The sequence below is a fragment of the Polypterus senegalus genome, chromosome 13 (assembly GCF_016835505.1).
Source record: "Polypterus senegalus isolate Bchr_013 chromosome 13, ASM1683550v1, whole genome shotgun sequence".
Lineage (NCBI taxonomy): Eukaryota > Metazoa > Chordata > Cladistia > Polypteriformes > Polypteridae > Polypterus > Polypterus senegalus.
The window spans coordinates 85773067-86861981 of record NC_053166.1 but is presented as its reverse complement, the minus strand read 5'-3'; the positions used below and the strand labels follow the sequence as shown (position 1 = coordinate 86861981).

The following is a 1088915-nucleotide window of genomic DNA, read 5'->3' as shown; positions in this document are numbered from 1 at the left end:
AAAAGAAAGTGAAAATGTAATATCACTGCAACACTAAAATTTAATGAGATGGTGGAGACTTTTTCATACTTTGAAGAGTTGCTATACAATTTCTTGGTGGCAAAAGCTGTGGCCAAAAAAAGGAAAAAGTTAGTGTTTCTGACCATAATTGGGTCTAAGAACCCAAAAAGATATAACAGTGTCAAAAACCACAAAAGAAATGAGCTTACTTTTCACCACTTTAAAGGAATGTTTTAAACCAAAGTGTGATGTAGAGGCTGAACTTTATATGTTTTGCAGCAGAAAACAGCAAGTAATGGTTTATGTGTCACAATATGCAGTGATTCTAAAGCAACTGGCAGAACATTGTCAGTTTGGAAATAACTTAGGGAAACAGTTGAGAGACCAGCTAATTTGTGGGTTGGCTAATGTGGAGCCACAGTTTGTTTGCTAAAGGCTGCTTAAGGAAAATAGTTAACCTGGAACAAGATGGTAGATGTCTGCAAAAGGTATGAAGGTACCGCTGTGAGCATTACACAGTTCCATCCTGTTAAATGGGTTAGTACCAGCAGCATGGTTATCGAGCCAATGTTGAAGGAAAACTGCTTTTGTTGTTTTGGGATTGACCTTGAGCAGAATATGTGCTATTTTAAGTATAACAACTATAGGTAAGTGGAACATTTGTAAAAGTATGGCAGGGAACAAGTACCATTGATGCTGAAAGTTTGTGGGAAGACTTTGCATGTTGCTAGAACAAAGCTGGATCGACTGCATTGTTTTGGGATGCCAGAATTTCTTTCAAGGATTTCTAGGATGTAAACAACAAGGCAGCAGCTGCAATAGGTGGTTTACCTAAGACTAATTACAAATTGAGAGTATGTACTGTGTCAGCATAAAACAGTAATGTTAAGAGTGTAATCACTTCTAAGATCCCTTGCTTCACAACAGACAACAATTTTTCCCATACCCTCCGACAGAGGTAAATAAGACATGCCTTCCTAGTAATAAGAACTTTAAGAAATGTATACATAATGTATGTAAAGGTCAGTTGCCTCTTACGTATGAACATTTTATGATGTATAGTGAGTATATAAAGTCACATAATATAGTGTTCTGTTGGATGTTAACGTTGTAAAAATCAAAATGTAAATTGATACCAGTGCTGCAATGTCTATAATTGCAGACAAATTGTACTATAGTATGTTTAAGACTTTTCTGTTGTGCCCAACAGATATTGTTTTTAAAAAAGTGTACATCCGACAATATAAGAATTCTTTATAAATTATTTGTGAAAGTAGAAAATGAGGGTCAGCAGTGTTTGGTAAATTTTAGGTTAGTGGTCAAACTGAGGCATTGCTACAGAAGTATGCTTTTATTTTTTGATTGGAAAATATGGTATGTAAAGGGTACCCAGTGAAAACTGTATTCACCTGAAAACAACAATATTTATTTATATAGCACATTTTCATACAAATAATGTAGCTCAAAGTGCTTTACATGATGAAGAAAAGAGAAATAAAAGACAAAGTAAGAATTAAAATAAGACAACACTAATTAACATAGAATAAGAGTAAGGTCCGATTGCCTGGGAGGACAGAAAAAAAAAACTCCAGACGGCTGGAGAGAAAAAAATTAATTCTGCAGGGGTTCCAGACCATGAGACTGCCCAGCCCCCTCTGGGCATTCTGCCTAACATAAATGAAACAGTCCTCTCTGTACTTAGGGTTCTCATGGAAGGACTTGATGATGATGGTCATGTAGACATCTGGCTTTTAATCCATCAATGTAGGAACATCATGGTGCTTTGATTAGGTGGTGGTGGCACAGGTCGCCACCACAGAAAACCGGGAAAAGAAACAGAAGAGAGAGCAGGGATTAGTATGGATTTTAGAGCCACCAAGAATAGTTATGATAATAAGTTAAATATACAGAGTATCAGGATTAAATTAAAATGAAGTTATGAGAAGGCCATGTTAAAGTTATAAGTTTTTAGCAGTTTTGTTAAAGTGCTCTACTTTATTAGCCTGGCGAATTCTTATTGGCAGGCTGTTCCAGATTTTAGGTGCATAACAGCAGGAGGCTGCCTCGCCACTTCTTTTAATGCTATGCCAAAATTTTGTAAAGGAAGGGCTTTGCCCTATTCCATCAAAGAAGCAGTAGAAAAACAGTTGGACTTGTTAGTACAACAGAGTGAATTGAAACCAAAATCTAACGCAGATCAAGCAGCCCCAATTGTATGTATTCCTAAGGCAGATGGGAGTGTACAGATTTGATACTCTATACTAACAGCTCAAGATTTTCTTTGCAAGACTGGCTAACTGATCCATGTGGAACAGTTAAGGAATATGGAAGTTGTGTTAAATAGACTCAGGCAATATCGATTTAAGGCTAATTTGGGAATATGTTAATTCTTTCAGAATCAACTGAAGTATTTAGGACATAAACATCATTGGAGGAATAAAGCATGTGAAAGAAAACATTAGCAATAGTGAGGACACCCATTCACCAGAATGCTATCAGAACTGAGGTAATTTCTTAATTATTGTGAAACTTGTTTCCCAACCTTAACACACTTATTAGGCCTATTACAGAGAAACTGCAGAAGGAGTAAAAATGGCTATGATCAGATCGTTCAATTTGGGTTTTGAGAAAAGTATGCACCAACTTTGTTCAGAAATGTTATGAGTTCATTTTCATCTGGGTTTACTCTTTTATTTAGCATGTGACACTTCACGGTATGGAGGGAACTTTGTTTTCACACAAGTACTCCTAGGGTATAAAAAAGCATAAGCCTTCCACACACTCAGTAAGGCAGAGCAAAGCTATCTGCAGATTGAAAAGGAAACACTTGCTACTGTTTTTGGTTTCTTAAAATTTCATGAGTTTCTGCATAGAAAATATTTTTTTAGTCACTGATCACTACCCACTAACATTTACATTTACAGTTATATGCTTAGAAGACATTTTTATCCAAAACGACTTTTAAAAAAGGTAAACAATTGAGTAATATTAGGCTAGGGCCTGTTTGTTCAGCAAGTGTAATAGGATAGGTAACAAAACTAACTTCATGGCCACAAGTGAAAAGACATAATAACATACATTTACAATCATAAGATTGCAATCACTAAAGCAGTTAAACTTAAACTTAAAAAATTAACCAAGAATATAAAAATATCGCAAAGTTGTTTTTTTTTTCATCATTTAGATATTCACAGAGCAGATGGTTCTTTGATTGCTCCTTAAATACATTGAAGGAGTCAGCAGTTCGGATGGAGGTGGGTAGTCCATTCCACCAATTAAAAACTACACAGGAAAAGAGTCTGGATTGAGACTCGATGCCAGGAAGAGGTGGCATCACCAGACACTGTTCCTCGGAAGACCTAAGTGTGCTAGAATGAGTTTACACTTCACCAGTGTCTCCATATACTCAGATGCTGACCCGTTGACTATACTGTAGGCAAGCAACAGGGATTTGAACTTAATGCATGCTGCTACGTGGAGCCAATGTAGCGACCTGAAGAGAGACATGGTTCCTGTCTTGGCTGGTTAGATACAAATATTAAGGCAAATATTACAGCAGACAAATAGGCTAATATTAAGGTACAAAACAGAAATTCCCACTTTACCTGCAGTGACACTACAATGATGGCTATTAAAACTGGCAACATATCAATATAAAATATTTACTTAAAAGGTCTGTTGAGAATGCAAATGCTGGTGCATTATTATGATTGTTGTTCAAAGAGACTAGTCCAACAAGTTTGGAATTCAGACTCTCTGTCTTAGATGCACTTCTAGTTTTCAGTATCAGATTGCTAAAACAAAATGTATTTACTGACTGGCCAGCATATATAAATGTTGATGATTTTTCAGAGGAGCTCTGAGCTCACAGTAGTGAGTGACAGTGTACATTGGAGGCTGATAGTTGTATTGCCATCTTCATTACAGAAGTACTTTGCTGGACAGGTTACTCATTAATATTGAACATGAAAGTGATAGCTCTGAGTTATTTTTGGTGGCCAAAATTTGATAGGTAGATAGAAGAGTGGGTGGCTGTATGCATATTCTGCCAGGAAAACAGGAATCATCCAGAGAAAGTGCCTGTACATTCATGGGAGTTGAGCTGAAAGGCCCTGGCAGAGGCTTTGCTTGGATTTTTGTGAAAAAATGGATGTTCTTGGTTTTAGTGGATTAGGTTTTGAGAAAACTATTTGCTGCCTAAGACCTCCCTGAAGACAGAAGATAGAACACAATTCATATTGGCTGTATTTGCCCAGTTCCTTAAACTAAATTCAGAGAGGCACAAGACTTCAGCAGCCTATTCTCCACGAAGGAATAGAACTGCGGAAAGAACGCTGCAACCATTCAAATTTGAAAAACAAGTCTGTTTCAGGAGGTCATGCAAAAGGTGGAATATTTCTTGTTTTCCTATCGTACAACGCCTAATGCCACAACACTGAAAGTTCCTGTTAATTTGTTCTAAATAGGTAGGTAAGTTTTGAAGCAACCTTTTTACAAAATTATGAGAAAGAAACAAAAGGAGACTGAAAGCCGTGGACAGCTAGAAAATGTTTGCCTCACCAGAGTGTGTTAGTCAGAATTCACTGATTCTTAAGTTGAGTGCCAGTTATAATTCTAAAAAATATATGTGATATCATGTTCTTGGTACAGATAAAAGAAAAGGTGATAAAAGTCATGTTAACTAGTTATCAACTAATAGTTTAGAACCTGAACCAGAAGTTGAAACCGAAATTGGGTTAGCTGAATGAAAAATATTCATACCAGTTACAAAAAATGTTCCAGAAACAGAAGCTACAAGTTCTGAGTAAGATGGCAATGATAGGAACGTAAGTAATACAGGGCAAGTGTTCACACTTCCTAAAGAAGATAATGATAATAATTATTTACATTTATATAGTGTTTTTCTCAGTACTGAATGCACTTCAGTGAGCTGGGAGCCACTTCAACCACCACTAATGTGTAGAATCCAATGCGGGACGACAGCCTTTTTTGGGCCAGTATGCTCACTACACAACTACACATTAGCTATTAGGTGGTGAATTAGTGAGAGAGATAGCCAATTAGAGACAGTGTGTGATTAGGGGGCCAGAATGACTAGAGTCTTAGAGCTCTTCACAGGATTGCTTTAAATTAAGGCTGATGCAAAGGTTTAGTCTCTCTGCCATTTTCCATCCTAGGAAGACCAACTCTCTAAAGGCATCCATATTCAGAAAGGCCATGCTGTCTGGTCCTATGCAGATACTGAGATGACTGAGAAGAGAATCGAGTGTAAGTACATGTTTATATGCCATCTGAAACTACACATCTAGCACTTTCAGGTCATATGTTTTGCAATGCCATATTCTATTTGTTATTGTAATGGCACTAGTTATAATATTTGAAGATTAAAACATATTATCTATAATGCATGAATAAATGTGCAACTTTTCTCTTGCCTATTCTGGTACTCCATGTATTTGCCTGGGGTTACAGATATAAAAGGAAGGGGAAAAATTAAAGTACAGGAACAGATAATCCTGAGTATGGGATTTAGGAGCTTTTCTGTTAGGGTCTATAGTAAATGATAAAGTGTATACATGAGAGAATAACATCACCCTAGGACCCTACTATGACAAAACCGACTCTTTAAATGTGTTTTACATTTAAGTGTCCTTTTCTCAGGTGTTTATGAGATTATCTATCTTGTCTTGAGAAATTCCCTGGTACTGGTTTACATAAAGCACATTGCATTGGCAGGCTAGTTAGTTAGGGTTCAGTTTCAGGGACTAATAATTATTTTGCTTGCAGCTGAGTAACATACTTCTTGATTTTCTTTTGTATCGTGCTTTATCTCAAAATAAAGCCATTCATTTCGGAAACTGTCTGGCATCTTTTCTTGTGAGTACTGCACCACATAGATGTTTCTTGTTACTTTATCTGTTTCAACATCATTATCATACTAGTAAAGGCAATTTGAAAATTATGTGATAACCGTAACAGACAAAAGTTGATGCAATACAATACATACCCAATGGCTTATGGGTAGTTCGAAGGTGCAGCACTCTCCTATTAGTCTAGTTGAAGCTGAAGTCAAATGAGCCTGGTCATGGAATCTCTGTGTTGAGATTTCTTTGGGCAGAGGGAGTGAAACCTGCTGAAATACAACAAAGGATGTTGGCTCAGTACGGAGGTGTAAACATTATAACTCAATAGAAAGGTGATGAATGAATAGAAAGGTTTAAAGTGAGAAGTGTAACAGAAGACGTTCAATATGGCTGACCATCAAAAGCGCACATACAAACCCACATCGACATGGCAAATCCCTTCATCAGTGAAGACCAATGAATTACCTTGTTCACCATTGCTGCACTTTTGGATATCAGCTATGGATCTGCATTTGCCATAGTCCATGATAACTTCGAGTACTTTAAAGGTGGCACAAGATGGGTACCCAAACAGATTACTAATCTGTACAAGCAACAATGCATCAGGGCTGCAACCCAGTTCCTGAAATGTTATAAAAAAGATCTAAGTGTTTTGGAGACGATTGTCACTGGAGATGATACATGGATTCATTACAGTAAGCTGAAAAGCAAGAGATAAAGCATCAAATGGAAACACTGTCTTCTCCTGTAGAGAAGAAATTCAAATAATATGAAAATCATGATGACCGTCTTTTGGGAAATTAAGGATCATATTCTGGAACATTTTTAGGAACATGGACAACCAGTAATGCAGATATGGGGAGAACATGCAAAATCCACACTAGGAGGATCAAGGATGTGAACCCTGGTCTCATTATTGCAAGGCAGTATATCTTTTTTAATGTTCCCGTTATTCAAGCCATTGTCTATATAATAAAAGCCCAGTGCGGTGTCCGTGTCCGGGTCCGCGTTCCTTTTGGCTGTATAGCCGCCCCGTAGAAAAGCCCCAGTCCGTCCCCTCTCAGAATTCCTGCTTACCCCCCTCCGTTCTTTCCCCTTTGCTTTTATTTTTCCTGTTCCCGAAAATCTTTTCAAAACAAAAGTAAACAAATAGACACAGCGTCACATTAACGTCTTCTCCCCTCTGTCTATTAAATAATCAATAAAATGAAATAAAAAAATCACGAAAGAAACAGAAACCACAATCTACCCTTACAGTGTCCACCGCGCTTCTGGCGTTACAGCCAAACACGTGGTGTATGCAGGTTATGAGGTGTGACGCTAATTAACGCCCGTACTACAACAGATTATATTGTTAATATACTATTAGCTATTTACGGGGATCAACTCATTTGGGGAAGTTTATAACAACAAAAAAAAATTAAATTATAAATAACATGTGCACTTGAGTATTTCGAGCCCCGCGTCTGAGTCGAATGGTTCCGCTGGTCACCAATTCGTGTGTTTCACTATGCCCATTATCCCTTTCCGTCTTCAGCTACCCATGTGCACTTGTACGGAGGAGACCTTACGGAACAATGCCGAAACGAAACGCAACTAAACCTGCTGCTCCGAGAGAGGACACATTACAGTGTGATCACGAAGCAAAGAGGCAAAGGCATGACAGTCACTCGCAAGAAACGGAGACTCAGCATTCACACAGATTAGCTCAAAGACGCGTCTCTGCCGCTGGCACTGAAACCCCAACAGAGAGAGAAAACAGATTACGCCGTGATCGCGAAAGAAAGAGGCAAAAGCGTGCCAATGAGACACCCGACGACAGGTCCTTACGATTGAGTCCTTCAACTGTGGTCATCCAACGTGCAGCGTAGCGCGCGCCAAGTTGCTAGTTTACTAGTGATTGAAGAAGTTTGTTGACACTAAAACAGCTACAATCCTTTAGCATTTGGTGCTGTTTGCCCTAGCCTTTGCAATGTTCATTATTGTTTGCCAGTATTTGGATACACTTAAGAGTGCAAATATCATGGAAAAGGTGAACTAAAAAGAAAATGACATAGTTAAGTGTTTGAAGATATAGCAAAAATTCAAATAGTTACTACACTTTTCTGAAAACAAAATAAGAAAGAGAAAAGGTATCCAAAATAAACAATGAGATCAATTAAAGATAAAAACAACTCACAGGTCCTGCACTATCTGGTTAACGCTATTTGATTGTAAGTGATACTAATAATACTGTAGTGGGACAGTCCCCCAATGACCCCTGACTCTGTCCGATATTTGTGCATCTGTGTAATCCTCTTTGTCTGCTTTGTAGATGCTGCACACTACTAAACCCTGACAAAATCTAAGAATATGTCAGAGTTTAACAAAGTTAGGATATAGTCTTAACTAAATGTCTGGTCTCTGCATGCTAAACTCAACTCCAGACGTCTAAAAGTTGGTGTTTTGTAAAATAAAACATGCAACAGATCACTGGTTAAATTAGACTATAGAAAATAACATCAAAATCTATTGACTATGATATTGTCTTTTTTAACACCTGATGTTTACATAATATTCTTTAACTTTCACCTTACTACAACCCAATTTGAAGTACTGATTAATAAATAATTTCCAGTTTCCTTAATTTTTAGGCTCACAAAAATGGTCTTGCCTTTAACAGAATCTATATAAAGTATAGAATCTACAGAGTCTACATAATCAGTTAAACTAAACTAGTTTCTGAGCTGACCAATTCTACACTTTGAGGTCAGTGTAGTTTTTTGCTTTCAGAAAGTCTAAACAAATTGCTAATTTTCTTACACTTTGTTGTCTATGTAGAAAGAAGAAAACAAAGTATTTTAAAGAGGTGGGGCACCACAGGGGGCACTGAATAACTGGTGAAGAAAGGCAAAAAAGTTTGTTGATCATCTTTACAGACATGAGTCTTTTAACTGATTAACTCCAGATGGTCCAGTAAGAACAGGTCCAGTAAATTGGAAAGCAGAAATGACAACAGTGGCCTTAAGCTGTTACTCTTCCACTCTGCAGAGGCAGCAGAAGAGCTGCAGTTAGATACAGTGCCACCCTGCGAATCAAAGTACAATTTCCATTAAATGAGCTCTGACGCTGTCCCCCAAGTGCACTTGTGTAACACCTCTTACTTTTTTCTTTACTTTTTCAGTGGCCCACTAGGAATTGTCCCAGTAGTCACTATAGCCATTTCTTTTTTGAGAATGCCTAAAATGTTTAAATCAGTGGAAAGATTTTGTGATAGCATGCCACATAACTCTGGGAAGGCAAATTCCTTACAATAAGGTCAAGGTTTTAAATCTACACAGGCCCTAGGCCTACACTGTACTAGAGAGGGGAACTATAAAACCCCAGAACAAAATATATAAAGAAAATTCCAAAATAAACCAAAAGTAACAAAGTAAAATATAAAATACTAAGCAAGCTAAAAAAGAAAAATTAATAAATAATCAAAGCTGAAAAGATCAGTTGAAAATTGTCAAGAGACCAACAAAACTCTAAAATAGGGAAGGAAAGGGCAAAAGGTGATTCAAACAACACAAGCCTGGAAATGCTAATGCCTTAGTACTGCAGCAAGTCCAGCAGATGGTCTAGGTAGGCGTGGTTAGGTCATACCTGAAGGTTCTAAATATAGGGAAAGGAAGCAGGACAAAATTGTAAGCAATAAAAACAACATGAATAAAGGAAAACAAGGGAGTTGGGGGAAAATGAAAAAATTCACAAGAAATTAAAAATGCTGTAAAACAAAGAGACAATCATAACAGATACTGTATATTTACATCTCTCTCTCTTTCCATCTATAGGGCTCTGTAATAGTGTCTATATGGCTTTCAGGATAATGGCAATTTATATCTAGTTCATTTTTTACATTTTATTTATAAAATGAACAAGTTCTTCAACAGATCTGATTCATTCTTGTCAATCCAGCCCCCTGAACTCTCACTCCCCCACCACAACTAGCCTACTTGTGCAGGCAGAGAAGGTTTCCAAATCCAAACTATCACCTCTACTTGCATTACATTCCCCCGCAATAACATCCCATCTGTTGTCTCCAGTCGCCTGCCACTTCCTGGAATGTCTGTTTCTGCTCATCAAGTGGGAAGAGAGCTAGAGAAATTCTGCATGAACAAGGCTGCAGGGCTGGATGGAATCAGCTGTCTGTGTGGCACTTTAGCATCTCTTCTCCCTTTCCCTGAGTTTGCAGAGGTTTTTCCAGCTGTTGAAAATATCCTGTCTGGTCACAGTGCCAAACAAAGGGCATTGCAGACAACCCCAGGACTTCAGACCAGTTGTTCTTACTTCATACACCATGAAGACTTTTGAGAGGCTTACCCTGAAACAGCTCCAACCCCTATTTTCATAACATCTTCATCTTCTTTAGTTTGCCATCCCTATCAGGTACATATAGTGTAGGTGTAAAGGATGCTCTGATCCACATGCTACACACAGCCACTTGGACAAAACCAGTACTACAACCAAAATAATGTTCTTTGATTTCTCCAGTGCATTTTCTGTTTTGTTGACTGTGGAAAAGGTTTAAGGCTATGCATCTTGATGCATAATATAATCTGCTAGATCATGGACTACCTAAACAACAGGCAGCAGGTTGTGAGGCTCAGAAACTGTGTCGGAAATGTTGCTTTGTAATACTAGATAACATCAGGGAACAGTTCTGTCTCCCTTCCTGTTCACCCTCTACACAAGAAACCTCTACTACAATGAAATTGCTTGCCGTCTAAGGAAATGCTCTGATGACTCCTTCATTAGGCTGTATTAATAATGGAGACGAATTGGAGTACATGAGGCTTGTGGAGGACTTCACATTGTGGTGCAGGGAGTACCACCTATGGCTCAGTATAAGCAACACAAAAGAGTTGTTGGTGGACTTTTGGTTTACCAAGGAACCTCTGAGACACCATTCTGACACTCACATGCCCATTGTATAGGCCTTCAGTGGCAGACAGATGTTAGCAATGGCACTCTGACCGGACTGTGGCTATTTGTGTTATTCAGCAGTTTGTGCTATAGCACCTCTTCTGTGGGATTGGACCAGATAGGCTAGACTGTGCTCCCCACAACAGTAAGCCTGGGACACCCAGTACCCTTTCACCAATTCATCAGTTGTCCAGTTCTGGTGCTTATGTGCCTGTTGTAGGCATTTGTGACTGTGGCCAGAGGGTAGCATATGTAATTGGAACAGTCTGAACTACACAGCAAGCTGTAATGCACTGTGTGTTATGACACTTTTCCCTCTTGGCCAACATTAAGCTTTTCAGCAATTTGTGCTGCAGTAGGTCATCTGTGGGATCGGATCACCTTCGCTACCCATGCACATTAACCAGCCTTGGGTGTCCATGACCACGTTGCCGGTTCGTCTGTTGTCCTTTCTTGGACCACTTTTGTTAGGTACTAAGCACTGCATACCAGGAACACCACACAACCTTCTGTTTTGGAAATGCTCTAACCCAGCCATTTAACCATCACAATTTGGCCCATGTCAAAGTCATTCAGATCCTTGCACTTGCCCACTTTACCTGGTTCAAACACACAACCTTCAAGAAATCACTGATCATTTGCTGCATACCCACACCTTGATATGTGCCATTGTAATGAGATAATCAATGTTATTCACTTCACCTGTCAGTAATCATAATATTCTTTTAGATAGGCTGGATAAATTAGTAGTCGTTGGTGATCAAGTTCTTGATTGATTTAGATATTTTTGAAGGACAAGATTCAGTTTGTTTATTTTAGGATCAAAGCTCAGTATGGTGTTCCTCAAGGGTTATTAGGAATTCTTCTTTTTCTCTTTGATTAAAGTTTTAACACTAAACCTACAATCCTTGCATTTTGTGTGCTGTTTGCGTACATTTTATGTTATTGTATGCAATTTGATACACAAGATAAAATCTGGAAAGTTAAGAAAAACATAGTTAAGTGTTTGCAAAGTAAAAATTCAATACTACACTTTGAAACAAAATAAAAAAATATCCATAACTAAACAATGGGGCAATTAAGTAAAACAACTCACCCACTTCGACCCTTTTGATTGTAATGATACTACTTAATAGTGGTATGTCGAGTACCCTGACTGACTTAGATATTTGTTGCCATGTTTTTTATCTAGCTCTTATGGATTACTAAACCTGATAGAAATTAATTGTCAAGTTTAACTGTTAGATATAGTCTTAAACAAAGTGCAGTTTTATAAAAACAAATCCAAAAATTTGGTGTATTTGAAATAAAATGCTAAGATCACTGATTAAATTACATAAAATACATCAAAATCTTAATATATTTTTTTTAAAATTGTTTAAAAAATATTCTTTAACTTTACCTATACAAAATTAGTCTTTAATAAATTTTTTACCTTTTTTGAACTAAGATGGTCTTTTTAAAGATCTATAAATTAGAATCTACAAGTCTATAAATTTAGTAATAATGTTTCTGTCCCAAATTTCCCTTTTGAGTCTGTAGTTTTGTTTGAAAATAAAACAAATTGCAATTCTTCATTTGTATAACAAAAGAAGAACAAAATTTAAGTAGTCACGGGGCACAATAATCTTGAAGAAATAAACAAAATTTTATCCTCTTCAGCATGAATCTTAATGATTAACTCAGATGATAGAACAGGTCAGTAATTGAAAAGAGAAATGAAAAGGCCTTAATGTATTTTTCCAACTCTAGGGAGAAGGGCATTATACAGTGCCAACTGAGAAAAAGTAAATTTCTTAAAGTGGGAATACAAATTAAGTCAAATTTCCTTTCTTTTAAAATTTTAGTGCCAAAGGAATTGTCCCAGTAGTCACTATAGCCTTTCTTTTGAGAATGCCTAAATGTTTAAATCAGTGGAAAGATTTTTTGATCATGCCCTACTCGGAAGCAAATTCCTTACAATAAGGTAAAGGTTTAAATCTCACAGGCCTACAAAACTTACTAGAGAAACCTTAAAACCCAGAAAAAAATATATAAGAAAATTCAAAATAAACAAAAGTAACAAAGTAAAATATAAAATCTAAGCAAGCAAAAAGAAAAATTAATAAATAATCAAAGCTGAAAGATCATTGAAAATTCAAGTTCAAAATTAAAATAGGAGGAAAGGGCAAGGTATTCAAACACACAAGCCTGGAATGCTATGCCTTAGTACTGGAGGTAACAGATGGTCTAGGAGGGTGTAAGTGCCTATGAAGGTTCTAAATATAGGAAGGGAAGAGGACAAATAAAATAAGGAATTAAATGAATAAGGAATTATGGGTTGGGAATAACAAATTCACAGTACAGGAACACAATGTGTGACAATCTAACAATTCTCATGACACTGTAGTTAGGATATAGCGGGCTGGATAATGGATGGATGGATGCTTTCTATTTACATCAGTAAATTCATTCTCTGAAGGCTTTATAGTGTAGTGTTGACACTGAGCGCTGGATAGATTCTGTGCTCTTTACATGGCTCTATTAGGTGACTAACTATCTTTAAAAGGTCTGCTTGCCTTTTGTTCCCACTAGTTGGAAAAAAGATGCGTACGACAGTGCAGAGTTGCCACTTTTACAGGCGCGCCTGCTATGGATGATGTAATGCCAGCCCATTCTTTAGGCGATTCATCCCTGCTGATGTAACTTGTCCAGAGCAGTATTAATGTGCGTGCAGTTGACCGCTCTGATTACATTTAGAAAAATGGATGTTACTGCAAATTGTACTTTGATGTTTCCCAGTTCAACCACAGTGTAAGGAAATCTTATAAATCTGGATGGCAAGTGGATAAAAACATCCTATACATGTGGCATGGTGCGACTCAGTGATGATAATGAAATACCCTATTGGTCAGCAATTTGACATTAAAAAGCTCCAGTGGTTAAAAGCCAGAGAGTAAACACAACTTGCAAAGAAGCAGATAGAGCACAATTCTTCAAAGTCTGCCATTGTAAAGCTGGCACTAATTCAGCACACACAATCAAGAGGGATAGCTCTTGGTAATCAAAATTGACTTATGTAATAAGTGGAGACCAGAGACGCGGAAAGGTTTGGGGCAGCCACCCTAGTGCCAGCATTCGCTTGATTTCCAGTTCCACTTCTACTTTCTTTGCCTCCGGGAGTCTGTAGGGTCGCTCACGGACGATCACCCCCGGGTCAGTCAATATGTCATGCGCAATCAGAGAGGTCCGACCGGGTTTTTCACTTACCACCTCGGGGACAGAGCGGATAGCTGCTTCGAGCTCTTGTTTCTGCCTGGGGGATAGCTGCTCGCCGAAATTAAGGGAACTTACTTCGCAAGAGAGAGCAGGGCTGTCCGGAGGAGGGATCGGGACCCTCTCCTTCCACGGTTTCAGCAGGTTTACATGATATATTCGCTCAGCTGGTCGGCGATTGGGCTGTTTCACCAAATAGTCAACCAATCCCTTCCTTTCCTTAATTTCAGTAGGGGCCTAGCCAATGGGCGAGCAGTTTAGAGTGAGAAGTTGGTACCAATACCATGACGCGATCCCCCGGTTGGAACTCCCGGAGAGTCGTGCCACGGTCATAAAGGCGGGCCTGTGCTGATTGCGCCTCTTCTATATGACTTTTTAGAATCGGTCTTATTGCATCAAATCTACCGCGCAATTGGGATATATTCCAAAATATTAGTGGAGGGCTGTGCCTCCCCTTCCCAGCCCTCTTTTAAAATATCCAATAAACCCCGGGGTTGTCTTCCGTACAGTAATTCAAATGGAGAGAACCCGTAGAGGCTTGAGGAACTTCCCGATATGCAAAGAGGACAAGGGGGAGGAGTTGGTCCCAATCCCTCCCATCCTTGCTGACTACCTTACGTAGCATTTGCTTGAGAGTTTGATTAAATCTCTCCACTAGGCCATCGGTTTGAGGATGATACACGAGGTCTTTAAATGCTTTATTTTCAGTAACTTGGCAGTCTCCTTGAACGTTTCCGAGGTAAAAGGCGTTCCTTGGTCCGTCAGGACTTCTCTAGGAATGCCTACTGCGAAAAGACTCCTACTAGTTCCGTGCAATATTTTTTGTGGTAGCCGAGCGCAACGGAACGGCTTCAGGGAATCGGGTAGCATAATCCACGAGGACGAGTATATATTTATATCCTCGGGCTGAGGGTTCTAGGGGTCCTACTATGTCAACCCCAATCCTATCAAAGGGAACGTCAATAAGGGGAAGGGGAACCAGAGGAGCACGGTCCCTCCTAGGAATTTGCCGCAGTTGACATTCCGGACAGGAAACGCAAAGCGCGAACCTCCTCATTAATCCCGGCCAGAAAAAACGGAGCTTAATTCGCTCTAATGTTTTATCGGGCCGAGATGGCCTCCAAGAAGGTGGGAGTGTGCTAACTTCGCAAACCTGCCGCCGGTAGGTCAGCGGGATTAGCAACAACTTCCGGACCTTCCCCTCATGTTCAGCGACCCGATACAACAAATCATTATCAACGACAAAGTGAGGTCCCTGTGGCATGGGCAAATGCGTGCGTTGGCCGTTAACGAGAACCACTGCATTCTTTATGTGTTTCAGAGAGTCGTCATTCCACTGTTCTCTCTTGAAAGAAGCCGGCGTCGCTCTAAACTGAAAGTGCAACTCAGAGAGCGGGTCGGTCTGACCTCAAGGGGCGGAGATTCCTCCTCGCTGCGGGCGCTAGTGGATGGCGTAGTAGCCAGCGACGGTCCGGGAGTGTCTTCGTCACTCTCTTGGCCTACCGCCCCACTCCCTGTCGGCTGATTACGGTGTGGAAGCAACTTGAGATGAATCGTTGTCATCTATAACGAGGCCATAAGTTTTTCGGGAATGCTTACTAAACTACGCCGTTACTATCAGACCAGTCGCCCGAGGATTACGGGAAGCGGAGGATCCGGATGCACCGCCACGGTAAGCTGTCGAAGGGTTCCTCCGAGACATACGTAACACCGGGCGGTATTGTATGTGCGGATATCTCCGTGTATACATTTTAGACTGGTCTTCTTTTTAATCCACTGTTGCGGTAGAATAAAGCGGCGAGCAACGACAGACACGCTACTGCCGGAATCGAACAGCGCTGTTATCTTATGTCCATTAATAAGAAGCTCCCCGTATGTTTATCCGCCAGGGATTGCTAAGGGCACACAAACACCCCCGCCATTGTCCCCTACGGTCCGCCTTGTTCCCCGACAGGTCGCAAGCCAGACGGCCCGGCGACTTCGGAACAAGCTCTGGAATGCGTGGAAGGGACTGCTTTAGTGGGTCGTAGCTCCGGGTAGTCCACAGAGCGGCTGTTCTGCCCTCCCAGGTTTCACAGCCGGCCTCTGGGTTTGCAAGAGCTGCAGCAGCTCGTCCATAGAATGGAATTCGCCCCAGGCCGGCTGGGCAAATTCCTGGGGTAGTCTTTTCAGCAGCAGAAAACAGGCCACTTGCTGCACTATTTGTAAGGGGGTTAACTCGAATGGCGTAGCCACTCACCCACCTGTTGCCAGAGAGCCATAGCCTGCTCTGACAGCCCTTTGCTTGGGTTAAACTCCCAGTTTATGATTTCCTTCACCTGCCGGCCTGGGGACAACCCATCGTTAACTGGGACCTTGGTCCCGATGGGCAGCTCGGCTTTCCTGCCAAGGAGAGCATACTGAGCCACTCGTGTGTGTTCCCCAGAAGCCAGCCCACGCCTGTGGGTCCCCTCTACGTTCTCCACGAGATGGGTGGTCCCCACCGAGTTATGCTCATGGAGCAGAGCCTGCACGCGCCCTTCCTGACCCTCTGGCGCCCTCCCCGCCCTGAAACTCGGCCCTGGTACTCACCCACCTGGTTCCGTGATAGTTCGTGTCCCGGGTTCATCGGGGACACCATCCTGCCGGCTACGCCACTGTAATAAGTGGAGACCAGAGACGGGAAAGGTTTGGGGCAGCCACCCGTTTATTACGGTTTCCCGGCTGCAAAAGTCTTTGAGGCATTGTAATAGTTGTTTACACAACAGAGTCCAAAACAGAACTGCCTGCCTAAGCCAAGGCAGTGAGCTTAATAGCACAGAGGGCGGAAATGATGTCGTCCTCTGGGCCGGAACTGGAAGTGACATCATCCTTGGGGCCGGAACCGGAAGTGACCTCATTCTTGGGGCCGGAACCGGAAGTGATGTGTCCTTCCTGGAAATGGCGGCTCCTGGTGGGATTTCCCGGGTAAGACCTGCAGAGAACTCAGAAAGAGCGTCAGTGCACCCCGCCCCCCCCTGGGCAGATGTATAAACAGTATTTCCTAAGCCCTTCAGCTGCTTCCCATGCACACGTGTGTGACACTTAGAAGCCAGTCGTTATCATCTATAAATATGCGCTCTTCAAAATCTTTGATTAGTGATGTCTTCTAACAACACTAAAACAGCTATGGTATTCGGAATAGTTTGACCATTCTGTGCACCATTGTATAGTTACAGAATAATTACAATCAAGTGTATTAAATTTTTATACGATATGCAATTAATTTCGGGGTATTTGATGAATCCCATGTCATGGATGTGAATATGAAAAAGAAGGGAACAACACACAAACAGTAGCACTGCTTTGACGCTAGGTGCTGCCAGTTTTCAAAACCAAGCAGAAACGTACATACGTACGGTGGAAATATGTGTGGCTTTGCACAAAGTTTAGTTTTAATACATCTCGAAGTATGGAAGCGAGAATATGCAACATTTTTGTGCATACCCACCGTTTATACACAAGGCCCCTATTTTGTTTCGCTAATTTTATCTGTAATGCTGCCTTGAACGACATTAGTTAAAGAAGATGCTATATAAATAAAGTTCACTTGCCTTGGAATGCGTTGCACAAAATTTTACCTGGTCAAGTTTACACTGTTTTAAGAAATGACACAGTAGTATTTTGAGCAAACACAACACTTTTATAAATAGTTTTCTAGTGGCAAAAATATGAATTTCATAAGAAAACCTTTAGAAAATAAGTAGTACCAGTCTTGACTTTGGTTGAAGTATTCATTATAACATGATGCAGTGTATACAAACAGACAGATGAAAAGGATGATGGGATATATACAAATGTAAAAGCAAATACTAATATAGTACCATAATTAGTAAATTGTACTGGGGGCTTTGCTCTCCAGCCCACCTGGCCTGTGCTACATGCCTGCCACTTCACGTCTCTGCCGCTCACATATGTGGATTTCACTTTCACCAAACAACAAATCTTTTAATTCTCGCAAATACACTTCTTCATTGGGAAGAAACACTACTTTTCCCTGATGGCAACATGAATTAGACGATCTACAAGTCTCCGACTTAAAGTTTAAATCCGAACAATATATTTAACCTCTTTTTGCAGTTATGTTAATTCACCGAGTAATAATTTCCATTTGTTTGCACTAATGCGATCTTTACTATCATTTTTTTGACTTTAAAATTTAGTACTTTCATTATCTCTAACTTGCTCTGCATGTGTATTGCGGCAACATTTTTGAACCTCTTTATGACATTCTACATTGTCATCTACTCTTTGTCTTTTATTTCCAGACCAGGGCGTGGTTAAATCTCTTGGCACAAAGTCTCGTCTCGCAGAACATGAAAGTATCTCTTTGAAAAAGTCACATCTAGTCCCAGGCTAAAAAATCTCGTCCCATCACAGGATTTTTTTATTATAATAGAGAGACAAGCTTTAAGGTCAGATAAAATAACCAGTGTGTATTAGCTTGTAAGAAGCTGTGAAATAAGTGCTTGTGACCTTTTAGTCAACTTGTTATTGAACTACATTGGTAATGATAAGAGTGGCTTCACTGACAAGTAACAAGACCATTGACAACTTATCAGTTGTCTGATTTCAGCTGATGCAACTTTTAGTCTCTTTTCTGGTACTATCCTAAAAGGATTATCTCATCAATGGGTACTGTATTAAAGAAAAAGGTTCAAGAGCACTTGATGACACACTGTTTGATATGAGAGCTTAAGAGATACGCAAGGAACAGTGTTGAATATTTGAGGGAGACAGTGTTGAAGACTAAAGGAAACATCATGCTGTCAGGGGATGAAAGGAATAGAATTTATAAGATAAAAACCTACAAAATTATAATGCACTCATACTAATACAGTACATGTTTAAAAGGAAAAAGACACTTCAATGGCTTGCATCTTAAAGGAACATCTTAGCAGGATAAAGAAGAAAAGACTCTCCATGTCCACGGACATCTGCACTGATTTAAGAAAGGACAACAAACTCTGAAACTCCTCAAGGCAGACCATCTACTGTATCGATGATGATTTAAATCTTTCAGCTTGTATGTTTTCATACATTTTAACTTTGAGTATTTCATATGCCTGGTTTTTCTGCAAATAAACATAGGTTTATATAAAATAAAATTTGCTTTTATCTCACTGAAACTACCTTGTGGTTTACTGACACTAGCAATCATCAAAGGATTAGGGGATGCTCCTGTCTAAACCAGGTCTCGCAGGAAAACTGGGAGCAAACTCTGATTCCCAGCACGATACCACCTGCCTATTCTGATTATTCCAGGTGTTGAGAGATGCACATGTAAAACAAGGCTAATAAGATAAACTATAATATTGAGGCATTTCTTTTTTTTCACCAAAATAAAGAACCTAGCAGGTTAGTGTAGTGCCTTTCGCAAGCAGTTTTCAGAATAAAACATGCAGGTTTTTAATATTGCAGGTTTGGTTTTAGTGGTAATGAAGAAGATGCAATCACTAAGAGTTGTCTCATAGATTAAGAATGTGTTTTACCTGAGATAGTGATTTTCAAAAACATTATTTATTTATTTATTTATAAAGCACTTTAAAAACAACATCAAGGCTGACCAAAGTGCTGTACAATAAAAAAAGAAAACCCAACATATCAGACACACAAAACCAAAGGGTAAATGAAACAGAAACACTTAAACACATAAGAACTGAAGAGATTCTTAATAAAAAGTATACAGATCGCCAACATATCATACTGGGTTAAAAGCCAGAGAGTAAAAATGTTTTTTAAATAGGATTTAAAGACAGCTAGCGAAGGAGCCTACCTAACGTGCAATGGCAAATTGTTGTAGAGTTTTGGGGCTGCAACTGAAAAAGCTTGGTCACCTCGGAGTTCGCATCGTGCCTTGGGAACACGTAAAAGCATCTGGTCTGCTGACCTGAGAGAGCGAGACGGTATGTAAGGGTGTAGCAGCGCCACAAATAAAGTGGGGCACAACCATTAAAAGATTTAAAAACAAATACAAGGATCTTAAAATGGATTTGAAAATGAATTGGAAACCAGTAAAGGGAAGCCAAAATCGGGGTAACATGCTCATGCTTTCTTGGGCCAGTGTCTTTCTTATTTTAGAATAATAGTCCCTAAACTGTTAATTTCTAGCATGCTACTTGGTAGCTTATTCTAAGTGTCTATGGTTCTCTGTGTAAAAAAAAAAAAAACTTGTTTGCAATTTACCCTTAACAAGTTTCCAGCTGTGTCCCCATGTTCTTGATGAACTCATTTTAAAACAACAGATTCGATCCACTGTACTAATTTCCTTCATAATTTTAAACACTTCAATCATGTCTCTTAATCTTCATTTGATTAAACTAAAAAGAGAACTATGTCTTTTTGGAAAGAATATTAGTGCAGACAGAGCACTAGTAAAAGTATACTGTAACAAGTCTTCTTGGGAGAAGTTTGATGGAAAAAAAACATATGTGAATGCATTGCTGAGGTCAGTCAGTTTCTTGTACTAAACTTGGCACAGCAGTTAACAATAGCAAGATGAAACTGGGCTATCGACAAAGCTTTTGAGTACATCATCTTAAAAGATGCAAAACTTGCAACCATCCTAAAAACAATTTGTAATAATGCACAATACACATAGAATGTCTTTTAACATGAAATCGAAATCCTCGTGAAATTGGTCCAATCAAAATCAGAGTAATGTATGAACATGCGGTCCCACATGAATTCTCCATGAAAAATGATGCCTGTAATATGAAAATTTGTAAGTTTTGATCAGATTTGTCTGCAGTTCTTTTCTAGAAAAAGAAGAAAGTTGTTTACTTGTTGTGAGTCAGCATGATGCCCGATGTCTTTGTAACAAAATTCTGAAACATCTAACTTATAACCACCAACCGTACTTAGCAGACACAAAATCACAGACAAGGATAGTTTCTAAAAGGTCATCTGCTCTCTCCTTAAAGGTTAATAGAGTTTTTCTGGACCAACCAAAACCAAAACAAATATACTGTGACAAGGTGCATTATTAAAAATGATTTCATTATGAGTGTTTTATTTGAAGTATCAAAGAATGACAATGGTCCTATGGATATCTGCAGATAAACATCTAGTGTTTTGGCCAGGTGAAGTGGCAGATTTTCTTTGAAACTGCAGATTTGATTCTGCAGTCACAATCTGTAGATACAGTATGTAAACTGTTGACTTTGCTTGAGGCTTTGAAAGAGATGGGCAGTGATGCTCTCTGGGAGGAGTATTTCTAGTTTGTGTGGTGGAAAAATCTGGTAAAAGTGTAAGAAGTGAGAGAAACTAGTTTGATAAAGGTGTTGTTCTCTCTACTGTTGGCCACAGTGATTCTGATAGCCGTACTGTCACAGTTTCTGAAAAAGTCTCTGTTTAATATCCTGAGTGGCCACTATTGAAACAGAATGCAGACTTTTTTCAAACGAAATGTGGATCTGAAGAAAGCTGCATCATATCTCCTGCCACTGAAACCACTTCAGTGCTTGCTAGCACACCACAGAATATTGTGAGACTGTAAATAAAAAATAATTTCAGCATAATTAATAGTATGCAAGAAACTGGCCAGTAATGTAGATCTTTCTACAGCATGTACTTTCAAGAACCTTGAGTTTATTCCACATGTGAATTTCAGATGCTACAAAGACAAATCTGGAGATTCCAGCACATAAAGAAAAAGATCACACAAATTCAGACAAGGATCAATTTGTTTCACAGTTTGCCAAAGATTAACCTAGTAATTTAATTAGTAATGTAATTCCATTGAGGATTTATTTCTGTACATCAAAGTTTTTAAAACTCAGTCCCACATCTACAGTGACAAGGCTTTTTGTCTTACTTTCAAATTTCTGTTCTAATGGCCCTGTTGCATTAAATTACTTTTCAAGTGATTTTCAGTACTAGCTTTTGTTTATATAACCTTAGAAATTTAGAGGTAAACAGTAGCACATTCTCGTAAAGGCCAGTCTGACATACCCAGCAATAACTCCAGCCAATCTGCAACTCTTCCCAGCAAAACCATATATGTTTGTCTTTAGTTGTAGGGGCAGGCTCTCTGTTCATGAGAGCTGACAACCACTGAATACTCATTTGGAAATGCATTGCATATAATGTGGTGAGAAATAATGTGTGAGGGTGTTTAGGACCTAACTAACAAAACAGAAGCTTGTCTGTCTGAGGTTTTGTGTTTTACATACCACAACAGAATGGAAAAAAGATTTTAAAAAGTGGCAAAGCTGAAGCTGAACTCAACATTCCTATTAACCCTTTCTAAAGCATTGGATCTGTAAAGTAGCACATTTTTACCTGTCAATGAAAACGGGCAGTACACTTTCTTACTTGAAAGTTTTAATCAACATGCAACATTTTTCCACTCTCCAGTCCTATAATTAATGATGATGACTATCTTATCTTGAAACCTACATTTTCTGTACTAGTAAAAATCTCAGAACATATTTGTCATTGATAGATTCATATTTTGCCCTGTCCTCATATCATACAGTGGTGTGAAAAACTATTTGCCCCCTTCCTGATTTCTTATTCTTTTGCATGTTTGTCACACAAAATGTTTCTGATCATCAAACACATTTAACCATTAGTCAAATATAACACAAGTAAACACAAAATGCAGTTTTTAAATGATGGTTTTTATTATTTAGGGAGAAAAAAAAATCCAAACCTACATGGCCCTGTGTGAAAAAGTAATTGCCCCCTGAACCTAATAACTGGTTGGGCCACCCTTAGCAGCAACTGCAATCAAGCGTTTGCGATAACTTGCAATGAGTCTTTTACAGCGCTCTGGAGAAATTTTGGCCCACTCATCTTTGCAGAATTGTTGTAATTCAGCTTTATTTGAGGGTTTTCTAGCATGAACCGCCTTTTAAGGTCATGCCATAGCATCTCAATTGGATTCAGGTCAGGACTTTGACTAGGCCACTCCAAAGTCTTCATATTGTTTTTCTTCAGCCATTCAGAGGTGGACTTGCTGGTGTGTTTTGGGTCATTGTCCTGTTGCAGCACCCAAGATCGCTTCAGCTTGAGTTGACGAACAGATGGCCGGACATTCTCCTTCAGGATTTTTGGTAGACAGTAGAATTCATGGTTACATCTATCACAGCAAGCCTTCCAGGTCCTGAAGCAGCAAAACAACCCCAGACCATCACACTACCACCACCATATTTTACTGTTGGTATGATGTTCTTTTTCTGAAATGCTGTGTTCCTTTTACGCCAGATGTAACGGGACATTTGCCTTCCAAAAATTTCAACTTTTGTCTCATCAGTCCACAAGGTATTTCCCAAAAGTCTTGGCAATCATTGAGATGTTTCTTAGCAAAATTGAGACGAGCCCTAATGTTCTTTTTGCTTAACAGTGGTTTGTGTCTTGGAAATCTGCCATGCAGGCCGTTTTTGCCCAGTCTCTTTCTTATGGTGGAGTTGTGAACACTGACCTTAATTGAGGCAAGTGAGGCCTGCAGTTCTTTAGACGTTGTCCTGGAGTCTTTTGTGACCTCTCGGATGAGTCATCTCTGCGCTCTTGGGGTAATTTTGGTCGGCCGGCTACTCCTGGGAAAGTTCACCACTATTCCATGTTTTTGCCATTTGTGGATAATGGCTCTCACTGTGGTTCGCTGGAGTCCCAAAGCTTTAGAAATGGCTTTATAACCTTTACCAGACTGATAGATCTCAATTACTTCTGTTCTCATTTGTTCCTGAATTTCTTTGGATCTTGGCATGATGTCTAGCTTTTGAGGTGCTTTTGGTCTACTTCTCTGTGTCAGGCAGCTATTTAAGTGATTTCTTGATTGAAACAGGTGTGGCAGTAATCAGGCCTGGGGGTGGCTACGGAAATTGAACTCAGGTGTGATGCACCACAGTTAGGTTATTTTTTAACAAGGGGGCAATTACTTTTTCACACAGGGCCATGTAGGTTTGGATTTTTTTTCTCCCTAAATAATAAAAACCATCATTTAAAAACTGCATTTTGTATTTACTTGTCTTATATTTGACTAATAGTTAAATGTGTTTGATGATCAGAAACATTTTGTGTGACAAACATGCAAAAGAATAAGAAATCAGGAAGGGGCAAATAGTTTTTCACACCACTGTAAATATACCTCCTCAATGTTAGGTTCCTCTTTCACCCCACAGAATTGAACTCTAATCCATGTTCATATTACATTTTTTTTTGGTTTTTTGAAAGTGTCCCAAAAGAAAATTTTAATTCATGTTGCATATTATTGCCTCACCAGTCTTGTGAATGGGATATTATTTTGCAGTAACTTTGTCAGTACTATGCTCTGTATCCTATACTTTGGTAAATGTGTTACTTAATTTTCTATGAGGTAATTTACTCTACGTTCTGCAAAGAGTTTCTGAGTATTGTGCTTTATTTCTTAGGTAAAAGAATTAAGTATGTACTGTAGAAGCTCCTGCCTTAAATCTCGTCTGCAGTGACTTTCTTTCAATTTTAGAGCTGACATTATAGCACCCTCTCCTGGGAAAAAGTTGACGCAGTGCATGGTAATGTCACAAATTGTATAAAGTCACATAAATACATTGCTGCAATTTCTATTGTGTGTGAACACATTTTACATTTTAGTGTAACATTTTGCTATGTTACCAATGCTCCTTGTTGTAGAGGCAGACAGAAAGGTTTTGGCATTACTACTGACTTCTTTTCATATTGAATTTAGTCCACCCAATAAATTCAAATGCCTGTCCAAAGATAACATCCTAGTAAAAACACTACAACATCTATTCATCCTTACAATAATTCTTTAAAAGTTATCCAGTTTAACTTAAATTAATTTTTCTATAAAAAGACATAGTACATTACATAGATAGATTGATTGATTAGAGGGCACAAAATAGATCTTCACTTGTATCCACAGCAAACAATTGTACTCTTCTATGCTTAGTCAAACTGGAGATTTTGAAGAAGAAAAAAAAACACAAAAAGGAAAATTTAAATTTATTCTTTGTTTAATTTTAAAGTACTATATCACCACGAGAACAAGAAGCTCAGATCTACTTTGGTGAAGAAATGAAACAGGGGGCACACACCTCTTTATCTATACACTCAATATTACTGATTTTTTTTCAGCTCAACCCGGGTGGCTGGCTTCTATAAAGATCCAATTACTTGGTCTGTCAGACTTGAATGTGGTGAATATTTTATAGCTATTTTTAAAATGTTCATCCAATTAAAAATGTTCACATACTTCAATCAATAGCCAGTAACAAGTAAATAAATGGTGTGTTACTTTACTATTAATACTGTTTATTATATTGATGAAATTAAAAGGGTCTCATAGATATTTATTTTAAGTTTAACAAATTTTGGGACAGTCTCTGTTGGTATGAAAAGATACCAAATGATGTTGTCATCCGTAGTTTGGGTGCTCCATATGTGGTGGCTATCATAACTCCAAACAAAGTACATATAGGTATATTGAATATCACACTTGACACAAACCTAGGCATATTATAGAAAACACAGAAAATGTATGTCTCAACACTCTGATAAATAACTCACCATACACTCTCAATAATTTCTTTCAGGTAAGGACAAGGTACAGTAGATCCAAAATATTAATTGGTTAATATGATGTAAAATGTGAAATCTGTTAAAAATCATGTTTGGAAGAAGATAGACCTAAAAGTTTAAACGGTGCAAAGTTAAGTACAGTACATACAGGAGTGACATATTCAGTAATTAGCCAGCATACTTACAACATACTCTGGCTACCAAATAAAGGCCAACTCTCACTAAAAACACAGTCATGAATTACAAGAAGCATGTCAGTCAATTGCAATTACTTGTAGTGGAACTAAAGATGATCCATTGTAATGGAAAAAGACAGCTGCATGTCCAATTTTCAAAAGAAAATATGGAAGAAAGCTCATCAGCAAACAAGGTCATCAGTGATCCCAGCAAACTCTCTGTGAAAAAAAAAATTGATGAATTTTGTGAATCAATATTAATCAGTATATGGGGTGGGGGCTGTTTTTCCATATGTAATATCTATAATGCCAGACAGCTCAGAAAGACCAGTTCATTTTGATTCCCATACTACAGCTCCTTATTCTTTGAGAAAAGATCTGGCTATTACTTTTAGGGTGGACATTTTTGCTTTGCGCCCTCCTCCACCATAACATTGCCTATGGGGAAGAAGTGAAAGCTTTAGATTTGCCAAAAATTTCTATCTACAGTTTTCAAAGGATCTCGATGTCTTAAGGTCCTCTGATACTGAAAACATCAATATCTCAGTGATGGGTGTATGTCTGCCTGGGTGTTACAGTTTCCTGAGGACAGTCTAGAGTTAATATGGGTAGACAGAAAAATACCAAACTGGAAACTTAAACCTGTTATGAGATGATGATGTGCTGATTAGTTTTTGAGCAGGCAAGAGAAAATAGGCACTCTAGAGGAACCTGCAAATACCATAATTCTGCAATTATTTATGAATTCTTCTCATTGCAATGACCTATTTTATGATCAGGGTAGTAAATAATTACTGAAATGTTATAGAATAGATCGGGTGACTTGGTTCCTAGGGAGCAAAGCCTACTGACATTAATGTCTGGAGTTTTTTACTAATAAATTTTAAATTGAAAATGGTGCTATTTGCACAAATTACAAATATAATTTATGATTGCTACATAAAAGTAAAGAATACCAACCATGGCATCAGACAAAGTTCAAGGTAAGCCTCTTATTTTGGAGAATTTTAAATGTACAATCAGGTAAACAAAGGAGACCTACATGAGAATGTTGATGCATTAAGCAATAGTGATGGAAAGCAACAAACTACAATTACTTTCATTACTTGAATAAATTATATAGGGAATTATACTACTTACGGTAAATTATTTACAAATGCAAATACAGTTTAATCTTCTAGGTTTATTTATTAAGTAACAATCATGCATCATTACAATTTCAATACAGGTCACTTCAAAGTACAGTTAATTGTCTATGTTCAAAATCTGGTTTCCAATGGCCAATTACAGTAAAGCAACTATACAGGCAAAAATTTTTAGGATCATAAGTCATGATCTGTAAGTGCAAAGTATTTTAGTAAAGTACATAATGTCTGTGCAGTTACTTATTTTCTCCGGCTCTATAAGTAGATGCATCTCATGATATCACTGTGTACTGGCCAAGAATTGAGTATGTACTGTAGAAGCTCCTGCCTTAAATCTCATCTGCAGTAACTTTCTGTTCTGCTGCACATGAAGATATCGATCCAATGGAAGATGCAGCTGAAAGATCTCAGTGTACTGACAGCAGCAATAGTCTTTATAAAATGTTCTTTTTGCATACAAGAACATTTCCTCAAATTTACAAACAAAACATGGAAGTTAATTGATTTTTTAAATAGTGGGGTGTTACAAATATAGAAATGATAAAAAATAATTAATTATACTGAAATATAATACAGTAAATTTATGATAACCACTTATTGGTGCAAACAAAGCAGTGTACGGTTGTCCAAAAAAATAAAGTAAGATAGGAAGTACTATTTTTAAAACAATCATCTCCTTCAATGCATAATATATGTTTGACTTGCATTTAGCATATACGAGGTGTGGCAGAAAAGTAATGAGACTGGCAACACTGCAAGCGATCTGGCAATACTGCGCTGTTGTCCTTGATAGAGCACGTGTATCAGTACCCTCCCATAGCTCAGTGCGAGTTTCAACTCCTTCCGTTAACTACATGATTTTTGTGACTGCTATTAGCGAAGTTGTGTTTTTGGTTGTGCGTCATGCAAAATGGAACAGCGGAATTTGGAGCAACGTTGTGCCATTAAATTTTGTGTTAAGCTTGGATAATCGGCAAGTGTGACGTTTGAAAAGTTAAAACAGGCCTATGGGGAACATTCTTTATCCCGAGCTCACGTTTTTCGCTGGCACAAATCATTTTTAGAAGGCAGAAAACACGTTGAAGATGAACACTGTTCAGGGAGGCCTTCAACTTCGAAAACCAATGAAAACATCGAACATGTAAACACTCTTGTGAGATCAGACCGTTGTTTAACATTAAGAATGTTGAGTGAACAATTAAATTTGAACAGAAAAAGGGTCATTCGCGTGAGACCAGACATTGCAGAAAAAATGGATGCTCCATCTCTCCATAACAGAATTTCTGACCTCAAAAGGCATTCCTGTGGTTCCCCAGCCCCCTTATTCACCTGACCTCAGTCCATGTGACTTTTTCCTTTTTCCTAAACTGAAAAATGTCCTCAAAGGACGTCATTTCGGGACTTTAGAAAACATCCAAAAGAGTGTAACGGACATGCTGAAGACCATACCGGTTGAAGACTTCCAATGCTGCTACCAACAGTGGGAACAACGTCTCCATCGGTGTGTAGCTGCCCAAGGGAACTACTTTATAAAAAATAAAAACTTTGGTAAATAAAAAATCAGTCTCATTACTTTTCTGCCACACCTCGTACATCATTTCATATACAGTACATGTGTTTTGTGAATTATTAAGGCTGTAATGTTTTGCAGTAATTTTCTGTGTAAGAATATGGGCACTTACAAAATTTTTGGTTTGACCATTTGAGCAAGATATGACCAAAAAGTGCCCCATTGAGGAATGTGATGACAAGTCAATAGTGTTTGCCTTTCATAGTGCTTACAACACCTAACACACGAAGAGCATAGCAAACCTGAGTATATTTACAACATTCATGCTGTAAGTGTCCAAGCACATATTTCAACTAAGCAATGATCGACAAAACATAAGTAGTTTTGCTTATCTCCTAATGATTTCTGCAACAATTGTCTACATGTTGTTTCCTTTTACAACAATCATGTATCAAAAGGTATATAACACAATTACAAGAATTTTAGTTGTGCATAAGTATTCTGTTTTGATATTTACAGGTAACATATTAACAGTGGTTTGAGTTCTTAAAATGTACTTCTTTGTAATGGCCCTATGTAGATTGCACTGTCAACATGATTAAAATCCTTTTGTCTGCTAATGCACTTTATTCGCAAAACTATAAGCTTTTCTCACCATAGAATTTTTACTGGATCAAAATATACTTTATAATGATAACTCCAAACTACACTGCACTGCATATTTACAGATGAGTCTAAAGACGTATTTACCATGCATGCATTGCCATGATGACATTTTTTGCATGTCTTAGTATTTGAAATAAAATGATGTACAATATTAGTGAATTAGGCTGGGATGAACAGGGTCAATAACTTAATATAACAGCCTTATTATCGATTACTAATTATAATTAGTATTGCCTAGTAAAATATGTTGTTTTAATAAATTAAAGTTTTATTATGGGGAGAGAGATTATGAGTCACTTTGTAGTACATAAAGTGCCCAATTTGCTTGAAGTTCACAATAATAATTACAGCTTCTTAGCTGTTAATTTGGATTTTGGTTTGAAAGTAAAAATGTTTTCATATGTTGAAATATACTGTAGTAGAATACTGCAAACAAAGTGATTACACTGGATCATTCTGTCATATTTGTTTTCTGTTCGGAATTTTTACATTTAATCAGTTTAATCAGTCAATTCTTATAGAGAATATAAAACAGTGACAGTTTTGGATGTAAGGTTTTCTACTATGTTCATGCACATAAAAACTATTTTCTCAATAAAATGTAAATAAAGAACAATGCAGCCTTATTGAATGTACAGTGGGTACGGAAAGTATTCAGACCCCCTTCAATTTTTCACTCTTTGTTATATTGCAGCCATTTGCTAAAATCATTTAAACTATTTTTTTTCCTCATTAATGTACACACATCACCCCATATTGACAGACAAAAAAAATAATTTTTGAAATTGTTGCAGATTTATTAAAAAAGAAAAACTGAAATATCACATGGTCCTAAGTATTCTGACCCTTTGCTGTGACACTCATATATTTAACTCAGGTGCTTTCCATTTCTTCTGATCATCCTTGATCACCTTCATTTGAGTCCAGCTGTGTTTGATTATACTGATTGGACTTGGTTAGGAAAGCCACACACCTGTCTATATAAGACCTTACAGCACACAATGCATGTCAGAGCAAATGAGAATCATAAGGTCAAAGGAACTGCCTGAAGAGCTCAGAGACAGAATTGTGGCAAGGCACAGATCTGGCCAAGGTTACAAAACAATTTCTGCTGCACTTAAGGTTCCCAAGAGCACAGTGGCCTCCATAATCCTTAAATGGAAGACGTTTGGGATGACCAGAACCCTTCCTAGAGCTGACCGTCCGGCCAAGCTGAGCTACCAGGGGAGAAGAGCCTTGAAGAGAGAGGTAAAGAAGAACCTAAAGATCACTTTGGCTGAGCTCTAGAGTTGCAGTCAGGAGATGGGAGAAAGTTGTAGAAAGTCAACCATCACTGCAGCCCTCCACCAGTCAGGGCTTTATGGCAGAGTGGCCTGTTGGAAGCCTCTCCTCAGTGCAAGACACATGATAGCCTGCATGGAGTTTGCTAAAAGACACCTGAAGATTCTCTGGTCTGATGAGACCAAGATAGAACTTTTTGGCCTTAATTCTAAGCAGTATGTGTGGAAACCACCAGGCACTGCTCATCACTTGTCTAATACAGTCCCCACAGTGAAGCATGGCGGTAGCATCATCATGCTGTGGGGGTTTGTGCAGGGACAGGACGACTGGTTGCAATTGAGGGAAAGATGAATGCGGCCAAGTACAGGGATATCCTGGACAAAACCTTCTTCAGAGTGCTAAGGAGCTCAGACTGGGCCGAAGGTTTACCTTCCAACAAGACAATGACCCTAAGCACACAGCTAAAATAACGGAGTGGCTTCACAACAACTCTGTTACTGTTCTTGAATGGCCCAGCCACAGCCCTGACTTAAACCCAATTGAGCATCTCTGGAGAGACCTAAAAATGGCTGTCCACCAACGTTTACCATCCAACCTGACAGAACTGGAGAGGATCTGCAAGGAAGAATGGCAGAGGATCCCCAAATCCAGGTGTGAAAAACTTGTTGCATCTTTCACAAGAAGACTCATGGCTGTATTAGCTCAAAAGGGTGCTTCTACTAAATACTGAGCAAAGGGTCTGAATACTTAGGACCATGTGATATTTCAGTTTTTCTTTTTTAATAAATCTGCAACAATTTCAAAAATTCTTTTTTTGTCTGTCATTATGGGGTGCTGTGTGTACATTAATGAGGAAAAAAATTAAATAATTTTAGCAAATGGCTGCAATATAACAAAGAGTGAAAAATTAAAGGGGGTCTGAATACTTTCCGTAACCAGTGTATATTTGGAACTTTCAGGATATTTACTAATTCATTTTTTAAGTAACTAAATTAAATTTTTAATTACATTTTTTTCCAAGCTTGCTTTTTTTACTTTTACTTGAGTAGTTTCCACATAGGGTACTTTTATTCAATTATTATCTATGTGGCAATACATCTTCTTGAGTAATTTTAGTACTTTAATCCGGAAGTGGCAAAAATTCAGATTCCTGGGAAAACAGTCTTTCTTTTAGAGGCCATGGAAATATTCACAGTGAAAAATTGTGATATTCAGTCATGGGCAGTAGAGATTCTATGCTGTCAAAATTTCTGTCATTTTTTTTTAATTTTATTATTGGTTGACTGGAGACTATGCAAATCAATGGCCTAAAACATTTTGCCTATGAAGAAATAAATAGAGTGTTTACTTTGGCTGCTTTTAGCCAGGAGCACCTGCTTTCTGTAAAATAGGTTCTTTAATCTTGTAGACTTTGCTAATTGCCTATTCATTCCCATGGAGGCACTGCAAAACAGGCAACAGCGGAAAAAAAACACTTCAATATTAGAGAAAGATTGTTTTTAGCTCAACTTTTAATATTGATATAACTTCTTGAAACAGTTACAGCATAATGAAACACAGCATATTATTAGAGCTAGATTACAATGGGATCATTTGCAAGTAGTCTGTTTACTGCTAAGGATCAGTCCTGTCAGCTGTGTCTAGGTGCTTTGGTTTGGTAAAAAGGTCCAAAGACTGAATGACCTAATAAGTTCTAAAACAGACTTAAAGAAAGAGAACAGAAAAGAAAAAAAATAAAGTAGACCAAGGTGTAATTATATTAAAATATAGCATTTATCTTAATAAGCAGCATGAAGTGTTAAGCAAGCATATTAGAAAACCAGATGGTGTGAGAGCTACAGGGAGATAGGATGTTCTTGGTGATGATGAAACAAAGTGGCAAGTGCAAAATTTGATAGTTGCTACATACAAAGAATGTAGCAGAATGAGACTTTTATTTAGGTGTATAAGAGGTGTTTAAACTAATGAACCAAACAGAGTAAAGGTTAGAGTAAGCATTAATTCTGAACTGTTATGTAAAGTCAATTGTTTATAAAATTGGACTGTAACTTTGCTTTGTTACCATTCTGTGGCATCTCTACTCAGGGAACATTTCCTGAAAAGAAATTAAAGACACATGAACAAGCTTCCTCCTGCATGGTTGTCTGGGATGATTATTTATTTATATTTATTATTTAAATATATTTTTCCACACCCTGTTGGAAAAACATTCATTTTTGGGATATTTAAAGATTAAGCAATCTTATTTCAATATGTTACAAATCTCAAGATGCTAAAACTTTATAGATAGCTAGATGATAAAAATAACACGCATGAGAAACATAAAGATGTACAAAACAGTCTGTTGGTTAAATGCGAACAGTACATGTTTAAAAAAAGATTTACATGACTAAACTGTTTGAGAGTGCATGGACAAAGTTCATGCGAGATCATTTCAAACCAATTCAGCAATAGTAAAGTAACATGATGCATACCTTATTTTTTTCCATTTCTAAAGTTTTCTATCTCTTATACAGCTCTAAAACCAGTCTATACCAAGGTTTACTGAATATATAGTCCCAAGTTCAGCTATTTCTTTTTCATTTCACTTAAACAATCATCCACTATGTCAAAGGTTATTTCAATTTTAGTACGTTAGAAAGCATCAACTACGTTGCGAATCCACCGTTGTAAATTACTTTAGTAATGCGCGCTAAATCCCGGATGTTGCCTCTACGTCACCTTCAAACTGACGTAAGCAGATGTAAAAATTCTTGCAAAAAAAAAATCAATGATTTACCTAACCCCTTTTATCCCGGATGTTACCCCCTCCCGTACCCCCTCCATTTTGCCCATATTAAAGGTGTCGGACGTAGTTTTCCCTTTGCTTCGTATGAGGAATACCCGGATATTAGATCACCGTTTGGTGTCCCGGATGTACCTTCATTTTACCCGTGGAGCCAAGATGGCTACTTGTTTAGGGATTTAGTTAAGAAGGAGGTAAAACGTTAGAAAACATTAAAATAGTACGAAAGGAAAGGGAGCACTATCAACAGTCTGTTAAACGGCAAGAAAAGCAGGCATCAGAGAGTGAAAACGAGTAAACAATTACCCACTATAAGAAAGCGGATTAAGTCGCCAAGCGCACTGAAGAGGAAATGCGCTAGTAATTTTTCTTTTAAATTGAACGCCAAGACACTCGTAAAAATTAGAAGATGGCCATGGACAATAAGTTAAGCGTTCAGTGTTCGGGTTTAAATTGATGCGTTGCTGGCATTGTAAGTATCGTTTTATTATGTATGTTTATATTTTAATGTACCCAGTTCATTATTTGGATTTGAACGTAGAAAAGCGAACACCAGGTACGACCAAGTACATTTGTCTTTTTCTGTTAACACAAGTGAAAATTGGATGCGCTAAAGCATACTCCGTTAATGCGTTAGGTCACGGCTTTTTTTATTTCTTACAGCTCAATATGGTGAGGTACACTGTATTCAGTAAGCGTCGAGGCATTTGAAGATTTGTATTTTGTGCATTTGGTATTTTGCGCTTTCCATTCGTATGTCTTTGTGTTACACACTACTTAATTCTCACTTTCGCAAGATGACTGTTCTAAAACGAAACTTTGTGTTGTGTTTTTGTGTAAAGATGACAACCAGAGGCAATGGTTTGACATCCCGGTGCGAGTGTCGACATGATGAGCTCCCGGCTGTAGTCGCGACATATTGCTAAGCAGTGATTAAGGCCAATAGAGGGCCTTGTTGGTTAAAACCGGAGTTTGTAGCCATATGTCTTTTACTGATAATACTAAATGCGTTTAAAATATTAAAGTGCATTATTATGTAGTCGGCAGAATTGAGTGACAAGTATATGTGGGCAAAAAAATATGTCGGTGTGAACAACACGTCAGATCAGCTCCCTCAAGCAATTGAGTGTTGCCTTTTCTTTAATGAAACAATTCTGTTCGTGGGGGCTGTATGAACTAACATTGGGCTGGTGGTGTTGGTAAAATTGACCTGGAGCCGTCACCCCTGTATTTGACTGATGTTGACTGATCGTGGTAAATAGCAAAGCTTCATTATGCCAGGGCAGGTTTGCTCCACCAATTTTTGATCATAATTGTATTTTGGCCATTCCGTTTATCTAAATTATCTTTGTAGCAGGCTCTTGTAAACTACCTAATTCCAGAACGATGAGGCCTCTCTCATGATGATTTCTCTCTCTTGTCCCAGTGGGTGACCCCATACATTCTCGGTTCACCTGTTTTCAGGAGAAGTTGTAATAGAAGGGTGGTCCTACAAATAAATATAACCTATGCATTAACGGTAGAAGTCGACTGTACAAAGTAACCCACATGAGAGACTGGCAGCAGTATATTCAGCAATAATAGAGTAAGTTACATTGCTCCAGAAAGTACTATTTTTTTTTTCTCCTGTTCATCATCAATGTTGATATACCTATCCTCTTATTTAATAATTTAAGAAAAATCCAGGTTTGCTAGAAATTTAATTTTTTGTGGTGGCTTTGTATTTGGATTATTTAGTCATTAGTTTTCCTTGCTATTGCTGTTGACATGGTAGATTGCTGCAATACTTCCAACTCAAGCTGCATTTAGCACACTTCATTTTTGCTAAAAGACTTATTTCGCTTTCGGATTTTTAATAATTTGGCTTGTTGGTGAAGTGAAAAACATCTTTCAAAGTAAGTCTGTGTCAGTGTTGCAATGCATCAAAGCAATTACATTTTCCATAACAAATTTCAGTTAAGCATATAATTGATAAAGTGTAGAAATCTTAAACCTTGATGTAAGCAAATCAGACCACGTCTCTTTGGAAACACTGTTTCTCGGCTGAACTTTCACATCAGGGTACCGAAGGTCAATTCAGATGAATAGAAACCTTGTATACAGTGGGTATGCAGTAAATACTAGAGGGCCTTGCCCCCTGCTCACTTTGCTCGCCAACATCCAGGCCAGCGCTACGCGCTAGCCACTTCGTGGTTCAGCTGCTCGCATGTGGGGATGCAGATGTACCATTTAAACAGATTGTTGTTTTAATGGGAATTGTTACATGTGCATAATATAACTATTTTATATTACAAGTAATTAACCATATTAAAAAATAGTAAAACATAATAATTTGAAAGTAATTTATTTCATGTTGCATTAGTTTGTTGCGTTATATGATTTTTGGATTTGAAATTAACACGCAAATACTTTTTGAACTTTTCCTGTCAAACTTAAGTAAAAACTTTTTTTTAAATTAAATTTTCGTCTATCACATTGAATTTTGATTCTGTGTTTGGACTTACATTGTGACAATGCAACATATAACTTCCCGTGAGTGAATTTCGTTTCCTTCTCTCTAATTAATAAACCGACTTTTTCGATTGTTTGTCTCTGCCATTTGTTAATTTTCTTTGCAAAAGCTATTCTTAACGGGAAACTGTTAACGTTTTAATGCAAATGGCATATCAAGATCTCCGTTAGCGTCTAATTGTGCTGGGCGGTATACTGGTTCATACCGAAAACCATTTTTTATTTTTGTTATGATATGGATTTTTCTTATACCGCAACACCGGTTTAAATTGCCTAAGCGCGTTGAGCGTGGCGCAGCGGGAAACTGTTCAAGTGGGGACCTTTTTCACTGCTACACTGCTAATCACAGAGGTGTTGCCCGGGGGCTCTCTTTCACTGTTACACCGCTAAATAGGTAGTGGTAGTGTAGGTATTGCATGGTGAAAATTGACAGAGAACATTCTTAAACTGAAGCTGTAGCTGACGATAAAGTTGAACATGATGACACAGAAGAACTTTTGCCGAAAAAAAGGAGTCACGTCCGTTGCCTGGAGATACTCTGGGTTTAAAAGGTCGGATGTGGACCATTATGTTCAAATGTGTAAATACTGTTTCTATACTACTGGATAATACTGCAAGCCAAGTTGTACTTGTTTTATTTGTTTTCAATACAGTGTAATGTACCTGGTTACTTTGTAATACTGTGATGACATGTTGACTTTATTCTTGCCGTTTATGTCAAGATTAAAGTCGAAATGTTGACTTTATTCTCGTAATTTGTCATTAAAGTAGAATATTGTAAACTAAACTTCATCGTAAAATGAATATTTAATTTACTAGATTTTCTCAAACCCCGTCATAAGTTATATAGCACATTAAGTGCTTTGTGTTAATTGCTCCCCGAGCCATTTTAATTGCTATGTGCTTCTTAAACACAGAATACATTCACGTCATGATGTTCCTGTTCTTTGAACACTTACAAGGCTAAGATAAATACTTGATATAATTTTCATGATTAAATGCATTAAAGCATGTATTAATCATGTGGGGGCACAGCGGCGTGGAGGTTGCACTGCTGCCTCGTAGCAAGGGTCTCTTTGATGTTCCCTGCCTTGAATTTGCATGTTTTTCTGGTGGGTTTACTCGGCATGCTTCAGTTTCCTTTCAAAGTCATGTAGGAAGTGGGGTTTTGTTATGCTATATTGACCCTGCTAGTGTATGTTTTGCTCGTATTTACCCTGCGATGTCCTGGCGACTCGTTCAGGATTTGCTCCTGCCTCGCACACAATGCTTGCTGGGATGGGCGCAACCCTGAATGGATGGCATAATTAAACATGTATAACGAAGATATTTTTAAAGTTCTGAACACTCTGTGGGCTAAATGTATAACTACAGTGGAACCCTCGGTTTATGAGTAACTTGGTTTACAAGTGTTTTGCAAGACGAGCAAAATTTTTTAATAAATTTTGACTTGATAAATGAGTGATGTCTTGTAATACGAGTAGTATGGATACACTTTGTCTGCTGTGCGTCATGTGATCACAACTGAGCTGATGGTTCTTCTCTCTTGCGCGTCTCTCTCTCCTTAGCGCGCTCGCTTGCACGCGCATCTCTCTCTCCTTATCTCTCTCGCTTATGTGCAGCTTGTTTCTCTCTCTTTCCTTTTCTCTCTCGTTCGCCCGCTGTCTCTCTCTCCTTATCTCGCTCACGTCTCTCTCTCTCTCTCTCTCTCGGGCAATCGTATCCTATTCTCCGTCTGAGTCTGTGTGCCTCACTCATATAGTCAACATCCGTACAAGTATATACTGTTTACTATAGCATTGTGACTGTGTGTGCTCGTGCGCAAGTGTGTGCTGTGAAGTGCGAGTCCCCATCTTGTACCCCAAAACACGAAGCTGAGTCTCAGTACTTTAACAACACCAGATTTATTCAGCTTGAAACAGCAACAGCGCTGTTATTTATTGTAGCGGGATCTTTATAATTTTCTTTGTATCACCCATGCTTATAGCATGTCTGCGATCTTTTTGGATGCGCGAACTGCTACAGCGCTGGGAGACTGCGATTGCTTTGGGACACACTTCCGCGTGTCGTCCCCTTGGGTGGAATCCCACATGAGTTTAGAAACTCGCTCACACCAGCCATGATTCTTTTTAAAGGTAAAGTGCAGGTTAATTTGTTTTATGTGCTTTTACTTTATATTTTGTATTAATCATTTTTATATGAATAGTTTTGGGTTGTGGAACGAATCATCTGGGTTTCCATTATTTCTTATGGGGAAATTCGCTTTGATATACGAGTGCTTTGGATTGCGAGCATGTTTCCGGAACTAATTATGCTCGCAAACCGAGGTTCCACTGTAGTTTTAATTTCACAAAGACATTTATCGTGTGGTGATTGGTTTTGTGAAGAAAAAGGAAGGATAGGAACTGGGGTTTTGGTACGACAGACAGCACGCATGCAATAAAGAAAGCCCGCTCAGAAGAACATCCATTGAATTCTGTGTTCGTTTCTCTGACCACCAGATCACAAACCCAACGTTTGCACAATATTTTAAGTTAAACCTTTGCGATACCCATTCATACATCCAGTTTTATGGAGCCTCGTCACACCTGCCCTAAAGTTCTCTACACTGAACATACACCTGGGGACCCCTTACTGAGAGGGAGCAGCACTACCGCCTCACTACCGTGCATGTTTAATACCTGCTTTAACGCAGTTCATCATGAAAATGATATCAAGTATTTATCTTAGCATTCTAAATTTTCAGAGAGCAGGAATATCATGAAGTGAATGGATTCTGTGCGGCAATCGCTGCCAGGGCCGCCTCTTAGTGCAGAGGAAGTCAGTTTAAGAAGCGTAGCGATTAACAACTGGGTCGGGGAACACTTAACACAAAGCATTTAATGTGCTGCATTACCTTATGATGGGGTTATAGAAAATCTAGTAAACATTGATTTTAGGATGAAGTTTAGTTTACGACATTCTACTTTAATCTATACTAATAAAAGGCAAAGCCCTCACTGACTCATTCATTCACTCACTCACTCACTCATCACTAATTCTCCAACTTCCCGTGTAGGTAGAAGGCTGAAATTTGGCAGGCTCATTCCTTACAATTTACTTACAAAAGTTAGGCAGGTTTAATTTTGAAATTCTATGCGTAACAGTCATAACTGGAATCTACTTATGTACATATATACCGGCCATATCCTGCAGCTCGGTCGCCGTGTGAGGCGGAGTTGCGTCTCTCATTGTCACGCCTCCCACGTAATTGGTTACCTGCCCATATAAGGCCGGCCGTCAGCAGCATTCCAATAGAAACACTGAACCGCTAAATATTTGCGGGTTTAGGGCTGTGCTTATGGAAACGAAGATGAGATGGTCCGGGTGGTGGTTGGCACAAACTCAGCGAAACTGCGAGAGAAACGTTTAAGTGCTAGTCTTAGCTAACATTAAATAAAGCCGTGGACATCGCACGAGATGGCACAAGCACAGCTCTGAGCCTTCGATGCATGTAGTCCGAGCGGCTCACGTGAACTGACTGTGAACGCATTACGCAGACAAAAAGCAAGAGCTCCAAAGAACGCTGAACAAAAAAGCATTACACAATTGAGAAGGCAGCAAAAGAATATGAAGCGAGTGACGCATACAAGCATATTCATAAGTGCAGCTACTGCGGAAACAAAGCACACGGTGGAAAAAGTCAATGTCCAGCTAAAGGAAGACATTGTAAAAATAACCCGTGCATGCAGTGTGTGATGTCTCAAATAAAGTGGAAGACGAGCTGTTTATTGATGCAGTATGAAAGGAATCAATGAATGAAACCTGATATCTTTACAACGGTTGACAAACACGGAATGTAACTTGAACACAACACATCCTCCAAATACGAACCTGATTGAAAGAAATAATGATCATCAAATCCTTGATGACAGCAACACTCATAACACTCACAAAACAATTACATTGAAAATCATGTTATGTTATGTTATTTTTAAAATGTTCCCTTTTCTTTTTCATAACTTCTTTAACACACTACTTCTCCGCTGCGAAGCGCGGGTATTTTGCTAGTTATAAAATAAACTATGAGAATAAAGTGGAAATGTCGAGTTTAATCTTGACATAAACAGCGAGAATAATGTGGAAATGTCGACTTTATTCTCGACATATAGTTTTGTTTTTTTTCTTCCGTGTCTGTATTTTTTTTTTCTTCTTCATCATGGCCCTAATACGATTCCGTAGGGCTATACCACAAATAGCATTATAAATGCTAAGTTGCAGTTTTATTATTTATGTGTATAGCTTAGCTTGAAGCAAAGTCCATATTAATGCAGTTTGCCTAAATGATGGTTCAGTTGGTAAAGATGTCGTTACCAAGTTGCACTTGTTTTATTTTAATTTGGTGACTACTGTGTAATGCACCTTTGCTTGAAGTATAGTGCAGCTATCAGTAATCATACTGTTATTTATTTTATTGTTATTATTTATTAGTTTAAATATTATACAGTTTAATGATGGTAAAGTTGTTTAAAAAGTCACTTCAACGTGTCTGGATAAAGATTGTTAACATTAACAGAAAGTATAGTTGGTTTACAAAAAATATTTTCTATTCCTTTTCTAAGACATGTTCAGTGCAATACAACTTTTGACAAACACCTCTGGATATTTTACTAAGTCTAAATGCCTCGTTGGATGGTTGAAAATATGTGGTCAAAATTATAGTTTGTTTTTGCAAAATTTTTTCAATAAAAAAGGTTCTATAATTTGATTGCATCTGTCATGCAATGTGATTCCTTCAGTTCATTAGTGCCACCCCCTTGAAAACTATCACTTTATGGGGCCATGTAAACCTGTATTAATACTTATGTGCACATTAATTTTTTTTTTTTGTACAATGCTCATGACAGTGGAATAGGTTATTCTTAGCCAGTCTACTGCAGTAATTGCAGTGGAAAATGTAGTTAACATCTGCTCATGCATGGGGAAAAAAATACCGTTGAATACTGTGAAACTGGGATAATTTGGAAAAATACCGTGATATAGAATTTTGGTCATACCGCCCACCCCTAGTGTCTAATGTTATCCGCGGAAGATGTGCTACATTTCTTTTCTTGGATACATCCTTCTTTCATCAGTAATTCGGGCGGTGGAAGACAGGACATTAACGGTTGTAGATATTCTTCGGGAAGCTGATGTTTTCATCTTCCGCATGATCACCACCAACTGTTTCAGCATAATATATTGATACACGTTTAACCAATTTGCAGTGTAACTGATTGACAATTTTCGCGTTAATTCGTTTAACTTTGTTTCTTAGTGCTAGGATTGCCTGTGTACTCATTTCTTCTGTTGATAACCCTTCTGGATGACATTCTTCAATAAAATTTGGACGTAAGTCTTCTTTTATTGGGTACTTAAAGTGAGGAAAACACAAAAATGTATAAGAGCTAAGAGAGCAGGAACTGTGTTTGTCAAAAGCTTTCACATGAATGAGAGGTGAGTGGGCCGTGTGCGTGGTTGAATATGTTTAAGAGGAGGCCAAAGTCTCGTCTCGCGGGACTTGAAATTATCTCTTTAAAAAAATCATCTCAGTATTTCTTTTTATAACAGAGAGATATTTCCAGGGACACTATTTACGTGAATTTTCACCAGACATTGGTATTAACTCAAATTCATCCATCCATCCATTTTCTAACCCGCTGAATCCAAATACAGGGTCACGGGGGTCTGCCGGAGCCAATCCCAGCCAACACAGGGCACAAATTCACAAATATCAATTCACAAATATTAAATAATTCATAACATTAAAGGCCATAATTAAAGGAATGGTAATAAAGTGCAATGACACAGGGAAAAGCATTAAAGCACTAATGTAATATTTAGTGGAAAAGCCTTTGTAACGACAGTTTCAAGACACTTCCTATATGAAGAAAACAATCATCTGCAGTGCTCAGGTGTGTTTCTTTTTTTTTTTTGTTTTTGACCCATTCTTGTAAAGTGATTGTCTTTAAATCTTGAAGATACTTTACCTTGGGAATCCTGTTTTTTGGTTTCTTCCAGAACTGTTAAATTGGATTTAAGTTAGGAGATTGACTTGGCCAATCTAACAGCTTTATTTTTTTCTTCTCTGAAACAAATTGAGAGTTTTCTTTGCTTTACATTTTGCATCGTTGTTCTCCTGGAACGTCCACTCATGTCTCATTATCCTGGTGGATGACAGGAGATTCATTTCAAGAATCTTTCGGTACATGGCCCCATTCATCATTCCTTCAATTACATGAAGTCTGCCAGTACCATGAGATGAGAAACAGCCCCTGTTTTATTACGGGAAAATGGTTCAAGGGATTAGAACATAAGTAGGCAAAGAATCAGAGAGAAGAGGTCCAATACTTCTATTTTGTTTACTTAATCAATTATAACATTTAAATACATATGAATGGGTTATAGAAATAAAGAGACAAACTTATACTTACAATAACATACATACATACAGTAACATACATCAAAAGACCCAGAGCCATCATCCCAGACCAGTAGACTGAGGGGGCCCGCTTGTCAGTCTTGTCAAAGGATCAACCCTTTTAGCCTTTCATTTACCGGGCGGTGCGCGCTGTCCCCACGGTTGAGCCTCCAAAGAAACTGAGGGGAACCTTCCCTTATATACTAATTGAGCGTCCCTTGCCCAAAGCGCTTACGTGTAAGCAGTGTATACAGAAGTGATTAGTTTCAGCACACACACCTTTCCACGGGACGCGGTGGTGTTTTGCACTTGGTCCTGATGATGACGACACCTGGTACCAGGAGGCACACAAAAATAAGAATTGCATAGTGAAGCCCCTTGAAGTGAAAAACAAGTCAGCATGACCCTCTGGCCATATTCCCAGTACTTTTCCTTCTTGAAGCTGGTTTTTGCGCTGAGCGACCAACGCCCATCTGCTCTCTTGATCCCCCTCTTTAGAAAAATCCTTCCATTACAGCCCCCCACCTTGATGCGTCCACCTCCAAACTTCAGTGTTGGTATAGTGTTTTTTGGGTGATCTGCAGTGCCATTTCTCCTCCAAACAAGTTGTGTAGTATGACAGCCAAAACGTTTATCTTTGGTCTCACCTGACCAGACAACATTGTCCCAGTATTTCATAGGCTTGTCCATATATTGTGTGGCAGACTTCAAACAAGACTCAGCATGGTTTTTCATCAGTAATGGAGTCCACAGTGCTTACTGGAAGATTCGGAAGTTTTGAAATACAGTAATCGTCGCTATATCGCGCTTCGACTTTCGCGGATTTTATATGAAAGCATAACTAAATATATAATGCGAATTTTTCGCTGCTTCGCGGGTTCTGCGGACAATGTGTCTTTTTACTTCCTGTACATCCTTCTTCAGTTGGTTTGCCCAGTTGATTTCATACAAGGGGCGCTATTGGCGGATGACTGAGAAGCTAACCAATCAGAGCACGCAGTTAAGTTCCTGCGTGCTGAATGCAGTGTTAACCAGGAAGTCTCGTCTCGCTCATTCAGCATCAACGTGTTTCGCTGTGTAAAGAGTTGTGCTCTTTTGTGTTTATCTTTGTGCATAGTCAAGCCCTTCATTATGGCTCCAAAACGATTTGCTACTGCTTCAGGGGCCGTGCCTAAGCGCAAACAGAAGATGTTAACGATTGCTGAATAGGTACACGTTTTGGATTTGTTGAAGGCTACGATTCCTTTTATTTAAAAAGTAGGAAAGCAATATAAGATCTACGGCCGCAGTGTCCTTTTAACCAGGGTGCAAAACGAGTTGTAAGTGGATGTAATAAGACAGTAGTCTGGATGGAATCTGCTTTAGGGATTTGGATTGAAGACTGCCAGAAGAAGAACAACAGCAGTGCTACACAATCGCCTGAAGTGGCTCCTTTGGAAGAGCTGTAACGCTCTCCTTTGTTGTGCAGTAAAATTAAACTCATTGTTTTCGGACAAGTCATCGTGTCATTGTTGGTGAGTAACCATAATTAATTTTCTAAACAGTGTGGGGGAGTTTATAAGGGCTTAAAATATATAAAAATAACCATACAAACATATGGTTTCTACTTCACGGATTTTCACCTATCGCGGGGGGGTCTGGAACGCAACCCCGCAATCGAGGAGGGATTACTGTATGTCGATAACCAGTTCCATTGATATGGTTTGCAACAGTCAGGTTGCAACAGTCTTGGGAGAGCTCTTTGCTTTTACCCATCATAAGATGTTTCTTGTGTGACACTTTTGGTAGCATGACACCATATTATAGACCATCAATATGTACTAACCCAGTTAATATCAGTTTGCACAGATAGGAGGTGGAATTACTTTCTAACTACTTGATGGATTTTAGCTGTTTGCTTGCCTTGTTGTACTGTTTGTTGTGTTCAGTAATTGTTCCCTGTATCATTCTTCTTTATTACACATGCCTTTATTTATGGCCTTTAATGTTCTCAGTTTTTTTATATTTTGACTTAATACCAATGTCTGGTGAGAATTTCATGTGAATAGCCTCATTGAAAATATATTTGCTGAAAAAAAAAAAGTGAGAACGGTCAATACTTATTCCCCCCACTGTAAGTATTTTTAAACTACATAACCTCAAGGATTGATTGTGTCCAGTTTGAAAAATTATATGTAACTGAATATGTGAAGGCTTTTTTACCAACATTAAAGGAATACTGTCTTTTAAGAAAAAATGAGCCTGCTCTGGCCTTTCTAATATATTTCCTCTGTGTTCCCGACCATTCCAACTGGTCATTGATGTGGACCACCTTTACTTCCACTCATCATATAGTGCTGGGACATATAGACTCTGTGTGGTGAAAGTCAGTAACCAGTTCCTTTGGTTTTGCTGATGAGATGCAAACCATTCTTTCTGTTCCAATAAACAAGTAAACAACCTGACTCCTCTATTCTGTATCATCCCCAATATTGTTACACCCGATAAGTTTAGAATTAGGGATGCACCGAAATGAAATTCTTGGCCGAAGCCGAATAATAATGAAATGCTTGGCCGAAGGCCGAATACCGAACGCGGTGTTTCGCATTTTTTCCATTTATTTTGCCAATTCTTTCACCATTACAATAATTAAATAGTAAAAATTTGCTTTTTACTATTTTGTGTTGCTTTTCAGAGAAATAAATCAAATAACAAAAATACAATTTCAAAATATTTATTTAACACTGAACATTTTTTTTTAACATTCCAGCAGATATTATACAAACAAAGCACAATATAACTTAAAATAAATAAATTAGTAAAATAAAAAAATATTTTTATTTGGCCATCTTTGAAGCCCCCCTTCTTGAATAGCCTATGTTAGGCCTATAACTGACTGCTGAAAGAATGTAACCCTGTATATCTACAACAACAAATGTGCATTGAATAGTGCAAAAAATGTGGATGAACCCACAACAAATAACTGTCCTAGACATAAGCCTACTTAGCCTACTTCTTCAGGAAAAGTGGCAGGTTCTTCTTTATGAAAAGTAGCTTCTCTGCTTTCTCACATGAAAGTCGGTTCCTCTTCTCATCGATGACATGCGATGCAGCACTAAACAGTCTCTCGCTGTCGGTGCTTGTGCATGGAGCAGACAAGTACCTGCAGAATAGTTGAAATTTTTATTGCAGTTTTCTGACAGTTGCTCATTTAAAAACGAACAATGTCTTCAAGATAATGAAATGGTTGAAACCCAGTGTAGGCCTACTATTTTACTACACTGAAAATAGTTACATTTTCACAAAATACATAATATAAAATATAGGTAGTAACACTTTTTAAAATGTTTCCTTTTGTTAACATTATTGCATTAACTAACAATGAGCAATACATTTGTTATGGTATTTATTAATCTTCGTTAATGTAAGATAATAAAAAATATTTAGTTCATGTTAGTATAAGTGCATTAACAATTTTAACAAATAGGCCTACCACTTTTGATACTTTTTAATTCAAAAATTACTGTAAATAATACTGTATTAGTAAATGTTAACATTAAGATTAATAAATGCTTTTAATAAGGGTTTTCATTTTTAGTTAATGTTAAAAATAGAAACTACTTATAAAGTGTTACCATAATCCAAAATATAAATAAAATCTTAAATGAATTTCCAATAGCCTACCTGCGTGCCATCTGCCAGGTCGGAAAGCGCCTTGATTGGTCCTCCAAAATTGAGAGGGTTATTGCTCCTGGGGATGGGGACTTCTGAGAGATAACCATCTAACTGTTGAGCGGTTGAGCTTGTCCTCTGTCTTGCAAATGGGTTATTCTCTTGGAGGATCTCATCGAACATGTCAGACAGCGAGACTGTGCGCTCATCTGTAGTATGAGCCCGTTTACTCTCTGCGCTGTTTTCATCTCCTGCGCTGTGCATCACCTGACCGTCTCCATCACCTAGCGGCTTTCCCAAATCCAACTCGGCCTGGATCATTTCTGTAGCGCAGCTTTTTCCCCACATCCAAGTAATGATCTTTATATCGTGGATCAAGCACAGTCGCGATGCAGTACAGGGGTTCTGAGTCCGCCTGACTAAATCGTGTGCTGACAGCTTCCAAGAGCGCACTTTTAGTTGTTTTAACTCCGTGATCTGTTTGAGCCTCTTTGTTTAAAAGACGTTTTAGTGCTGCAAGTAAAGGTATGACGTCTGCCACAGATGCATCAGATGAGCTTATCTCTTTGTTATCTGCTCAAAGGGGCGAAGAGAGAGAACGTTCTCGATTAACACCCACTGGTATGCTGTGAATGTCGCGGGCAGGTCATGATCTGCTATGTATGTAGCTAAGACTCGCTTTTGCGCAAAAAGACTTTCCAGCATATAATATGTACTGTTCCACCTTGTACTCACATCTTGCTGGAAACGCGATTTTGTGGCGTTCCGAACTGTTCTTGGATAGATTGTAGGCGCATAGGCAAGCGGTGAATGTTTAAAATGGCCAACAATTTTCCTGCCTATCGCTATCACATCTGCTATACTGCGCTGACTCAACAATCCCTCGTTGACCGCCAGTTGAATTGTGTGTGCCATACACGTATGCCTTTCAGATCACTATCTTCCATAGCTTTAGCCATATTTCTTGCATTGTCACTGACTACCGCATGCACTTTAGATCGGTCGATCGCCAAGTGTCAAACATGTTGGCGAACGCCGGATATGGCTACAGCTGTATGGGACCCTCTAAACTCTTGTGAGTGAAGCACAATCTTTTGTAGCTTGAAATCTGTGTCGATCCACTGCGCAGTTAAACTCAGCATACTGGTGGGGCTCACATCCGAGCTCCAAATATCAGTCGTGAAGCTGAGGGCTGCAATATCTGTAGCCAAGAGCTCATGGACGTGAGTTGAAACGACGTTATACATCTCAGGTAAGCACACGTCTGAGAAATGCCGTCTACTAGGCATGGTGTAACGGGGCTCAATATGGTCTATAAGCCTGCGGAATCCAATATCCTCTACAACAGAGAATGGTTGATCATCCATTGCGATGAATTCAATTATCCTTTTAGTAATACCTTTAGCTTTGGCACTGTCATTGGCAAACTGTTTTGCCTTTTCTAAGAAGTCAGCCACAGATGGAGTGGGTGTCTTAGGACTGGGAGTAGCTACTTTCCTTTTCGCTGTTGCCGTAGCCGCCGCCGTGTCTTTCTCGTACTCTGCATGATGTTCGGGGTGTCTTGATTTTAAGTGATAAATTAAACTTGAAGTGCTGTACGTTTTTGCAGATGTACCCCCTCTGGACAATTCAGCAGAACAGTGTCTGCAAACGGCCGTTCTTGCCTCTTTCTCTGACGCTTTAAAGTGCTTCCACACTGCTGACATTTTTGCTGCATAAAGCGCGCCTCTCACTCTACGCGGGTTACTATTTGATCGCGTCATTAAAACGTCATTGTTCGCAAAATGTATTCGCCTTTTACTTATTCGGCCGAACACCGAAAGTGCTTTTTTTGGCTATTTTCGGCCGCCGAACATTCGGTGCATCCCTATTTAGAATCAACTGAGAAGTTTTGCAAGTGACATGACCTGTTGTCATAATTATAGTACGAAGTGTATAGAGTAAAGAGAAAAGGGAACTAGACTGTTCCTTGTAGTTCCCTTGTGTTGCTTACATTCATATCAGAGATGCAGCCCTGGAGCATCATAAACTATGGTCTGCTGGACAGAATTCATTATCCAGGACAATATAGGTCCATCCAGCTGCATATTTTTTTAGCTTACCCCTTAACAGGGATGACTGGATGGTATTGAAAGCACTGGAGAAATCAAAAAACGTAATCCTCACAGTACTGCCAGCTTTGTTCAGGTGAGAATAAGCCTTGTGGAGCAGATAGTTCAGCTCCATAAATCCCAATCAGTGTGAAAAGTAACACATGTGCACTTGCCTGCTGTCCCACCCAGAATCCTCACATAATTTTGCATATTTTATTATGATCGAGTGATGGAGAAACGTGGAAGTTTAAGTTCAGAAAGTCTTACAGGGCCTGAAATAAAAAATAAGTAGTCAAATATCAAAGTCGCTGTGAAAAGGCGAGTCATAGCCCTATGTGTCAGTGTCTTACGGTAGGTAGCATATTAGGGTACAGAGAAAAGAAAAAATAGGGACTCATTGGGGAAGAAAAAGGTTGAAATGTCCACTTTAGTCTTATTTATTTTGTCAGTAAAGTAGAACCTTGCAAACTTCATCTTAAAATCAGTGTGAAATTTACTAGAATTTCTCAGATCCCATCGTAACTAAAGTAGCATGTTAAATGCTTCATAGTGTATGTGTTCTATGTGCTCTGTGTGTGAATCCCTACGTGCTTCTTAAATGGGCTTTCTCCTATGCCCAAACGTTACACAGAATTAATTATATTCATGATATTACAACTCTCTGAACAATTTAAATTCTAAAATATATAATTGATATCATTTTCATGATGAGTTAAAGCATGCATTAAACATGGAGGCATGGTGGCGCCCGTACAGAGATTGTTTCTGCCTCCCACAAGATATTTGCTGGGACGTGCGCGACCCTTGAAGAAATAATTTAATACAGCAGTACTGTTTCTTTCAAACATAGACCCCCAATTCCTTTCCTTCCTTTTCTATCTCCATGTAACCAAATGCCACACAATAAACTCTTTAATAAATGTCAGACCATCTGTAATATTAGAACGCAGATTCTTCAGAACTTTTAAGGAACATTGAAATATCTTTGTAGTACATGTTTAATTATTCCATCTATCTGTCCATCCAGTCCCATCGCGAGGCAGGACTAATCATTGGACAGGGCACCAGCTCATTGCTACCGCTATGCCACCATGCCCACACGTTTAATTATTAACTGTATAGGTTGGAAGCATTTACTGATTACAGCGCGTTGCCACACCCACCACACAATGAACCACCTGGATTGGGATCAGAGTGCTGCCGCGCAACGAGTGTATACATTATTTAAATGAAATTTTAAAATTTATTTGTATAATGTTATAGACATACTTTAATGCATTTCATCTTAAAAATCATATCAAGAGCTCCAAGACTTCGTAATCTCAATTGACTTGGAAGCCAGTCGTCATCAACTGTAAATACATGCTTTCTTCTATTGAATTGAATTCCTATAATATTATTATTATTATTATTATTGTTGTATGGTATAGAGATGCACGATATATCGGGAACTGTATTGTTATCGGCCAATGTTCTTTAAAAATGACATAGAAATCGGTCAGATGTGTACAATTTAACCAATACAGCCGACCAATATAATTCGGGCTTGTCAACATTGTCAGTTCACTAAATAATTAAGTGTTGCTTTCATTGTTCAGTGAAGCAGACATTAAGCTGCAGAAAAACATGCATGTAAGTTAGGGCTGCAATGATTAGTCGACGTAATCGACAACATTGACTACAAAAAATCGCAGACGTAGATTTTTTTATTGTCGACTAATCATAAACAGAACCTTCAATGGAGGCTCCTCTCACAAAAAGCCATGTTGGTTTTTATGACTGCAATGCACTACATGAACGTCTGGAGGCAGTATCATTTGTTATTGGTTTTCAAGACTGCACACAGTCCTACCAACGAAGAAGAATGTAGAGGAAAATAAACGTGGTTGCAATGGCAAGTCGGATGGAGGAGGGGGAAGGAGATGGAAAAAAAAATTGAGACAAACTTTCTAAAGGAAGCATTTCACCGAAAAAGAAAAAAAGTTGAATACAGATTATGCAAAGCGGAGGTTTGTTTTCACAGCAGCACCTCCGCGATGCACGGAGCATCTGAAATGCAAGCATCTTGGAGCTGTAATGCCGCCGTCTCTCGAGACGTATGTTTTAGCGAGTAAAGTTGGCGTCACATGTTAACGTTGATGTTTGTACTATAATGTGTATATCAAGGTTTCGACAATGATAGTTAACCCTTAAATAAATGTTACAATTCACAAAGAAAATGTGAAATTCTAATGGAAAACATATTTTTGTGTCATGCAAAGAGCATCACAATTACTTCCAACACTGATTATTTTACACACTGCAAATGAACTGTAAAAGCTATAAAAAAAAAAAACTACTGCAACAATCTATTACAGTAATCCCTCCTCGATTACAGGGGTTGCATTCCAGACCCCCCCGCGATAGGTGAAAATCTGCGAAGTAGAAACCATATGTTTGTATGGTTATTTTTATATATTTTAAGCCCTTATAAACTCTCCCACACTGTTCACATTATTAGAGCCCTCTAGACATGAAATAACACCCTTTAGTCAAAAGTTTAAACTGTGCTCCATGACAAGACAGAGATGGCAGTTCTTTCTCACAATTAAAAGAATGCAAAAATATCTTCTCTTCAAAGGAGCGCTGTCAGGAGCAGAGAATGTCAAAGAGAGCGAACGCGAGATAAGAAAAGCAAAAAATCAAAAAATCAATACGTGCTTTTAAGTAGCCTATGCCGAAGCACCACAATAAAGCGGCATTTTGTAGAGGAGCATCCGTGTCGTCTGTGCAAACGGCCTCTGTGCAAACAGCCCCTCCGTCAGGCGCAGAGAATGTCAGAGAGGGTGAGAGACAAAGAAAAGCAAATAATCAAGCACCACGTGGGAAGAATATCATTGAGGAGTTTTAGTTAATATGTAATACATGCTCTGATTGGGTAGCTTCTAAGCCGTCTGCCAATAGCGTCACTTGTATGAAATCAACTGGGCAAACAAACTGAGGAAGCATGCACCATAAATTAAAAGACCCATTGTCTGCGGAAATCCGCGAACCAGCGAAAAATCTGTGATATATATTTAGATATGCTTACATTTAAAATCCGCAATAGAGTGAAGCCGTGAAAGTCGAAGAGCGATATAGTGAGGAATTACTGTATTATATGTTCAAGGTGCAACTGAAGTCATTTATGAAATTCAGTAAATCACCGAGCCAACTGTGATTGAACTGGCTGCACACAAACACATAGAGGTAAACACTGATGATTGCAGGCTCATCTAGTGCAGCGGCTCAATCCCAGAGACAGTGGTGCTGCATGCAGTTCTGCCGGGGCCGGCAGTGCTACTGAGCTGGCTGCTCAATGAACATATGGCACTGACTGATCAGCTCTGGCGTGCTGCCAAATTACTCTGTGAAGCAAATATAGCCATTTGCGGGGTTCACTGAATGTACGTCGCTGAATATACTCGGCCCCTCCATGCTGGCAAATTGCACTGAGATACGACTACAGCCGCTTGCAGCATTCAATGAATATACATCGCCGAATATACTCGGCTCCGGTGTTAGCCAGTTGTGGAGTTCAATGAATGTACGTCGCCGCATATACTTGGCTTCGGTGTGCTTCCAAATTGCACTGGAAACCGACTCTAGCTAGTTGTGGCGGTTTAAGGGTTAAGTGAATATGATTTCAGTTATGTTTGCTAACATGTTTGGAGCTATACTGTAGTAAACGATTGAGCCATTAGTCGACTACCAAAATAATCATTAGTTGCAGCCCTAATGCAAGTATAGCTCCTTGTGCTCACAAAAAGAACACTGGGTTTCCTAGTTTTGCTGACAGGAACAACTGTGTGGTCATTTTTTTTCTGTAAACTAGGGGGCTTCGCTCGCCCACCCCCGTGTTTGGTTTACCGGATATACAATACAATACAATTTATTTTTTGCATAGCCCAAAATCACACAAGAAGTGCCACAATGGGCTTTAACAGGCCCTGCCATCTGACTGCCTCCCAGCCTTGAACCTCTAAGAAGACCAGAAAAAACTCCCAAAAAAAACCCTTGTAGGGAAAAAAAATCAAAGAAACCTTGGGAAAAGCAGTTCAAAGAGAGACCCCTTTCCAGGTAGGTTCGGCGTGCAGTGGGTGTCAAAAAGAAGGGGTCAATACAATACAGTACAATTCATTTAGAATTGTTTTAAGTCCTAGAGACCTCATTCATCAAGCTGCCTCCCCCATTTTGCCATTCCACATCTGCGCTAATCCGATGAAAGAACCCATCTTTCCCACGATTCCTGCGATCCTCCATCAGGGATGACTTTACCTTAGGTAGGCAATATACAATTTAAACAGATTATTTTCTTAGGAATTGTTACATATGCATTATTTTCACTTTTACTTTAAAAACTTTTGTAAAAAAAATACTTGTCCTTTATTTGCGGCCCCAGGTGTGGTTAAATTCTTTCTTGCAGGACATATAATGCTGCTCGCGTTTGGGGGGGGGGAAGATGCAGTCGCGCTGCCCTTCGATCTTTTTAAAGCCTGTACAGCCGCTGTCCTTTTTGCTACTTTGTGTCTCTGCTGCTCGTGTTGTGATCATAAATATACACCTGACCGAATTGTGTTTTCTTTGAAATTAAACTTGTCTTTGCTCTAACTGTCGCGGGTTCACAGATTGCCTTAGTGTATGTTCCATTATTGTGTAAATCTACATTTTGTGCATTGAATGATGCGAATATGAACATATTTTGTATTCTGCTCTTTTCCTTTTATTTCTGACCTGGCTTTGTCCTGCTATTTTTTTCAATTACACCTGGTCCTGATGATTAATTTCCTTTGCCCATTCTCTTTCATCTTGCGGTTCTCAAATTTAATTACCTATTTGAACAATCCACAATAACGAATTTTTAGCAACTAATGCTACCAAAATGAAAGTTAAATTAGACGCTACCAGGCTCACTAGCGGTAGCCTCATACAACAAACCCTTCAAAACATGAAGGCGTTTCCTCAAGACTGCACCAGAGCTAAAGGCAAAATAATGGAAATGATCACACTTGATGACCAAACTTTTTCCCTAGCTCAGGACCAGATAATTCGTCGGTTACTACATCATTTAGAACCTCGGTACATTTTTCCAAGGCAGCAATATTTTGCAGATGTCTCACTGCCTGCTTTATATGCTGTGATTGCTACACATATCCACAGGCTTTTAAGAAACAATGTCACCAGCATTAGTTTCACTACAGATATGTGGAGCTCAGAGGTCAGCCCCATGGGTATGTTAAGTCTAATGACACCCTGGATTGATGAAAATTTTGAGGCAAAAAGAGTGGTCTTGCATAATAATTTCTAAGGTTCTCATTCTGCAACTTTCATTGCACAAGCTTTCGATTCCATATTAACAAAGTGAAACATTTTAAAAAGCAATGTGCACGTTGTGCTTCACGACAACTCTCACAATATGGCAAAAGCTATGGAAGAAAGTAGTATTAAAAGTTTAAGCTGCATTGCTCACACTTTGCAGCTTGCTGTAAACGAAGGCTTATTGAGCCCGAGAAGCATCTCCGACTGTTTTGCCATTGGGAGGCGTATAAGTTACTCATTTTATGCATTTGCTGTTTCGTGGCTGAGAGAAATACAAACAGACCTTGGTACCCCAACAAGAATGCTTCAGCAGGATGTGTCGATTCGTCAGAACAGCACTTATGCTGAAAAGTCTGGTTCATCAGAAGCACATTCTTGCGGAGTATGGTGCTGAATACAAGCTTCCAACCTCTCTCACGGTGCATCAGTGGGGGTTTGTGGAAAACGTGATTACTCTACTCAAACCATTCAAGCAACTTACTAAAGACATAAGCGCAAATGCACCTACAATTGCAGACATGATTCCGTCTGTTTAAGAGCTTAAAAGTCTGCTTAGCAAGTGTGACAAGACAGATTCTGGAGTTCATATGGCAAAAATCATACTTTTGGAAGCTGTCACATAACACTTCAGTGATGCATTCTCTGAGCCACTATCCTCTCTGTCTACTGTCCTTGATCAACTGTACAAAGTTCGATTCTGTGACCGAAATACCAAAAACGCGTGCAAGAAGCACTTGAGAAACAACTGGTCGAGATGTCAGCTGGTGAAGGAGATGCAGAGCAACATCGGACCACAAGAGAAAAAGATTTGAGCTCGGAGAGATGTTGCTGCTTCATTACTGGAGATGTAGGAAGAAATTCTTGAAGAAAATTTGCATGCGGCTATAAAACCACATTCAATTGCCGCCGAGTTAAAATAAAAGAATCATGAAATGTTTAACAATAATCGTACTAATTAGGAAGACCAGACATCCCGAATTAATAATAATAATAAAAAAAACAAACTTTTGTTACGGATTTAATTTAAAAAAAGCCATACACTGCAGCTTCCTAATATATAATCAGTATCATTGTGGATTTCCCAAAAACTTGCAGTTGGCATGGCTGGTTGCTGGGACCGTGCATAACTTATGAGTATGGGGCAAACTGCTCCGCAAACATTAGCCGAGAAGAAAAAGAACATGTTAATGGCATCACCTCACCTTTTGCGTCTGGTGTTTACAATTTATGTTTGCCAGATGACCTACAAAACTGTTACTGCAGTGGTGCAGTTTGTGGGTTTTTCCATTTTAGACAGTCGAGTTGCTATGGAAAAATATTGGAGGAATTTAATTTAGTGGGTACTTAGCAAAAAGGAGGAACAGGTTCGCCTGCATGGTAGAATGCAGCTTGTGAAATCTGTGTCTCCTGTGTCTAAACTGTAAAAGATTTTAAGACAAGATCTACTCCAGTTTTAATGCAAGCATTACTTTAAAACAAAATCACTCTAAAATACACAGCAGTCTCTCAATATTTCAAGCCACACCTGTGTTTCATTGTGGAGCAGCTTGTGCTGTACAGTAATCCCTCTGTATATCGCGCTTCGACATTTGCGGCTTCACTCTATCGCAGATTTTATATGTAAGCATATCAAAATATATAACAGATTTTTCGCTGCTTCGCGGGTTTCTGTGGACAATGGGTCTTTTTACTTCTGGTACATGCTTCCTCAGTTGGTTTGCCCAGTTGATTTCATACAAGGGACGCTATTGGCGGATGGCTGAGAAGCTACCCAATCAGAGCACGCTGATTGGCTCAGCGACGGAGCGGCAAATTCAATTCTGCTGCGTTAACCAGAAAGTCTTGTCTCGCTCATTCAGCATTAACGTGCTTTGCTGTGTAAAGAGTTAACTTTTGTGCTCTTTTGTGTTTATCTTTGTGCATAGTCAAGCCCTTCGTTATGGCTCCAAAACAATCTGCTTCTACTACTGCTTCAGTGGCCATGCCCAAGCACAAATGGAAGATGCTAACGATTGCCGAAAAGGTAAAAGTTTTGGATATGTTGAAGGAAGATAACAACTACACCGCTGTGGGTCGCTATTACGTCATCAATGAGTCCACGATTCTTTTTATTTAAAAAGGAGGAAAAGAATATAAGATCTACGGCCGCAGTGTCCTTTAGCCAGGGTGCAAAACGAATTGTAAGTGGACTTAATAAGGCTGTAGTGGAATCTGCTTTAGGGATTTGGATTGAAGACTGCTGGAAGAACAACAACGGCGGTGCTACACAGTTACTTGAAGAGGCTCCTTTAGAAGAGCTGTAACGCTCTCCTTTGTTATACAGTAAAATTAAACTCATCGTCGTGTCATTGTTGGTGATTAACCATAATTTTCTACGTACAGTACTTAGTACATGTATGTATGTTTAGTGTCACTGTACACACATTTTACTGTATACAATTTTTCTTGCATTGTACATATTTATTGCTGGTGGCCTGTCTATCGTAATGGCTGTAACATATGTGATATCGGAGACGCTCGATATGTTTAAAATAATATTTAGGTTTTATTGTATGTATACAATGTGTTTACATACATAATTTCAACGAATCTTACCTAATATCTAAGAAAATACAAAGGGTTTATGCTGTATAACTGTGTGCGAAATGTTTATAAGAGTGTGGGAGTGTTTATAAGGGCTTAAAATATATAAAAATAACCATATGAACATATGGTTTTTACTTTGCATGTTTTCACCTTTCGCGGGGGGTTTTGGAATGCAACCCCCGCGATCGAGGAGGGATCACTGTATCTCTTAAAAGTCCATCTACATCACACTTTATAGAATGCCATTTATATGACCCAAATCATTTACATGTCAAGCTTTCAGTGTCACAAATTTTTATTAATGGCGGTGGTTGGTATAGGCAGTTATCTCACTTTTCTTTACCACACATCTTGTCAAACAAATAATAATTTGTCTTTTATTATAATACTAGCAAAATACCTGCGCTTCGCAGCGGCGAAGTACTACCTTAAAATTTTTAAGAAGAAAATTAAACCTTTTAAAACTGAGGGAAAATATACCAATAATTATTTGTTAAGGATCTCTTTGTATACCACATTGTGAGTTCGGCCCTCCAGTTGTAATATGACCAAGCTGTGCGCTGAGCTTACTCTTAAGCATGCAACGTACAGTTCGCCATGTGAACAGTAATCTTGTTTCAAATATCACAGCTTGGATTGCTGCTGTCATAATTGGTTTGAGTTTCATGGTTTGTTTCAATTACGACAGTATTTGTAGGACTTGTGTTGAAGAGACATTCGGCATCTGTCAAGCGTACAACCAGTTTCATCGATAACTTCACATCCAGCTTTTGAGAGTTTAAACATTCATAAACATCAAAAGTGTCCACTACTGAAATCGTCACCTGTGAATCTAAGATGTTTAAGAGGCATTAGCGGTTGTGCAAAGGTGTAAAATATTTGGCCGTTTCAGTACACTTGAAAGTGATAACCGAACAATTCGGTGGCAGCCATCCACTCACATGCAGATGCATAGGTGAAGGGCTTAAGCATTTCACTCTTATAGTGCTTCTATGTAGTATAATCTCCTGTACCATCAGTCCACACCTTGAACCTGTCCCAGTCATTCAATACATAAGACACAATGTTCCTCCGGATATCAAGAAGGAGCCTGATATGGCCGTGCAATATATAGCAAAGAGAATGGAAAAGGTAGGTGCCATCTCCGGGCATGGAAACCACTCGGTAAGTGACAGTTGTTTGATCGATGGTGATCACCTCGATAGACATGTTAATGCGGGTACGGTTGGAATGATAAAGGAAATGGGTATCTGAACAATGTAAAGTAAGTCTAAAATACCTACACAATAACTATAATCGTAATAAATTAACAGTAAAACAGTGGAGAAGCCGTGGATTAAATAAAAAGGCTGTAGTTATCAGCAGGGAGACGTGAATCCTGTGGTGAAGCAAGGAAGGGAATGTAGAGACTGGAGTGACGGACATCCTTATATAAGAAGGCAGCCAACAACGTGGGAGGCGTTGGGATGGGAGACCCAACGTCGCCTCGCACGGTGACCGAGCTGCAGGCTATGGACGTATATATGTACGTAAGTAGGATTCAGTTAGCGTTGGGAACCCGCGTTTCAAATTTCTTGAAGATGGGCCCATAAGTAACAAAGACTGTTGAAAAGTTCAATATGGCGGCCGACAGTGGCATTATACCACTGAAATAAGTACGTACATTGGTTTCGGTTAGCGCAGGGAAGCTGCATACCAAATTTCGTGAAGATGGGGCCATGAATAAGAAAGTTCAACATGGCGGACGTTGTTGACCGTTATGACCGTTACGCACTGAATTTTGAAATGAAACCTGCTTAACTGTTGTAAGTAAGCTGTAAGGAATGAGCCTGCCAAATTTCAGCCTTCTACCTACACGGGAAGTTGCAGAATTAGTGACATTAGCAACTTCAATATGGCGGCCGACAGTGGCATCATACCACTGAAATAAGTACATACGTTGGTTTTAGTTAAAGCAGGGAAGCCACCTACCAAATTTCGTTAAGATGGGCCAGCCTTCTACCTACACGGGAAGTTGGAAAATTAGTGATGTTGGAAAGTTCAATATGGTGGCTGACAGTGGCGTCATACCATCGAAATAAGTATGTACATCGGTTTCGGTTAGCGCAGGGAAGCCGCCTACCAAATTTCGTGAAGATGGGGCCATAAATAAGAAAGTTCAACATGGCGGGCGTTGTCGATCGTTATCGACCGTTATGACCGTTTACGTGTAGAATTTCGAAATGAAACCTGCTTAACTTTTGTAAGTAAGCTGTAAGGAATAAGCCTGCCAAATGTCAGCCTTCTACCTACACGGGAAATTGGAGAATTAGTGATGAGTCAGTCAGTCAGTGAGGGCTTTGCCTTTTATTAGTATAGATTAGTTTAAGTAAAACTAAAATAAAAGGTACAATGAGGCCAGTAACCCTGGTCATAAGCTAACTTCTTTAAAAAGCACAAATAGTAGTTTTTTCTTAACAAAAATAAGCTTAGTCATATTACAACCAGAGTGCTGAACTGACAACGTGATATATAAAGAGAACTATATTAATCGTAATAAACGAACAATAAAAAAGCGGATAACCCGTGGATTAAATAAAAAGGCAGCATCCATCGTAAAGGTAGGATAAAGAATGGCTTTATATGTCGTTCGTTTATAAAACAGCGGAGAAGCTGTGTAAAGGCTGCTTCACAAAAAACCAGCGGAGCGCCTTATATGGGCAGGCAGTCAGCTAAAGAAGGGAATCGATAAATATCTATAATCGTAATAAACAAACAAAAAATAGTGTACAAGCCGCCGATTAAATAAAGGAAATGGGTTCCTGAACAGTAAAGTAAGTCTCGAATAGCTACACAATAACTATAACAATCGTAATAAACGAACAATAAAACAGTACAGAACCGCGAGGCAAGGAGAAACGACGGCCTTATATGGTGTTCGTTTATAAAGCAGCGGAGAAGCTGTGTTGAAGGCAGCTACACAAAAACACAGCAGAACGCCACACTCTTAATGTATCCCTCGCATCACCGTTATACCCTCTGATCTCCCATTTCAATTCAAATGTCTCAAATTTCCAGTAAGGGTCTGCTTCACGATGACAATTTTCTGGCACCCCCAGCAACAGCTGCTGAGAGACAGAGAGGCAGACTGGTCATTGCCCCTCTCACTGCCACCTACTTCCAATCTATTAAAAAATTGGTTCAGGGCTTTAGCTTTGTCTACATCTCCTTCAGTTTAGTTGCATCATTGGTCAACATGCTAGGTTTGCGCAAATGCAATAGTGTGAGTCAGATGTTATGTATTGTTTATGAACAGTTGTTCCTGAACTGTTCCAAACCTTGTTCATGTGTTTTATTGTCGCTAGAGCAGTATGGTATCCTGAAACAACCCTTATATTTAACAATTCTTAATATTTTAATCTTTTTGTATACAAAGATTTATATTGTATGTTGTTTTCCAATCGCATACAATGTGTTTTGGAGTCTGTCCCAACACTAATTATTTTAAAAATTACAAAAGACATTGCGAAAGAAACCCAAGTAAAGTGTTTTAACGAAACACTTATAACGAAAAATATGTACAAGCAGGACACATTTTCAGTTGTTTAATATAGAGTTGCCAAAATTAATCTCTGCTTTAACACTAGAATTACCAGAGCCTACGAAAAAACTCGTAGATCCGGCCCACCTTAAATCCCATTACACCAATCCGCCAGCGTCCTTTGTCCTGCAAATGTGCCGATAAAGACAAGCTACAAGTAGCCGGCTATTCCATCCCCCCACCGACTTAGAACGTGCATGACTTCTCCCAGTTCATGCCTTGATTGATTATCTGGGAGTTAAGTGGAGTTTTAGAGTGAAAATAATAGATCGTTATTTGGAACACACACATTTCATGTGTGTTCTGTTTCTACAGTAATCCTTGTAAACACATTGTTAAAACAAACTTTTTCATAGTTTAGTAATGTTACAAAATGTAAGCATACACTATAGAATGTGTGAAGCATGAAGTCCAAACATCAAATAAACACTTTCATAAAAGGGTCAAGAACGATGCAATAGCTTCTGTGGCTTAGCGTTAAGATTTGCTGACTCAGAGGGCAGTAGGCTTGCCGTAGGTCTCCTCCTGGTTGGACTTGCCCATAACACCTTCCCAGGGAGCCATCCAGGTGGCTTCTTAATCGGATGCCTGAACCACCTCAACTAGTTCCTTTCCATGTAGAACAGCAGTGTCTCTACTTTGAATGTCTGAGCTATGGCTGAGCTCACACATCCTGCAAAAATTACGAATTTCTTTTGCTTGCATCCATGATACAATACAATTTATTTTTGTATAGCTCAAAATCACATAAAAAGTGAGGCAATGGGCTTTAACAGGCCCTGCCTCTTGACAGCCCCCAGCCTTGACTCTCCAAGAAGACAAGGAAAAAGTCCCAAAAAACCCTTATAGGGAAAAAAATGGAAGAAACCTTGGGAAAGGCAGTTCAAAGAGAGACCCCTTTCCAGGTAGGATGGGCGTGCAGTGGGTGTCAAAAAGAAGGGGGTCAATACAATACAGTATAAAAATAAAAATTTAAGAAGTACGGTGTAGAATTTAACAGTAGATGATATCACATAATATGATTTGGACTTGTTTGGAGTCCTGGAGACCTTATTCATCAAGCTGCTGATCTAGTCCTTTCGGTCACTACCTACAGCTCATGACCATAGGTGAGGGCAGAAATGCAGATCAGCCAGTAATTCAAGACCTTCACGTTGGCTCCTTCAACACAACTGACCAATACAGCATCCACATGTTCGTGGGTGCTGCTCCAATCTGCATGTCAATGTCCAGTTCCTTTCTTTCCCAACTCATTAACAAGATCCTGAGATGCTTACTCTTCTACTTGAGACAGCACCTCATCCCCAGTCAAGGAAAGGGCACTTAACCCTTTTCCAGCTGAAAACCATGACCTTGGATTTGGAGACACTGAACCTCATCCCTGTTGTTTTTTTTTTCTTTTTTACACCAGGATGCAAACTTCTCCAGTGCATATAGAAGGTCACAGCTCAATGAAGCCTGTGGGACCACTTCATCCTCGGAAAGCAGAAATGCAATCCAGATGCCACTGAACTGACACCATCCACTCCTAGGCTGCACCTAGAAATTCTGTCCATAAAAATTATGAATAGAATAGGTGACAAAGGGCAGCCTTAGCGGAGTCCCACACCCACCCAGACTAAGTCTCACTTTCTGCCTGTAGTGCAAATCAAGGTTTTGCTCTGGTTGTTCAGGGCCAGGATAGTTCACAACAGCAGACCCAGTACCCCAAAATCTCGAGCCACCCCCCACAAGACACAACTGCACACAACGCCTTTCCCAATCACCAGAATCCTTGTGAGGGTAAAAATCAGGTCCAGTGTTCTGTGCCTGGGCAAAATCAACGTTTCTTTTGAATCTGATGCTCAACCAACAGTCCTCCTTTCCCGAACCGTGGCATAGATCTTCCCAGGGAGGCTGAGTAGTGTTAAATTTTATTTTTTTTTTTTTGTTGGCCAGCCATTGTGTTTTTGAAAACCTTCAAATTACATGTAAGCTTGGAAAGAACCATTCATGTGGCCAACAATGCATCTTTCTATAGCCACTTCATCACAAATGACATTGCTTTTGTTGCAACCTTTACATGTGCTAGTCTTAATTTTCTTTGGTGTGTTGATTTTTTTCAGATGCCTAATAAAGTTTGTCATTGTTGAAAGTTTTCATGGAGATTCCTCCAAGAGAGATCTCTTTTGCACATACATTTACAGTTAGACTGGCAAACATGATAATGTCAGATTTGGCTTAGATATTTTGCATCATCCAAAAATCGTTTTGGCCAATTTACTGATCATGTCATTTAGAGTGAGAATTGAATAATTTTGATTGTTGACCAGTTGATTGGAGCATCCCTTTATTGGAATGATCAACTCAGCTGGAAATTATGTCTTACAAATGAGAGCGGCTATGATAAATGTTTGTTCAATAATCAGAGGAACCTTTTAATTTTAGGCTAAACTGTTTATATGTAGCCCGATCTATGTAATGCTATGACAAGGAGAGCTGCTGGGAGTTAATTTTTGAAGGAGCCCTTTTTTATTTCTGGCATTGACAATCTTCATCCTTCATTTTCAAATGGGTGGGGTCATGTGGTGTTTTGCAGCTATGAAACATTTCTGATTGTTCAGAATTTTTTTTCTAATGATTTGTGTAAATTTAGTGTGTGTGGTTCATTTTAGATTTATCTAATGTACATAGCACAGTGACATTCCTATTTGTCCACAAGCCAGGGCATCAGTCAAAATTTATGTACTGGAATTCCATTATGCAAATAACCAGGTTCAGAAGACTCTTATAAAGGGGCAAACCAGTGAGCTATTTAAAAGCAAGTATAGAGTGAGAAACAATAGTTACTTGGTGCCTGCAATCATGGTAGCGATGATTGTTGCACCTCACACCTGTGACCCTCCCATTCAATGTGTGTGTAGTGCGCTCATCAGACTGCCTTCCATCCTCTACAGTCATAGCACAGGAATCTCGCATGTCTCCTGTTGGGAATACTGTTTATGTGCCTGACGGCTTTCTTGTGATGTACGCAAGGTTAAAAAAAAAAATAGTGACAGCTGCAGTGCAGCAATTTGTGGACATTTCTGTAGTTTGGAGCCATTTGATGATTTGTGGCCAGCCACTCGACTATTTATGTTGTCATTGATCGTCGCCTCTGCTGGGCAGTATATATTGTAGTGTTAAATGAACATGTACTCAAAGGCTTTGTATAAATGTGGATATTGTACATTGCATTTTTGTGGTTTTTAGTCTTTCTAAATTTTACATTTTTTTAGCAACAAAGACTAGCTTGTCAACGTGATGTTCTGTGATACAGTGAAGTGCCTTTGTTGAGCTTCAGATGAGCTTTGACATCCTAAAAGCACAACTAGAAGTATAAGCACATGGAGGTGTAGACCAGTGTTTATGGGACAGAGTACAGAAAGGTTATAGTGTCTTATATTGTATAGTAAATGTGATAAAGTAGAAATGTAATGCTACTCTTTATAAAAGAAAGTAATGTGATATGGCAGCTGACTTTGTGGCGAGAGGTAAAAAAAAAAAAATCAGGTGAGCAACAGAGTCCCTATTGTCCAAATTGCCTCTGAATAAACAGCACAAAATTGGCCCGCAGTTTAAAATAATTGCAGATTCTTGTCTTAATATACTAAGTGTTTAACTCGCTACAACAAATTTTAATGTAATCATCCCTACTACAAACACAATAGGGATGCTCAATCAGGGATTTTAGAGCAGATACCGATCAGATTCTATATCAGAATTAGGATCAACTGATCACTATGCAGGTACTGATACAGATGTTTTTAAAATTAATAACTTCGCGTCTCTGCTGCACGCGTATGTTGATTTCACTTTCACCAAACAACAAATCTTTTTTTAATTCTCGCAGATACACCTCTTCTGGGAAGAAACACTACTTTTTCCTGGTGGCAACATGAATTAGATGATCTACAAGTCTCCAACTTAAAGTTTAAATCCGAACAATATCTACATACTTCTGTCATATCACCCATGTTCATATACTGTTTGATCTCTTTTCACTGTTCCATTATTTCACCGAGTAATTTCTGTTTTTTTGCGCTATTGCGATCTTTACTATCATTTTTTTTGAGACTTTTGAATTTTGGTACTTTCATTATCTGTATACACACTGAACATTTGCCCATATGCATGCATAATGGAACAAAAACCAGCTAAAACAAAATGAAAGGCTTGTTTTAATAATACCTCGAATTTTTAATAAAATGTTCAATTAGATATTTAACAAGACAGCAGACTAGTACAGCAAGAAGAAAACAAGATAGATTTATTGATCGCTCTAGCCTGTTTTTTTTTTATTAAGCTGTTCTTTATTAGGGTTTTATTTAAGAATATAACCATCTCTGCCTTTTTTGAAGACAGTCTGATCCTTTGGTCTTCCACAGTGTGTTCTGCTGTAAAAACAGACACTTCGTGTTGACACTTATGCAAGGTGTCTGATTTATACTTGATGTATCTGCTCTGGACTACAGCAAGATCTAGTTGGATGCAAGGGCTACGCAGTGATAATTGTCACACTTGAAGATGCGTGGGCAAATACTCCCAAATAGTGAATTTCGAGAAGAGGCTAGTTGTGCTTTTGCCAAAATGATAAACAAAGGGATGAATATGACACCAAAAACATTTTAAATACATCTAACCATCCTGTAGGTCCTCTGTTACGAAGATATCTGTACCCTGTGTAGTTTAGTGTCACTTCTATATCTTAGTCTACCTGCACCTAATCAAATCTCCTTATGTTTGTGCATAATTGTGATTTTTATCTTTTGATTTAACGCATCCTACGGATAAGATACCATCCTATCCGTCAGTAAACCTGCACACTCAGCCACCAGCCTGTTTCCATAATGTACAGTAATGTAATGAAATCTGTGTTTTAAAGTTGCAGGTTTATTACACATTTATTGTTGTTTAACTGGTGTGTTCAGTAATTGACTTCGGTCAGTAAACTTTATTGATGAGCTCTCATTGAATCATTTATTGGTAACCGAACATATAGTCGTCTAACAAGTGGCATTTTAACAAAGAAATGAGGAAAAAAATAGAGTAAAATATTAACAGTAATAAATAGAATTAATGATTCATGACTTGACACCCGAGAACTCTGTACAAAGGAATTTAAAAGAGAAATCATTAAGATAAATGTACTAATCCATTTTCATGCCATACGTGATTCCTTGTTCTTAAACTTTGGACTCCGGTAGTATTCCACGGAAAAAGTCTTTGTTGTGGAACTCAAATTTAGTGCACCAGGATAATACACAGATCTCAGACAGGCAGACTGAAAACTAAAAAGTGGGGAAAGTTGGTTAGTAGCATAAATACAAACATTGCCTTTCAGAATATCCTACTCAAAGGCACAGGTCTCACCGTTTTTAGAGATGACCTATTACGTGTTGAGAAAACAGCCAGTCAGACTGGAAAGCTGGTTCGAAAATATAAGGGGTTATACAAAGAGAGGGAATGATTTTATATATTCCAACACAGACTTTATATATTCAGGAATGACTTTAAATATTCCGAAAATCATTGTAATTGCCTGTTTGGCACCCCATAGGGCACTGTATAATCTATACTAATAAAAGGCAAAGCCCTCACTGACTGACTGACTCATCACTTATTCTCCAACTTCCCGTGTAGGTAGAAGGCTGAAATTTGGCGGGCTCATTCCTTATAGGTTACTTACAAAAGTTAAGCAGGTTTCATTTTGAAATTCTAGCGTAACGGAAATAACTGAATCCTACTTGCATACATATATATGTCCATAGCCTGCAGCTCGGTCGCCATGTGAGGTGGAGTTGCATCCCCCATCACCACGCCTCCCACGTAGTTAGCTGCCTGCCTCCCCATTCCCACACCTCCCACGTTATTGACTGCATTCCCATATTAAGCCGTCCATCAGCAGCAATCCAAGCTGTGAGAAAACAGTAAAAAGGAGGCGTGTCAGACGTTGTGGTACATTTTCTGATGCAGTTAGATGGAAACAACTTTGTGACGCTGCCGCAAAATACTCGCAGGAATAACCACAAGTTAATAAACACACTGTCGCTAAATACAGAAAAATCCACAACTTAGAGACGCTGCCGCTAAATATTTGTAGGCAAGTCCACAAGTTAATACCGGGAATGCCTGTTAAACATCTTAGATTCACGAGTAGCGATTTGGATAGTGAACACTTCGATGAATGAAACCTGTTATCTTTACAATGGTTGACAAACACAGAATGTAACTTGAACACAACACTGGATTCAAAACGATTCCGTATTGTAAAGGACGGGTGGCAACCCTAAGTACAAATGCCTCACCGCGTAGTAAATATCAGGGGAGATGGTGCTTGCTTATTCTCATCTATAGCTTATTTAGTGCATGAAACTCCGTCTTTAGCGGTACAGATTCAGGCTGACATTGTACGACTTTGGACAGGCACTTGATAAACAAAAAAACTTAGGTTTTCGGGAGATGTTATGAATGGGCACTTTGTTGTCATTCTCTACACTTACATGCCTGATGTACACATGGAGCGCACAAAAATTGAGGATAAAAGTTGGTCGCCTTAAAAGGCGAGTGCGCCTAGTAATATGATATTTGTAACGTCTAAGATGTCCTATTTTCTCTTATTTTGTCTAATATATTGGGTAATACAGGTGTAATGGTGACTAAAGGGTATTATTTCATGTTTAGAGGGCTCTAATGTTAAAAAAACATTGTTTTAATTTGGGAAAATGGTTCAAGAGATTAAAGAGTAAGTAGGCAAGAATCAGAGAGAGGAGGTCCGATATTTTAGTAAAACTTATTCAATTATAGCAACATTCAAATACATATAATGCAGTGACAATGGACATACAGAAACAAGATTATGCTTACAATAATATCAAAAGACCCAGAGCCATCATCCTAGACCAGTAGACTGAGGGAGCCCACTTGTCAGTCTCGTCAGAGGATCAACTCGTTAGCCTAGTCAAAGTACCGGACGGTGTGCACATTCCCCACGGTTGAGCTTCCAAAGAAACTGAGGGTGGAACCTTCCCTTATATACTAATTGAGTGTCCTTGCCCCAAAAGCGGCTTACGTGCAAGCAGTGTATACAGAAGTGATCAGTTTCAGTACACACCCTTCCACGGGACGCGGTGTTGTTTTTCCTCTACTTGGCCTTGACCAATACGGTGCCTAGTACCAGAAGACACAATGAAGCCCCATGAAGTGAAAAACAACTACTTACATAGCCTTGGCTGTGTCTTTAGAACATTCCCAGCTGTTTTTCCCAAAACATTAGTCTTTGCAGCTGGCTTTGCACTGAAGCGACCAACGCCCATCTGCTCTCCTGATTCCCTTCCTCTCTTTATTTTACCTTTGCTTTTTACAGAAAAAAATCCTTCCATTACAAACGTATTTAGAAGGTCGTAAACAGGTTTTCTATACTCTAACTGCGAAAATATTTGATTTATAAATAAAGAATCCTACTTCGCGAAAATTCATTTATCATGGTAGAGTCTGGAATGGATTAACCGTGATAAACGAGGGTTCACTGTGTATGTGATTTCTCAATTTTTTTATTTTTAATAAATTTGCAAAAACCTCAAGTAAACTTTCTTCACGTTGTCATTATGGGGTGTTGTGTGTAGAATTTTGAGGAAAAAAATTAATTTAATCCATTTTGTAATAAGGCCTGTAACATAACAAAATGTGGAAAAAGTGATGCGCTGTGAATACTTTCCGGATGCACTGTAGATATCATTTATTTACTTACTTCCTACAGCGTAAAGTCACAAGTGCAGTGCTTCCCATGTACATATACAAAGTACATCGATGGCAAAGTGCATTCTTGATCCGATGTAGAACAGTCATCATGATTTGAGTTTGCCTTTGTTATAGCACGTCTGAGAAAACAGCAGTGTCAAATGCGGGGGGTATGGGGGGGGTTTGAGTTGGGATCGTGAACGCGGCTGAGAGAATAACAGAATAAAAAAAAAAGTTAACCTTTTACAAGTATCATAAATTACACCGGCTGTCACAAACTGGAATCAAATGTATGTTTTTATTTTAAAATAGTAAGAATGCGTGCAGCTCACTTTTTAAAACTGACTCATCTGGAATCGAACCAGTGAAGTTCAGACTACCAGTCAAGAGCTGATACCATTGTGCCACCACAGCGCTCTTTGCAAATGCATGTCAATATCGCACTCTAGCGCGGGTTGTTTTTCTGTAGTTATATTTTTGAATAAAAGCGTACTTGTTCTATTATATTTGTACTTTTTGTGAAACTGTTTCTTTGATATTTGGACTTCAGGCTTCACACATTATAAACTTCATGTCTACATTTTGTCAATTATGACTAAAACATGAAAAACGTTTCTTTTTTAACGATGTGTGTACATAGATCTATGTAGACACGGAACACACATGAAATGCAAGTGTTCCAAATAATGATATAATAATTATAAAAGGTGTAATTTTGCTTGACTTCTCACTCTATACAACTCCAAGTAACTGACATGCAGGTATACAGACTTGAGCTGAGAAAACTGTGCGCCTGTGGGGAATGTGATAATAGGCTGCTTGCTGTTTGCTTCTTAGCCACAAATTTAGAAGACAAAAGACGTGACGGAGAGGTGTGAAGCGTTTTAAGGTGGGACGGATCTACGAGTTTTTTCGTAGGCTCTGGCAATCCTAGTGTTAAGCTGCGAAAACAGAAAGAACCCATCCGAGAAATTGCTACAATATTACGAGTGGCAAAATCTACAGTTTAGTACATCCTGAGAAAGAAAGCAAGCACTAGTGAACTCTGCAACGCATAAAGACCTGGACGTCTACGGAAGACAACAGTGGTGGATGATCGCTGAATCATTTCCATGGTGAAGAGAAACCCCTTCAACATCCAACCTAGTGAACAATACTCTCCAAGGGGTAGGCGTATCGATATCCATAAAGAGAAGACTGTATGAAAGTAAATACAAAGGGTGCACTGCAAGGTGCAAGCCACTCATAAGCCTCAAGAATAGAAAGGCTAGATTGGACTTGCTAAAGAACATCTAAAAAAAAAAAAACGGCACAGTTCTGGAAAAACAGTCTTTAGACAGATGAAACCAAGATCAACCTCTACCAGAATGATGACAAGAAAAAAGTATGGAGAGGGCGTGGAACAGCTCATTATCCAAAGCATACCACATCATCTGTAAACCACGGTGGAGGCAGTGTGATGGCTTGGGCGTGCATGACTGCCAGTGGCACTGGGACACTAGTTTTTATTGATGATGTGACACAGGACAGAAGCAGCCGCATGAATTCTGAGGTGTTCAGAGACATACTGTCTGCTCATATCCAGCTAAATGCAGTCAAATTGATTGGGCGGCGTTTCATGATACCAATGGACATTGACCCAAAACATACAGCCAAAGCAACCCAGGAGTTTATTAAAGCAAAGAAGTGGAAAATTCTTGAATTACCAAGTCAGTCACCTGATTTTAACCCAATTGAGCATGCATTTCACTTGTTGAAGACTAAACTTCAGACAGAAAGGCCCACAAACAAACAGCAACTGAAAGCCGCTGCAGTAAAGGCCTGGCAGAGCATTAAAAAGGAGGAAACTCAGCATCTGGTGATGTCCATGAGTTCAAGACTTTAGGCTCTCATTGCCAGCAAAGGGTTTTCAACCAAGTATTAGGAATGAACATTTTATTTCCAGTTATTTAATTTGTCCAATTACTTTTGAGCCCCTGAAATGAAGGGATTGTGTTAAAAAAAAAAGCTTTAGTTGTCTCATATTTTTATGCAATCTTTTTGTTCAACCCACTGAATTAAATCTGAAAGTCTGCACTTCAACTGCATCTGAGTTGTTTCATTTAAAATTCATTGTGTTAATGTACAGAACCAAAATTAGAAAAGTTGTCTCTGCCCAAATATTTATGGACCTAACTGTATATCGGTCTGTCTGATCAGTCTTACTGACAAATGAGCCTTATAGCACAGATTTCCACAATATTCTACATCTTGTTGAGATTATGCTTGTTCTGTCTGTTCTGCAGCTCAGTGTGAACGTCGCTTTTCAGCACAATACAGAATAAAATGAAAAGTGTGAAACTCGCACAATGTAGAATTTAGTCCGGATCAGCACAGATGGCCCTTCACTTGAGCAGTTTTATAATGCACCCTTTTTCAAACACTGACTCACTTCAAACAAGAAGAAAATGACCAAATTACACTTGAATGGCCCTTTGACACTGACATTATGGTCTCCGACTCCGAGCCCAAGCAGTATACTAGTATTTTATCCAGGTCTACAACTTCATTAACTATGCTTGTAATGTTCTGCCCAGCAAGCAAATGAAATGGTTGATTACAAATTATAACTACAGGTAAAATTCTGTTACAATGAACTCTCAAGAGACCTAAAAAATATTTTGTAACAAAAATTTCATTGTAATGAGATTCTGTATTTGTTACTGTAGTGCTTTCTTTAACTTGCACCCAGGCATTTGCAATCATTTCAGTAGCTTCTTTCGCATTAATTTTAATATCCTCCTGCCTACAAGTTATGCTGAGGAGAATTTTTCTCAGCATTTCCTTGCCATAATAAACGTTCAGGGTGTAAATGATGCCCAAATCCAATGGCTGAGGCACTGCTGTGCAGTTGGGTGGGAGGAATTCAACGCGGACATTATCTAAATGTGGAAGCATGTTGTGGGCAGCACAGTTATCAATCCGGAGATCAGATCAGTGATCAAGTTATCCTGTTATCTGCATTTACAATGTACCTTTCATCACCCACTGATATCTTTTCTGTTTGCTTTGGCGGAGAGATGCAGCATAGGTGAGACACGAAATATAGCATTGAGCCCGCTGTTGCCCCGGCAACAGAAACAGTCTTCCAGAGATGTGGAGATTGGACTTCGGGATGCTCTTTGGTATCTTGTTTAGTTGGGGGAGGTCCCAAGAGAGTTTACAAACCTCACATTTTCTTGAATGAGTGCCGCATTAATAGGAATGTTTCTTGAACGAGCTTCACTGACCCATATAAGCTGCTTTTTTGACGTCTTCAAATGCAGCAGTTCACACATGTTTGCAACCCAAGATTTTTTTTTTTTTTTTGGCTCAGTCTTTTAAGAAAGTGGACAGCGTCAATGGCAAAATTCTGAATTCACTGGCAATGTCTTTTTTTTCTTTTTGCCGCAATCAAGAGCTGCAAAAATGTAAATTTTTTCTAATTTGAACTGCTGTCGTTTTTTCGTGTCTGCCGTTTCTATAGGAGGGTGACAGTGAGTTAAATTCCAATTGATGTTTTTCAAATGTCGCCGAGCAGTAAGCAAAAGGTATCACTGAAAACCGCCGGAAACATAAGGAAAAAAAAAAAACAGTACGAGGAAAGTTTGAAGAAAGAAAAATAAATTAGTGTTTCTTTTTGGGGATCGTTGTGCACAACTGAGCTGTGGCCACAAAAGTAGCTGCTTTGTGGATGATTCAGTCATTTCAAGGTCTTTTGGGCACTTCATTGTAATGAAAGTATCTGCTGAATGTTCCTTTATAGTAACGAGATTTCTATAGACTCGCGTCATATGGGGAAACTGTCAGGACCATAAAAATACTTCATCGTTATGAAAATTTCATTGTAAAGATATTTGTTGTAACGGAATTTTACCTGTATATAAACATGGGCGATATGGCCTAAAATCAATATCACGATAAATTGAGCAGTTAACCTCGATAACGATAAATGGACGATAACCACCCCAAGTGCCAAAAAAACAAACTTTTTTTTTTTTCATTTGATGGGGCTGTGGCAGGCAGCATAGTTCCTCCAGTTATTTTGATAATATTATTCCCCCTAGACCTATTCATTGCAATTATATTATTACCACTTTAAAGGACTGTAAAATGTCACTGAAAATAAATGAAGACAATAGTAGTAAGTACTTTTAGTGGTTAAGATTTATTAACTGAACAAAATAAAAAGTGTAGGATACAATATGTAACCATGCTCTCTAAAAAATGTGTATCCCTTGTAAACAAAATAGTTTAATAATAAATATGTTTCACATTGGCTATTCACAAAGTAAACAATGATTGTGCAAATGTAATGCCATCATGGACAAAGGCCTATCTCTGCTAAGGCCTTGAGGTAGCATATCTATCCAAATCTTCACACCCAACATCACCCCAATTCATGGTCTAATTCTCAAATAAAGCAAGCAAAATAAAGTAAGAATTAAATAAGACCTCTCAGACCATATTTACAAAATTAAAAGGGTTGGCACAGTAATAAAACATTTTAAAAATCATGTATGTTGCTACATTTCACAGCACAACATGATCAACACTGGCTCACAATAAGTCTTCTGTAAAAACTTTCTGGATACACTGCTGCTCAGCAGTCTTAAGTATTTTTATGCCTATATAAACATTATTCAAACATTAATACTTTCAATTTTGAATATGACACACAGAATTAAAGTCACTTTAAAACACACCAGATGTCACCACCCAAATATATTAAGATGTACACACTTACCGACTGCCAGGTGCAGCCTGTGCCCAAAACATTGCACCCGTGTCCATTTATTGAGCTTGACAGCTTTCACAATATTTGGGCCGTTGTCAGTTGTTATAGCAACAAGGTCCTCTTCACTGATGTCCCATGCAGACCGCATCGCTCTCAACCCCTGTCCAACCATCTCCCCCGTGTGATCAGATGGAAAATAGGCCGTCTCGAGCACTCTGGTACGCAGCTCCCATTTGTTGTCGATGTAATGAACTGTGAGACTAATATACGGCTCCATTGTGCGGCTGGACCAGAGATCGGATGTGGCTGCAACGTGCTTAACGTATCTCAATTCAGCAGCAACCTTTTTCCTCTCTGTGCTGTACATGCTGGGAATGATAGGTTTTGAAAAATATTTTCGTGATGGGAGTTCGTATCTCTTGTCAATTATTTTCATGAAGTGTCTGAACCCGTTGCGTTCCACTGTAGCAATAGGAGCCATGTCTTTTGCTATGTGGTAGCCTATAGCATTTGTGATTTCTTGCCATCTTTTTGAAGTTCGCTCATATAGTTGAGTACTAGCAAATGCTTCGGTTATTGACCGCTGCCTGGTGGAGGAAGACGTTTTTGCTGGTCCTCCTAATCTCTTCTCGCTTTGAGCTTTTTTTATGTCTTCGAATTGAATCACATGGTTGTGCTGCAGGTGGTGGAAGAGGTTGGTTGTGTTACCTTGACTTGACGCAACAGTCTTTTTGCAGAGTTTACATTTAACAATTTTTTGATCAATATCATCCTTGTTGAATCCAAAATGTTGCCAAACGATTGATGATGCATTTTTTTTGTTAATAAGCGTCTCCTCTTCCTCCTCCACCAGCTCTACCTTCGTCGCTGCTGCTTCAACATTTAAATCGTCCTCCATTTGTTCACCCGTGTCTCTTCTTGTTACAGGTAGTAGAGTCATGTGACTCCACCCCGTCAAGTCTGTAACGTAGCACAGCGTCTTAAAGGGACATGAACATCGCCAACCTGCACATGCCTTTTCTTTTTTTTAAAAATACCGAATTTACCGACATGGGCAAAATGACGTCGATGAGAGTCATAAATTTCGGTAACGATACATTTTTGATATATCGCCCAGCCCTGTATATATATGTACTATCCTGACAAATCCCAGCATTATTTTTATTCCTTTTCTTCCATCTATCTACACGTTCACTGAAATTGTAGTGAAAGACACTAGTCCGAACATTTTAGGCATGGTTACTACTTATAAAAATTAAATGGTCAACAAACACTAATACTGTATGTAACTGTAAATCTAAATATCAAGGACACAATTAAAACAGGCAGCTGTTCCACAACAAAAGTAGATTTGGTTTCCTGTGTATCATAATTCTTTGCATTTACTATCTTAGGTCTTTTAGGGCTAATTATTTTGTTTTTCCTTTTGTCCCAAGGCTGGTTCCAAAAAACTGTTTTCTTAAAAGCACACAAAGCAATAGTTCCACACATAAGTCAACATGAAATTTATGACAAATTTCACTCTGTTTTATGTTCCACTAGCAGAATACCCGCGCTTCGCAGCGGAGAAGTAGTGTGTTAAAGAAGTTATGAAAAAGAAAAGCAAACATTTTAAAAATAACGTAAGATGATTGTTAATGTAATTGTTTTGTCATTGATATGAGTGTTGTTGTCATATATATATATATCTATATATATATATATATATATATATATATATATATATATATATATATATATATATATATATATATATATATATATATATATATAATATAGCTATATTGGCAGCGAGAAGTAAAAAAAAAACGGAAACATTTTAATAATAACGTAACATGATTGACAATGTAATTGTTTTGTAATTGTCATGAGTGTTGCTGGCATATATATATATATATATATATATATATATATATATACACACATATATATACAGTTATATATATATATATACACATATACACACATATACATATACATATACATATATATACACATACATATATATACATATACATATATATACACATACTGTATAACATACTGTATATACAACATATACATATCTACATATATACTGTATATACACATATATATACAAATCTACATATATATATCTACATATATATATATTAGGGGTGGGACTCGATTAAAAAAATTAATCCAATTAATTAGAGGCTGTGTAAGAATTAATCTTGATTAATCGTATGTAATCGCGACACGTAATTTGCCCCAAATCGCAAATGTTTTTTTTTATTTAAAACGGTTTTAGTGGGCTTACAGAATCAAATAATAGACATGGACATGAATATTGTAAACTGAAGCTGTTTTAATTTCTGAAAAAAAGCTTTTAAACTGCATTTGAATTCAAAACAGAAACAAAAATATCATCCCTGGTTAAAATTGGGCAGACTTAAAAATAAAGTGGTAGTTTAAGTACTTTAAGTACATTTTCAGAATAGTATTGTCTTTAAATAATAATAACCAAAATTTCACCATAAAGTGCAGTTTTTCTTCTTAAAAAAATAAGTCAGAAACATAAAAGGTAATTTGACCAGCTTACTCTTTAAACTCTGAGTAACATTAGCCAAAATTATTTTGTACATTAGGCTAAAACAGTGTGATCATTGAACATTTTGTAATTAGATGTATTTAGAATTACTAACGGTCACGGAAGTCCAATGATCCCCAGTAAGAGCCACAAAGTCCGCTTTCTGTAATGCATCTAATTTTGCTTGCTTTTCAGTGTGCACAAAACCATGCTTTTATCAAGGCTTCACTCGGGTAGTCGAAATGATCAGTCGTAGGAACGCGCTTTATTCCGACTCTAACATTTTTGTAGCTGTGATGTGTGCATCAGTGTAATGGATGTACCAGGAAATCATGCATTGACAAAAGTTCCGTTTGCTTGGAATTGAAAGTGTGATTAAATCGCTTATTTTTAACGCTATGGAGTACATGCATCAAGCTTCTCAACTGTGCTTGTGCTAAGAAAGGGAAAATTTAAAAAATAACGTAACATGATTCTGCGTTAACCTAATATTTTTTCATACGTCCCAAACCAAGGAGATGGGAAGGTAAAATGAATCGGGTAGCGGGCGTACATAGTCAGTACATCCCCTCTCGGGAATCGAACCTCGAATGTCGGCGTAGAGGTGAAGACTCTACAATTGCGCCACCGCTTGTCTATAGGATATCGCGCATGAGTCGAGGTACGGCTGCAATTCTTGAGAGACGACCTACCAAAAATTACTGCAGGGACGCGAGTTCGAATCCCGCTCAAGGCACATTGCCGAATGGAAAAAAACTTTCTCTTCAACGAACGGTGCTTTGAATCCTACATTGCAGGTGTAGTTTGTTTATTTTTCTTTTTTCATTAAACGAAAACTGTTTAGTGTATGATTTGTCAAGGAACACACAGACAACAAGCAAAGTTAAAAATCACACTTAAACAAACTGCCTGCCCATTCTATTAAATCATAATTATAACAAATAATAATGCATTTCACTTCCTTATAAAGTGCCTTTACTATCGTCTGAGACGGCTGCACAGCATAATCAAGAAGGATAAAATAAATAATAGTGCACAGCTTTGTGTTTGTATATATTTATAACATTTGGGAAGTAATATATTCTAGTTGATGCTGACAATTAATTTGAAGTAGGTAAAATAAATATTTGGAAATATTGCAAAGTAAACAGTAAACAGCACTTATATATATATATATAGCATTATATATATAGCATTGTCTGAGTATTAAAGGTGTAGGTCTACTTTATAAGCATAATTTATAACATCAATGTTAATATAGAGTATTATTATTATTCTATATTGGCCTTGATATGAACGATTTGTGAAATTAGTGTTAAGTATTAAAAAAGCATACCGGTCTCTTGTTTTACAGGTACATATATACACAGTATATATATAATTTTACTGCAGTAATTCATTGGTCTTTATATACCAGAAAGACTTTCCAAGAGTCTTTTTTAGGAAATATGTACACATAGTTGATTTATCATTTTCAGATAAAAATGAACTCGCCCAAACAATTCAGTTTAAAGTTTTTAAATTGGCAAAGATAAAGTCAAGAAAAAAAGCTTTTCACTTTCTATGATTTGTATTTTTATAATTATAGAGCACTTCATATTATTTTTAAAGCTCACTATGTAAAATTGAACTGATTATACAATTCAATGTTTATTATATTTATAGATTATTATACATGTCTTTACACTTGTTGCATAAATATTTAATAAATGTAATAAACTTAACCAAGAATGTTTAAAAAATCATTCAAAAAATGTGCAGGTAAATGTAATTATATCTGCACAAACTGACATTCTTGAAGTAGGTAAAAATAAATATTTGGAAATATTGCAGAGGGAAATGTTTATATACTTAAAAAAATAAAATAAAATAGCTATATGTGTTCTAGTAAACAAGCATAATTAACTATATATATATATATATATATATATATATATATATAAATATATATTCTATTCTACTGCATGATATATCTATCTATCTATATATATATCTATATATCTCTATATATATATCTATATATCTCTATATATATATCTATATATATATCTATATCTATATCTATATATATCTATATCTATATATATCTATATCTATATATAAGATATATATCTATATCTATAGATAGATAGATAGATAGATATACACTCAGCAAAAAAGAAACGTCCTCTGACTTTCAACTGTTTTACTTTCAGTAAACTTAATATGTAAATATTTGTATGAACACTAAAAGAGTCAACACCATAAGACATAAACTAAAAATGTTTCACAATGTGTCCCTGAATGAAGGGAGGCTCAAAATCAAAAGTACCAGTCAGTATGTGGTGTGGCCACCAGCTGCTTGAAGTACTGCAGTGCATCTCCTCCTCATGGACTGGACCAGATTTGTCAGTTCTTGTGAGATGTTACCCCACTCTTCCACCAAGGCACCTGCAAGTTCCTGGACATTTCTGGGGGGAGTGGCCCTAGCGCTCACCCTGCGATCCAACAGGTCCCAGGCGTGCTCAATGGGATTGAGATCCGGGCTCTTCCACTGCGAGGATGATCAGCTGTCCTTCCTGTCTCCCTGTAGCACTGTCTTAGGCGTCTCACAGTGCGGACATGGCAATTTATTGCCCTAGCCACATCAGCAGTCCTCATGCCTCCCTGCAGCATGCCTAATGCACGTTCACGCAGATGAGCAGGGACCCTGGGCCTCTTTCTTTGGGTGTTTTTCACAGTCAGTAGACAAGTCTCTTTAGTGTCCTGCGTTTTTAGAACTGTCACCTTAAATGCCTACTTTCTGTAAGCTGTTAAGGTCTTAACGACATTCCACAGGTGCATGTTAATTAATTGATTATGGTTAATTGAACATGCATGGAAAACATTGTTTAAACCCTTTACAATGAAGATCTGTAAAATTATTTGGATTTTTAGAACATTATTGTTGAAATACACAGTCCTGAAAAGGGACGTTTCTTTTTGCTGAGTATATATATATATATATATATATATATATATATATATATATATATATATATATATATATATATATATATATATATATATATATATATATATATATATATATATATATAATATATATATATATATATATATATGTATATAATTAACTATATATATCTATAATATGCATGCTATTTTACAGCATGTATATCTATAATATATATGCAATTCTACAGCATGAGTAGAATCATCTGAGTATTAAAGGTGTAGGTCTGCTTTATAAGAATAATTTAGTGTTAAGTATTAAAAAAAGCATACCAATCTTTTGTTTTTACAGGTACATATATATACATATATATTTATATACCAGAAAGACTTCCCAAGGGTCTTTTGTAGGAAATATGTACACATAGTTGATTTTCTCTATGATTTGTATTTTTATAATTAATGAGCACTTCATATTAGTATTTTTAAAGCTCACTCTGTAAAATGAAACTATGATTATACAATTCAATGTTTATTATACCGTATTTATACATTATTATATCTGTCTTTACACGTGTTGCACAAATATTTAGTAAATGTAAATAAACGTAACCAAGAATGTTTAAAAAAATCATTCAGAACATGTGTAGGTGAACGTAAATATATCTGCACAAACCGACACTAGTGAGTAACATTTTTAGACAGTTCAAAAAGCAACGCAAATCGCAAAGCGTCTCTGTGTGCCGACTCGAAGAAGCTTTTGCAGAATACATTAACTGACAAGAGGTTGGCCCGCCCTCTCCGAGTTTTGGTAGTCGTGATTCGTCAATTCTTGGTAGCAGAGCGAGCCGTCATTAGCCAATTCTTGGTAGCCGAAACCGGGCGCGATTGGTCAATTCTTGGTAGCCGATACGGGCCGCGATTGGCCCGTGCTTTCAATTCTTGGTAGAATCTTGGTAGCGGAGAGCGATCCGATTGGTTCTCGCTACCAAGAATTACCTCGACTCACGGCTGCTGGGAGGCGCCATGCTAAAGTATGTATTGTAGATCGGGCTATAGATATACATTTATATATATATACCCGTGTATCGTAGTGGAGAAGTAGAAGTTATGAAAAAGAAAAGGGAACATTTTAAAAATAACGTAACATGATTGTCAATATACAGTAATTGTTTTGTGAGTGTTATTGAATGTTGCTGTCATCAAGGATTTGATTATCATTATTTCTTTCAATCAGGCTCGTATTTGTACGATGTGTTCAAGTTACATTCCGTGTTTGTCAATCGTTCTAAAGATAAGAGGTTTCATTCATCGATTAGTTCCTTACTGCATCAATAAACAGCTCGTCTTCCTTTTTATCTGTGATGTGACAAACTGCATGCACGGGTTTTTTTACGCTGTCTTCCTTTAGCGGGACATTGACTTTTTCCACTGTGTGCTTTGTTTCCACAGTAGCTGCATTTATGAATATGCTTATCTGACGCTTCATATTTTTTGCTGCCTTTTCAACTGTGTAATTCGGTTTTGTTCAGCTCTTTGGAACTGTTGCTTTTTATCTGTGCACTGCATCAGTTCACGTGAGCCACTCGGTGTACTTGCATCGAAGGTTCCCAGCTGTGCTGGTGCCATCTCGTGCTATGTCCATAGCTTTATTTAATGTTACCTTAGTCCTGGCACTTAAAACTTTCTCTCGCAGTTTCGCTGAGTTTGTGTCAAACACCACCCTGACCATCTCATCTTCCTCTCCATAAGCACAGTCCTTCACCCGTGAATATTTACCCGTGGCAGTTTGCTATTGGATTGCCGCTAACGGATGGCCTTATATGGGCAGGCACTAAATTACAAACGCCAGCGGCAGCCTGTCTATGAACTTAATTTAAAGTGTAGGTTTACATCGTGCTTTGTTTCCGAAGTAGCAGAACTCGCTTCTTATTGTTTCGCTGCCTTCTCAATTATATAATGCATGTTTTCTTGAGCGCTTTTTTGAGGTCTTCCTGGTTTTCTATGTACTGCGCGATTACGTGGGAGGCGTGATGATGTCACACGAAACTCCGCCCCCACGGCGTTGAAGCTCATCTCCATTACAGTAAATGGAGAAAAACTGCTTCCAGTTATGACCATTACGCGTAGAATTTCGATATAAAACCTGTCCAACTTTTGTAAGGAAGCTGTAAGGAATCAACCTGCCAAATTTCAGCCTTCCACCCACACGGGAAGTTGGAGAATTAGTGATGAGTGAGTGAGTGAGTGAGTGAGGGCTTTGCCTTTTATTAGTATAGATTAGCCCCCACAGTATGTAAATTCACATTCTTATTACATACCTGTTTGTCTCTTCACTCATAAGCTGAAGGCAATTTCTGGAAAAAAAAAAACAGCTTGAAGTAGTCAAATGGCTGGTAATCCATAGTGTCCACTAACATGCCGTGTTTTTTTGAAACCCAGTTGCCGGTTTGCCTAACACAGATCTCTTGTCTGTGTAGTCCTCCCAGGGCAAATGATACCATAGGTTTGTCTGCTTTATGAGCATGTTCAAAGCTACAATCAACCAGCAACCCATCTGCTGATGTAGGTACCTGTCTTTCGTTTTTGATTTCCATATCGTTTACATCAAAGTTGGAGTTCAGTAAAGGTCTTTGCAGTCCTCCCAGGCGAATGTTGCCATAGGCATGTCAGCTGCACGATCAACTGATGCAGGTACCTGAACTTTTGCTTTCGATCTGCAGATCACTTGTATTAAAATCTGTGTTTAGTCAGTCCGATTCAGCAATAATATGCAAAAAATAATGTGCACAGAGTATTTTGCTTTGCAAATTTGCTTCACTCTCTCACCTGATATTAATTCCATTCTAGATGATGTTTACTCTTTGCTACTCATGCATACGCAAGGATTTGACATCAAGTCAATGAGTCAAACAGTCCTCTTAGTAAAGAGGGTCTAGCTCTAACGCAATGATGGGTTTTATCGATGTTTACAGCTTTTTTTTTTCTTTCATTCTGCCCCTAGATATTGACCCCTTCTGTCAACAAAAGTCAAAATCCACCCTAAAAGAGTTAAAACTCAAAAAAGCAGAGCCTCAAAGGTAATAAATCCTAACTAGTGACAATATTACATTCACTGTTAAAGACTGAAACTTCTTTTGACTTACCTTGGATTGAGTGTCACGGCCACTACATAGAGAGACTCAGATTCTGTGTTGCTGAAACTTGTTGAACTGCTTTGTAAAGGGTGTGTTTTGACATTCTAGAGGCCTGATGGACATAATGACATCTGCAGCAAAGTTGACAAGCAAAGCTCTCTTGTTCTCTCTTGAAAAGGTGCAAAGAGGGAGACTATATTTTCTACTAATTTACACTTTCTAGAAGTTTGTGATGTTAAATAGTTGGCTGCATAGGCCAGCAATACCTGTTTTTGCTCTAGAAGAGAGTGTAACATGTAATATGTACTGTTCCAACTTGCGTTGACATTATGCTGTAACCTTTTTGTGAATAGCCAAGTTTTTGAATAAGTAAATAAGAGAGAGCAAGTTAGGGGAAAATGCGTGATGTGGCCAGTTAGGCATTGTCCTATAGCCACTGCCAGTTGAAGTTGGCTGGTTAAGTTGGTGCATCTCATGTCCTTTGTAATATTCTTAGCATTATTGTGCAGTATGATGCGCACTTTCTCTTTTGTAATTTTCATGAAGCAACTAAAGCTTCAGCTGTATGCAAGCTTGTGAATTCTTGGCAGTGGAGAGTTACTCTTTTCAGTTGTTTTTTGTATGCACATTGCACAGTTAAGACTCTGCATTGACACAGGAGACATGAAGTTCAAATATTAGTTGTAAAATTCAGTTTGGTGACCTTAAGAAATAGGCTGTAGATCAATTTGTGATGTGTCTCTCTCTCTCTATATAGATATAGATATAGATATAGATATAGATAGATAGAGATATAGAGATAGATATATAGATGTGAATTTTAAGGTTTCTGGAGTTTTTACCCTTCATTTTTACAGGGCACAACTTATCCTCATTGTTACAATCTTGACGGAGATTTTAGCATGGAGTTTATATCTTCATAGACTACCTTATTTATCTTCCCATGTGCACATTGTAAATTTATTTTCTGAAAATTTTCTTTCCAATAACTGAAATGTACTGTTTTCAATAATACAAATATGAGAATTTGTGACTGATGCCAATATCCAATAATGTCTTTGTACCTCTCTGCTGATGTCGATGTACATATTTATAAAATACAGAGAAAAATTAGACTAGATCAATTTCAATAAGAAACACAGATAACTGTAACATTTATTTGTACAGTGTAACCCTTCACATTTGTATACAATTGTTAAAAATAACATCTGCCACATTTATTTGGCTAAAAATTGGTTTCATGGGAAATGCTTTGGAGGCTGTTGCTGTGGTGTCCTTAGCATTGTTTTTTTTTTTTCTTGAAACAACATGTAAAAAACATTGCATTTTTTTGCTTGAAAAATTTACATATTTGATCTTCTGTAAAACATGCAAAACACTAAAAGTACAAAGTCAGAAGTATAGACGGTATAATGATACTACTGCTAACAATAATGAATAATAAAAATAATACTCATATAACATATGTACTGTCAAAATGTGTGTCTTGTTTAGTATATCTTGAAGCACAGTGGAATATACAATCCATTGTCACATTTGGGACAACAGTAGCGTGATTCCTTGTGGATTTCTTTCCAGACTGATCAACTTTTGAACACACTGCCAATTGATGTGAGTGTCACATTCGGATTCATCAGAATCACTTTTGATTTCACTGTCCATTTCAATTTCGCTGCCTGAAAATAGATTCACCTCGTCATCACTGCTCGTATCGCTGGCAAAAGCGTGCAACACCTGGGCTGCTGAAAATATTTCTTACAAGATGCCATTATGAGTCTAGGAGAAGACATGTTGGCACCATTGCCTGAGTAGCACTCGGGCCTGTCTCTTACGCAAGACGCACCTAAATCATTTCCTAAGCAACACTCCACACTAACGCTGTTGGCACTTTTACTGCCCTAAAAATCCTGGAGTCTAACGCTTACGTGAGACATGTAAATACAGTTCCCCGAGTGATGCTCTGGACTAGCACTTTTACCACTGGTTTTACAATCTGAGTGGTCTATTGGTAAGGAGGTTAAATGCCACCTTGGAAAAAAAATTTAATTGAAAGAGTAAAATGATACAATGAGAAAGGAATAAGTAAAAATCACTTAACTACAAGTCATTTACAATTATTAAAATAAATGGCATCTGCTGAACCACATTTAGCTGGCTATGCTTGCTATCTGATTGTTGGTTTTACACACTGTAATGTTAAATACTACCTTTTTTTTTTTTTGTTGGACAGAATAAACTTGGTGGTAATTGTTTTTTTATTCCTTGAAAGTGGTATTTCTGACAAAACTCCCTACTTGTGCTGGATATTTAAACATGCGTATCGTACAGCATTATATTCAGTGCCATCATTCATATCTATTTTGCTTTTACCAAATGCTGTCCAATTTAGATTTGAACCTTCATATTAAAAACAAGTTCTAACATAGGTTGAATGCTTAGGGTGCTTGAATGAACATCTTTACTGTGTTTTTTAAAATGTTTTATTATTTTTACTTTTTTCATTGAAAAGAATGAAGTGTAGGCCATAGTTGGCTTAGTTGCTAAATGAAAAGTAGTTGCCTTTAAAAAGGGGGTTTAACACTGAGAATGCCTACTACTTTACTAATAACAATACACATTGACAATTAGAAATAAATATTGGCTGATACTAAAAGTTACATGCAAAAACTGGTCTATAAACTCCCACTGTAGTGCACAATATGTCTTAAGTAACACAATGATGACAGTGTGAGATAAAACTAGCAACTGCTCTTAGACTTCTGAATTTTTTGGCCATCAAGGATTATTATTTTTTTTTAATACATTTACAGTTATGCTAAAATAGTTTTATTCAATCTGGAAGAGCTGGTTATTGCTTATGATAATGATTTAAAGAGTGTCTGTATTTTTATACTTGTTTCTGCTTTCCAGAATTATCTGTTTGTTCTCTTCAAGAATTTTGTTGTACAGTCCCGATCAAAAGTTTAAGACCACTTGAAAAATGGCAAAAAATCATATTTTGCATGGTTGGATCTTAACAAGATTCCAAGTAGAACTTCAACATGCAACAAGAAGAAATGGGAGTGAGAGAACATTTTTGAGCATGCAATTTAATGAAAACAACGATTAAACTGAAACAGGCTGCTTTACAGCTGATCAAAAGTTTAGGACCACACCTCCAAAAAAACCCGTAAACCCCCCCAAAACAGAAATCAAACTTCCAAACATGAACTCAGTACTGAGTAGCTCCACCGTTATTGTTGATCACTTCAAAGATTAGTTGTGGCATGCTTGATGCAAGTGTTTCCTTGAGGTGAATGGGAACATTTCTCCAAGTGGTGAAGACGGCCGCACGAAGGGCATCTACTGTCTGCAACTGTTGTCCATTTTTGTAAACTTCCCTTGCCTTCCCCAAATCTTCTCAATTGAATTTAGATCAGGGGAACAAGCAGGATGGGCCAAAAGAGTGATGCTATTCTCCTGTAAGAAGTCCCTTGTCCTGCGGGCATTGTGTACTGTAGCGTTGTCCTGTTGAAAAACCCAGTCGTTACCACACAGACGAGGGCCCTCAGTCATGAGGAATGCTCTCTGCAACATCTGGACATAGCCAGCGGCCGTTTGATGCTCCTGCACTTCCTGAAGCTCCATTGTTCCACTGAAGGAAAAAGCACCCCAGACCATTATGGCGCCCCCTCCACTGTGGCGCGTATAAAATATCTCGGGTGGGATCTGCTTGTCATGCCAGTAACGTTGGAAACCATCCGGATCATCAAGGTTACATTTTTTTCTCATCAGAGAATAAAATGTTCTTCCACCTTTGAATGTCCCATGTTTGGTGCTCTCTTGCAAAGTCCAAACGAGCAGTTCTGTGGCGTTCAAGTAGACAAGGTCTTTGAAGACGTTTTTTGTTTTTGAAGCCCTTCAGTCTCAGATGCCATCTGCTGGTTATGGGGCTGCAGTCAGCACCAGTAACGGCCTTAATTTGGGTCGAGGATCATCCAGTGTCTTGACGGACAGCCAATTGGATCCTCCGGCTCAGTGCTGGTGAAATTTTTTTGGGTCTTCCACTTGACTTTTTTGTTCCATAACCCTCAGGATCATTTAAGAAATTCCAAATGACTGTCTTACTGCGTCCCACCTCAGCAGCGATGGTGCGCTGTGAGAGACCCTGCTTATGCAGTTCAACAACCCGACCACGTTCAAAAAGGGAGAGTTTTTTTGCCTTTGCCATCAGAACGTGTGACTACCTGACAGAAAATGACAATGAATCCACATCTTTGCACAGATTTGGCCTTTTAAAGGCATGTGGTCCTAAAATTTTGATCAGCTGTAAAATAGCCTGTTTCAATTTAATTGTTTTTTTTAATTAATTGAATGCTCAACAAATGTTTTGTCTCACTCCCATTTCTTCTTGTTGCATGTTGAAGCTCTACTTGGAACCTTGTTAAGATCCAACCATGCAAAATATGATTTTTTTGCCGTTTTTCAAGTGGTCTTAAACTTTTGATCGGGACTGTATAAATCAAAGAATGTTCACAACAGCTCATCAGTTACCTTAGCCCTTTTCTGCTGTGGACAATCTGATTGAGAGTTACTACTTTGCTCTGTTTGATGCTGATTCCATCTGAACTTGTAACTATTTGAGTGCCAGTGATTTTTTTTTTTTCCCCCTGGGCATCAAAATAAGTCTTTGTGTCTTGGTTCTACTGTAGTGGCAACACGGTACATGGGCTCTGTGTAAATCTCACTGAAACAATTGTTTACAGCCTCCAAGATAGTGCTTTTACTGGTTTTTGACTACACGTTCCATAGGTGTGTGTTTAATTAATAGTCATTTTAAGACATTAATTAAGGGAATCCCAATGGAAACCAAGGCTTAATATTTGCCAGTTTTTTTTGTCAATTGTTCAAGTGGGTCTGTGTGTGTGATTATGTTCTCGATCAAGCACCGCTGATTAGAAGTTTCAGGCAACTCAAAATTAGCGGCATATTCCCGAGAGCTCTCTACTGCTCCAGTAGTCTTTGCATCATATAGAATGGTCTGTTCCATCTAGTAGCAACGTCTTGCTGAAGAATTTTGGTTACATAACTACTTCTGTTTATGTATTCTTGAGACAGGGGTTAGCTGTGGCGAATGCTTAAAATGGCCAACTATCTTTTTGCCGATCACTGTACTGTATTTTAAGAATATTTTATTATTTTGTGGTCATTGAACAATAATCGTACAGAATTTCATTTTGTTAATAAAAAATGAACAGTTAAACACCTGTGGTCTAGTTTAACTATAAAAATATATTTTAATAAGGTGCATAAGACTTCTGCGTGTGTGGTAATGCAGGAGATTAGTATAAAACGTTTTTTAAAGGGATAATGACAAAAAAAAAATCCGAATCTGCTGATCAATTAACTTGAAATCAATGATCAGTATTGTCCTTTTATTTATTTATATATATATATATATATATATATATATATATATATATATATATATATATATATATATATATATATACATACATACATATGCCGGTCATAAAATTAGAATATCATGACAAAGTTGATTTATTTCAGTAATTCCGTTCAAAAAGTGAAACTTGTATATTAGATTCATTCAATACACACAGACTAGTGTATTTCAGATGTTTATTTCTTTTAATTTTGATGATTATAACTGACAACTAATGAAAGTCCCAAATTCAGTATCTCGGAAAATTAGAATATAAATTAAGACCAATGCAAAAAAAGGATTTTTAGAAATGTTGGCCAACTGGAAGGTATGAACATGAAAAGTATAAGCATGTACAGCACTCAATATTTAGTTGGGGCTTCTTTGGCCTGGATTACTGCAGCAATGCGGCGTGGCATGGAGTCGATCAGTCTGTTGCACTGCTCAGGTGTTATGAGAGCCCATGTTGCTCTGATAGTGGCCTTCAGCTCTTCTGAATTGTTGGGTCTGGCGTATTGCATCTTCCTCTTCACAATACCCCATAGATTTTCTATTGGGTTAAGGTCAGGCGAGTTTGCTGGCCAATCAAGAACAGGGATACCATGGTCCTTAAACCAGGTACTGCTAGTTTTGGCACTTTTTGCAGGTGCCAGGTCCTGTTGGAAAATGAAATCTGCATATCCATAAAGTTCGTCAGCAGCAGGAAGCATGAAGTCCTCTAAAACTTCCTGGTAGACGGCTTTGTTGACCTTGGACCTCAGAAAACACAATGGACCAATACCAGCAGATGACATGGCACCCCAAACCATCATTGACTGTGGAAACTTTACGCTGGACCTCAAGCAACGTGGATTCTGTGCCTCTCCTCTCTTCCTCCAGACTCTGGGACCTTGATTTCCAAAGGAAATGGAAAATCTACTTTCATCAGAAAGCATAACTTTGGACCACTCGGCAGCAGTCCAGTCGAGACGCTTCTGACGCTGTCTCTTGTTCAAGAGTGGATTGACACAAGGAATGCGACAGCTGAAACCCATGTCTTGCATACGTCTGTGCGTGGTGGTTCTTGAAGCACTGACTCCAACTGCAGTCCACTCTTTGTGAATCTCCCCCACAGTTTTGAATGGGTTTTGTTTCACAATCCTCTCCAGAGTGAGGTTATCCCTATTGCTTGTACACTTTTTTCTACCACATCTTGTCCTTCCCTTCGCCTCTCTATTAATGTGCTTGGACACAGAGCTCTGTGAACAGCCAGCCTCTTTAGCAATGACCTTTTGTGTCTTGCCCTCCTTGTACAAGGTGTCAATGGTCGTCTTTTGGACAACTGTCAAGTCAGCAGTCTTCCCCATGATTGTGTAGCCTACAGAACTAGACTGAGAGACCATTTAAAGGCTTTTGCAGGTGTTTTGAGTTAATTAGCTGATTAGAGTGTGGCACCAGATGTCTTCAATATTGAACCTTTTCACAATATTCTAATTTTCCAAGATACCTGTATGTGTGTGTGTGTATGTATATGTATATATGTGTAAAAACCTAATTCTTGCAATCGTGGGCTGAAATTCTTCTGCCTCAAAAACAATGCATTTCCAGTCATGACATCTGCTGTTTCTTTACAACATGTATTAATGTGGTTCATATGGACTGATGATGTTTAATGTGTGTGTGTTGATGTTCACCCTGCAGTGGACCTGTCCAAGTATTGCTTCTTCCTCTGCCCATTGTATCCCCGCTCTGGATACACAAGTCTAGAAAATGAATCGGCGGGTGGATGGATCATCTCCATTGATAGCCATTTTCATATTATTGTGCCTTTCAAAGTAATTTGTGTACATAAAATCACCTGTGAGTGCAGTGCCGAGTTTCAGTTGGTACTAATGATACTGTTTAAAAAAGAAAAAAAAAAAATAAATTTCAGAATTTTGATATTGTCTTGATACCAAAGTACCAAAGACATCCCTAGTCTGAACAGAATCTTTTAAAATGCATGCTGCCAATTATTCAGAAACCTGTTTTTACCTGAATTTTTATATTAACCTTTATTCAAATTGATCAGTCATGTATTAGTCTACTGTTTGAATGCCTTTAAAATATAGTTAGGTTCAAAAATCCAGCACCTGGTTATCTATCTGTGCAAAGTTCACATTTTCTTTATTGTTTTTTATTTTTTTTCTCTTTCTCTAATTATTTGCTTTGAAATTACCATGAACTGTTTTCAAAATCAAATGGCATTTCAGGAAGACCTTTAAAGCAAAATGGAATTAATGGCATCCTAAAGTCCAGCATAAAAAAAAAAAAAATAAATAAATAAAAATCAGGACTGTCATCCTTCAGCTTGAGAGGTGGCGGGCATCTACAAAAGATTTTTTTTTATAATGCTTAAGTTATCCTTGAGCATTTTTTGTAATATGTGTGTCACTGATTATTTTTTAGATTAAGGTTTAAAGGCAGTTAGCCCACTATAAACATGTTAAAGAAGTGAAGTTTTTGTTTCTTTAACCTCAACGTTAGACACAAGCATCACTTGGGGTTTAAAAACAGTGCTATAAGCATTAGCCTGAGTAATGACAACGGTATAGATGCGTCTTGCATAAGACTCGAGGATTACTCAGACTGTAAAAGCACCAACAACATTAGTCGTGAATGTTACTTGTGCAGTGGTATAGGTGTGTCTTGTGTAAGCATCTGGCCTGAGTGTTACCCAGGCAGCAGAGTAGCTGCATCTGCTCCTAGCCTCGTAATGGTGTGTTGTAAGAAATCTCTTACAAGCAGTGATGACAAGGTTAATCTGTCTTCAGGCATTGAAACTGAAATGGTCAGTGAAACAAAGTGATTATGGTGAATCCGAAAGTGATGTCACTTGCACATGTGCAGTTCATATTATTTTTATAATTATTTTTATTATCACTATCGCTATTATTTGTGTCATTATACTTTCTACACTTCTGACTTTGTACTTTTACTGTGTTCCATGTATTACAGTAGCAGTAAGATATTTAATAAAAATATAATTTTCCAAGCTCAAAAATGTAATGCTTTCTACATGTTTTTTTGAGAAAAACATGTAATGCTAAGAAGGTTAAATTTCTAAACACAGACAAGAATTGACAGCTGTCAGTTTGTCTAATAAAGAAATGAATCTGAATGTGAATTCATTAAGTAATCTGGGACATAAAAATATACTTAAGCCTGTTTTTAACCCTAAGTTAAGTTTGAGTCTTGTTTGGATGGGATTAGTTTTACCCTTGTAGGTGGGGTATTTATTACCGGAGGAACTCTGTAATTTTAGTCTTGTCTGACTGACTGTCTAAAAATTTTAATGGAATGCATGTTCATGTAAAATTACACAGACTTTTTACCTTTTATGAAAAGTATGTAAAAAGTAACCCAAAGTTAAACTAGTCCTGTGCAAATTGGCATGTCAGCAAATCTGTCATTTGGGCTATTTGATTGGGACTAAAACTACAGAGATCCTCCAGTAATAATTTCCTTTCCCAGCGGGTGAATTTTGGTGGGTTAGAACGTTCATTGTACTCATTTTTGTGTTATATCCCATCTGAGGCCCAAAGGCACCTTGGTATACACAAGTTACTTAAACAGGGTGGGCGTGGTGCTCTTCACATTGGAGGTGCGAATGAAAATATTCGCCTTACAATTGATGTTACGTATACATTAACCATCAGGAACTGCCTATGTGTCACTACCCCATTTCAACAACTGACTTTACACCGCCACCTGGTGTAAAAAATCATACAGTTCAATGGCCCAAATTATAAAAGGAAGCTTAAACAAAGGTGTCACAAGCCCTGTCTCCTCGATTTTCTGCAGCACATTTGTGCAACTTCACTAAACGGTTGGTTGATTGTTGTATTCCACAACTGAGTGTTCTGGTCAAGAGAAATGGCATCGGGAAGTTGTTGTCTTATGCATATGGCCTTAACAAAATGTAAACAGTTTAAAAAAAAGAATCAATTGTTTAGTGACAAATTTGATATGATTGGAAAATGATTGGAAAAGAAAAGATGTCTCTTCTTGTAATAAGCAATGAAAGAGTGCTTACCAAGCAGATACATAGGTACACCAATTTCTGCATTAAAAATCAGAATTTGTGTGAATCCTGGGCTGAATTTCTTGTGCTGTGAATAAATGTTTATAAAAGGCTTTCCGCAATCTCTTCAAATTTTTATTTCAAACGATTTCTAATTAATTAATTAATTTTCTTGATGTGTCACATTCATTGGTCTACAACTCCAACCGCAAACTTACTGGTACTTCTTTTGAGGCACTGATGAGGATTAAACACCCATAAATAGCACTTCTGCAATTTATAAACTCCAAACCCCCCACCCCCCATTCCCGTTTCCTTTTGTAGCCTCCCACAAATTCAGAGTTGCGTTCCTTGTGGAAATCTGATCTCCTGCAGTGCTGATCTTGGAGCTCAACACACTTATCAGGTGCACTTTGTTACTGAAAGTTTGCACATTCTAAGAATGTTGTATAAGGTGTTAAAACCAGCACCAGTGGCATGATAACATAGCAAAAGTGTAACATGCTTTTTGAGGGATATACTCTTTTCACAAATGTAGAAACATGTGAGGTGACACATTCAGAGACTTTGTAGTTGCAATCATTGAACAATCCCACAAATCTTCACTCTATTCATGTATCCAGACTGATCACAGCACTCTTGAAGCTTTGACAAAAGCTGCAAAGATCTCCTCAGTGGGCCTTTAATTATAAAGTGTAGAAAAATCCTGTACATGCACCTTGTTGAACAGGGCTAATTTGCAAGTGGAAAATGTGTACTGATTTATATCTGCTAAAGATGCCTTTAAAGTTACTAGGGTAAAGGCAGTGCCCTTATAGCTTATTTGTATTCAATTCGGGTACAAATATTCAATCGCATAGTTCAGAATTTTGGCAAAGTAGTGTCAATTGAAGATGTAAATAATCGTTTTGCCAATGCATCCGTCAGTGTAAGACTAATGCAGTCCATCCAGACAATGCTTTACTTCAGACATGATATTGTAAGAAAACTTTATCTGCAAGAGTAATGATCACGAGTATATACTGTATAGCAGCTTTGCTGTATATGTCCTGTGTAACCACTAAGCATTAATGACAGATTTAGACTGACAGGTTCAGAGATTTTTTTTTTTTTTTTTAAATAATGTTTTCATGTCTGTTTAACTACAGATGTTTTCTGTGCGTAATGTTTATGCGTTTATCTTAACAGGAACTGCAGTGGCAAACATTTCATCTTTTTAATTAGAAAATTTGGTTGCCACCTGTTCTTGCATAATTTATATAGCATATATTTGTAAATCTAACGGCACAACCTATAAGTATGTAGCATAATCTTTCGGTGTATTTTATTTAATGAGAACAAAGTATTTATTGTAGTATACTGTAAGTTAAAACACCAAGTTCAGTCGTTGGCTGGAATTCTTTTGTCTGGTTCATGCAATAAGTAGAAAATTTATATGGATTTTCTTATCATGTCTCACTATATATTTTTTTTTAAACCTCTCTTTGACAGATCCTTGCAAAGAAGACTGAAGAAAAGAATTTTGTGCCTCCACAGAATTGCACTTTTTTTTTTTTGTTTTTTTTTTCTTCTTTTTTTAACTCAAGATTTAAGGTGACAGATTTTGAGTGGTCCATACAAAGTGATGATATCTCAAGCAGCAAGAAACCAAAGTAATCATGAGGACCACATGAACAATTCACAAAATTGGTTGATTACAAGGAACTTATCTCCCAATACCAATCAACTTAACCCTCCCCGAAACTCTAACTATTACACATCTCTGAACACTACGTTTGCCTCTTCTACAATGGGAGGTGTGGCTTCAGCAACAAATTCAAATAATGGGTGCAGTCAGTTCTCAAGGAGAACACAAAGCTCTAGATTTGAACCCTGGCCAGAGGAAGCAGTTGACAAAGCTCATGGATTGTATTCTTTACATCGAATGTTTGAAATAGTAGGAGCGCAGCTGACACATCGGGATGTGAGGGTGCTGTCATTCCTGTTTGTTGACGTAATTGACGAGTATGAACGTGGAGGTATAAGAAATGGGAGAGACTTCTTTTTAGCCCTGGAACGCCAAGGCAGGTGTGATGAGACCAATTTCAGACATGTACTGCAGTTGCTTAGGATTATCACACGGCATGACCTTTTGCCATATGTGACTCTGAGACGAAGACAAGCTGGTAAGTATTTTTTGTTGGTCTTTTGCATTGTGAGACTTCAAAGGTAATGTCTTGTTAATAATGTTAATTTTTTTTTGTGTAGGACAAAGGGGACTTCATACTAAAACCCATACCTTTTTCCCTCCCTATCTCTCAGCCCCAACAATTCAGTTCACACACATACACTTTCAGTGTCGTAGACCAGTTGGAAATGTAGCTACTCTGAAATAAACTTTAAGTAATATGTATATTACTCTGTGACTGAATTAAGTTTCTGTGCTGCGTCTGCTTGGTCTGTTGGTGCCTTTGAATTGTGTGTGCTGCTTTTTTGGAGAATATCAACACAAAATTGTATTGAAGAGAATCACTGCAAAGCATTCACCTTCTTCTTGCTAGTAGACAGAATGATAATGTAACCAAACAGGACTTCAGCCTCCTACTTTCTGCATGGTATAACATGAAAAGGTTTTTGTGTGGGTTTTTTTTTTTTTTTTCTTTCTCTCTACTTCAGATGGAAGTGAAAACAGTTTGGTAAATGGTGTGAGGCTTTCTTAAATATTTAAGCAACATTTTCAAACACTGATTCACTGTAAAGATCCTAGTTAAAGAATGGAGAACATTTTCACATTTTAAGAATTACAACAAACAGAATTCCCATAAAGTGTTTTTTCTGATCTCATTTTATTAACCTAATAACATTAACCTCTTTAAAACCTAATGAATTGGTACAGTAACATTCTGATGTAAAAATTGAGGAAATGGAAAATCTATAGTGTATGGCAGGGGTCGGGAACCTTTTTGGCTGAGAGAGCCATGAACGCCACATATTTTAAAATGTAATTCCATGAGAGCCATACAATATGTTTAAAACTAAATACAAGTAAATGTGTGCATTTTATGTAAGACCAACACTTTTAAAGTACAATAAGTCTCTGAATTCTTTTTAATAACGTTGTTATGCTGTTGCTAACCCATGATGAATAAAGTACTTCTTACCATTAATGCGACTTCTGGTGCTGCATGGTTTTGCTGATGGCTTTGTAGTCTGGTTGATACGTGGTGAGGTTAAGCTTTATGCAGGCGTTGAGACTTCCATCCGTTAAATGTGATTGTGGGTTGGTCTTAATGTTCTTTAGATGTGAGAGAGACTGCTCACATGCATACGTAGAGCCAAACATTGTCAGTACAGCAATACCCACACGCTGCAGTGTGTGGTATGTGATGGGAAGCGCATTCCAAGTTTTGACAATCAGCTGGTCCGCGGGTTGAAGTTTTTTCATTTCTCCCCAACTCTGCTTGCTGTCGTGCAAGTCTTTCCAAATCTTCATTCAGTGACTTGAACTTATTCACCCACATGTCTGAGGCCTTCAGATCAGCAGCTTGTAGCTGAAAATCTCTGACGGAGACAGCGGGGATGTAACTCAGTTCGGCGCTGCCCACTGCACACTCGTGTGGATGGGTGATGAACTTAAAAAGACGAGTGCGCTCACGAAATTCTCCAAAGCGCGCTTTGAATGACTGCAGGAGATTAGATGTGTAGCCCGCTAGCTGCTGAAGATCAAGATGTTGAGCAGGGTCACTTGCTGTGCATGCATCTTTAAACTCTCCCAGTTTTTCAAAGTGTAGTAGAGGACCTCTTTCAATGTCGGCGATGAAGAGTTCTAGCTTGTTTTCAAATGCAAAAACTGCTTGTTGAAGGGATAAGACTGTATTTCCAACGCCTTGCATTTTCACATTGAGCTGGTTCAGTTGTTCAGTCATGTCCACGAGATAGTAGCAGTTCAGGAGCCGCTCAGTGTTAGCTAACTCAGGATGCTCAACGTTTTTCATTTCAAAAAAAGTCCGGATTTCGCTCAGACAAGCCGTGAAACGGCTGAGCACCTTCCCTCTTGACAACCAATGCACATTGCTGTGCAGAAGCAGACCAGGATAATTATTCCCAACTTCATCCAGTAGTGTTTTAAACTGGCGATCATTTAAAGCTCGGGCAACAATACAGTTGACCACCTGAATGACCAGCGACATCACCTCACCAAGCTGCTCGGCACACATCCGAGCACAAAGCGCCTCCTGATGTAGGATGCAGTGAAAACTTAGGATAGGTCTCTTTTCATGTTCACGAAGAAGCGCTACGAATCCTCTTTTTCCCCACCATGCACAGAGCACCATCAGTACACACAGAAATAAGTTTATCCATCTGTAGATTTTTTTTCTTTAGCGAGCTCGGTGAAAGACTTGAATAAATCCTCCCCTCTTGTTGTCCCTTTCATAGGCAAAACAGCAAGACTTTCCTCACATAGTGTGTCACCGACAGCATACCTTGCAATACCACGCTGAACTGGGATAAATGGCTTACGTCTGTTGACTCATCCAAAGCGAGAGAAAAGAATGGTGCTGCATTTATGTCCTTCACTTGTGTTGCCTCAATTTGATTTGCCATCATGATGGTACGATCGTGAACAGTTCTTGCCGACAGAGGCATGTCTTTTATTCGTTTGATTATCTTGTCTTTATCCGAAAAGTCGTCAAAAAGTTCATTTGCAACATCAAGCATGAATGTTTTGGCATAGTCCCCATCTGTGAATGGCTTTCCGTTTCTCACAATCGCTAAAGCACCAGCAAAGCTAGCCGAATTCCAGTCACCTTGTTGGGTCCAAACACGGAGTTGCTGCTGACTAGCTTGCACTCTGCATAGTAGCTCTTTTCATGCTTTCTTCCTGCTGTCCCCCGCAGGATATTTCGATGCAAATGTAGTATGGCGTGTGTCGAAGTGCCGCTTTATATTTGACCGTTTCATCGATGCAATTTTATCATTGCATATTAGACACACTGCAGAACCTGCTCTTTCCACAAAGGCGAATTCCTCTGTCCATTCCTGCTGAAAGTACGATACTCCTCATCTTTTTTTCTTTTAGCCATCTTCTTCGATAAAAGGTTTTCTGCAATTAGCTAGCTGACTACTTGATTAAAAGGAGGGAAGTTTACTTCCTGACCTCACAACGACCCATGTACGTTATGCATTATCCAATAAAAATTTGGTGTTGTCCCGGAGGACAGCTGTGATTGGCTCCAGCTACCCGCAACCATGAACATGAGCAGTAGGAAATGAATGGATTAAAATACATAAGAATGTTTTATATTTTTAACGTTATTATTTTTATATAAAAGATTTGTGTGCGAGCCAGATGCAGCCATCAAAAGAGCCACATCTGGCCCCCTGGTGTATGGTAAAGTTCATGACCTTAATGTGGTGCAATAAATACCATGTAGCATGAAAAGCATTTAATACGCTACCAGAGATATGTATTATATACCTAAAAACTTGTAGTTTAAATTCAAAGACAATACAAAATCTGTTTTGTTCTGAAAAGTATTGTTCCATATCCAGTTAAGTTACATTTTGGCACAAAAATATTTGTATTACACATTTTCATACATGAACGTGGCAAGTGCATTGCACTAATGATAGCTGAAGATGGTTACAGAAGTATAGTAAAAACTCTAGAGCAGTTACTTATAACAGTCGAGAATCTTAATGTCAAAATTTACAAGCTATATTCATGTGGCAAGGGTTATTTGTTTAAATCGACCCATATTATGGGGTCAAGTATCCACTCAAGATACAAGTGTCACCACAGAAAACAAAAAGCTTATGGGAAACGTATTTTTTTTTTGTTTTGTTTTTGTTATGATAAAAAAAATACTGCAGTTGAAAAGTAGTGTAAGATAGAAATATGAAAGTATTTACTATGCTAAAATGTTCCATTAATGTAAATAAAGGAGTATTACCTAGTATTAAGAGGCAGATCATTCGGTAACTTATAGATGAAGGCTCTACCTGCATTGAGCATTTTGTTTTGTTGTAACTTTTTTTTTTTTTTTTTTTTATAACTTTCTATCCGACTAAAATAGTTTTAATGTGATTTTAAATTCTGTGTCCTGAGCAAGAGTATTGCAGTATGCCTATGCCAGTGCTGCAATTTCACCTGTGAATTTGAGTAGCAGAGCATGAATTTTGGTGCAGGGTTACAAGTATCCCACTTATTAAATTAATTTGATGGATTTTTAAGTAGTAAAGTGGGCAAAATACCACAACATTTTCAATGCAAAAGACTTTTCTAATTGTCACTTTTATGTTGTTACAATATCAGATAATAAATATACAGTTTCTGTGTGCTAATAAGTGCACTTATGCATGCTGTTGATTCTTAAAAATAGTAGAACAATTATGACAAGAACAGGCTGTTCAGCCCAGCAAGCTTATCCATCCTGTTCACCAAGATTGCCCAAAATATCATTAAAGGTTTGAAGGTCTCTGAAGTACTACTTTCCACCACTCTACTTGTTCATTTATTCCACGTGTCTACAGTTCTTTGTGTTAAAAAAAAAACCAAAACTTTTTAGCATTTTTGCAAAATCTGTAATAAGCAGATTTCCAATAATACCCCTGTGGTCGTCTTAAAGAACTCACTTTAAAATAAAGACTGAGATCCAAAGGAACTAATTCCTTTCAGAATTTTAAACACTTCGATCATTTCATCTCTCAATCTCGGTTTAAGTAAACTGAAAAAGTTCACTTCCTTTTATCTTTCTACGTGGCTCATCCCTCTAATTTCTAGAATATTCCCCAACACTCTACTTTCTCCATTATTACTCTGTCTTTATTTGTAATATGGAAATCGGAACCGTACTCGGTGCTACAGATAAGGCTTTACTAATTCATTATACAACTTAATTATAGCCTCCCTTTACCTGTAATTCCCATATTGTGTTATTTAACCTGTCATCCTTTTAGCCGCCTTGATTGCTTCAGTGCATTTTTTTGATATAGATTGATTAATCTACTGAGTCCTAGATCCTTCTCATTAATGTGTACTTTTAAGTTATAATCGTCTTCATTTAATTCCACATGAAGCCTAAACACCATGAGGACTGTTTTAGATAATTTGTGTTAGGTAGAATGCCCAGTTATAGGCTTATCAGTTTCGTGGCCTCAGAATGCCTGCAGATTTCTTTCTCCAGCCCTCTGGAGTTTTTTGTTTTTCTGTCCTCCTGGCCAATGGACCTTACTTTATTCTTTGTTACTTAGTGTTGCCTAATCCTATTTTTTTTATTTTTTAATAAACTTTTCTTTCTTCATCTTGTAAAAGCACTATGAGCTACATAATTTATATAAAAATGTGCTGTATAAATAAATGTTGTTATAAACCTAACATTGTGTATTCAAATCTATCATTTCTAACCTTACATTTTACTTGCCAAGCCTGTAGGTAGTCCAAGTCCATCTGTAACAGCAATGATCTGATCAGGTTTTTTAAAGGCCAAAACGGATCACTGATTTCAATGTTAGTATAACTGGCTGGTTTTGGTTTGTTTATTTTACACTTGTTTTTGTTACACTAAGCTCTGACAGTACCAGGCATATAGTAGTAGTATTTTCTATGTTAAAGTGGTATTTTTGCATTTAACCTGAAGATTGCAGGTTTTACCTGTTCAATTTTTTTATTAAGAAAATGAAATTCTGTAGACATACTGTTCCGTGATTATGAAAAATATAATCCCCTTAAACATACTTTTTCAAACTAATAAAAAGTGTAAAACATGTTTATCAAGGAGATCTAATATTTGTCTCAAGGTAAAAAGCCTATTGTTTGTTAAGCATCGACTGCAGATTTTTTTTTGTGTTCTATTTCTAATTTAAAAAAAATACTCTCATTCGTCGTTCAAGTGTCCTGTTTTCAATTCGTAAAGTCCAATGAGGCTTTAGTTTTTCATATTTTGATGTGCACTGATCATTCCCAAAGTTATTAACAATATTTAAAGAAAAAATCTTGTTTTGAAATTTTGATCTTATGACTGATGTGGATTATGCAGCATGAGTAACTTAAGGTTTTTTTTTTTCCTTTCTGTCTCTCCTTCTGTGGACTTTTTCATATCGTTTGCTGTTGTATGTCTTTGCTTACTGTTGGCTTCTATTATGTCAAACTTTAACTCTAAAATCTGCGTGAAAAATTATTCAAAGACATCACTACTAGTAAATGGAATAAGTGACTTATAAAAAAAACATCAAATTATTTTTGGGTTGAGTTTTCCTTTAAAAATGTAACCCACTGTAGTGAACACAGTTATCTCACCATTTGTACTCAGACCATGATTGTCCCTTTTTAATTTAAGGACTAAACAAAAAGGTTCATTAAGAGTTTCACTTAATATTTTTACCAGACGTTGTGTCTCTTTCCTTCCGCTCCACATACAGTGGTGTGAAAAACTATTTGCCCCCTTCCTGATTTCTTATTCTTTTGCATGTTTGTCACACAAAATGTTTCTGATCATCAAACACATTTAACCATTAGTCAAATATAACACAAGTAAACACAAAATGCAGTTTTTAAATGATGGTTTTTATACTTTAGGGAGAAAAAAAAAATCCAAACCTACATGGCCCTGTGTGAAAAAGTAATTGCCCCTTGTTAAAAATAACCTAACTGTGGTGTATCACACCTGAGTTCAATTTCCGTAGCCACCCCCAGGCCTGATTACTGTTTCAATCAAGAAATCACTTAAATAGGAGCTGCCAGACACAGAAGTAGACCAAAAGCACCTCAAAAGCTAGACATCATGCCAAGATCCAAAGAAATTCAGGAACAAATGAGAACAGAAGTAATTGAGATCTATCACTCTGGTAAAGGTTATAAAGCCATTTCAAAAGCTTTGGGACTCCAGCAAACCACAGTGAGAGCCATTATCCACAAATGGCAAAAACATGGAACAGTGGTGAACCTTCCCAGGAGTGGCCGGCCGACCAAAATTACCCCAAGAGCGCAGAGACGACTCATCCGAGAGGTCACAAAAGACCCCAGGACAACGTCTAAAGAACTGCAGGCCTCAGTTGCCTCAATTATGGTCAGTGTTCACGACTCCACTATAAGAAAGAGACTGGGCAAAAACGGCCTGCATGGCAGATTTCCAAGACGCAAACCACTGTTAAGCAAGAAGAACATTAGGGCTCGTCTCAATTTTGCTAAGAAACATCTCAATGATTGCCAAGACTTTTGGGAAAATACCTTGTGGACTGATGAGACAAAAGTTGAACTTTTTGGAAGGCAAATGTCCCCGTTAAATCTGGCGTAAAAGGAACACAGCATTTCAGAAAAAGAACATAATACCAACAGTAAAATATGGTGGTGGTAGTGTGATGGTCTGGGGTTGTTTTGCTGCATCAGGACCTGGAAGGCTTGCTGTGATAGATGGAACCATGAATTCTACTGTCTACCAAAAAATCCTGAAGGAGAATTTCCGGCCATCTGTTCGTCAACTCAAGCTGAAGCGATCTTGGGTGCTGCAACAGGACAATGACCCAAAACACACCAGCAAATCCACCTCTGAATTGCTGAAGAAAAACAAAATGAAGACTTTGGAGTGGCCTAGTCAAAGTCCTGACCTGAATCCAATTGAGATGCTATGGCTTGACCTTAAAAAGGCGGTTCATGCTAGAAAACCCTCAAATAAAGCTGAATTACAACAATTCTGCAAAGATGAGTGGGCCAAAATTCCTCCAGAGTGCTGTAAAAGACTCATTGCAAGTTATTGCAAACGCTTGATTGCAGTTATTGCTGCTAAGGGTGGCCCAACCAGTTATTAGGTTCAGGGGGCAATTACTTTTTCACACAGGGCCATGTAGGTTTGGATTTTTTTCTCCCTAAATTATAAAAACCATCATTTAAAAACTGCATTTTGTGTTTACTTGTGTTATATTTGACTAATGGTTAAATGTGTTTGATGATCAGAAACATTTTGTGTGACAAACATGCAAAAGAATAAGAAATCAGGAAGGGGGCAAATAGTTTTTCACACCACTGTATATGCACTGGGCAACTCGTCAGATTCCTTTTTCTCAGTTTAGTACTCTGCTTTCTTTAATGTAAAAGCCAGTCTTCCTGTCTTCACTCTCCCCTAAAATTTGACTGTCCACTCTTTTTACATGGAGTTCCGACAGCAAAATGATGAATGTACTTCAAGTATGATAACTTTGCATAAAGGAACGCTCTACAATGAAATTACTGTAAAGTTTAGAAAAGCTAATTCCCTATAAAAATATTATTAGATCAGCCATTTTACAAATCGCAGGTAAAATCATTTGGGGTGAAAATTGGCCAATTTTAGATCAGTGGCCAATCAATCAAAACATCATTTTATTACAATTTAGCTGATTCTACATTTTCTGTCCTTCTATCTCTTAATCAGCTTAAAGATTATGTTCTTGTTGAGATTATAGAAAGAGCAGTGACCCCAGCACTGATCACTGAAAGACAGTTTTTAAAATCAACCAATTATAAAAAAAAAAACAAAATGTACCCCACCATCGAGACCTGACCCAATTTTGTACCCTCCTAATCACTGTGCCTTGTATTACCACTTACCACTAACTTTATTATGTGCTTTTGTTGTGTCGTCATTGTATTCCAGCACATTCATGAGACTTGACCTTTCATGTCTGAACCCACTTTGACTATTTGCAAATACACTTGTAGACCTGTTCAGCTCAATATATTGTTTAATAATTGCGTCAATTAATTTACTTGTGAAGTACATTAAGTTTACTGACAGTTACTTGGATTAACCTTGATCACCCCCCTTTTTTCCCCTCTATGGGGCAATATTTGCTAGTCTCCTCTGTCCTTAGGAATTTCCCTTGTGCACGTATTTTTTTCTGAAAAGCATTTGCCAAGGTTTGTATATGTACAGTAGTCTGTAACTTCCTTAAGCACTTGAAGATAACTGATTTGTTAGATTTCAGCCTGTTTAATCAAAGCAGTACTTCTTCTTCTACAATTTCCAAATCAGTAAGTACCATTTCTTCACATGTATCATGTTCAACAAAGGGAGGAGGAAGGTATCTATTTAACTGTCTGTATATTGTAAGTCATTTTTACCGTACCTACTATTCTTTTCCTTTTTTACAACAAAAATATTGATTCTCTTTGGGTCATCCTTTACTTTTTCAACAATATTTCTTTCTAGCTGCTTTTTAGCCTTCCTAATACACATTTTAACTGTTGATCTCTTGAAGTGCTGGATTCTGAAGTGTTTCTTGCAGATGTTTTTTCCTTGTAACTTCCATTTTAGTGCCTTATGTTTCCACCACAGAGTTTATTTCCTGCTGCTGGTAAATGTCGGGAAGAACTTGTCCTTAATAAATTTTAAAACGCTTTTAAACCTGACCCATGTCTACTCAGCTGTCTCCACACTTAAGTTTATCCTATTTTTTTTTTTCCTGAAGCTTTGCTACAACTGCTTACTTTTCCTAATAAAATGTAAATGTTTCTAAATGTGCAACAACTATATGAAATGTATTATGGTCACTAGTAGGGCTGGGCGATTTGGTCTAAAATCAAAATCTCTATTAATTGAACATTTTAACTCAATTACGATTAATGAGTGATTATTTTATTTATTTTTATTTTTTTGCCCTAATAGTTCACTGACAAGTTTTGTACAGTAAATATGCTCACATATTACAAGTGAGAGATTTTTTGAATGAAAGGTGCACTACTTGATTTTAAAATAATTGAAGGAAACACACTATCTACTATCTGTAATTATTTATTAAACATCAGTGTTGAGCAACTGAAATTAAAGCACACATTGCCTAAAACAAACAGTCACTTTGTTATTATAAAAAAAGTAAAAATAAATAACTTTCACTTTTGGAAACAAAATAAATTATTTTCAATGTTTTTCTTATTAAAAGTAGAAAATAATCAGTATCTCTTCTAAATAAAATAACTCTTACAAATCCTGTAAATAATATTTTAAACCGTGCATTTCTTGCATCTTCTGTAAACAAATATTTTAATGTGCATTGTATCAATTTAAACAACAGATTGTTGTAATGAAAATAGTACTCTCTAAACACTGTTGCATGAGGTGATCTTAACATGTCACTATATGAACATGAATTTATTCTAAGTTCTTACTAAGAAACACGAACATGTTAACCTTTTCAGTTTTCAGGCAGGACCTGAGGCAAGTAACAATGTTTTTGCCCGAACTGAAAACCCGCTCTGATGGGGAGCTAGTAGCTAGTATGCAGAGATACTTTTTTGCCTCCTTACTTAGAGTGGGAAAGTGTACATGATGCTTCCTCCACAGTCCAGTGGATTTACTTCACTATCCAGCACGGGGGACACCAAATAGCTGCTCATCTCTGCACCGTTATCTGTCATAATGGCTTAAAGTTTTTCTTCTGCGAGGTCCCATTCAGAAAGCATATCTTTCAGACCTTGCACAATCATATCTGCCGTGTGATCGGCTGGAAAATATGCCGTTTCAAGGCATCTCTGGCGCAGGTTCCAATCATCGTCAATGTAGTGCAAAGTAAGGCTTAAGAATGGGTCCATCGTCCTACTTGACCAGAGATCAGATGTGGCTGCAAAGTGTTGAACATTTTTCAGTTCAGCAGCTACATTTTTACAACATGTCTTGTACGTTTCTGGCAGCGCAGTTTTAGAAAAATGTGATTGGGATGGCACAGTGTATCTTCTGTCGAGAGTTTTAACGAACAAGCTGCTCTTGTTGCTCAGTTGTGTCAGTGTTTAAGCTCTCCATGCTCGACATGTCGGCGGAATAACGTAACGTATCGGAGCGGGGTCACGTGACTCCACACGCAGTAGTGTTTTTAAAGGGAAAGTAATCGAAATAATCGACCTGGAAAAATTTGATCGATTATAGGTTCTGAATGTCAATTTCGATTATTTTTCGATTAAACGCCCAGCCCAAGTCACTAGATCCTATTAGTTTCGACTCATCTAGCCCCTGAATCCTATATGGATTGTTCTAGAATACCAAATACAGATAGATTCCTTCCTTGTTGGGGGTTTTAACACAATGGGTTTAAACCCTTACAGGTAGGCACTAAAGTATGCACCTATATGCATCACACACATTTTTGCATTATTGCACCTACATTACCCAAAAACTGCTATTATTCCTTCATTGTAATAAAGGATCTGCAAATGTCTGAAGGGTAGGAATTACAACACCAGTTTTTTTAAAGTAATTGTATGATTAAAAACCTTTGTTTACATCAATATTATCTAAATTTTTGTGCATATTGTTTGTGACAACAGGTCATTTCACTGGCAAACATCTCTGTACAACAATAAATGTCACATAATATTGCATTTTAAAGGACATATTGTGCATTGTTTCAACAATTATTTTGTGCAAATTTTTATTTTTGTCCACCTCAATCCATAGATTTTTAAAAGTTAAACTTCATCATATAATAGTAATATAATGTTGGGCCACAGTGTTATAACAACCGATTGATACTGTCTTATCACTTTCAGTTTTACAGTTTTCATCATTTTCGACCGTGCATTGTAAGGAACTAACGCCAAACGTTGAATGATATGTTTCAAAACAGTTTTTAGTGCCAAAAGCAATGCCCAAGAATACTTCACATGATTTTCACTGTGTCCTGTCCACTGGGGGCAGTGAAACCAGCACCAGGTACAGTGACAGGTGGGTAGTTTGATCAGGGTGGTACACCTATCACACTGTATTGCAGATGTCCTAAGGTAAGTCCAGGGAGGAAAGAAACCACCTATGGGAAAAAAAAGGGCAAAAGCTCTCTTTGCCTGCTTGTGCGTCTCTTGTGCACACTAACCATCTGTTTTGTGTTGCTCTCATGCTAAAGCATAACTGAAATCCATTCCATTTTTTTCTTGAAACTTATTGGAAAAACAAAACTGTCCTGCATCTTTAAAAAAAAAAAATTAACTATAACTTGAAGAGATAACGAAATTGTATTGTATGTGTGTTGGCTAATATAGAGATGGCCATAATTCCAGCTGGTTGGGTTTTGATGGCAGAGAGGTGAGGCGGCCTTTCCAGAATATGCCTCTATGGCTGCGGACGTCAAGATTTAGAGACTAAAGTGGCATAACACATATTGTACAGGCTGTTATTCAGGTCAGCAGGGTTATGATGATAGGCGGGTCATTATACCAGCCTTTCAGATATATCCTGACATGCCACTGGCACTAAAACTTGCCTGCTAGGTTCCTAAGGGTTAAAAATGAAAATTGTGTGACAATGTATACTCAGTGTACGCAATATACAGGGAGTGCAGAATTATTAGGCAAGTTGTATTTTTGAGGATTAATTTTAATATGGAACAAACACAGTGCTATCAGTCAATCCAAAATGTTGTTAAACCTGAAACCTGAATGTTTCACAACGGAAATGTGAGTGTGAACATCATCAGGGGAATACATATGTGCGCACAATTATTAGGCAACTATTAGTGTGCAGATTTATTATGCAACTAAAGGAAAAATGAAAATTTTCCCATCTCACTTGTTTATTTTCATCTGTTATAGTGAGAATAATAAACAAACACCTCAAAATTTACAAATAAACATCTCTGACATTTCAAAAAAAATAAATCAATCAATCAATGACCAATATAGCCACCCTTCTTTCCAATAACAGTCATAAGCCTTTCCATTCATGGAGTCTGTCAGTTTCTTGATCTGTTGACGATCAGCTTTTTGTGGAGCAGTGACTACAGCCTCCCAGACACTCTTCAGAGAGGTGTATTGTTTTTCTCCCCCGTAAATCTAGCGTTTAAGAAGTGCCCACAAGTTCTCGATAGGGTTTAGGTCGGATGAGGAAGGGGGGGCCATGTCATTATTCCTTCATCTTTAAGGCCTTTACTGGCTGGCCACGCAGTGGAGAACTTCGATGCAAGTGATGGAGCATTGGCCTGCATAAAAATCATGGTCTTTTCCTGTATCACTGTTTGAAGAAAGTGTCTTCGAAAAACTGGCAGTAGGTTTGGGAGTTGATTTTGAGTTCATCTTCAATGCAAAAGGTCCAACTAGCTCATCTTTAAAAATACCAGCTCATACCAGTACCCCACCTCCACGTTGGAGTGGAGCTCTGTGCCCATTACTGATCCACAGGTCCATCCATCTGGTCCATCAAGAGTCACTCTCATCTCATCGGTCCATAATACCTTTGAAAAAAATCTGTCTTCAGATATTTCTTGGCCCAGTTTTGACGTTTCAACTTATGTTTCTTGTTCAGTGGTGGTTGGGTTTCAGCCCTCCTTACCTTGGCCATGTCTTTGAGCACTGAACACCTTGTACTTCTGGGCACTCCAGGTAGGTTGCAGCTCTGGAATATGAAAGTACTGGAGGATAATGGGTTCCTGGTAGCTTCACGTTTGATTCTTCTCAAATCTTTGGCAGCTAATTTGCGTCTTTTGTTCTCAACACGTTTCTTGCGACCCTGTTGACTATTTGCAACAAAATGTTTGATGGTTCTGTGATCACACACCAATATCTTAGCAATTCCAAAAGTGCTGCATCCCTCTGAAAGACTTTTTACAATTTTTGACTTTTCAGAGTCCGTTAAATCTCTTTTTTGGCCCATTTTGCCTGAGGAAAACTAGCTGCCTAATAATTCTGCACACCTTGATATAGGGTGTTGATCTCCTTAGGCTACACCCTCTCTCATTACACAAATACACATCACCTGACGTGCTTAAATCCAATAAACATTCAAGTTAATACAGCTTGGAGTTGGAATATACGCATTAAAAATGATGATATGGTCAAAATACTCACTTGCCTAATAATTGTGCTCACAGTGTAGTCATTTACTACATCCCATGTTGAACAAGTCATAATGTATCTAGTGTATTTGATATATCCCTCAGCCCAACTCTGAAGCAACAAGTAAACGACTTGTAAATATGTATAATCATGTGCACATCCAAACCTTTATTTTCAGACTTGTAAATATTATGTATAATTATGTGCACATCCAAACCTTTACTTTAAATTTTTTTTTCTTGGAATGCCATTGGTGAAAAAGTTGGGGTTGAAGCAAGCACAGTTAGAAATGGGATAAAGAATACTGCACAATGCTGTCGGCCCCTTCTGTGGGGGGTCTACATGTGAAAGTTCAAGAGGCACCAGTACAGCATAACAACTACCCATTGCTATGCTAAAAAGCACTGCCTGTACTTGAAGCTGAAATTGAAAGAGCTCTGGTCAGAGAACTTACATATGGAGAATGTGCAGCAGACAGCCTCAGGGTATGGTAATTGAACCCATGATACTTGAACTGTAATACTGCATGCTGAGACGCTTCAAAGACATATTAAGCATTACTTACAAATTAAGTTTAGCCATGAGTCCGTCATCAAATATGTGGTTCTCAATTAAAACAAAAAATCTGCTTAGAATCTGACACAGGCTTTGTGCGTAACAATGCATAATGATGCGTAAAGATGAGTTTACATAGGAATTTATCATATACACACAGCCATGATATATAATATATATATAATTGACCAGTCATAGACAACTATATATCATTAGAATGCTCTGAACCTCGGCTATCCAGTGGTAATGAGCATTACACTGTATGCAGTGCGTGCCTTTTTCATAGTTTTAGTAGATGTAAATTGAAACTGTTGTCTTCATTTGTGAACATGGCTTCCCATAATGCTGTCTAGTCAAATCCAAACATCCTCTTTAAGCAGTGGTTCACCATCTAATTTAAGAAGACATTCATTTAAGTTTGGCTTTACATAAATGGCATCTCTTCCACCTTTTTAGTTTTGCCTAGAGGTGGGTAGTATAATGGCCATGATCAGAATTTTGCAGTATTGTTGATACTAAGAGTGAAAATGAAAGGTTAACTTTTGAGTTCAGATATTGCATGACCCTGCTTAAACAGAAATCCACCATGAATGCTAATAATGTACTGAAAAATTGGAGAGTACAATTAAATTTACAGAAAATGAATAATAAAACATCAGTGAAATGTTAAAGCAAGATTGGTAAACACAAGTCATTTTACAAACTTTTATTCAGCAGCAGCCATCTCTCTCAGTCCCAAACATGCACAACTCAAAGAGCTAATTACATCTATATAACGTCTTAAGAAGCAGCAACAAGATGTCCAGTTAATTTTATGTTGCTGGAATGTATGAATAAGGGAAGGCACCAGCAACAACAGCGAGTGGTGTAATGTCGAACAGTTAAACAACTTTACTGAGTCTGTGTCTTGCTTCAGTGGTTTTGCATCCTAGAAAATCCACAGTTGCTTATTCCTTATTCTTCAGTTATTCATGACCCTAAACCAGAATTCACCAGTCAGTGTTGTTCTGCTAATGAATTCAAATGAGAAGCCTTTCCTGATTATCAATTTCTTACTGTCTCCATTTTTAATTGCATTGCTTCCTGTTTTCAGTCTTACACCTCATGCCTTCCTGTCTCATTTACCATACTATCTCTTTCCTGCACATTAGAATAAAGCTTAAAACACTAGGGGTAGTTGAACAAACTTTATATTTGCGTTTGGGTTTATGGAGTCATGCAAGGTTTGCAAATCTCATTACTTAAACTGAATTATCAAAAATAGATTCTAAAGTTAACTGATTGACATGCTTTTCTTCTTTCGGCTGCTTCCGTTAGGGGTTGTCACAGCGGACCATCTTCTTCCATATCATTCTGTTCTGCATTTTGTTCGGTTATGCTCATCACCTGCATGTCATCTCTCACCACATCAATAAACCTTCTCTTGGGCCTTCCTCTTTTTCTTTTGCCTGGCAGCTCTATCCTCAGCATCCTTCTTCCAATATACTCCGCATCTCTCCTCTGCACATGTCCAAACCAAAGCAATCTCACCTCTCTGACTTTGTCTCCCAACCGTCCAACTTGAGCTGACCCTCTAATGTACTCAATTCTAATCCTGTCCATCCTCGTCACCCCCAGTGCAAATCTTAGCATCTTTAACTCTGCCACCTCTAGCTCTGTCTCCTGCTTTCTGGTCAGTGCCACCATCTCCAACCTATATAACAAAGCTGGTCTCGCTACCGTCCTTTAGACCTTCCCTTTCACTCTTGCTGATAACCGTCTGTCACAAATCACTCCTGATATTCTTCTCTTCCTATTCCACCCTGCCAGCACTCTGTTTTTCACCTTTCTTCCACAATCCCCATTATTTTGTACTGTTAATCCCAAGTACTTAAACTCGTCCACCTTTGCTGACTCTACTTCTTGCATCCTCACCATTCCACTGACCTCCCTCTCATTTACACACACGTATTCTTTTCTTGTTCCTACTAACCTTCATTCCTCTCCTCTTGAGCATATCTCCACCTCCAGGGTCTCCTCACCCTGCTCACTACTATCGCTACAGATCACAATGTCATCAGCAAACATCATAGTCCGCGCAGTTCCATCACCTACGCTGCCACCGTGTTTCTCTCTCGAGATTATTAAAAGGCACAGACTCGCGCTTCCAGTTTGTCTGTTTATTTCACAGTAGTTAAAGCCAGAACAAACTCGGTTCAAGTTAGCCACTCGGATTACATGCATCAAAGCTTCTCAGCTGTGCTTGTGCTATCTAGTGCGATCTATCTCGCAAATATCGTATTCGTCTTAGGCATGACAAATGCCAGCAGCAGCGTGTCTATGAACCTAATTTAAAGTTAAGCTTTACACCCTGCTTTCCTATTCGTTTGCATAAGCACAGTCCTTCACCAGCAATTTTAACTCCGTTACAGCAATCGTAACTCTGCTACAAAGTGATCAAAAGTTTCATTTATACTCTGCGTCTTCTCATTAAACTTGTATCTCACAAATGTCGTATTCGTCGTAGGCATGTCAAACGCCAGCAGCAGCCTGTCTATGAACTTAATTTAAACTTAAGGTTTACACCGTGCTTTGTTTCCGAAGTAGCTGCACTTATGAATATGCTTGTATGCGTCACTCGCTTCATATTCTTTTGCTGCCTTCTCAATTGTGCAATACGTTTTTTGAACAGGTTTCATTCATTGAAGTGATCGCTACCCAAATCTGTACTCGTGAATCTGAGATGTTTAACAGGCATTCCCGGTATTAAGTTGTGGATTTGCCTGCGAATATTTAGCGGCAGCATGTCTATAAACGTAATTTTAAACCTAAGCTTTACACCTTGCTTTCCTATTTATGTGTTCAAAAGGCTTGTTCACCGTCCGAGGGTTGTTATATTACACACTGCATGCACTCTGTTTACCTTTCCCAGTCCTGCATATTCAGTTCACGTGAGCCGCTCAGAGTACGTGCATTGAAGCACAACCACAGCTGAAAACCTATGTCGTGCGATCTTGCGATGTCCACGGCTTTATTTAATGTTAGCTAAGAACTGGCACTTAAAAGTTTCTCTCGCACTTTCGCTGAGTTTGTGCCTGACCATCTCATCTTCGTTTGCATAACCACAGTCCTTCACCCGCGAATATTTCGCGGCAGCGTGTCTATTGGATAGCTGCTGACGGACGGCCTTATATGGGCAGGCACAACTCCGCCTTACACGGCAACCAAGCTGCAGGCTGTAGCCGTATATATGGACGAAAGTAGGTTCCAGTTATGACTGTTACGCGTACAATTTCGAAATGAAACCTGCCTAACTTTTGTAAGTAAGCTGTAAGGAATGAGCCTGCCAAATTTCAGCCTTCCACCTACACGGGAAGTTGGAGAATTAGTAATGAGTCAGTCAGTCAGTGAGGGCTTTGCCTTTTATTAGTATAGATATAGGTATGTGTGTGTATATATACACATACATACACACACATATATATACGAGGTGTGACAGAAAAGTAATGAGACTGGCAACACTGCAAGCGATCTGGCAACGCTGCGCTGTAGTCCTTGATAGAGCACGTGTATCAGTACCCTCCCATAGCTCAGTGCGAGTTTCAACTCCTTCCGTTAACTACGTGATTTTTGTGACTGCTATTAGCGAAGGCGTGTTTTTGGTTGTGCGTCACGCAAAAAGGAACAGCGGAATTTGGAGCAACGTTGTGCCATTAAATTTTGTGTTAAGCTTGGAGAATCGGCAAGTGTGGCGTTTGAAAAGTTAAAACAGGCCTATGGGGAACATTCTTTATCCCGAGCTCACGTTTTTCAGGAGGCCTTCAACTTCGAAAACCAATGAAAACATCGAACGTGTGAACACCCTTGTGAGATCAGACCGTCGTTTAACATTAAGAATGTTGAGTGAACAATTAAATTTGAACAGATTTACCGTTCATCAAATTTTGACTGAACATTTGCACATGCGAAAGGTCTGTGCCAAAATGGTGCCGAAAAACCTCACAATTGAGCAGAAGAACAATCTAAAAAATGCATTCCTGTGGTTCCCCAGCCCCCTTATTCACCTGACCTCAGGCCGTGTGACTTTTTCCTAAACTGAAAAATGTCCTCAAAGGACGTAATTTCGGGACTTTAGAAAACATCCAAAAGAGTGTAACGGACATGCTGAAGACCATACTGGTTGAAGACTTCCAGCGCTGCTACCAACAGTGGTAACAACGTCTCCATCGGTGTGTAGCTGCCCAAGGGAACTACTTTGAAGGGGATAACATTGATGTTTGAAAAAAATAAAAACTTTGGTAAATAAAAAATCTCTCATTACGTTTTTGCCACACCTCGTGTGTGTGTGTGTATGTATGTATATACACACGTGGACAAAATTGTTGGTACCCTTCAGTCAATGAAAGAAAAACTCAAAATGGTCACAGAAATAACTTTAATCTGACAAAAGTAATAATAAATAAAAATTCTATGAAATTTAACCAATGAAAGTCAGACATTGATTTTCAACAATGCTTCAACAGAATTATTTAAAAAAATAAACTCATGAAACAGGCCTGGACAAAAATGATGGTACCCCTAACTTAATATTTTGTTGCACAACCTTTTGAGGCAATCACTGCAATCAAACGATTCCTGTAACTGTCAATGAGACTTCTGCACTTCTCAGCAGGTATTTTGGCCCACTCCTCATTAGCAAACTGCTCCAGTTGTCTCAGGTTTGAAGGGTGCCTTTTCCAAACGGCATGTTTCAGCTCTTTCCAAAGATGCTCAATAGGACTGAGGTCAGGGCTCATAGAAGGCCACTTTAGAATAGTCCAATGTTTTCCTCTTAGCCATTCTTGGGTGTTTTTAGCTGTGTGTTTTGGGTCATTGTCCTGTTGCAAGACCCATGACCTGCGACTGAGACCAAGCTTTCTGACACTGGCCAGCACATTTCTCTCTAGAATCCCTTGATAGTCTTGAGATTTCATTGTACCCTGCACAGATTCAAGACACCCTGTGCCAGATGCAGCAAAGCAGCCCCAGAACATAACAGAGCCTCCTCCATGTTTCACAGAAGGGACAGTGTTCTTTTCTTGATATGCTTCATTTTTCCGTCTGTGAACATAGAGCTGATGTGCCTTGGCAAAAAGTTCAATTTTTGTCTCATCTGTCCATAGGACATTCTCCCAGAATCTTTGTGGCTTGTCCACATGTAGTTTGGCAAATTCCAGTCTGGCTTTTTTATGATTTGTTTTCAACAATGGTGTCCTCCTTGGTCGTCTCCCATGAAGTCCACTTTGGCTCAAACAACGACGGATGGTGCGATCTGACACTGATGTTCCTTGAGCTTGAAGTTCACCTTGGATCTCTTTAGAAGTTTTTCTGGGCTCTTTTGTTACCATTCGTATTATCCGTCTCTTTGATTTGTCATCAATTTTCCTCCTGCGGCCACGTCCAGGGAGGTTGGCTACAGTCCCATGGATCTTAAATTTCTGAATAATAAAACTGTAGTCACAGGAACATCAAGCTGCTTCGAGATGGTCTTATAGCCTTTACCTTTGACATGCTTGTCTATAATTTTCTTTCTAATCTCCTGAGACAACTCTTTCCTTCGCTTCCTCTGGTCCATGTTGAGTGTGGTACACACCATGTCACCAAACAACACAGTGACTACCTGGAGCCCTATATATAGGTCCACTGACTGATTACAAGATTGTAGACACCTGTGATGCTAATTAGTGGACACACCTTGGATTAACATGTCCCTTTGGTCACATTATTTTCAGTCTTTTCTAGGGTACCATCATTTTTGTCCAGGCCTGTTTCATGAGTTTTTTTTTATTAATTCTGTTGAAGCATGGTTGAAAATCAATGTCTGACTTTTATTAGTTAAATTTCATAGAATTTTTATTTATTATTACTTTTGTCAGATTAAAGTTATTTCTGTGATCATTTTGAGTTTTTCTTTCATTGACTGAAGGGTACCAACAATTTTGTCCACGTGTATATGTGTATCTATATATCTATATATATATATATCTATATATATATATATATATATCTGCCAAATACTTTAGACCTCGTAGTAATCATTATGGTAAAATAGTTTAAGTTTCTGAAAGACTCAAAAGTGCCACAGTCTGTATAAAACAGGAAAGGATCCTTACTGTGTCGTGTCACTGAGAGAAGTTAAATTGAATTGGATAGATGCACTGGCAGTTACCTAGGTCCTAGCTCTACCAGTTTGAAAAAGAGAATTATTGCCTAGTCCCCTCCCCTGCTCATCCCCATTGGGGACAACTAGCAGAGTAAGAAATATAGTGCAAAGTATATGGTTCACAACTTTGGTTTTCATCACCTAACTTTCTACATATGGAGAATTTTTAAAATTCATTTCAGGAAAGAAAGAATATGTTCTGTTAATTGGAGTAGAGACTCTTTCATAGATGGTAGTAGGTTGTTCATTGAAGTAATGTGCAAATAAAATATTAGTGAAAAAATTTTGTGGTGGTTGGGCAATGTTCTCCTTTCTATTAAAATGAATGCTAAAGAATAAATGTTTAATATTAATAATGTATATTATGTAGCATATATGGTAAGCAACTAAATTAATTGACAAATATTAATAATACATTTTGAAGTAATATTTGCATTCTTTGTTTGATTCCTTTAGTTTGTCCAGATCCAGTAGATCAGTATTTGGAGGAAACATCAGTCCGATATGTTTCACCTAGAGGCAATGGTGAGAACAATGGGACCACACAACAACGAAGAACAGGTATGAATCAGTTCAAGCTATTGTACATTGTATATACATTAAAAGTTTCATGTTATTTTTAGTATATTATGGGTAATATTTGAAAATCTAGAAATTATAGTACATGATTTTGTAGTGATCCTGTTGTTACCTGCTGTTTTGGGTTTTTTTTTTTTTTTTTGTGTTTTTTTTTTCTGTTTTTGGATCACCAGTTCCACACAAATATTTCAACACCCTTAGCCAAATTACATATTTAGTTGATATTTATACAAAATACTAAATGCAACTTAGACAGAAAAAAAAAAAAAACTTGCAAAAGTTTTGGGTACTAATTTTGGTTGTAAAGCCTTGGAACTTTTTAACTCATTAGTTTGATCTTGCTTAGTTTGTTTGTAGCTGTCGGGGGCTAATTTTAAAATTTTTTTTATTTTAACTTTTCAAAAATTGTGTTACACTCAACTAGTGCTGGGCGGTATACTGGTTCATACCGAAAACCGTTTTTTATTTTTGTTATGATATGGGTTTTTCTTATACCGCAACACCAGTTTAAATTGCCTAAATGACGTTCGGAACGTGGCACAGCGGGAAACTGTTCAAGTAGGGACCTTCACTGCTACATCGCTAATCACAGAGATGTTACGCGGGGGCTCTTTTTCACTGTTACACCGCTAAATAGGTAGTGGTAGTATAGGGATGGCGCGGTGAAAATGGACAGAGAACATTCTGAAACTGAAGCTGATGATAACGTTGAACATGATAACACAGAAGAACTTTTGCTGAAAAAAAAGGAGTCCTGTCCGTTGCCTGGAGATGCTTTTGTTTTAAAAGGTCGGATGTGGACCTTTATGTTCAAATGTGTAAATACTGTTTCTATACTACTGCAGGCCAAGTTGTACTTGTTTTCAATACAGTGTAATGTACCTGGGTACTGTGTAATACTGTGATGACGTGTTGACTTTATTCTCGACATTTCCACTTTAATCTTGACGCTTATGACGAGAATAAAGTCGACATTTCTACTTTATTCTCGCCTTTTATGTCAAGACTAGGCTGTCCCGCCTTTTAAGGCGACCGACTTTTAAGTTGACCACTTCTTAAGGCAATTCAATATGTAGATCAATTTGATATTTTATACAAACTCATTAATTTGGTTTTTTTGCATTTGAGCAGTATTACTTTAATACTCGTAGTTTCTGTTATTTTTGTGTTGAAATTTAAACTTTTTTTCTATATTGAGGTCGCCCTTTTGAACCCTCCTGATATTTACTACGCGGTGAGGCATTTGTACTCCAACATTAATTATTTCTAGAGACATAATTGTCTATTTTTCTAGCGCATCGCGCACAAAAGCAAGGGAACGATGGGAGCACCAGAACTCTGCTCACATCATGTTGCTTCATACCGCAAGCTGCAAGTAGTAAGTCTGTGATAAGCGGAATACCGCTACGCTTTCCACTCACGGGACGGAAGGACAATCCCGACCGATTTTATATAGTAAGAAAGAAGAAGATATCGCACAGTCTGGAGTAGAAAATCATCTTTTACCTGGAAAAACAAAACTACAAATCCCATCGCATTGCAAAATGGGCGTGTGTGAAACTTCGCGCCTGCGTAGCACTCACGGGACGGAAGGACAATCCCGACCGCTTTTATATAGAAGGTTTAAACTTGACATGTTGACTTTATTCTCTTAATTTTTCATTAATTTAGAACATCGTAAAATGAATATTTAATTTACTAGATTTTCAGGATTTTCAGGATTTGCTCCTGCCTCGCACACACTGCTGGGATGGGCGCAACCCTGAATGGATGGCATAATTAAACATGTATAACGAGGATATTTTTAAAGTTCTGAACACTCTGTGGGCTAAGTTTTATAATTAGTTTTAATTTCACAAAGACGTTTATCGTGATTGGATATGTGGAGAATCTGCCATAAGCAGTTCTTTTGAATTCTGTTCTATGCACATCACACTACTAAAATTAAACTTATGCAGCCGGGAAAACAATATATGGGTGGCTGCCCCAAATTTTTATGATGTCTTTGTCTAATTATTATTACAAGGTACATTGAGCAGGATGGAGATTAACAGGATCGATTTTCAGACTTTTAGAATCTATAGCGAATCGTTTGAAGGGAAAACATGATTAATTGGAAAATCTGTATTTTTCTCAAAACCTAGTGTTAAATTGGACTGGCACAAAAAATAAATTTGAAAATAAAGGTTTAGATGAGTAATTTTTAGTTACAAATAGTTTACTTGATCCAGAGTGGCATATAGTATGTGTGTGTATCTGTCTATTTGTTTTTTTTCTGATAAAAATAAAGTATCACTGCACCTGCAATATTTTTTTGATGGATTGTTTAGGTGCATGTAACTTTTCCAAGAAAGGGGAACACCTTGTGACAAATAGTATAACTTTGCATATTATGGGATAAGACATCTGAACTTGTTACAATGATGGCTGACAGATTGTGCCACCAAAGGAGATTGATTCCAGGATTGTGCATCATAAAATGTCTTGGTTATGTACTGTAGAATCCAATTTTTCTCAGAGAAATCCTTAAAGCTGCAAATTGTTTTGTGTTTGATATTGGTGTAAATAAGGGTTTTTATTAATGTAATTACTTTTGAAAATTTGAAGTGGTGCAGCTCCTTTAATACATAAGCAGAGTAATAGCCGTTTAGTTTTGGATAGGTTCAGTGGCGGTTCTACATTAAATTGCTCCCCGGGCGAGACTCCCTCCGCCCCCCTCCGCAAAAAAACATGACAAAACTACACATTTTGTACACACCACACGTTTTATTGTAGTAATTCCGTCATTCCGTAACAGACCGATTTTTGCAAAAAATAAATAAACTGCTCATAACTTAATTATACTCTGTACAAACCAATATTATTTAAGAAAAAATATTTTAAATTATTAAGAATAATATACAAATAAATATAGAATAAATTACACTAAAGAAAATTAAATTATTTCACTGCAGAAGAGAAAACACAAACTGAAACTAAAATCTGACATTTCTGGCCTTTCTAGATGCAAAGTCAATAATGGCATCATATGAGATATGCTCCCCTACTGAATGATTAATGCTTATGACAGCAAGGCCAGTGAGCCGTTCCTGAGACATGGTTGACCTCAGGTATGTCTTGATTAACTTCAGTTTGGAAAAGCTTCTCTCTGCTTGAGCCACAGTCACTGGCAGGGTAAGTGCAATCCTGAGAGCAGTCCAAAAGTTGGGGTAGATCTCAGATAGATCCTTATCGTGCATGAAAGTGATAAGCTCAAGGAGGCTCATGGTTTTTGATGGCAGGTGAGGGAAGTTCTTGATTTCCTGCAAAAGCTCTCTACTGTCCAAATCAGAATGCCCTTCGAAGTGCAGTGTGGTACCTAGTGCATTGCACTGCTCTGCCAGCTCCTCATCTGCAAGACTAGGGAAATTTGTCAAAACCCCAAATTTGTTTTCCACATTTTCCAATGTGGTCAATCTCTCCGCGATGGCTGACAGGGCTGCATCAAGAACAACATTGAAGAATCCAATCTCCAACTTCCTAAGGGCATCACTGAAAGGCTCATCATGTGATTCATATGAGAAGTGGCGCTTTGTGGACCTCAAGCCTTTTTTGTTTCAAAACATCTTCCACATTCATTAGTAGGTGGCTCATCTTGACAAGTGGCAGAGGATGCTCCAAAATATTTTAGAAGTGCCCCTAAAACAGGACACAGTTGAAATTGACATCAAAAGACTGTTGGCTACAATATTACTCTTAAAAATTGCAAATTTAAATAAACATGCCCTAACATGTATACAATATAATCTAATCTAAGGGAGGAACAATTAGCTCCTTGGTTAATTTACTGCCTCAAATGATATGCTTTGTCACGTAACAGAGTTATAGCAAATGGAAAATGTTTGTCTTTTACACTATCTACACATATGTAAATTACACTGGCTATTTACAGTAGCCAACACAAACAATGGAAATAAATAATAACTGTACTTGCAACAGTTTTGTTGCAAAGCATAATTTTGTGGTTAAATTTAATTAGATCTCGTGTTGTATACACTGCTGAAAAACAATAGAACCCTGCCCAAAAATAACAGAAAATGTAATGGATTTAATGGTTATAATGGGAATTGTATTGGTTTTAATGGTAAGTATAACAGTGTCTGCTGGTATATGATGGATTCTATGGGTTGGATGGTAAATCCTATTGGAAAAGTGCCCAAAACACACTACAATAAGGAATTTTGTAATAGTTTCACTGGAAAAAGGTTAATGGTTCACAATGGTATTTAATAGAAACCATTAGAATTTCTGTGATGGTTTGTATATTAGGCTTTTACTGTGTTTTTTTTTAGCAAGGTAAGCATAGCATGCATCATAAGCAAGAAGGCTAACAAAGTAAGAGTTAACGTTATACCACTAATTAACACAATGACATGAATACCTTAATCATACAGAGAGAATATTGTTGCATACCTTTATCTTTTGCCCGTTTCTCCTCATCTTTTCTTTTTTTCCTAAATTGGGCACCTGACAGCTTTGGCCTTTTTCTCTCAATCGCTGTGTTTACTAAGTAATCGGCAATCAACAGATTTCCCATCATCCCCCAACGCTGTCACTCACGACCAGAAGTCAAGATTAAACCAATTCACCTCCACATCATAATCGTTTTTTATTGCCTATTTTTATTAGCCATTTTACACAATTAAATAAATAAATAAAAATGAGCCAATTATTGGTCTGTGTTTAAAATATTTTGAATGAAATGTGCGTTATTTGTAAGAAAGTCAGGTGTCACTGACATAGTTTAGCCCCCCCCCCTCCTCCTTGTCCGCTTCATTTGGGAGAGGTGAACTGTACTCTGCGCCTACACCCCCCCCAACCACCCACCGCCCCTCATCCCTCTCCTCCTCCGCTCAGCTTCTGTGCGGCTCCTTCAGCAGCAGGGGCGGCGCAGGTATCATAGATAATAGAAAACCGCTTAGCGGCACAGTTGATTTTTTTTTTTTTTCCTCCAAGTTCGTGTGCCGCCCCCCACGTGTCATGAAAAAAATGCCGCCCCGGGCGGCTGCCCCGTTCGCCCATGCCTAAAACCGCCACTGGATAGGTTATATAGGTACAATATTGCCAAAGTACCCAAGCACAGATGTCTGATGCGTGTCTCTCTCTTTTTCAAGTGTAGACTGTAGATGTTGTGAGCACAAGTTTCTGATTATCTTCATAAGAATCAATGTATTATAACCTATGTTGATTTAAATCTAAACAATAAACTTCACTGACAATAAAGTTGTTGGATTAAGCACTCTCCTGATGATTACATGATGCAAGAAATTTAACAGATGAATTAATAAAGAAGTCTATGCACACATACATATCCTGAGAATGTGAATGTATTAAGCAAAATAAACTGAGAGCTATCTATCATCCTGTTTCTTCATATAATCATAGTATTTAATGAACATTTTTACTGTTACACAGCCAGGAGTGCGTGTGCCATAGACTTAACCGGATACTAGTTTGATTTGCACATATTATGAGTTCTGAAAGAGAGTACCTGATTAGTAGACCTGATAGCCTTCTGGAAAGTAAAAATTTGCATCTTCCTCTTGTCAAGGTACTGACACTAACTTCTCATAGCTGGAAGGAAAATAAGCTAAGACAGTAAAACAAGATGAGTGACTGTTGCAAATATAGTAGCATAAGAATGCATTTTAATATATCGTCATAAAATTGGAAAATTGTTGTGAAATTTAAAAAACATACTTGTCCTAAATAAAAATCTGTTTATGAGCCAACACATCTTCCTTTTCCTCCTGAGCTGAGCCAAATGACTTGATTCACTGAAAAGACACGGAATGCAAATCGATATGGGGAGTCGCATGATTCAGTGGACAGCTTTTCTCGTAGTTTATACAGTGCCTGTGAGGAACATCTAAAACACAAAGGATGTGACAATAGAAAAAAAACAAACTGTGAGACATTTTATTACAGCTCTGAGTAAAACATCACTCCTTTGTAAAGATGTGTTACTTGTGAAGATTTCTTTGACCTACACAATGAAATGCAGTTTGTTTTAAAAGTCCAAATAAATTCGCAGCCAGTTCAGAAAGGCTTTAGAAAGCTGCTTATGTGCATAAAAATGATTCATTTCTTCCAGAGTAACATGTAAGGAATCTTTTGAAAAGATCCAAGGATTTCAGTTTCCTGGTGTGAGAAACAGCTAAGAGTTTAAAAAACAAAGTTTGAAGTTTATAGCAAAGGTTAATGTGTTTACTGACAGATGGCCTTATTGTGCAATCAATGCAACTTAGATAGGTAGATACTTTATTAATCCCAAGGGGAAATTCACATAATCCAGCAGCAGTATACTGATACAAAAAATATTAAAGAGTAATAAAAATGCATGTAAAAACAAACAATAACTTTGAACTTATAGGCAATTGTATAGGCTTTAGAAAGCGAATGCACTGATCTTTTGAATGCTGGCAAATGGGAGTTTCAGGATTAAACCAAATCATGACCCTGCATATCACTTTGATAAGAAAAAAGGCACTTGAATAAGGTAAATGCTCATAGTATAAGTGTTCTCTACCAAGAGGCAAGCGCATAACTATTTAAAAGCAAAACTTCAGCTTTTTTAATATAAATAAACGAGATAAACAAAGGACCTTTTGAAACCACAGCAATCTTTTTTACAGAGTGAACACCTTAAGCACGCTTGAAGGAACCTGTGCAGTGGCCAATTTGAAAGGCTTTGAAGACAGTGTGGAGACACAGAATACAGCACCTTAACAGAAAAATTGTGAACTTAAATTGTTACAGTAATTAAACTATGACTTTATGCATTCTCTGTAAAATATTGTCTTATTGTCTGTTGTGGGGACAATGAATGCAAATAGTTTAGTTTTGAAGCCCCTGGAATTAAGCATATATGCTCATTTTGTTACCATCATTGAGCATATCAGTCAAGGGGGCTTTTCAAACTGAGGACTTTTATACTAGAAAAATAACTTATATGCTTCAGAGAGTTTCACCATCATTCTGTCAATGAGGTTCAATTGATACATATGTAGAGACCAAATTTAGCCCTTATATATTGGTGCCTGATATTATCGGTTGGTCCCTTGTCATTGTACATATGAAAACCTCTACTCTGTTTCTTTTGCCATGAGAAAAAAAAGTTTTTTCACTGTACTTATGAGATAAAGTTAGTAATAGCTTGCGGCAGTGCCCCATATGTGCTTTTTGTGTCTGAATTGCTATTTTGTGGTCCTCATAAGTCACAAAGTTAGTGCTATGATCTCCGGAAGATACTAATTACTTAAAGTTGACATAGATGGCTAAATAATATGTTGATTTTTCAAAAGGTTTTAATCTAAATGAAAGGTTATTGAGAACTTTTTTTTTCTTTAATAAATAAATTCTTTTTGTAAAGGGTAAACATTGTGTTTTTATATTAAATTCTATACCCCTATAGATGGAGTTTTCAATGTATTATTTGTACTTCATTCATGTACTGTATTTGTTTTATATTGTGTATGTATAAGGCAAGTTATCAACTATAATCACCGTGGTTTTTTTTTTTCAGTAGACCAGGAGGAAGTTTTAATATATGTATGATTTACTGCTGTTGAATTCTTTTAAAAAGAAGGTACATTTCAGTTCATTCTCTGCCTAAGACCTGATTGTAACAATTTCCTTGTGTGTTTCTATTTTTGTGTCAGGTCCACAGCCACTGATATGTTGTTCTCCAACGGGACCCCAAGTTTGTTCAGGCAGGGTGAAGCAGATTCCTAGTGCACCTAGTCGGAAAAGAAAAAGAACGCATAATACATCTGACAGCAAGGAAAAACAGACTTGTGGTATGAAGTTACTTGTATTTGGTTAATTGTAGTGATTTTCCTCTGGTCAAGCAAAAAAAATAACCTGTTAGTTGGAATTTGTAACGGTATATACCTTTTTATTAGATGATGTGGAAATCTGAACCATAGAAGAAAAAGTAAAGGTGGACAGCATTGTCTGATTCTTGTCTTTGGTGCTGATCTTCATGGTCTTATTTAGTGAATTTAATTTCTCCCCAAACAACCCAGAAAACAGAATAAATAAAACAACAAAATGTCCTCTGTCTGTGTCCAGGCATAATGTCCAGAGGAGGACAGGAATGCTAAATGAACAGAAGAAAAAATAAAGAAATACAGATGTAAGGGATATAATATCTGTTGAACAAAGGCAGCATGATACACAAAGAAATGTAATCGAAACAGACGGACTTGCTGTTGTGTCATTGTGCCAGTTTTACTAAACAGGCATTTTACTGTGTATCAAATATTTTTGAAAAAGTACATTCTTCTTTGAGAGATAACTGTTAAAAAAAAAATCTTTGAAGTCTGACAAGCTGTGGGAGGAGTTCTATCTATATGGTAACCTTTATATGTTTTGTAAAGAAATTAAACAACCCCAATATGTATGCTTATTATGCAAAAACTAGTAACTGTTTAGACTTGGAAGGGCTGATTCTTCAAGTCTAATTATAATAATTTGAGTCTGAGACAGCATAAAAAAATAGATAGCCTAATTGTAGTGAAAGAGATGAGAGACACAACCATAGCCATCTCGGTTACCATATATGTTTCTGAGCACTGCCCTTGACCCATAATTATTCCCTCATTTTGATGAAAACAATGCTAGAAAAGAAGGGAAACTAATAGTTTACAGAGTAATGGATGTTTTAAACCGGTTTTGAAAAGGACAAAAAAACATACAAGTGTAAAATATTTTTATATACTTTTTATATACTTATTCCCACCCCCCACCCACCCCAATAAAGAATATGGCTCAGTACAGGATAGTGAAGTACTGAAAATGCTGAATGAAAGACGTTACTAAATGTTCAAAATCATTTCATGCAGTGAAGCACTGTACAGTTATCTATTGAAAAAGTTTTTGTAATTTGTAAGTTGAAGCTTCTAAAGAAAAAAGAAAATCATGCATATAACCGATCGATTGGTCACTGATCTATATTGGATGATATTTGCTGCAAAAGACTTGGTAAATTGGCACAGAGAAAAAAAATAGTACCTGGTTTTTCAAAGCTTTATAGTAATTTAGTTGCAGTGTTACCTTATGTTGCGATTAGGCTAGATGATTGCAATATTAGCCTTTACATTAAAGAAAGTGGAGTAATAAACAGAGAAAAATGAATTGAAGGAGTCATCCTGTACAATCCGAGTATTTTATTGTTGCTGACCATGTCCATCATTTTATGGCCACATTGTACCCTTCTTCTTATGGCTATTTCCAGCAGGATAACACAATGTCACAAAGCTCAAATAATCTCCCAACTCGTTTCTTGAGCATGACAATGAGTTCAGTATACTGAAATGGCCTCCACAGTCAGCAGATCTCAATCCAATAGTGCACCATTGCGATGTGATGGAACGCAAGATTTGTGTTATGGATGTACAGCCAACATCTGCAACAACTACATGATTCTGTAGTGTCAACATGGGTTAAAATAACTGAGGAATGTTTCTAGCACTTTCCTGAATTATGCCATGATGAATTATTGCAGTTCTGAAGGCAAAAGGGGACCCAGTCCAGTACTAGCAAGGTGTACCACTTTATTCCAGGCCACTTCTTCCAGCTCTTCCGTGAAAATCCCAAGGCGTTCCCAGGCCAGCCGGGACACACAGTCCCTCCAGCGTGTCCTGGGTCTTCCCTGGGGCCGCCTCCCGGTTGGACGTGCCTGGAACACTTCACCAGGGAGGCCTCCAGGAGGCATCCTGATCAGATGCCTGAGCCACCTCATCTGACTCCTCTCGATGCGGAGGAGTAGTAGCTCTACTCTGAGCCACTCCCGGATGACTGAGCTTCTCACCCTGTCTTTAAGGGAAAGCCCAGACACCCTGCGGAAGAAACTCATTTCAGCCGCTTGTATTCGCGATCTCGTTCTTTCGGTCACTACCCAGAGCTCATGACCATAGGTGAGGGTAGGAATGTAGATCGACTGGTAAATTGAGAGCTTTGCCTTACTGCTCAGCTCTTTTTTCACCACGACAGCCCGATGCAGAGCCTGCATCACTGCGGATGCCGCAGCGATCCACCTGTCGATCTCATGGTCCATTCTTCCCTCACTCGTGAACAAGACCCCGAGATACTTGAACTCCTCCACTTGGGGCAGGATCTCTCCCCAACCCTGAGAGGGCACTCCACTCTTTTCCGGCTGAGGACCATGGTCTCGGACTTGGAGGTACATCCTGGCCTTTATTTATTATCATAGTTTGGATCATACCTTAAATATAAAAACTGTTTTGTATCTATCATTTGAAGCAAATTTTGTTTTGGAATGACGAACGCTTCTCTTCTGTAAAAGTAAGGAATTCAGGGATCAGAAAAGTACAACCGGTGTTTGAGGGATTCTGTATTACAGAGCTGGCACTTTGATAATTTTGTGTTTTTAATGCTTTACTGCTGATCTAAGGAACTTCAGAACCAATTCATTTTGTATTATGAGAATACCACAATGTTGCAAAATGCTATTTAAAAAGGTGTTCTCTGACAGTGTTTAGACCCGCCCATCCTTCTTAATAGCAGGTGCATGCTTCCAACCAGATGGTGTGACTTAGAAAAGGAGAATGTGGAACTTGAAAGAAGTGCCAGGAATGCTTAATCTATGAGGAGGTGCTAGCTACAGGAAGCATGTTTTAATGCAGTTATTTCCATATGCTTATTAAAATATTCTAAGTTGAATATCAGACTAGAGCAGTTTGAGAAGTGTCTTATGTAGAACAGAAACCTGCAAATTGTATTTTATACAAGCAATATCTAACCATGTAACAATCATTGTTTATTTTAGACAGTCATGTACCAGAACTAACTATCTATATATATATATATATATATATATATATATATATATATATATATATATATATATATATATATATATATATATATATGAGAAAGTGTAGCCTTTTGATAACATTTGAAACATTTTGAATGTATGAAGCCTTTGTAAATTGTATGTCTTGATTTCCCAAAAAGCATTTTAACTGTTTTGCAAATATTTCTGGCAATTTGCAAACAAGTCAGGAAGTGCCTTACAACTTTTCGAAGTTATGTTCATTGCTACAATACGTTACGTCTCCCACCTCCATTTTTGAAAAAGATTTGCACCTCCTCTACAGCTGTTGAAATAAGCCCCTCTACCAACCCATCTCAATCTTGTTCTAGAGGTTATTGCAGGAAGGTGGAAATAAATGCATCATTACTGAGAAATATGTACCACATTTTACCTGCTGCAGCATTTGCAGCTTTTCTGGTTTTACTTTTTATATTGAATGTCAGAATACCTTTTTTCTTAGCAGTACTGTGTGTGAAGAAATAGTAGTTTAATCAGTGGATTCCTAATTAATCCTTTGGTACTCCTCAGCATCTCCCCCTCAAGTACAAGTGGAAGTGATGTAGCCTGCAATGTCTTGATTGGTGGTAGAACAGCATTGCTAGTCATTGGAAGAAGTAGTATTTGGTCCATTTCTTCAGGTGTTTTGAGCCACTGTGTATGTTTGTGGTTTGAAATCTCAGGAATGAATACAGCACATGAATTCCCCTGTTTATGAAATAATGTAGAACAGTGGTTCCCAAACTGTGTGCCTACAGACTGGCCTACAGGGGCACTGTGAAATATTCCAATATTGGACATCTTTTACAAACGTAACATCAAAAAATAATTGAAAATATATAGAAATACTGTAATACTAATTTCCGACCCTTTTTTCTAAGTTAAATGTTTCCCCAGTGCTGTGATCGGTTTATTCATAATAAAAGATGTGCCTCTGAGGAGACCAAACAGTATCATTTTGAGAACGGACCCGAATGAAGTCATCCAGATGTCAGGCAACAATCGTAGATGCTTATGGATTTGAATTTAATTCTGCAAAAGAAGAAAATCTTATTGAGCTGCCTTGTGACAATATCAGTAAAAGATGAATATCTGCTGCTAAGTAGTAAAGCTCATCAAATCTTAATTCCTTTGCGACATCATACAGGGGGTCCAGATCTAATTATGCAGATCCAGATCGTCTGGATGACTTTGATATATGTGGGGACGATTCCAGTTCAGTGCAAAGATGATTCTTCATGTTGTCAGTTCGCACACTTCTCAATGGTCCAGGATTTTTCAGGTGATTTTCAATGTAGTAAACTTAAGTTATAGTGTAATAAAAACTGCATAATTAGATCTGGACCACCATATGTTTATGTGAAGCTGGGTTTTTGGCGGTTGCTGTAATAAAAAGAAAATGCTGTGCAAAAATCAACATAGATCAGGAAATGATGGTGACTGTATCCAGTATGATTCCAAAATTTAAAAACACATGTAGGAACAACAGGTTCGTCCATCTTACTAATTATTCCCATCAATAAACTGATTTTTGTGATGTTTGTTTTTGAATCTTTTCAAATAAAAGATTATTGCTGGTTTTTAAGAATTATATTAAGTGTAAAAATAATTAGTTTGAATAAATTACAACATACAAAAACATCAATATTTAATTTGAAACAATGAGTCATCCTAGTCAGCTACACACCACAACTGTCAGGTATGTATTGTAGAACTGTAAACTATTCTATGGTTTAACTCGGGGTGCTGTGAAAAAATCTTGAAACATTAAGTGTGCCGTGAACAGAAAATATTAGGGAACCGCAGATGAATGTTTTACAATTTCATCCCCTTTATCTGTTGTGTGTAATATTATACAGTAGCTGTTGTTCACGATCATATCTGACAATTTTTACTGTTTCTCATTTCAGATATTCGTTTGCGGGTACGTGCTGAATACTGCCAGCATGAGTCAGCCCTGCAAGGAAATGTGTTTTCCAATAAGCAAGAGGCCTTGGAAAGACAGTTTGAGAGATTTAACCAAGCCAACACCATCTTGAAATCACGTGACCTTGGCTCTATCATCTGTGATATAAAGTTTTCTGAGTTGACCTATTTAGATGCATTTTGGAGGGATTACATCAATGGTTCATTGCTAGAAGCTCTTAAAGGTGTTTTCATAACAGATTCTTTAAAACAAGCTGTGGGCCATGAAGCTATTAAACTGCTAGTAAATGTTGATGAAGAAGATTATCAGGCAGGGCGAAGAAAGTTGCTACGTAATTTAATCATTGGTGGTTCGGGAATTAAGGACCTGGCATAAGATTTGTTTAATAAACAGAATTTCAAGTCTATTGAATAATAAAAGAAAAAGCCCATTTTCTCTGAGTGAGGTTGAGAACGTTCAACACGGTATTGTGCTCTGTTTGAATAGATGAACTTTTATACTCCGTGGAGTATATAAAAAGTAAACAGCAAGTTCTTTTTAAAACTGTTTCAAGAAACAAAGATAAATGAGATTAAACAAACCAAGAGACTTTATCTTCAGTTCACAGAGACTTTTATGAACCTCATCGGTGCACCTTGATTTCTGTTTGGGGTGGGAGGGGGCTATCCATAAAAATTACCTCTTGCCACAGAATCAGCCTTCTCTGCTGCTTCTTTTATCAATACATTTGCCATGTGAACTAGAGTTGAAACCAAGTCTTTTGATTTTTGTTTTGTTTGTTTTTCCCTCCTTCAGCCTATACTGACAAAGTTTAAACTTGAGAATGGTTTCTCTCTGACATGTACAGTGCAATGAGTTTCAATAATGGTTACTTTGTTTTGAGAGGCACAGTATTCAGAAAACAGTAAATCTGGGAAATCAAATGGGGGGAGGGGAACGTCTCTTCCCAAGTGATTGGAATGAGCCATCTTATTATTTAAGGGTATTGCTCTATTATGAAATTATATTAATTTGGTTGTTTGAGATGGTAAAACAGCGGAAGATAAAATGGTTAATACCTTAATTAGGTATTTTAAAACCTATAGAACTTTATTCATTTTACTGTTTGAGTTGCATTGTAATGACAATTGAAAATAAAACTGCACTTGAAAACCCCTATGTATTAATTATAGTTGGCACACACTCGAATTGTAAATGTTCATACTTTGTGTGTATGTGTGCTTTTTTTGTCTGTTTTCCTGCAGCACCTTTCAAATTTCAACCCCAGCAAGTCTTTTAATTCATGCAAGTTGATTATAAAAATCAGTATCCTCCTGTGGGAATGATTGATTGCCTTGCCTTTTTTTTTCTTCATTTTTCTGTACCTTAGCTGTCATTGGTCGACAAGTATCCTTTAAATTATATTCTGTTGCAGGCATACTACAGTTATGATATACCCATTTAATCCACAAAAAATTATGTGAATATTGGCAGTTCAAACAAGTTCTAAAATGTTTTCCTCCATCCTTTAAAAAATACTTTTTTTCTTCTTCTCGTGCATATTTTTTCCTCTTCAGACCAGTGGGTAACACAGGGCTCATCCACACTGAAGGAATTCTGACATAAATGAACACTTCCATAGCACAGCTGTGCTTTTTCCAGAACTTTTTTTTGTATTGTGTATTACTGGCTGGATGTAAACTCAGTAATCAGTTAGTCTGTATACAGTTGGTGATAATTTTGTTTAATTGCCAAGACATATGGTATCCTTTCAAAGGAGTAATAAAAATTTAATAAAGTTTATTTTTTCTGTTGTGCAGAAAAGGTGATTTTATTTACAGACTTTATCACCATTTTAGAAAAATGTGGGGTATCCTGGTCATCATTCCATTCATTATAAAACCCTTAAACCTAAAATTGCCCCCAAACCTATGGAAACGTTAGTATGTTAAGAGTTTTGCCTTATTGTTCTCATTATATCTCCCTATTAAATTGCGCTATGGAATTTATATGACATTTAATAAAAGCTGAAACATTTCTATCTATCCTTCCCTCTGTTATAGTGTTCTCAACTACTGTAATTAGTTGCCTTAAGTTTCGCAGCATGTTAACTGACCCCTGCAGTTATCTTGCAAGTGTTCAGGGTAAGGATGAACACTAGACAGGACACACTAGATTGGAGGTCTTTGGATATAAATGGCACTAGGGTCCCCCATAGTGCACTTAGTGTTAAAGGAATGACTGTCTAACTTGAAACTGAACAGCCATGAAAAATACAAGTTGCGTTAAAAAGAACAGGAATCTGTAGGTTCATATGAAGTAAAGTGAACTTTATTATTTTTACATGAACTCATAAAAAATTCATTGAAACAATTGCAGACCATAGAATATATCTAATTAGCATTATATTTGACATATAGTGACATTACAAAGTCGTGAGTATTTTTTTTTTTTTTTTTACAAATGTGTACACAGTCTAAATATACCTCTAAGGAAGGTTATTAATGCTTGAAAGTCTGTCTCAGTACATTAGTATTTAGGTATCTATAGAGAATGGATAACAGCATAAACTTTTAAAATATTAGAATATACACTGAAAACATTCTGCATTTCCAAAAGGGAGCATATGGTGTGGAGAAGACCTATTTCTCATAACATTTCTAATAAAGATGTACATTATTACCATTTCAGTTGGCAGAGTTCAAGTGTGATGGCTGTGCAGATGGTGTCTTTAGCTCCAAGTTTGGCTGAGGGTTGAGGTCCATTTTGTTTGCATCCGGCAGCACAGATGAAGCTTGTGGCTGTTGGCTTTCAGTCTTCATGGGTGTTCTCTAAATAAAGAGCAAGCACAAAGTGATTATTAGATCTGCTTCGTTTTGCACTTAACTGATATAGATATAGATATATATATATATATATATATATATATATATATATATAGATATATATATATATATATATATATATATAGATATATATATATATATATATATATATATATATATATATAGATATGTACTGCTCAAAATTAAAGGAACACTTTTAAATCGGAGTATAACATCAAGTCAATGAAATGTCTGGGCTATTGATCTGGTCTGTTAAGTAGCAGAGGGGTTTGTAATGAAATTAGCAACAGGTGCACTAGAGGGGCAGCAATAAGATGAGCCCCAAAACAGGAATGGTTTAACAGGTGGGGATCACTGCCATTTTTCCCCTCCACATCTTTTCAGACTTTTTTCCACTAGCTTTACATTTGGCTGCAGTCAGTTTCTACTACTCGTAGCAGGAGGCGATACCTGGATCCTACAGAGGTTGCACAGGTAGTCCAACTTCTCCAGGATGGCACATCAATACGTGCCATTGCCAGAAGGTTTGCTGTGTCTCCCACCACAGTCTCAAGGACATGGAGGAGATTCCAGGAGACCGGCAGTTACTCTAGGAGAGTTGGACAGGGCCAAAGAAGGTCCTTAACCCATCAGCAGGACCTGTGACTGCTCCTTTGGGCAAGGAGGAACAGGATTAGCACTGCCGGAGCCCTACAAAATGACCACTGGTTTGAATGTCTCTGAACAAATAATCAGAAACATACTTCATGAGGATGGCCTGATGGTCCACCATCTTCTAGTCGGCCCTGTGCTCCCTGCCTGGCATTGTGGAGCTCGATTGGCATTTGCCATAGAATTCCAGAATTGGCAGGTCCAGCACTGGTGCTTTGTGCTTTTCACAGATGAGAGCAGGTTCACCCTGAGCACACATGACAAATGTGAAAGGGTCTAGAGAAGCCGTGGAGAATGTTATGCTGTCTCTAACATCGTTCAACATGACCGGTTTGGTGGTGGGTCGATGATGGTCTGGGAAGTCCTATACATGTAGGGACACACAGACTTCTACAGGCTAGACAACAGCACCTTGACTGCCATTAGGCATTGGGATGAAATCCTTGGACCCCCTGTCAGACCCTATGCTGGTGTTGTGGGTCCTGGGTTGCTCCTGGTGCACAGCAATGCCTGGCCTTATGTGGTGAGAGTATGTAGGCAGTTTCTGGAGGATGAAGGAATTGATACCATTGACTGGCCCCCACACTCGCCTGACCTAAATCCAATAGAACATCTCTGGGACATTGTTTCAGCCCATCTGATGCCACCAGGATCCACCTCCGACTGTCCAGGAGCTCAGTGATGTCCTGGTCCAGATCTGGGAGGAGATCCCCCAGGCAGGCATGCTTACAAGCACGCAGGAGAAATACAAACTACTGAGTATGATTTTTGAGTTGCTGCAATAAAATTTCAGCAAAATGGACAAGCCTGCTATATCTTTTTTGACTTTGATTTATAATAATTTTATTTCCATCAAACGATGTGGCATCCTTTCGATCCTAACACATTACCCAGTCCATATCAATATAGATCTCCAGCATGATTTTTTTATCCCATTGAGTTCTAATGTGTTTTCAAAGTGTTCTTTTAATTTTTTGAGCAGTTTATTTTTGTCTGAAATGTAACATTCTGCAGTAGCAATTCTGTAAGTGATTTATTCCAAAATCCCCACTGGCCACTGTCCTGCATAAAAGATGTGACTGTTGGGCTGCATTGGAAACTAAGTTAGCTCATATTATGTGAGTGTTCCCTGTTTTTGGAAGATTTTAACCTTTTTAATCAGACTATATTTGTTTCAGGTTGAAACTGGATTGCTTGACAAAGTTCTCTTGTGTGAAGGTGGAATATCACAGTAAACTCCATTACTCTCAATTTTCTAAACCTTCCCAACAACCAGTCCTTCCTTATGATGATTATGTAGAGCTGGAGCCAATCCCAGCAATAGTGGACACATTGAGTCAATGTTGGTCTAAAAGCACACCGAATAATAATAATAAATATGTTATATATACAGTTCCTACCGGACTTCTCTTCACTCCACTGTGTCCATTCCTTTTGCAGATCAGTGTGTTTTCTTCAATTCTTTTTTTCAGCTTGATGATTGCATCCTCTGATCGGGCTGTGTAATTGATGTGGGAAGGTGGGATACAACAAGGCATATCCCATGTGCCTGAAAACGAGCCCCAAGCTGTACTCTGTAAATGGTATGGGGGATTGTTGGAGTGTGAGAGAGAGACAAGCAGTTGTTCAACAAGTATCTGAGATCAGTCAATGGTAAATTTATGATCATCCTAAAATCTAATGCTACTTTTACTGCGTACTTCTTTGAGTGCCTTTTGATTGTTCTTGCTGGAAAGAGTAATATAAAGTAAAAACTTCAGAAATGTTTTATAGATCCTATACAAGGTTTTGGGAGGAAGATAAATTTAATTGAAATTATTGGGCAGTTCATGACTCAATCTGCCATTTATAAGAATGTCATTATTGTTGTAGATTTTACACCATCTACAGCAGTTAACTACAGTTTGTAATATTAAAAAATAAAGTTTTAAAATATATTCTTTGATTATGCCCATATTTGTGAATATCATGTCTTTCAGGCTTCCCAGTCCTACACTCTTTTTGTACATTTGAGTGGCAAAGAAGTTGTTTTCACTTTCTAATGTTATACTTTCTAGAGATCAGAACTTCATCTACAAAGTATTGAGAACGCTATAGCCCAGGGGTGGGCAATGTCGGTCCTGGAGAGCCACAGTGGCTGCAGGTTTTTGTTCCAACCCAGTTTCTTTATGAGAAGTCAATTATGGCTGATGAAGCACTTATTGCTTAAGTGACATTTTGATGGTTCATTTTAGTGATCCCTTAATTGTTTATTTCAAAGAGCTAAATCCACTGTTTAATGTCTCCTTATTAGCAATAAGATTAGAAGGCTTAACGCATGGCTCAAATCTTGGTGCAGGGTAGAAGGGAATAGATTTATGGGGCATTGGGACTCCTTTTGGAATAGATGGGACCTGTTCCGCTGTGACAGGTTACATCTGAACTGGAGGGGCACCAATGTATTGGGGAGGGGTGTATGTAGGCTAGTCGAGGATTGTTTAAACTAGGGAATGGGGGTAGGGGTTTAAGACAGGCCAGATTTAGATCTATATATGGAAGAACAAACAATGGTGTAGAAATAAAAATGCATAGTAATGTAAATTCAAAGGCAACATTTAAATGTAGAAGGAGTAACACATTAAAAATAGCTTGCCTTATTGCTAGAAGTATCAAAAATAAGGTAAGTGAGTTGGAGTTGTATGTAGCAGAGCATAATTATGATATTATAGCAATAACGGAAACCTGGCTAAATAACAAAGATGGGAATGAGTGTAACATAGAGGGATACACATTTTTTAGGAAGGATAGACAGAACAGAAAAGGAGGTGGGGTTGCTGTTTGTGCCAAACAGGGTTTAAATGTAAGACCTCTTCAGTTGGATGATGAGCCCCATCTTAGAGAGGACATGTGGCTTCGCCTGGAAAATATTAGGAAAAGAGGTCTTATTTTAGGAGTGTGTTATAGACCACTCAATTCAGACAGTAATTTCAACACACATCTTTTTAGTAATATCAAAAAGGCTACAGGCAGATATTATAGTCATTGGGGACATTAATTATCCAAATATTAACTGGGATAACCTTGCAGATGGAGGAGCACAAGAGCAGGAGTTTTTAGAAGTAATCAGCGACTGTTTTTTAACACAGCATTTTAAAGCACCAACACGGGGTGAAGCCTGTCTGGATTTAGTATTCTGTAATAATCAGGATAGAATTGATAGAGGTGATTGAACCACTAGGGTCAAGTGACCATAATGTAATACAATTCTCAGTATTTTGTAAGAGTGCAGATGCAAAGACTAAAATTGTTAAGTTGAACTTTGGTAGGAGTATGTTTGAGCAGATGCGACAAAGTCTAAGTGTTACATGTAATGCAGGATAGGTACATACCTAAATTTGGAATTAATAGGAAACTAAAAAAACTCCATGGTGGATTAATAAAGATTTAAAAAAGAAGTTGCAAAGGAAAAAACTGCTGTATAAGGCATATAAGACTAATGACTGCAAAGTGAATCGTAGAGCATATGAGAACATGAGGGCAACCATTAAGAAGGATATCAGGGAGGCTAAAAGACAGTTGGAGAGGAATATAGCAGATAAGGCAAAAGACATTTTAATAGTAAAAGAACAGTTAAGGAGCAGGTCAAGTTCATCAGGAATAATTAAGGAGAATTAAAAGATACAGTGAAATAGCAGATACCCTAAACTTCCATTTTTCTGAGGTGTTTACAAGTGAGCAAGTGGATAACCTCCCAGAGGTAAACACGACTACTAAGGAGGTACTGAGGGATTTGGAAATTGTAGGGGGAGAAGTGCTGCTCAGATTAAATGAGATGAAATCAAACAAATCACCAGGACCCAGATAATATTTATCCTTGTGTACTTAAGGAGGCTAGTAAGTACATATACTGTATAAACCCTTGACACATTTGTAGGAAATCACTGCGCACTGGAGAGATTCAGAAAGACTGGAAAATGGCAAATATCATCCCATTATATAAAAAGGGTGACAGGGCAGATCCAAGCAACTATAGGCCAGTAAGCTTAACAAGCATCACAGGAAAATTAATGGAAGGAATTATTAAGGATAAGATTGAGCAACACATGGCAAGGACAGGAGTTATTCTGAACAGTCAGCATGGGTTCAGAAGAGGGAGGTCATGTTTTACTAACATGTTGGAATTCTATGAGGAGGCAACAAAAGGATACGATCAAAGTGGAGCTTATGATATTATTTATCTGGACTTTCAGAAAACATTTGATAAGGTGCCACATGAGAGGTTGAGCATCAAGTTAAAAGAAGTGGGTGTTCAGGGTGATGTTTTTAGATGGGTGCAGAATTGGCTCAGACCCAGGAAGCAGAGGGTGATAGTGTGAGGAACCTCATCAGAACTGGCCGATGTTAAGAGTGGTGTTCCACAGGGGTCAGTGCTAGGGTCGCTGCTATTTTTAATATATATAAATGATTTAGATAGGAATATAAGTAACAAGCTGGTTAAGTTTGCAGATGATACCAAGATAGGTGGATTAGCAGATAATTTGGAATCCGTTATATCATTACAGAAGGACTTGGATAGCATACAGGCTTGGGCAGATTTGTGGCAGATGAAATTTAATGTCAGTAAATGTAAAGTATTACACATAGGAAGTAAAAATCTGAGGTTTAAATACACAATAGGCGGTCGGAAAATCGAGAGTACACTTTATGAGAGGGATTTAGGAGTCATAGTGGACTCTAAGCTATCAACTTCCCGACAGTCTTCAAATGCCATTCAGAAGGCTAACAGAATGTTAGGATATTTAGCACGATGTGTGGAGTTAAGTCCAAGGAGGTTAGGCTCAACCTTTATAATGCACTGGTGAGACCTCATCTTGAGTGCTGTGTGCAATTTTGGTCTCCAGGCTACAAAAAGGACATCGCAGCGCTAGAAAAGGTCCAGAGAAGAGCGACTAGGCTGATTCCAGGTCTACAGGGGTTGAATTATGAGGAAAGATTAAAAGAGCTGAGCCTTTACAGTTTAAGCAAAAGAAGATTAAGAGATGACATGATTGAAGTGTTTGAAATTATGAAGGGAATTAGTACAGTGGATCAAGACTTGTATTTTAAAATGAGTTCATCAAGAACACGGGGACACAGTTGAAAACTTGTTAAGAGTAAATTTCGCACAAACATTAGGAAGTTTTTCTTTACACAAAGAACGACAGACACTTGGAATAAGCTACCAAGTAGTGTGGTAGACAGAAAAACTCTATGTTTTCTTGGAGGAAATAAGTGGATAGGACTGGCGAGCTTTGTTGGGCTGAATGGCCTGTTCTCGTCTAGAGTGTTCTAAAGATGTAAATGACAAAGCAGCCAGCAGTTCTCCATCTAACTTGTTTCCATTTACATCTCTGTGGGTTCATTATGCACTGTTTGATTTAATAAAACACTTAATAGAAAAATGTGACTGACTGAAAATCAAACGTTTTAGGCTTCAAATCATTTGGATGACATCCTTACAAAGGAAAAAATCTATGATATAAGAACCTCACATTGCAGATAAGCAAGCCATAAAATGAAATAAAGTCTGAGATTGGCAAGCATTGGTTGCTAATTAGGCAATGGGTTGGAATGAAAACCTGTAGGCACTGTGGCTCTCCAATACCGACCTTGCCCACCCCTGCTCTAGACTTTGACAAAGAAAACTTCAATATTTCTGGAAGGCACTATTTTTGGGTTATATCCCAAAATACACCATCTAAGCCACATAAACATTATCTTATATTACAAACTGTATTTTATATCAGAAGTTTTTCCTCAGAAGTAACTACAACACATAGCTTTGGCTCCATAGATAAACCAAAATTAGATTTCTCAGATCATCCAGTTGGAATGCCTACATAAACAATAATTCACTTTTAAGTGTGCAACATATAGAAGTAATTCCTTCACATTAAAACATCAGTTTATTAGGAAATAAAATATTTATGGTTAATTACTGTTTAGTTGCCAAGAGCAACAATGCATCTATTTTCTTTCTGAAATGTAGTTAAGGCTTCACCTGAAAGCTTGCCCTTTTTCCATAAACTCCACATTACAGATTAAGAAAGCACACATTCAATGATGCATCAAAAATGACATTTAACCTCCTTAGTCTGTGTTTACCCCTGGAAAAACATTGTATGTAACAAACACATCAATACCAAAAAGTCACTGTTCCTTCTCTATTTATTTATATACAGTGTATACGAAAAGTATTCATAGCACATCACATTTTCCACATTTTATGTTACAGCCTTATTTCAAAATGGATTAAATTAAATTTTTCCTCAGAATTCTACACACAACACCCCCATAATGACAACGTGAAAAAATTTTACTTGAGATTTTTGCAAATTTATTAAAAATAAAAAAAGTGAGAAAGCACATATACATAAGTATTCACAGCCTTTGCCATGAAGCTCAAAACTGAGCTCAGGTGCATCCTGTTTCCCCTGATCATCCTTGAGACGTTTCTGCAGCTTAACTGGAGTCCACCTGTGGTAAATTCAGTTGATTGGACATGATTTGGAAAGGCACACACCTGTCTATATAAGGTCCCACAGTTGACAGTTCATGTCAGAGCACAAACCAAGCATGAAGTCAAAGGAATTGTCTGTAGACCTCCGAGACAGGATTGTCTCGAGGCACAAATCTGGGGAAGGTTACAGAAAATTTCTGCTGCTTTGAAGGTCCCAATGAGCACAGTGGCCTCCATCATCCGTAAGTGGAAGAAGTTTGAAACCACCAGGACTCTTCCTAGAGCTCGCCGGCCATCTAAATTGAGCAATCGGAGGAGAAGGGCCTTAGTCAGGGAGGTGACCAAGAACCCGATGGTCACTCTTGTCAGAATTCCAGAGGTCCTCTGTGGAGTGAGAAGAACCTCCCAGAAGGACAACCATCTCTGCAGCAATCCACTAATCAGGCCTGTATGGTAGAGTGGCCAGACGGAAGCCACTGATTAGTAATAAGGCACATGGCAGCCCGCCTGGAGTTTGCCAAAAGGCACCTGAAGGAATCTCGGACCATGAGAAACAAAATTCTCTGGTCTGATTAAACAAAGATTGAACTCTTTGAAAAGACAAAGATTGAACACATTTGGAGGAAACCAGGCACCGCTCATCACCAGACCAATACCATCCCTACAGTGAAGCATGGTGGTGGCAGCATCATGCTGTGGGGATGTTTTTCCGCGGCAGGAACTGAGAGACTAGTCAGGATAAATGGAAAGATGACTGCAGCAATGTACAGAGACATCCTGGATGAAAACCTGCTCCAAAGCGCTCTTGACCTCAGACTGGGGTGACAGTTCATCTTTCAGCAGGACAACAACCCTAAGCACACAGCCAAGATATCAAAGGAGTGGCTTCAGGACAACTCTGTGAATGTCCTTGAGTGGCCCAGCCAGAGCCCAGACTTGAATCCAATTGAACATCCCTGGCGAGATCTTAAAAAGGCTGTGCACCGACACTTCCCATCCAACCTGATGGAACTTGAGAGGTGCTGCAACTAGGAATGGGTGAAACTGGCCAAGGATAGGTGTGCCAAGCTTGTGCCATCATATCCAAAAAGACTTGAGGCTGTAATTGCTGCCAAAGGTGCATCAACAAAGTATTGAGCAAAGGCTGTGAATACTTATGTACATGTGATTTCTCAGTTTTTTTTATTTTTAATAAATTTGCAAAAACCTCAAGTAAACGTTTTTCACGTTGTCATTATGTGGTGTTGTGTGTAGAATTCTAAGAAAAAAAATGAATTTAATCCATTTTGGAATAAGGCTGTAACATAACAAAATGTGGAAAAAGTGATGCGCTGTGAATACTTTCCGGATGCACTGTATGTAATGTCTAGTATCCACTGCTTCACTCATGCAGGTTTGGTATACTTGCATGTTTTGAAACAACACACAGCCCCATGTCACAATTGTGACAGCAGAATCAGGTTTCTTTGCACACTTTTCTTATATTTTTCCTCTTGCTTATGCATGAGAAGGTGGAATGTCAGTGTCTGATCCATATGACTAACATGCCCCTTGTGGTGTTGTAGGCTGTCATCACGTAAGGCTTAGTGTCTTCCTCATTTCTCCCAACGCAAACATTGACAGTTGCTGCATTGTGGACAGTGTTTAGGGGGCCAGCATCTTTCTTGTCCTTCCACTTGATTTCAGTCATTGTGGCATTTTGCCATGCACCTACTTGTGCCACGATGAAACTTCAGGTAACTGAACTTCTCAGGCATATCTTGGTGGTTCGGTCGTATAAATGTCAGATGACCAATTCACATTGATGTCACTGTTGCTTGATTCAACTAATGGTTAAGCTTCAGTTTTACATCTATGTGTTTACATGCCATTTTGTTTTGGCTGAAACATACACCAAATCTTGAATATTGGTGAGTTACCTTAGGGTGGCAAAACACAAATTTGATTTTGTTTTGCAGCATAATGTTATTTTAGCCACTACATGGAAGCAGAATTCTGTCCCAAGCATGATTTGGGCTTAACACTGTATATTGGATCATAGCAGATATATTCCGAGAGCCTGAGAGAAGCTCAGGGTTAATGCAATGGAGCTTAAGTATCTAAAGAAAGTTTAGATGATGTGACTTCTTTTGAGATCTTAGAATTTGCAACATAAACAACAATAATTAAACTATTTAAGTGTTATGTTTGAAAGAGCTGTAATAGATGATATAGTAGTTTTCACAGTTGCCTTCATTATTCATATACACCTGCTAATGGACATTTATGGCAGATGGTATCTAGCTTGGTTTGAGTGGCAGTAGAACTGAACACTTCAGTGCCATACTGGTTTATTTAATTAAGTGACCTAGAGATTAGAGCTGCTGACCTACAACTTCCTGGACCTGGGTTTAGTTTCTGGTCCAATCATTAATATTATTACTTTTTTTTTCTACCAGACACCTATATTCAAGCAGATTTACCAAAAAAGAGAGAAAATGGTGCCATTATGATGCAAAAATAACTCATTTATAAATACACATGTATTATGTAAACATGTCCCCCGATTGACAAAAAGTTGTTGCAGTTTACAATAATGGAATTCTCAAGTTCAGGATCATCCAACTTCACTAAAAAGTTAACCATGAGGGAAATAAAACAGCAGAAAATCACAGGATGTTTTACATTTAATAGGCAGGAGGACGATTTTAGTGCCAGTCTATGACATTTTGTACAATACTAGTCGGTAACATGTCTGACTGCAAGTTTGCAGCATCCTGTTTTGACTTCCTTTTTTTATCTTCATTTTATTTGGTTCATATACAAAAATCTGTGCAATAAAGAATGAATATTCAATACAACTTTCAAAAACCAAAAAATGACTATAAAACTGTTTCATCACACAAAACGTATGGTCTCACATTGTTCTAAAAATGTAAATATTCACACAATTCTCTTTTTCATCTTTTGTATTTAAATGGTCACGTATTTTATTTATAAATTCTTTACATTTATATAGTCCTTTTCCTAATAGAACTGGTTTGCTTTACTGCACCCATATTAACATCTTTTGATGTGTGATGAATTTTCCCCTGGCTTTCTGTTTTATTCTGTCATTTGAACAGTTTACATTATCAGTTTTGCTTCAGAAGTCAGCACGATCGACTCTTGTTCATTGTTTGTTCGCGTGTCTTGCTTGCTCATGCGTAATTAGTTAGCTTTGAATTTAAAAATATCAGTTGTAGATCCACATATGGATACACCATCAACCATTGAGGTCTAGCCATTACTGCTTTATATAGTACTTAGTAAAAGTATTTTCCAAGCCAAAATCTTTAGCAAGGACTTTACATCTAAGACCAACAGCTGGCCAAGTTCCTTTTCTTCTTTTACCAGGCATCATCTAATGCTGCATTCCATTTGAAGTGGTAAGTCGGAATTTCTAATTTCCTAGTCTGAATGTTCAACTGAAACACCCTTTTAAGTCCGATTTTTCAAATTCAGAGACTCCGAGCTGGTCTGTCAAACTTGAGTTTGTCCAACTTCAGATCATGACATCAATTCAAAATGGAGACGTACGCCATGTACTTCAGTGAAGGCTGCAGTATTATACTGTCTATTAGCACTTCTGTCAGTTTGTGTTAATTAAATCAGTCGTTCACACAATGCTGTCCAACTTCTATCTGTGGACATGTTGCTGCTGTGTTTAGATATGCAAATTTATTCCAATGGAATAAACAGCGAATGTTTTCATGGCCGTGTCCAAATTGTTTTTTTTAATGATTTACTGAAATCCAATGAACTCAAGTGTGATGTCATTCCCAAATCCAACATTCACCATCCAAAGTAAATTGAACACAGCATAACACACCATAGAGAGTCATTTATCCTCCTCCTAAACCTGCCCAATGGGTTCATCCCAGTAATAAAAGTGTTTGGGAAATATCACTTACGCACAATAAAGTTCAGATTGGAGAAGATAATTATTGTAAACAGTCTAAGGGCTCTTAACTGAATACAGTCCAATAATTGCAACAACCAGTACTCCCACATATTTGATAACTGTAAAGTATCACTGATCATAAACCTCTAAAGAGTTTTCTTATCTGCTTTTCATGATTGATGCCAGATGAGCTTTAATAAAGTAAGCCTTATCTTGCATTTCTTTATGACTGCTTAAACACACATTAATATAACAGCTTGGTGAGACGAATTATAATTCAAATTCATATCACTGAGCAATTATTATAATGTGTGTTAACATGACAAACATATTAAACCTCTAAAGTGTTGAATAGGACACATTTTAAGATGGCCAATGGTGTGCATTTTCACTGAAGAACTGTTGTTTTTCTATCAGTTTATATTGGCTACCTGCTGTCACTTCTCAGGGAACTGGCTGACAGGTCAGCATTATCTCAGCCAAGCAGCATTACATCTTGAACTGACTGAGGAGGTGCTACATTCAGTTTTTGTATGGTGTAAGTGCACAAACAGTAAGGCATATTTTTGCCAACATGAAAAAGCAAGTTGCAGTGGTGTCTGGTTTTCCTAATAGAACTGGTTTGCTTTACTGCACCCATATTGCAGTAAGGGCATCAAGCAAGAATGAGGCTGCTTTTGTTTATTTGTAAACTGTTACAATACTTTGTATTAATACACAAGTAATGTGATGCCAAGATGAGACTCGCACACATCACATTGCTGTGGCCCAGCAAACTAGCCCTGGCAGACCTCAGTTTTTCATATGAGCTGTACTATTTGTTGCATCAGCAATTGTGCCATTACACGTAGCAGGTAAAAGTGGCTACCTGCTCAGAAGCTGGCATCATAAGCCTTTCCTGGACCCCCAGAACACAGAGGAGAGGTGCTATAATGATGTGCGTGATCTTGCATGCTTATGTTGCAGAGCATAGGCAGATGCTCTTGAATGCAGGTGGTGGGGTTTCGACACGTCAGGAGGAAGGCTTCCCTATTAGATTAATGGATGTCTGCACCATCATGATTGCAGATATAGGAGGCTGATTAACATCAAGGCACATTTATGAGGTGAGTGTGGTTTAAATGGGGTAAGTTCTGCAGAAACGTCTGTTTGCCAGTTTCTATAAACCTGATTTGTTTTTTGGTGTGCACATATTTTCATGTTTAAATCCATACAGTTTTATAAATGAGGCCCCTGGTGATTTATTTTTCCCCTACCCTAACTGTTTTCTTTAATTCCAATGTGTAGAAGTTATATTTATTAAACTTGTACTTCCTGAAATCTCTCCTTAAGGTTTTATTACTATTTACAAGTTATTAAATATACATGTCAACCAGTTGTCTACATGTTACCCTATTCATAGTTCCTACTTTATGACTCCTAGGAGGGGGTGTCATTATTTTGCCCATTTAACTAATGTTTCTGTCTTATATCCTAAATCTTTCTATTCTAGAAATTATTCTAGAGTAATAATAATTAGTCTGCCATCTGCCTTTATCCTGTCTCAGTCTTATCGCCTTCATCAGTCCATTGTGGGACCATTTTTCCTCTACATTATTTCATTTTAACTGCAAATGACACCGCAGCATTTCTCATCAAAGCACAAATAATAATTCAATTAACCTTCTCAATACTTCATTATAACTTTTTTCTCCTTGAGAATATAACTCAACAAGTAAGATTAACATAATAAACACAACACCATGCCACAAATAATCAAAAATTAAAAAAAAAAAAGAACTCTTCATTCAGCCTGTACCCAGAATACTTTTTACCTATCCAAACCTTTACTGAAATGTAGAGAGATGCAGGATGCACAACTAAATAAAATATTGGAGTAGAGTAGAACAGCTAAAGTGTAACGTTTATTGGATGAGGATGCTTGAAAATAAACTGAGAAGAGGAGTGTGAACCGAACAGTGAATGCCAGGGATGAGAAGAAAAAGAGGCCACCTGCCCCCCGATTAATTGCATCACAAACCTTTAGCAATGTTAAGGCTAGAAGACCCCTTAATCCTTGCTGAGGACTGTTTGAGGAGAATGAGACTGAATATAGAAGCCTTCCAGACAGGAAAAGGGTTAGGGTAAATATTACAAATGTGTGTGATGTGCAATGCATTCATATAATCTGTTATATTCAGTTTGATAGGGGATTTGTAAAAACCCATGTTAATATTTGTGATATGCTATCTGTTGGGATGACAGAGACACTTGTCCTTTTATTAAGGTGGACAAGAAACTTCATTATTTAGGAACGGTATCATTTGTAACGCAGTAAAACAATGTGATTCATCTGGGTTGGATTACATGACATCAAATGAAAGTTTATAATAAATAGAATTCGGAACTTTGTATAAAATGAAAATAGCTGATGGAATGTCTTCTTCAAATTTTTATTTTATTTTGAGTTGTGTCGATTTTCTCCTTAAATACAGCATTCACTTCAACAATACAGTATTAGAAATCAAGTTGGTAAATTACTGCGGTGGATTGGCGCCATGCCCCGGGTTTGTTTCCTGCCTTGCCCCCTGTGTTGGCAGGATTGGCTGCAGCAGACCCCCCGTGACTCTGTAGTTAGGATATAGCGGGTTGGATAATGAATGGATGGAAGTTGGTAAATTATCAAAAGCAGACTCTTTGACATGATCTGTCATCAGTAGACAATTTAATTCTGCACAATTGTATGTTATAGAATAACCAATTTACAACTTATACAAACAACTCTTTTTTTAAAAAAAAATTGTTGATTAGTCAATTATTGCCAGAAGATGGTCAATTAGTGGGTAATGAGGATTAAAAATATTGATGCTTGTGTAAAGAGCTTCAAATTATTGTAAAATCTATTTCTCAAATTAAAAAGCTGTTAAGGGGGTGCTAGTTACCCTGTGAATATTGTTTGTTTTCTAATATGTTATTACCATGCAATTTCCCAATACATTTATGACAAAGTAATAATAAATTAAGGAATTTACTTAATAGCACCACCATTCATCTGCCAAACTATTGTAGTCTTAGGTTGTTTCTGGTAAATAAAGAAAACTAAAGGAAAGGTTTATGACATCCTACATGCAGTGTATCTGGAAATAACCAATACTTAGGTGAAAATTGTCAGACTGTTATGCATTAAGGAGAAACTGTACTACATTAACAGTGGATGATGTAGTGTTTTATTGTGTGCATGAAGCAATAGACAAGGGATTTCAAATATATGCTAGATAATAAACCTTTCAGGGAAATTTTATATCCCTAAAAGGAAGAGGTTAAACAGTACGTGTAATTTTCATGTGTATCGAATTGAACTTGGAAAATATTTTCAGGGTATAAAATGTTTAAAAACAAGGAAAGCTGACTAGTATTTGATTAATTTTCATTTATTGTTAGAATAAGTATTACCCTTTCTTTTTACATAGAGTATAGAAAATTGTACATGTTTTTTCATGTACTGCATATTTGTCATTCTTTTCTTAATAATGCTATACTCTTAAACTTTCTTACACTTTCACCTTTAAGGTCACCCAAGCCAAGAAGCCATTTGTAAGCTTCAGGAAGAAGAAAGTAGACCACACTGCTGTCCACCTCCAAGGGGGTACTGCGCAGAGCAGGGCTACTCGATTACAAATTCAGCTGGGGCCACATTTTCTAACCAAGAACTTTATCTGGGCCAGACATGTTCAGCAGCCTGGAAACTGCAGGTAATAACAAATTTTAAAGCCACACAAATGGATATATTTAAAAACAAATAATGTTTATTCATTGTTTCCCTTTTAAATTTGGTCACATTGGACACAGACACATCAAAAAAAAAAAAAGCTATAACTGAATAGAATCTGAGGTAGTAGTAAATAGGTAGTAGACCTTTTTCCACTTTTGAAATATAAAAATAAACATTTTGCTCACATCTGTCCCAGGCACATCTCAAAGTGCATTAAAAAAAAAGAAAGAGTTCACAATATTAGCAATAACATGTGTTTCCCTTTTGTAATAGAAGATCCTCTCCCAATTTAAAAGGGTAGTCCTGACAGGCAAGGGATTTTTTTTTCTTCATAGAACTTAAACTATTTCATTCACACGGTTTTAATCACTCATATGACACAGATTAAATTTGAGTTCCACAATAACACCTTTCCCATGGATTTCCGCCGCCCCCACACTCCCGAGAAAAAAACTACCTGAGTAAATGTTTAAGAGTATAGTGGCAAGTATGACATGAAAGTGGATTAGTACATTTATTTTAAAATGTCTTTGTTTAGAGTTCTTCAGTGTCAAGTAATGAGTTAATTATAATTATTATTGTTATTTTAGCTAAATCATCTTCCATGTTTCTTTGTTGATTAGCTCCAATTGAAGAATTTATTGGTAACAGAACATTTTGTGTGCACACCAAAACGACTGAACAACTAACAAAGTGGCATTTTTTCTATAACATTTTAACAAAGTTTACTGTCCGCTGTCAATCATAGAGCAGTCCAGTAAAGCAACAGGAATACATCTTCAACCTTAAAATGCAGACTTCGTCACATCGCTGTGTATGACAAAACAGCGGGCAACATTATCCAAAACTGATCATTTTTCATTTGTTATTGATATTTCCTCTGTCTCCCCTTCCCCACAGGTTAAGAGTCTGGGTGTCATCCTTGACAGTACTTTATCCTTTCAGTCTCACATCAATAACATCTCCCGGTCTGCATATTTCCACTTGCGTAACATTAATCGTATTCGCCCCTCCCTCACTCCCCATGTCACTGCTGTCCTTGTTCATAGCCTTGTCACTTCTCGTCTGGATTATTGCAGTTCTCTTTTCTTTGGTCTTTCTCGCAAATCTCTTTATAAGCTTCAACTGGTCCAAATCTTCAGCTGCCTGCATCAGTACTAGAACCCCCTCTATTCACCATATCACTCCTGTTTTGCAGAAGCTTCATTGGTTTCCAGTTAGTTCCGAATTCAATTCAAAATTCTCCTACTAACTTTTAAGGCTATCCACAACCTTGCCCTCCATATCTGTCCGACCTCCTCCATGTTTCCATTCCCTCCCGTACCTTTAGATCCTCTTCCTCCGTCCACTTGACTGTCCCCTTCGTCCGTCTTACCACTATGGGGAGCAGAGCATTCAGTTGCTCCGCTCCCCAGCTTTGGAACTCACTACCAGCTGAGCTTAGAAATACTGAATCATTTTCACTTTTTAAATCTAAACTTAAAACTCATTTGTTTAAGACTGCTTTTTCTTTTGATTACAATTGTTCTGTCTGATTTTAACTTTTGTATTTTACTTTTGTTTATAATCTGTGTTGTGTCTATTGTTCGGTGTCCTTGAGTGTTTAGAAAAGCGGATACAAATAAATAAAATGTATTATTATTATTTTGTATTGTATTCAGTAGTGAACAGGGAGCCAGTGAAATTGAGAAAGGATAGGTGTAATATGTTCAGTGAATTTAGAACAGGTTATTATCCTGGCAGCAGAATTTTGAAGAAGTTGTAAGCCATGGATACGTTTTTGTGGGATGCCAGACAGAATAACACTACAATAATCTATACTTGAGGTGACTCGGGCATTAACCAATACTTCAGTACTGTGTTGCGCAAGAACAGGACGAAGTCTAGAAATGTTTTGGAGATGGAAGAAGGCAGTCCGAGAAATGTTACTTATATGGGAGGAATTATTTAATAATTAATAGTGTATAAATGGATAGAAATAATTGCATTTAAACGGTTCACCAAAATCTGTTGTATGTAAACAATACTGTTTTAAACGTTATTGTTTTTTCATCAGAAAACCCGGTTTCCACGTCTACCTGTATTAGTTTAAATGGCACTTTTGCCACTTGCAATAGGACGGACGCGCAGACGTATCGTTTCGACTGGGCAACACAGTGAATGCGACGTCTATCTATATATGTCTATGGTAACCAGTATCTCATTGAAATTCACGGCCGTCCCCTCAGGAGTGCCGTGTGCTCAGAAATATTTTCTGCGCATGCCTCCAACCTCCGACGTCTTTGTTGCCGCTACTCCCTCTCGCCCAGCTCAGGATATAAACCTGGCTTTATGCGGTTATGTGTCTAAAGTTTCAACCATTGCATTTGCCTCTGGCAAACTAAGTAGAAATGATAATCGCCAAACCAATTTTTAGGCGGGACCATAGCCTGAACACTCAGAGTTTGCATCTGGGACGCCTGTGGACCGCCATTTGAATAGGCCTGGCATGAAAGGCCAACAGCAATTCATATCTTACAAGGACACCATCGTCAACGTACACCTTTTGTCTCTTGTCAAAAAGGCTCACCAGCAGTTCCTCAAACAGCTGAGGACAGTTCACATTTCTGCATCTGTTCTCGTAAAGTTTTCCAGGTGCACAGTAGAGTCCATCCTCACTGGCTGCATCACATCTACTATGGCTTCAAGAGCATAAAGCACTTCAGAGGGTAGTGAAGGCAGCACTGAATATAATGAACAGCCAGCTACCTTCTGTTCTGGACATAAAAACCACTCACTGTCTTATAAAAAGCTAACATGGTAATGAAAGACCTCCGACATCCTCCATAGTTACTTTTCTCACTCCACCTAGCAAATGGAACAGGGCCATTGACACTCACACCAGTAAATTAAGGGACAGTTTAAGTCTGTAGATCATCAGGTTACTGATAATAACAAATACTGTACACACACACACACACACACACACACACACACACACACATACATACATACAGTATATACACTGCATATTCACACATGTACATAATAATAATGGTTATTTAATGGCATTTTATGTTTTTTTACTGGGTTTTGTGGTTCCTCGTAGAACCACTGCTTCACAAAACACCATCTCATTATGGAGAGATTTCTTTGCACATGGAGTTTGTTCTTCTTGCTTTGAAAAACTTTCTAATATGTAGGAAAAAAAATCTTTAAATGTGTGGTGGGCTACCCAGCAGGACAATAAAAGCTTAAGAAAACCTGAATTTAGCATGTGTTACTGTACATATGCTGCAAGAGTCTTTTTAAATTCAGAGACCCACTGGGATTTCACAAATCTGTTACCATCTGTTGATGGCCATTGGAGCCTATTATGGATCCCAATAAACTGATGTTTTGTTTCCTGCAATCTATTGCATCGCAATGAAAAAACACTCTGCCACATTTTTTTTAAGAGTTGTATATAACGTATGCGTGTATATATATTTGTTACATTCTTTTGTGTGTATTTTTGTTTGTATTCCATCTCTGTCACTATTAAAGTAAAAGTTGTATTACATGCAATAAACTTGATCTAATAACAGTAATACTGTACAGTGATTGCTGGAAAAAATTCCTGCTCCCCGACCCCCTATTGAGTAATATTAAAAGAACCGGCACTGACCTTTCCTCTTAAGCCTGGCAACAAATGACCACGGTCATCGGCAATGAACTGGGTGTGCCCATCCAGAGTGGCCGGGTTCTAGGCGAGAAAATCAGGAAGAGTTCAGACACTGAGGCAAACAATAGGAAAAATATACCTTACAGACGGTTGATGCATGCTTAATTAAATTGGACAGTTTCAGTAATGAGCTATTAATCTCAAAAGGTGCAGAATACATAAATCGCCGAAAGCTGGCTGCATAGTGCACATGCGCAGATCGAGATCCGCGTTGTGCCCAGTACCTTTACCTCCTTGTGACGCCTCGGTATTGTCCAGTTCTGGAGTTTCCGGGGACTGAAGGCTTGTTCAAACTGGAAATAAGCAAAACCCATGTTAACGTAATGTACAGGAATTCGAGTGGAATTCTAAATGCATGCTTTTCTGTTGTTTGCAAACACTAAATTACCCACGATGGGTTTGGGTGCTCGAATAGACCTTAGTGCGGCACCGAGCCAAACTGAACACAGCTATTAGAAAATTAATAGACAGATGGGCTCAAGTGGTGTTGCTAATGTTTCTTAACTGTCAGTGATCAAACTGGACAGCAGTGCCAAAATGCAAAATCCCCCAGTCAAAGTCGAAATGAGGTTTATTTGTCCATCATTTTCTGAAATCGTAGTAACGACGCGCCATCCACAGGGGACAGGCATGAACATATCCACGGGAGTGACCAAAAGTAACAGTTAAAATGTACACAATCTGTCCATGAATCACAGCGTCGAATCACTGATCTGCCGTTCCGCTCTGAATAAAAAATAACGATTCATAAGCCCAAGAGACACAAGGTGCAGATCTACTTCACACACAGGCTGTGCAGTTGCTTTGCAGAACTGCAACGCAGAAACGGGTTGCTAATTGTATTCCGTTTAAATAATAAACCTCACTGTAACGTTCAACAACCCCAATATATTTACATGTCTTAAATCATGACAGATGAAAGCGATCACAATTAAACCCGTATTATATTACACACCTGGTTCGCGTTAAAACTGACGGCCATGCTGCTCCCCACTTCGTTCTGTTTACACTCAGTCTCTCGGGTAACCGGGGCGTGGTCTTGGCTCACCGTTCTCGGATTTGATGCTTTCCTGTGCCTGCATTCGTCGTATCGATTTCTTGTGCGTAAAGCAAAATATTTATTTTAAATAAACTAAACAGACAAGCTTGTCAAGCTGTTATTGTAAATAAATTAGACAATAAGCGTGAATGTCATTGCTTATTTATCATATTTTCCATCAAAAAAGTTGCCAATATAAGCGAATGACATTCTGCATTCAGCCGCTCCAAACGCTCTTCACGTCGCTTTAGCTACATACAGGACCACCGCCAGGGAAATATCTGCATTGGGGCGTCTGACATTCGGAGGCAGCAGAGATATTTGGGGTTAATACCGTGCTGTTGCGACCCTCGAGTGCAACTTTACTTACCCATTCATTTCCAGTAAATAGCGAAGTTAACAAGGAATTCTCACTGCTAAAAAATGGTATTGTAAAATGAGTCAAAATGTTCTTAATTAATGGATAATTCATTATTTTTGTTAATCAGTGGCTTTACTGCTTTAAGAGCATTGGGGCACAGCCCTGCCAGATGTTATGCAAATTAATTAATACGCTTCCCTCATTACATTATAATGTTTTTGTAACCCTCAGCTTTGTCATCTTGATAATTTTTTTTTCTCCAATTTTCCATCATATACTCTCATCTAGAAAAATATTACCTTTTGTAGTACAGTATGTGAAATTGTCTTTGAGGGGGGTGGTAGTGGCGGAGGAACCTCTTTTAACCCTGCATTGTTCCAACCTGCGCCAGAAGGGTGGGTCCAAATTTGTCACGAGAGGGCCTAATGTTATTTTTTTTTTATGCTAAATATACATTCATTAAAAATCTCACGTCTAGTTTAATTTTTTTTTAAAGCACCAATTTAAAACCACTTAAAACGGTGACGATAAATTGACTCTGCCTACCTTTTGTTAATAGGTAATAGGACATACCTTCGCTTGTCGCAAATGTCTAAATAGCATGCGTTATCATTTTGATCAATATAGTATTATATAACAACACACAGTCCGTTTGCCATTCCTTATAGTTAGTGTGCGCGCGTCTGTGACATGCGTTTCCAGTCACCGAGTAAATCTGTCCTCAACTAGATTATTGCAAAAATACCAAAATCGCATCTTTTGATGTCCTCTATTCCTGCCACGCACTGTTGTATCGATGAGCTGCAAAGCTGCGCACCTTACTTGCTGTAACAGAAGTTGAAAACTTTAATACCGATTGTTGGTCATGGATATCCGACAAATCTGTGACCTGGCCGATCTTTCTGCGTTTGGTGGCGGGTGGTTTTTAAATTTTACCAGTAATAGATTTGAATAGTAATAGAGTTGAAAGCACACCGCACGCTAAACAGAACAAAGCTGGTCGGAGGGATTTTCACTCGTAGTTGGGGCATCACTGAAACACAATAACCTCAATACCGATGTCAGACACAGGCATTGCCTGCACTGATGTTTGTTTCCTTTCGCTAGTAAGACCTAAAACAGATGTTAGTCGAAACACCGTTCGCTTGTCCATCCAACAAGACAGCCGAAAAGTAGTGATGGGAGATTTTCAGTGAATATTGTGTAGAACTCAACCTGAGTGCTAAAGTAACTCCACAAAGTTGTTACTCATATTTAGGTTTAGTTAGCTTCAGATTTAGTTAGCTTCAGATACCATTTAAGGCTGGTCGGCTTTCCTCTGATATGTTCAGACTTCGTGTAAAAAGCAGGAGAGGATCTGAAGACTTATGTGAAAGGGAAATATAAGATGAAGACATATTACCATTGAACTGTTGACTGAATTCATCCACGGTATTGCCTATAGGGGTTGCATCATCTTGTTGGTGTTTATTTTTAAACTCAGCAACAGAAATGATTCACTCTGTTATCAAGACACTGACGATGAGTCCAGTGGCATAGCTATCTTGCTGAAGGCCCCTGTGCAGCACCCTGAGGTGGGCCATCCTGTATAGCATAATTGTTATAATGTATTTGCAACTAGATCCCAGCGGTCAGCTGGGCATTGGTGTCACGTTGGTGACAAACAAACCATCTCTCTAAATGTAATTTGTAAAAACTTTTTAATATAGCCACTGTAACTTAGCAAAAATAAAATAAATTGTAAGAATGTGATGTGGGATGTGTGGGTAGTAGTACTAGTAGACAAATATATGTAAAATGTGGACCCGCTTACTTTTCCAAGACAACTTTGTGAAAGAAGATGATTAAAAAGCAACGTAAGAAAAAAAAGTAGAAACTGTTCCGTGCTATAAAATGAACCAATTTCAATTTGTAACAAATTAAAGTGACAACACCAGCTGACAGGATACTACTACACAATCGACCCGTTTTACACAAGTTCTGAGAAAATGGACATCATAAAGTGGTGACACACACAAATCCTCAGAGCAGTGGCACTAATGCACAGTAGGCCATACTAAAGTACACAATAAAACAGATTACAGATATGTTAAACTGTTAAAGGTTATAAAAATGGAACTGATTGACAAGTCACAAATCATATTACTTATAATATCATTTCTTTTTTCGGCTGCTCTCATTAGGGGTTGCCCCAGTGGGTACCTTAAAATACTTGCTTGCATGCCTTCTGTTGCACAAAAGTCTCAACAATGTTTGACACATCAAGTTGTCTGGCAAACTCTTTTTCGATTGAGAGTACAGCCAAGCCGCTAAAGGTATGTGGTGCTTCTTAGGTCAATTTTGATGAGTTTTAACTTGGAAAATGATCATTCATACGCAGCAACAGTCACTGGTATAGTCAGAAGTAACATGTAAGCAAACGTCACTGGAAGTAGACGACAGTGCACAGTGATCTATCAGCAACAGTTCAGCTACTTCAAAAACAGTTTACTTGTTTGACAGTATGGATTGAAAACATGCAATGAAATAACAACAATTGAGCAGAAAACACCAGTGAAATGTCAGTGTTACAGTGCTCAACAAGAAGATCAGCTTTAGCAAACAATTTGTCATCAGCCACAACAAGGTCAGAGTTGATGGTAACAAGACATTGAACGTTGAAGCCACTGCATCGAGACTGTGAAACCACTGTTTTAGTTAAGTAATTAAAATTAAAAATAAAAAATCCATACAGCCCCAAGTGGGCCCCCCAAGCTCATAGCTCCTTGTACTTTGCACAATCTGCACAATCTATGCCAGTGGACAAGTCAATCGGAACAAACTTCTAAGGGTATGTGTCTTTTGTGGAGAAAACAAGCTGGACGTGCTGTAATGTTAATGCTTTCAAATGTACATCTGGACAGGTCTGACCACCTTTCTGCCACCTACAAGCCTGTTATTGACTACAAAAGCTTTCCAGTGTCCAGGCCAGACGTTCTTATATGTTTGGGGGTTTATACATGTCAAATCATACAAAGAGTACACAACACGTGTTTCGGTGAGTACACACAAAAATGTTATGTGCACCCATTTCCACGCTCACCTTGAGATTTATAAGAATTAAACTTGGCACAAAACCACGCACATTTTCATAACAGCCTCACACCATGCATACTCAAGTTTCTGCTCAGTTTTGCAGTATAGGATGGTATTATCCACTTGTCAATTTATGATCCAGATATACTATTTCCTTACACTATGGTTATGACAAACAAAACACAATATTTTACATATGTCTGTAACATTGCCCAAGGCCACTATCATCATTATTTTTCCTTCTGAGCATTAAACCAGATGCTAAGGAACACAAGTGTGTTCACATTTTCAGATGTCAGAGTAGATCTCTTTTTGTGTACAATATGAAAACGTAAAAAAAAACAGCTGTACAATGCAGCATAGAGCAAGAGCATCAAAGACTGATTTTGAAATTCTTGCAAGAATAACAAACCACCTGAATCACAATGTCCCAAGTCTATTGTCAGATTGATTGCAAATAATTTGGCTTGTTTGTATATATTAATATTTAGTTTCTATTTTATGCAATAAATAACATTACTTAGCACAGCATTGAATTGCTTCTGTGATTACTTGTCATAAATATTTTGAATGCTTATAGTTGCAGGGGCCGTAGAATGCCTACTAAAATAATGCCCCTTGTTATCAAGGCAACTGTTGTTACATTACAGGTTTAGGAGCCACAGTCATTCTCAGTCTTTTTAATGCATAGTTTAGAGAAGTGATCACTTACATAAAATAACTCTAAAAGTGGCATTACCATCTCAGGAATTTAAAAATCTCAGTTACTGGTCTCTTTGCATATAATACACACACAAAGACCTGGGGCCTCATGTATAAACGGTGCATATGAACAAAAATGTCATGTACGCCCGTTTCCACGCTCATATCGCAATGTATAAAAACTAAACTTGGCATAAAGCCACGCTCATTTTCACACTAGCTCAATCCCTGGAGTATGCAAGTTCTCCGCTCGGTTTTGAATACTGGCAGCACCCAGCGTTAAAGCAGTGCTTTTGTTCCAGTGTGGTTTCTCTTTCTTTTTTAGATCCACATCCCTGACGCGACTTTATCATATACTGTACACTGAAATTAACCGCATATTGTTTATTAGTTTAAGGCATCTGCTCTATATTGTTAATAATTAAACATGTGAGGACACGGTGTCGCAGCGCTGGCAAGGAGCTGTTCCTGCCTTGCACTGTATTCTTGCTTGGGCTGACATGACAGTGAAAGGATAGATGGATAGAATAATTAAACATATACTGCGAAGATATTTCAATGTTCCTTAAATGTTTTGAAGAATCGGCGTTCTAAGCTTACAGATGGCTTAACATCTATTACAAAGATGATTGTGTGGCAACTGGGTACTTGGAGAAAGAAAAGGAAGGACAGGAATTGTGGGTTAGTACGCTTGAAACAGACAGTACTGCTGCAATAAATTATTTCATCGAAGGTCGCACACGATGCAGGTAGCATCTTGCGTGAGGCAGGAACAATCTCTGGATGGGGTGCCAGTTTGTCACTATCACTGCGCCACCGTCTTCCCATGTTTAATACATGCTTTAATTCCTATCATGATGAAAATGATATCAAGCATACATCTCAGTATTTAAATTATTCAGAAAGCTGTAATATCATGAATGTGATGGATTCTGTGTCCTGTCGGAGGAAGAGAAAGCCCGTTTAAGAAGCACATAGTGGTTCACACACACAGAGCACATAGAAGAACACATTCAAAACAACGCATTTAACATGCTACTTTAATTACGATGGTATTTGAGAAACTAGTAAATTAAACTATTTTAAGATGAAGTTTATGATGTTCTACTTTAATGACAAAATAAACTACGTGATTAAAGTGGAAATTTCGAGATTAAAGTTGACATTTTGTGCTTTTTTCCCCACTGTGTCCCTATATTTTTTTCTTTTCTCTTTACCCTAATAAGCTTTCATATGACATTCAGACGCTGGGCTATGACCCACCCTTTCACGGCAACTTTGATATCTGACAACTTCGTTTTTGTTTCGGGCACTGTGCGACTTTGTGAACTTGAGCTTTCGAGTTTCTCCGACACTCTCTGTCACTCGATCAACTTCCTTTTGTTGTTTATATCACTGTTTAAGCCAAAAAATAGTAAGTTTTTCTTTGCCTCCACTTGGTATTCACTGAAATTCTTCCATTTTCCCTCGTGTTTTTGCCTTTGCCTTTTCACAGAACACTGAGCTTAAGGGCTATTTATATTGATTTGCATATTCAAAGAGGCGTAATTCTGGGAGGAACTGGGGTGGGGCAGCAGGCACGTGCACGAGTTTTACTTTTCACCCTGACTGGGATTTATGTAGTGGAAGAATGTGGAGGTTGGCATATGCATAGATTTATGCATCTGGATTGTTTTGTGCATACACACATTTCCACTTTTGTCATATTTTAGTGTGAATTCTATGCACGCCATTATGCATGAGGCCCCTGCACTTTCTGTATTCATAGTTCACTTGCCATTTGTTATAACACAAGCTGGAAAAAAGTCCATGTGTAAAGTCATCCTTGACCACTTGCCTTCTACTGTATTCTTAAGTCTGGTTGCTCTGGTCCAAGGTCTTTTATCTTCTTTTTGTGTTCAAGTGAACGATTTATGAAGAGATGTTTTATTAAAGAAATAACCAACTTTTCTTTCATTTCTGAAGTTCCATTTGAAGCTGCCATCTTCTTAAAGATGCTTTCACTCAGCTGTAGTTATGTAACTTTAGGAGTGGGTGTGAACTGTGAATCATTGACATCAACATGACACAGTGCATTGATGACTGTCCAATTACATTACATTAGAAAAATCTAAAACAACACTAATTCACTGTCAATAAATGTGGGAGTGTCCAGGGTGCAGAGAGCTGTGTCCCCAGAAAAATCTGAAAGCAACCAATTAAAGGGCAGCCTCCAGTCACCTGCTTGCCAAACGATCAAGGACTTATATAGACTCTCATTCGGCTGGCATCCTTAACTCCAGAATTTATTTTTCTTTTTTTTATTCACACAGAAATTAAACAAATACAAATCAGAATCAATTTTTAATGGATGTTGATATGCTCTGACGCTAGGTACAATGTGCAAATAAATTTATTTCACGATTATTTCACATTACCTAATTAATTTAAGTAGTTTTTAAAAATTTCAGGGTTGGGTGCGCCCCAGTGCCCCACATTACAAACCAGCACTGTATATATGCATATCTATATAGTGGCCTGCGGGGGGGCACCATCTCTCCAAACCCAACACAGATTGACGCACACACAAGTTCTTCAACACAGTAAACAACAAGTAAATTTACACTTTGTCTCTTCTCTTCCTCTGTCTGCCTATACTCCTCCCCCAGCAAGCTTTGTCCTCCATCTCTCAACTCTGTCACACTTTCCCCTTGGAAACTCCTATCTATCTATCTATCTATCTATCTATCTATCCATCTATCCATCTATCCATCTATCCATCTATCCATCTATCCATCTATCTATCTATCTATCTATCTATCTATCTATCTATCTATCTATCTATCTATCTATCTATCTATCTATCTATCTATCCTCTTAAAAGTAATGAGGAAAGTGAAGAGGCAGCTATAAGTATCCAAATCACTGGTACCTCAGACATGTGCTTAGTGTGTTAATCAGAGTATCTTCTAATGAACAAGGGCAGAAGTAATCGATTGAGTATTACAAAAATTAGACAAAGAATAGAGCAATGATATAACATCACTTACTAAAGTGCTAATAATGTCAAACAAAAGTGCCAGAAAAGGTAAGAAAACCACAAGAATTCTGAAGAATACTAAAATTATATGCAGATACAGAAAACAGAAAAAAAAATGTGTATATTATTTGAAGATTATATTAGTATGTTAATCCTTGAGCCAAACAGTAAGTGCATCTCAGGGGAAACAGATCAGCATAAATGGAACAGTTATTAGACATGTAACTTCAGGAAAGGCAGTTAACAGAGGGGGAAGTTTGATCTTGAAAGCAAATGGCCAGGTTGCTCAAGAAGAAGGATAGAGAAGCAACAGTGACAGAGGAGCGGAGGCGGACAGAGGAGGATGGAGTTTTACTGGAGAGAGGATAGTTTTTTCAGTCTTAACATGAATACAGTATGCATGATATTTCATGAATAAAGCAAACTATTAGCAAGCAATCTAATGTGACTACATGGATCAAGAAAAGGAATGGAACTCAATAAAGGTAAAACAACTGGGAAAGTATGAATAATCACTTAGCAACTTAGAGAATTCCAAGATACATAAAATAAAAATAAAAGTATGTGCATTATTTTGAACCTTTTAAATGGAGTGCTACACTAGTCAAATAAATTATGGAAGAAGTATACAATAATCAATATACCATTAAGCGAATGCACAGCTATTGATTTGTAAGCTTTGACAAAATAAAGTTAAACACACAAGATTACTGCTTTCTCTGTTTTAACAATGCAGCATTAGTGCCCAAGAACTATGTAAGAAGTGGCATTTCCTTATAAGCAACTGCATGATGAGCTCATTTAGTGATAATTTGAGTGAGACAGTAAGTGGCCTTCTGTGACAAATATTATTCTCTCTTTAATCCTGCATTTTTAAAACTGATTTGTTATAAGGGTTGCAAGACAAAAGTTAATTTTAAACATTATAAATCTAGTAATTATGAAATATTTGGTGTTTTATAATTACTTTTGCACCAAACAGCACCATTAGATTTCCATGCCATAAATTTATGGAAATGAAAAAAGGCATGAAAAGCAGGTTGGATAGCAGAGATGTCTTTTGAATTTACTGATAAAGATCCGTGGATAGATAGCAATGGATGGGGAAAAACATGCATGGAGATGGTTGGAAAAGGTCAAGTTCCCAATGACACTGTAATGGGAAAACAGAATAAAGAAAACAGATGAGTGAACGTGTGAATCTATGGTATGAATCAGTGTTACTTTGAAAAGACATTCATCAACAACAAAAATTTTTGCTTTGCCCCTGATGGTAACAGTAGAGGTTGTGGGTTCTTGAAGTACTGCAATAAGATTAGCAGCTTCATAAAATTAATAAGTGAATAGGTACAAAAAGAAACTCCACCTCCATTTCAGAGCCAGTCCGATTGGAGAGGGATGATGTCTGGAAAAGCATCCAGCTGTAAAAATCACACCAAAACCTCTACTGAAATAGTCTGGGCAAAAAAATAACAAAATAAAAAGTGAAATTTAAAAATGGGAAAAGCAACGAAAGAAGAAGAATAGACACAAGGACAAATTTCACTAGGTCAGAACAAAGAAAGTGCAGATTTCATAACATGTTTTAAATAAATATATGTAAGCCGCCATGATGAAAGACACATTTCTGGGAATTTCAGTGACAACAAAGATTTGAGATAGCTGATCAGGCAGCTAACTAACTCATGTAAAATCCAGTACTTTTGGAACCTGCCATTTTTCATTTAATTAGAAAAGGTAATAGTGGCATGAAAATAAAACCTAGTATCAATAATATTGCTCCATGCACTTAAGTTTATTGCTCTTAAAAGGCATAATTCTGCTCTGCTGTGGTTAATCTATAAGAGAAAAAGGGGCAGTAGGATGTAAATTCCTTGTCCTGGACAGGATGGCCCCAGCACCAATATTCAAGGAATCTACATGTAATTCAATTTGCAGACTAATAGCTGGGTGCCGTATAACTGGAGCATAAATAAATGCTGACTTTAATTCCTGAATTTCCCCCTGAATTACTTCCACCCAAATTGGAGATTCATAGGCGGTAATAGGAGTAATAATAGTGCTGAACCTCTTAATGAATTGTTTGTAGTAATTTGGCGTGTAGTGGACATCAAATCCTGATGTTGTGGGTTCAAATCCCACCACTGACACTGAGTGACCATGAGCATGTCACTTGTCCTACCTGTGCTCCAAATGGAAAACCAAATTGTATCATAAATGTTGTAAGTCACCATGGATAAAGGCATCAACTGAATAAGTAAATGTAAATTTGAAAACCCCACACAGTTATTTGATAGAATCTGGTTCTTTTCAGTTCAAAAATAGCTTTAATCTTCAATTAATCCATACTTAGACCTTTTCTGTAAATTTAATAGCCAAGAAATAATACAAGAGATTGATGAAATTCACATTTTTCTAATTCTGCAAGTGGATTATTTGCACATAATCCAGAAAACACATCCTTTACATGTTAATATATAAGACTCAAAATCATTTGAAAAAATCCAAACATCATAGATGTATATAAGCATATAGATCCCCAAAGCTTCTCTAAGAATATTGTTAAAGAGAAAGAGCATCAGCATTGGCGTGAAGAGTGCCCCGATGATGAATGAGCAAAAACTTGTATGGCTGGAGGTCAAGAAACCACCTGGTGACCCGTGGATTCAACTCCTTGTGCAGGGCCATCCGCTGTAAAGGTGCATGGTCCGTGACAGGGGTGAATTCCCGGCCCAACAGATAGTACCTCAGCTGAGTAATTGCCCATTTAATCGCCAAACAGTTTTTGGCTCAGGAACATGATGGGGTGTTCCACACCATTAACGCTTTGGCTCAGCACAGCCCCCAGGCCTGTGTCTGAAGCATCTGTCTGGAGGATGAAAGGTAAAGAAAAGTGAGGTGCTTTCAAAACAGGTGCAGACATAAGGGCCTGCTTCAAATCACTAAATGCAGCACCTGTCTTTTCAGTCCATTCCACAATGTTTGGGGCCCTCTTCTTTGTCAAATCAGGCAAGGGTGCCACTCTCTCCAAGAACCGGGGCACAAACCGGCGGTAGTACCCCACTAACCCGAGAAAGGCTTGGACCTGCTGCTTGGTTTGCGGATGGGGCCATTTCAAAATGGCATCTACTTTGGAGCACTGTGGCGTCACGGTACTCTGACCCACCAGGTAGCCTAAATACTTGGCTTCGCTCAATTCAAAGAAACATTTCTTGGAATTAATCTGAAGCCCGGCCTCACCAAGTGTCTGCAATACCACTTTAACCTGCTGTATGTGTTCCATCCATGTGCTGGAATAGATGACCACGTCATCCAGGTAGGCAGCACTGTATGAGTTATGAGGTCTGAGAACTTTGTCCACCAGACACTGGAAGGTTGCTGGATTCCCCGTGTAACCCAAACTGAAGGACACAATACTGCCAGTGTCCGCTAGGAGGTGCTAAATGCGGTCTTAACCTTCGCGGAGTCCGTTAAAGGAACCTGCCAGTACCCCTTTGTCATGTCCACTGTGGTCAAATATTGAGCCTGTCCAAGCCTCTCGAGGAGGTCATCCACTCGTGGCATTGGATAAGCATCAAATTGGGAGACTTGAGTAAGTCGACGGAAGTTGTGGCAAAACCTTCAACTCCCATCAGGCTTAGCGACCAATACAATGGGACTGGACCAGGGACTATGACTTTCCTCAATTACACCAAGTACCAGCATGTGCTTGATATCAAGTTCCACTTCAGCTCTTTTTGCCTCGGGAAGACGATACAGACATTCTCGGACTATAACCCCAGGCTCTGTCAAAATGACGTGCTTAATCAGAGAGGTCCTTCCGGGGTTTTCACTCACTACCTCCATATCAGACAGGATAACTGTTTCCAGCTCCCATCATTCTCTAGGACTTAAATCCACACTGAAGTTAAGGCTAGACGTGTGAGCAAAAAGTGAATGGGGTTGACAGAGGAGGGGTTGGGATCCCTGTCCTTCCATGGTTGCAGCAGATTTACATTATAAACCCACTCCCTCGGCCAACAATTGGGTTGACTCACCAAATAGTCGACGAGTCCTTTCCTCTCCTATTCTTATGGACCTTGACAATGGGCAAGCAACTTAGAGTGGGAGGTAGGTACCAGGACCATGACCTGATCTCCCGGGTGGAACTCCCAGAGAGACGTGCTACGGTCGTAATATCAGACCTGTGCTGCTTGTGCCTCTTCCATGTAACTTTTAAGGAGGGGCCGAATCTTACCAAATCTATTGCGTAATTGCGCGATATACTCCAGTATGTTTGTAGAGGGAAGAACCTCTTCTTCCCATCCTTCTTTTAGGATATCTAATATGACCCGGGGTTGTCGCCCATACAATAATTCAAAAGGGGAGAACCCTGTGGAGGCTTGTGGGACTTCCTGGTAGGCAAAAAGGACGAGGGGGAGGAGCTGATCCCAGTTCCTTCCATCTTTGTTGACCACCTTACGAAGCATTTGTATGAGAGTCTGATTGAACCTCTCTACCAAACCGTCGGTTTGAGGATGATATACCGCGGTCTTTAGATGCTTTATTTTAAGTAACTTGGCAGTCTCCTTGAACGTCTCCAAGATAAAGGGCATCCCTTGGTCCGTCAGGACTTTCTTAGGAATGCCAACACGTGCAAAGACCCCTACCAAATCCTGTGCAATGGCTTTAGAAGCAGCTGAGTGCAACAGAACAGCTTTGGGGTATTTGGTAGCATAATCCACGAGGACTAAAATGTACTTGTATCCTCGGGCTGAGGGCTCTAGAGGTCTGACTGAATCAACCCCTATTCTGTGGAAGGGAACATCAATCAGTAGAACAGGAATGATAGGAGCATGGTCCTTCCTAGGAATTTGCCGCAATTGACACTCCGGGCATGAAGTGCAAAAGCATCAAACCTCCTCATTGATTCCTGGCCAATAGAAGCAGAGCTTGATCTGCTCTAGGGTTTTCTCAGTGCCCAAATGGCCACCTAGGAGGTAGGCATGTGCTAACTCACAGACCTCCTGCCGGAAGGTCCGCGGGATTAGCAGTAGCCTTCTCTCCTGCCCATCATGCTCTGCTACGCGATACAGAAGGTCTTTTCTAACACAAAGTGAGGACCCTGTGGCATTGACTGGTTAGTGCACTGACCATTGGCCAGGACCACTGTATTTTTGGCAAACTTCTGGGAATCGTCATTTCACTGCTCCCTTTTAAAAGAAGCTGCCATTTCTCTAAATTGAAGCTGCAACAGGGAGAAACGGGTCCAGGCCGACCTTAAGGGGCGTAGTTTCCTCCCGTTCCGTCTCGACACTGGTGGATGATGTATTGGCCCACGACAGTCTGGGAGCTGCCACATCACTCAAAGAGGCTGTTTCGTCTCTCTCTGCCGGCTGGTTACACAGCGTGGAGGCAGCTTGAGACTGCTCATCTCCATCTATAACTAGGCCTAACTTTAACCCAGGAGTGGTATGTGTCTCACCGCTTTTAATTTTAGACCAGTGCAGCCCTAGTATCACTGGATGTGGTGGATTCGGAAGGACGGCGACAGTTAGTTTCCAAACTGATCCTCCGTAACTGACGATACATGTGGCGGACCTGTACCAGCAGATTTTTCCATGGACACAGGCTATACTGGCCTTAATCCTTAACCACTGTAGCAGCAGCACAAACTGGCGGACAACAATGGTAATGTTCCTACCGGAATTGAATAAGGCTGTGGTCTTATACCCATTTACAATCACCACATCTGTGAGTGGGACCGCTGATAGGTTAGTCAGAGCACATCAACCCCCTCCTCCCCCTCCACCTGCATCCCTCTTCACTTCCAAGCGGTTTGTGCGGCCATGATTCCGGGGATGCCGGCACAAGCTCCGGGTTGTACGGGGGGTGTGGGGGGAGTTTGGGGTATCTAGGTTTTGGGACATACTCCAGCTGAGTTCGACAAAGGGACAGCTCTGCTCCCTCAGATTGTGAGGCCATCCTTTGTGTCTCCAGAAGCTCTGTGAGCTCTGTCGTTTTCTTAAACTGCTTACTCCAGACTGGTTGGGTGAAGCCACGGGGAAGTGCTTTTAGGAGCATATAGCAGGCTTCCTGCTCTATTATTTGGTAGGGCTTGTTCTCATATGGCCATAACAACTGCCCTACCATTGCCCAGAAGGACCAGGCTTGTTTGTGTGTCAGCCACTCTGGGTCCAACCTCTAGTTTCTTATTCTACTCACCTGCCAGTCTGGGTCACCCCTAGGTGTTAACTTTTCCATCCTACTGACTACGCCACTGTCACAAAAGCCACAAAGAGCCATGGCAAGGTTTGGGGAAACCACCCGTATTTTTGGTTTCTTGGCTGCAAATTGAAGTTGCAATGATAGCACTGCTGTGCACAAAACTACAGTATATCCAAAACAGAACTGAGGGAATAGGGAAAAGGTGGAGGCTTTTAAAGGGGAAGACAGGAAGTGAGATCAAAGGGGTCGGGCTCATGAAGGTCTTCAGCCATAGGCTTGAGCCTGGACGTGACATCACAGGAGCCAAAGCCAGCAATGTCTTCTTCCATAGGCTCGGTCCTTGGAGTGACGTCAAGAGGGCCAGGTGGACTCTCCTGTGAATGGTCTGCAGGAAAGGGAGAAAAAGAGTCAGTGTACTCTGCCACATTCCGGTATGACTCAGAACTGCCCTTACTCAAGCCCTTTAGCTGCCTCCCATGTGCATGTGTGTGACGCACTTTAGATTAGGTGTCCCTAATTATGCTGTATATTTACAGAGTAACTAGGTGTTACTACCTTGTGTTTACTGTGTAACACAATGTAATGCTGTGGTTAAGCACTCAATTGTATTTGTTATTCCACAATTTTCATACATATGTACTTATAAAAATTGTGGAATAATAATTACAATTCACTATTATAGTGTTATACAATATTACACAGTAAGTACAAGGTAATAACACTTAGTTACTGTACTCTGTAATTATGCTGGTAATTGCATAGTAAGTACAGCGCATTAGGGACACAATCTAAAGTGATACCGATATTTGAGAGAATCATACTCCTTTTCCATAGGATAAAAGGCTCCAATAGAACATTTAAGCAGTCTAAGAAATCTGTTAGTAAGATTTTTCTTTATATAATGTAAAATTGTCTTTAATTGTGAGATAAGGCATAAACTTTTCCTTTAGGTAAAGCAGCACCAGGAGGCAATTCTATAGCCCAATTATACTCCCTGTGAGGCGGGAGGTCAAATGACTTTTGTTTACTAAGTATATCCTGATAATCCTCATGTTTCGGATGCAACATTCTGCAGAAAAACACCAGGGTGTTATTGAGTCTATTAGACGAGTGATGGATCCACGATACATAGAACTGAGTCTTAATTTACACTTGCTAGGTATTTCTTAAAAGTGAATTTTTGATAGGGGACTAATTAACTTCTCTGCAGACTCTTATTATTCCACTAAAGCAGAAATTTTATAAGTTTTATTTGTGATCACTGCTGGCATGGAAAATGTACTTTTAAATTGTTAACACTAAGGCTGCTTAGCCCAATACATACTTGCCTGAATCATACTGATATTCTTACCTCTTAATTGATGGTATTTATTCAAAAATTCCTACAATATAGGCAATATTTCTCTGAAGAGTTCCTGCTTCTTTAATTGGTATTTTTTATTTATCACAGTCTCTTATTTCTTTGGCTCTTTGTTTGGGACTGAAAATAATTTTAGTTTATTTTCAAAGATAATTTGACTATTTCTCCATAAACTTGCACATAATAGTTAAAAATGCCTCTCAGCTTCCTGAGTTAGGGAAACATAATTTTGTTTCTGCATCTCTAGATCAGACCAGATCAGATCATCACAGGGTCTTCCAGTTTACTTGTTCATACTTTTATTGTAACCACATCAACATTTAGTTAACTTCTCAATGAATATAAGGAGTTTAGAACAGAAGTGGGCAAGACAAATGTAGGCTTAACTAAAAGAAGAGTCAAGGAAGCAGGAATTGGTCAAAATATACTAAGAAATAATGTTAAATGAAAGATGGAAGTAATAATCATAGAAGGAAAAAGGATCCTAACCATAAGTAAACAGTACTTTTCTTAGATATCAAAATCTCACTTGTTCACATTGGAGTTTTTGGTTTTCATTCCAAAAGCTTGAATGCCTCCATCTTATATAGAGAGGAGTGATGACTTAACATGTCCCATGACCAACATGTCACATGAATGTCAACAGTTACAAACTGGTAGCTTCCATTAAAAAAAAAAACAAAAAAAACTAGTACACAAAATAGCATTTTGATGTGGCATCACTTAAAAAAATAATCAAAATGGTTTTTAAACATAAAAATTTTATCTAATGTTGTGCAAAAATAATCATTTAGAATGAATGAATTATAACAAAAATGTGAAGGTAACTGAGGTAAAACATAAGCAATTTATAATCTAAGCGAAAAAAAAATCATATAATATGTGAATATATCATGAAAATGCATGCAATAAAATATGTCTGTTGAAAAGGGCAGAGACATTAGTCTCACATTAACTTTATAACCCTGAGATAAAATGGAAAAGAAAGTAAAACTAGAAAAGTCTTGATCCAACTGAAACATACTGTAAGTTGCATGTGACAATGGAAATAACTATGAGAGTATTTAAAAAGGGGGAACAGGCTGTGCCTATAGAACAAGCAAAAAAAAAAAAACATTCACAGGTAAATTCTGAAGAAGAAATTATGGGCGAACAAGGAGGTGACAGGGTGTGAAGGTGTTTAGTAATTTAACGTCACAAGTCAAGTATAGAATTTGCACTTTGGATCAGTGAACCTCAAAATAGACTACGGATATGCTCTACTAAAAAGGTAATCTGATCAGAGAAAAAGTAAAAGACCAAAGAAAAAGACAGCTGAGGTGTTGTTGTCGGTGAATGGATTATTTGTACAGATATAAAAAAGATATAAAAATGACAATGACATTGTATTGCGAGCCTAAATACTTCAAACAAATAGAAACAACTCAATATGTAGGGGGGCAATGCCAACAGAATATCCATTAATATTCAATATGGCCAGAACTGTACCTGAATATATTAAGATGTATTATTTATTATCTATTACTGTATATAATAAAATGCTACTGTGTGTGTGGTGTAAGGGGGGTGTGTATGTGTGAGTACAGTCCTTCTGAGAAATCTGATTGGCCAGGTTGTCTTTGGTGGCTCAGTGGTAGGGTCGATGACATTATACGTCAAGGATGCGAAGTTCAGTTCCTGATTGTAACAATGTTTTTTTTTCCCCATTTATATTCAAAAGGAGTTAAAATGGAGAATTTCAACTAAAACAAAATCAATACAAAGTGATGTTGGACTACTAAATAATGATGAGGCACAACCTGGCTAAGACAGGAAGTATTCACAGGAATATGAATGATTGTTGATGATAGTCAAACAGTAGACAAGAGGCAAGCAAGGTGTCTCAAAATTAAAAAGTCTTAGAAGCAGGCTTTAGGGGAAAGAGATCAAGAGAAGACGTGCAGGGTAAGGGAGGTTCAGACACACAAGTATACCGAAGGAAGGCATAAGAGGAACACTGAGCATCGCCTTTAAAGCCGGGAAGTATTCACAGCAGTGTGAATGATGTTTCCACAGCAGGTGATGGGGCCTGACTACCACTGGCTGTGGTCAAAAAATGGAGAGGAGGTGAGCAAGGTGCCTCATAAAGACAGAGACTTAGTGGCAGGCTTTACAAAAGCAAGAAAAAATATTTTAAAATGTATTCTATTACCTGTGTTAATGGTAATGTGACTAACAGAAATTTGAAATGAAGGTACCCAGAAAGGTGAAGAAGATTCTAAAAAAACCTTTGACAAGACTAAAAAAAGGCAGATTAAAAAAAAACCTTTAGGAACATGATTTCTCAAGAGACTGTACTATTAGAACCATCAGAAATTGATTTTTATTGTTTGTAAATTCAGGTCAGAAGAGTTTTGTAGTAGTTTATTGGTCTAGTCATTTGTAATATATTTGAATGTTGTTAAATAAAATGAAATATTTTCAGTTGCACACCTCCTGACCACACCTTCAAAGCTGTTTGAACTCCTGTTGTGCTCTCCATCTATGCCTTCCCAGGATGTAAGGATTTGAAATGAGGCAGCACAGTGTTGAGCTTCTCAGGCTCCATTAGCAAGCCGCAACACAGTCAAAAGAGTAATCAAAAAAGGGAAAAATGACAAAACTGTCTAGTAGTTCTAGAGGGATTCTTCTAGAAGCTTACAAAAAGGCACTATTGTACAATGTCGAAAAAATAGAGGTGGGAGGCACTGAAGCATTACACCAGAAAACCTTAACTGTGAGGCATTCCCAGAACAAGTGTAGGTAGGTATCTAGTGACTTAGAAAAGTGTTTCTCAACCTTTTGGTGTTGTGACTCACTTTTCCCAAATAAGTGTCTCCGTGACCCTTATGGTGGATCGAGTGCAGCTCACTTCCATTGTAAATAATAACAACTCGTGATCCACCAGCGGCAGAATGCAACACACTTTTGGGAACCCATTGATTGAGAAACACTGAGAGGAACAGTGGGAATACAAGGATTCAGGTGATAATTTCCATAGAAAAGCATCTGTCGGGTATTAAATATAGGATGAGTACAAATTCAAACTGAGTATGCTGACAATTGATGTTTCAATTGTAATATTCTTAAGAATCATACTCCAATCAACAATAGTGACAGAGGAAAAGTCAAGGTCCCAATCCAGCTTAACCAGCAATATTTTTCATGATGCTGTATATAATACAGAGACAATCTTTGTTTTAGATGACAAAGATAAGAAAGGATGAGGTGACAAAGGAGATGACAGACAAATATTGTGAGATTTAAGTATAAACATAATCTGAAGATAGAAGAAAAAGGAACAGAGGAACAGAATGGAAAACGACAGTAGAGATTTGAACATTCATAGCCCTCAGCCATACAAAATGTTTCCAAAGGTGGTGATCGTGCACTGCCTCCGGAACAGAAAAAAATAGGGGTTGCCCAGATAAGCAAGACCAGATTAAAGAAAATGGGAGTGAGGAAATGTTAACTTGGGCAGGAGCCTAAATGTTTCTCTACCTCATGTCATACAGTATGAGAATATGCAATTAGTGTGCCCAATTTTAGGGAAAGCTGTTTCAATCCCAGAGAAGTATAAGGGATGAGATAGACAGTGATCTGAAATGATCTGGATTCAACTGGGAGCCAGGATGGAGAAATATTGGGAAGTTACTTCTAGAACCAAATCTCTCTGTTTCTTCCTGATGTCTTTACTGGCTGCAGCACAGATTACACAGGGCTTGTGATGTGGTGTTGTTACTATTGGCATGCATGCACATCCGGTAGATTTATGGGTGCCATTGTATATTAAATGAAGCGTCAGGAAGAGCTTCCTTGTCCTGTTTTTCATAGTACTAACAGGAGATTGTTTTGGCAAGTTTTGTAACCTAAAGAAGAGTATGCAGTAATTAACAACAATATGGCTTTACCAACAAATACCTTTTATGCTTAATAGAATTATACTTAATTGTGTCCCTTGTCATGCACGTGCACATAGGGGACAGCTGAAGGGCTCTGGTGATTGTAATTACCTAGCTAGCCATGACATTGGGGACATTTTGGAGAAGTCCATTCAACTATCTTTAAAACCAGGCACTTGGATAGCCAAGAGTAAGATGCAGGAAATATCCATCTGAACCGTTTTCACCATTCATCGAGACATGCAATCCCAAACAAGTGAGCAAATCATGTAAATGCAGTTTGGCAAAGGAAAGGGTTTAAGGATGGAGAATGTGTTCTTTAATTGTGTGGGATCTGGACTTTTTAAACATTGCTTTTCTCTAGCTTTTCACTTTATGTCTCAGAAAGCTTCCCTTTGACAGGACCCTGGAGTATATTTTCTGCAGGACAAATCTTTAGTCTTTAGTCGGCTTAAAACCCAGACCTCCAACCTACTTCACAGTTGTGGTTGGCCTTATTTTCAGATTTGATGTTTAAAAAAAATCCTAACAAGAAATTGTGGATAACAAATGACATATGAGATTTAATGAAGTCAAACAGCAATGCATTTCAGGTTGTCAATATACAACAAACACGGGTACAAGTGCCAAAATAGTACTTAAATTTGCTAATCATAAATACAAGGATAAGCATTGTGATAGAATAAAGCAGCAGTTGTGGTTCACGTAAAATGTGATATGGTTTACAGATGCTTATTGATGTCAAAGTAAAACCTAATAAAGTTTCATTCACATTTTCTCTCCATAGTTTTTTTCTGAACTTGAAGCTTTCTATGTCCACACAGTTTACAGGGACAAAATGCCTCCCATTAAATTGCCTGATTTGCCTTATGATTCATTGTTCTTTATTTCTTTGTCTGATGAAAGAATTTTAAATGAGTCCATGCTTACAAGGCATCTCATCCACATGGAATTTTCATGCATTCTAAAAACTTGTAGGAACCAATTATGTGGCATTTTTAATAACATCTTTAATAGGCCTGAAAATCTGTGGTCCCCAAATGCTTTAAATGACATCAGTTATTCCTGTAGGAAAGAAACCAAAAGTGGACTGTCACAATAACTGCATGCCGATCACTTACATTAGTATGAAATGTTTTGAGAGACTGTCGCTAGGACACAGAATATTTTAGATAGATTAGACAACATCTATTTGCATATCGCCACAACTGGTCAAGAGGATGCACTTTGTATCAGCCTGGGACGTAGAATACTGATCACCAGATTCTTCACCTTGAGACTTAGTGCCACCCTCTGCACATGGATTTCAGACTTTACTGGCATGTTTGGATTGGCAGCAGCACTACCTCCATGCGCATCCTCAGCACAGGCTCTGCACAGTGTAGCACACTAAAATCCTATCAGCACTACTTATTCAGCTATGGCTGTGTGATCAAATGCATTTCTAGCTCCATTAAACTATTACATGACTTATAAATGACACCACTATAATATCGTGCTTAAGGCCAAGTCACAATAGACGTGTTTTCCAGTGATTTTCAATAGAAGCCTTCATTTACATAATCTTAACTAGTCAATGACATGCTCCCATAAAGGCTAGCCACATAATATCCAACAACTCACTCCAGTTCATGACTTTTTGTAACAAAATCAAACAAGCTGAGTTTGTCTTTAGTCATAGGGACGGTCTCTGTGTGCATGAGAGCTGACAACCAATGAGGGCTCATGCAGAAATGCAATATATATAATGCTGCACCGAGGAATACGGAATGCAGGTGTTTTGGACCTCACAAACAGAACAGAAGCTCATCTGTCTAATGTCTTGTGTTTTAAGTACTATAACAGAACAGAAAAAAGAATAAAAGGGCCGTGATTGCTGCTGAACTTGGCATACATGTTAACTGTTGATGCAGCACTGGCTTGATCATTGACTGTCAGAAATAAGGGGTGATGAACATAGCTGTGCTGGAAAGTCGGCCTGCGATTGCTAAATTAGACATGCCTAACAATTTTCAATCATGTGTATGGACATGATGAGATCAGCAACTGCAGTTGGCAAGTATTTCCTACAACTAGAAGCCACATAATGTGACATCAGCTTTACTGAGAACAGATTTTGGAATGACCCAGGAAGACAAAAAGGGAAAACGTAATGGAATAGGGAATAGCAGGGACAAGCAGAGAAAGAACAAAAAGAGTCGTCTACAAACAGGTGAAGTTCAAAACAGACAGAGGCAAATATCTAGAAACAAAACTCAAAATAAGAGGCAAAAATCTTAGTCAAAATAAAAGTCTTTTCCCTAATGACTCAGTAATAAAGCACTATGTGCTATCCTAGCGTGTTGTGTTTACCATGCTGCCATCTTAAATAGTGTGAGTACATTGACTCCACGTGTCAAGACTTCTGTTGACCACAAGGCAGTTAGTTATAGCATATTTTTTATTTTCTTTTGAGGTTGTTTTTTTATGCATATTTTGTTATTCTATCCTTACTATTTGTTTTTTTAGGAATTCACTTTTATCATTTGTCTGGTCATTTAGGTGTTTTTATTAAAAGTTAAATAATTTAACATTAACAGTTTCTTGGATCAAATGCCTTGGCGGTATCAGCCCAAAGATGAGGTGGCCACTACATATAATGATGGTGCTACAGTCATATGAAAAAGTTTGGGAACCCCTCTTAATTATTTGGATTTTTGTTTATCATTGGCTGAGCTTTCAAAGTAGCAACTTCCTTTTAATATATGACATGCCTTATGGAAACAGAAGTATTTCAGCAGTGACATTAAGTTTTTTGGATTAACAGAAAATATGCAATATGCATCATAACAAAATTAGACAGGTGCATAAATGTGAGCACCCCAACAGAGATATTAAATCAATACTTAGTTGAGCCTTCTTTTGCAAATATAACAGTTTCTAGACGCCTCCTATAGCCTTTGATGAGTGTCTGGATTCTGGATGGAGGTATTTTTGACCATTCTTTCATACAAAATCTCTCCAGTTCAGTTAAATTTGATGGCAGCCGAGCATGGACAGCCTGCATCAAATCATCCCATAGATTTTCGATGATATTTAAGTCAGGGGACTGTGATAGCCATTCCATAACATTGTATTTCTCCCTCTGCATGAATGCCTTTGTGGATTTCGAACTGTGTTTTGGGTCATTGTCTTGTTGGAATATCCAACCCCTGCCTAACTTCAACTTTGTGACTGATGCTTGAACATTATCCTGAAGAATTTGTTGATATTGGGTTGCATTCATCTGACCCTCGACTTTAACAAGGGCACCAGTCCCTGAACTAGCCACACAGCCCCAGAGCATGATGGAACATCCACCAAATTTGACAGTAGGTAGCATGTGTTTTTTCTTGGAATGTGGTGTTCTTCTTCTGCCATGCAAATCTCTTTTTGTCATGACCAAATAACTACATTTTTGTCTCATCAGTCCAAAGCACTTTGTTCCAAAATGAATCTGGCTTGTCTAAATGAGCATTTGGATACAACAAGCGACTCTGTTTGTGGCGTGAGTGCAAAAACTGCTTCTTTCTCATCACCCTGCCATACCGATGTTCTTTGTGCAAATTGCACTGAATTGTAGAACGATGTACAGATCCAACATCTGCAGCAAGATGTTCTTGCAGGTCTTTGGAGGTGATCTGTAGGTTGTTTGTAACCATTCTCACAATCCTGGGCATATGCCGCTCCTATATTTTTCTTGGCCTGCCAGACCTGGGTTTAACAGCAACTCTGCCTGTAGTCTTCCATTTCCTGATTACATTCCTTACAATAGAAACTGACAGTTTAAAACTCTAGCTTTTTGTAGCCTTCCCCTAAACCATGATACTGAACAATCTTTGTTTTCAGATCTTTTGAGAGTTACTTTGAGGATCCCATGCTGTCACTCTTCAAGGGAGAGTCAAAGGGAAGCACAACTTGCAATTGACCACCTTAAATACCTTTTCTCATGATTGGACACACGTGTCTATGAATTTCAAGGCTTACCGAGCTAATCCAACCAATTTGGTGTTGCACGTAATCAGTATTGAGCAGTTACATGCATTCAAATCAGCAAAATTACCCAAATTTTTGCATAGCCAGTTTTTCACATTTGATTTAATTTCATACAACTAAATACCGCTTCACTAAAAATCTTTCTTCAGAAAACATCCCAGTACTCAGATGTTCCTAGGAAATGAAAGACATACCACTGTTATCTTTTTTTGTTAAAAGTAAATTATACAGGCTGAGAGGGGTTCCCAAACTTTTTCACTGTATTTTACCCAGAAGCTATCTCAAGTGAATAAATATCAAAACACTCTTTGCATTCCTAGTACTTCATTCAAATAATAAAGTAGTGAGGTTTCTTCCACTTTGGCTTTGGTTTACCCTAACTATTCTTTCTTATTATCAGCTTTAACTTGTCCTTATGGTATGTTTAAATATGTGTTTTTATGTCCTGGTCCTTTTAACATCTTAAAATAATACTGTTGTACATTCAACAGTAACAGAAGATCATGGACACAATGCAACCAAAAAGATGATACAATGCCAAAGTTTGTTTGCTTCTTCATCTCCAATTGATAAGAAGGTAATAAATGGTGTAGAAGGAAGAGTATTATTGCTCAGAGGGCATAATGGTTGCCTCCTCCTAGTTACTAATAACATATGCTGAACTAGAAAGGTGGTTTTATAAGTTCAAAGTGCTGCAGTTCATAAATCACAAAGCAAATTTGCATTTATTAAGTGGAGCTAACATGCTTCACTAGGAAAGCTTGAAGACCATAAGACTGACAGGTCAAACTGACATGCTTTGTAAACATTGTCTACTTTGGTGATGACTCAGTTTTCTATCAGCAATCTAAAATTAGCCACTAAGTTGTTATTATCTTAGGAAGATGTTTTCTGGATTCTTTGTTTTGTATTAGGTTTTCCGTTTGGATTCTGTCCAATATTTAATGAATATAATAACGTGTTGTGGGTCTTGTTGTTACAAATGTACATGCAAATACACACCCACACAATTTTACAGTCTGCAACTATTTAAATAGTGAAAGCAAAGATAAATTATTGTTTTTGTTTTGTTTAATAAAAAGTAATGTTGGGTTTGTTTCGCTTATCTAAAAATTAACCAACAAACCACAACAGTTGTTTTTCTGGCAAAGCCTTTTCCTTGAGGCTCTGTCTGACAATTTGTTATTATTTTAACACAGAAGCTAGAACTCTAGGGGCTCTATTTGTACATTTAAGCCATCAGTCTATTCTTTTACCTGCATTTTTTTCTCCTTGAAATCATTTTATGTTTGTTCCTGCAGTACCCATTCAGTTTTTCAGTCTCAGGCTGTGCCTGAATGACGGTGATCCATTTCTTTCTGATCACTGATCTGAGATGTCTAATGGCAGCTCTTTTGTTACTGGTTAGTCTCTCAGCAGCTAGGCAGTAAAAGTAGACATAAATGTAAAATGTTCTGCACCTTATCCTGCCCTCATTCTTGCCTTATCTGTGCAGCTGACTGAAACCCACCTAAGCAGTAGCTGCCTTGAGTATTGCCCGTTTGCGTATCCTGTCTATTCTGCCTGGTGGCAGCAGCTTTGCTTGTGTGTCCAGTCTGCTGTCCTTTAAAGTTTGTGATTGTTGGTCCAGGTTTCTAACCTTATCTTAGCAACTGTGAAGGAAACCCTTAATGATTTCCCCAAATTTTTGTCATCTTTTAAATACAACATTGTGGCCATGCTGTCCGACATTGTTTAAGTTACGAAGCAATTGCGCATACAATTTGTGCTCCAATCGAAATATTCAGCAAGAAAGAAACAATGAATGAGATTCATGGACACAGTACAAAATGAGACCCTGCCTCAAGGTAGGTCAGAAGGAAATAATGATTAATTGCCATGAGACAAGCCTTTTGTATGGGCAATAGTTAATTCTGTTACTTATCGACATTAACATCATTTTATGTATAAGTTATACATGTGACTTTCTCTTAATTTACCATCGGAGTTCATACATTTTAACAAATTTAAATATACTGTATGTTTGATCCCAGGTTGGCAACCAGTGACAGAGTTGTGATTAGTCACTTCAAGATACAAAAAAGTGTTGGTCTTGTCTGATATTCTGCTCTTACTGAATTCTTTAAACAAAAATATTGTGGAGCCAAGATATGTTTGGGTAGCATACGAGGTAGTATTGTTTTTTCAAAACCTCAGGAGTTAGATAAGGGTCAAGAATTCTCCTTAATATGTAGGTTTGGTTCCTGCCTTGCACCTCATGCTGTTGCAGTTGTCTACAGTCATGAAGTGAATTCATCATTCTTTTGTGTTTTGTGTTCTTGTTTTGTTTTCTATTTCTTTCTTTTATAGTATATGATTATTCAATTAATTGTTCTTCTTCTGACACTTATTAACCTAATTTACTATCTCTTGTTCTTTTTATATTGAACCCAAGGTGTCAGGGCCCCGTGACATTACAGTTTACAATACAATAAAGTTTATTTTGTATAGCCCAAAATCACATAGGAAGTGCCGCAATGGGCTTTAACAGACCCTGCCTCTTGACAGCCCCCCAGCCTTGATTCTCTGAGAAGACAAGGAAAAACTCCCAACAAAAACCTTGTAGGGAAAAATGGAAGAAACCTTGGGAAAGGCAGTTCAAAGAGAGAATCCCTTTCCAGGTAGGTTGGGCGTGCAGTGGGTGTCAAAAGAAGGGAGTCAATACAATACAATACACAGAACAGAACAAATCCTTAATAGAGCATAATAATAAAGATTTAGGAGTACGGAGCTGAATTTTTTTTTTTTTTTATTATTTTAATTAATTTTATTACAATCCATACAAAGCAATCAAGATTTTACAAAAAGAGAAATTGAGTTAAGAACAGATCTATCCCCACCCCTGAGAGAGAGAGCAAGCCCGGAGCTGAATTTAACAGTAGATGATATCACATAATAAGATTTGGATATTTTTAGAGTCCTGGAGACCTCATCCATCAAGCTGCCTCCCCATTTGGCCATTCCACGGCTGAAACGTTGCTCGGCCAGCCAATCCAATGAAAGGACCCCTTTTCCCATGATTCCTGTGATCCTCCATCAGGGATGACTTTACCATAGGCAGGCAAGCAACTTGGCAGGTGGGCCGTGGCACCAATTGCCACATTTGAGTACCGAGAACAGAAACAGAATAGGTGAGGGTTAGTAACAAATTATAACAATCATGTTACTTATGTTTTAGTGCTAATGACTAACAACAGAGATGCAGTATGTACAGTTAATAAGCAGCTTTAGTCAGGATATGCTAAACTGAAGTAGTGAGTCTTCAGTCGCGATTTAAAGGCTGAGACGAAGGGGCATCTCTTATAGAAGCAGGAAGACCATTCCACAGTTTAGGGGCCCTGTAACTAAAAGCTCGACCTCCCACTGTTATTTTATTAATCCTTGGAATCATAAGCAGACCGGCATCTTGAGATCTTAATGTGCTCAGGTTTGTAAGTCATGATAAGTTCAGACAAGTAAGCCGGACCTTGGCCATTTAATGCTTTATATGTTAAAAGGAGGATTTTGAAATCTGCCCTAAATTTAACTGGGAGCCAGTGTAAGGATTTAAGAACTGTAGTTATGTGTTCATATTTTCTTGTTCTTGTAATAATTCTTGCAGCGCATTTTGGATTAACTGGAGGCTGTAAAGAACAGTTTGAACAGCCAGTGAACACCGCATTGCAGTAGTCAATCCTACTAGAGATAAATGCATGAATTAATTTCTCAGAATCCTGTTTATTTAGAAAGCGCCTTAATTTCCTAACATTTTTAAGATGGAAGAAACATGTTTTGGACAACTTTGTAATATATGCTTTAAATGACATGCTAGAATCAAAGATAACTCCTAGATTGCGGGCTGATTCAGTAAAATTAATTGGGATTCCAACTGAGTTAAATGATGACAAAATATTGCTGTGATCAGCGTCATTCCCTCCAACAATTAACATCTCTGTTTTATCTGTATTTAAAGACAAGTAGTTCTCATTCATCCATTCCTTTAATTCACTAACACAACTAATTAAAGACAACATCGGAGAAACTTCATTTGATTTAAATGAAAGGTATAACTGGGTGTCATCTGCATACGAGTGAAAATTAACATTATGTTTCCTAATGAGAGATCCCAGTGGAAGCATGTAAAGTGAAAACAGTAAAGGTCCCAGTACTGAGCCCTGCGAGACACCATATTGAACTTCTGTGTATAATGATGGAGTACTGTCAGCACATTTCTGTACATATTGGAATCGATTTGATAAATAAGAACTAAACCAAGCGAGCATGGGCCCTGTAAGCCCAACGTCGTTTTCTAGCCTGTGCAGTAAAATAGAATGGTCAATGGTGTCAAATGCTGCACTTAAGTCCAACAACATAATTACAGTGGAGTTTCCTTCATCAGAGGATATCAGAATGTCATTTACAACCCGTGTTAGTGCAGTTTCTGTACTATGACCAGTGTGAAAACCAGACTGGAATTTCTCAAATAAATTGTAATGCGTAAGGTGTGACTGAAGCTGACTGGCGACTACTTTTTCTAGTATTTTAGAGAGAAATGGTAAATTTGAAATAGGCCTATAATTATTTAGTATGTGTGGGTCTAGGTCTGACTTTTTAAGTAAAGGTTTAATGACTGACACTTTTAGTGCATCAGGTACGGTGCCATGCAGTAATAAACTATTGATAATGGCACTTTTTACTAGTTTTGTTGGCACTGGATCTAGGGAACAAGTAGTGGGCTTCATTTTAGTAATTAAAGTTAAGACTTCCTGCTCAGTTACAGGATTAAAATTACTAAAGTGCTGAATGCAATGTGCAGTAGGGTCTGCTAAGCTAGTATTTGGTTTGTACTGTGATGCTGAGATCTGGGATCTTATATTTTTAATTTTCTCATTGAAGAAGTTCATAAAGTCTGTACTGCTAATATCTGTTGGTATTTTGCACTGTTGATCTGAATTCCCATTTGTTAATTTAGCCACTGTTCTAAACAGTACCCGAGGATTTTTATTATTGCTATCTATTAATGTAGAATAGTATTCTGAGCAAGCTTTAAAGAGGGCTTTTTTATATTTATTAACACTCTCTGTCCATGCAATTTGAAAGACATGTAGCTTTGTTGTTCTCCATCTGCGCTCCAGTTTTCGACACTCTAATTTAAGAGCTCGAGTATTTTCATTAAACCAGGGAGAGTTTCTATGTGCTTTGATCACTTTTGTTTTAAGGGGAGCCACTGTGTCCAGAGCATCTCTCAAGTTCATATTATAATGTGATGTTAGCTGATCTAAATTGTTTTCCACGTTTACATTTGATGTTAACTGATCTAAATGGTTTTCCACAATTACACTCGACATTACAGCTCTATATAAGACCTGAAACACATCAATCATGTGATGAGACATTTGGTGGTTTTGGATATTTTATTTCTTAAGTGCTCTTTTGATTCTCTACTTTTTTTCCTTACTCTCATTACTGGTCTTGTAAGCTCCTTAGTTTCCCTTTTGTAGCAACTAGAAACTAATTACTAAATACGGTGCTAGTACACATAAAGACACAGTTTTGTTAAAACCCAAAAAGAAGCCAACAATATCTGTCCATTAATTAATTGATGAACTATGACCAGTTGACAATGGAGGAGATGAAGATTTTAAGAGAAGCTCAAAGACAAAGTCAAACACAATCCTTATTCTCATAGTGCATGCTGCTGCCATCTCTTCCCCAGGTAAACAATACACACACACAACCAGCCGTCCACATGACCTGAAAGAAAAATTGATTTATCAGACCAGACCGCCTTCTTCCATTGCTCTGTGGTCCAGTTCTGACACTTATGTGCCCATTGTCGGGATTTTCACCATTGTACAGTTGTCAGCATGGGCACTCTGAATGGTCTGTGATGATGTAGCCCCGTACATAGCAAGCTTCAACCCACTGTGTGTTTTGACACCCTTCTCTCAGGGTCAGAATATAAGTTTTTCAACAAATTGTGCTACAGTAGCTCTATAGGATTGGACCAGAAGGACTTGCCATCATTGCCCATGTACATCAATGAGCTTTGGACACCCATGACACTGTCACCGGTTCACAGATGGTCCTTCCTTAGATAGATAGATTATACTTTATTTGTCCCCTGGTAGCTACTAATTACTGCATTCCAGCAATGTCCCACAAGACATGCTGTTTCAGACCCAGTCATCTTGCCACCACAATTTTGCCCTTGTCAAAGTCACTCATATCCTTGCACTTGCCCATTTTTCCTGCTTCCAGCAGATCAACTTTAAGAACTGACTGCTCACTTGCTGTCTAATAAATCCCACCACTTGACAGGTGCCATTTTAACAAGATAATCAATGTTATACTCTTTATCTGTCAGAGGTTTTAATGTTGTGGCTGTTTGGGGAATTTTGCTTTTGCTTTCTTCTTTGAACATTCTGTAGAAAAACCTTTAATTATTTAGAATTTTTGTTTTTGTTATTTTGGACCAGGGCTTTCACAGAACCACTTTTCTCCATTTTTAAGTTCATAGGCTTTGGCTCCATTTGGGCTATGCCGACTGCAAGGCCTGTGGTATGAGATTTCTATTTTGATAATTTTTTGCTCCTTTAATTGGGCAAAATTATGTTAATGGTAACTCTTTATTAGGGTTTTTTTTCCGTTTTTTGTTATCAGATTCATGGTACAGTGTTTACTTTAGATTTTGTAATTTTACTTTGAACTGTTTTCACCACCATTTTGTATATCGAGGGTATTGCTGTTTTGTATTCTGTTGCTGTTAATGCCATTGGAGTTGATGGGTATGGTGAAAGTCATAACCTTAAGTTTAAATCATGCCAGTTTAAAAGGTTTCCAATAGCAGCACTTCCCTATCCAAATTCATGAACAAATCTACATGTGTATTGTGCTAAAATTATTTTTATGGTGCTTCTGGCTTTGACTTAGATCTTTGATTTGTTAATTTTAATTTTTGCTTAATTTCTCAGTTTTGTTACCTATTTTAACAGTCTTCTAGTTTCTGACCTATCATTACTCGTATGTTGTTTCTCTTGATCAGCTTCATTAAATCTGCTCTGCTTACAAAAGCCTGCTTACTGCATCTATGACAGCCAGGATTACTATGAGGCCTACCTTATGTTGTGTGTTTTTGATATACTTTATTAATCCCTGAGGGGAAATTGTCTTTTCACAAGACCTTCGGAGGTCAAAGCACAGGGCATTGTACAGCACCTCTGGAGCAATTTTAAGGTTAAGGGTCTTGCTCAAGGGCCCAACGGAGCAGTTTTTTAGTCCTTGTAAGAGCACAGAGCTGGTTTTTGAGTTTCACGAGGCAAATATAATAACAGATACTTTTTAAGATATAATAAAAAGTAAACTGGTTAAAAAATAGTACACATTCAGTTTGCTTTGTATTAAACCTTTTAGGTTTTTTTGGAAATATGAAAGTTTTATGGTGTGTATCATGAACAGTGATACCACTTCAGTAAAGGTCATCCACCTGAAGCAGAGTATGTTCAGGCCTGGCCAGTAATTTAATTGGATACCAACTAAGAAAAGCTTAGGTTGCTGCTGGAAGAGGCATTGGCGAGGCCTGTGGTCTGAATGTAGATCTCAATGCCCCAGTTCAGATTAATTGGAAAACCAAGGTCTTGACTCTGTGTGGTCACAAAAGATCCCTGGGCACCCTTTGTAATGAATAGGATGTATCCTGATGTCTTGGCTTAATTGCCCACCTCAACCTAGTCATTTTGGCCCCCTAATCATTGACATCAACAGTCATGAAATGTCTTGAGAGGCTTATTGCCCAGCACATTAAGGCCAGTTTCCCTCACACCTTCGACCTGCACCAGTTTGCTTATAGATCAAATACTGTAGATGCACAGAAGACGCCATCAGTACAGTCCTCCATAAAGTGATAAGCTACCCAAAACACTCAGGGACCTATGTAAGGGTGCTGTTTGTAAATTATGGACTGCATTTAATACAATCATCCCTTGTATACTGATCAATAAGCAGCATAACATTTTCTTTCAACTTTTCTCCTCTCCTTTTATGCTTGGTTAAAGGATCTCCTCACTGCCTGCCCACAAACTGTTAGAATTGGCCCCCACAGCTCCTCCACCCTCACACTTAGCACTGGCTCCCCTCAGGGCTGTGTACTGAGCCCATTTCTCCATGCCCTCTATACTTATGACTGTATATCTAATTACTTCAGCAACACTATCATTAAGTTCCCTGATGACACCACACTAGTCGGTCTCATAACCAGTGACAGTCAGCATAAAGGAAACTAATTGCAGAAGCTGTCAGTGTGGTGCTCCAGGAACAATTTCTCATCCAACAGCAGTACAGTGCCCAATGCCTCAGCAGAGCTAGGAAAAACTTTAAACACCCTTCCCATCCTGGCTACTCTTTGTTCACAATACTGTCCTGCAGCAGGTGGTCAAGAGCATTAAAAGTAGAAAAAAAAGATTTACAGATAGTTTTTATCCTTAGGCCATCAGAATTTTAAATTATAAGAACTCATAGAACTGTTAATTTTTTTTACCAGTATGTACGACGATTACTTTAATGGATAATAATTTCCATCTCTTATTTATTTATGTATGGTATTTATTTGTTATAGTATGCGTGCTTTTTATATTATTTATTTGTCGTTGTTTGTTGTACTTGCACCATTTACACATGAAGCTTTTACAATTTCATTGTGCTGGTACAATGACAGTAAAGGCTTCTTAATTCGTAATCATCCCATGTCTCTAACTGGCTAACTGTCTCTCACCCCTTCACCTGCTAATGTGTGGTGACTGTACTGGTGCAGAAATGGCTGCTGTTGCATCAACCTGGTCGATGCTACACATTAGAGGTGGTTGAAATTGCCCCGACTCACTATGTAAAACGCTCTGAGTAGTTAGAAAAGGACTATATAAGTGTATAGAATTATTATTATTACTATTATTTATTCTGACAGGTGTTCCTTTATTGTTTACTGTGCTAGGTAATTTGTCATAGTATGTAATTGTCTAGCAAATTCTCTTAAACAAACCTTAAAAGTTAATAATTCACAAATATCAACATTATAATTATTTTACATTATACAAGCTTTACAGTGTTATATTCAAACTGGACAGAGCGAAGTTCATTTGGGCAGGAAGTTGATATTTTGTAAGAGCAATGTTTTTCTTGGAGGATCTAACAGAAGAATTGACAATATTAAAGCTCTGGCATCTTTGAGTTTGGAGTCAAAATGGAACACAAATTCATAACCATAAAGTGTTTTTTAAAGTATTTAATTAGGTGGATCACTACTGTCTTGTGAGTCATCAAAATAAAGTGATCTTAAAATACAGACACTTGCATCTTCAACCTGAGCCTGGAATAGGGGAGCATCCCGAGGCTTTGGAAAACATCTTGCATCACCCCAGTCCCAAAGGTATCACGTCCTAGTGAGCTGAATGACTTCCGGCCTGTCACTCTGACATTACATGTGATGAAGACCATGGAGTGACTGCTGCTTCACCACCTGAGGCCACAGGTCCGCCATGCCCTCGACCCTCTGCAGTTCGCATACCAGGAGAAGGTGGGAGCGGAGGATGCCATCATCTATATGCTACACCGATCCCTCTCCCACTTGGACAGAGGCAGTGGTGCTGTAAGAATTATGTTTCTGGACTTCTCTAGCACCTTCAATACCATCCAATCTCTGCTCCTTAGGGACAAGCTGACAGAGATGGGAGTAGATTCATACCTGGTGGCATGGATCGTGGACTGTCTTACAAACAGACCTCAGTATGTGAGTCTCGGGAACTGCAGGCCTGACATTGTGGTCAGCAACACAGGGGCACCACAGGGGACTGTACTTTCTCCGTTACTGTTCAGCCTGTATACATCGGACTTCCAATACAACTCTGAGTCCTGCCACGTGCAAAAGTTCGCTGACGACATTGCTATCGTGGGCTGCATTAGGAGTGGGCAGGAGGAGGAGTATAGGAAGCTAATCAAGAAGTTTGTTAAATGATGCAACTCAAACCACCTACAACTGAACACCAGCAAAACCAAGGAGATGGTAGTGGATTTTAGGAGGCCCAGGCCCCTCATGGACCCCGTGGTCATCAGAGGTGACTGTGTGCAGAGGGTGCAGACCTATAAATACCTGGGAGTGCAGCTGGATGATAAACTGGACTGGACTGCCAATACTGATGCTCTGTGCAAGAGAAGACAGAGCCGACTATACTTCCTTAGAAGACTAGCATCCTTCAACATCTGCAATAAGATGCTGCAGAAGTTCTATCAAACGATTGTAGCGAGTGCCCTCTTCTACGCGGTGGTGTGCTGGGGAGGCAGCATAAAGAAGGACGCTTCATGCCTGGGCAAACTGGTGAAGAAGGCTCTTTTGTAGGCATGGAGCTGGACAGTTTGACATCCATGGCAGAGCGATGGGTGCTGAGCAGGCTCCTGTCAATCATGGAGAATCCACTGCATCCACTGAACAGTATCATCTCCAGACAGAGGAGCAGCTTCAGCGACAGACTGCTGTCACTGTCCTGCTCCACTGACAGACTGAGGAGATCGTTCCTCCCCCACATTATGCGACTCTTCAATTCCACCCAATGGGGGTAAACATTAACATTATACAAAGTTATTGTCTGTTTTACCTGCATTTTTATCACTCTTTAATTTAATATTGTTTTTTATCAGTATGCTGCTTCTGGATTATGTGAATTTCCCCTTGGGATTAATAAAGTATCTATCTATCTATCTATCTATCTATCTATCTATCTATCTATCTATCTATCTATCTATCTATCTATCTATCTATCTATCTATCTATCTATCTATCTATCTATCTATCTAATACAGACAGCCATTTTATATACCACAGCTGGCAAATGTCAAGATTCACATGGTGTTTGCATCACAAGCTGGCTGTCAAACAGCACTATAGGAGACACACTCAATTGCCCAGTTCTAGAAATCTATATAATACAAAATGATGGAGCCCATGACAAAACAAATACCAATGCAATGGCATTACCAATTGGGAAAAAATTAAACAAAAACAGCAAAAAAAAATAAAAAATAAAGAACTAATAATGCATGCAAGTATAAGAAAATCTAATAAACAAATTGAAAATGCATTCCTGGCACCAAAACTACTAGTATGTTCAGTAAAAATTATAAATGCTATTGATATATAATTGAGCTAATGCCAATATCTGCAGTACTACTATGATCACCTGGAGAGAGGCCGGTGCTCGGAGGAAAGATGGACGGAAAGAAAAAAAAGTAGGAGACAGAAAACAAATGAATAGAGGTGGATGAAGTCATTGGAACATTAATAAAGGCATAAAAAGAAGTCAAGAGACCAAAAAAAAAAAACTTCATGAGCGTTAAAATCAAAAATAATGTTGGAATGTATCCTTAAACTAGCACTGTTGTTATTTGGTTTTTAGAAGTGAATCAAAATTGATGGCTGCCAGAAGCTGTGCAAAGCCATAGGTAAGACAAAGTGTTACCGACAATGGGTGTAGCAACTGCAAACAATATGGCTGCAACTACATAAACATCAAAACAAAATGGTGGCAACCACTTACAAATAAGAAACAAAGCAGCATTGCCAATATAGAAATAAGTCTATAAAGTAACAAAAAAAAAATGAAATGAACTGAATTTTAGGATGCCAAAACCCAGATTCATTTCAAGCAGCTGCTTAAATTTTGAGTGAGCTCATGCTATTTGAGAAGGCTGATGTAATTTGCACAGCATTTGTTTTTATACAGACTGAAAAGTTATGGCTGTCCCTAAATCACTAATCTGGTCATATTGTAGAATATGACATATGAATATAAGGAATTCTTACAACTTGCAGCATAAATAAAACTACTAAAACTACTGTAAGATGCAGAACTACAGTATATGGTGCCCCATCCCTGGAATAATCTACCTACCAATATATAAGATGTCTTTTAGATCTAATTTTTTACTATTGTGTGTTAATAATTGTGACAATTACAGAAAGAGCACTTTATTAATTAGTTGTTCTAATTTCTCCTGTTGCTTTCAGAATGAAACGCTCTGTGTCACTGCCACATAAACATTAAGTATGAATTTGTTCACCTATATACACAGTGTCAAAATTACAGTGTATGTACATAGGTGTGTTTGAGCACACAAATATTTCTTTGTTTGCTTTATGTTTTACTGTTATTTTAATTAAATTATATGTTAACAATGTGAAAAGGAAAAGAAAAGAAAGATCAAGATCTGAAGGAAGAATTCTTGTGCTTATAAATTCCAAAAAAAGGATGGTCACCCTTTTTTTGTTATAGTACCTTTTAAAATAATTGTCAAGGTTAATTATTTTATTAAGCTTTTGTAATGAATAGCGATTCCCATACATCTCTGACCTATATTAGCGGAAGCAGGTAGTAACAATTAATGATAGCTACATCCATTCATATTAAAAAAATGGTAAATGAAGAAAAAGGACTAAACAGATAAGGAAATCCCACTTTTCATGGTTAGGATATTAATTGATTTTTTTCTTAGAAAAGGTGAAATCTCTTTGAAACATGCACTATTGGCCAACTGGATAGTACTGCTGTCTCATGGATTATGCATTCAGAGTTCAAATGCCAAGCCTGTTCACTGTCTGAGTTTGCACATTTTCTCAGCGTCTGTGTTTTTTTGTCTTTTTTTAAATTTAATCCAGGTAATTCATGTTCCACTGAGGTGTTAGGATAATTGATATTTTAAAGATGGCCACATGTGAGCATGTTTGAATGGGCTCAATGAACTGGTGTCATATTTATAGTTGGTTCCTATATTGACATGCTACCATACACCCCAGCTCCTCTGACCCTGAACTGGATTGGGTAAGTTTATGATTATGATTTTATGTTAAGTTAGTTTTGTGATATATTTAGCTTTACATGATGCATAAAATATCATAAAAATGCCATTAAAAATGAAACACAAAACAGCATTAGCCAATTTGAAAGGCATGACCAGATATTGCTAATGCTCAGTAGTTATTTTGAATTGTTCTATTTATACACATCATGTAGTTTAAGTTATAAACACTTCTTATATGTAAAACTCAATTAATACTCTTGATTGACATAATAACTAAATGATGGTGCAATAAATGGAAGAGGATAACTATTCCTTAAAGTTATTATCTTAAATGAATGCATGAATAAAATATATAGTATATAGTATATATGTATAAATAAATTAAATAAATAGATCAAATCAGGTGAAGAATACATTTACGAAAAACAATTAACACTCTGTAGCATATTGTGAATATATTGTTCCATAGACTTAGTTTCAGGATTTTCCTGTGCATAAGATCAGCAAAACCGACATCTGAAAGAGTGAAGTTTTCAAATCAATAAATAAGATTACTGTTAGTCAGTGGAAGAGGCTCAGTAATCAACATGCCTAACAAATCTTTTAACAAATTTCAAATCAAGGCCTTTTACAAGCAGATCTGTATATAAAACACTAGTATTCATTGACATAAAAGTCATAATTGGAGGAGGACTCTGATTTAAATCAATATTTCTTTCAAAAACTGAGATCCAAAGCTGTTTAATGATGACAGTGGAAGTCATACAACCAAAGGTAGGTTCCTCACAATGCTCAACTGAGCCTTTATCATGCAGCAGACAACATTTTCCTACCCTGATATTACTCAGGTGCCTGGTTTCCTCCAAACGTGACGCCTGGCATTCACACCAAAGAGTTCAATCTTTGTCTCATCAGACCAGAGAATTTTATTTCTCATTGTCTGAGAGTCCTTCAGGTGCCTTTAGGCAAACTCCAGGCGGGCTACCATGTGCCTTTTACTAAGGAGTGGCTTCCATCTGGCCATTCTACCATACACGCCTGATCGGTGGATTGCTGCAGAGATGTTTGTCCTTCTGGAAGGTTCTCCTCTCTCCACAGAGGACCTCTGGAGCTCTGACAGAGTGACCATCTGGTTCTTGGTCACCTCCCTGACTAAGGCTCTTCTCACCCGATCGCTTAGTTTAGATAGCTGGCAAGCTCTAGGAAGAGTCCTGGTGGTTTCGAACTTCTTCCACTTATGGATGATGGAGGCCACTGTGCTCATTGAGACCTTTAAAGCAACAGAAAATTTTCTGCAACCTTCCCCAGATTTGTGCCTTGAGACAATCCTGTCTCGGATGCCTACAGACAATTCCTTTGACTTCATGCTTGGTTTGTGCTCTGACATGAACTGTCAACTGTGGGACCGTATATAGACAGATGTGTGCCTTTCCAAATCATGTCCAATCAACTGAATTTACCACAGGTGGACTCCAATTAAGCTGCAGAAACATCTCAAGGATGATCAGGGGAAACAGGATGCACCTGAGCTCAATTTTGAGGTTCATGGCAAAGGCTGTGAAAACTTATGTACATGTGCTTTCTCAATTTTTTTATATTTAATGAATTTGCAAAAATGTCAAGTAAACTTTTTTCATGTTGTCATTATGGGGTGTTGTGTGTAGAATTCTGAGGAAAAAAATGAATTTAATCCATTTTGGAATAAGGCTGTAACATAACAAAATGTGGAAAAAGTGATGCACTATGAATACTTTCTGGATGCACTGTATATCCTTTCACATATTCCCATATATTATCCCATATAATATAAAAATAGAGCATACAATTGTAAGGAACAATTTAGCTGCACAATTTAACTTTTGTACTTATTTATTGAATTGTTAAATGAAAACTGGGATATGTGGAACAATTTGCAAACTTATTTAGAAGTATGCATCGTTAATGGTGGAAAGTTATTATAAAAATGCTATTTAAGACAATGTAAATAAACTATATTAATTAATTATTATTGACTATTTTATTCCTTATCTGGTTCCATGACATAAGTGACTAATTTAAGAGCCCATACATAAAATCCCTACAAAAATCATATCCTCTTGCCACATCAGTTATAAAGAAAAAAATATTTCTCACAACTTTGTTAAAGCTTACACAACGCATTTACTTCTTCCCTGTTCTAAATGATAATTATTAACAATGTCATCCATGAGTTCAAAAAGAGTATACAATTGCCATGCACTTGACTAGTTATTCAATGTTTTAGCACCAACACAACTAACCCCACATCTGCAGATTGCATGGGGTACATTTATATTTAAACCATTTAGTAGAAGTAGAAAATTAATAAAGGCCATTAGTAGGATGAGCTTGAAGTTGGTTTGAAAATTAGCATACCAATAAACCTATTACACAATGTAAGCTGTGTAATGGGATATGTCTTTTTAGTTATAACCCTTTGCAAAATGTGATTAAGGTGCCCACTATTCATACTATGTAATTAGTATGAATTACTATGTAAGAAGCACCACAATTTTCTTAGCATCTGCTATTTCAGGACTACATTTTCAGAATTATCATTGACTTACACTCAACCATTTTCTTCCAACCATATTCAATACTCAAGGGTAAGAATTAGAATTGAAATGTTAACTGAACCTTTAGCATCACTAAAACTTTTGTTTACTAGGACTTATTACACTAAAATGTGTGAACAAATACTTAGCATATGACCCACAATTTAGACATGTTTCACCTAATTTAAATAGTAAAATAATGTAAAGTTCATAATAAGGTACAGTTTTAACTTTGAACACATTACACCTATGTTGACAATGTTTCTATGGTGCAAAAATAAAATGTGAAAATGGCAGAGTAATATATTTTTAAAAATTATTTCTAATTACTTTTTTAAAATAGTATCTACATACAGAATGCATCTAACTGATTCATGGAATGGATACCTCAACTGGGTGGACAATAAAAGCAAAATGAAGAGCACTATGTTCCACATGTCAACTACCAGTTAACTCAAATTTTAAATAGCAAAATGTATTTAATTAGTACATTAAAATAACTACCCTGATATTACATTGGCTACCTATTGTCACTGTGGCAGCCAATGTGTTAGCCATCAGAACTAACCACCACACAAAGACCTGGAGCCTCATGTATAAACGGTGCGTACGCACAAAAATGTTGCGTACTCCCGTTTCCACGCTCAAATTGCGATGTATAAAACCTAAACTTCGCGTAAAGCCATGCACATTTTTACACCAGCTAAATACTTGGCGTAAAGATACGCACATTTTCATGCCAGCTAAATGCTTGGCGTACGCAAGTTCTCCGCTCGGTTTTGCAAACTGCTGGCACCCAGTGTCAAAGCAGTGCTTTTGTTCCAGTGTGGTTTCCCTTTCTTTTTAGATCCACATCCTTGACACAGCTTTATTAAATACACTGAAATTAACCGCATATTGTTTATTAGTTTAAGGCATCTGATTCTAATTAACCTGTAACAATATAATGGTTCACAGAATGGCCTAACTATTCCAAATACCATAGCTGCTTTAGTTTTGTTACTCTCAAGTTTTTATCCCACTTTACCTGAGTGTGGAATCACAGCTCCACTGCAGCTGATCAGAAAGAGAATTATCGGTATACAGCATCAAGCACACACTGCCTCAGCCATGTGCTATTTGAACTGCTCTCATATGACAAACGCTTCAGAGCCTTTCCTGTATGGACCTCGTGGATCAGAACAGTTTCATCCCAAGAACTATAAGCGAACTCAATCAGTCCATCAACTGCTCCTTGTAGAACTGTTTGTACTTATTATTACAATCACCTCACTGTAAACTTGTGATACAGTTATGGTATTGCACAACCGGACTGTATTCTTGCTGGGGCTGGCACAACACTGGAAAGATGGATAGAATAATTAAACATGTACTACGAAGATATTTTAATGTTCCTTAAAAGTTTTGAAGAATCGGTGTTCTAAGCTTACAGATGGCTTAACATCTATTATAGAGCTGATTATGTGGTGGTTGGTTACTTGAAGAAAGAAAAGGAAAGACAGGAATTATGGGTTAGTACTTTTGAAAGTGACAGTACTGCAGCAATAAATTATTTCATCAAAGGTTGCACATGGTGCAGCAAGCATCTTGCGGGAGGCAGGAACAATCTCTGGACAATCACTGTGCTACCGTATTCCCATGTTTAATAACATGCTTTAACTCCCATCATCATGAAAATAATATCAAGTATACATCTCAGTATTTTAATTATTCAGAGAGCTGTAATATCACAAATGTAATGGATTCTGTGTTCTGTCAGCGGAGGAAAAAGCCCATTTAAGAAGCATGTAGTGATTCACACACAAGGAGCACATAAAAGAACACATACAAAACAAAGCATTTAACATGCTACTTTAGTTATGATGGTATTTGACAAACTAGTAAATTAAACAATTTAAAGATGAAGTTTATGATGTTCTACTTTAATGACAAAATAAACTACATGATTAAAGTGGAAATTTTGAGATTAAAGTTGACATTTCGAACTTTTTTCTCCAGTGTGTGCCTATTTTTTAAGTCTTTGCTCTGTACCCTAATAAGCTTTCATTTGACACTCAGACGGTGGGCTACGACTCACCTTTTCATGGCGACTTTGATATCTGACAACTTCATTTTTATTTCGGGCACTGTGTGACTTTGTGAACTTGAGCTTTCGAGTTTCTCCGACACTCTCTGTCACTCGATCAGCTTCCTTTCGTTGTTAATACCATTGTTTAAACCAAAAAAATAGTACGTTTTTCCTTGCTTTCACTTGGTATTTTCCCCCGTGCTTTTGCCATTGCAGTTTCACAGAATGCTAAGGTTAAGGGCTATTTATATTGATTTGCATATTCAAAGAGGCGTAATTTTGGGAGGATTTGGGGAGTGGCAGCAGGCGCGTGCACGTGCGTTACTTTTCACACTGACTGGGATTTGTGAAGTGGAAGAACGTGGAAGTTGACGTTCACACAGATTTATGCATCTGGATATTTTTGTGCATACGCACATTTCCACTTTTGTCCATACGCCATGTTTTAGTGTGAATTCTATGCACGGCGTTATGCATGAGACTCCTGGGGCATCATGCATAACACCGTGCGTAGAATTACGCTTCTTTAAATATTTAAATCAATATAAATCACCCTTAAGCTTAGCCTTCTGTGAAAAAACAATGGGAAAAGCACGGGGGAAAATATAAGAATTTCAGCGAAAACCAAGTGGAGGCAAAGGAAAAACATACTATTTGTTCAAATAAACCGTGGTATAATCAACAAAATGAAGTTGATCGAGTGACATAGCGTGTTGGAGAAACTTGAAAGCTCACATTCACAAAGTCACACAATGCCGGAAATAAAAAAGAACTTGTCAGATATCAAAGTCGCCGTGAAAAGGCGAGTCGTAGCCCACTGTCTGAGTGTCATATAAAAGCTTATTAGGGTACAGAGAAAAAAAAAGGCACACAGTGGGAAAAAGCACGAAATGTCAACTTCAGTCTCGAAATTTCCACTTCATGTAGTTTATTTTGTCATTAAAGTAGAACATCATAAACTTCATCTTAAATTTGTTTAATTAACCAGTTTCTCAAATCACGTCATAATTAAAGTAGCACGTCAAATGCTTTGTTTTGTATGTGATCTTCTACAGTATGTGCTCTATGTGTGTGAATCACTACTTGCTTCTTAAACCGGCTCTCTTACTCCAACTGGACACAGAATCCGTTACATTCGTGATATTACAGCTCTGAATAACTAAAATACTGAGATGTATACTTGATATAATTTTCATGATAATAGGAGTTATTAAACATGGGTTTCACAGCGCAGTGATTGTGCGTGACCTTTGATGAAATAATTTATTGCAGCAGTACTCAGGGGCGGCTCTAGGCTTGTGGCGGCCCTGGGCAGAGAAAGAATCGGTGGCCCCTTCGCCTGCCAATGTCAATATGGTATCTTACGCACGGTGGATGGCCATGTCCATTGCGGACACTGCATAGCCGCCTCATGCTCATGACACAAGTGTTTAACTTTAGTCGAAATTTGCCGCTGCGTTTTTAGCTGTGTCGTTATTTTCTCTTTCTGGTTTATATTCAATATATATTGGCGTGGTCACCCTTGCAGTCCTTGCTTTTTTTTCTCCAAGTAACCGATCACCACACAATCAGCTCTGTAATAGATGTTAAGCCATCTGTATGCTTAGAGCGTGGATTCTTCAAAACGTTTAAGGAACGTTGAAATATCTTTGTAGTACATGTTTAATTATTCTATCCTTCACGCCAGTCCCAGTGAAGAATATAGATTATTTAAATGAAGTTAAAATTTTATCTGTATAATATAATAAACATATTTTGCTACATTTCATCTTAAAAATGATATCGCCATCATATGTAAATACACGCTTTATAAAGTGGCTCAGGTTGTGTAATATTATAACTGTAGTGCAAGTTTACAGTGGGGTGATTGTACTTATAAGTACAAACAGTTCTACAAGGTGCAATTGATTGAGTACATTTAAAGTTCTTGGAATGAAACTGTTTCTGAACCGCGTGGTCCGTACAGGAAAGGCTTTGAAAGGTTTTGCTGTGGCTGAGACAGTGTGTGCTTGATACTGTATACCGATAATTCTCTTTCCGATCAGCTACTGCTGTGATTCCCCACTCATATACAGTGATATAAATACTCCAAGTGCTGTAGTGAGAGAATTATGGAAAAAGATGATCCGCTGTGGCAACTCCTAATGGGAGCAGCTGAAAGAAGAAGAAGAAGGTGCAGTAAGAGTAACAACGCTAAAGCAGTTGTGGTATTTGGAATACTATGGCTATTCCCTGGACCATTATATTGTTACAAGTTAATTACAATCAGATGCATTACACTAATAAACAATATGTGGTTAGTTTCAGTGTATTTATAAAGCCACGTAAGGAAAATAAAGAGTAACCACATAGGAACAGTAGCACTGCTTTGACGCCTGGTGCCGCCAGTCTGGAGAACTTGCGTACGACAAGGTATGAGGTACCGTGGAAAAATGCGTGGCTTTACGCCAAGTGTAGGTTTTATACATCGCGATTTAAACGTGGAAAAGTTCTTACGCAACATTTCTGTGCGTACATACCGTTTATACATGAGGCCCCAGGTGATGTACAAAACAGGAGCTATAAAATCACTCAAACTGGAAAGAGCTGAAGATAAAATTAAGCTTTCTACTGAGTGGCTGTACTGTAAGTACTTTTTCAATTCTTTTATATGCAATTCCTAATTTACAAGTTAATTTTAATAATCTTACAATTTATAATCCCAGGAAATTTTAATTTGTATTAGTGGAAACAATAATAATCAAACTATTGAGCAAGCTTTTCATTCAGTACACCTCCAAAGACAAAACGTTCTCATATACACAGAAATTATACACAGAAATTATTATACACAGAAAACATACTATGACTCATATATTTTCTCATCCCCACTGAAATTAATTCCTGACTACATTGCATCATCTTAAAAACATTGTAGCTGCATTTTTGTATACGGAGGATCTTATTTCACTGAAGTAAATATTCAGTTGCAAAAATAGATCTACCAGTATCCAATATGGTCAAATTTGTTTTGCTATTATCATTACCAAATGAGAATGGCAGCACGGTTCCACAGTGGTAGCATTGCTGCCTCACAGTAAGGAGACCAGGGTTTGTATCCTGGGTCCTCCCTACGTGGAGTTTTCTTGTTTTCCCTGCATCTGCTTGGGTTTCCTCTGGGTGCTACCAGTTTCCTCCCACAGTCCAAAGATATGCGGGTTAGGTAAACTGGCGACACTAAATTGGCCATAGTGAGTGTCTGAAGTGTGTGTTCACCCTGTGACGTAAAGACACCCTGTCCAGGAATTGTTACTGAATTTAGTACTATGCTAGCTAGGATATGCTCCAGCAGACCCCCACAACCCTGTCCAGGACTAAGTAGAAAATGATTGACTGACATTACCAAATGAAACACTAGTTTTAATATATAATTTCAACCTCTTGTATGCATTTCTGACACCTAATGAAATTGTATACCTGTCACTGTAGATTCTCTAATGCAGAAAATAATTTGGCAAGTAAGATGCAAACAAAAAATATAGTCAGACATGCTAAGATCATTATTAAGTTATGCTATACGATAGTATGGTCAGTGCTATCAAAGGCAGTGCATGCATACATATAATAAGTGAATGGAACATTACATCTTAAACAGCTTTAATTCAGGCTGTGTTTCTGGTATATATGGGGAAGACTGGATGTCCTTTTTTTAATTACATTGCAATTGAAGTTGTAATCCTATGGTTTCCTGTTTTATTACTCAATTAAAATTATTTTGCAATAGCCTGTGGTTTTGAAAAATATTAATCTACATAGGTTATGCTCCAAGGACTAATTTGGTGTTGTTCTACATCATTTTATTGTACTCTTGAATATGTTATTATTGAAATTATTTTATTATTATTTATTTCTTTGGCTATAGTTGTGATGTCACCACAGTTTCCTTAACACGTGTCACCTTTTTCGGAGATGTCATTATGAGTGCTGTCATATTGATGCTGACATCGATATCTGTTGCTAGTCATGGTTGTGGAGGTATTTTGCAAAGGAATGAAAAGTATGTTAGGTAAGATGGGTTTTAATTCTTTAAGAGAACAAGATTAGTGGTTTGCCTAGCGATGATAATTTTTGAGTATCTACCAAAAGACCATGCTTATGATACAGTAAGACTAAATGAAATAGAGTAAGTAAATAGTCCAATATTTATTCTGATGTAAGTAACTGATCAAATGGAGAGTGTAGTTAAATGCCGGATACTCAGGTCTGACCTCTCATGTAATGGCTTCAGGACCGTCAGTCAGTTCAAATTCTCCAATAAAACACTACGCATTTGCTGACTTTTCTCATAATTTATTGTCCTCTTAAGATGGCAGTTTTATGTATTTCCTAGTAATAAATGTTAGTGTCTCTTCTATCATGTTTTATGAGGATGCATACATTTCATAGAAGTCTTTACTACTCCATTTTTCACACCATCATCACAAGTAACAATGTACTGCAAATCCAAAATGTCTAATCAGTTTAGATCTGATGGAAAAGTCATGTGATCTAAAACATCTCTCAAGGAATCTGCTAAATTCCCTCAAACAGATAATTGGTTTGATTCAGTCTGCCTAGGCTTAAAGCCATTCTGGATTTATCAATACATCCTTCACTGAAAGGCCTGCACAAGCAGCACCCAATTCTTTAAAGCACAACTCCTAAATTTCAGTGAAATGAGATGCAATAAATCAAAAGTCTGGTACACCATTCACTAATTAGGGCCCAGAATAGGTTTTCAATAAATGGCATACTGTGGTGGATTTATTGGTGTGGAATGTTAGCATTCCTCACTATTTCAACAAAGCAGGTTTTACAAAATGCTTTTCAGTTTTGATCCTGAGGCTCAATTGTTTTTTTTTTTATTAATGGATTATGGGAGCCATCCATTGAAGGTGCTGGTGACTACTGCTTGGGTTGTGTTTTGTCTCATTTATTATACTGTTGGTTTTAATCCATATCTTTGTCAAAATGCAATTGATGTTTAAAATTTTGCAGAAAAATAAAAATGTATGTTAGACAGTTTGTGATTATGCATCTTACCAAAAAATGTTGCTATATTTATTTCAAACACATTACTAATAAATGTCATTATATTGAAACGCTGGTGACTAAAGAAGGGGTGCTGTGATATTTTGTGCAAATCGCATTTGATTTCCTACGCTGTATTGGCTAAATCCAAACTGACTGAAATGGACTTCTGTTTATAAATTAATCTGTGTAGATGCATTTGCTCCAGCTTTCAGCCCATTCAAAACTTTATGGTGCTTTCGGTTAGTTTATTTTCGACTCACACTATTAATTAAGAAGTGTTATGAATTATGAGCAAATGAAAAATGCAGGCTGAATGAAGGTGATCCCTTCTGGTCAGTAGGTGGAGACAGTTTACATGAACAAATTTCATTAAAACATGTTTCACAGTCTTGAGGACTCAAAAATATATCTGTGGCTGGCTTCCATTTCTTCACGCCAAGTGGAATTCTTCTGTCCATTTATGATGTGATCACAAAAATTACAATAAAACCAAATTATGCAGAATATCACATAAAAGCTGATATCTTAGCTTTTATAAGTTCTTTCAGTTAAAACAATATTTTAGATTTAAATATATATTTAATTAATGACTTCTAGGACTGGTGTGCGCTGAATCCTGTCTTAAACACCGTTCATATATTTTGTGAGATGAATTTGAAAGTTGGGGTATTATTGTGAAACCATTTTTTAGCACACTTCACTGACCTGCGCATTATTGGAATTGCATGATGCATGCTTAATTTTTAGTGAAATACTGCATAATTTTTGTTCTGAATATACACACTCAAATATAAATAAAAAATGAATATTTAATGTATGTTTTTGGTATATAACGAAATACATATTTTGCAGTTATCAGCTGGAGCAGCAGGGAGGTGCATAGCTGCTTCTTTACATGTCCCCCCATGTTCCTCCTACACCCCAAAAATGTAACCGATAAGTCCAACGTGTGCATGACAGAGTCCTATGTTAGGCTGGCACCACCTCAAGGGTTGAATTCTATGTTGTGCCCAGGATTTACCAGATTTGGAGGTGTTGTTATGTGTAAAAGATTAGACTCAATACACTTAAAAAGGTTTGGGGCAGCCACCCGTATGTTATCCCTGGCTGCAATGGGTTGATTTGGTAGACAGAAGTGTCTTGATTGGAGTCCAGATATGAACAGAGTTAGGTTTGGGAAGATGGCAGATTTAAGGAGAAAAATCAGAAGTGACGTAGGAGAACTGGAAGGATGGGACAGACAGGTTTTCCTATGGCTGGTCTGCTAAGACAACAGAAGAAGGTTTAGTGCACCCTGCCACCCCCGGCCTGGCGTGAAATTACCTTCACTTGGTCCAAACAACGTCCTCCTACTCGCACATGCTTGACATATATTATGTTGTAACTAATACCATATATTCTCTCTTCATGTAGTTTTAAACATGCTTTCATGTTTGGACAAATCGTTTGCATTACTTGTAGGTATTTAAGGAGTACCTCACCTTATTTGCCCAAAATCAAAACAGAAAATCCAAATTTACTTGTGTGCCAAAATGGTGACACAGTGATAATTGTAGTCTACAGAGTCACTAAACATCTATTTGCAGGTCTGACATACAAGAGAACAGCAAGTCTTGAAACATGATGATGATGATTTAATCAGCTAGCATTGTATTAAAGCATATTTTTTTTACTTAATCTCAGAACTGTCTAATAGTCATTTACAATTCCACTAAAAACCACTGTAGGATGTCCTCAAATGATGTGACTCTCCCTGCAAAGAAAGATGAAGGAAACCCATTGCCTCTTGCACCCTGACTCATTCACTTCTTCCCTCTCAGCTTCTCTGGGTATTCAGATATGACTTGCAGTAATGCAATTTCTTGTTTAGGTACTGGGCAAAGAAGAGCATTTTTCAGGTGACTAAATGGTCGCGTGTATGTGGCTATAGGTGGGCAGCATTCCTGCTCTTTTTGAACTTTTTTTTTGTTTCCTTCTCAGCCATATGTTTAAAAGGTGAAACATTTTCTTGAATCAGCACTTCTATTACTTTAAAGGTGAATGTGGCTGTATGACTTCCATGATGAAGTGAGACAGGCAATCAACAGAGGACTGCCTCAACCACTATGGAATGGCAATGTGTGCCATGGAAAGTGATCATGTCAAGTCAAACCTCTGCATAGCAAGTCTGTGTTTATAATGATTACAAAAGGCAAATTATTATTTATTCCAATCTCTCATTTGTAAAAACAGTGCACTGGGCTAAATTAATGATATAATTTCTCTAATATAGAAGGCAAGTATTTAAAGAGATCGGAGGTACACATGAATGCATGACAGTGTGTATCAGGTTAGAGATCTCTATAGAAGCATCTTTTTGAGCAAGGAACCCTTGGGACAGGTACCCCAGGTGACTCTGAGACTGTAAAGCAGCTGATTCTGACTCTCAGAATGATTCCTGAGATGAAAGCGACCCACCTCAAAGACAAAGCTGTGGGCAAAGTCAAGAGGACATTTTAGAGTAGGCACCTGATTGGCAAGAGGACAGAAGCCAGAGTAGACAGAGAGGCAGGGAGAAAGGAGGTTAGACAAGGGATTATAATAAATGTGTGTGTTAATTCAGCTTTCTTGGTTTAATAAACGTCTCAATTTTGTATTTTTGTCTTCCTTGGCTTCATCTTAGGTTCGAGGTCACTTTGGGAACACCACCTCTTGTACACACAGACTTTTAACCACTTTAATTAATGGTGGCTATAATGTAATACCACAAAACACCTTCAAGGAGTTAAAAAGTTATAGAAGAGAAAGTGAAACAAAGAGAAAAGAACAGCTATGAAAGCAAGCAGGTTTGTGTATAGGTCCATAATGACAAAGCTATTGTAGGTGGTAGGGCCTTTAATTTCAGAGTACCTTACTTTGCATTATCTGCATTAATGGTTGTCTACCTTTGCAACTGTTGACAGCCTTTTGTTTGTTGGTGCCTACCTGCCAGTTGTATATTATATATGCATCATTGTAATTATACCTGTTATGGTGTTAGCTTTAACTAAATGTAAATAACATTATGAGGAGGAACAACAATTCTGCTGACTTTTAAGGTGGTTTCCACTCATTCTTCTTAGTTGACTTGCTCTTTTAATTTGTTTTGGAATTGAGCATGGGCTGCGGATTTCACATTATGCCACAGTTTCTCCACAGTGATTTGGAGATCAGGGGCCTCGTGTATAAACGGTGTGTACGCACTGAAATGTTGCGTAAGAACTTTTCCACGTTCAAAGCGATGTATAAAACCTACACCTGGCATAAAGCCGCGCACTTTTCCACGGTACCTTGTCGTATCCGCTCGGTTTTGCAGACTGGCGGCACCCAGCATCAAAGCAGTGCTACTGTTCCTGTGTGGTTACCCTTTCTTTTTTAGATCCACATTCCTGACGCAGCTTTATAAATACACTGAAACTAACCGCATATTGTTTATTAGTGTAATGCATCTGATTGTAATTAACTTGTAACAATATAATGGTCCAGGGAATAGCCATAGTATTCCAAATACCATAACTGCTTTATGTTGTTACTCTCACTGCACCTTCTTCTTCTTCTTTCAGCTGCTCCTGTTAGGAGTTGCCACAGCGGATCATCTTTTTCCATATTACTCTTCCTGCACCACTCGGAGTATTTATATCACTGTATCTGAGTGGGGAATCACAGCAGCAGCTGATTGTAAAGAGAATTATCGGTATACAGCATCAGGTACACGCTGCCAAAGCCACAGTAAAACGTTTCAAAGCCTTTCCTGTATGGACCTCGCAGTTCAGAAACAGTTTCATCCCAAGAACTTTAAACGCGCTTAATCAATTGCTCCTTGTAGAACTGTTTGTACTTATAAGTACAATCACCCCACTGTAAACTTGCACTACAGTTATAATATTACACAACCTGAGCCACTTTATAAAGCGTGTATTTACATGAAATGCAGCAAAATATATTTATTATATTAGACAGATAAAACTTTAACATCATTTAAATAATCTATATTCTTCACTGGAACTGGCGTGAAGGATAGAATAATTAAACATATACTACGAAGATATTTCAATGTTCCTTAAACGTTTTGAAGAATCGGCACTGCAAGCATACAGATGGCTTAACGACTATTACAGAACTGATCGTGTGGCGATCGGTTACTTGGAGAAAGAAAAGCAAGGATTGCAGGGGCGGCCACGCCAATATGTATTGAATATAAAACAGAAAGAGAAAATAACAACACAGCTAAAAATGCAGCGGCAAATTTCGACAAAAGTTAAACGCTTGTGTCATGAGCATGAGGCGGCTATGCAGTGTCCGCAACGGACGTGGCCATCCACCGTGCGTAAGATACCATATTGACATTGGCAGGCGAAGGGGCCACCGATTCTTATCACGTATGATATCACGTATACCTGTACATCTCAGTATTTTAGTTATTCAGAGCTGTCATATCACGAATGTAATGGATTCTGTGTCCAGTCGGAGGAAGAGAGCAGGTTTAAAAAGCAAGTAGTGATTCACACACATAGAGCACATAGAAGATCACATACAAAACAAAGCATTTAACGTGCTACTTTAATTACGATGTGATTTGAGAAACTGGTTAATTAAACAATTTTAAGATGAAGTTTATGATGTTCTACTTTAATGACAAAATAAACTACATGATTAAAGTGGAAATTTCGAGATTGAAGTTGACATTTCGTGCTTTTTCCCACTGTGTGCCTTTTTATTCTCTGTACCCTAATAAGCTTTCATATGACACTCAGACAATGGGCTACGACTCGCCTTTTCACAGCGACTTTGATATCTGACAACTTCTTTTTTATTTCCGGCACTGTGCGACTTTGTGAACTTGAGCTTTCAAGTTTCTCCAACACACTATGTCACTAGATGAACTTCCTTGTGTTGATTATACCACGGTTTATTTGAACAAATAGTATGTTTTTCCTTTGCCTCCAATTGGTATTCGCTGAAATTCTTATATTTTCCCCGTGCTTTTCCCATTGTCTTTTCACAGAAGGCTGAGCTTAAGGGCGATTTATATTGATTTGCATATTCAAAGAGGCGTAATTCTGGGAGGAGTTGGGGCGGGACAGAAGGCGTGTGCACGTGCGTTAGTTTTCAAGCTGATTGGGATTTATGTAGCGGAAGAACGCGGAAGTTGGAGTACGCACAGATTCCTGCATCTGGATTTTTCTGTGCATAAGCACATTTCGGCTTTTGTGCCATGTTTTAGTGCGAGTTCTACGCATGCCGTTATACATGAGGCCCCAGGACTTTAAGTCAGTCACTGACAGAGATCTGCTTTTCATTCCAGATATTCCTTGTCTTCTTAGAGAGTCAAAGTTGGGGGCTGTCAAATGGCAATACAAAAAATGATCTGTATTGTATTCTTGAGCAACTCCATTATAGCTTTAGAGAAACATTACCATACTATCATACAGAAGTCACCACAATTCCATTGTTGTTTGAATGATGGGCAGTTTTAGGCACATTATATTAATACAACCCTCAGAATTTTGAAGTAATTAAGTTTTTTCAGAATAGAAAGGAAAATGAAGGCACCAGTGTAGAGATGCAGATGCTGTAAGAATCCCTGTACTTTTCAACAGGACAATAATGGAAAGCACATGGGTCATTGGCTGCAAGAAAATCTTGTTAATGTGTGACTATTTTTGCCCCTAAAAACAGACTAATCAAATAAGCTAGGTATAAATGAGTAATCAATTTATCTAGAACAAAAAGTGACTATACAGTTTGTAATTCAGCAACATCTGAAAACCGAGGACTTTGTGATGCATTGTATAGCAATATCAGGAAAATAATTGCCATGAACTTAGAGTATATTGTTAATGCATACAGATCGAACCCCCTCATTAGTTTCCTGTGCAGTAGAGGTTTTCCGGATGCCAGAGTTTATCCTGGAAGATCTGGACACAGAACATATTTTAATCATGGATGGGAATTTGATCCATTGCAGGGCACACTAGTGCATACTACCACATCCCACACCAGACCAAAGTTGCCAATCAATGTATTGGAAACAGAATCCGCAACCTATGCAATAACAGAGAGAACAGATACACAGCATGCACAAGGCATCAGGGCAAAAATCAATCCAAGATTTAAGTGTTTTCAATACTTCTATCTGTCTCCAGTTCTAATCATATGCCAGACATGATTCTGATTGCAAGAAGTACCTTTCACATATAACAATTATAATGATCACCAGTTCTAGAGTATTATCCCTGAGCATATACCCTTCGACCAATATGGAGCTGGCTAAATACTCCAGCAAATCTACCATGCTGGTTCCCTTTTCAATCCAGCTAAAGTAAAACCTCCCAACTTTAAATCACTTAGTCTTATATGCACTGCAGATTTAGTGGAACATTTAGAAACATTTTGGCACAATTTACCCCTGTCCTTTATATTGGTAGCAGCCCCAACTTTTTTCAGCCATGGACTGATCAAGGCTTTGAGATGCTTGGTTACGTTTAAAATAAATATGGACTCAGAGTGTTAAAAGTTACTCAGGTCCTAATATCCTCTGTATTGCCTTTCCACCTCCTATATATATTTTCTTGCTTATTATCTCCAACTTTTAAGCTAGCATCATCTTTAGTTTCTGTCTGGCAATATGACCTCCTTTCATACGCTCCCATCTTGTGGAAGAATGTATTTAACAATATTTCAACATCCTCCAAAAACCCCAACTATCAACATACACAACTGAAATTTGAACATCACTTGGATGACATTCCTTGGAAACTTAACAGTATGCATTTGACTGCTGATCCCATCTGCCACCTGTGGGCTTTAAATGCCCCTGGCACTTTTCGCTACATTTTGGGACTGCCCTTCAATTTATACTTTTTGGACAAATGTTTCCAACTGTCAATCTAATCATTTTCTTTCAATATTCCCCTTTTAACTCATACTGTACACAGTATTTCTTCCCCTGGATCTCCCTTCTCTTACCTTGACTTCAGTCCAGTGAAGGAGATTCTATCTGGGAACCATCTCTGCTAAGATCATTTACCCTCTCTCTGGAAATCTCCAGTTTCACTCCCTGTAAACTTCTGGAAATCCTCTTTCCTTAATCTAACCCTTCTTGAACCAATATAGAAAAGTGGAAATCTGCTGCACACTTGGTTCACACCCCACTGGTGAAGGATCTATGTCATTACACTAATCTTAATCCTTGTTTCCCCCTTCTCTTACTTGTTTTTCTTTGCTGGGGCTCACTGCGGCTGTCTTGCCTCTCTCAATGGTCTTTGTGGGCATCAGTAGTTTTTAATTCAATATGGAACCCTTTTCACATGGTAATTTAAGGAGGGTGGATGGGGATCAAGAGCCATGGAGGGGTTATTGCTGACAATTTGTTCCTCTTTCAACAGTTCCTAAATGTGTTTTTTGTGACTACTGAACTTAAAATTAAAAATAATAATAATAATTCATCAATCCATTTTCCTAATCTGCTAAACCAGGGCTTGATAGTGGGATAATAATAATAATAATAATAATAATAATAATAATAATAATAATAATAATTTGAAATACAGTTTAGGGACACAGACATTGGCTAAATGACAGGAACCAATCTAGAAAGTTTTGCAGGTATCACTGATTCACACACCAACTCATAATGTGCCAACTTTGGACCATTAATTAAACTAGTGTCCTTGGTATATGGGAGGAACAGCTGAGATTTTTAAAAGGCAGAGAATGATTTTTACAAGATAATAGTAATAATAATAATAATAATAATAATAATAATAATAATAATTATTATTATTATTATTCATTGAATTCAAATGGCAGATTATGGCACATGCAAAATATTAGACTTGTTAAGTCATGTCTTGTATGATACCATCAAATTTGTTATATAGTGACCCTCTTAAAATTTTGCATTATTGATTATTTTCTTTCCTACTGCTTTAAAACACATTTGCAGTTGTAAATTCTTTATGTGGTGTAAAATAAATGAGTAAAATGAAAGAATTAATAGTTCAGTGTCATTGTGTCATTTCATTTTTTTATCCTGATACAGGCTCAATAGGCTAAAGTTGCCTGAAGACAGCAATCACAACCGTTTTCTTTATTGATAAAGAAAGCTTCTTTCTTTCTTTCTTTCTTTCTTTCTTTCTTTCTTTCTTTCTTTCTTTCTTTCGACAGGAGCTGGAATGCTGCATTCTCCTCTTACCTGCAATGAGCCGCCTCTTTCCAACAGCAGGGGCCGCTGTGTGTATGAAATTGACAGCTTTTCAATTCCACTCAAAAGACACAATTGCTTCAACACCGCTTATTTACAATTGATGTATAAAATATTGGCCTTATTTGACATATCAAGTATCGTATTTAAAGTCACCACTTCCTATCATAAAATAGCAATTTGTTATGGTTAATACCACTGCAGATATTACACGCAAGTCTGCAACAATACGTACATACGCATTTGAATATTAGCGTGGCAATTCTGAACTGCTGTATGCGTGTACGTAATTGTCCGTATTTATACAGTTAATTGTAACTGATGCTTACGAATCGTCATTCTGGATTACTGCGGCCCAATGAAACTGAGCGTCTATATGTTCAATACTACCGATCTAATGCAGCATTGACGTGTTGGTATCTGTTTAGTGAGGCCACAGCACTGGATGTGACCGGAATGTAATTTATGATACAGTAAGAGAATTAATAAATTGGGAGCCATAAATTACGACATATTTCAAGAAACGGCTCGGTATTGCATTTTAAGTTATTCCTGCCTATTTTTCATGCTTGGATCGATGCAATTCTTGGACTGAAAATCTCAGTAATGCAATATTCCCTTCGATGTCTAAGGTCTGCAAAATAAAATCAGGAATCCCTTTGCCTGTGATAAGTTGCGGACGGACGAAACTGCGCGCAGACAGCTGGTCTCGCTCTTTACGGCTCTGTGGGTACGTGCTTTTATGAAGGGACAATAAATAGACAGTTTTGCAGTGATGTTGTTTGCCGGGTAGGTAGTCCTCTCGCAACGATGCTACACGTAAAAGGACATATTTTGCAGCTTTCCTCCGCAACGGATCTGCGAGACATGCCCTGTCAGATCTGTAGCGCCTGTGGCTCTGGATAGGCTGGTGAATTTCTGCGTGTGAACAGAAGGAGGACGGCGACTGCGAAAGCCGGGGGGTATTGCAGGTGATTCTTCAATAAATAATACATACGCAAATGTATATTTTTTTGCAATCTGCATTTTCAAATAACTTTCGAGAAGAATGCTTCACGGGGTTTTAATCCACTAGCATTACGCCGTTTCCGGTTCCTAGCTGGTGTTTCCCCGTTGCAAACTATTGGAAAAGCAGCATATCCAAATGGCATGGACACTTACGCAAGGTCTGTTGCTCAGCCGTGTTACCGGAGCCTATTTGCAGTCTCTTACTTCAACTCAGCTCCATCATCATCAACCAACAACAACGAGAGCACTGCAGCAGCAACAGCGACCACAAAGCCAGAGCAGACGGCATGAGGCTTGATCCAGTTCATTTCTCCATGCTGGTCATCGGGGTCTCCTTCGCCTGTTACTCCCCGAGTTTAAATTCTTTGCAGGATCAGGCTTTCAGATCGGCGGTGGTCATTGAAGGCAAGGTGCAGTCAGTGGCTAGTAATGTCACCAAGGAGCCCCACAGTGTGAATGTGAAAGTGCTGGACGTGTGGCCCCTCAACAGCGGGGGTCTCCAGAGAAACCAGCTAGTGACCATCGGGGATTTTGGTTCAGAGGCTCCGTGCGTCAAAGTAAAAAAGAACCACAAATACATTTTTTTCATGGCCCCAACTGATGAGCACTTAGTATTCAAGGCATCGTTTGCTCCTGTAGACACCAGCGGGAAGAATCTAAAAAAAGATGTTGGGAGGATCTTGTGCGAGGACTGCGGTAAGTTTATTCTTTCCTAAGCCTTGTGTAGCGCTGTCATCTAACGCATAACGGTTCAAATCGTGGCCAGCACCTGCCTAAACGCATCTCTCGGCTTAGTGAATGTGCTGTCTTGTGTACTGCTTAAAGAGATTACAGTGTGACAATTTAAGTGAAAGACGTGTGCTTGACTGGGCGTCGTAGCCAGCTTCTCTGCGGTACTTGTTGGGCTGTGTGTGAAAATTTCTGAAGCGTTTGCCTTTGAGTGGCTCACATTAACGCATTGCTGAACACGCTCGGGTGGTTTGACTTTTTTTTTTAATGTGCATTATATACGTTTCCGTTTTCGTAAGCCGATGGGAGCTAAGTTGGTGTGCTGGGGTGCTGTCGATGTGAATATGTATGCGGGTGCGCAGTTCACATGTGTGGCTCAATAGCTTTGTACGGCGAAAAGCTAAAGTTGACTGCTTGCAAAGCCGTGTAAATGCAAATTAGTATCTGCTGAGTGTTTTGTAGCAAGGTGGGTTATTCCGAGCAAGGTGTCGTGAAACGCAGAAGCAGGCAGGGTACGCCTCTGTGCAGCAAGACATGAAATGAAAACACATCCACGATGTTCTACGTGTACTATTCATGCATCTCTCTTTTCTCGTGGACGGCATCTGCGTGACTATTATTTTCTGCTGCAGGAAAAACAGTACATTCGTGTTTCTGTTGAGGATTTAGACATGAATGACATAAAGGGGCCATTTCCAGAATGTTCTGTATGTCGGCTAATAGCGTCTTTCACAGACGAGCATCTCTTGGCGGAGTCTATTCTGAATTGTTTCTCTCGCACGCGTATATTGGTCCACTGCCTTTTCCGAGCGCATCACCTCCGCGTGTGGATGAAGCAGCTCGGCGCAGCATCCACTGCCCCTTTTCTTCAGCATCCGCACTAATGCAAAACTTCAGCGTGAGGTTCATTAGCTGCTCTCACCCTAGGTTGGGGATTGGTGCTTTTCACCATGAATTTCCATCGCCAATGCAGATAGATTTAGACAGCTCAGTCACTTACATTACGGCTGAGATGAGGTTAAGAGGCATGTAGCAAAGAAGAGTGAAATGGGGAGTGCTGGGCACTGAAATGTCTTTGCCATCCCAGGGATAATAATGCGCACATACGCAGCCTGGCACTGCCGCTTGTCGCGGTCAATAAGCGACCGAATGTGAAGGGAGGCAATCGGCGGCGCATACTTGGATCAAACCAAGTTTTGTGTATATCAATAGAGCGTCTAGGAACCAATTCACTGGCGCTTTATAGCAAAAAAGTAACTTGCAAAATATGGCCTCTTCGTGCCAGCATATTGCAGTGTTCATGATACAATATTGCGTATTGTCTCAATTTGGAAAGGCATTGTGGATTTCCCTTTGGAATATACAGCAGTTTGTGATGCATCACAATGATATTACAGAATCCTTTACTGATTACTACAGTGATATTAAAGCTTTTGTGAGCCTATCATTGTACGAAAGTATTTTTGTTTCAATTTTTTTTTCAAATACTGTACACGTTTTTATCCAATTTCTGAAAAGAGGGGTATAATGCCATCTGACTTGTGCTGTATTTTTTAATTTATGGCAGTTTGTTTAGCTTTGAAGTTCTGAGACTGTCCAGCGTAATTAATGTTATTAATGTTCATTTTTTTAAGCTTTTTTTCTGTTACCTCACAGTAGGTGCACGGTGGTTTAGATTGATTGTTCAGCATCACAATTTTAGCAGAATTCTAGTATTGCTTTTGTGCTGGAGACATACAAATGAAAGAAGACACAAAAGCGAGTCAGTGATATTTTTATCAGTCACATCTGAAGAAGTTGTAATGTTAGCTCTGATTTGTATAAGTTCCTGTCGTATAGATAGATATTAAAAAACATCATGCTCGATCAATCAGCAAATTGATAGTATTGGTGCTATCAATACTAAGGCTAACTGCAGAAAAGTTATGAAAAAAAAGTTATGAATTGTTTCAAAACAGGATTTCTGTAGTTGGCATATTTGATTATTTTTGCCATTTATGTTCTGAATTGAAAACTGCTGTTTTTATTGCTTTTGAGACTCATCACATATTCTACAATCCTCTGTTCCCTACAAATAATAATACTTAAATACAAGTTTCATGTTGTGGCGAGCGGCTGGGGGTGGTACCCAGCCGGGATGCCCGGAAGGACCAAAGGAGGGATTATGCCTCCTCCAGACCACTAGGGGGCGACTGCCCTGGTGGCTATGGGGAACACGGGAATGGAGCATGGAAGCTCAACCCTATAGGGGCCCATGGTCACTGCCAGGGGGCGCCCGAATGCCTGGAGAGCCCTGGTCCTCCGCACTTCTGCCACACCCGGAAGTGCTGGGGGGACGAAGACCAGGGACACCCGGAGTGCTTCTGGGTGCACAGCCGGCACTTCCGCTACACCAGGGAGTGCCGGCAGAAGCTCATTGGGAGGCACCTGGAGCACGTCCGGTTGAAGATAAAAGGGGCCACCTCCCTCTATTCGATAGCTGGAGTTGGGTGGAAGAGGACGAAGCCTGGAGCAGAGGAGTGAAGGCGGTGAAGAGTAAAGGCATTTTGAGAGGCCAGGACTTGACAGGTGATTGGTGCAGGGGCACTGGGTTATGTGTTTTGGATACAGTACTTGTATATAGAATATGAATAAACGTGTGTTGGTTGTTGAACCATCGGTGTCCATCTGTCTATGTCCGGGCCAGTCTCCACAATGTTTAATGTGGTGTTGGTGGTGTCTGTTTCTAGTCCACATTGTGTGAACACTTCAAGTCCGGCAGAACGTCATTAAAGTAAGAGCATATATAGAGAACAGAATGTTAAATGCAGATCCTACACGTTTAGTAACATACTCTAGATTAATAATGGCACATGCTTTTGGAAATAAAAATAAAGTTAATCAAGGAGGTTTCTGAAAATAGAAAAGGTGAAAGAAGCAGCAAGTACTATATTTGCATGGATTAACTGTGATAGTTGGGTAATATTCAGAACAAAAAATTAAAGTAGCGTATCACCCTGTAATGTATACATTGGACTTTTGTTCATTTATTTGTGCCATTAGGAACATTGATGAGGTTTGCAATGTGGGCTTGCTTATTACAGATGAATATCCTATTCTTTAATATCTGTTGAAGTTGGTTCTAACTTTCACACCACAAAATAGTGACCTCTGTGTTTTTGTTCATGTTATCACATTTTCCTTACTGTAAAGATTTTATCATCTATAACTTCAGTTCCCTTTGCTCTGTGGTAACGTTTTACTCTTAAACCTGGCATTTTTTTAAATGACGCTAATACTTAACATGTGTCACCTGAACATGTCTTCTCAATTCCCCTGATACTTCCCATTGAATTTTGCTGCATGGTGAGTTTGGGGTCTCATAATAAAGTAACATTTGGCATAAAAACCATACTGTATATGCAAAATCACTAATTCTGTCAATTGAGATTTATAGTCAGTTCATGGGGAGGTCATGCAAGCCACTAGAAACATCAACATCCTACCACAGTATGTAATTCAATGATTCTTACAACTCTATTATTTGCATGCAGACAAACTCTTAAAGTTTCTTCCTGGATTGGGTAACTCCAGATTATTCCTCAACTGTAACACATCAGTTAACTCAGTCTTTGTTGGAAAATTGCATTGTTCTTAATTATTGCATATTTAATCATTTTAATAACATATTTGTTTCTAACGTTTAACTAGTGTAATAGTTTAAGAGTAAACCAATTTCACGTAATACATAAAGGGAAATAGCTTATTAAGGCAGATTTTTGTTACTTTACATTTCTTAATAAGAAATTCAGTGGCACAAAAATCACACTTCAAGAATCAGTCATTGTGGGCACAAAGAATTGCTTAAGAAGTAATTGTACTGCACAGGTATTTTTCATGGCACTATAAAAAAAGACAATACCAACTAGTATGAAAATGAAATAATCAAGAAAAGAAGCAGAACAAAAACAACTGAAAAGAGCAGTCGCTTCTCTTCCATAACAGCACTTATTCTGTATTGTGTTCTTTGCCTCACTCCTCTTGGTGTATAAATTGGCAGCCATCAGTGTCAGTTACAGCTTACACCCACCTATTCACATAAAAGGCGATCATCTGTAAATCAGACACGATGGCAGAATCATGGCCAGTATGTGAGGCAATTCTGATAGATTATAGAGATTAAAAGTCATATATATAAGGGGACCACTTGGTATACATGTGTAAAATATGGCTGTATATCAGTGCAACTATTTTATAGAACATTAATCTGTTTAGAGCATGGCTTCCTAAAGTAATCCCTGGGGATGTTAATGGTTTGAAATTTATATCCTTTTCAGCTGTGATTTACATTTCCACTATTTGTTTAAGCCTTGTTTTTCGGTTCTCATTGTAAAACATATAAAATATTTAAAAATGAATTGTAAATTTTATATTCATCTCTGTGCAATGATCAGAAATATATATAACCATATACAAGTTTTTACCCTGTAAATGTGTATGCGTTAATCAGCAGTGTTTTCTTTAAAGTTATATTTAAAAAGAAAAATAAGAGAGCAAAAATTCTAATTAGAAGTCACAAGCTGCTTTGATTCTTCCGAGTCAATGATCATGCCGAACGCTTAAAGCAATGTGGCAGACTTAGTTGTTTCATTTGCAGTAGGAATTGTAAATTACAGTAAGTTGTCAAGATTTTAATATGAGAACGCCACCTTGGTCTAGATGTGCTATAATTATTGAAATGGTTAAAAACTCCCTCAGACCCCGGGGGATAGTGAGAATCATATAACTAATGCTGTCAGAGATTCGCACAGGGTTTGGCCGTAACTGTTTGCTCATTGTCAAAAATAATGACAATGTGAAGATGAGGAAAAGCAAGTTAGAGAGTCTAGTAGATCACCCACTACTATGAGAAGAAGTGTGGAATGGAATTTGACAGCCCTTAGGAGAAGTTTTTCTTATAGAGGAAGGAATGAAAAAAAAAATAAGGATATCATGATGATCTGGTTTGTCCAGTAAACCCTTATTAAAGGAGACTGTGCCTGTAGGGTTTGTGAATATGGAGGAGGGTTATTACAAAAGAAGGAAACGAACCGAAGATAAAGTAACATTCAACTTAAATAGCTGAAGTTTAATGGAATGATTGACTGATTAAAGCATCGCAATCCTACTAGAACTTTAAAAGGAACCAAAGCTATATGCAGAGAATCTGACATACCCATAATGAAAGAAAACCTGTAGATGTTTAAAGGGCAAATGATGGATTTGATTCGGATAAAAAAGTATTTGCAATGCTTTGAGTACTACGTTAATGTTATTTTATACATGAATACAATTAAGAAATAATTACTAATAAAGCTTAAAAAGTTTCTACAATATTAATGGAGTATCATACCATGTGAAACATACAGTAATTGTGCACTCGGTTGTTCAGATTCATGTACGCTGTTATACATAAGATCTATCATTCTGTATGCAAATGAAGGAAAGTGTTTTGGTTTGTTATTTATATGCAACAAATTCAATAACAGTAGCATAAAACCAGACATTACAATTTACAAATGGTGTGCGGACATCACCCCAACATTATATGAGCCAACTGAAAATGAAGATGCTGCACACATTACATGTTAACAAGCATTCATAAACCAATTTAATATGCATTTCAATTGTGCTATTCTATTTATGTGCAAGGGAGAGGGTTGTTCTAGGAAGCTTTTTGGGAGAGAGCGGTTTGTCAAATCATTTGAGTGACTACAAAAGAGAAGACATATTCGGGTGGGCAGCGGTTGAGTGACCTTTAATGTTTTCTGATTTGTAATAACTGAACTCGGTGGTAACATAAGCAAGTTTTGTCTTTTATTACAATTTCTGAGTGTTTCTTGACCCAAGGTGTGCATAGAACCTATCCAGTAGATTGCATTCTGCTATCCAGTAGTTTGGATTCTGAGTGAATGGATCCATTGTCAGACCAAACTGTCATGGAGGATACTTCCTTTAAATGCTTTATAAAAATGAGCCAGCCCTGACTGGGAAAGAATAAACTGTATAAGATGATTTTTTTTCATTTCAACACAAGTTGTATTTAATGAGTGAGCCCCAGAATTTAAATGATTTCACTCTACTGACAGTGATATCATAACTAAGGGATCAGCAGAGAGACGGCCTATTAAAGTGCATAACCATTGCGCACATTTTCATACCTGGCAGCTTCAGACAGCCGAGGGCACACCGACTGAAGAGCTGTTCCACCTTCATCTCATGGCATGATGCCAGTTATTGTGGTATCATCAGCAAACTGTAGCAGTTTCATGGATTTGCAACTGAAAGTGGAATCATTGATGTAGAGAGAAAGAGAAAAGAAGCAGAAGGAGGAAAGGCCCATGAGGTGACTGTATTCTTTGGGTCAAGAGGTATAACTGATGGCTGCTATAATATTTGTAAAGTGTTTGAGGTAGCATTTAGTTAAAGGCATGCATTCCTTTGTGATTTTTGCAATAGTTGTAATGAAACAACAAAGCTGACCTGGCTTTAAAGATGTCAACTTGGGATAGATAATTTAATGTACTTGTACTTCACCGCTGTTTCTGGGATGAAAAGCATAATGTAACATTTCTATTTACAATAAAACTGTTTTAACTTCTATAATTCATTCGCATAATAAAAATAACAGCTAGTTGTTGACATAACACAGCTTCACAAATTCAGTCCTAATCTAAGTGAATGTTGCTTGACTGTATGCCAGGTATGATGCATTTCACTGGCCTATGGGTTTCTGCTATTCATAAATTTCATACAGTGCCCAGTGCCTCTGAAGAAGAGCTTGCATCTTTTTTTTTTTTTTTAAATCTATTTAACTCTACGTAGGGTCATGAGGTGTCAGAGCTTTGGACACAAGCAATGCTCATATTTTATCTTATACAGACACAACCCCCTGTGATGAATAAAGTGCATGCTATACATAGGCAAAAGTTCAGACTGGAGTAGACATTTTCAAAATGCACACCAAGCTTTGTAGTCTTAGGCCAGAGTTATACTTCACGCTCCAGCTACGTAAGCGTTGTACTGTTTATACTTGCGCGTGTACTTTACGTAAATCTGGAGGAATCCACCAGGTGGCAGTGCAAGATATTATCACGGTGAGAACATGTTCGGCTTCTCTGTGTTGTGAATTGCCTAGAGCACTCATTAAATTCTGATGACACCTTACCACAATATCTCTGAAAATTATGTTTATTGATTAAATCCATCAATCCAGGGATGTGTCCATTCCAGCAAGCATTGGGCACGAGTGAGAAACTATCCCTGGACGAGGCCTCAGCTCATCGCAAGGTGAATACAAGCACACACATACACTAGCGTCATTTTAGCGGCACCAAATCCCCAAATCTGCATATCTTTGGAAGGAAACCAGAGCACAGTGTGGAAGACAAGCAGGAAATACCAGCAACATAATTCCCTGCGAGACAGCAGTGCTATTGCTCCGTCACCGTGTCACCCCCATGTGCGTAATTATTCCCCCATGTGTGTAATTATTAACAGTATTCATTACTTAAACAAAATTATATGTAAAATGTAACATATACAATTTAATGCATTTCATCATGAAAGTGGTATCAAGTACAAATCTAAAGATTCTAAATGTGCAGAGAGTTGGAATATCATACATTTAATTTGTTCTGTGTGGCGATCTAATACTGCTTGCCGCTGCTGTCAGGTCCAAGAAGCTCATAGCAATTAAAAACTGGGATGACGTTTACGATGGTTGGCATTAATGATAAAGTAAACTACGAAGTTAAAGTGGACATTTCGAGATTAAAGCTGAAATTTCCACTTTAATCACAAAATACACGTTTTCACTGTGTCCTTTATTTTTTTCTCAGTGGCTCAAATACAGCGCTATACATTATAATTAAAAAAAAAAGACGGCACAAAAGATGGTATGTGAGACTTTTAAAATGTATCATGTCATTACGATCGGGAATATGCGACGCTTAAATATAAAAGCACCACAAATGCATCTGTATGTCGGCATTTTGCTTCACCACATCGAAGCATTCATCCCGTAGGATCTGTTTGGAGGCTTGCTGTCACATGTAGATAGTAAACAGAGACTCTGACGTCACGTTCCGACTTTTAGCACACTGCGCCTGACTTTTGCTGGTACTGCAACTCGCGCACGCGTCGCGCTAATTTCTGAGGACCTGCTCAGAGGACGCGTGAAATGAACGCTGGGAACGCATGGCAGCCATGATGCGGGCACATACACGTTCTGAGCGTGAAGTATAAATCGGCCCTAACTGGTGCCTGTTTACACATTTTAATTATTGCAGAACATTAAATATTCAAAAGGCTTTGCATCACACATGCTGCAGGTCACTGCTCTCTAAAACTTGAACTTCCCAGCTTGCATTGGTTTTTCTGGCAATGAACTGAAAAAAAAGCAAAATTTAGCCTATTGGTCGGAAGTAGGGAACTATGGTTATCCCACAATTCTGTGTAACAGGTGCGCCCCTTAATTGAATCATGTCATGTCTCAGCCAAGGTTTCTCCCCTGGCTGGAATTCAAATTCTTGTTTTATGTCTCTTTTGTTCACTTTTGATTCTTTAGTTTATGTTGGTTATGTGCATCATTCTTTATTTTTCATGTTGTTGTTGTATATAAGCTGCCTTTGTTACGTTTTCTGTGTTTTGTGGGTGGTCCCTCAAGAGGGGGGGGCTAGCTGCCAATCACTGAAAGCAACTGCCCTCTGTCCTTGGGCATCATTGTGAACGCACGCTGGAGGCTTGACCTCATGAGCTTTTGTACATTTTACACACCTTGTGATTTTTCTGCTTTGCGTTTTGTTCTTGGTATTTGAATTTGTATTGGGACTTGTTCGACTTCACCAGCCCACCGCAGACATATGGAGTAAATAACAGATAAATATATATAAGTATTTACTTTCAGAGTGGAGTATTCCTTTAATGAGATCTTGCCGCTGACGTGTTGGACTTTGAACCACCAAGTTACAGGTTCAGTTCTGAGTGAGTCACATTCCGTATTGAGTCTTCAGCTTTAAAACTACAATAGATTCTGCTGTATATGTTTGATCTTGAAGTCACATTTGTTAAGCTACCAGCTAAATAAATAAATGTAATGAAAATAATGCAAATCATCAGTTTGGTATTTCAGTTCAGACGTATACTCAGAACTTAAAAGGTAAAATGTATTAAATTATGACAAAATTGTTTGTTTTTTATACCTTTCAAATTAAAAGAAAAATAAGAAATAATTTGTAATGAGCAATTATAACAGATGCTGTTATCTGTTTCACAATTGTTTGCCAGCAATTGTAGAAATTGATGATACTAAAGAGTAAAAATAATCTTGAAGACTAAATCACAATACAGGGTGTAGTCTTATTGCAGGTAAGCCACCGTTACAAATATTCATTAGTTATACCTAAGCTTGCATGCATTTTCTGTCTTCTGAATCAGATAGAGAAGAGGTCAGCAGTCGGGAAGAAATGACTACAGTATTAACATCAGACATGCTGGGAAATAGACTTCTATTTGGGGGCCATAGAGTGTGACTGTACGAAAAAGTGCTATTGCCAGTTTATAGTTTATCTTGGTTATACTTAGCCATGGCATGTAAAGCAGGTAGCAAAAAAGAGAAAGGCTGCTCCTTTACATTCCATTAATCCCTTTAATGTTGTTGGTCTTGGTGGTACCAGCGACTTTATTACCTTGAGTAGGTGCAATTGCCTGGTTACAGGCTTGTTCAGGTTTATGCTAATGGGTCCTTGCATGCCTGTCATGGATAAGGCTATGTTTTTAAGAAGATTTCCATTAATTAGATACATTATGAGCTTGGCACAGTTTTCAATTGTAATTTTTAAGGACATTGCCTAGTACTGTTTTGAATTATATTCTTATAAATATATTCTGACACTTTGTATGGCCAGTTATTCCTTCCTCACTCTTTAAAGAAATCAGGTTATATCATTCACAAGTGCGAGTTCCTTGAAAATAATAGGGAGTAGCACAAATCTTCCCACATCCATAATGTTTAGTCAAGTGTCCAACCAAAGAAGATTCAAGGACAGCTCTCTAGTCTAAATGGGATCTCTCAGGGCAACCACAAGTATAAAATAATGCTTTCCATAAGTCTTACAGTATATAGCAATATGTGCAGTCTGACCATTATGGAAAATTGCTCAAGTATAATAGGATAACAAGAACACTGTAACTAGCAGAGAGAGAAAAATGTATTCATAGAAAAAGGCAATATTTTCTATATTCACTAGACAGAACATCACCATCTCTTTTAATGGGCTGCTCACCTCTGTTGACCTTGCATTTAAACACTTCAAAGTTATTCCAGTACTTCAGATTGATTGTCATTATAAAACAGAAATAGCACTGGTGCAAAACTATCTACAGTTTCATAGGATTATTTCATTATAGCAGATCATCTAAATATCCTGAGCATGTTTGTGTGGGGAAAATAACAAAGAAGAAAAAAAAACAGTGGTGTCTAACTAATTGCGCTGCTAATAAGTAAGATAACCCATTTGCATTTACATAAGCTGATTTAATAACTTGTCAAAGTCTGTTAGTTTCGGCCACCTACAGCACTTCTTCTTTGTTGCTCCGTTAGACTGTGTCAAGACAGCCATGGTACATCGACTACATTGCCAAAATACCATTGCCAAAGAGAAAACAGCATTTCAGTGGCCAGCATGACTGGAATACTTTTGGGAAAATACCCATGGTACAACATGAGTGGCATGTTTAAAAAGTTCAATTCCAAAGGCCTAGATACAGTTATGGTGAAGGAAAAATAAAACAGATACACATACGACTATATATAGTGAGGAAACACAAAATGGTAAAATGGTTACAACTCCAGGAGAAATATGTGTTGAAAACAGAGCAACAGGAAACATGGGTGTAAGTCTAGAAACTGTCCTTATGGTGCTATAGGATTCAACTAAAGATAGCAATTGAACCACAACTCAAACAGAACAGAAACAGACAAAAACTGTGAGGTCTGTTCCTAATCAGCACCATCAACACTATGTTAACTTGTGATCAGATTTTAATGGAACCAAGACCAAATATGGGTTTGTACTCTTATTCCATATCCATATGATTGATTAGGGGGAAAAGGAAATGATAGGAGTAGAACAAAATGAAATTAATCGTTAAATGTTTAAGATTAAGGCAAGAGTAAAAAATATTCTTTAGTGGAACAGTGGGACCATATCATCTTTCTAGCTTCTTAATGTTGTTAATTAAAAACAGATTACTTCAACATGGATGAATAATAAACTGTAGTGAAATAAGCAATCAATCTGTGAAGAGCTTGGAATATAATTTATAAGCACAATATCCATTTATCCATTATTGATGCCACTTCGTTAAATTCCCGGTTGTACGAGGCTGAAGTGGAAATCATCAGGCGAGAACCAACCATAGGCCCGGTGAGAGTCCATCACAGGGGACGCTCAAACATGCACCCTCACTCACTGACAGGACGATTTAAGGTCGACAGCTAAATTCTAGACATGGGAAGAGTGCTTAAATTCTAAACAGACGTTGAGCTTAGCATAGTGTCACCATCCTTGAATACAGTATATTGTAAAATTCATTTTAATACAAACATAGGTCATTATCTTTAGAAAATATACATACATTTTGTGTATACATGTAAACAATGATCTGTAATGGTATGTGGAGTGTCAGTCTACTTGAGAGTCAAATCTAGCATATGCAAATGGTACATAAGGCAACATTCCTTTTATGACCAATCCACAGTTTTTAAATTTTGCAAAATATATTGTATACTGCATATATTATAAAAACAAAATCTTAATAAACATATCAGTGCTTAAACTGGAAGTCACTAGCTTTGCTTATGTATAAACATAACACTCTAAGTGTCTTTTAACATGTCATTTTATTTGAAAAAAAATCTAAATCTAGTGCTCACTGTTGAATGTGTTTGAATTAGAGATGTGTAAAATGATGAATCAGTTTAATTTTTTAGTGTTTATCTTGTATTGTAGGCATTAAGGGAACATTCAGAAAGAAAAGATAAACTTCTGGAAAGAAGCTTCAGTCTAAATCAGCAGCAGACAAAAGTTTCATCCTCCATCAACCACCAGCTCATAATCTGTTATGACTTGCTGCCTCCATCTGTCGGGCAGAGAGTTTCCTTCTAGCATCTGATTACCTCAAAGAATATAAACTTTTAGATACTGCATTTAGTGCTCAACAAGAAGTCTTTATAGATGCTTTCAGCAGATTTAATGGTAGGGTAGTAAACTATTCTGATTGACTTCCATAAATATGGCTTGGTGAATTATCTTATATGTCTAAATTAACATGTGCGTCGTCATAACAATGTGACAATAGAAAGACCCAAATTCAAAGAGTAGCATGAGAAATAAATAACCCGCATAAAATACTCTTTACGCAGTTTAGTAACAGAAACAGATGTACAGCTTAACTCTAATGTTACTCTACTCTTAATGCACAGTTATTAGAACAATGCTTACAATAATATGATTCTTTACACTTGTGGATCTGTCGTGGACCTTCAGATTTCATGCAGCTCATTTTAAGGAGCTATTGCTCCAACTTTGCAAACACATAAAGTCAGAACCACACTTTGAATGCAGGAGGAGGCTGACAAAAGTTGGCCCTGTTAGGTTGTTTGTGTTAGAGCCATTTTATAATCTTAGTACAAAACATAAAGGAGTATCACATTGTTAATCCACTGATTTATAATGCTTATGCTGCATTCAGTTTACCTCAGTAGTCAGATGCCGGAGCAGGGAATGAAATCACACCTGAGTTGACTGTGTTCCAGTAAAACCTTCAGAATAAGAACGCCTCCAAGAAAACTCTTGTTTTGCTTGCTTTGAACAACTACTGAACTATGCATTATGTGGCATTTTGTGTATCCAAACATCATAGCATCATGCCCACAGACAGAGATTGGACAATATACTGTGTGTACAACTGATACAAATAGTCAGAAGTGCTAATAAAGAGTATAATACTACAGCTTTCATGAAAGTTTGAGGTGTACATCGTCATTTTGGGTTGACATCATAATTTGAAGTCGGGCAAAATTGGACTTGACAGACTAGCCCCGGGTTTCTGAGTAGGAAATCTGACTTGTGGGGGCTTCCAGTTGAAAATTCTGACTAGGAACTCGGAATTTCCAACTTCCCAGTTCAAACTGAATGCACCTTTAGTATGGGTACTGTCAAGGGAAGCTTCATTTCCCTGCAAACTATGTATACAAATAAAAATAAAAAGTCTGAAAATATAAATTCTTAACATAATCACTTCCCACATTCTGTATTACAGGCAAGCTCAATTGTTGCTCTACATTTTTTCCAGCTAATAATAGTACAGAAAATTAAGTACATCAAGTATTCATTTTACCATTTTATGTGATATTTACATCAGTGCCTCTTGATAAAAAAGAAAAATGCAAAGAATGTGCAGAGATGGATAGGAAATTCCATGAAAAATGTTTAACCTTATTGATGTGCTTCTGATATATGCATATTGTAAAGTGTAAGATAACAAAGACATGTAGGACTTTTTAGAGAGCCAACAGGTATCTTAATTTAACATCCATTGGTAGGGCTAGGGCTTAACATAATAAATATTATTGTAGAAAAATACTGTCGAGAGTCCTAACCAAGGCTGCAGGTCCAAAATGAACAATGACTTTCTGTTGGGATGGAAGGGGTAGAGTCAAAAGTGTGGCTGGAGGCATTACAATTATTTGTCTTCTATGCTCTTATCTTTAATTCTGCAGGCCAAAAGTCGATTTTCACAATCACTAAAGAAAATGGTTTAGCAGAACAGAGTGAAGATTGTATTGGTACTGACAGAAGGGAGCAAGCTTTGTAATTCTGGCATTGGCTGAGTTAGTAGTATGGTTAGCTTTTTGACCTACTTATAGCTTTAGAGCACAAGTATTACTGATGAGCCTTTTAGGTAACATCTGAATAAAGAATCCTTTCCATCAAATATCAAATTAGGGACTTAAGGACACTAGTGGAATTTAAGGGGGCATTCATTAAGGATTAATTCCAGGAAGCATGTCTTTACACAATGGGCTGTTTGAATCAGGAACAAACTACAGAGTCGTGAAGTTGAAATGGAGACCATGCAGCATTTTGAATGTGTTTGAATAAGAGATTGTAGCAATACAGCTGTTGGTTAACCAACAATCTTGAAGACTACATTCCTTTCTTTCAGTTATCAAACATCCTATGTTCTTAAGAATGCAAATTTCAGGTTAAGGGCCTTGCACAAGGTCCCAACAGGATTTGAACCAGCAACCTTCCAGATACCAGGGCAGATCCGTAGCCACAGAGCCACCACTCCAACCAAAACCTCCTTCTTAGTTCTGTTATCAGTGTGAATACTGAAGAGAAGATGTGCCATATTTATTGGAAGAACAATTTTTAATGGTGCTCCTTTAAATTGTCACGTTAGGCATTTGAGAAACAATATCCGGGTGCTCCAGGGAAATGCAAAATCATTCAATGGGTGAAAAACAGAGACCCTACTGGTTCTATGAGCAATTCACTGAAACAAATAAACCCTTCTGTCTGTACCCCAGAAGTCATTGTGGATTGTATGGAAAGCCAAGGTGATTATCACAACAGATCTGTGTTACGATGGTGTGCACACCATGAGATGTAGGCTACTTTTTGTGTGCCACCCACTATTTGCCTTTTCAGAAAAGTCTTTAAAAGCAAATGTTAAATATTAGAAGTTAGTCTTGTAGTTTAGTCCTAATCTGAACTTTCATAGTGGCAAAATACAGAAATTGATAAGGTAAGGATGTGGGAAATGGATGCTGTTATGCCAGCTATCTTTTTTTTTTTTTAGCAAATTTTGTAAACTAATATAGCATTACCCTTTGGCTTTTAAGTCTTGGTCCTTAAAATGTAAAACAGAGGCTGTTTTCATTTAATGAGAAATACTTTTATTTAATTGATTTCTTTGTGTGTGCCACACATAGTGTGTTTGATTTGTCAAAAGTTGCTGGTACAGAAAACTCTTGAACCAACAAGTATAAAATTTTCCTTGTCAACTTGAATTGAAAAAAAATTTCAAGTCAATTGAAAATAACTGCACAACTGTCAAATTATTGAGTTAGCTAGACAAGAATTGCTGCATGATCCCCTCAGCATTGGCATTATCCCAAAAAATCTAGATCATGTTGTCGATGAGCACTTTGAAAGGCTTTCTTTATATTTCTGTCTGCTAAGCAATAATGTTAGCAACAGGGGGACAGTGTGGGAGGTGATAAAAAAGAAAAACTGAAATTTAATCCTTAACTGCTGTGTTCAAAAAGATTTACATTAAGTCATTATATCAACAGAAAGCATCAGCATCATGAGACAGATATTATTTTACATTTTTTTTTATCTGAACAAGTATTCTCAAAAACTCTGCTTCCTTGCATCATATTATTTTGAATCCAATCATGTTTATCTTCATTTAAATTTAGCTGAACATGGAAAGGGGAATGTTCTTTACATTTGTCTGCTTCCTTTTCAGGAATATTAGTTCTCGGTAGCTCTTTTAATTAATTGCTGTTATGCTTCTGACATAGTTCATGCTCCAGATATAACAACCTGAAAGAAATAAAGGACAGAAGGGATTTTGCATTAGCACATTTTTTCAGTTTTTCAAATAACCTCAGAACATTTTGAAATTATAAAACAGCCAGGAAGCTCTTTTGGTACTTTTTTGACTTTAAACATCATTGCATAAATGGATGCAGATAATCTTTTCATGTTTCTGATATTGAAGAGGTCTAGTTCTACATAGAAAAGTGATTTTTTGCTTCATTTATTTTATTTATGTGTTATGGCTTATTGAAAAAAAAATGTGCTGTTTTTGGAACTATTGTTTTTGAATTTTATCATTATGACAGTGACGTTACCATGGTGCCATGTTAGATGGGGTTCTACGGCAATCACCACCATTTTGTGCTGCTTTCTGATGGTCGCATGTTGTTTGTTGCAATGCCATCCATAATGAGTCACATGACTTGGAAGCCACATATGCCTTCATCACATCTATTTAAGATGATGGTATTTAGCAGAGAACATTACTACAGTTGTATCACATTGAAATAAAAATGTATACTTGTCAGTAGTGCTGGTTAGGTACTCTGGTTTGAAAATTCCCTGGTTTATTCCTTTGTTTTGTTGTTTTGGTTTTTGTTTGATCTCCTGCTTTTTGAACTTCTTGGCCACCCTCTCAACTACAATGCAAGCTTGATTCCCCCCTTTGGTGCTTTCCATCCCCTGATTTTTCTCTAGTGCTCAAAATAACAATTCTGAACATTTGTTTCTTCATCTGTGTTCATGAAAAACTGCATTATACTTGTATGCAGTATGTCTTCTTCTTCAGATTATCTCCCTTGTATATATTTAATAGTATTTCTCTTTTCTAGGCTTCTACTCTTGGATAAACTAATGTGAAAGCATAGGTTTCAGTGCTGTGTTTTATAGGTCAAGACATATACCCACTAAAGTCACTTACCCATATTTATATCTTATATTTTAAAGTGAATTTACCTCCTCATTTATGTTTCAGCCCTAAATCTCAGATTCAACTGTCTATCTCAGTCCTGTTGCTTGGGGTACATTCCTGACAAACACCTGAACTTCATACTTCATCTCATCTTCAGCTACAGTAAAGCCTTTAGTTTATCATAACATACGTTTATCCAATGACATTTATACAGAATGGACTAATAGACCAATCATGTTTGTAAATGCATGTAGTATGCAGCAGGGGTATTCAACTCTAATCCTGGAGGTTCACAGTGGCTTATGGCTTTTGCTTTAACCATATTTTAATCAGAACCCATTTATATTTACTACTAAAGCAATATATTTTGGGCTTAGTTTTAGTTACCATTTTTGTTATTTTTCAGACTACTTAATTATCTACTGTTGCATTAAGGTTTTAATTATTGCCTGTTTTTTTTTTAACCAGCCATCAGTTAGTAATGAAATGACAAAGGAACCACCAGCTCCCTAGCTAACATGCTTCAGTTTAAAACTGTGTATATGCATCATGATATATCTATGTTAATACAATGTTTTGAAATAAATAAACAAGAAGGGGAGGGTCTAGAGGTACAAATCTGTTCTGGACCACAAAACATATGAATAACATTCTCAGCAAGCGAAAAATTCACAATGTGATAAAGATTTGTCCTGGAAGAATGGATGAAGATTGTTTCATATCTTTCCCACAAAAATAAATTCAAAACCAAGAAGGCGTCAGAGTTAATTAGCAAATGACCAGAATACACCAAGAATATGCAAGGTCTCCAAATGACGCACTTTATAGGAAAAGATGGGTTTTTCAATCAGAATTGAATCTCTTGAGAACAAAAGAAACAGAACAGCTCATCTTTAATTCATGACACCATCACTATGAACATGGAGAAAAGGCTCATAAGATCGTAGCTCAACAAACCCACAAGTAGGATGTTCGCAATGCAATAACAGAAATTACCAACACAGGTGGAGATAAAATCATTGACCATAAAAGCACAATGCACACATAAGTCCTATATTCTACCCACTTTAAAGATAAGACACAATCTAATGAGTTTTTTGATGCATCACAAATACCACAGCTAGATACACTTAATGCAAAAGAACTGGATAAACCTCTGACGCTCTCTGAATTACTAGATGCTACAAACTCACTCCAGTGTGGGAAAGCAGCAGGCCCTAATGGCTACCCAGTGGAATTTTATAAAATATTTTCAAATAAGTTAGCTCCACTACTGTTAGAAATGTTTATAGAAACTAGAGACAACAAAATTCTACCTCAAACTTTTCGGCAAACATTAATTACTGTCTTCCCAAAGTAAAATAAGGACTTGTTACAATGCCCATCATATAGACCAATTTCAATTCTGAATAATGACATTAATATACTCTCCAAAGTCCTAGCTAGAAGGACTAAGAAAGTGCTTCCTGCGGTAATATCACAAGACCAAACTGAATTTATTAAAGGCAGACACTTAGCTTAGAATCTTAGATGTTTGTTTAATTATAAAATTCTGACCCATAAAATCTAACTAACCAGAGCTCTTATTATCATTGGACGCAGAAAAAGCATTTAACATGGTTGAATGGGACTACCTATTCAAAACATGGCAAAATTTGTGTTTGGCCCAGGCATATGCACATGGATAAAACTACTCGACAAGGATGCCCTCAATCACCATTGCTCTTTGCAATCGCTATTGAGCCACTGGCCATTCACTTTTGAAATATATCAGAGATAAAGGGGATTACCAGAGAAGTACTTGAACAGAAAATATCACTATATGCAGATGATATGGTACTGCATACATATAAGTCACACAAACGTCTGTACCAGCAGCCTTTAATGCAGTAGCAGAATATCAGAATGTATATGGACTTAAAATTAATTTGAACAAAACTGTGTTTTTTTCAGTGAACTCTCTAGCAACCAATATTAGACTGAACACCTTCCCATTTATTGTAGCAGATCAGTTCAAATACATAGGGGTAAATAAAATTAAACAAGATGTGAAAAGAAAGATGGACGTCTTTCCCAAGCTTCTTTCTCTACTTCAGAGCATCCCCATATAAAATAACAAATTGTTCTTTGCGAAATTAGACTCAGTTATAACCTCATTTATTTGGAATTCAAAACATCCATGCATACAAAGAGCAACTGTACAACAACCTAAAGCAGAAGGTGGCATGGCACTACATAACTTTCAATTTTATTACTGAGTGGCAAATATACAAGTTATAAAGACCTTAACATTGATACATAATGATGTTCAGTAGAAATAAAATCTTGTTTTACAGTATATGCCCTGCTTTATGCCCCAGTAAATACAAATTACTGTCAACATACTAATAATCTAATTGTCAATCAGTCACTCAGAATATGAAAACAAATCAGGAATAACTTTAAGACAGAGAAGCATTTATCTTTTGCTCCTCTACATGATAATCACCCTTTTCTACCCTCTCAAACCTAATGCTAATAATTTAATGCTTGGAAAACGTCTGGGATTAAAACAATTGGGGATTTGTTTATAGATAATGTCTTTGCATCCTAGAAACAATTAAGCCTGAAATTTAATTTCTTATCAACACAATGTTTCCACTACTTTCATATCATAAACTTTGTTAAAAGGAACCTAACCAATTTTCCTCACCTCCCACACATTTTTATTCCTGAAGAAACAACAACAACAACAACATTTATTTATATAGCACATTTTCATACAAAAACACTGATCAGTCTTGAAGACTCAGACAGTATCTCGATAATATATAAAAAACATTTACTCAGAAAAGGAGTGGAAGGCAGCCATGCACAGAATACACTCTAGTTCCATATGTACAAAGCATTCAATCATAAACTTAAAATCTTTTAATCGAGCACATTAATCTAATTTAAAATTGTCCAAAATATATCCAGGGCAAGATTCAACCTGCGAGTGTTGGAAACGAGCTCCAGCCTCACTGGGCCACATGTTTTGGGGATTCACCAAATTAACATAATTCTAGACCAAAATCTTTGAATGCCTATCAGAGAGTCTAAATGTCACAATCACTCCCAACCCATTAACAGCTGTTTTCGGTGTACTCCCAGATTGATTGTAATTGCCTTTACCACATGACTAGCACGTAGAGTTATCTTGCTCAGCTAAAAGAATTCCAGCCCACCAGTTATAAACCAGTGGGTAACTGATGCCAGTGGAGAAAAAAATACATTCTCACTTAGAGGATCTGTTCAAAACTTTTTTTTAAAATACTGTAAGATCTAATTCAACAAATAGAATAGGCATTCATATCAGGGAAAAGGACATTTTCCTTTCTTTGTTGCTTTTTAAAGATTAGCTGTACTTTTGGCTTTCCTCTCTTTCTGTCAGGCAGGGGTTGAATTCTGGTTGGTTGAGTTTGACATGATAGCATGGAATGTTGTTTTCTTTAAATAAAATCAATACAATAATAAAAAAAGAAGAATTGATGCACTATTAAGATATAAAATTAAATACCAAGAATGATTGTATGCTAGGCCTGGCTTCTAATTGCGAAACTGGTTGGAATGAAAATCTGAAGCTAGTGGAGCCCTCCAGGACTGAATATGAGTACTTTTGACATACAGTACAGCAGACCTAACTACTGTAACACTCTACATTTAAAAAGTACAAATCATTCTCTCTACTACCCCATAGCTAAAAAGTACGTCTGAAAAGCATATTGCAAAAAACAGATTTTTTCAAATGTCTATTTAAACCTTTTTCTTAATTCTGTAATCCTTATTTGCTTCTCCGTTTCACTGTTGCCAAGCCTATCCTACTGGGAACAAGTGTGTGACAGGAGCAATTTCTGGTTGGAACAGTATTTAATTACAGAGGAGACAACTACAGTGCATAGTCAAGCTAAAATCTCATCTCAACCTAAGAAATTATGTTGTGAAACTTATCTGACTTTGATAGTACTAGGGTGTTGTACTGTGTTAGCCATTATGAATGCAGTGAGAAATCAAGCAAAATGACACCTTTTATTGGCTAACTAAAAAGATTACAATATGCAAGCTTCTGAGGCAACTCAGGCCCCTTCTTCAGGCAAACATTGTCTTCCACCAAGTAGTGTGATAGACAGGAGGACTTTAGGGACTTTCAAAACTAGACTTAAGAATTAAGTGGATAGGACTGGCGAGCTTTGTTTGGCTGAATTCATAAATAAACAAACACTTGGGTTTTCCTACCACTACTCAAAGATACATGTCTTAGACTGAGCCTAAATCGGCCCTGTATAAGTGAGCGTGCCCTGCTATAGAGTTACTACCTGCCCCAATTTTGGGCAATTTTGTTCCTGCCTTGTGACTTGCTGTGATATTCAATTAGATTGTTCAGGTTTAGACAATGGATGAGTGAGTAAACAGAAGGATGAAAAACATATTTCTTGGATCATTTAGTATTTCTTTTGGAATAAAAGATAGAGAGGTCCAATAGTTCTTTCTTAATGTGTTTCAGTAAGGCAGCTCATTACAAGAATTACGTGCAATGTGTAATCTACTGAAGCTAATAGATGCTGCCATGCTTTAGCAGATTTTTCAGGCACCTCTAGAATATCCATAATAGTCTGATGAAATGAGAAATCTGTCATTGGAACTCAGCTTTGATATAGCAACCCAAAATTTAGGTCAAGGAGCACCGTATTTTCCTTATCTATTTTAAAACGACAGCCAAAAATATTATTCCTTTCAGAATGTTCTACTTTCCAGGTTTAACAACAAGGATAATTATAAGTATTAGCAAATTTCTTGCCAGTTGGCCGTTCACTTCTGTTGTCAGGGACGTGTTACAGTAATTGAAAATCAGGCTTATGATCTCACTAATGTTAAAGTTGCCTTCAATGCCTTGCTTGAAGAGCTAATGGGTCGAAATTCAGGCTTATGATCTTACTAATGTTAAAGTTGCCTTCACTCCCTTGCTTGAAGAGCTAATGGGTCGTCTTGTCTTTTTAAAGTAGGACATCATTGTTCTAATGACACCTGAAAGGTGGAAAACTCAAGTCGGTATGATATGCCTGGTGAAATAACATTTTATTAATGTAGACACAATATTTGCATACATCTGTTTGCATTGGTCCATAGGGCTTGTTTAAGAATAATTTTGAAGATTTTATGGTCCTATCCAACTTCCCCCAATAAATTCAAGCAGAGATTTAGAAAAGTCTGAATTCTTCTACGTATACTGTATATGTAACTCTTCAGCTACCAGTTATATTTAGAGGTAATCACAATTACAGATGTTAATTAATAAGGAAAAAAAAATTACTTATCATTACTTATCTTCCTAAACATGGATATCGATAGTGCTGACTATGAAGTTTATGTAAATTTTTCATCTCTCGCTAAAATGTTATTCTTCCACAATTTTTGTCTTCTTCCAGTGTACAATAATCCCCAACTTATGATGCAGCTACGTTCTAAATGTTAATGTTGGTTGATATTACTTACATGCAGAGGTGGACAGAGTAACAAACAATTGTACTCAAGTAAGAGTAGCGTTACTTCACAATAATATTACTCAAGTAGAAGTAAAAAGTAGTCATCCAAAAAATTACTCAAGTAAGAGTGAAAAAGTATTTGGTGAAAAGACTACTCAAGTACTGAATAACAGTTTGATCATAATAAATAATTTATTTTTTAGAAATGTAATAAGACAGACAAAAATATAAAATACTGCGCAAATTCTGCTATTTCCAAATAATAAAATAAAAAATGAGTAAAAATAAATAACATCTTTACAAAATAAAGATGCACAAATAACACAAAGTTCCAAATCTCAGTTTTTCACAACAAAGCTTTTGAAGAAAATACCTACAGTAGGTAACGTATGTCTAAACAGTGCAAACTACTTATAGTGACAAGATATACTGTACACTGACAGTATAATACTGCATATTCATTTGCCCTCCAAATAGCACCGCTGATAGAAAATAACATTAGAACAAGGCAGCTTGTGCACGTACAAGAAGTCTCATTTTACCTTGACTGTCTGTGCATGTTTGGTTAAAACTTGCTTGTTCTTCACTTAGTGAAGTGATTGTTAAGCTTCAGCAGGAGTTGGCGCTGAAGGTTCCTGCAATGAAGCTGTGACCGTTTAGCAGTGAACAGGAGCCCTGCATGACTAAAAAGTCTTTCACAGGCTGCAGACGCAGGAAGTTTGTGTGTGGTCATGTGGATAAGCCTGATTGGTGAAACGGAGTCATGTGATTATTGTTGGTACAGTAGATTCACTGGCGTCTTCTCTCTGGCAAAAATATAGCGTATCTAATGTGTAAATGGGAAAAAAGTAACGAGCTGAGTGTTGCCCAATTTAGCTGAGTAAGTGTAGCGTTTCTTCTTCACAAATGTACTCAAGTAAAAGTAAAAAGTATGGTGCAGTAAAACTACTCTTAGAAGTAAAATTTAAAAAAAAAACTTATTCAAGTAGATGTAACAGAGTAAATGTAACGGAATAAATGTAATTCGTTACTGCCCACCTCTGCTTAAATGCTGGTGTTGACCTCTGTTTCAAACTTAGCTATCCTTTCATCCAAAGAATGTACCCACTATTGTGCCCCGTCATTTCCCAGACTTCATAGCTTTACCTTTTAGGATAAGGATACCCATTATCATTAAGTGTTTGTTTACATGTTTGCTGCCATTCTGAGTTTCTGGATTTAATTGATGTCATGATTTATGTTATGATTGTAATGTCTTCCACAACAAAATAAGGTGAGGCTTCCAAAAGAATCCAGGAAGCATTCCAGAACCTTACTTGGTCTTCCTAGCAGAGGCAACCTTAACTTCAGCCAGCCCCTAAGGCAAACTGCAGGCTTCATTTAGAGCAGGCACCAAAATGAGTAACTGGCAAAACAGTATCAAAATACATAAATAAAAAACCTACAACCAGAGGGGAAATGTAAATCTTGGTTTGAGCAAAGAATCTTTATAAAAATTAGGTTTATTGTCAATGATACCATGAAAGCCTTAAAAGTGGCAACAAAGGAGTTGCTTAAAAGGCTGTCATAATGTAAATACGGTCCCAAAATACAATCCAGAAATCAGAATCATTCAAAACAGAGCAGAATGATCTAAAATCGAGAAAATCCAACCATGAACAGTAAGCTCACAGTTCACAATAGCAAGTGATTCCCATTGAACAGCCTGTATCGACAGCCATTATCTGATTTGGGACAATTCCTAAATGAGATGGACATGTGGCCCAGCCTTTTGGGGATTCCTCTCATAAAGAACATGGAACATACTTACATTTAAAGAGAGAGTACACCAGTATATAATCACATATAAAACCAATAAAAATAACATATGGACATGAAAAACAATATAACTTAAAATAAACAAGAACAAGAATAACACATAAAACGCAAATGACTATATGCATACATGACAATTTGGCTTTTGTTTTTAATTTCTTGCTGCTATTTCTTGGTCTCTAAAAATATCAGAAATATTCTTTTTGGAGTTTTGAATGCAAATAACCCAGTGGTAAAGCTTATGTCTTGTTTCAACGTTTTTAATTTGTGTTCTCCTGTGGCATCTTGTTTTTCTTAATGGGTGCTACCATTTTGGGACCTTTCTGTTGACTGTTACTAAGCTGTTGTTAGTCATCTGGAAGTTGTTAGGCATGTGACATCACTGGGTGAAGAGCATAATGATCAGGATCATGTACGTCCTGGTTGTCCAAGTTTGTGGAAAATTCTTGCATTATTTCTGACTGTTATTATTATATTTCTGGTTTCGAATTTGTTTATGTTCTTTGACTACAACTTCTACCCTTGCATTTTGGCTCTGTTTATATAGTTTATTTGGTCATTGAGTTTTGTTTACTATATGTTGTTCTTTCCGATATCAACCCTTTACCTGTTTTATTGGCATTAATTTGTCTCCTGATTTCCTTTCTAATTAAAAACCTGCTGACATCCTGGTGTACAGTACAGTTGGTGCCTCTAATTTTGTGCGTTTGGTCACTGTTATGCAGTGTGCCAGTTAGGCTTATAGCATCATGACAGTCATAATATAGGTCTACAAGATTAGTGCTTATACTGCGCATTTAGTTAAAAGAAAAACCTTGTGAGACACTTGCACTCAAGGAATCAACAAAGTTCTGATTTTGACTTTTTTTTCCAAGTACGACTTTGATTTTATCCTTAAACATTTTGGCCAGCAAATTACCTAAAGTAGTGCAATAAAGTTCCTTAGTTTTCTGCTGGTCTCTAAATAAAATTTTTCTGAAAGTTCACTCAAGGCGTTATATGTGAACAACTTTCTCTCAGGGATATCTGAATTATCTTTAGGTCAATGCACGATGCTTTGTAGTGGGTCACTTTGTGCTGTTGCAAAGTTCAAAAGCACAGCTCTTCCTTTTGAAACGTTCAGCGGAACGACATGTCAATTGCTATGCTGAATATTGGCTGCTTAGCATTATGTTTATGTTTTGTTTTATTTTTTTGTAAGAGGTTCTTAACTATTTAAAGCATTGAGGTCTGAATTAATAAACCCTTACCTAATAGATAAGGCTATAGTTTTACATATGAGTACTGTTTATCTAAAAAGCTGTAGTAATTTAAAAACTATATGAAGCCTATATGTATTTTTCAAAGTACTGTAAGATGGAAAACACAAGATTAAATTTTAAATTCTCAGGTCAGAGCCAAAACTCATATAACATTTATATACAGTAGTTATGAGCTCTTAAAAAAGACTGGATCTGTTAAAAAGTGATGGTATGAATCTCAAAATCCTTGGAGTTCCTTAACTTACATCTGCCAGATGGTTTCTGAAAACTGTTCAGATCTCTTTATTTTTAGCAGAGTGTCCTTCAAAAAGGCAAGCTGCAGCACACTTTACAATGTAAGGTGTACAGAAAAAAGTAGCACGCAATCCAAAAAGAAAAAAAATTACACAGTCAAGAAATGAGATATAAAAAGCAAAATAGAGTCTGATCAGAAGAAATAGAATGGAAAATCAAACTTGTGGAATCCTTGAAACATTTACTCTGTTCAGCTTCTATACTAACTAAGGCAGAGAAGAAGAGAGATTTCCATACGAGTGCCCTTGGCTTTGTCCAGTCCTTGGTTCTTTCTGAAATTACGCTAAAATGGCTCCTTCTGACCTTGTGTTGATTACTCATAAAGTGGGAGGATGGCAAGAAAGGGCACATAAAGCAAGGACAATGGCAACACACATGAAACACACACAGTGATACACACACACACATGTGAAAGGTGTTTGTCTCCCATTTAAGAAAATAAAATTCAATAGAAATGGTTTTGATTGAAAATATATCACACAGCATGAATTACAATGGATGCTAGAAATCCAGAGTTGCATCATTTCATACTCTCAAGATAATGAGCATATTTAAAATCGAGTGCATCATTATACAATACAATACATTTTATTTTTGTATAGCCCAAAATCACACAAGAAGTGCCGCAATGGGCTTTAACAGTCCCTGCCTCTTGGCAGCCCCCCAGCCTTGACTCTCTAAGAAGACGAGGAAAAACTCCCAAAAAACCCTTGCAGGGAAAAAATGGAAGAAACCTTGGGAAAGGCGGTTCAAAAAGAGACCCCTTTCCAGGTAGGCTGGGCGTTAAGTGGGTGCCAAAAAGAAGGGGGTCAATAAAATACAATACACAGAACAAATCCTCAATACAGTATAAAAATAAAAATTTTACAAGTACAGAGCAGAATTTAACAGTAGCTGATATCACATTATATGATTTGGATTTGTTTAGAGTCCTGGAGACCTCAGCCATCAAGCTTCCACCCCCATTTGGCCATTCCACAGCTGAAACAGCTTGGGCCAGCCAATCTGATGAAAGGACCCCTCTACCCCATGATTCCTGTGATCCTCCATCAGGGATGACTTTACCTTAGGCAGGCAAAACAACTTGGCAGGTTGGCTGTGACACCAAGTGCTACATTTGAGTACAGAGAAGAGACACAGAATAGGTAAGGATTAATAACAAATTACAACTATCATGTTACTGATGTTTTAGCGCTAATGACTAACAACAGAGATGCAGTTTGTACAGTTAATCAGCAGCTCTAGTCAGGATATTCTAAACTGTGACTCTTCAGCCAGAATTTAAAAGCTGAGACCGAAGAGGCATCTCTTATAGTCGCAGGCAGTCCATTCCACAGTTGAGGGGCCCTATAACTAAAAGCTTAACCTCCCACTCCCACTCATTGGGTTTATGTATTTTATTTTTGTTACGTCACATGTGGTAGAAAGGTGAGAAACCACTGTTGGGTCTCAGTAAAGGCTCTTTTGATTGTTCTATTCAGAAGAAGCTGTTAAAACATCATAAAAACCAGGGCATAATTTTAGTATATTAATACATATTGTCTGCAGTGGGCTGGCGCCCTGCCCGGGGTTTGTTTCCTGCCTTGCGCCCTGTGTTGGTTGGAATTGGTTGCAGCAGACCCCCGTAACCCTGTAGTTAGGATATAGCGGGTTGGATAATGGATGGATGGATGGATGGATGGATAATACATGGCTCCAAGCCCCAAACACAACTCAGCTGATCAGAGATTCAAGGTTAAATAAAGAGTTATTTATTTTACAAAATCACCTTCAGAGGGTTAAAACCAGTCCAGCATCATGTAAAATACTAAATATCACTGCCATCTCCTTCTATCCGTCTTTCGCAACCATTGTCCACTGCCTCCTGACCCTGACTCTCTGATACAGGGGAGGCAGCTTCTTTTATGCCAGAATGAGGATTACTTCAGTTGCCTCAGTACTGTACGTCTGAAGCACTTCAGGGCCGGACGGAACACCCCCATAGTAGCAGTAGTGCTTTCCTGCAGCTCCCCCTGGTGGCACCTGAGTAGCCCAACAAGGCTGTCCAGCAGGACTACAACTTCCAATACACCCTGTTGGTGTACAAATGGGAATTCCACCAAAGAAATGCTGCCACCCTGTGTAAAGGGGGGATATTTGAAAGCAGTGTCCCTCTGTCTTTCCTTTATGGCCTCCCAGCCGAGAAAGGGGCCAACAGCCAACCTGGTCAGGGTGCATGTCCATCCACCTCCTTCCATTATGGAATCCCGTCCAGGCAAGGAATCGCTATACCTCTCTGCCGAGATGCCAGTCCCTCTATTATGGCTTTTACAGTATACATATAGTGGGTTCTAGGGGCCACTTGGCGAGCTAATTACACATATTTTAATAATTCTTGTTTTAGCAGAGCATTTAACAGAATGGGACTCTTGCCGCCATTCCTCATTAGCAGAGCTGGTTCTCTTATAACATGTTACTTGGAGCTGTCCCTCGGACTGAATGTCTTTTTGCCTGAAAACCACAGATGAACTCACCTTCCTCATTTGCCACCCCCTTGTCTTATTCACTCAACTGGAAGTTAAAGTTCAATCTTTTTCATTTTGTTATTCCTGCTGATTTTTCTCAGACATTTTCTAAGATATTTAATGCAATTCCAGAAAAAAATGAAAATGTGGATTAGTCCTCCTCTGTCTTCTTTCACTGGTTTTGGAGAGTGGAGGCGCTGCATTTCTAGCTTTGTGACCATTGTTTGGGGTCTTGGTGACCTATATAATTGTAAATAGTGTGTGAATAAACGTGTGGTGGTGTCTTTCACATGGGGTGTCTGAGTGAACTGTGACAATATAAAATACATACATCTATATAGAAATTGATGTATGCCTACATAGAAATATATAAAGCCAAACAAATGTGTGTACATTTTTAGTTCTAATATTGTGGGTGGCATTTTTGTATTAAATGAAGAAAGACTACACATTAGGATTCCTGAGAAGAGCATATTACAATAATTGATTCTTCTGGTGATGAATGCCCTTAAAATTTATCTATATCTTACAAGCTGTGAGAAGCTGCCTCAGCTGAAAAATATTTCTAAGCTGTAGAGAGCACATTTTGGATACAGTCAGTGTTAAATGAAAGATCTATGGAAAAAAAACCACCTACATTATTTGTGCCAGTGATGTAGACATAAAGGTCTGGTGCACAGAAAAGGTATCAGCAATATATTAGCAACATGATTTGAACCAATACTGAATTTTCATCTCTCTTTTTTCAGTGGTTAAGAAAAGTTTGCTGTCATCTGTTTTTGAATCTCATTGATACAGTATATAGTGGTAATATTTTATAGAAACAGGCATCCTTAATGTAATTGACAGTTAATGCCATATATTATCTACTCTATCTAACTCTACCATTTTCCTATCCATAATGTCTCTAGCAACAATATTTATAAGAAAAAGAAATTGGTGAAATGTAGAGCACTCTTTTTTATTCTTCCTAAAACTTATTACATTAATTAATGTTCAGCATATATATTTCTTAAACTGAAGACAAATCAAATAATCATATGTCTAGATACATACTCTAACAATTTATAACATTTAGTCAATTTGAATTGTACCACTTCCACACTAGGTAACCAACTACACATTAAGGATTTCCATTTTGTCCACATATTAGGAACCTTTTCAAAGCCCAAAGAGCCAATTTCATATACAAGAGCCCATCCCAGAATGAAATGGTTCTTTGTCAAGCAATGGCTGGCTAAGGAGCCTCAGAAGCTAGTAAAATGCCATTAAAGAAAAGAGTGCACATGCATTCTTAACCCATCTAAATGCACATTTGGGTTCCTGAGACAATCCTCGACAGTATAACACATATGTACAGTAACATCCAGCTCCAGTAAGGATACTACTCATGCATACACATATATTCACACAGACCAGAAATAAAAGCAAAGGGAGAAAAAATATCTCCAGAGAAAAATCCTTGCAGCCATGTTAAGAACATACTAAATCCACCTTAGTTACTTCTGGTTCTGGTTTGAACAGTTTCTATACTATAACCAGGCAAAACCCAAAATAAGAATTTTCACATGTTTTGTATTTAATTAAACATAACTAGAGTTTGGATGAAACTATCCTGCCTACTTTTTTGGAGCTAGGAGGATGAAATAATATTTGATAATAATAATGTAAATTGATAGGGGGATGTGTTTATCATTGTACTCTTGAGAATAAAATGTTACGTTGTAAGATATTTTGATCCCCATCATTTACTCACAATGGGACCATAATCAAACAGATAGACTTGTTAAGTGTTCAATCAATTGTATTTTTCACATAGAATGTGGTGGGATTGTGTTCACCATGGAAAGGCAATAAAGTTTATCTTGGTGATTGATTGAAGTTTTTCCAAGTCTTATGCACATACAGTACTATAAATTAGTATAATTTCCAAATGAATTGTTGCAAGCAGTGTTTAGGGTAGAGAAGTAATTGAGTAGTTCAAGCTGTTGTCTGTGTTGGTAACTTTTCTTTTTCCTCTTTGCTGTACCTCTGATTGTCTCATTTCTTATTCTGACATTTAACTCCACACAAACATCTGAACATATTAATTTTTGCCACATCTAACATCTCCTGTGCTACCATCACTGCTCATGTCTCAGCTTCATATATTATTGCTGGTCTTAAGACTGTATTAGAAACCTTATCTTTAACTTTTATCTTCATTCTTTGATTATACAATACTCATTATGCCTTCTTCTAATTGTTCCATCCACACTAGCTTTCCATCTCAGGCTACCACTGATCTTAGACACTTACATGTATCCACACTTTTCAATAGCTCTCCCAGCAAGCTAACCTTTTAACCCTGACCATCATTAAATCTCATTTATTCTGTCTCCTTCCTATTTATCTTTAGCCTTCTATCTTCCATAGCCTATCTTCTTTCTCCTTCCTCCATCCACTTCCTCTTTTTTTCTGAAGCTTATTGGATTGATTCCATCATTAAGATTTGGCTAGGTTTTACTGCAGGATACCCTTCCTGACCCCATCATTCTCTATATATCTGGGCTTGGAACTGGCATCAAGTTGGGCTCATTTGATCCTCTAGTGGCTGTGTTGGTAACTCTATGTTGCCAAATTTGTTGCTTAAAACATTCAGAACTGTTGAATCTAAATTTGAGTTCTGATCAGTAAAGATGGTTATGGTTTTAAAGAATATGAATAGATTATTGTTGTAGTTATTTATTTCATTCCCGTAATAAGGTTGTGAGTCTGTGTTCCATAAATTCTTTAACATGCCATGTTGCTCTATCTTTCGATGCAGATTAAAGGTTGGATTTTATCTAATCTGTATTCAACACTCTAATTTCTGGTAATAACATAAAAGTCCAGATTCCCAGGTCAGGTTTTCTAACTGTCTGTTGAAAGATCATGTGGGTCTGTTGATGACTGCAAAAGAGAGATGTGCATGAATGTAACATGACATTCTCTGAAGTGCCTAATTTAATTCAAAATCGCTGGGAGTAGGTGTCTACTCCAGCATCATCAGGCGGGAACCATACTTTGTCAGGGTGTCAGTCCATGTTAGGACCCACTCTTTTGCTGATCCACACTAACCAGTTAAGAATCTCCAGTTAATCACGTATACACACACATAGACATCTTTGGGAATGTGGCACAAACAAACATACAAACACTGGGAACATGTTCAAACTGTAAATGGACAATAGTTGCAGGATTCAAAACATTCTGGATCTGTGAGGCATCAGAGCTAACTACTACAGCACCATATAATTACACGCTATTAGCAGATGGTTCCTGGACTGAGTGATATAAGTGATAAAGAGATTAAGAAGCTGTTACGGCTAAAACATTTAAATTAGGGAAACAACACAGAGTACAAACAAAAATCCCAATTATCCAGGCCTTCCACATATTTCTATTCCACTGGCAGTACAAAGCAGTGTTGAAAACTCAGACAGCATCTCAACAATATATATAAACGTCTCCAAGAATCTTCCCCTCAACAGCCCTAGAGTATGGTGGGAAATGGACCTTTCAATCAACATCTCAGAAATGGAGTGGAAGTCAGCCAATGCACAGAATACACTCTAGCTATATATGTGCCAAGCACTCTGTAATTCAGCTGTATCCAGGACACGATTCAACCTGTGAACTTTACAATGTAGCTGCAGCCTCACTGGGCCACATGTTTTGTTCTTGCACCAAATAACATCATTCTGAACCAAAATCTTTGAATGCCCATCAGACAGCCTTGGTGTCACAATCACTCCTACCACATTACCAGCTGTGTTTTTGGTGTACTACTGGATGGGCTTAAAGTGCAGATGGACAAACAAACTTTAATTGCTTATATGGTACCACACTACTATCACATAGACGTATCTTGCACAACTAAAAGAATCCCATTTCACCTGTTAAAACTCAGTGGGTAACTGATGTTCTATACTGTTTGAAATTGGAAAAAAACTATTTCTCGCATGAAGGATCTGTTCAAAACTTTTTTTAAAACACTGTAAGACTTAATTGAAAAAAAAAAAAAGATTACAATAAGCATTCATATCTGGGGAAGGTTGTTTTCCTTTTTTTTTTATCTGCTCTTGGCTCTCCTCTCCTCTTGGGTAGGTATTGAATTTTTCTTTTGTTAGGTTTACGTTTTTTTTCTGTTTTCTTTATAATTGTCATTTTTTCTCTAGATTGATTTTGAAGTTATTTGTTTAAGAACTGTACACTTGAACATCTGATTGATTGTACTTTCTTGAAATAACATTATTTAAATAAAAAAGTCAAGATAAGTCTACATTGTTTGATGTGCTTTTTATTTGACAGTTAAAAAAACTGAAGCATAGTTATGACACTAACTTATAGATCTCCTGGGCCAGAGTCATTGTTCTTGACTGAATTTGGCAGCTATTGATGTGACCTATCTATATATTATTATCATGTAGTATTAATAACTGATTTTAATATTCACAAAGATATGCAAACAGACACTTTTACCAGATGTCTTACTCAACTACTAAACATAGTAGGCTTTTGCCAACTTGTTAAAGGTCCAATTCATTGTTACAATCATACATGGGATCTAATTATTATTAATGGTGATAAGATTCAAAAATTATATATTACTCCACTAGATTAAACTATATTTGATCACTATTTTATTATGTTTGCCTTGTTCTTGCCCTCTCTGGTACAATCACAAATTAAACAGTGTTACATCTACAGCATCCTGTGATTATACTATATATCCTGAATTAACATTGTGGCTTTCATGAAACCTCCACTTTTCATTTTTTGAGCTTTCGAGTTTTATTTATTATTTTATTGTTATTATGGTAATGTATCCACTGTGACATTTTGTGTTATGGTTAAGTAGAGAGTTGTTGTTATTTTGTGACCATTGTCAACATAGCAACTGTTTTGTTTATAGTTGATATGCCTGTTGCCATTTATGTGATGCAAAGGTGATGTTACATTTTCAGTTATCAGTCCTATATAAATTGGTAAGGAGTATTTTCTGTTATTGTAGTTTTGGATCAAAGATTCAAAGAACACTCTACACAAAAATGATATTTCTTTATATGAAACTTGCCCAAGCCATTTATAATGGTGGTCGAGAAAAAAAATTAAGTTTCACATTTTCATGCAAAATGGGGAGAAAGAAGTTTATAACATAACATAATTCAGTGGTGGCCACTGCTGTACAATAGCAAACAATGTGAAAAAGGTCCATGGGAAAGAAAAATAAATATATGTTACTTACAGTATGTTGCATAATCCTGCCTGTATAATAATGCATGTGATCCAGTTGTTTGCTCAAAATGCATGCTTGTAATTGCTAAAATATTGTTAAATAGTTACTTCTGGAATGATCAATGCGTACCTAAACAGGAAAACCAAAGACTCATGGGAAAGGGTTTCTGACTTGAAAACCCATCTTTACCAGCCATTTGTTGGTCAAGAGTCCTGTCTTCCATTCAAAAATTCCTTTGAAAAGTCCTTTCCTCATGTTTTGGCCTCGGTTTCTCTGATAACCTGGTTTATCAACTCATGCTTGTCCACTTAAAATAACTTTCCTTTTAACTTTGGCACCTACTGTTCCCAATATCACCAACTATTTCAAATGAAGGTCTTTTTCTTTTAAAACACATAGTGCCTCTAGGCAGTGCCAGCTACTTTGAGAAACTTAGAGCTGATAATGGATAATAATATATATAATGTGTCTCTGAGAGATACCTTAGAGTAATCTTAATAAAAAAACAAAAGTAATTAGAGTATAATGAAACTGAAAAGCTGAGTTACTAAGTTAACACGTGGGAAATGTAAACTGGCATGAAAAATATCTTTACAAGCAATTGCTACCCAAATTTTATGAACTTCACTAATGATACAAGTGATCACTAAATATCCCATATTTCATGTCTCTCAAATGTAGTATTGTAGTACCAACCCTATCTGTCATTGTGCACACTGCCTTAGAAATTTTAAGACCACAACTTTAATTTATAATATGGAACCTACTTTCTGTTCTTTGGACCTTATCCCAACAAAACTACTGCAAAACTTAATTACTGTTCTGGCAGCACCCATTCTTAACATTATATAGATTGTTATTACCTGGCATGGTTCCTAATGCACTAAATGTGTAAGTTCTTAGAACATTACTGGAAAAATCAAAGTTAGTCCCAAATATACTTAATAATTATAAACTTATTTCAAATTAACCTTTATTTCTCAAAAATACTGGAAAACATAGTTGCCACATAGCTTTAGTCTTATCTTATTCATTTCACTTTACTTGAGGAGTAAAGCAGCATTAACTAATTTTGTAAACAATGATATGTAATGAAAAAGGAAGCAATAAGCACTATTATGTTGTTAGAGTTAAGCAGAGCCTTTGACACCATTGACCCCTGTATTCTGTTAACTAGACTTGTAAATTAGATTGGGCTTTCAGGAATAGTCCTTGAGTGGTTTAGTTTATACTTATCAAACACATTTCAAAATGTACAGAAGCTAAACATCTGATTTTAGATATGGTACCCCTTAGGTCTCAGGGAGTGCTCCAGCCATTTTTATTTTCATTTTACTTGACTGCTATTGGACATATAGCTCTAGTATTTCCTTTCACTTGTATACAGATGATACTTAGCTACAATATGTTTCCTTCAGACCAAATGATGTTTGTGTCCATAATTTTATAAACAAGTTACAGATTTTAATAAATGATAACTAACTGTCTTATAATACATAAAAATACATAATGTTATTAATTGCTTGGAATGATGCAGGTTATAGCAAGATCCTATCACTTTTTAACTCATTAGCCCTAAACATTAGTTTTACTGAATACACACAATGTAGGTGTTAACTTTGCCACTAGTCTAGATTTTACCATGTACATCACAGAACCATCTAAAACCTGAGTTTTTTCACCAAAAGCACATGGGAAAGGAAACCATTTTCTAAACATGCAGGAGACAGAGACATTCCCTGACTATTGTGATGTCCTAATCACCGACATGGCTCTAGGATTTTTGCTGCCCTAGGCAAAGTAGTAAATGATGCCCTGCTACCCTCTTTGATTTGAGAGGAATCATCACTGCCAGACCTGTACATTAACAACTCGAGGCAGGACTGGGGACGTATTTAGGATCTAGAATTTACAATCTGAGAATGTCGGGGTATAGCAACATCTGTTTGCAAGACTGTCTCAGAAAAATATGCTCTAGAGGGGTGCCATTTCAGAAAATAAATAGGAATTGGGCTGTATTTGTAGTCTTTATTTGTTACTTTTAAAGTTTTTCTAAAGAAAATAATAGCTTAAATATTTACTTACTTACATTTGTTTTCTATAGTTCTCAATTTAAACATCCTGTGCCTTTTGATGATGGTGACAGTCTAGATGTAATATATATCTACAGTATATATATATTTTTTTAAACTAAGACAGCACCGTAACATATACATATCGTTTAAATAAATAAATTGAAAACTTATTATAATAACAACATTCAATGAAATTGAGAACATAATAATTCTCTTTAAATAGGACTCTTTATCCTATTTACCAAATGCTAGTGTATACAAATTATGCAATCTGCCTATCTAATCAATGCACAAGCCTTTCAGCGAGAGCTGGAATATGCACAACAGCTTTAGCGAGCCCAGAGCAAATCTCGCAAATGGTGGTGAGCAACAGAGGTTGATATTTGCTGAGTTTTAACACAGGTCTTAATGTATGTGCATTTGGGAGGCTAACATAGTTTGGGTTAAATCAGCTTATAGCTTTCACTCAAGACCTACAGTCGTGTTGCTGTTTTGATCTTTTAATTTTATTTCGTCATGTGTGTTTCTTTTATGCTACAGTTTGAGGATTATTATTATTGACATCATAATCATCATCATCGTTGTTGTTTTTGTTTGTGTTATTGTTGGGTTGCTTAGGTTGTCAAGCGTTAAGACCGAACATCATTAGTATGCGAAAATAATATAAAACAATATAATCAGACATTTGCTTTGACTCCAAGAGTTCATAGGTCTGCATGTCATGTCGCCCAGGGGAAGATTGTACTGCGCATAGTGCAGACAGTGAAGGCACTGCTGAGGTGCACAACATAAACATTTCTCTGTGTTCCAATCTGGTCCAGACAATTTGTTCTAAACAAAATCAAGGTATGAATTTCTGCATTAGGGTGCAATAATGTGCCTGAACCACTACAGGGCACCTTAGGCATTTGCCTTGACAGCCTATGCTAATAAATGTCCCCGGCTATTTAAAGGCTGTTCAAATCATTCTACTTGTAGAATTCAGCTAATAAAAAAATTGTTCTGCAACCATAACCACTTGACTCCTGTTATAAAATCTTTACACTGGCTTCCATTTAAGTCTAGTATTGATTTCAAAAATCATCCTTCTTACATATACTGTACATTTTTAAATGGCCTAGGCCCTACTCATTTAAACTTATGAATACATGGATTCCTAGGATTAGTAAAACAACAGCTGGTGGTGCAACCTTTAGCATGTGTATGGGATGTTCTTGGGATCTGAGCAGGACCCATTACTTTAGTCTAGCATACTCTTATTAGAGCTTCTGACTAACTGTTCATGTTGCATTTCTGTTTATTGGTTTTTATACAATTATACAAGAGTGAAAATTATTATGAACTGTTACTGACCCAATTCTATTCATTTTCTCTGATTTGCATCTTATTGTGGCACAATGTATCATAGGCTACATTTAAGTTAGTTTAAATTACTGTTAATTTAAATTATTCCCAGAAGGAGGTGTTTCATCTCGCAGGGCACCCTGGATATCATCGAGAGGAGTTGCAGCGCACAACTCAATGGCAACTCTGGTCTGTACCAGGAACTGAGAAGGACGGCAACAAGGGCTCTGAGGGCAGATAAAGAGGCGTTTGTTAGAGGAATCTGTGAGCAAGTGACACACCATCTGATGGTCTAGTGATCCACATCCTGCTTACAGATGAATCGAAGCATTACGCACATCTGAATCTGTTCCTCGGTGAGTCGCAGTCAGGGCAGCTGATGGAGCAGTCCTTACAGATGACACTGCAGTTGTGGCCTGCTGGGCTGGCTACTTTGAGCAGCTATACAAAGCTGATCCTCCATCTGGGATGTTGGATATCTCTAGGTCCACGGTTCTTGAGGTTAATCCTCCAATTAGCTGTGAACCACCCAATCTCACTGAGATTGCACAGGTGGTGAACCAGCTGATGGGGGGAAAAGCTGCAGGGATCTGTGGTATCCGGGGTGAACTTCTCCAGGCTGGTGGTAAGGATGTCTTCCTGGCATTGCAAGCAATCTTTGCTTCCATTTCAGACTGGCATCATCCCAACTGACTGGAAAATGGGACTTGTCGTCCCTATCTGGAAAGGGAAGTGTGAGCGCCTGGATTGCAGCAACTACAGGGAGATAACACTGATCTCAGTGCTGGGTAAGGTCCTTGCTAGGGTCATCCTCAATAGGATACGTGATCACTTGCTCACCTACCAGCAACCGGAACAGTCTGGTGTTACGCCGAAGAAGTCTACCATTGACCGCATCCTGGCACTGAGGGTTCTCATGGAGCGCAAACGCAAATATCAGCAGAGTTTCTTTGCAGCCTTTGTCGATTTTCGTAAAGCGTTTGATCGAGCTGTCCTGTGGGACACCCTGAGGATTCGCGGGATCCCCTCGAGGTTGCTGGATATCATGGCCAGCCTATACACTGGTACTGTGTGTGCTGTGCACAGTGGAGGCAGGACCACTGCGTTTTTCCCAGTTGATTTTGAGGTTCGTCAGGATTTGTGTTCTTGCTCCTACTCTGTTCAATGCTTGTATGAATTGGGTGTTGGGCAAGGTCGTGGGGTCCAGTGGCTGTGGGGCATCTTTTGGTGAAGAAAGATTTACGGATCCTGACTTTGCTGACAATGCTGTGATCTTCACAGAGTCAATGGAGGCTCTGATCGGAGTGTCCTGGATAAAAACCAAGAATCAGGCCTTTAATGACCTCTTGGGCACAGCCATCAGCAGTGTGTCTGTTTGCAGAGAGAGTATTGACCTTGTTGAAAGGTTTACTTACCTTGGCAGTGACATTCATGTCTCTGGTGACTCTTCCTGTGAAGTCAGTAGATGGATTGGGAGAGCATGGGTGGTCATGAGATCGCTGGAAAGGAGTGTGTGGCGCTTCCGATATCTATGCAAAAGGACAAAGGTCCAAGTCTTTAGAGTCCTGGTGCTTCCTGTCTTGCTATATGGTTGCGAGACATGGACGCTATCCAGCGACCTGAGACGAAGACTGGACTCCATTGGTACTGTGTCTCTCCGGAAAATCCTTGGGTACCGTTGGTTTGACTTTGTGCCGAATGACCGGTTGCTCATGGAGTCCCAAATGAAGCACATTACCTGCATTGTGAGGGAGCGTCAGTTACGGCACTACGGCCATGTGGCGCGTTTCCCCAAGGGTGATCCGGCTCGTAAGATTCTCATTGTTGGGGACCTGAGTGGCTGGACCAGGTCAAGGGGTCGCCCATTTGAGGGTTATAGAGTGTCATTTCCAGAGGGTGGGACTGAACCACGTGTCTGCCTGGGGGGTTGCTAACCAGGATCCCAAGTTGCTTTGCCGTGTGGTGGGTGCGGGAACACACTATACCAGTGCATGTTTCCCAACTTGACTTGACTTGACTTAAATTATGGGAAGTGACACAGAGAGCATTGGAATCCAAGAATGCAAGGATTTACATTATGGAATGTATGAGGAGGGTGGGGGGTCTGACCAATTGGTCTCTGTCACTAAAAGTCTGACTTTGTCAGCGTTTAACTGTGACATTATTAACAAGAGGTTTTGTCCCGCTTTCCTTCGGTGTCGAACTGGCATTATCTCAATTATGAGTTTAATGAATTTATAAAGTCATAATGGTATGCTAACCAGACTTGCTGTATTTTTTTGTGTGTTCATATATATATATACCTGTATATAGGTTGTATGGATTAAGTTTTGTCATTGATTTATAGCTAGAAACTTTTGAAAGTGCTGTGAGCCTGTAGTCAGAGAGGTTATACAAAAATAAATTGAACTGAAATTTAATTGCAGTGGTAAATGTTGAGCAGACCAGATTTGTTTATCCTCAGTCTCTCCTGTAATTCTCCAGTGCCCATAGGCCTGACACAAATGAGGATGGACTAGGGCAAGTGACGAGACATGTTTTCAGTTGCGAACAGTGCATGTTGATTAAAATCAACAGTGTCCAGGTGCACAAGTAAATAAATAATTCTAAAAACATAGTGCTGAGTAATAATAATAATAAGCAACTCTTCATGAATCCTTTCCAACACCAGTTATCCAATGTAATCCTCCAGCACTCAGTTCCACAAGGGGCAACCCCTTCACTACATCATCTTCTTCCAGACTATATCGCTAACGACATAATATTTGCTCTGTTTGCTTCATTCTTATGTGGCAACAGCATTGGATGCGCTGACGGCACTTCCTAATTGTTCTGCACCCCACTTGTCACCTCTGCTCCACTTGTTTGAATCAGCAGACCTGACGCCACTCATCTCCAAACTTGGCCGCGCTACCAGCTCCAGTCCTGCCACATTAGTCAGTCCCCGCTGAGCTGTCACAGGGCCCTCTGTATCCTCTGCTCCTTCTGACACTTAGAAAGTTAGACCCTCCTTCAATAGAATGCACAACCCACTGCCAGGAGATTTATCCAGACTTGTCCCATTCCTTGATCTTCTTTCTCTGTTTTCTCTACAAACTTTGAACTCTACCCTCTGCCACTATTTAAACAATTTATCCATCTGGAGTAGGTGCTTCCTGAATTGCCACATGGAACTGTCAATGCAGGGCTGCAGCAATAATCACTCAATTTCATTTGCATATTAAATTACCCAAACCCTGCATTAATGCTCCATTTGAGCACATTACTTGATTATCCCTTGCTATACCTAATACTCGTTGGTCTGAGTATCATCTAATTAAACTCTGCACTTGCTGTTTTGTGACAGCCATGTGACATGGAGTGTCACATCCCCCTCTTGGGGATTGTCCAGGTGTTTGTAACCTAAATGAGTATGGAATTCCTGAATCACAGTTAGATGATCTGATATCACCCTAATTGGCTGTACTCAGTACAAATTTTGCATGCAGTGCCTCAAGGGTATCTTCCTAAGATGTCCAAACTGCCTGAAGAAGAGCATGAACAGTCTGCATGTGTCATATGCAAAAAGATTGGCGAATGGAAACTGGATCTAAAGGTATAGAAACTGGCTTTGGAGCATGGAATGTTCAAAACGGAAAATCATGTTAGCAAAATAGGAACAAGAATAATACTGTTTCCTACTGATTTTAATTTATTCATTCATTTATTTGTTATCCAGCTTTTATAATCCATAATTAGAGTAAATGAAGATTTGTCTGTACTGGACAAATTTCAGTAAAACATGCTACAGAATATTTATAAGAATGTAACTGCATCAAATGAAGTCCAGAGACGAGCAACAAGACGTACGCCAGGAAGCAGGGGTATGACTATCAAGAAAGACTGAAGCAGATGGCTGTAGTAGATTCAGTTCAAGCGAATTCAGATTATGAGTGACCTGACAGAAGTGTTGAAAATTATGAAGGGAATTAGTACAGTGTATTCCATTATTAATTTAAAGTAAGGTCCTCAGCTTGAACACAGGACCACAGGTTGATCTGATTTTAAGTAAATTATGTGCAGAAAGCCACACATGCATAGAATAAGTTACACAATAGTGTGGGAGATAGTAGTACTTTGAGGACCTTCAAATTTCAACTTTATGAAATTTATTTTGCACATTTCAATGGTGAACATTGTACTGCATCTACAATTACAAAGTGATTATCTTGATCTAGATTGCATAGCAAGAATTGCATCACTAACCATATAGCCCAGACCTTTAGAATCAATTATTTTTGCTTAAGCATATTAAGGTGAGATGTGTTCAGTAGCTCTCCTAATTTGTGTGCGACCTGTTCCTCTTTTGAAGCTTATTTGGCTTTCAAACTGAAAATGGAAGAGCTGACTACTGTAGATCCTTATACTTCACTGTGCAAGTGATTGCTGCATTAATATAATGTTTAAGACTTGTGAGTCTTGATCCAAAAATGTATTAATTAAAAGTACAAGGAAATTTAAAATTTATTACACGCATAAGTTCTCTTTGTGAAAGCCAAAACTAAAAATCCTTGGTACTCTCTTTTCCCTGAAGGGTGCATTCCACTAAATCTCAAGTACAAGGTATATTTTAGACTAATTAACATTATCAGACAGTCATATACTAGAGCACAGGTTTGAATCAAAAGAAGGCTTTGTAAAAGTTGTTTTACAATAGTATAAAAAAGGAAAAAAGGGTTCTTTTTAGAATGAAGCAGGGAATATAAGGGTGAGAAATTAATTTTGATTATATTTTCCAACTAACCAGAAGCAGTAACTGTAGAGACCCATGGGCACAGAGTAGTATGACTTTCCGAACAAATCATCTCCTATATGTACCCACTTACAGGTCGAACTGGACATACTTCACTTTGCTACAAACAGTAAATTCTCTTTTGCTGGTGTTTAGCAGTTAATAGTAATCCATGAAAACCCTACTACAGGAGGCCATGGCCTAAGTACTCATAATCTTAAATAAATCCCAAAACCCAGACACAGTAAAACCAAACACAATTACAGGTTCAAATAAATTATTTTATTTGTTATAAACATCTTCTATTCCAGAACACCAGCAAAAATAGATAAACACACAAATCTTCCTCCTCCAAGAGAGCCTTGCCCACTGCCTCCTGGCTCTGATTCATTTAGTGAGACAGTGGGCTCTCTTTTAAAGTAAACCTGGGAAGTGCTTCCAGTCTCCTGTCGAAATCGTCCAGAGCACTTTTGGGTCGTGCAGAAAACAGGGCAGTCCTCCACCAGCAGAGCCCCTTGGCGGTCTCCAAAGACCCCAACAGGGCTGCATTTCTGGACTCCAACTTTAATGCCACCTGACGGATGTTCTAATCAGGTTTAGCCCTGAGGAGATCTGCCACCTGTTGCGTGGCGAAATGACCTGCTCCTGGTAAGCACGGTAGCTCGCTTCTTCCATTATGGCATCCTGGCTGGCATGAAAGAAAATTTAATTGCTTTCAAGCTACTAAGGATTAAAAGCTGTTTTATTATAACAGCAGGTTATTCATACAGGCGTCTGTCATAAGACAAGGTGAAGCTGGGTAGCTTCCTTTTTTATTAACACGTCTGTTAGACACAGGAAAGATGACCTTTCCTTCTTTGGGGGCCCCTCTTGACACGTACACAACAAAGAAACTGTTGGCCGAATTGATGAAATGCTTAGATGCTGTTTCATAAGTAAGGGAGAGGGAGGAAAATGAATATTAAAAGCCGATTGAAACCAGAAAACTTTGCTCTTCTGCTTTGCAAAGCATGAATCCATGTACTCATCTGTGACTGAATATTGACTGAATAACTGAACTGTCGATTGGTGAACTAATAAGTTTTGCCAAACAGGTACTACCCAATTAAAATATAGTAAGAAGTTTATAGGTTCTTAGTATGGATCACTGGTGCTGTCATCTCACAGGTTTAATGACCCTTTTATGGTTCCTCATTATTTTGACAGAGTGACAGTCAAGCAGTTTAGACAACACGGTCATTACTCTCAGTGCAATTAAGGAAATTTAGAAATATTTATGTGAAAAATGCAACCATTAATTTTTTCTACATTCATTCTTTTTCCAAATTAATAATGTCAAAACTTGGTTGTCACTGAGTGCAGTGTGTCCAAGCAGTTTTGGACACAATAAAAGAATCACCCATATCCAGAACTCCTTTTCATTGTTGGACAAACTCTGTCATCAGTCCATAGCAGTCCATGTTTAAAGAAAATGGAGCACTGTCGCCTCATCTCTCATGCTGCTGTGCAAAAATAAGTAGTAAACTGACCACAGTATGTATTCTTAAAATATTTATTTCAAACTCAGCTTAGTAGTCATAATCAATTTTTGCAGTTTGGATATATATATATATATATTTTTTTTTTTTGCCATGCCTGTTTCAGGGATGCTTGGGCAGTGTTTTTGTCATACTTTTGCTCAGGTGTACACATATGCAGCTCAAACTCTCCAGTTCTGCCTTGAGGCTCAAAGGTTAATAAAGCCCTTTTATGTGACCCATGGCTTGATTTTTTTTGTAATGCAATTAACTGTAAGGCATGAGTGATCTTGTATATCCCCCAGCTTTGGAGTAGTTGTTATCATAATTCACATTAAATACTTATGTAAAACACAATTTAGCCCAGTGAACAAAAAAATATACATTTTTGAATATTCATTTGCATTTCTGCTTTTGGTGTTGAATATTTGATGTTGATGTTGAGATATCTTTTGATACAGTCATTTGGTGGTTATCATAGATGACAAAACAATATGCACATGTGGGATTTTTAAGGTATTATCTGGCTGCTATGTTATCATCATTGGTGCAGGTAGCCTAATACACTGTACAACGCTGTCTTTTCCTTGCTCCTTCAACATGACCAACCTTACATGGTTTCTTCCATATGTTTCCAATTATCTTTTTCTGCCACGTCCCCTTCTTGCATATTCATGCTACCAGCTCAGCCTCACACTGCTACTTGGGGGTAAGAAGCAAAACCATCTGCACTCACTTTACCTGATTATGTGAGTTGAGGCGATTCAAGCCAGGACTCTTCCCAGGATTGCCGATGGGCACATTCCAAGGCCAATGGATTTAAGCAAAGTTGTGGGTTGCGTACATTCTGCCTTTTAAGTGCTTGATCGTCTCATTATCCCTCTCTCTTACTTACAGACACACTAACACACTTCTAACTCTAACTCTTCTACCCCAGGTTCCCCCAGGTTCCCCTGACCTTCAATAATTTTCATACTAAAATTGCCACTGATCTGTAAGCACCTACATCACCAATTGACCTATCCTGCTCAGCTTTGGAAGAAGGGAGAAACCCATATGGGCACTGGAAGAAAGGACAATGGCTAAGAAAAACAGGTTTTAAATACTGGAAGGGTATGTTAAAAATATTGTGAAACATGTCATAGATTCAAAAGCGGCATCCATGTCACTTTCAAGTAAACTCTCCTTTATATATGAAGCATTGACAATAGTGTGAAGCAAATAGCACACATACTGGGAGGATACTAGGAAGTGCACAGCATAAAGCATAAAAGATAACATAAATCCCACACCCCCAGGAGGCCTGCCAAGAAGAGCTGTAGCAGATCCCTGCCTGTCTAATAAGAACAACATTTTTATGGATTCCTTCTAACCCTTTTTCATCTCCACTGGGCATCTTGATGTCACTCAAAAAAGTGACTAGTTGTTGTATTATTGTATTTCTTCAGATTTTGATGACCAGGTGGATAATAGCTCAGTAGGCTTTTCTGTCACGTCTTGAAGTTACATTAAGCGTCTTAAATGATGGTATCCATCCATCTTGTTTCCTGTCTGCCTCCTCGTCTTTTACCTTCAACTTTTCCCAGCATCAGTGCTTTCTCTAATGTGTCTTCACAATGTTACTGAAATGTTTTATCTGCAGATTGACTACACATACTTCCATTGTGTAATCAGGTTTGATCTGATTTGTCCATCTTACAGCCCTGGGGATGTGCATTAATCTTCTCCAGCACAACAGTTCAGAAACATCAATTCTGTTTTTCTCTGCTTTATTGATGGAACTGGTTTTCACTACCATGTATTTCTACAGAAAAGACTTACTTTCAGTATTTAGATTTCTGTTGTGAATTTAGTATCGTTGATTCCGTTGGCCTGTCCAGAGTTGTTGCAGTACGTCTTCGTCTAGGAGACATCTTCTTATTTCACAGCTGAAGTTTCCATCCATGTGGATCTTTCAGCCTAAGAATTTAAAATCTTTTAACAACCACTACTTTTTCACTGTCAGTCAGTTTGTGAATTTAGTTGACATAATATTGATTTTTATGCTGACATCATGCCAGCGATTGCTCTTAAAGTCAAATTGATTACAATGTCCAAGCGTAGACTCTTCCTTTTGGCTAATGAAGGTGTATACATATTTTAAATGTGTCTACTCACCTCTAACTGCAAGTTCCCCAGATATCCATTTTTTAAAATGCACATTCTTTTGGTCAATGTGTTCCTTACGTGATCCATGACAATCACAGTTTGATTCTTCAGTTGTCAGAATTTCACAGTACCTTAAGCATCTACTTGAAGGAACAGGCATCAAATAACCCTTGAGGCAGTTGTCTTAAATCTAACTAAGCTGCATATTTCTTTATTATTAAGAAATGGCTTCTAATGAATAGGCTGGATAAAAAAACCTGCAGCCTCTACAGCACCCTTGTTGTTTTTTGACTGTGATAGCTTCATCTTGAAATTGCAGTCACAAATATGCTACACATAAACAGCACAACTTGGCATTTTGTAGGATACAGCAAGCACAGCTCCGTGTGGATTAGAGGCAATGCAAACCTGAGGCTTCTGGTTTTCATTACAAATAACTTCTTAATTAGAAGGCAGGTCATGACTGGATAACTCACATGTGGAATTTATTCTTTGTGGTACAGTTCATCTTTTTATTTTATGCTATAATGAGTAACAGAGTTTATTTTAGTTATCTAAATAATCTATATGTGTGCCTTACAGTGTAATTGATTAGTTATCCTACATTTTTCCTCTCATTTTTTTTTAAATGTTCCATTACAAACCATGCAACAAACTAAAATTCCTTAAAAATTATCTAAGCTGTTTCCTATCAAGGAAATGCCAATATAAAAATTGTAATCCTTGTTCTTCCGGTGGTTTCAATTAGAAAGGTCAATATATAAAATGACAACATTTCAAAAATAACATTCTTTGTAAATACTAAACATACATCAATGCATATGTTCAATTGCAAATCCACTTAATTCAGTTCAGGGTGCCAAGGCCTGGAGCTCATTGCAGCAAATCTAGTGGGACTGGAGCAAGGTGGGAAACAATCTTGAACAAATCTATCACAGTCCATCGCAGGCACACACATTCACTCACACAGGCCAATTTAGGATCGGCAACTAATCTAAAAAGCAAGTTTATGGGGATGTGGCAGCAAAACTGAAGCCCATACCAACACGAGAAAGAATGTGCAAACTCCATGGTAATAATAACATGGCACAGGATTTAATCTCAGAGTCTGTGGAGCAGAAAATGTAAGCACTGCACCATTGTGCCACACTTAAATACTGAGCATGTTTGCTACAATATACTGTACCAAAAAGGCAATTTTCAGATCATAGCAGATAACGATGCAATGATCATATTCATTTTGTTGGATAGCTTTGTTTCTGCCAAAGTGCATCATTTAGTGTAAGTCTACAGTGACAAGGTTCCTTATATTTTTCTCAAATATATGGTAAAAATTTTTTGACAAAATTAATTCATTAAATAAATAAATATGCAAATAATAGACATATTGTGAAATGTGACAGTCTTCTATATAATAACTGCTAAGGTCACTCACTGTCTGTGTCCAATTCTTCTGAGCAATCTGATGAGTACGTTTGGCTTTGGTGTAATTAGTCAAATTGGCTTGGATGATGCAACTGAAAGAGGAAGTGCGAGTGTGAGACACACAAAGAGGAATAAAAGCTTAGGAGGCACACTGAGAGTCACCTTTAGTGACAGAATGTGTAAAAGTAGCCAGAAGGCAAGCAACACAATTTGAAATAACAGAGTATGAGAAACAGGCTTAATGGGAATGAACTCAAGAGAAGAACCACCGGTCAGGAGAGATTCGGTTACACAAGGTTAAGGAGGAAAGGCACTGAAGGTACACATAGGGCAAGAGATATCAAATGTTTTTCTGTCTTGGACAGGTAACCTGGTTAGTATATAAGTAAAGACACAATGGTGTGTGAGCATGAATAATTTAATTTATAATGAGATTATTTTCTAATTTCTTTACTTCAGTGATACAGCTTGAAATGAAAACTCATTTTCACCCATCAAAGTTGAAAGGGTGGGCTCCAGTGAGTACTGTGATTCGACTGGTGAATTGTCGGTAGAGGGGTCACACACAGTCATAATCTTTGTACAAGCCTATGAGGCACAGGATTCTCAAGGCAAGCAAAGTGCATGCTTTGTGATAAAGTATGAGTGCAAAAAAAAAGGTTGTTCAGAATTTCTACAAGAAGCAGCTACTTTAATTCAAGAAATTGTAAATTCATCTTCAGGAGTCTGCATCTGAAGTACCTACTGTAAATGTGGCACTTTTTGGCCAATGATTTATGTGGACACTACCCTACAATTCACCAATCAAAATATCATATTTCAGGTTGGGTGTATTAAAATTAATTTAGATTAGATAGATCTTTATTTGCCCCCTGGGGAAATGTGGCTTTTTACAGAAGCTCTTAAAGTAAATAAATACATGAATAGACAAATACTGTAAATATTTATAATGCATACGCACACACTATGGTCTGAACAAACACCAGAATGACTAAAAAGGAAGAAAACTTCTGAGTTGGCATTGATAGTGTTATTGAGGCATTATGAAGATGTATTGCTGTTGGTATAAAAGAGCTCCTGTAGAGTTTCCTGACCCACTTTTGCTTTGTTTTGGCTGAAAGTCCTCAGTGTTAGTGTGTCAGAGAGAGAATGGGCCCCATTGTTCATAATGGCACTCAGTGTTGTTTCAAAATCTCTCCCTCGCTACTACCTCTAGGGGGTCCAGAGTACATCCCATAACTAAATATGCCCTTTTAATTAGCTTGTTGATTTGGTGAGCCTCTCTTGCAGTGGTGTTACTGGCCAAGCACACCACGGCATAAAAAATTGAAGATGTCTCTGAAATAAACAAATGAAGAAATAACTAAATACATACATAAAAAACAATGATACATTTAATTATTTATGCTCAGATATCAATGTGTTTTATTCATATACTAGGCTGACCCGCTTTTTAAGGCGACCGACTTTTAAGTTGACCACTTCTTAAGGCAATTCAATATGTAGATCAATTTGATATTTTATACAAACTCATTAATTTGGTTATATTGCATTTGTGCGGTATTACTTTAATACTCGTAGTTTCTGTTATTTTTGTGATAATATTTTAACTTTTTTTCTATATTGAGGTCGCCCTTTTGAACCCCCCTGATATTTACTACGCGGTGAGGCATTTGTACTCCATCAACATTACTTATTTCCAGAGACATAATTTTGTCTATTTTTCCAGCGCATCGCGCACAAAAGCAAGGGAACAATGGGAGCACCAGAACTCTGCTCACATCATGTCGCTTCGTACTGCAAGCTGCAAGTAGTAAGTCTGTGATAAGCGGAATACCGCTCGCTTTCCATTCACGGTATGGAAGGACAATCCGACCGCTTTTATATAGTAAGAAAGAAGAAGAAGATATCGCACAGTCTGGAGTAGAAAATCATCTTTTACCTGGAAAAACGAAACTACAAATCCCATCGTGCATTGCAAAATGGACGGGGTGTGTGTGAAACTCCACGCCTGCGTAGCACTCACGGGACGGAAGGACAATCCCGACCGCTTTTATATAGAAGGATTGTGACATTTCACAATGCATTTTGCATATTTACTTCTTTATTTTTTTGATTTTGTCCAAAATATTCCTTTGTACAAATATTATCCCCGCTTTAGATATATTGGCCCAATGTTAATAAAATCTTTATTTGTCCCATATTTTAGACAAATTTGTCCAGAAAATGTAAATTCTGAAATGGTGCTCAATATGCTGCACATAAAAAGAAGAATGTTACCACGTGGAATGGTGGTCATTTGTGTAAATGGTTTCATTTGTTTTAGTACCATGCAGGTATATTTTAAATGATGTTCTACATGGTGCGTCTGACTCCTTCATTAGCCTTTCCTGCACTCATTACAGTTAAAGTAGCCTCAGATCCCTCAGCCTACAGGAGGGGTCATAATCCTGTTGGCACAATCAGTGTCTATGACGATACTGAAGAACTGAGCTTCATTTTTGTTAAAAAGTTCATCAAGTTTGCGGAAACCATTTTGGCTAGTGTGAGAATTCAAATCAGCATTTTAATTTACCATCTTACTAAATAAGCAAAACCATTATACCTGGCAAGTTACTTTTTAGTATACATATTGAAATAAGTGTGTTTTTGATATTGCAATATAATGTAAATGACTTGTTTGAACTGCTCTGTTAAGTTCAAAACCTAGAGATTTCAAACATTGCAGATTTTAGTGTGTGATTTCCGCATTACACAAATTGAACTACGCTTCAGAACTATGCATATATCTGACCCTAAAAACTGTTTCTTTCTCACTTAATAACTGCATTGGTGAATGTGTTACTTCATCCAGAGATGTTGAGAGGGTACCCTGCATTTGACATAGTCATGCACATTGTTTAGTGACAATACTCAATGAACCATTCTGATAAATACTATCATCAGCCAGTTCCAACAAGGATACTGTGATATGAATCAAATGGGCACAAGTGTAACTATTTATTTTTCTGCTCAGAGCCATGTATGATATTTTTCACACATTTTGTGGTAAAGTGAATCTAATAAATGAATATACATAAAATAGAGTAGTTATATTATATGTATGTGGCCCTGTATAGATTTTAGCGGTCTTCCATATACTGTACATACCCAATGAATACCTCAAAATTGGAGATGAAATTCTAACTACAGTATATTATAACTACAGTATAACTACAGGTATTGCTAACCAGCTTAGACTAACTGGAAATGTGCATTACAGGCATACACCTTTAAGGCATTTCTCATGTGGCATGGTCCTGCTTCCACTTTCTTTCATATTCTAGCCTTCAGCTATATTTTCTTTCCTTGCTTAGGCTGGCAGCTCGCTCTGACCAAAGCATCTTTCTTTTTTTACTGCCCTGTGAACTCAGAAAGCCTTACATATCTTAGAGTCGCAAAGGACTTGAAGCCCATGGATATTGGCCTTACCTGTGCCTTTGTTGACTGAGGCTAATCTGACATTCAGCATGGACGCACTCACAAAACAATGGAAATGAAATGCTGTTTTGAGGGCAAAGGCACTTTAGTTACTATTGAGACACATTGCTTCCAGAAAGACTGTTGATGAAAAGTATAAATCTTCAGCCATATGCAATAATGCCTTCAAAAAAAAGTGTAAGTAGGATCTTGATAAAACCTATTAAAAATGACAACAGATACATGCCTGCACTGTATGTTTCACTGGGGTCTATAAAATGGACCTGGCAACCAATGATGAGATAAATGCACATAAATTACTTGGAACTGTTTTCTCCATAGTGAGTGCTGTGTCATTTTGGCAGGCGGCTATAGAAAAAAAAAAAAACAAATACAGATAAAAACAGAAACCTCCACCCTAGGGAGATATGTAAGTCACCCTTATGTCTACTCACGCTACACATGTGGTCCTGGTGCATAGACTGTCACCTCCATTGAACCACCATGTAACTGCCTGGAACCAGAACAATTTTCTAAAAGAGTAAAGCAGGAATTCACTGCCATATTAACAGACACTAAATGAGAGGAAATATTTCAAAAAATGCAGATGAGAAGAGAACCACACAGGCTCACTGAAGACATTCCCACACATGACAAGAACTGCGAATACTTCTGACTGATGACATGCCTGCTAGAAAATTACAAGTTATTCCACAAAAATTCAGTGAGGGACTCTTGCATGTTTGCTCAGCTTTGGGAATAGCTTCTAAACACAGAGATTAGATGCAGGCCTACTGGTGGATTGTACATGATATCACAATTGTTGACATTCATCATGGGAAGGAGTTAGCATAGCTTCACACCTGACGATAAAAAGATTAATAAAAAAAGAAAAAAAAATGCTATGAATACAGGAGCTTCAGGTAGCTCAACCCTGCAAAGTTGAGGCAGAAGTTGCCTGAAGTATCTTGAGTGAAATTCTGAGCATGTCTCCAATATATAAAGTTGGCCATTCAAATTTTAATATTCAAATGCAGAAATTAAAGCAACATAAAAAGGGATCCCTGTTTTGTTACAGTATGTATACAATATATTTTTAGATATTTCCATGACTGGCAAGTGTATCTTTATAGTTTATGAGAAAAGTGCAGAGTCACCCATGACCCTCATTGTGCCCTCATTTTTATTTCTTTTGAGAAACAATAATGTCATAAAGAACACAACGGTCCATTCTCGATAAACTGAGCATTCAGTCTCTGCACTATTAACATTACACCAGTAAATGTTTATCACACTAGATCTCCTGGCATTATTTTAGCAGTTGTTGACTTGGCTAATTGTTTTAGAGCATCAGAGAAACAGACTGATGTTACAATAAGCTCAATCTGCACTGATCTACTGGTTCATATTATTAGCCATATAACAGTGAGATAGAGAGGGGATGGAGTGCTAACTGTGAATTGAAAAAGGGTCTTCATTTTTTTCTGAAAAGTAGTGGAATAATGCAAAAACAAATAACCATGCATGAAAATATTTTTGGATCAAAAATCTTGAAGCACTACAGTTGTCTCAAAAAAGGGTCATTGAGATCACATAGATAATAGCAAAACAATGATGTTCCACTCAGAAATACTCAAAATTAACACTAATTTGCCTCAAAAAATTAATTGTCATTCAGACTTGCCTTACATCTCAGCAGCCTACCTTTTTTTGTTTTGTAGCCCCACCTCCAGTATGAAGACCCACGTCACACACAATGCCTTGAGGGGTGAGCTTGTCTTCATTTCACAGTATATAATTTACAGCCCCTTATCAGAGCGATGTAAAGTAGTTACTGTGCTCCATCAAGAAACCCATGAACTAGTTTAAACACAGCATGTGTCCTTGAAACACGATGTTCGAAACAGCCTTTTTGGGAGCTATAATGTGTATAACAATATTTTGTTCATAAGAATTACTTACAGTATTAACACTTTGAAATCACTTCTGGTTTTTTTTTTTGTCCTGTGCCTCCTAAATTATCAGAGAAAAATCCCATATATGATAAACTATTGGACTTGTCTTGATGTCTACTTATGCAAGATGTCGAGCCAAAAAGACCATTATTGGACTATATTTTGTATAGGAAATTACACCCTTATGATAAAAAGTAAACCAATAGCTGTCAAAAAATGATCAGAAGGTCTTAAAGTTGTGCATGTCACATCAGCTGACTCAGGGGGTTCATCCCCTTAATGGGAAAATTGCAGACAAAGTTACTAGATTGGTAATATAGACATGTCAAATATATATATATGTCAAATATGTTCTTTCGAGGTTGCTGATCATTAATATAATAATATTTTTGGTTGTCCTCGCCGCCTAAAAGCCACTACCAGAAGGTTAATAATGAGAAATTTCAAACATAAATATGTTGGGTATTGTTTTAGACTATTTCAAGGTTAGTGATTGCGAATAGGATGTTATTTTTGTTACTTGTTAGTGATCTTGCCCCCATTGACATCTATCAGCTGGTGAAAGATGACAAATTCTATTACAATTGAGAATATTTAGACTTGAACTGAAGTACCCATTTTAATATTTCAAAAATATGACGCAACTATACTTGTTTATTATATACTTCTACCTTATGAAGTAGATTATTACATTTCTTTTGAACATCCAAAATTATGGCGGCTTATGCTAATTTAGACTTTTTAGAATTACCAATTACATAGTTCTTCAAATACAAGGTTAAATTTTGGTGGAATTCATAAATAACTAGCCATGTGCACCCAACTACGTTGCGTGTGTTAAAGTTGTCTGTGAAGGGCTCCCTGTTTAAACGCGGCTGCCTGTCATGAACTGGGCCCTTTGTCGCACAGCATTATGATTTTTTATAAGGGAAACAAAATTACAAAAGAAAACACTTGGATATTGATTCGATAGGAACGGCCTACTCGGAATCACTGTCAGAATCGTAATTATGTTGTGGTGTAGGAGCATTTCTGCTTCTGTCCGTTCACAGTCCGTCTCGCTTTCACGATGCTATCGTTTCCTCTCACGATGTCTTCTCAACCTTTCTCCAATCTCGCAGGTTGCTTTGTTGCAATCCAAAGAGTAAGGCAATATATACGGAGCAATGGTTATAAAAGAGGGACACATCCAGGCTCTTTAAAGCAAAAATAGGAATCACTTTCACTGACATGTGAGCAAGCCACGGTACAACTGTGAGACGCGTAGCACTCGTCGGCTACAGTGTAACAATAATTTCCGGAACGTGCTGTTACGTTGTCATTCATTTTACCCACTGTCTTTCTTTTATTCATCTGTTATGTAGGCACGTACCTTTTATCTTCGGCAATCTCATTCTCTAACCAGGCCTCAGGAGCTAACCAGTGTAACACTGTCCACCACCCCTTTCGTTATTCTGGCACATTGTTGACATCTGTGAGTAACAACAACGTACTAAACTGAAAGGTGGTCTACACATGCGTGGAATGCGGGGACAAACAAAGATCAAGATCTAAATGAAGATCTCTTTAGTTAATTTAATGCACAACAGTTTGTTTAGTTTGAAAGTCTGTGTTTTGAGGTGTGACTGGAGTACTACAGTCTTCAGTAGTTTAAGCCTAGAGGAGATTCTTAATGCAATACCTATGTTTTAGCTGTCTCTCTACTGCCATCTAGTGCTTCTTCTAATTCATTCGCGGACAAACAAAGATCAAGATCCAAATGAAGATTATATATAGAGATTACTCACCCGCTATTTTTTCTTTTCACCACTGCATACCTCAAAAGAGTAGGGAGGAAATTCTAACTAGATGAATGAAAAGCTCTTCACTCCTAACTTGACTGCATTTCCGGAAGAAACTTTGTCTCCATAGTGTCAGGAACATGAGGTGCACCAGTATGCAAAACCACAATCTCCAAATGGATGATTATGATATGAATTTATAAAACGGATGGTGCAAGGGCGGTATAAACAAAACACCCCAAATGCAATTGCTACACCATCTGCATGCCTAGCACACATCCAAATAATGCAAAGTATACAATACAGCAACCTGCAATGTCCCCTTCCTAGTAACATGAGACTTACTACAGCCTGGAACTGACATAACATTACAACTGAGAAACACTTGTAATGGTCCCAGTCTGTTCGGAGGCAGGCCACACAACAGTCGTCAGAATATCTCAAGTCGTTTTTATTTTTCAGGGCTCTTCATCCTTCTGTGCTGTAAGGACTATCTCCCTCCCATGATTAGTGATAAGAAAGACATCCAGATCTAAATGTTTTCTAAACATATCAGTTTTCAGCAAATAAATCATACATTGTTGTGACTATTGATAACAAAGTACTCAATATAATGAGCCTTTGTCTCAAACACCACAAAGCCTACAGTATATAAAGCTTCAGTAAAAATTGACCACATTCCATTGTTCTCATGTAAAAAAATGAAACTTCTTAAGTAACCTTAGTGTTCCTCATTATTCTGTAAACAAGACAGATGAGGTTTGCAGACACCGTCATATCTTGGTACACAAACAACCTCCCATGTAGACACTTATCAAAGCCAATATACGCTCTGATAGATCCACGCAGTTCAACCACATTTCCAAAACTCCCTTTTCACAATGGGAATAGCCCTCTGCATTCTTTCTTAATCCGTGGGGCAACACAATCTTCTCATTAGGCAGAAGCCCACCCTGATATATTATACTCTCAATCAATGTCTTAATATGTGGGCAACCTGCCACATATTTCAGTTTTCTTTTAAAAATAAGAAACTCTTGCCCCAAGGATTATTTTTCTATATTGTGTGATTGATGGAAGATTATATCTAAAATGTTACAAATGGCAGACTTATTAACCTGTAATGAACATCACATTATGTTCTAAAAAAAAAAGTTTATCTTGAACCTTTCCATTTTTATGAATAAGAGAATTATTTTTATAATTTTATTTTATATTTTCATTATTAATCACAAATTGAGATACTTTAGCAGAATCCTACTATGAGTCTTTTTGATGTTCGTGAAAAGAAAGTTGAATGTAAAAGCTTCAGAATGAAACTGTTCATAGTTTACATGCAGACATATCTTGTGTGCATGTCATCTTTTTAATCCAAACTGTCATGATCTGACATTCCATTCTCTCTCTATATATATATTTTTTGCATATTTTTCCTTGACCTCAAAAAATTATTTGGTTTAGCAGTTTTAGATGGCAAGTAATCCTGCAGTCACATTGTTTCTGAATTTGAAGCATTTTTATAAAATCGCTATGTTTAAATCACGTTTTTCTGCAGTGCCATCTTGAAGCAGTTGACCAGAAAGCAGGAGACAGAGCTGGAGGTGGCAGAGTTAAAGATGCTGAGATTTGCATTGTGTATGTCGAGGATGGACACGATTAGAAATTAGTACATTAGAGGGTCAAGTTGGACTGTTGGGAGACAAAGTCAGAGAGGCGAGATTGTGTTGGTTTGGATATGTGCAGAGGAGAGATACTGGATATATTGGGAGAAGGATGCTAAGGATAGTGCTGCTAGATAAGAGGAAAAGAGGAAGGCCTAAGCAAAGGTTTATGGATGTGTTGAGAGAGGACATGCAGGTGATGGGTGTGACAGAGCAAGATGCAAAGGACAGAAAAATATTTAAAAAGATGATCCGCTGTGGCAACCCCTAATGGGAGCAGCCAGAAGAAGAAGAAGTTTAGACAGTTGCTTGCAATTTTTTTACAAGATGGCCAGGAATGTGCAATGTGTGACTTCATTACCAGGCTGGTATACAAGCTCAGTGCCTTGCACTTCTTGCTTTGTCCGTTTGTTTGGATTCACCTTAAAAAGTCTCTAGCGTTATTGTTTAGTGCATCAATTTGATCTCTGATTAAGAAATCATTTCTTTGTTTTTGACCACATCTTTTGGCTATACATTTGGCTCAATTTATGTGCATATCCTGTTTTTTTGAATTTTTTGCTATCCCCTTCTGACAATGATTTTGGTCTTGAGTAAGCTTGTTTTCTAGTTTCTCAATCGCTTTGTAGATAACTTTGGCTAGCTTACACTTTTTCCTTTTATCATGTTTCCATTTTCTTGTACAGTCAGTACACAAACTTATTTTGTGGGGTAAAGAGATTACAATAAAACATTGGAAAAACATAGATTATTATTTAAGGTAAATAATTGGTTTCTTTTACCATCACTAGTAACTTCCTTGCCTGGCAATATTCTTTATTTTACACTTTCTTGGGCTTAGCCACAACTCCCAAAAAGGGTTTAGATATATGTGGAAGCCATGCTCAACTTCTGTCTTAAAATATACTGCTAAGATGTGCTACAATAATATATGTTCTCCTTGGAGCCAACTTTCTGTTTCTTGGATTACTGTGTTATGTTTATTTGGGATGTTTGTCCTGAGTCTGCCTGTTTTCTACACTCAGCTGGCCATGTCCAGTACGCCCCTAGTAGAGGACATCTAGGGTCCTACATTGATGGTTTGAAGGCCAGAGGTCCACATGACCATCATCATCAAGTTCTCCCATGTGAACCCTGAAGACCATGAGGACTGATGGAGATCTTTTATGTTAGGTAGAATGCCTAGTGAGGCCTGGGTGGTCTCATCGCCTGGGACTCCTGCAGATTTAGTTTTTTCTTCTCCAGCCGTCTGGATTTTTATTTTTTGTTTTGTTTTTTCTGTCCTCCCTGACCATCGGACCTTACTTTTATACTATGTGAATTAGTATTGCCTAATTTTATTTTAAAATGTTGTCTTTTTTCTCTTTCTTCATCCTGTAAAGCACTTTGAGCTACATCATTTGTATGAAAATGTGCTATTTAAATAAATATTGTTGTTCTTATTGTTGTTTTTCAAATAGCCAGAATATTTAATCCACCTGCCTTGTGTCGAGGTCTTGGAGCTAACTTCCAAAATAAGCACACTCTACTTGCTGTATGTACAGTATAGCCCTCAAAAGAGCAAGAGACCCATCTTCATGATTTGACTTCTGCTAGCTTCTGCTTCTTCCTCACTGTTTTCCTGCCACTGAGAGTTGGCTACCTTGATGATTTTTGTTCAACATTGCTGACCCTCCTTGATCTCCTCCCTCAACTCCCTCTTCACAAACCCCCAACCTCACTTTGGCTCTTGCTGGATGTTTTTCTTAAATATCAGAATGTAACATGACAAAACAAAATATGCTGAAAGTTCTTGAGGTGCCAGATCTTATCTGGGTTACATCAGACAAAGCAAAAAAAAACCAAATCCTAGGTGGGAGACCGGTTTATTACAGAGAACACACACAAATCCACACCCCTACACTTGCCTATAGAGTTGAAGAGTAATTTATAAGCACCAAAAACACGGGAAACTGGAGGAAGGAAACTGTAATCTCCAGGTTAATCTCATATGAATGCACAAATACTGACCAGGCAGAAAAACAATCACCGATTTCTAAAACTGCCAACTGGTGATGACCATCACATCTCCCTGTCATCCTCTGCACAAATTTATGAAAGAACCTGCCCAAAAATCATGTTCTTTTTAATGAAATCTACCACCCTCCATGGAGTAGACAAAAAGTTTTCTAAAGGTGGATGAGAGCCATCTGTTGTATGTCAGTTGAAAAGATGCCAGCTCTGCTACTGCCTTTGTGCAGCTGTTTTTGAGGAATGATCCTCCTCACTGAAAAGGCCTGTAAGGCCAATTAGTCATACAATCATATGACTAACTGTGAAAAGCATGCACACACAAAAAAAGAAAATCAGATTTATTAAACCTGGTGTATACACAAAAAATTTCTATGCAAATTACCCTTTATACATCACAATTGCCTTGTAGAGCTCCGCCCTGAAACATTCATATATGGAGTATGCTAATAAGCCTCATACATATGCAGTCATTTTGCAAATCTTCATTGGCTGTTAGAGCAGACTCCAACCTGACGCATCAACATACTGCCACCTACATTCAAGAATGACTAGATAGATAAAACTCTTTTTGTCCCCAGACGGAAATTTTGCTTGTTATAGAAGCTCTTTAAATAAATAAACACATAAAAAGGTAGGTAATTAAATAAATATACACACATACTTTGGTCTGAATACACGCCAGAATGACTATAAAGCAATAAAATTAAAAAGGAAATAAACTTCTGACTTAGCTGTAACAGTCACAGTGACGCATTATGCCCCATTAAGCCTGAGTACCATCTTTTGACACACTTCTGCTGAATACTTCGTTGTCTGAAAGTCTTCATTATTAGTGGGTCAGAGAGAGGATGTGTAGCATTGTTCAAAATAGCAGTTTTGTTTTAATTCTCTCCCTCCTCCAGAGGGTCCAGAGTGTGTCCCATAGCTGAGCCTGTCCTTTTAATCAGCTTAGGGCCGAATTTTTACTTCATGCTCAGAACGCGTACGTGCCCGTTCCCAGCGTTCATTTCACATGTCCTCTGAGCAGGTCCTTAGAAATTAACGCGACGCGTGCGCGAGTTGCAGTACCAACAAAAAGTCGAGGGGTGCAGTGTGCTAAAAGTCGAAACGTGACGTCAGTGTCTCTGGTTACTATCTACATGTGACAGAAAGCCTCTATGCAGATCCTACGGGATGAATGCTTCGATGTGATGAAGCAAAATGCCGACATGCAGATGCAACAGTGGTGCTTTTATATTCAAGCGTCGCATATTCGCAAACGTAATGATACGATACATTTTAAAAGTCTCATATACCATCTTTTGTGCCGTCTTTTTATTTTTTTATGTTTGCAACACAGAGAAGCCGAACATGTTCTCACCGTGATAATATTTCGCACTGCCACCTGGTGGATTCCTCCAGATTTATGTAAAGTACGCGCGCAAGTATGAACACTACAACGCTTGCGTAGCAGGAGCGTCCGCTGCAGCATGCGTTGCGTCGTGTGAAGTATAACTCCAGCCTAACTCCGGCCTTATTGATTTGGTGGGCCTCTCCTGAAGCGACGTTACAAAAAGCCCATTACATTACAGTGTAGAAAATTGCACTAGCCGTCACAGAGTTATAGAAGATGTGAAGGATGTCTCCATTTGTACAGCTCAAGTAATACGTGAAGATGCAATCAACAAGAAGTGCATTTCATTCCTATAATTACAGATGAGATTAGACAGGAGTCCCCATTGACTATGATGTTTGCTGATGACATTGTGATCTGTAGCGATACTAGGGAGCAGGTTGAGGAGACCCTGGAGAGGTGGAGATATGCTCTGGAGAGGAAAGAAATGAAAGTCAGTAAGAACAAGACAGAATACATATGTGTAAATGAGAGGGAGGTCAGTGGAATGATGAGGATGCAGGGAGTAGAGTTGACGAAGATGGATGAGTTTAAATATTTGGGATCAACAGTGCAGAGTAACAGGGATTGTGGAAGACAGGTGAAAAGGAGAGTGCAAGCAGGGTGGAATGGGTGGAGAAGAGTGTCAGGAGTAATTTGTGACAGATGGGTATCAGCAAGAGTGAAAGGGAAGGTCTACAGGATGGTAGTGAGACCAGTTATGTTATATGGGTTGGAGACGGTGGCACTGACTAGAAAGCAGGACACAGAGCTGGAGATAGCAGAGTTAAAGATGCTAAGATTTGCACTGTATGTGACGAGGATGGACAGGATTAGAAATAAATACATTACAGTGTCAGCTCAGGTTAGACGGTTGGGAGGCAAAGTCAGAGAGGCAATATTGCATTGGTTTGGACATGTACAGAGGAGAGATGCTGGGTATATTGGGAGAAGGATGCTAAGGATAGAGCTGCCAGGTAAGAGGAAAAGAGGAAGGCCTAAGAGAAGATTTATGGATATGGTTAGAGAGTACATGCAGGAGATGGGTGTGACAGAGCAAGATGCAGAGGACAGAAAGATATGGAAGAAAATGATCAGCTGTGGCAACCCGTAACGGGAGTTGCCGAAAGAAGAAGAAGAAGCTCACTACAAGTAATAATGATACAGCTAGACCCTCAGGCAACATGGATACCCAGGAGTTCAGTGATGTAAAACATGTCAAACATGTAAGATTTATCTTTATGTTAAGGTTGCTTCGATAAAACTGATGTATGCTGCAGCAATACCAGCAATCTGGCCTCACTGCCTTTACACTAGTGGTTCTCAAAAAGAAATTAGTTTACATTAGATAAACTTCATTAATCCCAAGGGGAAATTTAGTTATAGACCCCCAGTATCCAAAAGGACATTCAAAATTATAGAAATTCTGTAAATTCTATAAATGTCATTAAATTAATCTGGATCTCCTACATTAATGCACCATATTGGTTCTGCTTAGCTGAATTTACAAAGCGTCTTAACCTATGTTGACTCTCTCTTTCAGACATAACCATGGCCACCTATTTATTCAATCTGCATATCAATCAATTTAAAACAATCCAAACAAAATGTGAGTGGCTTGATTCATAGCCCTGTGACAGGAGCCAATAAGTTTGAATTTGACAGAGCTCTGCAAAATAACTGCAGCTATGTGTTGACCAGCCAGTTGTTTTTTCAAAATGTGTGTGGCTAATTTTCCAAAACAATAATAGCTGGACCTGCTTATTTCATGCACAAGCAAGCTTACAAGAGATTTGGTAGAGTGCCACGTAAAGCACGAGAAATTAATAAAATATGATGAACTGAATTGTTTTCGGGTTTATTGAAAGCGATAATAGGAGACTGAAGTATCTTCTGTGCTAGCACTAGAATTTTTAAGCCTGCTAACCTGAAAAGGTGCTTCACAACAAAACATACAGGCCATATTTCCAGCATTTGAGAGATAACTGCAACAAACTTTGATGCCCTGTGCCCACAGCCGAGATGGACCAGGAAGAAGTGAGGAAAAAAGGCAAGATTTTTAGTTCAAAAGTATAAGCAGAAATGTATTCAACATTAAAGAGTTAAACTGCCAAAGTGCAACACTGCACCAATAAATAAGTCTCCTTAAAATTGTGCCCATAAAAGCAGTGTCTTTGGGAGAGCTCTATAAATGTCCAATAAATAAATAAATAACAACTTTTAAAATTCAAGTCATCCTTCATGCTATATTTCTTTTCCCCTCGTTGGGCCATTATAGTGAATCCCTGTTGTGCAGCCTGCTGTATCTTGATTTGCCACTTTGGTTGGTGCTCCACAGACCAAATATAGCTGGTTTTTAAATCAAACATTTTTAGTTTAGAAAATTACATTAACTTTCTGTGATTAAAAAGCAAACAAACAAAGAGGTGTGGCTAATATCCCCAATTTTTTGCAGATAGAATCCATTATAACGCATTGCAATGTGTCATCCTATTACAGAAGATAACAGCAATGCTATGAGACCAAGTCATAGAGGATCAGCCAGTTAGAGAGCTTGCATGTCAGTCTGTAGCAGGGCAGTGAGCATAATGGCCTAGATCACATCCCAAGCGAAGCATGAGCCCTACAAATGCGAACCTGACCTCAGTTACAGTGGCCTCCGAGGCAGAAAGTCTTTTGATGAGGATTGCAAATTTAAGGAAGCTGAAGAAAGTGTAACAGTGTGTTACCTGAATGAATATAAGGGCATCTGTTTACAAGTGTCATTGTAGTGGCAATAGTAACATACCTGTTTTAATTAATCAATCAATCAATGTTTTATCCCCTGTGTTTATTCCTTACATAATATGGAAACTATTCGTCAATGAATTAACTGATACTTTCTAGAAAATCATCAGAGTGATCAATACCACAAAGAATGGCAGTAGAAAGAGGAAGATAGGTTATTGGTCTGTCATTAGCCGGTGAATGCAGCCAGTGAAATGGTGACCTCCTGTCTCTAAATGTCATGATCTGGTTTCCTCACTTATTTATTTTGTTTGCCATGTTTGCCCACTTTCTTCTTTGCATTTCTTGGAAGAGTTGCATGCTCTGATTGTTCAAGTAAACATTTTTGCTAAAGGTGTTAAGATTTCTTCATTGTAGTTTCAGACTAGCTGAATTTTAGATAGTATCAATTTTGTGAACACTTCCAAGTATCTCATGTGTAAATTCTAAGAATTACTGACATCTTAAACTTTACAACTTCTTATTTGGCTTATGTTTGTTGATTAAAAATGGAATAATGAAATCTGTTATGTATTGTTTGATGCCTCAGGTAAAATTTTCTAATTTGAGGACTTGGTGAGGACTACATGATTTTTAGTAATATGATTTGCAATTTTCCTGCCATTTTGGCAGATGTTGGTCAGGTTGGAACCCGTGTTTCCTACATATTAAAATTTTGATATGCCTATGTTTCCATTTCTCTGTGTAACACATACAGTCAGCAAATCCCTACTTGTATAAAATTGTTCAGTGTAAAAACAAATTGTAACAAGTCCCTATTTCCTTTGTTGTATATGATAATGCATCACAAAAACACATTACTGGACTATGACAAGGCCTTACATATTCAGGCTGACAGCGTATTGCCTTTAGCCCATTGCTGAAGGGACCTTGTACAGTTGCTTCATGTGCAGCTGGTGTTGTTTTAGCACGCTGTCAGCTGTTGACAGGCTCACAGACCTGTTGTTGTGAGACATGGCTTCGTCATGTACAATTGCACTTTGAATTCCCTAAGGAGAATGGCACTGTTTGCAAGGCCCATATCAGTAATGGCCATCTCCTAGTGGAGTGTGAAAATCTTTTTGCAGTCACCAGCATGTGGTATTTGTTCAGTTGTATAAATGAGTTCAGAATGTATTGATGATGAGCAAAGTCAATATAGTGTATACAGCGAAAGTGCAGGCTTTACAGAAATGATCTTGAACACCATAATTGTTTACAATTTAATGTAAGTCCACTTACAGCTTATGTATTAACAATTCTAAAAATGCATGCAATTGCTTATATCCTGGATAAGCTAGTATTTGGCTTGTGGTTAAGTGAAAGGAATGCAAGACCTAGGATTAAATGTTAGGGAGTCAACCTGGTCAGCCCCATTTAATCCAACAAAGGAAAATAAAGAAAACATGGCCGCTAAGAGTATCAAGGCAACATAAAAGTTAGCCGTAAGGCTAAGTATTTTAGTGTTCTCAGATCACCAGAATGGAGTTCTATCTTGTGTTGCATTCTGCTCAAAAAGCTACAGCTCTTTTCATTGGCTGCAGGGGGACCAGAAGGAGCAGAGTCAGTTGCCCTCACTGGGCATCTTCTCAGTGCTGCAGAGGAAACAAAAGTGGAGAAGGTTAGTGCCAGCACCCTCGAGATGGTAATACATACGTCAGATGAGAATGATCCACAGATGCACACACTCACCCACCCTCTAATATACACACCTCTGAGATGTTGGGTATTTAGAGGAAACCCACAATAACAAGAAGACATTTTCTCTCAGCAATATTCCTGAAGACGAGTCACTGTGAGCCCATAGATCTCTTCCCCAGCTACCTCCATGTCTTTGAGAGAAGGGAGTGAGCCAGTTGGGTTGTCAGCCTCTGTGACTCCACCTACAAATGTGATTGAAGATTGACAGGCCGCTCCCACTTCATACCCTCTTCCTACTGTTTGTCATTTGGAGTTTTTCAGCGACCATCATGACTTGTAAAAAATTCCTTGTTCCCGTTTTGGAGTCAAAGGTTTGAGACATCTTAATCTTTCATACTTGCAGTTTTTATTTTTCCCCCTTTTCCTTTTTTAAGACTTGTAAGAACATATAAACAATCTACAAGAGAACAGGACATTCAGGACTCTCCAGTAGTAAGGGCTACTACCAAATGATGAACAATTTCTCAGCTTGTTCATTTGGTGGCAAATTAGTAGCACTAACCAGCTATGAATCTTATATATAAAGCAGACTGTAACAATCTTGTGGTGTTACAGTATATGTATTTTATCATCCAGTTGATGCTCGGAACGTTTATTGAAGCGCTGCCATCTGTCGGCTGATTAGGTACTTGACATGTAGCTTTATATATATACAGTATATATATATATATATAAATATATATACAGTATATATATAATCCTATGTCTGTCTGTCCGCTTTTCACGAGAGAACTGCTTAATTGATTTAGATCAAGTTTTTTCTATTATTTGCTTGAACTTTCCGGTTGATTTTACAACTTCTCTCATTGCAGTAAGTATCATAGTTTGTTTGCGATTTCGATTTTTGTGCCCAAATCCACGAATGATGCACCGGGCTGAGGGGAGCGGGGCAGGGACCTCCTCACTCATGCGAGAGCCTCAGGGTATATACCTTACCACCGCTTAGCTAGCGAACAAGAGAACTACTTAACAGATTTAAATCTGTTTTTTTTTCTATAATTTGCTTGAACATTCCAGTTGATTTTGCAACTTCTGTCATCGCGCTAAGAATCATAGTTCGGTTGCAGAAGTGATATATTTGCGCTAATCCGAGGGGGAGGGGGAAGCGTGACATCAGGAGTGGTGAGCCGGGCAGGGTCCTCACTCATGTGGCATCCTCTGTTTGAGTCAGTCTACCCTCTGTGTTTTGGAGTGTTCCTTGACTCCACTTAGCTATTGATACCTGTTTGTTTATTGATTTTTAAAGTTTGTCCTGTTTCACTACTACACAGACTGGCCTGTGGGCGCTGGCTAGTAAAATATATTGTAAAATAAACACAGAGAGTGACCCCACACAAGTGACCCCATTTAATACCCAGTGTTAAAAAAACATTGAAAATATATATTCCATCATTAGTGGCCTTTTTCCCTTTTCAGGCTGGTAAAGCGATGTCCTTTTTGGACAACTCTGCTCCAGTAAGCCATCTGGTCTTGAATGATCTTGAACTTCCTGTGGAGGTGTTATTTGTGGTGAGGAAGGTAGAAGGGGAGGAGCTGAAGATGTGAGACAGGAAGTGACATCAATTGTGCTCTTGTGAGACCTGCTTCACTCTAGTGCAAACAGAAATTGCATTAAATGGTGTTTCACATTTTCATCATCATCATCTTTCCCCGTAACTATTTTAGATGGTCCCAAAACTGAGTGAAATGCCCCAGTCTTACATGCCTTACAATATGTAATTAAAAATTATTCTGTTAGGAATAGCTTCTGATGTGGCACATATTCTTGACTTTTATTGTGTTTTTGTAATATTCTTTAATGCTGCTGGAGAATATGTATCCATTTTGTCTTCATACTTCTGACATCAAGTGAATAACTGTTCACACTATACTTGCACTAAGAAAGAATATTTTCACCTTAGCAGTTTTTCCACTTTGATGGTATTATCAGGGGCATCACGGTGGCGCAATGGGTAGCGCAGCTATCTCGCAGTTAGGAGACCTGGGTTTGCTTCCCAGGTCCTCCCTGCGTGGAGTTTGCATGTTCTCCCCGTGTCTGCATGGGTTTTCTCCACGTACTCCAGTTTCCTCCCACAGTCCAAATACATGCATGTTAGGCGCATTGGTGATTCTAAATTGTCCCCAATGTGTGCTTGGTGTGTGTGTGTGTGTGTGTGTGCATGCCCTGCGGTGGGCTGGCGTCCTGCCCGGGGTTTGTTTCCTGCCTTGTGCCCTGTGTTGGCTGGGATTGGCTCCAGCAGACCCCCGTGACCCTGTAGTTAGGATATAGCGGGTTGGATAATGGATGGATGGTATTGTCATATGTTGAGCTGAAAATTATCACTTGACCATGATTTCAGTACAAATGTGTAAAAATCACTGCCCTGTACAAGTCTTGGTGTTCCAACAGGTAAAAACAGTAAGAAAGATTTCTTTGATGGGGGAATTACAAGTGAATGTAAGACTTGGCAAAGCATCCCATGCACAAGCTTCCAAACTTATGATATCACAGACATTCCTATTTTCCTTCACCCAACTTATGATATCACAGGCATTCCTATTTTAGATGAAGAAGTTTAAAGGGCTCACCACCAACCTAACTTTTATACTCTCTATTTTAGGAATACAAAATCAAGCTTGTATTTATTTCCCAAAATTAGTACGAGGAATACTGTCTCTCTGTGTGATATGTAGTGACATTTGATTAGGAGCTTTTTAAGGTGGCTTTAGGAGACTTTTGGTCTATGTCACCCAGAAGAAGGGCACCATGAAAATTAGCTCCCCACAATCAGCGAGCAGACAATGTGCGTCTTCACCCTGCGTCACTGGAAATTAGAAAGCAATGTTTTATCTGCTTTCCCCATTATCTATCTGTTTAATACTGCAATAATTATACAATTCTAAAATATATATATATATATATATATGTTTTTCAAATTACCTTATTATGTGAATAGCTGTTTAGTTCAAATATCAGCTGCAAGCTGTATTACAGTAAAGTGCCAAATGTTACTGGTGTTCCACTTTATCGCATAAAATATAAAAGCTTTTTTTTTTCCTCCCACTGGAGTTCCTCTGTTAATCATATCAGAAATAATCAGATTGTACTGCACAATGTCAAAGCTTTTTGCTGCTTTCCCTCTGCCTTAAAGCTTTTCTTTATTTGCCTTTTCATCTTTTTTAGGGCTTATTCCATAACTTTGCCATATAATATGAGAAAATTTTAGATTATTAACATTTGCAAATCTCTAAGATAAAAATCAGAATACAATACAGATGCAGCCAAGGCATGGGCAGTCAGTAAGACCTTTTAATGGAATATCAATATACTACACTCCTAAAATAATGGTTCTTTACATGGCATTTTGTGGTTCTCGAATGGGTTCTGTGGTTCCTTGTAGAACCTTTGTTTGACACAGTAACATTTCATTATGGCAAAGGTTCTTTGCTATTGAAGTTGGTTCTTTGTGCTTTGAAAAGGTCCTAAAATGTAGGAAAACAAACTAAAATCTTTAGTTTGTGGTAGGCTACCTAGCAGGACAGTAACAAATTATGAAGCCTGTTTGATTATGTGCAATGAGAATTCTTTTAAAATCATAACCCATTGGTATTTCACATACTGTATTTGATATCATCTCATAGTTATTTACTGTATGGAACTTGTTACAGATCTAAATAAATAAAGGGTCTTTCAGGAACCTTCATGTGGATGAGTCTTTTAGGAACCAAAAATGGTTCCTCTATGGAATCATTCTGAAGAACCAGTCTGACACCTTTATTTTTAAGAGTGTAGCTGTGCTACCTATCTTAGATGGGTTGAAATCTAAATAATCATAATCAGCGTACACCTTAGTTATATTGTTGTATTGTCTCAGTTATATGCCATTTGATATGGGATTCAAAAAAGTAGTGTTAATATTTTTGATGCACCATCTACTGGAATGACAAATGCAATGTATTTTATTACTAAAAATGTTTGAGATTTGCCATATTTTGGAATGACAGAGACATGTCAGCTGGACAGACACACAGACAAATGCATAGGCACCTATCTTTTTATTAAGATGGATGTGTTAATTTAATAATCTTGTGTGGAACTATGACTTTGATTACTGTCCTGACTGACAAATGTACTGCATATGTCTCCGTTATATGCCATTTGGTATGGGATTTGTAGAAGTAGTGTTAATATTTTTGATGCACCATCTATTGGAATGACAAATGCAATGTATTTTATTACTAAAAATGTTTAAGATGTGCCACCTTTTGGAATGACAGAGAAATGTGAGCCGGACGGACACACAGATAGATCCATAGACACCGATCGTTTTATTAAGGTGGAAGTGTTATTTTAATAGTCTTGCATGGAACTATGACTTTGATTACCATCCCAGTAATTTCTAAATCCCTCAGTACCTCCTTAGTAGTCCCGTTTAACTCTGGGAGGTTATCCACTTGCTCACTTGTGAAGACCTCGGAAAAATCTAAGTTTAGGGCATCCGCTATTTCATTGTTTGTATCTTTTAATTCCCGTTTACTATTCCTGATGCACTTGACCTCCACCTTGTCAAGCACCAACAACATGGAGAAATGCAATCTCGTTGATGTTTATTTGGTTCATTCAAGTTTGCTGTTGTAACTTGTTCATATTTGCATGGCCATTATATTTGCAGTGTCTTGGCTGTTCAGCATCGAGAGAGAGACATAAGAGAGAAGATTTTATGGACTAATTTTAATTTAATTTCCCTGTACATCATAAGTATAAAAGAATAATTACTCACACTCATTCACTCATGTTATTACTTTAATTACAAAAAAGCAAAACATGGGAGCACAAATGCACAGTTCACACAATGTCCATTAATATATAAAGAATAGAAAAAAAAAACTAAATAAAAAAATACTACACAAATTCTACTAAAATAAACCTATTCAGACATGTTGCTCTTCTTCCCTGTCTGGTGTTGACATTGCAACTGCAGGTCGTTGGAGATTTATGACTCATTAAACCTCCATCGATTTATAGTGGGCAGACGGTGAATATCAGGGATCCGTAGGAGCCCACTGCCTTGACTGATGACGTTTGGGAAGTGACTCACGGGAAGCTGAAATGGCTCACTGACTCAGCCAAAGACTATTTGGGCACAGCCCTCAAGGACAGCAACTTTCACCTCAGCATGTGCAGTTCTGGCACCTTTCCATTCATCTTTGTTCATTCAACATCCCAGCCATAAATGTGGCATCACTGGTCAGCAACCACATCTAAATGACACAGATATTTGTGATTTCAGGACAGGGTCTTCACTGGGGATTCAAAATCTTGCAATTCTGTCTCCTCCACAGACATTTGAAGGGCTGGTATGTCACTTTAGCTAGCTGCAATTTTTGGTCATTAATTACAAGAACAAGGCACAAAATGAAACATAAGCAAGTCAACAGCAAGGGAGGCAGGCACATGACGTCAGCTTGCATGCTGTGATCCAATGCAAATACCACCATTCAATAACCATTTTGTAGTACTGCATTGTCTGTTTTCATTTTAGTAGGAGGCCTGTTGTGTTATTTCACCTGACAGTGAATGAATTCACTTGATACTCAGGGAAAGGGCAGTGGTTTATGAGAAGCTATAAAGAAGCTATCTATTTATCCCTGAATGCAAAAAAAAAAAAAAAACTCTACTGTAAAATGCATTGCAAACCTAAATGGAAAATGACTATAGTAAAATTGAAAATGATCATGTATAAAAATAAGACTAATTTGCCCATTAGGCGGCTGAATAATCTGTTCTGATACATTGCATGGTTTACTGTATATGATGGTGCCTCACCTTGTTCATGCAAAGAGCAGAAGTGGAATTTTTACATTGGAGCCCCTTGTACTTTTGATATTTTTCTCCATAACAGACTACAGGCAACATGTTGTGGTCTTCAACATCACAAAGCAGATGCCCCTTCTGTTTGTTATGCAGTGGTACTAATCTTCATTTGCAGGTAAAAAAATAAAACTTTCCATCCATCCATCCATTTTCCAACCTGCTGAATCCGAACACAGGGGTCTGTTGGAGCCAATCCCAGCCAACACAGGGCAGGAACCAATCCCAGGCAGGGTGCCAACCCACACACACCAAGGCCAACTTAGAATTGCCAATCCACCTAACCTGCATGTCTTTGGACTGTGGGAGGAAACCAGAGCGCCCGGAGCAAACCCACACGGACACGGGGAGAACATGCAAACTCCACGCAGGGAGGACCCGGGAAGTGAACCCAGGTCTCCTAACTACGAGGCAGCAGCGCTACCACTGCACCACCATGCCGCCCCTAACTTTCCAAATGTGTTAATGACAAAAAAAAGATACAGTACACTAATTATTTGTTTTTATTTATTTCATTTAGTGTAAATACAAGCAGTGAGAGGGTCAAAGGATCCTAACACAAATTAATGAGCTGGATTTATGGAATGCAGAGTGGCAAAACAGTTAAAAGCTTATAACAGTTAAAAAAAACAACAACTAAAAACGTAATGGAAGTTGTTTCAAATTTGGACTCTTGGAGAAAAATGGCAGATGGCTTTGGTGTATGTTGTGCTTTTAACAAACTAGGCCAACAAATTTGAAAAGATTTCCTACAATGTGATCATTTTAAGCATGCTAATAAAAAATAAAAAAATTATTTTACAAGAGTGGAGAGTGCAAATGGCTAATTCAAATGATTTGCCATGGAACAATGGAGGAATCATTTTTGAAATGCAAAGAGAGAAAGAAGAAATGAAAAAAAAAAACACAATCCAACTCCTATCTGATTTAGAAATATGTGCTTGGAATAAAAGCTGTGAATAAGTTGAAAACTTTAGTCTTATTGCACCAGACAGGAAGCTCAAGGGTTTAAGAATTGACGTAACACTATGGATGACCTGTTATTTTAATTCTTTAAGCAGTGTTCCCATAAAGCCCTGTTCATTGTGATAGAAACTAATACAACTCATCTTGTTCTACTGCATTAGTAATGCAAGACATTAACACCCAGGTGTCTGACTGTAAGCTGTATGGAATAGTGTGTAATTCATGGCAACATGGTGGTGCATGACTTATGGATCTCCATCCTGGCTATCAAGCCTGTGCTCGGTAGTTGTCTGTATGGAGATGGCGCTTTCTGCTCATGTCTGTTTTGGTTTTCCTTCCAATCCTCAAAAACACCCAGGTTAGGTTAATTCCTGAGTTAGTCAGACAGTTTGGGCTGTATGTAGCAGAGCATAATTATAATATTATAGCAATAACCGAAACCTGGTTGAATAACAAAGATGAGGATGAGTGTAACATAGAGGGATACACATTTTTTAGGAAGGTTAGACAGAACAGAAAAGGAGGTGGGGTTGCTGTTTATGCCAAACAGAATTTAAATGTAAGTCCTCTTCAGCTGGATGATGAGCTCCATCTTAGTGAGGACATGTGACTTGACCTGGAAAGCATTAAGGAAAGAAGTCTTATTTTAAGAGTGTGTTATAGACCACCCAATTCAGGCAGTAATTTCAACACACATCTTTTTAGTAATATCAAAAAGGCAAGTTTACAGGGAGATATTATAGTCATGGGGGACTTTAATTATCCAAATATTAACTGGGATAACATTGCAGATGGAGGAGCACAAGAGCAGGAGTTTTTAGAAGTAATCAGTGACTGTTTTTTAACACAGCATTTTAAAGCACCAACACGGGGTGAAGCCTGTCTGGAGTTAGTATTTTGTAATAATCAGGATAGAATTGAGGGTGTAGAGGTGATTGAACCACTAGGGTCAAGTGACCATAATATAATACAATTCTCAGTGTTTTGTAACAGTGTGGATGCAAAGACTAAAATCGTTAAGTTTAACTTTGGTAGGGCAAATTTTGAGCAGATCTGACAAAGTCTTAGGAGGATACACTGGGATAAGCTTTTAAGTGTGGAGACAGTCGAGAAGCAGTGGGACAGGTTTAAAAATATTTTACATGTAATGCAGGACTGGTACATACCTAAATTTGTAATTAACAGGAAATAAAAAAAAACTCTGCAGTGGATTAATACAGATTTAAAAAAGAAGCTGCAAAGGAAAAAAAAAACCAGCTGTATAAGACATTTAAGATTAATAACCACAAAATGAAACGTAAGGCGTATGAGAACATAAGGGCAACCATTAAGAAGGATATCAGGGAGGCTAAAAGACAGTTGGAGAAGAATATAGCAGACAAGGCATAAGAAGACCCTAAGAGATTCTTTCAGTATTTTAGTAGTAAAAGAACAGTTAAGGAGGAGGTGAAATGCAACAGGAATAGTAAAGGGGAATTAAAAGATACAAACAATGAAATAGCAGATGCCCTAAACTTACATTTTTCTGAGGTGTTTACAAGTGAGCAAGTGGATAACCTCCCAGAGTTAAACGGGACTACTAAGGAGGTACTGAGGGATTTGGAAATTGTAGGAGGAGAAGTGCTGCTCAGATTAAATAAGATGAAATCAAACAAATCACCAGGACCAGATAATATTTATCCTCGTGTTCTTAAGGAGGCTAGTGAGTACATATATAAACCCATGACACATATTTTTAGGAAGTCACTGTGCACTGGAGAGATTCCGAAGGACTGGAAAATGGCAAATGTTATTCTGTAATATAAAAAGGGTGACCAGGCAGATTCAAGCAACTATAGGCCACTAAGCTTAAAATGCATCACAGGAAAATTAATGGAAGTAATTATTAAAGGTACAATTGAGCAACACCTAAACAGTCAGCATGGGTTTAGAAGAGGGAGGTTGTGTTTTACTAAAATGTTGGAATTCTATGAGGAGGCAACAAAAGGATACAATCAAAGTGGAGCATGTGGTATTATTTATCTTGACTAGAAAGCATTTCATAAAGTGCCACATGAGAGGTTGGGCAGCAAACTAAAATAAGTGGGAGTTCAGGGTGATGTTTTTAGATGGGTGCAGAATTGGCTCAGACACAGGAAGCAGAGGGTGATGGTGCGAGGAACCTCATCAGAACTGGCTGATGTTAAGAGTGGTGTTCCACAGGGGTCAGTGCTAGGGCCACTGCTATTTTTAACATATATAAATGATTTAGATAGGAATATAAATAACAAGCTGGTTAAGTTTGTAAATGATACCAAGAAAGGAGGATTGGCAGATAATTTGAAATCCGTTAAATCATTACAGAAGGACTTGGACGGCATACAGGCTTGGGCAGATTTGTGGCAGATGAAATTTAATGTCAGTAAATGTAAAGTATTACTCACTGGAAGTAAAAATCTGAGGTTAGAATGGCGTTTGAATTTGAGTACATCTTATGAGAAGGATTTAGAAGTCATAGTGGACTCTACGCTATCAACATCAAGACAGTGTTCAGAAGTCATTAAGAAAGCAAATAGAATGTTAGGTTATATAGCATGATCTGTGGAGTACAAGTCCAGGGAGGTTATGCTCAACCTTTATAATGCACTGGTGAGGCCTCATCTTGAGCACTGTGTGCAGTTTTGGTCCACAGGCTACAAAAAAAGACATAGCAATGCTAGAAAACGTCCAGAGAAGAGCGACTAGGCTGATTCCAGGACTACAGGGGTTGAATTATGAGGAAAGATTAAAAGAGCTGAGCCTATACAGTTTAAGCAAAAGAAGATTAAGAGGAGACATGAATGAAGTGTTTGAAATTATGAAGGGAATTAGTACAGTGGATCCAGACTTATTTTAAAATGAGTTCATGGAGAACATGGGGACACAGTTGGAAACTTGTTAAGGGTAAAGTAGTTTGGTAGACAGTGAAACTTTAGGGACTTTCTAAACTATGCTAGGCTTATTTCCTGCAAGTGTTGCTGTGACCCCAAATTAAGCAGGTTTGGTAATGTATGTACATTATGTATTCCTGTAGTATGTAATTTGAATCCCTGGGCCATAATAAATGGCCATGTAGATCTACTATTTCTTCTACCCCAATGGGCTTAGAGTGAGGTGTAACCTAGCCTGATGATCTGAGTGTAGTTATATAGTTTTGTTTGAGTGTAAAATTCTATAGAAACTCATAATGAGCACACTTTTTAATATAAACATTCAATCAAAAAACTTTTCTCTTGGTGAGGGTCATAAGGAACTGGAGTCAGCAGCAAAATAAGTGTGGTGATCTTCAGGAAAGCATGTAAAACAAAGATAGTTGCCAAGCCAGATGCTTCCATTGTAAATGAACTCTCTGCATTATTATGGTTTTCCTATAGTACTAGGGTGTTGTACCATGTTAGCCATTATGAATGTAGTGAGAAGTCAAGCAAAATGACACCTTTTATTGGCTAACTAAAAAGATTACAATATGCAAGCTTTCAAGGCAACTCATGCTAAAATTTAACACATTACAACATGGTTTAAATAGAGACAGATATGAGGATTGTTTGCATCTCTTGGACTGACACAGACAACCTGTCTACAGCCCCACATTATATTGAAAAACTCATTGGAAACTTCAAAAGACTTTGTTGGACAGTTATCTTATCCAAAGATATTGACCATACATTGTTCTCCTCTCTTGCTAAATGAATCTTAGCTTGAAGAGGTCTATTAATTTTTTACACCAAAGATGTCTCACTTAAAGGTTTTCCAATATTGTATCTGTCCTAGTGTGTATATAAACATAGGGAACTCCAGTTTCTGTATTACATCTCACCTGAAAGAAGGTGCCTGAGTTGCCTCGAAAGCTTGCATATTGTAATCTTTTTAGTTAGCAAATAAAAGGTGTCATTTTGCTTGACTTCTCACTAAGGTTTTCCTGGGAATTCTTGTACAGAATCATTTTCTGTGCATCTTTTCTAAATACCTACTTGCACTATCATCTTGTTATATAAAATAAAAATTGGATGATGGACAGATAAAAACATTACAATGCCTGCATTCTTCATACAAAGTGACATACAAATCGTAAGTGCAGGAAGATAATTGTGTCCACAATATTTCTCCAGTTGATGTGCTAGGAGGTTTAAGTGATTTGCTCAAGGTCACTCTGGAGATTCAGGGATGGGAATTGAGGGAGCAGCCTTGTGGTTAACAATCCAATGCATTATCCGCTAGGTCAAGCTGCCCACACCACATAAAGCCTGCCATAAAATAACATTCATAGCCCTTCATGTCACTTTTCCTAAATGGCACAGAAGAAGCATAAGCAGTTATAATACTAGTTATTGCTCTTGTGACATAAATTTTAATGTTATGTTTGTCATAACATGTCACAAAATGATCTGCCAGTTTTTTTTTTTTAAACTTTCAGATGACACTATTACTCTGTCAAGGCGTATAGTCTATTACATTTCAAATATTATAATAAATATGTCTCATTTGTCATAACATCACAAAAATATTTCCACAAGATTTATTAAAAATGAGGTTAAGGTGACATTGCATTTATGAATGCGTGCAGAATGAGGGCAATGGGAAGATGGCGCATGATTGTGCCTTACACAAAAAAGTTCATAATATACGGTAAAACAACATTTAATAACCGTACATTCTACATTGATGTCTTCATTTGAATTTTAAATTACTTTTTTTTCAATTGTGTTTTCAGTGATTGCAAAGCATGCCTGCCTTTTTATCTGTAATTATTGACATTACTAGTATTTTATTACTCATTTTATGTAATTGGAAGTAAGTGACCTTCCAGGTTAAAATAATTTAAAATGTGCATAACAATCACTTTGTTAATTTGCTTCTGTCTTACCAAATTATGCAATATATTACAATGTTTAGAAAGCATTTTCAAGACTTCCAAATAAACAATATTTTTTCTGTGCCTTATAAGATTTCGGTGGGACACTGGTTAGCAGTGTTGCATTAAAAGGGACAGCTTAGCTTTTAGCTAAGCAAGCAAGCTTGATTGACTGAATGGTCTCCTCTTGTTTTACAAATTTATTCTGCTCTCATGTTCAAACGATGCAGAGTCCTGGGTTTGATTGCCGACTCGGACACTGTCAATACGAAGTTTATAGGTTTGTCCTATGCCTGTTTGTTTTCCTGGAAAAATCGTGTTCTTTTTGTCACATAACTAAGATGTGCTGATTAGTCACTGAAAACTTGCTTGTGAGAGAGACTGGCACCCCATCAGTGGGTGACTCCTGCATTGTTTCTGATGCTGCCAGGGTAAATGTGGGCATTCCAGCAGCGCTTTTTTGAAGTAAGCAGGGGCCTCATGTATTAACGGTGCATACGCACAGAAATGTTGCATAAGAACGTTTCCACGTTCAAATCGCGATGTATAAAACCTAAACTTGCCGTAAAGCCACGCACATTTCCACGGTACCTCATACCATGTTGTACGTAAGTTCTCCACTCGGTTTTGCAGACGCAGCTTTATAAATACACTGAAACTAACTGCATATTGTTTATTAGTGTAATGCATCTGATTGTAATTAACCTGTAACAATATAATGGTCCAGGGAATAGCCATAATATTCCAAATACCATAACTGCTTTAGCGTTGTTACTCTCACTGCACCTTCTTTTTCTGCTTTCAGCTGCTCCCTTTAGGAGTTGCCACAGCAGATCATCTTTTTCCATATTACTCTCACTGCACCACTTGGAGTATTTATATCACTGTATCTGAGTGGTGAATCACAGCAGCAGCTGATCGGAAAGAGAATTATCAGGATACAGCATCAAGCACACGCTGCCTCAGCCACAGTAAAACGTTTCAGAGTCTTTCCTGTATGGACCTCGCGGTTCAGGAACAGTTTCATCCCAAGAACTTTAAACGCACTCAATCAGTCCATCAAGTGCTCCTTGTAGAACTGCTTGTACTTATAAGTACAATTACCTCACTGTAAACTTGCACTTCAGTTATAATATTGCACAACCTGCACCACTTTATAAAGCACGTATTTACATATGATGACGATATAATTTTTAAGACGAAATGCAGCAAAATATGTTGATTATATTATACAGAAAAAACTAACTTGATTTAAATAATCTGTATTGTTAATAATTAAACATGTGAGGACACGGTGACACAGCGCTAGCTAGTTCACAGATTGATCCTGATTGATTGCTGTATGCTGGAAGGATAGATGGATAGAATAATTAAACACGTACTACGAAGATATTTCAGTGTTCCTTAAAATGTTCCTTAAAAGTTTTGAAGAATCGTCGTTGTAAGCTTACAGATGGCTTAACGTCCATTACAATGCTGATTGTGTGGCGATTGGGTATTTGGAGAAAGAAAGTAAGGACAGGAATTGGGGGTTAGTACATTTGAAAGAGACAGTACCGCCACCATGTTCCCATGTTTAATAACATGCTTTCATTCCTATCATCATGAAAAAGACATCACGTATACATCTCAGTATTTTAATTATTCAGATAGCTGTAATATCACGAATGTAATGGATTCTGTGTCCTGTCAGAGGAAGAGAAAGCTGGTTTAAGAACCACGTAGTGATTCACACATAGAGCACAAAGAAGATCAAATACAAAACAAAGCATTTAACGTGTTACTTTAGCTACAATGGGATTTGAGGAACTAGTAAATTAATCGATTTTAAGATGAAGTTTATGATGTTCTACTTTAATGACAAAATAAACTACGTGATTAAAGTGGAAGTTTCAAGATTAAAGTTGATATTTTGTGCTTTTTTCCCCACTATGTGCCTTTTTTTTCTCTGTACTCTAATAAGCTTTCATACGACACTCAGACATTGGGTTACGACTCGCCTTTTCACGGCGACTTGGATATGTGACAATTTTTATTTTGGATACTGTGCGACTTGGTGGACTTGAGCTTTCGAGTTTCTCCGACACTGTCACTCGATCAACTTCCTTTTGTTGATTATACCACTGTTTAAATCAACAAATAGTAAGTTTTTCCTTTGCCTCCACTTGGTATTCGCTGAAATTCTTATATCTTCCCCCGTGCTTTTCCCATTGTCTTTTCACAGAAGGCTGAGCTTAAGGGCTATTTATATTGATTTGCATATTCAAAGAGGTGTAATTCTGGGAGGAGTTGGGGCGTTACATAATGCGCGTGCACGAGTGTTACTTTTCACGTTGTCCGAGATTTATGTAGCAGAAGAACGTGGAAGTTGGAGTACGCACAGATTTCTGCATCTAGATTTTTCGGTGCGTAAGCACATTTTGGCTTTTGTGCTTACGTCATGTTATAGTGCGAATTCTACGCACGGCGTTATGCGTGAGGCCCCTGGTCTGGAAAATGAATGGATGATAATACCATTTATATTTCCATTTCAGGAGGCATAAAGTGCCACAGAGGCTTTAAAATTTTAGGGAGGAGAGTTGGTATATTATTATTTTATATAATAGGCATAATGACCTAATCATTTGTCATTATGTGTTTCACAGGCTGTTTAGAACAAATACAGTACTGTTACACATTCCATTGTTGAAATAAAATCCTTGTTTAGAGTGTCAGAACTTAAAGCTAATTATTAAGGTACCTGTTTGTGTTATACCTTGATAAAGTGTAAAATGAAAGGTTGACGTTCATCTATCCATCTATCCATACATACATACATTTTTCAGTCTATTTCCTCCAGGCTAGTGTCACAGGCAGATAGTACATGTCTCAATAGAACTGGGAACAACGTACAAAGCAACCATGCTAGCTAATCTCAGGGCAGTGTGACACAGGCATCCATAATAGGTCAACTTAGAGTTGACGACTACCTTAACAAGCATAGCTTTAAAAACAGTTAAATAAAAATTGGATAAAATTGGATAGTTGGATAAAATTACGTAAGGACAAGGAGACAATGTGCAAGCTCGACACTGACAGTGATTTGGCCTAGGGAAAGAGATGTCTAATTTAATAAATCTCAGTCACAGAAAAATACATAATAAATAAGATGTAAAAAGACTGAAGCAATCAACCATTTTCTTGATGCTGACAATGGATGATGGGTTTTGAGTTTGGAATAGACATTCACTGAAGTAAGAGAAATAATTTTCCTATTTGTACATTCCATGATATGTGTGCCTATGCATTGGACAAATTCTGCACACAGAAAAAGAATGAAATGCTGACATACACTAAAGAGCACATGAAGCATTTTTCCAAGATATTGTTTTTTATGAAATAATAGGAATATGTACAAGCAAAATGCTTATCTCTACCCCATGCAGTGTTCTGCTGCCTTTGACTGTCATGTATGTTCCCTGGCTTCGGTTTTATTAATTTAGGTGTCAGAATTAGACATGCATGAGTGTTTCCTCAGAAAAGTACTACATAGAGTAACAAGTCTGCAAAAAAACATTTTTTTTCTTCTAGGAAGCTATTCAAATCCACAAGGAGACTCTCTTTTTAAAATTCACTCAAGATACAAAAATGAGTGCAATCTCAACAGTGATTACATTTAATAGTCCATTCATCATTTATTTAACTTGCTTTCTCCTGTAAAGTGTACATAAGCAGCCTGAGCCTATCCTGACAGCAGTGGATCTAAGGAAGGAACAAACCTAAGATGGGATCCTAGTTCTCTGAAGTACAGTTATAATCTTTCCTACTCAGTAATAATAGACATTAATAATTAATTTCACAAAATAATTGTTCATTTTGTATTTAGAGATACATTTTCTTTTCAGAAGAATTATAGAGAGTTTCATCATTTGTATTTTAAAAGTTGGAGGCTATTTGTTTGTATCACTTTTAAATTAATAAAGAGCTGAAAACCTAATTTGGGTAGCAACACCCTTTTTGTTCCACAATGGATGCTACCACCCTAATAGGAGATATCCTATTAGTGAGTTTATGATTCTCCAGGCTAGCACAGGGAAATGTGTTCCAGACTCACAAGCATACAGCTAATCTGTTCTTGTCCAGGATACCTTTACACTTCAGGGAACCTGCAGTAACACCTGGTGTTTGCTAGGGGGAGTTCTACCAAATCAAGACCGTGGTTTAATAGTACGGTGGCCCCTGGAAGTGCAACTGGCAATATTAGAGGCCACGACTTAAAAGGCCTTCCTTTCCTTGGTCTAAAGCTTGACTTGGTAAGTAGCACTTGGACCATTTGGCTGTACTAATGAAAAGAAGCCCAGAAGTTAGAAAAAGGAAAGATTACAGTGGTGGGTAAGTGGATCAGCCACTCCACAGATCAGTTAGGGTCCTTCTTTTTTGTCGATAGGCCTGGACGACTGTCTTTTATTATTTTACCCTCTTATTTGAGTAACTTTTTTTGTCCAGCCTGTATTTGTTCCTTTTCCTTCTTAATACAGCCTTTCATTTTATTGTTACTTTAAGGTTCTCTAGTCATTACTTGGGACTGTGAAGAGCTGTAGAGTACCTCTCAAAGTCCATGTGACATTAATGTTACTGTACAAAAATTTGGAAATCATTATGATGGAAAAATAAAAAGCAATAAATAATATAAGCAGTAGTATATATATTTTATTTGCATGTATAGGTTTTTGGGAGCATTATATGAGCAATGGGGGCATTGAGGAGCATTAGAGCTATAGACACTGCATACACTTCTGTGCAGTCTTTACAGGACCAAGGGGATTTATAAACTAATTAGTAAATCTATTTGGTAGTGCTAAATATGGATGGTGTTCTATAAAGTAAAAAATGGCTGTCTGATTAATTCAAAAAAGGTTCTGATGATTTGGAGCCTGTCCTTGGAGGCATAGAGTCAGGCTGCACTATGGCAAGTCAAATTCAGAGTCAAGTCAGAGGGGACTGGGCGGTCTCTTGGTCTGGAACCCCTACAGATTTTATTTTTTTCTCCAGCCTTTGGAGTTTTTTTTTGTTTTTTCTGTCCACCCTGGCCATCGGACCTTACTCTTATTCTATGTTAATGTTGACTTATGTTTATTTTTTATTGTGTCTTCTATTTCTCTATTCATTTTGTAAAGCACTTTGAGCTACATTTTTTTGTATGAATATGTGCTATATAAATAAATGTTGATTGATTGATTGATTGATTGAAATTAACATTTGAGGATGCCTCAAAATATATTTCCAGATGTTTCAAAGTGCATAATAAGATATCTAAAATATTGTGTGATAGATATGTGAAATATACTGTATATGTCAAGACATTTGAGTATATATTTGCCAGTAAAGATAAAATTAGTGGAAGGAGATGTTTATTTTTATTGTAATGTTGTTCATTTCTTGGTGATCAGTACAGGGTCTCAGAAAACCAAAAAAAAAAAAAACATCCCCATTGGGACTATTGTGAGGTCACTAAGTTCCCCTTTCTTTACTGCTCAAAAAATTAAGGGAACACTTAATCTTCAGAGTCTATCACCACAAGCCATGTCAGACCTTACACTGGTGTAGTAAGCCCTGCAGGACAGTGCCCAGTATCATGTGGCCAGAGTGTATAAGCAGTTCCTGGATCACAAAGGCATTGATGTAATTGACTTGCCCACATGTTCCCCAGACCTGAATCCAACTGAGAACTTCTGGGATGTTGTATATCAGTGCATTGGATGCTGCCAAGTAATACCACAGACTGTCCAGGAGTGCGCTGATGCCCTTTTCCATGTCTGTGTGGAGATCACCCAGGATACCGTCTTATCAGGAACATGCCCAGATGTTGTTGGGAATGCATACAGACACGTGTGGGCCATGCACACTATTGTATCACATGATGAAATTCATGCAAGTTGGGTCAGCATGTAATTTCAATTTTTGACTTTGATTTCTGGTGTGATGTTGAATCAGCCCTCATTGGGTTGGTGATTTTGGCTTCCATTAACTGTTGTTACATCAGTTTGTTCTCAACAAATTAAATAGTAAAGATTTTCAACTTGAAGGTTTTGTTTATCGAGATCTAATGTGTGATTTAAATGTGTTCCCTTAATTTTATGAGCAGTGTAATTTGTTCTTAGGTAAAGGGTCCCTTTGAAAAATCAACAGCACATTCATAATGGAGGTTTGCTGGTAGTATTGACTTTGTTAAAGGTAAACTATATAGCTGAAATGAGCATACTATATGGTGTATTAATTGTTTAAGAACAGCTTATAAGACAATGTGAACTTCTGCTCGTCAGTCCACTCACAAACCAGTTAAAACCAGGGAATCTGTATTTTAAACTATGGATATCCTTATATTACCTTTTGAATTAGAGGCAGGGCTACTAAAAATTTATTTTTTGTTGTGATGTGAAGCTCACAATGTCATGGTTAAGAGTCACCGATTCGAAAATTTCATAAGTCTGTTTTGAATCAGTTATGCCTTGTTTGGTTTGTTCACCAAAATAGAATCGATTAAATTTTCAGCAGCTCCACTGTCCACAGAGGTTTCTATACATGTACATCTCATTTCTTTTAAAGTTACTGGCAATTGAAGGTTGTTGTTATTTAACACTAGAATTACCAGAGCCAATGAAAAACTTGTAATTCCAGCCCACCTTAAATCCCTTCACACCTCTCCGTCAGCCTCTTTTGTCTTCTAAATGTGTCAATAAACCCAAGCAGCAAGCAGCCTGCTATACCATCCCCCCCACCGCCTCAGAACGAGCAAGGTTCTCCCAGTTCCTACCTTGATTGCTTATCTGGGAGTGAGCTACCAAGAATTGTAAGGGCAAATAATTTGATTTGTGTTTTGTGTCTACAACAATCAATGTAAACACATCGTTAAAACAGAAACTTTTTCATGTTTTAGAAATAAATAACAAAATGTAGACATGAACTGTATAATGTGTGAAGGCTGATGGCCAAATATCAAATAAACTCATTCACAAAAGGTGTAAGTACGATACGACAGCTTCTGTGGTGCTGTGGTTAGAACTGTTATATTTTGATATATATACTAAAACATGAAAAATGTTTCTGTTGTACAATGTGTTTACACAGATTGTTATAGACACAAAACACACATCAAATTATTTCCCCTTACAATTCTGGGTAGCTCAGATAATCAATTAAGACAGGAACCGGGAGAACTTATTGCCCATTCTGAGGTGGTGGGAGGGATGGTATAGCTGGCTGCTTGCTGCTTGGATTTATCGACACATTTAGAAGAAAAAAGAGGCTGACAGAAAGGTGTGAAGGGATTTAAGGTGGGCCGGAGTTTTTTCATTGGCTCTGGTAATTCTAGTTTAAAGGTCTAATTACACCATTCACCACTTTGATCCTCTCCAGCCCTTTAGTTTTTCTATAATATTTGGAGAAGAGAAAACCTCACAAAAAGGGGGCATAAACCCTTCTAGATATTTCGGCTGGGCTCTTTTAAATGAACTACAGACTTTGCTTTTTCTATCGGAATATTAGATTACTTTACATTAGCAGATTGTTTTACTTTAAATACCCTCTGTATCTATTCCTCTTCTCAACATCCTGTTACATCAAAACTCGGCAATTATACTGTATAAACACAAGTTTTTCCTAATAGTTGTACATCTCTTATCTGAGAGTCACTGGACTAAGGTCAGTGTTAAGTCTACTGTGTTCGTAAAGCAAACAAAACTTGCATGCACAAGCCAGTTCAAGTTATTTGAAAAAAGAAAAGTCAAAATAATGGAAAAATTAAAAGCTATAATGCGGTGAATGGCTTCTGAAATGAATTAACAGTTCAGTCCTACCAGTAATAAAGCATGTGATGATTATGGCACTAGGCAAACCCATGTGGCCTTTTCACAATGAGATATTTACTCCTGATTTCTTACAGCTTTAACTGTGTTACTTCATCAGCAATCTGATGTAGATGACACTAAAAGCGTTTTTCTTTAGATACATCACTTTTCAGTTAAATAAAGATATTTGCAGATGAACTTCCGGCTACTTGATTCTCATATATGGCCCCATTTCAACATTATATTAACCATTCTAAGGCACATACACATAACCAAAAGTTAACTGCAGTGACAATTTATAACAGTGACATACAGTACATGTACAACCCTAGAAAAGAAATCACACTCTCTGCTGCCACTGCACTGTAATTATAGTACCAAGTTTGAGTGCTAAACTGATTACTTCCTTTAGGGAATCACCAACATGTTGGTGAGCCATTTCATTCTTCCAGCCATATGCAAGACCATTTTTAAAAACATAAATCACTGCATCTGAAGTCTGCAGAAACTATACAGATTTGTCTCTGTTTCAAATTTAGTAAATAATCAGAAGATACTGCTTTCCACTCAAACATTACTTAACATTCTTTTAAAAACCTGTCCAAATTATTTCAACATAGATTCCCATCATCTATACTACATGTAGCTGTTGCTCATTCTATTGGTTTTCCTTCTAATAAAGTAGTCAAGACAATAAGACAGAATAGAATTGTCAAGAACAGTAGAAATAATATAAACAATCTACTTTATTAGAGCCAAATTTATCTTGTTTTAAATTAAAACAAGTCAATATTGATTTAAAAACCCACCAACATTATAGTATTTGGGTTCCTTGAATATTTCTCTGGATATGGAATCTGAGGATCTTTTACCAAGATTATAGGAGCTACTGCCGGTACTACATATCTGCCGTAATCATCCAGTTCCTCTAATATTTGCTGAACTGTAGTGTCTACAGCTGAAACCTTGAAAATTAATCTTTGTGTCTCTGGATCACTCATGTTAAATGGTCTTCCAATTAGCTGCGGTCATTTAGACAATTTCATGAACAAATTGTAATATTACATAATGAATAACAGAGATTTCCGCTAATGGCAGAAGCAAAGTCTGGTTGGATTGTGATCCGAGAAGCATTGTATCTAAATGGGACAAAACAAATCATAAGACAATAAGCCGTCACATTATGAGACAATAAGAAACCATAAGACAAAGGACTTGTCAGGACCCTTAATTCTCTTAATTAAAGTTACTCAAATTACTTATTTAGCAAGGAAGACTTGACTTTACATTTAAATCAAAATATAATACAATTTATCTGAACATAGCTGCCATGCCCTTACAAGTTTGTTGTCACAGCAGTAAAAGAACAGATTTAAAAAACAGGTAATGTCATAATGTCAAATTAAAATAGAAAATTAATGATGAAAATGTACTTTCCTGCAAAAAAGGAATAAAATGATCTCAAAACAGTATTAATGGTATTCCGATCCTTACAAGCAGCCACGGCAGTTTATGTTAAAATATTATTTACTGCAAGAAGAGAGACAGCAGGTAGCTTTGCATGCCCACAATGAATATAAAATGTACTGTATATTACAGTATATGTGAAATAGTTAGGTGTGCATTTTTGGTAAATCTTTACTATGTACCCTTTAGTTTTTGTTATAATGATATGATTCACTGCCTAAATTGTTTGGGAAAATACTGTTTTTTTATCATCTGCTAAGGAAACATATGCAGTAGATGAAGTTGATAGCAATGCTGAAAAATTTTCATGATGCTTTATTATAGTACTTATTGTTATTTTTCAAATGACCATTATCTGGAAAAGTTGCTTACTTGTGACATTCTGCTCATCTGCAGCTCCTTTCTATTTATGTTAAAATGAATATATTTGCAAATGATGTTGAATAATGTCAATGTACAGTGTAGAAAGAAAATTAGCAGAATGTTAGTCAGATATTTGAAAATTTCATTCCATGTACCACAGAAAAATGATTACCTTTGCTAAATAATTTCTGTCCATCTCTCAGAAGGTCATTTGAATGATTAGCAAACCTTAAGTGACAGTCTTCTAAGGGAATCCTAATATGGGCACTTAGCCCCCTGTTGTAAAATCAATTACTTTCCTCTCCTATTTCTTGTTTATGCAAATAAAGTTTGGTCCTAAATTATCCAGGTGAGAATTGTAGAAAACATGTTTTACCAGTATTCCCAGAATTATTTTCATAATAAATCTGATCCCTTTCTCTTAAAGAATCTGAAGGTTAACTAATAAAATGGATTTAACCTCTAGTCAACCAGTATGATGCTGAAGGATAACATGAATGGAGAGTGGATATTTATTAGTTGTAGGCTAGACTTTGATGTTAATTCTTCAAAAGGACTATGAAACACCCAAGGGTCGCTGATAACTGGAGTTTTTGCTGTCCTCTCCTCTACATCTTACAGTATATTCCTGGCATTGCTGACCATATCTTATATTACTTGGATTTCAGTTTTAGCAAACAGAGTGAGCCATCCATCTACCCATCTATTTTCTAACCCTTTTATCCTGTTCAGTGTCACAGGGAACAAGTATCTTTTTTTCCAACATGAGGTTCAAGGTGAAAAGCCACCAGGAAGGAAGGTATTCATCACATGGCACACTCATACATACCCACATTTACTTGTATGGAGCCAATTTTGCAACACCAAGTAGCCTAATTCTCAAATCTTTACAATGTGGGTAAATTTTTATTCTTCCTTCTTAGACCAGTCAAGACAAAGTCATCGTTTCATACTTGATTGTTTGATCCTGTCTTCATCAATGACATCTAAGCACTTCTAAGTTAATAGCAGACAGTAATGAAGGTGTACTATTAACTGACTTGTACACATTTTGAGAATAATTAAAATAACGTAAACTGTCTACACACCATGTTAGTCAGTCCAACATAATTTACAAGGCTGTGCAATAAAATGGTGTGATCAAACGTTTTTACATTAAGTCAGTTTATAACACATTAGAACATCTGAGTCTAAATATGATTTCTTTATTAAAGGTCTGACAACAGCCATATGAAGCAATACACACATTGTGCTTGTCAGAAAATATTTGTTAAATTAAGTTTTAGTTGTGTAAAAAAAGGTCATTTATTTTTACATCACTTTAGCATGATTGGGATGCTAGGGTTGGTTTTAGGTTTAATATTTGAAGTCTGGTAGAATTCCCGGCTTTGTCATCAACTTAATTGAAAAGGTGTTATGAGTATATAAGTTTGATGGGGCAACGCTAAGTCTACAAGCTGAATGCACAGTATGTAATCTTATCCTGTCTAATGCATTATTGAATAAATCCATCAAATCGTTGCTACTAAAGTACTGAGAAACTGTACTGAACAGTTCTGATTACTGTTAGGTTTGCAGTTGCTATAAATGAAAGGTGAAGTCTAAATTTTCCATGTACTAATTTGCGACAGTGTAAGGCACAGACTACGTGGATTGCTTTCTTATACTGTCTAATATTCATATATCATGGAGATTGGTAAAATTGCAGTTTTGTTGTCATTCATCTAAGGACTAGTTTTTTGAATTTTAATTTTAGAAAGACTGCATTTAAATTAAACTATGGCGAATGCATTTACACCATAGCTTCCCTTTATTACTTGAGATGTCATCAACAGCCTGCTTTAGTTAAAAAGCGTAGTTATTTGTTAGATTATCGTCATTGGTCTCAAAGCTAAACGTTGACATTTTTAGAATGTCAGCGAATATTGAGTTAATCTTATTTTTATAGGTGTCACTTTGTTCTTAGCTGCATATTTGTTAGTAAGGGCAACAATATAATAATATAATGATCTAAAATGATTTAATTTATAGGAGGGAATATTATGTATCAAGTGTCCATGGTGGTCTACATAGTAGGGTGCTAACTTTACAAGTATGGGTTGATATAACAAAATATCAAAAATACCTGAAAATAGAGCAGCAACTTGTTTAACAAACTATGAGTTGTTTTAAATAATCTTTCTATGAGACCACACATGGTATGGCCTTAATTATACATGCATGAAACTTGAATAATAGTACTAAAAATATTGTTCTTATTCTATGGTGGCTGCTTACATTGTAACCTTATGAGCTGTAGTCCCGAATAATATGAATTTCTTGGTATAGACTAACTAATACTCCTTGATACAGATTGACTGATTCATTGGTTCACTGTCACTAGTTCCAGATACTGTATATCAAATTTACTAAAATCCATAGTCACCAAACCACACATGAAATGTGACAGAAAATTAAGTAGAAAATGGCAATTATTTTGAGCCTCCTGAGTATTTATTTGTCTGTTCGTTCAGTCATTATGGTAATTGATAGGGTATGGAATCAATTTGCAATCTTTGTATTCCCAAACAAAATCAAACCATTTTAAATTTGCCTTCATCTTTCTAATTATAACTTTATGATTTACCAATGAGCTTCATTATAACACTCTGTCTTGGTTTGGTTCTAACTGTTGTTGAATTTTTGATTCATTATGATTATTAATCACACATGATTATACGTGCATCTCATTTGCAGTCTGAAGACCTGGGTTTGATCACTGACCTGATCATTGTTTGCATGTAGTTTTTACATTCTTATCTTATCTTATATCCCAGTGACATTCATGCATGTTCATTATCATTTTCATTTGAAATGAGAAAGTATACCAAGGGCTGGTTTCAGTCTAATGCTCAATGTTTTTGGAATGGCTCAATCCCCAGTGACCCTTTAATTGAAAGGGTTTATCAGAACATTAGAACATTAAAAGTTGTGATGAGAACAGGCCATCAAGCTTGTCCATCCTTTTCATGTAGATTGCCTAAAATGACATCAAGTCGAGGCTTTAAGGTCCCTAAAGTGTTTCTCTCCTTTGGTTAACTTTTGAGTTTAGTTTTTGATGTCATTTTAGTATTGGTGATATTGAGTTCCTGGTAACAAATCCCTGCAAGTGATTTTGAGCTTTCCTTTGCTTTTGGACCTTAGTTCTGTCCCTCTTTTACCTTTCTGCTCATTTTGCAGCAAGTATTTTCCCCTTAGAGGGTGCAATAGATAAGGCACTGAGCATTTCGGCATTCAGTGTTATTTGCCAGAGCGTCTGTTTTGCTCACTAGTCATTATTAGGATGCATAAGGAAGCAAACTCCTTAGTTAAAGACAAATTAATAAGAAAATGACAAAAGACAGCTAATCATTTAGAGCTATGATAAAAATAGAAATATGTCTAAATTACTTAAAAGATTAAATCTAACATTACTGTGCTTTTACAAATGCAGACAGAGAAGGAAAAACACCTAATTAAAAAATGTTATCAATTCAGGATAAAGTGACTCACAGATCATGAAGCCGATTAGAACCACATTGGACCGTAAGGATTGAACTCACTAATTATCAGTCTAAACCCAGTTTTAGCCTCCAAAATGAAATAAAAAAAAAAACAACTGGCCCAGGACACACGTCACAGAATTAATTAGGAGGTTCATAAATTGCAGGGCTACATTCCTGTGACCCTTCAATAAAGGGGCATGACTGAGTTAAACGAGAACAGGAATGGTTGATTTATAGAATGGAGGATCCAACTTCATTCCTGACATGAACTAAATAGATGATTAGTCTGGACTGGGCTAATTGAGGTTACAGAAAATAGGTTTTAATTAGCTTAGTGAAAGCAAGGCCATGGCATTCAAAACAAAGCAGGGGGAATTAAATATTTTTACAGATTCAGTATCAGTTGCTAACATTTTGGCAACTGATTCTAATGAATTATCAATCTGACTAGGAATGTGACAGTAATTAAAGATGAGAAACCAAACGATGGATTTTAGTGGCTAGACATTTAAAAAGCATTTCTGCTGTGTGCCTAGTTTCAGGGTTGTTGCCATTTAGCTTCTAAATTCTATTATGAACATTTTCAAGTTTGTGATTATTTATTTCAAATTTAATGAGTTAAATGCTTTTTCTTTTATTTATCATATCACATATCATCTCAAATATCTTGGTCACCAGGGGCTTCTCAGAAGAATTTCTGAGGCATCTGAGGTCCAGTAAATAAATGGAGCAGACAATAACTTGCACAATTTAACACTGCACCCTGTTAGAACATGCAGAAATGATCCAGGGAATCATTAATTACTGAGCCTGAAAGCCTCAAATTAAAGAGATAAAAATATTCTCCCTAAAGGCTCAGCCTAGACTGAAAATGTTTAAAAATGTGCTGTATTGTCCCCAAAATTAAATGAGGTGTTTGTGCCTCAAGAATGTGATCCACAGACATAAACAGTTAGGTCGAGTTCATCACTCAAATGGCTGAGCCCTTATATAAAATTGTATAAATCAAACTACCTTTCTGAAGTAATACATTATTCCTTGTAACATTTTACTTTTTTGATTTACTAAACAGAAGCCGTATAATTTAGTAAATCAATTGTATCATTTTAACTTAAAACAGGTGTGTAATTGAATGCATTAAAAGATTTGAGACATGTATTGATGATATTTGATGTAGAGCTTATGGCTGACCTTTTAAGCAATTATTCCCTAATGCACAAAGTTCCATTAATAAATACCCTAAAAGCAGAGAGTAGTAATAGCAAATAATATTGACCTATTGGAAACTACAGAAAGGATTCCAGTATATCTGAATGGCTGGCAGTAAATTATAGGACTATAGTAGCTAGTAGTGATTGGCAATTTGATTAATTATAATTACCCTGTCCATTTGTCTAATTTGAGGTCAGGAAATTGATTCAAAGCAATTGTGTCTCTGAGTCAAAAAATATCCGGAAAAAAGGGCAACTTCTATTTTTTAGCAAAGGTCTACTGATAAATTTGACATCAGTGATATAACAAATACAAAGATGACAGTAGATATTTCTTGCTGATACATTCCTTGAATTAGCATCCATCCGTCCACTTTTTATATTACTCAGTTGCAGGAAACTGAGCTCCGTTCCAATGCAAGTACCTGCCTGGACACCTTCTTACTCACACCGTCTTACTTACCAGCTGGCCAGAGTGCAAATCTTTGGGATGCAGAGGGAATACAGAATTTCGAATGCACATGCAACCCTATGATTCCTGCATATACAATATGATAAGTGAAAGGAAATTTCTAAAAATGATCAAGTGTTAGATCAAAAACGAAAAAGCTCATGAAGGTTTGGGGGCACTGAAGTGATCATCATATATACCTAGAAGATGTCAAAGCAAAATACAAAACAGAAAATAAGTGTGAGTAGTCTTCTTCAGATGCGATTTGACTGACTGAAGATGGAAGAGTAGCTGGTTTGAAGGGTTGGGAAGCGGAAAAGGCTGGTTCAGGTGTCCATATACTGGGAGTGACATCATCGGTGAAAGGTTTGTCAATCATCCTTTCTGTATTTGGAGAAAGAGAAGAGGTATTAAGTGACAGCGCCAACACCTGTTTCGGAGTGTAATTACAGTTAGCCAAGCCCTAAAGTTGTCCTCGTTTCGTACTTGTGTGACACAAGACAATTTATGCATGACGTACCATTCAGGTGAGTTTGTCGAATTTCATTTCTGTTTACTAAATAGTTTTGTAACAATGAGTCATATTCAAAATTAATAGCAGTAATAAAAAGTATTGACAGGTGTTAGTAGTCTACATTAAATCCATGCCTTTTAACAGCACTTTACTGTACAATGGGTTTAAAAACAGAGCACATTTAGACTTGTGATGGCTCAATAGCTTTCAGCAGAGTCCAGCTCAAATAATGTGAAAGAAACATTGATTCGTGTGTGTGAACGCTGAAGGGTCTGTGACTGACTGTTGTTCAATTTTCTTAAGCACAGCATTTTTGAAAATATACCCAACAAAGTAGTGTCCAATAATTAATAATTGAAAAAATCTGTTAATGAAAAATTATCAATGCTATCATAAAATCAATATCAATATTATCTTGAAATGAAATGAGAAAAGGAACTAAACTACATTTACTTTCTAACTATTAATATAAGTTAAAACACAGTCTTTCATTAAAATCATATAAATGGGTAAGAACGTGGAAAGGAACTGATTTATTGTATAACATGAATATGAAAGGTACACGATGGGCAAGAAGCTCAGAAGCTTTCCGTGAGTGTTTGTATATATTTGGGACAGAAAGATCAGGGGCTTAAGCCGCTGAGGCCTCCCACCTTTAGATTCCACTGTCCATTTTTAAACCTGTCCTAAGTTTATATCAGTTAGGGCAACTGCACCTTTCCTATTTTATTAATCACTTCAAACACCATTTAGCTACAGGTTGTTAGCTTCGCGTCTTTACAATAATAGTCTGCAGATAATATTTTTCAATCAAGTCAGTCTTATGTATGCTTAAATAATTGCCTTTCCCTTTCATTTCACTCCAGACAAGTGACTTTTTTTGTACTCTATTAGTTAACTTACCTAAAGCAGAAGGAGTAGGGGGCTGATATGTGAGCTGTTTCTGCGTGTGCACTCTGCCCAGTGTTTGACTCACTTATATTGGTCATCTGAGCTGCTAAAAAGAAAGGAGTAAATGAGGAGACTATACAAAATATTGAAGCTCAAGCAACTGCTCTCAAGGTGAAATTGAAGCAATAAACTAATTCCTAGTTGAAGTTTCACTGAGTGTTAAGATAGATGTGTTCGCAAATTCGCCAATGCTTTGCAATGGGAAATTAAAACATTTTAAAACTGTACAGCACAATCTATTTGAGACTTCTGGATGAAATTTGAACTGCCTTGACAAATTTATTTAAAGAATAAGTGTGCCACATCTCAAAGAAATTGGTTCACGGGAGGCAGAGTTGTTTCATGAGGACACATAGACATAGACATAGATTCTTTTGTTTATTTGGTACTGGTTATTTTCTTTGTTCTGTATTAATTGTGAGTGTTTTGTGTTATTTAATTTTATGTGCCTATTCTTGTTCTGTTATGTTCTGTTTGTCTTTTGGTTGGTTCTCTAGCAGCAGAGCCATCTGTCTGTTAACATCAAGGAACTGCCGTCAGCCCTATAAAGGCTGAGCAAACAAGCCATCCCTTGCTGTTCATTGAAAACAAACTGGCATTGGTGAGTTTCTATTGTGATTATTCTGTGCTTTTGAGAAATTACTGGATTTTTGACCTTGTGCTCCGTTTGTGACTTTGCCTTTTAGATTTGTGTATTGGGACTTGATTGCCTGGGATTTGCAATCTGAGTGTGCTCTTTAGAGGGTCACTCTTTCCAGAGCATTTTGTGAGATAATACATTTTTTATTTATACAGATACATTTTTCCTTTTAGTGACTAGCCAGGGTTTGATGATTTTACCCCCCTCTAGTGGGAATTTTGAGTCATTTTTCTGCTTAGGAACTCTATAGTTTGTAACATTATGGTGACTGTTATTTTTATGTATTTTATTATGTTTTATTACTTGTGCACCATTATTGACTGTGATTTGTTATGTCAATGACATCACCAGTTGCTCCGATATAAATGTATTTGGATGAACAACAGATCTCTAGGCTAAGTGAGTTTATTTAGGTTTTTTGATCCTGACTTTGACTTTGGTTTTTGTTTCTATTCCAGTGCTTTGTTTGCGTACTTTATTTTGATCTCCTGGTTTTTACTGTCTTTGCCCTACTCTGACTGTTACTCTATTTAACGCTATTATTTCCTGGTCTTTTCAGTCTATGACAATAATTCCAGAGACTCTGTCTCACATTAACATCTCTATCCCTTGGGCGCTTTTGTCAGTTTCCCTTCTGGCACATCCAGTATAGTAATAAAGCTTAGAATGAACTGCCAGTGTCATTTCTTCATCACTGGCATGACAACTTGCATCGTCACTACCAGAGCAAGCATCTCTGTCTCTTAAAGGTCTTGCTAGGACCTGCCCCTACTCTGTATCACCAAGCCATTTTAACAGGGCATATATCACAAATACCAACACCAAGAGAAAAAAAAAAACCAAACAAATGTAGTCACCTATTTCACTGGAGGGGTCAGCACCCGTTTGTAAAAGTCAAATTAGTCCCTAACCTAATGCAAATCTTTTTGTCTTTCCTTTCATCGGTTAATACTATCCAGAGATCCAATCTCAGCCTTTAAATTGACAGAACATTGGCTGGTTGACTTCAACAATATTTAGAGCTCTTCTTACACCCAGCTGACTTTTCTTAACTAACAAAGAACTCCTTAGTAAACAGTGAATAGTCCAGCAGGGGATATTGTGAGCCTTGTGAACTTAGCTCTAATTGTATATTTTGATAAAGCAATAAGACGTCCAGCATCCATGCCCAAGTGTAATGTCATCCAGTACCCACAAGCGGGCATGAAAGTCTGATAAACAAAGGCTGGGATAAAATAGTAAACTGTTCAGTGTATGTCCTTGTATCTGGACATCACATCATCCAGCATCCTCAACAATGTTAGAATGTCCAATGAAGAGAGGTAACAAAAAGCACAAAGAAAGAGGGATATACTAACATAACATTACTTTTTAAGATCACTTATTTAAATTACTATATACCTTACAAACTTATCTGTCATACAGTTTACAAATAACCAAAACAGAGCAGTGATGGAAGTTGGGGTCTTGTGATGGATAGACACATAAATGGCAGTTTTCAAGTAAGGATAAGATGCAAGAAGATACCACTGCTGTTGCCTGTTACACAGCACTAGTGATAAGAAAAATCTTTCTATTGTCAGTCATGAGAGACAACCGATGACTGATGAGGCAAAAATTTTAAATGGAACCAGTGATGAAAATGGCAGTAGGTAGAGAGTTGGGCAGGTCCAGCTGGTGGGGCACAGTTTTTACAGGTTTTGGAGACGTGAAGAAAGTAGACAGACCCATTTCTCTGACCCTTTGCAAAAGTCTGTCATGTCTTCTCTTTGGTTTAGTCCCGATGAATTTCAAAGGATAATCATGACCACTTAATATTTTGTATGTTTGAATAACTGTCTTCGCTGACTGATCATTATTAAATATCATGAAATATGGTTTTTAATTTATATTTCTTTCTTTTGGTTTTTTGTTGTGTATTTAGATCAGATTTCAAGTTTGGTTTCAATTTTTTTATTCATCAAATATTAAGGTTGGGCGGTATCCAAATTTTGATACCGTCAAACCTCCTCCCTATTTTACCTTGGTATACGGTATTACCGCGAATAATAAAAAAATGATGACGTAAGGCTCAGACAGCGTCACCAAACTGTTGGCTTGTGCCTAAACCGTTCAGAAACTGAATATCAAACACTAATACTGAAACAATAACAAAATAACATGCAGAACAATATTAACAACTTTTATTAGCAACAAATAGCAGTTTATAAAAAAGTACAAATACAACAGTCAAACAGAATTAAATTAACATAAACATCCAAAACAGTTTTTGCGCGGAGACACGCACACAAATCAATTAAATTAAATCACACCGCCTGAACAACTTTTAATAACAAAGAAGAGCAGCTTATAAAAAAGTACAAATAGACCCACAACAGTCAACCAGAGTTGAATTAACATAAACATCATCCATATTATAAAAAGTATTGCAAAGCAATTGTCCTAAACAAAAACTTCTTTCCAGTCTTCTTTCCAATATTGTTTTTAATGTAAACCAAATAAAAATACCTGAATCAATTAAATAAATAAAAATACAGTGCGAATAGGAATGAATGGCAAGTGGCATCAATCTAGTCAAGATTTTTCGCTAGAAAAACCAGCATGTTTACTTTGTCCAGCTTTAACAGGGCACGTTGTGGACCGACAATTTTACCTGCGGTGCTGAAAACCCGCTCTGATTGTGTGCTTGTGACACAGACGCACAGGTACTTTCGTGCCACTCGCGACATCTGAGGAAAACGCCCGGCAGCATTTTTCCACCAGAGAAGTGTATCCTCATCTTCTTGAGTAACTGGCTCCAAACAGTAGGCTGTTATTTCAGCTCCGATTCGGTCCTCTAAGGTGCCAATGCTGACGGGACCTGCCATTGCATCAGATTTTTTTTTGCAGCATACTTCTCAGAGTCATCTTTTTTCGTGAGGGTGCAGGTTGCGCCTCTCCCTCTCCCACTCTGATGGCCACTGGACCTGCTGCCTCTAAGCTCACGATCTCAGCCTGTAATTCAGCCTTGGTCTCAACCATGCGTTGTCATTCATCTCATATCCTCCACAGTAACGAGGGTCGAGGAAAGTGCATTTTCGCAATATTTTGCACACTGAATTGGATTCATACTTGGCCTCCAGCTTTGTTAGAATTCCAGTTTTGATTGACTTTGTTAGCTGGAGGTCATTTTCTGACGCAGCCATCACATTGTCCCTGCAGATCTGTAGTATGGGGAGGATACAGGAACTGGTCACATAATTTTCTCCTGACAAAATATCAGTGAAGTCACTGACTGGTTTCAGTGCTTCGTGAACAGCTTTCAAGACGTCCATGTCCTGCCAGGTCAGTGACAGGCTGCTCCTTCTGTCATCAGACAGGACATGTCTGATCGCTTGGGCCTGCTCGAGGATGCGCTCCACCATTGCCAGTTTGGAGCCCCAGCGAGTTGCACAGTCCTGCCAACGGATGGATGGATGAATTAATTAATGATGAATAAACGATTAAATGAATGAATAGGCCTAAATAAACAAATGAATGAATAAATAGGCATAAATAAATGAATGAATGAAAAATAGGCCTAAATGAATGAATGAAATAGGCCTAAATAAACTAATGAATGAATTCATAGGCCTGAATGATAAATAGGCCTAATGAATGCATAAATAAATAATCCATTAATGTATATTATTCCATTTGGTCAAATTTGTATGCACATTTATTTTAGGCTAAATAAGTCCCTTATGCGCATCAAGCCTGCATTTATTTGTTAAAAAATACAGGAAAAAAAAAACCAGAACTTTTCTATTTTAATATAGCCTACTTTTCAATATAATTTATTTATGTGATGCAAAGCATATATACAGTATATATATATATATATATATATATATATATATATATATATATATATATATGCCCCTTTTTTTATATTTGAGCCCCTGTCCTTGAGGAACTCTCTGCATGTTTTATGCTTACCGTTATGAGACTATATTTTGGGAGTCCCAAGTCCACTTGCTTCTTGTGGAATTCATGCTTACGTTGCCAGATGTGTGAAAAGGCCCCGACAATATTACGACATAGTCCAAGGGCGCGCTCGGTTTTTTGCCTTTGGTCATGCAATCCATTTGTGACAGCCAAGTTTAGATTGTGACCGAAGCAGTTTAGCCACGGCCAATGCAGGGACCTGATTGCGGCATGAATGTTGGCAGCGTTGTCATTGGTTATTTTCTCGTCAAGTTGCCATTCCTGAAGTGCAGCTCTGAGCGCAGCAGCAAGATTGTCCGCTGTATGACTCTTAGGAAAATACGTAGTTTGGAGGCATTTGGATTCAAGTTTCCAGTCAGGTGTAATAGTATGGACAGTCAGAGACATATATGGTGTCATGTTAACTGACGACCACATGTCAGTTGTTAAGGAATAACTGTCTGCCGCTGACAGCAGCACTTGAACATTGTCTCTAACTTTACTATATAAATGTGGGACGGCTGTTTGTGAGAAATATTTCCGTCCAGGCAGCTTGTACTGGGCATCTAGGACCTTTACCATGTCCATAAAGGACTTTTTTTCCACTGTGTGGAAAGAGACCATTTCCTTCGCCAAGTATTTTGTCACTGCATCAGTACAAGTTTTCTAACGGACACTGTTCCTTTTGTACTTTGTTGCTTTCCCGAAGGCCCCCATTATCGTCGGCTGCGTACTGGCGGTGGACCTAGATGTTGTTGGTCCTGCATCGGGAGGCGTTGAAACTGTTGCACTGAGTGAACTCGGGTCTATCCTCGCAGCAGTGAGTAGATGGTGGTTTCGTATATGGGACCTTAGGTTTGAGGTATTTCCATCTCTCGCGGTCACCTTTTTATTGCACAATTTGCAAATTGCCTCGTCCGTATTTACCGCCTCTCCCTTCTCGTTCGGTTGAAACCCGAAATACTGACAAACTGCAGAAGTTGTGTTCTTTTTCGAGACCAGGTCAGTTGGTGCGCGACTTGCCATCTTTCCCCACCTCTCTCTTTCTCCTCCACGCTGTCACGTGATGACAACCACGCATACGCATTTTTAGGCATTAAATAAATTATATTTAATATTTAATCCTTGTCTCCTATATAAGTGCATTGTTTTTATGACGGTATAACGGTATTGAAACTGATACTGTTGTTATTTTTAGATCCCGCGGGATACCATATTACCGCCCAAGCCTATCAAATATATATATTCAGTTTATTTCAATAATATTTATTGTATTTGTCATTTAATTTCCTGCTTTTTCATGTTCTTTCTGAGTGTCAAAATTTTGACTTTTTTCACACCTTTTTTGCTGTTATTATTTATTTCTTTTCTTAAAACTAAGGGGCTCTGCCCCCTGCTCGCTTCGCTCGCCCACCCCCGGGTTTGGTTTACCGAATATACAATTTAAAGAGATTATTTTCATGGGAATTGTTACATACATTTGCTTTACTGGGCGTGGTTAATTCTCTTTCTTACAGGACGTGTAACGCTGCTCGCGTTGTGAAGGAGGGGTGGCTGAATTGTTGCTGCTGGCTTGCTGTGTCTTCAGATTGTCGCGCTGCATGTCAATCATTTAAAAGCCTGTACAGCAGCTGTCCTTTAGCCACTTCACGTGTCTGCCGCTCGCGTTGTGAATGGAGGGGAGGGGCTGAACGTATGCTAAGGAGAAGCGGTTGGATCATCTGCTGGATTCCTGCTGCTGGCGTATTCTGCTTTTCGCTTGCCATTGTTTTAAGAGCTGTGAGCACATGATGTCTGCCTGCCAAAAGCATTCCAACAACTGCTAGCTTAGATGTCCCTGAACTTGTTTTAAATGTCTCACTGCCTTGTCTCGCATGACATTAAAGTGGCTCTCACAGGACATCAAATTGCAATCTCTTGGCATCAAGTCTCATGTTTAAGGTCCCCGTGAAACGATCCGTGGCCAATCTCTTTCATCACGCGGGTCTTTTAAGTGTTTTCTGAGTAGATCACATCTTGTCTCCCCAGTCTCCCTTCCACCAAGATTTTTTTTTAATAATAGAGAGATAATGTTTTTCATCATTTCATGTTATGTCTTTGTCTATTTGTACCTAATTCTTCTTAACTTAATCAAATATTTATTTCATATTATTTCTTAGCTTTCTTAATCATTTCCTGCATATTCTCTTAAATATATATAATGTAAGAAGGCTTCTTTTTAAAATCAGGATTTTATTGCATCACTCCCTATACACCTTACTGCTTAACACGGTTTCAGATTTTCTGCGATTAGCATAAAATTATGTTTATGTTTAAGCATAAAAGATGCAAACAAAATTAATGCAAAAACATATACATACATACACACATATTGTCAAGCTTAGGTCACAAAGTTGCACAGGAGAGTACAGAAGTTTTTCCAAGGAGTAGAAACTTTATTGCTGTTTTCGCAGATACAAACACAAGTCTCTTACAAAGGCTTCACAAGGAATAGCTGTCAAATTGGACTCATCAGCCCTGACTCCCACTCAAAAGAACACAAAATCTTCTTCATCAAGGGGGTACAGAGCCTCGGAAGCAGCGGCCAGAGATGAGGGAGTCTGGAGGAAGAGAGACAGAAGAGTGAGACCTCAGGATGGCTACGGCTCGGTCCTTTAAATGTTTGAAGCCCCATGCGAGGAGAAAGCCAGCAAGCTTGCAGCTGATCCTGCAAAGAGGATCTGTAAGAGTGTGTTTGTTTCCCATTGAAAAACTGTTTAAAAGGGTGTTTCTGAAGGGCTGCTATATCTCCCTGCAGCAGTGGTCACAATATACATAAACATACTCCTGCAATTGAGTCTGTTTTCATTTTACAACATGTTTAATTTGAAAGCATTAGTAGTATGCATAGCTGTATATTATGAACATATTGCATATTTTTTTGAAAATTACGCTATTGTAATTTACCTCAGGTTCCAGATATGCTAGTGCCATTATGGATGCTTTTTGTTCTGAGCAACAGTTGGACCACCTCAGGCTTACAGTGCAGTGCAGTGAGACTAGAATGAAGATGAAGAGTGCTGTCAGGTATTTGAGTCTACATAAGACAAACTCCAAAAGCTAAATAACTGAAAATAAGCACAAAAACAAAATGAAGATTTGGAGTCCGTGGAGGAAAATATTCAGAATTTTGCTCCTAATTGCCCACACTCCTCTCCCTCCAGGATCTACAGAATGCTTCTTGTTCTTACGAGTATCACTTGTAAAGGCGAACAGTATCCTGTTGTATGTGAAAATTCTTCAGCCAAGTCAGCAACTTATGGGCAGTGCCAGAAGCAGACATACTTCTTACTCCTCTGGTTTTATATAATGCCCCTCTATGTGTTCCTTCATTTATTTTTTGCCATTGTTATGGCCACAGAAAGGAAGACTCTTAACAACTTATAAAAAGCTCTTCAAAAGCTGGTTAGAACACCATAACCTCAACATTGATTAAAAACAATGGTTGATACAGCTCAGATAAACTTCGAATCATGTCCAACAACGAAAAACATAGACCCACTTCTTCATAGAAGATCAGCAGCACACACTACCAGCTGTGAGTCTGGCTTCAGCTGCAATTAGGGCAGCCCTCGAAGTTGTTTTTCTTTTGCTGAATTTAAGTGTTCATTAAGTACTGGGACATGCTGAGCTACTGATATGCCTATTTCTCTAATCAAACCTTTCCTTCCAAATTGTAATCTCAAATGAGAAAGTCTACATGCAATGTCTAGTCTAAGCAGTGAGGCCGAGAGCTGATGTTGTCTTATCTTATTTAGTTCTCAGTAAACATTCCTGGGCTTTATGGTGAAAGCCCTGAATAGCTGCAATTTTTAAAATGTCATTTAAACATGACTTCATGCTGACGCTCATCCTGCAGACATTCTAACTGAAATGTGCTTTACGTTTCAGTTACAATTTCAGCCAAAAATGTGAACCATATTGGCAAAGCTGTATGGTCCAAATGTTGCCCTCACATCAGGATTTTATATGTGTTTACGTCAGGCGTGATAAGAAGAGTGGCTTATATATCTTGTGGAAAATAGTCATGCTTTAATTAACTGTTCATTAGCTATAGGAAACATTTGCTCTGCATAGAAGAGAAAAATGAGCACTCCTTATTCCATGACCAATTAAGCTAATTTGTAATTTCTGTATTTCATTTTTTATAGTACCTAAATGATCTAAGTTGTAAATGATGTGTTATTTTCTTCATGCAGCATCTGCTCTTAGAATTCTGGTTCTTGAAACTTTAAAATAGTATATATTCTTTCATTCTACTGTATTAAGCACAGAGTTCTTTTTAACTACATTGTACACAGGAAGTGTAAAAACATATTGTGAAGTTTGGACCCTGCTTATGTTAAAGATTTTAAGGTGGGCATTTGAACCCACTTACAGTGGGATGCAAAAGTTTGGGCAACCTTGTTAATAGTCATTATTTTCCTGTATAAATCGTTGGTTGTTACGATAAAAAATGTCAGTTAAATATATCATATAGGAAACACACACAGTGATATTTGAGCAGTGAAATGAAGTTTATTGGATTTACAGAAATTGTGCAATAATTGTTCAAACAAAATCAGGCAGGTGCATAAATTTGGGCACCACAAAAAAGAAATGAAATCAATATTTAGTAGATCCGCCTTTTGCAGAAATTACAGCCTCTAAACACTTCCTGTAGGTTCCAATGAGAGTCTGGATTGTGGTTGAAGGTATTTTGGACCATTCCTCTTTACAAAACATCTCTAGTTCATTCAGGTTTGATGGCTTCCGAGCATGGACAGCTCTCTTTAACTCACACCACATTTTTTCAATTATATTCAGGTCTGGGGACTGAGATGGCCATTCCAGAATGTTGTACTTGTTCATCTGCATGAACGCCTTAGTGGATTTTGAGCAGTGTTTCGGGTCGTTGTCTTGTTGAAAGATCCAGCCCCGGCACAGCTTCAGCTTTGTCACTAATTCCTGGACATTGGTCTCCAGAATCTGCTGATACTGAGTGGAATCCATGCGTCCCTTAACTTTGACGAGATTCCCAGTCCCTGCACTGGCCACACAGCGCATGATGGAACCACCACCATATTTTACTGTAGGTAGCAGGTGTTTTCTTGGAATGCTGTGTTCTTTTTCCTCCATGCATAACGCCCCTTGTTATGCCCAAATAACTCAATTTTAGTTTCATCAGTCCACAGCACCTTATTCCAAAATGAAGCTGGCTTGTCCAAATGTGCTTGAGCATACCTCAAGCAGCTCTGTTTGTGCTGTGGGCAGAGAAAAGGCTTCCTCTGCATCACTCTGCATACAGCATCTCCTTGTGTAAAGTCGCGAATGGTTGAGCGATGCACAGTGACTCCATCTGCTGCAAGATGATGTTGTAGGTCTTTGGTGCTGGTCTGTGGGTTGACTCTGACTGTTCTCACCATTCGTCGCTTCTGTCTATCCGAAATCTTTCTTGGTCTGCCACTTAACTTGAACTGAGCCTGTGGTCTTCCATTTCCTCAATATGTTCCTAACTGTGGAAACAGACAGCTTAAATCTCTGGGACAGCTTTTTGTATCCTTCCCCTAAACCATGATGGTGAACAATCTTTGTCTTCAGGTCATTTGAGAGTTGTTTTGTGACCCCCATGTTGCTACTCTTCAGAGAAAATTAAAGGAGGAGGGAAACTTACAATTGACCCCCTTAAATACTCTTTCTCATTATAGGATTCACCTGTGTATGTAGGTCAGGGGTCACTGAGCTTACCAAGCCAATTTGAGTTCCAATAATTAGTTCTAAAAATTTTGGAATCAATAAAATGACAACGGTGCCCAAATTTATGCACCTGCCTGATTTTGTTTGAACAATTATTGCACACTTTCTGTAAATCCAATAAACTTCATTTCACTTCTCAAATATCACTGTGTGTGTCTCCTATATGATATATTTATCTGACATTTTTTATCGTAACATCCAACGAATTATACAGGAAAATAATGACTATTAACAAGCTTTGCATCCCACTGTAAATACCCTAGGTAGGAGACGTCTCTCTCTGTACTTCTTATGCATGTTGCCAGTTAGAGTCCATCCATCCATTCATTCATCTTCTGCATCTGATTTTTCTACTGTGAGGTCCTTGACTGCCATCACAGCACATAGGAAAATTTTACTGATCAAAGGTTACTCTCTGAGGCCTCATGAGACATTAAAGAAGTTATCATTTACGTTTTACTTCAGAATCAACTTTGTCCTTAAAATTACTTCGGAATAAATAGCTTTAGACAAAAAGAAGACATGAGAGACAACTGAGCTAAAAGGAATCAAAATTGAGAATGTGGTTTGAACAGAATGCTGTACTTTGTAAGATCTCTTTCTACTTTTGTTTTAATCTCCTTCAAGACTTCTTATTGGACTGATGCCTTGATCCAAGCTATCTTACAACATTTGAGATTCCAATTGGAGCAGAAGCAGATTAGGTGACTTTCTTGTGGTCACACAGAGTAGCAGAACGTGAACCTCAGGTATTGAAGATGAAAGTCCTAACCACCGTGCCACATTACCTGGCATTTCTTCTAGATGGAATTTGATTTAACTGGAGCACAGCAATATAAATTAGAGACACTTATAGTATTATTCAGAAGTGAGGACTGTAGTTTTGTAATCATAATAAAGTGTTTTATTACCACAAACAACTAACTATTCATTTCACCATTCATCACTGACCACACAATGCAGATACTTAGAAACTGCAAATAAATACATAAAAGTATTAATTATGTACTTAATTGATTGATTGATTGATTGATTAATAATAATACATAATCAAAATATAAAAATGTCAAGAAATCTGGGCCCATTGTGTGGCTTTGCAGAGATCTCTGCTGAAACTCAAGAGGAGACACTGAAGAGTATTTTGTCTCAGGAGAAAAATCAGAGAAGCACGAAATAAAAGAAAATGTCTCCATTTTATTTCTTTCTGATCTCATTGTTGTCTAGGAGAAACCAAAAATATTAAGGAGAACACTTTTTTAAATTTTTCATTCCAAGTGGAGGGTACACATTGCTCCAGAACTCACTTATACCATGCCAATGTAGGGTCACTAATTTAACCAACATACAGTACATTTCTTTTCTAATGTGGTTGGAAACTACTCTGGGAACCAGACCCAGATCTTGGAGGAGTGAGACAGCAGCACTAACCTCCGGAGCACTGTGTTCTCAACTGCTCACAGTCATTACAACCTAATCCTGTTTATTTATGTAATAAATACAAATTTTTAACTGTATACAACACATTGGCATCCTTATAAATATATGCTTTATTAGTCAACAGTCTTAAAAGGAGCATGACAGAAAACTAACCTTCATTAAAATCAGAAAAATAGGCAATTCATCCTGCTGGTTGTGTGTCACTAGAAAGTTTTCTTTACTTTTTTATAAACTTAATTATTACAAACTCATTGCAGCATGGGAGCACAGTGGTTAGTTCTACAGCCTTACTGATACTGAGCCCCATTTCTAGCTCCCATCTGTATTGATTTTTTCTTTTACTTCTCCATCTTCACCATTTTGTCTCTAGATACTTGGGATTCTCTTCCACATTTTCAAAAACAAAAAAGTACAAGGCAGAATGATTGGTGATTGTTAATTATCCAATTATTCCCTTGTGTGTGTGAGAGTGGAATTTGTAATGGACTGGTGTTTCATCCAAGCTTAGTTCTAGAGCAAGAGTAGGCTTCAGAACTCTGCAATTCAAAATGAGATTAAGTGCCTTAGTGGAGAGACTACAGGAAGCCAGGGAGGATGTTGGGGTCCTGGAGCCACATGTTTTTTATGGTGTTTGGGATGAAAAGGGTAGAGTCAACTCCAGGCTAGGTGTCTTCCTTGGGGTCCTTCTCAGAATTGCAGGTGAAAAGATAGGATACAGTTAGTGACAGTGGCCCCCTCTTGTCCCAGAGTGGTACTGCTTACCTCAGCAGAGCCAGGAATGTGGTCCCAATGTGCACATGCATGACACATGTTATTTATAACTTGTGTTAAAAGCTTGTAAGACTCCTAAGCCATATCTGTTCAAAGTGACTCTGATACTGTCACAGTCTGATGGACAATATAAAGAGCATATAGAGACATCAAAAAAATGTAGAGCAGCTCTTAGGCATTTAACTGTTTGGTTCATTACACAGCAGTAACATTTAACTTGGCCATTTGGCTCTTGACTATAAACCCATAAATATACAAATATTAATTAAGGCTTCAGATCTGCAAGCCATTTCATTTTTATCCTGAAATGAATAACATTGTTATCATAATGGAACAGAGAAATTTATAGTATACTAAGACGTACTTATGAAGTGGAATGAACATTTTAAACCCACAGCAAAACAGTGATGTCAGAGAAAGTCAGATATGTGAACTAAAGAACAAACCAGAATAGACAGAGAAGGTGACAGGTCTGATTTCGTAAGGGACATTAGCAATGTAATCAGTTTAAACTACACCATGATGCAGTCTATGGAAGTAAAAAGATGTTGTGATTCCAGATAATAAAATAACTTTAATGTACAGCTTGATATGTACAAAACAATTAAGTTATTGTGGAAATACTATTGAACATTAAACTTCAGCATATTGTGTGTTTTTTGGGAAAGTATAATTATTTACAATTTATTTACAATTTTCTAATTAGTTGCACAAAGTTCAATGCCATTTTTATCAAAGATGTTTTAGTGAATGCATAATTGTAATAGAAAATTGCTGGAAATGCACATAGTTCCTAAAATGTAAACTTGTTCTGTTCTTGCCTGGCCTAAATTGAGCAACAAATTGATGGAATGTAAACAGAGGACATAATGGGTATTGGAATAGATTTTAACATCTATTTGTTTCTGCATGTTAAAGCAGGGTGGGCTGGAACCCTGCCTGGGATTTGTTTCCTGCCTTGCGCCCTGTGTTGGCTGGGATTGGCTCCAGCAGACCCCCATGACCCTGTAGTTAGGATATAGCGGGTTGGATGGATGGATGGATGGATATTAAAGCAGAGTGAAGTCGTACTGGGGAGGTACTGACCAATGGATTACAGAGCCATTGTATATCACTCTCTCAGATGGTTTCCTGAGCTTGTCGGAAAGAAATTTATTTGAAACTGTAACATCCGAAGAACTATAATATGTGTTCCCCAAAATCAAACAAGCTCTCTAGACTACTAATATACAGATTATCTCTTAGTAACATTTTCTCCCTTTTCCACAACTGCATGCTGTGTGTGGCATTTTGCTGGAATGAAAGTGTTTGTAAATAAATTTTGGTTTGAATTTTCATGGGGATTGCCAAGGCACTATCCCAAGACAAAGCCTAATGTGACTCCCAGGAATTTATCAACTAAGTATTTTTTTAGAACAAAAACCAAGGAGTGCTGGATGCTATTATTATGACAGGCTGACATTAACGTTTAGTGAACCTATCACAAATAAATAGTTTCCTTCCCTGGGGATCTAAACAATGCCCATTAATTAGACAAACTCTGAAATAAGAGAGTTAGCTAAATCATGGACGAGGTTCTACTGTAAAGTTCGGTTATAATTAGACATCTCCTTTCTTCACAGCCTCTTCTTTGTTAGTAAATGTTTTCCACCAGAACTGTGAGTAATCAGCTCAAAAGGCTAGTGAAACAGACAGCACAGCGCTAATCCAGTGAAAACGGCACTTTGTGAACAGAACAAGGTCTGGCTCCTTGTTGTTTCTGATTTGCCTTTGCTATGTACAATTTGCTCACTCATAGATGATCAGATTTTTAGAATGTATGTTTATGATTTCTTTTCGTTTAGATTGTGCAAAAATATATATTGTCTTACAAACAGCAGGAACAGATCAAACATAAAACCTTACCAATGCTACTCAGTGCTTCTCACCATCTATTTTTCTTTTAGACAAAAACAAAAAGAAATTCTTGTAATATTTTATAATATTTTAAAGATGACACACACTCCCTGAAAAATTAGTTATTTTATTTTGTAGCCTATTGCTACTCCAAAACAAAAAAATTCTCATACCTTAGAGCAAGCGACAAAGAGCAAAACACTGAAACATTACAGTGGTGGAGTCATTAATGCTTAGGAAAGCTGCATATCATCATCAGAATCTCTGACACGGCAGGAAGAGAGGCAGGCTGCGTGTTGGTGGTGGGTGACTCTTCAGCAGTGTTTTGATGTCCAAAGGATGGGTGACTTGATGGACTGAAAATAGGTCACTCAGATGTTAAAATATTATCGTAAATAGACAACGAGCAAGCAAACAAACTCACAAGCAGCACAAAGTGGTTATAACTCTCATTTAACATCTTTTTATTTTATTGTAGAATTAACTCTTGGCAGTGCCCAGCAGGGCAGCTATGTACGGGCGCCATTCTCATTCCCTACCACCTCAGCCATCACTTCCCCTACCTCTTCATATCTTAAATCATTCTTGAGGCAGATTGAAGACTTAAGTGCCAGCTTAAGTGAAAAATTAAAGAAAACGTACTAAGTAATTGCAACACAAAAACTGACTTAATCGGTTTTAACGTGAAAACATGCAGACGAAAGAAGAGAAGCAGCGGGCCGCTAGGATGGAGAAAAGAAGAACTGCTTAGGAAGCAGCAAGCATATCAACCTCTGAGCAAACAAATGGTAAACAGAGACAAAGATGAAAACTGTGAATGCTCAAGTCAAGTGTATTCCCTGCACGCTTTCACGCAGTGCACTGTTACTGGTTTTGATATAATTTACCAAAAATAGTTCTGTTAACTATACAATTTTACATACACCCGTTCTCTCACTTTCCCTCTGTAACTCTAACATTCTGGTAAGTTCTTGGTTATATAAAAGATTCTCTTTTTGAACTTAAGCTGTGTCAAGTTTCAAGGTTTGCCTCTGGATGTCTGCTTTTGAAAGGGGTCTTGTCTCACAGCTCCTATAATGTCTAGTTTTCCTAGCAGAGTCTCAAACACTTTTGTATTGTGATGTATGGTGCCGAAAATACTGCACTGTCTTTTTCTACCCAAAGTCTAGTTTCATTGAAAACACACTTTCAAACAAACACTAGTCAGAGAGAAGCAGAATCTGCTATGTGCTTACTCCCATAATGTGCAATCCTCATGTCACGGAAATGAAAGTCTTTAAAAGTACTTGTTTAAGTAATGCAATTGGCTTTCTGCTGTGGCGTCCATGCCCCTCTGTAGCAGAGCACCTCCGAGAAGATGCTATTGAATTTTGTTAAGTCTGAGAACATTGTAATGGAGTTGAGTTTTATTGACGATTATTTGCTTTTTTTTCCTGTTTTATTTGTTACTAAAAGACTAAATCTGTTTCTGCTACCTCATGAATAAAACGTGCTTTTAAAAAGGACTGTTTATTAATTTCATTTGTTCAACTTAAGGCCCAGAACATGACAATACATTTGAGTAAATGCAAGTCAACAGGTACAAAATATGCAAATTTAGAAATTGAAACATAATATATGCCAGCATAGCCCTTAATTTTTAAATCAGAATGATGTACTAATTATGGATTAGATTTTCTGTGACTTCCAGGATGTCTACCCAAGAATGCTGCTGGTAGACCTAGAATACTATCAGGCTACTCCATTAACATTCAGTGAATTGACATGTGCTTTAATAATCCATCTATTTACAGAAACACTGTTTCTAAAATGCTATATGAACCCTTAATTCCAGTTCCAGAAATTGGGATATTTGTCTCTGAGTAACCAGGTTAGCACATATAGATTTCTCTGCAAATGACAAAGTGTTTTAGGGTGAATGAGAAAGTAGAGTGAATCTCCAAATAGTTGGGGTTCCAACCAGGCAAACCTACTTTAATTAAATAATAAAAAAAAAAACTAACTTAACAGGCACACAATGGTGCTATCTATATAATACAGGCAATGGCCTTTAATCATCCTCTAACAGTGTTCTCTGATGTTAAAGGTTTAGACTCGTTACAAATGAGACACCACACTTCAGGGGAAGTCACTTTTTTAAATCTTTTATATCGGCTGGACCAGAAGGGACAGGGCTTCTCTGTCTCCATTCAAGGGGCGGTTTTCTCAGTGCTGTGAGGAAAAAAGCAGACAAGACTGTTAGCAACAGCACTCCCTCTCATCCTGAAGGGGTACCACATACATTAAGTAAGCCTAGAATAGTTTGACACCAACTATTTGGCCATGCAAACCATTAACCTGGATACAGTTAAGGTTTTTGTAGACTGCACAGGTCCACAGCCACCAATATTTTTTCAAACACACATCTTGAATCCACAAAGAATCATGCTCAGACAATCACATTATTACTACTTCTGGTTGAGTTATTCTGTCTCATGTTTCAGAAATCGCTAAATTAATGTTGATGAGCTTAAGGTATAGTGTTAGGCTCTGCAGCCCAATCTCAGGAGCAGTGTTGAGGTCAAAGTGTAAGAAGTAGTATGCATTGCATAATCAAATTATTTTTTATAGTAATGAGTAGCCTAATGCAGTACTTATTTTACTGAAGTAAAAATACCTGTGTTATTATTATCCCAGTAGTCCTTGGTATAAGACAACAAGCACACATACCTGTATGTCGCTCCTTAGCAGAGCCAAATGCACAGCCAAGCAGGAAAAGGATGCTCTTCTGAATGCAGTAAAAGAAATCTATAAATAAAGTGTTAGTTTAATTTAAATCCAGCTGTTTGCTATACATATGCTGAAGCAGTGTGGTCAGGGGGTGCAGCAACCAGTATCCATATGTCGAATCTTCATGGGCTAAGGTCAGGGATGTTAAAAGGAGATAGTTATTATTTACTTTAAAGCACATGAAGAACTAAATATATTTATAAACACATTCCTGGTGGTGAAATGAGGATGTACAGGAGAGTATACAGAGGAAGAGGATGGCAAAGAAGAAGTAGGATTGTCAAATTAAAATGATCACATTTTACTTTGTTTCTAGTCAGTTTCACAAAGTTTCATGTGCAGACTTATGACTTAATAACAAATGCTGACCATTCAAAAGTTTTTTGTACAAAAGAAAAAAAAATGACACAATAGTAACACATAGTGTTGATTTTATTGTAGTGAGTCGCAAACTAGTTGGAGTGAATTGCTGAATATGTCACATTAAGTGACTGCAATTACACTTTATAGTAAGCAACTATGCAACAAGTGAGATTGCCTACACTATTTGAGAGACTCAGGCTCCAGGCTTGTTTTCGGACTCCCTCCCACTTTTTTTTGTTTGCTTTTAGCAAATCTTTAGCATATCAGAAAAGAGAACTCCATAAGTGAACTCACAGATGTAAACTGAGGTTTTTTTAAAAACTAGGTGTTGTGTACACTTTTATGTAAAAAAGATAAAGGACAACATGCTAAATTTGTGGTTAAAAGGTACTGTAGATTACGGTTATTAACAAAAACAAACCAAGTATCTGTCGTCAGAACCCAAAACAAAGAATAAAGTTGAGTAGTTGAAAAGGCTTTAGCTGAACTGACAAGAACAATTCCCTAATCAAACCAAAACTCAGTATGTAAGCATGCAAAACACAATACAGTGAGGCACTGAGAAATTTGCACAAAATCTGTATCAAAATAATGATAAAGTTGGATGTGCGGTGGATGAGAAAGAAGATTTCTGGAGTGATGAACAGTGTACCCAAGGGATAGACAGTGGTGATTGGAGTGGATTTCAATGGACATGTTGGTGAAGGGAACAGAGGAGATGAGGAGGTGATGGGTAGGTATGGTGTCAAGGAGAGGAATGAAGAATGTCAGATAATAGTGGATTTAGTGAAAAGGATTGGCATGGCTGTGGTGAATACGTATTTTAAGAAGAGGGAGGAACATAGGGTTATGTACGCAGATAGATTATACCCTGTGCAGGTGGGTCAACCTGAAGGAGACTGAAGACTGCAGAGTGGTGGCGGGGAAAGTGTAGTTAGGTAGCACAGAATGGTGGTCTGTAGGATGACTTTGGAGATCAAGAAGAGGAGGAGAGTGAGGGCAGAGCCAAGGATCAAATGGTGGAAGTTGAAAAAGGAAGACTGCAAGGTTGAGTTCAGGGAGGAGGTAAAACAGGCACTGGGTGGCAGTGAAGAGCTACCAGACAGCTGGTCAACTACAGCAGAAGTAGTAAGGGTGACAGCAAAAAGGGTGCTTGGTGTGACATCTGGACAGAGGAAGGAGGACAAGGAGTGGAGAATAAGTATATTGATACCGATTTGTAAGAATAAGGGGTATGTGCAGAGCTGTAGTATCTACAGGGAGATAAAATCGATGAGCCACAGCATGAAGTTATGGGAAAGAGTAGTGGAAGCTAGGTAAGAAGTGAGGTGATGATTAGTGAGCACCAGTATTGTTTCACAGAAAGAGCAACACAGATGTGATGTTTGCTCTGAGAGTGTTGATGGAGAAGTATAGAGAAGGCCTGGGGAAAGCATATGACAGTGTGCCTCGAGTGGAGTTTTGGTACTGTATGAAGGTGAGGTCTGCAGTAGGTGTGACTGATGCATTCAATGTGGAGGTTCAGTTACATCAGGGATTGGCTCTGAGCCCTTTCTTATTTGCAATAATGATGGACAGGTTGACGAGATTAGACAGGAGTCCCCATGAACTATGATGTCTGCTGATGACATTGTGATCTGCAGTGAGAGTAAGGGAACATGTTGAAGAGACCCTGGAGAGGTGGAGATATGCTCTAGAGAGGTGAGGAATGAAGGTCAGAAGGAAGAAGACAGAATACATGTGTGTAAATGAGAGGTAGGTCAGTGGACTGGTGAGGATACTGGGAGTAGAGTTGGCGAAGGTGGATGAGTTTTAATACTTGGGATCAACAGTACAGAGTAACAGGGATTGTGGAAGAGAAGTGAAAAAGAGAGTGTAGGCAGGGTGGAATGGGTGGAGAAGAGTGTCAGATGGGTATCAGCAAGAGTGAAAGGGAAGTTTTACAGGAAGGTAGTGAGACCAGCTATATTATATGGGTTTGAGACGGTGGCACTCAGCAGAAAGCAGGAGACAGAGATGGAGGTGACAGAGTTAAAGATGCTTAGATTTGCATTGGGTGAAGCGAGGATGGATAGGATTAGGAACAAGTACATTAGAGGGTCAGCTTAGGGTTGACGGTTTATAAACAAAGTCAGAGAGGTAGGATTGTGTTGATTTGGACATGTGCAGAGGAGAGATGTTGGGTATATTGGGAAAAGGAAACTAAGAATATAGATGCCAGGCAAGAGGAAAAGAGGATGGCCTAAGAAGTGGTTTATGGATGTGGTGAAGGAGGACATGCAGATGGTGGGTGTGACAGAGGAAGATGCAGATGACAGGAAGATATGGATAAAGTTGATCAGCTGTGGCAACCCCTAACGGGAACCACCAAAAGAAGAAGAAGAAGATCAAAATAATGATAAAGTTAAATAACTAACAGAAAAACTAAATATTTTATACAAAAATGACCAAAAATGAATCATAACATTAAAAAAGCAAGAATCTCTATACTATGTAATTTTAATCAATGCATATTTAGAAAATATTCATTCACTGTGGCACTTTTATAATTTAACCAGTAAGTGAAGATGAAAAATTTGTGTTCTGGATGTGTGCATCTGTGTAATATCCATAAATATTTTATCTTAATCGCAGAACACATGCCCTCATACATGGATGGACAAACATTTTATTACTAAATGCACAGTAATGAATGAAAAAGCCAGACGGGAATTCAAATGTGCTCATAGTGAAAAGGAAGCATTAGAAACATATTTGCTGCATGGCGCGTCTTCAAGTACTCTGTTGAGTTTGCTGATGTAGTATGTGAGGTAAGAGCCAAAGTCAAGGAATAGACTGGATACAGTGGTATCATAATGAAAACACGCTTTATATAATACACCCACTGTTCCTTCTTTTAGACATAATGCATTTGGAATATGATTGTTGTTTCTTTGCAAAATCAGAGAGATTGCATTTAAATATATAAATGTTGTATGGCATGAATTAACAATAGGAAATATTATTTACATTCTGAAGGTCCTTGTTCCTATTTAAAGTAGTGAGTACGTGGTCAGTCATATTTCTAAAATACAAGCAAGCAAAAAACACATTTTAGAGACCCACCTCAACAAAGAAAGTACCTGTTGTAAAAGATTTCCATCTAGCATGATATTTTCAGATGTGAAATGAGCATCAAAATGACAACAAGGTATGGACCAAGTATGGCCTGAGAGAGATAAGGGAACATCAACATTGTCAATGGTAGATATCAATACTTTCCATTTTGGGAAGGCAAGTGCTAGTGGATTGGTAAGGCCTGCATATGTAATTAGTGCCTTGAGAGAAATTTACCTCAGGGGCACCAGATAAAGAGAGAGAGAGTGAGAGGCCATGGATTCTTGGCAAGAAATCAGAATGCCTCCTGGCTGATAAGAAACAGAATGTGGTATTCATTTCCAGCAATGTTTATGTTGATCTTTTAAATGTGATATCTTAGACAGGTGGAAATAATTACTTTCTTACCTTGAATATGAAAGGTAACAGCCTAAAAGACCTGGCCCATTCAGGGCTGTACAGGGTTTGAAAATGCAGAGATATCAAAGACTGCTGCAAAGAATTCCAGCCTGATATAAAGCAAAAGTTGCCTATGACTCCAGAATTGATTCGGGGACTTAGACAGAATCAGGACTGGGTTTTAAGTTGTCCCATGATAAGTACCTATTTGAATCAGTGAGTCCACAGAGAGATGTAATGTGAAAAGAGAGTGATGAGTCTCTCCAGCAGGTGTACAGTCCTGTTTAGCATGGCCGTAGAGAGGCAGCAGCCTTTTTACTGCTCTCTCTATGGGGGTTTTACTAGTTTAATACAAATACCATTTTTTTTCTGTACAAGGATGCAGGGTATGTATGTCCTTCTCTTTAGAATGTTTTGCAACAACTACATCTCCTCATATTAGAGCATTAGAAAAATCTAAATGAGAATAGGCCTTTCAGAAAAACTAAACACATCAATTCTGTCCAGTTAATTCCACCAAAATAACATTGTCTATTTTTGAAGTTCCCTAAAGTCCTACTATCCACCCAACTACTTGGTAACTTATTCTATGAGTCTATGGTTGTCCTAATGTTTCTAATAAATTTGCCCTTAACTGTGAGTCTTGCTGACTCATTTTAAAGTCTCGATCCACTGTACTAATTCCCTCAGATAATTTTTATACACTCCAGTCATGTCTCCTCTTAATCTTCTTTTGCTTAAACGGAAAAGGCTCAGCTCTTTTAATCTCCTGCAGTCCTGGAATGAGCCTAGTTGTTCTTCTCTGAATGTCTTCTAATGCTGCTGTGTCCATGTTGTAGACTGGAGACCAAAACTGCCCCCAGGACTCCAGATGAGGCCTCACTAGTGCATTACAAAGCTTGAGCATAACTTCCTTGGACTTGCACTATACATATGAGGGCAATATATGACCTGACATTCTGTTAACCTTCTTAATGACATGCACAAAATGAAACAGTCTTTATCCAATTGATCCAGCATATGTCAATTGGAAAGATCCAGATCCAGCCTGCATTGCATTTGTCGTTTTGTCATATGGTACAGATGCAGTGCTAGAATATTACAGGTTTAGCTTACACTGTCTTTAAAATTGTGTATGTGTTCTCAAACAGCGTGGTTTCATCAAAGTTGCCTGCAACGTCTACTACTGTATGTACTGCTAGATTTAGTTTCAGTGACTCCAACCATTTCTTTAAATTTAAAATTCAGAGATGATTATTGTAGACTAAGACGTGAGAGGTTGCTTTTATATGCTGAATGAAAAAAAATAACTTGCCTCGGGTATTTCTGTGATACAGTTTTTATTGACTTCTGCCAGTTTATATTTGGGCTAATTAAAGTCACCCACTTCTTTGACAAGTTAATTGGCCTTAATGGTATTCTAATTAAGTTGTTTATTGACATTAGTTCTGCTCTGTATTACAGTATTGTCCTTTTGTTATACTATTTTAACCGTGATATCTTTTCTAACAGGATGTATATGTCCTATACCTTTGAAGGAAATTTATATTAAAATTCAGACTTATGTTAAAGGCCATCTCTCCACCTTTTTCATCTTGCCTGACTTTTTTTAAACAATGTACATGCATATACATAACCATCCCCATCCCTTTCATTTATCCAATGTTTTAATATTTATACAAAATCTACTGCTCTAACTTGCACATTTTATTATTTTAATTCTTCTAGCTTTCAAACGAGCAACGATTTTAACATTATTTCTATTTCATTTCTTAATTATGTTTTACTGCCTGAGGGTATTTTACCTAATACATTTTATTTTGTTTCCAAATTTATGTTGTATTTTCTAACATTCATTACAATATTCCTGTTTGGTGCTGGAATGTATGTTGAAGGACATTTTCTTAGCATTCAGAATCTTGTGGGAAATCAAAATCCTCTAGTAGAAATTAATAATTGTCAATTTTTTGGCTATAAATCCTCCCAATGATAAATATAGCACTAACTTAAAGACTATTCTGACATATCCATGTCAAGCTTTAGTTTGCTAAATTAAAAAAAAAAAATAAAGGTAGCATTTCATAATGGTGTGTATACCCGAAACATGCTTGTTTTAAGCGAAGCCAGTTTAGGTAAAGCCTACGTTGCATTACATGACTTTTCCAACGCTTTACCCAACCTTCATTTACCTGTTCTTATAGAATGAAAGGGAGCTGGTTGCGCTCCCCTTGAGTTCAGTCGGCGGCGCTCCCATGAAAGCAGTTGTTTAATGTAACATATTAAGCAATTCACTCCAACTAGTTTGTGACTCACTACGATAAAATCAAATAGGTTTGATTTTGCTTTTAGTCATCGGGGTGGGCTCTTTGTGCAGGATACCTAACAACCAATGGGTGCTCATCCGTAAGTACAGTGCAAATAATGTAGTAATGAAGAATAAGGAACTTAAGGGTTGTGGGCCTTAAAAATAGAAGAAAAGTGTATCAATCTGATGTGTTGTGTTTTATATACCATAACAGAATGGAAAAAAGAAATAAAGTGCAGACATTGCTACTGAACATACTGCAGCTTTTAAGAAAATGAGCTTCTTTTTTAAACACTTTTGATGATGATCTCATCAAACCTTCTTCAAATCCAAAGAATCTTGGTATAAATTTTCATTTTTCACCCATATAAACCACATTAAGAAATGTTCTTACTTCCACCTCTGTAACGTATCCCGTGTTCATTCATCTCTCTCCTTTTCTAATGCTGAGAAACTTATCCACATCCCGTATCAATTATTGTAACTCCCCCCTGGCAGATGCCACTTCAAATCTTCTATCACATCTCCAGCTAATTCAAAACTCAGCTTGTCCTTACACAAACCAGCAACAGGTAGCACATCACACCCATTCTGCTACACCTTCACTGGCTCCCTGTGTCTTACAGGATTGAATATAAAATTATATTAATAACCTACAAAGCTTTAACTGACCTTGCAAAGGACTACATCAGTGTCTTTCTCCATTGCTATGCTCCTGTTCACCTACTAAGGTCCTCTGATCCTACCTGCACTCTGCAGGCGACAAGTCCTTCAGCTATATAGTGGCCAGACTTTGGAGTGACCTCCCAAATTTAATTAGATCAGCCGACTCCATTCAATCTTTTCAAAAAACAACTTAAAACTCATCTATTCAGGAAGGCCTTTAACCTAACCTAACATTCTCCCCCTTCTTTCAGTTTATATCTCCAGATGCTGAGGATAATTGTGTGTGTGTGTGTTATATCACAAATGATGTTATTTGTTCAGGAATTTCTTTTAGAATTGAATTTAGTAATTTATCCTGGTTTATTGTCTTTCCATCCTTTATTGTCTTTTATTCTATTTAATACTTCATATATCCTGTTATCTGTTTTAGTGTTCTATGGAAAACATATTTGTATCCAATGTTACATATACCCTGCTGTTCTTTCTGAGATTCTGTGAAGCACCTTGAGCATGGGAAAGATGCTATGTAAATAAAATATATTATTGTTGTTGTTGTTACTATTATTATTATTATTAGAAATTGCTGTTGAACCGCTGCAGCTGTTAACACTTTGTAAAGCACAGGTCCGACAGGACGCTATTGGCTGTCAGAAAGAGGGGTGAGTACACCTACGCTGGGTAATTGGTGCTCGGTCAGAAATTTTTAGTTGTGTAATTCGACAGGGTGCAGTGACGAGATAGTGACTTCTGTCAGCAAATCTGACATGCCCCACGACAAATAGCCACCTAATGTGACATCTGCTTAAATTGTGAGTTAATCTGAAATATTTTCTCTCATAATGCTACTTTTTCTACAGAATTTTGATAAAAGCAGAAGAGCCTACACTACTATGCAATCTCTTTAACTTTACTTTGCCATTCATCTGTGACAGTCAATTCACAAATTTAAAAAGTCCACAGTTAGGAAGAGATCAATGTTTCCAGTGATCATTTGATTCTGTCACTGTTTGTAGAATAAATCATATTATACAATTATATAATACATATCTAAATCTTAAATTGACTTTTCAAACTCAGGAAATTGATCCAAGAAATTTGCCAATTATATTTTTAACTTAAGATTTATATATCCAAGACTTGCACTGTACTTTTGTACATACAAATAAATGTAGTTATCATTATAAATATCAGCAAACTAGTCATAAGAATATGAGAAATGTATTTTGGGAACTGAGAGACCCTTTAGTGTATCAAGCTCATCTGGTTAGCTAATAGGCCACCGCAGTCTCCTGGGGAAGCAATCTGAGCTCAAAAGATGCACAAAGCCTGAACAAACTTATCAGGAAATCCTGCTCCATTACCGGGCGAACTCTGGACATAGTGAAGCTGTTCTGGAAAAGATGGTAAAATTGGATGCCATTATGAAAAATCCCCTCCTTCACCTCCAGGAGGTGTTCTCTTGGAGCACTTTTAGCCAGAGGCTCATTCCACCACAGTGTGCTAAGAATCACCTCTTGGGGGTCTTTTCTGCCCACTGCTACCAGGCAATTCAATGCTTCCACCCGATGTACTCGTTAAGTTTATTTTTTTTTTATTGATTGATTAATTGATTGGCTGTACCGTTTGTCCTGTGAGTCTGTATCCTTGTTTTTTATGTTTCTGTAGCTGTATGCATCTGAATTTCCCTGTGGCATTAATAAAGTTTATCTAATCTAATCTAAAATAATTTGTTAAGGTTTGCCCTTCAACTGTGTGACTCAGCAATTTATTCCAAATTTCTTTTTGAGTTTTGAAGACCTGGGTTATTTATCCAAAAACCATCATCTGGTTAAGACTAAAGAATTGTAATTTCCTCAGACTTTCAGATCCCACAATGATTTTTTGTCCTGGGATTCACTTACTTGTGTTTCTCTGCACAGCTTCTAGACTATTCTGTGTTTTTCCTAAGATGCTGACCATAACTGCGTGTGGTTCTCCCTAGTACATTATACAGTCTGAACATGATGTTCATTTTTACAATCTACTCTATCATAATGCTTGACTTATTAACTGTTGCTACACACTGCCTAGATCTTGGTTCCTTATGTATAGTCTTGGAGGGCTGCAATGACTGTGGTTTTTTTAAATAACTCATTTTCTTAATTTTTTGCTGACAACGGAACTTGTTATTTAAATCTGTAGCTAGTTACAGTAGTAATTTTAGTCTACCTCATCAGTACATTCTTATATTGTGATTTTTCCTTTTCTGAGAATATCATCCAAATGATTTAAGGACCAGAGCAGATTAATAATTCTCAGCATTTCACTTTTTTATCTTCCATTTGTTTCCAAATATTTTATTCAACCAAATACCTCAAGAAAACCATATGGGAGCAGATTATGTTATGAACTGCTGGTCCCTTTGTTATTTACATTGCATTCTTAATTGGAAGTTGGGTAAGAAAACAAGAAGCAATTAAAAAGAGTTTGCAGGTGTTTAAGACTAAAAGAAGGAATTCAAAGTTTGGAATCTTTACTAGCAAGTTAGCTAAAACAAAACCGATAAACACAGAAATGCCTAGCTTCTAATTAAGACATTGGGTTGCAACAAAAACCTGAGGGTCTCTAGACTACATAAATTGGGGATGTCACCATGCAAGAATTTTTTTTTTGATACCATAGGGCTTATATCTTGTTATCATGATTTGCCAACCTGATTTAGCTTACTATGTGTACATTCAAGTTTTATTCTCTGACATTTCCTCTCCTGTAACTGAAATATACTATCTAAAATCTATTCTAAAAATAATAATTCAAATATCATTTTGTCTGTGCCGTTGAATCAGTGAGTGAAGATAATTCAGGATATTTTCATTTAACAAACTCTTTAAAGTTATTTTTGTAACAGCAAGCTTTTAAAATATGTTTTTTTTTCCAGAGAATTTTTCTGCTAGTTTTGTAATATTTACAGCTCAAAAATTAAATTTGTACCATTAGCTGGTTCAAAAACGTATAAAGGCTAATATTTAATAGATTATCAAAATGATTCAAATGCTAATTTGATTTTCTTAATCCTTTTTCATATTTGTCGCAACCTTAAGGCTTTCTTTCTGAAATCAAACTTGCCAGTTTTATGTGAGTCCATTATTTCAGAACTCTTGCAAAACAGCTTTTATTGCTCTATTATTAAAATATCTTACATATATGATCAGACTGTTTTTGTCTAGCATGTTTAAAAATCCAAAACTAGAAAATTAATGCTTATATGTGGTTTGCCTTTTTTTTTAATTTTTAAATGATAAGCATGATTCCAGCAATTCTCCTGTCTCGAACACAAAGCATTTGCTGATTTTCTTTTTGAGGATGTGTTAATGCTAAGCCTTTTTCATGTGTATTTTTTACTCAATTTTTATTGCGCTTTTCATAGTAAAATGTCCTCATCAGTGTGGTACCGACTCCCACTCGATACTGTAAAAAGAAGCTGGTACCATAACGTTTTCAGCATTTTGGCATTGACTTGGTACCAAGCTATCGGTTCTTGTGACATCCATAACAAAAATCCTTAAATCTTTTTAGAAGTTGCTTCCCATAAAATAATGTTGCCTATTTTGTAATTGAAACTAATGTTTCCTTGGAATGCATAAAGCATGTTGCATTTCTTTACATTAAACAATTAACTTATTTTAAGAAAGTGAAAAACCATTTGGAAAGGCCTCAGCTGCAAAGATCATAATAATATCAACAACTGTAACAGGTTTTTGTTTATTAAATGTACAAATATTTAGGAATAGATAGGAGCTCAGGCAGTTGTCAAATTCTGGTAGGTTGTGTGAGGATCACACTTGAAGTTTAACATCAAATAAGGTTACTGTTATAATCAAAGTCACAAATATGAAATGTAAACAGGAATGTTGTTTGCAAATAAGGACTGATTTAACATTTACTTACTTTAAAACAAGACATGCATATGCATAATTATGTCCTGTACTTTGTCCTTAAGTGTTCCTTCAGAGATTCAAGGAAACAGTTATCATCAGCAATGCAGTTTGATTAATCTATCAAACATAAAAAGGAACATGTTCAGTGAGAAAAATAAATTATAATGATTATCAATCTAAGCTCTTAATGTGGCTACAGTCAGTTTATGATATGCTATGTGTTGATTTACTGTACAAGTATGTGGATATTTCTTGACTATTATGTTTCCATTGATAACAGCTACTTTGCTGCAAATGGTTCCTTTGCTAAGTTATCTTACCAAAATTTCTGTCATACTTTGAAAGGCCGCAGCTTCCTCACGGCAGGATGCAAATATATATTATTGCAAATATAATCCTACCCCCTCAATCTGTCCAGCCCTACAGCAGGTACCATCTTTGATATGTGTAGGTGTCTGCATTCAACTTCATAGTCCCTCGTTTAAGGCCCCATATCTTATACTGCACTTTGAGAAGCATTTTAGTTCATCAACAAGCCTCATCACAGAAGGGCTTGGTAAAAACAGTGGATACTTTACAGTTTATGACTTAAGTTTTTGGTGGCACGGTGGCGCAGTGGGTAGCGCTGCTGACTCACAGGTAGGAGACCCGGGTTCGCTTCCCAGGTCCTCTCTGTATGGAGTTTGCATGTTCTCCCCGTGTCTGCGTGGGTTTCTTCCCACAGTCCAAAGACATGCAGGTTAGGTGGATTGGCGATTCTAAGTTGTCCCTAGTGTGTGCATGCCCTGCCCAGGGTCTGTTTCCTGCCTTGCATCCTGTGTTGGCTGGGATTGGCTCCAGCAGACCCCTGGGTTGGATAATGGATGGATGGGTTGGGCTTAAGTTTTTAAAATACATACCTGATGCTTGTGCTAACTATTTTGAGATATTTTATCTTGAAAAATGATATTTTCTTCCATTTCCTCTGTGAGGAAATTCTTTACTCTTTTGCTTGATATTGTAATCTTAACAGCTTCTAGGGTCTTTGGATTGTACCATAGTTACATTTTGAATGCAATTTCCAAAGGTTTAACATGTATGTATTTATATTTTTCCATGCAAAGGCAATACCTAAATATTATGTTATTAATTCATAAATATTTTTTCTGTAGCATTAAAGGATCAAAAAAAAAAATGGATGTCCAGTGTGCAGAACTGCTGTCCCTTGCCTTTCTAGATGGCTTTGCATTGTTGTTTGACAAGTTATTTTATTTCAGAATTTTTAGGAATTTGGTGGCTGTTAATTCTTTTCAGTAAAATTCTTGCAAGGAGGTTGGCCGAGACGCAATTTAATTATAAACATAATGGTTTGATTATTTGGTATGAGTTGCATCTTTCCTGTTGTACGACTATACTTTAATGCAGTGTTCACAGGTTTGAACAGATGGCAGATGGTTTGTGTTTCTTTTCTTGATTTAGACAGGTTTGAATAATTGACACATAACATTAACATAATCTGCTGGAGATGAGAAAAAATCAGAGACTAAATTATCTCTCAAACTGCTCTTATTCTCTTGTGCAGCTCTGCACCTGAACCTTCTGCTTCTTTTTCTTTCCTGGTTAGATTCAGTTTGACATCTTCTCCCAGACAGAAGTGGACACATTTGAATGAAATCTTCAGTTTTTGGCCAATCGGTGTCACATGCAATAACCTTTATATTGGAAAGTAATAATATGGACTGACACATTTTTTTTTAGAAAACTGGCTCATTTAGCCCTTTATGAATGTAGTTCTGAACTTTGGGAGTGCCAGTACTTTGTAACCCAAGGAAAGACAATTTACTTCCCTGATTTAACAGAATAACAGGTTTCATATGTTTCAAAGGTTTCTCTTATTACCGATTAGCTTTTAAAAATGATTAATTAAGGAAGAGTTAAGAGAGTTTACCCATAGAACACTTGATTAATAGCTACTAACAATGGAGCTTTGCAGTTATTAGTGAAAAATAAATTATGAATTAGTAATTTTAAGCACTAATAGCCATTTGTAAAATTAGCAATGTCTATATTTTGTATAAATGTAATAGTAGAAATGATTCATTTCTCTATCTATCTATCTATCTGTCTATCTATCTGTCTATCTATCTATCTATCTATCTATCTATCTATCTATCTATCTATCTATCTATCAAAAACATGAACATTCCTGGATGATTCCAAACGTTTAAACACTAGGGTCTATATAAGTATATCTTACCATTGTATCTTAATTCTTGAAGGCATATTGCAGTTGTTTCATTTCAACATTTGGTTTTCTGTATTTTTTTGTTGCATGTCATTTCTATGTGAATTAATCTGTACTGCATTTGCAATTAGAATTCAGTTTACTGTGCTTAGAAGTGTGTTTCATAACAAAAAAAAAAAACTGAAATTAACTGTCAAAATGATGGTGCCATCACTGAGCTTCAGTATGCTAGTGGTGCTCTTGTTTCATATTCTCTTACCCTGTCTGTTGCTGATCATGAGACTGTGATGAGGTGTCTCAAAGAATATGGACATAGGAATACTGATGTCAAGTAGCAGGATTAAGGACCACTTGCACAAAATTAGGAGGCAGACTGAAGAAATGCAAGTTAAACAGTCAGGTTTTATTGTTGACGCCTTGTTGTTAATCTCCTAGTCAGTAAGTGACAGTGTTTGGTCAGTGTCACATGTCTATACAGTAAATGCCATAGCAGATGAAGTGAGACTGTGCTGTTGGATGAAGAGTTACGCCTGCTATTACTGACTTTAAGAGGAGAAAAAAGGAGAAGGTGGAGTTTGAGACCCATTAACCAACACCAGTAAAGGGAAGGGTGAGTATAACATTCTCATGAGTGGAGCAACATACATTAATAGATGCACTTCAAATGTTTTTGCACCTTGAAGATGTGTTGCATCTCATTTAGCCCTTCACTGATCATTGTAGCACCCACATAACCAGCCTCTCTTGTAAATTCACCACTTTGGATACACGGCGCAACATCCATATAGCTACTTAATTAGATCACCAAAGGGGCGCCTCTCCACATCCAACGCCATTTTCCTTGTGTGGCCCTTGCACCCAGCATGGATGCATCCATGTATTAGCCAGACAGAATAGAGAGTACTGCGTACCTAAGGATGCAATTTGCTAAGCTTCTTTAAACTTCACCAAACTTCGCTCATAGTAACTTCCTTCATTTATATAAAGCAGCAGTATCATTTCTCTGGGCGATTCCTTCTCTTCCTTCTTGGTGCTCAGTTGAAAAAAGGACACACTAAGAATAATCCCTACAAATATCGACAAACAAAAAAACATGTGGTGGCTAATTTTTTTTTCCTACAACCTCACTATGTTTCAATCAATCAAAGCATTTTTGCAATTTTGAGGTATGTAGTTTTCCTATGGGGGGATACCCCTAAATGTTGATAAATCTGTCCTTTTTTAGCAGTTACCTTGTGCTATAGATGTACCACCCTGCCAAATTTAGTCTTTTTAAATAAACCGGAAATAATGTTTTTTTTTTTTGAAGAGTGAGTGAGTGAGTCAGTCAGTCAATTTTATATTATATATACAGATATGCTAAAATGCTTCTACAGCCTATCTAAGACCACCATCTTGCTTTCTGTAATGTTTCAGTGCCATCACAATGATTGTTAGGAATGTAGCAATGAATATTTTATTTATTTTTTCACCAAGTTCTTTGGTAATGTTTTTCTCAGTGTAATCAAAAAATGTTTAATTAATGATCGTGGGACTGGAATACATCAAGATGGTGGTATATTTTTATTTTATTTTTTTACATAAGGAAAAATATCACAAAGAATGCTCACTTTTAGGTTTGGAAATCTGACACCATGTTAATCTATAAAGGGATGAATTTTTTAGAAGTAAACAATGCAACTTATATTTAAAGTTTATAACCCGCTCTTTTGCTTCAGACTGAATTTTAAGTTTCAATTCTATGTCATAGTAATGGATGAAACGTTTCTCAGCAGATCTGAGGGGTTAGGTGAGGAAAATTTAGGGAGAATGTCATTGCCTGTGTAGTGATATTCTTAAACTTAAAAAAACATACTTTCTATTTTATTTCAGCTGATTGAGTGCATGCTATAAATTAAAATCAAGCAAGTTGGATCATCACAGCAGGTTTGGTTTCTTGTTAATATGTCTGAAACATGGCGCTAGTGAGACTCTTAAAGACACCTTGATTTTTTTATACTAATACATTTTATTGACCTTAAAAATCATTTAACAATGAGTAAAACCCAATCTGTTCATTTACATTTACATTTATTTGCATAGCAGATATAATCGAGTAAACATCAGTCTGGGGGAACTGTTGGGGACAAGTGTTGTTACAAGACAGGGTTACAAAACTGACCACCACAAGTGAAGAGCTCTGAACAAAATACAAGCTGTTACAATCCCTAGCCTGCAAAAGTTTAACAGCTAACATCAGTTAGACAGAAATTCACCAAACAAGAGAGTCTTTAAAAGCTCCTTAAACACATTGAGGGAGTTGGAAGTTTGAATGGACGTGGACAACTCATTCCACCAGCTAGGAGCTACACATGAAAAGAGACTGGATTGAGATATGATATCACGCAAAGGTGACATCACCAGAGATGGTGTAACATCAGTAAACCTGATTGTCAAGAAGAGCATAACACCTAATAAGTGTCTCCTTATACGTATATATATATAGGTGCTGACTTGTTGACTATCCTATAGGCAAGCACCAAGGATTTGAACTTAATATGAGAAGCTACAGGGAGCTAATGTAGGGATCTGAAAAGTGGAGCGACATGTGCCTGTTTTGGCTGATTAAACACCAGACATGTTGCAGCATTTTGAATCATCTACAGTGGCTTGGTGACACATGCTGGTACTCCTGCCAGCAGAGAATAGCAGTAGTCCAGACGTTGACAAGACCAAAGCCTGGACCAGGAGTGCTGGATACTCTGTCAGGTACAGTCTGATCTTGCAGAAGTTGTATTGAGTGAATCTGCAAGACAGAGAGATCATAGTAATTTGGTCCTTGAAACTACAGTTGGTCATCAATCACCATCCCAAGGTTATGTACAGACTTGGCAAGTATTAGTAATAAAGAAGCAAGCTGAACAGAGATGGAGTACTGAATAAACAAATGAGCTAGGATAACAAGCAGATCCATCTTAGTGAGGTTGAGCTGGAGATGGCGTTCCTTCATGCAGACTACAATATTAGTGAGACATGCAGAGATTCTAGCTGATACAGTATGGTCCTCTGGAGGGAACAACAGGTACAAAATAACATACAGTATAATTATATACAAATAATATTCAAAAATACAATCAACAACTTTTCCAAAAGAGGGTTAAAATGACTAAATCATAATAAACAAATAAAGACTCAACCTTAGCCCATTCAGACAGCCATGAAAGCAAAAGGCCGTTTATTAAATTGTTATTCACAGAGATATTAAAACATCCAAAAGAAGACAGAGGACTGGCTAGCCTCATTTAGAATAGCATTACAAAATTCTTGTCAAGTTCTGCAAAAGATTTACACTGTTCTCTCCAAACAAAATGTAATATTTTCTGATTCAGATATTATAATACACTAGGCTCACCCGCCTTTTAAGGCGACCGACTTTTAAGTTGACCACTTCTTAAGGCAATTCAATATGTAGATCAATTTGATATTTTATACAAACTTATTAATTTGGTTATATTGCATTTGAGTGGTATTACTTTAATACTCGTAGTTTCTGTTATTTTTGTGATGAAATTTAAACTTTTTCTATATTGAGGTCGCCCTTTTGAACCCCCCTGATATTTACTACGCGGTGAGGCATTTGTACTCCATCAACATTAATTATTTCCAGAGACATAATTTTGTCTATTTTTCCAACACATTGCGCACAAAAGCGAGGGAGCAATGGGAGCACCAGAACTCTGCTCACATCATGTTGCTTCGTACCGCAAGCTGCAAGTAGTAAGTCTGTGATAAGCGGAATACCGCTACGCTTTCCACTCACGGGATGGAAGGACAATCCCGACTGCTTTTATATAGTAAGAAAGAAGAAGATATCGCACAGTCTGGAGTAGAAAATCATCTTTTACCTGGAAAAACGAAACTACAAATCCCATCGTGCATTGCAAAATGGCCGCACCTCCGTAGCCCTCACGGGACGGAAGGACAATCCCGACCGCTTTTATATAGAAGGATTGTTTTCCCATTAAATTACAGAGGGTTAGTTGGAATTCTTCCTATTAAGTCAAATAAGTCAACACACAAGAAATGTATTGTAAGAAATCACAATAAATCTAGTATTAAATTTAGTTAGGAAACATCTATTAACAAAGGTTCTTACTTGAAAATAGAAAAACTGGTGACCTGCTGGAATTCCATGTTTAAGGTGTTGATCAGAGTGCTATAACTTAATGGTATAACAGAAGATATTTAGAAACACTAGGGCTCCAATCCGAAGATGCCATTTCATCTTGGAAAGGGGGTTTGGGGGAATAGGGGAAGTGGTCGATATGGGCACAAAAGAGAGAAGGCTGTCTTCTTCAGTTAATAAAGTCAACCGCATGGAGAGCGTGCTGCACTGTGGTGCATCAGCCAGTAAAATTACACTATTGACCAGGAGTGCAGCACTTTTATTTATAAGCAAGGAGGAAGTGATGTCAGCACTTTTCCAGCTGGTTGGACTCCATTCTATTGAGGGAAACGGAGACTGAATGAATGGCCATTCCACTCCCCTCTAACATCATTTTTGCACCCTTTTATCTGCCCCTGAAGGAGGCTCATCATGCTTTTGTGGGCTACGGCTCATTAAAAAATGTCATGTAAGTTCATAGGCCTTTAACAGTATAGATACATAATGACTTCCTTTAGTTATATACAATATAGGTTACAGAGGGTTAGTATATTTAATTAACGTGCACTGGAGCAGCAGAGAATAACATTTCTGCCTTAAGGTGTCTCCTACACTGGTTCCATATTACAAATGTGTGTGACATACAACTGAACTGCTAGTAAAATGACAATTATTGATAACTAGATTGCAAAGCAAGACTTGTAGAGTGGAGTTTAATCAGATTTTGCTTTCCAAAGCTAACAAAGCAGGGTTTTCCTTCACATTACCTTCTAACTCTTTCCATAATCTCAAAATATGACTATTCATAATGCAGTAATAAAACTAGAAATTAAGTAGTGCCTTGTTCTGTTTTAGATCTTTGCAGTGTAGTTCTTTTAAACATTGCCCTGTTTACAATTCAGACTAACAAAATTATATTTGAATTTATTTAGCTTTTTGAACAAAAATTCATTAAAAAACTCTGAAAATGAAATTTAAGCTTTGGAAGGCAATTCAGTTTCAAAACATTGATTCTCCCAGCTGAAGCGAGCTGATGAGTTTGTCACCTACCAATGCTTACCATAACTTAACAAAAGGTAACTTTTATCCATCCATTATCCAACCCGCTATATCCTAACTACAGGGTCACAGGAATCTGCTGGAGCCAATCCCAGCTAACAGAGGGCGCAAGGCAGGAAACAAACCCCAGTCAGGGCGTCAGCCCACCACAGAGGTAACTTTAAATAAATATTTAAATTTCCTTATGACTAAAAGTCACAGATATTCAAAGCGGAAAAAAAAATAATAGAAATTGCTCTAATCTAAAATTGTGGGCGTGCAAGTTAAATAAAAAATAAATAAATATAAATTTGTTTACATTTCTTCCTTTTTAATTTCTTTTACCACTGACTCTTTACAAGGACAAATATTCAAAGGTTCAATATCAGTTGCAAAAAACATTGGCTCAAACAGACAACCTGTCAAGTTCTGTATTCAACCTCTCAGATTTAAATAAAATGGCATCTGATAAGCTGTAAACTGAAACGTGCTAACCGCGATGCAGTGGGAAACATTCCTTAATAATTAAAAGCAAAGGAAATACAGAGTGTCACCATCATCTAAGCAATAGATAGTAGGAAGCAACAAATGATGTTAATTTTCAAGCATACGAAACATGGGAAAGGGGAACAAAAAGTGTATCCTGCAGATGTTATTGACCACTAAACTTTGTCAGGTCTGCCTTTCAAGTAATTTCATCCCCCTAAAATGTACCTGTGATTACATGTCCTCATGTATGGACTTCCTCGCCTCCTCCTCCTTATCATAGAATTGCTGAATCATCATCCTGCTTACCTGGAAAACCGTCTAGTTTGCATGGAGCAATTAAAGATTAAGAGCATTGCTCAAGGGTCCAACAGAGTAGGATCTCTTTTGGCAGTGACAGGGATTTGAACCGTCAGCCTTTGGGATACCAGCGCAGATCCTTAGCCTCCTCTTTCCTAAACAGTAGGTTTTATTTGAATAAATGCCACATGTTCTGAACACTCAGTAGGACTCCAGGAATAATAAGCTGATGGACTCCACCAATCTGTCTACAACTGATTATCACTGGCTTTGAGACCACCCTGTCTCTCATAGACTGCCAGTTGTCCAGTTTTGCTTTGCTAAGGTGGGGTTCATTGAGCTAAATATATTTATGTATCTCTCTATATTTCAGCTGTGTACAATTTACAGTTTTTGATTATAACACTATGAACCAATCAGGTTTTATTATGAATGAGCCATGTTACCAGTCGAAGACAGTTAATTGAATAATTAAGAAATATTTGCTATATGCTGCCTTACGTGCACCTTCAGCGCCTTTCATCTGTTTTTCAATTGTGTCTGAACCTCTCTTGACTGGTGCTCCTTCTTTCGAGCGCTTTCCCATAAAGCCTACTTTTTAGACTCTGTCATTATTTTCAAGGCTCATGTTCTACCACCTGTCCAGTTTTATACTTCTGGCAGCTCTCTCAGCGTGCCTCCTACACCTTTACTCTTCATGTGTCTCTCACACTCGCACTTAGTTTTTTGGTCAAAATTGCAACGCCAAACTGTACAATCACACGAAAGCGAAAAGCGAAACTGACTAATCCAATTGCTCAAAGGGACTGGACACACACACACACACACAGACTTAGCGTTTTATTACATAGAAAGTAAGCGCTCAAACTGGGATTTATTGAAACTGTACTTTCACTAAATGCTTGATATTACAGTGAATAGATTAGAGTTGGCCCTCTATATCCGTGGAGAATTTCTTTCAGGAACCCCCATGGATACCAAAATCCTTTGATTCTCAAGTCCCTTATATAAAATGGTGTAGTATTTGCATGTAACCTAAACAAATCCTCCAGTATACTTTAAATCTTTTCAAGATTACTTATAATGCCTAAAACAATGTAAAATGTATATAAATAGTAGTTATACTAAATTGTATAGGGAATAATGACATTGGCAAGAGACATGCCACTTTTCAAAACATCGACGATTTTTATGTTCTCATTGAAAGATACCACTTTACGTTCCCTCCTAGCCTTTGAGAAGTTGCTTTGATTACTTAATTGCTGTTTAGGAGCCATTTTTTCATAGAAACAAAGGCTTCACACAATGTGACGCTAAAGGCCTAATGGATTGCTGACTGAGCGGCCTTTGTTTAAAGAAACACAGGGCAGCACTGGCCGATGTGCACGTATGTATACCTGTCAATAATAACAATTTGATCGGTTGAAAGTTTAGTGTTTAACTCTTTGAGGGCTGAATATTTTTTCCAAAAAAATGCAGTTTTATGAAAAGCACACAATGCAATGGTTTCACACATAGATCAACATTAAACATCTGTTATGGGGTGCTGTGGCTGCCAGTTTGCCATCTGTTTTGGCTCAAGACACTCTTGGGCGGCAAGGAATGCACAGCAGAATGGCTTCTAGGCGCAATGCAATGCAATTGGGTTTGAATCTCTTGTCATTGTAAGTGGCCGTCCTCCCAGGCGAACACAAACATGTTCAGCACCCCGATCAGCTGATGCTGGTACCGCACCTTCATTTTCAAGCTCAATCTCCAGATCCAATGCATAAACATTCAAGTTTGACAAGTCAGAGTCCAAAAACAAAGCAAAACATCGTCAATGGAGTATTTTGCTTTGTGCATTTGCTTTAGTCTCTCACCAGATGTCGATGCCATTTTTGACATTGTTTGCTCTTCACTGCTCACTCGAGTGCAGGGAATCTCGAGTCAAACCAACAAAACTAACTTTAATTCTAGCAAAGTGAGTCGAAACTAAAACGTAAGAGGCAGGTTTTGTCATCGTTTACAAGTTGACTACCACTCTCAATCCCTGTGGTTGACAAAAGTTGACATTGGCCCTGAAAGAGTTAATTTGCAGTGCACTGATTACCTACAGGTAGTCTCTGTATGTCCAAGCCGTTTCTAGCCTGCACAGCTTTTTGGATGTGTGCGAATATAATTTAGAAAACCTTACCTAAGTTTAAAGCCAGTGCACTGGCTAGGTGTCAGAGAGCTAATGGATGGATTCACTTTGATTGGCTTGGAGGGAACTATGGTTTAAGGAAGCCCAATTTCAGTTTAACTTTTTGGTTAGATTGTTTAGTCTTCAAATGAGTTTATTTTCTGGAATACATGTATATCTCGTGTTTTGTTTTAAAGCTGCAGTACAATGGAAAGTGTAAAGATGAGAACCAATTCCTACCTTGGTGATTGGTAGCACTCAGAAGCTGAGGTAGGATAGGCAAGTGAGAAAGTACCTTCTTTTCATAATGAAGAATGGGGTTGATTGATCTACAGAGTAGTGCAGAGGTGATGGCCAACTGAAGAGCAGTGTAGTGGCTGAGCAATTGGCTGCCATACAGAAGATACCATTTTACTCCTATTAGCCACTGTATTCAACTCCTACTGCAGGGTGTGCCTACAGGTCACTTCATTCTCATGGATTCAGCAATGTGTTCTACACGTGACAAATTCTGGTTTTGCTTTTGGAATTTGTTGGATTTTTTTCCCAATATTTTTAATATGAAGGTGATTGGTTCCTGACTATACTTTTGATAAAAAACATAACACTTTATTTGTCCCTAATGTAAAATTTAGACTTTTGCAGAAGCTTAAGAAATATTAGAACAAACAACAATTGCAAAAATTGCAAAAAAAGAAGAAGAAAAAAGGTCTGATTTGGCTAATGATAAGAGAACAGCCACAGTAAGGCATCACAAAGGTGTAGTCCTGCAGATATAATGCAGTCCCAGTAGTGTTTCTTGACACACTTCTGCTGAATGGTTTGCTGGGTGAGAGCACTCAGTGCTGGTGTGTGTCAGTGAGAGGATGTGCAGTATTAGTCATAATGGTAGTCCATTTTGTCTTCATTCTTTTTGCCAGTACTATCTTCAGTAGGTCAAGAGTTCATCTCAAAACTCAACCTGCCACCTTGTGGGCCTCCATTGAAGTGACATTTCTTCATAATATTGTCACGCTGGCTATCTATGGAATATGTAAATGATGTCACTGCCCACATTGAAGGAGCGTAAACTCCTAAGAAGAGTGAGTTTGCTCTACTCTTTCTTAAACAGTTCCTCTTTATTAATGGAACAGTCCATAATGTCATTGATGTGGACCCACTAGTACTCATAGCAGCGCACCACCTCCACTCCAAGATTGGTAACCGGGCATGGAGTCTCTTTGGTTCAGCAAAAGTCAGTAATGACTACCCTGGTTTTGCTGATGTTGATTTGCAGACACTGCGGTGGGCTGGCACCCTGCCCGGGATTTGTTTCTTGCCTTGCACCCTGTGTTGGCTGGGATTGACTCCAGCACACCCCCGTGACCCTGTAGTTAGGATATAGTGGGTTGGATAATGGATGGATGGATTTGAAGACAATTCTTTTTGCACCAAGAAACAGTGCTGCTCATTTTAGCTAAAAATGTGTTTAAAACAATAATTAATTTCTTTCTTAATTTTGAGTTTCAGTCTCATACTAGGATCTTTTTGTTTCTGAGGATTTTATATGGCAGTTATTTTAACCACCTCAGATATATTTTTTTAATTTTTCAAGAAAAGAAAAACAAACATAAAATGAAAGTAAACCATATTTACATTTAGTAAAACATGTTTAAAATTAAATATTGCTTTTTCCCTGTGAAAGAGCAGAGCATGCAGCTGCATTACACAAGAAAACTGAAGGATGTAGAGCCTTTAGTTAGAAGGCCCCTAGATTATTGAATGACCGACTTGTCAATATACGAGATGGGCCATCTATTTCAGCCTTTAAATCTACACTGAAGATTAATGTTTAATTCAATTAAAGCATCTGTTGCTGCTGGACATACTGATTTGTAGCACTGCTGCTTTTGTTTTCTTCATTGCTTTTTATTTTCTAGGCACCTTGCTCTCTTCCCATTTCAGTTAAAAATTACCATTACGTCAATTTAACAGAATCTGCTTAAGACAAATAAACTGCACAGCTCCCACAGGACAGACAACCTATTTAAGATGTCTATTCTGAGTCGCTTTTTTTTCTTTTCCTTCTGGTTCCTATGGTCAGAGTAGAGTCATGTAGGCTGCTTAGTGTTGAGGGTGACCTTAATTGTCCTAATTGCCACAATTAGGTGGCATGTGGGCCTAATTAAGGTCATAAGATGTTCACATAGGCAAGCAGAAGAAAAGAAAAGGTGCTGGAAATGTGACTTTAGGGTCCCAAATAAGGAAACCAGTATGATAGAACGCACAACCTGAGCAGCGTAAGTGTAGATGGGGGGCAAGATGAGTCCATTTACTATAAAAGAAGGGGTGATGCAGAAAAGGGCTAGCCAAGTGAATTTTCCATTGCCATTCCTTTTCTTGGAATGCTTAGATAAACCTCTGGGGCCTCATGTATAACGCCGTGCGTAGAACTCGCACTATAACATGGCGTAAGCACAAAAGCCGAAATGTGCTTACGCACAGAAAAATCCAGATGCAGGAATCTGTGCGTACTCCAACTTCCACGTTCTTCCACTACATAAATCCCGATCAGCGTGAAAAGTAACGCTCGTGCACGCGCATTTTGTAACGCCCCAAATCCTCCCAGAATTACGCCTATTTGAATATGCAAATCAATATAAATCGCCCTTAAGCACAGCCTTCTGTGAAAAGACAATGGGAAAAGCACGGGGAAAATATAAGAATTTCAGCGAATACCAAGTGGAGGCAAAGGAAAAACATACTATTTGTTCAAATAAACCGTGGTATAATCAACAAAATGAAGTTGATCGAGTGACATAGCGTGTTGGAGAAACTTGAAAGCTCACATTCACAAAATCGCACAGTGCGGAAATAAAAAGAAGTCACATATCAAAGTTGCCGTGAAAAGAAGAGTTGTAAGCCCACTGTCTGAGTTTCATATGAAATTTATTAGGGTACAGAGAAAAAAGGCACACGGTGGGGGAAAAGCACGAAATGTCAACTTCAATCTCGACATTTCCACTTTAATCACGTAGTTTATTTTGTCATTTAGTAGAACATTATAAACTTCATCTTAAAATCGTTTAATTAACCAGTTTCTCAAATCACATCGTAATTAAAGTAGCACGTTAAATGCTTTGTTTTGTATTTGATCTTCTACTCGTATGTGCTCTATGTGTGTGAATCACTACTTGCTTCTTAAACTGGCTCTCTTCCTCCAACTGGACACAGAATCCATTACATTCGTGATATTACAGCTCTCTGAATAACTAAAATACTGAGATGTATACGTGATGTCATTTTCATGATGATAGGAGTTAAAGCACATTATTAAACATGTGTTTCACTTCGATGAAATAATTTATTGTCGAAATTTGTCGCTGCTTTTTAGCTGTGTTGTTATTTTCTCTTTCTGTTTTATATTCAATATATATTGGCGTAGCCGTCACTGCAGTCAGTGCTTTTCTTTCCCCAAGTAACCGATCACCACACAATCAGCTCTGTAATAGACGTTAAGCCATCTGTAAGCTTAGCGCCGATTCTTCAAAACCGTTAAAGAATATTGAAATATCTTCGTAGTACATGTTTAATTATTCTATCCTTCATGACACTCCCAGTGAAGAATATAGATTATTTAAATGAAGTTAAAGTTTTATGTGTATAATTTAACAAACATATTTTGCTGCATTTCACCTTAACAATGATATCGTCATCATATGTAAATATGCGCTTTATAAAGTGGCTCAGGTTGTGAGATATTATAACTGTAGTGCAAGTTTACAGTGGGGTGATTGTACTTATAAGTACAAACAGTTCTACAAGGAGCAATTGATTGAGTGCATTTAAAGTTCTTGGGATGAAACTGTTTCTGAACCGCGAGGTCTGTACAGGAAAGGCTTTAAAACGTTTTGCAGTGGCTGAGACAGCGTCCTTAAAGCTGTATACCGATAATTCTCTTTCCGATCAGCTGCTGCTGTGATTCACACTCAGATACAGTGATATAAATACTCCAAGTGGTGCAGTGAGAGTAATATGGAAAAAGATGATCCGCTGTGGCAACTCCTAACGGGAGGAGCTGAAAGAAAAAGAAGAAGAAGAAGAAGGTGCAGTGAGAGTAACAATACTAAAGCAGTTATGGTATTTGGAATACTATGGTTGTTCCCTGAACCATTATATTGTTACGAGTTAATTACAATCAGATGCATTACACTAATAAACAATATGCGGTTAGTTTCTGTGTATTTATAAAGCCGCGTCATGAAAATAATGAGTAATCACACAAGAACAGTAGCATTGCTTTGACGCTGGGTGCCGCCAGTTTGCAAAACCGAGCGGAGAACTTGCATACGACAAGGCATGAGGTACCGTGGAAAAGTGCGTGGCTTTACGCCAAGTGTAGGTTTTATACATCACGATTTGAACGTGGAAAAGTTCTTACGCAACATTTCTGTGCGTACGCACTGTTTATACATGAGGCCCCTGGTCTTTACATGCATGCCACAGTTGATACCACTTCTTATGTTAGTGTGCAGCCTTGAACCCTGTTGCTGCTAGAACATTTATTATCTAAAAGCCACAAGAAAATGGTCTGCTTTCACAGCTTGTTCTAGCCAGTTCTTGCAGCTTCTTAGTATAGAAGCATGACTGTTGTTCAACCTCTCAAGCCTTATGTGTGTGTTTTTTTCTGTTTAGTCTCTACAGCCCCACAAATCTGATTTTTTTTTCTATGCCAGTGGTGTCCAGTCATGGTCCTGGAAGCTGGCCTGTAACATGTATTGAGCTCTGAGTAAATTACTTTTATTTACAGGCCTGTGCACCTCCTAGCTGGATGGAAAATGACCCTAACTGGGTGTTCGACTTCTCTACAAGTACAGTACAAAGAACACAAGCCATTCTGTCCACAGAACTTGAAGGACCATTATAGCCTTTAAATGTTTTCTGAAAATGAATTCATGTCACGGAACTGCTGCGACTATCAATCGCTGTTTCTGTCCTGAAGAGGAGCCAAATTCATTAAAGGCCACAACTGAGGTTATTCATTTAGAGTTGCCTGCTTTTTAAAAGCTATTTTGGTAAAAATCATAAATCAGTATTAAAGAAGTAGACTGGATTACAGATACTGATCTATACCATCAAAAAAATGTGCATATCACTAATATGATAAATTGTGCATCTATAATCTGAAACGTGTAGTCTCAGAGTTTAGCTTAAGGTAGGATTGATTAAAAAACTCATTCCAATGAAATACAGCAGTGAGCATGGCTGTCCAGAACAAAAGCGAAAACCCCTAATGCAGAAAGTGCAGAAACTAATGAATCAGAAATTAATTAACAATGGAGTTCAAAAAAATAAAATAAAAAAAACACAAATCACCCTCAAGAGTAAGAGGTTGGCTAAATGGGTGAGACGACAAATGAGCTTGCTGCTTATTTCCAATATTTTATACTCCCGAACCAGCAGCAGTTGATACTGACATATGGTTGGATGCCACATTAAGACTTTTCACAAGAGATTGCACATTTTGTGGCACTATAAATTGCATAGCACAATTGCTGTTTAATGTGCGTGAATTGGGGACGTTCCTTCATTTGTGTCTGGTGTTTCTCTGTGTGTTATATGTTTTGTGTGGCAGTCATTTTTACAGTACAGTAACCTTTTACTAGCTGTGCACATTTGTTGCTCTGCGCATTTTTTCACCTCCTATTCATTGCAGCTCACTATTGTGAGACTGAGAATGGTCTGTAAGGGATTGAGAGAGACAATTTGTGCATCTTGCCGCCCCATTGTCAAGCATGGAATTACTATTTATTAGGCCCTTTAGTTGTTTCCTAATCGCATGTGTGTGACAGACTGAACAGTACGTATGCTCAAGATATCTGTGGTCTTTAACCTGCTTGATGGCAAGATTAACTTCAGTAATTTAAAGGTAGATGTTATAGAAGCACAGTGTTAAAGACACTCATCATAAAGAATTTGGTACAAACCTTTAAAACTTTTTGAGAATGATGCTCAAGTACAGTCTAAATTCTTTCTATTTAAGGAATTTTGTTTAGATTTTACCACCTTTGTCGATGCTATCGCCATTCAGTCCATTTGAGTACCCTTTGCAATGCCACATATGCGTTATTACAGTGGCCAGCAAAAATCAGATCAGTTTACGTATTGTTTAATGTCTGCTCTAAGTTTCTTCAAAGTTAAGATTCCACAGTAAATTAGATCTTCTTTAAATATTCTAGTTTGTTGAATTCATACCTGTTTAATGAATGACAACTTGTTTAGCTGTTTGGTTTTGTTTAAATTGTTCTGTTACTGAAACTGGCCTGCCTGTTTTGGGTCTCACTCAACAATTAAATGCCTGATAAGGAAAATTTCCCTACCTCGTTCTTGTTTGGCAGAAAGTTTTACTGTAGTATTTTTATTACAAATACACATGATCAAGAAGGAATATTTTGCCCTATCCATCCATCTGTAAACACCCTGCTTAATGCCGTTTCAGGTTGTGGAGTCTGAGCCTTTTCTGGTCACATCAGTTACAAGTCAGGAACCAGCTGAGGAAAGGGTTAGAACAATTTTTAAAACAGAATAGATATTTTTTAGCAGATATAATGTCTGAAATATGCTTCATGCATTAGTGTTCAGGTAGCTTTAAATTTTCACTCATGAAATAAATTATCCTAATGAGGATATAATTGCCATCACATTGACCTCTGCTAGTGCACCACTGTCAGATTTTCCTGATACAATCTCTGGCTTATTTAGGAATCATTAGTCACACTGAAAATCTGAAGAAAAGGCATGAAAATAAAGACTAAAGAATATTTTAAGAAAGTCTGGGATAAAGAGATTAAAAAAATGTATGAATAGTACACAACATGATAGTGAAGTTTTTGCATCTGTTTTGAACTGTTGGCTGTCATAATCAAGCGATCAAGAAATGGACGCTGCATCATACTAGAAAAGGCTATCTGTGACAACTAAATACATAAGCTGACACTTGTGAGGAAAGCCAACGGTCACCTTGAAAGACCTGCAGAGTTCAGTTATCTGAGAGTGGAGAAAAAGCCCAACCATCAGCCTCATAGAGGGCTTGTCACAACAATTGTCTGTATAGATGAGTGGCCAGTAAGGCACTTGAAAAGAATCATCTTGAGGCCTGTCTGAAATTAACCAGAAAGCTCAACAGTGAACCTGCAACTCTGTTTTAGGAAATGTTTGTGCGATCAAATTGAACAGTGGTTTCTGGCCCATTTTATAGCACTTTGAATTCCATGCCTTTAATGAAGCATGCTGGGGCAGCAGTAATTTACTACGGGGATGTTTCGTATCAGCAGGGGGCTGGGAAGCCTGTTAGAGATGAAGGGAAATGAAAAGAAATTATTAAAGGAGCTTGTTTCAGCCTTACAAAAAGATCCACACTTTTGGACAATGATCCTCAAGTACAGAGACAAAGCACCAGGGAAATGACTTTCCATTTCCATGCAGAAAATTTGCAGCACATTCAGCTTGCTGTTATGCAGCTCAGTCATCTCTGAACATAGTACTGACTCCAAAATATACAGTGCCAACAGGCAGGCCTCAGATCAGCACCGATGCTGTCATCTGCAGTACTCTGTAGGTGAACCATCATGTTCTCTGGCAGCAGAGTGCATTTTCATGTTGGCTTGGTCAAGATACACATGCTGCACTCATTTATGACTCATCATATTATAGAGACACCCATGGCCAGAAAAAAAAACTAAGCAGTGTACATGTAACACTTCCTCTGCAGCAGTGTTTTTGGGGCTGTCAGTTGCCCATCACTCACTGTAAGGATTACACCATGCTCCATGTTTTCTCTCATGCTGAGTTTAAATTCCATACCCTATGGCATTTGCCCATTTTGAACTCATGGGATCAGAGAACAGCACACAAGAAACCTTCCTTTCTTGGGAGCTGTTAACACATGCTGCCAACTGATTAGTCAGCCACTTCTGCAAGTGGTAACTGCCATCATCCACATTAGAGTTCTACACCTTCAGGTGTCTAAACCAGTTCTGCAGAAATTTCTGACTTTCAGGAGTTCTGCAGCCCTTCTTCAGCAGTTACATTTAACCCTAACACTAAGCCTAAGCCTCACCCTCAGAAACCAATGGAATTGATGATGCGATGGCAGCCATTATTGCGCTAGTATGTTCACCACATATTAGCTATTAGGTGGTGAAAGAGTGAGGGAGATAGTAAATTATAGACAGGGCATGATTAGGGGCCAGAATAGACAAGGCTGTAATGGACACTTTAGCAAGGACCTCAGGATAAGCCCTATTCCTTTCAAAAGATGCCCAAGAATCTTTAATGACCACAACGAGTCAGGGCCTCGGTTTTACATCCCATTCATAAGACAGTGCCATATTTACAGCACTTTGTCTCCATTACTGCACTGGGGCATTGAGATCCACATTTAGACCACATAATAAGTTCCTCTTGCTGGCCTCAGCAACACCTCTACCAGCAACAACCCAAACTTTTCCTAGATGGTCTCCCATCCAAGTACTGGCTGGGCCCAAACATGCTTAACTTTAGGTGGATCACCTGTTCTGAAGTGCACATGGTAGGACTGCCTTGTATCAGAGACGAAAACAGAGAGCTTTTCATATAATGTTCATTGGTGCATGTTTTGTGAAATCCAGCCTTGTCAGTTATATTTATTGATAGAATTTATTTCTGTGTTGATACAACTGAATTGATACTCTATTCTGCCCACTCCTATAATGGAGTACAGTAATCCCTCGTTTATCACAGGAGATAGGTTCCAAGGCTGGCCGCAATAACTGAATTTCCGCAAAGTAGGGACACCATATTTATTTAATAATTTAACATGCATTTGGACATTTTTAAACCATTCCTGTACTGTTTACAACCCACCCTTTACTCTATTAATAACAGGGACAACTGTTAAGCAATATGAAATCGGTAGATAAGTTTACAGTTACTGTATAGTGAAGTACACGTACCTATATATATAAAGAGACCTACATTAGCAAAGAGAGAGCAATCTGGAATACAAGTGTGAGAAAACAGGTTATGCTAAGATGGTGGAAACCATATCAGTCCTGGCAACCCAGACAGGCAATAGTCAGGATCACCTGTTCTGAAGTGCACATGGTAGGACTGCCTTGTATCAGAGACCAAAACAGAGAGCTTTTCATATAATGTTCATTGGTGCATGTTTTGTGACCGCCATGGAGGTGCTTGGCAAGCTAGTAGAGGAGTCTAGGGGATAATATGGAAATCCAGCCTTGTCAGTTATATTTATTGATAGAATTTATTTCTGTGTTGATACAACTGAATTGATACTCTATTCTGCCCACTCCTATAATGGAGTACAGTAATCCCTCGTTTATCACGGGAGATAGGTTCCAAGGCTGGCCGCAATAACTGAATTTCCGCAAAGTAGGGAAACCATATTTATTTAATAATTTAACGTGCATTTGGACATTTTTAAACCATCCCTGTACTGTTTACAACCCACCCTTTACTCTATTAATAACAGGGACAACTGTTAAGCAATATGAAATCGGTAGATAAGTTTACAGTTACTGTATAGTGAAGTACACGTACCTATATATGACGTGATGATGGTGATGAATATGCTGTGCAGTAAAAATTATGACGATGAAGGTGATGATGACTTTTACTGCGCAGCCGATGACTGTATTTTACATCTCTTCAGACGGCGGTGCCATTTCCTGGGGCACCTCTTCCACGGTTTCCGAAAGTGTAGCCGTAGTAGTTGTAGGCTAGGCTGCAAAAACATTGTGATCAGCAGCTGCTTCCGCTGCTTCTTTTTCCGGTCGAAGAGCAGCTTGTAGGCGGTCATGACGCTGTCGACCTTGTTGCAAAATTGGACTAATTGAACCATATCGTCGTCCCATTCCTGTGACCGCTCTTGCAGATCCTTAGCCAGTCTGCAGCCACAGCCGCGAACGTTCTCCCTTCCTTCAACATATCCAGAAGTTTCGCCTTCTCAGCGATCGTCATAATTCTTTTTTGGGCGTTAAGGCTCAGCACCAGCCTTGGAAGAAGGAGCACGTTTGGGAGCCATTGCAGGGGGTGAAAATTGAAGCGAAGTTCAACACAAAGAAACCACAAAAAAATCACACACAGTACAGTGTAAAGTAAACCGCTCAGCGAGAGACAAGGGGAAGTGCGGTGGAATCTGGGCATCAGTGAAAGCACCAATCACGGGCCCAATTAGAAAGCGGGAAGCTGTGATTTGTCGTCTCCATCCCATGTACCAATCACAGCCCGTGTTACAACGCACTTAGTCACAGAACTTGTTTTGTTGTTCTTAGACTAGGAAATACTACTACTATATTTAAAAACCTCAGAAGTCGTGAATCCGCGAAAAGTGAACCGCGAAGTAGTGAGGGATTACTGTATTATTATTATTTTTTTTAGATTCAGTACCAACCTGCCGGTTTTGCTCTGTTCAGGAGAGGTGCCTGGTAAATCATCTTGGGAGGGGTGGATCTCCTTGGATATCCAGTTGTGCCTTTTGCATCCAGCTTTTTCCTTAAAATAGAGATGAACAGACTCTGAGGGATATTTAAAACTCTTGTCAGTGTTTTTTTACTGTACAGCAAACTGTGGCAAGAATATACATAAATGCTGGGATAGGCTCCATGCCAAATTGGGCAAACTGGCGGCAGAAAATGTAGGTATACAAATACAGATTGAGTAAAAGAGTCTCCCAAGAAAGAACTAAAGAGACCTACATTAGCAAAGAGAGAGCAATCTGGAATACAAGTGTGAGAAAACAGGTTATGCTAGGATGGTGGAAACTATATCAGTCCTGGCAACCCAGACAGGCAATAGTCAGTAGCACAAATGCAGGAAGTGGTCAGCTGTGCCAAAGATGGAAACATGGTTTTCCTTCAGGACAAAGGAGGGTAGATGACTGAGCAGGTGTCTGTGATGCCTGATCCCCTGCATCGAGTGATGGTAGGGTAGGCAAAAAGCTGTAAGACCTCTTAACATCTGCATGGCATAACTATCTAGCAAGAGATCAAATCAGATCTTGAATGCAGGTAGAGTAAATGTGGGAGTGCAGTCCAATTGAAAGAGTGATCGTTCAAGAGGTACAGAGGAAAGCACTAGAATGAGTCCTATCCTGACAGCAAAATTAGACCCACATGTGACCCTGAACATGACTTTGGAGCTTGTCATAATCTTGATGTGTAGCTATTAGCAGATCCTAATTATTGTCACAATCTTTAATGTTCATATAAAATCTTTTAGGGTGAGCACCGTACTAGAAGTCTTTTGAGGAATAGTTTACAGTATATTTCTCTAGTTAACCTACAGATAAGTAAAGTACAGTCCAATGCCTAAGCCACACACCACCATGATAGCTCATCAGTTTTGAAACCATCCCAGCTGAAAGCCAGTTTAGGGTTACAGGGACAATAGCCTTGAAAAGCATCCTGCGATTGTAATAGATGTGGAAGAGAAAGTGTTCTGGATAGCTGGAGCCTAGCTGTCCGTGGTACTATATAAAGTAAAAACTGATTGAGATTTCTGGCTTTCTGTTCAACTTTAGCATGTCATATTGCTGCTGTGTAGGAAAATCCCCTCTGTTTTTAAAGCCAGCCATATTCAGTGGAGCTATCCCAGGCCGTCTCAAGGCAATAGTGGCATCTAGTGGTAATGAGGGAAATTTCATGTCTAAGCACATGCAGTAGAATTTTTTTTTACCTGCAGTAACAACATTATGTGAAGAAGATACGCATCATTGGTTATGCCTGCTGAAATGTAAGACAAGATGTTAATGAAATATTTGAATATAGATAAAAACAGTCAATTTTAGACAAACTATTATTTGTTAACTTTGTTCAGTGGGTTTGAAGGTGCCCAACAATAAACTAGTGCACCCATCCATAAATGGTTCTGCGCCCCCATATTGGATTAAGTGTGTTGGGCATGTAGATTATATAGATTGCTTTAGCTGTATTTATACAATCTAGTTTCAAAATAACTTTCTTTTCATCACCACAGGGATGTGCAAAACATTGTACAAGCAGTACATTTTGACAATACGAATTTCCAGTAATATACCAGCTAACTGTCTTGATTGTATCGTGTAGTACTTATCGTGCACTGTTTTGGGCTAGGTGGTGTGGCTTTGTAGCTCAAGTGCTGGACTTTAAACCAAAGGGATGCTGGTTGATTTCTTACTCCTGTCCCTTGCTGGATTCTGAGTAAGTCATATACAAATATATAAATCCATCTCAGTTTTGTCCTCATAAGGTGTCCTAGACTGGTGTACACATTATAAATAAAAGATATTGAGGCAGTTGGTGCATACAATCAAAATTCACTGTCGTATGACTGACTTATTTTGCAAGTTCACATCTTAAACAAACTTTATGAAGTGTGGGACAGATGGTCCAATTTAAAATGATAGCAGCTTTTGCCATCGGTTCATTGCCTCAAGCATAATGCCACATTGTATTTTGTTCAATTACAGCACGCTAAACTGATTAGACTTCCACACAAAAGAGTCTGAAGAAATGGGAATGCAGTGCTGATGGGCAAGACTGGTTAAACTGCTCTATGACACTAAAGTTTTATTATGTAGTAATGCAAAGTTTTAAGGACAGTTGTGAAGCTACTGAATGTAAAACAGACCCCCATTATGTTTAAAGTCTGCTTTCCCCCTGGTCAGCATTGTGAGAATCCTAAACTTATACCAATGACAATGCCACAGAGAAAACAATCCTCAAAAGGATGGCACAATCATGTGCACCAACCAGTGTGGGCAACAAACTCTCATCTCTTCAGGCAAGAACTGGAGATCATGGAGGAGACCGACTAGAAGCATTTAAACACCATTAATGGCGTCTAGTAGGCGACCATGCCTACCAAGTAAAGCCACTTAAGTGTAAAATCATTTTTGCCGTAAATATTCTTAACATGACCAGCATGGTTGCTTATCACTGCTACATCACAGCTCCAGAGGTCCAGGGTATCATGAGCGATATATGCAGCTGTATTTATTTATTTTTACTTTTTTGTTTTGGCTTTTAAATGCTTTACCAGTTTAATTTGCGCATATTAAGATTGCGGAAAGAAAGAATACCTGCTTATTGGACTTGACTGTCTACTGGAACCTTTCAATCTGCATTTCTTCCAGACTCCCACTTGTCATGAGATGGACACTAATCTCCCACATTAGCAGATTCTGAAGACAATTGCTAAAGTGCAAGGAGGGGAATAAGCTAAGACAGTAGGACAGAGAACAAATTGAGCAACTATTGCAAAAAGAAGTAGCATTTAAATGCATTTTAACAACATACAGTATGGGCACCAGTCATAAGTCATAATGTTGGAGTGTTTTATTAACATTTAAAAATAGTACCTTGCTTTGAATAAACAGCTGTTTGGTAGACTATAGATCTGGATTTGGTCCACAAGTTGAGGCAAATGACTTGATTCACTATAAAACATCGACATGCCCTTTGAAAGTCTAAGCTTTTTTTTTTTTTATTTCTGCAGTTGTCTTCTTATATTAACTTTATTAATAGTGACACATTCAGCTAGGAGAGTCACATAACTGGCTTAACAGCTTTTCTCACAGCATATACAGGGCCAGTAAAGACCGCATAATACACAAACAGTATGACCAAAAAATAAATAAATAAATAAAACACATTTTTATTACACCTCTGTGTAAAGGTAAAGATCTCAGTTTTGTAAGGATGTGTGATATATGAAGATTTCTCTGATGCACATGAATAATTAACTGCTTGTTTGACCTGTGCAAATAAATTAAAAGACAGCAAGACATTTTGGAAAAGCTGCTTATTCGCATTAAAAAATGTGATTCACTCCATAGAGCAAAGGATTTCAGTTAAACTTTGGAGAAAGAACTGACAGTTTGAAACCACGCTACTGAGCAGACTACGCACACATCAGGTTGGTGTGTATTTGTTGACAAATAAGTTGTCTTATCAAGCAATCGCTGCAGTTTATGGGGGCAAGTCTACATGTCTTAGAAAACGAAACATCTGCTCTGGTGAAAGACTGGAATTTTCAAGAAATTTAGACTGAATAACAACCTACATGTCACTTTGATAAGAAAACAGATGCTGGAATACGGGAGAATGCTTATCTGCAAATTCTCACAATGTAAGTGCTATAGCAAGCAAACATATAATCATTTGAAAGTGAAACTTGCATTGTTTTTTTACTGGATAAATGCCTGACCATTGAAGCAAAGATGATCTCAGGTACTAAGAAAAAACTTCACACACACTTATAGTAAGGAGGGCAGCAGCCATATTAGCTGGGGTGAAGACAATGGGGAAACAAAGAAAAACATGGAGTTCAGCATTTTACCAGGAAAATTGTGAGCGTCAAGTGTAACAGCATGTGAACAAATCATTTTATGCATCCCCTGTAAAAATATGACTTAGTGTCAGTCTCAGGGATGATAAATGTGGGTGAAGTCTTGAGCAATAATTCAGTCTTTCCATCTTGGTTCTTGTTACAATATAATACTTAATGTTTTTGTGAAGTGGCTACAATTATGTGCAGCTTAGCGTGATATCTTACCTTATTACGCTTTCCTTCTTCTTCTTCTTCTTCTTCTCCACTTTCATTTTATTTTAATATTATTATTGTTGTTATATTTGTGGTAAAATGTCATCATGATTTCCAAGGAAACTACAAAATGCCTTGATGAGTGCCATTTTGCCACTCAGGGTGTCGTAAAATTGTGGCAGCATTCATTCTCAAATATGAGCTTGTACTCCTAGCTGGGAGTAGGTATAAGACTCTTCATAAATAGTTCTCATGTCCTACTCTGAGCTAGGACAAATTCTTATCCTACTTGTAGTTCAGTTCCTAGGAGTAATTCTAAGATGCCTGATAAAGACAGCTACAGGTCTCCAGTACTGTGTTTCTCCTGTGCAATATCAGCAAGATAGCCTTCAAATCTAACTGAGCATTCAGTTTAGCAAAGTATAGATTTGCATCAAGATGATGCCAGATAAAATCCCTTTAATATGTGAAGTTGCAAGTTTTAAGTATAGGTATTGCCATGTTCCCAGTGTCTGCGTGGGTTTCTTCCGGGTGCTTGGTTTCCTCCCACAGTCCAAAGTGTAATGTAGGTTAGGTGTATTGGCAATCCTAAATTGTCCCTAGTGTGTGCTTGGTGTGTGGGTGTTTGTGTGTGAGTGCCCTGCAGTGGGCTGGCACCCTGCCTGGGGATTTGTTCCTGCCTTGCGCCCTGTGTTGGCTCCAGCAGACCCCTATGACCCTGTAGCTAGGATATAGCAGGTTGGATAATGACTGACTGACTGACTGACTATTGCCATGTTTGAGCTGGGGTGTTGTTAATAAGAGCAGAACGTAAGACCAGAAAGCAGAAGCCTGGAGACATGTGGACTACAGAATAGAGAGGACACATGAAGTTGGAGTAGTAGGTTAGTATCTGTTCATGGGCTTTGTTTTGAGAGCTACAGTATGAAAAGCTTCAGTATGGCCAAAGAAAACACTGTCTAGCGTATCTCCTTTAGGCAATCAATAAGCATTCCATTTTCTTCTTCATGTTAGTCCACTTCATTTTCAAATAGCAAGTCTCGCTCCTTAATCTTCAGGAGTGTTCTGAGGCTGATCTTTCAATCAGTGTGTGGTAAGTGCTATGAAATCACCCGCAGAGAAAGGCCTAAACTACATCAATAAAACTATTAAAAAAAGTGCACACTGCTCATTTTATTTGTTTAAGCATGCAAGTAAATTTAATATAGGTATAATTTTAAGGTTTCAATTTTTGACAGAAATACAATAATACAGCACTGCTTGAGAACTAGCACAGACATTGCAAATTGGTGGTTAAGTCTAAAGACTATTTATTTTATTAAGGAAACGTTAAATTTACTGAATTCCCAAGAGTAGGCCATACATCAAAACAAAAGACAATGTAATTTAAAAAGGTGAAATAAAATTCACTGAATTCACTAGGTTGGCCACATATGAAAAGAAAATAAATTACATTAAAAGCCTTATGACCTGGTGTTGTATTGGATGGACTTCATAATTTTATGTTTAGGCAGATAATTAAAATATTTTTTACATCAAACACCAACTCCAAAATACTATATAATTTTAAGCCAGACTTGCCAGTTACATTCCTTCGTCCTTTTCCTATGCGTGCTTCTTCATGCGTGACATATGGCTACACAATGGTTAGCGCTGCTTCTTCACAGTTCCAGGGACCTGATCAGTGTTTAAATTCGACACATTCTACCAGTGTCCACATTTGTTTTCTTCAGCATTCCTGTGTCTTAGTGAGTGCCGCCTGGAGACAGTCTGATTCTCCACAGCTCTTTAACTGATAAAATGAACTCAAAAATGGATTGAAAGATGGCTCTTTTACTGGTTAGATTTACTGGTCAGAAATTAAACATATTCCTATCGCTGTTGGATGCAAAGTAGGAGCCAGCCCTAGACAGGATACCCTTTCATCAGAAGGTACCCTCACATGAACACACACAGAGCCTGTAGGTCCGTTAGCATGTGTTTGCGGCAAAACTAATATTGATGTTTTCTTCTAAAGACAGAGAGAACATACTTAAACAACATACTAAGTGTACACAGAGGCCATCTTTAATTATACATTGCAGAGATTCTTCTAGTTTGCCAGTCAACATATGAGCACAGCTCAAATTTCACACTTTTCAGTTGTGAAACTGTTCCAATAAGAATTGGAAAATTTATTTTTCATGCTCTCACCATGTATGAAAGTAATAAACTGAATATGTCACACACTGAATCATGATTATTTTTAAATCACAGGCATTTTTTGAATTCTAATGATAGATAGATAGATAGATAGATAGATAGATAGATAGATAGATAGATAGATAGATAGATAGATAGATAGATAGATAGATAGATAGATAGATAGATAGATAGATACTTTATTAATCCCCAGGGGAAATTCACATACTCCATCAGCAGCATCAGTGGAGCAGGACAGTAACTGCAGTCTTTCGCTGAAGCTGCTCCTCTGTCTGGAGATGATACTGTTCAGTGGATGCAGTGGATTCTCCATGATTGACAGGAGCCTGCTCAGCACCCATCGCTCTGCCATGGATGTCAAACTGTCCAGCTCCGTGCCTACAATACAGCCTGCTTTCTTCACCAGTTTCTCCAGGCATGAGGTGTCCCAGATGTTGAAGGACGCAAGCCTTCTAAGAAAGTATAGTTGTCCTATTTTGTACAGAGCATCAGTATTGGCAGTCCAGTCCAATTTATCATCATGTCGTCAGCGAACATTTGCACGTGGCAGGACTCTGAGTTGTATTGGAAGTCTGATGTATAAAGGCTGAACAGGACCAGAGAAAGCACAGTCCCCTGTGGCGCTCCTGTGCTGCTGACCACAATGTCAGACCTGCAGTTCCCGAGACGCACATACTGAGGTCTGTCAGTAAGATAGTCCACGATCCATGCCACCAGGTGTGAATCAACTCCAATCTCTGTCAGCTTGTCCCTAAGGAGCAGAGGTTGTATGGTGTTGAAGGCACTAGAGAAGTCCAGAAACATAATTCTTACTGAACCACAGCATCTGTCCAAGTTGGAGAAGGATAGGTATAGCATACACATGATGGCATCCTCCGCTCCCACCTTCTCCTGGTATGTGAACTGCAGAGGGTCGAGGGCATGGCGGACCTGTGGCCTCAGGTGGTGAAGCAGCAGCCGCTCCATGGTTTTCATCACATGTGACGTCAAAGCGACAGGCTGGAAGTCATTCAGGTCACCAGGACGTGATACCTTTGGGACCGGGGTGATGCAAGATGTTTTCCAAAGCCTCGGGACTCTCCCCTGTTCCAGGCTCAGGTTGAAAATGCGCTGTAGAGGACTCCCCAGCTCCAACACACAGGCCTTCAGCATTTGTGAATGTATTAGTCAGTTAAATTCTTTCCTAAATAACAACTTTACATTGTTGCTTATGTTCACAATAAAACTTCAGACATGTATGAGCCAAATATAAATACCAACTTTAACTGCCTCTTGTTTATTACTTTACTAGCTGAAATACCCAGCGTTGCCCAGGTGTTAATTTCACCATACAGTATTTTTAGTCAACCAATGAGAAACGTGTACCAAGTTTCATGGAAATCACTCTAGCTGTTCGGAAGTCATGCTGGATCATACATACATACACATACATTGACTTTTATATATATAGATTATTGACACAGAGCGCATTTGTCTGATAGGCAAACAATGACAAAGATAACTCTAAATCACGGTGTGATGTGTAAGGCATGCATTTTAAAGTTGTGGGGACTGATGGCATGGAAGCAGATGGATGTTGTTGCTGTAGGCGGCTGTGGTTGATGGGGAGTGAAGGAGGTTTAGTGTGTTTACAACTGTGAAGCATCAGGAAAGAGTTGCTGTTGGGGATTTTGTGGTGAACCTCAATGGGCTATGAATCAAACCCATTAAAGACATGGTTCAATTCATTGGCCATCTCCAGGCTTTCCACTGTAACATCACACAACAAACTAAACCATCACCCAATCATCTGCAGCCAGTGATTTCTCTCGTACTTCTACACGTATCCCTCTCTTTTATTTATTCATCCTGTACAAATCATTGCCTTCTCTTAAGTTCCACTTTAGTTACTTTTGTTCACACTTACCCTTCTCTCTGCCCTCCTTCCATAAAGGCTCTCATCTTACTACTGCCTTTAATTCACTTGTGATCCAGTGTTCAGTAAAGCCATTAGGCTTGAGTAAAGGTATAAGGAGAGCATCATCACTGTGATAGTGGTTTTCAACATTAGTTACTGCGTTTAACTATTTATAATTCTAGAAACACATTGTAAATAGTTAAGAATGTACTTACCTGTAGAAACCCGGATGGTGCATTGAGTCACACTCCATTGAAAGCAACTCCATAATGGTATGAGGGAATGCTTCAGCAAAGGTTTCCCTGAGGCGTTTGTGAGGCCTGGAGGCCTACAATTCCACACATCCCTTGGCGTAAAACGGGACTGTTGTCCCAACAATAGTCTGCCATTATAAAGGATGAAGTGGTAATTGTTATAGGGCACATTGAGAAAGGGTCCCCAGGAGTAGCTGAGAAAGCCACTTAGACAAGGAGAAGACCACATTCATGCCAGCATGATTTTTTACTAGAATGAGACACTTGGTGTAGCCAGTGTCACTATGTGCATTGCAATTGGATGAACCCAGAGAGAGTCTGTGGGGACTGGTTGGGAAAATCCTGCTGTAGCATAAAACAACTGCACAGATGCTTAGGGGTTGTCTTTTGGCCATTTGCCTGCTAATCATTTGGTAGCAGTGAAGAGAGTGGAACGTGCTTATCAGATACTGCCTTTGAATGAATAGGAGTAGTGGAGGTGATTTTTAGGAGAAGAGGTGGCGAGCCAATCGCTTGTTTGATTCTTTTGTTTTTTTTGGAGAATAACTTCCTGGACGTTTTCTTATTGCTTTTGGATGAAGAAAACCATGTGTTTTGGCTTCCTTTTATTACTGCATAGTATCTGAAGTGCAATTGTAGATATTGTAAACAGTCAGGGTTTCCTTCCTGCCACTTTCTTAATCAGTGACTAATTTCTGCTATTAATGGACTTTTTAATTGCCTTGTTTTTTGATAATCAGTTCTCTGAATTGCTTCTTTTTTCCTTAAATTGCATCCAAACAAAAATGAGACATGAAGCGAGCCAATAGATGACCAGCTTAGTCGGGACCTTAAACTCTCAGCAAGTTCACTCCAACCAAGTTTGTAATTAGGTTTCAATTCTTGTTGTTTATTTAACCTGTTATTTAATTCTATGACTTAGTGCTACTCTCATTCTGCCACAGCAAGCAGTTCCAAAACTGTTGACTTTCATTTTTCTAAGAACAGCATCAAAATGTTTTGTGGACCTGAGGAGATCAACATTACGGAGACCTTCACCTTTATTTATGTTCAGATATTTTATGATGGACAGAGGTTAGCTGGTCAGTTGTTGGCTTGTTTTACTGTATATATCAAAGAAACAATTAATATTAAGGCACAAGAAGTTAATTAGCATCAAAAACTGGCCAATTAAGAAAAGGGTGAGAAGGAAAACCTGCAGCCAATGCAGCCCTCCAGAATTGGTGTAATGTATATAATAACAGGGATGACACATGTAAACATACACAGCTAATACTACAAGTGCAATCTGAATGTCCAAGGTATAAAATGCTCCTAAACATGAATATATCCAGGATTATACCCTCTGTTGCTAACAAACACTACAATTCCCACCTCATATTCACTTATGACCCTCATTGGTATTTCTGCACTGTCTGGAATTCTCTGCATTGTCTGGAAGCCACCTACAGGACCATTTAGTCCTGAGTATGCTCCTGCAACCATATCTTAGTAAAACACAGGATACTGAATGCTCTGTTGTTTCTCTGACATCTTACCATTCTTCCCAGCTGGACCATCTTATTTGCTAGGGACCTCACTTTTTCTATAATAATTGCTTGAAATTAACGCTTATATCTTCTGCCTTTGTGTAGTGCTGACATTGCAGCCTCAATGTTTCAATCTTGGCTCCTCCAGGACTGTAGGCTTCTCTCCAATGAGCATAACTGAACCTGCTATCACAATCAGTTGGTCACACATGTAAAGAATGCCTTGGGAATTATCAACAGCAACCCAATCGAATAACAAAACGTGCAAAAAAAAAAAAGTATCTCAGCTACTTCATTTTAATCACAATATTGCTGATAAACAGGTCTCCTTCAGAAGTCAATAGAAAGCACAAATACTAAATAATGCACAAGAGAAACACGAAAACACAAAGCTGCCATTGCTAACTGCTGCTCTTCACTAATTCACTAATTGACCTTTAACTCAATAAAATTTTCTTAGGCCTTCAACAAAGGTTTAGAAGAACTCAATGATTTTCAATTAATTTTTTGGATGTTAATATAATTAATTATTGTTTTAAGATGTAACTAGTTTTGAATTGGTATGTGTTCTACATTTAAAATGTCATACATCATGCCCTCTAAGTTAGACACAGTGTTCTCAGTATTTATTATTAGTAGCATTTTTAAAAACCCCTCACAAAGCACAGATTTGCAAATATAACATAGTATTTGTATGCAGGTGACGTGATGGCACAGGGGTTATCGCCGCTGAATGTCAAAATCCACAGACAGTTCAAATTCATTACACTACATTTTATTCCTTAAGTTGAATTTATCGATTATTCCTGTTGTTTGGTTGTTTCTGAATTAAAAAGAGCATTGTGTGCTTCACGTCCAATGACAGCTTCTCTTTGCAGCTTTTTGCTTTCAAGACAGATGCTGGTTATTTAAAACCCAAAGATCAGTAAGGTGGCATTTGTACTTTACCTCAAAAACGAAGGAAAGACTGTCCTCAAAAAGAATGAAAAAGTAAGGCTTCATTGTTTAAGAATTACAGGTTTTCAACAAAGCAACATTGACTACAATTTTCGATTTGCCCCCTTTAAGAAAGTTTTGCTTAATCATATGACCACATATTCTGTTTAGCATTCACAAATCTTGTCCACGTGACAAGGTTGAATTGTAGATATCTTTTGTTTTTGACATGGAAAGGAGCTGTTGCTGGTCACCGCATTTCATGGGTCCCTAGATTTAAAAATTACAATGGAGTTTTTTTTTTCTTTTATACATTTTGGTTTTCCTCTTAAACAGCAAAGGCATGTACTGTATGTTAGGTGGATCAGTGATTTTAAATTCACACTGTGTGTGCGAGTGGGCCTTATGATTAAGTGGCATTCTGTTCATGGTTGGCTGCTGGCATGTCTTCTGTGCTGCTCCAAACTCAGGATTAGCTACATTTAAGAATGTGATTTGTTTACACGTTGGTACAAAAAAGAATGTTATCTTTTCATTATGTTTTTTCCACAAAATGAAAAATAAGGAGAGCCATTTTGTGTTTCTGTATGTCAGTAAGGAAAACAAAAGCAATGGTGTACAGAGGTTGAAGAGAAAATAACCGTTCAGTGGCCTCAACTCTTTGGCATAGTTTAAGAAAGGCAGATGTAGACCAAATGGGCACCTAGACCTTCCGTGTTTTCTGTTCTGTAATAAGTAACGATTACACTATTATACAGAATTGTGGTTATATGGAATGGTGGAATGATACTGTTTCTGACACCACTGATATCATTGGAAAGGTACTGTATAAATACATCCATCCATCCATTACCCAACCTGCTATATCCTAACTACAGGGTCACAGGGGTCTGCTGAAGCCAATCCCAGCCAACACAGGGCGCAAGGCGGGAAAGAAACCCCGGGTGGGGCCAGCCCACCGAAGGACGCAGGACTCACACACACACCAAGCACACACTAGGGACAATTTAGAATCAGCAATGCACCTAACCTGCATGTCTTTGGACTGTGGGAGGAAACCGAAGCACCAGAGGAAACCCACGCAGACACGGGGAGAACATGCAAACTCCACGCAGGGAGGACCCAGGAAGTGAACCCACTGTGCCACCCCTATATAAATACAATTTATTATTATTATTATTATTATTATTATTATTATTATTATTATTGTTAGCCACCATCCACGGAGATATCCTGTTCCATAGGAGTAGGAGTAACTAGCTTTATTTAGGAATGGTGGGATAACAGAATACAGAGAAGCAAGAGAAAATGGAATATATTAATGGTCAGTTCTCATTTTAATAGTTGCTAAAATTTTTAATTCAAGACCTACAATATTCTATACTAATTTCATGAGACTCTAGTCTTCATTTAAATAATAAAAACAATGAAATATGTAATAAATTAAAATGAATTAACAGTATTTTGATAAAATATATGAAACATATTTATTAAGGGTCTGTAAAAATACTTTATCCATCAAAATTTTGAAAAATATTCAGTGCAGTCATCCCAGAACTTTTACAAAATCTGCAAACTTTGGGCTTAATAAACACAATATTGTTGTTGTTATTTAATGTGAGGTGGACGGCAACAGAAGTCTGAGAAGGCAGAATAGCAGGACCAAAATAGCCAAATCAGATGGATTTATGACTTTTACTAGTCTCGAGGGGCCAAACGTGATTCTCAAATGCGAATACACGTTTGGGGACAACTCATTAAAAAGTGTGAACTGAACAGCGGAGGAATGCACCACTGCAAAGACTCCACCCACAGGGCTTCCTCCTAAAACTCTGCCCCTCAGTTCCTCCAGTAAAAAGCAAAAATTGCTATTATCAATTATCTCTAGACTTGATGTTATTTTGGCAGAATTAAGTGGATTGAACTGGTGAGCTTTGTTGGGCTGAATGGCCTGTTCTCATCCAGATTGAAGCTTAATATTTAATTTGTGCATCATAATAAGTGCTGTGACATGAGATAGACACACACACAAACACAAGTTCACTGCCACTACTTGGCTTCATGTGCTTCTATATATATATATATATATCTATATATATATTTTTTTTTGACTATTGCATCACCTTAACAACAGCAAATAGACTAGCATTGTGGTCTGTATATCTTACTTGTTAAAATGCTGCAGCTGTATTCTGACATTGCATGTGTGCATTTCCAATTAGCCAGTAATGTTATTTTACTTTAGTTATTTGTTTAGATGTGCAGTAAAACGTTTGGTGAAGTGAGGCCTCATCCGTGGTTCTTTAGGAGTCGTGTGAATGCTGTTAGGCACATTTATTGTTTAGAGTGTTTAGAGTAATGAAATCTCCATCTCCTGTGGCTCTTTGTTATCAGCTCTCTTAACGGTAGTCCTTTTGACAGAGTGTGATACATTTCTTAATTCACATGCATATTTTGCAATTCTTATTTTCACAAACTTAGCTGCCAATTCTTTCAAAAACAACGACTCTTATTTCAGTTGCATATCTTCTTACAGAGGATGTAGTTCAAAGATGTCAAAGAAGTAGTTACAAAAAGGTTAAATTAAGAAAGAATAATAATAAGTAGTAAAAAATAAATCAGTATGAGCTTTCATAACATAAATATATACTGTATACAGTAGAGAAGTACAGTCTTTATATAATGTATAATATTGTATTCTATGTCTCTAAAGATGAGTACAATGATAACATCTGATGGCCAGGAAGATAGAAAAAACAAAAGAAAACTCCAGTAAAGCTAGAGGAAAAAAAACAAAATCTGCAGGGGTTCCAAAGCCAAAAAAACCACCCAGCCCCATTGGCCATTCTACCTAACTTAAATATCTTTCAACATTACATCACCTCTTATACCATTGCCATAACTGAACAACAGAGTGTACACAAAGCACCTACGGCAATGTATCATACTCTTTTACCACTAGTCCATTGACCATCTTCGAAAGCCAATGTTTAATCTGATTTTACTTAAAGGTTTTTCCCATGGGCGGCACAACGGCGCAGTAGTGGTGCTGCTGCCTCACAGTAAAGAGACCTGGGTTCGCTTCCTGGGTTCTCCCTGCATGGAGTTTGCATGTTCTCTCCGTGTCTGTGTTGGTGTCCTCTGGGTACTCCGGTTTCCTCCCACAGTCCAAAGACATGCAGGTTAGGTGGATTGGCGATTCTAAATTGCCCCTGGTGTGTGCTTAGTGTGTGTGTGTGCGCCCTGCCCAGGGTTTGTTTCCTGCCTTGCAACCTGTGTTGGCTGGGATTAGCTCCAGCAGTGAACCCTGTGGTTGGAATATAGCGGGTTGGATAATGGATGGATGGATGTTTTTTCCCATGGAATGGTCCTTGCAATGCACACTCCATACATGCGTCACACATTTATATGTTTAATAGGGGTCTTTTAGGAGGGTCTTCAGCAGTAGACAATTGATCATACTCAAAAGTTCGCCCACCTTTGTTCTTTCCAGTTTCAACATCCCCACCCCTACTTTGAAGTGCTGGATTGGTTTGGAGATGTGACAATCAGTGAGACGTCTAATTGTTCGCAGTTTTATGCAAACTTCACCCATTGATCCTATGTCTGGCTCAGTGAGACTACGACTTTACTGATGCTTACTGGTATGCTGCCTCTGCCACCTAGTGCTCATTTTGTTTAATTGTAGGAAAAGCAGAAAAAACAGCAGCTTTTTTTAAAATAGTTGATAATTAATACATACTGTTACAAATTATATTAACTTAAATTATCATTTATAAAAGGAACACCTTAGAAACAAATAAACTTAAAATGTATACTTTAACACTGTTGAGCATGTTGTTTTGGTTGTTTTCCTGTCCAAATGTGAAGTAAATCTTTCACTACTTCCCCAAGGATTTTGCAATGCTGTTTAAAAAAATATTGTATGAGAAAAGGCAAATAACTAAAATCCTTTACAAATTCTCCCCAGTTGTCAGAAAGCACAAAGTGTCCCCTTGCACTGGTCATAAAGCAAAACTAAACAGGCTTTCATGGAATGACGCAACACTGTAAAATCGTGACACTTTCCTCTTCTAAATTATTAAGCAGGCTTTTAAGGCTTACAAACTGTGCCATGCTGGCTATTGTATTTAAAGCTGAAGAAACTGACAAGTGAGATAAATGTTGAATGAAAAGTGCAGATACAGGCGATGGAGAGAAAACAAATACATGTGAAGTCACCTGAGATGAAAAGAAAATCTAAAAATTAAAAAGCCACTGTACAAACTATGTAAGCAAAGTTTTGGCTAAAAGGAGTAGTCCTTGATGTGACACTGGCCATTATACCAAGTAGTCTGTCATATTTTCCTTCAGACAGGTTAGATGAGATCAGATGGATTGTGTATGAACAACATTCAAGAACCTTTGCCCTAAACTCCTACAAACTATTGTACTTATTAGAGATAGAAGATTTTGTCAAATAAAGAAGTATGATTACGTAATGTTATATTTCATAAATAATATGAGGCCTGCACATATCAATAATCAGTCATCAATGTTTAATGATTTTTCATTAAGAGGTCAGTATGTTATGGGCTGGAAACCATTACTTGGTAGTAGAAGAAAAATCAAGTTAAACATAAATAAATGTGACATCTAATGAAACTAATGAAATCAATAGTCATCCTTTCCATATAAATGCAGCTGCACCAATGGATACATCTTTACAGACTAACAAGAAAACAGAATCTTCATCAGATGCCTTAAAAGTGAGAAGCCATTTCAAAACCATTAATGTACTGCAGTGAGTCTATATAGAAAGTGGTAAAGAGGCATAGTGGTTAGTGGTTAACATTCTTCTCATGTCTGCTTGGGTTACCTCCAGCATCATAAAGACGTGTATTTTAGGTTTATTGGTGACTTAATAGGACCTGTGGTGGTTTGTGTGAGTAGACCCTGCAATGTGGGCTGATGCCCAGACCATTGTTAGCTCCTGACCTGTCTAGTGCTGTCAGGGTATATACACAATGTACGCTTTATTCATATACACATTTAGATGACTACAACACCATCCTTGCCACTTATATTGAATCTAATTTTTGTTTGGTTTGCAGTTAGTCTGAAATTGTACATTTTATACTTACTGAACTGCAGATGATCATATCATGAAATAATCAATTATGTACTGTGTACATGCTACAGAAAGTAAAAACAGAGAACAGTGTCAAAGTAGGGTTAATGTCCTTTATGTAAATCAAGAATGTAATGACTTTTTTGAAATATACAATTTAACTTTGTCTTCAAAAAACATGTAAAGGCATTGAAACAAACCAAGGCGAAAGTGGAGACTGCAGCAAGTTGGATGAAATACGGACTAGCAAGGCTATGAAATGACATGATTGAATGGCAAAGCCTGAGCAGCAGCAAGATTTATAGTGACACATACCAAGCTGAAAAAACAGGCAGATCCTTACACATAACTGCTGAGATTTTTTTTTCTTGGTACTATGTCACAAGATGAAACATGCAAAAAAAAAACCTGAGTTTTTGTTATATTTTTTCCAATTAATATGTAAAGCTTTGTCACAAAATGAAGTACAGTGTATAGGCTAGATTCCACAATGCATTGTGGACAGAAGAAACTGAATTGAAACACCGGTTTTCACTTCCAACCGCTTCACAAAGATGTCATTACTCTTGCACATTAGCCATTCCTTGGGAGCATCCTTCAGAAGAAATGCCTCTGTGATGAAGAATCACGCATTTGTGTTGGGGTTTAACCTTTTAATAAAGAACTGTGATTGCTTCATCCGTTCTGAGAACAATAGGAGTGCAAACCACCACACATCAATTGTCCGAGCTGTGCTCCTTATGGCTGACCACAGTAGCTCTTTATGTTTATTGGGGATTGCAACCTTACCTGAATGTGGTCTATTCCATGGAAAATAGTTCAAACTTGTATTAATTAATATGCTGTAGCAGTTTCCATTTAGGCACCTGTACTGAAAATCTTTCTATTGCTGCATGACTTTGCCCTTCTTGTAATTCTTAGGAAGTGGGTCGCAACACCAGAAAGTCTGAGAAACACTGGTATATAGCACATCGCACTACGTATTGTTCTTCAACACAAGATGATTTAAAGAACACTGAGTGAAGGTGAAACATACAACTTTAGCACTGTTTACCAATAATAATAAATATAGATGAGATGGTACTGTATGCTATAAAGTATTTAATTAAATGACAATACAGTGTGTGTATGTTAACAGAAGGCACTGAGCCAAAAGAGGCTTGGGGAACCAGCAGGCCCCTATTTAATCCAGAGTGAAAATGAGGGGAAATTGGCCAAAATAAATAGCAGCTGATGGTGCTAAAATAAGAAAAGAAAGTTGTTCATTCTGTCTCAGTCCCTAGTAGTCATCAAACTTTCTGTCTCTTTCCAGTCCCAGGTGGTTTTGTAGTGCTGACTCCAGGAAGAGGAGGGTCCTAATGACATGGACATGGAAGTGACATCACCTCCCTTCCGTTTGAGGTTTCCGTGAACTATGGATGGAAAGAGAGATTGTGTTAACAAGAGCGCGCGCCCTTTTGACCTGGGGTGGTAATGCTCACCTGTGTCGATCCTTGAGGATACTTCCTAATTGTACATGCCTGAGAACTGTGATAATATGTCTGCTAATTTCTTTATTCTATTATCAGTTTCAGCAGTGAATAACACAATGAATAATACAAGAAAATGCAGTAATCTGATATTTTTTTCATTAGAATCAAATTTTAAACAACATCAAATATACTTCAAGAATCATTTTGTAGGGCTGTAAACTAAAATACACATCATGATTTATCATTTAATTTGGCTGCAATACAAATCACAGATTAGTTCAGAGAAGTATATGAATTAATGTTAGGTTAAGCAAAATGTTCAAATCAGTAAATTAAGAATGCCATTTATTTTTTTATTTTTTGTAGACACATGAATAAGGATTAATTCATATCTCTGTTTGAAGCAAGCATCCTGGATATTTCTAAATCAGTGGCACAATTAGACTATTAACATAACATAATGTTCTCAAACCTGCTTAATCCAGTTCAGGGTCACAGGATTCAAAGCCTGTCCTGGCAGCCTGGGGTGCAAAGCAGACAGCCCTGGGAAAACTACCTCAAGATATATATGGCGTCACCATGTCCGATGAAGTCTGTCTTTCTCAGGAATAATAGAAATAATAATTACATTTGCTTAGCAAACACTTTTATCAAAAGTGACTTATAGAAGAGGTAGACGTCAATATGGGGGACTGTTTGGAAGTAAATGTTACAGAGCAAGGCAGCAGAATTGATTATTACAAGTAAATCGCTCAGAACAAAATACAAGCGAGTTACAATTCCTATGTTACAAAACCTAATTGCTAACCTCAGTTCAACAGAAATTCACCAAATAAGAGACTCTTCAAACACTTCTTAAACACATTGAGGGAGTCAGAATTTCAAATGATGGTAGGAAGGTAGTTCCACCAGCTAGGAGCTATACATGCTCCATTGCCTGGCCAAGAGGCATTGATAAAAAAAGGTCAGCAAGGGAGTTGCAGCAGCTACACCAGAAGCCACGAAAGGACACACCAGATGGGTTTGGGAGCCTGGAAGGACAGGACAGTGACTGACTGCCTGCTATGGGCAGAGTGTTCCGCCCATACTCTGGGTGGCAGCTGCCTGAATGGCATACCCCAGTATTAATGTCCACAGGACAGCATGGAAGTTGTAGTCCCATGAGGCTGCTCTGTTGAGTTATGTGGGGGCCACCAGGGGGAGCTGTGTGACCCAGAAGTGCTTTCTGGGGGCAATAGATTGAGCATTGGAAGCACTCACATGTCAGGCTTTAAAAGGCACTTGCCTGGAAAGACTGGAGGAAAAAAGAAAAAGATTGGAAAGGACTGACTTGTGTACTACTGAGGTACTGTTTGCCAATATAAATAACCTTTGTTTGATCACAGGACTGTGCTGATGTAGTTGTGTCTGGGGTTTGGGGTGCTGATCTGCCCTCTAGCGGCCACAGAGCATAGGACTTATAATATAATATTATTGTGCTGAGTTAGGTTCTCAGAAAGTTAAACTGCCAAAAAAGTTAACCTCTCAAGTGCAGAAAGATGGACACTTGCAGGATATGTAACAGTTCAAGATCAACCTCCGTCATCCTGGCACCCTGATTTATCTGATTTACACACACAAATCCTGTCAGCAGCACAACACAGGCAGGACCTTGCACACGCCCAGACCAAGAGAACAAAGGATGGGTGCAGTGCAGTCATCTTAAATTAGAAAGACTTGTAGCAAGTAGTGATATGTACTGTCAATTCAGAATTTCTTACAGTGATCCTGTGAATAAATTGTTAGATATCCATCCATCCATTTTCCAACCCGTTGAATCCAAACACAGGGTCATGGGGGTCTGCTGGAGCCAATCCCAGCCAACACAGGGCACAAGGCAGGAACCAATCCCAGGCAGGGCACCAACCCACTGCAGTTCACATACCCACACCAAGCACACACTAGGGACAATTTAGAATCGCCAATCCACCTAGCCTGCATGTCTTTGGACTGTGGGAGGACATGCAAACTCCACGCAGGGAGGACCCGGGAAGCGAACACAGGTCTCCTAACTGCAAGGCAGCAGCGCTACCACTGCACCACCGTGCCGCCTATTGTTAGATATGTCACTTGTAAATATGAAAGGATTATACTTGGTGGTGAACAGAAAGTAATAACAGCAGACCCTTTATTTACAGAGCTCAGTTAAATCGTGAGCATCTCGGCTTCAAATGGTTAGCGCACAAGCAGGGCTACATCTGACTGCTTACGTAGGCTTGTGCGCTACCAGCATCTTCAGTTCACATACACATATAAAACAGCAGCAACAGTGCAGGATATAATAAAAAATAAATAAATAAATAAACCTACCACTTACTTATGGGACTCTCCCTTGGGAACGAATGTTGTGCTGTCTACCGTGAAAGTGTGCACGCAGAGATAAAATTCTATTTTACTTTAACGCTGTGACCCCTGACACCAATAAACCATGCTAGATGAGGTCCTTGAGTATAGTGGCATTCACGCAGGGGGATTTCCTCTGATTTACTATAAAAACCATAATATAACAAAAAAGCTGAAAATAGATTTTGCAATTTATTTTGAACACAATCTTTTCTTGTGTTGGATGACGCATGGCTTATTCATGAACTCATCCTTTCAATTTTATATTTAACTAATGTACTGCTTATAGAGAGAAACTGTTAACTGATCAAGCAGGTCTCTACTAAGCAGACCTCTGAATGCTCAGACTACAATAGATGGGATTCAGAAGAATAAAATTCAAAGAAAAAAGACCACATACTAGTTAGTATGTTTTAAAATTCTATTGGCCAAAAAGTAGCATTTTCTAATGCCATAATAACAGTGTAAACTGAAAATAAATGCAATAATGACAATTCTGATAAGACATTAAATTCAGGAAACATGGAAAAGACTCGGGTATATTAAGCAAAATTGGTGCCATGCAGCTGGAGATTTGAAGGAAGAACGCTATAAGATGGTTGGGTCTCTCCCTTCATGTCATTAAAAATACATGTTTTTTTCTAATACATTCACTTTGCCAAAACAGTCACTCATGCATATAGATGCACATCATGTGTAAAATACAAAGTGAAGATAATGAAAGGTTTATGGTCACTAAGTGGATTGCAGAAAAAAAAAGAGTGTAAAAAAATATTTAAAACATATACTCTCTGAATCAGAGGCTCTTATCTACAAACAGTATAGTACTCACTCACTCTTCAACAAAAACACCATTTTCCATTTAGTTAAAAAGCTCATTTTTGTCCAAATTTTAAATGCAAGCCAGTAGGTATCTGCTACGAAAGGTCACTTTAATATAACAATATTTAGGGGTAAAAAACGTCTACAATGGAAAAACTAAATATCCTAAAACAATGCTTTGATGGTTTTCATTAAATTTTGGTGAAGTTACAGAAAAAAGAAAATTAGCTATCCCTTGTTTTTTCATTTGTCAGTATTTGTTGATAATAATACAGTAGTGGGTAGGAAATGATAAGGCTGAGCACTGAGAAGAAATTGTGCGGAGAAAAGGGGGCTGGCCTATTTATGCAAATTAAGGCAGCCAGCAGAAGCAAAGTGGAAGGACAGAGATAGGACCGACTTCTTCTTGCATCTCGTAATATGGTATAAAATACTCATAGATTCAGCCAAGGGAGGATTTGTCCTTCTTCGATTGTCACCAAACACAATAATTTACATAGTTTGAGAGTGAGAATGTGTGTAAAATACATCCAGTATTGTGAAGAACTTGAGTGTTTCCTTTGAGGTCATATTGCTATGTATTGCTACACTCTGGTTCACAAAGCAGAAACAGGAAAGTGCTATTATAGCCTACAGGTTCACTTCAAGCCCTGAGTACAACTCAAGTCATGAAAAACAGCATGCCTTTGGCACTTGAAATGCTTGCTCAGCTCAGTAAAGGGTTCCCCCAGACAGAACATAGCAGAGGTGGACAAAGTACATAATTCATAATATTATTTCTTACATCTGTTCTTTTCTGTACAGTGCTTAAAACATTCAATACATTGCATGGGCCACATAAATGTTCAGTCTGCAAACATCAATGCTGTATGTAATTTATTAATTTAAACCACAATTCAGTGTATATTACATTTGATCTAAATCCTCAGCAACAGTGCAAGACTACAAATCAGATTGATACATTATGCTCTGATCGAAGCTACCATTTTTAGATAGATAGAACTTTATTTTTCCAAAGAGGGAAATTTAGCTCTTTAAATAATAATATATATTTTAATAAATAATATATATACAGTACACACACCAGGATGACTAAACAGGAAGACAAATTTTAAAAGAAAGAAAAGAGCATTTCTGACTTGACAGTCACAGTCTCAGTGAGGCATTATAAAGGTGTATTGCTTGTATTGCATTATAAAGGAGCTCCCATAGCATTTCTTGACACACTTCTGCAAAGTAATTTGTTGGCTGAAAGTCCTCAGTGTTAGTGTGTCAAAGAGATAATATGCAGCTTTGTTCATAATGGCACTTAGTTTTGTTTTAATTCTCTCTTTAGAGAATTAGCTTGTTGATTCGGATTTTCTCCTGAAGTGATGTTACCAGCCCAGCACACCACAGTGCTGGAAATTAATTCCAAAGTTACTGTTATTTCTACAAATTATTTCTTTGAATGCAAAAGAATACACTTTCCTGTCAAATTGTGTTTTCCAATAATCATCAAAAAAAATCCATGGTCGTTCACTAGCAGGAATTCATCTATGGCACAAATGTTTTACTGATGGACAATTGTAGGTAGCATTTTCAAGAGTGTATTGGACACTGAGGGAAAAACTAAAAACAAAATAAATATTGTGTATAGAGTACATACATCCAATTAACTGACATAACTACTGTATAACCAAGGCCTATTGTCTTAAGAAATTTTGTCGGATAACACAGCTAGTTGAGTATATGAAAATTACAGACTGTGGTCTCCCATCCTTTGAGTTTGGAGCAGTGCTTCTTTCTATATAGAATTTTACAAAGGTGTTTCACATACCACCCTGGGATGAGAAGGTGTGCTGTTGCTAATGGTATTATCCCTTTCTGTTCTTAAAGCACAGAGAAGATGCCCATTGCCTTCCAGTCAGAAAACTATATATTTGAAGTGCTCCTGGAAGGTGGCGTCTTATTGTGGGCTAACGCTTGACAGAGATGACACTCTACTGCAGACCTGAGAAGATTAAGAAAGCATAGCAGCCCTTTAGTTTGATTTATATGTGCCATCGCATGCTGTGTTTGTTGCGCTCTTCTTTGTTAATTAAGCAGGTGACCTAACATTTATTTTGGATCCCATGTCTTACATTGCACGACCACAGGTGCTATATACAGTGTGGGTGTTTCTATCTTTGCTACGGTGCATATAGTTGATACAACTGCAGGGGTTCATGATGTACTGATTCATGCTTATGTGATAAAATCTCTAATAACATCCATTCTTTTCCTAATTCCTATCATTTTAAGTGAGGATCATGGGGTCCTTACCTATTTCAGTGTCAAGTGCAAGGTAAGGACCATCTGTTGGCACCCTGGCGCTGGCAGTCGATCCAACACTGAAATGACATACTGTGTCTCTAGTTTTGCTCTCTTTAGTTTCAGAGGAAACTAAAAGGTGTCTCCAAGAAGGACTTAGAGTTAGAGGAGTTTTCAGCTTTTTTCTCATGACTTTGTTTTGGATTTTGTTGATCAGTCCTTTTTTTAACCTCCTGCTCATTTCTAGATGAAAATGTAGCCTTTTCTCACTTGTGCTTTCTTCTCCTCATCTTTCAAAAATAGTTTTGTTAGTAACCATTTAATGACTGATAATAACTTGTTTTTATTTTTAGTTGTTTATTTATTTATTTATTGTTTTTACAGCCTTCCCCTTGGCCTCTCTTAATTATGGAGGTATACATTTTTAGAGGGCAAGGAATTTAATGGTCTGGTCTAATTTTTGATTTAAAATGTTTTTGAAGATGTTCATTTTGAGGTGTCATCCCGATGTGCCATTTTGTTGCACCACAATTGTCTGTTGTTTGTAATGCACGATTGTTGATAGAGTGTGTGACGCATGACATGATTACCGTGATGGTATAAAGGTCAGCATTGTACACACTCTTACCATCCAAGCTTGTGATTTGTGTAATTCAGTACTTGAAATTCTAGCATCATTGTTTTAAAGATATCTCTGGCTTTTTCTTATTGGTTTCTGTTCTTCGACTTTATGTCTTTATATCTTGTATTTTGGCTTAGGCTATGTGTGAAATTCTGGTACTTGACTTTCTCGACTGACGATTTTGTCACACACCCAGGCCATTGTTTATTTGTATCAGGTCCTTCAAGCTTTGACCTTGACTTACTATTACTATCTCCTGATTACATCCTACTTAAAATTGTTGCCACCCTGTGCAGTCATTTCAGAATGTGACATGTACACACTCAGTAGACTGTGGATTGATAGCTCAGTTTGGTCAGAGTCAAATATGAACCCTTTTTGTATATGATGAAAAATGTGTACAGAATTATATCAGACTTTTTATTTTTGCACAATATTCCCTTCATGTTCATACTGTTTTTTGCACTTCCTCTATAATAAACTGTAATAATAGTTTTGATTGGCAATTACCTCCTATTTCAATTTCCTTCCTATTATTGGCATCCATGGTAGCACTTGCTCTGCCTTGGAGAGGAGGTATTGTCATAGACGATTGATTTATTTTCTAATGTTTTCAATACAACCAAATTTGTCACCAGCTTACAGTCAGGATCAATTTCAGAATCCATTGTCTGAGGACAACAGGATCCTGGACAGTATATATTTATATTTATGTATATTTCCTTGTATATAGTGCCTTTTGTTATTTGATTTTGTTTCTACATTGTGTGCATGTCTTTAAGATATACTATAGAATAGAACTTGCTGGGCTCTTAAGTACTCTATAAATGTACTTAATAAAAATAAATTTAAACTGAAATATTGTACCAAAGACCATTTGCATAATAATAATTCTCAATTATAGTACAAGTCTATAACAACACATTCAGTCACAAAGAATGCCAAAGGCTAAATAAAAAATTGGATAATTAGAATGGCATAACACATGTACATAATGATGTATATTTCTGATTACATCACTTCTAAATTATACACATTCATATAAACAATTAAATGTTGATATAAATATTTGCTGCCCCAAAATTTCCCAAAAGGCATTCAAACTCATAGTAAGTCTTTCCCTGAAATCCAAATCAGGACTGTACCCTGCATGATCAAAACAGGCCTAAATCCCAAAGCGAGAAGCAAACCATAGAAAAATCTTAGTCCAAAGAACAAAAGTAATATTTCTTAATACATTAAAGTTTATTACCAAAATCAAAAAAGCCGAAAGTGCAGAATACAAGGACTACTTTCACAAAAAATCAATAAAAATGATGTACAAAAGAGGCAACCTAAAAGCAAACAAATCCACAAGCATAAAGGCAATAATCAAATCCAAAAAACATGAGTAAAAAGGCTAAAAGTTAAGCAATAAAAGCAAAGTTTATAAAATTATCAAAAGGGAAATTAACTAGGGGGATGGACAACACAAGCAGGAGCCAATGATTCAGCCCTAATGTGAGGGATCACTGGCCTTTAAAAAGGTCTGGACAAGCAGCCATGGGTGCAATTTGCTCCCACAATCCCAAGCCATGCAGGTTTGGTTTATTGCCAACTCTGACCTGGTCTTATATAAATGACTTTGAGGTTCATCATGAGATTACCCAGGGACAGACTGTGTTTGTCCCTTCCTTGTGTTATGTACTGGCGAGCAGGTGCCTGTTCTTAAAAAACAAAATGAGCAGTTTCAGAAAAACAGTGGCTACTTTGGTAGACACATTGTCATTTACCTCACAGGTTTGTAAGGCTCACACATTTCTCCTAAAATGCAGACAGTCACAAAAATGTTTAATTAAACACACCATAGTGGGGGATGAAGAACCAGCCAGTTAATCACAGCACCAACAATGTACTAATAGTAAATAAAGAGAAACAATAGCATCAAATATCTGAGCAAAGACAAATAAACAACGAAAAATGTACTGGCTACCAACTGTCATTAGGATAAGCGGAGTGAAAATTAATTAATTAATAATATTTTTTGGACATGATATTTGGTAAAGCAAATTTGTTCATGTTATAGTAAGGACTTCCAGACAATTATTGATAAACTTTGTAAAATATTCCGACAATCAGTGGACTCCATAAAATGATTTTGGAATGACAAATAATACTTACATATATGTTTTCTTCAACTAACTGTCTTAAAGGTGTATCATGCCACTGTCTTGGTCACGCCTTTTGCAAATCAATCTTCATGCAGCATGACTTTGGCCATGTCATAATGTGCAGTTTGTCCTTGGTGTAACCACTTACTCTGAGCTGCCTTTTAACATTAATAATGGGACGAGCACAAGATTGTATGTAAATGCGTTTCTCCATTGTGTTTCTTCTATCTTCCTACTCTTTGGCAGAGAGTGCTGCTTTTGCTGTATGTTGCTATATGTCTTTGACACCTGCTTCTGTAGTTCTTAACTAACAATCCTGTCAAAAGATTTTGGCACTGACAGCTTAATTCTGATTCTGATATTCAGCTTGGCTTTTTTTTCTCTGAATCGGTGCCTGTTTTGTTAATCAGTTTGTTTGGCTGTTGAAGATTTTGGCTGCTGACCCCTGCTTCTGTTTTTCATCATAGCTCCTGATTCAGCAGCTACAAGATTCACGTCATTGAACTATATTCAATTTTGTTTATTCTTGTATAGCAGTTTGTACTGGGTACAGGCTCAAACAAAGTACAAACAAATTGGAAATAAATTATTTTTAATGGCTGAAAACAATCATGGCAACATAACAGCTGAGATTTGGAAAGTTGCCAGTGTAGGAGAAGAAAAGAAAAACTGCATTTCAGGAAAAATAAACCCCTGGGTGGTCTACGATCATTTATAACAGGCAAAGACATAGCTTCGATGACCTAGGCTAACTGACTGCTTTCCCAATCCTGGCTATGTAGGAAAATTAGAAGCATAACCTTCTAACTTTTCTGTTAGCTGTTCCCACCTATTCAAGTATTATTAAGTCCTCCACCTTCACTGCCTTAAGAAAATAAATATTTAAACAGAGCCAAAAATGTGAAAGTAGAAATCAGGGTCAAAAAGGATGTAGCTAGAGAATCGACAGCCTGAAAAGTGATTAATTCATTAGCCAAAATGAGAGACAAGAATCAGAGTTAGGAAACAAGAGAGTCAAAACCAAATAATGAAACTGATATGATAAGCTGCTCACAAAGTCCTTTGAAGATATTTTATCTGTTTACTCAGATGATTTGAAATGCACAATGCTGACCTTTATCGTGTCATAGGGATGGCATCACACAACCTGCAGCTCCAGTTGTTAAGTCTTGCCACAATCTAGCAGCTGCACAACAAAAATGGTGCTGTTTATACTAAAGCATTATGGCATTGGAAAGAAGGAATTCAAAAAGGAAGTATTTATAAAATACATCAAAACAGAAAAATGAATACAACCATTGGATTTCTTGTCCTCATAATCATCTTAAACAATAGCTTAACAATTTTTGAGGGCAAAAAATGACTACAAAAAATTTAAATAAAGTCAAATAATGTTAATAGCTAGCTAGAGTCATTCTATCTACATACTACTCTGTGAAGTGAACAAAGCCAGAACAACATTGTGTTGCTTAATACACCTTAACTCCATCCATCCATTTTCCAACCCGCTGAATCCGAACACAGGGTCACAGGGGTCTGTTGGAGCCAATCCCAGCCAACACAGGGCACAAGGCAGGAACCAATCCCAAGCAGGGTGCCAACCCACCACAGGACACACACAAACACACACTAGGGTCAATTTAGAATCGCCAATCCACCTAACCTGCATGTCTTTGGACTGTGGGAGGAAACCGGAGCGCCGGAGGAAACCCACACAGACACGGGGAGAACATGCAAACTCCATGCAGGGAGGACCCGGGAAGTGAACCCAGGTCTCTTTACTGTGAGGCAGCAGTGCTACCCACTGTGCCACCGTGCCGCCCACACCTTAACTCATTCTGTGATTTTCTGGATTGACTGTGTTTTTGATGTGACTCATTTTTCATCTTTTCTTGTATTATAGCTCTGTAAAGCATACTGTATATCTGGAAATAAAACAAAATCATTGAAAAGAAAAAACAATTAACTACCTAATTCAAGTTAAAGTGATTTGTACCTATACCTGTACCTACAGTACATAACCTTCATAACCTTATGTGTAGTTCTCAAACCCACTTAATCCTTTTAAGGGTAATGGAGGCCAGAATGTATCCCAGAGAAACTGTGCACAATGCAAGATTCAACTAAGATACTGCAGGTAAATTAAAACTGATTCATAAAATACCTTACTGGTTTTAATAACAATAATGTGCTATTCGTGATAAATCTTTATTTGATTTCTGCTTTCTCTTGAGTTTGCTTATCTGAAATGATTTCTTGTTTTGAAAATTTACACCTCTACATGCTGATTTCTTCTCCTACCACATACCAAGTGCCTGATATCAAAGTTTTTTAGCTAGCAAAGCAAACACACACTTTATTTAATCTTAACCCTGTTCTCCTAATCAGACAACATCAAGAAAAAGAGGTTTACTTCTCAAATTATTTAAGACAGCAAATGTCTGTATGTTTTAGACATGAGAAATCTAAAAAGTGAACAATTTATTCAAAGAACATAACATCACAAGAGATTAAAGAACATAAATGTATTTCTGGAGAAGGAAGAAAACACGTACAGTTGGTATCACTGCAGATGACTTGACAGGGCAAAGCTTTTGAAATCATTAGTTTGATTAATATACACGGTAATGTTCATGTCATAAAGGCAGTTACATTGCATCTAAAGACTTCCCAAGAGATTAAACATTTTATTTCAGATTTGTTCAGATTTCACCAGCAGTGCTGTCTTTTAGATTTATGTTGGTTTTTCTCCATCTATATGTTTTTTCTCTACTTATTTAATTTTTCCTCCCCATACTTCAAAGGGAACTCTTCATGTATCAGGTTATGAACACTTTTTTAAAAAATGCTTAAAATTCTATGTAAGGGTTGGGCCAGAGCCTGTATTCCAAAATGCAGAGTAATATACTGTATAATAATCTAAGGAGCAAGAGAGGTAAGGACATTCAGTAGTCTGATTTCTGATATAGAAAGAGCAAGGTAGATTTTTCCCTGGTTGTGAAGCATATTTCTTTTTCCTTGCATGGATATTTATGTGGGCATATTGTATGAGTAAAGTGATCCCTTTTCCACTTCTTTTGCTAATTTGGTTATTTCATTTATTATAAGAATTATTTTAAGTGTGTTCTGATGTAAGTGTTAATAAATTCTACAAAGTAAAGAGGACCAATTTTATTCATTGTTTGGTTGCTTTCTGAAATACTTGGAATTTGATGAAACGAGCTTGTATGTTAGAAACATTTATCAATATCAGATATATTTTGTCACAGTTAAGTAATATTAGTCATATTATTAATAGTTTAAGATGTTATGGTTCAAGCTTGGAAGATCAAATAGGCCAGAAATTGACCAAAAACCAAGGAAAGAGTTTTTCCCCAAGTGTAACCCATTAATTATTTAAAGCCTTTAATATATAGATTTGCAGCAGCTCTTGAGTACTGAATGAAATAGCTGGTTAATTATAATTAGAATTAACAAATTTAAGTAGTATCGTAATTTGGCAACTTATGGACCAGCACACATTCAGAAACCCAAAAGCAACCTAGAAAATTCAGATGGTGAATTCACAATAAAACTGAAGCCACTATACCAGAAATGTTCAGTTTGTGAATTTTTTTTTCTCATAGAAATAGTCAAAATGTCACATTTGTACCAGATTCATTATCCAGTAATAGCTGTATATTGGCAGGCTCACCTCCACCAGAGTGTGTTTCTAGGGTGCACATTACATCCCCCATGAGCTCCTTAATCTTACAGCAGGTTTTAAAGATTCTGATGAGCTGACTTTGAAATTCCTCATAAAGGCTGAAAATAGGCAGACTTTGCATTAAGAACTGTTTCTTCAAACTGTTTACTTCCCTCATCTTGAATCGTGTCAATTTATTCAATCGTTGATTGCATAGCATGGACCCGGAACAAATAAACTTTGTGAAATCCTCCTTATTACAGTTATTTTCCTTCATCATGACAGCTGAAAGAAATGCTCTGTCCACTGTGGAAGTTGGCCCGGACACAGACAGATGGACACCCATGGTTCAAGCACCTACACACGTTTATTGTACATTATTATTTACAGTGCACACACACAACCCAGTACTCCTGCCTCTTTCTCTTCTGACCGCCTCCACTCCTCTCATCCAAGCTTTGTCCTTATTCCACCCGACTCCAGCTATCGAATGGAGGGAGGCAGCCCCTTTTATCTCCACCCAGATGTGCTCCAGGTCTTCATCCCCCCAGCACTTCTGGGTGTGGCGGAAGTGCTGAGGACCAGGGCTCTTCAGGCATCTGGGCGCCTCCTGGCGGTGACCACGGCCCCCTATAGGGTTGAGCTTCCATGCTCCTTTCCTGCGGTCTCCATAACCACCAGGGCGGTCATCCTCTCATGGTCCGGAGGAGGTGTAATCCCTCCTTCAGTCCTTCCGGGCGTCCTGGCTGGGTACCGCCCCCAGCCGCTTGCAACAACCACATATAACTTTCTGTTGTCTTATTGTGAGTATTACAAGTTGAGCGTATTAACTCTGGCAAAGAGCTATGGAGTACATATCCGCAAAAGAAGTGACAAGTTTTGGAAAAGAAACTTGGTCAAACGTGCAGTAAAAATCTGTGGATTTGCCTTTGACACAAATGCTGACTGATGTTTTGATCTGTTTAGTGATTTTAGGCAAGTCAGATGTTTTTTGCCAATTTCTTTGCCCTTTTTAACCAGTAAGTAATAAATACACTGCAAAAAATTTAATCTAAGCAAGTGAAAGTGAAAAGTATTTATATCATGACATTAAATCTTATTTTTCTTATTGTAAGAATTATTGACTTATCAAAAAATGTTTATTTGATTGTTTAGCTTACTTAAATTTTGCTTACACCACTGACAGATTTGTTTGCTGAATAAAAGCAAAACATTTCACATTTAAAGTTTTTTTTGTCAAGTTTTTGCATATACATTTTTTCCAGTGTAGAACTTAATTTTGGGTGATCCACATTCACAAGAGCATTATTTATACTGATCAATGTTTTAGCTAAATCTTAAATTCCCAGTTCTCTTTCCCTGTTACATTTTTGGCTGATTGTTTTTTATATCTGTGTAATTTTAAAATGGCACTTTATTATTATCTGGGTATCATTCCAAGAATAGAAGATCAGTTAAATTTTGCATTATTCACTATAACATTAACACAGAGGATTACTCTGTGTCAGCAGATGAGTGTTGCACTACATACACTAAAAAACCTGAGAAGTTCTGACAATTTTGCTGTAGACACCTTGTAATTAGTCACTGATTTTGTAATTTGTCATATGCCTCTGCCAGTAATCGAATGACTGCTGAATATGCCTACATGAACACTCTGAGAAAAGCTGCTTACATTGAGTTATCAAATCTCATGTCAAATTATCATGATGTATCACCTTAGAAAGAGTCAGACCTCATGGCGGTGCACTGTTTAGTGCTGCTGCATCGCAGATCCAAAATCCTGGCTTGGAATTTCTATGTGGAGGCCTCTATATATATCTGTATTGGTTTTTCTGTAGGTGCTTTGGTTTTCTTATGTATTAAGCAAACTGTGACATATAAGTTGTCCCCATATGAATGATTGTGTGGGTGTACGTACAAGTGTGCCCTAAAATGGACTAGTAGCCTGGCTAGGGTAGGTTCCTAAATCATACCGAATGCTGCTGTGTTAGGTACCAGCTCCCATAACCCTGTACTGGAAAAGTGGGTCTGAAAATGGATAGATGGATGATAAATGAGATTTAGCCTCTCCATAACATCTTGCCGTTCATGGCATGCACTTGCAAATTGGCCGGGTGCCTTGTGAGGTCTCAGAAATGACATTTCACCATATGGTGGATTCATAATTAAAGATTGATCACCTTTTCTAAGATATATTACACTTGGCATGTATACAGTATTGCTAATGCTATTTTTATCATTGGTGTGTGCAAAATCATTACTATTCAGTCAAGTCATTCATTCACTTAAAATAATAATTATTCTATTATAAAATACAGTTTTTAACATTGAATGTGAGAGGATATTTTACTGTTGCATCACAGTTACTAAGTTTATGTTGTGTTTGTTTGTGTCCAGGAATAAGGGGGATGATCCCAAAGCTTTGCATCTAAGCTGAGGAGTGACTTATCACAACAACAAATGAAAAAAGAAATTTTTGATTTAAAATCTAACAGATGCAGAGTAAAGTATGCAAAATGAACTATTCCACCCTGCTGCAGAAAATGGCAGTTTTGTGAATAGCTGCCTTTAGGCATCTAGAAAAATAATCATCAGTTTTACCACTCACCTTAAATCCTTCATGCGTCTGTCGTTCTCCTGTCTTTCTGATTTTTCATACATTAGTTATAAAGGAGCGACTCCCCGAGGTGAACACGCACATACACTGTGATCTAATTTGTGCCGAATGTATCTCATGATTGCAGTGTTGGATGAACAGAAATGTATACACTGTATAGTTGCAGCAAACTGACACATCATTTCATTAAATTTTACTCTAGATCTTTTTGGAATGTTAAAAGAGATGCTTCAATTAGACAGGGAGATTAGCCTAATGGCTACAATTCTGGACTTTGAATTACTACGTTACTGGTTTTCCTTTCTCACCTATAGAGATTATGCAGTGCAACATAGCCTCCTCACCAGATAGTCCGGCACTTCTGCTAATGCAACCTCTGCTAAAATGGCTGAGGCTTCTGTTAATAATAATAAAGCCCTGCACATCTTGTCTTCACTTGAGACAGAATCCGCTAGAAATCTGGATTAAAAGTTACGATTGGAAGCAAAGTTGTAGATTACCCCAAAATTATAGAGCTACAACATATCATGAAAAACAAAAGCTTCATCACACTTTTCCTTGTATTTTAGATTGCCTTGATGCTGTGTCGGTATTTCTTATCTCTATGGGTTGCACAAGTGGGCGGCCACCAGAGAACCTGAGACTTATTCCAATATATATAGTATGTCCCGGGTAGTGTAAAGAAAGTAGCCTGCAAATTATGGAGTACCTGCTAATAACCATCTGCTGTGATAATCCGTGCATCAACATTTGATCTGAAATGCCTATGATAACCTGTGGGTTAAAGACGTAAGTGTTCCTTGGTTTCAGTGTTGCTCACAGACTCAGCAGTACTTCACATTTTTGCTGAACTGTGGGTTTCGCAATGGGATATTGTTCCACAAATCCATCACACGTAAAGTTGAAAGAACCTCTACAAACATCTCCACAATTCAAATCTAGTATTTTAGTAAATATGTCATGTCTTATTGACAGTATGCATACAGATAGTCTTTTTTTATTATAATTTTTTTTTAGTTTTAATCTTCACTTGAATACATTTGTTGCTGCTAAATCCAAGACAGAACTCTTGACCATGTTCAGGGCTAATATTTTGTGCTCCACATAGTATATATTACACTGATACATCTAGAACTGATCCCATGAAAGGCATTAAAGTTACCTCAAACCAGAAGATAAATGAGCTGGGCTGGTTACTCAAAGAATATAAAAATTACAAATTACTGTTCTGATTACTTCTGATGTGGATGTGAGCAACACTGGAGCACCACAAGGAACAATCCTGTCTCCTTCTCTCTTCACTCTGTACACCTCTGACTAGAAATATAACACCAGGCAATGTCACTTGCAGAAATTCTCAGATGATTCTGCACTTATGGGGTGTATCGATAAGGGGTATGAGACAGAGTATAGGAGTCAGGTGGAGAAGTTTGTTTCTTGGTGCAAAAAGAATTGTCTGCAACTTTACATCAATAAAACTAAGGAACTGGTCATTGACTTTTACTAACCAAAGAGCCTCTATGTCCAGTCACTATTCAAGGAATGGATGTAGATGTGGTCTACTCCTAGAAGAACTTGATGATCCTCATTAATGACATGTTGGACTGGTCTCAGAACACAGAAGAACTATATAAGAAAGGGCTTTAGCAGGCTTTTTTTCTTAGGAGACCGTGATCCTTTAATGTGGAAAGTGACATCCTTATCATCTTGTACAACACTGTGATGATCAATGTGATTTTCTACGCTGTGGTGTGCTGGGCTGGTAATATCATTTCAAGAGAGGCTCACTGAATCAACAAGCTAATTAAAAGGGCAGGCTTAGTTATGGGGTGCACTCTGTACCCTTGGAGGTCATAGCGAATGTGAGAATGAAAACAAAACTGAGTGCCGTTATGAACAATGCTGCACATCTTCTCCATGACATACTACCACTGAAGACTTTCAGCCAATAAATGTATTCAGCAAGAATGTGTCAAGAAATACTACTGGGGCTCTTTTATACCAAATGTAATATGACTGCATAATGCCTCACTGTCACTGTGACTGGCAAGTCAGAAGGTTTTCTTTTCTTTCTTTTTAAAATTCTGGTGTGTATTCAGACCATACTGTGTGTGTACTGTCACACACGTGCGCATGGGAGGCAGCTAAAGGGCTTGAGTGAAGGCAGTTCGGAGGCATGCCGGGGTGTGGCAGAGTGCACTGACTCTTTTTCTCCCTTGCCTGTAGACCATCCCCGGGGGATTTCACCTGGCTCTCCTGACATCACTTCCGGGACTGAGCCAATGGAAGTCGGCCACACCAGCTCCAGTCCCTCTGATGTCACGTCCGGCTATGAACCAATGGTGGAAGACCACGTGCCGGATCCATATGACCTCACTTCCTGTCTCCCCCTTTAAAACCTGCCCCTTTTCCTTTGTTTCCCCAGTCTTGTTCTGGACTCAGTTGAATGCACTTCAGTGCTGATTATTTGATAAAACGACCTTTTGCAGCCAGGATACCACATTATACGGGTGGCTGCCCCAACCCTTTATCTGTCCATGTCTCGTTCTTGTGACAGTACATATATTGATTAATCTTTCTCATTATGTATTTATTTATTTAAAGAGATTCTTTAAAAAAACAAATTTCCATCCATCCATTATCCAACCCGCTATATCCTAGCTACAGGGTCATGGGAGTCTGCCGGAGCTAATTCCAGCCAACACAGGCCGCAAGGCAGGAAACAAACCCCGGGCAGGGCTCTAGGCCACCATAGAAGCTAGATTTCTCCTGCGGACAAATACAGTCCTATCTGACTAAGATCATTTCTTGTATAATTACCAACAAGCGAAAGTATTTATTGATTTGGTGGACCAGCTACTGTACCTGCAATATTTATGTGTTGCACTATAAATATGTCCATGTCTCTTTGTATTTCCTGTCTCTGTGCACTTTATACTATTAGAAAATGTACATGGCTAGCAAAAAGAAAGCATTTACATTTTGTGATTAACTATCTTACATTCACTAACAATTAAGGTGAAGATATAGTTAGCTTATTTGTACGCAGACTATTCCGCTCTTGTGGAAACGATAACAGATGTGATGAAAAATTTTAAATGCATGTCAAAATAAAGCACTACATTTTATGACACATGATGCTCATCGAAAACTTTTTTTGCCTCTATAAATCTAATTCCTTATGAGCTCTATGAGCAAGAGACTGCATACCATAAGGAACAAAAATATGAATGTTTAATTATAAACACTGGGGTTCACTTAACTCTGTCATCCTTAAACTAGAAGTAAATTATCTGTGTTATTCATTTTTAAGTGTGTTTAAAACTGAAAAGTTGTATTTAAAAACAAAACAACTCAAAATCTTGATTTCATAATAAAGGCAAAGTTTACGTCAAATTATTTCAGAATTAAAACAAACTCTTGTGTAATGTCTTAAAATGACCCCCACATTTCCAGTACACATCAGGCAGCCTTCCAAAATGCAATGTGCTCTATGCCTACATGAAGATACGGCACATGTGCATTGCAGATCAGGCTAAGGTGCTTAGACTTTGGACATCAAACCTGAGGTTTGTGGGTTCAATCTGCCTGTGGTCCAATTGGAAGAACAAAATAAATGTAACCAATTACATCAAAAATGTTGCAAATCTCCATCGTCAGTCAAAGAAGTAAATGTAACGTGATCAGAAGAATTTACACTGTAATGTATTATGCTAATTCATTCCTTGGAAATATAATATAATTTGACTACATTACTGTTATCTCTGTCTCTGACTTGGAGGCTGGAGGAGCGTTTGGAGCAAAGGCTCAATGTCTGGAGGAAGAGGATAAGATGATTAGGGAACAATAGGATGCAAGAATGCAGGTTAGCCACTTCTCCAAATGAGTGAGGAATAGCCCATTAAGGAAGGAGCAGTGGGACGGTAGGTTCAGTATTTTATCTGATTCACTTTTGTGTTCAACTTTTCTTGTGTTCAAAAAATAAGCCAACCCACTTTGATATATAGCAGTTTTCCTGACATCAACCTTAGTGTATATAGACACCAGGAAAGTGCTCTCCTATTGCTTTTTAACTTTAGGTTGTTTTTATTCTTATCAGCACCAGTCTCCTGCAGCTCTGAATAGGATTTAAGTGGATTTGAGTTATGTTATGTTATGTTAAGTGCTGAAGTTCATTTCTGTTCACTGTATGTCACAAATGTAATGGAAATCTTAGTTGCCTGAGCATTTTCAATTTAAAAAAGCAAGCAGCATGAAATAAAAAAACAGTGTAAACAGAATACTGCACAGTACAGTCAACAATACGAGATAAAAGACAAGATACATTTAAGTCTGTGTGGAGCTCTGCTAATTCACAGGTCCAGAAGCCTGGAGTTTAATTTGCACCTCAGTCACTATCTGTCTGGAGTTTTCATATTTTCACATGTCTGTGTGGGGTTTTTTTTTCCATTTTCCTTCCACTTCCTAAAAACATGCAGTATACTGTAGTGTCGTGTGGCAATGTGACGTGCGGCCCATCCAGTGTTGGTTCCTGGCTTGAATCTCTTTCTGCCAGGGTCAGCTTGTGGTACCACAAACTTGATTAAGTGAAAATGAATGGACATTTATCTCCATTTGTGGTACGAGTTCTGAGCAGCTGACAAGCAAATGCTGCGACACAGCCTCAGATAACCTATGAATTTATGACAACATATTTTCACTTACATTAAAGACCACAAAATAGAATGCAGTTGCAAAATGACAAAATTACAGGTATGGCAGTCTGTATTAACTGCCGGCATTGTACAGTAAAGAAAAGGAGTTGATGCTACTTAACGTCTTCATTTTAATTCTGAGAGTTGCTTTTATGATCTTTCAAGACAGGAAATTTGACATCTAATGTACACAACACATTTATTCACCCTATTCCAACCAAATTGGTAACTTCTTGGCTGTATGGTTCTGTTCAAGGGTAGTTGCAATATTCTAGTTTGTTGTGCTTTATTTGTATGCTTTTATAAACAATTTTAACATGTTTTTAAATGATGATTTCCTGATAAATATGTGCTTTGCAGTTAAAGCAATAATAGGCAAAGCATTACATCGCATTTTTCTGATTGTATCTGCCAGAGAGTCAGGATTGTATTTATTTATCAATGCTGTGGCTCTTTGCAATCTAAAGAGTCAGAAAGCAATTTGCTTAATGTACAATATTTTCGAAACACATTTCCAGATTTGTCAATGGAAGGCGAAGCGTGTGAAAAGCCTGAGAGAGAGAAAAAAAAGCAGTGGGTCTAAGACTGCAAAGGCATCAGGGACCATGTACAAGTGGAGTGGTGTGAGTTTATTTGTTGTGTTTTCTGTTTGGCAGCTAATGACCATTTTCATCACTGCCATACAGAAAACACCACTGCTTATGAATTTTATTGATGTCATTCTTGTTTTTGCTGATTTTCAGCCCCACCAGCTTCCTCACATCTTAGGGCTTCTCTTGTGTATTGTCACATTGTTTTTAGAAGTGTAGATTGAAGTGCTGGATGGTATTACTCTTTTGATAAACCTGTTATTTTCTATTTGATGATGTGTACAATAGTATTATCTATTCTGAAAAAAGAGCTATTTTTTCTTGCGGTATGCTACTCAATATTATTATTCAGTATAATAAATACAAAATGAAAGGAGAATGAAATCTGCCTTCAAGGTAGCCACGAGGATGTTGTTTGGTTACATTTACAATATGCCCACTTTAAATTCCTGCTATTGAGCGGTGCTGTGTGGCTGCTCAGTTGAAGCATTCTGCTTAAGTAAGACTGCCGTTAATTTATTGAGTTTTATGTGAAGTAGTTTGTTTATCCCAGGCTTTAGAAAAGCACTGCAACCTTTCCTGCTACTTAAGGAAACAGGTTTAATGAGGCCACTTCAGGCCAGAACGAATGATTCACATGAAGTGTGTGCTCAGGCTTTTAAACGAATGACAAAAATGTTAAAATATGGCTATGTTATGGATCAAACGTAGGCAAGCAGTAGTTTGAAAAATGCATCAGTCTTAACTTGGTATTAGGCGTGGTTATAAATCTAGAGTTTAAATTTTGTATTTGAGCACTGGGCTGTGGAATGAGAAAAGTGACAAATATTTTGAGACCTCCAACAAGATTATTTTTGTAAATAGGACTGAGGTAGTGTGAAGTGGTCATGTAGTGAAACAGAATGAAGTTATTAAAACATAGTGGCATGAGTAAACAGAATGTAAATACTTATCCTTACATTGTAGTAATACATTATGTTTTATTAAAGACAATGTATTTTATGCACTATTAATAATTAATGTCAGAAGGAAACATGGAAACAGAAGCTAGAAAAACAACAAAAGATGCAGCCAGTAGACACCGTTAAGCACTTCTGTCATAATTATCCATTCTTATTTACAGTATATAGAAGGAAAGAACGTTTGAATTCTGACACCCTCAAAAAACAACTTGCGACGATACAAGACTTTTTCCCAGGGACGAGATGTGATCTTTTGAAGAGAGATCTTTTGAGGAGAGACAGAGAAACACTTTCACTTCCCGTGAGATGCACAAGTCACGTCATACAGTACTTACAACCTTCAGACGCAAGTCTCGTGATACCCATGCAAAGCAGGTTAGAGATAATGGAAGTAGGAAAATTCGAAAGTCTCAAAAAATGAAGGTAAAGATCGCATTAGCGCAAACAAACTGAAAATATTACTCTGGTAAATAACGGAGCAGCGAAACTGTTCAGTTGCTGTACAGGCTTTTAAGCATTTGAAGCGCTACACAAAATGCAGATGATGTGGCAGAAGCAGCAGCAAGCCAACAGCTTCTCGAGCAAAGAGGAGGTGAAAAAAACACCTGTTACTTGTTTCCTAATGTATCGCCGTTTAAGAGGGGTTTCGGAGGAGTGGCCGTGTCTCTTTTGGGTGCGTTCAGCCCCCCTCTTCACAACGGCGCCTACTATTGGCGGGGGGATGGGAAGGCAAGCGAAATGCAGATCATGCGTGACGGCAGCAGCAGCACGCCAACAGCTGCTCGAGCAAAGAGGAATTTAAAAAAAAATGTATTTGTATCCCATTGTATGACCGTTTAAAAGTGGTTTCGGAAAACCGGCCTCTGGCAGGGGGGGAAAGGGGTTGGCGTGCAAAGCAAGCAGGGGGCAAAACCCCCTAGTATGTATTAATATTCCAATAGTTACTAATTATGCAGATAGTAGAGGATTGCTTCTAGTAACCATGTTGACATTGACATTATTGCCTTTTTATTATATTTTAAATTTTTTTAAATAATATTCTATTTTAACTGACACATTGACATAAGTATTGGCAAAGTAATAGATCTGAGATTTGTATTGGAAAGTCCCATAATAAAACTTAACCAGATTTTAACTGCGTTTGTTGAGGGTTTTCAAGTAGTTCAAAATAATTCAAATGCAATTACCAGAAAACCTTTCCAGCAACAGTATTGCTCATACAAGAAAATCTCCACGTCCAAGTATTTTCATTTAAAAGAGTTTAATGAAATTCAAAGCAAATGTTTCATGTATAATAAGAAAAAAAGTTGATAATGCACGCAAAAAAGGGAAAAAAGGAAACTTCTTGTCTATGGTATTCTGCTTGAGGCTTAAGTATCTGGGTTATATTTAAGTTTTCTATCTGTTATCACATACTGTACACTGAGACCTACATATGACCTGCGTATATATAACAGTTAATAAACTATTTGTCTTAAATGTCTTTCTGTCTAACATTTCATGTTTCTTTCTAGCTGTCTTACTTCAATCTAAAAGCGGTACTGTTGCCAACATTAACAACATTCCATTACTTTTTAGCTTATAGGGGGTTAAACTGAATCTTTCATTATACCTATGCATTAAATTTAAACTAACCAAAAAACTAAGGTAAATTTGCCACTAACATTAACTTAAAGGATTTGCCTTTTACACTGATAGTACAGTATAATGAAGCATAACTGCACATTCTTTGCTGAATATATATCCAACAAACCAGATTTCTTTGTCGTGTCTGCCACACTGGCCTGCTATCATACCAATTTGTGGTTACAGTAGAGCTGGAATCAAATGCCCCCTTTGTTGATTATCTTTAGCATGAGAAGTTATGATGATCATTTTTTTAAAAGTCTACCCCCATAGGACTAAGGGCTTGTTTTTCTCATCAATGAGGATGGATCATTAACTGGGAGACCCATGCACTAAAGAACCCCAACAGTTCCAAAAAATCACTTCCAATAATGCCCACCGGGGAGATTTACCATCGTAACCCTGGCTACATATGAGTGCAACTGAAGGATCTTTACAAAACGCTCTGTTGCACTGAAAAGCCATGTTGAGCGTGGAAAACAGCAAAGGCAATCAAAGGTGAACAAAATCCCAAAACAAGAAACCAAAGGGTGGTCAAAATACAGGTTGGAAATCCAATAAATCACAATAAGCACAATAGCACTACAGTAACTCACCAAAATCTTCCAAGCGTGTTCCAAATGAACTACCATGAACTGTGGAAGACACTTCTGATGTAAAGGGTTTAAGACAGCTCCTGGCAGGACCACCCACAAAACACATGGAACATAACACAGGCAACCAAAATACAACAGATACTTCAAAAACGTAACATTAACATAAAGAAATGGCTCAACAAAGAACAAAAAACAACATAAAGCAAGACTTTGAACCCCAGCGGAGATATAACACTATGCAGTTTTAGAGGTTCTGTTTTTTTCCCCTTCATTAGCTCAGAAACAACTTACTACCATTAATACTCTCCCTTCCTTCATGTACCTGACAAAGCTCAATTCTATGGTGACTCCAATCATGTAACCATTTTTTAGGATGCCTTAGCGCTCTATGAAGTGTTAGTTTCCAAATGTTGTTGTGGGTTTCAAATTTGATCCTGGTAAACAACAAATCCAGTAGTCTAAGTATCTCTGATGAACTTCAACCAGCTAATAAGATTTTATAAGATCAGTTTGAGCTAAATTTACCACCAAAAACCTCTTACAATGATCATTTGACACAAGAGAACTCTAAACAACCTGTTTTATTATTATTTTTACAACAGGGATTTTTTAGCTCATCTAAAGACAGGGTCTCTTAGCAAGTGATCAGAACTCATAGCAAACAAGGCATAATTTTAAATTTGTCTTAATTTTTTTTTTTTTACAAACCTGAACAAACACTACAATAATTTGTTTTTGTTCAAAACACTAAAGTTTTGTGAGCCTCGTCCTTTATTATGGCAGACTTCTGATATGAGTGGAAGCTTGTTCATCCTCTTTTATAGGGGCCATGCAATGACATCTTACAGTAGATCTGGAATCACATGACTAGCAATGGGCCAATTGCCGGAAACAATGATAGTGAAGCCTGTATAAAGTACAGCACAAAATGGGGGTGCAAATAGAACACCAAACAAAACTGCAGCTCAATGAACTTGCAAAAATATGATAAAACATATTAACACTCCAAATAAAAGTGATAACAGTTCAAACAAATGTGAACAATACCTCATTTCCAAAGTTGAAACATAACTTATGTATGAAATACAATGGAGTCTTATGTTACAATACAAAATCTTTTGACCTCTATACCTCTCCAATCTGCTTTGTTTTTTTAATTAATATTTATTAAGCTTAAAGATCACATTGCAATGTGTAAAACACAATCCGATCAAAAATGTAATGATTACAGCGTTTCCATAGAGTTCAAATATATTAAATCATAATCAGTTAAAAGCCCTATCTATACACAGTTCAGAGAGTTATATAAACAAAAGGCCCATTATAAAATAGTTACTTGTATATATTCAAAAATAAAAAGATAAACAGATCAAAGGTAGAGGCCCAGCAGGCTTGTTTAAGAACAACATTAATAAATTCTTGCCTAATTCTTAAAAAGCTTTTCATCATTCCTCACAAAAGAAATGTATTTTTTTCCAGTTTCAGATAATACAAGAAATTGCTTTCCCATTGAACTATGGAGGGTAGCTTAGGATACTTCCAGCCGAGAAACAGATAACTCGACACGCAAGCAATTAGTGTAGGAATTTGGACAATAACATTAAACAATTGACAGTATCTGAAAAGTAGGCCAAAACCAGTAGCAATATGATCTACTAAGACTGGTGCTTAATTGCATGCATGCAATATTTAAGAACATCTACAACATTGTAGTCTGCATATTGGATGCCAGGACTCCTGCCAGCTGTCTTAATCTTGTTTGCCCTGCTATTGCCTGCTATTGCCAACTGCAACCCTAACCCTAAGCCTAACCCTACCCTTAATGTTAGATAAAGGTCAGTAAAGTTTTGGAAGCTAGAGACTGGAGGAACAACTTGTCCCTGTGTCTTATTAATTGCTCAATAGCATAGCACAAACAACAGATTTTTTTGTCCCAGTTTCACAACAGATCATACTTGCCACACATTCGTGTGGCTCTTTGCCACTCATAAACAAATTACAAATGTCCCTGAAGGGTAACACCTGGCACATTATCCTTTGATGAAGATTATAAGTGACACTAATGTTGACAGACATAGTTTTTTCTGTAGTTTTGATGCAGCAACATCAGAACAATGCATCAAAGTATAGACTTAACGTTCATACTTAGCAGCGGTCCTAACTACTGTATTACTGGCTTACCTTAAACTACCTGTGACACAGCCTTGTTTATTTAAATTTCATTTAACCCTTGTCATTGTGGTTTAGAAAATAAAGACTTAATGACTGTGTTAATGATCTACATTTGGTTTTAAAAATATTTAGTCATCCTTAAGCAAAATAAATATGAAATCTAATGTAACTATAGCAACATAAGATAAAACCTTAAGTATTTGTAATATAATGCAAAATATTTTTAACAAAATATTGAGTCAATATATGACATGCTCAGCTCCAGGGGGTCATTTAGTTGGGCTAAGCCCCTCTATATATCAAAAATATATTATGTCATGCCTCCCCCTTCAATACTGTCAGGTATACTCAAACTTGTTGGATTTTTGGAGTATCACGCACCCCAATCCCAATATTTTTAAATGCCTCCCTTACCATTTTGGTCTGGAGTCAGTGGCTGATATATGACTTTTGTATACAATCCCATAAAAATCACTTATTGCCATAAACTAAAATAGCTTTAAATATAATCTATACTAATAAAAGGCAAAGCCCTCACTGACTTACTGACTGACTGACTCACTCATCACTAATTCTCCAACTTCCCATGTAGGTAGAAGGCTGAAATTTGGCAGGCTCATTCCTTACAGCTTACTTACAAAAGTTAAGCAGGTTTCATTTCGAAATTCTACGCGTAATGGTCATAACTGAATCCTACTTACGTACATATATACGGCCATAGCCTGCAGCTCGGTCGCCGTGTGAGGCGGAGTTGCGTCCCCCATCACCATGCCTCCCACGTAGTTGGCTGCCTGCCTATGTTGCGTCCCCCATACCCACGCCTCCCACGTACTTGAGTGCATGCCCATATAAGGCCGTCTGTCAGCAGCAATCCAATAGACACGCTGCCGCTAAATATCCGCAGGCAAATCAAAAAGTTAATACCGGGAATGCCTGTTAAACATCTTAGATTTACGAGTAGTGATTTGGGTGGTAAGATTATGACCATTTTGAGGCGTTTGTCATGCCTAAGATGAATACGATATTTGCGAGATACAAGTTTAATGAGAAGACGCGGGTATAAACGAGATTTTTGATCACTTTGTAACGGTGTTAAAATTGCTGGTGAAGGACTGTGCTTATGCAAACGAAGATGAGATAGTCAGGGATAGACTAGTGTTTCGCACAAACTCAGCGAAAGTGCAAGTGAAACTTTTAGGTGCCGGGTTTTAGCTAACATTAAACATCTAAACATATGCACTGTGGAAGCAGGATTGTTTTCAAAATTAAAAAATAGAAAACTATTTTTTAGTGTCCACACTATGTCCATCTGCTCAACAGCCTTTCTCCCTTCAAATACATCCATTTATTTCCCAAAGTTATTTGTTGTGCTACAGGAATGTAAAGGGCAGCAGACAGTCTTGGAACAATCCTGGATTGGTCATAAGTATCATCAATGGCATATTTACCACCCAAACATCAACCATGTTGGAGTAAAATGACTCCAGAGTGGCATATCAGAATGCCTATAGTATGATTGGCAGATGCTAATCCCATTTCCATTGATAGTTAGCTGTGAGGATGGACACATGAGTGATCAGGGTTTGTAAGAATCACTGCACGAGGCCCTCTCTTTTGGAGTGCAGAAGAGTGATTTGGGTTTTGTGGACCTAGAGGTGCCTGTAGTCCTTCTTCATCATCTCAGATTAGAAATAATGGCTACCATATGAAGCTTCTTTACTGCTCTAAACTGATAAACTATCTCCTCCACTAGTATTGCTCTGATCAGCAACCACACACTCTATGCAACTTGCGGAGTGTTGATCTGAAACCTAGGAAGTGGTTCAACAGGGTTCACTGGTGACCCTGCCCACAGTTGTTTAGATGAGCATGCGATGTGTGAGTTGGACCTTTGCAGGCAGTGCACAGGTCATTGTAATGGATGTATAGGTCTACATCAGTCATCTTATGCCTCCATGAAAAATACTGTCAGCTCCCCTGGAGATCTGATAATAGTCCATTACCAAAAAAAATGGCTAACTAGAGACATCGCTTCCGTAATGAAATCATTTTATAATGCAACATAATGTATTGTAGTAATTTGTATCGGCAAAACTAAACTGACAGTTGTGATGATTAATTCTTTGATCAGTTAATTTAGCAGCTTAATTTTAACATCTGATTATACTAACTTCACTGTGGTTCCCATATTTTTGTACTTTTTTGTCTATGTACCAATTTTGTTTTCTTTTCCAAGTGTTAATTCCTGTAAATATTGGATACAATTTTTTAATATCAAACTTGATTAACTGAGGATTTCATAATAAAGTTACATTTAAATAAATTCTTTTTCTGGTTAACCTTCCATGATACTGTAGTTATTCAGCTTGAATTGTACAGCTGATGTTTTGACTATTAAAGGCAATAAAATCTTTTAAGGTTTATATTGAAGGAAATGCAAATGACACCCAAAAATATTATATTTAGTCACAAAAAATTATTTTATGACATAGGATTGATACTCTTAATTAAATATCTAACAAACTTTAAAATGCACTTAAAAAATTAATTAAAATCCACTTTTTTATTTGACCCAAATGAATCATTAAGCATTTTAACAGTCCAGCTTTGATTTGCAGTACTACCAACCTGTCATCCTGAAAGACTTTCTTCTTGCACCTACTCGCCTAATCTGCAGTGATTATTAAAAAAGACATCTCATGCAGATAATAATCAAGAAATGAAAGCGGCACAGCTTAGTCAGACAAGAGTTAGGGTGCATAATGAATGACAAAACAGAAAAGTGTCAGCTTCTGATTGCTCAGTGACTGAAGACACCTCTGGTAGTGGATGGTTTTGGTACAAAATGTGTAATAACTCTTAAAAGAACTGATGTTTAACGTAAATGCATGAATAATTAAAAGGACACATTAGGCAGTGATACTCGACTCTTTGATGTTCTAGTTTGCTAAAATGTAGATCTTCTTTCAGAGATCTGATTTCCGTTCTCAGTGCTTAACGTGCCCTTACTTCCAGATACCATACACATTAAACTGAATTTATTTCAATTTAGTGTTTGGCAGGCTCCATTGACCAGTATAATAAAATTAATAAAAAATAATCAGCTAACCTGCGGTGGGCTGGCGCCCTGCCCAGGGTTGTTCCTGCCTTGTGCCCTTTGTTGCCTGGGACTGGCTCCAGCAGACCCCTGTGACCCTGTGTTAGGATATAGTGGGTTGGAAAATTACTGACTGATAATCAGCTAACTTAAAAATAAATGTTATTCATAGAAATATTAAATGTTTACATATTCATGTGATGTGCAACTGAACAAATTATATTTTGAAAAAAAATCCATTGCATATGGAAAATGTTGGTTAAAAAAAAGCCTCTAAGTGTCCACAGTCATTATAATACATCAAAAAAGTGGCACACTGAATGGACAACATTAATGTAAAGTATGAAATGGGGCTGAAATGGCTCAGTATAGTGCTAGACTCTGCAACTGAGATGGCAGGTAATGAGGAGTGCCATGTGAATATAATTCTAACTCTGTAGTGCACATTGTTCTGTTTATTTTGATGTTAACATAAGCACGCCAGCCTTTAAAGTACATACAGTATTTCTATAGCTTGTATTGTGCCTCCTTGAATATGAAAATAGCTACATATATCATCATAGCCTGTTTAAATCTTCCACAGTGGTTCTCTGCCCTATGTAAAACCCACTGCATTCCTCATTGAATGTATCCTGCATTTTACAAAGGACAAAATGGGGAAATGACTTGGAGGTAATTTCATGGAACCTATTGTTAGAATGAAAGACCAATTAAAGTTAATTGCAGCATGTTTTAATCCTCTTAATCCTTGGTGTTCTAGATTAGATTAGATTACATTAGGTTACATTATATTAGATGAGATTAGATTAGATTACATTAGATCACATTAGATTAGATTAGATTAGATTAAGGTTATTAGTACATAGGGGAAATTTAGATGCACAAAACAGAAGAATTATAAATAAGACAAGGATACAGACACATAAGACAAATAATACAATCATTCAATAAATAAATTAACAAATCAAGTATATTGTGTAGAAATTGCAAAATATACTTAAAATTGTAAAAAGAGTCTTTAAATGAACTTCCCTCCCATATAATGAAAGACACGTGTTAAAAAAAAAAAGATACAAAAAGCCAAATGTGCAACTTATTCACACATTCTCCCAGTACTGTATGAGTTTTTTCATCTTTTAATTTCAAATTTGTTTCATCTTAAATTGGTGGGTCTTGCACCAGCTCTGGCCTTTTATTCTTTTCATCTCCTTCGGCTTCCCCTTATTCCAGAATTGGATCACAGAGAGACAGAGCCTGCTGTGGGAGTGATGGCATAGTAGAAATCAACTCAGAACACCAGTCCATCACCGGGCACTGTCAAGAATGTGATCATATTGCTACCATTTGTGCACCTCAATCCTGTTTCTCCTTCCCTTCCTAAATATTGATCTCCTGTAGTGGAAGAGACTTGCATATCTGCCATCTCATCTTGAGGCACTGAATGCTGACTGACAGAAGCTTGTTCTAAGACATAGACAGGTGTCTCGTGGCTTTGATTGTAAGGAGATAGAGGTTGGAAACCCCACTTATTATCCTCCTGATTACGTTTGAGTGGCAATTTAATGTTGGGAATGATGGAGCATCAGGTATTTGAAGGAACAGGGAATTTGGCAGTGAACTGCCACAGATTTCAGATCAGGATAATGTCCTGATTGATTCTGCTTCTGTTCTCATGCATTTTCTTTCATTTTTTATTTCTTTCTTTTGATTTTCCAGTCTACTAGCCATAATAGATTTTCATGTCTGTCATCCAATGTTCTTTTCCAAGCATTACAGTATATGCTTTTTCTTTGTGTAATCATTTTTATATCTTTTAAATTAGACATTCTGTCACAGTTAAAACTATTTTTTACTGGCCACTGTGTCAGCCCTGTTTTCATTTGGTGTCCTTTCTTTTTTGTTTCTTAAGTCTGTATTGAAGTTCAATAAGAAAGAATAGTCTTGTGAGGATCACAAACATACCAGATACAAAAGCAAATCCCCCACAACACCTACCGATCCCACCCATGACTGACTTATGAAAGAGAACCTAGAAAACATGAAAGATAAAGGTATCCATATAAACCGAGGGGAGTGTGAGGCACAACAGAAACAGAGGCCCAAAGGCAGAGAGGAGAAATGGAAAGAGAAAGAATTAAGGATAAGGGTTAGGAACCCAGAACAGATCACCATTCAACCAAACTCTCATCAAATGCACAGCAGCTTGCCACTTCTCTAAATTGGAGCCAGATGATCTGTTCACCCATTCCACCGAAAGTTCAAGTAAGTCTAGATTAAAGAAGATTTCCATTAGTTTATGCAGAGAGAATTAGGGGATTTCCAGCAAGAAGCTAAGATTTCTTTTATAATGATCACACCCAGACAGAATAACTCCTGGTGGGTAAAGGTTTGGTTCCATTTCTTATTGATGACATCTGGTTCTTATTTGCTGACCATTTAGCCATCAAAGTATGGATGCTATTTTGAACTGTTGCTTGTTTAAGACCAAAGTTTGGTATTTAATGCCAGTATTCTTCTATGGTTCTATTCTAATAAGCAACTACTTTCTGAGAAGTGGACTGCTAAGCATTTTAATGGTATGACAATTAATACATTAGAGTTTTATCTGTGCTGTTATCGACTACTCTACTTCTGACATTTATTTAGTGTTAAAACTCTATATAAACCACTTGAGATTTGATTAACACATGCAAGAAACAAACTCTACTGTGTACCCATGACAATAATCACCCTGTAAACCTGCGTAGAAGAGAACCACCTCTTACACTATCAACGCCCCTCCTTGACACCATTATGTGTGTATGTAGGCACAAGAGAACTGCTCCTTACACCCTCAAGAGCTCTCAAAAGCATATTACAGCAAAATTCATATTGATATTTATAGACTTTGAGCGTGACACACCTTAGCCTACATTACTTTACTTTGCTTTGTAAGCAGCTCAAAAGGACCCAATAGCTGGATGCTGATCAGATGTAAAACTCACATCCTGCTTTCCTGTGTTTTAACAACATTAAGCCCTTACATCACCATCTTATAGGAAGGCAGTTTTTTTATTTCACACAGAAAATTTGTTTTTAAGTATTCTGCAGAGTTTAATAAAATTCACAATAAATACAAAGTAATAGTATGAATTATGGTAATGTCCACACATTGCAGGAAATATGTCTAATAGAAATAGAAACAGAAATTGGTAGATCTTTGTATGGGAAGGATAATAGTTTTGTCTTTGTTATATGTAAAAATGGTGTCCCACCCAGAAAAGATAAAGATTTTATTTTTTTTTTAATCTTTATTGAATTTATTTAAAGAATGTAACATTCCATTCAAAGATTTTAATTTTGACCAGACTCCACTAAACATTGTAATGATAAAACTTTTTCCTGAAAAAACTACACCAGCCTGATAAGACTAGGGACAGACAGTGCAAAAGAGAAAGAGGGAAAGGAAGACACTGAAGAAAGATCACCTAGAAGAATTGTCAAACATAACGTGACTATGGCTATTAGTAGTTCACATGAGCGCTCTACTCTATGCACTTCATCAAAAAGCAGGGAACCAACCTGGTTTGTATTACAAAACCTCCCAGTTGTTTCTGCCGGTTATTTCTCTTGACACTCACAAAAACAATCATCACTAATAATCCTAAAGTGACAATCTTTAAAATGTAGCATAAAATTAAACATCTTGGACAGCACCTGCACACTTGTGTAAATTCTGCTGACAGGCGACAGGCTAAAATGGAGTTCATGTCCCTGAGCTATATGGCACCTCCGTGCCACATTCAAATTAGACAGAGAACGAAAGCAAAAATGAAAATGTGAACATCTGATCTATAAAATATAAAATCAAAAAATATTAAAATAATTTAAAATCACTTTCTTGTTTGTATATCAGAATCCTACTGAATGGGCAAACCGTGATTAAAAAAATTGTGGGATGTGGATGATGAGGAATTTACTAAGTGTCTATGCAACTTACAATTAAAAATGCACACATTATGAATAAGCAAGTTGACACCTTTTCATAGCGAAATAGGTATATTTTAAATATCACTGTAATGGATAATTCGTGCAATACTGTTTCTGTAGATTTACCTAGAAGGAAAACCAGCAGATAACTCAACCTACAAGTTATAAGACTAGGGTCTGATCGCAATACAAATCACATGTTAAAGACTTTGTATGACACAACATGCTGGCAAAGTGTTAAAGTGATTGGGTCTGTTGTGCAGTAAGAAAGCAATATTCTGAATGAGATTTTGACGACTTTATAAAGCCAGTGTCAAAAATGTAATTTGTGTTCTAGCATTCAAACTAAAGTATCATAATTGTTGTAATGTCATTTCATATTTTACAGTTTCTTGATATTGTAAGTGAGTATTTCTTGACGTTCTTTCACCCATTGGGCTTTCTGATTATGGAGATTTTGTTTTCTGCATTTAATTTTCATTTTGACACTTGCTGAAGCTGTTTAAAATTTATTTGCACAGCAATTATTGTTATTCATGGGTCTTGGTTATGACCCAGACTTCCTTGGCGCTTGACAGGTCATAAGGTTGCTCTTGTTGACCTTTCTTTAATCAAGATTGTGGATATACATTTCTAAAAAATGTTTTCATTTTGTTCTCCTGGTTAATAATTTTATGACATTAGTTTGACTTGCTTGTTTATAGACTTTAATACTGTACATATATTTTTGATCTCCAAGTCTCGTTTTCTCAGCTGCATCTTTTCTCCTGGTTTCTTTTGACTTGTTGCTTCTTTTCACTCTTAGCACACTCTGGTTTGATACCTAATGTAATATAATATGTAAATCATGTCTTCTATGATAAAGAATTCACAAAACAGATTTGACTTATCCAGGTTTACACAAGGTTTTGTTAGAAAACATCAGACAATATAACCACTGTTTGAATTAAATTCTAAACATTTGCTTATCCTGATCAGCAACAACAACATTTATTTATATAATACATTTTCATATAACAAAGTAGCTCAAAGTACTTTACAAGGTGACAAAAAAAGAGTTACAAGAAAAGGAAACAATTAAGACGATGCAATAATATTAAAGAATAAGTAACAACAAAATCTGCAAGGGTTCCAAGGTCAGAAGACGACCCAGCCTCCACTGGGCATTCTACCTGACATAAATGTTCCTAAATCAGTCCTCTTTGTTTTCATGTTTCACATGATAGGATTCTGAAGAGTTTGTCTTGTGGACAGATGAGACACTCGTCTTCATTCCATCATCTCAGGGGGCTGCATGGTGCCTTGATCAGGTGGTGGTGGCAAGGATTGCCAGCAGAGAATAGTGGGGATTAGTACAGATTGCAGATCCCTGAAGAATATGATAATTCTATACCCATACTGTACAGTCCATTAGGAATACAACTGAAATGTAGCTGCAAAATAGCCATATTAAGATAATGGGATTATAGCAGTTTTTTTGATGTTCCACAGTATTAATCTGGTGAACTTCTTTGGGTAAAGTATTCCAGATTTTAGGTGCACAATAGCAAAAGGCCACCTTCATCAATTCTTTTAAATCTGGCTTTTGGAATTATAAGCAGACCTCCAATCAAAGATCTAATGTTACGACTTGGAGTGTAGTTGGACAGGCATTCTAAAATATAGGATGGAGCGAGATTATTTAAGGCTTTATAAACCTTTACTTTAAAGTCAGTTCTGAGTGACACGGGTAACCAATGTAATGATGCTAAAAGTGGTGAGATGTGCTCAGATTTTCTTTTTCTAGTTCTTTTTCTCCCTGCTGTATTCTGCACTAATTGCAAACAATGAATGTCAGATCAAAGTACAGTTGCTTTTTAAGACAGTTCCTTTGTGTTGGCTCTCTTCATTCATTCCCTTCACCTACTTTTTCCACGTCAGGTTCACTGGTATGTCGATCCTTTCTCACTGGGCAGCTTACAGAAAGTGTAAAGTAACTCCGGACAAGATGACAGTTTATTACAGGGTATAATTATTAGACATTTCTTTTTTATTTTGTGTTAAGAATAGTATACATTTAGAGGCAAGGACTCAACAAAGTGTCAATAGTCCAGCAAAGAGATTCTGGGCCATGCTAAAATAAGTTACATTTACAAAGTGTTAAGGATGGGTGTCCCGACCAGTGTGGAGCAAGGTTCTTTACCTGGAAGCGAGGCCAGTCTTTCTGAGGCACAAGAAGGAAGGTGAGGATCGCCCTGCATTGGCCAGGAGACAGGCAGGAGATGTCTGTGCAAAACTGAGTACTCTGGCAGGGCTGGAGCAAGGAATAATACCCAGCTGGGAGGCCAATGTGATTAAAGGACAGGGGAGACACCTTATCAAGGCTACATGATCCCCTGACACATTAGGTTTCAGCATCCCTGACACTCACAGGGCACACTGAGAGCTGTAGTCCCTTCAGACAACCTTGTTGGGTCCCGTGGTTGCCACAGGGATCCATGATCTGGTAATGTTTGCAATGAGCCATGCCCTAGCACTGAAAGTGCCTCCAGGCCTAAGGTAATAGAAGCCGCTCGACCTCATCTTAGAGAGTTGAACTTGGGTGGAAAAGGACATAGCTCATCCGGATCAGTGGAAGGAGAACAAAAAAGTAAAGAAGATAGTTGTTCTTGTGTATCTTATTATGAGGAAGCCTTTTGTTGAGGCATTTTATTATAATGAACCTTTTATTTGAACCCAGGACTTGTGTCATTTTGGTTGTGTCTGGGGTTTGGGGTGCTGCAACGGTCCCTACTGGTCACAACAGAAAGACATTTCTCCTTTCTGTAAAACCTTAAACAGCATGTGAGCACTGCATTAGTAGAAGAAATCTATAGACAAGGTTTGAAAGGGAAAATAACAAATAAAATAAATGCCAAAATGTTTTTCTTCAGCCATCGTCTGGTGCTGTTTCTGTAAATGTGTTTAGTGTGCTAACATCATTATTTTAAGTAGTAAATGAAGAAAGAAAAGTTTGAAATAAAAATATTGTAAGCCAAAATGTGTGTGCCTAGTTCCTTTTTATCATGTAAAGAAGCTCTTTTTTACTCTTTTAAAGTTGTTTAGCTTTTAATCTACGGTATGCATAAAAAATGCATCATATTTAAAAATAAAATGAGCACTTATAATAAAAATTGGGCCCTCAGCTATCTTTAATGCAATGATTTGCTTTATATTTTATAGTCTATTGAATTGCATTATAGTGCACATAAAACCACAGCTGCAGAGCTTTCTTAGTTATTTCAAGGAGGAAAGGCACAGCTTTTCATTTTCTAATGTAGCTCAAAAAGGTGCCCTTTGTAGTTTGTTGCCCATGACTGTTATGCATTTCCTCCAACGTGCAGTCATTCATTGAGGCATCAATAGGACACTCTCAGTTGCCTTCGTTTCACCTCCCGAGTGCTCTTCCTGACACCTCAGCATCTTTAAAACTCTTATCATCATCTGGAAATCGGCGATTTTATGTTTACACATAAACACATCTCCTGAGACCACTTACATTTCATGGGGAATCATGCTTAATGGCATAAAACGCTTTAAGGGACAACCATGAATTTATGCCTAGTTCAAGCTCTCATCTCAAATCGCTACTTGATAATATCATGGTCTAAAAGTATTCTCCATTTGCAGTGTACAGAAACACACACCGCTGCCAAAATTGGAAACAGATAAATGAAAGTGAGTAAGCAATAATGGCTAAGGATTTTTATAATATGGTCCTTCTACTACTCAGTGACCAATTGATGCTAGAGAATAAAATATTTGCTTGATTAGTTCAATTCCTCTTACTGGTGACTAACTTATGCAGGTCATTTCAAAATTCAGATGCTCAATTAACAGTGGGGGTTTTTCGTGCAACAATAGCAGGTCCATAAGTTTGTCTACTATGCTTACTGTATTTCTTGATACAATTGTCCATCTATTTTCCATTTAAACAGAGAGTTTGATATCAAAGACCCCTTTATGCCCACTCTAGCACATTTCATCTTTAAAGACATGCAATAATAAACACCCAGGAAAGGAAAATTGCAAAGGCTAACTCATTTTCATGCTCAGTTTGTACCTTCTTTTGACACTTCATAAAATACAAATCTTTTGATTTTATCCTTTATAATTTCAAACAGCTTTCTTTTTCACTTACATTCACTTTCAAACATTTTATTCTGCCTTCTTGAGCTTTGTTACTGAAGCTTTTCCCACCACTCTCTATAAATGCATTCCTTAATTCACCTCTGTGGGGAATATGTAGTGAAGACATATAAGAGCTGAGGCATTTCATTTTCATCTTTCTTTCAGTCTTACTTGTGATACTCTCCATCCCCTCATCCAATTTCCCAAACCTGCTTAAACCAGTTATTGTGTAATTCTAATAGTAGTAGTAGCAGTCATATTGTCACATACATATTGTGACTAAAATGCAAAACTTCGCCACTCTCCAGCACCATGATAAACAGGAATGTATTCAAACAAATGAAATTCATTTTATTTAACAGTGTAGCAGTGTTACATAAGGGGTTTCTAATAATGCATTAGCTGTGTAATGAATAACACTCATAGTCACTGTCTGTGCAGATTTCCAATTTAGTGCAAAACAGGAGTCTGCCTTTAAACAGACTGTACCACATAATAGCAATCTGGGTTCTTCCGAGGAGATTTATTCTACTGTGGTTGTTGATTTGCATTTGATTATTTAACAAAAAACTATGTGATGTTAAAAAGGCCTAAAGAACAGTACTACTGGCAAAGTAGAGCAGGGCTGGAGATCTTTACATTTACATCAATCTGTATGGTATGGTAGCAAAGGGTTTGGCTTGAAAAAGCAGCGTGGAGGATTAGTCTTCCAAGAGAAAAAGAGGCAGAATCCTGAAAACGCAATTTGGCCAAATGCTTCAGGTACTGAAAAAAATATTAACCGTTTATTCCGTTTGGAACGTTGTTTATAAGTGTGTCATGGTCCAAACATCTTTACCTGAAAATCAACACAGAACATTTACCTCAAGTACAACAGCATTGTTTAGACTATCATATATGTTGCAAATAGTGTTTTTTGTGGTGTTCATAATGTTGCTGTATATCAGTATTTTATGCTCTGTGTTTTTTGCATTTTTTCATTATAATACATTTTTATTTTCTTTATAATCTGTGACGGGAGAATTGTTGGTAATAGGTTGTTCGTGTTGGCCATAGTTGACAATTGGGTTAGGCGTTAGGGTTAGGTTATGAATTTTTATGGGTTCACTAGTTTAGTGTTACACAGCCAGAGCAGAAACAACTGGTGCAAGGCAGAAACCTACATATTGTTGGGCACATTACTACAACACCTTGACTCCTTCATGACCAAATAATTTACAGTTGTCATCATTGGGATATGAGAGGAAAACTCTCTGAAAAACAAACCGGTATTGGCCTGGGATACAACCACCTTCAAAAGCAGAAGCCAAAAGCCATCTCCAATTATACTGTATATTATTAAATAAAAAGTACGCATACAACAGTTTAAAATTAATTACTTTTTATATTATCAGTATCAAGAATGTGTTCCATATGAAATAGACACCAACAACCAAAATGCATTTTAAACATTTTTCCATAGTTGAGTCAAATTAGTTTTATTTAACAGTAAACATTAAAATGACAGCTACTCCAAGCTAACATATATACAGTACTGATGAACCACTAAACTGATCAGATATGGACGTTGTCAGGATTTACAGTTTGAATGTGTTTGCCAATCAGCTAATAAGTGGCCAACATTTTTCTAATTTCAAAAGACAAGAAAGCAAGCCTTTTTGCTGCTCATACCCCCAATGTTTGAATTTGGCAAGGCTTTACCCTTTAAGAATGAGGGATTTTTGGTGGTTTGAAATTTAGTTTCAGTTTTACAGTGGACTTAATTATGTCTTTTTGCATATCCAGCATTTACTTTGTAGTAATGGAAGAGTGTGGGTAAATGAATGCTCCTTCTGAGAGACAAACAGTTTAAATGTATGCACATTGTAATCATATGGAGGAGATGATGAAGCAAACGGTTTGTCAGGACTTGATAAATTATGAAGTAGTTTAAATGAAGCAGATAACTCATGGAAAGCTATTTGTTATCTACGTGGGACCTTCTCTGGGATTTATTTTAATCAGTTTGCTTTCATTTAATACTGCATAGTACATCCTCAAAAATAACTCTTAATAAAATAATAATAATAATAATGTTGTTGCATGCTGATTAGCATATGCAAGTAAAATTTCACTGTACTCTGTATAAAAGACAATAACTTCTCCATAAGCCCTGCAAAGACAATCATGGATGAGAATTCCTCAAAGATGTACACATTGCAAGGTTGTCGTCTGTGCATCACTCTACCCTAACAATACTGACAGCTGCATCATGGTGTTTTAAAGATGTTATCCTGTGCTAATATATTTGCTTCTCTCCTTTCTAAGTGGATTTAAGAAGTAGTAGGAGATTGACACCAATGCACATATGAAAATATACAAAGAGTACATATAATTGTGTGACAAGAAATGTTAATATTTGTTGCTACATTATTCTTTGTACGCATCATTGATTTGCAGTTGGTGGGACATTTGCATTGTATTCAATATCTTTCTTTAATGCAACTAGCCTCTACATCCTAATGATATGTAAAAACCTCAGACATCCACCTTTCCACATCATTATAATCACAGCACTTACAGGATACTTAGTTTTGTCGCTTTGTAGCAGCAGAAGTTTCCTTTGAATATTAGCAAAGTTAAATCCAAAAATAAAAAAAAAACATTAAAGCAAAAAATTAAATCATCAAACACAGCAGGGGTCAAACTGGGCACAAATCCTCATGACCTGGGAAGAGATGTGGAAAGCTGTAGCTGTTTCAGTTAGATGTCTAAAAATGAACAAAACAAACTTCCAACCATACTTGGAGGCAAATTCATGAATGGGAATACCTAAGCTTTACAATTGACAAATGTGGTTCAAATATTAATGATAGTATACAATGCATTCAGCTGAACTCGATGAATGTGTTTTGGAAAGGTCCAAACACTGTGCCCACTGCTATCAGTATGCACGCCAGGGAGCCTTCTTGAATCAGATGAATGGAATATTGCTATTTCCAATTGGTTGCTGTAGGACTGTGCAAAAGTTTTAATGTGTTTAAATTCTGCATAAAATGGTGAGTTTCACTGATGCTATGTTGATGTGAATTGTCCATGAGACACTTGAGACAAGTGATTTCAGAATAATCTAATTGCCTGCACAGGTAAATCAGAGACTGGAATTGTCCATAAAATCATAATTTCTGCAACTCTTATATAAAGTTGTGCAATTCACATGATACTATTTCCTAATTTATTTTCAAATGTAATAATTTATCTTTTCTCCTGACTCAGTCTTTTATTTTATATACAGTAGCACTTTTCACAAGGAGTATTACTAAGTAAAGCTTGACATTACACTACTACAGAAACTATTGTATATATTGCATCCATCCATTTTCCAACCCGCTGAATCCTGGGCAGGGTGCCAACCCACCGCAGGACACACACAAACACATGTAACAGTAAATGGTACAGAAAAATTCAGCATGGTCCAGCACTAAAAAGAGGTGAATAAATGATAAAAAGCATTGACACGTGTTAAATGAAGGAATAGTATTTATAAAATATCCATAAGGAAAATTGACGCATTGGTCTCAAATAGAAAGTTATCAGTATAAAGTGATAATTGCTTAGGCAGCACGGCACTGTAGCCCCATAGCTCCATTCATCTTCATGTTAGATCCTGAACCAACTCTTGTCTTTGTGTTATTTGTATGTCACTCCTTTGTTTAATTTTCTTTACATTTTAAACACATGCATGTTAAGTTGTTAAAGCTCTAAATTCCTTTAGTATGAGTGAATGTGTGTCTTGTAATGTATCGATGTCCCTTTTTGGTTCCTGTCTGGCATTTAATAATGCTGATGTGGGTACCTTTGCTTAGGAACGAGGACATTAGAGGGTCAGTTCAGGTTGGACAATTTGGATACAAAGTCAGAGAGGCAAGATTGTGTTGGTTTGGACATGTATGGAGGAGAGATGCTGGGTATATTGGGAGAAGGATGCTAACGATAGAGCTACAGGAAAAGAGGAAGGCCTAAGCGAACTGTTTATGGATGTGGCGAGAGAGGACATGCAGGTGATGGGTGTAGCAGAACAAGATGCAGAGGACAGAAAGATATGGAAGAAGATGATCTGCTGTGGTGATCCCTAAGCTGAAAGAAGAAGAAGATGTGGGCACCTTTGTGACCCTGTAACAGAAAAATTAGATTCAGAACACAGATGAATGCATAAATGCATAAACTACATAATACTAAATAATAATAATACAAACTGCATAATACATCATTATTTTTATTTTACATAATGGCAACAAAAGCCAATTCTGATCTATAAAACCTTATACTGATAAAGACACCTCTGTTGCATTATAGGTGCCCAGAAAATTTTTAGTTATGACAGCGTTTCTCAATCTTTAAGTATTTGCGTTAAAACTGTTAAAACGTCATAACAGTTTTAATCGTGCCCCCTAACATTTTCTTGAAACCCCAATAAAATGTATTCCTATATTTTTTGCTGCTGATACACCGCTACAAGTTTTATTATACCTACTTAACTTTTATCAACATTTATCTAACTCTATATTTATTTTTCTAGTATCAGAATGTAGTTTAAGTTAATTTGTTTTTGTTTCAATAGATGTATTTTTCATAATTTTTGTCACATCTTCGCGCCCCCTTTTTGTTACTTCGGGGGGCGCGCCCCACAGGTTGAGTTATGATGTTGAAATTGGAAGCGCCTGTCCACATGTAAAAAGTGCAAACTCATGCTTACACAGGAAACGTCAGGTTTGTCCCTGCAATGTGAAAGTGTAAGAAAGTGATCAACCCAGATTGAGAGCATTGATCAGAACATATTAAAGGTAAACTCCATAAACATAGTCTGAGATTCTGCTATCTGTGCACTGGCTTTGCAGATGATGGAGAAATGCAATGGATCAAATTGTTTTCGTCTACACTATAGGAAGACACATAAGTAAAAGTAGTGTAGTATGTATACAAAACACTTTTAGGAGGTATCATTGGTGAGAAAAAGTGCAGCTCCAGGATTCAACTCCCTGAATAGTCACTGTCTGAGATGAGTTTGTATGTGTTTCCTAAATTTGCATGGACTTTATCTACTACCTGTTGTTTCATAACACAGGTCAGTTGGCTCCAAATCAAAGACAGATGAATTTTGTGAAATATTTACATAATTTTACTCCCAGAAGCAGTAATATGCAGTAAATGCTTAATCTCAGCAGGAATATATTTTTGTAAATTAACCAAAAAAGATCAGTTCATAGTGCTATATTTTACATTACTAATTATACAATGTATCCATGGCATTAACATTGAATTTGCATTGTAGAAAAATAAGTCCTCCATTCACCTGTTCATCCTTTTCTTACTTACTCCATTATAGATGGAGTCAATCTCTGGAGCATCAGGCCTAAGGAAGGAATGAACTGTAAAGGTTGCACTCGTTTACATTTACATATAACTGGATAATGACACAGTCTGTGGCAATAAAATATATCTGTAACTGAAATCATATTTTACACTCAGCACTTTATTATTATTTTCAAAGAAGTACTAGTAATAAGCATGAAATGCTTTTAACTTGGGATGTTAGTCATAACAAGTCCAACATTGTTTCATTCCTGTATTTTGTGTCATAATGTTCACTGAGGAGACTGTGATTTAGATTTTTTTCTTGCTCAATACACTTTTCTTGTTATTGGACTATTTGTTTTATTCCTTGTTTCATGTAGGTTTTAGTTTCATTTTAATTTTGTGGAACGTAGTTTGAAAGTAATTTTTATTATGTATCATTTAACTTGTTTATTATGACGTTACCAATTCTGTGCCTAACAACACATCCCCGTTGCTATTATATGATGTCAGAAAGTGCCGCATTATAATATCAGGTAGCCAACACTCTCCTCCTGGCATCCAAGATTCTGCATTGTTAAACAGATCTTTTGTGGTGCTAGGTAGCATTTTCTCAAAGGTTTCAGGGTTACAATTCTTTGTTTTTGTCTAAGAATCTTGACTATGGGTTTGGTTAACATTTTTCTGCTTTCAAATTCTGTTTCATTTCTTGACTTCAGACCTTTTCATTTTAAAAGAATTGTTATTCAGTCCTTCAACTTTTTGTAAAAAAATATTTCTTCTGTATATTGTTAGTAATAGCAAGTATTGGCTGGGGTCCCAACCAGGATGGGGCATGATTCTTTTCCTAGCCGGGAGGCTAATGTAGTTAAGGAATGGGGGAGACATTGCATTTGTTCCTTAATGACATCGTGCCCCGACCCGCTTGGGAAGCCAGCACATGCCTGTCATCTCTTACAATATATACTGCTTTTCCTTTACTGTAGCACATTTTGATTACCGTATACTGCAGTTCATAAACATGTTTATCTATTATTTTGGAAGTGTATATTATTTCCCAGATATTGTCACTCCCGTACTGGCAGTGTTAAAATTTTGGTTTGGGATTGATTCAAACAAACTCATTCTCCTTTGCATGTTAATCTGGGTAGGTAATATAAAATTCCTTCTATTCTCATTTTACTTTTTCTTTTTGATTTGCTTTTTTGTTTTTTTTTCCACAACAGTTAGTAGGTAAGCTTTTTATCTAGCATGAAAATGAGTTCATTTAGTATCTGTTTTTATGTTGCTTTTATTACATGAGGATCTCCCTTTGGTATAATTTACATCTGAGTCAGCATTTAGCTTTCACTAACTTATTTATTAGGACTATGGATATTTCAAAAGCTTTAACCTTGACAATCGAACAGCATATATGAATGAGAAAAACAAGTTATAAGCATACCGAAAGGTAAGTTGACAGACCTGCATACATAGTTATTTTGTTACACATTTTCATTTTTGCTACAGAAAATTCCAATCCAAATGCATCTAAATTGCTTTAGACGTAATTTACAAGTTTCTCTCTTCATGACAGTGCCAAGGTTTTAAAACAGACTTGTGATAGACAGATAACTTGTTCAGGTTTGATTCTTGCCTCACAGGCACTAACTGTCCACAAACCTATATTAGAAAAAGTACATTCAGAAAGTGTGCAAATATATGATGTGAATGAACGTGTAAAGTGACAAAAAATATTTATGAATATGTTGAATATTTACGGCATTTAAGAATTCATATGTCTTCTGGAGCTCATTAAGTGTGAGCTTAAAGGCAAATTTAACCCTTTTTGATATATGATATGGGCTTGCTAGAAAACTTTAATTACCTTAAGCAACCTTCACTTACTGTAGAAATCAATTTAATGTCAGGCTAATTTTTTTATTTGCAAATCTTAGAGGTATACTTTTATACTTATTAATGATAAATCTGAGATAGAACAGAATGCATTTCTTTCTTTAAGGGCACCTGCCATTAGGGGTTTTCAACCACAGATTCTACTATTGTTATTTCATCTGTCTTTTCACTATTTTTAGATTTTAATTCTTGTACCTACTCCCTGTCTGTTTTTTTCTTCTTCTGATTTGTCTGGTTTCACCAAAAAAAGACTCTACACATGTTTTTCCAATTATATTGTGGTGGCTTGTTTCCTTCTCATACGGGAAAAAGTGCACTGTATTGTCCAATGTTGTAGATTCCATTTTACATTCGGTACAGTTGATCCCTTTTAACTGTAGGGACAGTGAACTATCACAATGATGATTAGCATCTGTTTTGTGATCTGTTAGTTAAAGACTTAGACTAATTATGGGGTGTGGAAAGGGAGACAGTGAATAGCTAATTAATAACAATGTCTCAGCACCTTCCACATTTCTTATATTCTTTTCTTAAGTTGCAGCATTGTTGACTTCTGTAAAGTGAAAGAAATTTACTGAATGCTTTCAACCAGTAAGTAAAATGGATTCTCCTGTAGGGGATGAGAACGCCTGAACAAGAAAAACAAGTAACATCTCACATATACAAAAGTCCAGCTCTGTTTTCGCAGCCACTTGAAATTTTTGTTACTTCAGTATGTTTTGGAAATTTCTGAAGATTTTCCAAATTTTTTAAATAATTAGAAGTCATAAATTTAGATACAAAGATTGTTTGACCTGTGGCTCCCAACTAATCATCTCATCACTGATTATCCATCCATCACTTCTTCTTCTTCTTCTTTTGGCTGATCCCGTTGGGGGATGCCACAGCGGATCATCTTCTTCCATATCTTTCTGTCCTCTGCATCTTGTTCTGTTACACCCATCACCTGCATGTTTATTATGTGGATTATCCATCCATCACTGAATCCACTTAATCCAGTTTAGGGTCGTAGAATTCAGGTGTGACCAGTAGGGGACACTACAGCCTCCCAAACCTCAGACACACAAGACCCAACACCACTCTGGTTCAATAAAAAGAATTTTATTCCACACAGCACTTAATGACCTTTAATGACATCTTGGGCACAGCCATCAGCAGTGTGTTTGTTTGCGGAGAGAGTGTTGACCTTGTCGAGAAGTGTACTTACCTTAGCAGTGACTTTCATGACTCTTCCTATGAAGTCAGTAGATGGATTGGGAGAGCATGGGGGGTCATGAGGTCGCTGGAAAGGGGTATGTGGCGATCCCGATATCTATGCAAAAGGACGAAGGTCTAAGTCTTTAGAGTCCTGGTGCTTCCTGTCTTGCTACATGGTTGCGAGACATGGACGCTATCCAGTGACCTGAGATAAAGATTGGACTCCTTAGGTACTTTGTCTCTCCGGAAAATCCTTGGGTACCATTGGTTTGACTTTGTGTCAAATGAGAGGTTGCTCATAGAGTCCTGGACTCCATTACCTGCATTGTGAGGGAGCATCAGTTATGGCACAACAGCCATGTGGCGCGTTTCACAGAAGGTGATCCAGTTATTAAGATCCTCATTGTTGGGGACCCTATTGGCTGGAAAGGCCAAGGGGTCGCCCACGTAACACCTGGCTGGGGCAGATAGAGGGTCATTTCTGGAGGGTGGGACTGGACCGCATGTCTGCCTGGGGGGTTGCCAACCGTGATCCTGAGCTGTTTCGTTGTGTAGAGGGTGCGGCAATGCCTGTACCAGTGCATGCCCCCCCAAATTAACTTGACTTGACGGCACTTAAGAGGACAGTTAACACGGCCAATACAGAATATAAATTCTTGTCCTTCAGTCTCTTTCTCTCTCTCTCTCCCTCCATCCACCTCCTACGAGTATTGCCTTCCTTCCACTCACCTCTGACAGGGCAGGACAGGTTCCTTTTATCTCAGTATTTCCGATGCCAGGACATAGCTCATTGGGGTCACTTCTTGGTCTATTAGAAGTCCGACAAAGTAAGGATTGTTAACCCCTTCAGCTCCACCTGGTAGCCCCCATGGAACCCAACAGGGTTGCTTTATGGCACTACAACTCCTTGCATGTCCTTTGGGGATCGTGAGCCAAGGAGGCTGCCACCTATTGTATGGGGGAAAATAATCTTGAACAAATTGCCATTCTGTTCAATCCCACTCTCTGCATGCCATCTGTTACACAGGATTAATGACAGCAATATCAGGCTCAAAGCCAGAGCTAACCCTGGGTGGAAGGCCAGTCCTAACTACTGTTCCACCCATGATTAATTAATCTCCTCTCGTGTCTGTTGACTATGCAGCTCTTAACCATCTTGCAGTCTAGCTGGACATATTACTGCTGATGTATGAACCTTATAGCTTTGGAAGACATCTGTTTGGACTTGAATGCTTTAGTTAAAACTTGTAGTATACATTTTTTGTGTTTTTTATTGATGCTTTCGCATGTTCAACAAATATATGTTTTGTCTACTTTTATTTTTTTCATATCAGTAATTTAATTTGTTTCTAATAAGATGTTGTATTTTTTATACTGCATATTGGTCAGGCCTATTGGCCAACAATTGCTCAGATCTTGTAGTTAGCAGGTGTCTCTTATATCATTAAGGTGAAACTAAAGAATGGTTGTTAAAAGTTTTGAAATACAGGGTGTCCCAAAAGTCATTATACTGTACACTTTTAAAAAATTCATAAAAATTACACAAGAAACTGAGTTTATGAATATTTCTAGCTTCAACAAAGCAGTTGTTGAAGTTTTTCTTGCAAGGCTTTCCATCACGTTCCAACACTTTGAAGACTAGATGTAGAGCTCCTCCATTTTCAACAACTTTCAGCCACTTTCAGACACAAGCCTCATCAATTTTTTGTACAATCTCTTCCCCAACCTCGCTGCAGGCCGTACGGATTCTTTCCTCAAGCTGTGACAGATTACGCGGCTTAGTGGCATACACCTTGCTTTTGATATAGCCCCACAAAAAAAAGTCACAAGGTGTAAGGTCAGGGGAGTGCAGAGGCCATTCAAGGGGACCACTTTGACCGATCCATTGGTCAGGAAACTTGATGTTCAGGAAATCTCTGACTAACCTGGCAAAGTGGTGAGGGGAGCCATTGTTAAAGGAATGATACGCTACAAAAACTGCAAAGCCTAAATTGCCATATGCTGATGGCTTAAGTCTCTCTGAATGATACCTGGAACAAAATAGAAAAAAGGAAGTGTATAGTGACTTTTGGGACACCCTATACATCCATCCTCTAACCTTCTTATCTGACAGAGTCACAGAAGGCATTTGTTCAATGCTCGTAGCAAAAAAAAAACCAAAACAAAACAAGCCCAGGAGCTCTGCTTTTAATAATGTATCCATTATGCCACCAATTCTTTTTTTTTACAGTTCATTCTGAATAAGGCTTTAAATGTGAATATGCACTAACAGGAATTTCTTTGATTGACAATGGAGTAGCCCATTTTAAAGACTTTTCATAGAACAGCAAAATAATTAAAGCTATCTTGAATTTGTCTGTAGCATAAGTATTTGGCTGTAAGTTAAAAACTAAATGTTACTGACCTAAGAATCCTTCATAATCATTAGGGCCTCCTGAGTAAAGCTCTTATTGAGTACATATTTGTACTGGTGCTGTCACCTCATCAGGGTGCTGTAATTCTTCTACACCCATCAGCAGCCACTGTTCTGTTTCTGCAAAACCATTAACTAATATTAGCAGAATTCTAACATTGCTTGCCAGGAAGCAACCTTGATAGAAAGTTTTCCATCTCAAAATCACTCTTTTTAAACAGAAGGAGCATTTAAAAAACAATGTTTATTGTATACTTTTCTGAGTCTCTTAAGTTGAATATGTAAACCAAAAATCAAAATCATAAAAATTTAATGATGGAACAAAACAAGAATCTTGGTTAAGTGAATGTTTTAATCTGAAACATGAAATTCTTAATGAAACCAAACCTTTAAATCTTTCATGAGAGTCTTTCCTTAATTTTTAAGCAAAGTTCAAACAAATAGTTACTGAAAGTACTGAGTAAAATTGATGCATAGGAACCATGAATTGATGACACAACAGACTACTAAGGATTGGTTTGAAAACAAAGGATGGAGCAGGGTTTTATCAATAAAGGTAAAGGTTCATAACACTGCTCTCTAAGAATACAAAAGAAGAATACTGTACAGAAGAATAGTTAACCTGCCTGAGGGGCTGCTGTAAGCACCCCAGAGAATGTTCCTAGAGGACAGAACACATCAGTGGGTCAAAACATGTTGAATAAGTGCTTATATAAAATGTCCAGAGTGTTTGTTCTCAAAAATGTCCTGTGGATTTAAGTCTGTTGGTTTACTCAGTGTTCCCTGGTGGTCACAGCCTCTGTAGGCTATCCAGTCACGAGATGTGATCTTGTTCCGTGAAAGATGACAGCTGAACTATGTACCACTCACTAAATTGCCTCAGCAAGCGCAGCTATTTATAATCCATTTGACCTTATTTCTGCTGCCAGGGTACACCTCCACATGGGAATGGACAATAAAAAACAAAAAACATACATATTCCTGAAAACATCTAGCACATTGCACCTCTCACCCATGCCTGCAATGAGAAATGTCACAAACATCAAAAAGTAAGGAAAAAAGTCACCTGAACTTTCGCCCCACCCTACCATATAGTGTTGCCACCATGCTATCCTATGCCTATCATATTTAAAATGCAACTCTGATTGGTACCAGCATGTCACTAAGTTGCTGTAGATGGTTCAAAATGCAGCAACACTTCTGGTGTTCAATCAACAAAGGCAGGCGCATGTCACTCCTCTTTTCCCATCACTACATTGGTTTCCTGTAGCGGGACATACACAGTTGCCTACAGAGTAGTCAATAAGTCAGTACTTGTGAGGGCCTGTGCTACTTCTTGACAACTCAGATCTGTGAATGAACAATGTCTACTGATGCTACCTACAAGCTACTCACCACAATTTGAAATTCTGACTCCCTCAGTGTGTTTAAGAAGTGTTTGGAATCCTCTGGTTTGGTGAGGTTTTGTCTATATGATATTAGCCATTAGGTTTTGTATCCTACGAATTGTACCTAGCTTATATTTTGTTATGAGCTCTTCACTTGCTCTCAAACTGTCCCCTATCCCCCAGTTGATTTTTGCTCAACTGTATTGACCTCTTTTGTAAGTTGCACTGGATAAAAATATCTTTTAAGCAAATAAATAAGAATGGAAGTGGAAAATGTGTGTGACCTGGAAGTTGTTCCAAGGATGGCTGTCCTATCCCTAGCACTCCTTTTGTAAGCATATTTCCTCTAGCTAACAGGACATAAAGCAAACATCCTTCTCTTTGCATGTTGCAGTCACTTCCAGATGTCCACAGAGTCAAGCAGGGCAATGATATATACATTCCTCCCTGGGCTCTTCTTGAACCGTGTTTGAATATCTCTAGTGTACGTGACTCAGGTTAAACATGTGACATTTAAACTTTACAGCCAAGAAATGCATACTGGTAGCAGCCCCTTACTTAAGCCAGTATTTACTTTCCTGAAACCATCTTGTGTTACCCCTGTGTATTTTTCCCTCCATCTGATTGCAAAAGTAAGAGCTATTCACATCTATGGGTTGGATTACCCGGTGGCATTTTTTGAAAACAGATAGTGAACTGCTACAGTCATTACAGTCATTAATATTGTTACATCACAACCTGGGTTTAAATCCTACCCTGCATTCAAAAATGGGTTCAGGCCACCAAAAAGGCACAAAAAGACGAACCTGCCTTTTTTAAAGGTCTGTACATCCACCATTGGACTTTCTCCACAGTAGCCTCAACTTGAAAAGCAACCTCATCTAGCCTACCCGGGCCATGTCTCTAATGCTTTTAAAATGTAAATACAGTATCACAAAAAATAATATGGTCATTCGGGAAAAAACATGAAAAAACATCTGCCCCAAGAAAACAAAACAATTGTTTTAATGTTTATTAAGAACAATTCAAGAAAAGAACACAAAAATGCAGGGAAGCAAAAAAAAAGCAAACAAAGCCAATAACACTTTCCAAAAACAATACCTTAGTTATAACAAAGGTCAAAAATCAGAGTATCCTCACACAATTTGAATAACAACATCAAGGATTAGAAAGCCACAAACAGCAATGTCTCCTTTTATACTGTTATGATCAGGTGGCCCTACCCCCTTTGGTTCCACATAGAAGAGACAGAGAAAATGACAACAATGAGTATATATAAATTTAATATAATGCAGAATGATACAATAATTAGTAAACAACAGCATAGCAATATAAATCATAATATTACATAAATATAAGAAGGGCAGAACAAGACCAAAAACCAAGCTAGTAATTCAATATTTAAACAATAAACAAAAGACTAAAGAAACAAATAAACCTGCCAACAGCCCTGATTGCACCATAACAGACACAACGTCCTTATTTCTGTGTGGATATATTATAATGTGTGTGTGGATATATTATAATGTGTCTTGCAGGACCATTGTAAAGCAAAATACTTTGGAATTCAAACTTCTATGTAAAGCAAAGCAAATGTATATAATTTTATTTTCATTTCAGTTATGTAAAAATATTTATTAAAGTAGGTTGATAGAAATGTAATGTATTCCTTTATTCAATTTCCCACAAAAACAAATATATACTATTTACCTTTGTAATGTATTGCAAGACACATAGCTTTGTGAGTTTATTTAACCTCTAGTGGGTTATCTTAGGAGAGGCTGACTAAAATGCTTTAGCCAAAAGAAAAAATGAATAATTAGGAATGTAACCACGATACCATGATTGTTTAGTGAATTGCTGTTACAGTTGAACTAGGTCTGTGTCAGTGGTCTCTGATTTCTTTGTTTTGGTTTGTTTATTTTATTTTATTTATTTATTTTTTTTTCTCGATTTATATTTCATTTATTATTTTCATATAGTGAGATTTGGGTTTCCAATTATTGTGTTATTGTTAAGTATGGGTAATATGTAACATGCAGCTATAGTGACCACCCTCAGCCTTTAAAAGACCTGGGGCCTCATGCATAATGCCGTGCATAGAATTCACACTATAACATGGTGTGCGGACAAAAGAGGAAATGTGCTTATGCACAAAAAAATCCAGATGCATAAATCTGTGCGTTCGCCAACTTCCACATTCTTCCACTCCATAAATCCTGGTCAGCGTGAAAAGTAACGCACGTGCATGCGCCTGCTGTCCCGCTCCTTCTCCTCCCAGAATTACGCCTCTTTGAATATGCAAATCAATATAAATAGCCCTTAAGCTCAGCGTTCTGTGAAAAGACAATGGCAAAAGCATGAGGGAAAATAGAAGAATTTCAGCGAATACCAAGTGGAGGCAAGGAAAAACTATTTGTTGGTTTAAACAGTGGTATAAACAACAAAATAAATTTGATTGAGTGACATAGTGTGTCAGAGAAATTCGAAAGCTCAAGTTCAAAGTCGCACAGAGGCAGCGTGTGCTAGATGGTGTATACCGATAATTCTCTTTCTGATCAGCTGCTGCACAGCTGTGATTCCCCACTCAGATACAGTGATATAAATATTCCGAGTGGTGCAGTGAAAGTAATATGGAAAAAGATGATCTGCAGTGGCAACCCCTAACGGGAGCAGCTGAAAGAAGAAGACGAAGAAGGTGCAGTGATATTAACAACGCTAAAGCAGCTATTGTATTTAGAATAGCTTGACCATTCTGTGGTTTATTGGTATATTGTTATCAGATGCATTAAACTAATAAACAATATGCAGCTAATTTCAGTGTATTTATAAAGCCGCGTCAGGGATGTGGATCTAAAAAAAGAAAGGGTAACCACACAGGAACAGTAGCACTGCTTTGACGCTGGGTGCCGCCAGTCTGCAAAACCGGCGCAGAACTTGCGTACAACAGGGAATAAGCTACCGTGGAAATGTGTGTGGCTTTACACCAAGTTTAGATTTTATACATTGCAATTTGAACGTGGAAACGTTCTTACTCAACATTTTTGAGCATACACACCGTTTATACACGAGGCCCCTGGACTGGGATTAGCTACAGTAAATATGTCTGGTCTGAGTGTTCTAGCTGCTTTTTTAAGTATTTTATATTTTGATTGTCTGGATTTTAAATCCTTTGCTTTAGTTTCTGATTTTGGATTTTTAGGTCATTGACATAGTTTACCAGCTTTTTAATTTGCCTTTCTTAGCTAATCATTTTTTAGAATTCTTTTGTCCTAATTTTTATTTGAAACATTTTGTTAATAAACTCTTTAATTGGTAAAGAATATTGTTTTGTCATTTGGGTCAGATGTGTTAATGATTCTCCCTTCATTTTTTAACTTTACAGACTAGTCTAATGTGGCCTCTGTCTCGATTTTAGGACCAAACATATTTTGTGTCTATGCCTCACTGAAATCCATTAAGTGATCCCTTTTATGTTTTGTGAACTGGCAAATCAGAAATACAATATAAAATACTCAATATTCAGTGAAAAATGTATGATTGGAAATTTGGGTAAATGGCCAAAATTTGTTTGCGACTTTACAGCATTTTCAGTGTTTTATTGTACTCTGGAAAAGGAAACCCCTGCTACTTCATGGTGGCCAAGGCAACACTTTAATGTTGGAAATAGGGTTGTCACAGTGTGAAAATTTCAAACTTCGATACGATACTAAGCAAAGTATTGAAATTCAGTACCATTTTTGGTACCTAACACAATATATAATGTAACTCAATAAAAATGTATTTTAAAATATAATTATATATATATATTAAAATCATTACATTGATGAAAACAAATAATAGAAATTTTAGTCAAATATCTGTCTTCATGTGCTAAACACTTGACTGAACGTGCATTCATAGTGTACGCTTATAGAATTGATTACTTAAGAAATGAGTATTGAAACCATTTTAAAAATTGATATTTTTGATAACCCTAGTTGGAACCATTATGACTTCAAATTTCTAACACAAAATTTTAAATAAAAAAATTAATTTACTTAATTGGCAGTATTTGGCTGGATGCAACTCAAAACCCTTTCAATATCAATATATTAATAACATACTTTTAAATTTATTTTCCTTTGAGAACACCTTTTGTCCAGCATGTCTATTTGCTCATGGAGTTAGAGAAAACTAGAATATGTGATGAATAAGAGATCCTCTTGACTCAGTGTACTGTAAATCCTTTACCATGATAATTATCTGACTTTTACATTATCATATGCTCCATTACTAATTATACTGAAGAACTAGCCATCTAGGGCTTTTGGAAAGAGGTGACATTTGGTATTTTGGAATTGGATCTGCTTGCCTGTACTACTTACCTTTCTATACATTATGTCCTTTCAGATGTCACACTTATTTAATAAAAGCTCTCGGCCTTAATTCTGCTTTGAATATTTCACCACACAACCTTTTGCCACCTCTGTTTGTTCAACCCCTCTTTTAATGCAAATATAATAACAAGCCTTAGAATTCAGTGGGATCAATGCATGATCTTCAAAGTGTATTGAAAATACAATTTTCTCAAATACTAAATAAATGGCTTTTCTTTTTAGGAATGGAAGAAAGAATTGCACTTTTGTTGTTTAGCGTTACTGATTAGGTTCTGATAAGCACGGGTACTTCACCTCACATTTTTTAGTAGTTTGTTCCAAACAGCTTGCATTGAATTTTAGGTTTTCTCCACTGTTGGTCTCATATGTCAACTCACAAAGTGAACATAAATAATATTTCAAGATCTTTCTTAATATAAAAGTTTCTTTACACATTAAAAATTAAGAATATATAGACAATCTTCAAATGTGCTTGGATTTGAAAAACAATTATTTTTTGAAGCCAAACTGCAAAGAGTTGTTTCCTCATATAATGTATTGCATAAACATACAATTCACTGCTATTAAAATGTTTTGAGGTGAGGTGAATTCAGGTTTTCAGATTGTTTTGTCCAAAAAAAAAACCAAAAGACACTATTCATTAATTTTTAAAGGCAGCATGAAGCCCAACTTGTAATTGACAGCAAGCCTATCCGAAGGACAGTCTCAGAGTAACAATATTGAAACACTGCACAAACAGAGAAAGAGATAATTTATCATTATAGTTTTATTTCATTTTAATTGTTTCCTTGTGTCGCAGTTTACTTCATAGCCCGAAGTTCTTCATATGCTCATAACTCATGGTTACTATCTTGTTTCAAAAGAATCACACACTTAGAACAGAAGATACACTTTGAACTCCTCGCAAAACACAAATATATTGTGGATTTCACTTTCCTATGCAATGACTGATAAAGCAAGCAGCTCTCTCTGTAGTAGTGCAAAATAAATTACAATTAAGATTTCAGTAGGCAAGGGTATTAATTTGATATCAAGTATGACAGAAATGTGATAATAGGGAGTATACTGCAAAAACAATGGGCATGATACAAAAATACAGTATAGATTTAAATGAAATAACCTAAGAAAAGCCTTGATGCGAACAGGCCATTTAGCCCAACATAGCTCCCCAGTCACTATTCAACTACAGCCCATGTCACATTATGCAAAATTTCCAGCTGTAGCCTTTATTTACATAATTTTAGCGAGCCCAAGGCAGTCGGCAGTGCACCCAACAAAGCCAGTCACAGGTAGTTTGGGAGTTGCATCCCAACAAATCAAACAGGTTTGTTTTTGTCTTTAGTCGCAGGGACAGGCTTCTCAGACATGAGAGCTGACAATCAATGAATGTTCATTTTGGAATGTAATGCAACTAGAAATTAAAAATGTGGGTGTTCTGGTTCTCAGACACAAAAGAGAAGCTTGTCTGTCTGGACGCTCATGTTTTACATATCACGACAGAATGGAAAAAAGAAAAAAAGAGCTGAGATTTCAATTGAACGCTCCATACCTGTTAACTTTTCTGTCAAGCAGCACATTACTGGCAATCAAAAAAAAGGGATGACCCTGACTATTCCGGAAGGTAGGCATGCAGTTAGAAAATGACACATGCCCAGCAATTCTTAGTAATTTAAATTGAATGGTCCAGCGACAAAATCAGCAACTGAGCCTGACATACTCCAAAGACTATATAGAAGAAATATGACATTAATTAATAAAACCACCATAAAGTCATGATGTGATTGGCCCCAATGTATTAAATTCTGCCACACCATCTGACAATTTAAATGTGTTGTATAAGATAGCATTTGGCAATGAAAGCACTGATTTGGTTAACCTACTGACTTTCTAATAGTCAGATATCTGGCACATACACTTAAAAACAGAGTAAAGTGATGCTTGTCATTATTTGAAGAATGAGACCTGCAGACAAATGAGGTTTACAACCTAATCACTGTAAACTTTTGTCAACAATTTTTAAAAATGTCAAAATTTCAATACAAATACTTTATGTGTTATATTGTTATAACTAAATATACAGGAACAAACCATCCACCTATCACCAAACTCAATGTAGTTCAGGGTAATGAGGGCCAGAGCCCAAGTGCAAAGCATGAACAAACCCTGGGTGATGCACTAGACCATCTCTATACATACTACGGTATACAGGCTGAAGTTGGGGTCATCAGTTGACTGAACAAAAATAACAACTAAAGAGAGCATGCAAATACCCCACAGGCAGAGCCCAGGTCTGTAATATGAACCCTGCATCCTGGAGCCATGAGTCAGTACTGCACTACTATGACACTTCATGCAAAAATAGCACCATAAATCAAAGCATACACAAAAATATCAGAACCACTATGCAATATGTTGCTTCCTATGGACAACATAACAAGCCGCAGGACCATTTTCAAGGCAGGGATCTTTTTTTCAAAAAACAAAACATATACAAGTAAAACATTTAAAGGTCAGGATACGATTAAATTAGATTAGAATATCTTAGATTAGATATACTTACTAATCCAAAATGGAAATTAAGGTGCATAAAGCAGGAGAAACATAAAAAACAAAGATCCAGGAGTCTCTGTGGTAATAAGGATGACCTTCTTGTGAGGCTGGAGTTTTATCACAAGACTTATAAAGGCTTGTCTGAAGAAGAGGAAGAGGAGGTCAATATATTGTGGAATAGGAAGGCCACAAGTTGGAAAAGAGTGCTTTGATTCTGTATACTAGCAGTGTGTTTGATTAAGTTAAGTAAGTCCCAGAGGGGTATAGCATTTATAATGTCAGTAACCTGCTTTATTTTGCTTATACCTTCTATTTATTCTCCTTTGCATTTTGAGTTCAATAAATTATCCTTCTTAACCCTTCTATGAATTACATTCATGTCTTCCTGGTCACAGGTTCTGCTCAGAGTGCTCTCACTTTTGCCACAGTAGCTACCTACAAATAGCATAAATTGAATATAAAGCAAAGCTTGTTGACTTTCTTCCTTTCTTCTGGCAGCTGTCACCAAATTTGATTTTAAGAGGCTTCATTTCTGATGTGGTTAGCTCTGCCCTTTATATACTCTGAAGCTGTACAAAAACCAATAAGAGTTAAGAGGGATGGTTGGAACGTACATTTGTGTTCCTTGTACATTTTAAATAGATTTAGTTAGCACATGTTATTTGCTTTTCAAATGATTCAAGTTATGATTTTTAAAAAGAGATACAAACAAAAAAATGCCAGGGATGTGTCTGCCAGCTTCAATGGCACTTATGTGCATAAAGTGTGACTCTTTTTTTAATGAATTGCAGTACATTATCTGTGAATCGTGAGTCAGCTCCCTAAGGGTTGAACTAAATGGTACTATATGAATACACAAACCATTTACTCAGGGCTGAAGGACTGCATATATTTTGCTGCTGCTCTTGAGTTCTTCTCCTTTTATTTTTATTTGAAAAGCCTCTGCTCTCATTTCCTCACATGCATTACCTTGTACTTACCTGCAATTCGCACTGTTCGTATAACTCCCCATAGTATTTCTCTGCTCAAAATTCATTCTTAAAACCTAACTAAATCATTTTATTTATAAAGTGCTTCTACCTAAAGATGCATATAATAAACTGAAAGATGAGAGTATAAAATGCTACATTTTAAAATACTAAACCAAAACTACACAACACATGTACAGCAATCATTTCTAAGGTAGGATTTTAAAGTCTGGGGGAATGCATGCCTGAGGAGGTTCAATCCCCAATGCAATATACTTTTTAAGGATTTTCGCATCTTTAAAATTTGAAGACTTTGGCTGTCTACCAGGTTTAAGATTATGGAAGATAAAACAGGTAGGAATGACAAGCAGTCCCATTCATGCACTTTGCTCCTCTCTTTTGAACTTCATTAAAATTCAGTTTAAATATTTCTCTCTTCAGTGATATCTCAAACACACTGTATCTTGTGCCAGATAAAAAAATAAACTTTCAATGCATCCGTTACTGGGCCTTCAGTTGCTCAGTGAAGGTGAAGGTGCTATTCAAGTCTTTGGCCTTGAGCAGAATCCATTTAAAGCTGACATTTCCTGCCTTGCATCTCACACACTGAATGATCATTAAAAACATGATGAAGTGGGTTCTGTTTGCTGAAATCCCAAGTGAAATTCTTAGAAAGGACGCTGTTAACTGGTACTTTTTACTTTTCTGTCCTTCATTGTTCACCAGCTGTATGTTTTGTTAGCCTGACATCTGACAAGGCTGAAGTTAGTGAATTTATCAGAACTGCTTATTCATACAGGTATGCGGTTACATGACAGTCCAACATTTTAAGAACTATACACTGGTGTGTTTCATTAAACCTGATCCAAAAAAAATAAATTCAATATTTAAATTTAATTTGACTTGCACCTTTCTCAGTGCTAGAACACTTGTCAAATTCACTAGCAAATCTGGCACACTGTGACATCTGTTTAACTGCAAGGGATGAACTACGACATTTAAAGGCCAATTTAAAGGGTACAGTTGCCTTGGACCAGTTTTATTTTTAAAAGTCTTTGGAAAGAAGGAACTTCTGTATTTTGTTCTTAAGATTTACTTCTGAATGCTTTCAAATCATTTCCGTTTTTTTTCCTGACTCACCCATTTAATAAAACCCCCACATATGACATACCATTTGACTTGTCTTGATGTGTAGTTATGCAAGACATTAAAGTTTTTGGGGTTCCCTCCTATTTTTGGCCCCCTGATTTTAGCCCATTTTGGACCATATTTTGTAAATATTACACTGTTATGATAAACATTAAACCAATAGGTGTCTTTAGTAAAAATGATCAGAAGGACTTAAAGTTATGCATGCCGAATCAACCTACCCCTAATGGAATACGAGGGGTCAAAGTTACTACAGTTTCACTAAACTTTGAAAAATGGGGATCAGTTATACAGACATGTGGAGTGTCAATTTATGTTATTTTGAGGTTCCTGGTCAAAATTTGACTCTTTAAAGGTGGTCCTAGCCTTTTAAGAGTCACTACCAGAATGTTAAAAATAACAAATTTCAAATACAGGCAAGACTGTTTCAAGGTCACTGATTATAAATATGATCCATCCTAACTACAGGGTCACAGGGGTCTGCTGGAGTCAATCCCAGAGCACAAGGCAGGAAACAAACCCTGGGCAGGGCACCAGTCCACACACACCCACTAGGGACAATTACTCTGAATTGTGGGAGGAAACTGGAGTACCCAGAGAGAACCCCACGCAGACGCTGAGAGAACATGCAAACTCCACGCAGGGTGGACCTGGGAAGAACCTGGGCCTCCTTGCTGCAAGGCAGCAGCACTACCCACTGCCACCATGCCGCCTTATAAATAGGATGTTATTTTTTATTTCTTTCTATTACAATTGAGAATACTTAGACTTTAAACATTCAAATTTAAGCACATATTTTAAGATTTCAAATATTTGCTGCAGCTGTCCTTGTTGATTATGTAGTTCATGCCTCATGATGTAAATCATTACATTTCTTACAAACACCCTGAATTACGGCAGCTCATGCTAATTCAGGATTTTTAAAATTGTTTTAAGAACAACAGAGAGATTGAATGGATTTCCTATATCTTCATTTCAAAGGAACTGGCAGTTAATTTTAGAGTATGAAGATTTAATATGAAAATCTGAGGTGGTTGTTGCAAATAAACCACATATTTCTATGAATAATACCGATATTCTTAATGACTCACAATGTGCTAACAGGATTTAATCATCTACTGTTTTTAATGGCTAATATTATTGATTAATAATATGTTAAGTTGTGTAAGCCCATGCTGTAAAAAGCCCAGGGTCCTAGAAACTATTGAAATTGTCAGAAAAAACTGAAATGTAGAGATGTCAGATAATTGAAAGGAACTACTCTGGGCATCTGTCTTCTAGGAAGTTTTGTTTTGCCAATGTGCTTGTGTTGCTTATGTATTAGTGGCTAAGAGACTTTGTCTTTCTTTGAAGGTTTTGTTTTGCCAATGTGCTCACCTCTTTTGTGTATTAGCAGCAGGAGGAAAAGTAAAAAGGATATCTTTTTGCCGATGTGCTCGCCTTGCTTCTGTATTAGCAGCTAAGCGAGTGACTTTCTTCGGAGGTTTTGTTTTGCCGACATGTTGGTCTCGCTTGCATATCCTTGGAGCTGGAGCCCTTACCCCAACTCCACCTCTCACTTCCAGGCCGGACAGACACACACACTTCCACGCATAGACGTTTATATATAAGATTCAGTATATACTCACATACATAATGTTTACTACTAATGTTACATGAATGGGTTATATGGAATTTAGTCCTGATCCATCTATTGCAAGGTATGCTTACTCATACTGGGGCCAACTAAAGTCACAATCTACACTAATGTGCAGATCTTTGGCATGTGCAAAGTAACTGGAGCAAACCCACAGCAACAATGTACAAATATACTGATAGTAATAGTACCAGGTTTCAAACCCAGTTCTCTGAAACTGTCAGGCAGCCGTGTTAACCTCTGTGCTATCTGAATGTTACATATTACTGAGTGCAGTTTTGTTCAAATTTGTAGTGTTTCCTTTGTAAGCTGGTCATTAACAATATATCTGGTACCTTCAGGAGTACAGCCAAAGCATTTAAGAATTTTGTTTTGTGTAAAGTTATTTAGGTGATGATATTAGGAGGTTAAGATGTCTTTTAAGTAGACAATGAGTTCATAGGGAGCAACATCTATACTAATAAAAGGCAAAGCCCTCACTGACTGACTTGACTGACTGACTGACTGACTGACTGACTCACTCACTCACTCACTGACTCATCACTAATTCTCCAACTTCCTGTGTAGGTAGAAGGCTGAAATTTGGCAGGCTCATTCCTTACAGCTTACTTAGAAAAGTTAAGCAGGTTTCATTTTGAAATTCTACGTGTAACGGTCATAACGGTCGACAACATCCGCCATGTTAAACTTTCTTATTTATGGCCCCATCTTCACGAAATTCGGTAGGCAGCTTCCGTGTGCTAACCGAAACCGATGTACGTACTTATTTCGGTGGTATGACGCCACTGTCGGCCGCCATATTGAACTTTCCAACAGTCTTTGTTACTTATGGGCCCATCTTCAAGAAATTTGGTATGCAGGTTCCCAACGCTAACTGAATCCTACTTACGTACATATATATGTCCATAGCCTGCAGCTCGGTCACCATGTGAGGTCGCATTGGGTCCCCCATCCCAACGCCTCCCACGTTGTTGGCTGCCTGCCTATATAAGGCCATCCGTTGCTCCGGTCTCTTCATCCCCTTCTTTGCTTCGCCACAGAATTCACGTCTCCCTGCTGATAACTGCAGCCTTTTTATTTAATCCACAGCTTCTCCACTGTTTTATTGTTTGTTTATTCCGATTATAGTTATTGTGAAGGTATTTTAGACTTACTTTACATTGTTCAGGTACCCATTTCCTTTATCGTTCCAACCGTACCCCCATTAACATGTCTATCAAGGTGATCACCATCGATCAAAGAACTGTCACTTACCGAGTGGTTTCCATGCCCGGAGATGACACCTGCCTTTTCCATTCTCTGTGTTACATATTGCACAGCCACATCAGGCTCACTCTTGATATCCGGAGGAACATTGTGTGTTATGTATTGAATGATTGGGACAGGTTCAAGGTGTGGACTGATGATGGTACAGGAGATAATTATACTACACAGGAGCACTATAAGAGTGAAATGCTTAAGCCCTTCACCTATGGTTCTGCATGTGAGTTGATGGCTGCCGCTGAATTGTTCGGTTGTCGCTTTCAAGTGTACCGAAATGGCCAAATATTTTACACCTTTCGACAATTGCCAATGCCTCTTAAACATCTTAGATTCACAGGTGACGATTTCAGTAGTGGACACTTTGATGTTTATGAATGTTTAAACTCTCAAAAGCTGGATGCGAAGTTATCGATGAAACCGGTTGTATGCTTACAACGCTTGACAGATGCTGAATGTCACTTCAACACAACAAGTCCTGCAAATTTTGTCGTAATTGAAACAACACATGAAACTCAAACCGATTATGACAGCAGCAATCCAAGCTGTGAGATTTGAGACAAGATTACTTTTCACATGGCCAACTGTACGTTGCATGCTCAAGAGTAAGCTCAGCGCACAGCTTGGTCATATTACAACCGGAGGGCTGAACTGACAACGTGGTATACAAAGAGATCCTTAACAAATAATTATTGGTATATTTTCCCTCATTTTACAAAGGTTTACTTTCCTTCTTAATGAAAATTTCAAGGCAGTACTTCGCTGCTGCGAAGTGCGGGTATTTTGCTAGTTATTATATATACATTAATGGTTGCTTGCAGCTCCTTTATATTACAATGCATAATAACAGTGTCAGGATCTTCACCACGCTCTTCCTCAATATTGCTAAATAGTATTGCATAATTGAGCTCTGCACATCTAATACATGCCTTTTTAATGGAGATTTTTTCCTTTATGTTAAACATACTTTGCTTTATCATTAGATTTTCCTTTTTAAGAGGCCTAATTTCCCTATAAAAAATTCTAGCCTTTCATTCAAATAAAAAGAATGCTAAATAAGGCTGATACCCTTAATAAATGGGTTTTAGGTTTTTCAATATGTAAATGTGTGGAATTTTCATTTTCTGTCAGAACAAGAGTACAATGAGTAGGATATGCTACAATAGTTTAGCTATCAGACAAAGTCATGAAAAATTCCTTAAACCAGAAAAGCATTTAATATCAAGCATATCTCAAAAGGCTAGATGGAAAACTAAGTGTAAAAACACACTTATTGTGGTTTTGTACATAATGTAGTGAGACAAAGCCTCTGTTACTAAAACAAAGAAAATGATAATTTAACAACAAAACTCTAAGGATATATGGTTATTTACTCGTTATTTTGTATATATGCTGTTAGGTTTTATTTTGAATTATATGAGTAAGTCAAACAGTACCTGTAATGTTGTTTTATCTTTGCTTTACTGTTTTGCTGCGGCACTTCTGTTTGTGTGTGTTAGATTTCTAGGTAATCTGACATGGTTACTGTGACAAGAAAAAAGAAAAGTTCAAAGAATGAGCATAAAAAAGAGAAAAATGAGCAAGTAACACTACACAAATTTCTTCTGGATTTGAATGCAAAACTTTGTTGGGTATATTTAATGCAATCAATGGACAAGTTAACATTCTTTTTTTACATATTTTGCTTTATTTATCACTATCTACATCAATAATATTTTAGGCTCCGTTTCTGTACTGTTAGGTTATGACAAATATGTTCTGAGATTTTTCAGGTAAGTTTCATGGCATTGTAATTCTGCTAACTAATCATGGTGCTGGAAAGTGGCAATATTTGCATGTTGATTAGTACTTGAAATAAGAATTTCATTGTGCTTTTTACATGTGGAAATAATGACCCTATAAAACTGTTTTACCATGTAGGTGTCCACAAAAGGCAGTTTAGCACCCAAGCATTCTTTTTTATTGGTAGGAAATGCTGTTCCCTAGTTTACTAACCTTGCTTTACATGTATAATACACTCTGCAATACTTACTCTTGGAATTCTTGTCAAAGCACACTACTTCACTCCCAGCACCACAGGTCACAGCCTGCTCTCAGTTTTACACCCCTGAAAGGATTTAACACCTAAGCTCAGAATACCTTAGTAATGTCAGGCCATCTTGCTGCTGGGACAACAGATCACAGCATGCCTTCAGTTTACCACCACTGCAAGGACTGAACCCAAACCAAGAATCTCCCTCTTCTAGTACTTGACCTGAAAGACCTCAATCTCAATCTCAATCCGCCATCTTACAGAACCTACTGACCTCTTATGAATTTGGTTAGGTTCTTGAAGGAGCTGGATAAGTATCTCAGTCCTTCATCCTATAGAACCTCCTACCCCTTGGTGAATTCTACTGCCAGTAAACAACAAGGCTGTTTCAGTGCAATAATAACAAACTTTGTTAACTACTAAACCCACATATTATTTGAAGATATCAAACGCTAGAAGTTAAAACAAAAGAAAACATACAAGAATAATTATAACCAAAGTCTATACAGTAAGGTTTGCATCAAATAGTTCATTGGCTTTTTTGCTATTACAGTATTTTTCTCTTAAAGTGCGAACCATTACATAGTATTCTTTTAGGCCAGTTGTGATGCTTGTCAGCCATGGGGTGCTATTGCAGGTGGCTAGCCAGACAATAATGTAAAAATGCTTTGAAATCCTCTTTTTATAGAGTGCCTTGGTGGCTGATCACCCAAGAATTTCAAAAACAAAGAAAGACTTGTATCATACTGAAATCAGACAATTTGTCACTGGACTTGTTACTTGCCAGTGAAGCTATTTTTATCATCACCATGTAGCAAAATATGATATGTTAAATAACAACCAAAAAGTCCCAAGTACTTATTTCATATCTTTTTGCAAGCACACACACTGACTATTTTATCTGAGTTTAAAGCTTGTACAATCTAATAGTCAGACACTTTAATAGTACTTGCTTGTACATTTGCATATCTCCCATCAGCCATCTTGACTATTCATTAATAAGCACATTGAATATACCTTCTGTCAATAAAAGCACTTGCCTGTTTAAATACACACTATCAAAAAAAATGCTAGTCTTCTTGTATGAGCTCTACACACTTGTTTGTACAGCATTATTCACTTAACAACTACATTTTATTTAAATAATCCTATATTACACATCACAAAAATATTGTGAATCTTATTATGCAAAACTGTAAAATGTACTTTTTTCACATCAATACAAAGCCTGTAAGGCCCTATTGTGTGTTTCTGCAGAAGTGAGACACTTCCATATTAATAGATGTAATTGTGTAAAAGTTTATAGATCATTCTATACACTAAGATTTAAAATTGGAAACTGTAAATTTGTTTGTTGATGTTACTACCGACTGGAAACACAATTTCAAGATACTATTCTACAGTAATGTACAATGTAATTTTTTGTCTGGTATTTCTAATATCAGTCTTAAGAGAACTTATCCATAGAGGTTTTCTGTCCATGTTACGCCACCAATAAGACACTGTGTTGCTCCTAGTAACCTAGTTCAAAGGAATATGTATGCAAAATTTGAGTTAAAAATATCATTCAGTCAGAAATTTAATGTAGTACAACAATAACCAAATGTTTTTTTTCCCTCAATTTATAAACTCCAAGGGTGCATCTTTGGACATGTTTATTTTAAGCCTGAAATATTTTTTTTGAGCTAACCAACCTGTGGAAGCATTTTAAATTAAAAAAAAAGACAGACGCACAGAGACACAAATCAGCCAAATACTGTATGTAAGCTAATTTCTTTTCTAATGGGTTCTTGAGGCAAAATGGTTATACCGTTGCTAATTCTAGAACTCAACAATTATTATGCTCTTCATAACTATATAGTGCAGTGTTTGGTGTCACTTCTTTGTATCACTTGTTTAAACTTGTCTGACTATATTAAGCGATTCTCCTGTGCATCCATAAATTTGCTCCACTGGATCAAAAGCAAGTTTTGAGGATATCTGGTTATGATTACTATAGCTTCCATTGTCCCATCTTAGGAGAGACCCTGTTTTGAACATGTTTTAGCAAAGCAAGGCCTGTGAGATTTTTGAAACTGCATTTGATTGTTTTATAGTTAAATGCATAGAAAATGTAAATCTAAAATAATCTCCATGTCAGACCTTGTTTGTATTTATAATGATGGGCAATATTCAGTAGCATGATGCATACAGGGAATGTCCAGGGAGAGGCTACATGATAAGCGGCCAGTGTCAGATAGTCTATGATTTGCTATTTAAGAACCGTAGATCCCAAAAGTTTATTTTGTCTGCACTTAGTGGAGTTGGATACAATGAGAAGAGAATGCTCTGAGCATAGGAATTTGTGAAGCAGTGCTGATTTTTGCAGTACACCATCTGTGAAATTAGGAAAATTGCATTCAAATGCACCTTAACAACCAAAGGCATCTCTTACACATTTCCACTGATGGCATTAAACAGAACTGTTACACAGATTTCTATGTCAAATTCTCTGTCTGTAAATAAGTAAGGCTTCTGGAGCTGTTTTAGTTTTCACAGTATATATACCAAGAAGAGCTTACTTTAAAATATGAAATTTGTAAGCGTTGTCATATTAACTAGGACTGTTCTACCAGACTTCAGATGACAACATTTAAAGGCTGATATAAAGTGAATTTACTGTGTGTTGCGTAAGCGTAAGCAGCAAAGCACGAAACATCAGCTAACTTCACTGCACCTGGAGACTGTTCTGACTGGGATGAAAAAAGGAAGAGACAGTTTTGCAAAACAGGGAGATGAATGATCCAAAAAAACTTAACGGAGCTCTTTACTGAAGACAACCAAATATAAAGAGAACAAAGCCTAAAATGTTAACCAAAATCATGTCAAAAAGAATATGTAAAAATAGTCTATTGACTTTAATCAAATGAGGTAAACATTTTTTGTTGTAATTTATCCAGATTTTTGACAAGAGGAAATGTGGCAACAGTGATCTTCATACCATCAGGACAGTGACGTCGTGTGTCGCTGTCTCCTGGCTGTCATATACTAGGAAAAGGCTTGCAATGGAACACCAAAACTAATGAAACCAGTATGGAACCTTGTCAATATGTGAAATATTTCTAAGAGAGATAAAATGATCTCAAAACAGAAAATAATGACAATGATTCTTCTGGTCTCAAACCTCCTAATGAGAAAAAAAATCATAAAAATGCACAAGCTAGAACCGAAACTAAATTATAAAGAGCACAAAATTATAACAGACATACTAATTTACTGCATGTGAGATGCAAGAATTTCTCCAAGTAAAACAAAAGAAGGCTAATGTTTTTAAAATAAAAGGTAAGGGAATATGGATGCATCACAGTATTTTTTCCCCAAAGTCTAATAATTTATTTGTTAAAATGGCATTTTAATGCTCTACATGATCTTCTTGATGGGTTACACATTTTAAATGCACATTTGTATATACTCAAATAATATTTTGAATATGAAATATTTTATATAGCTCTTTGACCATGTTGAGCTCTTTCTTTTTGGAGCCGTGACTCCTTTGCTTCTGGTGTTTCAGAAGCACGTTGTAGGTGCATTTGTTCATTGTTTTTATTATTGAGGGCTCATTTTTGTGTTTCCAATCATTGAGCTCTTTCTTTGTTTTTTTTATCCATGCAGTCTCGTTTTTGTTTTTCTGTGGCTGTGTCATTAGTTAGAAGTCGTTTGGTGTTAGGAATCATAATTTAACTTACTTTTAACACGGAATTACCCTAATGTGATTCACATAAGCCACACTGACAGCTGCCACACTGACTGCTGGCACTTTGGAGTGGAGAACACTGATTGCTGACACTGTGGAGTGGAGTACTGCTGGCACTGTGGAGTGGAGTACTGGTGGCACTGTTGAGGCACTCTGACTGCTGGTACTGTGGAGTAGCTGACTGGTGGCACTGTCAGTAGTCACCACTTAGTCAAGTTTAAATATGTCACCATGGCAACTTGTTGTCATGCACGGTTTACCTCAAGTTTACTTTACAGGTTGTGCTGTGTGGTTTGGGCGCCACCTATTGACTCTGGGAAGCCGCTGGGTTTGACTCTGGGAAACCCCTGGGTTTGACTGAGGGGCGCGTTCGCTTTCAGCATGGCTTGCATCTGGCCTCTGGCATCCATACATATATACAACCTTCGTTTAGTGATATACATTATACAGTATGTGTTCCTGCCTGATGCACATCTGAGTCACCTGCTAGAAATGGAAGAAGGGTCGCAAACTTTTGCCTGGCTGCACCTACATTTCCCAATTCGTTCTATGTACCCATTTAATTATAATAAACTCTGTAGGGTAACTTTGCACATATTCATGTTTATGGTTCTTTCTTTTTCTAATTAGAATATCTATATTTGTGTTACAGTCCCCAAAGAACTAAGGCCATCTCTCAATGCTGATAGAAATTCCAGAATTTAGAGGCATTATAACTAAAACCTCTGTCTCTCTCTGTGTTTTTTATTTTTTCGTTGGTATTTTAGGCAGGCCTACATTTTGACATCATTATGTATGTTCTTTAGTATAGAGTTTATTATGATCTGTTGTACTGCATATGAGACTGAATGTCTCCAACAATGAATTGGTATAATTTCCAGGGTTGATTCACTCCTTTCACACAAATCTGCCACAATATTTTTTTCCTGATTCCAATAATCCCATAATGGAAAAAACGGGTTTCATAAAACAGATTGGTTAAATAATATTAATATCAACTGGCAAAGGCTTCACATATTTCCCACAAAATCAGTCTTGGTCAAGTCTGAATTTGAGGGCAAATATCTAGTTTATAAGTAATACTTTATTCTGTTTTGGGGAGAGGAGATGTTAGGATTCTGCAGAAAGCTATCCAGTAATTTTGTTGAAGAGGTGACCCTCCAGAAAAAAAGTATTTTTTCCTACAAATTTTATACTAAAAATACATATACTGTTTATGCTTTAGTTTAATTGTGACTGATTTCTGTTTCACCTCTTTAACATGTTAGGTCCTATATAAATACCTGCTAACTGGTCAAACGCTCAGGAGGAGGTGGACAACCAGTTGAGATCAATGGAGTTCATGAAATATGTAGTTACAGTTGGCATAACTGACTCTTACTTTTTCCAAGAATGCTGTTTAGTGGAGTACTGCTTTTTTCCTACATTGTTAACTGATCATATCTTAATCATTAGGAAGGTTGACATATTGTGCGTGCAAGAGACTAAATGGAAGGGGAGTAAGGTCAGGTGGATCGGAGGTGGATTCAAATTGTTCTATCATGGTGTGGATGGGAGAAGAAATGGAGTAGGGGTTATTCTGAAGGAACAGTAGGTCAAGAGTGTTTTGGTGGTGAAAAGAGTGTCAGACAGAGTAATGATTATGAAGCTGGAAATTGGAGGTGTGATGATGAATGTTGTTAGTGCATATGCCCCACAAGTTGGGTGTGCAATGGATAAGAAAAAAGATTTTTGGAGTGAGTTTGATGAAGTGATGAACAATGTTCCCAAGGGACAGAAAGTGGTGATTGGAGTGGATTTCAATGGACATGTTGGTGTAGGGAACAGAGGAGACAAGGAGGTTATGGGTAGGTATGGTGTCAAGGAGAGGAATGAAGAAGGTCAGAGGATAGTGGATTTTGACAAAAAGATGGACATGGCTGGGGTGAATAAATATTTTAAGAAGAGGGAGGAACATAGGGTGACGTACAAGAGTTAAGGAAGATACACACAGGTAGATTACATCCTATGCAGAAGAGTCAATCTGAAGAACATTGAAGACTGCAAAGTGGTGGCAGGGGAAAGTGTAATTAAGCAGCATAGGAAGGTGGTCTGTAGGATGACATTCGAGATCAAGAAGCGGAAGAGTGTGAGGGAAGACCCAAGGATCAAATGGTGGAAGTTGAAAAGGGAAGACTGCAAGGCTGAGTTTAGGGAGAAGGTGAGACAGGCACTGGGTGGTAGAGAAGAATTACCAAACAGTTGGGAAACTACAGCAGATGTAGTAAGGGTGACAGCAAGAAGGGTGCTTGGCGTGACATCTGAACAGAGGAAGGAGGAAAATGAAACCTGGTGGTGGAATGGGAAAGTACAGGAGAGTATACAGAGGAAGAGGATGGCAAAGAAGAAGTAGGATAGTCAGAGAGATGCAAAAAGTAGACAAGAGTACAAGAAGATAAGGCACAAGGTGAAGAGAGAGGTGATGAAGGCTAAAGAAAAGGCATACAATGAGTTGAATGAGAGGTTGAACACTAAGGAGGGAGAAAAGGACCTGTACCGATTGGCTAGACAGAGGGACCGACCTGGGAGCTGCAGCAGGTTAGGGTAATAAAGGATACAGATTGAAACATACTCACAAGCGAGAAGAGTGTGTTGAGCAGATGGAAAGAGTACTTTGAGAGGTTGATGAATGAAGAGAACAAGAGAGAGAAGAAGTTGGATGATGTGGACATAGTGAATCAAGAAGTGCAATGGATTAGCAAGGAGGAAGTAAGGACCGCTATGAAGAGGATGAAGAATGGATAAGCTGTTGGTCTAGATGACATACCTGTGGAAGCATGGAGGTGTTTAGGAGACATGGCATTGGAGTTTTTAATCAGATTGTTTAATGGAATCTTTGAAAGTGAGAGGATGCCTGAGGAGTGGAGAAGAAGTGTACTGGTGCCGATATTTCAGAATAAGGGGGATTTGCAGGACAGCATTGACTACAGGGGAATAAAATTGATGAGCCACAGCATGAAGTTATAGGAAAGAGTAGTGGAAGCTAGGTTAAGAAGTGAGGTGATGATTAGTGAGCAGCAGTATGGTTTCATGCCAAGAAAGAGCACCACAGATGCAATGTTTGCTCTGAGGATGTTGATGGAGAAGTTTAGAGACCAGAAGGAGCTGCATTGCGTCATTGTGGACCTGGAGAAAACATATGACAGGGTACCTCGAGAGGAGTTGTGGTATTGTTTGTTGAGGAAGTCAGGAGTGGAAGAGAAGCATGTAAGAGTTATACAGGATATGTATGAGGGAAGTGTGACCGTGGGGAGGTCTGCGGTAGGAGTGATGGATGCATTCAAGGTGGAGGTGGGATTACATCAAGGATCGGTTCTGATCCCTTTCTTATTTGCAATGGTGATGGACAGGTTGACAGACGAGATTAGACAGGAGTCCCCATGGACTATAATGTTTGCTGATGACATTGTGATCTTTAGTGATAGTAGGGAGCAGGCTGAGGAGACCCTGGGGAGGTGGAGATATGCTCTAGAGAGGAGAGAACTGAATGTCAGAAGGAACAAGACAGAATACATGTGTGTACATGAGAGGGAGGTCAGTGGAATGGTGAGGATGCAAGGAGTAGAGTTGGTGAAGGTGGATGATTTTAAATACTTAGGATCAACAGTACAGAGTAATGGGGATTGTGGAAGAGAGGTGAAATAAAGAGTGCAGTCAGGGTGGAATGGGTGGACAAGAGTGTCAGGAGTGATTTGTGACAGACGGATATCCACAAGAGTGAAAGGGAAGGTCTACAGAACGGTAGTGAGACCAGCTATGTTATATGGGTTGGAGACGGTGGCACTGACCAGAAAGCAGAAGACAGAGCTGGAGGTGGCAGAGTTAAAGATGCTAAGATTTGCATTGGGTGTGACAAGGATGGACAGGATTAGAAATGAGTACATTAGAGGGTCAGCTCAAGTTTGATGGTTGGAAGACAAAGTCAGGGAGGTGAGATTGCTTTGGTTTGGACATGTGCAGAGGAGAGATGCTGAGTATTTTGGGAGAAGGATGCTAAGGATAGAGCTACCAGGCAAGAGAAAAAGAGGAAGGCCTAAGATAAGGTTTATGGATGTGGTGAGAGAGGACATGTATGTGATGGGTGTAACAGAACAAGATGCAGAGGATAGAGAGATATGGAAGAAGATGATCTGCTGTGGCATCTCCTAACGGGAGAAGCCTAAAGAAGAAGAAGTTTGCACAATGTCCTCAAAGCTTTTCCTCCCACAGTCCCAAAGACATGCATGTAAGGATACTACCAGGGTAGCCGGCAGCTCCACAGCACTGAATTGGATTAATCAGGTTTTAGAATGTTGTAAATGTTTTACTCTTTTGCAATTTATTGTTATTTTATTACACTTGGAAATGTGTTTAAATGCTGTGTTTCTATATTCAGTGAGGAGTAATAAACTGAACCGAGATAAATTAACTACAGCATTAGCAAGGCATTGTTAATATATAATTACTATTTTTTTAGTATTCTGTACTATATACATTATAAGTAAATATAGAATCATGTCTGGCACAAATATTATAATTGTGCACTTAAAGATACTGCCTTTTCATTACTCATTATTATCAGTAATTTTTTTCATTAATCATTTAGTAATCATTATACCAAGTACACTGGGCATAATTATTCCATACTAAGATTCTTTGTATTTTACACGCTTCAAGTTCAATTTTATTGCTGTATGTACAACAGAACAGCAAGGTTCTTATTTGTAAAGAATTAAAAGCCAATTTATATTTAAAAACACACACCAGGTATACTCCCGCCATAGCAAGCATGAATGTCTGTTTAATAGCTTTATGTCCTGTCCCTGAATCTGGAAGCATCAGTGCTAATGGTTCTGTAATCTGAGCCAGAACAGATGAAGTGAAAACAGTCACTGTTCAGGATGGCCAAAGTCTTTAATAATGCATTTCTGCCTTTCAGCCTGTTTTATTCAATGTATGTCCTAAACAGAAGGGAGCTGGGTGCTTGTAATATTCTGAGTCAATTTCACTTGTCTGTAGTGTTTTATGGTTTTGAGTTGAACAAGTGCCACACCAAAAACACATACAGCCAGTCTGGGCAGACCCTACAGTGTACCTATAGAGAAAAAAGTGCATAGATGAAGAAGTGTTGAGCCCAGTGGAGGTCATCACTGATAGTCAATCCATGAATTTTAAAGTTGCAGGCCCTCTTCATCACATCCCCAGCCTGTTGTCTCTGTTTGCTGAAGTATATCATCAGCTCCTTGGTTTTTGTTGACATTAAGGTAGAGACTGTTATACTGGTGCCATTCTTTCATAAAGCAACTCTCATATCTGGTATGTTGGTGATTTAACCAGCAAATTTAATGATGGCGTTTGAGCTATACAGTCATAAGCAAAAATGAAGTACAGCGTGCGGCTCAGCACATCATCCTGTGAGGTGTTTGTGCTGAGGATCAGCCATGGAGGTAGTGATGCCATCAGTTCACAAGTGCTGGGATGTGGGAAGTATTAAATAATAAACTCTTATTTATATACATTATCACAGCAGATGTTATTATGTTGGTGTGCCTAGATGGTATAAAATGCAAGGGAGATGGCATCCTCTGCAGACTCATTGAGATAAAATGCAAAATGAAGGTGATCCAATCTATTTGTAATATTCTGTTTAATGTGGACCATCACCAAAATCTCAAAAATATTTAAACATAATTAGAATGAGTGCCACTGGTGGGTAATCATTGCAATGGTCCTCTTTTATATTCAGTGGCATGAGGCTAATGGTGGTCTTTTTGGCATAGATCCAGTATTCTAATAATTTCTTATAATTAGATAAGATCTTCAAGTGTAGATGTAGATTTTCAATCTAGGGTCAAAGGAGTCTGAATCAAGCAGCAGTGAGCTCAAGGTGGCATCCAGCTCTGGATGAGATGCTCAAAGTGTAGGAGAGCTGACTTTGAGATAAATACTCAAACTTTTCATTTCAAGAATTCTTGCAATTTCTCACACTTACATTTACCTGGTAGGTCAGGCATAAAGGTACATGTAACACAATAGGAATTGTTTAGTAGATAAATGCATGAAAATAAAAAATACATACAGACGAGGCAGGGTGACACCTAAAAGGAAAGACTACACTCCCACTCACCATAATTAAAATGTGGCGTTCAGGTAGAACCACGTATACAGTAATCCCTCGCTATATCGCGCTTCGACTTTCGCGGCTTCACTCTATGGCGGATTTTAAATGTAAGCACATCTAAATATATATCATGGATTTTTCGCTGGTTCGCCGCTTTCTGCGGACAATGGGTCTTTTAATTTAGGTTACATGCTTCCTCAGTTTGATTGCCCAGTTGATTTCATACAAGGGACGCTATTGGCGGATGGCTTAAAAGCTACCCAATCAGAGCATGTATTACATATTAACTAAAACTCCTCAATGATATAAGATATGCTTCCCGCGCGGTGCTTGTTTGCTTCTCTCTATCTTTCTCACTCTGTCTGCCTGACGGAAGGGGTGTGAGCAGAGGGGCTGTTTGCACAGAGGACACGGAGGCTCCTCTACAAAATGCCGCTTTATCGCAGTGCTTCTGTATACTTAAAAGCACGTATTGATTTTTTGTTTGTTTGCTTTTCTTAGCGAGCGCTCTCTCTGACATTCTCTGCTCCTGATGGCGCTTCTTTGAAGATAAGATATGTTTGCATTCTTTTAATTGTGAGAAAGAACTGTCATCTCTGTCTTGTCATGGAGCACAGTTTAAACGTTTGACTAAAGGGTGTTATTTCATGTCTAGAGGGCTCTAATAATGTTAACAGGGTGGGAGAGTTTATAAGGGCTTAAAATATATAAAAATAACCATACAAACATATGGTTTCTACTTTGCGGATTTTCACCTATCGCGGGGGGGTCTGAAACGCAACCCTCGCGATCGAGGAGGGATTACTGTATATCTCTCTAATTTGATTGGCACCTTATTTTACTCAACATACATTATGTGGATCTTTTTTAAGAAAAAAAGTTAATTAAATTCTAGGCCTCACTTTATGTAGGGGTTTCACCTGCACGCTCCTTAATAACACATTGTATAAAAATATTTAAAATCTATGGTAAGACATTTTCTTACTTGGCAAACACCTTTAAGAGGTAAATTCTGTTACAAATGCCCAGTACCTAACATGCTTCTGGCATGATCTTAAGCAAACATTAACAAAAAGCATAGCGGTACCATAGGTAATATTTAAAGCATTTCAGGCACTTTTGGTAAGTACAGTAGCTGTATCAAATATTTTTGCTGTTTCTCAAGGTGGAATGCATTGAGCTTTACTGCATGTAGCTTCATTTGCTTTTTTATATGCGGGATGTCTGGGTGATGTAAAGAAACATATTTGACATTCCATTCTTTTTCTACTGTTCTTACCAAGGTGCCTCTGTTTAAGACAACGAAAACATAAACCTTTAGTTTTTAAAAAGTCAATTTTATCTTTATGTGGCAGGTCCTTTGATTTTACTACATTCAGCAAAAGAATGCTGGCCACTGCAAAATGCACAAGGCTTTTTAAAGCAGGTACAGGTTAAAATGTATACTATGTCCGAAATACATTATGGATTTTTTTTAACTAAACATCAACATCAATATCAATCAATTTTCATCTTTCATAGTGAACTCTATTACAAAACACAGTAGAAAGTAATTAACATTATTGTACCAGATTAATCAAGAAATGCATTGCATGCAAGTAAATACAGACATTAAATTCAACAGGACAGAACATCAATGATGGCAAGGACTGGACAAAGGGAGAAAATAAAGTATTACAGCTTAAAGAATATTTTTTTTTAGGATCTGGTATTTGCAAACTGCCAGAATGGCTTTCCCGAGTGAAAAAAAAAAACATTTTGTAAAAAGGAATGACGGAACCTGAAGCAGGAAAAGAGCAAGAGGTGGGTAAGGCAGAAGATAAGATGGGTACTGTCAAAGCTTATGAAACAAAAAATAGATAAGTCATTTTGATTATGCAGGGGAATAAAAAAACAGTACAGTGGCCTCTGGAATGTAGTATTCCTATGAAATAACACCCAAAAAGAAATGAAATGTAGTTAAATTAGTAAATTATAAAGAACATGCCTTTCATTTTACATAACTCAAAGATAAGAGGTAAACTCAATTTGGGAATAACTAGAATAAGACAAGCAATAGCTTTAAAAATAATACAATAAACTGAGGATGAGCCAATGTGCTTGGTGGATTTTGTCATGAAATGATGGAAAAATGAAACAGAAATTCTAAAACAGGAATAGAATAGGCAGCAGTGGCTCATTATTATATGTCTGACTGAAACTGGCCTAAAGAACTGAGCAACTGAATAAGGTGAGGATGTTTGCCTTCACCATTACTTTTGTAAATATACTTAGATATGATAACAACTGGAGTTGTTAATGAAAGAGTATAAGAAAAAGAGGAAGATGTGCTACTGATATTTGCAGATGACCTAGACATTGTGGTGCAGTCAGAGGAAGGATTGCAAAAACTGATTAAGAAGGTAAGTGCTTAAGGCAACAAGCAGAATGGATCAATATAAAGAAACCAAAAGCAATTATTGTTTGTAGAGAGAAAAAAAATGGGAGGAAATGAGCTAAGTGCTAGAGTAAATGGAGTGAAGGTCAAACAAGAAAGTAGTTTTCTTACTAAGACTCACTTATTCAAGACAACACAATGTGCAAAAAAGAGATTAAGGGCATAATCCCAAAGGAAATGCACGTGTTAAAGAAAAAGTGAGATGTATTAACTATGGATAAGTATAGGACATCAAAATGATCATAAACATTATGCACATGTTAATTTATTAAGATAGAGAACACATCTATATTGCAAGCCTAGGTTTTAGGGTGTTGTCTTTAACTAGGCAAAAACTGGGTAAAAACAGCAGTGATTTCTGTTCCTAACCGACAGTAGAATTTATAAAGAAAACCAAATGTAAAATAATTTTTTTACAACAAAGTAAAAGCATCTTATATTATATACATTGCATTATAGATTCACACACTAGCTGAGGGGAGCACGGTGGTGCAGTGGTAGCGCTGCTGCCTCGCAGTAAGGAGATCTGGGTTTGCTTCCCGGCTCCTCACTGCGTGGAGTTTGCATGTTCACCCCGTGTCTGCGTGGGTTTCCTCTGGGTACTTTGGTTTCCTCCCATAGTCCAAAGACATGCAGGTTAGGTGCATTGATGATCCTAAATTGTTCCTAGTGTGTGCTTGGTGTGTGTGTGTGCCCTGCAGTGGGCTGGCACCCTGCCTTGGGATTTGTTCCTGCCTTGCGTCCTGTGTTGGCTAGGATTGGTTCCAGCAGACCCCTGTGACCCTCTGTTATGATATAGAGGGTTGGATAATGACTGACTGACACTAGCTGAAGAAGCACCACATCTAAATTGAGCTTGAAGATGGGTATTTTGAGGGGAAAAAAATTACACCATTGCATGTGCACTTCCTGTTTGGTAACAAAGGCTGTTAAAAGTAGTAGTGACTTAAAGTATCAGTCATCCCAGGGAAAGATAAGGTATCATGTAGCTGTTTCAGGGAAAAAAAATAGCAGTTGCACAACCTTCTAACCAGTCACAGTCAACACCTAGTGTTTTGATGTATATTTACAATATGTAGTTTATAAAAGAATATTATAATATACCCATTGTTCACTGTAAAGAGTAATTGCTCCCTTGAGAGGATTTGTCTAATATCACACAGCAAGAGCATGTTCCTACTTACTTCCTTTTCCAAGTAAGTATCTATTTTTCTTTATTCCTTCCTCCAAGGAAAAAAATAAACAAAAATTAATTGCAGCAATACACTGTCACTGATCCCAATTAGCCCCAACTGTTAGGGCCCACCTTTAAAGCAAGTACCCAGCTTTCCAACAAAACAAAACTTTTTTCTTCCATTCATTCCTCAGAACAAAAAATACTCTAGTGAGCATTGTCTTCCTTTCACAGACAGAAACAAAGCTTTGACATTGTGCTCTTTTGCCACATGGTTTATATAAGATCACATGTCAGTGAGTGTGATGCACAGGCCAATGATGCAAGTCACTCAACAAAGCACGATCCACAGTACACTTGATGATGCGTAATGCAGAGTGGACCAAATTGAAAAACAAAAGAAAGGAAACAAGCAAACAAACTCAAATGCAACAAATGAAAGTTCATATCAGCAGCCCTCCATTCTGAGAGCTGTGCCATCTTAAGCGGTAATAGTGCCTATTTATTGTAGTCATTGGTCAGTCTGTCTCACCCCTTTGTAGGAAGTTTGACATATCCCTCTTTTCAGAAATGTTTCAACACTGTAGCACTCTTTGTCTCAGGTCAAGTCACAAAATCTCAATGGGTTTAGGTCTGGACTTCAGCAAAGCCAAAATTGGACTTGTTTTTGTGTTTTGAATTATTGTCTTTCTGTATTACTCAGCTGCTCTTCAGCCTAAATTTATGGACAGAGAGTAAAATTCATAGTTCTTTTAGTTCCTCAAAATATACCCAGTTCACACAACTACCACTATCCTACTTGATTAATTTTGAAAGGTTGCTGCCTGGAGCTCTCCTCCAGACTAAACTGGGTCCATGACAGCTAAAAATAGTCCAATCGCAAGTTTCCTCATCTGTTCGTAGAAACATTTCCGGAAGTCTTCAGAATGTGAGGTGAATAGTCTTATTGTAGCCAGTTGTTCTGCAGTGCATCCCATTTAGGCCTAGCATTTTTCTAATGATAGAAGCATGAGAACTGAACTTAACCAGAATGATATATGAGAGGTGTTTCTTTTGAGCTTGTGAATTATTTGTGATTTTGTCTGGAAGATCCCCATGTACCAGACCTCCTTTTAGATATGCCTCTGACTATGGTGGGGTGAAACCACAGAGCCTTACAGATGAAAATTAAATATTTTATCCCAATGGCTTCAGGAATTGATTTTGATCATGGAATAATATTTTCCTGGACCCTGGTTGCAAATATCTTTACTCTGATGAGATTTACTTAAATATATTGTGATAATAATACGCCAAAGACATCATAAAGGTTTGGGGCAGCCACCCGTATATTGTTTTTCCCAACTGCAAAAGTTTGTTTTTGAAGCATGATGTGCATAGAACAGAGTCCACAGCAGAACTGGCTATAGTAGCCCAAGATGGAGGTTTTAAAAGTCTGGAGAGGAACTGATGTCAGCAAAGGGGCCGGAACCAGAAGTGGCGTCATCAAAGGGACTGGCTTCAGAAGTGACGTCTTCTGAGGCACCGGAACCTTGCAGGATTTCCCGGGAAAGGTCTGTAGGGACTTGAGAAAGACAGTCAGCGTACTCTGCCGCACCTGGTCAGATGTTTTATTACACTTACTCAGACCCTTTATCTGCCTCCTACTCGCACGTGTGTGACAATATATACTAGATGTAATTGTCAAAGTATATGAAGAGCTGATCCTAGTTTTGTCTTTAATTGTCTTGAGTTCTCTCAGAGGACAAAAATTAATCTACACCTAAATAATAATAATAATAATAGTAAATGACTGCTTTATCTAACCATCAACATGTCCTATAATACTGTAAAGGATCCAGATGGGCAGCTGTCAATTTATATTTTCTATTTGTAAAAAATTATTTTTTAACAGCCCACTGTTGTAATGTGCTGTATTGCAAAGCATGAAATCCAGTATTCCTGTAATAAGGTAAACTTTTATTTCTTTGTGATTGTTCTCCACAGGATAACTTCTGAGAAGCACCAACTGGTTATATACTGTATATTTTTTCAGGATACACACTTTCCTAAACTTTTTTTGGCACCCATCAGTAAACATGTAAAATGTGTGTAAATATGTAATATGTGTAAACATGTAAAATAATAAATACATATTTATCTGTATGGAGTAAGAAGTAATGCACCAGAGGTTCGCTTGGAGTCCCTATCTTCTACATTGAGCTTGAATCATGTCTAAGTCTTCAGCTGTTTGTCCAGATCTGCACAACTAGTTTGGGGAATGCAGCCAGTCATGCTTTACGTGACAGCATATTGCACTGCCATCCTTCAGGTTATTTATTGCCTAATAGTAAACAGCTCCATTTTCTTTGTCTTACCTGTGCTGTGCAGTCTGAAGGATGTAACTAATTGAAGAAATAGCAGCCAGAACTTAAACATAGCCAGGCAAAGGTCTAAACCAAAACAAACTCACTATGCTAGTACTCAGGGTAAAAATCAAAGTAATCTATTCATTAAGGCACAAGCTCAGGAAATGGATTTGTTTTAGTTATTATCCACAAACTCTGATTGTTAAAAAGTACACAATGCTGATCTTTTAAACTGTTGTATACTAGACATCACTCCCCACGCACACTCTGTTCATTCCTGGGTAGAAAAACACTGACAACCATAAATAAAAATGTTGACAGCCAGAGTAAACAATAACGCAGTTAAGGTCAAATGTTTACCTAATTTAAACATTCATAAACACAGTTCAGATGAATGTATAAACAAAAGAAATAAATTTGTAATGAGTAAGAACTCATAATGGGAGACGTTTTAAGTTGAAAAACACTGAAAGAGACCCAAAAAAATGACACTGCATAAGCAATGATTGGACTGAAAAGCAACTCCCAAACCTACTGCCGGTTTCTGGAAGATACTTTCTTCAAGCACTGGCACTGGAAGAAATAAGTGACATTCAAGAAGGCCATGAACTTTATGTAGGACAATGCTTTTTTACATGCATACAATTTATCCACTTTTTGGCTTTTCAGCAAAGGCCTCAAAGGTGATAAAATTGATAACCCGTTCTTAAATATGAGATTTACAATGAGGGAAGGCAATGCACCTTCTTTGAATAACATTAAGTAGGATGAGGTTGCTGTTTCAGCAAAATTTCATTGTGAACAGGTCAAGAAACTGACGGGCTCAATGGAAGGGAGACTCATGGCAGTTATTGAAAAGAAGGGTGGTTGTATTAGTCATTGAAAGACCAAAAATGTTAATTGTTATATGTCATTTTATGTTACTTATTTATTGCATTTACTGAAGAACATAGGTGTAAACAAGCAAGTGGGGAAAATGATTTACTGTATAATTTCACACATTTACATTTCTCCCTGAGAAAGACAAAACAAACATTTATTTTTATTAAACATTCAAGTATGATGTAAAATACAATTTTGAATTGATGGAGAGCATTGTATTTGTTCAACAATACAATTAATCCTGAGTAATACCATTTGCCTGATAATAGTGAGAAGAGTTTAAAAATAATCCCAGATCATAGCGTCTGTGCAGTTTACTAGCCTTCAGCCAATCAGCAGCTGCAGTCTTCTGTGCTTCTAAGCAGCTGTCCAATCTCCATCTTTGCATCCTTCCTCTGTGCTGTCTGCTGGCCCTCAGCCAAGCTGTAACTGCTTTGTCCAATTCATCTGAATAACCTATTCACTCCTTTGGCATCAGATGCCTCATTTCTTATTTCAGTCTGCATGCACCCTTTTACATGTATTCACTCAATTAATGTAATAGTGTCTATTGATTTTTTACTCAGTCTGCTGTAATGTTTGATGATGTCAATTGTCTTAGTATCACTAAGAATTCCTGAACCTGACCTTGCTGTTCCTAATTAAGATTTTGGTTTTCTCAATCACTAAAACATCTTGTACTGTTCAGAATTTCTGGTTTTGAGCTTGGCAAGGTCTTAGCGTACCTTTGTGTATTATTTTCTCAATTAAGATACCTTTTTAATTTGTGCTTATTTCAGGGATGACCCATGATTACCACTATTTTTTCTTTCCTTTAAATAATACTGTATTCAAATGAAAGATATTTTGCTTATGAATACTGTTCTTGATTCTGGCAAGGATCCTGTCTGACATTTAGATGAATATTGCCAGTTTTTTTAAAGACTAGCTGGGTGTAATCCCATGTGTCATGGTCTTACTTTCAATCAAAATTATGTCTAGTACTTTATTTGGGTACTTTAGATCTGGTATTTAAAAATATATTTTAAGAAGGTGCTTCTTTCTTGTTTATTCACTGAATTATGGCAGTAAATATAACTCCCATAAACAAGTAAAGGAGTTATACTGTTGTGTGTACATATTTCTTCTCTTTCTATCTTACAGTGTATGCCAGGAGGCTCTGCTGCTTTCATTCAGAAGATTGCTATGTTGAACTGGTTTGTTCATTTTCCACTTTTGTACTTGATAAAACTACTTTCAGTGTGTGTGGGGTGTAATTTAAATGAAAATGATGAAGGCTGCCGCAGTCACACAATGTTTAGCAGTGATGTTTCATAGCTCCAAAGCCCTGTTCTCAGTTCATGGCCTGACATGCATGTTCCTACAATACGTTTTCGGTTCACAGCCTGCAATAATAATTAATAACTTAATTATTAAATATAAAATGACCTAGGATAAGTGACTGAGGATGTGAAATGATTGTTCCCTGCAATGTAGTGGTATCTTTTCCAGAGTTGTTTCCAGGTTTAACTGGAATTCGGACAGGGAAGGTTTCCGCACCTGCAAACCATGCAATTGAAAAATTGAGCTCAGAAGATGGGTGAATAAAGAAAATGATTGTTTAATTAATTGGTAATTATTGACAAGCATATCTTACCTCAGATAATCATGGAAAGAATTAAGAGAAAGTATATCTTATCACGTACAATTTTTATATTTATCTGAGAAGTCTGAACAAAGATACTTGCAATTTTGCATAAAAAAACCCTAAGTGTAGTTCCACACCAAACATTATTTAAGTTATGAACCCATAACCAATCAGTGTTTCTAAATCCTTCATAACTGTACAACACTGCAGCAGTTCCGGATGTGTCCACAGAGTGGAGTAATGAACACACACATTATCAGTAACCCAAGCAATGGAATTTTATGTTATAATTTTAAGAAACAGAAAAATGACAAGGTACACTTTTATTAAAATTAAAATAAAATCAATTTTTTACATTAACATGTATTTAATAAATACATATAATATGAAGATTATTGAATTATTTCCAATGCAGATTTTTGAATATTCAATTACAAATTACATAAAATATGTCTATTATAATATATTTAATTGTATTTATTTTATTCAGGCAGCCTTAATAAATGCTTTCAAGTTATTGCCATCTAATTTCAGAACCAGTACATTATTCTGAATGGTGGAAGTTCAAAAACAAAAATCGCAACTGATATAAAGGTCAATTTAATAATTGTCTGCTGCTGAGTGTTTATCGAATAGTGTTTGATCTATTTGTAGAACAAATGATGCAGCAAATCTGAAGGCATTGAAAAAACAGTTTGATCCACTTTAACTCTATCAAAGGATGTATATAATTAACAGTAATAAACTGGGACCTTAATTTACATGGGAAATTGGGTGAAGAGGTCAAAGTATAACATTAACCTTGTGACCTTTGGCTATTATTTTTAATCCTGCTCCCAGGGGTTCCACTATAATAGTTTTTTCTTACCCGTAAAGTGATTACGAATGGCTTATTCAGTACTAGGGGCATGCTCAGGCCTCATGGAGCTATTTAAAATATCATATGACCACTTGTGTGTAGGTCTACTGATTTGATTTTGGAATTTTGTTTACACTAGATTCTATTTCTGAGATATGAAAGACACCTTAAATTTTGTGGTGGAAATGAATCTTTAAAATCAATGCTAATATGGCAGTGGTGTTTTGACACTCAGACCCCAAGTGACTTATTAACTCATTCATTCATTTTCCAAATGACGTCTTCCATTAGAGCATTGTGAATGTCCAGACCCTGTTTGAGCAACCTCTGACATATGAGAGGAAACAATATTGGACAGGGAGATAGTCCATCACAGGACACACTCATACACAGAAGCAGTTTGTAGGCACTAATAAACCTAACATGCATATAAGAAGGAACTCTGAAAAAAAGCAACAAAAGTCTACTGACCGTAGACTACATGGAATCAGTATCTTGGCCAGACACTCACAGCTTTGGAACAGCAGAGTCAATAAGAGTTTTCATAATGGCATACATTTATTTCCATTATTAGAATAAGAATTATTTATAAATAAATAAATACAAAAAGTTTCACCCTAAGTGGTTTACCCTGGAGGTCTGTGGGGCACCAGAGAAAGCGAAAAAGAAATCTTAAAGCTTACAGAGTACTTTCACTTCAAAGCAGCAAAAGGGCCACGCTTGTATCTTAAACATAGGAGAAACAGATGTCTGCCAAAATAAGTTCATCCCTAAAGCTTTATGTATTTCACTCCAATTTGTAAGAGTAGTGAAGCCAGAAACTTAGCTTTAACTTATTGAATGAAGCGGGAACAGCAACATATTGTTAAACAATAAATACACAATTTAAATCAGATGTGCATATATTACATAGTGTGGTGGCAGACAATCTCATTCCCTAAAATGACAGAAATAGACCAAAGTGTTTATTATATGTGAATATGCAGGGGTGGGCAAAAATAGGTTCACAGTTTTGCATACACAAGGCCCGCAATTTGAGCACTTACTAGATGGTACCTAAGTGCACAGGGCCATTGTGACATTCTTTTGAGTTAATAAAGTTAATCAAGATATTGAGTAAATAAAGCTATTGTAACAATCATAACCTGCATGTCTTTCTCCATACCACTAACTGTAAACCTACTTTTTCCCACCCCTATATTAAACTATTGGGTGAACTTTTGAAATTAGGCAAAACAAGAATAACTGTCAAGAGTGCTTAATTTTCAAGTCAGAAAAGCTTAACATGAAGTACTTTTAACAAAAATGTGGGTCTTTATTTTTGGCATAAATTAAGAAGAATTCTCCCTTCTCACCCTCACACTTAGATAAGATAGCGTGTAATGCATTTACAAATGATGCATGGGTTAGAGGCAATGCTGCAATTTCCTTAAAGCATACTTAGAAACAAAATGCAATGAAAAATAAATAATAACATCTTAAATACAGTTACAGAAATCTAGGTAAACAATACGTAATATTAAATTTAAAGAAAACAGAACTTGAGATGCATAAAAAAAAATCATCTCAAATTATTTTATCTTATGTAGAATTCTGAGGGTTGCCCACTCTTCAAAACACTGTGCCATAAGCACCTTCCCTTTTACTTCCCTTGTACACCTCTCATTTGCCTTCTTCTGACCACACTACCTCCCTACCAGCTTAAGTCCTTGTCAAACTCACCCCCTGTGTATAGGCTTAAATGGCCTATAAGCATGGGTGGATTAATTTTCCTGGTACTGGTTGGAGAATAGAGCTAAAGCTGCCCAGCACATTTACTTTGAAGTATCACCTAACAGTGTGAGGGAACACTCCTGACCATCTGCCCATCCCCATGACCGTTCCGTTAAAGAAGTGCATGCTTGGTAATAATTTCTAGTGTACTCTATAATCTTCTTGGATGCACAGCCATCTTGTTGCTGCCCACCCACAGTGTAGATTCTCTTCCCACAATACTTGGAGTAAGACATATTATATTACTAAAAACCCAAGTTATCATCATATCTGTTTGAGGCATGCAGTACCCTGTTGGCTATTAACCCACACTGAAATTGGAGAGGTTTTCCTGTCATCACTGCAGGTTCTATGTTTCCTGTAAGGTTTTGGTCAGTCTTCTGTTAAATCCTTTTCTTATGTTGTCATTTTCCCTGGCTTTGTCTTTCTAGCCATGTTACAGTATATATGAAGCCATTTATGCAATGGCTTAAAAGAAATATATTTATTCCAGTTTCTAGGACATGACCATTAGGTCTTAGAAATCTCAGAGTATTATGTAATGTGATCCAAGCTATTTTAATCTATTGCTTATGTATATTTTTTATTTTTGGAAGTTGTAATCAATTTCTATAAAGTTCTATAATCTGTACCTTTGTAAGCTCCTAATTTTCTTACACCATTTTAGAAAAGCATTCACCAGAATTATGTGGGTGCATTGTTTAAGCAAAAGGACATTATTTCAAGAGATCACTTAATGTTCAGTTTGAACTGGCCTTTTGCTTTTGTCTACTTCTTCAAATTCTTCAAACTTTAAAACTGTGAATCTGATGAATCTAGTTATCCTATCAACCAAGGCATTTTTTCATTTGAACATGCGAGGTTTCTTAGCTTATCTCAGGCCATATTTGGGTTTTACCCTGAGTTGGGTTAGTAGTGTGTTGTAAAGAGTCCATTCCTAGATACTTGTTAACCTCCTCCTGAATAGCCTACCCAATTACAAATTATGAATGACCCCTGTACTGCTTTGGTGAACCTCACTGTGGGTGCACTGTTGATGCGTAATTTAAGTATACTCATTTGAAGGTTACAGCAGCCCATTTCTCAATGGCACACCCTGGAGGTGTATGTCTGTTTCCTCCTCTAGTCAGGGGGCAAATGTGTATCTACTTTCTAAATCCTGGGACCACACGCTCATCTCTCTCTGTCTTTCGGGACCTAATTATCTTTCTTCTTCCAGTTTCTGAGACAAGTGACATGTCCCCAGTACAGTATTTTGAAAGAGGTGTAAGTAAAAAGCTAAATGTAGGTTTACACAGATCAATCTCAAGCAACACTCCACTTTGTGCTGTATTAACAGTATTAATCTATCACATTATGAAAAAGATAACATATATTTTAGTTTTTCTATACATGCATTTTGAAGTAAATGAAATTTTGAAAAACGAAAAGTGATCAAAATTTATGTATTAGTTACGAAATGGCAAACAAGTAAACATAATAATATTGATCAGTATTCTTTTACTTGGCTTTAAAATTCACAGCAGCTTTTGTTGAGGTACACTGAACGTTGCAGCATTCAGGTATGAAATTGAAGCAAGTGTCGCTTTCCTTTAAAAGTTATTAGACATTGTGTAAAACAACACACATAAGAGTGATCAGCCAATATTCTCTTTATACATAAAGCTACTTTACAAAGTTTATTTATCAAGTAATTTCTTTGTCAGCTTTAAATGCGTCTTTTTTTGTCATCAAGTATGATCTGCCTGAAGCACATTTAATCTCTCTAGATGAAATCATTGTTTGGGTGGCCAGGTTCTCCCAGATCTGATATGGGATAGAAAACCTGGGTTAGTGCTGGTTTCAATCCAAGTCTAAACCTGTATTTCACTGTGCACTGGGCAGAGTGAACACATCATCACCGAAGTAAAACTTAACTGTATCATGTTGTTCTAAGCTAATATCATTGTTAGTGGGTAAATAACATGATGCCTAGTAAATTCTGCTTTACAGTAAGATGATGAGCCATCTTCTAAGGATCAAACGGAGATGACTTTTTGAATGCCTGGCAGCCAGAATCCTTTCATTCCTGTGGTAATTTCTCTGACGTCTTCTGCTTAAAAACTACAAAAACAAAAAGATTGTGATATCCTGCTTAATCATTTTGTAGTAAACAATAATAAGATAAAAAAAAAAACAGCTTTGTTCTCATAATGTTCAGAAAGCCTTGCACACCTGTGTTTAAGGTGTGAGGCGTAGACTTCACTCAAACTCCCCACCTGCCACCATCCCCAGGAAAGGTCACACCCATATGGACACCTCAAAGCTAAAAAAGAGCTGCTGGGAACCTCCTTCTCCTGCCTCATCAAGTGTGCAAAAAATGATAATGAGTCATATGTATAATTACATTATTTCATCGCTTTAAATTGTCTGCTTTAATACCATTATTAATCACCAGTTTTAACACTTCTCACACATACAGCAACTCCACAGAAGTAGGAGAACGCCCCACATAGCCATTTTAATCATATATGCTGTTATCACTGCACACATTACCTGCATTAAAACAACAAGGACACCAAGAAAGGAAAAGGAAGCAAACCATGAATGCCTAAAATATTTTAACCACTTGCCAATGCTTCTAACATTAGTCCATTATACGGAAGATGTCTCTGTAATTAACACATACAGAATTTTGTAATGTTCTCTCTTAGTTGGGTGCAGAGTTACTCTTTTTCTATCTGAATGGGGGATCTGACTGGAAAAAGTTTTTTGACGGAATGTGAGCTTTCTAGCAGGCAAACTGGTCGGTCATTTCTCATTTTTTTTTAAATAGAAGTGATTTGATTGGCTATTGAACGTAGATCACAAAATGCAATGCCCTGTTCACGAAAAAGTGTGCAGTGCAATGTCTATGCAACTTACTGCAATGAGAACTTAACTAAAACATGGGACAAATAAATATTTTTAAGAATAAATCAGTACACCTGTGTTGGAGTTAGTATACAGGACTGTGTGATGCTTGTTGCCCAACAAATAAAACGATGGCAAAACAGACCCCTAATTTGGGCATCTATTTCTTGTCATATACTGAAACCAATGAAACAAGATGGCTGAATAGTGTATTCTCAATGAAGATTTTAAAACATGTTACATCTTCGCCAAACAGCATCTGAAATATAAATGACACAAGTGAGTCTTGATAAGACAGGACAGACTGAAAATATCTTTATTACTATTAGTACAATGCACAATATTGTAGCAGGTGGCCGGCACCCTTGCCAGGCCAGGACACCACCGAAATGGAAGGGCCCGGGGAGAGAGAGTGCTCAGAACATTAACTCACCAGCATCACTAGGCGGCAGCCTCCCTGGATTGCTACGGCACCTCAGATTCCTAAAGAACATACTAAGAAATGGAGTTTGGTGGCTCAGCCCTCTTTGGTTCTGTGGGTGTAGCTGGGGGTGCTGCAGGATCTCCTGAACCCTATTCCATTGGGATCCCACCTTATTTGGAAGTACTACCAGATCAATCCTACGGGACATCGGAAGTACTCCCGGGGTTTGCACAAAAGGAGCCAGCTACCAGTGCTCCGAAACCTGAATCGGGAGGAAGGTGATGAAGCTGCTGGACGAAGGTGGACGTAGAGAGAGAGAGACAGAGAGAGAGAGAGAAAGACAAGAGGTTTGTGTATTTCTGTGCTCTCTACTATACTTGTGTGGGAAACACTTTGGGGAGCATTTCCCACAACTAAATAAAGCTGTGCGTGTTGCTGGACTTATGTCTACATCTGTGTGTTATATTTCAAGACCTGCAGTGCCCCCTGCAGGCCACAACAACAATTTAATCATTATTCTTGTTAGTCCACATCTGATCGTGGTGTGATGGGTTGTCTGTGGTTTCAATTATGTTGAAGTCTTCTCAGTTCTTTCATTAATTTCCTACTGATATCAAGCTTGGTAACAAGCTGGGTGACTTTAATGGGAGAGCAGAAGGGGGGCATATATTGGTAAATAATGAGTTAGCCTCAACAATCTATTTCACCAGCAAAAAAAATTTCTCAGTGATGTAGACCACATTGATATCAAATCAAGTAACTTCAAAAGTAATGAATAATGCAGTAAAAACTGTTATACACGTTCAAGAGTATTTAAAAAACTGGTTTAAGGTTGAAATATATAAAAACTGCAAAGCAAGTAAACTAGATGTAGTTTTGTTTAACATTCTTGAAATGTTTCAAGATCATCCAAATCCTACATACAAGAATATTTTCGACCTCTCACTGTCCTCATCTGTCTTACATGTGTGCTTACAGAAAACCACCAAGATGCCAACGGCAAGGAAAATCAGAGGAACAAGCTTGAATTACTACCATTCAGTTATAATCAGTTTGGTTCCCCTTTTGGAAGGGCTATCAATGGCTGACATGAATAGCTATTGGCTGAACTACTTGAATGGACTGAAATTTGTATATCAAACTAGCAGGTTGGTAGATGAAGTCATTTGTCTAGACTTGCACATTACCCTTGATTTTCCTAGATTGTTATTTATAGATTATTTATAGGCCTTCTGCACCCTTTTACACATTTAAATTGGTTAAAAAACTAAACATCTCTACCTCTATAAATACAGCATATTGGAGCCTAATGGGAAGGTCACAGGTGTACACAAAGCCAAAAAGACCATGTCTGTGCAGATTTTAAATACTTGGGTCCTGGAAAACTGTATTAACTGTATATTTAAATAAATCTGAAATCACTTCATCCAGTTTGCTTATGACAGTATAGTGAATCAGGTTATCAGCAACAATGGAGGGACTGCCTATAGAAGTGAAGAAGAAGAACTTACAAAACCATGCAGCAACAATAACAACATGGCACTTAACATCACCAAAACAAAAGAACTCGATATGAATTTCGAGGGATAAATCATGAGGGAGAGCTGCCATTTTGCTTCAGAGTCCTTGAATCATGTATACTGTAACTAAAGACCTGATTTTAACTCACAAAGTGGTCATATTAGAAAAGCACAACAGTCTTCCACTTTCTGTGTAACACAAGGCAATACAAGACAGCAAAACATATTATAATATTCTGAAACCCACTTATTCCAATTCTGGGTCGTGATGACTATCCTAGCAGTATTAGGTACAAGGTAGCCCTGGATTAAAACACCACATAACAGGGCCCACACACATGGCATCAGTTTAAAATCATCCAATTACGTAAAGCAAAAATATAAGAAAATGAAGGCATTCTTTAACTATTAACAGTGCATCAGCGGAAGTGCCCTGAAGGGTGTCAGCACAAATTGGTATGGTAACACCAACAGAGAAGATCACTCAAGGCAACTGAAAGTGTTATGATATCTAAAACCTACCATAAGCCAGAGAAATAAAAAAGCAAACACAAAGCTTGTGCCATTATAAAGGATTTCACCCCTACAATTAGGCAAATGATGACATAGCATCACAACTGAGACTAGTGGGCTTATAAAAGGTTTTATTCCAAAGAAGTATATTTTGTACAGAGCTGAAGCATTGATATTCTTTAAGCAGCATTCTTTTTTAGCTGTATGTTGCACACATTACTACTTGTTATGGTGCCTTTTCTTTTATCTGCACCCTATTTAACATACATACTGTATGTGAAGTTACATTGAGGTTTGTTTCCTTTTAGCGATTTACTTTCCATAGTATTACTAAAAAAAAAAAAATGAGTAGGAATTCCTATGTGGTGGTTACATATGGCAAATAAAAGCTGGCCTTAAACTTGATGAAAAAAAGTCACTTTAGACAAATCATGTGTGCTATGCTATTCAATATCTAAAGTGAAAATGAATCCAGCTGTGCTTATAAGTATGACTTATAAAATATTGTAAAAAGATATTGTAGATCTAAAACTTCAGACAGATATTGATTAGCAGGTCATGTGGATAGAAACCTAAGTGGCTGCAATTTATGTTAGTTGTTGAACAACATTTTTCCTGAAATATAAATACAGTATAACAATTGTGCTTTTAATAATCATGACAAATAAATTGCTTAAAAATACAGAAACGTGGTTGGATAAGTGGAGGAAAATGAACGAATGGAAAGATCATGGCAGCGGATTATATTTGTTTTTTGTAGTAAAATTTACCTGATATTATACCTAAGATGAATGATTGACATATCCAAAAGAACTGGTAAAGAATAATGGACTGGAAGATTAAAGGTTAGGAGGACTAGGCAAAATAACTGTCATAAAACGGTTGAGAGTTCATAATTCAAAAATTAAGATATCATGTTGTCAGACAGTGGCAATATGTTCAGTATTAATTACACATAAAAGTAAGACTTTCACTATAATTAGTAATGTATTACGAGACTTAATCTAAAATACAAAAATGCCAGAAATAACCAAAACAAGAGGCAACTGTCAAAACAACAGATAAAAGTTCTGACCTTAACTAGGTAAACCTTTTGTTTCATGTGTTCTATCCTAAATAACATCAGGAAGATGACGTTATTTTTCATGTAAAGAAAGTTACATGAAAGATAGATAGTATAATCACCAGGGGGGCATTGCAGCACCCTAAACCCCAGACACAACCTCACAGACACAAGTCTGAATATGAATGAAAGGTTTATTTTTATATATACCTTGTACAAAGGTTTAAACAGGGCATAAACAAACCATAAAACACTTCTTTTCTTCTCTCTCTTTCTCCACACCTCCCAGGCAAGCTTTGTCCTTCTTCCTCCTGACTCCCAATCACCTGAATGAGGTTGAGTGATCTCTGTTATCTTGGATCTGATAGTACTTTTGGTGTTAGGGCATAGCCTGATCGAAGTAATTCTGGGCCAATTGATGTCCCACAAAGAAGGGCTTGTAATTCCTGTCAGCTCCCCGTGGCAGGCCCCACAGAACCCTACAGGGCTGTATCATGGGCCTCCTAAACCAGGGTGGCTGCCACCTAGCTTTTTAGGGGAGAAATGTCCAGAATAAATTGTTTTTTTTTTATTATAATGAAAGTCCTATTTAATTGTTGTAGTCATGAGAAATATCTGATCAAAAAGCATTGAACAAAACCTCTGACGTCCTCATCCCTACACTCTAAATCTGAAAAACAGGTATATTGCTTCCTTAAGTTAGCCAGAGGTTACTGATGTTTCATTCCATATTTAATGGCATTTGCCTCTCCTTGTTTAATGCAAGTAAAGGCTCTTTTGCATTACAATATTTTTCCATTAAGTTTCATTTGCATACATTTACAAAAATCTTAGTGTGATGGGAGAAGTTGCAGCATGCTCCTGTTGCCCACAGTCATGTAGCTTGAAAACCCCAGTGACTCAGTTCGTCCACTATGAGACTTACCCTGACAAACCTGTTTGAATTTGACTGAAGTTGTAAGGGAAAGTTTCACATGTACAGAAGAGCTGACAACCAATGCTAATCTGGAAATATAATGCAGATAATGCAGCTATAAGGAATTAGGTATGCAGGTGTTTTGGGCCTTGCAAGCAGAGGCTTATCTGTTGGATGTGTTGTGTTTTAAAAACTATAACAAAGTGGAAAAAAGAAAAATAACAGCAGAGATTGTGGCTGAACTCACGTTACCTGGAAAACATTTGTACAGTACTGGCTCTGGCATGCATAACATTATTGGCTGTCAGCAAAGGAGGTAAGCTTGCAATATTTGGGAAGTGTATGTCTGTACTGGAATGTTATCACGTAATAATCTTGTTTGTCCTCCTCTGCAGATTTAGTCATATAGGCTCACATCCTCAGACAATGAGATCAGCAAATGCACTCATTAAGTTTCACATCCGCTCCAGGGGGCCAAATACTAAGGAACTCCAGTATATGAATCTCAATCAATATTGTTGCATTCTACGGTTTCTAGTAGGCTCTTTCTCACACCTGAGCTTAAAACAGAGGGGTATATGTTGACATATTTTCATCAACTAAGCAATGTATAGAAACAATTAAAACGGTAAATAAAATTTTATAATTATAAAAGGTAATAATAAAAGGTTATATCATAAAAACTGTTGAATTTAAATCAAAGGTTCAAACTATATAATGTATTATTAAGACCACATCTGGAGTATTTTTTGCATTTCTGGTCACAACGGTATAAGAAAGACATAGCAGCAGTTGAAGCTGTGCAGAGGAGAACAACCAAGTGCATATCAGGACTTAAGGACAAGTCCTACTGTGACAGATTCAGAGAATTAAACCTTTTTAGTCTCAAGCAGAAGAGACTGTGTGGGGACCTGATCTAGTTATTTACAATCCTCAGAGGCATTGATAAAGTAGATACATCAGAAATCTTTCAGCTCCAGGGTGAATCACATGCTCAATGACATTAGTGGAAATTAAGGAGAAATGCATTATGAATTCAAGCTAGGGAGCACTACTTTTCGCAAAGAGTTGTGGGAACCTGGAATAAACTACAGAGACATGGAGCTGAACCCGAAACCTTGACCACCTTTAAGATGTATCTGGATAAGTTATTGGATCATCTTAGCTATTAGCTAAGCAGACAAGCTTGCTGGACTGAATGACCTCCTCTCATTTGTCAAATTTCTTCTGTTTCTAAATGATGTGTTGGTACCACTACAATGAACTTCTAGAGTTGAAGGGGTGAATCCAATCATGTACATAAACAAGAAAATACTTCCCTGAAAATATATATTCATCTACAGAAAGAGAGTTTAGCAGTTATAACAAATAAGACAGTGCTGTGTTTGCTTAGCACTTATGTTAAGAGAAATTCAGACTTAAGACAGAGCAGTGGATCCACAAGATTAATGATGCAAATTCACATCTCACAAAATTTCCCTGCAACCATACTTCTTTCAAGCTTAGAATTTAGCAAGGCGACAACATGTCAAATAAATGTCTTGTCTTGTTCAGGCTAAACCTACAAAAATTAACAAAAAAGGAAGCCTTTCTCAACAGTAGCAGTTTTAGTCATATCTGGCAAGCACATGGTAGAGCTGATGATAAATGAGGTTTACTAAAAGTGTGAGAGAAGATAATGTCTGCTGGCAGAAATCTAACCTAATCATACAGATTGTGTCAAAAATATCTGTCTGAAGAAACACCCAGGTATTCTTATCTGTGTTATGTTAGCATAGGTGCAAGTTTCCTTGTCTTTTTCACATTAGGGCAAGGACACTGCATCAAAAAGGTACCAGATGGTAAAATATAACTGAAATGCAAGTGAATACGTACAACTTGAACCTCAAAAGCATGCACAGTTTCATTGACTGGCATTTAATTGGCCCAGGCAAGCTCAATATGGTGTTACCAAATGTAGCAACCATATTGACTCGGCACAGGGATTACACAATGGTGTAAAACAATAAAAAAAAAAGAATATTTATATGCTGTCACAATACCAAATCCATTAGCAGTGTTGTTCATGTTTTATTAAATTGTCACTTGGCTTTCTTTAATTAAAATGTCTTTCGAAATATTTAACAGATTAGATAGATGCAATTAAGAAATAGATTATTCTCATAGTATAGGAGTAGCCAAACTATAATTGAATTAAAGGTGCTGCATTGTCTGATAAGACATTGAATAGAAACTCTTTGACACCGTGGAGTCAAACAATTTCAACATTGTGATTAACATTTAGGCCCATGTACTCAGTCATCAACAAGAGGAAACTGTGTCCTTTTGAAATAATGACGCTCAGTAATTCAGGGAAAACATTTTGCTTTATATAAGAAATGCACAGTGCAATTTGCTAAACCAGTTAAATCATAAAATTATAATTAAAAAATATAGAAAAAAACAATACCTTGAAAAGTTCTTTTTTACAGATTGCTTATAATGATTGTGGCCATTTTTATATCAACTTCTTTTTCAGATTGCTTAATGGTGGAATGCAGGAGCAGCATATGGTAATCAGTCATTGATTTGAATTATTATCATCATTCTACATAAAACGTCTATCTATTATAATTGTAATTGGTCTTATAATGTCTATCTATTATAATTGTAATTGGTCTTATAATTGATGTTCATTTGAAGTAAAGCACAAGTCAAATGTGAGTTCCAAAATAAAATACTAGGCATTGCATACATATTTCTATATACATTCCCACTTAATTCCAGTCCACAAAGGGAAGACTTGCCACATATGTGTGTGTGCTCAGAAAACTTCTGTACTTAGTTATTCTATTTAAATTAAAAGGAAGGAAAAAAAACTTAATGTTGTTATGATTTTGCAATGAGCTGGCAGGTGTTGTCCCTTCCTTGCACCCTATGATTACTGGGATAGGCTCCAGCTGCTCTAGATAAATTTTAAGAAAGTGAAGGAATGTTGTCATGTTTCAGGAAATAAAATCTTACTTCTTTTTATGTGGTATTTAATTTTACTATTCATTTTGGTCATAATCTATGACATTTTCTGGAGCAAGTCACTATGACACAGTATGTTATCTTATTTAAGGTCAGGCTGCTTCTTTATTTTATTTTATTTTTTTTTGTTTTTTAGCAATTTAATAGATTAGCCTTTTGAAGGAACTATTGTAGGATAGTGATGAGTATGTCTTATTTTTTTTTAATTTACAAATTATGGCATGATTAATCTGTATTACCTGCAAAAAAAAATCGCGCTGGGTAAAAGGAGCTAATAATCCATTCATACTGAGCATAAAACTATCATATCTTAGAAAAACCAGTTACACCCCAAACACCAAAGAAAACATTTTTTAACCTGTTTTATTTCTCAAATTTTATACAATCGAGATGACAAGAACACTAAAACAGATGTCCTGTCATGCGAAGTTTGGCAATTGAGTAAATGAGAATGAGCAGAGGAAAGTTTTGTAGCTCAAGGAACATGTTAAAGAGTTCATTCCTAAAGGAGTCCCTGAGGGAGTAATGCGTATTACCATGAAAGTCTGCACAAATGTTCTTAACTGAGATCATAATTTACAGATTGCCAGACACCTGAAAATCTCAAGATTATCGGTGCACATTGGAAGACATGTCTGGCGATCTGCAGTGAATCAAAAGTGAAACCTAAAGCAAAGTGAAAAGCAAGGTGGTGATCAAATTTGTGAAAAACAAATAAAGTCTAAGAATTATCTTCCTGCTAAATCAAGCGGTATAGTAGTAATAAAAGGGCAAAATCTTAAACCTAATAAAATGTGTACCTCACAAAAATACAAGATCTTGAAATAAAACCAGAGATGAACATGATTAAAAGTAAAAAAAAAAAAGGAAAAAGGAAACAATGGTACCAACCATCAGATTATATTAAATAGTTAATAATGGAAAATAAATATTTAAAATGTGTATATAAAAATTTATTTATAAAAAAAATAAAACATTAAAAGTCAGTAAATACTTGAAAATGGGATGTATTCACTGCATGTGTCAGGAAGTGATGAATCACTGGCTCATCAAAGCTTCAGGGATAAAGGAAAATATATTGTTATAGATAGTCACCTTGGGTATGGTTGAAATATTTAAAGATTTGTGAAACTTAAATCAGAAATTGTATTGACATATTACTACTAGGTGACAGGAACCACATATTTTAAACTTGAGCATATTATTATTACTAATTGGCTGACACCTTTGTCCAAATTTGAGATATAATTGGTTACACTTTTTTTTTGGTTTCTGATTGGAGCACAGGCAGGTGAAGTGACTTGCTCATAGTCACACAGTGTCAGTAGCACGATTTCAACTCATGACCATTTGAAGTCCATAAACGTACCACTCCACCACACTGCCTGCTTTCTACTGGTCTTATTTTCCCTTATTTTTATATCTAACTGCCCAAACATCTTGTCTATATAAAGAAGGTGGTAAGGAAATAATAACATGCAGTAGATGTAACCACTTTCAATTCTTAAATCTTATCTGTGCAGAATGAAATTCCACCCTTGAGCGTAAAGCCATCAGTCTCCCGCATGCACACTGGTGAAACACAGGGCAGTTTCTGACCTATTTGGTGCCCCCGGCAAGAAAATCTGCCCCCACCCCCTTTTACACTACCATACACAGAAACAGACACGCACACACACACAATATACACAGGGTAATTATTTGTTTAATTAAAAATAAATACCTGTATATGTAAGTAGAATAATAAAATAATAATATGACAATAGGAACTCTTATATATGTAAATAACAAAACAGAAAAATGTATATAAAACAGAAAAATAATAAAATAGAACCGCTTTGCATGTAAATACCTTTTTTAACCAAATTTATATGGAAAAAGGAAGTACAACAAATAAATAATATTAGAAACACATCTTGTGACATTGTAGACCTCAAGTAAATTTTTTATGAGCTTCACTTTTGAGAAGCCTCTCCCTGCAGAAACTACACTTATTGGAGTGGTGGTTGAAATTCTGAGTGCTATGGCAGTGATCCTGTCTAAAAGGCCACATCTCCTCAGGCTCTCTCTCTCACCTTAGTACCGCCCGACTTGAGGAACAAGCAAAGCAGGCTGCAGCAATGACAGGAGGAAGTTGCCTGGACTCAGTCACTCACTGGAGTATGGACTGCACCCGGGTCAACCGTCACTCACCCTGTGGCTCAACGCATGAAGAGGAGAAGGAGGGGAAGGAAGGGGGTCATGTGGGAAGATGAAGCAGTGAGTCCTGACTTCTGGTCCTGGCAGTGGCTAACAGCCAAAGCTGTAGCGGCTCTGCCTCACTGTTGCATGCACAGCACACAGATAGCAAGGAGGCCGCATGTCACACAAGATGCCTCATATGCTGCCTGGACTAATGTGGGCAACAGCGCACAGATTGTGCTGTGCATAGTGCCACACAACATAAACATTTCCTTGTGCTCCAATCTGGTCTGGACAAATTTTTCTAAAGAAAACAAATACAGAATTCGCTACAGAGGGTTGCAGTAATGGCCACTAGAGGGCATTCTAGACCCTTGCCTGGACAGCCTATGCCCAGAAATGACCCTGGTGAAGCACCTATAGTATAAACATTGATAACAATCACATTTCAAACTGCCATCAACTACAATGAACTGTCATCATGGTCGTCCTAGTGGGGTGAGTAGGAGTAGGAGTGAGGGGCCACTGAGTAGGGGGGTCCTTGAAGCCTGGAATAAAAAGTTTGTTTCAGAGAAGTAGGGGCTCTCAGAGACTTATTATGTATACGGTCCAGAGTTCGAGTGTGATTTAGACCACATAATGTCCAATTGTTTAGCCTCAGAGAAAAACTAACAAAAGTAGGTGCTTAAGGGTTAGGATAGGAAAATGTCTTAATGGCTGCTAATCTAAATCTGTTCACATGTTTAAAATAACAAGAACGATCCACATGTTTATTACTTTTTATGTTATGTAACTAAATTCTCCTAGTTGGAATGTGCCTCTGAGGATCACTGTTAGGGTCCATCAGAGATATGTAATACCACTATCTCAAGAGGTGGCTCTGTTGATGAAATTATTGCCTCATTCTTCGTGCTAAGCTCCAAGAAGAGGCCCAGTGAATGCAACTGACTCTGGCTGTTCTTAGCTAACTCGTGTAAAGCTGGACATTCTTACTTTGGTATTAGCCAGACCAGAAGATGGAGCTTCTCAAGGCCAGACCTGCTCAACTGAGCAATAATTACAAGTTAAAAGAAGATGATAGTCTGTATTTTAGTTTTCAGCCTTTTCTTTGAATTAAACAGGATGGCCTGGTTGGTGTACCAACACTTTTTTTGCACTTGGTCTTCATTCCCACCCATCACAATAGTTATTGTTTTTTTTATTGCTTTATTGTTGCACTTACAGTTATAGCCTCTACCTTAAAAATATTGTTTCTTATCTTTTGGAAATTTTATGAAATTGAGATGATCAGAACATAAAGAAGAAAAACCTGACAAACTGGCAAAATGTAAATTGATGACATAATCCAAAGCCAGTAATAAGATAATATAATTTGTAGCAAAATACTATAACAGATGTCCTATGTAGTGAAATCAATTATTGTTAATGGAAACCACAATATTCAGAATGGTAGTATGGGCAATATTATACTTAAGTATGACTGAAAATCTGAACTGATATTGATTTAGAAATGTTGTCCCAATATTCTTATGGCATGGCATGTGTTCAGCGTAAAATAAGTTATTTTATCATACTGCACTGTTAAGTCATTTGCCAGTTCTAAGACCACTACAGATACATCTTTGTATGCATTTCTTTTTATTTTTTTTCCGTTTCAATGTATTTATTGTGATTTTATGTGTTGTGCGCAGATTTGTAGAGGTTGCTTATTTTGTACACCTTAAGCATTTCTCATAGCTTACAATTCAGAGAACAACTGGCATCACTGGCATCTTTTATGTCAAACGAGCAAAATACGGAGAAGTAGTGTGTTAAAGAAGTTATGAAAAAGAAAAGGAAACATTTTAAAAATAACGTAACATGATTGTCAATGTAATTGTTTTGTGACTGTTATGAGTGTTGCTGTCATCAAGGATTTGATTATCATTATTTCTTTCAATCAGGTTCGTATTTGGAGGATGTGTTGTGTTCAAATTATATTCCGTGTTTGTCAACCGTTGTAAAAATAACAGGTTTCATTCATCGAAGTGTTCACTACCCAAATCGCTACTCGTGAATCTAAGATGTTTAACAGGTATTCCCAGTATTAAGTTGTGGATTTGCCTGCGAATATTTAGCGGCAGTGTGTCTATGAACTTAATTGAAACTTAAGCTTTACACATTGCTTTCCTATTGATATGTCTACAAAGGCTTGTTCAGATTTAGAGGGTTGTTCCTTTCTTACTGAATCAATAAACAGCTCATCTTCCTCTTTATCTGAGACATCACACACAGCATGCACCTTTCCCAGTCCTGCAAAGTCAGTTCACGCGAGCCGCTCGGAGTGCATGCATCGAAGGTTCTCAGCTGTGCTTGTGCTATCTCATGCAATGTTGCGATGTCCACGGCTTTATTTAATGTTAGCTCAGACCTGGCACTTAAAAGTTTCTCTTGCACTTTCTCTGAGTTTGTGCCAAACACTAGTCTATCCCTGACTATCTCATCTTCGTTTGCATAAGCACAGTCCTTCACCCGCGAATATTTAGCGGCAGCGTGTCTATTGGATTGCTGCTGACAGACGTCCTTTTATGGGCAGGCACTCAATTACGTGGGAGGCGTGACGACGAGGGACACAACTCTGCCTCACACGGTGACCGAGCTGCAGCCTATGGCCGTATATATGTACATAAGTAGGTTCCAGTTATGACCATTACGCGTAGAATTTCTAAATGAAACCTGCCTAACTTTTGTAAGTAAGCTGTAAGGAATGAGCCTGCCAAATTTCAGCCTTCTACCTACACGGGAAGTTGGAGAATTAGTGATGAGTCAGTGAGTCAGTGAGGGCTTTGCCTTTTATTAGTATAGATAAAGAGTGCCAGCTCATTGCCCAGTATTGAAAAAGCATTTTGTGTCATGATGATCAAATTGTTTTAGTGGGTTTTTTGTTTACTAATAATAAAATGAATGATTTTACTAGATTGCCATCTCACCAGTACAGTATGGCTTGAAGAAACACCTGAAGCACTCCTTCCATGCCAATTTGTTAGAATCTATCAAGTACTACTGTATAATTTTAAAAATAAAAATTTCTCAGTTTTTGTACTTTATCGAATCATAATGTTGATTCATATTCTGTTATGATCAGTAAACTACATTGAAGAAACTATTACTAGTCAAAGTTAACTTTTATTTTATTTCGGTTACATTAGATGACCAGATGTTTATTTCTCTGTAAGTAGAAAGTTAAACAATGGTGTGCCAGGAAGCATAGCAAAATGGCTTTTAAAAATCATTAAAACTATGATTACTTCTTTAGTTTCCAGGGAAAAAATGGTCTGTTAGAAATATGTTCGACAATTACAAGGCCGAGTATGTCATACCTATCAGTAAGGTTTTAATATTGCATTACATTGCTGTAAATAATAGTTTGAAATTTCTACCAATGTATTTGTAGGTTTTCCTACTACAGTATATCCTTCAAGATTTGCAGGCCAGGTTGGTCCTGTGTGCGTGTGTTGTGTCTGTCTGGGCCCTGCAATGGACTTTCATTCTGTCCTATCTTGCACCTCATTCTGTTGGGTTAAGCATTGGCTACACAAAACAGTGAAACTGGTAATTAGGTTTCATAATGTTGTTATGTTGAACATAGTGGAAGCGCAACTACAGTAATTGGAGTATGTGCTAACTTTCTTCCATCCATTTTCTGAAGTGGCTTTTTGCAATTCAGGGATGCAGTCAGAGTCTATCTTGGCAGCATTAGGGGCTATACAGGAAACAGCCCAGAACAAGACACAAGTCCATTGCAGGACACACTCGTGTTTACTCACTCAGCCAACCAACCATGCATTTCGTTAAAAATGTAAAAGGAAAAACAGAGAAAAATACAAACCGATGTTGGGAGGATGTGCAAAATCTCTACAAAGGCAGTAGCCTGGGCAGGAATTAAGCATAGCTTTACCTGCAACTTGAAAGTCCTAATAAAGGAATGTCCTAATAAATACATTAAAATGTCTGAGCATATTTTAGAATCATAAATAAAAGTTTTTTGGGTTTTTTTGCATAGTCACTCCAGCACAAAATTTAACAATCATTAGAAGTAAAAGCTTCTGCCTGTGCAAAATGACACAGATACACAGTCTCAAATGACTAATGGCTTAACACGGCTTTCTGAATACATATATGTTGGTCACAATATTTTGATTTTTATTGGGAGTATCTGTCTGCAACTATTCTGCCATCAAGCACTCTCACATTCAGCCTTCAGGGAGCTTCAAGGTTTGAATGTTGTCGGATTTTAGTATAGTCTGAAGTTCTATGAGGGCTAGCATTGTTTTCAAGCAAAATAACAGGTGTTGAAAAAACTCCTACACCAAACAATTATCAACACCTATTCAACCAGCATCCAGATATCTGTTCCCTGTTTCCGGTTGAAAAGCTAAACAATTTTGGACATGTGCAGCAAATACTCAGATTTAAATAACTGGTGCTTATGTAGCAGTCCAAGGTCATTTGTATGCTTAATGACAGCAAACAAAAAGGCAACCATGCAGTAACTTAAGTGCATAACCTTCATGTGGTGATTCAGCAGGAGAGATCACCGGAGAGTTTTTTTGAGAAAGGGAGATGCGGGACGTTGTGCATTGCTAAAATACTATTCTGTTAACTACAACCCCAACTTAGAAAAAGTTAGGATGGTATGAAAAATGTACATAAAAACAGAAAGCAATGATTAGTAAATGATAGTAAATGATCTTTGACCTAAAAACAATATAACAGCCCCATAATTTGATGTTACAACAAATTAATTTTATTGATTTTTTCAACAATACATTTTTTTAATTTGGTACTTTCGACATATATTCCAAAAATGTTTAGGCAGTAAAGAATTTACCACTTTATAATGCTGCCTTTCCTTCTCTCCACACTAAACATTTAGGTACTGAATTCACCAAGTTATCAAGTATTTCAAGAGTAAGTTTGTCCCATTCTTCTTTCAAACAAGTCTTAAGGTGTGCCTCAGTATGGTGTCTTAGTTGTTACATTTTGCCTTTAAAAATGCTTCACACATTCTTAGTTGGGGACAGGTAAGAACTATAAGCAGGCCAGTCGTGCACCTGCATCCTCTTCCTGTGCAGCCATGCCTTTGTAAACATTTTGCGTTGTTGCTCTGAAATATGTAAGGGAAATATGTCCATGGAAGAAATGCCACTCTGAACTCCATATGTACTTTTTTGCATTAATGGTGCCTTCACAGAAGTTATCCTTGCTCACTGCACTGACACAGCCCCATATCACAGACGCTGTCTTCTGGCCTTGTAGCTAATAACAGTCTATTCTTCTTTAGTCCCAAGGAAACAACATCTATTTCTTACAAAAAACACCTGAAATGTTGATTTGTCCAACCATAATACATGTTTCAACTATATGATGGTCCCTCCCAGATGCCCCCAAGCCCAGAGAAGTCAATGTCGCTCCTGGACACAGTTAACATATTAACTGGCATATTAGTTGGTGAAAGTGCTGTGAAGAAACTGTCTGTTGCTATGGTCCTGCCTTTGTCCAGTCTGATAGCAGTCACGGGACTTTGTATCTTTGGTTGCAGGTACAACAATCAGTTCTGAGCAGGCATCAGCTACAGCGCTGCTCTTGTGAAAAGAATGGAGATAAATGCTATCAACTCAAAGAGGAAGAGGCAAGTTCGTTTTACCACGTGAATGTTACTGAGAGAATAAAACTGAATAATAAAAAAACAAGTGCTAACTTTTAAAAGCAGCCAAAATTTACACACTCAAATCAAATGTATGTTTTTATTATATTGTAGAAATAATAATATATAATAATGATAATAATAGTAATAGCAGCTCACTACTCAAAACAAAGAGCGCCCAGTGTCGAACCCGGGTCCTTCAGCTAATAAGGCAGCAGTTCTTACTTCTACACCATGCAAGAATACGTGTAAACTACCTGTTGATTGACATTTGAGCTTGAGTTTTTAACTCATTGACAGCCACATGTAAATCGAATGCTTTTTTTTTTTTCTTTGGTTATATTCTTGAATAAAAGCCCATGTTTTTATTTGATATTTGGACTAACGTCTTCACACATTATACATTTCTCGCCATTATTAGTATAACATGGAAAAAGTTTCTGCTTTAGCTATGTGTTCAGCATTTCTTGCATTTCTCGCGTTTCCTTTCACCCTATACTTACCCAGATCTTTGTAGACATGGAACACACATGAAATGCATGTATTCCAAATGACAATATACTATATTATTTACCCTATACAACTCCAGGCACCCCACACACAGATAAGGAGCCTTGGCTTGATCTAGGAGACTTTTTTGCTCGTGAGCTGAGCTCCGTCAAGGTGGGGGATGGGACAACAGGCTGTTTGCGCTGATCGACGCATTTACAAAACAAAAGATGCTGATGGTAGAGGTGCGAAGGGATTTAAAGTGGGCTGGGATTGCAAGTTTATTCGTAGGCTTCAGGAATTCTAGTGTTAAAGTATAATCTTTACTTCCAATTTTATTACATATCATGGTGCCTTCCAAAGTAATATGTTCACTTGCAGTCTGTCATCAGTGTGGTAGTGACTTTCACTCTGTACTACCAAAACTTTAAAAAATCTAGTGCTGTTATGTTTGTTGGCATTTTGGTATAGACTTGCTGTTGGAGTATCGGCTCTTGTGATATCCGTAGTCCACTTAATCAAAAATAGAGTAGAATGTACAATTTCTACAGTAGTGTTTAATATCCTTTTCATCTTACTTTTCCGGCGCCGCATCCGAGTGGCAGCCTTTCCAACAGCTCCGTATATGACTTTATCTTTTTACCTTTAATGTCCTTATTATTACCTTTTTATCTCTATTTTTCTCTATCTCACTGATCACTTCTACCACTTTCTTTTATGTGGAATTGCTCCCTGGACACTTTTTACACTTTTTACACATTTTTACTATTTTACTATTTGACATGGATTGTTACACTACGAGAATCGCCTATTCAAGAAGTCAGCTTAAAGCACTGAGAAGAAATGCTTATGCCGGTGTGGTTCCTTATTTACCTGACGAGGTAAGAAGACGATATCGGGGCAGCCGAGCCGGCGCAAAGATAAAAAATAAGATTAAATCGATAAACCGTCGGTGCCTTCTGTGATCCTGGGAAATGTAAACTCACTACAAAATAAGATCGACGAACTGGCTGTGCTGGTGAAAAATGTCAGAACCTACAGAGAATGCAGCTTGCTGTGTTTTAGTGAAACATGGCTAACGTCTATCATCCCAGATGCTAACGTGGAGCTACCCGGGTTTAGCACAGTTAGAGCGGACAGAGACGCAAGTACCTGTAGAAAGAAAAAGGGAGGAGGACTCGCTCTCTATGTCAATACAAAGTGGTGCAACTCAGGACATGTAAACGTTAAAATCTCCACTTGCTGCAGGGACATCGAACTGTTGGCCGTAAGTCTGCGCCCCTATTACTTGCCCAGAGAGTTTGGACACGTGATTGTTGTTATTGTTTACATCCCCCCTCAAGCGAACGCGGAGATAGCGTGTGACATCATCCATTCCGCAGTTGCTAAGTTACAAACGCAGCACCCTGAGGCACTTGTGCTAATCGCTGGAGACTTTAACCATGTAACGCTGGATAAAACATTACCTGCCTTCTCCCAGTATGTGGATTGTAAACTCGGGAAACAGGACTATTGACCTACTATATGCAAGCGTTAAAGACGCATACAGCGCCACCCCACTGCCTGCGCTTGGGAAAGCAGATCATAACCTGGTTCTGCTTCAGTCTCAATACAAACCAAGAGTGAGGGCGCTACCTACAACCACACGCTCATTCAGGAAGTGGTCCCCTGAGGCAGAGCAGGCTCTGAGAGACTGCTTTGGAACTACAGACTGGGATATATTGCTGAGATCACATAGTGAGAACATTGAAGAGGCTGTTGAATGCACAACTGATTACATCAACTTCTGTATGGACATTGTAGTTCCAGTAAGAACAGTATGCTGCTATGCTAACAACAAGCCATGGATTACAAGTGACATCAAGGGCCTTTTGAACCAGAAGAAAAGGGCTTTTAAAGGTGGTGATAAGCATGAGCTGAAGTGCGTGCAGAAGGAACTCGAGTCCAGCTCAGGGCGAAAGAGCAGTACAGGAGAAAGCTGGAGCAGAAGTTGCAGAACAACAGTATGAAGGAAGTGTGGGATGGGATGAAGATTATCACTGGCTGCAGCTCAAGCGGGTGCCGCATCGAGACAGGCGTGGAGAGAGCAAACCAAATGAACAACTTCTTTAATAGGTTTGATCACAGTAACCCACTCTCACCTCGAGTACTGCATCCTCCAACCATCCTTCTGCTGATACCAGCATAGGTGAGACATCCCCACCCACAATTACAGCAGCCCAGGTGAGCAGAGAGCTGAAAAGACTTTGTGCCAGCAAAGCAGCGGGTCCAGATGGTGTATCGCCACGATTGCTGAAGGCCTGTGCGTTGGAACTGGGGAGTCCTCTACAGCATCTTCAACCTGAGCCTGGAACAGGGAGAGTCCCAGGCTTTGGAAAACATCTTGTATCACTCCTGTCCCAAAGGTATCACGTCCTAGTGAGCTGAATGACTTCCGGCCTGTTGCTCTGACGTCACATCTGATGAAGACCATGGAGCGGCTGCTGCTTCACCACCTGAGGCCACAGGTCCGTCACGCCCTCGACCCTCTGCAGTTCGCATACCAGGAGAAGGTGGGAGCGGAGGATGCCATCATCTATATGCTTCATCGATCCCTCTCCCACCTGGACAGAGGCAGTGGTGCTGTAAGAATTATGTTTTGGACTTCTCTAGCCCTTCAACACCATCCAACCTCTGCTCCTTAGGGATAAGCTGACTGAGATGGGAGTAGATTCACACCTTGTGGCATGGATTGTGGACTATCTTACAGACAGACCTCAATATGTGCGTCTTGGGAACTGCAGGTCTGACATTGTGTGCAGCAATACAGGGCGCCGAGGGGACTGTACTTTCTCCGGTCCTGTTCAATCTATATACATCAGACTTCCAATATGACTCGAGTCCTGGCACGTGCAAAAGTTCGCTGATGACACTGCTATTGTGGGCTGCATCAGGAGTGGGCAGGAGGAGGAGTACAGAAAGTTAATCAAAGACTTTGTTAAATGGTGCGACTCAAACCACTTACACCTTAACACCAGCAAGACCAAGGAGCTGGTGGTGGATTTTAGGAGGCCCAGGCCCCTCATGGACCCTGTGATCATCAGAGGTGACTGTGTGCAGAGGGTGCAGACCTATAAATATCTGGGAGTGCAGCTGGATGACAAATTGGACTGGACTGCCAATACTGATGCTCTATGTAAGAAAGCTCAGAGCAGACTATACTTTCTGAGAAGGTTGGCATCCTTCAACATCTGCAGTAAGATGCTGCAGATGTTCTACCAGACGGTTGTGGCGAGTGCCCTCTTCTACGCGGTGGTGTGCTGGGGTGGCAGCATAAAGATGAAAGACGCCTCACGCCTGGACAAACTTGTTAAGAAGGCAGGCTCCATTGTAGGATTAAAGTTGGACAGTTTAACATCTGTGGCAGAGTGACGGGCACTAAGCAAACTCCTGTCAATTATGAAGAATCCACTGCATCCACTTAACAGTGTCATCTCCAGACAGAGGAGTAGCTTCAGTGACAGACTTTTGTCACTGTCCTGCTCCACTGACAGACTGAAGAGATCGTTCCTCCCCACACTATGCGACTCTTCAATTCCACCGGGAGTAAATGCTAACATTAATTTTATTTTAATTCTTTTCATTTTTATTACTATTTAATTTAATATTGTTTCTTTGTATCAGTATACTGCTGCTGGATTATGTGAATTTCCCCTTGGGATTAATAAAGTATCTATCTATCTATCTATCTATCTATCTATCTATCTATCTATCTATCTATCTATCTATCTATCTACAGGAAAGCAGCATAAGTATTGATATTAAACCAAACTTACTGACTGGGTATTTTCAGATAATCAATAATCAGATAATCAATAATCTCAACAAGTCAGCTCAGATCTATGGACAAACTTCAGAGTAGTCATGGTATAGATCACCATGTAAGTATTTATCTTTGCAAACAGTGAAAATGTGATCCTGATTATGGGAAAAAGCTATATAATCTGATTCAGAGAACTAATTCAAGGAGACAAAAAAGTGATTACAAAAATACTTTCCTGTGACATATATTCGCAACAATACCACATTATTTTAAACGTTATGAGGAAATGCATACTCCACACTAGCACAACGCATGTGCCACATAAACAACTAGATTGAACATATCGATGCAGCAGAACTATTGTGGACACAATAAAGAGTTAAAAAATAGGTGAAGAATAAACATGAAAGATTTATTCCAGTTCATGTAAGTGAAGACAGATTATGCCATTTGTAAAAAGTTTGTAATATGTAGCGTAATTGTTTACAAAAAACTCCACACTGAGAAATGTAGTGACAAGTGCATTAGTGCCAGAATTCCACAGAACATGGAATATGTAAGAAAGGAAAAAAAAAAGAAAACCTTTGACATTATATTGACGACACACATTCTGTATTCATTTAAGCATATGTTTTAAGTGAGTAACAACTGACAAAATCGCTGCCCAGTAGCGGTGCAGTACACTTTTACTGTAACCTATTCATTCTATTTAGAGGCAATTTATTAACTGTTGCTTGAGTTTTAGAATTTGCTTCTACAGTATATCCTGGTTCTATGCAGATTATACTTGCCTAACGTCATCAGGATTCAAAAGCATTTTGTCTCCTACTACACTTTTTTTGTAAAACTATAAGGTTTTTTCTCCACTGAAGTCTTTGCTGTCTCAAATTATACTTCATAATGATAACTACAGCATATATTGTAAGCTGGTATTTAGAGATGATTTTAAATACTTGCTCATCATGCATTTGTTTGTCATGAGGTTATTTTTTGCATGCTTTATTATTTGACAGATACAGGTTCCTTCAATGATGTGCAATAGACTAAGATGAGAGTGATCAACATATTTTAATGACAATATAAATAATACGGCTGGTTTATTATTGATTCAAATTGTGAACTATTATAGTGCAAGTCAAGTAATAAAAATATGTTGACTTTTCATCAATGTAAATCTCATTAAAGAGAGTGTGAGGTACTTTGCAGTTGATGAAGGGCCCAGTTTAGTAGAAGCACATGATAAAAATGGCTGTTGTGCTGTTTCTTTAGATTTTAGTTTGAAAATGAAAATGTTTTCATGTGTTGAAATGTAGTGATGACACTGGATCCTTCTGTCATATTTGTTTTATATTTGGAATTTTGGCATTTAGCAATTCAATGTTTAATATTTAATAGCAAAATTAACTGAGAAAATAACTTGAAAGAAAGGAGACAAAAATGACATCCATACAAATGATTAAGTACACTAATATGACAGATTAAATACTGGTAATTGATAACATATGGTATCATATCCATAATGTAATGTAAAATATAGTTTATATCAACATTACACTGGGAAATTACCTACTGTGATTGAAGCCCCAAATTTAAAGGCAGAGTGTGAAACTTCCACTATGTGTTTTGGCTTGCAATTTTTTGTACAATATTGTCTCAGTTAAAATGTTAATTTTTTTTAAAGATTACCTTAAATATTTACATTATTTTGAAAGCTTTCACAAATGTTTAAACCTTCTTCTTCCTCAGCATTTACAAATAAACAAGATCGACTCTGATGTGAAGCGTGAATGAATGGATCGGATATTCATTTTCTCACAAACTAAGCTCTTAGTCTTTTTTAGTTAAACAGTATGTATCTAGCAATGCTTTTTTTAAAAAAAAACTGATTACTGTTTTAAGTTGCGCAGTGGCACATTGCTTAGTGGTACTGCCTGGGATCATTGAGTATCTGCTGACATGTTTTCCAGCGTTTTTTTTTTTCTTTTTTTTTAGGAAACTCACACATTCCTAACACATGTAGGTTTAGTGTAACTAGTGACTTTACATTGGCCTGGTGTGAATGAGCAGTGGTGTGTGATTCTCCAAATCTGATTTGTGTCTCTGTCCAAGAATGCTTTCTGTCTTGGGCCCCATGCTACTGAAACAGGCATGTCTTCTTGTGCTCTTGTAATGAAATAAACTAATTTGAAAAGCGAATGTATGCACATACTGACCGAATTGGTACTTAAGATGAGCAGATTGGGGTAAATGTGTTAAATTTAAGATATTTATTGGGATGTACTGCGTATTTTAATACAATTAAGCACAAAAGCATTTAAAAAACAGATGTAGAGGCATCTAATATTTTCTCCTACGTTCTCATTGAATAAAACAATAACTTTTAGTGATCAACATTCGTTCTTTTACAACTTGATACATACTATGCACACAGTCTGAGACAGTAGCAAATAAACATAGAGGGTATATACAGTAGGAGTATAAAAAAACTGCTTGTCGTGCCTTTATGTATGCATTAGTGGACACAGAGTTGCTGTTTTGCAAAACAAACTGAATGTGTTGTATTGAATGCTTATGAACACTGCACCTTTTTCATAAAAAAAAAAGTTTTGCTAACGTGATATAGAAATACCATTTTAATATATCTATGTCTGAAGATTGATAAGTCACTTTTTATGAGAATAAGACATTTAATTCCAGTGAAAAATAAATAAAACCAGATGTACTGTAGACATTGGGCTGGAGGCATTGTGAGGCTGTTTGCTGATTATTTGGCTCAATGTACAATAGTGGATGTGTTTTAAAATTGTTGATTGTGAGGATCCATCTTCAGCAGATGTATGTAGCTTGCAGCATCCCAGCGCCATGTGTCACTAGTGAAGTTATTCAGAACATTTTCATCTGATAACTTTTTCCTCATGTTTGGCCGCATTACATATTATTGTCTTTAGCACTCCTTTTGCAGGTGATTTAATTATTTTCATCTCTACTTTGTATGGCACGGGTTTATAGTCACAGTGATGAGCAAAACCCTATTCACAAATAACTGTGTCCCCTGTGAGCATGTAACTTGAAAATCTTCTCCCTGCAGAATGGATACAGGTTGGAAAAGTGCAGGTATTGTGGCAGCATAAAGCCTACATAGAAATAGAACAGGAAAGTGGGTTGATTGTGCCTGACAATGATGTCACTTCAGTTGCTTTACAGATTTTTCACTTTTTGTTCTAATGGTAACTTTGCGCACTTGCATATTCTAGCAGTCAATTAGGCAGTAAAGTCATCTACTGGTGTCTTCAGAATCTAGTAAAACTGGGCACACTGTGCAATTCTGGCAAGGTTTTCAGCTCCATTTGCAGTCGCCAATGGCATTTATTAGGTGGACTGAATTTCATCTTTGTTAGCTATCATTTCATGTGCAGTATGAGAGTGGTTGCAATACCCCATGGCATCTTACAATTTGGCTATCCTACAATTGTTAGAATTTCTGCTCATTTTCACCTTTTTGATTTCAAAAAGCTAACTATAATATAACAATACACATACAACTAAATGGCCAATAACTAAATTATCTTAGGAAGCATTTACTGGAAGAACATGAAATATACACAATGGTAATTCACTTAGATAACACACCTCCAATTCTCGCTGTAAAATAAACATTGTTGTCTGCATCTTCCCAACTATCTGTGTGTCCAGTTGTGCTTTTAACATTTTTTTGTATCTTCAGATTGCAGAACAGCAACCGTAAGCAATACAGCTCTTTTCCTTGTTAACATTATGATCCTGTGACCACATTGTTTTTTGAATGAGTAAAGCATTATTGCAAAATGTCATTGAGTTAAACTGTCTGTCATTTCCACGTGCGTGTATAGTCTGAGTGCCCATGTCATGTCATGTCAATTGGACTGAATGTGCTTGCACAGCTTGAGCACAAATTTGAGCGGCAACACTATTGTGTAATATGAGTACTGTAGTTATTTGACTATGATTTCTAAAAATTGCACAGTGTCAGACAAAAGACAGATTTACCCAATTACTTTAGACAGGAAAAATAAAAACTAATCTACCTATTATGATTGCTCATATTATTGTTTTTAGAGAGGATATTATTGAATATTTAACAGCCATGCGGCAGCAAAAGCTACAGCAGCTGATGCAGTCCAAAGCTAGGTTTGCCAATCCTATTCAAACTAAAATGGCTGCAGATCTTTTGTGTCAGAGTCTGGGGGCAATTGGGTGCATTTCTGTTTAGCCTAGTCAATCTATTTTTTCATTGATTTTGTCTGTTTCCATCTAGGTGTTCATGAGTTGGTACTGATTTCACGTCATTAGGTTACCTAATGAAGCAAATCTGGTTTTCTTAATATTTTGAAGGCTGGGTTTGTTTTGAACTTTATCTGTTAACCTCATTTTGTTTTTCTGTCTGACAGAGTGTCAAGATGACAGGCTAATTAACATGCTATTAAATGAATAATCAGTTGCTGAGTCCAGAGGGTGTGAAAAAAAAAAATTAAGACTGAGTTTAGTTAATACAGTTGTCTTTGTTAAATGAAAACAAACAGAGAAATTAATGGGACAACAGTCAGTAAAGTATCAATTTACCTATTTGCAGAGTTATGATTTTTTAACAGTCCACAAATTTTTTTATCACATGCAAGCTAATAGTCTGGAAAAGAATTTTGTCAAACATTGAACCTGATGCGTATAGTACATACACTATGTACAGAGGCACATCATGTGTTTAATATTTTTATTGAAAATTTTTGCTTGCATTTTAAAGTGTGTTCCTCATTGTGTATCGATGTGTTTGTTGCTGTAGGACACACTGAACTCTCATCATCTGTTAATACACGCTTGTACAGGTGCATCTTGGAAGGGAAGTCCCAAACATTGAGGCAACCATGTATACAGTGGTTCAAATGTGTCAGATCTGTTATGCTGCATTTGAACTTAGAAAATAATTCCTGAAATAGAAAACAAGCCTTAAAAAAATATGGGGCACCCTAAAATACTAAAATATTTTAGAACAAAACACATCAGTAAAACTTTAGAATGGGGCTTTAAAAGCTTTCCAAAATGTATCTACTTGTCCTTTATTGCTACATGATACAGAGCCTTTATTAACGTCTTTACATAGCAGTAGTATGTAAATAGTAAATATTGCTATACATGCCCTGTAAGTGACCTATTGTAAAGTGTCAGGGATGCTTTGCATGTATTATTAAAACAAGATAAAAAATGTTTAATATTTTATTATATTGTAGTAAATGACTAATAATTTGCCAAGTTAGCCCCTCTTCTGGAGTATTACCAGGTGTTGTACCATGTTAGCCATTACAGATGTAATGAGAAGTCAAGTAAAATGTCATCTTTTATTGGCAGCTGAACCAATTACAATATGCAAGCTTGCGAGATAACTGAGACCCCTTTACCTGAATTTGCCTCAAAAGCTTGCATATTGTAATGGTTTCAGTTAGCCAATAAAAGGTGTCATTTTGCTTGACTTCTTATTGCAGCACTTTTATAGAAAATGTTTTGATACATCTTGTTTATAGTGCTTATGACATTGCATGTTATTCTTAAACATTCTAAAACATTCTTAAACCAGTTGTCTACATTGCTTTATCATGGTTCTACAATAATACTGTATACTGAGACAATAGAAGCATTTATTTTAGGCCTTACAGGCGTTGCATGTAGGGTACAAGATACATAATATCCTCCTGAGACTTCCCCTAGGAGAGATTTTTGAGCTGGTCTTTAAATCCTGTCATAGCAACATCCAAGAACAACAGATCTAGGTCCTTCTGCAGTTAATTTAGCATATTAAACATATTTTTCTAATTTGAGGCTTTTTGGAGAACTGTCAATAAAGAACAATAATGTCTTTTTTTTTGGAAGTACATTTTATCACTTTGTACTGTTAAGAAAAGGGGGTTTACTATACAAAAATAGACAATTAACTCACTTAGAATAACATGAAAGATATTTGGACTGGAATGGACTTGGCATATTTACTGAACTCAGGCAATCTATGGCTCATACACTAGAAGGGAACCTAAACAAAGCTAATGCTCTCAACTAACTTTTTAATAGATTTTCCCCTTCCAGCAAAATGTCTTTCAATTTCCATTTCCAACAAGTCTTCTCTACTGCATCAACAATTCCCTGTACATATTTTTCTCCTACCATTTCAATTGGTATGGCCAGTAATGAGACCACTTCTGATAGGTCAACATGACCTGTCCATAACTGACAACCAAGTGAGGAGGCAATCTAGGAGGCTACAGACAGGAAAAGCTGGGGACTGGATAAAGTTCGTCCTTGAGTACTTAAGGACTATGCTGACCAGGTTGGTGGTGTCTTCTATTCCACGTTTGTTCTGTCACTAAGGCTCCAGAAAGTACCACTTCTGTTACGTACTTCTCTGCCACTCCCGACTTCCTCATACAATACCACAGCTCCTCTCGAGGCACCCTGTTATATGCTTTCTCCAGGTCCACAAAGACGCAATGCAACTTCTTCTGGACTTCTCTAAACTTCACCATCAACCTCCTCAGAGCAAACATTGCATCTGTGGTGCTCTTTCTTGGCATGAAACCATACTGCTGCTCACTAATCATCACCTCACTTCTTAACCTAACTTCCACTACTCTTTCTCATAACTTCATGCTGTGGCTCATCAATTTCATTCCCCTGTAGTTACTGCAGTCCTGCACATCTTCCTTATTTTTAAATATCAGCACCAGTACACTTCTTCTCCACTCCTCAGGCATCCTCTCACGTTCCATTAAACAATCTGGTTTTAAACTCCACTGCCATCTCTCCTAAACACCTCCAAGCTTCCATAGGTAATGTCATCTGGACCAATGGCCTTTCCATTTTTTCATCCTCTTCATAGCTGTCCTTACTTCCTCCTTGCTAATCCGTAGCACTTCCTGATTCACTATCTCCACATCATCCAACCTCTTCTCTCTCTCGTTCTCTTCATTCATCAGCCTCTCAAAGTACTCTTTCCATCTGCTCAACACACTCTCCTCCCTTGTGGGTACGTTTCCGTCTTTATTATTTATCACCCTAACCTGCTGCACATATTTCCCAGTGCAGTCCCTCTGGCTAGCCAATCGGTACAGTCCTTTTCTCCCTCCTTAGTGTCCAACCTGTAATACAACTCATCATAAGCCTTTTCTTTAGCCTTTACCACCTCTCTCTTCACCTTGCGCCTTATCTCCTTGTACTCTTGTCTACTTTCTGCATCTTTCTGACTATCCCACTTCTTCTTTGCCATCATCTTCCTCTGTATACTCTCCTGTTTTTCCTCACTCCACCACCAGGTTTCCTTTTCCTCCTTCCTCTTTCCAGATGTCGCACCAAGCACCCTTCTTGCTGTCACCCTTACTACATCTGCTGTAGTTTCCCAGCTGTCTGGTAACTCTTCACTGCCAACCAGTGCCTGTCTCACCTCCTCCCTAAACTCAACCTTGCAGTCTTCCTTTTTCAACTTCCACCATTTGATCCTTGGCTCTGCCCTCACTCTCTTCCTCTTCTTGATCTCCAATGTAATCCTACAGACCACCTTCCTATGCTGCTTAACTACACTTTCCCCTGCCACCACGTTGCAGTCTTCAAACTCCTTCAGATCAACTCTTCTGCATAGGATGTAATCTACCTGTGTGTATCTTCCTCCACTCTTGTATGTAACCCTATGTTCCTCCCTCTTCTTAAAATACGTATTCACCACAGCCATGTCCAGCCTTTTGGCAAAATCCACTATCCTCTGACCTTATTCATTCCTCTCTTTGACACCATATCTACCCATCACCTCCTCGACTCCACTGTTCCCTTCACCAACATGCCCATTGAAATCTGTTCCAATCACCACTTTCTGTCCCTTGGGTACACTGTTCATCACTTATCCAACTCACTCCCAAAATCTTCTTTCTCATCCATTGCACACCTAACTTGCGGAACATATGCACTAACAACATTCATCATCACACCTCCAATTTCCAACTTCATAATCATTACTCTGTCTGACACTCTTTTCACCTCCAAAACACTCTTGACATACTGTTCCTTCAGAATAACCCCTACTCCATTTCTCCTCCCATCCACACCATGATAGAACAATTTGAATCTACCTCCGATCCAACTGGCCTTATTCCCCTTCCATTTAGTCTCTTGCACGCACAATATATCAACCTTCCTTCTCTCCATCATATCTGCTAACTCTCTCCCCTTACCAGTCATACTGCTAATATTGAAAGTTCCTACCCTTAGTTCTACTCTCTTTACTTTCCTCCTCTCCTCCTGCCACCAGACACGTCTCTTCCCTCTTCTTCTCCTTCTTCGGCCAACAGTAGCCCAATTTCTGCCTGCACCCAGTTGGCTAACATTACTGGTGGCGGTTATTGTTAATCCGGGGTTTGACTGCTCCAGTATGGAAATTTGTATTGTTGTCAGCATATAAATATAACTATGTAATCTATTAAAAATATTTAATGAGAATACCATGATAGTGCGAAATGCAATGCAGTGTCATGTGGAAATTAGCTGGGCCTTTTTTAGAAAAGTACCCAAATTGCAAGTATGGTCTGAGTCTTGATATGCAGGATGTCATAGTCATAACTCATGTTAATGTCATGTCAGCTAGTTATTATTAGTGATACATGTTTTGGTGCATTAATATTTGGACATGTTTATGGCCTACAGATAAAATGTGAGTTTCAGTGTTTCGTCAGGAAGTGTGAAATTAACGTAGAGGTATCATCATGAAATCTCTTACCGGTTTCCAGGTTCAGAGACAAAAATCCACTTTTCTTTCCTTCAGATTGGAAAAGTCATTGATGACATCTTCGCAGTCTAATCTGGATGCAATGTATTTTTCTACAGATAGGATCGCCAGACAAGAACATGCATCAAGCCAGTCTTTGAGGACACTCATAGCAGCATCCAAGCATAACTGACTTTTGTCCTCCTGTAATTAGTTTTTGAAATAAAACACATTTTTCAAATCTGTTTACAGTATAATAAGTAAACATATCAACCATTATTCATATCAACCATAATCAAAGGATAGCAATTTCTAATTAGTCCACTATCTATGCTTCATATAGCCGCTTTCATGTCCCCAGTTTTTGGCTTATGGAGTCTTATACCTCCCTGCAGTCCCTTCAGTCAGTGAATTTGGACTTTGTTGTTTCTTTCTGTAGACTGAAATGCCCATCAGTGAGACTGCACCTTCTGCTTTAACCAGCTTTAAGCTTTAGCCACATATAATGTATCTTTATTATGTTGTTTGCGAAAGGAAAACAAGAGTTTACATGGTGAAACTGCATAAATGACTAAGTTCTGCTATATTTTTTTTCCAATAAATCAACAGTATTTATGGGAACAGAGAGATTTATTACCATATTAACTATATTATTTTGCTAAAACTGACTTAACTTTAACCACTTTTTACAGACATACAACTGATTTGAATAATTGACTACAAACCTTTCTTCACCCTTTTTTCTGATTCTGTCTGGAGAGTACATAACAGTAAGAATAGCCCACTTTGCAGAGAAAAAAAATCATTTAGGCACTATGGAGCCTCAGGATCTCTTTGCTTAATTATTAGTCTTTGTTCTGTGAAGTTTAATGAAAGAACCATCTTCATTATAGTATCGATGGCTTGTTATGGGTTCAGTGGCCTTTGACCTAGGGCGCTATCAGGGCAGTGTATGCCATTTATTTCAGAACAAATTTGAGGACTACTGTAGATATAGTCATTCACTCTATAAAATAACCAAGAGCCCCCTTGAGCCTAACCCCGCATTCATGTTTTTAAGGCAGGAATGAACATTGGATTTGCTGCTTGTCTTTGCAGGGCACACCTACATACATTCGTGCAGAGCAAATTTAAAGTTGCCATACAACTTAAAATGTATGCCATTTAAATTAGGGAGAAAATCTGCACAATATGGGCTCAAAAATTAAGAGTAACACTTTGGAGACAGTAATTTATAAAATAATAATAATTCCAGTTAATGTATATGTTAAACCAAACAGACAGTGTTCTTGACTTGCTACACTATCTTCAAAGGATTAAGATCAGTTTTGATTTAGACAAACAAAAAACGATGTGTATGGCAAGATAAGTGTTAGTCAAGATGCCTGCAGATTAAAGAAAGCTAATCGGCCACCCTGGTCATCTGAGTAATGTTGCATGAAATGGTATAATTTAATAAATCCGTGACAAGCACTACTTCTGAATTGCTAATTGCACCTTAAAGTAGAAACTGCACTGCATGAGACTGTATGCTGCCTGTGTGATCCGTCACCTTTCTACCACATGGCACGGCATATTATTTATCAGGGTAAAACCAAAAGGTTTCTGACATTCCATACTGAGTACTTGCTGGCAAGTACAAATCAGCTCTGTGCCTGTCACGAGAAACCATTCTTATCCATGAGCTTTCATTTAAATATTTTCTTCCAAATGATGTTTAGACTTGCTTGTCCGTGACAGCAAGAAGGTGTGTCGACAAAAAAAAAAAAGACTATATGGTGTTGACTGGTGTTTACTTCATCATGTGGCAGCTTGTCTGGGGCCCAGCAGGCGGGTTGATTTAAATAATAATATTAATAGTAATAATATTTTTTTTCTAGATAGACTAGGATTGTAGGCTTCACATAGAAAGGATTTCCTCCAAACCATATTATTCAGGCTTTATGGATATAGGAACTTGATTTTGTTCATTCACTTTCAGTAATCTCTACATTTTATATTTTCTTTTGTGCATGTGTTAATATCCCTTTTTGTCTCAGTTACATCACACCAACTGTAGTACATGAAATACTGCTTGGGTTTAATATGAAATGCAAAACACTTTTGTAGACAATAAAACAGGAGAACTCAGTCAGAATAGTAGGACAATTGTTAATGAATGCTGAATTTCAGTAATAAGTAGAAAGTAAATTTTGGTTACTTTAATACAAATAAGCAAGTGATGAGAAAAACACACATTACATTAAAAACTGAGATGACTAGGATTTAGCAAACATTGTTCTATTATATAAAAATGAAGTTTGTACCAGCCCTAGTAATTATACTTCAATTAGCTTAAACTGTGTCCTAGGTAAATGAATGCAAGTATTTATAAAAGGCAACACCATTTTCTCTGGTATCCCTAATAAATGCTTTCATCGGCTGCAGCTCATACAGAATTCTGCAGCTAGAATAATTGCATTTTTTAAGCCCACTGACCACAGCTCACCACTACCCTGTCAACTTCACTGGCTTCCTGTGTCTTAATAAATACATTTTAAAATATTACTTTTAACATTTAAAGTTCTACACAATCTTGCCCCTTCCTACTGACCTTGTGAAGACCTCTAATCCCTGCTGTCCCTCCAATCCTCAGCAGGTTTTCTTTCTGTTTCAGACATTAACTTCCCCACCATGGGTGCCAGAGCCTTCACCCACACTGCACCTATTCTTTGGAACCATCTTCCCAATCACATCCACCAAATGGACTCTATAAGACAATTTAAAACTGATATTAAAACTCATCTCTTTAGATTGGCATTCTGTCTTTGAGTACTTATACTGGAAAGTTCATGATTTGTTTTATTATTGTGTTTGATTTAAATGGTGTCATTGTGTTTGCTGTTTTTATTTATTTTTATTGTTTGTTTGTTTTTTGAGGTGATCTTGAGTGTCTTATAATGTGGTGTAGCTGTGACTTTTCCAGGTTCCCAAAATCGAGCAGCTACTGAATTGGCAAGGCGGGATATTGCATAAATCAAACAAAAGAAAATTCTGAGTTCAATAAAGTACATTTTTAAAATGTTTTAGAGAAAATTTTAAAAGGGAACATATCAGAAAAGTTCTCTGTTTCATTTCAATCTTGCAATTTCTAATTTTACTCTTCAGTAACCTGCATCCAGCCCTGCAAACTGGTCCTCCAACTTGCAAGGAAAACATGGGGATTGGTGGCAGGATTGGCATAACAGCCTCCATAAAAAAACCCTCACACTGCTCCAGTGTGGCGCTAAGGTGTCACCCGCTGCCCTCGAGTCCCAAGCCAGGTGATTCGCCGTGTGGAGGGTGTGGCAACTCGTTATCTGCACATACTCTCAGCCTTACTTTTTATGCTTAAAGTCACGTTATTTCTCTATGGCAAACTTAAACAGGCTTCATTTTAGTCCATTTAGTATGTTCTGTATGTATAGTATGTACAGTTTGAAACTGTTTGCCCTCCATGTCTTACCATCTGCATGACAAATCGTAAATTGAACTAGTCTGTTGTCAGAATAAAATTAAATAATTAGAATATTCTGTTTATAAATTAGCTTGTGGGAGTTATAATAAAACCTCCAATTCACTAGGCACTAATATATTGACAAAACCTCTAAAATAACTAAGGGAATACTTTATCAATTTAACATAAACTAACTAACAAATATCTCTTACATGTGCCTTTAAATAAAATGTTTATTGTTTATTATTATTATTATTAAGATATGACACTAAAGCAAATATTCAGCACAGATATTTTAGCATACAGTTAAAAAATGTGTTTAATTAATATCATGGATTTGTACATACAAGTAATGAAAACTTTTCATAGCAGCAAAGTTTTCATGTAAAATATTATTTACCATTTTGTCTCATTCTCAAACACAACAGAGTCCAATTCAGGTTAGCAGTGGAGAGGAAAGCAAACTGAAAAGTTCAGCTGTTCAACACACAGCCCACTTACACACAAACACGCTCACACTTCAGGGGCAATTTATAATTGTCAGTTATCCTAACCGACATTTGTTTGGGAATGTGGGATGAAAATAAGAGTACCCAGATGAAAACACATGAAGACATGAACAGAATGTGCAAACTCATAATAGATAACAGCTAGGTAAAGGAATTCAACCCCAGGATTCTGAATCTGTGAAGTGGCAGTGCCTCCCACTGTGTCACAGTGCCATTCTGTTATTTACCATGCCTTTCCAAATGCTTTAGATGTTGTACTTTACTAATCACCAAATAAGTGTGACATGCTGATGAGCACAGAATTAACAGAAAACAAGCAAGCAAGTTTTTTAACATTAAATGTCACAAAAAAAGGTCCCACTTGGATCAATGTTGCTGCGACTGCTTATGTAAATGTATGTAAACGATTAAAATAAAAATGTAATAAATATGTTGGTAAATGTTTGAACTAACACGAGTTGAAATGGCAGGGCTGGTCCTGGCATAAACAATTTGAGCAGTCTAAGCAGTCTCCAGATGCATAAATAGCCAGAGGTGCCTAACCGACTGATTACTGCAGTTAGCTGTGGTGCACTAATCACCATGAGCGTTTTGACACTGAAATGAAAGAGGAAGTGTGCTACCCCAGGATGAAGTGGTAGGAAATTCCATGTTTAGTGGTAGACTGATACATAAGACAACATTGTTTTTCACAATAACATCCCACAGGCTTATGAAGAAATTTGGCAAATGACTTATATTATAAACAAATGTAAATAGTTGTACCTAGGATGTAATAGTATTCAATGTAAATGATAAATTGAAAATTTGCACAATGAGAAACATTTGGCTGTCCTCATGAACTCATTCATTATTACCTTTTATATAGTGTTTTTCTGACCTGATCAAAGTGCTTTACATAGACAGTGGGGTATCAGTTCAACCATCACCAGTGTGTAGCATCCACCCAGATAATACAACAGCAGCCATTCTTGCACCAGTAGGATCACAACACATTAGCTATTATTTAATGAAAGGGAGAGGGGGATACTTACCAAATTAAAAACAGGGGATGATTACGGGGCCAGAATGGACAAGGGAAATTTAGCCAATACATTAGGAATCATATTACTCCTTTCAAAAGATGCCTAGGGACCCTTATGACCACAGAGAGCCTGGACCTTGGTTATATGTTATTTTTACAGTACAGTGTCCCGTGTCACTGCACTGTAGTATTGGAATCCACACACAGACCACAGGATTAGGACCTCTTAATGGCCTCACCAACACCTCTTACAGCAGCAACCAAAGCTTTTCCTAAATTGTCTCCCATTCAAGTACTGTCTGAGCTCAAACATGCTTGGTGTCAGGTGGATTACATATTCTGAAATGCAGGTCGTATAGTTGATTTCTGCATTGCTATTGACTGAAAAGCAATGTAGATAACAACATCAAAAGTGTTGTGCCTTATACAGAACTGTATTTGAGTAAAATTCAAGAGAGTTTATGGTTAAGTTGCATGGTGTTTTGGCTAGTATACTCACGTTTAGAGAAGAGTTAATAAACAATGTGTTCTTAACCTTCTAGCTCCAATTAGGCTGTTTATTTATCACAGGATGTTCATTTCAAAAGAATGCATTTCATGTTAGTTCTATGTGGCTCCCTTTAAAGGAATACCCCACCAAAAAATGTTACCTGCCCCATGGAGTTTGTAGTTGAGAGTGAAAAAAATGTTATTCTCATGGTTTCATGCAAAACAAGAGAAAGACGTTTATGAGGTAATGGAACATAATTGTGACCAGTTCTGTCCAGCAGCAAACAATGTGAAAATGTCCATGGAAAAATGAAAAATAATTCTCATGTAACTTGTGTCGCATAGTCTGGATATCCACTCATATGCTCAAAACCTGCAAAATGGATGCATTTTTTTTTTTTTTGCTAAAATATTATTAATTGTTATATCTGTAGAAGATAAAGAAAGAAAGGCATATTCCCAGACTACTGTGGATTTGAATTGAAGATTCACATCTCTGGGAAGTATTCTGAGAATGTGTCTTTCCTGTTTATTTTTTATACTGAGTTTTCTAGAAATAAGTGTCTATATATATAATTCACTAAGGGCACGCAAGACAGTGAGCGCAAGCCAGACAGACAGCCACGCCCGCCAATTTAAAGACCATGGGATACGCACAACAGAGCCATGCATGCCAACTGTAACCGTCTTCCCGCGTCCAGCGTTGCTCTCGAAGCATGTGCACTGCCAACTCATGTGCCCGCACGCAACAACTCACCAAACACAGCCTCAGTCACTTTTGTCTGTGCAAAGGTCTACATGCACCTCTGAGCCACGTTGACTTTTCACCGCATGTAAGACAGAGAGCCCCGCCTGCCAACTCTAACAGAGCCCACCCCATGGGTTAATGGCACTAGACTTTCAGTTACCAGCATTCACCAACAATGTACTGGAGTGTAAGACTATCACATCTGCTACCTCACAAACTGTCCTTATTCCCCAGATTTCCCTGACCCCATCAGATTCTAATTTGCCTTTTACTTTTACACGCAGACAATTTCCTGTTAGATTGGCATTTGCAATGACTACTAATAAGGCACAAGGACAAACTTTCAAAAAAATATGCCTGTATCTGCCAAAACCTGTTTTCACTCACGGACAATTGTATGCTGCTCTCTCCAGAGTTCTATCTTTTCATTCACTGGCAGTTGTATCCTCAAACCCTCCCCATTTGGACAACTGTGTCTTTCAGGAAGTGTTCACTCATCAATGAATAATTATATTCGGTGTATGCTACGCCGCGGGTTGGCTAGTTAATAATATTTTATCAGACAATGCAGGCATTTTCCAGGTTTTTAGCCTTAAAACTGATAACCGATGTGGTTTATGCAACATGAGTTACGTGAGAATTTTTTTTCTTTTTTCCATGAACATTTTTCACAACATTTGCCATTGGACATAACTGCCTACTATGATGTTCTATTGCAACATATGCTGTTTTCTCTTACTCTGAAAGAAAATATGAGATTAAAAATATTTCTCAGCCACCAATATAAACAAGGGGTAAGTAACTTATAAAAATATAATTTTTGCCTGGAACATTCCTTTAAAAATTAACAATCATTGTCCACTAGATGTTTTTAAATATGCACACCCATTTCTTCTACTTCATCAATACAAGCTGATCAGCATTTGCAATGTCAAACAAAAACATTCATTTGCAGACAGGAAAAGGATGTAAAAGTCTTAGTAATTTTTACAGCTTCACTGTATCATTTTTAAGTCAAGCAGTTAATTTTTGCATTTCGAAACACAGAAGCTTGATTACGGAAGGGATTTTAACAGCAACTTAGGAACAGTTTAAAATGTGACTCCTCCCAATACAACCCTAGGTTACTACTAGCATAATTACACAAATTATATCAGCTTAAGCATGTGGAAACATAAAAAACAGGACCTGTTTGAAATGATGGCTGAAATAACCAAGATGGATTCCAGCTGCTTTGAAATACATTTAAAAAAAAGGCAATGTTGAACAGATCAAAGCTGTCTATGGGTAAATTTCACATAAATATTCAAATGTATTTCTTCCTGATAAGAACTGTCCATACATGTTGTAACTTACAAAGAGTTATAAATAAAGAGCCACATTAGAGATGTTCACAAGTCAAGATGACATTTCTTTGGACACATTTTATAAACACAAATTGACAAGCTACATTCCATTGAGCGATGGCACGCAGATAGTCCTTAAGATCACGCCCTGCATATGTAGGAAGAATTGCAGCAAGGGCGTCCCACTCTCTTGGCCTCTCTCGCGATTTTGTCTGCGCGCATTTGTCGAAAACCAGTTAGCGGGTTTGTCGGCGCTCATTTGTCGGGGCACATATGTCTATCGCGCTTTTGTCGGTGAACCATGAAGGTTTTATATACTTGAAAGTTATTTTTAATAAATCTGTTCTTTCAAAATGCAACTAGATATGAACATAACTTGTCTATCTTTATATCATAAAGACATCTAATCTTCTGTAACCACACTGTCAATACTGCCTAACATGTGCTATCCAGGTAAATGCATGTCTATTGCCAAGTATACCTAAAGATTATGATTTGGATTATTTTAAGATTTCAAGATGGCACTAAGCTATCTGAAGTAATATGTAGATAAAATGTTATACATGATTAAAATACTGCAAACTCACATGGAAAATATCTAAGCTGAAGCAACAAATACACCCTGTGAATGTAAGGCTTAGTGCTGCTGCTTCACAGACCTAGTGCCCCGAATCAGAATTCTAGACCCGGTTATTATCCATATGGTGTAAGCTTATTCTCACTGTGTTTATGTGGGTTTTTGTCAGAGTACTCTAGTTTTGCTCCCAAATTCCCAAAGATTTTTAGGTTACATTATTTGGTGAGTGGGTTAATACATCTGTGACCTCCTCCACCCATTTGTGGCAATAATATCATTGAGGTCATCAGGACAACTGCTCCTTGTAGTTCCAAGATCTCAGGTGAAGTCAAGGGGAGACATAGATTTCTCATTTATTGCTCCTAGGCTTTAGAATGACTTGCCTTTTCACAGCAGGTCTTCCTCCTCTATCGAGGATGTTAGCTTAAGACCTAATTGTTTTCTTTCGCCCTTCACTATGTATAATGGGATTGTGGTGGATGTTATAATTGGTTGTTTTATTAATCTGCTTTGGCATGATTGTTTGCTTTGTGTTTATTTAAATGCTTCTTTATACAGCACTTTGGTACAACCTCTGTTGTTTCAAATGTACTTTTATAAATAAATAATCAAATCTAATCTAATTTCAGTGATATCATAATAGGCTCTGTGGCACTGAATTGGATTAACACAGTTTGAATGGTATAGTCTGGTATATACAACTTGTTTAAGGATTATATTAAAATAAGTCATCCACTGTGCCCAAAGGGTACTTTGGGTAATTCCAAACAGTTGTGGTATCAGTACTATCACATCTCTGTGATCATACTGAAATGTTTTGTCACAGTACATGAAGATGATTGCCTTCACAGATGGTTGTTCTTTTTATTTGTCAAATGCATGCGATTACATTCCTTTTCTGCAGAATATTAAAAGATACAAACCATCTTCACAAACAGCAGTTGTTATCATTTGCTATCATTTTTGCAAATATTTAATTGAATCTGAAAATGACATAAAATGCTGGACTGCTTAATTATGTTCCAGTCTGTTGGTGGTCAACTTTCCACATTTGCATGTGAAATACAGATCACTTGAATAGATTTTCAACCACAAATCAAATGATTTAAACCCTGTATAAAGTCTTTTAAAACTGATATAACAAAACAATCACGTTATTTATACAAACAACAGTTTATTAATTTTGACATACAAAATAAAAATTCATAACTACTCATTACCTGAGTACAAAACCTCACAACCAGATCTGATAAACAGTCAGTGAACATCCTTCATTTATCTAAACATAGCTCCACAAACAGAAGTGTTTATCTGCTGCTGCAATCTGTTTTTGTTAGCAAAATGGCTTGAACTGGATATGGAACTCTTACTGTCACCTTTGTTTAGAATATTGTCTTCAGCCTTATTTACAATACAGTAAAATAAATAATCAGTATTGGTTAAAGTTGTAATATTTATGTAAGTATAAGCCAGAGTAACATGTAAACTGTTAGTTTTCTTTTTGTGCTGTTGCTGCATTCTAAGAAAGTTAAACTTTTAAAACATACTGTAAAGGACTGGATTTTGTTAGCAGTGATTAAAATTTTCCACTAAATAGACACAATTATGGCGCTACTCTTTTCTTAGTGTTACTTTTGTGCACACATCAAGCACTCCGATCCCAAAACATACATTTTCTGTTACAGTAAAACATATTGAAGTTGTAATATTTCTGGAAATTAAATAAATTAATATTGCTTTTTAAGTGGTCATTTAGTAACTTTCTAAGGATCAAGGATCCCACCATCATGATTCAGACTGTTATTTTTGTGAGCGGAAGCAGGACTGGCAAGAATTTACCAATACTGAAGTAAGAAAATAACTGTCACTGTGAGACAACAAGGACCACTGTTAGCTTAAAGACTTTGTCAAGCATTCTACAGAGATGTGAAATATCAAGAAGCACCAAAGTAGCACACAAATATAGGTAATATAGCTGAAAGACACTTGAAGTAGGGGATGTAATGGCACAAGTTTCCTGCTGATTCCCACAAATGTGAGGAAAGCATATGGCAGAAATTATGAATTACATGAGCTGAACAAAATAATGAACTTGCCATATTTCATTGTAAGTGTGCAGTGCAGTGTGGAAATATAGTCAATGTTGTCACGCCTTCAGTTTTTTTTCTAAAGCCCACCTTGCCTTGGATGCTCCATTTATGGCTTGTTTTAACCATCCTGGTCACTAATTAATGGGAGTTCAACTGTCCATAATAGATATAATGTAGATGCAGTCTTTGAGTTCAGAAGTAAGTCATCACATCTAATCTTGAAATAAAGGACATGTCCTCGACAGACAGGTTAAGACATATCAAAGTAAAATAGACTTTTGTGCCTGCTTAATGGAATACTTAACCCAAAAATATTTTTTTTTCTATTTGTTACATACCCCATGTGGATTATATTTGTGGACAAAAAGCATTTTCAGTCTTGTTTTTAGGCAGAAAGGAGAGAATAAAGTTTAATATATAATAGAAGCCAATTGTGACCACTACTCTACAATTGGCAAATTATTTGAAAAATGTCCATAGACAAAGACGTAAATATGTCTTGTTGCACTCATCACACAATCCACATCTATCTATAGTTATCCAGCTGTATATGCAAAACATAAGGTTTTTTTTTTCTAAGATAATGTTAAATATATCAGGTCAGGTTAGGTTGGGAAGCATGCACTGGCACAGTGCATTGCTGCAAGCACCACACAATGAAACAGCTCAGAATCCTAGTTGACAACCCCAGAGGCAGACACACAGTCCAGTTCCATCCCCTGGAAATGACCATCTATCTGCTGCAGCCAGGTGTTATATAGGCATCCCCTTGGCCTGGTCCAGGTTTTCGGATCCTTAACAATGAGGATCACAGATCACATTTGGGGAATCACATCACGTGGCCGTAGTGCCATAACTGACACTTCCTCACAATACAGGTAATGTGCCTCATTCGGGATTCCATGAGCAAAGTCAAACCAGCAGTACCCAAGGATTCTCTGAAGAGACACAATACAGTAGTTGTCCAGTCTTTGTCTTAGATCACTGGATAGGGCCAATGACTTGCAACAATATAACAAAACAGGAAGCACCAGGACACTAAAGACTTTTGTCATTTTGCAGAGATATCATGAGTGCCACACTTCCCGTTCCAGCAACCTCATGACCTCTCCATGCTCTTCCAATCCATCTACTGACTTCATAGGAAGAGTCACCAGAGGCGTGAATGTCGCTGACAAGGTAAATAAATCTCTTGATGAGGTTGACATTCTCTTTGCAGATAGACACACTGCTGATGGCTGTGCCCAAGATGTCATTAAAGACTTGGATCATAGTTTTTATCCAGGACACTCACAAGCCCATACTCCTCGCTCAGTCTCTCGGGAGCCCCGATCAGAGCTTCCACTGACTCCATGAAGATCACAGCATCATTGGCAAAGATCAGTGAATCTTTCTTCACTAACAGATGCCCCACAGTCACTGGACCTCACAACCCTACCCAACATCCAGTCTGTGCAAGCACTTAACAGAGTAGGTGCAAGACCACACCACTGAAGAACCACAGAGTCAATTGGGAAAAACACAGAGGTTCTGCCTCCATTCTGCACAGCACTCACAGTACTAGTGTATAGGCCAGCCATGTTATCCAGCAACTTTGTGCAGATCCTGCAATGTCTCAGAATGTTCCACAGGGCAGCTTGACCAACTGAATCAAATGCTGTGCAAAAATTGAGTGCAAAATCATGGAGCGCAAATGCGAATATAAGCACAGTTTCTTTGCAGCCTTTCTTAAACATATACTACCAGAAAAATCAGTACACATCATAAAGGTAAAGCCTCCTGGGAATGACATTTTGATTTGAAGAGGCAGGTTTTCATTTCAAAAAGTCATTACCATAAGGCTTTAGTTTCTTGTTTATAATGTGTTTTGCAAGTTTTGAGCATATAACTGGACAACTATGGATAAATGTGCATTATGTGATCGCAAGTAATGTGATATTTTTTAGTCTTTTTCCATGGGCATTTTTCATATCAATTTCCATTGTATGTCATTGGCCACTATTAGCTTCTATTACATCATAAACTTTTTTCTCTGCCACTGCCACAAGTAAGGTAAGTAACATTAAAAAACATCATTTTTGGGTGGAGCACTCCTTTAATCTAATTGTTCCAAATTTTCAGACATATAAACTAATGCTGTCATACTGATTCTTTTGATCTAAATTGAGAAACAAACATTTCAGGCTTCTGGAACTGAATGGAATTGACTTTTGGGGAAAACCTAATTTATATTCTTAGAGTAGACACCCTTCCTTCTTTTAATTCAGACACTGACACTCAGAATGGGCTCTTTATAATACAAAACTTCATCCTTGTTATGACTATTGTTTGGGTTTTTAAGAATTTGATTTTTTTTATTCTTCTTAGCTTTTGACTTTTATACTCAAAGGGTAAGATGTACGGAGGTAGAATGTAGTCATATTATTCATCTTCAAAATATGACATAAAAAACCAGTTCTGATTATATGTTTACAATGAAAGTCATGCCTTAATATTTTGTCACTTTTTGCATTTTAAAATGTAAAATATTATTTGATTTCAAAAAATTAAACATTCAAAGAGAAAAACTATTACAACACTATAGTTCCAGGGATTATTACAGCCCTGTAAAGTGACGGCTTATGTTTTTAAGGTGTAACGACATTAAATGCAGGAACTGTACTTTAAAATTGTTAAAGTATATCATTTTCTACAAGCAACAAATATTAAAATAGTTTGACGTTTTAACATCTTTGGTATTTTTCATGTCAAAATAATTTTTTCACAATCATGGTATATATTAGCTGCATGAAATTACATCCCAAATGGTAGCATTATTATAAAGTTTTAAAAAGAACTAGCCTACTCTTGTATTGTATAATTTTTTGATAGCTGGGTCCCATTTTGAAAATAATTTAATTTCCTACTTGTGCTTCTGCTATTCTGTTTTATATGTGGGTGTGTGTTGCCATAGCTTGTAATGACAGACAGATGTGCATTCAGATCATATAATTACTGTTTTCTAAACAGCGTCTACTTTTCACCTATTACATTCTGTGTTGTTATTTTACATAGCCTGCAAGTGAGATTAACAACATGTGGGGGCATAGTGAAAAGTGTACATATGGGATTAATTGTAATTTGTACAAATAAAAATAAATCTGAAATGAACTTATTACATTGCATTGCATTTTTAATAGAAGTCTTAGATTTGTGAAAGAGCTAAGCCACCTGCACATCACATTTCTGGTGAAGACTGAAGCACCACAAACTAATTATCTAATGAGTTACTTTTTCTCAGGATATGGTAATAAAAGATCTGAGGGCAACATTTTTGAGTGAGTAAACTCACTGACAATTACCAATCAATCCGTAAACATGGGGAGAACGTGCAAATGCCACGCAGAACCAGGTGTAGTGAGGAAGGAAACATAATCTTGATTATGGGTTTGTGTTCAGTCCTGTGATGGACTCATGCCCTATGCCTAGCCTTGCATCCAATGCTTTCTGGAGTATGCTCCAGCTACCCTGTGATCCTACCCTGCATAATTGGGTTATGAAGATGGATGGATGGTTGGAGGTATGCCTGTAGCGTCTGTTCAGTTTATTTCACTTGATTGCATACTATGTACATACTCAATATTCTGTCTAACTAAAGCACATACATGCATTATCAGTGAGGAGGTAGCAGGAAATACCTTTGCGAAATAATGAAATAAGCGTTTGTATAGTGTAAGAAAATAAGCAATTGTGTGTTTTTTTCAGCTACTATTGTCTAGTTGTCTACACACCAGAGACAGGAATTCACATCTGGTCATCAATAGTCAAAGTCAATAACTTTCTAAGTTTCTACGCCTCTGGTCCTGAAGGGTGCGGCAGAGGAAGATAAGCGGTGAAGTGAAGTGCACAGCTGGTGTCCTTTTAAAATGGCTGAATCCCACAATGTTTTGCTTTTTGCCTTTCTTAAAATTACATGAATATGCTATTTTACAACATGTGTGTAATCTCAAGATGCAGATTAATGCTCGATACAATTTTTTACTTGAAAACTGGATATCTCGGTAGATTTCAAGACTTTTTTTATTTGCGATGGAATTCCAGTGACCATAAGCTCCATTATAAAATGTAATACCGGGCTATTTGTTTTTTCAAATTTATAAAATATGCTTTTGAACATAATTTCAGAGGACAAGGTAATATATACCATGATTCTGAATAACCTTACACTTGAAAAATACCGATCTTATTCTTTAAATGTTATAATAAGTTCATATATCAAAGAACAGAAACATTTTAATAGACAATTCCATGAGATGCCTCGATATGTTAGTAACTCATATGTAATTGATGGAGTAAGAGGTCCTGTATTTGTATCATCAGTTCAGTTCCTTTAAGGTTTCATATGTAGTTTTTAATCCAGGTAGACACTATAAGATGTAAAATTTGTACGCAAATGGCGTCAACACTATATGATTATTAGAGAAGCTGCAAATAATTTCAAACACACTGAAACTATACAGTAATGACTTTTACTAGCGTTGTTTTTTATCTGTTAAAGGGGGTAAGTGCTTAAAGAATGCTGTTTATTTCCCAAAGATAGCTCTGTTAAGCAGATTTTTCAACACGCAGATGTTCTCTGTGTGTATACCATGGAGCATGCAGCTAGATAAGGTTTTTGTCTGAACATTCCTGTGCTATTTTTGTAACATATAATTATTTCTGTAATGGTCCTTTTTCCTTTGAAAAGAGCCATCTCAGGTTAAAAGCAGTGCACGAAAGATTGGCCCCACAGGTATGGCTTCATATCTCTACTTTTCAGATGGAAATAAATGTGAGAATAAAAAGGAATGCATATTTATTTATTTATATTTTATTTCAGCTTGCAGGTTTCAAATGCAATGCATCATATCTTGATTTCTAAAGTGTTGATTAGTATCATTCACCTAAAATCCCTCTTGGGCATGAATTGGAAACAATTAACAACAGGAATATTCTTAAAATTCTTTGTTCAATTATGTTTTTTTCCTTTTCTTTAAAATATTTCAGCGTTTCTTTATAGTAAACCAAATTATTAGTTTTGCACTAGATAAATTATTTTCTGAACATGAAACACATACATTTCTGCAACTTTGTTGGTATATCAAATTGTTTGAAGGAACTTAGTCACTGCTCATTCAAACTAAAGGTTGTAAATTCAATGAGCTATATATATATATATGCAAGAAGGACCATGTTGCCTCACCAGAATGCAATTTGTTTGAGGCAAGTATCTAAACATATATGAGGTAACTTCCAGGGCATACATAATTTTTCATTGCTGCTTCCAAAGTTAGTTGTCTGTTTTTTGTGAGAGATAAACAAAACTTAAACTGAAGATATTGGACGGCATTGTCACACAGGGGTTAGTGCTGCTACTTCATGGATCCAGCATCTTGTGCGTGAATTTTTCACCTAGCTGCTGTGTAGAGTTTGTATATTCTCCCCATGTCTGTATGTTTTTTTCCTTATATAATTTAACTTCCTCCCTCATCCTAAAGACTTAAATGTTAAATAAGTGCTAATTAGAAGTTGGCCCAATGCATATTTGTGTTGTAGTGAGCCCTGTGATTGACTGGTTCTACAGGTTTGCTTCCTGCCTTGTTCCATATGCTGCTCATTCCATCTGACCCTCAGTTGGATTAAATGTGTGACCATCTTAAACATGAGTTATTAACTATGATGTTCTAGTGGCAGACATAGGAAAAATATGTCAAAATCAGTAACCAGAATGCAGACAATAATGGAACAACCTCGTAAGCTTTTTTGGGAGCTTAAAGACAGGATTAAGGAGTTCATCATGTAAATTGACCTATATTAAATAAAACTAATTTATGCATCTTAATTATCATTTGTTTATCATGGCACCAGAGAGTGGTAAGAATTTTACTGTAGTCTGTTCATGTGGCAATATGACTATTACTACTGCTGCTTTCTTAATGAGGAAAACAAGAATAAAGTTATGAGTGGGAAAAAGTCAGAAGCTTAAAATTCTTCATTTCTTTTACAAATTCTTGAGTAAGAATGAGTCTTTCCTTTTTTGTTCTAAAATAAAAGTGTTTTGACGTAAAAAAAAAGCTCTGAGAGGAGTCTCACCAACAGAGAGAGAACAGGGGACAGGTTGGGGAGTCCTATGATAAGAAAACTAACAATTCTTGATATGAAGGTTGATGTGCATTTTTCAGAGTGACACTAGAATCACTGACTGCTTACAAGACCTGGTTTATAGTACTAGGGTATTGTACTGTGTTAGCCATTATGGATGTAGTGAGAAGTTAAGCAAAATGACACCTTTTATTGGCTGACTAGAAAGATTACAATATGTAAACTTCCGAGGCAACTCAGGCATCTTCTTCAGGCAAGACGTAATACAGAAACTGGAGTTCCCTGTGTTTATATACACACCTGGATAGATACAACATTGGGAAACCTTTAAGTGAGACATCTTAGATGAAAAAATTAATAGACCTCTCCAGGCTAAGATTAATTTAGCAGAATGAACAATGTATGAGTATAGTCAAGATCTTTTGATAAGATAACTGTCCAACAAAGCCTTTTGAAGTTTCTGATGAGTTTTTCAAAACAATGTGGATCTGTAGTCAGGGTGTCTGGGACAGTCCAAGAGATGCAAACAGTCCCCGCATCTGGCCATAAAACTCTTATCCTTATTTAAACCATGTTGTAGTAAGTAAAATTTTGGCATGAGTTTAACTTCCCATTCTTTTCTCTCTTGCTGTGTTGTGAAGTTGCCCACAAGCACTGTGACTTTAAAGTCCCTCTCACAGTGTCCATGGCTGTCGATGTGGGCTGCTACAGGAACATCTCTATTGCCATGTTTAATGTGGAACCTGTTTAAATTCATTCTTTGACAGAGTGCTATCGAGTTTCTCCCACTTAGAGTGCAGTGTTGGGACATTGCATACTAAGAATTAGGTAGACCACATTAAATGATCTGCAGGAAAATTATGCCTTTGTTTGATGTTCTAGTCGGCAGTGTGGTATAACTACACAATCTGTATCATAGATGCAAGGACACGTTTTACATCTTTTATGTAGGCAGAGAGATGTGCCATTTTCAGTTGATTCACTTAGGGAGCTCCAGACAATTAGTTGCTGCAGGTTTGGTGGTTATCTGTATGCCAGGAGTGGTGGTTCTGGAAATACATTTTTCAGCGTTTCGTCATTGTTTAGCATTGGCTGAAGTTCCTTTTATAATTTTTCAAAAAATCTATTTAGTATAAGACCTGTGAATCCTTCATATTAACGTGTAATTATACCATAATGTCAATATGGTACACTGCAAAGAGATGAATAGCCTATCTAGTGATATGTTGTAAGTATTATGAAGACTAAATAAGCCTTTTTTAAGGTCTTGTTTTAAGAGTAAATGAGTAATAGATGCATTTTTGAAGTACCTAAACTAAAGTGTTACCACTGCTTTTGTCTATATGTAAAATAAGTGATGATGACTAATACACATAATCTGTGCTTTGACTTTTATTTTTTTCAGCATTCTTCTGTCTTTTCTATTTGTTTTAATAACAAGAGTGTATTGTAAATATATATATATATATATATATATATAGTTGCTAAACTTGTAGAAAAGTGAATGCTGTGTTTTGTTTCAAAGTATTGTGTTGTAATGATTTAAGATACTGCATTCTCATATTAAAACTATGCTTATTATTGCTTTGTTAGCTTAAATAAATAGTGTAAGAGAATGCCACGGATGTAACTGTACTGTTAATGTATGCTTATACTTTAAGTAAGTGGCATGCACACCTATAGCTGAAGCATATCCGCCAAATTACCCAAGTTTCCTCTCTTTAGACTTGTGAAGAATAGGGCAGTGCAAGGAATGAGGATCAGTAATATACTTACAAAACAGGTTTGGGAAAGATATGCCATATTATGTTATCTTATTTGTATTTAAAGTGCTTACCATTTTCACCATTTTATATGTACAGTGTACCCTAATCCAGCGGTCCCCAAACTGTGGTACGCGGAGCCTTTTCAGGTGGTACGCATTGCGGTGCCTGAAATTTAATTTATCTGTGGAAAACCCTTTATGACAAGCATGTTCTGAGCAAAAACCAATGAAACTGTTTAAATACAATAAACGTGGATCCCCAGATTTAGTGTGGTGTGAAATTTCGTCATCAAAATAAATAAAACCTATTATTCGAATCAGTATTTAGTTCATTTAATGCTACCATAATTCCGTCATGTGGAAGTCAACTTCTACTTCTTCAGTGTTTGAGCTTTTGGTCACTAGATGAAAGCACAACGCCAACACTATTTAGTCTTCGGTAACTCTGCCTCACATTAACTGCTCGCGTTTTTTGTAATGCATGCATTGCCGCTGTATCGCATCGTAGTCACTAGATCTAAGCACAAAGCCGATACCATTTCGTCTTCAGTAACTGCATCACATACAGGCCGAAGGCAGGATTTAGTTTCGGGGAGGAATTTATCAATTTATTAATTTTAAACATAATTTCTTCCAATTCCTTAACTTTTATTAAGATTTTGGGGCGGTTTAGACCCAAACTCCCCCCCTTACAGCAAGGTGTGGGTGGTACGCAACGCAACTCACTTAACCTCAGGTGGTACTTGACGTCCAAAAGTTTGGGAACCCCAGCCCTAATCTACTAATAAGATATTTCTCATGCCCTTTTTGATGATCATTTCTTCTTGACTGATAATTCAGTGGCATGATAGACAGATTAATTTAGGAGTCAGCAATGTTTTTCTATAAAAGGGCTTTCATAAATTTAGATAATCATTTATGGTGCAGGCCTTATAAAATCTTTCATATTATAGAGAGAAAATGGAATTGGCCATGTATGTATTCTGGTGTCACAAGCTTTAAAGGAAACAAACGCTTTTGAAATAGCATATAGACATAAGAAGAGTGGGCAAGATGAAAAAGTGCCTTTGAACATGATGTGGTCATGTAGACCAGATGTAGTTTCATTATCATATTACCAAGAGAAGACCCTCTGAGTCTAGCCCAGGAGAATCACAATAAGAAAAATAAATAAATAAAATAAAAGTTATAAAAACATGTTCAAACGTCTAGTTTACCTGACAGCTATTGAGGCATTTTGTAGGAGTAAATTTCAATTCGTATGTAATTGACAATAAACAGTATGTAATGTACAGCCTACTGCACAAACAGCTGCTCAGATTATTTTTATTCAAAAACAAAAATCAATAAAATGTTAATCAATATCTTAATTATTGTATAATATTTAAAATATAGACATTCATAGGCATGCAAAGAAGAAGAAAATCCTGACATCATGTACAAAATCAAAACACAGCTTGAAGTAATTAAGTCTTCTGATTAAATTAGCCCCAGGCTATCGAGTCAGATGTTCAGTCATGTTCCAAGTCTTTTTAAGATGTAGACTTTTCGAAAGATGTGGTTTTTAGTTTATGTTATAATTAGCTGTGGTTTGCATCAAAGGAAAGTACTGGAACTGCACAAAGGTCTTATCTTTTTAGCCTCAGCACTACAACTTTCATTGTTGTTTGAGACAAAGTGGGCATATATCTGGAAAAAGGACTTTCATGGATGATTTGCAGCAGAGTTGTTTGCCAATCACCTTTTAAAACTGTGATTTTGCAAGATAAAATAACATGGAGACGACAAGTTAGCATTACATCACAGATGTTGTTTTGCTGAAATCTCCACATCTGTCCATTGGTAAAGTGATATCTAATAGCATATTTTAACATAAAGATACACCCACTTCATTACGAAAAGTCAAAAACAGTTGGATATTGAACACATGAGATCAAAACATTTTATGTACTTTGGTTGTCTGCACCAACGCTTCATGTAGATTGACACAGAAGCCAGCCACATTTTAACATAACATCTGTGCTTTTCATGATCTCTAGCTTTTGTATCCTTATGTATTTTTACAAAATGGATTAAAATGCAGCACAAGAATACAAGCTGCATATATTTAGGAATTAATTTTTATTTTGCACAGATGATGTAAAGTCTGGTTCACTGGAATATAGTTCTGAACAGGATTGATGTTGTCAGCAATGTAGTGTTGTGGTTAAGCCTCTGGACTTCAAACCCTGAGGTTGTGGGTTCAAAGCCATTAACTGACACCACTGTCACTTGACTTTCTGTGCTCCAACTGGAAAACCAAAATAAATGTAACCAATTTTATCATAAATGTTATGTATGCGTGTGTGAGCAGAACTTCCTCTGCTTAAATCCATTGACCTAGGTAGGATTTACTCACAAAGTTGGCAAAGGTGAGGACAGATCATGTAGCCTGTGACCCCTAGTGAGTGGTATGAGGCAGAAGTTGTGGCATGAATGCACAGAAAGGGGAGGTGACAAGAAAAAAAGAGATGGAGTAGAATGGAAGGAGCTGTGGTAGATTCGAGCAGCAGCAGTGGTATCTGAGGATGATCAAGGAAGGAGACAGCTTCCCATAAAGGTCATATGAGGTAGCAAGGTAGACACTACATTTCACAATGTATTAGGCTACCAGCAAAGCTGATGATAAAATGTGAGCCAAACTACAGAGTAATAAAAAAAAAATCAGGGAAAATGAAGATCTATCAACATATTGTCATACACAAGGATCCAATACTGAGCAGCAAAAGCAGAAACATTCTTACATTTCCAGTTTTTGTGCAAACTTGTAAATTGTATTATACATGAATAATCAACATGATTCATGATGATGATCACTAATCCAAAATAGTGAAATGGACAATCTCCCATAAATTCCTTAGAATTGTGTCACAAAAAATCAGCCGGTTGGCTTTCTGAAAGAACTCTAGCCATGACAGAACTGAAATGTTATGGCTGCACATGGACACACATGAGCAAATGCATGCCGAGTGCAAGGGCCTGCCCAAGCAATGCAGAAACAGGCGAGCAGTCTCATGCACAAAGAAAATTTTCACATACTTAAAAAAAAAACACATTATTTGTCATACTGTATGAAATTTCATTGCAAATTATGGAAAATTGGAACTTTGATTATGACAACTAAGTTGAACTTACTATAAACATTTAACTTGGAACATTATCTAATATTTGCTTTGCGGTGGGCTAGCACCCTGCTGGGGGATTTGTTCCTGTCTTGCGCCCTGTGTTGGCTGGGATTGGCTCCAGCAGACCCTTGTGACCCTGTTTTAGGATATAGCGGGTTGGATAATGGATGGATGGAGTATCTAATATTTTGTGCATATTTCTGTTTTTATAATATTATAAACTTTCATAATGTGTCAGTGAGTTGCTTTGATGTAACATTTCTCTTCTTGTTGGCAATAATATAAGTTGCATATGTTTTTAGTGATGATCATTTATTTTTTAACCGATTCCTTTTTACATACGAATACCATTTTTTTCCCATTTGATAGATTTTGAACAAGTTGAATATAGTAGGCAATGTAACATTTAAGAAAATACAGTAAGAAAGGAATATCATCCAGGCCTGGTTCTTATTTTGTATTTATTCCCACTAGGACCATATTATATGCAATCATAATGGGAAAAGTAGGATGAAAACAGATAAACAGACTAAAACAGTTATCATTCTCAAACTCCACAAAACACATCTATTCATAAATGTTTAAAATGTAAATTTTTATACTTTCCATATTTTCATAAAGATGTACAGTAAATCTGTTTTCCATTGTCTTCTTCCATATTGCATTCATAACTTATAATAAATTAGGCCATGACAAAAGTCTTAACTCACTATGTCTAAAATACTCTCAACAGGCTTACTTGCACTATCTTCTTATCTATTATAAACTGTAAATTACAACCAAGAGCACCGTTTGAGGGTGGCAAGTTGGGCACTGCCCAAGGCCCTGTGCCTAAGGGGGCCCTGCTTTTAAGGTCCGCATGTCCTTTTCGAGCGGATGTGTCAAGTTATAATCTCCAGTTATATTTTGATAAAAGTCTGCGTGTTATCTTACAAAAATTTTGCTGAATACTGTAATGAGAAAATCTGGTGTATGTTAACATTACTTTTATTAAATTCGTGCAGAAGTTTATACAGTCCACACATACCGGTAACACCGTTTGATGTAACTGGCCCCTTGTGGGGTTGGTCAGCCCTAGGCCCCTCACACCCCTAAGGCCGCCTCTGATTCCAACATCCCAGAATATGCTGCTTGAATTTTAAAATGTTTAGACATTGAAACCTTTTTTATCAGTATTACCAAAGCCTTGTTTTCACACAACTCTCTAAAAACACTCATTCATATATTTTTAAATGCAACACACACCCAAGTCTGAAAACCCACATATTACTATAACTATTTAATGAATTTTTTTTTAAGATGTCTTTTTTTTACTCCCTTTATATTTTTTTGAGATTTGGTGTATTGTTTTATTTTTTTCATTTCATTAAAGTATATCTGTTAGTGGCAGCAACATTTTATACTTTTGTAGAATTAACAAATATAAAAAACATGACTTAATTTCTAGATACAGAGCGAGATCTAAGATTTTTGCTGCCCTAGGCAAAGTTAAAATGGCACTCCCGCCACACTCCGTTTGCTTTGAGAAGAATCACCTCTGCCAGACCTGTACATTGAGACCTGAAGAAAGGACTGGGGACAGCAAAAGTATTTAGGACATCGGATTCATAATTTGAAAATTCGAGTTATAGCAATGTCTGTTTACAAGACTGTGTCAGAAATATATGCTCTTGAGGGGTGCTATTTCAGCAAAGAAGTAGGAATTGGGCTGTACAAATAGTAGTAATTATTTATTGGTTTTAACATTTGTCTAAAGAGAGTTAAGAAACACTCGAATGCTTGCTAAAACTATGGTTTCATTTCTATAGTTATCTATTTAAACCACAAGCTAAACATATGCCTTTTGATGATGGTGACATTCTACATATTGTGACGGGCAGCCGGGACGCCCCTGCTGCATATGTTCTGGGGAAGCAACCATGGGCAGCTCAGTACCTCCCCGCCGGGGCGCTTGGTTGCGGCCGACGGTGATTCCCCAACCTCCCGCAGGGCTCCATGGGAGATGGAGTCCTTCACAGCCTGGTTGGGAGCTGGGGTGGCCGCTAGGGGGTGCTGCCTGGATTTCACAGCCCGGCTGGACAAATCTTCAGCCCCACCCGGAAGTGCAATTAGGACCACATGGTCAAGCACCTGGAACACTTCCAGGTGGGCTATAAAAGGGGCCAGCCACCACCACTCAGTGGCCACCGTCGGGTGGAGGAGGACAAGGTTGCTTTGCAGGAGTGGTGGTGCCAAGGAGGAAGAGAAAGTGATTTTGTTAAGTGCTTTTGGGATTGTGCATTGCCTGTGGGGTTCACGGGGAAGACGTGCCCCACAGGTGAAGAAAATGAAGTCTGTTTGTGTTTTTTACATGTGCCTCAGTGTGAGTCTGTGTCGGGACGGGCGCTATACAGCATATATATATATATATATATATATATATGTGGCCCCGGGACGCTTGGAGGACCGGAGGAGGGCGAGTGCCTCCTCCAGACGGAGTGGGGGCGTCCGTCCTGGTTAGGCAGGGGGCCTCGGGTACAGGGCTTTGAAGACGACCGGCGAGACACAGATGGCTTCCGGTGCACGGCCGGCACTTCCGCCACACAGGGGTGTGGCCGCTGTTAAGTGCCGGGAAGCAGCTGGAGCCCATCCGGCTCCCCATAAAAGGGGCCGCCTCCAGTCATTGGTGGAAGTCGGGAGGCAGAAGGACTGAGCTGGAGAGAGAGGACGGGAGGCGGCCAGGAGGAAGGCACAAGAGACTGTGAGCCATTTTTGTAGATAATATTAGTGACAATAAATGGTGTGTGGTGAAACAATGTTGTCCGTCTGTCTGTGCCGGGGCCAGCCTTCACAATGGCGCCCAACGTGGGGCCATCCGTCTGGTGCAAGACGGGGGCCCCATAACGATAAATATTTTGTGAACCGCCCGGCGCAGCAGCGCCCCCACACACTGGCGCTGGAGCGGCCCGTGCACGGCCCCGCGGGAGCGTTTTACCCCGGAAACCGCCATTGTGAAGGCTGGCCCCGGCACAGACAGACGGACAACATTGTTTCACCACACACCATTTATTGTCACTAATATTATCTACAAAAATGGCTCACAGTCTCTTGTGCCTTCCTCCTGGCCTCCCGTCCTCTCTCCAGCTCAGTCCTTCTGCCTCCCGACTTCCACCAATGACTGGAGGGAGGCGGCCCCTTTTATGGGGAGCCGGATGGGCTCCAGCTGCTTCCGGCACTTAACAGCGCCACACCCTGTGTGGCGGAAGTGCCGGCCGCACCCGAAGCCATCTGTGTCTCGCCGTCTTCCGCACTTCCTGGTGTGGCGGAAGTGCCGGGCTCCCGGATAATTAGGCACCGGGCGCCGCCTGGCGGTGGCCACGGGTCCCTACAGGCTGGGCTTCAAAGCCCTGTACCCGAGGCCCCTGCCTAACCAGGACGGACGCCCCACTCCGCCTGGAGGAGGCACTCGCCTCCTCCGTCCTCCAAGCGCCCCGCCGGCTCCAGCCCCAACCGGCAACCGCGACGGGATAAACCGGCATCGGGCGCCGCCTGGCGGTGACCACGGGCCCCTACAGGGAAGGGCTTCCATGCCCTCAACCCGTGGCCCCCAACAGAACCAGGACGGACGCCTCGCGGTCTGGAGGAGGCACAAGCCCTCCTCACGCCCTCCCATGCCCCGCCGGTTCCCGCCGCCGGGGCCACATATATATATATATATATATATATACTGTATATATATATACTGTATATATATATATCCAACCCGCTATATCCTAACTACAGGGTCACGGGGTCTGGTGGAGCCAATCCCAGCCAACACAGGGCCAGCCCACCGCGATATATATATATATATATATATATATATATATATATATATATATATATTATATATATAGTGATATAGTGAAAACCATCCTCGACACAGACAGACAGACAGACAGACAGACATCATTCTCAGTCCACCACACATGGTTTATTTACAAAAGTATTTACAGAAAGTGTCCCACGCAGAGTCCAGTGCCCCTGCACCACACACCCTCAGTCCAGGCCTTTTAACCTCCTGTCCTCTCTTCACCACCTACACTCCTCTCCTCCGAGCTTTGTCCTCTTCCACCCGACTCCAGCTGATGAATGGAGGGAGGCGACCCCTTTTAAGTCCTCCCGGATGTGCTCCAGGTGCCTCCTGACGATCTTCCGTGGGCACTTCCTGGTGTGGCGGAAATGCCGCACGAGCACCCGGAAGCACTCCGGGTGTCCCTGGTTTTCCTTCCGCCAGCACCTCCAGATGTGGCGGAAGTGCTGACATCCAGGGCTTCTCAGGCATCTGGGCGCCCCCTGGCAGAGACCACGGGCCCCTATAGGGTTGAGCTTCCATACTTTGTTCCCATGGCCACCATACAAACCAGGGCAGCTGCCCTCTCATGGTCCGGAGGAAGCGTAATCCCTCTTCCAGTCCTTCCAGGCATCCCGGCTGGGTATCGCCCCCAGCCACTCGCCACATTATATATATATAGGGTGGTCCAGATCTAATTATGCAATTTTCATTACACTATAACTTATTAAGTTTATTACTAGTAGTAATAGTTTGAATGCAAGTTTTAATGAATGTCCATTTAGAAGATGTTTTGATCATATAATTTTATTTCGCCATGTCTGTCTTTTCTATGCTACAGTTTTATTATTATTGGCATCATCAATATATTTGTTGTTGTTCGTGTTATTGGTGGACTGTGTCAGGTTTCAGATGTTAAGATCTAACATTGCTAGTATGCAAAGATTATATAAAACCATATAATTAGACATTTGCTTTGAGTCAGCATTTTTGTAGGTCTGTATTGTTTAAAAAAATATCATGTCACCAAGGGCCATATTTGGGCAACAAATTGTGCTGTGCGTAGTGCAGATAGTGCAGGTGATTTTCCAGTCTGCTCCAAGCAAATTATTCTAAACAAAAGATAGGAATCTTTACAAGTCGCTGCAGTAATGTGCCCTGACCAATAGAGGGCACCCTAGACCGCCTATGCCCAGAAATGGCCCTGATGTTTGCTTAAGTCAAAAGAGCTAACTTTCTCTTTAGTGTGAAATACAATTATAAAATAAATAGTAGAATTTCTTTTTCCTTATTAGCTAAAACTTTATCAAGGAAGCAGGTATTGTGTTGTAATAAGGCAGAATGAGAGTTTATTTGTTATATGTAAGGTTAGAAATTGTAGAACTCAAAGACAACTCGTTTCCATTTTAAATGGAATCTAGAGTGGGTCATGTATAGTGTCAACTTTCTCCACATTGTGATGTTTATCATTACTGAAAATCCCTTCTTAAGATGAATTGTTGTAATGGGAATATGTTATTACTAATAATTTAAATGGAAATAAATATTAATCATTCTCAGGTCCTCAAATTACCCTTATTTATTGCTCAGATAACTCTAAAAATTCATAAAAACTGAGCAAAATTAATATAATACAACAATAGTCATCAAATAATGTGACTGCAGAATCAAACTGTAAGAAGATTCAAAGACGTTCGGGTGCTTGCGCTAACAGTTCACATTTTGGAATTGTTTTAGACATGTTCCTTCATTGTGATTCGTAAGACAAAAAAGAATCTTAAATGACTTTCCTCATATACCCAAATATTCGTAAAGTTCTTGTTCATAATTTGGGAAAAGCCCATATCCTTTATTGCTATTGGACCTCCTGGACTGGTAAACCTTAAGTGTTATTGTGTTTCAAGTATAAGTCATAGTAAATTTTTCACATTCATTAGCCTTGATCTCATAACCACCAATTTGTTTCCCCATTTAATTCTGATAGACTCTTACATTAAACTGAGTTATAGAGATGTAAGGTATAGTCAAGCATAACCAAGGTTGGAATACAGTAAAACACAAGACTGATGGTCAAATAAAAGGGATTACATTTTAATATATGTTGCTAAAATGTTAGGACACAACCACTTTTTGAAACGTAGTCCTTTCATCACAATACAGCAGCAAAATTATGTCATTAAAATATGGGTACATACACTCACCTAAAGGATTATTAGGAACACCTGTTCAATTTCTCATTAATGCAATTATCTAATCAACCAATCAAATGGCAGTTGCTTCAATGCATTTAGGGGTGTGGTCCTGGTCAAGACAATCTCCTGAACTCCAAACTGAATGTCAGAATGGGAAAGAAAGGTGATTTAAGCAATTTTGAGCGTGGCATGGTTGTTGGTGCCAGACGGGCCGGTCTGAGTATTTCACAATCTGCTCAGTTACTGGGATTTTCACGCACAACCACTTCTAGGGTTTACAAAGAATGGTGTGAAAAGGGAAAAACATCCAGTATGCAGCAGTCCTGTGGGTGAAAATGCCTTGTTGATGCTAGTGGTCAGAGGAGATTGGGCCGACTGATTCAAGCTGATAGAAGAGCAACTTTGACTGAAATAACCACTCGTTACAACCGAGGTATGCAGCAAAGCATTTGTGAAGCCACAACACGCACAACCTTGAGGCGGATGGGCTACAACAGCAGAAGACCCCACCGGGTACCACTCATCTCCACTACAAATAGGAAAAAGAGGCTACAATTTGCACGAGCTCACTAAAATTGGACAGTTGAAGACTGGAAAAATGTTGCCTGGTCTGATGAGTCTCGATTTCTGTTGAGACATTCAAATGGTAGAGTCAGAATTTGGCGTAAACAGAATGAGAACATGGATCCATCATGCCTTGTTACCACTGTGCAGGTTGGTGGTGGTGGTGTAATGGTGTGGGGGATGTTTTCTTGGCACACTTTAGGCCCCTTAGTGCCAATTGGGCATTGTTTTAATGCCACAGGCTACCTGAGCATTGTTTCTGACCATGTCCATCCCTTCATGACCACCATGTACCCATCCTCTGATGGCTACTTCCAGCAGGATAATGCACCATGTCACAAAGCTCGGATCATTTCAAATTGGTTTCTTGAACATAACAATGAGTTCACTGTACTAAAATGGCCCCCACAGTCACCAGATCTCAACCCAATAGAGCATCATTGGGATGTGGTGGAACGGGAGCTTCGTGCCCTGGATGTGCATCCCACAAATCTCCATCAACTGCAAGATGCTATCCTATCAATATGGGCCAACATTTCTAAAGAATGCTTTCAGCACCTTGTTGAATCAATGCCACGTAGAATTAAGGCAGTTCTGAAGGCGAAAGGGGGTCAAACACCGTATTAGTATGGTGTTCCTAATAATCCTTTAGGTGAGTGTATAATAAATAATGAAACCAAAAATGCTGTTTTCTGCACAATCCTGATAGTAGTAAGCTTGTTAGGTGAAGAATTATTTATAAAATATGAAAAAAGAAAACCACATCTTCCCAGCACCCTAAAAGAGCATCTAATTAGTACGCCAGAATGAACATGAAAAAAAAAATTTAAAAACTATCAAATAAATCTACTAAGAAGTTTCTACGTATTGTTTTGAGACTGCACGGTGCTTAACCGTAACATCTTTGCAAAATAATATTTTTTTTGAGACTGCACCATTTTAAAAGTATCTTAGTTTGATAGCAATTTTTGTACTTGAGTGATACCTATTTTCAGATGAAATTGAAAATCTTCAAAGTATTTAGACAAACAAGCTGTTATATTAGGCAATTAATATTTCCAGGTGCAAGGTGACAACATGTTTAACTTAGGATTGAGGAAAAACAATTAAAACGTGTGTCTGCCTGAGAAACAGTAGGCAGCGAATAAGCCATATTACTGAAAAGAGGACAATGAATCACCCATCACAGAATTAACATTAAAGCACATTACCTATGAAATGCATTGTAACTTGCTACTTATAATGGAGATAAATAGTTAGAATTGTGTATTACTAAAAACAGTGGACAGACTTTTGATGATTTATTTTATATTGAGTGAATATTTATTGAAATATTTTGTTTTATTGATTTTTCAAGTTTGGTAATAAGTAAAATTTATTTTAAAAGGCCACGCTCATTACATTCAGCTTTGCAACATGACCATGTGAGGGCCATCTCAGATGCCAAGAAACAGAGGGAAATCACTCAGTTGGCGACAGAACCTAATACATATGAAATAATTTTTTTTTTTATTAAACTGGCTGTGGTTACAAGTAAGAGCATGCACAGGGCATGGCAGTATTCCTACCCCCCTCTTCCTTTAAAATGTCAGCTCTGGATGTGTCCATCCTGTTTATGAAAAACATCCGTGGGATGGAAACAGAAGGGAATGATGTACACAACTGTACTTCATAAGTACACTTGAAACACTAACATTTAGGCAATGCCCTTTACTTTTCTAAATTCTACATAATGTCCGAGTTTATAAATTTCCATTCTATTTAGAAAACATAGTTGTGATAACAAGGGACAAAACATATGTAACAATGATTTGGTGCAAGAGAAGACTAGAGTGAGGAAAACAAGTGTCCATATTCCACAAAGATTTTTAGAAAGATGGAAGATATTACCTTAAATGTTGTTTCTTTAAAAGACTTTTACAAAAACTTATATGTAAAACACCTTTGGTTAGGACAGAAGAACATTCAGATCATGGTGTGACTGAGCTAAAATGTCTTATATTATTCATAATTACTGATGTCTAATTGAATTAATTAAATAATCAAAATATTACAGCAGACACAGAGAAACTCATCAAGCTCTTTCTATATTTGACTTTATCCATTTCAGACAACAAAATATTAACATTAATATTAAAAATGTAGATGTGATTACCAAGGCAAGGGAGTAATTAACTCTTTTTTGAAAAGGAAAATAAACACAATGACAGATAAGTGCAATGTTACTTCTTTACAGACATAGATTTTCAAAGGACCAGTTACAGTATAAAAAAATGGAGGCTGAGGTGCATTACGGTAATCAAGTAAAAAGACAGTATGATGGATGTATACATCTTGCAAATTTAGGCACTGACAGAACATTTTTCAGCACCACTCCAATCCAAAAGAAAATAAGGCTTGAAAACATTGTAAGAAAAGAAGTTCTGATGAGAGATGTTCCTGACAACAAGCAGTCAACCAAGAAGAAAGTTACAATGTATAAAAGGAGAGGATTGATGCAGTGACATCAAGTTATGAGCAATGGACAGAGAAAAAGGGGAAGCTCTGAGCATGCGTTTGGTTATAACACAAATGAAGCTGATTTTGATAAACTCAAATTTGATTCATTTTCAGTCATTTATTTTTTATTTATTGTCAAGCAATATAAAAAGTGTTTTAAAATACATTTTAGTTTACAAGATTAATCATATTTTGGGGCGGCACGGTGGCGCAGTGGTAGCGCTGCTGCCTCGCAGTTAAGAGACCTGGGTTCGCTTCCCGGGTCCTCCCTGCGTGGAGTTTGCATGTTCTCCCTGTGTCTGCGTGGGTTTCCTCCGGGCGCTCCGGTTTCCTCCCACAGTCCAAAGACATGCAGGTTAGGTGTATTGGCGATTCTAAATTGGCCTTGGTGTGTTTGTGTGTGTCCTGCGGTGGGTTGGCACCCTGCCTGGGATTGGTTCCTGCCTTGTGCCCTGAGTTGGCTGGGATTGGCTCCAGCAGACTCCCGTGACCCTGTATTTCGATTCAGCAGGTTAGAAGATGGATGGATCATATTTTGCTTTTAGTCCTGCTTGTTGTAACTGTACAGCGCTTCGGTCAGTTGTAATGCTGTGTTTTTAAGCGCTCAACAAATAAATATGGTATGGTATGGTATGGTATAATCAACAAATAATTAAACCCCTGTATTTAAACAGAAACAATGGGACATACAGATTTCAGGTAGTAGTCATTTTTCTCTTGTTATGTTAGTTACTGAGATAATAATTTTAATAAAGTAAAATAAAATTACAATAAGCTTTTGTGATGCACAATCTGTTGAAATGACAAATGCAATGCACTTTATTACTATAATAGTTTATACTGCACCATCTGTTAGAGTGACAGAGACATAACAACTGGATGGACACACAGATATACAGATGCACTAGCACTTGTCCTTTTATTAAGGTGGCCAACCAGAATGCCAAAAATAGGAACATGATGAAGATCTTAAATAAAAATCACTAAATTATCCACATGTAACACACATAAATTCTTTGCACATTTCATTACAGTTACCAGATTCAGTTTTGTAATTTCTATATTGACTCTAAACCACAGAACCTGGAAATAACAGCTAATTAAGCAGGGAGTCCAAATAAAAACAGAAGGCGATTGGAACAAAAACCTGAACTCACCTGGGGTCTTCAAGACGGAGTTTGACAATCGCTGCTTTAAACAGTATGTTAAAGTAGATGCATGAAAAATATTTTATTTCCAAACAATTCTCAATTCTAAATTTAGAATATTTTCAATGCAACCGTTGTTAAGGTTTTAAAATAAATTGTGCAACTTATTTAGAGATGCATTTAATAAGTTTCAGTACACTCACCATCCCTTTTTATCATGCTTGTGAACAAGACCCCAAGATACTTAACCTCCTCCACTTGAAGCAGTAACTCACATTTCCACTCAGACAGGAAAGTCCACCTTATTTCCTATTGAGGGCCATGGTCTCAGATTTGGTGGTGCTGATTCTCATCACAAACCATCCCATTGCGTGCTGGAGTTCATAGCCCAAAATCTAAAATTTATTTTATATTCTACTGTTTTTAACAATTAAATAATTCATTCATACTTAGTTCACACCTTGAAATAAATCTTTCAAATAGACTAAGTGCTCAAATTTCAATTAAAAGTATTTTTAACGACACCTACATTAGCAGGTCTTTTACATATATTAAACTTAGATAAATCAAATGGAAGCCATTTTCTCTTTACAATTACATATTTTAAGCATAGTAAAATTAAGTAACATTCTCATGAGTCACTCTTGGCAATTTAACACGAAATCTCTCTGTTTAAAAATAAATCCTTCGACACTATGCCACACTGTCTTTTAAATAAAGTGTAATGAGTGAAATGGCAGCATAATGACTTATAATAAAAGATATGTATCTCATCTTTGTTAAATACATTATTGCTATAAGCATGGTCTTTCTAAGTTTTGCCTCTCTAAAGATTTTAAATGAAAATGATGCTTCACTTCTACTACCAAACCTTTATAATTCTTATTTGCACACAGACACCTGTCAGTTACAGATCTAAGTTTTTCTTTTAAAAAGCTCATTTAAAAATGTCATACCCTCAGTATTAATTTACATGTACTAACAACCTATGGCTGCTAGGGATATTATCACATTTAAACTGATGTTAAGCACAGTACAGTGAGATATTTACAGAACAAATTCATAACAATAGTTGACAAATATATGTATCTCTGGGAAGCCTTGAATGTTTTCCTTTAAAAATAAGGTAAAGTACATCACTTATGTCACTTGGAAAAAATTTGCTTGCTTGTGCAACCCATGAAGTTAACTGTCATTATTTTTTTTTCTTCTGTGCTTACTCCAGCAACTGTTTCATGAATGCATCAGCTGCATAGACAAAACTTTTACTAAGCATAGTGTGAGATAGGAAATGTGAAGGAAACAGCTAGTACAGCGTAACATAACAACATAATTATACATAGCACCATATTCTGACAAGCATTCAAAATTTACACATCATTACATTACCAGCATAGCCTCGCCTTATTTGTGAACTTTAACCGCATTACATAAAGAAGGTTGAACAAGTGCTTCAAGTGCAGCCAAATCTAGTTAGAGTTAGATAGTGCAAATGTTAATGCAAGAAATACCAGATGATCAGATTTAAATTTTTTAACAATTATTTAATTGCAATCTTTTTTAGCTCTTTTTAGTTTGTTCTATTCCAGATCCTTGGCTAATTAAGCATAAAATGATAAAACACTTTATATTAGCATTATAGTTATAATAAGCATTACATTTTAAATTGTATACCGTTTTTACATTTCATAACTGTCAATCAGTAATATAAATATTGCAGCAAGTTTTTTGCTGAATCCTGTACATTGCTTCCAATTGTCAGCATCACTATTTTCTTTATATATTGAAATGTGGCTAATGTTTACTTTTTAAGTGATACCCATTGTGGGTAAACTTGTCTTTACAGACAAGAGTCCAAACAGAACTGAACAGGTTAGAAAACATGGCAGATATAAAGCTGAAAAGCAGGAAGAGGAGGAATCTTGGGACTGGAAATAGAAATGAGGTCATTAGGAGATGGGCTCTTCTGTTGGTATGGAAGTGACATCTTCTGGAGGGGAACCAGAAGTGATGTCATGGGAGCCAGGTGGAGTTTCCTGCATTTAGTCTATGGGGAGATAAGAGAAAGGATTAATGCACTCTGCCCCCCACTGGTCTTACCGGGAATTACCTTTGAGCACTTTAGCATTCTCCCATGAGAAAGTGTGTGACACCATATATAAGTGCTACCCACTTTGTCTGCTGTCTATTAGACATAATACTGTGATTCAGCTATAATATAGCTATAATACTATCGCATATATAAATGTCTACGTGTGGAAGTGTGTGTGTCTGTCTGTCAGGCCTGGAAGTGCGAGGCTACAGCAATGAAGCTCAAAGAGCCTGCAAGGTGACTCCAAGTTAACGAGCTGGAAGAGAAAAAAAGTATGAGGCTACAGCATGAAGCTGAAAAAAAGCGACTCTGTCGTTAAAGTGAAACTGCTGAGGAAAGACAAATGAGAGAGAAACTCATTTAGCCACTGATAGACAAGGGGTGCAAGCATGTCCATAAAATGAAACCGGGAATGCCAGTTACACATCTTAGATTCACGAGTAGCGATTTGGGTGGTGAGATGTCTATCGAGGTGATCACTGTAATATTTATATGTCATTGAAATGTATTATCAGGCATGGTTTAGGCACCTATGTCATCAGGAAGGCACCAGAAAAAGGGACCTCAAGGTTACTATTATGGAAGTTCATTTAGAGCATGGATGCCGTGAATATAAGAGCTGTAATAAATAAAGTTCCCCTGCATACTTTAAAAGAAAGTATCGCCATCATTTCATTTTTCACAATTTGTGAAAACAAGACATGGTGTCGGAATAGAGGACAGTCATGGATTTTGTTGGAGTTCCCTCGCCACGAATTGACTGGGATTCTCTTAACCTGCCAGGAGAATGGAAAACGTTCTGACAGCAAATGGAGCTGATGTTTTCTGGCCCGCTAAAAGGCAAAGACGAGAGTGAGAAATGCAGCTACCTGTTCCTGTGGACTGGGGAAAAAGGAAGAGACGTTTTTAACACATGGACTCTCACCCAGGAGAAAGCCAAGGTACTGAAAACTTATTATGATCGTTTTGAGGCGTTTGTCATGCCTAAGACGAATACGATATTTGCGAGATACAAGTTTAATGAGAAGACGCAGGGTATAAATGAGACTTTTGATCACTTTGTAACGGAGTTAAAATTGCTGGTGAAGGACTGTGCTTATGCAAAACGAAGATGAGATGGTCAGGGATAGAATAGTGTTTGGCACAAACTCAGCGAAAGTGCGAGAGAAGCTTTTAAGTGCCGGGTCTGAGCTAACATTAAATAAAGCCGTGGACATCGCAAGATCGCACGAGATAGCACAAGCACAGCTGAGAACCTTCGATGCATGTACTCAGAGTGGCTCATGTGAACTGACTGTGAACACAGTACAACAAGCAGGAGCTCCAAAGAGCGCTGAACAAAAAACGCATTACACAATTGAGAAGGCAGCAAAAGAATATGAAGCGAGTGACGCATACAAGCATATTCATAAGTGCAGCTACTGTGGAAACAAATCACACGGTGGAAAAAGTCAATGTCCAGCTAAAGGAAGACAGTGTAAAAAATGTGGTAAATCGAACCACTTCGCTAAAGTTTGCAGGACTGGGAAAGGTAAACCCGTGCATACAGTGTGTGATGTCTCAGATAAAGAGGAAGACGAGCTGTTTATTGATGTAGTAAGAAAGGAACAACCCTCTGAAGCTGAACAAGCCTTTGTAGACATATCAATAGGAAAGCAAGGTGTAAAGCTTAAGTTTAAATTAAGTTCATAGACACACTGCCTCTAAATATTCGCAGGCAAATCCACAACTTAATACCGGGAATGCCTGTTAAACATCTTAGATTCACGAGTACTGATTTGGGTAGTGAAAATTTCGATGAATGAAACCTGTTATCTTTACAACAGTTGACAAATGTAACTTGAACACAACACATCCTCCAAATACGAACCTGATTGAAAGAAATAGTGATAATGAAATCCTTGATGACAGCAACATTCATAACAGTCACAAATCAATTACATTGACAATCATGTTACGTTATTTTTAAAATGTTTCCTTTTCTTTTTTATAACTTCTTTAACACACTACTTCTCCGCTGCGAAGCGCGGGTATTTTGCTAGTTCTGCTATAAAAAGTGCTATGCAGGAAAGAGAGATTAAGACATCCAAGCACAAATATGCATACTTTTAAGCATTGACATAATTTATCCCCTTGCCATTTTATGCAAGAAATTATATTTCTTTGTGCTGAGAAAATGATGCCTCTTTTGTTAGTCTTTTTATTTTGTCAAGACACAAACATATATGCAATGTATAAAAGTACATTCTTTTTAAAAAATGAACAATACAAACCACACAAATCCCAGCAGCATACAAATTATAATTGAAGTAATGTGAGGTTATAACAATTGAATTTCAACAGCAACTCCATATTCATGTATACATACATACAATATGCTCATCAATCTCATCCAATTCAGGGTCATGACAGGATGAAGCCTATCACAATGTGCAAAACGGGAAACACCCTGGATATCTTAAGGCTCAAATGTACACCCTCATAAGAGGAGTTACCTAACACACATAATTGAGGGGAAATATGTAAAAACACTCCATTCAAGAAAATTTGCTTACTCCACATAGCAGTACGCTGCTATGTTAACAACAAGCCATGGATTACAAGTGACATCAAGGGCCTTTTGAACCAGAAGAAAAAGGATTTTAAAGGCGGTGATCAGCATGATCTCAAGCGTGTGCAGAAGGAACTCCGAGTCCAGCTCAGGGCGGTGAAGGAGCAGTACAGGAGAAAGTTGGAGCAGAAGTTGCAGAATAACAGCATGAAGGAAGTGTGGGATGGGATGAAGATCATCACTGGCTGCTGCTCAAAGCGGGGTGCCACCATCAAGAGAGACGTGGAGAGAGCAAACCAAATGTACAACTTCTTTAACAGGTTTGAGCACCCTAACCCACTGTCACCTTGGAGTATTGCATCCTCCAACCGTCCTTCTGCTGATACCAGCATAGGAGAGACATCCCCACCCACAATTACAGCAGCGCAGGTGAGCAGAGAGTTGAGGAGACTTCGTGCCAGCAAATCAGCACGTCCAGATGGAGTATCGCCACGACTGCTGAAGGCCTGTGTGCTGGAGCTGGGGAGTCCTCTACAGGGCATCTTCAACCTGAGCCTGGAACAGGGGAGAGTCCCGAGGCTTTGGAAAACGTCTTGTATCACACCAGTCCCAAAGGTATCACGTCTTAGAGAGCTGAATGACTTCCGGCCTGTAGCTCTGACGTCACATGTGATGAAGACCATGGAGAGGCTGCTGCTTCACCACCTGAGGCCACAGGTCCGCCGCGCCCTCGACCCTCTGCAGTTTGCATACCAGGAGAAGGTGGGAGCGGAGGATGCCATCATCTATATGCTACACCAATCCCTCTCTCACTTGGACAGAGGCAGTGATGCTGTAAGAATTATGTTTTTGGACTTTTCTAGCGTCTTCAACACCATCCAACCTCTGCTCCTTAGGGACAAGCTGACAGAGATGGGAGTAGAGTCACACCTGGTAGCATGGATCGTGGACTATCTTATAGACAGACCTCAGTATGTGCGTCTCGGGAACTGCAGGTCTGACATTGTGGTCAGCAACACAGGAGCACCACATTGGACTGTACTTTCTCCGGTCCTGTTCAGCCTGTATACATCAGACTTCCAATACAACTCGGAGTCCTGCCACATGCAAAAGTTCACTGACGACACTGCTATCGTGGGCTGCATCAGGAGTGGGCAGGAGGAGGAGTATAGGAAGCTAATCAAGGACTTTTTTAAATGGTGCGACTCCAACCACTTACACCTGAACACCAGCAAGACCAAGGAACTGGCAGGGGATTTTAGAAGGCCCAGGCCCCTCATGGTCCCCATGATCATCAGAGGAGACTGTGTGCAGAGGGTACAGACCTATAAATACCTGGGACTGCAGCTGGATGATAAATTGAACTGGACTGCCAATACTAAGGCTCTGTGTAAGAAAAGTCAGAGTCGACTATACTTCCTTCGAAGACTGGCATTCTGGCAATAAGATGCTGCAGATGTTCTACCAGATGGTTGTGGCGAGTGTCCTCTTCTACGCGGTGGTGTGCTGGGGAGGCAGCATAAAGAAGAAGGACGTCTCACACCTGGACAAACTGGTGAGGAAGGCAGGCTCTATTGTAGGCATGGAGCTGGACAGGTTGACATCCGTGGCAGAGTGTCGGGCGCTGAGCAGGCTCCTGTCAGTCATAAAGAGAATCCACTGCATCCACTGAACAGTGTCATCTCAAGGCAGAGGAGCAGCTTCAGCGACAGACCGCTGTAATTGTCCTGCTCCACTGACAGACTGAGGAGATCGTTCCTCCCCCACACTATAAGACTCTTCAATTCCACGTTAACGGGTTAAACGTTAACATTATTCAAAGTTATTGTCTGTTTTTACATGCATTTTTATTACTCTTTAATTCATTTTTTTTTTTGTATCAATATGCTGCTGCTGGATTATGTGAATTTCCCCTTGGGATTGATAAAGTATCTATCTATCTATCTATCTATCTATCTATTTAGACAAAAACCAAAACAGAACTTAAAAACATTAAGGTATCATCAACGTATGCTATTTCTTGTTTGCATTATTTTCTAAAGTGAATGCTATGTATTGTATTACATAGTAGTCAAACAGTTTAACTGGTCCCCCTTGTCTTGCATTATATATGTGGACAGCCTAGTTGTAAACAGGCTGAATGTTGAGTTTAGGATTTTCCTGATACATGCTATCTCATATTGCAATATGTTAAACCATTCAGCCAGCTATGCTTAATCAACTGTTCAAACAGCACCAATGATAATTTTTTAATTGGTATCAAAAACATGCAAAACATAGTTAATAACTTTGGTGGTAGGCTGGTTGTGGCAGGGAAGTGATGGTAAAATCTGCTGTTCTCAGTAAAGAGCTACATCTGAAATCAAGCCACATTTACACAGAGAAGCAATCATTAGAAAAGTGGGCTGCCTTACACACATGTGCAGCTTCAAAACCATACCAACTGATGGACTTATTTCCAAATTAGAAACTGCCAGTGTGAGCCAGAAGCATACTCTTGGAATAAGTGTTTCATATTACAGGGATTAAACCGCCACTATTAAAACAATTGAAATTCCCAAAAATGTCTATCTGCTAATGTGCATGCTCCAGTTTCTAGCCTTGACAGAAGTGACCTGTTCTCTTCCTACTTCTGAATGACAACATGTCACAGAGCACCTCTGTGCAGTTAGGAGTATTCTGCATAGTAGAGACTCTGAAGACATTTTAGAAGATAAAGTTTAATCTTAAATGTTATAAAACAAATGCTGGCCATATTATAAATTAGAATGATTTTACAAAGGTTAAATTATGCCAGAGTATTTCAATGGGTATAGTTTTGACTGTACATTCTAGTTTTTACGAAGGCATTTCCTAAATATATGTTAATATTGTCCAACCCCATACACAGAACCCAATGCTTTCTGTCATTATTGCCTAATGCAGATGCTGCTGCTATTATATAGTGATTCAGTCTTCCTTAATAGCTACTTCTTTGATTGCCAGTAGATATTACATAAGATGTCATTGCATGATTCAAGTTGTATCCAATCACTTGCTATAATTCACTTCTTTGGCAGGGACTTCCTTCATGTGGCAGTTACCTGCCTGTGTTTCGCTTCATGTCTACAGACAGCAGGTCACTGTATGATTGTGCTGCTGAATAAGCACAAGAGCAGCAGTGTTGTATGATTTTTCCTTCCTACAATTTTTTAATATCAAACCAATTTTTTTTTTTTATTCACAACAACAACATTTATTTCTATAGCACATTTTCATACAAACAGTAGCTCAAAGTGCTTTACATAATAAAGAATAGAAAAATAAAAGACACAATAAGAAAACAAAATAAATCAACATTAATTAACATCGAATAAGAGTAAGGTTCAATGGCCAGGGGGGACAGAAAAAACAAAAAAACTCCAGACGGCTGGAGAAAAAATAAAATCTGTAAGGATTCCAGACCATGAGACCGCCCAGTTCCCTCTGGGCATTTTACCTAACATAAATGAAACAGTCCTCTTTGGATTTAGGGTTCTCACGGAAGGGCTTGATGATGATAATGGTCACGTAGAATTCTGCCTTTAAATCCATCCATCATTGTTGGAGCATCATGAAGCTTTGAGTAGGTGGAGGTGGCGCAGGCCACCACCACAAAGAAACCGGAAAAAGAAACAGAAAAGAGAGTAGGGGTCAGTACGGATTTTAGAGCCACCATGAATAGTTATTATGATGAATTGAACATATAGAGTATCAGGATTAAGTTAAATTAAATTAAATTGAAGTTATAGAAAGGCCATGTTAAAGTAATATGTTTTCAGCAGTGTTTTAAAGTGCTCTACTGTACTAGCCTGGTGAATTCCTATTGGCAGGCTATTCCAGATTTTAGGTGCATAGCAGCAGAAGGCCGCCTCACCACTTCTTTTAAGTTTTGTTCTTGGAATTCTAAGGAGACCTTCATTTGAGGATCTGAGGTTACGATTTGGAATATAAGGTGTCAGACATTCCGATATATAAGATGGGGCGAGATTATTTAAGGCTTTATAAACCATAAGCATAATTTTAAAGTCAATCCTGAATGACACAGGTAACCAGTATAGCGACATCAAAACTGGAGTAATGTGTTCAGATTTTCTTTTCCTAGTTAGGATTCTAGCAGCTGCATTCTGCACTAGTTGCAAACGATTTATGTCTTTTTTGGGTAGTCCAGAGAGGAGTGCGTTACAGTAATCTAGTCGACTGAAAACAAAAGCGTGAATTAATTTCTCAGCATCTTTCAGTAATATAAGCGGTCTAACTGTACTTATGTTTCTTAAGTGAAAAAATGCTGTCCTAGTGATCTGATTAATATGTGATTTAAAATTCAGATTACAGTCAACAATTACCCCTAAGCTTTTTACCTCCGTCTTGACTTTTAATCCTAATGTATCCAGTTTATTTCTAATAGCCTCATTGTATCCAATATTGCTAATCACTAAGATTTCAGTTTTCTCTTTATTTAACTTGAGAAAGTTACTATTCATCCATTCTGAGATACAAGTCAGACATTGTGTTAGTGAATCGAGAGAGTCGGGGTCATCAGATGCTATTGATAAGTACAGCTGTGTGTCATCAGCATAGCTGTGGTAGCTCACGTTGTGCCCTGAGATAATCTGACCTAACGGAACCACTTTCTCTTGGTTCAGTAGAATTTTTCACTTACCCAGGGTTGGCTCTAGCATTTGAGCGAAGTAGATGGCTGTCTATGATGGAAACATTTTTGAGGTTGACTTTTTTTTTTTTAACAATACCAACCTAAATTTACAAGCATACTGACTCAATACTACTCTGCTTCCATTAAGCTATTACTTTGTTTTACATTATTTCCAAGTGCAAGTGATGTTTGGCTTTTAACTTCTCACAACCTACAATAGCCCTTTACAAGTGGTCTTCCAAATCCTGGGATACATGGCTCTGAGCTTCACAGAGCCTTTCTTTACACTAAACTTCACTGTTTCTTTATTTTCATTAGGTTCAAGGTCACAGTTTTACTTTTGTTTTAATTCAGCTTTCATTTCGGCAAGTTTGTTCTTGATTTGATTTTCCGTTCTAATTTCGAAACTAGGTTAATGCAGAGTTTTATGTTCCTTTACATTTCTTCCTTTATTTTGCCAACACAACACACTGCCATTACAAGCAGTTTATTATGAATTCTGATAATATGAGAAACAAACATACTCCAAGTCTGTAGTTCTGCCTAATTGCTGAATACACTTTAAAACATTGATATTTCTTGAATTGTTTATTTAATCTGATGTATTTTATGACTGTTTTATAGTACTGTAGTGATTATTGTTTTATATTAGTATTATATATATATATATATTTAATATATATATAAATATATATATATGATCTAATCACTTTGTTAATATGTGGTTTAATCACTGTTTCTCTACTTGCGTATGTTTTGAGAGTATTTGTACTTTACTTAAATGTAAATTATCTGTTGACTTTCTCTTTACTAAGCTATTGTTTCAAATGCTAATTACTACTTTTAGTAATTTTTCTAAACACCTTCATTACCACAAAGTTAAACAAGAAAACAAATGGGATACCAAAGATGCCCAATGCTTTACATATGCGTCAATTATCAAGTATGTAGGTTTCCCCCACTTAAGGAATAAGCTCTTTGCAAAAATTTGTTCATACAAAGAACCTGGTATAATTTTCATATAACACTCAGTTATATACACAGTTTTTCAAGCACACCTTGCTGCAGTGGAATGGGGAAAGGCTGGACGCTGGTGACGCACAATTCCAGTGTCAGTTATTTTCACAGCTGATGCCTCTTAGATTAGACACTGTCTTCATGGAAGCCTACCAGACAGGATGGGGCTGATGCACAGACTGCAGTAGGTTGTACTTGTGATATGGTTTACTCCCTTTGCCATGTGTGCTGCTCACATGTCTTCTCAAATTATCCTAGGCATTATGACTTCAAAAAAGATCTTGAACTAGTTGGAAAACCCCATGGAAAATCACAATATCTTTCCTCTGAACATAAAACTAGAAGTGACAAAATTTAAGTAAAGCTCTTACTTCATGAAAGGCAATGTCTTGTCAGGGTTTCTTCTGATTACTAATGTAATTCAATCTGTTGATTTTCATGCACTGTGATGTTTTTTAAAACAAATGGATATCATTTTAGGGTCCAGGAACAACTTTATTTTTTTTCCTATTTAAATTAAATGGAACTAGGTGTTTCTATTAAGAAAAGTGAAAAGAAGTAACTTTGACCCCTCACATCATATTAGTGTGTGAATCCTTGGGGTCGATTTATGCGCCTTGAAAAACTTATGGTCAAAAATATCATACAATGGTTGTTTTTTTAGGTGTAGTGGGCCATAAATAGCAGGGAATGCCAAAAAGGTCAATGTCTTGCATAATACCATGACAATTTGAGCAATGTATCATATGTGGGGGTTTTCTTATAGCAGGGAATCAGTAGGCATGGGGCATAAAAAACTGAAGTGATTTCAAAATTTGCCTTAATAATTCTTATGAACACAATAAATATATACAGTACATATAATCATATAACTTAATGAATAAGTAATACAGTACTGTATCAAAGGGGAAAATAGCAGCTTCACTTAGGGCAGGAAAATTGCTGGAGCTGGCACTGCACTTACCTATTCAATACATTTGCATACTTGAAAAGTGCTAATTGTGATAGCAGCACTCTGGACATTTTTTGGAAGGACCTGGACATTCAACCATTGCCAATCCCAAAGAGAAATGAGCTGTATCTGTGCAAACAATGTAAACTGATATAACTACAAAATGTAAGCTGTAATGTAACATCGCAAACATGCTGGCTAAAAGTCATAGTCTTCCCTTCGTTTCTTAAATCAAAATTGTTTACTAATGTACAAGTGGCAACATTTTACCTTCATTTGTAACACCCATTTAAGATAAGTTAAGTTAGATTTGCATAAGTAAAATAAAGCCAGTCCAAGTGCATACTGTATATATTATGTATAATTCATTAATTAGAAGCTTCAAAACAAGAAAGAAGAACAGGTGAACAAGACTGACAGCATTGCTATCACACAGGATCCTGAAATTGAGTCTCTGTTCTGGTTGCACGTGTGCTTGGTTTTTTTTCACATGGAATGGACAGGCATGTTAACATATTGAGCAAACAAAGTTGTACACCCAACCAAAACAAAATCAACTGTATAAAGTTGTATAATAGATCAGAGAGAGAAAATTCATTTTTAAAATTATTGAAACTCTCAATTTTCATTAAGCCACAGTCCACTCTGAAAATTGCTTGGAAGAACTTAGGGAGTTCCATATCATGTTATCCAGCACCCTTTTGTGTTTTTATTAAAAAGGCATTTCCTGTGAAACAAAGGCTGCAACAGTGCACAACAGATACATTTCACAAAAGATCTTCTAAAAATGTCAACAGTTTCAGCAAGTTTGCTTAAGGATACATAATAAACAAAAGCTTTGGCTGTAGTGATAATAGCCAACAAAAGCACTCATGTGATAGGCTCCTATTATGGCGTGCGTGCTGGTTTCCAGACAGGAAGCATCAAGCACAGCTGGCCTTTCTCATTTTACATAACGTGACCTGATAGATGGGACAGAATGGTGAAGTGTTCTGTTGTATGGCCCTATCGCACTACCAAGACCTACATTTGTATTATTTCCACCAAAAAAAAGAGTCTGGGGAGTTTATCTCAGTTCCTTGCTTTGTACTTATGTTGGCAAAGTACCTGTCCTGATGTGCCATTTTACTGAATAAAAACTTTTTTAACAGCTATAAAGAACATTTCAGAGTATAGTATATGAAAAAAGAGTATTTTACACTTTGATTTGCTTAATTTATTCTTAATGTAGTATTACATATTTTATTGAGATTCATTGCTGGTGTTTGGGCATTTTCTTTGCGTTTGAATATAGGATAAATAATATATAAGGTTGTCTGCCTTTTAAAATTCTCCCTTTCTCACCTTTAGAATTCTTCTTATGTCAAATAACTTATTGTCTTAAAGTGGGTGTGTTTGAACTTGCTGGATGCATAGGATGTGTGTCTCTTTTAACATTTGTAAAATGCTTATTTGCACATTATTAGTAATACTCACACACTATTGGAGAGTTAAGTAATTTTAAATGTAATAGTCAACATATGACTCACAGGGATAGAGGGGTTTGCTTAGCAATATTCAACTAGCATTGAAAAGTGTTAAACCCCTCATTCTTAATTCATTGGTCCTAGAAACTAAGTTAATGTATTTTATATCACTTGTTACTTTTGTAGTGCATTTATTAGATTCAGCTAAGTGGAAATGACACATAAATGTTAATATCTGCCTGAATTACCACCTGAACAAAAACAAAATAGTTTTTAATACTGTCTGGTTGGCTTAAATATCTTGGACAGTCATCAGTGACACAAGTGTCCCCATAGAGACTCAGCAGGTGTTTCTCATTAAAATACTGACTACTCTTGACATGAAGCAAAGTGACGGTCAGAGAAACCCAACTGAACAAAACAGCTGCTGTTCTATGAGCCAGCCAGCATGAAAGAGCCTAAAGTGAAACAAAATTTCAAAACTATTAATAATGAATACAAACTAACAAAACCAACAAACTGGCAATTACATTGCCAAATTTACAACCAAGTACAACATGTAGTGCCTTAATAAAAACTAAAATCAAGGACAGAGAGCTCCCACAAGGCCTGACAACAGGGAATAACAGTTTTATGTTGGCTATATTGTTGTTAATATGCTTAACCTGTGAACCCACAAATGAAGTTAAAGTTGTTGAGGCTGACCCCCTCACATCTTTTTGTTGATGGTCTGTAGCACTATTGACCATGAGATATTACTGTTGCGGCTTGAACATTTTGTTGGGCTTAAAGGGCTGCTCTTAACTGGTTCAGGTCATATTTAACTGGTAGATACTTTTCAGTGACTTTAAACTCCTCTTTTTCGTCTACTGCTCCTGTTTTATTTTCTATATACCTTCATCCTATTGGAACTATTTTTAGGAAATTTAACATTTCTTTTCACTGCTATGCTGATGATACACAGGTTTATATTCCTGTCTGCAACTCTGCAATAAATCAGCTCTACAACTGTCTTTCTGAACTAAGATCCTGGATTGCTAATAATTTTCTTGATCTGAATCAAAATAAAATGGAGGTGGGTCCATCAGCTAAAGTCTAAATTGGTCTTGGACTTCTCGGCTCTTTCTCTGTCTTTTGCAAACCTCAAGTCTGCAATCTAGGTGTTATCTTTGACAGTAACCTCTCTTTTGATAAACAGGTAAACTCTGTAGTCAAGAGTTGCTTTTTCCAGGTTTGTCTACTAGGTAAGAGCAAGCCTTTTTTATCTTCTAGGGATCTTGAGAAAGCTACTCATGCTTTTATTTTTTCTCGCCTTGATTACTGCAACTCGCTGTATTCTGGGATTAACAAATCCCAGGTACAAAGGTTACAGTTGGTCCAGAATGCTGCAGCTCATTTTCTGGTTGGGGGCTAGAAAGTATGACTCTGTTTCTCCAATATTAGCTTCTTTACACTGGCTGCCTGTCAGTTTTGAAATTGAGTTTAAAATCTTGTTGGTAGTTTTTAAATCTTACATGGGCTTGCTCCTGCCTATTTATCCAAATTGTGTGTTTTACACCAGCCATCCAGAGTGCTTAGATCTTCTGGTCAGTTGTCTCTTGTTGTCCCTCGTACTAAGTGTAAAACCAAGGGGGACAGGGCTTTTGCAGCTGCTGCTCCTCACCTGTGGAACTCTGTACCTCATCATATAAAGGAGTCATCTACAATTGAACTGTTCAAAATGAGATTAAAGACTTATTTCTATTCACTTGCATTCCGTGACCCTCAGTAATACTGATGGTTTCCTCATTGTGATTATATAGCATTACTTCTATTTATTATTTATTTTATTTATGTTCATATATTTTATATCTATTTATGTTATTTATGTTATTTGTTTGTTTTCTTTTGTTCTATTATTGTAAAGCACTTTAGCCAAAGCATTCCTATGTTGTTTTAAATGTGCTACATAAATAAATTGACATTGACATTAATGTTTCCCTGCAGGTTTTGCAAGTGATGTGTACTTTGTTCTAAAACTGGCTTCATTTAACATGTAGCAGAGAACATTTACTTCATATAAAATCAAATACATATAGTTCTCACAAAGACATGTTTAATTATGTAATTTTAAGTACTGTGACGTATCCAGAAAGTGTTTTTCACTCATCTATGTGATATTTTATCACTATCGAATCCTGCTACTGTCAACAAAAAGGGGATGCTGGAGTTACAACAGGTTAATAAACAGAAATATGGGAAGCCTGAAAGATGTAAAAATATTTCCATTTCTGGTGACTTCCAGCTCCCTCTGAGTCATATTAATGAAATAATCAGGAATTCCTAGTTCAGTTTTTCTATGTCAACAGTACTGGCTATAATGTGATGTAATGGTGTCAGTTGTGTTTCTATGACATACTTAAATTTATTGTTACCTTCCAGCAACATGTGAAAGTCACTGGGCATCTGAACATTTATACTAGTCAGGAGATTCCAATCATGACAGCTGTGAGAAGGTCAACCTTCCAAGTCACTAGATCTCAGTCCAGTCAAGCATAACTGGAACATGGAGAAATTGATATTTTTTTGACTTGCTTGATGTTATGTAAGTACATGTAAAAAACTGAGCATTCAATGTGCATCACAAGTTCACTGGAGTCTATAGTGCACTAAAAAAATAACTTTTTGACTTGCTTGATATTAGGTAAGTAAATCTAAAAAACTGAGCATTCAATGTACATCACAAGTAAACTGGAGTCAATAATTTACATAAGAAAAAAATAACTTTAGGGCAAAATTTAATGCAAGTCAACCCAAAAAAAACTGTAAACTAGCTTGTCAGATTATTGCTCCAAGGAAAAAAGAAAAAGAAAGAAAAAACATGATTCAAGTGAAATACTTGAACTTGTTCGAATTGCACGTGTCTAACCCCATCCCACACAATCCCTTACATGCTGAAGCTCCCTTCAGCTGTCTGTACCAAGTGCAACCTGTGACTTGATAAATAAATAATGTGTTATCATAATGCCTTTTTGGGAAATTAATTTCATAATTTAAGAACCTGAAATAAAAAACACTCATCAAACAAATTCATAATACATATAATCAATATTAAAATATTACCATGTACAGATAGATTAGTGTGAAAGGCTAGAAATGTGTTTACACTATATAATATGGTCTTCACATGATTGTGTTTTTTTCAGACTCTTAGGTATTTAATATTACTGATTATTGGATTACTTTTAGGGCAGCACTGTGGTGCAGCATGTAGCTGGTTCAATTCCTAAATAATGTGCCTCTGTTGATTCTAGATTCCTAACGTCATGAAAAGTTTGTTATACAGATTTGTTCCTTTATGTTTGTGACTTTAGTCTGCAATGAACAGAGAACCTGTCTGGAGCTAATTCTTGCTTTAAAGACATTGGTGCCAAGGAATGTAGATTATTCCTTGTAACTGTTGTTTGTTTTGTATATTTTCTGTTAATATTAACCTGCAGCATACTAATAGGACAAAGACAAATCTATTTATTTAACACACACTATAAGGTACTCTTGGTCATAATGACTCACTCTCATAATCTGTCATCTTAAAACTTTATCTGTAAACTGTAACTTTTACTGTCAACAACCCAAAAGAGACAATTATTGGCACCTTTTCCATCAGCAACTTTGTAATCTGTATATATCCTTTAAGAAGACAGATGCTGTATAAGCTAGAGTGGCTTGCAGTAGTATTTCCAAATGTCTCAAACTTTTCTGTGTATATTGGGTGCCATTGTTTCATATGTCATTTTCTGTTTTGCCATTTCTGCCAATGGCTGCTGTATAACTCACCTGTAAAATGTTGTAAAACCGATCAAGGGGCTGTTTTAGGCACTTTGATAATGTAAACTGAAATGTTTTAGGCAAACAATGCTATAACACTGCATGGCCAGTGTGAGATCTTATGGCTGATCAATTATTTGGTTTCAGAGGGACAGTAATCAAAACAAATGCAGGACCTTCCAGTTGTCTCTTTAATTTGCTTCCACCTCCTAGGCCAAAGCGTAATGCAATAGGCTCTTTGTAAACACCTTTATTTATCAAGTTAAATGGCATCAATAAGTGGCAATTGATGAAGTGTTTTTTTGAGAGCACTTTTATCTTTTCTTACAATTCCTGTGCGGAATTCAACACCTTTGCAGTTTATCTTTGACACTATTTCAGAATTTCCATCTTCTAATAGTAACAGTTTATTTCTGCATATGAAGAATTCAGTAGTTTTCATCCACCAAGTTTTACCTCTCTAGAATTAACTATATTAAATAATATAATATTTACAGAGCTGGGTGTCTACAACATGAAAATTAAAGTGAACAGTATAAGTCTCTGGCTGATGTCTTCCTTTGCAGTAGAAATACAGTAGTGCTGAACTTACAGCTGGGCTCCATATTTAGTATAAGACACGAAGGAAGGAATATTATCAGACTTCAGCACAGACAAAACAATACATAAGACACAAGCAATCTAAGATCAAGATGTAGCTAGCTTGGTCAAAAAGTGTAATTGCTTAAAGTGGTCAAACAGGCTTAAATTCTATTACGCTCACCTGAAAACATCCTGGGAACCTAATAAAAAAAACTAATAAAAACTCTTAATCGTATCAGAGGGGCATGATAATCACCTACTGTGTGAGAGGTAAATATGGGAATTTAAGAGGAGCCAGAGCCATGGGATAAAAGTGCCTGCTCACCCACTTAACACTCATTCAGATTAAGATCCGCTTTAGACACAGAATGCAAATAGTACAGTGACTAACCTCTGAAGTAAATGTCTTTGTAACATTTTTATCATCTCATACAATGCAGTCCAATTCATTTTAAAATGTTGAGCTTTTGCATTCTTGTTCTTTTCTGTATTAAATCATAATTTATGTTATGGGGCTTTTCTTAAAATTCATTCCATTTACTTCCAGACTGATTTTTATGCTACTGAAATGAATTGTTTTCAGCATATCCGAGAATGGTTTAAAGGCACTGTGCTCCTGTCTATGCCTTACTAGTCAACATTGTAAATTGCATATTTTCTATTCTAGTGGAAAAATTATAACCCTGAATGAAGTGTTTTCTGCATGAAAGGAAGTTGTTGATTGCATTATGTGTTACTGGGTTAGGTGCGATTCAGATTTATTTATTTTTGTTTAAGTGGTAATTTGTAGATAAAATTGAATCTTTTTGAAAAATGCACAAAAAAGACTTACTTTGTTGTTTATTTTTAAATTGGACTGTAGGTGGTAAGACAAATCCATTTTAATTAGAAAGGACTGACTTGGTAGATATTTGTTCATTAAGTAATTTTATAAAAATTAATTTAAATATAACAAACATGGTTTGCCGGTTTTTAAATTTGTTTTTTGCCAGCTTTAAATATTATGAATTAATTTTGCATGGTAAATTTTATTTACTTTTATTTTGCTGTTTATTTTTAGAATCTCTTGTATTGTATGCCGGTGATGTTGACATAATGCCATGAGTTACTTTTACTGCTATGCCCTGTGTACTTCCATGGTAGGCTTTTTGTGTACAAGTTTATGTGCCGTAGGGTTTCCATGCCAGAAGTTCGCTTAACCTAAAGGAAATGAGATTCCCAGTGTTTGATGAGGGAACAAAAGTCACATCTTAAATGTTAGGAAAAGAATAGCTTATTCTTTATGTACTGATAAATTTATGTTTTTATTTATTTTAGGAACAACTATTTTATGATTAACATACTTCATTTTATTTAAACTTTTATTTATCATTTTCTGCCACTTGAACAAGTCTAATGATTAATTTATTAATCAGTTATACTAAGAAACAAACTTGTGGTATCTACAATAAGTTCAGAAATTGATATACCGTCAGCACCAACCCCTTGAAGCATATACATGGTATATACAGGATTTCCCAAGAAATGTATGCATATTTTGAATTATTATAAATAAAATGTCTATTAAGTTATATATAAGTGTTATAATTCAAATTAAAGAAGACAAAACTGAAATCGTTTTGAGGTATCACAAGTGCTTGAATAGATGGCTGTTCTAGTCCAGGGACTACTGATAACCTGGACCAGTGGATGTGCAAATATCACAAATCATTTAATTTGGTATTTGGGCACATTATTTTTCAATGGCTGCTTTCAATTCACTTTGAATTTGAATTTGAATTTGAATTTTAAAATGTAGATACGGATAAATTCTAAATTATTATTTTGTATACTGTTAAAAGTTATTATAAATCTTTGTACTAATTTTGAGAATGTGTACTTATGATAATACTAGTCATCAGCTGTTGTGTCTTTGCTATTTTTTCTTGTATTTGTGTAACAATGTCTTATGTTTTGTATTATCCTTATAAAAACAAATTTCCCTCTGGGATAATTATCTCTTCTTACCTACATATAGAGTATATATTAGGGTGGTCCACAAACCAATGCAAACAATTGATGTTTGTTGCATCATTTCTCCACAAGGCTTATTTTTGTCTATTAGGGATAGCTTGCTTACCTGCAAAATTTTGTCCTGATTGTGAAATATGTAGAGGTTACTCCATTTTATTTTTATTGTTAACTATATAGGGTGATCCAGATCTAATTATGCAACTTTTAATGCAATGCAGGAAAACAATACAAGACAAAAAAATTGCTGTTCGACTGACAACCATCTCCCCGCCATTTTGAAAGGCAGGGCAGGTGCTGCCATCTATCGGCAACAAAAATAATTTTTTATGAATTCTCTATGTAATAAACTTAATAAGTTATAGCATAATGAAAATTGCATAATTAGATCTGGACCACCTTGTATATGCACACATGCTACTGGGTTCTTAACTGGTTAAGAATTTAGTAAACGCTAAAAAAAAGAAACAGAGACCATTCTAGTAGGAAGTTTCCACAATATTCTAGTATTAAGTAGTAGTTTCAAGAACATTCAAGTAGTGAGTAGGAGTTTCTATTTTAGCCCTTTTGATGACAGAGTCTCATCAGAAACAAAGGAAGAGGTGGTGCAAAGCCTGCAGCAGCCACTGTTACCAGCCATTCCTTGTCTTAAGCTGACAAATGACTCTGAACAGCTGAAGTTGAAGGACAGAAAAACCAACATCCTTCTTTTATGATTTTATGGAAAAATGCAAAGAAAGGTCTCAGTTGTTTCTTAGAAAATCACCAGAACAGTGGACAGATGATTCAAATATCAATAAATGTTGTGAACTGTCAGCACACATAACAGTAGTCAACGGCATAGCTGAAATAGGAACAAATCTTATTGAAAAGTACAATGACATACCAACAAAGGATGAGTAACAGACACAGCTCTTATTCTTTGGTTGCAAACTATCACAAACATTTTACAACTTCATCACAGTGTCTGCTGTTCCATTTAAATAGCATAACAACTGCCAAGTGGATTGAACCCTAAAGGTTTATTTTCATTACAATTGTGTTTCTTATGAATATGATAAAGAATAAAACTAGCCTTCTTTAGAACCTGAATCTTTTATGCTTTTAATTTTGGACCACCCTAATATATATATATATATATATATATATATATATATATATATATATATATATATATATATATATATATATATATATATATTTTTTTTTTTTTTTGATGAGTCATTTAGAATACATTGAAGATCTGATACTAGATTCATTATTGCTGAATTCATGCCAAGGCTGCATTGCAAGGTCAGGAAAGGAAACTTTGATGAGCCCAATATGATGCCAATAAGAGAAAGAGATTGTAGAAAAATGTAGTAACAGCCTATCTAAACAACATGCAACATGAACAGCCTTAGAAAAAGCTGCAGCAAAATATGCTAATGAACCTTTAATTAAAGTGTAAATCAGGTAGCTAAAAACAAGTTAAAGTAATGTTTGCAAGGAGAACAGCATTCACACAATTAGTAGTAAGCTACCTAACTAAGACGTAAATTTCATTTAATCTGTTCCTGTTTGGAAGGGAAGATTTCATTTTTGAAAAAAAATTTGTAAAACAATGCACACCACATACTGTTTATCTGGATTCAATTTAAGATCTGATTGTATTCTTTGTTCACTTAGTACATTTTGTAATAAAACAAGGACATTTGGAAAGTTGCCCTAATTTTTATAAAATGTTTTGGATGACCACTAGGTTCAAGAGGTTGCAGTACGGCTCATAACTGTATTATTGTTAAGAAAGAATAGTTAGGTGTTCTTTGTGTTTGCAGAAACATTAATTTACTTAAAAGGAATTACTATTAGTATTAGTTTTAATAACCTTCATTGTATGTTTCATCATTGGCAAAAGAACAGTTCTGTCACAATATCAAGAAATTATGCGAAAGGCTAGACTAGATTTCTTAGTCCTCAGCTGATTGCCATACAACCATGTAATGGTGAATTGGACACTGCTGATATATGCCTCTGTATATCAGTCCAAAACAGACAAATGCCTATGTTTTAAGGATATCACTTAAACTCTAAGCACTTCGGCAGGTAGAAACATCTCATAGGTGAGTTATTTTAAACATATCAAAACAGAAAAAGTAAAACTGGAATATCTTTATAGTTAACTTAAGGTTAATTGTTTTTGTTAAATCAAATGATGATATTGTCTTCTTGAATGGATTCATGAGAAGAAGAAAAAAACTACAGGGTAACAGGCTATAACTGTTTTAAGAAGTTAACACAGAATGTGTATTTAAAATGTAAAAATACAAAAGTTTTGATTCAAATACTTGGTCAGGAGAACACAAGCCTGAAGTACTCATAGAGGCAGAAGCCCGCACAACACAGTTCCTCAACAATCTAGTCCCTTCTGGAAGCTCTTCTTTGAGCAAATTATTTTTTCTCATTTTTGTTTAGAAATTCAACTTTCATTAATGTGTTTTGTTGCCTCGCTCTGTACTATTCAGGGACTTTATCCTTCCTAATATGGCATTTTGCCTAATTTTCAAAAGATTTCATTGTATGTCTTTGAACTTTAAGAGTTAAGTGCAGTTTAACCTACTGCTGGCCCAAGCCAGCCACTCAGGCAGAAGTTAGGCTGCCATATGCTGCAACACTTCTGGAAAGGCGGATGGGATTCTTGCCTGCTTCTTGTGTATTTCTGGCCTGATTCTTGGGTATTTTTGAAGCCCTCACATCTCTGTTGCTATTTTTGGTGAATGGATCAACATTTGATATCTTACTCTGAATGCTTTAGAAGGAAACTACTTTCTCTCACAGTTGTCAATTCTTCTCCCAAAAACATCATAATACACTACTCTACATACAGATTTATGCAACGAAATATGCTTTGAGGGCAGCACAGTGGTGCAATGATAGAACTGCTGCCTCACAATAAGGAGACTAGGGTTTGTTCCTACCATTGCATTCTATGCTAGCTGGAAACAGCTCAATCATCCTCATCCCCTGGTCTGGATTAAGCAAGCTATAAAATGACATGACATGACAAGATATTTTGATGAAATTTTAGAATGATGGTCCACTTAACACTCACCTAATCAATGTATCTGATGGGTATTCTGATTTGATTCGTTAGACAAAGGTGTCATTTGCACTTGATAATGGAGCTTTGGAGAATTTGTCTCAGTCGACTGGGGAATGAGTAAAGAGTACATAGCAAAAGCATTATATGAATTTACAAAATTGGTTTGTTAAGTTGGAATATCTGGTCATTGTTATCTTGAATACAAAATTAAATACAAGGATTAACTAACATTCATGAAATTTATTAAACAAGATCTGAGGTTTTTTAAACCTGATGAAATCTAGTAATGCTATATTAAAACAGACACCGGGCTTGTCAAGATCATGCAAATATTTAATGTTTGAAGGTCTTATATTCACTAAAATGAGCTTCATCAACAAAAGAACTATAATGCAGATGCTTTACTGGCTTTTAACTGTTTAGGCTTGCTGAGCTACGACACATTAGGAAGCAAAGTGTAATAATTCAGTTCCAAAAGATCAGAGAGATTGTTAGGAACATACTTGACCTCTGTGTAGTTTGTTTTCTCTGGTTTCTTACCATTATTAATTGTTATTTTCTTTTGTGATACATTTTATTGTGCTCCGTAGCATATGACATCAGCACAACTGTAATTAAAAGATGGCAAGACCAACAGAGAAAAATACAAACATCAGACTTGTCTAATGTAATGACTTGTAATTAAAAGCAAAAATAGTTTGGGTGCTTTTATAGTTATGATTCTGATTTGCTTTCTGACTTTGAATTCTGGTTTTTGTTTTTAGTTTGCTGGAAAATTATTCTGATCTTAACATCTCTGACTCTTGCCTGATAAATAGCAATCCCCTCACTCATCACTTTGTAACAGATTTTTGTTAATCTCTGCTGCACTCAGGTATCAATTGACAAGAAAGTGAAAAGCTGGAGAAAGCTGTTTTTAGCAAGACTAGAAGATACCCTTCATATGCTGTCTAGCCCCATTACCCTATTGGTCGTGAATTGTCAAAGAGTTTTCAGTTCAGTTTTTCTGATCTCCGTATCAGCAGTGTCGCTTGCATTATCTACATTAAACTACTTTCCCCACTGTGTTAGATCTTTAGTAAAAGCCATTTAATGCAGTGACAGTTATTTACCTTTCCTTGTTTGCCAGGGATTTACTGTCCTTCCAGCCCCACAACCTATGATGATCATCAACAATTTGCAAACCTGTTTTGGATCACTACCTAAACTACTTACTTCCATAAGAAGAGTTTTAACATTTTTTCTAATGTATGGCTTGTTAATTTTGTTAAGTCATATAGTTTCTTTCACAACAATTATTAATTCACAGGAAAAAATGCACATATTGCAAACTCTATGGGGCAATGCCATGGTATTCTTGAACCCAAAATAGCAAGAAACAATGAATGTGACAAAAAGCATATGTTTTTATTAGTCAAAGTCCTGCAGCCAAGAAGAAATACACATGGACTGAAGGGCAGAGAATGCTCAAATAATACAAAGTGAAAACAGTGATGTTTCACTTTCTTCTTGTAACTACAAGACATATTAATTTGAGTAAAAAGGTATTGCATCTGTTTGTAGTAGTGCTGTGTACACACATGTAATTACTGACAAAAACATGTTTAAATAAAGTATACCATTCTATTCTTTGCCCAAGAAATGACACCAGCAGTCATAGTATGCAAGGTACAATCCCACTCTCATTACAGATTGAACAGCAGTCCCTCAGAGGGAACTGGTGGTATCTATAGTTACATATACCTACCAAAATGGACAGAATACTTTGGATTGAAAAATAAACCTAATGTACTGCAGAATAAAACTGTGCAAATGCAAGGAGATTTTGTCAAGCCATCCTGGGTCAAAATGGAACAGGTGCTCACTGCTGCATATAATATTCTCAGACCTGAATACATTGCTCTCCATTACCTTGAGTACACCATGTAAATAAGCATTTAGTTAGAGCATTTATAACAAAAATTAATATAAAATATAAATACACCTCACATAAAAAGGTAATTTGCTGAATTAGCCAAACTTTAAAACTGTAGCATATGAACATTTCTATTAAAATAATCCAATTAAGTTAAAACATTTGATAGGTTGTATTTATGTGAGGCAAACCATTTTACAGCTAAAGGCAATGTCACATTACATGACTTTTAGTCGTGGGGCATGTCAGACTTGCTAACTGCAGATGCTGAAATCTTCTCTGGACCATGCGAGTTTAAATGAATAAAAATTAGTGGGAATGTCTAATTTACTGATTGCGTGCATACGTTTCAGCATAGTCATGCTCGTCTCTTTTTGCGACAGCCAATAATGTGCTAGCCAATGGAGCCAGAACTGTATAAAGCATTAAGAGCTACATTGAGTTACCTGCCCTTTTTTATTTTTTCCAACCTGTCTTGCAACAAAAAACATGAAAATAAGACAGACAAGCTTCTCTTCTCTTTGTGAGGTCCAAAACACACATATTGCTTATTCTTGCTGCATTCTATAGATTGTACTTCCAGATGAGCATTTATTGGTTGTCAGCTCCTATGCACACAAACCTACCCATACAATTAAAGACAGAATCAAACCTGTTTCATCTTGTTGGAGTGAGTAGCAGACTATTTGTACTTAGTCACTGAGCATGTCACATTACACAACCGGCTTCACAGGAGCATGCCACCGACTCACTAAAACGAAGACTACAACCAAAAATTACTGAAAAGACGTGTAATGTGTTATGGCGTAAAGGCTGCTAGATTGAATTTTACAGATTTCAGAATGCTTAATTACTAATGCCTGTTTATATTAATGTCAAAAAGTCATCAAACTCAGCCATCAATTTCATTTCAGAACATTCTTTCAATTTGAACATTTCAAAAAATTAGGTTATCACTATTGTGGTCTAACATTACACATAGAACTGTTGAAAATTTAACAGTTATTTTTTTATTTTATGATATGAAAATACTTTAGTATATATTACCAGATTCTTCAATCAGAGATATATAGTTTGTCTCTGTGCACAAAACTTCCAGGCTGCTCAAAACTAATATGTAACTGAATACATTTGAGGATTACTTGTGATCTGTTCTTTTTATTGACACCACTGCATGCCCAACCTACCTATAAAGGTGTCTCTCTTTGAACTGCCTTTCCCCAGAGTTTTTTTAATTATTTCTTTCCGTACAAGGGTTTTTCTGTTTGGGAAATTCTCCTTGTCTTCTTATAGAATCAAGGCTGTCAAAAAGCAGGGCCTGTTAAAGCCCATTGCGGCACTTCTTATGCGATTTTGGGCTATATAAAAATAAACTGTATTGTATTGTATTCCAAAGCAAACTTTAAAACCATTGGGAATTTTAAAAAGTGCAATTACTAGGGACCAAGAAAAGTAATTGGGAATTGTAAAGAACGTTTTATCTTTATTAATCAGATATTTATTGTTAGTATTATTATTATTAGTTGGAGTGGTGGCTCTGAGGCTACGGATCTGTGCCAGCAATCAGAAGGTTGCTGGTTCGTATCTCGTAAATGGCAGAAGTGATTCTGCTCCATTGGGCCCTTGAGTAAGGCCTTTATCTTGCAATTGCTTTGTCCTGGGTATGATGTTAATCTGCATCCAGCCCCGTAAGCAGGTCCTCCAATTTACAGGGAAAACTTGGGGGTTGGTGGCAAGATTGGCACTCCAGCCACCGTAAAAAAAACACACACTGTTCCAGTGTGGTGCTGAGGTGTCACCCACTATACTTGGGTCCCAACCAAGGTGGTTAATTGTATTGTGGGTGTGGTAACACACTCTCAGCACACTTACAACCTTTCTCTCATTATTATTATTATTTATAGCACAACTTTTACACTACAAATCATAGCTCTGGGTAATGGATGTACTGCAATATTTTAGATTAATGTTTTATTTATTTTTGCATTAGCACACTGTACTCACAGTTTGCAGTCAACACATGTACAGTACATCAAATAAAAAAGCTGTGAAGAAAACAGCTTTTGTGCACATTGTGCTGTGAACACCAGTAGGGATTTTCCATCCAGATATTAATTTGTATTTCTTTTTAGAAATATTTTGTGGAAATACTTAGATTTACAGCCTCACCAGCACTGTGTCTTCAGACCTCAGATTTAATTTTCAACAGATTCAATCAACAATCCAAACAGAGATGAGAAGGTGCAGTTATATTGCATTGGTGACAAAAGTGGCTGATATGAGTGAGCCTGACAATTGCAAAATAGCTTAAGAGCATTTATTTTAAATAAACTCTGGAATTTTTGAAACACTGTAAAATGAAGTGCTTAAATACATCTACTGTTTTTTTAGTGAATATAGTCATTTTCAGGTTTTTTTCCCCTTTTATGAGTTCCAAAAAAAAAAAAAAAACTACTGGTATGATGCTAGCATTGTCCTGATAAATAAGGTGAAGCTCTCAGGTTGATAGTTCCAAAGGTTCTACAGATCAGAATTGTCAATCAAATTAAATGTCCTCCCAAGATTGAATTCATATCTAATAGATCATGTCTTAGGTTAGGGAGTGCAAGATCTGAGAGTGCTTCTCCTGATTTTTTTTTTGACTGTTTGGTTTGTATTACTTTCATTTATTTTGTTTACATTTTGGAGCAGGATACTACTGAGTCCACCTTCATGGCAGTCAGATATGGAGGATGAAATAAATCTTTGGCCTAAGTAAATTAATTATTGGTAGAAATAGATAAATACATAAACAAATACATAAATAAATGTATTGTTTTATTGCCCTATTGCCAGATTGATTTATTTATTGATGTATTTAGTTCCAAAATTATTTATTTATGGATTTCTTCATCTCTTTGTTAAAGCGGTGGACGGCCCTAACATTTTTCTAAAGCATTTTTTCAGCCAAAAAATACTATGCATTTTCCCGGATTTTTTTTTTTTTTCTACTTTACATGGAGAAATTACCTGTACAGTTTTAGAAACAGTAAAACAGTAGGGCACAGACCATATGGAAATAAACTTGTCATACTAATTTGTGTAGTTAAAACATGCATTAACTGATATATTTTCATTTGTCATTGGTGATTTAAATTGGAGACACTGAGTTTTAACATCTTTCACTTTTCATCAGATATCCTTGCTCAGATGACCTAGCAAGGCTGGTAAAAACTCAGCATATATCCAACTAGCATTCACAGTCCATGGATTCTGCCTTTAGATCTACAACCATCATAAGCTAGTCTTCTCTCTCTTGATAGCCTAATATTGACTTTGCAGATGAACTCAGGAGCAACACCTCTATAGCCCTATCTTGATGAGTAGATTCAAAGACCCCAAGACACTTGTCAATAAACAGCACAGTACTTAGTTCTCAAAGTGTCACAGGATAAGTCCTAAAGGCCTGACAGTCAACTGAGCTGCACAGCAATTTGTAAAATGAGATAATTGCACCTGGAAAATAGATAAGTCATATTATCATTGTTTGCTATGAATATATAGAAAATATTCTTCATCTTCTCCATGCAAAGTATTTTTGGCTGCAACCAGAAAATAAGACTAATTATATAAGGGAAAGAACAAAATGGAATTGTGTGTTAGCAAAGACTCAGTGTTTTTGAAGCAAAAATGAATTGTTTCTGGACAAGAAAAGCGTAGAGTCTAATCAAAAAAGCAAAGTTACTTTTTAGTTGCATAACCTTTTATTGGGAGTCCAGGACTCAATGCACATATTTCCTAAACTTTCAATGAAATTTTTTTGTTAAGTGTTCTACCATAATGCTGTTGGTAAAGCTAACTTGCACATATTAAAGAATTCACAAGAAAACATGTACTGTTAGGAAAGACTGTTGTTGCATTGGTCCCTTCTCTATATAGTTATCGATAATTTGACCATGACTGTTTGTTTCAGAGTGTTTACTGTAAAAATGAATGGAGAGTTTATCTGTTTGTTTTTCATTTACCAAAGATCATTGACAAATTGGAAGAAAAGAAAAAAGACCACAAAATATACTTTTCTCTTCTGTGTGGATTTGGTTACAATAGGACAAGCTACATTTGAGTTTGACATTTTGTAATACATTTAGATAGATAGATAGATAGATAGATAGATAGATAGATAGATAGATAGATAGATAGATAGATAGATAGATAGATAGATAGATAGATAGATAGATACTTTATTAATCCCAAGGGGAAATTCACATAATCCAGCAGCAGTATACTGATACAAAGAAACAATATTAAAGAGTAATAAAAATACATGTAAAAGCAGACAATAACTTTGAGTAATGTTAGCATTTACTCCCCAGGGTGGAATTGAAGAGTTGCATAGTGTGGGGGAGGAACGATCTCCTTAGTCTGTCAGTGGAGCACGACAGTGACAAAAGTCTGTCACTGAAGCTATTCCTCTGCGTGAAGATGACACTGTTAAGTGGATGCAGTGGATTCTTCATGATTGACAGGAGTTTGCTTAGTGCCCGTCGCTCTGCCACAGATGTTAAACTGTCCAACTTTACTCCTACAATAGAGCCTGCCTTCTTAACAAGTTTGTCCAAGCGTGAGGCGTCTTTCATCTTTATGCTGCACCTGCTGTTGCATCTTTATTTTGGCACCTTAATTGAAATAATCTGCTGATTTAACATTTGAGTTCTAATTACTAATAATATATGAACTTCACTAATCTGAGTATTTAGCTCTTAGATGTATTTTAATCGTTTACAGCAATCTTTAGGATTCTGAATATGGTTTCATTTATTAAATTACTTAAATGCTACTAATGAAATAAGAAATATGATTGTTAGTTATGCAGATGAATATTTATTTTCCTCCAAAACAACTAGATCTTTACACCATATGTAACCATTAGGTATATAAAAAATAACATAGTCTATTTTTTATTTTTTATTATCATAAAGAGACATCATTTGTTCTCCTTTTCCAGGTTTCCCACTAAATCAAATAGACATTTTTGTCTGTTGAATCCAAGTATACGTTGATGAAAAAATCAGGTTTGTAGGTATTGAAAGGCTTTCAGCACATACATGTGCTATTCATAGATTGACAAAAAGGGGACACAACTCAGTAATCAAGTGAGCGTATTAGATGTAGATCAAATCAATGAGTAGGTGGTGATGAGGGGGTCAGCTTGAAGTTTCATATTAATATATATATGTGGGTGGGGTAGGGATAGGGTCCCCCTTTGAGTTTAGTGCAATTGTAAAAATGTAATTTGTAAATATTTCAGGACAAATTGCATAAAATGGAATGCAGTGCATAAAAACGGGATAAGGTGGGTCACCTTAACTATTCAAAGACATTTTAATACTAGAATCCCTGAAGCCTACAAAAAAACTCGTAACCCCAGGCCACCTTAAATTTCCTCACAACTCCTGATCAGTGTCTTTTGTTTTGCAAATGTGTCAATCAACACCAGCAGCAGGCAGTCACTTTAGTATTTGAGCAAAGCAATGGTACTGAGAATGAAGACAGACTTCTTCATTTTGGGTGAATTGCTTACATGTCGTTGAAGGACATGACTGTGGTAGATTCACTGGCAGGATGACATTCGAACCTCTTGTGGCATCCAAATGGTGCCATCTTTCGTCTTTACGCCTGGTGCAGCTGTGTTGTTCTTATGTGTGAGTGGACGTTTCTTGCGGGGAGGGCTTCTGTTTTTTTTCTCCAATGTAGAACCGTCATCCTTATCTGAGTTCACCTCTGGTATAGCATGTCTTTATTTGAAAACAGCAGTGTCAGATCGGTGAAGCGTGAACGTGACTAAGAGAATAAAATTGAATAATAAAACAAGATGCTAACTTTTACAAGTACCATAAATTTACACCAGCTGTTACAGACTCAAATACATCAAATGTATGTTTTTATTTTATAATAGTAATAATAATAGCCGCACACTACTCAAAACAGTTAATGCGTGAAGGACCCGGGATCGAACCTGCATCTGCTGACTTGAAGACAGCAGTTCTTATTTCTGCACCAGCCACGGAAACGTATTTGTGTGTGTGTGTCGTACCCTATCCCAGTTTCTTTTACTTTGGATAAATTCAAGAAAAAAAGCGCACTTGATTTGTGAAATCTGTGCCTTTTGTGAAAGTGTTTATTTAGACTTAAGTCTTCATAGATTATGTACTTCATGTCAGCATTTTGCCAATTATTAGTAGAACATGAAAAAAAATGTGTTCCAAGTAATGATATATTATTTACCCTATACAATTCAAGGCACCTCACACCCAGATAAACAGACTTCAGCTGGGAGAACTTTGTGTACGACTAAAGCGTGTCGGTGGGGGATGAGCTAGCCGGCTGCCTGCTGCCGGTGCTGATCGACACATTTACAAAACATAAGACGCTGATGAGGAGGTGCGCGAGAATTTAAGGTGGCCCGGGATTGCAAGGCTTCAAGGATTCTAGTGTTAACAGAGCACTTAGGTACAGCCCAAGACGTACTGCTACTGGAGCTGTTGCCTCAGTCCTGCTAGGCACTGCACTGCTGTTTCCTTACTTCATAGTAGTAGGCTGGAACAGAACATAATGTTGTTTGACCACTCATATTGATGCTGTGTGTTTTAAATGATGTCTTGTATCATAGCCTAGAGGTATTTCCGCTTTGCATTTGTTATAAAGTGCTATAAATATGTGTTAACTCCTTTGCCTTTTTCCAAAAAATACTTTTTCAATGTTGCCATGCCTTAATGAATATAAATTGCTCATGTAAGTTCATTGCTTATTCAAAGTGTTTAGTAAAACAATCAAAGGCCATCAGAAAATGAAATCTTAAGGCTTCGGTATTCTTTATTAAACTTTTGGAAATTCTCTAAAAATTGTTCTACTATTTAGCATTAATCTGCATTATGAACACATGAATAAATTATCACAAGTGTAACCCTTTCAAGTGTTTAAAAAAATGCATGACCTTTGCATCACGTGGTTTACCACAATGAGCTTTTTTGAAATTATATGAAGAGGAGGGCACTTTTAAATAATTGGAGGTTAAGTGTATATTAAAATGCTGGCATTTACTTATTTCACTATCAGAAAATTGAAATATTTTCTGAAAGGCATTGGAATTGTACATTAAGATGAAATTCCCTTTTTGCTTCTTAAGAAGTAATATTTTTTGATTAATCAGTGTTTTTTCTGCCATATTGAGATTTTTTATAATCAATGCTTATTGATTATGTTGTTAGTGTCAATGTGAAGCACTTATCAGATATCATGCTGACTGATGGTTAATTTTATAAGATTCACACATAACCTTTTGTTCACTACCAGAATGGCGCAATGCATGATAACGTGCAGTTAATACACTTGACTTGAGCATTCATAGTTTTCATACTATTTCTTTGTATGTTTAGCATTCGTTTGCTCAGAGGTTGATGCGCTTGCTGCTTCCTGAGCAGCTCTTCTTTTCTCCACCCTAGTGGCCCACTTCTTCTCTTCTTTCATCAGCATCTTTTCACGTTAAAACTAATTAAGTAAGTTTTTGTATTGCAATTGCTTAGTATGTTTTCCTTAATTTTTCACTTAAGCTACCACTTAAGACTTCAATCTGCCTCAAGAATGATTTAAGATATGAAGAGGTAGGGGAGTGACAGCGAAGTTGGTAGGGATGAGAACAGCGCCCGTACACATTTTGTGCCATCTACCTCTTCTGCGTTTACTGGCTTTAGAACCTTCTTTTAACATTCGTCCATGATTTTGTAATTATTCTGCTCTTTTTACCAGCCTTCTTTCTGTTTTCCCTTGTATGTCTGTTTTCCTCCTGTGGTAAAAAGTCAATTTCTGCCCTCCTGTATATTATGCTAAAACCCAGAAACAAACCTGTTTCCATTGTAGAAACAGGAAAAGACTTCTAATGGCCAACCCACTCTCTTTCTGAGAAAAGCACACCTTCTGGGCATGTTTTGCTGCATATATTATGTAGTTAGTATAACACTGGTCAGAAAAAGCAGCAGAAAGAACAAGTGATCTTCATTAAAAATATTTGTCACGGAGCTTATTAGATTCTGTAAAACAACCTATCAGTGTCTGTTTTTTTATTCTTATGGTTTGTCAATTAAATCTCTTTCTATAGGAAAGAAAATACAGAAGAAAAGCGGCTGATGCAGTTGAAGTAGAAAGTAGACACTTCTTTTTTCATTGGTCTGCTAAGCAGGGCAAAAACTTCAAAATAAACAGGACTGATATAATGCAAAAAATGTAATATTCTCGTATTGAGCAATCTGCACTGCCTAATAATTTCTTTACCTTGGTATGAAAACAGAGATTGCGCTCACCATAATAGCTGGATTTCTTTTGTTTGTTCAAAAAATATATTTTTAGCAGTCTACAAACTGCAACCTGGACTGTGCTTGATGAAAAATTCTAGTTCCAGCTTTAGGCTGACAGTCAAATCCAAAATAGGTCATCTACACCAGGTTTACCTTTTTGTCAACAGTTGACACCTAATGTTGATTGCTTTCTCTCCGCCTTCAATACCATTATAACCTTAACCACTGTAACTTGTGAAACATTAGCATGTTGAACTGTCTTTACCACTGAAGATTTCCATCTGTATGCCACAACAATCAGTCATTCCTCATTGTCACCGAGATATTTTTCTTTGACCTGTGATAGCCAACCTAATAAACAACATGGCCTGCTCAAAATGTATATTCAAGACATTAGTCTTGATGAGTGATGATTGCTTAATTTTTTCATTGACTGTATCTGGGTAGAAACATTTACATTTAGTCACTTGGTCAATTGCCTGTACATAATAAGGAGGAAAGAAAGCTACTGTATGTACAGTATCTGTAAGCACTGATGTCTATTCCCAGCCCTTAATACACAGTATAGCCTCATATTATTCTGCTTGTGTTCAGCTTTAGGTGGATCATTCTGTTGGCTCTGAAGGGAATCACTGCAGATTTCACAGCTTTGCAAAGGAGTCTACTACATTGGATATTTCAGATTATTTAATGGCATGCTAGGAAATTGCATTCATTTCTTTTTATGCAATTACTTATATAATACAGCTTTAACTATTAAATTTGTCTAAATTAACTCACACTGATTATTTACTTTACACTATAAAATACATATAACTTTATTATTATATAATGCAATTTTATTTGAAAAAACTAATATTTTATTGAAAAAGATTACTATGTAATTTTAAATTTATACATGCGTTATTAATATCAGTGGGTGCAGCTTTACAAACAATGTAGGTCTTTGAAGGTTTTTTTTCTGCATTGCATAATTCATTGTTATATTTACATAACATTCTGAAACTTGCTTAATCTAGTTCAGGGTCGCGGTTTGTCCTCTTAAAAAGCTTCCTGTACTTAGAGGTTTCTATCATATTATCAAGTGATTGTAATCTTGAAGACTCCTAGTAAATTTTCTGTTTGCTGCAAGGCCGAATTTCCTTTTGAATACATTTACTTTCTTTTTTAATAAACCGCTATAGTGTGGGTCTGACTTAAAGCTGCTGGCTATTGTCCTTCAGAAAAGGGAAATGTTTGACTATAGCTTGTATTTTTGGTTCATTCAAATAGGTTCAGGCATCTGCATTTATTTTGCTCTATCAATCTTCCTGTTTGTACATTGTTCACATGTGCACATTTCCTAGTTTCTCTGATCAAAAGCGTTCTTATAACACAATGCTTCCTCTACAATACACGTTTTGTGAAAGCAACCTGATGTGACTAAAGCAAATTCTATATACTGTATTAGGAAAAATATTTTTTCAGTTTTAAATACTTTTTACTTCTTTTATAAATGGCTTAGTCCATTGGTTGTATTCCTGCATTGTTTCTTATAACTTGGAAAATCTTAACTGCAGTAACTGGTAAAAAAATTAACATCATAATTCAATTTAAGTCAATTTATGTATAGAATACTGCTGATATCAGATGATTTGTGCCACATCCACAAGCATTGATTTAGGTTCACCAGTTCAAATTAATTGAATAGATATGTAACTGACAATCTTGGTTTACATTATGGTGAATTCAACACATTGACAATTTCCAAAATTTGAAATGAAGTTAAATCCCTGGTGCATTTTTTGTGGAGGAAAGTCAGGTTTGGGCTACGGTTGTTGGCTGTTTCACACTATTCAGGTCAGAAGCCAGGTCAAAAAAGGCAGAAGTAGAAGCACTTCCTATGTTAGGTAATTGGGAACATGGAACAGCCACCCTACCACAGGAATAGGGTTTAGAACTCATTTGTAGGTGAATCTACAGAGATTTCTTTATATTTGTTAAGCTTCTGTCTCCTGAAACAATGTATCGTTCTGTTATTATTAATTTAGTAAAATAAAGCATTTCATTTTGCATAGTTTGACCTGTATGGTATTATTTGGGTTTGGGAAAGTCTCATGAGTCCTACCAGATATTACTACCAAATGATGATGATGAATAATAATAATACATTTTATTTACAGTATATAGCTTCTTTCTCATGCTCAAGGCACTTCACAGAGTTTAAGAAAGAATGGCAGGGTATACAGTATATAGCATTGTACTAAATCAGACAAATAAATAAAGAAGAGTAAGATAGTAAATTCAGAGAAAAGCCTAACAGACAACATAATTGATGGTCCAGCACACACACACAGGTTACGTGAGCATCTTGACATAGAGGTACTGAAAGAAGATTAATAAAGTTAGGTAGAGCTAAAAGACTTCCTGAACAGATGCGTTTTGAGTTGTTATTTAAAAGAATTCATGGAGTCAGCTGATCTAATTAATTTCGGTAGGTCATTCCAGAGTCTGGGCGCTATATAGCTGAAGGCCCTGTCACCCATGGAGTGTAGATTAGTGTGGGACACAACAAGATTGCCAGAATCAGAGGACCTTGGTGGGTGGACAGGCACAAAGTGATGGAGAAGGTCACTGATGTAGTTTGGTACAAGGTCGTTTAAGGTTTTGTAGGTTATTAGTAAAATTTTATATTCAATTCTGTAAGACACAGGGAGCCAGTGAAGACGGAGCAGGATGGGTGTGATGTGCTCGGTGCTGCTGGTCCATGTAAGGACTCTTGCAGGTGAGTTTTAAATAAGCTGGAGCTGTGATATTAGATTAGAAGGGGCACCTGCCAGTAGGGAATTACAATAATCGATGTGGGATGTGATAAAAGCATGGACAAGTTTCTCAGCATTACAACAGGAGAGGAAGGAGCAAACATGTTATATGTTATGGAGGTGAAAGTAAGAATGTTTCTTAATGTGATTTTTGTGGGTGGAATAAGAAAGGGAGGAATCAAAAATGACACCAAAATTCTTTCCAGTAAAGGCAGGTCTAGATTGACTAGGAAGGTGCTCATTTTATTAAGTTGCACTTTAGTTCCAATTTGCAGGAGTTCAGTTTTGTTGCAATTTAATTTTAAAGAGTTCTGCTCCATCCAGGTTTTAGTTTCAATGAGGCAAGTTGTGAGCTGAGAAAGCTCTGATGAAGTTCCACTGTTAACATCAAAATAGAGTATATCATCTGCATAAAAATGATAACCCAGTCCAAAGCTACAAATAATATGGCCAAGGGAAAGTATATAAATACAGAAGAGAAGAGGGCCGAGGACAGAGCCCTGTGGAACTTTTTGTATGACTGGTGCTGTGCTGGACCTGCTGTTGCCAAGACTAACAAACTCTTTCTTGCCTATTAGTCAGATAGCACATGAACCACTGGAGGGCAGTGCCAGAGATACCTAGCATGTTCTCCATTCTGGACAGTAGAATGTCATGTCTGACAGTGTCAAATGCTGCACTGAGGTCTAACAGAATTAATATTCTGGTTTGTCCAGAGTCTGCTGCCATAAGCAAATCATTGGTTACCCATAGCAGGGCAGTTTCACAGCTGTGCTCTGCTCTGAGACCACACTGAAAGGGTTCTATCAAATTATTAGAAGTTAAGTAGTTGGTGAGATGGGAAGCTACAGCACGCTCAAGAACTTTTGGCAGGGAAGGTAAGTGGGAAATAGGCAGACAATTGTTAAGATTGTCAGCATCAAGATCAGAATTTTTTACATTGGGGTTACAGAAATGATTTTAAAGGTGAGCGTCACAAAGCCAGTGTCAGGGGATGAGTTTATTATTGTTGTAATAGTCAGAATTATGGCATGAAGGCAGGATTTAAGTAGTGTGGTGGGGATGGGGTCCAGTACACAAGTAGTCAGCCTCATGTTACAAAGCAGGTTATTAACAAACGCAGATGTGACTGATGAGAACTTAGAAAAGGAGCTGGATGGAGTGGGAAAACAGGGAGAGATATCAACAAATGATGTATTTATGCTAGTTGAATTATTTAGATCTTTAATTTTGTTAAGGAAAATGTGGAGGAATTTCTCACAAACTTCTGTAGAAGAAATAGTTGGGCCAGCTGCGGGTTGGAGTAGTTTATGAAGGAATATCTTACATGTTAATTGCCACATATAGCTTATTATTGATTGACTTACCAGGAAGGGACAAAAAGCACTTTTTGTTGTGTTTATATTTTTTGAACACATTAATCAACTGGACTTTCCTTTATATCACATTGGATTAAAAATACAATTACAAGGGGTTTTGGGAAAGAGCAAAATTTTCCATTAAAATAATTTTCAACATTAAATGGAATCTAAGCATAATACATTCAAAGATATAAAAAAGAATATATTGAGAAAATTGTTGTTTCTCAAAGAAATTTGTCTGTCCACATTCAGAACAAGGTTGAGCAGTCTTTATTTTCCTGTCATTGGATAGCAGGCCATTCTGTGGTAATGTAATTTATCTCATGTAAACATGGTACTTTGCACTTGACCTAGTCACTCAGCTCAGAAAAGAATTAATAATACTTAATAACCACAGTCAGAAAAAGAAATTTCTCATCCCTCTGCAATTACATTTAGGTAACCCTAGAGCACTGGTTTAATTTTAAAGTACATTGACTGATTTTATTGTTCAATAAGTGAAAAAATATAAAACAGTTATTCCTATGAGTATTTTTTTTTTTATTTTGGTGCCAGTGGGTAAACATTATTCAAAGGTTCTAACAATCTATACTAATAAAAGGCAAAGCTCTTACTGACTGACTAACTGACTGACTGACTCACTCATTCATCACTAATTCTCCAACTTCCCGTGGAGGTAGAAGGCTGAAATTTGGCAGGCTCATTCCTTAGAGCTTACTTACAAAATTTAAGCAGGTTTCATTTAGAAATTCTACATGTAACGGTCATAACGGTCGACAACATCCGCCATGTTAAACTTTCTTATTTATGGCCCCATCTTCACAAAATTTGGTAGGCGGCTTCCCTGTGCTAACTGAAACCGACGTATGGACTTATTTCGGTGGTATAAGAGTGAAATGCTTAAGCCCTTCACCTATGGTTCTGCATGTGAGTTGATGGCTGCCACTGAATTGTTCGGGTGTAGCTTTCAAGTGTACCGAAATGGCCAAATATTTTACACCTTTGGACAACCGCCAATGCCTCTTAAACATCTTAGATTCACAGGTGATGATTTGAGTAGTGAACACTTTGAGATTTGAGACAAGATTGCTTTTCACATGGCCATGCATGCTCAAGAGTAATCTCAGTGCATTGTGCCCTGAGATAATCTGACCTAACGGAAGCATGTAGATTGAGAATAACAGCGGACCCAGGATAGAGCCTTGTGGAACACCATATTGGATATCATGTGTCTTTGAGTTAACAAAGAATTTTCTCCCTGACAGGTATGGTGCATCCGGAAAGTATTCACAGTGCATCACTTTTTTGTTATGCTACAGCCTTATTACAAAATGGATTAAATTCATTTTTTTCCTCAGAATTCTACACACAACACCCCATAATGACAACGTAAAAAAGTTTACTTGAGATTTTTAGTAATTCTTTTCCTCAGAATTCTACACACAACACCCCATAATGACAACATAAAAAAGTTTACTTGAGATTTTTGCAAATTTATTAAAAATAAAAAAATTGAGAAAAAAAAAGAATTTAATCCATTTTGGAATAAGGCTGTAACATAACAAAATGTGGAAAAACTGATGCGCTGTGAATACTTTCCGGATGCACTGTAGAATTCAAACCAATTTAAGACACTGCCAGAGAGGCCCACCCATTGACTAAGAGGATTTCTAAGAATATTGTGATCAATGGTGTCAAATGCGGCACTCAGATCTAAGAGGATGAGAACAGATAAATGGCCTCTGTCTGCATTCACCCGCAAATCATTTACTACTTTAACGAGTGCAGTTTCTGTGCTGTGATTTGTTATAAAACCTGACTGAAATTTATCAAGAATAGCATTTTTATTGAGGTTGGTCATTTAACTGCATAATGACTGCCTTCTCCAGAATTTTACTTAAGAAAGGCAGGTTGGAGATGGGTCTAAAATTTTCAAGAGCCGAGGGGTCAAGATTATGTTTCTTAAGTAGGGGTTTAACTACAGCAGTCTTAAGACAGTCTGGGAAGACCCCCGTATCTAATGATGAATTTACTATGTCAAGAACATTATCAATTAGCATGCCCGATACTTCTTTGAAATAATTTTTTGGTATTGGGTCAACGACGCATGTAGAGGGTTTTAATTGAGATATTATTTTTTGTAAATAAGGTAAATCTATCCTAGTGAAAGAGTTTAATTTGTTTATAACGGAATGCTGGGGTTAAGGAGGATCCTTAGTGTTGGGAAGATATACTATGTTATTTCTAATATCATTAATTTTTTGGTTGAAAAATACAGCGATAGCCTTACAGGTTTTACTGGAAGTACTTAGGAGGCATTCCTTTGAGTTACCAGGGTTTAGCAGACGATCAATCGCCGAGAATAAGACTCTAAGATTACTAGCATTGTTATTTATAATCTTAGAGAAAATTTTCCACAACAACCATATACATATTTCTGAGTTATAGCATCGTAATTATTTGAAGAAAAAAAAAAAAAAATCTTGCAGCTCGATGACCTGATTATAACTAAATCACAAGCAGATCTATATTTCATATAGATGAAAACAGAAGAAGGAAATTTATTATTTATGTAATATAATATTAGGAAGCAAATAATGTCTAATGGAAAAATACTATAACTATATAGTAGTTATAAAGGTAACTATAAAGGTATCATACAAAAATATTAGAGACTCAAAAATTTTAGATATAACTATCCAGATGCAATATTAAATACAATTAAAATGAGAAAATATGACTTATACATTTAGCAATTAGAAAAAGACTGTTTTAATTTTGGGTTAACTGTTTATAATTTACAGTCTTATACATAATTTTATCTGAGTGATAAAAAGGTGTCTAAGCAGGTGAAATATTTTCTTTGTGTTAAAGAATATTACATGGAAATGGGCAATTTCCATGGTATAGGGAAACATTAAGACATGAATATCAGTGTGGGAAAACATGTTTTACAGGAATAAGAAGGACAAAGTTCAGTGCACTAAGAAAAAGCTGAATACATGGAAAACATGTTTTAAGATCATTGCAAATGGAAAGATGGCACAGCTGAGAATCATTCAAAAGCATAAAGTCTGGTAATTAATGTAGTTCAGAACAGCTTACAATGAAACGGATTGAGTAAAACCTTGTTCATAAAAAAAGGAAATGAAAGGCGCTCATAAGTAAACAACACAGAAATATTAATCGATGGAAAGAACTTGCAAGAATCAATGTATTAAATTGAAGGTAAAAAAAAGGTAGAAACGGACATGTTAGTGTTGTCTTTTGAGAGGTGAAAATTATACACTATTACAATAAAGCAAATACATGAAATAGATACATATACTTTTTTCTGAATCTTCCTCACTGAAGGTGTCCTTGAATTGTGACTGTAGTTATAATACAACATCTTTATGTGTAACTGATCTGCTCTGATGTATTTAGTCTCTTGAATCTTCAGAATATAAATGACCATTTTTCTTCAGCAAATGCCAGTTTAGTTGCATAGCATACACTCTCCTGTCTAACCTGGGTTTGCCTTTGCACAGAATGCTGTCACAGCAGGCTCTAACTCCGTAAGAACAGTTGTGAATTATAGGTAGCTGGTTGCAACAATGAATGAAAGACTTTTCTAGTTTAGTAAATGGATAGTTTAATTTTTAAATATTAAAAAAAAAACATAACCCACTCTACAATTCACTATACACACCCTAAATAAAAACGTAAAATTCAATTGTATAGAAAGCATGTTATTTTGAGAAGGATGTAGAAAAATGTGTCTGCTCACTAGGCAAGACAGTTTATTTGATTTTCACATGCACATTCCATAACTTTGCAGATAGTAATCTGAAAAAGGTTAGCATTGTTGCTGCCGAGATATCATAATTTTTAATGCATTGCAGCAGGATTAGTCAAGAGTCCAAGCTGTAATACAGTCTGAAAACATAAGCACCAGTTCACTGCTGTATAGTCAAACACAGTTTGAGAAACTATTATAACTGGATTCTCTGTTTCAAAAGAACAGCATTGTTATACTATAAGGTAATGTGAAAGCACTGACATGAAATATTTCACAGGCCTGAGATCTGTGGGTATCTTTAAAAAAATCTTCATGAATTATTTGACAGCGACAGTTTAAATGGTTTACATGTGCTTCTTTTTCAGCAAGCAGTGACAAATGGTGGTGTAGTTTCAAGCAATAGGCCATAAATAAAATTAATGCTCAATATTTTACAGTCCTTTCTAAAACTGAGATCCCAAGACATCCTTCTTTTATAATGTGTAATGGGCACTTTGTGCTAAAAAAATAGTATGTTTTTGGAATGCTATATATATCTGCAATTACTATATTAATTAGAACATGCATGTTATAAATGAAAAGAACACAATTAGTCCAACAGGCTTATGTTATTAGAAAACAAAAAAGAGTAATAAGGAATATGTTCATTATTTTAGTCCCTTATTGATTAATGAAAGAGGCGTGCCATTCATGGCAAGTTATTTTTCTCTGCTGAAATCTTATAACTTGAATTGTTTTACAAGTTTATCGCGTGAAACATAATTAAATAGTATATTAAGATAGTCTTATTTACATTTTAAAAAGTAAATTTTTGAATAATTAAAAAAATATTGTACTTAAGGAATAAATACTGTTCATAATTTAACTCCAATATGCTATCACATTATATCACATTGCTGAAAAGTCATGCCATGATTTGAGTAAAGTTATTTGCAGATATTCCATGATTCATCTTCTTCAAATCCACAGCCCACATTTATTCAGAAAATAAATTATATATCAGTTAATTACTCTATCCATCCATCTTCACACCTGCTTGATCTAGTTATAGTGTCATAGAGGGCAGTATTTACAGTATTTCAGGAACATCATGTAGAAGGCAGGAATCAGCTTTGGTTGGGGTGCCAGTTTGATTAATTCATGAGAACTTTAAAAGTTGCAATGTTTCCCTTGATAGCAATTAATATGTGCTTTTTGTAATGCAATGTTAATGGAAAACTACACAATACACATTGAATGGTGCAAATTAGACAGGTTACTGTATGCAGTGTTTTGTTAATTTGAGCTTTACGATTATCTTCTTATATTATTTCTGTAAAATATAAACATTTAATTTTGTAGACTGATATTTAATATTTATCATTTCAATGTATATCCTAGGCCTGCTTATGTAAATAACTTATATAAAGACAAGTTTAGAAGTCAGTAGCACAGTGGTATTGTGTTAATTTTGTGGTTATTAAGATGGTCACCACTTGTTGTTTGTTTTCTCCAGCTAACTTGGTATAATTTCACATTCAAAGATATTGAATGGCATGTGTAAATTGGTTCAGGCACAGGGTGAATAAATGTTGGTTTGTGCATGAATATACCCTTTGACAGACAACCACACAGTCTTAAGTTAATTTCTGACTTACAGTATACTTGGTGATGGTAAATTAGGTTCTGGATCCACACAAACACATGCTAGACAAAGTAGATTAATACAACAGAAGGAAAAGATCAGGGTCTCCTGCACCGACCATGCCAGACTCAATTTATGACATTTAGTATATTAAAATCACTGTATATATTTTTGTTCATTTTTGTTCATTTTTTTCTTAGCCATTAACTGCGTAATTATCATACTCTTCAGGAGGTACAACAAGACTTCTGTATTGTCCTGTGGCATAAGTCCCACCCTTTCTACAAGCAGGTTAGACCAAACTATCATTAACCTTCTGTCTAACATTCATTAAGTTGAAGTGCTTGCACAGCAATTGTGTAGCAGCTGCATTTGCAGATTACACTGCATCGACTGATGTCTCTAATACCGCAACCCATTTTGAGGCCAAGAGACTGCAGAGTTGGTGTCTAGAGTTTAATATTTAACTAAATATAAGGAAAGAAAAACTCAATTGCTTTAGAAGGAATGTGTACCTGATATATCCACTGGTTCTCAGTTGGGTTGAGAATTATATGGAATTTTAGATTTAATTTGATATTTAAGAAAAATCAATATGCAAAAGCTGACATCACCATGTTCTGCAGTTTGATCAGATTTTCCACAAAAATGAAATGCACCTTAAACCCTAATGGAAAATATGGATATTATTAAATGTTTTTATTCTAAATGACAAAAAAACAGAGATGTGCTTTGGTTTGTCTGATCTTACCTATGCTCCTGCAAGTAACCTTGGCTCTCTGACAACCTACTGTAAAATGTCAGTGTGATTTTTGATAATGCCCTCAGTTTCAACAAACAAATGAGCTCCACTCTTAAAGCCTGTTTCTATCACCTCAGGGTATTAACTAAAGTCAAGCCTTTTATTTCTGTAGATGATTTTCAAAAAATAATTCATGGCTTTTTCTCTTCTCAGCTTGACCAGTCGTCTCTTCTAACAGGCACACAAAATTTTAGCTTCTCCTTCTTGACTTCCTGTTCGCTACAGGACTGAATTTAAAATTGTATTGTTTGTTTTTAAGTCTCTGAATGGCTTAGCCCCTTCTTATCTTACTGACCTCTTGCACCTTTACTCTCACTCACGATCACTTGCTGTAGATCTTCTAACTAGAAGTACAGTATTTGGTTGTGCAGAGGTACAAACTTAAGCTCAGAGGGGACTGTGCCTTTGCAGCAGCTGTCTCTAAAGTTTGGAATAGTCTACCCTTTTATATTAGGTATGCACCAACTTTGGTCACTTTTAATTCCAGTCTGAAAATCTTTTTTTCCTTAGACTTTTAAACTTACATGGGAATAATGTTTTTTTTAATTTGTGGTATATATTTTGATATATTTATTTATACATTTATTGGTGCATTTATGGAAACTGTACAGCATTTTGGTCAACTGCTGTCATTTTAAATGTACTCTCTATATACAATTGACCTGACTTAACTTACAAGTAACTTAACTTGTGCCCTAAAATGCTTGTATTTTTGTCAGTGGAATAATAACTACAGTAACCCGTAGGTAATTCACACCAAAAGTGAAACATTGACACATTTTCAAAAAATAACTTATATCTAAATACATATTTTGAATCATTAAAAATGATGTAAATCATAAAACAATATATGTATAATATCGATATGCACATACTGTATAATTAAGATCTGTGATTGGTTCAGAAACGTATGAAGAGCTTTGCCTTTTCTTATATTAAACAGTCAAAGACAGAGAACATTGTTTATTGGCTGGCAGACACAGATTGCATTTTGAAAAAATACAGTAAAAAGTTGGTTTTTCATATTATTATTGTGAAAATGTATACCATGTTTTGGACTCTGTATGGTAAACATGTAAATACATGCCTTATGGTGCTGATCTTCATTATTTAAAGTGTTTTAAGAATATAATAGCTGAAATACCCAGCGTTGCCTAGGAGGGTTTTTTTTTTTTTTAATTTTTTGAGAAAAATATATAAAAAAATTTCAAAAATAAAAATAAATTAAGAAACAATGAAGACTCACTAATGTGCTTGTCTTGCGGTTTTGTATGTATGTTATCATTCAGTTGACGCTCAGAACCAGCCAACTCTACTGTATTTAATTTCAAAAGCAACAGGGGCACGGTAGTGCTGAAACATAAAGAATGTTGATAGTCACATCCAGTTCGCCCTCTGGTGGTCGTTCTGAGTGTCAACTGGATGATAACATGCATACAAAACTGCAAGATCACCCCCTACCTTACCCAGAAGGGGGTGGTTTAGGGTTGATTTCACCCAACAGTATTTTTAGTTGACCAATGAGAACATGTGTACCAAGTTTCATGAAAACCGCTCCAGCCGTTCGGAAGTGATACTCGAACATACATACTGTGACAGTAGGGGGCGCTATCGCTCCCTTGAACCCTCCACTCCACACTACTCATAAATCAACACAATACTCCAATAATAATCAATCCTCCACTCCTAGACATGTTGCCCTCCTACCACTCAGCTCAGCTCGCCGTCTGGGAGCTCCCATAGTTCTTTTATAGTTCTTGACCCGGAAGTGTTTCTCATCCTTCAGTCCATAATTCCTTATCACTTCCAGGTCAGATAAAAGTCCTTTTTTCTAACCCTGGAAGTAGATTCCTCCTTCCGTTCATATGACTTGGAAGTACTTCCGGGGCATAGGGCAAATAACACTCTCCAAGCCTTGCTATAGTGGCTCCTGGTGGCTCCCATGGTATCCAGCAGGGCTGTCCATAAAAACTACAATGTCCATGAGGCTCTGCTGGAATTCGGAGACCTTCCATGCCACTGTGAGGGGTCCCTCTGGCGGCCTGGGGGTATTGGCTGGGATACAAAGCCGGCCATGGACCACAATACATACACACACACACACATACATTGACTTTTATATATATTGATTAAGAAATATGGAATTTAGCATTTTGGTTCAAAATAATCACAATATTATTTAAGTTTGTATATCCTAGCCCATCAGGATAGACTGTGGTTTTAAGTACCAAGCAGTTTTGTTCTGGACTGCAACTTGAAAAAAATCAACATGTCAGCTGAAAGGGCCAGCAACATACCTGTCTGTTAAGGGGTCAGAGAAGCATTAATATTTCCCATCATGATGTGCAAAATTGCTGCCCATGTCACAAAGAAAGTATGCTGAACTTCTCATTGGTAGCTCAGCATGTAAGACACAATGTAGAAAATGACAGTAAGCTGTGGGATGAGTGATGGAGTGTGGAGTGTTATTTTGAATGTCTAGAAAGGAATGGTACCCCATCTGGGGCTGGCTTCTGCTACAGCATGTGTGGGAATCTTGCAATAATTGAATGAAGAAAATGACTCAACAGATGGATGATTTTTGCATGTAGTACAAATTAAGCTTGTTGTATTTTCTAGGGTTAGCACAATCTTATCTAGTTATATAAAACAGAATTTTCATCCTCCAAAAGATGACTCCACAGGTGTACCACAATGATCAATTTTTATATGGGGTTAGCACTTTCTCCTCATGTAGGAGTTGGGTTTCTTCTGTACACTTTGCAGTTTCTCCCTCATCCCAGAGGTTAGCAGGTTAGCTTAATTTTATGACTGAGTGTGCTTACACCTTGTCTTGGGTCGGTTTCTTTCTTAAGTCTGATGTTATCAAGAGAGGCAGTGGTCCATGTTGATCCTCTGTTTGAATAAACAAGTTCCCTATAATGCATGAATGATTGAAGACTGAGCTGTGTCTTCTTCTGACCATCAATTGGTAGCAAATTTAGCAACACTAAATTTATCACAGAACAATAATCCTGAAATAGGTTTTACCACTAGTTTCAACAAGGTTTTTTTTAATGTCTTGCAGTTCTTTTTAACACATCTTTAAATAACACCTAGTTATCAGAAGTACCACATAGCAGAAATTTACTGACGAATCAAATCAGACAGCTTTTGTTGTAAATTCCTGATCCCTCTCTCAACACTAACACAACACAGTTACAAAACAAATGGGAATATAATTAATAGGGTCATCATACCATAGCAGATAAAAGGTAATCTAAAGTAAAGCTAAATTGCAGGGGGAATACTTGAGACTGCAAATGTTCTGGCATTAAGTCAGAATTACAAATCCAATGAACTGAACATAAATCATCAATTATTGACAGTAACTGATGAAAGATGGGACAAAAGGATCAGCATAAACACAGTCCAGAAGAAGTCATTTTAGGTGATAGAGTGACTTTAAAATCTAGTAGACAGAGGCCAGAGCTCTATGGTTCTGTAAATTATTGTCAGTAATGCAGCACAACTGGAAGTATGTTGTGGCAGTGCAGGTGAAAACAGCTGCCGCTCATTAATGTGAAGTGGCACATTAGTACAGTAGAAATGTGTGCTGAATGTACAAGTGGAACACAGTAAGCTCAATGCAACCAAAAGTAACATTGACATTTGTGCCCAACAGCACATACATAAAGCCTTCCCTTTCACTCTTAGAAAAACCTCACTATCTATGCTTATGCTATAATATTGTCACAAGTCTTGTCCAATTACTATATGTATGCATTTACTGATGGAAAGGTTTTTCCCTTTCTTACAGTAGCGTCTGTATGAACATTTGGAGTTAATTATCCAAGTGCATGCAGTTAGTCAATTAAACAAGTATCATGTACATGTATTTCCACCATCATCTCACAAGCTATTCCACTAACTGAAAAAGTAACCAAGCAAAAATTTTATGAAAGACCAGGAGACACCGGAAGACAAAAAGAGAAATGTCAAGTACCAGAAAAGCTAACCCAAAAGTCAAAGCAGAAAAATCTGAGTTTAATTCTTATACCAGGAGTCACAAAAGAAATGCATGTAAACTCACTATGTTTATCCCATCTTGAATAACTGGGAAATGCACATGGTCACCTTTATATGGTTATGCCATTGTTGTATCCCATGACTCACGGTGAATGTTCAAAGGATAACATTGTCATGGCAATGTACCATGGAAAAAAAATAAAATCCCAAAATGGCAATGAACATGATGTTAAAAATGAATCACTTTTAAAGGAAGCTTTCTTGCACAAAATAAACAGTAAAAGTCATTTCCTTGATTCAGATAACCCTCCCAAAAACTGTATGGATAATTTTTATGTCTTAAAGGACAGCCACAAAAATTAACACAAAGATGCCAATTATAACAGCAATAAGCTAATTTTATTATAAAAGTCACATTTTAGTAGTATGGAAATAGTTTTCAAAAGCAGTGACTATCTAAATATAGTTTTATATTCATACTGTACCAAACTTTCTGCTATTTGAGGTTGTCATCTAATGTTTCCTAACCCTTAGGTCAATGCCTCCTATGTTTTCTTATCGAAAAGAGTTAATAAATGAATCTTTAGTTTTTTTTTTATTTGATGGATAGGTAAGTGGGTGGATATTACAGTTGTTGGCCTTGCACTATATTGGGTTTATGCTAATAACTGTTACAGGAGTGTCTTCCTAATACCATACTTGTGATCTAAAACAAAACTTTTTTTGTTCATATTGTAAATATCTAAAAAACATCCTTTAAATTCAAAATACACATAATGGGTCTTATACATCATTTCAAATACATTTCAACAAGTTTGTTAATTAACCAGCCAAATGAGGAACAGTCAATGTTTTATGTAATGTAAATTTTTTAAAAATTGTGCATACATGTCCTAAAGTAACAGAGTCACAATTAAAAATTGTCTTTGTCAGTTCCATGTTGCCAGAGCCAAGGCCTATCTGGTAGCAATGTTAATAAGGTAGGAAAAAACCCTGGATGGGTGCCATTCCACCACATGTGCCTTTTTCATATTGACTAAAGAAGTAAAGTAACTCCTCCTTCTTTCTCAGGCTGGATCTGTTTGGTGACTGTTATTCAGTTTGATTAAGAAGTACAGTTTTAAGACATTTAAATATAATATATTTTATGACTAAATGGGCACTTTTCCAAAAAGCATAAAACACTTCCTGGTAAGTCTTCTATAAGATGGAAGCAAGTTCTACATGGATTCCTTTATTAACTAGTAGATATAGTAGCCAATGAGTATGGTAAAACAGGCTGCTTTTGACAACACCCTCAGGGAGCACTAGATGGCAGTGAACTCTTGCGACACTCACTACTATAGTACAAAGGATTTTGGGTGCATTTAAAAACAAACCACAAGTTACTGTCAGACTGGTTGGATATCCTCAACCCCAATGACTACAACTTTGATTCTTAAAAAATGGCTGACTGGCTTTCTAATTGAGTACAGAGATTTGCAATTCATGATTTTGGAAAACATATTCAACATGTTTTTTACAAAAAGAGATAACTAATCTAAACTTTAGTGTGTAAAAGTAAAAAAAATAAAACTATATTTTATGCAATGCCGGCGGTAATAATTAATAGGGTCATTATTGTCTTACATTCCAATGCTTCTGAATCTTTTGAATTTGAATAACTGCTAATGAGCCACTTTGTAAGAAATTGCCACTTTAATAAAAAAAAAAAACATTGAATATATGATGATTATCGTTGATTAATTAATTAGTATGTTTGATTAATCTTTGTGCATGCATAGACTATGACAAATGTGTTCTGAGATTTTTTTTTAGGTAAGGAAGAAAGAAATTTTGAGGTAAAATAATTATTTTCACTTAATCTACAGACGGGCAGCATGGTGGTGCTGCTGCCTTGCAATATGGAGACTAGGGTTTGCATGTCAGGTGCTCTCAGCATGGAGTTTGCATGTTCTTTCCATGTCTGTGTGGTTTTCCTCCAGGTGTTCTGATTTCCTTCCACAGTCCAAAGATATGCAAGTTAGATGGATTGGAGACGCTGAGTTGGCTCTAGTGTGTGGCTAGATTGTGTGTGTGTGTGTGTGTTTGCCCTGCGATGGACTAGTGCTCTGTCCAGAGTTTGTTCCTGCCTTGCAACCTGTGGAAGGCTCCAGCAACCCCCAAAACCTTGTTCAGGACAAAGCGGTTTAAAAAATGACTGTCTAATCTACACTCAACTAATCATGCAGAGAGGATCATTGGAGACATACAGTATAGAACTTAGCAATTAAAGATTGCATGACCATGTTCAAGCTTACATTTAAACTGGCTAACATCTACATCAGGACATTTTTGAGAGAATGACTTAGTTAATTCATAATCATTACAGACAGATGAGACTTCATCCATCAAATTTTGGAGTAGAAACCTGAAACCTATTCTAAAATCTCAAATAAAGCTGGACCAAACTTTACACAAAGTAAATTTAGATTATCCAACCTAACAGATATGTCTTTGGGATTTGTAGAAAATCCCTGTAGTAACTAAAGACACCTGATGCTGGCATGTGAACAACATCTCAACTCCACACATGTAGTGAATATAAATCAATGTGTTTTTCTCTAAACTGGAAATTGTGATTCCATCCATCCATCCATTATCCAACCCGCTATATCCTATCTACAGGGTCACAGGGGTCTACTGGAGCCAGTTGCAGCCAATACAGGGCGCAAGGCAGGAAACAAACCCCGGGCAGGGCGCCAGCCCACCGCAGAAATCGTGATTCCATATACTGTATAACATTAAATAAAAACATAACCTCTCAAATGTAAAATAGCAGAAACAGTAGGTATTTAGAAAAGATATTTAGAAGTCTTATTAACTTTACAGTAATTACTCAATCATCATTTGATAAAGAATTTACATTGCTAAATATTTTTTTTTTTTTTTGCAAGTATATCGGGTTTTCACCCACATTTAAAAAACATGCAGTCTGCCTGTGTAAGTCGAGGTGCTCCGAAGTGGATTGGCAATCCATCCAGATTTGGTTTCTGCTTTGTGCCTGACGCTGTTTTGAGAGGCAACGACTTTTGTAGCTCTCAACTAGATTAAGAAGGTTATGGAAATGGGTGGACAGATGGTTTTTCATTGCTGTGTGGATATCTGTCTTAATAGCAACTGATCTGTGGCATGGACTATGTACGAAATGCTTGATGTATATAATTAATATATAATCACTTATTGATTGCATAGCAGAAATCAAATCCTGGTTTTCTTCAAATTTTCTTAAATTAAATACTGACAAAATGGAGGTTCTCCTAATTGGTACAAAATCAATATTATCCAAAACTGATCATGTTTCATTTGTTATTGATAATTCCTGTGTCTCCCCTTCCCCACAGGTTAAGAGTCTGGGTGTCATCCTTGACAGTACTTTATCCTTTCATTCCCACATCAATAACATCTCCCGGTTTGCATATTTACACCTGTGTAACATTAATCGTATTCGCCCCTCACTCACTCCCCACACCACTGCTATCCTTGTTCATAGCCTTGTCACTTCTCGTCTGGATTATTGCAGTTCTCTTTTCTTTGGTCTTTCTCGCAAATCTCTTTATAAGCTTCAACTGGTCCAGAATTCAGCTGCCTGCATCATTACTAGAACCCCCTCTATTCACCATATCACTCCTGTTTTGCAAAAGCTTCATTGGTTTCCAGTTAGTTCCGAATTCAATTCAAAATTCTCCTACTAATTTTTAGGGCTATACACAGCCTTGCCCCTCTATATCTGTCTGACCTCCTCCATGTTGCCATTCCCTCCTGTACCTTTAGATCCTCTTCATCCATCCACTTGACTGTCCCCTTTGCTCGTCTTACCACTATGGGGAGCAGATCATTCAGTTGCTCTGTTCCCCAGCTCTGGAACTCACTACCACCTGAGCTTAGAAATATTGAATCATTTTCACTTTTTAAATTTAAACTTAAAACTCATTTGTTTAAGACTGCTTTTTCTCTTTGATTACAATTGCTCTGTCTGATTTTAACTTTTATATTTTACTTTTGTTTATATTCTGTGTTTTGTCTATTGTTCAGTGTCCTTGAGTGTTTAGAAAGGCGCCTACAAATAAATGAAATGTATTATTATTATTATTATGATGGAGTAAGCACATCCCTATCCCTATATTAAGGTTTAACTGCTGTCAAAGGTTGAATAAATTAACTAGCTGATCACAGGGTTTTCAGAAATTAATTGTGATTAATATGAAATTGTGATTAATATCTGAAACTTGCTTAATTCATTTAAGAGTTGTGAGTGACCAGAACAGATTACAGATCTATCCGGCATGAGATAAGAACCAACTCTTGATGAGGCATCAGTCCAACAGTAGAATCACTCATAAACACATCCAGGCTCACAATGGATTGGAATGTGTGAGGAAAACATACACTGCCATAGGGAGAACATGCAAATGGACATAGGATTCTAACCTAGAACCTTAAATTCATGAGGTAAAAATGCTGAATACTGTACTACCATTTAACACAACATTAATCGCTTTTTTATTTTTGCAAGCAAATAACTAAGTATGATGTTTGTTTCAAAGGTAAAGGTGGAAGAAGAGCAATTAATGAAGAATACTAAAATAGTTAAATTAATGTTCCATAATGACATGCATGTGAAGAGGGTAGTTTAAGTATCTGGGTTCTATACTGGAGAGTAGTATGAATGAGTTTGAATTAGTTTGTAGTATTTTTTTCTGTATCATTGTCATTTTTTATAGCCAGCTGTTAAGGAGACTGAAAAGTTTAGCCATCTTTCCATGTAATCCTGCTAAAATACTAAACACATCACTTAGAGAGCATGTTGACTTTCTCATTTGTCTTAGTGTGTGGTAGTAGCTGCTCATTGGCAAGACAAGTATGCTGTGGGAAATAATCAGTCTGCTTTCTATGGACAGCTTGGGGCTTCTAGAACTGTTTAGACTTGAGCCAAAACTGCAAGCACCAACAATCACAGGGGAGTTATACATACTGCGGGAACATCTGTTTGCAGATTCTTCCTTTTGGGATGACAAGCTTTACAGTACAGGACTCTCAAATTGAGAATGAAAGGGGAGAGAAGTATTTTATCTTCTTTGAGATACAATGGTTTTAGCAAGTTGTTATGGACAGTCCAATTATTAGATTGCTATATTTGGCATATTTCCATTTGACACTTAACAATGGACACTACCTTTATGTATCTATTACACAATTACAACACCTTAATAAAACTTAAAAAATGCTCTGTTAATATTTATAAGAACTACAAACCACAAATAACCATTTAAAATAAGGGCTACTCAATTCCTTCTATATAACAGGGCCTTAACAAACGTTTTGTGTTATATGGAAGAGACTAACAGAAATAACCTGTAAGCTTTTAAAGTTCCTAGTGTTTCCATTTTTTATTATGTCTTTCATTAAAAGATATGTATTACTGAATGTGTGTGTCCTTTGATAATCAAATAAACAAAATAAATTTCCACTTGTAGACAATAATGGCCATTTAATCTTATCTAGTTAAAAATGAACTTATCAAGTATTTTAATTCAACACAGATTTTTCTAGTGAATATAGTGATTTATCTTAAATATTTTGTTTGTAGCAATGGAAAGAGACAAGTGGACAGCAGTGACCTTACCCTGAGAGGAAAAGACAACATTATGATATGCTAAAGTAAAGGAGAAATTTGTTTTCTTTTCAGGGTGAAGAATCTTTTTTGATGGCTTGGTTCAGAATTTTGGGATTGCTTTGTACCTTTTTCATCACTATAGATAAATACTTTGTTGCGTGAAATAAGCTGTGAGAAATACGTTGTTGTGTAATTGCCTTCAAGGAGAGGAAAAGGAATCTGCTTCTCTCTTTTTCTTCAAGAAAAGTGCTGACATTGCAGTTCATGTGACCTTGAATTATCTTTTAGAGAGACCTAACAGCTAAAAAAATCCCTGAAGCAGATAATTTTAAATTACACTGATATAGTACTTATTTCCATTGTTAAACAGAGCAACAAGTTGAAACAGTCAGTGTATTTCCCTAGTTCAAAACCAGCTTCTGAAATGTATTATAAACTTATTGATTAAATTACTAAAATTGCATAATCTGTACTTATTAAGATTTGCAACATGTCAGACAAGATTTAAGTAAGACAGGCACAAAATTTGAAATCAGGATGTTGGATCCATGAATCATCAGCAGTAACCACTATGGTAACATGCAACCTTAACATGCTAATAACTAGCACATTCAGAAGATAAATGACTATATTAGATAAACTTTATTTAATCCCAAGGGGAAATTCAGATGAACACAGCAGCAGAAACAAGGAATATAGACTCATAGGACAAATAATACAATCAATCAATCAATACGTAATGTATATTGTACAGAAACTGAACAATGAGCTTAAATAGTATCAGCATTTAATTTTGGGCACTGGGAAGAAGCACTACATTGCCTGATAGTAGTACTCAGAAATGTTCCCCAGAGGTGTTTCATAGCACCCTGTGGTTGAATGAGCTTGTGGCTAAAAGTGCTCTAAGACAGCACCACCTGAAAGGGTGTTTCTTCATTTTGCCGCCATCCACTTTTTCACAACACCTTCCAGTGTCTCCAGGGTTATCCATGTGATAGAACAGGTTCTCCTGAGAAGTTTGTTCATTTATTGTGCAGATAGAACATTTCCAGCAGCTTTCTGCATATATCAAAATAGTTTCCTTACGAAGTATAGTCTGCTTTGGTTCTGCATGGTGTTCACTATAGATATGTGCTACAGTCATGGCCGAAATTATCGGCACCCCTGGAATTTTCCCAGAAAATGCACCATTTCTCCCAGAAAATTGTTGCAATTACAAATGTTTTGGTATACACATGTTTCCTTTATGTGCATTAGAACAACACAAAAAAACGGAGAAAAAAAAAGCCAAATCTGACATCATGTCACACAGAACTCCAAAAATGGGCCGGACAAAATTATTGGCACCCTCATCTTAATATTTGGTTGCACGCCCTTTGGAAAAAATAACTGATAATTTTGGTCATGACTGTATATAAAATATTGTTCATCTTGGTATTTGTTTTAGCAGGCACTTTCAAATATTGCCCTTTCCCATAATTCATAGGAGGTGGGGAAAGCTCAGGACCATTTATAGTGAGACATCTTCCAGGTGTCATGTTGTCTTGAGGAGGTAAGTAATTAAAATAATGCCGACCAGAAGAAAGACCTAGACAAATCTACAGTAGATCAAAGTTCTAATCAAAATGACTGTTCTATCTATTGTCAAAGCAGTAATGCTATCCAGAATTATTAAATCAAAAAAATCAAACTAAAGGGGTTGATAACAGTCTTCTTTAATCAAGCCACACACTATGGACGAGAATTTGTGTGCTATGATCCACAATCTCAGATAACCAGGAAGCGCAGAGAATCAGCCTTTAACTGCATTGCGTTGCATTTGTTACACTTTTTCTTTAAGGGAATTTGTCAGCAAAGTTCAATTTTTGTTGAGATAATGTGAATATATGCATGATGTACAATGTTCTCAAATTTCAAAGCTTCCCACTGAAAAACAATGCTGCATTTTCAGACTCATCTGTTTTAAACCACAGAAACATCCTGAGTGACTTCAATTACAGATTAGCTTCAAATTTACCTTAAGTGAGGTTACTGCAGAATTGTGTGCAGTACAGAACTATCCATTGGCTAGTGGTTCATATACTGCCCATAGAAGTGCCATAATGCGCACACCTTAGTTACAGCAGCTCACATCTTATGTACCTTGAAATCGTAGCGAGCAAGTGACATGATCTCTGTGAATGCACAAGTAAAAAAAAGCAACCAACTTAACTTAAGGATAAATGAATGAAACAGACAAAAAGCTCCCTAACTATGGCTGGGTGACACCTTAAGGATATGATGAATAAAAGTGTACTGAAGATTTCTGTTATGTTACAAACAAGCTCATAGCTGTACTGTCTTCAAATCAAAATGATTTAATATTTCTGACCCTATCTGTCATCCATCATGGTCGGATGCAACAAGTTTAGAAAGACACTTCAAAACAGATTTTAAATTTCCATTCAGTACTTCTTTGAAAAATATATGCATAACAAATGTAAATTACAATTAGCCATAAACTCTCCACAGTCTATAACTAATAATAGCCAGGGCTGGTGTATTAAATAATGCACTCCTCTATTCTTGCTAGGCATAAGACAGTACACTTAATCCACGTAAAATACATATTGCAATATGGGTTTAACAATACAATACTCCCGGAACACAATGTACTATATCCCTGAAACAACAAACAAAATAGTAAAAAAAAATAAGTACTATATATTATTTTAGGAACACAATTAAACAATTAGATTTAAAATAATACATAAGACATGCATTTAAATAATACAAATGTATAAATTCTCCACCTGTTCTCTTTGACATTCCCAAAATATTTTTATCCCATTTTGCAATTGGAATATTGAATGAGAAACTAAATCAAACTGTTTTGCTCATTCTGTTCACTTCTCTAAATACTTTGGCACATTCAACCTATGTCCTACTAGCTAAAAGGTGTCTGCCCTTTTTAATTAAGCACATGCTTTGCAATTTAAGAACACTTACAATTTTTTTATCACTTGCATTATACAATCTAATGTCTACGAAACCTATTTTTGGCAATGCAAGATGTTAAAATCTGTTTTAAATTACATTATAATGTAAAATAGTATTATAAAACACATTTATGTACTCTGATAATACATGTTATTAAATTTTATTATCACTGGTATTTTGTAGTATTACTCTTTGTTACAAAAATACTAAAAATAAACAAAATTGCTGCAACTAATTCTTTATTGAAGTGACTAGAATGTTTAAAAATACTTCAAACCTTCAAAACAGTCTAACACACCTGAAGGTCAACATTTTCTTACTTGTTAATAATCCAAAATAATCCATATTCTTTAGAAATTGTATACTGGTAGTGATTCCTTTTCATTGAAGGCTCAACTAAAAACTCTATTAATATTAGAGGAAAAAAAAACAAAAGTGTGAAATATTTTTGTGTAGCCTAAAGCTAGGAAGTATTGAGAGCTCAACACATTAGCCAGGACTTGTAAGACTTATCACAAAGCTCTTAGTGGGCCAATTCTGCTTGGACACACAACATCATTACTTCACAATAGCTTTATAAAGTTTCTGATTAACGTAACATTTCAGGAGCATGCTGGCTATGCAATAAAATGGAATACTGAAGAATTTACAGCAATACTGATCGTTGAAGCTTGCACTTACTGTATCTGTGTTTAGTAAAGTTCACTTGTTCCACTATTTTCTAAACGTGCTTTTCATGTACAGCATTGCAGTAACCCAAAGCTTTTTCCACAAGTGATTGAGCGCAAGGAAGGAGCTAGTCTTTCACAATGGTGTCTTGCAAGGTTAAGTCACAAGAATATCTAAAAAAGTGGTTTTGAGCTGCCTTTCAACTTCCCAACATCTCAGACTGTGGAAGGCAGGGTCCATGGAGGAATCTCAGTTGAAGACAAGCAGAAAAATTACCTTTTGTAAAGAATGTTCTGCAGGTGAGAATTGGTAGTTGAGTTACATTTTGTTTTTACATTACTGTAAAACTTTCCAGGCACATTTTATTCTATAGCTTCATTTGAAATTAACTTGAAAAATGCTTTTATTTTTAAAAACTGGACTGTGCCAAAGCAGCATATTTTTCACTGGATACTACTTCTCACCGTCACCAGTCTTGTCCTAACATAAAGACAATAGGATAGCTCTGGTTTGCCAAATTGAATAAAAAGAAAATATAAATCATACTGCAAAGGCGATTTTCAGCAGATTGTTTTATGTTGAAAGACTTCTTTAAAAAAAGAATTGCCTTTGCCAAAAGCAAACATTGTTAATGCAAAGTCAAAAACACTAGTAACAGAAAGCAAAGAGCATAAAATAGCATTGTGGGATAAGGTTTAGAGAAAAGGAAAATAATCAAAGTTCAAAACTAAGGGCAAGGTGTTTCGTGAGCAGGGTAGCCATTAAATCAGATTAAAACAATTATATAACCTGTGCAGAGATGATTTTTTACAGTTTAAACAAACCTTAAATAAAAACACGTTATCTCCCCTCCCTTTCCTGTCAGCAAGCATTTCATTTGGTAACTCCCCTGCTTAAGGGGGTATCCACTTTATTTATTGTAAAATATCATCATAAAAATGACAATGAGTTGGATTCATTTAATGTGTAGTGCATAAAAGACAAACATCCAAGAGGAGACACTTTGTGGGAAACACATGCCATTTAAGTAGTTAAAATTCAAAACACATCAAGTTCACCCACTTCATATGGTACAGTTAACATTACTTCTTTTGTCTAGACTCAAGATTTATAATTTGTTGACATATCTTGGTAACACCCCAACACATACAGTACATGCATTTCTCTACTGTCTAAGCTTTGACAATTAAATATGGGCAACAGACTAAGTCTGCTAAACTGACAAAGTCATAAGTTATTGGGTAAAAGTAATGGAAAAAAATCACCATCAGAATCAACAGCATTTATCTTTTTGCTTTTCTGGGTGAGGGTCATGATAGCAACATACTGAAATAGGATGTCCAGACCTTACTATTCCTGGGAAATTTCCCCAGAACCTCCTAAAAAATACCCAGGCATTCTCAGGCCTTTTGAAACATATAATCTCTCCAAGATGTGCTTGTTTTTTGTTTTTTTTTTATTTTATTAATTTTATTACAATCCATACATAGCAATCAAGTTTTTACAAAAAAAAGAATTAAGAACAGATCGATCCCCACGGTGTAAAATTTAAGGTTTATAAACATACCTAAATTAATAAATTCTCTGTGCTTTATAAACTTATTTTTAAAATATTACTGATTAGATCCTGCCATGTTTTGAAAAAAGTCTGTACAGATCCTCTAACTGAGTATTTGAGTTTTTCCAATTTCAAATAATATAACACATCAGTTTCCCACTGACTTGAAAGAGGAGAGTTTGGGTTCTTCCAGTTTATCAGAATAAGTCTGCGTGCCAAGAGTGTAGTGAATGCAATCACAATTTGTTTGTCCTTCTCCACTTTAAGCCCCTCTGGAAGAACCCCAAACACAGCTGTTAATGGGTTAGGAGGGATTGAGACACCAAGGTCTGAGAGGTAATTAAAAATTTTTGTCCAGAATAATGTTAATTTGGTGCAGGCCCAGAACATGTGACCCAGTGAGGCTGGGGCTTGGTTGCAACGTTCGCAGGTTGGATCATGCCCTGGAAACATTTTGGAGAGTTTTAGTCGAGACAGATGTGCTCGATATATAATTTTGAGTTGTATAATTGTATGCTTTGCTCATATGGAGCTCGAGTGAATTCTCTGCATTGCTACTTTCCACTCCTTTTCTGATATATTAATTGAGAGATCTTTTTCCCAGTGTCCCCTTGGATCTTTGAAAGGAAGGGATTGTAAAATGATTTTAGATGTGCTTGTTCTACTCCCAGAATGTTGCCAGTGGGTCATGCCTTGTATTTCTTTCATGGGAGTCACCTAGGGAACATCGTAAGAAAATGCCAAGTACACCTTAAATGGCAATTCTCAATATAGAAAGATACTCTGAAGTCCTCCTGTTTTATTGTGTACAGGTTCAATTGTCTCCAGGGATCATAATATTCAGAAACAGTGAAATAATCTCAGATATAAATTAGTTAATTCCTATGCCAACATCATCACACTTGCCTGCAAATCACCCTGGTGTGCACTGGAGATGAGGCCAAGAGGACAGCATCTACAAAGAGCAAAAATCCTAACCTTAGGAAACCTTCCAGACTTCAGCTGTCCCTTTATACCTCTTTTCAAGAAAAACAAAAGAGGAGACAAAACTCCTTAGTGGAGTCCAATGCCCACATTGAATGGTCTTGAGTGAATACTAGCTATGAAATCCACAAACATATTTTTGTAGCTCCTTCTGCAAGATTGCATGAGGTATGTGGTCATAATCTATCTCTGGGTCCAAAAGCTACATTTAGACAGGATTAGAAACTTCCATTACATTTTAAGCATCTGTATATAAGAACAAAAAATCAGTTCTCTGTTTTGTGGCCAGAACAGAATCCACATTACTCCTCTTGAATAAGAGTTTCAGCTGTGGGACAAGAATCTCCATTTCAGTACCTCACCATAGGCTTTTCCAGGGAGCATGAGAAGTGTAATAATCTCCATATCAACATCTGTCACAAAGATAGTCCCAACCCTCATCAAATGGTTCTGGCACAGCTTTGTTCAAAAACGGTGTATCCAGCAATTTTTCGAAATGCTTCTTCTAACTCTTGATGATATTACCAATCAAGTTCATTATCCCCAACCCTTGCTGAAAACACTTTGGAAAATGTCTCATCTACCTTTCTTTAGTTGTCAAATTGTTTGCCTGAACTTTTTGGGCCAGCTGCCACATTTTTTTGGCTTGCTAGTACCTCCCAGTCAAGTCTGTGTAACCTTCTGATAACCTTACATGGACATGATTTTATTACACCTGATTTTATTTTACCTGAGGGTGGCAAGGATCAGGTGCAGCATCAGTTGGGTGATAAGCAAGAGTAGGAAGAAAAGTTGTATTTTACAAAAGTCTATGGTACATTATTTCATTTGGCAGTTAGAGTGGTATAGTTTCTTAGAGGTCCATGAGACTTGCCGGCTTAATGTATACTAGGAATTTGCATGTTTCTCCTGTTTGTGTATTGGTGTTCTCAGAGTGCTTTGTTTTTCTACTTAAGTCTCCATTCTGCCCAAAATTTTTGCAGTATATTATTTTTCAGTACATTATTTTACACAAAGAAATAAATATTCAATGTAATGCAAATGATAAAAGTTCTCGCTTTTCTGTATTCATTGTTAGGTAAAAAGAACAGATACTGACATCTAATTGCAGGAGCAGAAACAAAGGTGTTGTGAAGCTATAATAAACAATTTTGAAAAATACATCAAACTTTAAATTCCATACATCTCTTTTTATTCTTCTAAAAAAGAGTACCAAAAACAAAAATAAGGAGATAGCCTAAGATATATAACATATGCAACAAGTCTAATCACTGAGGGATAAAAAACACGATAAAACTACAAATACAGTAAATACCTTTCCCTTCATAAATATAATTGTGGGGATATTCATTCATGGTATCTCTGCTTTACCTATCATCTTATCATTTCTTTGCCTACTACATTGCACTCAGTAAGCTCTTACAGAAAGAGCATGTTATATCTTAAGGTTTAATTCTAGAGTATTTTACTGAGCCACTTCTGGAGTCAGAGTCTAGTTCATCCAAGTCAAAGAACCCACTAAAGGGCTGCAGGAAACTCTTATGAATGGGACCGCTTTCCCATGATGTGCAAATCCCCTCACAAATGGGTTGGTTTAGAACCACCCACCCATTTGAATATGGGGAGAACATACTCAGCAGACAACAGCAAATAGACTCTCAAAAAAGGTGCAATCAATTTGAAGCTAACATACTAATTTTTTATTGCACTGCAGCAGAAAAGGATACATTTTCTTGACTAAAATACAGTTTGTAATATACACTATATTTTACATCTGCGTTCCTTTATTAAACCCCATTAGTGACTACAATTCAGATCACACATCCATGACATTCACGACTACTGGGTCATACAAAGCCTACCATAACATAAGTTCTACAGACGTCATCTCCATTGATATGGTGTCATCGACCTCAAAAGACCACCAGCAAACATGTAAGGCAACAAGGACAGATATCAGTGGGAAACCCTAGCCTTTTGATTTCTTGGCAGTGATCTTTCAACAGAGCAGTGCATGGTTCACTGCAAAAGTGAATTTCTGTCTTTTAAAGGATTTCAAAGTGCCTCCGCCACTTAGTGCCAGACTATCCAAATACCTCTATGCAGTAAAACAGGAAAAGCCCTTCCAAGCCTTCAGCTATTTAATTTGGGTATAAATGTCTGAAGAAATAAAAAGACTGAAAATTGTGGCATGGTGAGGCCAGGATTAAAGCATAATATTGTGTAGGGGCCCTCACAAGCACATTCTTCCTTTTTCATCTATCGATGTAAGCAATGTACCCAAAAATAAATTACTGTGTATAACATGGTAAAGTTTTCATAGCCAATCCAAAAATTTACATGGTAAAGGGGTTATAAGGGGTGCTATTTTTTCATTTAAAATTAAAGTGTTGTTAAATAAAAACAGATAATAACTAGGTAGACACAGTACTGCAATATAGATAATGTAGTACCTCTTCCATTTTAGGTAACTGACATGCATCCAATATGTACTCTTTAATTTGAGAGCCACCAGACACTCTTAGACAGAAGAGTTAGCAATTATTGAAAAGGCTTTGCATTTTCCTAACAATCTTTAAATCAGAATTGTGTACATTTTCATTAGCATGTTTACTTTTTAACTTTCAGAAAGTTGTAAGTCATTTGCTAACTACCAGTCCATATACCAGTGGTATTATCATTTAAAGTTAAATTTAAACTTATGTATTTGACTTTTATTTCCAGGCAACCAAAATGCTATGAATTTCTCTCCTGTTAAAACCTTAAATATATTGTAGTGTAACAATTAACATTACAATATACAATATATGACACCATTGCAACATTCTGCATATATGCATAATTTCATCACTATGCTTCTACTCAGTTAAATGTTGCCATGCAGTACATATTCGTTGGTATTTTCAATCAGGTTCATTTGCTGATAGCAAGAGTTTATTTTTTAAATTATACTTTCTTTCATCATTATGAAGACCATGCTTTGGATGATTAAGTTTTCTTTGATAATTCCATGTCAAGTTGACCAACTGTTGAAAATGTTCTTGTGTGAACAAGTGAGTGTGAACAAGTGAGTAATAAGCAGTTAATTTTGTGTTTCTTCTGCTTTGTAGAACTGATAAAGCCGGGAGTCATTTTAATAATAGAAAATAAGGTTGGGTGTTTTTTAAGCATTAGTTTTTGTATATTGTATTTACATCCTGTCATGTCTGTATTCTACCACCTTCAAAACACCTGTGACTGGAAACCAGCCAGATGGCTAAAGGTTTAATTAGGTAATCCAAAAGATATATATGGGAAGCTCCACATTTTTCTCCCAATATCTTTTCATCTTCAGTAGTATTCTAATTTAATTCTGCTTTCAGTTAACAACAGATGTTAATTCACCTTAAAGTATAGATTTTAATCTTTAAAAATTCTATGGCCATTTTTTTAATGATTGCACATGCAGTGATCTACAGCTTACAGTAGCTATGAAAGATTTAATAATAATAATAAACAATATATTCCTATGCTCAAGGTGCTTCACAGAGTCTCAGCAAGAACAGCAGGGTATATATAACATTGCATACAAATAATTTCTGCATATGAAAAGCATTAAATAGAATAAAAGACAATACTGTAAATCAAAGTAAAATACTAAATGCAATACTAGAGGAAAAGCCTGAACCAATAACATAATTGGTGATATAACACACTCATAAATTATCCTGGGCATTTGGACAAAGAGGTGAACTGAAAGAAGCGGTAGAATGTTAGGTTAAGTTAAAAGCCTTCCTGAACAGATCAGTTTTAAGTTAATTTAGAAAGGTCATTCCAAAGTCTGGGCGCTATACAGCTGAAGGCCCCGTTACCCACAGAGTACAGGATAGTATGGGGCACAACAAGATTGGACCTTTGTGGGTAAACAGGAGCATAGTGATGGAAAAGGTTACTGTTGTAGTCCAGTGCAAGACCATTTAAAGTTTTGTAGATTATTAAAATAATTTTAAATTCAATCCGATAAGACATACTGTAGGTAACAAGTGAAGGTGAAGCAGGATGAGTGGTATGTGCTCGCTGCTACTGGTTCGTGTAAGGAATCTTGCAGCAGAGTTTTGAAACAACTGGAGGTGTGATATACGATTTGAAGGGGGACCTGCCAGTAGGGAGATACAGTAGTCGATGCAGGATGTGATAAAAGCATGGACAATTTTCTCAGCTTTAGAAAAGAGGAGGAATGAGCAAACATTGGATATGTTATGGAGGTGGAAGTAAGAAAGTTTCTTAATGTGGTTTTTGTTGGGGGAACAACAAAGGGAGGAGACAAAAATGACACCAGGAATCCTTGCATTAGAAGAAGGCCTAATTAGATCACTGTCAAGAGTGATTGAAAAGGAGCTCATTTTCTTAAATTGCGCTTTACTGCCAACTTACAGAAGTTTAGTTTTGTTGTAATTTAATTTTAAAGAGTTATGGTCCTTATAGGTTTTAATTTCATTGAGGCAAAGTGTGAGCAGAGAAAGCTCTGATGAAGTTTCACTTCTGACGATGAAATAGAGTTGTGCATCATCTACATAGAAATGATAACGGAGTTCAAAGCTACGAATAATATGGTCAAAGGGAATCATATAAATAACAGAAAAGCAGAGGGCCAAGGACAGAGCCCTGTGGTACTTTTTGTATGAGTGGCATTGTGTTGGACTTGCTGTTGCTAAGACTAACAAACTCTTGCCTATCAGTCAGCTAGCACTTGAACCACTGGAGGGCAGTGCCAGAGATACCTAGCGTGTTTTCCATTCTGGGCAATAGAATTTTATGTCTGACAGTGTCAAATTCTGCACTGAGGTCTAACAGAATTAATATGCTGGTTTTTCCAGAGTCTGCTGTGATAAACAAATCATTAGTTACCTGAAACCAGAGTGAAAGGGTTCCATCAGTTTAAAAGAAGTTAAATAATTGGTGAGTTGGGAGGTTAAAACACCCTCAAAACTTTTTGACAGAAAAGTAAGAAATAGGCCGGAAATTAACAAGATCGTCAGTATCAAGACCACTTTTTAAAACTGGGGTTACAGAAGCCAATTTATAAAGTGGCTGGCACAAAGCCAGTGTCAAGGGATGTATTTATTATTGTTATAACAGTCGGGATTATTGCATGAAGGCAGGATTTAAGAAGTATTGGGGGGACAGGGTCCAGTACAGAGGTAGTTGGCCTAATCTTACAAAGCAAGTCATTAACAAGTGTAAATGTGATTAAGTGAAAATTTAGAAAAGGAGCTGGATGGAGTGGGAAGACAAGGAAAGATATTGGATGATGGATTTATGTTAGTTAAATTATTTAGATTTTTAATTTTAATACCTAAAAAGTGGAAAGGATGCTAAGGATAGAGCTGCCAGGCAAGAGGAAAAGAGGAAGGCCTAACAAAAGGTTTATGGATGTGGTAAGAGAGGACATACAAGTGATAGGTGTAACAGAGCAGGAGACAAAAAGATACGGAAAAAGATGATCCACTGTGGCGACCCCTAATGGGAGCAGCCGAAAGAATAGGAAGAAGATTACGTAAAAAGTGGAAGATTTCAGTGTAGGAGGTAATTTGGCCAGATGCAGGCTGAAGTAGTTTATTAACTACAGAGAACAAAACACTTGGGTTATCTTGGCCACTTTCTATTATTCTGCCATAATGTGTGTTCTTGGCTGTAGTTAGTGCATCCTGCAAGCCCTTTGATGGTCAGAGAAAGCCTGGGCAACATTCTCTCAAGGTGTCGGGCAGCTGCTTTCATAGACTATAATTTTGAGTTGTATCATGAAGCTGAATGCTTAAAGGAAACCTTATATTTCAAAGGACCTGTTTTATTTAGTGCTGAATGAAGGGCTAGAACTATAGTAGTCAACAAGACTATCTAGTGCGGATGGAGTAGGGGAAGACAAAAAAAGATCAAAAATGGATCCAGTAAGGATAGAGGGACAGATATTTTTATGGTTTGTGAAAGAAATTTGACATTTACGGGTAAGAGTAGGGAGAGGTAATGAGAAAGTGAAAAGTGCTACTTTATGATCAGAGTGTCCCAGATCACTGCTATAACAGATAAGCCAGATGTGCAGATCAGGTCTAATATGTGACCACCAGAGTGGATAGGAAAATTAACATGTTGCACCAAATCAAAACAGTCCATCAAGGACAATAATTCATTTCTCAGTTTACATGTAAGAATGTCAGTATGGATGTTGAAAGAATGACCGTCTGGGAAAGGAAACTTAAGTGGGGTAATAATTCAGCTGGAGTACTACATACATGATACTCACAAATACACAGCCTGAGTCAATGTTCACACTGCAACTACATATTATTGAGGGATATCCCAAATAAACTCTCCATACCTGTGGGCAAATGCAACCAGGAAAGTACCTCAGCTATGCTGTCTTTTATTTTGACCATTTATTTTTTTTGCAACAGAACTATTTACTGAAGGGGGCGGCACGGTGGTGCAGTGGTAGCGCTGCTGCCTCGCAGTTAGGAGACCTAGGTTCGCTTCCTGGTTCCTCCCTGCATGGAGCTTGCATGTTCTCCCCGTGTCTGCGTGGGTTTCCTCCGGGCACTCCGATTTCCTCCCACAGTCCAAAGACATGCCGGTTAGGTGGATTGGCGATTCTAAATTGACCCTAGTGTGTGCTTGGTGTGTTTGTGTGTGTCCTGCGGTGGGTTGGCACCCTGCCCAGGATTGGTTCCTGCCTTGTGCCTTGTGTTGGCTGGGATTGGCTCCAGCAGACCACCATGACCCTGTGTTCGGATTCAGCAGGTTGGAATATGGATGGATGGACTATTTACTGAAACCACTCACACTAATTACAGGGAATTTCTGTTCAGGCTAATTATAAAATTGGTAATACCCAATATCCTTTGACTGCCACTTTATTTAGGCAATAATTTTACATTTTTCCAAAAACAAAAACATGGGAGGTCTAATAAAGTAAGTGGCTATGAAAGTTCCATTTGGCAGTGGAGTAAGCAAAGACTTCAAGGACATAATTCCACTAAATCCCCAGATGGGTTTAAGGATCAGAAAATGAAATGCAAAAATAATGAAACTAAGGAAGGCCTGAAGAAAATGGAATGATTAAGGAAATGACAATAGTATATGCTGAAAAATTGTTGCACTTTATGCACTGTGGAACTAGCCCTGGACACAGACAGGCAGACATGTTGTTAATCACGACCACACGTTTATTTACAAGTCCAACTATTTACAAAGTGCCACACAACCCCAAGACTTCCCCAAAGTCCAGGCCTCTCACACACTCTCCCTTTCTCTTCAGGCCGCCTTCACTCTCTTTTCTCCTGCTTCTTCCTCTCCTACACTGACTCCAGCCCTGAATGAAGGGAGGCGGCCCCTTTTAAAAGCACCCGGATGTGCTTCAGGTGTGTTCCGGCAACCTCCCACCGACACGCTCCAGTGCGGCGGAAGTGCGGGCTGCATCCCCGGAAGCACTCCAGGTGTCCCTTCTCTTCTTCCCCCCAGTACTTCCAGGTGTGGCAGAAGTGCTGAGGTCCAGGATCTCCAAGGAACTGGGGTGCCCCCTGGCGGTGACCACAGGCCCCTACAGGGTTGAGCTTCAAAGTTCTGTACCCATGGTCCCCATAGCAACCATGGTGGCTGCCCCCACGTGGTCTGAGGTGGGCGTACGCCCTCTTCCTGTCCTCCAAGGCATCCTGGCTGGGTCATCAGCCCAGGCATCTGCCACATTTTGGCAGTGATGAATATGAACTATGAATTGGTATATAAAGACATCAACTAATCAGAAAGAACTTCTGGATATCAAATTTCCACCTTTTATCAACAAGGGAGGTACTTTACTGTAATTTCAGAAGATGAATCTAATGTAGTAACCCCAAAATACATAGTTATCACAATATTTTAAAAATAAGGATGAAAATACTAAAAAAAGCAATATACATTTAAGATCTGTTCTTGTTTTCATACAGTTTCAGTAATAATAGATTTGCCAATATATAGCTCTTACGATAAGAAGTCTAGTGTGTAACTCCTAAATTCTAAGACAGAACATACAGGCCAACCATAAATGCAAAAAGCAAAATTACACTGTTAAGTATAGGTAGGAACTAGATGTACATGAAAGTTAAATCTACAGTTTGTGTGGAGAGATGCAAATCAGTAGAAATATGGCTTCTACAATGTTAAATGCAAATGCTAAAAGCATTTAGTGAAATATAGGTATAGGGATCTAAGGGTCTTTGACTTTGTGCTGTTTTTCGCCATCTAAGTACTCTTTTTGTTTTTATTGTTAAGTGGGTGGCAGACAAGGCTTACATCTCAAATCTTTATACGAGCAAGGGATTTTTGTTGTATTTTGGTTAAATAAATAAACACATTTTTGTGGGAGCAGTTTAGAGGATTCTAAGCAGTGTTTCTTAAATTATGGGTCATGGACATGTTCGTGATGGGTCACCATATAATTTTGTATTAAAATTAGCTAATGTGAAATCCATGTTGAGTAATGTGCCACTTATTATTTAGTGTACTGTTTATTGTGGCAGCGTGTGAAAAAATGCCATTGATGCATCACAGAGAGCTTTCATTTCTGTGCTGTGAAAATATAATAAGCATTCCCCACCTCCCATCTTACAACCAATTAATATCAACTAAGAAGACTGAAAGCAAAGACACTTATAAGAAAAGAAAAGAAAGAAGTAATTTACACAGATTACGTGACGTAAAGGTACTGCAACACTGCATTCAAATGTAGAAATTAAAATAACAGATGCAGGACACATGTGTGATGATTTTCTGGGTATTATGGGTGGGAATATGTAAAGAGAGAGAGCTATGGCAGTGTTGGTGCTTCACTGCATGTTCACCTTTATGGCATACATTGAATTCAAAGGAGGGTAGATATTCAGCCCAATGTTAGTCATTAGACTTAGATTTATTCTTTTACCTGTATAAAATAAAAGTAACACATACATTTTAAAGAAATAATTTAACTTCCTTCCCAATTAAATGTTAAAGAAACAGGGGTATGTTAAACTATTTGTAAACTCATTTAGAAAATTATATTGTTGGTGATACTTATTTGAAAAACACTATTTTAAAAAATGCTATTTAAGGTAAGGTAAATTAGCTGCATCAATAGTTAATTTTTGAATTACTCTATTCCTTAACTGGCGCCATGAGACAAATGACTAAGTGAAGTGACCTTTAAAAATGTCCTTTCAAAAAACATTATATCCTTGCACTACACTTCAAAAATTTCTTTTGCTTAGTTTTTCTAAAGCTTTCACTAAGCATTTCCTCTGGCAGTGATATATCTCGGGAATCTATTCCTGTTTTGAATGGTAATAATTGTTTTAGGTTCATGCCCCAGGTGCTTGCATATTCTCCCCATGCCTACTTGTTTTTTCTCCAGGTGCTCCAATTTCCTCCTGCTGTCCGAAGTCATGCTGGTTAGTTGGATTAGCAATGCTAAACTGGCCCAGGTGTGTGGGTGTGTGTGTGTTCACCCTGTGATGGGACAGAACTCTGTCCAAAGATTGTTTCTTCTGTTGGTTTCTGGGATAGGATCCAGGTGTTCTGAGACACTGCTCTGAGTAAGCAGGTTTAGAAAAATGGATAAATGGAGTACTGTTTTAACAATACTTTTGTTTCCACCATTTCTCTTTTAGTAATATTCATGTGATAAATAAGATGGAAAGGAATAAAAAACATTTACTTTTTATTATATTGTTATTTGTCTCTTTACAGCTTTGCTATCATTATGATAATAATCCTATTCTTGGGCCCCAGTATGGTACTTATTTTTTGTCTGGGTCGTCAGATTAAAATGTTTAAGAACCTCTGATTTAAAGTTTGGCCAACATCAGTTTATTAACTAATCAGAGATCTCTGTCAATTCAAGAAAGCACTCAAGGTTATGTTTTAGGTTCAGGATTTGGCTTTAGGCATTATAGCGTTCCAGATGATGAATCCGATTCTCCTTTTGTTTAGATAACTTGATTTAGAGAGGGAAATCTGCCTTTAAACAGATTCTAAGTTTCTTATGAGACAGATTACCTCACCTCTGCAACTCAAGAGAAATAATAATCTAGAAATCAACAAGCAGTAATATTATTATTTTGTTTTTATCCCCAGTGTGCTAAATCGTGAGAACAACAGGGTGTAACTTGGACAGAGGTGCTATTTGGCTGAAGCCTGAGGAATAGTGTGTAATAGTTTAGTCAGCAGAAGATATTACTGCATTGTGAAACATAATCATGCAAAATGGGTGGCTTCTGAAAATTTAATCAAAGGTAGATAAAGGCTCATTGCAGTATGAACAATAAGCAAAACTGTAATAAAAAGTTTACAAGAGCTTATGATGTTTTAGATAGAATTAGTGTTTGCATGACATTGGAGGATTAAAGGCACCGATTTTATCTGTAGCCAAGTGCATAAAGAGAAAACACTGTAGTGTCAGGCTTAGTTGATGTTACAATTAAAAATGTTTTCTAACATTTTAAACAATAAAATTGTAAGTAATATTTAATGTATTCTAAATCCTAAATCACATATTAAAATGAATGCAAATTCTTTCCATTAATCAATATTCATTACAAACTAGGGAAATTACTAAGGCTTGGGAGGTGACAAACTGTGTACAAGTATAGTACTGATTACATTTAATAGAATCTTGTATTACACTTAAAACAAGTCACTTTAAATTTATATCAGTCTTAAGAACAATTTCTAAAACCATAATGTCAATAATTTATATATTCAAATATATACAGGTATGTGTGAAATTAGAATAGTTATGTTAATTTTGCCAATATTATTTCATATCTAAAAGTGCCCCATATAAGGCACTGTTGCTCTGTAAGGATTGTTTTACTCCCAATGCTGTGCCCCACAACCCTGAACTGCACTGAGTGAGTTCAGGATAATTTTAATTGCACTTTAGAATGCCCATGTAAATGAAGACTGATTTTTAATTTAATTTATTCATCTGTGGTAATGGCTACTTAAACAAAATTTCTGTGTTTATAATATAGAGACAAACACAAAAGGCCAAGTTCAGTAATTTATTCTAGATTATTGCCATTAAATACAGTTGATATAACTGATGATCACTGTTATGCTACCTTGGAAGATGGTTGATTGTAACCTTTAGTTTAAGAAAAACGTTGAATTAAATATTTAGTTACTGAAATTATATATTAGATACAAATATTCTATGTTACTTTCTTGTGTGGTTGGCACAGTGGTTAGCATAGATGCTTGACTACTCCAGAGTACCAGTTTTGAATCCCAACATGGTCAATATATGTGTGAAGCCTGCATGTTTTATGATTGTCTGCATTTGTTCACCAGGTACTTTAATATTAATCCCCATTCCAAAGGCAAGAGTTTTACATTAAATGGTAATTTGGCAGTGTGAGTGATTGTGATTGGGAGTGTATCTACAGTATGAGGGCATTTTGGGGTGGAGGCATAAGCACTAGGTATAGTATTCCTGATTTGGAATAAACAGATTCAGAAAGGCAATTTTCTTTTGTGTATGGTACTGAATAACATAAGACAAATATTACTTCTTTGTTTTCATATAACATTTTTGAACCTCACATTTACTTTATGAGGACAAATCAAAACATAAAGGCAATTTGAAAATTACACAGTAACAGCAATGGATTGAAGCTGACATGATACAGCATGTTTGCAATGGTTTATAGGTAGTTCAGACACACACAGCACAACCCTCTGCCTTTAGTCTAGTTGAAGCCAAGGTCAAATAAACACTAATGCAAGATTGCACCATTGTTGATTAACGTGTCATAGCGAGACTTTTTTGGGGAATTTCTTTCTTTGCTTTAGTGATATGTGTTATCCTCAACTGAATTGCCTCCTAGTCAAAAATGCTTCATACCCGTCTTATAAACAAACTAAAATAAAGGCAATAAACTGTTTCCAAATATCTGCACCTCTGTATTAAACATCTAATATTTAATTGTCTTTACAAGAAAGATGAATGTTTAGTGCCAATTTGGGTCACAGAGATCCTCTGGGTGAGCTCTTCTTTTATGAGGAGAATGTGGCACAAACACTGAAGTAAAGTGAACCCAAGAAAAGGTGTAGAAGGGCTGTCAGCAGCCGACAGTGGTCATGGTGGTCAAGGGGCCCAGCCATCCTGAATTTTTTCAAACTACAGTAGTATAATGTGTCAGCAAGCACATCATGAATGTATATAGTTAATTACAGTAGTTTACCTTTATTGTCCACCATTTGGAAATGTGCAATGATCCAGTCAGCAACATAAAAGGATGCATCACTACATACAAGGCATGCAATAAAATGCAAAATAATTACATATTCTGCTTGTATTTGTTTTAAATGTAAAATTTGGAAGCAATTATTTAGCCTCCTTGGCATTAAACCTGACTGTCTCTTGGGCTCAGAATTCTATGTAATTACAGTTAAGCCCAAGTCAGTGTAATGTAATTATCAATTTTATAGTATTAATCCTGAATAACTCTTTGGACAGTGTTCTCCTGCCTTCTAGTGGATGAAATAACATCATGTTGCAAAAAATCATAAATATTCCTATACATTTGCCATTCTAAAGTAACTCATCAATATTTATGAGTGGGTGTGGTGTAGCGGGTCCACAGCTCAAACCAAAAAAGGCCACTTTTTAAATAAACAGTCGCCGCACTCGCAGCTTAAAGAGAGGGCGTGGTATGTGTGGCCGGAGCAGTTCCTGGATGAATCGTGATGTGGACGGTCCTCACTTAAGTGAACAGGTGAGGAGTCGTCCGCATCCATAATTGTGGTCAGGATCTACTAATTGCCACACCTGATCCACGGCCCCATAATAAATAATAGAAGCGCAAGGAGGATGGGGAGAAGAGGAAGGAAAGTAGAGAGAGAAAAGAAGGGGAACGGAGGTTAATGGAGAAATAGGCAGCAGGAAGGAGAAAGCCGGTGCGGGAGAGTGAGAGCTGGCTCATGAAGGTTTAATGCAGGTGGTAGAAGAGCCCTGAATGAGTGTTTGGCCAACTCTTGGCGGGGGCAGATTGAAGCGGTCGTTCCAGTTGAGCAATTTTGAGGAGTTGTAGTGACCGGCAGAGGGGTCGACTGGTGAGGAGGCTTTGGGCATGATCCGCTGGGGAAGGGAACCCAAGTCTCGGTCCAGCTGGAGCCCGATGTAGCCGAGGATCGGAGGGTTACCAGACCAGAAAAGAAGGAGCTGCATTTGCTGGTAGGACAACTCCCCTGTTGCGGGGCCCGAATGGGAGAAACAGGGGAGCCGCCAGTAGAAGAACGCACTTGGCTTTAGTTTTAAAGAAAGACTGCTTCTAACCGTTATTTTAACCTTGGTTTTTAAAGGATTTTTCCTAGTGTATTTTTAACCTCCACGGATTCACCTGTTTTATTGGATTATTTATTTAATAACTTATTTGAAACATTGCACTATTTATTTGAACACTTTGATTTTGTTGATTTTTTTAATAAAAGCATTTTACACTTTTTGCACCATTCACTTGCTTCATGGTTGATGTCTTCACTGCCTAGCTCATCGGTGACATTACCAATGGTGTTGGGTTTAAGAGCTCCCAGAAGCTGGATGGGAGCATGGAACAGAACCAGCATCGTCACAGTGGGCAAAGCCTTCAACCAAAACAAAATCGAATGTAAATGAGAAACTGTAAAGCCAGTTTTAGAACAAACTGAACCTTTAGTTGAATGAAGCGATAATGAAGATAATATGAATTGGTCATTAGACATTGACACAGCTAGTGAATATAATGTATACAGCACTGTACTACCAAACCATCACGGTATGCCTGCTGAATTTGGTCACCTGAGGGTTTACCATGGTGCAAATTGATGTGTGGTAAAAAGCCAAAATTATTGTGATCAAGTAGAAAGACAAGAATGCCATTAACCTCCTAATCATTATTCACAAAGCAACAACTGTTGTTTGTGTCACAGCGAATGTGATTGTCACTAAGACATGCTGTGGTAGACTACAACAGAAGAGTCACGTTAATCATACAGATCAGGCACTGTCATTCTATAGCAAGAGAACAAATGTAAGATAAGTGCGTAAAGAAACATGCTTCTACTGTTCCAACTGCTGTGCTTAAGGTGACACTTTCAAAACATCAATTGAGGACCATTGGCTGCACTTGTGCAACATTCTTTTTAAAACAAATGATAAACTGTTTTGTCTTCCTCTCTTCCTAAATATGTGCCACATTACTGAATGTGTCGATCATTGTTTTATTATCTGCAGAACTGACAGCTAAACAACTGTTGTCAGAACCTCTGAAGCTATTAGTATAGATAGAGAAGAGTATAGGGCTGACCACTGTGTTTTGTGTAGCTTCTATAGATGTTTAATAGACTGTAGAAGTATAATTATCAACCTTAACAAACTGTTCCCTGTTAAGGAGAAGGGCATATTCTCATAAAGGAGTGTGCTTTCTCCAATGTATATAACTGGCTTGAGGAACAGTCATGACTGCATCCTCCACTAAATTGTTCTGTCTGTATACAAACTGTAATGGATCCAAAGAGAAGCCAACCCGTAAAGTAAGGTGAGCAAGAAGCAGGCCGCTCCACAGGTTTTGCCAAGAGTGATGTAAGGGCAACTAGATGATAATTATTTAATTCAGTAGGACAATTATTTTTTGGGATTGGCCAGATTTTAAACCTCTTCCAAAGCTTTAGCACTGTGTTTTCTTCAAAGGAGCAATTGAAACACTGAAACAAGATTCCCGAGAACTCTCCACCACATCCTTTAAGAACATTCCCTTTAATTACATCACTTTCCTGAAGATTTGTAAGTCTTCAACTTCCTCAGAATGTCTCTCACCTCTATTTCAGTGAAAGGAACTGGGCCAGTGCTTCCCTGGAGCTGTGATTACAGCTGTGTTATATCATCAACCTGGCAGTAGAATTTATTCAGATCATTCATATATACTATAAAGATGACAAGACTACCTTGACATGTTTCTATTTGGAACATGTGATGAACACTCATAATATAATGCACCTGTAATGTATAGACTACTGCAAAATAAGGAACAATGTTATTTTTGACTGCCTTTTCTCAAGCTATATTCGTGAACTGCAGGTTTACATTGCATAAAATAAGATTTATTTCATGACATAAAGCTGATAGGGATATAATCTGACTAGAAAACCATATATCCATTGATCCATCCTGTGCTGTGTCCATTGTTTAGCCTACTGGTGGTTGTTGTAATGGTGTAGGAAATTATTTCATATCTCACATTAAGTCCCTTGATACTAATAGAGTGTCAGTTAAATATTACAGCCTAGCAAAGCATTATTACTGACCGCATGCATCCCTTTATGGCCACAGTCATGCCATTTTGAATTGGATGGATACTAAGAGCAGGATAATGTAGTGTCTCAAAGAACATACCTTCTTAATGTGGTTCCACAGATTTGATTTGTGTTTACTTCAATGACTCAGATATCAATCCAGTAGAGCTCCCATGAGATGAGGTAGAACAGATTTTCAGCTTTACTGTGTGGTCAAAAACTCTGCTGAAGTGTGTGATGCTATTGAGTTGCCATGTACCGGAATCCCAGAGGAATGTTTCCAGGACCTTTTTTCTATTTAATAAGGTCACATCTGAGTGAATGATATCTAGGGGTAATTTACATGTAATGAAGGGAACCATGAAAAAATATAAAAAAACAAACATCAGAAAAGGTAGCCAATTAGAGCTTACAATTCTTTTGAGAGTGTGCAGAGTTCTTGTCTTCAAGTCAATGAGAGGTGAGAAGGATAGTAAGGAATCCCATTCGTTCTTCTTATTGATTTGACCAAGGACTTTGAAAGTATGAAGTGCTTAAATCAAATGTAAGACATGCATCCACAAAATGTCTTTCCTGTACGTCCCTGGGTTTTATTATTCTTTCACTGACAAGGATAATCCTAAAGGGAAACTTTGACACTTTAAAATCTCAGTCAGTGGATGCACAGAGGAGAAGGTGGAAAATGAGAAAAGAGAATTCTACAAAGGCACCACTGAGATTCCTTCAGAAGCATAGGTATTATTGCCTACAGCATTCCATTTCCAAAAAGTTGGCAGAAATCTGAAGCAAGAAACCTGCCAATGCACGTTGCTTTAACATTTGAATAAACAGTAACCTTGTGCATTATGAATGAAAGTTTGGAAGGTATGTAAATGAAAAGAGCATTTGTGATAATCTGCCTGAAGCCTGTCAGCATCAGCCAAGGCAGCCTAAGAAAAATAGCTTATCTATCTGAAGAGTCACATTTCTGGCTAAACACTTCCCCGAGCTATATTTTAAACGACACAGTACATACACACACATAAATATATATAAACAAGTGTGTGAGTGTGTGCGTTTGGTGCATATATTTACTTTTTGATTTGACATCCTTTGGCCACCCACTTGTCTCAGTGCCTTAAAGTAATCTAGAGGAGAAGGTTAATTGACATCTGAAACCATGCTTTCACAGCCTATCACTCACAGGGTCGAAAAAAAAGAGTATAACGTGAAAAGTTACAAGAGACAAGGCTTACCATCAGGATGATTGCGTGAGTTGTGCAATTTTCTGCAGCTTGCTAACAATAAATGCCATTTAGCTGTCATGTGTTAATCATAAGAGCTTTAAGAAATACATTGCTTTACATCTGTAGTAACACTAATGCTATGAAGAATTTTCTTACAGGAATATATCTCTATTTTGAGAAATACAAGAATAATAAAAATGGTTCAAATATATTTATTTTTTGTTGCATTTGGTAGTTTCCAATTTTATATGAGTGAGAGTAATGACTTAGCATTTATCTGCATTTGTGTTAATGACAGACATATGTAGCAACATTTAGTCATCATATGGTTCTGATATCAATAGACAACAATACATAATCTTTGTTTTCACAGATGAAAATCTAGCATCATATCTGAAATACATTCCCAATTAAGCATAAATATTTGGAATGTAGTATTAATTGTATATTTGGTTGAACTGTGTCACGCTTATTGTAATGTGATTTATAAAAAACATACAATAAAAAAAGAACTGCATTTGCTAATATGTAATACATTTATTGTACCAGCAGGAAGATTATAGCATAATATTCATAAACCCATTTGTTCCAGTTCAGATTCACAGAGGTTCAAAGTCTAACCCAGCAGCACTGGGCACAAAACAGGAACATGACGATGAACATTGAAGCGCCCACTCACACAAATAAAGGGCAGTTTGAAAATACTAATAATTTAGCTTGCACATCTTTAGGAATGTGTGAGGAAAATCCACACAGACACTAGAAGAACATAACAACTCCACACAAGACCCTGGATACTGAATCCATGATGTAGAAGAGATACGCAGAGCATCTTTATGCAACATTGTCAGTTTTTTCAATATAAAACAAAATCCTTAAGGAAAACTATACTTCAGCAAAATATATTTTTATAAATAAGAGAGGATCGGTCAGTCCATCAAATGTTTTTGGTTAGCTGTTAGGTAAATTGTCTGAATAACAGATTCTCATCCCTTTTTCGTGAAAACATGATTCCGTGGCTTCCATTTTAAATGTACTTTCCCTTACTTTCCATCAATATCACGGAGCAGCCGATTTAGTTTTAAACAATAAAGTACTATTAAGAATTACTTCTCCATGTATACTTCTTTGATCAAGACTAATAATAACAATTCTCAGAGCATCTCAGAGATGGACATTCCCTTTAGTAAATGAGTAATGCCCTTGTATGCTAATTAGTAAGGAGATGCTTAAATTGCTGTGAACTTCAGTCCTTTTATTATTCATTTTATTTGAAGAAAACAGTATTCCATAGCTCGAGTCTAACTTATACAACAAAGAAAATAACATTACATACAATGAAGTCAAACTCAACACACCCAAATTCATCCCCCACCTGAAAGAAAGAGAGGAGAATCAACAGCAAGAGCAAATCTTTAAAAACAACAAAGAAGGGAAAACACCCTTCTCCCTAATATATTATTAATTGAGGCCAATAAGATCTTAGCCCAACAAATCCACAATCAGGAAGGCCACAATGCAATAACAATAATTACAAAATGTAATCAATAAAAGATTTTAAGTTGAATGACTGAATGCTTTGCACACATAGAGCTGGAGTGTATTCTATGCATACAGTAGATGCCTTTCACTCCTTTTCTGAGATGTTAAGAGAAAGGTCCTTTTCCCAGTTTGCCCTGGGACCTTTTAAAGGAAGGGAATTTAAAATTTTCTTCTATATTATTGAGTTGCTGTCTGAGACTGATCAATATTTCCTTTGGAACAGAAACGGGTGGGAGGTAAGGAAAATTGGGTTATTTTTAGCAAAGTTTCTGATTTGAAAATAGTGGAAAAAATTTGTTGATGGGAAATTACGTTTGAAGCATAATTGTTCACAAGATGCAAAGATATTATCTATATACAATTCTCTAAGGGTTTTAATCTCGGACATTTTTCAAACATTAAATACTGTGTAGGTTTAAAAGGGTAGAAAAAGGTGCAGAGGCACAACAGATAAAAGTTTCTCTGCCTCAAAGTGCTTCCTTTCTTAGTTCCATATTATGAATAATAGATGGACAATTGGATTATTAGTATATAGATGATAACTTGTATTTACTGGGGCACAATTACGGGTAACTAAAGAAGATTTTATTTGAATTGCAGACAAGGCTTGTGTATATTCATCAATTTGTGTCAATTTATAGCATGTATCTTTTCCATTCAGTAATAAAAGTGAAAGTTAGATTGTCCCGTGCCTCCTCCCAAATAAATTAGGTTATAAATTAGTCTGACTTCTTATAGAATGACATGTTAATGCATACGGGGATGCTCTGAAATAGAAAAAGAAACTTGGGATGGATTTTCATCTTAACTGTATTGAATCTCCCTGCTAATGTGAGATGGAGGGTAGACCAACTGTTCAAATCTTATTTAATTTTTTCATGCTGATAACAAAATCCTGTTGAAAAAGATCTTTATATTTACTTGTGATGTTTCTATCTATCCATTTTCCAACCCACTGAATCCGAACACAGGGTCACAGGGGTCTGCTGGAGCCAATCCCAGCCAAAACAGGGCACAAGGCAGGAACCAATCCCGGGCAGGGTGCCAACCCACCGCAGGACACACACACACACCCCCACACTAGGGTCAATTTAGAATCACCAATCCACCTAACCTGCATGTCTTTGGACTGTGGGAGGAAACTGGAGCGCCTGGAGGAAACCCACCCAGATGTCCAGTTTAATATTGTATGCTAGAAAGTTCACTGGAAAAACCACACTTTTATTCAAATTAATTTTGAGTCCAGATATCTTTTGAAAATCTGCTAGTACATTAAGGACTACTGGCACGGAGGTTTTCGGGTCTAATATATACAGTACCATATCATCTGCATAAAATGATATTTTCTGTTTAGTCCTCCTCTAGTACTTCCCTTTATCTCTGATGCATTTTGAAAGTGTATGGCCAATGAGAAATGCAAAATAAATGGTGAAAGGGGGCATCTTTGTTGAGTACCACGTTCTAGTTTTGAAGAGGTTTCAAATAATGTTGTTAATAAACAGAGTCTTCTGGACTGGTACAAAGTAGTTTTATCCATGCACATATAGTATGTTTGGGCCAAACCCAAACTCAAGCAATGTGGTGAATAGTTACAGTAGCCCAATTCAGCCATGTCAAATTATTTTTCTGCGTCCAAAGATAATAAGATCTTTGGTGTGTTAGATGTTATGGGCAAGGATATTACATTAAACAAAAGTTGATGTTTAGACTTAAGTGTCTGCCTTTAATAAATCTGGTTTGGTCCTGTGATATTATAGAAGGAAGCACTTTCTCAGTCCTTGCAACTAAAACCTTGGAAAGTATCTTTACATCATTAATCAAAAGTGAAATAGATCTGTTTGATGCACATTGTATTAAGTCCTTCTTTTTCTTTGGAAAGACATTAATTAATGCTTGGCGAAAAGGTTTGCGGTAGAATTTTTTTGTCGCTAGGTTCAATAAACATTGCTAATAAGAGCTAACTTATTTGAAACTTTTTATAACATTCCACTTGGTAGCCATCAGGACCTACTGCTTTCCCACATTGGAGTGAGTTTATAATGTCCAGTAGTTCTGAGAGTGCCAGAGGTTTGTACGATTCATCTACACTAAAAGTATCTAGCTGAGGTATTTCTAATGCATCAGAAACTCATTAGATTGTGTCTTCTTTAAGCTGAGCAGGATATATGGACTTATAGTACTCTCTAAATGTGTGGGTTATATCTTTATGGTCAATAATTTTATCTCCATTTGTGTTGGTAATTTCTGATACTGCGTTACAAACCTTTTGCTTGTGGAAGCTAAGATCTCAGTAGCCTTCTCTCCATGTTTATAGTAATGATGTGGTGATTTAAAGATAAGCTGTTCCATTTCTTTTGTTGTCAACACATTAAATTGCAAAACCTGTCTTTCCTTATTAAGTGCCTCATTTGGAGACATGGTATATTCTTGATCTATTCTGGTAATAACGCTAATTAACTCACACCTTTTTGGTTTCCAATTTATATTTGTGGGAATGATATGGAATAATCTGTCCTCTTAAAAAGCTTTCAGAGTTTCCTAGGGTATTCCTGCAGATACCTCTGAAGATGCATTTGTCTGTAAAAAATAATGAATTTGTTTTGAGATGAATTTTGAACAGTTCTCATCAATTAATGACAGGGGCCATTATAATTTTATGAGTGTTGATATTAGGAATAGAAGCAAATCCATTTTGGATGAAATCATTTTCATTCAAATTAGGTGTGAAGATATTTATCAAGATTACTTTAGATTTAATTAAATTACCTATCACTATGACCTATTGCGCTTTAGGATCAGATACATCTGACCCTACATCATACATAAGTACATCTGATACTACAAGTTAGATTTTTTTATGTATTAAGGTTCCCACATCTCTGGTTTTCTTTGTAAACCTGGAGTGAAAGGTTTGGCCAATCTAATCTCTTTGCAACTGAAACTGCTTCTTACTTAATAAGTGAGTCTCTTGTAAAATACTATCTTGGCATTTAGGCCTGTTAGGTGAGAAAATACTTTTTTCTCTTTACATCAAAATTAAGACCTTTAACATTTCAGTTCACAAGGTTCACTGTCTGGTCAGAGATACTGCTTCTGGACTTTTTAGGACATTTTGTAATCTTTAGTAAAGGTAGTTCATAAATTAACCTTGGTGTCATATTACTGTTATGTATCATGGCTAATGAGACTATTATTATATTGGCACTTGCAATAGTTGGGGTAAAGAAAAAAGTTATATAAGAATTAACTTGCTCTCTTTTCTCCCCAATTTTCTTCCCCAACTAAGGCATGAGCTTATTCAATGCAGCAGGAACACTCAGTAAAACTGAATAAAAAAAAAAAATAAAGGGACGGTGAAATACGAAGAAGGCAGATTCACCAGCATTTGTGTGTCAGCTTTTATCCCTCCAGATTAGAGAATGTCCAGTTTGATCTGGCCCTTACATACAACGGACGGTGCATGTACCCAAAACATTACATTTATATGTTACTTACATAAAAGCCAGATCGAATGTTGTTTACCCATTTACCTTTATTTATTTACTTACTTCCTACAGTCACAAGTAGAGTGCAGAGCTTCCCATATACAAAGTACAGCGATGGCAAAAGTGCATTTTTTGATCCGATGTAGAACCATCGTCATGATTTGAGTTTACCTCTGTTCTAGCGCGTCTGTGAATACAGCGTTGTCAAATGCGTGGGGAGAGTTGGGATCGTGAACGCGGCTGAGAGAATAAAACTGAATAAAAAAAACAAACAAAGCTAACCTTTACAAGTATCATAAATTACACCAGCTGTTACAGACTGGAGTCAAATGTATGTTTTTATTCTAAAATAGTAAGAATACGAGCAGCTCACTTCTCAAAACGGACTCATCTGGGATCGAACACATGAAGCTTTGATTACCAGTCAACATTTGCTACTGTTGCGCCACCGAAGCTGTTGTAGCAACTGTGTGTCAATGTCGCACCCTAACTCGGGTGCTTTTTCTGCAGTTATATTTTTGAATGGAAATGCATTTGTTCTGTTATATTTGTACCTTTTGTGAAAGTGTTTCTTTGATATTTGGAATTCAGGCTTCACACATTATACACTTCATGTCTACATTTTGTCAATTATTACTAAAACATTAAAAACATTTCTGTTTTAACAATGTGTTTACATAGATCGTTGTAGACACAGAACACACATGAAATGAAAGTGTTCCAAAATAACGATTTAGTATTTTTAAAAGGTGTCATTTTGCTTGACTTCTCACTCTATACAACTCTAAGCAACTGACATGCAGGTAAAAAGACTTGAGCTGAGAAAACTATGCGAGGTGGGGGATGTGATAGCAGGCTGCTTACTGTTTGCTGCTTATCAGCTCATTTAAAGGAACAAAGACGCTGATGGAGAGGTTCAAAGCATTTTAAGGTGGGACGGATCTACAGGTTTTTTCGTAGGCTCTGGTAATTCTAGCGTTAAGGCAAATGTTGCATTACAGGTAGACCAAGTTGCAAGCAGAAGCATTAGTGGACACAATATGACTTGTTCATATTTCGGATGATATTGGGATCAGTCTTTTTTCTTCAGGAAAACTAAAAATGTAGAATTGGCCATCAGTAATCACTTTCAATTTGGCTGGAAACAAAAAGGCTGGCTCTGGCTTCAGCTTTGTGCAAGCATTGTTTAATGATTAAGAATGCAGCTTGTTTGGCAGTTATTGAAAGGGAGAAATTTGGAAAAATAAAAATGCAGTTATTTTTAAATATAATTTCTACTTTTTGTCTGAAAATCAACATCAAAGTTTTCAAATCAGATAATCAGGCTTCTTGGTTGTAAGGCATTTGAACCATCTATGTAATAAGCCATTGAAATTTCAGTGTCCATTTTAAAGTCCTCACAGATAATTTTAGAAAATAATTCAACTTTGAATTTAACTGTGTTTGGACTTTTACTATTTTCAAGGAGACCTTCAATTCTGATGTTGCAGCTTCTATATCTATCTTCCAATGCAGTTAATTTATCACTTTGCATTCAGATTCGACAGCAGTTGTTTTTTTTTTGCCAGTGGCAATTGTTCAACTTCTTCAATACGAGTCATAAATATTTGCTTAACTTCTTGTAGGTGATCACTCGAGTACTCTTATTTTATTCTCAATTTTGCTCAAATTTTCTGTGTGTTACACATAGGTGAATTATTTTTATTTTATTTTATTTTTTTGTTTTGTTTTTTTTAGTTTGCAAACTCCACAGAGAAATATGAATGAAAGTTATATGGAAAATGAAAGATAAGATTTTAAAGCAATGCCATAAAATAGAAATTAGATCAACTGGAGATAAGAGTGACATATTGATTTTTGAAACTGGTTGGAATAAAATCTGCAGGCACAGAGGTACCTAGAGCTGAATTTAAAAACAGATGGTTTAGATGTTTTTAACATTTTGTTTGCTGCTGCCCTGGTGTCTGCTAGTAATAATATTTTGTCTTGTTGATTAATATATAAATATATTTCAAGAACAAATACTAAACTCAAGTGTGCAAAACAAAAATAGTTTATTATTTAGTGGGTACCATATTTGACAGTAATTAGTACTGCTGCCTCACAACTTCAAAGACCTGGGTTTGAATCTCTCTGTGGACATATCTGTGTGAAGTTTGCATTTTCCCCTATGTCTACATGGGTTTTTAGCTGTTTTTGTCATAACTTCCAAATATATGCAACCCTAAATTGACCCCTTATTAGTTAACTAGGGGCACATACAAGAGTGTGACCTGTAATAGATTATCGTACTGTCCAGGGATGGTTCCTGCCTTTGTACCTGATGCGCCTTGAGTAGGTTATGGCTATTCACAATCCCCCAAGTGGGTGTGATATGGGTTTTATTTGATTATGTAGTATCATATAAATATAAATGGCCCAGATGAGTTTTCAGTTAAAGTTTATCACAATCCCAGTGCTGTTAAGAAAGTTAACGGACACAGTGAATGTTATATACATTACTGGACTTTGTTTTTCTAATCAAAAGGTCTATGATTTGCTTAGATTAACATAAATAGAAAGTACATCATTTGGTTTACTGTAACAATACAACTATTCATGATAACCCACCAAAAAAGTGATAAAAGGTTATCGGTAATTAACTATGCCTCATTCTCAATTTTTGTTTAGTCATAATTTTTTCAGTTATGTTTGCACCTATTTACTTGAAAGTATGTTATTAAGTGCAAATGTTGTGTGAGAGCTAAACCGAGTGCATAGCACGTTCTGTAATAAGGACAAAGCATTTATACTTCTTGTTTATCCTGTGCAGTCAGAACAATATCAAATTGACTCTTAATTGGAAACAGAATGTTACTTTGTTCTAATAAGGTAAGTACAGTACCTGTATTTATGTTTGCAGTTCCTCCTATAAAAATTTATTTTCTGATAGGCATGTATAAAATCCAATATTAAGTGCAGGTATGCTTCTTAAATCCCCACTCATTGTAATCACATTAGTTTTTATATTTCTCCCAGTTTACTATATGACAAAATGTTTACGTATGCTCCACTTATAGTATCTAAAGCAAAAACTTTGTAGAAAGAGCAGATTTTTGAGATTTGTTTTACAGCAGCAGCTTCCTATGTCAGTGCTGGTGGCCCAATGTGATGGCAGGTTTTTTTGTCCTTTTAGTTTCCCTCTAATTTTTTACTTAGTTATTTTTTACTTGTATTCTGTTTTCAGAGAGGCTTAGCAGTGTGAAATTTACATTTGCAATACATTTTGAGATATTTGTAATTTTTTGTTATAGCATTTAACACTAGAATTCCCAATGCCTATGAAAATTTTCATTCTCCTTGAAAAGACTACTTTCCCAAACACACATGAGGAAAATCGTATGTCATTATTAGAGCAGCAACTGCCCACAGATAACTGCCTTTGCTTTGCAAATGTGTCAGCAGCACTGAACCTGCACTGACCCATCCCTCATTCAACCAGCCATTTGCTCCTCCTGACACTTCACTCTGTTTAGCACATACTGATGTTCGCTCATCCCTTGGCATATGCAATTTCTCACTCCCATTACAATAGCAATTGAAAGAGCAACAATTCTTTGGAACTAAGGGCTGGTGAGCACCAGCGTGATGTTACAATAAATTATAATTGACTAATGATTCATAATTCTGTGACATTTTCACATCAGGGTTATTTTGCTGTGAGGCAAAGAGAAAGAATAATATTTTTCCATTATTGTTTGGGAAATGATTACACTGAGCGGCTAAGAGAATCATAACAGGGTATAGGGAGTGTGTTTCTGGAGCTGGGCACATACAAGGGGTATTGTGTCTCTTCAGAGAATCCTTGGGTTTGACTTAGTATCGAACGAGCGGTTGGTCATGCAGTTCTGAATGAGGCACACCTGCATTGTGAGGGAGCATCAGTTATGGCACTATGACCATGTGGTGCAACTCTCCAAGGGCTGATCCTACTCATAGGATCCTCATTGTTGGGGTCCCAAGTGGCTGGACCAGGCCAAGGGGATGCCCACATAATGCTTCACTGCGGTAGATAGATGCTCATTTCTGGAGGGTGGGACTTGATTGTGTGTCTACCTGGTGGGCTGCCATCCGGGATCTCAAGCTGCTTCATCGCATGGTTGGTGCCGCAACACGTTGTACCAGTGCATGCTCCCCAACCTGACCTGACCTCTATATAAAATACGTCCAGAAGTTTCACATACCTGTTTATAGCATTGGAGACAAATGCAGTCAGACCATTCCTGGTGTTTCAGTGACATCTGAAGCTTTAGACAACATCAGTCATGTGGCAGTAACACTTCTACACAAGCTTCAATTCACTGCTTCGACAGTTAGCTTCATTAAAGTGATACAAGCTTCGAAGCCTTGTCGGATTCATAGATGGAATTTTTGCATCTCAGTCTGAATGATCTGAATTCAGTTTTTAAATGGTCACACCGTAAATACTGTTTTCACTTTGTGTAGCCTGGTGACCTATCTACAAATTCTTGCTTTGTGCCTGATTCTGCAAGGGTATAAATATTGTAAAAAATGTTTAGATCCTCCCACCTTTCAGGGTTGCAGGGGTTTCCCATATGCTAGTGGCTCACTTAAACATATCTACAAAATATAATATTAGGATAAAAAAACGTTAATAATTATACACACCTAAACCGACATAACATTCTGAAACCTACATAACTCAATTTAGGGCACGCACGCCTGTTCCAGTAACACGGAACACAGGAAACAGCTTCAGGGCGATAGACTATTGCAGGCACTATTTGCACAAGGACTATCTGGAACTGCCAGTTATCCTAACATGCATGCCTTTGTGAGAAAAAGAGAAGTACATAAAAGAAAAGTCATAAAGACAAAGGAAAAAGGTGCCAGCTCCACAGGTACAAATTCAAATGGACATTGTGCCACATTCCTACTTGTAAGCAAACATAAATAATTTATTAGTAAAAAAAGATCCATATCATTGAAGTAAAGTTTACATGCTAACCTAAGATTCAGTTAACAAAGCTAATCACAGTCACAGAAAAAACAGTCTACAGTCTTTTATCACAGGCAAAAGGTGGGTTCTGTTAATCCAGGGCAAACTGCCACAATCTCCTTTTTCAGCATTGTTCATCTTCATATGCAGAAGTCCACAACTGTACAAGTAATATTACTGTAGTAAAATAAAATGGTCTGGCATTGTCCTGTTAAGTGTTAAATCATAAGGTATGCAATCACTTATGTGTCTTCTTCCATACAAGGGAGCATTAGCCTAAATGTCAAATTGATGCCAAGTTCAACAACAGGATAGTGAGAAAAGAAGAGAGCCAACAGCAGTTCAGTGCTTGTCTAGCCTCTCCTTTTGAACAAATACCAAACAGAAATTGTTGCAATATAAACAGCCTAATCGCTAACTCTAATCAGGGTATGCTAGACTAAAGTAGGGAGTCTTCAGCCTGAACTTAAGTGCTAAGAACTATGAGGCATCTTTAGTCTATCAAGCTGATTATTGCACAGTATGATGACACTGTAGCTAAAGTCCAGCCAATAACATGTAAGAGTTCTTGAAATGAATAACACAAATGGCTAACTTATTGTAAAGTATCCTTTCAGCATTTACATATTGAACACATTGAAGACTGTTCAGGTTTATTCAGCAATTTCTGAAAGACGCAGTTGCCTGGGTATTTTTGTAGAATGGGTTAAGGAAAGAAAACAAAAGTTTATGTTTTTTTTTTTTACATTTTATTGATTTTATTGTAATTATTCCATACAAATAGATCATTTTTTTACAAAAAATAGGATTGAAAACAAATCAGCCCCCACCCCAGAGAAAGATAGCATGGCCAACGGGGTAAAACTTACAGCTTGTAAAAATACATAAATTGATGAGTTTAATTGGCGGATAAAGATAAATGGAGAAGAAAAATAAATGGAAAGAGTTACTTCCTCAGTGTTTTAAGAGCTTATTCTAAAATATTATTGATTAGATTCTGCCAGGTTTTGAAAAAGTTCTGCACAGATCCTCTAACTGTGAATTTTAACTTTTTCTAATTGCAAATAGTACAAAACATCAGTTACCCACTGATTTAAAAGAGGAGAGTTAGGATTCTTCCAGTTTAGCAAAATAAGTCTGCGTGCCAATAATGTAGTGAAGGCAATCACAGTTTGTTTGTCCTTCTCCGCTTTAAGCCCATCTGGAAGAACACCAAACACAGTTGTTAATGGGTTAGGAGGGACTGTGACAAAAAGGGTGTCAAGGCACTGAAAAACTTTTGTCCAGAATGATGTTAATTTGGTGCAGGCCCAAAACATGTGACCCAATGAGGCTGGGACTTGATTGCAGCGTTTGCAGGTTGGATCTTGCCCTGGAAACATTTTGGACAGTTTTAAGAGAGACAGATGTGCTCGATATATAATTTTGAATTGAATAATTGTATGCTTTGCTATTTTTTCCAGCATAGAGGAGGGTGCGAGATGAGGAAAATCAGGCAGGTTCTGTTTAAGAAAGTTTCTGATTTGAAGATAGTGAAAGAAATGTGTTGCTGGAAAGTTAAATTTGGAATGTAATTGTTCATAGGATGCAAAGATGTTGTCTATATAAAGCAACTCTGAGCAATTTAATCCCAAATGTTTTCCAGATATTAAAAACTGCATATGTTTGCGAGGGTTGAAAAAGGTGGTTCTCATGCAGAGGTGCCACAGATAAAAGCTTCTCCATCTTAAAATGCTTTCTACATTGGTTCCATATTCTGAGTGAGTGAAAACACAACTGGGGTATAAGTATATTGGCGATAACTTGCATTTATTGGGGAACAAAGCAGGGAATATAAAGAATTATTGCAGGATTTTATTTCTATTGTGGACCACGCCTGTGTATGTTCATCTATTTGTGTCTAGGTTTTTATAGCTTGTATGTTTGCTGCCCAGTAATAAAACTGAAAGTTAGGTAGAGCCGCAAGTCTGTCTTAGAGTTTTTTGCATTCGGAATTCGCAGCTGTAGCTTTTCCATCGGTGGTAGATGCCGAATGTTCCGCTGTTTCAATTCGAGTCGTGAATGTCTGCTTAATGTCTTCCAGACGATTGGCAATTTCTCTCAGTTTAGGCGCATTTTCCTGAATGTGTTCCTCAGTTTTTCCCAGCATACCTTTAAAGGTTGTATCAAAACAATTATATATACATTTTTCAAAGTCTTTATTATCCTGCTGCAGCTCCAGCTGCATTCTTTTACTCATTTTGCAGCTTCTCATTTGTCTTGAGCAAGCCATTTATTTCTTTCTTCATATTTTTCTGAATGTCTTTCTTAAGCTCACTTATGGCTGTGACCAATATTGCGATCACTTCCTTCATTTCAGACAAATTGCTTCTGCTTTCATGCTCCTTGGGTGAAGTGGCAACCCCAGTTATAGCCGATGCTTCCAACTCTCGAGTAGTAGATGAAAGCACAGACTGCAAGACCATTTCTAGTTTCAAGTGATCTTGTGGAATCAGCGACCTATCGTGACCTGCATCACTTGCACCTTTGCTCCCATTTTCTGGAGATGATGTAGTGAAGTGGGCTCCTGAAAAGTCTGTGCTTTTGCCTGCCTGTTCCAGGTCAATCTCTGAAAGGCCGTACCTTGCACTTGGGCTTGATGTCTGTCTAGACATGGGTGTAACATTAAGTTTCCTTTCCATTTCTTTCTGACCCCCTTTCTTGTTACTCATGTTTATAAACTGTAGTAGAAAATCCTCCGGTTGGGTAAATACAGGATACCTCGGGATAATAGGAAATAAGAGAGAAAATAAAGCCGCTGCTAACGGAGCTCCGCTTCAGATGTCCATCTCCCTTAACGGACGAGACCAACTATTATTTTTTAAATAGTGACCCTGTTATTATTGCTAGCTTCTCCATCTGTCATCCACATTGCCTATGAATTTCTTTGCTCTTGTTTTCAAGGATTTGTTAATTTTTGGTCCAACTGGATTCCAGAATTGTAGTACCAACTTGCTGGGTTATTACCATGACTGAATGGTCTAAGTTCAAAGAAGACAGTTCATTGTGCTTGAATTATGAAGAAAAGCAGACAAAGCAGGAGTTATACAACAACCCTTTGCGTTAGGCTGCACTAAACCTTTTGATGAAGCCTCGCCCAACACCCAAAGCAAAAGCACAGAGTTCTCTTTTTTGTATTGCAGTAGAGGGAAGGAGTATGCAGTGTTGCCTAAGTACGTAAAATTAAGCTCTGGTCATTTTCTCTGCTAGCCTGGCTTCAGTCTGTTCAGATGTTTCACTTGAAAAATAAAAAAACAGGGGAACCACCCTCATTTTCGGTTCCAAAGTACTCTATAGAGAGCAACTATGCAAAATTTAGTCCAGATCAATAAAAGAGGGTATGATTGTATAAAGAACATACAGACAAACATTCTATTACATATTGTTGAAACCAGGGGTGCTTCAGCTGCCCCAACCCCGGCACAGCATACATTTATTTACACATCTCCCTCGCTCCCCACAACAGTACAGTACATCAACAATACAGTCCCTTCTTCTTCCTTTTCTACCTCTTTGTCATTCCACCTGGACTCCTCCTCTGGCAAGCTTCATCCTCTTCCACCTGACGTTAGCTCTCTGAATGGAGTGAGATGGTTCCTTTTAAGCAAGCCCAGGAAGTGTTCCAGGTAGCTCGTTAATAAAACCTAGAATCACTCCCAGGTATGTTGAAAGCCCAAAGTAGGGCTCTGAAGCTCCCCCTAGTGGCCCCTCACGGAACCCAACAGGGCTGTCCCAAACTCTAACTCGCAGTGTGCTCTGCAGGAATCCATGGTGTCACAGATACCCAGGAAGGCTGCCCTCTGGCTTCCCCGGGGACAGTAGTCCCGTTTATCCAGCTGGCATCATGCCAGGTAATGCCCGTGGCAACCCATCAATATATATATATATATATAAACTACTCAAAAAAATTAAAGGAACACTTTGAAAACACATCAGATCTCAATGGGTAAAAATTCATGCTGGATATCTATACTGATATGTATTGGGTAATGTGTTAGGAACGAAAGGATGCCACATCGTTTGATGCAAATGAAAATGATCATCCTACAGAGGGCTAAATTCAAAGACCCCCCGAAAATCAAAGTGAAAAAATGATAATGGCAGGCTAGTCCATTTTGACAAAATTACATTGCAGCAACTCAAAATCATACTCAGTATTTTGTATGGCTCCCACATGCTTGTATGCATGCCTGACAATGTCGGGGCATGCTCCTAATGAGACGACAGATGGTGTTGTGGGGGATCTCCTCCCAGATCTGGACCAGGGCATCACTGAGCTCCTGGACAGTCTGAGGTGCAAACTGGTGATGTTGGATGGACCAAAACATAAATGTCCCAGAGGTGATCTATTGGATTTAGTTCAGGCAAGCGTGGGGGCCAGTCAATGGTATCAGTTCTTTCATCCTCCAAAAACTGCCTGCATACTCTCGCCACACGAGGCCAGGCATTGTCATGCATCAGGAGGAACCCAGGACCCACTGAACCAGCATAGGGCATACATTTTGAAATATACTATAATGGTAGACTCACATAAGTTAAATGTGTTATTTGAAACTTATAGAGATGATAAGTCACAATCCTTTCAGGTTATGCTGCAACCTGGGACAAATTTCAGAAAGCATCAGAACATTGAGAAAACTGATTTCAGAACAACTTATACTACTTGTTTGATCTGTATCATTTTCCATTGTGATGAATAACTTTTGTGCCATTTTGTTTGTTGTGCTGTATTTCTTACCAGGTTTTGTTAGATTTCTGATTATTACTATACTGCAAGACATTTTAAGTAAACTTCCCTTTATGGATCCATTATTCTTGCCTTGTAACTCATGTTGCATGTTTCTCCTTGTAGACATCTATGTTGTTTTGCATATTATTTTGTTACTTGTGTTGTTTGTGCAGTCATAATCATGATTATAAAATTTGACTAACAAAACCTTTTAAACATCAGAGCATATATTCAGAATTTGACTTTTAGCCTATTGAATACTGAGCTACTACCATCAATTACACTCAGGCAGCACAACTGACAGGAGTCAGCTAAGAATAACTGGAAAATGAGAGCTAGGAAATGGCAACAAAAAAGAAACATCCAGATAAAAGCAGAACCCAGATGCAACTGACCTCTTCTGCCCAGCTAACATGCAAACTCTCAATAATAAACAAGATGACATTCAAGCAAGACTGGCTACATGGAGCAACAACATAAACTTCTGTGTTTTTTGTTTCTCTGAAATGTGACTGCTGAGACACCAGAAGTTGAAATATAGCCAGAAAACTTTACTGTCTTTCGTGGGGTTCAGACTGAAATGTCAGGGAAAAGCAAAGGAAATGAGTTTTATTGCAAAATTTTAGCAACCTGCCGCATACATTTTGAAATATACTATAATGGTAGACTCATGTGAGTTAAATGTACTATTTAAAGTTATAGACATGATAAGTCACAAGCCTTTCAGGCTATGTTGCAACCTGGGACAAATTTCAAAGAGCAAGGGGTGCTAATACTCTGGATCACTGCTACACCTCATTTAGAAATATTTACAGCCTGGTGCTGTGCCATCATCTTGGAGTGTCCAAGCACCTGCCAGTACACATAATTCTAGCTTTTGCAAACTGCAAACATCAGAAGTGTGTGAATGGTTGTCTGAATATGAAAAAAATACAGATTTTCCAAAATTGCAGCTTGGTACAGGATGTTTTTAGAAATAGTGTGGTGGAGAAAAAAAAATTGAGTTGATTTTTTTCTGGTTTCTTTTGATAATTTATCATTAAGGCCCAGCTCTTTGGCCGGCTCTTTCTTCCTATTGTGGTGTATGGCCAGCCGTTTATCCCGGCCAATACCCCCAAGCCGCCAGGTGGAGCTCTCCCTGCAGCATGGAGGTGCCCCGAAGACCAGCAGGGCATCATGGACACTGGAGTCTGTATCCACAGCCCTGCTGGATACCATGGGGGCCGCTAGGAGACGCCGCAGGGAGGAATGATGCTTATTTACCCGGAAGTATGTCCGATGGACAAGGGAAATGACGTGCTTCCAGGATGAAGAAAAGGACTTTTTATCTGATAAGGAATCACATGGACTGGGGATTGGAACACTTCCGGGTCAGGGACTATAAAAGGACTGTGACAGCTTCCAGACGGCGAGCTGAGCTGGGTGGAAGGGTGGCAACGCGTCTGGGAGTGGAGGATTGTTTATTGAGTATTGTATTTGTGTAATTTGATGAGTATTGTGGAGAGGAGGGTGCTTTGTGCACTGTGCTGTATTAATAAAGTCTACTTTTGGACTTTTATCTGGTGTCTGGCGTATTGGACAAGGGTTCAAGGGAGCGATAGCACCCACTATCTGTCACACTATGCAAATGGTTTATGCCTGAGGCAAACAAAACTTTTTTGCTTTATTTTTTTCTTAAGGACTCATATAAAAATCAATGAGTTGTTGGCATAAATGTAAATATATATACTGTATATATATATATATATATATATATCATTTTTAATGTAGGTAGATCATTTTGACCTGGTCATCTTAAAAGTAGCTCGCAAGCTGAAAAAGTGTGGGTACCCCTGACTTAACCATAGTTACATATGGCAGCTTACACCAGGTTTCCCTTTTTCTTGCAACAGGTCTCTTTCAGAGAAGTTCCTGGACTTGCTCAGGCCAGTGGTGAAATATACTACTTACCAGCATGGTTCTGGGCTAGAGTCTTCTCAAAGCGAGCAATGCCTAGTTTAACTCCCATAGGTCATGTGAATTCTCACCAGATGGAGTCCGTCAAAAATTAAACACCCGATAATGAAAATATTGCAGTCATGAAAGTGTGTAACTTGTGGTATGATAGCATAATAAGTTTATCATTAACCACTCTGACAGAAGCAAAATGATTAACTTCTTTGACAAGTTACAGAGAAGATTTCATTGACAGTTTCTTCATTTAGTACATTTTCATGACATGGATGTTATAGCAGAGTCATATTCTTAACTGTAAATGACTTGAAAATCACTTTCTGTTGTGATGTTTTATTAATGATTTAAAAGACTGTTGTGCGTTTTCTTAGTGCCATGTTATGTGAAGAAGAGAAAGTCTCTATTTAAATCCAATAGGATACATTATAATTTATGAGCACATTGTTATTTCTTCATATACAATGCTGCTGTTAAAACAATTATGACAGTCCAACATTCTCTCATACTGAGGTAATCGTGAGCTATCAAGTAATGTAACATGCACAAGTGTAGGAAGTAAGAGGAAACCAGAATACCCAAGTTAAACCCATTAACACAAATATAATGTGCCAACTCTCACCTGACTATGACAAGGGACAAGGAATTGAATCAATGGCTTTGGAATTGTAAAGCAGCATGCTAAATATTGCACCACTGTGCCTTGTTGAATGTGGCTCCTATGGATATATACATTTTCTAGGGTATGCATTTAGGAACATAATTGCAACCCACATTTTTATTAATTGCTCTTCTGTCTACTCATGTCATGAAAACGATGAATTATAAGGTGTTAACTACAAGGAATGATTTCCTTATAGTATGTTACATTTATTAATTCTTCTTTGTACCTAACAACTCCACCAACTTACTAACCCTGTATACATTTCCAAATAAAGACTCAGAAATAATAAAAAAATAATTCTTGGGTTCTCTAAATCCTGCATGTTCATATGATTCTCATTTCTCTTATTTCTCAAGTCTTGGGGATATTTTAATTTTTCTACTAAAGGTTTTGAATTAAGCAGTTTACCTTTTAACAACCACTTGTTTCCCTTATACAACAAGTTTGAAAAAATTCAGGGGATGAAATAAAAATAGATATTTTTTAAATAAATTTTGACACTTGCAGATAGTATCTGTGGCCTAAGTACATTTTAAATTACACCCTTAGGAAACAAATCTCATTTCTTGTTGGAAACTTTATTTGATCAAAATTTGTCTAGAAACTAAAGTAGCTGAAGGTATTTAACCTGTGCCTCCCAAAATATAATAAACAATGAAGCGGGCAAAAGAAAAAATTATTTAATCCTCTGTCTAGCTGGCCTGTGAAATTCATGTGCCACTTTAATTTAGAATACGGGGCTCCTTGTAACACACATCTACAATTACTCTTTGTTTAGAAATGAAATACATTTGTGTGAAACTTACCCTTAAGCATCTTCCATCTATAACCCAATGTTTTCATTAAAGATATTGAAGCAAACTTTTTCATCTCCCACTTCTGTCCTTCATTCTGTAATTTCAAAAATCAATCTTCACTCACAGCTCAAACCCTGTAATTCTTAAATTGGTGCAGTACTTCTGGCAGTAGCTAGTTATGAACAGAAAGGCTAGTCTCTATGATATAATCATGATTACTACACTAAGAACAGCTTTTCAAAAGAAGCCATCTAAATGGCCTGCTCTTTACTTTGTGAGCACTGCAAACTTCTCTTCTTTTAATTTTATACTTCAGACTAAGGTTGTGAATTTTATAAGAATACTGTTTTATATCCATTGTAGGAAATTAATGGGTACCCTGGCTGGGAAATGGGTTGGTTTACTACCTGGATGGGAGGCCAGGATGGAACAAATGTTGAATTAGCCAGAGGATCGAAAAAGAAGCCTCTGTGACCAGCCGGAGTAAAAAAATGGAGGGACCATCAGAAGCCGGAGTTGGTTTGGGATCCTTACCTGAATAGGACGCTCATAATGTAGAAGGTCAGGGGAGAGCAGTAATTCCTGGGTATTGTCTCACCCCATACGCTAGATGGCACCAACCCTGGCGGCAGCACTGGACCCCCAGCAGGGCTGCACTACTGGACCACAATTCCTGACATTTCCTGCAGGTGTCTAAGCAGGTACCAATATCCAACTACTAGCTAATTTATTTTTTATTTTCAAATCAGAACTTTAATAACAACTGTGGTGGGCTGCCCGGGATTTGTTTCCTGCCTTGCGCCTTGTGTTGGCTGGGATTGGCTCCAGCAGACCCCCATGACCCTGTAGTTAGGATATAGCAGTTTGGATAATGGATGGATGAATGGATGGCATTTTAATAACAACAGGCCTCTACCTTTTCCATGTTGTTTAATAAAAAAAGATCTTGTAAGGTCTGTGAGTTTTCCTAATATTAGCCTCAATGATCAATGCATAAAACCAGTAAACAACAGAATGAGAACAGGTGAAATTAGAACATTTAATAATAATAATAATAATAATAATTCTTTACATTTATATAATAGATGAGTCTAAATTGTCCTATGTGTGGGTGTATATGTGAGTGTGTCATACAATGAACTGGCACCCACTCTAGGGTTGATTTCCACCTTGGTTCCAGTTCTGCCATGATAGGCTTCTGCCCCGTACTTCCCTGATCTGGACGATATTGTGAGAATGCAGTTGAGCAGACATCAACAAGCTATGTTAGACAGAATTATCTTTTATGATCAAAAAAGATTTATATGCTTTAAGGCTCAATATGATTTAATGAAACTTTTAAGATTGTCCAGAACGATTGAGTTCAGATTTTTGATCAGAGACTTAAATTTCATTTCCCTGCAAATAATTTATGTCCTATGAAAGTAAAAATACAACATTGTGAATCAACATATAGTCAACTCAGTTTAAAATGAATCAAACATTGGCTTCTTTGTTTTAGGGATGTTGCCAAATAAAAATCTTATATTAAATGACTATTTTTTATGTGCTACTGTAAACACAACCTTATTGTTTTACTGTAGGCTGATAATGCACAGCTGTACATGAAGATTAATTTCAGGTAAACAGCTGCAATTAGCAAGACCACTATTTCCTTAAATGACATCATCTACATTTTATTAAAATAAACTGGGCTTTTGTAGCTTTATAGTTGTGGTGGTCTTTGGGCTCCCACATCCTGGCTACTGCTATGACACCATTCAATTATTTACTTTGCTTTTTCAGAGTGTGATCTTGCTTCTCCACTTAGGAGGATGAGATAAAATATAAAATACTATTGCCATTATTAGCTTTCAATTGGATTATTGAAGTTGTTACCTTAGTTTTCCTTTTTTAAAAAGTATGATAAAATAAACATTCAACTGGCCTGATCACATCTGAAGGACCTGCAACTCAGTTATACATCTCTGTAACAGAATATTTCAGTCCCTTTCAAAAGATACTTAATTGAATTCAGCCCATAGTACGTGACAGCTGAGTTCTTCAGAAACTGACAATTTCATTATGTCATATGACATATGCTAATTCAGCTATGTGACACTTATATTTTAGGACTCATTCTCTTTATACCATCAAGCTCCTTCAGTGACCAAATAACAAAATAGTCTGTGAACACACTGCATCTGGTTTCTAATACCTAATCAAATCAATGTGTCTTTTTTTCATATCTCATCCTGGAATCTTTCCAGTCGATTTATGCAATCTTTCCAGTCTTTTTTCACTAAACATAATTTGGTATGTCTGAAAAGGTTGTTTGCTGTGTAGAACACTATTTAATAATATACATTTTCCATAGTGTTATTTAAGATAAAAATGGATTGATTGATTGATTGATAACTTTGTGTTAGATGTGCTTTCTCTTTAAGACAGCCCATTTCGTGACATAGCTCCATTATTTTATTCAAACAGGGCAATGCTACCTGTTCTGTTCCTCCTCCTTCCAATTTTGCCCAGTGTGATTTCTTGTACTGACAAGCTGAGAATTTTTTTGGCTTGGTGGGAGAAGCGGGGGCGGTGGGTTGTGAAAGGACGACATTTGGGAAGGGGGGGTTGGGGGGGTTTGCTACAGGGCTGTCTTGTTAAGTTATTGAAGGGTCAAACAGAGCATTCAATTTATAACAACATAATACGTAGCATGTATTTACATTGTTAAACACTATTAATATACTTTTATGTTGAAATGTATTATGAAGCTTTCAAAGCCACCTACTTGTTGGGATGAAACCGTGTTGAACTGGTTATAGCTGTGTAAGGAAAGCATCTGGAAGTTGAGAGAGTGACTGGAGATTCATGTTGCTGCTTGCTTACAAGGGAGAAGGAGGTGTGTTTGAGTGCAGTGGAAGTCTTTGATTTACCTTTATCACCAGGGTTTTTGTCTTGACTGCAAGCAAATACCAGTTTCCATCCAGATAACAGAAAAGATGGCTACAGAGAGAAAGAGTCCTGAGAGTGAGACGCTACATGGGGAATTATTAACCCTTTAATTATGTTCTACTTTCTTTTTGCTCACGTAACTTTGAAGTGAGAAACTAATGCACCTCCACTGACAGCTTCCTGGTGTCAGTAGAAAATAAAACATTGAAAAAGGCAGGCAGCACTGAGCTGCTAGTCAGGGCTTGATTCAGACTCTGTTAATCTCATAATCAAGAGGCAATGCAGGGCAATTGTTTCCACAGGCACATCACCTTCTGAGGAAAGCACTAAGTGCTCCGGATGTTCTGATTAGTTGTTAATATCTAGAGGGTATTATATTAGTTTACTTAGTAACATTACTTTAACATGTTGTGTTTTTTTCTATGCTGTATATTTTATTATTTAAGCAGTGATGCAGAAGTAACTGCTTAATTAGCTAGTGCAAAATTATCACACAATCCTCGGTATAGTCAGGCAGTCTCAGTAACAAATTTGGGCCCAATATTAGACTGCACAATAACTAAATATGTGTATAACTTTGTGAAAACCTGTGGATTTGAAAATGAATACAATTTGTGTGTGTGTATATATGGCTGTGGCACATCTGTCCCTGAATTGTATATATAATTGTATATATATATACATAGTATCTATCTATCTATACTGTATATGGGCATATATATATATATATATATATATATGTATATATATATATATATATATATATATATATATATATATATATATATATATATATATATATACATACATAGAGCACCTATAATGCATACAGTATGCCAATATGTCACGTGACATAGCATTCTCAGATCTGCCTAATTCAATTTACATAATAAATCAGATATTTAACAAAAGTAAACAAAGAAGATTTTTTACTAACTTGTTTATTATTTGTATACTAAAGATTTATTATTTTACATTACAAACAATATGCTAGTTTTTGACAATATAAAAAGTTTGTATTTTTGTTTAAAACTGAGCAGTTTAAGTTGTTTTTTTGGTTTTTTTTTTACAGAAAAAATGTATGCCTTTTATTTTACTATACCTTACAGATCATTGGATCTTCTGGATGTTAATGTTAATACTCTTTTTTGCAATATGTTAAAATGTAAATTAATATAACTGAAACTAATTAAGTAATATTATTATACCAGTTATGAATTACATGTTGAAGCAACCAACACCTCATGGTAGGTAGGACTTATTATTATTATCCATCCATTTTCCAACCCACTGAATCCGAACACAGGGTCACAGGGGTCTGCTGGAGCCAATCCCAGCCAACACAGGGTACAAGGCAGGAACCAATCCCAGGCAGGTGCCAACCCACCGCAGGACAAACACAAACACACCCACAACAAACTAGGGCCAATTTAGAATTGCCATTCCACCTAACCTGCATGTCTTTGGACTGGGGGAGGAAACCGGAGCGCCCAGAGGAAACCCACGCAAACACGGGGAGAACATGCAAACTCCACGCGAGGCAGCATCGCTACCACTGCGCCACCGTGCCGCCCACTTATTATTATTATTATTTGAAATATTATTATGATTATTATTTGAAATATTATTATTGTTATCATCATTATATACTTGCTATGCATTAAAATAGTCAGTTTGTGTCAGAGTTCCAAATGTCACTTTTGCCAGGCACAGCTTTTCTAACACTTTCTTTAAAAGCCATTCATGTAAATTATTCTTGTCATATCCCCTATGGCTAAAATGTATGTTTATTAATGATGTGGTATTGGCAAAATGTATTTTTGAATGAATCATGTATAGACCGTGTGCCAAAGCTATTAATAACATTTCAGAATTGTCACAACTCTGACAAAGCAGGAAAATTAGCATGACCATTTACTTGGATTGAAGTGATATAATTCATAAAGGGAACATTCCTTTCAAACTCAGGGCAGTAATTATAAAATAAGACATTTTAAGTTTAAATTATGTAACAGCAATGAAAACATTGATATTCCCAATGCATAAACAAGAGAAAAATCTAAGGTGTAATTCACCCCTATATAGTGAAATTACAATTTTACTTGCAATATATAATATCACAGCACAAAAAGCAGTACTTTTTATTCAGACCAATCTTGTTTGAGGTCAAACTAGTAATTTCATCAGTGCTTTCTTTGTGTAAGTATTGCAGTTTGTTTACCATATTTTATTTATCCATACTTGTGTTTACTAAAATTCTTTTTGTATCAAAACTACTCGAGGTTAACATACTTCTGTAACCATCCATCCATCAATCCATTATCCAACCTGCTGAATCCGAACACAGGGTCACAGGGGTCTGCCGGAGCCAATCCCAGCCAACACAGGGCACAAGGCAGGAACTAATCCTGGGCAGGGTGCCAACCCACCGCAGGACACACACAAACACACCCACACACCAAGCACACACTAGGGCCAATTTAGAGTCGCCAATCCACCTAACCTGCATGTCTTTGGACTGTGGGAGGAAACCGGAGTACCCGGAGGAAACCCACGCAGACACGGGGAGAACATGCAAACTCCACGCCGGGAGGACCTGGGAAGCGAACCTGGGTCTCCTAACTGCGAGGCATACTTCTGTAACTTTAAAGTAAATATACATTACTATTTTGAACATAATAAAACAGGGAAATAGAGCTAAACACCAGAAAAAAAATATTTGGGGTAAAATACATCCTGTGTATCTTTTGTTGAAAAATTATCTAAGTAAATTGTTTTGGATTTAATAAGAAGTCTGTCTCAAACATCTTTTGTATGAAAATGTACTATATAAATAAATGTTGTTATTGTTGTAACCTAAAACACTATAGAATTTCCAGAGAAAACCTGCATTGCCCACTGGTATAATGTATTCATATACACACACACACGTATGCACACACAGATATAATCACCCAAAATACAGAAGAAAGAAATTGGGTGACCCCATTTAATCACAAACTCAAAAGTATAGCCTATAATTGCCTACGATAAGACTTCTGTTACATATGGTCATGTAGGAACTCCGTCCTATAAAAGGCTCAGGTCTGAATAAGACAACTTCTTCTGGGGAGTCCCTGTTTAAAGTAGCCCAACCAAAATGGGAAGGGACTTCTCTGGGCACCATTCCCCCTCTCATTCCTGAATGGTATCACTTACCTCAACTGAGTCCCCCAAATATCATTTCAAGCCCCCCACCCATGCAGATGTTCTTGACAGTTATGTGGAGTATTTTAAAATACCCTTATGTTTATTTAATATAGACAGGTGCCTTTTAGCTTGCAAGATGCAGTTTGAATTCAGCCAAGGTAATTTAGAGTAGGGTGGCATGGTGGCGCAGTGATAGCGCTGCTGCCTCGCAGTTAGGAGACCCGGGTTCGCTTCCTGGGTCCTCCCTGTGTGGAGTTTGCATGTTCTCCCTGTGTCTGCGTGGGTTTCCTCCCACAGTCCAAAGACATGCTGGTTAGGTGGATTGGCGATTCTAAATTGGCCCTAGTGTGTGTTTGTTTGTGTCCTGCAGTGGGTTGGCACCCTGCCCAGGATTGGTTCCTGCCTTGTTTGCTGGGATTGGCTCCAGCAGACCCCCGTGACCCTGTGTTTGGATTCAGCAGGTTGGAAAGTGAATAATTTAGAGTAGTGATATACAGGAGGAGTGATACTGCTAAGTTTTGTTTTGCAAAGTTAGGAGAATTGGCAAAACTAAAGTGTGTGTGTGTATGTGTATTCAGCTTGTGTTGGACTGATGTCTTGTCCCAGTGTTGTTCTTGCCTTGCACCTAATGATTGCCTAGATAGGCTTCAGTTGCCCAACAACCCTGCAATGAATAAATGAATTCAATGTCCTGTTATACTGTACACTTTATTGTTCTTAAACAATGCTTCCTATGTGTTTTAGTGCTTAAAAGCTAATCATTTCCAAAAACCGTTTAGTTATTGTTCAGGTTCAGAAGATGCTGTTTTGCAAAGCCTGTACACCAGTATCTACTGTATATGAATCAAATGTGTTTTATCCCATGCCTATTAATTAATCGTTTAATATGGCAGCCCTGCTATCGGGTATACTGTTACATGTTGGATTTTTAGGAATATCATTACATCATGTCCCTGACTATTTTGTTCTGGAGCTGGGACTGTATATATATATATACACAAATACTGTATACTTGCAAAATAAGCTTTGTGAGCGAAAGAAAAGGTGGAGAACTAATAGATGCCAAAAGTTGGAAGCATCAAAAGTAAAAGAATGAAGAGGAATGAAGAATTCCTGAGTGTTCCCTAATTTTAACTCAGTCCCATTTAAGTCCAAGAAAGACTAACTCCTTCTTTGTACCACTTGGTTTTATATTGCAAGTTCCCATCACTTATATGCGGGAGTCTGGAAGTGAGGTCACTTGACATCCAAATGACATACCTCTGAACTGTGGAAAGAAAAGATGGTGCATCTGCAAGAATGCCCCTGTCATCCTGGAAGTGGAATTTCTTATCTATCTGGAGGCACCATTGGTGCCTCCTATTTGCAAATTTGTGACATATAAATATACTCTGTGTGTGTGTGTATCTATACTAATAAAAGGCAAAGCCCTCACTCACTCACTCACTCACTCACTCACTCACTCACTCACTCACTCACTCACTCACTCACTCACTCATCACTAATTCTCCAACTTCCCGTGTAGGTAGAAGGCTGAAATTTGGCAGGCTTATTCCTTACAGCTTACTTACAAAAGTTAAGCAGGTTTCATTTCGAAATTCTACACGTAACAGTCATGACGGTCGATAACGGTCATGTTGAACTTTCTTATTTATGGCTCCATCTTCACGAAATTTGGTCCCTGCGCTAACCGAAACCGATGTACGTACTTATTTCGATGGTATGATGCCACTGTCGGCCGCCATATTGAACTTTCCAACTTCCCATGTAGGTAGAAGGCTGACCCCATCTTCGCGAAATTTGGTCGGTGGCTTCCCTGCGCTAACCAAAACCGATGTACGTACTTATTTCAGTGGTATGATGCCACTGCCGTCCGCCATATTGAAGTTTCCAATGTCACTAATTCTCCAACTTCCCGTGTAGGTAGAAGGCTGAAATTTGGCAGGCTCATTCCTTACAGCTGACTTACAAAAGTTAAGAAGGTTTCATTTCAAAATTCTACGCGTAACGGTCATAACGGTCAACAACGTCTGCCATGTTGAACTTTCTTATTCATGGCCCCATCTTCACGAAATTTGGTAGGCGGCTTCCCTGCGCTAACCGAAACCAATGTACGTACTTATTTCGGTGGTATGACGCCACTGTCAGCCCCCATATTGAACTTTCCAATGTCACTAATTCTCCAACTTCCCGTGCAGGTAGAAGGCTGAAATTTGGTACTTATTTCGGTGGTATGATGCCACTGTCGGCCGCCATATTGAACTTTTCAACGGTCTTTGTTACTTATGGGTCCATCTCCAAGAAATTTGGTATGCGGGTTCCCAATGCTAACTGAATCCTACTTACGTACATAGATGGTCCATAGCCTGCAGCTCGGTCACCATGTGAGGCGGCATTGGGTCATCCGTCGGTCCAGTCTCTACATTCTCTTCCTTGCTTCTCCACCGGATTCACGTCTCCATGCTGATAACTACAGCCTTTTTATTTAATCCACGGCTTCTACGCTGTTTTATTGTTCATTTATTAAGATTATAGTTATTGTGTAGGTATTTTAGACTTACTTTACATTGTTCAGGTACCCATTTCCTTTATCATTCCAACCGTACCCCCATTAACATGTCTATCGAGGTGATCACCATTGATCAAAGAACTGTCACTTACCGAGTGGTTTCCATGCCTGGAGATGGCACCTACCTTTTCCATTCTCTTTGTTACATATTGCACGGCCAACATTGAGGAACATTGTGTCTTATGTATTGAATGACTGGGACAGGTTCAAGGTGTGGACTGATGACGGTACAGGAGATAATTATTCTACACAGGAGCACTAGAAGAGTGAGATGCTTAAGCTCTTCACCTATGCATCTGCATGTGAGTTGATGGCTGCCGGTGAATTGTTCGGTTGTCGCTTTCAAGTATACCGAAATGGCCAAATATTTTACACCTTTTGACAACCGCCAATGCCCCTTAAACATCTTAGATTGACAGGTGACTATTTCAGTAGTGGACACTTTGATGTTTATGAATGTTTAAACTCTCAAAAGCTGGATGTGAAGTTATTGATTAAACCGGTTGTATACTTACAACGCTTGACAGATGCCGAATGTCACTTCAACACAAGTCCTACAAATACTGTCGTAATTGAAACAAACCATGAAACTCAAGCAGCAATCCAAGCTGTGAGATTTGAAACAAGATTACTGTTCACATGGCCAACTGTACGTTGCATGCTCAAGAGTAAGCTCAGCGCACAGCTTGGTCATATTACAACCGGAGCGCCGAACTCACAATGTCGTATACAAAGAGATCCTTAACAAATAATTATTGGTATATTTTCCCTCAGTTTAAAAAGGTTTAATTTTCTTCTTAATAAAAATTTTAAGGCAGTACTTTGCCACTGCGAAGCGCGGGTATTTTGCTAGTATACATATATATCTACAATTAGGTCCATAAATATTTGGACAGAGACAACTTTTTTCTAATTTTGGTTCTGTACAATACTACAATGAATTTTAAATGAAACAACTCAGATGCAGTTGAAGTGCAGACTTTCAGCTTTAATTCAACTTTAATTCAGTGGGTTGAACAAAAAGATTGCATATAGATATATATATATATATATATGTATATATATATATATATATATTGTGAACGGAACCCGGGCACAGACAGGCAGACATGTTGTTTTTCACCACCACACGTTTATTTACACTATTTACAAGTTATTAAAGTGCACACACAATGCCTTTCTTTGGGCTGCCTCCACACTTGCTTCTCCTGCTTTGTCCTTCTTCCACCCGACTCCAGCCCCAAATGAAGGGAGGCAGCCCCTTTTATTATCACCTGTATGTGCTCCAGGTGGGTTCTGGCAATCCTCCAAGGACACACCCCCGTGTGGCGGAAGTGCCGGCTGCATCGCTGGAAGCACTCCGGGTGTCCCTGCTCTTCTTCCCCCCAGCACTTCCTGGTGCTGAGGTCCAGGCCTCCAAAGGCATGGGGGCGCCCCCTGGCTGTGACCACGGGCCCCTACAGGGTGGAGCTTCAAAGCTCTGTACCCGTGGCCCCCAAAGGAACAAGGGCAGTCACTCCTAGATGGTCTTGGGAAGGCGCAAGCCCTCCTCCGGTCCTCCTGGGCGTCCCGGCCGGGTCGCCACCCCAGCCACCTCTGACAATATCTATACTAATAAAAGGCAAAGCCCTCACTGACTGACTGACTGACTCGCTCATCACTAATTCTCCAACTTCCTGTGTAGGTAGAAGGCTGAAATTTGGCAGGCTCATTCCTTACAGCTTACTTACAAAAGTTAGTCAGGTTTCATTTTGAAATTCTACACGTAATGGTCATAACTGGAACCTATTTACGTACATATATGCGGCCATAGCCTGCAGCTCGATTGCCGTGTGAGGTGGATTTGCGTCCCTCATCGTCACACCTCCCACATAATTGAATGCCTGCCCATATAAGGCCGTCCATCAGCAGCAATCCAATAGACACGCTGCCGCTAAATATTCGTGGGTGAAGGACTGTGCTTATGCAAATGAAGATGAGATGGTCAGGGATAGACTAATGTTTGGCACAAACTCAGCGAAAGTGCAAAAGAAAGAGCTCCAAAGAGTGCTGAACAAAAAACGCATTACACAATTGAGAAGGCAGCAAAACAATATGAAGCGAGTGATGCATACAAGCATATTCATAAGTGCAGCTACTGCGGAAACAAAGCACGGTGTAAAACGTAAGTTTAAATTAAGTTTATAGACACGCTGGCATTCGTCATGCCGACAACGAATACGATATTCACGAGATACAAGTTTAATGAGAAGACACAGGGTATAAACAAGACTTTTAATCACTTTGTAACGGAGTTAAAATTGCTGTAATGGAGTTAAAATTGCTGATGAGGGATTGTGCTTATGCAAACGAAGATGAGATGGTCAGGTGTAGAATAATGTTTGGCACAAACTCAACAAAAGTGTGAGAGAAACTTTTAAGTGCCGGGTCTGAGCTAACATTAAATAAAGCCGTGAACATCGCAAGATCGCACGAGATAGCACAAGCACAGCTGAGAACCTTTGATGCATGTACTCCGAGCGACTCTCATGAACTGACTTTGCAGGACTGGGAAAGGTAAACCCGTGCATGCAGTGTGTGATGTCTCACATAAAGAGGAAGATGAGCTGCTTATTGATGCAGTAGGAAAGGAGCAACCCTCTGATGCTGAACAAGCCTTTGTAGACATATCAATAGGAAAGCAAGGTGTAAAGCTTAAGTTTAAATTACGTTCATATGCTACCGCTAAATATTCGCAAGCAAATCCACACCTTAATACCGGGAATGCCTGTTAAACATCTTAGATTCACGAGTAAAGATTTGGGTAGTGATCACTTCAATGATTGAAACCTGTTCAAAAAACGCATTACACAATTGAGAAAGCAGCAAAAGAATATGAAGCGAGTGACGCATTCAAGCATATTCATAACTGCAGCTACTGCGGAAACAAAGCACGGTGTAAACCTTAAGTTTAAATTAAGTTCATTGACAGGCTGCCGCTGGCGTTTGTCATGCCTACGACGAATACAATATTCGTGAGATACAAGTTTAATGAGAAGACGCAGGGTATAAACAAGACTTTTGATCACTTTGTAACGAAGTTAAAATTGCTGTAACGGAGTTAAAATTGCAAACGAATAGGAAAGCAAGGTGTAAAGCTTAACTTTAAATTAGGCTCATAGACACGCTGCCGCTGGCATTTGTCATGCCTAAGACGAATACGATATTCGCAAGAGACACGTTTAATGAGAGGACGCAGGGTATAAACAAGACTTTTCATCACTTTGTAACAGATTTAAAATTGCTGGTGAAGGACTGTGCTTATGCAAACGAAGATGAGATGGCCAGGGATAGAATAGTGTTTGGCACAAACTCAGCAAAAGTGCGAGAGAAACTTTTAAGTGCCGGGTCTGAGCTAACATTAAATAAAGCCGCGGACATCGAAAGATCACACGAGATAGCACAAGCACAGCTGAGAACCTTCGATGCATGTGCTCACGTGAACTGACTTTGCAGGACTTGGAAAGGTAAACCCGTGCATGCAGTGTGTGATGTCTCAGATAAAGAGAAAGACGAGCTGCTTATTGATGAAGTAGGAAAGGAACAACCCTCTGACGCTGAACAAGCCTTTGTAGACATATCAATAGGAAAGCAAGGTGTAAAGCTTAAGTTTAAATTAAGTTCATAGACACGCTGCCGCTAAATATTCACAAGCAAATCCACAACTACCAATTTGGGTAGTGAACACTTCGATGAATGAAACCTGTTATCTTTACAGCGGTTGACAAACATGGAATATAACTTGAACACAACACATCCTCCAAATACGAACCTGATTGAAAAAAATAATGATAATCAAATCCTTGATGCCAGCAACACTCATAACAGTGACAAAACAATTACATTGACAATCATGTTACGTTTCCTTTTCTTTTTCATAACTTCTTTAACACGCTACTTCTCCGCTGCGAAGCGCGGGTATTTTGCTAGTATATATACTGTGTATATGGCATTTGTAGTCTGAATCACAATCTGATTGTATGGGTGGTTACCTACCAGGTAATGCTCGTGGTTGGTCTGCGAGCCTGCAAATATCTGCCGGTTCCCTCTTTCATTAAACCATATACAGTGTGTATATATATATATATATATATATATATATATATATATATATATATATATATATATATATATATATATATATATATATATATATATATACACACATATATATACTATTTTTACAAAGGTTGTTATATTTAATTATAGAAGGGCACATATTTTCCAAAATCCAAAATATTATATTTTATTTCCTGAAAAATTTGAAACAGTAGAATAAAAGAGATAAAACACAATGCTTATTTAACTAGAGTCAAAAGAGGTGTTTGGCATCTTCCTATCAAACCACTTCTAAACCACACAGTTTGGCCAGAACAGGGTGTGAAGTAAGAATTTCTTTTTTCAAACACACACACACACAGAAGCACATGAAGAAAGAATCTGGAGAGTGCAAAACATCAGAGATGAATAAACAAAACAACCCGTAGCTCCCACAGTAGCAAATTAAACAGGATGTTGCTTATCCAACACCAAGGTCACAAAGTCATTTACCCTGTTCACATAACATTCCAGTAGTTAGGCACAGAGTCACTTCTCACTCAAAGTCTTCTCTCTCTCTTTTGTCATCAAACTCATCAAACAGGAGTTTCCATTGTGCACTCGCACCAAGCCTTCCCGCTAACCATAAACTCAGTAGTCAGTGCACAAACTGTCCTTTAGGAGAGACCAAGATCTAAAGACAGTGTGTCTCTCCTACACAGAGATGTAAAAAGGTGATGTGTCTGATTAGCAGACTTATGAAAAAAGCAGTGCATCCCATCCTTTAGAAAAACAATACTGCACCAAAACTAATAACAACAACAACAACATTTATTTATATAGCACATTTTCATACAAACAGTAGCTCAAAGTGCTTTACATAATAAAGAATAGAAAAATAAAAGACACAATAAGAAAACAAAAATAAATAAAACATTAATTAACATCGAATAAGAGTAAGGTCCAATGGCCAGGGGGGACAGAAAAAACAAAATAAAAACTCCAGACGGCTGGAGAAAAAAATAAAATCTGTAGGGATTCCAGACCATTAGACTGCCCAGTCCCCTCTGGGCATTCTACCTAACAAAAATGAAACAGTCCTCTTTGGATTTAGGGTTCTCACGGAAGGGCTTGATGAAGATGGTCACGTAGAGTTCTGCCTTTTAATCCATCCATCATTGTTGGAGCATCATGAAGCTTTGAGTAGGTGGAGGTGGCGCAGGCCACCACCACAAAGAAACCGGAAAAAGAAACAGAAAAGAGAGTAGGGGTCAGTACGGATTTTAGAGCCACCATGAATAGTTAATATGATGAATTGAACATATAGAGTATCAGGATTAAGTTAAATTGAAGTTATAGAAAGGCCATGTTAAAGTAATGTGTTTTCAGAAGTGTTTTAAAGTGCTCTACTGTATTAGCCTGGTGAATTCCTATTGGCAGGCTATTCCAGATTTTAGGTGCATAGCAGCAGAAGGCCGCCTCACCACTTCTTTTAAGCTTTGTTCTTGGAATTCTAAGGAGACACTCATTTGAGGATCTGAGGTTACAATTTTAAATATAAGGTGTCAGACATTCCGATATATACGATGGGGCAAGATTATTTAAGGCTTTATAAACCATAAGCAGAATTTTAAAGTCAATCCTGAATGACACAGGTAATCAGTGTAGTGACATTAAAACTGGAGAAATGTGTTCGGATTTTCTTTTCCTAGTTAGGATTCTAGCAGCTGCATTCTGCACTCGTTGCAAACGATTTATGTCTTTTTTGGGTAGTCCTGAGAGGAGTGCGTTACAGTAACCTAGTCGACTGAAAACAAACGCGTGAACTAATTTCTCATTTGAACCTAATACATTTGAATAGTCAAGTAATCATCAATAAAATGCAGGGCTAATATCACTCATAAACTAGTATAATAATAAGACATAACTTATAAAATTGCACTGTATATATAACAATTCCTAGTCTTCATATGCTCTTCTGTACGGAAGCATATTACTGCCACGACATAATAAAAAAAATATGCTCACTATCACGTTATAACGTGAAAATATTACATTATAACGTGAAAACATCACGTTAAAACGAGAAATCGTATCATGTGATAACGTGAAAATACAAGATTATAACGTGAAAACATCACGTTAAAACGACAAATAGTATCACGTTAAAGCGTGATACTATTTCACGATAATCGTGATAAAGTTTCATGTTATAACATGAAACTTTTTTGGTTATCCAGTGAGGAGTGCACGTCTGCAAATGAAACGGTCAGATGGCTCATTTACACGACTTGATCAAATTCTACTTTATGCTTGGGGTCAGACATGGAGAGATTCTGCTCCTGCTGACTAAGGTGGATGGTTTTGTAATAAGTATGCGTACACTGAGAAGAATTTTAAAAGACATGGGGCTTTACAGAAGAAAGAATCAGTCCGACATTTTGGAGGTAGCATCATTTCTCATTGACCAGCTGGAAGGGCACGGAAGCGATTCATCCAGTACTGCTCGTGATGTCGTCTCAAAAAGGCCCACCAGCTTTTGATTCGCTGATTGTGATTACTGGATCCAGTAATGTAACAGTTACTGTCCTGGCCAGTACTCCATCGTAAGAATCTCTGCATCTCTGCCAGTGTGACATTCTCTGCTCCCAGATCTGCACGAATTCTGGCAGCTGTCCCCATCCTCATTTCCACTTCTGCTATGAAATAACCAGCGATGATCTTGGGATCACTGTTTGTTGAATAAGCATGAAGCCATATCATGAGCCTTGAAAAACCATCAATCGCTCCATTTATACATATTCCAAACGGCTTTAGTTTGTCATAAGAGTCAACATGCCACATAAAATTAGGTCCAGGATTAATGTACACGCGTCGCATCAGTCGATTCCTCCGTCTTTGCTCAACACCACGGGGGTCTAGAAACTTTATTAAATGCCTCACCGTGGTTTGGGTCACAACATGCCCAGCTTGAATGCAGCTGAGATGGTGTAGCTTGTAAAATGTCGAACTGATTCTTTCTTCTGTAAAGCCCCATGTCTTTTAAAATTCTTCTCAGTGTACGCATACTTATTACAAAACCATCCACCTTAGTCAGCAGGAGCAGAATCTCTCCATGTCTGACCCCAAGCATAAAGTAGAATTTGATCAAGTCGTGTAAATGAGCCATCTGACCGTTTCATTTGCAGACGTGCACTCCTCACTGGATAACCAAAAAAGTTTCACGTTATAACATGAAACTTTATCACGTAATTACATGAAATAGTATCACGTTTTAACGTGATACTATTTGTCGATATGTTTTCTATAATCTTATATTTTCCGTCACATGATACGATTTCGTTTTAACGTGATGTTTTCACGTGATAATGTAATTTTTCACGATAGCATAAATTACTTCAGATTTTTTTAAATCATGCAAATCTCTTGAAACCTAGATAAGGCTTTTATCAAAGTGCTTATAACCATGTCAAAAGATTTAGCTTGCCTGGTAAATTTCAGAAATACAACTACAGAACATCCATCCATCCATCCATTTTCTAACCCGCTGAATCCGAATACAGGGTCACGGGGGTCTGCTGGAGCCAATCCCAGCCAACACTGGGCACAAGGCAGGAACCAATCCTGGGCAGGGTGCCAACCCACCACAGGACACACACAAACACACCAACACACCAAGCACACACTAGGGCCAATTTAGAATCGCCAATCCACCCAACCTGCATGTCTTTGGACTGTGGGAGGAAACCGGAGTGCCCGGAGGAAAGCCACGCAGACACGGGGAGAACATGCAAACTCCACGCAGGGAGGACCCGGGAAGCGAACCCGGGTCTCCTAACTGCGAGGCACTACAGAACATGCAACCCTTTTATTTTGTTTTAATTTATGTAATCCCTTTTACACTCTTTTTAGCAATAAAAAAACCACCATGTGATAAACATTTTGCTCTTCTGTCCTGTCTTTTCCCCAACAGAGTTCATCAGTAGGAATCTATTTTTGATAACCTATTTTATTTATATGAAGCAAAGTTTTCTGCAAAATATTTTTCTGCTACATGCTGCTGGGATGTGTTCTAGAATCAGCAACCCTGACCTTAATTGAGAAGGTTCAGTAATGCAGGGATGTATGGATTATCATTGATATAACACTTTAAGTCAGTGTTTTAAAGTGTTAAACTTTAAAAATAGAGCATAGGTTACTCCAAGTGTAGTTTCAAAATCAGTTTACTTTAAAATTGAGTTCTTCACAATAGAATGGCTCATACCTGAAAAGTGCACTATGCAGAAATTTCAGTTACTACAGAAAAAGGGTTCTCTCTTAAACATCAGATGCAATTCACAGTGGATAAAAATAAAACACTGACGGCCCCTAGCCATTGAAGAAACTTAGTGTTATAAATGCATAGCCATGTGTTTAAGTCACACATGAACAGTAAATTCATAATTTCGTCTGATGCTGATATAGATTTTTTTTTAATGAAAATTAAATTCATAGTTGCACAGTTCTAGAGTCCTGGGATTAAATCCTACAGTTGTTGTCTGAGTGAAACTTGCTCCTTCTCTCTATTTTTTATTCCCTACCCTAAAGATGCATATGTTAGAATAACTGGCCTCATGTGGGTGTGTGCATGGATAGGCTCTGCAATATTCTACTTGTATTGTTCCATCAGATCTTGGTTTGTATAAAAAGTGAGTCTGAATTTAAGAATGTTATTTTATAGCTATTCCATAATATTTTGGACTGACACTCTGCCTAGGGTTGGTTTCTGTCTTACATTCAGTGTTTCCAGAATAGTCAGTGAGCCTGTCATACTGTAGATAAATTGGGTTCAGTAATGGATTGTACATATTCCTACCTATACCAATAATTCATGATGATGACCAGTGGTAAGAAAGCATAAACTTTAGGTAATCTCAGCTGTTTGTTTATGTCAAACCTATTTAAAAAGTGAAATTATTTAGGATTGGTATTATCAGACATTATCAGAATTAAATCAGACATTAGACAAACAAATTTGTAGGAGTCATGTAATGTAATAATTTGAGAGGATGTGAATTATTAAATATAAAGCAAACTTCTATTAAAAATGATTTGTTTTTTTACTTATTTGGTTTTTCAAGTGTTTGTGGAATCCTTTGAAATTTTTTGGAAGTCTGCCTAACACCGCATGATTTGCAATAGTACGTCAAGTGAAAGAAAGTGCGTGAGTAAATCAATGCATGTTCTAGGACTTGTTGTAGATTTATGTGACATCTCTCCATTAAAGTAATTGTACACAAAAAGTAACTTGATAGCCTGCACTTTCAGGCTGTTTAAAAATTTTACAGTAAACAACATCATTTGCATGTGTGTCAGAATATGTTCAGTTAACTTTATATTCAATATACTAACAGTAATAACAAACACTATACCAAGGTGTTTGTTTATACTTGTTAATTGAATAAATACAAGTTAAGCATTATTGGAATTTCCTCTTTATTTACAACAGCAAAATTAGACTTTTTAAAACCTTACCAGTCATTTAAAGACTATCTATCTATCTATCTATCTATCTATCTATCTATCTATCTATCTATCTATCTATCTATCTATCTATCTATCTATCTATCTAATAGTGCCTTTACTATCTATCTATCTATCTATCTATCTATCTATCTATCTATCTATCTATCTATCTCTAAAGGATGTCTTTTAACCTGAATAATGATCATGCTTAACCAGATTTCTCAATTAAATTAAAAAGTTGATTTACATTACTTAATCATCTTAGGTTTTTAATTTGTGTAAGCACAATATGACTTCTGGCTGTTGAAATCAGCTTGAACTCGTGAATATTGTTAAAGGTTGGGCAGTGCAAAATTCTTGGTATTGATCATTAACATATTAGTTCATTACCCCCAATATTAATTGCCATGCTCACAATGTTCAATCATGCACACCAATCATTGCACACCAGATTCCACACAAAATATGACAGTTGGAGACACTTGATCCAAAGTCAAGTTAAACACGTGCATTTCTTCAGCCTTTGTCTTCATCTACCTATTCTACCATTAATGTTTTATTGACAATGTCATGCTCCTTCAAAATATCTCTTGTAATGTAATTGGATTTCATGCCAATAAGACAAATCGTTCAGCAGGAAAATGATGTAAAAATGAACTTTTGAGCCAAGTGAATTATTTAAAGTTTCAGTTAAATTTGCAGTTTGAAATTCTGGAACACTGATGCTATTATCCAGCAAGTCCTGTTCTCTCAGAATAGATAAGGTTGAATTTGTTTAGTCTGTCAGAGTGGGACATGCCTGATCCCTCTAGATGATAAGTCTCTAGTATAATGTAGAGTCTTGGAATATTATTATTTAAGTTTGTACATTTTAGATTTGTTATTAATTGAAATCCATGAATAACAAAGGTCAATGTCATTCTAATTAGGTTGTTTTGAATTCTATTATCACTCTGTTCCAGGTTAGTTTATGTTTTGCACCCTATGCTGCTGGGATAAGCTTTGGCCCCTCTGACCCTTAACTAGATTAAGGATGGATGAATGGATTTCATTATATGTAGATGCTGAATTGTATAGTACTTAGTTTCACTCTGTTGTTTTTAGCCTTTGAAGTATCACTAAACCTATTTAAGAACAGTATGCTAAAGTGTAATGACAAGATGCACAGTTGTTTATATGCAACATTTATCAAGTAGGAGTATGACAAATCTTTTGCATCACAATGTTAACAGCTTTTTGTCAAAATGAGTCTCTCAGTTTTTTCAGTATTTCATTTCATGCTAACACTCTAAGGGAAATGCAAGCACCTTTAAGATAAAGACTATTTCAGCTGACAATACACTACATGGAGCAGATAGTGACAAATTGTTTAAAGCGTAGAAATTAGACAACTGCTACGCACCAAGTTTTTCAGCCGCCTTCTTCATTTTGCTTTCTTTTTGCTTCTAAGCATACAGCTCATATTGCTTTTTCTTGTGCAATCTGTTCTTTGTGGTTAAATAGATAGCAATGCTGTCTCTAAACATTGCCAATCCAATGGCTTTCATAAAACAAGAAAGAAATTCCACACATGCCATCATCGGCATGTTTTTTGTTTACCTGAAAGGCTTCATGTACTTTGATTGCTGTTTATGAACCATGCACCTTCCAAGTTATAGAGTATCCGAAGGACTGACAGCCGGTTCTTGGCACCACTACAGATTTTCCTCAGCTTTCATCTCTAATTGAATTGTGGGGGCGTGTTGATTTTCTTTAAGAATTTGAGACCCCTTTTTGGAAAGTGGATCACGCAAAGGTCACTGGTATTTAATCAGCAAATCCTCCTAAGCTATCTCTATATCTCAGCCGTACTTGTTTGAGATTACTTGAACTTTGTTGCATCATGCTTCAGATTCACTACTTTTTCTCTCCTGGTACTTCCTAGGTCAAAGAAAACATGCTAAATATAGAGGGTTTTTTTTTTGCCCACTTAGGATTTTATCATCATTTGGATCTAAAATGCAAAGTAATTATTATTGTAATACAAGTTCTGTTTTTGTACATAAATTATGCCTACACAGCTCTTATGACTGTGTGTTTCAATATATGTTTATACTGTTATAGGATGCCTTAGAGCTATATGATAAGCATCATATAAGGTAACAGTATATACAGCAAGGAATGCTTATATTTGAGAAGTCTGCGCTCAAACACATATACTTTGGAAATACATTAAACAGAATACAGGAAAATAACTGAAGCTCAAGCTAATAGAGACTTTAGACCATGTAGCTCTTTGGGTCTACCTATAACATGCGCTGTTTATATGCATTGTTTAAACCTTAATGGGGTAGTTGGCATACTTTTCTCAACTAAAACTCTTCAAATATCATTCTTCTACCACCAAATAAAGCATATTATTTTGTCACCAATATTCTCCTCATTCTTCACCTAACTCACAATATTCCTGAGCTAGTTTAATTGTTCTCCTGATGTGGGCAAGCATTTGTTCCGGAAAAATGTAAACAGTACGAAAAAGCTTTGCGCTACATACAATGAGCATGGCTGACTTTCACATGTAATTGACTGCAAAATGAATAATAACATAGCTACTCCTAAAGCATTGAATGTGTTCAGTTTAGCGTGAATAAGTAAGACTGACTTAACTGATTTTGAAAGTGACCTAGTAGTGGGTCCCAGCATGAATATATCATTAATTACAACCAACACTAAACATTTGGTGGGGATATGAAAAATATCACTTCTTCAGTTCTTGCTGATTCACATAAATAAAAAGGGTAGGAAAGAGGTAACTGCACAAGTTAATGCGATCAATCTGGCCTGGTGCCATCAGTGCAGTTATATAATAGTATGAGAAGTGTTTTCATGGCAGACTTTGAAACAGTGTTAGAATACCATAGCATATTAATTATTAAATGGATTTCTTTAGGGTGGCAATGCTTTTTATTTATTTTTAGTTGGGTAAGCTTGATACGAAAGCCCTATATTGGTTCTGAGACTATAACCTTGAATTCAGTGAACTTAGAATAGTGCAGTGATCTCCCCAGGCATTTTGCCTTCATCCTGTCAATAATCAATGATATGGTATGGAGATAAGGAATTGAGTATTTGGAGTATAGATTCAGCTACTGGATATTTTATAGTGAAAATGAACTTGCATCCATGTGCCAAATTAAAATTTTGTGTCAAGTCCATTTTGTAATTAGGCAAATAGGCACCAAATGCATTATTAAGTAGATACACCTAGTAAAGTGGCACTCAGTATAAGTATTGACATACAGACTGGAGTAATTAAAGGTTACCTAACTGACAGCATAAGAAAACACAGCCATCAACCAAGCCATGAGCAGAACTGGATTATAAAAAGTACAGATAAAACCATGTGTGCAGTATTGACAGACACTGGGAGAAGCTTGGGAATTATGTCACCAAGAATTGGAAAGAACGCACTGTAGAAACTAAAAACATACTGTAAGTGATGCTATAGTATAGTTAAAGCCAGGTAAAGGTGATTTCAAAAAGACCATACTTTAAGAATTGTTCAAGCAATTCCAATAATTGCCAAGTAGAGACCTAGAGTGAAAGATTCTTCTAGAAAGAGCTAAAAAAAACTAAATACATATTTGAGGAAGTGGACATACAGTATGGAATATGATAACTGTGCTTGGCCCAAGATAAAACTGTAGTGTATTGTGAACATACTGGAGTCTATTGATTCTTCATGAAGAATGACCACAGAAGATATATATATTATTGGTAATCAAGTATGTTATTTAATGCAGACACAGCTTTTAAGTTTCAAAAAGAGATTCTTCCCTTATTGATTACAATATAATGGAAAATAACGCTTATTAAGTACATTATACATGTGTTTTACTTTTGGAAGGAAACCAGCCATACAAGAGGATAATCACATTGAAACAAGTTCAAGTACCAGGACACAGTAACTCCATCCCAGTTAAATGTCATAACTGTGTTCAGACTGTGTGAGATTTTACAACTGCTGGAATTAAGTAGAGTTTGACTGAAAACTCTGAGTACAAAGCTTGTTCTCATTTTTGTGTTCTAACTGTCTGCTGTAACTACTACAGCATATTAAGTAGATTTGTCATTTAGAATACTTGAAAAATAATTGTCAGAGACTGCATCATACGGTGAAGAAAACACATGTACCAACAGACAAAAGGAAAGCAGAAACAAATGTACATACAGATGTGAAGAAAAATCTCCTCAAAATCCCTAGACTGTTTGCCTTAAAATGAGTTTTAGATATATTACTGTACAAAAATTAATACTGCTGTTATGTTTTTTTTTCACTTGTGTGAAAGTAGAATTAAAGTATTCTTAGACCTCATGATTCTTTCTTCACCTGAAAAGTGGGAGTTTGTCTTGCATTTAAGTTTTATATATTTTTTCATAACTTTTTTGTTTACCAAAAAGAATTACAGATAGATAGATAGATAGATAGATAGATAGATAGATAGATAGATAGATAGATAGATAGATAGATAGATAGATAGATAGATAGATAGATAGAACTTTATTTGTCCCCAGGGAGATATTTGGCATTAAAGCTAATACTTTAAACATGAATGAACCTTAAACAGTATTTTTGCCTCAAGGTTTTTTTTTAAGACTACATTATATTCAGACCTTTAAAAAATAAAAAAGAAATATTCTGTGGTTTGCTGTTCATATAAAACAGTGTAATTTTCAGGGCAAAGCACTGGCACTTTTATTAAACAGTCAGTTTGTCCCTTAATGTGATTCACTTGTGTAAAATGAATGGAAACAAAAAAGTTTGTCAGGTCATTCTCACATTGAAATGGGAAAGCCAAGATAACTCACATGATCAGGACACATTACTGTTGTTTAGAATGATTTTAAAATAGAGTTAGAAACAGGGATTAAAACCGCAGCCTTCTTCACTAAACTATATGGCGTTGTCTTATAAAACATGAAATAAGTCTTCACGGTTATTTACATTCAAGTGCTTGAAGAATGTAATTGTCACAAAGCAGTGGCATTCCTAGAAGAACTATGGAAGAAAACTGCTTAGATTATAATGGCATTAAAATCCTACTAAAAATATATAAAGAAAGTTTAGATTGGTGGCTTACTTTGTACATTTCAAAGTCTACCAACAGATAATAAAATTAAGAAGAAGGAGAAAAGACATCCACCATGCAAAACAAAGTATTTCATCTCACCACCTCAACATTTTCCTAAGGTTTAAAAATATATAATTTATTTCAATTTAAGCTTTATGCTTTAAAACATGATGATAAATGTGATTATAGTAATTTTGTTCCAAGTTCAGTGTACAAAGAAATTCTTACTTGCGTGTCTGTCCAACATGCAATAAGTTGCCACTCTTTGTTTCTGTGTAAATGTGCCCTGGAACAGACTTTCCGTGACCCTATAATTAAGAGGATTTAAAAAAATGTATAAATGAATCTTTCTGAAATAAAATGGAAAGAAAAAAAACAGTCTACATCTTCTTAAAATTAACCTCCGTAACCATGATCAGTAATAGAGTGTCTCCCATACTTCGATGGCGTTCTTTTATAAGTATTATGATAGCTACTGAAATGTCAACATGTGACCACAGGCTGTATCTTTTACTGCAGTTTAAGCATTCTAAACCTAATCTAGGCCCTTTCCTGCTAACTTGATGTGTCTCCTTTTTTGTCACTGTTAAAGCAGATTTTTTTTTTATTATAGCATTTTCTCTTCACTTAATAAAATTGGATACACTGATATAACTGTTGTAGAAAAGTTTCAAATTTTGCATAGTTTCATTAGTAAAGCCAAAAAACTGAATATAGTACCTTTCTTTTTTTAAAAGAAATGTCCGATTCTTGCAACACACTGTATGCCAGCCAGAATTGTTGGAATATAATGATACTGAATTTAATACCTATCTTCAAGATGCCACGGGTATCTTACTTCACCTAAAATCTCTGACAGGTTCTTTTGAGCTATTCAAGCTGAATGCTTACACTCTGACCAATTTTTTGATGTACCATGGAAAAGGGACTGAGACCCTTTCCCTCTGGTCACTGTTATTGCTGGTATTTGCCAAGTTTTCATTCTTAGTTTGTGTGTAACTTGTAACTGTATTTATATGATCATCAATCCAATTTAAAAAGAACATGTTTTCCATGCCTGGATATCATGGGTTTGAAAATGAATGGATGAACATATATTTTCTGTGTTTCCGAACTAAATGCAATTTTTAAGAATTTGCTTTTTGTTATGGACACTTGGGCCTGATTTCAAGCTACTTCACATAGAATGTTGACATTAATAGGATATAAGGATTAGAAATTGTAAATAACAATGTACACAGTACAATGTGTTTAACAAGACATACGAAATTAGTTTTTTAAAAGTCTAACCAAAGAGAAAATAAGTTTGTAATGATTTGGCACTCTCTTCACATGAGAGAATTATAGGTAACAATTTAGAATAGGTGCTACATAAGTTTATTTATTAGTCAGTTACTACTGTATAACAAAACCTTTTTAAGATTTACAAAGAACAGAGAAAAAAACTTCACAATACTGGTTACCTATAGTACATTTATTAGTCAGTTTATACTATGAAATACATTTTTAAGAAAGAATTTTATATAACTGTATATCAATAAATGACAAATAGATGAAGAAAAGAAAGAACTTAAAGCCCCTATTCCAAAGTGTTGGCTGTTACAGAATAATAAATAAATACATAAATAATTACTACCATATGTTATACAGTATATACAGTCAAGCTCTGTATTGGGTTAAATTTTGCATATGAAACTGGAATAATAAATATAAATATACAAATAAAATATAGTTCCAAATATCTCTTATTATATTTGATTTTGATTTAATATGAGGCAGCTAAACCACTGTTTTTCTCCACAATGTAATAGTGAGCACAAGATACAGTGTAAGCCAGCTGGAAATTCGCAATATTCTCTTTCCTAATTTTCCATTCAAGTGTAAATGTCAGAAAGGCTGGTATGAAAAAATCAAACATTCAATTGTGCAGAGAGGTTGGGAAATAATTCTACAATTATGACATGCAAGCCATAACTAGTTAACTATAATAGACTTTGTAGAAGGAGGGTGTTTTCAATAATACATATAATGTAAACGTTTCATAGAAAAATTGGAAGTCATGATTATGTAACAGCTTGTTAGAAAAAAATCATTCAAACATACACAAATTCTCTGCATAAACAAGTACAAATACATATCCTAAGTGTAGAATTCTAACATGGATCTAAGTACTGTATGCACCCTTAATTTCATGACAGTGATCTAAAACACCCTTTACTTTGGGAGTATAACTTAAAAAAAAAATCAGTTATCTCTTCATCCATCCATTCATCCATTCTTCCATTTTCTAACCCTCACATCCAGTTTAGGATTGTGGTGAGCTGGTGGTTATCTCAGTAACACAGAGCACAAGGCTGGGACAAACTTTAGACAGGGCACCAGTCTGTTACTAGGCACAACTACTTAGAGCTGTCAGATAACCTAATATTAACATCTGAGAGTTTAAAACTGGAGGAAAAGGCACGTGGAAATTGGGAGAATGTGCAAACTCAAACACAGGATTTTGGATCCATGTGACAGAAAAAGAAAGCATCTATTGCCCCATTTTATTGTGGTGTATGGAAGTAAAGCAGCAAAGAAACTTGAAACGTGAGCTGCCTGAGAAACAGATATTTTGACACTATACAATATGGGAAACACATGCATACCTGAGGCTATGCTATTTTTTCAGCATTGAATTAATGAAAGTAAATAATGTATTAAATATTTCACAATGATGGATTTTACTTTTTACAGATTCAATCCACTATTTATGCTAGGTGTTCTAAGTAAAATTTCCTGTTTTAAAATGTGCATTCTATAAATGTGACAATACTATTAATACTACTAAAATAAAATTTATAATCAACAGCCGACCTGTTTGAAGCCTGTGTACCTTTTATGGATAGCTCAGCTGGAATGGGATATCCATCCATCCATTATCCAACCCGCTGTATCCTAATACAGGGTCACGGGGGTCTGCTGGAGCTTATCCCAGCCAACACAGGGTGCAAGGCAGGAACAAATCCCAGGCCGGAATGGGAGATCGGTTTTTAATTTTAGGCTCACCTCTCATTGATTTTCTTACACAGTTACTTTCTTTTGTTTGAATACATATGTGTTAAAGTCGTAACACAAAACTTGGAAAAAAAACATACCATTTGGGTATTAATTCTTTAGCTTTCAAACTAATTGTCAGGTCAACATTTCCTAATGAATATGTTTCTGATTAGTTTTTGCTTGACTGAGCATCCTGCTCAGGTGTTCTTAGACACATTTCAGAGGAATTTAGTCTATAAACTACTTCACAGCAGTCATAATAATGGTGGCGAAAGAGGATTTATCAGGCAGCTTTATCTTCATTAAATAAATACACTGTGTTTGAAAGCCAACTTCAACATGTCTATTTTGCACTGTGGATTAGAGCATTAAATGTTTAGATGAGAAATATGTGTTATATGAATACATCATTTTTTTATAGGCCTTGTGTCATGCGGTTTGAAAAATATGTGATTTTAGACTGGAATACTGAATCACAGGGTTTTCTGGATTGTTCTTTCTTTCTTTATCTAATTTTAGGGGTGGTCTTTTCCTGAAACAACTTGCCATACCACAAACTATCTTACCTCTAGTGTCTCCGTAGAGGCCTCTTTGTTTGCAAAGTATTGTCACTATGCAGGAACTACAAAGTTGATAGTAAATTGATAGTAATACACACTTCCTAGAAGAGTGCTAGAGATGAGATACCAGGATATCTGATGATAGATAAAAGCTTATACTTATTTTGAGTTTCAGGAATGGGGGTATCACTATGAACTGTTTTGCTCCTTGCAGTTTTCTCTTTTACCTTTTATCAGTTTCAACCACAGACAATTAGTCACACAATATACCACCACAAATTGTAATCACTCATGATAAAGATATGCCAGTTTATACAATATTTTAAAGTTTCCTACAAATAAAAAAATACAAATTGTCACCTAATGTTGGGAACAGAAAATATTAACTTGCAACCAAAGGGAACTTAGAATAAGTCATTTATAACATATAGTAATCTCCAACTAGCTTAATGCAGTTCAGTCTTAGGGACTGAAGCCTATTGTGGCAGCATCAGGTGAAAAGTAGTAGCCAGCTTTGGACAGGGCACAAATCAACTTTGGGACTATCTGATGCCCATGCACACACACATACAGGGTCAGTTTAGAAAGGCCAGATGTATTTGGGGAAAACAGAAAACTGGAGTATCTGGCAGAAAAACCTACACAAATGCATAGTACAATTTTTAGGAACATTTTACACACTGTTTAGGAAATTATTTTCACAATTTCTTATTGGTAAATTTGTTAAATCTCCCTTGAAGTTGTCTGGTCTTTCAATTCCTGATGAGGGTCAGGTAAGGACTTTGACTATTCCTGTCAAGAACACTCACTCCAATGTAGCTTTTGATTTTGGTCCTGTTACAAGGTCAGCTTTTTTCACAGCTTCAACTTTTTAGCAGGCTGAAACATGTTTCTTTTTAACTTGTAGTCACTACTTAAAAGTAGTCTGGTGTTATGTAGTGCACTAGAAGTATGCACCACACACAAGACTTAAATTTTTAACAAGTCCAGTTCTTGATACCCTTTATTTAGCTCCAGCGAATGGATTCTAGGGTGATTTGAAAGTAACTGTTGCCTTGTTTAGATGGCATCAAGAATAATCTAACAGAAAAAAGGAAAATGTATTTTGTTACTCGATATTATTGGGCTGCAGTGGGCTGGCGCCCTTCCCGGGGTTTTTTCCTGCCTTGCACCCTGTGTTGGCTGGGATTAGCTCCAGCAGACCCCCGTGACCCTGTAGTTGGGATATAGCAGATTGGATAATGGATGGATGGGTATTACTGGGGTATTTGATAGTTCAGCTGCAATAAAATAGCCAATAGTCATCAACTCCTAATTATAAAATAAAACTTTTGTGATATAGGGAAAAGTGAAATTAAGTAATGAAGTTAATGAGGCTATTCAGGTTTTTGTTATTGTAGGTAAGAGTGTGGGTGTAAGGAAAACAAGGGAAATTTCTTTGGCACCTCACTATTTGAGCAACTGGAATTTTTAACACTTTGCATTAGATAATGGTTGAAGTACAGACTTTATATTCACAGACAATTCTTAGACTGGTACTCAGAAAATGTAACTTTCTATAAATGCACATGTCAATTTGTGCTATGATAAAGCTTCCATAATATTACAATTGACTAAAGGGATATAGGGCACAATTTACAGCTAGTTTCCACAAGCACACTCTCTGCACATTCAACACCTTAATCCTATGTTGTGAGCAATGTGCAGAACTCTTTGAGACTGTACAAATTCTTTACCTTTTTTATGTTAGATCAGTCATGCATAACCTTTTACTAAGAAAACATGAAAACTCAACCCATCAGAAGAACCTGCAGTGCAGTGAAAATTGTCAAACACGTGCTATATAAGTCCATTTTCAGCAATGGGTTACTTACTATTAACAAGGTACAACCAGCTGTTTGCATTCTACTACAGGATAGCAGCAGGCAATCATATGTACTGACAGAAATTAAAACACAGGCTTTGAATTAAGTAATACATATACTGTAGATGATCAGCTTATCATGCAGATCTCTCAAAATATTGCTTTTAAATCAAACATATCATATTGGGAAATCAGAGTCACTTGCCCTGGAACAAGTGTCTGCATAACATCATGCAAAAGATTAATGGAATAATATAAAGCATCATTACACAGAAGCCACCACATGAAAGAGGACAGAAGCAACACTATGTTCTCCTACAGGATTTTGTATTTGAAAATCAAGAAGACTGTAAATCTGTGGGTTAACCACCATAGTATTTATCCTGTTATTAATAGACTTGTCATCAATTGACCTGCCTTTCCATCCATCCATCCTCTTCCGCTTATCCGAGGTCGGGTCGCGGGGGTAGCAGCTTAAGCAGAGAAGCCCAGACTTCCCTCTTCCCGGCCACTTCTTCCAGCTCTTCCGGGAGAATCCCAAGGCATCCCAGGCCACCCGGGAGACATAGTTCCTCCAGCACGTCCAGGGTCTTCCCGGGCCTCCTCCCGGTTGGGCGTGCCGGAACACCTCACCAGGGAGGCGTCCAGGAGGCATCCTGATCAGATGCCCGAGCCACCTCATCTGACTCCTCTCGATGCGGAGGAGCAGCGGCTCTACTCTGAGCCCCTCCCGGATGACTGAGCTTCTCACCCTATCTTTAAGGGAAAGCCCAGACACCCTGTGGAGGAAACTCATTTCAGCCGCTTGTATTCGCGATCTCGTTCTTTCGGTCACTACCCATAGCTCATGACCATAGGTGAGGGTAGGAGCGTAGATCGACTGGTAAATTGAGAGCTTTGCCTTACGGCTCAGCTCTTTTTTCACCACGACAGACCGATGCAGAGCCCGATTCACTGCGGATGCCGCACCGATCCGCCTGTCATCTCACGCTCCATTCTTCCCTCACTCGTGAACAAGACCCGAGATACTTGAACTCCTCCACTTGGGGCAGGATCTCTCCCCAACCCTGAGAGGGCACTCCACCCTTTTCCGGCTGAGGACCATGGTCTCGAACTTGGAGGTGCCGATTCTCATCCCAGCTGCTTCACACTCAGCTGCGAACCGATCCAGAGAGCTGAAGATCACGGCCTGATGAAGCAAACAGGACAACATCATCTGCAAAAGCAGTGACCCAATCCTGAGTCCACCAAACCGGACCCCTTCAACACCCTGGCTGCGCCTAGAAATTCTGTCCATAAAAGTTATGAACAGAATCGGTGACAAAGGGCAGCCCTGGCGAGTCCAACTCTCACTGGAAGCGGGCTCGACTTACTGCGGCAATGCGGACCAAGCTCTGACACGGTTGTACAGGGACCAACAGCTCTTATCAGGGGTCCGGTACCCCATACTCCCGAGCACCCCACAGGATTCCCGAGGGACACGGTCGAATGCCTTTTCCAAGTCCACAAAACACATGTAGATGGGTTGGGCAAACTCCCATGCACCCTCAGGATCTGCTAAGGGTGAAGAGCTGGTCCACTGTTCGCGACCAGGACAAAACCACACTGTTCCTCCTGAATCCGAGGTTCGACTATCCGACGGACCCTCCTCTCCAGAACCCCGAATAGACTTTTCCAGGGAGGCTGAGGAGTGTGATCCCTCTATGGTTGGAACACACCCTCCGGTCCCCTTTTAAAGAGGGGACCACCACCCGGTCTGCCAATCCAGAGGCACTGTCCCGATGTCCATGCGATGTTGCAGAGGCGTGTCAACCAAGACAGTCCTACAACATCCAGAGCCTTAAGGAACTCGGTATCTCATCCATCCCCGGGGCCCTGCCACCAAGGAGTTTTTTTGACCACCTCGGTGGCTTCAGTCCCAGAGATGGGAGAGCCCACCTCAGTGTTCCCAGGCTCTGCTTCCTCATGGAAGGCATGTTAGTGGGATTGAGGAGGTCTTGAAGTACTCCCCCACCGACCCACAGCGTCCGGAGTCGAGGTCAGCAGCGCACCATCCCCACCATATACGGTGTTGACACTGCACTGCTTCCCCTCCTGAGACGGCGGACGGTGGACCAGAATCTCCTCGAAGCCGTCCGAAAGTCGTTCTCCATGGCCTCTCAAACTCCTCCCATGCCCGAGTTTTGCCTCAGCAACAACGAAGCCGCATTCGCTTGGCCTGCGGTACCTATCAGCTGCCTCCAGAGACCCACAGGACAAAAAGTCCTATAGGACTCCTTCTTCAGCTTGACGGCATCCCTCACGCCGGTGTCCACCAGCGGGTTGGGGATTGCCGCCACGACAGGCACCTTGCGGCCACAGCTCCGGTCAGCCCCTCAACAATAGAGGCACGGAACATGGCCCATTCGACTCAATGTCCCCACCTCCCTCGGGGCGTGGTTGAAGTTCTGCGAGGTGGGAGTTGAAGCTACTTCTGACAGGGGACTCTGCCAGCCGTTCCCAGCAGACCCTCACAACACGTTTGGGCCTACCAGGTCTGACCGGCATCTTCCCCCACCATCGAAGCCAACTCACCACCAGGTGGTGATCAGTTGACAGCTCCGCCCCTCTCTTCACCCAAGTGTCCAAGACATATGGCCACAAGTCCGATGACACAACCACAAAGTCGATCATCGACCTGAGGCCTAGGGTGTCCTGGTGCCAAGTGCACATATGAACACCCTTATGCTTGAACATGGTGTTCGTTATGGACAATCCATGACGAGCACAGAAGTCCAATAACAAAACACCGCTCGGGTTCAGATCGGGGGGGCCAATCATGCCCTTCGAGGTCTCACTGTCATTGCCTATGTGGGCATTGAAGTCTGCCAGCAAAACGAGGGAATCCCCAGAAGGTATGCCCTCTAGCACCCCTCCAGAGACTCCAAAAGGGTGGATACTCCAAACTGCTGTTCGCGATACGCACAAACAACAGTCAGGACCCTTCCCCCACCCGAAGGTGGAGGGAGGCCACCCTCTCGTCCACGGGGTAAACCCCAATGCACAGGCTCCGAGTCGGGGGGCAATAAGTATGCCCACACCTGCTCGGCGCCTCTCACCGGGGGCAACTCCAGAGTGGTAGAGAGTCCAGCCCCTCTCAAGGAGATTGGTTCCAGAGTCCAAGCTGTGCGTCGAGGTGAGTCCAACTATATCTAGCCGGAACCTCTCAACCTCGCCTTTCCTCCAACTGGAAAAACCAAAAAGAAATTAAACAAATTGTATCATAAATGTTGTAAGTTGCCTTGGATAAAGGCATCAGCCAAATAAGTAAATGTAGTGTAAAAGTGAAGAGTGGTTCTCCACAGTGACAGCTAATGTGCTGGGAGGGATTTCAGCAACCAGACAAACAGCATATAATGTCATTAGTCTAGTACGAAGGTGTGAGCTTATACAATTGGCTAATACTGTATATTGATAAGACTCAGGCCATGCTGACTGCTAAAAACTTACCAGAAGAACAGAAGCAGAGCACCTCACATTATCAATCTGATCAATAACAAGAATAACAGCTCAAGACTTTCTGTGAATCACTAATAGTTAATGTAGAATTTTTTTACACCCAGCCTTATCCCTCTTCTTCCTTTTCTATCAAGGAATATGATGTCTCTGATGTTTGCAACACAGAACTGCAAAAATGTCAGGAGGTCCTGATTTTTTCTTACCTGCAACAATGAAACACTGTGCTAGGCAGCTCCCTCCTCTCTTCACTGACATCTTTAACCAGTTCTTTGCACAGTGTACCATACCAACAATTGCAATGCAATTGCAGCATCTGGACTGGAAAGGAACTTTTGCCAGAATACTGTTTGTTGACTTCAGCTAAACTTTTAACACTATACCTGAGGAGTTGTTAAATAATCTTCTAGAGACTGAACTGAATCCTTCCATCTCTAAATGGATTTACAGTTTTCCGGTAAACCGGAAACAATACATTCATGTTGGATCCCACCTCTCAGATTGTTTCTATAATAGCAAACGTGTTCCTCAAGGATGTGTACTTTACCCCCTACTTTATCCCTTGTACACCAATGACTCTAGGTCCACTGATCCTTCAGTTAAAATCATTAAGTTCACCGATGACACCATTATTGGTCTAATTACTAATGGCAATTAAACACCTTATAGAAAACTGGTGTCTTGTCTTCTGTCTTGGTGTGCTTCCAACAATCTAGTGCTCAATACCACCAATACAGTGGAAATGACCATTTACTTTCACAAAAATCAGTTACACCCACTTCCAACAGAAATTAGCGACTTTGCAGTCAATATGATAGAACACTTAAAGTTTTAAGGCACAACTATCACAAACACTCCTAAAAAGGCACAGAAGCAATTGTACTTCTTACTCCAACTAAAGAAATTTAAATATTTCCAAGCCAATCCTAGTTCAATTTCACAAAGCCATCATTGAAAGCATAATAACATTTTCCATTGTTGTCTGGTTTGATTCAGCAACAACACTCAAAAAATAAATTACATTGTGTTGCAAGGTCTACTGAAAAAAATAATTGGCTATACTCCTCCATATGTGGCAAACCTGTATACATCTCATGTCACTAACCATGTTATAAGGATCACCACAGACTCATCTCACCCAGCTCATAACATATTCCAAAAACTCCCTTCTGGTAAACACTTCAGGTCAATTAAAACTAAACTTAACAGACACCTCCATAGTTTCTTTCCTAGAGCGATAGCGCTCTCAAACCAGTAATTTAGCCTGGCTTCTTTGAATATTCATGCATTCTGTCATATACTGTATGAAGATGTGTGTATGTACAGTGTATGTACATGTATGTGTGTGAACATGCATGAACAGTACACAGTCACACTTTCACTTGCACATCTTCTTTATAATTGTTCTTTTCTGCAGCTTAGTTTGAAGCTTTTCTTTTTAACTTATGCTATTTATTTTATTTGAATGTGATGTTGTATTCTGTTATTAGTAGCTCCAAATCTGCCAATTCAAATTCCTGTATATTCAGTACTAGTGATACAACTTTCTGATTTTGATTTTAAAGTAACACAAAAGTTTTATATTGTTTGTTGTGGTTCAGTGTTGTTCTCCATGGATGCCCATTCTATCAGAAATTGTATTACCTCCATTCCCCATGAAAACATGATAATTGCCATCACTACAAACCACGTGAGGGAGGTAACATATAAACATATTATTTTTGGGTGGCGAATTTCTTTAAGCTATTTAAACTTAACTCATTTTGGAAAGTAAAGGCATATCCACTCTTTCTGTTGCATACTGTTCTACTGCATATCTTTTTGTTTGACAATGAAGAAAAGTGGCATTTCTAATAAAGCTGCTTATTTTTTTGCCATGTCAACCCAATTAAACAGTGTAATTGTCATAAAACTGGTTAGTATTGGGTTAAGCACTTGCATGATTCTAGGCAGAAAACACAAATTTTTAAATCTATGTAGGGTTTTGATGTATTCTGTGTTGTTTATGTTAAGGAGGAATTCAAGTGATGATGCTGTTTATTTGATTATAATGTTAATAAACATGTATGCATGTTGTAAGTATAGACTAAGAAAGTATTCTTCTTTCCATACACTTTAGATCAGGGGTGAGCAATGTTGGTCCTGGAGGGACACAGTGGCTGCAGGTTTTTGTTCCAACACAGTTGTTTAATTAGAAACCAATCCTTGCCAATAACGGATTTTATTTAATTTTATAGCTTGTTAATATTTTAACTCTACAATGTCTGATCATTCCATTTTTTTCCCCTTCCAAGGATAACATTCAAATGATTTGAAGTCTAAAACACATGTGAATTTCTTAGACCTTGACTTTTTTCTCTTCATTTTCCTTCCAAATATTTTATTAAACCATATAGTTCATGATGAATACATACAGGAGTTTATAGAAACAAGTTAGATGGAGAATTGCTGGTTCCTTTGTCGTTTGCTAATAAGGGGCAATTAAAAACAGTGAATTCAACGGTTTAAGACTAAACTAAACAATTAAGGGTGGGAAATCTTAATAAACAAGACAACTAAAATGAAGCAGAAAAATGATACTTGAGCAATAAGTGCATCATCACCAATAATTGACTTCACATTAAGCAGATGGATTGGAACAAAAACTGGTAGCCACTGCAGCCCTCCATAACCAATGTTGCTCACTGCTGAGCTAGATGAAAAGATTGAAGGAGCTGAATTATTTCAGTCTATGCAAAGTGAGACTACGGTTAGGCATATTAGAAGTATTAAATATTCTGAAGAATGGTGGGTACAATTGGCTGCTTTAAAAGGATGCAGTTGAAAGTAGCAACAGAGGACCATCAGATTTCAAGTTAGATAAATAGAAGTAATAAACTGAGTTTTAATTAATCTGCCCGGTATGGTGATCTTTCAGTTTCTCCACTTTGAAGTACCTCAAAAACACAAGGCTGATGTAAACCAATTAACATTCTGACAGTCCCCCCAGTCAACAACCTTAATAGGTCAACAGATGGACTAAGAAAATTTACAGATTTCTCTAAACAGAGGAGCAATGCAATGTAAAAAATATACTGAAGAAAGGGCACTGCTATAAAATTTATAAGAACATTAACAGCACTTACATAAATGAATTAAAAAAATTAAGAAATAAAATCAGATTTAAAATAAAGAATAAAATCAAATTTAAGAATGAAAATTAGATTTTGATGATTCAAAATTAATCTTGAAAGGTTTGTTTGAGTGCTTTAGTAAAATGGAAAAAGCTAAGAATAAATAAAAGTATGTTAAAAACTGTATAGTATCTGAGAAATCATGCAGTAACAGGATTGCATCAGGTACACTGAACACTTGTTTTTGTGATGTTTTCACCAGGGAAAAGCCTGGCACTATGCCAGAAGGTACAGAAAATGTTTATATCACATTAAAAAATACAGAGAATATACAGAGGAATGTGATGCAAAGATTAAGAGTTCAAACTCAAACAAACTGCCCACTTTGGACAGGTTTTATCCTAACATCTCAGGAGATATTAGGAATTATTTATATTGTCTCTTAAAATACTTTTTCAGAGTTTGCCACAGAAAACAAGCAATTCAAAAAACTAAACCCTATCTGATCAAGTGATATCTGCAAAGTGAAAAGCTAATTTTTATTGAAATAATTCCTTTATATAGTTGGGAATTGACTCTTTATATTTAATCATACTGGCATTACAAGCTGCTACTTTTCATAGGAAGCTTGGTAGCTCATTCAAACACAGTAATTTATGAATTACCTGATGATAAGTAATGAGCAAATCCCACTGAATTCACTTAACTTGAAGTTCAGCATAAATGTGGAGATGTTCAAGAATTTTAGCAAGCTCATCAAAATGCATTGAAATCAATAGGGAAGAAGAAATTGAACTAGTTTTGAGTTAATTATAATAGTGTGGACAAGGGAGGCATCTGACAACTATGCTGGACCTATTATTGTGGCCAAAATAGGACTTGCATTGTGAGACAGTAGTGCTTGCAGTGGTCTGGGTGCTCACAGCTGGTATCAACTCTTTGAACCCAAGTCTGATACTCATGTCCAAGGATGAGCTAGGCAATGATGAAGATAAAGAAACAGAGGTGGTGTAAAGTGAAAAAGTGCTTTTATTTGTAAAGCTGTCCAAAAACTACAGTGCACAAGTGCAGTGTTCTCAATGAATAGTTCAATAAATAATCTAATAAATAGTACTATAAAAGCCGGTGCTCTTCTGTGAAGGCTAAAACCAGCAATTAAAGAAATAAATCAGTACATAAAACTGTGCAGCTATCAGGCTTCTTTTTCTCTTTGTGACTCCCCCAGCCAAGTATGTCATGCACTTTCTGTCTCCCCAGCTTACACTACCAGTCTCCTCAGTTGGTGGAGATGCCAGCAGCTGTGGTACAGTCCTTTGGCTCTTGTCCCAACTGCCTCCGTCGGGACACTCAGAGCCAGCCCTCCATCTTCCGTACACTTTTGCTGTTGTCTGCCTCCTCACCACTAAATTGGTTCTAACATTCTAACATCCGATTCTGCCTTCCTTGCTCTTTACCTTTTACAGTTATTTGTTTTCTTCTCTTGACTTTTGCCCAAGGTCTCCATTATACCTGTGTGAGTGTGACATCCTAACTATGAACCACAGAGAGTCAATGAGGAAACAGCATTAGCTCCCATCTTCTCATTAAACACCACAAAGCCTGAGCCGTACTGCTTTTATTTTAAAACTTATACTGCCTTGGACCTCTTGGAACTCACCGCACATCTCCTCCCACAATCCACCAGTTACAACAGAGGAATGCACAGCCAGACCACCCTTAGCAACTGGTTGCCAAAGTTCATGGTGTGGCCCTTTCACATCAGCACTATGAACCCTAAAAGTACTTCCACATTTGCACCAACAACTGCTGAGTTACTGTATGTGTCCTCATTACTTGGCTCATCCCAGTCATGACTATCGCCATCACAGTCCCAGCCACTGTGTCATCATGTCTCCCTGAGATAAGATTATGTCACATATTAGCCTGCGTTGCCACTTTCTTGAGGTAAGTAAGTGACAGAGAATACTGTTGGTCTTATATTTTACAGAAATAAAAATCTTTATAAGTGACTGATTATGTGATACAATCAGCTTCATCCATCTGAGATGCTTGCCTCTTGATCTGCATCCTGCAGCCCCACTCCTCTGCAGGAGGATAGTTCTGTACAGCAGAGGCTTTCAAACTGTGCATCACAGACACCATGTGAAGTAGAGAAATACCTTAACACTTGAAGCATCACAGCCGATGTCAATTGGATTTTTGTTTTTAAATCTTTAACTAATTGATCATTGTGTTACACTCCTGTCATACTTTTCCTAAACTGCTGCACATGTTGTTGTAACTCTGACATTCTGTTTTTTTCCATATGAATGACCCCCTATTTCTGCCACAAACAACATCATTGAATGTTGGTACCCAGGTGTAAATCACTGTCTCTCTCCTCTGGCTCACACTTGCCTGCATATTCATTTCCTTTTCACCTCAACATGCAGGGAAAACATGAGGGTTTGTGGTAGGATTGGCACTCCAGTCACTGTGAAAAACCTCAGACTGTTCCAGTGTGGTGCTGAGGTGACCCCTGTTGCATGGCTGCACTCAGGTCTCAATCCGGGTGGCCTGTCGTGTGGTGGATGCAGCAACACACTGTAATTAGCTCATGCTCCCAAACCCTCTCTCTCTCTCTTCACCCCAACAAATGCATATGTTTCCATGTTATGCAAAATGAATTGATGTCAATAGGGAATAAGAAGCTAAACTAGCTTTGAGTATATTATAATAATGCAATGGTCTTAAAGTGCCCCTGAAGGCTAGGAAATTTTCTGCCAATACTGAACTGAATATCATGGTTAGAAATATGACCTGAGCTGAAAGACATCAGTGATAGCCACCTTGCCTCCATGCCTCCCTGAAATAAAGCTATACTGTACTCCACCTGTCCACTATTTCTTTCTGTGTCTCCCAAGCTCCTGCCACTATGACTAACACACACCCATAGAGCCTGTAATGCAGGGGATCGGCATTCCATATTGGGTCAGTTTGAGTGGGATGGCCTGTCCCCATAACTACTCGATCTGCACTACATAGTGAGGATCATAACATACTTAATCCAGCAGTGAATAGATAAGGTAAATGAGGCTATGCAGAATGATTTTTATAATACAGTATTCTCATTATGGTCAGTCTATGTACGCCACATGTGGGGCGTAAATCCAGCTAGAGTATCAAATAAATAGTTACCTCACACATGTGTGTATATGGTTTAAATTATTCACGTATTTGCAAAGTAGATTGGGTAGCGCTGCAAAGCATAAACAGTATATATATGGAACCATCTCTGTTTGTATGTCTATGGTGCAGATCATGTAGTGACATCCTCATCCAACAAGACTGCTTCAGCTCTGTGATGTCACACTGGTCTTGCATCTTGAGGCTTTAGGAGAAAAAATTTGCCTAAGACGGGTGCATGGTGAATTTTCTGAGAAGAATTCAGTAAACAAGGTCAGCAGTGAACCCAGAAAATCCACTGTGAAAAATACTTTGGCGAATTTTGGCAATCAACACTACTGATGATCTACAATCTGCCTGAATTAGCATGGCCTTGAACAAGGTTTTGTTTATTTTTAAAAATTGAGATTTTACTTTACTTTGGGTAATTGGTACTTTTGCCATTTTAGATTTATTTCTCCGTGTTCCCATATTTTGCAGGAAATTCTTATTTTAAAAGTACTGAGTATAAGGCAGAAAATGTGTTAATACCATCTCTTCAGTGTGTGGTTAATTCAGAAAAACTACATATTTACAACTACCAGAAATATATGAAGTACTGTGTATATTAAAACAAGTTGCATCTCTCTGTGTTGCTCCAATTTAAAGATACAAATTCAGTCTACATGTTTTGATCATACTTTTGGTGTAAGGTGAAAGAGATGAGGTACTCTTGAGCTTCCCCTAAATAATGTCAAAAAGACTGAAATACCTAAGTGAAGGGTTTATTACTGAGGGAGGGTTGAACACAAATTAAACACAATACAAAGTTAGAAGGAATAAAACAACAAATATTGGTTAACTTTCTAGGCATAAGTAAACAGGTGAGGGATATGCAACAAAGTGATAAATATGACAGCTTTAATATACCTGCCATTACTATGTCCAAAACATTATAGTACCCTGATATATGGGACCATTATAAAAACTGTTGTCATTTCTACATGGTGTATGCAATTATCCTTAAATTAAAGTCTGCAATGTGCACCTTAATCACATCTGAAATACTTGTACTTGAAATACTTTTAAACTGTGGGGCACAGGGGTAAACCAAGAAAAAATATATCCAGGATTTCCAACTATTACTTGCCAATTCCAGCTGTATATATTATATTTCACATTCAAAATGTAATTTAAAACTGTATGCATAATAAAATAATCCATTTCAGAATTAAACCTCTGGTTTTAACTAAACACTGCTTTAGTCTTTTTTACTAGAGAAGGTCATGCATAAGATTCCACGGCAGATACAAAAGTTAGGGTTTTTAGAAAATTCATACCTTAATGGGGCATGAAGATCTTAAGCTTCACTATAAATTTCCCATTATTCAATGATTGTAACATGCTATATGGCTGAATGTGCACATTTGTTTTTTAACATAGCAGCCTAAAAACAGACAGAAATGTAAAATACATAATGTATATATTTTAGTCCTCTAAGGCAGTGCTCCACAAATTTTCTGACCCTCGGGACACCTAAGCCCTTCCCATAAATCAGTGGGACACCACAACAAAAATATAGGAGTTACAAATTACATACAAAGAAATTACATTTATTTACTGTTTTTTATTTGATACATTTAATATCATAGCTAACAACATTCTTTTAACTTATAACTTATATTAACTAATATTAACTTTTAACTGTAGTTACTGTGATATCTGTGCTTGTTTTATTGAACACAATAGTTTTATATTTGGCTCGATAATTGACAGAGCAACTCGAAGTTCTTGATCAAGATCCTTCAAGCACAATAATATTTTTTTTATTAAAAATAGAGCTGATAAACTTTGTTTGCATAGATACATTGTAGAAAATTGGAGCAGAACTGCAATAGCCTTATCAAAAATACTATGAACTCTCTTATCCTATTGTATCCAAAAAGAGATAAATACCATTCTCTACCTGGTTAATGCAATTAGGAAGAAAAAAAAAAACAACCTTTCTGAAGTTGCTGAGCTTGACATGTTTCAAACCTCCCATAACTTCTTTTAATCAGGACACTTGTCAGAAGAATATTGACTAAGCAGAATATGAAGAAATGAAGTAGATTTAAATTAATTAGTTTGACAGCAATATTTATGACACTGTTCTTTCTGGTTGCTATCATAATGACAAGTAGAGCACACTTATGAGAAATGAAAGTCAGCATGAACTGGCAAGGTTAACACTTACAATTAATGAACTCTTGTAATTAAAGTAATGAGTAACAATGGTTAATTTGTGTAGGTCAAGAAAACAACAGTATTTCAGGTTTCAACAAATATCACTCAATAATATGATCAGCACTTGAAAATTATATGCATTTACATACTTAGTATGTACTTAATCAGCAAAATGATTATTTTTTTCAATACTTTTACTAAAATCCTTTAGTTGGAAAAGTAAAATGAATGAGAGCATAATGCAGTTTTCATGAGAATAGAAAGCTACAATAGCTTCACAGAGCTTTGCCAGACCATTGGCAGAAACCAAAAACTAAGCATATTAATAGCATCTCCTCTACATTGGCTTATTACACAACATTGACTTAGTTTCAAAACTTGGTAACTAACCTAACAAAACAAACTCTTATAATTCAGAATACTATACTGCTTTTGCTGCCTCATGGACAGCAGAAAACACCCTCTGATGCCTCTTTGTATTTCAGTACAAGTGCACTCTTTCTCATTTGTGTTGTAGCACTGAAATTGAGCTTCAAGACCCATCTTTTCACTTTCTTGGTTTATAAAAATGTTGTTCCTGCAGTTACAATACTAATTTCATATGTTCCGTTAATCAGTTTATGTTCATTCAAACGTTCTGTTTTACAGTAAATTCTGGTAAATTGGTAGGGTGTTCTCAAATTTCTCATAATATTTTGTCAGTTGTCTTCTTCTTTTGCTTCATGTTTTCCCACTTCTCCAGTAATGTAACTTTGTGCAGTATAAAATGTTTATAGGTGTAGTTTTTGACTTTCATTGTTATTATGTTAATAATAATACACTCTTTGTGGAGTTTGCATAGATTTTTTATGGGTATTCTTCTTTTCTACCACTTCCAAAAGACAATTTCAAACAGGTCCTTTGCATTGTTGTATTGTAGGTTTATGTGTAAGTTTGGCCTGAGATGGGGATGACACATTCTGAGCTGGATCATCTTTGGGGAAACACGCCACATGGCCGTAGTACCGTAACTGATGCTCCCTTACAATGCAGGTAATGTGCCTCATTCGGGAGTCCATAAGCAACCGCTCATTCGACACAAAATAAAACCAACAGTACCCAAGGATTTTACAGAGAGACACAGTACCAAAGGAGTTCAGTTTTCATCTCAGGTAACTGGATAGCGTCCATATTTCTCAACCATATAGCAAGACAGGAAGCACCAGGACTCTAAAGACTTGGACCATCATTCTTTTGCATAAATATCGGGAGCGCCACACACCCCTTTCCAGTGCCCTCATGACCCCCCATGCTCTCCCAATCCATCTGCTGACTTCATAGGAAGAGTCACCAGAGACATGAATATCACTGCCGAGGTAAGTAAACCTCTCGACAAGGTCGACACTCTCTCCGCAGATAGACATACTGCTGATGGCTGTGCCGAAGAGGTCATTAAAGGCCTTAATCTTGGTTTTTATCCAGGATACTTGGAAGCCCAGGCACTAAGACTCCTCACTCAGAATCTCGAGCACCCCGATCAGTGCCTCCATTGACTCCGCGAAGATCACAGTATCATCAGCAAAGTCAAGATCCGTGAATCTTTCTTCACCAACAGATGCCCCACAGCTGCTGGACCCCACAACCTTGCCCAACACCTAGTCCATACAAGCGTTGAACAGAATAGGAGCAAGAACACACCCCTGACGAACCCCAGAATCATCTGGGAAAAACACAGAGGTTCTGCCTCTACTCTGCGCAGCACTCACTGTACCAGTGTATAGGCCGGCCATGATATCCAGCAACCTCGAGGAGATCCTGCGAACCCTCAGGATGTCCCACTGGGCAGCTCAATTAACTGAGTCAAACGCATTGCAAAAATCAACAAAGGATGCAAACAAACTCTGCCCATATTCACGTTTGTGCTCCATGAGAACCCTCAGTGCCAGGATGCGGTTGATGGTAGACTTCTTAGGGGTAAAACCAGACTGTTCCGGTCGCTGGTAGGTGAGCAAGTGATCACGGATCCTATTGAGGACGACCCTAGCAAGGACCTTACCCGGCACTGAGAGCAGTGTTATCCCCCTGTAGTTGCTGCAATCCAGGTGATCATCCTTCCCTTTCCAGATAGGGACAACAAGCCCCATTTTCCAGACAGTTGGGATGATGCCAGTCTCCCAAATGGAAGCAAAGATTGCTTGCAATGCCAGGAGGACAGCCTTACCACCAGCTTGGAGAAGTTGACCCTGGATACCACAGATCCCTACAGCCTTTCCTTCCCTCAGCTGATTCACCACCTGTGCAATCTCAGTGACATTGGGTGGCTCACGGCTAATTGGACGATCAGCCTCAAGAACCGTGGATCCACAGATATCCAACGTCCCAGCCGGAGGATCAGCTTTGAACAACTGCTCAAAGTAGTCAGCCCAGCAGGTCACAACTGCAGTGTCATCCGTAAGGACTACAACTACACTATATGGTTAAATTATTTTTGACACCTGTCCATCACACCCATTTGATCTTGTTGAACATCCCATTCCAAAACCATAGCCATTACCATTGAGTTACCCTCACTGCTGTGGCTATAACAGTCTCATCTAATTTGGAGGCTGTTATTTTGTAGTGAGTCTGAGAATTTGTTCCAATTCAGCTAAAAGAGCATTTGCAAGGTCGTGTACTGATGTTGGATGAGAAGATCTGGCTCACAACCAGTGTTATAGCTCATCCCAAAGGTGTTCAGCAGGGTTGAGGTCAGGACTCTGTGAAGGTCAGTCAAGTTCCTCCACACCACATTTGCCAAATCATATATTTATAGACCTGGCTTTGTGAGCAGGGGCACAGTTATGCTTTAACAGAAAAAGGTATTTTACAAACTGTTTCCGCAAAGTTGAAATTCCACAATTGTCTAAAATGTCTTTGTATGCTGTAGCATTAACAGTACTGGAATCAGGAATGTCTAGTCCAAACCCTGAAAAACAATTCCAGACAATTATCCTTCCTCCACCAAAGCTTTCAGTAGGCACTATACAGTCTGAAAGGTTGCATTCTTCTGGCATCCACCAAGCCCAAGTTCTTCCATCAGACTGCCATATAGTGAAGCATAATTCACATTTCCACTGCTACAGAGTCCAATGGTGGCGTGCTTTATAGCACTCCAGCCAACGACTGGCATTACATATTGATCAAAGGATTTTGTGAAGCTGCTTAGCCATGGAAACCCTTTTCATGAAGCTGTTAATGCACATTAATCATGCTGATGTTACTTCAAGAAGCAGTTTGGAACTCTGTTATGAGTGAAGTGTTAGAGGATTGACAATTTTTATACGTTATGTGTTTCAGCAATAGGTGGCTCCACTCTTTGAGTTTGCATGGTCTACCACTTCATGGATAAGCTGCTGTTGCTCCTAGATGCTTCCACTTCACAATAATAACTGGTACAGATGAGTAGATCAGAATTTTCACATACTAACCAGTGGCAAAGGTGGAATCCTATGACACTGCCATGTTTAAAGTCACTGAGATCTTGAATAAGACCTGGTCTACTACCAATGTTTGTCAATGTTAATACTAATTACTATATATAGTAATATATATTATATATACTAAATATAATTTTCCAAACCATCTTGTTCCACTTTCTTGTCCTACCAATATAAAGCACAAACCCTGTGTAAGGGCTAACTAACCCCCAAATAATATTAGTACCACACCAACATTCACTAATCCAAAAATGAATTTCAATTGCAATTAACCAATCCTGAACAAATTGGGAATGAAGCTGGAAACCTGAATGCCAAGAAAAAAATGAAAAAAAAACAACTAATTCCATAAAATCAATTGGTCCTTACTTTGTACAATGCACTTCATAGAACACACAGGTACAAGTCACTTCATATACTGAGTTTGTCTATATTTCAAAGTAACATGATACATAAAGTATATACTTACACATGTATATACTATTAACTATTATCAAACCGATAAAGAACAAGAACAGTAAATACATGATAGATTACAAGTAAATCTACCTTGATGAAAAAACAGAAGATAAGTGAATATTAGATACAGTAGGTTTAGAGAATATAATCAAATCAGAATCAGCATATCCGGTTCTGAAGGCGGGCACAGACAAACCTGTGCTGGCATTTGAAATCAAGAATGGGGAGCTGTGTGGCAGCATTGCAAAATACACCCAAATATAAATATGTAGTGTTTTTTTTATTTCTGGCCCACTGGATTAGATTATACAATTTAGTAGATTTATAATATCCATCTTCAAATCCTCTTCTTTTATCTAATGTAAGGTTGCGGAAGACTAGAACCTATTCTGACAGCATTAGCATTCAACCCTGGGCATGCCCCCAGCCCATTGCAGGATACACAATGCCAATCAACCTAACACATACACATACATATCTTTGGGATGTGCCAGGAAAACCAGAGTACATAGGAGAAGATATCCAAACAGATGTGGGGAGAGCATGTAAGCTTTGCACAGTGATCAGCCTAACTCACTGTGTGAGTTAACGTTATTAACCTCCACACCACTGTACTTTTTAGGTTATCTTTGATAAATGTAAGTTTGTATAATATGCATTCAGAAAGAAAAAATATTTTGTTATTCTGGAAAGTTTCTGCATAGCAAACTGTAACATGATGGCTTTATAAAATTTGTTTTATTTTAGATCTAAGCCTTTGACACAGCTATTCAGTAGATAGTAAAAAAGATAATTATTTAATACAAAAATTTAATTTAATACTTAAAAATTAACATAAGCACAAAAAAGCTGAAATTGTGCTTGTTATTATTGATATTGGTTATGTGAATTTCTTGCTTACATATTCAAAAATATTTTATTTCTTTAATCTAAGATATTAGATATTAATTAGTCATTTAAAGATTCCAGAGACCACCAAAGGGAAAGAAGTTGTAAAACAAAGCATAAGGTGTTTTTGCAATGTGATATCTTGTAGAACAGCGAGTAAACAGTTAAATAAAGCTACACCCATCTGACCAAGATCTCCTACTAGAAAGTAGGTGTATCCTATCTGTGATGGGTGTTGCTGTATAAAGTAGAACTCTCATATAGCACATCCAGAGAATAGCAGTTCTTCACTCAAGCAAACATAGACACTGCCTTAGTTTATTGGATTACCAATTTTTGGATTATACAACATTGCATTTAAAAATATGGCTGAAGAGAAGAAAAAGGGAAAAGGGAAAAAGAAACAAAAGAATCATAATAAAGGGGACAAAGTGGCACAAGGAGAAGGTAGCAAAGTACTCCTTTATTTTTATTTATTTATTTTTTAGTAAAGCTTTTTTAATGGAAAATACTCATTATTAAAGCTTGCCAATCATAGCATGGCACTTAATCTGCATTTTATTCAATGCTCTGCAAGTTACTGCAAATCACATTAATTGTGACCAGGCATGTTTAATTGCTGCTTTTAGCTTGCAAAGTATGTTAAGTTTCATTGCAGCATGACAGGAGTGTGTAGTTCATAGTGGAGAAAAATCCTTTTTAAGTGCTCCATAGTGGAATTTAGCTACAACTTTGTTACAGCAAGATCAAAAATGCTGCATAGTTTTAGCTGGTGCAAATTTTAAAAATATATAAACAGAGGCAATATATATATATATATATATATATATATATATATATATATATATATATATATATATAGGTATTAATATTAATCCAAGTATTCAAACAAGCTTAGGTATGAAATTACAAATAATATATGTAAATGTTTATGCAAATACCTAGATAAAGTACATGTGTGTTTGTATATATAAAATATACGAGTTTCAGTAATAGCACTTCTGGTTTGCTTATTTATTCTAACAACTCAGTATGCTTAAGCTCTTAATTTCTTTTACTCCAAGGACATTACTTATGCCCTGAAGCTAATTTTTTTTCATCTTCACTGCTTTACAACAGTGTTGTGCTAACAATGGCTGTTGATGGGGTGATTAAAGATAAAAGGACTCTCTAGTCCTTTTAATATCATTCACAACGTCCTGTAACATATTAGGCATGATATTTTATAACATAACATAATATCATCGTAACATTGTGAAACCTACTTAATCCAATTCAGGGTCATAGCAGGTTATAATATTTATGTTATGGAAGATGGCCACTTGTTATTTGTTTTAAATTGCCTGATACTGCTGTTTAAGGTAATAAGTTGACAGGGTATCATACAATACAATTTTTCTTCTAAAAAGTTAGATTTGGTTTCTCTGCCTTTAAATCTGTATTAAATATTACATTTGATTTATTTTTTTTTTACGCCCATGAAATAATGACGGTGCATTATTGAGAGCTTGTTTATTTTTTGTCTGATATGCCCTTTTTAACATGTTTGCGAGAGGATGTAATTCTAATTTCATTTTATTGCTTTTCACACAATGAACAATATCATAGTATTACCTTGCAGTATACTCTTACATTGTTTTCTAAAAACAAATAGGGCTGATGTTACATGCAAATTGTGAACTGTTAAGGATACAATACAATTCGACCAATTGGAGGGCCAACAATACTGTTTTTAGACAAAATAAATCCTCTCACATCAGAATACAGATTTTTGTTAGTTGAAGATGTCACTGTCCATCCAAAGATGTTCTGCAGAAAGAAATCCTTTTTAAGTATACATAAAAAAGTTAAAATAAAGTACAATAACCACACCAGGAACAGTGGTATGGTGTGACAACCACATGTACTCAGGAAAACAATACAGAATCCTTCACTGTTGCTCATAACCAACCAATCACGCCTCCTGAAAAAGAAGCACAAGTTCAACCTCTTCTTGAAAAGGTCCACAGTTTATACTCCCACAACATGTCCCAGCAATACACTTCACAGGATAAACCGCCTTTGCGTGCAAAACGTTCCATGTCTGCCTTTTAAATCTGCCTCTCCTTTATCCCATTGGTCTTAGTGCGACTCCCAGTTTCCTCCAAGAATTTCATTAAATATTGGATCTTCATTATTTGCTTTAGCAGTTCAGAGATTTAGCAGATATTGATTTGTCCTTGTATATATACTACATGTATTCCTTTCTCATGCTTTTCTTGGATTTTTTTTTTTATTTCAGAAAGGAGAATTACATTTCTCAACTAGGATGCTCATTGCCATCATTGCAGCAGTATTTATATGCATAGAGTACATGTGCATGCAAATTGAGTGACTTTTTGAACCTTGAAAGTTTCATTTTTGCCTTGGTATCCTTGCTTTGGATCTGAACAATTGCCATTGTTTATTATTCAGATTTAATGTATTTCCATTGTTTACTTTGTTACAAGAATGTTATGTTTTTATCTTCAATTTTATTTTAAAGTGGTGCTCTGTGAGTAATTAATCATTAATTTATTGACAAAATTGTCTGAAATCTGATATACTGTAAACAGAATGTGATATGAATTATATTCTTCAGTTTTGATCACTGTAGTTTGTGGCTCCATATCCATATGTTACAAATAAGACGTTCATTAGCTTAATTCTAAATTCATCTATTTCCTAAATTTAGCCAGTCGAGTTTCATTGTCTTGGGAACCAGTGCCCATTCCTGTGACCAGCCCTCCATTGGGGGACATACACACACCTCACCAATTTAGAGCTGTCAATCAGCCTGCTGTTTATCTTTATGATCTGGAAAGCTAAAAACCCTCAGAGACAGAGAGAATGTGTAAATTCATTATGGATAGTGAAAGGCCTGGGACTCAATCATAGTTTTCTTGAGCTGGTAGGCAGCAACACTTACATCAACACCAGTGTGACTGATTTGTTCATGTGTTTCATTCATCTGTCCATATATTAATCCACTTATCCAGTTTAGGGTTACAGGAAGCTGGTACCTAGCATTGGGGGGCAAGGTTTGAAATAACACCGCCAAATTTCCAATCCTTTGTAGGGCATGCTCACTCACACATTCACCCACACTTGATCAATCTGAAGTCACCTGTTAACATTATTTGGAGGAAAATCCATGCAGGCACAAGGAAACATGCAAACTGTGTATAAAACATAGCTTGGGAATGGGATTTGAACCTAGTAAGCTGTTCCTGTAAGTTGGCAGCAGTGCTAACTCACAGAATTTCAATTTCCAGCATCCATTTCAAGGTAACTGAGTCATTCAGTTCAGTTTTTCTTAATTTGCATTTATTTTTTTAATTAATTTTATAAAATTACAAACTAAATATTTGTTTCTAAAACTGTAATATTTGGAGAAACTAGCTATTTATCCTTACATGGCAATCTTCTCACCTTGAAAATTTAATGTGCAGTACACATTTATAGAATATAATAACAATAAGACACAAAATGCCAAGAAGTATTACCACAGTGTGCACATAGACAGTAATTGTTAGCTTTCTTTCAGCCTTTTAAGTTCTTAAGACACCAGATAGTAGTAATGCAGTGTAAGCTAAGGTCAGGCAAGGCCAGCTGGTATTACAGAAGACAGAAATAAAAACAGACTTCTAGAAGTTATAAACCTTTGAGGCCCTCTAGGAAAAATGAAAAGACAAAGACTAGGTGACCTAGACTCACTGACCACCCAGCTCCTCCCTAGGGTACCTATATAGCCTTTTACAATGTATGCTAATGCCCCTGATTAAAGTTAAACAATTTAATGGTTTGACACAGGGGTCTGCTGCGGGTGATGAGATTTTGCTCCCATCACAGCTGTCATGGGCCAGGAATGAAACAGCAGAAAGTCACGATTAGGCATACTGTGTTATGTGAAAGACACTATGAAAAATAATGATTTTAATCTAGGCAAAATGCAGCAGACCTGAGCTACAGTATATCAGCAGCAGCAGAGTAGGTGATTCCAAAATAAATTGTCTTCTTTCTGCTGAGGCTGATTGAGCATAAATTATGTTACCTTGTCATTTCCGGAGTTTGTGTTCCTCTAACTAAGGATCTAAACGACAGATAAATCATATTTACCTTTGGAATCATCAGAGGATAATATCTTTTGATTATGATAGACTTTCTTGAGTTCTATAAAATAAACTTATCTGTGGAGTATAGCACTCAGATAATTCAGATAAACTGAATTGAGCTGAATTAGGGTTTTAAATGTTCCTAAAAGGAAGTGGAAAAAGGTCCTAAAAATTAAGTGACTTAAGAATGAGAGTTCTATAGTGCAACTTCCTAATTAAAGCAATACTCTTTCCTGTTTAATTATAAATTAATAACATTGGTTAAAAAATATTGCAGTAGGTTAATGCCTTGCTTTTGGGGTTACTGTGGTAGGCTGGATTAGGCAGGCTCTAAAATGGACTGATAGCTAATTTTATTGCTTCCAATCAATGTTAGTGATGCTTAAATTACAGTACTTTCAAGGCATATACCATTCAGCATTGTTTAATATAAATTATGAGCACATTACAGCCTGTACTTCTAAAACAAACTGAAATATAAACAAATGCAATGCACCCAAAATTAAGACGTTATTAGAAGAGCTTATAATATATACAATATAGATGGAGGCAATCTTATTTTCCAAAAGGAACCAGAGTAAGACAGATGATTGTATCCAGTTCCCTTAATTTGAAGACATGAGCTTAGTAAAAGATATACATGCTACAGGCAGAAAGACAAGACACAGTCAATTCACTTTGTAGAGAGAATGGCAGGGAGCTAGAGGGGGAGTGGGCAATAAAGACTGATTATTTTGTTAGGTATGCAGGGAAAGAGGACATTTAAGTCTAATTAGTAGGTTTAGTGTGTTCTCCTGAGCTATAAATCTCAAATTAGGTAAGAAGGGAGCATACCACATGTGTGAGAGAAAGTAAACATACTGTAGTAACTAGACTGCCTTAAAGGTGTAAAAAGGGCAGAGGCAGCACTTCTGGTATTTATGTTAAGCAATGAAGTCCTGAAAAAGAATATTGCTTATTTTAGGATCCACACTAGTCCATATACCATATACAGGTATTTAACTGGGGAAGCTCTTGTAAGGGGATTGACTGTTGTAAATTTTTGTTTTATTAGTAATGTTACTTTACAATAAGTTCTATTACATTTTCTTTGACACTATTCATGTCTTTTAGTTGCCTTAGCTGTAGGGGAATTTAGATTTATGTCATCCCAGCTCAAAATAAATGTCAAATGAGCTCCAAAAACAATAAACATACCATATAACGTTCCTTCCAAGAATATAAACAGAAACAGAAACAGATGAACATAAATAAATGTAAGGACAAAACATAAAAGAAAAAAAGAAAGAACAGCTTTATTGGACCTGCTTAAAGCATTGCTCTGACCTAAGGTGACTTGTCAAATTAGCTAAATATTATACAGTAGAATACACTATAGGTGACACCAACTACTTGTCAAAACAGTCATCAACTCATTTTGCCTACTAAAGCTAGATTGAATGAACACTATCAAGTTCATTTCCATCCATTTTTAAGTGCTCACAACTGGATCCACTGTCTTCACCCTTCCTGGGCCAGATGGTTCCTTACAACATGTCAATACCCCTTTTAGTCTCTATAGTATATACTGCATCCCCAATCCCAGCTTATTTAATTAAAGTATTCAAAACACATAAGAACAGTCTGCAATGTACTGCTGCACCCCTAACTGTGCATGTTTCTGCAAGAAATATATTTTTTGTTATTCTTCTGCTTCAGTTTTCCTATTAGTTGCAAAACATGTGCATGTCACCTGCATCTCTCACACTTCTCTCGTTTTACTGTCACAATTTCTTTTTTCACCTTCCACCCTTTGTGCCAATAAACCTTTGCCTTCTGGCTTCCAACTTTAAACTTGTACTTTCTTAGCAAGGTGGTGACTCTTTATACCTGTTCTGGGGCAAGATTATCGTGGGTCAGGGATCTGCTTTGAACCTATCAGGCTACCTGGGTAATTAGATAACACTGTCTCCTGGCAGCCACATAGCCTTGATTCTCACTGGTAAGATTAAAGAACTGTTTACACAAATCTGTGCATTTGTCTACTGTCCTTCAGAGTGCAAAGCAGGACCCAAGTATTCTTTTACTGTGGCTCTCTGCTGCCACCTGTCAGACAGGAATTGTGTGCCCTTCTTTTTGATGGGTGCTGGGACTTTCCAGATTTTCATAAACCTGAGTTGTGTCATTACACAAGCTTACTTAATGAGCAGTAAACATGAAGATCCCATGCACTATTTAATCTAGGGTCTTTTCCTGCATGCATCAATAAATCTCAGGATTATGGAAAATATTCTTCGAGTGTCTTATCAATATGAGGTTATGATGATACTCTAAAAGTATCAGTTATGCACATCATCTTTCTATGCACTGAAATGTATATTATAGAGAAAGTCTTCCTCCTCCTCCACCTTAATAGAAGCCCTTGTATGCTTGTTTAAAGCCACAATTTTGTGCTGGGTCATCCTGTAGCAATATATATCTTGCATGTGGATATACACTATAGATTTTTCAATAAAAATATATAAGAATATATCTTGTCATTACTTGTACAATAAAGACTGTAAATTTAAAGACTAAATTTAGTTTTAGACTTAAAATATGTAGGTTCTTCATTTTTGCAGATGCTAACAATAGTAGTAAGTAATTTGTACACACCTGTCCATTCTGTTTAGTTCATATGGATAGGACTTACTAACGAGTATTTGTGATTCAAGCCTACTGCACTTCAAATAAAGATATGATTTTTAAATAGCCTTTTTATTGTAATAGAATTAGAATTTCATCTAAACATTGTTTACCTAACAATTCACAAAGGCATTTCTTTTTATAGTTTATCAGCATACAACAAATTATTTTGGAAACACAGTAAACCAACCGTGGAGAGCTTGTTGGTCTTAGCTGATCAATGATATGATTATTGTTCAAAAGCTTCTTCTTTCTTTTTGAATACAATCTCAATCTCAGCAATGATCTGCTTAATCAAACTAGACTACTGATAGGAATCCCATTTAATATTGAAGGTAAACAGAATCAGCAAAGTCAAGTTCTGTCAAAAACTCTAATCCTGGTATCCTGCTGCAACTGCTGATTTTCTTTCCAGTCAAGTTTTTAATTAGAAGCTAACTTCTTGTTATTAATTATTAGTTTTTGTTTCTTTTTATCAACCTATGGAATAAAAGAGCTGACACTGCTTTGCTAAGATGCAAGTCACATTTATGAATTTGAGCACATAAAACTATATTAAGTTATTTCATTGTGCTAATGGTTATCATCTTGAGAAATTATGAAAATAACACAGAAGGTTCAGAAAAGCAGGAGGCTGAATCAGCCTATCATTAATAAAAAACTGTAAATAGCACAGCACTCTGGAAGTTGCATTTCTCATTTGGTGTATTATATATTTAATCAGCATTTAGCTCAAGATCATTCAACAACTTAACTTTTTTAATGTATGCTTAGCGTACCTTTAGTAGAAGGAATTCAAGAATTTCAGAAATCATTATTTTTAACTTTGTATTTGTCATTAAATGAAATGCACAGTGTGCATGTGTACATTTATCCATCTTCTGTACTACTTAATCCAGTTTAATGTCTTTGAGCCGGAAGGTTTCAGTAACATTGGAGACAAGGCAGGAACTGCCTCTAGACAGAGCAATAGACCATCACAGTGCACGCTTGCACACACTCACACAGCAAGAAATTTGTCACTAATTAACCAGACCTCCATGTTTTCTGGGATATGAGAGGGAAAACCCATTCAGATGTAGTGAACATTTTTAAATTCCATACAGACAGGCTGACTACCAAACCCAGGACACTAGAGCTGGGACCACTTATCATATAGTTTATGGTATTGGAGAAGAAATTTTCCATTTTTTTTTTACCAACATAGTTTTCCAAGGTAACAGTGGGTCTATTTTTAAATTTAATGGAGTTCATTTGTAATAGGGGTGATCCTTATTAAAATGCTAACTGAAAAAGTCTTTTTAATATTAAATGAATATGAAACGTATTATAATAGACTAGCTGTGTAAGCTCATGCTGTAAAAAGCCCGGGTCCTAGAAACTATTGAAATCATCAGACAAAAAAAAACTGAAATGTAGAGATGTCTGGTGATTGAAAGGAACTACTCTATGCATTTCTCTCCTAGGAGGATTCGTTTTGCCAACGTGCTCACATTGCTTGTGCATTAGCGGCGGGAGGAAATGTAAAAGGGATACCATTTTGCAGATGTTAGCAGCTAAGCGACTTTGTCTTTCTTCTGAGGTTTCGTTTTACTGATGTGCTGGCCCCGCTTGTGTTAATAGCGGCTAAGCGAGTTTTCTGTTTCCTCGGAGGTGGAGCCCTCACCCTGACTCCACCTTTTACTTCTGAACCAGACAGACAGACACACTTCCACACATAGACATTTATATATAAGATTAATCCTTCTGTCGTTTATAGAGTATACAGTATCTAACATATGTATAGTTAGTTCTCTAATGCAATGGGATGAATATATGTTAATGCTAAAACTGTTCCATTATAGTTTTATAAGTAGTAGACGATGAAAACTTTTACATTTTAAAGCTTGCATGAATGTTACAGGGTATGTTATCTGAGCAAGATATTGTACTGTATGCCTTAAGCATCTATCATTTATATCAAGTAATAAAAAATAAAAGTTTGATTGCCACACTACCAGCTTTGATACAATAAGTCATTTTTATACTGTGTTTCCTGCAAAACAATCTCTGTATCTCTATAACTCTCTGTATAACATGATATATATATATATACACAGTATATATATATACAGTATATATATATATATAAATGTGTGTGTATCCCGCCCTTCCCAGGTTTTTTTTCCTGCCTTGCACCCTGTGTTGGCTGGGATTGGCTCCAGCAGACCCCTGTGACCCTGTAGTTAGGATATAGCAGGTTGGATAATGGATGGAGATATATATATATTGTGAACCCGGCCCGGACACAGACAGGTGGACATGTTGTTAAAACACCACCACATGTTTATTTTCAATATATACAATAATGATATGGTCACAAAGACCCCAGTTCATTGGTCACTCAGACCCCAGTCACGTGCACAATTACCCCAATCACACAATCCTGGCCACAATGCCTTTCTTTGGGCCGCCTCCACAGCTCTCCTGAGCTTCGTCCTTCCACCTCCCGACTCCAGCCTCGAATGATGGGAGACGGCCCCTTTTATAGAGTCCCCGGATGAGCCCCAGTTGTTCCTGGCATTCCTCTTCTGGCCACGCCCCAGCATGGCAGAAGTGCCGGGTGTCCTCCCGGCAGCTCTCCGGGCGCCGTCCTAATTCTTCCCCCCATCACTTCCTGGTGTGGCAGAAGTGCTGGGGTAACAGGTCCCCAAGGCATTGGGGCGCCTCCTGGCGGTGACCACGTGCCCCTACAGGGTGGAGCTTCCATGCCCTGTACCCGTGGCCCCCAAAGCAACCAGGAAGGCGACCCCCACGTGATCCAGGGTGGGTACAGACCCACATCCGGTCCCTCATGGCGTCCCGGCCGGGTCATGGCCCCTGGCATCCCTGACAATATATATATATATATATATATATATATATTGTGGAGCTTGGCTCGGACACAGACAGGTGCTCCACAGTCCCCAAAAGTCCCCAAAGTCCTGGCCAGAACACAAATACCTTTCTCTTCAGGCCGCCTCCTTGTCTCTCCTCCTGAGCTCTGTCCTACTCCACTCCCGACTCTTGCCATTGTCTGAAGGGAGGCGGCCCCTTTTATAAGCACCTGGATGTGCTCCAGTTGTGTTCCGGCAACCTCCCACCGACACTCCCCAGTGTGGCGGAAGTGCCGGCTGCATCCCCGGAACCACTCCGGGTGTCCCTGCTCTTTTTCCCCCCAGCACTTCCGGGTGTGGCGGAAGTGCTGAGGTCCAGGGTCCCCAAGGCATTGGGGCTCCCCCTGGTGGTGACCACGGGCCCCTACATGGTTGAGCTTCAAAGCCCTGTACTCATGGCCACCAAAGGCACCATGGTGGTCGCCCCCACATGGTCTGGGGAAGGCACAAGCCCTCCTCCGGTCCTCATATCATATTTATATATCATTATTAATTATAATGCACTCTTTATTTAATTAGAAAAGGTATATATGTTTCTCTATTCTCTCATTCAAGCCATTGATAATGGTGAGCATGTAAATGTACTGTCTGATATAAAAGAAATTTCACATATCAAAGTGCTGTATCAATGTATGCTCCCAGCCTTATCCTCCTCCTCCCTCACTGGAGAACTATTTTGATATTGGGACATTTTTGTAGTTGGAAAAACCGGTGACATGGCTTATCACTAAGACAATAGTTGATGACAGCAAACCTTTTTTTAATCAAATATCTATTAATTCCACTGTTTTTTGAAACGGCTTGATGTAATTTGAGGTCATTAGATCCTAGCAATATAATGTGCAAGAGGAGAAACAAATCTGGATGTGATAGCAATCTGTCACAGTATAATAAACCACTATCACATTTACTGGGTTAGTTTAGAGTTACCAGTTACCATAACCTGTGCATCTTCTGGAAGTCATAGGAAAACCAGTGTAACATCCACATAGCATGTACAGGCTTAGCGGTCCCATCCACTCATAGTGCTAGCCACTACATAATAATTGCTGAACTGTATATTCTTGCTGCTAGGAGGACTGTATTAGTACAATTATGCACTTATTCAAAACTAGTTTAAATGATTAATTATTTTTAAAAACCTTGTTATGTCCATTTTTTCTATACCTGAGAGATATCTGGTTTAGTTTTTTAGAAAATTATTCACATTGCAACACTATGCAGAATATAAGATTGTTTAATAGTAAAGCAAACACATTACAAAAGAAGCAGGAGTGTTACTTTTTAAGGTTGGGCAGAAAAAGAAAATAATCAGCACCACTAATTTTACTTGCCTAATTCTGGAAAGTAGTTTCTCTTTTTATAGACTATACATAAGGTAGAATCTTTGCTAACAATCTGTATATTAGTTTACAAAAAGATCAGATCTTTGTAAAATTCTATTTATTCTGTAATTTCTTTTTAACTCATGGTCATTTATTTGTGCTTATGAACTATTATTTTTTCTGCATTATTGTCGGAAGAGAGAAAAAAAGAAGAAAATAGCTTCAGTATCTAATTGGAAGCCTCCATTTGTTACAGGATTGAAAATGTACTCTAAATTCTTTATCATTTTGCCTTGTATTGCCCGTTATAAAAATATAAGGCATAATTTCCTATGTGCCTTATGTACTTTTCACAGATTTTACACATTAGTGCAAAATCAAACATTTAAATTATTACTAAAAGTTCATTAGGTGCTTGAAGAAAAATAAGATTATACATAAGTTTGTTTAACTTGGAACTGATCCATGAAATACACACATCTGCAAAACAGCAGACTGTAGAAATCTGGCCTTGCAGCTGAAGTGCAAAAATAGAAAATAAACAAATAAAAACAGAGTGGTACTTTTAAATTTTGGGAAAAAGGTCTCAAAAAAAAAAAAGAGAAGAATCTTTGTTTATCCCCAATTCATAGCTTTATTATGTTAGAATTACTACTATTTGGTAGCTGTGACATATATTTTGTTTTCTTAAGTTAAATGATTACATAAGATCATGAACACATAATGAGGTAGAAAGACATAAAAAGTAAGAATAATATAAACTCTGGATATAAAAATATAAGAATGTTGGGCCATCAAGGGCAGGGTGGGTTCTCTTATTACATCTTAGATAGTCATATAATGCTATCTTCATCTTGTGGTATTGCCTTGTTGTTAGCTTCAAACTGCAGATGATGTTGAGATATAAGTAGGCACATTTTATTTAACTGGTTCTACAGTTCAAGACCTAAAGTATGTGTGAATTCTCTGTGTTGTTTCAACCAGCACATTAAAGAGAACACAGAACAGTCAGATTGAAAGCAGGGACACAGTTTTGCAAGATCATTATGTAGGAAAAATATTTTTATCTCCTGCATGCTCTGCGTAACTGCTGTTGTGTCTGTGTCTAAACCCAGTGTTTCTGTATTTTCAATTCAACATTTACTTTGTTCTGATTTTTATAGTTGACCAGGAGAAAGAACACTGTCTCAAAATTGAACATTTCATAAGTCTTAAAAACAAAATGATTTAAAAGGTCATGTGAATTATTTATAATAGCAAAGCTTTATTTATTTATCAGTTATTTGCATGTGTTTAGGGGCTTCCTGTAGCTAATGAAAAGTGCCTGGAACATATGATCTAAATGCCCAGAGTGTGACAAATTTTCACTTGTGTATTTTTTTTTTTATTTGTTTACACTGTTGGTTGAGCTTTCTGTGTAATCGTTCACAATATTATCCTTCAATATAACTTAACATGCAGTTTTTTCACCTTGCTCCTAGATCACACCTTTGGAAAACACATTGAAAATTGATGAGCTTTGTATCTTTGCCATGGAAGTAATATGTGCAGTCTGCTGTTATCTTTCTCCACTCACATGTGCACCTCCTTTATGTGTACAGTGATACCTGGATAGTGATGATAATTAACACATATCTGTATACTGCATTTTAAAAGAAAAGAAAATATAATTGCCACAGAACAACTCCTTAACTCTCTGTTTTAAAGGAATACTCCACACAAAAATATTGTTAATATGTTTCTTACCTGATGTTTTTTGTTCTTTGATGACTAAGGAGAAAAACTGAATGTTATATATTCTGCCACAACAGAAAGGTTTATGATATAATAGAAACCAATAGCGACCAGTTCTGTAACATGGCAAATGATGCTGAAAACGTTCAAGGAAAAAAGTAAAAAAAAAAAAATCCTCAGTGACACAAAATTCACATGACAGTTATCCAGTATTATGCTCAAAACATGCAAAAAATATGCATTTATTTGTTAAAATATTGTTAAATATATACTCCTGAATAATCAGCACATATCATAAACAGGAAACTAAATTGTTATGGGATTGATTTTTGAGTTGAAGACAGGACTGTTGACCAACAAATGCTGGGGAGAGGCAAGATTAAAATTTCTAGTTAGTGTTCTGGTTAAGGTTCTCTGTGCCTTGTCTTACTTTTTACCTTTTTTGAACCCTGGCATGTTGGAAGACTTTGATTTTTTTAATTTCATTTCCTCAACCTTGGTAGGTTGGCTTTCTTGAAAGAAAGAAAAAAGAAAGAAGTTAGTGTGGGGGGAAATATGGAGGGTATAAAAGTGGTGCAATCATATTTAGCAAATTGCTCAGGAATGGGTAGCTACATATTGACCTTTGCTTTTGACTTTGACATTTTCCTGACCCTAAATTTAGTTATGCTTCTGACAGAACATTTTTTTTTGTTTCTTGATTCTGACCTATTTGTTTCTTAACAATTTTGAGTATGGGAAAGGTTGCCTAACCTCTACTCAAGTATTACAATTGCAATCTAATGAAAAAAATACTGCCAGTTCCACATATACAGTATAGCAGGCTGACATAGAAAAAAAATATTCCACATTAAGCTGAACATATAAAACAATGCATAAAAACAATATTACAGAACTAGAATAACTGGAGATAAGGCCAGTGAAAAATAATTAAAAGTTGGTATTTTTGCAAATTTGCAAAATATATCAATATTTTATTGGCAGAGAGAACCCCAACACTGAAGGAACTACCCATTTCTATTTGAAACCTATAGTAATGTAGGTAAGCTTCTAGAGAAAGTATGTCAGAAGAATGATAAGCAGAATTATGGGCAATCTGGTTTCTATGTTAGTCTGAATCCCATGCCTAAAGAGTAATGCTCCTCATGAATATGAATGCTGACATTTATCTGCCCATTTCATATCTATCTGCACGTCAGTTCTGTAAATAAAGTGATATTTGGGGAAGAGCTGGGTATCACAAAGGTATAATGCATAAGAACATTGCTTTGCTCCATTTGTAAAGTTTAATACACTGATTTATTTTTAGTCCTTTATACGGCATGTTTAGAAATAACTGAGTTACAAAAGACCACTTATTTTTGTACATTTCAACTATTTATAAGGGGGTCTGTTTAACAATATAAGATACTTCTTTAAAGTTTTAACCTCATTTCGCAGTGTTAAAACAGACAGTAACTTCAAGTCTCGACATGTGAGGATGAATTTAACTATTTGTCTGCAAGAAAAAATATAAGTAAAAATGTAACTGTTTTTTTTTATTAGGACAATGCTGATGGTATTTTAATAATAAATGAGAACTTTTTGAACAAAGTAGGTTCACAGTAATTTCAGATCATGTTACTTTCACTTTACAGACAATTTCTTAATTTAATAAAGTGCCTCAAAGAACACATGCTGTCATCCTATTCAATAAATATTTAGCTGGGGAGACAAGAAACTGCTGTTCCTCCTGGCTCATTTTTTCAATAAGATGGGATCTGTGAGTCTGTAGTACTTTAAGGGACTTAAGCAGCTATGTGGCTTAAGAGGAGAGCAAAAAATGATTAAGAGTGTTACTGTCCTAAACTTTTTGATGATAGATGTCATAACATACAATCATCAAACTTTATACAGGAGGTTAAACAATCAGATACAGTATGTTATCAAATACATTAAATCAGAAAGTAGTACCAGTTATGAAATTATACTTTTCTCACTGTGGAGACATTTATTTTACCAAACCATTTTCAGAAAGGTATGAGAACAAGAATAAGGCTAAATGGTTATCAATATGTGCATTTTATTTAAAAGCAAGACATATTTAATGCATCATTTAATTAATCCTATTAGAAAAGTACTTAATATTGTGCTTTTTTGAAGGTAACCATTACAAAACAATATTATTCTACATTCATTCATGGCTAGTAACTCCTATGTATGTATGTCTGTAGAATAATTATCTACTAACTTAACTGATAATTGCAGCATAGTGCAAGTTTCTTATGTTATCATTTAATACTAATTTGGTAAAATTTGTTATTTTATTATACAGGAAGTCATTATCAGATGCCTGTAAAAATAATCTGTGCCGCTTTCAGAAACAAGATTTATAGAATTACATATTATGTGTTTGTAAATATTTTTTGTTTTTTTCAGGTATGTTAAAATGCATTGTAAATATTTAAGAACTGATAGATTTCACCACACAACACTGGCAAAGATATACTGAAGCCAGCTGGGTTATAGAAACACTCTACTAGATTATTCTTTTCATCTTCACAAATGAGCTCATCAGTAAACTGTAATTGTTTGATACAGTTCAAATATTTATTTTTCACTATTTACTAGTACTCTAGGCACAAGGATAAATAAAATGTGATTTCCAGCACTGGTTTTATGGTAGTTGTCTTTACGGTTTTCAGAAATGGAAGTGATTTTAGGGTGACTACTGTGTATACATCCATACCCTTGTGCAATATGATTACATTTTTAGGTGCATTCACATAAAATCACCATGTCTCTATGTCTCTGTGTCTGTATGAAAAAACTCCACTCCTTATTCTTCAGGGAAATTTGTCATGTAAAGTCAGTTTTCAGTGAGATACAGTATCATGTATACAGCTTGCTGTATAAATTTTGAAATTTTAAAATCTCTCATTGAAAAGTATTGGTGAATTTTGAACTCTCTCTTAAAACAGAAGAATAGTGCAAATTTTAATTTTATATGTTCTCATTTACATGTCTGACGGTTGTTCGTGATGGCAAAATTCCCAATCCAAGTTAGTCAAACACTGAGAAAGATGAATGCATGCAAATTACCCTGCTGGTAAACACACACGCACACACTTCTGCTACTTGAGTTAAGTTATCCACAAAAGTAAGGAAAAAAGGTGAAAAAAGCAAACCTATTTAGAATATGTGTAAAAGCAAAGGAGTTATGCAATCATCGCTTAGTAACAAATATGTATTCAAAATTTACAGTACATTGCACTAAAAAGAGAGTCACAACTGTTATGATTTGAACATTATATTGATTCAATATTTCTCCGACATTCTCCCATCTCCATCATAGACAAAAGCAGCCAAAAATTCTACCTATGTTAATCCTTTTTTGAGTACGTCTTTCAAAAATTAAATTTTGAAAAATGTTAAAATATAGTTTCTAGACCCACCATAACCAACAACTAACAACAGGACATCAATTAATGCCATTGTTACCCTACTTGGATTTTAATCTGCTCTCTGTAAAAGCTATAGAGCAAACTCAAGCCCATTTGTGATGTATGATATTACTGTTAAAAAGCATATTTATAATGTAGTCCACTAACACATAATTATATTACATTATTACTTTTTTCACATAACTCACTGTTCCAAAAATATCTACTGAAAAAAATGTTATAACTGATTCTTTGAGTAAACTAAAATGCACAGACTTTCAAATTTGTTAACTAAGCACCGGAATGTTATGTACATACGTACATTTTTCTAACTTGATTCATCAATGTCATAATCAGTCCCTTTCTGATGCATTTTGTTTATGTAAAACTTTGTCCACAGTTGATGGATCTCAAGAGAGGAGGCTAGGCCACATTTTTTACATTATACGTAGTTTTATTTTTATGGGTGAAAATATTAAATGTGCAAATGGCTGTCTTCTTTGTCAGACACCCAAACTTGCAGCTAATACTCATCCTTTTAACCATTAATTTCAAACGGACCATTACCTGAGAAGAAATGACATTCATAAAAGTATCAAAACTGTACAATTATTACAAACATGTTTGGTTCACAAAGTCATAGAAATACCAGTATGGCCTGTTATTGCTTGTAAAGAAGAATATTTCCATTATTTGTTTATACTACTGAAAACCCTAGCAAATAACTCTGGTCAGTAAATGGTGTTTTGGAAAAAGACGCTTAAATGTTTTTTCAGTTTAGGAATTGACCATATTTTTTCTTTTACGCAACAAAATTATAGATCGGAAATGCCTGGAAACTCTGTTGCAGATGTTAGTGATGACAGGTATGGTTTGTATTATTTAGATTTATATCAGTTAAATTATAGCATGGTGAAATAAAAGCAAACCCTTTGGGATACTAAGACTACACAAGGCCTCAAATAGGAAATGCATCTTGACACATCACCACATTCGTGCAAATACCATATTAATGGTCAAGCATTACTTCTGAGAAAGAAACAACTTATAACAACAGTATAGGATATGCTAGTTATATGCTTTACTCTCAGTACTGAATCTATGAGACAACAGTGCTAACCATTTTACCTCAGATTCTTTCAGGTTACTAATGTGATAATTAGGTTTATAAAGCTGCTATTGAGTTGAAATGATCATCAACAAGGCAAGGAAAATTACATCACAAGTTTAAGATAGGCAGCGCAAGGTGTTATACAATGCTAAACAATTCCAGAACACTAAAAGACAATAGTGTTTGCAGCCTTTAAAATCTATTTAAATATAACTTGCACAGTTTAACATGCAAATGTGCTGTCTTGATACAAAACATTGACTTTCTAATTTGACCTTTGCAGTAAAGTTTGAAATGACTAACCATAATAACACTGTAGAAAATAAATCTGGTACAAGATATAATTCACACACGCTGTAGCTCATCACCTCATCCAACATAAACATTCACGTTCCAATTTAAAATTTACGGTTTCAGAAATAGTGGAACCCCTCCCTCAGGGTGGCAGTTATAATAAGCAGCTATTGAACATAGAATCATTTTGGATTTATACCTTCAACACCTGCATTCCTCATGAACTAAAACTGGCAAATGATCTTAGTTGTTTCTTTTTTTGTTTTTGTTGTTTGAATCAAGTAGGTTCCCAAATACAGTTCATCAATGATAACCACTCCACCACCATTTTTTTGTTATTTTAATTGTTTTATCACAGTACTTTTCATATTCATTACCTTATAGAATTTGTTCACCATCCAAAATGGGTCTTAATCCACATAAACTTGTAGGGTGATGTGAACTACTTCTCCAATATGTGTTACTTTTTTTTATCTCTGTGGTTATAATTGTGATACAGTTCTATCTTTTAGTGTCTGTGATCAGGGTACATTTGTTTTTCTTAGCAGATTACCCTCAATAAGGGTTTTCTACCTCTAGTGATTCAAAGTTTGATTTCTTGTACATACTGTATGTTGATAGTGTCTTATATTTCATTAATTATTTTATTTATTATTGATTCATTGTTGTAACTTTTGTGTTTGAACTGTGTTATCTATAATATGAACTAGCCATGCCCAGACTCTCTTACAGGATCTTAAAAAAGAACCTAAATGACATTTTCTTAAGGGGTTCGGCTAATTCATGCTTTTCATCACAGACGTGTTATTAATGAAGGTTTGGCATGTGATAGGAATTTCTTCTCAATACTACTGATCATTCTTGGAAACTTTTAATAATTTTGTTTTTTCACATTATCTCTTTACACATTGTTTTCATAGTTTTATTGGCCCAGTTTGATTCTGGACTGTTTTCTCTTATATATTCATTTTTATTTTATTATTATTACTGTTAATAATATGGTTGTATAACCTTTTTCAATACATCTGCTTTCTTCTTTTAATTCTGTAATAAATATAAAAACACATTGAAAAATGTCCATTTGAATGCCAAGAATGTTTTCAAATAATCAATCTGTGTCTTGAGATTACACACATACTGTATTTAAAAGTGTGTTCATATCATTTTGGAGGGAAAAGAATGTTAGATTCTGTCATTCTAAAATAAATCTAGTTGTACTCTTCCCCTCATTACTGGTTTCCCCTGTAGAAGCCTTCACAGTCGGAGTTGTAGTTTCCTGTAGCTCTTTTCATGAAAAATTGTCATTGCCATTGTTCTTTTACAATTGATTTAAGCACTTATGGTAGATTGTCGGTCATAATAAAGACAAACAGGTTGTCATTTTATGTTTAGCTATAGGGAAATTGAAAGACACTATAATGATAAACCGTTTCAGACTTGTGCATGGTTTTGTGCTCTTTTTCTTCCATAGTTACATGAAAACTCCACCCACAACCATCCATCTATCCATCTATTATCCAACTCCCATATATTCTAACTACAGGGTCACAGGGGTCTGCTAGAGCCAATCGCAGCCAACACAGGGCGCAACGAAAGAAACAAACCCTGGGCAGAGCACCAGCCCACCGCAGACCAACAACCATTGCTAAAAAAAGAAAAGCGAACAAAAACATAAAGGAAAACAGTGCCAACAACGTGTGATGAAATGTGTTACTGCCAGTTTCATTTTGTTGTTATAAACATAAAAGCATGTTTTCTGAAGTTGAAACTTTGCCACTATCAACAATGGTAAGTCTCATTATCAATGGGGATGAGTCATTTTACAGAATTGAGATATGATGGTTTGTGGATTGGTGTGAGTGCAACAGAAATGAATTTTAAATTCAATGAAGGTCCATGCTACCCACAACCCACTGTAAATTGAGGCCACGGAGATGAAACTGGTCAAAAGCACTACATTTCTTAATGTGCACCTGGCAGCTGACCTTGTCTGGTGAACTGGGTGCACTTGTCCTATGTTTATGCGTATGTTTCACCGCGGTCTTGGAGAATATCTTTTTATGCCACTGTATTCTGCAGTATTGTGTAAGGATGGTGCAGTATGAAAATAAAGCCAATTGACTAGATTTGAATTCAAAATGGAGGTATTTTGAAAGTTTTTGCTTTCACAACTGGTGTCTTGTACAACCCATTTTAAACAGGTAAAATATTTCACTTAGGAACACAAGTTCTTGCAGCAAATTATTGTATACCATGATTGTAATAAATATTTTCACTTAGACTTGAAAAATACCAAACATTTTTTTTAACACTACATATTTAAAAGTTCACAGTTCTCAAAAAGTTTTGAAGGAGGAAATAACTGGTTAGATGTGCCATTCTAGAAAGATGTTCAATATCTGCACTGTATAGCAGACTATGGTTGGAGCATGAGTCCTCTTCTTTAAATGGCTTGGTCAAACAGACATATATTGGTTGGGAGGAGGTAAGAGTAGCTCCATCTTATTTAGTCAGGGGCCTAAACACTAGAAAAAAAGATGCACACTAGGATAGAATCCCAGAGGTGGAGAACTGAGAATGAGACAAAAGATTATATTTCTATCCAACCTCTGACAACTTTTTTGTGGACTCCACAGTACCAACAATTTAAAATGATGACTTAGGTATTTTTCATGTCAAGGTTATTTTTTTCAGAATCATGCTGTACGTTAATTTGTTATGGGAAAACCACCGTGTCTGCATTTGCAGTTTAAAATGGTGTCTGAAGGGTACTATTCAAAACGTAGAATAAAAGCCTTACAATTTACTGAATATGTGTACTTTGAAGTGGCAAAAGTTTTAGTTTCAGAAAGGATGCATTCTATATTTTCTAGATTTGTTTATAACAATGAAAAGACATTGGAAATAATATACAGATTCTTGGCACTATTTTTCCTTAGGTAAGGACTATATATGATTATCTGGTCAAAGGTGACTGTTCTGGTTGGAGTTTTCATATAAACAAGGAAGTAAATGGCATGAAAGGAGGATGTGTGTCAAGCTGCTTATCGTGACATTGCCTTTTTAACAGATAGTTTGGCAATTCAAATAAGGAGAACATAAAGAAGCTATGCATAACGATAATGTCATATCATGAGATTAGGAAGGAGCATCGTCACCATAAATAACATGGAGATGGCCATGCAAAATTAGTAAATAGTGGTGCCCACATGAAAAACGAATAAAAGATTAGTGACATCTTGATTATAATGACATAAAATATTGAGGGGTGCATAAATATTTAATAAATCCATAAACTCAGTTTAAAGCAATACAGTATTGAATATTCTTGTCTTCATCAGACACGTCACTGGTATAAAATGACAGCACAACATATTTCCACAACTGTTAAGAAGGCTCATTAATGCCTTTACTTCTTGAGATGTCAAGTGAAACTCAGGTTTTTCTGTCTGTTCTCAATAATTTTTATAAGTGCACAGAAAAGTCCATCCTAACTGGCAGCATAACATCCTGGTATATGTTCAGGACATCTATAACAACAGATTACTAAAACATTAGTAGTTTGATATAGATTGGACAGGCAGACACACACACAGATGTTTAAATATATATATATATATATATATATATATATATATATATATATATATATATATATATATAAACACTGTATATATAAATATGTACCACATGAATGCTGTTTTTTGAGTGTGTCATTTGTTCGTGTTGCATTACTAGCATTTTCTCAGTAGACCTGACGTAAATAATTCATTGTGCAACCTACCTGCCAGAAACCTACAAAGAAAAAAATGGCAGCATTCACAAGCTGTAGGAAACCATGCCCCTAAGGATGAATGACATAGTTCCATGAAACTATATTTTGTGGCCTGAAAATGTATACTATTTTATAGTATTTGTGCAATTTTAAAAATGCAAACATAGGCACTGTTTGGTTTTTTTTTTTTAAATATATAAAAAAGGCTTCACTTTAGACCAGAATTTCAGTGGAAATTTAATATACACCATAATTGTGGAAAAAAACATTTGCCTTGAAAAACACAAAACATCATTTAAGACTGCAGTTTTATGACATACTACAGTCACTTTAATGCAACTACGTCCACATTTCTAAATGAAAAAAAAAATCTACCAGGTATTTATTCATCCTTTCTAAGGAATATCAGGCTTGAGTTCCCAGTTTCAATGAGATTTCAAACCACTGCAAGGAAATACATATGCAAACACACACACAAACCCCAAACCAGTTTAGGGATATCAATTAACTAATATCTTTAGGTGGAAAATCTTCATCCATTGATTTCTACATCAATATTACAAGACCACAGAATTTCACTAAAACTATTGAGTCAGAGAAGCACCCCAGGTTGGAATGACTAGAGCCCTGCTATATGTAAGCAAAGACAGGAGCTCAGGTGCAGTCCTTAGTTCCTACCTCTGTCAGTGAATATCAGGGATGAGGGTAAAGGGTCACTAGTAACGTTCACAGGGTTTTGAGATCTCTTGGTTATTATACTTGAAAGAACCCAAAACAAACAGTAGAAATGGTGTAAGCGGCCACTGCTATTTATAGATAAATGAGTTTGAAGTCAGAAGGACTGAGACAACATCTCCCTACTGAGGGAAAAGGATGGCTGCATTCTGAATGCCAGATAACAGAAAGAGCAGGTAAAACAGATCTGGAAGGTGAGGAACTGAATGTGCAAATGGAAAGCAGACCAGCTCCTCTATTTAAGGAATTTTGACAGTATAATCAAATCCAGGTCTTCCAGATGTTTTACTGTTGTGATATTGTATGTTTTTCTTTTTTTTTTTTTTTTTAATTTTCACTCCCCATTTACCCTGTTATTATTGTTGCAGAAATAAAAATGTCTTCAGTTAAGAAAAATTTCTGTGCCTCAGGGTTTGAAGGGCCTTGTGAGGACATGCGTTCTGTCACAAAACAGTGACAACAAAATTCAGTGTAAGAATAATTTTTTATGAGTGAGAAGGTAGCTAAAAGATGCCTGCTATTGTGTTTAGTATTGAAGAACAAGTGTTGCATTGCCTTGTTGCAATTAAAGAATATACTTTCTGCACACAAAAAATAAACACATTAGCAACCAAAATAATGGCCTTCCTGGCATCTTGGAGGAGAAGTAATGAGAAGAATATGTTCAAAAGAGATTATATTGTTTTATCTTATGGCATAAAATGAACAGCATGCTGAAAAAATAGTCAACATAAAATATTCAAAATATAAATATTTTGCTTCTCTTAATTGTTTATGATTTAGAACTACAGGTATCTACACTTTGACTTACTGCTTTCAAACAATGAGTAACACTTCACCTTACTAAAGTAGGTTCATTATTTATATTAAACACTTGTGTCAGATTATATAATGTATTTTGCTAATACAGATTTTTTTTTATTAAATCAGTAATTTAATGTTTTTGGTTTAATATGGTATAATAGAAATACAGAAAATTATGACTTGATTTAAAAGTGCTCATTAAATTTGTATAAGTTTAGGTTGACTTCATAAAAGTGAAAGATAGTTGGAGTGTAGCAGCCAAATCAAAGAATTGGGTGTGTCTTGGCTTTAAGTACTATGGTTGCATTATTATTTGATTAAAGGGTGTGAAAGGAGTAAAAACTGGAGCATAAACTTATATAGTATTTAAGATGCATTGGAATTAGATAAAATAGTTTTGGTTACTTACCATTTTAATCATACGGTCTTCACAAGATTGTGCTTCAATTGGGTAATGCAACAGTTATTTAGAGGATGGGGGGACAGTGATGGGCAGAATGAAGCTTTGTCAAGTACTAAATCATTCAAGGTGATTCAGCCAAAAATGCTTTCAAGGTTTCAAAGTTTTTGACACTAGATATAATTCCTGGCGCCTCATGTATAAATGGTGCGTATGCACAGAAATGTTGCTTAAGAACGTTTCCACGTTCAAATCGCGATGTATAAAACCTAAACTTGGCATAAAGCCACGCACATTTCCACGGTAGGTCATACCCTGTTTTATGTAAGTTCTCCACTCAGTTTTGCAGACTGGCAGCGCCCAGCGTCAAAACAGTGCTACTGTTCCTGTGTGGTTTATCTTTCTTATTCAGATCCACATCCCTGACGCGGCTTTATAAATACACAGAAATTAACTGCATATTGCTTATTAGTTTAATGCATCTTATTGTAATTAACCTGTAACAATATAATGGTCCACAGAATTGTCTAACTTTTCCAAATACCATAGCTGCTTTAGCGTTGTTACTCTCACTGCACCTTCTTCTTCTTCTTTCAGCTGCTCCCGTTAGGGGTTGCCACTTTGGATCATCTTTTTCCATATTACTTTCACTGCACCAATCGGAGCAGCTGATCGAAAAGAGAACTATCGGTATACAGCTTCAAGCACACGCTGCCTCAGCCATGCGGTTCAGAAAGAGTTTCATCCCAAGAAATCTAAACGCACTCAATCAGTCCATCATGTGCTCCTTGTAGAACTGTTTGTACTTATAAGTACAATTAACTCACTGTAAACTTGCACTACAGTTATAATATTGCACAACGTGAGCCACTTTATAAAGTGTGTATTTACATATGATGACGATATCATTTTTAAGATGAAATGCAGCAAAATATGTTTATTATATTATACAGATAAAACTTTAACTTCATTTAAATAATCTATATTGTTAATAATTAAAGGACACAGTGTCGCTACACTAGCAAGGATCTGGCGGTCCGTTCACGGATTGTTTCTGCCTCGCACTGTATGCTTGACTGGGACTGGCATGAAGGATAGAATAATTAAACATGTACTACGAAGATATTTCAAAGTTCCTTAAAAGTTTTGAAGAATCGACATTATAATCCTACAGATGGCTTAACGTCTATTACAGAGCTGATTGTGTGGCGATTGGGTATTTGGAGAAAGAAAAGAAAGGACAGGAATTGGGGGTTTGTACATTTGAAAGAGACAGCACTGCTGCAATAAATTATTTCATCGAAGGTCGTGCACAATCACTGCGCCACCATGATCCCATGTTTAATAACATGTTTTAACTCCTATCATCATGAAAATTATATCAAGTATACATCTCAGCATTTTAATTATTCAGAGAGCTGTAATATTACGAATGTAATGGATTCTGTGTCCTGTTGGAGGAAGACAAAGCATGGAAGCACGTAGTGATTCACACACATAGAGCACAGAGAAGATCAAATACAAAACAAAGCATTTAACGTGCTACTTTAGCTACGATGGGATTTGAGAAACTATTAAATTAAATGATTTTAAGATGAAGTTTATGATGTTCTACTTTAATGACAAAACAAACTATGTGATTAAAGTGGAAATTTTGAGATTAAAGTTGACATTTCGTGCTTTTTTTTCCCACTGTGTGCCTATTTTTTTTTCTCTGTACCCTAATACGTTTTTATATGAAGCTCAGACGGTGGGCTATGACTCGGCTTTTTACGGCGAATTTGATATCTGACAACTTCGTTTGTGCGACTTTGTGAACTTGAGTTTTCAAGCTTCTCTAACATGCTAAGTCACTCGATCAACTTCCTTTTCTTGTTTATACCACTGTTTAAACCAACAAATAGTACGTTTTTCCTTGCCTTCACTTGGAATTCGCTGAAATTGTTCTATTTTTCCTTGTGGTTTTGCCATTGTCTTTTAACAGAACACTGAGCTTAAGGACTATTTATATTGATTTACATATTCAAAAAGGCGTAATTCTGGGAGGAGACGGGGCGGGACAGCAGGCACATGAATGTGTGTTAATTTCTACACTGACCGGGATTTATGCAGCAGAAGAATATGGAAGTTGGCGAACACACAGATTTATGCATCTGGATTTTTTTGTGTGTAAGTACATTTCGCCTTTGTGCTTACGTCATGTTATAGTGCGAATTCTAAGGCGTTATGCATGAGGCCCCTGGTCATTTGTTGTAACATTAGAGACTCTCACAGCAGAACTCAAACATAGTCTGTGAAACCCTAACCCCGAAAGCCTCTCACAAACCATGATCATCAGAGTTGCTGTGATGTTATGTTCTTTCCCAGTCCTTCGTACCATAATAATAAAATTAATAAATAAATAAATAATGTCCACAAATTGAATGTGCCATTCAGCAAAAAAAAAGAGTCTGAATAACAGGAAACAAGACACCCTTCTCATAAATTTTCCCCTTTTGAAAATTATCATTAGTATCACTGGTATACCAATATTACTAACTCTTTTGTTTTCTTGAGATGGCCTTTACTGTTGTGCTGTTTGGGATCTTGACTATGAATGTGCTGAAACAGTAATAATTTTAAATATAACCAATTTTCTTCTCATCAGTTGTCTTCTTTTGATTTAATTAAACCTCAGTAAAGAACAAAATAAATGAACTTAGGGCATTATTTTTATTATCTATATGTTTCATGGTTAATATTTAATATGGATTATTTTACAGAGCTCAAATTATTCATGGTTAATATTTAATATGGGTTATTTTACAGAGCTCAAATTAAATAAGTCCACTACAAATAAGGCATACCCTCACACTCAGAAGCCCAGTTAAGTCACATGCTCTATTAGTGCTATCCTTTAGATCAGATGACTAAAGTGGTTGTTTTTTGTACTCTGTATGTAGTCCAGACTCAAGTTTGCATCCTAGATCTCAACTGGGTATGATCCACAAAGGGAGTGTTACCTGAGCAAAAAAAAAAAAAAAACAATTACTTAGTTGACACATAATTTTGACTTATACTGTTGAAGGATAGAGCAAGAGACTTCACTCTCTGGTACTGTAACATTTCCACTTAAACATCTCATCTGGAGTATGATGTGTGATTTGCAAAAGGCAGCTTGTGTATATGTAGTAATTAATCTTCTTTGCTTGAGGTCCAAACATCCTGCCATTAAAGATGAAGATAACAATCCATCCAAAACTGCTGTTCATTTCAAAAATTTTAGAAAAGGTTTTTGAGCAAAAACTGCCCACCTTTTTTTAAGACAAACAAGATCTTGGACCCTTTTCAATCAGGGTTTTGAAAGAATTATTCCACAGAAACAGCCCTAATAAAAGTCTCAAATGATTTACTTACTTACTTAGTTCAGCTTTTGATACTGTTGACCATTAGATCCTTTTAGGCAGGTTATCCCACTCTGTAGGTATCACTACTGGCTCAGTTTTAGCCTGGTTTTCTTCCTATTTAGCTGATAGGAGTTTTTCAGTTCATGTAGGTAAGTTCATGTCAGTCAGTGCTTCATTGTCTTGTGGGGTGTCTCAGGGTTCTATCCTAGAGCCTATTCTTTTTTTGTTATATATGCTACTGTTAGCTCATATTATCAATTCTTTTAAGGATATTTCTTATCATTTCTATGCCAGGTACATCCAGTTTGCTTTTCTTGTAGATTGTCTGACAGAGATAATTAAATGGCTCTTATCCAACAACTTAAAGCTAAACTCTCAGAAAATGGAGCTTATGATTTTTGCTCCTCCTGACCTACACAGCAATTAGTCAAAAGCTTTCGGCAATTTCTACCTTCTCTCAGGCCTCTCTAAGCAACTTAAGTGTTACTATCGATCAGTTCCTTAATTTGGATGTCTACGTAAGGTATGTACGGCGGAAATGCTTATTCATGCTTTTATCTCATCATGCAGTGATTTTTGTAACTCTCTTTATATCTGTTGTGGACCACCAGGGGGTGCACCAGCCGCATTCCCCAACACAAACCAAACAGACATGGGACAAAAATACAAGCACCCGCTTTTATTTTTCTTTTTTTCTCTTGTGTGAAATGCCTTCCCCCATTTCCCACAAGCACAGTCTAACACTAAACCAAACATTTTCTTTCCTTTCCTTCTCTTTCTGCCACCAAATTTCGTGCTCTTCCACCTGACTCTGGCTCCCGGAGTAGTGGTTGTTGGCTCCTTTTATAAGGCGCCCAGAAGTGTTCCAGGTGCTCGTTAACCTAGTCCCTTATCATGTTGCTAACATGAAAACCAATAATTTAATATGTTTAGTACAATAATAATTTATCAATTATTATTACTGGGTTTGGAGTTTTGTTCTTTTGACAATTAGTAGTAAACTTTTAAAAGCTTTGAAGTTGTAATGATTTAATGTCATAAGGAGAAAAACAGAAAGAGTCTGAACAGAGATTTAATTACCAAAATAACAATAATCCCTGAAGTAGCAATTTGACTCCACCTATCTCTTTATTTAACCTCTAGAAATTCTTGATGCCCACGTTCGGAGTGATCTGTTCTTTGTAATAAATATCTATCACCATTTTTTGTTTTCTTTTTTCCCTTAGCAAGCTCTGATTCTTTTCTTTTGGATTTGTTTCTGGACTGGTCTGCTCCATTTGTAAAACAGCATCATTAAACATTAATAAAAAAATAATAATAATACTTTTTATTTATATACTAAACATCATTTTATGTTCTTGTTAATGATCCCTGCAAGATCAGGCCCCACTGCCTGGGCATTCTATGTAGTTCACAACTGTCTTTGTGTGAACTTAAACTCCACAATTGTAGACTGGGAGAAGATCAGCTTGCTTTGAGTGTCAGTTCTTTTTGTTACCTGCAGTACGTTCATCTCTGGCACAAACAATGCAATGTCACTTGATGTGTCAGAAGCAGGGCTTGTAACACAAATAGATCAAATTAAGCACATTGATTAATTAAATTCTCTATGGATGTGTGTCAGTGTGTTAAACATGAACACTTTAACATCAATACTGCCAACTTAAAATATATACTATACAATGAAATAGCTTCTGACAACAAATTTACCTGCATTGTTGTTTGTCTGCTTTTCTGGACAGCAAAATAAATGGGTCTTTTTTACCTAGTCTATTAAAAAAGTGAGTGCCAACATTGTTGAAGGATCTCACATCTGATAACATATTGACCAACTGACCAGGCTTTTAGGTTTATCTTACTTCTCTCCCTTGGAGCAAGCAGCATTGTAAAGTGATGCCTGAGGGACTAATACTGCAGTCACCTTCTAAATACTGAGAGCACCTGTGTAACATGACTTACCATGGAAAAAACAGCTCATTTACTTGTATGATAAATTATTTAAAATTACTCTTTTCACATTCACCTACTTTATATTGAAGATATTACTGCTCAGTTTCAAGATAATTGATTACAACAGAATGCTTATAAATGTAGTTTTGTACAGCACTAATTTAAATTGCTGTTTCATAAAGCTAATATCCAGTCAGATCCTCAAATATTACAGATTATCCAACACCACATTTTACAATAGGGTACTAATTTTTCTAAGTCTCTTCTACAATTAACAGTAGTCTTTTCTCATTAACCTACATGTGGTAGCTGCAAGACTATTTTTGACTCAACTTCTGTTACCAATAAAGCATAATTCCATTAAAAGGTAGCCAATCATGGGTTTTCTGGACAACTTACTGCCATTTATTTGACACTTTTTATAACTCGATAGTCATCTTCCCTTGGAGAATTTCTGGATGGTTATAATTGCCATTTTGCCTATGCAGAAGTTTGTTTTCAGTGTTTTTGTGCTTTTTGATGCGGTCTTATTAGTTATAAACTATTAATATTTTATTTTGTATTTTTCTGATAACACTTTATTTTCTGTTTCTCTTTATTATATTATATAGCTATTTTGGGATTGGTTCAAGCCATATGCCTCTGTCATAAAAAGATGGCAGCATTCAGCAGTTGTCTAAGTTTTTAGATTGAGGTAAAAACAAATAGCGCTTAGATTCTTTGATTTTTTTAGGGACGCTTTTGTTATCAATGGTTCTGACCTTTTGTTTTTACCTATTTCACTTATACATTTCACTCACATTTTTGATTTGTTTCTTTGGTGCCTTTGATCTATTTTGGTACAAATTTTTGATTTTTTTTAGCTGTTCTTTTGTTTTCATAAAATATTATTTCCCCATCTATCTCTATTTTGTCTTTTTGCAGTCAAGCCGTTTTATCATCAAAGGCACCATAAATTATGACCATGCAGTCACGTATGATAGTTTTTCTCAACCTCTATGTTACAGCAACCCACTTTTTCCCATGCAAGTTTCTTTGTGACCAACAAAGAACCTGTGAATTATGTGCAGTAGTCGGTAGGCAAGTCCCCTTTTGTGAATCAAGCTAGACTGTCAGAGTTGGGGTTATGAATTTTCTCTTTTGGTTAGTCAAGCATGATCAGAGCAATTCCTTGGTGAATTGAGCGTGATAGACTGAGCGGCAAACCGACACAACCAACTTGTGACCCACAACTTGCTGCCATTGTACATAGCAACTCGCAACCAACTAGTATTTTTTTGATAGTGATATTGTTACAGAAACTGGATTGATATTCTGAAAGCAAATATTGAAGATCTATTCAAATTTTCATTTGTAACAGTTATTTTAAGAGTTTACCTTACACATTTTTTTATATATTAATATTCATTAATAACTTTAAAGAGAAGATGGTATATGAATTCTGTCACAGTATCAAGACTGTAGATTTGAATGCAATACAAGTGGCAGCCTTATCCTTAAAATGTTTGTTACAAAAATGGAGTTTCTGAGGTGTATATAGTAAAAGAGTTTCTAAAGCTTTAAAACCAAATAGATGAATGACTATTACCAATTTTTAAGTTTTTGTACTCCTTCTCCTTCTAAGGTTCATATTTGTTATATTGGTTAAGTTGGGGGAAGAAGAATAAACAGGTATTTTTAAATATTAGATGACAGAGCTTTTCAGCTTAACAGTAGTCTTCAAATAAAACTCGGAAAACTTTACAAAGTCACTGTATGTGGAGAAGCTAAACCTTTAGGTCCCCAGACATTTGTTTCATGTGATACGTTAAGTAAATAAGTATAATTTAATTCATTCATTTGATGTTTTTTTTTTTTTTTTGGGATAAATTGAAGCAGTGATGTTATTGCTGTATCATTGTGCAGTTAATATTTAATAAAACGCATACATTATGCTGTTCCCTAACTCTGGCATAGCTGCATATATATAGTACAATTTTAAGTACAACATGTGATCCATGATTCAGGCAGTTCCAAAAAGCAAAATTACATTTTTAATTTTAATATCTCACAATACACACAGTCCCTATTTTAATATGTATTTCTTTTGTGAGTTTGAAAACCAAATGTAATTTACCTTTGCAAATTTAAAGAATATGTAATGGCTGTAATTTTCAAGATAATAAATATAAATAAAAATATACTCAATCAGTTTATCAGATGAAGATACATAAATTCCAAACAGAGTAAAAGTAAATAGAAGAGGAGATCGCTGGAACATGAGAGTTTAGTGTTGCTCTGATAACTCAACAGGTTTTATACTATTACACCCTTCCTTAAAATGACACACACATATCAAAGTTCTGTCTCACTGTCTTCCCTAACTCTGACTTTTCAGTATTTGATTTTTATAATAAATATAATATGTGGTGTCGGATTCAGTTTTTCAAGATGAAAGTTCTTTTTAAACATGAAGCAAAAGGTAGCATTTTGTTTATTATTTGAAAATCTACAATATAATGTTTCTACATTAGCATGTCTAAATGGCAGCATTTTATCTCCACAAAGTAAGCTCTGACTCGCAGGGAGAGATAAATTGTGACGTGTAGGGTCATTCCCATCTCAGACTTTTGTAGGTGAAAATAGATTAGTTTGCTCTTACTTTTAGTGTCCCTTGATGCAAATACATATGATCTGCATGTGGTTTTGTGCTTATCCAAGCCAAGAACATTTGTTCTCATAAGAGCAAGCTAAGCACCAAGAAATCCTTATGTAATTTTAAAAGTGGAGATCATTTTTTTTATTTTATTACAGGCCAGTTCAATCTGAGAAAACCCAAATACATGATTATATACAATTATTTTTTTTCTCAAATATCTGTCTAGAAATAATAGGTAAGAAATCAGTCAGTCAGTCATTGTCCAACAAACTATATCCTAACACAGGGTCACGGGGGTCTGCTGGAGCCAATCCCAGCCAGCACAGGGCACAAGGTAGGAACATCTACTATATAAAGTATCACTGCACAAAGTATACAACATATGAGGAGTGTTAGTATATTTCAAAAAAGATCCCCAATGACAGAACTATCTGCATCCCTAACAAAAAAAAAAAAATTAGAACGACCACACAGACAAATACTGTTTTGGAATAGTACAGAACATTGTCAGTTTCATCAGTTTTGTCCAATCTTGAATCTTCTGTAGTAATCACAAACATGGCACTAAGAAAGAATGCAAGCCTTAACATGTGTCTTCTTAAGTGTTGCTTAATACAGCCAGTATATCATTGATTGATATGTCACAAGATTACAGCCTGTAGTTTTTTCTTGGCCCTTCATTGTTTATGCTGTCATTATGTCTCAAGGTGTGTCCTGCCCAAATATGATACCTTCGGGGTATGTTTTTATGTTGAATCAGAAACATGTACACTCATGTTGTCTATAAACAAGTGTGATTTATAATCTCAATATTGGCTATACTTTCACATTTAACATTGTATTCTAATTTTAGAACTGTCATTTACTGAAGAGCTGTACTTTACTTCAAACTGAATAAAATAGACAATACAGGGTATAGAGTATAGTCCAGCACAAAACTACACTGACATTAAAAACAGAGGATATGCAAAAAGAACCACAATAAATACTGAAGAAAATCTGAAATTCCACTGTCCTTTCACAAAACTGCAATCTGGCTAACCTGCTGCAGACTATATTACCACTCTGCCTGTCTATAAGCATTTTAACAGTGCTTGGAATAAAATGTCCAGGCAATGTCTGAAGACATTGGTAAAGATATGTGACCGACCATCTTAGAGTAACCATAGCAATGCTTATTTAAATAATATATTATATTTATTATATTAATATATTATTTCTCTCCTTAATTAACACCTAAGCCGTTCATCTTCTATTTAAAAGTTTCGGGAGCAAAAATGTGTTATTTGTTTTTACTACATGTATCCATAGAGAACTACATATATATCTAGCACATCATTTTGCATTATACTGCTAATCTATTTTTAAACCTGTGCAATCCTCTTAGCATTTTAAAATGAAAGAAATTCTATTTAAAAAAAAAACCAATAAATAACAGATTGAAGCTGATTTCATCCATCTTTTTTAAACCTGTATCCAGTTCAAAGTCACATCATGATAACAACAGTTGCATAATTAGTGTTGATCGGTGAAATTTGGCAAAGCGTTTCATATTTCGGAGTGACTATGTGTCCACCGAATACTTTCCTGGAAATGTGCTGTGTGGCTGGCTGAGAGAAACATTATTTTTTTACTCAACGCCCCATGATTCTTTGTGAGGCCAACGTGACATCAAAGAGATGCCACAGAGTCGTAGTAGCCATGCGCAAACTTTCACCGATATACTGCTGTATATATTGATATCCAATCTGACACCAAAATTGGTGGAAGACACTGAACATATAGCAAAAACAATTCAAAAAGATTTGGACAAGCTTCAAAACTGGGCAAACACTTAAAAAATGCCATTTAATGTCGAAAATCCCCTCCATCCCCTCTAAGAGGGTCTCTCTTAGAACACTTTTAGCCACAGCTTTTTCTACTCACTACTAACTAAATTCAAACTAAATGCTTGTACTGTAGGTTCATTTTTCAATTTCTGCACAAAAGGGGAAATGTGCTTATGCACAAAAAAATCCAGATGCATAAATCTGTGCGAACGCCAACTTCCACGTTCTTCCGCTACATAAATCCCGGTCAGTGTGAAAAGTAATGCATGTGCACGTGCCTGCTGTCCTGCCCCGGCTCCTCCCATAATTATGCCTCTTTGAATATGCAAATCAATATAAATAGCCCAGCATTCTGTGAAAAGGCAATGGCAAAAGCATGGGGGGAAATAGAAATTCAGCGAATAACAAGTGGAAGCAAGGAAAAACGTACTATTTGTTGGTTTAAACAGTGGTATAAACAATAAAAAAAAAGTCGCACAGTGCCCGAAATAAAAAAGAAGTTGTCTGATATCAAAGTTGCCGTGAAAAGGCGAGTCGTAGCCCACCGTCTGAGTTTCATATGAAACCTTATTAGGGTACAGAGAAAAAAAAAATAGACACACAGTGGAAAAATAGCACAAAATGTCAAATTTAATCTCGAAATTTCCACTTTAATCACGTAGTTTATTTTGTCATTAAAGTAGAACATCATAAACTTCATCTTAAAATCGTTTAATTTACTAGTTTCTCAATTCCTATCGTAACTAAAATAGCACGTTAAATGCTTTGTTTTGTATTTGATCTTCTATGTGCTGTATGTGTGTGAATCACTATGTGCTTCCGTGCTTTCTCTTCCTCCGACAGGACACAGAATCCATTACATTCGTAATATTACAGCTCTCTGAATAATTAAAATACTGAGACGTATACTTGATATAATTTTCATGATGACAGGAGTTAAAGCATGTTATTAAACATGGGAACACGGTGGTATAGTGATTGTGCGCGACCTTTGATGAAATAATTTATTGCAGGAGTACTGTCTCTTTCAAACATACTAACCTCCAATTCCTGTCCTTACTTTTCTTTCTCCAAATACCCAATCACCACACAATCAGCTCTGTAATAGACATTAATCCATCTGTAAGCTTAGAACGGCGATTCTTCAAAACTTTTAAGGAACATTAAAATATCTTCTTAGTACATGTTTAAATATTCTATCCTTCCAGTGTCACGCCAGTCCCAGCAAGCATACAGTGCGAGGCAGAAACAATTCGTGAACGGAGCGCCAGATCCTTGCTAGCGCAGCGACACCGTGTCCTCACATGTTTAATTATTAACAATATATTGTAGATTATTTAAATGAAGTTAAAGTTTAATCTGTATAATAAAATAAACATATTTTGCTGCATTTCATCTTAAAAGTGATATTGTCATCATATGTAAATACGTGCTTTATAAAGTGGTCAGGTTGTGCAATATTATAACTGTAGTGCAAGTTTACAGTGAGGTGATTGTACTAATAAGTACAAACAGTTCTACAAGGAGCACTTGATGGACTGATTCAGTGCGTTTATAGTTCTTGGGATGAAACTGTTTCTGAACCGCGAGGTCTGTACAGGAAAAGTTTTAAAGTGTTTGTCGTGTGAGAGCAGTTCAAATAGGCAGTATGGCTGAGGCTGCATTTGCTTGATGCTGTATACCGATAATACTCTTTCTAATCAGCTGTTCCGAGTGGTGCAGTGAGAGTAATGTGGAAAAAGATGATCCGCTGTAGCAACCCCTAACGGGAGCAGCTGAAAGAAGAAAAAGAAGGTGCAGTGAGAGTAACAACGCTAAAGCAGCTATGGTATTTGGAATAGTTTGGCCATTCCGTGGGCCATTATATTGTTACAGGTTAATTTCAATCAGATGCATTACACTAATAAACAATATGCAGTTAATTTCAGTGTATTTATAAAGCCACGTCAGGGATGTGGATCTAAAAAAGAAAGAGAAACCACACTGGAACAGTAGCACTGCTTTGATGCTGGGTGCCGCCAGTCTGCAAAACCGAGCGCAGAACATGCATACACCAGGGTATGAGCTGGTGTAGGTTTTATACATCACGATTTGAATGTGGAAACAGGCTTACGCAACATTTTTGTGCGTATGCACAGTTTATACATGAGGCCCCTGGTCACCACACTACAGAAAAGACACAGCAGCATTTGAAGCTGTGCAGGAGGAGACAACCAAATGTATCACAGGACTTAAGAGCATGTTATACTCTGAAATACTTAGAGAATTAAACCTATTTAGTCTTAATCAGAGCAGAATGCCTGGGGACTTAACTCAGGTTTTCAAAATCTTTAAAGGCATTGATAAAATAGATCCAGCATAATTCTTTCAACTTAAGGGTGAATCATGTACTCAAGGATACTGGTGGAAATTAAGGGGAAGTGCATTTAGGACTGAAGTCAGGAAGCACTTGTTTATGCAAATAAATGTGGATATCTGGAACAGACTACCAAGACATGTAGTTGAAGCAGAAACATTTAAGCTTGAAGGACTGAATGGTCTTTTCTAATTTGTCAAATTTCTTATGTAATTACATGCGTGCACTCCAGACAGATTTGCACTCCACATGTGTTATTATATAACAAAAAACATGCACATTAGCTGACCACTAAGAGAATATTAATGCTGCAAAATATATAATACTGATTCTGCTGCACCACATGGCTAATTTTGTATGTTGGCTGAATGCTACACAATTAGCCAGGTGACCAACAATGAGTCAGAATAAACCTTAAAGAAGTCCTCCCTCTCCCTGAGTCAGAAAACATGAGACACTTTGAAAAAATAAAAATAATGAAAGATTTATTACTAATTACAAGGTGTTTCTATCTCCTTACTCGCAGAATAAACTGTAAAACAACTGCATAGATAGATCAGAAACAAAAAAGACATACCAACTGCATGGACACTGCCACAATGTAGTGCATGTTGAAGCACAGGTTCTAAAAGTAGTGCATAGCATGGCCAATTTGTGCCCTGAAGACTGAAACTCTGTGAGTTCGATGAGATATGTATAATCTTTTTTGTTAGTCTATGACCATTTTGTGTATTTTGTTAGTGGTTATTATGCGCATATATTATTGCTTGAGGCAAGGCAGCGCGGTTGTTAGCACTGCTGCCCTAAAGCTGTCACGCTTGGGTCACAGATTTGCACAGAGACACAGGTGGTTGTAGAAAACAGGAATTTTATTCCTGTATCAAACATTACTTCTTCCTTTAACTTACAGGGGTCGTCATTTTAAAGTTTGGACTGCAGTCTCAGATTCCTGCCCATTGCCATTACTCATAGGACGGAGAAATGCCCTTTTTCCTAGACTAATTAATAAATGTCAGGGACCAGTAATCGAGTCCAATATTAAACTTGATTGGGTGGGGGAGAAGAAGAAAAACAAGACGAACTGGTAGCGGCCTGGGAAAATGTAAAACCCAACTTAGATATCGAACCCGATCTCTCTAGTGAGACGGAGGTCACCCCCGACCATTTTCCAGAATGGACTGGTCCTTCTACATCTTCCCAGATTGAAAACCCCTCCGAACACAAACCGAGCATTAACGAACAATCAGATTTTGTGCGTTTACAGCATTCTGATAGCGCCTTAGAATATGCATTTAAACAGGCTCGCTCTGCTAATGTCTCTTATTACCAAGAGCGTGATTCCGGAGTTGTGAAGACCCCGCATTTTATAGAAAAGGATGGTTGCCTTTCCAGAGTGATCTCAGATCATTTGGAGAGGGGATTTATTGAACAACTGGTGGTACCTGAAGCACATAGGGAAACTGTTTTGCAGCTGGCACATTCACCTATCTTGGGAGGGCACTTCGGTGCTCACAAAACCGACAGGCGCTGCACAAGGCTTTTAAGTTAGTGGAGTATCGCGTGAGGCTTGTATTACGCGCGTTATTGCGCAAGAGAGAAGGTAAGGAGTGAGGGTAGTCTGTGTTTCAGGGGTATTCCCAGTGGCGTCTGTGTCCTCTTGGGGCGCGATTACCCCTCCATTTTACAAGCTCAGGTCACATTTTTGGTCGCAATAATCAGCACAGCATAGTTGTCAGATGCTTCCCTAGCTCTCAGGGTCACCTAAAAGACCATTGCATAATTATAATCCATTCAAAACTAGTTCAGTTCCTCTTTCCCCATTTACTTTAATGCATTTTGCTGGGTTCAGCAAACATCCTGAACATTTCTGTGATTTCTCCAAAATAATGAAGCAAATTCCACAGGGTTCGCTCATCTCTAGGAACCATTCATACATATTGAGCTAATTTATATAAGCCAATCAACCTGAAAGCATGTTCTTGAATTGTGAGAGAAACCTATTGGAGCACAGGGAGAACCTGCAAACTTCATACAGAAGAAACCCAAACTAGAACTGTGACTTCTAGAAACTAGAGTTCTGAGGCAGGTCCCACTGCAGCACTGCTGTGGTCAAAGTTAATTAAATGCTGAAAAATGAAAAGTTAAAAACAGCTCTTGAGTCTTTATGACATGTGAGGACATATGTTTCTAAGTTTAACAACATTTTAAAGCCTAGATTTAATGTGTACACTTTTTTGTTTAGCAGATGCAATCTATTTTAGTTTCCTTTTGTTTTGAAAGTTTATGGTATGCAAAGTTGTTGTTACCAGGCTTTAATTAAATTAATTTTATGGCAAATTTAATTTAACTGATATCAATTCAAGCACCAATTAAAATGCATTGTACACTTTTCCTAGAGTGGAACATGCTGCATTGGAATATAAGTAAAGGTTTGATGAGAAAAAGTCATTCAGCCCAATTAAAGCTCTAATAATTTTAATAAAAATAAAAATTTAGGATTTTTAAGGCATTGTAGTACTTTTGTCTACTACTCTCACTGACAATTAATTCTATGTGTCTGTTGTTTTTTGTGTGAAGAAAACACTTTCTAATGTTTGTGCAAATTTTCCCCTTAAGTTATATCCATCTGAAATCTTGAGTTCTGTTTTAATTGTTTATTTTAGAGCATCAGCTGGCATTTACTGGGCTGATTCTCTTCATCATTTTAAGTACTTCTGTCACATCACCTCTTAATTATCGATTGCATAAGATGCAAGGGTTTAACTCCTTAAATTTATTCTCACTGCTCAAACCCCATGGTCTCAGAATCAGTCTATCAACTTGTCTTGTACAATTATGGAGTTAACTGGCCACTATATATATAGCCATATTAGTTATATTTATGGATAAGTTTAACAGCAGAATAACTTTTAATGGTTTTATATCTTATTTACTTAGTTGTCTTGCATTGCTTTATCTTTTATTTTTGCATGCATTGCTGAATATATTCCAATTTCAAACATACTGTAAAAATGATGGTTGACTGAATTAAAAGAAACCCAACAAGTAAATTTTGTCAGCATCACCCTGTCAAAGTGAATATCCTAAATATTCTTGTTTGTGCTTTAGTGTGAAAAATGATTCTGAAGTTACTCATGCTCATGGATGAAAATGATGTAACTATGAAAGCTAAGTGCAGAAAAACAGACATACATGAACAAAATGAATATGATTCAATAGGCACTGGTCCCACTTTACCCTCCATTTTAATACAGCGGGTTAAGAAGATAAAAGTGGAAAAATTGTCATTTTCAATCTCAGAGCTGGGTTGTCATTTTATCAACATGTTGTCCAAAGAAACTCTCCAGAATTTAATATGAGGAATGATGTTGGTACTAGTAACTGCAAAAAATAGGGTGAGGAATATATGAAGTGAGTTTGCCCTTTAACTCAATCAATATTTATTGTTTTTTCAGATATATGTTGTTCTCTTCCCTGATGCTGTCATGACAAGCTGCAAATCCATGAAAACCAGTTTTGAAATTAGAGTGTTAAGAAAACTGCAAAGATACCCTTTTAAAGTGGTGAACCATAAGGTCACCAACAAAAAAATGGGGCAATGTTTCAACTAAATTTATCCACCATCTGTACACTCCTGCAGCCTTTCTGCTTTCATCATTCATTTTTATATGTCATTTGTCAGCCTGAGGTACTTAGTGTTCTGTAAGTGTATGTTTAAGACAAAATACTAGGGAAATAAATGAGGTGGCTAAAAGCAGACATTTAGTTACATTATATAAAATTTTTTACTTTCAAGGTAGAGAACTATATTTCTTTTAATTTTATTATTTGTTAAAATGTTATCATCCAGACAGAAATGTAACATATAGTGTAAGATATTTCAGTGTCATTGGTACATTTATCTTAAGTGCATTCTAAAGCTAATGGGGTTCCATATGTTAAAATCTTCCCCCAAGGCCAAAGACTTCCAAAATTTTCTTTAGAAAACATTTTTTGTGAACAGTCTACTTTCGATACATACATATAACATAGTATTTTATATTATTATATGTACTGATAGCATATCCATGTACAGTGCCATTGTGAAATTTAACACTCCTAGTTAAAAGATGAGAGCTTTATGAAAAGCAGATATAATTGACATTTGATGAGCAAACTATGCAAGATTTACATCATACTCCACACCTGTTCTTGTGTGTTTTGTTGTCTAATTTTGCTGCATTCTCAACAGGATCATTAAAGCAAAACTCTAGGGATAACCTAACTCCAAAGATTTGAAAGACTTAACTTAATTGAATAGAGCTTTAGAACTATTATTCATAGCTTATCTTATGTGTGAGAAATGATTATACAAATCATGGGAAAAAAGTGTCCTTTGTTTTCATAAAGTTTGTGCAATACATGTCTCCTATAACCTATTATATCATCTACTGATACCCATTTTTCATTGTTGATGTTAATATATGAATTATAAGTTCACCCTGCTTGCCTTTTATCTTTAATCTAAATCATCTTTTCTAATAAGTAAAATGATGTACATTTCCTTGCACATATTATAAATGGTTCTCGTTTATAATAAATTAAAAAGCTCACAGGTTGCTTTTTATAATAATTTGAGTTTTAATTACATTCTTTCTTTTTTTCTTACCAAAGGGGCTGCCCCACAGTTGAACAGGTTCGAAAATATTACAGTCCGTGAGGGAGAAAAGCTCACTTTGAAATGTGAAGCTACAGGAAACCCCATTCCTGAATTCAAATGGTTTCGAGATGGGAAGAAACTGAAGAAGAGTAAAGAGATAAGGATACGACATGGAAGGTAAAAAAGTAATCTGTACTGGATTTATCAAATGAAGAAGTAGAAAAGCATTTTTCTAGAATTTGATTATAAGTAAAAGATTTGAAAATATGCATATTTTCTTTGCATTGTTGCAACTGATCAACACATAAGAAAGCTGTTCAAAAGTACAAAAGCATCAAATTTCCAAGACATATAAATGGACAGTTACAGAATATGGTGTCTCCTTTGTATTTTATAATTATCAAATGAACATTTTTCCTTAAAACTTCATCACGGTTTGAAGGAAAGAGGTTTTTCACATTTACATATATGTTTTTATAGGAAAACGTAGAGATGTTTTCATTATATACTTTTTTATAACCCACTGTATTATTCTACCCAAAATAATTCAGGAGCTCTCTTTATTTTTACAAAAGATATTCCTAATTTTGTGTGCACAGTATATTTCAACAATTGTTTTAATGATTTAAACAGTATTAACATTTGTAAAACTAATCACAAACAAAGAAGCCCCACTTAAATATAAATTCTTAGGCATAATACCTTTTCAGACACACTCTGCATTTTTTTAACCCATTTAATCACTCACATTTTCCTCAAACATTCTACTTTATAAAACAAGTAAAGCAACATTTTCACACCTTTCACCTGCATTTCTACCTTTCATTGTTTTCAAACATTCTATTAGTCTCCCTCACTGTATTCTTTTTTGCATGGCTGTGCATTAAGATCTTTATTAATTTTAAATGCCAGCTAGTCAACCCATCACTCCTATTACAATGGTTGTATAGTACCTTTCAGATTGCCATATATCCTGCTTCACTATCAGTCAAATTTCTATGTTTTCCTGATAATTCTTAAGTTATTTTTTTACCGTTTTTAATCAGTTTTATTATTTACCCTAAAGACAGTTAACAAATTCAATTCTGACTACCTATATAACAGAATTCACTAAATTCATGACTTAAGACAGGTGTGATAATAAATAGAAGACACAGCTGTGGATCATTTAAAAAAATCCTACTTTCTTATATATTCATATTCTTTGTTTTTACTTGCTATATTCTCTTATTTTTCTTTCTGCAATTTTTTTCTTATCCATTCTTTAGCTAAAATGCAAAACAAAAATAAGATTTTAAGAAAGGTTCAACCAAACTGAGATCAAGCATCCCAAAGAAAATGAACTACAGCAGGTCAAGATCAAGGGTTAAGGTGAAAGGGAGATATATAGCACCTCTGAGGACAGTGCAGTACAGCACACTGAAATCCTGTGCACTTCTCGCAGGCATAATGTCTTTTGCTTGCTTACTATTGAGATCCTTTAACTCAAACCCAATGAGAGGTGTAGAATCCTCACTTCCCTGCAAGCTGCCAGTTTATGGTCAAACCTAAAGACAATAGTGCCTACTTCCTGGCGAGTCCCTAGCTACACAGCAACAGACAGGTATGAGTAACTCCCCTTGATGGCAACCCAAAATCCAACCACAGTCGAGATGAATTCATTCTCATACAAACTTGAAAACCAACCCTTAGAGAGATGATAAAAGGAAAGTTACAGTAAATGACTTATTTTCAAATTCAGACAAAATATTTTTAGGAAACAGATTAAAAAAATAATCCCAAATGTTTAAACATGTATGTATTAAAAATAATATAGTAGTCTCTTAATGGTTTGGGGGCAGTTTGTTTAGTGTTCAGGGGTCTCCTGTTTTTAACTAATGGATAATAAGTAGGTTGACACACTTTGAACAGTTCTTGTATTTAAAAGTAGTGTGTATATTATTAATTCAGCATTGAACCATTCCTTGACATACAGTAAAGTAAACTTAGTTTGAGAAGAAGTTAATGCAATGACTTAGCGTGCCCCCTCTGGTCCAATGATGTTACAAAAGTGATGGTTGTCTTGATTCAAGCGTTACTGTTTGCAATTTGTTGCAGAACCAAAAGACCTGGATATATTGTGCTACAGATGGATAATTTGTCATTGATCTTGTTTAATTAAATATCAAGGGGAATATATAATATCAAATTCAAATTTGTGCTTGAATGTTGTGAATTTTACACTATATTTAGACTTAATGTGTTTTATTCCTAAATTAAACGTGGAAGGGTGAACAAAGGAAAACAAAAATTACAAAATACTGCAAGAAAGAGAAAGCAAAATGCTGCAACTCCACTTGATCCAATACTACAGGCTGTTGATTGGAACTAGGTGGTGTAGTATCAACAAAAAACACAAAAAACAATCCCTCACCTATGGACTTTATTCATCCTCACCCTAACTTACCTCCTGACATTAGACTCAGTTCTCCCCTGGAGAAAGTGGTTATCAATCCCTACTGAAGTATCCCCATCATTTCTAAGCAACACTTTGAGATTCTTCAAGTCTTCAAGACTCAGTGGCTGCTAATACACACTTGCCTCTGCAGAAAATACACACTACTTTTCGAGTAGTCTATAGCATCCTGAAGGAATGTTGTTGAACTCCTGCAAGTTCAGTATAGCTAACTCTGGCAGTGCAATATATTTCTGCATATATTCTTGCCTCAGTGTCAAGCCTCCACTGTTGTTCCTGGGTTGTCTGCACTTAGAAATATGCAACTACGTCCCTTCTGTTGGATTCAAGACAGTCCCTCATGATCCCAAACCATTCTTTTCATGTGCATGTCAAGGTGCTCCCCAATTGGCAGTGCATATTTGCCTTCTATTTCCTACCACTAATGAGTCTTTCCCTATACTCCGCAGCTCTTTGCCTATGGCCGCACCTTACAAAACTTCAAACCAGAAGTCCAAATCCATGCATTCTGGTTATTTTGAATCTATGACAAAATGTCAAATCTGAAAACTATAAATCAAATCAAGACTATCTACAGTATGTGCAATTGTTTTTATTAACTGCTAGTCCAATTAACATTAAGCTTACAACATTGTTTGTTTAGTTTATTAAAGAAATACTTTATAAATATTTAAATTGGAGAAAGTCTATTATAACATTTACTTTAAGGTTGGCAATCAAGAGGAAAAGTAAGAACAACTGGTACTCATGTGCTCTGAACAAAGAAAAATTGAGAAGGATGGTGCCTTGATTGTGTCTTCGGGAAGAACACCAAATAAATTCCAGAATGTTCCTAATACCTGGTTTGTTTTTCCCAAAGATGGACAGATTAGGAAGCCTTCTGACTCTTAATTGGCACAGGTTGAGTGAGCGTGCTCAGCAGTGAGATGGCAAACATTAAACAGGCAAAAAGCTATTTACTTTACTGGGCCAGTTAACAAGAAATATGACAGGAAGAGATACTGTGTTTTATAGATATGTACTGTAAAGTTCTTTATCTTTAAGAAGAAAAAATATCAGGAAATGGACTTCTTTGCAGCTCTCTGGAGAAATTTAGAATGTATGTAGCTATAATGTTCATTTCTGCTACTTACAAATACAGAGTCTAAGGGTCAAGGTACCTGAATGGTTACTGTCAGTATGGGGTTAACCATTCTGTCCATATCTGCACTGGTTCTTCTCCAGCAACTCTGGTTAGCTCCCCAAGATGTTCTTATGCTAAGTGAGGATTATTATTTGTCTCTATTTGAGTGTTCTATGCAAATAACCAACACCCTGTGCTGAAATACTTCCTGCCTTGCACCTGATCCTCTAGGAATAGTTCTTACACCACACTAAATTGAATTAAGCAGATCTGAGTTATCTTATTTAGTCAAACATATGTTTAATGCATTTTAGTAAAACTGAGCAATTTTATGGTCTGGAACAGAATGCTGTTGTCAGCTGTATATTGACAAACATAAATAAAAGCTGAACTCTGACACTAGGTCATTCTAAAATTTTAAAAAATAGATATGCCCAAACTGTTTGTAGTACTACAGTGTCTTGCTTCAGGTTCTCCAATAAAGTATTTGAAGGGTTTAAAAGCAATTACAGTTTTTAAGAAATGTTTACTTATACTTGTCATTTGCTTAGTGGATGATACAAATAAGGTTTTGAGGAGCTGGGTTGGACTTGGATCAAGGACATGGTACTTTTGATCAGAATTAATTATCATGTTCTTAGTTAAGTAACATTACTGAAACCAAGAGTACTATATTGTAACCATAAAATAAATGTAATTAAATGAAGCAAACCATAGAACTCTTTCTGCTGATATTTGGTGAAATTGTGCTTAGGCAGTTGTATGATGTATAGCTTAAGTAAGCTGTTTTTTACAATAAAAAATCAGAATTTTTATTTTCATGTTTAAAATTGTACTTAAAATTGGCCACATACAGTAAATGTCGAAGGTAGAGTGTATTAGCTCAGTCGTTCAACTTTGTACATGATATGGCAGGGGTAGTAAGTCTTTCACTACCTGGTAAGACAACTATAAGTATAGATGGAACTATTTTATAGATTGTTACATTTTTATTTACACTGAGAGAAAATGTGGTACCAATAATCTGCCATACAATTAGACAAAATTTCTCAAAGAGCACACCCATGCCAAAAATAACAATGAGAAATCAAAGAAAAAACTGCTAGAACCAGTTGCTCTAAAGACTATAATTTTTAATTAAATAAATTGTTCATGTATGTGTGTGTGTCATTGTCAAGCAACACAAAATGTTGTTAGCTAGAAACACTTATTCAACTAGTGGCAAGAATCACACTGCCACATGAGATACTGCCTATATCTTTAAATGTGAAATAGCTGATCAGGTTAAATAAACTAAGTAGATTTCAGTTGGTGTAGTACCCTTTAATTAGGGAGAAATACTGATTCTTAGGATTGGTCTTGATAATATTTTGCCTCCTTTAATTTCTTAGGTATTTGAATGTGATGATTATGCAGCCTAATGGTGATATCTTGCTGCTTAGACACGCAATCCGTATTGCTGTGGTGTTGTTTGGTTCCCTGACAACTGATCCAAATATTTTTGTATGTATTAAAGTGTTTGCCTGAAGGGTGTACCACATATTATGCATTACATTTTTTACTTTGCCTCATTAAAAACTCACATCTTTGAGATAAATCAGTGAATGTAATTTTGCTATGGTATAATATAAACACAATTGCAGGAAGCCTTGACACTATCTTGGCAGAATCAGGATTAAGGCAGGAAATACCTACAAATATGACATAAGTCCATCAAAGTGCACAGTCACACACACATCTAAACACTCCAAAGCAATTTGGACTTACAATTTTTACAAAACCTACATATGGGATAGGGGAACTAGAGTACAAGAAGAAAACATGTATGAACATGACAGTGACCTAGTCCTCAAGCAGTTTGTGTCATCCATTGTTCAGTGTTATAAAAATGTAATATATTGATAAAGAGATATGGCAACTTATTTTAAACCTAATATTATATCATTCACATTTTAAGAGAGACCAAAAAAGTCAATTTTTTACAGCTGCTGTATAATAGTAATTTAATATATATATATAATAATCTGAATCTACATCATTTTCAGGACTTTTTAAAATTAACATTGTCATTACATTTACAACCCAAAAACTCATCCTGCAGTGATTATAACTATATGATTGTACACTGTAAAGAGACAAAAAGAAAGAAAGATTTTTTGGGCCATGTGTGGCCAATCCTGTATACATAAAGGCATGAAAACATGGTAAAAGAAAGTGGTTTAAGTGCGCAAAAAACAAAATCTTCCAGCTATTCATCCAGTCAGACTGCCCAAGATGGTATTTACTCAATTTATAAGGCATTCTGGGAGGAAGAGGCAGGTCCAGGTAGTTGGATCCTGGAAGTGGTGGAAGAGTGTCAATCTACAGAGGGAGGTGAAGAGATGCTGTTATTGTACAGCACCACCTCATGTCTCAGCAGAGAATTACAATCACTCAAGCCCTTAAGCTATTCCCCATGCACACATATGTTACAACACATAATTCACTTTTAGCACATTTCATTTTAATGAAAAAAAACACTTCTATATCAAGGATATATGCAGAACCTATATGATGATAGAAAATGTAAAACAAAGTGAAGAGAAATGGGTTATGGAAAGGGATGCATTTTTAACTAACCTGTTGTTGTCCCCAGAGGTTATAACTCATTGTGTTATGAATACCAAGCACTATAAAGTGCTATTATCAAATATTCACATATAACATGTTTAGGACACCAAAACAAAGACCATGGAGGCTTGTAAATTCGAAGAGTTAAAGGTAGAGTGTGACTTGAGGTTATGGAAGAGGATAAGAGTGAGTGTGATCCTTGTGTACTTAATATACTGCTGTGTCATTAAGCTTAAGCAGTGTTTAACAGTAATTTTCAGGCCTATAAGTCCCAACAAAGTGCTTGGCATTGTGAGGTTCCTAAGTTCTTTTGGGAATCCCCCAACAGTATGACACGCAGAAGAGCATCCCGAAGCACGATCGCTGCTTCTGTGAAAAGACAGCTTATCTGTTGCAGAGGCAACCACAGGCTCCCAAGGCTGTGCAGTGATCCATTGCGCTATAAGTGCCTGTTGTCAATGGGTGATGCAAGGAGCATTATAAATGCAGGGAACAATATTACTTGGCCACTAACCTGGCCATGACCCTCACTGATTGCTGTATCTTTGTATAGGAAAGTGGTAGATCCTGCTACAATAAATAACTGTGCGGTTCCTGTTTCAAGCTGAATAAAGCTGGCTTTGGTAAAGTACTGAGACTCACCCTTGTGTATTTTGGTGCAAGACAGGGACTCACATGTCATAGAATAAATGCAAGCAGCCCAGTAGATGACTTGCAGGCTACAGACTGGCCATTGAACAAGTACAATCTGCTCTACCAGAACTTTAAATTAATGGCTCTTCCTTGCCATGTGAAGACTAAGATAGAATGCAGAGATATAGAAAAATGGTTATGAACATGGAGAGGCTTGAACAGAAAACAGCTCAGTTGTATACTTTGATAATTATGCAAACTACACATGAAAAATGCCTCTTGAGAAATATGAGCACTTTGAAGCAGAGGCTGTTCCTACATATTGATTAATTTTTTGAGATTGAACATATATCAAGTAAGTTTTTATTCAAAAACTGTTTTCATAAAGATATATTCTTTTTGTGAAACTCAACTACTATTGAAGGAAGTGTGGGGCATCAACTTCATTGTATTATGTCATGCTCCTTTTTTAATCCCCAAGAGAAAACAAATGCTATATATTTTGTATAACAGTAGTTCTTGGGATTTGGCTTTATTTATAATCTAGCTTTTGTTTTATTTTGTAAGCATTTAGAAAAAATAATTCACTTATACTAGTGACTCGTTTGATAAAAAAGTGACAGTGAGTCTTAACTATATTAATTAAAATTCACAGATGGCTAATTGCTGTAACAGACTGGGAATAAGAGATTAAACAGAGAGGTGGAAATAAGGAGGCACAGGGAGAGAGAGGAAAATGTAAATCCTATACCTGTTGTGAGGCTCTGGGCACACAGGGGAAATGTTCAATAAAACCAACCAAAAAAGGAAACATACTGTATGAAGGGGATCTTGCTATTATCATTAGGAAATGTTTATGGAGTTAGAATACTGCCAAACATTCATGAGTGTAGCATGCACAACACATTTTGAAAACGCATAGTCCCAAATAGCTAGTTTGTGTTTGTAAAGAACATATTGCAAAACTGTAACACATAGTGACACATTTCCAGCCATCTTTAAACATACAATTCTATGGACCCTTCTTCATACATGGAACCTCCTGTTCTACCTCACTGGACTGATCCCCTTTTATAGACTGTGTTGGCCATTAAAGGCACAGTCATGTTTGTGGAAGTAGCTTGAAATGAGGATTGTTTTGTAACACAGCATTAGGGTTGTCACAATAACAAAATTTCTAACTTCAATGTGATACTAATAAAAGTATTGAAATTCAATACTATTGTCAGTACTTAATACAGTATATAATGTAACCTAATAAAATGAATTCAAGTAAATTGCAATTCTGTCTGCATTAAAATCTTTTGTTTAAAGGCTTAGAGTTAGTTATACATGCATTTATTTCTTCTCATCTTGATTACTGTAACTCTTTTTTTGGCCATTAGTCAATATTCCCTATCCCATTTGCAGCTGGTCCAAAATGCAGCAGCTTAGTCTCCTGACTGATACAAAGAAGACAGAACAAATTTCTCCAGCACTTACCATTCTTCATTGGCTGCAGGATACAGTTTAAAGTTTTACTATTTGTCTTTGAAGCCCTCAGTGGTTTGGCACAACATTATAGCTCAGACCTCGTTCACCTCTACTCAACCTCTAGACCTTTGAGATCATCTGATCTAAAACTCCTGTCCATGTTGTGGTCTTGACTGAAGTTTAAGGGTCATCTTGCTTTTGTACATGGCTGCCCCGTGTTATGGAATAGTCTACCCTTTTACATTCTGTGTTTAAACATTATTGATATTTTTAAATCTCAATTAAAATCTCTTGGTTTTTCATTGACATATGGAAATGGTTAAAATGGTAGTAGTGTCATATTTTTATTATTGGCTTTTAATTATTTTGTAAGATATGTGTTTATTTTAAAATCTTTGTTACCTTTGATTTTATTCTGAAGTTGTTTTTATTCTGTGTTTATATACTGTATGGCATTTTGGTCAACATTTCTTGTTTAAATGTCCTTTATAAATAAAAGATTGATTGATGAAAAAAATAAGAAAATTTAACAATTACATTAAATAATTCAATTAGTGCAATCTTTTGTAAAAGGCAAGATCAAACTTCTATATTCAGTAAATAGTAAAGATGTTTAATTAAATCTGGTCAACTGCTTTTTTTACATTGATGAAAACAAACACTATTGCTGATGCAGAAAAGTGAAGTGCTATAAATGTTAAAAGTTAATTTAATAAGTATTGCAGTTTTTGTAAACAGTACAGTATACATAAAAATATTCAAATAAATATTTAAGTAAAAGAACATTAACGGATAGTTTTTGTAAAGAATTGTTCAAAAAAGTAACATCCAAACAGACCACACTTAAAAGCTAATCATAAATGTAAATTGTGCACATTGCACTTTTCAACTAAACTATGATGTCTTTATAACTTCCACATTCTTGCAAAGTACTGTAGACTAGCATGTCAGTGTGCTCTTCCGTGAGGCATGCCTTTGTTGTATGAAAAGAAATTGCGCACCACGTTCCCTTGATTTAATATAATTTTGGAATAATCTATACTAATAAAAGGCAAAGCCCTGACTGATTGACTGGCTGACTGACTCACTCACTCACTCATCACTAATTCTCCAACTTCGCGTGTAGGTAGAAGGCTGAAATTTGGCAGGCGTATTCCTTACAGCTTACTTACAAAAGTTAAGCAGGTTTCATTTCGAAATTCTACACATAACGGTCATAACTGTCGATAACGGTCGGCAACATCCGCCATGTTGAACTTTCTTATTTATGGCCCCATCTTCACGAAATTTGGTAGGCGGCTTTCCTGCGCTAACCGAAACCGATGTACATACTTATTTCGGTGGTATGATGCCACTGTCAGCCGCCATATTGAACTTTCGAGCATCACTAATTCTCCAACTTTCCGTGTAGGTAGAAGGCTGAAATTTGGCAGGCTCATTCCTTACAGCTTACTTACAAAAGTTGAGCAGGTTTCTTTTCGAAATTCTATGTGTAACAGTCATAACGGTCTACAACATCCGCCATGTTGAACTTTCTTATTTTTTAATACTTTTGCCAGCTGTACGTTCCGTATTACCCTGCTGGAAGTATCCATTTGAAATAGGAAACTTTGACCATAAAAATGCACATGGTTGGCAACATGAAGATGCCCAATGTATGGCATTCAAATAATGCTCAGTTGATATGGAGGAGCCAAATATGTTCCAATTAAACACTCCCATACCATTAAAGAACCACGAATAGCCTGTACTGTTGACACAAGGCAGGACAGATCAACGAATTCACGCTAACCTCACCATCTTCCCATTAATGCGGAAATAAGGATTTCTCAGAAAAAAATAATATTTTTTCAATCGTCAGTTCTCCACTGTCCACTGTACCACAGCATTTCTGTTCACAGGATGTTTACTGTTTATTGCCCAATTCCCCCAACATTAGAGGCTGTGCCACAATACAAATTCCAAGAGAGAAGTTTGTTAGATATTGAAGCCCTTACAGCTGGCATCTTCCCTTCTGTAATGTTTTAATACCTAATCCTCCTGTTTTTATCTGTATGCTATATATACTGATCTGCAGTCATTTAAGTGACCGATTTAGAGATGCTCTGATCTGGTTTTTTTAGGGCCAATACTAATCACCGATATCATGTTACTGGACCAGCATATTCCAATACCAATTCTGAATTTTTTTTTTTTGTTTCTTTAAAAAAAAATTTGCATTAAGGCCATGCATACACAGATATGTAGAAGCCTTATGTTTTATATTAAAGTGTTAAGTTTAGTATTTTTATAAGTTACCTATAGACTACATGTGCTTCTTGTTCAATTTTTATTAACAAAATGAAACATTGTAGGCTTTTTGTTAAGCGACAACAAAAATAAGTAAAATTCACAAAATTTCTTTAAAACATACTGTATACTTTTTTAACTAATAAAATAGCGATGGCCTCTCATCATTGGTTGCCAGTAATATACAGATTGTTGTAGTTTTAATTTTCTTTGTTTGTCTTTAAACCACTCAGTGGTTTGGCACCATGTTATATATCAGATCTCTTTCACCCCTTCTTAACCTCTAGGCATTTAAGATCATCTGATCAAAAACTTCTGTCCCATTCTGCGGTCTCGACGGGGGATCATGCTTTTTCTGTGGTGCCGCTGTTCCATGAAATAGTCTACCCTTTTAATTTGGTCTTTAAATACTATTACTTTATATTTTTAAATCTCTCTTAAAATCTTTTCTTTTCTCATTAGCACATAGAGATGTTTAAAGGTGGTAGTGTCTTATTTTTATCATAGCCTTTTAATGGTTTGGTGTGATTTGTGTTTGTTTATTTATTGATTGATTTATATTTAACAATTGTATATGTTTAATATTTTTATTGATTTTATACTAAAGTTGGTTTTATTCTCTGTTTATGTACAGCACTTTGGTCAACATTAGTTTTGCTCAAATGCGCTTTATAAATGAAAGATTGATTGATATTGATTGGAAAAATGTTTAAATATTTATCCATAATTCATATGGTATTAAAGAAAATAAATTGTTTGTTATAATTACATGCTGTCACGCTGCGCATATATACATATATATAGTCAAGGTTTGAAGGACAGACAAGTCCATAAAAAAACTGGAGTGTCATCCAATCAACCCCATTTAATAATAACAGAGAAAAGGACTTTCTTATCAAAATAAGCAGGTGGTCAATGGTGTAAGCACACTGTAAAGAAAATAGTGATCACCACTGATGATTATTCACTAAGCTTACGGAGCTACAGGGGGAAGAGACAAGGCTATTTGTGACAGCATTCCCTTTTATCCTGAAGTGGTATCGCATACATGATTTGAGCCAATATGGTGATCCACAAACATGCATGTGTGACTATATGTCTATGCTATACTGTACTGTATACAGGAATACATTCTCACACATAGATTTAATTAATTGATATTGGCAATTAAGCACTGCTTACATGTAAATACTGTATATATGCACTTATGGGTTGTAATCATTTTTAATCATATATAGCACTTCAGCTTTTTTGCTTGTATAAATGCATTTATACAGTTATTTTTGTTTGTATTTTTTTTCAGTGTGCCATCTAGATATTCCTTATTCTTAAGTTGTAATTATAAATATGAATTACCATTTTAATTATGTAGTACTTTTTTCTTACCAAAGCTTACACCTTATTACACATGCAAACAAATAATAAACATAGCGCAAACCTTTAAAAAAAGCCACAAACCTATCAACTGTTTATAAGTTGTTTATTAAGAAGATAGGAAGCTAACATTCTTAACAAGCCTATTGTTTACTAAGTAGCAATTTCAAATTATTCTTTATCTATTTTTTTTAATTGAAAACGTGAGTTGCTGTACTTTACACAAGCTCACTTACCACAGACGTTTTTGCTCCGTCTTCTTTAATGTAAAGGTTAATGTTCTAGTCTTAATAATAATACTAAATATAATAATGCATTTTATTTATTTAGTGCCTTTCCTATGCTCAAGGTGCTTATTTAAACAGCAAGGTTTATGTAACATTGGATAAAAATATTGTCTGCATAGAACACTAAATAGATAAATACAGGATATACAAGCATTAAACATAATACAAGAAAAAAATAAATAAACCAGAGTACAAGTTCAATACTAAAAGAAATGCCTGAAACAAATAACATCATTTATGATATAACATATACACACAAATTATCCTGAGCATCTGGACAGAGAGGTAAACTGAAAGAAGAGGTAGAATGTTAGGTTAAGTTAAAAGCCTTTCTGAACAGATGAGTTCTAAGGTGTTATTTTAAAGAATGAATGGAATCAGCTGATCTAATTCATTTACTGAGGTCATTCCAATGTCGGAGCACTATACAACTGAAGGCCCCATCACACATAGAGTGAAGGTTAGTGTGGGGCACAACAAGAATCAGAATCAAAGGACCTTAGTGGGCGAACAGGAACATAGCGATGGAGAAGATACTGATGTAGTCCAGGGCCAGGCCATTTAAAGCTTTGTATGTTAATAATAGAATTGTACATTTAATCCTGTAAGACACAGGAAGCCAGTGAAGGCGAGGCAGGATAGGTGTTACGTGCTTGCTGTTGTTGGTTTATTTAAGGACTCTTGCAGCAGAGTTATGAATCAGCTGGAGATGAGATATACGATTACTGTATAAGGGGCACCTGCCAGAGGGATTTATAATTATTGATGCAGTATGTGATAAAAGCATGGACAAGCATTAAAAAAGGAGAGGAATGAGAGCACACGGGATATTTTTACAGAGGTGAAAGTAAGAATGTTTCTTAATGTGGTTTATGAGGGTGCAGTAAGAAAGGGAGGAATCAATAATTACACAAAGTCTCCTTGCATTAGAAGAAGGTCTAATGAGATCACTGTCGAGAGTGACTGAAAAGGAATTTTAAGTTGTGCTTTAGTGCCAATTTACAGGAGTTCAATTACGTTACAATTTAATTTTAAAGAGTTCTGCTCCATCCAGGTTTTAATTTCACTGAGGCAAGTTGTGAGCTGAAAAATCTAATGAAGTTCCACTTTTAACATTGAAATAGACTTGATTATCATCTACATAAAAATGCTAACCTTTTTCTTTTCTTTTTTATATTTATATTGATCTTAATTACAAACAGATAACATTCCATACAGTCAAGTCAGATTTAGCAAATCAAAGCAAAATTCAATCCCCACCCAAAAGAAAGAGAGATGAGACTGCAACAACAGCTACTCTATTAAAGAAGCAAGAAAATAAGGGTATCCTTTTCCCCAAAATGGAATGCTTATTTTAAAATGTTATTGATTAGATTCTGCCATATTTTTTAAACGTTTTCAACAGAGAATTTTTATTTTTTCGAATTTCAAGTAGTGCCGAACATCATTTACCCACTGACTTAAGAGTGGTCAGGTGGGATTCTTCTAGCTGAGCAAGATAAGTCTATGTCCTAGTAGTGTAGCATGGGAAATTACAGTTTCTTTGTTCTTCTCCACTTTAGGGCTGTCTAGGAGTACACTAAACACAACTGTTAATTGGTTAGGAGTAATTGTGACACCAAGGCTATCTGATAGGCACGCAAATATTTTTGTCCAAAATTTTAATTTGGTGCGTGCGCAGAACATGTGCCCTACAACAACAACAACAACATTTATTTATATAGCACATTTTCATACATTATTAACTAATACTAATTAACATAGAATAAGAGTAAGGTCCGATGGCCAGGGAGGACAGAAAAAAACAAAAAAAAAAAAACCCTCCAAACGGCTGGAGAGAAAAAAAAAATCTGCAGGGGTTCTAGGCCACGGGACCGCCCAGTCCCCTCTGGGCATTCTACCTAACATAAATAAAACAGTCCTCTTTGTATTCAGGGTTCTCATGGAAGGAATTGATGATGTAGACTTCATGTAGACTTCTGGCTTTTAATCCATCAATGTAGGACATCACAGTACTTTGATTAGGTGGTGATGGCACAGATCGCCACCACAGAAAACCAGGAAAAGAAACAGAAGAGAGAGTAGGGGTCAGTATGGATTTTAGAGCCACCATGAATAGTTATTATAATGAATTGAATATACAGAGTATCAGGATTAAATGAAGGTGAAATTATCAGAAAGCCATGTTAAAAGTAATGTGTTTTTAGCAGTTTTTTAAAGTGCTCCAAAGTATCAGCCTGGCGAATTCCTATTGGCAGGCTATTCCAGATTTTAGGTGCATAACAGCAGAAGGCCGCTTCACCACTTCTTTTAAGTTTTGCTCTTGGAATTCTAAGCAGACACTCATTTGAGGATCTAAGGTTACGATTTGGAATATAAGGTGTCAGACAATCCGATATATAAGATGGAGCGAGATTATTTAAGGCTTTGTAAACCGTAAGCAGTATTTTAAAATCAATTATGAATGAAACAGGTAACCAGTGTAGTGACATCAAAACTGGAGAAATGTGCTTGGATTTTCTTTTCCTAGTTAGGATTCTAGCAGCTGCATTCTGCACTAGTTGCAAATGATTTTTGTCTTTTTTGGGTAGTCCTGAGAGGAGTGCGTTACAATAATGTAGACGACTGAAAACAAAAGCGTGAACTAATTTCTCAGCATCTTTCAATGATATAAGAGGTCTAACTTTCGCTATGTTTCTTAAGTGAAAAAATGCTGTCCTAGTGGTCTGATTAATATGCGATTTAAAATTAAGTGAGGTTGGAGCTAGAGTGCAACATTCAAAAGTTGAATCTTGCCCTGGAAACATTTTGCACAATTTTAAACAAGTTAAATGTGCTCTATAAAAGATTTTTAAGTTCTACATAGGCACTGTTTAATGCTGTAGAATGTGGCATGTTTAGCAGCTGTTGCAGGTGAGAAATCTGGGAAAATATGATAGTGGATATTTAAAAAAATGTCATCTTTCTGTCTAAGAAGGGACATTAGATTTTATTTGGCCTGTAGTTTCTCGAAACTGACAATTAGGCGTTTTGGTTTGGAGGCATTTGATCCATGTATATGTTAGGCTGCAGAGATCTTGATGTCTTATTTAAAGTCCTCTCCAGTTATTTTAAAGAATAGTTCAGCTATGAATTTCACTGGGTTTGGACTTTCCCATTTTTCAGGAAGACCTTCAGTTCTGTTGTTGTTCCTTCTATATCAATCTTACAGTGTTACCAGTTTGTCCGCAAGCACTTTGCATTCAGATTTTGCAGCTTTTGCTTTTTCCTCCAAGGCAGGAGCCTATTGTTCAACTATTTCAATATAGGTCATGAACGTTTGCTTTGTAAAGGTTGTAGTAAACTTAGTACTTAAACGTTTCAGGACCTTTATTTCGTTCTTTATTTCATTCTATTGTTCTTCTTTACATCTCACACTACATCATTTATGTTCCCCTTGAGCGTGGCGATCATTACCTTCAGCTTGTAGAGTGCGTTTTGATTTTCTCCAATCTCTGTAGGCGGAGTTGTGAGTTCAGTAGTAGATGATGTTGCAGACTCGTGGTTAGAATTAGCAGAAGTTTGCATTGTGGATTAAAAGGCCATGCTCGGCTCCAATGATCCTCCTGGAGTCCACAGATACTCCTTGCCCACCTCACTTGCAGTTTTGCTCCCACTAACGCTCTTGGCTGGAGCCAATCCTTTTGTGTCAGGTCTCTACCTTCACCCGTCTATTCCAGGTCAATCTCTAGGAGGCCGTACCATGAACTTGAGGCCAGTTTAGACGTTGGGGCTTTTGCTGCCTTATCTTTTTCCTTCTGTGCCCTTTTTGCTACTCATGCTTACTTGTACTTACATGTAGTATTATTAAATCCCCTCGGGATCTCAAAATATCCATCTCAAACAATGGATGAGACCAAAACCTGATAACCTAATCTGAAGCTATAAATAATACAGAGAATAGCAGAGGGCCAAGGACAGAGCCCTGAGGAACTCCTTGTGTGACTGGCAAGGAACTGGATCTGCAGTTACTAATACTAACAAACTCTTGCCTAGAGGAGAGATGGGATTTAAACAGCTGGAAGGCAGACTGAAACAGCTAGAGGGCAGACTGAAAGGGTTCCATCAAATTATTAGAAGTTAAGTATTTAATGAGTTGGGAGGCTACAATGTGCTCAGGAATGTTTGACAGAAAAGGTAAGTAGGGGATGCACCAAAAATTGTTAAGACTGTCCGCATCAAGACCAGACCTTTTTTAACATTAGATTTATAGAAGCTATTTTAAAAGTGGCTGACACAAAGCTAGTGTTTAGGGATGTATTTATTATGGTTGTAACAGTCAGGATTATGGCATGAAGGCAGGATTTAAGAAGTGTGGTGGAGACTGACTCCAGTACAGAAGTAGTTGGCCTCACCTTAGAAAGCAGGTTGGTAACAAATGCAGATGTGACAGGTGAAAATTCTGAAAAGGAGCTGGGTGACATGGGAAGACAGGGAAAATATAAATGGATGATGGATTTATGTTAGTTGAATTATTTAGATGTTTAATTTTATTATGGAAAAGTGGAGTAATTTTCAGAGACTACAGTAGAGGAGGTAATTGGGTCAGATGCAGGTTGAAGTAGTTTATACATTATACGGAACAAAACCCATGTCATTATCACGGCCACTTTCTATTATTCAGCCATAATGCCTGTTCTTGGCTGCAGTTAGTGCATGCCTGTAAACCCTTTTGATGGTCAGAGAATGCCTGGATATGCACAGTGAGGCTAGTCTTAGATTACATTTTTTCAAGGCGTTTGCCAGCTGGTTTCATAAACAGTAATTCTTAATTATACCATGGAGCTGAACGCTTAAAGAAAAACTCCTTATGTTTTATCTAGTGCTGAATGAAGGGATGAGTTATGAGTATAGTAGTCAACACGACTACCTAATGTTGATGGAATAGAGGAAGACAGAAAAAGTTCGAAAATGGATCCAGCAAGGATACATTATATCCTATCCATCCATCCATTGTCTAACCCGCTGAATCTGAATACAGGGTCACGGGGTCTGCTGGAGCCAATCCCAGCCAACACAGGGCACAAGGCAGGAACCAATCCTGGGCAGGGTGCCAACCCACCGCAGGACGATACATTATATCCTTATCCTTATATTATACAACATATATTTTTAAGGTTTCTGAAAGAAATTTGACATTTACAGGTAAGAGGAGGGTGTAGTAATGAGACAGTGAAAAGTATTGCTTTATATCAGAGAGTCCAAAATCACTGCTATAAGAGTTGCCGAGAGATAAGGCAGATGTACAGATCTGGTCCAATATATGACCACCACAGTGCGTAGGAAAATCAACATGTTGCATCAAGTCTAAAAAGTCCAGTAAAGAAAGGAATTCATTCCTTAATTTACATGTAGGAGTGTGGATTTTGAAATCGCCAAAAAGAATGACTGTCTGGAAAAGTGGGTTAAAAGTTCAGAAAAATGAGATAAGAAAGACCCATTATATTTTGGGGGATGATAGACAACAATAAGTAAGACAGGATCAGATTTCGTTATTAGTTTCTGAGCCCGAAACTCAAAAGACAATGGACAGTCAATTGGGATTCTCTTTATTGTTTAATTCAGATCTAACAATTGCTACTTTCCCTCCAGCATGCGTTGAGCTGTAAGCTTCTGAGAAGTAAACATATCTGAATGGTGTCACCTCTGTTACAGGCATGAAGTCATTCAGTTTTTACCAGGTTTCTGTTAAGCATATGACATCAAATTTGTAATCTTTAATGAATTCTGATAGCACCAATGCTTTGCCATTAAGAGATTTTGCGTTAAACAATGCATTATTAGCAGATGAGGGAGGGTCTGTTGTGCATATTTTTTTCTAACAACAGAAAGTTTTGAGGGCAGACAAGTCCAATTTTATTATATAATAAACTTTAACTCAGTGCATTCTACTTCGTGTAAATATAATTTTTTCTATACTATTCTTGATTTCCTTCCATATAAAGCTTCTATTTTACACTTTTGTGATCATTTCAAATTGTGGTTATTTACATGTTTGCTTCACACACAAAGGTTGTATACTTATAGAAATAAGTGAAGTACTGTCCTTCCATTAAAAAAGACAGTGCCAAAAAGTTTGCAGTATAATTATTTTCAGCTCCTTATTGTTGTTGTAAACATGCTTCTGAAATGTTTACAACATGGTTTGTGAAACTGGGAACCTTGCCATTTTCAAGTGGACATATTCAATTACTTTAAAGGATTTTGCTGTTTGAACTATTGCCCTGTTTGATGCAGATGTATGTCTCTAAGATAAACACTTTCTTAAAAAAATAAAATGGCTAAATGTACTGTAGCTTCACTTAAAAAACAAATCTCTGTGCTCTGTGTCAAATAACAGCACATCACAATATTTCTTCCTATTAAAAAAATAGTATTTTTGGCTCTTTTCTGCTGCTTTGATTTACCTGAGCATAACTTCACCAGATGTCACTAAATTGCTGTGATTTGACTCTTATTTTCTATTTTTTCATAATGGTCTCTAAGGCTGTTAATTTTATTTTTATATTGTGTTATAATGAAACTTTTCTTATATTAGTTACTTTTTACATTATGTGATGGTTGCTAGGGTCACATCATGAGTCAATAGGCATAAAGGCAAGTCCCTTGGTTGTCCAAATTTGAATTCACTAAAAAGATTCAGCATTCTGCTTGTTTGTTTAAATGAAAGGCTCTTTCATTTTGATATCTTTTCTGTCTCTCACTACTATTTATGGTTCTTGTTTTGGCCCAGTCATGTGAATTATTCTGGCTTTTGACCTTCTCAATTATATCTTTCACTTTGATTTTTTTTGTCTTACGTTCTGGGTTTAGTTTAATACATGTTCATTTGTTTACTACTTCACTCTGTTTCCTTCTCTCTATAAAAAAAACAACTGCTGCCATGTGCAGTCTGTATAGAAACTTGGACCATTCTATTTTGATGCCTGACTTGGAGGAAGTTTTTCACAAAATAAAATGACTTAAACCTGAACTGAAGAGGAGGAGGAGCAACATACTACATTAGTCTTAGACTTGTATGGCATGATAGAAGATAAAATAATTGATTTAGCCAGGAAAATTTGGGCACTTCGAAATAGATGGGGATTAACGGAAAAGGAATATTCACATGAGAATTCACCATGAGCATCAGTTTCTGAAAAGTTTAGAGCAAAGTGGCATGACATACTAAATCTTAGTCTTGCTATTCGACAATGGGAAGTTTGGGGTTTGAATTGTGTATCTTCTCCAAAAATATGAGCACCGTCTTAATTAATATTAATAGGCAAAGATTTGTGGGTATTGATTGAGCTGCAGAAATTTTTATTAGTGCCGATGTGGTGGATACTTTGAAAATTCCTTAGATCCAGTTAAAAATACAGCCATGGGTTTTGTTAATTGACAGCAATTCCGTTGATCATGATTTTTGGAAGTTGCCTGTGTATTAATGGTTGAGTTGGCCATTACATTCAGAAAAAAATAATCCTTTTGTGATTAATTCATCCCGTCCCCATGTTATTTTATGGGTCTTGTAGCTTCAACAACATAACAATGTAATTAATTAGAATTCTAAGGAAATACCACATTGGAATCCACACTGTTAACCAAATTGTTTAAAACAATTACATCATCTGCGTTTGACTATAATTACATTGATGTTCTGCCTAATGAATATCCTGACTATGAAGATGTATGTAATATGAAAAAGTCTTTAATACTAGCTCCACACAGAACAATATGACTGTCTTGTTGATTTACTGCCAGGTGCCTCTCTTCCTAAATGCAAAGTACAAGCCTTATCCCAATTGGAAAGTGAGGCTATTAAAAAGTACATAAAATTTAGAAAATGTGTTCATATCATCGCTCAAGTGGAGAGACATTAGTGGAAAGGGAAGTGGATTTATGTTAGCAGGCATTGGTTTCTCATTCCAATGTAAAACATCTTTGGAGGCTTATGAGAGGAAGAAAACTACCAAGTGACTTCTTTTTGTAAGTAAGAATTATATTAAAAATACCTACTGTATACATGTAATTTATCATTTTTTCAAATGTAAATAATTAATTAAAAAAAAATATTACTTTTTTCTATAAAATAGTGTTTTTTATTTTAAACTTTCATCTCTTAAAAACTAGATATGATATAACAACTTTCAACATCCTCATTTTTTTTTGTTTACTGTTCATTTAAGTTTTGCACAACATCTCCATCTGTTGGAATATGGGAGCACTGTCCCTCTTGCCTTTAATGCAGAAGGATCACTGCTTAATATATTTAATAACCCCATTTTTTTCAAGAAGCTGTCCCTGAATCCTTTACAATAGATGCCACTAAATCTTTACTAATTATATCAAATCTGCACATCCATTTTACCAAATAGACAGACAGATATTGAAATTTCAGTCTTTCTAAAATGAAACTCTAGCATTACAATTTTAGGCTTAGTTAACTATAACATTAATAAATATTTAAGTTTGGTTGTCAACATGTTTGCAGTTCTGAAACAGCTTTAAATAGATGACTTAGAAATGTATTGATATCAGATGCCATTCACCATTACCTTGGCCAAAGGATAGAGTATTACATATTATTTATTGGAAACACCCAGGTTTCACAGTATTGTAGTGGGTAGCCACTTCACAGATCCAGCATCCTGAGTTTGAATCCTGATCACTTTTCGCATACAGTTAGCACATTGCCACCATATGTCTGCATTAGTTTTTCTATAGACGACAGTTTTCCTTTCACATCTCCAAAGATGTTTTGGTTAGGCTAACTGGCAATTCCAGATTGAGTTGATGTGGATGAATTCATGCATGAGTGGACCCTGTGATGACTGGCACCTTGTCCATGCCTGTTTTCTGCCTTACATTCAACACTGCCAGGTCAAATTCTGGTTTCCTGTGACCCCAAATTTGAATTAAGCAGATGTGAAAATTTATGTTATGTTGAGAAAACAGTAAGGATTAAGAACACACAATATTATGGCAGTATTATCTATTAGTAGTTAGTGCTGTTGAGGTTTCATTCCTTGTTGAGAAATGGCATCCAACCTAAAAAAAAAAAAAACAAACACTATAGCACAAACCAAAAGGTGCACTGGAAATATTAAAGGAGTTAACTTATTAGATGCTAGTTGAAAAAGATGCTTTAGAATTTCAAAAATATAAACCAAATAGTCTGGTGATTCCATCTATTAAGAAGTGCTCATGGTTTACCATGCATTCAGAGTTATTTTATAGTGTCCATAAATTGATGCCAAAACAACAAGTCCATACCCGTTTCTCTTCACTGTCATTAAGGACCACTTTTATTAAAACGAAACTGAGTGGCAAAGAATAAAGGGATGCCAAAGTTAAAACAAAGTTAGTCAATAGATTCATTTTCCAGTCTAAAGTCAAAACTAAAGTAATATACCAGAATTTCTAACTCAAGTAGTGTTTAGCAAGCTTTCTAGCTATGTTTCTTTATTTTCCAAAAACATTTGTAAACTACTTTAACCAGATTATATGTTTGTTAGTGGTTGCAGAATACCACTACTGAAAAAGTACAGAAATGCCAAATTTTAAAAATGGTATAGTTTATTTACTTCGGTACCATTTTTGTACCAGTACTGAGGTGTGAAAGCTGGTTTTGCTATCAAAGTCAAAATTTTCGTATCAATCCAACACTAATGCTTGTGCATAAAATGACTTCATCCATCTGACACACTCGACAGCAACTCTCTTCAGAATAAAACATATATGAGCATATGTCTGTTGTTTCATTTATTTCTCATGGATGAAAAACTATTAGTTACAAAAATGCTGGTTTAGGACAAATCTGAGGATTTTATGTTTACTCACAATATTTTCTGACTAGCATTGTTTTTGTATAGTCAAGCTGCTGTTACTAATGCCAGTTATGGGTAAGAAATGAATTGATCCTTATAATGTAATGAGATTTTTTTTTATGTTTTCAGTGAATTTTCTAAAAAAAAGTTTGGACTGAAAATGAGATGTAGTTGTATAGTATACATTAAAATAAGGGCAAGCAATGTCCTCCCTAGAGGGCCACAGTGGCTGCAGGTTTTTGTTCCAACCCAGTTTCTTAATGAGAAGCCAATTATTGTGATGAAGCACTTATTGCTCAAGTGATATTTTGATGCTTCATATTAGTGGTCTTGCTTTTTAAGGTTCCCCACCCTTAATTGCTTATTTCAGTCTTAATCAGCAGCATTCATTGCTTTTAATGGCTGCTTGTTAGCAACAAGATGCAAATGACAACGGAGCCAGCAGTTTTCCATCTGACTTGTTTCGATTTACACCTGTGTGGATTCATCATGCACTATTTGGTTTAATAAAAGACTTAAGAGAAAAATGTGACAGACTGAAAATGATCCATTTAGGCTTCTAATCATTTGGTTGATTTCATCTGAAGGGAAAAAAATCTACAATATAAGAACCTAACATTGCAAAATAACTAGCAAAAAAATTAAATAAGGTCTGAGATTGGCAAGAATTGGTTTCTAATTAAGCAATTGGGTTGGAACAAAAATCTGCATCTACAGCGGCCCTCCGGGATCAACATTGTCCACCCCTGCACTAAAATATAAGGGTTACATTTCTCAAAAACACAAATTAACTACAATTAAAACTTTTCTACAAATGAATAAAACAATCCTATATTAATTCATCCTAAAAACAAAAGTAACTTGATCAAAAATACCTCTAGCCCAGTTAACTCTTCAGACCCCATGAATACCTCAAAATTAGACTTCCTGGGGTCCTGAAAACACATTTTAAAATTATGTTTTGGTAGTATAAATCATTTAGTGCACATTACAGGGTTTATGAGAAAATAAGCTAAAATACAAATTCAGAAGAAGATCATTGTCAGGGTGTTTGTTTCCTTTTATTTTAGCCTCCTTATTTTCACTCTTCATGATATGCTACTTCGATCCATGCTCTTAATTGCAGCTGCAGTTCTGGTCTGTGCCTGGGTAGTTTTAACATTTTGTTTCAACCTAATTCTTTTGTAAAACAAAGAAACGAAAGCAAACAGATGAAAATGTTACAAACAAAGAAATTTCAACCTAAGGTTGTTGTGTTGTTGAAGCAAGCATTAATACCGCTGCAGAAAGAGAGTTGGCAGTTTTGCTGTCCTACACAAAAGCGTATATGTATCATGAAAAGTGCCTGTTGTATCATTGTATGTATCACTGAAAAGTGTGATGCTGGTCAGAAGTGCAAGGTGGGGTGGCTTTCATTTGCAAATGGTATAACTGCGTATGATGCAATTTGTCTGTTGTAAGATATTCATATTCTAAGTGAAAGTATTCTGTATAGCTAATTTTATATTTCACTGTGCCAAAGACTCTTGATTTTCAAGTTTGAAACCACCAAAACTTGAAGGATAAGTTCAGTATTTTTCAAGTCAAGGTTATTTCTTCGCAATCTTAGTGTATATTAATCTAAAGTCAAGTTTTTTTTTTCATAAATTTTAAAAATACTGTACCTTGACTGTTCTTTTTCCTTACAATGGGGCTTAAGGTAACCCAGGTCTAAGCATGTAAAAAGGCTTAAACTTACCAGTTATATGCACTTTGAAGCAACAAAGATTTCCATTTAGAAAAATGTTCCCACTGGTTTTATAAAACAGCCTTGAAAAAAAATGAAAGGGCACTAGAAATAATTATTATATCACCGATTCTTGGATCTCCTTTACCTTGAGGTAAGAATATATTTCCTGTTTGCTCATCTGCTCACAGTAAATTAGGAAGTTAATTAGAATGAAAAAAAAGTGTCTGAGGCTGCTTAGAATAATTTTGTTTTACTGTCTTTAAAAAAATATACGACTATAATGCTTAGATGGTATGTGTACCGTATTGCATCAAAATTTATCCTATATGTAAATTATAAACACCAGTCTTGGAGAACATACTGTACAATCATTCTTAAATGTATTATATATTACTATATAAGTCACCTTGGATCAAGCAAATAAATAATGATAGTAATAATAACCTCCATACAGTCACTCAGATTTCTTATGCATCAACACCTAGCAAGAATTTAACCCTTCCAAATATACTGTAAGTTCAAATAGCAAACTTACTCTAATAAATATTGCCCATTTGGTCCTTCATGGTTTTGATCGTTTCTTTCAGTTTCATTTTAGAAAAGAGAAAAGTGTCTCCAGAACCCCATGATTGATGATAGCTGAAAATTTGTCCTTCTCTGTTGCACATAACAAAACCTCACATAACAAAGTAGGCTTATCCCCAGATACTTCTTAAGTTTTCCAGCCGTAGAGGCATGGCAACTGTTTCTGAGTGGCCATAACTTCACGTTATCCGCATGTGATTCATCACTTGACACTTGCCTGTTGAGTAACAGAGTACCTTCAAGTTGCAAATTTTGCTATTTTTGTCTCTCCAATTCTGCCATCCTCTCTGTTCTTTCCTGTTTCGTGGAGGTACTGATCAATTTAATCTGGCTCACAGAAGTACCATTAAGCCGTAATGCTAAATGTATCCTCTTCCTCATACTGTAGTTTTAGTATAATTTTATAATTTAGTTTACTATTAGTTTATTTGTCTGATAGTTTATTTTTTGGGCGTTTGCCTGCATTCACAACGCGAGTTAGAGGAAACCGTCATGCCCCTGGGGAGGTGAAAGATTATTATGGAGGGAGATAAATTCAGCAAGATAAGGTGTAGAGGCAGTTTTCTTTTAAAATGGCAGAATTTCACTAGTACTTTCATTACTTTTTTAAATTGTTTTTTAAAGCAACATGTAAATACTGTCCTACAATATTTGTGCAATCTAAAGGTATGAATTACTATTCAGTGACATTCTTGCCATAAAAAAAGATGTATTTGGTAAGTTTAAGCCTTTTTATCATGCTGGGTATGGGTTTCCTTATTCCCCATTGTAAGCTTCAAAAACAGATGATGTATATTTAAAATTTATTTAAAAAGGCTTCACTTTAGAACACAATTTAATGTGACAAATTATTAATATACTGTATAATGATTGTGAAGTAAACCTGTGATATGAAAAATACCAAACTTATCCCTAACTTTGGAATAAATATGGATGGGACATATTTTTAAACGTTGGGTGTGTCCTACATTTCTTTCTGTTAGCAACAGCTGAGGTGCTGCTTTCTGAATAGACTAATCAGAGGATGAAATAGTAACAGTGAAAGTCTATAAAAAGACATATTTCTTAATATTTAACTAGCTGTAATACATTGCTTCTTAAATGACTGCCTCTACTGACCTTTAGCTAGTGATCATATACTGGACCTAACTTTCAGGAGTATAACTGACAGAAAAAACATTGTCAGCTTCACTGGAAATTCCCCTCAAATCATTACAATTCTACTCTTCCTCACAAAAGAATTTGCAGCTCTATACAAATTTTTTTGTTATAGTATTATAAGATGGCTTGGTGAATTCACAGTTTCACACCTATGCAGGCTGACTAGAAATAGTCCTGTGTAAAGTGGGTGATATCTGCTGGTGAAAAAAATGTGAAACTGGTCTTGAATTCAAGTTAAGGACAGGGAGACAAGAAAGTGTTACCCATGAGGTCTGAATAACTCTGGGTTTTCTTTGTCAGTGTTCATGCCCACCCTAACATCTGAAATATAGTGCAGCCACATTTTGAGATTGTGATTCAATTGGCTGGGATGCTTTCCTGAGGCTGTTGGCATGCCACCGATAGCATGTTTAACTTCAACTCTGCTAACCTTAGGCTAACAGAAATTAACGACCACTAAATACTTATGATTATTCAGAAACCTGTTTAAATAACTAGTATAAATTGATAGGATATGATGTGCTTCAGTGTTTTCCGTAAGGGTACTTTATACTGACAAACCACTCTGACCATTCAAATTCTAAACATTTCCACACCTGCTTGTTTGGTATGGAAAACGTTAAATTTGAATTTTCTAATAGTAACTTTTTGAAGAAAGGTTGATTGTTTTCAGTTTTCTGCTTGGCAGCTGTGGTAACCACAGGATGGGGATGAGGAGGCTAGTTCTATTTAATATTCTACATACTTTTTCCATATCCGGATGTTTCCTTTTCATATGCTTAAGCATACATGTTTCACTACCATGAAATGCCAGCTCAGTTTTGTATATTGAGCATGTTGCAATTTTATCTTTGCTTTACGAAAAATATCCCAAATTTTGGTTCTTTCTGAAATTTCCATTACCAACAACACAAAAATATATATCAGCAAGCTTTTCTTTCTACATTATCAAACAGTTATTTAATCCTTATTTTGCACTTTAGACTTTTTACCCCTGTTTTTTCCAAGACTAACTTCTGGTGCTCCTTTTAATAATGACCTCAAGGTATTTCTGAATGATTTATGGCTTTGAATTATAAGTATGGGTCTGTTTAGCTCTTAGGGACTTTGCCTCTGTCAATTATGTTTAATGTGGCTTTTTAAAAACAAATTGTTTTAGTTTCTTTTTAATTCACTTGTGATTTCTTCTTTATTTTAGTTTCTTATTTTAATGTTTTTGAAACTTAACCCCATAAAGACAAGCAGTGAAATTTGTTATTGTGGGCAAGTCAGTTACAGTGAGTGGACAATCACTGGCCATGTCTGTTTTTTTATCAAGCATAGTGTTTCATTGGAGACTCTTGTTTTCTTGCTGACATTTATTTCTTATTTGTGTGTTTGCATCCATAGTGTTACCGGTTTCGTCCTTGGTATGCTTTTTGTGGTGACCCCTTGTTTAAGAAAACTTGGTTTGCAATATTTTTTCTTTTCATTTTTGAGCCCAATTTGGCCATGTTTACACGTTTGTGCTTGGAAATATCACTTTTATTTTTTGCTGCTTAAAGTGGATTACAGTCTGATCCAAGCAATAACAGCAAAAGACTGCAATTCAGCAAGCACTGTCTCCAATATGAGTTTCTACAATAAATGTTTTATGTTTCTTTGTTTACAGATCTTGCTTATAGCTTTTGAATGAGATAGAGAGAGGTTAGGCGCACATGCTGATACAGCGCATTGCTGCACTTACAAAGCAACTCGGGATCCTAGATTGGGACCTGAGTGTAGCCATGCAACGGGTGACACCTCAGAACCACACTAGTTTGGATGAAACAGTGTAGGGTTTTTTTATGGTGGCTGAAGTGCCAGTTGTGCCACCAACCCCCAGGTTTTTTCCCTGCAGGTTGGTGGGCCTACATTCAGAACTGGATGCAGATTAGTGTCATACCCAGGACGGATTTTGAATGATATTTTATAAAAATTTTCACTTTGATTACTAAGGGATTTGTAGCAGTATGAGCACATATTAACAATTAAAGGCTGTTACAATGCAATGTAAAATTAGGAAAGCCCATAACAGATGTGAGAATCTGAGTACTGTATGCTACACCACATTTCCCCAGAGAACAAGGTGTGAATATATGTTTTTGCACTCTACAATCCATAAGGGAATATGCATTTTTAATATGATTTTTTTCATATTTCATCAAAATATTTACTACTAAATATTAATACACAAATGGTCTAGAAGAACATAGCAGTTATTAAATAATTATTTCTTTATAGTGTATCATTGTTGTCTGGCAGCACTGCGGCATCATGCGTAAATGTGGTTTTGTATTTCTTCAGTATAATGGCCCGCCATATTTATAACATTTTTATTCAACCTTCTGTGAAAATTGCATTTAACTTTATTGTAAATATGTAACATATTTAAAACTGACACGTTCATAAATTGGTGTTATTATGATCGGTACAACAGATTTTTTTTTAAATAACCCAGTTCTTGGAAATATTTCAGTAAAATTATTTATTATTTTGCCTGAAAAAGAGCTCAGCATCTTCTTTCATGTGTCTTTAAAATTTACTTTTCCATTAATTGCTTTTTAACATTGTAATGACTGACAGAGAACTTTAATATGACATAGCTATAAGTCTACAGAAGCTCGTGATCCAAGATGCTGAAGTACTATGAGGGAATTTAATGGTTCCATTGGGATTAAGTAGGTTTAAATTTGGTATTTTAGTTTTACTACCTAAGATTAAATGAAGATGCTCAGCTTATCAAATTAGACTTGAATTTTTTCAAGTATACTAGATTTACCCTATTTGAATGCTTTTTTATGAAAGGATGAATTTTAACTAATTTAAATTTAAAATGGATGGGCTCATACAGCTGTTTTACTGTTGTCTGATAGCTCCAGTGATCCAAGTTTGATTCCACATAGAGTTTGCATCATTTAATCAGTTGCTAGTAAAAGAATTTACTACATTATAATATCACACAGATTGTTTTATCCTGCCCATCTACTGTGGTTTCTTGGAGAACTTCAGTTTCCTCTCACAACATAAAACCATGGTCATTTAGTTAATCAGTGAATGTAATTGGCTCATTATGAGTTTGTGTGTATGTGTTTGAAAGTGACCTTTAATAAATTGATGTCCCAGCCTGGGTCAGTTTGTGTCTTGTACATTATCTTGCTGGAATAGGCCTCATCTCTAGAACACTATGTATTTTACTAAACACTTGTAGAAAATAAATGAATTAATTAATTTATTGTGATAATTTCTTAATTTAAAATTCACCTGGCCTTAGCAATTTGTTACAAAACTAAGAGTTTCAAGACAATGTGTGTTTGATTCCACAACTGTTCTCTTGCTTGTTTTGTTTGTAAACTTATTTATGCTCTGCTTTAGTCAGCATGTGCTGCAGCTTTCATTTCCATACATGATACAAGGGATTCTATGTAAAAACCAGGCTCCAGGAGGTGTATTTGGACTAATAATTTTTCTAAAATTCATGATTAGAAATTGTTAAAAATAGTTCAATTTAAAAACTAAACCTTTTATTTGCTTTCTGTGCGTTTTGAAGAAAATGTTGACAAGAACAAGCTGATCACTTTCTCTTGTGGTGTTTTATTTTGTTCTTAAGTACCATTGTTTCTAGGTATATCCATATATGTGGGAAGCACCTACTAAGAGAGTCATGTCTGTCTGTCTGTCTGTCTGTCCACATGAAACAGCTCAGCTTCTCATGGACTGATTTTGTTGATATTTGCACATTTAACACTTGAAAGAAATTTATCAAGACGGCTCAGTTTTCATTGCATTATCTCCAATTTTAAATACTCCCATCTTCACATTTGTCAATCTTAAAACAGTGAAACTTTCTGTGTGGCTTTAATTACAAATTAGTTTACTGCACTTGCACTGACCTCTATATATTTTGCATTTCATCGTCTTTTACTCGTCCGACTGCTGGTCAGATCACCAACACAACTCTATAGTGTGGTCCAGATCTAATTATGCAATTTTCATTACACTGTAACTTATTAAGTTTATTACATAGAAAATCACCTGAAAAATCCCAAACCATCTAGAAGAGTGCGAATTGATGACATGAAGAATCATCTTCGCGCCAAACTGGAATCGTCCCTGCATAAATCAAAGTCATCCAGACAATCTGGATCTGCATAATTAGATCTGGACCACCCTGTATAGAAAGGGTGCGCATACGTAAGCATCTCCTACTGCAGCACCTGTCTCATGCTGCTTTAGGTACACTAAATGAACAATAAAAGTACAAAAAAGTAACTTGTCTAAAAAAGAATGGAAGATGAAGGTAATTGTGTAAGCATATATAAGACTGAATTGACTGAACTAACATTAACTGTAGATTATTATTGTGAAGAACCAATGTTATCAGCCTCAAGCTAAACAATGTTTGAACTCAATAATTACACGAAAATGGTGAAGCCGTCCTAATTAATATAAGCATGGCATGGGTTTAGAAAGGGAACTGCAGTTGACCTACAAGGCAGAAGATAAGAGCTACAGGGCCTGCTACAAGGACCACAGTGTGGTATACAGTTTCTGCCCTGCATGAAGAGGCTGTTTGTATGAGTTGTTCAAGTACAAGGCAAGAGTACAGATTTCTAAGTGTTAAAACCTACAACACACTGAGCGTACATTACAGTTTTTCCATTAACGAAGAGCTGTTTTTGCTTCTGTGTATTTTCAGACTGGAATTAAAATATTTAACTTAACTGTCACTTTTTAGTGTTAAACAATAAATCAGTTCCTTTCCAAGTTCTTAGTTATTTTATAAAATATTAAGAGATTACTGTGTTTTAGCTAATATTACAAAACTAGATGGAGAACTTATTTCAGTTGCTTTTCTACTTTCATAGGGTATCATTAATAGTGATTTTACAATAGTTTTTGTCTTTTTGTATTAGCAGTTATTATGTATTAAAACTAACTGTTAATTTAAAATTTATTTAATTTCAGGAGAAACTCCAGGCTGCAAATTGCAAAAGTTAAGGCTTCAGATGCAGGAGAGTATACTTGTGAGGCAGAGAATGCTGTAGGAAGTAATTCATTAAAGAGCAATGTCACTGTTCAGAGTGGTGAGTATTGTTGTTTCCCTAAACTCCTCCTTTTGTTTTAGAATTGGTATCATGATTCTGCGTTTGGTTGTGTAATAAAGTCCAGAAAAAGCACACTTATTCAAAGAAGGTTTAATTTTATCTTCCAAAATATCATTATGAAACGATAAAAATCTTTTAGACTGAGTAGAAATTTTCTTTAAGTTTGCCAAACAACAAGCACTTATTAACAAAGTGCTTAGGACAAAAGATTCAACAGTGTACTTTATTTTTAAAGGGTTATAATTGTATTTGTCAGATTTTCAGTAAACCAACAACTGCGTTTGAAAAATAGACATAATTCATAGCTCTATTATTTTCAGTCTTAAATCTCAAAAAGGAAATATTTGAGTATTCAAACTTGCAGTGCTTTATCTTAATTGAGTAAAATGTAGTACTAAGACCAAAGAACCCTCAAATAGAAGCTGCAAACACTGATATAAACAGCCAAGATAACAAACATGTAAAAATAAAAGAATAATAAACTGTTGTGCACAAACACGGTGCTACATTTAAGGAAAGAATAAATGGTGATTTTTATTTTTGCTGAAGCTCACTAAAGTGACATTTTATACCTCTACTGTATATGTATGACAAGACAACTTATCATTTAAACATACCTGGACTGTTTAAAGATAACTCTAAATCTGCACAGATCCTCTTACTGAGAATTAGATTTTTTTCAGTTTCAAATAGTATAAAACATCAGTTACCCACTGACTTAAAATAGGTGAGTTAGGATTCTCCCAGTTTAGCAAAATTAGTCTGTGTGCCAACAGCGTAATGAAGGCAATCACAGTTTGTTTGTCCTTCTCCACTTTAAGCCCACAGCTGTTAATGGGTTAGGAGGAAATTTGACACCAAGGCTGTCTGAAAGGCACTTAAAGATTTTTGTCCAGAATGATGTTAATTTGGTGCAGGCCCAAAACATGTGACCCAGTGAGGCTGGGACTTGATTGCAGTGTTTGCAGGTTGGATCTTGCCCTGGAAACATTTTGGACAGTTTTAAGCGAGACAGATGTGCTCGATATATAATTTTAAGTTGAATAATTGTATGCTTTGCGCATATGGAGCTTGAGTGAATTCTCTTCCACTCCTTTTCTGATATGTTGAGTGAGAGATCCTTTTCCCACTGTCTTCCTGGATCTTCCTGAATAATTTTATATATTGCAGAAATGCTGTCTGAGTCCTCGAAACTGAGTAATATTTTTTCTAGCATAGAGGAGGGTGCAAGATGAGGAAAATTGGGTAGGTTCTGTTTAACAAAGTTTCTAATTTGAAGATAGTGAAAGAAATGTGCTACTGGCTAATTAAATTTGGAATGTAATTGTTCATAGGATGCAAAGATGTTGTCTATATAAAGATCTCTAAGCAATTTAATCCCAAATGTTTTCCAGATATTAAAAAACTGCATATGTTTACGAGGGTTGAAAAATGTGGTTCTCATGCAGAGGTGCAACAGATAAAAGATTCTCCATCTTAAAATGGTTTCTACATTGGTTCTATATTCTGAGTGAGTGAAGAACAATTGAGTTATTAGTATATTGGCGATAACAGGATTTTATTTCTATTGTGGACCAAGCCTGTGTATGTTCATCTATTTGTTTCCAGGTTTTTATAGCTTGTATGTTTGCTGCCCAGTAACAAAACTGAAAGTTGGGTAGAGCCATGCCACCTTCTGCCTTAGGTCTTTGTAGGGTCGCTCTTTGGATACGTGGATGTTTTGAGATCCAAATAAATTAGGTAATGGTTGAATCTAATTGCTTAAAAAATGATTTATTGATGTATATTCGAATGTTTTGAAATAAAAAGAGAAGCATAGGAAGTACAGTATATTCATCTTAACAACTGTGAACGATAGGGGGCGCTCTCGCTCCCTTGAACCCCTGTCCACGACTCCAGACACCAGGTAAAAGTCCTCAAGTTGACTTTATTTTGTCGCCACAGTGCACAAAGCACACTCTCCACCACAATACTCATATAATTACAATAAACCACAATAATACAATCCTCCAGCTCCCAGACGCGTTGCCACCCTTCCACCCAGCTCAGCTCATTGTCTGTGAGTTCCCATTGTCCTTTTATACTCCCTGACTCGGAGGTGTTTCTGCCCAACAGTCCACAAGTCCTTATTCCTTCTGGGTCAGGGTAAATAGTCCTTTTCTTCAACCCGGAAGTCCGTCGCTCTTCCTATGACGAACCTCCAGGTCACAGGGCACGAAGAAGCCCTCGGTCCTCCCTGCAGCTCCCTCCTGTGGCCCCCATGCATCCAGCAGGGCTTTGCATAAAAACTCCATTTTCCATGATGCCCTGCTGGTCTTCTGGGGACCTCCACGCTGCAAGGAGGGCTCCACCTGGCGGCTTGGGGGTATTGGCCGGGATAAATGGCCGGCCATCCTTCACACAACGTTAATTCTTCCAGCTAGTGTGAGATGAAGGGTTGACCATCTATGCAAGTCTTGCTTAATTTTTCCCATATAGATGCCACAATTTTGTTGATAAAGAGCTTTATGTTTACTTGTGTAATTTACCCCTAGGTATTTAAACTGTTTTGCAATGATAAAAGGGAAGGTGTCCAATCTAATATTGTATGCTTCACAATTCACTGGAAAGAGCACACTTTTATTCAAATTAATTCTGAGACCAGAGATCTTTTGAAATTCTGTAAGTGCTGTTAAGACTGCAGGCACAGAATTTTCTGGGTCCGATATATACAGTACCATGTCATCTGCATATAGAGAAATTTTCTGTTGAAGTCCTTTTCTGATAACCCCCTTTATCTGATAAGCATTTCAATAGTGAACTGCCACTTTTTCAAAACCAGGCAGGATCTGATCAATAATATTTTAGAATAAGCTCTTAAAGCACTGAGGAAGTAATTCTCTTCCCATTACTTTTTCTTCTCCATTTATTTTTATCCGCCTATTAAGCTTCAAGTTTTACTCCATTGGCCATGCTCTCTTTCTCAGGGGTGGGGGTTGATTTGTTTTCAATAGATCTATTTGTATGGAATGATTACAATGAAATCAATAAAATAAAAAAAAAGATAACTCTAAATCAGCTAGAGATATCCTCAAATGAAGGCATGATATCTGTAATCCAATTTACAGTTAGTACAGTTATCTGATTTTCATTAAAACCATTATTGTCTATTATTCAGTTATTTTTGGACATATAATGATAACTACATGATTTGCAGATGCATTGAATAGATTTTCAACCTAAGTTTGTTCAAGATGAAGTTTAGTAAGTTCAGTACAGATTTTTTAACATAGGCAGAGTGGCTGCTTAAGGCTGTCATTTCTGCCTCTCCATGCCAAGATCTACATGAAGTTTCCATGTTCTCCCAGTGTATTTATAGATTGATTGATTCAGAGGATTTCAGATTTAGTGCATAGACTCTCCTTTATGCGGGCGGCAATGGTGGCGCAGTGGTAGTGCTGCGGCCTCACAGTAAGGACACCTGGGCTCACTTCCCAGGTCCTCCCTGCATGGAGTTTGCATGTTCTCCCCGTGTCTGCATGGGTTTCCTCCAGGTCCCCCGGTTTCCTCCCACAGTCCAAAGACATGCAGGTTAGGTGCATTGGCGATCCGAAATTGTCCCTAGTGTGTACTTGGTGTGTGGGTGTGTGTGCCCTGCGGTGGGATGGCACCCTGCCCAGGGTTTGTTTCCTGCCTTGCACCCTGTGTTGGCTGGGATTGGCTCCAGCAGACCCCCATGACCCTGTAGTTAGGATATAGCGGGTTGGATAATGGATGGATTCTCCTTTATATTTATATAATGTACATAAATACTAGTAGCAACTTACAGTGTTGGTAGAATTCTGGTGGTTCAGACTGGTTTCATAATGCATACTGTTACAGCTATCCAGCTCCAACTCAAGTCCCAGATTGTGTGTCCAGTGAGTTTATTTTTTTTGTTTCTGAATTAAAAGTAAAATTATATCAGGAGTTCCTTTGTGGAAATTTTATGTTGGAATTTTTTCTTTCTTCAATGCAACGTTTAATTTGATATACTATACAAAGAAAATGACCTCAATGATAATTCCACCTTTGAACAAAAGAGTATTAGGCCAGTTATTCTAGTGCTTACCTCTTGTAAAAGAATACCGAGACCTTTTTCAGTGTTTTCATACTCACCTGCATGTAGAAGATTAAGATATAAACCTATTTTATTTGGTGTTTATATCTGCATAAATGCAGTAGATTCCAATAGAAGTTAAGCCAGACTCCTCTTTTTGAGTTTTATCTCCCTTTACATCAGAGCAGTTTTTTCAGAGATAATGTGTGCCTTCCATCTTTTGCAGATATTTTTCCCAGACTGTTTCTTAAGAGGGCTGTAGTAGAGGCTGTTGTACCGTGTTAGCCATTATGAATGTAGAGAAAAGCCAAGCAAAATGACACCTTTTATTGGCTAACTAAAAAGATTACAATATGCAAGCTTTCGAGGCAACTCAGGCCCCTTCTTGTAAGAGGGCTGGAATTACATCATGCTTTGTTCTTGACCATGTTTTTTGCTTATCTTCTCCTTTACCATACTAATCTTTCCAGTAATCTACCTGTCCCATTCAAACTTATCTAATCTAGTACTGTAGCATATTTAACATAACTCTAGTTTATTTTATGGGTCACCCTCCTTTTTCCTAGAGATCAATACAGCCCACACTGGCAGCAGAGGAGGTCCTATGTATGCCAGTGTGAAAATATAGGGCTCACTTGGTTGTAGTATGTACTGTATCTTTGCTGATGTATTGGAAGGGCAGTAGGCAGGGGTACCAGCAGCAGTGCAACTTTTTCTGTGGTTTTTGGATCTTGCAGTGATTTTCTCTTCCATTAGCTCTGATCTCAATAATAAACAAGCTAACCAGCATCATTGGATTATATATTATTAACTGGGCTTGTATGTGTTCTGAGTATTAGATATGAGCCATGATGAATTGATTATTTTTGTATTTTTATTTTGTAGTTTTAAGCCATTCTTTGTTATTGTTGTTATTTTTGTATTGATCTATTCTTACCATTTTCAGCTTTGTTTTGTGGCTATTGTTTGTGGCATTGTTTCTCATACCCCACTATTCCTTTACAGCATAGTTACTTGAGACAGCACTTCACAAACACAACTTAAAATGGTGCTGTGGTGTCACATGGAATTCATTTCTTTACTTGTCTTTTGATTGAACATAGTTAACAAGAACTACAAAATATTTTGTGTCTTAGCATCTCACAATGTGGTTTTCTCAAAGGGAACACCTTCTGGCTGAATTTTTTTGATTACCATTGCCACCATGTGACAACAGGGGTCACTATGTTGTGACATGTTTTTAATTGTGGTTTCGATTCTGTAGCAGTCTTTTTTTTTATCAGGATTATGTTTTTGAAGGGTAATTTTAGTTTGTTTTTTTTTCTGACTTGTTTTTTTATTTTTACATAACACCATATGGATCCATGACATAATTGCACTCATTGCATTTCTGATGTAAAGCATGCAACAATGTAAATATGCTGTGACAGTGCCATCAGAATGCACTATATTTTGAAGAATAAATATTCGTTTGTAAAGAACTTTAGTGTAGTTAGATTGAAATAAAAATGGCTCTACGGCTGGATATGGTTTTGACCTTCTCTTCTTGGCTTACCCTTGTGCTCTATGTTGCCAGTTTCACTCAATGCCCTGGTTCTGACCTTTTGCCTGTCCTGACTTCGCTATAACTCTTACATCTCTCAGTTTCTTTGATTGTTAACAATAATTCTTGGCACACCTTGCCTTAAAAGGAATGTAATGTCACAACAGTAAAAAGATTAGCATCACATACAGTACTTCCCAGTTTACTGAAATTGTGGATATAAGCATAGGACTGTTGTAGTGCTAGGATCTTTGGGTTAAAAAATGGACTTGGGCTTTTGATTTAGTCGTGGACTACTAGTTACTTTCTGTCTCTTGTCTTTGAACAGCCCTCATTTTGTCTTTTGATTGTTGTGTTTCCCATCTCCTGGTCCATTTCTAATGCTACTTGGCCTTTCATTTTTATCATTAAGAACAAACTTGTGTTCACGCTAGCTATTTAGAGATTGGATATTAGATAGCCAGGACTTTACTTTGACTGTCTGCCTTTATATTTGCCTTTCTGTTTTGAACTTGATGATCAGTTTTTCTTTGATTGTCTGGTTTTGAGTATACAGCTTGCTCTTAATTATTCTTCTGGTTTACCCTTTGGGTTTATCCCTTCATTTCTTAGACCATTTCCTTTGTTTTAACTGTTTTTGGACAAGCATTTTATCACCGTTGCACAAAACAATATACTGTATGGATAATAATGGCACACCAATAAACCTCCAAAACACAATGATGTCAAAATATTACAAAAAGTAAGATTTATTGTACATAAAAATGTGAAGGAAGGATGAACAAAAAGGTAATAAAACAAATTGTTCTGCTACTCTGGGCTTTCCTGTATAGGCAAAGGCCCTCTCTGTCAGCTAGGGTTGCTTATTCCTAGCTTGCCCACCATAAAGAACCAGAAGAATGCATTCTCTTTCAACATCCTCCTCCTGACTCACCGTGTCTCTCAACACCATGACCCCTCTTCTTCCTGCCAACTTTTCCAGTCATGAAAACTATAAAACTCAAATGAATTTTCCCTGTGGGATAGTACAGCTCATTCTAGATAGGCATGAAACTCTTAAACACATTAAAATGAATTCAAGTATAATCCAAATCAGGACATGTATTCATAATTCCTCTTAATCTTCAAGATAGTAAATAAAGTCTTGGTGGTCAGTGGTGTTAAATGCTACCTTAGTATTTAATTGAAAACAAACAAATCATTGCCTGGAATCAGACAACAGAAACATGCCACATCATGTGCAGCATTAATTAGTACCATCTCCTGTCTGTATCCTGGATAGAAGCCAGGTTTTTCCATAAACATTGCTAGCAATAATATAAATAATAATTTAAATTGAACTGATGTGAATAATTTTACCACAACCCATGTGAAACACTAGTATCACACAAATGGACCTCATTTAACTAATTATTTGGACTTTAAAGGCAATTCATTGTACTAGTTCCTATTTTATGTTTGTCATTGTAAAGACAATTAAAATGCATTCAAACAGGTATTTCCTGCATTAATTTTATTAATTTTTAATTAAATTTAAGCTTATTTTTACTTTGATATTTTAGGGTTTTGGTTGATGAATTGCAAAAAGTGTGAGTAAATATAATTTGATTTCATACTATTGTACAATAAAATGTGAAAATGTTTAAGCAACCAACAAGACTGATGTATCCTGGTTTGTTATCTTGTATAGGAACTTAGGAACAACGACCACATAAAAAGCCAGGAACAGTGGCAAATTAATGGGAAATGTATGCAGTGCTATATGTAATACTGAAGCACTTTAATAGGACCTTTAAATTGTTAAATTGTCGAGTGCTTGCTTTTAAATGTGGCAGTTAATATAAAGTGTTTGTTAAGTATTAAACAAGTATTACCTTGATGTGGGAGATCACATGGCTCTGAATGGAGCATGGATGCCAGGTAGTTCAGCTCTTCTGGGATGTCTGCTTTTATCCTTAAGCATTACCTGCATTTTCTTTACAGAAATACTATGTTGCACATCGCTCACCTCTCTCTTGTGTATTCAGTGCTGTTGGAAGCCTGCCAAAAAAGAAGCCAGTTCGAGTTGCAGCTTGAGTTAGTGTGAGCTGAACCTGGGCCAGTGAGGACAGAAACAAATGGCAACACAAAAAAAATTGATGAGCATAGATAGAGATATCTGGGCCTTCCTCAGACCAAGCAAAAGACTCTGGTCCTGCTAGAGGGACTACATCTTTTGATTTGCCTGGAAACACCTGAAAACTTACCAGGAGAATATTAAGACTGTTGCAGGGGACAAGGTAGCCTGCCCTGTCTAGCTTTGAGTGTTGCTAATACTATTCCTCTCGCCAAGACAAAATGGAAAATGAATAGACTGTGATAATGATGTCAGCTATAATTAGTCTGAATATATTGTTTTGAAAATTCAAGACACAGCCCTGAAATGAAAATGCATTGATTTAAGGTGCAATTACACTAAACATCCTCATACTGTATATTTATCTTGTAAAATAAGCACAATGGCAATGTCAAATGTTTGGGGGGATCCCCCTTATACTGCCGTAAAGAAAGCAAAGGAAATTACATCTTTACAGACTGAGGTCAAAATGGAACTGATACAACAGAAAATGAGTGTGGTGTGTGTATATATAGGCAGATTTGCAGGAAGTGATGCTATGAAGAGGCGGGATCTTGAGGGTTGAAACTGGAAGTGGCGTCATGAAGAGGTGGGTCTTGAGGATGGGAACCAGAAGTGATGTTTTTGGTTGGATTCTTCAGTTGTTTTGCCGGGAGAGAGCGAAGAAGAGTTAGAGGGTTCTGCGGGTAACTGCATCTATTTGAGCCTGTAAACTGTCTCCCAAACGCATGTGTGTGACAACCTATATTTGCAAAGAAAGAGAATACTTAAGGCTAATGACAGCTATGATGTACTTAATTGCAGTGGCCAATATTTTGTACTAAAGGCTTGGGGATTCAGAAGGTCAGTTGATAAAAAGGGAAATTACATTTCTATTATTGTGTCCTTAAAACATCTTCTAAAACCTTTTTCCAAATTATAATTATAGGAAACATAAGACATGTTAGTTCATGTATTTATTTCAAGTAGAATAGATGTATGCAATCCATAGTTAAGCAGCTGTTCAAGTCATTCTATTTGTAGTCTTTGGTTATTTAAAAATTCTGCCACTGAAATCATTAATAGAACTAGGAAGTATGGACATATAGTCCCGTAGCAAATTTAAAAATCCTTATTTTTACATATAATTCTTTAAATAGCCTAGGCCATATTTATTTATCTGAACTTATCAACAAGTAAATACTAGAATGTACAATACAAACTCAGTATGCTGGTTAAGTAAAAGGTCCAAGAACTGATAAAACAACAGTAGGAGGTGACGCAGAAACAGTGGGAACCTTGAAGTCCAAGGATGCAAGATTTAATCTTTACTTTAGATTGACTTGACCATGTACTTACTCTGTATATTTGTGTTTGAATTTTATTTCTCCCTCATTCACTGATGAAGAATTCTGCCTTCAATTCAAATGCACACAGTCATGGCAATGCATCTTTCTTGTTTATCTTGTATGCTGCTTTTTCTGGAAGTAAGCATTGATAATAATTTAGAAAGAAAATTTGTGATTGTATGTTTTTTATTATGTAAAATCTGGGGAATAGGATTTGTTGCATTACTTTATACAATAAACTGTGTAAAGAATGCATAGAAAGAGTTTAATATTTATGGTGGCACACACTCAAAAACAGGGATGGACTGGGATAAAAAATTAGCACTGAACGTTTGTCCAGACTGACCTACCCCAATAAGCCACCCACATTCTTACTCTGCCTCACCATTCATGTACATTCACTGCTGATTTGTAAGTTAAGTAGTATAATGCAACAGTTCAGTCATGAGGGCACACTGTAGCTTCAGGGTTTGTCCCAACCAATGTTTTCATTTAATTTGAATAAATGAATAGTAATTGATTCATTTTGGTTCCTTCTAATGTTCTGATTATATAAACCATTATTTACTAATAAGCATAAAAATGGATATAACAGCCTTCAGTGTAATTTGTCCCAGTGTCTGCTCTGTGATGTATTTCTTTTTTTCCTTTTTTTCAGCTGTCTTTCCAGTTTCACAGAGACATTTTCTCAGTCTCTTCTCTCATCTGTGTGTCACGTTTCCCTGTTGTTTACCTCACTGCTTAGACAGTTATGTTTGGGTGGTGTGAGACAGCCTGGGTGTTAGTAAAATCATGTGATAGAAAATATGTATTTAGCATGCGTCATGGGCCACTCATGAGGTATTATGTCTCTCTTGCACACTTGCTCTGGCACAGCTTATGACCCAACATCTTGTCCACCAGGAATTAATCTCACAATCCTAAAGGCCAGTCCATCTCTGGTTGCCAGAGCCTGGCTGAATTAGACTCTTCAATTATGTAAGATGTATTTCTTTGGAATGTAGGAAGTACCAGAGAAAATTATTTAAAACACATCTACACAAACTAACTGCATGAGTGAATACAATCTTTTTTCTTTAGCACTAAACCACTGTACAATATGAAAAAGCTATGTAAAAACATTTCAGAGATCTGTAAAATGAACAATATTATATAAAATTCTAATTTAAGTGAATTTAAATATATGGGATGGCCTGAGCACATTTGTATATGATACTAGCTCATAGATTCAACATCCTGGGTTTGAATCCCATTGTCACCTGCTGTCCATGTTGCATTTGCACTTTCTCCCAGTTTTCATCCTACGCACTGTGGATGATAGATTGTGTGCTCTGGAGCTGTCTCCAAACTCAAAATAATGCCAGAAACCTCCAAATAGAGGTTTGTATAAACAAATAACAAAAAATACAAAGAGGGTATATATTCAAAGGAGTAACACAATGTATAAAACAAAGAGAGATAAACACGTTGTATAAACTTCTGGGTCAAATTAAATAGGATGTTCTTTTTTGCATCTTTTAGAGACACCACTCTTTACTGTACAAAACCAAGCACACTCCTTCTGAGTGTATTCTACAACTTTCTGCAAAAGTTGCAGCCTTTTTTTTTTTCTCCTTCCATCTTTGTCCAACTCTGCCTACAACTTTGATTTCAATAAGCTGAAAGAAATTTGTTTTAAGCCCCAGCTAGAAACTAATCCTAGGGACACCTTGGAGACTAGATTAACTAGGACTGTCCTTCTTTCACTCCCACGCCTCCAATGCTGTTGGGACACACTCTGAATCAGTTGAGTTGCAAGAATATATGCCAGGCTGTTTGCACAAATAAATGTTGTCCTTTGAACATATAATTAGGTCTTCTGTAATAAAATTTGTTTATGCATGTTTCCCCAAACCAAATATTCCTCATCAAACTTACATAACTATCTAGTAAGGATTTGCAATTGATTGTCTCCTTAAGCACTATACCTTAAATATGAGAAATGTTTAAAAATAAAATTGTAATAGATTTAATTAATTTGAAATAAAAATTGCTAGCTACTATTTAAACATTGTTTAAATTGTTTTCTCTAAGCTTACTTGAATGTTTCATTACTTGCTTCACTTTTATGAAGTTCGTAGCATATGAAGCCATGGTGGCTTCTTAATGGGTTGTTCTAGCAGTGTGTGGTCTGTGAAGCACAGATTTTCCAGCATCTATTCAGTCTTTATAGCTCTAGTGTTAGAATGAATCTTGTGATGAGAAGAAGACTGGAAGTGATGCGTCAGTGATCTCTTATGTGCCATTCCTGCCTGCTGCAAGAGGACTGAGAGAGAGAAACAAATTCTCTTTTTGTAAAATACAGAGCGAAGAGAAACATTATTTTGATTACACAAGAAATCTTCTTTGACAGCAAGCGCCATCAAGCCAGGTTGTAAAACCACAAAAATCAATTCTATTGATTTTGGGCGTTTGTATTGCAGGAACATTTACTTTTTGATGGGCTGATTTAATGGCTTCTGGATAGTTTTTCTATCCTGTCATGCTGAATAAATGAATAGTCTGCTACTGTTGATAACCAGAATTATGTTTGCAAGTGAAGAATGTATTTGTGTGTGTTTGTAAGAATACTGTACTGGAGATTCGATAAAATGTGTTCAGAACAAAGTTATAGCAGCTTGTGTGAAACACACACCTGTAAATTTTGCAAATATAAATAACAACAACAAGAACATCTGATGAGGAAGATAAAGTTAAATGGTTACATAAATCAGTCCATGACTAATTTGCACATAAACTAGAATACTGCCCATGTAACAAAAAAAGACATCAAATTTGTGACTAATGCAATATCAAAATATCTCAGTCAAAGATTAATATTATATGTAAAAGACCAGGGGATAAATGCACATATTTAGGTGGAAAAATATTTTTAAGGATGGGACAACTGAGAGGTGATGTAGCTACTTTCAGTTAATATCATACACAAATTATTTGTTTATTTGTTATTAGCAGAAATTGGCTATACAGTATACCTTACTTATACTGTAGCTATTCCATACATATACAATACAGCTAATATACAAAGAATATGTTATAATACATTGAGTATTAATGAAAAAAGAAATATAAATGTCAATAATGTTCTCTTCTGCTGACTCCATCCTCTATGCTGCACATCATCTAAGATTGTAATTCTTTTACTCCTGAGACCTCTTGCCATACATCTTTACAATGATGCCTCTCGTTTTTAGACCTCTTTGCTAGTTTGGTCTGACAGTGCTGTCCATTTTTTATTATTGTTTATTTAAAGAACAAAACATATTAACTAAAAAAAAAAAAGCAAAGCCATCAAATAATATCTTCTGAAAACAATCCATGAAACTGCACCCAAACCCCATTCGACTCTGAGAACTGATTGACAAGATCTAAACTTATTCTTCTTGTAAAACAAAACACCAAATAAAATGAAAAGGTTCAGGGCATAGCTGGTGTGATTACTTTATAATTATATTAATAAATTCTTACCAAATTCTGAAATATTTACAAATTGATCCTCTTAAACAGAATTTCTTTTTTCTAATTTAAAGCAGTACAGAATTCCTCTTTCCCACTTAGTTAAAAAAATAATTAGAATTCGTCCAGTTGAACATAATCTTTGTGTAAATAGTACTGTATTGCATGGGATATCCCAACACACAATATCATCCCGACTGGTATTATTCCAAATACTGCTCTTAAAAGGGGTGATGTTAAAAGTAAGGCTATTCAAGTGATATGCAAAAACATTTTCAAAAAATGGTTTAAGTGCAGAATTCTCCCAAAATATGTGATCTAGAGATGCAGGTGCACAATGACATTAAGCTTGTGCTAGGTATATTTTAGAGGATGTTTGACATACATGTAAACAGTGAACATTTTTTTTTTGTTGAATTATGGCATGCATGCCACGTTTTGAACTAGAATGTATTTTGTAAATGACTAAATTCCATTCCTTTTCTGAAATTTTCATTGCAACACCTTTTCTATCATTCCATGAGGTCATCAAACCATAAATTCGTTGAAATTTGTTGGTATACTCTGAAAAAACAATCTGCATTTTTATGCAGACATTCCAGTATAGGTATAGATAAGGAAATGTTGGGTAGTTTTTTTTATTGACAAAATGTCTAATTTCTATAGAGAAAAAAATGTGTTGCTGCAAGACTAGATTTGAAGCATACAGTACTAATTTAAAGGACTCAAAAACATTGTCAATATATTTTAATGTCATGGTATCTAGTGACTATAGGGTAGGGAATGATGAAATAAGTAATTGTCATGTGCTGCTTTAAAATGTGTCTTACATTAGTTATGCATCTTTAATAAATGTTGAACCACAGGATTGCTAGTAATCTGAAATTAATTAGTGTTGACCAGAATCCAGCATAGCACACACAGAGAGGATTTTAAACATCTTTTCCATGACTGACCAAGCAGGGTGTTCGGCTACAAAAGAACAGTCATTACAAATGTGTAGGAAAGTATTGGAGATGGAAGAGACAAATCATACTCAAAAAATATAAAGTTAAAATCAAGAAAACAACTGAACAATCATCAAAGTCTACATACTAATCCAAAGTCAAAGTCTTTTAAATCCATGTAGACATCACACCCTAAATACTTACAAATACAGATTCTCTCAGTTAATATTTTGAAGAATACACCATCCAGGACAAAGTTTTCAGCACAAAGTTGACTTTGATATTGTCACAAAGATTACATCACAACAATGTGACTCCTGGGGCACAACCCCTAATGACAAAAGCCACAAAACATAGATTGCACAAAAAACTCAAAATGTCATCATAGCAAATTCAAAAACAAAAAATAAAAGAAAATAAAGTAATATAACTTAACTAATAACAGAATAGTGAATGACAACAAAAGAGTAACTAAATTGCCATGTTTCAAAACCTTTCTAAAAAGTAATAAGCATAAAAGAAAAATTTCTTCAGGTAAGAAAAAAGAAACAAACTATTGCTGCAAATATAAATTCATGATACAGGTATGGTTTCGGGGACACTGATTGAGTGCACATATACAGTATTTGCAGCCCACTAACAACTCATGTTATTGATTTTCATGTCCAAGAGAATTCACTAAAACAAGCACACTCTTATTCTAATTCATTTTGAAACCAGAGACGTTTTGAAATACTTCTAAAAATATTATATTAATAGCAAAGTTCAGTATTGGTCTGAGATGTACAGCCCCATATTATCAGCATTAATGATGATTCATGTACCATTGTCCAGTTCCATGTTCTGCTTTGGGATAATCTAAATTTATATTATGTACCCCTGCAACCTTGCTCAGGATTAAGTGGGCTTAAAAATGGTATGGTTTGGTATATTATTTAAAATAGATATCCGAATTCAGTATGCTCTGTGAAAGGCTTTTTCTGCATCCAAAGACATTAATATTACAAAATAGAATCCTAGACAGTGTGTCTAGGATTATTGTGAGCAAGGAAAGACCAGTAGCCAAAAAGAAGCAAGAGTCAAAGGGTCACAAAAGTAGAAGGCAAAATTAAATCAGACTTCTAGAAACCAGAGAACAATACAGTTATAGTCAAAATAGAAGAGATCAAAACCAAAACGCCAGACATAACACTAGAGCCTACTTAGCCTTCTTTATGTGATAGACTCAATTGTACCATGATTATGAAGCTCAATATACACTATTACGAAAAAGAGAGCTTTGTATTTATCCAGCGATAACTTGATAGTACAAATGCATCAGTATTTATATGCAATTCATGATTTCACAATCACAACATTTTCCTGTACAGTGTCTCATTTGGCAATCTGTCATATTCCTGGTCAGCTATAGAGAATGCAGTAATAAGCTTAGATGTCCTTCTAATCTGCACTTTATTATTAAATATAACATAGTTTAATTTTTCCTTTCAGAAATGTATTTTCTAGAGCTGGTCCCACAGTTAGCTTTTATTGTTACTGGTACATCCAGGCAGCTCTGAGGTGTAAACTTACAATATGCATATATTATTATTGGTTTCATAGTATTATGGGTTTTGCATAGGGCAGAAGAAAAAATCACAATTGTACTGAAAGTCAAATTTCCTCATATAGTACCTTGTGCACTTCTTCAATAGGACAGGCTATGGCTCCTTGTAAATATGCACATTTAAACAATTCAAAGTTCCACGCTAAGCAATAGGGATAAATCAACATTAATGGGGGCAAACATAGGCCTAGACAGAAATCCTTCAGTATTACAAGGCATAATTACTGTTGCAATAATAGCTTGCAGAAGTATTTTAGCTATATCAGGCTCTTGATAACTTTGTGCAGGACTGCATCATTTGATACAAGCAATAGCAGAACATAACTATTGATGAACAGCTAGTGCCCTTTCGCTCAGAACATATCAAGCAACACATCGAGTTATCAAATTTTGGGCAGCTGTTGATGCAAATAGCAAATATATTAAATACCATTCTTTATTTAGATAGATAGATAGATAGATAGATAGATAGATAGATAGATAGATAGATAGATAGATACTTTATTAATCCCAAGGGAAATTCACATAATCCAGCAGCAGTATACTGATACAAAAAACAATATTAAATTAAATAGTAATAAAAATGCATTTAAAAGCAGACAATAACTTTGAGTAATGTTAGCATTTACTCCCCCGGATGGAATTGAAGAGTCGCATAGTGTGGGGGAGGAACGATCTCCTCAGTCTGTCAGTGGAGCAGGGCAGTGACAAAAGTCTGTCACTGAAGCTACTCCTCTGCCTGGAGATGACACTGTTCAGTGGATGCAGTGGATTCTTCATGATTGACAGGAGTTTGCTTAATGCCCGTCGCTCTGCCACAGATGGTAAACTGTCCAGTTTTATTCCTACAATAGAGCCTGCCTTCTTAACAAGTTTGTCCAGGCGTGAGGCGTCTTTCATCTTTATGCTGTCTCCCCAGCACACCACCGCGTAGAAAAGGGCATTTGCAACAACCGCCTGGTAGAACATCTGCAGCATCTTATTGCAGATGTTGAAGGACGCCAACCTTCTCAGAAAGTATAGTCTGCTCTGACCTTTCTTACATAGAGCATCAGTATTGGCAGTCCAGTCCAATTTGTCATCCAGCTGCACTCCCAGATATTTATAGGTCTAATACCTAAATTAAAGAAAGATTCTAGTTAAACTTGGAAGAGAGACTGTCTGAAATGGTAGTGATGTGACTTGTTAACCATTCCACAGGCAAAGATAGAAACTGCACCACTGACAAATATTCACACCACTTTTAATGGTAAATAAGTACTTTTCAATCTGCCACCCAATTGTGAAAGCTGCTGATACATGTGCTAAGCTGTTCATAAACAATTACAAAATTCTGTACTTACTGCTGATGTTTACTGCTTTATGACTGGCTAACTTTTCCACTTATTATTTAATTATACAATGAACTATGTGTGTATGACTGTAAATTGTAAACTATTTTCATAGAAAAATATTAATTTCTACTTCTTGTGTTATAGTATGTAAATAGCAAAAGGAAAAGTGTTGTTTTGCATTTCTCAATCAAATGCTGAATTTGCTTTAAACTGAGCAGCAGTACAACTATGGAAATGTGTTTATTCTTTGTAAAATATGTGGTTACTTCTGAATTTAAAAATATGTGCAAGCAAGATTCTATGCACTAAGACAATGGTCTTCAACACTGCTAAAAATTTGGGGCACTGGGTTCCCTAGATGGGCCTTAGACTCAGCCATTGTTTTAATGTTTTAGGGGGCTAATAATTGTAGATTTCATGTCTGAATTTAGTCAAAGGGACATGGTGCTCCTACATACTATGGAAATTAAATGACTGATTTAAATCTAGTTACAAGAAGATAACAAACTGCTATACACAACACAGCTTATTATGAAAGCCAAGAATCATGGACAAGTTCCTGAAATGCTCCATAACATTACTCTTCCAATTCGGTATCAACCTCACATGAATAATCCCAAAAAACCTGAACTAAACAATAATGTTAAAAGAAAAAAACAACCCAGATTTTCTGAGATACAGATCTACTTTTTCCATGAAGTGTGGCCAGCAATGGCTGTTTTGCATTATCTGCTGTGTGATACTAGCAAATGAAAACATAGAACCATCAGCAGTAAAGACAATTTGAAACAATCCTTGCTGCTTATATAAGTAAAATATGTTTTTAAATGACAAAATTAAATTAATTAGTCTTCACAAAAATGTTCTGGCATGTTTGTAGAACAAGCCATTAGACCTTCTAGGCATTGTCTCTTTGCATATCAAAATGCTATATATAAGAAAACTCACACTATTCCAGAACAGCTGATCTTGCTTTGTGCAAGTCCACCAAAATTCTAGACGAGTCAGCCACCAGCAACCTAAGACATATTCCACTCTGCACTCTTTTCACTTACCCCTGATTTCGACAAACTTAGGAAAATCAGACATGCCCAGTTTACCCATTAAAATGGAAACTAAATTTGATTCAATATTAAACACCCATGTGTTGAGTTATTTTTGGATGATTATGATGTGTTTTTTATCTGTTATGTACACTGTACTTAAATGCTGAATATGTATTTACTGTTATTTCTTAATGTATGCTGTTCATGTAAAAATGTTGGCTAATTTACATTTATATTACTACTAATGAAAGGTCATCACTGAAGAAAAATAGATAAAACTGGGTACCAAGACCAAAAAGGTTGAGAACCACTGTGCTAAGAGATTATTTATTTTTTATGAATACCTAAATTGTTTTAGGCTATGTGTGTTTTTTGGGGAGCATAAAAGTAGCATTATGAGCCATTAGTGAGAACAAAAAGATACAGACGCTGCTTGGCATAACATCAGTAGTTATAGCACCTAAAAAATGTAATAGTAATAGTGTTAATGAGATTCCCCTGAACTTTTTTATTTCTTGTCTGCCAGTCCTCTTTTGCATTTGCTCATTTCCTTTTTTATAGTAGTTATTGGCTATTTCTGGGGATCCCTAGAAAACCCAAGTACTGTAAAAGCATATAATTAAACCAATTATGTAATAACAATTACCATAAGCCATATTTCAAGAATTTAAAGGCAATTATATTTAATTTATAAATTAATGTGTTGCTTCAGTAAACATGCAATATATTACCAGATAGAATATTTGGAATTTAAGTTACAAAACTTGAAATAAATTAAAGTTGATTTTTTGTACTTTATTAAAAAACAGAAAGGGTAAGCAATCAAGTAAAAGACATCAAGGCAAAAAAAGAAGTCATTGCCTCAAAGGATAATTTTAGTACAGTAGAGGAACACATCATTAAATATTTGGCAGACATGAAAAAAAGATTTACACACCTAGATAAGACCACCTGCTTTTTAAAATTTTAAATATAAATAATTTTTTAAAGTACTACCTACTCTATTTTGACATTTTCGCAGTCTATTACAGAAACCCATCCCACGGAGGTCTGTGGTTTATACAAGTCAAGATTTTGCCCTTACCTTAGGGCACTGATATAATTTTAACTGAAATATTGTTAAATTGTGGAACTTATGTAGTGTATCAGGTAATACCTGTTAATGCAATGCTTCCTGGTAAATGACATTTTTAGTTTGAATAGGGAAACATATTCTTACCTGCATGTGCCCACCTTCAAGCATGCCAAATAAAGCTTTTTGTCAGAGAAGTAAAGACCTTTTATTCCCAAAGTTACAATATCAAAGTTAATATACACATGATGCTATAATTTTATTCATTCATGTCCAAAAAATGTAAAAAGATGTAGTACATTTCGATAACTTTGGGGTTTCATTATAGCAGTGAAAGTCTGAGTCATTTAACAGTATGGTGTATAAGTGATTGTCTCTTCACGACTCCACTCAACCAATCTTGAGCTGATGCTGCCCTTCCCAACAGCATTTATTTAGTGTACGTCTTCTGTGTGCTGAATAATTTAAACTTAAATATACAAAATGCCATTTGTATTTAAGATTTTTTTTTTTAAAAAAACATAATCTGTTAAGGGCGGCACGGTGGCGCAGTGGTAGCGCTGCTGCCTCGCAGTTAGGAGACCCGGGTTCGCTTCCCGGGTGCTCCCTGCGTGGAGTTTGCATGTTCTCCCCGTGTCTGCGTGGGTTTCCTCCCACAATCCAAAGACATGCAGGTTAGGTGGATTGGCGATTCTAAATTGGCCCTAGTGTGTGTTTGTGTGTGTCCTGTGGTGGGTTGGCACCCTGCCCAGGATTGGTTTGTGCCCTGTGTTGGCTGGGATTGGCTCCAGCAGACCCCCGTGACCCTGTGTTCGGATTCAGCAGGTTAGAAAATGGATGGATGGATAATCTGTTAATCAAGTTCTTTGCCTTTTCTTGGCACTGGGCAAAACTGAATTTGTTGTGGCCAATTTATTTCAAAAGGGTGCACTTAAATTTTGATGCTATATTACAAATATTCCCAATAATCTGTTCTGTCCTCTAAAGTGAACTGTTCCAACAAAAATTATTTTAATCTATACTAATAAAAGGCAAAGCCCTCACTCACTCACTCACTCACTCACTCACTCAATCACTCACTGACTCATCACTAATTCTCCAACTTCCCGTGTGGGTGGAAGGCTGAAATTTGGCAGGTTCATTCCTTACAGCTTCCTTACAAAAGTTGGGCAGGTTTTATATCGAAATTCTACGCGTAATGGTCATAACTGGAAGCAGTTTTTCTCCATTTACTGTAATGGAGATGAGCTTGAACGCCGTGGGGGCGGAGTTTCGTGTGACATCATCACGCCTCCCACGTAATCACGCAGTACGTAGAAAATCAGGAAGACCTCCAAAAAGCGCTGAAGAAAACATGCATTATATAATTGAGAAGGCAGCGAAACAATAAGAAGCAAGCGAGTGACATATACAACTATATTGATGAGTTCTGCTACTTCGGAAACAAAGCACGATGTAAACCTACACTTTAAATTAAGTTCATAGACAAGCTGCCGCTGGCGTTTGTAATTTAGTGCCTGCCCATATAAGGCCGTCCGTCAGCGGCAATCCAATAGCAAACTCCCACTAAATATTCACGGGTGAAGGACTGTGCTTATGGAGAGGAAGATGAGATGGTCATGGTGGTGTTTGACACAAACTCAGCGAAACTGCGAGAGAAAGTTTTAAGTGCCAGGACTAAGGTAACATTAAATACAGCCATGGACATAGCACGAGATGGCACCAGCACAACTGGGGAACTTCGATGCATGTACACCGAGCTCTCACGTGAACTGACGCAGTGCACAGATAAAAGGCAACAGTTCCAAACAGCGCTGAACAAAAACCGAATTACACAATTGAAAAGGCAGCAAAAAATATGAAGCGTCTGATACATACAAGCATATTCATAAATGCTGCTACTGTGGAAACAAAGCACACGGTGGAAAAAGTCAATGTCCCGCTAAAGGAAGACAGTGTAAAAAAAACCCGTGCATGCAGTGTGTCAGGTCTCAGATAAAGAAGAAGACGAGCTGTTTATTGATGCAGTAAGAAACGAATCGATGAATGAAACCTGTCATCTTTACAACGATTGACAAACACGGAATGTAACTTGAACACAACACATCCTACAAATACAAACCTGATTGAAAGAAATAATGATAATCAAATCCTTGATGACAGCAACACTCAGTAACACTCACAAAACAAATACTGTATATTGACAGTCATGTTACGTTATTTTTAAAATGTTCCCTTTTCTTTTTCATAACTTCTACTTCTCCACTGCGATACGCGGGTATATATTTAAATGTATATATATACCCCGATCTACAGTACATACTCTCGCATGGACAAGCCACATGCTGTGGCGCAATTGCAGAGTCTTCGCCTCTAATGCCGACATTTGAGGTTCGATTCGAGAGGGATGTACTGAGTATGTACGCGCGCTACCCGATTCATTTTACCTTCGCATCTCCTTGGTTTGGGACGTATGAAAAAATATTCGGTTAACACAGAATCATGTTACGTTATTTTTAAAATGTTTCCCTTTATTAGCACAAGCACAGCTGAGAAGCTTCGATGCATGTCCTCCATAACGCGTTAAAAAAATAACGCATTTAATCACACTTTCAATTCCAAGCAAATGGGAACTTTTGTCAATGCATGATTTCCTGGTACATCCATTACACTGATGCACACATCACAGCTACAAAAATGTTAGAGTCGGAATAAAGCGCGTTCTCACAACTGATCATTTCGACTTCCGAGCGAAGCCTTGATAAAAGTATGGTTTTGTGCACACTGAAAAGCAAGCAAAATTAGATGCATTACAGAAAGCAGACTTTGTGGCTCTTACTGGGGATCATTGGACTTCCGTGACCGTTAGTAATTCTAATTACATCTAATTACAAAATGTTCAATGATCACACTGTTTTAGCCTAATGTACAAAATAATTTTGGCTAAGGTTACTCAGAGTTTAAAGATTAAGTTGGTCAAATTACCTTTTATGTTTCTGACTTATTTTTTTAAGAAGAAAAACTGCACTTTATGTTGAAATTTTGGTTATTATTATTTAAAGACAATACTATTCTGAAAATGTACTTAAAGTACTTAAACTACCACTTTATTTTTAAGTCTGCCCAATTTTAACCAGGGATGATATTTTTGTTTCTGTTTTGAATTCAAATGCAGTTTAAAGGCTTTTTTTCAGAAATTAAAACAGCTTCAGTTTACAATATTCATGTACATGTCTATTATTTGATTCTGTCGCCCACTAAAACACTTTTAAATTAAAAAAAAACATTTGCGATTTGGGGCAAATTTACGTGTGCGATTACATACGATTAATCAAGATTAATTCTTACACAGCCTCTAATTAATTGGATTAATTTTTTTAATCGAGTCCCACCTAATATATATATATGTGGATATATATATGTAGATTTGTATATATATATATGTGTATATACAGTATATATGTAGATATGTATATGTGTATATACAGTATGTGTATAGATGTGTATATATATATATATTTATATATATATGTTTGTATATGTGTCTGTGTGTGTATATATATATATATATATATATATATATATATATATATATATATATATATATATGCAGCAACACTCATGACAATGACAAAACAATTACATTGTCAATCATGTTACAGTATTATTAAAATGTTTCCTTTTCTTTTTACTTCTCCGCTGCCAATCACAGGTATTTTGCTATATATATATATATATATATATATATATATATATATATATATATATATATATATATATATATATAAATATATACAGATATATATATATATATATATAAATAGATAGATATGACAACAACACTCAATATCAATGACAAAACAATTACATTAACAATCATCTTACGTTATTTTTAAAATGTTTGCTTTTCTTTTTCATAACTTCTTTAACATTACTTCTCCGCTGCGAAGCGCGGGTATTTTGCTAGTAAACAATAATAGAAAGGGATAAAGGGAGAATACAATGTTTCATATGTGCATAAATGAAAGCAAAATTATTTTTCCTTTCTAGGTCTGCCTGGTTAGGTAGTTTGTATACAAATCCACCTGAACAGATACTGTAATACCATACTTTCATTACCTCACTTTCTAAACTCAAGATATGACCGCAAGTTAAGTACTTTTCTCTCACTTGTACTGTCAATGAACCTTAGTGACTGGATCTGCTTTAAATCCATTCTCAGGGTTACATCCAACCAAACCCTAGAGTTGATTTTGTAGTCAGGAGTGACCCTGTAGGATCAACAGGGTGACCAGACAGGATTCTTTTCATTGGCTTCAAAGTGACAGGTCTACCAACATGTGCCTATTTTTTAGAGGTGCAACACAGTCCCTTGTATTACATTCAAGGACCCTGTGCCCTCTAGTTGCCAGAACATGTTACTACTTTTGGCATTACCCTAACAGCTCACACTCCTTCAAGTTACTACCCATGTCTGCTATCTTTCTGGACATTTACTGCCCAATGGCAATGCCTAGATTTGTGAGCTAATATCGGCATACACATTGTCATTGCCAGTGTATATTTTTCCTTACTGCTACTAGGGCCTTGTAACACTCTGCCCTTGTCCTAATAAGTTAAAACAGTCCAAACCATACTCATCATTACACACTGTTTTGTGTGATGAAGTTGAACAAAATGAAGAGTGTAATTTTAATATTACAGATTCAAAATAACTGATTGCATAGTCTGACTACTGTGCAAAACCTTTAAGAGATTAGATTAAATCTAAACACTATGAATTCCTTTCATTAAATAACTTGATAAAAAACAAATATTCTCATGGCTTGTAAATTTGTTTTATGACACTCAGCCTGTTGTAATACATTGTCTTTCAAACACACACGGCTGAAATAACTTTCTTTTCTGCCTTGATGTCTTTTTAAGGCTTGTTTTGACTCTTAAAGACCTTCATCAATTAAAGGTCTCCGATCATGTCTTTTCCCTTTTAATTTTTTTGCATGATACTGATTGTATGAGTAAGTTCAAGATGTTACTCAACCAAGCAAAAGAATGAAAGTTTTTCTTCCTAAATGACTGTAATCTGAGAAACCAGAGTATAAACTCTGCCTTCTGTTCCCTGTTGAGATAGAGCTAATGATTGCATTTCCCCAGAGTCTCATCTGTTGAAGTTATGGCAGTCAACCGCCAGCATTCTCATGTGAGTCTCTTTGGTACTGCTGTAATTGATTGTTCAGCCCATCATCTGCTGAAAAGCAGATTTTTGCTGCTTTAGCAATTCAGTTGAAAGGATCTTTCCTAAGGTATCTCTTCAATGAGTGTATAAACGTGTTTCACTAAGACTCTGTAAACCAGAAAATTTTCAGAAGACAGCAGCAACATTTGACAGATCTGTGTAAGTCTGTTGTTACAGTTACAGGCAAGATAGGGAAAAAGTATAATTTTACAGGAAAAAGGAAGCCTGACTTGGAGTTAATACGATACTGGTTGCTGCCTGCTTTATTTTCCTAAGCCACTTTTTCTTTTCTTACTACGGATGTGTCAGAGATCAGGGAACAAAGAAAAAATAGTTAAAAAGAACATACTTCATTGTATTTGAAATCCTTAATGACAAAATATCTCAAGCTGTGATATGAATGGAATAGTACATTCTTTCATGGTTATTCATTAAGACAATCCTTGATCAGATAGAAAGACATGCTTACAGTATATGTACTTTTGATGACGACATGGGAGTGACCGCACCAGTACAATGTCCTGGTATCTCTGTATCATCTAATTTTTCTTGCTCGCTGTCTCCAACACTATTGTACTCCAGAGTCCTGGACAAATCATTCACATTTTTCAATATATGTGAAATGACCACAAAAAAAGCTTCTTCGAAAATATGCTGCTCTTTTTGCCACACTGATGTGGAGGATTCACAAATACCAAAATGCATTATTGCTGGCCAAGTGTTTTTCATGCATTTTTTATTTTGTTGCCTTAGCTTAGTTGTCTTCTGTATTATTTTAACTTTGGTGTTAGTCCTTGGACCTTTGGGGAAAAATACCTCTGATCTGATGCATTTCATATGTGGAGAAGAGAACCTGACCAAAGGTTTTTCACAAACTAGTGCACCTCCTGAAAAACTTGATTACAGTTTATTGGATGTATTAACAAAAGGCAATGGGAGTGCTGCCACTTCAGAAATTTCACACTCTACTTCTATGCCTTCAACAGACACTTTGTATGACTCAACTACTACCATCTTGGATGACACTTCTAAGCAGTCTGTAGCTTCGCTTTCTTCTGTTACCCAGAATGCAACACAGCATACAGCTCAGGCAGAAGGCAGTTTGAAGCCATTAACAGAGAATGTCTGTAAGTATATAAAATTAATGCCATTATTGTTTATCTTGTTGCACAATTCTAAATTCCTTTTTTTAAAAACTGACAAACCAGACAAGACAAGGCATATCTACAGCAAATGCAGTAGGTTCACTATAACAAATGAGGACTAAATAGCTCAGGGAGAAAAATAAGTGGATATTGTAATGAAGTTCAGATAGGTTCCAATTACCTTCACATTAAACAAAATGTCTAGATGTTGAATACAAACAAAATGTAATAAGGTTAATAAATATAATTAATATTATGATCTGATTGAAAACTCTGTTACTAACCATTGATTATATTTGCCTCAATTGCCAGCATATAAAGGGTGAGTCAAAATTATGTTAACATTAATAGTACTGCTATGTATATACTTATATACAATTTTTGGGGGCAATTTATATGCCACATATGGTACATGTGTTGAATATGATGCCTAACAGGTTGAGACATTCCTGTAAATCATCTTGCACATATGAAGTATGTTTTGTGAATAAATTGTTTCCGCCATTCAAATGTTAACATACTTTTGACTCACCCTGTATTATCACACATTTTTCAGAGTCACAGCATGTCAGATGTTTTACTGTATAACTCAAATATTTAAAAGCTGAGACCTTGTAAACATTTCTCAGTAACACACCAGGCTGAGCTAATTTATTGACAGAAAAAATACTTTGTTTGAAACATCTTTATTTATGTATACATAAACAAGAACAGATTACTGAAATTCTCACTGCATGCAAAAGTTAAGATCTGTTGAGGGAGAAAGAGCTAGGCCAGGCACCTGAATAAACTGGTCTGTAAGGTCAGCTCTATTACAGTAGTGACCCTGAACTCACAGATGACAGTGGCAGAAAAGAATTGGCAGCACAATGTAAGACTGTCATGACTAATTCTGCTAGTGTTGAATTGTCCTGGAACACTTTTAGCCACCAGTTCATTTCACCGTGGTGTGCTAAAACATGCAACTGGTGTCCAATTTTAACTAATTCATTGATTTTGTCTATTATCATGATACTGTATATTACCTTCTCCTATCTAAACTCTTTTCTGTCTAGCTAATTAGAGCTGACACTTTGGCATTTATTATTATACCTTAAAAGTGCATTGGTAGATTGCATTAGTAGTTCTCAGTCATTATTCATTAGTGTGCTATGATTGAGCTGGAGAATGTAAATCTGTCTTTCTGTCTGTCTGTCTATCTATCTAACATATGTACTACAAGTAAATAAAAATATAATTGTAGGTATAAACAGAAAAGTACACTAAATTGGGAATGCCTTTAATAAAAATGATTTAAGAAAGAACTTGAGACAGGTTTTATAATTCATTAATTCACTTTTTCCAGATTCTCATCTGTTGAACCATATGGTATATTGCTTTTGAAAATATACTATTGATACGTCTAAGCAAAATTGATTTTTTGATCGTTGGTCCAAAATCAAAAATCACTCAAAAATGATAAACTTCAGCTTATTGCTTAAAGCATACTTGTCTTGGAACATTTAACTATGTCCTATAAAAACAATTACTTTCTTACTACAGAAATGTAAAATGGTAACTTCTGATTGGCAACAGTACTCCAATAACACAAATATATGCACTTTCACACTCAGCTACAAGGAAGGTTTAATCTTACTGTTGAAATGTTAGATGTAAAGATACTGTAGGCTTATTTTAGTTTTAATTAGAACAAATTAGTATTTTTAACTCTATGCAATTATGTTTAGCTTTTCATATTATGACTTCCTTAAAATCAACCTTTAGAACTAATATTTCAGCCAGAAAACTGGTGTTGTGTGGGTTATATTATATAATATTATTAACAAGTCGTTTATACAATACAATAGTGTTATCATAGTAATTCATTATTGTACATATAAAGTGCTATTATATGGGTGGGCTGGTGGTGGTGTTACATGGGACAACAGTAGTGCCACTTGCTGACACATTTTCCTTATGCTTCAATTTCCTCATACACTCCAAAGTTGAGTAACTGTGGACTGGTTCATCATGAGTGGCTGTGGATATGTGCACAATTGGTCTTCCAGGTTTGGTTACTAGCCTGCGTCCAATATTTCTTGGATAGACAGAGGTTGCCAGCAACCCTGAAACTGAGAATTGGTTTTGAAAATGGATGGAACTATTATAAGGAATTGAGTGTTTTTACCTATTTTCAAAATTCTGAACACTGGGCCAGAATCATTTACTTTTTCAATGCTACTGATCTTTTTGTGTGATCAGATACTGTAATTTTTTTACATTTCTCAAAAGGTATTTTTGCCACAATAAATATGAATGATGTACTGTATTTCCAATTTCGATCATGACTGCTGTATTTATGGCAAATAAAAGAATTGTGCATAAAAAGAAAAAAATCTAGCACTTTGTCTTTGTAGATGTGCATAGCTGCTCTAAAAATATATGGTTTCATCAGGTATTACATTTTCTAGCACTCCTCTTTGTTAATGTACTGAAGGTAAATCTTTGCATAAGTTCAATTAACTAAAGGTAATAATCTTTGCTACAATAATCACCACCACTAAACAATAAATACTTAGCTGAGGGCTTTCTCAAGGAACTTCTGGCAAAAGAAATGCTTGTCTTTCTAGCATAAACCCCTCAGGTCAGTTCACTTAGCCTATTTTTTACATAGACATATACAAAAACACTCTGTTTAAAGTAAAAACAAGACTTCAAAACAATCTGTCACGCAAAATAAAGTATTTCTTTAAATAAAATACAGTTTTTTACTCTAACATGATAGATGAATACAATAAAAATATCATTCAATAAAAGCATAATTCTGACTGACGTTTTCAGAGAGGTAATTATTTATATGAGGAAGGTGTGATTTTATCTGACAGACAGCATGACTTGGAAAGCCTTTCCCTGTTTGGCACACAATAAAAAAGATTTATATAATGTAAACATGACTTGGAATTTTAATAATAACTGATGTCCTGTTAATAATACATTTATATTAAAATAAACAGTGCAAAATTTATGACAATTAAATGATGACCTAAATGATTATTGTACATTTATATTTCCAGTTTTACAGAGTGTTAACTCTTAAAGTAACAAAAAAGTACACAAAACAAATGAACCCACTGGCTTAGAGAGTATCATTGCCTGAAGAATACAAAAAGCACTTTTAGCTTATTTTCCAATGTTCTATTTTACCAGCATATCAAAACTATATACACGAGAACACTATGTGCATGTTTACCTTTTATCTCAACTTAAAATATTCTAATTCTGTCTTTATGCTTTTTCCAAGACTAAACACTGCTTATCAGAGATGAAAAAAGTGGGAATTAACAGATGGAGAAATTGAACAAGCATGATAGAAAATGTTACTGTGGTGGTTGCACAGGGCACAAAAAGCAAATATTTTCCACATTTTTGATATTGTGCTCATTTTCTTATATTGATTACCCTATCTGTTCTAACATATTACATGAGCTTAATAAAGGGCAAAACACTGAGCCAGTAAGAGTTACTGCCTTTAATATAATTAATTACAATACGTCCTGCAGTATAAACATGGAAATCATTCAAACTTGCAGGTGCAGTTGTTTTAACATGCACTGATACAGTATTATTGTGATAATGTATGGTATGTTTAAATATTTTTCCATTAGTATATACAATTTTCGTATTTATCATCTGATCGAGCAAAGAGGAGGTAAAAAAAACAACTGCTAATTGTTTCCCAATGCATCACCAAGACGGGTTTCAGAGGAGCAACCGCGTCACCTAGGTGTGTATTCAGCCACACTCTTCACAATGGCGCGTGGGGTTTTGGATTGGTATGTGAGTGAAGTTCAGAACACATGGCATGGCAGCGCATAGTGCTGGCTGGAGGGAGGGAAGGGGTAGGCGAAAAAAAATGCAGCTCACGCGGCAAATCAGCAGCAGCAAGCCAACAGCTGGTTGAGCAAAGAGAAGTTAAAAAAAATGATTTGTATCCCATTGTATAACCATTTAAGCATTGTTTCAGAGGAGCAGATGCGACTCCTTGGGGTGTTCAGCCCTCCTCTTCACAACGGAGAGAACTGCAGCCGGAGGAGGAGGGGTTGGTGAGTGAAGCAAGCAGGGGGTATGCATGTATGTGTATATATATATATATATATATATATATATATATATATATATATATATATATATATATATATATATATATATATATATATATATATATATATATATATATATATATATATATATATATATATATATATACTAATAAAAGGCAAAGCCCTCACTGACTGACTGACTGATTCACTCACTCATTACTAATTCTCCAACTTCCCTTGTAGGTAGAAGGCTGAAATTTGGCAGAGTCATTCCTTACAGGTTACTTACAAAAGTTAAGCAGGTTTCATTTCGAAATTCTACGCGTAACGGTCATAACTGAATCCTACTTAGGTACATATATACGTCCATAGTCTACAGCTCGGTCGCAGTGTTGGGCAGAGTTGCGTCCCCCATCACCACGCCTCCCATGTAGTTGGCTGCCTGCCTATATTGCGTCCCCCATACCCACGCCTCCCACGTAATTAACTGACTTCTCATATAAGGCCGTCCATCAGCAGCAATCCAAGCTGTGAGAAAACTGTACAAAGGAAGCGTGTCAGATGTCGTGGTACATTTTCTGATGCAGCTAGACGGAAACAACTTTGTGACATTGCCGCCAAATACTCACAGAAAAATCCACAAGTTAATAGACATGCTGTCGCTAAATACTCGCAGGCAAATGTACAAGTTTATAGAGACTCTTTTGCTAAATACTCGCAGGCAAATCCACAACTTCATAGACACGCTGCCGCTAAATATTCTTAGGCAAATCCACAAGTTAATACCGGGAAAGCCTGTTAAACATCTTAGATTCACGAGTAGCGATTTAGGTGGTGAGATGTCTATCAAGGTGATCACCATCGATCAAAGAACTGTCACTTACCGAGTGGTTTCCATGCTCGGAGATGCTGCCTGCCTTTTCCATTCTCTGTGTTACATATTGCACGGCCATATCAGGCTCAATCTTGATATCCGGAGGAACATTGTATCTTATGTATTGAATGACTGGGACAGGTTCAAGGTGTGGACTGATGATGGTATAGGAGATAATTATACTACACAGGGGCACTATAAGAGTAAAATGCTTAAGCCCTTCACCTATGCTTCTGCATGTGAGTTGATGGCTGCCGCTGAATTGTTCGTTTGTCGCTTTCAAGTGTACCGAAATGGCCAAATATTTTACACCTTTGGACAACCGCCAATGCCTCTTAAACATCTTAGATTCACAGGTGACGATTTCAGTAGTGGACACTTTGAAGTTTATGATTAAACTCTCAAAAGCTGGATGCAAAGTTATCGATGAAGCCGGTTGTATGCTTACAACGCTTGACAAATGCCGAATGTCACTTCAACACAAGTCCTGCAATTACTAACGTAATTGAAGCAAACCATGAAACTCAAACCGATTATGACAGCAGCAATCCAAGCTGTGAGAAAACAGTAAAAAGGAGGCATGTCAGACGTCGTGGTACATTTTCTGATGCAGCTAGACGAAAACAACTTCGTGACATGGCCGCCAAATACTCGCAGAAAAATCCACAAGTTAGTAGACACGCTGTCGCTAAATACTCGCAGGCAAATCCACAAGTTCATAGAGATGCTGTCGCTAAATACTCGCAGAAAAATCCACAAGTTAATAGACATGCTGTCGCTAAATACTCGCAGGCAATTCCACAACTTACTAGAGACGCTGCCGCTAAATACTCGCAGACAAATCCACAAGTTAATAACGGGAATGCCTGTTAAACATCTTAGATTCATGAGTAGCAATTTGGGTAGTGAGCACTTCGTTGAATGAAACCTGTTATCTTTACAACGGTTGACAAACACGGAATGTAACTTGAACACAACACGTCCTCCAAATACGAACCTGATTGAAAGAAATAATGATAATCAACTCCTTGATGACAGCAACACTCATAGCAGTGACAAAACAATTACATTGACAATCATGTTACATTATTTTTAAAATGTTTCCTTTTCTTTTTCATAACTTCTTTAACACACTACTTCTCCACTGCGAAGCGCGGGTATTTTGCTAGTATATATACTGTATACAGTGGTGTGAAAAACTATTTGCCCCCTTCCTGATTTCTTATTCTTTTCCATGTTTCTCACACAAAATGTTTCTGATCATCAAATACATTTAACCATTAGTCAAATATAACACAAGTAAACACAAAATGCAGTTTTTAAATGATGGTTTTTATTATTTAGGGAGAAAAGAAATCCAAACCTACATGGCCCTGTGTGAAAAAGTAATTGCCCCCTGAACCTAATAACTGGTTGGGCCACCCTTAGCAGCAATAACTGCAATCAAGCGTTTGCGATAACTTGCAATGAGTCTTTACAGCGCTCTGGAGGAATTTTGGCCCACTCATCTTTGCAGAATTGTTGTAATTCAGCTTTATTTGAGGGTTTTCTAGCATGAACCGCCTTTTTAAGGTCATGCCATAGCATCTCAATTGGATTCAGGTCAGGACTTTGACGGCCACTCCAAAGTCTTCATTTTGTTTTTCTTCAGCCATTCAGAGGTGGATTTGCTGGTGTGTTTTGGGACATTGTCCTGTTGCAGCACCCAAGATCGCTTCAGCTTGAGTTGACGAACAGATGGCTAGACATTCTCCTTCAGGATTTTTTGGTAGACAATAGAATTCATGTTTCCATCTATCACAGCAAGCCTTCCAGGTCCTGAAGCAGCAAAACAACCCCAGACCATCACACTACCACCACCATATTTTACTGTTGGTATGATGTTCTTTTTCTGAAATGCTGTGTTCCTTTTATGCCAGATGTAACGGGACATTTGCCTTCCAAAAGTTCAACTTTTGTCTCATCAGTCCACAAGGTATTTTCCCAAAAGTCTTGGCAATCATTCAGATGTTTCTTAGCAAAATTGAGACAAGCCCTAATGTTCTTTTTGCTTAACAGTGGTTTGCATCTTGGAAATCTGCCATGCAGGCCATTTTTGCCCAGCCTCTTTCTTATGGTGGAGTCGTGAACACTGACCTTAATTGAGGCAAGTGTAGTGCAGTTCTTTAGACGTTGTCCTGGGGTCTTTTGTGACCTCTCGGATGAGTCGTCTCTGCGCTCTTGGGGTAATTTTGGTCGGCCGGCCACTCCTGGGAAGGTTCACCCCTGTTCCATGTTTTTGCCATTTGTGGATAATGGCTCTCACTGTGGTTCGCTGGAGTCCCAAAGCTTTAGAAATGGCTTTATAACCTTTACCAGACTGATAGATCTCAATTACTTCTGTTCTCATTTGTTCCTGTAATTCTTTGGATCTTGGCATGATGTCTAGCTTTTGAGGTGCTTTTGGTCTACTTCTCTGTGTCAGGCAGCTCCTATTTAAGTGATTTCTTGATTGAAACAGGTGTGGCAGTAATCAGGCCGGGGGTGGCTACGGAAATTGAACTCAGGTGTGATACACCACAGTTAGGTTATTTTTAACAAGGGGCAATTACTTTTTCACACAGGGCCATGTAGGTTTGGATTTTTTTTCTCCCTAAATAATAAAAACCATCATTTAAAAACTGCATTTTTGTTTACTTGTGTTATATTTGACTAATGGTTAAATGTGTTTGATGATCAGAAACATTTTGTGTGACAAATATGCAAAAGAATAAGAAATCAGGAAGGGGGCAAATAGTTTTTCACACCACTGTATATATATATATATATATATATATATATATATATATATTGTCACAAGAATGAGACATACTCAGATAAAGGTTTGGGGCAGCCACCCATATAATCTGGTTTCCTGGCTGCAAAATCGTTTTGTAGAAATACAGAGCACTGAAGTGCATACAACCGAGTCCAAAACAAAACTGAGGGAAAAGGGGAAAAGGGCAGGCTTTTAAAGGGGAAGACAGGAAGTGAGGTCATAAGGATCGGGCATGTGTTCATCGCTCATTGGATCAGGCCCGGACGTGACATCAGGGGGGCCGGAGCTGGTAAGGTCTGTTTCCATTGGTTCGGTCCCAGAAGTGATGTCAAGAGAGCCAGGTGGAGTCTCCCAGGAATGGTCTACAGGGAAGTGAGAAAAAGAGTCAGTGCACTCTTCCACATCTCGGCATGCCTCCGAACTGCCTTCATTTAAGCCCTTTAGCTGCCTCCCATACGCATGTGTGTCACAATATATATATATATATATATATATATATATATATATATATACAGTGGAACCTCGGTATACGTCCTTAATCCATTCCAGACCCTTTGACTTATACCAAACAGGACGTATACCAAACAAATTTTTCCCATAAGAAATAATGGGAAAATGATTAATCCGTTCCCATGAAAAAAAAAAACCCTATTGCTATTGGCATATTATACATTGAGGGGTTATATAAAATAATTTAAACACTGCTTAATACTAAAATACATAAAACAAAAGCAATTAGATGAAATAAATGAAAATTTTACTTAACTTTTTAATAACATCTTTGTTTTTCACAATCATAGATACCGTCATTCTCAGCAAACGGTATGCAACAGCCTTGTCCCGGATACGCATGCCACCTTCATACTTTTCAACAATCAATTCAAATTTACATGAAAAAAAACAAAATCACGTTGTGACGGTGCAGGTTTGCTGTATGATCCAATCTGCTGCCGGGGAGCCCTTGAATCCTACACTGTCGGTAATGTGCCTCGCTCCTGACCTCATCGGTAACAACAAAGCAAGGGGATGGTGAAAAAGTGCAAAGTGTTTTTATTAAAACAATTAACAAAACAAGGTGTTTAAATTAAAGTGCAGTCTCCAAAGTTCCAATAAATAATCCATAAAATCAGAAGTGAAACGTGGAGGTTAAAAACAATAGAAAAAAGTCTTCTTAAAAACAATGAAGTTAAAAGCAGGAAGCATTCTTTAAAAAAAAAAACAAGAAGCCTGGTGCCTGCTTCCCAACTGGGGAGTCGTCCTACTTGCAGCTGACCTTCGCACTGCCTGCTTCAGCCACTTCATCCATGCGCGCTCTCGCTCGCTCGCTCTCTCTCTCTCTCTCGTCCGTTCTTTCTTTTTACTCCCCTTCAAGTCAACTCGCGCTTCTGTTTATCAAGATAAGCAGCCCCAGGAACAATCATGAATGCAGACGGTCCCTCACAAGTGCACTTTGGTGAGAAACGCCCACATCGCTAATCGCCCTGACAACCTTCAGCCACATAACCACCATGCCACCTCACCAAGCTGCGAGCGTGATTATTTATTTTAAAGCTGGACTTTGACAGGAGCTGTGGACCCGCTATATCACACACGTAAAAGTTCACAGAGAGTTACAGCGAGGGTTGTTCACTGAATGCTAGCAACTGGCACACTAACGCTCGTGGGCAGTCGTGGCTTTGTCTCGAGAGAGGTAAACAAGGTTAGCACGCGAGTCGTATTCCAAACAAAGGTTGTATACCAAGCAAATTTTTTTGTGTCCAAACAGGACGTATACCAAGTTGGACTTATTCCAAAGCAGACGTATACCGAGGTACCACTGTGTATATATATACTGTATATATATATATATATATATATATATATATATATATATATATATATATATATATATATATATATATACAGTATAATCTTTTTCAACTTTGACAAACATGAGATTTAACATTTAACAAAACTTTTCAGCCCATCAGACTGCAGGAACGTTCTACTTAAATTATTTTTAATATGGTGTACTCAGGGGGTTGAGGGGGTAAAATGTTAATTCCAGAGCCATGAAACCTGACTTATTTTCCAGGCCTAGTTTTTCTTTTGTATGATGTCTGCACCTTCTTAGGTTTTGGTGGTTTCTTCTTCCAAAGTTCATGGGTTTCCTTCACAGCCCAAAGCATTTTGAACTTGCTACTGTGTATGTGTGGGTCCGTGTGTTTGTGTGTGTATGACTGTTTTCATTTGGTAAGGTGAAATCCAGTCTGGAATGAAAGTGAGACTCTACCTTGCATCTTTTTTTTTTGTTCATATGTTTATATAATTGTTTGTATTGTTTTATATACCAACTAGTGTAAACTGTGTTTCCTGGCCACATTGTAAAACTCGTTCCACGATTTTCTAGACAGATGAAAATTGATTTTCATGGTGCAAAAATTATAATTATTTACAAGATGTTTAATAATGAAAAGCTGAACAATGGTATTATATTTATTAAAGTCACTGGTAGACAATTTAATTATGCTGAATATTCCCTCCATAAACATATTGTTAGTTACTTTCATTGTTACTTGAAAGTTAAAGTATTAAAATTAATTACATTTGGCAATTATGTATATGGGAGGCACATGGTCACAGTAACTAGCACTGCTTGACCACAACTCCAGGTACCTGAATTTCAAAATCATACCTGATTATGCATTGATTTTGCACTTTTCAAATGTGTCTAAGTGGATTTTCTTCTGGCACTTCAGTTTTCTCTCCATATTCCTACATGGGAGTAGATGTTATTTATCTCTTTGTGACCAATATTTTTTTGAAAGTTTTGACAGTTTAACCAAACCTGAATGACTCTGGAGATATGGCACATCTATTATATCATCTCTTTCAATTTTAATTCCTATTGCAGAATTACATTTAATGTTCCTATTTCCAAAATGTAATATTGTTACATTAAACATCTGCCACATGAAGTACAGTATCTAATAAAGTCTACAATCTGCACATGTTCTTAAGAAATGGTTTTGCTAATTCTAGGTTGTAAGCCAATCCCCTGGTTTTGTGTCACTGACAACATTTATCTACTTGTTGTTTGTATTCATGTATTCATATTCATATCTGCTACTAATTAAAAACTCTGAGACCCCATTTTAATATCAGCTTAATATTGGTGAAACCAGCAGGACCTCAACTAAAGTAAATAAATATAAATCAGTTGTATATATGCATATGAATCTAGGAACCTAGCGTTCCTTACATTAAAGGAGCGCGTACTTTGGGGAAGCTTCTAGAATGAGAGGCAGAGGAGCTGTGAATACCATTGCACATGTGTAAATACACACACAGAGATTGAGTGAGAGAGAGAGACAGAGTGTGAGTGAGAGAGAAGGGCACGTAGGCAATGTCGGTTTGGATAAGTAAGAGTTAAATGGACCGGAATCACGATATTGATTTCTTTAAAAGAAATTAAGAAAATAGTGGATAGAAATGGAGAAAGCAGAGAATAGATTTTAACATCTGATGAGTATGACATTTATTAATGGCACACTCAAACACAAACATAAAGGGTTAATTTAGAATATGGAGAAAAAACAGAAGTACCAGAAGAAAACCCACTTAGACACATTTGAAAGTGCATCCACATTTACTGCAATTCATTTTTTCACCAATTTGCACAAAGCTTCTTGAATTCCTACTTCCTGCAGTGTGTGGAATTTTACTTAAAATAATGCAACCTATTTTTTTCCCTAGTTTATTTAGTTTCAGTTTTTAGAACGAATTGTTTAAATCAATGCAGTAATTTAGGTAATTGTAAAATACTAGCCATTTGCACCCAACTACGTTGCGCGTGTTAAAGTTGTCTGTGAAGGGCTCCCTGTTTAAACGTGGCTGCCAGGGGTGAACTGGGCCCTTCATCGCACAGCATTATGATTTTTTATAAGGGAAACAAAATTACAAAAGAAAACCCTTGGATATTGATTTGATAGGAACGGCATACTCGGAATCACTGTCCAAATAGTAATTATGTGGTGGTGTAGGAGCATTTCTGCTTCTGTCCGTTCACAGTTCGTCTTGTTTTCACAATGCTATCGTTTCCTCTCACGATGTCTTCTCAACCTTTCTCCAGTCTCACAGGTTGCTTTGTGGCAATCCAAAGAGTAAGGCAATATACATGGAGCAATGGTTATAAAAGGGGGACACAAAAGGTATCCAGGCTCTTTAAAACATAAATAGGGACCACTTCGCTGATATGTGAGCAAGCCACGGTACAACTGTGAGACGCACAGCACTCGCCGGCTACAACGTAACAATAATAATTTCCGGAACGTGCTGTTACGTTGTCATTCATTTTACCCACTGTCTTTCTTTCATTCATATGTTACGTAGGCACGTACCTTTTATTTTCGGCAAACTCATTCTCTAACCAGGCCTCAGGAGTTAACCAGCGTAACACTGTCCACCACCCCTTTCGTTATTCCGGCAGATTATTGATATCCATGAGTAACAACAACGTACTAAACTGGAAGGTGGTCTACGCATGCGTGGAATTCGCGGACAAAAAAAGATCAAGATCTAAATGAAGATCTCTTTAGTTAATTTAAAGCACTACAATTTGTTTAGTTTGAATGTCTGTGTTTTGAGGTGTGACTGGAGTACTACAGTCTTCAGATTCTTAATGCAATGCCTATGTTTTAGCTGTCTCTCTACTGCCATCTAGTGCTTCTTCTTCTAATTCATTCGTGGACAAACAAAGATCAAGATCTAAATGAAGATTATATATAGAGATTCTCAACTGATTCCTGTTTTAGTAGTTTTTTAACTCTTTGATTATCTAAATATTTTACTTTGGAATTTGTGGTTATTGTTTTATTTTTGTATATACGGAGAAATTTTTTTTCTGCTGCTTCAATTTTTGGCTTTGGTGTATTTATTTAGATGAAATATTACACCTCTTGATTGTGCACCTCTGGACAAATGATGTCCTCCATTGTGTTTGTGATATCATGGCTATTATCTTGTCATCTTAGGTATTCTGCAAACCCAGCTTTCTAAATTTACAGGTACTAGAAGCATAGTGTGCATGTTTTATTATTAATTGTTAATCTTGCTTACAAACCTAAATAGACTATAACAGTTCATTGAATATTAGAAACATATAATTATATTAAGAAAAATGTGTTTTCCCATTTAATTACCAGCTGTTGTCACAGGGCAAAAAAAATCACTATCAATACTGGTATAAGAAATGTTTGTTTACATGATGCCGGGCAGTATATCATAACTGAATATGAAATATTTTCTCCAACTGAATATGAAACATAGACTCAATTTTTTTAACATCACACTTTTAGTATTTTAGTATAATGTCTCAGAGCATAAGGATGCAAACTATAGACATTGATGTATTAATTTATTAACATACTTTTTCTATTATTTGCCCATGGAAAATCAAAACCTGTTCCATCAGAATGATGCTAAAGGCATTAGGAAACTCTGGACAGACCACTCAAGTAGGCATTCGCAATCACTCAAAAAAGTACAGTTTAAACTCAACATTTAACTTAAAATTCATGAATGCTGAATGCAGGAACAACTTACTGAGAAATAAGGATATCATGTGAATTACACAATGTAATTGGCCCTTGAACCAAACCCAAATCTTTGTGGGGTGAAGCAGGAATAACCACTGCTCTATATTTGCTGCCTTAATTGCAAAAACATCAAAAAACTTTAGTATATTAAAAATAAATATTCTAACCAATCAAAGCCTTAAGATCAACTTCCTTAGTTCATTTCTGAGTTGTTTACCTTTATTGGGCTAATTTCAGGAATCCATATACGTATTTGGTCCAACCTGCATCACCAGTTAACTCATAGGGTAGAAACAGTGAAGACTATCCTTCCCATGAGTAAATGTACTGAGTGAATAATCTTTTCATCTTGGATTGGGTATCTGAAGATACACTCCAAAAATCAGAAACAGGAAAGAAAAAACATCCATCATATTCCAAAAACAAACTTCTTGTATAACATAGGATACAGTTTAATCCTCTTTGTTTTCCATATGTGTAATGTTATATCATTAGAGAATTTTACAGTTATGCAGTGTTCACAAAACAGTCAGCTTCCTCACTAAAACAGAGACTGCTTGTAAGCGGCTAATACCCTAAAATAAATATTATTTTAATTAAGTAACAAATCTTCTAAAGAATGGCCGGAAATCAACTCCTGTATCACATTTTTACTATAAACTAGCTTTACCCCAATAAAAAATATATCTGACAGCAGACTATGCCTTCTTTCTGTTTATATACACAATGTCTCCCTATGACATGACACATTGGCAGGAATCTTTATGCATATCATGTAGCTTGCCTGATGATATCAGCATAAGATGTCAAGAGTGCCTAAACAAAAACAAAACAAGGGAGAGAGAAGCTTAACAAAATGGTAAAATTGTCTGGAAAAAAACCAAAAGCAAACAAAAACTTAAAGGCATCTTTTATTATTTTTTTTCAGATGTCGGTATTTCCAAATATGCTATATGTAATTTAATTATCAGCTCCTCCATTGTAATATTGTATGTCGATACTAAACTTAATGGATAATTATAAATGTCTTTAATGTAATTTCTTTTTATTTTGAAAAATCATATAAGATTTTCCTGTCTCATGATATGTCAGGTATCTTTGTTAATATGTTATGGATTTATATCATACAAGCTTAAAGGGTATGTAGTATTCTGTCTAGGTTCCTAAAGACAAAGTCAGATACTCATCTAACCTTGATCTTTTGTATGACCCAACCTTACCAACAGCTGCTTTAAAATTTTCTCTTTGAAGGAGTTATTGTTTGACAAGGATTGGCCCGGCCAAACAGCAGTGTTTTCCCTTAGAAATCCCTTATTGACACTCATGTTAAAAATTTGTTAAACAATGTCTGGAATTTTTGTTTCTTAGAGCTTAATCGACACAGTGGTGATGATATCCACAAGTTCAAGTTCTTAATAGATTAATTAAATTTAGCACCTATTAATGTACTAAATAAGTAATATAACAATGTCAACCCTACCTAATCCAGTTTAGGTTTGTGGCGAGCCAGTTGTAACAGCACTGGGTTCAAAACCAGGAGACAGCTTTGGAAACAACAGACAATTTGGAATGTGAAATCAAAACAACACAAATGTTTTGTGTATGTAGGAGGTCTTTTTTGAAGTACCCAGAGGAATCCCTACGCAGACACAATTAACCTAACCTTGCATGTCTTTAAAGATGTGGCACATCTGTTATGTCAACTCTTTTACTCTTTACTTGTAGGGGTTTCAGATGTCCTCATTGTGAAATTATGTGTAATAGTCTTACTTCCTATTTGTAACACTTTATGTTCATTTTGCATTAAATTTCCAAACAGTATCTGATCGAGTCTGAAATCTGTCCATGTTCTCATGAAATAGTTTTGCTAGTTTCATGTCTTGGCAGCATTTATCTCCTTGGTATTTCTATTCATATGTGTATGCATTGCACTAACCACTGTACCACTGTGTCTCGCAGGTTAAGATTTTAGTTTTTAGGTATTTGTGTCTTACCTCATTGAATTATTCAACATTAGTAGTATTAAAAGCTATTCAACTCTATAAAAAAAAATCTTGAGTGAAGAGTTGTTTGCTGCAAAATTAACCCACTACTGCTACATGTTAAGATATGATACCTGGTCATTTTGCCTTCTGAGAAGAATGACAAGAATAATAGTTTCACAGAAAGTCAATCTAGAGGAAACTGAGAAATGGAAGGAGGTTTGAGTCACAAAGAACCCATAGCATTCGACAAAATTAAGGAAGGACTGGCATTTATTAAAGACACATACACCAAACAAATAACCGTGCAAAGCTTAAGAGACCTAATAGAAGGATTATACACAGAACAATGAAAATGTACAAAATTCTTAACTTAGGTATGGCATTAGTAAATTATTATTACAATATAATCAACCCCATTGGCACACATGCAAACATAAAATAAAAGACAGCTACATCTTGGATACACCACACCCAAGAAAGTAAGTCGACTAAAACATGAGGAATTATCAGTTTCCTTTATCTATGTCTGTCATTTGACTTTTTCAATTTTAAAGCTCACAATAGAATGATTTAGCTAATCTTTTAAAGCACTCACCTTAATTCATAATATCTGCAGAGTCTTTGACATATTTGACTCATCATTACTGTATTCTTTTACAAAACAGATAAAACTGTAAATTAGATGAAGAAAAATCATTTTGCGTAATCTTGCTGCCACCGGCTTGCAGTGAAGACATGTCGACCTTAATACCCAGATGGTTTATTTCTCCTTTTTCTCTTTCCATCTGTTTTGTTAGTTTAAAATATTTGTGTCTCAAAATGCATATCAGAGTCAATATAAACATCGACTTTATATTACGTGGGACAGGCATTTGCATATTAGGCATCAGTTAGGAGCTGAAGAGCAGGGCTTGGAATTGGTCAAACACAACAAAATGAAACAATGATCTTACTTACAGGTACAATCCGAAAGAGAAAACAATTGAAAAAAGACTCAGAATTCATCGCCCTCATTGTAAGAACTTTCCAAGTTATATGATTGTTTGTTAGTTGGGTCTTCCATTCTAATTCAGGTAAATTAAAACCTCTTGTATTTTTTCATTCTAATATTTGATAGGTTATTGCTGAAAATATAAGTACAAGGATAAACTGAAAATTATTTCATGTTCATTTTAACCTCTTGCTTTTGTGTCAACAAGCAGGAAATATAACATTCTATACTGTGTTTCATGCTTGATTCCTGATATTGATTTATGGTCTGCATCAGTAACTACTGTTTCACTTACTTTAGCTATCAGTCTTCCTGTACTTATAACATTGTGAAGGGCAGGGCACTGTCTTTTCTGGCAGCACAGAGTGAAAAACAGGAACCACACTCGTATAGGGCACCAGTCCATCGCAGGGCCAATCATTGACGTGAATAGTTTACATAAGCATAGTCAGATGCTGGATGTCTGTTTAGTTTGCTGAAACGTATGACTCTTTTTATTAGCACCATGTTGAGTAAAATGTCTAATTTTCTTGTGCACTACAAAATGTTCTGTAAATGCTTGAAGGCATAGTTTACAGAAGTGTTGCATTTACTGTTTTTGCAAATAGTACTATTGCACACTATTTATGTACTTGTATGTAATAATGTATGTGCCATAATAGATGCTATATGAAACAAAGTCTGATTCTCAGTTAAAAAACAATTAAAATACTAGTGTAGTTAGAGAACAATTCAAATAATAATGTACTTTTGATCAATAATTTCTCACAAATTAATTAATTTGCATGGGTTTTACTCATGGACATTGTTTTTTTTTTTCATAGTTCAGTCATAACATAACACTGTTAAACCTTATTAACTTATGCCATAGCCCATGTAATAATGTAGTCCTAATCTTAATGCACAATGTGCAATTAGCTCTTCTGTATTGTTTTATTGTGTATTTTTATGTATTGTTGAAATGCTATCTCCACTGTTTTATTTAGATTTCAAGGAACAATGAAATGACCTTGAAAATACTTTTAACTTCCTCTTTGTCAGAAGGGCACAGAATCAAAATGATTTTTATACTTAATGGGCACATTTAAGTAATAACATATTAATCGGTTACAATACAAACTGCTATTACTTACTGTTAAATGTTGCAATATTGGGGTTAAGCTGTCCTTCTGTTGACATATTAAACTGCATGATCAGGTGTTAGTTAACCTGTGGCTCAGGTTAAAACTGAATTTGTACATGTCATCTTCACTTCAGGACACACATTTGTCTTTTTTACCTCCTTTTTGTTTTGTTTTAGTAGTGCAGCCTAATCAGTGCAGTTTATATTCCTTGAAATCAAAGACTGAATAACAATGATTGAATCTCATTTTTGGCTTTAACCAAAAGTACAATAATAATTTACATCATTTTTTCATTTTAGTCATTAAGAATATTTATATATTTGTTTTATGTTTGCTTTTATCCAATTTTATGTCATCCCATGTATGGAAGGAGAGTGGATATCTTGTTCTATACATCTTCTTAAATGATGCAGTTGCAAAATCATTATTGTTATTGTTAAGACAATAGTATTATTGAGTGCTTTCTAAAGTACTTTGTAGTAGTGTGTGTACCATGACAGGTGCTGTTATTGTTACACCTGATCATGCAGTTTAATATGTCAACAGAAGGACAGCTTAACCCCAATATTGCAACATTTAACAGTAAGTAATAGCAGTTTGTATTGTAACCGATTAATATGTTATTTCTTGTGTGCATTGCATGCTAAGGCACAGAGAGATATTTTTCCAGTTCCACTTCCACTTCCACTTTGTTGACAACACTTCAAGATCATATAGCTGTAGATTCTCATTTTGTAAAATGCAAGATCTATAGCATATTGTAATGGGCAGTTACTAGCATGCCACCAATATTCATATAAAAAGTTTCAACCTTAATTCATTGTAAAATTGCGCCTTACAAATTATTTACTTAATTTGCAAATATGGCTTTATAAATGTGTAAATGCTGATGCTATGTATCTCTTTGTCTTAACAACAGCAACACCAGCCACAACACCGTCTGGTTCTGGTCATGCCAGGAAGTGCAATGAAACTGAAAAGGCTTACTGCGTTAATGGTGGAATCTGTTACTACATTGATGGCATAAACCAGCTCTCTTGCAAGTAAGTGAGTGTGCTTTTCATTTTTGCTGCATTCTTCTCATTGGTGTGTAAACAATGCTTTTGTCATTAAGAACAAATATATACATCATAGGCATTGTGGGTATTAACATTAATCCATAGAATGGAATACAGAGATTATTCTTTAGTGTAATTGTTTAAAAAATATATATATATATATATATATATATATATTTTTAACCAGCATTCATGTCTGTGTAAATGTACATATTTTTTGTCTTGGAACTGTCACAAGTATTCACATTATTCATATTAAACGTTCTGTATAATAGTATACCCAACTTTAGATGCATTGAAATACATACTAATAAATCATTATTTTTGAACAGGTTATTGAGTTCATTAAAGCTATGGAACAAATTTGACATATAATATTCAGCCTATACTTGAGCAAATAATAAAGTGGAAATCACTCCAGCATTATTATATATTTTTTTCCTTTATTTGCATAGTAAAGAAAACCCGAGTTGTTGCACATAAATTACTGCAGTTTTGCATTTTATTTTAAATAGACTTGATAAAAATCGATATATCTAAAAACAGTCTTGATAAAAATCTAAATATTAACATTATAAAAGACCATAAGGCATCTTTTCAGTGTCCTGTGTCCAAATGATTGTTAGCAGTAATTCTGTTTCCTCTGCAATTTCAGCTAGATAAAAAGAAAAATTCCTCAATGATTTTTACATTATGTAAGAAATATAAGTTGGCATAACAGATTTCATTCTGTGTTAGGAAAGATAAATTATTACTTAAGGCTTAATAATTAGGATTTTTTGTTTTCTATTTGCATTTGCACTTATGCTTTGGATTATAAGCTCCAAAATTATTTGTTGCCAGTTATTTAATGACATGTAAAAGGTTACATGTCATGGATTGGTTGCGTTAATTGTTTTTGTGGCACAACTGGTATCTGCTTTATTTAATGGTGCCAGAGTCAAACCCACCCTAGGGTACTGAGAATTTTATTAAAATTAATTTTGTTTACATGATGCTTAAAAAAATGAAAGAAAGTTGCTAAGTCGTGCAACCTTTCTGCTATGGACATAAAACTGCACATCCCAGGCTAATGTGCACTAAATATTAAGCTCCATGCCTATATGTTTCTCGATTGTGGAATTTAATGTTATTACTTAAATTCAGCTCTCTATCATATGTTACAGAAGCTCTCAAAAGAAACCTTTCCTGTTTCAATTTAAGCTTCATTTTACCATTAACTTGGTTTAGAACATTTGCCTGCTAAACCTGACAGTTACATACAGTATTTGATTGTTAGTCTTTACGTATGATATAAGGTCTTTTCCAGGTGGTCATCTGATAGAGCTAGTATCTACTTCTATGTATTTTTATGTCTATTTCATACTTTTGAAAGTCCATTGGTTCTATTTTGCCTAACTTTCTTTAACATTTTTTTCTGTGTTCCATTATACTAGCTTCAGGTCATTTTCATTTACGGAGTATTTTTTTATTATTATTCCTCTAGTTTTTTGATCCTTCTGTTACCCTTTATTTAAATAGAAAAATGTACTTATGTGTGAACGTGTTAATGATTACTTGCTTTTATTATTTTGTATTTTGCATTGAGTCTGTCTTCAGTGAGAGAAACTGACTTTTTCCTAGGGTATTACAGGGTATTATAGAAACAATCTAATAAGCTGTTGGTGAATGGAATGACCTGCCTACTATAGGTATAACAAATAGCTATGCCAGTCTCCATTAATAAGAATCTTAGGATCAAAGACTACCTTTTCCTAAAAAGTTGAGTCTATCATTAAGCACCTTTAATTAAACTGATTTCTTGGTTGTATTCCATAAAACGTGGTATTCCTTATTATGCTTAGTGATGGCAACTTTACATTGTGGAGTGAAGTATATAGTAAACAGCACTGCTAAAATGCTAGTTTATTTCAAATAAACTTTGTGATTTTCATATTTTTTATGTTACAGTCTTGTCCCTGTGTGAGCTGGGAATGATTAGTGATAAAATTGTTTTTTTTAGTCACATCTGACAATATTTTGCTGAACTTGTACTTCTTATTTTATATCTTCTCAAGATGTGTGGCTTCAATTCAGGTTTGATTGCATTATTCTAATTTGGTCTCACTGTTTGTTGAATACTTTATGTATTCCACTATAACATGAATTCCGACACATGCACAAATTGGTTGCTGCAGTGGCCCCTGTATCTTCTCTACCCTTAAAATGCCTCACTCATTTCTGTTCTAAGAAAATAAATCAATCTATAAGCAATGGGTCTTGTTAAAGTTAGGTAGGTTATCGTTTACTGTCCCATATGGAAATAAAGTGTGATCTTTAACAGGAACATCAATACACTGCTATTGCTGCAGATAGACATGCCGATTGAGAAATGGAGATACCCAGCTTCAAGGATTTGTGTGAAGCAATTCTTTCACACTTGAAAGTATTGCAACAAAATTGTGAACATTAATTGATCAACAAGCCTTCAAACATGTCATTTTTAATCATTCCTTGAAGCGCGAGTTGATACTAAATTTACAAGTTTTTGCTATTATCATAAATTATTCTGCATAAAAACATGAGATTAAAGATCACTACAAACTACAGTGAGTAAATAACATAAAAATATATATTGTTGGTTGGAATATTCCTTTAAGTGCATGAGCACTTCTGAGAATACTTGGCAGGGCACATATCGAGGGTGAATGATGTCAAGTGGTAATGCTTACTAAATTGTTGAGAAAGAACAGGGATTCTAGAGCTTCTAGAGGACATACTAGAATACAGATTATTTCAGTAAAGTTCAGCTTCAGAAAATTTTCACAAGTGTTTGCAAAGTATGCTCATATCTTGACAGCTCTATGTGATGCCCTGTTAGCCCAATACATATTAAATTCTGGGCATCTTGTAGTTCATGACCAGGGCTCTTGTACCTCATAAGTCAGCTACAGACACACCATAGTACTTTGTAACGCAGCAGTATGATTGATCTTTATTACGTTAGGTGTCTTCTTATATGATTCTGACTTTGTTTGCTTCTTAATGGACATAGTCCATATTTAATAGCAGACATAACTCTTCTTCCATCAGCAGTCTCATATCCTCTACTTTGACATTATTAGCTATATGACACTGACCAAACACTGTTGCTAAATGATTAATATCAACACGTTGATCGAATGGAATGCAACAAATATAAATATATTTTGGTCGCTCACCGCACCTGTGCCCTTTGCAGTGCAATCTATGTACTGGCTTCATACGATATAAACCAGGCTTTAGTGTTGGCTCACACACCAAAAAAGAGAAAATACAGAATACTTTCAAAAGTCCAGACAGACATCTTCTCTAAATTCACTACCCCACATTAAGCTCTATTCTATGTGCAGGAGTACAGGAAGCTAATCAAAGACTTTGTTAAATGGTGCGACTCAAACCACTTACATCTTAACACCAACAAGACCAAGGAGCTGGTGGTGGATTTTAGGAGGCCCAGGCCCCTCATGGACCCTGTGATCATCAGAGGTGACTGTGTGCAGAGGGTGCAGACCTTTAAATATCTGGGAGTGCAGCTGGATGACAAATTGGACTGGACTGCCAATACTGATGCTCTATGTAAGAAAGGTCAGAGCAGACTATACTTTCTGAGAAGGTTGGCATCCTTCAACATCTGCAGTAAGATGCTGCAGATGTTCTACCAGACGGTTGTGGCGAGTGCCCTCTTCTACGCGGTGATGTGCTGGGGTGGCAGCATAAAGATGAAAGACACCTCATGCCTGGATAAACTTGTTAAGAAGGCAGGCTCTATTGTAGGAGTAAAGTTGGACAGTTTAACATCTGTGGCAGAGTGACGGGCATTAAGAAAACTCCTGTCAATCATGAATAATCCACTGCATCCACTTAACAGTGTCATCTCCAGACAGAGGAGTAGCTTCAGTGACAGACTTTTGTCACTGTCCTGCTCCACTGACAGACTAAAGAGATCGTTCCTCCCCCACACTATGCGACTCTTCAATTCCACCCGGGGGAGTAAATGCTAACATTACTCAGTTATTGTCTGCTTTTTTATTTTTATTTTTTTCATTTTTATTACTATTTAATTTAATGTTGTTTCTTTGTATCAGTATATTGCTGCTGGATTATGTGAATTTCCCCTTGGGATTAATAATCTATCTATCTATCTATCTATCTATCTATCTATCTATCTATCTATCTATCTATCTATCTATCTATCTAATCTATCTAATCTATCTAATCTATCTATGGGGGGCAGAGCATAGTGCCCCTCAAGTCTCTTCCCTCTCTTAACCGTCAACTGCACTCAACAGCACCCACAATTCAAAGCTACTCTCAAAACATCTTCTCAAACTGGCATACCATTGTCTTGTGACTTAGCCATTGCTGCTCCTCAAAACTTCCACTTCACAATAAAAGCACTTACAGTTTACCGGGGCAGACCTTGCAGAGCAGAAATATCATGCACTGACTTGTGGCAAAGGTGGCATCCTATGACAGTGCCACAGTTAAAGTCACTGATCTCTTCAGGGTGACCCCATTCTACTGCCAATGTTTGTCAATGGAATTGCATGGGTATATTCTTGATTTTTGTTGCACCATTGAACACCTGAACTCAATAATTTGGGAGGGTGTCCACATACTTTCTAATTCTGATCTTGTAAACTTGACTCTTTCTCTGTTGTTGTTGAAGGCTGACTGTTTTTTAGGCGATTATTTTAGAAAGTAATTGAAAAATGTTTGTTTTTATTAAACTATGTAGTACAATTTCCTAATAACACTAGGGTAATGGAAGACGGAGTTATGCATTTTTACAAACAAAAACACGATAAATTGAACAAACGGAGGGTTGTTGAGACTCTCTGCTGGTCAAATTGATGAACTGCAATAGCTTTTGAGTCTCTTCGTTAACAAGGACTTATTTTAAGTATTTTTCTTAAAATTTTCAAACTCCTATGGAAATGTTTCACTAGATCACTTGGAAGTGCAGTGAGGTTATTTTTTCATTATCCAGGCCACTCATCTTGGCCATTCTTTGGGGTGTAATTCTTTAATTTTTAGCATACAATATGCTCAAAGAGGTCAATAGCATTAAATGTGCAGAGTTCAGTGAAATTCTTTCTTGCATGTGCTAATCCTCACTCTATGGTTCCATGATCAGTGAGTATTACTACTGTAAAGAAAGGACAAAACAATCATAAAGGTTTGTGGTTTCCGGCCCCGTATACTGTACAATATTCAAAAAAACAACACAGCTTGTTGCCACGGTCAAGTACATCAACTTTTCATATCTGACCGCCCAAAGATGGCGGCTGGGGAGTATTTATGTAGGAGGGGCCGGAAGTAGAGGTATGCTGGGAAGGAACTGAGATGGATGATGGGATTGATGACGTCATAGATGGAGGAACAGAGGAAGGGCGGAAGTAGCGTACTGCGGTCATTGGTGCATGTAGGCTCATGGCGGCGGTGCATCTTTTTTTCTGTAGGAAACAAAGAAAGAAAGGTTAGTACCCCGCCACTCCCTGCTGGCATACGGCTTTCCGATCTTATTTAAGTCCGTCCACGGCCCCCTACTCGTACATGCGTGACACAACCCCCCCCTCAGCCCAGACCCATCAGGTCGGGCGGACCGAACCGAGAGGTTGTGGAGACGGGAGAGGGCATCGGCATTGGCCTGAAGGTTGCCCCGGCAATAAGTGATGGCGAACTTGTACGTCTGCAGATCCAGAAACCACCTGGTGACTCGGGGGTTTGACTCCTTATGTAGTGCCATCCACTGAAGCGCAGCGTGATCAGTCACCAGAGTGAACTCGCGACCCAACAGGTAGTAACGCAGATGAGTCACCGCCCACTTAATGGCCAAGGCTTCCCTCTCCACTGCCACATACCTGGTCTCCCGGTCCAGCAGTTTCCGGCTCAGGTACATTACGGGGTGCTCGACACCATCGACACTTTGGCTCAACACGGTGCCCAGGCCTGTGTCCGAAGCATTGGTCTGGAGAATAAAGGGAAGAGTGAAATCCGGGGTTTTCAATATTGGTGCCGAGGTTAGGGCCTTCTTCAAGTCACTGAATGCTTGTTCCGCCTTGTCATTCAATACCACGTATAAAGGAGCGCCTTTCTTCGTCAAATTTGTCAAGGGTGCTGCCCTTTCAGAGAAGCGGGGCACGAAACTGACGGTAGTACCCCGCTAACCCTAAGAAATTTGCACCTGTCTCTTGGTATTTGGACGGGGCCATTCCAGGATGTCTTGTATTTTGGAACATTGTGGTTTCACCTGTCCACGCCCCACTAGGTAGCCCAAATATTTGGCCTCCTTTAGACCGAAGAAACACTTACGGGGGTTTATACGGAGCCCGGCTTTCGCTAGTGTCACGAGGACGGCGAATACCTGCAATATACCTTCCAGGTGCCGGAATAGATGACCACGTAATCCAGGTAGGCGGCACAATAGGACTGGTGGGGTTTTAGCACTCTGTCCACCAGACGTTGAAAAGTTGCTGGAGCCCCGTGCAGCCCAAATGGAAAGACCTTATATTGCCGATGTCCACTAGGGGTGCTGAAAGCAGTTTTCTCTTTGGCAGATGCCGTTAAGGGAATTTGCCAGTACCCTTTAGTCATGTCAAGGGTAGTCAAATATCGAGCCATACCCAATCGTTCACTAAGGTCATCTATCCTGGGCATCAGGTAGGCATCGAATTTGGAGACCTGGTTAAGACGTCTGAAGTCATTACAGAATCTCCACGAGCCGTCTGGCTTAGAAACGAGCACGATAGGACTGGACCAGGGACTATGGCTCTCTTCAATAATATCCATGTCCAACATCCATTGAACTTGAAGTTCCACCTCTGCGCATTTTGCCTTCGGGAGTTGATAAGGTCTCTCCTGGACTACAACTCCGGGTTCTGTGACAATGTCGTGTTCAATCAGCGAAGTATGGCCTGGTGACTTGCTCACTACTTCGGGGATGGACAGGATCGTTTGGGTTAACTCCTGTCGCTGTATGGGCGTTAGCTCAGGTCCGAGGTTAAGGGCTGGTGTGCAAGCGAATAGGGAGAGGGCTCTACGACTGTCAGGAGATTCCTCCCTGTCTCTCCAAGGTTTTAATAAGTTTACGTGGTAGATCCTCTCGCTCGGCCGACGATTCGGCTGTTTAACCAAATAATCGACGAGCCCCTTTCTTTCCTTAACCTCGTATGGCCCTTGCCAGTGAGCCAATAGTTTGGAGTGGGAGGTAGGAACAAGCACCATTACTCGGTCTCCTGGTTGGAACTCCCGGAGGACCGAGTTGTGATTGTAATACCGTGCTTGCGCTGCTTGCGCACAACTCACATAATCTTTTAGCAAAGGTCTAATCTTATTTAGTCTGTCGCGCAGTTGAGCGACATACTCTAATACATTTGTGGAGGGCAGGGCCTCAGCTTCCCAGCCTTCTTTTATTATATCCAAAAGTCCCCGAGGTTGACGTCCATATAATAGCTCAAAGAGGGAGAAACCTGTAGAGGCCTGAGGTACCTCCCGATAAGCAAAAAGCACGAGTTGTAAGAGCTGGTCCCAGTTTCTACCGTCCACACTGACTACCTTGCGCAGCATCTGTTTAAGCGTCTGATTAAAACGCTCTACCAACCCGTCTGTTTGTGGGTTATAGACAGACGTCTTCAGGTGCTTATATGGAGTAACCTGGCAACCTCCCTAAACGTATCCGAGGTAAAGGGTGTACCCTGGTCTGTGAGGACTTCCTTGGGTATACCCACTCTAGAAAACAGGTTGACCAATTCCTGTGCGATATTCTTTGTATTAGCGGAGCGCAGCGGAACCGCCTCTGGATATCGAGTTGCGTAATCAACCATGACCATTATATATTTATGGCCACGATTCGAGGGCTCCAGGGGTCCTACCAGGTCGACCCCTATTCTCTCAAAGGGAATGTCAATTAGGGGTAGAGGAACGAGAGGAGCACGTTCCCTCCTAGGTATCTGGTGGGTTTGACACTCCGGGCAGGACTGACCTCCTCATTAATTCTGGGCCAGTAAAAACGGAGTTTTATCTGCTCCAAAGTTTTCTCGGCCCCGAGGTGGGCGCCTAGGAGGTGGGCATGGGCTAGTTCGCATATCTCCTGCCGGAAGGTACGCGGCACTAGCAACAATTTCCGTACCTCGCCCTCGTGAGTCGCAACTCGATATAACAGATCATTTTCAGGAATGAAAAAGGGCTCTCGTGGCATGGAATCGTCAGCCTGTTGGCTGCCAGGGACAACAATAGCATTCCGGGCAAACTTCAGGGAATCGTCGTTCCACTGTTCTCTTTTAAATGACGCGGGCGTGGATCTAAATTGATGGTCCAGACTGCTCAGAGGATCTTGTAGCTCTGGGGAAGTAATGGCTCCTCGGCTCGTGCCCTCACCCGCGGAAGCTTCCGGGTCAGGGTCCGACGCCTGAGATTCTTCCCCCTGGCATTCTACGTCATCACTATCTGTCCGAGTGCACGGCGAGGGAGCCGCGGGAAGAGTGCCCCGCCAATCCATAACCAGACCCAGAGAGGCCACAGGAGTGGTTCTACTTTTACCGCTGGTATTATGTGACCAATCGTGTCCCAAAATCACTGGAAAAGGGGGCTCGGGCAGCACGGCCATCGGCAATCGAGTTAAGTCCCCTTTCCAGGCGATATAACATTCAGTGGAACGATACGACTTAGTCTTCCCATGTACACAAGTGACCTTTAGGTGTTGGTTTAGCCACTGTCGCGGTAAAATATAATGGCGAGCCACAATGGTTATGTTGCTGCCGGAATTAAATAGGGCCATCACCGGATGCCCGTTTATCAAAACCACTCCCATGTTAGGGATTGCCAGAGGATGCGACAGAGCACAGTGCCTTTCACTTGTAGCCCAGGTGCAGTCCATCGGCTTGATGTTCAGGGGGCAGGCCAGTAATGGATGTCCAACCTCCCCACACTTGAAACAGCGGCGGGAGGGCGGCTTTTCTCTGGGCTTCGGCGGCACTTCCGCAGCGCATCGAGTGGGCTCGGGGGTAACGGCCCGTCCCTGTCGGGCCCCGTGAGCTGGCCTTTCCGACCCCCCGGTTCGGTGAACCGAGAACTGACGCTCCAGGACTTCGAGGAGACCCTGCATGTCCTTAAAAGGATGCCGTCGAAACTGCTGCGCGAGTTAACTAGGCATGGCGTTGACAAGCCCGTCACATGCCACCTGCTCAACCACTTTCCGGGCTTGGGGACCTTCAGGCCGTAGCCAGCGTCCAATCTTGTCCCAGAACTCAAAGGCCTGTGCTCGCGCTGTCTTATCGGGGTCAAATTGCCAGTCTCGCCATTCCCTTGCCTGCTGGCCTGACGTAATGCCGTAGCGCCCCAGGATCTCAGTTTTTAGGTGGTCGGAATTCACGGCCTCCTCCTCAGGGAGGTCGTAATAAGCCCGCTGTGCGGGCCCCTTCAGGTAGAGCGCCAGGATGGACGCCCACTCGGACCGCTGCCACTGGTTCCGGGTGGCCGTTTTTCAAATATGCCCAAATAGGATTCTATGTTGTCTGCCTCTGATAACGGAACAAGTGGAGGGGGTAAAGGTCGAGGCGGATCCGGTCTTACCGTCTATGCGGTGGCCAACCTGGACTTTGTTTCCTCAAGTTCACGTTTCGTTGCGGCCTGTTCTAGTTGGAGGGACTGGATTTGGGCTGCCATCCCTTGAAGTACGGTGTTCAGATCCTGTCCTTCGGACATTTTTCGGACTTTCAATCCTGCCGGCTACGCCACTGTAAAGAAAGGACAAAACAATTATAAAGGTTTGGGGTATCCGGCCCCATATACTGCACAATATTCAAAAAAACAACACAGCTTGTTGCCACAGTCAAGTACATCAACTTTTCATATCTGACCACCCAAAGATGGCGGCTGAGGAGTATTTATGTAGGAGGGGCCGGAAGTAGAGGTATGCTGGGAAGGAACCGAGATGGATGATGGGATTGATGACGTCATAGATGGAGGAACAGAGGAAGGGCGGAAGTAGCGTACTGCGGTCATTGTAGGCTCATGGCGGCGGTGCATCTTTTTTTCTGTAGGAAACAAAGAAGGAAAGGTTAGTACCCCTCCACTCCCAGCTGGCATACGGCTTTCCGATCTTATTTAGGTCCGTCCGCGGCCCCCTACTTGCACGTGCGTGACACTACCTTAACCTTAACCTCAAAATTTCTGTTTTTCTTTCCTTGAAAGTAGAATGAGAGAAGACCCATCATATATCCCATCTTTATGAATGTCATGACAATATTGTTATGCAAAAGGCTGTATGCATCTTTGTATACTTTGCCATCAGACAACACTTTATTTCATTGGATATATGTGTTATATTTACAAATGGGGGTGGCACGGTGGTGCACTGGTAGCACTGCTGCCTCGCAGTAAGGAGACCTGGGTTCGCTTTCCGGGTCCTGTCTGCATGGAGTTTACATGTTCTCCCTGTGTCTGCACGGGTTTCCTCCGGGTGCTCCAGTTTCTTCCTACAGTCCATGGACATGCAGGTTAGGTGCATTGGCGATCCTGAATTGTCCTTGGTGTGTTGTGTGCCCTGCGGTGGGCTGGCACTCTGCCCGGGGTTTGTTTCCAGCCTTGAACCCTGTGTTGGCTAGGATTGGCTCTAGCAGACCCCTTGACCCTGTAGTTAGGATATAGCAGGTTGGATAATGGATGGATGGATTTATACGGTGCATCCGGAAAGTATTCACAGCGCATCACTTTTTCCACATTTTGTTATGTTACAGCCTTATTACAAAATGGATTAAATTCATTTTTTTCTCAGAATTCTACACACAACACCCCATAATGACAACGTGAAAAAAGTTTACTTGAGATTTTTGCAAATTTATTAAAAATAAAAAAATTGAGAAAGCACATGTACATAAGTATTCACAACCTTTGCCATGAAGTTCAAAATTGAGCTCAGGTTCATCCTGTTTCCCCTGATCATCCTTGAGATGTTTCTGCAGCTTAATTGGAGTCCACCTGTGGTAAATTCAGTTGATTGGACATGATTTGGAAAGGCACATACCTGTCTATATAAGGTCCCACAGTTGACAGTTCATGTCAGAGCACAAACCAAGCATGAAGTGAAAGGAATTGTCTGTAGACCTCCAAGACAGGATTGTCTCAAGGCACAAATCTGGGGAAGGTTACAGAAAAATATCTGCTGCTTTGAAGGTCCCAATGAGCACAGTGGCTTCCATCATCTGTAAGTGGAAGAAGTTCAAAACCACCAGGACTCTTCCTAGAGCTGGCCGGCCATCTAATCTGAGTGATCGGAGGAGAAGGGCCTTAGTCATGGAGGTGACCAAGAACCCGATGGTCACTCTGTCAGAGCTCCAGAGGTCCTCTGTGGAGAGAGGAGAACCTTCCAGAAGGACAACCATCTCTGCAGCAATCCACCAATCAGGCCTGTATGGTAGAGTGGCCAGACGGAAGCCACTCCCTAGTAAAAGGCACATGGCAGCCCGCCTGGAGTTTGCCAAAAGGCACCTGAAGGACTGTCAGACCATGAGAAACAAAATTCTCTGGTCTGATGAGACAAAGATTGAACTCTTTGGTGTGAATGCCAAGCGTCATGTTTGGAGGAAACCAGGCACCGCTCATCACCAGGCCAATACCATCTCTACAGTGAAGCATGGTGGTGGCAGCATCATGCTGTGGGAATGTTTTTCAGCGGCAGGAACTGAGAGACTACTCAGGTGTTGTGTGTAGAATTCTGAGGAAAAAAATGAATTTAATCCAGTTTGGAATAAGGCTGTAACATAACAAAATGTGAAAAACTGATGCGCTGTGAATACTTTCCGGATGCACTGTATATGGTTACTTTGGCTTAGACACCTTAGTTTTCTTCAGTGGGTCTAAACTGTGTTTCAATAAGGCCAAGTTATTTTATTGGTTTAATAAGTTTTGTAAATATGAATTTTTTGTTTCTCACCTTGATGATCAGTCAAGGACCGTGCCAGTAATCAATGCTTTCTAATATCAGGTTTTCTAGTAAGGTATTAAATTACCTTGGTCAGTGCTGCTCTTATTGGGGGAGCAACTTAATGACAAGATATTGGCCTACATGCAGCTTACATAGTGAGAGGAACTTAGTTTACTGTATTTCTGTACAGGGAAGCTAATTTTATTTTTGGCTTACAGATTAAAGATTTGCTGTGAATTGTATGGTTAAATGTGAAGAATATATTTCAATTTTTTAGACATTTAGCTGTATGAAGTATGACCTGACATGTCAGATAAAAGAGGGCAATGACAAATTTGTCTTGAAAGATTCACAGCAGTATATGCGCATTTTCTTGTATGAAATGAATAATTCAGATTAATACTAGTATTATTTTGTAGGCTGACTACAGAATTGCAGCACAGATAATGAGACTATACATGTTTTAGTTTTTGAATGTGATTTGAAATTGAGTTTCATATGAGAAATATTTGGAAAACCAGTAGGTTAGGATGGAATTGTAATGCTAAAGTAAGGTTAGAAAAAGAATACTTTAATTCTTTGCCACAGGTTAGATATGAAGGCAATTATGAGAGTCCAAAAAAGTACAAGTATGTAAGCACAACTTAAAATTGGGTAACAATCTCAGCAACTATTATTGTGTTGTTGTTATTTAACAGCTTTTATAGTTTTACTTCAGGTTCAATTTATACAGTCTGTAGCCGCCGAAGCGTAAGGCAAAGTCAAGCACGGGTAAAACGTATGTTGAAAGAAATCTTTCAGTCCAAAAGTTAGTTTTAAAAATATTTAGTGAAAGTTAAAGGCAAATAATCCACACAAGAATAAAAGAAAAAATAGTTACGCATGTAGAATAAAAAAAGCAAAAAAAATGAGGAAAAAATGTATCTTCTCTAAACTTAGCTTTTCTTGAGAAACTTTAGTTACTTCTGTACTTAGGTTCTTAATTTCTTCTTCTGTATGCCTTAAGCGTACGGTTCAACACTTAAATATGTGCTGTTTTACAATTTACTTTACACACTCACAAAGCCTGTAGGCGAGCACGGTTTAAAACCGTATGCCTCTATACCTTACACATGGCAAGGCCGTCACTAACTGAAGAATAATGTTTACTCAGAGCTATTAGAAATGGCAAGAATATACCAATATAATTCTACTTATGGGGTTTATAAGAACATCCCATAGATTATGCTTTGTAATCTAGTAAAATAGTCATGAATCTTATAGAACTAGGAAAATGGCTTTTACACAGTTATTTTGACTGAAAATGCCTCTGAACTATTTAACATGGTATGGATCCTATAGTTAGGATATAGTGGGTTGTATAATGGTTGGTTGGTTGGTTGGGTAAAATTATATTTACCATACAGAGGTCAGCATTGATCCCAAATATTTTCTTGCATAACCTAATTGTATACCAAATAACCTCTTCAATGTTATTTTTGCAGTTTATTATACTATGGGTTTTTCTACAATATCTTCTTATTTTTGAATGTGTAAAGCACAGTGATTATCTTTGAAAGACCCTGTAATCAGAGTCCATGTGATTTATCATTATGTATCTGTTAATTAAACAGTGGTTCAGAATTAAATCAGAGAATACACCTTTGTTGTAATCACATTGATTTGTAAACACAAATAAGTATGAATGGATTAGGATGTTCTTTTTTCCCATGTCCTATATTTTCTGTCAGTCATTTTGGTTTCCAACCAAACTCTTTTGGTTTATTTTTCTGGGCTCTGTTGTTGTTTTGATGCTCACACCATGTCCATGCCAGGTATGTTGTTGCCTCTCAGATGTTTGTGAGCTATTATTATATATCCAGGAGAACAGAAATTTTATATTTTTAGTTTTAGATTCAGGAAGTAAAAATATAGTATAAAGGCCTAGGGAGCCAGTCTGAGAAAGATCATCAAGTACTTGTAGGTAAGGTTTTTTTAGTGTATGAATCTGTAGAAGCCATAGTATTTTTGTTATGCTTAGCTGAGCTGTTATATTGACATACTGAGTAATGATGCACAGTTGTCTAGTTTCTGTTCTGAGATACTAAACATGTTTTACTAAGCAATGACTGTGACTGATCAGTTTCTTTTAAGCTAGCCATCCAGCTAGCCATTGTCTGTCAATAATTGCAATTGCACAGTACTTCTTAACATAGTTCTTATACACAATAATCTGTCCAATTGGGTTGATAAAAAAGAAACAGAAACACTAATATTTTTCTGTATCTAAATGCTAGATCATCAGTGCTATTTTGTTTGGTCACAGAGGTTATGTAAAGCAAAATCTAAATTAAAAATGAACAATCAAGCTGAAGTACTTAAATTCAATAAAAAGTACACCAGAAAATCAAACAAAAAATGTAATCTCATTTTGCTCAACTGTTAAAACCCTGCCATCCTTTATTTCACTAGGGATTTGTTAAATTATTTAAAACTTAAAAACGTGTTAGCACAATTAAGGAGATTTTGAAGCCATTGTCATATTTTGTTACTATAGAACTGGAACATTCAAACTTAAAATACAAAACTTTAAAGCAACAGGTAGGACGTGTCATTGTTTAAGAATATTTTCATTTATTCAAAGATTCCTCCTATGTTATACTGTAAATATTCTCTTTTGGAATTTGATTTTGAGTTTGGCTTTTATGGTGCACTGGACACTGTACCATGAATTACTGATTTACTTTTTAAAAAATTTGTTAGCTATTACCAGATCAGATGCCATGACAAAATCTACTATCCTCTCCCATTCCTTATTTCTCTGGCCTACTCCCCACCCTCCATGTATGCTCTATCATCTCTCCATTCATTCCCATATTTTCATTTAGATCACCACCAACAATCACCTTTTCTCCCTCTTATACTGCTGTAAGCTGTTCATCTAATTGTGCCCAGAAAACACCCTTCCCCCTCTTCCTCACAGCCTGAGGAGCATGTGTACAAATGACATTACTTACAGTCTTACCAAGGCTCAGCCTGACATTCATCACACTGAGAAGACTGCCTTTTAGTTCTTTAGATACTACTATACTTACACCATTACTTCCTTGCTCATTTGCTCTACAACAACTCAAAGCCTCCTCCCAGTTATCTTGCCTTATTCCCATTCCATATAGTTTCCTGGGGCCTAATGCATAACATCGTGCATAGAATTCACACTCTAACATGGCGTACGGACAAAAGTGGAAATGTGCTCATGCACAAATAAATCCGGATGCATAAATCTGTGTGAACACCAACTTCCACGTTCTTCCGCTACATAAATCCTGGTCAGTGTGAAAAATAATGCACATGCATGTGCCTGCTGTTCCACCCCATCTCCTCCCAGAATTACGCCTCTTTGAATATGCAATTAATTATAAATAGCCCTTAAGCTCAGCATTCTGTGAAAAGGTAATGGCAAAAGCATGGGTGGAAATAGAAGAATTTCAGCGAATACCAAGTGGAGGGAAGGAAAATTGTACTCTTTGTTGGTTTAAACAGTGGTATAAACAACAAAAGGAAGTTGATTGAGTTTCGGAAAAACTCGAAAGCTCAAGTTCTCAAAGTCGCACAGAAAAAAAAGGCACACGGTGTCAAAGAAATGTTAATTTTAATCTCATAGTTTATTTTGTCATTAAACAGAACATCATAAACTTCATCTTAAAATTGTTTAATGCTTTGTTTTGTATTTGATCTTCTATGTGCTCTATGTGTGTAAATCACTACGTGCTTCTTAAACCAGCTTTCTCTTCCTCCGACAGGACACAGAATCCATTACATTCATGATATTACAGCTCTCTGAATAATTAAAATACTGACTTGTATACTTGATATAATTTTCATGATGATAGGAGTTAAAGCATGTTATTAAACATGGGAACACGTTGGCGCAGTGATTGTTCATGCCTCACTCAAGATGCTTGCTGCGCCGTGTGCTACCTTCGATGAAATAATTCATTGCAGCAGTACTGTCTCTTTCAAACGTACTATCCTTACTTTTCTTTCTCCAAATACACAATTGCCACACAATCAACTCTGTAATAGACATTAATCCATCTGTAAACTTAGAACGCAGATTCTTTAAAACTTTTATGGAACATTGAAATATCTTCATAGTACATGTTAAATTATTCTATCCATCCAGTTTTGCGCCAGTCCCAACAAGAATACAGCACGAGACAGAAACAATCCCTGAACGGAGCACCAGCTCCTTCCTAGCGCTGCAACACCGTGTCCTCACATGTTTTTTATTAACAATATAGATTATTTAAATTAAGTTAAAGTTTTATTTTGCTGCATTTCATCTTAAAAATAATATTGTTATCATATGTAAATACGCGCTTTATAAAGTGGCTCAGGTTGTGCAATATTATAACTGTATCGCAAGTCTACAGTGAGGTGATTTTACTAATAAGTACAAAAGGTTCTACAAGGAGCACTTGATGGACCGCAAGGAAAGGCTCTGAAGCGTTTGCCATATGAGAGCAGTTCATTAGACAGCATGGCTGAGGCAGCGTATGCTTGATGCTGTATACCGATAATTCTCTTTCCGATCAGCTGCTGTACAGTAATATGGAAAAAGGTGATCCACTGTGGCAACCCCTAGTGGGAGCAGTTGAAAGAAGAAGAAGGTGCAGTGAGAATAACAACGCTAAAGCAGCTATTGTATTTAAAATAGTCTGACCATTCTGTGGACCATTATATTGTTACAGGTTAATTACAATCAGATGCATTAAACTAATAAACAATATGCGGTTAATTTCAGTGTATTTGTGTCAGGGATGTGGATCTAAAAAAAAAAAGGAAACCACACTGGAACAGTAGCACTGCTTTGACGCTGGGTGCCGCCAGTCTGCAAAACCAAGTGCAGAACTTGCTTACGCCAGGGTATGAGCTACCATGGAAATGTGCGTGGCTTTACGCCAAGTTTAGGTTTTATACATCGCGATTTGAGCGTGGATACGTTCATACATAACAATTTTGTGTGTACACACTGTTTATACATGAGGCCCCTGCACACACAACATTCCCAGTTATTGTCCAAACAATCGGTGTCCCCACTCTTAACTTTAACTTAACGTTTTCTTTCTTCTCCCCTCTCTTCTTCTTCTGGTTCTTCTGTTCTAACATCTTTAGCTGAGCCTGCCCTTGGCCCAGAAGTCTTTGCTCACTGCCTGACCTCTGCACTGCCCTAGCATTTTCCAAAGCTGATTGGATTTTGATTCCATCATTAAGGTTTTGGCTAATGTTTTGCAGCCGGACGTCCTTTCTGACACTAACTCTATTGGGTTTGGCACAAAATTGGGCTGGTTTGCAGCCTTGGTGGCAAGATTAGTCTTTGGATAAGTAAAGTTGTTAAAAAAGAATGGCATGAGTAAACACTAATAGTCAAGATTAATTAAAAGCATGAGAGAAAGCACAAGGGTTTAGGCAAGATTTTAATTTTTCCATATGTGAAACTTTAAATGTTTCTTATTGAGCTGACAGAATTCACAACAGAAAACAATTTTATTGTACACATACTGTAACTCTCTTCAAATTCCAAGCTTTGGTAACTTGGATACAATACCTTCAAAAGATTTTACCTAAAATAGACACATACTTGGAATTTTGATAAGACAGGCAATTTTACACTGCACAAAAGAAAAGGTTGTGTTAATGAGAGTGCTATCAATAGGTGATGGAAAAGTAGGCAAAGTAAACTGTAACATCTTGGCAAATTGACATATAATTTTTAAACATATATATATGTAGCAAATAGCATCTGAAGATCAAGCAGTTTCCATTTTTATATATCGACATTTAAATACTGTTTTTATATTCATTTTTTATGTTCAGTTTTCATAAAGATATATATTTCTGTCTTTGAATACTTTTATTAATTAAGCATTTGCATAATTTGATAATTTGCTTTTTTAAATGGCTCACAATTAAAAATTCTACATAACAAATATTAATGAATATTTGAAATAAATGACTCTGAGATTACTATAAAGCTAAAGAAATTACATATTACTACTTATGTTTTTTGCTTTTGATAAAATATAAATTTAGATATAGGAAGTACAGTTCTACTGAAAGTATGACAACATTTTGACAGCTCTCACTTTCAGTCTCTAAGTTTCACAGTTATGAAAGTGAACCCTGTGAGACATTTACATGGTGGCAAGTTACACTATTATACAGTATACTAGGCAAATGTGTTTGAACCTCCTTGCTTTATCGGGGCACTTACATTAATCAGCCACTAAATGACACTTTGGAATTGATTCTCTCATGACAAAAGCTCTTCCAGTATGCTTGATCATTACTGCCATATGTAGCTAGATCGTGAAGCACTATATGTTAACAACATTATTTATTTCTGTAACACATTTTCATTCACAGAATGTAGCTCAAAGTGCTTTACATGATGTCAAAGAAAAGAAAAACAAATTAGGTAGCAATAATAAAGGAAAAGTAGTAAAAAAATGAATATGAGCTTACATAATACACTGTAGATATATAATTAGTAAACAAGTAAAGTTTAATATATATTATTGTATTCTAAGTCTTTAAAAATGAGTCTATGATAAAGTCAGATGGCTGAGAGGAAAGAAAAAAAAAATCCAGTTTAGCTGGAGCAAAAACAAAATCTGCAGGGATGCCAAGGCCAAAAACTGACCCAGCCACCACTAGGCATTCTGCCTAACACAAATGTCCTTAAGTCATTCTTCATTGTCCTGGCTTTATCCCAGAGAATTTGCCACAGTAGGTCTAGTGGACCACAGGGGCACCTGCCTCCATTCATGCATTACTGGTAGAGCAAAATGTCACCACAGAGAAACTGGAAAAGAAAGCAGAGAAAGTAGAGATTACACGTCTTGTTGTAGAGGTCTGTTTCACTGAAGAAGCTCATGGGGCTTAACTTAATTATTTGCCTCACAGGAAGTCATTTTAGTGCTGAATCTATGAGTGCACATTTCAGGAATAAGATTTGTGAATAAAATCATTGAAATCTTCAAAAATGTTTATTTTGTCTTCACAGCTGCTGCTTAAATCATTGTTCTTATAGATGGCTGTTTCGTGATACTTATTATTATGAGTTAGATGAAGCAGTGACCATCTGTTAAGGTCATGTTAATAAAGATTAAAATGAGAGATAAATGAGATCCTTTAAAATGATGTTATTTATGGATAGATAGATAGATAGATAGATAGATAGATAGATAGATAGATAGATAGATAGATAGATAGATAGATAGATAGATAGATAGATAGATAATAACACATTTAACCAGTAAAATCTCCAAATAAGAGAGTAAGGAAAATATGCATAAATAAGGATTTGTTTTCTACATTGCCCCTCCACCCCATACCTTTCCATCTCTTGTTTCCGAAAACTATACTAAGATCAAACATTTCAAGGTCCCGGTCCTCTGCCATTCCATGAAGCATGGCATACCTGAAATGCATGAACCCCAAGCTTGGGAGCTAATTCATTACTGAGGTAAAATAAAATAAAATAAAAGACGAGGAAACAACTAAACTAACTTAGGTTAATCTCATTTATGAGATTAATTTATAGTATATACAATAAATTAAGAACAACTTCTAATTGTATCATTCCCTAAACTTCTTAAAAAAGGATCAGAAAAAATAAAAATATTTATTAGTATTCTTAAGTTGTATTGCAAGACAGAAAGATATTAGGGAGGTGAGTGAAAGTTCAGTAGCAAAAGGTGCCAAGGTATTGCTTCAGACTATGTGACAATTATGCAGGTAACATTGAAGAGAATTTTAACAGTAATGAAAGAACATAGAAATAATAACAATATCAATAAAAAAAAGGGAAGAGTGCAAACAACTAGGAGCGCTAAATAAGATTAATGGCATTTATATAATATAACCAGTGTATTATTAAGTAGAAATTGAAATTGCTTGCTTTAGCAGAATTCTTTCTGTACATTTTTGTTATAATGGATGGATAGATTACAGTCCAATACAGGCTTCAAAAACTGCATTTGTGATTAGTAGGACTTATTCCTTTTAATTCTGTCACTCTCTCTCCTGAGAATTGTAAAAGTGGGTGTAACAATTAGGAAATAATCTGAGCTAGGCTGGAGTCTATAGTACCATATCTAATACCCACTTTACAAAGATACTTCTTAATAACATGAGATGCAGCCCTCTTTCCAGCAATCAATTAAGGAGAAGCTCAAAGGAAGTAAACTTACTTTTCTCAGAAACAATTTCTTTCTTCCCTCCGATGTGGAATAGCACATTTTCTTTTTCATGGAGTTTGTCAAATCCAATGATGAAGGCTCTCAAGAAGCATTTACAGGTAAGCAATTTGCACTTTCACTTTCCAGATTTTCTTTGATGACATCAACCAGGAAGTTTGTTTAAAAAACTCTTGTCATTATTTTTAAGGACTTCTGGCTCGTGCTTCTTTCATAAATCTGACTATTACATTCACATTCTCTGGTAGCAATTCTCTTTTCAGTAACAGACACCATTGGTGACAGCTGTTCGATGCAGGCTTGGAAGCATGTGTTCCAAGTACTTGATCTGGGAAACAGACAAGTTAATTTCACTATCTTACTCTTCATTTGTTCCACGTTTTTTGCAGCTTTATCTCAAAGTGTCTACCAAGATGATGCACTTCATTCTTCAAACCTTAAACTTGCATTTCTCAGATATTGCTGCAGTCTTACATGCATCAGTTTTAGAACTGTGATATTCTTTATTTGCAAAAAAGTGAACATTTTCCTCTGTCAACTACAAAACTCTTGCTATTGTTGAGGTGTAAAATTATGAGCTTGCTTTCAATAAGTAACAATAGTGAAGATTTATTTTTATGTTAGTGGCAATATTGTTCTTTGCAGAAGTCCTAACAATCATTCATCCATCTTTCCACTTTTTAACCCACTTTTTATTTTCTCCATATGTAGTTTTCCAGTGGTTGAAAATATGTAGATATCCCTGAAGTTAACGATTTCCAGTGTGATATCTGTTTATACGTGTGTGTGTCTGTTTCTATGTATTTTGTCTGTGACATTCTTAAATCATCAATATGTCAACCAGTTACAACCAGATTTACTCACAATACAAAGAAAAATAAGGATTGTTTGAAGACACTGAGCTGAAAGATCATTTACTAAACATTGCACCACAGGACTTTAAAATAGTGAGAAATCAGGAGACAGAAGATGTAAGGTGTTTGGTGGATTCATATTAGACGAGCAAAGATGACAAACAGTCTTGGATGATATACTTTAAAGCTTTGTACGTCAGTAGCAGAGTATTGACAATGCTGAGTCAGCATTCCGATTTCAACATTTCGAATTTTTAATTAACTTATTAACTTCTGTTAATATACTGTGCGTGGCAGGTATTGAAAAAAAAATTACAGTAATCCAGTAGAGGGGTAATGAAAGCTTAAAAGAGTGTTCTAGAATTAGAAATGGAGAGGTAGGGCTCTGACAGTGTTTCAGGAGAAATTGAAGAAATTTAGGCTGTAGGTATAATTGTAACCTTTTATGTTTGGAATATTTATCATTGCCATTTTTAAATTACCTGCACTCTGTTTCCTATGATAGACAGAATTAACAACCTTCCAAATTTTATTATTGTTATGCTGGCTTTCAAGCAAAACATGACTCATCACTACGGGAGCATAACTTGTAAGAATGTCAGCTTCTGTTTCAAATTTAAATTTTAACATGAAACTTTTACTTATTTTCTTATATTCTTGTGTACTTTGTCATGTCCATGCTAAATGTCACAGCTTTATAGAATTTTTTTCAGAATTATCTTCTGCAAAAAATAAAAAGAACATAAATAAAAATGAAAAAGAAGATTTTGAATATAGGCTACAGTCTTTATTTTTACTGCTGAATTTTAATTCTTGTTATATGAAAATGCTGTACATTTGGATGATGAGCTAGAAATCATTCTATTGTCAGGAAATGTTAGGAGCATGTAAACTTAAGTTTTGTTACATTTGCTTGAAATGGACATTTTCTGGATTATACAAATCATATATACATTTTCCCCATAGGGAACCACAGCTCTACGGTTGTTATTAAAAGTCTACACATCCTTATTTCCATTTGTTGATTTAAAGGCTCAAATCAAGACAAACTATGTCATACCATTTTCTCCCCTTTAATAAGACCTACCAACCAACAAGATATTAGTGAAAAATGGAATTATTTATTTTTAGAAAAAAAAAACAACTTTAAAATACCAATGCCTAAATTTCCTAAATGTGCATACTTTTTAATTTATGTTTGATGGAAGCCCATTTTTCTTTTGATTCCAGCATTGTCTTTTTGAATAGATAGGCTTCTATCAACTTGAAACACATGAAATTTGTAATTTTATCCCACTCTTCTTTGCAGAAGAGTTCAAGCACATTCAATTTGTGATTGGATCTCCTGTGGACAGCTGACTTTAGGTGAGTCCACAGATTATCTATAGGATGGTGGTCTAGGGGCTGATCTGGTTATTCCAGGGCATTGATTTTTCTCTTTTTAAGGCTTCTTTTAGATGACTAAGTTGCGTGCTTCATATTGTTTTCATGTTGAAGGGTGCATTTCTCATTTAAATTCAGCTTTCTTGCAGATAGCTTTAGGTTTTGCTTCAAAATATCTTGAAAGATGGAAGTATTTGTTTTCTTTTCTGTTCTTACTATAACCCTTGTCCTTTTTGAAGTAGAACAGCTTTATAGCATGATTTTTTTAAAGCCAAACATATCTTTTGGTATTAAGATCAGAAATGCATATTTTGGTCTCATTTAACCATAAGATATTTTTACTGTATAGTTTAGGGAGACTTCATGTGTCTTCCTGCAAAATACGCTGCATACATGGGCTTCTGTTTATGAGAAACACCTTTAGGAGGAAGAATATGCAAAATAACTATAGTATGGAGGGAGTGACTAGTTACTGCTTCTTGATGTAGCCTGATTGATGAACTTCTATCCTGGTCATCAGTTTTTAAGGGCTGTGCTGATCTTTGCTGTTCTTTTAGTGGTATTTAAATGGTGAAGTGAACAGTGTACTCTAATGTAATTAATGCTTTCCAAATTCATTTATGTCTCTCTCCTGACCTGTTGTTTGTACAATAATGTCTCATAGAATTTTTATTAGCATATTGTGGACTATGTTTTAAGTCTGAATTATGTATATAAGAACACTTGACGGAAATCCTCCACTACAGGAAAAGCCTGTGTTAGTTAGAGTTAATCAGAATCTCTTTACCTGATGCCTGGTGAAGGCAATTTACTTTTGCACGTGTAATGAAACGTCAAAGGTTAAATCTGAACACAGTACAGTTATGACTCACATTATGTGTACATTTATGCATCTAGGACTTTTTAAATATTTTTTTTATCAATCATCAATTTGATTTTCACTTTAATTTTGTTTGTTTCAAGATCTGATGTGATTTTCTTGATTGCAGTCTTTATATCAACATACACTGAAGTTTCAACAAAGGTGTTGTAGATTTTTGATATCCACTGTATATGTTAAAAATAATATTAACACTCAAAACAACAGCAATGAAGAGGGTAGTATGTCTAGGTCAAATTGACCAATGTTGTCATGGAAGATGCCAGGACATTTAGTGATTAAATTTTATTTCAGACAGCTGAATTCTAATAATAGATAAACATAGTATGCCTTTAAATCAAATAAAACACCTATGCAGCAAAGGAGATATTTTGATCATGGGTAATGCAATATCCCATTGACTGGAAAATGGGATTTCTCTTAGAAATGCAAAAGAAAAAGAAGGGATGCTCATAGTAAATGACCAGTCCATCTAACGCACAATACAAAAAAATGCATTTTTATACCTTCCCGTTTCTAATATAAAGATGAAGAAAGAGAAACTGATGGCAGAAAAAGACTTAAGACATTCCAACAGCAGACATTTTGAGATGGAGAAACACCTGTAAAATGTAGAATATGAAAAAATATTGCTATTACTTGTGTTGCTTTAGAGACACGATGATCTGTTTACCTAGTAAATATATTATAAACAAAGAAAGTTAAAGCATTTAAGATATGGCCTACTTAGTTGAATATTATTTTAATAAATGTTAGCTTAAAAAGATCATACACAAAAAGTGCAAAAAAAAAAAAAATATATATATATATATATATAGGTATATCAAAACAAGAAAATTATTTGTAATAATGAGAGACAGAAGAGAGAACTAAAATGTAAACACTGTAACTTTATCCCAGTACTACACCAATGAATCTGTGGAAAAAAAAACATAATTTAAGAAGACTCAAAAATGCATAAGCAACAATGACAGAAATGAGTAGGAAATGGCATATGAATAAAATGTTTGTTTAACCCCATGTGTTTACCAAAAAAGTAAATGAAATGCATAATTTGGAATTAAAAACAAACTTTTGTCAACTCAGAATGATTTGGCAAAAAGAAAAGAAAAATGATAATGGTGTAATAACATAATGCAACATTTTCCATCCCTCTTAATTGATCTCAGGCTTGTGGGAAATCACAGCCTATACTGACAGCACAGGGTGCAAGGCAGGAACTACCCCTGTGTAAAGTGCAGGTTTAGCACAGAATTCACACATACTGTATCCCAGACACTCATTCACACTAGATGCAATTTCTAGTTGCTAGTTAACCTATCCTGTACATCTTTGGAGGTATTAGAGGAAAACAAGGGTGCCCAGATAAATATTTATACAGAAACCAACTCGGGCAATGTCAACCAGTATACTGCAATAAACTGTTTCAGTTAATGAAAATTATAGCTGGTAGCATTTCAAGATTTCTGCTGTTGTTTTCCATTTTAGAAAAAAAAAATACTGACCTTTATGTTTTCTAAAATGGACTGTGTAAGTCTTTCTGGGAGCATCAGGCATGATGAAGGAGTCTTTCCTAAACAGGATGCCAGTCAATCACTAGATTGTCTCCCTTACATTAATGTCAGTGTTATTAAGGCATTTCAATTAACCTAATATGCATAATTTTGGAATGAGAACAAACTTTAAGGTACATGTGCAAAATATGCAGAGGAAAGAGGAGGATGTATAAACTTCACATAGACGTGGCCAGGCCATGAATGCTGTGAACTGGCAGTGCTAACCACTGTATCACCTGTACTATTAAAACATTTTAACTGTTACAGGATTATCTTCTTTATGTTTTTAATGCAAATGTCAAACAACACTTTTTACTATTAGTCTTGCAAGGTATATTATATGTTAAAATACATGCAGTGTGCTTGAGTCAAGTAAATATGTAAATTGCAGAATTTTAATAATCTGCTCGTGAATTACATGATGTAACTTATAAGATAAATTACTTAATACCAAATATCTCTGTATTCCATTCTGTGAGCACATGTAGTTGATAATTAATAACTATGCTTAAGTACAATTCATAATTAACTGCATTCAATTTTTTATGCCAGGGAAAGGACATTTACAAATATTTTAATGACATTGCATGATCTTTAAAAATGCAAAATGTATGCTAAAGTTTGGCTTGAGTTTGTGTCATTTTATTGTATATTCATTTAATCACACTATGTTCAGTCAATTTAAACTTGACTAAAGTAAACAAAGTGTATGAAACTGCATGACATGAAAATGATGTGATGTAATTAAGAGACAGTATATGCATGCACAAATTTTAAATAAAATGTTATTATGTAGTAGCACTAAAAATATAATGAAAGTGAAAGTGGGTGAGCTCGTGGCCTTGATGAGTGTATGGCTAAGGTATCATATGCATATCCAAAATGGTAAAAAGTCAGCAGACAGCCATCTTGAATTTCGAGACGGTTCTTCCAATTACTAAGTGAACTGAAATACGTTACAATAAATGTAAGCTTTGAAATGATGCATGTAACACTTCAAAGTGTTAAAAAATATTTAATCTGACATAGAATGATATGTTTTGTTCCAAAGTTATTCATATTTTAAAGAATTCACATAATACTAGTATTGCTTAATGGCATTTGTTGTTATATTCCATTAAATTAATGTTTTAAAAAAGAATGGATATTTAAACAGTATAAAATAGACGAATGTTTGCCATTTAACACATCAAGCTTAAATATGAAATTGAAATATAAGTATAAATATAAAAACCTCAGTTCACAAGAGTATAAACATGTTATGTTTTTCAATCAGTTTTATAAATATTTACTTCCTAACTAAACATTTCCAATGCCAACTTTATCCTACTTAGAGTAACAGAGAAATTGAAACAGTGGGTTTAAAACAGAACTTAACAGAACACTTGAAAGAATCAGTTATTCATTTTGTAATTCTCTTCTCTGTTTAGTTTTCTACAGTAGTGCTAAGTACAAAGCAAAATATCCTTATCCTAAAACTTGTATTACATTCTACTTACACATTAATACATGATGATATGTTCATTCTGTTAATATAGCAAAACATGTATAGCTGTTCAGTTTATATAAAAATATTAAAATATAGTGAATTGCCGAACTATTATTACATTCATATCAAAGCTTCACCACACCAACCAACCCAAATGTATACATATCTAGAGCTCAGAATTTTTTCCTTGACTTGGATTCTTGTAATGCCATCATAACCATGGTGTCCATGAAGTTTGTATTTTTAGCAAATGGATTTAAAATCTTACAAACAATTATATATCTATCAGAGGTTTTCGTACAGAAATAAATTTAATGTCTGTGCTTTATATTTTTTCGAATGATGGAGCACATGGCAAAAAAAAAAAAAACCCTAAAACTAAATACATTTTAAAGGCAAAGGCACATGCCTGGTTCTGTATTCTAAAATTTCTTATTTGTAACTTTATACAATACTAGGTTTGGTTGGGCTAGATGCCCAACACAAATAAAGAATTTGTTAACCTGACTTTTTGATGCATCTTAAACTGCATCGTACCATAAAATATATACAGGTATTTATTACAAATGTGAAAGATGAGCATCCTATGCCAACCTATCCAACCATGGTTAAATTTGAGAAAGTACCACAAGCAATGGAGTATGGCCATCCATAATATTTCTGTACTTTTGTTTAATAACAGTCATGTATGAAACGTCACTTTTATGTAGCTATGTTGATAGAAATGTGAGGAACGTTTTCAGAGGAATCTTAGTGACAATAAGGTATTTTGCTTTCGCTTTTATTTTTTTATTATTTATTTATATTTTTATTAAGTAAAGAAATGTCAAAACTAGTCCATAGTCTTAGCCAGCTTCCATAATGTATCCTCCATAGAAAGAGTTAAGACTATCGTCCAAAGGGATAAATGGATTTCCAAACCATCCTCTGCTGGAAAGCGTGTTAAGTGTTCACTGATAATATTTTTAAAATACAAAAGAAATGTTGTACATTAATTTAGAGGAAATCTTGCCCATGACTCCTCCCTGCGTTACTTTAGGCAGCATTTCATTAGTATTCCAGCCTTAACTTTTCCATTCTAAAACTCTTTTGAATTGTGCTGTTGAAAATCTTCTGCATCATTGTTCTGTTCCAAGCTTCATTTTTAGTTCTGCTTCAGATTTGGACAGATGGCCTCACATTCTTCACTACATGCAGTAATTAGCTTAAACTGTGAAGTAGCCCAAAACCATAATTCTCAATATACTATAGTCTTCAGTTAGAATGAGGTTCTTTAATGTTAAAGGTGACACCTTGCATTACAGAAAAGTAACCCTACTTTTGATTAATATGTCCAAAGCACAAGAAACATAAAACACTCATTTTGTAACGACAAAGACTTTTTTTTCATTTCATATCTAGAATAAATTTGTACTAAAAGGTAAATCTTGATTGTGGCAAGAGGTGACTTTATGTGCTTTGATGCTAAGCAGAAGTACTTAGAGACATTGTGGAGCATCTTTCACACTGTAAGCTAAATTTGAAAGATGATTTTTGGTTATGCCTTGATAATCTGTCAAACCCATGAGCTTTACAGTCTTATGAAACTACCAAACACATGATCATCAATGATCTTTCTTCTGCAGGAACCAGAGGCACTCTCAATGTTAGCCTGGTATTTAGCTTGAAGTTCAAGCTGATGCCTAATGATTTATTAGTTATTTACACCTATTTTGGTACCACAATACCACTTAGTGTAGAAATTGATTGTTTCCACTCCTGCAAAATTCTCAAGTACAATCTTTAAATGTTATTTGGTAGAAGTTGACAGCATTTATTTACTTTTCCAAATTCCACTTTTTTATTGTTTGCTTATTTTTGCCATATCAGTCAGTCATTTTCTAACCACCTCAGTCCTGAACTGCATTGTGCGAGCTACTGGAGCCTATCCCGCCTAGCATAGAAAACAAGGCAGGAACAAACCCTGGACAGGGTGCCAGTCCATTGCAGGGCAAACACACACACACACACACACACAAACTCCAACCACACACTCTAGGACCAATTTAGTATAACTAATCCACCTAACCTGCATATCTTTGGACTGACAGTTAACTACCTATATTGTCTTTGTACGTAAAGATCAGCTGTTTAATGTTTTCATATATTCATTGAGTTTAGTTGTTCTGCATATAAGAAGTCTAGAGTGAGCAAATCTCACAGTTATAGGTTATAACAAGAATACTATGTAAAGCGTGATGTTTTGGAAGATCTGTTTTCACAAAGTAATCAGTCCTTTACCTGACAGCTACATTAAGTCATCTTGTCGCTTTCTCCTAGCTGTACTTTCCTTAGGATGTGTACATCAGACAGTTTTTGTATTTGGTGGTTGTGTGTTGGTCTATTGTAATCATATGTGTGTGATTCAAAAGTAAAATTTTTGTTAAGGATAAAAACATAAGTAACTAAGATTTAGCTAATTGTTTTACTCTGTTTTCAAAAAAATGCATCTTTATGTTTTGGTTTCATACAATATTCAACTGCATGTGCTGCCAAATATTACAAATAAGTCAACTGTTAAACAAACAAACAACTTATAGTAGTCTCAAATGTTAAAATTAGGCATGTGCCTATGCCAGCTGTTAAATTATTTGTATGTGGAAAGTACCTGGAAAACTGTACAAATCCAGCTTCATATCATGATCTTCATACAGTTAAGAAAAAAACTCTGGGCTCTATATATATAGATATATATGTTTGTATATACGGTATGATATACGGTATAATAGTTTTTATTTCCACTACACATGAGATTTAGCAGCAAATTTAGATTCAATTAACTATAATAAACATGATTCTTACATAAATCATACATTTTTAAAAAGAGTCATTTTATTGGTATTATAACTTCAGTTTTATTCATGACAGGTCATAATTTTCATTGAATTAATAACACAAATCAATTATATATTAAATGATGGTTAAGTATTGAAATGAAATACCTTTAACTGTTAGACTGCAAAACTTAACTCATGAATTTCCTGACTGGCATGGAAAATCACAATAATTGTTGTTTATCTGGATGTCACTTTTTTCTTTTTCTATTTTTTACTCCTAAATTAACCATGTAATTTCTTTTCAGTTCATATTTGAGAGAATATGAATCATGTGTTGAATATAGACTTATAATTTATTTTAGGTGAAGTATTTTGTGTGTTTTAATCACACTGGTAAACTGTTTTTCTATGAATGAGAGAAAGTGAACAACAGAAAAATGAACTGTTGTTTATCAGGCCAAATAAAACTGAAGACCCCTTTTTCTTTTTGGTGATAATGTAAATAAATGGCATTTGTGTCTAAGAAAACTAAATATTAATTATTCACTTTAACTAAATAATCCAATTTTATTAAAGTATAAGCACATATTTAAAATCTTAACACATGATATGTGTCTCATGTGAATTGATTATTGATGTTTTGAAATCAAATATTAGCAAAACTGCACTTAATACACAATTGCCCTTTTCTAATAGTAACTGAAGTGTCCATTTTGCTTTCTGATCACGGATTTATTCTTTATCTGCCTTCATTTTTTCTTTAATTTTTCCCCTTTTCCTCCTTCAGATGCCCTAATGGATTCTTCGGACCCCGTTGTTCGCAGACTGAACCTTTGAGATTAATCATGCCCAAACCTACTAAAAGTATGTTCACAAAAATGATAATTCTGCACCTTTAGATTTATTTGGGGAATCACTAAATAAAGCTCTAGGTCAAGAATAACACTCTTTCCTTCTTCAATTCCAATCAGTGAGGAGGCCAAGCACTGTTCTGAAACACTGTTGTTGAGTTCATTACAGGGACGTCATGGTGGTGTCTGCAGTGGTTTCAAAGTTTACTTTCAGTATTGCTCTGTTCTAATATCATATTTCTGCTTTCTTGTTTTCTCTCTTTTCCTGTTTTGTTTTCTTCCGTTAGGTGTCCAAATGAATTTACAGGTGATCGCTGTCAAACCTTCGTAATCGCCGGTTTCTACCGTATGTTCATTTCTTCTTCTGTCTGCTCCTCATTTGCGTGGCATGGTGATGTTGAAATGTGGCATGCTTCTCTGTGTCTGTCCTAACTGTTGTTCATGTGGTTAGCTAGTAAAACAGTTTGTTTTATGTTTCGTTATACACATGTTAACAGATCATTCATACAATAAAAAAAATATATATTTTTGGAATAATGTCATTCATATTGACAAAAAACTCAACAATAAGCATTTTAACTGACATACTGCATTCATATTTACATACTGTATGGACTAAGTTAACAAAAGGAGCATGCAGGCAGATTGTAATACTGATATAATAATAGTAGCATGTGCTTTTTGGTACATTACTAATATGAACCAGCTATGAAAATATATAGCTGTTTATTGTATATGTTAAGATGTATAGTTTCAAAATGTAGGTCCAACAACAGAAAGTAATAGGTCTAATGAAGTATTCACAAATAAGAAAGAAAGAAAGACTGCTCTGATTCTAATTAGTCTGGATTAATTTCAGGACAAATCAAACTTTATTACTTGTACCATTATTTAAAACAATTACTTTTATAAAATAATTTCATGCATTTTACAAAGAGCAGTTCACTTAAATACACTTCATTTTGGCTTCATATTGCTTTGGTAAAAAGAATCTCCAAGTAAAATACCAGTTTGTAAGTAAACCTCTTGGTATCACAGTTTATGTTTAGTAGATAAGTAGTTACATTGGGGTGGTGTGAACTTCATCCTTGCAGTCTTTTGATTGATGGTGGAGACTGGATCCAGATGCTGCCCTTGTTGCTGGCATTCTCCCAAAGGACTTACCATGGAAGTAGCACTGCCAAACGGTTGCAATTTAGCATCCTGGATCTGTGTCTTCTTTAACAGTCAGAAGAGATGATATAACTGTGCTGCTCATGTGGGTTTCAGACTGAGCTTTTCTCTTCTTTATTAGAGCTGCATCTAGACACACAGAATAACTGATGAATCTCATCTTTGCAATAAACAAACCTTCAGCATTATAAGATCGTCCAAATGAAAATAAAACAAGACTAAATAAGTACATCTTCAGCTGTTTTTTTTTTTAAAGGTAACCGGCATCCAGTGATCTACAATAAGGAGATCTTGTACATAGCGTGCCAATGGACTGTTTAACGCTTCATAGGTACTTAATAGAATTTTAAAATCTATAGGAGAACTAACCAAAAGCCTGTGGAGTGATGCTAACAGCAGAGTTACATGCTCATTTTTGTGTTCTTGTTAGGATCCAAGCTGGTGCAAATTGTGTTAGTTGAACAGCATGTAAGCCACAGTCTGAACCACCCTACAATTATGGGGTAAAACATTGTATTAATTTCATAAAGTCATATGAATACATCCTGAACAAGATGTTTGTACAATGTATAACACAATCTCAGACACATAGATATGACCTCTGGGACAGAAAAATAAGCAAACAAATTAAACACTTGAAAAAACAAAGAAAACATGGGACCTTCTCTCCACCACAATATAAACTGACATCTACTTACAGTATACATTAACTTTGAAACAATACTAATGCTGTGCCTAAAGTATGAAATATTTAAACCTGAAAAACTGAGCAAAGTAATAAACATAAGAATTTCTTTTGTAAAATTCAGTTATGTAAAACTAAGTAGCAGCCAACCAAAATCCAATATGGAAATAATATGGAATGCATAGAATAATACAAGTATGAATGCACAGAAAGCACTGATCATCCACTCAATAATGCTACTTACAGTGCATTTTAAAAGGTGCTGATTTTGTTAAGGCATTCCTAGACTCTTTTTATGGATGATATTTCTATAAGGAAGTTTTGCGTTTTTGTATTCACATTGATGTTCCAGGTTGATTATTGTCTTAAAATTTCATACAGTATATTTGTTAAAATGATGATTTGCAATCTTGTATATTTTAAAGATTAAGACATAATCTAGCATAGACAGGCAGTTTACCAAAAAAATACTTGTCTGAGCAGTGTGTCATCTTATCAAAAATTAGACTCATACTGCAAACATATGTTTTTATGGAAGTTTCTATCTGTTCTCATCAAAACTCAAGCATGCCAAAAACCTGCTTTTAGATACAAAACAAAGCAACCCTGATTAATTGACATACTAATGCATGAAGATAAAAATCCGTAGCTACTTTTCACTGAATATGTACAAGAAATCCTGCAGAAGTCACATCTGGAAATCACATTGGGCTAGACTCATGGTAGGAATATTCTATCAAATTCTGATTGTGGTCAAGCTCTATACGGAAAGCAAGTTGATCCAGTCAAGCACACATGGAAGAAAATGGTTGAAATTGAATGTAACCATCTGAGCTTTTAGTATGCATTTTGACTGTGGGAGGAAACCCAGACTGCAGGTGTAATCTGAGCTGAAAACTTGTAGAATATACAAAATCCACAACAGAACAGATGTCAAACCAGTACAGACCATATTTATCAGTGTAAAAGCACTTTTTATCACGTTGCCAAAGTTTGATCAACAAACAAATTACTAATTTCTTTTCATATTTGTAATAATAAATTATCCCTTTCAGGTGGCATTACTATTCCCATTTATTGCTGCCTATGATTTATTTATCAAACAATAAGCAGAAATATAAAAAATATATATTTATTTAATACATATGAAGAACAATACATAACATGCACAATTGTCTGTTTATGTTCTATTTTCTAATACGTATTAATGTTAGTTTAAAATCTCTATATGTACAACATTAAGTAATTTGTTATTAAAACCTGAATAGAAAATGAAACTTACAATATCAGCAAAACATTCAGTTCCTAAATATATCATATTTATCCTGAAAATCATTTTGTTGTCAACACTTATGGATACAGTATTATAAGTATATTCAATAAAGGACTATGCCATTTTGAATGAATTCTATGCTGAAATCTATGGATTTTATATTAGTGACGGTCCACAATAAGGTCTTATTGTTTTTATTACTACAAAATGAGTAATTTTAGGTTTAAATACACTCAAGTTAGTGGTGCCCCCTCAAACCTTTTTTCAATGTGTTTTCTTGTATTTCTCCGACTTGTTTGCTAACACATGCCCTTACTAATATACACACTGATTCTTATTGTCAAAATAATAATTTAACAATAAATTTTGTTTTGTTTGCAATTGCAATGTTAATTTTCTAACAGATGAAAAATAGTATCACTTCTCCTTTCAAATCGTTTTTCGCTGGAGAGGTTTTATGTGCTGTATCAGTGCGTGCACTGGCTTGTGGGAGATAACCCCAATACACTGACAGCATATAAAGTGCCAATTCACTTATGACAAAAAAGTTATACCATCAACATGTACACAGTAAAGCCAATAAATATCTGGTCATGTGAATCATTTGATTATAAAAGCCGATGGAAAAGAACACTCTAAGATTCCACTCACCATTGTTGAAACACATAAATCACATAGCTTTTTATATTCAAATATATTCCATTTTTACATTTATTTGGTTAATGACATTATCCAAAGCAACTCACAAAATTTGAGGTACAATTTCTTTTACATTTTTTTTGTTTTTTAGTGACATGCTTATGGTCACAAAATGTCAATAGAAGGATTTGAACCCGTAATTTCAGGGTTTGAAGTCAAAGCTTTAACCACTACTATATACTGCCTACACTGTCCTTTGCTATACCTGTGTTATGGTGGCAAAATGGCAATACTTAAAGTATGAAAGAAGTAAAGCACATACGTCTTTGTGTCAGCACCATTTTTAGCCAAAGCAATAACTTATGCATAATCAGTAAAACTTTTCAGTGAGTGCACTTTTACCTTTTCTAGTCCTATTATTATAATGATTTATTGTAAAATTAATAACAATTTTAAGGATTCTGTGCAATTTCGGAAGAAGTATTAATTGCAATAAATATGATAACTGACATTAACTATTAAAAAAGGACCCTTCTCTTTGTCCGCTGAATAAAATAAAAATTCAGAAATCCAAGTAATTTATAAAGATTTACAACCACTGCCAAGAGTGTAATGTAATGTATCTGCTACTCATAGATAATGCAGCATTTGACATATGGGGTTTTTTTTTTTGTATTTAAAGAATCAATACGTTTGGGGTGTAAAACAATAACCTTACTCATTAAGCCTACACCCTTCACCATTGCTTAGCACTGAATAATGAATTAAAACATAGTTAATTCAATTCACTGAAATAAACTACTCTATATCCCATCTCCTTTAATATCTAATTGTTACATAATATGTTACTCTTCATAGAAAGAAGAAAATAACAGAACATAATAAGTGTGGTATAAGTTTGGTATTTTCAAATCAAAGTTATTTTTTCTCAGTCATGGTATATATTAATTTGCCACATGAAATTGCATTTTAAAGTGAAGCATATCTTTTAAAATCAAAAAAAAAAAAAAAAAACATTAAATGCATTAAGCTTGTCAGCAGGGCATTGGCACTTCAGTCATGATAGGAGAGCAAACACCTTGGGATGTTCAAAGTCATTAAATGCAGTGCAGTGATAACAGAGTGACACTGCCGACCACATTTACTGAGTTTAGTTGCAAGTTAGTCAAGTCAGCCAAAATACTAACAGTTTAATTCATGCCACACTGTTGCAGGCCAGTCAAATACGGAGCATACAAGAATAAAATAATGAAATATGTTTAGAGTCAGTGCTTTAAGCAATTTGTCCTCTTTAAATAAACTCTAAATTTTGTGATTTTTTTTAAAAAGAATGCTAAGACCAATTTTTTTAAACTATATTCTAAAATGTGTGGATTTAAATAAATCCTATCAGCACATTTCAATTTCTATTTTAACTTTTTGTTAACTTGAATATTTTCCAAAAAGCATTGTGGTATCATTTTGTATACTTGGACTACTCCATGTTAAATAAAAATCAAGTAAATTTCATGAACAACTGTGACATAAAAGTAAGAGAAAACTAAACACACCTCATTTATACTCAATCTCAGTTAATTTTTATTAGTACTGGTGTATGATGTTAAAAATAATAATAATAATTAAGGTCCATGGACACACACCAACTCACTACAGTATTACATGCAGGTCAATATGGGAAGCTACATATGAATTTAGTTCACATTCATTAAAGAGAATGGAAAAGAAGGTACAGATAAGAGAACATGTAATTGGAGTAAAGTCATAAGTGGCATCACTTAAGATGAATGCTGTTTGTGATTTACAATAAGAAGGTAGATTTAGAAGTTGTGACATCTATGGATAACATTGGGTAGCACAAAAGCAAAAGTAATGAATCCAATAACATAATAAAATAAAGGAACATGTAAATATTTAAATATGTAAACCATGAATCCCCAGATATACAAGCAACAGTTTTTGAAAATAATTTTAATATGTTATGTAATAATAGAGTGACCTCCCATAATTCATTGGACAGATGCAACTAAAATAGCTTAGAGTGAGCAACTTAGGAAATTTAAAAATAGTAAGCCCTTGATAGTTTTTCATGGAATAATTCTGAAAAAGGAACACATTACCTGAAATAGGAATTCTTTTAAATACAGACTTTGTAGAATACAAATTCTTTTCATCAAAGATATCTAGAACAAAAGAAAAAAACAAAAATTAGCAATTAAATGAGGAAGCACTTTTTTTAAATGAAGAGCCAAAGGGGCATAGAATGGAATACACTGTAAAACGGTGCTTTTCAGCTCGATGCCCATCAAATTTTAAGAACAAGGTATCGCTAAAGCTTAAGTATTACCGTAACTAACCAGTCAGTATAAACTGGCTTCAGCCATTGCTAAATCTGATTATTTCCTTAAAAATCAAATTAATATTGAATTAAAAGGACTAGACTTTCCCTGTTTATTGTTTCTGGAAAGAAGAACATAGTTAACATTAAAAAAGCCATGCTTTTCTAAGTCACAAGTAATTTAAACTCTGTAATTATACACAGGAAATGCAGTAAAACATATTGACATATGCTGACTTTTATCTTCAGTCAGTTATTTAGTACTGTGCTTTATGCTTTATGTGTGTATGGGTACATCAAATACGCATTAGCCAGCTAATGGACTACACATTGTAGCATGTTGGTGAGGTGGTTAACACTGCTACCTCACATCTGTACATCTTACATTCTGACCTGGGCAGTAACCTGATGCAGTTTGCATGGTCTCCCAGGATCTATTCTCTTGTTTCTTTTCATATCCAAAAACCTTAAAGATCTGGTTGATTGCTGTTAATTGTGTGAGTGTGAATGTGTGTGTGCAACACTGACTTTTGAAGAACTAGCATTTTGTCTTGGGCTGGTTCCTGCCTAGCAACTGATGCTGTTTCAAATAGGATTCTGGTTCGTTGTAAGCCATACTAGCATATGAGTGTTCAAAATATTTTTAACTGAATAGGAACTGCACAGTAAATATCACATTTGATTTGTTTTTGTTACTGTATGCCAAACTGTATGGGGTTCTAAAAAAGTAATAGCTACAAACTAATTGCTTTACGAGCAGTACCTACATTAGTTTGGCACCTAAGGACTCTAAAACACAGAGATTAGCTTCTGATTAAAAGACTGTTAGTAATTAAAATGTTCCATCTGCTCTGGATTACAAATTGTCTATCTGTAAACATCTTTCAAATGATACTATAAAAATACAGGTACATTTTATAAGCACACATTAACACTGAATTTAGAATACTAAAGAAAACACTTTACAAAATGCAAGTTTCATAATTATCTGTTTCACATTACTAAAAACTTGAAAATATAAAAGTCAAACATGACAGAGCTCTCTACCTATGCCCGCATCAGTACCTTGCTTAATCAGCATGTGGTATTAACATTGAAGTAACCTTCAAAACACCTTTTGCACCAGTTTATTGTCCTTTCTTCATGGTCAAAGTATTACATTGAACTATGATCTTACAATTTTGGAAAACCTAGACTGCCTTTCTCTGTTGTTACTATGTGGTGTGTTCAGGGTTGGAGACTTGCTAACTTTTATCTTCAGTTCAGGAAACCTATTCTTACACTATTACTTGTAATTTTTGGATATTAGTAGGTTACTTTCAGCTATGGGAATTGTGTGTATGTACTTTGTTCATCCATTCAATCAGAATGTTATCTGAGAGTGAACCATGAAGGACTCTCATTTACAAATAATCTCTGCTCAAAACTCTGGCTTCTCTTCCCAATGAGTCTTCACAAGTGAGAGGTGTGAAGGTGTTTTTCTCTTGTTGAGTACATGTGACAAAACTTATTTTGAACATGTACCTCATATTATGTAATACATTATAGTAATTAAATATAATCTAAGTTAATGTGACAAGTTTTAACTAATGCTGAGTCGTATCTTTACCCATAGAACAACAACAACAACATTTATTTATATAGCACATTTTCATACAAACAGTAGCTCAAAGTGCTTTACATATTAAAGAATAGAAAAATGAAAGACACAATTATAAAACGAAATAAATCAACATTAACATCGAATAAGAGTAAGGTTCAATGGCCAGGGGGGACAGAAAAAACAAAAAACTCCAGACGGCTGGAGAAAAAATAAAATCTGTAGGGATTCCAGACCATGAGACCACCCAGTCCCCTCTGGGCATTCTACGTAACATAAATGAAACAGTCCTCTTTGGATTTAGGATTCTCACGGAAGGGCTTGATGATAATGATGGTCACGTAGACTTCTGCCTTTTAATCCGTCCATCATTGTTTGAGCATCATGAAGCTTTGAGTAGGTGGTGGTGGCGCTGGCCACCACCACAAAGAAACCGGAAAAAGAAACAGAAAAGAGAGTAGGGGTCAGTACCGATTTTAGAGCCACCATGAATAGTTATTTTGAGGAGATTGAACATATAGAGTATCAGGATTAAGTTAAATTACGATTAAAATGAAGTTATAAAAAGGCCATGTTAAAGTAATGTGTTTTCAGCAGTGTTTTAAAGTGCTCTACTGTATCAGCCTGGCGAATTCCTATTGGCAGGCTATTCCAGATTTTAGGTGCATAGCAGCAGAAGGCCGCCTCACCACTTCTTTTAAGTTTTGTTCTTGGAATTCTAAGGAGACACTCTTTTGAGGAGCTGAGGTTACAATTTGGAATATAAGGTGTCAGACATTCCGATATATAAGATGGGGCGAGATTATTTAAGGCTTTATAAACCATAAGCAGAATTTTAAAGTCAGAAGGTACAGCCTGTGTGTTTAAGGATCCTCTAAATGCCATTGGAATGATACTAATTTAAGAATAGATTATAGATCTTCCTGTCTTTTACTTCATGTTTCATGCCCCAACAAATACATACATTTTCAGAGAATCCATATTAAGACTGGTATTATAGCACTTTAAATTATACTGTACGATGAACAGCACACATTTAAGCCCTGGTTAGGGCCAAATCAGATATGAGTCTGTAGGTGAACTGTGGTGGTTGATTGGGCAAACCACCCTATATCATAATTAGCGATTGCACATGCATAGCCAGATTAACTAGGGAAGCTAGGGTTTGTTTTTTATTGCTTTATTTAAAGCTTTGCATTCAACCTTTATTCAGCCCCCCTATGTGTGTTTTATGAGTAAAAAAACATTAATAACATCAATAAAACGTCATTAACAAAATATTATTTATCTTCTGTATCTTAAGTTTTTTGCATTCTGTGTTCAGGGAATAATGATACAAAAATGTACCCCCTATGTTTATATATATTATATCACATGTCCCTGATTGACTCACTGGCTTACTAATAGGAATCCTTTGGTTGTTTGCACACAACTTAAGCAAAAATGGTTTTCATTAATAGACAATATCATTTACTTGAGTCCCAGAAAAATCAAACCTCTTTAAAAAGAAATCTTAATCATGAAAAAACTTAAGAAAACATCAATAATGTTTTACATATAATAATTGTACTATTGGGCGGCACGGTGGCACAGAGGGTAGCGCTGCTGCCTCATAGTTAGGAGACCCGGGTTCGCTTCCCGGGTCCTCCCTGCGTGAAGTTTGCATGTTCTCCCTGTGTCTGCGTGGGTTTCCTCCAGGTACTCCAGTCTCCTCCCACAGTCCAAAGACATGCAGGTTAGGTGCACTGGCGATTCTAAATTGTCCCTAGTGTGTGCTGGGTGGGTGTGTGTGTGCCCTACAGTGGGCTGGCACCCTACCTGGGGTTTGTTTCCTGCCTTGCACCCTGTGTTGGCTGGGATTGGCTCCAGCAGACCCCCATGACCCTGTAGTTAGGATATAGCGGGTTGGATAATGGATGGATGGATAGTTGTACTATCTTAGTGCAGTTTTACAGCATTTGCAGAATACCACAAATGGTAGCAATGTTTTGCATACAACAATATATACAGGATATTTAGCAAAACTGCTAAAAACTGATATCAAAAAAGAAATGGTAATTATTACAAATTCATAGAAATAATATTGTCCCAAATTGTTCTAAAAAGTATTCATTCTTAGCTTCTGTCCTTTTCTTTTGTATTAAGAAGTGCATTTCTTTTATCTTATTGTCTGGAAACATAACTTCTTTTGATTTCCTTTGAATTTCTTATTGTCATCTTCTGTATACAGTTATTTCAAATGATTAAATTACCAATGTCCCTTAAGAGATCAGAACCCTCGTCGTCTCTGTCTATCCTGCATTAATTCTTTCACATTCACATTAGTTGTCAACTTGCTCCTGCTCAATTTTTTTTAAACTTCATGAGTGCATCATTATTATTCTATAAATATATCTGCTCATATATGTATATTCATTATAACTATGTTATCCATTCCACAAAACAAAGAAATAGCTTGCAGTACACAAGTTTTACTACTATTATACAGTATGTATATACTCATGGCTTGTGCCAAAATGAGCATATTGGAATTACCATGGAGTACAGAAATGTAGTAGTAATAATAGTACCAATAAATCTGTCATCTCACACCTGTATGAAAATAAGGGAAATAATTTATGACTATTTGGTGACCCATTTCAGTCTTCACTGCCATTTTGTTCATTGTCATATGTCGATTATGTTTTTGAGTTCATTGATTTTTTTGCTCTCTTTAGCGGTATTTTATGAGCTACGAGAGAGCTGACCAGCAAAGCCTGTATTCCTATCATTAGAGTGGTTTATGTGTTATTTAATATTGTTAGTGACCATGCAAGCATACACACATTTCAGTCAAGATGATTTTCTCCAACCCAATTCATGTACTGTTATGACCCTTTTGCAGAGTGCAGCATGTGGAATAAAGTCAAGTTGCAATTAGAAATACCAAGCAGGCTACAAGCATTGTGTTTTGGCCTTTGAGCGATCGTGGTTAACCACACTTTGAAAAATAAAAGTGTAATTGAAGTGTGCGTATATATTATGTTTAATATTAGAAAACTGTGTAAAAACATTGGCCAATACTGCACTGGATAAATATCAAATACTACTTAAAGAAAGTTAAAATAGTCCAAGTATATTTAGGATTATGCACTTATTATGCACAGCATTTCTGGCTAGTGCAGTTACAAGTGAAAAGTAGCTTAATTTTTTTTTTTTAAATGTTGCTTGTGATAGGATTTAAACACAAATCATAAATATAATCCTCAATAGTAATGGAATTCAAAAACATGTGGTCCAATATGTTGTTAAATTCTTATTTTAGTAAAAATCAAATTTCCCTTTTCAGAATGCTGTTCTGAGATCCTGTGCAAGTACATAACTGCAGCAATTCTTTATATCTATTATTAAATTTAGAGTAAAGACAGATTAAAAGATCTTAATCAGTGTCTTATAACGATGGAGACTGGAATGTCAACTTTTCAGCTACCCGTCACCTTTTGTATAGAACACTATCTGAAATTCTTGAAAAAACAATTAAAATAAGTATGGCTATGAAACACGTAACCATGGATTATTTGACTGTGTATTTCAGTAAACTTCACAGTATAGAAAAAGAGGATGATTTAATTAATATGCATTTGAGAATTATATAGAAAGGTAAACCTTACTCAGGTCACAGCACACACTCAGTAACCACAATCAAAGAGCTAGCGAACATAAAAGTTCTGTCATTAATCAAACTTTAAAGTGCCTGATGATAGCAACAAAGGACCTTGGTGATTCTGGCATGTTGTGGAGCATGTATTAAATGCATGTTTTGCTAATTAATACTTAACCATTCACTGATCATACCTCCAAATTGCAACATTTCTTATGTTTGAAGTAGGGGAGCTTACACGATAGCAGAGTACTCACAATTATTATTGTTTGAATTTCATAAGCATGAGATAGAAACTATAAATAATGCATGTCTTTCACATTCAAGAGCTGATCCCTTTTAATGGAATATACCAGAAAAGAGCATAAGGCAGCATTTTATATCTCTGTTCACCAGGTGTGAGTTCACTGGCAGTGAAACTCCCACCCAAAGAATTCTGGGTGATGGCACCAATGTATGCATTGATGTTTCCATTTTTTGTTCAGTGCAAATGCCTTTAAATATTAAAATACTCCAGCACATCAATTTACACAGACATTTATGCATAGTGTGTTTATTTGAAAGCACATAGACAATTGAATAATTGTGTGGGATGATAATTATGCTTTGAAACAATACAGCACAAATATACTATATAATACTAATTGGGCAATCCATTGCTTTTAAGAAGGTAACTACTAGTTCTTGTACTGTATTACAACCTTTGAAAAGTAATAAATAAAAAGAAGAAAAGGCACTTGATATAAATTACTTATATACTGCATAAGTTGAGATTGTTTTTATTTTAATTAAGTTTTTCATTGCTGTCTCATGCTATCTTTTGGTACCATTCCACAATATTTACCACAGTGAATGTTAAAATGGACATTGGCACACTTTTTCATATTAAACACATTTTAGTTTAATTTTGCTTCTAAAGATTATGAGATTTATTTTGCAGTTTCTCTCCTGTCATTGGAAATTAGGGTGAAGAAAAGTAACTGATTTGTATGAATACTGAGTATATTGTACACATCTACAGTTCTGATAGTTTTTTTTAAACAATTATACTTTATTATTGAATGTTACCATTAGAATAATTAACAACTACAGCATCTTAAGAGCAACTTACAGATGCTGTAATGATTTCAATAGTTATATATTCTTTCAGAAGCAAGACATCTTTTCTGCTTTAGTGGCTTGCAGATTTTGCTCTGCTAAAATAATATAGCCACTAAACTACATTGAAACTAATTTCTTAGTCAAATACCAATTGCCTATGTTATCATAGCACATTTGTTTAATGTTGGAAAATTTAAGTGTTATACATCTTTAGAAAATTTTGACCAGAAATAAGCTATGATCTGTGGCATATTTCAAAAATATCCACAGCTGGGCAAGAAACAAGTCATCTATAGTGCTGTGAAAAAGTACCATTTTCTGCATTTTTAACATTTCAAATTTATTTTATTAGATTTTTTACCCTAAACTTAATATTAAATAAAAGAAAATCCCATGTGAACTAAAAAAAATACAGAATTTTGGGTAATTAATTTATTGTAAGACTGATGTCACATTGAATGTCCTATTTAAAAAAGTAAACCACCAAACCTAATAAGTGGCTGATAACTTTTAGCAGCAATACCTGCAACCAGAATTTTCCTGTAGTTGCTTATCAACTATGCTCAGTGCCATGCAGAACTCTTTCCACTCACCGATGCTTGGAGGTTTCCAGCTGAAACTACAAATTTCATACATTCTTTTAGGTCTAGGTAAAGAATTTCACTACACCTTTTAAAGCCTTTTAAAACAGTTTAGATTTCTTTTTTCATTCCAATGCAAATTTAGTTTTGTTTTTTGGATCATTGTCTTTCAATGTGAACTATCTTCAATGAACAGAATTCATTATTACTTCAGCAATGCCGTTTTTCAGATACTGATCCAATAAAGGATCCCAAATGCTTTACTTTACAACAGTCCTGCATAACCATTTTTATAAGATCCCTAGTATGTATTATTACATCTTGTGTTTGGCTATAATGTTTAATTTTTGAGTCATCAATCCATGAAACATTATCTGACAACTTTTGAATATCAAATGGGTGCATTTTCACCAACAAAGTGAATACAATCTTTATTGTGACCAGCATATTTTTCTTGGTTATTTTATTATCAGTCCCTTATGTTCCCTTCTGTCTTTTTGATGCTGGAACCATGTACACTAACCTTCGCTGAAGACAAGAGGCTTTCAGACTCCATACTAGAAATGATTTATCTGAGGTACTATAGTCAAACAGTTGACCCTACATAAGCCATCAATTGGTCTGAGTACAAGGGAGGACAATATTTTGTCACACAAGAAAATTGCATCTTTGGTTACTGGACAAATGAAAGCAGTATCAAACTTTGGATTTCATCACTTCTCACCTTCTTTTCTTTATACTACCACAAGATGGATCAGAACACACATTTTGGCCTGGGCAGATACTGTATGTGGCATGTGTAGTTTAATCTAATTAATGTATGGTTTAAAATATACTATAGTAAATTATTACATGTAATTACTCAGTGGAGTGTTAGAGACTCATTGCCATCCACAACCAGTCAGTATACAGAAGATATTTAAAAAGTGAATCGAATGTTGAATTAAATACCATGGCATTTACAGTACAATATAATGGAGGTATAAGTGTAAGTTGTATAATGTACTTGTGAGGTCACCTGCATAATAATGTGTGCAGTTGTGGTCTCCTTATTACAAGGAGGAAAGCCCTGAAGAGAGCTATAAGACTGAATACAGGACTGCAGCAAAATAGCTAAGAGGAAAGACTGAAATAGTAGAATCTTTATAATTTAAGCATGTAAAAACTAAGAGGTGTCATAATACAAAAGGAGACAATTTTTAAGGAAGTTAGCAGGGTGGATACCAGCTGGTACTTCTTGAAGGTCAAATGGCACAGATGGAATTTCTTTATGGATAAAGTTTTCACTTATATTTCTTTGCACAGAAAACAACTGATACACAGAATAAGTTATCAAGATGTGTAGTTGGCAATAGTACTTGAAGACTTCCAATTCTTGACTATATCCAAACTCCCTCTATAAATATTTAGAAAAATGCAGAAAATCAGGCTGAAGCCAAATGCTGTTTTCACAACACTAATTCAAGTAAATGTTATATTATAGGCTGATTTTGTTATTTAAGAGCTTCAGTAGAACTGAAACCATCAGTTAATTTACAAGTAAACTGAGTGAAAAAACAGTACACTTTTGTCTAATTTGGCAGAACTATTAAGTGTAGCTGTTACTGCCAATAACCTGATGGACAGTATTTTTACAATAAAAACAATTAAGACAGACATTGGGGACTATAGCTAGATTTCCACTATTATAACCTCTGCAAAGCTTCCATGTTGTAAACTGCCTAAAACGTCTTTATGTGTATTATATGTGTTCTTTTTTTGTACCAAATGTTAAGTTAATCAGCCATTTTGTAGTTTATATTTCTTTGGCATTCGTCATCATGCAAACATGATAATGGAAATGATTATTTATTTATTTTGAGATTGAAAAAGTTTTTTTTATATTTCCATTAATGCTACAGCATGTTGTATTTTTCTTCAGCTTAGTTTATACTGAATATGAAGTATGCAGTCATTCACTATGTGACCTTATGAAACACCAAGTTTTAAAATGACAGCTGTATGTTTGGCTCCATTTTTGCCTTTCAATGTACAGTAACAATTTTTTTTTTCTGATGGTGATCAAGGAGCTTATTAGAGCCCTTTGCTATGTCTGTGTGCCTCTGTTTATGGGGAAACAAAAGCCTACACACCTTCTTTTTGAAATTTCAACTTTTGGTAATGTAAACATTGACATAAATACAAATTGTATCTAAGCTTTCTTTACTTTTATGAGAAGTTGTAACTTGTGATATTTAAGTGAAAAATGAACTGCTCATTTTAGGAAAAATAAACATTCAAAGCCTTGATTACATTAGTATTGTAAGAGCCAATCTTAGAAAGCAAATGCTTAAAGTTAAATTTATATAGTGTTTGCTTGACTCCTATAGAAGAATAGTTAATAAAATATCATTTTCTTTCATAGCCATAGACAATGGTGTAGCCCCTGTAAGTTTATATGAGATAGACCTTTATTGATATATCTGAGATATAGTGTGTTAATTAAGTCAGTTTTAGTTGTTTAGAACAGGTCCCATTGCTAGCAGGGACCAAAAGACCCATTTACAGCATCGAAATGGGATAAGCATACAGTTTTCTGACCGTTTAGAAATGGTTCAGCTGTATAAGCAAATTTAAAGAAATGAAACAAGATTTATAAGTTTTAAACAGAACTTTTTTAAACAAGAACCTTTTTTTGCTATATCAGTTTTTTCTCTATTTTTGTATGACCTTTTTTATTATGAATTTTTACGGAAACTTTTAAAAACGAAGATATTATGTCTGTGGAATCATTTCAGCGTAGCAAGCCTTTTGCCAGAATCCCATTAAGTATGCCGAAGCTGCAGAACTTCGGTAATTTTGGTTAAACGCAGCTACAAGTATGCTCACAGTTTAACTAATACCAATGTGCAATCACCTTCTGCTTTGATTACAACGGTAAAGTGGTTTGAAATATGGTTTTCTATCTATTTAACATTCAAGAATTTGGCAATTGAATGCAATTCTTCCTTGTAGAATCATCCAGGCTCATTGATATTTGGAAGTATGTCCTGTGTACATACTTCTTTATGTGATACCATAGGCTTTCATTAGATATGATGACTGGGCTCTGGGTGGTTTATTCTATGACATTTTGTTTTTTTAAACCATTGCCAAGTTGAGATAGCTGTATACCTAATATCATTCATCAGGGGAACAGTGAAATCCTTCTTTAATTTCAAATTTCTAGCAGTGAGCAACAGCTTATGGGCAAAAATACAATATGTTGATATTAATAGCTATTGCCACAGCCAACTTTAGATACTGTGTTACTTAGGTGAAGAATTGTCTTTGGCGATCTGCTTTGCGCAGAAGATATTATTGGATTTAAAGGCAAAAAGTTGTAACTGTTTCTAATCAAACCTTAAGACATTTACACAAATTATTTTAGGAGATGAAAAGTGTTCCGTTGCAACATTTGTAGCAGCTTAGACATTTTTTTTGGGCAAATGCCCTCCAACACCCTAATGTGCAGCTCAGATTTGTGAAAAATACATGAAATGGTTTTAATATAGAAGTGGTCAATTTCTGCTACACATTTCTGAGGGTTCTTTATGATTGCTGTTGGTCTCTAAATCGCTTCCCCTTCTAGACATCTTTCTTCCTCTGTTCTGATTATTGCAGTGCACTGCTGGTGCCATATATCTTTCCTTTCTTAATGGTGACCTTTCCATAATACATGTAAAGCCTTTGAAATTCTTTTATATTTCTCTGCTAATATGTACCTTTCAACAATAAGATCTTGTAGATCTTTTGTAGATCAATTCTGTCTGTGAACAATGCAACCATGAAAACCTTAGGGAATATCCTATAGAATGCATTTTTATTTCACTTAAATATTGTTAGATGGAATAAGTCCACCCATTTTGTTGTGATTTTAAGTCTTTACATAAAATAAAGCTGAAATTTCAGTAAAGGTGTGTAGACCTTTGATATCCACTGTATATAATATTGGTGTGATAAATGAGAGCTTTGTGTCACTGACAGAAAAAAAGACAATGATGGCTCATTATCAAGTATAGCAAAAGGCATATTTTTATTTAAAGTTTCCTATGTTCACCTGCCAAAATTTAATGTACTCATTCATATCCTTATTTGTCATCACAATGCTCTGGCCCTCTCTAACCTTTGGCCAGTTAAAACTTTTCCCCAAGCTACCTTCTACATGTAAATTCTAAATTGGACTCTGACAGAACTTAGAAGAATCTATTGTACCTCCTTTCACTTTTGCTCTTCAGATTGTAGTGGTAACATGCTATGCTGGATAGACTAAGCCACTCAATAACTAGCAACTTTGGCTGCTCCACTTGTCACAAGATATACAGTATATTCTGTACTGTTTCCCAGGTCTTCTACCAGTGGGCTGTATCTGTTCAGCAATAGGGGAGCCCTAACTGCATGCCTACATCACTTCAGCTGGCTTTTCTTAATCTGAAGAAGCAGCCTTATTTTGGTCACTTTTACAAACAATCTTTTTCTTTTAGTCACTGTCCAGAGCTAATAACCATAGGTGAGAATGGCAATGTAAACTGATTGGTAAATGGAAAGCTTCATCAAAGAACATAGCTCCTCCTTTGCTACCATAGTCTGATTTGATAGTCAATCATAATATCATTTCTAAATTCAGTCATGAAGAAGATCCTATGAACCAGAAACTTATCCAATTGGGCTGCTGCTTGCTGATTAACTGTAACGATCAAGTCACTCTTTCCCAAGATGACTTAAGATGTTAAGGTACTTATTCTCAACTCAGTTACATCACTTTCTGCTGCAGTCTTTTCCAGTGTGTGCTAGAGATCACCCTCTGAGAAGTCCAAGAAAACATCATCTGTAAAAAGCAAGGGAGCATTATTTAGCTTGCTTACTAGATATTCTTTTTTCTGCCTTGATAGCCCATCTATGAAGATTACATACAGGAGACTGAACAAGGTCAATCCCTGGTGAACTCAAATGCCCACAACAAACAGGCTCATATTGATGTCAAGCATGCAAACTCATTCCTTTGCCCTGAAAATACAGGGAAAGAATAGGAAAGCAGCAGCAGCCCTATACCTCCATACTCTTGTAACACTTTCCACAAAATACTACACGTTATCTTGTCAGAAACGTTTTCTGAGCCCACAAAGCAACTGCAGATAGAAATGGCATAATTTCCATGATCCTTTAAATATCACAGAGCATGTCTACTGTTCTACGGTTCGGAGAGTATCTGTAATGCTTCTTCTGTATCTGAAGTTCAGCTCTTTGTAAGAGTATCTGTTCCAGCAACCCAGAATGGGCTTTCCCTAAGAGCCTGAGGATAATAATCCTGTGGATATTCAAACACACCATATTGTCCTTCTTTTTATAAATGGGAATCACCACCTCTGACAGCAAGCCTCAAAGTTATGTCTCCGTCTTCCACACAACATTGAGGAGGTGCATTATCAGTTTTTGCCAATTCTTGTCCTTCTTGCCAGTTTTTCCACTGTGAAGCTTTTAAATTGCCATCACATCAGCCACAGAAATGGACTTTCCCACACTATTTCTTCTAACAATTCTACTATCTACAGGTTTAGGAGTGTGGGAAACTCTCAGAACCAATTCTGGGCAAAGGGTTGGCCCAACACCTCTGTTGATATCTTGTGTCCCTACATTCCTGCACCTTTTGTATGTCTGGATCTCTCGGGCTGTCTCTATGATGCTTATTCCATTAAAGCTCCTTCCTCTAGACTGCCATCAGTCCTTCAGGGAATTTGGTTTTCCTTTAATAAAACAACTTGCATTTTCACTTTGTAAGTAGAACCCTTTAATCTTTTTTGCTAACTCCCTTTGGCCCATCCCTCTTTTTAAATAGAAAACTGGCTGAAAATTTTCTTTCTTGCAATGGAGTCCCTGCTTATATTCACTCCTAATCACAATCGCTGACAAATCCCACTGCCTCCAATTATTGTCAGCCTTCTCACTCTGCTGAATTCTTTCTTTCTTTCTTTCTTTCCTTCTTTCTTTCTTTCTCTTTCTTTCTTTCTCTTTCTTTCTTTCTTTCTTTCTTTCTTTCTCTCATTCTCTAGCAGAGGTGTTTTGTGTGATTTTTTTCTGCTCTGTACCACCCTGGTATGAATCGTGCCCCATGCAGCCTTCTGTGACCTGACCATACTTCTACAGATGTTGAATTGTTAGTCTGTTCATGTGTAATTGTTGTGGCTTCTAATCTATCTTGAAGATATGTCTATAAATATAGAAAATTATTCTGTGGCACAGCAGGATGGAATTAGGTATATGTTACAGAATGGTATATATATATTACCATGTAACATATACCCATATATTATATGAAGCCTGAACCTAGTAAAAAAATCACAAGTGGAGATTTAGTTAAAGCATCTGTATCTGATTTCACTCCCTAGAAGACCCACACAATTAAGTAAACACAAACATTTAATTGCTAGTGTACAAATTAGAATAGTAACACATTTGAAACCAATTCATGTTCTGCATTTATCTTCAGCAAAAAAGAAAAATAACAGTTTGATAATCTGTAATATGTTTGTAGCACAATGTTAAAACACATTTTCAAAAATGGCGTCATACTCTGATGAATTAGTCAGGGTTTTCCTTTTGTAGTACCACCAGGCTCCCCTTTGGTCTTACTCACATTAATTTATTAACATCAAACCTTAGTTAACCAATACATAAATTCGGTGAGGTTAAATGGCCAAGGCTAAACGATGTGAACTTGAATTTATTTCTTTTATTCTTAGCACTTTACTCTAAACTAAATATGATATTGCTTCGGTATGTTATATCCTGTCAAGTCTTGGAATTATGCCATGCCTGTCAGCTGGATTAATTTATCTTTTAAGAATGTTAAATTATCTCTCTTATAACAGTGCAATGAATGCTTTTTCCAAACTGGTTTCATCTCCCCTGTCACTTTCTATTTTACCTGCTTGTGTGGTCTAGAAATGTTCATTGCAATGCAAGAAATCCTGCTCTTCTTCATGCAAATAAATTAAGTCAGATTTAATGGTATTATAAAATCTCTCAGGGCTTGCATTAATTATGACATGTCAGGTTGATAATGTATGACTAATGTATGATGTTTGCTTTGTAATGCTACTTTTCATACAATTGAAAAATGGCTGACATCTTTGTGAAAAAATGCACAATCTAGAATCTGTTGCAAGGGAAATTACATTTAATGGTCCCTACATGACTTGGATTCAACAGTGTTCTTTGTTTTTCTTTTTTGTGCATTTTTTTATCTTCAAAAAATGGCAGGTAATATATAACTAAAGATTTAGCAAGTTGGGCTGTGATTAGAATAGTTTCATCCATCAGTTGATACCAGTTATAAGTTAATAATTTGGAACATGCATTCAAATATATATATATATATATATATATATATATATATATATATATATATATATATATATATATATATATGCAACATGTGTTTTATTTACCTATAAACTACTTATTTTTTTAGGAAAATGTATAATTATTTAATCCTCTACTCAAAACTTTAATAATGCAAATGCATTTGTGGCAACATGTAGATCTGATTAACTACAGAGCCTTGCTTTCATTAAAAAAGACTGTATTCCAAAAAGCAAATTATTGTATACTATGTAAGATCTGGGCAGTACAGAACTTTACTTAGTCTATTAATATTTGAATACTGCATATGCACATACATTTTTGTACAATTATGCATATATAGACACAGTACTTCAAAATGTCTTTTTTTTGTCAAAAACTTTTTTGAAAAAGCTATCATTTTTATGACAGTGATTACTGTAACTGTTAGAGATTCACTGTATCCAATACTCTTGTAAAGTGTCATACACTACCCTGACTAGACTGATTGGAAGTCATGAACTAACACTGAATGGCATGGCAGTTCATTACACACACAGACACACACACCCACACAAACATATATGCACACACACACACTTACAGATAAACACTCAAACACTCACACATGGCCAATTAGTGTACACAGTTTTTGGAATGTAAATAACTATTAAATAAGAATTTTACACTACAATATTTGTAAACATACCCCACAACACAACACTATGATAAAGTATGATATGTACATTTTGAAATGCTGCATCTGTAAAGATCAAATTTGCAAATTACTCAGTGGTGTCTTATGTAAAGATGTTCTAATCTCAAATAATCAATAATGCTGATTTCTCCTTGTACAAGAAATGTGGTCAAAATCTCCTCTGTTTGTGTAGGTTCTTCTTTCTTGCCATTATTGTTACACTTGTTTTAGTCTCTGGTCTCACTAAACAACTATTATTATGTGTTCATTGTTGATTCTCATCAACAATAAATGAATACTGTAAAGATGAATAAGCTAAGTTATGTGAAAAAATGAAAACATAGCAGTTTGGATAAAAAAGTTAATAATACAATTTTAAAATAACAGGCTGAAAAAAATAGGTTATAGAAAGAAATATTTGAAATTAATAAATATATTTTATTGATAAATACAATATGGCTATTGTAATAAAGTTCTTTCCCTAAACTTATCATTGTTGAGATAGCAATAGCAATTCATAAAAAGAAAAAAAAATTGTTTCTCTCAACTGAAACTAAATAAACAGTTAAACTTATATAGTTGTTATATTTAAAAAGAGCAACCAGAGATTCTGTACAGTTCAATGCACTATTCGTGGTTTAAAGTTAATTAGGAAATGCCTCTTGGAATATAAAAGCTTGCTTTAAATTGTCTCAACTATAAATTATATTAGCAATTTTTCTTTCAAAATCTTCAGTCATTAATATGTAGGGTACTTTTGTTAACATATGATTCTGTATGTTGAAAAACATGGGAATATACTCTTTACTTTCCAGATATCCAAATTTTTATTTACTTATTTCCATTTATGAGTAGTTTATATTTTTAGATATATAAATCTGGCATGCAACAGCTAAAATAACTTTCTTTTTATATGAGTGAAATGTAAAGCATTTTACTCAGAAAGCAAGAAATATTTCAAGCCAATTAAACATTCAAAATGCAACTCACACTGTAAATATAAAGAACATATATTATTGTTTTTTTCTGGCTGGGAGAAAATACATAATGCCTTAAATGCAAAAAGTCAGTGGTGAATTTAAACAGGAAAAATTCGAACATACTTAAATATAAAAACAGCCATCTTATAACTGTGATTCAAATTTACATGCTAACTGTTCTGAGTAATTCCAAGGAAGGCAAAGTCTACTTTGAAAATCATATCATTTAAACAATATGCAAAGTTCTTCCTTTTGTTCCTATGCTCTGTCAGCACATAATTAACATACAATTAAAATAGTAAAAGCATGTCTGTGGCATTTAAAATCTCCTATTCAGAAACATCTTCTTCACAGTTTCAAGTTTTAAACTTTACTTTGCATTTTAGTGTGAGCAAAGCCTAGTAAATTCCACCAAATAAACTTCATAAACATTTAAGATTACTTTGGTCTTAATTTAACTTTAAAAATTAATAAACGAATAAACAAAGCTACAGTGTTTGCTTAATATCTCTTAACTATTCCTTAAACTTCAGCTTGATATAGCTCAATTAAATATTATGCAATATCTCAGAAGAACTGTGTTTTACTACTTTCTGCAATTTTTTGATGACAGATCTACATACTTTATACAAATCAAGTGGCCTCTAAGAATCTGGATGCCCCCGTCAACTAAGATAAACAGCATAAGGTCATATTTTATTACAGCATAAGTCAGAATATTTATTGTTTCATGCTATAATAGATTACTGAGTTTGGCCACAAGGTCTTAGGCATACTTTCAAGTTTAAATTAAAAAAAAATTAGGAAAGGAAATTTAAAAACCTTCTAGGAAAGGAAATTCAAGAACGTACAAATTGCCAGATAGTTCTGGATCTCATAAATTCATTACAACTTCTTCTGTTTGCATTATTACTTCCAAAAAATTAAAACTTAGTTTCCTATTCTATTTAAATTGTTTAACATTGATTCATGTTTTTAAAACAAAACAACCCCCATTTTTCTTCTGTTTTTAGCAAGAACTTTAGGATACATTATATCTGGTTCGCTAAATAATTTAATTCAACAGTGACAACAATACACTATAGTTAAATTGTAGCATTCAGTTCAAAATTCAGTTTGATGGGACATTTTGATGTAAAGTATGAAGAAATGAATATATCAATGCATACATGAAGAATGACTTAATAGGTTACTGATTTCTGTTACTTCTCATAGTAGTTTTATGGTACACTCAACTTGGAGGCTTGAAGATTAAAAAGGAGCTGGGGACAGAAAGAGAACTGTCACCTTAGGCATGAGAGGTTAGGAGCTAAGGTGTGTTCCTCAGTTGTGCACCTTTTGTTTAACGATGACTTGCAAGTGTGCATGTCAAAGATTGTCAAAGGGAACAAGCACTCTTCCCACTTCACCTTACTTAGTATGTAGTGTTTGCAGAGTAAAGTCACATGCTCACTTTTGATGAAAAATTGTCAAGAGGCACTTTCAGGCTTCTGATCTTTTTGTACATTAATCTCCAAACCAGTTAAATTCCTGTGACACATATATATATATATATATATAAACTGACACATAGATCAGTAAATAACCATGATTATGTATGACTGACTGACTGATTACATTTTAATCATACAAATTGTAGCTAAGTTCACAAATATGTAGTTCAGTGTTTTTGTTGAAAAATATTTGCATATTGAGAGAAAAAATGTTGTTATGCTCTGAAAATTCCGATACGACAGTATTTGTTGTCTTGTTGTGCATGAGCTAATGCTTGCTTTTCTTTGTGATGCTTGCTATTTGTTATTATGTGCTTTATATGTTACATATGCTACTTACACCTATCACATTGCTTTCTTGAGGTCATGCTAATCTTATAACACATATTTTGTATAATGTGTTCCAAATACGCTTCTCAATCTGGTTTCTTTTTTCCTTTCTTTTTGTCAACTTTCTGAATTGGCAGGGCATCTTGGATATGAATTTAAGGGTATGGAAAAATCATTCATTTTAATTTAGAAATTCAAAAAGTGACTATAATTTCTATCTTTTTTGAACTAATCCAAAATAAAATGAGACAAAAGGAAGAATGAATCGAAAGTAGAAAAGAATTTAAAAAAAGGAAAGTCAGTGGTTATGGTCTCCTAGAAGTCTGGTTTTCTCAATTATCTTTTCTTTGTATGTTCCTTTTCTGTCTTTTTTATGACTTAGCAGCACTCATTTTATAAGTGAAAAAGTCCAGCTGGTTTGCTTGGAAGAGTCTTGCCAGGTTTACAAGAAGTCTAAATGTGACATTACACTGTTGCTTTGCACTCGCTATCTAAATATCGTGTATACTCCAGATGTGTGTAGGCAAGCACATATTGGGAACATAAAATATAAGAGGCTGATATTTAAACTGCACTCTTTGAACTCTTAGAAAGGTTTACAGATAACACTGAACGGCATTAGTGTTGCAGTAAATCCCCCACAGACAGAGGTCATAATATTTCTCCTAGCACACCGAGAAAGATAAACAACATTTATGAAGACACGCATCCATGAAATGAAGCGAACTATAATAATTTACTTTATAGGTAATATAAACAAAACTTGTAGAATGCTGCTTGGATGAAGTACAGCAACCTTTAAAAGTTTACCATAATTTATTCTAAATGTAAACTCATTCAATATGAGTACTAAACGACATGTTTTGCCCACTAGAAACCTTTTTAGTCTGAAGTTTTAACTCCTGTGTATTATCTTTAGCTGTGGCCCCCAAGGATTTCAGCCATATAAAAGGATCTTTGATGTCTCACAGAAGTATTTAATATTTGTTTTGGCTGTGCCCCATTTGTCTATGGCCATCCCTAGAAAATGGGTGACACTGAGATCATTTAAAATTTTCACTTTACTGAAAGAACAACTGCTGGAAGCCAGAATAATTGAAAAGTTTGAAAATAAATTAAATGACATTTATTTATATTAAATCCATGGTTAATTTCTAGCCCAGTCACTGTCTACATAGAGTTTGCATGTTCTCTGAATGCCTATGGGAGTTTTCTTTGGGTACACCAGTTTCATAGCACACCCCAGAGATGTCCATGTTATACAATGCCAAATTCAGCTGCCTCATAATAAGAGGGTATAAGTGTGTCCTGTAGTAGATGGGCTGGTTGCTTCCGTGTGTCCGATGCTGCAGGGTAGGTTCAAGACCCATGCAATACTGTAATGGAGAAAACAGGTTCAGAAATTGGAAAAGCAGATACATACATAAATGGGTGGTTACACTATTTGACTTTTTTATACTTATGCTTTTAAGCTTATTGCTTATTCATGTTTGTAGAGAAAAGCCAAGCAAAATGACACCTTTTATTGGCTAACGAAAAAGATTACAATATGCAAGCTTTCAAGGCAACTCAGGCCCCTTCTTCAGGCAAGATGTATTACATCTTGAGTTGCCTCGAAAGCTTCCATATTGTAATCTTTTTAGTTAGCCAATAAAAGGTGTCATTTTGCTTGGCTTTTCTCTACATTCATAATGGCTAACACTGTACAACACCCTAGTACTACTTATTCATGTTTAAAAACATACTGCGCTAAGATTATGCACTCATTGTAAAAGAATTACAGTTATGCATTCCAGCCACTGGTACAAAACATTATACTTTATACTATTCTTGTGTTCCATCTTCAAACTCGAGAACTTTGCATTCATCAACCCCAGCATTGTAGGCAGAATTAATTTTTATTTTCTCATTGCTACCTTAGTATGCTTTCCAAGTGAGTATATAATATTCCTAAATGAATGCTGCTAACATAAATAAGTTTAATAAAGTTACTCGTTTTACCACAAATTTTCCTCATTTTATTTCCTCGATAGCTTTGTTTCTTATTCTGTAACAAGCAAGATACAGTATGCCAGTCCTACAGGTTATTTCATTTCCAGTGTTCATTTTATCCTGTTAGTTCTTGTTTTTATTCTTGCCATTTCGTTTTGCTTTTCACTACATTTTTCCTCTGCATTTTGAAAGCAACCAGTGGGTTAAACTATTGGCCTTCCTCACTTTGATATATTGTTTTTAAAGTCATCAGTCAAAACACGGTGATGATAGTTTATAGCTTTGACTTCTATGAGGCATCTTAACCACTGTACTGTCTGCACTTATGACCCCTTCCTGTTGCAACTGTAAGCCGTCAAGGCTCATTTGCAAAAAATGCACACTTTTGGTGCAGCACTAGGGTTGTAAAAGTGTTCTTGGTATTGCTAGAATATTACTGCAACTCATGCTGAAAATTGCAGGTAAACAAATAACTGCTGTTTTGAAATTGATTCATTAGTTTAACACTGTGCTCCAAACTATGAAAACTAGGCTACAGATTAGAGTCTCAATAAGTAGAAAATTAACTCAACAGAAAAGTCAAGTGTCTACAAGTGTAATCAGTCATTACAAAGCCTTATTAAACATTGTAAGGTTTAATGAAAAGTGTAGTGTTTTACACAGAACAGTGCACCTACCTCTGACTGGAATATTTCAAAATAGTTTACAAGTGTGTTTAAATGTATGTTTAAAGATTTCTACATTTGATTTTTAAATAATTCAGCAGTGTGATTTCAAGCAGATCTTACACTAGAGGTTAATTTTAAGAATTACACAATGTTTTGATGTATATATCAGGATACTTACCGTAATACATTTTCTGAAATAACTTGCAGCCAAGATGTTATCGTTGCTTTTCATTCTACTGCTTTCTTATGTAACTAAATATGCAGTAAATAAACCAACAAAAACAACTTAGTACAAGCTTAAGTATACTTTTGCCATTAATTTTTTTTTTACTTTATATATTAGGAGATTACAGGTTTTAAAGTATAGAAATTGCCCCAACTTTAATACATTTCCAAATTATGAAAAATGGTGAATAGTCTGAGAAGAGTCCTGATAGCACATCGTTTTCCAGTTTTGATGGTTTTGTCACACAGCTCGAAGAGACAGGGTTTGAACCTTGGCCTAGTCAGTGTCAACTCTGAGAGCTCTGTTCAAGTTTGTATTAGTCTTTCTACTTGCACTCCAGTTTTCATCTAACATCCCACATATGTACAGGTTAGGTTAATAGGCAGGTGAGAGCACTTACCTTAATAATAATAATAATAGTAATACATTTTATTTATATGGTATAATGTGTAATGGACTGAAACAATTTCTGTGGTTAGTTTCTGTCTTAAACTCAGTACTGCTGTAATAAGCAAAGGCTTAAGGAAGAAGTGCTAACCACTGTGATTCCCACTTTCTTCAACCTTTAGTTTTTATGTTTTCCTTGGGTTATGGAAATTTATTGTAATTTCTTATCACAGAATAAAGCAAGCAAGAAAGAACAAACAGATAATGTGTGATTAGGTGTTCTGTTCAACTGATTTTTAATATGAACTATACCAAGCACATTACTCATTAGATACATTATACCAATGTAACAATTTTATGTTCCTATAAATCCAATCCTGAAGGATCACAGTGACTAGGTGTTCATTATTCAGTATCAGAGATTTAATTTTTTATCTTTTTTTGAACTTCTGATTAATTGAATAATTGTCTAGTGGTCTCCTTTACTTTCTTGGTGATTTAAAATGTCCCACAAACATTTGGAAAAAATTAGATAAGTTTAGGGTGTTTTGTGAGTCCGTGTACTTTTTGGTATTTGAAATGTTGTTTCCGAAAATGTCATTTAAAAAAGAAAAAGAGACACTTATTTGATTTTCAACTTAAAAGGGAAAAATGAAAAACGCGAAACAATTGCCTTTTACCTTTTGCTCTTTCATACATCAGAAAAGAAAAATGAAAAACGCGAAACAATTGCCTTTTTCCTTTTGCTCTTTCACACATCAGAAAAGAAAAATGCAAGAAATGAGAACAAGAAAATGCCTTTTATTTATTTTGTCTGAACCAGACGTTTTTGTAGGTCAACAGCCTTGTCAGGTAATGCGCCACTTCCAGCAAACACTGGTCACTGGTGTGTAGACTAGACCATCATCATGATGTTGGAGCAGTGCTCAGAAATGATTTTAGAGATGGCAAAACAAGGCCTGTCATCAAAAATTATATCTTGAGTGTCTGTCATATGAACACGGAGAACCAAGAGGGTTTTTTGCAAGAAATGTTAGAAAGATTTGTGCTGAGCAAATCTCGGGCTGTCGACTGTCTGACACACATTTGGAGATAGAAATGACAAAAACTATAAATGCATCTGTTTTGCTGTTTTTCAGCTATTACACTTTCATTATTTGAATCGCAAATAAATCCAGAAAAATATTTGTAATTTTAAGTTTATGACTGTTATTTGTTACCATAGAATTTAAAAAATACCTTATTTTATCTCATTTTATTCTTTAATCAAAAATCAAAATCTGAAAATTCCATTTATTTTAGTTTTTTCATTTTTGCTTCTAAAATGAAATTTCAAATTCTAAAAAGTACACGGGCCCTTGTGGTTAAGAACTTTCATTTCATTTTAAATAGTTTCTATAACATGTCTAATTAAACTGGACTCTTCTGGGCATAGACAAATTTTTTCTGTGTTATTCCTTAGAGATTCTATATTAATTGTCAGTTAGAGCAGTACTTGTTTATTCCAAAAGATAACACAATATAGTCCATATTACTGTATTTAATTAATTCTACATTCTCTAATTAAATATAGGACATGTTATCTAATTAGTTGTTGAGCTCAGTTTAAAGCAAAAACCGGCCTCTAAATAAAATATTGTTTGCAATGAAAATTCATTGCCACTACAGAGCTGAGATGTATATTGCTGTGAACTGCAAAGAAATAATAAAAACCTGCCAAAAAGCATCCATCCAAGAGCACAGCTAAGTGCTACTAAATTAATGATAAAAACTACTAAAAACTGCCTGTTCGCTGACAGGCTATGAAACAGAGGTAATATGTAATTATGCTTTTTGTCTTTATCAAAGGTACCAGTGTTAAAAGATACATGCTGAAATAATACATGGTACAGGTGCCTATATTAACAGGTACTGATGCAAAAGTAGTTGCTATTTCATTCTAAAATTATTAAATATTGTCACATTATATTTTTGGCTCTGAAGTTCAGTCCTAGGGCATTCCTATGAGTGGAGGGTTTTTATATTTCACAAATGACCCTTATGTCTACTTGATCTGTTTCATTAACTATCTAGGCATTTCTTCTTTTTTATTAATTAAAAAATGTATGAGTATGAAAGTCACATTTATAAGAAATTCAGAATTACTTAAATGCTTAAAATTCTTTTACCATTGTCGTCTTAATTCACCATTTTCTGTGAAGTTTGCACCCATACTTGTAATCCAGTTTCAGTCAACTAGTTTTCGCCAGTGCAGGTCTTATTATAAATGACATTACATATTAACATCACTGTGAGACAGTAAGAAAAGGTTTAAATAACCAGAACCTTAAAAGAGAGTAAAGTCGTGAGAATAAAAAACTAATTCATCCTGTGTAATATACTGTACATTAGTGCATGCTGAATTCCAATAAACATTTAACTAACTATTTTTGTAATTTCAAGATTTACACAATAATGTAGAAACTAGGACATCTCAGCTTGCTTTATGAAGAGACCCAGTTAAAATCAAAAGTTGGATATGATATATATATCTGTAGCCACGATGATCCAAAAAAGTGAACTTGAGGCAACTGATTAAAGCCATTTATTACTAATTATTGCACAGAAGAATATGGCACAAAAGTAGCTGCAAGTCCACCCCTGCTTAGCATTCAGTGTTATATGCACCACTGGTTATTAATTAGCAGTATTCAGATACACTCAAGGGAGATAATCTTACCCCTTAGAAATTCATTGAGTGTTCCCACATATATCTCTAGAGTCTTATTTGTCAGTAATAACGGTTCCATTTTTGAAGTAAATTCCTCATCTGCTAGCAAAAATTGATTATGGTGTCACAAGCAAATGGTACCTGTAGAGTTTAATGATTTGACTTTTGCAATAAATGGTCAGATAAATAAATAAATGGAATAAATAAAAAATAAAATAAGTGGAACATGATCAGAGATAACAATAGTATTTTATTTACAACATTTAAGCAAGGGTGTTAAGCTATTATCACCACAAAAAAAGTAGTCAATCTGAGAAAAAGTGTGATGTACTTGTGGCATCCATGGGTCAGAGATCTCAGTGCCATTCAAGGTATTTCTAGGAGGACAAATCATCTCATTTATTAAAAATAAATTACATACTTGAAGAGTATCGTAGATGACTTAAAAAAAGTTCTTTGGTTGGCCAAGAATACGCAAGATCACTGCGTCTCTAGGGATCCTGCTATCTCCAAACAAGCAAAAATTAAGCTTTGATACGGTTTTAGATGGGTTAAGTTACTCTACTCTAATTCAAAAGTTGCAGCTCATATGGACAATTGCAATTCTATTTTAAATTGGAACATAGAACCACAAAGGGATTCCCATTAACTTCAATATTTTTTTTGTGATTGCTATTGTACATCTAACTATTTATGTTCTCATATAATAATATAAAAGATCATAAAGTATGGAGTTGAACAAAAATATCTCTTTATGTTGATGATATGGCATTGTAAGTCTTAAGCCCCCATTCTTTCTAAACATTTAGGTGAACTTAATAAGATTCATGAATTTAAAATCAATTTAATCATGAATGTTCTCTTCCAAATGAATCATTCAATATGCTAGATTAAATTCAGATAACTTTTAATTAAATGTGTCAGAACAGTTTTAATGTTTTAGATGTAACTGTCATCGGAACACTTAAATATTTAATTGAGCTTAATTTTTAGAATTTTGTACAAAATATTAAGCAAGATGTTAGTAGAAGGTTATCCCTTGACCTCACTCTGGCTAGGAGAATTAATATTGTCGAAATGAATATTCTCCTAAAGTGCTTATAAACCTTTTAAGGCCGTTCCTACAGGTTTTAACAAAATTTATACGGAAAGTTAGGGTCAACTAAAAATACTATAGAGAATTCAATAAGACAATGGCGACTTTCTGTTCTATTACTGAGCTACAAACATACAGTATGCACACTTAAACTTTGAAAGGGAGTAAAACACGGTAAATATCCCATCTCCTTGGCTGGCAGAGGAAATTAAATTGTGATCAAAATACACTCTATGTGCCTTGCCATGTGACTTAGTTAATTCAAATTACCACTTGTCTATCAACAGTCCTGTTTTTCGCAAGTCATTTAAGATTTGACACTCCTGCAAAAGCTTTTACTAGCCACACCTATATGTAGTAACCATATATTCTCATCTTCTTTAACCTACTGTATTCAGTACTCAGCTTATGGAAATCACTAGGTATCCAGTCCTTAGAGATTTTGTTATTGACAAAGTTGATGCTTTTGTTAAAACTGCTACTTCTTTCAGATTTCCTCAAATCTAAAGCTATTCCCAATACAGGTATATAACCAGGCATATCTGCAGTAACACCCAATGGGATATCTAAGGGAAAATCTATTGCAGTATTCTATGTTTGCTTACATGAAGATTCATCGGTAACACTAGTTTAGGCACTGTAAAAATGGATCTATTACTCATTTACTCTTATTTAACAAGACGTTAACAAAGTCTTGTTTTGGTCTTCATAACACATATAAAACATTACTAGATGCATTATTCATCTCTGAGCAATGTGGCATATTGACATGATGGTAAAATTACTTGTTAATATGAAGGATTCACAGGTCTTATACTAAACATGTAATATCAAAAGAAATGTGTCTCAGTTAAGCCACCTCAGACCATTCCAAAGTGATTTTTAGTAGGTCACATTACAGAGATGAATAAATTCTTTATTGATGCTTTGTAGCTGTTATGAAGACACGAAGAAATGGTCTTCTTACATAGTAGTTAATGACTAACAGATGCATTTTTGCTATGCCTAAACTAAAGTGTTACTGATTCATCTTCCATAATTGGAAAATTCTATATTTGTTCTGCAACAGGTTGTAATTTGGCAGGCCCAAAGGACAAATGAAAAAGGACTAAGAGATTGAATTGTTATTGAGAAGACTAATAGTGGTGAAATTCCTAAAAACTAGTGCACTGTGCAACTAAACCCAATAGGTAATAATAAATCAGAATAGTACTAAAAATGAGAAAATCATGAATCTTTTAATTTGGACACATAATTGTTTTTGTATAAATATCCACAGTCTTAGTCAATAACTAACTTGGACTGCCTAAATACTGTTACTCTAAAAATAACAAATGTATCCTTGCAACCAAACAGAAAATTGCAATGTGGTTAAAATAAAAATATAATGTCAAATTAAGACTGTAAGTTACAAAAACAAAACTAAACTCCAAAATGAAAGTGAAAATAAAATCAGCAGTATTCAAAACTAAGTTAAAAGTTTGACTAACAAGCAAAACCCCAAAGCTCCTCAAAGCAGTATTTGTATTTGAGCACACATGAGAACTCTATGGGAAAAATCCCTCCCCACCTCTCCCCACCACCCCTTGCTATAATATGCATACATCAGTGATCTCAAAATTGAGAGTGGAAAACTCACACCCTACCCCACCAACATTCCTTGTTAAAATGTGTATATCAGTGATGTCAAAACTTCAAGGAGAACACCCAAGGGCTCCGTTTTATAATATGCATATATAAGTGTACTCAGTTTTCCAAGCAGGAACACTCAATTAAGAAATTGTGTGCCTTGGACAAACCATGGTGGAACCAGGTACTGGTGTGGCAGTTCTAAGAACAGAACGTATCATAGCTGGGACGGCAAGCATGTGTGCAGGTTTTTTGGGGTGGGGGTTGGGTCTGTTATTTACTTTGGTATTGTTCTGGTAACGGTGTCAAAATTTGTATCGATAGTAAAGTCAAAATTTAGGTATATGCCCATGTTAGCACCTATTTTCTAAATTTGGGGGGCACAGGTTGTTTCACCTTCCAGACTCTTTTAAGAAAGATCTCTTGAAACCAAGGTATTGTATATTTTAGAAACTAGTTCACTGGCATTGATGATTATAGCAGCTGCTAATAACCTGTTAAAAGATGGTCAGGTTCAACAGGAAATTCATCTGGTTCATCCTGTCTGGATAATAAGTCTGCCTTTACATTATTAATTCTAGGATGATACAAAATACCAAAATCAAATTTATTTAAAGATAATGCAAATCTGGTCTATGTGGAATTCAGTCTTTTTAGTATGTTTTAAGATACACCAAGTTCTTATGATCAGTAAAATAATGAATGAAATTTAGTCCCATCAAGCCAGTGCAGTCATTCTTCAAAGCTTAATTTTATTTCCAAAAGTTCCCAATGTCATAATTTATTTTGGTGGCAGACATTTTCATAGAGGAAAAACACAGGGATGGTATTTCTAAGGAGATTACTGGAAATTGTTGAGATAGCTTGCCTCCCACCCTGATACGTGAAGCATTAACTTCAAATTTAAATTGTAACAATGAGTCTTTGAGGCATAAAATTGGCTCTGAGGTAATCAATTCTGTAAGCAACTGAAAAGTGAATTGGCCTTCAGGAGTCTATACAATGGACTGGATGCAATTGGTGAAATGACTGTGCTAAAGTTTTTTTTATAAACTAGAGGTAATAATTTGCAAATACCAGGAAACATTAAAACAGTTACATACTCTTGTCAGTCTCCATTTAAGGGCTGAAACTCTTTTGTCCTCATGTTCATGCTAGTGCGTGAAATTTCATAACCTAAGAATGCTAGGAAGAGTTTGTGGAGTTCACATTTCTCAAATCTGAGAGAAAGATTTTTCCGCAACTTCAAAAAAACATCTCTAACATGAGTAATAAGTATGTAAGCAATATAAACTAGTATATACAGTATAGTGCTCAAAAAAATTAAAGGAACACTTTTTAATCAAAGTATAGCATCAAGTCAATGAAACCTCTGGGATATTGATCTGGTCAGTTAAGTAGCAGTGAGGGTTTTTAATCAGTTTCAGCTGTTTTGGTGTTAATGAAATTAACAAATGGTGCACTAGAGGGGCAACAATGAGACAACCCCCAAAACAGGAACAGTTTAACAGGTGGAAGCCACTGACATGTTTCCTTCCTCATCTTTTCAAACTGTTTTTTCACTAGTATTGCATTTGGCTACAGTCAGTGTCACTACTGGTATAATGAGGTGATACCTGGACCCTACAGTGGTTGCACAGGTAGTCCAACTTCTCGAAGGATCGCTCATCAATACGTGTCATTGCCAGAAGGTTTTCTGTGTCTCCCAGCACAGTCTCCAGGGAATGGTGGAATTCCAGGAAAGAGACAGTTACTCTAGGAGAGATGGACAGGGCCGTAAAAGGTCCTTAACCCATCAGCAGGACCGGTATCCGCTCATTTGGGCAAGGAGGAACAGGATGAACACTGCCAGAACCCTACAAAATGACCTCCAGCAGGCCACTGGTGTGAATGTCTCTGACCAAACAATCAGAAGCAGACTTCAAGAAGGTGCCCTGAGGGCCCAACGTCCTCTGGTGGGCCCTGTGCTCACTGTCTGCCACTGTGGAGCTCGATTGGCATTTACCATAGAATACAAGAATTGGCAGGTCCACCACTGGTGCTCTGTGCCTTTTACAGATGAAAGCAGGTTCACCCTGAGCATATGTGACAGACAAGAAAGGGTCTGAAGAAGCTGTGGAGAACGTTATGCTGAATGTAATATTGTTCAGCATGATTGGTTTGGTGGTGGGTCAGTGATGGTCTGGGGAGGCATATCCATGGAGGGACACACAGACCTCTACAGGCAAGACAATGGCACCATGACTGCCATTAGGTATTAGGATGAAATCCTTGGACCCATTGTCAGACCCTGTGCTGGTGCAGTGGGTTGTGGGTTCCACCTGGTGCACGACAATGCCCGCCGTCATGTGGAGAGAGTATGAAGGCAGTTTCTGGAGGATGAAGGAATTGATACTATTGACTGGCTCCCACACTCGCCTGACCTAAATCCAATAGAACACCTCTGGGATATTGTTTCGGTCCATCTGGTACTGCCAGGTTGCTTCTCAGACTATCTAGGAGCTCAGTGATGCCCTGGTCCAGATCTGGGAGGAGATCCCCAGGACACCATCCATCGTCTAATTAGGACCGTGGCCCGACATTGTTAGGCATGCATACAAGCATGTGGGGGCCATACAAACTACAGTACATTTTTTCATTTTGATTTTAGGGGTGTCTGAATTCAGCCCTCTGTATGTTGATAAATTTCATTTCCATCAAACGATGTGACATCCTTTCTTTCCTAACACATTACCCAGTCCATATCAGTATAGATATCCAGCATGATTTTTTTCCCATTGAGATCTGATGTGTTTTCAAAGTGTTCCTTTAATTTTTTTAAGCAGGTTATATATCAAAAGCAGACGGCTGTAAAAAGAAATGTCCCTTTGTATTCTAAAGACTTTATTGACAAGATTAAAAAAACAAAACAGACAAAAGTGACTTACATTTTTGTTGCCTCACTATTATGTATTTTATATACTGATTATGTTTAGCATTATATTAATGATATTCTTTTTTGGATTAATTTTAAATTAGTTTGTTGTCATTTTCTGAGTTTTAACCACAGCGAAAAAATGTCAGACATAATTCAAAGTTAGAGGACAGATAAAGTTATTGCAACCAGAAAAGTTAAGGTAATAATAAATTTTTTGTTAAAGAATTCAAACCTAAACAACCAGGAAGTAAACAACACTGATATTTAAACATTTGTGATAATGATGTCACACATTGCACACTCCCAGTTATCTAGCTTACAAACTGAATTTCAACTGCCAACAAAACTATTCTAAAGTGCCAGCACCCATAAGCAAAACAAAACAGTGCCGCTCAAGTATATGAATCATTTTTAACAAAGATAAAATACAAAAACAAAAAAATAAACATAAATTAACTGCTTGAGCTTCAAAACTCCAGAAACTATACTCAAATAATTTTTAAAAGCCAAGTAATAGTTGGAAAAATTAAAATCAAAAACCTGATCATAAAAGGAGGTATAAGGTTTGCCACTGAATTAGCTTGTTATAGGTTACTGCAAGGAAACAGGCAGAAAGAATACAGTGAGTAATGTAATGTCCCTAACAGGCCCTAACACTATCTTAGGAGAGAAACTAAGAAAAAGGCATGCAATGACTTTTGATGCACACATGGTCCTTTGTAGTCAGTTGTAATTACATGCTCACTGTAACTAGCTTTTAAAAAGCAAAAAATAAATACAACAGTGTTACAGCCATAAAATTCAAAATAGATTTTAAATCTCTACCATAAAATGGAGCAATGTCAAAATATGTCTCAAAACTCCAGCTACCTGAAAATTGTCAGAAGAGGTCACTATAGCTACTGTAGATCCCAGGTTGAGAGCTAATATTTTCTAGTCCTCCTTTTAAATGAAAAAGGGGTCCCAGTGATGTCAAGCATTAAAAGCCGGTAGCCATGCCCAATGCATGATGTCAAAAACTTGAGGTCATCTTAATTCTTGGGAATGTCAAAAGGTATCAAGCCAATACAAACCAACTTGAAAACCTAATAAAAAAATGTAAAACATAAGTATAAAAAATGCAAGGCAACAGTGGAACCTGACAGCTATACATTCACAATACATTAAACACATTAACCTAAAACAGAAGATATAATAAATACTGTGCTTATAGGAGAGCTCAAAGTGTAGTTTGTTATGAGTTTTAGTATAAACATGATTCTTACTGGCCGACCCAGACTCTGAATTCCATGGTTGTGGATGTAATTTTCAATCATGCAAATGTTCAGTCTTTCTCTGCACATTCAAGTTTGAATGAATACGGCTAAACATATTATACACATACCTCTTATTAATTATTTTTTCATTTATAGTGTTCTTGCTAGACTATAATCCTTCTCCATTAGTGTTTACAATGGTAATGATATTGTTCCTTGCAAATTTAGGCCATTAAATTTGAATTTAAGCAATCTGCCTTATAGAGAAAACATAAATCAATGTAAATGGCAAGAATAAAAAAAGAACATATACAGACATTTAGAACAGCATTGAATGTTGCTATTTTACTGTGTATGTCATTTAACTAAGATTTTCTTTAAAAATGTGGGTTAACAATTATGTCACTCGGAGTGCACTAGCAGTATAAATTAGAATTTAGATTCTCTTTAAAATTGTGAAAGATTGACACATGTTAGGGTACAGCAGGAGCACTGCATGTACTGTAGGTCAGCCATTTTTAGTAGAACATTTTCTCACCCTTGTCAATTGTTTCTTTTTGCAGAGGCAGAGGAACTCTACCAGAAGAGAGTCCTAACAATTACTGGAATATGTGTAGCTTTATTGGTGGTGGGGATTGTGTGTGTGGTCGCATACTGCAAGACAAAGTAAGTGTATTGTTTTATGACATTTAGACCAAGGTTGATTTTTAGTTGTTATATAATCTGCATTAATAGTATTTTTTGAAGAAAAGAAAAGATTAAGACTGTCAAGCCGAACAGATTTCTTCCAATGATTCCTAAAAAACTATTTCATTTCATTTCACTGTTTGTTTAATCTGACATTTTGTTATTTTCTTTGTATTGGAAAAAAACACACCTGTGGAAGTTCTACGTTTTTGATAAATTTATGAAAAGTCTGTTTCATAGATATCTTTAGGGTTTATACCTTTTATTTTTTCATAAAAATTAGTAATTAGAATCAAGAGAATAGATACACTCACTCAGTGGTATCAAATGAATTTACAGTGACATTAAATTATTTTTATACAGTATACTTCTATTTTTGGAGCCTTGGCTCAAAGCTGTTATAGATGACCAAATGTGAAACTATTTTCAATGAAATGTACAAATACACTAAAGACAAATGAAACAAAAACAACTGCAAAAAGATACATTTTTGATGGCTTTACATGGGCTTTACCTATAGGAATATTAAAAACAGATCAGCCGGTCTGAATCTGGGATTAGTACCATTGTTTTTGTAACTCTGTCCCATGACCAAGAGACAAAGTTTACAGTTAGGTCTATAAATATTTGGACAGAGACAACTTTTTTCTAATTTTGTATCTTTACATTACCACAATGAATTTTAAATGAAATAACTCAGATGCAGTTGAAGTGCAGATTTTCAGGTTTAATTCAGTGGGTTGAACAAAAAGATTGCATAAAAATGTGAGGCAACTAAAGCATTTTTTTAACACAATCCCTTCATTTCAGGGGCTCAAAAGTAATTGGACAATTGACTCAAAGGCAGGTGTGGGTAAGTCCGTCGTTATGTAACGAGGGTGCACAGCAAGGTGCAAGCCACTCATAAGTAGGGCCCACGATTTACCGTGGCCCGCGGAATTCTGGCTTTTGCAGCGGTAAAACGCCACGCCGCGGAATTAATCTAACTGCTGAGGAAAATACCAAATCTGAAAGAAATCTCACCATTTGAGGCATATTGATATTAGTATGATTAGTTTTGATTACATCTTTAAGTTCTTTCTTTAGCCTATTGCATCATCTCATTAATATCTTGTTCGCTGCTACTGAAATCGAACACAGTGGAGCTACAGTCCAGTTAAAGAAGCTGTCGGCGTTGCTGCAAAGTACAGATAAACTTAACGAGCTGAGAGCTGAACTTGAATTTGTATCTGTGCACTGCCAGCCAATTATGAACACTCTGACTTCTTTTGAGGCACAGTCATTCATGGCTGTCGATGTCTACAACAGTGTCTGAATTACTGTCTTGCCGTCCAGATTTCCAATTGCAACCAGCAGCTGTGAAGATGCAAAGCACAATGCTGCTGCTAAACTTGAAGAATATTTTGTGCGAACCAATCAGCCGGCAACAGACCTATTCAGATCTGTGAGAATATTTGATCCACGACAGCTACCATTCTTATCGAAGAATTTTGTTGATCATGCACAATCGGTGCCAGCAATGATGGCTGCAGCAGATGAATGGCAAGCTTATCTGGACATAGCATCTCGTGAAGTAATTCCAGCTGATATCACTGCTTTTTGGCGTGACTTAGAGAACAGACTGCTTCGCTTAGCAGCTCTCGCTAAAGTTTACATTGCGTTGCCGATCTCTTCTGTTGATGTGGAACGTTCGTTTTCAAAATATGGATCTGTGTTGTCACCACTGCAATATTCTCTGTCACAAGAAAACCTACGAGTTTACAGTGCCGTTTTCTTCAACAATAAATAAACAATAACTTTAGAAACATTATTCGATAGTTTGAGAATAATATTATGCCTACATATGTTTCAGCATCGTTTGCCTAAAGCAAATCTGTGGATTAAAATGTGCGGATGTGAACGCTTTGATATACCTATTTGATTAGTATTATGAATTATGATTGATTATTATTAAGGATTAAGAATAATAAAAATTGCATTTATTTTGCTTGGGTTACGAATTAGTCTTATGGAGTTCTGGTACTGCATTTGCCGCGCCGCGAATTTAAAAAAACATGCCTGCGGAATTTACGAATTTCACTTATTGAAGACTAAACTTTGAACAGAAAGGCCTACAAACAAACAGCAACTGAAAGCCACTGCAGTAAAGGCCTGGCAGAGCATTAAAAAGGAGGAAACTCAGCATCTGGTGATGTCCATGAGTTCAAGACTTCGGCTGTCATTGCCAGCAAAAGGTTTTCAACCAAGTATTAAAAATGAACGTTTTATTTCGTTATTTAATTTGTCCAATTACTTTTCAGCCTCTGAAATAAAGGGATTGTGTTAAAAATGTTTTAGTTACCTCACATTTTTATGCAATCTTTTTGTTCAACCCACTGAATTAAAGCTGAAAGTCTGCACTTCAACTACACCTGAGTTGTTTCATTTAAAATTCATTGTAGTAATGTACAGAATCAAAATTAGAACAAAGTTGTCTCTATCCGAATATTTATGGACCTACCTGTATATGAGAGAAATGTAATTAAAAAATTGATACTTCTCGAAAAATAGGCAAGGTTTAAAGTGTAGGTAAAACGAATATTTTATATGTGATATATTATAGGACCATTATTCTTCCACAACAAAATGGGATAGACTGCAAATGCTGAAGAGGCCATATTCCTTACATCATGTACAGAGTTTTGTAAACTCTAAAAGGTATCATTTCATGGCAGCAAGCAAACATGTTTTTACAATGATATAAAAAATGGTTACATAGGAACATGACACGAGAAGCACTGAAATAAATTAAGAAATTTGTGAAAAAGAGCTGAAACGTTTATATCAATTTATTTTGTTAAGTCATGGTGCCAAATTAATTATGAATTTTGTAGAATATGGATTTATATTAAGAAGTGGTATTACATTTAAACCTTATGAATATATTTAGAAAATACATCTGTCACATATGTGAAAGTGAAACAGTGGTTTGTTAGAGAAGCTGCTGTTACCACCACCATCCTTTACCTATTCTGACTAACAGGGTACACAATAAAAAGAACCTTCTTCTTCCACTCCAACAAAAGCAGTTTTTAATGTATGAAACTTAAGTCTGGAGAAGTTAACTGACCCTAGCCCTAAAATGACCCCTTATCCTTATACAAATGACGGCTGAGTAACTAAATAAATAAACATGACTGAAATGAACACAAAGAAGAAACAAACAATATTAGATGTCAAAGAAAGGTTGGGAGCATCTGCTGCACCAACCACACAACAAACCACCTGGATTGGGTCCTGAGTGTGAGTTTTTTTTTTTTTTACGGAAGCTGGAGTGCCAATCCTACCACCAACCCTCAAGTTCTCCCTGTAAGTTGGAGGACCTGCTTGCAGGGCTGGATGTAGATTAATGTCAAACCCAGGATGAAGCCATTGCAGGTTAAGGGCCTTGCTCAATGGCCAGCATATTTAAAACGTATAGCTAAGATGAAATGAGGTAACACTGAAGCTGATAATACACAGAAAAGGCTTAAATCTCTAATTATAGCAGCAACACAAAATGACCCTAATTTGAAGAATGATTGAATGAAAACAAAAATAAGAGAGCAAACTAAGATTATTATCCAACTGAAAAAAAACATATAGGATGGAAACTCATTTATGTGTCATCATTTCTTCTGTAAAAAAAAAACAAAAACCAAACTAATGCAAGAAAAGAAATAGAGAATGAAGGACAGGTATCTCATATCGATGAATAAATTGGACCTGGACAGGCCAAGGGAAGCCCCATTACATCCATCCTACAACACTCCTGGACACTGCTGAATAGCTGGTACATCAGGAGGATACAAAATATTTCATCATAGTTTAAATTAGGTACAACAAATAGCTAAAAACAATGCAATGCAAATTTAATGTGTTTCTCTGATACCCTTGAAGCTAGCTATACATTTACAATATTGTATAATGATTTTAATGGGCTACCAGTTTTGTTTAATCTCATAAATTATGACATATATACACATTGTATATACAATGTATAAAAAAGCAATGTCCAAGGATATGCAAAGACTTCCCCCAGCATAATCCAACAGGGTGATATATATTTAAAGTAGAGAGTTTATAATTTAAAGGATTGTTCTCAGGTAATATGTTTGAAGTTCATATATCCATTCAGCATTTTGTAACTAAGTATTTATTTAACTGATGATACCGATTAAAAAATATATCATTTTTTCTGGCAGCTTACATTTTGTTAAGCCAACCAATTTTTTAGAATAGTTCAAGGAAATCAAATTGTATTGTGTTCTTTCTCTTAACCCTTTACACTTTATATATATATTCTGTAATTTTTGCCTCCTTTGCACATACTGCATCTGAGGAAAGATAAATAATTAAAATAATGTACACTAAACCTTTTTTTTATTTTTCCCCATTGAATTAACATTTACCATTATTATCTTTAGCAAATTTGCACTGACACGGCTCTACCATTTCGCAATACACAGATAAAGTCTTTAATAATTGTATAGGAAATGCAAAAACAAAATGAGTTAAGCACAGATAGAATAATGAATAAAATTTTAAAACTAACGTAAAGAAGTAGGCATCAAGAATTTATTGTACATAATAAATCATGATATTTAAAAGTTATTGTAGCAGCTAACAGAACATTTGAAGTACAAATTAAAGCACACTCAAAACCCACCTAAACTTCACACCAATCAAATTTCATATTACATTTTATTTTTTACTTTGTTTATTTTGACAACTCAAATTTCTCTAAAACAGTTTGTAATTCATATACCTTATATAAAATGTATATTTTTGTGTAATAGGCAGCATATATATATATTTTTTTTGTCTGTAATAAAAAGTTTAACACTTTATTCATTTCCTCTAATATAACAAGACCTTAGCAAAGGCTTCTTTTAGTCTTCAGAACACTTATACAAACATCATTAGATGTGCAGTGTGGCCAATTGAAATGATCGTAAAATGACTTGTTAATATGAAACATTCACAGGTCTTACATTAGATATATAATATTGTGAGAAATGTGTCCCAGTTTAGACACCTCAGACCATTCCAAAGTGACGTTTTCTTAGTAGGTGACATAGCAGAGATGAATGCACACTTTAATGATGCCTTTCAAGTGTTATGAAGACCTAAATAAGTGTGTGATAAGGTCTAGTTAAATAATAGTAAATGAGTAATAGGTGCAATTTTGCAGTACATAAAGCAGTATGTTCATTTCTTAAAAACAAATTGATATTTCTTAATGATTAAACATTTTATGTATTCTAGAGAGGTAGAGTGATGCAACCTCTTTTGAAGAATTAGAGAAACGATAGTATCTCTCACCAGTCCACCATATGGTGTATGTAAATACAGCCATAACATATACTCACACCAGAAAAACAAAGAGGAAGTAGAGACTCCTGTGCAGTAAAGATCATGGCAGCAGAAGGGATTTTTCCAAAATTTCAAAGAGAAACAAATCGAACATTATCATTAATTCTGGGACAGGAAATACAGGGCTATGATTAGGAATTTATTTAAACAAGTTTAAGTAGCAGCTAGCTTGACATTAAATTAGGAGAATAATTGGAATAAAACCTTCCAGTCACTGTAGTGCTCCAGGTCTGCAGTTGAGTACCCCACTCTAAAGGCTCAGCCACTGGATGGCAGCAAAGCTACTTGCTGCAATACCATGATATTTTTTATGTCATAGATTTTTGTAAAAAGTATCTTGGATTATTTTTTAGGTTAAAGAAATACTTTGATATTTAAGGCGTAGTTATATTAATATAAATATATGTAGACCAGGAGCTTTACACAAATGTTCGAAATGTTGCAACACTATCCAATGTAGTTTGCTGCCCAACTCGGCTCATAATATAATTAAGAATTTCACTGCTTGTTTGTAATTATTACAAACTAATATAAACATTTTCACACAAAAGAAGAACGGAATCTAAAAATATATTTTTTAAAAGGCCACATTGTGAATTAAATGTTATGAGCAACATACCCTCTTAAGAAGAAGTTCAAGGTAAGAAGTACTAATTCCAGGACTGAATGATGAAAAATAAAATGAATGACTAAAAAACAGATTTTACAAGCTAAGAATGGAATACATAGAATTTAAGCCATGGATTTAATATATGTTTGCAGTAAAATTACAGTGAAAAAATTAGATGCTTATTAAAAAAACCACAGGAGAGCCTAAGCATGTATTTCCTGCAAAATGTTACTTACAGGTTTGAACAAAGTGTGGATATCACAGGAACATCTATTGAAAGTATAGCATTCTCCTTTAAGTAGGGTACTACCATATATATATATATATACAATTATAGTTAGTTATGCTGTTATTTTCAGGGCAACAGTTCTAATGGATTATTGTATTTTATTATACATTTTTCACTACAGTATTACTAACATGCACAACTATACTATTAAGGGCGCTAACCAAAAGGCTGGAATTCCAAAGATGTTACATTGTAATGCTATTCAGAATACTCTCCTGCAATTTAGGCACACATTTTGCTCTGTTAACACACCTCCAGAGTGCAATCAGTTTTTCTTTCTATTTTCTTATGTATTAATCTAAACAGATAATTTGTGATTTACATGGATGTGCAATTAAAGATTGTTTTCTTTATTATTTCCCGCAGGAAACAAAGAAAGAAAATGCACAATCACTTAAGGCAGAATATGTGCCCTGATCATCAGAATCGAAATTTAGCTAATGGGCCAAATCATCCCGGGCCAGGACCGGAAGAGTTACCGATGGTTGATGTAAGTTCACACTGTGTTGCATAAAATTCAGCAGCATAGATAATGTAAACTTTTATTACTTGATTTATTTAGTTTTTCTTTTTTTAAACTCCTTATGTTAAACATGAATGCTTACACTTATTTTCCATGTTATGCAAGTCAATTTTCTCAGTAATTTCAGTAACTCTGAATTTTTTGTATATCTGAGTATTCAGAGAGAAAGCTGGTAATCTTGACATTTTTAGGAGATTACTGCCACTCTTACCAAACACTGTCAGTGTACTATCATTTTATTTTAAAATAAAATTACAAGGACAATGATAATCTTTGTTTTTAATTTTCATGAAAGCATATGACAACAAGGTGATATTTTGGATTATCTTCATTTGTTTGTAACATAATAGAATACATTAAAGTACTCACATGGATCTATAGCCAATCCCAGCAGGATTTTTGTAAGGTTCCTGTACAGGACACAAGTCCATTGCCGGATGCCCTCATGCAAACACACTCATTCATACAGGACTAATTAAGAATGCCCAGATAATCTAGCCAACAACAGTTAAGTAAATACTTACATTTATACCTGATAGCCGAAGAAATTTTATAATCTACAATATAAGACAGGGTGGCATTGTGGTGCAGTAGGTAGTGCTCCCTCCTCACAGATCCAACATCTTCAGTGTGAATCCCATCCCTGGCCACTGTCTGTGTGAAGTCTGCACATTCTTTCTGCATGCTTTTCCTCTAGGTAGTCTGGTTTTCTTTCCACATCCTCACAGATGTTCTGGTAGGGTTGACTGATGATGCCAGTTTGACCAAGTATTCCTGAAACCATTTATGTAATATAGCAATCAGCAGTGTTCACATAGTTACTGTACATTTAAAGATAATAGAAAGATGCACTAAAAATATGACTTTGCGATTATTTGACCAATTAATTGTATGTTACTGTTTATAATTTGTGGATTTGACCCTTAGTATTAGTGGATATTAATAACTTGGACAATGATCTTATGCTGTAAATGGATTTAGTATTATAATTAACTAAATGATTGAGTTTACAGTTGCAACTGAAAGATTGTTACATATGTTGAAACAGTTTTACATGACCCTTGGTGATGGAGAACTGAAATATTTCCAACAAAGTACAGTGCATTAAAAATTGATGTGTGGGTTTTTTAAGAATATTGACTAACCTTATAACAAAGTATTTGCTTACATAAACTGAAAAAGTGGTTCATGTTTACATGTTTAAAAAAGCATATTAAAGTTTGAGTTCTTGAAATATGTATGTACACAAGAGTCATATTTTTGAAAAATAGGCACAGCATATCAGTGCTTAATGTAGTTGAGATGTCTATCATAAGCGAGTAATTTTTAAAAATTGAAAAGATATTTTTCATTTTCCAAGAGCCATTTGGGTTAGGCCTGTTGGGGATCAGAACTGGTGTGGTGCTGAGTTATTGCTGGCTTTACAGTAGCACTCAGGTCCCAATTTGAGGGGGTCCATCCAGGTAGGCACATGGAACGTCTTGCTGTAGGAGGAGCTTCATAAACTCCACATTTCAGTGGCGGCACTCACTGAGGTCTGCAGACCTGGGACTGGCCAGATCTCTGGGTACATCTTTTATTGGTCTGGTTGCTCTGATGGCTGTCATATTCAGGGAGTAGCTGTTGCTGGGGCAGATCAGCACCTTCTGATGGTGCCCAATTTAAGTTCTTTCAATGAACGTATTATGAGACTCTGATTAAAGCATGCATTGAGTGAGGGAGATATTTTATCTGCAACTTTCGTGGTTGATGGGTGCCCACGAGGAGACTGTCCTCTGGTCATGGATGATTTCAATGTGACCACTGGCACTGACAGGGCTGGCTATGAGGATTGTGTCAGTAAATATTGGTTTGATGACTGTGGTGAAAGTGGCTCCATGTTCCTTGACTTTGCAAAAGGTATCGTGCTGTGAATCGCTGGATCCTGGTCCCAGCACACCTGAGCTGCATCATTGGACTTGGTACTCCAATACTGGTAATGCGGTGAAGGAGATTGATCACATCCAAATGGACAGACGCTGGAGGCGCCTACAAAACTGTAGGGTCTACAGAAGTGCCCAGTTTGTGAATTCTGACCAGGGATTTGTTGTTGCTAGTCTGAAGATCCAGATTAGGTCCAGCAGGCTACCACCAACTAGGAGAATTTGGATGGACCTGGCCAGACTCCAAGATCAGGCTGTTTCTAACGGGTTTGCATGCAGTTTGTGTGAGAAACTTACAGACTTGTGTGCAACTGCTGATCCTAATGTGATGAGGGAGACCTTCCGTGACAAGACCCTGAGGGTTGTTTTCGTGTTACCAGTGTTCCCAAAAGGAGATGTTTCATCTCGCAGGGCACCATGGATATCATCGAGAGGTGTCATGACGCATGGCTTGATTACAACTCCAGTCTATACTGGGAACTGAGAAGGACGGCTGCAAGGGCTCTGATGGTAGATAGGGAGGCATTTGTTAGAGGAATCTGTGAGAAAGTGACACACCATCCATGTGCTAATGACCCACTTCCTGCCTGCAGAGGAATCGTAGCACAGGGCGGACAGTCACAGTCAGGGCAGCTGATGGAACAGTCCTTACGGATTACACTGCAGTTGTAACCCCCTGGGCTGGCTACTTTGAGCAGATGTTTAAAGCTGATCATCTGGCTAGGACGTTGGACATTTCTGGATCCACGGTTCTTGAGGCTGATCTTCCAATTAGCTGCAAAACACCCAGTCTCACTGAGACTGTACAGGTGGTGAACCAGCTGAAGGAAGGGAAGGCTGCAGGTATCTGTGGTATCCAGGACGAAATTTTTCAGGCTGGTGGTAAGGATGTCCTCCTTGCTTTGCAAGCAATCTTTGCTTCAATTTAGGAGACAGGCATCATCCCAAATAGCTTGAAAACGGAACTTATCATCCCTATCTTAAAAGGGAAGGGTGATCACCTGGATTGCAGCATCTACAGGGGGATAACACTGCTCTCTGTTCTGGGTAAGATCCTTGCTTGGATCATCCTCAATAGGATATGTGATCACTTGTTCACCTACCAGCAACTGGAGCAGTCTGGTTTTATGCCTAAGAAGTCTACCATAGACCATATCCTGGCACTGAAGGTTCTCCGGGAGCGCAAACACAAATATTAGTGGAGTTTCTTTGCAGTCTTTGTTGATTTTCTCGAGAGAGACTGAGCAAGAAGTCTAACTGTCTGGACTGCCTGGATAAAAAGCAAGATCCGGGCCCTTAACTATCTCTTGGGCACAGCCATTGACAGTGTGTCTATCTACAGAGAGAGTGTTGACCTTGTCGAGAGGTTTACTTATCTCAGCAGCAACATTCATGATCTCTGGTGACTCCCTATGAAATTAGTAGACAGATTGGAACAGCAAGGGGTGGATCATGAGGTTGCTAGAAAGGGGAGTATCACCCTCCCGAGTCTTTAGAGTCTTGGTGCTTCCTCTTTTGCTATATGGTTCCGAGACATGGACACTATCCAGTGACCTGAGATGAACACTGGACTCCTTCGGTACTGTGTCTTTTCGGAGAATCCTTGGGTACTGCTGGTTTAACTTTGTGTTGAATGAGTACTTGCTCACAAAGTTCCGAATAAGGCACATTACCTGCATTGTGAGGGAGCATCAGTTATTCCATTACGGCCATGTGGACAAGTTCCTGAGGGTGATCCGACTTACAGGATCCTCATTGTTGAGGACCCAAGCAGCTGGACCAGATCAAGGGGACACTCACATAACACCTGGCTGTGGGGTGGGACTGAACCACGTGTCTGCCTGGGGGGCTGCCAACAAGGACCCTGAGATGTTTTGTCATGTGGTGGGTGTGGCAGTGCACTGTATCAGTGCATGCTCCCCAACCTGACCTGACCTGTAAATTGATTTGTGGTTCAAATTTGTTTATACAACTTTATCATTCACTTTTAAGTTGGAACTTTCTGGAATGTGCACATAAAAATGCATGAGACTTCAAGAGATCCTACAAAAAAAAGTGAGAAAGTAATAATAGAGCAAAAAATATAAATTATCACCGGCTGTTAATCGTTTTTCACCTACAGATAATTGTTTCCAAGGAATTAGTAATATTTTTTAACTATGCGGCACAACAAGTAAATTAAAATAATACCTTTCCCTCTGCACCACTGCCATTAGTTTTACATGAGAGACAACAGGAAAAGTGGTGATTAAACAAACCAAAGTGTCCTAATCATATAAAAATAAGGAAAGTCAGCTGTGTTGTGCATCTTCATCTTGGGAGAAATCAGAGATGCAAGTTAAAGATAAAGCAACAAACAAACTTGCAAGAGATTTTGCAGTCTGTCCAAAGGCACTGTTAGATACACAAACAAAAAGATGACACCCATAAGAATAAGTAGGCTGTTAGTAAATCAGTACCTTAGATGACAGCAAGCTGGACAGAAACAATAACTAATGGTTATAGACTTTACAGGGTGAACAGCAATTAGACCTTTGCACCTTTTGCTAAACACAAGCACCAAAACAGCACCCTATTAGGGTATTAAACAAAATAAAAGGTGTCTCCAGACTATTTAATGTAACTCTTATTTACTTCAAAGCCTAATGAGTTAAATTTCATTACTGAACATCACTCATAAGCCAATTATTTCAAAGTTAAATAAAGTTGTTGATTTCAGAAGGAAAACTGGAGCCACAGAAAATACTAAATTTAAACAGAAAACTTTCATTGCCTCAACATTAAGACTCCCAGTAATTTCTTCTAATGTGAAGAGCTGATGTTTCAGTGCAGGATACTCTTTATGTCAAAAGATTTATAGTTCTTTACATGAAAGGTAGTGAATATGGATGGTAAAGGCAAAAATAATACAGCAATGTTTTACTTACTATGCGTCCTGTTACTTGAGGCAGTGGTTTCTCTGTCTCCTAGAGAGAATGTTTTGATTGGGTCTCCAACTAAACCAAAAGGATATTTTCTATAGTTTTATAAGATTTGTAGAAATAGTTAAATGCTTCTTTGCCTCTGAGGACATCATTTGTCCAGAGCATAGTATTCTTTTGCCTTCATGCTGGCTGAATTTGCATATGTCCTCTGCCATTGAGCAAACATCTGCCTTAGAATTAGTAAAGGACAAAAGGTGGAATAACAGAAAGATATCTACAGGTTTCTTTATACTTACTCTAGTAGTGTAGCCTAGTAATCAGTAGTAATTTTAGCATGTTAAAACAATATATGCCGAGCTGAAGGAGAAAACGACATTAACCTTGACTAAATTCTGTTACAACAAACACATTCCTCCATCAACTCTTCTCTATTTCACTTGTACACATGTGTTGTGGTCCTTTTACAACACAACTGTTATGAGGATCATTATATGAAATCACCTCTGTTCAAAATTAACAGGAGGCACTCTTTCAGATTTCAATAGTAACAACAAACAAGCAGAAATATATATGAATATATATTTTATTTTTTTACCACCCTAGTTAAAAAAATTGACACAATACTGAAACAAAGAATAACATTATATATAACTGTTGCAGTTGGAAACAGTTATCCACTTATTTCTTTGCATCAATTTTTTTACTTTTTTTTTTAAGTTCAAAATATAAATATCGAAAATTGAACCCAAAGACATAACATTACATGTGTAAAACCCCAAATAAAGGATTGAAAAATAGTTACAAAATTTTTTTAATAGAACCAATTCATAAAATAAGTAATGCGGAATCAGCTAAATCATTACAGACATGAAAAAAGATGATCCGCTGTGGCAGCCCCTATCGAGAGCAGCCAAAAGAAGAAGAAGAAGAAGCAGCTAAATCATGACAGTGAGACCTGGAGAGAATACTGATTTACAGGCAGATTTATGGCACATGTAATTTAATGTAAATAAATGTAAAGTGCTACATGTGTGAAGTAAGAATATTAGGTTTGAATACACAATGGATGGTTCAAGTGGTTCAAAAACTTGAATGTGCACCTCATGAAAAGGACCCTAGAATTGTTGTGGACTCTTTAAGTTTTTACATCCATACAGTCTGCTGAAGCCATCAAGAAGGTTCACATGATGCTAGGTTATATAGCCCAAAATGTGGAATACAAATTAAGCTGTATAAGATACTTGTGAAGTTAAAGATTTGGTCTCCATAATACAAAAAAGGCATAATGGTGCTATAGAAAGCACAGAGATGGGCAAATAGACTGATTCCAGGGCTGAAAGGCATTAGCCATAACGTAGGACTGAGAGATAAAGCAAATAAAGATTAAGAGGTGGCATGACTTAATTTTTTAAAATTATGAAACAAATTATTATGTTGGATCTAAGCTATTATCTTAAAGTAAATTCTTCAACAATTAAATAAACATTAGAAAGTTTCTTTTCACATGGAGAATAATAGATTAATGTATTAGCAAGTAGTATGGTACTTGCTACAGTAGCACTTTGGTAACCTTCAAAACTTTACTTGATATCATGTTGGAGAAATTAGGTGAACAGGGTGTTGTTGAGCAGAATTACTTCTCCTGAAATCAGACTTGTTTTATTTATTAGACTTGCTCATTGTTTTACCAATAAGTTAGTCAAGATAAATCTGAAATACATAAAGCAAAAACTTAACCAATTTTGACACTTGTAAAGTGATGCTATGATAGGGTTGAGAAAGGAAGCTCCATCACCATATGTTAATGTCTAAAATCAAATTCTTAATTGATTTGGTAAAATCAAAGATGGAGAACAATCACTTCCATTGTTTATACTGTATGTTTACATTTATAATCAAGTCAGCATCAAAGTGTAGTAGTCATAAGTTATTTTTTTCCATTTTCCCTTTTCCTCTTTTAGTATATTTCAAAGAACGTACCTGCAGCAGAGCGAATAATACGGCATGAAGCAGAAACGTCTTTCTCTGGAAGCCATCCTTCCTCTACTTCCCATCATTCCTCAACAGCCACTCATACATCTAGTCACAGGTAAATGACATGTTTTCTGCTGACATAAATCATTGTTGATTTAAGTGAAAGGACCAATGCATTGTGAACTGTTCCCCATATTATGTTAGGTATGAAACTTCTGAAGAGTCTAAGTTTTTCATTATTAAATGTGACATGAACAGTCTTATTTGCTACATGGCAGTTTAGATTTTGGAAAGCAGATTATGAGCAGTTTAGATTCAATGAATAATGTCAGAAATATTATAATTTATAAAATAACTTAAAGTATTCTCTCCCTTCATCTTACTTAGAGGTGCTAAATATAATGTGTGTCTAGCTAGAAGAAAAGTTTGGTTTATAAGGCACTGTGCCTGCAACAAACAAATAGATACAGATAGTATAACATAGTGTATATTATTATCAATATGGTGTCCTCAGTTGTTTGTTTTATTGTTTATACCTACCAAACTACAGCTATATTTATAATTTTCGCAATGTCTGTTTAGAATACGTTAAATGATATTAATGTACTCCTATAGGTAATGTGAGTGCATAACTTATTTGTTATTGACTTAATCAAATTGCTTTCAATTAATGTTTAATTTTAAGTAACCACAATGTAAATGTTAATACTTATTATGCAACTATAGAATATATCAAAATAAATCTTGTTAAAAGAGCAGTATTTAAATTAACTATTGAAAATTCATGAAAAGTGGAACATGTTACATGTTACCAACATGTAACCAATCAACTTAACCAAAAAAAAGGACAGAAGAACCTTACATAATAAATTAAAGACTTCCAATGCATGGTGCATTTGAAGAGTATAGTTTGTGCCACCCACCCTGTTTGATTTTAAGAATTTTGTCTAGAGCAGAGTGGCAGTGTCTGTCAGCTTTTACAGCTTTATCAGTGCTTCCAGTCAGTACTGGATCAAACTCAGTCCTGGGGACCCACTGTTGCTGCAGGTTTTTGTTCCTATCACTCTCTGTTTTTAATTGGACCCCTAGCCTAAATATGTGAACTGTTACTACCCAGTTTCTATGTTTTGGCATTAATATAGAAATTATAAAACTAAGTTTGGTAAATTGTTATTAAAATATTCTAAGCAGTTATATAGGGATAGTGTAGCTTTTTTTGTTTTGTATTTGTATTTGCATCCTAATGTTCATTGTACATTTCCAGAGGTTTCAATTATTGAATCTATTACTTACTGATCAGTGGATCTGATGCTGAAGTAGTTGCATCCTTTCATCATTTAATCTCGTTTGCCTGAGTGTCTGCCCTGTATATTTGTTATTGTCATTATTAGGACACAATAAAGGGGGAAAACTACACAGAAAAATGGAAAATAATAGGAAAACAACAAAAGATAATTAAACATTTAAAGCTATAACATAATAGAAATATTTCTAAAATGTATTATAAATGTAAAAATCATATTGCTGTGCTTTCCTGACTGCAGAATAAGAGAAGAGAAAATACCATAATTAAATGAGATCACTTATTGTTAATTATTATCACTGATTGTAAACCTGGTTAGAACAAATCCTGCAGCCACAGAACTGAGTTTGGGAGCTACTGCTCTAGAAGGTAAATGTCTTTGATGGCGTGAAGGACTGCCAGCCCCAGGTATTATATCACACAGCGCCTGCAGTGTTGGAAGTATCATGTTAAAAGTAATGTGCATTACGTACTCAAATTACTTTTTAAAGTAACAAGTAACATAATGTAATACTCATTTTATTGGTGTGCAAATGCTTGTGTTACTAAAAACTAATTTGTGTTACTTTTTTTAATGTTAAAACAACTTTCTATGCCTTCTAACCTTGCTGCATGTATTTGAAATAAGGTGTTTGGCAAGGACACATACAGTTAGGTCCATAAATATTTGGACAGAGACAACTTTTTTCTAATTTTGGTTCTGTACATTACCACAATGAATTTTAAATGAAACAACTCAGATGCAGTTGAAGTGCAGACTTTCAGATTTAATTCAGTGGGTTGAACAAAAAGATTGCATAAAAATGTGAAACAACTAAAGTATTTTTTTAACACAATCCCTTTATTTCAGGGGCTCAAAAGTAATTGGACAAATTAAATAACGAAATAGAATGTTCATTTCTAATACTTGGTTGAAAACCATTTGCTGGCAATGACAGCCAAAAGTCTTGAACTTATGGACATTACCAGATGCTGGGCTTCCTCCTTTTTAATGCTCTGCCAGGCCTTTAAAGCAGCGGCTTTCAGTTGCTGTTTGTTTGTGGGCCTTTCTGTCCGAAGTTTAGTCTTCAACAAGTGAAATTCATGCTCAATTGGGTTAAGATCAGGTGACTGACTTGGCCATTCAAGAATTTTCCATTTCTTTGCTTTAATAAACTCCTGGGTTGCTTTGGCTGTATGTTTTGGGTCATTGTCCATCTGTATCATGAAACACCGCCTAATCAATTTGATTTAGCTGGATATGAGCAGACAGTATGTCTCTGAACACCTCAGAATTCATTCGGCTGCTTCTGTCCTGTGTCACATCATCAGTAAACGCTAGTGTCCCAGTGCCACTGGCAGCCATGCACGCCCAAGCCATCACACTGCCTCCACCGTGTTTTACAAATGATGTGGTATGCTTTGGATAATGTGCTGTTCTATGCCTTCTACATACTTTTTTCTTGCCATCATTCTGATAGAGGTTGATCTTGGTTTCATCTGTCCAAAGAATGTTTTTCCAGAACTGTGCTGGCTTTTTTAGATGTTCTTTAGCAAAGTCCAATCTAGCCTTTCTATTCTTGAGGCTTATCAGTGGCTTGCACCTTGCAGTGCACCCTCTGTATTTACTTTCATGCAGTCTTCTCTTTATGGTAGACTTGGGTATCGATATGCCTACCCTCTGGAGAGTGTTGTTCACTTGGTTGGCTGTTGTGAAGGGGTTTCTCTTCACCATGGAAATGATTCTGCAATCATCCACCACTGTTGTCTTCCGTGGAAGTCCAGGTCTTTTTGCATTGCTGAGTTCACCAGTGCTTGCTTTCTTTCTCAAGATGTACCAAACTGTAGATTTTGCCACTCGTAATATTGTAGCAATTTCTTGGATGGGTTTCACCGAAAACGGCAACTGAAAACAAGCATTATATATATATATATATATATATATATATATATATATATATATATATATATATATATATATATATATATATATATATATATATAAATTTAATTAAAACTACATTGTATGCATGGACGTTTTCGACTATTTATTTTGCCAAAGTTGCAGTTTGAACGTTGTAAACCATAATCCCACCCAGATACACTTGTCAGGGGTTTCCAAATACCAGTCCACAAAGGAGCTTCTATATATTTGTAAGGAATGGATGTATGTACTGTTTTATTAAATTCGTTATGCTTTCAAACTACAAATTTAAATTATATGCAGCTCACCTGTATGTTAAATTGTTCAGAATTTGCAATACAGCATGTTGTATTAAAACGTCCTCACAAAGTCACAGTTATTATGATTGGCTTATTTCATACTGCATGCTACAGTGCTCACTGACTACAAGTGCCAATTGCTCTTTTACATTGCTCTTTTAGGTATCTTTCTCACCATTACTCATACTATGGATAATCCCTTGGCAATGTAAAAAATATGAGGCACAATTTTTATGCTTTCCCATATTAGTATGAACTGGCTCTGAGGTTATGTCAGGTTGGGGAGCATGCATTGGTACAGCACATTGCTGCACCCACCACACGAAAAAATAGCTCGGGATCCAGTGGGGGTTCCCTTCGCCTGGTCTAGCTGCATGGGTGCTCAAAAATGAGGATCCTGTGAGCCGGATCACCCTTCAGGAATCACAACACATGGCTGTAGTGCCATATCTGATGCTCCCTCACAATGCAGGTAATATGCCTCATTCGGGACTCCGTGAGTAATAGCTCGAACCAGCAGAACCCAAGGATTCTCCGAAGAGACACAGTACTGTAGGAGTCCAGTGTTGGATAGTGTCCATGTCTCGCAATCACATAGGAAACAGAAAGCACCAGGAGTGCGAAAGACTTCGACTTTCATCTTTTTGCAAATATATCGGGCGTGCTACACTCCCCTTTCCAGTGACCTCATGACACCCCCCATGCTCTCCCAATCCATCTAATGACTTAAAAAGGAAGAGACACCAGAGACATCAATGTCACTGTCAAGGTAAGTAAAACTCTTTACGAAGTTGACATGCTCTCCGCAGACAGACACACTGCTGATGGCTGTGCCCAAGAGGTTTTATCCAGGACACTTGCAAGCCCAGACACTCAGACTTCTTGCTCAGTCTCTCAAGCACCCCGATCAGAGCCTCCATTGACTTTACAAAGATCACAGCTTTTTTAGCAAAGTCAAGATCAGTGAATCTTTCTTCATCAACAGATGCCTCAAAGGCCACTGGTCCCCACGACCCTGCCCAAAACCCAGTCCATACAAGCACTGAACAGAGTAGGAGCAAGAACACACCCCTGACAAACCCTGGAATCCGCTGGTAAAAACACAGAGGTTCTGCCTCCACTCTGCACAGCACCCACAGTACCAGTGTACAGGATGTCCCACAAGGCTGCTCCATCAACTAAGTCGAATACTTTATGAAAATTGTCAAAGGCTGAAAAGAAGCTCTGCTGATATTCACATTTGCACTCCATGAGAACTCTCAGTGCCAGGATGGTAAACTTCTTAGGCATAAAACCAGACTGCTCCAGTCACTGGTAGATGAGCAAGTGATCATGGATCCTAGCAGGGACCCTTACCCAACATCAAGAGCAGTATTATCCCCCTGTAGTTGTTGCAATCCAGACGATCGCCCTTCCCTTTCAACATAGAGACAACAAGTTCCATTTTAAAGTCTGTTGGGATAATGCCCATCTCCCAAATGAGAGCCAAAGATTGCTTGCAAAGCAAGGAGGACAACCTTATCGCCAGCCCGGAGAAGTTTGCCCTGGATACCACAGATCTCTGCAGCCTTCCCTACTCTCAGCTGGTTCACCCCCTGCGCAACCTCAGTGAGATTGGGTGGTTCACCACTAATTGGACAATCAGCCTCAAGAACCATAAACCCAGAGCTGTCCAACGTCCTACCTGGAGGATCAACTTTAATCACCTACTCAAAGTAGCCAGCCAGCTGGTCACAATTGGAGCATTATCCGTAAGGACCGTTCCACTCCCTTACTGTCTGTGACTGTCTGAGGAACAAATCATGTACACAAACTGAGTACAACTCATTAGAAACAGCCTGATCTTGGAGTCTGGCCAGGTCCAGCCTCATTTCCTTAGTAGGTGGTAACTTACTGGACCTAAGCTGGATTTTCATAGTAGCAACAACAAGTCTGTGGTCAGAATTCACAAAATGGACACTTCTGTAGACCCTACAGTTCACTAGGAGGCTCCAGCATCTGCCCTCAAAAGTCAAGTCAAAGAAGTCAAAATGAACTTTATTGTCACCTCAACCATATACAAGTATACAGATAGACGACATTATGAAGCTCAGGGTCCACAGTGTAACAACATGACATGCAAATAATAAATTAAAAATAGAATTTAAATTTAAAATTGAAACACAAACAAGACAAGACATTGTGGAAAGACAAGACAAACAAGTAGCAGCAATATTGACATATAGTTAGCAATATGAACATTGATGCAATGTATGGTATTTATTTTGCAAACTAGATTCATAAATATGGTCAATAGATATGTAATATAATAAATAATTAATAAGTAATAGATATAGATAATACAGAAATTATCAGTTTATGATAATAGTTGTTTAAGACATGTGTAAACAATGACAGGTTAGAATGTTTCACAGCAGAAGGATATCAAGAGTGTCAAAATACTTAAAGGTCAGTATGAGATTTTCAGTTCTTTTCTACATGTGCACTCGTCTTTGCAGGAAAGTGGCCTGCATGTATATAAGTTCTGTTTTTAGAGGTGGTTGAGGTAGTGTGATCCCTCAAGGAGGTGATTGATCTTCTTCACCATACCACAAGTATTTGAGTACCAAGTCCAACAATGCAGCTCAGGGAGCTGGAACTAGTATGCAGTGATCTGCAGTCCCTGACCTTTTGCAAATTCAAGGAACATGAAGCCACTTTCACCACGTTCACCAGAAATCATCATAGCTAGCCCTTTCAGTGCCATTGGTCGCATTGAAGTCACCCATGACCAGAGAAGTGTCACCTCATGGGCACCTATCAACCACCAAGCGAAGTTGCGAATAAAATGTCTTCCTCACCAAGACATCACTCACCATAGTTGGAGTATATACTGAGACAACAAGAAGAGTGCCTTAATATGAGTGATTTAATCTGAGTCTCATAATACGCTCATTGAAAGGAGTGACATTGGACACCATTGGAAGGAGCCAATCCGCCACAGCAACAGCTACTCCCTGAGTATGACAGCCATCAGAGTGACCATACCAATAAAAGATGTACCCATCTACAGTGATCTGGAAAGTCCCAAGTCTGTGCAGCTCAGAAACTGCTACAACTGAAATATTGAGTTTATGAAGCGCTTCCAACAACAGAGGAAGATGATCATCATGCCGGAGAGACAAAATGTTCCACGTGCCTATCTGGATGGGCTGTCTGAAATTGGGACCCAAGGGCTATCATGCAGCGGGTGACGGCTCAGCACCACACCAATTCTGATCTCCAACAGGCCTGACCCTATTGGTTCTTCTGGGATTAAAGCTCCTGAAGGTTTTCCCCCATCCCCTTCTTAATGCAAGCAGACTTCCTATGGACAGCTGCAGCAGAGTCTGTCTGTTGTTTCGCAGCTATAATTAGTTTTTACGGTGGCATACCTGCCACCAACCCCCAGGTTTTCCCTGCAAGTTGGAGGACAGCTTGTAGGGCCGAATGCAGTTTAACGTCATACCCAGGCTGGCCAGTGAAATGTGCAGGATTTCATACAAAAGAAGAAAAAGAAATGGAAAAAATAATTTACTTTTTGTAATGCATTACATTTTATAGAACTAACTATAGAGCATACTTTTTTTTGTAAGGAGTAATGTAGCAAAGTTACTTTAAAAGTAATGTTCCCCTACACTTCATATAGCACCCTAAGCACACAGCCTGCATTTTCTTTGATTTGGGTAGCCACAATGTTTTTTGCTGCATCACAAACCATTTCCACAAGTTTGTCTGTCTTTCCAGTTGTCAGTTCGGTAGTCAATAAATATCTTCTTTGTAGCTTCATAAATTACTTGCATATGTGTTTTCTTGAGAGTTTTAAATAAAATAGATATGGCATTAATTAAAATAGATACAGTTGTTGTTTTTCTTAAATAAATGATGATTGAATGCCAGATCTTTTCGATGTATGGAGTAAGCCTATACTGTACAAAACACATACAAGAGGTGTAAAAATTTAAAAGTTGATAGTAAACTATTATTATCACAATTTTGTTGTGACATTAGTGCACTTGTGAAATAAAGTGTTATAAAATTAAGTTGATATTGCTTTTATAAAATGGTGGTTATATAACTAGAAGCTAGTATATAGAAACATTGTTAAATACATTTAATTAATTGATGGAAAATCTGCCTCTTTTTCAATTAAAAAGTGCTTAACAGTCTTTCTCAGAATGGTTGTGAAGCAGTATAGACGTTCATTCCAGGTATCATAAGCAGAAAATTTGTAACAATACAGTATAACAAGATCAACCATTAATCTCCAAAGTTTTGAGGTAAATTATAATAGGTTAATAGAGCAAATATTGCTAATCGAAAGCCTGATCAGACCTGTGGCTTGTCAGTCGCACAAAATTATTATCCTTATTTAAAGAACCAGTAGAAGAGGTAAGGTCTCTTCCTTTTTCAGAACATAATACATGGTGTTAAAAATACGTATGATAAGAATCGTTGAATTAGCAGCATTCATCTTACGAATGGCAGTCTTAATTGGTTCATCTATGGGTGTGTCTGCTTGTGTGGCCTCCACCTTATTATGTTGTTGTGATACTCTGTCATGTTGCTTCAAGCTGAAATGCATATCTAGCCTCACTTATCAAAGTCGATGTTGTGCATACTTTGCAGTTTACTTCTTGAAGCGATGCAGTTTTGCACCATTCTAAATTAGCTGTATCCTCTCTGGATTCAATACATATTTTATAATGCATACTATAATTAATTATTATGTAATTTAATTATTATTTATGCTTCACCTGTTTTAAGATGTTAAATATTTATTCTGTTAACTTTTTAATTAGTCAATACATTATACACATTGTTGATCAGAAAATGGCGGCACAGTGGTAGTGTTGCTGCCTTGCACTAAGGAGACCTGGGTTCGCTTCCTGGTTCCTTCCTGCGAGGAGTTTGCATGTTCTCCCCCGTGTCTGCGTGGGTTTCCTCCAGGTGCTTCGGTTTCCTCCCACAGTCCAAAGACATGCAGGTTAGGTGCATTGGTGATCCTAAATTGTCCCTGGTGTGTGTGTGTGTGTTTGTGTGCCCTATGGTAGGCTGGCGCCCTGCCTGGGGATTTGTTCCTGCCTTGCGTCCTGTGTTGGCTGGGATTGGCTCCAGCAGACCCCTGTGACCCTGTGTTAGGATATAGCGGGTTGGACAATGACTGACTGACTGATCAGAAAATATGAACGATAATATATGTCTGTCAGAAAACTAATATAATGATATGAGGAATAGTGTTTTAGTTATGGTAAACTATTTTGCTTCAGTTGTTTTAGGAGTCCAAACTTGCTATTTTGAATTAACTGATGAAAATTCCTTAACGGTATCATAGCCACTTCACGGAAGTCAATGTCCATATTGAGGGATGATGTGCCTTTTTTTGTTGTATAGTGGGTATGACTGTAACCTCAATAATTGTGAAATTAAAGGTCAAATTGAGTAACAAGGCAAGAAAGACCTTAATATGAAAGTTGACCATGAACTAAATGGTCTCTTTAACAGAGCTTTAGAATTCCTCTGCTGAGATGGGAGATTGTCAGAAGGCTGACCATCTCAGCAGCACTCCATTCAATAGGTATTAATGGTAAAGTGGTTGTATGGAAGACACTTTCTAGTGCAAAGCAAATGACAGCCTGCATGGATTCTGAGAGCATGAGAAAATAGATCATCTTTTTTGATGACAAGGGGACATAAAGTCTTGTCAGAATTGAAGAAAAGATGAATGCAGCCAAATACAGAGAGGTACTTGAAGAAAATCTGCTCCAGAGTGCACGCAACCTCAGACTGGAGCAATAGTTCATCTTTCAACATAAAAACGACCCAAAGCATATAGACAAGACAACACTGGAGTGGCTTTGGGACAAGTCTCTGAAGGTCCTTTAGTGGCCCAACCAAAACCCAGGCTTAATTGCCATAGAACATACAGTATGTGGATTGACCTGAATATGGCAATTTACAGACACTTCCAATCCAATCAAACACAGCTGAGAGGATCTGTCAGGAACAATTGGATAAATAGCTCAAATCCAGGTGTGCAAAGCTTGTAGATGACTCAAAGTTGTAATTACTGTCAAAGGGGCTTCTACAAAGTGCTGAATTAAGGATCTTAATATTTAGATGAATTAGAGATTTTAGTTTTACATTTTTAATAAATTTTTAAATAATTTTGTCCAAATTCTCAATTGGATTGTCATCTGGACTCTGACTCTGCCACTGCAGCATATTAACCTTGTTGTTCTTAATCCATTCCTGCATAGTTTTGGCTTTATGCTTGGAGTTGTTTTGTTTTAAAACAAATGTCATGTCAACGTGTAGGTTCCTTTCAGACTACATCAGATTTTCCTCCAGGCTTTCCCTTTATTTTGCAGCATTCATTTTTTTAAACAATGATTTTCTCTTTGGCATTCTCCCATAAAGCTAAGACTGGTGAAGCACCTTGGCAACACTTGTCTGCACAGTCTATCAGATCTAAGTCACTGTTGCTTCATAACCTTAAGAATTATCATAGGTCTCTTGGTGGCCTCCCTCACTAGTCTTGTTACATGATCACTCAGTTTTTGTGGCCAGTAATATATATATACATACTTATATATTATTTTTTCTTGTTTCTTTCTCTTCATGTATGCTTTTAATTATTTAAAGAAATATCTTCATTTTTTCACAGGCATGAAGATCGTACATGGAGCTTGGATAGAACAGACAGCATTATTTCAGACTCACACTCTGGCATTATGTCATCATCTGTGGGAACTAGCAAATGTAACAGTCCTGCCTGTATTGAAGCCCGTACCCGACGTGCTGCACACTGTGGAATAATTGAGCCCAGACGCGCAATGATGCATTACAGGGACTCTATAGACTCACTCAGAGACTCTCCACATAGTGACAGGTGAGAAAAAAATTACATACCAGTTTATCAAGAGTACTTTTCATAAATGTAAGGTGAATTATAGATTGATATTAATTAACTAATTATATTTGACAATGGGCTATATATTTAATTAAAAAGGTTACCCCTACAATGTTATTTGATCTATTGCTTTTAATAATTTCATCCAGTGAGAAACTAATCAACTAGTGATTTATTTTTGTGCCTTTTCATTTCGCTGTCTATACCTTTTGAAGAGTTAATAAAACAGTATATTGTTAACCATGCATTCAGCATTTTCATAGCCCACACTGACTGGGCAGCCTCAGAAAATGAAGCAAGTTTATGCAAGTTTTATACAGTTCTGCCATTTCAATCACCACTTTCAGGCCTGTGAAGAATTTTTACACTTCATCTCCCTGTTGGTGCTAAAAGTAAGCTCTGGTTACATATCTTCACATTGTTAAATTTATTTTGTATTATCTTTAAAAAATATACAGAAATATCAGCAAAATATACAAATATACAATAAAATATCAACAAAAGGCAATTATGACCCCTAGATCGCTGCTTCTGTTTTAAGAGGTAAGTTTAGGTAACCTTCCTGGTTAATAAAATCAGATTTTCTAACTCAAAGCTGGATCAAAAAGTCAAGTATCTAAAAAGAAGCAAGGTGTCAAAACATGGTTGGAATCCATTTAGAAACCAGTCAAAGCCATAGTAACAACTTTTAAAAGTGAAACCCAAAATTAAGCTTCTTTTTATGAATTAAAGGTTTCAATTATTTGTTTTCCAATAAGGAACTACTCTAAATCTATCCTAAGATGTGCAACAAATACGCTTATTAAAGTATAGTTTATTAAACTCTCACACCTATGTTCTGAGTGTATGTTTAGACTTGACCAATGTCAAGCAGCTTTCCTCGTATGTTTCTGTAATCCTCACAATTAATTTCCAGTCTTGGGATTAATAAATACAATAGGTATGAACAGAGTGAGCAGTGAATATATTATAAAGTAAAAGAATGTGTACAAACACAGTACAGCTCTCCAAACAAAATTCAATAATTCCTTTATGTTCTTATGTACTTTCTTACATACTGTGTGTGTGTGGGTATGTGTGTGTATGTGTTTAAAGAATACTTATAGACAAGCAAGGAGATACATATTTATGTTCATCAGATTTCACAACACTTCACTTTTTTCACATTTTGCTATGTTTCAGCCTTTTGCTGAAAGCATTTAAATTAAATTTACCCTACTTCAAGCAACATTCAATATTCTAAAATTACAAAAAAAAGTATCATAGAATATTTTGCAAATTTACTGAAAATTAAAAAACTGAAATATCTGAATACTCTCTGAATCAACTATTTATATACATTATAACAAGTACCCTCTCTTATCCTTCCTGTGGTCCAAACAATTAAGCCACAATAATAAGCTAAGTAACACTTAAGAATTCATAATAATGAATATCACTGCAAAAGATGCAAAACTGCTCAGTTGTTATCATTGTAAGATTCAATTGTTGCATGAATAGTGAGAAGCAACAACTTTACTGTCTAACAATTTCCCGATGAGAGTGAATTGGTAAAGCCTGAGAAATTATAGCTGTCATCATTAAAGATGGCAGTTAAAGAACAGGCCGAGTTGTGGCTCCCTGGCCAAGGATTTGTGCTCGTATCTGGAAGGTTACCAGTTCAAATCTCGTTATTTCCAGAAGGGACCCTACTTTGTTGGATCCTTGACCAAGGCCCTTAACCTGAAAATTACTCCATGGGTGCTGTATAATGGCCGACCCTATGGTCTGATCCCCAAAGGTTATGTGAAAAGACAACTTCCCCCCAGTGATTAACAAAGTAAATCAAAATAAAAAATAAAATGTTGAACAGTAATTAGACAGATCAAAACTTTTCTGTCTCCAAGCAAACTGCATTTAAACCATATAACCAGAAACATGACAAAAAGTTGGACCTCACAAGAACAGTCCTAACTTGCTCAAAAATGATGTGACAAATAAACCACCAGTTTTTACACTAAATAGAAATCAATGGTACATACTTGGCAAACATTCCATATTGTACTATGCATGTACATACAGTGGTCCTTGTTATCTCAATGGAATACAATAGTGTAACTGTGAGAAAAAAAATATAGCAGAGTCTTCAATGGATGGATATCCGGGAGCCATCCAGTTACCTCACAAAATTCATTTTGTAGAAAAGAAAGAAATTAATACCTAAATATTCGCCAACACGAGCAGACTTGATGTTTTGTCCCCAAAATGTAATTCTAAACAGAAAAAGATAAGCCACTTTGTCCTTTATGGTATCTTCCAAACTGAATTGGATAAGTGGGTTAGAAATTAGATGGACAAATTCAGATTTGGTGCTACAACATTAAGTTCTAAAGATAGATTTCTCCTTTGTATAGTAGAAGAGATTTAAAAATCAGTCGTGCCTAATGGCTCATTTGGCATTTCCTAAATTAATTAACAAGTAATTATACTTACTGCAATGACTTCTTGCGGTTTACTTTCTTTTGCAAGTAAACTTCAGAATTTTTTTCTTCTATTGCATGCATCACTTTCTGTAAGCAATGCATAGAGTTGGTAGTTTAGAAAAATCTGCACTATTTTTTAACAGAAACAGATTTATTGGTGAAAATGTTAAGCTTTGGAGGGTTCATAACGTTTCCACCCTGATTAACAGTTGGTTATTCAAATAACCACTGAAGCAAATATTACACCTACATGATGTCATTAACTGAATGTGTATGAATGAATGAAGTATTCTGTTTTTCTTGAGTTTCAGAAAAAAGGTTTATTTGTATAGTATATTTTCATACAAAACTATAGATCAGTGTGCTTTGCAAATGGTAAAAGAAAAATAATAAAAAGAAAAATAAAGTAACAGGAAGAATACCTCAAATAAAGTGAATGTAAATTAATTTAGAATTGAACTTAGGCAGGAAGTAAACACACAATATGGGAGTAAATGAGAGACAGAATATAGCAGTAGTTTTAAATCACGCACACTTTGACTGGGTTTGGGAATGCTTTCGGGCTACAAAGTAAAACACGATGCAGTCTCATTTGCATTTGCCCTTCCTGTTCAATGTAATGCTTTCTATGGCTATTTTGATGGTGATAACACACAGCCCAGCTTTTATATGCCTGAAGCATCACATGCTTTATCCTTTTATGTTTCTGTACATGACGTAAGAAGTTTTTTTGGACATGTTCACGTCTACAAGGTATCCAGTTCAGAGGAACTTCAGCGTTTGTTTTAACCACCTGTCGCAACAAATTAGCTGGCGTCTTCAGTGACATCTTTAATATTCCATTAAGGGAATTTGTGGTTCCCATCTGCTTCAAAAGGACTATTATCCCTGTGTCTAAAAAATAAAGTGGGCTGTCTGAGTGACTGCAGACTTCTAGCACCGACTTTAGTCATGATAAGTGCTTTCAGAGAATGGTGCTGGGACACATTAAGCAGAAAATTCAACATAGTCATGATCACCTCTAATTTACATACCATCATAACCGGTCCACAAAGAATGCCATATTTTTTGCAGTTCATACCACCCTGGCACATCTAGATAATAAAAAACTACTATACCATAGTCCAGTTTATTGAGTATCACTCAACATTTAACACTGTTGTACCAGCAGTGCATTTACAATATAACTAGAGTTTCTGTTTCTTCCCTGTTTAGTTTATAAAAACTACAGCTCATCTGTTCAGCAATGCCAGTAAAGCATTTAATAACAGTGAGTGCCTCAGGGTCATCTGCTATTATAGACAACTAAAGTATAACTGCCTGTGTGTTGTCTGCACAGCTATGGTTGTTTACCTTAGGTTTAAAAATGGTCTAGTCTGAGGGGAAAATTCAGAATAGTATCAAAAGCAACACTCAAGTGTGAGAGAAAAAATACAGATGGATTATTCTTATCAGCATTAAGCCATATATCATTTACTACTCTGACAAAAGCAGTGTCTGTGCTATGATTAGAGCTAAGCCTTAATGTTAGTTTGCAAGAATATAATTTTTTCATCAAGTAACTATTGAAATTTTTTTAAGAACCTGGAAAAATGCCAGAATCTATTATACAGTTAACTATATGTAGCATACTGTTTATTGAACATTCTGTGACTTTTTTGAATTAGCTAGGTGGACAGTTTAAGCTCAATAATTTTTCTACGAAGATAAAGGAATAACTGTGTTGAATGGGATGAAATTTAATTAGTTTTGTTTTTGAGGTCTGCAATATATTATATTCAATTTTATATTATTTATTTGTTATGTAAGAAAATCTCACTTATCCCCCAACACTTTGTTTATGCACTTTGTAGGTGGAGATGGGTTAAATAGTTGAGAACAGCATTACCGATATTGGATTTTCTAGATTGTAGGAGAAATAAGACAAATAAGATGGTCTTTCATCTCTAATTGCTAAAATGTATTTAGGTATACAAATAATACAATTCTTAGTGTACTTTTAATTTACTTTTTTTCCATTTTTGCTCCATTTTGCAGCACTGTCTTGAGTATAACATAGAGCTTTAATAGTAACTAGCAGAATACCCGTGCTTCGCAGCGGAGAAGTAGTGTGTTAAAGAAGTTATGAAAAAGAAAAGGAAAAATTTAAAAAATAACATAACATGATTGTTAATGTAATTGTTTTGTCATTGATATGAGTGTTGTTGTCATATATATATATATATAGCAAAATACCCGTGCTTCGCAGTGGAGAAGTAAAAAGAAAAGGAAACATTTTAATAATAACGTAACATGATTGACAATGTAATTGTTTTGTCATTGTCATGAGTGTTGCTGGCACATGTGTACATATATACACACACACATATACTATGGGGTGCCAAACAGGCAAATACATTGATTTTCTGAATATATAAAGTCCGTGTCAGAATATATAAAGTCAAAACTTGAATATATAAAGTCAGCACTGGAATATATAAAGTCAAAACTTGAATATATAAAATCAGCGTCAGAATATATAAAGTCATAGCTGGAATATATAAAGTCAAAACCTGAATATATAAAGTCAGCGATGGAATATATAAAGTCAAAACCTGAATATATAAAGTCAGCGTCGGAATTTATAAAGTCATTCCTGATTATATAAACTCAACATCGGAGTATATAAACCCATTCCTGAATATATAAAGTCAAAGTCAAAATAATTCGATTGAAACGACTCTGAACTGAACTAAGTTAACAAAAACGTATTCAGAAAAATAAATTAAAAAAACACTGTTCGGTTAATGTTTTGAAAATGATGCATGTGCCCTGCCCAGGATTGGTTCCTGCCTTGCGCCCAGTGTTGGCTGGGATTGGCTCCAGCAGACCCCCGTGACCCTGTGGTGGTGTTCAACGGGTTGGGAAATGGATGGATATTCCAGCGCTGACTTTGTATATTCCGACGCTGACTTTATATATTTAAGTTTTGACTTTATATATTCCGACGCTGACTTTATATATTCAAGTTTTGACTTTATATATACCGACGCTGACTTTATATATTCAAGTTTTGACTTTATTTATTCCGACAGTGACTTTATATAATTATGTTTTGACTTTATATATTCGGGAATGACTTTATATATACAAGTTTTGACTTTATATAGTTAAATTTAGTCATCATTGCATTAATTTTTCTTCACCATAGAAATTTAAAGACTAAATTCAACTTCCATTCCTACCAAAGATATTTCTGGCGACTAAATAGAACCTACTTATATCCAAATTCGAGCTGTTGAGCTGTCGCCTGCCTGCCTGAATGAGTCACCCTCGCTTCGCTCTTACTTTTTTACCGTTCATTTCATCATGGCTAGTGGCAGAAAAGTTATAAAATGGAAGGAGGATTACACTGAGTATGGCTTTACCAAAACAATTATTGATGGCGAATAAAGTATCGATTATTCATAAAGCTTGAATTGGTGATCTGTTTTTCTGTGTTAACCTCATATTTTTTCATACTTCTTCTCAAACCAAGGGGGTGCGAGGGTAAAATAAATCGGGAAGCGCTGATCAATGTAATCGGTGTACCAGGAAACCGTGCATTGACAGAAGTTCCCCTTTGCTTGGAATGCAAAGTGTGATTAAATGCATTATTTTTTAACACGTTATGGAGCACATGCATCGAAGCTTCTCAGCTGTGCTTGTGCTAAGAAAAGGAAACATTTTAAAAATAACGTAACACGATTGTCAATGTGTATGCTTTTTGGAGGTCTTCCTTGTTTTCTACGTACTGCATTGACAGTCAGTTCACTTGATTACGTGAGAGGCGTGATGATGTCACATGAAACTCCACCCCCCACAGCTTTCAAGCTCAACTCCATTACAGTATACGGAGACAAATAGCTTCCAGTTATGACCATTACGCGTAGAATTTCGAAATGAAATCTGCCCAACTTTTGTAAGGAAGCTGTAAGGAATGAGCCTGCCAAATTTCAGCCTTCCACCCACACGGGAAGTTGGAGAATTAGTAGTGAGTGAGTGAGTCAGTCAGTGAGGGCTTTGCCTTTTATTAGTATAGATTGATTATTCAACCATTTTTTCTGGGGTTACCTTCAGATTTGCATTAAAATTGTTGGTCTAAATATTTTCATTACTGTTTGTATGTTCATAAGGAAACTTGGATTAAGTTAACAATGGATGATTTGCATACTAGTAATAAGGGTAAACTTTTACCAATATCATCAGTTTTATGTACTTATAAATACTGACGATTGGGTGTTATACTAGTAAAAGCAACAAAGGTCCAGCAAGAGTATCAGTTTGGTTTGATACTACAATTTCTTTTTACAGATGTCTCTTGAAGCTGTTAGTGTCGTTTTATGATGATCAATGTTTAGTCAGGCAATTGTAATTTGTAAGGTGCATTTTTTATTTGAAATATTTTAAGCAGAAAATAATAATTTAAATCTGAATACACCTGTATCAGATATTTATCACTAGTAATAAGAATAAGTTTACTGAAATACTTTGGTGTATTTTCCTTAGGTATGTGTCAGCTCTCACCACGCCTGCCAGACTGTCACCAGTGGACTTCCATTATTCACTGCCTACTCAGGTGCCTACTTTTGAAATCACTTCACCCAACTCTAGCCACGCAGTATCCCTGCCCCCAGCTGCTGCCATGACTTACCATATGGAAGAAGAGCAGCCTTTGCTACGACAGTACCAGGTGCCATTGCAAGACGTGCAAAGACATGACCCTTATTACCAAAGGCGTAGCTATCTGAATGACAGCACAGGTAGCCTGCCTTCTAGTCCTTTTCGAATGGTGGAAGATGATGAATATGAGACCACCCAGGAGTACCTTTCTGCATTGGAGCAACCAAAGAAAACAGCAAGCAGCAGTAAACGGTGGAGAAAATCTAAAGTGAATGGTCACATAAGTCAAAGACGGGACATTATCAGAGACTTCAGCTCCCAAAGCTGCATGTCTATCAGTGATTCGGAGGAGGAGCAAGCAGGAGAAAGCACTCCTTTCTTAAGTATGCAGAACATGAACATGACAGCAAATGCAGAACCTTCAACTGTCTACAGACCAGGTGACAACAGGACTTATTATTCATTCAACAGACACACTGCACGTGGGAATTTACAGACCAGAATAACGCACACACGATCAAAACAGGACTCTGCTCCTCTTTAAAAATAAATCAAAGTGATAAAATGCTATAGAGCTGCATCTATAAGAAATATTTTTATTTTATATAACAGACAGATATTCTAAACAAATGAAATATTTTATTTTCATTTTAGCAAAACTTGTCTACTAGCTAACAGCAAAGACTTTTTTTTTATAGGGAAAACTATTTATATGTACTATTTGATTTACAGCTTAAGAAAAAAAAGATGTGCCAATTTTTTCACTTCTTAAAAATAGAATAATATTGTGGTGCCTTTTGCTGTATGCTGATGCCAGTTTCTGCTGAGGTCTGAATTTTTTGTAGCTTTTCCAATACGGACTCATCATTTTTTATAGACACGTTCCTTCCTGATTCTTTTGTTTGGGGTGAGTTCCCATTTTCAACAGTGTTAATGAATGTTATCCTTTAATGTTGGTTTAACATCATGCAATATAACCTGCTCATCCATAATATGTATGTTTATATTCAAAAGAAAAGACCGTGGGGATGCAATTATAATGAAAGATGCAATATGTTTCTCAATGTTGTAAGATGTGAACATGAACACAACAGATCCAAACAGTTGTAATTTTATTAATTCCAGATATTAAGATATTAATCTGTCTGGAGCAATGCCTTTTTCTTGAGAAAGAAACACAGTCATACAAATGTAATTTCTTTTCAGTTCTCTGAGTGAAAGTGGGCATGTGTGTATATCTTTCCCAATACAGTACTTACACACACACATATATATATATTTATATATATCTGTATATATTCACAGTATAAATTTAAAACTGAATGTGTGTGTAGATTATATATACATGCCATATATATTTCCACACACATATATTTACATACTGTATATGCAGACAATACTCTTAATATTGGCTGATGCTGATATTGTAGAATTCCTGAATCTCCTTTTGCTTTGTAAGTCCTTCGGCTTTTCTTTTATCACCTAATGTTATTTTTACCCCCCTCTTTCTGACCTGTTTCTTCTTGCTGCCATAATGTTGAATGTAAAAATTTAACCGATCAGTTATTTTTTATGCTTTAACAATATTACAGATACATTCCAGTTTAAGCAATGTAGATCAGTGATTTTATGAATACATTCAATTTCAAGTGTAAGGAATATGTAGGGCAAATGTCCCTTTCAGATATCTAATGGGTTTTGTGTGATTGAAAAAAGTTTTTATTCATTGTAATTTCACAGAAAGCCAGGGCCTGTTCCAGCAACAAAAAATGTAAAGGCATTCACCAGGATGTGATGTCCTTTCTTTTGAGGTCAAACTCATCACACTGTCACACCGGGCTAGTTTAGAGTTATCATTTAGACCCTCATACACTAGCATTCAGAGTAAATCCATGAAAACGCAAATAGAGTATGCTTGTTTTACAACAATGACAGGCTGGGAATTGAACCCTTGTCTCTTTTGCTATCAGGGAGCAATGTTTTCTACCAGCCATATAAAGGCTGAAACTGAATAGCATTTAGATCAGAAATAATGGGATTGAAATTAAACTGCCAAGATTAAAGAAGCATCTTGAGCTTTGATTATAATCATCATGATGACAGGCAAATGTAAAAGTTTACCTCAGCCTACACCTAAGAAAACACTATGATGTTTTAATTAGATAACTATTTTCCCCTTAGGTGATATTTTATTATAAAAACAATTTCAAATGGTTGAGTTGTCATGTAGCTCATGCAAATAATCAAAGCAGCATTTCAAAGGTTCAGCTAGAAGCATGCTTCAGTTGAGGTGGCAAAAGTTACACCATTTGAATTGCTTGTTTACTACGGACTCGACTTGGTGTTCTTCTCCAGGAGTCCCAAAGGGACAGTCAAAATGGTATCCGGCTATCTCACATTATCAGACTTTAGAAATATGGTATTCAAGTACAGACAGTAAATAAAGAACAGTGGAACTTGTTTTAAATAGAGAAAGAAAGCACCTTCAGCACTGAATCAGATCATATTAGTGCGAAGGTTCAAATTTGTCTTGGGGTACATTAACATGTCATTTTTCATATTCAGAGACAGGGTGTTAAAAATATAGGGTAGAGTTAACATTAACAGTATGGAGCCAGTAGCACTACACAAAACACCCACAGATAAAATCTTTCTGAAATAAACACAGTACAAATGCAAGCATAGGCAAGTAAAACTAAATTTTAACATCAGGCTCTATATACATTTTGTGATCTTTTCACAGTTCATTGCTGTATTTCATTTTAATCTACTGTACATTTTTAAAACAGAACATTCTCATCATTTTGGCCTCCATTAACTTTACATGTTCACTTGACCTTTGACACAGAGGCTGTGATAGTCCGAGTTGGCTTTGCAGTCCTTGGCAGCTTGAACCCAGGACTTTTGATAAAGACACAGAGGAACAGCCGGACAAATGAGGGCACACACAGTCGACAAGAGATGATATAAAGTGCTTTGTGCTTTTATTCCACAAAATTAAAAGCATGTGTAAATAGAGCAGTGCAAAGTTTCTTCCTAAAATAAATAATCTAATAAAATCAAGTGTTCTTCAGGAGGTTAAAACCAAACAATAAATATCCACTTAATAACTACGTTAAAAATTCTGGACAGAAAAACATTTTTAAAAAAGCAACCTGAGCCACTGTGCTTCCTTTCTAAAAACCAACGTCTCCTCTGCTTACCCTGATGGGATCTCTTTAGTTTGAGGAGACCCCTTAATACCCCTTAATACTTGCTCATTTTTCTGCTGCCAGTCCTATGCTGTTGTATGGGGCACCGCTCCTTCATTGAGCACATGGCCGCTTCTGCTCCAGAAGACACTCAGCCGGAGAGACCTCTACCCTCAATTGCTGGCCAAGTGCTTCTCTTGGGCTCTCTCTTGGCACAGCACAACAAACCTCTCTCATCACAGAGGCACCCAGAGACCCATATGCAGACTTATATATTCAAGGCTCCTCTGTAATCCTTCCCATCTTTACATTCATTTTTTGTTTCCTTAACCTCCATCTACTTATTTCCTTCTCTTTTTTTTTTTTTTTCGTTATGTGTCCAGCCCAGGCTCCTTTTTATGCTCCTATCAGGTACAGGTGCTGGAATCACTTGCTCCAAGATGTGAACGAAGCACTTGACTGATCCACTTGCATTTGTACATGAATGTGCAATCGGACAAGCAATTGAATCATCCATGGAACCTGCACGCTCCAAAACTTCCAAGTTATGGATTTAAAATACACAACACCATAGACCTCTCTCATCACAGAGGCACACAGACCCCCACATACAGACATATACATTCACATACTGTAGGCCCACCACAGTAAAATATTATTTTAAATATTTAGCTCTTGAAAAACATTTGAGAGTCTCCAAACATTCATTTTTTTTACATTTATTAAAGATAATGTATACAGTGTATATAAATCAATGATAAAATTATGGTAATTCAACTAAGAATTACCCCACCAGACACTTTTATCTTAGATCGTAATAATAAAATGCCATCTACTTGATAGTTAGTATTTATTGACCATATTAAATTTCTAAACCTTTGGTTTCATTATACTTAAAATGTTTTTTTCACTCAAGCAGTATAAATTATATTGGCTAATGATACATGGTCTTGGCATCATTATACTACTGAGACCTTTAATGTGGTAACATTTGGCAGGTCTTGTGAGCAGCATGAGAAAATGTTGTGTTGCGCATGATGTTTCCTTCTAGTTTCTGTGGAAATTCGTCATTTCTATAGATGGACAGATTTCTAATAGTACACACCAAAAACTTTTTGTATGAACCTGCTAATCTGATTTAGTAAACTTAGAATGCAGGCTACAATTTTTACTGTAGTCCTCAGGCATTTGGGTTGTTGAATGTAAGACTACCACCATAACAAAGAAGACATCAAAACTACATATTTTCATAGGTAGAAAAGTGCAAACTGTATAGTTACTTGTGCAAATTAAATATGCAAATACCCAATGAAACTTTGTGTAGTCAGTCAGTCATTTTCACACTCACTAATTCCAATCTGGGGTCACGGGGATATACACCTATATATTCTCATTTCCTTGTTAATGGATTTCACAGCAAGGATTTATCTGAAAAGTGAAAATAAGTTCAAGGATGAAGTATGCTGTAGACTAGCATGATACTGCATGCGATATGTGTTGACAGTGAACCAAAGACAGATAGTAGAGAGCTGTTATGAAAATCTTATTTCCGCATACATTCACACATGCAGATTGGTCAATGGGAAGTTGTGTAAAGTATACATTATGAAAGCAGACAGCTGGAGTGGCAAACATGTTGTAGACTTTTGAAACTGTGACTATGCTAAGCATGTTGCATTTACCGCCACATTACTTGTACAGTAAATCATATGCTGTATTTGAATAAAGGCAACTTTACTCATCAGATACAATAACACTATACAGGCTCCTCAAGCCTTACTCCTTAAAATCCCACAAATTATTTTTAAGTCCTTCTACATTTATTGCACATGCATTTGATATAGCTGTAAATTTGTGAGACTGTGTGTATGTGCTTGTGTCCAAGTCATCTGAAGAAACAAACTGGATCTTTGACCTAGTATGAACTGGAATAAATTCATTTAGAGTGTTTTCCCTTGTATTGTACCTTCTAAACTCTCCATCTTTAAACATGACTATATTTGCGTCTTAATGTAGCAAAGTTACAAATGGTTGAACAATGTAATTTCTGAAAAAAAAAAAAAAAATTGCTACGTTGTAATTTTGGAATGGAATCAGAAACATCAGGGAAAGGTAAAATTGCTAGGTAGATTTAACACACAAGTGTAATATTCAGAGGTGTCTTATATTGGAAAGTCATTTATCAGCTTTGCTGAAAATCAGGCCATTAGCAAGAGAAAATGTCACCATCATGTTGTAAAATAATTGCATATACAAAGCAGTGCGAATTGAACTGTTTGGGTAAAGTTTCTACCAAAGCATTTACTCCAGTAACGGTGAACTCTTTCAGACAATTATTTTCTGGTTATACATAATGTATTTATTTTCTTTTAATCATATAATTTCAATTACATTGTCAAAAGCAGCATAAATTATTTATTGAGGAGAAAGAGGCATCCACTGCTATCAAAAAAAAAAAAAAAATCACTTGGGTCTTAATTTTTCCTGATGTGTAAGGTGCAGTGCTAATAGTGCATCACTGAAATGACTCTTTTGGGGTTTGACGCGTCTCCCTTTGTAAAACTGTCACTTTGAAAATCCTTTGGGGGGAGGGCTTGATATGAATGAATGCAGTGCTTCTAATTTATTTGTGAAAGCACCCGTTTAAGGTCACTTTTGTCCTGCAGGGATCTGTTTGTTTGTTTGTTTGATTTCAGTTAATGTAGCTTTAAAAATAATCAGTAAAATAACACCTTGATTCTGCATGTTCTTGGCAAATCAGAGAGGTGGATGCATGGAAAAGCTGCAACAGAAAAGATTTCCAGATTTAAAACGAAAGAGTATTAATTTTAACATTCAGCAATAAAGTCCCTTTACATGTTCATTACAGAAAACTACTATAGATTTTGCCAGATTATCATTAATTCTTGTAAAATAAATACTGAACCACCTCTTGAAAAAATAAACCTTTATTCATTACATTTTTAACATAACTGTTTGATCTCCTTTAATGTGTGTTTTGTTCAGCCTAAACCTGTTTCATAACTTTTTATTGAATTCTATAATGTTTGTGTGTTGTATGTAATTCTCTAAGTGCCATGCTTTGGATATTTTAATTTCTTTCTGATGCTTCATTTTTAGTCACAGGCCACCAAGACTTATCTTAGATTAATAGACGACTTCAGGTCTGTTCTCTGGGGTTCATCATGGAAGCAGTTTTCTAAACAAATAATAAGATATCTATCTGTTTTCTTTCCCACCTATCCAGTTTAAGGTCACAGGTGGCAGCAGTGCATCAAGTGAAGGAAAACCTGCCCAGGGCTGAATGTCAGTACATGATGGAGAACAGATTAATATAGTCACACAATCAATCATGTTGGGAAAGTTTAAAGTTGTCTGCTGAAGGAAAAATACACAGCCACCTCATTAAATTCTCCCATTTCTATTTAAAAAAAACAGTGCCTCTAATACTGTAAGCTATACAGTTAGACCATTCTCATCTGCTGTGAAAATATTATGACTGTACATGATACAAAATGTGCACGAGTGAAGATGAACTGAAATCCACGTGAAAACACCAGCAGTTTATGCAATGGGTGATTCAGGGCAGTGCCTGTGTCTCAGTCAGATGATTTATGCATTTTAGTTTATCTGCCCATGTCATCTTTGCTAAGAAAATGATAAGAACAGTAAGATTATTGCACTTTATGCCATAGCAAAAATCCATAAAAAGTTATTTACTTCTGAAACAGAACCCATTTAGCAAAACTAACCTTCAACACATAAATGTTACCTTGATGAAAAATACATTTGTGTCTGTATCAAGTAATGGTGACATCTTAAATTACATTGGTATTTTTTCCATCTACAAGGCAGGGATCAACATAAACTAGCCTTTATCATATATGATTGTGTTGCATATTGAATAACTGACAATATTTTAGGATTCTGGATTCCAGGTCACCTGGAAACACTACACAAAGCCTTTAAGAACATGGATGTTAGATACACAAAACACCACAGAGGAGGATCAACTGCTGTGCATTACCTGTGATTTCATGATTTGAAAAATGTGGAAAGTACTGATTTTTATTTACATGCAAATTAATAGGGTGCTAAGAAGGTAAGTAAAATAAATGAATACATGACTTTGAAATGGAGTAAACTGAAAATAGTCCTATTCTTTTTTTGACATGGTTGATGTAATAACCCATTCTTTCTCTTTTTCTGTTGTAAGTACTGTCAATGCATGGTAGCCCCAACAAAAGGGGGCAGAATGTACAGTACAACAGAAAAATCATGCATACAGTTTTAGGTGGGGGAAAACTTTTGTCTTCTTATCTCTTAAAGGATACATTTGGTATTTTTGAAGTAATTTTTTTCAAAATCAAGGTATAGGTTAATTTGCCACAAAAAGCTGTATTTTAAAAGAATGTTCTAATTAAAAAAGCTTATTCTTATAGTTTAAAATGGGTCTCAAGGGGAATGATTCCGAACAAGAAAATAAAAGCCTTAAAACTTACTGATAATGTCCAATTTTCAAGCCAACAGTACTATCAAGTATTGATCTGTGTCTTATCTGAGATTCAGTCTTTTTAAAAGAAGACTGGCTGTATGCTTTACCTCACTGCTCATCTCCTTCTGTGGCACCCTTTCAGCACAATGGAGATTTGTTCCAAGCACCAGTATATATATATATATATATATATATATATATATATATATATATATATATATATATATATATATATATATATATATATATATATATATATATATATATATATATATATACACAGTGGTGTGAAAAACTATTTGCCCCCTTCCTGATTTCTTATTCTTTTGCATGTTTGTCACACAAAATGTTTCTGATCATCAAACACATTAAACCATTAGTCAAATATAACACAAGTAAACACAAAATGCAGTTTTTAAATGATGGTTTTATTATTTAGGAGAAAAAATCCAAACCTACATGGCCTTGTGTGAAAAAGTAATTGCCCCCTTGTTAAAAAAAAACCTAACTGTGGTGTATCACACCTGAGTTTAATTTCCGTAGCCACCCCCAGGCCTGATTACTGCCACACCTGTTTCAATCAAGAAATCACTTAAATAGGAGTTGCCTGACACAGAGAAGTAGACCAAAAGCACCTCAAAAGCTAGACATCATGCCAAGATCCAAAGAAATTCAGGAACAAATGAGAACAGAAGTAATTGAGATCTATCAGTCTGGTAAAGGTTATAAAGCCATTTCTAAAGCTTTGGGACTCCAGCGAACCACAGTGAGAGCCATTATCCACAAATGGCAAAACATGGAACAGTGGTGAACCTTCCCAGGAGTGGCCGGCCGACCAAAATTACCCCAAAAGTGCAGAGACGACTCATCCGAGAGGTCACAAAAGACCCCAGGACAACATCTAAAGAACTGCAGGCCTCACTTGCCTCAATTAAGGTCAGTGTTCACGACTCCACCATAAGAAAGAGACTGGGCAAAAACGGCCTGCATGGCAGATTTCCAAGACGCAAACCACTGTTAAGCAAAAGAACATTAGGGCTTGTCTCAGTTTTGCTAAGAAACATCTCAATGATTGCCAAGACTTTTGGGAAAATACCTTGTGGACTGATGAGACAAAAGTTGAACTTTTTGGAAGGCAAATGTCCCGTTACATCTGGCGTAAAGGAACACAGCATTTCAGAAAAGAACATCATACCAACAGTAAAATATGGTGGTGGTAGTGTGATGGTCTGGGGTTGTTTTGCTGCTTCAGGACCTGGAAGGCTTGCTGTGATAGATGGAACCATGAATTCTACTGTCTACCAAAAATCCTGAAGGAGAATGTCCGCCATCTGTTCGTCAACTCAAGCTGAAGCGATCTTGGGTGCTGCAACAGGACAATGACCCAAAACACACCAGCAAATCCACCTCTGAATGGCTGAAGAAAAACAAAATAAAGACTTTGGAGTGGCCTAGTCAAAGTCCTGACCTGAATCCAATTGAGATGCTATGGCATGACCTTAAAAAGGCGGTTCATGCTAGAAAACCCTCAAATAAAGCTGAATTACAACAATTCTGCAAAGATGAGTGGGCCAAAATTCCTCCAGAGCGCTGTAAAAGACTCATTGCAAGTTATCGCAAACGCTTGATTGCAGTTATTGCTGCTAAGGGTGGCACAACCAGTTATTAGGTTTAGGGGGCAATTACTTTTTCACACAGGGCCATGTAGGTTTGGATTTTTTTTTTCTCCCTAAATAATAAAAACCATCATTTAAAAACTGCATTTTGTGTTTACTTGTGTTATATTTGACTAATGGTTAAATGTGTTTGATGATCAGAAACATTTTGTGTGACAAACATGCAAAAGAATAAGAAATCAGGAAGGGGGCAAATAGTTTTTCACACCACTGTATATATATAGACCACTAGACAACAATCTCCATAAAAATTGTCTCACCTATAAACACTCTTTCATTACAGGTGATAAGAAAGATCATAAACAAATCTGGAAAAATGCCAGCACTACATGAATTTCAGTCATCGACCATGGAAACCATGCCCAGAAGGGGCAATTATGGATACATAGATATTAGTGAAGCACTCCATATTAACATAGATAGCACCATCAGTGGTGATCTGTAAAGTTATAATAATAATATTAAAATAATTCAAACCTGATTGAAAGTTGCTATGAATAAGAATTCAGAAATACCTCATCATATTATGTATGTCGTATGTGCTTAGCAAAGGCCTACTGAGAAGAAAGTGTGAAGGTTACTAATTACTTTTATTCACTCAAAAATGTCCACAGTTGTTCTTTTATTTCCATGTTCCTCCTTCCACTTCATCTTTACCCATTACTATGTGGGGTCGATGTGTTTGATCAACCTTCTCCAGATAGCTTGGTCTTGTGCTTTTCCTTCACACCTTCTTTTACTTTATCTATTCACCTCTGCTTTGGCCACCCCTGTACTTCCATTCCCGTCACTTTTGCCTACATATTCACTGTCTCTCCTCATCACATGTTCATACCACTTCAATCTGCTTTCCTATACTTTCTTTGATATCTCTTCCACGTTTGTTGTACCTCTGATTATCTTATTTCTTATTCTGTCCTTTTTTCTATCGCTACACATCAATTTCAACATTTTCATTTCTGACACAACTAACTTCTTTTCCTGTATTCCCTTTACTGCCCATGTCTCAGCTCCTTGCATCATTGCTGGTCTTACCACTGTCTTAAAAACCTTACCTTTAACTTTTACCTTAATTTTTCAATCACACTATAATCCTGATACCTTCTTCCAATTGTTCCATCCCCACTGCACTCTACGGGTTATCTCTGCATTCAGTTTTCCATCTCAGGCTACCGCTGATCTTAGATATTTAAATGTATCCACTGTTTTCAATAGCTCTCCCTGCAGGCTAACATCTGAATTCTGATCATCATTACACCTCATATATTCTGTCTTCTTCCCATTTATCCTCATCCTTCTATCTTCCAAAACCTTTCTCAATTATTCCAGCTTTCTTTCCACTTCTTCTTTTCTGGTGCTGCACAACACAATGTCATCAGCAAAAAAGAATGCACTAAGGAGGTAGGTCTTTTATCTTATGACTCAACACATCCATAACCAAATCAATGAGGTAAGGACTTAAAAACGATCCCTGGTGCACAAAAGTGATTCAGCAGGTCAGGTCAGGTTTGGAAGCATGCACTGGTACAGCACATTGTCGCACCCATCACACTGAGCATGCACTATAAAATTTGATAACTGGTTTGTGCTGCTCCAGTCTGTTTCATCTTGTTTTGTCTCCATCGCATAATTGGCCTTTGTCATTTTTCTGAGTGATTTTGAGTGATTCTAAACATTGATTCACACTGCGACCATAGTAATAACATTCAGATGGCCTTCACTCTGTCAAAAATCTACAGCTCTGATGACAAATGCAATGTACTATAATCAGTTCACTTTATATTTATTTTCATAATAAAATGGAACGCTTATGCTCTTGCTTGACCAAGATGCACCCCTCTGCCACTCTGAATCTCACTCTGTAGGCTATGTAAACTATAATGACTCAAAATGTAATTAGTGAAAAGTAGACATGAGTGCAGCTGCAGACCTCTGTAGCTCCATGATTCAGCAGCTCTATTGAACAGCCAAATGGATTGCAAGTTTCTGTCACTTGGTTTGCTCGACTTGAGTCAGATAACTCCCCCTGAACCCTAATCCTGAGCATAGTGAAAGCAGGCGTATCACTTATATATAGTATAAAGCCACAACCTTCTCAATGGAGTAGAGCTCTAGTGGTCTGTACTTAGAGTCTATTGGAAAAGTGGTCTCTGCCACAATCACACCTCACCATGGGTTCACGATTTCAGTTAGGTAAAGTCATATATAAAATAACAGGGAATTGATTTACAGTGTTTTGTACCAATTTGGAGTAATTAGCACACAGCCTGCACCAGTTTCTATGTGGAAAAAGAAGAATGTGGCACAGAGTAGACAGGACGATCAGCGGGTGAAGTGCACAATCCTGTAAGGCGAACGCTCAAGCTTTTACAGACATAGTAGACTCAACAGTGAATGCAAGTGTGACATATACTGTATGCTTGTTGCTTATACACTACCAAGATTGCACCACCGCGGTAATCGAAAGGACCAATGCCACATGGAGTTTGATTGTATAAGACACATCATTTATGAAAAAAGTCAAAACACTGTATCTACCATATATGTAGAAAAATGTAATTAAGTGTGCATGTGCCATCTTCACTCGTGCACATTTTGTATCACGTACAGTCATAATATTTTCACAGCAGATGAGAATGGTCTAACTGTATTCACACCACACCTATTCCAGTTGTGACACACCTGGTGAAGTCATTCTCAACGTGTCCAGCATGATCATTATCAGAACTCTAATTTATTGACCACAGAAAAAAGTTCAACATGCAGAGTTTCAGGTTGAGTAAGATATCCCTCTGACAACCCTAGCCTTAACAGTAATTAAATAATTTCATCTTTACTGTGGGCATAGTGTACGAATGATTCATGAGAACAATGTATAAGGTATTCCTTTGAATGGGGGAGTTGAGAATAAATCAATTGACTGGATATATCATGAGTGATGTTTGTAGGTGTCACTTGAGAATATGTACAGTACTGTGAATTGCAATTTCACTCTGTTGTGGCAGATGTGTACTCAAATCAGATGATTTTATAGTATACTGACAGCTCTGCTATGATATCAGAGATGCAACAATCTTTTTGTGCAGAGCCTCAATTGTTTAGTGATGGGAGAATAAAATCATTGAAGACAACACAGAATTGGAGAGACAAAATGAGGCAAATACACAGCCAGAAGCAACAGTGAGGCATAGGCCAACTGCTGATTGGTGGTGCATTTGTGGAATGTGTCAAAACTCCACCCACAACGGCCACTGTGAGCAGACGAGCGAACAAGAAACATAACGTTAAGAATATGGGATAAAATGCATTACTTTCAGTTTCCTTTTGATGTCACAAGCATGGCTCAGAAATGCTGAAGATGTGTTTTCATAAAACTGAAACCTTTTCTGTTTCAAAGTTGACATATTTGGTCATTTTTAATTTTTTTATTTACACCTTTGGAAAAGTGCCAGTGAAAGTCTATTTTAAACTACAAGCATGGTCAGGTTATTATTTTAAGATTTATTAATAGTTCTTCACTTTTGAACACAATGTTATATGGCAAATTAATATACACAATGATTGCAAAAAAAAACCCAACATGCACTCCTAACTATTTTCAAGTACGGTTTGTAGGACCAAGATTGTCTGTTTAAAAAACAGCAAAAAACCAAACGCTTCTAAACTGAATGTCATTAAGACTTTTTAAGGATTATTATTTAGTAAGATTTGCTTTGTCTAAAATAGCATACACAGTGCATTTAATCTTCTTTATGATTGTTTATTTGAAAAGAGTTAACTGCTTGACAATGCTTGGAAAAAAAGCTGCTAAGAGTGTACATTGCACACTGTCTACCACTTTGTTTAGCTCTCTTCTTTAAAAATGACACATAATGTAAAACTTAAGGTTAAAAAAAAATTGTACCATGTTTACTTCTACCATGCTGTCAATACAGTATTTCATTTATTATAAGAGTTTGTATTAAGTTTGTATTAAATCAGAAGCTTGTGCTGGATAAGCGACCAGTCCACCTCATGTAAATTCCTACTCAATTAATGGACACATATAGGGTGGTCCAGATCTAATCATGCAATTTTCATTACGCTATAATTTATTAAGTTTATTACATAGAAAATCACCCAAAAAATCCCATACTATCGAGAAGTCTGCGAACTGACGACATGAAGAATCGTCTTCGCGCCAAACTGGAATCGTCCCCGCATAAATCAAAGCCATCCAGACTATTTGGATCTGCATAATTAGATCTGGACCACCCTGTACAATAACAAATACATTTTTAAAAATACATTTTGACGGCTAGGAAGCACTCTGCAAACCAAAAGTCTGGTGTCCTTAATAAATATTTAAAAATAGACTTGCTATTTCACTACACAACACAGCAAGAGTTTTATTGTTTAAGGTCCTGTGGTGACCCTATTTCTCCCTTTATGCTCTTTATTGTGTAGAAAGTAATAAAATATCTAAAATCTCATAAACTTACCACTCTGTGATCAGGTACTGTAATTGAGTACCTTCTCCTCCCTTCCCTTCTACATTTGTAACCTCAAGCAATTAGAAAACAGGCAAGAGTTAAGTTGCACATTTAATTATGTATTACTTCTAATATAATTTTATAATATAATAAAAAATATTAAGAAAGCAGTATACAATATGAATGTTGGAAAACCATACCCTACAGCCTAAGTAGCCGTGCATCTTGTATCCATAGGTGGCTCTCAGCTTATCTTCAGTCTAGCTTGCTTCGCTACCACATGGCCTTTGAATAGTGTTATTGAAGCAGGCCACATGCCTGTCTCAATATGGTTGCCAAGATAGAGTTACATGTATTATTACCAGATTGTAAGAGAGAGAGGTAAAGGCAAGGTAACAAACTTTACATCATTTGTACAACAAAACACAAACCAATGGAGCATCGTTGTACAGAATGGTCTCCAATTCAAAAACCAATCATAAACAGCCATACTTTAGAATGACGTCCTCAGGCCCTTCCTGACCAGTTACCAATCAAAGTACTCTGGTACAGCTCATCCCCTAGCTGCTTTGTTTAGCCAGTTTATGGCCTTCCTGTGGTGGATGGCTTATAGGCTCTAAATCCAAACACTGTCACCCTTGGCCAAGGTGGTTTGATGCTCCATCCCCCTCACTATCTGGGACCCCAGTAGCATTGTGCACAGCACAATGTTCTTCTTGAAGATGCTTCCATTGTTCTAGGTTACATAATTCCCACCCCATTCTGTAAACACAGGTTAACAGCCTTTAAGGTAATCTGAGTCCTCAAACTCCTTTTAGTGTTTCCTCTGTGTTCCCAGCTCAATGAGTAGATAGAGCAAACTCTGGCAATACAAACAAAATATATTCTAGTAAAGCATGTGAGGGATGGCCAGCAGCTCAACCCATCTAGGACGCCAAAAGGATGGAAGGATGGGGGAAGGCAGCTACTTTTGGACATTGCCTCCCCCAAAATGTTAGATGGCAGCTCCCCTGGAGTGTAGTGGTGCCCCGGATTCCCGCGGGGCATCCTGAGACTTGGAGTTCAGGTTCTCAGCCATGGGTACTACGAGGGGGAGCTTTCAAAGGATCTGGAGACTCATCCTTTCCCTATAGCCCAGACGTATGAGGTAGTCATGAAGACGGAAGCCCTGTAGTACTTCCAGGCTAAAGAAAAAAGCCATTTCTTCATTAGATCGTGAAGTGCTAGCCAGTCACATGGTCAGAGGAACAGAAGCTCTTCCAGGTCAAGGACTATATAAAGGACTGCAGAAGACCCAGCAAGCGAGCCAGAGTCGGGTGGAGGTGGATAAATCTTGCTGGGAGGTGTGGAGAAGTTAAATAGAGAATTATGTTTATTGTGAGATTTACTTGTGTTTAGTTGTGGCTGTGGTGCTTAAGGCACTGTCACTGAGAAGTAAGAATATTAAAATACTTTTTGGGACTTTTACTCGGTGTCCAGAGCTTCTGTCTGTTGGGGTTAACGGGGAAACAGCGACCCCTAGCGTTTTACAAGCATTTGCAACTATATGAAAATGAATAACAATATTAACTAAACAATAAACATTAAAGAATTTATCCTCTGTTGATATGTAAATAAATGTACAGTAACTGTAGAGCTACTAGGATAATTTAGTGCAAATTGGGGAAATTAAGGGAATACCCTTTCCAAAAATAATATTATACAGTACAGTTCTTACCCAAGGAAATTTATTGTGATGGATGATAAAAAATGTTACCTCATGTTTTCAATCATAATGGAGATCATAAAGATTTCGATATAATAGGGGTCTATGGTGACCATTGCTGGGCGACAGGAAACAATATCACAAAGACGATAACAAAATTTCACGCTACCTGTGTCACATACAGTAATCCGCACGTCATGTCATCCAATCGTATGCTTACAATGTCCCATATATATTGAATATATGTTTACTAAAACGCTGCTAAATAAACCAGAGAACAGTTTTTATAAATGAAAAAGGAACATGCTGAGACATGAATTCAGCCCAGTAACATCTTATTCATTGGTAACATTGTGCTTCCTGTGATATCAAAAAAAAAAGAAGTGCATTGAGTGACATGGAAAAGTAAAGGTTAAAAGTCAAAGTAAAAGGAGTGAAAGCATTATCAGGCCCCGAATATGCCTTGATCTTGTGCATATCTGAGATGTTTGAACAAGCAAAAGGTAAATGCACCCATGAGGTGTCACAGACTGCTGCTAGATAACCTGGGGTACTCCAGCTGTGGGTCACTGGTAAGCATTTGAATGTAATGACAGGAGGCAGGTCTACAATTCAAGTGATTGTTTGTGTCTAAGCTACTGTATGTTTCATTTGCTTTCATGTGAGCGTTTTCTGGAGATTGTTTATTTAACAACATTTTTGTAAAAATACATGTTTGGGACATTGTGAACATACAGCTGGATTATGCAGCTCAAGTAACTTGAGCGTTTATCGTGGACTTATTAATACTGTTTGCTGCTGTCGAGCGTTATTCACCATAGATCCCTGTTATATAAGAAGCTTTGTTATCTCTGTTCTGCATGAAAACAAGAGATAAACATTTTTCTCATTCATCACTAAAAACCACATGGGGAAAGAAATATCTAAGAAATATATTATATTTTTAGTGGAGTATTCCTTTAAGGAGACACCTGGCAAGGCACAACTAAAAGGAATATCTTTTCTGTAGCTTGTTATATATCATATTTCTCCAGAAACGAGAATTTTGGAGACACAGTGTTGGAAAATACAAGGTATCAGAGCAGTCTTCATCAAAGGGTAATTCAAATAGGCCTGAGCATTGAATGGGAAGATCTACTAGACTCAAGCAGTTTGTGAAAGAGTGTGGTGATGCCTTAGCATGGGGTCAATTCAATATTTACTTAGAGCAGAACTCTGCTGATATCTTGAGGGAGGTCAAAGAAATGGGGACAGAATGAAACAATTTGAAACTCCTAGTGGTGAAAGTGGTGGCCAGGCGTAACAACAACATTTACGTATATAGTACTGTGGAGGACTGCCGGCTTCCCATGCCGGTCCTCACCCCCAGGCCGCCAGGAGGAGCTCTCCCGACAGCAGGATCGTGCCCCGAGGTTCAGCAGGGCCTTATGTACTTTGTAGTGTTTATACACAGCCCTGCTGGATACCTTGGCAACCACCAGGAAACGCTGTGGGGGGGCTTATGGGCTCTGTGATGCCCTATAACCCGGGAGTACGTCACGGTCACGTGACGGGAAGGAACGACGTGCACCCGGGGTGAAGAACAGGACTGTTTGCCCTGACCCGGAAGGAAAAAGGAACTGTGGTCTAATTGGACAGGAACACCTCCGGGTCAGGGGCTATAAAAGGACGGTGCCTCAGTCCAGACACTGAGCTGTGCTGGGTGGGAGAGGAGCAAAGTGTCTGGGCGAGGAGAAGTGGTTATTGTGTTTATTATAGTTAGGAGCGTTGTGTGAGTTTATGAGTAGTGTGGAAGGTGCTTGGTGCACTGTAGAAAATAATAAAAAGTCTTGGACTTTTACCTGGTGTTTGGAGTCATACCTAAGGGTTCAAGGGAGCACTAGCGCCCCTACTGCCACAGTACGTTTTAATGCAAATGATGTAGCTCAAAGTGCTTTACAACATGGAAAAAGGAAAAAGAAAAATATAAAGATAAGAGTAGGCAATACTAAGTAGCAAAGAATTAAGTAAGATCAGATGGCCAGGAGGACAGAAAAAACAAAAAAAAAAAACAGTGCTGGAGAAAAAAGAAAACAAAATCTGCAGGGACTCTGAGACCACGAGACCGCCCAGCACCCATTGGGCATTCTACCTAACATAAATGATCTCAATCAGTCATCATGGTTTTCATGATTCACGTGGAAGACTTAGATGATGATGGTTATGTGGACATATGGCCTTCGATCCATTAGTGTAAGTGCTTTGGTCAGGCGATGGTGGCACAGATCACCACCACAGAAGACAGAAAAAGAACAGCAAAGAAAGTAGGGGTTAGTAAGGATTATGGATCCATGATAAAAATGATAATAAAATGCATATAATAAAATAATGAGTTTTTAGCAGTTTTTTAAAGTGCTCCACCATATTAGCCTGGCGAATTTCTATTGGTAAGCTGTTCCAGATTTTAGGTGCATAACAGCAGAAGGCTGCCTCACCACTTGTTTAGCTCTTGGAATGATAAGCAGACACTCATTTAAAGATCTGCGGTTACGATTTGGAGTGTAAGGTGAAAGACATTCTGAAATATAGGATGGAGCGAGATTATTGAAGGCTTTGTAAACAATAAGCAGTATTTTAAAGTCAGTTCTAAATGGCAGAGGTAACCAATGTAGTGACATCAAAAGTGGAGAGATGTGTTCAGAATTTTCTTTTCCCAGTTAAGGCTCTAGCAGCTGTATTCTGCACTAGTTGCAATCAATTGATGTCTTTTTTGGGTAGTCAACTAAGTTACAGTAATCTAGTCAACTAAAAACAAAAGCATGAACTAATATTTCAGCATCTTGCAAAGTTATAAGAGATCTAACTTTTGCTATATTTCTTAAGTGAAAAAATGCCGTCCTTGTGATCTGATTAATATGTGATTTAAAATTTCAGTCAGGGTCAATAAATTCTTTACCTCCATCTTGACTTTTAAGCCAATGGATGAACTTTATTTCTAATATCCTTATTATATCCATTTTTGCCAATCACTAAAATTTTGTTTTATCCTTATTTAGTTTGAGAAAATTACTATTCATTCATTCAGAAACACAAGCAAGACATCTCGTAGTGAATCAAGAGAGTTGGGGTCATCAGGTGCTATTGATAAATACAGTTGTGTATCATCAGCATAGCTGTGGTAGCTCATGTTAAGCCTGGACATAATCTGACTTAATGGAAGAGTGCAAATTGAAAGGAGTAGTGGACCCAGGATAAGTCCTTGTGGAGCACCATATGGAATATCAGGTGTATTTGAAGTATAATTACCACAACTAAGGAAGAATTTTCTACTTATTAAGTAAGACACAAAATTGTAGCCAGTAGATGCCTGGTGCACGTCATAGTAGCAACCCTAAGAACCATTGCTGTACATCAGCTGTAAGCGAAGTCATCAAGTTAAATAAAGGGGGGGGGCTAAAAAAGCAATAGCCGCCACAGTAGCCATTGTTAAACACCAAGGTGAGAGAAGTCTGCTGATGCCATGGAGAATGATTTCTGCAAAGTTTCAGATAGGTAGTGATAAGACTTTCAACAACTCTGGAAAGTAGCCAAGATTTGCTTCAGTTCCATTTGTGAAATGTTTGTTTCCCCAGCACCTCTGATCTACTGAACTCATCTAAACAGCCAATTATACTTTCGTTACTACTGTAAATTACTGACTATATCCACACTACTATGCTTTCATTTAAAAACAATGTTTTTAAATAAAAACAATTTCCGTCCACACAATCATTTCCATGTTTTACAATACAAAAGTATTTCCATTCATACAATAAAGAACGAAAATGCATATGATGTAATTGTCAGCCTACAAGAGGCATGTGTGCAACATTAATGTTTTAAACAGGGCACACACTGTGCGATTTTGGCATGATTTCATGCCCAATGTGCAGTCACCAACTGATTTTCTATGCTGAGCCAAATTTCTTTTCATCAACTGTTGTTTCATGTGCAGTATGAGTTTGGGTTGTGATGCCTTTTTGCCTGCTTAGGCTGTTACACAATCAGACGGATTTCTGTCATATTAATCGGATCAGTTTGAACACATATATGCCTGGTGACTCCTGTAGTCTGTGTAGTCGCTTGACCACAATTTATAAAAAACAAATAAAACATAATTTAAATGCATGCATGTAATAAACAACACAGCAAGTGCATTGGGAAGTATCTCTTCTATGCTTATTATGTTGAAATGTTTTCCTTCCATGAAGGGTGACCAATCAGGGAATGAGTCATTGAAATGAGCAGAATCCCATTAGGGAAAAGCACACCAACCAGAGTATGATAAAGTCTGTGTTTTTAGAAAACTTTTTCACTCAAACACATTGACATTCCGAGCTGGCGTGCTTAAAAGTCTCCAGCTCCAGAGAATGTATTCAGAAATATTAATTTTTGTGGATTGAAAACACCAGCATAGTGTGGACAAAAGGGGTAAAATGGAGACTTTTTAAACACAAACATACTAGTGTGGCTGAGGCCATAGTTCAATAAAAGTTACTATAGTTTAAGAGGTGAAATGTTAAATAATAGAAGGTGGAGTATATTAGTTACATTAGATAGATTTATAAAATTTACTGTTTTAAGTGCGTTTTTTAAAATTTTCTACATACTACAAAAATAATGGGGTATTGAAGTAGCACAGTGATTATGGGATCCTGGGTTTGAATTTTGCAGCCAGAGTCTGCACGTTCTCCCCAAGTCTATGTGGATTTCATTCAGACAGTCCAGCTGTTCTCACACATCAATGGAGACCATGTGTACTTGTGCAGGCCCTGCAATGGGCTGACACCCTGTCCAGGCTTGTTTCCTTCCTTGTGCCCAGTGCTGCCAGGATAGACTTTGTCCCACTAAAAACCCTGAATTGGATTAATGGGTTTGCGAATGAAAAATGTTTTGTTACAAAAAAAAAAAGTGTTTAAATTGGTTTTGATAATAAGACGCAAATTCAGCAGTTAGGGCACTCTAACCTTGCAATATGGTCTGCAGACATCAGGAAGACAAAATGCAAATACATACAGTATATATTTTCGATAAGATAATGTCATTTTAAACTATAAAAGATTAAACTGTCTCTTTATTGTCTGTCCCAATTCCCTAAGCACATTCATCTCAGAAAAAATTGGGCTAGAGAGCTTAGGCAGTCATTTGTGAAGAGCTTAATACTATCTTTGATTCTAAAATTGATGTTTTTCATTGGAGTGGAAAAATATTTCTGATAAAAAAAGAGATGAAAGGGGGGGATGTTGTTAAATGAGATAAATGTAATGCATTTTATTGACTCGCTGTTTTTGCACAATTAAAAGGCATCTGAAAACAATTCTCAATACAGTGATTGCTATCTTGAATTGTAAATGAAACAATAATCTTTATTTCAGTTATATGTTACTGATAAAAATGGCTTGTTCTCTTGATGTTAAAGATTTGCACTTCCTATCCTTGGAAACACCATAAAAACATTCTCAAGAGTATATTTATTTAAAATAGATGTTAAACTAGAGTACCATTTAAAACAGAGAACATACTCAGCAAACACAAAAGTGCAAATACAAGTTCCATTTTGGTTTACATACTGTGGCCACCAGGAGGTGCACCAGCCACCCAAACCCGACACATACAGACACCACGCGCAAGTCTTTGCAACACACAAGGCTTTATTTCAGTGGGAAACTCTTTTCTCCTGTTTCTCACCAGTATTAAGCACAGTCTACAGCACACAGCACTTTCTTTTCTTTTCTTTCTTCTTCTTGTACTTCTTCTTTCCTCTCTTTTCTGCCTCCACTCCTCCTCTGGCATGCTTCATCCTCTTCCTCACGACTCTGGCTCTTAGAATGAAGGGCAAGCAACTCTTTTTATGCTGCACCTGGGAGAACTCCAGGGAGCTTTTTAGCAAGGTCTGGAATCACTCCCGGGTGTGGTGGGCTCTACAGCGTCCCCTGGCAGCTGCCGTGGAACCCAACAAGGCTGCACCATACTCCAACTCCCATGGAACCTTGCAGGGATCTGAGGTGCTGCTGCAATTCAGAGGGCTGCCATCAAGCACTCCAGGGGAGGCGGTGCCCTGTGTACATCTGTCCCTCAGTCCTTCTACTACGACAGCCACCCAGCTGGGAAAGGGCCCCGGTCATCCGTCCCAATATATGTTGATAAAATGAACAAGCACTACACAACAGTTATGATAACTAGCCACAGCACCTGTTGAAGACAGGTAATAGTAAATACTTTTAAAAGAATTCTACTCCTTATCCTACATGTACCTACAGGTAATAGTAAATATTTAAAAATATTCTTTCCCTATGTGTATCTTAAGGGCCTTTCCTCTGTAGTTGCATGTGTGGATGTCTCTTCACTGGCACTGGCTCATGTGCAGATTCCCACAAGTACTTCTCAGACTCTACTAATATTTACAAAACACCTTTCTTGCCTCCTGTCCGGTTTTATTTTTTCCATGTTTGAAGGTGCCTCTCTCAGCGTGTCTCATATGCCGTTACTTCTCCTTGTGTGTCTTATATTCGCACTTCCTCTTTTGTTGTGTCACCAAAGCCAAACTGACAAATCAGATTGCTCAGAGGGACTGGACACTGTTATGCAAACAGCACTACTTTAACAGTAATTATGTTGAATTAGATGTCTTGCTCTATTTATCAGGTTTTGTGGCCGTAAGCAAATTGTGTACATAACAAATGCTGAAGGAAATGTTAAAGCAGTCAAATGGTCAATAAACGTTTTAATTCTGTAAGAATCAATACCATCAAGGTTTGCTCCAACCTAGAATATAAATGCCAAAACACTCCAAAAGATCAAATATTGTGTTTATTCTAAAAACATGCACAGAAAGAGTGATTTGAGGGAGAATACAAAATATGAATAGTAAAGACAAGATGAGCAATCTATTAGTTTCTACAGTTTTGAAACAAACAATGCAGTTTTGTTTTATTTTATTTAAAATTATTTGTTATCATTGTTTTATTTATATTTTAGGCTTCCATTTTGTACTTGTTTTTTGTTCACAGAAGCTGCCATTTTGTACAGTATTTTTGGTCAGTATTTGACAATATGGTGTTGTTAACAACTAACACTATCCCACTATAAGCAGCTTCTGTGATTCTAGATTCTAAATCAAATTCGTTGTGTATGTAGCTAGCAATAATCTTAATAGGACTTTGCTTGGTAATTTGTTTAATATATATTTGGTATTTTGCCCTTGTTTCTTTCCTGGTTTTGAAACAAATAAGTTTTAACTTAATTTTTCTTTCTCATCTTCCAAATCTAATATCTTTGTTTTCTAACACTTTCTGTCATTTAGCAGTGGCAGAACATAAACCTGGACCTCAGAAGGTATTTTGGAGAAATTAAGGAGGTTCAAAATGGCATTATGTTACTGCAGAAACAGGCAATGGTCTTGGAGTTCAGCCACATGCAGCCGACTCTTTATCTAACCCATCACCTCAGACCAGCTAAGCTCTAGACCAGTGTTTCCCAACCTCGGTCCTGGGGACCCCCTGTGGCTGCAGGTTTTTGTTCCAACCAGACTCCTAATCAGTGACAACACCTGATAGCACTGAGCTCATTTAATTAGCTGGTATTTTTTTTTTCTTTTATTCGACATTCAGAAAAGTGCAGTAGCATGATTTTTACATTTATAAGATATTTATAAATATTTCTGCTTTTGCTATAGATTTAAATGCTTAACTCTCTTTTGTTGATTTCATTATATTTTGCCCTTTCTCTGTGCAGTTTTTCCCTTCGTTGTATCTTATTAATGACAATTTACAATGAACAGATCAAGACACCCAGGCAAACAACACTGAATAATCAAAGGCTGCAGCTACTTTAGAGTCAGACCCACTAATTAGTAAATAATGGATTAATTAAACAATTAGAACACCTTGAAAAGTAGAATGAAAATCAAGATGGAAATACTGTTAAAATGAAAACAAATTACATTATTCCTATATAACTGCTTGGTACATTATAATATTTTTTTTTTTTAGCAAACTTAGTTTTCTAATTACTATATTGTTCCCTAAACACAGAACTTGGGAAATATCAGTTCACTTAATTAGCTCAGGAGTTCAATTAAAAATAGAAGTTGGTTGGAACAAAAACCTGCAGCCACAGGGGGTCCCCAGGACCGAGTTTGGGAAACACTAGACAATCATTTACACTGGACTCAAACAAGTTTTCTGGTGATCAGAACAGACATTGGGATGTTTGAATCAGTGCTGGTTAGTTTTCAACCAGAAGCCTCAAGCATATCCCACTGACACATCCAGACTTGTTTATATTATTTCCTTGCTGGATGATAGGGCTTCCACTCTTTGTGATGCAAATTACCCTTGTAGCTTCTTCTTAAAGGTTCTCTGAAGAAGTTAAAAATTTTATTAGAACATCCAGAAAGAAAATAGGGAAACAAAACATCAGTGAATATATAGTGAATTTTAAAACAATTACAGAAGATATGAATTGGGTAGAATCTACACTGCTATTTCTCTTCCACCTGGTCTCAATACTTCCAAAAGAGTTTGTAGGAGGAAAAAAGGATCAACCAGTCAGTTACAATGTGGGAAACACTCCAGAAGAGATCATTTTCACTCATACACAGATAATATCCAGTTATACCTTTCTTTTAGACCAAATGGAATTTTTCTGATTTTGTCTTTAATTAGTTGTGTTAGTGAGTTAAATGAGTTGATGGATATGAACTACTTGTCTTTAAACACAGATAAATCAGAGATGTTAATTATTGCAGGGAACAATGCTGATTTCAACAGTATTTTGAAATTATTTAACTCAGTTTGAATCACCATTAATTCTACTGAATCAGCATATGATCTAGGAGTTATCTAGGAATTACAGAGAAATTAATTCATGCATTTTTTTCTAGTAGGATTGACTACTGCAATGCCATGTTCACTGGATGTTCAAACTGTTCTTTATACAGCTCCCAGTTAATCCAAATTGCTGCTGCAAGAATTGTCAAAACAAGAAAATACCAACACATAACCCCAGTTCTTAAATCCTTACACTGACTCCCGGTTAAGTTTAGGGCAGATTTCAAAATTCTTCTTTTAACATATAAAGCCTTAAATGGCAAATGTCCGGCTTACTTATCTGAACTTATCATGAGTTACAAACCAGAGCACACATCAAGATCTCAAGATGCCGGTCAGCTTATGATTCCTGTGGGAGGTTGAGCTTTTACTTACAGGGCCCCTAAAACAGTGGAATGGTCTGCCTGTTACTATAAAAGGTGCCCCTTCAGTTTCAGCTTTCAAATACCCGGCTGAAGACACTATTTCAGGTTAGCATACCCTGACTAGAGCTGCTGATTAGCTGTGCATTACTGCATCTCTGTTGTTAGTCAATAGTATTAAAACATAAGTAATATGATAGCTATATTTGTTATTAACCCTCGCCTATTGTGTTTCTCTTCTTGGTACTCAAATGCGCTAATACCAAGTTGTTTGCCTGCCTAAAAAAGTCATCTCTGATGGAGGAGCACTGGAATCATTGGGTAGAGAGGGTCCTTTCATCGGATTGGCTGGCCCAGCACTGACTCAGCTGTGGAATGGCCAATAGGGGGAGGAAGCTTGATGGATGAGGTCTCCATGACTCTGAACAATTCTCAATCCTACTTTGTGATATCATTTACTCTTGCATTTTGCTCTGTACTTGTAATATTACTATTGTACTATTGTATTGTATCAAGGAATACTGTGTTGTATTTTGTGTATTAAATTGCATTTACCTGTTTTTTGACATCCAGTCTACACCCAACCTAACTGGAAAAGGGTCTCTCTCTGAATTGCCTTTCCCAGGGTTTCTAACATTTTTTCCACTACTGGAGCTTTTTCTTGTCTTCTTAGAGAGTCAAGGCTTTGGAGAGAGTCAAGGCTCTGGGTGCTGTCAAAAGACAGGGCAGCACTCCTTGTGTGATTCTGGGCTTTACAAAAAAAAACTGTATTGTATTGTATAATTAGAGGTAACACATAAGTTAAACAAGCACAAAATGGAGCACTGATCCAATAGATTAAAATTATAGTCAAACGTCACAGTGAATCAGATGACACATCATTACCAACAGAAGTGGGAAAGACTAATATTAGTATAATACTACATTGTAGTAAAATTGTGAAAGTATTTCTTTACTAGCTGATACTACTGTATTTACTTATCTGATGAAGATAGACAGCAGAAAAAATTTTAAAGTGGCGTGAAGGATAGAATAATTAAACATGCACTACGAAGATAGCTCAATGTTCCTTAAACGTTTTGAAGAATCGGCGCTCTAAGCTTACAGATGGCTTAACATCTAAAACAGAGCTGATTGTGTGGCGATTGGTTATTTGGAGAAAGAAAAGCAAGGACTGCAGGGACAGCCACGCCAATATATCTATACAATACTAATAAAAGGCAAAGCCCTCACTCATTCACTCACTCATCACTAATTCTCCAACTTCCCGTGTAGGTAGAAGGCTGAAATTTGGCAGGCTAATTCCTTAGAGCTAACTTACAAAAGTTGGGCAGGTTTCATTTCGAAATTCTACGCGTAATGGTCATAACTGGAACCTACTTTCGTATACTGTATACGGCCATAGCGGGCAGCTTGGTCGCCGTGTGAGGCGGAGTTACGTCTTGCGTCTCGCATCATCACGTCTCCCACGTAATTGAGTGCCTGCCCATATAAGGCTGTCCGTCAATGGCAATCCAATAGAAACACTCTGCCGCGAAGGACTGTGCTCATGGAAAGGAAGATGAAATGGTCAGGGTGGTGTTTGGCACAAACTCAGCGAAGCTGCGAGAGAAACTTTTAATTGCCGGGGTCTTAGCTAACATTAAATAAAGCCGTGGAAAGAGCTCCAAAGAACGCAGAACAAAAAAGCGTTACACAATTGAGAAGGCAGCAAAACAATATGAAGTGTGTGACACATACAAGCATATTCATAAGTGCAGCTACTGTGGAAACAAAGCACACGGTGGAAGAAGTCAATGTCCAGCTAAAGGAATACAGTGTAAAAAAAAAAAAAAAACTCGTGCATGCAGTGTGTGATGTCTCAAATAAAGAGGAAGACGAGCTGTTTGTTGATGCAATAAGAAAGGAATCGATAAATGAAACCTGTTATCTTTACAACGGTTAAAAAACACGGAATGTAACTTGAACACAATACATCCTCCAAATACAAACCTGATTGAAAGAAATAATGATGATCAAATCCTTGATGACAGCAACACTCATAACACTCACAAAACAATTACTGTATATTGACAGTCATGTTACGTTATTTTTAAAATGTTCCCTTTTCTTTTTAATAACTTCTTTAACACACTACTTCTCCACTCTGGAAGCGGGTATATATATATATATATATATATATATATATATATATATATATATATATATATAGACGATTGTCATTCGCATCAAACCGCTTGCAGGCTGAATGCAGCCGAGGTGGCATGCGTATCCCGCTAATGCCGGTTGCTGCGTATTCGATACGTTCCAAGGATTGAATTGAAAGTGCTTCTGCTCCCATCTAGCGGTCTTAGTGGAAACTACAACCACCTGATTGAAGCGTTGGCGTTTCCATGCACGTGGATTTTGGCTGCTTACTTGAAATTCTCCATATCTGAGGTAAATTGCGCTAAGATAAAAATACATATAAGCTTATAGTTTTCTTCTATTGCTGATATTTCAGAATAGACTACATGTGACGAAAATTCGGAAGTTAGACGCCGTTTGCTATGTCGCTTTTCGCTACATTCGCAATAATGGCTGCATATGAAAAATATTGTATTTAGATGCAATATCATAGAAATTGAATTCCTGTGCATAGATTTCAAATGCTTTGCATTTTATCCTAGTTTATTTCTAGAATTAATGTAAAAATAGCATACTGAGATATAAATGTGATTTCTGCCGTTCATTTTGAGGCAGAACAAAATGAACACATCAACTTTCTATGGGAAGCGAGCTGGTGGACTTCAAATCAGGGTTCCACCAGTTGAAAGTGATGACAGCTCTCTCAGTGACAATGAGGAGAGCGATGAAGTCTACATACCTACACCATTATCACAAGGTGATGTTTCTGAAAATGAAAGCAGCAGTAATGAGAGTACTGACAAAGAAAGCAACAGTAATGAAGACTCTGACAGCAATCATGAAGCACCTACTAGCACCAGTGCTACTAGTGCAAGAAGGCGACCAGCTGCTACTGCAAGGAGAACACAGCAAAAGGTAGTGTGGAAGACGGTGCAACAACAGAATTCTGCAAAAGACATTTCAATTTGGCAAGCTGCTCTTCCAGATGCTGATGAAATCAGACTGCCAATTCAGTACTCCTGAGACTTTTTTGATGCTGATCTTTTGGATAGTATTGCACAACAAAGTTATCTGTATTGCACACAAAAATCCAAATAGTGCCCTCAAATTGGATCAAAATGAATTGGAGCAGTTTACTGTAGTGTACATGAGTGTTGTACATTTACCAAGTCAAGAATGTACTGGTCCAGTGAATGTCGAGTAGCACAGGTGGCTGATGTGATATCCAGAGACAGATGGGAACAAATTAAAAAATTCATTCATTTCAATGACAACAGCAACATGCCAGGCAACAATGATGGAAATTACGATAAGCTTTTCAAAATCAGGCCAATTATTGATTCACTTCTCCCAAAATTTCAGGTTCTCCCACAAGATCAAATGTTGTCTATTGATGAGCAAATGGTGCCATTCAAAGGTAGAGCTAGTCTAAAGCAATATATCCCCAAGAAGTCAAACAAATGGGGATACAAAATCTTTGTGCTTTGTGACACAAAAGGACTGGTGCATTCATTTGATATATTTGCAGGGAAAATAGATCCTGTGCCTGGAGAACCTAACATTGGTGCAAGTGGAAACATTGTGCTGAAGCTTGCACAAGTTATTCGTGGTGCTCTCAATCACTTACTGTATTTTGACAACTGGTTTTCTTCCTTGGACTTGTTTGTTGCCCTTACAAACAAGGGAATACCAGCCCTTGGGACCGTGCAGCAAAGTCAGCCTGCAAGGGTGCAATTTCAGCGTAGACACCGATATGAAGAAGAAGGGAAGAGGGACATTTGAAGAGAAAAAGGTTGTTGTAGTCAATGTAGAAATAAGAGCAGTAAAATGGTTTGATAATAGAGGGTGATTGTTGCCAGCACTTTTGCCAGTGCCCAGCCTGTTTCTAATGTAGAAAGATGGGATAGAAAGTCGAAAAAGAAAGTGTCGATAGAATGTCCAAACATCATCAGCCTGTACAACAAGTTCATGAGTGGCGTTGATGCTCTTGATGCACTAATTGCATATTATCGCATCCACATAAGGTCAAAAAAGTACCATCATAGGTTCTTTTTTCATTTTGTTGATATGGTCATTGTAAACAGCTGGTTGTTGTATTGATGTGATTGTGATTCACTGGATGTTCCAAGAAAGAAGCAGAAGGATTTGCTTGCTTTTAGAACATCAATTGCACAGGCACTCTGCATGCAAGGCAAGGATATGTCAAGGAAGAAGAGGGGGCGGCCTTCATCTGATGTTGAAAGGGATTTCGAAAAGAAGAAACATCGAGGTCCAGCTAAGGCTATTCCAACAATGGAAGTCCGTTCAGATGCTGTGGGTCACTGGCCAGTGGTTGAAAGTGAACGGCAACGCTGCAAACGCCCAGATTGTAAGGGCCAGACTGTAATAAAATGTTCAAAGTGCAATGTTCACCTGTGCCTCAACAAGAACAACAACTGCTTTCGAGAATTCCATGAGTAAGACTGTTTCTCCTCATATGACTTGTTGTTAATTTCATGACATTCTACTGATTTTTGGAAAATTTTTGTAATTTGGATTGTTGACTGGAGGAACTGATCAATAACAGCATCAATAAAATAATCTACATACCTGAGAGTGGAAAATTTGTTTAATTACTATTATTCCCAATTATGCCTAATGTCGCTAATTTGCATCATACCTAAATTTATATCTAATATATGTGCTACATTCAAATTAACAATCTCCACTTAATTTAGCATCTATTTGACAGCAAAAACACAAATAATTTATTTTTTTATACAATTGAAAATAAATTCAGGCAACAAGGGGATATATATATATATATGTATATATATACCCGATCTACTACATACCCACATGCCGTGAGTCCAAGGTTCGATTCCCGAGAGGGGGTGCACTGAGTATGTACGAGAGCTTCCTGATTCATTTTACCCTCGCATCCCCTTGGTTTGAAGAAAGACAGATCACCAATTGAAGCTTTATGAATAATGGATACAAAGAGCATTCCTAAGACTGATCGGAGGCAAATTTCATTTCAAAAGACTACCCAACGGAAGCCTTGATAAAAGCGTGGTTTTGTGCAAACTGTCCAAATACGAACCTGACTGAAAGAAATTATAATCAAATCCTTGATGACAGCAACACTCATAATGGTCACAAAACTATTACATTGACAATCATGTTATGTTATTTTTAAAATGTTTCCTTTTCTTAGCACCAGCACAGCTGAGAAGCTTCGATGCATGTACTCCATATGAATATGCTTGTATGTATCACACACTATTTTTTTGCTGCCTTCTCAGTTGTGTAATTCAGTTTTTATTCAGCACTCTTTGGAACTGTTGCTTTTTGTCTGTGCACTGCGTCATTTCATGTGAACCGCTCGGTGTACATGCATCGAAGGTTCCCAGCTATGCTGGTGCCATCTCATGCGATGTCCACGGCTGTATTTAATGTTAGCTAAGACCCGGCACTTAAAAGTTTCTCTCGCAGTTTCGCTGAGTTTGTGTCAAACACCACCCTGACCATCTCATCTTCCTCTGCATAAGCACAGTCCTTCACCTGAATATTTAGCGGCAGTGTTTCTATTGGATTGCCGCTGACGGACAGCCTTATATGGGCAGTTACGGGCATCGAGCAGAAGTCTATTATAGTATATGGACGGAAAAATAGCTTCCAGGTATGACCATTACGTGTAGAATTTCAAAATGAAACCTGCTCAACTTTTGTAAGTAAGCTGTAAGGAATGAGCCTGCCAAATTTCAGCCTTCTACCTACACGGGAAGTTGGAGAATTAGTGATGAGTCAGTGAGTCAGTCAGTGAGTGAGTGAGTGAGTCAGTGAGAACTTTGCCTTTTGTTATTATAGATAATGTTTTTCATTTTTTTTCCTCGATGGATTCTGGCACCTGCAGCAACAGCTGCTCGCACTCCAAACGGGGTGTATATATATACTGTATATATATATATATGTGTGTGTGTGTGTGTATATGTAAATATGTGTATCTATACTAATAAAAGGCAAAGCCCTCACTGACTGACTGACTGACTCAGTCACTCACTCACTTACTCACTGACTCATCACTAATTCTCCAAGTTCCTGTGTAGGTAGAAGGCTGAAATTTAGCAGGCTCATTCCTTACAGCTTCCTTACAAAAGTTGGGCAGGTTTCATTTCGAAATTCTACGCATAATGGTCATAACTGGAAGCTATTTTTCTCCATTTACTGTAATGGAGTTGAACTCGAAAGCCATGGGGGGCGGAGTTTCGTGTGACATCATCACGCCTCCCACGTAATCATGTGAACTGACTGTCAACGCAGTGCGTAGAAAACCAGGAAGAGCTCCAAAAAGCGCTGAAGAAAACATGTATTATATAATTGAGAAGGCAGCGAAACAATAAGAAGCGAGCGAGTGACATATACAACCATATTCATGAGTGCTGCTACTTCGGAAACAAAGCAAGGTGTAAACCTAATGTTTAAATTAAGTTCATAGACAGGCTGCCGGTGGCGTTTGTCATGCCCACGGGTAATGCGGGATACAAATTTAATGAGAGGACGCAGGATATAAACGAGAGTTTTGGTCACTTTGTAACTAAGTTAAAATTGCACGTGAAGGGCTGTGCTTATGCAAATTCCAAGAGACTTTGTTTGTGGGGTATTGACGTCATCATCTCCCCTCCCATTCACCTCATTTCACTCTGAGCTGAGCTCCGCAGCTAACGCACGCAGTGTTACGGAAGCGACTTTGTGACGCTGCCACCAAATACTCACAGAAAAATCCTCAAGTTAATGCACACGCTATCTCTACAGTTTCTCCACACTGAATCCTCCAGGCACTACTTACAAAAGGTTACATTGACAATCGTGTTACGTTATTTTTAAAATGTTTCCTTTTCTTAGCACAAGCACAGCTGAGAAGCTTCAATGCATATGCTCCATAACACGTTAAAAATTCACGCATTTAATCACACTTTGCAATACAAGCAAAGGGGAACTTCTGTCAATGCATGATTTCCTGGTACACCGATTACATTGATCAGCGCTTTCCGATTCATTTTACCCTCGCACCCCCTTGGTTTGAGAAGAAGTATGAAAAAATATGAGGTTAACACAGAAAAACAGATCACCAATTGAAGCTTTATGAATAATCGATTCGCCATCAATAATTGTTTTGGTAAAGCCATACTCAGTGTAATCCTCCTTCCATTTTATAATTTTTCTGCCACTAGCCATGATTAAATGAACGGTAAAAAAGTAAGAGCGAAGCGAGGGTGATTTATTCAGGCAGGCAGGCGACGGATCAATAGCTCGAATTTGGATATAAGTAGGTTCTATTTAGTCGCCAGAAATATCTTTGTTAGGAATGGAAGTTGAATTTAGTCTTTAAATTTCTATGGTAAAGAAAAAGTTATGCAATGATGACTAAATTTACCTATATAAAGTCAAAAGTTTTATATATAAAGTCATTTCTGAATATATAAAGTCAAAACTTGAATATATAAAGTCATTCCGAAATATATAAAGTCAAAACCTGAGTATATAAAGACGGCGTTGGAATATTTCTGAATATATAAAGTAAGCGCTGGAATATACAGTATAAAGTCAAAGCTTGAATATATAAAGTCATCGCTGGAATATATAAAGTCAAAACTTGAATATATAAAGTCAGCGTCGGAATATATAAAGTCAGCGCTGGAATATATAAAGTCAAAACTTGAATATATAAAGTCAGCGTCGGAATATATAAAGTCAAAACTTGAATATATGAAAGTCAGCGTCGGTATATATAAAGTCAAAACTTGAATATATAAAGTCAGCGCAGGAATATATAAAGTCAAAACTTGAATATAAAAAGTCATTCCCAAATATATAAAGTTAAACTTTGAATATATAAAGTCAAAACCTGAGTATATAAAGTCAGCATTGGAATATTTAAAGTCAAAACTTGAATATATAAAGTCAGCATCGGAATATACAAAGTCAGCGCTGGAATATCCATCCATTTCCCAACCCGTTGAATCCGACCACAGGGTCACGGGGGTCTGCTGGAGCCAATCCCAGCCAACACTGGGCGCAAGGCAGGAACCAGTCCATTTTCAAAACATTAACCGAACAGTGTTTTTTTAATTTATTTTTCTGAATACGTTTTTGTTAACTTATTTCATTTTTGTTAATTTACTAAAAATGTGCCTGTGTCGTTTCAATCAATATATTTTGACTTTGACTTTATATATTCAGGAATGAGTTTATATACTCCGATGTTGACTTTATATAATCAGGAATGACTTTATAAATTCCGACGCTGACTTTATATATTGAGGTTTTGACTTTATATATTCCAGCGCTGACTTTATATATTCCGACGCTGACTTTATATATTCAAGTTTTGACTTTATATATTCCAGCGCTGACTTTATATATTCAAGTTTTGACTTTATATATTCAGAAAAAAGTTTTGACTTTATATATTCTGACGCCGACTTTATATATTCAGAAAATCAATGTATTTGCCTGTTTGGCACCCCATAGTGTGCATGTATATATATATATATATATATATGTTTGTGTATATATATATGTTTGTATATATATATGTACATATGTAGATATGTATGTATATATGTATATGTGTATATATGTTTATGTGTGTGTATATATATATATATATATATAATATATATATATATATATCTATACTAATAAAAGGCAAAGCCCTCACTGACTCACTCACTCACTGACTGACCGACTCATCACTAATTCTCCAACTTCAACGTGTAGGTAGAAGGCTGAAATTTGGCAGGCTTATTCCTTACAGCTTACTTACAAAAGTTAAGCAGGTTTCATTTCGAAATTCTACACGTAACGGTCATAACGGTCGATAACGGTCGACAACGTCCGCCATGTTGAACTTTCTTATTTATAGCCCCATCTTCATGAAATTTTGTAGGCGGCTTCCCTGCGCTAACCAAAACTGATGTACGTACTTATTTCGATGGTATGATGCCACTGTCGGCCGCCATATTGAACTTTCTAATGTCACTAATTTTCCAACTTCCCGTGTAGGTAGAAGGCTGACCCCATCTTCACGAAATTTGGTAGGTGGCTTCCCTGCGCTAACCAAAACCAATGTATGTACTGTGATGGATGTCCGGCAAGAGTTGCCAGCCATCACCAGAGGCCGCCAGAAGGCGCTTTCCCGACAGCATGGACGTGCCCCGAGTTCCAGCAGGGCCTCATGGACTTTGTAGTTTTTATACACAGCCTTGCTGGATACCTTGGGGACCACAAGGAGTCGCTGCAGTGAGGCTTGTAGACTCATATGTGCCCTATAACCTGGAAGTGCGTCCTGGTCACGTGAACGGGAGAAATGACGTACTTGGTTTAAGAAAAGAGAAGTTTTTACCTGACCCGGAAGTGATAGAAAGTCACATGGACTGAAGGACAAACACTTCTGGTTCAAGAACTATAAAGGACTATCACAGACAGATGAGCTGAGTTGGGAGGCAGGGTGGCTAAGCGTCTGGGAGAGGAGGATTGTTATTTGTGATTGTTTATTGTTATTGGGAATTGTGGAGAAGAGTGTGCTTTGTGCACTTATTATTATAATAAATAATAATTATTTGGACTTTTACCTGGTGTCTGACGTGTGGTCTGAGGGTACAAGGATGCGCCATGTTGAACTTTCTTATTTATGGCCCCATCTTCACGAAATTTGGTAGGTGGTTCCCCTGCGCTAACCAAAACCAATGTACGTACTTATTTCAGTGATATAATGCCACTGTCGGCCGCCATATTGAAGTTTCCAATGTCACTAATTCTCCATCTTCCCGTGTAGGTAGAAGGCTGAAATTTGGCAGGCTCATTCCTTACACATACTTAAAAGTTAAGCAAGTTTCATTTCAAAATTCTACGCGTAACGATCATAACGGTTGACAAAGTTCGCCATGTTGAACTTTCTTATTTATGGCCCCCACGAAATTTGGTAGGCGGCTTCCCTTCGTTAACCAAAACCAATGTACATACTTATTTCGGTGGTATGACGCTACTGTCAGCCGCCATATTAAACTTTCCAACGTCACTAATTTTCCAACTTCCCGTGTATGTAGAAGGCTGAAATTTGGTACTTATTTCGGTGGTATGATGCCACTGTCAGCCGCCATATTGAACTTTTCAACGGTCTTTGTTACTTATGGGCGCATCTTCAAGAAATTTGGTACGTGGGTTCCCATCGCTAACTGAATCCTACTTATGTACATATATACGTCCATAGCCTGCAGCTCAGTCACCGTGTGAGGCGTTGGGTCCCCATCCCAACGCCTCCCACATTGTTGGCTGCCTGCCTATATAAGGCCGTCCGTTGCTCCAGTCTCTACATTCCCTTCCTTGCTTCGCCATGGGATTCACGTCTCCCTGCTGATAACTACAGCCTTTTTATTTAATTCACGGCTTCTCCGCTGTTTTATTGTTCATTTATTACGATTATAGTTATTGTGTAGGTATTTTAGACTTACTTTACATTGTTCAGGTACCCATTTCCTTTATCATTGTAACCGTACCCCCATTAACATGTCTATCGAGGTGATCACCATCGATCAAAGAACTGTCACTTACTGAGTGGTTTCCATGCCCGGAGATGGCACCTACCTTTTCCATTCTCTTTGTTACATATTGCACGGCCATATCAGGCTCACTCTTGATATCCGGAGGAACATTGTGTCTTATGTATTGAATGACTGGGACAGGTTCAAGGTGTGGACTGATGACGGTACAGGAGATAATTATACTACACAGGAGTACTATAAGAGTGAATGCTTAAGCCCTTCACCTATGCATCTGCATGTGAGTTGATGGCTGCCGCTGAATTGTTCGGTTGTCGCTTTCAAGTGTACCGAAATGGCCAAATATTTTACACCTTTTAAAAACCGCCAATGCCTCTTAAACATCTTAGATTGACAGGTGACGATTTCAGTAGTGGACACTTTGAAGTTTATGAATGTTTAAACTCTCAAAAGCTGGATGTGAAGTTATCGATGAAACCGGTTGTATGCTTACAACGCTTGACAGATGCCAAATGTCTCTTCAACACAAGTCCTACAAATACTGTCGGAATTGAAACAAACCATGAAACTCAAACCGATTATGACAGCAGCAATCCAAGCTGTGAGATTTGAAACAAGATTACTTTTCACATGGCCAACTGTACGTTGCATGCTCAAGAGTAAGCTCAGCGCACAGCTTGGTCATATTACAACCGGAGGGTCGAACTCACAATGTGGTATACAAAGAGATCCTTAACAAATAATTATTGGTATATTTTCCCTCAGATTAAAAAGGTTTTCTTCTTAATAAAAATTTTGAGACAGTACTTCGTCTGTGAAGCTCGGGTATTTTGCTAGTATATATATATATATATATATATATATATATATATATATATATATATATATATATATATATATATATATATATATATATATATATAAAGTGGAACCTCGGTTCACAGCCATAACTTGTTCCAAAACTCTGGTCGTAAATACAATTAATCTGTTCCAGACCGAACTGTATGTAAATATATGTAAAGATTAAGCACAAATACTGAATAGTTAATTATGCCATAGAATGCACAGTGTAATAGTAAACTAAAGTAAAAACATTAAATAACACTGACAGAAAAACACCCAGGCTCTAGAATATCATTGCACTGTCTGTGTCACAAATGAGGAAATGTCAGGAAATGTACGAGATAAGCGACAACTGACTGTCAGTCAACTGCCGCCATGTGGAGCCTTTGTTTTTTTGTGTCGTTTTTGTCCTCTGGTGGTTATTTTGGCTTCGAATAAACATTTATTTTTCTCTATCTTTGTATTTCTGAGCAGTATGCAGGCTCTTCAATGAATCAGGAGCTACTAATTCCTGCTTTCTGTACAGTTGCCTTATATGTTTTTTCTGTCCTACTACTGTGAGGTACACGTTTGCCATGTGCTAATTGCTGCTCAGTAGAAAGCATTAAAATTCTTTGTTCCTACTTTGCTTGTCCTACATTCAGAATTCTCATTGATCCAATCATTTTAATGTTTGATTTTGGTTTTGACCCTGACAACCTTCTGGTTACGATTCCTAGTTCTCATCCAACATACTGTTTAATTCTGAATTTCTGGTCAACAGACTCTGCTATTTGATGGATTTATTTCTTTCTACTCTTAGGTGCTTAACTTTGCCATTCAAAAAAAAAAAAGAATTCATAAATAAATAAAAGATAAACATTAATAATGCATTAAGCTAAAAGAAAAAAATACTTTTTGGTTCATCCTTCTGAATCATGGCAATTGATAGAGTGTGTTTAGATTTGTCTGTCACTGTAATGATATTTCAATTTTCAATTCACAAAAAAGCAACTGGAAATCAAAACTTGAAACAGCATCCAAGGTATTCTTTCAGTCTGTAAGTATGCCGGTTAACTTGTATTCATTTCAAACTTTTATTTATTTGTTACATGACTTTGTTACTGTTTTTTTTTTTTTTGTTTCACTTGATGACATTTAGAATTTTCTCAGACTCCACCTTTGTTGATCGTTGCCATTGTGGTTGGTGGGCACGTGGCCTGTGCCTACATGGCATCTGATTTCATGACTGCGCCAGGTGGTGTGCTTCAGTTGTAATTTAAGAAATTGGGTTTTATTGCACAAGATATTACACTTTTTCATCTCTGGTTTTGAGTCTACACATTACTTTTAGTTTTCCTTTTATCACAATTTTTTCAACTCCCATTAACAAAATTGCAATATGTTTTTTTTGTAAGGTATCCTTTGTAGTTTCCCTCAGGTCATCACATGGTCCAATTATTAAACTGTCTATGAGAATGCAATCTGCAATTTTTCCACCCATTAGGCAGAATAGTTAGGTTAAATTTAATATGAGGATTTTTAGAGAAATCGAGCAGCTGCTAAAATCAATTAAATGGCATTACTACGAAAGTAGTAGTAGCAGTAGCTACTATTGTACTAAATACAGGGAAATTCTTATTTGTATAAATAACCAACATGTAGCACATCACAACTCTCTGGCCTCATAATAAATGTATATTAAAAAGGTCTATGTGCTAAACATTTATTCAGATGTAATTCAGTCCCCATCTTTTAATCCCTCTATTGTGTTTTACTATATAAATGTACTTAATGCTTACATTTTATTTCTTAAGTAAACTCTAAAATCTCTACATCATCACATTATTTTTATGAACATTTTTTGATTAATGTACAAAATTTGTAGATGGATCTAATTACTTGATGTGAATTCAAACCAAGAACTGCAGATCTTTCAAGGAGTAGTCTCACTGAGTCAGACATATAAAATAGATATTTGGAGAGAACTATGAGTGCATTTTGCTTATGAATGGGCAGGAATAATTAAGAGTGTTGCATTTTTAAACCAATCCAATGCCTCTTGAAGGCAGCATTCAAAGTAGTGGTGGTGATTTTGTACTGCAAAGATCAGAGATGCTCTCGTTAACCTCGTCTGATAGACAGCAAGCTTCTGTTTACATTAAACCATCTACAGTCTATAAGTCTCCTAAAAAACTCTATAAATTTGGGTCACATGTTCAGAGAGCACGTTGCACATTTTAAAAATAAACATAAACTGATGCAAGGATAAAACCTTTCTGTAACATCAAATTATATGTACACTGGCATTCGAAGATATCAATGGACCAGACTAGAGGTAGAAGTGCATGGTATATTGTTACATACACTGTATGCAGTCTCTGTTGTTCAGCAATATGACTACAGTGTCAGAGTTGATGTAAGGTTGAAAGAATTTTGTCAGTTATGTTCATGAAAAAATAAATTGCAAAATATGTGTTTAAAGTAAACAATGTGCTATACCCAGTCAAAAGGAGGTGAAAAGTACTGTCGTGGAGAGAGGTGATAAAGAAAAGCCACCGGAAATGCAGATTTTAATTTTCGAAACACCCAAATGAACAAATCTACCTAATGGCACCAATAAGGCACAGACAAGCATCCACCATCTGATGACACATCTCAACAAATGACTAAAGTAAGTTAAAATTACTGTCTATTTGGAAGTACAAACGTGCCCTGCCAGAATATAGACGCATAATTTTAACATGTAGCATAAAGCTAAACTGCAATGTTTATCTAAACTCTATTTGCTGTTGTTATGCCATGTAGTGGCAAAAGTCAAGATTCATAAAACATGAACTTAGTATGAAGATTGGTTTAACATTACGGCAAGTTTTGATTATCCAAAGTTCACTGTACACTTTTTTGGTTTTGGTGTTTTTGCGAATCTATATGGCAGAATAATGAAGTGAACAGAAAATCTTACTTTGCTTATGCATTTCAAAGTCACATTTCAATGTTCTTGAACAAATTATATCAGTTTTCACCTTGAACTGACTGATCAGTCAGTAATCTCACAAACACCCTTGAGCCATGTTATACCATCTGTATGAGATGGTATAATTAACATGCTACCCAGATATGGCTGAGATCAAAAGATTTTGGGCATGGATTTCTGATTTTCCAAATGCAATTGGCTCAATTAACCACACACATTAGAATATTACTGCAATCTAGATGGGAACAGGCCATTCAGCCCAACAAAGCACCGCAGTCCTATCAACTGAATTCTTTTAAAAAAACATCAAATCTAGTTGTAAGAGTCACTAAAATCCTACTGTCTATCACACTGCTTGGTAGCTTATTCTGTGTGTCTATGGTCCTCTTTGTAAAGAAAAACCTCCTAATATTTGTTTACCCTTAACAGGTTTCCAACTGTGTCCTCGTGTTCTTGATGAACTCATTTTAATATAACAATCCACTTTACTAATTCCCTTCATAATTGTAAACATTTCAATCATGTCTCCTCTTAATCTTTCTCAGCTTTAACTCAAAAGGCTCAGCTCTTTTAATCTTTCCTCATAATTCATCCCTTTGTAGTCCTGGAATCAGCCTAGTTGCTCTTCTCTGGACTTTTTCCAGCACTGCTATGTGCTTTTTGTAACCTGAAGACCAAAACTGCACTCAGTACTCCAGATGAGGTCTCTCAAGTGCATTATAAAGCCTGAGCATAACCTCCTTGAACTTGCACTCTACACATCATACTGTATAGTTGTATAGGTAGTTATAGCCCCCTTGACTTTAAAATCCCCCTGTAAACTTGATGTTTTAATATTACTAAAATGATGTGCATTGAAATTACTGTCTGCATTGGGCTGTCAATAACATACTCCTAAAATGAGGCCTCTTTCCCTAATGCTTTTCAGAGAAAGCCAGAAGTCCTCACTAAGATGGGGCTTATTGTTCAATTAACGAAGGCTTGCATTTAAATTATGTTTGGCATAAACAGTAACCTCCTTCTCTGTTCTGTCCACACTTCCTAAAAAATGTGCATCCCTCTAAATCAGTGTTTCCCAAACTCGGTCTTGGGGGCACACTGTGGCTACAGGTTTTTGTTCCAACCAGATTCTGTTTTAAATTGGACTCCTGGGCTAATTAAGTGAACTGATATTTCCCAAGTTCTGTGTTAAGGGAACAATTTAGAAGTTTGCTAAAAAAAAATATTAAAATGTACCAAGCAGTTATATAGGAATAATGTATTTTTTTCTTTTTAACAGTATTTTTATCTTGATTTTCATTCTACTTTTCTAGGTTTTTTAATTGTTTAATTAATTAATTTTTTACTAATTAGTGGTTCTGACTCTAAAGTAGTTGCAGCCTTTGAATATTCAGTGTTGTTTGCCTGGGTGTCTGATCTTCTCGCTTTAAATTGTCATTAATAAGATACAACGAAGGGGGAAAAATTGCACAGAGAAAGGGCAAAGTATAATGAAATCAACAAAAGAGAGTTAAGCATTATAGCAAAAGCAGAAATATTTCTAAATATCTTATAAATGTAAAAATCATGCTGCTAAGCTTTTCTGAATGTCAAATAAAAGAAAAAAAAATACCAGCTAATTAAATGAGATCAGTGCTATCAGGTGTTGTCACTGATTAGGAATCTGGTTGGAAGAAACAGCCAGGAGCGCCGCAGGGGACTGTTCAGCCTGTATACATCGGACTTCCAATACAACTCGGAGTCCTGCCACATACAAAAGTTCGGTGATGACACTGCTATCGTGGGCTGCATCAGGAGTGGGCATGAAGAGCAGTATAGGAACCTAATCAAGGACTTTGTTAAATGGTGTGACTCAAATCACCTGCACCTGAACATCAGCAAAGCCAAGGAGCTGGTGGTGGATTTTAGGAGGGCCAGGCCATACCTGGGAGTGCAGCTGGATGATAAATTGGACTGGACTGCCTATAATGATGCTCTGCAAGAGAGGACAGAGCCGACTATACTTCCTTAGAAGGCTGGCATCCTTCAACATCTGCAATAAGATGCTACCGATGTTCTATCAGACAGTTGTGGCAAACACTCTCTTCTACACGGTGGTATGCTGTAGAGGCAGCATAAAGAAGAGGGACACCTCATGCCTGGACAAACTGGTGAGGAAGGCTGGCTCTATTGTAGGTACGGAGCTGAATAGTTTGACATCTGTGGCAGAGCGACGGGTGCTGAGCAGGCTCCTGTCAATCATGAAGAATCCAATGCATCCACTGAACAGGATCATCACCAGACAGAGGAGCAGCTTCAGCAACAGATTGCTGTCACTGTCCTGCTCCAATGACAGACTGAGTGAGATCGTTCCTCGCCCACACTGTGCGACTTTTCAATTCTACCCGGATTTTTATCACTATTTAATTTAATATTGTTTTTATCAGTATGCTGCTGCTGGAGAATGTGAATTTCCCCTTGGGGATTAATAAAGTATCTATCTATCTATCTATCTATCTATCTATCTATCTATCTATCTATCTATCACTTGCTTTGTAAGTCACCTTGGATAAAGGAATCTACTAAAAAGTAACAATAATAGAATGGACCATTGTTTCATTAAAAGGTAGATGGTGGTATTTGCCACATTGTGATGGCTTGTGCAGTACTGCACAGCATAATGCAGGAACATGGATGACCTCAAAACAATTAATTCAAAGAGGTTTGGATGTTGTACAATGAATGTAAAGAGACTAGTATTGAAATTTTGACATTTATTTTCCAAAATGATTTTTTTTTTACATTAGATAAGAATGGTCTTAATGGCTTGTAGTTATGTGCATACAGCCTGCATCAATTCACGCTGTGTACTCTTGGTGGTCTGGTCACTTCTCGATGGTATATTGCAATTGTTCTCTCCACTCAGCTGCTTCCACTCTTATTTTTTTTTTCTTTTATTTGTGACTCACTTAGAAAGACCAGCAAAAGTTAAAAATTTTTGTGGTTCAAGACTTTAGTCTGTAATACCTCAAGCTCACTTTCACTTAGGTTTCATTTTCTGCCATTTGTTTCCTCTGTTGTTCTATGGTTTGTTGTAAAGGCATTACCCTGGAAGATGGGCAGATTTATATCATAATTACCTCATGAATAATCAACAAAAGAATTTTGCTCCTTAAATGGTTACTGACAGGCGGTGATGGGCAGTGGCTAATACGGTCTACTGAAGCTGATTTAATACTGATAAAGAAACTTGACGTAATACCTGGTGTGTGTATGGTTTTATAAATCTAATTTTTTTTTTTTGCGTACGCATTAATTTTGCCTTTCAAATTGAAGTAGGCAAGACAGCAGGAATGCCAACATTATGCTAATGGCACATTATGTTTTCATTGTGACGGATTAGCAAAGTGTCCTAAGGTACAGGGGAAATTAAAGTGAAGCATTCATATTGGTCTTGTTGGTGGGGTGAGCTATTGTAGTCAATACAGGATATGCAACATTATACACCTTTTGTGACAAAAAAATAAAGAATCTCAAATATCACCTTTTTGGATTCTTGAGGTTCAGAATATTTTATAATTTCATCTTTAATGAAACAGTTCAAAATATCCCTTATCCCAATTAAAACCTAAATTTAAATTTGTTCCCATGATCCTAGAATGTGGCTGTAGTGCTGGTGGTGGTAGTTTGGAGGGGGTGGGGGGTCATTGAGTCCTTTCAAGTAAGAACTGTACATTGTGGATTTCTGTTTTGCTTTACCATATGCTACTCATTAAAGCATTATGGGTTTTCCCAGGCTATAGTGCCATAATCAACGTCACCTGTGATGTTTAAATGAAAACAGAAACCCCAAATTGTGAGTCCAATGTGTAGGTTTTGTAATTGTTGGCCGTTTACTCAGGTGTCCTTATTTTGTGAGGTTAATCAGTGTTATTTTACACAGTTAACATTCTAAGTTCTATTTTTCAGTCCATTTTTTTATTTTATATATTGATTAAAGGACAGTTCTGAGTATTGAGTTCTGAACATTAATATCTTCATGTGGCTTATTCTAGATAAGAATCTAGTTTTGTCACATGGCCTGGCCAATAGAATGTCTGGTTTGCAATTTTATGTTAATGTTATATTCTGGGATATTATGGTTTAGTGTATATACCCATCCATTATCCAACCTGCTATATCCTAACTACAGGGTCATGGGGGTCTGCTGGAGCCAATCCCAGCCAACACAGGGCACAAGGCAGGAAACAAACCCCGGGCAGGGCGCCAGCCCACCGCAGTTAGTATATATATGTAATTAAAATTTTTTCCACAAATCTACAATCATACATTTCTCATAGTCTAGAGGTCCTGGTCCATCGGAGAAAGCCCAATTTATTTGCTAAACTTGGAAAGTGTGACTTTCATAAGACATCAGTATTATTCTTGGTGTGTCTTTAGTATTGATCAAACTAAATGATTGTTCCTGCCTTTTGCTGATGTTGCAGGGATAGGCTTGATTCCACTAAACCTGGACTAATTGATTTCAGTAATGGAAAGGCATATGTTAATAAATTGGGTTTTTAAAAAGCAAAATACATTATGTTTTCTTTAAACAAATAATTTAGTTAAACTCTATTTATAGGAATTTAGCTGCTATAAATACATCATACCATAATGATAATATCACTGGACACTATTAATGGATCTTTTCAAATCAATCACTTTGGAATTACTTTGTTTTAATAAGTGTTTGAACTAATCTTTGTCTTTATGTGTGTATATTGTATAATTTGTAAATTTTTAAATTTTATTTGACCTTTAAACTTGATACAAGACTCTGAACCTGCACTCAGTGAAAAGTGCTATGCAAAAATAAACTGAATTGAAATAAATTTCAATTTCAATTAATTCCAAAGTAAAGTTTCACCTATAAAGCTTGCCTTCTATACAGTACTAAAACAAATTAGTCAATACAATTAATTGTGTTAAAATTCAAAAAAAGTAATTTATCTTAAGAAACTTTGCATTTTAGGTTAACTAGAGACACTAAATTACTTCTTATATGAATGAAAGTGAGTGTAAAGCCACTGCAGCCCTCAACAATGCATGGCATAACACTGTGGCGAGTTTGGAGGCTTAGCTAAATATTTGTAACATTGAGTCTATTTAAAAGTAATAGTGATAACAGAATGTAAATACTTGTATTAGCAGAGAACATTCAGTTTTTTTATTTAACTTTTTAAATAACATTTCATGATATCATTAAATAAAAATGTAGCCCAAATTGGCTTGCGGTGGTTCAACAGCTTACATGGACAGCGGACACAACATTTTCAGAAGCAATTAAAACAGCAAATGTTAGATTTTATTGTAAAAACTGTTTAAGTGTATTAAGGGTTGTTATGTTCAGATTATATGGTCATCACGCTGCAAAAAAGACAAAGCAGCAGTTAAAACAGTTCACAGGAAAGCAACCAAGTGCATCCCAGAACTTAAGGACATGTCCAGTTCTGTCAGTCTTGGAGAATTAAAGCAGTTTAGTCTTGAGCAGAAGAAACTGCATAGAGACCCAGGTCTTCAAAATTCTCAAAGGCATTAATAAAGTGGATTAAGCCAAATTCTTTAAACGAAACAATGAATCATGTACTCGAGGACACTGGTGGAAATTAAAGGGGTGTGCATTTATTGCTAAAGTCAGGAAGAGTTTTGGGTATCTGAAAAAAACAAGTGAGTGAGGCAGCTGAAGCAGAAAGCCTGACAACCTGTAAGAAATATCTGGATGAGGCATGGGGACAGCTTAGCTATTAGCTAAACAAATGGGCGTGATGGGCTGAAAGATCTCCCGTCGTGTTTCAAGTTTCGTAGGTAACGCAACGCTTATGGAATGCAAATCCTATCGTCACTTTTTGTGTTAATACACATTTTTAGGTTTTATTTTTATATGTCGCCTGTGTTAGGATCTCTTGAAATTATTGTGAATACAAAGTACTGGGAGATGAAAATACGAAATGGAAGGCAGGGGATCGTTACCAAGATGGAGAATGATTGTGCTAGCAGAACCAAAATGCTAAACCTGAAACTAAAGTCAAAATCAATAAATTAATCAAAAAATCCTACTGCTAAAAACTACCTAAAACTGAAACTAACTATCACTATGATATTGCAAAAAAAAAAAATGAGAGTGTATCCACCAAGGGATTGTTAATTCAGTGCTTGCCGCCATACTTAGAGTGTCACTTCAGGTGATGTTACAAACCTGACCGAACCGGTCACATGAGGCTACACACTTAAATAATAAGGAAAAGACAAGTTTAAAAACATAGATTTAAATCAATGACGTAGAACCAAAAAGAATGTAAAAGAAAATATGTTAATTATCACAATCTGAAACCATCTGAATCAGTTCTCAAAGCTGATGGTTTTCTTTAAAATGAAAAAAACAGACAATATGAAGCCAAAAAAGGAAAACAAAACTCGAGATCAAACCAAAATGTTAATTAAAAATAGCTGTTTAAAATAAGTGTTTAGAGCCTTTCCCTAACAATTGCTAACATTGAAGAAGAACGGTTAGTTTTTACATGAATCCTAACATTTGGATTTTGCCACTGCCTTACATTAGATATGAAAAGTGTGGTGATTTCATGAGTAACAAAGATGTCTGATCAAATGATGAGTAAATGTAACTTTTCTAAACATTATGGTCATGGCCACAAAATTACAAATCAAATGGCACCCATTAGAAAAAAAGACAATTCACAATATCTTCATTGTTTTTACTTGATCAAGAAGATCAGCTAAGAATTCCAGCTTAGAAACCTTTTTTACCAAGATCCTGTAATGCACTTTCAAATTTCATTATGTATACCATTGTTTCTCTTAAGGATTTTACCTCATTTTTTAGCTTCACTTTTAAAGGATTACAGAAAATATGAAGGATAATTGATTTGAAATATTTGTTATGCTTTAAGGTGGTCTAAGACTGATCTTAAAACTATCCATTCATCCACCCATTATCCAACCCGCTATATCCTAACTACAGGGTCACGGGGGTCTGCTGGAGTCAATCCCAGCCAACGCATGGCGCAAGGCAAGAAACAAACCCCGGGCAGGGCGCCAGCCCACTGCAGGATCTTAAACTAGGATTTGTTTATTATTGTAATGAGGATGGGGATGAGTGGAACTCACTGAGCTCATTATTGGATTGGTCTATGCTTTCCACACAGAGAGACACACATACTCACAGATCCTATCCATTTAAGCACTGAATATCTCTTGCACAGCTTCTCGCTCCTCTGTTCTCCATGGCACTCACTAGCTATGGCAAGGACAATGCACAAGTATCTCCAGACATAACATTAGACTTAAGGTTACCTTAGTCCCTGAGAATATTGTAGACTCATAAAAGCTGACACACCTTCATGGTGTCATCATAAATAACCTAGACCTAAAAGCTGGCACACCTTGAACCCTGAGAATAACCTAGACAAACTTGGTTAAAACTAATTACTGACCAATCACTTTAATGTTCAACCTATTGGAGCATCCCACTCAGCCTGCTAAACCTTGTGAGAAAGATAGCGGACATCTCCTCATACTAGGTGCCCTGTATTTACTCTATTATTTCAATTACTCTAGATATAAAATAATCAAAAGCAAAGTAGTATTTATTAATACTTAAATAATAATAAAAAATAAGACATTATATATCATATAATAATCAAAACAATATATATTGAAATCTCATTTGGAGATAATATATATATATATATATATATATATATATACAGTATATAGCCTTAGAAAGCTTACTTTTAGATTCAGCAGTCGAGTTAATGCATGAGTTGCTTTCTTCGAGGTCCAAATGAAATGGTATGTCTTTCTCTGATGTACCCTGTCTTCACATTGCTTTTTAGTTCTTTAGATAGGCTGTTATTTACGTCAGAAATTCATGTGGGCTTCTAGATCTCGTGATATTACATACATAGGATTGGCTAGCTATGCTGATTATGGATGGTTCTGCCCAAAAGCTTTGATCCTTATACTTCTCTGTGCAATCTCTTGCAGTCTCCCATCCTTTTACTATTTAGTTGTAAATTGCCATTGTCATTTTAAACTAAGAGTACCATAAATTACTTAGATAGCAAGAAAAATGTACAGAAGCATTAATGTCATTAATTATTGGTCACAAGACAGAAAGAAAGCAAATCTAGTTAGATAAATTGTCTTTAAGCGTTCTGTAAATTGCCTTTGTAAATTGTGAATTGTTCTTTATAGTTCATCGCAATTTGTTTGAGGAAAACTAAAAACTCATAATAGAGACAGATTGAAGCTTATTGTTGTTTTTTTAACGGTATCTGCCTTTCCAAAATGAAGATTTTATCCCCTAAGTTCACTATTTCTCTATTAGTAATATAGCTTTCTATATTCTGTTTGCTTTGTGTTGCATTAACTTTTGAATTTACTATGACTCATTTATACTTCTACACATGACTTTTTAAAGGGTACCTATAGTACGTCCGCCTTAATGACTACAAATTAACAAACTGCACCTTCTAATCACCTTATTATCATATTTTCCTAAGAGTACCTCATTAAGCAGTGTACTGAAAAACTGGCTTCTTTCTTGACTTGACAGACAATTTAATGTTAATCCACCTCTTGCAGAGGTGAGTTTGTAATAAACTGAGTGCATGCTTAAACTGTGTTTCATCTCAATCTGGCCACTGCAGGCAAGGTGTTTATTTAATGCTTCCCAAGAAAACTGCCCAGCCCAACCACAGACCTGTCTTTATGGACCTTGCATAAACCATGCATGTTTAAAAAAACTTAATTTAAAATGAATTTCCTGGGCATTAACTGCAAGCATGACTTGGGCTCAGAATTCTATGTAAATACGGTTAAGGTCAAGTCAGATACAAGCTGACATGTAACAAACAATCTGCTTTACCGTGTTATGCCCAAATAACTCTCTGGACAGTATTCTGCTGCTGTCTAGTGGATGAAATATCAGCATGCTGCAGAAAATCATAAATATCTCTTTGAGTTCTGCCAATTTATGGTGACTCATTAATATTCATGATTGTGATCAAGCTTTCACCCAAAAACATAATGGCAAACGAAAAGCCGTAAAGCCAGTTTTAATAGTAAACTGAAACTGAATCTTTGCTCAATTCAAATGATAGCAATGACGATGTGACTTGATATTAACACAGACAGTGAAACTAACACGTTTTTGGTAGATTCTGAGCTGCCGAGTTTCAGTGATGTTTGTGTTTTGTGTCAGCTGCATTTAACTGCTGATAATCCTGCACCTCGTCATTGCCCTTTTACCCCCAGATGTGTATTGATCATAATTATCTGCATGATTTATGATTTGTCAATAAACACCTGCTGGAGAAATAAGTTGTTGAAACAAACCACCATGCTAAGCAGTATGGGACATGTCACAGTAAACCATTTGTTTGTTTGCTGCCAGCCTGTTACCGTGAGCGACATGTGGGTGTGATGATGCGGGTTTGCTCCATGCTCCCATCTTGCGTTCGGGAAGCCCTAAACCTGTCACCGTCGGTAATGTTACCGATGAGCTCGGCAGTGAAGCACAACAATGGAGCAAGGGGATGGTGCAAAAGTGCAACGTGCTTTTATTTAAAAACAGCAAACAAAAACAAAATGGCCAAATAAATAGTGCAGTGTTTCAAATCTTCAATATATAAATAATCTATTAAAAACAGAGGTGAAAAGTGGAGGTTAGAATCCATTAGAAAAAAATCTTTAAAACAACAAGGTTAAAATAACGGGTGGAAGTTGTCCTTTTAAAACAAAGTCCGGTGTATTCCTACTGCTGGTGACTCCCCTGTTTCTCCCTCCTGGCTATGCACCAGGGGAGCCACCCTTGCTGCAGCTGACCAGATCTGCCTGCTTCAGCTGATCGGTTTGCCTCACCGACCCCTGGCTTCAGTAGGCTTCACCAAACAGTGACTTGGGCTCCCTAGCGACCAGGGCGCTCACACTGGGGAATACACATCCCAAGTCCCGACTCCCACTGCCTTCCGTGGCCTTACGCGGCAAGTCATCCGCCTTCCGGTCACTCCCACTCTTTACAATAAACTCAGCGGGAGCGACCACTGCAACTGCTCCTCGGGTGTCAGCCAAACACCCAGGCTCCCTGCTTAGCAGCACACAAGCCTGTGCTCGCTTGTTCTCCTGCACCGGCTTTCTCCTCCTTCAACCTTTGTCTCTTTTTCTTTCACTTTCACTACCCTTTTCTTCTCTTTCTCTTAGCTGCCTCATGCTTCTATTTATGAAGAGGAAGTGGCAGCTGTGGCAAATCAGCAGCCCCGAGCACAATCACGGATGTGGATGATTTTTCACCTGTGCACTTAAGGCAAGAAACGGCCACATCACAAATCATCCCGGGAACAGCTTTAGCCACATAACCACCACGTCCCCTTGCTCAGCCGCGAGTGCGGTGATTATTTATTTAAAACTGGCCCTTTGACATAAGCTGTGGACCCGCTATACCACAATGGGTGTTTTGAGTCCTCTGGTGCTGCAGGAGACAGTGGATAAACTAGTAAACAAACCAATTGTTGCAGACACCCATTTTCGACAAAGTTATCAGTGAGTATTGTGTTTCACTCATTACGAAATAAGAAACATTTCACTAATAACAATGACTATGATGAAACCAATTAGTCAGCCCCGAAACTGTACAAACTGTGGGATTTGTTTCAGGCGATCATCAAAAATATGCAAAAGGTGAATGTTTCTGATTGTGGCATAAATATTGACAAAAGTCACATGATTTACAAGGCAAGGCTGTCGAGGATATAGTACATCACAACCAAATGAGTACCAGTCAGTATCAAGTTCTACCTGCATGTGGAACGTGATACTTTACACCAATAGAAGGACCAAGTGGGATGGCAGGAACAGTCAATACTCCATCGCTACATCAGCTATGCTGTCACTAGCAGACCCTTTGCTTGACCAAGGTTATTGTATAATGATGGACAGTTTTTGTACCTTGCCTAAACTGCTTGGGGTTTTACTGCAAAGGAAAACTGATGTATATAGCACTATACGACCAAACCGCCATGATATGCCTGATTACTACGGTTGTGTGAATGTGTTATGCTGCTGCATGGTGTAGTAGCTATGTGACAAAAAGGACAGGAAAGGCATCTGCCTTCTAAGCCCTGTTTACAATTCAGCGACTTTTATTGTTTGTTTGTCAGGAGAAATATGGAAGTCACTAACCCTTGCGCTGTAGTAGGCTACAATAACACAATGGGCAATGTTGATCGTGCAGGTCAAGCACTGACATTCTGCTCAGCCTTGTGCAAGCAGCAGAAAAAAGTACTATTAAAACATCTTTTGACATCTGTTTGAACAGTAGTTGTGTGTTGGTGACCATTTTAAAAACATCTCACACAGTACAGCACAGGACATTAGACATACCTTTCCTACTGTATTTATGTTTTAGTATTTAGATGTTTCTGTTACACAAAATAACATTTTTTGTTGTTGAAAAAAATTCAACACTTTTGCCTCGCTTTTCTGGGGGCAAACATAATAACATGGAGACTACTAAACAGCTTTAGTTCCTGGCAGCATTTTAATGCAGTGGGTACACTACTGCCTCATGCCTTCAAGAGAGACTTTGAACCCTGGCTCAGTCATCACCTTTGGGATTTATTTCCAGGTTTTTAGGTTTTAGCTTCTAATATCAAAGATATACGTGTTTGTTTAATTGTAAACTCCATATTGGCCCAATATGGGTATAGGGTGTGTATGATTGTGTCCTATAATGTGAAGATGCCTGTATAAGTCTTGTGCTTGTTGCTTGAAAGAGGCTGTTCACATTTGTCATGCATGTGCATCTATGGATCATCCTCTGGGCACTTCTGAAGTATGTACTACCAACCTGAGTCAAGAGGGGGTGCTGGTGCTAATCTTATCCTCTTTTATTCCCTCCACAGTGCCCAAGAAGACACCCAGTGAAAGCAATTGATTCTACTTTTTCTGATTTCTCTGCTACATATCCCCCAGTTACTGGAAGGCTTTGTCACTCATTAAGAGAACACACTTCAGAGGATGGAACTCCTTCCCACCGTGACTTTAAGAGGCTTTGTTAGCCAAGGAAGATTCCTAAAGACCCTCATTTTTTTGTTTGTTTCAATTAAAGAATGGGTTGGTGCCCCACCATTTCACCTTGTGACCTTCAGTTCCTTCCATTGTCAACTCCATCTCGTAATTAAATAAAGATGCTTAAAAAATGAATGCTGTTTCCGAGTTTTCAAAAAATATGTTACTAGTGCATGAAATTGAAAAATTAGTCATGTCGCAGGGTTGCAGGGGGTTCTGGAGCCTATCTCATCTAGCATAGGACGCAAGACAGGAAGAAACAATGGACGGCGCCAGTCCCTAGCAGGGCAAACACACCAGCACATACATGGGCCAATTTAGTGTTGCTCGTTCACCTCACCTGCATGACTTTGAACAGTGGGAGGGAACCTTTGTAGACACAGTGAGATCACACAAACTCCACGTATTGAATATCCAAGACATGTACTATAGTCATCTTACTGCAAGGCTACCACTGCGCCACTGTGCCACCCAAATTAAAAAACCGGCTAATGAAAATGATTGAAAACTTGAAGATCATATATACAAAATAGCAAATTATATTTTGTTAATCTATAAAGGTTATAAAAGCAACAAGAAATTTTGGGTAAAGAGAAGAATTTATTAATACATTCTAACTAATGATCATCTCATCTGGCACACTAGGCCTGCCTGAAGGGATCAATGCTATAAAATTTGTGGAACGCACACTGCATAAACACACTGAAGACAGGAACAACAGCTGCCAATGAAATGGGAGATATATTCTGATATTATGATGACGATAAAAAGAAAAGAAAACAATAAATAATTAGATGGCGCAGGAATATAGCCTTTACATAAGAAAAAGCAGCATTTGAGCACTTACTAGTGAGCTTTCTGAGCTATGACATTTCCTTCTCCTAGAACATATTTTTAATGTACTGTATAGATGCATAGAGGCTTAATGGTAGTCATGACAAAAAAACGCAAGTGCCTTTTTACATCTCATTACCATAGTTCCAAATTTAGTTTACAGTTTATTTTTTTGCTGACATTTTTTATTATAGGATTGCAATAGCTCTAAATGTAGACATTAACTGTATATGCTTCCTTCCATGTGTTTACTGGACTATGAAAACAGAACATGGCTGGTTTAAACTATCAGATTTAAATCAGCAAGCCTATTAGCCAGCCCTGCATTATAGCGACTTGAGTAAAGCAAATCCTTTCATTTTCAACTCTCAACCCACTAAAAGCCAGCATACTGTATATTATGCTGTCTCATTCTAATTTAGATTAATGCAACTGCTGCCTTTGAGCGTCTGTGGAGAATTATACCATCTGACTCATGGCTGTAGTAATTAATTGCTAGATCTATATATTACATTTGAAATATATAAACATAGAAAAGATGTTCAACTAATGTAGTAATATTGACTGTTTGAATGAACTAAACCCAGAAGAATATAAAATAGCCTTACAACTAAAAACAAAAACAAAATATACAGAGGATGAAAAATGGTACTTGGTATATTTTTAGATCATCTAAACTGCCTCACATATTATCTGTACTTTGGTATCAGTATTTCCTCTGTGTCTCAAATAGTAAATATTATTGTATAAAGCTCAAAAGTAGTTTGTGTGGATTTATTGCTGGAAATACATGAAATGGGTAGCACAGTGGTTGGTGCTGCTGCCTCACATCTCCTGGGTCTGATATCAAGTCCTGGCCCCATCACTTTATGTGGGCAGCCTGCACATTTTCTTGCACCTGCTTTGATTTTTCATGGATTCTGGTTGTCACTGTCACTGCTTATATCCCCTGTAAGACGCTAGGGGTTGCTGTTGCCCCTTCAAACCCAACAGAGAGATATACTGGACACAGGTTAAAATCACCAAGAAGATATTTTACTCTTTTTCTCCTTGTTATAGTGCCCAGAAGCACCTCCGCCACAATAAACAGGCAATACAACTCTATTAAGCACAATCAATAAACACAATTCTCTCCTCCACACCTCCCAGCAAGCTCTGTCCTACTTCTCCCTACTCTGGCTCGCCTGCTGAGTCTTCAGCAGTCCTTTAAATAGTCCCTGACCTGGAAGTGCTTCCATTCTTCCTCCCACGTGACTTGCCAGCAATTCCAGGTTGAATGGAGGACTTGAGTTTTCTTCAGCCCGGAAGTACTTTGGAGCTTCAGTCCTTGTGACTTGGGAGTACTTCCAGGGTATGCATGAGACACAACTGTATTACACCACATGACCCATAGTGCCCTTCAGGAATCTGGGGCACCGCTGCAGTCCAGGGGAGCTGCCATCTAGTCTCTTGGTTGGAGACAGTGCCCTACAAAAGCTGACATACCCTGCCTTCCTATTGCAGTGGCATCCCAGCCGGGTTGAGTTGCCGACAATTATACCCCCAATACCATAACAGTTTTCCCATATATTGTCTGTCAATCATTTTCTAACCCACTTAGTCCTAAATAGGGTTGCGGGGGTCTTCTGGAGCCTATACCATCTAGAATAGGATGCAAGGCAGGAACAGGGCAAACACACACAGATCACACACACTATGGTCAGTTTAGTATCACCAATCCACCTAACCTGCATGTCATTGGACTGCAGGATGAAACCAGAGCACCTGGAGGAAACCCACACAGACACGAAAGTACATGCAAACTCCATGCAGAACGTGAATCCTGGTCTCCATCCTGTAAGGCAGCAGCACTACCATTGTGCCATCATGCCACCCCCATATATTGCGACTGTTTAAGATATAAGAACTGAAAACCCTCTTCTGAAAAGCAGAATATAGAGAATACCATGTCCACTTTCCCCACTTGTATTTTCAGTTTTTCTTGAGTAAGTGATAATGTACCTTGAGACTGAAGTGAGCACAACATAGCACATGAAGGGCACAACCACTTCTTTGGTTTCAATGCCAAATCAGCTTGGTAATCTCAATGGTACATCAACTGGCTCAATCTACATTTTTCAATCATCAATCAGGTTATGGAGATCAGGGAGGTGCTTTCTTCTTTTGGAACGTTCTCCTTTTAAAATGCTCATCTTTTTGTGCTTCTTGTTTATTATTTTCTTGGTATTCTGCTATAGAATGCAGGATGCAAGTCTCATTGCACTAGAAAAACTTCAGGTCATGGTAGCCTCTTCAACACTTTCTTAAAAATGCGGTACTTCAGCATTATTTAATACCATTTTTGGGTGTTTTTTCTTCATTTGAAAGAGATGGTACTCACTGAGCCCCATACAAATAAATATCTTGACGTTAAGCATTATCATATCTGATCAGGGAAATCACATTATAAATAATGACCATAAGGTCATTTATAAAGCATCTGTAATTTTTGTTATCAACGGTTTTCTGAATCTAAGAATTCTCCTTCTGATAACATAGATTTTCATTCAAAGCTGAAGATTTCCTGACAGCTTGTTGAGTTCTAGATGCCCACTCCCAATGTTTCACAAGCGTAAGGAGGCCTTATCAGATATAAACTCTGGGAAAGTTCCAGAACTGCACAATATTTCTCTGAATTGTATTTAATATACTTTGTTCTCCTGGCTATAGTCTATTTAACCATTCCCCAGCTCCTATTTACATTCCACTGTTAAATGTGACATCTGAGATGAGAATGATCAGAATGATGTGTAGAATGTCAGTCACAGTGTGAGAGGAAGATAAATCCTGAGTTAAGAGAAATAACTGGTATAGAAGTGATAGGTGCTGTGCTGAGGACAACAGGCTATGCTGGTTTAGCCATGTGTATGGAAAGGCAAAAGGTAATTAGGTGAAGAGGTGCACCAGGATGGATGAAGGAGGAGGGGATTGGGCCCAGAAGGAGTCCAAAGAAGACATGGGTGGAGGTACAGTTTGATGGTAGCAAAAGAATGGACCTTACCCCAAAGGTTGCCGAGGGCCATAAAAAATGGAGGAAAAAGACTTGTAGGTCAACCAGCCTACCTGGGTAAACCAGGAAAATGGCCAAGAAACCTTTGATTATAACATGATGATATTATATATGGCATTTATTACATTGATGAACAAATTCAAACAGAGACCATTATAATGTGTGAGGTATATGCCATTTTCTTTGATGATCTTGGATTCAACTTCCTCTCTTTCTAACCCTTTACCTGTATTAACAGTTAATTGTGAAGGAATTGACTACATAATTTGGAGTTAGCTATGTATGGCACCAGTTAATTTTATGGGATTTGATCTAGACTTCATCAGTATGATCAAAACTCTGGTCCCCTGTGACCAAGCAATTCCAATATCTAGTTATCCTTCCTCTAAATTAAATGGAGTTTTACAGTAGAATCCCTGTTGTCCACTCTTGTCTTTGGTCTCTTGTTGTAGCAAGCTTTATTTTAACTTGGATGTGAATATAGAGTGCCAATAGCACTCTAGTGCAGACCAAAACAATTGTGTCAAGACCATTTGGAAAGTGTGGTCTTGGTGCGGTACCAAACAAACCCTGGGGTAATTTGCATGAGGTGTGAATGTTGTCTGACATGGAACATAACTACAGGATAAATTGTGTATTACGGGTAAAATTCTTTGTGCTGTGGTAGTGATGCTAAGAATCTTCTATTTGTAGCCACAGAATCTCATTCACAGCATAATAAGCCAAGGATTAATGTGAAGCATTATTAACATTAATGAGATATAAATGAATACGCACATAGGCACAAATGTAACAAAATTCACATGAAACAACTCACATTATTACCAATCAATCAGAGCTCACCTAGAGCCTGATTTAGATTTACAGTGTCTCTCATGCTTGGCAAAAAACAAACAGTTGTGCCGGGTAAGACTGACAATCAAACCCTCTGATTTTACACCACAAAAGTGATGCCACGTAGGTGGGGCTTCCTCTTATTGCATTTTGAGTGTGATGTGGATACAGAAGCACTGTAAGTTTGACATATGTAGTAAATGTTAGTGAAACATTCACAAATATTTAAGAGTTAAGAAAGTAGAGATGATTACTGAATCAGTACGCAATGTAGGTGTTGTTTTAAACACTGGCATGTCATTTGAAATGCACAATCCAAAACTATCCAAACATGTTTCTTCCATCTTAAAAATGTTTGAAGATTAAGATACAGGGAGGCCCATGAAAAAGTGGGCCGTCTCCACTGAGGCGACTCTCGTCTCGCCTGCCCCAGGAGTGAACATTGTCACAAGAATGACGAAAAGACCTTATAAAGGTTTGGGGACAGTTTGGAACAGAACTGATTATATGAAGGCTAAAGTAGGAAATGACGTCATCGGGGCTGGAACTGGAAGTGACATCGTCAAAAGGCGCCGAAACAGGAAGTGACGTCGTTGGAGGCGCCAGAACCCTGTAGGATTTCCCAAGAATGGTCTGCAAGGGATTAAGAGGGACAGTTAGTGCACGCCGCAGCGCTCTGGTTGGACGTGGAATTGCCATTATTCAGGTCCTTTAGTTGACTCCTACGCACATATGTGTGACAACCATGAACATGCTTAAACGGGCAAAGAGATGTATTGACTCACAAGGAGATCACTTTCAGCATCTTCTGTAAATGTGAGTACGAAATCTGATCATTTTTCTTTTCACCACGTAATGCAGTCATTTCGGTGGAGGCGGGAAATTTTTTTGTGGGCCACCCTGTATTTTCTAAATATGCAAGATACTGGGTAATTAACTCATGCATTTATTTCTAGTAGGACTGACTACTGCAATGCATTATTCACTGGCTGTTCAAATGCAAATGTTACAGTAGAGTCTCGCTTATCCAACATAAACGGGCCGGCAGAACGTCGGATAAGCGAAAATGTTGGATAATGGCAGGTGTTAAGAAAAAGCCTATTAAACGTCAAACTAATTTTACACATTATGAACCTAATAATCCTGTTTTACAACAAAACAACAGAATAAATTGACTGAAAAAAATGAACTTACAGTTACAGAATTGTCTGGAGTTAAATACAGTATGTACTGTACTTAAAAAGTTCAGTCCTGTGATGATTTAAAGACATTTTTGATCGTAGTCTGCTTTCCTGACGAGTGCCGTTTTTTCGCTGTCAAGTATCGCCATCTTTGCAGCATCATTATGTCGATTCCTGTAGCTGCTTCTTGTTGCTCAATGTAATTAATTGCAGTTTCTAGAGCCTTAACTCCGTCACTCATATAGTCAGCATCCGTATGAGCGTATACTGTTTACTACAGCATTGTGACTGCGTGTGTGTGTGTGTTTGTGCTGTGACGTGCGAGTCCCCGTCTTGCACCCGAAAACTCGAGGTTGAATCTCAGTACTTTTAGCAACACCAGCTTTATTCAGCTTGAAACAGCAACTGCGCGGTTATTTATTTTAGCGGGATCTGCCATTCTCCTATACACAGACTCAGCAGTTAGGCAGGGTTTGGGAGAAAGTAACACTGTGCCCTGCGCATTTATAATGTTCCTTGTATCACCCATCGATGGCATGTCTGCGATCTTTTCGGATTGGCCTTTATGGCGAACTGCTACAGCGCTGGGAGACTGCGATTGCTTTGGGACGCTCTTCCGCGTGTCGTCCAGTTGGGTGAAATCCCACAAGAGTTTAGAAACTCACTCACATCAGCCATGATTCTTTTCAAGGGTAAAGTGCAGGTTTTTTTGCTTTATTTATTTTTACTTTATATTATGTATTAATCATTTTTATATGAATAGTTTTGGGTTGTGGAACGAATCATCTGAGTTTCCATTATTTCTTATGGGGATATTTGCATTGATATACTGTACGAGAGCTTTGGACTGCGTGCACATTTCCAGAATGAATTATGCTTGCAAACCAAGGTACCACTGTAATTAGCTGCGGTAGAGTCAGAAGCAACAAAAAATAGACTACGTTCACGCTCGCAACTTGCACTTCTTGTTGCCGATTGATGCATTTTTTTTTTTTTTGCGGTGGGACGTCGGATAATACGGAATGTTGGATAAGCGAAGGTAGGATAAGCGAGACTCCACTGTAATTCAACAAGCTGCTGCAAAAACTACGGACAAATACTGTAACTGCAGTCCTCAAGTCCTTACACTGTCCTACAGTTAAGCTTTGGGCTGACTTCAATATCCTTTTTTTAACTTATAGAGTTTTAAATAGCTTGAGAGTTTGAAATGTGAAATGTAACTGAACTAACTGGAAAATTAAACAAAGTAACAAGTCATCCCTGGGTTTGGAACCAAGTAAACGGACTATGAGTGCGAGAAGCCTTTAAACTGTGTAGTCTCACTAAGCGGGAAGTACAATGCCCTCCATCCATTTGCTAACCCGCTGAAGCCAAATACAGGGTCACGGGGGTCTGCTGGAGCCAATCCCAGCCAACAAGGCAGGAACCAATCCTGGGCAGGGTGCCAACCTACCGTAGGACACAGACAAACACACCCACACACCAAGCACACACTAGGGCCAATTTAGAATCGCCAATGCACCTAACCTGCATGTCTTTGGACTGTGGGAGGAAACCGGAGCACCCGGAGGAAACCCACGCAGACACGGGGAGAACATGCAAACTCCACGCAGGGAAGACCCAGGAAGCGAACCCGGGTCTCCTAACTGCGAGGCAGCAGCGCTACCACTGCGCCACCATGCCGCCCGGGAAGTACAATGGATTAATATTATTACTTGAACCTTGGTCAGTAAAATGGTGGAGTGATTATACAGTATGTGTCGTTGAGTTACAGGATGTCTAGTCTGTTCTGTACATCTGCCCTGAGCTGTAATGTTCAAGCCTTTAATTTATTTACTCTTCGGAATACTTCAGTGTTTCAGTTATTTAGTAGAAGGCAAGGCAAGATCAGACATTCTTAGTAGTAAATCCTATTTGTGGAGTCGTTAACTACTAGCATCATTTCAAATTGTGTATACATAATTGTTCAGCGCAAATAAGATGTGCAATTTGTGGCAATATAAAAATGTATTTTTAGTTGTCATTTTCCTTCTACAGGATCTCATCTTCCAGAGGAGATGTGGAAATTCCTTTAAGCTGGTATCTGTGTTTTCAGTTGACCCTGGGGTCACAAGTACAATTCTTTGCTTCTAAGGATATTCTGGAGGCCATTCTGTTCTATAATTTTTTGCAGATTCTTGTTATGCGGAACAAGCATTTATACCTTTTTTTTTTTGCAGTATCTGAAATTTGAAACGTGTTTACAAACTCTAAATAAACTTGTTCTATTGCTAACATTGTGGATGAAGTGCACTGAAAGAGCAATGTCAATTCACTGTTGTTTATTTTCATATTCAGAATCAAGGTGCTTGATCATGTTGTCATAATTTTGTGGTTTTAATCTGAACATTCTAGTATGCTAAACAAAAACTATTCTTTATTGGTCTTCAAGTTGTTCTGGATGTTTTGCAGCAGGACAATTACTTACAAGAAGACCTGAGACCACCTTGTTATTGAGCAGTGTAGCTTTTATAGAGGTTGTACCAGAGGACAGAGTCAGGACGGTGTCTCAAATTGAGAAAACTGACAGACAAATAACACTGCTGGCTCCAGCCAGTCCATTTCCAGTCTACCATTTTTAAATCGCACCCCATAATTTCATCAGAATGATGGCATTCCTAATTCATTTTTTTACAATAACCTAATTTTTCTGCACTCTTCACAGTAAATGTTTATTTTTCTTCACCACATTCTGAGACACACTTAGTGTGAGCATTCGCAACCAGACTTGAATCACAACTCTCAAAAAACAAACAAAACAAAAAAAAAACACATTGTTGCTCAATATGAGCAGATCTCCATTTTCCACCAAAACTCAGCGGTCCTTTATCCTGGGGTGTAAGATGAAGGCTGCAGTTTCTCTGCTCTAATCTCAAACTATGTGACTCATATTAGTTATTATTCTGTTATACGTACTTTGTGGACGCTAGGTGTTGTGTCATCTGTTAAAATGTGTTCGTGGGGGACCTCTAGTGGCTAGATTGGGTATTGTTTTATACTGCTATTAGATAGATAGATAGATAGATAGATAGATAGATAGATAGATAGATAGATAGATAGATAGATACAGTACTTTATTAATCCCAAGGGGAAATTCACATAATCCAGCAGCAGTATACTGATACAAAGAAACAATATTAAATTAAATAGTAATAAAAATGAAAAAATGACTCCATCTTGACGCAGGCAGCACATGGAGAAGCAGGTGGCAGACATCTGTTTCCATCCGCTATTTATTCGCCCTTGTAAAGGCATAATCTGTAGGTATTTTGTTTCTTTATTAGTATATGCATTATTTTAAGTTTTAGTTGTTCCTTTTACTATTTTGCAAATGTTTAGTGTGTACGTAAATATATACAGCATGTATATGATTGTTCAGGCCTATTATTATGCATTTGAATATGAAGCGACAGGATGTCTTTGCACTAAAGAATCTGTTTTGTAATATTAATGTCATTTCATAAGGAAATAATAACAAGTAGTTTGTATTCAATTTAAAGGCATTTTTAAGGAAAAATATATATTAAGTTAACAAATTTTGATAAGTATTGCTTTTTTACTTTACAGTTTCATACCACTTTCATTAAATGCCTGAATATCATCAGTGCCTTGGGTGTTTGTTGAAGGGGTGTTTAGCTTGCTGCATAACTACGTACACAAACGCGTGGTGAGGGCAGAAGACTAGGGGTCGCTGTTGCCCCATTGAACCCACCTGACAGACGTCCCAGACACATGTCTAAAACACCAAGAAGATGTTAATAATAATATTCTTCCAATAAAGTGCACAAAGCACCGCACAATCCACAATTCTCAATCAATAATCAATAATAAGCACAGTAATTGCAATCCTCCACTCCCAGAAGCTCTGTCCTATACCACCCAACTCCGGCTCGATCTGCTGGGGTTTCCCACATTCCTTTTAAAGTCTCTGACCCGGAAGTATTCCGTCTCTGCGTCAAATGCCTTCTTCAGTTGTCCCGGAAGTACTGTGGGTTTCCGTCCTCCTGACTCCTAAGTACTTCCGCGTTAACTTGACCGTTATATCCCCCTGGTTCTTGGTGAGCTCCCCTTGGCAGCACCCACAGCACCCAACAGGGCTGAAGAACCAGACTCCATGTCCCATGCTGCCCTGCGGGAGTCCGGGGAACCATTTCCATCCAGGGGAGCTGCCATCTAGTGTCCCAGGGGATGTAGTGCCCTAAAAAGGCTCTTTCTTCCAGTTGAGGGACGACCCAGCCAGACTGAAACGCCGTCTGTCCATCACAACTTTCTATGTTTTCATTAATCAAATTACTATAAAAGAGCATAAAGTAACACTTCAGGTACTGCAAACATATATCCATTACTCATTTACTCTTATGTAACAAGGCCTTAACAAAGACTTCTTTTGGTCTTCATAACACTCTACCAAGATTCCTTGTTCCAACTGGTTGATCGTTCCAAGCCTTTAGGACGACTTGCCACAGATCCACTGCAAACGTTGGCTGTCTTTGGTGCCTCTTTCTGTGCAAATAATCTCAGACAGGCTGATGTTGAAAGCAGAGCCACACCATTTCTAGCAGGATTTCCTGGTTCTCTTTTCATTGCAGATAGTTTAAGATTTTGGCCATATGTTTTTTAGAGTTATTACCATTTTGCATACCCCTGATGGTATTGTATGATGTATCACAACCTACCTGTACTTCCCAGCAGTGAGAAGGCTATCGATTCTGATCAAATTAACAAGTAAGGAGACCTCCATTGTGCTTTACTGTTGTTTGCAAACATTAATCTATATACCATTCTCAAAGTCTTCAGCAGATGATCTGCTACCTTTTAGAGTCAAACATTTGTAATTTTAACTCATCAGTTCACAGCTTCTGCTGCCATTTTTGTTCATCCCAGTCCTTGTGTTTCCATGCGTGTGTGAGTCATTTAGCTTTATTTCTACCTCCAACAAAGGGCTTTTTGATTACAACTCCTCTAGGATAACCACTTCTACTAAGACGTCTCCAGACTGTAGATGTGTGTACCAGTGTCCTGCTGGTTTTTGCCAGTTCTGAGCTGATTTCAAAGGGAAGTACGCTTGATGTATTTCTCTTTTGCTTCACTGCATTTTCATGGCTATCCACTGCATTTCTGGTTCTAAACCTTAACTGTTTATTTGTGCTTCTGAAGAAGAACTGCAAACTGCAAATCTGCAAACACCTGCCTGCTGTGAATTTTTTTCTTGGGAGATAACTTGACCTTGTGTATTCTTGCTATGCTCATTTTTGCCATGGTGTAAGAGGTGCAGGTGAATCAGCCACGATTACTGCAACCCCAGCTTTAAATCAGGTTGTCCTTTGTCCAGTTTTAATCCTTCTACACTGCTGTTTCTATTAATCACTTTGGTTTCATACCATTTCATTGATCGTTAGCATCTGTTTATCGTATTTCATTAATCACTTAATCTTTGACACATTAATCCAAAAGACGTAAAATAGCCATCAAAGAGAAATATTTCTGTGAACAATCTAATGTACTAAAACTTTTGCAAAGTACTGTAAGTGGCTAAAATATTAAGAGCGCAGAGCTCCCAAATGCCATTAGGCTGAATTTCATTATTTGAAAAATGGAAAAAAAAAAACAAAAAAAAAAAAAACTAAAATAACTTCAACTGTCAGTTTCATTATGGACTTGAAGAACAATGCACTAACCAGACAAATGGTCTTCATCTCTGTGTCCAGAAATGGTTGAAGAGTATTTTTATTTTCTAAAGAGAAAGCGAGATTTGTATGAATTTAATACTTCACTTCTTTTAGTAAAAGAAAGGCAAATTTGTCTACAGTAACAACATTTTCTAAGTTGACCTAAAGTTTTATTGCTTAGAGCTGAATTCAGAGTGATTTAATAACAACATTTATTTATATAGCACATTTTAATACAAATAAAGTAGCTCAAAGTGCTCAAATAAGCAATATATGTTTAAACCTATTGGATATTAGTTCTTCACCACTGAACAGACAAAATCAGTACTCTTTTCCGAATGTTAAATCCAAAGAACTGTGTTCCAAACTCAAAATTTACTATAGATCATCCTTCAGGCTCTTCTGTGGTATTTGCTACCACTCCAGGTTGAGAGGGACATTGGCGCTAATCTTATCCTCTTTATTCTTTATCGGTTCCAAGGAGACAATCAGTATGGGCAACTGACTCCATCCCTTCTGCTCCTTCTACTCCATATCCCATGGTTCCTGGAAGGAGGTGCCACTCATTACGAGAACCCACCACAGGACAGAACTTTTTCCCACAGTGACTATAACAGGCTTTGTTAGCCAAGAAAGGTTCCCGAGTCAAGGACCCTGATTTTCGTTAGTTTGGACGCTTATGTTTTTTCCTTTGTCTCGATCAAACGGGGACACCCCACCATTTCAGCTTGTGGACCCGCAATTCCTTCCATCAACCACAACTGCTATTGCGAAATGATGAAGTACACCATACACAACTTCTGAAAAGTGAGCAGATTGTATCTTTTAATGCATCTTGCAGTCATCTTCCAGCTAATCTTAATTAACATTCAAAAACTGGGCAGCACCTCAATGTGTTTCCATATTCAAATTTTTTATTTGGTGAAACATTTTAAAATGATCAAATTTACATTTAACCTTTATGTCCAGCATACAATTATCAATAAATAAAATATGGTTTAAAATATAAAAAAATATCTAAATAACGTTAACCAAAAAAAAAAACAAAAACATTGACAAACTGGACTCCAGCATATTTTTCTACAAAAAAGAAAACAATAAATATAAAAAATAAATTACAACAAGCAGAATGTAAAGCATTAACATAATAAAGTGCAATGAATTAATGTTTTAAAATTGAAAAATGTAAAACAATTTGTAAAATGTTTCAAAAAATGACATAAAATGTATCATGGAAATTAACAAATCTAATTTGTTATATACTAAAACTTGGTTATATATAGTTCTGCTTTCTTCTTCGTAAAAGGACAGCTCTGTGTGAGAAGCTCCTCTATAAGGACTTCTTAGCAGAGCTGACACATTAAGCTGCCCAGGATGGTCTCCCATTTTTAGAGGGTGAGACATTTAGTTGATCTCCAAAGCAGATGAGCAGGACTTTGGACTAATCTATTCAAAAAGCCCAAAACAGGAAAGCACTGGCCAGAAAGAAGGAAGAATAAGAATAGGATATGCGCTGATTATAAGGTAAAAAATATATATATTCTATACATAAAATTAAGAAAACTGTACACATGATTCTTTTTTTTTTCCAAAATCTGGAAATTAAAACAAAGAATGAAGAAATCATACCAGATGAAGAGCTAGGCAATATAATATTAACGGTAATTTGATCATTTTTGTACAGTATGTATTTAGATGCTTTTGTGGATACTGTGATAAACCTCTTTTCTCTACTGAAGACCTTGAGCAGGACTTTCTCTTCAGTGCCTATTTGAATTCAACATCAAAATAAGGCCATGAACTTCATATTTTAATTATAGGAGCGCTGAGACATTTTAAAATGTGTCAAAATGCCAGCTTTAATATGGCAATAGAAATCTGAACAAAAAAACATTTTCTAACCAGTCCTGTCACTGTCTGTGTGGAATTTACATATCTTTCTTTATCAGTGTGGATTATTTCTTCTACAAGACACACACACACACACACACATACAGGTTAAGTTAGCTTGGGACTCGAGACTGGCCCAGTGCAGTTTCTCATGGGTGTGTATTTGGGTGCGCCCTGCCACCGACATTCAGCCTATCTTAGGTTGAGTCCCAGCTTTTGGCTCGGTGCCGCCAACTCCCAGTCCAATCTTGCTTTCTGCATTCTAAGAAATCCAATTATTTGACTATTTTCCAAAGCTAAGTCCACAAAACTAACACCGTTCAGCTACTGTAAATGTATGACATTAAACCTGATCCGTTTACCGTATATACTCGCGTATAAGTCAGGTCTTGAAACCCGAAAAATCGATCATAAAATCAGACCCCAACTTATACCTCCATTCAAAAATACAACACTTAACTTTTTTATTTTAAACATCTTCTTGCTTCCTCCAATCTCGCATCAGTTTCTCAAATGCATTGCATTTTGTTGCAGCAGCGCTGTTACCACTTTCTTTAGCTACTTCAATGACTTTTAATTTAAAACCAGCTTCATATTTTTCTTCTGATCGAACGCTCCATCGTAGATAAGGGATGCTTTTATGATAAAGGTGTATGAGGGTGTGAGATACAAAAAACACAAAACAATGCAAAGGTTGCTTTGGAATAGTTTGGGTATTACCGTGTGGTCACGTAGACACAATGCATAGAAAAAAAAGGTTTTGTGCTCCGTGGTTACTCTGTCAGGTGGGCATTAGCGTATTATAATCTCTTGGACCAATAGCATCAGTTTTCGGCATTTAACTTATACAACCAACATTATAAAGTACCTGAAATTATACGGTACAATCAAGCCCTGCCTTATCCGTAGGAGAACTTAAACGCAAGTATATACGGTAGATCAAAGTTGTAATGTGTTGGTTGGTACTTTAATGTATTCTCACTGATTAGATCCCAGTTGAATGTAAAATAATCTGCAAAACAAAGTGCATTACATACATTGTGGAAATTGGTGATTCAAAAGAGTCACAAATTTGCTGTTTTTGCAACTCTACACTTTTTTTAAATTCTTTCTTTCTTTCTTTATTTCTTTTTTAAATACATTTCTGTTGTTTGATTTGATTCACTTTTAGCTTCTTTTGTTTCTGTGCTAAATCCACACCCACAGTTTTTTAATGCACTGGACCGTTGGTTCATCTAAGATGCTGAACTACTGAATCCTCTTTTTTTCCCATGCACTCATACATTTGTGACTAAACTCAACTTTGAGCCTGTTAACTTGTTTTCTACAACCACACTTTTTTTAATATGACAATTACTTTTCATAGCTGCTTGCATTTAGCATGGTAAGATCTTGACTTTCTAGTCGTATGCAAGCTCAGTTTTCAAGAATTATTTTAGCATATTCAAATATAGAATGGCATTATGAATGAAATATCTTCATTACACAACCTTTGATGTACAGTATACTGGTATATTCATTAGGCCATATATTCTTCTCTAAAAATGGTAATATATGGAATATAATAAAAATACAGATACAGTATAACAGACCCTGTCACCAATACCATCCTCAACATGAAAACTTTGAGGAGAAGCTTCATTTCATTATGTTCCGCCAGCACAAAAAAAAAAAAAGATATTCTGGCAGATGAGTACATTTGAGGGGAACTGCATTTCTTAGCCTGTTTCTCATTCCACTTCGTACATCTCCATAAATATGGTAAATTGCAGTTTGTAGACAGAGTGATCATATTACACAGTATATAAATATCCACATACATATTCCATATTGAAAACACAGTAATCAAAGGAAGAAAATATGTTTTCACCTCCTTCGCAGAATTAAATATTATGTTTACTAGAAAAGTAGCTTGTTGACAGAGAAAGGGAAAAATCCTATAATGTACTACTGATTTTTGAAATCAGTAGCAAATAACAAAGAGGCAGTAATACTAGCTGATTATATACACACTGTTTTAAAAAACCTTACTTTAAAACATTTTGTACCATTGAAATTTCAAAATCTTAAAACATGATTTGTAACACTGCCATTATTTTTCTTTGCAATATGTATACCTTAATAGTGCTTTATATACAGCATAACAGCTATAGAATTGTAAAATCAAGCAATATCTCTTCACCTATCATGTGCAACAAATGTTTTATGTTTTTTTTTTTGTTTAATATATGATTGGGTTATTATTGCAAACTTAGGCATATTCTATTTTTGTAAATTTCAAGTTTTTGTTAAAAACGTTTTAAATAGTGGCACTGCAGTCCTGCTGCTAATTAGTGTGTTGGTAGCAACACAGCATAATCTGGAAAGAATAAATTAAAAAAGGGGCCTGAGTTTCTGTGCTTCCAGAAACAACAGAGCGGAAGTAAATTGGTATAAATCAAGCATAAATTGGAAAAACATGCTAGTAGAAAGGCATTGTGGCATTAAACAACACATCTGCCAGCCAAAGTGAGTATACAGGGATTCTGGAATTGAGGCAAAAAAGTGTAAGTTGGATTTTAACACTGGAAACATGGGACCTTGTTACATATAGAATGCTAAGGTGTTCAATACATAGCTCTTATTTGAAAGGATATTTCGAACATCCAAAGGTATTGTCAGTGAAACAGTCAATTGTGCTCTTCTGTGATTCAGACACCATCATCCCTGTACACCATCTTCATTTTTTCTTAGCTTATTGTTTCCAGAATTTCCTTGCTTTCGGCTCTTCCATTTAGAGACATGTGTCCTTGGTTAAGTGAGGGACTAGACTGCGTCTTTCTCAAGTAACTTTCATCTGTTTCACTGCAGAGAAGACTAGCTTCGATTTTTTCTAGGTCATCACTTTCCACCTTTAATTTGGCTTTCAGGAGATGGATATACGTGTCATATCGACTTCTCTGTGTGGATAAAAGACAGCAAAGTAGTATGAGAAAGGTAAACAGGATAAAAAAAATGAAACTGAACAAAATATACAAATACTAAGGGGCTTTGCCCCCTGCTCGCTTCGCTCGCCAACCCCTGTTCCTGCGCTACGCGCTAGCCTCTTTTCAGTTCTGTTGCTCACGTATGGGGATGCAGTTGTACAATTTAAACAGATTTTTATTTTCATGGGAATTGTTACATATGCATAATAGGAACTATTTTACATTACAGCAACTAATTAACCATACTAAAAAAGAGTAAAACGTAATAATTTGAAAATAAATTATGTTTCATGTTGCATAAGAGTTATTCATTACATAATACGATTTTATTTTGTTTGGCTTTGAAATTAACACACAGATACTTTCAAACTTACACTTTTACTGTAAAATTTCAGTAAAAATTATTTTTTGAATTAAATTTCCATCAATATCGCATTGAATTTTGATTGTGTGTTTGGACTTTCATCGTGACAATGCAACATGTAACTGCCCATGATTGAATTTTGTTTCTTTCTCTCTATTAAACTAAACGACTTTTTCGAATGTTTGGCTCTGAGATTTATTAATTGTCTTTGCAAAAGCTATTCTAACGAGCAACTGTTTTTTTTTTTAATAAAATGGCATATCAAGATCTCCTTTGTTGTGTAATGTTATCCATGGAAGATGTACTACATTACCTTTCTTGGATACATCCTTTTTTCTACAGTAATTTGTGTGGAGATTATTCTTTGGGATATGTAAGTTGATGTTTTCATCTTCTGCATGATCACCACCAACTGTTTTAGCATAGTCTATTGATATGCATTTAACCAATTTGCCGTGTAATTGGCCGACATTTTTGGCTTTAATTCATTTGACTTCATCGTTTCTCTGTGCTAGGATTGCCCTTGTACTCATTTTTTCTGTTGATAACCCTTCGTGATGAAATTCTACAATAAGATTAGGTCATAATACGTCTTCTTTAATTAGGAACTTAAAGTGAGGAAAACGTTAAACTTTATAAGAGCCAAGAGAGCAGAAAATCCATTTGTCAAAAGAATTCACATGAATGAGAGGTGAGATTACCGTGTGTGTGGTTGAAAATGGTTGAGAGTAGGGCATGACTTGAAAAAATTTCATGGCCAAGGTCTCAACTCATGGGATTTGAAAAAATCTTCCAAAAAGTTTCGTCACAGGATTTTTTATTATAATAATAAAATATGAAATTGTATATGGAAATCTTTCCTAATGAATACCATACTTTGTTGAATCATAATGAGCCAGATGTCACTGACACACCAAATATAGACAACAGCACCTAGATGTTTCACAAAAGGTTTTTTGGATACTTTATTGACAGCGATAATATTGCATGCATTGAAATTTGTAATATTTACCTATAACTGTTCCTAGTTGTACGTAAAATTGTCCCAAAACAATTTATAAGAACCGTCTGAAGCTGTTAAACACTTTGAGTGGGTTTTAAAAACTCAAACTAGAGAAAATATGAGTTGAATTAGCTGGAGTGGACATAGTGGGCAAGTATCAAGGAAGTTAATAATGAGGAATCCAACCAAGGTACACTTTTAAATAAAACATGCCTAACATGTATAAGGTTGATCATAACGACATCAAAAACAACAATTTTCTTTATCTTGCACTTTTTACACATTTTTTAAATTCAATTTTTTTTTTCTTTTCAAATCATATCATCAAACATAAGGGGCAACATTGTCCCAGAAGTACATCAAGAAGCATGGTAGTAATAAACTGAAAGTAGAATTTATCCATTTAACATTAACAAGATTAAAATAAGGAGGTTCATGGCACAGATTACTAGTTTATTGTGTAGATTGTCTTGTTTTTATAATGGTATACAGCAGTGGTTCCCAAACTCGATCGTGGGGACCCACTGTGGCTGCAGGTTTTTGTTCCAACCAACTTCCACTTTTCATTGGATTCTTAGCCTAATTAAGAGAATGATTATTTCCCAGTTTCTGTGTTTTCAAGTCAATGTAGAAATTACAAACTGTTTTTTATTAAAATGTAATAGGCAGTCATAATAATAATAATGATACATTTTGTTTATTTGTAGGTGCCTTTCTAAACACAAAAGGACACCAAACAATAGACAAAACACAGATTATAAAGAAAAGTAAAATACAAAAGTTAAAATCAAACAGAGGAATTGTAATCAAAGAGAAAAAGCAGTCTTAAACAAAGGAGTATTAAGTTTAGATTTGAAAAGTGAAAATGATTCAATATTTCTAAGCTCAGATGGTAGTGAGTTCCAAAGCTGGGGATTCTGTTTCCCATAGTGGTAAGACAGATGACGGGGACAGTCAAGTGGATGGAGGAAGAGGATCTAAAGGGAATGGCAACATGAAGGAGGTCAGACAGATATGGAGGGACAAGGTTGTGCATAGCCTTAAAAGTTAGTTGGAGAATTTTTAAATTGAATTCGGAACTGAACTGGAAGCCAATGAAGCTGTTGCAAAACGGGAGTGATATGGTGAATAGAGGGGGTTCTAGTAATGATGCGGGCAGCTGAATTCTGGAGTAGTTTAAGCTTATAAAAAGATTTGCGAGAAAGACCAAAAAAAGGGAATTGCAATAATCCAGACGAGAAGTGACAAGGCTATGAACATGGATAGCAGTAGTGTGGGGAGTGAGGGATGGGCGAATTCGATTATGTTACGCAAGTGGAAATATGCAGACCGGAAGATGTTATTGATGTGGGACTGAAAGGATAACGTACTGTCAAGGATGACACCCAGACTCTTAACCTGTGGGGAAGGGGAGACAGAGGAATTATCAATAACAAATGAAAAATGATCAGTTTTGGATAGTGTTGATTTTGTACCAATGAGGAGAACCTCAGTTTTGCCACTATTTAATTTAAGAAAATTTGAAGAAAACCAGGATCTGATTTCTGCTATGCAATCAATATGTGAAAAGGGTGGCAAGGAAGCAGTAGGTTTGATAGTGAGATAGAGCTGGGTGTCATCAGCATAACAGTGGAAGCTAATGTTATATTTATGAAAGATATTACCAAGAGGAAGGAGGCAAAAAATGAAAAGGAGGGGACCCAGGACACAGCGGTGAGTTGGGATGTGAAAGTTTTAAGCTGAACAAACTGAGTGCAGCCTGAGAGGTAGGATCTGAACCAATCTAGTGGAGTGTGGGTAATGCCAATTGAAGATAATCTATTGAGAAGAGTAGTGTGACAAATATTGTCAAAGGCTGCACTCAGATCAAGGAGGATGAGAATAGTAATTAAACCAGAATCAGCTGCCATAAGGAGGTCATTAGTAATTTTTATAAGTGCCGTTTCTGTAATGCGGAGGGGACGAAAACCAGACTGAAACTGTTCATACAGATTATTTTGAGATAAATGAGAATGAAGTTGAATATTTTCAACCTAATTTTCATTCTGCTTTTCCAGGTGTTCTGGTTATTTAATTGATTATTTACTAATTAGTGAGTCTGACCCTGAAGTCGTTGCTGCTTTCATCATTCCTGGTGTCTGCTGTGCTGGTTGTTAACTGTCAGTATTAGGGTTAAATGAAGGGAGCAAACTACACAGGAAAAAGGGAAAATAACAGGAAAACAACAAAAGATAGTTAGGTTAGATAGGTTAATGTCATGTACCTCCGAGCTACGTTGACTGTTCATAGAGGCATGTTTCTCGCGCAGGTGAATCGCCATATGCAGCGTGTGAAACGGTTTGCGAGGGGTATCCCATGGGATCCTTAAAACAATCCTTTAAAACTGAGGTTAAAGCACAATGAAGGAATCAGTCTTTAAAAACCAATAAGCCCTGTGCCTCTGTTTCATTACCGTCTCACCTGCTTCACCAATGCAGGCCCTGCAACAGTCGAGACGCTCTGTCAGCAGCTGACCTTCTCTGTGCCTGACCAGTTCACACAGAGGCAGCGCAAGAGAAAGCTGCGCCAGAGACAGACAGAGGCACACACACAGGCAGCTGGTGGGCGGCTCTCCGTAAGTTTCTCTTGCAAGCGGACACATAACCAGGCGGTGTGTATGCTTCGAGAACGAGGCTGGACGCGGCTTGCGACCGGGCACATGAGCAGGCAGTTTGTATGCTTCGAGTGCGACTGTGGACGCGACAGGACCATCTAGGAAAAATCATGTCGCGAATGTGATTCACTGTATGCAGTGTGTAAAACAGTTTGTTTGTCGCAGAGGTGAATCGGTGTATGCGCCGTGTAGAACAGTTTGCGAGGGGTGTCCCTGTGTCTTTCCAAAAGTGTTCAACCATCAATAAATAATTATGCGGCGTTTGTTATGCCGCAGGTTCACTATTGTGTTGTATTTTGCTCTCTCCAGAGTTCCATCTTTTCATTCACTTACTGTTGTATTTTCACACTAACCTGTTTTAGACAACCGTGTCTAACACAATGAAGTGAGCAGTCTTTAAAAAACGAGTTTTCGGTTACGACGCACGACCACGTGCAGCATAGCAAAGTGTTGTACACGCTACATACAGCAATTCGCATCCGCGACAAACATGCGTCTTCATAGATGCTCCTGCACTTTGTACACACCCCCCTCCCACCTTGCTACGCCGCACGGACGATTGTGTGTTGGTTCGTTCCGTGCATTGTTATAATGTTGCTTTTCTTGCTGATTTATTACATTACCGATTTTGCAAATGTTAAATTTTCTCCCTGTGCTTAAAAATGATTAAAAAACCGGCCTGATTATGCGGCGTATGGTACACCGCGGGTTGGCTAGTACTTTTTAAAAGGCTAACATTTTTGTCACAGTGATAAAATGGTAAAAAGATTATTGAATGAATCAACCGACCTCAAATATTAAGTAGTGCTCTTTAAGTCTGTACTCTTCTGCTTCCTTAGACTTGAGAGTTTTGTCAGCAGGGTGGGAGTTGTGCTCCTCCACTTCCTCCAAAATTTGTTTTAATTTGTTTTCATGGGACCTCAATTGTTCCTCCTGTAAAATAAGTTACAAAGCAACTTCAAAATCTGTATTCTCTCATTCGGTTAATGATATACACAAGGCTCTGGACTCAGTTAAAATAGTTGTAATATTCTTTTCCACTACAGAATAACATCTTTAGCTTAAAAGGAACTAATAAGAAGTCTCATGCTAATTTACCAATGAGTAAGTTATATAAAACACCGCTAAATAATCACCATGTCTAAACCACAGGTCCTATTTATTGGCTACTTAAAAAAATATGTCATGTCATGCCAGCTGAGCTTGTCTAGGATCCAACTTTACAAAGAAAATGTAACCTAATTAGGCGGCAGAGGATTTTATGCCGGTGCTTCCATCAGAATGATTAAGCCGCCCTGCCTGAATCTTTAGGTTTTTAGTAAAGCAGCTGTCTGGACAATGGCCAGCCAAAACAGAAGCAGAGGGCAGGTGCTTTATGTTGAAGATGCTGCTTGGTATGTGCCAAAAAATGGTTTATAGAACTATTAATGCACTGTTTGGTTCATTTATTTGCAAAGAAGTACTTAAAATTGATATATATTTACTGGCTACAGCTAAAAGATTCATCAACTCATATTTATATTCTGCAGTTCAGGAGCTGTATTTTTGTGGTCTGTTAGAACTTAAAAGGCTGTTCAACAGGTGTTGGAACTCAATGCAACTGTATAAATTATGTTTTACTGAGATGTCCTTTTACTAGTGTAATGTGCTAGTCTCTTCTTTATAGGACAGTGAGATCTAAATGATTACTGTTCCTTTTAATATTGATGAATATATATTGATATAACCTAAAATGTAATCTCATCCCATTATATTCAGACTGAACTTATGTTATGTTTTTCAAAGTGTCAATGCACATTGTAAAACATTAAGCCAGAAAGAGTTTTATAATAAATGCTCCATTCCAAAGTTTCATTCAGAACACCTCTCCAAACCAGACACAGTAAAATGTGAAAGAATAAGAAAAAGTAATCACTCAGAAATGGGAATATGGCTGGAAGGTCTGCACAAATTGAACATGCTCTGTTTGAGTATCTTCTATGAATACTTTAAAAAGTGGAGATGGCATTGATGAACTGTAACAACATACTAAAAGCATTCTGAGTTATTTCCTATACAGAAAATTAAATTTTCCAAAACGTAAGTAAAATAAGACATAATCTTCCCATCAATGTATACAAGTTACTTTGTTGCAACTGTCTGTGCACCACTCCCTTTATGATTACATATATTTTCAGATGGACAATATTGCTGAAAATGAAAATGGAAAGATTCTTATAAAGGTTATAAGAGGAAAACTTCCCTGCAGTATTGCAGCTGTCAAAAGAATACTGTACTACCCCTGAGGATTAGTGAAAGCAGAAAATAGGAATAGTTCTTCCTTCTCTCTTTTTCACAGAACCAATTTTGGATACCCTGACTTTAACGTGAACCAAGTGTGAGATCCTAAATGGAAGGATCTGAAATGCTAACCACTTATAGAACAATGGGACGCAAACAAAGGTTCAGAAGAACAGTTTCTCTCTGTCCGTCTGTGCCTTATTCTCTCATATAAATGAATTTATCTTTCTCTTTTGTGCATACATGGATGTATGATCAATCAAAATTAGTAAAGAGTTTCCACCTCAACATCCTGGAGGCCCACAACTCAGATAATGAAAGCAATACACCATCTCAGAAGATTGAATGAAACACTTGGTCAGTCACACACCCAAGAAAGCTGCCTCAGTGAGCACACAAGAAGCTGCTTACCAGTCACCACTGTCTGTCACAGTGAAAATTGGTTGACACAGTTCAGCCACAACTAGCTGCTCCCTAAGGGTTTGCTTCATCAATTAAAAAGCTAAGAATTTTTTGTTTTGTCTCATCATTGTTTATAGGCATTTCACTAGTTTTATGTAAGGATTTTCCAAATTAGCAAAATAGGGTAGTCAGCTAATAGTGTAGTATATACTAGGGTTGTGGAGTGTAAATGTCTTTTAGCCTTATTATGAGACTGCTTAGTGTCTTTATTATAAAGTTTTACTACACGTACAGATCAAACTACAGTAAGTACTAAAAGGAGTGAGATTCTCCCCTCTCACGGGTTGCAACCTCTTAACACATATAATGTGCGATTCGGCAGTAAGACCCAATAAAACTGCCAGTCTCCCCACTACATGCTTGAAGTGTCCTTCACTTGTAGCAATAACATTCAGTAACACTGCCAGTAGTACTCTACAAACCTTATTCTAATGATCAACTCCTATTTCAAAACAGGACTTCCACTTAGCTATTTTATAGCATTACTCTCTGCTGAAACCTTTTGCCAAGCCCAAAGTCCCCCAGACAATAGTAGGTAATTTCCTCCATATGGCAACCCAAAATAATCCACCATGTGACATGGAGCCATTCTGCACCGTTCATGCTCACTGGTAGCCCCAAAGCATTCCTAAACATTAATATTAGATATACTGTCAAAATACACATTTCCTTAGTTGATTATTTTGGAAGATTAGGAAAGTGAGTGAAGCTGTGAAATCATAAAGGAAGTAGTAGTGCAGGACCTTCTTTGCATAGCTAAGCATGCAGACATGGAATCAGTGCTATCCAAAGACTCAAACTATAGATGTTCACTACTGAACTGAAAACTACATACAGCCATGCCCTTCATTTTAGGATAATAATAATTTAATAAGATCAACTATCCTGGAAAATGAATTTCTATAATTTATTAATTTTAATGGTAGTAAATATTCAGCTGGTTGCACAAGTTAATGGCAAGTGATCTGACAACAACAGAAAAAACAATTAATGATAAAATGGTGTCCTTGCTGAGTGCCACATCCTAGAACAAAGAAATCAAAATGTTTACATTTATAGCTTATATGTACCGAGACTTCATAGTCACAGTATATTACCGTAAAACAACAGAAGTAGCAACCAACAAAGTAGTAGTATTTTAACAAAGTTTACTGTCCACTGTCACTCACAGAGCAGCCCAGTAAAGTGACAGTAAGTCTGCCTGTGCGAAATCAGAAGGGATTAGAACTGAATTCCATGAGGAAAATAGATCTTCAAAACAGGGGACCTATATGATGGACAGAGGAATTTCAAATGTTTTGCATGTCTGCCTTTTGTTTTGAAGACCGGTTGCTCCATCCTCAGCCCTTTGTTCATTATTCCGGCACAAGTATAACCAGCCTCTTGTTGACATTAACGGCCATAGCCTCAGCAGCACCATGAAATATTTTCCCGCATGTATCTCCACCTCTGACATCATTTTTGCAGAGACTCCCTCGTACCCAGTGCAGGATATAAACCTGCCTTTATGTGGCTTAAGGATATGCAAGGGGAGGGACTACCGACACATATATTAACAGTACATAAGCACAACAATAAAAAAAACGGCCCTTTGCATCTGTTACAATATAATAGTTTCAAGTTTCAATGATTTAATTTGCCACTGGCGAACTAAGTAGAGATGATAATCGCCAAACCTATTTTTGATTGCATTTGCGATCGTTTCAGTTGCAGTTTGGAGCCAAGGTGGCACCATGGATTAGGCCACTCGGACGTTGCTTCTAGGCTTCATTTGGCCTATGGGCCACCATTTGAATAGGCCTGCACTAGAGTTTGTTTTAATGAAGAATAACCTGGAAATAAGCAGTAAGCAGAAATGAGTATTTCCAATTTATTATCAGTGGCAACCTGTACATGTCACATATAATGTAAGAGCATTTCCTAGTTACATAAGATACATAAATGTTTTACTAAATGATAGTGCATAATCTAAGGGAGGTTCCTATAGCTCCCATAAGATGAATTGAATTGGCATATTCTAACTATTTCTAGCTTATCTGACTAAACATTATTCTCAGTTAGTAATCAGCCTTGCCATGTGTAAGGTGTAGAGGGCACATGATTTTAAACCATGCCTTTCGTTCCTTGTGTGCGTGTTTTGTGTGCCAAGTAACATGTAAGACAAAGTACTGAATTGAAAGTGTAGTGCCATATGTTTAAAGCGTACAAAAGAAGAAGTTAAGAATCTTTAAGTATAGAAAAGCTATGCCTTTTATTCTAATTGTCATTTTTTTTCTTTATTCTTGTGTGGATTGTTTGCTTTGAACTTTCACTAAATATTTTAAAACTAACTTTTAGACTCAGAGATTTCTTTTGGCACGCGTTTTACCCGTGCTTGAACTTGCCTTACACTCTTGCAGCTACATATAATAATTACTAGTATCATATCGGAAAGGACCTGCTGTAGTCCAGGAAAGGAGGAGCCCAATAAATTATAAAGTAAGAAAAACTCCAAAATCAGAAAGTAACAGAAATGTTGTTACATGTTAAACTATTAAAGGGATGTTACAGCAGACAGGGTTTTAACACTAGAATTACCAGAGCCTACGAAAAAACTCGTAATTCCGTCCCACCTTAAATTGCTTCTTAAATCCCTTCACACCTCTCCGCCAGTGTCCTTTGTCTTCTAAATGTGCTGATAAAGAGAAGCTAGGAGCTATTCCATCCCCCCACCAATTTAGAACGTGCACGAACTTCTCCAAGCCCATGCCTTGATTGAGTATCTGGGAGTGAAGTGGAGTTTTAGAGTGGAAATAATAGATTGATATTTGGAACACACGCATTTCATGTCTGTTCCGTTTCTACAGTAATCTGTGTACACACATTGTTAAAACAGAAACGTTTTTTTATATTCTAGTAGTAGATGACAAAATGTTGGCATAAACTATATAATGTATGAAGCCTGAAGTCCAAATAGCAAAGAAACATTTTCATAAAAGGTTTAAATATAACACAACAATTGCACTTTTATTCAAAAATATAACTGCAGAAACAAAAAGCCGCCTTAACATGCGACATTGACAGCAAGTTATTATAACTTCCTCCGTGGTGTAATAGAATCAGTTCTCGCCTTGGAATCTAAATGTCACGAGTTCGATTCTGCACTATTCCGTTTTGAGAAGTAAACTGCTCTTAGTCTTACTATTTTAGAATAAAAGCATACATTTGATTTCAGTCTGTAACAGCCGGTGCAATTTATGATCCTTGTGAAGGTTAGATTTTTTTTTTTTAAATTCACTTTTCATTCTCTCAGTCGCGTTCAGAATCAATCCATACAACCTCATTTGACACGGCTGTTTTCACAAAAGACGCGCTTTAGCTCTGCAGTGTACCACGATGCATATTAACGCCCCCCTCCCCATCCGGTTCTGACACACAAACGCTGGCGAAGCTGCCTTCTTCGTATCTCACCGTCACTTGATTTTCTTTTTATTCAGTTTTATTGAGTGTTCCTGCCAGTCCCCGCATGTTGCTGTATGCTGTTTCTTTTGTACTCCAGGACATGCAGAGGAAAGAATGGTAAAGAGCAGTAACTTCGGCGCTATATGCAATAATCAGACACTCCCCATCTGCCCGTGTCGTTCAAACACAGGAACACATGTTGGTGTTAAAGTATAACAAAAGTGCACTTTTATTCAAGTGCACTTTTTCCATCGCCTTTTTCTGTAAGAAGCAATGTACACACTTCTCTCTATGCTGTGGTTTCTATTACACACCTGAAAGAAAGAGACGATACATGTGAAAATATCATCGCACTAATCCAATATTATTTGAAAACGAACAGCGTCAGATCGGGTGTGAATTTATGCAGGAACTGGAAATTCCCTGATGCGGGACCTTCCCCCAGGGAAAAAAGTACAGTGGCAGGTGCTCATTCAGTGTAATAGGAACCATAGCACAGAGAGATGTGTACCATTCTCTCCTCTGCATGTCCTGGAGTACAAAAGAAACAGCATACAGCAACATGCGGGGACTGGCAGGAACACTCAATAAAACTGAATAAAAAGAAAATCAAGTGACGGTGAGATACGAAGAAGGCAGCTTCGCCAGCGTTTGTGTGTCAGAACCTTTTGGGGGGGTGCGTTAGTATGCATCATGGTACAACGCAGAGCTATAGCACGTTTGTATTCTGTTATACTTTTACCCCTATATATGTTCCTGTGTTTGAACGACACGGGCAGATGGGGAGTGTCTGATTATTGCATATAGCGCCGAAGTTACTGCTCTTTTTTTTGAATAAAAGCGCAATTGTTGTGTTATATTTGAACCTTGTATGAAAATGTTTCTTTGCTATTTGGACTTCAGGCTTCATACATTATATAGTTTATGCCAACATTTTTTCATCTACTACTAGAATATAAAAAACGTTTCTGTTTTAACAATGTGTTGACACAGATTACTTGAGAAACGGAACAGACATGAAATGCGTGTGTTCCAAACAACGATCTATTATTTCCACTCTAAAACTCCACTTCACTCCCAGATACTCAATCAAGGCATGGGCTTGGAGAAGTTCGTGCACGTTCTAAATTGGTGGGGGGATGGAATAGCCGGCTGCTCCTAGCTTCTCTTTATCAGCACATTTAGAAGACAAAGGACGCTGGCGGAGAGGTGTGAAGGGATTTAAGAAGCAATTTAAGGTGGGACGGAATTACGAGTTTTTTCGTAGGCTCTGGTAATTCTAGTGTTAAAGAAAGCTATTGTAATGCCATTAATTCCCATACTGGAAGATTTAATGGCATCACAAATGGAACAACTGACAAACCTAGTCAAGAAAAAAAAAAAAAACAAAGATTTTTCTAGCCTCTCATGGAAAAAAGCATAATAATCACTAAGCCAGGGGTAAAAATTCAAATGTGACCCTACAAAATTGCTGGAGTTCACAGAACTGCCATTCTAGATGAAGCAATAGTGAATGCTATGCTTAGATAGATTGCATATCATTATGATAATAAGTGTATCTACTTCTGTGTTGATTTTAGACAATTAAAATGGCTGCCAAAATAAACTCGGCCCCAACGCCCTGAAATAAAATAAGTAGCCTTGGAAAACAGGTGATAGATGACTGGAGAAACAGATTTAATTAATTTATAATACGCCAGAATGGATAAATATTTTCAACAGAAGATGTTGTAAGATTTGTTATATGTTAGAGGAATACAGCGGTTACATTTATGAGACTCAGAAATTTAATTTCAGAAATTGTGTTTTCTTCATGTGGATTTTTTTTCAGCAATTAACTGTTTAGTTCATTTTCTTTGTTTTTAAATCATACCTGGGAAAGTTTAGTAGTAGATGAAGGTAGAAGAGGTCTACAAAACTTTTTCATAGAACCAATGGCAGCTGGAAATGCTGGTGCAGAGAACAGAGCTGCAACTATATTTATTCTTAAAATCCACGACAGCATCTCCTCTTCACTCCTGAAAGGTTAAAAAGCTTAATTATTTAGTTTTGGCAGTTTTGTAATATTATAAAATGAACACATTACCGATAAATATTATTTATTATTATTTATTATTTATTTACATTATTTACAAGCAGAACTGATTACTGAAATGCACTACATTTAGGTAGCTCAATTCTGTGTCCTTTCATGGTATATTAATGATAAAATGCAGTCCCTAGGATCATAACAGAAATAAGGAAATATGATGCTATTTCTATTCTTATAAATTTCCCCTTGTAACAAATAAAACAGCTATCTATCTATCTATCTATCTATCTATCTATCTATCTATCTATCTATCTATCCTCATTTATTCCCAGTTAAAATCATGAAGTAGACGAACAGAAAACATACAGTATACAGTATATAAAAAGGTCTTACGGTGCTTGAAAGAGGAATACTCTCCAGTCTGCGGTTTTTAACTTGAGAACATTTGGTCTTTTGCTGTAATCTGTGGCTTTTGTTGCTAAGGCATGGTGTATGCGAATGGCATTCTTCAAATCAACTTCTGAAAGTTCTTTATCAGGCTTGTATTCATCCTATAAACAAGAAACAAGAAATCTTATCTGTACATATAATAACAAAAAATAACAGAAATCTAAAATACATAGTATAAAGAATTACAAAATATATTGTATGCAAACAAATACCTTAATGCAATTAGTGTTGGCTACCTTGATAATTTTTGTGTTAATGTCAAGGACTTGAGTAATTAAAAATAACGTCTTATGAAACAAAATAAGGGGAAAAAAAGAAAAAGATAAAATTTACCATTATTTCAAAATGGCTGATGTGATGAGAAGTATGCCTGTCCATAAAGATATAACCTTAACTATAAGTTACATCCAATTATGCAATACTGGTGCTACAAGATGTAAAAGCAAGGGATTGAATACCTCTAGCCTGTATAGCTCCTCTTGTCTTCTTAATGTTTTTCTAGTACCACATTAAAAATTATTTTAAGTATTACAGAGAACAAAATTTCAGTGTAGAATTTGTTGTTCAATAATATACTGGTCAAAACACTGAACCCACTTAGTCCAATTCATTGGTTGCAGGGAGCAGGAGTCTATAGTGAAAGCATAAGGAGCAGGGCAAGAAACAATGTTTGGATCAAGTATTTAAATAATTATCAAAACTGTATTTTATCCAAAAAAAAAACTTTTAAAGATTAACCAGAAAAGCTCAGTTCTAAATCATAGTGAATTTTCATTGTGCTTGAAAATTAACACAAAAACAGTAAATTACTCAAAAAAGGGAAAAGGCAGGTTGTTAGAAGTGCCGCTGACCTTGCCAATTGGCATTGTATAATTAAATTTTAATTATTTCATCAATCATACTCCTGTCCTTCCCATTTCTCTCACTAAACAGCTGCACCGCAAATGTTACAATTCTAAAATTTTATATAGAAAAAGAGATTGCTGTTTTTTTTTTATATTTCTGTTGCAAGTAACAGTATTGAACGCTTGTACCCAAACAAGAATTGCTGCCTCTCTCTTCCAGCTCACACTTGATATTTGTATATTCTTATAACCTCCAAAAATCTTTTCTTGTTACCACTTTTGGACATTGCTACTCAGGTATGAATTGCCATCTCCTGCAGAATTGTATTGGAATGAATTTGCATTGTTTTTGTAACTGTTGCTGCGGTCTATAACCTGCTTGACCTGGCTGCAATAAACAGCCATATTTGTATTGCAGTGTTTGGGAAAGAGAAAAAGCAGGAGACAGTTCATCCTGGATATGGCATTGGAGCTCCACTAGAACTTTATGATGGTCTAGGTGGGTACAGTGTCCAATGAGTAAGTGCTCCTCTTTCAAGTTCGTCACCACATTGGTCCCATCAGATGGGGTCAGTGTCAGGTAGGAAGATGCACATGCAAGAAAACAATGAAGAGCTGTATAAAGTGCCACCATTTTGTGTGCAGAAGCTGCTTCTAAGAAACCCCAAGAATCTGGGTGGGCTACTAATGTGAACTGTTTTGTAATTAACCACCATATCACTTGTGAAATGTTTTAGCATGGATATAAATTTTAAACCAAGTATAAAGGAAAAATATTGTTTTTTAGCATGTTTTCAGCTGAGTGAAGTGTCTTGTTTTCCTTTTCACAAATAAATACCAATGCTGTTTTACGCTGAGTAATAGCACAACAGTAGAAACAGTAAGCCAAACACAGAACAGCACTATATCTAGTAATCTCATGAAAAAATCAGGGAAACATGACAATTCACAAACAAAATAATCATGCAGGACACTGCAGAGCACCCGTATGTGTAAATTCACAGAACACACATACAAGTCTCACAGCAGGTGCAATTCCCACAATCATTGTGGCAATGCTACAACAAATATGCTGCAGTCGTACTGTGAAAGATAAAACAGATATATAAAGACACTGGCAGCTGTAAGGAAGACACTGGCAGCTGTAAGGAAGACACTGGCAGCTGTAAGGAAGACACTGGCAGCTGTAAAACCCAGCAAAACCAAAGGAAAAATATCATTAAATTGTCTAGCAGTTTCAAAACAGCAGATATCTTACCTGCTACTCTTCTTCCTTTTCTAAATGAAATGACTACCACAATGGGACAGGCTAATGCAAACATTCCAAGTACAACTAGGTGTCTCAAACACATGCCGTGCAATAAGTACAAATCATGATAACGTTAAAGCAGCATAACAATTAAAGGAATTACAAAGGTAGCAGGAAAGAAACAAATAGTAAATGTTGAGAGGTGTTAAAGCAGAGACTCATCTCATCCTAAGGCACCAGATGCCAATGTCCAGCTTACCTGGATTCTTGCAGTGAACCAGCTGTAAGAACACTAGAGTGTTTTTTGGGTGTGTCTGTCTTTTATTGGTATTGTATTATTGTCACTTTTCTATGTAGACATGCAAGTTAAGAATTTACATGTAATACAATAAAGTTAAACTTAAATCACTAGTAGGGACTAAAAAACTCTCCTTAGGACCAATGGCCATACAACTTTCAAGGTAATGCACCCAGCTACCAAAGCTATGAGGGAGTCAAGAATATATCAAGCATCCAGCAAAACTGAAATAGGAGAAGCAAAACACCTGGGAGAGAACACAAAGGTCACCAAGTGTAGAAATGTAGATTAAGGAATGCACCTTGAAAACACTACGTAAAGACACACAGTACATAACTGGCCCAGTAACTCTAACAGTCTTGTGGAGCTACTTTCTGGAACAAAATTGTAAATGCCTGGTGAATAAACACATGTTAATTAATCTGAAATATGGATTGCTTACGATGAATAATAATACATTTTATTTATATAGCGCTTTTCCCATAATCAAGAAGATGAAGAAATGAAGCGTATCTTTTATATGTTACATCTGAAGATCAGCATTATAAACTTTAAAACACAAAACTGAATAACTTACCTCTAGTGTGTTAAAACAAGTAAAAGAAACAGACAGGGAAGTGGACAATTCCGTGAAAGTAAACTTGTGTATGTATCTATCAAATCTGCACAGAAATTATATTTGGACCAACTGGTCTTATAAGCCATATACATAACAACATAAAAATCGTTCTATCTCTTGATTAATGTCTTTGGTCTGTTCCTTTGACCTGGGTGTAATAATTGAAGGCCATCTTAATTAAAATGATCTGGAATAATCACGTCCACAAAGACAGAATAAATTGAAGTTCTCTATCTGCTACAACAGAAATTATGCAGACAAAAAGTGTATTAAAAAACAGAATGCTTTGATTCTCTCTAAAACAATGTCAGCCTGGATGTCTGAGGGCTAGTTTATACTGGATAAAAAAGTAGAAAGTCTAAACCGACAGCTGGAAGCCCAACAGAACCACTGGACTAGTTCCCATCTATATATATAATTCACTAAGGCAAGACACCCATGGAAAACATGGGTAAGACACCTATGGCGCACGCAGGAAGGAGTCACGCCCACCAACGAGTTTTCGGTTACGACGCATGACCGCGTGGACCATAGCAAACTGTTTTACACGCTACATACAGCAATTTGCATCCGCAACAAACATGCATCTTCTTAGATGCTCCTGCAGGAACACGGAAAGTCTATGTGAGTCACAGGTGCATCTGGACTGTGCAAAGACGACAACAACTTAAGTGACGAGTTTGAATGTTGGCACATGAGCGATGGCGGTCCGGCAGTTTTCAGTCACGGACAATTGTGTGTTGGTTCGTTCCGTGCATTGTTACAATGTTGCTTTTCTTGCTGATTTATTACATTACCAATTTTTCCAATGTTAATTTTCTCCCTGTGCTTAAAAATCATAAAAAAATTGGCCTGATTATGCGGCGGGTTGGCTAGTTGATAATAAACTTCCATGACTTTATCTGGACAAGACAAAAGATATAAACATCTATTAGGTTATGATACATCAGGAAAAAGATCTGTGAGGAATCCTGTGCCCAATTGGGTGCCAAAACTAATTCTTATCTATTTACTAAAAACATCTTAGTATTTAGTGTTGTGCTGGATGGCTGGGGGTCCTCCACAGTCGGGACGCCTGGAGGGACTGGGACAGTAGCAATACCTTACTTGGGCCACGAGAGGGCAGCCGCCCTGGTCTGCGTGGGGGCCACAGGAGCAAAGCTTGGAAGCTCATCCCGGTTGGGGCCCGTGGTAACCACCAGGGGGAACCCAGATAATTATGGAGCCCTGGAAGGCACACCAGGAAGTGCTGCCGAAAGAAGAATCCATGTACGCCCAGATTGCTTCTGGGTACAAGAGAAGCACTTCTGCCACACCAGGAAGCGCTGCTGGGAGAAGATCAGGAAACACCTAGAGCACATCCGGGGAATGTATAAAAGAGGCCGCCTCACTCCATTCAGGGCTGGAGTCGGGTGGAAGTGGACAGAGCTTGGAAGAGAGGAGTTGGAGGCGGCTGAAGAGAGAGAAAGACGTCTAAAGGACTGTTTTAGTGGTGATTACTGCACTGTTTGTGGTGCTGGGAAAGGGGTTGTAAATAAAGGTGTATGATTTGAGACATTCTGGATCTGCCAGTCTGTGTCCAGGTCCAAGAACACCACAGTGTATTCAAACACTAGGCTCACCAAGATGCAACTCTTACAGGAATGCATGCATATGTCTAACCTTCTAGTTACCTAGTTTATACTAAGACTGTAGTTGCAGTAGAACTAATATGCTCACATACAGTGTTTCCTTAACGAAGGGTGACTGAGGACCATGTAGTGTGTAGGAGAAAAATAATTTGAAAAAAGATTTGTTCCTTGTATAAAGCCTCCACTTAAGGTATAACAAGAGAGTTTGAATATTCATTAAAACTATTGTCCGTAGGTTCTTTATTAATAGTCATCAATCAGATTTTTCCATTCATTTAAATGGATTAACTGTGAGGCTAATATGGCACTAATTAATCAGACAGTATCACACAAATTAAAAATAACCTCTGCAAAGTTAGGCTAATATGCACAGTACAATCCATAAGGCTATCAAGTGAAAATGGAAGAATTTGTTTGAGGTTCTGTTCCTCAAAGTTTATGTCAGTTGTTGAACTCAGTTAAAAGATGTTCCATATTTAAAGATGTTACCCATCTTGCATGTCTTGAGTTGCATGGCAGTTTATAAATATAATCTGGGGCTGGAAATGAAAAAGGGTGATAGTGAAGCACTTTTTTTTTTAATATTGTGTCTTTCAGAGATACATGTAACAAGCTCTTGAGACTGCTTTATTAACACAGTATGGCTGTCAACCATACCATAGCTAACCAGTCCTTAATGGCCTCACATAAACCATTATTTAAATGAGTAATTAGAGTGGCATGATTTAGTGATGCTTTGAGTAAATGTGTCTAAAATAAACACTATATACAGTAGCCGAAGTCAAGAGCATTACATACTACTTGAAATTTATTTAGACATTCCATTAAAGAACTGGTGCTACAGTTATGACCCTCTAGCATCACTATTGAACAGTCTAAGGGTCTGTCTGTTAAAAATAAAACTACAACATGCACTGGAGGGAAAAGTAAGCTGATAGCATATCAAGAACTAACTAGTACCGGGTCATACAAATACAATATCCTCCTGAGATTACATCAAAGTGTGGTTCTACTCAGGCAGCAACAAAGGATACAGTAGTAGTGAAGTGGGGCCAGAGATCCTCTTAGTGTAATAATATGGCAATACTGTGGGTCACTTACTCTCTATTGGTTAGCAGTGTTGTGAGGGATTAGCTGGCAATAAAATGCGAATATTGCTGCTAAATCTATTTGTTAGTAGTGCTGAGAAGATAAACCCAGATCATGGTGTGACACTAACAAGTTTTAGAACTAAACCTAATATGAAGGTTGCTAATAAAGTCAGGACTAATGTTTTGTAATGTTTGTGTACTGTTTTATCTTTGATTATATCTTTTTGAAGGTTATTGTCATTTGTTTTCAAGGCACCAAATAATGATGTCACAGGAGCATGATCTCTTGGCACATGGGGTGTAGTGGGCATTGGTCAAGGTGGTCAACTGGATCACTAGAAAGTCAGACATAAAAGTTTGGTCTGATTGTCCATTCTTCTGGTCTTTTTGGAGAAGCCAGTGTCTATCATTTTAGGATATGATTAAATAAATATTTTTTTTACCTAAATGCTTTTTTCAACTGTGTCTGAGTTCTCTAGCCATTTGTTGCGTTTTCACTTTAATGAGCACTATAATGTTTTACTATTTATTTAGGAGGTATTTAAAATAGGAATACACACACATGTGCAAAGTCAGCGGGTGAACCAGGCTCTTGACACATCTTTTATTTAGGATTTTTTAGGATTTTGTGCTGTTTTCAGCATCTTCTCAACTTGTCATTGCTAATATCCAGATGTAACCGCAACATGTCTGAGCCTGCTGAATATTTTTATTTTGCCAACTGAGTTTCTCCCATGTAATACTCCGCAAGGATTCTCCTTGTTTCCCCAAAAACTCTGTATAGTCAGAGTGGGCACTTGTGTTGGCTCCCAAATAATATAACTGTGCTGAGAAAAGCAAAAAAAGCAGCAGTTTTAAACAAACAGGAATGAGGAGCCAGGAAACAAACATTTACGCCAGCTACATAAAGTATGTGCCCATGTGTTTTTATATTCAATGCAGTGTCTACCAAGTACAATGAAATACATGTTTACACAGTGGAAGCAATTGTTGATATATATATATATATCGGAATGCCTGACACATTATATTCCAAATCGTAACCTTAGATCTTCAAATGAGTGTCTCCTTATAATTCCAAAAGCTAAACTTAAAAGAAGTGGTGAGGTGGCCTTCTGCTGTTATGCACCTAAAATCTGGAATAGCCTGCCAATAGGAATTCGCCAGGCAAATACAGTAGAGCACTTTAAAACACTGCTGAAAACACATTACTTTAACATGGCCTTCTCATAACTTCAATTTAACTTAATACTGATACTCTGTATGTTCAATTCATCACAATAACTATTCATAGTAGCTCTAAAATCCGTACTGACCCCAACTCTCTCTTCTGTTTCTTTTTCCGGTTTCTTTGTGGTGGCGGCCTGTGCCACCTCCACCTACTCAAAGCATCATGATGCACCAACATTGATGGACTGAAAGCCAGAAGTCTACGTGACCATCATCATCAGGTCCTTCCATGAAAACCCTAAATACAAAGAGGACTGTTTGACTTATGTTTGGTAGATTGCCCAGAGGGGACTGGGCGGTCTCGTGGTCTGGAACCCCTACAGATTTTATTTTTTTTCTCCAGCTTTTGGAGTTTTTTTTTTTTCTGTCCACCCTGGCCATCGGACCTTACTTATTCTATGTTAATTAATGTTGACTTATGTTTATTTTTCTATTCATTTTGTAAAGCACTTTGAGCTACATTTTTTTGTATGAATATGTGCTCTATAAATAAATGTTGATTGATTGATGGGCAATATGGTGACATCAGGGAAGCATAGCAAAATAAATAAAACTATGAAAAACAGCAAGAAACGGTCTAAAGAAAAATTAACCAAACAACAACAAAAAATAAGGCTTATGGCAAAATTATTTGAGTGTTCTAACCTGGCTTCTTTTAAATCTCCTGGTTCCAGAAGACAAGTTTTTTTTTTTTTCGTTTGCATAAACCTACTAAGTGTACTTCTTCCCAACTTAAACAAGGTTTAAGCCACATCCTTTAATTTATTTAATTCTAGGATTGACATCATGTTCCAATTTTCCCTTCTCCAACTTTAGCCCTTGGAATGTGCTATATAGTTTTTTTTAATTTCTGCTTGATTGACATTAATTATTGCCCATTACTTTTGCATTTGGTTGCATGTGCAACTCTTTAAGTTCAGTGCGAGGAGTTAGTGCATTAAAAGTGTCATATTCTAGTTATTAGAGAACTTGGTCAGTGGATCCTCACACAACAGACACATCAGTTCTAAATACAGTGTAATCCTAAAGACTGGTGTTTCAGGTTTACACTAATAAATCAGCTTCAGTTATAAACATTTTGCATGATAAACTAAAGCAGTCCTTACCTTCTGAAGGTATAGTATGGTTCCTTTTAGGACAGCATAAAATTTCTTCCATCCTCTTCTTCCCCTGGGAGCTATTAAAGAAATAGCAAAATACATAAGGGTTTAGAGCAAATGCACATATAAAGTATAAACTTTCAGAGAACAAATATTAGACATGGAAGTGAATGGTTAAATGATGCTTATGTAAATATAAATAAAATATAACAAATATGGTTAAATGATGCTTATATAAATACAACAGATGTTCAAGAAGTTTCAGCACCTTTATATTTTCGTTGGAAACAGTGAAGGTGGGAGGAGTAGTAATTTTGTATTAAAAGGTTGGTACGACGCTGTAAAAATTGCATCGCAAACGAAGGTGACTATATAGACAACTGATGTAATTTGTTGTTGTCTTAATAAATGGAGTTAAAGAAAAGTGCGGAAACTTTTTGAATGTCCCTCGTATAAATAAAATATAAAAATTATGGTTAAATGATGCTTATGTAAATATAAATAAAATATAACAAATACAAATCAAATAATTATTCTTAAATAATTCTTCTTAACCCTGGGTATTACTAAAAACGCATTCCTCTTGATGTTTGATTTATGACGATTGCTGTTAACTAAATCTAACTTTCAAAAGCTGAATTACAGTGTTACAAGTCCAGTTACTAGTAAGTAAAAAAAAAATATAAAAAAAAATATATTAACACAGTTGCAGATGATAAAAGGTTTGTATTACATCTGAACATAAAAGGCATATTGTGCTAAGAAGAAAAATAAATGATGGAGTTCAAAATATCACATGCAGATCAAGCCACAAAAGCAGTCACACACAGTGTCAAACAACAGGCTTTGAACTAAGTGAATTTGTCATAATCCGATTCCTATCCTGCATTTTAATTCCAAGTACAGGTAAGTTTGTATTTGCATAAATTCAGCCTTGCATCTATCATTATGCTGTGATACTGCAAACTGCTTATGGACCAATAAATAAAAAAGACAAAACAATGCATTTTGTAAGCCTATGGAATTCTAAAATGAAAGGGCAAGTTGGGAGACAAAATGATTCTAAAACTTTTGGGATTTATGTTTGAAGAATAACAAATAAAACATAAAAATTAAAATAAAAAGCAGCCCAATTCTAACAAAGTATGTTTATGTTTTTTTTCCCCTACAAAAATAAAAGAAAAGAAAATAAATGTCACATTTTTCATATGACTGCTAAAAACAAATATACTTCAGAACTGCTTTATTAAGTTATATCATTTAAAGTAGATTTAAATTATTTCAGGCTGACTAATATAGTATGAATCTCTTAAAATGTCTAACTTATTATAATGATAACACACTATTTTGTTTCAGATAAAGCGAAACATACTTCTTTTCCCATCCATTTCAGCATGGCTTTTTCGAGTCAAGACTCCATGTTTGTATGTAGCTGCATTAAATGCCTGAGGGATATCAAGGAAAGGGTTGCTGCTATCCACTATTCTCGTAACTTTCTTGAGTCCACTTTCACATTTGTCATCGACGAGCTCTGACAAAGACTTCCGTAATTCATCTTCATCTCTTCAAACAAAGAGAGAGAGAGAGATAAGGAGGAAGAGAAGGATACAGTATTTACTTTGAATGTTTCATATACATACAGTACAATCTCTTTTAAACTGTTTTATATCTATTAATGAGTCTTTCAATATCAAGGCGATACGTATAAAGATAAATAGTAAAGCTTTAAATACATTACATGAACTCATGCAACAAACATTCTGGAGGATAAACAACAAATTAACTGACATCTCTGTACTTAACAAAGGGTTCTGCGCAAATGTGCATCTGCTTGGAATTTCTAGTAATCTGTACTATGATTGTAGTTTGCTTAAAAGAAATGTATTTGAAAAAATCTTGCTTCTGTACAAAAATGCAATAAGAATTAAATAATTTTTCTTTGCAAGTTGTACTGTGGTTTTTGGAAATTAAAAGCAAAATTGATTAACCTAATTATTATGTTGAAGAATTCATGATTATCTTGTTGAGAACAATTATTAAGTATTTTATTTATGTTAAATAATTCACTTTTGATGTATTTTTATATTCTTGTATTTATTTATTATTAAACCTTAAATTAAAAAAGGTGAAATCCAAAGAAATCCATGTCCATTTAAATGATGTCAAATAAAATGTAAAAGATTAATAGAAAGGAGAACTTTTATGCTCTGGCAACTTTGCATAGTACAAAAAAGGCTATTTGAATAGGGAACCTGTACAGCTAAATATTGTTTCTAGAAATGCACATATTTTTATAAATTAGATCAAAGTTACTTACATTGCCCATTCCAGCTTTTCATTCTTTATTGAGTTATAGAGAGTCTGGAAGAAAAAAAAAAACATTCTAAAAAATATAAGAGTGTTTTTTTTTTTTGTTCGTTCAATTTTTCAATTCCAATGATCCTAGCTCCATAGTGATATTAGGACTGAACAATACAATTTTTTCAGCTGTCATATTTTCCATATAAAGCATCGCATACAGCTTTACAGTACCCAAGGGAGCAGGATGTAGACTGTGCATGATAAGTGTACACATTTCAGGACAGATTCAGGATGTAAGGGGAGATTTCAATTAACTGAACATGCCGTCTTTGTGATACAGAAGAATACCAGAATACCTGAAGAAAACCCAAGGAGACAGGGGAAGAACATGAAATCTTCAAACAATTCACACAATTACAATTGTCCCTTCTTTTTATCAAATCAGTAAAGTGGTTGTGCACTATTTTCCAATACACAAAAAGACATGTTTCTAATGCATGACCAAACCATTAAGTGAATCTTTTATGGATGCATACAGCTACAGTATAATATTTTATATACACTTTAAAAAAAAACAAAGTTAATTACAGACATTAGTCTAAAACAGGGGTGGGCAATGTCAGTCCTGGAGAGCTGCAGTGGCTACAGGTTTTCAATCCAACCCAATTGCTTAATTATAAACCAATCCTTTCCAATCTCAAACCTTATTTAATTTTATGGCTTGTTAGCCTACAATGTAAGGCTCTTATATTGTAGATTTTTTCCTTCCCACGGATATCATCAAAATGATTTGAAGCCTAAAACGGATAATTTTCAGTCTGTCACATTTTCTATTAATTGTATTATTAAATTCAACAGTGCATGATGAATACACAGATATGTAAATCAAAACAAGCTAGATGGAGAACTGCTGACTGCTTTGTCACTTACATCTTATTGCTAATAAGGAGCCATTAAAACAGTGAATGCAGCTGTTTAAGATTGAAATAAGCAATTAAGGGTGGGGAACCTTAACAAACAAGACCACTGAAATATAGCATCAAAATGTCACTTAAGCAATAAGTTCTTCATCAGCAGTAATTGACTTCTCATTAAGAAACTGAGTTGGGACAAAAACATGCAGTCACTGCGGCTCTCCAGGACCGACATTGCCTACCGCGGTCTAAAATATTGTAGGTCGGCTGTACATACTTTTAAAATATTTGCAGTAATTTTCATGTGACAGCATGATTTTTTTTTTATCTAGTAGCTTACTAATGTCAAATATCCAACATACTACACATGTGAACATCACTCTTTAAAATAATGAATTTTTCAGAATCCTGGGATCAATTCCTAGCATGGGCCCTGTCTGTGTAAAGTTTACACATTTTCATTGCACCAGGAATGTTTTTTTTTTTCTTTGGGCAGTCTGATTTCCCTCACACTTCAGAGATGTGCAGGTTAGATTAAGAAGTGATTCTACAGTAAGTTCACTCTGTATGAGTGAGCGTGTCAATGTGTGCACAACTGGGCCAGATGTCCCTACCTCATGTCCAGTTCTACCAGAATAAACTGTGACCTCCTACAATGCCTTATTAAAATAATGAGTCAGAAAAAGATAGAGTGAGTGGACTTGAGAGTAATAAAAATAATGTTTTTTTGCTATTTCTAAATTATGACATCCACATTCAAAACTTGATTACCAGAAACTAGAATTGGACAACAATGCAAACTTTATTTTTCTTTTGATGTATTGGGGGTACATACATTAATAAATAAAAAGCAACTGTGCCAGTAGATTGGTTTTAAAGTCACTGTCCATTAATATTTACATTACATCAACAGTGTCAAATGAATTTTCAGTTTAGAACAGAATATATGTGACAGCTAAATTTGCTTTTACACATTAAAGTAAGTAGTGAACAAAAAGAAATAAACTTTAATTGGACAAAGCATGTATGCGTAGTGAATATATGAAAGATTGGCCTAAAGCACACAAGGCATTGTCTTCAAGCTATTATCACCTATAAATGGTATATCAAAAGGACCAAAACTGACACCTTACTGACCCATAAGCTGACTATATTTTATACTTGTTTTGAAGTTTAAAAGGTCAAGTATTCCAATAAGGCTTCTAGAAAGAAATGGGTTATGCCACAACTCAGTGAACAGCATGTACGTATAGCCTTAATGAAATAAAAGAAATTTCACATTACAACCTCATAACTTTTTGCCTATCACTAAACATTTCTAATACTTTTATTGCTCTGTCTTTCCTGCCTTCAGGCTTTAAGAAAATAAGCATCATATTGCTCCCCTGAAAAATAAGGTTATTACTGCACTTACATCTCTAGCTATAAAGTTACCAGAAATGATCCATCCATCCATCCTCCAACCCACTGAATCTGAACAAAGGGGTCTGCTGGAGCCAATCCCAGCCAACACAGGGCACGAACCAATCCTGGGCAGGGTGCCAACCCACCACAGGACACACACAAACACCAAGCACACACTAGGGCCAATTTAGAACTGCCAATCCACCTAACCTGTATGTCTTTGGACTGTGGGAGGAAACCGGAGCAAACCCATGCAGACACGGGGAGAACATGCAAACTCCACGCAGGGAGGACCCAGGAAGCGAACCCGGGTCTCCTAACCGCGAGGCAGCAGCGCCACCGTGCCGTCCACCAGAAAAGATGCTATGGTAATTTGTTAACAATGAAATTTCAGGTACATTTAAGAAACAGCATCATTTTGACAAAACATTTTGCATCTGAGCACCTTGTTAGGAAAGACACATGTGCACCATATTTTGTTACTATTATTAGCTTATTTGGATGACACCTTTATCCAACTTGAAATACAATTGGTTACATTTCATTTATATTTGCAGTTGGAGTACATGCAGGTGAAGTGACTTGCTCATGGTCACACAGTGTCAGTAGCACAACCTTAGAGTTTGAAGTTCAAAGTCTAAAACCATAAGCCCGTATACCACTGACTAAACCTCTGTCCTTGTTACAATTCCTAATAATACCATGCAATGTGGTTAATTGATTTCAACTGTTTAAATCAAACTTGCCCCCTTTCTTTATACAAAAAATACAGTTTTTAAAAAAAAATGCAGTTAAACTCTTTGCTTAAATGAAGAAAAATATTATCTGCATGACACCCCAATCTTCTACCATACTTTACGTAACTGTCTACCATCAACATGTTTTCTGTTAGTTATTTGAGTAAAATAAACACGTACAGCTGTATCAAGACAAAAGCATGGGAACATGAACAGAATGAGCAAACTTCACATGCTTGGGTTTGAACCTAGGACTCTGAAGGTGTGAACGCAGCATAATGCCACATAAGGATAAAATCCAGCAGTAATATAATTGATTACAAAGGGTTAATTACACACTGTTAATACACATGAGCTGCAGGTGGAAAAATTAATTTAAAACATTCATATATTTATTTAAACTTTTGTTTTTAGTTGACTAGGTTACTGTAGTGCACTCCTAACAGGAATACTTATGGAAGACATTAATCAACTGCAGTTAGTTCAGAATGCAGCAGCAAGAATTATAACCAAAAAAAGACATTTTGAGAATATCTAAATCTCTTTAGCACTGTCACATTGATTACCCATGCCGATTAGAATTTATTAAAATACTATTAATGGTATATAAAACTCTAAATAATCGTGCTTCTTCCTATAATTTGGGCTACCTGTCCCCCTAAATCCGCAGTTGTTACCTTAGTTCCTGTAATGGCAGTCTTAATTATTATTCCAAAGGAGTAAGCATAAAAAAGTAGTGAGGAAGCCCTTCACTGTTATGCACCAAAAATTTGAAATATTTTATCAAAAACGATATACCAAATTAATACTGTGGAACATTTAAAAACTTCTAAAAACCCACTTTTTAATTGTGCCTTTTTTAGCTGCATATTAGTTCTGCTTCTAATAGATAACACATGCATAGAATTATCATATTCTTCATGGATGTGCAACCATTATTAACCTTTATGTTTCTCTGTTTTCTTTTCCGTTTTTCCTATGGTGGCGTATTTTCACCACCACCTGATCAAACTACTATGCAAGCGCCTGTGATGTTGGAACATAAGCAAATACTCCAACTGTCCACAAGACCCACTGGATCAAATCCCCTAAAGCAAAAAAGGAACTACTTAAGTACATTTATGCTAGGTAGAATGCCCAGTGGTATCTGGGTGGTCTTTTGGCCTTGGAACCCAGGAATATTTTGGTTTTTATTTTCAGCATCTTTTCCTTGGAGTTTTTCTATTTGATTTTATCCTCCCTTGCCATCTGACCATAGTATTAGACTCATCTTAGAAATATGAGAAAAAAATAATGTATAAAGGACTCTACTTTATCTATTACTTGTACATCTATGTTATGTAAGAGCATATTGATTTATTACCTGTTATTTTTGTATTCATTCTTATTTTTATCTATTTCTAATTTGTTTTTATTTTCCTGTAACTTTTTCTTTGACATATTGTAAAGCACTTCAAGCTACAACTTTTGTATTAAAACATGCTGTAGAAATGTTGTTTTTGTTATTGTGTTAGATACTTTCAATTATTGTCAGTACATAAATAGTGTTTCCTTGTTTTTTCTTCATCACAAATATCAATAAAACATTGCATCATTCACATTTAGGACGAATAACTGTATCTCTCCATGGAAGTGCTTAAAGGAACTACCTAACAACTCTGTAACCAACAAAACTTGCAACGGCTTGATTTAAAATATCTAGAGAGGAGAGAAGGGAAAACGTACCAAAAATTCCAAAACAGTAGATAGTTTAAAAATATAATGAGGTTTCAAAAGCCATTGTACTCTGCTTTCATTTTTATTTTCCAACATGAAATTTACTTTAAGCTTATTTTAATTATCTTTATATATAGATCACTAAGGGCACACACAACAGTGAGCGCAACCAAGACAGAGAGCACACGCAAGACAGAGAGCCACACCCACCAACTCACAGAGCCCCGCCCACCAACTCTAAGACCATGGGATACGCACAACCGAGCCCCACCCACCATCTCTAATCCTACATCCACATCCACTGTCGCTCTCGATCAAACAGCAATAATTAGCAAACAAACAAAGATAACTGGCAGTAACAGTGCAAAATTCACAATTGGTATGCCAGTTTGAAAAGATAAGTTTTGAGGGTAGTTTTAAAATGTGTTATTGAATCGAGCTGATGTATATGAGATAGAAGAGAATTCCCGAGTTGAGGAGCACTATGAGAGACGCTCGAGCTCCCATAGCACAGAGTTTGATGTGTGGTACAGAAAGTATAGCTGCAGATGAGAATCAGAGTGAGCGAGACGAGTGTCAGTCTGTAGGAGATCAGTGAGGTTGTGGAGAGCTTTAAATGTTAAGAGCGGTATTTAGTATTGTATTCTGTAATTAACAGGGAGCCAGTGAAGTTGAGAGAGAATAGGTGTAGTATGTTCAGTGGATAAAGAACAGCAGGTTATTATCCTAGCAGCAGAATTTTGAATAAATTGTAAGCGATGGATACGTTTTTGTGGGATGACTGATAGAATACCATTACAGTAATCTATACGTGAGGTGACTCGGGCATTAACCAATACTTTAGTACTGTGTTGCGTAAGAACAGGACGAAGTCTAGAAATATTTTGGAGATGGAAGAAAGCAGTCCGAGGAATGTTACTTATACGGCAGGAACTATTTAATAATTGCCATTATTAGTGTATAAATGGATATAAATAATTGCACGTAAATGATTCGTCAAAATCTGTTGTATGTAAACGATACTGTTTAAAACATTAATGTTTTTTCATCAGAAAACCCAGTTTCCACATCTACCTGTATTAGTTTAAATGGCACTTTTACCACTCGCAATAGGGCAGACACGCTGACTTATTGTGTCGACTGGGCAACACAGTGAATGCAGCATCTATCTATATATGTCTGTTTTCTGTAGCCTGCTACAGGAAGGTATTCTCTTGACCATTGGCATTGGTTTCGCTCCTTGCTATTTTCATTATACTGCGACGGTGGTTTCCTAAGCCTTTGTTATACTGAATTCCTTTCTCACCGTTTTCTGTTCCTATTCTTACACTTCCGTATGCTACGGCGGGCTTCGGCTAGTAGTAGTAATTTTAAAAGCTTAACTAAGAAGATACAAATGTAATAATTAATAATTTGCAACATATATTTTAGTAAATGCTTATGTGTGATTATACTGTATAAAGAAACTCATGATGGTGCTGTTTGCCACTTTTATAGGACTGTTTTAGAAAATCAGGATTTTGTTTGAAATATTACAACTGATTTTACACATGTTCTCTATTGTTCCTTGACAGAGTTACACCATCTGAATGCATTAAAAATAAATAAACGAAGCCATCCACACCAAACATTGCATGCAAAGATGAACTGCCTTCATGTGACTTTAACTTTAAGGATATGACGTAAATTAAATTTGGTCTCTTACTGCTTCGTTATTTATTTTCTTAAGTAAATGTCATACTCTATATGTTCTTAATTACTTGATATTAATATTTGCATTTTCTCAAAATAAAAAGATCTCTGTTTTATGTAATCAATCGTTTAAACATATTCTTACAGCTACTGAAAGAAATGATAAAAATAATACAAGACTTCTTATCATACCTTCAATAAATCCTTTGGAAAATCATGGCCATCATTCAAACCATCCAAGTTTGTAATAAATTGCTGACAGGACATTTTCTTCCCTATATTCTGCAATATAAAAAGGCATACATTCAGATAAGAGTACTGTGTGTTATTAAACTGTGTCAAATGGTATGGATTTTTACATGATTATACAATATAAGAATGCAACATATATGGAATGCGCCATCTTGTTAATGAAGTGCTACCTAAAAATGACAAAAATGAACCTTGTCAAAATGACATACGTTAGATAATAAGGGAATCTGGAATCTGTCAAGTAAACTAAAACAAACGGCATTAATGCAAAATATGAAGCATTTTAACTTCCAAGCTGTCCAATTTAAACTTTTTAATTATTATGTACAATATTATTTAACCAAATTATAAAAATTACTTACCATATAATTAAGGCTCACTTATACCATAATGCTACATATATTTTGAATGTGCAACAACAAAGCTGTGTGAAATAGACGTCCTGAGCACTAATTAAATCTTGATTTTGCCTGTCCTGAACGCTGCTTTACAAAAAAATTTACCTGATATATAACGCCTATTAAGGTGGACACCTCAGCACAAAGTACATCCTTTACTACAACAGCACAGATATAATTTTGCATGTTCAATTCAGATAAAGCGACTTCCTCACATTCTCATGGCAAATCAGGCCTGAACTTTGGCATGTTCAGAACTAAAATCTAAATCGCTAATCCGACATTTCTATAAATCTTATTAAATGTAAAAATGTACAATATATTAAATAAGAAAACTGCAAGTGATTTTCTTTTCCAGGGAGGAGGTAACTCAAAGCCTCTACTGTAAACATTCTCTGATTCTGAAAAGTCTTGGTTGCATACCCTTCTTAATACCGGTAGCAGCAAACTAGCACATAATTGGTTAAGATCAGCACTTCTCTGCACAGTCTATGATACATTTGTCACCCTCTGCTTCTGCTCTTACCTGAATTTGTTTTAAAGAAGCGTTATGCTCCGTCTTCATTGACCACTTTTGGTTACAATACAACACAAAATTACTCATCCAGTGCTTACAAATCTTCCCCTTCAATGTTAGAGCTACCTGCTAGAAGATGGGTCAGCTCGGAAGGGGTCTCCAAGACATTTCTCATCTGTTACATTCACTACGTCTATACCTACATTTACATTTTTGCCTAAGCAGTCCAACATCCCTACTTTTTTAAAAACAACTCTACATACCACATCAGCATTTTATTTCACTTTATCACATACTTATATGTAACAAATGGTCACACTTGCTATCTGTAGACTACTTGCTACAGCATTAAATACTTCATGAAGTAGCTATCAACAAGCATATGCACCGAGGTAGTTCATTTTAATATTTTAACTGCATACTCTATATGGCCATGTACATATTTTTCAGAGTTGAATGCCGCTTTGCTTTTTAAACAAGAATTTCACTTTCAGACTGTTCATCTCCATGCCAATTTTATTTTATATTTCATGGTCTTCGATTGAATATTGCTTCTCAGATTTTGATTAGTACTATGAAAACGCTCTGATGAGTAAGGCCCTGAAGGCATCTCTGGTAACTGGAATCATCACTAAAACAAATAGAAAGAATCTCAGAACAGATCCCTGATGAAACCCATATTCACAATAAACTTTTAGTATTTATAGCAGAAACCCTAAAACTATTTATGCTTCTTTATATATTTGCATTCTTGAAGAATTTAAACATTCTCTCAAACCTAACACTCTCATCTTAGTAGCCCTGTGTGACAACTGTTCCATTCTAGTTGGCTACGAAAGTTATAAATATTTTCTTATTAGTACTTATTAGTTGTTAGATCATTATTACTTTGAGTCCCAGGATAGCACAAGATAAAAAGAAGAGTGTATGTGTGAACGGAGACGTAAAACTGTTCCTAATGAACTGTTTCACATCAAATCCAGACATCAAGATCACAATCTGAGACCTCATTTGCTTAAACACGTCATCCCAGGTGCTAAAAATGATCATTCTCATTTTATCCACACCAAGCAGTTCATGAGTTCCCACCTCAATTTAGTTATCTTTTTATTTTCCAGTGTCTTGTTGTTAAATACATTAGGTATTTGAAAGTTTATATTTTAATTATTTAAGTATAAGCATAGAATGTATACTACCACTGTACTACAGAAATTTAGATAAAGTAATAACCATTGCATCTTGATCAAAATGTTAAAATGCTAATGGGACCTGCTAGCTGCAGCCTTAATAATAACAGAATTGCTATTCATCCATTTTTGAGCTTACTTTTTCCAACTCATTAGACAGACTCTAGAATCAGCCTTAAAAAGGTAATGTGGTCAAACAAAAGAGTGTTTTGCTTTTTTGCAAAATGGTAGACCTACATCTGTGTTTTTGGCAAAAAAACTTGTTTTCCTCTGACTCACCACAAGATGGAGCTCACCACATAGAAAAATCACTGCTGTACCAAAACTTGTGAGTCATTCGTCTGAGAAATTGATGCCAAAGTAAATATTTAATGTACTTTTGCCTTGCAAGAGGAGGATTTTATATTAATTTTCCCACATAAAATTATTCGATTTTTGCTTTTACAGCCACACAGGCAAACCAGATACAAATTCATGGATGTTCTAAAAATTACAGGCAAAGACTCTGTTGAATACAGACTGTACAATTTAGTATATTGATGTGTGCATATCAGCTAATATTACTTATGAAGCAAAATATTTTTTTACTCATACTCATGAAATTTGGACATCTGAAGATGTGAGATTAAAGTGATTTTTGATCTAAACTATTTAGACACGAAAACACTTAATATCAAATTTCATGCATTTTACTAATACCTAGTATTAAACTTAAAAATCCTTATTATATGCAGATAATGAATGTTATGACTGAACCAGAATAAATATTTGATATGGGGACTCTGTACAAGGCTCAAACTCTGTATATCACAGTCATTATGTGACAGGTGAATCTATTGTTATACTGTTGTATTGTTAGTGTAATTGTATGAATAATAATTACTTTTTGGAGGTGCTGGAATCAACTTTGTAACTTTTTCATGAACTTGGAAAAGTAAAAGTGAACTTATAAAAACTTAACAGATCAATGGTTAATGTTCAGAACAAATGAACTTCTAAACCCACAAGCAAAAAAACAGACAGTTGGTGAATGAATAAATGTAAAATCATATGTGTACACTTACACCTAAAAAACGTTCTACAGCTCTCAGAAAAAATGTCCACTAAATTATCTTTTTTAAATATCCTGGCAATCATATTCACACTCTAACCTGCTTAATCTAACTCAGTGTTGGAGTGGAGTGAAGGGTAGCTGCAGCCTGTCCTGGTGGCACTGGATGGGGCATCTGTCCATCATAGGACCCCTTTTTTGAATATAATTTACTGGAGGAAAATGTCCTATGGTATTTTGAAAAACATGCTCACGATCTATATTCATTTATTTTCATATTCCATTCATTTGACTTTCTCTTGTATCTATTCATGTTTACTATGGGCTTAAAGGATTCATTTGCTGTTTTTTAAGTTGAAATAATCTCTTCACAAACATGGCATATATGTATTTGCCGCACAAAACTGTTGTAAAGTTGTTTTCTATAAATTAAAAAAATACCTTGCTGCACTGGCACTTCACAATGGAGGCTAATAGGGGGGATGATGTGCCACTGGAAAATAAAAGCTTAAAAACGTATTTAATACATTCAAAACAGTTGTTGAGTATTGATCAATGTTGGTGATAAAAACAACATTATGTGATTCAGGGATTTCAAAAGAAGACTGCATGCCACTTCAGCGTTTGTCTTTTTGCACAATAATCACTCACCACCCAGGCATAGTTTCCTCTTGAAAGACCAAATCACATAAAACTTTTCATGCCACGTAGTTGGTTTTGTTTGGATTTACTTCCATATTTATACGAGAACTCTTAGGTGAATAGAAAACGTATCCTTACCACAAGAAGAATAGTACATGAGTCTCTTTTGTTGTAACAAACATGCATTGGAAACGTAGAAGGCTCGTTTTCTTACATCAAAACCTTTGCCGCTTCATCAGTAAATTTTTAGGCTTTTATTTTCCAGTGATGCCCCGAGCCCCATTTGTGTCCATTGTAAATAAAGCGCCAGGACAGGCAAGATATTTTCTTTTAAAATATAGAATAAACTTAACTTTAGATCACAATTTCGTGTGGCAAGTATTTGTGAAGAAATAATGAAAGAAATAAAATATAGAATTTATCCTTTAATGAAAACCTATAACAAGTGTGGTGCAGGTCAGGTTTTGTTGATTTGCACTGCAGTTCAAAGCCATGTTGCTGCATTTTACTCAAACAGTTTTGCTGTTAATGAAAGAGAATATATTTGTAATTACAAACAGTTGAGCATATTACACTCCTGTAGGAGTTTGACACCAACATGGTGCTGGAAGAGTTCTTTTCACCATTAGTTGTACCAGTAAAAATGCCTCTTGAGTATGGCTTGTGGTCAGTGATGACTACTTCGGTGTCTGCACCAAGCCTTTCTGACTACTTGAGAAACTTTGGTTGCGGGGAACATACAAAGGGCTTTGTTTAAAAATTTAAAGATAAGAGCCGAAAGATTCCTCCAAATAACAAAGCTGCACAGAAGATGCGACTTACTACGTAAAGGATTAGCTTGAGAACTCTGACCTGCAAACTGGCCTCAAGATGTATCAGTTCATATAAAGCTGTTGGAAAAGTATAGCCCTGTTGAATCATTTCTGGATTCCAGTTAAAGCTGGCAATTCCTAGTCTTTATTCTTAGGTGGCCAGAACACTACCTCCTGTTATTATGTATGGAGAACTGGAATATGCCATCTAAAACATCATTGTCTCTTAAAGGTTTGGGTAATGTGTACAGTACCTAGAGCACCTGAATCCTCTGAAGCCTGGATTTGTAATTTATGAGCAATAAAAAACACAGCCAAAAAGCTACTGAAGCTTTGTGATATGAAACAGCCACTAACACAAAGATTTGCTACATTTTGTGTGTGAGCTTTTTTTTTACAATAATTTACTAAATTATCAGAACTTCCACAATTAAAACATAAAAGCCCAAACATTTTGCATTGTCTTTCAGTCATGTTAATAATTGAGTTGTGGGTTTTCATTTCATTCTCTGAGTTCTTACATTCTGCTTGCAATTTTTAACCGTATATTCCTTTTGATCTTTTTTCTCTTTATCAAGCAGGTCCCTAATTTAGGTACAATGTTTATAATTTTGTCAAGACTACCATGATGTTTTTTATTTCCACAGAAAATCCATTCCTATAATCTGACACTAAAGCTGCTTCATTCAAGCCCAAGTCCATAGTTATTATTTTAAAATGTATTATGTAGTCTCCTATTGGATACTAAGGTTATTTTGTAACGTAGCCATTACAGAAATAAACAGGTTGCATTTTGCGACACTCATGTTGGATGGTCCGAATTTGTATCATGCTTGCATACGACAGAGACACTGTCCAAAAGTGTTAGTAAACACTTAGTAAGTTAGTAAACTGTAGTTTACTAAAAAGGAGTAGCAGAGCTCGGTTAAGGTCTTTCTTTTAAGGCTTTTCAAAACAAAAGTATGACATATAAATAATGTTGTAAAACACACAAGTCACCAGGACAAAGTTAATTTACATTGTAAACAGATTCCTTTTCCATACTAATACTGCACCAGTGCCACATGTGTAACATTTATTATTAGTTACTGTTGTTTATGTAAATATGTGATGGTGTAGCTTTGCCCTAATTTGAAAATCAATTACGGAAGTTTTGTCTTTATTGATGGAGATAACATCGAAAAGACTGAGAAGACCATGAGTACAGTATTACCAAAATGGATAAATAACCGTCAAAACTAAGGTAATGTGCTTTTTTGTTTGGGTAGACAGAACCGTTGAAATAGGCACAGTGAAAGCAGGATCCCAAGGAGAAACTAACACTGTGAGGATGGATATTTCTTGAAAGTGAAAATCAATGAGAGATGCCTAGGAGATCTGAAATGGTTTTAGAGAACTTTTATGCATTTTTGAACATGTACTTATGGCTTCTAATTGAGTTATCTGGTTTGATGTATTTTATATTTGAGAGTGGGGATGCTACAACACGGGTATTTGTTTAGTTGTCCAACTGATGATATTTTTTCCAGCTTGTTAATGGAGACATATTCATGATATGTAGAAACCCCAGAGGGTCTGGACAATCTTTTGGTATTGAAACTTGTGGAGGTTTATTTTCTCCTGTATCACACAACTGGAGTTTTTCATTTTCTTCTCTTTAATGGCTCTCTGACCATGGTTTAGGATTTTTTGTTTCTCTACTGTTTTATATACTTTTATAAATAGCTATTCTTTACCTTTTACTTTTGTTTGTAATTTTGTTTAGCCATTCTTATTTTGAAGCACTTTGAGCTTCTTTTATTTATGAAAATAAATGCAGTTGCTCGTTTCCATATACTTGGTTGTCTTAAACTAATTGTTGTGTGAGCTGAGATCTGTATTGTGTATGGTGACTCATTTTAGGTGAAGCGCTGATCACAGGTCCTCTTCACTTATTTATTCCTTTTCTTTGCCGATATCAGCATAATAGTGGCAGGTCTAATTGTAACACTTCAGTTCAACACAGTGGTATGATATGTTTGTAGCCTCAGCTTGCACTAACCTCAACAAGTCACTCCCCAAAAGATTGTTAAACATTTTTACTCTTTGCAAGCAGTACTTGTTTTATAATGCAGCCATGATAAAAGTACTAATGCAAATCTAAAATAAAACTAACAGTGTAAAGAAAACAAAAAACAAATGGCAAAAATAACTCAACTAGTTGACATGTGGTATCACAATATCCATTTTCTTCCCCATAGAAGCAGGAATGGGAGTATTGTCATTGACTGTTTCCTTTTGACATACTTTGGTTAGTAGCTTTTGTGATTTTGCCTATGCTTCTACATGCAAATTTCTCATATTTTAAGTACCTTTTTATGTACCTGTCCATTTTTCCTTTTACCTTTTTTATATCATCTTTCTTTGTTTTGCTTTAATGTAATTTATCATCCTTTTCAAGTCAGTTTTAATGCTTGTTAAAGCATGTTCTTTCCTCTGCTTTGTATTCATTGTCACCCATTAAATGTAGGTGATATAGGGCACATTTACATGTTATTAGTAAAATTATTTTAGTTATGTTCTAGTCAATATAAATATTAGTTTCTTTCACCATCCTTAGATAAAAAATTAGATGTATTAAAACTTACTCAATTATTATACTCTACACCAGGCATGTCAAACACGCGGCCCATGGGCCGCATGCGGCCCTCAACAGAAATCTGTGCGGCCTGCATGACAGATCCTACTTAGCACTAAACTTGTACAAAATGATTACTTTTGTTTGTGATTGAATCATTCTGCATCTTCGTTGTTACTTATTGACTTTCCTTTCTTCCCGCTTCTGACAAAAGCGCATTTTCCCATGGCATTACGGTACCGGAAACGTCATCTGCTAGTATAGTTGCAGCTGCGGTGTCAGCTCCTCAATATACTAGGCATGATGGGGGTTAACAATCAAGCACCTCGCTGAAAAGTGAACAAGGTATTAATTTCTCTGTGTTATATGTAAAACAAAGGTTACGTATGTTTGTTAAGTTATTTACATGCTTTTTATTTTGTACTTTGCCTTTTATAGCTCTTACGGTGTGTTTATGGAACAAGGTCACGGAAACAATAATAAAATTCATAAACCATCAGTCTGAGAGTTGACCATCACTCAGCCAGGGTCGCTACACTCTTAAAGACAGGGTGAGAAGCTCAGTCATCCAAGACGAACTGCTCCTCTGCATCGAGAGGATTCAGATGAGGTGGCTCAGGCATCGGATCAGGATGCCTCCTGGACGCCTCCCTGGTGAGGGGAAGACCCAGGACAAGCTGAAGGGACTATGTCTCTCGACTGCCCAGGAAACGCCTCGGGATTCCCCCGGGAGAGCTAGTAGAAGTGGCTGGGGAGAGGGAAGTCTGGGCATCTCTGCTCAAGCTGTTGCCCCCGCAACCCAATCTCGGATAAACAGAAGAGGATGGATGTTTTTTTGCTCTAGTTTTATGTAATTTTGTGCTAGTATTGTAATGAACAGTTAGTGCAGACTACAGCTGAAGATCTGAAGTGGATGCGAGAAGTTGATGAGTTGCTTATTAACAATTTTTTGTGATTTTGAGTTTGTAAAATTAGTGTAGGTCAGGGGGCTTTTTGCATATCGGCTTATTTTACAATATAAACTTTGAAGTAAACTTAGTAAAGTAAAATTAGATTTTTGGAGTATTTGCTTTCCAACTTGAATTACTGAGTGATGAATTCAGTGAGCATTTTCGTGATTTCAGTTCACACAAACAGGGCTTTGTGCAGTTAACGTCACCATACTTTTACAACGTTGAGAATACGCCTGAGAATATCCAAATTGAATTGATTGAACTGCAGTCAGATTCTATTCAGAAGGGAAAATATAATGAAGTTGGTGTGCCAGGCTTGTATGTTTACCTGCCACCCTCGTATGTGCAGGTCCATAAGTTGGCATTGAGAGTACTTACCTTTATGACAATTGTTTTCATTAATGAAAGCTACCAAAACCCCATATCGCTCAAGACTTACTGTCGAGCACCTGTCATCCTTCATAAAAGTTGCAGCTGCACAAGATTTCAAGCCTGATATTGACAAACTGGTTACTAACAAGAGATGCCAAGTGTCAAAAGAAATAAGTCTCAGACTGTATGACTTCTATATAAGCATGAATATAATATAATAATATAAGGACTTAGCTAAGAAGCTAAGACTCTAATTGTACACTGTTGTACGAAGATTGTATGGAAATAAATTGCTTTTCTTTAAACTTTAAGTGTTAAATTTTTTAAAGTTTTCAGCACTGGAAAGAAAGCTACAGTAACTTTGTATAATTGCATTTGTTACAGTGCGGCCCGCTGACGCACATATAGCAGTCAAAGCGGCCCACCAATGGTAGTGAGTTTGACATGCCTTCTCTACACTACCCTGACAAAAATACTTTCATGTTTATCTGAATAACCTTAAAAAATGCCATATACATAGACATATCTAAATAATAGAACTGGACCTTATCCTACAATCAAAAATACTAAAAATAAAAAAATGAGTGCTATAATGTAGATGAATAGAGCATTTGGAGGATTAAAACAATTATAACATCATCAATGAAATAATGCAAATAGACGAGTGAGTGATACACTTGATACAGTAAAGTAAAACATGCAACTGAGAGAAGAACTTACCACCTAAACATAGTTAAAGAAGTAATAGTCCAGAAGCAATTGAGGCAAAGAAAGGATAGAAAGCATTAACTGAATATGCATTCTGCATTATAGTTTTATTTTATTGATTTTTGGTGTTGAGTGTAATATGTTTGAAAAAGTCTGTTTAGGCCATCTGTTTGTCTGTTTCTCCTATGTATACTAATCAGTCTTTTGTATCCTAATCCATTTGCTCTCATGTGCTGTCATGGAGAGGCCAGCAGCAACCAATATAAAGAACATACTTGCTTGAGCAGATTACTACTCCAAAATATAGTGCATACAGATATATCCATGCTCAGTACTAAACAATATGGAAATATGTCACTGCTTAAGGAGGACCACCCAAATGAAATCTATGCAAACATCAAAATTCAAAATAGAAAATTCTGCAGTGTAAGATAGAACGTAAGACCAAAAGCATGGTTAGTCAACTAACTGAACTGACAATGAAACCTACACTGATTATACACCAAAAGTGATAGATAACATGAAGTGAAAAAAAAAATATACTGCAAAAGCAGACTTCATACTTACATGTCCATGAAGGTCTGTGTTGAGCAGCATTAATGCACATGTTAACGTATGAATGCCATCTGTAACAATAAAGTAAAAACAAACATGATGTGACAGAAAACAAGGCAATTTATTACAGCACACACACAAATGTCTTTCTGCATGCCTGCACTTTATATAATTTGAAAACATCGGTATCTTAACAGACATTGCCAAAAGCAATATACAATAAAAGATGATATTGTTTTGACTATAAATGCTTGAATTGCTAACCCGTGTAAACCTTGCTAAAGAAGAACTCAACAAGGCCATACAGCTTTATGACTCAAAACTTAAAAATGAAAAAAAGGTATGCTATAATCTATACTGCACTAATATACAGTAAATGTAATTGAGAGCAGAAAATTTAAAAAAAATCATGAAAAATATTCATGCCATGAAAATCTCCAAAAATAATTAAAAGTCCAGTAAAATGTCACAATGTATTATAAAAATTAGAATACAAAAGTATAATTCAAACAAACTTACAAATTTCCATCTCACAGACTGTGTAGTTCAAACTACACGACAAAACTAATACAGTGGTACTAATGGATGTAGTATGCAATTATAATTTAGTTTACACTTATGCTTTGGAGGATAATGAGAAAATACAGTATGAATATTTTAGTGGTGAAGCCTTTTGGCTAATTGGAAACAAATGCCGATCTACCTGAGAAAGAAACACATTCAGCATGAAAAGAATCTACCCAAAAGACTTTGTTAAACACAACACTGAAAAGAGAAGCTATAAGACACAAAATCAACATCCCTACCACTGGTCTTTTGAACCTTGTTTAGATGAATTGTGTTGTGTTAGCATTCTTTAGGACGACACTGCATATCATACAAAAGCATTAGGCATACACGTGTGAAAGATGTGCAGGATATCTTGCTGCAGACACCAATAACATAACATTTAAAATTTATTTTCAGTTTTACCTGTGATCACAATTCAGTGTATAATATCTACACAATAAAGAGATTATATGCAGTTATTCTTGTAAATGTCTAAAAAAATGTGGCAAGGCGCATCATCAAATGCCCTTGCTTCCCTTCCCAGCTGCAAAGTGACTATGCTAGAAGGTTAACATGTGCTACTATGAACCAGTATGCATTCTCTAAGTGGGTAATATCATGCATGCTGCTTATTAAGATTTTAAATAGCAGTACAGTTCAGTTTAACCTAAAAACAAAGACAAAGAATATCTGTGCATTGTTCTAACCTTTTGCTATTTACAAGAGAAACATGTACAAACCATTATACCACCAGTATGTAACTAAATTACTAGATATTTTTACTGCTTTGAGACAGTCAGTAAAAAAATATTATTTTAATATGAACTGGGAAATGCACACTCTAATCCAGGTTAACTTTGAACTCTAAGATCCTATGAAATTTATCCAATAGCTACAATACGAGAAGTATGAATTTATGATATAAAGTTTACACCCGACCAGGAAATAAATTCCCAAGGGTAAATATTTTTGACTAAAAATTTCACTAATTAAACAACGGGGAGCAACTTTGCATACCTATGTCAAGTCCCACAAATGCCTCCTAGGTGCATTTCCCCTAATAAAACACAAATACAATAATTAAATAAAGTTCCTCAATGGGGCGAAAAATTTCTGAAATGAAATATAGCTGATAGTATTTCCCAGTACAAACATGGAATCTGTGCAAAATTTAGCAGAGCCAGGTTCACCTGTTTGTATTTGCATACTAGACACAACTTTAGATATTGTACTCTGAATGCAAGCCCTTCTCCTATCATCTACCTTATCTGTGATTGTTTCTGGAAAGGAACAGCCAATGGTTCAATAGAAACTGCAAAAAGTAATGGTGATAATAGGCAGCCCTGTCTGGTTCCATATTCTAGTTTAAAAGAGTAGAATTTATACTGTCTTTACTAACAGAGGCTTTGGGCTAGACTATAGTAATTTTATCCAAACACATCTGCATAGTGCAGTAAACAGATATCAGCTCACAACTCTATCAAAAGCTTTCTCTGCATACAGAAGTAAGGGACCTTGCTAAAGGTTTGACAGTCAATGTCGTTGGGATTGTTGCTAAAAAATACAGGCAAAAATGTGGCAAGCACTCTGAAAATTCACACAAATTGGCAGTGAGATGATGTCAAATCTAAAATAAAATTATCATTCAAATGTATAAATGATTGAAGAATGAAAGGCTAGACTTACGACACCTCACATTTGTAGGTTTATAAAAGCTAACATTGCACATTAAAGTAAGAACGTGTCCCATGATCTGTTAATACTCCAATTGAGTGCATATTGTGGACACTAGAGGGTGCTCCAGCTCCCCCAAAACCAGCATAACAGACACAAGGAACAAAGACCTGTTTTTACTGCGGGTTAACTCTCTCCTCAGCATTTCCCACCATCACAGACACAAGTACAATAGCACAATTATAATTATTCTTTTATTTTCTCTCTCTCTCTCTCTTGGTCTCTGCCTCTTCCACTGCCTCTAGCAATCTCCCTCCACCTTCCACCCAACTCTGGCTCTCCTTGTGGCTGGCAAGTTCACTTATATTGGCTCACCCGGAAGTGCTTCTACTCTTCTGCCAACGTGGTCTGGCAGAAGAGTAGAAGCACTTCCGGGTAAGGTGGAAAACCAATGCCATGCAGCTCCTCAGTCTTTGCGGCACACAACGTTCCCAAAAAGGCTGAGGTAAAACACTCCAAATCCCATGATGCCCCACTACTGCAGCCAAGGGGAGCGTCCATCTAACATTCAGGGGAAGGCAGTGCTCTAAAGAAGCTGCCCTCCACCTTCCTTCTGTCTCTTGGGGGTCCCATCCGGGTTAGGCTTCCGTCTGTCACTTACAGTATACTAACCAGAATTATTTTTTTTCTTTACCATAATAATAAAGCATCCTTCAGGGTCCTATAATATATCAGTAGCTACGAAGGGAATTGCTTTATGAATCAAACTGTTCACTTCTTTGGTCTCACCATAGTTAATGTGTGTAACTCAAATCTCTTTTCATCTGAGAATGATTCCTTCTCTTCTAAATAATGTGGTATCAGAATACAAAGAATCCCAAAACTATTAGTATCATTTATGAAAAATATGAGGCTCATTTGTAAGAATCAGAACAGATTATTTTCAAAAATATAATATTTGGAAGTTTCTCTTCCAAGTTACCAGAGTCAAGCAGCTTTTTAGATGGAAAGGTATAGCATTAATTTAAACGTGTAGTTAAAGAAAAAAACAAAGATCAACAAACTTAGTTTTAAAGTTTAGTGAAAGTTCAAACACTCAAAAGCTACAGAAAATTTAGAAATTACAGTTATGGAGTGCAGGTGTTTCTAACTATTTTTCAATTTCCAAAGTTTCATTGCAGCAATTTCCCACATTACATCCTCATAAATTGTTTATAGGTAGTTTGAAATAGAGATCTTGGGCAGTACAGTCAAAATTTCTTGTGACAATTCTTAAAAAAATTAACACATAAATTTGTTTTTTAGAAGAGCCATGAACATAAAGATGGCCCAATGTAAATGAACCCTTTGGAGTTCCCATTAAGCATTGTAGTTAAGCATATTCAGAAACAGATGGGAGGTTTGCCAGTAATTTTTATAATTTCTGTCTCTGGGCCCTGCAAAAGTCAAATTAATTAAAATATGGAATTTTATCTTTTGAGTTATTGATCAGGTATAATAGATATATATATATAAAATATTGATTCTTCATATTAACACAAATCAATACAGATAAGCAGCTGTGAATAAGAGCTCACTTCAGCATCATAAAGAATCAGACTAGCAAAAATACGGCTGGTTGACGACAAAAGAGAAAACAGCAAGAACACCAATTAACTGCATCCCTACTATGAATTTCGTCTGGATTTCGAGCAAAGCAAGCCAGCTTAAATCTTTGTTTTTAATGATCACATAGCATCTATTCCTGAAGCACAAGATGAAAGGCAAACATGCCCACATTATTTGGGCTACAGTGCTTTCTTGTGTAAATTGAATTTTAATGATATTCTGAAAAGTGGTGTAAGATATAGTTCCCCACAAGTCCACCTCTTAAAGGAGGGTCTCAGGATGGCCACCCTAGTTTTCCTGCCCAAGGGATGAGCTTGCAAAAAGTTAACTATGCAAAAGAAGTTGATAATAAAGATTGGTACAAAAGGATTCTTTCTCAGTTGCAGGTTGTTTTCACTGACCACATGACACAGTCATGTCTATATTCTTTCATCTGCCTAGATGCTGCAATGTACTAGAACTGTACATTACATGCAGTAGTTTGGTGTTGTTTCTAAAATTGCTATTGTGTTAGTGGCCGCCATCGCTGAGAAACAGCCTCCCAAACTGTTGTCTGTGCAGTTAGACTGTCTGCTGATTTAGGACACTTGATGACATTGATCTGCATTACCTTGAGCTTATTCATTACCTGGAGAGGCTGCATAGTGTCAAGGACACTTGAGAAATCAAACAACACAATCCTAACCTGGTGCCATCATTATTCTGTTGGGAATACCTGTAGAGCAAGCGGTCAGCAGTATCATCTCGCCCCTAGTAGGTACACGGAACGGGAGTCAAGGTGGTCTGTCACATCTGTTTCATAACAAGCATCTCAGAGGCCTTCATGAAGTATGAAGTGAGAGCCACTGGTCTGTAATTCTTAGATTCAGGGCACCACTTATTTTAGGCGCTTGAATCATCCAGGGTTTATACTGCAGGTATGACACTTTCTGCAGGTTTACAGAAACAGTTATTGGGAAATCAAAGACCTCATAGGGTTTCTGCCATTTTCTTTGAGCATTCAGTGACTTATGCCATCAGATTTTTTTACCATTTTTACACTGATTTAACAGTGGAAATCCTTCTTCAAACAATTTTTCACTGTTACTTTCATTACTACATTAAACTTCATTTAGAAAATACTTCTTACAAAAGGGATGACTGCTCTTTCAACAGAGAGGTGACTACAGAAAAAGTAAAAAATTCAGGGAAGAAGAGGAAGCCCAGACTACTGTAGAAAATTTAAAAAAGACACAAGTGACTAGTCCATATCTTGTGACATATCCACTGGTTTTAACTGTACTAATGACATTTATATACCCAATGTGTCCCAAAAGTCCAGAATCACAAACATCGCATATAAAAGACTCACTAAATTAGTCCTGTGTCTCACTGTATCACTCACTTACTCTGTTGGATATATACGTGCAGTCACTTCTTCTGTCTTCTCCTTTTCCTGGTTGAATGTTGTACGTGACAGGAACCGGTGTGGCGGATGGGACGCCTCCACGCTGAGAGGGCCGGGGGAGCAAGTGTGGTCAGAATGTTACCTCCCCCTGCAACACTAGATGGCAGCCCCCCTGGGTTGCAGCAGTGCCTCAGACTCCCGCAGGGCTTCATGGGAGTTGGAGTTTGGTGCAACCCTGTTGGGATCTGTGAGTGCCACCAGGGGGTGCTACAACTGCTGCTGAGCCCTGGAGAGCAGCTCTTCCGCTACACCTGGACACATGGAGCACTTCCGGGTACCTTATATAAGGGGTCAGCAGACATCACTCAGAGACCCAGAGTCGGGAGGAGGAGGACGACAAAGCTTGCCAAATAGAGAGTGAAGGAGAAAGAAAGACAAAGAGAAGGACAAAAAGGGAAAAGGACTGAGCAATAGTTCTGATGGTTTGTGCACTGTTTGTGCTGTAGGGAAGAAAATAAACGTGTTTTGGGACTTCTGCGTGTCCTGTGTCTGTCTGTAGCCGGGCTAATTCCACACAGGTTATAACATTCCATTGCAGATGGTGAACTTTTAGCAGAATCTCTTGCGGCCTTGCCAGTGACACTAGGTAGCCACCAGCAGGGAGAGCTAATTCCCTTCAGCTAAGACACCACAAGCAACTGACTGATAAGAGTGTTGATGTGTGCATTATTAGGCTTTGTGATATGCTGCAACCCTGTCTACAGAGAGCACTGCCAGGATAAGCTCCATACTCCCATGGCCCTGAAATCGGATTAAGTGGGTTAGTTTAGTTATGATTTCTGCAACATCTAAAATACAATGGAAATTTCATAAGCTGTCTTTAATGGGTATGAAAACATGGACAATTTTACTTGTTCATATACAGGTACAAGCACTAATCTTTGTGTTAATGTTGCTGTCATGAAGCATAAAACAAGATGCTGGCACAGGTAGAGGTAATATACTCATTTCTTGCAAATATACAAATCAAAGCACTCTACGTAACTGCTAACAGGCATAGGTTTGAAAAAACTTAGGATGTGTGTGTACCAATTCCCCTGACATGACCTGATTAAAATTTATATAAAGATTAGGATGCATGGCATTTACCTAAAGGAAAGAGTCTGTTTAGATAACTGAAGAGGGAGAAGGGTGGGTCTCTAACAAGAAGATATGCAACACTCCAGAACAAAAAGCATATGTGGGAGTTGAGAAATGGTAAAATTGTATCTCTGGATTTAAAAGAACAAGTTGAAGTAAAAGTAAGAGGATACTTGTTTTTTCATTGAAAAAAAAATCAAACAGGAAGATAACTGGTTTTATGTCCCCTAAAGAGTACACCTTGTGAACACAGAACAAAAGCAGAAAGCAAGTCAGAAAAGAGCGGTAACTCAAAGAAAAAAAAACAGATGGGTGAACAAGAGAGTGAGACTCCCCATTCTGAGGAGATCAACCACACATAGCCTTCCATGACCTAATTGTCTAGCCTGGAAAAATGAGAGCACCAAATTGCAATCATCGGTAGTTGGCCAGAATGTATTGCCACTATACCGCTAAATAAGGAACTGGGATGACAAAGCATGGACAGAATCCACAGAAGTGTAAAATTAGAAGTCCATTGTTCTAAAATAATAAGGGGTTAAGAAGAAGCACTGAAGGGGTTCTTATCAAATTAGAAGCATTTTCTCAAAAATCTGCAAGATTCATTCATTAGACACAGTAAAACCTCAACTGTCTAGCCACTGACCTTTTATGTCCCCTTTTAAGTAACTGATACATAATTACTGAGTGAATATCTAGTTTTAATAAAATAGACTTTGTAAACAGATTTTAATCTTAAAATGAAAATATAACTTCTTCACTTCTTTTGTTACTCTATAACTGCATGTTTTACATCAATATTAGGAAATTAACTGTTTTACCTGATAGCATTTTATTTAAAGAATAATATGCCATCTACATAACAAAATAAAAAGAAATGATTTATTTTAAGCACACAGGTCTACATATCAAATCAACTGAAATTTTTAATTTTAATTAAACAGGCAGAAATATTTTTTAAATATTATACAGCAAAGTCAAGTGTTGGTTGAGTATTGAGTAAAGTTTGGGAGCATCAATGTCAGCGGAACAAACAGTGAATAAAAGGTCAGTCATATGACAAACCCAATTAACATTTACAGATAATGTAAATGCATTTTAAGATATCTGGAAATGCACTTAAAATACCCTTAAAAAAATTACAGGCATCTATTTCAAGATATCTTAGATGTGTTTGAAGATATGCGATTTCACAATATCTTTAAATGATACTGTGCACTCTTCACTTTCCAAATACAATTTAAGGTATTTTGAAATAAGTCATTGCACATCCTTTGATATTTCAAATACATTTCTAGGTATCTTAAAATAAGAATGCAGTCATTTTGAAATATTTGAAATGCTACTCAAGATATCTCAAAATGACTTCTCCAAAGCTGACTGTCTTTTCAACAAGACTTCCCATCTAGCTTGAAATATCTTGAAATGCATAAGAAGGTATCTTGAAATGCATCAAATATGCGAAAATGGACAGGAAAGTTTTTTTTAAATGTAATCAAGATATCTTCATATGTTTATATCACACTTCAGATACCTAAAATAACATTTTTAAATATCTCAAATTCAGTTATTAAAATAGATCGCTGCTAAATTTCAGATTTCTTAAAATATATTTCAAATACATTTTAAGGTATCCTTATTAAGAAAATAACTTAGTTTAAGAAATATGAATATCCTTTACTATCTAAAGTGCAATTTTATATGTTCCAAAGTAGCTCCCTGTCCATTTTCAGAAATCAGACATCTAGCTGGAATATTCTCCAGCAGACCCCGCAACCTAGTTCAAGACAAAGAGGGTTAGGAAATGACCGACTGACTGACAATTCAAGATATTGCAAAACAACTTCCTGCTCATTTTGAGATATCTCAAAAGCACTTCAAGATATCTTAAAAAAAGTTATCTATTGCTCGTGACAAATGAAACATGGCAGTTAGAAAGATGACCTGTTTCTTGTTCCTGATATCTCACTGATGTGTCAGTAATTCCTGCCAGTGCATGTTTTACATTTCTAAGAAATGAATTGATTTTAGATCGGAGTGGATTAGAGGTATTCCGTCTCTCAGCATTTTTCCTTTTTTATAAAACTTTAATAAAAGACATACTTAATGATGGATGCACAGAAAAATAAATGAAAGCATAATAATGAGCTAGTTGCTGGCTATCCCGCTATTTTTCTCTCCTTGTTAATTGCCTGCTGGTGAGAATAAAAGACCCTTAAGAACTTCACATTTAAAAAAAAAACATGTCAATTAAAATAAATCTCAAATTTTCGAAGCTGAAAAGACTACTGATCACTAGCAGCAATGCCAGTAGTAAGCAGCTTTTTGAACTTCAGAGAGGAAGTAAAAGGCACACTGTAATTAATTACAGAAACTACAGAGCTAAAGAGAGCCTTGCAATTAAAGGAAAAGATCAATTAACATAAGGATTGACATCAGATTAAGAAATTGGTTATTACAAATGCCTGCAGCCACTACAATCTTTCAGCACAAGGACTAGCCCCCATGGAATGGAGCTATTCATTTTGATTTACTGAAATTGGTAATATTCTGTTATGAAAGCATAGAATTCCTAATGGAATACTATAGTGAAATGTATGCACTCATTCTTTTCTTTGTTATGAAAATCTAAGCTTTCAAATACATTCAGAACATAAGATTTTGAAAGCCCACAGCTGGTATATGATGGCTCAGTATAGGTTGGTCCAGATCTAATTATGCAATTTTCATTATGCTATAACTTATTAAGTTTATTACATAGAAAATCACCCGAAAAATCCTGGACCATCGAGAAGTGTGTGAACTGATGACATGAAGAATTGTCTTCACACCGAACTGGAATCGTCCCTGCATAAATCAAAGTCATCCAGACGATCTGGATCTGCATGATTAGATCTGAACCACCCTGTACTTGGTACCTTTCACTTGATAGGTTTTGAAAATCTTGATTTAAAAATCAATGTAATGAAGAGTTTGTGCTAATACTGGTTTAACTAAAGGCATTTTCACACCTAGTTCATCTGGACCAGTTTTTTTAACCTCTGATTTGATTTCCCTGAAGGTTCAATTTGTTTAGGAAGATGTAAACATGCTGAAACAATAGTACCGAAACCCTTTGGAAAGGGCAGTTTAGTTGCACTATTAAGTGAACCCTGGATTGGTTCAAGTAAGGACTGAATGTGATCTGGCATAGGACTGATTTAACTAAACAAAATACTGTGCATTATGCATGACATTTTGCGTGCTGTTGTAGTCACGTTGAGCGTCTGTTAATGTTAATTGGGGCATATAATTCATAGAATAATGAGTCAAGGATTAACATTGAGCATTAAATTGAGGTTACTGGAGAGTAAATATGCAACATTACATAGCTACCTAATAAGTCTACTGTCAGAAAACTGAAGAACATCAGAGTATGTCATTAGCAGAGCTTGTTTTTAGGATATGAATTTAGAAGCACATCATTATCCAGCTAATAATTAAGGAAAATGCAGCAGTGTGCAAAAACCTACTATGATATGAAATCCCAGTTAAAAATATTTCTGCCCAAAGAAAAAAGTCCATGGGATGTTTATTTTTATGTTTAGTTCACGTGAAAGTTTATGGTTTGAAAAACAACCAAAGTAACTAGAAATTGAAACAAGGTAACAAAACATCCCCTGGTTTGGAACACAGAAACTATGAATGGGAAAACGCCATTAGATTCCGTGATACTAGTGATGTGCAATGAACGAACAAACTATTTTTTTTGTACTTATCTTGATCTCTGAACAAATATACAGGTTAAATGACATTAAAGAACGAATAGTTTATACAGCATTCCGTGAAAGTTCAGAGCTATCATCTTAACGTCACTTAAATTGCTGCTGTCTTGGGGAAATAGCCTTTTAGTAAACTGTTTCAGCAAAACAGTCATGATGGCAACTAGCCAATGACTGACTTGGTAGATGACACCAAGCATCTCCCATTGATCGGTTCAGTCTTACTGAGTGACTATGACCGACTCAGTACACTAAACTGATTGAATGATCCCTAAAAAGTTTGTTCATGAACTGTGGACACGAGACTCGCAGTACAGTACAGTGAAATATTTCACTGAAATAAACAGTTCATGCAATGAACCAAAGAACGAACAGCTGAACTGGCTCACCAACAGGATCAGTTTGTGTATTGAACTGAGGAACAAACTGCAGACAACTGTCTCGCAGTTCACTAGACTTAACTAGTTTACAGAAAGAATCATTTCATATGCTGAGCTACAAACAAGAGGCTCGCAGTACACTGAATCGCACTTCAGTTCACTGATGATATACACTCACCTAAAGGATTATTAGGAACACCTGTTCAATTTCTCATTAATGCAATTATCTAATCAACCAATCACATGGCAGTTGCTTCAATGCATTTAAGGGTGTGGTCCTGGTCGAGACAATCTCCTGAACTCCAAACTGAATGTCAGAATGGGAAAGAAAGGTGATTTAAGCAATTTTGAGCATGGCATGGTTGTTGGTGCCAGACGGGCCGGTCTGAGTATTTCACAATCTGCTCAGTTACTGAGATTTTCATGCACAACCATTTGTAGGGTTTACAAAGAATGGTGTGAAAAGGGAAAAACATACAGTATGCAGCAGTCCTGTGGGCGAAAATGCCTTGTTGATGCTAGAGGTCAGAGGAGATGTTTTATTGGCACACTTTAGGCCCCTTAGTGCCAATTGGGCATCGTTTAAATGCCACGGGCTACCTGAGCATTGTTTCTGATCATGTCCATCCTTTCATGACCACCATGTACCCATCCTCTGATGGCTACTTCCAGCAGGATAATGCACCATGTCACAAAGCTCGAATCATTTCAAATTGGTTTCTTGAACATGACAATGAGTTCACTGTATTAAAATGGCCCCCACAGTCACCAGATCTCAACCCAATAGAGCATCTTTGGGATGTGGTGGAACGGGAGCTTTGTGCCCTGGATGTGCATCCCACAAATCTCCATCAACTGCAAGATGCTATCCTATCAATATGGGTCAACATTTCTAAAGAATGTTTTCAGCACCTTGTTGAATCAATGCCACGTAGAATTAAGGCAGTTCTGAAGGCGAAAGGGGGTCAAACACCGTATTAGTATGGTGTTCCTAATAATTCTTTAGGTAAGTGTATGTACGGGACATTGCATCAAAAAGGAATGGATATAAAAGAAGGAAATTGCAGGAGATTAATCCAAAACTGAAAATAATTTTATTTAGTCAAATTTCAATGTTCTCACAGTTTTATCATAATGTGTGCACTATTCTAAGGTTCTATTTGTACAATTGTTTAATTCCTTGTTTGACAGTTTTATATTTAATTGAAATACTTTTGGATAGGAAAACCGTCATTATATCACAAAGACAGAACACAGTCATGTATTACACTTTTCAGCAGACTTAAGTTGAGAGCCCAGTCATTTTTAAATGTCATTGCTATTTGCAAAACTTAATTCTCTAACACAAATTAAGTATTATCCAAATATAAAGATAAATTAGCTTTTATATGTACTGTTTAATTGTATTTAAGTAGATAACTAGGGATGTGAAGAACCATTAGGATTCATATGCAAATAAAGCAGTGTGCTATTTGACTACAGAAAAAAAGTATAACTGAGATATCACCTAAAAGTACTATATACAAAAAATAACTTGTCTCATAAAGAACTTTACAAAATTTGATATTTCACCTGAAAAATATGCATTAGTGAACATTATTCATTTTTTTGAAAGGAAACCCAAAGTTTATGAATATCATAAGATACTGTGAGTATTACTTAAAAGTTGATATCCTGAAATCAATAGCCTTGGGCTACTTTGGGCAAAGGATGACTAATTGGTAGTTATCCCCAACTGTCATTTTTACATAGTGACTAACAACAACACAGACTAAACCACTACGTCAGAATGAATACGGGAAGGTTAATCACTTTACATAACCTAACAATTTTTTGTATCCCTGGCAATATAAAGAATGCAAATACTTTACACTTATTCTTTGCTTTGAAGCTTGTTAAAACATGCCAGGTGTGTGTCTTAAGTTCATTTCAAAAGAGGTTTGCCATAAGGTGTTTTTTTTCTTTAAGCAATTGATTTTTTTAAGGTCAATTTAATGAAAAACTGTTCCATTTTTAATTTTGAAACTAATTAAATATAAGTCCTGAGTAGAATTTACAGACTTACACAAAACAGATAATTTAAGTGCTGTGGAAAGACTGAAGGAGCTGAATCTTTAAAGCTTTCACAAATGAATAAAAGTATAACAAATAACTATGGATGCTGGCTGTTACTTTAAATGAGCTCATTAATATTTATTATCAAAAAGAGGATAGAAAAAAAGCTGTGACTGTAAGTTTCTGTTTACCACTGTAACTTAAGTACTGATTTGATTCTTTAAACCAAGTCAAAACCTTTTCTTCTGTTATCTGAATTGGACAAACTACAAAGTTAAATGTAAATAATGATTTTTGTTTGTGAAATTCAATCTGTTTTGTGTATTTTTGATTACTGCCAACAGCACAGGCATTTATTGAATAACTTCCTGAATATATATACCCAAATATGATTGATAAATAGAGATGGGTTAGTACTTTCATATTCAGCTAAGAGTTGAATTTGCCAGTTCCATAATGTAATTTCCTTCTCCTAAGTAAATCTGGATCTTAAAAATCCCAGAAGACATTTTCAAATGTTTTTGAAGATATAAATCTCCCCCTAAATCATAGTGGAATGCAAGCTAAAACTACAGCTTTGTTGATGCAGAGGCCATGTCAGACCTTTTTCCATCTCAAATCAGATCTTATAAACATATTGACATAAGAATGATAAAAGTACTAGCCATGGTAATAGAATAATTTAAAAAATATTTACTATCTCTTGTTTTGCAGTTACCTTCAGTGCCTTTCCTCTGTATTTTAGTATATGTGAACATTGCTTCACCGGTACACATTCTCTCAAGCATAGTCTCATAAAGCCTTGCTTCTCAGACTCTCATTATTTTTGAGGCACCTTTCTTGCCTTCTACCCAGCTTTATCCTTGCCATCTTTGAAGGTGACACTCCCAGTGTGCCCTGTACGTCTTTACTCCTCCTTGTGCATCTCACACTAACACTTACTCTTATGAGTATGAGTTATTAGCCAAAATGACCAATCAGATTGTTCAGAGATACTGGGCACACAGACCTTAGTGTTTCATTATATCGTATACAATTGTTACCATCACCACTTCTCAAAGTAAATAAATATTTTCAGAAAGAAAAGAAAATGCTAGATTGTAAATTTATCTTGTGATTTAAAAGGGAAGAGGAATGGAGGACTGGAAGAAAAAAATTCCACATTGTAATTTCTCATGTTCTCTGCATGAAGGAATTCCAAAAATTGCAAACCTTCATATGTTTATAAGCTGTGTTAAATACTGTATATTATTTTTGCAGAGTGCAAATTACAAATGATAGGTAATTAACAGACTGAAAATATAATTTTGTTGTATACTAAATATGATAATCTCAGTATAAGGGTAAGCACTCTCCGGGCATAATTTGCCCTTTTCATAATAAAAACCAAGGAATTTTGGCTCCCTATACTTCTTACCTGCTGTTGAAAGTATATTAAATTTGGTTTTATTACAGAATGTCAACCTCAGACACTCAGTATAATTTTCTTCATGCCACAGTGAAATTAGATGTTTGGTGAATACTGTAATATATCACAATCTGTTGATTGATGACAAAAGTAGTTTTAGTTTGTAAGCTTGTATTTGTTATAATGCATGCAAAATACAGTGAGGAGTTCATTAAATGCAGACAGCCTTTCATTTCCTTTCATGTTCTTTCTTTTACCAACATGACTCTGTTAAATTTTAACATTGATGGAATCTTTTATCTTTTAAACTCGTGAATTAATTTAAGCAAGTGGCAGCAAGCTTTTAAAATCATCCTCATCACATTTTACCATTTTGGCCCACAAAGTAAACATTTGTTATATTTCTTTCATGCACTTAAATAACCTGGTGTGTACTTTCTTTTCATCAGTTCTTGTTTAAATGTTTGGATTATATTTTTTAGATGAAACCCAAGGGTGCAAGGCTTCTGCTCAATGTAGGCTTGTAATGGAAAAAGTGCATTCAGAAAACAGATTGATAGATGGGCCATAAAAAGAGAGACTGTCCATGACCAGTGCTAGCAGTGGCGATTAGCTGCTGTACTCACACTTGTAAAGAAAAAATAAAATAAGCAATTCTGGAAGCACATTTGCTTAAGATGTTTCAAAAGAAGGTGGATAATATCTTTGGATCATTTAAGGGACAAAAACTTAGGCCTGTCATTTAAATCTTGTTTCAGAGTGTCTGCTGCCCTTTTCAAGAATCTTCAATAAATTCAATTAATCTTCATATACAGTAAAGAATAGGACCATTTACAGGAAAGTTTAGTACACTTTAATTAGTTTAACATTGTCCAGTGACATAATGTACTATGGTTCACTGCCTGACAATAATAAAATGTATTTTCTTGTAGAAGGAGATTAAAATGGATATATAAAATGATTATGGATTAAATTCAGATGTTTTTATTTTTACTGAACAAAATGAATGAAGCAGCCTATATTTGACCTTTCACACCATAACAAGGTTCTTTTTGAAAAAGTTAAAAATAAATAAATATAGGGCTCCCAGAGCAAAGGCAGAAAAAAACTGCTTGCTGTCATTAATCATCTTTCTTATTTTCCATTTTATCCTCTTAATACTCTTTTTGTTACAGTAATCTGATGGAGAAAATATGAATTGAGTTTTGAAAATAAAATCCCTGCCAGCTGGATAGAATTATTTTTTTTTTCTGAATTGTGACTTTGAAGTTCTATAAAACATCCCATAAATCTGCCAGCCTTTCATCTAGACCTTATTTTAGGGTGGAAACTAGTTTTAAGTCACAACTCCATCCACAAAATGATTCCATATAAAATTGTGCTTTTTGGGCAGGAAAATGAATGCATTCTATAAAATGTGGTGACATAAGGAAATGTGGTCGTTAGTGTGTTTCATAAAAGATGGTGGTGAGGTTTATAAACAGGAGGAGTTCACACTAAAAAATATGGTTTTACTTGCACAAATCAGCATTTCAAAATTGATTTTTGCTATTAACTAGAAATAATAAGACTCTTTGCTAAACAATAATCAAAATTATCAAAATATTGAGAAAGTGTCAACCAATTACAGTATATGTTTTTTTTCCAAATAAATGCAAAAAAACATTTTGTTTTCTATGGAGTCCTGCACTGGATTAAGCAAACCTGAAAATGAATGGATTAATAGATGTAAGTTATTTAAGAGAAATAACAAATGCAATTTAAAGAATTAAATTTTAGGGTAACATTCAGCATTGAGAATATTTAGATATTTGATTGTGTGATTGGACACTTTGCTTCATTTTCTGACAGAGCAAGAGACTGTTTTATATCAAAGATAATATAACAAAAAATGGAATACTGCTTCTGCTGTCTTGTCAAAAGATAAAACTACTAGTTTTAGTTTTAAAAGTTAATAAATTCTTAATAATAAGTAAGATTTTCTGTTAAGTTTTATATTTGCACCTGAGTAGCCTCCTTACGTGTTACATTTACCCTGGAAAAACGAGCCAAAATGTTATTATTATTACGAGAAAAATGTTATTATGCACAAAGGAAACATATAAATAGCAAAATGTCAATACAGCAGGAAAGGTATGTGTAGTATCCACTGTTGTACTGAGAACATGTCCTTCATGTGAGGTGTTTCGAAACAGTCCCCAACGTACAGTCTGACATTGTATTTGGGACAGCAGAAGTGTGTTTCATTGTGCATTTTTCTGTTGCAGCACATGCCAGGGTAGACTGTCACTGCCTAATCTGCATGAGCAATGCTGCCCATTGTGTGATCTTCCACAAGGCTGAGTGATGTCCACAGTTACCCTGACATAACTGTTGACAGTTGCTATATTGTGAACAGTGTTTAAGGGGCTAATGTCTTTCTTGCTATTCTACTTGATCGCACTCATTTTGTCTTTTTGCCATGAAGCTACTCACACCACACTGAACCTTCAGGCAACCAAATTCACTAGGCATATCATATCGGTTTGGTTGTACAGTGCCATATGTATCAGTTTCATGTCAGTGTCTGATGACCAATTCACACTGTCATCACTATCACTTGATACAATTAATAGTTCATATTCAGTCTGTTCTAAAACTAGCTTTACCGCTTTTTTTATGCACCCTTGTGCTTTTTTTGTTGAAGGCAACTTGCCACTCATGATTATTGATGATATACCACAGAGTTGCAGAACACATACAAAATTCATGCTTTTTGCAGTATGATGTTATTTCATCCACAGGATGGCAGAAATATTGTCCCAAGAGTTATTCAAGCTTGACACTATAAATCCAAACAAAGCTTATTTCCTATATATATATATATATAGGGGTTAATGCCAAGGAGGTTAAAACATTTCTAACATTTGTATAGAATGCAAGTATTTTAAATGTATTTACTAAACTATACATAAATAAACTATGTGCAAATTTCTTTAGGAATAAAATCACAGTTCACAAATCCAGCATCCTGGGTTCAAATCCCGCACCCAGTTGTCTATATGGGTTTGCTTCCAGATTCTCAAAGACAGCCACAGATTGGTGGTTCTTAGTTGACCCTATATGAATGAGTACCTTAGTGGGCCTTGCTAAGATGCATAAACCACAGATTCAGTGGTTTACAAAATATATTGATATGCATTCATATTCTTTATTACAGTTTCTATTCTTCTAAAGAGGTAACTGTTAGATCCTATGCAGCGACAAGAGAAAACAGAAAATCAGCATGGTAAATACCACATTTAGGCAATAAAACAGAAGCTGCATTCTACAATCCTCCTTTTTTTGTGTTCTGGAAAAATTTTAGGCCTCACCGTCAGTAATCAAAAGCTTGCTCTGAAGAATAATAACAGAGTTATTAGGTTTTAGGATGGAACAAATGTACAACAGACTTCATCTGCAAAAAATTCAACTGAATTGCCAGAAGCCTTTTAAACTGTTTGCCAGAATCCAACATTCTGGTTGGAAAAACCTCACTCTCAGGAAAAAAATAAGCATTATTTAAGTTTCTGGAAAAAACTCTGTGTACTATAACTGTGAAAAACATGTATATCATGTAACAAAGCTGGTAACTGACAGAGGTTAAGTTCTAAAAACTGAGTCTTATTATTCTGAAAAAAACAAGAGTTCCTTCATTAAACTGCTTTGTTGGCTTTGTGAAACCTCACACACCCAAATGAGAAAAGGAGACATTAACTGAAGTTAACAGACCTGTACAGTTTGTAGGCTCTATGGCAGGGCCTGACATACTTAATACACAATAAAACATTATGCTGTGTCCTGTCCCTAAGAGCAACATGATCGGTCAATTAAAGAATTTTCTTCAGACAAGGAGTGCCAATAAAGAAAGGTCCAGACACAAATACAAAGGAAAGGTGCTCAGGGTACAAATAAGACAAGATACAGCAAACATTTTTAAATTATTCTTCTTCCTATCTTGGACAGATTGTATGGCTTGTTGAATATAACATACTTTCTGAACATAGGTTATGCACATTTATTTAGGATGACAAGTATATATGTCCAACATTGACTCATTCTTCCATTAATACCACAGCTAAATGACAACTGATTTTTGCAAAAATAGCCACTTTCAAATGGGCATTTAGAAAAGAATGAAACAAATGTTAATATAATAAAAAACGGCATAAGTAGCAATTTGTGGAAAGTGTTCTGTAGAAATGTTTATTATGTTAAGAGACAAAACACAATCTCATGCCATGTAACGTATAAAAAATGTTTACATTTGGAAATGTGTATAAGCCATTGCTTACAAAAAAGTATGGATCTATTAAACACACATTTTATGTGAAAGATGGTTTAACATTACAGAAAACTTTGACAATCTGTAAGTCCTAAACAGATTTTTTTGGTGTTGGGATTTTAGCAATTCAATGCCGCATGTCAATGAGGGGAACAGAAAATCTCATTTTGTTGCATATTTCAACAACACTTCAGTCACTTTCCAATGTACTTTAACTAATTATGTCACAGTTCACTGGAATGTTCTCTTCAATGTTGGTAACAATGTCCAATTCATACACATTATTTTATCTGTAAAAATGTGTGTTGTGTGTTGTATAACATAACTGACAATGACAACATTACCAAGAAGCTAACCATCCCATACAGCATTGACATGAAGTCTGCTTCCTACACTGCTACTTAACAAAATAAAGGAATTGTGGGTTCAGCTGGGCTACCTCACAAAAACATCAGTCAGACACATTTGAGTATTTCATATTAGCTGAAACTTTAATTGAATGAAAATGCTTTCTGTTTTCAAAAGCAAACTCATTACGTGATGGCGCCTTTATTGCAACGATTACAATAGGAAAATGAGCAATCACTGCATATTGCCTTATGATTTCAGCCTGGTCACCCTAATATAAGAAAATTAGGTGTATCTTGGTAGTATTTTAATTATACCGTCCTATACATATGGCGTGACATAGCTCAGGGGTGATTGCAAGATTCCAGCCAGCTAACAATCAGCCAGCCCCTAGTTACAAAATATCCTATGTTTGATAAAACCTGCAATGAAAACAAAATTGTGTGATTTCTGCGTGAGATAGTCACTATAATGTAGGCTCTAATTCAGCACATATCTACAAGAAGATAGCTCTAGGAAGTCTAAATTGGATTATGAGCCAGTCATCACCAAAAAATCATCAAGATCTAAACTAACTCCTTGTGTAGCCTGTCATTGGCGATATCCTCACAAAAGAGCTAACCCTACCCTCGTCAGTTATGTTGTACAACACACAGCACAACTTGTATAATCTTTTTTTCACATGGTAGTGGTTACTCCCTCAAAGAGTTAAGTAAGTTAATTTGAGATTTATAAAGGAACTTGGTGTTGCACATGGTGTATGTAAGGTTTATAAATCCAACTTTTGTATGTGTGTGTTTGTTTTTGCCTTTCAAACATCAGCAAAATTTTAGTATGGAATCTAAGCAAGGTTTTATACATGAGGCCCCAGGTCACTACTTGTGAAAAAACAATAGACCTGTCTAAACATAAGAGAATAACAAATACACTCAAATTATACTAAACTTAAACTAAACTTGTGTGTATGCAGCACTGTGATCGAAGAGCAGGGGGTTTCTCCCTTAATGCTTCAGCGTTGCGAACAAAGAGCAGGGGGTGGGAGGGAGGATCGGTTTTCAGCACCACAACTGGATGATGGACGTTGACGGAGTGCAATATATAAGAGTGCAGGCAATCAATAGCAAAAACCCATTGAGTTCTGCATCTTCTTTGAGCTTTGCTGAACTTTCTCTTTCCATTTCACAACATGGTTACATCTCTTTTTTCATATCCAGGACACTACCTTGTCTTCAGTCGTTCATCCTATTAGTTCGTGGTACTGCTGGTGTAGCCTATCAATCACTGAGACTGCATTCTTCATTAGAAGTGTGCAAGAGTAAATATTTTGCATGCTACTGTGAAGTAATTTTTTAACTTTTCCAATCTGAATCATCTCACACTCTTATGTAAGCACAACTGCTTTAACTCATTACCCACCAATATACCTGTAAGGCAACACAAGGTCCACTGGTGTATAAATATGCTGAAATCCTACCACAGTTTAAGCTATGCTCTGTCTGTTCTACAATTACTGCAAAGTACAGCAGCAAACAACCCAAGAAAAACCTACATATGTGCTAATTCTAATTTTATTTAGGTATTTACTAGCTGCAAGTAAAGTTTATTCTATGTTTAAAAGCCTAATTTATAAAGTAGAGAATCTTCCTGAACATAAAATACATACAGTGTTGAATAACAAGGCATCCACTCTATGATTTGAAGAACCAAAATAACTACAGGCAGTGAAATTACTTGGAACTGAAATTGCAGCAAAATAAACATACTTTTAGGAGTGTGCACTCCTCCTGGAGCTGCTGACAAGGTGGTACATGATGAATTAAAGTCCCTTATACTTTTACTGCATATGTCTAGTTCATCATCAGGATGCTTTGCAACTGCAAAAACATATGTCTGTTTTAAACTATTTTCATAACTCTCCACTGAGATTTGAATCCTTAATTTGTTAAGCTCCTTTTCAAGACTGTATGCTTTTTTTCTTATACTAGCAAGTACCTTCTGTATTTGCCAATTCACATTGCTGATCTTACATTACCTGTACAGTCTGTACATATTTTATTTTATATATTTCAATACACCAAATAATTTCTTTTACAACTGTATTATTGTAAAAACTTTGATATATAGATCATTATAAATGCTGCTATAGAAAATAAAGTCAGACTGATTGCATGTGACAAATAGTTGCTGGATTTAGGTTTTTTGTTCTAAGTCTCTACCCCACTATAAATTCAATATAATTAGTTCTGAAATTATCGTCTCATCCAGTTACCTAAATCTACTGTGTTGAAGAGTTCAATAGATTCTTGTGCTTTTGTACATATTCAAATTAAGAAAAAAAAAAACCAATTATCAGAAAACCTAAGCGCTGCATAACCATTTTCAGACATACTAAAGTAAAATTCTTTTGTCTGCAGTTAGTGTAGTCATGAATAATATTTATTTGAAAGAAATACATTTGTCTGAGACAGTAATTTGGGAAAAAAGGGCCATGAAAACCATCAGGAAAATTCATCTTACCTTCTGAAGTCATTCCATCTGGGTTACACTGGCAATATCTTTTTGAGAAGTGGATTAAAACTCTCTCCCTCTCTTGAGTCTCTCCCATTAATGGAAATGCTTTCAGAAATGTCCTGAAATGACCACAGTAATAATTATGTGTCTAAAACAGACCAAAATAAGCAAGCTGCTCCCTGCCCAAAATAACAAGTGATGTAATGATAGGGGGGATTGGACTGCTAAACTATTACATCTTATATGACACATTATTCTAAGAAAGAAAAGCAGCATGGAAATCCCAGCCTGATTTGTATTTATTTTAATCAAAATCTCAAGGTGATGAACATTGAAATAAGCCCAAGAAAATTCAGTGGTTAATTATTGTCAAAAAGTTACTTGTACACTGCAATTTTAAATAGCAACTATTACTACATTTTAAATACGACAGTTTCAGCAGACTTCTGTTTAATTTAAAAACATGGTAAATGAAGTGTAATGACAAAACCTATTTAAACTATATCTGAGAAAGTCTACAGAAATATGAGAGAAAACACCCTAGATTTTAAGAAAAAAATGCATTTCTCATTTGCATAGTCTTACCCAATATTATGTACGTTCTACATTGTGAAAGAGTCCATGAGAATGTAGGGACTTACCTAAGTCCTCTATCCAGGGTTAGACCAGAAAAATCAAAAAAGCTGAGGTATTCTTCAGCTACCAACTTGCTAAATTCATTACTGTAAAAGAAAGAATAGGAATACTTTATACCCCAAAACAGAATTACTTAGACATGAAACAATGAGACTTTGTGCATGGTTCCTTTCTACATTAAATGCAGTACATATCATCTGCTACAGTGAAGCAACCAAAATGTTTTATGTTTACTAATATTGATGCAAGCTTCAAGGTTATATTGGTTAACCTACTATAATAATAAAGAACTAACATTTCTGCAATTAACAAATCTCAGAGCACTTTAGAGGCAAAGTCAAGTATATATGCCACTCAGACAGCCTATGATGGATTAGAAATTTTCATCATCTACCAAATTTAGCAATATACAGTATGTAAGTTGGATTATAAAGTTAATCACTGAGCATATGTGTACAATTCTTAGGGGTTTTCTCTTTATTAAATAGTCAAGTGAGGCTCCAGATTATTCAAAGGTTCCTTTATTGAAACAAAGGTACCAAGGAGGCCAAGCACAGTTAAGCAGGTGTCAAAAACTGGTGTCGAAACTGAGACAGTAGTGAAATGCATTTATAATTATTGGGCATCCTATGACATTCTGATTGATCAGTACATAACTGTTAATGAAATGCACTTGTCTTGTTATATCACTTTGTCCAGGGCAAATACTGTAATACTGTTAACCTTGCTGAATTCCAGAATATGACCTTTGTATTGAATAGTTTATACTTTAGCTTAAATTAAAACCTTCTTAACGTAATATGCATTACATATGCATAATATGCAATATTCTTTACAAATACGCATAAACAAATATTTCACTGTGCTTAAAAATACTGCCATATACAAGTAGTCTGAGCATTTTGAACATTACATTCCAAGAATATCTAACAAATTTTGATTTGTTTTCCCTTTTTTTGGTATAGTATATTATAAACTGCAAACCAGTCAGAATTGGTGCCCTTTTAAAATCATTTATTTAAAGATTTACATATTTTAGTGGATGACATTCTAAATTCTTATTATACTATTAAAATTTACTTCCTCAATAAAAAAAAAAACTAATTTGCAGCAATAATGTAAAAAGTGGATCAAAATAATATCAACCTTATTTTTCCACTGGCATATTTCCATAAATTAGTATAATGTAACTAACCCAAAGTGGAATATTCCAGAAAGTGAGTTATTATGAGTTTACTCTTACAAAACTTTTCACCACCTTGTAGTTTTGGAGGGACGGGAGTGCAGGGGGTACACAACCACAAAATCAGACAGTGTAGGTATATCTCCAGGAAAGCTAAGCTGTATTCTTGTCAAATGGCAATAACAATAACAAAGTGAGGTTTGCAAAGATACACTTACTTTTTACCAAGATGCCGTGCTACATCACAGCGTTTAAATCCTTCAAGGTTATACAGCCTCTTTGCAAGTCTCTTAGCTGCATCTGTGTCTGCTTTGCAGCCATTTGCTAAAGTGTCTGTGCTTCCCTGTTCAAGCTGCTCAGAGCTGCCCATTTCAGAGTCTGAGTCTGAAAGAACATCTTTCAAGTTGGCATCACTGTGGAGAAACACAAAACATATTACTGTAAACATATTTTTTCTGCTTTACAAATAGCTTTGCATTTTGACTAGTATAAGAACAAGAAAAAAAAACCATTACAAGCAACGCAAAACTTTTCAGTAATAAATTCTGCTTTTTCTACTCTAATATTTTTTGCACTGAATTTTCAAAGAATTTGCAGACTTTTGAACTTCCACATACACAATTTGACCACTTTCAGAATAATGTCTATATGTCAGACACCCTTATTGGCACAGGAAATGCTATAGCCCTATTGATTTAAATAAAATTACTTAAACAGATTTTTCTGTACAGAGATTATACTACAGTATATATATATATATATATAGTACTAGCTGTGATACCCATTTAAGGTGGATTGAAATCTACGTAATTAATGTACAGTGTATTCAACTTTGGCAATGCACCATCTTTTGGAATATATTTTAATATTTAATAAAAACATATTTAATAAATATGCATTGCACATTACAAACATTATCACTGCTTTTATGAATCCCATACCAAACAGCACATAACAGAGACATAACAACCAGAGAGATGCACAGACATTCGTCCTTTTATTAAGGTGGATATGTAGCCCCTCATTCAATGGGGCAGTGGGTTATACCTTAAGCAGATTCAACTTCCAAAATGTTGTTTAGAATTAGCTTTTTACTGTTTATCTATTTGCAAAGGCATTGTGAAACATAGCCCTACTCTAACTTTGTTTACTTTACATACACTGCCATAAAAAGTATATTCCTGTCTTATTTTCAGCATTATTGTATATATTTCAAAGTGAAAAGCATGACATCTTTAATCAATACATATTATTTATTAAAGAAAGTTACACAATTAACAATACTCCCAAATAAAAATGATTTACCCAAATGGACTCTTTACCTGGTTGTGCCAAATTCAGCAGTAAAAACTCAAACCAGACATTTTCTGTAGATGCTAAGTAGGCTCCTGTGACAAGCACTGTCCTTCACCCCCTAAACAATAGACCTGGCATTGTCCTAAAAGATTCTTTATACAGAGCAGGATTTATGGCTGCTTCTGTGATAGCACATTGTTCAGGTCCTGACACACAAATGCTTGACCTTACTACCAAACCACTCTTCACTGGTGATAGGATGTTCATAGTGAAAAATGATGTGTTAGCTTTTTCCTAGGTATTAACACAACCAGTGTATTTTTATGGTGGAGTCATGAACTCCACATGGCTCTCAGTTTAGCCTAACAGCAGCAAAAACAGCTATGTCGTCATTTCCAGATTGACAAACCGCAGTATATTCTTTCCTTTGAGGTTTTCAGGAATTTCTTTTGTCCTCATTTATATGCTAACAACACTGACTAAAGTTAGGCATATTTTAATTGGACAGGGATGAACTAAATCAGACTTGACTGCTAAAAAAAATGTTGAAATGGCTGACTAAAATTATCCATTTATTCATTTAGTTAATTTCAGTTCACTGGTGGGCTGAGAGTGTGGGGTTGCAGTAGGTTTTTTAAACTTTAAAACTCAAGTTAAACAAATTAAATGCATGCAAAACCTTTCTGCATTGTTCTCATCAGACTCTCCCATATATACGTATAACCACAACACAGCACAAGTCACTGTGAAAAATGTGCAGTAGTGCAGAAAATCAGGCACTGGGCAAATAATGTTTCACAAAACTATAATAATGTGTGAGTAAATATCATGTTTAATTAGCCATTCTGATTTTGCAAGAGAGCAGGAAAAGGGAAAACCCACATTTTATGAACAGTAAGTAACTGAAGAACAGTATCATTAATGAAAACAAACTTTACACATTTTTACATTTTATTTAAACAATCCTTGCTATACCTCAAATAAATCTATAAATATTAAGACAAATTAACAGACCTGTTGCAATTAGACCAATGTGCCCCACTAAAAAAATAACTGAAGAACTTTAGATTTAGTCTGTAGAATTCCTCATCTTTTTCCATGCTTCCAATTACAATAATATTAGACTTTAGAGAAATAGATCAGACTTCTCCATTCCTAGTGCCAGTTGTTTTCTAATCTAGAGAGCAATACCAATATAAAATGTCATATCCTTTGGTATTTACTATACATCAGTATTGTAGGAATGTGTGGGTGTGCAAGTGTGATTTGCTGTGTCAACTGAAATCAAGCTCAGCAAAGTTTGTTCTCGGTTGTTGATTGACATTTCTAGTTAAACAAAAAAATGCTATGAATTTAATAATAATGTTATATTAATCATACTTGTGAGTATATTAAGTACAATGTGTAAGAACATAGACTTGCCAATAAACTTTTAGATTCTTTGTTTTTAAAGTATATGATTTTACTGTCACACACGTGTGCATGGGAGGCAGCTAAAGGGCTTGAGTAAGGACAATTCTGAATCAGACCAGGATGTGGCAGAGTGCACTGACTCTTTTTCTCCCTTTCCTGCAGACCATTCACGGGAGATTCCACCTGACGTCACTTCTGGGTCCGAGCCTATGGAAGAAGACCTTGCCGGCTCCGGCCCCTGTGATGTCACGCCCGGGCTCAAGCCTATGGTTGAAGACCCTTATGAGCCAGACCCCTTTGACCTCACTTCCTGTCTTCCCCTTTAAAAGCCTCCACCTTTTCCCTATTCCCTCAGTTCTGTTTTGGACTTGGTTTTGTGCACATCAGTGCTGTTTACATTTTTGCAACTTTGCAGCCAGGATACCAAAAATACGGGTGGCTGCCCCAAACCTTGCTTTGACTCAGAGTGGAGTTTGTGACACTGGCGTAGTCTGCAGGATCGTTGGATCGCGGAGGAGAAGGGGACAGGACCTGCAATGAACCCAGGTGGAAGCGTACCGGGGCTGAGTTTTCAGGCGGGGAGGGTGTACCGCGATTTGGGAGGACCCGGTGCAGGCTCCACTTCCAGCACACTCAGGCAGGCGAGAAGGTCTGCGGGAGGGGCTCACAGACTTGGGCTGTCCTGGAGGGGGGAGGCGAAGGGGGCTTATTATGCTCTCCCGGGGGAGACTGCCCGTCTCCCTGTGAAGGCAGAATCCCGAGTTCAACCTATTGGTGCCCCAGACTGGCAGTTAAAAAAAGTAAGACAGTGGAGACTCGACCCAGAGCGGCCAACCCACAAGCAGACCTGGTCTTTATGGGCTGCAGTAGGGCACTGGTTACGGCCAGGGGAAAACACGCCCTACCAAATAGTGGAGAAGGTGGCTTGTTACCTGCTCCTAGAGGCACTACCCTGCGGCTTTGCCCAGACGGACTGAGGTAAAGACTTTATTAATATGAAAGGTCTAATGAACCTCATTGAAGCACAGAGTACAGCCTCGCAACCTGGGGGAGCAGAACAGTTCCTTAGTCGAGCTCAGCCGGGGTATGTTCCTAAACCCTAGCCCCCCCACCTACAACCCGGAGCTCGCGGCGGTGTCTATGGAGATGCGGGCGCGCAAACCACTTGGAAGCAAGGAGGAATGCAGGTGTTTTGTCGGTGCGCCCTGACGAACCCCTTGGTGGTCCCACACACAGGCGTCGTGATCATAAATGGGTTCAAAACCAGGGCCTTATTTGACTACGGCAGCAACATTACCATTGTTGCCCGCCAATTTGTGCTACCGCAACAGTGGTTAACATTTAAGACCAGTAACTTAGGCCTAGATGTAGACGGAGATGAGCCGTCTCAAGCCACCTCCACGCCGTGTAACCAGCCTGCAGAGAGAGACAAATTGGCCTCCCTGAGTGATGTGGCAACTCCCGGGCCTTTGTGTGTTGATACATCATCCTCCAGCGCTGAGAAAGAGTAGGAGGAAACCACGCCCCTTGAGGACGGCCCAGACCCTCTCTCCGTCTTACAGGTTCAATTTTGAAAAACGCCGGCTTCATTTAGAAGGAAACAGTGGAATGACGATTCCCTTAAATTTGCTAAGGATGCAGTGGTCCTGGTCAATGGCCAGCACACTCACCAGTCCACACCACAGGGTCCTCAGTTTGATTTAGAGAACGACCTTCTATATCGTGTAGCAGGAGAGAAAGCTGCTGCTAATCCAGCGGAATTTCCGGCAGCAGGTCTGTGAGTTAGCACACGGCCACCTCCTAGATGGCTTTTATCAATCAATATCAATGAGGAGGTTCGTAACTTTTGCACTTCCTGCCTGGAGTGTCAATTGCAACAAATTCCTAGGAAGGACTGTGCTCCTATCGTTCCTGAGGTTGATTTAGTCGGACCCCTAGAGCCCTCAGCCAGAGGACACAAGTACATTTTAGTCCTCATGGATTATGCTACTAAATACCCCGAAGCTGTTCTGTTGCACTCAACTAGTTCTAAAGCCATCGTACGGGAGTTGGTAGGGGTCTTGCGCGTGTTGGCAACCCTAAGGAAGTCTTGACGAACCAAGGGTCGCCTTTTACCTCGGAGATGTTCAAGGAGACGGCCAAGTTACTTAAAACAAAGAATCTAAAGGCCGTGGTGTATCATCCTCAAACTGACGGTCTGGTAGAGAGATTTAATCAGACACTCAAGCAAATGCTTCTTAAGGTGGTCAGCGAGGATGGAAGGAACTGGGATCAGCTCCCCTCGTCCTTTTTGCCTATCGGGAAGTCCCACAATCCTCTATGGAGTTCTCCCCTTTTGAATTACTGTATGGGTGACAACCCCGGGGCATATTAGACATTTTAAAAGAAGGATGGGAAGAAGAGGCTCTTCCCTCTACAAACATTTTGGAGTATATTGTGCAATTATGCGATAGATTTGGTAAAATTTGACCCTCCTTAAAAGTCACATGGAAGAGGTGCAAGCAGCACAGGTCTGTTATTATGTCTGAGGCACGTCTCTCCGAGAGTTCCGACCGGGAGATCGGGTCATGGTCATAGTACCTACCTCCCACTCTGTTACTAGCCCACTGGCAAGGTCCATACGAAGTTAAGGAGAGGAAAGGACTCGTCAACTATTTGGTGAGTCAACCCAATCGTCGGCTGAAGGAAGGGGTTTATCATGTAAATCTGCTGAAACCATGGAAGGATAGGGATTCCAATCCCTCCTCTGGTCAGCCTTGCTCACTCTTTGCTGACGTGAGTAGCCTTAACTTTGGTGTGGATTTAAGTCCCAGACAGTGACGGGAGCTGGAAACAGTTATCCTGTCCATCCCGGAGGTAGTGAGTGAAAACCCTGGAAGGACCTCTCTGATTGAGCATGAAATTGTGACACAGCACGGGGTTGTAGTCCAAGAACGCCCGTATTGGCCTTCCCGAGGCAAAAAGAACTACAGTGAAGCTTGAGATCAAGCACATGCTGGAACTAGGAGTAATAGAGAAAAGTCATAGTCCCTGTTCAAGTCCCATCGTCTTAGTCAATGAGCCTGATGGGACTTGGAGGTTTTGTAAAGACTTCCGTTGGCTTAATCAAGTCTCCCAATTTGATGCTTATCCAATGCCACGAGTGGACAACCTCCTCTAGAAGCTAGGACAAGCTCAGTATTTGACCACGGTGGACATGACAAAGGGGTACTGGCAGGTTCGTTCCTTTAACCGACTCTGCGAAGGTTAAGAATGCGTTTAGTACGACCAGCGGACACTGGCAGTATGTGTCCTTCCATTTGGGTTACATGGGGCTCTGGCAACTTTCCAGCATCTGGTGGACAAAGTGCTCTGGCCCCATAACTCATATAGTGCTGCCTACCTGAATGACGTGGTCATCTATTCCAGCACATGGATGGAACACCTACAGCAGGTAAAAGCGGAGAGGCCAGACTTCGGATTAATTTTGGATTGTGTGAAGCCAAGTATTTAGGCTACCTGGTGGGTCGGGGTACCGTGAAGCCACACTGCTCCAAAGTAGATGCCATTTTGAAATGGCCCCGTCTGCGAACCAAGCGGCAGGTCCAGACCTTTCTTGGACTGGAGGGGTACTACCACTGGTTTGTGCCCCGGTTCTCGGAGAGAGCGGTGCCCTTGACTGATTTGACAAAGAAGAGGGCCCCAAACATTGTGGTATGGACTGACAAGACAGGCGCTGCATTTAGTGACTTGAAGCAGGCCCTTACGTCCGCACCTGTTTTGAAAGCACCTTACTTTTCTTTATCTTTCATCCTCTAGACGGACGCTTCGGACACAGGCCTGGGGGCCATGCTGAGCCAAATCATTGATGGTGTGGAACACCCCATCCCATTCCTGAGCCGGAAACTGTTGGACTGGGAGACCAGGTATGCGGCGGTGGAGAGGGAGGCTTTGGAAATTAAATGGGCGATTATTCAGCTGAAGTACTACCTGTTGGGCCGGGAATTCACCTTTGTCATGGACCATGCACCTTTACAGTGGATGGCCCTGCACAAGGATTCGAATCCGCGGGTCACCCGGTGGTTTCTTGACCTCCAGCCATACAAGTTTTCGCTTGTTCATCGTTGGGGCTCTCTTCACACCAACGCCGATGCTTTTTCTCGGGTTCACGACCTCTCGGTTACTGTCGCCCGACCTGGGCTCCTTGTCACACACGTGCGCATGGGAGTCAGCTAAAGGGCTTGAAAAAGGGCAATTTCGAATCAAACCAGGATGTGGCAGAGTGCACAGACTCTTTTTCTCCCTTTCCTACAGACCATTCACAGGAGATTCCACCTGGTTCTCTTGACTTCACTTCAGGGTCTGAGGCTATGGAGGAAGACCTTGCCGGCTCCGACCCCTGTGATGTCACGTCCGGGCTTGAGCCTATGGTTGAAGACCCTTATGAGCCAGACCCCTTTGACCTCACTTCCTGACTTCCCCTTTAAAAGCCTCCACCTTTTCCCTATTCCCTCAGTTCTGTTTTGGACTCGGCTTTGTGTACATCAGTGCTGTTTACATTTTCGTAACTTTGCAGCCAGGATACCAAATATACAGGTGGCTGCTCCAAACCTTGCTATGACTCAGAGTGGAGTTTGTGACACTACATTGAGCCCTTTCTAGTTCTGACCACATTACCTTCAAAACACTCTGTAAAATTCACTTAATGGCAATCAACTCTTTTAACCTCCCATCACACATTCATGTGATATGTTACAAGAGTAGTGCGAGAATCAGGTAACAGTTCTAAAAAAAATTATAATGAATACATTGAAACACTACCTATTTTAAGGAGCAGCAGGTACTTAAATTACTTTTAAGATACAGTACATACATACATACATACATACATACATACATACATACATCGTTTAAGACATCTTTGAATCTAAAAGATCCTCTTGATTTAGCATCTATAAAAGTACTTTGAGAGGTTTTTGTCATTTTAACATAAAAATCTTTTGTGTCCTGCTCAAGATCATTCCTATATTTATAAATTCACTCTCATTTCAGATTAACTGTGAGCCACAGCCTATTCTAGCAGTACTGGGCAGAAGTCAAGAAACAACACTTGACACGTTGTGTGGTGACCAAACCTATTAACCTCATCTGTCACATCTATAGGGATCTGGAAGCAAAAATGGAGAATTAAGAGGAAAGGCCACACAGGCATGGGAAGAATCTGGTAAATCCACCCAGGCAAGAACCAAGCACCGGATTCAAACACTTTATCTATAAGGCAACAATGCCAAACACTGAGTCCTCAAATCTTATATTAACAGAAGAAATATATTGATGTCCAATGTGCACAAAAGCCAGCAGTGACCTTAATAAAAAAGTCTAGCACAGTAATCCCTCGGTATATCGCACTTCGACTTTCGCGGCTTCACTCTATCGCGGATTTTATATGAAAGCATAACTAAATATATAACGCGGATTTTTCGCTGCTTCGCAGGTTCTGGACAATGTGTCTTTTACTTCCTGTACATGCTTCCTCAGTTGGTTTGCCCAGTTGATTTCATACAAGGGACCCTATTGGCGGATGACTGAGAAGCTAACCAATCAGAGCATGCAGTTAAGTTCTCTTGACTGAGAAGCTAACCAATCAGAGCACGCAGTTAAGTTCCTGCTTGCTGAATGCAGTGTTAACCAGAAAGTCTCGTCTCGCTCATTCAGCATCAACGTGTTTCGCTGTGTAAAGAGTTGTGCTCTTTTGTGTTTATCTTTGTGCATAGTCAAGCCCTTCATTATGGCTCCAAAACGATCTGCTACTGCTTCAGGGGCCGTGCCCAAGTGCAAACGGAAGATGTTAACAATTGCCGAAAAGGTAAACGTTTTGGATTTGTTGAAGGCTACGATTCTTTTTATTTAAAAAGTAGGAAAGGAATATAAGATCTACGGCCGCAGTGTCCTTTTAACCAGGGTGCAAAAGAAGTTGTAAGTGGATGTAATAAGGCAGTAGTCTGGACGGAATCTGCTTTAGGGATTTGGATTGAAGACTGCCAGAAGAAGAACAACGGCAGTGCTACACAATCGCCTGAAGTGGCTCCTTTAAGGGCTGTAACGCTCTCCTTTGTTGTGCAGTAAAATAAAACTCATTGTTATCGGACAAGTCATCGTGTCATTGTTGGTGAGTAACCATAATTAATTTTCTACTTACAGTACTTAGTACATGTATGTACGTTTAGTGTCACTGTACACACACATTTACTGTATACTATTTTTCTTGCATTGTACGTATTTATTGCTGGTGGCATGTCTATCATAATGGCTGTAACATGTGATATCAGAGACGCTCGATATCTTTAAAATAATATTTAGGTTTTACTGTATATAAACAGTGTGTTTATATACATAATTTCAATGAATCTTACCTAATATCTAAGAGAATACAAAGGGATTATGCTGTATAACTCTGCAGGGAATATTTATAAACAGTGTGGGAGAGTTTATAAGGGCTTAAAATATATAAAATAACCATAGAAACATATGGTTTCTACTTCGCGGATTTTCACCTATCGCGGGGGGGTCTGGAACGCAACCCCCGCGATCGAGGAGGGATTACTGTATTATAATGCTAATATTTGTGTCACTTTTCATCATGGTACAATATTGAAAATCAGATAAAAAGACATAATTCCAAAACTGGTGAAATCTTGTTCTGAGATTCCTAATGTGTATGAATATTTGTACATATTTTGTAAATATTCTGAAAACTTTTTATATTTGAATATTTGAAGTCCAGCTTCACCACAAACCGGCTAAGGATAAGCAGGTTTGAAAATGGATGGATGGAAAGATAAATGTGAATTTCACATGTGAAAAAAGTAAGTACACCCCTATATTTATCACTACCTCAAATACCTAAAATAAGAATCAAATACACCAGATCAGGTGCAAGTGATTAGAAGATAACTGGAGACAATCTTAGAAGAACCTGTCATATTTAAACCTCAAATATATTATTTTTTTTTCTTTGCAGTTGATATTTGTGTTATTATCATGCCTAGATTAAGCTCAATGAATCCTTCAGAAAGAAGGTCATAGACACCTAGGAGTGAGGGAAGAGTTCTTAAAACATCTCCAAACAATTGAAAATCAACCATTTCACTTTATAGTAGATCGTCTAAAAGTGTAGAAGATTTCAAGCAGTTGTCAACTTGTCTAAGTCATGCCACTCCAGCAATTTCAACCCTAAAGCAGAATGCAAGATGTGGAGAGAAGTCTCTAAGAACCTCAATACTTTCATCATGGCGCCTACAATTGAACACCTAGGTAAAGACCAGGGGCCTCATGTATAAATGGTGTGTACACACAAAAATGTTGCGTACGAACGTTTCCAAGTTCAAATCGCGATATTTGTATAAAACCTAAACTTGGTGTAAAGCCACGCACATTTCCACGGTAGCTCATACCTTGGCGTACACAAGTTCTGCGCTCGGTTTTGCAGAATGGCGGCACCCAGTGTAAACGCAGTGCTACTATTCCAGTGTGGTTTCCCTTTGTTTTTTAGATCCACATCCCTGACGCGGCTTTATAAATACACTGAAATTAACCACTTAATGTTTATTAGTTTAATGCATCTGATTGTAATTAACCTGTAACAATATAATGGTCCACAGAATGGTCAAACTATTCTAAATACAATAGCTGCTTTAGTGTTGTTACTCTCACTGCACCTTCTTCTTTCTTCAATTGCTACAGTTAGGGGTTGCCACAGCAATCATCTTTTTCTATATTACTCTCACTGCACCACTTGGAGTATTTATATCACTGTATTTGAGTGGGGAATCACAGCTGTACAGCAGCTGATCTGAAAGAGAATTATTGGCATACAGCATCAAGCACACACTGCCTCAGCCATGCTGTCTATTGAACTGCTCTCATACGGCAAACGCTTCAGAGCCTTTCCTTTACGGACCTTGTGGTTCAGAAACAGTTTCATCCCAAGAACTATAAACGCACTCAATCAGTCCATCAAGTGCCCCTTGTAGAACTGTTTGTACTTATAAGTACAATTACCTCACTGTAAACTTGCGATACAGTTATAATATTGCTCAACCTAAGCCACTTTACAAAGTATGTATTTACGTAGGATGATGATATCATTTTTAAGATAAAATGCAGCAAAACATGTTTATTATATTATACAGATAAAAGTTGAACTTAATTTAAATAATCTATATTGTTAATAAATAAACATGTGAGGACACGGTGTCGCAGTGCTCCGTTCACAGATTGTTCCTGCATCGTACTGTATTCTTGCTGGGGCTGGTACGACACTGGAAGGATAGATGGATAGAATAATTAAACATGTACTACGAAGATATTTCAATGTTCCTTAAAAGTTTTGAAGATTCGGCGTTCTAAGCTTACAGATGGCTTAATGTCTATTAAAGAGCTGATTGTGTAGTGATTGGGTATTTTGAGAAAGAAAAGTAAGGACAGGAATTGGGGGTTAATAAATTTTAAAGAGACAGTACTGCTGCAATAAATTATTTCATGGAAGGTCACGCACGGCGCAGCAAGCATCTTGCATGAGGCATGAACAATCACTGTGCCACCATGTTCCCATGTTTAATAACATGCTTTAACTCATATCATCATGAAAAGTATATCAAGTATACAGTACATCTCAGTATTTTAATACTGTAATATCATAAATGTAATGCATTCTGTGTCCTGTCGGAGGAAGAGAAAGCGTGTTTAAGAAGCACATAGTGTTTCACACATATAGAGCACATAGAAGATCAAATACAAAACAAAGCATTTAACATGCTACTTTAGTTACGATGGGATTTGAGAAACTAGTAAATTAAATGATTTTAAGATGAAGTTTATGATGTTCTACTTTAATGACAAAATAAACTACGTGATTAAAGTGGAAATTTCGAGATTAAAGTTGACATTTCATGCTTTTTTCCCACTGTGTGCCTATTTTTTTTATCTGTACCCTAATAAGACTTCATATGACACTCAGATGGTGGGCTACGACGCGCCTTTTCACAGCGACTTTGATATCTGACAACTTCTTTTTTATTTCGGGCACTGAGCGACTTTGTGAACTTGATCTTTCAAGTTTCTCCAACACTCTATGTCACTTGATCAACTTTCTTTTGTCATTTATACCACTGTTTAAACCAACAAATAGTACGTTTTTCCTTGCCTCCACTTGGTATTCGCTGAAATTCTTCTATTTACCCCTTGTGCTTTTGCCATTGCCTTTTCACAGAACGCTAAGCTTAAGGGCTATTTATATCGATTTGCATATTCAAAGATGCGTAATTCTGGGAGGAGTTTGGGAGTGGCAGCAGGCGCATGCACATGCATTACTTCTCACGCTGACTGGGATTTATGTAGCGGAAGAACGTGGAAGTTGGCAAACGCACAGATTTATGCATCTGGATTTTTTTGTGCGCATTGAAATTTCTGCTTTTGTCCTGCTTTTTTGCCATATTATAGTGTGAATTATTCGCACAGCGTTATGCATGAGGCCCCAGGACTCCTGGAACCATGAACCATGAACTCTGGACATATTGGTATTTGGTCACAGTACCAGAAGACATATCTGACAAAAACCAAAGGAAGAGATTGAACATAAAAACTTGAAATTGACTGTAAAGTATGAGAATTAAATTGTTATGATGTAGGGCTGTTCTTCCACAAAGTTAAAAGAACACTTAAGTGTTTCACCTCACAATGATGCACAGAATTATAATTCTACAAACAATCTTACTGCTGTCTAACAGACACTGTGTGAAATTACAAGGCTTCTGCAATTGACTTACTAGAGAAACTATGTAAGAAAGACTGACACTTTTAATACAGAAGAATGGAGACCCAGCTATCCAGCTATGTAAGGGAAATGGTAATTTATGTACAGCATAAACATACAGAAACATTGACACCCTTAACATTTTTAACAATGGTCATAGCAAAAACAAACTAAAATCTTGGTGAAATATCCAACCTCCTTTAAGTGTCCCTGACTCTGGGACATTAGCTTGTAGAATTTGTTGATGTTTGTTGAATACTTTCTTCCTCCCGCCTGCACAATACTTCCTGTCTGCCACGTAATCCTAAACCATAAGACATCCACCCTTCAGTTTAACTGATGGCATAGTACTCTTTTCTTCAAATGCTTCAGCTGAAGTTGGATATTTCAGAAACTTTTGAACCCTTAATAAAAGAGATAGATAGAGGTTAGGGGCATGAGCTGATACAGCGCATTGCCGCACCCACCACATGACAAACCAACTCAGGATCCAAATTAGGACCCGAGTGCAGCGATGCAATGGGTGACACCTCAGCACCACACTAGTTCAGATGGAGTGGAACGGTGTGAGGTTTTTTATGGTGGCTGGAGTGCCAATTCTGCCACCAACCCCCAGGTTTTCCGGATTAATGAATTGACTAGAATGTGTGTACAAATTTTTCCACACACTTCTTTGCCTATTTGTAATGCGTAAAATTCAGCAACTAAATAGTATTTGTGCATTTAAATGTGCTCAGATATGTCCAGCTTAAGTCTAAACAAGGGGTACTCAGTTCCGGTCCTGGACGTCCTAAACCCCATTTATTTACTACTAAGGCAAAATTTGCAGCTTAGTTCTAATTAAAGTCAGGTCCCTTAATTGCCTATTTTAATTTTAAGCAGTTAATAATGAGGTGCAAATGACAAAGGAGCCAACAGCTCTACATCTAATATGTTTCTGTTTTAACCTGTGAATATGCATTATGAAGAATGTTAATAAAATGTTTTGAAATAAATGAGTAAGAAGGGAAGGACCAAGAACATAAAACATAGGATAATGTTCTCACAAAATGGAAAATCTAGTATGTGCTAAGTATAAAGAACACTTTTTTCTTTAATTTATTAGCTTAAATGTCTTATGTCACTACTTATTTTTTTTCTGTTATTACTAGCTAAACATTCACAGCTCAAATACTACAGTTTAAAAGCAGCCAGCACATACTCTGTTGTTATGCGTACTATTTATTGCAAAAGAATACTTCCCACAAGCAGCGATAATTGTTTTTCACATTTCCAAAGATAGGCCTTGATATATTTTACTGTTATGTGGAAAAGTCTTGTGAGAGCTACTGAAATATAGCGGGTCACAATGACACACACTTAAGTGAAATGTGGGTGGTTCACTGAAACCAGTCTCTCCTAACTACCACTTGGAAACCACTGTATAACTAAGGAGACCCAAGATTCTAATAAGAGGCTTAACTATGGCCTGCAGACCAACGGAGATCAGCAGAGATACAATTTCAAGGAAGTGCTTGAATCCAAATCTGTTCAAAAGTACTTGACATTTAAGTGGAAGAATCCAAACTCTAAAACTAAATGGAGTAGGGGGGCTGCTGGAAGACTCCTGTGGTCAAAATTGCTCTGACATCTGAAGAAAATCTCTGAGAAACCTAGTAAATTATAAATGGCAGTTCTTTACCAGGGCTCCATAAACGTATTGGACAAAAGGATAACTTAAGGTGAGTAAGACTGTGAATATGTGTGTAAACGGGCAAGTCACATAAATAAAAAAGAATAGACAAAGATCTCATAACCTGTGTTGGCAGGGTTTTTGATAGAAAACTAGACGACTATGTTTTTACATGTTTTCTTTCTCTCTTATGTTTTACTCTTGTTTTAATTCAAAAAATAAAAGCTATTTTGTCTTATATTTAATAAGCTTCTACATTATAAATGGGTTTGAATGATCAAAAGATAAAATATTTTATGGAAAGTATCGAATTTCACTTAGATTAAGTCTATAAAATCTCAATATTTTGAAGACCAGCACCTCAAATGCTTAAGTCACTAGACAAGGGGTCCTTATTTATGGTTCTGGAGGGCCGTAGTGGCTGCAGGTTTTTGTTGTTTTAGGTAGTTAGAAGCCAGGCCTAGCAGACAATAAAACTTGACATTTAATTATACAGCTTGTTAGTGCTTTCATTCTTCCAAGACAAATCCTTATCACATTGTAGATTTTTCTTTTTCTGAGAATATTACTCATATACTTTGTGGTCCAGAACAGATTTGTACCTCTTTGCTCTTCCCTTCTATCTCATTCATTTAAAAACACTTAGATATTTCATGAGGCAAATAGACAAGTTTAAATGGAAGCACATTAGATGGAGAGCTGGCGGTTTCTCTGTCATTTTTATCTGATAGCTGGTTAAGAAAACAGGCAACAAATAAAAATGCAGCCGTTTAAAACTAAAATAGGCAATTAAGAGTTTGGAATCATTACAAGAAATTTAATTAAAACTAAGCCCAAAAATATATTGTTTAATGGTAAATAAATTGATTATAATGAAGAAATTGGTTTAAGTGAAAGCCTGTAGCCACAGTGGCCCTCCAAGGTGTAACTGAGTTGCCCTGCATTAGAATATACACTCATTTAAAAAATATAAAGGTTGTTTTTGTTCTGGTAAATCATCATGAATAATTCTGAGAAGCTTTATAAATAAACTGTGCACTTGTGGTACAAATGGAGCAGTCCAAAATACAATACTGCTCCTTAAAGAGTCATATTATCTATTTTCAAACATGCTTAATCCAGAGTCACAAAGATCCACAGTCTATCCCTGTAATACTGGGCACAAGGAAGTAACAAATCCTGATTACAATATGAATCATACATTCTAAGTTCCATATACCAGTGCTTCCCAAACTCGGTCCTGGAGACCCACTGTGGCTGCAGGTTTTTGTTCTAACCAGATTCATAATTAGCTGTTATTTTTTCTCTTATTCTACATTCGGAAAAGCACAGCAGTATGATTTTTACATTTAGAAGACATTTAGAAGTATTTCTGCTTTTGCTATAGATGTAAATGCTTAACTCTCTTTTGTTGATTTCATTATATTTTGCCCTTTCTCTGTGCAATTTTCCCCCTACATTGTATCATTGATGACAATTAAAAATGAGCAGAGCAGACACCAAGGCAAACAACACTGAATAATCAAAGGCTGCAACTACATTAGTGTCAGACCCACTAATTAATAAATAATGGATTAAATAAACAATTAGAACACCTGGAAAAACAGAATAAAAATCAAGATGAAAATATTGCTAAAAAGAAAAAAAAATACATTATTCCTATATGACTGCTTGGTACATTTTAATATATTTTTTTATTTTTTACCAAACTTTGTTTTCTAATTTCTGTATTGTTCCCAAAACACAGAACTTGGGAAATAACAGTTCACTTAATTAGCCCTGGCTACAACAAAAACATGTAGCCACAGTGGATCCTTAGGACCGAGTTTGGGAAGCACTACCTTATACTATAAAATATTGGCAAAAACGTTACAGCAAACTTTGAGAAAACATAGGGAGAATGTGGATATTTCACAGAAACAATAAAAATTATAGGAAAATGATGCTGAATAGCAGCATCTTGAGATCCCACATTATAAGCTTTATAAATTATGGCAAAGGAATGTCTGTAAATCAGTCCTAAACTGAGTCAGAAGCATTTCTTGATATTTGAGGGAAGTTTTCTTGCTCACAGAACCTTTGCTGCTAAATTTTAATTCGACTAAAGTGCGTCAATAGAATTTATTGAAGTACTGTAAATAGACACTATAACTACTCAATTCAAAAAGGCATGAGTTTGCTTTTTATTTGGTTAAGTATGTAAATGAATGAGTATCATTAGGAAGCAAACTAAGTCAGAGTGAAAATGAAAATTACTGTTTTGTCTACATATGATCGGCACCCTTCAGAAAATTACAACTGTCATCAAAGTGAAATCCATACAAATGACATGGTTCAGGCAAAGACAAAAATAAAAATAAATGTCTAGCATACACTTCTAGCAGTAAATTCTAAATAAGCATAGTGTCATTCTGATTTTAAAACAGTGATGCAGTTTACAAGTTTACTTTACATATGTCTGTTTAAAGTAATTTCTGAAAGGAATTACTTAATAATTATGCAACAGGTTCACACCATGTCTGCCATAGGTTAGCCTCCATCTGCGATTCAGACTTATGACTTCCCACAGGAAGGAAAAGCTAGCACATTAGATTGTTGAACTCAAGCAATGCAGTTTTATCCTGAAATGCTACTGTCGATCTTCTCATATGCATGAATGGACATGTCATAATAATAAAACAGATGTCAAACAAGAAGCACAAGATTATATCTTACTGATGTGGAACTTAGACAATTTTTTTTTTTTACAAAGCTTTAAATCTTAACTTAAACAGTTTGGACATTTGCAGGGGTTGCACTGCTATGAATTCTCATTCTCTTAAAGAACAATAGCACTCATTCAATACACAACACTCTCCAGAATTATGTTTGCCCTTATTCATGTTACTTATATGAACAGAATGTCTTTCATATCTCATATATAGTTTGTTGCAGCTCCTAATTTCTCTTAGATTCATAACTGGCTCAAATTTAAAATTCTTCATAGAATTCTTCTTAACATATAATCTGCACATTAAAATGTAAAGATGTTAGTTTTGGTAAATTTAAGTCCTTTGAGTATCTCGCCGTTGTTATTCATGGAGATTCTCACGTGTATAGACCTCCTAAATATAACGCATCTTTCTTTGAGGAATTCTCTGACTTAATGTCAATTTTAATTACGAACTATGACACACTCTTAATAGTTGGCGACTTTAACTTTCATATCGACAATCAGTGTGACCAAAAAGTAAAAGAATTCATGAACCTCCTGGACTCTTTTGATTTGAGACAGCTCGTTAATCAACCTACACATAAAGCAGGTCATACGTTAGACTTAGTGATTACTAAAGGACTTAAAGTTGATATAAATCAGGTCATTGATATCGGTCTATCAGACCATTTCCTTCTACTATTTAATATAGAAATAAAGATAGAAAACACTCATGAGAAGCATTTTGTTAAAAAACGCTTCTTTGACTCATCAGCAGCTTTAAAACTTACAAACATTCTCAGTCCGTTTATAGTGGCAACTATAATAGCGAGGATAGTGTAAATAGTAAGGTGGAAAACTAAAGTAAGAGCTGCTGTTGACATAGTTGCACCTGAAAAGATAGTTAAAAAATCTTCTAGCATTGCTATTCCATGGAAGACCCAAAGAGTGTCTGATTTAAAAGAACATGTCGTAGAGCTGAGCGTAAATGGAGGAAAACTAAACTAAATATCCATTATGAGATATTGAAGGTTAAAATAACAGAATACAATAACACAGTCCGCCTGTGTTAGCACTGCTATTTCTCTAATATTATAAATAACAATGCTAGTAATCCCACAGTCTTATTTTCTACAATTGATCGTCTGTTAAACCCAGGTAACACAAAGGAATGCCCCCAGAGTACTTCCAGTGAAACCTGTGAGAACATTGCTGTATTTTTCAATCAAAAAATTAATGATATTAGAGATAACATAGTATATCTCCCCAACACTGCAGAACCTCCAAAGCCCCGGTACTCCATTATAAACAAATTAAATGCTTTCACCAGGATAGATTTACCTGAATTACATAGTATAATCTCTCAACTGAAACCCTCCACCTTCGTCCTTGACCCAATACCAAGTATCAGGCGTGCTATTTGACAATATTCTTGACATAGTAAATTCGTCATTAGATACGGGGGTCTTCCCAGACTGTCTTAAGACTGCTGTAGTTAAACCCCTGCTCAAGAAAAATAATCTTGACCCCTCTGCTTTTGAAAATTTTAGACCCATCTCTAACCTGCCCTTCTTAAGTAAAATTCTAGAGAAGGCAGTCATTATGCAGTTAAATGACCACCTCAATAAACATGCTATTCTTGATAAATTTCAGTCAGGTTTCAGAACAAATCACAGCACAGAAACTGCACTCGTTAAAGTAGTAAATGACTTGCGGGTAAATGCAGACAGAGGCCATTTATCTGTTCTCATCCTCTTAGATCTGAGTGCTGCATTTGACACCATTGATCACAATATTCTTAGAAGTGCCTTAGTCAATGGGTGGGCCTCTCTGGCAGTGTCTTAAATTGGTTTGAATCCTACCTGGCAGGAGAAAATTCTTTGTGAGTTGTGGTAATCACATCTCAAAGACACATGATATCCATATGGTGTTCCACAAGGCTCTATCCTGGGTCCGCTGCTTTCTCAATCTACATGCTTCCGTTAGGTCAGATTATCTCAGGTTACAACGTGAGCTACCACAGCTATGCTGATGACACACAGCTGTACTTATCAATAGCACCTGATGACCCTGACTCTCTCGATTCACTAACACAATGTCTTACTGGTATTTCTGAATGGATGAATAGTAATTTTCTCAAACTAAATAAAGAGAAAACTGAAATTTTAGTAATTGGCAATAATGGATTCAATGAGGTTATCAGAAATAAACTTGATGCACTAGGATTAAAAGTTAAGACGGAAGTAAAAAACTTGGGGTAACTGTTGACTGTAATCTGAATTTTAAATCGCATATTCATCAGACCACTAGGACAGCATTTTTTCACTTAAGAAACATAGCAAAAGTTAGACCTCTTATATCATTGAAAGATGCTGAGAAATTAATTCACGCTTTTGTTTTCAGTAGACTAGATTACTGTAGCACTCCTCTCAGGACTACCCAAAAAAGACATAAAACACTTGCAACGAGTGCAGTATGCAGCTGCTAGAATCCTAACTAGGAAAAGAAAATCCAAGACATTTCTCCAGTTTTGATGTCACTACACTGGTTACCTGTGTCATTCAGGATTGACTTTAAAATACTGCTTATGGTTTATAAAGCCTTAAATAATCTCGCTCCATCTTATATATCGAAATGTCTGACACTCTATATTCCAAATCGTAACCTTAGATCCTCAAATGAGTGTCTCCTTAGAATTCCAAAAGCTAAACTTAAAAGAAGTGGTGAGGTGGCCTTCTGCTGTTATGCACCTAAAATCTGGAATAGCCTGCCAATAGGAATTCGCCAGGCTAATACAGTGGAGCACTTTAAAACACTGCTGAAAACACATTACTTTAACATGGCCTTTTTAACTTCACTTTAACTTAATCCTGATACTCTGTATGTTCAATTCATCATAATAACTATTCATAGTGGCTCCAAAATCCGTACTGACCCCAACTCTCTCTTCTGTTTATTTTTCCGGTTTCTTTGTGGTGGAAGCCTGCGCCACCACCACCTACTCAAAGCATCATGATGCTCCAATATTGATGGACTGAAAGCCAGAAGTCTACGTGACCATCATCATCAAATCCTTCCATGAGAACCCTAAATACAAAGAGGACTGTTTGACTTATGTTAGGTAGATTGCCCAGAGGGGACTGGGCGGTCTCTTGGTCTGGAATCCCTACAGATTTTTTTTTTCTCCAGCCTCTGGAGTTTTTTTGTTTTTTCTGTCCACCCTGGCCATCGGACCTTACTTATTCTATGTTAGTTAATGTTGACTTATTTTTATTTTTATTGTGTCTTCTATTTTTCTATTCTTCATTTTGTAAAGCACTTTGAGCTACATTTTTTTGTATGAAAATGTGCTATATAAATAAATGTTGTTGTTGTTGTTATACTAGGCTGGGTAGGCGTACTTGAGATAAATTTGTCTAATATATAATTTTAATTGGATGATGTATTACTCACTGGACAAATGAAACCTAATGCTGAGGAGGCTAAGACAGCAACTTTTAGATGTAACAAAGTTACGCATTCAAATCTGAAGTGATCAACTATATGAAAGTATAATATAAAATAAGAACACATAAGGTTTTGATTGAGAATTCCCCACAAGGTAAGAACACTGCTTACCCATTTTTCACATTCCATAAAGTTAAGTAATGCCATTGTATGGACTACATTAACAGTCTGCAATGGTATTTCCTGTCATGCTATGTCATGTGGTTGCGTAATGAATAGCCTCAATCAAATACTTTCATACTTAAGAGTTAAAAGATAAAAACAAAAGTAGCAGATAAAGAAGCATTTCTTCCATCCATCTGTTTACTAAACCCACTTTATTCCATATGAGATTTTCAGGGAAATGAGGCCTATTCTTGCAAGAACTTGTGCCGTATATGCAGGAAAGGGCACCAGATGTCAAATAACTTGAATGAACACAAAAAATATCATTACAAGGCACCTTTAAAAAAATATTTTCTGACATTATTAATACAAAAACAAAATTTCCTTCTTATCAACAGCACACAGACATAATTCTTTTGTCAGTATTTCTAAACAACTTATTTATAATATGTATGTGCAAAACTCTAATCAAAATAAGATAGAACATTAGTACAAACAATTCATATAAAATTTGTAATACTACATTCTCAAACATTTCATAATATTACATTCTCAAACCTGTCTAATCTGTTTCAGGGTGGTTAAAATGTCTAATTAGATCAACTTCCTGATAAACACAACATATCTGACTGTCAAGGACAATGTGAATTATTTCTGAATGGAAAATTCAATTAATTAAGTATGCTACATTTAATTAACAAAAATAAAAATAAATGTGTTCCATGCTGAAATGCCAGTTGCCTATGCTTCTTGGCAGGAGTTAATCTGACAGAATATCTACACAGTTTCGCAGGCAAAGTCATTCCTCCTTTTTAATAAGCAAAAACACTTGCAAAGTAATGACTGCATAAAAATGTTTGTTCTGTTCCACATATTCTTTGAAAAACTGCACAAATGCCATGGTACTAAATTAAAAGGGGAATTAATGTGACTGTATTGAATTCATCACATTGCATATTATAGTTCTGGAACACTTGAATATTTTTTAGTGTGCAACTATGGCAAAGAAGTCAAAATAAACTCAAAGACAATCACTTTATTTTAATTGTTCATTTGTTTTCAAAGCACTGAGATGTAGAAACAGCTGTTTCTGTTGCCTGGGAAGAAAAAAAGAGGCATCTGGTTTTCCTCCATGAACCTTAGTAGTATGGCAAAAAGACTGCTTGCATCCTTCGACTCCCCTTAGTAAGTCCTGGCAACTGAGACTATGTTTTCAGTCTCCAATTTTCTTAACCCACTCAGTCCAGTAAAGAGCTCAAACATCCAGAATTGATCTTCAGAACGTTTGGTGCAATGCAGGAACCAATACCAATAGTATGCCATTCCACTGCATTGTTTACTCACTCACATTAGTGTTGCCTCCCTGGTGCATCACGCCATCATACCACACTAAGTACTGCTTCCCTTTTAATAAGGGTGAAGTCCATATCACTTCAAAGCATGTAGTATCCATCCATCTATCCATTATCCAACCCGCTATATCTGAAGTACAGGGTCACGGGAGTCTGCTGGAGCCAATCCTAGCCAACACAGGGCGCAAGGCAGGAAACAAACCCCAGGCAGGGTGCCAGCCCACCACAGGCATGTAGTATCATTTTGTGAAGTCTATGAAACTGAAATTTTTCCACAACTGCAATAGCGAGTCTTAAGGAAAAGGGGTTGGCGCTATGTTAATGGTGGATTGAGAGGAAAGCTGACATTTACTTTTGGTACCAAAGATCTGAAAATACTGCTACCATACTGTTTTAAAATTAGCTTTTTTCCAGCACTTTTCCAGTACGGGTAAACCACGCAGCCCTAACTCGCATCTCACATATCCACAAGGTAGGTCAAACTGGTCAATTAATAATTGTCAGTCAACCAACATGGTAAAAAACTGGAATACAGGAGGAGAAACACACCTAGACAAGGGGAGATTATACAAATCTGGTACAGACAGCGGCCATGCTTGAATATAATAATAAAAATAATGTGGCAGCCTGCGGTGTGCTGGCACCCTGCCCGGGGTTTGTTTCCTGCCTTGCCCTTGTGTTGGTTGGGATTGGCTCCAGCAGACCCCCGTGACCCTGTAGTTAGGATATAGTGGGTTGGATAATGGATGGATGGATGGATATATGCCCATACAGACTTGGGTCAACAAAGTCTCCAGTATCATTGATACTAGTGTTCCCATGACCACTATTGTCTGACACATCTACATGGCATCTAGGGAGAACCACCTATCTGGCAGTCCCCATTGGACCTTCTGGACAGTTTCATGGGTAACTTTAAGGAGATGTGTGGGCATACCAGGAGAAGGGCAAGAAGAATCTGGTACTTTAAGAATGCTTTGGAAGTGAGGATGATGACAATTCTTATGTTATATGGCGAACACCCACTTGGGAAACTGGTTGTGATCTGTTCAGGTAGGCCCAGAGATGATTACTGTGTTCACTTTTAAATTTCCTACTTTGTGTTTTTCTTGTATCAAACCCCGCCTTGCTTTGTTAATAAAATATCCTTTTGTTGTTATTTTTGCTCAGCATCTTTGTTTGTGTGGGACACCTGGCTTGATAGGCCCCGAAAGCTTAAAATGCCAAGCTCTGTTGTAGTGGTACAGCTTTCAGGAAATGGGATACTTGCCTAATCTACAGTAAGTACCACAGCTACATATCTATTTAGCCCACGCACAGTCTGAACATATAGGAGATCTACATTGGTTCAATAGGTGATGCACACAAAATGGTATTGAGGTACTGAGAATCAATTTTTCTTACCCTTCTCAAACATTTAAATTGTTAAGCTAATACTTTTATTTTAAAAAATCCTGTCTTAATAAATAAATAAACCTTAAGTGTAAAGCTGCATTTCATGCAGGATGAGGATAAGGTAAAGTTATTTAGTGTTATGCATTTGTGTATTGAAGTATAATTGTATTCTGGTTTCCATTCTATCCAGGAATATTTCTTACAAAAAAAAAGTGTTTTATAGGCTGATGGAGGTGGTCTGCTTAAGCAATAAGTACTTTCCCTAAAAAATGAAGAGGGCAACCTTAGCCACAAGCTGGAGGTCAATTCTGGGAAAAAAACTACATCAGAGGCCTTTACTAGACCAAAGCAAGTACAAGAAAATATATGATGGCACTCAATCAATCAATGTCAATGAACTTCATGAAAGCAAATGTTATATACAGAATCAACTTTTCAATGTCTGGAAATAGCAAAACTTAAACTTACAATTTAACAACTAACTAACAACTTCCTAAAGCTTTCTGGTTTAATCATTGACAACATATGTTGCATTTTATTGTCCTGATTAAAATCACTCATCTACTGCTTCTGGCGAACAGATTAAAAAAGTCTGATTTCCTTAATCTAATCTCACATTCAAAAGTAATGATACTTCTAAACTTTATATACACCTAGGCAGTGCACCTTCTGTGCTGAAGGAAACTACAAGTCAGAGTTTCCCAATTAGAAAACATCCACTTCAGAAAAGCTCCACTTCTAAAGCTAAACTAGTTTTTTGGCATTCTGTCATTTTCTGTTTGCAAAAGTTAAAGTTGCATCAATTCAGAAGTGTACAGCTTATTCATTAACATTTACAGAAACTTACTGGAAATGACCTTTGGTAAAATAAAAAATGGATTTTGGCAGTGTACCACTTGCTTAAATTATCTGTCAAACCTAAAGGCAAAAATACCATCTGCTTCAATAAAGTTAACTTTAATAGGCAACATAAAAAGAACAAAAATGTAAAAAGCACAAGAAAAAAATGGGGCATTTTTGCTCTTCACCCCAAAGCACAATGCTAAAATGTAGTTAGAAGCACACACTAATACAGCGAATTGCTGCACCCACCACATGACAAACCAACTCAGGATCCTAGATTAGGACCCGAGTGCAGCCATGCAATGGGGGACACCTCAGCACCCCATTGGTTTAGATGGAATGGAACAATGTGAAGTTTTTTATGGTGGCTGGAGTGCCAATTCTGCCACCAAGAGGGCCTACATGCAGTGCTGGATACAGATTAAAGTCATATCCAGGATGGTAAAATGTAGTGATAAAACTTCATTTTATATTAGAATTTCATGATACATCCCTAGTAAGAGCATCTTTGTTTTGTTCATACTAAATAAATGCATAGTAAATTTTTGCTTCCCAGAGCTAATTGACAATTTGCAGTCTCATGAAACAATGCTACTGCTATCCACATTAATGCTTGCCTAAAATTTACAAGACGACTACCATATTTGCTGTGTTTTCCATGTTTCGCAAAATAATATGAACATATCTGCGGCTCACTAACATTCAACTTAATTTTTTTTTGGCTATTTGCATTTTTTCTGCTAATTGCCTACAGAATGAGTCAGTTGCATCAACATAAAATTCTAAGTTCTTTTATAGGTTTCTTTCTTTAATATAGCATTGTTCATCTTTTATTTCTACGTAATATTCCTTTGGCTTGCATGGAGTACTTTATACTTTGTCTGCAGTAAGCTCCATTTTCTAAGGGGTTGAAGATTTAAGGGTCATTTGCAAAATTCCTAAGTTTACAATCTATATTGCAATCAATTCTATTAATATCAATAGGAAAAAGTACTGGCTCAAGGACAAACTCGAGAGGGACTACACTGATGTCCTCATCTCCTGTGAGAATTAACTTTTTATCTGAACTCTTAATCTCCTGTCAAACTAACAAACTTGAAATCCAGTTTTATAAGTTACCTCTAAGTCCAATAACATATAACTTCAAAATTAATCTTTGGTATGTAAGAGTAAATTATGTTGTATGATTTGTTTTTGTGCGCTACTCCAGCTGCCAACTAAAAATGTATAATATATTGGCTTTACAGGAACTTCCCCTTATAAACACATGGTAGATGCTATTTAGTATAGCATTTTCTTACAAATAGCCTTCCAATTTTTTCTGATAATAGATTACAGAATTTTTATATCTAACTGCTATTTAAAATAGTTGTTATAAGAGCTTATATGTAATTATTTTAAAAGAAAAATACAATAATAACTGCCAATTAATTGTATACTCATTTATAATCATCCATCACTAGTGAGGCAAGTGTATTACTTTTTGTTGCTTCCTAAAAATATTTGTTTCATATGTTTGCATCAATGATCCTCAGTACAACCAACATGTGAGCTCACCACTCACAAGAAAAAGGGTGATTGTTGGGTGCAATGGGAATTTGCTGACTGGCAAGAGTGGGATGGATCCAGATGTACTAGACCATGGTCAAGGGGACTGCCTCTCAAAATATGGAATATAATTTCTCTGGAGGGGAAAGAACCAAACCCCAAGGATGAGGCTGAAAAAATATTTGCTAGATATAGTCTTGTCACCTTCATTCATATCAATGGAACTGGAACTGGACTTTTAGAGTGGTCCTATTCCTACTCAGAAGCTGTCTCATGGGACAAAAGTCAAGTGGATAAAGAAATATTCATGAGTTCCCAGCTGAGTGCCATAGATTTTTAGATTGCTCCATTTGAACTACTTCAAATTGCAGAGAGAAAACTGAAATTTGCTGTGCATATGTCTGCTGCACACACATGGAAGATATGTTGTTGTGAATTCACTCCACCAGCCATCTCAGTTTGCATATATGAACTGCGGTAAATGTTGATCGCCAGCCACAAACCCGTAATATATTACAACAACCTTCAAAAGCAATCTCTTATCAGCTTGAGCTAACAGGAGAACTCCCTCCCTCAGCCACGCAGATACTGTTTCTAAACATTGCAAATGGAAAACTTCTTGATGATATCAACTAACTATATGACTCTACTTCCACACTCTACCCTTTCACTGTGCAAACACTACTGACTATGCCAAGTGTATTGATGTGGTCTAACACCTCAAGCCATCCCAGTTTAAAGATGTGCACTGTGGTAACGGCCAGTGGTTAGCTGCAAACCTGAAACATCTGGATTACAATGACCTTCAGAAGCAGCCTGTTAACAGCATCAGCTAAAGAAGACTTCTTGGCCTTGGCCACGTAAATATGCTTCTGAACACAGCAAACAGAGTGCTTACTGGTAATGGCAGCTGGGATTTCTATTCAGCCCCAGACTTACTGCCTGGCTCTGCCTCCACGTTACACCAAAATGGATGTGTCTGTTGCAATCCAGAAGAGTTTATCCTACAATTCTACGATGTATTAGTGCATCTTGTCAGGCTGAAGAAAGAGGCCTTAAGCGCAATGTTAGCAAAAGGATCCCCAAATCTGACAGAAATATACTGGCAGGAAAAAAAAACAGATGTAGTATGGCCAAAGTAAATGACTGTGCAAGGGTGCAACTGACTGAGGCCATAGAAAAGTGACTGTAAAGATGATGAGGGAGGTTCTAGAAGCCATTTGAACATCCAGGAAGGGTAGGCATAACAATTGAGTTGAGATCTCAACTCAGGATATTGTAGAAATGTGTAAGAAAAACTTTGAGGATGTCCAGAATGGTGACTATAACTGAACCTCAGGTCCTGGAAGAGTAATACTAACTGTGGAACAGTTGACAAACTCTGTCCTTGCACAAATACTTGACTAGTGACACTAGTTTGTCGGTCTTGCTTGCATATACTTTATGGACTAGGAAAAGCTTATTAATGTGTAGTATATGGAATCATGTAAAAGATGTTACAAAAATATACAGTTCTGGGTAGATTTGTTTGATATCATGGTTTAATCATCCGTAGGCATGTATGCACTGCTATGACATCCAAACATATTGCCTTACATATCTCTTTTGTTTTTATATCTAAAATGAAAAGGTGGCTTGTTAAAATGATTGTAGCATGTATGCCAACACATTATTATGTCTCCATGTGATGTGCCATAGCAAGACATAGCATCAACAAGAAGGAAAATCTAAAAAAATGCACAAGAAGGAAGTGACTCCCAATCATGGCTAAACCTGCATGTAAATACTCGCGTGTGTGCTATCAGCACTGAATCTGAAATACTGATCATTATAACAGACAACACTGTAATCCTCACTGTTCTCTCTTAAAACCAGAAATGCTAGATATTTTTTTCTTTACAAAAAACACTTAAAATAGACTCACACTTGTGGTCTGTCTAAAATGAATAAGTATTGCTTTATCTGTAATACTTTACTGATAGAGAAACAACAGGCTAAGATCATGAAACATAAAAAAATAACTTCTAAAAAGTCACTTTTCTAATTTGGCCTTTTCTTTGTTACATTTTAATTTTATTTGTAACAGATTATTCATTCATAAAAATATAATTCTTCATTGATCTGCAACCATTATTAACCTCTACTTTTTCTGCTTTCTTTTCTGTTTTTCCTGTGGTGGTGTATTTTTGCCACCACCACCTGATCAAAGTACTGTATAGTCGTCTGTGATGTTGGAAAATATGAATACTCCAACTGTCAAAGAGACCCGCTGCATCAAATCTCTTACAGCAATGCTTAAAAAAAATTGAGGAACTACTTAAGTACATTCAGGCAAGATAGAATGCCCAATGAGGGATGGGTGGTCTTTTGGCGCTGGAACCCCTGAAGATTTTACTTTTTATCTCCAGGGTCTCACCTCTGGAATTTTTTTTTCTTCTTCACTTGTTTATTAATTGAATGTTAGTGCTTACTGGTATTCTTTTCTATTATTTATGGTGTTTATTTATTCTTATTTTCATCTATTTTTAATTTGTTTTTCTCTTCTTGTAACATTTTTTTGACATATTGCAAAACACTTCGGGCTATGTCTTATGTTTGAAAATGTGACATTGAAATAAATGTAGCTGTTTTGCGTTTTTGTTTTGTAATGAGGTGTCTATCTTATGCTAAAGCAAGGCTATTTATTTCATTTGTCAAATGATTGTCATATTCATTCTTATTGACACTACTTAATTTTTGATAAACAGTATACAGTGGTGTGAAAAACTATTTGCCCCCTTCCCGATTTCTTATTCTTTTGCATGTTTGTCACACAAAATGTTTCTGATCATCAAACACATTTAACCATTAGTCAAATATAACACAAATAAACACAAAATGCAGTTTTTAAATGATGGTTTTTATTATTTAGGGAGAAAAAAAATCCAAACCTACATGGCCCTGTGTGAAAAAGTAATTGCCCCCTGAACCTAATAACTGGTTGGGCCACCCTTAGCAGCAATAACTGCAATCAAGCGTTTGCGATAACTTGCAATGAGTCTTTTACAGCGCTCTGGAGGAATCTTGGCCCACTCATCTTTGCAGAATTGTTGTAATTCAGCTTTATTTGAGGGTTTTCTAGCATGAACCGCCTTTTTAAGGTCATGCCATAGCATCTCAATTGGATTCAGGTCAGGACTTTCACTAGGCCACTCCAAAGTTTTCATTTTGTTTTTCTTCAGCCATTCAGAGTTGGATTTGTTGGTGTGTTTTGGGTCATTGTCCTGTTGCAGTACCCAAGATTGCTTCAGCTTGAGTTGACGAACAGATGGCTGGACATTCTTCTTCAGGATTTTTTGGTAGACAGTAGAATTCATGGTTCCATCTATCACAGCAAGCCTTCCAGGTCCTGAAGCAGCAAAACAACCCCAGACCATCACACTACCACCACCATATTTTACTGTTGGTATGATGTTCTTTATCTGAAATGCTGTGTTCCTTTTACACCAGATGTAACGGGACATTTGCCTTCCAAAAAGTTCAACTTTTGTCTCATCAGTCCACAAGGTATTTTCCCAAAAGTCTTGGCAATCATTGAGATGTTTCTCAGCAAAATTGAGACAAGCCCTAATGTTCTTTTTGCTTAACAGTGGTTTGCGTCTTCGAAATCTGCCATGCAGGCCGTTTTTGACCAGTCTCTTTCTTATGGTGGAGTCGTGAACACTGACCTTAATTGAGGCAAGTGAGGCCTGCAGTTCTTTAGATGTTGTCCTGGGGTCTTTTGTGACCTCTCGGATGAGTCGTCTCTGCGCTCTTGGGGTAATTTTGGTCGGCCGGCCACTCCTGGGAAGGTTCACCACTGTTCCACGTTTTTGCCATTTGTGGATAATGGCTCTCACTGTGGTTCGCTGGAGTCCCAAAGCTTTAGAAATGGCTTTATAACCTTTACCAGACTGATAGATCTCAATTACTTCTGTTCTCATTTGTTCCTGAATTTCTTTGGATCTTGGCATGATGTCTAGCTTTTGAGGTGCTTTTGGTCTACTTCTCTGTGTCAGGCAGCTCCTATTTAAGTGATTTCTTGATTGAAACAGGTGTGGCAGTAATCAGGCCTGGGAGTGGCTACGGAAATTGAACTCAGGTGTGATACACCACAGTTAGGTTATTTTTTAACAAGGGGGCAATTACTTTTTCACACAAGGCCATGTAGGTTTGGATTTTTTCTCCCTAAATAATAAAAACCATCATTTAAAAACTGCATTTTGTGTTTACTTGTGTTATATTTGACTAATGGTTAAATGTGTTTGATGATCAGAAACATTTTGTGTGACAAACATGCAAAAGAATAAGAAATCAGGAAGGGGGCAAATAGTTTTTCACACCACTGTATGCTATTTGGGTTATACTGGCTTATAAACATTTCTATGAAATATTGCAAATGAAAAGAAACACTTATTCAAAATTAATTGTTTTATAAATACCCTGCCAGTTTAAAAGCCACTGACATTGATTTCACTCACACAAACATGTTACATAATGAAGCTCAATTGCTTCTCAACTCAGTGTTTTGTAGATGGTATTTCTGGGAAGTTTTTAGCTCTACTCTGAACAATTAATAAGTAATCCTTTTTTATACTCTAAAGGCAAATTGTAAAACATGTAAAATCAGTATCGCACAAACCTAGTTCTGGGACTTGTGTTGCGTGCTATGTTGTCTTTACAGTATATCTGCTATACGAAAACTGTGTTCAGTATGATAGCTGGATGCCATCAAGGTTGTCTTATCTATTCTCCTGTTCATGATTTTCACAGAGTTAGGATTAAGTAGCAGATAATGATTTTAGAGTACTGAGCTTGTGGACCTAGGAGTTGCATCTCCACTGTTTGCAGATGATGCAATCCTTCTGTTTTTATCAGCCTGTGATCCAAAGTGCACATGGGAAAAGTGTGCAGTGGAAAGAGATGTGCTTGGGAAGCGTATGAGTACTTCCAATTCTAATGTTATAGTGTCTTGTTCCCTACAAAAGAAGGGGAAATAATTACCCTAAGAGTAGTTCAAATACTTTGTCTTGTTCATGAGTGAGAGAAGAGATGATTGTGAGACTAACAAGTTGGTGTAGCAGTATCGGTTTTACTGGTGTTGTACAGGCATATGATTACAAAGGGGAAGATAAACTCATTTTGATCTTCATCTATAGTCATTAGCTTTGTGCTGTGACCAAAAGGTTGAGATCACAAGTATATATGCAAGCTGAAATGAGAATCTTGTGCAGAGCTGCTGAACTCAGTCTTCATCATATGGCTGAGAAACTGTGGTAATTTTGGGCATGCAGTAAGGATGTCCCTGGAGACAATGGCTGGATGCAGAATATACTGAAGGGATTATATCTCTTAAATGGTCTGGGAGATTTGGGGAATTCCTCAGAGGAAAGGCACTGAATTAGGGATAGGGTGGCATGGTCTCTCCAAGCCAGTTTGCTGCCATTATGAAGCATACCAGAAAAGGGGAAGTGTAGAGAATGATGATATGTATCCATCTACAATGGAAATTTGACTTTTCCTCATGTAAACTGAAGTAATTCTGATTGTTCCTAAATAAAATCAGGTGTTCTTGTACTTATTTCTGATTATTTCTTGGTTGCATAGTGCAGAGATGAAAAAGGTTTGCAATGGGCTAAAACAATTATCAGCAATCTTGTAGCTGAAAGGTACAAATCAGGAGAAGCTGTAAAACAGATGCATATATCTATTGCAAATACCATTACGAAAAAGAGGAAATATGACAATACAAGAAACTATAAAGATCAGATTATTCCTTTAAAATTTGTTATTGAACAAGAAAAAAGGTCATGAGCAACTGCAGGAATTTATTGCAGTAACCAGTTATTCTCTACATATTACAAGAATTGAACATATTTTCCACACATCTGAGTGACAAAACAAAAGTCCACATAAAGTTTCCAAGAACACACATTCCCAAACACACTGTGCTATGAATAGATGAAAACGGCTTTAAACACTTTTAATTTAATTTGAAAAATATGCTTGACACAAACCCAACACAGCTCATCTCCTAAAGAATACCGTTTCTAGTCAAGTGTGCAGGTAGCAGCATCATTCTATTCGGCTGCTTTTCCACAGTGGAAATGAGAACTTTGGCCAGGATAGTGGAAAGAATCACTAGCTCCAAAAATCAAGATATTTTGGCATAAAATCTGTAGAAACCTGCTGCCCTAATCCATTGCAGAAAGCTGAAGTTAAAGAACAATTCCACTTTTCAGTATTACAGCAATCTGAAGCACACAGTTAACTATATTAAAGAATGGCTTAAAAAAATAACACCAAGTCCCGGACCTCCTTAGTGCCAGAATGGACTTCTAACTTATACATTTATGGACACATTTAAACAGTGCTGGGTACAAGAGATCTCCTTATAATCTGAAAGAGTCTGAACTCTTCTGCAAAGAAAAGTGGGATTAAAGGCAAAAATCCAGATATCCTATATTGATAGAGATGATCCAAACTGAAGGAAAAGGTGCTTCCTTAACGTATTAGTTAAACAGTGTACAAAATTGAGGCAATCACCCAAGCCATTAAATGTTATATTTATTTGTTTTTAGATCTTTTTTTCAGATCTTGTAAAGAAAGATCTTGAATAATTTGCTTTAATTTCAGCCTACACATTAAGGCTGACATTTTCAGCAAGGGTGTGTATACTTGTGATATCTACTGAATGTGAATATTTTATACAACTAAAAAATTATAAATAATATAACCATTTGAGATGTGTAGAGTTTAGGTAATTGCTAACTTCAGAGAAACAATAAAAAATAATTGCAGCAGTAATCTTACAGCAGATAGCAGAAAGTGTCACCAATAGTTGTGTCAATTTAAAATAGCTCCAGCCATATTTTTTTACTATGTAGCACACTTAATAATTACTTTGCATTTCACTTTACTATGTGCTAAATCTTTCATGCAGTAGATCTGCTTTCTTGTTATACTGCAAATGAAACTGAGAGTTCTGTAATACTGCAGCTGTGTCAAAGCTCAGTAATTATCTAACCCAAGCTATGAAACCATTAAGTTTTTTCTTTTAACTATGGAAACAAGCATATAGAATTACAAAAATTGTGACATCTTCTGAAGATTTAAGAGATTATTTCTGTTTGCATACCTCATACACACACAATGGAATTCAATTATCTATGAATCAGATTAAAAATATTGCTTGTGTCCTCAAAGGAACCACTACAACATAATTCACCTCTCTAAAAGAACTTCTGGTAAATTACATCACATGTCCAGTTCAACAATAAACACATTTCAAATGAATGGGGCAAAGGCATAAATAAGGAGAAACAGAAGCACTGTTTGAAAAGATAATTAAGCATTTGAACATTTTTACAGCATTAATCTAATTCCCATTCACAGCTTGGTTTAAAATAATGCAGACTTAAATGCTCTGTGCCCAGAATGCTAATTATACAAGGTGGAAATCATACTCAGCATGTAAAACAAATATATTCTAACATTTACTTTATGCTTGATCAGCTATTACAAAGGACAGGTAGCATGTCTCTCTCTTTGACAGTTTTCTAATTTTTCTGTCAAAGATTGGATATTTTCTTTTCTTTCTGCATGCAAACTGATGAAAATCTAATAGTCTCAGCACATTCAGGTAAGCAGGTAGGCAGGGTAACCACAAATACATTTGCACAAAGCACGTATTAGAACTAAGTAAATTAAAGAATTTCTTCTTCACTTGTACTGCTTACAAAAGACTTAATTTCCTGACACTGTAAAATGCAACATGTTCTCTGTTTTCCAAAAAGTACTCCCATTTTTCGTTATGTGGTTCATGATCACAATACCTGTATTCACAATCACTACCAAATTCTAGTCTTAGACTTCTGTAATGTTTCTTTTATGCATTAACTACTGTGAAGTCACTTTGCTGACAGTGAGGCCATGGGGGTTTGCCTACAGCGACCATACAGCAGAGTCTTCTACTAGCCCCAGACATCAGTCCTTCCATACAGTATGGTACGTACATAGGTGGCTCTTTCAGCTGCCTAACTCCAATATGCTAGAAGCAGGGAATGTTGATTGAAATCTCCGAGAAAATCGTTTATGTTTTTGTGCCTATGTCCCACAGACTTTTCATAAAACACTCTAAAGCATATTCTGCAGGATATTAAAACCCAGATCTGTCTGTCTGTCTAACAAAACCATGGTAAATCCATTGGTTACAAACCAGATGACAAATATGACTTGTGCTGCATAAATGAGCTTTGGCAGGAAAGGAATGTGATGAATGGGATTAGTAACCACCAACAAAGGCATCAAAATAAACATAAAAAAGACTAGAACTGGTGCTTTCGTGACTGTAAGCTTTACGTTTTAACATCTTATAGCAAATGCTGTATAGAAGGGAAGCATAATCAGCTAACTGAAATGAGGACTACATAAAGATGATAAGGACAGAGAGTAAATACTACATTGTGCACTAACAGGCTGCCAGTGAAAGAAAAGAAAAACAACACCTTTTTGAATTGTATAGATTTCTGTCACAGAACCAGGAAAACATCAACATAAGTTTAAGGAGTCTGAAAAAATGCACCAAGCTCCTTCAAAAACTGTAAACGCCTTTAAACTTTAATTACTTATTTGGCAAACGTATTCATCTATGGGATTCCAAAACATCAGGATTTTTATAATCTGCAATGGAATGCTTGCAGATTTCATTATTTGGGGAACGATACAAATGCGGCTCCACGGCTCCATCGTCCTGTGTTTGAATCAAAAGGCTTTACAAGATATCAAGTAAATAGTAATAAACAATGAAAGCCACATGAATAGATAAGAATAATGATGACCAAATATCATACCGCGGGCGACTGTTGTATGTGTGTGGCTTTTGCACGTTTCCCACGTGCCTACGTGGCTTTCCCTTGCCCATCGCCCAAGACGCGCGTGTTTCTGACATTAGTTGGCGATTTGCACTTGGCCCTCAAATAAGCTCGGTGACGGCCAGGCGCCCTGTGTAGGGCTAATTCCAGTCTTGCGAACTGTGCTGACATGGATTAGGAGGTTTGAGAATGTTTGTACGTTGCATTAATACTAGAAAGGAAAGTCAGATATCAATCCTGATTCCCTCATACAAACACTAATAAAGGTACCCATAAAAATGAATTTAGAAAAACTAAAATACCGTTGTCTATCAAATGGAAAAAGGTTGGTAAACCCTATCTCGGAAATTATCCCACATAAAGTACAGTGTACGAAATGCCTTACGGAAGGTAATTCGTGACGGATATTTAACAATTTTGTACTAGTTTGTTTCAAACCTAATAATGAAACGCAAACGTAGAATCAATCGCAGCAAATAGCGCTATGCTGGCGCCGACCTTGCATGGAATGCCAGGTCCTTACTGCCGCACTGATGGCACACACCTATACTGGAATATCGAGTCAAGCTGAGTTAAAGACGCTTCCTTAGACTCTTCGGGGAATTCATTTCTTAGAAAAACATACGAACAATAGTTTAGCGCCAGACTGGGGGCACCGGCTACCTGCTGCGTAAAAGTAGTGCTTATGAATGTGTTTATTTACTTAGATCGTTGTTTATTTACACATTTGCTTCCACTAGCATTGTTATCAGTTCACCATGAATGACCCTCAACAGCACACTCTTAAAATACAGGCTACAACTAAGGTGTTTAAATACACGGAGCAGTTTTCCTTAACCGAAGCTCAGCAAGGTACAATACTTTTACTGAAGGCTGTTTTCTCTTTTCACTTCAACAACAACCCGGCACTTCCTTTCTACATTATAATACAGTGCAGCGTTACTTGAAATTCAAGCCTGATCCACCCAAATCCGAGCAGCGCTCTACAGGAAACATGAATGGGAGAGGATTATGATCGTCTATTTATTTTAAAATGTTTAAGACCAAATGAGCCAGGATACTCACAGCAGCTCCAGGAGGCCGTTAAAAAGCATATCATATTCATCTTTCCACATTTTTGCTCGATAGATTCTGCCTTCTGCAAGAAAAGTTGGCGAGCTACTTTTCTCTGCCAGATGTGCCTGCACCATTATCCTCTTCTGTCATGAAATAAAATCGATATATTCATTCTTCGTATATCCTTCACTTTCGACTTGAAATTCTGATTGTGCTTAGTAAGCATGAAATAAATCATACGCTGAGACGCATTTGCAACTTCCAGGCTTTCCTACGTTCCTCCAGTGTAACGCTCCTCTAGCGGCAGCAGGGGGAGGGTGCGAGGGGTGGGGGTGGTGCGTTGAGTACATAATGGGCGGAGCAGCCCGTTGGACAGACTTGACAGTACTCTGCAGTTCGCAGTCCAAATGTAAATGAACTCAACCCTTGGAGCAGAGTACCAACGGCTTCACACTTTAACTTTGCACTCGTAAAGGTAATTGCAGACTAGATGGTTGCAGTCTGGCCGAGAATGTTACTCCTGTTTAATCGTCATCGGACTTATGTTGGTTAGAGATGCGTACTATTTACGATTGTTTTCCGTTAATTTAAAAGTAATAAGTGCAGATCTTCACTCGTCAACTACACGCCGTATGTTTTTTAATTAAACGTTTTCCTTAAGTTTATAATCTTTTATTATGTATTAACTGAATGTAAAGCAACCATTAACCATTTTGAAAAGGCAGCATGTTTAACAATAGTAACACCCTTTCCATCTCACAAATCTGTTTCAGTGGTGCTTTTATTTTCAAAGCTGCCTGCTGAGCACCATTATCGTGCGGCTAGCTATGGTGATGCGATTGGTCGGAATTCCAGCATTTCAATGAGTTTTTGCACAGAAATGTTTGACAAAGTTTGTTTTGGTAGAAATACCAAATATCACCAATAACAGCGCTTCACATAAGATCCACAATGTCACTCCTTTTATAATCGTTACTAAGGCACATCCTCGTTTTTAGTACATTTGAAGATTAATAAAATCCACAACTTTTACATGTTAATAATAAAATCGCGCTCAGTTTATCTGCAAAACACGAATCATATACTTAAAAGAAAAGTTCTCCCGTTGTTGTATTTTTAGTTTTCGCCTTCGATTGTGACGGTTTTTTCCAAAAACTCCACTTTTTATATACACGTCAAAGATGTTCATGTTTGGCCAATTTGCAACTCAATATTGTCCCACATGTTTGTTTATCTGTATCCATCATGATAGCTGTGCCCCATCCAGAGCTGGACTTTGCATTGCGCCCTTTGGGAGCAGGACAGTGTACAGCTTTCCAAACATACCGTTGAAATAAATAGGTTTAGAAAATGCAAGTATGTTTTCTGCTATTACCAGTTGTTGCTCTGGAAAGTCTGGTATCATTAGTTGGTTTTCATAACACAAATTTAAAAACAAATACAAAGCCATTAAAGGAATATGATAAAAAAAAGTTGAGCTATCCTCTGGTCTGTAATCTAGGTTAATACTGTAGTTTAACAACATACAATGAAGAGCTTAATCAATGCAAGATGACATCTGTTTAATTAATTTCATAAACTTCCATCTAGTCTTCAAAGCTGCTTCTTCCAGATCAAGACTTTTGTGCTACAGTGTAGGGATACATTTTGTATATAAAGAGTAATTCTGAAAAATAAATGTAAAGTATGAATTTGAATCTCACATATTTTAACCTTTTGGTGTTCTTTAACAGCAAGTAACATTGTAAATACACAACACCAGGTAAATTAAAGTATTGTCAGTTTCGCCTGCTCTCATCAATGCCTATGCACATCTGTTAAATGTTTGTGTTGCTTGGGTTTCCAAACACATAACATAAAAGCTTTTGAAATGTTTGGTTATAACAGGCATAATTGCAAATTGCTTTTCTTCCAGCGCCTTTAGGCATGCACAAATTGAGTAAACATTTGCAAAGAACATTTCCATTGCCCTTTATACAAGTGATATGCACCACATCTGCAAACATGAATACATCATTGCTCTATACAGATTCACTTCATTGTTGTTGTTCAACAGTAAAGCTCTAACAAAACCCCCAGCTTTTCAGGTTTTAGGGTAGACATCCATTGCTGGCTTTTTACAAGACAGGTCTTAAATCTTGGTCCTGGAAGGCTGCAGTGGCTACAAGTTTTCATTCCAGATATATGTATAATTATAAGCCATTTTTTTTGCTGGTAACACAGTTTAGGGCTTAATTTTAGTTCTCTTGTTTGTTAAGCTTAATGTATCCAACTGTTATTAAGTATGTATGATCTACTGCAATGTGGGTGGCATGGTAGTGCAGTCTTAGCAATGTTGCCTCAGAGCAAAGAGACCTAGGTTTGTATCCCATATCTTTGTTGCGTGGAGTTAGTATGTTCTCCCCGTGTCTGTGTGGGTTTCCTCCAGTTTAAACACATGCAGGTTAGGTGGATTGACAATGCTAAGTTAGCCCTTATGTGTGGTCACAATGTGTGCCTGTGTGTGAGTGTGTTCACCCTGCAATGGGCTGGCACTCTCTCCAGGCATTGTCCCTGCCTTGTGCCTTATCCTTATTGGCATAGGCTTCAGCCCCCCGTGACCCTGCTTAGCATTAAGCAGGTTTTGAAAATGGTACGGTATGATATATAGTGTGGTACTTCAGGGCAGCTGGGACTTAAGTCTATCCTAGAAGTCCTGGAAGCAAAGCAGGAACCAACCCTAGTTAGGACACCAATTAATCAGAAAAAGAAGCACTTATTTTTACAACTAGTTGCCAGTTAACAATAAATACAAGTATCAGGGAAGCCACCAGCTCACCATTTACAGTGGTGATGTTTTGCATGTGGGTCATCATAAAGTATTCATTGAATTAAAAAAATAGAAATAAATTGGGAATAAAATACAAGAGAAAAGAGAAGGAACAAAAATACTAATCTCGTTTATTTTACAACCAATCAGGATTTTCTCAGGAGAATAAAATATGTATTATTAGAAATGTTTAACACTGTAGGAAGACAGCTCTAACAAGTCAGAGAGTTTATGTAAAAAATGGATTTCTAATTTAGAAATCACTTGAAGCCCAAATCTTCTACAACCACTTCAGTCTTCCCAGAATTGAGATTTTGGGCAGCTGTTTTAGATGATCATATGTTGTGTGTATATTTAATGCATTTTGCTTTTCTAAATTATTTTGTCTTTCTTTCTTGTAAGCAATCTTGAAGTTTTACGTGACCATGGATCTAAAATCTTTCTATCCAAATATTTTTCCATTATTCTATTACAGAGATATTGGATGTTGTCACGTGTCCTGCTTTTAATAATATGATGATTCAAGCTTTGTTGATTCCAAATGAAACAACACTAGGGCAGGTTAATAAGAAATAAGGTATAAACAACGTGATACCTTTCTTTCCCAGAATAAAAATAATAGTTACACCCAGATAGTAGGGAAACTTCCATAAAAGTGTAACGGTTGTTGCCGTCATATAGAGCGTCTTTGGAAATGCTCTTGTATTTGTATGCTGCTGAAGGTTCTGTTTCGTCTAGTCAGAATGGTATACAGGGGCTGAGTGCCAATATCTATGATGGCCTGTTGCTTATTAAGTATATTTCTTTCATCTTCTGCCTTGAGTAAGTTGAGACTGACCATCAGGATAGCGAAAACATTTCTGACCAGTTTACTGAGTAAAGAAAGAAGTGCTGCTACTTCAGCAGACTGCCATATGGAAAAGTACACTTTCTGTAATGAGATCTGCATATTCCAGAGCACCAAAATGATGGCAAGACATGCGCTATTTCTAACCTGGGAAAATAATCTATCTAACAGGCACATCTTTGGGATGTATCAGGAAGTATATACCAGGAGATTGCACAGACTATAGTCAGACAGTGATTAGGGTACAATTCAATCTCAGGTTCACTTTGCTGTCATGTGTGACATAACCTACCTATAGTCCCACTTGGACAGAGGCAGTGGTGCTGTAAGAATTATGTTTCTGGACTTCTCTAGCACCTTCAACACTATCCAACCTCTGCTCCTTAGGGGCAAGCTGACAGAGATGGGAGTAGATTCATACCTGGTGGCATGAATCGTGGACTATCTTGCAGACAGACACCTCAGTATGTACTTACTCCGCCTGTTCTTGGACTTCCAATACAACTCGAGTCCTGCCACGTGCAAATGTTCGCTGACAGCAACTGCAGGTCTGACATTGTGGGCAGATTTCCAAGACAGAAACCACTGTTAAGCAAAAAGAACATTAGGGCTCGTCTCAATTTTGCTAAGAAACATCTCAATGATTGCCAAGACTTTTGGGAAAATACCTTGTGGAGCAACACAGGAGCCATGGATACTACTGTCTACCAAAAATCCTGAAGGACCATCTGTTCGTCAACTCAAGCTGAAGTCCTGTTCAGCCTATAGTGGCCTAGTCAAAGTCCTGACCTTCCAATACAACTCATGCTAGTCAAATAAAGCTGAATTACAACAATTCTGCAAAGAGGAGTGGGCCAAAATTCCTCCAGAGCAAATGTTCGCTGACAGCACTGCTAATTACTTTTCACACAGTGGGCTGCATCAGGATTAAATGTGGATGATAGGTGTGAGCAAAAGAATAAGAAATCAGTATACAGTATCTATCTATCTATCTATCTATCTATCTATCTATCTATCTATCTATCTATCTATCTATCTATCTATCTATCTATCTATCTATCTATTTAGCCTACCTATAGGTTTAAGTAATACTCAAGGAAGCATGAATCACGCTTCATCAGTTTTGCTACATTATATGGTAAATATGTAAAATGTAATAAAGTGATAATACACTTTTGTTAAGTTGTTTGTCCTAACAGCTGTAGATTAAGTTAACAATTTACCCCTTTGTTAACAAAGCGTGTCTTTTGGGAAGTAATAGGTACAGCAACCACTCAGGTTAAAAGCATTTCCAAAAATAAATAATCATATATATTTACACTAAAACCTTTTTGCTTTACTGCATTATTGCCATTTTTCTGTTCTGTGGTTAGTAGAAGGAGTCAGTTGCCACCACGGGACCCACCACAACGTGCCTTGTAATGTCACCTTCCAGAGAGTATTTAAGATGGAGGTTTATATCATCCAGCATTCAAGATTTTGGACTCAACAAACAATATTTTGAAGTGTGCTGTGAACAAAAAGGATTTTCACACTCACACATTTTTTTATCACTGATTTTTAGGTAATGTATTTTGTTTTTCTTATTTTGGTCAATATGAAAATGACTTCAATATGTTTATTCAAGTATATTGATTCTCTCTTCTTCTCCTGTTTCATTTCGATATTTTTATGCCTTCTTCACCTGTGGCAGAATAATGTGAGGATATAAAATTCAGATACTTTCAAAATGTGGTTGGCAGACTGAGTGCCCTACTGGCCAAGCAACAGAACTGGACTATATAAGTCTGCAGGACAAATTTGCCCCTTTGACATTCTCTTTGAACTTGAGCAAATAACTTAATCTCCTTATTAATACACATTAGCTTAATGACATTTCCTCCTGCATTTCACATTTACATCTCTTTGCCATGCAATTCACCTTTAATGAAGTAACTTTCTAAGTGACAAATATAACAACAATTATACCGTATTAAAATAATGCCTAAATAAGAGTAATGCAAAAATATAATTAATAGACACCTAAGTGAGTGAAGAGAATATCATATAAACACATATTTGGATTCATGCATTCACATTGCATTAAATATAAAAGTTGGTACTGTATATATTAAACATTATTGACTAATGGCAAAAACATTTACTCCAAAACACAACATTAAAATTTACAACTACTCCACCAAATCCAAGGGTAAAGAAGTCATTTACCCTGCCTGTGGTCAAATTGAAAAATAAGTTTTGAAATTGATTGCAAATGTAAAGCATATAAAAAGGTATCCAAAAAAGGTATTCATTAAGAAAGATGCCGTACATTTTCCCAGATTCCCAGGTGTTGGAATTAAGAGAACAAATGGGTACTAATTTTCAGGTCCAACTTCAGGCTCAGTTTTTTACAGCCTTAAACAAACTGCTTAATCTATTGTGTTCTAAATGGGTAGATTGTCTGTCTTCCATTAACTGTGCTGTATTGTAAATGTAAATTATTAATTGATGATAACTGACATGACAGGAACTACATCAATTAATTGAGGAGTGACTTAAGTAACTGGATAAAATGCAAATACCCAGAATGACTGACAAATATAAATATATATTTTTATTTAAATTTGCTATGAAATGCATAAACGGGTAAATAAAGTGGAACTACTGTACTTAGAGCTAATATCACACCAAATTTACCTTAGCACTCATGTAAGCAAACCAGGCCAAAGGAAATTAGAAGGCGGTAAATGAACAAAATATTACTTTAAGAGTTCCTAAAAAGGGAACCCCAAATGAATGCACCACATACAGAAATTAGAAAGCCAAGGGATACAATGGGGGAAGATAATAAAGAAATCAAAATCACGGAACAGGGGATAATGGAGGAAATGGTCACTCGAAAATGGAAGGGAAGCAAAGAGACTAAACTCCACAGAAAGCCAAAGGAAGTACCAATCACTGAACAATGATTTGAAAAGAATAACAAAGAAGGCATGCTAGAAATGGTGAGGCGGTAAATGTGCTAGTCTCAAATAACTAAAGTCATAATGCAAAACAGATGGAATATACTGTATTTTGGTGAATAGGTATGCGCTGAAAAATAACACAGATTTGAGAGCACTAGTATTTAAAAACATACAGCATATTATTTTATAGATTGGAATGGGAGGGTGCACGGACCTTCCAGACTTTTCTTAGACCTGGAAATGTGCCAGCCAGCATGCTTCTGCCTAGTGGGTAAATACTGATGAAGAAAAATTTACCACAAGGAATTCTAATCATTGTTTGAATCCTGCATTTTTCTTGCTTAGGTTTAGTGTGAAGTTCAGTCAGATGGTTTCCCTACATTGCTGTAAAACTTCCAACAAACATCTTATCAGGAAACAATTTACTTCACTAATTTCAGTCATTGGAAAAACTGATGTAAAGACACATTTTTTCAGGAGGTAAATTTGCACAATAAGAATAATTTTTGATATCAGCTCATGATTACTATTTGTTTTCTTTAAAATGTATTCATCCATCCACCCTATATAATCCATTCTAGGTTGCCAAGGCTAGAGCCTATCCTGGCACCTACCACCTACAAGTACATTCACACGCACTGGGCCTATTTAAAATCACACTGCTTTGTTTAAGCAGAAGAGGAAGTCATTATAACTGGTTTTGTTTGCATCACTTTGGTTAGGATATCTGTATTAAATATATGGACTAAATGTTAAGTTATTTTATTTCTGAAACTAATGAAAATAAATTAGAATATGTTATTAATTTATATATTAACAAAATATAGGTAAAGACAACCGATTGAAGGGATGAAGGGTTCCAGAAACATTTTCCATTTTAATGATAATCTTTTTAGCTCATGATAACTTGATGAAATTAGCACAAGCATTATGGAAAGCACCTTTCCAAAGAAATTTTCAAACATAAAGACATTTACTTTGTTTTGTTTAATAAAACTTAATTTGTTAAAGACTTTATATATGCATTATAGGCTTTTTTCTTGCCAGGATTTTGAGCATTTGGTAAAATCAGCATACAGTACATCTTTTGGAATAATGTAAGATTATATTTGGTGTTTTGTTTAGAGAAATTTTTGCATCGATATATAATATGATGGACACATTACAACTTACAGACAAATTAACACCTGAATTAGTGACTACTAGATTATCCTGAAGCACATCTAAGCCAATAAAAGTATCTCTTCCAAATCTGTACGTCTATGTATATATTTAATTCAATTAATGTGTCAGCTGTTATGTTGTTTGTTCAGTTTATAGTCACGTATTACGCAGGAACATGCAGACTTTACAAGAAAGTAAAACACAACTTAAAGTTTACCTAAATTCTACTTTTTAACTGATTACAGAGGTATATTTTGTTTTTTGTCAAAAAACTATTTGTTTAGGAGACATGAGTTCCAGCATGTTTCTCCCTCGAAGAAATTCTCAAGGTAGACCAACCTTAACTGGTGTGAGTATATGGGCCTGTCCTGTGATCTTTACAAGGTTGTTTCCAACCCTGCACTCATTGTTGGCATTCTTCAGCCATTTAATTCAAATGAGAATGGAACAGCAAGAAACAGAAGAGGTCCTCCTTATTAACTTCTTTTGCTGCAGAGGACCAGTGACTGACATAAGCAAACCACCAAAATACATAAAACCAAGGCTAACATCGGACCAGCATTCTGAAGTTGTTGAGAAAGTGAGATTGATTAAAAAAGAACAGTGAGAGAGGGATAACTGGGAAAGGTAGAAGAAAACTGAAAAGTTAGTCACATCCTTTAAAATTAAGAGAGGAGTATGATCACTGTATAGAGTCTTAGAAGGTCAAGTAGCTTTCTGTCCTACAACTAGGAAAAAGACAATGATAGAAGGTTTTGCAAATCTTTTTTTTTCCTTTAACAGAGCAATCACTTGCATTATTTTATATTTGAGTTAGACTCTTTAGAGTATTGAATGCCGAGGAGTGACTGAAAAACAAAACAATTTGTTTAGATATTTTAATAAGTTAAAATGTACATGTCTATTGAAATGCAACAACCTGAGTCCTCATTGTAATGATACTGGAAGGAAACCAGGAAATGCCCTTCTTCTAGGGTCTGACCTGAAGGATTATCTAGATATTCTCTTAACAAGCTTATTCAGCTTAATGAAGCAGAAAACAGAAGAAATATTCTTACAGGACTTTGCGGAGTTTAGTCTTAGCTTTCTTTGGGACAATAAGCAATATTTATTCTTTTCACCAGTGTGTCACAGGTATTCTCAAATTGACAATTTCTTTATGCATAAAAATGTTGGACTTGGCCCAAATCTCATAAATGCAATGCAGTCATTATCTTGGATCAAAGTCATTCACCATTAAGTGGTTAAACCATTTCATAATAGCGGATATAGACTTTATTAAATTTGTTTCTACACAAATTGATATTTTCCTAAAGATCAAAGGAACCCTTGAAATACCTAAGGGAACACTTCAGGAAACACTCAAATATATCTGAAGGGACAAATAATTTTGCATTTCTCGCACAAAAAAAATATAACTATATCAGAACTAATTAGATTCTGTTATCTTCAAATGCAGAGGGATCTTGCAAAATATTAGAATGTGGATATATTTTTACTGTACTATGAAAATTTGTATTTGAACCCAATATCTTTAATAAAGTTTCCATACTCCAGCCAAAAGCCTCTTTTTCAGTAAACAGTATACCAACCAGATTTTTCATAATAGAATGTGAAACCAGCTGTCTAGAACCAAAGCTTTTGCACTTGAACTTATGGCTCTTTGGTAGCAGTCAGAGATAAAAGGAATCATGAGGAAAGGAACTGAACAAAAATGATATCTTTCTTTATGATGATACTCTTCATCACTGATCCAAATTCGTCACTACCAGTTTTATTGAATTTATTACATTTAACAGGATTTCAGGGTTTAATATTAATTTGAAATAGAGTATACTATATCCAATTGATTGTCTTCCAGTCTTTACTAAATAACATTCTTTTCATTAATTATAACCTCCAGATATCTGTTCTGTTCTGAGATAGTCACAACACAATTTAAAGATTTATTGAAATGTAATTTTTGCAAAAAACATTTAAAAGCTGATAATCTCTTCATCTCAGTTTAAATGATAATATCCAAAATTCTTATTAATATTTTAAAGCATTTCTATATATAATTAAATCAATTTTCAGAAAGTACTATACAGTTATAATAACATTCATCTGGAATGCAAAAATGTCACTTATTAAAACTAAGACCCTGAAAAGGTACCAAGCAGTGGGTGGCAGGCATTATTAGAGGAAACATTCATCTTACCTGTGTCTTCTAGCAAATAAACAGGGTTTTTCTTTTGAGCCTCAAATCTGTAACAATGTCATTTGAATTCTTTCACATCAAGTATTAAAGTAAATGAATGGATGAAATAATCCGAAAAGTGTTTTTGTATAATTGTTTAATTTTGATAGGGAAAAAAATCCTACACCTCTAGTATAATTGTGGATAGCTACTTTGAGGCATGTATGATCGGTATACCTGATGATCGCAAAGAAACGTGGTCATTATAAAATAAGAGTCTGCATATTAAACCAATTCAAAATGTGAAGAATTATTTTTCAATGTACTGTATTTTATATTTTTTACTCTAGTCAGTATGATTAATAGTGTAGTACATGGAAGTATGGTAATATTGATATGGTTTAAACAAACAGAACTGTTCAATTAATTATTTAAGCCCAGCACTAGTAAAGGAATGCAATTATCACAGAGTGGAGGGAATGTAAAGAAATACATACAAGCAATTTAAACTGCCTCAGGGGAAGAAAGAAGCAAAGATGAGCTATGAAATAGAATAATAAGATAATAATAGATATCTATCTGACCCAACACACTAGACTACTGATAAATTTAGATATTTTATTTATTTTCACTGCATATCTTATATACACACATACTGAACTTGCCTCTTCACATATTGCTTTAGCGATTTGACAAATTTTTATATCTTATAAAAATCTGAAATACTGCCTTTAAGAAAAAGAACACACTTTTTATTGTATTAATGTATTTTCCAAAAATATCCAGGATGAATAAAAATTTTAAAAAACTGTTATTTAAAATTTAAAGTTCTGCATTTCTGTCATGTCTGTTCCTTTAGTAGAAAGGGTCCTGTGTGCCAGTGAAAACAAAATGGTGTCCTGATGGCAGCATTCTGACTTTGTGACATTATGTGACATTATACTTTCTTCACTACAGTCAACTTTTTCAGTTCATGTTTTAAACCTAATGAGACTGTAATAATGGCAAGAGTTGATCTTGAAGAAGTTAGCCATTAAGTGTTCTGCCTTTAAGTCATAAATTGAATGTATTAACTTCTACAGAATTTCATGCTGTTCAAAATAAATGTAATCCCAAATTAAGATTAGATGCCACACCAGTTCCTGACCTACCTTGGACTCATTTATAGAGGTGGAACATTATTATTACATCTCAGTTTGTGTCTTTTTGCATTTCATACTTTATATAAATAAATGCTGTCATTTTCAGTACCAAAAAATGAATAACAGAAGCTAAAAAAGATTGTGATGCCAACTAGGACCCCAATAATACTTTTACAATGTGCATGGAAATAATATTCATTACTCTTTAGTAATATTAATTAATCATATTCATTTCCAGTGACTACTACTCCAGGTCATAACAGTAACATACAGAGCTTGGCAAAATTCAAATGTTGTCGTTCTCAACTGCTTGGAAATGCAATAACACGATTACAATATGGTGTCTTCTCTCTGTGTTCAAAATCGAGTACTGTCCACACAGAAAGCTCAAAGACTTTCACACCAGGTGCCTAAAACACCAAAGTTGGTTGGTTTCTCTGGATTTGGACAATCAATATCTTGGGGAGCTCCACTCTATGCCATGGAGCTGATCAGCACCCTAATATCTTACATAATAGATTTATTATTCCCATTAGTATCTAGAACTATAGTTAGCACACTTATCAGAGAGAAGAGTGCACACAAGCAGAAATCCAACAATAAATTCTTTCAAGGTTTAAGTAAACCATAAGAGAACCTGGTTCAGCACTAGGACCCATGCCTGCAACAAAGCCTAGGATAGTTATTCAGCAGTTAGCACCTAACAGCAATGCAATCCATCAAGTTCAGTCAGGCTACACCCATAAAATATGATTCAGAACTTCCATGTGTGGACCTGATCAGCCAACCAGAGGATGAAGAGCAGCAGTGATGACTGAAGAGCAAAAGATATTGGCACGATACACTGAGGCAGACTACGCTTATTTCAAGCATACGCAAACTAGGCACAGTCCTATGTAGACACAACCTGAGGAATCCTGATTAAAGCACGTCAGTGACGTTTTTTTATACATTTTTCTATACATTTAAACACCGATGTTGCAAGTCATATTCTTCATGGTATTGACTTTTCAAAGGTTAATAACTTTTTTTTTTAAATAGTCTTTGTCCATCAATATTTTGTACATGGTGTACTACTACTGTCTATCCAATTCAGAGAGTTCCATTAAATTGTTTGTTTGTATGTAATGTTTTACATGTATTAAACCAAATGTCTGTGATATCTGGAGTTGCAAAAAGAAAGGAAAGAAAGATAGAGGCATAGAAAGGATTTTCAGAATTCTTTCTGTATTCACTATCGTCACACCTATTTCATATCTGGGAGATAAATGTAGATGACGCTACATTCTTTGAGATGCTTATATTAGCCATTAAAACCAGTGGCATGTTTCCATTTAGGGCAAAGAAGATGGTGGCAGAATTGGATGCAATCTTGAAAAATCCCCTCCATTCCAACTAGAAGTCACTTTCTTGGAGTTCTTCTAGCCACAGGCTTGTTCCACCACATTTGTTTATTTATTGATAGATTGATTATTATTCCCTTGAGCCTTTATCCATGTTTTTTTATGTTTCTGCTGCTGAATGCATCTGAATTTCCCTGTCGGATTAATAAAGTATTCTTAGTTAAATTTAAGTGAGCAAAAGCATTACCTTTATCAAAAACATATCTTTGTTTTTATAAAACGTGTGATAATCCTTACATTTTAGATGTATTTTTATGTGTACACAGTACAATGAAATTCCTGTCTGTAGGTTTGACCAACATGCCCCACACCTCCACTCTGGAGGTCAGATTCTAACTCTGTGGGTTATGTGAAATAAAAACATTGCAAAATATAATAAGTAGTGACCATCCAAACAGAAAACTTTTCTTTCTCATAAAGTTTTATGAAACTGACAACAAAATTAATTTTGCGCTATATTTTGTAAGGGCAAAACTTACTGAAAAGAGGTTACATTTTTTTTACTTTAAAATACTTTTGTACAGCATTTTAAAAAAGAGGGCAGCAGTGGGTAGTGCTGCCGCCTCGCAGTTAGGAGACCTGGGTTTGCTTCCTGGGTCCTCCCTGCGTGGAGTTTGCATGTTCTCCCCGTGTCTGCATGGGTTTCCTCCGGGTACTCTGGCTTCCTCCCACAGTCCAAAGACATGCAGGTTAGGTGCATTGCCGATTATAAATTCTCCCTAGTGTGTGTTTGGTGTGTGTGTGCCCTGCGGTCGGCTGGTGCCCTGCCTGGGGTTTATTTCCTGCCTTGCGCCCTGTGTTGGCTGGGATTGGCTCCAGCAGACCCCTGTGACCCTGTAGTTTGGATATAGCGATATAGCGGGTTGGATAATGGATGGATGGATTAAAAGAAAAAAACATTACTCTCTTATTATTTGACAAAAAAAAAACTGTCTTCTGGAAATGCAACATGGCTAAACATAACCCACAATGAGATGGGTGAGGGGAGGGGGTATGGGTATACTGTACATACTAAACACCATTCTTTACTTGATCAATGACATCATAAATTTCACTTTTTTGCGAAATGGCATAGTTTAGCCAATCCAAGACAGGATCCTTTCCAAAGCCACTGCCAAACATGTACACCCTCTCTTTCTAACACATACACCCTCTGTATGGCTTCTTAGGATGGCTAGAACCCTTCTGACAGCTTCTCTTTCCCAAGTGTAGCAAAAATGGGAAACAACCCTAATTATCAGCAGCTCTTTTACCAAACTGACCACTTTAGTTTGACAACTAGCACTATTTGGTTGAGGGCATTACTCGGATTTTAACAGTAGTTAACCAGGAGATGTGTGTTTCTTTCAAAAATTAAACAAAATATTTCTTTTCTGAGAAACTAGTAACAAAATTAGAAACAAAAAGTGAACTTTTCTGTGCTCTGCAATGTGTTGTTTTAAACCAGAGGGTTTAACAGTAATCTTTGTCAGGAAAGAAAGTCTTTCACCAAAATTCAACAAGATAACCAGAGATGAAACACCAAGATAAAGAATGAGTCAAAAATAAAACACAAAGTATCATGTAACAGAATACCAAAAATGAGACTTTCGTATCTTGAACATAGCAGACTGTACTGCTGCACTGCAATTTATCAGCTCAAATCAGGGCAATGGGCACTAGCAACCAGACAAGATCTTAAGGAAACAATATTAGCCAGCTTTAAGAGCGGTTATGTGGTACATTTAAAATTGAAAAGAAAAAAAAAGTGAAAATTCTCAAAATAAAATTCAAACTCCTTCAAGAAATTAAAGCTCCAAAATTAAAATTTCAAAATGTTAAATTCTCATAAAAAAATATTGAAATCACAAACCTTTTTTTAAATACAAAACAGGTCTCATTTCTCAATAATAGGTCTGCTTGGCTCCACCAGGATGTTTATACCACTGATTAAAACCTATTTAAGCACACTTGTATTGACTTCCTATTCCATAGTTGTTCATTACTGACTTTTAAAAACCTTTTATTGGACTTAGGTATAAACTATGATAAAGTACTTGTAAAGTACTCTTGAAGGATGTTTTAAATACATAAATAGATGTAAAATTAACTCTATAGAGTTTTCCTAATTTATGGAATACCCAAAACCCTTTTATAATCCCACTGTATAATCATCATTATCATTATCACAAGGTTTAACAACCATTTTCTGGGTTTAGTAAGATTAGGTAGTTGCTCCCCAAATCTTTTTTCTGTACTCTTAAAAATCCTGGATATCTGTTGGGTTGAAACCCATTATTTTATTATCATCTGGCCTCCCTCCACCTCCATCTTTGTGATGCTCCTTACATAGTAATAATCTGGAACTACTGCCACTTCCCTGACACTTAGCATTTAACTCCAGCTAAAGAGAAGAGTTTCACAGATGCTACACTGGGCCTATATTTGGAATTCACTTTTTTTATAGCAGTCTGATAAGACTGCTTCAAATGACACTGGTTCCGGCTCAGAGATGTTTCAGTATCACGTTGTTTACCACCATAGTCAGTGAGAAGGACAATCATAAGTCAACAGTTGGCAAGTTTAATGGACAAACCTTTGCACCAGTTACCAACCAAACAGTCGGGCTTATGCACACCCAAGAAACCAACATAAATTTAGTGATTTGGCTGTGTTTCTAAAACAATTGTTGCAGTCCATTTCTAAGTAATTATTGTATCACATCAGACTGAATTCATCCAACAAACATTTCTGGACATCTCTTGTTGTTTTATTAAAAACTAGCTGAAATACCAGCCGTTGCCCGGGAGGAAAATAAAGTGGGTTATTTTAAATTATTTGAGAAAAATATAATAAAAAAAATTTAATAAAAATAAATTAACAAACAATGAAGACTCACTAATGTGCTTGTTTTGCGGTCTTGTATGTATGTTTTCATCCAGTTGACACTCGGAACCTGCCAACTCTATTTCATTTCAGAAGCAACAGGGGTGCGGTGGTGCTCAAACATAAAGAATGCTGGCAGTCAACTCCAGTTCGCCCTCTGGTGATCATTCTGAGTGTCAAATGGATGATAACATGCATACAAGACCGCAAGATCACCCCCACCTTACCCAGAAGTGGGTGGATTAGGGTTGATTTCACCATATGGTATTATTAGTCGATCAATAAGAAACATTTGTACCAAGTTTCATGAAAATTGCTCCAGCCTTTTGGAAATGATGCTAAAAAATACATACATACACAAACACATTCATTGACTTTTATATATATATAGATGTAAATCCCCTTCACTTTGTTTGACAACCCCATAAAGAAGCAAATGCATCTATATATATAATTCACTAAGGCAAGACACCCATGGAAAGCACGCCGGAAGGAGCGTGGATTCACTAAGCCGCCGACAAGTAAGACACCTATGGCGCACGCAGGAAGGAGCCACGCCCACCAACTCCAAGACCATTGGATATGACGACAACTTGCAGAGCCACGCCCACCAACTCGGACGCGACGACACAGAAAAAACGGCGTCATTTATATTCGTCTGTCGTAGAGGCCACATGCACCTCCGAGCCACGTTGACTGTTCATAGAGGCATGTTTCTTGCGGAGGTGAATCGCCATATGCAGCGTGTAAAACGGTTTGCAAGGGGTATCCCATGGGATCCCTAAAACAATCCTTTACAACAATGAAGTAAGCAGTCTTTAAAAACCGAGTTTTCGGTTACGACGCACGACCGCATGCAGCATAGCAAACTGTTTTGCACGCTTCATACAGCAATTCGCATCCGCGACAAACATGCGTCTTCTTAGATGCTCCTGCAGGAACACGGAAAGTCTACGTGAGTCACAGGTGCATCTGGACTGTGCAAAGACGCCAACGACTCAAGTGACGAGTTGGAGGTGGGCACATGAGCGATGGCGGTCTGCCAGTTTTCAGTCACGGACGATTGTGTGTTGATTCGTTTCGTGCATTGTTACAATGTTGCTTTTCTTGCTGATTTATTACATTACCGATTTTTCAAATGTTAATTTTCCCGCTGTGCTTAAAAATCATTAAAAAACCGGCCTGATTATGCGGCGTATGGTACGCCACGGGTTGGCTAGTTAATTTATAATTGTCTAACCTTTCTTATCATATAAAATGACAAAGCACCACTACAGGCAACTTCCTTGTTTTTCAAATCATTTAATGCTTGCAGTGTAAGGAGTTTTACTACACTTGGCTCAAACTTGAACATTCCAAACACATTTTTTTTTTGTTTTCAACACATTTTCTTTAAAGGGTGTTTTTGTAGAATGGTATAATTCATTTCGATAAAGGCATCCGAAAGCAATATTCATTATTGTCAATGTTTTCTTTATAGGAATAGCACTCACATATTCTGCTTAATTTCTCCTCCTTGTCCTTAAATTTATATTGTACTTTTCAGATATAGTTGTCTAAGATGTTTTATTAACCATCTTCAGTAAACATTGGATTTTAACTGTAATTACTCATGTCATGAGTTTTTTTTCTTGTAGTAAATGTAATTACCTTAGTCAAGCAATATATGAATGTCAAAAACTATGAAAAGTATCTCTCTTACCTGATTGAGTTTGAAATCTTGCTGGCATCATCTAATGTGCCATCTGTGCTAAGATGAAATCCATTTGGCACATTTTTCAAGGATGACCTGCTCAGGACATTCTCTGATTTGCTGCTGGTAATTGAGTTCCGGAGTGGGCTTCCATAGGTGCCCTCAGTAGAATTACTCACACCCTGCTCCTTTTCATCGACAGTACTTAGCTCTAGCAGATCATGCTGAATGGCAACAAGTTTTTGTTCCAAAAGTTCTGGACCTTCTTTAATTCTTTGTTGGATGAGTGGTGTAAGGGGAGCTTCAAAACTAACACAGCTGTCTGTCTCATCTGTCAGTGACAATACATCAAGGGAATCCAAGCTACTATAATAAGTGCCCTTCATGAGATCAGACTCCACAATTCTCTCAAAAGTAGAACTGAAGCCATCATGGTTATCTCTCAGTTGGATTGTCTCTTTCTCAGTGATTTCTTCATTTCTGCAATAAATAAACAAACCCAATGTTATCAACACAAGCTCATCAAACAGTAATACACACAATGCACTATGTAAAAGCAGAATTCAAAACAAGGATTGGTAATTTGGTACCACACAATTTTAATAATATTATATAGATTTATAAAATTCCATCTACATAGTAGGAGAAAAAACAACTTTACCATTATGTGCCTGCTGGAGTGGTGTAAACTAAGCATACTGCCATTGACTGCCTACTGTTGAGTGATGGAGTGAAATTTGCCTATCTAACCGACTGATAGGTGAATTTGAGTTTGGTGGATACCAGGGGAATGCCACCTTCCAGACTGCATGCTGCCTATTGCAAATTTGAGAAGGGATAATGGTCTGGGCTGTTTTTCAGGGTTTGTGCTAGTCCTCCTGGTTCTAGTGTAGGGTACTTTTAATGCTACAGGATACAAAGTAATTTTAGACAATTGTGAGCTTCCAACTGTATGGCAACAGACTGGAAAATGTCCTTTCCTACTCCAGCATGACTGTGACCCTGTGCACAAAGTCAGGTCCATAGTTTGATAGTTTGATGAGTTTAGTGTGGGGGAACTCGAGTAGTCTGCACAGAGCACTGACCTCAACCCTAATAAACACACTCTGCAATGTATTGGTACTCCAATAGCGAGTCAGGTCTTCTCATCCATAATAAGTACCTGACCTCATAAATGCTCTTTTGGCTGAATGAGCACAAATTTCTACAGACACACTCCAAAATCTTCATAGAAAGCCTTCTCAGAAGGGGGATAGTGTTATACCTTCAAAGAGGTGGTCAACTTCATATTAATGCCTATAGTTTTGGAATGGGATGTCCCATATGCTCACATAGTTTCCACAAACGTTTAGCCATATAGTGTATGTGAAAGCCTCCGATGTCTTACTAATTTGCATTTGCTTCTCGGTGAATATAATACAAATTATATACACAAACAGGAGAGTGGGAGTATAAGGAAAATATAGTTGGCCTCATTGTTCTTAAAAAAATGGCTTGTAAAAAAATAATGCAAAAAGAAGTGTGCGTTTCAAGAATTAATTTTTAAAACTGAAATGAAAAAAATGAATTTGATTCATTTGAGTTAGTAGGTTTTGTTATGAAATTTATTATTCAATGAATTGAAGAAGAATCACTAACCTGGTAGTCATTTGAGCACATTTAAAACATTTTCTAGTAAAGAATTGTCAGAAGATCTGAAACATTTTCAAAATCATTTTGAATTTAGAATTATAAGTTGCTGAAGATAGATTACAAATAGCATATTAAACCCAATGGCAAAAGGCTAAATTTAATTCTGACTTGACCTTCTTTATTTATCAGCCTTTGCCTTAGTCAGAATATGTAAATGTACATACTTAATTTAATTTTACTCAGTAGAGTGCACTATATAACCTGTGTAGCTGTGTACTATTAGTCTGTTCAATCTACACACTTCTTCATTGAAGATTTTAATGAGTCCAGTAAAATTTAAAGTCATTGTCTTTATTATGTTTTAATGCATATGCTTAAAATGTTGTATTTGTATTAAACTCAGCTTGTTATATACAGTCATGTGAAAAATTAATTTCTGTTTGCTATATGCTGCTACATGCTGACTAGACAACATTACTCAGCCCGTGTAGATTTTTTGGCCACAAATTAATTCTGAAAACCTCCCATGCCACCTCATCACAAATATACTTTATTGGATTGAGATCTGGGGACTGTGCAGGCCATTGCACTTACAGAATTCACTGGCAGATATGTGAAACCAGCTTGAGATGGAATCAATTTTAAAATGGGAAGACTGTAGTTACAAAGGGATGCACATGATCAGATAAAAGCTCAGAGATTCAAATGCTCAGCTGTTATTAAGAGGCATGCACCACCACCTCCAACATAATTTAAAAATGACCTATGAATTCATGCTGCCTTACATAAAATTCCAACACTGCTCTCTGCATGTTGCAGAAGACATTGTGAATCTTCAAACCTGACTCTTTAAGATCTGGGGTTTATATCAGTTTAGTTTTCATGTTTGTATCTTTTATATGCATTTTTGATCGTTTTCATTATGTTATAAAAAACTGGTGTTATCCCTGTTTGCTGCAAGTTTTTGTTTACTATGGAAACCACCATTTTGTAATGTCTTCTGTTGGAAACAAGGAAGTTGTTACATGTGATGTCTTCTTCTGAAATATATTTTAAGATGTCGCCACACTGCATGTGGCATCCAAAATTTTGGATTGCAAAGACTCTAGATGTGGTCTGATTTGTTTTCAAACTCTCTGGGATTTAGATTTTGACTTTGGTAAACGTTTTGGGTTTGGTGTTTTCTGGTACAATATGATCTCCTGGCTGTGACTGTTTTTGTACGTTATTTTGACAAATTTATCCCTGTTCATAATCTTTCTTTTTTAAATCTTAGCAGAATGTGAACAACAGCTTTTACAGTTTTCAATTATCCAGTTTTGTTGATCACTTTATCTTCACTGAGAAGCGTAGATCCCAACATGGTCTTCTGCTGCTGCAGCCAAACTGCTTCAAGTTTTATTAACACACTGTGCAAAGAAACCTTTCTGCACGTCTCTGTTGTAAAGAGGTGTTTTTGAGTATCTGTGGTGTCAGCTGTTTCTGTCAGCTTGAGCAAATCTGTCCATTCACTTATGTCCCCTCTTATTAATAAGCTGCTTTTACTCACACAGTTCTGCTTATTAAATGTTTAAATTAATCGTACATCTTTTTTTTATTTATTGCACCATCCTCTCTATATCCTAGAGACTGTAGTGTATGAAAATACCAGGAAAGCCGATGATTTAAAGATGTCACGTCTTTCCTGAAATATCAAACTATGGTCAATGTCCCGAAGATCATACATCTTGCTCCTTTGACGATGCCTGCAAGGTATATATATCTCTCTATTATAAAAAAAATCTTGAGACAAGACTATTGCCAAGAGATTTTTTCAAGTCCCACTCTCCTCTCAAATATTTTCAACTACACCCACGGTTCTCTCACCTCTCATTTATGTGAATGCTTTTGTCTGACACAGCTCCTGCACTCTAAGCTCTTATAAATTTGTATGTTTTCCTCACTTTAAGTTCCCAATAAATTATTTATTAGAGAGACAGAAATGCTATTCACTCATGGGCAGTTATACGTTGCGTTGTCACGATGTAAGTCCAAATACAGAATAAAAATTCAATGCGATATTGGTGAAAAGTTGATTCAAAAAATTGTTTTTACTGAAGCTTTACAGTAAAAGTGTAAGTTTAAAAAGTATTTGCATGTTAATTTCAAAGCCAAACAGAACGAAAATGTATAACGCAACGAATACCTCTAACGTAACATGAAACATAATTTTCTTTCAATTTATTACATTTTACTATTTTTTACTATGGTTAATTACTTGCTGTAATGTAAAATAGTTCTATTATGCATGTGTAACAATCTGTTTAAATTGTACATCCACTTCCCCATACACGTGCGACAGAATCGTAAAGTAGCTAGTGCGTAGCGCCTGCCCAGGGGTTGGCGAGCCAAGCGAGCAGGGGGCAGAGTCCCCTAGTGTACACACACATATATATATATACACACACACATATATATAATCTTGTGACTGAGCACAGGCACAAAGAGGACAGCTCAAAGGCTCTAGTGACTGCAGTTCTACCAGAATTCAGGTATTGTTGCTTTGTCCTAATGCTTTTTTCTTCCTCCCACTGCTGACCAGATGATATAATATAATATCCACATACAGTATTTATTTATACTGTTTATAGATACTGTATTTAGTTATATTCACAAGATTGGCTGTTTGAAGGAGTAACCAATTTAGGTTAACAACCAGCCAAACCTAACAAAGCGATTGTTGCATGTATATTCACAGCAGGAAAGACTTTTTGTGTATTGTGTAATTTTCATAGTGTGGTTTGCAATAATGGGATTAATTTCCTTGCTAAAATGTACAGTGGCAGTTAACAATAAAATTAGACAATGTTAATTAGATTTAATTTTTTAAGGATTTGACTCCATAGGATTTGACTCCATAAATATCCTGATGTTTTATCTTTGCTACTTGAATTATTGAAGAGTAAAGCTGTAGGGGGCTTATCTCTTAGTTGCTTTTTAAACCACAGAGCAGAGAAGTGAACCATGGCAATTCAGCAAGTAATGTTTCTTGTGCTGCTGTTTGTATTCTGGGTTCATATCTATTTTTTTTTAAATGTTCTTTCAATGTTCCTGCCATGTACAGATGTTTTTTTCACACAGTGACAATGTTATTTTCTAAATTTAAGTTGCTAGAGTACATTTTCTTAATGTGTAACTGGGCATGACACATGACATGGCAGCATTCCATTCACAGTATGTTCTTGTTTTGTTTCTGATACAACCTTCCTAGAGAGTGCAAGATAGAAAGGAGAAAGTAAAAGGACTAAACAAACAGGCTTCAAAGGCTTGGTACCAAATCTATTCAGTGACGGTGGCCCAGATCCCAGAGCAATTTTCCAAGCAAGTCATAAGTTACAACCAAAACTGAATGATGAATAGTGTTTAAAATGTCATCTGGTCTGATGATTGGCATAAAACATCAAGGTTCCATAGGCCCATCCTGTATTGCATCCAGTATACAGGCTGAAGGTGGTGGTGTAGTGACATGGGAATCATTTTTAATGCCTCTTAATAACTACTGAGTGTCACTTGAATGTAATTAAATACGGATGGAAAAATACGAAATTATGTGAATTCTAGAAATATATTAAGGCTTCTATGCAATTAAAGATGGTGTGGTGTATGGCCAGCCGTTCATCCCGGCCAATACTCCCAAGCCGTCAGATGGAGCCCTCCCTGCAGTATGGCGGTGCCCCGAAGACCAGCAGGGCATCATGGACATTGGAGTCTTTATGCACAGCCCTGCTGGATACCATAGGGGCCATTAGGAGATGCTGCAGGGAGGAACAACCTTATTTGCCTTACGCCCCGGAAGAACATTCGAGTCACATGGACAAGGGGAATGACGTGCTTCCGGGGTGAAGAAAAGGACTTTTGATCTGACCCAGAAGTGATAGGAGATCACATGGACTGGGGATTGGAACACTTCCGGGTCAGGGAGGATAACAGGATTGTGGGAGCTCCCAGATGGAGAGCTGAGCTGGGTGGAAAGGTGGCAACACGTCTGGGAGTGGAGGATTGATTAGTGATTGTATTGTGATTATTTGATGAGTATTGTGGAGATGAGGGTGCTTTGTGCACTGTTGTTTTAAATAAGGTCAATTATTGAACTTTTATCTTGTGTCTGGCGAATTGGACAAGGGTTCAAGGGAGCGATAACGCCCCCTATCTGTTACAATGGCTTTCTCTTCCATATTTATGGCCTGTACACAGGTTGCAGACATCAATTTCTTTTGTAATTTGTTTTAGTATTTGTGTATTAATATTATACTTCTGTTGGAACATTACCAAAAACATTTTATATAAAACATGATATTGTACATGAACTTTAGCCAAGTTAGATTCATTGGTTTGACCGAGATTCCCTGCACTCTCGTGAGTAGCAAGGTGCACACAACGGCAAAAATGGCACTGACATCTGGCGAGAGATCAAAGCGAATGTGTAAAGCAAACTACTCCGTGGAAAACGCTGTTGCTTATTATCTCTGAACTGGACTATGACTCAAGTTTTTGATACAAGCGATCAAAGATGAATGTGAGGTTCCAGCTTCAGCCGATTGGTTCCCAGCTAGTCATGGTACTGACAATGTTCACCAGGGAGGACTGCCACTTAACAATGATAAGAGGTAGAAACCAGATTGTAATGCATTGCGACCATGTCCCAGCCATGCAAAGATTTCCTGGCAGAAAGCAAGCCACACAATCTTGGCAAACTGACAGCCACAGCATGCAGCAACAGACGTTTTATGTTGACTTCTGAGTGAAACCATTGCTTTTTGGAAAAAATATTCAGGCCTCAAAGAGTTAATTATAGTTTAATTGATAAACTTTTTATTTAACACTGCTATAGAATATGATAAAGCTATCTTCATTGGTGATTTTAACATTCCCCTATAGATGGAAATGGACACAGTTAGAAAAGTGTTCTATTGGCACTTTGTGTGTCAGTGTTTTTCATATAATGAAATACCTATATACATTTTTAATATTAGAATAAGGTATGATTAAAAAAATGATGTCATTATTCAAATAGTAATTATGTCACCTCTAAAATTAAATAATTTCAGATTAGTATTTAATTATTTTTTAACTAAGCTTGCCAATAGATCGCTAGACAGCGACTAGATTACAAAATCCATTTGCTGATTTATTAAACTCTCTTAATTCAGCTTTAGAGCTTTGATCAGCAGGGACATGCCATTGTGCCATTAGGGTAAGGCAGATGGTTGGTGTGCAGGCCCAGCACTGGACACATTCTCACACACACTCACAATCACTCACTATTGCTGGGCCAACCTAGTGTCTCAACTACATTAAAACTCAACCTTAATTTTAAGAAAAATAAACATCAGCTCAAGTATAACTAATGGAAAATATATATCTCATCCCTAAACCAAAGAAAAATGTATCAGAGTTTATGAGATTTTATTTTACAAAAAGCAAAATGAGGTATTAAAAAAAAGACATTCTTACTGAAGTCAAAAACATAATGCCCTGGGATTGATTTGCTGCCTTTGGTATTGAAATCTTAGATGGGACATTTGCATCAGTGTTTTCAAAGGTGCTGAGTCCTTAAGAGGTTTTCACTTTTAAAAAGTTCCTTTTTAATTTTTTCAAGTTATTGAATAAATTAAAATGCCAATTTAGATCCGGTATGCTTTATTTAAAGATACACCTCACTGTTTTATTATTTCTGGGAAGAGTGATGTAGATCAAAACAATATTCTGTTAGCTCAGTTGGAATTACCTATAATTTTGCTGAATCAACACACAATCTAGGCATTACCTTTAACACTAGCATGTCTTTTAAAACACACATAATAAAAATGACTAAAACGTTTGTTTTCCATCTTAAAGATGTTACAAAGTTAAGACTAAATATGCAGGATACTGAGAAATTAATTAAAACATTTTTCTAGTAGGATTGATTACTGCAATGCATTATTCACTGGCTGTTCAAATCGTTTTTTAAGTAGCTTTCAGGTAATTCAAAATGCTACTGAAAGAATTATTACAAGAACTAGAAGGTACTGTATAAACATAAAGTGGTGCTTGAAAGTTTGTGAACCCTTTAGAATTTTCTATATTTCTGCATAAATATAACCTAAAACATCATCTGATTTTTCACTCAAGTCCTAAAAGTAGATAAAGAGAAACCAGTTAAACAAATGTGACAAAAATATTATACTTGGTCATTTATTTATTGAGGAAAATGATCGAATATTACATATTTGTCAGTGGCAAAAGTATGTAAACCTCTAGGATTAACAGTTAGTTTGAAGGTGAAATTAGTGTCAGGTGTTTTCAATCAATGGGATGACATAATCAGGTGTGAGTGGGCACCCTGTGTTATTTAAAGAACAGGGATCTGTCAAAGTCTGCGCTTCACAACACATGTTTATGGAAGTGTATCATGGCACAAACAAAGGAGATTTGTGAGGACCTCAGAAAAAGAGTTGTTGATGCTCATCAGGCTGGAGAAGGTTACAAAACCATCTCTAAAGAGTACCAATGGAGGAAATTCAAGACCATTGATACCCTCTCCAGGAGTGGTCGACCAACAAAGATCACTCCAAGAGCAAGGCGTGTAATAGTCGGCAAGGTCACAAAGGACTCCAGGGTAACTTCTAAGCAACTGAAGGCCTCTCACACATTGGCCAATGTTCATGTTTATGAGTCCACCATTAGGAGAACACTGAAAAACAATGGTGTGCATGGCAGGGTTGCAAGGAGAAAGCCACTGCTCTCCAAAAAAAAATTGCTGCTCGTCTGCAGTTTTCTAAAGGTCATGTGGACAAACCAGAAGGCTATTGGAAGAATGTTTTGTGGACAGATGAGACCAAAATAGAACTTTTTGGATTAAATGAAAAGTGTTATGTTTGGAGAAAGGAAAACACTGAATTCCAGCATAAGAACCTTATCCCATCTGTGAAACATGGTGGTGGTAGTATCATGGTTTGGCCCTGTTTTGCTGCATCTGGGCCAGGACGGCTTGCCTTCATTGATGGAACAATGAATTCTGAATTATATCAGAGAATTCTAAAGGAAAATGTCAGGACATCTGTCCATGAACTGAATCTCAAGAGAAGGTGGGTCATGCAGCAAGACAACGACCCTAAGCACACAAGTCGTTCTACCAAAGAATGGTTAAAGAAGAATAAAGTTAAAGTTTTGGAATGGCCAAGTCAAACCCATGACCTTAATCCAATCAAAATGTTGTGGAAAGACCTGAAGCAAGCAGGTAATGTGAGGAAACCCACCAACATCCCAGAGCTGAAGCTGTTCTGTACGGAGGAATGGGCTAAAATTCCTCTAAGCCGGTGTGCAGGAATGATTAAAAGTTACCAGAAATGTTTAGTTGCAGTTATTGCTGCAAAGGGGGGTCACACCAGATACTGAAAGCAAAGGTTCACATACTTTTGCCACTCACAAATATCTAATATTCGATCATTTTCCTTAATAAATAAATGACCAAGTATAATATTTTTGTCTCATTTGTTTAACTGGTTTCTCTTTATCTACTTTTAGGACTTGAGTGAAAATCTGATGATGTTTTAGGTCATATTTATGCAGAAATATAAAAAATTCTAAAGGGTTCACAAACTTTCAAGCACCACTGTATAATTCTGGCTCCCAGTTAAGCTTAGGACTGATTTCAAAATCCTCCTTTTGTCATATAGAGCATTAATCAGCCAAGTCCCTGTTAACTTATCTGAAATTATCTTTACTTAAAAACCAGAGTGTGCACTAAGATCTCAAGAGTTCCATTTTGCTTATGGTGCCAAGCAGAGTTGTGTTGTGGTGCAGCAGTCTATTAGCCAGTGAAAGCACTGTGAAGAAGCTGTCTGTTGTTACGGTTGCCTTTGTCCAGAAACGGCTCCATAAGCTTTATGACCACAGACTCGGAAAGTCTTTGCCCTGGGTTGCAACTCAGAACACAGCTCTCAACAAAACATTGCCAGATGTCTGAAACTGCAGCAAACCTGTTGTTTTTCCCACGTTCTGCACAGGTGTTTTTGTTGTCAAAACGCAAATGCCACATGATAGTCTGATAGTGGTCACGGGACATCATATCTTTGGTTGTCAGTACAACAAATAGTTCTGAGCAGGCATCAACCAAAGCACCAACTGTGGTCATCACTGTTCTTGTGAAAAGAATGGAGATAAACAGCATCAACTCAGAGAGGGAAAGGCAAGTTTATTGTACCACGTGAATGTCACTTACGGGATACAACTGAATATGAATAAAAAGCGCTAAATTTTAAAAGTACCCAAAATTAACACCATGTGTTATCGACTTAAATCAAATGTATGTTTTTATTATATTGTACTAATAATAATAGCAGCTCACTACTCAAAATGTGGAGTGCCCAGGCTTTCACCCGAACATTTTGGTTATAAGGCAGCAGTTCTTACCTTTGCACAATCCAAGGAAACATATTAACTTTCTGTCGATTGACATTTGAGCACGGGTTTTTAGCTCATTGACAGCAACATGTAAATTAAATTTTTTTTTTCTTTTGTTATATTCTTAAATAAAAGTGCATATGTTTATTTGATATTTGGACTAATTTGCACTTCATTATTAGTAAAACATGGAAAATATTTCTGCTTTAGTATATGTGCTCAGCATTTCATGCCTTGCATTTGATTACTTCCTACAGTTGCACAGATCATTGTAGAAACGGAACACACATGAAATGCATGTCTTCCTAATAATGATATGTTAATTACCCTATACAACTCCAGGCACCTGACACACAAATAAAGAGCCTTAAGCTGGGAGAATGTTTTGTCCGAGTTGTGTTACAGGGGTGGGGGGATAGGATAGCAGGCTATTTTGTTTTGCTGTGTGTTTCAACAAATCTGTGTATGTGCACTAATGCAGTTTTAAGTAATTTGCAAAATTTATATTTGCATTTTACCTGAGAATTTGTCAAGATGCTGTCTGTCAGTGAAGAGAACTATATACAAATACAGTAAATTGAATTGTATTGTTTTAGGTATCATGATGGATGTCAACTCTTAGCAATCAGTTAGGATTTACACCACAGGAAACACTCCTGTCACACTAGAATCGCAAAAGAAAATCAACGTTTTACATTGCAGGTGCTGCAATACACTTTTAAACTCCTGGAATACAAGAGCCATAAGACAGATGGTTCAGATCTGAAGTGTCTCTCAAGCATCACTGCCAAAGTACAAACTAAGCTGTTGTTCAAAAAAATAGAAAATGAAAAGTGACCTAAAAAATCAAATTGCAAAAAAATTAGCATTTATTTGTCAGGATATTGGACCATATAATGCAGTGTCAGGTTTTACTGAATACTGCACACAGCAGTCAGAACTTGAAAATTTGATGTCATTAAAATACTTCAAAGATATCATTGCAATTATACCATTGTGTTTAGCTTGGTACTAGAGGCTCCATTTCAGTCCAGCATATTTAGATGCATAAATTAAAGATGACCAATAGTAAACGAGGCATAGAGAGAGAAAATCTTTCTGAGGCTAACTGTTCCAGTATTTCTGGAGCCAGTTGGCACCTCTAGTTGAGAGGCAGCCAGAATAATACCACAAGGGTGTTTGCAGATCAGCTTGAACAGAGGCTGACATATGAGATTGCGGCAGGAGGCTTTCAAATCGAATAGATGCTGTGCACCAAATTGATAAAAGACCTATGTGTCTAAAGGAAGTTGTTCCAGGCCAATATTTCTAAATAACTGAATAAAATTAGACTGCTTATATTGTATTATAACCTGAAATGTGGCAATTTGTTTAAATGTTGGAGTCAAAGTATTAACAGGGTTTTTGTCTTAATATTGTCAATATCTCAGTTATGTATTTTTAATTCATGTTTTGGTTCAATGCAATTGTGCAAAATGATTTTGAATATGTATATGTATATATATACATACAGTGTATGTATATATATATATATATATATATATATATATATATATATATATATATATATATATATATATATATATATATATATATATCCATCCATCCATTTTCCAACCCGTTCAATCCGAACACAGGGTCACGGGGGTCTGCTGGAGCCAATCCCAGCCATCACAAGGCGCAAGGCAGGAACCAATCCCGGGCAGGGCGCCAACCCACTGCAGGACACACACACCCACACTCACACACCAAGCACAATTTAGAATTGCCAATCCACCTAACTTGCATGTCTTTGGACTGTGGGAGGAAACCGGAGTACCCGGAGGAAACCCACGCAGACACAGGGAGAACATGCAAACTCCACCGTGCCGCCCTATATATATATCTATATATATATATAATTTTTATGTTTCTATTTTGTGGTAGAAATAGTTGGATGTGCCAAAGTTTTGGAATGGCCTTTCTTTTTTTGATTCTTGATCAACTGCTTAATTGGAATTTATTAGAAAGTAAAAGAGAACTGTGACATAATGCTAGATTGTTTTAAAAGAATCTTTTTTTTATTGTTTGTGTTGAACAATTTTCAAGTACTTGAGATTGCCAATAATGATTCCATTTAGGGCATATATTAGTAGAGTTAATTGGTGGAGCTCACCTATGCTGTTCAAAATTAGATAAAAGTCAAAAGAAATATATTCTTTTAGTTATAGGTATTTATTTTTCTTATAATCTATTTCCAATTATGTATTTGTTGCCATTTTTACTTATACACTGTTTTTATATCTATTTACAGGATTTTTGTAAAATCATTTCATTTTTTTTCATTCATTCATTTTCAAAATTTTGAACTATTTTCCTTTGTTTCATTATTATCGCTGGGTTTAGTTAATTCTTCCTATTTTTGTATTATGTTCTATTGTACTTTATATTAATTTGTTTAAGTCATTATCCTGCTTAAAAGGCATTTGACTATCATGATGGTTTGCTTTGATTTAAGAATTAGACAAACTGCCTAAAACAACAACTTCAGCATACAATGTTTATTCTCCATCCATCCATTATCCAACCCACTATATCCTAAATACAGGGTCACTAGGGTCTGCTGGAGCCAATCTCAGCCAACACAGGGCGCAAGGCAGGAAACAAACCCCAGGCAGGGCGACAGCCCACTGCAAGGCGCTGTGTAAAGAAGAACTTGTTTTTATGAAATCAACCCTCAACAAGTCAAATCTATCTATATGCTCTTCTCTGGACTTTTTCAGGTGTTATGTCTTTTTTGAAACATAAAAATGAAAATGGCAAACAGTATTCCAGTTAAGGCTTCTGTCTATTGCACTATAGTAAATATCATAAGCATACTTTTCCTTAAATAAAAATCTAAACATTGTTATAAAACATAACATCCTATTAGCCTACTTAACAGTTTATGTCTGAATGCAGATTTTAATTCATTCACTTTGACTCTTAAGTCTTTCTCAAAAGCTACATTTTTAAGTTTTAAACCTCTCATTGTGTATTCTTCTCTAACATTTTTACTTCCTACACCTAATACCTTGCCACAAATCTGCTCATTCCTATATTCTCTCTAGGTGTCTCTATAATGATTAGACTGATTCTAGATTATCTACCATTAACCCCAAAACATTTTTGAAACTAGTAAGGCATCTTTGCATTCTCATCACATAACAGCATATAAATAAATGAGTCCAGACATGGAAGACTCATTTGCACATTAGAATAAAAAACTAAGCATAGTTTCATATATTCCAAGGTATTAAGAATAATCTATTCACTATACATTATATAGGTAAGTTAATTATTTAAAACAGCCTACTTAAAAATTGATATATTTAAAATGTGTTTCAAAAATGTCAAAATTTCAAAAGCATGTCATCCTTTGATATAAAAAAGTAATCCTTCTTCTTATGTAACTACTATCACCTGTAATACTCATACCTTGAATTAAACAACTCCTAGAACCACGTAAGAGCTCTCTAACTAGGTCTCTTCCTTTCTTCTACAGAACAGACAGCCCAGTACTTATCAGGCAGGCTTCAAGAAGTGCCATTTCACCGAGGCAGCTCTACTTGCCATTGTCAACTTGTTATGGCAGGTGAGAACTACTAACACGCCATCTGTCTTCATCCTGCTAGATCTCTCCTCTGCCTTTGACATAGTCAACCACAAGGTCCTCCTTGCCAACCTCTGTACCCTTAGCAACACTTGGACTGCCCTTAGGTGGTTGCAGCCATACCTATTGGACAGATCCTGCTGTGTGCCTTGGTGTAGCCTTTCCTCTTCTCCCTATACACTCCCCCTCTCTGGGACCTATACTCCATTCCTATAGTTTCTCTTATCATTGCTATGCTGATGATACACAGTTGTACCTGTCATTCCCTGCAGAGGACCGCACAGTACTAGGTAGAATCTCCGAATTTCTCAGTGGCATTGTTAATTGTTTGAAAAAAAAAAATTTCCAGCTCAACCTTGTAAAGACAGACCTTCTTGTCATCCCAGTTTGTCCATCTGTTTAGCGCCCCATCTCTGTTCAGCTTGGTTCATTACTGCTAAAACCCACCAAGTAAGTACGCAACCTTGGGATTGTGATCAATGACCAGCTGTCCTTCAGGGACCATTACTATGGTCTCTCAATCTTGCAGATTCAGTATAAACAATATCCACAAGACCAGACTGCATTTAATACAGTATGCAGCACAACTCCTGGTCCAGGATTTAGACTTGTCACATTTGAACTACTGCAACTCTCTCCTTGCAGAAATACTGGCATGAGTCACAAGGTCAGTGTATATGATTCAAAATATAGTGGCACATCTGCTGTATAACCAGCCAAGGCAGGCACATGTCACTCCCCCCTTCAGATCACTACAACTCTCCCTGTAAACTTGTCCTGTAACATTTGTTCCCAAAAAGTCCCCCAAACCATCCATCCATCCATCTATTATCCAACCCGCTATATCCTAACTACAGGGTCATGGGGGTCTGCTAGAGCTAATCCCACCCAACACAGGGCGCAAGGCAGGAGCAAATCCCTGGGCAGGGAGCCAGCCCACCACAGGGTACACACACACCCATACACCAAGCACACACTAGGGACAATTTAGAATTGCCAATGCACCTAACCTGCATGTCTTTGGACTGTGGGAGGAAACCGGAGTACCCAGAGGAAATCCACCCAGACACGGGGAGAACAGGCAAACTCCCCCAAACCAATGTTACTCAATTATGCTGACTACTTTTGTAAGTCTCTTTCGAAGAAAGAATATAAATGTAATATAAATCTTAATATAAATGCAATAGAGACTGTTCAGTGGGAAAGAGTTTGTTCATTCATAACTCCTCCTACTTTTGCATCATACACTCTGGGCAGGTACATTTGTTATTGTGAATGGTATATACAACCTGAAACTGATAACGAAACCTGTACTACTGGCGAGGAAGGAGGAGTGACAAAAGCGATTGTGTAGGGTGATTGAGGAATTTAATAATCATGTTTGCATTTCTAAGACAACATTATGGAATATTATATATGTCCTGAATAGTGGTGGTTTGTAATGTGGGGAGCTGGAACACCAGCCCCCTAAATATTTTAAAAATTCCACTTAAATTAATTAGGTAATGCACAATAATCATAAAATACATTTATTTGCACAATGTGCTTGGTGTCAGCGCATGACAACATCCATTAAAAATGTGTTCTGACTTGTATTTGTTTAATTTCTTTGCGAATACCTATATTTTCTGAGTGAAAGACGCTGGCTAAATGAGAATGTATGTAAGTCCCTGATCTTTTAGCAAGCAGGTGACCTGAGGCAGCCTTTTAATTGGTTGCTTTCAGATTTTTCCGAGGACACACTGTGCTCCGGACACTCCCACATTTATTGGCAGCGAATTAGTATTGTTTTAGTTTTTTTAATCTAATGTGATTGGATAATTGTCAACACATTATTTCATGTTCATGTCAATGGTTCACACCCGCTATTAATGTAACTACACATGAGCAAGCACGAGTTTACAGAGTGGAACTTCAGAAATCAAAGAAAATTCAGTTATTCTTTAATGAAATACCCTTTCATAAATCGTCACTTGATGAAAAAAAGAAGATAAAGGAGCTTGATATTGACCAACTTGACTTAAGAATTCAGCAGCAGGCAAGTGATCGAAGACAAGCTTACATACTTTTTCCATTCTTGTCATGACAAATGGAGTTGACTAACTGGATGCGGTGTAAGTAATGCTTTTTTTGCTTTCCCTGTTTGTTTCAAAGTGTCGAAGCTTTGTGGACAACAACAGAAGTACGAAACTTAAAACAAGTTTCTGAAAACTGCAAGTGGCGTGAAAGTGTTTTTTAACCAGTGTGCTGCATTACAGTGGTGTGCTGTGAGTGCTACCCAGGGGAGGTGCTGTGGGAATAATAATGAAGCACATCTATACTGGACACTCTATTAGCAGAGGAAGAATAACATTTGGATAGAACTTATGCTGTGGGTGTGTTATAGGACAGACGGAAGTCCACATTATTGAAAGATTGCGGAGGGTCTGTGTGTGGACATTAGGGTGTGGGTTTTGTCAGAATGAGAAACTGGGCAAGTTGGTAGAGGATTTGGCAATTTAGAGACAGGTGTAGTATACAATTTAGGTGACAGGCGCATCTGTTACTTTCTACATCTATAGAACAAGTTATAGGAAGAATAAGGGGACTGTAGATGTCACAGAGTGAAGTTTTAGAGCACAGTAGAAATGGGAAAGCTGGCAACAGATTGATATAATACATTTTAGCCTGGATTTGTCCTATGGTCATGGTACTGGACAAGCCAAGATGTGCACTGACAGTATGATGAGGACCACAAGAGCAAGTGGAATGATTAGATAGATAGATAAAGGCACTATTTAATAAATAGCTGGAAAAGGCACTAGATAGATAGATAGATAGATAGATAGATAGATAGATAGATAGATAGATAGATAGATAGATAGATAGATAGATAGATAGATAGATTTTAACTAGGATGATTCTCAGAATGCAAGGTTTGAGATATGAATTAAAATTAAAGAAGCTGAACATTTTCAGTTTAAGCAAAAGGAAATAAATTGGTGACTTGGTTAAAGCTTTTAAAATTATGAAAGGAATTAACACAGTGGATCCCAAATATTACTTTAAATTACGTTTTCCAACAAGACACAGATGGAAACTTGTTGAGGGTTGATTTCATAAAAACAAGTTATTCTTTACACAGAGAACTGTAGACACATGAAATAAGTTACCAAGTAGTGTGGTAGAGAGTTGTACTTTAGGGATTTAAAAATTAGATTCTATGTTATTTTGTAAAAAATTAGGTGAATAGGATTGGGAAACTTTGTTGGCCTGAATAACCTGTTCTCCTCAAAACTCATCTTATTTTATAGATTATTCTGGATTTCATGATAACTTTTCATGAGCACAAGTTATTCAGTTTGTTGTCCTGGAAAACTGTGCCCTTGCCCAAATTTCTTTCAAACAAAGAAAATTGGTTGATAACAATATTCTGCAATGCCTTCACCACCCTCTGCAGTATGTTACAATCTTGAAATCAAGAGGTGCTATATCAGGATGTTCTTTAGCTAGAAAGGATGGACTCCAAAGTACACTTGCATAACTGGAAGAACACAGATGGAGAAATTTGAGCTTTCTTCCAACATCTGAGAAGTAAAGATGTTGGTAAGAGAGTTTCTACTAAGGTTACTGAACAGCTAGTCATTAAAACAAATGTTACACATATTCATACATATATACAGTGTTGTATATTGTACATACAGTATACCATATGTTGCATTCTGTGCAGAGGATACCACAGAACAGCAATCAAAGATCAAAAAATATTTCTGGCATTACAAAAAACCATTGCACAACACCATGTGAAAAACACTCTCCAGATATTCATGTCTGCGAACAAAGAAAAATAGGCCTTGGCAACACAGGGCCTTAAGTGCCACCATGGAAGTTTTTTTTTTAATATAAACAATCAGTTTCTATATTAGAATTTCATTCTTTCCTGTTTATGTAAACAGCCAGCATTCTCAGAAATTGCCAGTTGTATGGGTTTACTTCTTTAATGAGTTCAGAAAGATATTTACTGTTATCATATCTTTTAGTGCACAGACATCTGCAGCCTATAATTAAATTTTGGTTCATGCTCTTATTTGTTCTTTTTTACCTTTACCAGCAGTCAATTAACAATGGGGTAGGAATGAAAAGGTAGCATTTAGGTATTACCTAATAACAATGGTATGGGTTGCAGTTACACGTAAGTGTACAACATTCAAAAACTTGCAGCTGACCCATCTATGGTCTATGAATAGATTTATCTTTCATGACCAAGCTTATTTTTCCAGCTGATAGATATAGTGATGGAGCACAAGGATGACCAGGATTCCCAGATGGGATCGTTTGTATTTCCTTTCCTTGTTGGGACTTTTTGGGACTAGAGCCTGTGTCTTGGTTGGTTGTGTCTGGAGTATGTGTGGCCACAATACACAGTATATGTACTAGTTTAATGAAAGAGTATGTTCTCTTTACACTCCACCTATTACTAAATGAGGTGTTTTGCATAAAAGTAGGATGTAAGAACAAGTACAATGATGAACTGGCTCAAAAGCGTTCATGAAATTTTCACAAATTTCAGCTTATTGCGACTAGCAAAGAGAAAATTATATTTAAAAAAATCCATGGCTTTATTCATCCATCCATCCATTTTCCAACTCGTTGAATCCGAACACTGGGTCACGGGGGTCTGCTGGAGCCAATCCCAGCCAACACAGGGCACAAGGCAGGAACCAATCCTGGGCAGGATGCCAACCCACCACAGATGGCTTTATTCAATCACACAAAAACTACAGTTTGACAAAAATTAGCAAAAAATTATTTCCTCTGTGGAAAGAATTTTTTCCACCTGTCCTCATTTTCTTATTTTAAACAGAAGATTGATTTATAAAATGATTTCTAATATTAATAAATGTTGCCAGTAAAATTCTTTTCATTTTTTATTCAGCTGATTATCATCATATTATTAGCATTATATATAAAATAATTTTTAATTATTATTGTAAATATTTTGAGCACTATTATCTGTTCACACTATTATCTGTGACACAAAGCCCAGAATCTATGCTACTTTTAATTAAAATACCCTTGCAAAAACATAGTTCTTCCCCCAAGTGAAGCTACATTCTATCGAAATTATCTAAATTAAAAAATGATACACAATAATTAGTTATAATAGATTCTTTTACATAAATTTTACTTGTTAAAATATAATAGTAAAGTTTTTAAACCTAAAGGTGTTTTCACTCATGCTTCTCATTTTTATAAGTCACTTTGAAAAGCAGTTCATTTACAGAGAGTTTTAAAACTGACAAGGTTTACATTTAAATTTACTTTAATTACTAAGAATTAATTTTGATTTTACCAGTTCAACAACATCTTTCAGTTGACTACATCTTTAAAAATTCAATTACGGTTAATATGGTAGTAGTTTCTGGGTAAATTTAATCATCTACAGCAGCAAACGTTCAAATAAATACTAGCAAGTTATGTTTATTATAAAGAGGGAAAAAACAAATGTAGAGTAATCTAATGCAACATTAAGCAATGAATTAATTTATCCCATAAACCTTATTATGGAAGCTTGCAAATCACCGTGTTTACTTGCATCCCCTGGGCAATGATATTTTAAATTCTATAAATGTTATATACAAATGTATTAAAATATTAAATACAAATGTATATTTTAAATCTTATGCATTTTCATATAATATTCTTGTATGTCTGATTTATTTGATATACATTTAAGACTCATTTTAATTTTGTTTATTTTATGGCCAAAGGATTGGACTAAAATGTTAAGAAAGGTGGGACTGCAGTGCTGGAGACACCTTGTGTTTGAAAATAAAAATGACATATAAAGAGAGTACAGAAAAAAGTGACTCTGTGGATAAAGGAAAAAATAGTTTAACTTGTTTAAAAGTGTTACTTTTGAAATAATTTTATTACAATAAAAAATGTAAGTATTACCATTTTGGACCATAAAATGTAGATCACTTCAGTTCTTTTTTGTCTCATTCAGCTCACCTCACACCTTCAAATGCTTTTTACAACATTATCATGGGGGTATCCTTAGAAGTGCTCTGTGGAAACCTGGCACCCCAAACTCAAACCTAAGCTGTTGGCTACAATAGGCTAAGCTGTAAGTAACTTAAATAAAAGAAGTAAAAGTGTCTTGACCGCTTCAAGTACATCCTTCAAATCTGTTTACTCGGATTTGTGTCTTTAAGAGTCTGCACATTTGACACACTAACACTTTTCTACCTACTACAGCAGAACATTTTGCAAGCATTAGCAGTCCTCTGGATGCTTTAGAGACACTTAATAATAAGAAATTGCTTGAAAATGAAGATGTTAAAGCCTCTTGTAGTTGGCTTGGTCACAAAAAAATCCTTACCTTATCAAGGAATAATGACCGCCAAAATGTCAAGCATTTTCAAACTGAGTGATGTGTCCCACTGCTTGCAAAGATTTTCAAACACTTTTATTTATATGTAGATATTTTGTTATCTTTGCAACGAAGGGTCAGACAGACAGTTTGAGACAGTGATTGGATCATTTTATTGAAATTCACAGGGCTACTGGTTAAAATAAAGTCATACAGTATATCCATCCATCCATTGTCTAACCCGCTGAATCCGAATACAGGGTCACGGGGGTCTGCTGGAGCCAATCCCAGCCAACACAGGGCACAAGGCAGGAACCAATCCTGGGCAGGGTGCCAACCCACCGCAGGACACACACAAACACACCCACACACCAAGCACACACTAGGGCCAATTTAGAATCGCCAATCCACCTAACCTGCATGTCTTTGGATTGTGGGAGGAAACCGGAGTGCCCGGAGGAAACCCACGCAGACACGGGGAGAACATGCAAACTCCACGCAGGGAGGACCCGGGAAGCGAACCCGGGTCCCCTAACTGCGAGGCAGCAGCACCACCGTGCCGCCCCATACAGTGTATCCTGACAGCCAAAACATACCAAAATGTGAATTTAGATGCTGAAATTCAATTTAGTTTCCAGAAGCACAAGTTAGACAAGAATGTAAGAAAACAGATTAAAAAGATCTTAATTTGTGTATTTTCTAAATACACTATGAGTGAATATTGATCATTTTGAGCAAAGGCATTTACTATTAGATGTCATTAAAAGCTGAATGAAATAGATGGATTTCCCAATTTGAGTCCAAATTTCATTCTTCATGTGATGGCAACAATATGACTACCAACAAGAAGAAAAAACACCCCAAAAATAATAACTATGCCAAAAACTTTTTTTTTAATTGAATTATGCGTAAAGTGGCTCGTGACTACCAGGGGCTTCAAGAAGGACCAAGGGAAAGCAGGGGTACTTTTGACCCTAGAAAAGATTTCATGGCTTGTTAATAAGTGACCACAGGAAGGGATTTAAAGCAGTGTGCAGACAGTTTAAAGTCAAGATGTGCAATGGATCAAGGACATTAGCAGAAAGAGTGGCGGCTAAGGTCATGAGCTAAAAAAAGAACACTTTCTATTTCTCTTTGTTTCTGTTTAGTGCTCTCACTTTACTTTAAGTTACTTTGCTTAATTCATAGCATACCATTTTCATACAAAATTAACAATGTTGAGGCCACAAGGACAACAACTCCTATTACAAGAGTAATAACCTTTTCCTTGGTTTAAAGTATGCTATGGTAGAGATAAACCTTTCCTATTGTTTCATCCTAATTAAGTTATTAAGCATTGATTCAAATATCTATGATTTGTTAGTAGGATGCTATCAAGGGTATCCTAATCCTAGTTGTTATAAAAGTATCCCAAGGATGAAGCATTAAACATTTTTCTCCAGCCATGAATTGTGCATTATGCCAGGAGAAGCTCACAACTTTACTTATTTTTCCAATTTTCAAGTAAAATTGCAATAATGCATAATGTAGTTGTAATATATATTTTTATTTAACAGAGAAGTGTATTTAGAGTATAATGTAAACAATCAAGTTAATATAATTTTTCTTTCATTCCTATCATTTGGAATACAATGAAACACAGCCTCAGTTTCTCTTTATAGTTTGCATGCATGGACATTTAAGGGTTCCAACTTGATTCTGACAATTACAAGATGTGTTGCTGGGTTAAATGGTTCCTCTAAAGTCAATATGTAGTTATGTTTAACTGGGGCAGGACAGGGGCTGAGGTTTAGGCTTTGGGTTAGGGTAAGTTGCTGCCTCCACTGTGGCCTTTCTTCTCACACCCTTTACGTATCATTAGGAAGGGTGATGAAAAACATATATTAATTTCCTGTGAAACAAAAATCATTAACATCAGAGACCCCAAATTTTTTTCTCCCCAGTGGCTGTTGGTGGTTGTCATTAACAATTTAATTAGCAGTTTCTGCAGTTATTCCAGCTTTTGAGCTTTTCTTCTGCAGTAAAAAGCTTCAGAAACATTATTATACGTACTTAAAAAAGAAATTTGTCAAGTTTTCTTCTACTCATTTTGATGTATAGACTTCTCTTTTTCCAAATATTTCAATAAAATAGACAATGAATGAGCTGTTCTAGTATAACATTATTAATTATGCATAGAAAAGGTACTTTCATGCTACAAGAATAAGAATGGGATTGAACCAAAGTGAACAAGTTCAAGCTAGCAATAAAGAAAATGAGAAATACACTAAGAAAAAATAATAATATTCGCAAACGTAATATACTATTGAGCACTAAAGGAACTGCAAAAGCAATAAATGCCTTTGTTAAAGTTTACTAACAATTATATATTAAAATACACAAACAAGTGGGGAAATTGCTTAAAATGTTTTGAGCTACACAGATATCGGCTTTGTAATTACTAGTGACTGACAAAAACATGTTATTTTATGTAACACCTTTTCTGTCACAACATATGTCCTAATTTAGTACAAATGCATCTTAAAACTGGAGCACAGGCAGGCTATGTGACCTCTTTCCAGAATGTCACCCAGCATCAGAGTGTTTTAGGCTATATCGTTTTATCCATGGGGGTCGCATGGTTTGAAAAGCTTATTTACTTATTATAAAAACAAAATACAGTAAACTAAATCCACATGGCCATCTGAACAATGAACAGTACTGCAACAAAACTTCAGTAGAGCAACTAGAAGCAAACACTTCTTTGCACAAAGAAGGCAAATCTTTCTAACGTAAGTTATTTATGACACAGATAGCACAGAATACACACATTTAAAGAACACTCGAGCAAACTGGAAAAAAATTAATAACCGTGGACTTAAAGAGGCTTTATGATTGTCTGGAGGTAGAATATAAAAGATAGTGAGCAAAGATGTAAAAAACACATTTAAAAATCTCCTACTCAAGATTTTAATAATGATAAACATTTCATTATGGCTTATTATGAAATGTTAAATTAAATATGATCAACAAATAGAACTTATGTTCTTTGTAGATTTCAAATATAAGTGACTAGGCTATTATGTGCATAAAATCACTAGCAGCAATTCCACAAAAAGGTATGTAATCTTTTAATTATTTTTTTTAAAACTGCTTTAAAAAAATCATTATTCTTGAAACTATGTAAACATTATTCAGTCATGTAGTCCTTAACAGAGCAAAATACTTAAACGCTTTACTGGAGATAAGCTTCGGGATTTTTAAGCATCCAATCAGTATTAGCACTAAATGTGTTGCAGGAAATGGCCTCACATTCCTGACATTATTCGGCATTCTACCATTTACTAGATCTTTTATATGTCAGAAACAAAACACACACACATACACAAAGTATGAATTAATATTATTTGAATTAGTTTTTATGGCCCATTTTCAGAGCAAAGATACTGCATTATATGTAGACATTTATATAAAAGAATACAAAATATTTACAAGGCTGTCACTACACAGATCATGTTATGCTGTTGTAGAGGCCGAAAGAATACTTTCTACAGGCTCTACCTCCATTTGAATTAATAATAATTTCAAATAAAATAGCTAATGTCCCTGTACTCTTTGTTTGATGCTAACAGTCTGCTTTAAGTTACCTTGCAAATCCGTCTTCTGCCCGCGTCCTGTTCTCATGTGATACATTTGTCACATGATCCTGTCCTTCCTCTGTCACTACTTCCAGTACGCTGCTTGAGCTTGCTGCCTCTTCTTCACTGACAGTATTTCCAGAACTCTCTTTAGACAGTCGCAGTCTAGATGCCATGCTGTCTGTCTGGATTGAGTCTACTAACAGGCCATTGAGCAGGCCTGTGATATGAGTGCTCCCAAAGGATGCATTGCATTCTTTATCTGGCCATTCTTGCATTCTCCCCACATCCTGTGCTTCATTCCCTGCTGCTTTATTTTCAAGTATTGTTCCCAGATGTTTAGTCCCACTGCTGTTTGGCTCATTTCCACCGTTTTGGCTTGTGCAGGCAATTTTTAACTGTTCTGTTTTCATGCCTTGGTTATACTCCATCCATGGAGAATCGTGGGCTGCAGTCAGTCCATTCTCATTCACAAGGAGGTGTGTTTCTACACCCTGTGACGAGGATTTTTGTGTATGTTCAAACTCAGGGCCAGAGGAAAAAGGAGTGCTGTTTTCTTCATTCATGTCAACTCTTTAGACAGATGACAGTCTGCGTGGTTTCCTTTTGTTAGGGAACTTGGTGGCTGAATGGAAACTGGGACTGCTACGGATATTATCTAGAAGGAAACAGGGAAAGAAGTCTTTTAACAACATTAAATAAAAATTATGCTTCATTTTAGCAAACAGAATATGCATAATAATAAAAAGGTAAACAAATGATAATTGTATAGATGTGCATTCAATTTCCAACTGAAATAACTTGTCTAATCAAATGTGAATATTCTTAGATGCATTACTTTTAAGTGCACATCAGCAATTTACAAAATGATTTTATAAGCATTATCCAAAGTGAAAAAAGAACATTACAGTATTAGCTGAGATACTGTACATATTTAAATTATGAAAACTGCTGTTAAGGAAAAAGAGTAAATGTGCTGGATATTTTGCTTTCTTTAACTTTTTAATAGGTTATAAATGCACTTTATAATACATTTAATGTTATTCTGATACAGAGAAGCTACGATTAAATGGAAAGTTTAATTTACAACAGTTTTTATATGTTAAGAGATCCCTGACAAATTGAACCCTGAATTAAGAGACCTTTTAGCCTTATTTCATGTCATAATTAATTTCTGCTTAGAGGTCATTGGAGTTGCATGTCTTTTGTCTGGACTTGGAGGACTTTTTATATCTTCTTTTCAGGCTTAAAATTTTGAACTTTGTTTATTTATCAAATAAATTTCAAAAACCTATTACACTGTACATAGTATATCCAATTTAAATGTACTTGTCTGGGTAAAAGCCACTTTGGCAACAAACTGACTAGGCCAAACCAGAAAACCCTACAACTGGCAAATGTCTTTGGGTATTTCTCAAGAGTTTTCAGGTGTCCACTGGCAGGCCAATACCCATAATTCTCAATGACGTTTTGCACATCAGACCATCAGTCTTATAACAGTGACACATGGCTGGTATACGTCCTCTGTGAGATGTCTAGTGGTATCCCGAACATGCCCAGGTAGATTCCTGAATGTGCTTCAGGTAGATTCTCTTGAAGCCAAACAAGCAATGGTCTACCTCAAGTTCTTTCTTTCTTTCTTTCTTTCTTTCTTTCTTTCTTTCTTTCTTTCTTTCTTTCTTTCTTTCTTTCTTTCTTTATAGTAAGCTCTTTTGAGTCCTACCCCAGGCGTGTAATGAAGTGAAAGGATTGGGATGTAGATTGACCAGTAAATCAACAACTTCACTTAAGAACATAGCTCCTATTTTACCCACAGTGTCCTTTACAGCACTCATTTGTGATAATTCTTATGATCACCTGTAACCTTTTTTACAAATAACTACCCAGGAATACTGAAGTCTACTATTTTAAGCAGCTGAAAGAACACAACTTGCAGAGAGCACACTGATCTTTACTAGAAGAGGACTATGACCTGGAATTTGAACATGCTAATTATCATCACAACCATTACATTCCATTACAGACCACTCTATTGAAAAGTAGAGATCAGAGATTCATGATGCCCAGAGGATATCACCATCAACAAACAACAGAGATGCAACCCATATGTACCTCACATCTTTAAGCTCCAATGTATTGCTGCACTCTGATACCCATCAAAATAATGAGCACAAGAGGAGATGAAATTAATCTTATTATAAATAACATAACAAGTGGTATGCAACACAAGCCCAAAAATTGTGTACTCTTGTAAAACCTTCCACCAGATTCCACTAGATATAAATTCATAATCCTTATATTAGTCTACAAAACGCAAATATTCCTTCAATTATGCCTAAGTACATTTTCTGAATTGTTTATCCAAGCAGTACTACGCATAAGACTGAAATCAACCTTGGATAGAACATTTATCCACCAGATAGTGATATACTGATACTCACTTATACAAAGCCATTTTAGACCTTCCAATCAACATACTGTGATTGGCTGCAATTGGGATGTTTTAGGAGACAACAGCAGCCAGAGAAGAACCACAAGTATGACAGACCCAGGCATGATACGAACCTCGGCCCACAGTGCTCTAAGGCAATAGCTATTACTGTTCAGCCTAATAATGTCCACACTTTTTTTTTTACTATTTTTGCTAATTTTCATATTTTACCAAGGAGGAAGTAAGGACAGCTATGAAGAGGATTACAAATGGAAAAGCCGTTCATCCAGATGACATACCTGTGGAAGCGTAGAGGTGTTTAGGAGAGATGGCAGTGGAGTTTTTAACCAGATTGTTAAATGGAATCTTGGAAAGTGAGAGGATGCCTGAGGAGTGGAGCAAAAGTGTACTGGTGCCGATATTTAAGAATAAGGGGGATGTGCAGGACTGTAGTAACTACATACATCCATCCATTATCCAACACCCTATATCCTAACTACAGGGTCACAGGGGTCTGCTGGAGCCAATCCCAGCCAACAAAGGGAGCAAGGCAGGAAACAAACCCTGGGCAGGGCGCCAGCCCACCACAGGTAGTAACTACAGGGGGATAAAATTGATGAGCCACAGCATGATGTTATCGGAAAGAGTAGTGGAAGCTAGGTTAAGAAGTGAGGTGATGATTAGTGAGCAGCAGTATGGTTTCATGCCAAGAAAGGGCACCACAGATGTGATGTTTGTTCTGAGGGTGTTGATGAAGAAGTATAGAGAAGGCCAGAAGGAGTTGCATTGTGTCTTTGTGTACCTGGAGAAAGCATATGACAGGGTTCCTCAAGAGGAGCTGTGGTATTGTATGAGGAAGTCAGGAGTGGCAGAGAAGTATGTAAAATATGTACAGGATATGTACGAGGGAAGTGTGACCGTGGTGAGGTCTATGGTAGGAGTGACGGATGCATTCAAGGTGGAGGTGGGATTACATCAGGGATCGGCTCAGAGTCCTTTCTTATTTGCAATGGTGATGGACAGGTTGACAGACGAGATTAGACAGGAGTCCCTGTGGACTATGATGTTGGCTGATGACATTGTGATCTGTAGCGATAGTAGGGAGCAGGTTGAGGAGAGGTGACGATATGCTCTAGAGAGGAGAGGAATGAAGGTCAGTAGGAACAAGACATAATACATGTGTGTAAATGAGAGGGAAGTCAATGGAATGGTGAGGATGCAAGGAGTAGAGTTGGTGAGTTTAAATACTTGGGATCAACAGTACAGAGTAATGGAGACTGTGGAAGAGAGCTGAAAAAGAGAGTGCAGGCAGGGTGGAATGGGTGAGGAAGAGTGTCAGGAGTGATTTGTGACAGACGGATATCAGCAAAAGTGAAAGGGAAGGTCTACAAGACAGTAGTGAGACCAGCTATGTTTTATGGGTTGGAGATGGTGGCACTGACCAGAAAGCAGGAGACGGAGCTAGAGGTAGCAGAGTTAAAGATGCTACAATTTGCATTGGGTGTAACGAGGATGCTTAGGGTCAGCTCATTTTGCACGGTTGGGAAACAAAGACAGTGAGGCGAGATTGCATTGATTTGGACATGTGTAGAGGAGAGATGCTGAGTATATTGGGAGAAGGATGCTAAGGATAGAGCTGCCAGACAAGAGGAAAAGAGGAAGGCGTATGAGAAGGTTTATGGATGAGGTGAGAGAAGACATGCAGGTGATGGGTGTAACAGAACAAGATTTAGAGGACAGAAAGATATCTGAAGTAGATGATCTGCTGTGGCAACCCCTAAAGGGAGTAGCCAACAGAAGAGGAAGAAGCAAATTTCATATTTTACATACATTTCTTGCACCAATATTCCATCAGATTGTATTGCTTGTTTGAGTACTCATTTCATACATTTCCTATGTTTAATATGTTCATTTGATAAATGTTATAAGCAGGTATGCTCCCCTTGTACTAGCAGTTTGAACTGAAAAATTTGATCTGATGCATTTTTTTAATGATTTAATGTATGAGATAGCTCTTAAGTGTTGCTTGCAGGCTTCTTTCTAACTTTAGAAAAGTCACCAATAATTCTCTGAACCCTTTCACAATATAGACAGATTAATGCTGACAAATTAACAATAAATAATATAAGAAAACTGATTTATTTCATGGTTTTGGTTTACAATATTGCATATTAAAAATCCAATAAAAATCTAGTCAATTTACTTTAAAAATAAAATTAAGATTAGTTGTAGAACTGTGGTATCCACATTGTTCACTCCACATGGCACTTCTTACACACATTAAAATAAATCAAAGCTAAATATATACTGAATTTATGCTCATTAGTGTGTAAGTCAGTGAAGTCCATGTGGATGTGGATGAGTCATATAACCTCAGACAAACTATAGCTTTGGAAATCTCTGGACTAAGTTCTGAGCAAACATAATGGTGCACAAATGATTAAAAGGAAGCTAAGTATTTTAGGATTATTCATATCTTACAAATAACATTTTTTGTTTAAGCCATTCCCAAGTAATAAAAAGAAATTCCAAACCGGAATTACTGTAGATCTAAAATTTGTAATGTATCAAATGGAAAACAGTAACAGTAATTAGCTTTTTAAGCAAAGAATGCATTATCAAGAACAATTTCAGTTAGCTCAAAAATCATAAGTTCATCAAGCAGTAGGTTTATTTTTAAGTAATGCATTTACTCCAATACACTGAAAAAATAAGACATTATTTTGTGTCGTTTCCAACACAAAGCTTCAGAAAATTGTCCAGATGTTGTAAAAATTACAAAAATCATTACGCTTCAAAATAAAACCTGATGCATGATACTTGGGTTGGGTTGTCCAGTCTACATTGTATTAAAGTGTATTTTCTATTAAGATTACTCTCCATCTCCTTTGTTGTTAGTATATAAAATTAACAATAATATTGAAATATAGGGCAGATATCCTGCAAAATCCTCACTTCTTTGTGACCCTTCAAGCCATGTTTATTATTTCAATACTGCAGAGTCTTAAATTGAATTATTTTAAAATCAACATACAGTACACAAACAGTGCATTCAGAAAAAGTGGTTTTTATTAAGTGACTAGCAAAATACTCGCGCTTCGCAGTGGAGAAGTAGTGTGTTAAAGAAGTAATGAAAAAGAAAAGGAAACATTTTGAAAATAATGTAACATGATTGTCAATGTAACTGTTTTGTCACTGTAGTGAGTGATGAGTGTTGCTGTCATATATATATATATATATATATATATATATATATATATACTGTATATATATATCACACACACACATATAAACATATATATACATATATACACATACATCCACATATATATACATATCTACATATACACACATACATATACAACACACACATATATACACACAAATACATATATATATATATACATACACACACACATATATAAACATATATATACATACATATCTACATATATACATATACACACACACACACGTATATATAACTGTTGCTGGGGGTGCCAGAACACATGAAGGAAGAAAAATTAAAAACATTATTTGTACAAAATCTTTAATCTAAAAATAATTAAATGGGCAGGCTATTTCGTATCAGTGCAATACGCTGCTTGTTAAAACGGATGACTCCCACTGTTACGTGCCAGTCTGCCTAGATATTATGAACTATCATTTCTGTTCAAGTTCTATTTAAGTTTTAAATAGAAGGAATTTTTATTTAGTCGACAGAATATTATTCCGGAATAAATCAACTCAAACCTTAAATAACTTATAATATTTTGCTCTCCATAAAAATATATCCTGTCTAAATTATACAAGTTAGAAATAAAGTAAACGTTAAAAGAACAAACATTCAAATTTCTTTACTCTTATGTAATTTTATATAAAAAATAAACTTAAATTTTAAATATCCCAAAAGATTTTGCTCTCCATAAAAATATATCCTGTCAAAATTATACAAATTCAAATATGAACATGGTGCATAACAAAACCTGGAAATATAAATAAAATTTGTTCTTTTCAGCAATAACAAATCAAATTATTCAGTTGTCTTTGCTCTTATGTCATTTTATCAGAGCTGGACGCCTGGCATCTTTTTTTGGCAACAAGTTCGTTTATGTTTGGTGTGAGGTTCTGTGTTGTGGAGATTCTCAGGATGGACTGCAGGTGCTCATCAGTGAGGCGACTCCTGCGTGCTGTTTTGTTAGTCTTTATCACTGAGAAGAGCTTCTCACACAGATATGTGGTACCAAACATGCACAAGGTTCGAGCCGCATGTAGACGGAACTGGAGCATTTCTGCGGGAATGGAGTGAATAAACTGTGCGGGCCGTGCAGTATCGTACTTTGCCTTCAGTGTGCCATTACACTGCAGCTCAATCACCTCCATCTGAATCTGCACAGGTGCAGTTTCCACATCGATGGCAAATGGGTTGCGAAACAACTCAAAATTCTTTTTTTGTTCTTCAAAGTCACCAAAGCGCCGTGCGAACTTAGTGCGCAGTGCGCTCAGTTTATCAGCAAAGTGCGTATTTGGGAACACCGTAGTGCCGACTTGGTTCAACATTACTTGGCAACAGGGAAAGTGGGGCAAGTTGCACTGGTGCATTTGTGTCTCCCATAAAAGTAGCTTCACTTGAAATCACTTTGTGATTTTGCACGGTAAAACGTCTGCTGAAGTGTCAGATTCTTCTTTAACTCTTCTGCTTTCTGTATCTTGTGCATTGCATTCAGGTCTTTCAGGTTATCTTGATGTTTTGTCTCATAGTGCCGTCTTAGATTAAATTCTGTAATTACAGCCACATTAGCTCCACAAATGAGACACACGGGTTTACCGGCAATGTCAGTAAACATATACTCAGCCTCCCATCGGTTTTTAAAGGCTCTATGTTCAGAATCACCTTTTCTCTTCGGCATCGTGTGGGCTAGCTTCGCAATAACTTGCAGCATCATAAGCTGGACTTGATTGACGCGGTAAGTGTGTGGCAAGGCAGCTGAAAGGCTGCATTATGGGATCTGTAGTTTATTGTGTTACCAGCGCTTCATATCCCCGGGCCATTAATAACAATAATATATAAAATGATCTTGGGGCGGATATAATTACATGCGGGCGGATGTGGCCTGCGGCCTTGAGTTTGACACATATGGACTAAATAGAACTTGAAAAGATATATTTTTCAAATGTGATCGCGCAATTCAGATCGAGTTGGCGCACTACAGTACATCGAGCCCGCGTGCTATTGTGGTTTTGCCTGCATGCCTCAATAAGTTACCCTCCCCTCACTCTTACTTTTTTACCGTTCATCTAATGAATACACTGAGTATGGCTTTACCAAAACAATCATTGATCACGAATAAAATATCCATTATTCATAAAGCTTCAATTGGTGATCTGTCTTTCTGCGTTAACCGCATATTTTTTCATACGTCTCAAACCAAGGGGATGTGAGGCTATAATGAATCGGGAAGCGCGCGTACATACTTAGTGCATCCCCTCTCGGGAATCGAACCTCGGATGTCGGCGCTAGAGGCGAAGCCTCTACTATTGCGACATGGCGTATGGTTTGTCTATTTGAGCGTAGCAGTGTAATTCGGTTTATGTTCAACACTCTTTGGAACTGTTGCTTTTTGTCTGCGCACTGCGTCAGTTCACGTGAGCCGGTGAATATGGTTTTATGTCACTTGCTCGCTTCTAATTGTTTCGCTGCCTTCTTAATTATATAAAGCATGTTTTCTTCAGCGCTTTTTGGAGCTCTTCCTGGTTTTCTACGTACTGCGTGATTACGTGGGAGGCGTGATGATGTCACATGAAACTCCGCCCCCCACAGCTTTCGAGCTCAACTCTATTACAGTAAATGGAGAAAAATAGCTTCTAGTTATGACCATTATGCGTAGAATTTCGAAATGAAACCTGCCCAACTTTTGTAAGGAAGCTGTAAGGAATGAGCCTGCCAAATTTCAGCCTTCTACCTATACGGGAAGTTGGAGAATTAGTGATGAGTCAGTGAGTGAGTGAGTGAGTGAGTCAGTCAGTCAGTCAGTGAGGGCTTTGCCTTTTATTAGTATAGATACACACACACATATACACATATATATATATACATATCCATACATATATACATATACACACACACATATATATATAGATACACTCTTTGGGGTGTAAGCAACTGCTGCTGGGGGTGCCAGAATCCATCAAGGAAGAAAAATGAAAAACATTATTTGTACAAATCTTAATTTATTTATCCATTCCTAAATAATTAAATGGGCAGGCTATTTCGTATCAGTGCAATACGCTGTTTGTTAAAACGGATCACTCCCGCTCTTACGTGCAAGTCTGCCTGGATATTATGAACTATCGTATCTGTTCAAGTTCTATTTAAATTTTAAATAGAAGGAATTTTTATTTAGTCGACAGAAATATCTTTGGTAGGAATGTAAGTTAAATGTAGGCATCATTGCATAAATTTTTCTTCACCATACAAATGTAAAGAGTAAATTCGCCTTACATTCCAACCAAAGATATTTGTGTCGACTAAATAGAACTTGAAAAGGTATATTTTTTCAAATGTGATCACGCAATTCAGATCGAGTTGACGCACACTACATCGAGCCCAGCGTGCTATTGTGGTTTCGCCTGCGTGCCTCAATAAGTCACCCTCCCCTCGCTCTTACTTTTTTACTGTTCATCTAATGAATACACTGAGTATGGCTTTACCAAAACAATCATTGATGGCGAATAAAGTATCCATTATTCATAAAGCTTCAATTGGTGATCTGTCTTTCTGAGTTAACCGCATATTTTTTCATACGTCTCAAACCAAGGGGATGCGAGGGTAAAATGAATCAGGAAGCACGCGTACTTACTCAGTGCACCCCCTCTTGGGAATCGAACCTCGGCGCTAGAGGCAAAGCCTCTACCATTGCGCCACGGCATGTGGTTTGTCTATTTGAGAGTATGTAGATCGGGGTATATATATACATATATATATACCCGCTTCATGAGAAGTAGTGTGTTAAATAAGTTATGAAAAAGAAAAGGAAACATTTTAAAAATAACGTAACATGATTGTCAATATACAGTAATTGTTTTGTGAGTGTTATGAGTGTTGCTGTCATCAAGGATTTGATTATCATTATTTGTTTCAATCAGGTTCGTATTTGTAGGATGTGTTGTGTTCAAGTTACATTCCGTGTTTGTCAATCGTTGTAAAGATAACAGGTTTCATTCATCAATTCGTTTCTTACTGCATCAACAGCTCGTCTTCCTCTTTATCTGAGACGTGACACACTGCATGCACGGGTTTTTTTTTACACTGTCTTCCTTTAGCGGGACATTGACTTTTTCCACTGTGTGCTTTGTTTCCGCAGTAGCTGCACTTATGAATATGCTTGTATGTATCACACGCTTCATATTTTTTTGCTGCCTTCTCAATTGTGTAATTCGGTTTTTGTTCAGCACTCTTTGGAACTGTTGCTTTTTGTCTGTGCACTGCGTCAGTTCACGTGAGCCGCTCGGTGTACATGCATCGAAGGTTCCCAGTTGTGTTGGTGCCATCTCGTGCGATGTCCACGGTTGTATTTAATGTTAGTTAAGACCCGGCACTTAAAAGTTTCTCTCACAGTTTCGCTGAGTTTGTACCAAACACCACCCTGACCATCTCATCTTCGTCTGCATAAGCACAGTCCTTCACCCGTGAATATTTAGCGGCAGTGTTTCTATTGGATTGCTGCTGATGGACGGCCTTATATGGGCAGGCACTAAATTAACTCCGCCTCCCACGGGCATCGAACAGAAGTCTATTATAGTATATGGACGAAAAAATAGGTTCCAGTTATGACCATTACGCGAAGAATTGCAAAATGAAACCTGCCCAACTTTTGTAAGTAAGTTGTAAGGAATGAGCCTGCCAAATTTCAGCCTTCTACCTACACAGGACGTTGGAAAATTAGTGATGAGTCAGTGAGTGAGTGAGTGAGGGCTTTGCCTTTTATTAGTATAGATTTACAACAAATCTTGAAGTTACATGAACACTTACTGTCATTTGAATTTTGTGCATTTGCTTAGCTGTCAGCTGTTCTCTAAATAGGGGAGGATAATATTGGCCAGTGTGCTCCTTTTTATTGATAATAAGGGTTCAGACAGGATTCTCTATATGTTTGCCATTGATTAAAAAATTAAGTCACAATGCAGCAGCCATCTTAGATCCTTGGAGGAAATAGGAAATAACCAACAAACAAAACAAAAATAAATGACAAAAAATACACACAGTGCTGACAAAAATATAATTCAATGGCTGTTGGAACCAGACATAAGTCAAGGGCTAACTCTCATACATATCTCCATCATAGGGTACCAATTAATAAATATAATATTGTTTGCAGTATTAAAATGACCCTAGAGCATTCAACGAATTATAATCATATCACATTTATCTGAAATGTGCTTGTTTAGATTGCATTTATCTATCAATATAATTTGTATGAAATTCTCAGAACAGTTGACATAAATATAATACCAACAAAGGCAAACACATCAGAAAAGTATACAGTACATAAAATGCAATATATACTGTATTCATATATATACAATGTATACATATCTGTGTGTGTGTGTGCTGTATATATGTAAGGTGTTGCTTTTGTCCTGAACAGAAACAGAAGGTAGCTGGGTGCTTGTAATATGCTATGCTGCCTTCAGAACTAGATGCAATGCGCAATGATCACTCCATGAAATTTAAAGTTGGCCAACAGCATCTGCTCCAATGTACAGTAGATATCAGTGTGGTCTGAGTTTTATTTGCTAAAGTCTACTATCAGCTACTTGGTTTTACCAATATTAAGGGTAAGATTATGTTCTTGGAATCACTGAGTCAGCAGGCAGACCTCTTCTCAGTAAGTCCTCTCATTATTGTTGGTGATTAGGCCTGTGATTTTGGTGTCATTAGAAAATGTAATGATGGAACAGGCCACACAATCATTAGTAAACAAGGAGTATAAATTGGGACTAAGCACACTATTGTGTGGAGTGCCTGTGTTGATGCTGCTAATCTGAACATACTGAGGCCTGTTGGTTAGGAAGTCCAAAGTCCAGTTGCAGGGGGTAAGTCCTAATTTCAGGAGTTTGGTGGTCACCTTTGCTGGTACAACAGTTCAAAATGATAATCTGTAATCTACTGTATAAGCAGGACTGTGACAGAACAGATTTGCCAGAATGGTATAACTTGCAAGGATATGGTATCCTCTCTGGAGAGGATGTGACCATATGCAGACTTGAGGTGATCATGACTTTCTGAAATACTTTGTTTAATGTGTTCCAGCACCAAACTTTCAAAGTTTTTCATTTTTTTTATTGTTCACCTTTTGAAGAAGATGGGGACCATAGATTCAGAAAGACGCTATATAAATAAAATTTTCATTCTTCTTCTTGTTCTTCTTAGTAGTAGTAGTAGTAGTTAAATATTAAAGACTTCACTTAAGACTTCAGCTAATTGTTTGCTTCAGGTGTTTAAAACATGTTCTGAAACTCCATCTGGACTGGATGCCTTATGGATGATAACTCATTTTAAATGTCCTGCTTATGTCATGTACAGAAACAAAGAAGGATGGATCGTGTGGTGCTACAGGCAAACTCAGAAGTGGTACTAATGTCATCATTGAGAGAAAATGTTACTGTGACACACCATTTCAAAATGCATTGATGAGTGCCTTTTGTAAAATCCAGACATCACTGGTGTTTCAATTTCTTCTTAGGAAATATGCGGATTGTTTTCGTAGGCAATGAAAAATTGTTTTATGATGTTTGCATAATCGTTCAGGTATTATGAAGAGTTTCGAAAAATATACAAGTTTATACAATTAAAGTAGTCCTACAGTTTTTCTTCTTTTTAAGTTCAGCATTAAACTACTTTTCTTACCACCACATTACAATTCAGTTTCTTGTATGCTGACAAAAGGAGTACTAGTAAGTGATTAGACTGCCTGAGGTGGGGGCATAGTAGTAGGCAGTAAGGATATTTTACTGAATATTAGTAGTTCTTGTGGGGCAGGTGATGTGCTGGTGATGACATTAGATAACTTGTTAGATGCTTCGGTATTAAGTGTCAAATGCATGATAGCTCATTGTGTGAAAGTACAATGTGCATGTACTACAAAGCTAAGTTTGTCTGCTCTAAGTGCTCTAAGTGAAAAGTGAGTTGTATGCAAGCACCGAAAAACTTTAAAAATGCACGCAGGTGACATCTCACTAAGTTCAAGTCACACTTGTATAAGCTTCTGCATCTTCTGTAGAATTCACACAAACTCCTTTGACTGTAGTTGAGCGTGAGCAGAGCGGACTGATCCATACACACTCACGGACACACACTCACACACACACATCTTTCATAGTGAGAAGTGAGTTGTATGCAAGCACCGAAAAACTTTAAAAATGCATACATGCGCCATCTAGTGGCTGTGGCTGAGCATGAGTAAACACACACACACAGGTCTTTCGTTTATATATGTCTAATTATTTTGCTATTATCAGTATATTATTATCATCTTTAACTTGTCAGTTTATTAGATAAATTATAGCCAATCAGTAGGGTAAAAACTGTACAGTGTAATTATGGTCTGTTACTATGTACTTACTGTGTAATGTTACTATTAATATAGGAAACACCATATTTTTACATCCATCACATTTCTTAAAAACTATACATATGGTAATGAGAAGTGATTAATGAAGCCTGCACAGTTTACTTCTCTGTGAGTTTGGCAGAATCATGGAAATGATTGAGAACTTCACTGGACTCCTCAAAATGCCCTGAAGTGTAAATGGAAGGAGGAACTGAACTAGTTATAAGTAGATTATAATGGTGCAATGGTCTTTAAGTTGTTCCTGAGGTTTACAGAAGCATCTGCCAACTATGCTGTACTGATAATTGAGATCAAAAATGTATCTGAGCTGTAACTCAGCAGTGTTAACCACTGCACCATCATGCCTCAAACAACAAAGGATGCAGACAGAATGATAACCACAAATGAAATTCAACAAATGGCCATACAGTTGTAGCGGGGCTACATAGTAGTAATAGTGTTGTCTGTGTTCGTACCACATGCGTCTTGTTTCCATCGTCCCGTTTACTGTTTGTGTGTGTCAGTGAATGCCGTCCCGATGATGGAAGGAGACCGCAGCCCCAAACCTGGAAAACACTGGTTTTCAATCAATCAATTACATTCGTCACAGGGCTATAAAAACAATCAAGAGGGAACGAAGAGAGGAAGGAGAAAGGAGGAGAGAGAGAAGGAGACTTTCATTATACGACCACGAACCACCTGTACCTGCTGTATTCCACATCGCGCATTTCCAACCAGTTTGTTTTTCATTCCGCCAGACTTACTCCAACACCCTCATCACGAGAGACCCCGGGGTCGGATCGTCATCCACCACCGCCGAGGATACACGGTGAGGCTGTTCCATTTTGTGCCGGGAATTACAAACACTCCATATACCAGTTAACAAGTCATCTGCATTCAGGACAATTGTTACTCGGACTCAAGTTTACAACCGTTCATTTGCGTGTCTCATTCATTTTTTTTGGTATTTGTGTTGTTTGTTATATGTTACAAGGGCAAGGGAGGGGTTGTTATATTCATATAGGGATTTGTCACGGTGTTGCTTTGGTGGAGGGCTATTTATAATTTGTTTAGCTATTCTGTTTCATTTAATACAATTTATCAGTTTAAGTTTACATATATGCTTTTTTTTGTGCTTATTTACACCGTCGATTGTGGGGAAAAGTTTAATTTGTTAAAGGTACGGCTTGATTAGATTCAACCTCAGCAATTAATCCAGGTCACAGGTCTTGGAGGTGTAGCTGCCGGCCGGGTAAGGGGTTGGCCGTTACACAGTAAATTACCAACAAGCAAAAAACAATATATATATCTCAATCATTGTGCACGTAGATTTCCAGCCTTGGGGCACACATTAGTCATGTAACAAAGCAGCAGCAAGAGACAGGCTTGTTCCATTGTTTGAAGTTGCAGCTCCAGGAGCAGCTGGGATGTTTTTTTTGTTTTTGAGCTCTGTGCAGATGTTTTGTATTTTTTTCTTTCATAATGAAGATAAAAATGCCTTGTCTAGAGTAATAAATTTTTCATTATTATTATTATTTTACAGGGTTGCATGTCTTTCTTGGGAAGGGAGAGTGCTCCTTCAAGGCTTATTTTGGATTGCACCTCCAGCACATGGCTAATTATGCATGCAGATTAGCCATACAGTGTGGTGCTGCCAGAACACAGGGATCAGTGCTATGTATATGGTGGCTTTATTCATAATATTCTCATTACAATCAGATAATATATTGTGTATTTATGTGTATTTATGTGTTTTTATTGCTGTTTTTGTTCATTTTGAATCATTATTTGATCTATTTTTATGTTATTTCTCTTGATTTTGTTAATTATTGGTTAATTAAGTACTGTTTCTTTAAGTTTGCATGTGTTCCTTGTGCTTTGTGGGTGGTTCCCAAAGAGGAAGGCTCCTCCTTCTGGCTTTAGATATGTGCTAGATGTAGGACTCAACAGTAATATTTTGTTTTTCTGTGGAAATGTGAGTATTGTTATTTGTTTTTGTTTTCCCTGTTTTTCTTGCTTTGTTATAGTATTCTGTTTCTGAATTATGTATTAGGATTTTGATTATTTTTCTCTGTGGAGCCTTGCTTTTCATACTCCTATTTTTTGTTAATACTTATTTTTATAAAGATCATTTTGAAGCCCTTTTATTCACAAGACAAGGTTTATGTTGATAATCCCACTTGTGAGGATTTTTCAATTAATTTTAGGACTGTTAAGTTTCTTTGGAAGGCTTCAATCCCTTTTGGGCCTGCAAAGCCTGCATTGGAGTAGGATTAAAGCCCAATTGGAGGTGAGGCCTTTCCAGACAAGGAATGAAGGCTTTGCCTGGCCAGTAAAGCATTTTAGTGAAGCCTTTAAGAGACTTACACCCCTAATTCACCATGTTTGGGACACCATTTAATACTACCAAATTTTACCAAAGTACTGATTGTAATTTGACATCACATATACCCAAAGCAGCACAGCTCTGTGATGGCCTTGTAAAAAACCATGGGGTGCTGTAAAAAAATTGTATATCTATGCTGGCACCAGGGCACATTTCCAGGCAAAAAACAAGGTCACCTGCAAACACAGCCTATTCACAGTGAAAGATACTTTGGCAAATTTTACCAATTACCACTAGTAATGGCGCACAATTAACACTGTACTAACATTAGAAAATACATAGTTATTACTTGCAAGTACACCAGAATAAGAAGGCTGTAAAACAGATGGTTGCCCTTTTGGTTGATATTAACTGTAATATCACAGAAATAGCTATACATTTTCCTGGCAACAATGAGTGCAAGGCAGGAACATGCTCAGAACAAGGTACATTGACACACATATCCACATGGAAATAATTTAAAGTCAACAAGTAAACCAACATGAATGTGTTTATGTGAAGAAAGCCAGACTAAAATCCACACAAACACAGAGGAAGAAAATACAAACTCCGCATAAACATTACCCAGGCAGGTATTTCTTACCCACAATTTTTGGATTGTAAGACAGTAGTGCCAACCAGCATGTCCAACACTGCATGTCACTTTAATAAGCATTAGCAGAAATATTTAAAGCTTGGTGCTGCATCATAGTTCAATTAAATGTTATCATGTTATCATGCTTTGAATGTCTGAGGCACATGTTACTGTGATGTTTCTTGTATCTTATAATAATATGTAGATCTCAGATTTTTCTGTTCTTCTTGTAGAGTCCTAAAAAACTTTATAGCGTTATAACTCTGATTTCCGTTCCCTTACCCGTGGGAGCACCACACTTTCAATCACAGTGTCACACAGAGGAGCACTTGTCACAGTGCAGAACATATGACTCATACTAACTGGCATTTGACCTTGAGGAAGCCAAGTGCACTGCAAGCTGGATTCCACTTTACCAAAACAAAACCCTATAGGAACTTCTTAGGAAACACCATGATTATGATCTCTTTTAAAGGCTCAGTTTTAAAATAAGAGATTCAAGCAGCAACTAATGCGATGGAACAAATTTCTATATTTTTAATTTCATCATACTGTATTCCAATAATTTTTTATTAAAATTCAATTGAAGGTCATCCTATATAGCTCATTGTTTTATAGACCTACAAATTCAATGCTGCATACAAGCGATGCCAGTCAATCACAAATGTCCCAACATTTTTTTTAAATTACAGACACACAGATTCATATCAGCCAGAAATATTTTGTCTGTAGAGTGGATATCAAAGTTTATGTACAGTTACAGAAATGTTATCTTTTGTTGATGTTAAGTTTAAAGCTTTTTTTCTTTATTTGATAAGATCATTTACTTAACAATTTTCAGGTATAGAGCAAATCAATCATTTTTGGAAAAAATAACTAAAAAAAAAAACTTTCCATTCCGGGCAGCACAGTGGCACAGTGGTAGCACTACTGCCTCACAAAAAGGAGACCAGGGTCCTCCCTGCATGGAGTTTTCATGTTCTCCCTGTGTCTGCTTGGGTTCCCTCTGGGTCTTCAGGTTTCCTCCAACTGTCCAAAGACAAACAGGTTAGGTTAATTGGTGTTGCTAAATTCGCTCTAGTGTGAGGTTGATATGTAGATGTGTGTATGACTTGTAACGGACTGGCATCCTGTCCAGAGCTTGTTTCTGTATTGTACCCTATGCTAGCTGGGATTAAGCTGGTAAGAAAATGATATGACTTTCAGTGCTCATTGAACACAGTTAATAATTGTATCACATATTTTTAAAAGTAATAAATTACAAATCAGTAAGACTTAAATATTGTAATGTTTGTTGTTTAGATCATATGAGATACTCCATCCTCTACTAATCCAGCGAGCAAAGAATGAAAAAGATTTAATATAAAGTAAAAATACTAAAATATCCAGATGTTTAGTAATTATTATCAGTGTTGTCCTCAATGGTTCAGCGGGCTTAAACACCTGCCAAATACTAAAGAACATTTGAAGTGTTGCTTATCCACTTCATTTATTTTATCTAATTTTAGGTAAGATACTACATTTTCCCATTGTTTTACATACCACAGTAACTGGTTTATGAAGTAGAAATGTCCTATTGGGCACAACCTTCATAGAGAGAGCTTCTAATTGATTAAGCATTAAGTGTTAACCAAAGACATTTGGATAAACAAGCAAAGATTGTATTACAATAACGTCTGAGATGGTGACACTCGTGTGCAATTCAATGAAGCAGGTGCCTGACCAACATTCTCATAAGTATGACCACTGCTGTGGTGCCTCTGTAATCGGGGCAAAAGAAAGGAACTACCTCGTCACCTCGAAGAAGATTGTAGTGGTGTGCAAAAATTAAGGTAGTAAACTCAAAGTCCAAAAAAGTAAGTAAGTAAATTTATTGTCATTTCAACCTTATACAGAGGAACAAAATGACAAAGATCAGTGCTTACAGTGTGCACATAGTGTAAATAAGACAAGAAATTGTACACGAACAGAACAAACCCTGGAACATTCTACAGTATTTAAATAGGCAATACAATTAGCTGCCACAATTACACAGGGGCCCATTAGATGCATGTTCCACAAATCAATGCAGTGACGGATCTTTTGAGATTGTGACCTAAGATGTTAATTTAATAAGGAAGATAATGGTAGGGTCACAATGCATTGAGGAGTTTGACAGCCTGTGAAGTGAAGCTATTCCATAACCTGACAGATCTTGCTTTTAATCCTGTAGTATCGTTTTCCAGATGGCAAAACTGAAATGGGAGAGAAAGGTCCTGCATAATACAGCAGGCCTTGCGGACACACAGTTTGAAAAACTATCTTCTAGAGAAGGGAGAGGTGCTCCAATAATATTCACTCTTGACTTCACTATTCTTTGCAAAATCTTGCAGTAAGACACTGCAGTTGTTGTAACAAACAGTAAAAAAGGTGGTCAGAACACTCCTGATGGTGCCTCTGTAAAAACATGGTGAGAATGGGAGACAGCAGGCTCGCTTGCTTTGGTCGCCTTGAAAAGTACAGTCTCTGGTGAGCCTTTTTTAGTTAAGGTAGTGGTATAGTCTGTGTACACTGATGAACTTGACTTAATAATGCAATATATTGTTTACATGTTTATAGAAACCTGAACTTCATTGCCATTAATACTTTTTTCCAAATGTCCATGATATCCTCAATCTAATTTATTAAGGATTAAAAAGATTCTTTTTGAAGTATTAGGAAATTTTCTTTGTGCTGGTGCTGCAAGCCTGTTTCTAGGTTGCTTGATTAGGCCCTTGAGCACTGCAGTGTTCTTGACAAATGTTTGTTCTTGGTTGCATATGTGCAGCTTGAACTATTCAGTTCTGTCTTGGGGCATGGAAGCCATTTTAAAGCAACCGATTGGTAAATTTTTTTGTGATGCAATTTAACTTGTACATCTCTCTGTTTTAGAGTAGTTATCCTCATTATCATCCATCCATCCATCCATTATCCAACCCGCTATATCCTAACTACAGGGTCACGGGGGTCTACTGGAGCCAATCCCAGCCAACACAGGGCGCAAGGCAGGAAACAAGGCAGGGTGCCAGCCCACTGCAGGGCACACAGACACAAACACACACACACACATCAAGCACACACTAGGGACAATTTAGAATCGCCAATGCACCTAACCTGCATGTCTTTGGACTGTGGGAGGAAACCGGAGTACCCGGAGGAAACCCACACAGACATGGGGAGAACATGCAAACTCCACACTGGGAGGACCTGGGAAGCGAACCTGGGTCTTCTAACTGCGAGGCAGCAGCGCTACCCACTGCGCTGCCCCGCATTATCATTAATTATATTAATTACTACGATCTAGCCCACTGAAAAATGAAAATGAAAAATTGGAAATTTGTGAATACATACAGGCCTGCAAAGCCTATCCAGAATTTTCAAGATTCAAATGCCTCTGGTGCACTGTACAATTCTGAGTTAAAACATATTTCACACAGAAAGTAAGAGTTTGTTTTACGAAGAAGTGAGTTCTATTCATTCTTTCAAAATATAATTAAAAGGTTCTATTCCTAATGCTGTCTAAGATTATAACACACTCTTTTAAAAACACTGGCATAATTTAAATGTTAACCTCTATTGTTATTTTAGCTAGAAATACAAATTCTACAATGGATTTTGATAGAAGGTTGGAAATGTCCAAATTTTTTGTATGCAAGTCTCTAACTTACCACATTTTCAATCTCAGTTGATATTTTATATGTAAATATGTCTCCAGTAAGAAGAGTGTGTCTGACTTTAATGTGCTAGGATATGACAGCTCTTTTTTTTTCTTATGTTTTTACTGGGAACAAACACTGGACAGGGTGCCAGTAGATCACAGGGTGTACACACACACACACACTAGGATCACTTTAGAAATGGCACTTTACATAACCTGCATGTCTTCGGACTGTGGGAGGAAATTGGAGCACCCAGAAGGTACCCATGCAGGCACGAGTTAAACATGCAAACTCCATATGCTAAAAAACCATTAATAATGTTATTTCCTGATAAATATGAAACATGCAGCAATTAAATTTGTGCCAACCATTTAATTTTACTAATAGTACTAAATAAATACTGTTGGCATTTGATATATAGTAAACTGTATAGTGATACTTAATTACCCCTGCAGAACAGGTTAACAATAATAGTATAGGAGCCATGTAGTAATTGCTAATATTTTCTGCCAGACTATTAGCTTTACTATATTACTGTAATCTACTGTAGGCTTACAGTTCTGAATATGCAAAACACCATTTATTTTTGTTTTATTATTTATTTTTATTGCATTATTTATTTGTACTATTTGTCTTCTTATTATTATTAGTGTTATTATTTCATATCCTTCCCTTCTTTATCATAACCTGGATGTCTTTTTCCATATGAACCACTGTAAACCTTCTTTTGCTCAGCCCTGTATATATATATATTGTGAGATATGGCCAGCCATTCAACCCGGCCAATACCCCCAGGCCACCAGATGGAGCCCTCCTTGCAGCATAGAGGTGCCCCGAATGCCAGCAGGGAATTATGGACAGTGGAATTATAATGTACAGCCCTGCTGGATATCAAGGGGGCCCCAGGAGTCGCTGCAGGGAGGCCCAGGGATTTATATTTCCCATATAGCCCGGAAGTATTTCCAAGTCACGGGAACGGAAGAAATTATATAGTTCCGGGCTGAAGAAAAAGAAAAGTTTTTACCTGACCCGGAAGTCCAGGATAATCACATGGACTGAGGACTTAAAAGCACTTCCGGGTCAAAGACTATAAAGGACTATGGGAAATCCCAGACAATTGAGCTGAGTTGGGAGGCAGGGTGGCTAAGCGTCTGGGAGTGGAGAATTGTTTATTTGATTTGGGAATTGTATTGTTTATTGAATATTGTGGAGTGGGGGGTGCTTTGTGCACATTATTATTATAATAAACTAGCAGAATACCCGCGCTTCGCAGCGGAGAAGTAGTGTGTTAAAGAAGGTACGAAAAAGAAAAGGAAAAATTTTAAAAATAACGTAACATGATTGTTAATGTAATTGTTTTGTCATTGATATGAGTGTTGTTCTCATATCTATCTATCTCTATATATCTCTATCTATATATATATACCCGCGCTTGGCAGCGGAGAAGTAGTGTGTTAAAGAAGTTATGAAAAAGAAAAGGAAACATTTTAAAAATAATATAACATGATTGTCAAAGTAATTGTTTTGTGTATTTGGCGGCAGCGTCACAAAGTTATTTTCGTCTAGCTGCATCAGAAAATGTACCACGACGTCTGACACGCCTCCTTTTTACTGTTTTCTCACAGCTTGGATTGCTGCTGTCATATATATACACACACACATACATACACACATACATATACACAGATACATACATACATACATACATATATATATATATATATATATATATATATATATACACACATATATATACATACATATATTCATATCTACATATCTATATACATATCTACATATACACACATATATATATATACATACCTATCTACATCATATATACACTTTTACACACATACATATACACACACACAAATTATATATATGTGTGTGTGTGTGTGTGTGTGTGTGTGTATATATATATATATATATATATATATATATATATATATATATATATATATATATACACATACATACATATATATACACATACATATACTTGTGTGTATAGCTTTTATATATGTGTGTGTATAGCTTTGGTCACTGAGTGCAAGGGAGAAATAATAAAATATAGTCTATAAGTTATTAAACAGTAAAACATTAACGTTTTAAGAAGTACAGGTACATTGAGCACTACTGGAGTGGTTTCAGGTAAACTACATTTTAAAGACTGTGTAACACAACAGGTAAGTAACTAACAGCAGCTAAAATATATATGGATCATCTCTCGGTAGTAGATCCCTTTTGAAAGGCGCTACACGACGGCTGTGGTATAGAAATTACATTTTCTATGTGAGCGTTCAAATTTGTGCCTCTGGTAATGTGCCTTACCGGCATTTAAAGAAAATTAGTTTTGTGTCCTCTGCAGTGTTAAGCGAGAAAGGCTTTGGTTTGGGATAAAAGGAAAAAGGTGTAAAGAAAGGAAAGTTGCCTTTTTCTTTTATATAGTATAGAGATGTGTTCGCTGGCGTTATGATCGCCTTTTGGGTACAGTCGCGGTGGGTCTTGTGTAGACTGGTGAGGCGTCCCGCCATTAATCGGCTGTGATGGCACTGTCAGTCCTCTACTGTGTGCGTGTCTTCATAATCCGGTGAGAACCTCATAATCGTATACGTGCAAAAGAAAGTGTGAATCGCCTTAATATTATTTTGCCGTGGTGTAGAAAAGGGGTCCGTGTTTGCACTTGTCTGGGCTATAGCGCAGGGGAGGATGAAAAAATTAAAAGTGCTCACTTTGACTTAAGGCAGAAGCGCAGTCAGCGTCTCAAAGGCGGCACAGCTATGCATGCGCTGGCTGCTCGACTTTTGCAGGGCAGGAGACCACAGTTTTGCAGACACGTTCATGATATCAAAAGTCTCAGCGCTCTTTGGAGGTCATTCATATATATATATATCAAAATACCCCCTCAGCGAGAAGTAGTGTGTTAAAGAAGTAATGAAAAGAAAAGGAAACATTTTAATAATAGCGTAACATGATTGACATTGTCATGAGTGTTGCTGTCATATATATGCCTGCCTAAATAAGTCACCCTCGCTTTGCTCTTACTTTATTTACCGTTCATTTAATCATGGCTAGTGGCGGGAAAAATTATAAAATGGAAGGAGGATGGCTTTACCAAAACAATTATTGATGGCGAATCGATTATTCATAAAGCTTGAATTGGTGATCTGTTTTTCTGTGTTAACCTCATATTTTTCATACTTCTTCTCAAACTAAGGTGGTGCGAGGGTAAAATGAATCGGGATGCGCTGATCAATGTAATCGGTGTACCAGGAAATCATGCATTGACAAAAGCTCCCTTTGCTTGTAATGCAAAGTGTGATTAAATGCATTATTTTTAACGCGTTATGGAGCACATGCATCGAAGCTTCTCAGCTGTGCTTGTGCTAAGAAAAGGAAAGATTTTAAAAATAACGTAACACGATTGTCAATGTA

General features: G+C 36.9%; 4 protein-coding genes across 8 annotated transcripts; 2 read left to right on the top strand and 2 right to left on the bottom strand.

Moving 5' to 3' along the window:
- The first annotated feature begins 33268 nt into the window (after positions 1-33268).
- dedd (death effector domain containing) lies at positions 33269-127649 on the top strand. Of its 2 annotated transcripts, XM_039773907.1 has the most exons (6): positions 33269-33645; positions 80371-80446; positions 91462-92135; positions 112932-113036; positions 120755-120892; positions 125841-127649. In XM_039773907.1, exons 3-6 carry the CDS (start codon positions 91595-91597, stop codon positions 126230-126232), a joined length of 1176 nt encoding a protein of 391 aa, XP_039629841.1. In that variant the 5' UTR covers positions 33269-33645; positions 80371-80446; positions 91462-91594; the 3' UTR covers positions 126233-127649. The 2 variants fall into 2 exon arrangements, with proteins under 2 accessions (XP_039629841.1, XP_039629840.1); XM_039773906.1 differs by lacking the exon at positions 80371-80446.
- An 874-nt stretch (positions 127650-128523) lies between these two features.
- Positions 128524-148434, bottom strand: cfap126 (cilia and flagella associated protein 126). Its single transcript, XM_039776349.1, has 5 exons — positions 148143-148434; positions 147418-147480; positions 147131-147208; positions 130734-130907; positions 128524-128667 (listed from the first exon to the last, which is right to left on the bottom strand). The coding sequence occupies exons 1-5, from the start codon at positions 148167-148169 to the stop codon at positions 128524-128526; spliced, it is 486 nt and encodes a 161-aa protein (XP_039632283.1). The 5' UTR covers positions 148170-148434.
- Positions 148435-201273: 52839 nt separating this feature from the next.
- LOC120541981 (pro-neuregulin-2, membrane-bound isoform-like) lies at positions 201274-865371 on the top strand. 4 transcript variants are annotated; one of them, XM_039774029.1, is made up of 12 exons: positions 201274-203366; positions 686457-686619; positions 716996-717114; positions 741923-742063; positions 760427-760550; positions 790872-790930; positions 814608-814631; positions 827915-828017; positions 834698-834821; positions 841662-841789; positions 851865-852089; positions 859100-865371. In XM_039774029.1, exons 1-12 carry the CDS (start codon positions 202958-202960, stop codon positions 859755-859757), a joined length of 2277 nt encoding a protein of 758 aa, XP_039629963.1. In that variant the 5' UTR covers positions 201274-202957; the 3' UTR covers positions 859758-865371. The 4 variants fall into 4 exon arrangements, with proteins under 4 accessions (XP_039629963.1, XP_039629965.1, XP_039629964.1 ...); XM_039774030.1 differs by having other exon boundaries at positions 201275-203366; positions 790872-790891; XM_039774032.1 differs by lacking the exon at positions 201274-203366 and adding an exon at positions 646603-646779.
- A 59437-nt stretch (positions 865372-924808) lies between these two features.
- Positions 924809-1066454, bottom strand: psd2 (pleckstrin and Sec7 domain containing 2). The gene is made up of 14 exons (XM_039774089.1): positions 1065806-1066454; positions 1042144-1042614; positions 989740-989934; positions 988344-988424; positions 987709-987821; positions 966591-966649; positions 956707-956796; positions 950068-950111; positions 949123-949313; positions 947757-947827; positions 939631-939788; positions 939079-939223; positions 931812-931955; positions 924809-926975 (listed from the first exon to the last, which is right to left on the bottom strand). Exons 1-14 carry the CDS (start codon positions 1066360-1066362, stop codon positions 926766-926768), a joined length of 2529 nt encoding a protein of 842 aa, XP_039630023.1. The 5' UTR covers positions 1066363-1066454; the 3' UTR covers positions 924809-926765.
- Positions 1066455-1088915: the final 22461 nt, after the last annotated feature.

Excerpts from the sequence above, each read along its gene's own strand:
- LOC120541981 (XM_039774029.1), top strand. The coding sequence starts at position 202,958 with ATGAGGCTTGATCCAGTTCATTTCTCCATGCTGGTCATCGGGGTCTCC. Across the intron at positions 686,620-716,995 it reads ATAAGGATACGACATGGAAG|GAGAAACTCCAGGCTGCAAA; the intron begins GTAAAAAAGTAA and ends ATTTAATTTCAG. Across the intron at positions 790,931-814,607 it reads CGTAATCGCCGGTTTCTACC|GGCATCTTGGATATGAATTT; the intron begins GTATGTTCATTT and ends CTGAATTGGCAG.
- dedd (XM_039773906.1), top strand. The coding sequence starts at position 91,595 with ATGATATCTCAAGCAGCAAGAAACCAAAGTAATCATGAGGACCACATG. Across the intron at positions 113,037-120,754 it reads CACACAACAACGAAGAACAG|GTCCACAGCCACTGATATGT; the intron begins GTATGAATCAGT and ends TTTTTGTGTCAG. Across the intron at positions 120,893-125,840 it reads CAAGGAAAAACAGACTTGTG|ATATTCGTTTGCGGGTACGT; the intron begins GTATGAAGTTAC and ends TTCTCATTTCAG.
- cfap126 (XM_039776349.1), bottom strand. The coding sequence starts at position 148,169 with ATGGCCGTCAGTTTTAACGCGAACCAG. Across the intron at positions 147,209-147,417 it reads TACCGAGGCGTCACAAGGAG|AACCCGGCCACTCTGGATGG; the intron begins GTAAAGGTACTG and ends TTTCTCGCCTAG. Across the intron at positions 128,668-130,733 it reads GTGGAGTGAAGAGAAGTCCG|AGAACACCCATGAAGACTGA; the intron begins GTAGGAACTGTA and ends CTCTTTATTTAG.
- psd2 (XM_039774089.1), bottom strand. The coding sequence starts at position 1,066,362 with ATGAATGAAGAAAACAGCACTCCTTTTTCCTCTGGCCCTGAGTTTGAA. Across the intron at positions 956,797-966,590 it reads ACACAGACCTTCATGGACAT|AATATAGGGAAGAAAATGTC; the intron begins GTAAGTATGAAG and ends TTTATATTGCAG. Across the intron at positions 926,976-931,811 it reads AGCACTACTTAATATTTGAG|AGAAGTCGATATGACACGTA; the intron begins GTCGGTTGATTC and ends TTATCCACACAG.